The 1,135,390-nt window shown below is 40.0% G+C and overlaps 30 protein-coding genes and 5 long non-coding RNA genes across 67 annotated transcripts; 15 read left to right on the top strand and 20 right to left on the bottom strand.

Annotated features, from left to right (window-relative positions):
- The first annotated feature begins 20,081 nt into the window (after positions 1–20,081).
- On the top strand, positions 20,082–38,130 carry LOC131685484 (vitellogenin-3). Its single transcript, XM_058969220.1, has 10 exons — positions 20,082–20,374; positions 20,939–21,120; positions 31,106–32,288; positions 32,349–32,742; positions 32,808–33,027; positions 33,139–33,367; positions 33,428–34,401; positions 36,588–36,899; positions 36,963–37,203; positions 37,262–38,130. The coding sequence occupies exons 1-10, from the start codon at positions 20,341–20,343 to the stop codon at positions 37,729–37,731; spliced, it is 4,239 nt and encodes a 1,412-aa protein (XP_058825203.1). The 5' UTR covers positions 20,082–20,340; the 3' UTR covers positions 37,732–38,130.
- On the bottom strand, positions 34,442–36,500 carry LOC131685490 (arginine kinase 1-like). The gene is made up of 3 exons (XM_058969237.1): positions 36,188–36,500; positions 35,134–36,109; positions 34,442–35,072 (listed from the first exon to the last, which is right to left on the bottom strand). Exons 1-3 carry the CDS (start codon positions 36,194–36,196, stop codon positions 34,651–34,653), a joined length of 1,407 nt encoding a protein of 468 aa, XP_058825220.1. The 5' UTR covers positions 36,197–36,500; the 3' UTR covers positions 34,442–34,650.
- A 10,661-nt stretch (positions 38,131–48,791) lies between the features above and the next one.
- Positions 48,792–71,449, bottom strand: LOC131685488 (PAX3- and PAX7-binding protein 1). The gene is made up of 8 exons (XM_058969235.1): positions 70,998–71,449; positions 69,954–70,222; positions 69,342–69,585; positions 69,109–69,285; positions 68,396–69,052; positions 49,908–50,643; positions 49,520–49,843; positions 48,792–49,446 (listed from the first exon to the last, which is right to left on the bottom strand). The coding sequence occupies exons 1-8, from the start codon at positions 71,293–71,295 to the stop codon at positions 49,392–49,394; spliced, it is 2,760 nt and encodes a 919-aa protein (XP_058825218.1). The 5' UTR covers positions 71,296–71,449; the 3' UTR covers positions 48,792–49,391.
- A 2,554-nt stretch (positions 71,450–74,003) lies between these two features.
- LOC131685494 (coiled-coil-helix-coiled-coil-helix domain-containing protein 2-like) lies at positions 74,004–74,972 on the bottom strand. The gene is made up of 2 exons (XM_058969242.1): positions 74,820–74,972; positions 74,004–74,759 (listed from the first exon to the last, which is right to left on the bottom strand). The coding sequence occupies exons 1-2, from the start codon at positions 74,946–74,948 to the stop codon at positions 74,394–74,396; spliced, it is 495 nt and encodes a 164-aa protein (XP_058825225.1). The 5' UTR covers positions 74,949–74,972; the 3' UTR covers positions 74,004–74,393.
- Positions 74,973–87,474: 12,502 nt separating this feature from the next.
- Positions 87,475–89,224, top strand: LOC131685491 (zinc finger protein 708-like). Its single transcript, XM_058969238.1, has 3 exons — positions 87,475–87,571; positions 87,634–87,961; positions 88,126–89,224. Exons 2-3 carry the CDS (start codon positions 87,705–87,707, stop codon positions 89,147–89,149), a joined length of 1,281 nt encoding a protein of 426 aa, XP_058825221.1. The 5' UTR covers positions 87,475–87,571; positions 87,634–87,704; the 3' UTR covers positions 89,150–89,224.
- Positions 89,196–90,745, bottom strand: LOC131685492 (dihydroorotate dehydrogenase (quinone), mitochondrial). The gene is made up of 3 exons (XM_058969240.1): positions 90,559–90,745; positions 90,087–90,493; positions 89,196–90,031 (listed from the first exon to the last, which is right to left on the bottom strand). Exons 1-3 carry the CDS (start codon positions 90,580–90,582, stop codon positions 89,278–89,280), a joined length of 1,185 nt encoding a protein of 394 aa, XP_058825223.1. The 5' UTR covers positions 90,583–90,745; the 3' UTR covers positions 89,196–89,277.
- A 5,506-nt stretch (positions 90,746–96,251) lies between these two features.
- LOC131685489 (zinc finger FYVE domain-containing protein 1-like) lies at positions 96,252–128,489 on the top strand. Its single transcript, XM_058969236.1, has 6 exons — positions 96,252–96,951; positions 108,565–109,883; positions 126,810–127,008; positions 127,077–127,290; positions 127,355–127,504; positions 127,566–128,489. Exons 1-6 carry the CDS (start codon positions 96,901–96,903, stop codon positions 127,988–127,990), a joined length of 2,358 nt encoding a protein of 785 aa, XP_058825219.1. The 5' UTR covers positions 96,252–96,900; the 3' UTR covers positions 127,991–128,489.
- A 7,468-nt stretch (positions 128,490–135,957) lies between these two features.
- On the top strand, positions 135,958–139,376 carry LOC131685487 (leucine-rich PPR motif-containing protein, mitochondrial). Of its 2 annotated transcripts, none has more exons than XM_058969234.1 (2): positions 135,958–136,334; positions 136,395–139,376. In XM_058969234.1, the coding sequence occupies exons 1-2, from the start codon at positions 136,118–136,120 to the stop codon at positions 139,286–139,288; spliced, it is 3,111 nt and encodes a 1,036-aa protein (XP_058825217.1). In that variant the 5' UTR covers positions 135,958–136,117; the 3' UTR covers positions 139,289–139,376. The 2 variants fall into 2 exon arrangements, with proteins under 2 accessions (XP_058825217.1, XP_058825216.1); XM_058969233.1 differs by having other exon boundaries at positions 135,960–136,334; positions 136,392–139,376.
- A 27,489-nt stretch (positions 139,377–166,865) lies between these two features.
- On the top strand, positions 166,866–415,860 carry LOC131685485 (serine-rich adhesin for platelets). 11 transcript variants are annotated; one of them, XM_058969223.1, is made up of 14 exons: positions 166,866–166,978; positions 186,443–186,500; positions 238,392–238,477; positions 331,515–331,566; positions 382,328–383,157; positions 398,772–399,146; positions 411,135–411,277; positions 411,345–411,778; positions 411,838–412,212; positions 412,268–412,445; positions 412,518–412,742; positions 412,802–413,238; positions 413,306–413,467; positions 413,529–415,860. In XM_058969223.1, the coding sequence occupies exons 5-14, from the start codon at positions 382,329–382,331 to the stop codon at positions 413,929–413,931; spliced, it is 3,561 nt and encodes a 1,186-aa protein (XP_058825206.1). In that variant the 5' UTR covers positions 166,866–166,978; positions 186,443–186,500; positions 238,392–238,477; positions 331,515–331,566; position 382,328; the 3' UTR covers positions 413,932–415,860. The 11 variants fall into 11 exon arrangements, with proteins under 11 accessions (XP_058825206.1, XP_058825205.1, XP_058825208.1 ...); XM_058969222.1 differs by having other exon boundaries at positions 186,443–186,504; XM_058969225.1 differs by lacking the exon at positions 238,392–238,477 and having other exon boundaries at positions 186,443–186,504.
- Positions 337,140–357,609, bottom strand: LOC131681001 (uncharacterized). The gene is made up of 3 exons (XM_058961709.1): positions 355,318–357,609; positions 342,019–342,133; positions 337,140–337,579 (listed from the first exon to the last, which is right to left on the bottom strand). Exons 1-3 carry the CDS (start codon positions 357,607–357,609, stop codon positions 337,140–337,142), a joined length of 2,847 nt encoding a protein of 948 aa, XP_058817692.1.
- Positions 415,861–423,523: 7,663 nt separating the features above from the next.
- LOC131681000 (uncharacterized protein K02A2.6-like) lies at positions 423,524–427,282 on the top strand. Its single transcript, XM_058961708.1, has 3 exons — positions 423,524–423,991; positions 424,046–424,529; positions 424,602–427,282. Exons 1-3 carry the CDS (start codon positions 423,524–423,526, stop codon positions 427,280–427,282), a joined length of 3,633 nt encoding a protein of 1,210 aa, XP_058817691.1.
- Positions 427,283–439,980: 12,698 nt separating this feature from the next.
- On the top strand, positions 439,981–465,001 carry LOC131685481 (uncharacterized). Of its 2 annotated transcripts, none has more exons than XM_058969216.1 (5): positions 439,981–440,084; positions 440,153–440,309; positions 440,477–440,663; positions 440,871–441,083; positions 464,482–465,001. In XM_058969216.1, the coding sequence occupies exons 2-5, from the start codon at positions 440,292–440,294 to the stop codon at positions 464,718–464,720; spliced, it is 657 nt and encodes a 218-aa protein (XP_058825199.1). In that variant the 5' UTR covers positions 439,981–440,084; positions 440,153–440,291; the 3' UTR covers positions 464,721–465,001. The 2 variants fall into 2 exon arrangements, with proteins under 2 accessions (XP_058825199.1, XP_058825198.1); XM_058969215.1 differs by having other exon boundaries at positions 440,153–440,387.
- Positions 465,002–466,701: 1,700 nt separating this feature from the next.
- LOC131685477 (interference hedgehog-like) lies at positions 466,702–758,610 on the top strand. Of its 5 annotated transcripts, none has more exons than XM_058969211.1 (9): positions 466,702–466,719; positions 590,360–590,401; positions 686,432–686,513; positions 737,956–738,475; positions 738,548–738,921; positions 738,985–739,811; positions 740,322–741,137; positions 741,197–741,354; positions 756,868–758,610. In XM_058969211.1, the coding sequence occupies exons 4-9, from the start codon at positions 737,969–737,971 to the stop codon at positions 757,537–757,539; spliced, it is 3,354 nt and encodes a 1,117-aa protein (XP_058825194.1). In that variant the 5' UTR covers positions 466,702–466,719; positions 590,360–590,401; positions 686,432–686,513; positions 737,956–737,968; the 3' UTR covers positions 757,540–758,610. The 5 variants fall into 5 exon arrangements, with proteins under 5 accessions (XP_058825194.1, XP_058825197.1, XP_058825196.1 ...); XM_058969214.1 differs by lacking the exons at positions 466,702–466,719; positions 590,360–590,401 and adding exons at positions 644,069–644,377; positions 644,925–645,133 and having other exon boundaries at positions 756,854–757,008; XM_058969213.1 differs by lacking the exons at positions 466,702–466,719; positions 590,360–590,401 and adding exons at positions 644,069–644,377; positions 644,925–645,133 and having other exon boundaries at positions 756,842–757,008.
- On the bottom strand, positions 525,192–526,480 carry LOC131685480 (uncharacterized). Its single transcript, XR_009304816.1, has 3 exons — positions 526,342–526,480; positions 525,632–526,117; positions 525,192–525,573 (listed from the first exon to the last, which is right to left on the bottom strand). It is a non-coding gene; the product is annotated as an uncharacterized LOC131685480 (long non-coding RNA).
- LOC131680999 (uncharacterized) lies at positions 596,769–597,635 on the bottom strand. Its single transcript, XM_058961707.1, has one exon. It carries the CDS (start codon positions 597,633–597,635, stop codon positions 596,769–596,771), a length of 867 nt encoding a protein of 288 aa, XP_058817690.1.
- LOC131680998 (uncharacterized) lies at positions 601,047–610,695 on the bottom strand. Its single transcript, XM_058961706.1, has 3 exons — positions 610,389–610,695; positions 602,339–602,735; positions 601,047–602,289 (listed from the first exon to the last, which is right to left on the bottom strand). Exons 1-3 carry the CDS (start codon positions 610,693–610,695, stop codon positions 601,047–601,049), a joined length of 1,947 nt encoding a protein of 648 aa, XP_058817689.1.
- A 35,409-nt stretch (positions 758,611–794,019) lies between the features above and the next one.
- On the bottom strand, positions 794,020–945,506 carry LOC131685474 (uncharacterized). 3 transcript variants are annotated; one of them, XM_058969203.1, is made up of 4 exons: positions 945,423–945,506; positions 944,605–944,691; positions 796,477–796,781; positions 794,020–796,418 (listed from the first exon to the last, which is right to left on the bottom strand). In XM_058969203.1, the coding sequence occupies exons 2-4, from the start codon at positions 944,605–944,607 to the stop codon at positions 794,543–794,545; spliced, it is 2,184 nt and encodes a 727-aa protein (XP_058825186.1). In that variant the 5' UTR covers positions 944,608–944,691; positions 945,423–945,506; the 3' UTR covers positions 794,020–794,542. The 3 variants fall into 3 exon arrangements, with proteins under 3 accessions (XP_058825186.1, XP_058825188.1, XP_058825185.1); XM_058969205.1 differs by having other exon boundaries at positions 944,605–944,683; positions 945,423–945,505; XM_058969202.1 differs by lacking the exons at positions 944,605–944,691; positions 945,423–945,506 and adding an exon at positions 853,818–853,919.
- Positions 865,553–882,154, top strand: LOC131685476 (carbonic anhydrase 7). The gene is made up of 6 exons (XM_058969209.1): positions 865,553–865,945; positions 880,379–880,506; positions 880,605–880,695; positions 880,884–881,037; positions 881,090–881,444; positions 881,513–882,154. The coding sequence occupies exons 1-6, from the start codon at positions 865,891–865,893 to the stop codon at positions 881,672–881,674; spliced, it is 945 nt and encodes a 314-aa protein (XP_058825192.1). The 5' UTR covers positions 865,553–865,890; the 3' UTR covers positions 881,675–882,154.
- Positions 902,918–929,231, bottom strand: LOC131685475 (uncharacterized). 3 transcript variants are annotated; one of them, XM_058969207.1, is made up of 4 exons: positions 928,444–929,231; positions 927,639–928,398; positions 903,338–904,152; positions 902,918–903,257 (listed from the first exon to the last, which is right to left on the bottom strand). In XM_058969207.1, exons 1-4 carry the CDS (start codon positions 929,080–929,082, stop codon positions 903,225–903,227), a joined length of 2,247 nt encoding a protein of 748 aa, XP_058825190.1. In that variant the 5' UTR covers positions 929,083–929,231; the 3' UTR covers positions 902,918–903,224. The 3 variants fall into 3 exon arrangements, with proteins under 3 accessions (XP_058825190.1, XP_058825189.1, XP_058825191.1); XM_058969206.1 differs by lacking the exon at positions 902,918–903,257 and having other exon boundaries at positions 903,268–904,152; XM_058969208.1 differs by lacking the exon at positions 902,918–903,257 and having other exon boundaries at positions 903,268–904,152; positions 927,639–928,389.
- Positions 945,507–960,198: 14,692 nt separating the features above from the next.
- Positions 960,199–982,180, top strand: LOC131685473 (uncharacterized). Its single transcript, XM_058969201.1, has 6 exons — positions 960,199–960,317; positions 960,377–963,032; positions 977,976–979,868; positions 979,931–980,145; positions 980,203–981,642; positions 981,726–982,180. The coding sequence occupies exons 1-6, from the start codon at positions 960,264–960,266 to the stop codon at positions 982,080–982,082; spliced, it is 6,615 nt and encodes a 2,204-aa protein (XP_058825184.1). The 5' UTR covers positions 960,199–960,263; the 3' UTR covers positions 982,083–982,180.
- Positions 982,181–998,955: 16,775 nt separating this feature from the next.
- On the bottom strand, positions 998,956–999,435 carry LOC131680997 (uncharacterized). Its single transcript, XM_058961705.1, has one exon. The coding sequence runs from the start codon at positions 999,433–999,435 to the stop codon at positions 998,956–998,958; it is 480 nt and encodes a 159-aa protein (XP_058817688.1).
- A 3,367-nt stretch (positions 999,436–1,002,802) lies between these two features.
- On the bottom strand, positions 1,002,803–1,003,597 carry LOC131680996 (uncharacterized). Its single transcript, XM_058961704.1, has one exon. It carries the CDS (start codon positions 1,003,595–1,003,597, stop codon positions 1,002,803–1,002,805), a length of 795 nt encoding a protein of 264 aa, XP_058817687.1.
- Positions 1,003,598–1,010,145: 6,548 nt separating this feature from the next.
- On the bottom strand, positions 1,010,146–1,011,620 carry LOC131685472 (zinc finger protein 239-like). Of its 3 annotated transcripts, none has more exons than XM_058969199.1 (3): positions 1,011,552–1,011,620; positions 1,011,432–1,011,494; positions 1,010,146–1,011,307 (listed from the first exon to the last, which is right to left on the bottom strand). In XM_058969199.1, exon 3 carries the CDS (start codon positions 1,011,300–1,011,302, stop codon positions 1,010,172–1,010,174), a length of 1,131 nt encoding a protein of 376 aa, XP_058825182.1. In that variant the 5' UTR covers positions 1,011,303–1,011,307; positions 1,011,432–1,011,494; positions 1,011,552–1,011,620; the 3' UTR covers positions 1,010,146–1,010,171. The 3 variants fall into 3 exon arrangements, with proteins under 3 accessions (XP_058825182.1, XP_058825183.1, XP_058825181.1); XM_058969200.1 differs by having other exon boundaries at positions 1,011,581–1,011,605; XM_058969198.1 differs by having other exon boundaries at positions 1,011,432–1,011,610.
- A 4,955-nt stretch (positions 1,011,621–1,016,575) lies between these two features.
- Positions 1,016,576–1,018,933, top strand: LOC131685471 (zinc finger protein 239-like). Its single transcript, XM_058969197.1, has 2 exons — positions 1,016,576–1,016,860; positions 1,016,926–1,018,933. Exons 1-2 carry the CDS (start codon positions 1,016,698–1,016,700, stop codon positions 1,017,786–1,017,788), a joined length of 1,026 nt encoding a protein of 341 aa, XP_058825180.1. The 5' UTR covers positions 1,016,576–1,016,697; the 3' UTR covers positions 1,017,789–1,018,933.
- A 13,940-nt stretch (positions 1,018,934–1,032,873) lies between these two features.
- On the bottom strand, positions 1,032,874–1,078,898 carry LOC131680995 (zinc finger protein 62 homolog). The gene is made up of 8 exons (XM_058961703.1): positions 1,078,766–1,078,898; positions 1,077,100–1,078,385; positions 1,076,948–1,077,037; positions 1,055,034–1,055,197; positions 1,053,500–1,054,975; positions 1,035,222–1,035,260; positions 1,034,941–1,035,159; positions 1,032,874–1,034,888 (listed from the first exon to the last, which is right to left on the bottom strand). The coding sequence occupies exons 2-8, from the start codon at positions 1,078,339–1,078,341 to the stop codon at positions 1,033,109–1,033,111; spliced, it is 5,010 nt and encodes a 1,669-aa protein (XP_058817686.1). The 5' UTR covers positions 1,078,342–1,078,385; positions 1,078,766–1,078,898; the 3' UTR covers positions 1,032,874–1,033,108.
- On the top strand, positions 1,056,386–1,058,820 carry LOC131685435 (zinc finger protein 62 homolog). 3 transcript variants are annotated; one of them, XM_058969137.1, is made up of 3 exons: positions 1,056,386–1,056,525; positions 1,056,576–1,056,823; positions 1,056,886–1,058,820. In XM_058969137.1, the coding sequence occupies exons 1-3, from the start codon at positions 1,056,523–1,056,525 to the stop codon at positions 1,058,705–1,058,707; spliced, it is 2,073 nt and encodes a 690-aa protein (XP_058825120.1). In that variant the 5' UTR covers positions 1,056,386–1,056,522; the 3' UTR covers positions 1,058,708–1,058,820. The 3 variants fall into 3 exon arrangements, with proteins under 3 accessions (XP_058825120.1, XP_058825121.1, XP_058825122.1); XM_058969138.1 differs by having other exon boundaries at positions 1,056,436–1,056,525; positions 1,056,598–1,056,823; XM_058969139.1 differs by having other exon boundaries at positions 1,056,457–1,056,525; positions 1,056,583–1,056,823.
- Positions 1,060,813–1,062,034, top strand: LOC131685465 (uncharacterized). Of its 2 annotated transcripts, none has more exons than XR_009304810.1 (2): positions 1,060,813–1,061,382; positions 1,061,435–1,062,034. It is a non-coding gene; the product is annotated as an uncharacterized LOC131685465 (long non-coding RNA). The 2 variants fall into 2 exon arrangements; XR_009304809.1 differs by having other exon boundaries at positions 1,061,425–1,062,034.
- On the bottom strand, positions 1,062,869–1,063,960 carry LOC131685469 (uncharacterized). Its single transcript, XR_009304814.1, has 3 exons — positions 1,063,733–1,063,960; positions 1,063,304–1,063,679; positions 1,062,869–1,063,221 (listed from the first exon to the last, which is right to left on the bottom strand). It is a non-coding gene; the product is annotated as an uncharacterized LOC131685469 (long non-coding RNA).
- A 4,772-nt stretch (positions 1,078,899–1,083,670) lies between the features above and the next one.
- Positions 1,083,671–1,085,062, top strand: LOC131685468 (uncharacterized). Its single transcript, XR_009304813.1, has 3 exons — positions 1,083,671–1,084,273; positions 1,084,333–1,084,864; positions 1,084,937–1,085,062. It is a non-coding gene; the product is annotated as an uncharacterized LOC131685468 (long non-coding RNA).
- Positions 1,085,063–1,088,132: 3,070 nt separating this feature from the next.
- On the bottom strand, positions 1,088,133–1,094,354 carry LOC131685466 (uncharacterized). The gene is made up of 4 exons (XR_009304811.1): positions 1,094,185–1,094,354; positions 1,089,039–1,089,121; positions 1,088,631–1,088,811; positions 1,088,133–1,088,575 (listed from the first exon to the last, which is right to left on the bottom strand). It is a non-coding gene; the product is annotated as an uncharacterized LOC131685466 (long non-coding RNA).
- A 7,212-nt stretch (positions 1,094,355–1,101,566) lies between these two features.
- On the top strand, positions 1,101,567–1,103,209 carry LOC131685454 (zinc finger protein 708-like). Of its 3 annotated transcripts, none has more exons than XM_058969182.1 (3): positions 1,101,567–1,101,880; positions 1,101,951–1,102,090; positions 1,102,152–1,103,209. In XM_058969182.1, exons 2-3 carry the CDS (start codon positions 1,102,082–1,102,084, stop codon positions 1,103,067–1,103,069), a joined length of 927 nt encoding a protein of 308 aa, XP_058825165.1. In that variant the 5' UTR covers positions 1,101,567–1,101,880; positions 1,101,951–1,102,081; the 3' UTR covers positions 1,103,070–1,103,209. The 3 variants fall into 3 exon arrangements, with proteins under 3 accessions (XP_058825165.1, XP_058825164.1, XP_058825163.1); XM_058969181.1 differs by having other exon boundaries at positions 1,101,567–1,101,921; positions 1,102,039–1,102,090; XM_058969180.1 differs by lacking the exon at positions 1,101,951–1,102,090 and having other exon boundaries at positions 1,101,567–1,101,921.
- Positions 1,103,210–1,103,548: 339 nt separating this feature from the next.
- Positions 1,103,549–1,109,468, bottom strand: LOC131685445 (uncharacterized). The gene is made up of 2 exons (XM_058969161.1): positions 1,109,376–1,109,468; positions 1,103,549–1,109,274 (listed from the first exon to the last, which is right to left on the bottom strand). Exon 2 carries the CDS (start codon positions 1,107,994–1,107,996, stop codon positions 1,106,689–1,106,691), a length of 1,308 nt encoding a protein of 435 aa, XP_058825144.1. The 5' UTR covers positions 1,107,997–1,109,274; positions 1,109,376–1,109,468; the 3' UTR covers positions 1,103,549–1,106,688.
- Positions 1,109,469–1,110,697: 1,229 nt separating this feature from the next.
- On the bottom strand, positions 1,110,698–1,112,489 carry LOC131685441 (zinc finger protein OZF-like). 2 transcript variants are annotated; one of them, XM_058969152.1, is made up of 2 exons: positions 1,112,082–1,112,489; positions 1,110,698–1,112,020 (listed from the first exon to the last, which is right to left on the bottom strand). In XM_058969152.1, exons 1-2 carry the CDS (start codon positions 1,112,111–1,112,113, stop codon positions 1,110,757–1,110,759), a joined length of 1,296 nt encoding a protein of 431 aa, XP_058825135.1. In that variant the 5' UTR covers positions 1,112,114–1,112,489; the 3' UTR covers positions 1,110,698–1,110,756. The 2 variants fall into 2 exon arrangements, with proteins under 2 accessions (XP_058825135.1, XP_058825134.1); XM_058969151.1 differs by having other exon boundaries at positions 1,110,699–1,112,020; positions 1,112,086–1,112,489.
- A 13,877-nt stretch (positions 1,112,490–1,126,366) lies between these two features.
- LOC131685450 (zinc finger protein 235-like) lies at positions 1,126,367–1,128,110 on the bottom strand. Of its 4 annotated transcripts, none has more exons than XM_058969169.1 (3): positions 1,127,958–1,128,110; positions 1,127,600–1,127,755; positions 1,126,367–1,127,541 (listed from the first exon to the last, which is right to left on the bottom strand). In XM_058969169.1, exons 2-3 carry the CDS (start codon positions 1,127,744–1,127,746, stop codon positions 1,126,576–1,126,578), a joined length of 1,113 nt encoding a protein of 370 aa, XP_058825152.1. In that variant the 5' UTR covers positions 1,127,747–1,127,755; positions 1,127,958–1,128,110; the 3' UTR covers positions 1,126,367–1,126,575. The 4 variants fall into 4 exon arrangements, with proteins under 4 accessions (XP_058825152.1, XP_058825154.1, XP_058825153.1 ...); XM_058969171.1 differs by having other exon boundaries at positions 1,127,915–1,128,107; XM_058969170.1 differs by having other exon boundaries at positions 1,127,867–1,128,085.
- Positions 1,128,111–1,131,232: 3,122 nt separating this feature from the next.
- On the bottom strand, positions 1,131,233–1,132,752 carry LOC131685461 (uncharacterized). Of its 2 annotated transcripts, XM_058969194.1 has the most exons (4): positions 1,132,670–1,132,752; positions 1,132,410–1,132,574; positions 1,131,887–1,132,345; positions 1,131,233–1,131,804 (listed from the first exon to the last, which is right to left on the bottom strand). In XM_058969194.1, the coding sequence occupies exons 2-4, from the start codon at positions 1,132,441–1,132,443 to the stop codon at positions 1,131,713–1,131,715; spliced, it is 585 nt and encodes a 194-aa protein (XP_058825177.1). In that variant the 5' UTR covers positions 1,132,444–1,132,574; positions 1,132,670–1,132,752; the 3' UTR covers positions 1,131,233–1,131,712. The 2 variants fall into 2 exon arrangements, with proteins under 2 accessions (XP_058825177.1, XP_058825176.1); XM_058969193.1 differs by having other exon boundaries at positions 1,131,239–1,132,345; positions 1,132,670–1,132,742.
- Positions 1,132,753–1,135,390: the final 2,638 nt, after the last annotated feature.

Below are 1,135,390 nucleotides of genomic sequence, written 5' to 3'. Positions count from 1 at the left end.
AGTTCACGCAGAGATATCAATTTTTTAAGCTCTGATTCCAACTCAAGACGCAGTGCTAGCAGAAGCAGATGGAAGGCAAATTCATATTCGGCTCGACAATTCAGACAAAGAAATTTACATGGCTCTTTTCTCCGGCAACGCTGCTGGCATGCTTGCACTAACTACACGCAGAGAAATAAGGCATAATCGAATCAAATATTTTGCGACTTTGATTCTAAGTCAAAGATTTTGTTGAAACAGAAATAAAATTTCTCTGTTTCAAATACCAAACATTGTTGGTACAAAAATATCTGCATTAGTGACAAAATAATCTGAATTTTGATTCTAAAATCCCTGCAAAAAGCAGGGAATATTCGTATCAAATATATTGAAACTTTGATTCAAATTCAAATATTTAGTTGAACCAAAAAAAAAACATTGGATGGTTGTACAATAGCATTATTTCAAACAAAAATATTGCTGTTAGATTTAGAAATATTGCTTGAAAATTGATGGACTGTGCTTCGTTCGATCTTTGTTGTATCATACAAATAAAAAATGGACGTATCGGAGGTCGAGAATAAAGAATTGGAGTTCAAGACGCTAGGTTTAGACTATTTGAGCGTTATAAAAATGTAAATACAATTTGATTAGTGCAATGCGGTCATGAGTGCTTTCATAGGTGAAAAAATAATATTATTATTAATATTATTGTTATTAATCCAGAAAATTGATACACCGCCGAAATTTATCGAACGAGAGGAAGCAGAGGAGCTAAAACAGAATGTTTTAGCGGAAAGCTTGAAAAAGTTGTCATTTATATTATGGAAATTGGAATTTGGGATTCGGTGCAAAATATGAGCATTTTAGGGTAGAAGAAAAAAAAAAACAAAAATCAAGATATTATTATTAATTACACTTTTTTTGAAAACAAAATAAAAAATTTTTGATTCAAATAGATTTTTTCATTGTTCCCTCGGCATGATACTGTACCTTGATGTGGTCCGGGGGCTTTTCCACCAAAGCAGTATTACAGTGATTATATCACAGAAACTTGGGATACGATTAATTTCTTTTTAGTTAAGCTACATTGTGATCAATTTTAGTACTTAACTTGGCGACCTTTATTATCCACTGCCATGGTCAAATAATATACAATGTGGGTTTAGGGCCCAATTCTCTCTGCAGGCACCCTTCTTTTGTTGCTATATTTTCAATTAGATCCATGCTAACACTCATTAACACAAATTGCTTATTCTCTCATGGTCACAAATACGAACGCCCGCGATCTCGCCAATATTCAAACACCCCGATTGATTAGGTGAACGTTGGAACCTAAGAACCTAAGCTCACGCAATCATGAATCGGTCACCTCCGGAAGTCTCCGCCCTTGATCCTAGCAGCCCAAATTCATGCCTTTAGTTGGATAGAAATAAAACTAGACAAGACGTCCACGCGCGATCATTGAAGAATACGCGAACATGCGAATGGCCACACGCTTATAAAAATAATGTGTCCACGAGAAGTTACATACATTCTAGCACACGCGACAAAAAAGTCCACATACAAACGCTCGAGTCCTTCGCGATCATCCACGCACGACCACACCCACGATCTCATAAAAAGTATAACACCCCGGTGACTAAGTGAATGGTTTAGCACTTATAAATTAACAATCCCGATCTCGAGAGTGAACCTCCAAATGCCCGTGTTCACGCGATCATGAATCGGTTTCGTCCGGAATCCCCTATTCTCGGCCCTAGTAGCATAAGTCCAATGCTTTCAGGTGGACCAATCAAAAATATAATGCTCATATCCACTAAACTACATAAAATCGAATGTACACACAAAGTCACATACACGCGACAAACAAATATAAAAATGCTTGAGCCCTTCGCGACCATCCACGCAACCTATACTCGCACTCTTCCAGACATTATAACATCCCGGTGATAATATGAACGTCTCAGCACTTGTAATCACTCAAACGCAGTCTCAAGCGTGAACCTACAGTCCCCCGCACTCGCGCATTCATGAATCGTTCACGTCCGGAAGTCTATCCTCCATCCCAGAAGTCTAGGTCCACGCCTTAATTGAATCAAATAACTCCACAGCTCCAGTAGGACAACTCTCGAAAAAAATCGGAATATTATTAATACTCAATAACAATACTAACTCTTCTCTTTATTTTATTTTTATTTATTTTCGGTCTCATGCGTTTTATTCTTGTGATGGCCTTTTCGAGCTCATACATCCAAGAAGAGCAACATTACTGCCAACAATGATTCTTCTCTGCCATCAGACGTCGCCAGGTTTTAGAACAATGGAGATGAGTATGAGAATAATACTTGATGGAATCAGATAAGTAGGAACGATCAACAAACTGCAAGTAGTATATGGAAAATTTCTTATTTTGACGTATAAATTATTATTCGTATTAGAATATTATTTACAGGCTCCACACATATCTCAACGTACACAAATGCTTGACAGGTGACTAGGCCAAATGCATTCACTCGTAGGATCTATCATTTCGATGATCGCCTCGATTCTACGAAACCAGTGCACAAGTAAGCTGACATAAGCTAGTCTCATCTGGTGAATGCATGTAACCTGGAAACCCCAGACACGACAGGACGAGACTGACAGACTGGACTCGACGAGGCCTAGTTCAGAGTTTTCGGGCATTCTGCAATGCACGGTTAGTGACCTAAAAAAAGAAACATTCGGCATGTTATTTTTCCTTTTATTACTATATCTTAAGTTAGGTTCATACTCATACTCACTAACACAATCAATATCATATTCTCCCATATACACTCACATCCAAAGCGCACAAACGCCCCTAACTTTCGCGATAACACAAACCAAAAACGCGAATTTACATTACAATTTCAATCATCCACACACACCTACGCTCGCAATTTCGCCAACATTAAAACACCCCTTACTTAAGTGAACTTTTCAGCACCTATAACTTTACAACCGCGGTCTCAAGCATTAACCCACCACTCGCGTGATCATAGACCAGCTACGTTCGGAATTCTCTACTCTCGACTCATGCCTTCAGTTGGACCAATCAAGAATGATGCAATGAATGATGCATATTCACCAAACAACACGTTCTTCTACCATACACTAAAAATTAATTATCATATTCACGGTCCGCGCGCGATCGTTCAAGAATACACGTGAATATGCGAATGGCCATACGAATCTAAAATCGAATTTATGCACGCAAAGTTAGACACGCTAGCATTCAAATGCTCGAGCCTTTGGCGATCACACTATTACACAATTAGTAAACGCCCACGCTAACCCAGACAGATATGCACTCCTGGACTTGAACGCTAAAAACCACACCTTCCACGCATACACTACCCAGGACTGAACATTAGATTCATACACACAAAGCAACAAGTAATAATTGCAGGTATTCGTCTGGCAACCGGGGGAAGTACATCTCAAACGCAGAACTTATCATTTCAATGATGGCCTTGGATCTGCGTTGCCTGTGTTCAAGGCACCATAGCTTTGTCCGTCAGGTCAAGGATGTATGAAACCCGCTAGCCACCACCCTCGGCCCTAGCTGCCCATAAAGGGATAAAAAAAAATAGATTTTTTCATTGTTTTAAAAAGGAAAAGCATATTTCAACTAACAAATAACATACTTTGTTTCAAAAAAAGATATCATAGATTCAAATAAAATTATTATTGAATCTACACAAAATCCTATGAGGGTTTGTTAGTAGAAACAACAACAATTTTTTTGGAATCTAATAACAAATATTTTCGAATCTAAAAAATTTGCAATTAGGGCCTGATTCAAAAATATATATTTTTGATTTCTAAGCGAATTATTTTGGAATTTAATATACATTTTTCTGCGTGTATGATAGTATTCCCTAGTGAAATATTTTAATGACATCCAAAAGATCAAATGGCAAATTTTCAACCCAGGAAAACTTGCTGATGGAAATTCAAAATCATATGACTCATCAGCAAGTGGATGATATTAATCGCAGTGATTCCTACGACCAGAGGCTGCGCAGCGCTGAGGATACCGGGCTTTCTAAAGTCTGGCAGAGGAGTAAACATACAAAACAGTTCCCTACTCATACCAGCACTGGTACCAGTACAAGCACAGATGAGTTCTTTAGATGCAGAACCATTATTCAGGGGCTACGACGAAAATCGAGGTGATAAATATTTAACTGCACATTTTTATAATCTGGTATGGACGGTCATCGATTTTTTTCGGTGAAAATTATTAGTGATGAAAACAAAGCAACAATTTTTATAATCTAATAAGATTCATTTTTTCCAGAATCACTTGACGAAACGACACCATTAGATTTGTTTCATCGTCCAGCCAGGCATCTGATGAGGTCATTCGCCCTTCTAAAATGTTACATAAAGCTAAATCAAAACCAAGGTCAAAGCCACATCCACTAGAGTGGGACATGGTTATATGAAAAAAATAAAATTTCGCTCCGAGTAACTTTTTGGGTCTCATTTAGCTCCCAGAACAACCCCAGTTCGATCAGTGAAACTATATTTTTGCGCCCATGGTTTAAAGTTTGCATGGAATTTCGTATGGGGAAAACGTCTTTTGCAAATTAATTCTTCCAAGAGTCGCCCGTTACCTCCTAAAAATAATTAGATGTCTGATAGGAAATTTATAGGAAATTTTTAAGGAAACAAAGTCTAGAAGACCACGAAACGATCTGATGCTTGTGGAAAAAGTTATTAAGCAATAACCGATTGATGCCCTGATGATTGATGAAAATTTCACTTTTCATAGCATCACTGCTGCTGACAGTCGAATTATATACAAAATTTTTAACTTTCTCTTATTATGTACAAAAGAACTTAATTTATCCCTCAAAATTGTTGCAAATTGGCCAAACAATATAGATGAATGATTTAGACACATTAAGAGAAGATCAAAACAAAATTGCATATAATTGGACAACCAACAACAGTGGTGCTAGTTTATTCGTTTACGAGCGGTCTATCGAGAAGCAAGTGTTTTTTCCAGTCCGTCATTGTTAGATAAAAAAATCGTAATAATACCCGTTCAAGGTTATCACATTCTCTACCTCTCGAGGTTTTGGACTTTTTTCTTCTTTTGTGCGCGTGTTAACCGTTAGGCCGTCCTCAGCCTTTTGTTCGCGTAGTGAGGATTGAACAATAGCCAGCTATATAAGCTGGACTGGTGCGTCGTGGGAAACAAATTTACAGATAAGTAAAATCTACCTCTTTTGACACATTTACGGCTTATTCCCGTCTGCGCGGGTGCTAACCCCGTGCGTCGACGGTGTCGATGGCTCCCTCCCCGGACGGCCAAATGGAGGTCGAATCGACTCCCAAGGCTCTCCCCCGACCCAAACAATATCCAGAGCTCTCGACTGGTCCCTTTGTGGTCTTCTTTCGGCCCAAAACAAAATCGCTGAATCTATTACAGACCTGACGGAACGGTTCTCGGCTGTGACCGAAATAAGAAAGGTCCGCTCAGACAGGGTCAGGGTCGCGTTGGCTAATTCAAAGCAGGCAAACGATATTGCTTGCTGCGAGTACTTTACCAAGGACTATTACGTGTATATTCCAGCTGTAAAAGTACAGTCTGAAGGCGTTGTCACCGATGAGCAAGGATAGGAAGAATCGCATCGTTTTACGCTCCCTCAAGGCTCATGCGCACTCACCTACCTCCGATGCTTTATTCTGTTTTTCTTGTTTATGAGTGTGCATCTGTTGAGCGCCCGATCGGCCAAAGCCAAGTGAATATGGTATCTCACATGTTCGTATTTTTTCTCTCTTACGCTCACCTTGGATCGCTGCGATTTAGGTTCTTTCCGATACATGTTCGGAATTGTATCCGAACAATGATGATCGGATCCGTTCGGCAATGCGATTCTTCCTCAAAAATTTGGATCGCGATCTATGTTCGCCTAAATCGAAAATCGATTCAATTCCCACCGCATGCGAGCGGGAGCGGTGCTTGCGATTGTTTGCATTGACGCTGCCGCGGTGTTTTGTATCGATGGAGTGGTGTAGTGCATGTGCATGTGCGTGTTTGTAATTTGCTAAGCGAGCAGATTGTCCCTTTGTATATCATTCATATTCCACATAGGTATAAATGAATAGCGGACTTTACGCGTTCAATATTTTTGATGCACAATCCAACTTTGTTATACCGTCAATCTAATCAAAGCTAATCATTAACAGACTTTGGAGTTTTTGTTTTCAAGACAGTTTGATGTTTTGCATAATTTGTAGTATGATATTACAGTAAGTTGACTTTGTGGCCAAGCCGGGGTGCGTGGAATCGGTTTCTTTCACTAGGCTGTTCACAGTGATGTCATGTGGATCTAATTCGGAATGATGAGCGGTCAAGAATGGATTTGGAACGTGATGTTCCGAGTACGACGATTTATCCATCTGTTCTAAATATTGTTTTCCCGATGTTTTGATTGCTTATGCTTTTTGTGGCGCTTTTTGTTATTTCTGCTGTCAATCATCATATATACTAGTAAAGAATGTTTGATCTTGTTTGTGTTCCGTATTAGCGGTCCTTACACGTTCAGTTGTTTTGTCAATACTGGAGCGTCTTGACAAGGTTTTTCAACGTGTAATGGAATGGAGGAAGTATTGGCAATATGTGTTTTTTATGTTTCTTGGAGGCTGTTTAATGATAGTACAGTAAGATTCCGTTTTTGGCACGTTCCGATTTTTGCATGCTCCCTTTTCGGTACACTAAGATTTTGGCAACAAATGGGTTCCGTTTTTGGCAACATTATTGTTGTACACAATAGGTCTTTTAAAAATGTGCAATAGATATTTTTGCATCAATTGATATCACATTTTACTTTTTTTCCAAACATGGGAGTCATATTACCCTCAAAGGTGCAAATAATTTTTTTTTAATTTTGTGAAAATTGTTTCCTAGTTTCAATACATTACTGTGATAATTTTGAGATGTTTTGCGTAATATTGTTTTAAAACAGCGTTATGCATATAAGGGTTAACTATATTTTATGCTATACGTTTTATATTTATTGATTGAAATACATAGAAATGTATTATTTATGTATAATATAACTGGTAACAGTGTAACTAGTGTCTGACGAAATCAATTTTTATAGTAAGACCCAGAGTCTGTGCACTTTAGGAGTCAAATACAGAGGAATGCGCTACACTGGATAATAAGACTATTTCTGGAGAAAATTTTCAAAAGAACCTTTTGTTTGGACAGTTGAAAGTGATTTTTACAACAAAAATGGTTTTCTTCAAACCTAAATATCTTCAGGCATTACAATTCGATTTTCAATCTATCGAACTCGGTCACTAAAAACATGACTACAGTAACGCACAGGGTGGAGATATCCCAAGTAGCTTCGACAACGTTAGTGATTTTTACACAAGTTGAATGCTAAAGATGGACGTCTGTTCTCTGTGGTATGTGCTTCTCTTTCAGTAATAAGCTACTACTCAATGTTTACTTTCCGAAGCACAATAGAATTCCCCTAGAATCTTTGCAAAAATCCAGTTGCTTGGAAAATATAGCCGAAGACTGTCCAAATTGATAGTATTTATAAGTTCTTCAGTTCTACGCAGTTCTGTGTCGTAAGTGCCCCAGTTATCGCAATGAACACCATTCTCAGCAGATAGCTAAGAATTTACAGGATTGTCATCACTTCTTCCATCTGACACCACACAAGAACATTACTGCCCATAAAAGCATAAGAGTCCCATATGGATTTTTGACGAAAATGAGTTATCTGTTGGATTGTATTCTGTATCACCACTGAATCACAATGAACAAATAAGATTACCAGGTTTGTTATGGAAATACCGAAAAAATACCAAAACATGGTTGTCCCACCCATAAGGCTCAATGAGAATGTAAATCTTCAATAGAGTTTTTCTCGGCTTGCTGTTTTTCAATATGGGACTCTTATGCTTTTATGGGCAGATTATTAAACATACATTTTTTTATATAAACTCAAAGATGTAATTCGGTTTGAGACTCCAAGTTTTCCTAATAGCTTTTCTGTGCTGTCTGAAGGCTTTTCACATTTTTTTGGATCTAACCCTAATGAGAACAGTTTAGTTTAAATTCTAATATAATTCACACAATACTCACAATCATAGAATTGCGACCTGGATTAAAATTCGCATCTTCGTAAAATTAACCATGTAACATTTTTCAAATTTGAATCTTAGGAAAGTATCTTTATACCGTGAGATTTAACCAATTTTCTCTGAAAGTATTATATAACATGGGGTCTACTATTAATATTAGATTCAAACTCAACTGATCTTGTCCGATTCAGAAATTCCAATCGATTTGAAAATACTGTGATTTTAAACAATTTGAGACGGATCGAAATGTTGTTGGCCAGTTATCATGATTGGAAAAATATATGGCTACGAAAGTTTCCATTCCCGGGTTTTGAATGATGTCTATAAACAAATTCATTCACACCGATCACTCGAAACCTTTTATGCTAAACTTTTTTTTTTGGTTTGTTTGTATCAAGAAACACTAAAAACCTCTGATTATCAAGAGTGATGCTTCTATCAGAGTGCTATGACCTGCCCAATTGTTCAATAGCCCATAGCACAGGAAAGATAGACAAAGATTGTTTACATTTATGTGTTTTTATCGGTTTTCAATAATAATTCAATATAACGAAAATATCTATACAAATATCATTTTCACTGCTAACTGAAAATGTCTCTGGCAGCACTGCTCCAGTGGAATCCTTTCAGACTAATATCAATAACTGCAATGCTATAGATAATACAACTGTAAGCGCATACATGAATGGTTATAGTCGTAGTTACTAGCCTTATCTATTTTTGTGAACAAATCTTGCCTGAAACAAACACCAATAGTTACTCCGCCAGAACTTGATCCTTGTTACTAAATATCACGCAATCCACATTCCAATTATTAGTTCCAAGAAACTTAACAGCATTTCAGTGAAAATTTCGCTTGGTAAACTGTTTTTAAAAATTCAATTTATCTATTATATTTTATTATATTGTTATTAGTTGATACATATGATTCCCTTTCTATCTGTTTATTCACACCTAATTTCATGCACACACAAAGGTATGAACTTTATGCGCCGGATTCGTATGCCCTAGCACGAATGCATACGTTTTTGTTTTTGTTTGATCTCGAAACTGAGTCAGGTTTCAACCGAAACTGTTATCACTTAATTTATTTTGACATCAATTTGAGTTATAACCTGGGCCAGCTTCGTCTCAAGCCAAAACTACCTAAACGTGGATAATCATATGATTGAAGCAAAAGATATTACAGGTCGGACTCGATTATCCGGGGATTCGATTATCCGTGATTCGATTATCCGGGGCAAATGATTCGATTATCCGGGCGTATTGAAAAAAAATCAAATTTCAACTATAATGTCTTATTATATGCTAATTCGTTTATTGCAGTCAATTCTATTTTTTCGGCCGATTGGGGGGTCTAGGAATAACCTCCTTTCTAATTTTGACCTACCCCAAAAATAGCTTATATACGGGTTATTCCGCGCAAAGTGCCCTAAAAAACCAAAAATTGTAATCGACCTTCATGGATTGGAACCAGTTTTGAAGAAATTATTCATTTAGAGCCAATATATAATAACCTAAATTGTTATGTCGTTTGAACAGCCCCTCAGTCCATGGGAACAGTCTTAATTTTAACAAATTGTTTAAAAAAATGTTATTCTTCGAATTATATCTCTGGTACTGTTTGCATTAGAATCAATCAACGAGATATTTTTTCAAAGATACGCCAGTTAGGGTTCGTCGCGGTTGCGGTAATTACCGAATCCGCGCGGTATTTACCGCACCCGCACCGCAAAATCTGCGGTGCGGTAAGACACTTTTTCCCGCAGATGCGGTGCGCGAGAGAGCTTTTACCGCGCGGTTTTACCGCAACCGCACCGCAAAAAAAATAATTGATAAAGTGATAATTTTGGTTATTATAAATTGATAAACAGACTGCTATTACGAAAGAAAATCTAGCTGTGTCCGAAATAATTTGACGCCATTTTTTACAACATATTTTGGACACTAGTTATTTTATACCTCTAAGTAAAACTTCACAAACTAACCATTTCAAATACATAAAATGCATTATAGACACAAAATTATTAGATAATTTAAAAACAATAAATTTGTACTCTTAAATCCAATTTAAAAGTGCATCACTTCTCCCGCTTTCTGTTGGAAATCGTGGAATCGTTTTCGAAATAAATTTTTCAACTGTGAATTTTGACTAATTTAAAGGAATTAGAGATGAACTAATTATGCTGGGACTTTAACACAACCTAAAGAATATAATTATCTTCATCAAACCAAACGAATTTGGAGTAATTGGCGGTAAAGGATACAATTGTATGAAAAGCGTCCAAAATTAGGAGAAGTCCAAATTACGCCAATTATTCTATCATTCGTTCATCAACATCGTATTTCTATCTTCTTTGATTGCTGTGTAAATTCAATGTGAGTCAATGCAGTCAATTTTATTGGACTCTTTCTCAAATAGTATGCTACATAATTTTTTTTCGCGTACTTCCATTCAAATTTACGATAGTTTTCTACCAAATGAAGTCCTAATATTTTTCAGTTAACCCTCCAGCACTCGCGCGAATGGTTCCCCGAATGAGCAGCCGCTGGTGCTGAAAGAAGATTTCGCTAGTGTTTCGGAAGGTGTTTCACAAAATACAACGGCGCGTGTGCTGAAGGGTTAAGACTATTTTGTAGCTTTTTTGAAACTATTTTTGCCAAATACCACATCGTTTGACTCCCGTCTTTATTGATGAAATACCATATGTTTTTATTTCACTGTATTGGAATATATGCGCTACTATATAGAAGTACTAGTATTTCGGCATTAAATTTTTTGTTGTTGAAATTCCTTTAAGAATGGTGGTTTTTACTACGTAAATGCGAAAATCGTCCATTACATTTTCATATGTCTAAAACATTGAAAATAAGACAATTTAATTCCATTTAATAAGACAATTTAATTCCATTTTTTCAATTAACTGAAGGGTTGCTAAAATAAAAGTTTTCCTATTACTGCAGTAGCACGTTTTTGAAAGTATAATATTTGCCTTAAAATGTACGGAATTTTATTAATAGCAAATGCAAAAGTTGATTTTTTTCTTAAACATTACATTCTGAGTCTATTAAAGTTAAATTTCGTGTAAATAAGAATAACATTTTATTATATATGGTTATACAAATGAACAATTTTCTAACACAATTTTTAAATATAAAAAAAAAATTACCGCATTACCGCGCGGTGCGGTGCGGTTAATAAAGTGCGATTGCGATAAGCGGTGCGGTTTTATTATTTTCTTGCGGTTGCGGTGCGGACAATCCATTTACCGCCCACATCCGTACCTCGACGACCCCTAACGCCAGTATTGCCAAATATGCAACTTTTTAATTTTACACTAAAAGTACATTTTTATCGTAATACACATATCGGTTACTGCAGGCCACATAAAACGTCATTATACCTACATTGCTTGGTTTCTTTCGGATACTTTTCAGGATTCTGATCGAAGTTTTCTTAGCATTCCAATGGAATCTGTTTCAGAATTTCGATTGTATATTTATCCGGTTTTTCTTTGAATTTTGATGCAGGATTCTAGAGAAAAGCTTCTTAAATGTCTGATGAAATCCTTCTCAAGATAGAATTCCGCTGAAGATTATGATTTATTCCAGATACTGATAGAATCATGGTCCTATTTTCATTGAAATAAATGTGCTGCTCTATAAATGTAAATATCCTGCTCTGAGTTCCAGTGGATTCTGACACAATATTGCTCTTCTCCCATTATCCCCTTCAACAGTTGATTCCTGCTCAGAATTCCAATGACATCTTTAACCCATGTCCTTCTTGTTGATAAACAACCACGTTTTAAAAATGATTATAACTTTTTGGTTACACAACGACAAGTCAGGCTAATAAGCGACTAAGATCTTTGATTTGAGCACTAAAAGTTATAAATATTATCAGTAGAACAGAAGTTATTACAATCAATCTGATTGGGTTCCGCTTAAGCAGTGCTGCCAGGGATAGTTTCGATTAATGGTGAAAATGAAATTTTGGAATATTTTCTTAGCCTGGCATTATTGAAAACTGCTAAAATTTTCCAATTTAGATTTCCCTCAATTACCTTTTCATGCAATTGGACTAGATCGGAAGGTAAATATTGAGCAACTTCTAGCACTGCAAAAGAAGCACCTATCTTTATTAAACCAGGTTTTTCGTGTTTCTTGAGGCCAACAGTTCTAAGGAAAAATAATTTTGGGACCCTATACGCGGTAGAAAAAAGTTGGTTAAGAAATGGTTAACGAGATTCTGAAAAGAGACCAGGCCGTCACTGGAGCTGATCTCAATTCTTGGGTAGCTCAGGCAAAGATGGATAGGATATGTAAAGAGGTCGCCAGCAGTAATTCTCGCTGAGGCGGCCGGAAACCCATCATCTACGTAACCTAGCTAGTGACAAGTATGAGTGGAAGAGTTTGCGAAGACTACACGCGTTGTTATTATCTGACAATCCGGTACGACATTGGTCAACTAAATGATGCTACAAGGACAAGTATCTCTTTGTGGGGCCGCAACACGCACTCTTCTAACTAGAATGAGGGTTAAAAGACATGTTAGCAATGATATGTAACACCACCACGTAAATTAAACTGGAACCAAGAAACAGACGACCCCCAGTTTACTTATTAACGTTATTTTTTCTGGTATTCGAGTAATCGAATCATTTACCTTGGAAATTTAAGTCCCGGGTAATCCAGTTTGACTTGTATTGCAAAGCCACACCTTATTAAAAAGTTTATCTTGGAATTCTTACACAAATAGCTATAAACAACTGATACATACCGTTAACTCGTTACCAATATGAATAATAAATGAAAACCAACTGAAAATACAAATCACACCCTGAAAGTCTGAAAAATCGACTTGGGCAAAAATAGGTACATCTACATTTACCATAATAGGAAAATTTAACCTGACCATTTTATTTCCATTTTCTCCACGAATGAAGTTTAAATTCATAAAATAACGCAAAAAAAAGTTTGATTCGATTATCCGGGATGAGATTTTTTTGAAATCCCCGGATAATCGAGTCCGACCTGTATCATTACAGTTAAAAACAAGAAAATTGATCAGCGACAATCGATATTTTGTCAATTTTTTGCAAATGCATATCACCGGAAGTAGTGAGCTATATTCGCGCAATGATACGCTATAAAACGCACAACTTTCGAGATTATTTATTGGCATAGAAAAGAAGACAAATCTAAGTTTCCTCTCGAATGCAGCGCATGGAAGGAGCCGAACGCGCCTGAACATTGAAAGTTAAACTAAATGCAAATAAATCTAAACCAATGTACTTTACCACACATCTTGTCTACATCGCAAGTACGGCATTTGTACATACAATGGTAGAGTTCAACTCGAGCGATAATATGCGCATGATAGAATCAACACGCAGCAAGGAAATGACGGCGAGTTGAACCTACACAGCAGAAACTGCCACTCCGTGCGGTGTCCAGGCGGACACTGACTCCTACCGATATTTTCAGGCCAGCCATATATTTCAATCGTTTAGTTTCAGGATTGCGCACGAAGATTTGGATCATTATTCCGAACGAACATGTTCGCTGCCGAATATGTTCGATGGCACTCATTACCTCACTGCATCGGCAATGCGGAACGCGTTAAAAAATTTTGCGATTTCCGATTCTCTCTCTCTTCGTTATCGCATACGGTGTGATGCGGAACGAGTTGTGTGGGTCTGTATCTTTTTAACGAGAGCGTAAACCCCCGACGATGTATAACGAAACAAATTCATGTACGCTCATGGCGGTGAGCGAGTTTTCCGCACCTTGCCGATGAGAGTTTGACATGCGAGGATCTGCTGCAGTATGGGGTAGGCCGTTTTAGAGACCACATACTTCAGCCAGTGAAAATACTTGAGTGCAAGCGTTTGCACTCAGTAGTAGTTGCGGGGGATGGTTCAAAAACGCCTGTGCGTCTGTTTGTGCCGCGGGTCATGAATTGCACAAAGTGTAAACAATTGGGTCACACAGCCACCCATTGTAGCAATAATGCCCGCTGTTGAAAATGCGGTGAAAATCATGTGGATGATTCGTGCAGTAAGAATGCTGAGAAGTGTCCTTACTGTGCAGAGATTCTGCATGATATCTCGGCATGTCCCGCGTACAAACTACGCGGGGATAAACTAAAACGTTCCCTTGCGGGACGATCCGAACGTTCTTTCGCAGAAATGCTAAAGAAAGCTACGCCACCAACCTCAGCAAACATCTATGCTCACTTGCCTCTTAACGAGGGCGAGACTGATGACCCACAAGAGGGAACATCTACTAGGGTGCCTAGAAGTTATAGGAAGAGGAGGAACATTTCCTCTCCTAAAGTTCCTTGTAAAGGCCAGAAGGTGTCCTTAGACGGGGCTCCGAAAGTGACATCTCTTGGAAGTGTTGCAACCAAGCCGAAGCAAGTACCTCCTGGTCTCGGAGGATTAAACTCAGAGAAGGAGTTCCCAGCACTTCCCGGAACATCAAAAATCCCAAGTGTTCCTCTGTTCCAGTTCGAGAATAATCGCGGCACTGGAATTATCAAACTCTCGGACATTGTGAACTGGATAATAAAAACTTTCAATATAACTGATCCTATTAAAAGTCTGTTGTTAGCTCTTCTACCTACAGTAAAAACATTTTTAAAGCAGTTGACTGCGAAATGGCCCCTCCTTTCAGCGATTGTATCCTTCGATTGGCTAACTCATCGAACGAGGTCACAGATTGGATCACTATTCTACAGTGGAATTGCAGAAGTATCATCCCAAAAATAGATTCTTTCAAATTTTTATTAAATAGCTTGAGATGCGATGCATTCGCTTTATGTGAAACTTGGTTAACTTCCGATATAAACCTTAACTTCCACGATTTTAATACTATTCGCTTGGATTGAGATACCCCCTAAGGAGGAGTGCTTTTGGGGATCAAAAAGTGTTATTCCTTCTATAGAATTAACCTTCCCTCAATACCAGGCATTGAAATTGCCGCTTGTCATGTAACAATCAAAGGCAAAGATCTTTGCATAGCTTCCATATATATTCCCCCCAACACCGCGATTGGGCACCGCCGGCTACATGACATCATAGAATACCTGCCTGCACCGCGACTTGTTTTAGGAGATTTTAACTCCCACGGTACGGAATGGGGTTGCCTTTATGATGATAACCGTTCTTCTTTAATTCACAATATTTGCGACAACTTCAATATGACAATTCTAAACACGGGTGAAATGACACGGATCCCTCCCCCACCAGCGCGCCCAAGTGCATTAGATTTATCCCTTTGCTCGACCTCGCTACAGTTAGATTGCGCGTGGAAGGTAATCCCTGATCCCCACGGTAGCGACCATCTGCCGATCGTAGTCTCGATCACCAACAGCTCAAGACCATTGGAATCAATCAATAGTTCGTATGACCTCTCACGAAATATCGATTGGAAGAGCTATGCGGCCGCGATATCCGACAACATCGAATCTACCCAAGAACTTCCTCCGGAGGAAGAGTACAGCTTTTTGGCTGGCTTGATTCTCGATAGTGCGAATCAAGCTCAGACTAAGCCAGTACCCGGCGCGAACATACAAAAACGTTCTCCCAATCCCTGGTGGGATAAAGAGTGCTCAGACGTGTACGCGGAGAAGGCCGCCGCGTTTAAGATCTTCCGGAACGACGGGTTACCCGCTAGTTTTCGACAGTACGCGACGTTAGACAAGCGAATGAAGAGTTTGATGAAAGCCAAGAAACGCGATTATTGGCGCCGGTTCGTCGACGGATTAACGAGGGAAACATCGATAAGCACTCATTGAGAAACAGCCCGACGTATGCAAAACCGAAACAGTACTAATGAGAGCGTGTAATATTCAAACCGTTGGATATTCGATTTCGCAAAGAAGGTTTGTCCAGATTCCGCCCCGGCACAGAAGATCTACCGCGCCGCGTCCCCTCACGATAGCGCGAACGAAACACCTTTTTCGATGGTGGAGTTCTCACTTGTTCTCTTGTCGTGTAACAATAAAGCTCCAGGGCCAGACAGAATCAAATTCAACTTGTTGAAGAATCTGCCAGACTCTGCCAAGAGACGCTTGTTGAACTTATTTAATAAGTTTCTTGAGGCTAACATTGTCCCACACGATTGGAGGTAAGTAAAGGTCATCGCCATCCAAAAACCAAGAAAACCAGCCTCCGACCACAATTCGTATCGACCAATCGCAATGCTATCCTGTATTCGGAAGTTGTTCGAGAAAATGATCCTATCTCGCCTCGACAATTGGGTCGAAGCAAATGGCTTACTGTCAGATACACAATTTGGCTTTCGCAAAGGGGGATGCCATATTCGGTATCTGAAACAGAAATGCCAGCAAAGGATCAACTTTCTTCGTACAATAACCGGAACATGGTGGGGTGCCCATCCAAGAGACCTAATTAGGTTGTATCAAACAACGATACTGTCGGTAATGGAATACGGATGCTTCTGCTTTCGCTCCGCCGCGAACATACATTTTATCAAACTCGAAAGAATTCAGTATCGTTGTTTGCGTATCGCCTTAGGGTGCATGCAGTCGACCCATACGATGAGTCTCGAAGTCCTGTCGGGCGTTCTCCCGTTGAAAAATCGATTTTGGGAACTCTCATGTCGATTACTCATTCGATGCGATATCTTGAACCCGGTGGTGATTGAAAATTTCGAAAGGCTTGTTGAGCTCAATTCTCAGACCCGTTTCATGTCCCTGTACTTTGACTACATGGCGCAGAATATTAACCCTTCTTCTTACAATCCCAACCGCGTGCATTTCATAAATACTTCTGAATCTACTGTTTTCTTCGACACATCCATGAAAGACGAGATTAGTGGTATTCCGGACCGCATACGTCCACAAGTGGTTCCAAACATTTTTTATAATAAATTACGAGAAGTCGACTGTTCTAAGATGTTTTATACTGACGGATCAAACCTCGAAGGGTCAACTGGCTTCGGTATTTTCAATCAAAAGTTCACCGCCTCCTACAAACTCAGTGACCCCGCTTCAGTTTACGCCGCAGAACTAGCTGCTATTCAGTATACCCTTGGAGTCATTGACACATTACCCGCAGACCATTACTTCATCGTCTCGGATAGTCTGAGTTCTATTGACGCTATTCGCTCGATGAAACATGGAAAGCACTCCTCGTATTTTTTTGGGGAAAATACGGGAGCTATTGAGTGCTTTATCTGACAAATCTTTCCAGATTACCTTGGTATGGGTCCCTTCTCATTGCTTAATTCCGGGCAATGAGAAGGCGGACTCCTTAGCTAAGGCGGGTGCCCTAGAAGGTGACGTTTTTGAAAGACCAATTTGCTTCCACGAATTTTTCAGTATTACTCATCAGTGAACTGTCGAAAGTTGGCAAACCTCGTGGAGCAATGGGGAGCTAGGAAGGTGGCTACATTCGATAGTCCCTAAGGTATCGACGAAACCTTGGTTCAAGGGGATGGATGTGGGTCGTGACTTCATTCGTGTGATGTCCCGACTCATGGCAAACCATTACACGCTGGATGCACATCTCCGGCGTATTGGGCTCGTGGATAGTGGTATCTGCGCTTGTGGTGACGGCTATCACGATATTGAGCACATTGTCTGGGCGTGCACCGAGTACAGTTCCGCCAGATCTCGGCTTATGGACACCCTCCGGGCCCGAGGAAGACCACCCAACGTCCCGGTTCGAGATGTGCTAGCAAGTCGCGATGTCCTCTATATGTCCCTTATATACACCTTCATAAAAACCATCAATATAAAAATTTAACTGCCCCTTCTTATTTCCTATCATTCTCAGAAACGCTCTCTTCCACCTGTACCATACACCCACGAAGGTTTGATTGGACTCCAAGGCGACACAAAAAATCTCTGTCGAGCCAACAAACACGGGACCTACAGTACGAACATCACACGCGCAACTCGAACTCTTTCCGATCTGCATCTGAGCCGTCTGGAGGAACCCCTTCCGACTCGAGGAAGAACACCCGGCCTCCCTGTACATAATTCTTCTTGATGAAGGCCATCCGAGTCTACATCCTATGCCGTTGATCTCCCGATGCCTGAAACTGAAAGTTAATAACTTTCTTCCCTGCCATCTTTATCCACCCTCCCTCCCCTGACTCAGAAGTATCACCCCTTACCCCCCCCCCCCTTCTGTCTCTTCTAGTTCTATTATATTATATAATCTCATTGAATATGCCCAACTCTACTATCACAAAAAATAACTCTAATTAATCTCCCCGAATCTTTACAAAATTAAATCACGCTCTCTAGTTATTCCTAGTTTTAAGATAGTTATAAAAATTGTCCCCCTTAGTTAAAACTTATTTGCTTCAATAATCTTTCTGCTAAAAATGTCAAACCAAATTGCCATAAAAACTAAACGACCTCCCCAATCTTACGAAAATTATATTACCCCCTTGTGTATAGCTATAAATTCTCCTTAGTATAATGTAAAAAAAAATCAATATGTAATCCCCTAGTTTTAAGTAATTTGAAATGTAAAACAAACCAAGATTGGCACCTTTAGGCTAACGCAAACGTGCCTTATCAAAATAAAAATCAAATAAAAAAAACAGTGGCGCTAGAAGAAATGAATATTTTATCAATCGTCAGAGCATCAATTGGTTTCAGCTTAATAACTTTTTTCTCAAGCGTCAGATCGTTTCGTAGTTTTCGAGACTCTGTTTCTTTGTAAAATTTCCTACAAAAGCCATATAACGGCAATGGGCGACTCCTGGAGGAATTATTTTGTGAAAGTTAATTTACCCATATAAAATCCCATGTAAACTTTAAATAGTGGGCGCAAAAATATAGTTTTAGGGATCGAGCTAAGAATTTGCACAGATGTTCTAGGACCCAAATGGCACCCAAAAAGTTGCTCGGAGCTGGAATCTATTTTTTGTCCCACCCTAATGCTCAGGTCGCAGTTACTTATTGCAGTTCTTATCCATACGATGCTTAATGCAGCTAAACCGCTCAAACATTTTCCATTAATTTTCAATGAAACTTGAAAATTTGACCATCCAAATCATCTCGATCACGCAGTGGATTGATTCGTACAGCCGGTAACTCCTGATTTTTACAAGTCCGTTTTTCCGTTTAGAAGCATTGGAAATGGATGAAATGAAAATTTCGCTCCAAGTCCGAAATAAAACTAAGCAGAATCGAATCGCAACATAAAATTGCCGAATAAAATAGAGAGGTCGTGACGCAGTTAAAAAAATCGTATTGATGCATGAAATATAAATTTGATCTCATAAAATACACCAGGATGAAACAGTTACTCGAAACATTGCATTCTGATACGGACCAATAACCATTTCGAATTATACATTCATCAGACGAACGTGACGATAGACTACTACCAAACGTAAGTAGATGCAACCGAAAGACAGCTGGCGCCCCAAAATCCTTTGCACCCAACATCCATAAGTCATGGAATCATGTCTGGTCCTCATTGCAATACATCAGGCCGGTGCAAAGAACAAGCGAAATTCAATAAAAATGCGACTAGCTGGAGGTATTCGCATATGCATGCAGTCTGTCAGAATAATGGAAATCTGTTTGGTTTGATTTTCAGTTGTTGAACTCGGTTCGTCGCTGAGATTATCATGCGACAAAGTGACATTGCAGAGCCCTGCGCCAAGCATGTCGATTATTTTTCTCTTCGTATGTTTTGATCCTCTGAGATTCGATTGGTTAAATAAGTCTCCTCTCTCAATTATTGAGATCAAAACGAGAGCCATTGTCCTGCGTTTTACTTGCTATGTTCTACCGTTCTACTCGAGTGAGAGTGATCATATAGAAATTCTCTCTATCGTGCGATCAGTTCATTAGAGTCCCACAAGGACTAGAGGATGATCAATTTGAATCTCAATTTTTTCTTCGTTGTTTTTCCACCCTGTCCGAGGGGTGGTAATAAAAAGCGTACGCTCGAGAATGATCAGCTCAGTTATCGCTTGGCGGTCGGTGCGTTCGGTTCTCTTCGGAATAGTGGAACAAGTGAGTTTAATATTGGTTGTAAGGAACAGTTCAGCATAGGAAAATTTTTGGAGAATCGGTTGGAAGATTAGTGACAATGAGAGTGATTTTAAGAAGTGTATAACACGGTGGATCAAGTGTGTCGTTATAGAAGTTAAACATTATTGTGCGACTACGATTCTTAGAAATTCTAAGGGAAACGTGGTTAATTACCTGCAAGCATGGGAGTCACTACGTGGATTACAGTTCTGACATGTTAGTATCATTAAAGTGATTTTTTTTATACCGGATCTATGTAAATCAGTGCAACATATTCACTTTTCGGATTAGTCATCGACAAAAATTCTACCCAAAGAGGAAGCATCGATCGGAAGTCGAGCCACTCATCTGGACGCTTATCAGCAACCGACTTTCTCTACCGTTCTGTTTCTTTCCCACACTGTGGCTGCCGAAAAGATTGCACGAAGAATTCTGGTCAAGTTTCAGCAAATTGCTATCAGTGGAATGATGACCACTGGATTCACACGCTTCTCACATATGTTAGTAGCGCTGCACACACAAAAACAAAACAAGACGACACGCCTACTGCGTCACTGATAGGCGAAGAGGTGCTTATCACTCTGCCGCTAAGTGACTCAAGTGGCGCCATGCTTTCTGCGGTCATTGTTAGTACACAAACAAATCATCGTTGACCCTTTTGATTCGAATGACTGCAGGCTACGAAAACTTGCATTATTGCATAGATCGAAATTGGACAAATAAGCTGGTTGGTCTCGAATGAAAAGTGTTTTTTCTTCTTCTCTTTCCCTCTTATCGTAGTCCTCGCTAGTGTTCGTCATGGAACGATGTTTGATATATTTCCCTTGAACAACGAAATTGTGTACCGGCTGGAGACGGATGTTACTCTGGTGCCTGACTTTCAAGCGCAGTCCAATTATATTTGGACTCTTACTGGACAGCTGCGGGTGCAGCGGTACGATCCGAATAACTTGGCGGTTCAGGTGAGTTGTTCTAATAAAGTTTTGAAGTTTGTTTTATTGTAAAACATTTAACTGAGGCATCAACACATAACTTATTCATTTGAAACTGTTCCTTTCGTATGCCTTAAGGTCCAATTCTGGCGGTTTAAATTCTTTTTAAAACTCCTTGAAATTAGTATGATAATTAAAAATTTTAACTGGACATGATTTTGGAGTGCATTGTGATGGACTTAAATGTGAGCTCCACATTGCAGTCGTGCAATTGCACGACATTTGCAATCATCATTTTCTTTAATGCCGTCAGGTAGTGCGGTTGAAGCGATTGTTGGCCTAATTAGAGAATTTTGTGATATTTTATCCTTCATAACCAAAAGCTTATAGGGTGCACGACGTTCGGCATAAATACGTTAGGCATAATGGACGATTGGCATAATTCACGAAAATTTAAAAGTAATCGCAAGTATTTCTTTATTGTAGAGTTTATACCTTAAACTCTTTTTTCGGATTAGTAGAATACTACGCTGATGTAATACAGTTGTATCCAAATATTGGAAGAATAAAAGAAAATTACGAGCAAACATAAAATTTTGGAGCCTACTGGCAGTATTATGGACAGCATCAGCATATGTTACGGCTGTTTGATTTGTAACCACGCCTGTTTTGTTTTGGTAACTAGCACAGTACACGAAAAAACTCTCCTTCGTATCAGACCTATCAGTATAATCATTGAACTGAATAATATAAAAGATAATCAATATAGAAACAGCAATATTCTTATATTCGTTGAATGAATAATAAAATGTATCATTCTTTCTTTCATGAGCTGTTCTTCAAGGCATATATTTTCTTCTTGGACAATTGCACCATTATATAAGAACTAAGTTAATGTGCGTTATTCATACCTTAAGACAAATGAGATTGAGTTTTGGGCCTATTTTAATCTTGTGCAATTATTTTAAGTCGAGAAATTAACGTTTCCGCAGGCAAAGCATGGAGTCTGTTATTTGAGCAAAGATTTCTCCAAGTATATACAGCAGAATAAAATGTTGATCGAGCTTGATCAGCTTCCAGAGTAATACTACGACATCAAATAAAGTTCAAACGTTCACGCTCTTACTACCCGAGGCCATCATCGCCAAAAAAATGAGCTCCTTGAAGTGATACTTCAACATGATAATTTATGCCTCACGTCCATTATGCCTGACGAACGTATGTCATATGTCCGGATGCCTAACGTATTCATGCGTGATGGGGTACCCAAGTAACCAATAAGCATTATAACGTAGCCTAATATCTGCTTTAGATCCACATATAAAGCTGTCTTAAAAGCCGTGAAGCCCTAAATACTGATGCAATGCTGGTACTATGCCAGAAAAGCCGAAATATAGTGCAGAGATTGACAGCTCGTTTTTACAGCACTAATGCTATTATATAGCACCAGTGTACAAATGTCAAATTTGAAAGCCTTATATTGGCACTACCAATGCTAATAAAAAGCTTCAGTTGGCTGTCATAGTCCGCCATGGTTTTAAAACCATTTCTCATGTTTCCTTTCGGTACGATGAGCAAAAAGGACAAATTTTAAAATAACATGTTCTGTTTAAAACCGTAATTGATTCTCTTCTAATGCATTGTAATGAATATCCTTAATGGGTGTTCGTTCTCACATGATATGAATGTTTTACGAAAATTACCTTTAGTAAGACTCGAACTGAGATACCTTTCCTAGTCATTCACGGTAAGTGCGCTGCGTTTGCTGCCTGGACTATATCGCATATAATCGATTGAAATGAAATATGCCGAATATAATCTTCAAGAAGAGTGGCATAACGAATAAACCCACAGCATTACAATAGCATTATATCGGCTTTCTATTCGCTCTATAATGGCTTTCAATGCACATATAAAGCTTACATGCTTTAAATATCCTTGAAGCATGTACGTGTTATATCAGCTTTATATACGCTTATAGAGCAAACGATAATGCTATAAGTCGGCTGCGCAGTTATGCATTATTGATGCTAGTATAGAGCTTTATTGCATTGTTAATGCTGTGATGGCGTTTCAATGCAACATTAGTGCTAATGTATAGCCAATATAGTGTAATGGATTAATGCTTATGGTTAATTGGGTACACCCGAGCATATAAGATAGTATACATTTTTGTTCATGTGGAAGAGAAATCCATTGCCACTGATGGGGTTTTTCGTTGAAAAATCCTGGGCGGTGGATTGCACTGGTGTTGCATTTTCTAACAAAAGAGCAGGCCACTAGACGTGTTTCATTCCCAAAAAAACAAATGCAATCCACTGCCTCGGTGTTTTCAATGAAAAACGACATGAGCATCTGCTTTCCTGTTTTGAGAAATAACTTTCAATTCTGACACAACTTATTGATCGGAATATCCTGTTAATTTTTCATTTGTGGTACTCGGCTCATTATTTAAATTTCTGATTGAATGAAAATAAATGTTGTAGGCATCAATAACTAATGTGGGTATTGAACAAAAGTATGAGTTGGAATGATTGTGAAAAACTTAGTTAGGAAAAACTAACAAACAAGATAACTATGGTAACCGATCCTTAACCCTTTCATGTCCAACTTTTTTCTAGTGCATGTAGGGTTTCAAAACTATTTTTCCTTGAAAACGGCGGGGTTAAGAAACTCGAAAAACCTTTTTATAGAAAGGTAGGCTTTCCTTGCAGTGCTAGAAGCTGCTCAAATTTTACCTTCCACTGATCAGTACAATTCTCAAAGTATTTACAATAGTCTAACTGCGTGAAAAACGTAGCCAAAAATAGTCTAAATTGATAAGTTTTATCAGTTTTCACTAATATTGCAACATAACGAAGTTATATGAAAAATTCATTTTCCGTCGTAAACGTAAACGGTCCCTGGCAGCACTGCTTCATTGGAGTTCAATCAGACTAATTGCAATAACTTCGGTTCTAGAGCTGATCCTTATAATTGTTAATACTCAAATGAAAGCCAATAGTCACATTTATTAGCCTTATTTGTTTTTGTGAGCAAATCTTGCATCAATCAAAAGTTATCGGTGTTTAAAAACGTTGTTGTCCACAAACAACATGGGCATGAATGGGTTAACGATCATTAACAATGCACGTCGGTGTGAAGCCATGGTAAAAATTTAAAGTTTATGAAGCCAGTGTAATGCTGGTTAAGGCACAGGGAACGAATTCGATGGAGCTCATTGGGATAAGAACACGTTGCTAGAAAATTATTATTTTTAGTGAATATTCTAAAAAGTTTTTGATAACAGTTTTATTGTTTTTAATCAGATAGTGGAAGATGAGTCTGATCGACACACGAGTGACCCACCAGCCGATACACGGTCTCCTGAGGAAACAACATCTATCTATGACGTACCAGTATGAAGGGTCATGGCCGGCTACCCGAAGCAGCTTTAAGCCGCTGAGGATCCGCCGATCCGCCGTCGAAAGCGAAGGCCCCTCGCAAGCAAACCTGTGATATACTCATTTGCCCGGATTATTAAAAAATACGGGCCAGATTTTTATTCACACTAGGATCATCATTTATTTTCACTAAATCAAAATTTTCTATTCCAAATTGATAATTGTAATAACTGATTTTTTTAAAAACTGTATGATCTTCAACATTGTTTAAATTAAAAAGTTCAAAATTTAGATTACAAAAGTGCGTGTAAAAGTAGTTCAGAAAAAAGACTAAAACATCTATTTACTTTGTTTCTACTACATTGTTAGTATCATTCGTACTTGACAGGGTATCCTATTGCTTTTATAACAACTTTTATTCCCACTCCTTTCAGGGCGTTGATCAACTGAGTTTTGTTTTTATTTAATTTTTCCTTATCTGTCGATCTAGATGATCCCACAAATGTTCGTTGACATATCAGGAGATTTTGGTAGTGTTTTAAGTTGTATTATGACATTATAGACTCCTTGACCACAACATGGAATTAATAAGCTCTACATAAGAGGTGAAATATCATAAATAGTAACACAAGTATGTTCTACGAATAACTAATTGATAAGGAAACGAGTTATTACAATACCTAATAATAATAAAACACTTTTCGACCTTCCAATAACACGCTGTATGGAAGTATTCAATAAGGCATTGATTTGGTATTTATAAAATTCACTGGAATACATAAATAATACTAGTCTAGTCTAGTCTACACGTACACAGCCAATACATGTAGGGATCCTGGAAAATTGCAGACGTTCGTCCACAATTTTTCTTGTCATTATTAATGTTGGTGGCACATATTGAATATGACACAAGCATTAAAGCGGCGAGGGCAACTGTGCAGCGTACAAAATAAAGATGATTTAAAATTATACGGCAATCAAATTATACATTCAATGAATAATTTAATCAATGGATTATTTTGAACCTTGAATAAGGAAGAAACGTGGACAACCGTACACAACCGTTTCAAATTGATGGGGGTTTGATAAATCGTTGGGAGTGACTTTGCTAAGAGGGTTAATGTCACTCCTTTGGTCCTAGGTTCCTGGGATGGGACAGAAGTATTTAGCCCTGCCCTGGCTAATGAGCCAGTGTTATAGCGCCCTTACTCGCTCTCTGAAACAATAGAGAAAATTGGCGAAATCGGTTAATTAGTAGTAATATAAACAAAAACCTGTTTTAATCCACCTAGCGGTGCAATTGTGCCTTTCTCAATCATGAACACGTGAATGTTTGCGTTGTTTATATTCATTAAAAGCTTTCAAATGCATATATTACATTTTATTATTATACAGGACATGACAAATATACAAGAGCAGAAAGCATTATTCGTGTTCTAAAATTTTGTAAAAGAAAAAAACAGCCACGGTTATATTGAACTGAAAAAAGGTGCGAAATCGGCAAAGTCCCAAAAAGTCGATTTTTATAAAAAAAATTTTTTAGTGATAACATCAAATATCGACGTTTCATGCATTTTAAAGATGTTTGGCATCAAAAATACGAATTCGATTTCTGAAATTTCATGGGGTCCCCCCCTTGAAAAAAATTTTGAGATTCGGCTTATATGGAAATTTCATATGTGGCCGGACGGTTCAGTCTATATTTCCGGAACCATATAAGCGATCCGTGCGAAATTTTATAGACATTTGTGGGGATAATATAGCTATCATTTGGGACTAAGTTTGTGAAAATCGGCCCAATTATTTCCGAGAAACTGATATGAGTTTGCTAGTTTTGAAAGATGGCCGCTTTTCCCGGGCACTTCCGGAACCGTCTATGGTGGTCAATGTAGTCAACGAATGTTTGTTTGGCCGTCAGTGACCTAGAATTGCAAATTTAAGTTGTTTGAGAGACATTTTAGTGAAATTTTTACCTTTTTTGCTTTCATCGGAGTATCGGTTTGAATCACAATTTGCTATGTGATCGCACGCCACAACCCGTAACTCCGGAACCGGAAGTCGGTTCGGGATAAAATTTAATAGCCATTTACGGGGACGCAACATCTTTCATTTGAGACTAAGTTTGGTTGATTCGTTCTAGCCATCTCCGAGAAACCGATGTGACTGTTATTCTGAATTTGGATACTTCCGCCGGGGCTTCCGGAACCGATGATGGTGGCCAACGTGATAAAAAGACTTTGAATGGATGTTAATGACCTAGTACTACAAATTTTCACCATTACACATTCATTGCCGAATTTATTAAAATCGACATTTTCTACGTGATCGTACTCGCCCTGTAATTCCGGAACCGGAAGTCGGATCCATTAGAAATTCAATAGCAGCCTATGGGAATGTTGCACCTTTAATTTGGGACTAAGTTTGTGAAAATCGGTTCAGCCATCTCTGAGAAAAGTGAGTGAGATTGTGTTCGCGTACACACACAGACGCACATACACACGCATACATACACACAGACATTTGCCGAATTCGACGAACTGAATCGAATGGTATATGTCACTGGGCCCTCCGGGCCTCCGTTAAAAAATCGGTTTTCAGAGCAATTGCAATACCTTTCTATTGAGAAAGGCAGAAACGTATAAAAATACAAACCAACAGACAACTCACCTTCGACAAAAACCCATACAGGACTTCTATGTCCTAATAGGCAGTACAGGATCATGAAAACGAACCAGCATAACAAAAATCACATTGTCCAACTAGTCTTCTTAAAAATAATTGAAATTCTCTCACTGTGCACGAAGAGCCACTTCCGAAAGCTCGAAAACTCAGCTCCCACCACGCTCCATCTCCGCAATAACGCACTCTGGTCATTCAACGCTACATCGCACGTCGACATCCAAACACGTAAACAAGAATCAACTGGTTCAACCGCTTTCCGAGCACTGCACACAGTGCCTGGATCTCTTCGAGGCCAAATACACTTAAGTTGCCTATTACAATCTACAGTACTATTGGCATCCACCTTCCGGAAATCCATTCGTATTTTCCATTATCGAGAGAAGAAATTTCTGCTGAACAAAAATTGACAGCAGTGAAAAAATGCACCTCCGCCTTTGATGGTTGCTATGATCAAACTCCTCACTGGAATACATAAATAATACTTGAATAAAGTGTTATATCTCAATGTGGTATTAAGCAGGTATTGAAAAAAATTTCTTCGATGCATGCTTAATACCTCAATGAGGTATAATAATAAATTAATACCAAATTATGAGAACCAAAAAATACTATGCTCGGGTTATTGGCCAGTTATTTTCCTCCTGTCGGGGAAGGTCACTGTCCTGTTAGGGGATAAACGATCCACCCAAGCCCAATTTTTGTTTGTTTGGTTTGCTTTTGTTTGGCTGTTTCGCATCGAAACAGCAAACACTCGGTACGGCAGCAAAGGTCCCGCTATCGTCGTCCAAGATGGATGCTCCAAATCGGAAATCCAATGGAAAATTCCCAAGTGAAGATTCCAAAAGGTGAATTCCGAAATCAAGGTCCAGATAAAAAGATCCAAATAAAAACCCTGAAACAGCACATATGCAATTTTCCGTTTTGTGCACATCATGTATAATGTTGCTTACCCTTTTTGGGGTCTATCGAAATCTTCCTCGTTGTTGCACTAGACCGAATGCCAGAATATGTTCGTGAGAACAGGCCAGTGCAATTAGCGAGAAACTTTTCCGAACCGTACTGAAATCAATGTACGTTAATCTTGGTCTTGACGTCAAAACAGGGTATGTTACCTTACTCGTCTTCGAAAAGTCAACGGCTCTTTTGGATGCCGACCTGACTGCCTCGTATAATCGTTCGTTCACGATGAGCACTGCTGCGATCGACAATCGGATGAACAGAGCTAAAACCAATGCAGGTTAAGATTGTGCATGGTGGTAAAACGTGGTTGATTACCTTACTTTGGTCGTCTCCACTAAATAACGGCGACGGGAATCAGCGGGCTATCTGATTTGTAAACTCGTTCCTCTTCTGGATTACGTCTGTTAGCTGGATCTTTTTCTCGAAGCTGCTCTCGGTGGTAGAGCGCAATTCCTTTCGTGATGCTTTGCACTCGCGACGCGGCACGTTTTCACTCGACGAACAGTACTTATTTATTTTTGAACTCACTAGCCCTTTTCCGACGACGTCAGCAAATTTGCCAATTGATTGTGCCGACGGACAAATTTATCCGGCTCGAAAAACCGATTTTGTGGTGCTATATCACCGGTAACCTGTCGGTTATTTCGCCACGAGCAAAGTGCTTGCTACCGCGATGGACGATCGACTTCAACTATCTGTCTTTGTGTTTGTGCGATACCGTGATTTTGCTTCTGCTGCTGATGACATCCGGTGGAAGTTATCCAAGATGCAGTATTATTAGGTTTGTTCCAGTACACGGAAGTCACTCCCTGTATCTCCGGAGCAAAAAAATCTTGCTCCTTTTCACTCCGATTTACTACCAGAAGATGAAAAAGACAAAAAGATAATACAGGAACGATTTTCTCCCTGTTTGCTCCGGAGTACTTCCAGTTTCTCCTGGTACTGGAACAAACCTATTAGGTGTCCACATATGCAGCAACTGATGCGTTCGACGAGGGAATGGTGATTTGCCGTACAGTGTTGCCAAAATGTTCTTAATGTACAATATTGATGATTCTGTTTGGCGCATCATTGACTTAATGTTAACAATAATGCATAAACGCTACAATGTGTTCAAGTATACAAATCAATTAGAACTAAATTCCCCACTCCAGATGCTGTCATGCACCTCCACACCATCATTCAACCTCCACCATGCTTCACTGTTCCTATTCGACGCATTATATTCTGTGATTGGTTTTCTTCGTACTTTTTCATGTCAGTCGGATGCGAATGATGAATTTGCTCTCGCCGGAAAAAAATGAACGAGTTCCAGAACGATCAATCGAAGTTTTCATGATTCTTGGCGAATATAATTTTTTTACGGTTAATCTTGTTGACAAATGGTTTCTTTCTAATGGTCCCGCAAAGTATCCGCCATTATAGAGTACGCGTTGAACAATTTGGGGGTTGCATTACCTACCTGTTTCTTTTATAGTTTCTGTCAATATTTTAGGTAAACTTAAGGACCATTAATAAATTACGTAACGCTTTTAAGGGGGAGCGACAAATTGTGACATGTTGTGACATATGAGGGAGAAGGAGTAAGCTAGAACTTTACGTAACATGTTTTTACAGAAGAAAAAAAAAATTTGAAGAATTTGTTACAATTTGTTATAGAGGGGAAGGGGGAGTCAGTTTTGGACAAATTTTGCGTTACATAATTTATGAATGGTCCCTTAGCTTCGGGTTTTGTTTTATTTTTCGTTCTTCTTTATCCGAAAATATACGAGGACATCCTGATCGAGGACAAGTTTGTGTTGTGTATTTTTGAATATTTTTTGAACTGTCGGTGGAACACAAAATTGGATATCTCTCGAATAGATTTGTGCTGCAAACAATGTTTCACAACCAGTTTTTTCAATTCTTCGCACGAGAAGCCATTCTAACAAATGTTGAAATATGTTCCATAAAATCGAAAATAAATCACCATACTACCCTAATAATGCCTATTACGCAGTAGGCAAACATTCACTGGCCACAATACTAAACGTAATTGTTTGCAAGACTCTGAATTTAAAGTAAACCGGTTTGTGTACTTACACTGATGGACATAAGTATTCGTTACACAGATATTAGTAGCATACGTTGTATTAAAGAAATTATAAGCATGCAACTAACTGGACTCAATTATCACATGGTTAGTATTCTGCGTGCTGAGTATTATTCATGTGATCTTTGTGAATCCGATTAGGAAACTTCATATCATTTGATATGTAACTACCCTTCTGCAACGCAATTTCGTATCCGGATTTTCTACCCAAGGTCAGAGCACTCTGACTAGAATACTGCGATTGTGCTTGGAAAAATTTCAACAAATTCTTTGAAATTTTCGGACTCGCATCGGGCAAAAAAGTTTGTTTGTTTGAACGCAAGTTTGCAAGCTACACCAATGGTTGGCACGTTTGGATGCAAGAGCGAATCTTGTGCTTTATCTGACTAATCGACAGTGGTAAAACCGGTTTTGTCAGTCCTAGTCACTATTTTAGCCAACTTCCGGTCAGAGCAAAAATCACTTCCATTGCCGCATTTTTTTGATTGTCGTACCTATTGTGCGCCAAACAGAATCGCGAATATTTTCGCTTGGAATAGGATGGTATATCTAGCAGGCGAATGGGAATGGTCTAGTTTCATTTCACAACAGTGAACACCAACACTGGCTCGACCCTCCGACAGTGTAACAAACTACGTATTCTTATAGGTGAAAATCAGGTATTCTAGAGCGAATCAGTTATAAGCGTTGAACGAAAAATTAGAGCTAGGCAGGCTCCTATACGATACGATCGAAAGGAAACTTTTCTCTAATGCTAGTAGAATGAATTCATTTAAAAGGAAAGATTTTATATTATTTCCATTTTCTGGTTTTTATTTTTTTTTCTAGTGCCCTCATCCTACAACGTTCATTACTATGCAATAATAAAATCTCTCATTGACCCATTTTCCGTATCCAGATTGCTCTAGACGGCGCAGATTCTCCACACAAAAGCAATGTGACCGCCCTGTTGGACCCGTTCCGTGTGGCTATCGCGAGCGACAGTTCCGTGCTGAGTGTTCTGTTCAAAGAGAATGAACCCCTCTGGTCTGCCAACATCAAACGTGCGGTGGCCTCGCTGCTCCAAGCGCACGGCGATAGTGCCGGAGCGTACGTGGTCGATGAGCAGGGTATCTTCGGTACCTGTCCGACGGAGTATTTTGCGGTCAACAAATCGAATGTGTTTGAGATATCGAAAACCTACGATATGGGTAGGTGCAACATTTATCCGGGTGCGATTTATCTGACGAGAAGCAACATTCCGCTGAATATCTGTATGGTTAATAAGCAGAATCAGGCGATGACGTCGAGGATTGCCAATTACAAGTTGAAGAAGGTTGAACCGTACAAGTACATGCTGCTGGAGATGGATGGCACAATGCGGACCAATGTTCGGACCTTCGAATCGTACTATCCACAGTTTCTGTACACCAAGGTTCAGCTGAAGTATGAAAGTCACAGCGTGATCGAGAGCCAGGAAAAAGTTTTCAACATTGATCAGGGAATGTCACTGATGTTCAGTCCAGTTTTGTTTGTTAGTCCGGAAGCGGAAGCAACTGGTGGACGAAGTCCCAGATCTCAGGAGAATTTGGTTAAACGGACGGCTGACTTGCTTAGCACGTTGGCGGATAATTTGGAATCGATTGATTCGAAACTGAAGGAACCGTACGATGAAACGGTATCGGAAATTATTCGCTTGGTGGGAACGATGGATCTGAAGACGCTCAAGTTGTTATTTGAGGAGATTGATTTGGGAACGTCATATCGACAGGAAACAGCTAGAAATATTCTGCTGGAGATTATCCCTAGAACGGGAACCTCGCCAACCATTCTGTTGACACGTGATCTGATCATCAATCAGCAGGTGAATCCATCGACTGCTGTACAGTTGTTGATTTCGCTACCTTTCTACATGTCCGAGCCGTCGTACGAATTGGTTAAAGAGTGTGAGGTTTTCCTCAGCTTCGGAGCTGATCGTCCGGATATCAAACACGCTGCGGTACTCAGCTATGCGACCATGATCTACAATACGTTTGTAGCGGGTAAAATGACTGCCGATCTGTTTGAAAAATATGTTAAAATCTATTTTGACATGTTTCTGAGTAGGTTGATTTGGTATGTTTGATCTAAATTTAATTTTAATAAAAATCTTTTTATGACAGATAGCTTCGAGTATGAGCAGCAGATGCTGTACCTGGAAGCCCTCGGAAATCTTCAGTTAGAGAACGTAGCCGAATATCTGGATCCGATCATCAAGGCAGATTACGCGCAAAATACTGACATCCGCTTCCTGGCTATGTGGGCAACAATGCCAACAGCGCATTTACGTCCGAATCAAGTGTACGAAACTTATTGGCCAATTTTTCATTCGAAAACAAGTCCTCTTCAGTTGCGAGTTGCAGCCTTCACCATGTTGCTGGTGTCCAATCCGACACCGGGCCGGCTTCTGGGGCTGTATAGTGTTATCAAGACGGAAAACGATCCGCACATGATCAACTTCTACCGGACCACGGTACTCAGTATATCGGAAACAACTTATCCTTGTTATCAACATTTGTAAGTTTTTGTGCTCGCATGTCGATCGCTTCAGCGCTATAAACAAAAATTGTTTACTTATTCAGGAAACAGCTGCTAGCCTACATGACACGCCAACTGCCAAAAGCTCCATCGTCCAAGTACTGGGTTACGGGAAACTATCTGTTTGATTACAGAGATCGTAAGTTCCATATAGGATCGATGCTGCAAGCGATGCTAGTTGGTAGTCACAAAACCGATCTTCCTATGGTCGTTTACGCCAAATTCGACACGGAGGCACTTGGACGCTTTACCGGCCAACTAGGGGTAAGTTACGACCTGTAGTTTTATTACAAAGTACCAGCGTCTCTATGGATTATGATTCGATGGAGGCGGAAAGTAGTTTGTTACCATTAAACTTTCATTCGAACTTAACAGCTCTATATCAAAGCCCGTGGCTTAACGGACGCCGTGCTCCAACGACTAACGAAGCTCAACTCCAGCTATTTGAAACTAGACCGGCTCACCAGTATCCTGAAAACGATGAAAATGCCGACTGTTAGTCCGATCCCGCTTCATTTTGAGTTCATTGTTCAATTTGAAGGCAAAGCGGTACTTTCATACCACTTGAATCAAACAACTTTCCACAACCTGACGGATGGTGATCGTAAGTCTCAATCCCAGTTTAAAACTCAACAAATCGGTTATTGTTTTTCTTTCCTTCCAGTGATTAACCGCATCAACTTTCTGCTCCGGGACAGCCACATCAACATGCAGATTGTTCGCAGACCGTTTATGATCAAGTACGCCCTACCGACACTGATCGGGACCCCGGCTGACATCCTGATAGAAAATACCGTACTGGCGACCATCCGAGGAAACACCACACAGCAGATGATGATGGACAAAGTAGCCCGTAGCAATCAGGTTGACCTGAGGTACTCGTCCTACGCGGTAGTCAAAATACGCAGCTACAACCCAATCGAAGACATTGAGTACTCCACCATCCGGGAGCAGGGTTTCTTGGTGTACATCCCAATCAACAATGAGATAGTTTGGGACATTGCCAGCAAATCAATCAGCTATGCTTTCTATCGACCTGATGGTTTAACTAACGGTATCTCTTTGAAAAGCAGAACTCGTAATACGCCTTCGGATGCGTTGATCCTTCGGGATAAACTCGAGCCTAAGGAGGAAGAAATCGCTTCATTCGACTATGCATTTGAAGATTTGGGTATCCAGTTTATGGCTAGAGCTCACGAAGATTACACCAAGGATAATGTAATGTTCATGCTGGAGACGGACGTTTTGGACAACGCCAAAGTGCTGTCAAGGGCACCATTCTCACTGGTGAACCATGTACTACGAATGATCAATCTGATTCAATTGAACACAATTCACATTGGTAGAGATAAGCATCTCACGCTTCTGGTCTCCAACAAGCAAAAAACTCGCCTCCAGGGAACTCTCAAATGGGAGGTGGAAAACTATTCACGCCAGACGAACGTCGGTGAGAACGAAGTGTTCCGTATCAATCTGATTTTGGCACACACCATCCCCAAACCGGAAGGCAGCCGCGATGAAGTCAAAGTGCTGCATAAATGGGAACTCACTTCGCAGTTCACCGATTACAAGAACAACAACGGAGCCAAATTCTTCTTCTCCCTCACCCGGCAGGAATCGAACAATGCGAACTGGAAGGTGAGTTCTTTCTTTTCAATTCAATTAAGCCCAATTACAATCAATTCTCAATACGTCTGTCGTTTTCTGTCGATAAATTACTGCAGTGGCGAATAATGGTTCTACATTTCATTTAGGTGTATAGAGAGAAACAGAAAATAAACGATTGCTCATGCGCTCAAGCTGATTGCCGCAGGTTAATATTGTCGATCGCGATGATCATAATTTCAACTGTTTGCACGTTTGATTTTGCTAATTTGCTAACTGTCCTCATTCTTCGGTAGCAGGTTCTCCCTCTGGGGCCGGTTCACTTATCTCAACTTCCTCTTCCTCACCCGGTACGGTTGTCTTTTCCAGTTCAATCAACTCTTTGATACCGTCGTACATCTCTTTGACTGCTTCAAACTCCGTCAGCCCGAGGCGACGTTTGTTGGAAATATCAAAAATGCCTTGCTCTGATTCGGTATGTTCGCCCCTGGTTCCACGTACCTGCAGATTATATTTGGCGGCAGTTTCCTCTAACTTGATCCGATTGGAACCCAAGTTGGGCAGTTTGATATGCACTGAAGCACGGATCGTCGTTCCAAGATTGGACGGACAGAAGGTCAGGTAACCGAAGCGATCGCTGCGTGCAAAGGCAATGTCCTTGCCAATTGTCTCCACCGCAGTAACTAATCGCTGGTAGATAGTTCCTGCAAGATTTAGTTATCCGGCTATACTTATAGCCTTAATTTATAACTCATTGCTACTCACCCAAATCTCCGCCCATGTCCATGGATATGATTCTCAGGTGGTCTTCTTCGTTCACCCAAACCACGAACGTCTTCGCTTCGTTGAAAAAAATTCCCCGTCCAATCGGCCAGAACCGGCACGCATTGGCCGACTGCAGAAACCGATCGCCCTCCTTGAACAAATAGTGATCATCGATTAGTTGCTGCTGCAACTCTTTAGTCATCCCTTCCAGCGAGTGAAACTCTCCCTTCAAATCATCCTGCTCCAATCCTTCGAGCGCGGTTTTGACCCGATCCATAATAGACTCATATTGCGCCATTTTCAGACAAGGATTAAACGGAAAGCCTTGAATCGATCGTCCACATCGAACGCGTGTAGAAATGACGAATTCGTTTTCGGGATCCAAATTTTCGAAAACCGAAGCATCGCCCCAATCGCTGGCCGGATGTTGAGCATCAGCAGCGAAACCCCCATGATATTCGCCAATAATCGGATCAAAAAGAGCGGCAAACACTTCATAGCATTGTTCGTCCGCTGCGTATACACCCACGCCGGAGTCATGATTCTCCAGCCCGGACTGAATGCAGTCAAGCAGTGTTGATTTAAGCTCCGTTTTACGTGTCTTTAATTCTTCGAATATCTCCTCGGTGAGATGCTTCTTCAGCAACGACTTACACTCTTCGTCCTCTTTCAACTGCTGAAATCCGGCCGCAAGGTCTAGAGCAACCTCACTGGACGACCGGCGGATTTCACCCTTCAGTGAGGCAATTTCTCTTTTCAGACAGCAAATTTCCTGCTTAGCACCATCGAGGTCCTGAATCATCTCCGCCACCTGTTCATCGGTGGGACAAGTATCGCACATTATCTGCCGGATGAATTTACACGCATTGTCCGGCTTTTGCTCCTCCTGGTACAGTTTAATGAGCGCTTTCGACAGGCAATCGATTGCCCCGGCCGATTCCAGATACTTACGGAAAGCCTCACGTTTTTGGTCCAACTTTTGTTCACGGTAACGAAAAGCGATATTATTATTCAACCAAGCTAGAAAATGTATAATATTGTGGTTAATACTTACAGAAGCCATTTCTTCAAAAGTATTCCAAAATTTCAAAAAATTCCACTGCGGTTACAAAAATTTCGAGCTAAAGATCTAACGAAAAATTTTCACTGCCACTAAACTTTTCAAACAAAAGCCTACTGTGTCGATCCGAGGTCAAAAATCGAAAGCTTGAATGTGAAGCAAGTATCGAGTAATACCAAGTTCACCTTTGCCATGGCAACGGAAGCAATATCAAACATTGCATGTATTAATGGTATTAGCATGATTAGCATGTATCGGGGTCGAGGACACGTTGCATAAATAAAGGCTAAACTGTAAACTATCCTGCGGATAGAGCTACGGCAGAGCTGGCGGGAAAAAACACAAACATAAAACAAAGTTTAAATGATGAAAATCTACATATTCTTTATTTCAGCTCTGCCTCTTTGCCGATTACAAACCGTTGGTGTTTCTGAAGCGTCCCTTTAGCCTAATAGGTCACGTGGCTTTCAATGAAACGCGAGTGCCGAAACGGTGCCCGGAAATACCACGCATCACGTTCAACATTTCCTACCATTTGCCTAAATATGTACACGACTTCTACAACATTTTGGACACGGGTGATGCAAACTGTCCCAAGGAAATTCTACGACTCTCACCGCCACCCTTCTCGGGTAACTGTAGCGCGGAAACATTCGCTCCGTTGACCACGGTTTCCGGTCTGGATGCCAGCTTCAAATTTGAGCAGGTAACTTTTTGACCTGATAGCACTCACAAAAATGCCCTTCCTAATGATAATTGCTTTTTTCAGCTTCCACCGTGGATTGTTAACCTGCTTCACCGGCTTGACCATCTGGCCTCGGCAGTAGTGCCACGACGCGTTCAAACGTTGAACATCACTGACCACCTGGATGTGAACATTAAAACGACCCGTTGGAGCAGTGACACCGACATAACCATCAATGGTGGCACAATCTGGATTCCGACGCGGTACTATTACAACGAGAAACTCAACCATCCGAAGAGAAGCAGTATGGATTATGGATTGACTAGTGAGTGATCGAATGAAGTAACTCTTTATCACTGTTTTAAACGTAACTTCCTTCGTAGGTATGTGCAGTTTGGTTAACCAAAAGCTGACCACCTTCCATGACCGAGTCATCCAGCTGACCGCAGACGTTAGACAGGAGTTCCGACTGAACGATTCGTTCCTGTTGACAGCTGACTGTTCGGACATTCCGAAAATTGCCATCTTCATGCTGGACAACGGTAAAGGCATCCAAATCTATACCGGAGGAAACTACGTTGTGTACGAAACGACTGGTCAGCAAGAGTCGGAACCGATTCTCAACGTCAACGATGAACAGTTGATAAATCTGAAAAATGTGGTTTACCAGTATCCACCCGATGAGGAGATTTATGACTTCCGGGTGTACCTTAACGATGAGGATGTGCTGATTGTGGAAAATCAATTGAATGGAGCCGTGGTACAGTACGATCGGAAATCGATTGTCAGCATTTTGCTACCGACGGTGCACAAGGGACGGATGTGTGGATTGTGCAGCAGTCAAGCTCACTAGCATGAGGATAACTACTATATATTTTGCTTACGGTACGAAGAAACTTGTCTAATGCTCTCTAAATATTTAGTTTACGCTTCGTAGCTGTATGATTTTTACTCCTAAATGACTGGTGCTGGCATGAGAATGATAATCACTATCTGAAATAAAGTGTCCCTTTTCCATATATAGCCCAATTAAGTTAGCTATTCTTCCATGCTCGAGAGAAAGCTATAAAAAGAGCTCGCTAATATATACCTACGTACCGAATTTCTTACCCGTTATATACTGAAATCACATTTGATAAGTCCATCTTTAACTACTCATTCTACTTAATTTGCTGTTCACAAATATGATATTGAGATCTAACTAGTTTCAGAATTATGGCCATTCGGATTTGAAATTGTAAAAAATAAAATACAATAAGTATGACTTATTTTGATTTGTTACTTGTGTCTATTAGTGACCGAAACGGGATTTACGTTTCAGTATATCAAAGCACACCTTGCTCTTGCCGAGTACCGGTAACGTATGATTTCTTAATTAAGGCAATTTGAATTCTAAACAGTCGGTCGTGGGAGTATTGCCTAGAAAAGTTAACCTTATCTGCGTAATGGAACGGATCACTATTTTTAGCAACAGTATTTAGACGGATTTTGCTTTCTTCCCTACGACATGTATTTGTTGGTTTGGGAGCGGTTGTCGTGGTCGTTGTATCTTCATTATTGGTTGATTGTGTCGTTGTTTTTGGTTTATCTGTAAGTGTCGGTGGCTGGTGGTTAGAGTTAGTTGTAGTAGACGAGGTTTGACTAGTTGCTTCGGCGCATGTTTTTTCGTAGTCTGTCCGGGATATGTTATCAGTGTTGTTTGTTTATAGATTATGCCATTCTTCGGTGATTTGCATTCGATAGTTATGTAAGAAGGTATTGCCCAGTCACCGTGGAGAGCAGAAAGTTAGCAAAAGTTGAGCAAAGCAAAATTGATTCGGTTTCTGTCACTGTTTTGCGCGATTTGTGCAAGAATTCTGGCAAAAAATTCGCTCAAATGCTACAACCGTTTCTGACAGAAGCGGTTAGACTAACCGATGCTGCTCACTTTTGGCCAGAATCCTATACAGACTAGCGAAGTGTCAAAAATTGCAGCCAAACTCCGGTCAAACCATTCGAAATCCTGAATGGAGTCAGCATGGATTCCAATTCAAATGCAACAACCGATTCTGAGTCGGAATCGGTTGTTGCATTTGATTTGGAATCCATACTGACTCCATTCAGAAATCCGAACCGGTTCCGGAATGAGTTTAACTGGGACGGACTGTCAAAAAGTGCACCCAAATGAGCATTAGGGTTTTGTGAGTGGAAGCATAGGACGAAGCCCATGCAAAGCTTATGGGACCTACCATGATGCCAGTTTTCATTCATGGCTGCTTTTAGTTTTCCTGTTTTTGTCTCTAATACTGGCGAAGTGTCATTCGCAATAGATTCTACTTCTCTGTATTGCATCATAATTCGTTTGATGTAATCTTCCTTAGTGCGCGGTGCCAAATCATGGATACAAACCTTCACCATGTCGTTTTCCATATACACGAGATCTTAATTCTGCTGTTATTAAATTCGACCTCGTGTTGCACTTTGCTCTTTGCAATGAAGTTTTCTGCCTGTGCTACATTTCTAAACGTAATCAACCTTTGGCGGACTCAATTCCCTGCGCAGCCGAGGGCAATGATACAATATTGTTTGTTTGAAATCAGTGTTTCAAAAATCATTCCAATCAGCATGCGTTGAAAAAACCATAGTTTGACAAATCATTAAAATCCATGATTTCATCACTCATGGTTTTTTTGGCTCCTGAGGAGTGAAAACCGCCAAGGAGTGAAAACAGGTTACTAGATTATAATTGCAGCATACAGTTTAAAAGCCCGAGCTCAATTTAGGTTTTCAATTTTCATTTTATCATGCACAAAAGCAAAACAGATCCTTGGTACAGTTCATGGCGAAAGCTTCTTTTCGATAGACCTCGAAGGAGTGCCATTTTAGCTATAAGTCGATTTACACCAAAAGAACGTGCTGAAATCGTAGCGCTTTACATTGAAAACGATCGTTCAATAGTGAAAACTGCGCGTGTTTATCGTAAAAAATATGGCAGGCTCACTCCACCCTTTCCGGCGGAGTAAATAAACCAAATTTTCGAATATGGGGGCACAGAACCCACAACGTCATACATCAAACACCTCTGCACGACCAGAAAGTAACTGTTTTGGCCGGAGTGTGCCCCAAAACAAGCATCGGTCCTGATTTTTTCAAAGAGGGAGATACCATCGACAACGGACAATGCAGAAAAAAGGTCTGAAAAACTTCTATTTTCAACAAGACGGGGCACCTTGCCACACCGCAATCAAGTTCTTGCAGAGAATTCCCAGAAGGCGTTGTTTCAAAAAATGATGATTTGGAATGGCCTCCTCATTCTCCGGATTTAACGGTGCCAGATATTTTTCTGTGGCGTTACTTGAAAAGTAAAGTTTATTCTAGCAAACCTGAGTACCTTGACGAACTCAAAGCTAATATACGAGCTGAAATTACTGTGATTAAGCCCGATATGCTGTCCAATGTCATGCGAAATGCCCGCAAAAGAGCTGCTTTTTGTGTATCAAATGGGGGTGGTTATATAATCTGCGTTGTATAATAAACCTGGTTTAAATGGCATAAACTATCTTAAAAAAACTTGTTTACTTGTGAAAACGGCTAAAAAATGACGAAGTTGTTCAATGTTGTAAAAGGATACATCCAGCTGGCGCACCCTGTACCTACTGCTGGGATAATTGAGAAATTAAACATACAAATCTTGAAGACCTGTTAGCAAAGTTTGAAATTAAATTCGGTCTTTAAGCGGCGACAGAACAAGAATCACAAACCGGAGTGGACAGGAGGAGCCAAAACCAGGAGTGAAAACCAAAGAGTCAAAACCCACTTGGATTGCTTTGATTTTTTTACTCACTCCCAGAAACGTGCATAACAATGATTGGTTTCCACCGCTCCTTTGGAAACAGGCTCCTTGGTGTGAAATGTGTGGTTTATTTGAAACACTGTTTGAAATAGATTCAGCGCGCTGAATAGTTGCCATGTGATAATTGAATTTGCAGTGGCCTGTTAAAGCGGTCAGCATGCCGCAGTGGAGCTTCGAAAAATGCAGAAGAGTTTTCGAGATCACTGGGCACGGTTGTTATAGAAACGCCTTTGTTTGGCGACACGTTTGTAGATTTCTCCAATAATTACGGTTCCCGGACGAAGCCCAGGACCGTATTTTTTCCCTTATCCAACTTGTCGAAATTGGCAGCGCGGGCTCAGGACCAACGAAGTCAATCGCTGAACCTGCCCTGGCCAATTCATTTCCAGTAATACCGCAATGTCCGGGCACCCAGACAAAGTAGATACTTTTGACAATGCTTAGTTCTTCGATTTGGGTTCGGCACGCAATCACTAGCTTGGACCGTGATTTGTCTAAGCTAAAGGCCTTGGTTGCAGCCTGACTATCGGAGCAGAAGTTTATAATTTTGCCGGACAAACTCAGTTGAAGGGCCGATTGTACCCCGCACATAATCGCAAAGATCTCTGCTTGGAATACAGTACAGTGTCTACCTAGTGAGTGAGATTGTTCCAATCTCGTTTCACGACAGTAGACATCAGCACCGCACGTCCCTCCATCAGAGAACCGTCCGTGTAACAGACCATTTGCGTTTATTGTTGTCTTTCTATATAGCCAGACAACAACTCCTCTTGAGAGGGAATCTTCACATGGAATGTCCTGTACGGAAAACTACATGTGAGTGTAATATCGCTGGGAGCAAGAATATCTTCACCCCTTGTAACCATTTGTAAGCACAATCGTGTATGACTGGTAGCAAGATCAACATGGTTACTGTTCCAAAGCCCAGTAACCTGCGGTCTGTATGCACATGCTAGTGCTTCTTGTTTGAAGTGTATGTGTAATGGTTTGCTATTTAGAAGTGCCTCAAGAGCAGCAGTTCGAGTTGTGCTGAAAACACCAGTCAACGCCATGAGCGTTGACTGGACTGTCAAACCACACAAGGAATCCGTATGACAGTATTGGACGTACAATTGTCGTGTAAATCCAATAGATGTATTTAGGTTTGAGACTCCCGTTTTTTCCAAAAGTCCGTCTGCACTGCCTGAAGGCCATGCACGCTTTCTTGACTCTGAACTCAATGTGAACAGACCAGTTCAGTTTGGAATCCAATATAGCTCCAACGTATTTGACTTGATCTGCACACAGTAGCTCAGAATCAAGAAACTGCAAGGGACGAACCCCGGTTGTTATTCGCTTCTTCGTGAAAAGAACCATTGACGTTTTGCTTGGGTCAACTGATAATTTAACTTGTCGACACCACTGTTCGACAGCCGTTAATGTTTGTTGCATTAAGTCAAAGATTGTTCCGATGCAAAGTCCAGTAATCAGTATTCGGTAATCGTCAGCAAACCCGTAGGTTGGAAGTCCAAGCTCATTGAGTTTCTTCAACAAGCCATCGACAACCAAGTTCCATAACAAATGTGACAGAACGCCACCCTGAGGACAACCACAAATACTCAACTTCCGTATATCACCCTGTCGCAGTGACGAGCAAAGTATGCGGTTACCAAGCATTGCGTTTATCCAACCCGATATACATGCAGGTATCCCATGACCGCGCGTCGCTTCCAGAATAGACTGGAAGGACACATTGTCAACAGCACCCTCAATATCTAGGAATAATCCCAAGCTAGATTGCTTGAGCGAGAAGGCTTTCTCAATGTTGTAAACAATATCGTGAAGCAGAGTGATCGTGGATCTCCCACACTGATATGCATGCTGCATTTTGTGCAGTGGATATTCAACTAAACTAACGTTCCTGATGTGATGATCGATTATCCGTTCGAAAGCTTTCAGAAGAAAAGAACTTAAGCTGATAGGCCTAAAACTCTTGGCTTCTTCATAGCTGGAGTGCCCCCCTTTGGGAATAAATCTAACAGTTATTTCTCGCCATGCTTTCGGGATATACCCGGTAGCAAGACAGGAAAGCATAATCTTTTTTAAGACATGTTTAAAAATATCAAATCCCTTTTGCAGCTGCGCGGGAAGTGTTCCATCTTTTCCGAGTGATTTGTATGGATTAAAGCTGTCAATTGCCCACTTGATCGATTCAGTGGAAACCAATGTGCGTGCTAACGCTCACGAGTCCGAATCACCAGAATGAGGTCTGTGAACATTGTTCAGCTCCGGATCGATACAACCTGGAAAGTGTGCGTCGAAGAGACAATTAAGAACATCTTTTTCGTGCGTCACATAAATACCACCTCTGGTTTTTAAAGAGTTCATCTAAAAATCTTTCGATTTCGAGAGAATTTTATTTAACCTGATAGTCTCGTTCAGACTAGAGACATTGGTGCACAGGTTTTGCCAGCCAGCTCGCTCTGCAGATCTAAGACATTTCTTATGTATACAACGAGCTGACTTGAAAACTCTGGAATCATCACGCTGACGCCGGTTTCAAGCTCTTCTCATATCGTTCTTCATTCTTTCAAGCTCAGCCCTCCACTACGGGGTTTCCCTAGTCGTTTTAACAGTGGACAAGCTTCTTCGTAGGATGCTACTATGAATGAGTTTGTCGTATCCACGACGCCATCTAAGTCGTCTAGTTGACTAATTGTTGGAAAATATCCATGAAATTTAGTCGCCAAGTTTTCCAAAAAGAGTTTGCAGATTTAGGATTACGATATGTTACCACATCGAAGGTTATATAAAATGTTCGAAAAATATATAATTATGATCGGATAGAAACGGTTCAGTTTCATTTGGAACCTACCAATTTCTCAACTCATGCAAAATTCTATCAGAACAAAGCGTTATGTCTAACACCTTCTCCCTTCCAAACCTCGCAAAAGTTGCTCGGTTTCCCACAGTCAGAATATGAAGATTTGTACTACTTATGTACTCGATCAGTTCAGAGTCTCTCAGATTGGTAGCTGAGCTGCCCCAAATGATGTGATGAGCATTTGCCACACTGCCGATAATGAGCGGAAGCCCATTTCTGCTACAATATGATCCAACGCTTTTGAAATCATCAGAAGGAGATGACTCGTTATGCGGTAGATATGCTGAACAATATATGTATTTTTTGTCTACGTTACCGGCAGTCAGAGTAACTGTGACAACACAGATATCACTCCGATATGAGACACGCGTCAGTAGCCTTATTTGCAAGAATGCAGGCACGAGGCATTTCACGTGGGTTAGTCATACCTGTCTTATCGTAGGGGAGACTGAGGAGACTTGATCCCCGGGGAGACTTGATCCCATCATTGAAACTCGAAGGCGGATCAGAATACATAAATCGAATATACTAGAAAGTTGCGCAGTTTTATTTAAACATAAGTTTCTTTAACACAAAAAAATAAATTGGACATGTGTTACCGAATTTTTACCGATTCAAAGAAAAAAATCTCGGAAGAACTGACGAAGATTTATTTTATAAATTTTCAAACTTTTATACAATTGATAAAGTTACCCACTACATACTATATTTTTGCATACAGAATTACAGGAGAATGTCAATTATATGAATACGTTATGATTGAGTTGATTTTTTTGTTCAACTATACTTGTACTAAAGTTTGCTGAAATAGATGCTATGGGTTCACTTGATCCTTTCAAATTTGTGGAGATTTGAACCCCTTCGCCATGCTTCATACACACCACTGAAAATAACCAAATTCACACCAGAACAATTGAACTCATTGTTGCCATAAAATAACAAAAAAATACTGTCAAAAATGAACGCTTCATCGTACAGAAACTTAACTGTAATTGTTCACTACAGTATACGTAGCAACCATGCATCCCACATTTGACGTTTCTCAACCATAATAACGACATTGCACAGAGATTTGTGGAATTCGTAAAAAAAAATCTTGTGAGAGATGCGTAATATGTAGTAACAAAAATAGTAATATGTAATCACAACAATTTAATCAATACCACAATACATTTATAACATTGAATGGGGTTAGGTACCTATTTTTGTCCTATTAGGGAGGGTACCACATTATTTCATTATTAATTTTATTATTTCAGCTTCTTTGCTTAGTTATTAGGAGCCATTTTTTATTTCGATTATAGAGGATTTAGCCTTAAGGTCATTCGCCTCTTATTAAGAGCCAATATAATAACAAAATTGTCTTGAGAATGGTGAAAATCTTCTGTTTGAGCGCAGCAAAAACTCTAATCGAGTACCCCAATTATCGCAACACCATTTGAGCCAATGCTTTGAGCAAAGATGGCAGACGCTGCTCTAACCAAAGGCTTCAGATGGGTAGGATGATAATAGAAAAAGGGTAAAAATAGGCTTATTACCCTACATGCTTTTTTAAACACGTTTTCAAAAAATAATCAAGTGTCCCCAAATTAGGGATCGAGTCTCCACTAATCAAAGAATTTTCCAGTTTTTTGTTGTTTTCCAAAAATGCTCATAGCTCATGTCCAGTATAATATTTCCATGTAATTTTTTATGATTATCAGTCAACCCTAGAAACAATATAAAACTACAAAAAATACATAGTTTTTGTATCATTCCACGGAGTAGGATTGAAAAATAAAAAAGGGGATCAAGTCTCCTCAGTCTCCCCTAAGCAATGAAGCCAGTGTTAAGCAACTTTCCAAAATAGAAGTTTCCTTTATGGATATACGGTTCTTGAACCAATGCTATGGAAGCTTTACCTTCCTGCATGAGTCGAGATAAATTCATAATTGCTGTACGTTTATGCTGGAGATTGATTTGTGCTACTCTAACCATTGTTGATTAGAGAACTGTACATTTCATTTCCAACACAAATTGCGCAACAACTAGAGGACACCAAGCAAGTTGGGATGTTAACGCATATAGCGAGCCATATCAGGTTTAAATGGGACACGATCATTTGATCCCTACGATTTGCGAAGCAAATAATGGTCCACTGTGTCAGAGGCTCAATTCTTGGCCGGATACCACACGGCCTCTGGGCAGGTTCGTCTGTACACATCGAAATTTGATAATCGAAATCCAGCAAAACTTCACCGAACTACCATCAGTCTCAGAAAACACCCAGTTAACAAAAATTCGGCAAAATTAAGCCGATCTTCGATGAAAAAAATTCGGTGCGTAGAGTGACCGCTGCGTAATCGCCCAGTGTTTCCCAGGCTCCGTTCGCCATTGAGAATATTTTAAACCCCCTCAACAATTTTACCTATAGAACGGGTCGCATGACACAATGTAATTGGGGTTCCTTGTTTGGTGGGGTTTTACCACCGGAACAGGTAGTCCGTAGTGTACGTAATTCTTAGCCGGTTGAAACAACCACTACCGACACTACACGACTTATCTAGGCTGTTCGGAGAAAGAAGCTGACATTGAACGACAGCTTGCGAGACGACGCGGATCGGATGGAATATGTTTTGATTCGTACGAGAGGACACGAATCGGGTGTAATATGTTCGGATTCGTTACAGAGAACGCGAAATAGGTTTCAATTCGTGCGAGAGGGCACGAATCGGGTAAGATTGGTTTGAATTCGAGCGAATAGACACGAATTATGTTTGGTTTCGTACGAAAGAATGGATAGCATATTAAGAATCATTTGAGAGGACGCGAATTATTTTTGTGCTCACCATCCAAATCTGGGCCATGGATACGACACCATGGATGGCCGATGGCCGAGGACAACTAACGCATTGACAAGGATCATGCCGAACATCGAGGAGGAAGATGCAGCAAGGGACGTCTCTTGGCGGGTGTCTTATCATCAATACTGAAGTATGGCGCTCCGGCCTGAGCTGCTGCGCTGAACTCAAAGCGAAACTGGCTGTTCGTGTCATCAGTAATTTTTCAATGTAGTTTCCTTCATGGAAGTATTGTTCTTCAATTGATTCTACGAAAACTTTGCCTTCCTGCATAAGTCGAGCGGTGATTGAAGCGAATGTTTTTCCAAACACTTGGAAAACAGCGATCGTGACACCCATTGCAAAAACGCCTAATCCACTTGAACCAAAGGATTTGCGACCCATAAGCGTCCTCCCGTCGATCTCCAAAATCCTGGAAAAAATACTGCTGGGACAGATCACTGAGCACATTGACCAACCAAACCATCAATTGCTTGCAGATAATCAATCTGGGTACAGAAAAGGGTACAGCACCACAACAGCACTCGCGAAGGTCGCACATGATATCTACAACAACTTTGATAGCAATCGGTGTACTGTCATGGTTTTGGTTGACTTTTCCCTTGCGTTCAACTGCGTCAACCACCAGAAGCTCGGGACTAAACTGAGAGAGGAGTTTGGCTTCTCGAGATCTCATACGTTCTTTTCTCGAACAGCGATACCAAGCCGTAAAGATAGATAGCGTGAAATCTGCCGAACGTATGCTCGCCCAGGGCACGCCGCAAGGTTCATGTCTGAGCGCGTTGTTATTCAGCCTCTACGTGAACTGTCTACCCGAAGTTCTCCAATGTAATTACCAGCTATATGCAGATGATTTGCAAATTTACAAATCCGGAAGAATTAAAGAAATCGATGTGTTGATCAATAGGGTGAATGCGGACCTCAATTCGATCGAACAGTGGGCAGCTGCCAATGAACTCTTTCCCAACCCGAAGAAAACACAAGCGATCATCTTTTGCAAGTGTGGTTTGATAGCGGCTCAGTCGCAGATCGTTTTCGTTGGTGAGGAGATTCCGATAGCCGAAAAAATAACGAATCTTGGTCTCCGAATGGACAACAATCTTTCTTGGACTGCTCAAGTCAACGACATCACTCGGAAAGTCTTTGCCTCACTACGCACTTTTCGTAGATTTTCTTCTGTTCTCTCGTGGCGAACGCGACTGAAATTGATTCAAGCTGCAGTGATACCTCTCTTCACGTACTGCGATGTGGTGTACTACCCAGGGTTAACAACAGAACAGAAAAACCAGCTGCATAGGTGCTTCAAAGCCTCGATTCGCTTCGTCTATAACATGCAGCGGCGTGAGACTACTGCTAATGTACGGAACACAATCCTAGGACGGGATCTCACTGAGAATTATCATCACCGGATATGCTGCTTTATGCGACAGGGCTACAATGAAGAGTTACCTCAATATATCCAGCAACATCTAGGACGTAGTAATATAGAAAGATTAAGATCGTTTACCGTATACCGTCAAACCACGAACACCAGGAAAAGCGTACTCGCGTATGGAGTGTCTCGCTGGAATCGTCTGCCGATAGAAATCAGAATGCTACCTACAACTGCAGCTTTCAAAAAAGCTTTGAATAGGACGATTTTAGTTTAGATGATAGTTGAATACTGATGTAAACACTTAAATTCTCCGTTAAGTTCAAACTCCTAGTGTAGATTCCTTGACCTTGTAAAAGTTTTAACGAAAAGGTTCCTGTATGTATTTAATAAATTACAATTACAATTCATAGTTGCTGTGCGTTTATACTGGGGATTGTTTTCAGCTAAACATTTTTCGCTTGTAAAAACATTTAGCAGATAATATCAGGTTTAAATGCGAAGAGAATAAAGATCCACTGTGTCAGAGATTAGCATAACACCTGTGCTCTACAGGTATTTTTAGACCCGCAAGCAATTAAATTCTCTGGACGAAATAACACATAGACTTAGAGACTCCTTCTACGATATGAAAGCAGGAACCCGGGGTATCAACCCTTAGTTGAAATATTTCAAGCCGCCGGATGCCACCTGCCTGCTTCTAGGCAGGTGCGTCCGTGCATACCCAAAACTGGTAAACGAAACCTAGCAAAACTCCAAAAAACTTCCATCAGCCGTGTATAATTGTGGAAATCCAAATGCCTGCCGACGAGATCGCCCGGTCTGCTTGATTGGGGATTAGTGACGTTCGTTCACCGCGAAAGATGGAATGCGAAAGAGGTCGAGTGCCGGTTTAGGGTATTCTCGTGGCATGGCTTGCTGTGTCCGGCGGTCATTCGTAACCATGGCATTTTACCGACTCACATCTCTATCCAGGGATTTTTTTTCCATAATAATTGTAAATATGTAAATATTAAATATATTTATGATTTTATTCCTTCCCAATTTTCATATTTAGCATACAATGTAAGAAACGTACGAACGTTGATTGCTCAAATAGTAGTGTTTGTCTTTTAATAGCAAAGCTTACAACCATTGCTTTGTTCAATTTATTATCTTACAAACATGTGTGTATATTGTTTATGTCATCGTAACTACACGTTGGTTCACGTCATTTGTGAAAACAAGTTCCAAAGCGGAGTATTTAGAAAAAAATTCGAACGAAAGAATTTTTGAGGGAATAACCAATCGAACCTAAAACTTACCTTAAACAATACAAATGGTAGTTTCGAAGGATCCCTCAATAAAACTTCGCTCGATAGAATTTTATCAATACTAACCACTTTCCGCGCCTTCGTCAAACTTGTCCCACAAATATCGTTCGAAACTAAACCCAAGTAAATTGATAGTCAGTTTTTAATTTCATTTTGCTGGCAAGTTCTATCATTGTTTTCCTATGCTGAGATTATAAACAATTAGTGGAAACGCTAAGCTACGCTTATCTACAAAATTCAACCAATGAACGGTAGTCCGAAGAACAACGTGCTATATCAAGATTGTTTGTTTCTTAGGTGACCACGTGCAAACTAGACAAAATATCCTGAACTTTTTTGATTAGCTCCCTGCGAATAGTTAAAAAAAATACTCTTATTAACGAACAGTTATTGATATACAAAACCTACTGATTCTACTTACCCATGGCTTGCAATCGACGGATCCAGTTGAGCTTCCACGTGACGCAGCATCGTGACAAACTGGCTCATACTCTGAACGACAGAAGAGCCCGCTGTAAGCCACACCCTCGGCAGTGTGTACACAATCATCGAAGCCTTGTTGATTGCGTCGGTCGGTGTGCAGACGCGCATTCCATTCAGCAGGTAGCGATTCAGCAGCGAACCGATGGCAAGTTCCGTCAGCGGACCATCCGCTATAATACCCTGCCAGCTGGTGATGTTTCGCAGCAACTTCAGGCCACTGCAAAACTGCCGCTGAAAGAATGAGGACTTGGCTTCTTGCATTCTGTGAAATAAATACGATCGATTAGAATAGAGAAATACGAATACTTGTAAAAGCCGAAACATACTGTTTAGGAAAAACCGGAATGAAAACGTCGTTATCGACGGCTAGTTTAAGTTTGTCCAGGATTGCCTCGAATAATGTTCTCAGTTGTTTGCAGGTTCTCCTAAGTGACGGATAATCCCGGCTAAGTCTGTTTATTAGTCGAACCAACTTTAGCGTTTGAGTCGTTGACAATGGATCCCAGACCTGTTCTATCAACGCAGTCAGTTTTGGAAGTACAATCTTTTCGACAAGAGTGGGAATCAAACGGACATCCGGGTCTTCCGCTAAGCTGCTTTCTGTTTCTTCCGGGGAACGACCATACAGCGCGCAGCTACGGTACCAGTCTTCGCGTTCGAAATTAAATTCATCTTCGCCGCTAACCGGATTCCACAGCACATGCCTTAACCGAATTAATGGTCCAACCAGTTTCGGCAGACAAAGACTAACGTACGCATCTTTGTAGGCACCCATTTCGTTTTCGCGCCAGCTCTGAAACTTATCCAAAATGGTACCCACTTCACTGTACTCTTCATTCGCGTCATCGAACACCTGGGTTGCTTCCAAAGCGATCTCCTTCAGCGTGGTACGGTACTGTTGCGTTTCGATGTCTGCTACCTCATCGTCACTAGACATCCCGTCCCGATGGGACTCGGCCGTTTCGTTCTTCTCGCGATCTCTCCGTCGTCTAGTCCGGCGTCCCTCTCGCTCTGCAGCTCGCCTGACCCGGTCCGGGTCGTCTTGCTGGCGTTTCATGCTCTCTGAAAAAAAAATGGAATGCGCAAAAAATGTTTAAGATGAATTGCTTTTAAATTGCTCCAATATATGAGTTTGAGCTTGTGCGACCACCCCTGGCTGCTACTCCGATATGGACTAGCTGAAGTTGCACAAGGAATCAGCAGATAATTATGCTTGGGTGTAGCGAAATGTGCAACTCTTGGTAATCCTAAAGTGTTTCTGAATCAATACAGGCGCCGGCCAGGTCTGAACGTAGAAGGAAAGGGGAGGCAACTGCGGGGTAAATATTCCAGTATGGCGGAGTTTCTGTTTGCCACGTAAGTTTTCCATTTCCGTGGATGGGCAGACAGTTAGTTTAAAACGATGGTTGAGTCTGTCCACGCCCAATGCCTAATTGCTAGATGGGATAGTGCTTCAGTGATATGCTGCATCAGCTCTATAAGCAAAAATGCATCATTCAGCTTCAGTCGGGGTAGCGACACCAGCTTGATCGGTGCTACGCGCGAGTTGGTAGCAATCAAAACCACTGACACGTTGTCTTGTTCATTGATTGTCTTGGCGTACACCACTGCTGCATACGCCTGCTCGGAGGCGTCCGAAAATCCGTGACGTTGAATTCGACCACAAATGGGAAAGGGACATCGTGGAATTCGGACGGCTTCGATTTGAGATAGGCTCTGCTTCACTGCCATCCATTCATCTTCGACGGCGGGTGGCATGGGATGCGACATCGAAGAGCCAAATTTGTTGGTAGAGAATTTCAATCTTGACGTTTACAGGAACCAATCAGCCAAACGGATCAAACAGTCTAGCTGAATCTGCAATCATCTGGCGCTTTGTGTTGACGCTGAGTGGAGAAAAGTTTACCTTGAACCCATACTCATACAAAGTTGATTCCAAGTGCCTTCACAGCATTGGTGTCATTTGACATTTTCACCGGAACAGGTTCATCTTCGTTCTGGCCATTTTCATTTGCATTATGGCTAGAGTGAGCGAATCGTCGAGTGCTGGCTTCGAATCATCGAACGGCAGTCTTACGATGAAGCGTCCATTGTCGTCTCGTTGCAGAGCGAAACTGAAATATTGAGTGATCTGCGGTTCAGAAGAAGTAAGCGGTGGCGTCTTGCTCCCAAAATTGCATACACATTCTATGCAAAAAATACCTAACCCCTACGTTGAGTTTTTGAGATAATTTAGAAAGCCCCCTTAATTGAAAAATTATCCCGAAAACTCAACGTAGGTATTTTTCACATAGAATGTGTATACAAAGTTATAAATAAACCGGTTAAGTAGTTTTTGAATGGTAGTCAACACCGCAAATCGTGTTTTTTTTTCCAGAGACGTTCTACAAAAAGTTTTGTCACCGAGGTGCTTGTCGAAACTTTTGCATGGAAAAATTACAGAATGTTATTGAAATGATACATTACAATGTACAAGTTTTATTCAATTCGTTTCACCTAAACATCTAAAAAATATCACAAAAAGTGTTTTGACGTAGGACTTACGTCTTTCTTTACTATACTGGGTGTCATTTCAAAATTTTCAAAACGGATGCGTTACGTACACTTTGAACCTTAATAACTTTTCTCCTACTAAAGGAATTACTAATTTTGTTTCATAAATCGAAAGGAAAACGTTCAACGCTTGCAATTGATACCTTGTTTGCTATGTAAAACTTGTTTAAAAAGTTCAAAAACTACTTTTAATGCGAATCAACATTAATGCTAGAACCTATAAATATGGGTGTCACAGTTTTACTTAAAGCCAGACGTGTGTAAGCCACAGAGCAGAACGCACGTACATGTGCTGCTCAACGAGAAGCTGCATTTTGACCACCAACCAAATCATAGCTACTGCCTTATCGCTGCCAACCAAGAATTGTCGTCGCCCTGCGTGAAATTCATCGCTCTCAGAAGTGGACAGAGTTACTAATTCGCAAGCTGCTCTTCCAGTGCCTGGTCTGTGAGATTGCACAGCATTTCAAAACCGATCTACTCTTCCGGAGGTCAGCCGTAATGGCCCTCTAAGAAGCCAGCGAGGCCTGCCTGGTTAGTTTGTTGGAAGATACCAATCTGTGCGCTATCCATACCAAGCGAATAGTCATCATGCCGAGCGGGAAACGGCGAAATAATATTCACAACAAACGGTTCTTATTAGGACCACAAAATCGTTCTCAGAAGAATTACTATTGAAATTTCCATTTCGTGCTTTGGAAAATAACTTCCCTCTTATCGGGTTAGTTATTTTCTATAATAATATCCGAAAAATGTACGATAAAACTAATAAACTGACCAATTGGACGGAAGCAAGAAAATACCTACAAAAATTTGAGTCAGAAAAGTGACATTGACGGAAAAATGCTTCGATCGTGTCTAAGTGTTTGGCAGCTGAAGTTGCCGATTTGTTTTCCAACGTCAATTATTTGCGCTGTGCTGTACGGAACAAACAGATATTTGCGCGATTCGTTGGGAAATAATCAAAACAATTGTGTAGTAGATTCCGTAGATTTTACCGTAAATTTTGATAGATTTTGTAAAAGCATTAATTAGCCTGCTTTGATTGGTGTTTTTTTGCAAATTTTTCAACAACATTAGTGAATGTGGCAACCCTGCTACTAAGCGAAAGCCACACCAAAAAGAATGATGAAAATATTTCCATTTGCGCACAAAAGGATGGACTTCCATTTGCACTAAGAAGTTTATAATAGAGATCGCATTGCGATATACAATGCTCATTCGGTGTGAGCTGCGAAATGGGAATGTTCGTGTATGTACGCAGCAGAAACGAATTCGGGCAAGGTTCGAATCGTTAGAAAGGATTCTCGTCTGGTATCACCAAAAATAGTTATTTGCAAACCGTTCTTTTTAGGATGAAAACATAATGGAGAAAGAATTGAATTAGAAAGTTCCATTTAACAACTTGCATTGAGTTTGCGCCTGTCAAGTCTGCTGTACTTTATCAGTGACACATATAAACCAATGTTTATCGAATTAATCTACAAACTACTAAGCGAAAGCCACACCAAAAAGAATGATGAAAATATTTCCATTTGCGCACAAAAGGATGGACTTCTCTTTGCACTAAGAAGTTTATAAAAGGGATCGCATTGCGATATTCAATGCTCATTCGATGTGAGCTGCGAAAGGGGAATGTTCGTGTATGTACGCAGCAGAAGCGAATTCGGGCAAGGTTCGAGTTGTTAGAAAGGATTCTCGTCTGGTATCACCAAAAATAGTTATCTGAAAACCGTTCTTATTAGGATGAAAACATAATAGAGAAAGAATTGAATTAGAAAGTTCCATTTAATAACTTGGATTGAGTTTGCCCCTGTTAATTCTTCTGTACATGTACCAGTGATTCATATAAGCCAATGTTTATCAAATTAATCTACAAACCCGAAGGTTTTTGCAAGTCCTAGAAAATCAGTGAATGTGGCAATCTCATTCGACATGAAATTTCCAGTAAACATTCATTCAAAATTGGCATTGGCTCAAATTATCCATGAATGTCATATGATATGCCCAAGTTTAGTCCTACGTCAACACCGCGGTTATGTCCCGGACATTACCCACTCCTAGTTTTTTTACGCTGAAACCCTTAAACCGCCTGTTCCAGCATCGTTGCTCCCCTCGCGCGAGTGCTGTATTTTTTTTACAGTGATAAAACCCTTCTGTACACGCAACCATGGAAAACCTACAGAATAAGTTCTTTTAACTTACTTTTGAGTTGTGCGTCGCTTTCGCACTTTTTAGTGTTGTCAAAAACAAAACGAGAGATTCGACTCAGTCGAGGTCTTCCGTGCAGTAAGGTACTTTTGAGTTGATTGAGGTATACTCAAAATTAGGTAAATTCAACTTAAATTGAAGTAAATTAAATTCAAGGTTGAGTTATGATTTTTGTCGTAGTTAAATGGAACACACGGTTTACCTAATTTTACCTTCCTGCACGATACCACGAGATTAAGTCAAAAGTACTCACTTTTAGGTAGTTTTTCGGTGGCGTGTACACACTTAAAATCCAATACCTACCAGTAGGTAATTTTAATTTGCTGTCCTTATTTCACTGGCGGAAAACAAGCGATGGGGACAATGCTGCCCTTGTATGCAAAAGTGACGTAAGCGCCACTTTGGTCAAATTTCATTTTTTCATATTTCTGAATTCTCTACAAAATTCCACGTCTTTCAGTGTAATTGTCTTTAAAAAATTATGCAAAATGGCATTTTAAAACGAGAAAAACAAAGTGACGTAGACGCCATTTTTTACCAAAGTGACGTACCGGTGCAATATAGTATTGAAGGTATATTTAACAAGGCAAAACAATTTATTCTTAAGCTGTTGTATCATAAGTAATGTTGGGAGCTAGATAAGCACCATTTTGTGATGTAAATGGCTAGGGTGGTGTTATATTTATGCTAGGGTGGTATTCAAATTAGTTCTTTTAGCACTATAATTTTTTTAAACTATTTATATTTTATGAGGAAGTCTCCTGTGCAAGTTCGAATGCTTCTTTAAAGCAGCAAGCTTAGTCTTTTTCAACATGTATTTTTCATACCCCAATAATGTACGAATGTATCTTGGTGAAAACTTTTGTCCAAAACCTTGACCGCTGTTGTTCTATATTTCATCATTGTAGTGCGCAATTGGTACCCAACCAACTAATTTCAAAACCAATTCCAACCAAAACACCTGCACATGAAATGGAATTTATTCAAGTCTCGTAAACAGTTCAACTGTTCACATATCCGGCTCCAAATTTATACGAAAATTTCATGGGGTCAGTCCGAGGCAATGTTAAGCCAGTTTCATTAATTTTTCAAAGTATAGAATGAAAACTGGTATTAATATAACATGAACATTAATAAATTGTATATATATATATATATATATATATATATATATATATATATATATATATATATATATATATATATATATATATATATATATATATATATATATATATATATATATATATATATATATATATATATATATATATATATATATATATATATATATATATATATATATATATATATATATATATATATATATATATATATATATATATATATATATATATATATATATATATATATATATATATATATATATATATATATATATATATATATATATATATATATATATATATATATATAAAGGCTCTAAACTAATTTTGAAACCATCTGAGAGACTTTGTGGATTCAAAATGAGTAACCCATACCTGTGAAACGTTTGTACCTGAATACACCTGTTATTCGACACGCTTGATCCACTAAAAATGCAATCAGCTCCAGAATAACCGTGTACTAGGAAGACTTCAAATGTGCTTGAATAGTTTATAGACAACCTATATGATGTATTTTGATGTGCCGTAACAGTAACAGGAATATTCACTAAAAAATTACCAAAGAAGCGGGAAGTCGGAATTACCGGGATCAGTCGTTAAGTGGAACACTGTATCCAAATGTCTTCAAATATGATTGTATTTTTACAGATCACAGAATTTGATGTGCCGCATGACAGAAATAATTACTAGAATTGTTTGGTCCGAACTTCCATATTCCAGAATAGTTAATAAAGTGTCCCTATTTGGCATTGAATTTGCATTGTCCATAAATTATAGAGTTGATATTATTTGATATGTCGCATGACAGAAATGTTTAACAAAAAAGTTTCATCCCGGATGACTTTACATGTGATAGCATTGTTCGTAGAAAACCGAGCTGGTGCACCTTGATGTGCCGCGTGACAGGAATATTCACTTAAAAATGTGTCCGTTGAAAAGGAATCCGGAATCACCGAATGGGTTGTAAAGTTTCTCCGTGTATAAATGATAAATGTTTCACAAACATGGGTAGCGCCTTCCATATTCACTAGGACTTCCAGCCCAGAACTGCTTCCACGTTGCCTGAAAGAGTTATAGTGTTCAAATGTAGGATAAAATATACAATACATTTTATAATAATGCCTGACTTGCAGCTAAACTTTGGAAAATTAATGGAAATGTACTGAATGGCCCTCGGACATAACCCACGGCACATCCGTATAGATCCAAAACCGACCATCTGACCAGACCACCACATATAGCCTTGGAAACTTGAAGGAAGTAATAATCATTTGCAGATAATTCAGTTGAAACGGTTGATAATATACGACACGTTTTACTCGGTACTTTTGGTTTGTATACGTACGTCAGAATTGCATAAAAACAGTAAAATGAAATCGCTATTTTTTTGCAAAAGTGACGTTAGCTAAAATTTACAAGGTTTTTGCCAATAATTGAAAATTTAAGCAATTGGCTATTATCTACGATGGATTGTACACATTTTGTACAGAACAGATAGTTGAAACATTATTCGTGCTTTTGAAAACAACACGAAACACAGAAATTGGTTTCCTGAAAAATATTCCTATTGGCGCTAACGTCAGAATTGCATAAAAGGGCAGAATGGGATGAAGTTTAGTCGGCTTTGGGGAATATGCCATTATTTTTGGGTAAATTTAGTTTCCCTGGAGGAAGTAGGAAGCGCAGATTTAAGATCAATGTACTGGATACTAAGGTGTGACAATGCTGTATTGCTCTCTCACTCAATTTCTGTAAATTTATTACGTAATAAAGTTCAACTCCAGATATTTTCCATATATCTGCTGTCCACGTGCTTTACAGAGATCGAGCGAGAGAGCAATAGCATCGCCACACCTTAGTATAAACCACATTGATTTAAGATTACCTACTGCTAGGTAATGCAAGTTTTTTGTGAATGTTTTTTCTGTGGGTGTATCTTTCCGCATCCATCCAAGTCAGTTATGATGAGCAAGCGTCAAGGGGTGAGTCGCTTAGCACAAATCGAATTGTGCTCACAAACAAACAGCGTGGTAGCTCGTGCCGCAATGTACCAAGATGTGCCACGGTGTGCCACGATGTGCCATGGTGTTCAGTAAAACAAAAGCAATGGTTGCTATGATTATTCAACTACACTTTGTTGACAGTTTTCGAGTTGTCAGAAGTGTGCCTCAGTGTGCCACACATTGTGGTAACGAGTGAAATAATCGTGTATTACTGTGAATCGTAATCTTATATTGTGTTATCGTAGGTGATACAGTGCGCATAGCACATTGTTCTAAGCGACTCACCCCTTGGCAAGCGTTCTTTTTTTGTTTCACCTTCCAGCCGCGTATCGTTTTTTCTTCTGCAACACGGCAGTCCAAGGCCATTGAATAGTGCAATTTGCAGTCCATTCCATATCAAAACATTTGATCCGAATAATGTCAGAACTACAAAGCATAAGCATAAGAGATCGCCCGTAGTTGCTACTTCGTTATTGACCAGAACCAAATTAGGTTGCAAAATGTTCATTGGAACAACATGCTTGGGAATAACATGATGAGCCACATTGTACAATCTATTCTGATCCCTGCATGCTGATCAATACCGACGCCGGCTACGTCCGAATGCAGATCTTCTGGGAAAGGAAGGAATGTTAGTCCGGTACATGTTGCTACTAGAGACCGAGGAATCCTCTGCATCTCCACATGTATCACGGGAAGGGGAGAGTTGTTAGTAAATGTGTCAGTAGCGTTATCATGTAATAATTGCTCTGGGCAGCCGGCTGCCGAGAATTTGGGAAATTTATCATTTGTTGTATTAATACGATTAGCAAAATGAGCACCTTGAACTCCGGATAGCCGTCTTTAAGGAGCACTGCTTATATTTTTTAATAATATTCAATCACACGACGAATTTGTTCGTGGTTTCTATCGTGTCGGTGCTGATTTTACCCGGCGATCGTTTGAATAAAATGCGGAATCTTATACAGAAGGTTCATCAGACTCTTCCATAGGTGTCGCGGAGTTAGTGGTTTGGAAGGGAATAGGGTCTAGGATTCGCTTCCAACCCCACACAGCCGACCGTGGGAGTATTGCCTAGAAAAGCTAATCTTATCTGCGTAATGGGCCGGATCACTATTTATTGCGACATTATTTGGACTAATTTTGCTATTCCGTCTCTACGATATATTTTTGGGTTGCAAACTACCGCGTGATAACACGTTATACAGACAAAGAGTTATGATAGTTCGAGATGTTATAAATCAACGAAAGTATTTCCTATTTTCCTTATTGGATTGTTTGTGAACACGTATACGAAGGATTATATCGAACATTGAAGGGAAATCGTTAACCTGATGCACGGGCCTGTTACCAATAACGGAACTTGAAATTAGACTTGCAAGATCACCAAAACAGATGCATCGAACCTTCAGTACGCATCGACCCGCGATCATCGACACCAGTCAAATCAAAGTCCCATTGGAGCCAACCCCCGAACAACAATTCGTCTTTACGGTATTGTCTTTCCGGCCAGATCCGCTCGCACCCCCTCACTCTGCCACCACCGGCAGAAGGCCAACAGCACTCAGTCGTCGCCTGTCCACGGACCAAATGTCATCAATAGACCCAGACTCGCGTGGGGGCATGAGATAGAATTGAACGCTAACCAATGAACATGACAGAAAAACACTTATTCTTCGTGCGGATATAAGGCCAACCGGTCCCCGATCCCTCTCGCGAATTGTCAATTCTCAAACATTATACATGATTGAAGTCATCATTCCACTCAAATAAGGCCATGTGTTTTCCCTAAGCACATTGAATGTTCTGTGGATCAGTTCCCTCGTTGGTAAAACAAACCCCAAACATAGAAATTAGTTTGCTCAGTCCAAAGAAAAGTTAGCCGACCGGCGGATACGTGTTTTTTTCAGTGCCATCACATCAACGAACGCCCAAAATTTACATGCGACAAAATATCTGCAATCCCGAATATAAAAGAATCAAAACCTCTACTCATTTGCAATAAAATAAGAAAGCAATAAAAACAGTTGAATATCCAAGGCGGCTCATATTCAAAGATAGCACCGCCGATGAAACACCCAATTAAAAATAGGTGACAAGGGACGCGGACGAAATTAACTGAGCACCGATCGGCTGGTTTGCCACCTATTTTTCAGGTGAAGAATTTTGGGGCGACACCTGGTAGTCGTTAGTCGCTGGTGAAACACCAATTATTTGAATGTCAAATTTTCTTATCGCCGTATTTTTTCACTTTTCGAATCGAATTTTATTTTCTGAAAAACCATTTTTCACTATTTTTAGAAAGTACACTGTGTTTCTAGATGTTTTCTGTGTACTTTTACTGTCCTTGCATCGGGAATCGACGGCCCGTAATGCGAGGAAAAGATTTTTTTTCATTTGCCGAAATTAGATTTTCACAAACTGTCACACCTCGCGTCAGTCGAAAAATGCTTTTATAAGCCACTTCACTTTGTATTTTCGTTAAATTGCATCGTTATTCACACTTTCGATAACCAAAAGGCAGTAAACTGTGCCGTAAATGATTAAAATTAACCGACGCGAAGGGAGCGCTACGAGAGTCAACCGCTCGTGACGAAGATACACACTCGAATCCCCGAATAATGTCAGAACTACAAAACCGGATAACTCGGAGGAATGCCCTGATAGTGCAGGTGCAAGAAGAGCTTTCAGTCGCAAATGCTATTCAAGAGCAAGCCCATCCGTAAGCAAGGTTAGGACCGACTGAACCAATGTATGTGTAGTGCTTTATGGCCACACCTATGACTGCGCATCCGGGTTCCCGTATGGCGGTTACGAGACTGTCCTTCCACTTTGCACAGTGATACATTTTTTTTGTTGAAGACGAACCACTGCGACCAGTATTGGGATCTATTGTGGTAGGGGATGCATTACTCCTATACACATCCATACATACAAGCAGCTAGAGAAAGACGGATCTCAATAGTAGCATGTCCGTAATAACCTACGTACTTGGAACTATTGAGAACCAGAGCTACAGGTAAAGGAGGACTGTTGTGATGATCTGGGCCGCGGTCACCACGTAAAGCAACAAAGGTCATAACCCCAAGTCCAAGGCGTGAAGCGATCCGTGCCGAGGGATGAGTGATCGAGGGGGTGAAAAAGATGCTCGATCGTCAACGGAGCCTGTGGGGTACCTGGACAACCCCCACAATAAGCGTCCCTTACCACGTTACTGCGGAGCTCTGGCGTGGTGGACCTTTCTTTCTCGCGCTACTCGTGGGATTAATGAGCGAAGTGAACAAAAATAAACACAGAGGTGCCGAACCCCTTTCCTAAAGGTGGTTTGATGAGGTCTCCCCCCAGTGGGGAGGGGTAGTGGAGCGACGGGGGCTGCATCCGACAGCACCAGTGAACCCAGCAGTGGTAGAAAATAGCCCTACCAACGCGCTGGACGGGCCACTAACCGCGATGCGTAAAGTGGTGGAGCAACTCGATAGTATAATCGAGTTCAAGGATCTGAAACAGAGCCTGCTGGTGCTCTAAAAAGCTGTTCGTGTCGCAAGACAGGAACAGCAGGCTTACGCCAAAAGGGTAGAATGGCAGGGGAAGGCCGACAGAGGAACCCAGACAGTAGCCTCCAAGAGGGAGGAAAGAGAGAAGGCCGATATAGATACCCAGACAGGGGCCTTCTCCTTCTATGGAGCAGCCAAGTCGCTCGAAGCGGCGGCTGAGTTCCCCTCGAAGGTCAGGGGCAAACGCAAGGCGATGTTGAACGCGAAGTTTCCTAGGAAGTCACCAGGTGAGGGTGCAAAAAACAACAAACGGCGTGTAACCGTCACGGCCAAACGCCGTTTGGTCGAGGTAAACCCAGGCGCAAAAGAAGACACCAGCAGCTCGGCGCAACCGGGACAGGGGGTGAAAACCCCTGGAAGCTGGTCACTAGGAAAAAGCCGAAACAGACACCGGACGCACCTCGGCCCGCGAAGAAGGCCAAGGATAGAGGCGAGGCTTTGTGATTAAAGATCGACAAGGACAAATATGCCGACGTCCTAAAGTCGATGCGGACGGCCGAAAGCCCTTGGGCAAGACGTGCGCAGCGTGAGACGCACCAATACAGGCGAAATGCTTTTGGTGCTGAAGCGAGGCACACAATCCAGTGCAGTTTATAAGGCCTTGGCCCAAGAGGTCCTGGCCCAGGTGAGGTCGTTAGGGGCGGAAATGACTCCAGTGTAAGCAACTGGACGAGTTCACGACCGCAGTCGATGTCGTCGCAGCCGTCAAGGAACAATGCGACGTAACAATTGAGCGGGCCTCTGTGCGCTTGAGAGCGGGACCCTCCGGCACGCAAGTAGCCTACATCAGGCTACTGAAAGCGGAAGCAAAAAAGGTTACCGTGATAGGTAAACTGAAGATCGGCTGGTCAGTATGCTCAGTTAGCATACCTCAGCCGCCTTCAATGGATAGGTGCTATCGGTGCCTTGAGTCCGGCCATAAGTCGTACGAATGTAAGGGTACAGACAGGAACAAACTATGTCGTCAATGCGGCGGGGAGGGGTATAAGGAGCGGGGCTGCTTTAAGGCGCATAAATGCCTTATCTGCACCGCTAAGAAGTAAGCCCGTAATCATGCTATGGGCGGACCTTCGTGTCCCTTCGGTGAGGCAAATAAGAAGAAGCCGTGAACGTCACACAACTAAATCTTAACCATTGTGCAGCAGCCCAACAGCTGCTGTGGCAGTCGGTCTCGGAGTCGAGGACAGATGTCGCCCTCCTATCAGACCCGTACAACATCCCTGCCAGCAATTGTGTGGCGGAAGGGGCTGGGATGGTGGTAATCTGTACAACGGGACGGTTCCCGGTTCAAGAGGTAATACACTCCTCCGCCGAGGGTGTTGCGATTGCCAAGATCAATGGTGTGTTCTATTGTAGCTGCGACGCTCCACCAAGGTGACCCATAGAACAGTTCAACCAGATGATCGACAGGCTCTCGTCAGACCTAGTGGGCCGGAAACCGGTAGTCATAGCGGGAGACTTTAACGCTTGGGCAGTAGAGTGGGACAGCCGCTGTACAAATAGCAGGGGACAAGCGCCAATGGAGGCGCTTGCGAAACTCGATACTGTGCTAGCTAATAATGGCTCCGCTGGTACATTCTGTAGAAACGGGGTGGAGGCATGGATTGACGTAACATTTACCAACCCGAGTCTGGTTCCAGGCATGGAATGGAGGTTAGACGAGGGCTACACCCATAGCGATCATTTAGCAATTCGCTTTAGGATCAACTATGGTGTGCAGCATCCGAGGGCGGGAGATCCCCGTCAGGTACGCGTGTGGAAGTCCAATCACTTCGACAGCGAAGCTCTCACCGCGGCCCTGGGACTGGAGGCCAACACCGACAGTCTAAGCGGGGATGCGCTGGTAGCCGTCCTACCACGCGCGTGCGACGCCACTATCCCAAGGAAAACTCTGCCAAAAAACGGCAGATGCCCGGTATACTAGTAGAGTGCCGAGATTGCAGCTCTACGATTAGCCTGCCTCAGAGCTAGACGTAGGATGCAAAGAGCCCGCACCGAGGATGCAAGAGAGAACCGCCGTGAAGTGTTTCGAGCAGCGAAACTGGCCCTTAACAAGCAGCAAGAGAGCGTGTTTCGACAACCTGTGTGAGAGTGCCAACGCGAATCTGTGGGGTGACGCCTACAGAATCGTGATGGCCAAGACCAAAGGGGGATCTTCACCCCTAGAACGGTCTCCGGCGACGATCATCGAAGCACTCTTCCCGTCTCGAGCCACAAGCCCCTGGCCACGTGCACTACTAGAAAGTGCGGGCACGGCCGAAATGGTGGCTCCAGTGACGAATGAAGAACTACTCGCAGTGGTTAACTCCCTAGGAATGAACAAAGCTCCAGGGCCGGATGGAGTTCCAAACAGCGCTCTCAAGACAGCGATCATAGCGAACCCGAACATGTTCAGGCTAGCTATGCAGAGATGCCTTGACGAGTGCCGTTTCCCCGATAGATGGAAAAGGCAGAAATTGGTGTTGTTGCCGAAGCCCGCGAAGCCGCCAGGCGACCCATCGGCGTACAGACCAATCTATCTGATCGACACGACTGGCAAATTGCTGGAGAGGATCATCCTCGACAGGCTAACCCCGTACTCAGAAGGCACGGACAGCCTGTCAAGCAACCAGTTTGGCTTTCGGAAGGATAAGTCCGCGGTGGACGCTATAAACTCAGACAGCCGAGATAGCGATCCAACGAAAAAGGCGAGGCATTCGATACTGTGCGTTAGTGACACTTGACGTGAAGAACGCATTCAACAGCGCAAGCTGGGATGCCATCGCGCTCTTGTTACACCGGCTTAGCCTACCGGTGGGTCTATACCGGATCCTGGAAAGCTATTTCCAGAACCGCGTACTGCTATACGAGACCGATGCCGGTCAGAAAAGGGTTCCGATTACCGCCGGAGTCCCGCAGGGCTCGATCCTAGGCCCGGTGCTATGGAACCTCATGTATGACGGGGTTCTGAGACTGAAGTTCCCTCCTGGGGTCAAGATCGTCGTAACCTTGGAGGTCTATGGGGAGTCAATCCCTGAGGTAGAACTAACTAATTAACCCTGAGGTAGAACTAAGCGCGCTCAGCATAAGAGCATATTAATTATCCATGTGGGAGAAGTCGTGATCACCTCACAGCGGAGTCTGAAGTCTCTCGGAGTCATTATAGACGACAAGCTGACCTTCGGCAGCCATGTCGACTATACATGCAAAAGAGCGTCGACTGCTGTTGCGGCACTATCGAGGATGATGTCCAACAGCTCAAAGGTGTGCGCCAGTAGACGTAGGCTACTGGCAGGCGTTGCCGTATATATCCTCAGGAACGGCGGCCCGTCATGGTCAAGAGCACTGAGGGTAACCAGTTACCTACAGAAACTGGAGAGCACCTACCGCGTGATGTGCCTCAGAGTGATATCTGCCTACCGCAAGGTATCACACGATGCATTCTGCGTGATAGCGAGCATGATGCCAGTCGGGCTGGTCATCCGAGAAGATGACGAGTGCTTCGAGCTACGTGGAAATAGAGGAGCCCGCAAGCGCACCACGGTGACCTCGGTCGCCAGATGGCAGCATGAGTGGGACAACTCCTCGAAAGGTAGGTGGACCCACCGGCTGATACCTAACATATCGAGCTGGGTGGGCAGACCCCATGAGGAAGTTCACTTCCATCTGACACATTTCCTGTCAGGCCGTGGCTGCTTCCGACAGTACCTCCACAGGTTCGGGCACGCGGAGATCCCCGCCTGTCCTGACTGCCCAGGTGTAGACGAAACTGCCGAACACATACTGTTCGTATGCCCTCGTTTCGACGTCGAAAGAAGAGCAATGTTTGACGTTTGCGGCTGGGACACAACCCTTGATACCCTTATTCAGCGGATGTGTCAAGTGGTGGAGAAGTGGAACGCAGACTCCACTCAGATTGCCTGCAGGCTACAGAGAATCTGGCACACCGAGCAACAGACGACGGGCACGACTAACTAGTGATTGGTTAGTTGGAGCGGAAAGAGCCGAGCGCGAAAAAGTAAGTGAATTGTCTGTTCATGCTGAGGCAGGATGCATGAACGCGTGAGCGAGAGTGAGTGAGTGAGTACTTCAAGTAAAGCCATCCTCACAGAAGTAATACCGAGAGGTAGTCCCTGGGGGGAACAATGGCGGTGCCCAATGGAGTTTAGTCGGTATTACCTTGTCATGGTGGAGCCCGACACTCCAGTACACTCCGTGTGGTAGCTTGGCGTCTACTCATGCACGTCTACTGGGTCAGTGCGTAAATTGCATTCTCCATAAAATCATATCCTACTAACGCGTTGGAGTTTACGTCATAGCGCAGAGGCTCAAAGCATTTTCAGGCATCCAACTCATTTTTTTTTTTTTTTTTTTTTATCCCTTTATGGGCAGCTAGGGCCGAGGGTTGCTTTTTATGTATGAATCTAATGTTCAGTCCTGAGTGGTGTATGCGTGGAAGATGTGGTTTTTAGCGTTCGAGTCCAGGAGTGCATATCTGTCTGGGTTAGCGTGGGCGTTTACTAATTGTGTAATAGTGTGATCGCGAAAGGCTCGAGCATTTGAATGCTAGCGTGTCTCTAACTTTGCGTGCATAAATTCGATATTAGATTCGTGTGGCCATTTGCATATTCACGTGTATTTTTGAACTATCGCGCGCGGACCCCGAATATGATAATTAATTTTTAGTGTATGGTAGAGGAACGTGTTGTCTAGTGAATATGAGCATCATTCTTGATTGGTCCAACTGAAAGCATGAGTCTAGGCTGATCGAGAGTAGAGAATTCCGAATGTAGCCGGTCTATGATCGCGCGAGTGATGGGTTAATGCTTGAGACCGCGATTATAAAGTTCTAGGTGCTGAAAAGTTCACTTAAGTAAGGGGGTGTTTTAATGTTGGCGAAATTGCGAGCGTAGGTGTGTGTGGATGATTGAAATTGTAATGTAAGTTCGCGTCTCGTCCTGTCGTGTCTGGAGTTTCCAGGTTACATGCATTCACCAGATGAGACTAGCTTATATCAGCTTACTTGTGCACTGGTTTCGCAGAATCGATTCGATCATCGAAATGATAGATCCTACGAGTGAATGCACTTGGCCCAGTCACCTGTCAAGCATTTGTGTATTTGTGTGTGTTGAGATATGTGTGGAGCCTGTAAATAATATTTTATTACGGATAATATTCTATACGTCAAAACAAGAAATATGCAATATACTACTTACAGTTTGTTGATCGTTCCTACTTATCTGATTTCATCGAGTATGAGAATACATCTCCATTGTTCTAAAACTTGGCGACGTCTGATGGCAGAGAAGAATCATTGTTGGCAGCAATGTTGCTCTTCTTGGATTATGAGCTCGAAAAGGTCATCACAAGAATATAACGCATGAGACCGAAAATAAATAAAAATAATATAAAGAGAAGAGTTAGTATTGTTATTGAGTATTACTAACATGCCGATTTTTTTCGAGAGTTGTCCCACTGGAGCTGTAGAGCCAATTCATACAATTAAGGCATGGACCTAGACTCCTAGAATCGAGGATAGAGACTCCCGGACGTGTACGATTCATGAATGCGCGAGTGCGGGGGACTGTAGGTTCACGCTTGAGACCGCGCCCGAGTGATTACAAGTGCTAAGACGTTCATACTATTACCGGGATGTTATAATGCCTGGAAGAGCGCGAGTATAGATTGCGTGGATGGCCGCGAAGGGCTCAACCATTTTTATATTTGTCTGTCGTATGTATGTGACTTTGTGTGTATACATCCGATTTTTATGTAGTTTAGTGGATATGAGCACTATATCTTCGATTGATCCACCTGAAGGCATTGGACCTATGCCGCTAGGGGCGAGAATAGGGGATTCCGGTCGAAACCGATTCATGATCGCGCAAACGCGGGCATTTGGAGGTTCTCTCTCTCGAGACTGGGATTGTTAATTTATAAGTGCCAAACCATTCACTCAGTCACCGGGGTGCTATACTTTTTACGAGATTGTGGGTGTGGTCGTGCGTGGATGATCGCGAAGGACTCGAGCGTTTGTATGTGGACGTTCTTGTCGCGTGTGCCAGTATGTATGCAACTTCGCGTGGACACATTATTTTTATAAGCATGTGGCCATTCGCATGTTCGCGTATTCTTCAATGATCGCGCGTGGACGTCTTGTCTAGTTTCTACCTCTATTGGTCCAACTAAAGACATGAATTTGAACTGCTAGAATCAAGGGCGGATACCTAAGACGTGACCGATTCATGATTGCGCGAGCTTAGGTTCCAACGTTCACCCAATCAATCGGGGAGTTTGAATATTGGCGAGATCGCGGGCGTTCGCACTTGTGAACAGGTTTGTGTTATCGCGTAGGCCACGTTTGTGCGTTTGGAATGAGAGACTGTTAGTGTACATGAGCGAATAAGCAATTTGTGTTAGTTAATGTTAGCATGAATCTAATTGAAAATACAGCAACAAAAGAAGAGCGCCTGCAGAGAGAATTGGGCCCAAAACCCACATTGTATATTATTTGACCATGGCAGTGGATAATAAAGGTCGCCAAGTTAAGTACTAAAATTGATCACAATGTAGCTTAACTAAAAAGAAAATAATCGTATCCCAAGTTTCTGTGATATAATCACTGTAATACTGCTTTGGTGGAAAAGCCCCCGGACCGCATCAAGGTACAGTATCATGCCGAGGGCATTTTCAGGCATCCAACTCATTGGAACCAAAACCGACCACACTAGCGACCCCACATATTCCACAATGCTTGTGTGTGTGTGTGTAAAAAGGACAATCTTTTGGCAATACTACTTTTTCTAGTCTAGTCTAGTCTACACATACACAGCCAATACATGTAGGGATCCTTCATGGCAATACTACTTTAAAAAAAAACTGATCATAGTCCATAGAAAATTTATCATTCCAACCATAAGAGACAACGCCCGGCCGCCCTCGACAAAGTTGTAGAAGATAAAACCAACTCATATCTAGCAGAAGACATGCTATCTCCATCACTCACAGCAATCGCGTCACGATACGCCTTCCATGATAAACTCCTTAAATTCCTACTTTCATCCACAACTACCCTGCTTCCGATTTTTGGCGTTAATAATGCTTGAAGATACCTTCCATTATTACAAAACACGCAATATTGCCGAAGAGACCAAACAACTGTGAATATCTTGTAAAGAGCTATGGCTGATTTTGACCCTATTCTAGTCTGTCACTGAACCCGTTCAACCCCACTATCGGCAAAAACTGCAACTATGTTATAAACAACCCCCTCTAGTCGTGCAAATGGCTCACTGAACGAGTATGTGCCGGTGTTCAAAGACGCTTTTTGCTACGATCCTATAAAACTAAAGTTAAGAATAACCCAAAACCCTATCCCACTACTTACTGCCTGCATCGGCCATCTCCTTGGCCTGATCCCGCATGTCCTGTCGTCTCCGTTCGATCAGCATGCTCGAATATTTTGCCATCAAAGCTAGCGCTCGCTGTTCCAGCACCACGATCTGGGGAACTTTCTCGTCTAAACACTCGACCAAATCGTTGACGTAGCACTTAATCTCCTGATAGAAGCGATATTTTGCCGCAGCCGCCGGTGCCTTTTGTTCACTCTGTAGGTGATCTAACTTAAGCACCTTTACCTCCTGGGTGATCTTTTCAATGTCGGCGACATGTTTGTAGTTCAGATCCCTGGTCGTTTGCAGTCTTTCGTTGAGTTGTTTCAAAATTTCCTGCGGCATTCGAGGCCCGGACGCCTTCTGATCCTGTTTGCTGGCAGTAGCGACACGCGAAATCATCCCAGCCGAGGATGCTTTGGTGTTAGCCCTCGACAGACCAGTGGTTCGAGCGTAGGCCTGCTCCAGAAGCGCACCGGTGGAAAGTATTTGATCTTCGTCGTTGGTTTGGTACGCGTGACTAAAACCTTGAATGAGGTACTGCGAAATGACGGATTCCTGATGAGCGGACACCAGCTGGGCACCGGTGACTCCCTTGCGGATCTGTTGGTTCTCCCATTCTTTCGATTCAAAATCGGATTCTTCGGCCGAATCTACGGGAATGACATAATTATATATATAGTCGTGGAAAGCATGTTAACTATCGTACCTTCTCGTTGAACGGAATAAAATTGCTCTCTTCTTTCCTCGCGTTCTTTGGCTCCGGTAATGGCAGCCATGTCGATTCGATCGTCATCCTCATCCGATCCATCCCCGGCACCATCCTCGCGAACCACTCGTTTCTTGCTTTTGTCTTCCTTGGGCTCTTCCACCGGTATGAAATCACCTATACGAAAATAATCCCCGTTAGCATCTGAAAATCATGAAAGATGCTCATCTTACCTTGCTCCCTGGCTTTCTGCCGCCGCTTCCGGGCGGCATGAATCATCGCAGCATCCGGGATGACACCGTTCTCTAGATACATTTTGAAGTTGTCCGGTTTTGCAAAACGGTGGTGTCCCTCGCCGGCGGAATCAGCATCCTCTTCGGCGTCTTCTCCTTCGGAAGATACGTCATCTTTACCGGCACACAGAGCCGCTCGCCCATTAAGTATCAAATTTTTCGGATCAGATTTTTTAACCACCAGCTGTTTTTTTTGTTAGGCGTTTTCATTTGAAAACGTAGGAAGAGAAGAAAGATCGTAGGAAACCCGAGATTAGCTTCATCGAAGTGGCAAGGATTTTGCATTTAGCAAGCCAAAAAAGCTCGGAGAATGCTATGTAATTTCCACGCCCTTTACTACACAATGACTAAACAATGGTGTTTTGAGATATCTGCGTGCGATTAGCAATAACGAACGTGAGCCTAATTTTCTGACCACTTTCGCATAATTGAAATACTGCTGTTTCTTGTTTGAGACCGATTCTAGTTAACAACGATTATGTCAGAAGTGTTTCGACAAAAAACTTGGAATAGTGGAGGGAGTAGTAGAAAATTGAATAATAATAACCTTACCACAAAGTCGTCAGTGCGTATTTCTGTTTGGATATTAGAACTAGTACTTTCACACTTTTCCTTTTTTAATTTATCTTTATGGGAAGAGTCTTCTGCCGTAGTGCAATCTTTGCCGTTTTTGTTTGATTTCGATGACGATGACAATGACCCAAACGTATCTTTGGAACCGTTCTTTTCCGCGTGCCGTTTTCGCCGACGTTCCTTGTCCATCGTTTTCATGACTTTCTTGCTCTGGGAGCTCTTCTTCACTTGGAACACTTCACCTTCCTCTGATGGCGGTGGACGTGGGTAGAACGCAGGAAAATTTTGAAACGAAAAGAAAGCAAAGTTTGGTGATGAAGTATAATGAAATAATTAGACACAGCATTGCGTATGACATACACAATATTACGAGTAAATGTTCAAACCAACAAACGAAACCTGAAGCTTTCAGGTCTAGAATACAAAGCTTTTTCTGTTGAACCTGTTTATAACCCAATTTTTTAGGTATCTATGACCACGGCAAACATTGTGCCCATACTATTCTAGTTAGTATCTTATAAAAACGTAGACTACTAGTTTCTGTGGTATTCAGTAAATAGCATGGAACGAGAAAGACTCGATAAAAATTTGACCTATTTTTCAGAATCGGGTGCTGAAAAATCAGTGAAACAATAAATATTCCCTTGAAGCATATTTTCTTCAGTCGAGCTGTGCTCTATGGGGTTAATTCCCGTAATTAACTAGCAAAGTTAACATCGAGGAATTATCTATTCGACAATGGTGTTGGATACATGGACCAACGCAGCCCCAAGCATATTGGAAAAACAAATCACTAGAACCCACATGAAAACCATTTTTAGATGCAAATCTGCTAGCTCGTGGTCTAAATCAAAATTAACCAATGATGGAATCTATCATGAAACACGAGCTGTACCACTCCTCCGAAGAAACAGATCAACCAGTCACTCTAATCTACATACTTTCAACCCTGAAACAAACAAATTAGCTCATATTTTAAAATTAATGCACAGCTCGCTAGTAGAAACACTAGAAAATGGTTACCTTCATCTTCGAAACTTAGCAAAGACAGTTTGGAGCTGGGCTTGCTCGAGAGCCCCGAAGCAGAGTTCGAAGACGAAGATGCCGAAGCACCCTTCGAATGTTTCTTGTCTTTTTTGGATTTGGAAGAAATTGTGGGTGCTGGCGGTGGCGTTGGGTCCACCTCCATCCGGTTGCCATTGTTATGTTGGTGCTGGCCGGAACTGTTGGCTGCTACGGTGGTGGCAGAGTCCTCCTCATCATCGTAGCCACTGAAAACGCGTCGCTGGATCGGTTTCTTCGGTTTACGAAAGAGCGACATTATTGTTCACTCGGATTTTATTCAGCGCGAATGCGGGGCTAACTAGCGCATCGTTTGGGTAGAAAAAATGCGGAAAATTTGTAGTTTTCACAATAAAATTAGGCAAATTCACGAAAAACGAAAACGTTTGAAGTTTCTTTGCAAAACTTTGACAGCTTGTTAGATGAGTAGGAAGAACTCAGTGGATGGGTTGCAAGAAATAGCTTTAGGTCGTGAAAAGTTTCAGTGAGTGACCTTTTGTATACATACACGCCAAAATAATACAACCTACAGAATAAGTTCTTTTAACTTAAATTTAGGTACTTTTGAGTTGCGCGTCGCTTTCGCACTTATTACCCGGTCAAACCATTCGGAATTTGATTCGGAATCCTGAATGGAGTCAGTATGGATTCCAAATCAAATGCAACAACCGATTCTGAGTCGGAATCGGTTGTTGCATTTGATTTGGAATCCATAATGACTCCATTAAGAAATCTGAACCGGTTCCGAAATGAGTTTAACTGGGTAGTGTTGTCAAAAACAAAACGAGAGATTCGACTCAGTCGACGTCTTCCGTGCAGCAAGGTACTTTTGAGTTATTTGGGGTATACTCAAAATTAGGTAAATTCAACTGAAATTTAAGTAAATTAAATTCAAGGTTGAGTTAATATTTTTGTCGTAGTTAAATGGGAACTACCTTCAACACGGTTTACCAAATTTTACCTTCCTGCACAAAACCCCGCCCAGTCAAAAAAAATGCGGACGAACATGGTCAGGCCAGGGCCTTGCCACTAACGTTCATTTTTTGGCTCATTTTGGATTCACCAGAGACTAATCGAGACTACCAACTTACGAACAAACATTCAAAATTCTATGGCACGTTGTGTACTAGATCTTTTGAAGTAGCAGAGGGAGCACGGTCCCTTCAGTTCTGCCAATATTGACAAAATAATCAAGTTACCTCATGTTTTTTTTCGGTAAAGTTGGTAGCAGTACTTGTTTATTTATTGATCGTTGCTACACCCATTCTGTTTGCTTAGTAACTAGTTTGAAATGTTGTTTACCTAATTCAATAGATTAGATCGAAACAATTATGGGGAAAATTTGCGCGGTGAAAAATTGTTCCGGCTGGGAGAATGGAAGTAAAATTTCACATCATAACTTACCAGAGGATCAAAAAATGTAAGCATTAATTTAATTTGAGTAGTTCTGGCGAAATAATAGACCTTTCTCGTCAAAAAATTTTATACGCTAGAATGCTTCCTTTTTTATCCCCGATGCGTTACTGCATATTGCCGCGATGATTTGCCCTGTTTCCCCGTATTTTTACACCATTTGGATGAATTTCCTGTGGGGAATACTAAAACGATGCCAGATCTGCATATATATTACTAAATCTGCGGATTTTGCAGTTTCGCTGCAGATTTTGGCAGATTACGAATATTTAGCAGAACAAAGCCTAAGTCAGCTAATTTTACCCAGCCTTCAACGTTTCTGATCATTGAAAATATCAAGACACTACATTTCTATGTCAAATTTATTGAAGATTTTTGCGGAAATCTGCAGACTTTTATATTTTTACTGCAAGCTATTGTTTAAATAGACCTGGCATCACTGATGCTAAAATAATTCATTCATATACCTGTCAAAAACATAGAACACTGCACGAAAGTGTATAACCTAACTATTCTGACAGTTCAGAGAGTTTGTTTACATGGACTTGCAAAACTTTTGATTCCACACTTTCGATGCTCTTTGAAGAAAATCAACTCAAGAAGGATAAGGATTGGTACATTGGGAACCTGGTTCATACACTGACCAATCGACGCTGGATGGAAACTCCGTTGGCATATTCTGAATCACAAGATCAAGCTTTGGTTTATAAAACGATTGATTTCTGGATGAAGGATAAGGATTTGTACACAGTTGTTTGTTCGATCATGGGATAAGTCCCAACAATATGACCCGATTGATAACTCATTTTTTAGATGAAGTTTACCTGAACTTTATAGGTAACAAGTTCAACAATTTTTTATTCGTGTTCAAGTTACATTAAAGCAAAAGTTTCACCGATTATCGCATTGTCGTTGATGTAGCGGGCAAGTGCAAAACAGTGCTCAGTACTGACGATAAGGAGTTTGAAGGATTGATAAGAATGGAGAGGATTGTACATTCCGGAAGAATTTTGGGAAGGTGAAATTATTTGTTATATTCCATCCCGAGTTGACATCATTTTGGCACCGCAATAAAGCTATCTGCAATTGTTGTCTTGTTCAAATTGGCAGGGAATAATTAGGCAGCGAATGATAAACTGCATAGTCAAAACGTTTGTTGCTTAGCTAGAGCAGATTTTTATTCACTTTTTCGGAAGGATAAGTCATTAGTATGTTGTGGATATACATGTCGCCGGTGCCGTGTGTTATGGCGGTGCCGCTCGGAAACTGTTAGTCATCAGACCCTCCTTGTCGTACTGGTCATAGATGCGATGATTTCCGCATCGGTGGTGGTTCTGGTCACGACCAGAACTTTGTAATAGTCTACCATTGAGAACTGAGGGGTGGGTGTAGCGTAGTTGGTAAATCGATTGCCTTGTACGCAGCGCACCTGGGTTCGAGTCCCGACCCCGCACATAGGGTTAGAAATTTTTCATAAGAGATTTTTCTAATCCGAAAGAGGCGAATGACCTTAAGGTTAAAACCTCTATAATCGAAATAAAAAAAAAATTGAGAACTGATATTTGTAATAACTTAGCACACTCTACTTAGTGCCAGGATACGTGAAACCGCGGCTAGCTTTCGAAAGTTAATTCCTAGCTTCAATTTCGGTTGACTAAATAATGCAATGAAAATTATACTTCCTGGGATTTAATCTAACGAGAGCAGCTGTTAGTTTTTGGGTAATTTTGCTCTTATTCTGCGGGATAAATCTGTCTAGATCCGCTACGTTATACCATGGTCACGTTAAAAATACCCTGCTATTTAATCTTGTAGCATTGCTTGTAGCTCTCGGGAAGTCTTCTTCTCGACGTCGCACTTATTATTGTGATCCAACTTGGTGCGAACGGTGTGGTTTCGTCGGAATTGCTCACTCGACAAGCTGTAGGTGCAAGGACTCTGCTACTAATGCCTGAGCGACTCGTTGAAACCTTCGCACAGGGTCAAATCGGCCTGTTCTTGTGCACAGGACCGGAACTGCGTGATCTTCCACGAGCATCGTCCTGCCGGAGCGTATTGCTGAACCAAAGCAGTCTGTGCTTCTGTGGCTGCCTCCTTCGAATCGGAACCGCTGAATATTCTGGTTAGGGGAATGTCCGACGGCAAACCGATTGCAGCAACACCACCTGGCGTACCTGATATTTTTGACTTTAATCCAAGTCCCTGGCTGGTGGCTGCGCCATTGACGTAGCAACAGCCGAGCGCGTCGCAGGCTAGACCATCGGTTGACTCGGTTCCGGACGGGATGAAACAGCTGCAACTGGAGCGGACCTAGAATGGGTTGTAATGGTCATCAATTACCAAAGATGGTCAAAATGTGTTGTGACTAACGTTGTGATTTAGCAAAAAAGCAAACCAAATGAAATTGATTGCAACAATTAAACTAAATTCTACCCAAAAATTTGAAGAGGGTCTAACTGCCAAACGTAAACATTGAGAAAAAGTTTTGGTCAAATTCATTATATTTAAAAATTTGATAGTTTTATTTCGTATGATTGCGCATATTGTTTCTACTTGGACACCAAACGCAAGCAAATTCTTTTAAGGCCTGATATTACACCAAAAGGTAGAAAAAATAAGTTAAATCCTGAAACGTGACTTGCCGATAGATGTTTTTTTTTCTGTTCATTCTATAGTTCGTCTCACATAGCCTCTCTTTCTGCTTCATATAGTTTAAATAGACTGGCTGCATTTGACGTTCGATTTTTTGCTATTTGCATGTCTCGTCTCAGGTTAAATCTAATTTGATGACCAGACTTTAATAGGGATTTTTCACGAAACCGCATTTTTCAAATTGGCAAACGCGATAACTCAAAAACTTATCAGCTGATTAACTTCATATTTTAATGAGAGTGCATATGTGTAGCCAGTTGATGAGCCACGGAAAACTGAATTAAAAAAATTCTCCACATTATTTTGAAGAAAAGTAAGCGAATTTAACATTAAAATATAAGCTTTTTCAGTTTTTTTGATGCCATTTTCCGAAATTAAAACTTTTTTCTATTTTCTTTTTTGGTTCATCGAAGAACTACAAGTCTAAGCTTTATAAATCTTACTAAATTTTCTGTTTCAGACAATTTTATCAAGAGTTATCATGGACATCTGCTCTTGGAACAAGATCTCCCATGAACATTGACAGGTTTGTAACTATGTACAAAATTTCGTGCATGCGTTCAACCTTAAACATGCTTCGTCTCGAAGTACAGGTTCGCCTCGAACCCAAGCAAACGGTGTAAAAACTCTAGTTCAAGCATCCGTGTACGTACACCGGGTGCGTACACGAGAACCATTCGCACAAGGCAAAAAGAATTCACGCTAGTTTTGATAAGAGTGAGAATGAGAAATGGTGAGGCTGTACAGGCAAACATGTGCATATGTTTTTGTATCAAATACCCTGTTCGGGTAGCACAGGAGCACAGAACTAGGGGCAGACGACGTTAGGAATGTATAACAAATTCGCATCAAATTAGAAAAAAATACTTTTAATTTCCATTTTTGCATCAACTATCAACTTGCATTTTGGAGCAAGCCTTTTTCAAATGTTTGGCTAGAAATGGCTCACTTCAACGAATCATGTACAACAAAAGTCGAAATGCCAAATTTAACGGAACATTGTATGATGATGACAAATTACAACTGAGCGAGCTAGTTACATACAAGGTGTTAATATTTAGCATCGAACCGAACCAAGTTTCTCATACTATGATCGAATCAACAAAACATTTCAATACCATGTAAACAAACTCTCTGAACTGTCAAATAGGTGAGGTTAAACATTTTCATGCAATGCTCTACAGCGAGAGGTTCACTTTATTTTGTTTACATTGCCAATGAATTTTGTACCGCAACTCACCACTTCATTTGCCGCGTTGCCAAGAACTCAAGAAATAATATACATACCAGTGCTGCCCAAACACACTTTTTGAGTCTCACCATTCTTGCAAAGGTGAAAAAAATATTCAACATTCTTGCATTTTTCAAACTTTAAAAAATCGTTAAAAAATCACGATAGCTCTAAAAAGTCTGATTTTAACGGAAATATTCTTAAAAATGTGTAATCTTTCGATTAAAAATAAGAAAAAAGGGGGTTAGGTCGGACGAGAAAGGTCTATTATTGTTTTCGTCTGTTACAGAGTCGTTTCAAACTACGTTGCACTTTCCGCTCGCTTCTCAACACTTTCTCCAGAATTTCAACCTTAGTTTTTTCAGATTCGTACATTGCTCGAAACGTTAGTGAAGACTCGGTTGTTGAATCAACATTCATTATTAAATTAGGGAAACCAATCGTTTTTGCTGTCAAAAGTAAAAATTGATTGGAATTGGATGATTTGCAAATTGTATGTTTAAAATTTAAAGAAATAAATCGCAAATCACATTTAAAAAATGCCATTGTGTTAGAGTAAGGATTCTTGAGACACATAGGCAAGCGTTCAAAAGCGTTCCGAAAACAGGACTCCTAGAAATGAATCGAGCATATTCGTCGATGTCCTAGCTGACCTCGCAAAGCTGTGATTTCAAGCTCCGGGGATTCGCAGTATTCCACCCATCTAGAACAGCTAAATTAGAAATAAATACGCTCTTAAAGTTAATAGACCTAGCAAAATTACCCAAAAACTAACAGCTGCTCTCGTTAGATTAAATCCCAGGAAGTATAATTTTCATTGCATTATTTAGTCAACCGAAATTGAAGCTAGGAATTAACTTTCGAAAGCTAGCCGCGGTTTCACGTATCCTGGCACTAAGTAGAGTGTGCTAAGTTATTACAAATATCAGTTCTCAATTTTTTTTTATTTCGATTATAGAGGTTATAACCTTAAGGTCATTCGCCTCTTTCGGATTAGAAAAATCTCTTATGAAAAATTTCTAACCCTATGTGCGGGGTCGGGACTCGAACCCAGGTGCGCTGCGTACAAGGCAATCGATTTACCAACTACGCTACACCCACCCCTCAGTTCTCAATGGTAGACTATTACAAAGTTCTGGTCGTGACCAGAACCACCACCGATGCGGAAATCATCGCATCTATGACCAGTACGACAAGGAGGGTCTGATGACTAACAGTTTCCGAGCGGCACCGCCATAACACACGGCACCGGCGACATGTATATCCACAACATACTAATGACTTATCCTTCCGAAAAAGTGAATAAAAATCTGCTCTAGCTAAGCAACAAACGTTTTGACTATGCAGTTTATCATTCGCTGCCTAATTATTCCCTGCCAATTTGAACAAGACAACAATTGCAGATAGCTTTATTGCGGTGCCAAAATGATGTCAACTCGGGATGGAATATAACAAATAATTTCACCTTCCCAAAATTCTTCCGGAATGTACAATCCTCTCCATTCTTATCAATCCTTCAAACTCCTTATCGTCAGTACTGAGCACTGTTTTGCACTTGCCCGCTACATCAACGACAATGCGATAATCGGTGAAACTTTTGCTTTAATGTAACTTGAACACGAATAAAAAATTGTTGAACTTGTTACCTATAAAGTTCAGGTAAACTTCATCTAAAAACCATGTGAACCAGGTTCCCAATGTACCAATCCTTATCCTTCTTGAGTTGATTTTCTTCAAAGAGCATCGAAAGTGTGGAATCAAAAGTTTTGCAAGTCCATGTAAACAAACTCTCTGAACTGTCAGAATAGTTAGGTTATACACTTTCGTGCAGTGTTCTATGTTTTTGACAGGTATATGAATGAATTATTTTAGCATCAGTGATGCCAGGTCTATTTAAACAATAGCTTGCAGTAAAAATATAAAAGTCTGCAGATTTCCGCAAAAATCTTCAATAAATTTGACATAGAAATGTAGTGTCTTGATATTTTCAATGATCAGAAACGTTGAAGGCTGGGTAAAATTAGCTGACTTAGGCTTTGTTCTGCTAAATATTCGTAATCTGCCAAAATCTGCAGCGAAACTGCAAAATCCGCAGATCTAGTAATATATATGCAGATCTGGCATCGTTTTAGTATTCCCCACAGGAAATTCATCCAAATGGTGTAAAAATACGGGGAAACAAGGCAAGATAGGTATTCAGAATATGGGGTTAAATGAGCAGCTCGCACAATTTTTGATTTTTTCAATAGTTAGAGGTACCAAATCATCGCGGCAATATGCAGTAACGCATCGGGGATAAAAAAGGAAGCATTCTAGCGTATAAAATTTTTTGACGAGAAAGGTCTATTGAACACAAAAATCAACGAAAATCGATTGCTTAAAATCAAATTGAAGGAAAAAAATGAACTAATTATCGAAGACAAGAAATTGCTGGATTCTATTAAGCAAACCTTGTTCGCAAAACGCTATGTACACACAAGACATTTAGCCATCCGACAAAGACTGTCTTCAGGATCGGCATATAGAAATCTTCACGCAAAAACCGCTTTGTGTATGCCACATCCGAAAACCGTGACTGGATGGCACCGTTCCGTTGATCTGTTACCTGGATTCAATCAAGAGATTTTGCGACGTATGGCTACTGCAGGCATGTCCATGTCCGAAAAGGACAAAGTTGTTGCCATCTTGATTGATGGAATGGCCATCTGAGCAAAACTAGATTACCATGCGAAAACTGACCGTTTTCACGGATTTGTAGACGATGGCGTTTCGAGAGAATGTGAAAATAATAATGCCGATAATCTAGCCAATGAGGCTATCACGGTGATGATCAGAAGCCTTAACACAAAATATAAGCAGGTGAGACCCCAAAAATAAAAATTAAAAAGGCGTGGTGAGAATTTTGACAAATGATATTTTTGAAATTCTCCAGGCGATCGGATATTTTCTTGCAAATGGTGTGCTGGATTATCAACGTCAGGCGGAGATTATATGTGAAGCAGTTCGTCGGGTTATGGAAGCTAAATTTTGTCCGGTTGCTCTAATAATGGATCAACATCCTACGAATATAAAAACTGCAAAAGAGTTAGGGGTAACCACAGAGAGCCCTGTTTTCACAGTAAATATTCATCGTGTGGTTGTATTCTACGATAATCCCCACCCTTTCAAGTCCGTGAGAAACAACTTATTTGCGAAAAATTTATTATTTGATGGTCAGATTGTTTCATTTCGATACATCCGAGATTTGTTCACTATTGATATTAAAAATGTACCACGATTAGTGCCCAAGTTGAAAAGGAAAGCTATTGACTTACCAGCCTTCTCCAAAATGAATGTGAAGCTGGCAACTACTACTCTTAGCAGAACAACAGCTAAGGCCATAGAAGCATATATTAAGCTAAACATTTTATCCGAGAAGGCAATGGCAACATCCTTGTTCATTGAGCAGATTGATACTGTTTTCGACGTGTTCAACTCACGTTTCGAAACAGATTCTATCAAGGTATCGTTCGGTACAACAATTTAATATTATTCTATATTATATTCATTTATATCCAGCCAACCCGTGCAGCAATATTTGAAGGCAGTGTTCATTGGAAGTTTCTTGATCGAATGAACACTTTTTTAGAAAATCTTACATTTGTGCCGAAGACATGTTTCGATGTAGCAATAGTAACAAATTTAAAATACATGTTTAAATATTTTTTTTTGCAATTGCAACACATATTTTGTAGACAACGAAAGAAGCGAGAGATCCGCTGACGGCGACACAGCGGTATCCTCCTTGTTTAACTGGTTTTAAAAACAACATAAATGGGCTACGTATATTGTGGGGAATTCTTCATGAAGAGCGGAATTTTTCTCATTTGTGTACAAGCTATATTTGCCAAGATCCACTAGAAAATGAGTTTTCAATCATTAGGCGAACATGTGGAGCGAACGATGCTCCTACAGCACATCAGTTTACGCATTGAAATACAGTAGCATATCGAAGACCCTGGACATAAAATCCAATTCCAACTGTGAAGCTAGTGCCATAAAAAACATTGTCGATGAACATACAAAAACATCTAATTACGATCAAGATGATCCTCTAGCATTTGATGCCAGCGAAAGTTTGCGTATTCGCACCTTTGAACCATTGGATCTTGCGACAGCTAACACACCTGATGCACCTGAGATGAACGCCTTGACTTACGTGGTAGGGTTCGCACTATCTAAAATGATCCACAGAAAATGTCGTGATTTATTGAGTTTAGCTCACGATAGTGAACATAGGAGTCATACAAATTACTTATTTTGTCAACTAAAACATTGCTCCAAAACGTATGGATTCGTGTATCCAAATTACCTGCTTTGGAAATTGGTCTGATTTTGCATGCTGCATTCAAAGAAAAGTTCTTTCAATTTCTTTGCGAAAGCCGTTTGGGTGTGAAGTCAAGATTACGTGAATACGTTGATTTTGACAACTATTTGTCGATTACAACGGTTTGTTATCCATGCTTGAATAAATTCGTCGACTGTCTGCTCAATGCAATAATAAATGGTCAAGTGATTAAAATGCAAGCAAAAATAAACAAAACCTTCGAGCTGGTGGCAAAAGGAATGGAAAGGCTAGAATAATGGGAATTCCTTGCAAAGAAGTGAAAATAGTTAAAATAATGGACACGATATTGTAATTTATAATCAATCAAAAATCTTTTCTTAGCGGATTCAAGAAAAACAAAGTTGAAAACTGAATTGATTAACTGAAGAGATTTTTAATGTAATATGTCGCGATATGTACTGTACTACCGTAATTTCTAAAAAACCGAATTAAAAATGAATTAATGGGAAACAAAACAAATGCCATTTATTTAGAAAATTATAAGAAATGTAAAAAACTGATCCACGCATTCACTTCATTAAATATTGAAAGTCTACAATGTGGCACGTAGAATTTTACGTTGGTCTCGCTGAAGTTTGCCGGAAGGTTGCCTTATGGTTCCCTGCAGGGTTCAGTTGCAAGTTTCGTCTTTCGCTTGTCGTTTACTATGCAGTCTAGAGTGGTTTTAGGTGACATGTATATCAATTTGTAAAGAGAGCTCAACAATAAGTTTTGCTATCATATGGCATAGTCGTTTTATAGAGAACCATCGAACTTGTCTAAGGAAACCTACTTATATTATATGCGTGTCGATTTTATCATCTGCTCGCAACATTGAAATATAAGCATCACAAATAGTTGTCTAGCTTGCACTGCACTACTTTCCCCCCACTAAAAGACTTGATTTTCACAAAAAAAATCAAATTAGTAACTGCGAAAGGAAAACGTAGGATCATTTTTTCTCACACCTTTAGTTGAATGTAGGGCCCACCCATGTGTGTTTTAGATCACCTTTCGTTAAAACTAGATTAAGGTTCAGTATCTGAATGAAATGAATGTGTCACTCATGGTGATTTGAACACAAGCAGTCGAATCCCTTTTGTGAACACTATTTGGGGTCATAGATGGAATGAAATTCTTGGAAGTAGTCCTTATCGGAAGCAAGATATATTTAGATTAAGTCCTTGTTAAGATTCGAATATCGAAAGCAGGAAATAACACACTCCTCAGCTCTAGATCAGTGATGTAATAATTGGATTTTCTTTTTGGAAAAATCGTTGGAAACAAATAAACACGCAATAAGTAAAACAGTCGGATAAGCAAAGCATGCTTGATTATCGAGGCATTTTCTATTTGACATTTCGAGGGACCTCTAGTACTACATGAGTTAGTACCTCTTGAGCCATGGAAAACTCGTGAGTCCGCCGTCTCAATTAGTCTCTGGGTGAATAGACGCAGCAAAAGGCCAAAAGATTAAGGTTACTAAAGAAATGAACAGTGGAACATGTTGTACTCCGTAGGACTCTAGCTTCGTTTACTAAGATCTGGAATTGGAATTGGAACCACCTTAAAGCCCGCATTGTTAGGAACCGCTGCTGTAGCGGAAAATATTACGACACTAGATTTGTCAGTTTCTGTTTGTCGTCCTGAACCAAATCTCAGCGCAGCTTAGTTCATCATAATAACAGCTAATCGAACGAATTGGTAACAGTACATGCGGTGTTTCCAAGGAATACGCAAATATGGGCATAAATAGCATAGTTTCCTATATATGGTTATGGAGAGTGAATGGAGATGCGTGATAGAAGTTTATGCGTCCGACGATGGCTGAAGAGCAGTAAGCCGAAACGTTACGTGTGGTAATGGGAAAATTTGGAGTTTTCATTTTCACCGAGAAAAGTCAACAAGTCTATGAAATAATCAAATCAAGACTGTCAACATATTTCTTTATATTAAATTTAAATTTTATTTCTACGTTCCCTGAGTTGGAAAAAAACATTGTTGTAATTACGAAAATCATCTTTATCGTTATATGTAATAAAAATTTTTTTTTCTCATTTAATGACCCACACTTAACCAAAACATCACTTACATTTCATATGCAAAAACATGTAAATATTTTCCGTAATACTTTTCACATGAATGTTATTATTTTCACACATAATCTGTTCTCTCTTCCGCCCTATAAAAACCAGTATTGATTACAGATATATCTTACGTGAGGTTCAGTTACTTGCCACCGGAATGCCACATTTTTCTATTTGAAACATATATACCTTTTATATGATATTCAGATGATTATTAACTGAATGTATAATAGCAATCGTGTTACGTGAAGTGGGTTTATCTGATATTCATGTAATTGTTAGTTGCTTGTATAATAGTATTCAAATGCTTTGGTAGGGTATGTAGCTTGGTTTAATAAATGCGCGGATAATCCTAGTAAAGCTCAGCTGGAAATTGAGCCGGTATTCTGACTGGCTCTAGTTAATAACCGATTCCAGTGACAAAACAATCACTGGAGCCAGGTACCAACTAGAGCCAGCCAGAACTTTGGCACATTTTCCGGCTGGACTTGCTGGTCCGTGTTGATAATTGATTTGTAATGCACTCCATGCCATCTTGGAATCTTCAACCTGGAGCAGAGATAGCTGCTATATATGTATTTCTAACGTCTTCACATTTAATTAGAAAAATCAAAAGTCCGGGAGCAATGTATTCACCGCCGTGCTGTTTGTTGACGCCATGTTGAATATGTCTGATTTTTTCACATTGTATGTACCCGTAATAATAATGTGTTTTACACATAACGCTAGAAGTATGTGATGGACACATAATATGTATGTGGGGCACGCTTGAAAGTTATCCATTTTATATTTGAAATTCATCGGTGATTGTATAAGTTTTATTTGATGCATATGAATCTGATGTGCATAATCGTTTTTAAAATTTAGGTGTTTTTTCATATGAAACGTACGTGATTTTTTGGCTCAGTGCAATTGCCCCTAGGAACAAATGCAATTTGCGAATGCGATTTAAAGGCAATTTTAACACTTAGACAAATTTTCTGGCGGCTGAAAAGGACTTGGTTGTTTTTGCGTTTTTCAAACATGGCGGTTCATGTTTGGCTTAAGCTTAAAATAGTTTTTTAAACGATTGGCGTGTTATCGCTTGTATTTTGTTTGTCTAGTGCACTTCATTTAGCCAACAAATGTGGGAAATTGTGGAATCGTGTGTAAATATAGTGGAACAAGATATCTGACCTAAACTCTTAATAAAAGTTAGATTGTGGTAAGTTTTGGTGTGCAATGCCAATTTCACCATTGATTACCTAGTGTACTGATAAGTTTATGTGAGTAGGTAATGAATCCGAAAATAAGTAATATTTGTAATTTTCATATTAGGCAATTAAGGGCGATTAAATGGTGTATTCCTTGGGCGATTTGGGGGCGATTTATGGGCGGGTAGAGCCGGTAGACGGCGGCAAATCTCCCAAATGCTGCATTTGAAATAGCCCCCTAATTGCCAGCAATTTGCTGGCAAATTGAAGGGCAATTAGCGCATCCGAGTTGGCAAATAGCCCCCCGTTAGGGAGCAAATTGCCCTTTTTGACTGGGCTTATAACCGAAATCAGCGGATGTATTTATTTTCAGTGTTAATATGTGCTTTGACCCAGATAAAACCAATCCCCAAAATTAAGGGCGATCCGCTAAGCCCCGGATCTAGCCGGCCCATCGCCCTCATGAATGTCAACCTCAAGCTCATCAACTCGGTGATCAACAGCAGACTGAATGAGATAGCAGAAATAGGAAACCTGCATCCCGCTCTATCGTTCGGCTTCCGAAAACACTGCTCAGCTCAGAGCTGCGTCAACTACGTCATCAACAAAGCAAAAGACGCCCAACTAGAAAAGAAGCACACCATCGCAGTTTTCCTAGATCTCTCGCAGGCCTTCGACTGCGTCAACCTCCAAAAGCTCCTTGATACCCTGAAATCCCTGGAGATTCCAAACAAGCTAATTTCCTGGCTTCATACCTACCTCAACGATCGACGAGTCATCCTCAAGACACATGAAGGAGTCGCCTACAGAGAGATCAGTGAAGGTCTTCCCCAAGGATGCCCACTATCCCCAATACTCTTCAATTTCTACACCTCTAATCTGCATCAGATCATTCTTGATGGATGCGAACTCGTCCAGTTTGCTGACGACTTTGCCGTGGTGGTGATTGGTACTAGCCTGGAAGAAGCAACTGAAAAAGCCAACAACTACCTGATCGAGCTCCAAGCAGGTCTCGAGAAGCTAGAACTAAGAATCAACGTTTCCAAAAGTGCAGCAGTGGCCTTCACGAGAAAAGACACCAGTGGAGTGAAAATCAAAGTAGGTCAGGATAGCGTAGACCTCAACAACACCCATCGCTACTTGGGATTCTTAGTCGACCGAACCTGTTCGCACAGAAAGCACATCGAAGACATCCGGACACGCTCGTCAGGGTCGGAAACGCCATCATTCGCAGCCGCCTAGAGTACGGTGCTCAAATCTACGGGAACGCGTCAAAAACGAACCTATAGAAACTCCAAACCGTGCACAACTCGTACCTACGCAGTGCGATGCGGTACCTAAAAACTACTCCAATCCACGTGATCCATGCGGAAACCGGACAGATGCCGCTGCACATCAGAAGAGAGCAACTCCCTAATAAAAAAATATTATACACGAACTTTAACCCATATAGTCCTACGATTCCACATATTGTTAGGATGATACCCTGAACAGGTCGTTAGGCTCTTGAATCATAAGATGATTATTAGGGCTGACCCTGAAAGAGCTACTGAAAAGTACGTACCATAGCAACCAGTTATATCCGTTCATAGACAGAGCAACGAGAAACGATTCGAGAAATGATTCCTACTGGTCAGAAACCGCCGCCAAATTCAACTTCATTGTGCATCAACTGAACCCAAAAGACAGGACAATGCCCTACTTGAACAGAAGAAAATTTTCTGATTTCAGAACTGACAACTACATCAAAGAGGACATGCTTGAACCCCAGAACAAAAAGGAAGACTACAGCAAACAATCCTGGCAACAAAAATTTTTGGAAATGAAGGACCTGCACTACCGCGACTTCCACCACATTTACACAGACGTATCTAAAACAGCAGCAGGATTGGCACTTGCAGTCTTTGACCACACAGACCAACAAGTCCTCACCCAGAAAATCAACCCCAACTACACCATCACGAATGCCGAGCTTTTGGCGATCCTCTCAGCAATCCAACTCATAAAGGAAAAACAATACAGGAAAGCAGTGATTTTCACGGACTCGAAAGGAGCTTGCCAGATTATCAGCAACAAAAAAAGCAGGGCGACAACTTCTTGGCGTGCAAAATTGCTAAATCCCTAAAGGAAGACGCAAACCGCAGCATCAAAATCCAATGGGCCTCGAGTCACCAAGGTAACGAAAGGGCCGACGAAGAGGCAGTACGACACCCACGGACCTCAAACAACTTTCAACTCCTTAATGCTTGCTGATGCCATAATGCTTGGGAAAGCTGAAACCTGGGACGACTGGACAACGGAGTACAAACAAACGTCCTAAGAAAAAGGTGCCATATGGCACCGGGAATTCATGCAAACGCCAGGCGAAAAAATTTGGTTTCACGATCTAAACCTTAGCACAGAGGAAAAAATAATCATCGGCCGCATCCGCGCAGGCCACACCAACACTAAGGACAGATGGCACCAGTGGGGATGGGAAACAAACGACAATTGTGCCCTATGTGACGAAAAAGAAGATCTGCAACACCTTCTCTACTACTGTACCAAATACAATAACGAGAGGTCTGAACACCCCGTACTGGAATACTGCAAACCACGAACGAAAATCCTAAAAGAAAACAACGAGGCGGAATTGAAACAAATTGTAGCATTCATCAAAAAAACCAAAATTGAAATATAACGTCGAAACGACCACGTAACACCCAGCAATCCAAACCCACGAACAAGACAACCCCGGTGGCGAGATGGACCGTGAGCGGTCTTAGCCGTCCGCAAGTGACACAACAAAGAAAAAAAAAATATAGAGTTCTATGCAAACGATTTCACTCACACTACTTGGGGGTTTGTTTTCCTCCAGCTGTCATATATAAAACTGTCAGCCAAATTATACATTTGAATTAGCTCTCGTAAAGTATTTATAATGGTGTTGAAATGCTCTATGTCGCTGTAAAACTGATTCGGGGGACGTACAATTCCGGTTGATCATATTTCATCATGAAAATAATCCGACCGAAAAGTTATGTTCGATTTGTTTTCCTCCATCTATGACAGGTGGAGGAAAACAAACCGTTGAACACACTAATACAGTTACAGATTGTCAAGTACTCTACACGGAAACGAAAAACTACCTAAAATTGAGTTCCTTTGACTCAATCTCGTGGTATCGTGGGGGAACTTAAAATTAGGTAAACCGTGTTAAAGGTAGTTTCCATTTAACCACGGCAAAAATTACAACTCATTGATAGGTTTTTGATACTCAAATTTAAGTTGAATTTACCTAATTTTGAGTTCACCCCAAACAACTCAAAAGTACCTTCCTCCACGGAAGACCTCGACTGAGTCGAATCTCTCTTTTTGTTTTTGACAACACTAATAAGTGCGAAAGCGACGCACAACTCAAAAGTAAGTTAAAAGAACTTATTCTGCAGGTTGTTTTATTTAACCGTGTATATGTGCTTTGAAATGTTTCAATCTGTCTTTCCCAGGCCGTTCACATCAAAACAGTCATTGATCATTATAAATTTTGTATTTACATCACGAATCAAATTTTATTGTTTTCTGTTTTATATATTTCGTGGTTTTAACAGTAAAGGGTGAACAAATTAAAATATTGTGTTAGACGCTAGTAATGCAGTAATCACTTACGTCTTTCTAGGGGCATAAGTAATTAGAAGATCAGTTACTGAGCTTACATCTCAGTCTGTTTAGTTTGCCATTCTCAATCTGATGAATGCGGCATATTTCCGAGAACAGTTATTGCGAAACATGGAGGTTGATGATAGAAAACCACTGTGTATTGTTCCAACAGTTGAAACGATTGAAACTAAAATAATGGAAACCATAAAGCAAGAGAAGGTTACAACAGTAGATTCCACAGTAGCACAAAATTCAGATAACGTACAATATCAATTTAAAATCAAGCAGCAAGGTACTTCAATTTTGAAGACAACTCAGTTCTCCGAGAGTCTGGATATAGGTGAACGGTAAGTTGTTATGATATGCTTATTCCGCTTCATTGAATTCATATGCTTCGAAAATAAGTTAGATTTTTTGAGATCATAACCCGTTTTTTCGGAGATTTTAAAATATAAAAAGACTCCATAAAAAATATTAATATCGAATGCACTTTTTCCTATTTTCATTCTAGACAGACAACACAATCAACAAGTCCAGGTGACAATTTCACACATGCCACCGTACTGCAAACAACCATCGACAAAACCTATGAGTGCGGAATATGTGACCAATCATTCCCCAAGAAGAGACAGCTGGCAGTTCACAAGCGCGTACATGCCGGTACGCGACCGTACTCCTGTGATATTTGCGGTAAAGCATACACCAAGGGTATAAATCTAAGCCGGCACAAACGGATACACACCGGCGAACGACGACACCGCTGTCGGATATGTGGCAGAGAATTTTTCACTTCTGAGCAATTGGATCAGCACCGGCTTACCCATAAAGATCAGGCTTACGTTTGCGATATCTGCAGTAGGAAGTTCACCGAAAACAGTAGTCTCACGCGACACAAACTCATCCATGCGGGTGAGAGATCGCACAAGTGCGATATTTGTGGCAAAGAGTTCATAACTAGTGCTGAACTCACTCGCCACATGCGCATGCATACTGGCGAGCGTCCGTATAAGTGTGATATCTGTGGCAAAGGCTACGTAGAAAGCAGCAGTTTGAAACGTCACCAGCGTGTTCACATCGATATGAATCTTGCGGATCAAATATTTAGCTGCGACATCTGTGATAGAAAGTTTCTTGAATCTAAAGAACTTACGCAACACAAACTTATCCACAGCAAAGATCGAGAATTTAGATGTGAAGTCTGTGGTGGCGGGTTTATAAAATATTCTCACATGACTCGGCACATGCAAATCCATACAAACGAGCGGCCGTACAAATGTGACCTCTGCGGGCAGGAGTTTCTTCGAAGAGCACATTTGACCCAGCATAATCGCAGGCATGTTGGCGAACGACCTCATGGCTGTGATTTGTGTGGAAAAAGATTCGTTGAACGTAGTCATTTGATGGGACACAAGAAGCTGCACGAGAGGTCAAGGAGTGGTAGCAGGCGAAAAGGAAAAATTAAGGATTCTACCGCGACCGAAAGCATCCACGCGGTCGCTGGAAGCGGTAATGGGAAAATGGAAGAGGAAAAGTAAGTTCTACCATAAATTATATGATTGAAATAAATGTAAAAAGACAATCTTATTTATTATCAAAATGTATTTAGTAACTTACTATATTTAATTGCGGCGCCATTAAATGACCCTGTTATCAACAATAGACACTATAAAAAATGATCCACTCCCTTACCAACGGCCTGCTGAACACTCTCGTATCCATTGTCTTGGAGGAGCTGTTCTAGTTCTCGTTTCACCCGAATGGCAATCGGCGGCCCGTGGTAAATAAACGCCGTGTACAACTGGACCGCGCTGGCACCGGCGAGAATTTTGTCGAATGCATCCTGACCGCTAAAAATTCCACCTACGCCAATGATCGGAATTTTACCGTCAGTCCATTTGTATACCTTAGCCACCAGTTGAGTAGATCTTTGGCTCAGCGGTACTCCACTCAAACCACCCAGCTGTCCGGCGTTGATGCTCTTTAAACTTGGCGGTCGTTCGATTGTCGTATTCGATACGATCAGGCCATCCACGGCACATTCCTTGTCTTTCACAACTGCGATAACCTCCTGAACGTCTTCGTCGGACAAATCGGGAGCTAGTTTAACCAAGATCGGTCGTCGATCCGTTTCTGGCAAGGAACTCCGGGCCTTCAGTACATCACTCAACAGCATATGAAGGGTGCTCTTATTTTGCATTGACCTTAGCCCGGGCGTATTCGGACTACTTATGTTTATGACCAGATAGTCAGCCAAACAACTGAACTTTTTAACACCTTTTACGTAATCTCCGATCGCATCCGTCGACAATTTGTTTTTACCTAAATTGATTCCCAGTACTACTTCATCACCGCATTCCTCGCGTGCTTTCCTTAGTCGCTCGTAGACAACTTTGTGTCCATCACTGTTGAACCCATATCTGAAAAATAAAATCTCTATCAGACTTTCTTCTATTTAAAATAAATCAAACAAACCTATTAACAATCGCCTTATCCTCATTCAGCCGAAACACCCTTGGCCGTGGGTTGCCCGGTTGTGGTTTTGGCGTGACGGATCCGACCTCTACGAAGCCAAATCCAAGCCGATTTAGTCCACAGACCGCTTCGCCCTGCTTATCGAAACCGGCCGCAATACCGACCGGATTGCTTAGTGTCATATCGAGCAGTTTGGTGCGCAGTATTCCTGGATCCTGGTAGCTGGGTCGAATCAAGCCGAGCTTCACACTGAACACAGCTATCCGGTGGGCCGTTTCCGGCGGAATCAATCGCACGATGGGCATGAACATTCGGTCGTAGAATTTCTCGTTGCTTCGGCACAAACAGACGGCACTAAATGTGGCCACTCCAAGACTGGTTATTTTTATCAGGGAGCGAAACTTGTTCTGAAAATGAAAATCTCTTCATTATCAGTAAACTACCGGCGAGTTGTTTTCATAGGCTATGTTACCGGTGTCACACGATTTGGGTTCATTTTGAACGGTTAAACGTTGGTTCAAAATCACGTTTTAAACTTAAATAGGTATAATTTGGAATAACTTCAATAATTGAGATTATGGTACTTTTTACGAATTACTCGCACGCTTTATCATGTTTTTGTTTACGATAGTACTTTTAATGATAAAAAGGCAGTGCGATTTGTGCACAAACCCAAGCAAATACGAATGAAATATTTCATTGGAGAACTCAGTCCCAGTTTAAAGTTCAGCCTGAAATGAGCCGAAATTTTGGCTTATTCTACACGCAGAAAAACAATCAGTAAGAATAAACGAATTTTGGTTAAAAATAACAATTTTCCCGTTTGATATTGAGATATCTGATGTTAAAAATACGCACACTGATATCTCGCATTTTTATATATAATATCGCCCTCCTTTTGTTTGTTTTCATCCCAAATCGCCGTGTGAACGATTTGTTTTCCTCCCAAATCAAACGTCAAAACGGCACAATACCAACGCAGCTGGATAAGACTATAGTCACAGAGAACAGACATCCATGATCGAACAAAAGTTTTAAAAAACGTGTGTAAACATTTGAATTAATTTACGACAAACACTAGCGCCGCCACACCAACCTGTCCCAACTATCCGTCAAATCCATTCCGGAACCGGTTCGAAATCCTGAATGGATTCAGTATGGAATCTTGCTCAAAGAAAACAACCGATTCCGACTCTATCGGTTGATGCATTTGAGCTGGAATTCATGCTGGAAGTCCGAACCGGTTCCAGACTAGTTTAACTGGGTAGGGGAATAACCGCTGTCACCCGGTCAGCGTGGCAAGCAGAAAGTTAGCAAAAGTTGAGTAAAGCGAAATTGATGCTGGCAGAGCTTCTGCGAGCATTTTGCGCGATTTGTGCGAGAATTCTGGCAACGAATTCGCTCAAATGCAACAACCGTTTCTGACAGAAGCGGTTAAACCAACCGATGCTGCTCACTTTTATCCTGAATCGAGCCAGAAATGTACGGCCAAGATCTCTGCATGCTTCCTGCCACTTCTTTGTCAGATGTTCTGCTCGATTCGTGCTAAATTCTACTAGGTAGAAATTGCCAGGATCTTTGCACAGTTTATGTCCGAGTTATGCCAGGGTTTAGCTCGGTTCCTGTCAAAATTTGCCAGAAAACGCGAGCGAAACCGAGTTCGCCCTAGCTCAACTAACCCGACAGGATACGCGCAGAAATCTGACAAGGCTGCTAAACGAAGACTTACAGAAATCTAGCAGAGCGGTCTCTGCCAGAAAATTTGCTCACTGGGCAATTCTGTCGAACTCAGCCACAAAAAACATGACGACAGTAGCACACCTGGTTTGGATATCCCAACTACCTTCGAAACCGTTGTAGATTTTACACAAGTTAAATGCTGAAGATGGACGTCTGTTCTCTGTGCTATAGTGCCAAACTAGGGGCAGATCACTTGTGATGCATTTTTAAAAATCAGCGAAATTAAATGCATTTATTTCCATCAAAATAGAAATTCATAATGAATTTTGCGTTGCGTGCAATGTTGTTTGCGTTGCGTGTAAGACGTCAAAACCCTACAGAAAAACTAGCCCTACATTTAACAAAACGTCGAACAAAGTGGATCAGCGTAGGACGTTTGTTAAACAAACTTTTCTGCGAGGGAGTGCAAAGCTGATGCAAAAATGGAAATTAAATTTTTTTTTCTAATTTGATGCAAATTTGTTATACATTCTTAGAGTGATCTACCCCTAGGTGCCAAAGAAGATTCAGGGTTGATTCAATCAATGCTGTTGCTTGAAAATACGAACAAATTCATTTGTTGGCTTTTCAATAGTTTCAACAAATATTTCGTCTGAAACATTAAAATCATGATAAGTTTAACCGAACAAACAAGTTCGAAGAAACAAAAATAAATCTTTTGTATCAACCAAAGTTCAAATTTAGTTGAAATTAAACAAAAATTCTATTGGTTTTTGACAAAGGGATCAGTTAGATCTAACAAATTTTATTTTGATTCAACAATGGTTCTATTTAAAATGTAAACAGTAGTATTTGTTGAACTAAATCAAATACATGCTTTCGAAAAACGCACATTTCAGTTTGAAACAGTCATTCGCCACGATTTAGATTCAACTAAACGTTTTGTTGATTCAAAAAGGCCTGATTCTTCTGCGTTCCAGTCACCAAATTTTCTGGCAGAGACAGCTCTGCTAGATTTCTGTCAGGCTTGGTTTGGCAGCCCTGCCAGATTTCTGCGCGTATCCTATCGGGTTAGTTGAGCTAGGGCGAACTCGGTTTCGCTCGCGTTTTCTGGCAAATTTTGACAGGAACCGAGCAAAACCCTGGCATAACTCGGACATAAACTGTGCAAAGATCCTGGCAATTCCTACCTGGTAGAATTTAACACGAATCGAGCAAAACATCTGACAAAGATGTGGCAGGAAGCGTACATAGATCTTGGCCGTACATTTCTGGCTGGATTCTGGATAAAAGTGAGCAGCATCGGTTGGTTTAACCGCTTCTGTCAGAAACGGTTGTTGCGTTTAAGCGAATTCGTTGCCAGAATTGTCGCACAGCCCTCTAAGAACGGTTGGTTTCAAAATCGTCCAATGAAGGTCGTTCGTTGGACCAATTTGGACAACGTCCAAATAACCGTTCAACGAATATCCAACATTGGACCCGTTCTCAGCACCCTTATTTCGAAGACTTCGAGTGCTTGCAGATCCTCTTCGAGCATTGTCCACGTTTCGTGCCCGTAGAGAACCACCGGTCTAATCAGTGTGTTGTACATGGCGCATTTCGTGCGGTGGTGAAATTTCCTGGATCTCAATATTTTGTGGAGCCCATAGTAAGCACGACTTCCAGAGATAATACGCCTTCTGATCTCTCGGCTGGTGTTATTGTCTGCAGTCACCAATGAGCCCAAATAGATGAACTCGTCAACCACCTCGAACTCGTCGCCGTCGACCGTAATACTACTGCCCAAGCGTTCCCTATCGCGATCGGTTCCGCCAGCCAGCATGTACTTCGTCTTAGACACATTTATCTTCAGTCCTACTCGTGCTTCAGTCGGGTATACAGATCTGGTACCTTCTCCTTGTTTCTACCGATTATGTCCACGTCGTCAGCGAAGCACACGAACTATCCGGACCTCGTGAAATTCGTGCCCCGCATGTTGAACCCCGCTCTTCGCATTACACCTTCCAGCGCTATATTGAACAGCAGGCAGGACAGCCCATCACCTTGTCTTAGTCCCTTGCGTGTGTCAAACGGACCCGAGAGGCCGCCCGAAATTTTGACACAACACCTCACATCATCCATCGTAGCCTTAATCAGTCTTGTCAGCTTCCCAGAAAAGCCGTTCTCGTCCATCATTTTCTATTGCTCTTCACGGTCCACCGTGTCATATGCGGCTTTGAAGTCGATGAACAGGTGATGTGTCGGGACCTGGTATTCACGGCATTTCTGAAGGATTTGCCGTATAGTAAAGATTTGGTCGTTTGTTTATCTGCTGTTGATGAAACCGGCCTGATAACTCCCGACAAATCCATTTACCAGCAGTGATAGGCGCCGGAACAGGATCTGGGATAGCACTTTGTAAGCGGCATTTGTCACTGTGATCGCTTTGTAGTTTTCACAGTCCAATTTGTCGCCTTTCTTGTATATCGGGGTGATGACCCCTTCCTTCCACTCCTCCAGTAGTTGTTCTCTGTCCCAGATTCTTTCGATTATTCAGTGCATGTCAGTTTCTCTGGACCCACCTTGAAGAGTTCCGCTCCTAGGCCATCCTTACCAGCCTTGTTATTCTTGAGCTGTTGAATAGCCTCGTTAACCTCATTCATAGTGGACACCGGTACATCCCCGTCGGCTGCGACACTGACATAATCGTCCTCGAACGCCCGATTGTCCCCCTGCGCACCATTCAGATGTTCATTGTAGTACTGTCTCCACCTTTCGACCACCTCGCGTTCGTGCGGCAAGATGCCACCTTCCTTGTCTCTACACATTTTGGCCCGCGGCACAAAACCGTTGCGAGAGTCATTCAGCTTCTTGAAGAACGCCCGTGTTTCTTGAGAGCGATACAGCAGCTCCATCTCCTCTCTCTCTCAGACTCTTCCAGGCGACGCTTTTTGTCCTGAAAAAGACGAGTCCGCTGTTTTCGCTTCCGTCGATATGACTCCACGTTCTGACGAATGGCTTGAAGCAACATCGCTGCGCGTGCTGCATTCATCTCGTCCAATATCTCTTGGCACTCGCCATCGAACCAATCGTTCCGTCGACTACTCTGTACGTATCCCAGGACACTCTCCGCAGTGCTGCTTATGGCTGCTTTAGTCCTGGTCCAGCAGTCCTCAAGGGGAGCATCGATGAGCTCCTCCTCCGGTGGCAGCGCTGCTTCAAGATGCTGCGCGTACGTTGTCGTGACGTTGGTTTCCCTCAGTCGGTCCAGTTTATACCGTGGCGGGCGCCGGTATCTTACACTGTTCACTACGGATAGTTTTGAACGCAGTTTAACCATCAGCAGATAGTGGTTCGAGTCGATGTTAGCGCCCCGATGGGTGCTTATAATTCGTCTTTGTCGTCATCGCTACTTCCGAGGTGGGGACTATACACGTTAATTATGCTGATGTTGAAGAACCGGCCCTTGATCCTCAACCTGCACATTCTGTCGCTGATCGGCCACCATCCGATCACATGCTTTTGCATCTCCCCCACCACCATAAAAGCTGTTGCCAGCTCGTGTGTATTGCCGCAGCTCTGGTAGATGGCGTGGTTCCCGCGAAAGACCCGCATCGTAGACCTCTTCCAACACACCTCCTGCAGCGCCACAGAGTCGTACTTGCGGTCTTTCACTATATTGGCAAGTATGCGAGTGCTCTCGATAAAGTTAAGCGACCTGCAGCTCCATGTCCCAAGTTTCCAGTCTCTTGTCCGTTTCCGTTGAGTACGTCTGTGCCAATTTTGTCCATCCGAAATTTCTTGTTGAACTTCCTGAGCATGCCATTTTTATGGGCGGCTAGCTAGGCCTGCGCCAACCTTGCAGTAATGCTGAAGGATCACGGTAGGAGAGAGATTTGGGCTAAGCGCTTATTCAAAGGCGGCGCTGGCTCGCCTTGTTAGGGCTGCTTTAGGGCCTGTGGTATTTAGGCCTAGAACGTGTAGGACCCACTACCTCGTCCTACCACACCCGCAGTCAGCCCCCGCTACAGGTTCGGGTCGCGAATCACAACTAGTTGCTATCGTGACTAAGCATTATCCACCACCTATGGCCCGCCCAGTTGCTTGCAGCTCAGCTTCCCACATAGCGTTCCTCCACCACCCCGGGGCCCAGGTGTGCTAATAGCATAGTTATTTTAATTTTTCTTCATAACGCTCTTTCGAATGTCTTGATCGCGAATGTTCGTTCCATTCAATGAAAAGTCACCTTTGGTGAACATTTTGGCTGAATAATTGGTGTAAAAATTGAGAATGCCATCGTCATTTTCTCTGGAGTCAAATGCGAGTTTCGCTGTTTTCTAAAATCATTCTTAAATTATTGTTTTTTTTCGCCCTGCTCCCAATTTTTTTTTGTCTTCGCGCATCTTCATATAAGCAGCATCTCTGGTATTTCTCGGTTTGCGCGCGCTCACCGCTAGGAACTCGCAAGTGTCACTCTTCGCTCAGTCACTCGTTCCTACATACGTCAGGCAGGCATCAGCGAAAGGAAAACAAGACTCAAAAGGTTTTGCTGTCTCGGGTTTGCAAAGCTGTACAAATTCTTATCATTCCCAGTTCTGCGCGCTTAGTCACGTCGGCTAACTTTCGTCGTAGGTTCTTTTCCGTGCGTGAAACGAGCTGAAAAAACTGCGTAAAGTGGCTTCAAACACCGGATGTAACAGTACGAAGCGTATCCACTTCAAGTGTTCACGGAGTACAGCCCAAATTTGGATGAAGAAAAACGTGTGCATGTTCTTTTTCTTCTGCGAATATACCCCATCGCTGAGGAAGATGTGAATGGGTTGCCGGAGCGCAGCGCAGAGCAGAGAAGTAAAAAAGCGATTGCCAGGGCAGAGCCTTACTGCGTGTTTGTTTATGTTTTCGTCAGCATAATTTGTGCTGCAAATTTTCATCAAACTCGTGAATGTGTGTGATTTGTGCTCTTTATTAACAATAATCATTAAAGATAAGTTTTTTTTTATTCGCGTTCGAGTGTCTGGAACAAAGACCAAGTTGGGTGAACTCGCTCAAGGAAGCAGTGTTTTGTTTTAACTGAGAGGACAGTAACTGAAGGTGGGGGAAAGAGGCAGCCCAGCCCGTTTACCAATAACCCAGCTTGATTGGAAAAGGCTTTGTGATGATGACAGAAATAGAACCGAACAGTTTCGAGGACCTGGGAGAAAATGAGGTAATTTTCATTTTAGTATTAATCAGCTGCTGTAATTTAGTAGAAATGCCTAGGCAACCGGTGTAACCTTGAAATAAGTGACCCGCTTCCGGTGCCTATTAGTGCACCGTTTGCAGCCGAAGCGGATGACTGTTTCAGCCTGTGTAACCTATTGTAATGGGCGGTGTGTTAATTCGATTCATTCTGTTTTCAAGGTGCTACCACCGTCTTGGAAGCGACCCGTTGAAGAAACGTGAAGAGGCTACATACGTGCGAAAACACTGAGCGTTTTGCATTTTAATTGTTTACTCGCTATTTATTACTTCAAACGTGTTATACCCGCTCATGTATTGGGAATAAATATTGAGCTTGATGTCGCATTCGAGAACAAAATTTAATTATATGCGCAAAAAGAAGTGAATGACGAAACCTATGCCAACCTCAGTTATCTCTAGCGCAAAGCGAAGTTCGAGCCCCTTTCACATTTGTTGTTATACTACCGATGGAAATTAACACTATCGCAAGTTTTTCCTCTCGCTCTGTGTTTCTTACCACTCACTTGTACACGTGCAGCGGAATAAGAGCATCACAATTATTAAACTTAGTAATCATTTTTCGTTCACACCCTCCTCCCATAAATTCTCTATGAGCCACGATGCTCTGCTTCATGCTCGGTAACCTTCACCATTTGAAAGGGATGTGTTTCGAAGGCATCCGGTCGAGACTGTTTATGTACTAGTTTGTTCGTCATAGTTTTAGCTTCTCAGTCTGTTTTGGTTTATGTTATATTAAAAAGATAGAAAGGTTAAGGCAGTAAACATTTTTAACTTTATTACCCATATTTACGGCATAAACCTTAATCCATGATTGAGGACAGATGCACTCCATGTTTGCGATATGATATACGAATGTCAACGAACTGTTGCTGTAAAATTTACTCAAACCGGTGCAGTGCACAAGGGAATTTCAATTCTTAACTGCACATTCGTCCCTTCCAACTGTACATTTTCAAACGAACTAACTCCGGTATAGGCACTGTTGCGTTAAACAAAACAAGTGTTCATAGTTGGTGAAGATTTCGTTTGTTGGAAAGATCCGCGTTGCGCTTAAACTGGCTGCTTTGTTGCTGCTCCAGACGACACACACATTTTGGACTGTTGAACCACCTTGATTGATCCGTCAGATCCGGAACTCCGTTCCATTTTGTCCCATCATCTGCCACGTTCAATTCAGTGGGGACGTACCTCCAATCACGCATTTTTTTTAGGCAAAACTTTTCGAGAAATTTTGATCGTGAGGGCTTCGGAAACCAACCGGGCGAGTCGAGCACCTACTAATGCTGCTTGAAGCTCTAGTTTAGGAGTCGAAAGGTATTTCAATGGTGCAACTCTGGTCTTTGCGGCAACTAATCTGCATTCAACGAAGCTGTGTTGAGCAAAACGTAGGTAGCAGGCTGCTGCAATTCCGTTATCTCCTGCGTCTACGAACGTTTGCAGCTGGACATCATAACCAGCAGAAGTGGTTTGCCATTTCTCGAGGAGAGCATCATTTATTTGGTCGTCCCAGTCGATCCGGGAGCGCCAAACATCTTGAAGAAGAACTTTCAGGTACATGATAAAATGGGCTATCAATCCAAGCGGATCAAAAATGGACATCAGAACGCGCAGCATTTGTCTTTTCGTCGGACGCAGTTGACCTCCTAACAACACCCGACCGTAGTTATTCCATCCGACTTTGTAGGTGAATGTGTCAGAGCTAGTGCACCACCACATCCCAAGCACTTTTTCTGTAGATAGTTCTGGCGACAGATCGAGGTTCTTTTCCTCTGTTCGTTCCTCTTTCAATGCCCGCATGACCTGTTTAGAGTTGCTAATCCAATTGCGGATCTCGAATCCGCCCCCTCAGCATGTACTTGTTTCACTTGACGAGCAAGCTTGATCGCCTCTTGAGGTGTCGCAAAGTTGACCAACATATCGTCGACGTAGTGGCGCTTCTGAATCACTTCGACTGCCGCTGAGTATTCTGCTTTGAAGCGTTCAGCATTAAGATTTTTCACGAACTGACCACTGCTAGGAGAGCAGCAAGCTCCAAACGTCATCAGCTGAAGAACGTAGACGCATGTGTATTTGCAGGAACATCCGGCCTTCACGGAATTGAACCAGTATGTTGAATAGGTCGCAAAGTTGATCAGGGCCCTTCAACAAGACTGAATTAAGTGATACTCCGTGGGCTAATGCGGCCGCATCCTCTACCATCCGAATTTTTTTCAGGTTTGTTGATATTTTGTAACCGGAAATATCGGTAAATACCAAACACGTGAAAACTATTGATTCAGCGCTTCATTTGTCAGCTTCCTAGCGTATCCCTTTGTAGCAAGGTCTGGGATTTTCTGGTTTAGAGCTTCAGCAAGTCTTGGGTCCTTGTCCATTCGCTTTTTGAGGCACTGCAGACGTCGCAAAGCCATGAAGCTATGGCTATCTGGCAGTCGAACATTCTCGTAGCGCCAGAGGAGGACGGTTTCGTATCGGTCTCCCTTGAATACCGTGTGGGTTTGAAGCAGGGACTGAGCGCGCTCTTCTTGAGTGGAGAGAAGCATTTTCTTCGGCTGTGAAACCCCAAAGCTTTCTATTGTAAAATACTCCTTCATTGCTTTGTGTAGGTCCAGTTCTGAGGAAGATTCGTGATCGCACACGCGGAAAACTGGGTGAACGAGGTCCGCAGTGTTTTCTAGATTTCCTCCATCCCACACGAGTTTGCACAGCGACGGGCTGGTGTAGGGATCCTTCGCGATTCTTCTGAACTAAACTCAGGTGTTGATCCTTGATTCCGATCGTAATCTTTGGGCGAACATTTTTGTATGATGTGATCGGCAGATCCCTGAGATGCGGATACTGTTCACATAGTTCTTCCATGTTCAGTGTTTGTGGTGGAAGAAGTAGCTCCTCCACAGTACGTACCCCATTCAGACTGTACTTCCTAGATCGGTTGTGTTCCACGGCCACTTCTAGCCTAACGTTCCTCGAACATTCTTCACGACGTTTTGTTCCGCTCGTCCAAAGTAAGCATAACGGTATTGTTTTCCCTTCAAACTGCAACTCATCTGCCAGTTCGCTGTCGAGTAGTGTGAGTTCCGATCCGTTATCCAGGAAGGCGAACGTCTGAATCGACCTATGCTTCCCATGAAGCACGACTGCATGGCATCCTTGCTCAGACGAACTAGATTCTAGTGAAGAAGAATCATTGCGTGGAGTTGGTAAAGTTGTGTTTATAGGGCCCCTTACACGTACAATAAAAGTGTCATTACTAAGTAATGACATTACTAAAATTGTATGGAAATTCCGTCATTACTCACCTTACACGATCACTAAAAGTGACATTACTGCTCACTAATGACATTCCTAACGCCTCGTGTAAGGGGCCCTTATGACACTAGCAGTGGCGGTCGAAGTCGATGGTGTACACTGGTCATTGCACACCATTTCGTGGTGTTTGAGCTGGCAACCATTTTTTCCGCATAACTTGGCTTGACATCCTCCTTTGTGTTGACGTAGACATCTGCGACATAATCCTAAGCCTCGAATGGTTGCCCAGCGTGAATCACGAGAGAACTCTAAGAAACGCTTGATTGGCAAAAAACGGGAACGACGAAAAGTGGAAGTTTTTTCGCTGTGAGGATTTGCTGCTATTTCTGCCGGATATTGTGTTTTCCTTTAGAACTGTATGAAGACTGAAATGGAAAGTTTGCTGTAGTGAAGAGTGCTGGCTATCGAAACCGCTTTCTGTGTTTGCGGGATTCATTCCGACCTGGTCGAGGAAATTCAAAGATGGACGACAGGCGAGGCGGCAGAAAGAAAGATAAACAATTCGATGACTGAGGATGATTGTTGTCTGACGTCCTAGTTTTTGACATATTTTTGCTTATGTGGAACGGAATAAGCAGATCGAAGTGAAACTATAAATTAGTGGACAAGCGAGTGAAAAACGTCCTACCAGTGCAAATTTGTTCAAAGTGATAAAATTAAGGAATTATTCCGCGATCGAAAATAAAAACCGGCCAGAGCGTGTATCACCTGTTGAATCACTAGTGGCTACGACTGGCCACGAGCGCGAAAATAAGTGCGAAATTACAATTTCCGAGGAAGTGCTTTTAGGGAAAATCCATTCACGTAGTGAGATGCATTAGGTCGAAAAAAGTGCGTACAACTCTCGTCGCGAACAAGTCAGACACGAATCGTCGGTCGAACGTCCGGGTTAAATCGACAATGCATTGAACCACGCAAAAAATTTGGTTCCGAAACCATATCGCGAAGAATCCGCTCGTAAAAGAAGTGCGGTTAACCTTCGTACACACGGAAATTACCGAGAACCTCCCTTCAGCGTCGGTCGTAAAAGAAGGGTCCGGGCGTAAACCTGCACTGAAAAAAAATGCACCCGACTCAAACATGGCGGTAACGAGCGCGGAGGCCGCCGAAAGGATCAAACGAATAGTAGAGAGCAGGAAAAGCACCAGCGGCCGTGTCAACAAGTGAAAAAGGAACAAAAAATATCTCGGAACAAGAGGACAGGCAAACTAAAACGCTGATCCTAGAGATGATTGACACGGAGAAGAATTACCCAAGCTACCCGACTCTTCTGGGGAAGATTCTGAAAGAGAAAGGATTTGCCAAATTTTCAGAAATTACCAAACTGGGAAAGTTCCGACTCAAAGTCGATACCGAGTTCGAAACAGAACTAAGACGCATAAAGCTGACAGAAGCCAACCTGAGACCGCATGATCCCAAAAACAAAAACAACACCATAATATTCAACAGGGGGGTCCCCACAAACTTCAAGGAAGAGGAAATCTTACAGAACACAGAAGCGGAGCCGCGGATAATGAAGAACTACAGGACACCATGAACATCAAGATGACCGTCGAAGGAACACAAGTTCCAAAATCCATCAAGATTTTTGGCTGCAACTTCAGACCCGAGCTGTACATCTTCCCAATACGCCAATGCAAAAACTGCTGGAGATTCGGCCATGGAGCCAAGTTCTGCACAGCCCGAGCAACATGTGCCACCTGTGGAGGCAAGCACACAACCGAGGATTGCAGCACAGAAGCCAAATGCCCGAACTGCAAGCTCCAACACGAAGCAAAGGACCCAAAGTGCCCGGAGAGACAAAGACACATTCAAATACGGAAAACTATGAGAGAGAGACAAATACCGTTCGTCCAGGCCGTAACACATTTCCCGAAGCTTCAACCAATTGACCTCACCACCTCCTGTAGCTAGAGGCTTGACCCCCATCGACTGGAACGGATACGAAATGGCACTACAAGTCGAGGAAATACTAGACGCACTACAAATAAAGAAGATCCACTCTGCTCCAGGAGAAGACGGAATGTCCTACGGCATCCTCAAAAAACTTAGACCAGACATGCTGCTAAAGGTATGCGAGATTCTAAACGAAGTCTTTGTTTCCGAAGATATTCCCGACGGATGGAGAACCACCCAGATAAAACCAATCCCCAAAAATAAGGGCGATCCACTAAGCCCCGGATCTAGCCAGCCCATCGCCCTCATGAATGCCAACCTCCAGCTCATCAACTCGGTGATCAACAGCAGACTGAATGAGATAGCAGAAATAGGAAACCTGCACCCCGCTCTATCGTTCGGCTTCCGAAAACACTGCTCAGCTCAGAGCTGCGTCAACTACGTCATAAACAAAGTAAAAGACGCCCAACTAGAAAAGAAGCATACTATCGCAGTTTTCCTAGATCTCTCGCAGGCCTTCGACTGCGTCAACCTCCAAAAGCTCCTTGATACCCTGAAATCCCTGGAGATTCCAAACAAGCTAATTTCCTGGCTTCATACCTACCTCAACGATCGACGAGTCATCCTCAAGACATATGAAGGAGTCGCCTACAGAGAGATCAGCGAAGGTCTTCCCCAAGGATGCCCACTATCCCCAATACTTTTCAATTTCTACGCCTCTAATCTGCATCAGATCATTCTCGATGGATGCGAACTCGTCCAGTTTGCTGACGACTTTGCCGTGGTGGTGATTGGTACTAGCCTGGAAGAAGCAACTGAAAAAGCCAACAACTACCTGATCCAGCTCCAAGCAGGTCTCGAGAAGCTAGAGCTAAGCATCAACGTTTCCAAAAGTGCAGCAGTTGCCTTCACGAGAAAAGACACCAGCGGAGTGAAAATTAAAATAGGTCGGGAAAGCGTAGACCTCCACAACACCTATCGCTACTTGGGATTCACAGTCGACCGAACCTGTACGCACAGAAAGAACATCGAAGACATCCGGGCCAAAGCTGCAGCGAAACTAAATATAATCAAAATGCTCGGGAAGCGAAGCAGCTGCGCCAACCCTAACACGCTCGTCAAGGTCGGCAGCGCCATCATTCGCAGTCGCCTAGAGTACGGTGCTCAAATCTACGGGAACGCGGCAAAAACGAACCTACGTGCACAACTCGTACCTACGCAGTGCGATGCGGTACCTAAAAACTACTCCAATCCACGTGATCCATGCAGAAACCGGACAGATGCCGCTGCACATTAGAAGAGAGCAACTGACCCTGAAAGAGCTACTGAAAAGCACGTACCATAGCAACTAATTATATCCGTTCATAGACAGAGCAACGAGAAACGATTCGAGAAATGATTCCTACTGGTCAGAAACCGCCGCCAAATTCAACTTCATTGTGCATCAACTGTACCCAAAAGACAGGACAATGCCCTACTTCAACAGAAGAAAATTTTCCGATTTCAGAACTGACAACTACATCAAAGAGCACATGCTTGAACCCCAAAACAAAAAGGAAGACTACAGCAAACAATCCTGGCAGCAAAAATTTTTGGAAATGAAAGACCTGCACTACCGCGACTTCCACCACATTTGCACGGACGCATCTAAAACAGCAGCGGGCTTAGCACTTGCAGTCTTTGACCACACAGACCAACAAGTCCTCACCCTTTTTTGGCGATCCTCTCCGCAATCCAACTCATAAAGGAAAAACAACACAGGAAAGCAGTGATTTTCACGGACGGGAAAGGAGCTTGTCAGATTACCAGCAACAAGAAAAAGCAGAGCGACAACTTCTTGGCGTGCAAAATTGCTAAATCCCTAAAGGAAGACACAAACCGCAGCATCAAAATCCAATGGGTCTCGAGTCACCAAGGTATCCCTGGAAACGAAAGGGCCGACGAAGAGGCACTACGAGCCACCCACGGACCTCAAACAACTTTCAACTCCTTAATGCTTGCTGATGCCATAATGCTTGGGAAAGCTGAAACCTGGGACGACTGGACAACAGAGTACAAACAAACATCGGATGAAAAAGGTATATGGCACCGGGAATTCATGCAAACGCCAGGCGAAAAAAAATGGTTTCACGATCTAAACCTCAGCACAGAGGAAAAAATAATCATCGGCCGACAATTGTAACCTATGTGACGAAAAAGAAGGTCTGCAACACCTACTCCACTACTGTACCAAATACAATAACGAGAGGTCTGAACACCCGGTACTGGAATACTGCAAACCACTAACGAAAATCCTAAAAGAAAATAACGAGGCGGAATTGAAACAAATTGTAGCATTCATCAAAAAAACCAAAATTGAAATATAACGTCGAAACGACCACGTAACATCCAGCAAACCAAACCCACGAACAAGACAACCCCGGTGGCGAGATGGACCGTGAGCGGTCTTACCCGTCCGCAAGTTACACAACAAAAAAAAAAAAAAGAAACGCTTACATTTGGCGATCGATTTGCAGTTTCCCTTGCATACTGGGCAACAGTCGACTACCACTTTCGTGTTGGATGGCCCTGTCGACCGATGATACACAGAATGTGCGCTAACGTATGAATTCCCTTTCCTAGTTGTACGTGATTCATTTCGAGCTGGCTTGTCTTCGAAAGCGATGCTTGGGAAGGTGACAGCGCTAGCGGCTTCTGCCAAAGAGTACAGCCAGTCGCTGAAGGATGGCAGATTGACCGTCGAAAATGATTGCCTGTATTGTGCCCAGTTGAGCTTTATTGACGACGGCAAGAGCTTTGCTTTACGAAAGTGGATTAGCGAAAGATATGTGGGGAGAAGCATTATATGCAGCAACATATCTAATCAATAGATCTCCAACAAGTGGGATAGAAGAGGACAAAACTCCGTATGAAAAATGGTTCAAAAAGCGACCAAACTTGAATCATTTAATAGTTTTTGGGTGTAAAGCATTTAAACAAATACCTAAAGAGAGGCGTCAGAAATTAGATTTCAAAACAAAACCTTTGATATTTGTGGGGTACGCAAATAATGGTTTTAGATTATGGAACAAGGATACGCGTTCAATAGAAATTGGCAGAAATATAGTATTCAATGAATCTACCAGAGCCAATCAAGATATTGACCACACAAACATGGATTTCGTAGAATCATCTGGTCAAGATTTAATTAGATGTACACGCTTAAACCAAGGAGAACAGAACGAAGACGAGGATGCTGCTATACATCCTTCTGATGAAGAACAGCATGAAGAATGCACACTCATCGAAACAGAGCAAGATAATCTAGATTCACTTGAAGAATCAGTTGGCGAAACTGACTATGAAAGTACAAATGAAAATCCAACAGACGAAAGAGAGGACGTCGATGATGGTCAATCATTGCGTCGAAGCAAGAGGGAGAGAAAGATACCGGGTTAGTATTCCGATTATACAGCAAAAACAGCAATGATTTTCAACGAAGAGATTCCGCAAACTATTGAGGAATTGAAGAAAGTTTCTGATTGGCAAGAATGGAAGCATGCTATTCAAGAAGAGTTTGATGCATTACATCAAAATGGCACTTGGACAGTGGTTAACTGTTTGCCAAAAGGAGTTAAACCAATTAACTCAAAATGGGTTTTCTCAATGAAAGAAGATGGAAGATATAAAGCACGATTAGTGGCAAAAGGGTGTTCACAGCGTCCTGGATTCAATTACTGTGAAACATTTGCACCAGTCGCCAAACTAGAGAGTGTTCGGTTAGCACTAGCCCTTGCTAACGAGCATAATTTGTTAGTACATCAAATGGATGTCAAAACTGCATTTCTACATGGGAAGTTAGAAGAATAAATATACATGAAACTTCCACCAAACGTAAATGGGCAAAGACAAACTGTTCGTCTACACAAATGTTTGTATGGATTGAAACAGGCAAGCAGATCTTGGAATAAACATTTTGATGATTCAATGAAAACACTAGGTTTTGTCCCTCTCAAAAATGACAACTGCATCTATAAGTCAAAATCTAGAGGCATTATAGTAATACTATATGTAGACGACATTTTACTACTTGCCAAAAACATCGAAGCAATTACGTGGATTAAAAAGAAACTTGGAAGGTTATTCCAAATGAAAGACATGTTAGAGATTAAGCACTTCCTGGGAATGGAGATAAATCGTGATTTGGAAAGCCAGACTATTGAAATTTCTCAAACAATATACGTGGAGAAACTTCTTAGTAGAGTTGGGATGGCTGATTGTAAACCAGTGGGGACACCATTGGATATCAACACGAAATGGTCAAAATCTGAGGCAAAAATCACTGAAGAGCCATAGAGAGAACTGCTGGGATGCTTACAATATCTTTCACTAACTTCTAGACCTGATATTTGCTCTGCGGTAAACACCCTAAGCAAATATACTAACTGCGCCACCGATTGGCACTGGTCAGGATTAAAACGAATATTGCGATATTTGAGGGGAACGAGCAACACAAAAATAATTTATTCATCAAATAGCGAATATCCAGCTTTAGTAGGATTTGCCGGTGCAGATTTTGCAAATGATCCTGATGATAGGAAATCAGTTTCAGGATACGCATTTCTACTATACGGTAATCTTATTTCGTGGTCAACGAAACGACAACCGACTGTAAGCTTATCAACAAGTGAAGCAGAACTGATAGCACTTTGCGCTGCTACGAAAGAAGGAGTGTGGTTAACACAACTTCTCAATGAATTGGATGTAAACATAACACCATTCATCATAATGGAAGATAGCATCCCATGTATCAACATAGCACAGGAGCCAAGATCACATCAACGGATGAAACACTTGGATATCAAATACCTTTTCATCCGGGATCTCATCAAAAATGGTAAAGTAAAACTACAGTTCATCCCAAGCGTCGATCAACCTGCAGATGCCTTCACTAAGGGGTTACCTAAAAATATACACAGAAAGTTATTCGGTGTATTGAATGTGCAAATTGTGGGGAAGTGTTGAAAAAGAATATTTCGCAGTGATATACGTACGAAATATTCTTTGTATATAAACAATTTGCCATTCACGGGACGGTAGTTGACAGTAAGAACTGTCATATGGAACTATAAAAAGCTCGGAGATGTCATCTGACAGAACGTCATGTGACAAAAGCTTCAAGTGGGTAACTTGAGCTTTTACATATGGACGCCGCGCATGGATGTGTTGTTTTCTATAGGCAGAGGGTATGACAGGGTATGGCAGTCAATAAGGGACTGTGATAAACAGTGCATGAAATATCAATCGATATCTAACTATGTTAGCATTATATAACTTGACGAACAAGAATCAAATAAAGTTATCTCAAACCTACCTACAGAAATACTTGGAGTTTTCTTACGGTATTATCAACAAATAGGTCGCAAAAGTGTTCGTCTGCGATTATTCTCAATCAAGTGAAAGTCGGATCGTGTTGTTGGGTTTAACGAAAAGAGATAATTCTCCTGCATAAGGAAAGAAATGAAGAAATACAATATTTTAACCATCTAATAACTAGTTCTAATGATATAGCGCAATAAGTGATAATTTAGGTTGGGAACTCACGTTTTGCATCCCTTCTTAACTGTTATTAGTTTCCAGTAGCTTATCGGTCAATCGGTCCCAGTGCAGTCTATAATATTTAGTATTAACGTACTTAGGTAGCATTTTAGAGCATCAAACATCTTACCAAATGTAACTATAAGTAAATTAATTGAGCATCTCATGCCGTGTTAACACTCGGTTTAGATTTAGACTAAGGTATCGATTCAATCCACTGTATATACAATATTAGGTTAATGTAATTTAAGATAATTTAATTATTTTAGATAACTTTACTTTCCTTAGATAAGTTAGCAGTAAGTTTAAACTAAGTTAGGCAAATAATAAATTTATATTTTAAGATGGCAAAAAAACCTGCTGCATCATCCACTCACTACTCATTTACTTCTATTTTTCTGTTCTCCTTCTCTGCTTCCGGCTGTCACTCGTCACAGCTGCCAAGAATGTCTGTCGCCCAAGGTAGTAGGACGGTAGGTGCGCGTTTGGTGAGTCTACACGCAACAGGCACCGTCAAAGATCCTAAAATGTTTGCACTTTAGACAAATATTACATTCGACGAACAGCGACGGTTCGATTCCTTCTCGTGCTGCACAGTAAGCAATTCTTATCTCTGAACATAGTGATAATGACGCTTTTTGCTTTCCAGCGCCGATAGCAAGGAGCAGAATTTATCACCTATGGCCCCGATGGCCTCAGAACAGCCAGCATTTACCTGTCTACTTTATACAGTTTCATTCCAAAAAAAAACTTTGACTCTTAACGATAACAGTAAACACTTGTTTTCTTTCCTCCGCAGATCCCGCAGATCGTGACATACCCGCAAAGGTCTCCGACCAGTTATTCATCCCAGCCGGATGTGGTATCGGGGAACGATTCGGCCCCGTTTCTCTCGCTAAGCTTGGTCAACGAGGAGGACGGCGCAACGACATCACCCAATGGAAGCGGCGGTTCCAGAAAAACCGACAGGTTCGCCAAAAGCTTCCTGCTGATGGACGAACAGGAAAACGTACAGCTACAGTCGGCAGAACATTTCTGCAAACGGTTGGGCGCGGCACCGGAGTCAAAGATCAAGGTAGTTTCCATTTTCGGAAACACCGGCGATGGCAAAAGTCACACCATGAATCACGCCTTCTTTGGTGGGAAGGAAGTTTTCAAAACTTCTTCGCACCAGAGTTCCTGTACGATGGGAATTTTGGCATCTTTCCATAAGAGCTACAATGTGTTGTGCTTGGACACCGAAGGGCTGCTCGGGGAAACCATCAATGAGAACAAACAGATGAGAATGCTGCTCAAAGTGTTGGCCATTTCGGATATCATTATTTACCGGACGCGTTCGGAGCGACTGCGATCGGATATGTACAAATTTCTGGGAACAGCTTCCGAGGCTTTCACCAAGTTTTTCTTCACTGCCCTGCAATCGCTGTCCCTGCCAGGAACACCCCAGTCACTGGGTCCGGCGGTTATAATCTTTCATGAAACGCAACACACCGAGGTTTTGAAGGAGGATGATGAGGGGAAAAAAGAGGAAGACATTTTGAGGGAACGGTTTGCCAAAAGTCAGCTTGACCTGACGGCATTTAGCTCGTTGCGGTACGTCGGCATACGGACGAATACGCCACCCACGAATTATGAACCGTTGAGAATGGCACTGGAGAAAGAGCTCAAAAATACAACCGTTCGGTCGCCACGGCAACCGACGGTCGTCTTCGAGGCACTGCTTGCGCTCAATCGTCAGTTCAACGGGGAGCTTTCGTCCATTCCTAACCACATTTTCCCCGAACAATTTTTCACCTGTACCACTTACTGCAAGTCCTGCGAAGCACGCTGCCAGCTGTCATCGGGTCATTTGCGATTAAAGGAGGACCACAAGTGCGCACGTACATGCAAATACCAACACCAGTTCGAGAATAAGGTTTACCTTTGCAACAAGTGCCATTACAATGGGCGACCGGTGGTCGTAACCATCAAGACACAAACAAGCAACGACTCTTCCTGGCTGGGACTGGCCAAGTTCGCCTGGAGTGGATCGGTTATCGAGTGCCCATACTGTGGGGAAATTTACCGCTCCCGGCAGCACTGGTATGGAAACAAGCCACCGGAGCAGACCTCGGTTAGGTGAGTGGAAATTGCAACAGTTGTTACTAAAGTTTTTTTTTCACCATGACAAAGATTTTTTATTTGAGAGTTTATATTATACGCATTATTTATTCACATGCAATTTAGCATTACGATGTTTTTCCGCCATTACTTACATCTGGCGTTGAGATCGACGGCGACTTCGAGAACGGCTGCTGCGCCGACGTGGAGCAGCTTCTTGTCTGGATTGAGGCCGAGATCGGGATGGGGATCGAGCTGGAGAGCGGCGACGACGACGTCACGCATCCATCGGTTCTTGGTAGTTTTCGGCTTGGTCGGCTTTGCGTAGCTTGGTCTGAGTATACAAAAAATATAGTTAGGGCATAGTTTTGTTACTGTAAAAATCTTACCAATTGATCCATATTGTCTTTTGGTAATTAATTTCTTACTTCCGAAGAATGCGAGGAAATTCCAGGAAAGATCTTGAGGATGTTCGAGATTTTTTGACTTGAAAACGATTTAATTTTGATCCGCAAAATATTGCTTTTGGCGAAGTATTTTCACACTCTGCCTACTGTGATGGTTTCATTCATTTTTTTCGCCTTTCTCATATAAAGAAAGGCTATGCAATCACTGTAAAAATCGACTTTCTAACCGAGGCCCGGAGGGCCGAGTGTCATACACCATTCGATTCAGTTAGTCGAGATCGGCAAATGTCTGTGTGTGTATGTATGTGTGTGTATGTATGTGTGTGTGTATGTGTGTGTGTATGTGTGTGTGTATGTGTGTGTCATTTAAGCTCACACAATTTTCTCAGAGATGGCTGAACCGATTTTCGCAAACTTAGTTTCATCTGAAAGGTATAACGCTCCCATAAGCTGCTATTGAATTTTTAGTTGATATGAGTTCCGGTTCCTGAGTTACGGGTTGAAGAGTGCAGTCACACAGCAAATTCCCATATAAACTGGTACCACCATGATGTTCAAATGATGTAAAACATATTAAAATTGATGTAACATTACTCTAGTTTGCGGGTCTGGATCACTAATGATCAATTAAAGCAGCTTTGACCACATTGGCCACCTATGACGGTTCATGACGCCCCCGGGGAACCCGCCAAGTTCCTAAGCTAATATCACACCCATTCCCCAACGAATTCTCTACCGATTTTTACTAACTTGATTTCAAATGAAAGATACAGTAATACCATTGACTGCTGCTGAATTGCATTCGGTTCTGACTCTTGCTTCCGGAGTTACAGGGGTATTAGTAAGGATACACTGGAATTTCCCATATAAATCGGTACAATCGTAATACCTCAGAGGCTAAAAACTATTGAAATGGTCACCAAATTACTTCTAATCGCAGATCTAAATCACTGATTGCCAATCAAACATTCTTTGAATATATTGTCCACTATCAATGATTCCGGAAGTCCGGAATTCCGGGCATATTCCACAATTAAAGTCACATCGGTTCTTTGGTGATGACTGAACCGATTTTCTCAAACCAAGTCTCAAATGGAAGGCAAAATATGCAGTTGAATATTGCGTCGCAGCCCCTCCCCCCCGCCTTGCCCTTACACCTCCCTCCTTCATCACTCTCCTCCCCTTGGACCACCCTCACGCCCGCATTTCCTTCATCCACCCCGTGTACCGAAATAAGATGAAGGTTTTCTGACGCATCCTCCACTCCCACTCTACTAACTCCCCATTCACTCCACTTTCAAATCCATTCCACCAACATTTCAAAATATAATCACATGAAGATAACATTGAACTCATGCTGATTAAGCTAATTAAATATTATTCTTTTGCCTTTCTCATATAGAAAGGTTATGCAATTGCTCCAAAAACCGACCTTCTAACCGAGGCCCGGAGGGCCGAGTCTCATATAACATTCGACTCAGTTCGTCGAGATCGCAAAATATCTGTGTGTATGTATGTGTGTATGTATGTATGTATGTATTGTTATATACTTGACCTGTGGATTCCTTTATGCGTAATGAAGAACTGCCTAATTAGGTTTATCACGTTACTGGTAATGAGACCAGCTCTTTATTAATCTCTTGTTTGTTGTTGTTGTTGGAGTTTATGTGGTTTTGGCTTGAGGGGCTTTATGCCTCATATTCGCCAGCGACTGTTTGGTTTTTCTCTTTCCATTGGGGTAACGACTTGTCGTTACGCGCTCAATCTAGCCATTTTCATGAATTTTAATATCTGTTGTAGACTTTCCTTTTTGAAATTTGAAGCAATATCCTTGATTGTACGACATTGTTCCCATTCGAAATGGTTTCGGATGTGATGGTACTTCACACAACTCAGTAGTGCGTGCTCTGTTGTTTCCTTTTCATCGCATAGTTCGCAGTCTTCATATTGATTAATGTTCATTTTCGCTAGCCAAAAATTTGAATAGTCATGGCCAGCCAATATTCTGTTTAGTGTTCTTATTTCTGTGCTATCTAGTTGTATGTCCCAGTACCAAGGTTTTTCTGGGAATTCGTTCATCATATTGTAAAATTTTAAACCTTTACCTTCTTCCATCGCAATTCGTTTGTACCATTCGTTCGTTTGCTGCTTTAGTTGATTTTTTAATCTGTTCCTCATATCATGATCTAGAAGCTTGTTACATATCACTGCTGCGCTTGTTATACCGCATTTTGCTAGCTCATCCGCTTTTTCATTACCTAGAATTCCAACGTGAGCAGGTATCCATTGTAAAACTGTTCCAGTGCTTAGTAGTTTATTACCGATTTGTGCTGTTAATTCGTTTAGTTCGTCTTCTCGATTGTAAGCCTCCAAATAGCAACATGCTGCTTGTGAGTCAGTTAGTATCACCGTTTGATATTGTTCCATAGTCTCGATTTCTTTTAGCGCCATCCATATAGCCAGTAGCTCGGCTGTCATTATGGTGCAATCTTCTTCCAATTTAATACTTATCTCAAGTCCTGTGTCTGCTTCGTAGATTCCTATTCCACATCCCTCTGAGGTCTTCGACGCATCTGTATACATTTGTCTCCAACCGTAGTAGTTCGTGTTTAGAAGTTCCATGGTAATGGTGAACATCGTTGCCTGTATCATATTTTTCTTGTTGATTATTATTCCTTCAACTTGACTATGGATTTCAATGTTCTGATTTTTTCTTGTAGTCGTCGTGTTCTCATATATCTTGATTAGTTCTTTTGCGTTGTTTAGAAATATTCTTTCTAGGAGCGTATACATTCTGTCCTCAGAGCGGTTTATTAGGTTCAGTTGCAAGAGTTGGTCGCTCACTGGATCTTTTTTGATCAGATGTTGTACTATTCTTTTTTCACAGTATAATCCCTTTTTAGTGTTAAGGGTTCTTCGTTGCTTAGTGCAGCTAGTGTATTTACAGGTGTTGTTTTGGAGCAGCCTGTTGCAATTCGTTGGCATTGTCTGCTAGTGACTTCTAGCTGTTTTTGGTATGTTTGTGATGTTCGACCGTAAACTGATGACCCGTACAGGAGAAAATTACCGTAAAGGGCCTTGTGAAAGAGTACCATTATCTTGGGCGTTGCCCCTTTTCTTATACTGCCAATAATTTTTAGCATGTTTTGCCTTTCGCCAATCTTACTTTTTAAGGTTCGAATATGTGTTCCAAAGCCTAAATTTTTGTCCATATAGAGTCCGAGATACCTATAACTTCGTACCGTTTCGATTAGTTGGTTACCTATTTTCAGTCCCAGATCTACGTCTGCTGCGTTGAATAGGATCGTTTTAGTTTTTGCATCGTTCAGTTTTAGCTCCAAGTTCGATGACGCCTCCGCGAATCGATCTATAGCTGTCTGGGCTTTTTCGATAGCTTTTTCCTTTGTATTGGCTCGCACGATTATTAGGAAGTCGTCCGCAAATTGAACTGTGATGGCGTCTTCTTCCGTCTCTGTTATTTTGTGCAAACTAGCTGTATATAAATTAAATAGAGTGGGGGAAAGTATATCTCCTTGTGGCAGTCCTTGGGATGTATATGCCGATGTTTCTCCTTGTTCCGTATGTATTACAAGTTTTCTGTTATATAGGAAGTTATCGATCCATTTAATCACATCTCCGGGGAATTTGTTTTTTGTAAGAATCGCTATCAATTTTGTTACGTCTACTGTATTAAATGCATTGGAGAAGTCGAAAAAAATTCCGATACTGACCTTGTTGCATCTTTTACCTTCCATTATATAGTTTGTGGTGTACTCAAGACAGTCTTCTGTCGACTTTTTAGGCTGGAATGCAAATGATAGAGTTGGTAGCAACTGGTGCTCTTTTATGTGCGATTGTAGTATTTTTAATACTCCATAGTTGATTATTTTAGTCAACGTCGGTATCAGCGCAATCGGTCGGTATGATTGGATATCCACAGGGTCCTTTCCCGTTTTTAACACAGGTAGAATCTTTATTTCCTTGAGGTGTTCTGGTAGCTCGCTTGATCTAAATATCTTATTCAGTTCTTGTATCACTTTTTGTTTAGCTTCTGTGCTGAGTTGTCTCAGCATTTCGTATGTGATTTTGTCAGTTCCTGGCGCTGAATGTCTCTTTTTCGAATGCAACATGTCATTCCATTTGTCAATTGTTAGAAGTGTTCTTGTTGATTGTTCGTTTTTATTAACGATTTTATTTGGTTGTATTGAATTTGTACCGAGATTTTCATTAATAAACTTTTCAGCCAGGTCTTTAGATGAAGTTACGATGTTATTTTTGGGTTTATCTTCATTTCGATATTTGAGACTTTTTATTAGTCGCCAATTTTCCTTGGCATTTCTAGGATCGATATATTTTGTGATTTCTTCTAACTTTTCTCTCATCGCTATTTTTTTTCTCTGTGGAACCTAGCGTTTGCTTTTTTCAGCTCTAGCAAGTTCGTTATGTTAGTGAACCGATTATATAATTTCCTTGCTTGTTTTTTCGCTTCATACATCTGGGTTAAGTTGTCGTTCCAGTAATATTTTGGCGCGTGATCATTTTTTATTTTATTCTGATCAATTGTGGATTGCATAATTCTTTCTAGATCTTCAATTGATTGTATTTCTTCACTGTCAATAAGAGCTATTTCTTCAGCAATTTTTTTATGGTTATATTTGGTTTTTCCGGATTTTGATTTTATGTCTTCTAGTTCGATTTGTATTACTAAATGGCCTGAGCCTCCAATGGTATGGTCTAGAACTTTCCATTTTGCGCTGTTATAAAGGGATATGCTGCAGTACGTTAGATCGATGGCGCTGGAGCTTTGTAGCAGTGATACTGGTCTGTACGTTTTATCTCCGTTGTTCAAGTTAATAAGATTTGATGTTAAGAGTATTTCTTGTATTGTCTTTCCTTTGTTTGTTGTTTTTTCGCATCCCCATATTTCGTTGTGTCCGTTGAAGTCACCTCCTAGTAGTACATTTTGTAAACTTTTAATTTCTCCTACGATGGTATTAAGTCCATTCGTTAGGTCACCTATGGTGATTCTGGGATTGATATATACAGTGACTATGCATAGATTGATACTAGTAATCCTGATTCCGAGCACTTCGAACATTTTAGTCGTGGAAAGTCTTAATAACTGGTAATTATAAGAATCTTTTAAGTATATTCCTACACCTCCACCTGTTTCTGTTTGTCTTGGTTGTAGGATTTTGTGGTAACCTGTTATATTTAGGGTGTTACTTTTTTCTATATCAGTCCATATTTCTGCTAGGATGGCGGCATCGTATTTATTGCTATGTAACTCATGAGCTAGTTCCAATTTATTCTTCCATAGGCTCTGGATATTATTCTGTAATACCTTGAATTTGCTGATCATTCGCAGAGGAATTCGACTGTTTCTCCTCCTCAATATAGCCTAACGTTATTGCCATACCTTTGAGATGTTCTATTAATCGTTGGTACCCATTTCCATCGTTCTGCATCAGAGCAACTGTTAACTCTTTGAATATCACATTGGTCGTTTGCTTGTACGTTTCCCTTTGGGTTGCCAATTCCTTTATTTTATTTTCCCATTTTTGTCGTAACTCAAGATGTTTTTGTAACGTAATTGTTTCTGTTTCTATTGTTAAATCATTTCTAGCCTTCCGTTTCACTCCTCGGATTTTTTCATCGCTTTCGTGTGTTGTTTCGCGACCTTTTGAGATTTTAGATTCATTTTGTTTAGAATTTTCTTTTTTGTACGAGTTTGTAGCACTCACTCGTCCCGTTTGTTGTTTGCCGTGGTTCACTGCTGCGAGATAGCTTTCTTTGATCGTCATAAACTCATCTGCGTGTTCCAAAATGCTATATCCATTCTGTACCGGTATTCTCGTTGCTTGTTGTGCTTCGTAATATGTCAGGCTCTTGGTGGCCATCAAGGTTTTGATTTCCGTTTGCTTTTCACGGACGGGGCATTGGCTATCCGTGGCTTTATGTGGTCCCCTGCAATTGGCACACTGGATATCGTTATTGCATTCTGCTTCTTCATGACTTCCTCCGTAATTCATACATCTTTGTTTTCCTTTACAGCTGTCTGTTACATGGCCGTATCTTAAACATTGGTTGCACATGACTGTTTTCGTGATATATGGCATTACCTTCATGTTGACCGAGAAAATCTTCACATGTGTTGGTAATTTGTTAGTTCTGAAAACCAATCCTACCTTGCTAGTTGGAACTCGAATTCGTTGCTCATGTTCAACCGTCCATCTGGTCATTCTAAATACTTCCATCACCTCCTTATCCGTTTGAATTTCTGTAATCAAATCCGCAGCTTCAATATCCTCTGGGATTCCGTTTATTACCCCTTTCGTTGTCACGAATCCTTTCGGTATGTACGCTTTGTACCGTTTGATGCTAAGGTTCTGACACGTCGTTAGTCTGTTTGCTTCCTTCCAATCTATCAAATACACAAGCACTTTAGCTTTTCCTGTTTTCTTTATATCCAATATCGCTTTAGAGAAGCCATTTTGTTTTAGCATTAATCCAACCGCAACTTTGTTTATTCCGTTGTATTTGTAATTTTCTTCGAATATCTTTTCTACTATTACTTTAAACGGTCCATCATCATTGTGTTTGTAGTTGTAGTTCACGTATTCTCTATTTAAACGATTCTTCTTCTCTATTTGTTTGTTCTCCGGATTTCCTGCGCCATCTTGTTTTCTGTCACCTTCTGTGCTTCTATTCGATGCCTCGCCATTCTCAAATTCCATCGGTGCCCCTTGCAGGGCACCGCTACTTGCACTCATTGTACTCTATGTATTCGGAATTTTTAGCCTCCACTCGTCAGTATCAAACTTTCCTCAACGGACTTGGACCAGTCTCGGACTCAAAAGACAGTTCGCCAATTCAACTCCACAGCAACAATCAATCACGTCTACTTCGTAAGAACTCTAACTGAAGAATCAATTATTAATCTCTGCTTTTATATAAAGTTCTGTAAAGCTGTGTGCTCTCTCATGCTGAGAGATACTTTCTGAACGGGTTTGGATTAACTGTTCGAAACGGTACATTACAATTCTTTCCCTTTTCGTTTCAGATCACAGGTATTATTTTGAATAAACTAACCTACAAATATTTTTTAAAACATTATTCGAGAGTGTATACTATAATATAATCTTAATTCAAGCACGTATACAAAAAAATCTATTTTGAACATTTCGATAATTTCTTTAATAACTCTTCTGTAATCATTTTATTATGACAACGTTTCTGCTTTCTTCGATCGCGATTTACTCCGCGTGATGACTGGACTTAGCGAGCGCCGCTGAATTGGTTTTAGACGTTTTCGCTCGGTTGTAGCTGAATCTGCTAAAACTGGCAAATTTTCTTCTGAGCAAGATGATTCCCTCGGACGTTTAATTCGTTGCATTGATACCTTTATCATTGTTGTCTTATTTTTCCTTTGCATCGGTTTAAGTTGACTCCTGTGTGCGTTAGTCGTTGATCTGCGATCTGCCAAAGGAAACACAAAAAACATTTGTCGAAATTCTTTTTACGAAAGTTGCCTCAATCCATTTTTCAATTTCATTCTTGTTGGGATTTTTATATAGTATTTTATCACACGAGGTTAAATTGGAAAATGGATCTGGCGGAGGCGCATTGCATTCAGTAACAGTAACCGCCTGTTCACCCGAATGTTTGTCCCGTGGTAATTTTTATAGCTACTTTTGGGATGTAATAAATCTAATAGAATTTTAGGTTTATAGCTTAAAACTTTTTCAGAAGGTAAACTATCGTTCAAAGAAGTATAAGTATTGCGGTAATTAACTAGAAAGTAAGTTATTCGATCTTCGATTGGTAGAGATCTCGTCTGATTTTTTTGAAAACGTCTTTAACCACCCGCACCATTCGTTCTGCTTGGCCGTTGCTTCTAGGGTTGTAAGGTGGACTTTTCAAAACAACAATTCCTTGTCTCTCCATAAATGAGACAAAAGCTATCGAATTGAACGGAGGGCCCCCATCTGTGACTAGGACGTCAGGAAGGCCGAATCTAGAGAATATAATTGTAAATTTCCTCCTAATAACTTTGCTCGCATCCGTACCGTAAAGCATTAGTTCTATTTCAAGCCACTTAGAATAGCTATCCACCACTAGTAAAAAACATTTCTGATCAAAATAGAAAAAATCAGCATGTAATCTGCTGAATGGGCGTATTGTTGGTATCCATGATGAAAAGCAACTTTCTTTTGGAGTTGAAGTTATTTTCATACAACATTGACATTGCTTGACAAACTGTTCTATATCTGCGTTGATTCCTAACCAAAAGGAACACCGTCTAGCCATCTGCTTCATCTTCACAATGCCACCATGGTTGGCATGCAAGAGATTCAGAATGTGACTACGCATGGAAAATGGAATGAATACCCTATCTTGATATAGCAAACATCCATTCGATTCTTCTAAATAGTCCTTTAGAGAATGAATGGTTTGCCATGATTTATCAAGTCTTTGTGGCCAACCGTTTTTTAAAAATTGCTTGATTTTTGAAAGCAGTTGATCTTTCTCGGTCTCTCTAGCTATTGATACATAATCTAAAGGAATGTCATTGAAAAAATTGATACTTTTGATTTCTCCGGTGTCTAAACTTTTTGGAACCTTTTGACTCAATGGAAAACGAGAGCAAAAGTCGGCGTTTCCCATCTGAGATGCTGGTCTGTATTGAATATCGAACTGGTATATGGATAACTCCATTACATATCGTTGAAGTCTCGTTACGCACAACTGATTTTTCCCTTCTTTCCCGAAAATTCCCAACAAAGGCTTATGGTCTGTATACATAATAAACTTCTGCCCAAACAAATACTTATGGAACTTTTTGACCGTGCACACCAATGCCAATGCCTCCAAATGTAAGATGGGGTAAGATTTTTGAGCTGTATTTAAAGAAAAAGAAGTGAAACTAATTCGTCTTTCCTGGCCATCACGTGCGCTATAACTCCTCCGAGACCATAATTGCAAGCATCCGAAACAACTACAATCGGTTTCGATGGATCGTAAAATTCCAACAAACCCGCTTGCATCATAACTTCCTTACTATTCACAAATGCTTCTTGGCAGTTATCGCTCCAAATGAACCTCACATTCTTTTTGAGAAGGTCGTACAATGGTTTAAGTTTGGTTGATAAATGTGCTATGAATTTCCCGTAGTAGTTCAACAAACCAAGATATGCTTTTAATTCTGAAACGTTGGTTGGGGTTTTGGCTTCTTTAATCGTTGATATTTTTTCTGGTGATGGTAAAAGGCCTCTTTCGGTTACTAAATGTCCTAAATACGGCAATGATACAACAAAAAACTTACATTTCGCAAAGTTCACTTTTATATTAGCTTTGTTCAGTCTATCGAGAACCTGCAGCAATTTTTCCTCGCAATCTTTTCTAGTTTTTCCAGCAATCAGTACATCGTCGAGATAACAGCACACATATTCTAATCCACCTAAAATTTGGTTCACAATTTGCTGGAATATGGATGCGCTAGAGGACGCTCCCTGCGGTAAACGATTATATGTATATAACCCTTTGATGGTATTTATGACCATAAATAACATAAAACCATAAAAAGACAACTGAAGTTGTGTATACGCCCCCGTCAGATCCAGGGAACAAAACACCTTGCAACCCGAGATTGATGCAAAAATATCCTGTGCTAAAGGAAGAGGATAGGTATTGGGTATGATAACCTTGTTAATAGATACCTTACAGTCGATGACCAGCCTGATCTCGTTGTCCTTCTTTAGAACAATGACCACTGGTGAAGCCCATTCACTCACATCGACTGGTGAAATTATTTTTTGCTTCTCCAACTGTTCTAGATGATTTATGACTTTCTCCCTCAGTTTGTACGGTACATCATACGCCTTTTTAAATATCGGTTGTTCCTCCTTTAAAGTCAAATCAGCCTCAAACCCTATAATAGGTTTGGATAAGTCTCTCTCGAAAACATTTGGAAATTTTGATTTTATTGTACCTATATCATAGTCAGAGTCATAGAGTTCTACATCATGATGACACAAATGAACTCATGATGAATGAAGTTCATGTTTGACAATTCTCGGTGGTTTGTTTACTTGTCAGTTGCGTGAGTTCGAGTGCAACGGGTGCTCATCTGTTACACTCGAACTCACGTAACTCTCATGTAAACAAACCAGTTAGAGTCAGTTAGAGTTCGTATGTGCGTGATATATTTTGGTGTGTCAAACTCGTAGGCAAGAGAGGGCTCTCTGTTCGAGCCTGTTAGTCATGTCGGCCCATCGTTCAGGTGTCCCTTGATTTTTTTAAGGTGACCGAATTGGCTCCTCCAGTGGCTAATAAAGTGAGCCATGGTTTCTGATTTAAAGTGGGAGATGATATCTTTCGATGGAGAGGGGGACCAATTTGGTCAGCAATCTGCGGGCCTGTCTCTCAGGAGCTGTCGATGAGTGATTTCCGATTATCCCGCAGTGACCGGGTACCCAAAATATCGTGTTCAACGGATCGCAGTTGTCCTCAATAGCCTGTATGCAGGCATTGTAATTCTCTCTTACTCACGCGAGAAGAAGCTTATCCGATGTCCAACTTTTCCGAGATGAGTCGCAAAATTCTCCGTCTCCACAAATAGCGTGAGAATGATTTTTCGGATAAAATTTATTTGACTTTTTCCTTCTCACCGGAGAAGGTGATAAAATTTTAATTTCGTGGAAATCAATAAAAACTTCAAAAAATACACTTAATTACAAAGAAAAACGGCAAAGAAGTATGATAGACTTGTTTTTGCGTGTTTTGGAATAACGACAAGAAAGCAGCGAGCGAAAAAAGGGTACCGTGATAAACTCTTTCTCTCATTCTCCGGCTGTTTTATTTATCCGGAGAAATAACACTTTGTATTTATCCGGAGAAGTTGTGAGTACCAATAACTTTTTGTGTGAAAATGTGAGTTTTTATTGTCGAAGTAGCAAACTATCCGGGCGCATTTGGTCATATCTTGAGCGTTTTTTCAAAACGTCATATCTGCAGTGAGTTACTCTCTTTGTTTACTTTCTCTTTCGATTTTTACGGCGTCACTATAACACTTTTCACTTATTTTACAGTACAGATCCAAAGACGGTGGTTTTAACTAGCATATTATGCAAAGAGCTGAGGAATAAATGTTAAAGTGACCGAATTATTAACAGAAGAGAAAGTAAACAAAGAGAGTAACTCATTGCAGATATGACGTTTTGAAAAAACACTCAAGATATGAGCGATAAATGCAATGCCTGCCTGTATGTAAGGGTGGCGTGACGTTCCCAGTTCCAAGGCGGATATGACCCGCATAGGGTCCGTCAGAATGATAGTTGGTGTTTGAGTGACTCCCCAGCTAGCTAGTTGCCGGACAACCTCCTAACGGTAGACTGTGTTGTAGGTAGGCCTTGGCGATGTCCAATATTTTATTTATTTTATTTATTTCCTTATCTTCGGTATACACCGTACAGACGCATTTTAAAACTATATATTTCTTATTAATACCTTATATCTATGCTTGGAAATGTTAAAATCATACACTGAAGAAGCTTCGTTAAATCTGCGGAAACATCTTTCCAGTGGATTATTCAGTCCATATGAAGTACGGTGTCTAGGGATCCACAACAGAGTGGGGTTACGGAGAACACGAGGAGGCGCATACAAATTAACGCCCGAGAGAAGATCGGGACTGTCGATATTACCTGACAGCAAGTTGAAAACAAAAACTCTTTGCAGGAAGATACGGCGAGTCGCCAGAGTCTGCAGACCGAGTAGCATACATCTATCGGCATAAGGAGGCAACACAACTGGATCATTCCATGGAAGTTTCCTGAGGGCGAATCGCACAAAACATCTTTGTATACGCTCTAGTCGGTCAATTTGAACGGCATGGTATGGTGCCCACACTTGCACAGCATACTCCAGAACACTTCTGATCAGGGCACAGTAGAGTGCTTTTAGTGCGTAGAAATCATCGAAGTCCGCCGTGTTCCGCTTTAAGAAGCCCAGCATTCCGAAAGCCTTAGCAGTTGTCGCGGTGATATGGTCGGAAAAGCTCAACTTCCTATCGAAGAGCACTCCCAAGTCACGGATCGAGTCGACGCTTTCAATTGTTACAATACCTTTTAGGCTGTATTCATAACGTCCTGGAGTAAGCAAGCGTCCGAAACTGATTACTTTGCATTTATTAACGTTGACTTCCATTCCGTTAAGCGTGCACCATTCTTGAGTAGTACAGATATCTTCTTGAAGCACTACGGCGTCAAGTGCAGAAGCGATAGTTCGGAAGATTTTGAGATCGTCCGCGTACAGCAATTTCCCAGACTTGATCCGACTACAGATATCGTTAATAAATAGAATAAAAATAAGCGGGCCAAATGACTGCCTTGCGGGACACCTGTGGGTGTTCTGAATGTGCTTGAACGCATGTTTTTTATACTCACGAATGCCGAGCGATCGGAAAGATACGACTGCAACCAGTTAGTCAACCAGGTGGGAAATCCCAAACGCTTTAATTTTAAGATTGCGATGTTGTGCGGTACTTTGTCGAAAGCTTTTGAGAAATCGACGTAATTTGCGTCCACCTGATGACGCTTCTCGACGGCGGGAAACAACTTAGAAGTGTAGGCTATCAGGTTAGAAGTTGTTGATCGTTTTATGACAAACCCGTGTTGATACTCCGAGATAATGTGGGATGCAGCTGCATACGTGACGTTGTAGACCAGCTTTTCGAGAACTTTGGAGAGACAGTTTAATAATGAGATACCTCTGTAATTTTCGACGTTGTGAATATTTCCAGCCTTGTGAATAGGAACGATAGCAGCTTCTTTCCAGGCGATAGGAAAAATGCCTTCAGCGAGAGAGCGATTAAAAATGATACACACCGGAAGAGACAACACGTGGGCGCAGCTTTTTATAAATTGGGGCGAGAGATGATCGGGGCCAGGCCCTTTCGACGATTCAACAGCAGTCAGAGCCTTCAAGACGTCAGCTCGGCTTACAGTGGGACGGGGGAGATTTATGGTGTACGATGGTAATGTTTCCAAATACTCTTCCGAAGGGACGGTATAGTCGCTTCTAAACACTCCGCGAAAGAAATCAGCAAACAAATTTACGGTATCAGCTGGAGATTGCGCGCTTGCGTTTCCAAGCTATGTCGGCGTGCAGATCGTCCGCCAGGGTCTGCAGGAGAATTTCTACAAAGGCACACCGAGGTAGGCTCCAGTCCCTCCACCCTTGCGAAATGCGAACTGGTGCTGTTCAAGATGGGACTTTTCTTCAAGGTAGGTCATAAGCCGTTTGTTGACCGGCCGCTCTATAGTTTTCCCTACGCAGAGGAGAAGGCTAAAAAGCTGGAAGTCTTTCGCTGTACGGGAAGTATGCCCTTCTTTAGTGTGGGGATTACAAGAGCCGTTTTCCAAGAAGATGGGATGGAGTGGCCATTCCAGATACGGTTCTAACATTCCAACAGCACTCTTCCATCCTCTGGTGCGGCATCCTGTAGCATAGGGTAGCTGACGCCATCTAGTCCCGCGATCTAGTTGTCGTGGTCGCCTTAACTTTATCCCGGAGAACGCTCTGTTGAAGTCTTGTTCGGATTCCGGTGGGAAGGATATGGGCACTCTTCCAAGTCTTCTGCATCGTGCTAAAAAGTTTGGAGGGAGGGCAGCGTCTGAGGATAACGAGCTGACGTGTTTGCCGAGTTCTCCAGTGACTTCTTGGGGTTCGACTGTTGTGGTTCCGTTTACTTTGAGGGAGAGGCCCGCTTGCCTTTTTTCCGCTGAGAGCGTTCACTCTCTTCAAAAGCTCGGCGGTGGAAACATCGGGAGATATCAATTCAAGAAACGCGTTTCAGCTCTTGATCTTCGAAGCCTCGATGGTCTTTCTGGCCAGGTTTCGTGATTTACGAAAATCTGCAGTAATGAGTTCTTTGATGGAGTGGCCAGTCTTTATCAGTATCCGGAGTCTGTGATGGCTTGATTGATCTCCTGGTTCCACCAATGGGTGGCTTGGGGTGGAGGTTTTCTACTTGTCCGAGGAATCTTGCGCTGTTCGCCCTTCTTTTCATCGTTTTCAGAGACTGGTGGACCGGAAGCCATTCAGGCTTCTGGATCCCTCGCATTTCTTCGGGATGGGGATGATGAGTGCGGCTCTCCAGTTGTCTGGTAGAGGCTCGTCTCCTTAGATTCTGTTGAACTCATCTATTAGTGCTCACTTGGCAACCGGAGGTGATTCCCTTAAGAGGGAATAGCGGACGTCGAGTCCGGCAGAATCGCCCTGCGCTGTACTTAGCGCAGTAGCGACGTCCACACCGGAGAAAGGTTTGTTGTAATTTTGGCTTACATCTGGCGCGAATATTGTAGGAGTGGCTTCTATGGCCCTTTTCGTTTTGAGGATAGGAGTCTCCCGAGATCAAGGCGAAGTGTTTCCCGAATTCGTTTGCAATTTTGGAGGGTTCAACCGTCGTGGTACTGTTGAACGTTAAGGCGAAGCTGTTTTATCTTCTTTTGCCCTTCTCCACAATTCCGCGATCGACGAGTAGGAACTTATCCCATCCAGGAAGGCAGCTCAGCTGGCCTCCGTGGCTTTCGCGATAGTCTGTCTAGTCTGACTCCAAGACGTTCGAAAATTCGCCGATCCCTCATCTCATCAATGATGTTCAGGGGACATTTCCAAGAGCTCGAAAAGCTTTTCGTTGATCTTTTTGCATACGCTTCTTCTGGGTTCTACCAGTGAACCGCCCGACTTGGGTGCATAACGAGGTCGGCTGATGGAGAGGTGGGACGGTCTTGACTGCGTCGATTCGTTCACCGTCGTCGCCGGTGCGTTCGATGATAGCACCAACTAGTTGTAACCTGCGAGGTCAATCCCCGTTCAATGCTGCTCGACCTAACACGTCTTTCGGCCTCGTCGAAAGTTCCGGAACTTCCGAATCTCGCTTTTTTCGGGTTTCGGGAACACGAGCGCAGTTTTGTTGATGTCGCTGGCGATAATCAAAATTGTCTCCCGATCGCAGAGCGCACGGATAAAATGTCTCCGTTATTTTCACCACACCGATAACCACGAGGACGATTGCGACGAAACCCAAGCAAAAGGGGATGGAAAAACTAGCCTTTTGACCCGGCCGAAGCAAGAATAGGCACACGTGCGCGTTCGTTTCGGCCAACCTAATTTCACTTCCGTCCACCACGAAACTTGCCGCGCGAATCTCGCCTTTATGGGAAAAAGGGTGTCACTTTTGCACGTTCTCTCACTCGTGGCGTTTTTTTCCTTTTTCGCCTCCCGTCGGGGAGCAATACCACCGCTCTTTGTCGAACTTTTTTCAGACTGACCTTTTTTTTCGGCGGAAATCGCAGACCGCCACCGACCGTACTCGGTCAACTCTTTTCTCCGACTACCCATTTTTATTTTGGCACCCGTTCTTCCGGGGATTTGTTTTCAAGCAAATTGTGCAGCGATCTTTTGTTTTCAAGCGGGCTGTCAAATGCCCACCTCTTGCAGTACACACTAATCTCTTATTCCTCCCTTTTGACATTTAAATTACACATTTTACTGTAACACCGTGAAGGACTCATCGGATGTTTCCGGCAACTTCCGAGACGGGAACTACGCGAGGGAGTGGACTTTTGATGCACGGTATGCAGATTTTTTTGTTATTGCTGACCCCGTGTGAATCCGAGAAAAACGGATTCTGCTAATGAGCTAATGGAACAAGTATAGTTGTTCCGTTGCGGGGCGTTCGTGTCGCTGCTCCTGTAGTGGAGCCTTACTGGGTACTAGGAGCGGCTATAGGGCTTGGGTAACGGGAATAACGGCTGATGTTGCTGTGGTCTGGGCAATTGAGGGTGGAATCCAAAGTGGTGGGTTCTTTGTGTGCTCTTGATCGGGTAAGCTCATGGGGCGAGTGATCGTAGTTCTGAATTTCGATGATTGACGGCCGGGTGTCTTCTGGTAGGTATCGGCTAGAAGGGTTTAGGGGCAGTTAGTTGTGATCTGTTGCATTTGGTCTAAGAGTACTTTCCTGGGTAAAGCCCGGGCCCGCGTCGACAGCCGCCGGGGGTGCATCAGGAGGACCCAGAACGTCCGCTGTTGGGGTCGGCGCAGGAGGGTTGTTTGTTTTGATTCGACTGTTGAGTTTGGTTGCTCTTGTCGTTTACTGACCGCCTGGTTCAGCGCTTGCGACTTGTGTTGATTGCGAGATGTAGAACGGGTTGTTTGGGTCCGACGAGGATACCTGACTTTGGGTGTTTAGTGATGCTGTAGAGTTGGAGAGGGATCTGGACATGGGGTCGTTATTGGGTGAAAGGTGTCATGTCGGGGGTGGCTTTGGAGCTGGGGCTTCTGGATTTGGCTGTGCCACTTTTTCGGGTGTCTTTCTTTTTAGCGATTAGATCTAGCTCCGGCAAGCTAAACGGGTGGACAGGAGTTCCGGCCACGGGGGTTGATTCGATGTACTTGTCCTTTTAGCTTTCATTCCCGTAATAGCGCTTCTAAACAACTAACGTTCTCTAACGTTAATTTTTTCTCCCCGCAGAACCGAAATCGTGCATGTTTGGAACGATGGTGGTCTGGTGACCCGTGGTCCTACCCACTCTGCTCAACTGGTGCTGGACGGAGTGGCATATCTAACCGACGCGTTGGTCAGCGTTGGAGAGCAGCCAACAAAAACGCTCAAATCCTGGGTTGCGGATAAGATCCGTCCAACCTATTGGCGACCAGATAGTGAAATCATTGTACGCTTCAGTCACCATTAATCACTTTAGATTGGCCGTAAATAATGTGCCAATCGTTTTCATTATAGTACTGCAAAGGATGCACCTGCAATTTCGAGCGGCTCGAGCTGAAGAAGCACCACTGTCGCAACTGTGGAGATGGATTCTGCAGTGCCTGCTCGAAGACCAAGATGCCCGTGGTTAATCGCGGTTGGGACTATCCGGTGCGGGTATGCAACGGCTGCCGGGATCTACTGAGTAGGGCACAGTCGTCCAACGGGACAAACGTAGGTTCTACACGAGGTAATGATATTTAGAGACCGGATTGTTTTGGACATTTTACCAAATGGTTTCTTTGATCTCACAGCCGCTAGCAGCGAAAGTGAACCGGACAAGACATCTACTTGCAACAGCAATAGCGCAAGCGATGCAGAGATCAATGTTACGGCAAGAAAATACGGCGAGGCCGTTATCAACACGCTGAGTAACCTCGGTGCCGTACTGGAATACCCTAAAGGCATAACCATTTATACTAATGGTAGCCGAAAACCAATTTACTCACGTTGTCATTTTTCCAGACTTAATAAAGGATTCCGCTCGCCCATCGTACTGGGTCCCGGATGCGGAAGCCGCTCGCTGTAACATCTGCGAGCTGATGTTCGGTTCACCGGAGGAACTCAATTCCGCCAACCCGTTAGTTCAGGCCGGTTCGACCATCAACGGGAAGAACGTGATGCGTCAGCTGGCGCTTGCGGCAGGAGATACCACACCGCCAGCGTCGCCTGGTAACCCGTCAAATAATCGAGGAACCGCTCTGGTACCGTCACCGTCGCCATCTCCCTCACACTCATCCTATCACGTCATCGACCGGCGGAGACATCACTGCCGGGCCTGTGGGACAGCGGTTTGCGCCGGTTGCTCCGAACATCGTCGGCCCGTTCCGAAGCGAGGTTGGCTGAACGATGTCCGGGTGTGCAATAGTTGCTTCTCCAGTGCCGATTGAGTTCGGGTTATGTTTACATCTAAGGAAATTGGTTATATTAATTGACAGAATATTGAACGGAATGAAACAATTCGAATGATGGAACTCGATTGTGATAGTTGGTTTAACTGCGTTTTATTGCTTTACAAATATTTTGTTCGTTTGTCTTAGCTAGTGAAAAGATTTGGAAAGCCATAAGATGGGTTGTATCGTTCTGTGGTTTGTTGCTGAGAAAGAGACTGCGACTGGGATGAAACATAGACAAATCCAGTGTTTTTGATATTGTCTGCAAATATTTTTTAAGTATTTGTCAGACGCACGCTAGGTTACGCCTAAAAACGTATTGAAACTATTTCGGGAAAATGACTTGACGCTACAAATGAAACCTAGATCAACTAATCCTCGTATTACAACTTAGGTCTATTGCAGCTTGCTTTTATTGCGTATATTATTCAGAGCGGTAGAAACAGATATTGTTGATGATTATTATTTTACAGTAAAATAAATGATTTCTATATAATTTGTATTGGAGTTTTTTTATTCTTCTCGTTTTGAAGATGTATTCATGTGGAGAAATTGAATCGCTGCTTATTTTTGTTAGAGATGTATTCGCAACAACGCAAATTTTTGGATCGTAGTGGTATTTTCATCAGTAAAATTGCTTGATTTTGCCCTCCAAAGTCCCTTGCTAATAGTAATAGGTGGCGACAAAGAAGTGATTGCTCGGTAGTTGCTGCAACCCAGCTTATCACCTTGTTTTATACTACTACTCCCCCAATCCAACTCTCCGGTTAAATCTATTTCTCTTCTTTTTTGTTATTAGAATGCTTTGGCCAATGCTTCTCCTGCGTGTTTGAGCAGTGCACATGGCAGTTGATCCTGGATCTTAAACCCGGTGCTGGAATTACGTCATCGGCTTCATGCGTTCCCAAGCTTCTAAGTATACTGCTTCGCCTCTTTAGATGTTCGTCATAGTACTGTAGTCCCCATTAGCGTCTCTGCACATATCGGCTTGTGGAACGCAGTGTTTGCGTGAGCGATTCATCTCGTAGAATATCCATCCATTATTACCGTGATACAGCTGCGCCATCAGCTGCGGTTAGTTCTACCTCGGGGATTGACTCCCCGTAGACCTCTAAGGTTACGTCGTCGGCAAAGCCGATGATCTTGAACCCACAAGGGTCCCAGCTTGCGCTGTTCAATGCGTTCTTCACGTCAAGTGTCACTAACGCACAGTATCGCAAGCCTCGCCTTTTCCGTTGGATCGCTATCTCGGCAGTCTTTATCACCGAGTTGATAGCGTCCACCGGGGACTTACCTTTTCGAAAACCAAACTGGTTGCTTGACAGGCCGTCCGTACCTTCTGCGTACGGGGTTAGCCTGTTATGGATGATCCTATCCAGCAATTTGCCAGTCGTGTCGATCAGACAGATTGGTCTGTACGCCGATGGGTCGCCTGGCGGCTTCTTGGGCTTCGGCAACAGATCCAATTTCTGCCTTATCCATCTATCGGGGAAGCGGCATTCGTCAAGGCATCTCTGCATAGCTAGCCTGAACATGTTCGGGTTCGCTATGATCGCTGCCTTGAGAGCGCTGTTTGGAACTTCATCCGGCCCTGGGGCTTTGTTCGTTGCTAGGGAATTAGCCACTGCGAGTAGTTCTTCATTCATCACCGGAGCCACCATTTCAGGGGCTTGTGGCTCGAGATGGGAAGAGTACTTCGATAATCCTCGCCAACCGGTTCGGAGACCATTCTGGGGGTGGAGAGCCCCCTTTGGTCTTAGCCATCACGATTCTGTTAGCGACACCCCACGGATTCGCGTTGGCACTCTCGCACAGGTTGAAACACGCTCTATTGCTGCTTTTAATGGTCTTGTTAAGGGCCAATTTCGGCGGTTCTCTCTTTGCATCCTACGTCTAGCTCTGAGGTAGGCTGATCGTAGGGCTGCAATCTCGGCACTCCACCAGTATACCGGGCGTCTGCTGTTTCTTGGCATGGTTTTCTTCGGGATAGTGGCGTCGTACGCGCGTGATAGGACGGCTACCAGCGCATCCCCGCTTAGACTGTTGGTGTTGGCCTCCAGTCCCAGGGCCGCGGTGAAAGTTTCGATGTCGAAGTGATTGGACTTCCACCCGCGTACCTGACAGGGATCTCCCGCCCTCGGATGCTGCACACCATAGTTGATCCTAAAGCGAATTGCTAAGTGATCGCTATGGGTGTAGCCCTCGTCTACCCTCCATTCCATGCCTGGAATCAGACCCGGGCTGGCAAATGTTACGTCAATCAATCCATGAAAGGTTCTAGCGGAGCCGTTATTGGCTAACACAGCGTCGAGTTTCGCAAGCGCCTCCATTAGCGCTTGACCCCTGCTATTTATACAGCGGCTGCCCAACTCTACTGCCCAAGCGTTGAAGTCTCCCGCTATGACTACCGGTTTCCGGCCCACTAGGTCTGACGAGAGTCTGTCGATCATCTTGTTGAACTGTTCTATGGGCCACCTTGGTGGAGCGTAGCAGCTACAATAGAACACACCATTGATCTTGGCAATCGCAACACCCTCAGCGGAAGAGTGTATTACCTCTTGAAACGGGAACCGTCCCGTTTTACAGATTGCTGCCATCCCAGACCCGTCCGACACCCAATTGCCGTTATCAACAGGGATGTTGTAGGGGTCGGATAAGAGGGCGACATCTGTCCTCGACTCCGAGACTGACTGCCACAACAGCTATTGGGCAGCTGCACAATGGTTAAGATTTAGCTGTGTGACGTTGACGGCTTCCTCTTATTGGCCTCACCGAAGGGACACGAAGGTCCACCCATAGCATGGTTACGGGCTTGCTTCTTGGCGGTGCAGATAAGGCATTTATGCGCCTTAGTGCAGCCCCACTCTTTATGGCCCTCCTTGCCGCAGCGACGACATAATTTGCTCCTGTCTATTCCCTTGCATTCGCACGACTTGCGGCCGGATTCTAGGCACCGATAGCACCTATCCACTGAAAGCGGCTGGGGTATGCTAACTGGACATACTGACCAGCCGATCTTCAGTTTCCCTTTCTCGGTAACCTTTTTAGCTTCCGTAGTCAGTAGCCTGAAGTAGGCTACTTGCGTGCCAGAGAATCCCGCTCTCAAGCGCGCAGAGGCCCGCTCAATTACTGCGCCACATTGTTCTGTGACGGCAGTGACGACATCGTCTGCGGTCGTGAACACGTCCAGTTGCTTGCACTGGAGAGTCACTTCCGCCCGTAATGATCTCACCCGGGAGCCTTTACCCAGGACCTCTTGGACCAAGGTCTTGTACGCCGCACTAGATTGTGCGTCTCGCTTCAGCACGTCCTGCCCGAGGGCCAAGAGGCTTTCGGCCGCCCGCATTGACTTAAGGACGTTGGCCTATTTGTCATCGTCGGTCTTCACCCACAAGGCCTCGCCTCTACCCTTGGCCTTCTTTACGGGTCGAGGTGCGTTCGACGTCCGCTTCCCCCTACTGACCAACTTCCAGGAGTTTTCGCCCCCTGTCCCGGTTGTGCCGGATTGCTGGCACCTTTTTGCTGCCCGGCGGGGTCATTTGCACCCCGGTTTACATCGCCCAAACGGCGTTTGGCCGTCATGGTTGCACGCCGTTTGGCGTTGATTTTTGCACCCTCGCCTGGTGACTGCCTAGGTCTTTTCGGGTTCGGCGCCGTCTTGCCCCCTGATCTTCGAGGTGAAATCAGCCGCTGCTTTGGCCGATTTGGCTGCTCCATAGAAGGGGAAGGGGAAGACCCCTGTCTGGGTTCCTCTGACGGTCTTCTCTCTTCCCTCCACGATCTTGACGTACGCTTCCTGCTCTTGTCTTGCGACTCGAACAGCCTTGCGGAGCACCAGCAGGTTCTGCTGCAGATTCACGCTGATGTTCTGTTTCGCGTTTGCGAACTCGATGATGCTATCGAGTTTCTTCATAATCTTAAGAGTCGCGGGTAGTGGCGCGTCCAGCGTTATTTTCTACCACTGCAGGGGAGCCACCGGTTCTGTTGGATGCAGCCCCCGTCGCTCCACTACCCCCCCCCCCACTGGGGGGAGACCTCGCCAAACCACTTCAGGCAAAGGGGTTCGGCCTCTCCGTTTTTTGATTTTTATTCAAATTTATTTCTCTCATACTGTTCCCACGAGTTGTGCGAGAAAGAAAGGTCAACCACGCCAGAGCTCCGCAGTAACGTGGTAAGGGACGCTTACTGTGGGGGTTGCTCAGGTACCCCACAGGCTCCGTAAACGATCGAGCATCTTTTTCACCCTCTCGACCACTCATCCCTCGGCACGGGTCGCTTCACGCCTTGGACTTGGGGTTAAGAACGTTGTTGCTTTACGTGATGACTGCGGCCTAAATCATCACAACCATCCTCCTTTACCAGGGCTTTGGACCTGTAGCTCTGGTCCTCAATAGTTGCAAGTTCGTAGGTTATTACGGACATGCTACTATTGAGATCCGTCATTCGCTAGCGGAGTTATCGTATGTTACTCTAGCCAACCTCAACAGTAGTCGCACCCTGGGACGGGACGGGAAGACGGTCTTCTTTTTCCCACCCGATATTGATGTTATTTTGCAGGTAAAAATCCGCTTGTAAAATAATTTCAAGCAAATGCCGATGATAATGTTGTGCCGATGCGGCATAGATTTCTGCCGATGAGGTACTGATTTGTACCGAAAATAATAAAGCTCAAACATGACATGAATTAAGTTATTGTTTGTCTGAACTGTGTAAAACAGCAAAAACTATGACTGTTGAGCAGAATATTAAAATTGCACGTGCCGTCGGTGCTTTTTGCATATTTGTTTGTGTGCATCTACCTGCATCAAAGCAACATATAAAATGTTTTCTAAAAACACCTTGTATATAGCCAGGATATTACGATACTACCCAGACACTATCCATTAAAAGAAAATGAAATTCGTCAAGAAAGGTCCGGTTCGCAATGACAGGCCACTGCCGGTTCGCGGTGACAGTTACTTTTTTTCGCTTTGCATGTCCCGTCCCAGGTCGCAGCTAGCTGCTCTTTCGTTGGTAGTTCTATTGATTCGCCCGTACGGTGCATGAACATGATCATCGATGTCTGAACTATTGAATGAAACGAAATGATTCGTTCTTTTATCAATTGTTTTATATTGGCGATTCTACGTTGAAACCGCTCGCAGATAGCGCTGGAAGGAAAGTGTTACTGATTTGATTCTGTTCTGTTATAGTGCATATATTTTCTGTAAACATTGGTAAAAAATGACTTTTAAACACCAAATTATTTGTTTAAAAGTCATTTTTTACCAATTATCAATTTGTTGATAATTGTTTATGAAAATGAAGGAAAACCATCATTTTATAAGATGATGAGTAAACATCTTGCGAAAAGAGTGTAAAACATAGTGGTTTCTAATATTATTCGCAGAGCTATATGCGCGCTGTTTCGAAATGTAATTTGTTGAGGACCGTAGCCGCCGCAACAGCATTTCCCGTTCGTCCTAAGTTAAGCTAAACCTTCATGAGATGGTGTAAATTCATGAAACTTTCCAGATCAGGCGAGGAAAGAATATATCCGGGTAATAGGAAAGTGTCAGCTTTGTATCATGCACAGCCGATCCTTCTCTCCGATAGTCTTCACTGAATCTCCTACGTAGTTCAAAATATGAAGGAGTTTGACATTGGTACTGATTGGGTCTCGGTTTCGAGTTGGAACTTTATTTATGAAACGATTTTTTATAACCACAATAATACCCCGATTACATTTCGAAGAAATGTATGAGTGAAATGAGTGGCTGTAATTTCAGAATAATTGCAAATAAAACTAAATTTCTTACTCGTTTCATTCATATTTTGGCAGTGGTAAGCTTTTTCCGAGAAGATAATGATAATTGATAATTGCCGCAAATCGCCAATAGTATGAATGATTTTGGAAAGGGTAAATTTATTTTTTGTACATTAAAGGAAAAAGAAATTTCGTTCTTCTACATATTATATTACATCGGATTTTTTTGGATCGATGTCTGACAACATAGATTTTTTTTCAAAGTTCTCACTCCTATTGGCGATTTGCGGCAAAGCCAAAATTAGTCATGCGACACCTATGATTCAGCTCATGAACTGGCAAAGTGATACAGTTTGCTTTTTTTCACCCGTAAGTGAGTCGTGGCTTACAACAAAATCTTCATTATCTTCTCGAAAAAAGCTTACCACTGCCAAAATATAAATGAAACGAGTAAGAAATTTAGTTTTATTTGCAATTATTCTGAAATTACAGCCATTTGCAACTATTTCACTCATACATTTCTTCGAAATGTAAGCGGGGTATTATTGTGGTTATAAAAAAATCGTTCCATAAATAAAGTTCCAACTCGAAACCGAGACCCAATCAGTACCAATGTCAAACTCCTTCATATTTTTAACTACGTAGGAGATTCAGTGAAAACTATCGGCCTATCGGAGAGAAGGATCGGCTGTGCATGATACAAAGCTGACACTTTCCTATTAGCCGGATATATCCTTTCATCGCCTGATCTGGAGAGTTTCATGAATTTACACCATCTCATGAAGGTTTAGCTTAACTTAGGACGAACGGGAAATGCTGTTGCGGCGGCTACGGTCCTCAACAAATTACATTTCGAAACAGCGCGCATATAGCTCTGCGAATAATGTTAGAAACCACTATGTTTTACACTCTTTTCGCAAGATGTTTACTCATCATCTTATAAAATGATGGTTTTCCTTCATTTTCATAAATAATTATCAACAAATTGATCGGTAATTTGGTGTTTAAAAGTCATTTTTTACCAATGTTTACATAAAATATATGCACTATGACAGAACAGAATAAAATCAGCAACACTTTCCTTCCAGCGCTATCTGCGAGCGGTTTCAACGTAGAATCGCCAATTGAGTCCTAGAAAAAAATATTATATTTGCGAAACTTATCCATATATATTTCTATAACAAACAACTAATTTAGATAAAAACTAAATAAATGTAAACAATTCCTATATTTTACCAAAGCTGGTTTTATAAAACTTATTCGTACACACAGAAAAAAAAATGTTGGTAAAAATAAGAGTTTTTCACTATTAGCAAAAAACAACTAACGCATACTCTTAGTTTGAAAATAAAACTTTTGTTTTGAGTACTATTCTTCATTGGCTTAAAAGGAAAACTTTTACTTTGATTATTATTCTTGATAAATATAAAAGTTTTAATTTCAACCTAATAGTTGGCGTTGGTTGTTTTTTGCTAAAAGCGGAATACTCTTACTTTTACCAATATTTTTTTTCTGTGTGTAGCAGAATTAAAAAAATGTTTTCTCAGTGTATACTCTTATTTGACAGTTTGCGCTCGAACAGGCAGTCGAGATCTAGTAAATACCGCAATTAAACAAGCTCGAACGCTTGGTCGAATGCGATACGTAATGCACAACCCGGATAGAATTTTACAATAGTATTTACCCTACAAACAATCATAAAACAATAAATATTATAGTTATTACTGTTTCAACATTGTTCGATGCCAAGTTCTCACAATAGATTTACAATAAAATTTCATGTAACAATAAATTTCACTGTTCAGCAAAAAACTGATACAGTGCATTCACATTAAATTTTACTGTTTTCGAGAAAAAAATGAATGGAGAAAAATTGATTTTTTTATTGTTAAGATACATAACCACCCCTCTTTTTCACTGTAAAAGTCTATTTTACATTGAAATTTACTGTAAAAACGTTAAACTTTATTGTTTTTGTATTGTAGTCTAACACTAAAACTTACTGTAAATTATTGTAAAGTTACTGTACTGTCACAGTGAAAATCATGGTTTTGCTACTGTACATTTCTATTCGGGAATTTAGTCGAAACGAATTCAAAACGTTTCGGATCGAGTCACTCGAATCGAGATGCGGAATGCCATCCCTGATTCTTCTGCGTGTTGAGCGTGAACTTCAGCCGATGAGGCACGACTTTTTGACATTAATAAACGTCATATCAGCGCATTGCATGTTAACAAATTTTGTTATGGGTAATCGTTTCTAAAACCAAAACAATCTCCAGTGCTCATGTAACATTTTGCGAAAATTTAAAATACGTATTATTTTAGCAGTTGAATACATTGTTATTTATTTAAAGTGTTTAACAGACCGACCAAGAATGAATATTTTGCGCAATACCATATTGCGGCAGCGTGCGCCGCATAGCGCGAGTGCAATCGCCTTGAAAGTTTCTAGTCAACCCACAAATCCGTACCGGTATACGTGCAACCTGCATGTGCGGAGCTGCACTCGCCCGCTAACCGTGGCTGCTAGCAATAGGAACCAGGTTGAAATACGTTCACCCATGGCCCAAACGAGGCCTGGATTCCAACGGGGTATGGTAATATGTGCTGTTCATGGTTGTATTGTTTCTGATTTGTACCTGATTTCAGAAGAAAAAACCACAACCACTTTGCTGGATGAAATGGGAGCAGAGGCCCGTGTCCATCGGCGCGTTCAGTTGGAGAAACTCAATAGAGTGCTGGCTAAACCAGAAGTTATCAGCGGTGTATCATATGAATTTCTGCTTGGTTGCTGTGGTCGGTTGCTGATGGAACAACCAGTGGAAGCTAGAATGAAGCTCTTCAAATCTATCTGGTTCATGGCTGGGGAACCGTCAACGACAACCGCGGCCTTAAACCGGTGGAAGGTGCTACTGAGGGTTCATTGCGAAAATGGCATTGACTTGGAAGAGCAACATATAGAGGAGTTTTTGGGGAAAGTTAAAGTGGCGAAAGATGAAGAGTTTTACCAGCTACTGCTTGGAGTCGTCAGTGAGCGTGGGGATATTCGTAGGATGCAGGAAGTGATGGATATCGCTCAGAGAGAAGGCTACAAATTTAATAGTGAGTTTGGTAGGGTGCTGATAAGAGGTTATTGTAAGGCCAAAGATCTTCCGTCCGTGAAGGCAGTCTTGGACAGGTTGATCGCTGAAAACATATACCTGAATAGCGGCATATATGGAGAGCTGATTGTTGGATATTTAGCAAACAAGAAAATCGCTGATGCCCTCGAATTAATCAATGATAAAGGAAAGCTTTTGAAAAAAGATCACGTGGTAGAAGCTATAAAGGAGGCCTTGTTGGGTGATCATAATGAAGTGTTAGGACTGCTGGTTAAACTGCTACCAGCCACTATGCGTGACAATGCTATACTCGATCCAGTTCTAAGAAACCTTTGCTCGGATCTTATGAATCTGAAGAAGTTTGATGCTATTCACACCCTGCTAGGTGCACTGCCGATTCCACGCTTTGGGGAAGCTGAGAGTTACGACACCTACGGATCTGCGGTAATATTTGAAATGATCAAAACTAGAGTGCCTCTGGAAGAAGTTACATCATTGGTCGAATTTCTTATCAAAACCGGGCGTAACACCCGGGCTCTTCACGTAGCTTGCGATTGCGCTGCCAAAAATAGGATTGACATTTACCCACATTTACTCGGACAGCTTCGAGAGCAAGAAGACCTCAGGCCACATTATTTTTGGCCGCTGATTATTCATAACTTTACCAAACAGGGTGAAGCGGGAGTTCTTAGCGTTTTGAAGTTAATGCAACGATTCGGAACCGAACTGGATGCGGAAACGTTATCGGTGTTTGTTTTACCTAAACTTTCGATCACGCTGAATGATGTGCGTGGGGCATTAAAACAGTTCGAAGACAGAGGTATAAAAATGGCAACGCTAATGACCCCACTTGTTTCCCACCTACTTCACCAGATCCGATTCGATGATGTGAGCAAAATTGTTAAATTGTATTCATCCAAACTAGACACAACCGTTCTGATTTGGCCGCTAACGTTGCAGGCGATGGTTAGCAAAAATTCGGAACACTTCCGAAAAGTAGCTGTAGTCGTTCGCGATCTGATGACGAAAGCTCGAGATCCAAAACATGATTTGGCCGGTCAACTTCTTTTGGAACTGATAAGCAATAAAAAGGCTAAGCACAATATCAACTCGATCAAGTCGCTTTTGAAGCAATATAAAAATGCTGATGTAAAGATCAGCAGTATTAGTGCAAATGTTTTGAAGAAATATAATCAAGAGGATTCTGAGTTGGAAGACCTTTTAAAGACTCTGGTATATGACAAGTTGACGCTTCCCTCCAAGGATCTGCTCAGTCAAACAATCGTTCACCCGCGCGATATGGGCTATGAAGAGCTGGAATGCCATCTAAGCGAACTGGTGGAAAAAGGCATGAATGCCAGAGGAGTGTTGCGTCGATTGCTGCAGTTATGCGTTCGGGAAAATCGTTTGGATCGAGCCGTCGAGATTAAGCGGCGATGTGACGAAGCAAATGTCGATTTAAGCTCCGGAATGATGGCTTCTATTTTTGATTTACACATCAAACTGAAAAACGTGGATGAAGCTGGTAAAGCTTTGGAAAAGATTAGATCTACCTTTCCTAGCTTCTTGATCGACGATCACAAAATAATTGACTTTGCTGCACTTCTTATTGAAAATGGTTTCTCAGCGAATGCTCAGAAAGTCCTCCGTCAGCGAGCTGCAGCTGGTCCTATTCGAGTGGGAAATGCGAACAAAAATATTTGGAATCTACTAAACATCACAGCACAGAAAGCGGTCAATGCCGATCCCCATTCCCAGAAAAATCAAACCCACGAATTGCTACAATTCCTCGTCAAGCAAGGATACTGCACATATGACAACGCCATCCTAGGTCCGGTTATTCGAGAATATCTGCTGAAAAATCAAACTCTCAGCGCGATTACCGAGTTCATGCAAATGGCTAAGGAACATCGACGAACTCCGCTGCAGTTGGAAATTATAACTACTCTGGTTCGGTTAACTAACAGCAACGACCCAACGATTCCTCCGGAAAAAGCCAAAATCTTACTTGGTGAAGTAATCCAAGCTGCTTCCGCCATTCACGGTCCTACCAATACCAACAACACGCTTCTGGTAGCTCTTGCCGAAGCCGGGACGGAAGCTCAACTGCGCCGAATGTTGATAAATCCGGAAACTCGAGTTAATCTCGAGTACATTCTGACGCAGTGCGAGTACCTTATCGATTCGGGCAAGCTGGACGTAGTTCTTCGGCTAGCCAAGTGTTCGCGTGGGTTGGCGAATGTTCGGGAAGCGGACTTTTTGGCGCTTATTATGAAACAGTACGCGAGAGATAATAACTGCGAGGCGGCGGTTAATTTGTTTCATCGGCTGCAAACCGAGGATGGGGAGATGACAATTTCCGGGGACTTTGCGAGGAAGCTGATTGATCTGTTGGAAGTGAATAGTTACGAGGTGCCGAATGCTATTTGGTTGTATGCGAAGTGAACATCGAGGTTGACACCCTGAGGTTCAAGCTTGGATAATGGATAACAAATAGAGGGAGTAAGCTTTTTTAACGAGAGCTACGAGCAAAGATAGTCGATTGAATTTAAGGGGAGTGATAATATCTTGATCCTTTTTCATTTATTATTTCATTTACTAAGTAACAGTTCTAGTCTTCAGAAAAACGCGACATAATTACTGAAGATATAAAAATTCAACGTCAAAGTAAATTTCCAGCCCCTAGAAATCAGATGTAGTTGAGAGTTTGCAATTGTTAAACAATCCCCGTCGCATTTAGTCCATCGTGGTTATAGGTATTTATGTTTTTTTTTCAACATATATCCAGCATGCAAAAAAGTCAGCCTCTCGCACCTAGGCAGGATTCATATGGATCTCGCAGTAAATAAGCTTGTTCCAGTTTCTTCGAAACAAACAGGAGCAATTAAAAAATGCTCCTTCACTACGGAGTATTTCCAGTTTCTCCTGGTACCGGAACAAACCTAAGGTTAACAATTTCAATCAATTTTGATAAAGCTGTATTTACTTTCCATTTTGTGGTACCTGGATACTGCTCTGAGAAGTACGTATCTATACAGCGGGTAGTACGGCCATGAGTGGGAAGTATATGGGAGAGATATAAAAGAAGAAGAAGAAGAGAATAAAAGACACGTTTTGTATAGTACATTGGCGACTGAGGAGAACTGGAAAATAGGAGAAAGAAAGGTAAGGATGTTATAATTTATAGGAATAATGATTTTGAAAAAATAGAATGTTTCTCAGCAAAGGAGAAAATTGAGGTTATGTTGAAAATTTTGTCCATTTTGTCCGTTTGCACTGTAGGACTGCTGAAGGACTGCTGCTGTTTGTCAGAGATTCTAATCTTGGAAAAAAAAACTATAAGCAGGTTGCAGCTGTTGACAACAGTGATAATAGAAGGCTAGCGACTGTAACAAAAACAGTGAAAATCGAAAGTCAGCGTGAGAAGGTAGTGGCTCTCAGAGCGATATCAAAGCGGTAGCAACTCTATTGGCGATTTGCGGCAAAACCAAAATTAGTCATGCGACACCTATGATTCAGCTCATGAACTGGCAAAGTGATACAATTTGCTTTTTTTCACCCGTAAGTGAGTCGTAGCTTACAACAAAATCTTCATTATCTTCTCGGAAAAAGCTAACCACTGCCAAAATATGAATGAAACGAGTAAGAAATTTAGTTTTATTTGCAATTATTCTGAAAGTACAGCCATTTGCAACTATTAGACTCATACATTTCTTCGAAATGTAATCGGGGTATTATTGTGGTTATAAAAAATCGTTCCATAAATAAAGTTTCAACTCGAAATCGAGACCTAATCAGCACCAATGTCAAACTCCTTTATATTTTGAACTACGTAGGAGATTCAGTGAAGACTATCGGAGAGAAGGATCGGCTGTGCATGATACAAAGCTGACACTTTCCTATTACCCGGATATATTCTTTCCTCGCGTGATGTGGAGAGTTTCATGAATTTACACCATCTCATGAAGGTTTAGCTTAACTTAGGACGAACGGGAAATGCTGTTGCGGCGGCTACGGTGCTCAACAAATTACATTTCGAAACAGCGCGCATATAGCTCTGCGAATAATATTAGAAACCACTATGTTTTACACTCTTTTCGCAAGATGTTTACTCATCATCTGATAAAATGATGATTTTCCTCCATTTTCATAAACAATTATCAACAAATTGATCGGTAATTTGGTGTTTAAAAGTCATTTTTTACCAATGTTTACAGAAAATATATGCACTATGACAGAACAGAATAAAATCAGCAACATTTTCCTTCCAGCGCTATCTCCGAGCGGTTTCAACGTAGAATCGCCAATAGCGAATAATACACAGATTAGTGTCGTTGGATTGTTGGTAAGGTTCACTGTAACAATAAGAAATGTGCAGAGAAATAATAGTTTTAATTTTAGCTATTTCAAAATCGTTGCGATGGAGAAGTGCGTTATTCCACAATTTAAATTCAAAGCTCTATAGAGGAATATAGTGCGCAGCGAGTGAGTCAAATACAAGCGCAATTTTAATTCATCGTAGCTGCCACTGGAGAAACGGATAAAATACGCATTCGAAACATTTTCCTTGTTAAAGGTAGGTCGAATCTCCAAGAAGTGTTTGTATCCATTCCTGGAGTAAACGTGCAAGATGACGCTGAAAAAATAATTGATTCTTTTGCAGTAGCTATTGACAAACTAGACGCTTACTTTGCGCCCAAACAAAACGAAACATTTGAGCGGAACTTATTCTGGATATTAAAATCCCTCACCTAGGTTGACGGGTTTGACGGTATTGCAAACATCTTCAAGCATATTTGAGCAGACAACTGCTTTAAGATGGTTATTGCATTACGCCTCGATAGTGGTGCATCGAGGAGACCGAGAGGGCTTATGGGCCTTTTTTATGTTTTGTGATTTTTCATACTCTGCACCAGCCCAGACTAATAGTCAGCTAAGAGCCTGTGCACACTGGCGTGGCCGATTGGTGGGTCGCCGTGGATTGACTTTTTCTGTGGGCTGTGTTTGCAGACATTGTTCAACAGCTTAACGGCTGTCTTTTTGAGCACGGCTCGCAGTGGGAGTCATTGCGTGTTGATTTATCGGTCGACCTCGTCAACGTGCACAGATGCATTAAAAAAATAACAGTTGAACCCTATTGGTTGTGTTGTGTTGTGTTGTAATAATTGTAGTTGTTAGTACTAGTTGTGCTAGTCGTATGTCTATCTGTGTATGTGTTCGCCTGAGTATTTGTGACATATGGGTCAGGGAATGGATGCAGAACTGGCTTATATGATAGAATAGTGGGTAATCCTTCTTGGGATCACTTTTTACCGGTGTTCAATTCGTGCATTCGATTCGATTCATTCGGATGGGATAAATGAAGGTACGATTAATTTACCGACGCACGTCAATCATCCATTCCCCATCAGCATAGCATGAGAAACTTTTAACGGAATGCAATTGTCGTTAATGGTAAATGTATATCATTTTCTGACATTTAGACGATTCCAAGTAGTTTTATTGCATGTTACATGTGTGTTGTTCAATTGATACTCAACAATACTAACTCTTCTCCGTGGGCTTGGCGGTGGACTCCAGACTGCAAATTTTTATGCTTAGGGATTTGTAGCTTGGAGATCTTAGATTCTGTTCGTCCCTAGAATCTAATAGCAACACGGCGCATGCTCCAGTTGGTGGGTAGAAGCGAAGGGATACCCTGACGACTGGAAGATTGAATTATTTTTGCTATCTTTTAACTAGATCCAGACCGGAGGATATCATTCAATTTACACAATGCATTAAAACTTAAGGCAATAAGCCGAAGTACTCGGATTATACCAATTTAAACCCAAATCTAAAGTAAACATCATTCATTCATTTAAGTGAACTATCTAAAGTATTGGGATCATACCAAGTTTAGATCAAATGTTTAAAATGTGCCTAGTAAGTTTGAAGAACCATCATCCACGCGAACCAAACCGTCAAATAAAGTGGCTATTTTCCCAATTGGGAATCCCAAATATAAGCAACTTAGAATACGTCCCTCCCGTTCTTTTCTTCTACTTCATTTGTCTGTTTTTGTTTTTCTTCTATTAGTTTGCTTTTCCACTACTCATGCAAACCAAAAAAAATCAATCAATTTATACGCTTCTACTTAATGTTTTAATTTTTTTCTTTTAATTCGGCATGTTCTTTTTCCTTTTATCACTATATCTTAATTTAGATTCATTATAACACTCACTAACACAATCAATTGCATATTCTCTCATATACACTCATAATATCTCATTCAAAACGTACAAACGCCGCTAGCCTTCGCGATAACACAAACCGGGTCACAAACGCGAACATGTAATTGTAATCATCCACACATACTCGCGATCTCGCCAACAACCCACCGCTCGCGCGATCATGAGTCGGTCACGTTAGGATGTCCCTGCCCTCGTTCTTAACAGCCTAGATTCATGTCTTCAGTTGGACCAATAAAAAAATGAGGCTCATATTCATTAGACAACACATTCCATGGAAACGTGACAAGGCCCTCTAGTGTTATGGGGGAATTATCTTCTAGTACCTGAACCGTACACTAAAAACTAAGCAACAAACTCACGGTCCGCGCGATCATTCAAGAACACACGCGAATATGCATATGGCCACACAGTTACAAAATCGAATTTATACACGCGAAATCACATACGTTCTGGCATACGCGACTAACACGTGAACATACAAGCGCTTGAGCTTTTCGCGATCTTCCATGCACATCTACGGTTGGGGTCTCACAAACTTGATAAAACCACGGGATAAAATGAACTTTTTAATACTTATAAAATGGCTTCACATAATCACAAAATACATACATTAGCTATGAAACCTTATGGAGAAACATATTGTATTTATTTCTGAACAGCCAACAGTAGTACTGTTCAATGCACCTTTTCATCACATTCTGCAGCACAATTATTCGTCAAGTACAGTGGCGTAGCCAGAAATTTGGTTTGGAGGGGGTTTTAACGAAAATCTTAGATTTTTCAAAAATGTTGGCGGGTCTATTGATGACATTTAATCTGTAGGTCGCGATCGCCTACTACCGTGTTCTGCAGTAATAGCGAAATGGGATGGTGTGAGCGGGCATGGGCGCTATAACTCTACCGTAGGTAGAGCTAAATACCTATCACAGGTGTCAGTTATGTTGGGTGGCGAACTACGAGACAGGTTAGATCAAGTTCAACGAGTGGCCCAAAACACCACTTTACTATCAATCAAGCAGAAAAGGATGAGCTGAAAAATCGCAACTTCGGAACCGTAGTATTGGAAGAGCTTTGATAGACGGGGCAGGATGTGTGGAAATGCGGGGATCGAGCGACGGCACAAGAGCTGGGCAAAATGCGCCAACGCGTGATCAAGTGGCAGGCGATCAGCGAAAGGATGTGTGTAGTGTGGATCAAATCCACAGCATTATCAATGTGCGCTGACCTCACGAAGCCAAGAAAGATGCATTTTATGCGCAGCTGGAGCATGTCTATGATAGCTGCCTATGGTGGAATGTTAAGCTCGTCATTGGTGACATAAACATCCTGATAGGCCGGGGCATTGTATAAACCGGTTATCGCACAGGATAGTCTATAAACCTTATAAATAATGTGCAGAAATTCTCATGATTGATAAGTATATTATGACGGACACCTAAATAGCGAAGCAGTAGACGACAAGAGTATTGCAAGAATCAGCTTGGAGACACGCGCAGTCGACGACAGATTCCGGATCTACCTAAGATTCATGAAAAAATAGGACGTTTAAACCGCTGGCAATGATCAACTGTCATGCGAGCTACTCAAACACAGAGTAGAGGAATTGGCTAGAGCAATCCACTGGGTGCTTTTGAAGATCTGGAAGGAGGAGATTTTACCGAAGTATAGGATGTAGGGAGTAGTATGTCCCTGGGAGGGAGAAACAGACACTACGCACGAAGTGTAAATAATAGCACTTGTCAAGAAGCAAGAAAACTTTCGACAGCCAAAATCAATCAAGGTGGGCGACGCATAAATGAGCAAATTTCTTTTTGCGTGTCATTGATGCAAGCGTGTTACCGGTACATGACTTCAATCGTGTGATGGAAAGGAGCTTGGGACAGTATAAAATCAGTGAATGTTTTTTTTTCGGGTGCTTTACATTGATTTGAAGATAAAGTCAGACGACAGTTTGCTTCCAGTACTCGAGTGAAAAGAGACATATTTCGGAACGATGTGTCTAATCTTCTATTTTTAAAATAGGATTTTTGTGCCGATCTTCTCCTCCATTCTACCACGGTTTCCTAAAAAAATTCTTACACTGATTATAAAAACCGATACAATATTAAATTCAATCTGAAAAATAGAATTTAATTTTATAAAAATTTAACTAACAGAATCCTTGAATAAGGAAACTCGCCGGTAGAGGCATGTTTATCTGATTTGTGAAATGTTGACCAATGCATAGGTATTTGATAGGTAGATAGGTACGGCTGCAGCCTTGGAACGTAAATATCCACATAATGAAATAACCGAAAAAACGTTTGATATAACATGTTTTCGTTTTTATATTTCCCCATTATTTACTACTGAAAAATATTGCCAACCTAAATAAAGTATAGAAAACTGTTTCCGCCTTTCTTTTTACATCATCCAACAATTTTAACCGTCGAACTGTCAAATTTAGCCAAGGTTATTTTGCAAATAACTTTCGAAGTGTAAGATTTTAACTAATAGATAGAAATGGAATTTTTTCATGATTCTGATCATCAGATTAAGCTGTATGAGCACCCGAACATTAAAAATATTATGTCGATGTCAAACTTCACGTCGAAGTAACTTGCCAATTTTTTTTCGAAACTTTGTTTATATTTATTAGCATGCATCTAAGCCTACGTTGATGATTTTCATTTTCTCAGTATACTCTCAAAAGAAACTTTAAACTGGAGAACCGTCAAATCTGACTAGCAAGGCGTCACTCATTCTAAAATTGTCAAATAAGTCACAAATTTTTAAAACTTTCTTCGCACGATTTACACCATTATTAATGGTCTTTACTATAGATATGAAAATAGCTTTTATCACATGTTTTAAATAGAAAGATGATATAAATTATTTTAAACCAAAAAGTATTTTTGAATTACCAAAAAACGTGCACGTCACAGCATATTTTTTGATTCTATATTCCCATTTCTTGGAGTAGAGAACATTTACAGCTAGGGTTGCCACCTCTGGAGAGGCTTTGACCCGGAGATTTTCACTGATCTGGGGGGTGGTGGATTTTGAGTGGAACGAGACAGAAATTGGAATCAAAGCGATTGCTAGGCATTTTAGAGCACTTTAATCGCTTTTTATTACTACGTTAAAGTAAAGCTGTAAATTTTTGACGTTTGAGAACGGTTTTATCGGTTTAATGTGGTGTAGTATTTCACTTCCCCGACTAAGTGCCAAGAATACAAAAGCACCAGCTACTCTCACTGTGGAGGTCGAACGAGCATTGCTCTTCTCCACAACTAACAGGAGAAGGAAAGCAAAGGAGGCAGAGCTGCGACATCACACTATGTGGTGTCGGTTATTCGTCACCAACAAATTTTAATTTCGCAACAAAGGGGCAAAACTCACCTCCCTAGCCCAGTTAAGGATCGCTGCTGGAGTAGCAACAACACCGCAAGAACTCGTTTGATGTTGACCTAGTCAGTTGGATTAGAAAAAATCTGCCAGACCTTAGTGCAGCTGGTGATAAGCACCACTAAGAGTGAAATGATTTGGTAAGATTGCAGTAAAATAACTTTTTTACACCATTTTGAGCGACTTAGTGAAATGATTTGGTAAAATTGCAGTAAAATAACTTTTTTACACCATTTTGAGCGACTTAGTGGAATGCAACATTTCTATTCTAGCACATAGCGAAATATTACTTTCCTTAACCCTCCGGAAGTCGCGCATATGGCTTACCGAACGAGCAGCCGCTGGTCCCCTAAGACGATTTCGCTAGATTTTCAGAGCAGCGTGCACTCAGTGCACTACCGCGACTTCCGAAAGGTTAATTTGTAGTAAATTTTGTTTTTCATTTTTATTGCTTTGTGAAAGAAATTAGCAATATTTGGTGAACTCTTCGCCACCTTGAAACGAAGGGTTAGTCGGGAAAAATAAATCTGAACCAGAGTAAAAGTTAATTTAGACTTTTTAAATATTTTGTAAAGAATCAACTAATTCCAAAAAAATTGAACCTATGCTTTTTCCCACCAAACCCGGAGAAATTGATGAAAAACCCGGAGACCCGGAGATCGCTCCCGAAAACCGGAGTCTCCGGGTCAAACCCGGAGGAGTGGCAACCCTATTTACAGCGTCGTCACATCTCCATAACTGGTTTCATAACAAGCATAAAATATATTTTAGGCGTAGTTCATTGAGCTTAAAATGTAAATATTATTTGAAATTTTCATATAAAATTAGCGTTTATTTTACATTATAGCAAGATCGCAATATTGTCTTAAAACGATGCTCGAAACTTTTAAACGCATCTAAATTCTTATTCATCATTGAATACATAGAAATTCAATTTATTTGATAGTGGCAGCACGGATTACCGAAAAATTTATCTGGCTAATTTCAAAATGGCATTAAAATCACAGAAAAACTTTAATAATACTTACTGCTACACCCAATCTAGACAAAAAATCAAGGAAACTCATCGTTCGGAAACATTTTCAAGCAAGCATATGATAACAATACTCTCATTTCCTCGATGAACACTTTTTTGTGGCTCGGAGTGACAGTTTCGTTCTAGCTGGCTATGACATTCACATTTATTGAGTCTGTTTCTCCCTCCCAGGTATGTCCCATCGATAAAAATGGTGTTAAGTGGGATTTTTGCAACTAATTACCGATTAATCACATTACAGAACTGCCCTTGTATGCAAAGGTGACGTAAATGCTATCGAGTATATTTTTCAGGAAATCAATTTTCAAATCTTGCATGGTGCGGGTAAAAGCATGCTTTCGCCACTTTGCTTTTCGTATTTCAACAGGTTATTTTTTATTTTTATTTGAAATCATTTGCACTGAAAGACGTGAATTATCGTAGTGAACTTAAATTTTTTTTACCAAAGTGGCGCTGAAGTCACTTTTGCATACTAGAATAGTAAACGTCATCTACAAGGTGTTCTCCCAAATTTTTTGTTGCCGCCTATCTTCAACCAAACTATTTGCAATAACATTCTTGAAAACTTTGCTGAAGACACTAAGTCTCCAACTAAATTTGATTGGAATTAGTAATGCATCCAACTGGAAAAATTAATCAACAAAATTATGCTGCTAAATACTAAACCTCCAAAGGCTGATGGTTTCCAAATTGTGGAATCTTGGCCATTCAATTCGATACCCAAATGTACATCATAAATAGCGAAAAACGTGAAATTTTTTTTTTATTACCAATCTTAGCTAGTGGCACTTTATATAAGTGATAACCCAAAAAAAATCAAATGCACATAAAAACCGATTCTGACTTGTAAGAAACAAACGTAAAACGCCATTTTTCATCAGTTTCTATGCAGGCGTTTTCATTGAGCTATTTTGCTTGATATTTACATGATTTATCAACTATAGGATCCTCACTAAAATATTAGTTACAAGATCCCATTCTCACAATTTACAAAAAGTCCGCGTAACGTTTAAAACATTAGGTTCTCAATGTAATGAACAGGTAATAAACTTCCAAAATTATTATTTAAATATTTAATAAACTAGTCAGCACCAAACTTTTTTTTTTCTTCAATTCAAATATTTTGGTTTGGAGGGGGTTTTAACCCTCAAAACCCCCAGTGGCTACGCCACTGGTCGAGTATACACCAATCCATTAACCCTACCCCAACCCACACCCTGTTCCTCTCCCATGGCGTTTTGGTGGTCCGCATAGACCATTCTGCCATTAGCCCTCCTATCATCGGCCTTGTACTGACTTGCGCTCTCATTGCCCCACCAAACGCTGCAAAATGAAAATGAAACTTATTCTGGATATTAAAACCGAACCCGGACGAGACTAAAAGAAGCAACATGCCCGGACGATTAGTTCAACTAGTGTTTTGTCTGAAAATCTTGTGCTGGATCAAGAGTCAACTAGCGGTATCAACAGAATTTGCCCCTGGATCTCGAAAGAATGAAGGAAAGTGACCCTTTCCAATCAATAGTGGTTTGTTGGATTACGAAGCACTCACTGTGTTAACTCAGTGAAGGTAGATGAAAAGCGTCCGTTTCCCAATATCAAAGGGGTGAAGGTTTCCATACCGGTTGACAAAACCGTTACACCTGTGTGTGAACATCCAATGCGGCCCCCAATTGCGCTGATGGTGAAAATCGAGGACAAGCTGAACTCCCTCTTGGCTAACGATATAATTGAACCGGTCCCTAGTTACTGTGATTAAAGACAACGGTGATCTAAGCTTGTGCATCGACATGCGGCGGGCAAAGGTCGCTATCCTGAGAGAAAGACACATGATGCCCACAATTGATGATTATCTCCCACGTTTTGCGGGCGGGTCAAATACTTTAGTCGCCTCGACATCAAAGAGGCTTTCCATCAAGTTGAACTTGATCATGAGAGCCGCTATATAACAACGTTTATAACTCACGTGGGCCTTTTTCGCTATAAGCGGCATGTGTAAGGAATTGCAATTGCGCCAGAAATATTTCAGAGGATACTCGAGCAAATAATGAGCCGATGCAGCAAAAACACTGTAAATTTTATCGATGACATCCTAATATTCGGCAAGACAGAAAGTGAGCCTGATGCAGCGCTTGAGTTAGTACTGTCCACTCTTAAGGATTATGGAGTGCTGTTAAATAAAAAAAAATGTGTGTTCAAGGTCGAAAAGTTAGATTTCCTGAAACATACCCTTTCCTCACAAGGCATGTTGTTTGTGGACAACAACGTTTTAAACAGCTATAACTTTTGATTAAGGCAAAATTTGCTCACAAAAACAAATAAGGCTAATAAATGTGACTATTGCCTTTCATTTGAGCATTAATAGTTTCAAGGACCAGCTCTAGAACTGAACTTATTGCTATTAGTCTGATTAGATTCCGATGGAGCAGTGCTGCCAGGGACAGTTTACGTTGACAACGAAAAATGATTTTTTCACATATCTTCGTTATTATTCAATATTATTGAAAACTGATAAAACTGATCAAATTAGAGTATCTTTGGCTACGTTTTCCACCTAAGTGGACTATTGTAAAGATTCTAGGAGAATTGTATTGAGCATTGGAAGGTAAAAATTGTGCAGTTTCTAGCACTGCGAGGGAAGCACCTATCTTCATGAAAAAAAGGCTTTTCGTGTTTCTTGACCCCACCGCTTTCAAGGAAAAATAGGTTTGAAACCCTACATCCACGAGAAAAAAGTTGGGCATGAAAGGGTTAAACCAACCTCACGCCCGTGTCCTCGAATCGAAAGATTGGTCCTTCGACTGTAGTCTTTCACCTTCAGTGCTAAATATCGCAGAGGGGATAACAACATTGCCGACCCACTTTCCCGGATGTTCGAACCTGGTATTACGGAGGACTTCGATGCGGAGAATAAATTTATGGTTTTAGCGGTATTAGAGTCTGCGGTGATTGATGTTCAGACATTGGAGGAATCTGGCAAAATGGATCGAGTTTTGGGTCTAGTTAAGAAGTCGTTACAGATAGGAAATCGGGGTGAACCAGCCGTTAAGTCGTACATCCCTTTCAGTAATGAGTTGGGTATGGTAGGAGACATTGTTGTCCGAGGTAATAAATTTGTTGTCCCAACCAATCTACGTCAACTAATGTTGGACTTTGCCCATGAAGGACATCTAGGGGAGTCGATCATGAAGCGCCGTCTTAGAGATCGAGTCTGGTGGCCAGGAATGAACCGTGATGTCACTAACCGCGTAGTAGTTTGCGAAGGTTGTAAATTACTAGGACTTCCTAGTAAACCAGCGCCGATGTCACGCCGTTTACTTCCGAACAAGCCAGGGGTCGACGTGTCTATTGAATTCCTTAGACCATTACCGGATGGGGTATATTTATTCGCCATAATTGACTACTACAGCCGCTACAAGGAAGTGGAATTAATGAATAAGATTACAGCAAAGAAAACTGTTTCTAGATTGGAAAAAAATATTTATGCGACTAGGATACCCACGAACGATTACTTTGGATAACGCCAAACAATTCGTGGGCATTGACTTTGAAGACTTCAGCAAGAGATACGGAATCCACGTCAATCATTCTACACCATACTGGCCTCAGGAAAAGGCCTCGTTGAGAGGCAGAATCGATCGCTGTTGAAGAGGCTACAAATAAGCAACGCTTTACACAGGGATTGGAAACAGGATTATTTAGTAATGTATTACACTACTCCACATTCTGTAACCGGCCGTACATCAATGGAGCTCCTATATGGTCGTACGATTCGATCGAAAATACCGGCTTTAGACGACATCGAGACTGCCCCATCCGCTAACAGATTTTGCTGACAGAGATTCTGAAGCAAAGAAAAAAGAGAAAGATCACGAGGATATGCGATGAAAATCGAGGAGTTCATCCATCAAATCAGGCGACTCAGTTCTAATGCAAAATCTATTCAGACAACTTACAACAAAACAAACGTTGTGGTGTCCAGATCCGGTTCTCCTGTCACCATTGAAGATCCCATAAGTGGTAAATCATATGATCCTAGGGGCAGATCACTCTAAGAATGTATAACAAATTAGCATCAAAGTGAAAAAAAAAATGCATTTAATTTCCATTTTTGCATCAGCTCTGCACTGCCTCGCAGAAAAGTTTGTTTAACAAACGTCCTACGCCGATCCACTTTGTTCGACGTTTTGGTAAATGTAGGGCTAGTTTTTCTGTAGGGTTTTGACGTCTTACACGCAACGCTAACAACATTGCACGCAACGCAAAAACATTGCACGCAACGCAAAATACATTATGAATTTCTATTTTGATGGAAATAAATGCATTTAATTTCGCTGACAAGTGATCTGCCCCTAGATATGATCGGAATGTCGCACATCTTAAAAAGATTACAGATCCAGTTGAAACATCGCCGTCTTTGTCTAGTAGTCGAGATGATGAACTTTCAGGTGGCGCGGATGGTGAGCTTGGCGTTGCGTCCTCCGATGATGAATTTAGCGGGTTTGAGGACGAACTACCAGAGCGACAACAAAGAACAAGAAAAAAGCAAGTAAGATGTGAAGATTACCCGTTGTAATATTCTGGATTAAAAAAGGGCAAGTGTGGTACCTGGATACTGCCCTGAGAAGTACGTATCTGTACAGCGGGAAGTACGGCCCTGAGTGGGAAGTGTCAGGGAGATATAAAGGAAGAAGAAGAAGTGAATAAAAGACACGTTTTGTATAGTCAGGAATCAGGAATCAGAATATATTGACTCAAATGGCACGTTCCCCGTACATAGTCGGGGATTTGTGCCTTGCCGTGTGTTTTCATCATTTCCTGAGCGGAAGGAAAGGACAAGAAGGTGTGGGGAAGTAGAATTGGCAGGGTGGGAAAAATAACAGCACAAAACAAAAATAAACAACAGGTAAGTTAAACTCACAAGTAGTTCAACTTGCCTGCGAATAAGCCTAAAGCTCTTTACCACATTGGATAAGAAACTTTAGTATGTCTCTGAGTTTCAGTCGACCAAACATGGTTTCGTCTATATAAGGACGGCTGAAGACTCGAAATCGCAATTGCGCTACCGCTGGACAGTTGCATATCAGATGATATGAGGTTCCGTAGTCGGATTCACAAAGATCACATGAAAAAGACTCAGCGCGCTGAATAGTTGCCATGTGATAATTGAGTTTGCAGTGGCCGGTTAAAGCCCTGGTCAGCATGCCGCAGTGGAGCTTCGAAAAATGTAAGAGATTTTTCGAAACCACTGGGCATGGTTGTTCTAGAAACGCCTTTGTTTGGCGACACGTTTGTAGATTTCTCCAATAATTGCGGTGCTCGGACGAAGCCCAGGACCGTATTTTTTCCCTTATTCAACTTGTCGAAATTGGCAGCGCGGGCTCAGGACCAATGAAGTCAATCGCTGAACCTGCCCTGGCCAATTCGTCAGCCCATTCATTTCCAGTAATACCGCAATGTCCGGGCACCCAGACAAGGTAGATAGTGTTGACAATGCTTAGTTCTTCGATTTGGGTTCGGCACGCGATCACTAGCTTGGACCGGGATTTGTCTGAGCTAAGGGCCTTGATTGCAGCCTGACTATCGGAGCAGAAGTTTATATTGCACCCCGCACATAATCGCAAAGATTTCTGCTTGGAACACAGTACAGTATCTACCTAGTGAGTGAGATTGTTCCAATCTCATTTCACGACAGTAGACACCAGCATCAGCACGTCCATCCATCAGCGAATTGTCAGTGTAACAGATCATTTGCGTTTGTTGTTGTTTTTCCATATAGCCAGACAACCACTCCTCTTGAGAGGGAATCTTCACATGGAATGTCCTGTAAGGAAAACTACATGTGAGTGTTATATCGCTGGGAGCAAGAATATCTTCACCCCATGTAACCATTTTATAACCGATTGACCACAATCGTGTATGACTGGTAGCAAGATCTACATGGTTACTGTTCCAAAGCCCAGTAACCTGCAGTCTGTATGCACATGATAGTGCTTCTTGTTTTAAGTGTATGTGTAGTGGTTTGATATTTAGAAATGCCTCAAGAGCACCAGTCGGAGTCGTGGTGACAGCACCAGTCAACGCCATGAGCGCCATTCTTTGCAGATGGTTTAGCTTTGACTTGACTGTCGCCACCTCTCCCCTCTGCCACCACACAAGGCATCCGTATGACAGTATTGGACGTACAATTGTCGTGTAAATCCAATAGATGTATTTAGGTTTGAGACCCCAGGTCTTTCCAAAAGATCGTCTGCACTGCCCGAAAGCCATGCACGCTTTCTTGACTCTGAACTCAATGTGAGCAGACCAATTCAGTTTGGAATCCAATATGACTCCAACGTATTTGAATTGATCCGCTCACAGTAGCTCAGAATCAAAGAACTACAAGGGACGAACCCCGGTTGTTATTCGCTTCTTCGTGAAAAGAACCATTGAAGTTTTGCTTGGGTTAACTGATAGTTTAACTTGTCGACAGCTCTTAATGCCTGTTGCATTAAGTCAAAGATTGTTCCGATGCAAAATCCAGTAATTAGTATTTGGTAATCGTCAGCAAACCCGTAGGTTGGAAATCCAAGCTCATTGAGTTTCTTCAACAAGCCGTCAGCTACTAAGTTCCATAACAAAGGTGACAGAACGCCACCCTGAGGACAACCACAAATACTCAACTTCCGTATATCAGCCTGTCGCAGTGACGAGCAAAGTATGCGGTTACTAAGCATTGCGTTTATCCAACCCGAGATACATGCAGGTATCCCATGACCACGCGTCGCTACCAGAATAGACTGGAAGGACACATTGTCAAAAGCACCCTCAATATCTAGGAATACACCCAAGCTAGATTGCTTGAGCGAGAAGGCTTTCTCAATGTTGTAAACAACATCGTGAAGCAGGGTGATCGAGGATTTCCCACACTGATATGCATGTTGCATTTTGTGCAGTGGATATTCAACTAAACTAACGTTCCTGATGGGATGATCGATTATCCGTTCCAAAGTTTTCAGAAGAAAAGAACTTAAGCTGATAGGCCTAAAACTCTTGGCTTCTTCATAGTTTGAGCGCCCACCTTTGGGAATAAATCTAACAGTTATTTCTCGCCATGCTTTCGGGATATACCCGGTAGCAAGACTGGAAACCAAAATCTTTTTCAAGACATGTTTAAGAATATCGAATCCCTTTTGCAGTAGCACGGGAAGTATTCCATCTTTTCCGGGTGATTTGTATGGAGCAAAGCTGTCAACTGCCTACTTGACCAATTCAGTGGAAACCAATGTGCGTGCTAACGCCCATGAGTCCGAATCACCAGAATGAGATCTGTGAACATTGTTCAACTCCGGATCGATACAACCTGGAAAGTGTGTGTCGAAGAGACAATTAAGAACATCTTTTTCGTCCGTCACATAAACACCATCTCTGGTTTTTAAGGAGTTCATCTGAAAATCATTCGATTTGGAGAGAATTTTATTTAACCTGCTAGCCTCGTTCAGACTAGAGACATTAGTGCATAGGCTTTGCCAGCCAGCCCGTTCTGCAGATCTAAGACATTTCTTATATGCACTACGAGCTGACCTGAAAGCCCTTGAGTCATCACGCTGACGCCGGTTCCAAGCTCTTCTCATAACTTTCTTCATTCTTTCAAGCTCAGCCCTCCACCAAGGGGTTCCCCTAGTCGATTTAACAGTACGAAGTGGACAAGCTTCTTCGTAGGATGCTAATATGAATAAGTTTGTCGTATCCACGACGTCATCTAAGTCGTCTAGTTGACTAATTGTTGGAAGATATCCATGAAATTTAGTCGCCAAGTTTTCCAAAAAGAGGTCCCAGTTTGTAGATTTAGGATTACGATATGTCACCACATTGAAGGTGACATCAAAATGATCGAAAAATATATATTTATGATCGGATAGAGACGGTTCAGTTTCATTTGGAACCTGCCAATTTCCCAGTTCATGCAAAATTCTATCAGAGCAAAGTGTTATGTCTAACACCTCCTCCCTCCCAGACCTCGCAAAAGTTGGTCGGTTTCCCACATTCAGAATATGGAGATTTGTACTACTTATGTACTCCATCAGTTCAGAGCCTCTCAGATTGATCCCAAATGATGTGATGAGCATTCGCATCACTGCCGATAATGAGCGGAAGCCCATTTCTGCTACAATATGATACAACGCTTTTGAAATCATCAGAAGGAGATGATTCGTTATGCGGTAGGTATGCTGAACAATATATATATATATATATATATATATATATATATATATATATATATATATATATATATATATATATATATATATATATATATATATATATATATATATATATATATATATATATATATATATATATATATATATATATATATATATATATATATATATATATATATATATATATATATATATATATATATATATATATATATATATATATATATATATATATATATATATATATATATATATATATATATATATATATATATATATATATATATATATATATATATATATATATATATATATTTTGTCTACGTTTCCGACAGTCAATGTAACTGTGACAACACAGATATCGCAAGTTGTGAGCTCCGATATGAGACACGCGTCAATAGCCTTATTTGCAAGAATGCAAGCACGAGGCATTTCACGTGGGTAAGTTATGCCTGTCTTGTTGTAAGCAATGAAGGCAGTGTTAAGTAACTTTCCAAAATAGAAGTTTCCTTTATGGAAATACGGTTCTTGAACCAATGCTATGGAAGCTTTGCCTTCCTAAATGAGTCGAGATAAATTCATAGTTGCTGTACGTTTATGTTGGAGATTGATTTGTGCTATTCTAACCATTGCTGATTAGAGAACTGTACATTTCATCTCCAACACAAATTGCACAACAACTAGAGGACACCAAGCGAGTTGGGATGTTAACGCATTTAGCGAGCCATATCAGGTTAAAATGGGACATGATCATTTGATTCCTACGATTTGCGAAGAAAATAATGGTCCACCGTGTCAGAGATTCGCATAACACAGTAAGGGCAAAACCCAAAATGCTCCGTGCGCGACTGGCATATTTTAGACCCTCCAGTCATTAAGACCTCGGCACGGAACTACACCTTGACTTAGGGTCTGCTACATTCAGTCGCCTCCTACGACATGAGAGCAGGACTGCAGTGGTTCAATTCTAGGCCGGATACCACACGGCCTCTGGGCAGGTTCGTCTGTACACATCGAAATTTGATAATCGAAACTCAACAAAACTTCACCGAACTACCATCAGCCGAGAGTCTCAGCAAACCCCCAGCCAACAAAAATTCGGCAAAATTAAGTGGATCATCGGTGAAAAAAAAATCGGTGTGTAGAGTGAACGTTCCGCTGCGTAATGCAGCATACTGGGGAGTTCGCCCGACTCTTCCCAGGCTCCGTTCGCCATTGAGAATGTTTTAAACCCCCTCAAAAATTTTACCCATAGCACGGGTCGCATGACACTATGGAATTGGGGTTCCCTGTTTGGTAGTTTTTACCACTGGAACAGGTAGTCCGTAGTGCAATTCTTAGCCGGTTGAAACAACACTACCGACACTACACGGCTTATCTAGGCTGTTCGGTGAAAGAAGCTGACATTGAAGAACAGCTTCCATATTTAGATGGGCGAACAGCCGCAGAAGGAAGGAAGGATAACGGGAGGAGAGGGATTTGGGCTAAGCGCTTATTTAAAGGCGGCGCTGGCTCGCCTTGTCAGGGCACACCCGCAGTCAGCCCCCGCTGCTGGTTCGGGTCGCGAATCACAACTAGTTGCTATCGCGATTAAGCATCATCCACCACCTATGACCCGCCCGGTTGCTTGCAGCTCAGCTTCCCACGTAGCGTTCCTCCACCACCACGGGGCCCGGGATACTGCCCTGAGAAGTACGTATCTGTACAGCGGGAAGTACGGCCCTGAGTGGGAAGTGTCAGGGAGATATAAAAGAAGAAGAAGAAGTGAATAAAAGACACGTTTTGAATAGTACACGAAGAACAAATAAATAGATTATCCTTTAATTAATCGTAAGATACCACACATTTGATGAGTCTTCAAGCCTTAAAAATATTTACATCTCGCAAGATGCACATAAAATGAGCGTCATAATTCACCTAAATTTACATTCAAGAACATGTAAAAATACGCTTTGTTCACAATTCTCCATCTTCATTCAACCAAGTTCTACGTCAAAAAGACACAATATTTTATTTCACATGTCAACACATTGAAAATTTCTTTATTAGACAGCAAAATACGTCGCAATGTTGTTTACGTCAAATGAAATTTTTATTTTTTCTAAGTGTGTATACAAAACAGCTTCGTATCGCATGCGGCTCACAAATTGCAACGTGTGGTAAGGATTTAAAACGATCGGCAAAACGGAGCTAACGACGCAAAATGCGGCAAGAGCCTTACCAAATACAGCTATGAAGAAGACCATTAGAACGTTGAGCAGCACTCAGGCTGCGACCCGCCGGCAGCACAATGAAGAATTGCCCCAAAAAATCGTTGCATCTAGGCTAACCTTCATCACGTAAAAGGTACCACAAACATCCCTGCTCGAAAGGTTACGAAGGCGTGTCTAGACTGTTGCTTTAATACAGGAGCCGTGGTCAAATAAACACAAAATCATAATCACAAGTTAGTATATTCTAATGACCAGCTAACTCCAAGGGCTGCAGTTTTGATGAATGGAGCAATGAAGTTCTCTCCAATTACAGGATTCTTTCAACAAGGCAACGTGGCGATAGTAGTGAAAACACCAACAGCTAGGGGAAAGCAGCTTATTATCGTCGTTTCTGTCTACTTGCCTACAGATACGGATACGCACACCCTTCGGAAATCGATGCCCTCATGAAGTACTACAGAAGCATAAAAAAGCCGTTCATCATTGAATATGATGCCAACGAACATCCTACAATGTGGGACAGCGCGGACATCAATAACAGAGGTGAGTAGCTTCTTGAATACTTTTCGTCAAGTGATGCCAATAATGTATGCAATAAGGGAAATGAACTTATATTTATAACCCGATCCTTGAAAACCTTTTGATTTGCAGTACGTCACCGGGTACAACACATGATTTGCTGTCCATCTACTACGAGAACGTCCATAGAATGAGAACAAAAACTCAGACCTTACTTGCACTCATCTGCTGCGACTACGACATTATTGTTCTCATCGCAACTTGGCTACGCGACGCTATATTAAACTCCGGCCTTACGACGAACAGCGAACTGGGATTGTACTAAAAATGCCTGAATGTGAATGCTTGGAACAAGTTGTCGTACGTGTTTCACTGCCAGGTCGATCGTTATATGTTTGCTGCAGTTATTTGAGGCCGAACAGTGATCCTGGCTTGTATAACGTTCTGCGGTCCAGAGCATTTTTGACAAAGCTAGCAGGCGAGACAATGTACTTGTTGAAGGTGATTACAATCTCACCCATCTCCGGCGGTCTTTCGATTACGAACCTATGTACTACATTCCTAAAAATACGACATCGGAACAAGGCCATCACAGAAATGCTGATCGTTGATGGTTTACATCAAATCTGAACTTTTCACAACGTGAATGGACGAACACTCGCTCTAGCATTCGTTAGCGATACGTACGTGTTCTATTGATTGAGCCACCGACATCTATACTCAAGGTAGACCATAAGCCCTTCGTTTTAAGATTCTACACGCGTTCTAACGACGGCGACACCCCTTATCCAGAATATCCCAGGCTGGTTATAGTCGACGCAAGCTAGCACACGATCTGTGTCGGATCCATTTTCACATAATTCATGGACTTTGGTGGAAACCCTAGGGTTCTCATCATCCACAGAAAGTTGCTGAGAATAAATCTATATAATTCGGACAATATTCGAAAAGAGCATATTAAATCGGCTTTATGATGTGAGTAATTTAAATCTGAGTGTGAACAGCAACTTGCACATCGAAAAGTTTCCAAAGGCAATGTGTAGTGGATGCGGTTATAAAACTAGTAACAGTGGACAGAGCGCCACAATTTTTTGTTGAATGCGAAGGAATGCAAGATCTGTTGAATCCAATATATTACGCACTTAAAATTAAAATGAATAGAAAAAATAGTGCACGAACATGTGCAAAAGTGTGTTTTGAAATACAAAAAATGCATCAGTCAAAAAGTCAAGCGAAAACTTGTCTCAGGTAAGGTAGACTCTGCTTCTCGATATGGACGACACGTGCTTGGAATCAAACTTCAATTCACAGGAAAAAATAAAATCGCGAACAGTCGGTAAGTAAATAAAAATATGTGAATTTGTATATTTATTGAAGTGATTACTATTTGTTTTGCGCATTTCTCACGAGAGCGGCAAGTGAGATTATCTGTACACAAGTTTTCCAACAATAGTTTCCATAACATTCAATTCCTGAGTAACTTGTGATAATAGCGTAAAAACCAAATTTCAAGAACTACTTTTAGGGGTAATAAGACACGAAACATCAAACATTTGTATATAAATAATTAATTTATTTTTTTGGCTTTGACGTGACCTTTTTGTGGTATCCAAAAGGGAAAAACAGATTGAACCGATGAGTTAAACGAAAGCAATCATGTGAAAAAAAAAATTCCACCAGAGGCAAGATTCGCACCTGCAACCCTTGGGACTCCGACCCAATGCACAAACTCTTATGCTATCCCTGGGCGATGATGAAGTCCCAGGAAGAACACATGATTATCGCATTGGCGACAGTGATCGTACCACTGGCTTTAGAGACAACTACTACTGCAAGCCAAGATAAACTCACCATCTATTTGATTTCCCCGCTGTACACGAAAGCCGGGGTTTTTATTATCGTCTAACATCTGATTTTAATTCATTACCCATCGTACTTCGGTGGGTGGCAGAGTTAGTGGAGACTGTCGATTTTTGGTCCCTTGCTCAGTAAACAGAGTTAGTTCGATTAAATAATGCCCCCGATTTGGATTTCTTTATTTAAGGATTACTTAGTACCACTTGCACCGGGGATGTCAAATGTCCGGGACGAAACGATTACGTGCGGGATGGGCGAAACGATTACGTGCGGGATGTAACTTGATCAAGTTTGACAGTGTTTTTTCCACGAGCATTCAAAGTCAACGAGCGTACACGGAAAATAATTCCGGTGCGGCGTCTAATATGGTAGAGGTCATGTGCTGGTTTGATATCTTAAAGAATATTACATGTGGCAACACTTCGACGATTTGAATATGGAGCACAAAATTCAGCAGATACTGTCTTTTGTCTCTTGTTTTTGGGTAAATTTGACAGTTTATTGATGTTGAAAAAACATGGTGGACCAGGACGATGGTGATAATCGCAATGATATGTCTCACTACTTACTTTTTAATGCATTTTGATTTAAATCAATGATGCGCACCCTGAATTTGTTCTACAATTGTAGCTGGCTAACGAACGTAATTAGCTTGACTGTGTCACCGACAACCATTTGTCTACCACGGAACTTGAGGGACACGATAGCGAACTTTTCCTTTCAGATAACAACGCTCTAAACAAGTCAGACCAATTCGAAGAATATGGAACTCCTGTATCCGTTTGCTCGGGTGAATACAATGAGTATATATGTTCTTTCAAAGTAAGACATACAGATGCTGCCCCCGTTGAAAACACACCCCAATAACAGGCGTTTGCTTCCACCACCGCCATTCGATTTTCCGCGGTTCAACCGTCAGGACGCTACTTGGAGGGACATGGTAAAATCTACTATCAGAACGTGAGAGGACTGGAAACGTGGCTGAATGATCAAATCAATTCGCTTTAATTATTTGGCTCAAGGTACTCGGTATACTCGCGGTATATCGTAATGATCGCGAAACAGTGCGGAGAAAAAACCTTTAGTGCCCATTAGGGTGGGACAAAAATTAGATTCCAGCTCCGAGCAACTTTTTAGGTACCATTTGGGTCCTAGAACAACTGTGCAAATTCTTAGCTCGATCCCTGACACTATATTTTTGCGCCCACTGTTTAAAGTTTACATGGGATTTTGTATGGGAAAATTAACTTTTACAAAATAATTCCTCCAGGAGTCGCCCATTACTTCCTAAAAATAAATCGTTACGTGGCTTTTATAGGAAATTTAACAAAGAAACAAAGTCTCGAAAACCACGAAACGATCTGACGCTTGAGAAAAAAGTTATTAAGCAGAAACCGATTGATGCTCTGACAATTGATAAAATATTCATTTTTCTAGCACCTCTGCTGTTAGTTGTCCAATTATACACAATTTTGTTTTGATCCTCTCTTAATATGTCTAAATCGTTTATATATACTATTTGGCCACTTCGCAAGGTTTTGAAGGATAAATTGAAGCTTCTTTTGTACACAATAAGACAAAGTTCAAAAGTTTGTATATAATTAGAACGTCAAAAGCAGTGATGCTATGAAAAGTGAAATTTTCATCAATCTTCAGGGGATCAATCGGTTTTTGCTTAATAACTTTTTCCACAAATATCAGATCGTTTTGCAGTCTTCTAGACTTTGTTGCCTTGACAAATTTCCTTTAAAAATCAGACATCTACTTATTTTTAGGAGGTAACGGACGACTCTAGGAAGAATTAATTTGCAAAAGACAATTTCCCCATACAAAATCCCATGTAAACTTTAAACAGTGGGCGCAAAAATATAGTTTCACCTATCGAGCTAAAAATTTGCAGAGTTGTTCTAGGAGCTAAATGGGACACAAAAAGTTACTCGGAGCCAAATTTTATTTTTTTCATATAAACATGTCCCACTCTAGTGCCCATTGCTGTCTCTAACCAACTTTCATCCAAACATAAACATGGCACTTACAATCCCGACCAACTCTAAGTAAATATTCGTGGTCCCGATACTAATATCTGTGTTGATGCACTACATATTTCCCCTGATTCTGCAAGTGATGTAGACATCATTCAGAAGCACATAGACTCCACACATGACATCTCCACTTCCATTGAACCCAACACGGCACATCTACTGTTTGGTGATTACAATCAGCTTGGAGTTCGGTGGAAGAGTATCAGCAGCTGCAGGTCGACATTACACCAGGCGACCAAAACCCCATTACAGAAAGGGACTTCATTCTAGCCAGTAACAGCTACAAACCATATAATCGCTTTTACTACTCAAGACGAACCCAATTCTGAAACGAAGCCGACAACCGTTTTGATCTTTTTTTTAAGCGGGAAACGTAAAGGAAGTGGTTTTCCTTGCAGTATGTTTCTCGCAAATGAAACGTCCAACACTTCCAGCGGCATCTGTAGCTTGTTCGCGAAACACTTCTCGGTGTGTTTAAAAAACTATTCAACTCAGGTGAATTGTGGCTTTCAAGATGTCCCTCGAGATGTAATCAATTTTGGAAACATTCAGTTTACTGACATAGTAGCTACCATAAGCAAGTTAAAGTCAAAATGTTGGAATTTCTGCTAAATCTTGCATTCTGGACCACTGTGCAGTGTACGAATGTCAAATTTGCAAGTCCGATATTGGCACTAGCCATACTACAGTGAAGACCCGTTTTTATCAGCCTCTTCGGGAAATATAGGCTGATAAAACGGGGACATTGACAAAATCGGGACGTATATTGTTCTTTCTTTTCAAGAAACCGAAGCTCTTAAAATATTCTTAAGTTCCTAGATATAGCCTCATAACCCTTTCTGATTATTTGGTTTAAATTTCTCTTAAGGGGGTTTGACAGCGCAAAATTTAAAAAAAAATAATTTTTGCATATTTCGTATTTCTAAGATAAGAAAAATATACTCAAGAAAGGATTTACTCGAATTCAACTTGGTTCGTTTGTTAGAGTCCATTAAACTATTAACTATCAATTTTCATGAGGCTGATAAAATCGTGTCAAAGGGAAAATAAAATTGAGGGGGGGGGGATGGCAGACAACATCGGGGGCTTCACTGCATTAGATAGCTTGAATTATATGGTCGAATGAAATGAAATATGCCGAATATAAATTTCAGGATGAGCTGCTTAACGAATAAACCCACAGAATTACGATTGCATTATATCGGCTTTGTATTTGGTATATAATGGCACCAAATGCATATTTAAAGCATACATGCTTTAAGGGGAGCATCTGGTGTAAAGTGCTCAAACCGAAAGTTATTTTGTTTTACGATTTTGGAGGAATGGCAACAATTGATACTTTGTGTAACGTTAAGATTTATTTATACATTCATTGTATACGTCGAGGAGCATTGTCTGACACAGGAAATTCAATAAGATTTGTAGTTACTCGATGAACCAAAACAAAAAATAGAGAAAAAGTTCAAGTATCGGAAAATGCCTTCATGGAAACCGAAAAATATCATATTTTACTGTAAAATTTGCTCATTTTTCTTCAAATAATATGGAGACAAAAAATTTATTCAGTTTTCTGTGGTTCATCGACAGGCTATACATTAGAGTGAAAGAAAAAAATGACCCCCATCGGCCCACCCCTGAGTCGATTCCTAGTCCCACCAGGAGTGTCTGCTCCAAATTTGAGCCAAATCGAACAAGTCTAGCTACCGGACCAACGTGCTTGAAGTTTGTATGGGATTTTTCGACAATTTACATGGAGAAAACCCACTTGCTAACATTTTCACTGCTACGGGGCACTGTATACATCAGATTATCACCAAAAGTGAAACTTAAGAAGATAATTCTATTATCTACAACTTTGTTGAAGACTGCAAAGCGATCCGACTCGAACAAGAAAAGTTATTAAACTTATAACGAAGTGATGTCTGAGTCAGTTTTGCATGGGGCCTAGCAGTGCATGGTAATGTATCAGTACTAGACTCTAACAAACTAAACATTTTTATGGAATAATGGTTAGATTTAGCTCACTAGTGTGTTCGGAAGAATTGTAGTACATAATACGAGTTATGTTTTGGTTAGAAAACTTTAGTTCCAGCTGTGACCGCATAGATGGCGCCAACACTAACTTTTCAACGGAGAGAGATAGAAATTAGGTGTCTTCTACAAAGTTGTAGAACAAGATTTTTTCAGTAATTTTGCCAAACATCTCGATATTCTATCTCTCTTCGTTGAAAAGTTAGTGTTGGCGCCATCTTTGCGGTCACAGGTCGAACTAAAATTTTCTAACCAAAACATAACTCGTATTATGTACTGCAATTCTTCCGAACATACTATTCAGCTAAATCTAACCATTATTCCACAAAAATGTTTAGTTTGTTAGAACCTAGCACTGATATACTACCACGTACTGCTAGGCCCCATGCAAAACTGACTCAGACATCACTTCACTAAAAGTTTGATAACTTCTTTCAACAAAGCCGGATTGATTAGCAGTCTTCGACAAAGTTGTAGACAATTAAATTATCTTTCTTATTTTCACTTACAGTGATAATACGATGCATACAGTGCCACCTAGCGGTGAAAATGCGAGCTAATGGGTTTTCTTCATGTAAATCGTCGAAAAATCCCATACAAACTTCAGGCACCTTGGTCCGGTAGCTAGACTTGTCCGATTTGCTTCAAATTTGGAGCAAGTACTCCTGGTGGGACTAGGAATCGACTCATGGGTGGGCCGAGTGAGTTTTCAAAAATTCATTATTTTTCTGGGCACTCTACTATACATCTTGTGCACTGACATAAAAAAATCAATTCAATTCGATGATTAGATTTTATATCAGCTAGACACTTCGCTGGGAGTTGTCAAAAAAGTTAAAACCACGAGACAAGTTAAGTGATCGGTAGCTAAAAATCTCTTTCTTAAAGATTAAATTAATTTACATACTTAATCTAGTGCTTACAGCTAAAGTTACATCTGGTGAAAGCGTGGAAGTATTCACACAGCCTCCGGCACAGTATTGAAATGTAACAATTCCTAAAACTAATACGAAAAAATTAATAACATTGGAACACTTGCAATAGATAAGGATAAAAGGAAGAGGAATAGGAAGGAAGAAAAGGAAATTTATAAGAAGAAAGGGTACTAAACGTAAGTTTATTTAAAAATTGTAATCGCGTTAAATATACGGATTATCAAATCGGAAACCGCCCTTTGTTCCTTGTTGACATTCGTCGACAATTAGTTATAAAACTTTTAACGCGCATTTAAATGACTAAACTATTTTCATGGTAGTTAACTTGCCTTCCTTTCATTTTACCATGTTATCTGTTGTTCCCCTTTTTATTTTTACCACAACCTTGACCAAAATTCTTAATAATTCTCTTTTTTAAATTTATTGTGAACATTATGATCCCACAAACAACTTTTCAGAATCAAAGCAACGGTCATAATCACACCAAGTTCAAAAGATATAGAGATTTTGATACGCAATGAACATCAAATTTGGTCAAATTTGTTTGGATGACAAAATCAAGCCAAAAAGTTGAAAAAATCGGTGGAAAATAAAACCTAAAATGATAAAAAAGCAATTTTGAAACTGCAAAGAAAATGTAGAAAAAATCGCAATTTATTGTCGATACCAACCTGTATCGGATACTTCCCTGTTGACCCAGATAGCTATTTTCTTACGCAGACATCAATTTTGAAACTTTATTTTACTTCAACTGTTTTGTCCATGTACATATAATTCTTCAATTATTATCGGTTGATTCAAAAACGTTGCGTCGCGCAACAGAGATGATACCTTTTTGCACGGTTGCACGGCAACTTGCCAACTTGTTTTGATACATTTACAAATCGTTGGAATTCGTCTTCGTATGTGTACGTCTGGTGGACGTAAACAAAATTTCCCTGCCCCTCCATGCGTCCAGCAGTAACTTTATAATGGTTTTCATATTACGCAGATATTATGAAACGTAAATTTAGAAGTCTTTAATATTTGATTGAACTGAGAAAAGATTGTTTCTGGAAGAAACTTTGACCAAGCAATTTTCTCCTCCGACACCATTGCCAGCGAGAGTGAAAAACCACGACGCTGTTGTTGTTTATTTTCTAGTCACTCGACCACATTTACTTTTCGTGCAAACTTACTGACACATCCGTGCGTACCGGCTAGTAGTTGTGCCCCAGTTGAAGCAGTTAGCACCAACAACAAGCAGTAGCGTGAAACAGTTTCTATACAACATCAACAAAAATAAACACCACCGACTGCTGAGGAGCTAGAGCTAGCGCAAGCCAGCGGCATCTATACAATATTACACACTCAATGAATGTTCAATAGGAGATTCCGCTCCGCTCTTGCAACGCTTCGGGGGGACTCTGCTTCCGTCGCACGCCGCCAAACCCACGATCAGGGCCTTCTCCTATATGTGCCAAGCTATAGTAACGTGTATGTACACAACACGCCGCCCGTCCGTGTATAGACTATAGACTGACTCTGGGGTACTCGTCTCGACTCATAAGCTCACCGATATTCGACTTTGAGCAAAAGTACGTAGGTACACCAGGAAAAGTGTTTGTGCCGTGCAAAATTGTGCCGAGTTGTTCATTCGATTTTTGTGGACATTCGACCCGGTGAAATCTGGAAGGTGAGTAAAAAAATAGGTTAGTTTTCGAGAGGTTTCGATTAGACGGACCAGGGCACAGATGAAATATACGTCTCGGTTAAAGTTTTTTTTCGATGACGACTTGGAAAAATAATTGGCTTGCTTGGTAGTGTTTGCAAAGTATCAATTAAATCTTGATTTTAATTAGGAATCAATCTTCAACGAATGTGTCAAATCGCTTGCTAAATGGCAGATTTTCTACGTTTACCCTCATCGTCGTTCGCAGAAATGTAGGTATGTGATGGCCAGTTTGATTGCCCGTTTCCTTGGTTTCCACTATCCCGTCCCAGTCGCAGCAAGCGCATTCCTCCACCGCACATCATTGCCATTCATTCGGCGGCTCCGCTGCAACTATAGCAAGTCATTCGCAAATTACGCCACATGTCACTTGCTGACTGTGCTGGCTGGTGTGATGAGGTTGGAATCGGGAACAGAATGTCGTCCGCTTCATGGTCCTGCTATTGCTGCTGTGCGTCTATAGCTACTGTACATCTACTCTACCCCTATCCGACTGGCGGAGCATTATTTTTATTTCACAGGTTTCGCTAAGTTGCTTTAGATGATTTGACCCATATTGGTCGTTTGCTCTGCCAAATGTCAGGAAGAATGTTTGCCCCATCTTCTGCTGCCCGCAAAACAGTAGGGGGGACGGTGCGTCAGCTAATTACTTTCTGACTCAACCAGTTCTTTCATAGGTTTTTGTTTTTAAAATAACGCATACCTGAGTATGAGTTGAACGAAATGGCGTTCGATCGAAGTGTTGCAGAAGATGAGGTGTCATGTGAGCTATCGAACTGCATTGATGCTAGCCGAATGGTAGTGTGCAGGCTAATTTCGGCTATACAAAGTTGAAGAAAATGTATTGACGTGATACATCGTCATTTTTTTCTATACTGGTGTGTCTTCATTTTTTTTATAAAATGAGAGATTTGAAATGAGTGGAAATTATGGATATTATTAAAGCAAGGAAAGTGTTCACCGTTAAATAATTCATTAGGAACTTCTTAGAAATTCGCCTGCCAGTTTTAGGGAAACCTAACAAATAAAAAAAAATAATGCGAGCTTTAAATTTGTGGTGGAATTTTGCGTTTCGACTTCGTCTCATCAGGATCTGACATTAATGTTGTGACAGGACTAAGCTGGCGCCGGATTGACGCTAGCTTAGTCTTGTCACTAAGTTAGTGTCGGATGCTGACGAGACGAAGTCGAATCGCCTATTTAGTTATAGGTTTTGTGCTCTTCGCGCGCAGATTGTTTTAAATATTTTTTCCTTAATGGAGAAAAATAGTTTTAACCTTTTCTTCTCCACTAAGGAGAAATATAGCATAATGTGAGCTTTAGTTATCACTTGTGCATTTCGGAGAAGTCAGGGCCGGCGGAATGCGTGGGTAGTATAGGTAGTACTACCCACTCGAAAATTACCAAGGGGGGAATTACCCACTCGAAGGTTTGGAACAAACCAAAACCTGAGATTAACTACGTATGTGTCTTGCGCACAAAATTCTTGCATCTGAAATTCTCGATGTAAAACGATTTCATATTTTTATTCAGATACTGATTTATTTGCTTTACAATTTAAATTTCTTGAGAATATGGGATAATAATAAGGATTCGTTTGAAATTTGGAATTATTTTTTATATTTATACTTCTGGGGATACATATTGACACATCTACATCTTAAAACAAGGAGTTCAGATCGTTAGACAAAAAATATTAATACAATTTTATTCATACTATGGGAAGCAGTTAGAAATACTTTAAGGACAAGATATACAATTTTTATTTTTTCAACATTATGATTAAAAATTGAAACAAGGCTAAACAATCACTAGACAATCAATAGACTTTCTATAAAGATGTTGTTTCCAACATCATTAGCAGTGACCGTATCAGTGAAAGCGAGAAGAGGGCGGACAAAAACGACAGGGAAAAAACTTGTAGCTTTGTGGCAAACGAAAGATCACTATCAGGACATCATGAACCGGATCGCCGACTGGCCTCCCTGGATCCGCTGGGAACTCTTGGGATCATATTTGTAGATAGCTGTAAAGTAAACTAAAAGAGAAGAAATAAATAAGTTTGGAGGATACGCTGCACATCTCGGACTAGGCCTAGGCCGAAGGGATTCGTTTAACGGAGATATGGTGCTAGAACACTATGGGCACGACCAGACAACATGCTTAATGTCGCGATAGTTGTCACCCCAAGCGCAGAGAACGCTCTCCATGACCATAATACGCCGGTGATGCGCATTCAACGTATAATGATTGTACATGATCCGAGATGTCAATCACAAGAAGTCACGACCTTCATCCTTCCTTTTCAACCAAGGTTGGTTGATGCCTTTGCGATTCCTAAACTTCCCTTATTCCATGAAATTTGTCAATTTTTGAGCATCCTCTGACAAGAAATACTGAAAAATTCGTTAAAGCTGCACGATCTTTCACAAATATTACCTTCTAATGCCTAATGACCCTTCTCATTATCATTCTAATCTAAGGGCCACTTTTCTCATTACCCGGAATAGAACAATGCGAAAAAACTCAAACTAATATTTGTATTAGGTAATAGGGAACGATTTTAACATAAAGAATCTATCTAATATTTCCTCCAGAAAAAAACAAAGAGTGCTTTCCATTCTCCATCGATCGGAGCGCCTACTTGGAACTGTAACGATGTGGACATGCTAGTAGGGAACTGTGCAACGATGTTTTGTGGGGAGAATGCTTAGCACGAGTATCTTTGCTGCCAGATAAATTTGTCTGTTTGAAGAACAATTATTACGTTTATTATTATAATTTCATCGCGAAACGTCTATCATTTGAATGTGAATCTACGTGAAATGTTTTTGTTGCCGATAAAGTACAAGGAAACTTAGGGGAGGAAATGATTCTCCTCTTTCGAACACTTATAGGCAGAAGATATCCCCTCGACGGGATTGTCTCGCTGACCGGTGCTTTCTTTAACATTTCTTTCCAACGTTTCTCAAAAGAATGCTTCAGTTTTCCCCCTATAATTTATATGCGGGATATGTCGACAGTTCATTCGGAGTCTCTCCACAAAAGAAAAAAATTTCTGGATTCTCTTCGCATTTTTCACACCGTGCCTTGTTTCTACAATGGGCCCATTGTTTGAAACGAGGCAGTTCATTCCCCCTGGTACAAAAGGGCAAACAAGTAGACGAGCCCCGTTCAAATGAACAAATCCGGCGAGAGGCTCGAAATGAAGCTGATGGAAAATAAGTTTTCTTATACTCCCCGATTTTTGCTGAACGCAATTGCTTGCATACCAGAACTTTCACTGACTGACGCTCGGGGATCTGGAAGGAGCCACCCCCTATTTCGCAATTAAGGCGCTTCTCGGAAACTACACCATCAATCTCTACTTCCCGGATGGGTACGTAGACGAAATACTGTTTCGTACGCGGTCAAGTGTTGTTTAGTTAGATCACGTTATATATATATATATATATATATATATATATATATATATATATATATATATATATATATATATATATATATATATATATATATATATATATATATATATATATATATATATATATATATATATATATATATATATATATATATATATATATATATGTATATATATAAGCCAAGGAGGGTATATGTCCTTCCGAAGCAATTATAGATTCTGCACACCCTCAAAACAAATCTCAATTGCAGTCTGTCGACAAACACAATTCGTTTGATTCTACCATCATTGCAAACCTGCCTGGCAAACAACTTCAATGTCTAAGTGGAAAGTTAGATCGCATCGCTTCTGCTCGCTCAGAACGCCTCCCACTACAGACTGCTGCTGAACACAACAGTTTAGACGCTGTCACCGAAGATTATCTGCACAGCAGTCGACTGGAATTTCACCCTTCTGACCCGGTCGTGCTCTCTAACGATTTGAACCAACTAAATGAAGGTGCACTTTGTTTGTCATTGCCATCGCCGGGACGCACGTTATACAGCACTACGGAAGCCCCCAAGTGCTCCGACGCAGTCGCGCTACCAGCCAGCGACCCGCTTAGTCGTCCCGGCCCTGCGTTTGGAAGTCGTGAGGGGGTCTTCCGAACTCCCTTCTCAGGCGAGTATTTTGCTTTATATGACAGTTCGCTTTCTGAAAACCTATTTGTTCATAGCATGCCGTTGCGTACAACCCCAGATTTCCTGTCCGTCTACTACCAGAACGTTCGTGGAATGAGAACAAAAACGCAGGCTTTCTTGCTTGCGCTCACTTCCTGCGACTATTGCATTATCGTTCTCACCGAAACCTGGTTACGTGATGATATATTAAACACCGAGCTAACGACGAACTACGCAATCTACCGATGCGATCGCAACTCTTCTACCAGTCATCTACGTCGCGGAGGTGGTGTTCTCATAGCGATAAAGAAACATCTAACTGGGACTATACTAAAAATGCCTGGATGTGAATGTTTGGAGCGATTTGTCGTACGTGTTTCACTGCCAGGTCGATCGTTATATATTTGTTGCATTTATCTAAGGCCGAACAGTGATTCTGACTTGTACAACGTTCACTCTTCTGCAGTCCAAAGCATCCTGCACAAATGTAATAGGCGCGACAATGTACTTGTTGTAGGATTATAATCTTCCTGGATTTTTGACGACGATTATAAGTGCTACCTTCCTGAAAAAGCAACCACGGAACAAGAGACGGCCATCACAGAAACCTTGGTCGCTGGTGGCTTGTATCAAATATGCTCAGTTAGCAACGTGAATGGACGGACCCTCGATTTAGCTTTCGTCAATGACACAGACGTGTTCGAACTGATTGAGCCTCCCACATCTATACTGAAGGTTGACCCTCACCATAAACCCTTCGTTTTAAGACGATATGCGTTCTGATGACGGTGAAGCTTTTAATACAATTAACGACGACTTCAACTTTGACTTTACTCGATGCAACTTCGATGAAGTCTCAATGGCCATTGGTGCACGCAATTGGCGTGAGATGCTGGTTGGATATGGCTTAGATCAGGCAGTTGTGGCGTTCTATGATGCCATATATGAGATTCTTCGCCGTAATGTTCCTAAAAAACGTGTCAGCAGAAAAGCAGAATATAAATTTCCGTGGAACGCTGAGCTTGGTCGCCTACGCAACGTACTCCAGAAACACCGAAAGCGATATTTACATCATAGGACCGACGACAATAAAACTATTCTTCGTCGAACTGAACTGCAATATGAAACAGCCCGGAACAGTGCATTCGGTGAATATCTGAACCAAGTTCAGCGCAGCCTTCGAAATAATCCTTCGACATTTTGGAAATTTATAAACAGCAGAAAACGTTCCGTGGGTGTACCAGAAAATGTCTATCTTCGAGACAAAAATTCACAGTCTGCTGCCGAGTCGGCGAACCTTTTTGCAGATCACTTCCGAGATGTATTTTCCAGCCCTCCTGTATATCCATCGCAACAGTACTTTGAAACATTGCCAACGCATAATATCAACCTTCCTCTTCCTAACGTAAATGATTCTGATGTAGCGAGCGCTCTGTCCAGCGTTGATCCTTTGAAAGGGCCTGGTCCGGATTGCTTGCCTCCTGTGTTTATAAAGCATTGTGCCCGAGCACTTTCTGCACCAATAAGTATTATTTTTCAGCGTTCAATCTCGGAAAATATTTTCTCAATGGCATGGAAAGAAGCTGCTATAGTTCCTATTCATAAGGCTGGAGATAGGCACAATGTTGAAAACTACGGAGGAATCTCGCTGCTGAACTGTCTAGCTAAAGTTCTGGAAAAGTTTGTGTACAATGCGATGTACGCTGCTTCTTCCAACATAATCGACGAACGACAACACGGATTTATGAAAAAACGCTCCGCCACTTCGAGCTTAATGACGTACACGAGCTTTCTAGTTCCAGCTGTAGAGAAGCGTCAACAAGTGGACGCTATATATTTTGATTTCGCAAAAGCATTCGACAAGGTGCCCCACAACATTGCTGTTTTGAAGCTGGAGCGACTAGGCTTTCCTGAGTGGGTTACCAGATGGCTGCATTCATACTTCTCACAACGATCTGCCTTCGTTAGAATAGGCACTACATGCTCAAGCGCATTCGTAACGCCAACCGGTGTGCCTCAAGGAAGTCACCTAGGGCCACTGATCTTTCTTTTATTCATCAACGACCTCTGCACCCGCATCAACTCTGAAAAACTGCTCTATGCTGATGATCTGAAAATCTTTCGTTCAATTGCTTCAGCACTCGATTCTGCTGTGCTCCAAGACGATATATCCAATATAGAGGAATGATGTTTGATGAACGGTATGCAGATCAACATTGATAAATGTAAGATGATAAGTTTCGGACGCTCGGCAAATATAAGGCGTTGCGAATATACTCTTCGAGCCTGTGTCATCGAGCGGGTGGATTCTATCCGTGACCTGGGAGTGTTATTCGACAGAAAACTTCGTTTCGTCGACCACATCACTGCAACAACGGCGAAGGCTTTTGCAACATTGGGTTTTCTAAAACGGAACGCTGTCGATTTTGTGGATTTCCACGCACTGAAATCTTTATACTGCGCACTGGTCCGGAGCACTTTGGAGTATGCTGTACAAGTATGGGCGCCTTACAACGCCGTTCAAAGTAGCCGACTGGAGCGCGTTCAGAGAAGTTTTGTACGATTTGCTCTCAGAAAATTGCCTTGGAACGACCCTATCCGTTTTCCGCCGTATAATAATAGATGCATGTTGCTAGATTTGCCAACGCTGGAGTCTCGCCGCACGTTCTTGCAAAGAATGTTCATTTTCGATATGTTGTCGAACAATATTGACTGTCCCGACATTCTCTCAAGGATTCATTTATTTGTTCCCCCTCGTGATATAAGGAATCGTCCGCTTCTGTGGATTCCCAGGCACCGCACAGCATATGGCCACAACAATCCGTTAGACAGATGTTGTAGCAGATTCAACGAAACTGTTTTAGTTTATGACTTCCATACCACTAAATCTAATTATAAGTTAGCAATTAGAAATTTTTAACATTGACACTAGCAATAGCATTAAGTGTAATATATATACATATATATATATATATATATATATATATATATATATATATATATATATATATATATATATATATATATATATATATATATATATATATATATATATATATATATATATATATATATATATATATATATATATATATATATATATATATATATATATATATATATATATATATATATATATATATATATATATATATATATATATATATATATATATATAAGATGTAATAATAAATAAATATATATCGATGCTGTTAAATAGCTTGCCTTGAAAATTAGACTTATCGGTATTATTTTTGCCATCGAAGAAATATTCAAATTGACCTCCACAAAGCTTGAAAGGATGTCAGTCGTCGGAGATACCTTCCCATTAATCAACACTATCATGCGGGCTTCAGTACTCGCAAAAGGAAGGTTTAATAGCAGGGAACGGAAAATTAATGCAACGAAATTTGAAAGAATGGAGTGATTGGTACTTAGCTAGGGAACATTTGTAGTATCTGTGTTCAACAAACACATTTTCGCTGAGAAGTCGGACATACAGCCCTGTTAATAAAGGGTGTTTCCAAATAGCTACCAGATAGTATCAGGGAATTTTCATTTACACACGCTATAACAGAACTTTCGTCAGTACGTAGAGAAATCACGCCGAATCTTACTAAAGGGCGAACACGAAATTATTGCGACACCGAAAATGTCATGCCAATTTTCTTATAATGTTTAAATTCAAACCAAAATTTTAGGGTAGTTTTATACATATATTTACTTCAAAAATCAAAAGAACAGTTAATCGATAGAGCCTTGAGTGTAAAATTGAACGCATTTTTGCTTGGTGCCCTCCATCAAAGTCTTTACAGTGTCATCCGGTACCAGTTTCTCAGCTTTTTTCCATTTTCTTAACATGTCCTTCTCGTCTTTGACTGTCTTCTTGCTCTTCCGAAGTTCCCGCTTCATCATTGCCCAGTACTGCTCCACCGGGCGCAGCTCCGGACAGTTTGGCGGATTCATGTCCTTTGGAACATACCACTCCAGGACACTTTTAGAATAGTGGCATGATGCCAAATCTGGCCAAAATAGCGGAGCTTCGTCGTGCTGCTGCAAGAACGACAAAAGGCGCTTCTCGAGGCACTCAGGTTTGTAGATCCCGCCATTTACTGTACCCTTTGTCACGAAAGGCTCACTCCTCAGTCCGCAAGAGCAGATGGCCTGCCAAATGAGATATTTGGAGGCGATCTTCGACATTTTCTTCTTCTTAAATTTGTCGTCCACATAGAACTTGCTCTTGCCGGTGAAAAACTCCAACCCCGGAATTTGCTTAAAATCGGCTTTTATATACGTTTCGTCGTCCATCACACAGCAGGCATATTTTGTCAGCATCTTCTCGTAGAGCTTCCGTGCCCGAGTTTTAGCCATCGATTGTTGCCGCTCATCGCGGTTTGGGAAGTTCTGTACCTTGTATGTATGTAGTCCAGCTCTCTTCTTTGCATTCTGGACGTAGCTCTGCGACATACCGATCTATTTAGCCAAATTACGGCTTGAGACGTTGGGATTTGCTTTAATCATCCGCTTCACCTTTCCCTCCGTCTTTTTGTTCTCCGGTCCCGGTTTTCTTCCAGCTTCTTTTTCCGTGGTCCAACGTCAACCGCTCCTGGAACCGCTTCAACACTCTGGAGACGGTTGAATGGTGAATGTTCAACATTTTTCCCAACTGCCGGTGCGACAGGTCAGGAAATTCCAGGTGTTTGGAAAGAATTTGTTCTCTCTACTTGTGTTGGTTCACCTCCATTTTCGTTGAATCGAAAAACACGAATTTTGAGTTTGACAGTATGTAAACAATACACATCAATGAAAAAGTGTGCAAAATTTGGTTGATTTTTACCCAATGGTAAAAAAGTTATGCCCTGTTGAATGTGTCGCAATAATTTCGGATTCGCCCTTTACCCACTCGGGAAAAAGGTATTCCGCCGGCCCTGGTTCTTTGATCAAAACTCTTGTCTTGCAATATTCATAGGATTTTCTTGAATTCTCTAGATTTTTAGGGAAAGGATCCAAGGTATACATTTCAAAAAGACATGGATTTCAAGAAAATCTCGCGAAAATAAGAAATTATTCTGCTAGCTTCAAAGCAATTCTTCAAAACACAAAGAAACCCAATAATTTTCAGCCAATTTCCATAAACTACAAAGATTTTCTAGAACCTTGATACATTTTCTACCAAATTAGTTAGAATCACTACTATTTCGATAGTAACCTTCATTATTTCTTGATCTGTATTGAAGTTACAGGAATATCCCATGGAAGCCCCGGACTTCAGTAATTTTCTACAAGATTACGGACAATTCTATGAAATTTAATGTGATTCTTCTAACTCTAGCTGAACTTAAATACTTCAAATTTAAAAAAGTCCTACTCATCAGAGAAGTTAAATGAATATCATGAAATCCACAAGTCTTAGGGACGTGTCGAGTCGATTTCTAGTCCCATTAGGAGCACATGAACCAAATTTGAAGCCAATCGGGCAAGTCTAGCTACCAAACCAACTCATAGTAGTTTCTTTTGCCAAAATCGTGTGATGTATTAATTGCGCCTTTCGAGGAATTTATGGACCATACAAGCCCTTTCATATGTGGTTCTTATTTTAATGATTAATCTCCCTAAAAGTGAGATATATTTATCAACTTTCTTGCAAGTGTATATACTAAAATTATTTCTTCGGAAAAGTTGTAGAGCAAGCTTCTCCTAACAACTTTTCTGAAGACACAACGTTTTTTATCTTTAATATCTTCAACATTATTGCTGGTTGTTTGTGGATGATCCCTTTAGAGCCGGTTCACCACTATAACTTTTAAATATCATTCTGACAAGTTCGATATGTTCCGTAAAAACGTTTGAATGATCAAAATGGGCAACTTTCTAAATGATAACGATGGCTTATCTCGGGCATTTTCAAAGAAATTACGCATTTTTTAAAATAAAATTTTTCAAATGGTGATTGGTCGTTAAGGTGGAAACGGCTGAGTTTACGTCAATAGTGTTTTCGGACTACTCATCAAAAATAGCAAGGTTTTTCATTTACTGCAACGATTTTCATGATTAATCCACCTATAAGATTTTTCCACAACTTTTTTGTGAAAGAAATAACGTTACGTCTTTGGAAAAGTTGTGGTGGCTGCTTTAGCAAATATCTTTGCTGAATACATGAAGTTTCTTGTTTAAATTCTTAAGAAATTAGAACTCGTTATATTTGGATGACCCCCAAGAATATTTGATTAAAATATCTTACCAATTATCATTCATACAGGTTTCATATATTTTACGAAGTTATGGAGTAAAGCCATGTCAAGTGATCCTCGAATTTTTCGCAAAATCACCGATTTTCATGAGATAAATTTTAATGTATAGGGATTATGGTAAATAGCTTTTGGTATAAATATTTCGTTAAAACTCCTTTTTTCCTTTGAGATATTAACCCTTAAACTTTATTGCATGATAAAATTGTAAATTTCATATCTCAAAAACTACTGAAGATAATTGAATGAATTTTTGTACACTTGTGAAATGAAATTTATACTATCTCATAAAAATATTTTTTCTGTATTATTGTGTGAATAACGGTACTTTGCGTCTATTTAAAAATTTCAATTGTATTTTTTCTTGTGTTCTTCACGCTAAAAGCTTTCGAAAAGTATGTCAAATTACGCGTCAATCTTTCACCTTCAATAATCTGTTTTGATAATTTTTCATTTTTGTTTCTATCGAGAGTTATGGATGATTTTGTAACGGTGCGTTCCTTCGACGCACGGCCTATTTTGATGCAGCCTGCGAGAGCTTACATATTGGCAACGCCGCATGTCGCAACGTTCTACTGCGCATCGCTTTGGAAGAGCGTATCTTATGTCCAAAATTGCTATCTCTGATATTCAGGCAAAAAAATAAGCTTTTCTGTACGGATTATTAAAGGTGAACGTATTCCGAGTAGGTTGCATGGTTTTTAGCGTTATATTTTTCAGGAGGTATTTAATTTTCCGTCATTTAATCTCTCAAACCGGCGCGCTCGGATGATGGCAGTTGCTGTGCAAACTTGAGCAGTGGACATGTTTGAATCTGCATGGATATGACTTTTTTGCAAATTGAAATATTTTACCACTATTTATCGTCAGTTGGTTCTGTCTAGATGTAAGCACGGTATATTTACTCGAAAAACATTCGTTTGTTTTTTTGTTATAAGTATGGTTCGACCAAACGGATACTGTATTGCGCTAAAACAGTAACGATGATTTTGAATTGAAAATTGTTGATGATTCACTGAAATGTGATGAAGTAAATAATATCATACTAGAACTTGGAGAACCACTAATTAATAAAATTAACATAAGCAATAGCGATAAAGAAAACACGCCAATGCAATTGAAAAACGGATTCAAAATAAACTTGTTTCGCAAGACACTTCGTTGTTTATAAGTAAGATTACTCAGTGGACATAAACATGCGAAGTAAAATGCTGTTTTCATAAAATGTTCCATTTTCCTGTATAATGTTGTAGACTAATAATGAATGTTTCATAACATTGACTAATAACGTTTTCGTTTGTACCTGACACTAGACTGAGATAGACTGATTACATCCAAGTTTGAATGAGTATAGCCCCGACTACACTGGTGTAGTGCACTGTCAAAAACGAAAATGCCATAACAAAAGTGTCTTTGAAGATGGCAATAACATAAGCGTATTATATAAGTTATGTTTCGGTTCTTTGCGATACAGTTTAATTTCTAGTAAGGTTAAATTATAATAAAAAAGTATTCATTAAACAACTATTGTTTTTGTTGTGTCAAAAAAAAAATCGGCCTTCGGTCAAAAAAAATCTAAAATTATCTCAAAATATCCGGAAAACATTAACCTTTGATAATCCGTATAGAAAAGCTTGTTCTTTTTCACCAATCTAGAGATGTGGTTTCATTTAGTCATGCGAAGCACACTTCCTACGCGATGCGCATTCTGACGTTGAGACGTGCGGCGTTGCCAATATGTAAGTTCTCGCAGGCTGCATCAAAGTGAGCCGTGCGTTGAAAGAGCGCACCGTTACAAAATCATTCATAACTCTCGATAGAAACAAAAATGAAAAATTATCAATACAGATTATTAAAGGTGAAAGATTGACGCGTAATTTGACATACTTTTTGAATTTTTTTAGCGTGAAGAACACAAGAACAAATACAATTGAAATGTTTAAGTAGATTCAAAGTACCGTTATTCACACAATAATACAGAAGAAATATTTTTATGAGATAGTATAAATTTCATTCCACAAGTGTACAAAAATTCATTCAATTATCTTTAGTATTTTTTGAGATATGAAATTTACAATTTTATCATGCAATAAAGTTTAAGGGTTAATATCTCAAAGAAAAAAAGGAGTTTTAACGAAATATTTATACCAAAAGCTATTTACCATAATCCCTATACAATAAAATATATCTCATGAAAATCGGTGATTTTGCGAAAAATTCGAGGATCACTTGACATGGCTTTACTCTATGTCAATCGTTAAAATGCACTATTTTTATTAAAGCGTAATTTTTCTTATCGCGAGTATTTTCGAAGATATTGGACATTTAAAAAAAATACAAAACTTATATAACTCTACTGAAAACAACGAGAGACAAGTGAACACCATATAATTAGCATTTCTAATTGCAACTAGAGGTGGCTTGTCGTTTTACCCATTCAAAAATTATTACTTTTGAAACTTTTGCTAATTTTACCATAAATTAAACATTAACTTCTAAGTCGCAAGAGATAAACCGATGATTTCTTCTGGAAAGACATGTATCATGATAAGACGAACAATTTCACTTGAAAGGGGATTAATCACTAAAATTATATTATTAACATTAAGGTTTCAAACTAAATTTTTTCTTCTCTATTTACACTGTACTGCACGGATCTGAGTTCAAGATTTTTCAATTTACACTTTCATTACTCATGATGTTCTTTACTGCTCGGAATGTTTTCAACGTTCCTTACTCCGGATGTCTCTACCGCGAGAATCACTTTAAACTGCATTTAAACTGCTCATCGCGCCGAGCAACTCGCTAAGCCCAGCTGGCTGATAAATTCATAGACTAACTGTCGGTGGCACAAAGACTTTCTATCAATGGCTTTAGGCTCGTGCATATATGAAACGAGAATCGTTATCGACGACTCCGATTTCCGTTCAATCGGATCAAAGATAAACCAAAAAAAAAATAATAAAAATATTCTAAAATATTCTAAATATTTCGATAGAACTGACAGATATCTCGATAGTTTGCTCAAATAGGCTCAGAATTGTGATATGTCTAAAGCAAGCAAATGTCATTATTAGCGACAAGTCTTCTATAGTCCTTCATTGCGTATACATGTCCGTTCAGGTAGTTGAGATCGACGGTGTGTTCACTGATTCAGGTTGGTCATGCGTCATCGCTTCTGGAAAGATATGTATCTTGATAAGACGAATAACTTTCTGGAACATGCTGAATTTAAGTTACGTTGAAAAAAAGTTTTTAAGGAGCCATTTACAAACAACGATCAATAACTTCGAGTGTACTATAAATAGAGATTTTTGGTCTTCAAAAAAGATGTTCGCAAAAGCAAGTTCTTTAACATTTCCGAAGATTTTATCTTGTTTTTTATTCTTTGAAAAAAAAAATGTAGCAAATATCTCACATCGCGGGGGGGGGGGGGATAAATGACTATAACTATAGCTTTAAAAGGTTTTAGACATGATTTTTTTTCGCACGTTCTTGGCGAAAAAAAAAACACTGTGGGATGGCATAAATCTATAATGGTAAACCGTTCTGGAAATTCTAACTCTAGTCATGCACACTGGCGGATTCGGACAGATAAAAGGGGGGTGCTTTGTTTTTGTGATTTTTTTGATTAATTTTAGAACTAAAGTCTTCTTTGGATCGGTAATAAACTCATCAGCAGATATCTACACAAGTATCCCTTCCTTCTAGTTCTCATGTCAGCTAGTTTGTCTGTAACTAGAACTGAGATTTCTTCGATATATGTGCAGCATCTCTTGTTCACGAACAAATCTTCATCATACACGCCCAAGTCATCAGCGTTGTAGTACGACTGGATGTTCTTGTTTGCGTCTAGTGCAATCGGATTATGATTGTGTGTTCGTTCCTTTAGTCGTATGATCTTTCGTTGGTGGTGCTGGCTATTGAGTTGGAGGTACTAGGCGCAGTTTTCGCTCAATATGCACTGGTTGGGTAATCACTGCAAAAAAGCAAAGCTTTGGTATTAGGTTCCATTGCAGACCTCCACCTTCCGTTTCGAGAAGCTTTGTAACTGATTTTTTTTAACAGAACATTTGATGCTGATTACATTTTAAACATACAGTGAGTAGCTTATGAAATCAGCGCTTTCCGCCCTGAACCGGTAAACCAGAGCAACAAATTTCTATCACCTCCAACGCTTGCTGAACAAATTGAACCAAATAAAAATAACGTGATTTTTATTGAAGAAGTTTAGGAATCAAATGAGTTTGCTTTAGTATTATGTAGAAAAGAGGTTGAAGATATTTTAGCCTTGAAGCGCGTTAGATTGTAATGAGTAACTGTTATAACTTTCAGAATAGCAATGTTTGTTTCGGCAACAACTTCACAACTAATTCGCAACAAGAAATGTATAGAAATTTTGTTGCAAACAGTTGCGGCAACAAAAATTGCTACTTGAGTTGAAATTCAATAAAACTAATTTCGACTTGCTTTTATTAGTAGTGATACTTCTTTCATATTTTCCACCTATTCGGCATTGATAAAACAGAAACTGCTCAAACTTTTGTTATAATGGTTAAAATAATGTAATTTTGAGTACTTATAACACATCGAGTTTATTTATATTTATATTTAGACAAAATGAGATTTTCAAATTAGATTTTGTGTATGAATACCAATTTTGAGTGATATCTTTCCATCCTATTCAAAGTTGTATCCAAAGACAAAAATTGCTCGTTTTAGGACCACATTACCCCACCATTGTACACAAGGTATACCAGATCCCATTGGATTCCTTAGACTTGTGCCATTTTATTTGACAAACTTTTTCCCTAGAATTTACAACCGTGTTATGGTCTTACTTGGCTTTCGAGGGCAGATCATTTCAAAGTGTTAACTACATACGAAGAACTGTATGAAAATATCCTGGGTAGACGCCCATGTGCCCGTTCTGCAAGCACGGTAAGCTAAGCGCCAAAACAGCTAAAGGGAATTCATCCACTACAACCAACATCACCAAACAGCATTCGACATCTGCTGATACACCACAGACAGCCGGCCAAAAATAAATGGCGGACAAACAATATCCCACGGTATCCCCAAACCAATAGCTACCATATCTAGAGAAGAAATGAACAAAAAGTAGACGGTTATACCAGAGTCACTCGAAAACACAGAAAGCACCAAACATCGAAGAGCGAAAACTAAAGCTGCTCTAGCGACAACGATATGGACGCAAACACGAACGAGGGAGAAGGCAGACGGAATGATCAACAAGCAGCAGAGGGTAAACCTAACCATTGCTTCCCACCACGGTAGAAAGTTAACACAAGGAGCGGAAAGCAGTGCGCCCAGTATAGACGGCAGCAATATTATTCGATTATTTTTTTCATTTACTTTTCATGAATTGTAACTTCTTGCTTCTTTGAAATGTTTATTTCCATAAAAAGCCTAACGACCCTTGAGGTTAAAACTTCAATAAATAATTACATCAACAATAAAAACATCCTTCGGGTACAGTTTTTCGGCTGGCTTGAACGTTGCGATTAAAACTTATACTAAACCAGTAGCCGAGCACCCAAGATGGGACATCTGATAACTTCAGGAAGTACACGAAAAACAACGAAGACCGTAGCCCATAATACTCTCATGTTCATGGTGGTTGATATGGGTTTTTTAAATGGGTTTAACTAATGAAATCACCATTACATAGTTCGGTAGATCTCATAAAAGGCCATATTTTTGAGTATTTATGTGTTATTGAGACAGTTCTTCTGTTTTGATGGTCGTGAAATTTGACACGGATAATATTTATGGCTTTTTCAGAGGGCTGTGTGGTTTTTAGGGCCCATGAGAATTTACTCGGGACTCTTTGGTGTACGGCTCGACGAACTTGCACCAATGAGCTTTTGCCAAAAAGATCCGTTCGGAGTCGATGGTGGAGTTCTTACTGGCTTCTTACTGGTCGATGGTGGAGTTCTTACTCTCTCTGCAACAAGAACATCCCTATAACAGACAGAATCAAAATCAACTTGTTGAAGAATCTCTTTCACTGTGAGTGCTCTGTAGAATTCATTCAATTAATTCTTCAAGGATAACATTGTCCCTCGTGACTGGAGGCCCTCTCAAAACCAGGAAAAACAATCTCCGTCCACAACTCGTATCAGTCGATTGAATTGCTGTCTTGTAACCGGAAATTGTTCGAGAAAATGATCCTATTTCGTCTCGACAATTAAATCGAAGCAAACGCATCAGTGTTCCTGGGTATTACGGGGGATTTTGATTAAGTTTCTATCAACGTTCTTTCAGAGAAACTGCACCAGCATGGTCATTCACTGATTTTAAATAACTTTTTGCTAAACATGCATTTTTCGCACACCTTGAGTTGCATGCAGTCGATCTCATATCGATTGCTCATCCTATGTGATATTTCGCATACGCTTGTGATTGCAAATTTTGAAGGGCTTGTCGAGCTTAATCCTCGGATCAGATTTATGCCCTTGTACTTCGACAATATGGCACAGAACATCAATTCTTTTTCATATAACCCCATGTTAATTTCGTAGCTTTTTATTCAACTTCAAATTCAAATTCTTTGACATATCCGTAAAGGAAGTGATTCATAGAATCCCGGATCACAAACACCCGCTAATGATCCCAAATATTTTTGTAATGAATTCTGTGAAGTCGATGGCAATAAATGAAATTTACGATAGACTTATTTGGTTCAACGTCCTTCTCATCGGAGATCGCTCGAAAGTTGACAAAGAAGTTTCTGTGTTTGTGGTGATGGTTATCACGACATCGAGCATGTTGTCTTGACGTGCACCGAATATTGTGGCGCCAGGTCTTAGTTGTTCCCTTCCCTTCGTGCTCGAGAAAGATCGCCCAACGTTTCGATTCGGGATGTAATGGCAGGCCACAATATTCAAATTTAGGCATCTCTTCCTTTTTTCTTGTTCTTGGAAATCCCCTGTACTGCCTTTGTGGTACCGATTAATACCAGCAATCGCTTTCATGCTCACCACTGTGTCCGCGGTAACCGAATTTAAAGCCGAGAACGATCTGAAGGTCTGATCCGTTTTGGAGGATTTCCTGCCGGTCGAATCACTGTAATCCGAGGCTATCGTTGATCTTCCGTTTCTCATAAAGCTGCATCGTTGTTCTTCCTTTCTCCCCTAGGGAGAATCTTTTGTACTACTGTCGCCGAGATGTTTGAATTAAATGTCTTTCCAAAAAAGGGTTATCTTGCAAAAATTAAATTTGAATCTGTTTCTACCTTTTTCATTCAATCGAATTCACATCTTATCAAAAAAAGCTCTCTTATTTTTAAACAAAATGCAATTGATCCCCCGTTTATATTTAAACATAAAGAAATTATATACCTGCTATAGACCACAAAGTTTTGATTTTCTAAAGAGCTGTAAGTGGCGCCTAAAGCGCTATCTGGCGCACTATCAGATAAAGGACCATCCATGAATGACGTAAAAAATTTTGAGTGATTTTGAACACCCCCTCCCCTATCGTAGCATTTCGTCACGAACCTCTAAATACCCCCTGATAATTACGTAGCTTGAAGGTAACCCTCCCCCCTTGTCCCCGTAAAAAAAAATGAAAAACGATGTTAGTTAGATGGAACGGGAGATGAGATGATTGTCGTGACATCAGGTCAACCCCTATTCCCCTTTAAAACAGCTACGTAGCATGACATGACATCCTACCCCTCTGTCGTCATACATCATCACAAAATACGAAACTCCCCCCTCCCCCGTATAATGCTACGTCATTTATAGGTGGTCCCTAAATAGGCCAAAAAATCTGTTGGGGAAAATAACTGATAATTTTCCTGGAACTGAGCGAGACGAGAACAAAGAGAAATCATGCGGAACAACTCACGTGACATTTACAGTGTTGCTGGTAACTGGTTACAAAGTTGCTAGTTGAATTAATTTCATGAAATTCAGACAACGCTTCAGGCGTCATCTATTGAATAGTCTAATCTCTTTAGTTTGAAGTTGTACAATTAAATACCAAACCAAAATCCAAAAACGAAATCATCATTAGTCTCTGCTATAGCTAGTGGGTGTAATTCACGGGCCGAAACACGGATCAGTTTGTTTCTAACATGCACAAGAAATGAAAATAAGCTGGCCTTGATTTTTTTGTGACTGCTGCGAACCACGTTCGTGATGGTGATAAGTTGGTACGTAATTAAATAAGAGAGCTTCTCTGCAAATTTACGAATACAGTAAATTAGTAGATCGTTTTGTTCGGACCACCGGTTTTTTTGTGGTTTTGTTATTTTACTAGCTGCGTTCGAGTACTGGTCCACGTGTTTTAGTTCTTTTTTCCTTCCCCAAAACACCACGTGGTTCGTTTTACTTTGTCGAACTAGATGAAAAATGCTAATGAAGTGTCGGAAGGGTCCACTTACACTGGCGCACGTACAGATTACAGCTTTCAAGCTAACAGGTTAGTTTGTAAATAAGGTTGCGATTAGTGTGAGAAATTCCGCGGAGCTCCGCATCTCCTGCGGCGTAGCTATAGTTTGCTGCTACCGGCTTATAGCTGTGCTGGGACGCCATGTTTGTTTTCTTTTTATGTAACTCATCATCACTACCGCGCTTGCCGTGTGCCAAGAGAAACAAAAAAAACTATAGCAGTACCTCTACACAACATCAGCATGTTCATATTTTTACGTCCACCGGATCGAAGTGGTTGGAGGACGGACACGTGTGTGGAGTTGGGCGAGTGCCCTGTGTAAAATGCATTTATGCGGGAAGTTAGATAAAGTGAAGAATTGCAGGAAGCATTAAATTAAAAGCAACTCTATGTTGTATGGAGATAGCGAGAGAATCAAAAAGCAGACCGCAACGGTTGCCTAAACAACCGCTCAGTCCACGGAACAGGGGTGTTGTGGAAGCAGAATAAAAAGATGATAATTAGATTCTCGTTTGTTGTTTGTCTTCGCTGCAGCAGGACACGACCCGCCGATAGATACGAGACTATCGATAAACAAACACTAATCGATTGCCTTGGCATGCTACGTCAACAGTCGTGATTTAAAATGTCCCATCTTTTTCGATGCCCTGATGAAACGATTTTCTTTTTATTTCAGACAACTGCTCACTGCATAACGTCGGTCGTGTTGTTACCCGAAAGAGTGTCCCAGATTGGTAGGTAAGCTACATTTCCTGCGTTTATTTTAAAAGCCAGCTCACCAGCAGCGGTTTAGACCGGACCATATTTTACCAGGCTTTATTAGAGACAAGAAAGCGAAATTGGTAAAGAGCAGTTGCTGTCTAGCGAGTGGACAGATGCTCTTCCCGGTGTACACGCTTTGAAGTACTGAGTAGTATGGTCAGCTCTATCCATGAAAGAAAAAAAAAATCTACACCACGCACTTACTCTGCGTCACATTTTGGCGTCCCTGGCCGAAAACGTGTGACCCGGTTTCGCAAGGTTGGTCGGTTGGTAAAAAAATGGTGCAAATCGAATACTGTACTCTGAACAATTAGATTGAAATAAGTAGGCACCAGTCGTAAATCGCTGAGTGGACTATCGGTACAAATCTAAATAATTTAGTTGAGTTGACTGGCAGATGCCAAGAGATAAGAGAATTTAATCAAACACGTACAGAGATCTCCAATGTTTACACACTATCCATAAGTTCAAAAAAGTGGGTAAATAACGACACAAATTGGTAGGAATATTGATAAATAATTCGCAGTTGCTTTTCACATCGTGTTTCACCGGGATGGAGGACGAAACTTAATTCAAAGCTATCTTCATGGACAGGAACTCCTTCATGTCCATGTTGTTTGTGGACAACAACGTTTTGAAACAGCTATAATTAAGCGCAAAAACGAGAAAGGCTAATAAATGTGACAATTGCCTTTGATTTGAGTATTAACAGTTTCAAGGATCAGCTTTAGAACTGAAGTTATTGCAATTAGTCTGATTGGATTCTGATGCAGCAGTGCTACCAGGGGCAGATTACGTTGACAACGGACCAAGACCTTTTTTTTGCGAACATCTTTACTAAAGACAAAAAATATTTATTTATACATAGTTCACTCGAAGTTATTGACCGTTGTTTGGGAATGGCCCTTTAATAACGTAAGCTCGACTCCTGCCAGCAGAAGGCAAAAGATTAGTCCGTGAGATTTGAAGTAAGTACGTTAGGCATACATACATTAGGCATAAGTACGTTAGGCATAATGGACGTTGGGCATAATGGACGATTGGCATAATTCACAAAAATATTTAAAAGTAATCGCAAGGCTTTCGTTAGAGATCTCGCTTGTTTTTTCAGGCTAGGAAAAAATGACGCTTTGCTATACCATACCTTCGCATAACTCTAGCGAAAGACTCCAAAATGAAAAATACCATGCGATATATTTGACCCTTACAAGTGTAGAGTTTTTTTTTATATTTTTCTGTAGACGAGATGAAGAAAATATCCTTTCAGTTTTGATACAAGCAAATTTTTAGTCTTTTAGATGTATTACGAATACAATTGCATCCAAATAAGAAAGCAAAATAATGAACAGACTGTTGTAATGGCATTAAATTATCAAGGGACTGGAAGGTGAAGTTGAAGTATATTTTTCAATATTAAGAGTCATAGTACTCAAGGGAGATCAATGGGGTGAAGATCGGTTCCGACAGCATGAAATACAAAGTTACTTTACGCTCGTTCGGACATGCCGCAGACTCAGGTGATTCGCATTTCTAATGACAAAAGATCCTCACTCCTGCGGCAACAGACAAAAGGTTAAGTCGCCGGGAAACTCTAAGCTTTCTCATTTACCATTTTATTTCTAAACTTTCTTCCTTCAACTCCTTGCTCTTCCTTGAGTACTATGGCTCTTAATATTGAAAAATATACTTCACCTTCCAGTCCCTTGCTATTTAAATGCCGATACAACATTTAACAAATTAACTCAATAGGTTGTTAACAAAAAATAATGAACAGACATTAAGTTTTTGATCCAATAGACTACGCATTCTACGTTTGTGACGATAACTTTTTTGTTTCGGCAGCTCATCACAGTACAAGAATAAACTCTTTCTCACATCAAAGTTTCCGTAGCTCTATTTGTGATGGCCTCGAGAATACACTCATTGTGCTTAAGAATATGGGAGATAATCAATATAGAACCAGCAATATTCGTATATTCGTTGAATGAATAATAAAATGCATCATTCTTTCTTTCATGAGCTGTTCTTTTAAGTTATATATTTTCTTCTTGGAAAATTACACCTTGCATGCATAAAAAACTTATCTAAGTTAATCCTTACATGCCCAACTTTTTTCTAGTGTTCATAGGGTTCAAGAAACACGAAAAACTCGCTTTGAAAGATGTTTCTTCCGCAGTGCTGGAAGCTGCTCAATATTTACCTTCTGGTGCTCAACTCATTCTCCTAGAAAATTTTCAATATTCTATATGCTAGGAAAAGATAGTCGAAGACGGTCCAAATTGATACGCTTTAGCAGTTTTCAATAATAATGGAATATAATGAAGATATATCAAAATTCCATTTATCAACGCCAACTCTAAATATCAGAATAATAGCCTTAACTTCAGTTTTAAGTTCTAATAGGTCCAGCTACTGGTCTGCCTTGTTTTTGTTAGTAAATTCTGCCTAAATCATAAGTTTTAGCAGTTTAAACCGTTGTTGTTTAAAAACAACATGGGTATGTGCTTTATTCATACCTTAATACAAAATAGACTGATTTCTAACAAGAGTATTTAACCTATTTTGGAGATGTGCAATTCGTTCATTCGATGTTCATTCGTTCTGCATCTTTTATTTGAGTGAAGATTTCTTGTGGTATATACAATAGAATAAAATCACAGAGAACAGACATCCATGATCGAACAAAAATATTTAAAAAACGTGTGTAAACATTTGAATTAATATACTAAAAACACTAGCGCCGCCACACCAACCTATCCCAACTATCCGTCAAATCGATTCCGGAACCGGTTCGAAATCCTGGATGGATTCTGCATGGAATCTAGCTCAAAGAAAACAACCGATTCCGACTCTATCGGTTGACGCATTTGAGCTGGAATTCATGCTGGAAGTCCGAATCGGTTCCGGACTAGTTTGACTGGGTAGAGGAATAACCGCTGTCAATTCAGTCGCACTCAGCCACAAAAAAACATGACGACAGTAGCGCACCTGGTTTAGATATCCAAACTACCTTCGAAACCGTTAGAGATTTTACACAAGTTGAATGCTGAAGATGTACGTCTGTTCTCTGTGATAAAATGTTGATCGAGTTTTATCAGCTTCCAGAGTAATTCAAAAAAATTCAAACATTTGAGCTCTTACCATCCGAGGCTGTCACAACCAAAAAGTTATTTCCTTTAAGGTTACTTCAATATGATAATTTATGCCTAACGTCCATTATTCCAATCGTCCATTATTCCTATCATCCATTATGCCTAACGTCCATTACGCCAAACGTCCGTATGCCTAACGTATTTATGCCTAATGGGGTACACCCTGTTTCTACCACTTCTAGTTTTCCGATCGGTATATTTCATATCCTTGCTCTCAGTTGAGTACTATGGCTTCAAATTTTCATAACCTTCCCTACTTAGTAATCTCTAGCTAATTGAATGTCGTTAAAAAGTAAAAAAAAGTTTTAAAAGTAATAACTTTCGAACAGCCAAAAACAGGCAACCAGCTCTAGTTGCAATAAGAAATGCTCCATGAACGTTATAAAACTCCGTAGAGTTCACTTGTCTCTTGCTGTTTTCAGTAGAGTTACAGATGATTTGAAAAAAACTATTGATTTTTCCAAAAAATGTCCAATATCTTCGAAAAGACTCGAAATATGAAAAATTAGGCAATAATAAAAAAATGTGTATTTTTTACGATTGAAATAACTTCATAGAATATATGAAACCCGTTGGAATGGTAATTGAAAAGATATTTAAAAAATAATAATTTTGGGGACCATACAAATATAATGAGCCATAACTTCTAAAGCACTTGAAGAAGTTACTTCGTGTATCAACAAAACAATTCGTGAAAGCAATCTCAACAACTTTTCCAAAGACTTTGGCTCATGAAAGTTACTAAAAAAAGTTGGAGTATCTGACTTATAGGAGGATTGATCACGAAGATCATAGCAGTAAATGACAAAACTTGCTATTTTTGAAGAGTAGTCCGAAAACACTATTGACGTAAAGTGAACCATTTGCGCGTTAACACATCCAATCACAATTTGATAATTCAAACCTTTTTACGGAACCTACCGAACTTGTCAGAATGATGCTTAAAAGTTATACAGTCGTGATTCGCTGTTTGGATATTTTTTAACTGGACCGATTTCTAGTTGAGCATCTGAATGTCAAAATCTTATGTCAAATTTACTTTGACAATCAATCTGACAAATATTAGAGATGTGAATAGATACAATTACACTACTAACGTCTCCCTTGGAGAGTTTTTGACATCTGTCAGTCGGTCCAACTAACGAATCAAATTCGTTAGTTGGACAGAGGTATGGCCCAACCAGCGAATCACGACTCTATTAATATTGTATTGGCTTTAAAAAGAATAATCCACAAACAACCAGCAATAATGTTGAAGTTCCCTAATAAAAAAATATTATACACGAACTTTAACCCATATAGTCCAACGATTCCACATATTGTTAGGAACAGGTCGTTAAGCTCTTGAATCATAAGATGTTTATTAGGGTTATTAATGATAAAGACTTTGTGTCTTCAGAAAAGTTGTTGGCAAAAGTTTGCTCTACAACTTTGGCTAACACACATTTTGCCTTTCTCCTATAGAAATGTTATGCAATCACTCTGAACATCGTCAACTTAATCCCGGCTTAATTTTTTTGACTTACATAGGTTTTCTGTATTTTAACAGGGTCGTAGTTAGGATGATGCGGTGAGGCCCTCCCCCACATCACTCACCACCCTTCCCTAAACCGCCTTTCCCTCATCAAGTACCCCTTCTACGCGAATAAAATTTTCTAATTCCTCTAGAATGAATTTTCCTAGTGGGTCTGAAAAACCAGTGAAAAATTTGGTTTGAAATGATTTTGAGTTGAGAAACTAATTTAAAATTTCTTAACAAGTTGAAAATTTTTGGCCGGTTCCGAGTTGTGACCCAGCCGCAGACGTCAAGCATTGCTCTTCTTTCGACGTAGAAACGAGGACATACGAACAGTTTGTGTTCGGCAGTTTCGTCTACACCTGGGCAGTCAGGGCAGGCTGGGACCTCCGCGTGCCCGAACCTGTGTAGGTACTGTCGGAAACAGCCATGGCCTGACAGGAATTGTGTCAGATAGATGTGAACTTCCCCATGGGGTCTTCCCACCCAGCTCGATATGCTAGGTATCAGCCGGTGGGTCCACCAACCTTTCAAGGAGTTATTCCACTCACGCTGCAATCTGGCGACCGAGGCCACCCTGGTGCGCTCGCGTGCTCCTATGTTTCCACGTAGCTCAAAGCACTCCTCATCTTCCCGGATGACCAGCCCGATTGGCATCATGCTCGCTATCACGCAGGATGCATCGTGTGATACCGTGCGGTAGGCAGATATCACTCTGAGGCACATCACGCGGTAGGTGCTCTCCAGTTTCTGTAGGTAACTGGTTACCCTCAGTGCTCTTGACCAGGACGGGCCGCCGTACCTGAGGATAGATACGGCAACGCCTGCCAGTAGCCTACGTCTACTGGCGCACACCTTTGAGCTGTTGGACATCATCCTCGATAGTGCCGCAACAGCAGTCGACGCTCTCTTGCATGTATAGTCGACATTGCTGCTGAAGGTCAGCTTGTCGTCTATAATGACTCCGAGAGACTTCAGACTTCGCTGTGAAGTGATCGCGACTTCTCCCACATGGATAACTGCATGTTGTGCCGACTTGCGGTTGTTGACGATAACTACCTCCGTCTTATGATGAGCGAGCTCCAGGCCTCTCGCGCTCATCCATTCCTCCACCGTGCTGATCGCGTGTTCTGCGGTTAGTTCTACCTCAGGAATTGACTCCCCGTAGACCTCCAAGGTTACGTCGTCAGCAAAGCCGACGATCTTGACTCCAGGAGGGAACTTCAGTCTCAGAACCCCGTCATACATGAGGTTCCATAGCACCGGACCTACAATCGAGCCCTGCGGAATTCCGGCGGTAATCGGAACCCTTTTCTGACCGGCATCGGTCTCGTATAGCAGTACGCGGTTCTGGAAGTAACTTTCCAAGATCCGGTACAGACCCACCGGTAGGCTAAGCCGGTGTAACGAGAGCGCGATGGCATCCCAGCTTGCGCTGTTGAATGCGTTCTTCACGTCAAGTGTCACTAACGCACAGCATCGAATACCTCGCCTTTTTCGTTGGATCGCTACCTCGGCAGTCTTTATCACTGAGTTGAGAGCGTCCACCGTGGACTTACCCTTCTGAAAGCCAAACTGGTTGCTTGACAGGCCGTCCGTACCTTCCGCGCACGGGGTTAGCCTGTTGAGGATGATCCTCTCAAGCAATTTGTCAGTCGTGTCGATCAGACAGATTGGTCTGTACGCCGATGGGTCACCTGGCGGCTTCCCGGGCTTCGGCAACAGCACCAATTTCTGCCTTTTCCATCTATCGGGGAAGCGGCACTCGTCAAGGCATCTCTGCATAGCTATTTTTTCCTTTCTCATATAGAAAGGTTATGCAATCACTCTAAAAATCGTCAATCATACCGGCCCGGAGGGAGTATGCGGTGAGGGGTTGCTACTTTAAAATTAAAACTAGTTTAAAATTTCTTAACAAGTTAAAAATTTTCGACAGGACCCGGACCTCCCGGATCTTTCTCTATGCGATGTTTCAGTATCGACACATAGTATCTCAAGATCGTGGCTGTCGATCCATTGTATGTATGTGCAAATCGTACTGAACATGTAATATTCATTTCCACCATTGTATTGAATATTGCACCACTAGGTGGATTAAAACAGGTTTTTATTTTGGGAATGCGTCGAGTTGAGACGAAAACGTAATATGATTAATAACGAGGATAACACTTTCCGAATGTAGAGAGAAATTTATGAAAAATGACGATTTCCATTCGACTCTAGCAGGTCCTGATCGATTTTGATGAGCATTTGATTTTTGTTGTATGACCAATTATATGTATAGGTCAAATGTTCAAAAACAGTAATTTAAGGTCAAGATAGCATCATTTTGAAACCGCCAATTCCGGAGGTTTAGCATCTTCGATGAATTTTACAAACGTTAAACAGCGCATCATTTGATAAAATAATTTTGACGGTATATCGTCCAAGAAGTATTTATGGTGAATTTTCTCAGGTTAATATTCATGAATCATGACTACAATAAAGTCTGAACAAATTCGCTAAAGACACGAGCTCTGTGACTATTTTCTGAAAAAATAATTCTGCATAATTTTAAAACTTCAAAAATTACGGTTTCGGAATTATGCCGTTTGGACAGTAAGATCGATTTTCACCAAACCCCCACCAAACCGAATTTCTGGCTACGCCGCTGACTTCAATTAAGTAGAAACAGAGTCGTTCTACACTCGTTCACAAGAAACTTCTTCGAATGCTGAATATCTATTATAATACATTGAAACCCCGATTTTATCAGCCAAATATGAACATATATTTGATGGGCTCTAGCAGACGAACAAGACTGAATTCGAGTAAATCCTTTCTTGAGCATGTTTTCCTTATCATGAAGATGGAAATATGCTAAAATAAAAAGTTCATAATAATCAGAAATAGTTATCAGACTACATCAAGGGACGGGAAGAATATTTTAACAGCTTCAGTTTATTATAAAGAAAAAAAATTGCCCGATTTAGTCAATGTCCCCATTTTGTCAGCCTAAAATACACCATGAGACTGATAAAAATGGGTCTTTATTGTATGTATTATTCACTGTGTTTCACATTAATAAGTACATTTCATTTTTGGGGATTTTTTATTGCATCGAACTACAACAATTTTTAGGCAATTTTCAAGGGGTTATTTTATAGACTTCTTCCAAAATTTGGCGAACCCTTGTCCAATTCGTATACCAATTAATTGGTATACTTAAGGGTTTATATGTTGCAAAAGAAAAGGCGCTCTTAAGTAGATTTCTATTAATTGATTCTTTTTTTCTTTCTTTGGTCCCTGATTTCGGGTCAGCTCTCTCTTTTTTTCCATAAAGAACAGAAAGAATATTGACATAAAAATTCAACCAGTCGCAACGTTTTAGTCGCTTTCCGTGATTGCCTAGTGATGTTTGTTCGCTGTATCGTCGCGTCGTTTTCAAACTTGCATTGGCATTGAATGGTACACATAGAATGCGACTAAAATGCTGCTGCTGGTTGCACCCTCACGTTCGTCGTGTGAACTTAACCTAAGTGCGAAAATTGGAAGCCAACATGGATGGATCTCCATATGATTGATTGACTAATGTGTGATTTAGCAGCATTAGTTCTATTGCTACTGTGTGTACATTTCTAAATATCCACAAAGTTAGTAATACACAAGAGTATTTATTTTGCTGGGTAACTCGCATTTCAGTAAACCCGACGTTTCACCACTGTTTGCATTGTTTATTGCACGATTATTAAAAATTAAACGGCACACCCTTCTCACATAAAAATTAATTTAATTTAAGTGTTAATAGAAAGGTTAGTCCCAAGTAGCATTTTAAGTTTTATAGCACGCTACAAGTACAATTTAAGTTTTAAGCAACTCTTCAAGAGTGCCTCGCCTGTGCTAATTGCCCCAAGGAACAAATGCAATTTGCGAATGCGATTTAAAGGCAATTTCAATACTTAGACAAATTTTCTAACGGCTGAAATGGACTTGGTTGTTTTTCGCGTTTTTCTAACATGGCGGTTCATGTTTAGCCTAAGCTTAAAATTGTTTTTTAAACAATTGGTGTATTCTCAATTGTACTTTGTTTGTCTGGTGCACTTCATTTAGCTCACGAATGTGGGAAATTGTGGAAAAGTGTGAAAGTATAGTGGAACAAGATCTCTGACCTAAAGTCCTAATGAAAGTCAGATTAGGTGTGCAGTACCAATTTCACCATTGATTCTTCCTATAGTTTGGTGATGATTACCTAGTATACTGATAAGTTTATGTGAGTAGACAATGAATCCGAAAATAAGTATTTTCATATTAGGCAATTAAGGGCGATTAGATGGTGCGTTCCGTGGGCGATTCAAAGGCGGGTAGGGCGCCACAAAAATGACGGCGGCAAATCGCCCAAATGTTTACATTTGAAATAGCCCCCTAGTTGCCAGCAATTTGCTGGCAAATTGGAGGGCAATTAGCGCATCCGAGTTGGCAAATAGCCCCTCGTTAGCCAGCTATTTGCCTATTTTTGGCTGGGTTAGGTTGGACTGACTGACAAATGTCAAAAACTCTCCAAAGAAGACGTTAGTAGAGTAAAAGATTGATAGATTGTCAAAGTAAATTTGACATGAGATTTTGGCATTCAGATGCTTTCTAGTTGGACAATGGTCCAGCTAGTGGAGGTCCAACTAAAAAGCGGTCCAGTTAAATAGTGTCCAACTAGCGAATCACGACTGTATTAAGAGTTTTCTTTCTTTTTGAAGGTAATCTTCGAGTTCGATCGATCATGTATAGAATTCGGTAAAAAGTAATTAAGTTCTTTACAGACACAGTAAACCTCACTTTTCTGACGCTTGTACTGTTTACATGGACTTAGAAAAATTTGTGGACGACTAGATTCGCTCGAAGCAAATCATAAAGAATGTTTCTAAATCCATGCAAACAGCACAAGCGAACTGTCAAAAATGAACACACAGTTCATTTGTGACGTCACCGTGAAGTATTCAATTGAATACTTTACGGTGACGTCACAAATGAACTGAGTGTTCATTTTTGACAGTTTGTACTGTTTACATGGACTTAGAAAAATTCTTTACGATTTGCTTCGAGCGAATCTAGTCGTCCACAAATTTTTCTAAGTCCATGTAAACAGTACAAGCGAACTGTCAAGAAAAGTGAGGTTAACTGTTTCAGTAAAAACCTAATACCAAAAACGAGATATTTAAATTATCGTTTTTTTATAGAGCGCACTATACTACCCTTGAGACGCTTGTTGATTTGAGATCAGTACTTTGGCGTCATTCCTTCAATCTATTTTATTAGTGCTTGATATCATAGTAAAGTTTGAATATTGATGAGACAAATTACTAGAAAAATCTGAACATTGGTCAAACTTGAGTATTCAAGGCATTAGCAAACACGAAACTAGAGATATGCGTTTTAAACTAATTGAAACATATCAAAAACAATTAATTTAGTACTTCTATGTCAGCACACTTTCCGAACCTGCCTTCGTTAGTGTATGTAAAGTTTCGGATTCGAATGCGTTGGAGGTTATTTGTCCGGATGGTTAGTTGTGTTTGGTGTGCCACATGCAACGAATTTCGCACACAACCAACCAGCCAGTGTATGTGGCAACCCGTGAGTTACCGTTAGGATTTGTTTACAATAAGAAGGACAAAAAAGAAAACAACACCGCAAGTAAGCGACAACTCACCTACAGTATTTCTACATGTTCCTACACAACCCGAGGCGGCAGCGAACGCACGACCACACGCTTGCATTTCGTTTTCATTTGCGCTTCTCCTTAACGGCACATGTGGCGGTGAGTGACTACGACGTACGACGAAAAACTGCATTCGCATAATCGCGCGGTTGCTATGGTAACCTTGGTTTCATCGTGAAATGTATCGATATTTTCGCCCTCACCCGGGAACTCACCAACTGGTGGAATGCGCGTGAAAACCCAACCGCATGACGATGTTGGTATTCGCTCACGTGAGTTTCGAGTTGTTTGGTTGGGTGGAATGCGCGGCGGTACTACGACGGGCGACTACTACGATTACTGATTACTGCTAGTAATGTTGTGTTGAAGTGGGATTTTCTGTTGTCGCATTTCAGTGATGTGCTTTTCACATTTCACACATACCGACGCGCCGGCGACGGCAGCGGCGGCTCGGAGTAGCGATGAATCGATCACGCTGCATCGGCCTTAGATTTGGCAGTGAGTAGGTTATTATTAGAACCGTTCCGTAGCGTGATTGGTCGTACACAAGTGACAAACAATTGTCACGAAAATCATGCACCGTCTGGCAGGGATCATCACTCATAGTGTACCGTGTGTACAGCCCACATTCGTTCGGTTTCGCCTAGAGATTGACACCTAACCTGACAAACTTGCGGCAACCAGCGGTAGACCTCATTCTCTGCCGTGATGTGACCGTCATCGCGAAAAAGTTGTGACAGAGACAAACAATTGTTTATTTCCTGTTATCTAGTTGTTTTCTTTTTTTTGGTTAACTGCGTCGATAGTTCGTGTTGGCTTTGTCCGCCCCAACATGGCTGATGGCAGCTTCGTCGCAAAGGCGTGTATTTTTGACGCAATTCGAAGTTGCCTGCGAAGTGACGCAGAGTTGTCAGACTCGTGAGATGTTAGAATTGAAGTCGGATGGTGCCAGGGGACGAAATGTGGTTCAGCAGTTCATTGAGTTACAAGATGTATGGACGTGTGACCACGCTATTTTTGTTGCCTAAGCTCCTGCGGTATTGCCCGGTTGTTATGCGGTAAGAGGGTGAGCATTGTTTGAAAAAATATGTCGCCGGCCTCGGAAGCTAACTGCTGTGATTTGTTAGTCATTTGCTAGATGGATTGGGAACGACGAAATGATCACTACGATTCTTTTTACGAACAACCAAATGTAGTAATATTTGTTTGTATATTGTAGAGCAACACATTTTCTCAAATGACGTTTCCTAATGTCGTTTTGAAAATAAAACAACGCCTACTCGCCAAACGGTTCGATAGTCCGAAACAAAGCCGCGTGCTATTCGAAATGTACTCCAGGGGCGTCTGGACGCCATTTTTAAACACAAAAGTAGAAGAACATGTTCGAATGACGTATAACGCGGACACGTTTTTTGCTTCTCTCCAATGTTATTGTTATACTAGCGTTCAGCAGTCTAATTGTGGCCGCATATGCATGTGCGTTTGCAAAAAAGATCTGGCGTTTGTTGCATAGCAAAAAAAAACAACACAGTAAAATCGAAGGTAAGTGTTGAGTTATGCCACATCATTTTCACTGCTAGGCAGTAATGAGATGGCAGTAAATATTCCGAGCGATACCTATAATATCTTCGCTAGTTCTAATCATTGGTGACCGGTCGGTTCGGGGCTCCGTTCGGTAGTACGGTGTAGTGGTCGTGACCTGTATTGAGTCTTGACGAAACTGGTTGTATCGGCGTTGAGTCGGTGAGGTTATGTAAATTCTCATTGTTGTGAATGTAAAACGCCTGATCAGCTTTTGCACACTTTTAGAATTCTGTCGCATTGGAACGAAAAGGTCTTGAATCCTATCATGAAAGTCTGATCCTTTCATAATAGGACTTTCATGCATTTCCCAAAAACTGAAGCTAAAAATGGCCTACTATTTTTTATTATGTCAGACATTCTCAAGGACAATACAGTGTACGGCGAAGTTCTCTTTCTCTTTGTTTACCCATTAGCAGGTTGACTGATGATTCGAAATACAGTTTTGATGTCGAACCTATCTCATTGCTTGAGTTTGGCGTCCATCTTTCCATCGGACGCCAATGTCTTTAGGTGTGAATTTTCTATTTAGATGAACCAGATAACCAACAGTTTGTGTGCATGCTGTTTGTGTACAGGCGTGTGGCACAGTCGTCGAGAAAAACGTCGTATGTTTTAGTAATGTGGCCCACAGCACGGATGATAGCGCGTATTCAGAAACACAGCATATGCGAGGGGATGACCGGCTGACGATGCCTCATGTGTGTCGTTCGCGTCATTGCGCTCCACTGTCGTCACCACAACGCCGCCGCCTGCCTCGCGTGCGAGTACTGAAGCGGACTGAATTTATATGGTATTTACCAGCCAACGGCCTGTGTATAGTAATACCCTGAGTGCATATAAGGAGAGTGACGACACTGTCAAAATTGGAACAATTATTATTTGTCAGTGTCATTCCAAACGAGTCAAATTCATGTATTTTGACAGGTCGTTTGTTCGTTTGGAATATCACTGACGGATAATCATGACAGTTGTCTTCACTCTCCTTACATACACTCTGGTAATACCTAGTCAATAAACTGGACGAGGTTGGGAATCTTTATTTAATCTATTCGTACCGGTGTGCTCGTTGTGTTTTGAAAATAAGTTGTGATAATGGATTCCGATTTATTGTTTTTACGGAAGCTATTGAGGAATGGTGGTGTATACCCAGGACAATTTGGTTAATTTGGCAATGTCATGTTTTTCGGTTATTTTATATAGGGAGTCTACCTAGATTAGGTAATTGTTGTCAGTAGCAACTACGGGTTGTTTTCATTTTCGTACATCGCGAAAATCTAAACTACTTACACTTCGAGTTCGTGAAATCGTCAAGGTGGCCACACTTACTGCCATCAAAGGTAAAAGAAGTGTTCGAGGAACGTTTGACGACAGTCAGGAAATCTGGATCGTATTTGAGTTCCGGCTTATAGGGGGATTTTATATGCGACCGGACGGTTCAGTCTATAGTTCCGGAACCATATAAGCGATCTGTACTAAATTTTATAGATGTCTATGGGGAAAATAAACCTTTCATTTGGGATTAAATTTCTGGAAATCGGATAATGTGAGTTTGTTAATTTCAATAGTTGGCCACTTTTCCGGGGCATTTCCGGAACCGTCTATGATGGTGAAAGTGGTCAAGCCATCTCCGAGTAACCGATGTGACTTTTATTCTGAATTTGGAATTACTTCCGACAGAGCAGTCAAAGAGCCTTTGAATGGCTTTTAGTGACCTAGTACTATAAATCCAAGCAGTTGTGTTAACATTTTCAGGGTTGTTACATACGTTTTACATACGTTTTTTTTATTTTGATTGTAGAGGTTTTCACCTTGAGATCATTCGCCTGTTTCGGGTTAGCTAAATCTCTTTTGGAAAACTCTAACCCTATGTGCGGGGTTGGGAATAGAACCCAAGTGAGCTGCGTACAAGGCAATCAATTTACCAACTACGCTATGGCTGTCCCCGTTCTGCGTTTTCTTTTCATTTGGATTGAACTATAAAACTCTGCATATTTAAAATCGGTTCACTGTTTTTGACCGGTGAAGTGGTCCTAGTGGTCGGTTATAGAAGCTTTTGACAGCAATCCGTTCACAAAGTTTTTATCTTGAAATCCTGTGCAAATTTTTTTGACAAGGTTGGCGTTTTCGCGAATTGCCACGCGATGTAAAAAAGGAGCAAATTAATTCTGTCCAAAAGTAATGAAATCACGATAGGGTCGGGTACATGGATCGCACGGGAATTAAAAAAAGCAAAATACCACAGTTCTGAAACATTTCAAGGAACATTGTTTCCCGGAAGGTGTAATCAAGACGTCGGACGTTGCTGTGTTGAACAAACCGTGTGCTGCACAGTTCAAAATAGGCGCATTCGGAGTTTCGGAGCCTGATCATAAAGCAAAACAGTACGGCAAAAATGCGGCCCGGAAAGCTGTATGTGCTGACCAAATCAACGGATGCATACTAGGGTGACAATAAAACGACCATTTTTGAAATCACTAATCTACACCCCCTAGCGTTGTTCCAAATCATGAAAAAATGACACTGTCCAAATTTGAGCGAAATCGGTTAACTCTAACCCATCCCCCAAAAAGCTTAAAGTTTGTATGGGATTTTTGGCCAAAATGTATGGGGAAACACTCGCAGTTCACAAAATCGCCACTAGAGGTCGCTGTAGACTTCCGATCACTGACGTAGGAAGGAGTTAAGCTTTTGAAGATATGCTGAATAAGTTTGTCGAAGACTGCAAGACAATCCAACCAACCGTTAAAGAGTTATTAACGTTTAAAGTTGGATACTGCTGCTTAACATTCGCAAAGGGCGTACTCCGCTTATCTCATGTATGTGAACCACGAGTGAATCATATATCTCTGAAACGATAAGAGATAGAAAGTTATGATGTTCCACAAAGTTGTAGAGGAATAAAAGGACTTTTTGGTTTCACTAGAAAGTTTCAGGATTTCTCCGCAAGGTGGCGGTAGTGAGCCAAGCAATTTAAAGGGAATACTCCTATCTGTACAACGGTAAGAGATGGAGCATTTGGATGTTCTACAAAGTTGTAGAGAAGCAAAAAATATTTTCTTTTCTCATTTGAAAAATGCAGAATTCTACCACATGGTGGCGCCAGTGATAAAAATTAATTCAAGGTAATACTCCTATCCATACAATGGTAAGAGCTAGTGCAATCTGATGTTCTGCGAAGTTATACAGTATTTCAAAGGCTTTCGTGTCTCGTTATTAAAATTGGAATAACGACGCATATATACTGTGTGTATGAAGCTTAAGGGGTTACATACTTTTTTATTTTTCAAAAAATTGAATTTTTTATTACTTTATCTGAAAGTACAACTCCTTGAGAATATTTTTCCAAATTTTATAGAGATCCGAGAAATAGATCGAAAGTTATAGCGCTTCCAAGCGTGCTTCGTCTACCAAGCGCAGTGGTAATTTCAAACTCGATTATCTCGAAATACCGATTTAAAAAAAATGGTTTTCCCGTGATCACGATTCCTGAAATACCACTCAACCGATTGTCTTTATTTTTTTTTTAAATTGATCGTAATTAATTTTTCTCATACCTTTACAATTCCTTTTTTATGTTTGTTTTGTAGATGAGAATTTTTTAATAAAATTTTAAAAGCCTAAAACAGCGATGTATTAGGAAAAAAAATTCACGAATGCAGGAAAAATGTTGAAATGTAGTCTCCGGTTATTCAACTAGGTCGACTAATAGAAATCGACTAAAATTACAATTATTTTGTTCAAGATGTGTGGTTCGGTGCACGAAATTAGCGGTAACCAATCACGAACTGGTTTTAGTTGGGTGTTGTAAAATCCGTTTTTTCGGCTCGGTGCATGAAGTTAGCAGTAAAGAATCACGAACTGGTTACGGGCGGGTGTTTAAAATCCAGTTTTTCGTCGTGCATGCTACTCTCTAACTATCAGAAATGAAAATAATTTCCTCTGCTAGTAGTAGGTAACGACACAAATTGATTAATCCACCAGCCGTGTACAGTTCACAAATATTTTTTTCCCGGTATTGTACAGCCCTTGGAGAACCCTGTACGCTCTAAACAGCTCTACACAAAAAATTGAAATAAAACTGTAGCGGACCTACATTTAAAATTTCTCATCATTTCAGTGTCCGGTTGGTGCATCATATTGAAGGCTCTGACCGAGATGAGCTGAAACTTTTCCCCATTTCCAAGTAGTTTTTTTCGAAAGATTTTTCAAAACAGGTTTTCGTTATTAATGCATGTCATACATACCTCAAAATTTTATACAACATTGTTGAACTTATTTTCGACAAATTCCGAAAATTGATTAATTCCATGCAGTATGATATGAAAAGATATGAGCGTTCCAAACCTTACACGACTTTCATCCCGAAATTTTGAAAAGGGCCCGTATATTGAATGATAAGTCGTTAGCCACGACAAAAACCGAACAGCACTTCATAGTGTAATGGGTTCCGCCGCGGTACAATTTTCGAAAAAGTACACTTTTATTGGCTTACTTTGGGGTCCTAGAAATAATGTCACTGTTGAGTTACTTAGTACTTTGGAATGGACATGGCTCCAGAATGTAAATTTAGCAGGAATTTTATCTTTTTGCTAAAATTAAATGATTTAGCCTTACAATATGTTTAGCAAAGTTGTTGTACTTTACAAGCCCTTCATTTTGCTTTAAACAGAAGCTAGGGTGGTTCTAACTTTAGCAATATTTAAAATGAAACTTTTGAACGGTTCGAAATAGAGCTTGACTATTATCGATGAAGTTGTAGAACAACACATTTTAGCCAAATTTGCTGAAAACACGCAAGCTCTAGCTTTTATACTTTCCATTGCCCAACAAATCCAAATGTAAGCTATAAGGTGTTCCTTAAAAACGGTTTTATTTCTATAAAAAGTTTTCATTTTACACTAAAGTACCCTATGGACAGGGGTACAAGATTATTTTAAGGTGCATAATTTTCTTTAAAACTCCAACTACCAAAAATTTGTCGTTTGAAAGGTATGAGAACTTTTTTATAAAAAAAATTTAACTTTTTCATATAGCATTATCTTCGATTAGGACACTTAACATTAAATACCGTTGTTGTCATATGATATAGCATGCTTTGTAGTATAGATCGGAAAAAATGGCAAATACAATATTTTTTACGTCTTGCAATATTTACTCATAAAAGAGTTTATTTTTAGTAAAAAGTATATATAACTTTCGAACGAGAGATGCTAGAGGTTCGGTACATTGAGACAAAATGCTCTCCTTCAAAATATCTAAAAGTTTTTCTTACCTGATCTTTATGAAAAATTAAAACTGCAAAAGTTATATAAAGAAAACCATTTGTTAAGAAACATCCTATTTTTTGGTAAATTTCTTGTAAAATGGAAAATACACGACGTGGAGTTCCAGTGTCTTCGACCAAGTTTTTTAAAATTTTATTTTCTACGAAGCTCTATCTCGAACCATTTAAAAGTTAATTTCAAGATTTAAAAAAAAATAGAACCACCCACATTAAAACGCTAGGTTCTATTATTCAAAAGATATAACAACTTATAATATCAAAAATAGAATTTTTGTAATCAACTTTATGAACTTTTAGAAAATAACGCATTCGTTATTTTTTGCTCAATTATAACTCTAGTAATGACCTTAGTTTTACTTTAAAAAGAATTATTATTTGTTTGCCCCAATGAGTGATATTGTTATTGTTGTTTTCATAACTCATCAGCAAAAATAGTTAGATATAATAGTTGCCATGAAACAGATATAAATAGTTGCCACGAAACAAGTTATTTTCCTTAAAACAATCTTAAAGTTGTCTGCAGACAACTTCACTTTTAAATCAATACCGCAAAAGTTATTTGACTAAAACAGTTTTTCTGATAAACACTAAGAAACACCCTAACCTTCAATTTTTAAATAAAAGTATAAGTTGTTAAATGAAAAGTATGATAGGTAGAGCTCACATGTCTTCAGCAAACTTTTCCAAGATTTGTCGCTCTACAACTTCGTTGAAGGTTTTTTGGCTCTAGCTGGAATAATTAAAAAGTTATTTTTTTGATCTTGGTACAATTACCCTATCTGTTTTTTTAAGAAAAAGAAGAAACCCACAAACTACGAAAACTTCTCCAAAGACTTATTAAGGCTAAGTTGTTTAGATTTAGAAAAATCTCAAAATTCTTGCTAAATTTACATTCTGGACCACTGTGGAATGGTAATCCTTATTTCTATGACCTCACATGGACTACAATTCCAAAGTATTGATTTGAATTGTTCAGTTTGGAAGTTTTGTGTGGTATCAGATACGACGAAAAATTGACCATCGGGTCTTCAAATGGGCGTAGTATCCTTTGCCTACTACCAAAATATCAGTCCTGTTCTCGTATAACCAATATCATTTGAATTGGGTTCGCAGCACATGGCACGCCTTGAGGCGACCAACGAGAACCGACGACAACAACATACACTATATTCCTCCGGCGATAGCGAGCAACATGCGCGATGAACCGCATAAAATACCCAGCCGTCGAGACGATCCACCCATTCTGGAAGATCTGCAAAAGCAAAATTCAAATATCTGGTGATGTGGTGATCTGGTGGGCAGTTAGCCCAATTGGCATGCACGCTTTGCTTATTTGCAAAAAAAGAGGATGCTGAATATAATAGAAGCACAGCGCGAATTGGATTGTAACCTACTTAGGTATTTATCCCAGGCTGACAATATTCTAGCACAATATAGTACTTAAGCCCTGTAGTCCGCGTAAGAAAACAGAATATATTTCGAGCAGCCTATTTCTAAGTTATAAGTGAGGCCAGATTTCATGAAAAAGTCACTAATTGGCATTCGAATGACCCTAGTAGCTCTCACCTATCACCAAATTATCAGCCCTGTAATCGTGCAACCAATGCCAGTCTAACTGGATTCACAGCGCATTGTGTACGCTTCTTCTGCGAGAGGTAATACACGAGCACTGACGCGCGGCACTATACACGACATCTCTGAGACAAGAGCGCTCTTAAAGTTAGTCAACAGTTAGTTAAAAAAATTAAAAATGCTATATAAATGAATGCAACAGGAGAAATATAAATGGGGTTACGAAGAAATTTAAGAATACAGGTTTTATCATAGCATGATAGTCTTAAGAAAACTTTGTAACATGTTATGTATAATAAAAGAATCTCTGCACAAGAAATAGGAGAAAAAATTCGAAAAAAATAGAAAACGTTCAAAAGGTATATTAAAAGATATTCATACTATATGCTGTTTGCACCACTAAGCGGCCTAAATTCTATTTTTACAACGAGACACGAAAGCCTTTGAAATACTATATAGCTTCGCAGAACATCAGATTGCACTATCTCTTGCCATTGTATGGATAGGAGTATTACCTTGAATTAATTTTAATCACTGGCGCCACCATGCGATAGAATTCTGCATTATTCAAATCAGAAAAGAAAATATTTTTTGCTTCTCTACAACTTTGTAGAACATTCAAATGCTCCATCTCTTACCGTTATACAGATAGGAGTATTCCCTTTAAATTGTTTGGCTCACTACCGCCACCTTGCGGAGAAATCCTGAAACTTTCCAGTGAAACCAAAAAGTCCATTTATTCCTCTACAACTTTGTGGAACATCATAGCTTTCTATCTCTCATCGTTTCAGAGATATGTGAGTTTTTCCTAACTTTGTCCCACCTTCACTCGTGGTTCACATACATGAGATAAGCGGAGTACGCCCTTTGCGAATGTTAAGCAGCAGTATCCAACTTTAAACGTTAATAACTCTTTAACGGTTGGTTGGATTGTCTTGCAGTCTTTGACAAACTTGTTCAGCATATCTTCAAAAGCTTAACTCCTTCCTACGTCAGTGATCGGAAGTCTACAGCGACCTCTAGTGGCGATTTTGTGAACTGCGAGTGTTTCCCCATACATTTTGGCCAAAAATCCCATACAAACTTTAAGCTCTTTGGGGGAGGGGTTAGGGTTAACCGATTTCGCTCAAATTTGGACAGTGTCATTTTTTCATGATTTGGAACGACTCTAGGGGGTGTAGGCTGCGAAATTTTTTTTTCATATAAATCATTGTCACCATAATGCATACTTATGGACAATGAAACGTGTATCTACTTGCATTTCAAATAGCCTCCGGAACAGAAGTTTTATATTGCCAGGGATCCCTGAGATGTTCCCAAGAAATATAAATTTGTTTTTGCGTATAGTATTTACGGTAAATTGTTGATCTGGCAGGGAATCTGCAACTGTAGCCGAAAGACTTTGATTTTCATGGCAAACAATCAGAGTTTAAAATTAAAGTTCGTTTTCATAACAAGCAGTCTAAGGCACATCTTTTTCATAGTAGGCATATCGTCCATATCTTTGTTTACGAAAGTGAAAATTTCAAACCCTGAAACGAACAATGAAGGCTAGATTCTTGGAAATGTGGCACTTTCAAATACAATAATATAATTTTCTATGGATGAAGTAAAGGTTATAATTTATTTTTTTAACATTTTAACGACATTCAATTAGCTAGAGATTACTGGGTAGGGAAAGTTATGAAAATTAGAGCCATAGTACTCAAGTGAGAGCAAGGATGTGAAGTAAACAGATCGGAAAACTAGAAGTGGCAGGGTCATTAGAACAGGCTTAATATCGTACGTGCTTAATCTTTGTCTTCTGTTAATGAGGGTCGAGCTTAGGCAGTATAACTACGGATCACCCGAGTTCACTAACATGTGTCCTGGTAATAATAGACGTGTCCATCTTTACCGTGACAACCGACTCGTGTACTTTACCTTATTTGCATCCAAAAGAAAAAATGACCTCTCCCAAAGAAGTTTATACTCCATAACTCTACCCAGTTATGTTTAACCGGAAAATGAGCCGGAATGCTGGCTGGTTCTAATTCGTATTCCGGCTCCAGTGACACAACTTGAATCGGTTGTGTAAGAGTATGAATTAGAACCAGCCGGCTCATTTCCGACTGATCTTTACTGGGTATATTTAAAGACTTTTTTTACAGAACGACTTTGCAAAAAAATACTACCGCAGAAAAATCAAGTTTTCGCGAGAAACACAATTTTGATTACCCAATTGTCGCTTTGGCTAATTTGTGCTCCATACGAGACGCTTTTCTTAGATAGAGATCGTGGATGGGAAGTATATATACTTTGTATGCTTCTGTATGTTTTGTATGTGATGATATCCCAAACAATGGAAGACGAAAGCAATATATAAATATTTAAAAATTCAATTCTGCTGTAACGTCTCTTATGTACACTTCGAGTGTACTGAAAACTTGTGATGAAATTACTCGAATTATTTTTTGATATTCATTGCTTATGACATGATGAATCCCATTTAATAAGAACTCAATTCATCTATTTATTGCGCCACGAAAAATTCCCGAAATATGCCTCTTTTTTCGCGCTCCACAGTGCACAGTGGCTCAAAATAGTGTTTTGAGGTACTTAATTCATTGGAGTCAAAACGGTTCTTGTTGGCGATTTCACATATTCTACAATGTTTGTGTATGTAAAAAGCGCCATCTTTTGGCAATTTTACTTTTGAAAAAAGTTGATCATAGTAGGCTTCGAAAATATTTGTGTGAACCTTCCGGCAGACGCGCTAGTACACAGAGTGCGCGCCACTCAGTAAAACAAGCGAAAGCGTCTTTGAACACTAGCGCCTACTCGTTCAGTGAGCCATACGTGAGTCTTCAAACGGCCAGACATAAAGCTTACGACAGGGTACAACTTCTGAACGGGTGACTATGGACAAACGGTTTAACTTCGTTTTGTAGGTGGAACTTATTTCTATTAGAATAATTGATAGTATAATTACAATTTTTGCCGATAGTAAAGTTACACGGGTTCGAAAACAGGCTAAAATAAAATCAAAATCAGCCATAAGTCTTTACACAGCATTCACAGCTATTTAGTATCTTCGAAAAAGTTGTGTGTTTTGTAATGATGAAAAATACTTTCGAACATTGTTAACGCGAAAAATCATTAACAAAAATGTTATAAGCAAAAATAAGGATTGAAGGAGCTCATCATAGAAAAATTCTCATAACTCAATTACTGTGAGTGACAGAGACAACATGTCTTCTACAAAATTAATAAAAAATACTCTCCTCTACAACTTTGTCGAAGACTGCTAAGCGCTATCTCTTTCGGTTCAAAAGTTAAATTTTCTATAGCCTACTATGATCAACTTTTTTCAAAAGTAAAATTGCCAAAAGATGGCGCTTTTTACATACACAAACATTGTAGCATATGTGAAATCGATAACACGAACAGTTTTGACTCCAATTGACACAATTAAGTACCTCAAAACGCTATTTTGAGCCACTGTGCAGTGGTGTAACTCCTTAATGTACAAGCCATTTATCTCCATGCGATGTTTTTTTCACCAAATTAATTTATGATTTATGTTATTAGTATGCCTTGAACACGGTGCTCCATTTCACGACAGAAGTGCGCGCTTTCATTTAGTATATCGGGTAATTTTGCACGCAGTATTTCAATTCCTGGAGACAACAGCCGCCCACCAAAATCAGTTCCTTCCTACTCAGGGAACGGAGGCAGAACACATTATAGGCACCAGCCACTAGCAGTATTCCGAATCAATTAGGATCTACAACCAACGCGCACAAGAATAGCAGCAGCACCGGCATCGAAATGGCGCTCAAGGACGCCATTCATGCGAATGCGATTCACTCAATTATTGCGAATTTCATTCTCATGATTCTAGACCAGAGTTAAAAATAATCGAAGTTCTTTTTTGATGCCTGAAAATGAACCTGACGCGACTCGCGGTGAATAGAAAAAATATTCATTCACATATCCAGCCTTATTCATTCAGTTGAATATCGTACAATATATTCATTTCAGTAATTATCTAGGAAAATGTTTTCAAATGCCGGTAAAGCATATGAAACAACAATCATCATCGCTTACATTGTGCCAGGGCCTACTTTGATGCGTTTAATTCGTTGCTGCACGGTCGCTTCGTGTAATAATCGAAGACGAATGAAAATCTATATGGATGAATGGGCGGTTTGTTCGTTTGACGTTTTCAGCTGCGTCACTGAATATTGAAAATGAATGCGGCTGAATATGATCAATTTTCATTCAATGAATTTGAATATTTTTAACTCTGTTCTAGACTCCGAAAATTCGTGCGAGTGTGGACTCACAGCCTAAATGAAAATGTATTGAGGAGAATGGCATATGAATGAACTTATGCTGTGAGTTTGTTTATACTCTCTCTCCCGAAGCTCTCACTCCCTCGAGCTGAACTGATTTCGGCTCTCGTGTTCAATCTGTGCTATGGTTCTTTCAAGTATTGCCTTCCGATAAATCTAGCACCTGAATCCATTCGGCAGATGAGTTCATTTCGCATTCAGGCGAATGAAAATTATACAACCTTGCTGTCACTAAGTTGGTGTCGGATTCTGATGAGAAGTCTGTCGAAATGCAAATTCCATAACTAATTCATTCATAGGCTTTGTGGTGTCAATCCGCAATAATGGTTTTAAACAATTTTCTCCTTAGTGCAGAAAAAATAGTTTTTGCCTAAATTTTTCTCCACTAAGTAGATATATACCATGTTGTTTTATATCTCGATGCGCTACATTCATGTAGCCTTAATATTTCCAACAAAATTGTTTAAAATGACATTATCAATAACTTTGCTGAAGCCGCCAAGTCTCTTACTATTTTTGAAAAGTTATTTCTCCATAATTACCTCTATGAGAATTAATTACTAAAATGTTTATATCAAAGTATGCGCTGTTTTATATTGGAAAACTTCTCGAAGTTGTCAAACCTTCAAAGTTGAGGATTTTTAAATTATGTGATCTTGAACGTTGATTTTTTTTTCGAACATTTATCCAACTTTAAAAGATCGCATTCTTTAACCTCATTGACATATTATACAAAAAAAATAATCAATACAGGTATGAAAACTGTTCCATGTTAATTCTCCTTGTTTGTAGTCTGGGACAACATGTCTTAGACTACTTTGGTTTCTGAATTTTCAATAATTTATCAAACTCATGTTAAATCCCAACCAAATTTCTGTCAACGCCACTGTGTCGGACTAACATTCCGACCGGCGCCGGCATTAATCAACAAACAACTTGGGATTATGAGGAGGAGGATTATTTGTCACTCCCTTGCATTATCATCTATTGATTCTCTGTGCAATTTCAGCTAGTCCTGATCATTAACGGAGTAACAACTAGGGGTGGTCGCACAAGCTTAGGCTTTTGAGCATTTTGTTTATCTTAAAGATGAAAAATATGCCAATAGTAATATATCATTTTGTGCTAAATAATCAGGAAGGGTTATGATGCTATGTCTAGGGACTAAAGAGGAATATTTCATCAGCTTCGGTTCATTAAAAAAAGAACAAAACAATGTCCCCATTTAGTCAGTCTAAAATACTCCAAGAGGGTTATGAAAAAAGACCTTTACAGTATCTCAATCCAATTAAAGCTTTTTTTTTATTTCGATTATAGAGGTTTTAACCTTAAGGCCTCTTCTGGTTAGAAACATCTCTAACCCTATGTGCGGGGTCGGGAGAACCCAAGTGCACTGCGTACAAGGCAATCGATTTGCCAACTACGCTACGCCCACCCCCAATTAAAGCTATCTCTACCTTAAGATCGCTTCTTATTTCTTTCTTCATCTCTTTTAGCTAATTTATTTTTACTAACTTTCGCATAGCTCACTCTCATAAAAATTTCTTTAATCGCTTCTCACTTCTCATTTTAAACTTCTCAACTCTTGCTTTTCGTTTCTCACTGCTGATCCTCAAACTCTACCTTACGACTCATCTCTGACTTTTCATTTATCCCCTCCTTACAAGAGCTGTAATGCATCGGTCACGTTACCAGAGCTTGACGAGAACCAAAATCTCATAGTTTCCAGAAATCTATCCGGTAATAACGGGGATAAACCGAGAAATCAGTAGAATGTCGCAGTATAGTTGTTACTTGACTCCGTTTTTCCAATCCACACTGGAGTGCAAATTTGAAACGATACCAAACCCATATACGGCAAATGTAATGATTGCCGTGCCTTAGAGACCCTGAGAAAATTTGAGCGTAGAATCGTAACCCTCTTAAATAAAAACTTATCTCAAAAACTCAACGTAGGGGTTAGGCATTTTATACATAGAATGTGTAGGCAAAGTTTGAAATAAATTGGTTAAATAGTTTGTGAATAGCGGCTAACACCATAAATCGAGGGTTTCCATAGACGTTCTACAAAAAGCTTCGTCACCGAGTCGCTTGTCGATAATTTTGCATAGAAAAATTAAAGGATGTTATGAAATGATACATTACAGTGCACAAAAGTTTTGATGAATTGGCTGCACCCAAATTTCGAATTTTCAATTTTTTTTATTTTTTCACGCTGAAACACTAATCTTCTCCTCCTCCTCCTTTACTAAAACAACTAACTGGTACCAAGTGATGTCTCGGTAGTAAACGCAGAAGTTCATGTTTACTGATGAGGCATTTGAACCAAAACCGTCTTTCGGGATGAGACCCAAACGCCTTGTACTATTCAAAAATTGCGGGAACAGTTTATAAGTACTGAATTTTCGACCAAAAATCGATGTGTTGCTCATGGTGGAACGTGCCAATTGACCCAATTCATACTGATTCCTAGTTCCAAACAACCTTAAGAGCTGCTCTAGCAGCCTCGGGCTTGCAGAAAAAAATTGATTTAGGTAATGACTATTGGAATATTCTATTATCACTATATAAACTATACTCTAAAATTGAATATTTTCTAATATATCCACAATTTTGACTCTAAATTAATTTTTTCTGGCGGAAGCAAGTGGTACATAATTGAACCACAATGGCCGATAGTAATTCGAACAGCATTTTATCAATTCCTCCGAGACAGACGCCGTTTTTTGTTCGTATACATTATGTGCGAAAGAAACGCTCGATGACGAGTTTGTTGTTAAATTATACAACATAGGGTAGACGAGCCCTTATTCATCTCATTAGTGAGGTTGTCACACTATTTCGCTGATTACTCGGCTTACAGTGATTGGATTACGCTTATATATGTATTAACATCTTTGCTTCGTTCCTAAGAAACAGTTCCATAAAAGATCTAGTTTGGAAAATATAAAATATTCGCGTTTGAGTGAAGTGAAAAGTTGAATACGACGAATCCTTTTTCATCCTACCATATGAGCTAATGCGTTGAACAGAGATAGCTGACACTGCTCTAACTAATGTGTTCAAATGGGTGAGATGAATAGAGGTGCTAAGATGAATTAGGGCACAGTAACCCTATTCCGTTTCATTTCTCGCGAAGCTCAGCGACCGTGATTCTCTTATAGGTACCAAGTGAGTAGTACCGGCAAACGCGCGCCGGCAAACCAACCATTTTCAGTGTGTTTGGGATGAACGGACGCGTTTAGCTCGACTATAGTCATCGGACTCCGGCTATTGTGTGTGTGTTGTGTTCGGCGTTCAGCGATTATCCAATTATCAATTTATTTTGTTGGTGAGAAACTTCCCTGCCACAGATTAGACTAAACTGTGTAACTATCAGATTACAACTTTACTACCACTTTCATAGTGAGACGTGTTCTAATACCCCCCGCGAGTGTTAGTGTTTTGTTAGTAGGTAAGTACGTACCGCCACCGGATCTGGTTACTACGGCAAGGTAAGTTGGCACGTGGTTTTAACACAATACCTTCCACGAAGCAAGAAATTCACTGCCATTGGAGTGAAGCACTTAAACATGAACCAATAATAGACTTAGAGGAGGCCTCATCGATGTTCGGAATGGCCTTCGAACTCTTGGCCGATGTCGATGGGGCTAGGATGGGATGGGGGGAAACAAACGTACCACACAACAGCAGCGCGGTGCACCGCTAGCCAGCGTTGTCGATTGATGGCCGCGGAATGCTCACACTCTCGCGTGAAGCGAGTACTAACAACAACAGTTAAAAATTGATAGTCATGTAAATGCAGTGTTTGTTGTGTGTACGTATCTAGTATTGTGTCGGTTGGTCGGGGGAAGAATTATTAGATTGCGGGAAGACTTACCATCATGTCACAACGCAGTTTTGATGTGAACTGGGTTTAATTTTTCAATATACTGGCCTGGTTTAAAAATTTGTATTGAACGAAATAATGTATATTTGCAGTATTTTGTTGAAATTATATACAGAAGTAATGCAAAAAATTTCGAATAGTTTTTGAAAAGTTAGGTTTTGGTAATATAGGGAAAAGCAGTAGATCATACAACTTAACCATCCTTGATTCGAACGAAACTTTGCAATTGTGTTCGATTTATAAATCTCCATGGGAATTAGACCACAATAGGAACAGCTCCACTGGATCTGGATATTAACTAGAGCCAGTCAAAATTCCGTTTTATTTTGCGGCTGTACTTACTCGAACCATTTGGATTCAAGAGCAATTTTTCCAAACCGGCATGCATAACATCTAAAAAAAATTGTTCGAGAATTGTATTTTGTACAACAAAACCGTTAGAAAATGAGTTGCATGAATTAAATTCTTCTTCGGAAAAAATGTACTAAAAAAAAGTTGTGGCATTTTTCAAAACATCATTATTTTATTTTTAAAGAGATCGAAGTAAGCTACGCTAGCAGGCGCACGGAAAAATATTCGGTGCGTAATTTTTGTGTCAATGTTGCTTCTCAGATAATTGTATTATGGCATATTCGTTTTTGACAGTGCACTACACCGGTGTAGTCGGTGATACACTCATTCAAACTTGGGTGTAATCAGTCTATCTCTTTCTTTGCACTACACCGGTGTAGCACCAAGAAAAAACGAAAACGCCATTAGAAACGGTAGAATTTGCTCGCGATTTTTTATTCGAAAGGGTCCGAACTTACAATGCTGTGTGCTGTCCTGATAAATACAGTTTACTTTGAATAATCCGTGGCGAAGTGTTTCCGGTGAACTTTTTGTGTCTCAACTGGAGTTACCGGAAGCGACCTGAATGATAAGGGAGTATTTCCATTTTTCACTTATCGACAATTGTCTTTAGTCGTACTTCTGTTAGGAGTCCTTCTCCAAGACAACTTCATCCTACTCCCATTGTTATCATGTGAATGTTATCATGTGTTATCAGCATCAGAAGCGTAGAGTTGTTTGGTAGTATTGCGAATCTTTTCTTAAATCCAATTTGTAAGTTTTCAACCATACGTCACCGGGCCGCGCTTTTATGATCGGTACATTAAACTGCAGCACTACGATGTAAGATGTGTTCCTCCCCCCCGTAGCCAAAACCAAAAAGATAGGATGCCGTGGTGAAGTTATTAAAAAAATAGAGCATGGCTTCATAATTTGTATGGACACGTTTTTTGACGTAGAACTATATCTTTGTTTTGGATATGAGGGTGTACCTTGCAAATTCTACAAAAATGGTATGTAACGAAAATTTGTCCAATTTTAAACGCATATAATTCAGCAATCTCACGATAATTTTTTTGCACATATCGCCTCGAAATACCTCTAAGAATAGATTTCAATAGATAAACCCAAAGATTTTTGATATCATGGTATTAAACATTTAAATAATGCACAACCTAGTCAAAATATCGCACATTTACACACAGAAGATAGCGCTTCCCGGCACGACAGATTTGTGTACCTAGCGCGCTGCACTTCTATGAATGACGTCATCATCGACTATTTAAAGAACGGATTTGGTCGGACAAGCTCAGTTACCTGTTGAACGGCAGGCGGAGCAGATCACTGCGCTGTGTGTTTTCACAGCCAGTGTAGCTGAGTTAGAAGTCCGTTACACTGGCTGTGAAGGTACGCTACCCAGTACCGTCCAACACGTGACTGCTATTTCTTATCCGTTCAAACACTATGCTTTCTTTTGTGTTGTGCTCGTTTCCAGCACACTTTTATGTACAATCTCAAACACAATTTTTCGTACACAAAATCGTCTGTACGTTCGAGCACCATTTGCAAACACGGTTAACATAGTGTCGTGGTACTAGTTGTCTCTCTCGCTCTACCCATCATCATCATCAGCGTTGATTCATTTTGCTTTGTGCGCTTGGGTTCAATGTTCGAGGCGAATGTGTAGGTAGGTAAATCTAATTCATCAGCAGGGTTACCATATTCACAGATTTTTTTGTAATGTCACAGATTTTTTGCACAATTTTTGATTACAGGTTCTTTTGTACAGATGGCAGATTTTTGGCATTTTGATGAAAATTTCCCAGACTTTTCGATAATTTATCATAGATTTTTTTCCTGTTTCAGTTATCACAGATGGTAAAAAAATATTTTTGACCGAAACACAGGTTTCAATGTGGTATCCCTGTTTGTTAGCGGTTGCATGCGTAACCTGTATGATAGCAATCTGTGCTTTCGTTGCGCAAAGACGAAATTTTTTTGCAACAAATTTACGCGGATCGATGGAAAGCACAACAAAAGTTTATTATATTTTCGTTCGATCAATTCATTGATTCATTTCCACTTGACGTGATTCATTTCCACTCATCCTATCCTATTTTGATTCTGTTAATAGGTACATACCACAAAGCCTATTTATGAATGAATACACTGCCACCAAAAAAACCGTAACAAAAACTCATTTAAGTCCATATATAAAATTGTTTTCGATTCTTGTATATTTATAGTTTTGATATATGATTAAGACCACAGCATTCACTACATTTGTATGCGCACTTTAGAGAAGTTACAATAACGGCAGAATATAACTAGAAAGTTTGGTCTATACATGAAATGGTATTATATTGTCTAAAATTGGATTTTTCTTCACCGGTCCGGGTTTTTACCACACACAATCGAAAAGTTTTTACAATTTTTAAAAGCTGATCTTGTGCTATAAAGATTTAGTTCCAGATATTATTTCGGTCACGGTTCTCTGTCTTCTTTCTTCAGATCTTCTCAAATAAGTTTAGTTGGATTTGATCATCTACTACTACAAATCAAATGACCTGATAACCATGAAGGTTTGGTTCAATATGTAAAATTCGATGTTGATTGGTTGTGCTTAAACTATACCCTATAACACCAAAAAGAAAACTATTTCTGCTATCCTTGTGATCAACTTGTAAACTCTCTAAGATGTAAAAATTTCGCAAAGTATGTAATGATAGCAAAAATGAAATCAATGTTTGATGATTGAAATAAATACTCGAACTGAGATCGAAAAAAGATTTTAATTTTTTGCTGAAATTCGTTTCATCCCAAGGTGATGATGAAGATCCTGACGGTTTTATTCATTTATCAACCCTTTAAATTGAATAGTTTTAAGTTTCTTTAGGTTTGTTTTGACTACATGCAATTAGCTAGAGATTAGTAAGTAGGGAAAGTATCAAAAAATTTAGCCATGGTATTCAAATGCGACCAAGCATCGTAAACATTAGATCGGAAAACTAGAAGTGGTTGGCTTGAAATCATACAGATTAATCTTTTGTCTTCTGCTGGTAGAAGTTAGGGTTTGGCATAGTCACAGCGAATTATTGGTAGGGTGATGAGCCTATTTGCACCATGGTTCTATTATCACCCTACCCATTTGAAGCCGTTGGTTAGAGCAGTGTCTGCCATCTTTGTTCAACGCATTGAGTCAAATGGTAGCGCAACAATAGGGGCACTCGATTCGAGTTTTCATTGTGCTCAAACACGAGAATTTTACTGTTTTCAACGCATTTGTGTTATTACATTGGTTCTTAACAACGAAGCAAAGCGGTTCATGTCAATTTTTACGCATTTCATTGATTGTAAGGCAAGAAATTACCGAATTAGTGAGGCACCTTGCTTAGTATATTAAAAAAAGGCTCATCACCCTATATGTCTCATTGCCAACAGAAATCAATTTTATAATTTTCTCTGGCTTAACTTTTTATTTAAATTTGATGATTCAATATTTTTTTGTTCTATTCATTATATTTTCTTCGAAAATGTAACTGATTTATTTATTTGTTATGCTTTAATAATTTTATTAATGGAAACGGGCATAGTGTAGTTGGTAAATCGCTTGCCTTGTTCGCAGCTCACCTGGGTTCGAATCCCAATCCCGCACACAGGGTTAGAAACATTTTAAAGAGATTCTTCTGCTACGAAGAGGTGAATGACCTTAAGGTTAAAATAATTTTTTCTACAATTTATCTCTTTAATAAAAAAAAGTTTTATTAATTTTATTTTGCTTGATCAAATTTAACACATATTCAACTTTATTAGTTTTATCCATTTAATCTGATTTGTATTTTATTTTTATTAATTTTATTCATTGTATTCGTTTTTTAGATTATTCATTTTATATGCGCTATTAAATTGGGGCCTTTCAAATGTCTATATATTTTATACAATCGAAAAATTAAAAATAAAACAAAGATAATAGCATATTTTTCATGAAAATCGTAGAAACAAATGTTTCAAAGAAATTCTCGCTCTTTTGTGTTGATGGTGCTTTATTATTGCTCATTGCTTGTTTATTGAGCGAAACTGGGAATAATTTGGTGGAATTCAGCTCGTTTAGGACGATATGTGTTCCATTGCCGTCGATCCATTGTCACACGTCCTTGCTAAAATGGCAACTGGTTAGATCTCGCGAAAACATATCTACACCATCATGAGATTGAACGAAAGGTAGAATCTGTTAATCCTGGTGGTCCATTTTGAGCACTACCAAATTTGTAGCCTTATCCGTCACGAAATTTTCTTGCAACAGAAACAGATCCCTTGCCAAACTATAATTCTTTTTCGTGTAAGCAATCTTGATCCTTTTAATAAGTTTGCCACGAAAAAGATCTGTTTAAAATCGACTTTTGCATAGCATCGTCAAGAAAAAAACACATCCAAAAACAATTTTGACCAATCTCTATTGTTTAAGACTTCGGTTGGGATGTTTATTTTCTCGGTAGCATATTTTAGATTTTTAGCCAACACTAGTATTCAGGGGGAGGGGGTGTGTATTCTGTTTTTAGACCAAATCATTGTTTGAGATATTGAGATCTCTAACCTTGATTTCAAACCTCCCTAGATTCCAAACAACCTAAGGTCGTGCAGAAATTGATTATCTGGCTAATCAATTTCTACACGACCTTAGGTTGTTTGGAAAATACAGTTGATGATAATCGGGTTCACTCCGAAAACCTCCACTTTGCGAAGAGCAAGTTTCCTTCTACTATTTTATCACTCGACTCAAAGATCTCTTAAAATAGTCCAGTATTTTCTTCTCACTCGCGAATGAACGAAACAATTTCATTGCATGCAAGCAAGGGAAAACACCATATCCAAGAAAGCTTTCTTCATCTATGAAGCATTCTGCTTGCAAAGAAAATGAAGCAAAGCAACCTGGCGTAGCGAACGCACACGAGCCGAATCTGCAGCAGCAATACAATACTGCCTTCCCAATGTGCCGGTCTTGGTGTACAGTTTTGGAGTAAAAGCACTGTCGCATTCAAACAGCTGGCTTCATATTATGGTATAGACATAGTGTTGTTGTTCGTCTCTGTCTCGTTTTTTGAACGCCTTAGTAGATTTTTATAAGGATATTGCCATTGCCCTCGCAGGGACTGCGATTGATATACAAACATGTAATATTATTATAGACTATGATTCTAAATGTAATTTCAAATTAAAATGCTCTTATCGAAAATTTCTTCACCAAGAACTATCAATAATCAAATGTTTTTCAATATAAACGTGGAATTAAATGTTTTTGAATTATTTGCATCGTGGAGAAGCTATCAACAATGAAGTAGTTTTCCTAACAACAAATTGAAACTTATTTCTAACATTCGTATGCATTATCAGACAAAAGACAATATTCTTATAAAATGTGATTCGAAATATTGACTTTTAAATTATGTTCTCCTCACAAATTTTTCGATTTTCTCCATTGAGAGCAATATATTTTGAACATATTGTTATTATTCGTACAAAGATTTTCAATTGTGCATGTTTTTTAGATTTTTTAAAATAAATTTTCTAAAAATTGATCGATAATTTCACAACAATGTAGAAAGCAACCTCAAGTCATGGAATTTGCGTTTCGACTTCGTGTCGGATTCTGATGAGACGAAGTCGAAACACAAATTCCATAAACAAATTTAGTGATAGGTTTTGTGCCCTTACCGGGCACATGTGATTCTATATAATGTTCTCCTTAGTAGAGAGTTAATAGTTGTTTCTCATATTTAGAAAAATAATTAAAATTAACAAATTGAATAACGTGAAAACAAAGAAAATATACAATAACTGGACAAAAGTAATCTAATTAATAAAATGAGTAGAATGAACAATATAAATCAAAATAATAAAATGAATAAAAGAAATAAAATGAATCAGATAAATATAAAATACTTAACACAGCGACAATAATAAATTTATTGTTACAAATAAAATGGCTAAAATGAGCTTTACTTTGTCGTTTCCTTCGGAGAAAATCAGTCAAACCTATTTTAAGCTTGAGCTTAAGTTTGTGCGAGCAGCGCTGGTTGCTACTCCGTTATTGATCGGGACTAGCTGAAATTGCAATAGATAATAATGTCTGGGAGTAACAAAACAGTCTTCACTGTACAGCTCCAGCTGACCCCAAGCTTTTTATTGATCGATACCGGCGTGCCGGCCAGGCACGAACATAGATTACAGCAGGAAAGAGAAGGAATGTTAGTACGACACTTGTTTTTGCTAGAGACTGCATATACTGCTGCGCACTTCACGAGAGGAGAGAAAATGTTAGTAGGGATTGGGATTCGATTTTAAATTGACTTAAGACTAATTAGGTGCCTAAAATACATTTAAGGAATATCGTAACGGATAGTGAGAAAATATGTATACACATACTTTCTTCCCTTATCGTAATGGCATTTATTCAACAAGGGACTGGAAGGTGTGAAGTATATTTTTCAATATTAGGAGCCATAGTACTCAAGGAAGAGCAAGTAGTTGAAGGAAGAAAGTTTAAAAAAGCGGGCAAACTCATGAGCAAGCTTACAGTTTTCCGGTGACTCTACCGCAGAAGTCAGGATATTTTGGCATTTTACTTACTTTATTCAAATGTTATTTTCACGAAATACAAACTAGCAAAAAAAGAAGAAGCAGAGAAGCAAAAAAAAAAAATCGTAAAAAAGATTAGAACTGTTAACAAACCGGGGCTACAAACAACAGACTATCGATTATTTTTGGGACGAGAGCATGAAATAATTTTGAGCGGCCAAAAATGAGCATTATATGTGCTTGCCACGGCGGAAACACTAGCAATTTCACGCACGCGTTCTTTATTCTAATTACCAGAACACCAATTAGCACAAATAATTGACAACTCAAAAAGATGTAGGAATTTGTCGCTTCTTACGGCATGAGAACAGGAGTCCAGTGTATCAATCCTTAAACTCTGTTGTGGGATGCCACACGGCATAAGGCTGGGTTTGACCGGAGCAATATAATAATGATATCAGCCTCTTAGTGGACACCAGCCTCACTTCTTAGAATCGGCATTCGGCCAATCGGCATTCGGCCAAACGGCATTCGGCCAAACGGCATTCGGCCAAACGGCATTCGGCCAAACGGCATTCGGCCAAACGGCATTCGGCCAAACGGCATTCGGCCAAACGGCATTCGGCCAAACGGCATTCGGCCAAACGGCATTGGCTAAACGACATTTGGTCTAACGGCATTTGGTCTAACGGCATTCGGTTAAACGGCATTCGACCAAACGGTATTTGGCCAAACGGCATTCGGCCAAATAACCCATTAGGTTAACAAGCTCTCTGAACTTTCAATAAAGAGAGGTTAAAGAGTTTCATGCAATACTTAATATATTTAAAAAAGTCACGAAAATTCTGTTTTTTCGAGTAAGAAGCTTATAATTTGTACTTTGGGAAACTTGATCTTTGTGTACATTTTTTTCTTTAACTCAAATACGGTTCCCATTTAAGATACCTCCATTTTGTTTTTGGGAAATCCATGTAAATATTCGATTTGATCTGTTCTGTCCGTTGCTATTAACAGAAATATGTTGCCAACTGACGGCAGTAAATTCTGTTCATTTATAAGCACGTTCGAGTGGACGCAGGATTATCGGGAAATTGGTAGCACGTCGTTTGGCATAAGTTCATTTGACATAATGTTCATTTGGTATAACAGCAAGTGACACATGCTTTCGATTGGCATAATGCTCATTTGGCATGATGGTAGTTTGGCATAATTATAAATACGTGTGTACATTCGGCATAAAGTTTGTGCGTAATAATTACAGGGTTCTGTAACGATCATCCGAATGTCATACACCCAGTGATGTACCAAATCGGGTTTTTATAATTTTGGGGAAAAAACCCATGGTTTTTTCCCGGTTAAAACGGTTTTTTCACGGGAAGATTGGGTTTTTTGTAATTTTTTGATATTCTAGTAATTGAAAATTAATGTATTGTTATCCAAACATTTTTATTTTATTTAGGACCATTATTGTCATAAAGTATTGCATGTATATGAATTCTGAATGATTTTCCTCGATTGAACCATTGTTATAGCGGTTATCCAACATTTCTTTGCAAATATTGTGGTTAAATTAGTAGGGTTGCCACCCCTCCGGGTTTGACGCGGAGACTCCGCTTTTCGGGAACGATCTCCGGGCCTCCGGGTTTTATATCAATTTCTCCGGGTTTGGTGGGAAGACGCATAATTTCAATTTTTATTCATTACAAAATATTTAAAAAGTCTAAGCTAACTATTACTCTGGTTCAGATTTATTTTGCCTGACTAACCCTTCGTTTCAAGAAGGCGAAGATAAGTTTACCAAATGTCTGATTTCTTTCACAAAGAAATGAAAATGAAAAAGAAATCAAATTTACTACAAATTAAGGAAAGTAATATTTCACTATATGCTACAATTGAAATGTTACATCCCACTAAGTCGCTCAAAATGGCGTAAAAAATTTATTTTGCTGCAATTTTACCAAATCAATTCACTATTAGTGGAGCTGGAGCTGCACCAAGGTATTGTAAATTTGTTCTGATCGAACTGACTAGGTCAACATCAAACGAGTTCTTCCGGTGTTGTGGTTCCAGCGATTCGTAACTGTTGGCTAGGGAGGTGAGTTTTGCCCCTTGTTGGGACCTCTGGTGATAAATAATCGACACCACATAGTGCTTCCTGTGTGATGCTGCTGCCCTGCTTCCTTTGCTCGCTTTTTCCTGTTAGTTGTGGAGGAGAGCAATGCTCGTTCGACTTGTCCTCCACAGCGAGAGTAACAGATGCTTTTGTATTCGTGGCACTTAGTCGGGGAAGTTAAATACTACACCAGATTAAATTACAGCTTTACTTTCACTTAGTAATAAAAAACGAATAAAGTGCTCTAAAATGCCGAGCAATCGTTTTGATTTCAATTTCTGTCTAGTTCCACTGAAAATCCACCACCCCCCATGTCAGTGAAAATCTCCGGGTCAAAGCCTCTCAAGAGGTGGCAACCCTATAAATAAGTGATAAAACTTTTCAACACGTTTTGGGCTAATTCGATTGCGTTTCTTACTGTGAATCCACCTAAACGTACTAAACATTTTTTCTAGTGTTGCTGATGTAGTTGATTCCGAAAGAATTTGGATTGCGATTTGTGAGAGTTCTGATTACTGTTCATACTAAAGACGAATGTCAAGGCCACTCGCTTTCTGCATATTACTCACTTTTACTTTTCACCGAACTAAATAGTTATTTTCTAAATTTTGTATGAATACTTACCTTATTTCGCTAAAACTATAGCAACCCCTAAAATGAGTAACAAGCAGAATAAAAGTAGTTTTGGCATCACACGATTACTCTAATTTTCACTAGTCAGAGTAACAATGACTATTGTTCCCTGTATTATATGAAACAAGTTGGAATATGGAATGGACCGAAAATAAAGTCGCAGGAACAGAAATTGCTTCGTAAAACCCGTTATAAAGATACTAGAATGTGAAAATTGGATTTGAACTTCAAGTTTCAAAATCGGACCTTTTCTATTATGTCCTATAGAATAAAAACCGTAAAAAGTATATCCGGTTCTTACAAAGGACTTTTCTTCATCCAACTTTCAATCTTGAATGTAACGTTGTACGGAATTTCCTGTGAGCGAATTATACTGGAGGTTTATACTTACCGACTTTTTCGGATGAGAATATTCTAAGCGATTCTCATGTTAAAGGATCTCTGTCCGATTTTTACGCTTGATGTTTATATTCGATTTTTACATGCTAAGATATCTGGACTGGGTTCTACAAAGTATATTTTATCCTTGCGACTTTTATTTTCGGTCTCTCAAATGTAAATGCAAGATTCTTTAACCCTCCGGAAGTCGCACTTATGGCACACTGAACGAGCAGCCGCTGGTGCCCTAAGACGATTTCGCTAGATTTTCAGTACAGCGTGCACTCAGTGCACTAGCGCGACTACCGAAATGTTATAAAACATTAAATGAACATCATACATTCGATAAAACGAAAAAACCCATATTTCATCCGGGTTTAAATGATTTGGGAAAAAACCCGGTTAAAACCCAAAAATAAAAACCCGGGAAGATGGAATTTTTCCCATCGGTACATCACTGCATACACCCTAAAGTCAATAACCCGAATGACATTCGCCCGAAAACCATTTACCCAAATGTCATTAATCAGAATGGACTTTTTACCCGAATGCCATGAACCCGTTAACCCGAATACCGCATTCTCTCAAACATTATGTAAAATAAAATGCATCCGAAAATAACCCTATGCTTATAAGACCATTTACTATTGTTACTATTCCAGCAAAAGGATTCCACAATGTCCCGTCACATGTTCTGGGTATTAAGCACATCATCTGGTCGAATCTGGTCTGCTGTGTTTTCCCGGTTACTGTCTGCAGAGAGCAAAGGTTCCGTCGTCTTTGAAACAACATTCGTTCGCGGCATCGACATCAACAGCAGTTTGCCAGAAGCATAGAGGGTTGATTCCTTTTTTCAAACATGAGCAGTTCTTTTGTATACCAAAAAGCCCTCTCAAAAAAATGGTGATCCACTCGTTCGCCCGATTTATTCAAACATAAGAATTGATTTCTTCTTTCAAACATGAATTCTTCGAATCTGCATGCCAAATAAGCTCGCCAGCAAACTGTTGATCTGCTCATTTGTACGGTTTACTTAAACATATGGGTTGATTCTTCTATCAAACATGAGCAGTTCTTTGAGTCTGCATACCAATTAGCCCTTGACTTTGTCGCATAACCGAGGCCAAGGATCAGACGCAGTGCAAAGCAGCTAAGGATCCGCCGGGCGAGGTGACCACCGACCCACTGTCGGAAGCGCGGCCCCTCGCAAGCAAACCTGTGACCCACTCGATTGCCCGGATTATTCAAACATAGGGGCTATGAACTGGTTTACTAGGCGTCGACGCCTAATGTAACAGAGAATCCAATGTATATTTCAAATTATGCCAAACAATCATTATGTCAAACAACCATTATGCCGAATGAACATTATGCAAAACGAAGCAAGTGTCACTTGCTGTTATGTCAAATGATTATTATGCCAAACGAATATATACCTAATGAACTTATGCCAAACGAACTTATGCCAAACGACATGCTCCCGTGGAAACTCGCATACTTGTCTAAGCGATCTAAGCAAGCTGTAGGCATAGAACTGCAGCGACCGAAAGCTACTTAATCATGGGATGGAATGTGTGGGGAAAAACGGAACGACGCACGCCCGACTATCTAGGTTAGGTGTAGGTACATATTGAATAGATAGGAACCACGTAGCATTGAGCAATCGTGACGCGATACACATTTGGACTCATCACGATGGCGCATTTGGACGTCACGGGTGGTGGTACGTTGGTGGAAGGCAATGGCAAACTGGCGAAGGCAAGCAGATCATTGCCTGTTGAGTAAACAATTAAGATTTGTTGAGTCCGCTGGAAAAAAAAATGGGGCGACTAGATTCTCTCCGGCTGCTGGTTGCGTAATGGTCGCTGATACCACTACACTTCATTGGCAGTGCATCAGGGAAGCCACGTTAGCAGTTACGATTTACGAAGAAGGAGATGCAGATGAGGCGAAAATAAAGATATTATTTATTGGGGCCAAGGTTATGACTTTATGCAGGTCATCTCCCATGTGTGTACTATTAATTAGTGAGATTCGGGACAATGTTGCTAGTATTTGCTATTAAGAACAACAACGAAGAATGAAAACAATAAAATAATTCAGCAATTTACCGCATCAGTTAATAGAAGCAGAACGCTCCAAACATGAAAGTTATGGCCGTCCATAAACATCACGGTCAGGCAGAGAGGCCGAGTGATGGATACACTTCACACATTCGTATACATACTAGGTAGGTATGTTGATCTTTGCGGACGCTAAAAAGTAGATCACAGTTTCTATACCTATACCAAACATAGAACGAGCACGACCAGCGACAAATATGCGACAAACATCACGAACGGATGCTGTGGCACAGTTTTCACCCATCACATCAGCTTCGCGTAAACAGATAAAACACGGAACGAAATCAGTCCGCATTTGTGTGTGCTTATTGATATACTTACCTACCTACCTACCTAGATAGCTAGAGATAAACGCTGCGGTTGATTGACAGTGCCGAGCCTTGTGGTTGGGTTGTGATGTAATCACAAAAACAAACAATTATGATCTATTAGAGTTGTCACACTGCTTCGGACTAGCAGGCGTATGACTTTGGACTTTATATAAATATACAGATAGCAACCGTTTAGGCTCATGAAACTGGTGCTTATGTTCCTGAAACCGTCATTTTGAAAGAAGTGAGTCACTAAACCCTTAGCACACCTAAGACAAATGTTGTCATTTTAATACTAATTAAATTAATTGTTTCTAAGCAAACTCCTAATCCTGCAAGAAAAGGAGTTCTGATTAAGCTACTGATTAAAGCTGAGAAACACAAGTAGTGTTTTCGTTTTTGGAGCTAGTGTCGATCCGGTACTAGCTTATTCTTTTAACTAAGTTAGTGTCGGATTCTGATGAGACGAAGTCGAAACACAAATTCCATAACTAATTTAGTTATAAGTTTTGCGCTCTTAACGCGCAAATGTGTTTTAAAACAATTTTCTCCTTAGCGTAGAAAAAATAGTTTTTACCTAAATTATTATAGTTACTGTATGCTCTTATATTCTTAAATCAGACTTAAATAAAATTGAATACTGAATACTAAAATTCGTGTTACCCCGAAGGCAATCGGATTGTTAAATTTGGGATAAGCTTACGCATTTCCGAACAAACTCTATCTCAATTTTTCTGTTGAGTTTTTAGAAGTCTTCGCATTGATGGTTACATGCAGTTCTCGATTGCGATATTTTTTATAAATAATCTATAAACCTACCTATATCTATCACTATAAACCAGCCCCCCTTTCGCCGTGCCCGCAATTGATCCGCTTCGACGGTTGACTCAATCTCGCTCTGCTCGCACAAATACACGAACAATTTAACTTTACTACCGCACTGAGCTGCCTACCAAAAGAATAAACTGTTTTTTTTTTAATTTATAGCATTGTTTGATAAATTTATCGCGCTTCGGACGGTGGAAGGGACGAAACGGTTTGGTAGTAAGTGATGCGTGATGCGATACTCGCACAGTGTTTTTTTGCTGTGAGCTTTCTGCCGGCCGGGACGCCATCTTTACTTAACAGTCTAATTGGCTTCCACAAAGGCAAGACACAATCGGAAGAGATGTCAACCTTAGTACAAATTCCCCCCGCACAAAATGGGCGCCGTTGCGTGAGTCTATTCTGGTTTATGCACTGTGTCTCTATATAGACGGATATTTATTATTGCCACAAAATTTAAACAAACCTGCAGACCCATCAGCTCGTTATTTTCCTCTGATTCAGCAAGCGCCGTCGTGTGCGTGGGTGGAAAACCGAGCACCGCCGCCTTCGTCTACTAAGATGCGCAATGCTTTCACATGCAGGCGGTATATTATCCATAGCGAATGGCACGGCACTCTTTTTGACAGTTCAGAGAGATCGTTTACATGGACTTAGAATTTTTTCTTGTTCCATCACAGTACGAGAAACTGGGTTGGAATCAAATTGCAACACCTTGTAAACACGCTGTGCAATGTTCTATCACAGCGAACAGACGTCCATCTTGATCGTTAAAATTGGGTTAAAACACTAACGGTCTATTCAAAGGTTATTGGGAAGCCACTCCCTGGTGCGCTTATCACCCAAAGATTTCAAATTGGCCGACATAGTTTTATGTCTGATTGGAATATAAGAGACGCTAGTATTTTAATACGCATTCGTGGTAAGTATGGTAAAGTTATTTGTTTAAACTTGAACGGTCTGTTCTCGGTGGTTTTATACTCCCGAACAGGTAGGTCTTCGCAATCGTGTCAGGACCATCTCAATCAATGAAGATATTTCCGCACTCGAGTTATTAGAAAATGGGAGCCTGCCGGTCGTAAAAGATGTAAATAGGTCAGAAGATTCCTGACAAGCAGGTCATAAAACTATAATACATCAATTAACCACTCAAGAGGATAGGGAAATTACGAGTAATACGAGAGTTTTACTTGCTATTTTAATGGGTGTGCTGCATGCCAAACAGTTAATATTTGTCGTCTCTATGTGGATTTTACTTGAGACAAAACTGAGCCTGATTCTAATGTTGTCTGACAGCGGTTAGAGTTAACACCTGACTCAGTTTCGGGGTTATGTTAAAACGGTATTAGTTTCTAACGTCAAGTACTAATGGTGGAAGATTGATCCGGTAAATGTTGGAAACTAACTAATGATTAAATAATGGTTAGACTGACCAAAAAAATTAAAGGGTTGTGTACAGGACACGACCACGGTGACATTAAAAATATAGCTTTTTTATCTATCACACATATCGACACACGTTCTTGTTCACTCGCCTGTTTTCATATGTTACAATTTGCTAAATACCCTCCCTATTAAAACATAATTTATTGAAGGTCTTTTAACGGTAATCTATTAATTAATCAAGTATCTCACTAGGTGATTGGCATTATTTGGCTGATCCATCTAGTAAAAATAGGCTGGTCTGTCCAGAAAATATATTCAAAAGAAAAGTTCCATATTGAGAACTGTGATGAGGAAACCCACGCCCGCCAACGGAAATATACAGATTCTCCATAAAATATGAAATTTCATTTTCCATTTAAATTTTCAACAATGTACTAATGAACTTAAGTAAACAATCTTAAGTGTAAGTATTTCTTGATCGATTAGTTGTGGAAAAATGAAATTTTTTGATAAATTACATTGTTATGCAACGTTCGCACTACCAGTTAAAACGGGTTTTTATGCTATCTTGGTGACATTTTTCTTGTTGCTAATTATTATAACGTGTTATAACTCTGTAGTGTAAACATTGTATTATTAAACCAATTCTGCAGCGTTTTATGTTATATAGGTGTTTTATGTGGTAATAGGACTGACATAATTATATCTTCAGTACAGCGGTATGTTTCATAATTTAAAACAGATTTATTTTAAAATTTAAATTAGTATACCCAACCGTATTTGTTGTATACCTTAAAACGCAATTAGAACTGTGTTTTAAATACATAGGGTAGGACAGATATTCTGACTGGTTAAACTGGGAAAACAATTTTAAGTCCAGTAACGCTTAAGACATGGCTTGAATTTGAATCGAAAAAGAACACCCGCTTCAACTGCTGCTGGGAGGGTAAGTTCTGTTTTAAAATTTTCCGTTGTGTGCAGTACGAAACAAAAGTGTTTGAAATTAGAAAACAAAAAGTTCTGCTGGGAATGTGATTGTTTCCGATACAATTACACTCAGATTTTTCACGCAGGGGATACAGGCCGTGTAAATGAAAACCGCCTAAATTTAAAAAAACGCGTTAATGAAAACCGCGTAAATTTCAAAATCCGCGTAAAAAACCTGAGTGTACTCTCCTATATAAAATACTACGCTGCTGAACAGTGCAATAACTACAGAAGCACGTTGTCATATGCCTTACTGATAAAAAACATATAACCGAAATATGAAACATGAAAACCAATTGGCTCTTTACCCTACGCAGCTACAAAGCGCCGTAAACATGGATTAACAAGTTACAACGCACACGCATGCATAAAAATAAATATATTTTTTTCAAACGCAACACTCTTAAGCAGCACACACCGTATTGAATTAAATCCAAACCACCCCGCCCACCCACTTTGCAAATCATTCTGTGACACCATGCTGGTACCCAACAAATCCGCACACAGCCACCGCTGCCGAAAACGCATAGCGTCTACCGTTTATTGTAGTGCCCAGACGCTGCAGCCATGATCTTACCCGTTCGACATAAGAACAAAAACTGATTCAAACGGGTACGCGTCACCTCTATTTATAAACTAACCGTATATGGTTTAGTCACTTAGGTGCGAGTGTGTGCAAATGCCAACGTTACCGAAAATCGATAGCGCTTATTGCATCGCCCGGAGACGACGTTGCTCGTGTGGGATAAGAGCAACAACTGATTTAAACGGACATGCGTTGCTTCTATTTATGACTTTTCGTGTTTCATTGAGCAACTAAGCTGCCCTCTTTTGACGGCTGTGTCTGAGAAATCTGCCTCACGAATGGTATTTTTCCCGTTTTTTTTGAACTTTTTAATTTTACCAATTTCCAAAAGTCTACTTTTATTGGGGAGATATTAAATTATTACCAATATTTAAGTTAGGTGATTATGAATCGGTTGGTGTATGAATGATTAAAATCCATCTAGTAATATCGGAGTTATAAGCGTGCAAACCTTACATAGTTTCGTTACATGGGAGATAGTTTAGATTTTAGAATGACACCTAGCCCCAGATAGTGGAGTAAGACATTTTTAATGTCAAAAATACGCTTTGGACTGTGTGCCTGAGCGTGACGATTACGCTTCCTTGCTGAAGGGTGTATGGATTTATTCGTCAGGTTGAACATCTTAACAATAATGATAGTTGAGCAATTGAAGATTCGTTTCTACTTTTCTATATTTATAAAAGGGATGCAATGAGAATTGAAATAGGGGGTGGACATTAAGATTGACCAACTACTATCTTTGGCCTTTTTTGCATAAGATACACTAACTATGGTAGTCCCCGTTCAGTTTTCTTCCAAGTTGTATACTGCCGTTCTACGCATAATTGTCCCATGCTTATAATGTTTATAACGGCAGTATAACCAGTAATAAAAATAAATACTTGAGCTTGACCTTGTGCGACCACCCCTGGCTGCTACTTCGTTATCGATCTGGACTAGCTGAAGTTGCACAGGGAATCAGTATATCATTATGGTTGGGAGTAGCGAAACATCTGTTTATTGATCAATTCCGGCGCCGGCCAGGCCCGAACGGCGATCGCGGAAGAAAAGGGAAGAAATGGTTAGTCCGTTACTTGCTTTTGCTAGAGGCCTTATATGCTACTGCGCACTCCACAAGTACCACGGGAGGAGGATATGAGTTAGTAAGTATAGAAATTGGATTCTACTTCTTCTTTACCGACGCCAGAGAAGGGACTCCACTATCTGGTCTCGATATCGATCCATCAACTCATGGACCGGGGACCAACGGCTTTACTTCCCTTTCCTTTTTGGTTCAGTGTATTTTCACCGATTAGTTGTTTGTGTTGATCGCTCCAGTTATTTTTTTAATATTTGACGTGATTTGTACCGTTTAATCATCGTTTATCGTATCAGTCGATTCTAAATTTTGTTTGCGACCATGATATTGTGAGGTTTTAAAGTGTTTCCTGTAAGTTTTGCTTTTGTGTCGTGAAAAATCCAGTGAAAATCGAGATTGTTTACATCACCGGACCTGTGTGTAATTACCCACAAAAAATTCACGTGGTCATTACGCCACCTGCACGCGGGTAGAGGAAAGTATTTCCCACATTACAACATGGCGCACAGTGAGACGAAAACGAAAAGCCGGATCTAGGGCGGGTAAAAAATCTGTATTATGGCAAGTGCATGCGATCACTGCGCGAAAACCGTCAAATCGGACGACGACTTTATCGAATGATCCGAGCAGTATTCTTGTCGGCGGTCGAAAGCTAGTCGATAATAGCAACATTCTCACGGTTCCACCTCCCACTCCGTTGCTCTGGTTGTATCTTTCCCGCTTTCATCCAAGCGTTAGCAAGGAGACTATCGAAAAAATGTCCAAAGAAGGACTAAACTGCAACGAGGACATAAAGGTTATTCCGCTTGTTAAAAAGGCATAGACGTCAGTACTCTGAACTTCATATCCTTCAAAGTTGGAGTTCACCCAAAGTACCGTGAAGCAGCCCTTTACCCTGACACATGGCCGCAAGGCATGCTGTTCAGGGAATTTGACGATAGCCGTACCCAGAACATTTGGTATCCACCGACTGATTTTCCTCCACCCTCAGAAGTCGCATGTATTCCGTTAATGCAACCCGGCCCATCAACCCTACAGAGGACTCCGCAACGATTGACAATGTCACTATACCTAGCTACACCGCCATTGTGAAGGAGTGTCGATGCTGATCGCATACTGGGACGCAACGCAGTTGGTACAATGAAAGCCCTCGATCCCCCCGCTACAGTCGAGCCCTTGCAGCCAGCGTTCATCAGTCGTCCCGGTCCTGTGTGTGGGGTCTTCCAACCCGCCACAAATGGCAAGTATACATCTGATTCGAACACTTCAAGCGCTGATGTATTCTTCGCTTCCAGTAATTTGCCTTTTGCTCTAACATCTTGTGACCAGATGTCAAACATTTCGCTCGCCGACGACGATCGTCACATTCTGGGGCGTGACGCAGTTGATTCGCTCTCTGCAGAAACTGATCCGTCATCCAATAACATCGAGATTTACTACCAGAATGTTGGTGGCTTAAATTCATCAACCGACAGCTATTTGCTCGCGACCACGGGCTGCTGCTATGACGTCATCCCCTTAACCGAGACGTGGCTCGACAATCGTACTCTATCTCGCCAGGTGTTTGGGTCAACATTTGATGTCTTCCGCTGTGATCGCAATGCTCTCAACAGCCACAAGACATCAGGTGGTGGTGTATTCATCGCCATGGTATAAAAGCCCGACCTATCAACGATGAGCGGTGGGCGATATAAGTGAAACTTGCGGTGGGTGGATATAAGTGAAACTTGCCGATCGCAATCTCTTCGTGTGGGTCGTGTATTTTCCACCTGACCGAATTCGTGATTACAGCCTGATCGATGTACATCTTTCCTCCGTTTCTTTCATCACCTTGATCGCTGCCCCGTCTGATGATATTGTTATACTGGGTGACTTCAACTTACCTGGCTTGCGTTGGTGCCAGGCAAGTCATGGATTTCTACGATTGGGTATCGAAAAGTCTGCGCTTATCAACAATGCCAGTTGTATCTTGGACAACTACAGTAGCACAACTCTTCGGCAAATTAATAATATCATCAACGAGAATGGACGTACATTGGACCTTTGCTTTGTAAGTGCCCGGGACAATTCGATAAAAACTAAAATAATATGTATTCTGAAATGTAATTAGCTTAAGTAACCACCATTGGAGCCAAAGGGTCTATTGATGACGGTACAACAAATAAAAAAATCATGAAGGAAGACGTGACCACAGATTTTTTCATCCCAGAAAAATCTCAACGACCTCGGTTGGAATTGAACTTAGGCCAACTAGAATGAGTGGCGGTCACGCTTTCCACTCAACCACCGGCACCAGTAATAAAAATAAATACTAACAAAAAAGAGAATTGGAGCAAAACAGGCATGATAGCGTACTTAGCAATCGATTCCCCAAACATTTTTACATAAGGTGTGTACATTTTCAAGAACCGCACTTAACGTTCTACCACGCTATTGATTAAAGTCGCGTTTTTGATACTTTTTCCCCACTGTGCATTGTAGCGAAATGTAGCCCTAATAGATGCGAACAAGAATCCGCCAATCTCCACTAAATGTTAGCAACAGGGAGTTGGCTTCTCCACTTTTCCCTTCACACATGTATTCTGATGGTCGCTTCCCAATTTCGTATAACCGTTGTTTGTTTACGTATATTGGAGAATTGCGTGATTGCGTTTACATAATTGCTGTATTAGGAGTCAACCAGGGGTGGATCCGTAAACAGAATCATTTATGCACAGTCCGAAGGGGCAGAAAACACTAATTTTAACATTTCTGAGCTCAATAAGCTGATGGTCATTTTCAATGTAAAATCGTATGATGAATCAGAAAATGAAGCTAAAAAAATAATATTAGAATTGGCCCTATTGCCGAGCCTATTGCTTATACAGCTTCGAATCTGTAGTGCTATTGATGAGAAAATGAATGGATTATAAACTGCAGCTTCAAAGTCCTTGCCAAATTATCAGTTTCCGAGTGAATCTATCGGTGAATTCATACTTGAATTTACTAGGGATATCACCCCCTACTGTGGTCAGGTAATATTTTTGCCCCGGGATCCTGCTTGAAATTCATCTTGATATAGGATTTGTCGCTGTTTTTGTAGCTGGGCGATCACCGAGTGTGTAGGTCGGTTTCAGTTCGTCGATCAAATTATTGGCACATCGACCGTTAATGTTGAAACGTTTCTTTTTTCACGCCGCGACCGAAGGTCGCAACATACGCGTGGTTCGTGAGAATATCGTTGCTGAAATATATAGAATAGAGGGTATGCGGAATTCCGTCAACACATCGATATAATAAATTCGTAAATCGAATGAAAATGATTATACAATGTTTCAATTCATTTGAATGTTTGAATTCATTCTTCGTTTTCTGCCACAAAGCATTCTCGTGCATTGTAAAATGTTGGTTTCGTTTATTTCACGCCCTAAAATGTTGACGACTTGATGAGCGAAAATTTTCGTAAATTTAAGTATTTAGTGTACGTTGCACGAAATTTATCGTCGAAGAGAAAAATACTTTTCGTTAATAAAACGAAATGAATTGTTATTTTACTAAATGTTTGTATACAGCACGAATATTTCGTCAGTCCGATCTATTAGTATCGATGTTCGACAACATCGATTTGTTGCATTAAAGAGAACGATCTGACAAAATCGTTTTTTTGCAATATCCAAATCACTAAGAAAGACGTTTATAACAAATCTTGCTATTGAGGGGTTGTATACATAGTTGTGGCTAAGAGTGAGCTAAGTTCGAGATTTTTTAAAGCGTTTTATGCAAATTTTATTTGAAAAAGCGGAGAACAGTTCGTTGGTAGTACTATCTAAATTAGAAAAAAACAAGTTGAATTAAAAAAATACTGAAGGTTGGCGTTATTGACGCATATCTTATATCCGACCTCATATCTCGCGATATTTGTGTTGTCACAGTCAATATGACTACTGATAACATAGCTGGAAATACGTTTATTGTTCGTCATACTTGCCCACCACCTAATTTGGGGCAGCTCAGAATTGATGGAATACGTAGGTAGCACAAATCTGCATATACTCAATGCAGGAAATCGCCCAACATTTGTACGATCTGGGAGGGAGAGGTGTTCGATGTAACTCTTTGCTCTGACGATATAAGGCATAAGTTGGCAAACTGGCTCGCACCTAGCGAGCTCGAATCGTCGTTATCTAATCATAAGTACATCGTCTTTGATCATTTAAACGTCTAGATTTAGCACCCTCTTGCAGTTCTACAGTGTAATAAACGAACAATTTTGAATAAGTAGTAGTACAAAATTTGATTCAATTGCTTCAACTTTGCTAGAACATAGACTCACACTCTTTTTTATCAATGAAATCAAATCTTATGAGGCTAGATTTCCATAATTCATGTTCGTGGGCAGTTTGTTTTGAAGTTCTCAGAACCAAGGCGTTTACAGCGAAATACCAGTAGTATTTTGCAATATCTACGACGGAAATTTCTGTCGAATAAGAGTTATCAATTGAACTATAGCTTCCAAAAGGTCACGGCGAAAGTTCATAAACCTTAAATGGTTAAAACCGAATTTGAATGACAATATCTCTTCGGAGGTGTTGTCGCTCTGTTATTCTCTGTTATCCTAATATTCTCGATTATTCTCGAGAAGTGCACTGAAAGATTTACGAAAACCGTTACCAAGTTCCTGAAATTTTGTTGTTAAATGGAGTTAATATGTGCGATTTAACGACAAAAATGTGAAATCGAGACAATATGTCAGATAATTTGATGTTTCTGAATTTTACCGGTAACGAATCTATTTTTATTTTGTTCCTATGGATTTTCTACGTTTAACAAGGTACAGTTTATTAAAATTGGGTAAAGAATAGTAGAGATATATCCACGAGAAAATGATACAACTTAGCATGAATGACAAACGGCCCTTCAACCCCAACTTCTCGTATTTGTGTTGAAAAGGTTCCATTCGATTTCTGAGATTGTTTCACATTAGAAAAACTGCAAAATATGTTCGATTTGCATCAAGGAGCAGAAAAATTATTGAAAATAGGGGATTTTGGGGACAAATGACCCAGTACCCCACTTTCCTGTATTTTTCGAGGAACAGAAATATCACCATTCAAATACTAAGGTTATTCCCTAAAAAAGGAATTGTAATTTTCTGAGTGCTACTTCAACAGTTATAGCATTTAATATATTTTCCTCCATATTTTCCTTTGCCTTTGTGAATAAAAAAAATTGTTTACATTGGGTAAGTTCTACTAGCAATTGTGGAAGCGGTGCGAAAATTGAGTCGGAAGAACATCAGTGCGTATGTATCCATAAACTCCGGAGCTCTTTCATTGTGTCATTAGCAAGTAGCTGGGAACGGCCAAGTCTGCAGTAAGTGTATTAAAACGGTACAACGAACGTTTGACCATCGATTGGAAAGAAAAGTTATCAAAATGTATCTCTATATAGTGTGAAAGATCACAAGCGGGGTTTCGAAGTTTTTCCTGGGGAATCTCAATAGTTCAGTGAGAAGCGTGACGAAGAAACTGCATTTTGGTAAAACTTTTGAGCAAGATGTTTGTTTGTTAATGCATACAGATTTTGTATACATATGGATTCGTAGTCTCCGCCCGTCACAAAGACTGGATTTTTGCCACAGGAACGGATCCCTTGTCAAATCATAATTTTTTTTTCGTGAGCTTATCCGCGATAGCAAACCTTAATCTGGTGAGCAAGATCCTTGTAGAATTTTGGTCCCGAGAAATTGTTAAAAATCGACTTTCGCGTAGGTTTTCCCCTATACTTCTCCTTACCGAACTATCATGCTTGGTTGAACTTTTTGACAGTCGGTTTGTCTACATAAAACAAATCTCCGCTAGTCTGTGTGTAAAGAGTTTGTAGTAGGCAGTATTTCGTGCTTAGCCATCCGGCCGTTGCCAATCTCAACCATTTCTACACTTGTGTAGAAACAACATTTGAATGAAATACCGTCAAACGTCTACAAGTACAACTATTTCGCTCATTGCAGTAGCGCACCTGGCGGCAAGTGCCGAACCACATTTGAAAAATTCGTTGATTTTTATACTCCCGTGATGGACGCTTGTTCCTCTGTGTTATGACTATGTATGTAAATCACTTTATCATTGGGCGTATATGTATCATAGTCTCTCGCATGAGCTACAAGACAACTCTTGGCATATGGACCAATCGCTGTTCGGATGATGAAAAAAGGTTATCGTTTCATGCAAGCACTGATAAGTCACATGTCAAACTGGTCGACTGAAAAAAGAACAGGAAAAAGAAACGAACACTGAAAGATTGCGATAAGGGAAATTTAATGCTTCTAGCGTCGAACCTCATTCTTTAATCACAGAAAACGAAAAAAAAGAGCAGTAAACGCATACGGAACAAGTAGCAAAACACCTTGTACACTTGTTGATTGTGTATGCAAGTAGAGAAAGAGAGGGAGAGAGAGAGTGAAGCCACCGAGGCACGACTTGTGAATAGCGTCTACGATTTGCTGTATCATTTCAATACGTTCACTATGAGCATTATTATTATCATCATGAGTGTTGCTTTTCAGTGACGTGTAGAGTAAAATTCGAGCCCTGGCAGCACTGGTTCGTCGCGTTCGATCAACGACGTTCGACGAACGATTAAGATGCCATCTTAATATTATAATCGATCGGTCAAAATGCCCCATTTGCTCTCTATCGTAGAGCAGCACGTGAGAGCGCGAAATCAGCGGTAGCGCCGTTGTCGTATAGAGTTGACACCTCAAGACCACAGATAAACAAACGGGAAACAAGACACACTTTTAAGTGTTGGTTTACTGCTTAGTCGTTGGCTTAGTTCATGGCCTTCTCGTACACGCGAAGCAGTTTTGAAGGCAAAAACCGCGTTTCGTTAAGATAACAAACAAACAGTGTACAATCAGAGCAAAGAAATATTAATCACAGAGACGGAGTCTGACGACACTGACTGGCGAGTCGGGCCCGGTCAGATTATTAAGATGCTTGGTTTTCTGTTTGATATTCCGGTTATCGCTCGGTTCCTAATGTGAACCACTTTCGGGCAGATTTGCCTGGCGCAGATGCCGGATCCAAATGGTCCGCAAGGGGCGTTAATTCATGTTTTTTTGTTTACGCGTTTTAAGAACGCATGTGACTCTTTGGTCTAGTGAAACTTCTTCGGGAGTTGCATAATTCATTTGAACTGGGGGTTTGTTTTGTTAATTTTTGTTCTTGTGAAATTTTATGGGTGCTGTTTGAAAGGGTGACCAAGTTAAGGATTTTCGGTTGGAAATGTTGCTATTAATTAGGAAATGTTTACATGGAGAATTTGCAGACATATCGACGAGTCCTACTTTTATGTGGAAGGCTGAAGTGTATACAATGCGAGATCTCAGTATGCGTATTTTAACCATAATATACTGTCAATTCTGCCCCATGTAGTTCTCTTTGCAAAAAGATTTGTTTACGTAGTTTTACAAACAATTATTATAAAATTTAAAATTTGCAATAAATCATTATTTATTGTTTTATTTCTAGGGCTGTTGGCAACACTGGTTTCATTGCAAATATCACAGTAATCCTAATCGGCGGCTGTATTTCTTCAATTTTCCAAATGCCATTTGGTAAGTATTTTAAATGAATTTTAAAGCAATTTCAAACTCTTTCTGGCAACACACATTGAAAACCGGAATGATACTGATAACAGTACCAATTACCCTCGCTTCCTCTAGTTGACATCAAATCCAATGCGGACCCCCAGCTCGTCACGTTTTGTTGTAGATACTTCGTCTAGCTACCAAACGAAACTTGTGTGGTACAACTCGAGAGAAGTTTATTTTTAAATATCTAGATCACATGTTTGACGTGAATGTGATGCTGTACTTGTCGACTATACCGATAGTTTACATGTCTGGTAAAAGTGTTTCTGATAAAATTAGCCCTGTAAAAGCATTTACCATAAATCAATTAACAATTCAAAATCGGTCAGAAAACAAAGAAAAACCAATTAGTGTAGACAAATTTGATTGATAATAAAAATTCACGATCACTTGTTTTTAAACCTTATTTTTTAGGATTTTTTGATTAGTTAAAATTAAAATTTGATTCAGCTTGCAAACTGAAACGTGGTTTACTAAGTTGCGTAGGGGAGCCCGGGGCTAGTTGGCGGAATCCCCTTTTCTCCGTTTCTATTAGACATAAAGCGCTCTCTCTCGTTGTGAACCTCAAGTGATGTGAAACACATTATCCAATGTGTTTTTGTTGTAAAATATTTTATTTTGTAGAAACTGTGGGCAATATTGTGTTTTGAGAATACTTTGTAAATTTTCTTAATTTTAAACATGTTGTGTTATTTAAGGTGGTTTTCAATATATTCCCCGAATTTTTATATTTTTTGATAGTGCGTGAAAAGAGCTTTCAGTATCTGTATAGATATTACACCTATCCATACACAAAAGTAATTTTTTAAATCCTTTTTTATAAAAAGTGCACACGGGGCAACTTGGCGGTACTATTTATAGTGCAAAAATAATCATCAAATATTTTCATTTCTGGAATTCACTCTAAAGTAAGAGAAACTTTTTCTTGTGTCTCTTGTCAATGCAGGGGACAATTATTTTGGCCAATCCCCTGAAGAAAATTTGCTTTCGAATATGGAGTGCGCGTCGAAGTCAATATGACGGGGCATTGAGACTGAAATATAATGAAAAGTGTCGAATAATATACATTTTTATTGAAAAGACAATCGGCACATTTCATACGGACCACTGATGTAATCGAATTTCCATTTGATTGCTTATTTTTTGGCATTCCGCCATCTTACCCCGAAGCTGGGGTAAGTTGGCGGCTTTTCCGCGTCACATATTTTTGTCTCTAGAAATAAAGATAACGTATGAAGCATTTTCATAAAATTCAGAGATATTGCCAACAGTCTACCCTTCCATGCAACGTGTTCTATTTTGCAAGATCAACCAAAATCGAAGCGGTAAAAAATGAAATCTGAAAACACCGCCAACTAGCCCCGGTCTCCCCTATCACATTCGACCAAGCGTTCGAGCTTGTTAGATTGCGGTACTAGTTTTCGACTGCCTGTTCGAGCGCAAACTGTCAAATAAGAGTATACACTGAGAAAAAATATTTTTAATTCTGTTACGAATAAGTTTCATAAAACCAACTTTGGTAAAATATAGGAATTGTTTTAATTTTAGTTTTTGGTTGCTTGTTATCGAAATATATTTGGATAATTTTCGCAAATATAACATTTTTTTCTAGTACACAATAGGGGTGAGCTCTTTGAAATAAAATAGATGTTGTCAAACATAGATCCAAAAAGATCCGATGTCATGCGGAAATACGATTTTTTTCCTTTTATATACGAAAAATAAATTTACCCTTTCCAAAAATATTTATACTATATAAAACAATTGATAAAAGAACGAATCATTTCGTTTCATTGACGAAAAATGTTTTAGACATCGATGATAACTTTTATGCACTGTACGGGCCAATCAACGTCAGATTTACAAATAAAATTTTAGTTCATTCCAAATTTCTTTCTTGCATTCTTCAGCTAAAAATATTTGACAAGTATTTTTGTTATGGCTGAATATAATATTTACTTCAAGGTATGAGCTTTCAACTTTTGAAGTTAGAAAAATTGAACATTTTTCAATCGCTGATAGCTCGTAAAGTATTTGATGCATGGAAAAAATATTAAATATAAAAAGTTGCAGTTTCGCATGAACTTGTCGGAAAAATTGAGATTTTTTTAAAAGTTGGTTCAAATTTTTTGCTTATTTTTTCTTCAAATAATAAAAATCATGTTAGAAATATTGTGTAAAATTTTTGCAGTGGATCTCAAAATGTTTTGCGAGAAATTACAAATATAACGTTGAAAAGGGCAATTTTACATTAAACGCCATGTTATGGGCCAGCTTTGATTGAAATATCTATTAAAGTAAAAAGGTTCTCAATATAATTATAAATATTTTCATTGAATAAAAAACTTATTAGTCCAAGCTTGTTTTTTCGATATGTTTCTATCATTTGCAGAATTCATAACATAAATAACAAAAAAAAAACAATCATATTTTTATTGGTGAATTCATTCGAAAACGCACTTTTTATTATTAATAAATTTTTCGTACAACTAAGAGTTTCCGAGTTATCAGTGGTTGAAAAATGGTCCAATTCATAAAATTTAAAAACTCATAACTTGAAAAAAATCTATCGTATTCAGCCCAAACAAAAAAAATAGATGTCAATTATTTTGTGCTAAGAATGCAAGAAAAAAATTTGGTGGGAAAAAAAATTGTGGTTGTAAATTTGACATGGAATAACCCGTACATTAAATATGTAAAACTACTCAACTTTTCGTTCATCAAGATGCCATTAGACGAAACGAACTATTTACAATGCACGAAAATGCTTCGTTGCAGAAAACGTGTAATGATTTTGTTCATATCGTATGATAATTTTAATTCCACCTAAGAATTTTTTTTTCAGTGTAAACAAAATTGCAGTTTGTTTTGTTTTTTTTTTTTCGATGAGCGTCAAATTCACAGCACAGAATATAAATAGTGATAGTGGTAAATAAATTGACCCAAGCATGTTCATAATTTGTTCGCGTCATTCTCCCTCACCACCTTTTTCAATGCTTGGGCATTATTTTAGTTTGACATAACTGTATTCTTGAACTTCTTATCACAAAATTTTAATATATCTCGCTGTTTAAGTTGATGCACCGAAACATCAAAATGCCTAGCTGGTAGTGTGTCTTATTCGGACCTCAGTCGCATGATGGAATGTATTATCTGCAGAATGAGTTATTCACAATTATTCTTAGATTAAAGACCATATTTAATATCTAAATAATTGTTTAAAACAGCACAACTTCGAAACCGTTTTTTTCTCAAATCTTTTGGGAGATAATCATAGCGAGCATTGCATTGAAATTTTGGTTTTTTCTGGGTTTTTTTCAGGAAACTGGTAGCTTCCAAAAGTAACAATTTTTTTCAGCAATTGATGACGCAAAAATTTAAAAGCTTAAAATTCGTTAAAATAGCCATTTCTAGTTGAAATAGTCAAGACAAAAATGCGTTTTCGTGTTTGCGGGGTTGTTCGTGTACTTGTTAGTTAATTATTCTGTTATAGCACACAGCGATAGGGAGAACACAATCAAAATGAAGTTTTTCCAGAAATTACAGATGGCATAATTTCAATCGGTTGATGCATTCAAATTTGTTAGTAATTCAATTTGATTCAAATTTCTTTGCTATATAAGATAATATACTGTATTTTCATGCATTTAATACAAATGACGATATAACAACTAATTCTGTTGGTGTATAAAACGTACATTATGGCATTGAATTCAAGGCTATATTGTGATATTGAAAACAATTCAGGTATAGTCGGGAACAAATGCATCAGTTAGTTTTTTACATTTTAACGACATTCAATTAGCTAGAGATTACTGGGTAGGGAAAGTTATGAAACTTAGAGCCATAGTACTCAAGTGAGAGCAAGGATGTGAAGTAAACAGATCGGAAAACTAGAAGTGGCAGAGTCATTAGAACAGGCCTAATATCGTACGGCCTTAATATTTGTCTTCTGTTAATGAGGGTCGAGCTTAGGCAGAATCAATTAGAATATAAAATTGTTTAAATCACCACTTTGAAATCAAGAATGATTGTGATTCTATACATCTATTAAATAGCGATTAGACAAGTCAAGGTGTCTTCACTTTGTTCCAACACTTTTTATTATTACTTGATGTAAGATAATTTATTATCAATATTTAGTATTACTTTTTCCAAAAAAGTATGTTCTTGATGGTGAAAAAAGATATAACATAAAGAAACTCAAAGTACGTGGGAGCTTTTTACACCTTTTGGTAATTTTATATCCTCTAAGTATTCCGAAATAAAAACACAAATCATAATCTCGAACGACAGTCGACAGCAATAAAACTATCGAGCAAATACGTTCGACTCGAGTCGTTTTCGAGTTCGTTTGTTATGGTTCCATAATGCCAACACTTCTCGATAATCTAGTACTTCTTCGAGCTAACTCGAACGAAAATTTACTTTCGAGCTCTGTTCGAAATACATAATGCGAAACAAGGTCGAGTCGACAGAATTTTGATCGAATCGAGATGCGTAATGCCACCCCAGTTTCCGGGGACGCAACACCTTTCATTTGAGACTAAGTTGATCAAATCGGTCTAGCCATTTTCGAGAAACCAATATAACCGTTATTCTGAATTTGGATGCTTCCTGATCTGTCGATGGTGGCCAGTGTGGCCAAAGAGACTTTGAATGACTGTTGGTGACCTAGATCTACAAATTCAACAGTTGTGTTTACATTTTGGAAAAAAAATCACCTTTTTACATTCATCGCAGAATTCGTTAGAATCGGGATTTGCTGCGTGATCGTACATATCACCCTGTAATTCAGGAACCAGAACTCGGATCCACACAAAATTCAACAGCAGCTGATGGACTTTTAATTTAAAATCAAGTTTGTCAAAATCGGTTCAGAAAATTCCGAGAAACCGATGTGGACAAATCAACAAATTTTGTTTTGTAACCATACTCTTCAACTCGTAATCCGGAACAAGATGTCGGTTGAAAATGAAATTCAATAGCAACCTATGGGAATCTTAGTTTGTAAAAATCGGTTCATCCATCTCCGAGAAACCGATGTGTACATTTTGTTAACAAATCCGCACATACACACACATACATATATACATACATACATACATACATACATACATACACACAGATATTTTGCGATCTCGGCGAACTGAGTCGAATGTTATATGAGACTCGGCCCTCCGGGCCTCGGTTTGAAAGTCGATTTTCGGAGCAATTGCATAACCTTTCTATATTAGAAAGGCAAAAGAATAATATTTAATTAGCTTAATCAGCATGAGTTCAATGTTATCTTCATGTGATTATATTTTGAAATGTTGGTGGAATGGGTTGGAAAGTGGAGGGAATGGGGGGTTAGTAGAGTGGGAGTGGAGGATGCGTCAGAAATCCTTCATCTTATTTCGGTATACGGGGTGGATGAAGGAAATGCGGGTTTGAAGGTGGTCCAAGGGGAGGGGAGTGATGAAGGAGGGAGGTGTAAGGGCATGGCGAGGGGGGGAGGAGGGGTGGCGACGCAATACTCAACTGCATATTTTGTCTTCCATTTGAGACTTGATTTGAGAAAATCGATTCAGTCATCACCGAAGAACCGATGTGACTTTAATTGTGGAATATGCCCGGAATTCCGGACTTCCGGAATCGTCGATAGTGGACAATATATTCAAAGAATGTTTGATTGGCAATCAGTAATCTAGATCTGCGATTAGAAGTAATTTGGTGACCATTTCAATAGTTTTTATCCTCTGAGGTATTACGAATGTACCGATTTATATGAGAAATTGTATCCTTACTAACACACCTGTAACTCCGGAAGCAAGAGTCTGAACCGAATGAAATTCAGCAGCAGTCAATGGTATTACTGTATCTTCCATTTGAAATCAAGTTTGTAAAAATCGGTAGAGAATTCGTTGGGGAATGGGTGTGATATTAGCATAGGAACTTGGCGGGGGCGTCATGAACCGTCATAGGTGGCCAATGTGGTCAAAGCTGCTTTGATTGATCATTAGTGATCCAGACCCGCAAACTAGAGTAATGTTACATCAATTTTAATATGTTTTACATCATTTGAACATCATGGTGGTGCCAGTTTATATGGGAATTTACTGTGTGACCGCACTCTTCAACCCGTAACTCCGGAACCGGAAGTCGGATCAACTAAAAATTCAATAGCAGCTTATGGGAGCGTTATACCTTTCAGATGAAACTAAGTTTGCGAAAATCGGTTCAGCCATCTCTGAGAAAATTGTGTGAGTTTAAATGACACATACACACACATACACACACATACATACACACACAGACATTTGCCGATCTCGACGAACTGAATCGAACGGTGTATGACACTCGGCCCTCCGGGCCTCGGTTAAAAAGTCGATTTTTACAGTGATTGCATAGCCTTTCTTTATATGAGAAAGGCAAAACGTTGCCACGTGAAGACCGTTCGCGGGCAATGATTCTACGCTGCTCTTAACAGTTTCATCTTCATCCTTCGTTCGTAGTTCGCGCATCTAATGACTCACTGTGACACTTTTTCAATCCCTTTCGCTGGGTATGTTATTCATGGTTATCAGTGAGTACACTTTGGACTACTTTGCGACCAACAGATAGCGGCTGCCGCAGCTCATCATTTCAGCACGAGGAACAAATGTTTTATGGTCATATTTAATGCATTACTTTTAGTAAAGCCGTTTTACGTAGTAGGCCGTTTACGCACGATTGCGCCATGTATATAGTAAGTTCCATAGAACATGAACACTTTTCCTGGTAGCGGCATAAAAGTGCTACTACAAAATGAAGGAAAAACTAAAATAATTTGATTCATGTTAGACCAAGTGGAAAAATAACGTGGTAATATGACAGAGAGTTAGTTAGTATTGGGTAATCTTTGCGTGACATAATTTATGAATTTTCCACCATACCACTTTTAAACTCATTGTTTACGGTTCATTTTACATTGTCGACAACACTCCCGACATCCGACTGTCCGGAGTTCAAGTTGTTTTCGATGAAACAATCTCAATAAACGATTAGCCTGTGTTCAAACGCCTAGAAGATTTACGTATTCTACAGTCAATAAACTATTCAAACATGCACGAAAATATAGTCTCAGTCGCATCGCTTGCTTGAAGCGAATCCTGACTAACAACCCACCCACTACCCAATCCGTGGTACTTATGGGAGTGTCACTGAGTCGGGGCCTTCCGTTAAGTAAGTACCACATCAACACTTCCTTTCTCATCCCAAGTTACGGTAAAAATGGTCGTGGCCCGCAATGGTGGCTCTCAGGCGAAACTCTCGCTTGGACTGGATAAATTGTTATTCCCAAACAATGCTCCTCAAGTAGTCTGGCTGGAAATGAGAGTCATCAGTCTGCAATCTACGAAGTATACCGTGCTTACGCAACGCAACGCAACAGATAGCGGCTGCCGCAGCTCGCTCTTCTGGAAACACTATGGGCGATACCGAAAATTTGCCACACTGCAAAAAAACTTTACCCATTTTATGTATTCAAGTTGCCCATTTTCGGAAGTTATTCGAGCTGTCAAAAATGGATACTTTTTTGTTTCCAACAATAGGTACTTTTTATCCATTTCATAACCTCTCGATGAGGTAATGCCAATGGGTATATTGATCCTGATGATTGATGAAAAATCCTTTAAGAATAATTGCAAGCGAATTAACCTGCAAATTGTGGATCGTAGCGAAACATGCAAATTATCGGTTCGTAGCCGAAATCGGAACATTTCGGCAATGCTCCGAAAACAACGGCAGTTTAAACCGCTGAGGATGTTATAAATATACGCCAGTTCCACAATTTTGACTGCTTTGGAAGCCAACAAAAATATTCTGACCAGTGACAGGTTTATTTAGTGTTATGGCTTTAGAACAGCATCCCTATCGAGATTCGTATACTTTCATGAGAGGGAAATATGTAATGTGAAATCGATGTTTTATAATCCCTAATAAAAAAATTATACACGAACTTTAACCCATATAGTGCGATGATTCCATATATTGTTTGGATGATACCCCGATCTGGCCGTTGGGCTCATGAATCATACGATGTTTATTAGGGATGCGATTTTTTTTAAATTCAGAAATAATTCTATTTTCAATGTTCTTCATTCTAGGGCGATTTTCATAAATGGGTATTTTTTACGCATTTTGTTGTAACTGTTCTGCGAAAAATAATGGATAAAACGTACCCACTGGGTACTACCCAGGTTGACGTAGAAGGTCTGTGCTCATTAATGTGTACAAGCTCGTTACTCATTAAGTGGGTTATTCCCTTTTATTGCAAATAAAAGTTTTCTAAGCATTAATGGGTAATTTATTTTATCAGTGTATATAGTATTTTTATTTCATTCTGTTGGATCCGACAACTCCAAATGCAGTTTGATACCATCACGGATAAAATACAACCAGGGCACAGCTAACAATTTCAGTATATCAATCTTGTTGTACAGCCCCGGAGCAGTCGCGGATCCAGGGGGAGGGTCCTGGGGGTCCGGAACCCCTCCGCATTTTTTTTTACTTGTTGAGAAATTTTACATTAGTTTCAATTTTATATTAGTTTCAAATTCAAAAACATTCCAAACCAAAGTAGACCAACTAAACTGATGTTCATTAAATAAGGTTATTTCGTATTACGAACTGTACAATGTTCATTTTAAAAACGAAATTTCGGACTGCTCCCGATATTTTTTTCTGGATCTACTCTTGCCTCGGAGTAAAATTTTTATCGCATTCTAATAACTAGCTACAAATAATTGTATAAACAAACATGGATCCGCATAAAAAACCGCAAAACTTAAAAAATCTTTACACGAATCGTCATAAAAATCGTAAAAAAAAATTCATTGTATATCAAACCTTGTTTCTAGCAGATGTGTTGAAAACTGATATTTTGCTTCAAAACTTTTGGGCCCCTCCCGAATTTTTTTACTGGTTACTTTCTTGATCCGTCATTCAAAGTAATGTATTCGGCACAGTTATTCCTCATTTTAGGCCACTCAAGTCACTCATTTTAGGCCGCTTAAGTTGTAGCTTCGGTTTGTCTACTACCCTCATAAATTTCATTTAATTTCATAAGATTAGAACACCTATCACTTCATATTCCTACTTTATGAGCGAAACGAAAAGGGGTCAATATAGTTGCCACCGCCTTTTAAAGGGTTAAGCAGTGTTTTAATGGGTGACATTTTCCGACTCGTCTGCAATTGTAGTGAGTGATTCGGACGGGGAGCCCTGCGGAGACGCTAGCTATACAGTAGGACAACTCTCGAAAAAAAACATAACACATATCAATATTCTTCACGTTTAGTACGCGAGAAAGAACAGATCATCTGTAAATATTTTAATGAAGTTTCAATTTTTAGATTTTTTAAAATTTATTTTATTTATGGAATATCGAATCAGGCGAGCTTCGTACGCGGCCATCGATTTACCAATGCTTGACCCGTTCGGGATAATTGTACTTGATAAAATGACTTAAAGTAGCAAGATTTACAAAAATAAGTCGACGAAATCATAGAATCAAATTAAATTTTAATGATGTATTACGTCCGCCTATATTACGTAAAATCCTTACTAAGAACTGATCAATTCCTGCCAATCTTATCCAACGCTTTGGTAAATAGTACTACGAACCTAGCCTATTATCAGTTTAATCTCTATTTTTCACCTCTGTTGTTCCGAAATCCTTCAAATGTTATTATCGCCATTTGAAATGTACGTGCTAATTTTGGAAGAAGAAAAAGCACGACCGCTTCGAACATTTTAACTGCTCCATAATCAGTTCATGTGCTAATCAACCATGGCTCGGCTGCAAATATAGTACGAACAGTTTATATTTTCACGCACCAAGATGTCACTTCGTTCGTATATATTAGACATCTAACCTTGCACCGGGAGTTGCCCCCATATTACACATAGGCAAAGATTTGCGCTCTCATTCTACCCTGTAAACCCTTCACAAGCCAATGCAAACACCGTAAATGTTCAATGCGCAACATGACTGCTTCGTATTGATAGTTCATTTTCTCGAACACAATAATACCGTAAGTGTATTGTACAGTAATTTTATGCTGTTTTAGTATCAGATTCAGAAATAGGGTTTAGAAAGATTGAACTAAACATTATGAATTACATCACAATAACTCCTCAAAAGCGATTCTGAACTTTTCATGCTCATTGGCAAAAACATTATTTTGTACTTACTTGAGGTTGTCAATATTTTAACACGTTGTGTCAAGCTTTGTTTGAGTTATTTCATGATACTTAATGTTATGAGCAAAAAACTAGTATTAAAAAATCGATAGATGTTCACACATCTACAAATTCATGGTTTTCGCAGCTGTCAATAACGGATTGTCAACATTTGAAATAGGTCACTCTCATGGTTAAACTTAACCAATTGAGGGAAAGTAATTATAAAACTGTCAAATTTTAACCAAAGGGTAAAATATCAACAAATGGTTCACAGCTTTAGAAGTCGCGAATAACTGCAGCATAGGCAAACGGACTAACAGATCGTCGAATAGAAACAAAAACCTATTGAGAAATCTGACAAAATACGCACACTGATGTCGTTTTTGCTTGAAGCGAAACTGAGTCAGTTTCTAACCCCAACTGCTGTCAAAATGTATGAACTGACAGCAGTTGGGCTTAGAATCTGACTCAGTATCAAGTTCAAGCGAAAACGCCATGAGATCTCGGTTTTAATATCACCGCCCTCCCCTTTAGCCCAGAAACGATTTGTTTTCCTCCAAGTTTAAACGTCAAAATGGCTCAATAACAACCAGCTGGATAAGTCTATTGTGTTGATGTACCGTACTTGGAAAATATTTATTCTAAGTCTCTTATCTAACCAGCAAATGAAATCAAAACATCAGCCGTCAACGGGTTGAAAAATCGGATTGTTTTAATTTAATCATGCCACCTCAAATACACATCATCCCTGTCAATCCTCGCCATCATTGCAAAATCTCCGTCACACGCCACGAGTCTTTTACTATCAGTCTCACGGCGATGATGGTAACGACGGCATTTGTGCGGCGCTCCTACGCTGTACATTCGCAAACCAAAGAGAATAGTGAAAGAGACGCAGAGTGAAAATCAGTCAAAACGGCAACACTCCCTTTACGATGATTTCAACACTAGAATTTGGCAACCGTTTCCAAAGGCAGCACTTTAAATGACTCCTATTATATTTTGAAAACAAACCTTTTGTCGATCGTTGGATTTGTTTATCAAACGATGTGCATTTTGAAACAAAGAGATGAAATAATTCTTAAGCTTGTTTTTACTCATACATAGACTCTAGAATGCACTTTACAATCACGATTGCACTAAATTCTGACGAAAATTCAAATTTCTTTTTTTGATAGATTTACAATACTTATCTCCTCCAACTCAGGCATGAGTAATGTTTATTTACATTGCACGATTGGTCTGCTCAATAAGGTATTTTTGGCTTCACACTATTCGTCTCTTTCCCTATTCTCTTTGTCGCAAACCACCCCGACAGTTGCCATGACAACCAGTGCGTTGGACGTATCGCGTTCCAATCCGCGCCGTCCGCGCGGCTTTTCTTCGTCCGTCCTCGACACGAATGTAAAACAATTTTTGTTTGCTCTTGCCTCGGGCTACCGACGCCTTTTTACTTCTGCTTTCCTCCGACCACCACACAACCGGGTTGTTGTCGATTTGTTGTCGAGCAAACATTTACGGAAAAAAATGACAGTAAATCGCGCTGCTAACAAATTCCTGACGCTGGTGGTAATAAAAATTTAAAAAGCTAATCATCCGAAGAACGCGGTCTCCCGGCTACCGGCTGCCACTCGCTAGTATTGCTTTTGTTGTGGTTGTTGACGATGCGAGCCGAGGCAAATGGCATGCCAAAACACCATCACAAACAGATTGATTTGATAGGGCAGTAAACAGGCGGGATCACTGCATCGGACCGAAAAGGGTTGTTGTTATGAACATTCTTTCGGTGAATTGTCATTTAATGTGGCTCATTTTCTCCTCGTAAAAACATAAAGTGGGATATTTGTTGAATGATGGGGCGTGAAAATGGTCCGTTGACAACGGAAGCAGAACTAAATGGTTGATAGTTAACTCTGTGATGGCAGCACTGAAGAAATATTTTTTTCAAAAAGGTAATCGAAATTACATTACTATACTTTATACAAATTAGTTATGGAGACGCTTTTCAACTTCCTCTTATCAGAATCTGACAGGAGCTCGAAAGTCATCTCCATAACTGAATTTGAATGTGGTTTTAAACAATTTTCTCCTTAGTGAAGAAAGCAGCATAGCGTATATAACGGGTGTTCAATAAAAAATGAAAATGGTTTTTTTTAATTACAGAAAGATAATTAAAGTAAAGAGCGTAATTTTTTTTTCTCCAAGAGAATTTGCTCTCTGGACTCCCTAGAAATGGGTGGCATGTTTCTTTTCGCTCGGGTTCTGTCAGTTCAATCGAAGATGGCGTCGAGACAGCAAGCACCCCGCGAGCGTGTTGTACGGTTTTACGAAACGCATGGTCATCGTGGAAAAAAGTCTACGGTACACATATCGTAATTCTAAATCTACAAACTGGGACCTCTTTTTGGTAAACTTGGCGACTAAATTTCATGGATATTTTCCAACTAGACGACTTAGACGACGTCGTGGATATGACAAACTCATTCATAGTAACATCCTACGAAGAAGCTTGTGGAACCCCGTGGTGGAGGGCTGAGCTTGAAAGAATGAAGAAGGATATGAGAAGAGCTTGGAACCGGCGTCAGCGTGATGATTCCAGGGCTTTCAGGTCAGCTCGTAGTGCATATAAGAAATCCATATCAACATTTGAATAGGGCTAATAAGATTTGTAAACAAACATTTGTTTTGCTGATTTCTCTTAATTTGTTATAATTTCAACACAAAAGATATTTGAAATCGATTCTACAAAGGGTAAAGATGTTGATTCATGTGTATCTTTCATGAAATTCAACTCGACAGCGGAATAATGAGCGAAATAAGTTTGTTTACAAAAATCTCATTAGCCCTTTTGAAGAATTGATATTGAAATGTCTTATATCTGCAGAGTGGGCTGGCTGGCAAAATTCTGAACGAGGCTAGCAGGTCAAATAAAATTCTCTCGAAATCGAAAGATTTTCAGATGAACTCCTTAAACTGCTGGTGTCTACTGTCGTGAAATGAGATTGGAACAATCTCACTCAATAGGTAGATACTGTACTGTATCCCAAGGAGAAATCTTTGCGATTATGTGCGGGATACAATCAGCCCTTCAACTGAGTTTGTCCGGCAGAGTTATAAATTTCTGCTCCGATTGTCAGGCTGCAATCAAGGCCCTTAGCTCAGACAAATCACAGTCCAAGCTAGTGATCGTGTTCCGAACCCGAATCGAAGAACTAAGCATTGTCAACACTATCTACCTTGTATGGGTGCCCCGACATTCCGGTATTACTGGAAATGAATGGGCTGACGAATTGGCCAGGGCAGGTTCAGCGATTGACTTCGTTGGTCCTGAGCCCGCTTTGCCAATTTTGACAAGTTGGATAAGAGAAAAAATACGGTCCTGGGCTTCGTCCCGGCACCGCAATTATTGGAGAAATCTACAAACGTGTCGCCAAACAACGGCGTTCCTAGAACAACCGTGCCCAGTAATTTAGAAAAATCTCCTACATTTTTCGAAGCTCCACTGCGGCATGCTGACCAGGGCTTTAACCGGCCACTGTAAACTCAATTATCACATGGCAACTATTCAGCGCGCTGAGCCTTTTTCATGTGATCGTTGTGATCATGTGACCCAACAAACATTAGGAGCTGAACTATAAGACTACTTGTCTGATTAAAAGCTGATTAAAGGCGATGAAAGCTGAATAACACTTTCGCTGAACTATTTAAATATTAACAGTTTATTCAGCTTATTTAAACTCCAGTATTCGCCAGTTCAAACTAGGCTGAACTATACTACTTACAAATGTATTATTGCTATTATATTAATGCTTTTATTCAACCATCCCAATGAGGCTGAATTACGAGTTGAATAAATGATTCTGTTGCCAATACCTTTTTGCCTTTGCCTTTTTGCCTTTCTCATATAGAAAGGTTATGCAATCACTCTGAAAAACGTCAACCTAATCCCGGCCCGGAGGGCCGAGTGTCATATCCCATTCGACTCAGTTCGTCGAGATCGGAAAAAGTCTGTATGTGTGTGTGTATGTGTGTATGTATGTGTGTGTATGTGTGTATGTGTGTGTATTTTGAATGTGTGTGTGTATGTGTGTGTGTATGTATGTGCGTATGTGTCAAATAATGTCACTCATTTTTCTCAGAGATGGCTGGACCGATTTGCCCAAACTTAGTCTCAAATGAAAGGTGCAACCTTCCCATCGGCTGCTATTGAATTTTGGATCGATCGGAATTCTGGTTCCGGAATTACGGGTTTCAGAGTGCGGCCACACAGAAATTTTTCATAAAAACTATAGGAAAAATTAAAAATAGAATTTTTATTTTTGATGCTAAATGTATTCAAGGTGCATAAAACGTCAAGATTTGATGCAAACACGAAAAAAATTTGACGAAGATTCACTTTTTTGGATTTTGCACATTTTTGCCTTTCTCATATAGAAAGGTTATGCAATCACTCTGAAAAACGTCAACCTAATCCCGGCCAAAATTTTTTTTCGACTCGCTTAAGGTTTCTGGATTTTAACAGGGGCGTAGTTGATGGTTTACGGAGAGGGGTTACACTCCCCCTCTACTGTTCACTCCCCTCCTTTAAAAATCTCCTTAAATCACCCCTCAGACCACCACCTCATACCCCTCCCTTTCAACCCCATCATCTTTAAACCACCACTATATTACAAAGCATACCAATTTAAGCTGGGGAGTCGTTCGTTCATGGGACTTTCGCCCTCCTCACATACCCACCCCCGCATGACAAAATGAGTTAGCAAGCAGATAACATTGATCTAATAATGATTAGGCTAATGAAGTACGATATTTTTTTGTGTCAAGTGTTTCACCGTCGACACGTAGCTCATCAAGTTCGTGGCTGGCATGCCATTGTGTATAAGTGCAAAGTGTACTAAGAATGTAATGGACATTTCCACAATTATGTTGAACATAAAAAGCCTCCGTGCCATAGTTTAGAGAAATGAGAAAGGCACAATTGCACCGCTAGGTGGATTAAAACAGGTTTTTCATTAAGCTGTACTACATGTCTTCAAAAGGTTGTTTCTACTTATACATTTGTCTTTATAGCACCTTTGACTTTTAGTTGAATTATGTGTTTAATAAAGGTAATTGTTCCTACTCTAAAAGTGACACGATAAGTCATGGTTTGCATGACTATTGGTAACCGACCTGGGTTCGAGTCCCAATACACGCACATTATATTTTTTTACTTTTAAGTGAAGAAATTCTCAAATTAGCACATTTAGAACCCTTTTCTTATTCTATTTGTTGCTTCAACTTCATTTATAAAGTTTTTTATAACTTCATGTAGTTGATTTACAATTTCAATTTCGTCCTAAAAAAATGTCATTGCTAACAAAAAGAAGTTATCAACTTGGTTCGATGTATTAGCAAACCTAAAAAAAATCATTCAGCTAAATCTCTGCACAGCCGAGTAATAAGTAAATGTTTCAATGTATAAGCTTACCAAATCACACGCGCCCTTGTGTATGTAAATTTACTTTTTAATCGAAATGGTCTGTTTACTTGTAAAACATGAATATTCTTATATGGATCACAAGAGAAACTATTTGTTCGAACGTTGCTGTAAATTTTTGACACTAGCATCGTTACCAGGGATTTTTTTTTACTTATCGACTTGCAGACAAAGGTTCGCACAGCTAAGTAACCACGTGAGCCGCAATGCACAACTTCAATTTCACACTCTGGCGACGACGAGGACACCAAAGAAGTCATTTTCAAGTACAAAACCAGATGCAGCTGCTGAAAAAACATGTTTTTCAACCTTTCCTTTCGCGGTTCACGATTTTTTACATCATTTGACACTTCCTCAGTTTCTTACCTGCATGACGTCAACTGGTTGTATTTATTGTTTGTGTCATTATTTTTTAAATAATTTGCAGTATTCATACTCTTCAGATAAATCAGGAATCAGAATTATAAACACTCATAGTAATAGACTCGCGGATGTAAAAACCGCAAAACTGGCAACTAGAAAAACAAGCATGTTAAACTGGCATCACCCAAAAATGTGCAAGCTCGAACGTGCTCGACTGTATTCGATCATCTGTTTTTATGAAAATAATTTTTCAAGTGGCTCAATATATGAATCAAAAGAGGAGTTATATGTTTGATACTGAGCAACAAGAAATTGAGAAAAGAAAGAAAAAAATCCAATTTCTTCAGAAACACAAATTTGATGAAAAAGAGCATAAGTAAAATACTTTTTGTGTAGTTATTTTGAACAAAATAAATATCTTTCTAAATAACATTGTGAAATACTAATACGAACACGAAAAATGAAGCCTATTGTGAATAACAAAATATATAATTTTTTAAATAAAATCGCAATACTTGTTCTGCTTGTTTGCATTGAATGACGTCATGCTCGTTTGGCTCCGGATTTTGACAGTTCGTTTGGCGCGATAAAAGTACCTTCGCTGGTCTATTACTATGAGTGTCTATAATCAGAATATATTGACGTACGAAATTTAACGTCATGTAAAATTAAAATCAAATGTAAAACTAGATCAGGGTCAGGGTCATTAGGTCCAATCTGCAAATGAGAGAAAGTTATCAAAGAGAGGCTCTCTTTTGTAGATTGGACCTATTGAAAAAAAGTCTTCATTTCTAGCCAAACATGTCAAATGGTCCTAAGTGAAAATGACAGTTTCTCTTTGTTTACTTTCTCTTTCGCGAATAACTCGTCCGTTTATACGTTTGTTAATTAACTCTTAGCATAATATGCTAGTCGAAATCAGCGTTTTTCGATATATCCTGAAACAATATTGAAAAGTTTTATGCTGACGCCGTAATAATCGAAAGAGAAAGTAAACAAAGAGAGGCTCTCATTTGCACTTAGGACCATTTGACATGTTTGTCGAGATTTGTTCTGAGTGTTCCCAGTAAACGAATGGGCAGCTTGGCGGGTTATACTCGAGGGATTGCCCTTCATATGATCATTCTCAGGGATAGACCGTTCCAACATCAAATTATGGTCTTGTCAAATTTTGGTCTTGTCAAACTGCAAATGACGTGAAAACCCAAGATGTACAAGATAATGTATAGGCATACTCAAAGCGAGAGTTTTGGCTTTACGATCGACAAGATCGACATTGCGTAAATACTGATTCACTTCCCAAAAAAGAGGTTAATAAAAACGAAATTAATTAAAACAATGTTTTGAATATAGAAACTAGTGCTTTCAGCCTCTCAAAGCGTTTGTCACCAAAAATATTACTGTGCACACATGCATACACCTTATGCAGATTATCTTGAAACTGTTTTGCGTTTGTCAAATCTGCCACTCTTCTTATTCTTATCCGGACACGCTCTTTTTCCCTTTGAGGCAGACCCTCGGTTATACTAGATGCTGGTGATATCGGTAGGCTATTGAACCTTTGTTCTAGGCTATCCGTCGATGACTGGAAAAGTAGTGTCAACTGTCTGTTTATGTGTATTTATACCGTGACATCGCTTTGACTTCCTGTAAAGGGGCTTCTCGCATCTCTCATGGTAATGTCAGTTTCATGCCACCATTTTGTAGGTAGCCTACACGCAAAAATAAAACAACCCACAGAATAAGTTCTTTTAACTTAAATTTAGGTACTTTTGAGTTGGGCGCCGTTTTCGCACTTATTAGTGTTGTCAAAAACAAAACGAGAGATTCGACTCAGTCGATGTCTTCCGTGCAGTAAGTGTGATATCTTGCGTACCCTCCATCCTCGATTCCTACTCTCTCTCCCCGAGCCCAAGCCCCCGGTTCTTTCACTCATCTCATCACATCTCACTCACTCTCTCAACTTAAGATACCACATCCTCCCTTTTGCAAACAATTGAAAACCAATTTTATTTAAAAGATTCATCGATTTCTTCTCACAAATTTAGATATCGCTTCGGACACCTTATGTCCCTGACACTACGTCTCTTGTGGTTCGGTTCCTCAACATCAGCGTTTTGTTCGTATGGTATAGACGAAGTTTCTACTTCATGTGAGTTGTGTGCTCCCTGTTGCTACTTTTCCTTAGCGTGCAATGGTTCAGACTTCTCCACTTCCGTCTGTGTAAGATCTTCGCACCGTTCAACATATTTTTTCAACATCTTGACGTTACGTTCATACACCTTATCGGTAGTCACATCCTTTATCGTAGCTCTTCCAGCTCCTGATAGCTTTACCACTTCATGCTTTGCGTTTTTATAAATTGTGTCAGCCTTGTCCCTCTTTTGCTGCATTACTATTACCATATCTCTTATCCGGATTTCATTCGCTCGTGCACCTCGTCTCTTATCTTCCCTTGCATTGCGCTCAAATTTAGCAACTCGGTCACGGTCCCGTAGCTCACCATCTAGTAACTGTGCTGAATTTACTTTGATGTTAGGCAGCATGCCTCTAACCGCTCGCCCGAACATCAATTCTGCGGGAGGTACTTTCGTCACGTGATGGGGCCAGGAATTATATGCGGCGACATAATCGGCAAGGGCATCCTTCCAATTCTGTTTAGTGAACCTGGCTATGGTTGCAACTTTGTTTATTCCTTGCATGCAACGTTCAACCAGACCGTTTTCGGTTGGATTAAGAGGAGTACTATGAATAAGTTTGATACCCCAGATATCCTTCAACCAAGATCGCAATTCAGAGCTATTGAATGGTGGCCCATTATCAGCTTTCAGTGTCTTTGGTAAATGATAAATGTTGAAAATTCGCCGTAGGATCCTTTTCATCGCTTCAGTATCTGTCTTTTCCATAGGTAATGCCACCAGGAACCTCGAATAGTTGTCTGTAAGTACTAACGCCTTCCAATTCATAGTATCCGAACATGAGGAAAAATCCATGGAAACGTATTCTCACGGATTGTTTGGTAGATCTGTCAATGTAATGGGCATTGGCTTACTTCTCGGAATGACAAGTTGGCATTCAGGGCAACTTTTCACGAATTGTTCCACGTCGCGATCCATATTTGGCCACCACAATCCTTGTCTCAAAAAGTTTTTCATTGTGGACATTCCTGGATGGCTGCGATGGGCTATAACAAGAGCTCGCCTACGTAGAGATACCGGAAGCAACAATTTCTCTTGCTTTAATATTACATTCTCTTGGACATACATGTCGTGTTGGAATGGCTGGTATTTGATAATGCTTGGTGGCCATTTATCGGTCTTTTCCAGCCATTGAACAACTGTCTGCAACTCCTCGTCTTTCAATGATTCCTCCTGTACCTGTGCTGTGGTTAACGCTAGGAGCTGCTCGTTGATGTTATTGATGTTCGCATCGACTAAACACAGTTCATGGGGTTCTTTTTCCGCTCCGAATTGCATATCGTTGCGCTTCCCTCCAATCCGAGATGCTGCATCAGCTATATTGTCTTTGCCTGATACATGTTCGAAGTCATAGTTAAAATGGTCCATTCTTAAAAACCAACTTTCTGCTCGTGACATAATCCTTTTACCTACATCTTTTCGCTGTTTTGTCTTAACCATAAACATAAGTGCCTCGCTATCCGAACGCAACGTAAATTTACATCCAAGCAGGTAATATGCAAACCGTTCCATGGCCCAGACAATCGCTAGTGCTTCGCGATGCAGCTGCGGGTATCGACTCTCTACTTCCGTTAAACTTTTCGACGCACATGCTATTATTCGACGCTCCCTGACACAGCATCCTGTTGTGTTAAAACAGCGCCAAGCCCCCAAGGAGATGCATCCGTATATAGTACTGTTCGATCATTTTGATTGAAATATCCTCGTTTTACCAAGTCGTTCTCCGTCACATTTTTCAAATCATCGAATGCTTTTTGTTGTATCTCGGACCACTCAAACCTAGTATTGTGATGCAGTAGATCACGTAGAGGCTTAGTAATGTGTGAAAAATTTTTGATGAAGGGGCTAATGAAAGTGAGCATACCCAGAAAACTTCTAACTTCAGAAACATCCTTTGGTTTCTCGAACCGCATTATATCTGAGATCTTCTTCTGCGTCGGTAACATGCCCCTTCCGTCCAGAGTAAATCCGACAAACTCAATCGTTCTCTGGTTATACGATGATTTCTCTTCATTTATAGTTAAATTGTGGCACACGTTTCACTTCATCCACGTTTTTCTGGAGTTCTTCCAAAGATGGGGCGAATACCAGAACATCGTCAAGGTATACAATGATGCCCTTGCAATTGATCAGCATCATATCCATAACCCGCTGGAACAGTTCTGGAGCACACGAAAGCCCAAATGGTAATCTTTTAAAGCGCATCAAACCGTTAGCGGTCATAAACGTTGTAACGTGACGAACATCCTCATGCAGTTCTACATGAAAATACGCATCTTTCAAGTCTAGTTTAGAAAAGAAAAGAGAACCATTGTTGTGGGGAATGTCTGCCCATATCTTGTCTAGCGATGGCATTGGATATGGATCACGGATTATAGCCTTGTTAACCTCCCGATAATCAATAACAATACGAAAATCTTTAACGCCTTTCGGTACCAACACCATGGGGGACACAAATGTAATTGTGTCAGCTTCCTTATCGGCTCTTTCGATAATCCCCTTTCTTTCCATGTCCGCAAGTCTTTTGTTGATTGCGTCCTCAAATGCTTTGGGAACATTGTAGCGGATTATCTGCTTCGGTATAACAGAATTGTCTATTTTAAATCGAACTCCTCCAACAGGTAACTTTGGAAACTCATTTCGTTCTGTACCGGAGATAGGTTGTGAATCGTGCATGTCATTTTTCGTAGTGTAGGACTCGGCAATAGCGTTAACACTTCCTGCCTTTGGATGTCCTATTTGAATCAAGTTCAACTTTCGGGACGTTGGATATCCGAGTAACGACAATTTTGTTCCATTTACCACGAAAAATGTATCCAGCACTCTGAATTGATTATGGCCTTTGACCGCAATATATGCATTGAACGAACACACAACGTCCAAAGGCCGCTGATTGGCATACCCTCTTAGAACTTCCTCTGGATGAACAATCAAATCTTGAATAACTGTATAACAATTCCATATCAACATTAGAATAGGGCTAATAAGATTTGTAAACAAACTTTTGTTTTGCTGATTTCTCTTAATTTGTTATATTTTCAACCCAGAAGACATTTGAAATTGATTCTACCAAGGGTAAAGATGTTGATTCATGTATATCCTTCATGAAATTCGAATCGACAGCGAAGTAATGAGCAAAATAAGTTTGTTTATAAAAATCTCATTAGCCCTTTTGAAGAATTGATATTGAATTGCGCTTTATCATCTGCCATCCGTGGCTCGTTACTGTATTCACGGTGGCGCCGTAGTCTATCAAGAATACGAAACTCTCGGATCCAATTACACATTCTACAAGTCGTGGATCATTGTTAACATGGGAGCCAGTGTGTGATGAATGATGGGGCCCAGTGATTAACTACAACATAAAAAAGAAATATAACTATCAGAACAACTCATACAATGTTCATTCTTATTAACCAATGCACCGGAAAATGTAAACATGTAATGGCAAAACTAAATAGTATCTATGACTACCTTATTAATTTTCCCTGTTTCCTTTTTCAAATCGTCAAAATTATCGGGTTTGGAATAATTGCCTGATGAACGACATAACTCGGCGTAATTGTTGCATTTGAAGCATCTCACTCGAAATGCTCTGCATAGCTTTGGCTCATGCCGGCGACCACAACGTGAGCAGCACGATATACCGTAATCCTTGTTACCAAAATTGTAGCTGCGCTTTCGAGAAAATCCAGTAGTAACCGCGTCTGGGGTAGAACGATAAGGGGCGAAACGAGCCTGCTTGAATCCAGACCTCTTAACTAAAGAGTTACGAGTCCGTTAAGTGTTGCTGAGTAGATTCAATACCCGATTCCAGGGCCTCCTTTCTTATATAATCGAGATGCTTGCCGTGGCTAATTATTTTCTCGACACTGTTTTCAAAGATATCAGACATTTCGTATAGTTTCCCTGCAATTTCAGGAATTGATCGTCGCAACAATGCTTGGACCAGTTCTTCTTTACATTGTTCCGGTGTAAACTCGCAAAACTGGGTTTGGGACTCCAAACGTAAAGCCCAGTCCGCAAACGCCTCATCAGCCCTCATTTTCATTTCGCGAAATTTCATTCGCTCTTTTGTTGTATCGCACATCTCGTTGAAATACTTGTCCAAAGCCAAGATGATTCCCTTGTATACATCTTCCGCTGAATTTTTCTCATCGCTCGTAATTCGCTTCTCTTGAGTCTCAATTATACTGAGGAGATAACTGCCTGCGAAAATCTTCAATCCTATTAGCCTTGTAACAGCATTAACCGGAGATTTGCATGACACAATCCGTTCAAATTGGTCTCGGAAACGATACCACTCAGCTTTGCGTTTGTTTGTAGGCAATGATTCGTCAAATTGTCGTAATGGCCACGATCCTGAGAACCATCCTGATTTGGTCCTTTTACTGCCAAAATCGCAACAGGCTATTTGTTTCATCGAATCCGGGGCGGCATTCGGGTCAGCTGAAATTTTTCTCGGCCAGGGAACAACGAAATTTTCTGTGACGTCATCACCACCAATATCATCTTCAATCTCCTCTGCGTTTACATCAGTTTCTTGCCAGTATCCGCTCATTACCTGAAATTATGACGAAACAATTAGTTTCAATCTCGCCATTTACTGAATTCGGCTTACAATATACGCTGAATATTAAAATAGTACACGAAGAAAAATAGTCGGCAGTTCGTATAAACACAAAAAAAATCCTGTCTGCAAAATGGCGTCCAACTAATAGGTTCAACAACGAATAACTGAATATCTCTTCTCGTCGGTCTGAGCTGTGATCGTAACAAATACTCAGTATCGTCATAGCTGGAGACAAAAAAACAGCCCTCAATAGTGTGAGTGGAATGCTTTGCATAACACTTGTTATGCGACAACCGTTTTTATATCCCCAAGTAACCAATAAGCATGCTGAATGCGTCTTAACGGCTACTTGATAAGCATTTAAGTCGTTTTAAATGCTATTTAAAAGTCGCTTTTGGCAAAATATACGGCTACATTACTGCTGTGCTATGAAAATGCTTTTTTACTACTGTTGTGCACTCAGAATGCTGCTTACTGGCAAGAAGTTTTTAAACAGTTTTTCAAATGCTGATTAACAACAGTTATGCATAACGAATGCCAGCATACTGCAAGAAGCATCCGGAATGCAAGTTTTACGCTACTTTACTGCATACACTAATGCTTGTTGGTTACCTGGGTATGCTACTCTACTTTGCTCTTTTTAGCATTGGCTATCTTTCGTGAGAATGCAGGTAATATGCATGCAACAGGCATTGCATTTATCGCTCATATGAGTAAATGCGCCCGGATAGTTTGCTACTGCGACAATAAAAACTCAGATTTTCACACGAAAAGTTATTGGCACTCACACAACTTCTCCGGATAAATACTACGTGTTATTTCTCCGGATAAATAAAACAGCCGGAGAATGAGTGAATGAGTTTATCATGGTATCCTTTTTGCCTTCTTTGCTTTGCTGTCGTTATTCCAAAACACGATAAAACAAGTCTATCATACTTCTTTGCCGCTTTTCTTTTTGAAGCTTTAATTGATTTCCACGAAATTAAAATTTTATCACCTTCTCCGGTGAGAAGGAAAAAGTCAAATAAATTTTATCCGGAAAATCATTCTCACGCTATTTGTGGAGACGGAGAATTTTGCGACTCATCTTATCTCGGAAAAGTTGGACATTGGATAAGCTACTTCTCACGTGAGTGAGAGAGAATTACAATGCCTGGCATGCAATAGAAATATCAGAACAGACATCCCAACCCAACTCTCGCTACGGACTACCACATGTACGCTTTCGAACTGTCATTCTTTTTATTGTATACTGCGTAGTAGTGGGTGTACGAAAAATAATCTCTTTCTTTTGCAGTGTTGGAAGTTTTCTATCCTTTTCTTTTTTTGCGTTTATTAGGACTATGAGTCAAAATTCAGTTTTTATGCATCTTTTTTTTATACGATTGGCCATGAGCTTAACTCAGCGCAATGGTCTTATTGTTGATCATGGGCATTACCCGGCGCAACTATAAAATTAGATTGTGGTAATGAGCTAAAACTCTACTCACTTCTTTGATTGACTTGGTTATGAGCTCTACTCAACGCAAGCAAACTTTTTTTTTGTTTGGCCTCACGGTTTTTTTTCAGTCTCATTCTTGAAGCGGTTTTTTTTTTCTATTTTATTGAAAATTACTTCATTTCGCTACTTCACCACTTCACTACCTGGTTCACTTTGTAGAAACAAATGAAACTATTCTTGTGAATTTAGATACTTTAATCATGGCAGGATCGCCAATGTGATATCTTGCGTACCCTCCATCCTCGATTCCTACTCTTTCTTCCCGAGTCCAAGCCCCCGGTTCTTTCACTCATCCTATCACATCTCACTCACTCTCTCAACTTAAGATACCACAGTAAGGTACTTTTGAGTTGTTTGCGGTATACTCAAAATTAGGTAAATTCAACTTAAATAGTTAAATGGAAACTACCTTCAACATGGTTTACCTAATTTTACCTTCCTGCATGATACCCCGAGATTGAGTCAAAAGTACTCAATCTTAATCAATCTCTAGAAAGTTACGTAGTTTTTCGTTTGCGTGTAAGGATTAAAAAATATTTCACAAATTTCACAAACTCTGCTAAAATGTGTTGCTATAGCCTACTAGTACAAGTAAACTGAGACATCCCATGTCTATTTTGCCAACAAAATCTCATAAAATCAACATGAAATGAATGCGAATGTGCACACGAGTGAAACACGAAAAGATGCGGCGTCGTCTGCGGTTATTAAACTGGTGATTCAACTAGAGTGCACCGTGCAGTTATGACATGTCCGTTGGACGATTCTTTCCGGCTACCGTGAAATATGTCCGCCGCAGATTGAAATCGAATTCATAGCATGGAATCGAATTGAGTCAAGCATGGGATAAGCTTTCCAAAAATCGCAACCCCAATTGTAGCCGTTGGTATTACAATAAAAATAATCTCATTCCTACTCGTTAGTTGGGTCATTAACGAATAATAAAATCCATCTTATTACATACATCGTTAGCTTTATGAATACAATCTAACTCATAAAACTTGATAATGAAGTTTTGTTTGACACTACCGGTCTTATTTGACAGCGACTTCGGCCACATGGGTTAGCGTTTTGGCACTTGACCAAGCCAAATGAAGTGTCATGTTCCCTGTTTATTCAATCAACAAAATAGTTCATATTAATCATTTTACGTGTATAAAAAAACAATAAGATCTAAGTGACCTAATGACCCTATTACTAGAGGGTTTGGTATTCGCGGTAGCCTAGATCACCCTTGTTGTATCACACTAGCTCGAGTATTGGAAGTTTTTCAAAACTGTAGTCTCGTCACACGTAGACGGGCCGCTTTGGCATGAATCCGGCATGTCAATGATGAACGAAAACATCGTCTTCGCAGACACGGCCTCGGCCGCTGCTAGCCGTTCGTATATCGACCTAGGGGAGACTTTGCTACTGTGCACATATACGTAAGTGTATAAATATTCTGTTGTATTTTTATTTTTTCGCACATTCTTGTCGTTTTACTCATCATCGGTTTGCCGTTTCCTTCAAGTCCCTCGGTAGACGTTCAACCCTTGTGCAATGCAAATGATGGCATTATTTCTATATATCGGTTGGACGTAGCAATGTTTCTTTTTAACTTGCGGGGTACGTGCTCCTATTGCTGACTCATATCCATATTGCGAACTCGCGTAAATTCTGTCATCAACTAAGCTTTTTTTCATAATTTATCGCAGTGTTGACAGTTCAATTGTTATAACTTCACACATCTTCGGTTGTGAATAAAAAGTCTATTACCTGTATTGTCATTCTCGGCAAGAGGTTTTCATAATCTGGAGGTGGATTTTTCTTTCCATATTTTTTTCAACAGATTGATGATCTGTGAAATATCTATATGGAAGCACCTACCATACCTGCCCCAACTCGATGATACCGGCTTCGATTAGTGTCTATATTTTTAGACTGATTTACCAAACGGGCACATCAGTCACATGTTGACTCGCTGTTGTTTGAGCAAAATGGAAGGTAACATCGATTTAGATGGTACAGTACTGTGCTAATTGGGGCACTAAATATTACAAGTTCGTACCAGATATTGCCCTGATATTTCTGATGTTTTCCGTGTTATGTGTAGGTAGGGTATTTAACCACTAATTCATCCCAATTCTTTTTTTAAGTACAGCATTATAGTCCTTTGAGTTTTGTTTTTTTGCGCTTGAAATCGAACTTTATGTATCGAGCTCGAAAAACTGAACTTAAAATTGAGTCATTCTTCGTGAAAAAGTTCGAAAAAAGTGCAATTTTGCAATTGGAATTTAAATCAATTTTAGAGGTACTGTTCAAATTGAATGGCTAGTGTCCAAAAGGGGGTAGCCAAGATTTTATTTTTTTGCAGGTAACGGAAAAAAACTTCCGCATTTCCAAATCAACATTTTTTATTGTGAAAATACATTATTTTATTAGTAGTTCGATGATTAATGTTGCCAAGCAAAAATGAGATCATTACATGCACTACTTTTCAATTCACGAGCATTTTCGTAATTCGGGTGGTAATCCCAGGTGTTCCTGGCGTCCAAAAGGGAGTAATCCACGTACGAATCCTTTCCTTACCGTGTCATATAAGTTCGAAATTCAGACGCTAGGGTGGCGCTATTATCAGCTTTTTAGCGGAACAAGATAGAAAGATGATGTCTACGACAATAATTATAAGCATGTCTTACTGCATACGAACTTCAAATTTTGAACTATGGCGTATTTTTGAAAACATAACCTGTAAGTTGAATGTTTACCCAAAACATGATTATTTTAAATTAACCGTGTTTTATTATTCAGCGTATTTCGTCACTATGTAATTTTAATCTACTGTAGGAAGGATCTAGCGGAGAAATATGCTGAAGATGTAAGCTTCGGGTAAAAATTACCATGAAGATCAACATATTTTCAACAAAAAGCTCTCTATCTCCTAACGTATAGGACCCTTAAAAATATGACAGCAAGCAACGGGACGTCGGGTGGTCCTCGTCGTGCCCGTGGGTAATCTTCCAAATTGGGTCAGATCTTCAGGTCGTTTCGGCGCTAATTTTGATTTTTGCTAGCGCAAAGGTGAGAGTAAAGGCAATCCAGTAGTAGCGCTCTGTTGCGAGTTGGCCGAACAAAGCAGTACAGCAGACTTCCGAGAGAACTTCCGAGAGAACGAGAAACAAAAGAGTGTGGTTAAATTATTATATTGATTGATTTTAGGAAGAGATAGATGAGTGACATATAGGGAAGATCCCGGCGTGCCATAACATTTCGAACCGCGACATTGGGTGGTCTTTGTCGGGTCCGGAGGGTGTCTATTCACCGAGACCTAGCGGAACTGCACGCGGTGCACGCCCAGACAATGTGCTCGATATCGTGATTGCCGTCGCCACAAGCGCAGATGCAACTATCCACAAGCCTGATATGCCGGAGATGTGCCTGCAGCGTGCAATGGTTTGACATGAGTCGGGACATCACACGAATGAAGTCACGACCCATCTCCATCTTCTTGAACTAAGGTTTCGTCGATACATAAGGGATTGAATATAGTCTTCTTTCTAGTTCACCGTTGCTCCGCGAAGTTTGCCGACTTTCGAGGGTTCTCTGATGAGTAATACTGAAGAAATCGTTAAAGCAGATTGGTCTTTCAAAAATGTCACATTCTAAAGTACCCACTTTAGCTATAGAGTCCGCCTTCTCGTTGCCCGGAATGGAGCAATGAAGAGGTACCCAAACCAAGGTAATCTGGAAATATTTGTCAGATAAGGCATTCAGTAGTTACCGTATTTTCCCCAAAAAATACGAGGAGTGCTTTCCATGTTTCATCGAGCGAATAGCGCCAATGGAACTGAGGCTATCCGAAAAGATGGCGTAATGATCTGTGGGTGTTGTGTCAATTGCTCCAAGGTGATACTGAATAGCAACTAGCTCTGCGGTGTAAACTAATGACGTTTTTGTTTTTACCTGGTGCTACACCGGTGTAGTGCAAAAAAAGAGATAGACTTATTACACCCAAGTTGGAATGAGTGTTGCACCGACTACACTGGTGTAGTGCACTGTCAAAAACGAAAATGGCATAAGTTTGTACAACGCGGTGAAGTTTTGATTGTAAATACCGAGGCCAGTGGACGCTTCGAGGTGTGATCCTTCAGTATAGGAAATCTTAGAGCAGTCGACTTCTCGGAATTTATTATAAAATGTGTTACGAACCATGTGAATGTGTCGAAGAAAGCAGTAGATTCAGCAGTATTCAAGAAAAGAGGACGGTTAAGATTATAAGAAGAAGGATTAATATTCTGCGCTATGTAGTCAAAGTACTGAGCTAGATAAGCCTTTCGAAATTTTCAATCACCTCCGGGTTCAGGACATCGCATCGAATGAGCAGACGATATGGGAGTTTCCAAAATCGATTTTTCAGCAGCCGTAGAACGTCCGACAGAACCTCGAGACTCATCGTGTGGGTCGACTGCATGCAGTCTAAGGCGATGCACAAACAGGGATACTGATTTATTTCGAGTTTGATGAAATATATGTTCGCAGCGTAGCGAAAGCGGAAGCATCCGTGTTCCATTACAGACTGTATCGTTGTTTGATACAAACTAATTAGATCTCCTGGCTGGGAACCGCATAATGTTTCGGCTATTGTACGAAGAAAGTTGATGCTTTGTTTCTGTTTCAGATACCTAATATGGCATACCCAGGTACTTTTTAAATCGAATCATATTTTACAGTGAAGACCTAAGCGATAGTTGTACCTATCATTAGAAGTTGTAGTTGTGTTGGTTCACGCTCATTGTCTTCGTGTAGAATTCGATACCCAGCTTAATAGCCCAAACAGACAAATTGTCCAAGGTATTCTGTAATGGTCCTAGTAGGTCTACAGCTTTGGGTCCAGTAACAGAAACCATACCGTCATCCGCAAGTTGGCTTAACACGCAGGAGTTATCAAGACATTCATCAGTGTCGTTGACATAAAAGTTGTATAGAAGGGGGTTTAGACATGAGCCCTGGGGAAGACCCATGTAGCTAAATCGTGATGTCGATAAGTCACCATGCGGAAAATACATGTGCTTTTCCAACAACAAGTTTAGTAAAAAGTTGTTTAAAGTCGCTGAAAGACCATGCTGGTGCAGCTTCGCTGAAAGAATGTTGATAGAAACTGAATCAAAAGCCCCCTTAATATCTAGGAACACTGATGCCATCTGCTCTTTGCTAGCATAGGTCATTTGAATTTCGGTTGAGAGAAACGCAAGACAATCGTTCGTCCCTTTGCCATTGCGGAAACCAAATTATGTATCTGACAGTAAGTCATTTGGTTCGACCTAATTGTCGAGACGGAACTGGTTTTTTTCTCGGACAACTTCCGGATACTGGACAGCATTTCAATCGGTCGATACGAGTTGTGGTCGGAGGCTGGTTTTCCTAGTTTTTGGATGGCGATGACTCTCACTTGTCTCCAATCGCATGGGACAAAATTACCCTCAAGAAACTTATTAAATAAGTTCAACAAGTGTCTTCTGGCAGTGTTTGACAAGTTCTTCAATAAGTTGAATTTGATTCTTTCTGGCCCTAGAGCTTTATTGTTACACGACAAGAGAGGAAGTGAGAACTCCACCATCGAAAACGGTGTTTCGTTCGTGTTATCGTGATCGTACTTGGTTGTGAAGTAAAAATGAGTGAACCATGGAAGAAGAAATTGGCCTTGCAGAAAAATACTGTTGTTTTTTTTCTTGTTTATTTGACATGGTTCCATGCATTATCATAATTGAGCAGTGGGCTTTTAAGATTTTTAATTAGTGTAAAAATTAGAATTTACTTTCAACTGTCCATCGGGTGTTGTTGACGCAGCTTACTGCTGCGTGTTGAGATCCTCTTCCTTGGTGTTGAAATATTAGGTGCGTTGTCTGCCGCACCTTGGGGGTCATTCGGTCAGTCTTCTCTTGCGTTTTCATTTACGTCCATGTCGTCATCGGTATTGCATTCATGTTGCTCACGATCGGATGTTCTTATTTGTTGTTTGTGTTTACGGGTCGCTATTGCAAATTCTTCTTCATCGGTATTAGATTCCTTATTGGTGGTGTTGGTTGTTGGTTTGAAAACATTTGGTGTAATCGTTGTTACTTTGATGTTGGTAATGGCAGTTGGTTTAGTTGTACTGAGCCCGATCGCTGTTGAGCTGGTGTTTGATACTGCCCGCTTCACAGTCGTTGGTTTACCAACTGGTTGTGGTTTAGCATACGACGACTGTAAACCGGCTTTGGTTGTCAAAGGTGGAATTTCCATAACAGCCTCAGCACAAAGTTTTCCGTGGTGTAGCGGCTAATCATAGTATTGGCACGTAGGGATCTGCCCTGGGTACGTGACTAGTGTTCGTTGAGAATATGTAACACCTTGAGGGGATCTGCTTGGGAGTGTCAAGTAGGAGGGAATAGATTTGGTCGGGTGCATTCGCACCACACGAACACCATTGCGAAGTCCCGAGAAGAAGTTTCTCCGAGTATGTTCTTTAACACTATCTATCGGGTTGAGTGTAGACGTATATATTTTTTCATGCGTCAATATTTTGTAAAAATAACCGGCTACAAAGAACAACAATCTCTGTGGAGATTGTTAACGGATGGAGAAAATTGCTGAATATCTCAAACTTCAGTTGCAGACCAATGGCTGGAAGGAGTTGCCCTGTAGAACCGTACGATTCTTGAAGCCTTCCGAAAAGGGGGAGCAATATTTACGCTGCAATAGAGGATTGATGAACCTGACCATCTAAAAAGTCATGTGCCGCGAGACTGGGTGAGATCTATCTGATTATGGTTTTTAAAACGTTTTTAAATGTTTTCGTTGCATCTGTTCTCACCGTAAAAGTTCTTAAATTGAACATCAATCATGCACTAAACTGACCTCAATGAGCAGTCTATTAATAATAATAAGTCCTTAGTATACCAAAATGCGTTCTGATCTATTTATGCTATATGGGGTGTGAGTTTTTGTATCTAGTGTCTAGGGTTATGCTTTTCCAGAAATTGTAGCTTATGTGTGTTTAGTTTTGTATTGGTCGGGGGAGTTTGAATTTATGCTATTGTTCCGACTGTCACGAATTTCGAGGGACTTGGTGTGGATTGATGGTCCTACCATGTTTGTTCGGACGGAGTCAGTCTGGAGGCCGTGTAGTGTTCGGTGGCAGCACCGGGAGTTGATCGAATCGGTTTCTGCTCCCATGTCATAACCGGTTAACCCATTTGCTCTGTTCATGGTGTTGGCACTGGATATCGCACTGCTCATGGATTGTCTTTGTCCAGGGAAGTATGGAGGGATTGTCTGTCCACGGCGGTCTTTTGGAGTGCGTTACGGTCGGAGTCGTGGCATGGATCAGGGTTCTTTTTATCAGCATAGGGTTGGATGTGCGTGGGCTGTACCTTTTGGAAAGCATCTTGTTTTTCCAAACATTCAGCTTTTGTCATATTGGAAATATACGGTACAGTTATTTGTGTTTTCCGTCAACGCTCAACGAACGCGGAAGGTTTCTGTTTTCATGATCCTGTACTGCTTATTAGGACATAGAAGTCCTGTATGGATTTTTGTTGAAGGTGAGTTGTCTGTTGGTTTGTATTTTTATGCGTTTTTGTTTATCTTACTACTAATTAACCGATTTCGCCAATTTTCTCTATTGTTTCAGAGAGCGAGTAAGGGCGCTATAACCCAGGCTCATTAGCCAGGGCAGGGCTAAATACTTCTGTTCTATCCCAGGAACCTAAGACCAAAGGAGTGACATTAACCCTCTCAGCAAAGTCACTCCCAACGATTTATCAAATTCCCATCAAATAGAAACGCTTGTGTACGGTTGTCCACGTTTCTTCCTTATTCAAGGTTCAAAATAATCCGTTGATTAAATTATTCATTGAATGATTAATTTGATTGCCGTATAATTTTGAATCATCTTTATTTTGTACGCTGCACAGTTGGCCAATGCTTGTGTCATATTCAATATGTGCCACAAACATTAATAATGACAAGAAAAATTGTGGACGAACGTCTGCAATTTTCCAGAATCCCTACATGTATTGGCTGTGTATGTGTAGAGTAGACTAGACTCATATCTTCTTTAACACTATCTACCTCTCCGTATTTTGATATGAGTAGTTTGATAGCGGCGGTACTAGTACGTGGTGCCAAGTCATGTAGTTTTATTTCAATACTGGCATTACATTTGACGACGCGTTTCAAATTGTTCTGCGAAGCAATAGACTCAGCTTGACTAATGTTTTTGAATATAATCAGTACCGCATAACGGAAATGGTGGAATTGTACACCCTTAACTTCTGCTACTTTGAGCTCCATGTACACCTTTAACATTTGCTCCACTTCACGAATCGATGGTCTTACCGGACCTTTCGAGAAGTTAATTTCAATACAGTTTACCCGCAAAGGGATACAAACTTGCTTTGCAGTGTCACTCATTGTTTGTTGACGTTTCACAGACTAGGTAGAAAGAATTAATTTTTGCTTTTGCAAATAGACAAAGCGGCGCACGGGTAAGTTTGCTAATTTGCCCAGCTATAGCAGCGTAGCGATTTCTAGCTTTTGAACTGAGCAAGATGAGAACCTCTTGCAATTATAGGGAAAAAAATCCGTTCATGAATTCATGAACAAAAGATCACGACTTCGTGAGCTGAACGATTTACGAAAATCGTGACCAAGTTCCTGAAATTTTGAATACTAAATCTCGTATTCATGAAACTATTTGCGGTTCCAAAAAACTAGTTCGCCCCGGCGTCACATTCGAATGTTAATAATTAGCTTTTATTATGATTCTTGTTTATAATTTGGGAATACACAGCCGACAGTTAAACGATGTTCATGATTTCAGGAACTTATTCGCGATTTTTGTGTTTTATCATCACGATACCGTGCTATTTTGGTCGTAAGCTTATTATCGGATTTTTCAGTCAGACTGGTGGGATTTATGTTAAGGATTTCAGGATCTCGGTCGCGAATTTCATAATTTCTATTCACGTTATCGTCATATTTTAGTCATTTGTATTTGTGTAAAAAAAGTCCAACTGACAATTTGTCTTAATGAACTATACTAAACTAAGGTAAACTAAACATAATTAAAATAGTGACAATACACGACGACGAAACTGCGAAGAGTTCATGACGAAGTCAAAAATTTCAGCAAACTCGTTGAAGCGACGACTCATTGCTAAAATTGGACTATTGGCAGCGTAGTTAGTGCTGCGCATTTCAGAATGCAGCAGGGCTCGAGGGCGAAGAGAACGGATAGGCGCGTAGAGGTTGATTTGCGCTAGTAGCACCGGATCATCATATTCAGCCAGCAGAATCTTTGACACGAAGGTAGCTTGCGCTTCATGTCTCCGGCGTGTTAAAGTATTAAGTCCTAAAAGACGACAACGGTCCTCGTATGGTGGCAGGTTTAATGGATCGTTCCACGGCAATTCACGTAACGTATATCGTATGAATTTACGCTGGACTGCTTCGATCCTAAGGCTCCACGTAGCTTGATACGGGCACCAAACGACGTTTGCAAATTCCAATTGCGGGCGCACCAATGAGCAATAAAGAGCCTTGAAGCATAGAGGATCCCGAAATTCATTGGATATTTTGAAAATAAATCCCAGCAAACGATTGGATCTGTCGATGGTTGCTGAGAAATGATGAGTATACGTTAGCTTATCATCAAGAATGACTCCTATATCCTTCACGTGGTCAACGCGTTGTAGTAGAGTTCCTGCGATGTTATAGTTGAAGGTAATAATATTTCTCGTTCGATAATAGCTGATGACAAAACATTTTGCAACGCTATGGACCATCATGTTTCTTACACACCAGCTATAAAAGGTGTCAATAAGATGCTGTAGCTCACGGCAATCGGCTTCATTCCGTATAACAAGAAAAAAATTTAAGTCATCGGCAAAAAACAGCTTTCCTCCACGGCTTAGAACGAAAACCGCATCGTTCACGAACAGTGAAAAAAGTAGTGGACCTAGCGTACTACCTTGAGGAACTCCGGAAGTGTTGAAAAAGGATTCTGAAACAATATCGCCAATTTGAACAACGATTTCACGGTACACAAGGTAGGATCGAAGCCAATTGCAGAATCTAGTAGAACACCCTAGCTTTGTTATCAGTATCTCATGATTAACTCTATCAAAAACTGCCTTTAGATCGGTGTAAATAGTATTCACCTGCAATTTCTTAGACATTTGTTCCGTACAAAATGACGTAAAGCAGACGAGATTCATCTCGACTGAACGTCCTGGGAAAAATCCGTGCTGAGATGTACTAATGTAGTGTCGACAAGCAGAAAATAACGCCTCGTTGATAATTGATTCAAACACTTTAGATTCGACTCCTAGCGAAGTGATTCCGCGATAGTTCGCTATGTTGCGTTTGTCACCTTTCTTGAATACCGGGAACATAACTGAGCATTTCCAATCCTCAGGAAACGTTTGCTGCTGAAGCGATAGGTTAAAAATATATGCAAGTGGTATTACAAGTAAGTCCGAACATTTTTTCAATACAGTTGAAGGTCTGGCACTGAGGCCAAGTGCATAAGATGACTTGGTTTTCCGAATTGCACATATAACCATTTGTTCAGAGACAGTAAACACATCCAAATCAACAGCACAAGCAGGAACGTCGCGAGAGGCATTTTCGAGTTCGTTTGCGGTTGGCGAGTCAGTTGAAAAAACACTCGAGAAGAATCTGGCAAACAGCGTACATTTCGCCACAGTTGTCGTAGCTTCTTCACCGTCGTAAAGCATCCTTGATGGAAGTCCAGTTTCTTTTCGCTTCGTGTTGACAAATGAACAAAAGCCCTTCGGGTTTCGGCGTAGATTATTCTGGATGCGGTTTACATAGCGTGTGTACAGAAGCTTGTTGTAACAACGATACTCATTACGGGCTAAAGTGAACATGCGCTTAGAAAGAGGACACCGTCGATTTGTGTACGCACGTAGGGTTTTTGCTCGAGTACGTTTTAGCTTTCGAAGAGTGCTGTTTGACCAGGGTGGCTTGCTAGGAGGCTGACATTTAGGCACTGAGGTCTCAACACAGTTCAGTAGTAGTCGCTTGTAGATGGCAACTGCAGCATTAACACTCACTTGGGCATGCAGTACACTCCAATCAATTTGCGACAGAGAACTGCGCAGCTTTACAAAATCAGTTTTGCGAAAGTTGAGACGGTCGACAGAAAGAGTTTCTACATACTGAACTGATCGAATAGTGCCAATTGAGATTTCAAGCGCGGGATGAAAGTTGTCAAGTGGAACAATCACGCTGGATGCTTCATTGACGGAACATACAGGTATAATAGTTTCACTAACAAAGACGAGATCCAGAAAGCGTGACTGGTGGTTAGGAATCATGCTTACTTGACTTATCCCATTGAAAGCAAATCCGTCCAGTAGCAAACGACTGGCGATGTTAGTTGTCGAAGCAATCGGGTCTGGGTAAGCGTATCCGTGTCGTGACGGCACCCATATGAGCCCTGGCTGATTGAAATCACCAAGGACAATCATCACGCCATCCGCGCCAGCTTGTGAAGAAGCGTTATTCACAGCATCCATGTGAAGTTGCATGATATTGCAGTCGAGTCGCTTTTCAGGAGGAATATAGGCAGCACCAATATAAAAGTTCCTCGATGGAGTTGTAATTCTAACCCAAACAGCCTCAACACTGGTTAAACTACCTACATCAATCTCACATGAGGCAAATGCGGTGGAAACAGCAATCAAAACTCCTCCTCCACGTCCACGAATACTGTTGCCACTATTTCGGTCCGCACGGTATACGGTATAAGCATCGCCAAAAAGCTGCACTGATGTTATACGCGCATCGAGCCATGTTTCGGTGAAGACGCAAACATCGTTGTCACCGTCCACAGCAGCTAAATACACGTCATCAATTTTCGTCTTAAGCCCTCTCGCGTTCTGATAGTAAATCCGCAAACCATCAGTGTCATGTGAGAGGTGTCGTGCTGCATTCCAAGTTTCAGGACTGCGGGCTCGATGATCACTTTCACCGCAAATAGCGCGGGGACAGCAGGATGTACTGTTGTCAGGAAGGGGAACAAGCTGCGATACGGAGGGAATGACTGCGTCATAACTGTTGTGTCTAGCGGCTGACTGCAATGGGAGGCATACTTGAAGGTGCGCAGTATCACGTGTAGCTTCGGAAGGACATATATTATTCAAATGTTTACCTGAGCGGACAGATGCGATGCGATCGAAATTATCATTTTGACATTGAAGGTTCGCTGGAGCGGTAGAGTCGATTGAGTTGTGTTCATCAGCAGACTGTAAGTGAAATTTACATTGAGGGTGTGCAGCATCTTGAAGTGCTTCGGAAGGACATATACCCTTCTTGGCTTTACCTGACACAGAAGAAGTTGCCGATTCGGCAGGTAGTCCGATGTCGCTCACCGTCATGTGATTCATATTCATGATCTGAGGATCTTAGTCGCGATTTTTCAAATTTTAATCACGATTAATGTGATTTATATTCATAGTTTCAGGAAATTTGTCATGATTTTCGTAATTTCTATTCATGTTGTCGTGATATTCGAGTCACAAGTAAAGATTTATGTTTATTCGTGTTCTTGATTTCAGGGTCATAGTTACGATTTTTGACATTTATGTCTCGAGTTGTGTGATTCATGTTCATGATCTCAGCCATTTTATTCTGTGAATTATATCACGAACAGGATTTGTAGTTTTCGTTTTCTGTTCAGACATCACACTGAACCTTGTCGAATGAATCACGATGTTCGAGGTCCAAATATATTTCTTATGTCAAACGCTCGTACCTATTACTGCATTAAAAATGATTCAATAAATAATACGCCAAATTTTGTAAAAGAACTCACGTGAAAATTTCATTATTAAGTTGCATAAAATCGAAAATGATTAGAAAAATATTTTAAATATTTTAAGCACACAATGTAGATCGTAAATATTGTACTTGAAATCATGAACTAGTTCATGAACACAGGAAAAATATTTTATAATTTTGTGTCAGTCGTGACTACTAGGAATCATGAAACAGTTAACGAATACATGAATAAGATTTCATGATTTTGTTAACGATTTCACGAGCACGGATATGAATTAATTTACGAGGATTGAATGGATTCATGAATAAAATTCCAATTTAAGTGAAATAGTTCACGATACAATATCCAGAATTTTTTGATTTTGATTCTATGAATAACATCATGAGTCAACCATTGGTTTTATGAATAATGTTCATAAAGTTGTGAACTAGTTCACGTACAGAAAATCGATTTCGTAATGACATGGTGGAAACTGTGATCGAAGTTCACAAAACAAAAACAAATCACATACGTCTCCCAACCTTTGAACGGAACGGATCGTTATATTTCACAGTGGTGTTCGGTGTGTAAATTACAGTGATTCAAGGTCATCCTTTGTTCGTTCGTTAGCTGCCATTCTGCTGGTGCCGGCAGTAAATCCAGTACATTGTTTTCGCTGGTGCGGAACAATCGACGTTGTTTGCAGATAAGTTTTGCCTTATTTTTTTCCTCGTTTGCTTTCTTTCCTTTTCCCTACTTTTACTCTACCTTGTAATCAAATAATAAGACACATTCCCGTTTATATAACGCTCTGCCCTCGTGCTTAAATGGCCGAGGGCGAAATACCATCTGATGTAATCATGGAAGTCCCTGATCCCCCTAATACTCGCATTGCTCCCCGTATAAAGCAGTACCCAGAAGGTTCCTCTGGGCCATGGGTGGTATATTTTCGGACCGGAGAGAAACCGGTTAATATATTAAAACTTTCTCGAGATCTGACTGCTTACCCGGCCGTAACTCAGATAACACGTGTTCGGGCAAACAAGATACGTGTTCTAGTGAGTGATCTCGGCCAGGCAAACGCGATTGCTTGCTGTGAGCGCTTTACGCGGGAATTTAAAGCGTACGTGCCTTGTGTGGCCTGTGAAATCGATGGGGTAGTGTCCGAACCGGGCCTGAAATGCGAAGAACTGTTGGAGCACGGGGTTGGCTGCTTTAAGGACCCCTTACTTGAACAGATTAAGATCTTGGAATGCAAACAATTGTATACCGCAAACACCGAGGGAGGTAAGACTACCTACTCTCTATCAGGCTCGATTCGGGTGACATTCGCCGGGTCCTCTCTTCCCAACTACATCCTCCTTGACAAGGTTCGCCTACCAGTTCGCCTGTTCGTACCGCGGGTCATGAACTGCAGCAATTGCAAGCAGTTGGGCCACACAGCCACATATTGTGGAAATAAGAAACGATGCGGCAAATGCGAAGGAGAGCATGAGGATGACTCTTGTGACAAAGAAACTGAAAAGTGTATTTGCTGCGGGGCCCTTCACATGCTCTTAAATCATGTCCTGCGTACAAGCAGCGCGGGGATAAAATTATGCGCTCCCTTAAGGAACGCTCAAGGCGTTCTTATGCAGAAATGCTAAAGAATGCTTCGCCATCTATCCTGTCCGAAAATCCCTATGCTGGTTTGGCTAACGTTGAGCAAGAATCTGACGACCCACGAGAGGGAACATCTTTGGTTAACCCAGGGGAATCCAGGAAGAGGAGAAATCCAGCCTCCCCTACATTGCCTCGTAAGGGTGCCAAGGTGTCGTCCACTCAGAGTGCGCCATCTACAACCAATAAATCCAACGGAAGTGATGCACAAAAGCCGACGCAATTTGCTCCAGGACTTGGAAATATTAATTCTAACAAGGAGTACCCACCACTTCCAGGGACATCCAAAACCCCAAGTGTCCCCTTTTTTCAAACAGATACTCAGTCCAGTAGCGAACTAATGAAATTTTCTGACATAGTGGACTTAATTTTCACAGCTTTCAATGTTACTGATCCTCTTAAAAGCCTTCTGATACGTTTTCTCCCTATAGTGCAAACATTTTTGAAGCAGTTGACTACTAAATGGCCCCTCCTTGCAGCGATCGTATCCTTCGATGGCTAAGTCATCGAACGAGGTCACCTATTCGATCACTGTTCTACAGTGGAACAGCAGAAGTATCTTCCCGAAAATCGATTCCTTTAAATTTTTACTAAATAGTTTAAAATGTGATGCTTTCGCATTATGTGAAACTTGGTTAACTTCCGATATAAATCTCAACTTCCACGACTTTAATATAATTCGTCTGGATCGAGAAAACCCCTATGGAGGAGTACTTTTGGGGATCAAAAAGTGCTATTCTTTCAACCGAATTAACCTCCCTTCGACACCAGGCATTGAAATTGTCGCTTGTCAAGTTTTAATCAAAGGTAAAGACCTTTGCATTGCTTCCATCTACATTCCTCCTAGAGCCTCGGTAGGGCACCGAACGCTTTGTAATATCACGGAATCCTTACCGGCACCGCGGCTAGTTCTGGGAGACTTTAACTCGCACGGTACGGTATGGGGCTGTCTTCATGATGATAATAGATCAACATTAATCCAAGATCTTTGCGATAATTTCAACATGACCATCTTAAACACGGGAGAAATGACGCGGATTCCTACACCACCAGCACGCGCAAGCGCGTTGGATTTGTCGCTTTGCTCGACATCGCTACAGTTAGATTGCATGTGGAAGGTGATCCCTGATCCCCACGGTAGCGATCATTTGCCTATCGTGATTTCAATTGCTAACGGTTCAAGACCATCGGAAACAATCAATGTCTCATATGACCTCACACGGAACATTGATTGGAAGAGTTACGCGACCGCGATATCCGTTAAAATCGAATCCACTCAAGAACTTCCTCCGGAGGAAGAGTACAGGTTTTTGGCTGGCTTGATTCTCGACAGTGCGAATCAAGCTCAGACTAAACCAGTACCCAGCGCGAATACCCATGGACGATCTCCCACCCTGTGGTGGGATAAAGAGTGCTCAGAGCTGTACGCGGAAAAGTCCACTGCATATAAGGCCTTCCGGGAAGACGGGTTACCCGCTAGCTATCAACAGTACGCGTCGTTAGAAAGGCGAATGAAGAGTCTAATGAAAGCCAAAAAACGCAGTTATTGGCGCCGGTTCGTCGACGGGTTAACGAGAGAAACAGCGATGAGCACTCTTTGGGGTAAGGCTCGACGTATGCGTAACCGTAATAGTACCAACGAGAACGTGGAATATTCAAACCGTTGGATATTCGCTTTCGCCAAGAAGATCTGTCCGGACTCTGTCCCGGTACAGAAAACGTGCCGCGCCGCGTCTCCTCACGATACCGCGAACGAAACACCGTTTTCGATGGTGGAGTTCTCACTTGCTCTCTTATCGTCAACAATAACGCCCCAGGGTTAGACAGAATCAAATTCAACTTGCTGAAGAATCTGCCTGACACTGCAAAAAGGCGCCTGTTGAATTTATTTAACAAGTTTCTTGAGGGTAACATTGTCCCTTATGAATGGAGGCAAGTGAAGGTCATCGCCATCCAAAAACCAGGAAAACCAGCCTCCGACCACAACTCGTATCGGCCGATTGCAATGCTGTCCTGTATTCGGAAGTTGTTCGAGAAAATGATCATGTTTCGCCTCGACAATTGGGTTGAAGCAAATGGCTTACTGTCAGATACACAATTTGGCTTCCGCAAAGGCAAAGGGACGAACGATTGCCTTGCGTTGCTTTCTACAGAAATCCAAATGGCCTATGCTAACAGAGAGCAGATGGCATCAGTCTTCTTGGATATTAAGGGGGCTTTTGACTCAGTTTCTATCAACACTCTGTCAGAGAAGCTGCACCAGCATGGTCTTTCGCCAATTTTAAATAACTTTTTGCTAAACCTGTTGTCTGAAAAGCACATGCACTTTTCGCATGGCGATTTAACAACATCGCGATTTAGCTACATGGGTCTTCCCCAGGGCTCATGTCTAAGTCCCCTGCTCTACAATTTCTACGTGAATGACATTGACGATTGTCTTGCCAATTCATGCACGCTAAGGCAACTTGCAGACGACGGGGTGGTCTCTGTTACAGGGCCCAAAGCTGCCGACTTGCAAGGACCATTACAAAATACCTTGGACAATTTGTCTGCTTGGGCTCTTCAGCTGGGTATTGAGTTCTCCACGGAGAAAACTGAGTTGGTTGTTTTTTCTAGGAAGCGTGAGCCGGCGCAACTCCAGCTCCTATTAATGGGTGCAACGATCAACCAGGTTTTCACATTTAAATATCTCGGGGTCTGGTTCGACTCTAAAGGTACCTGGGGATGTCACATTAGGTATCTGAAACAGAAATGCCAACAAAGGATCAATTTTCTCCGAACAATAACTGGAACATGGTGGGGTGCTCACCCAGGAGACCTGATCAGGTTGTACCAAACAACGATATTGTCGGTGATGGAGTACGGGTGTTTCTGTTTCCGCTCCGCTGCGAACATACACTTCATCAAACTGGAGAGAATCCAGTATCGTTGCTTGCGCATTGCCTTGGGTTGCATGCACTCGACCCATACGATGAGTCTCGAAGTGCTGGCGGGCGTTCTTCCGCTAAAAAATCGATTTTGGGAACTCTCATATCGATTGCTCATCCGATGTGACATTCTGAACCCGTTGGTAATTGAAAACTTCGAGAGACTCGTCGAGCTTAATTCTCAAACCCGTTTTATGTCCTTGTACTTCGACTACATGGCACAGAGCATCAATCCTTCTTCGTACAATCCCAACCGTGTCCGTTTCCTAGATACTTCTGATTCTACTGTATTCTTCGACACATCCATGAAGGAAGAGATTCGTGGAATTCCGGACCATATACGCCCGCAGGTGATCCCCAATATATTTTATAATAAATTCCGAGAAGTCGACTGCGACAAAATGTTTTACACTGACGGATCAAATCTCGATGGGTCCACTGGCTTCGGTATCTTCAACAATACTATCACCGCTTCATTCAAGCTCAATGATCCCGCTTCAGTTTACGTCGCAGAGTTAGCTGCAATTCAGTACACCCTTGGGATCATCGACACTCTGCCCACAGATCACTACTTCATCGTTTCGGACAGCCTCAGCTCTATCGAGGCTCTTCGTGCGGTGAAGCCTAAAAAGCAATTACCGTATTTTCTGGGGAAGATACAGGAGTCCTTGTGTACGTTATCTGAAAAATCTTATCAGATTACCTTTGTTTGGGTCCCCTCTCATTGTTCTATCCCGGGCAATGAAAAGGCCGACTCATTAGCAAAGGTGGGCGCATTAAATGGTGACATATACGAAAGACCAATCTGCTTCAACGAATTTTTTAGTATTTGTCGTCAGAGGACGCTCAACAGTTGGCAAACCTCGTGGAGCAATGGGGAACTTGGACGATGGCTACATTCGATTATCCCAAAGGTATCAACGAAGCCTTGGTTCGGGGGGATGGATGTGGGTCGGGATTTTATTCGTGTAATGTCCCGACTTATGTCCAATCACTACACCATGGATGCGCATTTGCGGCGTATTGGGCTTGCGGAGAGTAGTCTGTGCGCTTGTGACGAGGGCTATCACGACATCGAACACGTTGTCTGGGTGTGCGCCGGGTATTGTGACGCCAGGTCTCAGTTAAAGGAATCCCTTCGGGCCCGAGGTAGACCACCCAATGTACCAGTCCGAGATATGCTGGCAACTCGTGATTTCCCCTATATGTCCCTTATTTATACCTTCATAAAAACGATAAATATCCCAATTTAGCCCCTCTCTTTTATTTCTCGTTTTTAGAGTTTCCTCCTGCCTTGTGGAACCGATCAGCTCCAGAGTGCCACTATGTAACCGCCATCGCCCTTACCACTACGCCTGCATAGAAGGAAACTGAAGCGAGAGCGACTCGAGGTCCGATGACTTTTGAAGGATTCCCCGCGGGTCCGAAGAATACCATCCGCCAATCCGGTACTCGACGACTTACTATACTGAGGCGCAAATTTGATTCGCTGATCCCCCTCCCCCCCCCCCGCCGTTCGAGCGAAAGTTGCAAGTTTTGCTCTTCTTTCCCTGTCTCTCCCCTGTCCTTGATACAACTGCTGCTACACTGATGCGGAAATAAGCCACCCTTTGAATATCTTGACCAAGCATAAGTTTTAGTTAAAAAATTCAAATTAGTATTCTGTATTCCTAGTTTTAAGATAGCTATAATTTTTACTCTTTATTGAAACTCTTGTCCTCCATCTTGTAAATAGAATTGAATCCCTAGTTTTAAGATTTCTGTGAAATTTCTCATAAATATTTGTTCCCCCCTTTTGTGTACTAAACTATATTGTTAGCTTTAAGATAACCGTAAAATATTTCGTAAAATACTATTACTCCCCCTCTTGTATATCAAAGTGAATCCCTTGTTTTAAATTTTTTCATAAAAAAATCTTTTGGCCCTCTTTTGTATATTGAATCTTATTTCTAGTCTTAAGATAGCTGTAAACTTTCTTTTCCTTTGTAAAAAAAAAATATTTCAACATTGTAACCTCCTAGTTTTAAGATATCCAAATGTAAAAACAAAAGCATTTGGCACCGCCAAGCTAACGCATTTGTGCCTATCAAATAAACGAAATGAATAAAAAAAAAAATCATGAGTCAATCTTCGGTTTTATGAATAATGTTCATAAAGTTGTGAACTAGTTTACGTGCAGAAAATCGATTTCGTAATGACATGGCGGAAACCGTGACTTAAGTTCACAAAACAAAAATAAATATTTCCACTTATAAAAGCGTTATGCGGGTGCAATGCAACATTTTTGACCATGCCAACGTTAGATTCCATTTCAACCTTTACGTTTAAATTCGTTACCAATAATACTTGGACAAACTTCTTTCGAGGTACTTTAAACAGAGCTCGGATGGTGAAGCATGTTCATTCATTCGTTTCTTTACCATCCAGTATACTTAATGTCCTTATCCATGATCAAACAACGCTATGCACCTACGCAGATCAGGTCAAAACCTGCCAGTTCTGCAACAAGCTAGCACACTACAAGAAAATTTGCTGTGCCATCAACATAGACACAAAGACTAACAGATGTTCAAAATACTACCTGTAACTTGTGGAAGCGAGTTTTACGTTTCATATCGTTAGCACAGAAATAATAAGACTCAACATTTTACAATAGCCAGAGATGCTGAGTTAGTTTCGTCTCAATTTTGCCTCATTTTGGATCAAATATTTGATGTAGTGCCTAACTAGTGCTTATTTGGGTGCTAGATTGGATACATCGTCTAACGTGGCCCCAAGTTGGTGCTAGTTTCTGATGTAACACACAAATCGAATCGAATCAAATATTTATTTCAATATCTGTTTTGTTTAATTGTTCCGTTATTGTTTCAATTTATTAAAACAGAGCTTATGGTAAAACCTTGTATTGTAAAACTTTTATTTAAAAGTTGAGAAAATCAATTCAACCGCAGCCAAGCATCCGTGCAACCCTCTCATTTAATCCCGTAATTATTCATCTCTCATCGCCAGCCGCTACGGTCATTTTCAAATATTAGGCATGCGAATGATATACTCCGCCCATGGCAGTATTGTGTGCTGCCAGAATCTGCACATCCAAACACAACCGCATCCTTTCGAAGTGAGATGGTGCGTCATGATGACCCCACCTGGAACACACCCCTCCTTGTTAGTTTTAAGATAACCGTAAAATATTTCGTAAAATACTATTACTCCCACTCTTGTATATCAAAGTGAATCTCTTGTTTTAAATTTTTTCATAAAAAAATCTTTTGGCCCTCTTTTGTATATTGAATCTTATTTCTAGTCTTAAGATAGCTGTAAACTTTCTTTTCCTTTGTAAAAAAAAAATATTTCAACATTGTAACCTCCTAGTTTTAAGATATCCAAATGTAAAAACAAAAGCATTTGGCACCGCCAAGCTAACGCATTTGTGCCTATCAAATAAACGAAATGAATAAAAAAAAAAATCATGAGTCAATCTTCGGTTTTATGAATAATGTTCATAAAGTTGTGAACTAGTTTACGTGCAGAAAATCGATTTCGTAATGACATGGCGGAAACCGTGACTTAAGTTCACAAAACAAAAATAAATATTTCCACTTATAAAAGCGTTATGCGGGTGCAATGCAACATTTTTGACCATGCCAACGTTAGATTCCATTTCAACCTTTACGTTTAAATTCGTTACCAATAATACTTGGACAAACTTCTTTCGAGGTACTTTAAACAGAGCTCGGATGGTGAAGCATGTTCATTCATTCGTTTCTTTACCATCCAGTATACTTAATGTCCTTATCCATGATCAAACAACGCTATGCACCTACGCAGATCAGGTCAAAACCTGCCAGTTCTGCAACAAGCTAGCACACTACAAGAAAATTTGCTGTGCCATCAACATAGACACAAAGACTAACAGATGTTCAAAATACTACCTGTAACTTGTGGAAGCGAGTTTTACGTTTCATATCGTTAGCACAGAAATAATAAGACTCAACATTTTACAATAGCCAGAGATGCTGAGTTAGTTTCGTCTCAATTTTGCCTCATTTTGGATCAAATATTTGATGTAGTGCCTAACTAGTGCTTATTTGGGTGCTAGATTGGATACATCGTCTAACGTGGCCCCAAGTTGGTGCTAGTTACTGATGTAACACACAAATCGAATCGAATCAAATATTTATTTCAATATCTGTTTTGTTTAATTGTTCCGTTATTGTTTCAATTTATTAAAACAGAGCTTATGGTAAAACCTTGTATTGTAAAACTTTTATTTAAAAGTTGAGAAAATCAATTCAACCGCAGCCAAGCATCCGTGCAACCCTCTCATTTAATCCCGTAATTATTCATCTCTCATCGCCAGCCGCTACGGTCATTTTCAAATATTAGGCATGCGAATGATATACTCCGCCCATGGCAGTATTGTGTGCTGCCAGAATCTGCACATCCAAACACAACCGCATCCTTTCGAAGTGAGATGGTGCGTCATGATGACCCCACCTGGAACACACCCCTCCTTCCTGCCGGACAGTTTTGAATCACTCCGACGACGATCGGTGAACGGTGGGGAACAGACCAAAAAAAAACTAGATTCATTTAAACACTGTGGACAACCCACCACCCATGAGGGAACATTCGGTGGACTAAATTCTTCCTTGTTTACTTTGAAATTAGTTCCACTTCGGTGTTTTCTTTGCGATGCACGGGTTTTGTTGTAGTTGATCGTTTACGTTCTTTCATTCCGTTAATGACTGTGCGCAGCCCCGAACACGTTCTGCCCCATTGACAGTGACAGTTTTATTTTTGTACTTAACGGTGCAGAGGCCTACCTACTTGTGCACAGAAAGTGAAATATGATATGGGGCTCAGATTGACCGTTGTTGTCATCGATGTTACTTGGTCCGCGTTCTAAATTTGATTAGTATCAAAGATCGGTTTTTGCCTATTGATAAAGTGTAACTATGCAAATCTTTTGCTTTGAGTAAAGTAAAATTTGGTGTTTCGGGTTTTTCTTGTCAGTAACAAACAGCCGAAGATACCTCGGGTTTTCAACTTAGATGGGACCATCCTGAACTAGACCCATTCAAATTTTAGGCACCGCCAAGCTGGGACCTAACTTAGCTTTGCAACGAAATCACAAATTCGAAACCTAGAACTTTTTCACGCATGCTACAAACCAGTGCCTCGCGGCCCGAGAACACGCTTGGGACCCGATTAAATTGTTTAAATTGCGGACACATTTAACCGGGCCCGATCCATCATCCGAACGGAGAATAATGCAAACCACTTAGTACTGAGTGCGTCGGTCGGTCGGTCGGTCGCTCCACCCGGCTTTCGGAACGGATCACGGTGACTCCACGCCAGCGTACGTAGGAGGAAGCAAGAGATGACACTTTCACAGCTGAACTGCTTTTTCTAAAATTAAAACAACATTTTAATCTATGCTACATCTCACATTCCCGCCCGATCGTACGGTTGCTCCGGCTACGGGGTCCCCACAGGGCTTGTTGTCCGTCCCGACTTCTTCCTTCGGTCCGGTCTGCTGAGAAGATGTCTTTGCACCCATTGCTCAACCGAACCGAGAGATGTAACTTTCCACCGGCCGGCAAAACCGAATAAATTGCCATACGGCTGCAGTGTACTATTAAGCCAACGCACGCCAAAATAAAAACGATTGAAGAAGAGGGACCCACCAAAACGGGGGGGAAAAGAGGCCAAATTCGTCCGACTAGAAACACCCTGCAAACAATCAATCATTTCAAATGGACGGCAATGTAGACAAATTCTTCAACACCCATTCCGACGGGCGAGGTTGCGCCGAAATGAGCATCGTTTGTTCGGCGGCCTGTTGGGACGATCGAAAGCATGCTACGTACCTACTGCCACCACGCACCGTTTGATTTGGGCCGCCGCTGCCGCCGGCCGGTGAAATTAATTTGGTATGAATCGGCAGCAAACTGATTCGCGAAATTTTTGACTCTTTGCATTAAAGGTGTCGATTTAGGAGAGCAACCGATCCGTGCATTTTGATGTAGGGATTCGACAGTAGAAAATATAAAAATATATGACCTGTTGCAGCTTTTTAAAAATTTGAACAGTTCCAACCATTCAATTCAGTAACGCCTATAATGCATTTATTAGTGGAGATATTTGTTTTTGTTTTGCGATCTTCAGTCACGGTGTCCGCCATACCATTACCAAATCGATTTTCTGTACGTGAACTAGTTCACAACCTCATGAACATTATTTATAAAACCAAAGATTGGATCGTGAATTTATTCATAGCTTTTGAAACATTATTCAGAGTCCTACTACGCGACGTGAACTGATTCATGATTCATCTTGAAAATGATCTGATTTTCGTGGTTGAGCAGTAATTCACAAAATGAAAACATTTTCTCGTGAACTATTTCACGAAATCTGGAATATTATGAACGAATCCTTTCAATCATCGTGAACTAGTTCATGATTCCTAATATAATAGTTATCATTCAAAATCCATGCTCGTGAAATAGTTCACAAAATCATAAAATATTGTTCATGGATTCGTGAACTGGTTCGTGATTCGTAGTACATGATTCACAATTAATCTAGTACTCAAGATTAATTGTGAATCATGTACTACGAATCACGAATGTGATATTTAGAAGACATCCGTAATCATTTTCAATTTCATGTCACTCTGCACAATGGTCTTGAAATTTTCACGTGAACTGTTACACAAAATTTAAGTTTTTGTTTGAATATCATATAGTTATGCCCCGCGTTTAGCAACTAGTAATAGGCAGATATAAGAAAATTATTAGGACCTCGAACATCGTTATTCGTTTGATAAGGGTCAGTGTGATGTCTGGATAGAAATCGAAAACTTCGCTGAGCACTAAAATATGTTATAGAGCCACAAATTGTGCTCGTGATGTAGTTCACAAAACAAGATACAGCGAATAAGTTACGATTTTATAGACCAAATCGTATTGTTACGTTACTTCGAGTAAAAAATCTGATACTATACATAAAATTAGATTCATGGTAGCACTCACTAACAAAATTAACTACATATTTCCTCATATACACTCATAACCTCTCCCATTCCAAACGTACAAACGCTCGTTGCCTTCGCGATTACACATTAAATCGATACATCATTAAAACACCCCGATAATTAAGTGAACGTTGTAGCCAGGGATGCCAAAGGTAAACTACATTTTTTCGGTATATTTACATTTGCACAAGCCGTACAGACCGCTACAGCGACGCATCACTACCGCTCTTGCCAGAACGGTAGCCAAACCGAGTACATTTTCCCGTAGAGCAGTAGAATACATTTTTGTTTTGCTGCTGTACTCCGACTGCTCGGTGAGAGTGTGGCGTAGTAAAGTTTGTTCTCTCGCTTTGTACACTTTTCTCTGCGTAGTCAAAGGGAGAGGCCCGCACACGAAAGCGATGAAGCCGGTCGTGGCGTGAACGAACCGCATTTATTGCCGTCGGTTGTGATTGAGAATATTGAATAGATTAAAAATATTAAAAAGTGTAAAATAAGGAAAGAGAAGCTGTACCGCTTGCGTCTGGTGGCTGTACTGGGGGCAGTATTTCTTTGTCATGTTACTGCTTTGCTTACAGACTGCCGTACAGCGCTGGGCTTCCGGCAATAGCGAAGAACAGCCGCGTCGAAAGAGAAATGAGAATGTAGGCAGAAAAATTACAGCCGCAGAAAATGTAGGCATTTTTCATCCTCGGTTGTAGCACTGTTTTCAAACGCGGTCTCAAGCATTGGCAGTTCGCGCGATCATGAATCGGTCACGTTCGAAAGTTTCTACCTTCGGTCCTAGCAGCATAGACCCGTGCCTTTAGTTGGACCAATCAAAAAATGACGCTCGCATCCACTAAACAACACATGACATGAACACGCACGAATATGCGAGTGGCCATACGGTTGTGAAATCGAATTTATCCACGCAAAGTTACATATACGCTAGTGCAAGCGACAGACACGATAACATACAAACCCTCGAGCCATTCGCGATCATCCACGCGCACTTTCGCCCCCGATTATGCGAAGTTACATACATGCTACACGGTAAAAAAAACCAAATCTAATTTTTATGTGGAACAGAACATAAATTTCTCATTCATAAATTTTATATGAATCATATAAAAATTGTTTGTGTATAATTAGATCTATGAAGCAAAACATGATTATTATGTGCTTCAAATATAAACATTTTCAGCGCGTCTCATAAAATTTATATACACGCCCTTTGAAAAATATCATTTCAATGTGTGGTAATACATGAATTCTATATGCTTGCAAACACATAATTATCATGTGTGACACAGAATTATAATGTGCTTCGGGGATACTTATGATGTGTACACATATATTTAAGATGTGTTTAAGAAATTAAAAAGATGACACATGAACTTTAAGAGTTGTCAATATATTTGTTATGTGTGCTCGGGACATTGCAAAAATACTTAATGTTTCACACATAATTTATATGTGCTATTCGTGAATGTGTTAGAAAATCAAAATGGTGAGAGAAGTAGATAAATATTGAGTTTTCTAATATTATTTAGTGAGTTTCTCTACGGGAAAAAAACTTTACTCAAGAAGTGGATGAAACAGAATAATGTAAGTCCACTGTTTCTGAATTTGTCCAATATAGTATCGACCCCGTTCTGTAGGTTTCAGACTCGTTAAAATTGAAGTATGTGTGGAATAGTGGCATTTTGTTCTGAGAGACTTCGCAGCTGATTTTCATCGACACAGGGAAACTGCTGGTATAATGTTGTAATTATTTGACGCTACGAATTCCTCGTGATCTGCCTCTCTACATACTATACAAGTAATTAAATGAATAAAATAAAAAGTATGTATAATTAAGAATTATTATTAACGAAAACAACACCATTTGAATGTGAAATAAATATCATTTTGTCACAAATAAATATCATATTTCCGAAATATAATTTGCTTGTATAAATCCATAATATTAATAACGCACAACAAATAACTTTAATATATCATGTGAGTAACAATTATAGATGGCCACATAAATATTATACACCACGAAGGCATGGATGTTATTTACCAGCAACTATAAAAATTATGTGTGAAACTCTACTGCAAATTATTATATAATTTCATACATAATACAAATGTGCACTTTTTGCCAGTGTAGCACACGCGAACACCGTAACGTACAAACGCTCGAGCTCTTCACGCCGATACACGCGATATTCACTTCCCTACGCCCGTACATATCTGAACTGTACAATGAATATCACATTCAGAATCACGACCCGCTTAAGAATGAAAAATATGTGATTAATGATAAAAGTATGAGGGAATCCGGGGCTATTCGGACCTACTTAAGCAAATCGCCCTTTTAGGTGGATAGATGTGAAAAAAGTTACCGGTCACCGGACAGTCCTAATTGTTAGTTTGAAACCTCAGCTACATTTTGATGCCATAAAAGGTTCATTTGCACCACTCAATGGCAGCGCTAGGCGACGACTTGCAAACCTCTACGTTTTACCATCCTTTTACAATGTAGGGGTAATTCGGACCTCCCTACGGGGCAATTCAGACCGTCATTTTCCATACATTTTATTACTATTGAAATGAAAGAAGCCCTTTGCAGCAAACGTTTATGATTGAGAAGCTTAAAGCTATAAAAGTTTTATTGCAGTGATTATAGTGTTTGGAAAATATATTGTTGTCGACTTACGGTAGTCTTCTGAACAATCCAGACTACAGTTAATTCTATTTTCTCCAAATATAATGGTATATACTTTCTGCTACCATATTTAATTCAATGAACTATTTTACCTGATGTTACCTAATTCAATGGAATAGTATACAGTAATGAAAACTGCATGAAATGAATATTCAATACTAGAAAATGAAATTGGCAAATATTACTAGAATCCGCACGTGTTCGCCGATGTTTCACGATCTCCAATCACCTCTTGACAGTCGGTTCGTATCGCGATGAGACGTCAGTCGTTTGACAAGTTTGCTGTCGCTAGTCCGAACATACCCCATCTGATACAGTGCTGCCGGAACCATTACAATGAAATTATGTTTATCTGTGAATTAGTTACAAGAGACACTCCTTAAGAAGTAAAAAAAATAAATTGCTTTACAAAAACTTAATCTGGTATGCCACAGCTGTCGATTGGCGGCTCATGTATTTTCTTTGCTGTGGCGTGTGCAATGGTGTGCGCAGCCGCAAGCCGCTGAACGGTGGTTGACGGAATAGGGGGTCCGAATAGCACCGTACGTTCATATCGCACAAAAGTGGTGAGCGTCTCGAAAATATCTGTGTTTTCACCCAAACAAAAATTATTCCATAAAATAGAAGCCTCAAGCTTTGCAAAACACTTATCTTTTATTTTTTTACTTTTATTTGTTGCTTTAATCACGGTTTTTCCATTATAATAATTTTTGTTTTAAGAATGGCAAAACAACGAAACACGTTGTATCTCCTTTCTACAAAGAACAAAGAATAAACTTCAACTCTCAAAATTAATGTTTCAAAATAGCGAGTCCACGAATATATACGATAGTCAGATAGTCTTGCTATTTTCTTAGAAATCGAGGGGTCCAAATTACTCCCACTACAATTTAGAATAAAGAATAATATATAAGCAAAAATGACATCAATACGAAAGTAGAAACATGTAAGAAATGTTAAAAAATACAAAGTTAACAATATAAAAAGCTGATTAAAAATCATTCTTGAAAATGAAAACATGTTTTACATATAAAAAAGCAATAATGAAAAAAAAATCAAAAATTCAAATGTAAAACATCCAAAAAATTAGCATAATTTTTTTTAGAAATATTAAGTGCCCAAAATGCAAAATGAAGTTATATGTAAAATGTCAAATGAAAAAGAATAGAAAACGGTAAAAACTAGGAGTGGGTAATGTCCGGGACATAACCGCGGTGTTGACGTAGGACTAAACTTGGGCATATCATATAACATTCATGGATAATTTGAACCAATGCACTTTTTGAATGAATGTTTACTCGAAATTTCATGACGAATGAGATTGCCACATTCACTGATTTTCTAGGACTTGCAAAAACCTTCGGGTTTGTAGAATAATTTGATAAACATTTGCTTCTATGAATCACTGGTACATGTACAGCAGATTGACAGGTGCAAACTCAATCCAAGTTATTAAATGGAACTTTCTAATTCAATTCTTTCTCCACTATGTTTTCATCCTAATAAGAACGGTTTGCAGATAACTATTTTTGGTGATACCAGACGAGAATCCTTTCTAACGATTCGAACCTTGCCCGAATTCGCTTCTGCTGGGTACATACACGAACATTCCTCTTTCGCAGCTCACATCGATTGAGCATTGTATATCACAATGCGATCTCTTTTATAAACTTCTTAGTGCAGATGGAAGTCCATCCTTTTGTGAGACAAATGGAAATATTTTCATCATTCTTTTTGGTGTGGCTTTCGCTTAGTAGCAGGGTTGCCACATTCACTAATGTTCTTGAAAGATTTGCAAAAACCACCAAAGCGCGGCTAATTAATGCTTTTACAAAATCATTTCTATCAAAATTTACGGTAAAATCAACGGAATTTACTGCACAATTGTTTTGATTATTTCCCAACAAATCGCGCAAAAATTTGTTTGTTATGTACAGCACAGCGCAAATAATTGACGTTGGACAACAAATCGGCAACTTCAGCTGCCAAACACTTAGAAACGATCGAAGCATTTTTTCGTCAATGTCACTTTTCTGACTCAAATTTTTGTAGGTATTTTCTTGCTTCCGTCCAATTGGTCACTATATTGGTTCTGTCGTACATTTTTCGGATATTATAGAAAATAACTAACCCGATAAGAGGGAAGTTATTTTTCAAAGCACGAAATGGAAATTGTAATTCTTCTGAGAACGATTTTGTGGTCCTAATAAGGACCGTTTGTTGTGAATATTATTTCGCCGTTTTCCGCTCGGCATGATGATTATTCGCTTGGTATGGATAGCGCACAGATTGGTATCTTCCAACAAACTAACCAGGCAGGCCTTGTTGGCTTCTTAGAGGGCCATTACGGCTGAGCTCCGGAAGAGTAGATCGGTTTTGAAATGCTGTGCGATCTCACGGACTAGGCACTGGAAGAGCAGCTTGCGAATTAGTAACTCTATCCACTTCTGAGAGCGATGAATTTCACGCAGGGCGACGACAGTTCTTGGTTGGCAGCGATAAGGCAGTAGCTATGATTTGGTTGGTGGTCCAAATGCAGCTTCTCGTTGAGCAGCACACGTACGTGTGTTCGGCTCTGTGGCTTAGACACGTCTGGCTTTAAGAAAAACTGTGACACCCATATTTATAGGTTCTAGCATTGATGTTGATTCGCACTAAAAGTAGTTTTTGGACTTTTTAAACAAGTTTTACATAGCAAACAAGGTATCAATAGCAAGCGTTGAACGTTTTCCTTTCGATTTATGAAACAAAATTAGTAATTCCTTTAGTAGGAGAAAAGTTATTAAGGTTCAAAGTGTACGTAACGCATCCGTTTTGAAAATTTTGAAATGATACCCAGTATAGTAAAGAAAGACGTAAGTCCTACGTCAAAAGTAGATAAAAAAATTAAAGGGTTGTGTACAGGACACGACCACGGTGACATTAAAAATGCAGCTTTTTTCAAGAGCGTGCAAATGAATTTTATCTATCACACATATCGACTCACGTTCTTGTTCACTCGCCTGTTTTCATATGTTACAATTTCCTATATACCCTCCCCATCAAAACATAATTTATTGAAGGTTTTTTAACGGTAATCTATTAATTAATCAAGTATCTCACTAGGTGATTGGCATTAGTTGGCTGATCCATTTAGTAAAAATAGGCTGGTCTGTCCAGAAAATATATTCAACAGAAAAGTTCCATATTGAGAGCTGTGATGAGGAAGCCCACGCCCGCCAACGGAAATATACAGATTTTCCATGAAATATGAAATTTCATTTTCCATTTAAATTTTCAATAATGGACTAATGAACTTAAGTAAACAATCTTAAGTTTAAGTATTTCTTGATCGATTAGTGGTGGAAAAAATGAAATTATTTGATAAATTACATTGTTATGCAACGTTCGCACTACCAGTTAAAGCGGGTTTTTATGCTATCTTGGTGACATTTTTCTTGTTGCTAATTATTAAAACGTGTTATAACTCTGTAGTGTAATCATTGTATTATTAAACCAATTCTGCAGCGTTTTATGTGATATAGGTGTTTTATGTGGTAATAGGACTGACATAATTATATCTTCAGTACAGCGGTTTGTTTCATAATTTAAAACAGATTTATTTAAAAATTTAAATTAGTATACCCAACCGTTCTATTTGTTGTATACTTTAAAACGCAATTAGAACTGTGTTTTAAATACATAGGATAGGACTGATATTCTGACTGGATAAACTGGGAAAACAATTTTAAGTCCAATAACGCTTAAGACATGGCTTGAATTTGAATCGAAAAAGAACACCCACTTAAACTGCTGCTAAGACGGTAAGTTCTGTTTTAAAATTTTCCGTTGCGTGCAGTACGAAACAAAAGTGTTTGAAATTAGAAAACAAAAAGTTCTGCTGGAAATGTGATTGTTTCCGATGCAATTACACTCAGATTTTTCAAGCAGGGGATACAGGCCGTGTAAATGAAAACCGCGTAAATTTCAAAATCCGCGTAAAAACCTGAGTGTATTCTCCTATAGAAAATACTACGCTGCTTAACAGTGCAATAACTACAGAAGCACGTTGTCAGATGCCTTACTCATAAAAAACATATAACCGAAATATGAAACATGAAAACCAATAGGCTCTTTACCCTACGCAGCTACAAAGCGCCGTAAACATGGATTAACAAGTTACAATGCACACGCATGCATAAAAATAAATATATTTTTTTCAAACGCAACACTCTTAAGCAGCACACACCGTATTGAATTAAATCCAAACCACCCCGCCCACCCACTTTGCAAATCATTCTGTGATACCGTGCTGGTACCCGAAAAATCCGCACACGGCCACCGCTGCCGAAAATGCATAGCGTCTACCGCTTATTGTAGTGCCCAGACGCTGCAGCCATGATCTTATCCGTTCGACATAAGAACAAAAACTGATTCAAACGGGTACGCGTCACCTCTATTTATAAACTAACCGTATATGGTTTAGTCACTTAGATGCGAGTGAGAGTGTGTACGAGATGTTGCTCGTATGGGATAAGAGCAACAACTGATTTAAACGGACATGCGTTGCTTCTATTTATGACTTTTCGTGTGTGATTGAGCGACTAACCTACCCTCTAATGACGGCTGTGTCTGAGAAATCTGCATCACGAATGGTAATTTTCCCGTTTTTCGTGAACTTTTTAATTTTACCAATTTTTAAAAGTCGTCTTTAATTGGGGAGATATTAAATTATTATCAATATTTAAGTTAGGTGTTTCTGAATCGGTTGGTGTATGAATGATTAAAATCCATCTAGTAATATCGGAGTTATAAGCGTGCAAACCTTACATAGTTTCGTTATATGGGAGATAGTTTAGATTTTAGAATGACACCTAGCCCCAGATAGTGGAGTAAGACATTTTTAATGTCAAAATTAATATTAAGAATATAATATTTCAGAGCTTAAACTTGTGTGGTCTGGTGCTACTCCGTTATTGATCGGGACTAGCTGAAATTGCACAGAAGATCAATGGATGATAATGCCTGGGAGTAACGTACAATTTACAACTCCTGATAATCCCATCGTAATGTTAAGTCGACACCCTTTTTTGCCAGAGGCCGCATTTACTACTGCGCTTTCCATGAGTGACACGGGAGGAGATAGATTGTTAGTAGGGATAATGATTCGATTCAACATTATTCTGGAGTTTGCACGCGATTCAAGATTTTGGAGTCACTGAGTGCCCGGTACCTAATAACACGTTTGAGGACTATCGTACCGGCGAATAGCGAGAAAATGTCTAGAAACATTGTTAAATCAAGAACATTTTTAACGAAGACAAACCAGTAAAAAGGAAAGCACAAAAAATGGAAATGAAAAATAATAAGTAGTCGGTAACTGTTGCTGCAACTAAAACACTGATTGTTTTCACGACGAAGATATTAAATAATTTTGAGCGGCCCAAAAAGCATTAACTGTACTGAAAACCTTACTACGATGGATATACTAGTAATTTCACATGCGCGTCTGAAGCAAACGATACGTACCGGTAGGGTTCTAAAGTAATGTAGTGCATTTGCATTTCGTGCAATTTTGTTAGATTTTCATCATTTTTATATATCTTTGACCTAGGAGAATCAAGTTTGGACAGAGAATGGGCAAAAGACGAAAACGAAAAAAGCAGTTTTTTCCACACCGTGTCTTAGATCTTCATAAAAATCAATCAGCTTATGTAGAATGTTGTTACAGTACTGCTGATTGATTATGGATTATGAAGATCTAAGGCACGGTGTGGAAAAAACTGCTTATTTCGATCGTCTCGATTTAAATTTAAGAATACAGTTCAATTGGTGATTAGGTTGTCGCACTATCAACGTGTAGATTTTCGAACATATTTCAATTCAGTCTACCTTCTCATCTCTCACAAAGCAGAAACTAAAAATCGGTCCAATATTAGTTCACCCCTGTTTCTCATACAGGGTGTTTGGTTCATGGTTAATACCTCTCGAGGAGTGATTGTTTGTCATATTTGGAGAAAAAAATTGTTCTACAGATACCATCAAATCTCAACCATTACAAAGTTATTGAACTTTTTGTGTTAAAAACTTATTTGTCTTAAAATACCTCTAACTGAAAAAGTATACTTTGTATTTCAAATATTTTAGGTCCACTGGGAAGGTGAGAAAATTTCGCATTGAGTGATGCTGTCACATGTTTCAGCTAATGAGTTTAAGTAGCCTTTTTAAAGTAATTTAGTGAAAATTAAACAATTTTAATCGATTTTTCGTTCATTTCTTGAAAATCCTAATAGTTAACCTCATCATTTTAATAATCCAGAATCCAGATTGCTAGTCTTGAAGAGCTGCATAATTCGTTCTTTGACATGATACACTTACTTGTCTTATTTTCATGAGTTTGGGCTATTCAACTTGGATATTTTTATCTCATTTTCACTAATACCAGCTCTAATTGAATAAGTATGGCACTTATTCTACTTTTTTTTTCTTTTTATTCGAAAACCAGGAAAATTTTACAGAGAAAAATGTATTAATACCTTTCAGTTAAGTGAATTTAGTATTCTTTTAGAAGTAAATTAGTTTAAAGTTAGTGCTATTATTAGCATTTTCGTTAATTTTCTTAAAATAGTAGATAATAAACATCACCATTATTATCATGGAAATAATGCATCTCAGCAAGTTCTACAGTTCTTTCTTTGATTCCATCCAATTATCTCTTTTGGTTTCGACGCAAAATCGTTTTTATCACATCGTTTCATATGCAAAAATAACGATTTCGAACCCACTACATTTGTGGCGAGGTCATGCTGTGTTAACTATTAAATAGCAACAAAATGAAAAGAAATATGGACAAAGTGTCAAATAAAAAGTTATAGAGAACATTAAAGGGCATCAAATGAACAAGAGTAACGATAAATATTGTTGATTAATAATTAGAATAATTAAAAAACTCCAAAAAACACAAATTTTGAGTTATTTCGTTAGTAAAAAATCATTTAGTACACTTAACTAAAAGATATTTGTACATACACTGATAGGACATTTTCTCAGCTTTCCAATGAAATCTTGTAAATAGCGATTTTTAGATTAGAGTCTTTTAAGCACTTGCCAGTCGGTTACAGGAAAAGTATAGTAATGAAATTACAAAGAAATTAGAAGAGATAGGAATATGACGTCCAAGAACAAATTATGAATCGTCCTAAAACCCAACTTTTGGATAATGTATATTGCTATAATCATACTTCATTATTTCGAGAAAATTAGCAAAAGCTTCCTCAAAAACACTAACTTTTAACTACTTTACAGCTAATAGGTAATTAAAACTAATTAGCTAAAAGATATGAGAACACCATTCAATAGGAAATTTTCTCACCTTTCGAATGGAACTAAAACATTTAAAATATAAAACATACTTTTAAAGTTAGAGGTATTTTAAGACAAATAAGTTTTTTACACAAAAAGTTCAATAACTCTGTAACGGTTGAGATTTGAGGGTATGTGTAGAACATTTTTTTTTCTCCAAGTATGATAGTCTATCATCCCCCGAGAGATTCTTAACCATGAACCAAACACCCTGTATATTGCTGACTCGATTTTCACAATCTTGGTCTTATATGAAGGTTATAGTATTCGCAAGGATTGCTATTGAATATCAGTTTAACGAAGTTTTGGTTCCAGAGTTATGAGTAAATGAGGCCCGGAGGACCGAAACTCTTATACCATTCGATTTACTTTGTCGAGTTCGGCAAATGTGAGTGTGCGTATGTATGTGTGTGCGTCCAGCGTGTAGTGATTGGACATGAGCCGGGACATCACGTGAATGGAATCCCGACCCACATCCATCCCCCTGAATCAAGGTTTCGTCGATACCCTAGGGATTATCGAATGTAGCCACCTTCCCAGTTCACCATTTCCCCATGCAGTTTGCCAACTTTCGAGGGTTCTCTGATGAGTGATACTGAAAAATTCGCTGAAGCTAATTGGTCTTTCATATATGTCACCTTGTAAAGCGCCCGCCTTAGCTAAAGAGTCCGCTTCTTCATTACCTGGAATGGAGCAATGCGAGGGAACTCAAACTAAGGTAATCTTGTACCATATTACAGACAAAGCACGCAGGCGCTCCCAGATTTTCCCCAGAAAATATGGAATGTGCTTTCTAGGTTTCATTAAACGGAGAGCTGATTTTGAAAGTGGTTAAGAAGTTGAATCTCAAACGTGCCTTTTGGGAAACAGCAGAGGGAATCTGTTGGATCCCGGATTAGACCTCGTTTCTCGCACTCTGCTTGAGAGTGAGTTTGCGTTATAATTTTTGTTGCGGTCGACCGTAAACTGCAAACTGGATCAGAGTAAATAAAACTCTAAGAAAACAAATATTTTTGGTGCATTGAAGAAAAAACAGGAAAAATCAAGCATTTTCATCGACAACACAGCACACCAGGACAATTCAGTTGAAAACCAGTACATGTTCTGAGAAACCAGAATGTATGTTTACCTTACCATTGGGTCAATTGGGGAATAAAATTCTTAAAATTTCCAAAAGCTACAACTTTGCCGAAGACACAAAGTCTCTATCTTAATTACTTCAGTTAATAAATTTCGTATATCACTTATAGGTGAATTAATCACTGAACAATATATTCCTGTAGATGAGCAATCATTAAGGCAAGAATTTCTCCGATCAAACTATATTTCTAAAGTTAACGCTATTAATCTTGAGCACGAAAGCGACGTTTTAAAACACTGTGCAATGGTTTTAGCCCAGGGGGGGGGGGTGTCATTGTTGTCATCCGCTATGGCGATACACATTCGTTGACAGTACACGGTAAAAAAACTTTACCCAACTTTTATGTATTCAAATTGCCCATTTTCGGAAGTTATTCGAGCTGTCAAAAAATGGGTATTTTTTAGTTTCTAACAATGAGTACTTTTTATCCATTTCACAACTACTCGATGAGGTAATGTCAATGGGTATATTGATCTTGATAATGGGTGATAAATCCTTAAGCATTATTTCAAGCGAGTTAACCTGCAAACTAAGGATCGTAGTGGAACCTGCAAATTATCGCTTTGCATCGGAATCCGTGGCGGATACCGAACATTTCGGCAATGCTCCGAAAACATCGTCTGTTTAGACTACTGAGGATGTTGAAAATATGCGCCAGTTCGGCATTTTTAGAGCAGCTAAAAGATCCAGCCATCAAAATTATATCCAGTTAGCGGTTTTATTTTGTCAAGTAGTTTTAGAATAGGATTTCTATCTATATTCCTATACTTTTATAGGGAAACAATAATGTGAAATAAATGTTATTTTTTTTTTTTTAATTTAGAGATAATTCTATTGACAGTATTTTTCATTCTGGCGCGAATTTCATGAATGGGTATTTTTTACGCATTTTGTTGTAACAGTTTTGCGAAAAATAATGGGTGAAACATACCCAGGTTGACGTACAAGGTCTGTACTCATTTATGGGTACAAACGCTTTACCCATTTAATGGGTTATTCCACTTTTATTGAAAATGCGTAGTATTCTACGCATGAATGGGTACTTGATTCTATCAGTGTAGTCATCATATTATGGGCCTAGCCACTTCTAGGCCCATGTCGCTCACGCTCTTGCATTGCGTTGTTTTGATTTTAACAAAGGCTACGAAAGAAGGGCCGCCTAGCAAGGGCCCGTTTTCGCCAGATGAGTTAGCATCTTTGACAGTACACTTAGCAAAAGTTTTGAGATCAAGGTGATTGTGTGGAAGGTGGAAGGATATCAATACAACTGAATAAAATAATATTTACCTTTTTACATACAAAAAACTGAAAAAAAGGTTTCGAGAACGCATCTTTGATGTCAACTGCATCGCAAAAAACTAAAAACAGCATATGGATTAATGACTTAATTCTTGGCTGTGACACATCAACTCGCCGATGCCATGCGGCACAGCCTGTAGCTTTAATCCTTCAATGCGCAATATTTTTTTAAAACAACATTCCTAAAATCATCTTAAAATTATTTGAGTGACGCATTGAAGCTGTGAGACAATTTTCACAAAATTAAAAAAAAATTATTTGCGGGTTAAGGTTGAACGGAGAATCGGGCAAAAATCGAAAAAGAAAAATCCAGTTTTTCCTAAACTGTGTACTAGATCTTTATAAAAATCAATCAGCAATACTGTAACAATTTTTTACAAAGCTGATTGATTTTCATAAAGATCTAATACACGGTGTAACAAAAGTTTGTTTTTTCTTTCGTTTTGAATTTTCGTAGCATTCTCTGTTCCTCCTTAACGCCATCAAAAAAAGTTTGCTTGCAACTCGTAACCCAATCTCCCTATTATTATCGTACGAGTTACGACTACAAAGTTTGCCGACTTTTTGTTTTACATTTTACAAAATCATTCGTAATAGCACCATCAGTGGGGTCAAGACAACTCGACGACAAAAAAATGGGTTATTTTATGATGATTGCATTTTACGACTCGAATCTATGCATCAACAGCAGCAGGAAGCGGCTGCTATCTGTGTCTGAGTACCCTACAGTCTCCAATACACCGACGATCAACCCAACCTGAAAGTGGGTGAGTTTGCATTTTGCCACTGGGTTTTATTTGTCTGCGTCAAAACCGGCCGGTAAATGGCAACTTTTTATTTCGATTGCTGCGGCAATCTACCTGTTTCGCACATTTGAATTCAATACAATAGTTTTGCAAACGATGTATCACTTTCCAACGTTTCAGCGTGAGTGATGCACCTTTTTGAAGACATCTATTACTAATCAAAACTCACGAATTTTCTTAACATGTGCTCATAACAGGAACCCTTAGTTTAACGAAAATTGCCAGTAAACAAAACAACAAACGATGATTACTTTAAATAAAGAAGCACTAATAAAATAATCAATGTACAACCATCAGAGCAAGATTAAACACGAGGAAAGTTTTGTGACACCAACCAGTCGGCATAATATGTCGGTGGTTAATTTTAGCTCATTTCTGTTCATCTCTGCACTTATGGCAGCAGCAGCATATAAACAACGCCAGCTAGAATGGGTATGCTGGGGTGATTTTATGTGACATTCTACTCCCACACACACTTCTCGACTTCACCCAGAGGCGAAAGGCGAAAATACTCGACTACTTTGTGGCGTGAAAGACAAATTACTCTACACTTCGGGAAAGGAGGAGGCCTGAGCCAGGGGTGACAGCAGGATGCAAGAGGCTGGTTCATTATACGAACTGTCCACACACAATCAATTTAGGAAGTCAGCTTTTGATATATTTTATGCTGCATGGTGCTAAATGACGAGAAACGTTATAATTGCGAATTTAGCTCTAGCAGCGACCATTATGTGAAATACAAGGTAGTTTATCTGTAATTATGCCATGAGTGTGACATGAAGATTGTGACACTTAGTTGCAAAATTTACAATTCTCGACAAACATATGATTACGGCGTAAAAGCCAACTGTCAAAGTTCACATTAAATGGAAATTCCGGACAAACAATCACTTGCCAATCACAGATGTTGGTAGTAAACAAAAGAGAAAAGTTTTCTCTTGCATTTGGTGCGGTGAATGGTGTTAGTTTTGTCCAGAATTTACCTTTAAAGTGAATGTTGACAGTTGGCATTTACGCTGTAATCGTATGTTTGTCGAGAATTATTAGTAATTACAAGCTCTATTGAATTTTGGCTGTAACGAATTCGATAAAGTTGTAGGTCATCAGTTTTGAACATGTCTTGCAAAAACGGGGCAAATATTTACTCATTGGAATCGCTAAACCAACAAACAAACAAACATTTTCTGCGCTGCAGATCTGCCTCAAAATTCGTTGGGCGGAGGGAAAGGAAGGATGAAGATTTTGGCTTTGAAGCATAAACAACGGCGAACTGCGCGCTCGGCTTACTTTGCTTGGTTGGATAGGTAGGTACATACTGGCCAATATGGAAGAATGAAGGGAAAAGTCTGTTCAAATCCACCTAGTGCTACTGGAGAGCGTTTCCGAATCTCACAAAAAGTTTGCAAAAAAATTTTTTTAGTGTTGTTCCCTCCGGTAGGTTGATGGGTTTGACGGTATTGTATACATCATCAAGCGTATTTTCTGCATTGGTTTTAATGGACCCCTGACAGACAAGTATCCAAGAGTCCGAGATGGCTTATGAGCCTTTTTATGTTTTGTGTTCTTTAACACTTAACACCAGTCCAAACTATTGATCAACCATTAAGGCTCAAGCTACCTAATTTGAGCATGTGTTAGAATTGAACGCTTGGTAGTGTGCGTAGGAAAAATTGTGTTCAGCTTTGCCACCGGATTATTCATTTAAACCTTTTCAAAACTCTGAAAGCAGAATATCAGTCGATTTATTAAATCATCACGATTCAAATAATGCAAAATAGCTGGTGGAAAAACCATCGGCTTGGTGCTTTTGAAAAAGTGGCTGTGGTTTTTTTCACTACGCAGTTGTGTTGCGTGCCCCGGGACAGTGTGGTGGTGTGACGAAAAATCACCGCCACTTTTTCAAAAGCACTATTCCGCTCGGTCAATTGTTTTTCCGCCAACTATTTTGCATGATTTGAATTGTGATAATCTAATAAATCGACTGATTTTCTTCTTTTAGAGTTTAATGAATGCTTTATATGGATAAACCGGTGACAAAGTTGAACGCATTTTTTCCAACGCATACTATCAAGCGTTCAATTCGTGTACGCTCACCGAAAGTTATTTGAACCTTAAAGAAATGTAAAAGTAGAAGCCTATTAGTGTTATTAGTGTTAGTAATAATTATGTATGGCTTCGTCTAAGATTTTATGACAATTGGGTTAGGTAAAGGATGCAGAATTAGCTTATATGATAGAATAGTGAGTAATTCATTGCCTCGCGAGCAACCTTTTCCTTCCTAGAATTCGTTGGTCACTTTTTCCCGATGTTCAATTCGAGCATTCATTTATCGACGCACGTGAATAATCCATTCCATGTTAGCATAGTATGATAGGATTTCAATAGAACTCTATTGTCACTAACAGTAAATAAATACTGTTTGCTGACATTTAGACAAGTTCAAGTAGTTTGATTGCATGTTACATGTATTCTTTTCTTCTACTTCGCTAGTTTGCTTTTGTTGTACTTCTATTAGTTTGATTGTCCACTACTGCGAATATAATAATTTATACGCTGCTACTTAATCGTTTTGCATCTTTTTTATCGTTATTCTGCATGTTGTTTCTTTTTTATTCTATCTTAAATTAGATTCATGCTTACACTCACTGACACAAATAATTGCATATTCACTCATTTACATTCACAATCTTTCTTATTTCAAACGTAGAAACGGTGGTGGCTTTCGCGATAACACAAACCTGGTCACAAACGCGAACATGCAATTGAAATTATCCACACATACTTACGATCGCGAGATCTCGGCCACATTTAAACACCCCGGTAATTTAATGAACGTTTTAGCACTTATAAATTTACAGACGCGAGCTTAAGCATTAACCCAGTGCTCGTGCGATGATGAATCCGTCTCGTCCGGAAGTCCCTACCCTCGGTCATAGTAGCATATCTACCAGGCAATACGGTCCATGGTAACGTTACCCAAAAGAGTCACTAAAGAGTTATATAGGGAACCTCACACTCTTCTAAATAGCATTCAGAATGTTAACATACAAATGCTTAAAACCTTTGCGATCATCCATGCACACAAACCCCGCGGTCTCGCAAACATGAAAAATCAATGAATGGGTCACATCCGAAAATCATTACCTTTAGTCATTACCTTTAGTCATACTTTTAGTCATTTCTAGTAAACAACACGTTCCATCTAGGTGCTATCAAACTTACTCTCAGTATCTGAATCGGACACCAAAAATTAAGTACCATATTGACGGTACGCACGCGATCATCCAAGAACATGTTTCAAATTTGATTTATTGTTCAGTGGGCTAAAATCTACAGAAAAATCTCAGTCATGAGTCAATTTCAGAAATTTTAAAATAATGAATAATATGTGAGTTGACAAACCTAATTCCGGGAAAGTCAGTGTCAGTCAATGGGTATCACTATGCGATATTTATTCCTAAGGATAGGCTGTAGTAAGTCGAAGTATTTGCGTTCCTACTGCATTTCATTGGTATCATGGCAAACTGACTTGGCCTTTAGATAAGTATAGCGTTATGCTATATTTCACCCTAAGGAGGAAAATTTTGTAAAAACCAAAATTTCTCACTAGGTTGAAAATTTGTTGGTAAAAACCAGTCTTTGTACAGGAGGGCACAAATCCTTATTTCATACTGTGTTGCGTTTCGGCTTCGCCTCATCAGAAACCGACACTAACTTATTGTCGGAATAGATTAGCGCCGGCTTGACGTAAATCCCTTAAAACTAAAACACACTTTGTGTTTCAATCGAACGACTGATCATCACGTTTGATCAGTCGTTAGATTGAAACACAAAGTGTGTTTTAGTTTTAAGGGATTTACGTCAAGCCGGCGCTAATCTATTCCGACAATAAGTTAGTGTCGGTTTCTGATGAGGCGAAGTCGAAACGCAACACAGTATGAAGTATATCGTGCTGTTATCCAGATCGCATTATCTGATAACCACTTTGCACGAAGGACAATTTTACCCGTGATGTCGCCTACAAAGTAACGGAAAACGTAAATTTATGGGGCTATTACGTTTTGCTCAAAACGATTTAGGATATCCTTTATGTGCCCACGCCCATTTGAACCATGAGCTATTCGACTCATACTAATTACACCGATCTGAGGAAGCGATTTATCATTTCCAAAAACCAAAATGACACGTCCTCAATCAATATTCTTTCATGTGCCAGTCCTTCACTTATTCTCTGAACCTGCCATCACACCCTAGGTCAAAAGAGTCGATAGCTAACCAGACCAGTATGTACATCCATATAAGCGAATCGATCATTTCATTTCTAAGTTGGACCACACATCTATTATCCTACTCTAACAGAACAATGCGTATTTCCCGAGCATATTAGACTCTCCAGGTATCAACTGCTATCCTATCAAACTTTGCAAATAAGAAGGATGGAAATAAGCACGAAAATCGGAAAACGACAAAAGCAGTCCCATCCAACACCATTCGCTAAATCTTCGTAAAGATCATTGAACCGTACTGGAATCAGGGATGCCAATATGCCTGATTTATCTTGCACATCCACAGTTTTTTGCAGCTTCCAGACAAAAAACAAACCTCTCATTCTGCCAGATTTTTAAATTATGGAAGTGTTTGCACACATATTTTTGAAATTTGTGGCATACTTTCCCAAATTTATCAAAAATCGATATTTCGATGACTTTGAGGTCGCTGCTATGTGACAGATTTTGCCAGACTTTTATAGTTGATCTGCTAGATATTCTTTGAAAAAAATAGTGGTAACTCTGACTAGAACCATGCTCTGAATATGGTTACTGACTTGCACGAAGTTCCAGCAAACGGTGCACAGTGGGGCGAAACTGAAAAAAGACGGTCAAAAGTCTTTCCTGAGTTTCACAGATGCTTTCATACTTTGATGTCTTCAGGAAAGTTTCCTAGGACTACATCCCCAAGTAACCAATAAGCATTATAACGTAGTCTAATATCTGCTTTAAATCCACATGTAAAGCAATCTTATAGAGCCGTGAAGCCCTAAATACTGATATAATGCTGGTATTATGTCAGAAAAGGCGAAATATAGTGCTATTACTGTGCAGAGATTGACAGCTCGTTTCTGCAGTACTAATGCTATTATATAGCTCCAGCGCACAAATGTCAAATTTGAAAGCCTTATATTGGCACTACAATAGAATTACATCGGCTTTCTATTTGCTCTATAATGGCACTAAATGCACATGTAAAGCTTACATGCTTTAGAGATCTTTGAAGCATGTACGCGTTATATCAGCCTGATATACGCATATAGAGCAAGCGATAATGCTATATTCTGGTTGCGCATTTATGCATTATTGAAGCTAATATAGAGCTTTATTGCATTGTTTATGCTGTTATGGAGTTTCAATGCAACATTAGTGCAAATGTATAGGCAATATAGTGCAATGGCTTAATGCTTATGGTTACTTGGGTCCTATATCTTTTAGGATGAGCACGTTAACTTTTCTTAAGGTGCAACTGTCATCAAACAAATTTTTTTTAGCTTGTCAACCAAAAAATTTTGTTTGCGTGGAATATTGTAGAGCAATTTATTTTGAACAAGTTCGATGAACATATCTGGCATCTATATATTTTTCCATAAGAGATATGTACGTTGCACCTTAAAATCTGTTTTTCAACTTTCTTTTCTACAACTTAATTTTTTCTATATTCGTATATTCTAGAAAGTTTTAGATATCGTCAAAGCACATAACTTTTCTGAAGATCAATATATGCCATGTGTAGCGGGATATAAATCGATTTTTCTTTAAAAAATGCTCTTTTTCATTACAAAATTTCTCAAAATTGTGAAACTTTGTGAACCAAAACTCAGCATGTTTAGATTCGCCATGTTATGTAGTATATGTAAGTGAAGTATAACAATCCGGACTTTTCGGGTTTTTCTGCTTTTTTATACTGTATAATCGTTAGTCATAATACAGAATACTAAACTCAATGCAAAATATATCTTCTATTATCAACAATCAACATGTAAAAACAATGAAAACAGGGATTTTTCAATATATTTTCAATAACAAATGTATTCAAGTGACTTCAACGACCAGTATTCGGAATAGGTTTTTGATATTGAGTAAGAATTCTGCGCAAGAATTCCGAAAAAATTGTAAAAAATATCTTCACAACATTTCAAGTGTCTTCAAAATGAAGACATGTTTTCACATCTGACATCTCTGATCACGATCCTCTGCTCGAGCGTTTCAATGTTCAAAAGATGGCAACAGTCTATATTTGACGGTAGATGCAGTGAGCCTACGGGAGATAACGGAGAGCATACCTTACGATTTTTTCCGGCCTCCAATTTGCATGTTATGAGCGCCATACGACAGCGTTAGCTTCAACACCTAGCTGGCGCTTAGCTCGCACAATGATGTCATCGTAATGAAGGCTGAACGTAAGTTCGCTGTCCAGAGAAACACCTAGGTCCTTGATATGTTATACGTGTGTGAGGGATCATTTACAGATAAAATAGTTTAAGGCGAATGGGTTCAACTTCCGATGGTAGGAGATTGAGTGGAATTTGTCTATGCTTAACGCCAGCAAGTTCGACGAACAACCATACAACGGAAATGTTCAGGATACGCTGGAGCTACAAGCAGTCCAACATGATATTAAGTACCTGAAATAACCGCCAGCATACAATAACGGCAATTAGGTGACAGTAGTAAAGCAACATCATTAACGTAGATTGGAAACAGAAGCGGTCCCAACTTGCTGCCTTGTGGAACAACGAACGGATTTATTCAAAAAAGGTAGACCTGTAAGTATGATCTGAACCATGCAACGATAGTCGAAGCGGAGTCTAACCTCTAAAGTTTTTCAAGCAAATTTCCATGGCCAACTGTATCGAAAGCGGCCTAGAGGTCCAAGGGGGTTGCTACTTTAAAATTGAAACTAGTTTAAAATTTCTTAACAAGTTGAAAATTTTCGGCAGGGTCCGGACCCCCCGGATCCTCTTCCTTGATCCGCCGCTGGTTTCAAGCGATGTTTCAGTGTCGACACATAGCATCTCAAGATCGTGGCTGTCGATCCATTGTATGAGCAAATCGTACTGAATATGTAATATTCATTTCTAACGTTGTATTGAACATAACCAGCCATGGAATCGTAGTTTGAACAAATGAGAAAGGCACAATTGCACCACTAGGTGGATTAAAGCAGGTTTTAGCACTATATTGGCTCTAAAATTGCACTTAACTTAAAACACACGATTTGAAGTGACATGAGGCTTGTATGCGTTATATCAGCTTTGTGTACGTATATAGAGCTGCCATTAACGCTACAGGTTGCCTGTACCGTCAAGCATTTATAATGCTAATATAAAGCTGATTTCAAAGTTTTGAAGACAAACATTGTCTTCTGACACATAAAAACTCTAGCTTCAGTAATTTTTTGAAATCAATTCTGTGAAATTTTAAAAAAATATCGCGTGGCTCAATGTTAAGTTTCGCATGCCATAACCAATGATATTAGTTATTCCAAAAAAAAAAACATTTATGGGGAAAAAGTGCTCATAACTTTTCAACGGTTATAGTTGAATGTATAGTACAATAAAGCAAATTATTTGCCTAAACAATCTTACAGTTGTCGGAAAACTACTTCAGTTTTAAATCAATATCGCAAAAGTTATATGAATAAATGGTGCATAGCATGTTCACAGGTGACTCATATCTATAAGCTAGCTCATAATCATAGCTCTATGCAAATGATGATGATGATGATGATGAAAACCACCACCACTGCATTAAGTACTCTAGAGGTAGACACTCTTAACAGCAAAGATAGATTACGTTATCAGCCGACGTTCACATTATCGTTGTATCAAGGGCCGAAATGGAGCCGATCCATAAACAGACTCATTTATGCGCAATACAAAGTGGAAGAGAGACTATCCAACGATACGATCATGCCGAATGAATAATTCAATTTCCACTACTTGTTAAAGCATTGCTTCATGATTTGTGTGTGAAGGTCGTGTCAATTTTATTTACGCTTGTCCAATAAGAATGTTAACAGCAACAGCATGATCCCGAAGAATTATGCGATTCTTGATAGCATTCCTATATTGTGACTAAAACTTCTACTGAAGCTGGTTTTCGGAAGGGCTCCCTGTCACAATCACTCAGTACAATTTCGATACACGAACAGAATCATTTATGTGGCTCCGAAACTCCTTCCAACGATAAAATTCAGCTAAATGAATAATATAATTTCTTATACATGTTAAGGTACTGATGACACAGCTTAAGGAATGAGCGCTTATTTGTTCCCGCTTGAGACCGCGTTGATCAGGTTATAAGTGCCATAGCGTACCCTTAATTATTGGGGCGTTGGATGATCATGATAGCATTTTTGCCTTTGTGTAACGTATTGTATAGTATATATCGCGAAGGGCTCGAGCGTTGTTATGTTAACGTGTTCGATCGCGTAGGTGTTTGTATGATGCGTGTGCTAGCGTGTATGTAATCTTGCGTTTATAACAGTGTAGCCATTCCCACATTCTCGTCTGTTCTTGAACCGTGAATTTAATACTTAATTTTCAGTGAACGGTTCAGATGCTAGAAGAGAGTGTGTTCTCTCATATCACTAAACTTCCCGGTCATGTCGCCATGGAACGTGTTGTATAGTATATATCAACGTAATTTTTTTTATTGTTCTGGGGCGAATGAAGGCCTGTTCCTAGGCTTCCTAGGACCGATAGTAGAGACTTCCGGCCATGATCGCGCGAACGCGAACTGACGCTTGAGACCTCGATTATAAATTTATAAGCGTTATAACGTTCACTCATGAAGTCTCCTTATTAGTCCGCTTCAAAAAAATCGATTTTTTTCTTTTTCAATCGTTAGAATTATTTTCTGAGAATATACTTTCAATGACGCCTTGAGACTTCAAGTGTATAAAAGTGTATTTTTAGGCCAATGTTGATGGCATGGACTTTAGCTGCTAGGAACAAAGGAGGCTAGGAGGCTTCCGTGACCGTGACGTGACCGATTCATATTCGCGTGAGAAAGGCCGTTACTTTAATCACACTTTGCACACCGTTTATAACATTTCTACGTACGCGAAATCGCATGCGTGAAAAGATTTGCATTATCGCAATGGGCACAACCGTTTCTATGTTAACGTGTTTGATCGCGCGGGCGTTTTTTTTTTATATCGCGGATTGATTTCGTTTATATAACCGTGTTTGCGTTTTCGCGTAGGCTTTAGAATGTGCGCAATTGGACAACCAACTGCAGCGGTGCTAGAAAAAATAAATATTTTATCAATCGTCAGAGCGTCAATCGGTTTCAGCTTAATAACTTTTTTCTCAAACATCGGATCGTATCATGGTTTTCGAGACTTTGTTGCTTTGTTAAATTTCCTATAAACGCCACATAACGGTTTATTTTTAGGAAGCAATGGACGACTCCTGAAGGAATTATTTTGTGAAAGTTAAACTTTAAAAAGTGGGCGCAAAAATATGGTCTCATGGATCGAGCTAAGAATTTTCACAGTTGTTCTAGGACCCAAATGGTACCCATAAAGTTGCTTGGTGCTGGAATCTAATTTTTGTCCCACCCTAGTATATACGTGCTGTATTTTTGAGTGGAATTTGTGGTGGGGTGGTGTTTCATGATCGCTCGAGAGCGAGCGTTTGTATGTTGGCAAATAAGACCGCGTTTATAAATTTGTAAGTGCTAACACGTTGAATTAATCGCCAGGACGTTTCTATGATTGCGAGATCGCGGGCGTAAGAACGCTTGTATGATAGCGTTTGCGACCGCTTTTGCATCGTCGCGAATCGTTTGAGCGTTTGCGTGTTATTTTGTGCGTTCTTTTAATTGCGTAGGTTTTTGTATAGTATGTAGTTTGCATATTCCCGTGTTTTTTTGAGTTTCGCCGAGATACAACGAAAGAAGAAACAACACTCAGAGACTTAAAATCTTGAATCGCGTGTGACATCCGGAACAGTTTTGAATCCAATCCCTATGATTCAAAACTGTTCTGTGCTTCACGCACGATTCAATATTTTAAGAGTCTCTGCATACCCGACCACCAGGAAACTCATTAGCTTCCCGAGAAGAGTCTGACAACAAATTGAAAACTAAAATTGATGTTGTGATGTTCGGCAAATGATTACTCAGGTTGTTGTCGTTTTGGTCGTTTTAACGGCTAAAACATCAAAATTGAGAGCAGCAAAATTGTCCTATGACATCAAACAGAAAACTAATTCTGCTATCAGTGAGAGTAAATTGAAAGCTCATTGAGATGTTGAATTTTTTTGATAACAAAATATGTATTCACTTTGATGTTTTGCCAAAGAAATATAAACATAGAAAATTTTTCAAAGTAACAAATTGAGATCAAAATTTGATGTCATGTTTAAAAATCTAAAACTGATAGCACAATAAGATTTCAATTTGATGCTATTATCAAAATATGAATTCTACATGTTGTAATTTTGATGTTCGACTTTGCTCGGGTTAATTTTAAGAATACTAGGTTTATTCCAGTACCAGGAGAAATTGGAAGTACTCCAGAGCAAACTGGTAGAAAACCGGTGCTGTTTTCTCTTTTCTTATTTTTTTATTCTTATAACAAGCCGGAGTAAAACGGAGCAAGTTTTTTTGCTCCTGTGGTCTATCCCCCATATGCTTGTTCATATGTCAGTAGTGCCATAATCGCAAATGTGGCCACAGTCCCAACTACCAATATATTTAAAATGTCCGTTAAAGTTGGCGAAGCATTGTTTTCGAGTGTTATGTCTGTTAGTCTGTGCTATAAATATCTGGACACATGCTCGATTGGTTTTCGCGACTAGATTTTGAAATAATTTTGAGCGGACCAAAATAAGCATTAATTGTACTGAGAACCTTAGTTGGTATAAGGCCCATATTAGAAATTTCGCGCACGCGTGCTTCATTATTATTCTATCTACTGGAAAGAGAAGCAAGCAGATTTATCACGAATAGAGAAAAAGCATAATATGGATTAATTTATTAATTTTGTACAAACATAATTAGGAACCCAGTGGATCAACTAATGGCTTCTGTCACTGGATGCCGCACGGCCTCTACTCAAAGCTCAAAAGTATATGAAAGTACTCGATACGACTAGGAAAATTATTATAATGAACATGATTGATCTATTGCAAATTGGTTACTGATTTTTTATTCTTTTCGCGACTAGTCAATTCTTAAACCTCATACAGTTCTACATGATTCAACTGTGATTACAGCACTCAGATAAGACCATGCGTATTTCTCACGCACATCACTTGACACATGGTTTATAAATTCGTTGGTGCTAATGTAATGAGTTGTTTCTCGAGGCGTTTTTATGCATGCGAGATCGCATGCGGGACCAGATTTGTATTATCGCGAACAACACGACCTTTTTCTATGTTAAAGCGTTTTATCGCGTGGACGTTTTTATACTGCGGATGCTAGCTGTTTGATTTTGTTGTTTAAACGACTAGACGGTTATAATAGTCGTTTACATATTCGCGTAGGCTTTTGAATGTTCACACTGGCCGTCACTCTGATGTTTAATTTTGAGTGTACGGTTCAGATGAAGGGAGAAAGTGAGTAGCTCATGCTCACTGTGTTCTACAACAATGGTGCCTTGACTTAGGGCCGATTTCTTCACCCTCGCTTACGCTTAAGCCAGGTTTAAACGTAGAGGACGGTGGGGAGTTGTGAACACCGTCAATTCCCGCTAAGCTATAGATGATAAAAATGTGGTAACTACTGTTATATGTTTCTACTGTCATGGCGTCACTTTCTCATTAGCAAATGTTGCATTAACTCATGTTCTTTGTGTTTAGGTAACTATCGACTAAATATACCAAACAAAAAGTTTTTTTTTACTCAGTTGTATTTGTGGTATGTGGAGTCCCGTTATGTAACTGATTTGAAAGTAAATTAGTACAAAACATTCCTTGGGTAATTGGCTTTCATCGACAAAAAAAATGGAAGAACCTTTAGTATGTCGATGGAAATATGTTTTTTTTTCGAAGATATGCAAAGTGGGGAGTTGTGAACCGTACATTTCAGTGGGTTATAGTATTTTTTTAAGTAGAACAGTATCATAATTCAAAAATCAGGGACGAATCATACATATTATGATATAAAAATGTTCAATTTTATGCGAAGAACAGGATTCTGCCACAATTTTAATTTCACCGTGCCACAACCGCGAATTCAAGTGGCTTGGCGCGAATCATGTTGTCACCGACTCATTGCGGATCAGATCACTTTTCCATCTCATCTTTAGTTTAGAAATATCTTAAAATTTATCTTCTATAGCCCTAATAAAAATAAATCACAAAAATATTCCATCTCTTCTACTTTTTGCGATGGGTCACAACTCCCCACCAAACTAAAAAATGCCAATTCCACGCATTTCATGCATTCTGTCATATCTTAAACAAGACAATGATTTTTTTAAATTGCTTCAGCCTGCGGATGTATTAAGGTGTCCTTAACGGATAAGATAGGATTGTTTTATTTGTGGGGACTTTAACTTTGTGGTCATTCGTCTCTTAACAAATACCAGGTCTAACATTGAAAATCGACCAATATTTATGGTAGTTATACTCCGAAAACAAAACTATGTTCACAACTCCCTACCGTCCCCTACTGATGAACCAGGTTTAAAATTTTATGCGAGGGTGAATAAATCGGCCCTTATTGTTTAGTGTATATTTGTACGGTGGGAGCCCCCAGACGAGTATGTTTCATGATCGCGCAATAAAGGACGTTTGAGTGTTGGCACATGAAACGCGCGTTTGCGACTGCGTTTGTATTATCGCGAATCGATTGAGCGTTTGTATGTTTTTTGTGCGTTCTTTTAATCACGTAGGCTTTTGTATTGTATTTCGTTTTCCCGTGTTATTTTTAGTATCGTTGAGAAACAACGAAAGAGGAAACAACATGTTAATTAAGACATTCATTCTGTAAAGGTAAGATGAGCTTACGACATGTAACGCTGTACGAAGATATTAGCACTACCGTCAATCCAATCAGCTTAGGGGAGTTACATCAATTTCAATTTGTAATAAAACAGAAATAGAAATTTTCAAATTGATATAACGGGAAATAATAAAATAAGGTACAAAACTGAAATGTGAATCTAACATACTAATTAGCAACTAATTCAGAATAAGATATTAAGCATTTTGACTTCTATACACATGCCAGCAAAGGGAGTAGCAAATCAGGCCAGATCCGAACATATATCGTAGCAGGAGAGGGAAGGAATGTTAGTCCAATACTTGCTGTTGCTAGAGGCCGTATATACAATTAACAGTACCACAAGTGTGATTGGAGGAGGGAGATTGTTGGTAGGGTTAGTTGGGTGCCCAGAGACTCTTAAAGTTTTGAATCGCGTGTGATATCCATTACAGTTTCGAATCGAATCGCTATGATTCAAAACTGTGCTGGGCTTCACGCACTGTTCAATATTTTAAGAGTCTCTGCATACCAGACCACCAGGAGACTCATTTTAGGAATATTAGGATTGTCCCAGTCCCAGAAATTTGAAATACTCCAGAGCCAACAGGCAGAAAACCGGTGCTGTATTCTCTTTTCCTATTTTTCTTCTTCTTGTAACAAGCCGAAGAAAAACGGAGCAAGTTGTTTGCTCCTGTTTTGCTCGGGAGCAGCTTCCAGGTACTGGAACAAAGCTATTGTAACGGCTTGCTATAAATATTTAGAAACACATTCTCGATTGGTTTTCGCGACGAGAATTTGAAATAATTTTGAGCGGCCCAAAATAAGCATTAACCGTACTGAGAACCTTAGTTGGTATGGTGCCCGCGTGCTTCATTATTATTCTATCTACTGGAAAGAGAAGCAAGTAGATTTATCACGAATAGAGAAAAAGCATAATATGGATTATTTATCAATTTTGTACAAAAATAATTATATAGAAGCAGGAAACCAGTGGATCAATTAGCGGCTTCTGCCACTGGATGCCGCGCGGCCTCTACTCAAAGCTCAAAAGTATATGAAAGTACTCGATACGACTAGTAAAAATTATTATAATGACCATGATTGATCCACCGCAAATTGGTAACTGAGACCATGCGTATTTCCCACGTACATTGAAGGCCATGTCCCCTAGAGGGTTCGATAAACGCTAAACAAACAAAGAACCTCAAAAAACTGCCTTTTATCAAATGCAAAAGACTTAGACGATTTTTGAGCAAGTTTTTTGCACGGCAATTAACACGGTTTCTGTTTTTATTCTTTAATTATAAGTCCATTTCAATGCAAGATTTTTGGAAAAGTGGAAAAGCCGAATCTTGACGCTTCTTTTCGCCTCGCATTTCAACAATATGGTTGTTTTCGAAACAGTATTAGCGAGTAGACTCCAAATGTCTATGTCTGAGACAATTTTAGAAAGCAAGATGGCGACTTCCGGTTAAGTGGAATTTTCTAAAACCCTACCAAAATGGATTTTTTTTGAACGGGCTTGACGAGTAGACGCCAAATATCAATGTTTGAGGCCATTTTTAAAATCAAGATGGTGACTTCCGGTAGGGCTGAATTCTCCAAAACCCTGCCAAAATGGATATTTTTAGAACGGGCTTAACGAGTAGACGCCAAATATCGACAGCCGAGTAAAATTTAAAAAGTAAGGTGGCGACATGTGATTAAGTGGAATTTTTCGAAACTCAATCAATATGGGTGTTTTTGGAACGGGATTGATGAATAGACGCCAAATATCGATGCTTGAGGCCATTTCGAAAACCAAGATGGCGTCTTCCGGTTCAGTAAAAAAAAAGCCGTGTAAGAAAACCGCGCGAAAAAACGTGTAAAAAACCTTAGTGTACTGTTGATTAATCACTTTATAAAAATAGGTGATAACGGATGCGGACGGACTATAACATTTTCGAGTGCTATACTGAACAAAAATTAGAAAGTGTCGTCTCGTTTTAACTCAGCTAACGTTACAAACGAGTCGACTGTACTGTCGCTTGATTTTAAATCAACAAAAACTCTCCGGCATATGAATCAGCTAAACCACTCTTCGCGAAAATTCATATTCAGGCACTATTTTCCATAGTTCATTTCGTTTCACTGTACCGTACGCTGCCTTGAAATCCACAGTCCGCATTCTCGTAATTTATACAGACTTTGTCGCGGGATTAACATCTGACCCGTCGTTGATCGTACTTCTCGAAACCCAGTTTAGTATTTCCCGATAAAGGTTCCATCTTAAAAGCGGCATTGAGGATCGTTCCTCCTCGATAGTTATTACGCTCGAGTTTATAGTTATTTTTGTACAGAAAGGCCCTGTGAGTCCGGGCAACCAATTGAAAGGCATCTCCTCTTCCACTCAGCTCATCCTAATCACGCGTTGGACTGCTTTGTACACCGGGCTATCCCCGATTTTTAGACGTTCTGATCGGGATTTCGTCCTTCCCAACGGCCTTGTTGTTTTCAGTTCCCGAATAGCATTTCGCACTTCGTCTAGCGTGGGCAGATCCACAGACCGTCAATCATCCACAATACATACTCATTAGATTTGTTTGTTCGTTTAATTATAACGCTAAGTGAACCTTGCACCAGCGACGCTTGTACGATCTATCAACAAACTCCCGTTCCGTTAATCATCACCGGCACCGGGAAGGTTTTCCTTCTCATGTTGATGATCGTTTAGAAGGATGTTCCGCGTTATTCCCGACAAAGATTCACTCTGCCTCCGCGATTATTCTTTTCATCGTATCCACGCTTTCATCGTATGAAGTTTTTTTTCCTGGTTGTCCTCAACTCACCATGTTGTTCTCCCGTGCCGAACTGTAGCCGCTTCATGCATTCGGCTTCTAGGATGGTTTTTGTCATTTTTGACCAACCTCTGGGTACAGTGAGATTAATCTACCTAAGGCTTTACTGCGCGGAGTTCTCGTTCTTCTATGTCGCTCATGGAACATTCTTAATGGCGGCAATCTCCATCTTCGTTTTTGGCCGCTCTCGAGCAACCAGGTTAGGTTATAAAAGGTCCACGCATATTTTTGTTTAAATATATTTCTCACTGTGCAATATCTGGAAGCAAAAGTTTCAAATATCGATTCAAATAGATAGAATGAATCCCCGTGTCTCAGATGAATACTTACTGGTCTACTGTATTAGGTTCTTTACTGACACAGTTAACCTTACTTTTCTTGACAGTTCACTTGTGCTGTTTACATGGACTTAGAAAAATTCGTGGACTACTAGATTCACTCGAAGCAAATCGGAAAGAATTTTTCTAAGTCCATGTAAACAGTACAAGCGAACTGTCAAAAATGAACATCGAGTTCATTTATGACGTCAGCGTAAAGTATTCAAATCTTGAGCGTTTTTTCAAAACGTCATATCTGCAACGAGTTACTCTCTGTTTACACTTTCTCTTTCGATTTTTACGGCGTCACTATAACACTTTTCACCTATTTTACAGTACAGATCGAAAGACGGTGTTTTTAACTAGCATATTATGCAAAGAGCTGAGGGATAAATGTTAAAGTGACCGAATTATTAACAGAAGAGAAAGTAAACAAAGAGAGTAACTCATTGCAGATATGACGTTTTGAAAAAACGCTCAAGAAATGTCAAACATGAACTTAATTTATCACGAGTTCATTCGTGTCGTTATCTTGTAGAACTCACTAACGTCACAAATGAATACTTTACGCTGACGTCACAAATGAACCGAGTGTTCATTTTTGATAGTTCGCTTGTACTGTTTACATGGACTTAGAAAAATTCTTTACGATTTTTTTCGAGCGAATCTAGTCGTCCACAAATTTTTCTAAGTTCATGTAAACCGTACAAGCGAACTGTCAAGAAAAGTGAGGTTAACTGTGCCAGTAAAGAACCTAGTTGCTCAGTTTTGATAGTTCACATGTACTGTTTACATGGACTGAGAAAAATTCTTGGCGATTTGCTTCGAGCGAATCTAGTCGTCCATAAAAATTTTCTAAGTTCATACAATCAGTATTAATGAACTGTCAAAAATTGAGGTTAACTGTGTCAGTAAAGAACATAATTTATTTCAAAGCTGCTCACAATTTTTCAAGCCAACTTCAGTGTCACGTTTTCTCCCTCATAGTATTTAGAAGGGTTCCACACTTTCCGTCGATTCTTTAACTTTTCCGAACCATGCAATGCGGAAAACAATGTGAAAAGAAAAGTTGTGTGTGGGAGGAAACATTTTTACTTCGGCCATGGAATAAATGGACGACGGGACGGGAATGAGGAAAGCTGTCAGAATTTTGAGAAAATCTGACAATGCCCACCAACTCGTCGTTGTCTGCCCGCCTACTGTTCTGATCAGTCGAGATTTTCGGCTGGTGGTTGCACAGAATAAGCAGATTTGATATTTAAAAAATGGTGCGCTTGCGTGCTTGATTTTCTGGATAAAAATGCTGTTTTAGATGATAAGACAATGTTCTCATATGGTAAGTTTCAAGTAATTGTTAAAGTAGAAGGTATACTAGCACGATCTACTTTGCAAATTTACGATTCCACGTTATCCTAATAACAGTGTTTTTTTTAAACTTTTGAATTCCACCACGATTGTGTTACTGTCAAACTCAGCTCCAAAAGTGTGCTCCCTGTTCAGGTCAATTTCTATTATCAATTATTATTCGATTTTAAATGGCAACAACAACAGACCAATCTTATTTTCTATTAAATCTTGTGAAATAACGTTTTCTGACATTCCATTATTAGAATGAATTGGCTATTTCCATTTTGGAAACGATCGCTCTAACCTAGAAGAAGTCTTTTAATAGATATACATAAATACATAAAAAAACTCTTGAAAGTAGGAGAATGATTAATAAATTAGTTATAAAGGAACAGTCTAGAAAAATGAACTACTGAGATTTACGTAGTTCCCAATAAGCAGTAACAGTGCTTCGCAAAGTGAAAACCTTTAAAAAATCGAAGTATACAGTAAATGAAATGAAATGCCGATTCACATTCTAAAACACATTTTCAACTTCAGCACAGCTGCTTTCAAATAGATGAAGCTCCCCGGCGAACTCACCAACGACCAACTGTTATCTCCACCCAATCTGTGATGATGAAGCGACTTGTTGTTGCGTTGAATGAAGTTGGGGTCGATGTGTTTTTGTTTATTTTTGTTTATTTTTGTTTTGTTTATTGTTTCTGCTCGCCTGCTGTGTTCTCCCCCTCCGGGGGACAGTCCTCAGCCACTCGACGCAGCCCGGTTGCGTGGTGGTGATGGGCTTCACTACCATGATGGCGACTAGATCGTGGTCGCTGTTTGATGGTGACATCAGAGTAGCCGGAATAATTAATCCGACCAGAATGTCTTATTTTAGACGTCCCCGGTGGGTCAGTCAACGGTATAGGTGCGTGTACACGGTTGTAGACTTACCGAAGTGAATGTGTTCGCAGGAATAGTGGCAGGGCCAACCGAGCGACCTTTTAGTGTGGGGTTGTATGGAAATGTTCCGTGTTTCAAATTTAATTGTCTCATCAACGAAGTGTTGGTGATAGTTTAGGTAAGTTCGGGTGACAGGTTGCGTAGGTTTTGAAACAGATATAGTGATTTGTTGAAACGAATTCGTTTTCTGTCTATGTCTAATAATTTGTTGACGCAAATTGTAGCAGCGCTTCCTATTTTTACCCAACAACGTATTGTTTTAAAAGCATCCCAAAAATATCAACAAACTCCACTTTATATAAAGGCCTCACATTAAAAATGTGAAAAAAATCTGAACGCATTATTTTCGGAAACAACTCAGAGTGATTATTTTAAATTTTAGAGTTAATTTTATGATTGTACTGCTGTATCAAGTTTGTGCTACTAATTTTGTCAGATCAAAGAGACCCACTTCCACCTTTCAAGTTTGACTTGGGTATCCAAAAACAGAAAAACAATAAAAAAGATAAAAGAGAAAAAAAGATAACAGATGAAAAAGAACAGAGAAAATAAATAGAAGTAGAAAAAAAGAAGTGAAAAACGATCTATAATCGAAACAAAAAAGGAAACAAAATTAGAGAGAGAGAGAAAAAGTAAAGAGAACAAAAAATGAGAAAATATGAACAACAAGAGAAGTGAAAAAAGATAAATATAAAGAAGAGAAAAGAGAAAAGAGAAAAGAGAAACGAGAAACGAGAAACGAGAAACGAGAAACGAGAAACGAGAAACGAGAAACGAGAAACGAGAAACGAGAAACGAGAAACGAGAAACGAGAAACGAGAAACGAGAAACGAGAAACGAGAAACGAGAAACGAGAAACGAGAAACGAGAAACGAGAAACGAGAAACGAGAAACGAGAAACGAGAAACGAGAAACGAGAAACGAGAAACGAGAAACGAGAAACGAGAAACGAGAAACGAGAAACGAGAAACGAGAAACGAGAAACGAGAAACGAGAAACGAGAAACGAGAAACGAGAAACGAGAAACGAGAAACGAGAAACGAGAAACGAGAAACGAGAAACGAGAAACGAGAAACGAGAAACGAGAAACGAGAAACGAGAAACGAGAAACGAGAAACGAGAAACGAGAAACGAGAAACGAGAAACGAGAAACGAGAAACGAGAAACGAGAAACGAGAAACGAGAAACGAGAAACGAGAAACGAGAAACGAGAAACGAGAAACGAGAAACGAGAAACGAGAAACGAGAAACGAGAAACGAGAAACGAGAAACGAGAAACGAGAAACGAGAAACGAGAAACGAGAAACGAGAAACGAGAAACGAGAAACGAGAAACGAGAAACGAGAAACGAGAAACGAGAAACGAGAAACGAGAAACGAGAAACGAGAAACGAGAAACGAGAAACGAGAAACGAGAAACGAGAAACGAGAAACGAGAAACGAGAAACGAGAAACGAGAAACGAGAAACGAGAAACGAGAAACGAGAAACGAGAAACGAGAAACGAGAAACGAGAAACGAGAAACGAGAAACGAGAAACGAGAAACGAGAAACGAGAAACGAGAAACGAGAAACGAGAAACGAGAAACGAGAAACGAGAAACGAGAAACGAGAAACGAGAAACGAGAAACGAGAAACGAGAAACGAGAAACGAGAAACGAGAAACGAGAAACGAGAAACGAGAAACGAGAAACGAGAAACGAGAAACGAGAAACGAGAAACGAGAAACGAGAAACGAGAAACGAGAAACGAGAAACGAGAAACGAGAAACGAGAAACGAGAAACGAGAAACGAGAAACGAGAAACGAGAAACGAGAAACGAGAAACGAGAAACGAGAAACGAGAAACGAGAAACGAGAAACGAGAAACGAGAAACGAGAAACGAGAAACGAGAAACGAGAAACGAGAAACGAGAAACGAGAAACGAGAAACGAGAAACGAGAAACGAGAAACGAGAAACGAGAAACGAGAAACGAGAAACGAGAAACGAGAAACGAGAAACGAGAAACGGAAACGAGAAACGAGAAACGAGAAACGAGAAACGAGAAACGAGAAACGAGAAACGTGAAATCTAAAAGCTAAGAGGTAAAAGCTAAAAGCTAAAAGCTAAAAGCTAAGAGGTAAAAGCTAAAAGCTAAAAGCTAAAAGCTAAAAGCTAAAAGCTAAAAGCTAAAAGCTAAAAGCTAAAAGCTAAAAGCTAAAAGCTAAAAGCTAAAAGCTAAAAGCTAAAAGCTAAAAGCTAAAAGCTAAAAGCTAAAAGCTAAAAGCTAAAAGCTAAAAGCTAAAAGCTAAAAGCTAAAAGCTAAAAGCTAAAAGCTAAAAGCTAAAAGCTAAAAGCTAAAAGCTAAAAGCTAAAAGCTAAAAGCTAAAAGCTAAAAGCTAAAAGCTAAAAGCTAAAAGCTAAAAGCTAAAAGCTAAAAGCTAAAAGCTAAAAGCTAAAAGCTAAAAGCTAAAAGCTAAAAGCTAAAAGCTAAAAGCTAAAAGCTAAAAGCTAAAAGCTAAAAGCTAAAAGCTAAAAGCTAAAAGCTAAAAGCTAAAAGCTAAAAGCTAAAAGCTAAAAGCTAAAAGCTAAAAGCTAAAAGCTAAAAGCTAAAAGCTAAAAGCTAAAAGCTAAAAGCTAAAAGCTAAAAGCTAAAAGCTAAAAGCTAAAAGCTAAAAGCTAAAAGCTAAAAGCTAAAAGCTAAAAGCTAAAAGCTAAAAGCTAAAAGCTAAAAGCTAAAAGCTAAAAGCTAAAAGCTAAAAGCTAAAAGCTAAAAGCTAAAAGCTAAAAGCTAAAAGCTAAAAGCTAAAAGCTAAAAGCTAAAAGCTAAAAGCTAAAAGCTAAAAGCTAAAAGCTAAAAGCTAAAAGCTAAAAGCTAAAAGCTAAAAGCTAAAAGCTAAAAGCTAAAAGCTAAAAGCTAAAAGCTAAAAGCTAAAAGCTAAAAGCTAAAAGCTAAAAGCTAAAAGCTAAAAGCTAAAAGCTAAAAGCTAAAAGCTAAAAGCTAAAAGCTAAAAGCTAAAAGCTAAAAGCTAAAAGCTAAAAGCTAAAAGCTAAAAGCTAAAAGCTAAAAGCTAAAAGCTAAAAGCTAAAAGCTAAAAGCTAAAAGCTAAAAGCTAAAAGCTAAAAGCTAAAAGCTAAAAGCTAAAAGCTAAAAGCTAAAAGCTAAAAGCTAAAAGCTAAAAGCTAAAAGCTAAAAGCTAAAAGCTAAAAGCTAAAAGCTAAAAGCTAAAAGCTAAAAGCTAAAAGCTAAAAGCTAAAAGCTAAAAGCTAAAAGCTAAAAGCTAAAAGCTAAAAGCTAAAAGCTAAAAGCTAAAAGCTAAAAGCTAAAAGCTAAAAGCTAAAAGCTAAAAGCTAAAAGCTAAAAGCTAAAAGCTAAAAGCTAAAAGCTAAAAGCTAAAAGCTAAAAGCTAAAAGCTAAAAGCTAAAAGCTAAAAGCTAAAAGCTAAAAGCTAAAAGCTAAAAGCTAAAAGCTAAAAGCTAAAAGCTAAAAGCTAAAAGCTAAAAGCTAAAAGCTAAAAGCTAAAAGCTAAAAGCTAAAAGCTAAAAGCTAAAAGCTAAAAGCTAAAAGCTAAAAGCTAAAAGCTAAAAGCTAAAAGCTAAAAGCTAAAAGCTAAAAGCTAAAAGCTAAAAGCTAAAAGCTAAAAGCTAAAAGCTAAAAGCTAAAAGCTAAAAGCTAAAAGCTAAAAGCTAAAAGCTAAAAGCTAAAAGCTAAAAGCTAAAAGCTAAAAGCTAAAAGCTAAAAGCTAAAAGCTAAAAGCTAAAAGCTAAAAGCTAAAAGCTAAAAGCTAAAAGCTAAAAGCTAAAAGCTAAAAGCTAAAAGCTAAAAGCTAAAAGCTAAAAGCTAAAAGCTAAAAGCTAAAAGCTAAAAGCTAAAAGCTAAAAGCTAAAAGCTAAAAGCTAAAAGCTAAAAGCTAAAAGCTAAAAGCTAAAAGCTAAAAGCTAAAAGCTAAAAGCTAAAAGCTAAAAGCTAAAAGCTAAAAGCTAAAAGCTAAAAGCTAAAAGCTAAAAGCTAAAAGCTAAAAGCTAAAAGCTAAAAGCTAAAAGCTAAAAGCTAAAAGCTAAAAGCTAAAAGCTAAAAGCTAAAAGCTAAAAGCTAAAAGCTAAAAGCTAAAAGCTAAAAGCTAAAAGCTAAAAGCTAAAAGCTAAAAGCTAAAAGCTAAAAGCTAAAAGCTAAAAGCTAAAAGCTAAAAGCTAAAAGCTAAAAGCTAAAAGCTAAAAGCTAAAAGCTAAAAGCTAAAAGCTAAAAGCTAAAAGCTAAAAGCTAAAAGCTAAAAGCTAAAAGCTAAAAGCTAAAAGCTAAAAGCTAAAAGCTAAAAGCTAAAAGCTAAAAGCTAAAAGCTAAAAGCTAAAAGCTAAAAGCTAAAAGCTAAAAGCTAAAAGCTAAAAGCTAAAAGCTAAAAGCTAAAAGCTAAAAGCTAAAAGCTAAAAGCTAAAAGCTAAAAGCTAAAAGCTAAAAGCTAAAAGCTAAAAGCTAAAAGCTAAAAGCTAAAAGCTAAAAGCTAAAAGCTAAAAGCTAAAAGCTAAAAGCTAAAAGCTAAAAGCTAAAAGCTAAAAGCTAAAAGCTAAAAGCTAAAAGCTAAAAGCTAAAAGCTAAAAGCTAAAAGCTAAAAGCTAAAAGCTAAAAGCTAAAAGCTAAAAGCTAAAAGCTAAAAGCTAAAAGCTAAAAGCTAAAAGCTAAAAGCTAAAAGCTAAAAGCTAAAAGCTAAAAGCTAAAAGCTAAAAGCTAAAAGCTAAAAGCTAAAAGCTAAAAGCTAAAAGCTAAAAGCTAAAAGCTAAAAGCTAAAAGCTAAAAGCTAAAAGCTAAAAGCTAAAAGCTAAAAGCTAAAAGCTAAAAGCTAAAAGCTAAAAGCTAAAAGCTAAAAGCTAAAAGCTAAAAGCTAAAAGCTAAAAGCTAAAAGCTAAAAGCTAAAAGCTAAAAGCTAAAAGCTAAAAGCTAAAAGCTAAAAGCTAAAAGCTAAAAGCTAAAAGCTAAAAGCTAAAAGCTAAAAGCTAAAAGCTAAAAGCTAAAAGCTAAAAGCTAAAAGCTAAAAGCTAAAAGCTAAAAGCTAAAAGCTAAAAGCTAAAAGCTAAAAGCTAAAAGCTAAAAGCTAAAAGCTAAAAGCTAAAAGCTAAAAGCTAAAAGCTAAAAGCTAAAAGCTAAAAGCTAAAAGCTAAAAGCTAAAAGCTAAAAGCTAAAAGCTAAAAGCTAAAAGCTAAAAGCTAAAAGCTAAAAGCTAAAAGCTAAAAGCTAAAAGCTAAAAGCTAAAAGCTAAAAGCTAAAAGCTAAAAGCTAAAAGCTAAAAGCTAAAAGCTAAAAGCTAAAAGCTAAAAGCTAAAAGCTAAAAGCTAAAAGCTAAAAGCTAAAAGCTAAAAGCTAAAAGCTAAAAGCTAAAAGCTAAAAGCTAAAAGCTAAAAGCTAAAAGCTAAAAGCTAAAAGCTAAAAGCTAAAAGCTAAAAGCTAAAAGCTAAAAGCTAAAAGCTAAAAGCTAAAAGCTAAAAGCTAAAAGCTAAAAGCTAAAAGCTAAAAGCTAAAAGCTAAAAGCTAAAAGCTAAAAGCTAAAAGCTAAAAGCTAAAAGCTAAAAGCTAAAAGCTAAAAGCTAAAAGCTAAAAGCTAAAAGCTAAAAGCTAAAAGCTAAAAGCTAAAAGCTAAAAGCTAAAAGCTAAAAGCTAAAAGCTAAAAGCTAAAAGCTAAAAGCTAAAAGCTAAAAGCTAAAAGCTAAAAGCTAAAAGCTAAAAGCTAAAAGCTAAAAGCTAAAAGCTAAAAGCTAAAAGCTAAAAGCTAAAAGCTAAAAGCTAAAAGCTAAAAGCTAAAAGCTAAAAGCTAAAAGCTAAAAGCTAAAAGCTAAAAGCTAAAAGCTAAAAGCTAAAAGCTAAAAGCTAAAAGCTAAAAGCTAAAAGCTAAAAGCTAAAAGCTAAAAGCTAAAAGCTAAAAGCTAAAAGCTAAAAGCTAAAAGCTAAAAGCTAAAAGCTAAAAGCTAAAAGCTAAAAGCTAAAAGCTAAAAGCTAAAAGCTAAAAGCTAAAAGCTAAAAGCTAAAAGCTAAAAGCTAAAAGCTAAAAGCTAAAAGCTAAAAGCTAAAAGCTAAAAGCTAAAAGCTAAAAGCTAAAAGCTAAAAGCTAAAAGCTAAAAGCTAAAAGCTAAAAGCTAAAAGCTAAAAGCTAAAAGCTAAAAGCTAAAAGCTAAAAGCTAAAAGCTAAAAGCTAAAAGCTAAAAGCTAAAAGCTAAAAGCTAAAAGCTAAAAGCTAAAAGCTAAAAGCTAAAAGCTAAAAGCTAAAAGCTAAAAGCTAAAAGCTAAAAGCTAAAAGCTAAAAGCTAAAAGCTAAAAGCTAAAAGCTAAAAGCTAAAAGCTAAAAGCTAAAAGCTAAAAGCTAAAAGCTAAAAGCTAAAAGCTAAAAGCTAAAAGCTAAAAGCTAAAAGCTAAAAGCTAAAAGCTAAAAGCTAAAAGCTAAAAGCTAAAAGCTAAAAGCTAAAAGCTAAAAGCTAAAAGCTAAAAGCTAAAAGCTAAAAGCTAAAAGCTAAAAGCTAAAAGCTAAAAGCTAAAAGCTAAAAGCTAAAAGCTAAAAGCTAAAAGCTAAAAGCTAAAAGCTAAAAGCTAAAAGCTAAAAGCTAAAAGCTAAAAGCTAAAAGCTAAAAGCTAAAAGCTAAAAGCTAAAAGCTAAAAGCTAAAAGCTAAAAGCTAAAAGCTAAAAGCTAAAAGCTAAAAGCTAAAAGCTAAAAGCTAAAAGCTAAAAGCTAAAAGCTAAAAGCTAAAAGCTAAAAGCTAAAAGCTAAAAGCTAAAAGCTAAAAGCTAAAAGCTAAAAGCTAAAAGCTAAAAGCTAAAAGCTAAAAGCTAAAAGCTAAAAGCTAAAAGCTAAAAGCTAAAAGCTAAAAGCTAAAAGCTAAAAGCTAAAAGCTAAAAGCTAAAAGCTAAAAGCTAAAAGCTAAAAGCTAAAAGCTAAAAGCTAAAAGCTAAAAGCTAAAAGCTAAAAGCTAAAAGCTAAAAGCTAAAAGCTAAAAGCTAAAAGCTAAAAGCTAAAAGCTAAAAGCTAAAAGCTAAAAGCTAAAAGCTAAAAGCTAAAAGCTAAAAGCTAAAAGCTAAAAGCTAAAAGCTAAAAGCTAAAAGCTAAAAGCTAAAAGCTAAAAGCTAAAAGCTAAAAGCTAAAAGCTAAAAGCTAAAAGCTAAAAGCTAAAAGCTAAAAGCTAAAAGCTAAAAGCTAAAAGCTAAAAGCTAAAAGCTAAAAGCTAAAAGCTAAAAGCTAAAAGCTAAAAGCTAAAAGCTAAAAGCTAAAAGCTAAAAGCTAAAAGCTAAAAGCTAAAAGCTAAAAGCTAAAAGCTAAAAGCTAAAAGCTAAAAGCTAAAAGCTAAAAGCTAAAAGCTAAAAGCTAAAAGCTAAAAGCTAAAAGCTAAAAGCTAAAAGCTAAAAGCTAAAAGCTAAAAGCTAAAAGCTAAAAGCTAAAAGCTAAAAGCTAAAAGCTAAAAGCTAAAAGCTAAAAGCTAAAAGCTAAAAGCTAAAAGCTAAAAGCTAAAAGCTAAAAGCTAAAAGCTAAAAGCTAAAAGCTAAAAGCTAAAAGCTAAAAGCTAAAAGCTAAAAGCTAAAAGCTAAAAGCTAAAAGCTAAAAGCTAAAAGCTAAAAGCTAAAAGCTAAAAGCTAAAAGCTAAAAGCTAAAAGCTAAAAGCTAAAAGCTAAAAGCTAAAAGCTAAAAGCTAAAAGCTAAAAGCTAAAAGCTAAAAGCTAAAAGCTAAAAGCTAAAAGCTAAAAGCTAAAAGCTAAAAGCTAAAAGCTAAAAGCTAAAAGCTAAAAGCTAAAAGCTAAAAGCTAAAAGCTAAAAGCTAAAAGCTAAAAGCTAAAAGCTAAAAGCTAAAAGCTAAAAGCTAAAAGCTAAAAGCTAAAAGCTAAAAGCTAAAAGCTAAAAGCTAAAAGCTAAAAGCTAAAAGCTAAAAGCTAAAAGCTAAAAGCTAAAAGCTAAAAGCTAAAAGCTAAAAGCTAAAAGCTAAAAGCTAAAAGCTAAAAGCTAAAAGCTAAAAGCTAAAAGCTAAAAGCTAAAAGCTAAAAGCTAAAAGCTAAAAGCTAAAAGCTAAAAGCTAAAAGCTAAAAGCTAAAAGCTAAAAGCTAAAAGCTAAAAGCTAAAAGCTAAAAGCTAAAAGCTAAAAGCTAAAAGCTAAAAGCTAAAAGCTAAAAGCTAAAAGCTAAAAGCTAAAAGCTAAAAGCTAAAAGCTAAAAGCTAAAAGCTAAAAGCTAAAAGCTAAAAGCTAAAAGCTAAAAGCTAAAAGCTAAAAGCTAAAAGCTAAAAGCTAAAAGCTAAAAGCTAAAAGCTAAAAGCTAAAAGCTAAAAGCTAAAAGCTAAAAGCTAAAAGCTAAAAGCTAAAAGCTAAAAGCTAAAAGCTAAAAGCTAAAAGCTAAAAGCTAAAAGCTAAAAGCTAAAAGCTAAAAGCTAAAAGCTAAAAGCTAAAAGCTAAAAGCTAAAAGCTAAAAGCTAAAAGCTAAAAGCTAAAAGCTAAAAGCTAAAAGCTAAAAGCTAAAAGCTAAAAGCTAAAAGCTAAAAGCTAAAAGCTAAAAGCTAAAAGCTAAAAGCTAAAAGCTAAAAGCTAAAAGCTAAAAGCTAAAAGCTAAAAGCTAAAAGCTAAAAGCTAAAAGCTAAAAGCTAAAAGCTAAAAGCTAAAAGCTAAAAGCTAAAAGCTAAAAGCTAAAAGCTAAAAGCTAAAAGCTAAAAGCTAAAAGCTAAAAGCTAAAAGCTAAAAGCTAAAAGCTAAAAGCTAAAAGCTAAAAGCTAAAAGCTAAAAGCTAAAAGCTAAAAGCTAAAAGCTAAAAGCTAAAAGCTAAAAGCTAAAAGCTAAAAGCTAAAAGCTAAAAGCTAAAAGCTAAAAGCTAAAAGCTAAAAGCTAAAAGCTAAAAGCTAAAAGCTAAAAGCTAAAAGCTAAAAGCTAAAAGCTAAAAGCTAAAAGCTAAAAGCTAAAAGCTAAAAGCTAAAAGCTAAAAGCTAAAAGCTAAAAGCTAAAAGCTAAAAGCTAAAAGCTAAAAGCTAAAAGCTAAAAGCTAAAAGCTAAAAGCTAAAAGCTAAAAGCTAAAAGCTAAAAGCTAAAAGCTAAAAGCTAAAAGCTAAAAGCTAAAAGCTAAAAGCTAAAAGCTAAAAGCTAAAAGCTAAAAGCTAAAAGCTAAAAGCTAAAAGCTAAAAGCTAAAAGCTAAAAGCTAAAAGCTAAAAGCTAAAAGCTAAAAGCTAAAAGCTAAAAGCTAAAAGCTAAAAGCTAAAAGCTAAAAGCTAAAAGCTAAAAGCTAAAAGCTAAAAGCTAAAAGCTAAAAGCTAAAAGCTAAAAGCTAAAAGCTAAAAGCTAAAAGCTAAAAGCTAAAAGCTAAAAGCTAAAAGCTAAAAGCTAAAAGCTAAAAGCTAAAAGCTAAAAGCTAAAAGCTAAAAGCTAAAAGCTAAAAGCTAAAAGCTAAAAGCTAAAAGCTAAAAGCTAAAAGCTAAAAGCTAAAAGCTAAAAGCTAAAAGCTAAAAGCTAAAAGCTAAAAGCTAAAAGCTAAAAGCTAAAAGCTAAAAGCTAAAAGCTAAAAGCTAAAAGCTAAAAGCTAAAAGCTAAAAGCTAAAAGCTAAAAGCTAAAAGCTAAAAGCTAAAAGCTAAAAGCTAAAAGCTAAAAGCTAAAAGCTAAAAGCTAAAAGCTAAAAGCTAAAAGCTAAAAGCTAAAAGCTAAAAGCTAAAAGCTAAAAGCTAAAAGCTAAAAGCTAAAAGCTAAAAGCTAAAAGCTAAAAGCTAAAAGCTAAAAGCTAAAAGCTAAAAGCTAAAAGCTAAAAGCTAAAAGCTAAAAGCTAAAAGCTAAAAGCTAAAAGCTAAAAGCTAAAAGCTAAAAGCTAAAAGCTAAAAGCTAAAAGCTAAAAGCTAAAAGCTAAAAGCTAAAAGCTAAAAGCTAAAAGCTAAAAGCTAAAAGCTAAAAGCTAAAAGCTAAAAGCTAAAAGCTAAAAGCTAAAAGCTAAAAGCTAAAAGCTAAAAGCTAAAAGCTAAAAGCTAAAAGCTAAAAGCTAAAAGCTAAAAGCTAAAAGCTAAAAGCTAAAAGCTAAAAGCTAAAAGCTAAAAGCTAAAAGCTAAAAGCTAAAAGCTAAAAGCTAAAAGCTAAAAGCTAAAAGCTAAAAGCTAAAAGCTAAAAGCTAAAAGCTAAAAGCTAAAAGCTAAAAGCTAAAAGCTAAAAGCTAAAAGCTAAAAGCTAAAAGCTAAAAGCTAAAAGCTAAAAGCTAAAAGCTAAAAGCTAAAAGCTAAAAGCTAAAAGCTAAAAGCTAAAAGCTAAAAGCTAAAAGCTAAAAGCTAAAAGCTAAAAGCTAAAAGCTAAAAGCTAAAAGCTAAAAGCTAAAAGCTAAAAGCTAAAAGCTAAAAGCTAAAAGCTAAAAGCTAAAAGCTAAAAGCTAAAAGCTAAAAGCTAAAAGCTAAAAGCTAAAAGCTAAAAGCTAAAAGCTAAAAGCTAAAAGCTAAAAGCTAAAAGCTAAAAGCTAAAAGCTAAAAGCTAAAAGCTAAAAGCTAAAAGCTAAAAGCTAAAAGCTAAAAGCTAAAAGCTAAAAGCTAAAAGCTAAAAGCTAAAAGCTAAAAGCTAAAAGCTAAAAGCTAAAAGCTAAAAGCTAAAAGCTAAAAGCTAAAAGCTAAAAGCTAAAAGCTAAAAGCTAAAAGCTAAAAGCTAAAAGCTAAAAGCTAAAAGCTAAAAGCTAAAAGCTAAAAGCTAAAAGCTAAAAGCTAAAAGCTAAAAGCTAAAAGCTAAAAGCTAAAAGCTAAAAGCTAAAAGCTAAAAGCTAAAAGCTAAAAGCTAAAAGCTAAAAGCTAAAAGCTAAAAGCTAAAAGCTAAAAGCTAAAAGCTAAAAGCTAAAAGCTAAAAGCTAAAAGCTAAAAGCTAAAAGCTAAAAGCTAAAAGCTAAAAGCTAAAAGCTAAAAGCTAAAAGCTAAAAGCTAAAAGCTAAAAGCTAAAAGCTAAAAGCTAAAAGCTAAAAGCTAAAAGCTAAAAGCTAAAAGCTAAAAGCTAAAAGCTAAAAGCTAAAAGCTAAAAGCTAAAAGCTAAAAGCTAAAAGCTAAAAGCTAAAAGCTAAAAGCTAAAAGCTAAAAGCTAAAAGCTAAAAGCTAAAAGCTAAAAGCTAAAAGCTAAAAGCTAAAAGCTAAAAGCTAAAAGCTAAAAGCTAAAAGCTAAAAGCTAAAAGCTAAAAGCTAAAAGCTAAAAGCTAAAAGCTAAAAGCTAAAAGCTAAAAGCTAAAAGCTAAAAGCTAAAAGCTAAAAGCTAAAAGCTAAAAGCTAAAAGCTAAAAGCTAAAAGCTAAAAGCTTAAAGCTATTTTTCTCTGGTGTAATAACTTAAAAATATGTGAACTTTGGCTTGTAACTGGAAATTAGAAATATCTACTGAATCCCTTCAGCTTGCTATCAATCTCTGCCAGCCGATAACAATAAATGCACCGTTAACGGAAGTTTCTTGTATCCAGTTGCATCATGTAAGAAATGTGTTCCGTAAAATTAAGAAGCATTGATCTTATTTTGAGCAGAAAAAAAACAGAAATTTTATTTTTTTCCTGTCAAATATCTACATACATTTGATAGACATTCGCCAAATGTTCATATTTTTTTCGTTGTCAAATATTTGATGCAATATAGTGACTTTTGGTGGATTCACTTCACAATATTGGGACGTCTCGAAACAAAATAACCAATCCTCTTGGGAATGATTCAAATGATTTTCATCGGACGGTTTCAACAAAGAAAAATCGTTGAATTTTTTTAGAATCCAGATTTAACCGCGCACACGGCAACCTTCCATACGTGAACCATGACGCTACCAATAATGCAAGAATTGATTCAATTATAACCGATTGTACGCCAACCAAACTCGCGATACCTAACTTCCTCCTCAGTTCAATGTGTTGTGTTGGTACCAGCTGGGAATCACGCAAACTTCTTCGGCTCTTGTTTTTCCTTCAGTCGCTGTGTGTAGGTACAGTTGTTAACGCATTAACGCTTCAACCGCTATAACTGCTGTGTAAGCTGGCTGGTGGCTAAGCGCATGCTAATGATGATATTCGATACAATCGGCTCCAATGTACGGTGTGTGTGTGTGTGTGTGTGTGTGTGTGTGTGTGTGTGTGTGTGTGTGTGTGTGTGTGTGTGTGTGTGTGTGAGTTTGAGTTTAGGTTAGCAATGCGCTCGCGAGTGCTTCGGTAATAATAATTGGGCTGATTCCGTCCGACGATGTCTGTGTGCTGGCTGAACCACGATTGGGTTTATTCTTTTTTTATTTCTCAATTTATTTTATTGCTGCGCAAAGTAAAATCAAAACCGCATGACGGAGTGGGAAGGTCATTGATAGGGGCTATCATATCAGCCCCATCGACGCACGATCGGAAGGACAGAGCGTCATGCGGGTTGTGTGATTCAGCTTGGACGCGGTCGGCGTTAGTTAGATTCATTTGTGTTGTTCGAGAAATATAAAAATAAAATCTTTTGCGACAACCATGCGTCTCCATCGAATTTCATTCAAAGTAGGCGCGTGGTCGGCCGTCCTATAACATTCATTCAACTAAATTTAATAATAACCATCTGAATTATCTCTTCTTTCTTGCAGAACAACTTGTAACAACATTCACTTGACAAACGGAACAGCGCTTATAAACCAGGTATTTAATAGCAGTTCTTTCCCCCCATCAGCCGAACTGACTTTTCGTTTGACGCACAAGCTGACAAATATTATCGCTGTCTAACGAACGACAGCTTCGTCAAATAAAGCATCAGCAACATCGACAGAAAAAAATCGGATTTATATCCCAAGGTTAAATTTTGCGTTTATAAACGCTTTTTTTTCTATTTCTATCGCACCCAACACGGGCGGAATGTATGCTTTGTTTTGTGTGCGAGCTATGCGATATGCGATAATAAAAGAAATCATAGGGTAAATTGTTCGATTTGCGGTCCGGACGGTATTTTATTCTTCGATACTGAGCCAAATTCAGTATTAACAAAATTCTGTTCAGTGAAATGGAAAATAAAGTTAAAAATTGTATGACATACTTCTTTAAATACTAGCCATAAGCCAGGAAATCGAATGAGTTGTGGCTGCATTTTAAACCGCTATTTAATACTATCGCTTATTTAATAGCTAATAACTATCACTGTTTTTAATGTTGGTCTTTTAGTTATCAAGAATTAGAGAATATTGCCTCGATTGGCACGTTTCTCATTTTATTCGGAAATGGTTGCCTTTCCATATCGACTTATGGTTTTGATGGAAGAGGAAGGGAAAGGTTGGGATATTGGAAAGCCTTAATTCTTCACTCTCGAAGGAATAATGAAAATTACTGATACAGCCTGTAGTACTTTATCACACTAGGGTCGGAACAATAAAATATCCCTAATTTTTAGCTTCCTGTACAGTTGAGCGACTGAAAATAAAAGTCGCAAGGACAGAATATGCTTCGTAAAACCCGCTTCAAAATCATTAGAATATAAAAACCGGATATAATCTTCAAGTATAAAAATCGGACAGGGACTCTCCTTTGCAAGATTTGGATAAAAAACAGTATAAAACCGGAAAAAACATTTCCAATTCTTACAAAGTAGTTTTTTTAGCCGACTTTTAATTTCGAACACGGATTCTCCTGCGTACGATTACTTTATTTTTAACCGGATTCTATACTGATAGTTCAATCTTGCCGAGCTTTACGGGAGAGAACTTTTTAAGCGTTTCTTATGCTGAAGGTTCTCTGTCCGAGTTTTAATCTTTGAAGTTTATTTACGATTTTCATATTCTAATATATTTGAAGCGGGTTTACGAAGCATGTTCTGTCCTTGCAACTTTTATTTTCGGTCGCACATTTTTTCGTCTACTTATGAAGAACCAAAAAATCCGGATACGCAGTGTATTACTGCAGGGCAGTTACTTACCAGATTATATGAAGTTCCGTAATCGGATTCACAAAGATCTTAGGAATAATACTCAGCATACTTAATAGATGTCATTTGATAAGTGTAGCTGTATGTAGTGTATAAGCTGTAGTGTGGAAAAATTCAACCAAGCACGTAGCCAGAAAAAATATTCTGGAGGGGCCAAGAGTTTTGAAGTGAAATATCGATTTCCAAAACATCTACTAGACACTATGTTTCAATATATATTGAAATCTTTTGTGCGTTGATTTTTTTATGATTCTATGGAGATTTTCAAAGTTATGCGTTTTTTAATGCAGATCTGTGTATGTCTATACCATCATTTGTAGCTAGCTATTTAAATGAAACAAAGATTTTTCGTCAGAGTTGGTCAGATTAGGTATACCTATTGTGTTGATCCAAAGTGTACTGGTAACGATGAATAACATACCATGTGAAAGGGGTTGAAAAAGTGTAACAGTGAGTCATTAGATGCGCGAGCTACGAATGAACGATGAAGATGGAACTGTTAAGAGCAGCGTAGAATCTTGGGCCACGAATGTTCTTCACACGGCAACGTTTTTATTAAAAGAATTTTTATTAGCTCATACTAGGAATTTTATCTAATGTTTAAATAATTCAGTTAACAAAGCGAATTTGAAAATATTCGAATATTAAATACCCATTAGCTTAAGCTTGTGCGACCACTTCAGGTTGCAACTTCGTTATTAATCGGGACTAGCCGAAATTGAATAGATATAAACATTCAACTCCTGGCAATCCCAATTTGTCTATTGATCAATGCAAACGCCGGATAGGCCTGTACGTAGATCACAGCAGAAAAGGGAAGGGATAATAGTTGGACACTTGTTATTACTAAATGCCCTATATCAGCAATTCAAGGATCTCTTCCAATTTCGTTATATTTCGTAGAATCGTAAACTGTTTTTCGGTATTTAATTATCATGGGACTGGAAGGTATATTTTTCAATATTAAGTGCCATAGTACTCAAGGGAGAGCAAGGAGTTGAAGGGAGAAAGTTTAGAAAAGCGTGGAAAGGGTCATATGAGCACGCTTAGAGTTCACCGGCGACTTAACCCTTTGTCTGCTACCGTAGGAGTCAGGATCTTTTGGCATTAGAAATTGCTGTCGGAACCGAAAAAAAGTTAAGTCACGGTAAACTTCCACACTAAGCATTTGCGACATTGAAACTCATTGAATGAGCTAGTTTTTTGTTTTTTGGTCCCTCACAAATTGCCTGCCTGCCACAAAAAACAAAAAACTAGCTCATTCAATGAGTTTTAACGTCGCAAACTTCGTGACTTAACTTATTGTCGGTTCCGACAGCATGAAGTAACAAGTTACTTCACGCTCGTCCGGACATTCCGTAGACTCAGGTGATTCGCATTTCTAATGCCTACGGTAGCAGACAAAGGGTTAAGTCGCCGGTAAACTTTAAGCTTGCTCATATGATCCTTTCCACGCTTTTCTAAACTTTCTCCCTTCAACTCCTTGCTCTCCCATGTGTAATATGGCGCCTAATATTGAAAAATATACTTCACCTTCCAGTCCCTTGCTAATTAAATGCCGTAACAACAGTTGACAAATTGACTCAATAGGTCGTTAACAAAAAAAAAGGTTAACAAAAAAATGGTAAGAGTAGAATCGTAACTTATCGAAAAATATTAGACACGTTTTTTATTTTGTCATTAGGGTGCCTCTTTACAAGTTAGACTGGCTCAAAAAATTGTGTTGTTCAAAAATTCGATTTTTTAAAAAATCATAACTTCCAAACTGCTAAACCGATGAATGAGCCAATGAAAATGATTCTACGTCAGACACGTAGCCAGAGGAGGGGGGCAGGGAGCTAAGGATTACCCCTCCCGAAATTTTTCAAGAATGAATTTAAGAAAAAAACATGTTTTTCGGGGACTCTTAACAAATTTGTATCTTGTTTGGTTTCAACAATTTAATGAGAGAATATTGAGGAAGAACCAAAGACAACAGTCGCGATACCTGCTCAGTATGCTGACATAACATTCACTGATGGTGATTCGATATACTACTTTCTCTCAAAACCTCGGAAAACGAAGGAGAAAACCCGAAATTTTGTGGGGCAACAACGAACGCCAGTCAGTACAGAACGAATTCGGAAAAATGTGGGTAAACCCCTTTTGGACGCGAACCATTCATTTGCTGAAGGTGAAAATGGAGGTTATGCTGACGGAAGTTGCCTTTATCGAGTACTACTTTGTCAGGCATTCAGTGCTGATAGCGTTCAAAAAATTAGCCCAGGCGAAACCAGTCACTCTGCACAATCACTTAGAGCACGTAGTTTCTGTGGTGCCGCCATAATTAAGATCCTCATATATATAAACGACGGGAAAATCAATGCTCGGCTTCAAGAACTGGTACCACTTATTTGCACCGGGACCATTAAAAGATTACATTTGGAAGAAATGGACATTATAAATCATTCTCTAATTTCAAATGGTGTTTTTGTAGTGAGAATGTAGGTGGACCGACCCATTACTATTACATTATTTGGCCACTGAAGAAGAGAGACTATCTAACCCGCTTTGTACAAGAACGATTTCAACATTACTGGAACTAAAACTATTATTATTGTGTTTTTGATTTCGAATTATTCCATTATTGGGACATGTGTTGGCACTTCCACATCCATCATCACGAACGCGATGGCTTTGGTATGAACCGGAGTCTACCCTTCGTACAGGAAGGTTCCCACTAACACCTCCGAGCAAACTGAAGCGGTAGTTAGCCAATTCGGCATCGTCAAATGTGCTCTTGCTCGCACAGTCGCACGTTAGATTTTCTACTTCCGTATTGGTCGGTCCAACACATCGTCCTGCCGATGGAGTAGCATTTTCACATGCTGCTGACTGCTACTGTATCCATCTAGCAAACAACTATTCCCACTACCGCCGCTGATATTCTTTCCGAGCAACAACTTACGTCTTAATGCCGACGAAGCCCCGTAACTTGGGTCATCTACCAGACCCGAATCGTAACAGTCATCATAGACGTCGTCGTCGATGAAATCCGCACTGCTTAGACTGTTATCGCTCAACAGAGCCTGATTCTTGTTTACTATGTCAACCAGGGTCTAAAATTATCATACCCATTCAATGAACGATGAAATTCACTGAATTCACCTTCCTCTTTTCGCTGCCTCCTTCGTTATTAAATTCACACAAAGCGAAACAATAAAGACAACGCCCCTTCTTCTCTCGATTCTATGGATGCGAGTAGCAGAAGTAATGACTTTCGTTTTCCTATGACAATACGAAAATTCAATCTCGTTTTAATTTCAAATCTGTAATTTTGATTTTTATTTTAATTTTCATTAAATGAAATTATAGCAATGTGCATCATAAAATGCAACTAGAACGCCGCAAACACAGGAAATACGCACACCACTGCCCCTTCAGTCGTCCAATATCATCGCTAGCTTGTTGTTCTCCCAAATCGAACAACTACAAATAAATATCGTTACTAGTTTCTTTTCGTTTGGCCAGCGCTATGTGCAAAATCGAAGAGACTAATGTCGTTCTCAATTTCGAAGCGAAAACGAATGTGTGGAGGAAATAATGAAATTGAATTTACCCGCATGCTTTGTCGTAGGCCGTTGTCTCATTTTCGGTTTCGTATTGTTCTAGTGGTTTAGAAAGTAGCATCGCTCGCTCGTCATTTTCGTCGGATTTTGGTAAACGAAAAAAACATTTTTCGACTCTGATGTCAACGGCCGACTCGAAGCTTATTTCGACCGTGGACGCTAGTTGTTTTTTACTGACACTGACCACCCTGAGCTGGATAATCTGTGCGTCCGAACGACTGTGCGTCGAACGCAGGCGTTCGGATGCAGGGAGGCTCTTCGTTGACAGTACTTTGGCATGTTACAGTTTCTGAGAAGAGAGAATTTTAGTTGTTGAAGAATGGACTATCAAATGTAATTGCAAAATGTATACGAAACATAAACCCCATATTACATATTGCTGGATGTTTTTCTAGATCAGAAACCCAAACTTAAATAAACTATCCTTAACAGACCTAACTTCTTACCTCCGTCAAATTAAACCGTGCCCGTGCCTGATTACCTTGGATACGCGCCTGTACACCACTCTTCAACTTATTGTACCACCTTCGCATCGTATTGACTTATCCAACTGCGTTGGTCTTTTTCCGTTTTGACGTTTGATTTGGGAGGAAAACAAATCGTTTACACGGAGAGTTGGGAGGAAAACAAACCGCTTCTGGGCTTAAGGGGAGGGCGGTAGTATAAAAATGCGAGATCTCAGTGTGCGTATTTTAAACGTCAGATATCTCAATAGTCGCCCCGCCAAGAGCTATGATGATGGTAGCGACTTCCGTTCGCAGCTTCGTCAGGAACTTTGCCTTCAGGCACACTCGCCAGTACGATTGAGACGTGCAGGCCGTACTGCGGTACAGACAGTATTCTGTCCGCTGCAGGATCGACCGGAACCAGACCTGAATTGTGATGATACTGTCGATGATTCGCGTGTGCAGACAAATGTTCCGCGATATCTTCTGCGATTCACGCCTGATCTTGGTCTTCCCGATCGAGCTGGTCTGGTAGTGCTGCTTATTGAGGTCCATCGTACTCATGAAGTCCTGCACGTCTTTCTGCGAACTGACCAGCCCCTTAGGCAGTAGGATCCGATAGTTGGATAAATTCTTCGTACGTGAGGTGCATCTCGCCCGGCGAATTCGTACCGTTTCCAGCATTCCTGGAAATTGTGAAAAAAGGAAATCGTTTATAAATTCTCACCTTGAGCGTTTTGCCAATGAATCGCTAAAAAGTTTGCTCAACTATGTATTTCTTTGAATAATTATTCAGCAAACTATTTCCAATATTTTTCTTTCCCACTCCACGCAGATACTTTGAAATGAAAGGAAAGTATAAATACCTGAAATATTAACAATCATCATTCACCCGCTAGATGTTTGTCTTTTGTGTATTGGAATTTGCTTGTATTTTACATCTAAAATAAAATAATTTTGTTTTAATAAACTCACCCATAACGAAGGCTTGCAAAACACGATGATAGCCATTTTATTTTTTTAATAGATTACTATTACTTGTTCATATTTGTGATAGCTATGAAAATCATAGGGCGCTGCAATGGAAATTATATTTATTCATTAATAAATCATATTGTTCTATTATGAAAACCATATAAATCGTATGAAAACTATAAGCGACTTATGAAATCGAGTTTTTGTATTTTTTTATTGTTTCAGAAGGCAAATTTGATGGATTTCGCTATACAATTTGCCTGAGTGATATGTATGTGCAAATCGTACTGAACATGTAATATACCTTTCCACCATTATTGTATTGAACATAACCAGCAATGGAATTTTAGTTTGGACAAATGAGAATGGCACAATTGCACCACTAGGTGGATTAAAATAGGTTTTTCTTTGGATACTATTAATCTATAGAAAAATGAGTGCCCGTATTTATGATGTTGGTTTGACATTTCGTAGAGATGGTCGGGTTTCAATTTTTTCTAACCCGAACCCAACCCGAGCCCGAGAGCTTGAAAATTTAAAAACCCGAATACGGCCCAAGCCCGAAACACTAAAACTTAAAAAATCCGAACCCAACCCGAACATTTTAAAATTGCAAAACCTGAATCCGACCCGAACCCGAAAATGAAAATATTGTAAAACCCGAGCCCGACCCGAACCCGATAATTTCAAAATTCAAAAACCCGAACCAGAAAATTTATAAGTGGAGGAACCCGATCTGAACCGGATCTGTTAATATGGAGAATCAACCAAAGATCCCGAAGGTTTTTAAATTTAGGCACCCGAGCTGGATCCAAGGCTCATCCAAAAGAATCATCCAAGGCTCATCCAAAATGATTATAGAATCACTCGAACCTGAAGTAGCACCATACGCGTCCAGTTATATCTACCTATAGCAAAACGGATTACTGGCGAGAGAGACTGGTATTTATATTTACTATTATAAGTAGAATAAATCAGTGGCTAACGTATGGGGAAACAAGAGGCATAATGTTGAGAGTTTCAAACAACCTTGGTCGTCGTACTTAACCAAAATTTATATTTTTTTTTATCAAAAACCATTCCTGCAAGAGTAGTTTTGTATAATTTATTACATTCATTAAATTAAGCACTGTCAATTGGCAAGTCGTATTCCACAGTATACACGACGTCACCCGCGTTACTGGTTCGTACGGTCAAACTAAAACTTGTGTCGGGGTGGGTGTCAATCAAGATGCTCTGACGCGTTCTCGATGTCACCTAGTACGATATGCGCGCCAGTAGAGATGCTTCGACATCTCCAATGGAGTTCACGGAACGACTCAAAACTTGTACAAATCCGCTTATGGCTTGAACAGAACACACAATATTTTTACGATCAATTGCTTAAAATCGTGGAAATTCATGTATTGTAATGAAAAAATCCGGATATGGTGCCATCGTTGATAGATAGTCTCTACTTTCCGTGATTTCTACACGCTTAAACCAATATTTTTCGACTAATTTTCTTTGACTTGGTTTATTGATGATTATCATAAAACTAAATCGCATAGAGATTTTAGAAGCGAAACACTTATTGTTGAATGCTCTCTCATGAGTATTCGTTTAAAAAATAAAACAATTCGGGCAGTTAGCAAATCTGAAGAGAAGAAATATTATACATGAATAAAAAAATACAATAGTTGAGCATCAGAAAATATAACGAATTCTATCGATTTAAAGGTGGTAAAATTCAGTACGGTTATATGTGTCATCTATTCGTATCACGAAGTAAAGTAAAAAAGTTAATACTACAAAAAGAGACTGGGTGGTTGGGTGTGATGTGTTCAAAACCCGAACCCGACCCTAATCCGAAAATTCCAAATTCTAAAAACCCGAGGCCGACCTGAACTCGAAAGTTTAAAATTTCAAAAACCCGGACCCGACCCGAACCCGAGACACTTGTGAAATGCGCAGTAATATAAAACAAAACAAGTGTCGGACTAATAGTTCTTCCCTTTTCTGCTGCGATCTACATTTACGCCTGACCAGCGCCGGCATTGATTAATAAACAAGTTGGGGTTATCAGGAGTTACATTGAAGAATAATCTGTTACTCCCAAACATTGATTCTCTGTGAAACTTCAGTTTGTCTAGATCGGTAACGGAGTTGCAACCAGGGGTGGTAGCACCATCTCAAAGAGAGTCTGATTTGCAGTTGCGCTCTTTCTAAAAAGTGTGCTGGCAATATGTTTGTTGAACAGGCTTTTTATTGACACTATAAATATAGTAAACTTACTGAAAAGGCTCTATGTGCAGTCGCGGATACAGGGGGAGGGCCCCGGGGGTCCGGACCCCTCCCGAATTTTTTTAACTTGTTGGGAAATTTTAAAATAGTTTCTATTTTAATTCGTTTTAAACTCAAAGTCATCCCAAACCAAATTCGACCACCGAAAATGATTTTAGTTAGATAAGGTTATTACATATTACGTATTGTACAATGAACATTTCAAAATAGAAATTTCTGACCCCCTCTGAAATTTTTTTCTGGATCCGTCTCTGCCTATGTGCAAAGGAGAGCCTCTGTTTGTTTACTTCCTATTCCGCTAATTACTCGGTCGGTTGCTGCTTAACACTTTACATAATATGCTAGTGAACCATGTTCTAATATGTACTGGAAAATTCTTGGAATGATCAATGGTGAAGCCGTAATAATCGAAAGTGAAAATAAACAAAGAGAGGCTCTCATTTGCACATAGGACCTTTTCAGTAAGTTTGCTAGAAATATTCTTGTATGAAAAGGTTTGTCTCCCGGTCAAAAAAAAAATGCGGACGAACATGGTCAGGCGATTTAAACAGTTTGACGTTTGACTCAACTCGCCTGTGCTAATTGCCCCTAGGAACAAATTCAATTTGCGAATGCGATTTAAAGGCAATTTCAACACTTAGACAAATTTTCTGGCAGCTGCAATGGACTTGGTTGTTTTTTGCGTTTTTCAAACATGGCGGTTCATATTTGGCTTAAGTTTAAAATTGTTTTTTTTTAAACAATTGGCGCGTTCCCGCTTGTATTTTGTTTGTTTAGTGCACTTAATTTAACCAACGAATGTGGAAAATTTTGGAATCGTGTGTAAGCAGAGTGGAACAAGATCTGTGACCTAAAATTTTAATGAAAGTCAGATTGTGGTATGTTTTGGTGTGCAATACCAATTTTACCATTGATTCTTCCTATAGTTTGATGGTGATTACTTAGTATACTGATAAGTTTATGTGAGTAGATAATGAATCCGAAAATAAGTATTATTTGTAATTTTCATATTAGACAATTAAGGGCGATTAAATGGCGCGTTCCCTGGGCGATTCGGGGGCGATTTAAGGGCGGGTAGGGCGGCAAAAAAATGTCGGCGGCGAATCGGCCAAGTGTTGAATTTGAAATAGCCCCCTAATTGCCAGCAAATTGCTGGCAAATTGAAGGGCAATTAGCGCATCCGAGTTGGCAAATAGCCCCTCGTTAGCCAGCACCTTGCCCTTTTTGACTGGGCTATTTCGATCACGTCTTGTGATTTTCATCGGTGCAATTCCCTGAGTTCTGAAAATTATGTCATAAAACACGCGTATCTGTGGATACAAATGAAGTAAATGAATTAAAAAATTCGTTATCGCTGAAATCATTCCACTAAAAAGCGACAGGAATAAAATAAACAATTGGCCCTTAATTTTCCGGCGGAATGAACACCACTCATTTTAATTATCCCTAGCACAGTGCGAATGCGATGTGAAAAGAAGAGTTTTCGTGTGCTACCTGGTGTGAGTGATGCGATTTTGTATTTTCGATATGTTGGATAAAATGTCTTCGCTCACTTGAGTGAGCATTGGAATGACTAACTCCGTTCCGTCTATTTGGTGTATTAGGTTATTCGTCATCCCGATTGCCCAATCTTTACCGTTTGCACGGGAAAATCGATGAAGCAGGTCTCACTAAGCCAACTGCTTGATGTTACTGTGAAAAACATGCTACTTTCGCAAAAGGCGACAAATAGCTTTGCACGTTTTTATTCTCGGCTCAAGTGCTCTTCACACTTGCACTCTAGCTTTTCCTGTTCCGTTTTCAGTACTCGTTTGTTGTACGCGGACTTTCGTTCGTTTGCTTGCGCGTACGTACGGTATGTACTTACGTATTTGTGTAGCGTCGTCTATGAAGCTGCTGAAGGCCATACCCGTTCTTACATCAAGGAAGGAGAAAGTCTTCCCGTAGTCTCGCACGACTACGGCTGCCGGCAGCGAGCAGGTCTTAAAAGTTCAACGGAAATTAACAGGGTAAAGGACATGAAGTCCACGATCCCGACCATAATCCATAGCAATTCAGCCATGTTTCGTAACCATAGCAAACAAAACATGGTTTGTTTACACTTGCGGAACGGCGCTGTCATTGGTGGTGGTGGTAGTAGGCGAAAAAAAAGCTTTCATCGGGAAAATTTTCGAGGTCAAATTAAGCCGTCACCTGCCAGCCAGCCAGCCAGCCAGCAGAACGGAAGGATGTGCTCCATGCGGGGGCGCCGTCACCGTCCCACCGACCGACCGACCGGTGCACAGGTGGCTGATAGAGCTTGATTTCACACCAGCTTGAAATTGCATACGTGTAAGGGGATCATTTTTGTTTACTTCCTCGCGCGCGGTCGGTCGCTGGCGCTACCAATACAGCCGTAAACTGATCCCGTCCACGGGAGTGGGAGGTTGTAAACAAGCCGGTAGCCATAGCAACAGCTGATTGGGAGCTTGCATTTGCGGCCTACTAAAACTATCAGCTGTGCCGGGTGGGTGGCACTCACTCAACACCGAGAAGCGAGTGGTAGTGGTGAGTGGTGACTCGACCTCGTTCTGTTGGTGTGTTGTGTGTGGCCCCGCTGAGTGCCAACCGCCCCGTAGTGGTGATAGTGTGTTTTGGTTTTGTTGTTGTTGCTAATTGCATATGTGAGAATTTTGTTGGGCCGCAGCTTTTTCGCAGCGAGCTAGTCGGGGGGTAAACATACATTTTTCGATTCATTTCAGTTTCGACCGTACTCGAGTGCGAGTGCATCCGTGCGATATACCCGCGCGCTCCACCCAATTTGTTATGAGCAGCAGCAGCGCACCCCGGTAGTAGGCGAAGACGCGTTGTTGAGGGGGCAGTGTGTGCAGGGGAATCAATATGTGAGAAGAAGAAAACTTCTGCTTTTCTGATACGGAAAGAAGCACACGCTCGGAATAAAGAGAAGGTTTAATGAGTTTCCGTTAGTGTTGTTAGAAGTTTTAAGTGTTACGCATCGTTACAGTTAGTGTTGTTTCCGCGTGGTTTTTTGAACTTTCGGCGATCGAAGAAGGCATGGTTTTTTTTCTGGTTTGGTTCGTTCAAAAGTGTTGAGTAATCGGGAACTTGGCAGGGGGTGTTGGTGATACAGTTCAGCCTGTTGTGTGGTTTCTTTTTTGCTGTGTTATACTTATCAACGAGAAAGTATGGTTTTTGACACGTACACTTGTCACTTGTGTGAAGTGGGAAGATAAGCCCGTGTGGTAAAAATTAGGAGCTGTGCCAGTCTGAACGGGGCAACATTTCGACAATCGGCTAGCAGTGACACGAGGTGTCAAAACAAGTACGCTGCTTGTATCATAATACGTGTTAAATCTGCGATACACTTTTCCTTCTACGGTGTCTAACAGAATCGCCATATTAAGCTACACCAGTTGGCAAAAATGTAAGAGAGGAAAAAAAAACTAAGTATCTGTTTCAGTGTCTGTGAGTCGCCAGCTTTGATTTGGAGTGCGATACGGTACCTTGTTTCTAATTGATTGAAATTGACAGTAATTTTGCTGTTGTTGTCTGTTGTTGTGTGTCTCTGTGTCGATGTTGGATGATTAAGCGTGCCACAATCGGAAAGTTTGCCGTGTACTTGTCTACACCTTTGATTTGAAACCTGTCCGGAGAGGAGAAGACGGAACCACTAGCCCATACACACACACGAACACATTCACGAACACCGGAGCGTGAAAAAAAACATCCAGACTCACTTACGGATCGCATTTTATGGGAATCATGGAAACGGTAATTATGTGTTTCAATTTTTATGCTTCTGGTTTTTACCCAGGTTTTTACAAGTCCGAAAAACGTGTTCTCCCAAGAGCAGCAGTGAACAGGCATCGGTAAATAACAAACATGGCCATTATACAGGGCACAGATAGGACGAAAAAAGTTGAGACGTGGCACGTGTTTGCACTCGGCTCATGCTCATATGAAGCAGTTGCAACCGGCCATAGTTACTAATTAGCAACTTTATCGGCAACGGGGGGATGACCTAGTTGAAGATACGCCTCGTCGTAGCAGCTTGTGACATTTATGCAAATTCAGGCATGCTCATACTGTGCCGTTTGAAGATTTTCACGAAACAAGAGTACTGCTTCATATCACAGGAACGGAATACCCAGACTGTTATTAATCTTTTGAATAATTTTACAGACTTGAACAGCTCCGGCCTGGATAAAACCCCGTATCATTTGTGGATGTCTGACGTGTGGCTTAATGCAGCACTGAACTAAAGCAACAAAAAACTTCCAACACGTCATTCCGATGCGAATTTTTGCATAGAAAAAAACCCTATCAACCCGTACCTGTCTGAGTGTGTGTATGCGTTTGTTTGCGGTAACTGCGAAGGTGACATATGATGTAATAAATTCGCAGTTTCGGGATGTCTCAGATCGAAGGTGGCGGTGGGGTACGCGGGAGCCGATTGATTATATGGCAGTGCTCCCAGCACGCGAACGACGGCATGTAAAAGGGGTCACGCCAGTTTATGCAATCTATGTACATACTGCGTACCGAATGAATATAGCATGTGACAAAATGGAAGCGAAGCAGAATGCACACTGGGGGGAAAGAACAAGCAAGATAGAGCTGCCATCAGTACCTAGCCAAACGACGCAAATCATGCTAATTTGTATTTAGAAATTATCAACCGCAACGTGTTTCCCGACCAACGGGGGTTGGTGGATAGTTGATAAAATTTCATTGAACCACACCAAAAGCGGAAACCTCAGTCCCATAGACAATACCGCACATGCCTTGCTTGTTATCACCGTCATACCAACCAGCAGCCAGTCCGTTCCGAGTATGTAAACATCGGGGAACGGCAAACCCGTCGCAGGCCTTCTCTTTCGAGCCCACATGCTAAGCCGTAGCGCGTCTCCGCATGTCTGTAAACAGATACATACATCACTACAGGCTTGGAAACTCCGCAGTGGCAACTGCTCAAGGAAACTCCAACAAACTGTCTACGGACCTAGATAACGAACGAGACCGAGCCGAGCGGCGAGAGAAGCGGAAAGCATGCTAATAGAAAAGACATAACTATATCAGTTTACAAGTAAAGATTGTTGTTTACTCCTGTTCTGCAGCGCGACGACGCTCAATAACAGCATCAAGCTATTTTCGGCTTTCCTCACCATACCCGTCACCCGTTCACCCGGATTCAACCATGCACCGGTAGTGGTGAGCGCCACTGCGATTGCTTTCACGTACACCTAGATACCGAACTGCGCCGGTATGCGTGTCATCGGTGCGGCGCCATTGGCTGTGTTGAGTTTTGTTTATTGGATATCGTTTTCACTATGGTGATAATATGATGATAATCGACATTTCACTTTCCGGTTTCTGCGTTTGTGTCCTTCCGTCCCGGACGTCTCCACTTTGGAGGAATTCCTTTTGTTGAGCAGTGAGGGGAGTAAAAACGACCTAATTGAATTGAACTTAAGCAAACAAGTTAGAAACGTGGTTAGCCACACACTACATACTAATTCGAACGTTCCAATCACATTCCGATGGAATGCAAGACACGGATTAATGTCCCTGGAATTCAACCATCGATCCGGGTGAGGATTAAGATCAAGATACTTCGTATCTAATCGAAAACCGACCAGCTAGCACAAAATGGAAGGCAAAGCCAAACTGCACAAAAGAAGCAAAAGGCTTATCACACGCTTCGTCGTCGTAGTCTGAGTGCAAGCGATCACAGGCCCCGGTCGTGTAATCAACAAAATCCAACACGAAACGACACAATGAATTGCGACGTTCTATCGCACCCTCCTGAAGACGATTCAAGAACACGTGGTCCATCAAGCACAGCCGTCAACTCATGCCGGCAAAGGTTACTAAGTCAAAAAATTATACCATTCCGCTGCTCGGCTTACTTGCACAACGACGAAGCCCAGAAAAGTCACGGCGTTTTCCGTAACAAGACAAAAATATGTAAGAAAAAAAAAATGAATCTCGAAAGTATGCAAACAGCTTTCCATAAAAAGAGTATATAAAGAACACCAAGGAACCAACAGTTTGTAAAAACAGCCCGTGGCTATACTTTGACATGTAGCTCGTTTTCAAGTGCCTGCTGCTGCTGCTACCCCCGTGCACCAGTAGTCAGTTTTGCGGCTACATTTTCCTTCGGCAGCCGAGACTGGGGCCTCCCGTTGGGGTTCTGCAGCTAACGTGTGAGCGTGACATCATTGATTTTTGTACATGTCGCCCTTTTGCGGCGCTCGAGGGATAAGTTCTCGTCAATAGCAAAACCGCAGTGACACGATATGTGTTACCACATCATAATTTCCAATTTGGCAACATTGTTTCCTAGCGGTGCCGGTTTATTATACGCCCATGCAAGCGCCCCCTTCCTCACCATTGGAGCAGCAGGCGGACGGCGCTGTTGTTTATGGCAAACAGGTGCGGATTCCTCGCGTTGCCCGCAAATCAACACACACACACATTCCGCCGCATGTATTGGTGAGGATTACTCTCCTCCACTGAGCATACGCCATAAGATAAACAATAAGTTCAAATGAGCCAATCTCTCTTCTGTATCGAACCCGAAGACGACGTGGCGCAATGCGATTCCGTTCTGTACCGTTTTAGCCCCCCCCCGCTACACGCCAGAGTCGGACGGGGTGGATGCGCAAGGGGCTTCGGGAAAGAACAGAAATCACGCTTTCAAGTTATGAATCAACTCGCCGCGGCAGCCGCCGTCGCCACCGCCGCCCTAATGCCACCGTTGATGGGTGAAGGCTAAAAATAATCAACCGAATGGTTTCTTCGGAGGACTGGATGGACGACGACGCCACCGCATCAGTCTACTGTGAGCTGCAGTGTAGTTGTTGGTGCCTACTCCCACCTTGCAAATAGACGCAGATGATGATGATGATGATGATGATGGTGGTGATGCTGTTGATGCGAAAGGCGGTGTCGTTGGTTTACGACACGGACGCCGTCATTTCGTTCCGTCGTCACTCGGCAGTCTGAGGCAGGGGTTGATTGGTTGAGCCTCATAAGCGGTGCGAGTGATTTTTTATTGGTTTTGGGTTCATTAGTTTTGTATTGGAAAACTGGCAACACTGTTTATAGCAATATTAGGTTGGTAAATTCTTTTGATCAGTTTAATTTTGATACACCCAAAATGCAACGGATATTCTTCCTAGACTTTCTAATTTACAATATTCCTAGAAGGAATAAGCAGTGGAATGGCATCACACAAGAAAACTGTTGTGCAGTGTGGGTTAAGTTCGCCTCTGCTCGTATGTGGGGCAGCTCTGTGGAATCCTGTGTTTGTATTATGGGGTATGCAAAAAAAGTAAACTAAGTACTCTGGATATATGCATAAAATGCAAGATAAAATAGTTCGAACGGAAGTCGGCCATGATAGAGAGTTAACGTTGGACCAATGAGAGACGAAATGCAGGAAAAACACTATTTCAAAATATCTGATGCTAAGGGCGTTCCTTTTAAATTTCAGTGCTTTGTGGTTATATCAAACAGGAGTGCTATAAAAGACTCATCTTGATTTATTTCATCGAAACAAAAATTAAAACGGAAAGCCATTCTAACTCTAGTTTGATCATTTGTTTCAGTGACGAAATCATCAACGTTGTAAGGAATTGTTTTTGTTTGAGAATCTAGGAACGAAACCAGGATAGTTACTTCAAACAAGCATTTTTTGATGAAATTGAGTTGGGTTCACGCAAAACAGAGGTGATGTTGGCGAACCAGAAATATACTTCTGGTTAGAACCCAACGAGATTTTCACACCTGAGGGGGACTCTGGCGTGGCGGACATTTCTTCTCGCGCAACTCGTGGATATCTACATGGAAGTGAATAAAAACAAAAACAACAAACAAACGGAGGTACCGAACCCCTTTGCTAGAGGTGGTTTGGCGAGGTCTCCCCCCGTGGGGAGAGCAGTGACCCCCCAGCAGTGGTTGAAAATAGCCCTACCAACGCGCTGGACGGGCCACTATCCGCGATGCGCAAAGTGGTGGAGCAGCTCGATTCAATAATCGAGTTCACTAGCGCAAAGCAAAATATAAGCAAGGAGCTGAAGCAGAGCCTCCTGGTGCTCCGGAAAGCTGTTCGTGTCGCAAGACAAGAACAGAAGGCTTACGCCAAGAGGGTGGAATGTCGGGAGAAGTCCGACAGAGGAACCCAGACAGTGGCCTCCAAGAGGGAGGGAAGAGAGAAGGTCGACATAAGTACCCAGACAGTGCTCTTCACCTTCTATGGAGCAGCCATGTCGCTTGAAGCGGCGGCTGAGTTCCCTCCGAAGGGTAAAGACAAGGGCAATCGCAATACGGCGTCGAACGTGAAGCACCCTAGGAAGTCACCAGGCGAGGGTGCAAAAACCGACACCACACTCCGTGCAACCGTCAAGGCTAAACGCCGCTTGGTCGAGGTAAGCGGGGGCGAGAGTGACCCCGCTGGGCAGAGTGATAGGGCGTAAACCCCTGGGCGCTGGTCACCAAGAAGAAGCCGGCACCGACACCGGAGGTACCGCGGCCCGCGAAGAAGGCCAAGGACAGAGGCGAGGCCTTGTGGTTAAAAACCGACAAGGACAAATACGCCGACGTCCTAAAGTCGATGAAGGCGGCCGAAAACCTCTTGGCCCTTGGGCAAGACGTGCGTAGCGTGAGACGCACCAACACAGGAGAAATGCTTCTGGTGCTAAAGCGAGGCGCACAATCTAGTGCAGTGTACAAGGCCTTGGCCCAAGAGGTCCTTGGTGAAGGCGCCCAGGTCAGGTCGCTAGGGGCGGAAATGACTCTCCAGTGCAAGCATCTGGACGAATTCACGACCGCAGATGATGTCGTCGCAGCCGTCAAGGAGCAATGTCCGGCTCTGCTCGTAATTAGGGTAGATCTGTTCAGTATCAACATGCGAAAAATCGTTTGTAAAAACAAATCTAAGCACTCTGGTAATGTGCATAAAATGCATTATATAACATTTGGAACAGAAGTCGGCTAAGATGGAGAGTCAGTGTTGGACCAATATTTGACGGAATGACGAGACAAAGGGTGGCTTTTTAAAACAGTCCAATTGTTTTGATCTGTCAAAATTTAATTGCAAACCGCTGGAAACAAAGTGTCCAATTAATCAATAATTATTCAGTGACATTGTGAAATTTGAACTATTAAGGAAACAGAAGTCTGTTGGAAACATAACAAAGTTGCTTGGTGTGAATCGAAAATTTGTCTGGCGATTGGAAGCGGATCATCTATCCGTTAAGGATCGCAAAGGCATTAATTAAAGCTGCGACCAATAAATTACATCGCAACCCGGCTAGATCAATAAACCAAACGGCTAAGGACTACAATGTGTTACGTAATACGATCCATACTTTGACGAGAAAAGACCTTGGTTTGTATCCATACAAACTCCAACAACGCCAGCTTCTTTCTGAGCTAGCAAAATAAAGAGAGATTGGAAAGATGCAAAACGCTAAAAAATTGGTTCGCATATCATACTGACGGTCGCGGTCGTTGTTATCTATTCGGAGTATCAGTCTCATTCTAAACGAACAAACAACCTATATTTTTCATTTGGAAAGACACTGACAGGCCGTCTTCCCAAATGAACATCGCACACAATGTTCACTCTGGTTTTGTGCTCATATAAGACCCACATTTTGTGTACGAACTTGAACGTGCTATTTCGTACCAAAACACATGCACATGTTCGCCTGCACAACCGAACACCATGTACGTGCACGGTGTGCGTACATCTCTCGTTGACTTGTTTGCCTTGTGTGAACGGTTCTCGTGTACACACCCGGTGTATGCAAACGGATGTTTGAACTAGAATTTGAACATCGTTTGTTTGGGTTCGACGTGCGAGGCGAATATGAACATCTAGACAAAGCGTGATTGAGGTTGAACGCGTGTACTGAATTTTGCACACAGCCACAAACTTGTCGATGTTGATGGGAAGTCTGCTGACAGGTTGTTCCATTTTTGACAGTTGTCACTCTTTACATACACTCTGATCATCAGTTGCGATTTCAGTTCAGGGTTCTCTAAAGACAGGATTCGCAATTTTTGTGATTTCTCATCACGTTACCGTGCTATTTTATTCATGAGTTTACTATCGGATTTTTCTGTCAGACTGTCGGGAATTACGTTCATGATTTCAGGATCATAGTCGTGCATTTCGTAATTGTTATCCACGCTACCGTCATATTTTAGTCATGAGTAGAGTAATTCAGGTTCATGATATCAGGATCTTAGTGACGATTTTTGATATTTTTATCACGAGTTGTGATTTATGTTCATGATTTCAGGAACTTTTGTCATGATTTTCGTGATTTCCATTTACGTTGACGTGATATTTTAGTCACGAGTAGAAATTTATGTTTATTTATCTTCTTGATTTCAGGATCTTAGTGACGATTTTTGACACTTTTGTCACGAATAGTGTGGCTTATGTTGATGATTTTAAGATCATAGTCACGATTTTCGTAATTTCTGTTCACGTTAGCCTGATATTTGATTATAGAGCTTACTTTTCAATTTGACAAGTGGGACTCATGTTCAGCAGTTTTATTCTGTGAATCACCAACTCGATTTGTTGTGCTCAATGCAGTTTTTGTTTTCTGTCAAGACAACCAAATGAATAACGATGTTCGAGGCCCTAATAGTTTTCTTATATCTACTGCTCGTACCTATTACTGTCCGATAGCAGCTGAACATTTCATGAAAAAGTGCATGGAACAAAAATGGTTCCACGAATATTACCCAAAATTTCTTTACCATTCATTTCATTACCATGTTGAAATTGAAAATGATAAGGAATGTATTTTAAATATTACAAGCACACAAAATATATCGTAAATCATGTACTATGAATCATGAACTAGTTCACGAATCCATGAATAATATTTCATTATTTTGTAAACTATTTGACGAGCACGAATTGTCAAACGTATACTAGAAACCATGAACCAATTCACGAATACATGAGCAATATTTGATGATTTTGTGAACTAGTTCACGAGCATGAATGGTAAATCGTGACTATTATACTAGGATTCATGAACCAGTTCACGCATATATGAAAAATATTTTACAATTTTGTGAATAATTTCACGGGTACGCATGGTCCGTCGTGATTATTATACTAGGATTCATGAGCCAGTTCACAAATACATGAAAAATATTCATAATTTTGTGAACTATTTCACGAGCACGGATATTGGATCGTGACTAATATATTAGGAATCATGAATTCCGTATCAACTTTTGAATAGGGCTAATAACATTTGTAAACAAACTTTTGCTTTGATGATTTCTTTTATTTTGTTATAATTTCTACGCAGAAAATATTTGAAATTGATTCTACCAAGGGTAAAGATGTTGATTCATGTGTATCTTTCATGAAATTCAATTCGGCAGCGGAATAAAGAGCGAAACAAGTTTGTTTACAAAAATCTCATTAGCCCTTTTGAAGAATTAATATTGAATTAGTTCACGAGGATTGAAGGAAATCATGAATACAATTCCGAGTTTCCTGAACTAGTTCACGAGAAAATATCCAGAATGTTTTGATTTTGTGAACTAGTATTCCTCAATCTATGAACAACATCGTGAATAATATTCATAAAGTTGCGAACCAGTTGACGTAAAGAAAATCGATTTGGTAGTGACATGGCGGAAACCGTGACTGAAGATCACAAAACAAAAACAAATGATTCCGCTAATGAAAGCGATATGCGGGCGTTACTGAAGGGAAATTGAACATAATTATAAAACATATGATTTTTGTTCATGGTCCTGTTTTCGTAGCGTAAAAACGTGATTGTTTCAGAATTCATGGCACTTTATTCACGATTCTGGGAACATTTTTTTCCGTGTAGAGAGACTTTGAGCAGTAAATATCTGGAAAGCTCTTAGATATTCTCATTACGAACCGCAAATAACGTGATGTTTTCGCGATACTGTAACTGATATGCTACTTAAACACAAATTGGTCATCGAGATAAACTCCGAGATCTTTGGCACAGTTCGCTCTGTTAATTGTGGATTCTGTTAGCCAGCACTTTACACGATTCGGCATTTATTTTCCTCAAGAACGCAATAATCATGCATTTTTTAGGATTTAGTGGTATTCGGTTGATTTCGCACTATTCCGCAAAGGTTACCAGTTGACGTTGAAGGAAAGCTGCTTTGGCAGTATTCCGGATTCTGTGGTATAACTTGAGGATGTAATCAGCGAATGACAGATCTTCTAAGCAAAAGTTGACGTCGTTGAGATACAGGAGAAAAATCGAAGGACCGAGATGGCTGTCTTGAGGAATACCAAATGAAACAAAGAACTCTTCGGATACACAATACGGCTACGATTACATCCAACGCTAGGGCTTCCACAGTGCTAGCTAGTGCTCAGTGTGCTATGAGTACTACCAGTAAGCACTCTATATAGTCAGTCTGTAGTTGCTGTACTGTCGAATGCACTGTGATGAGACGTGCTCGCCGATGCCACTGAAATGTGACCTGTAGGTTCTCCGAGTTGACTTTCGGGTGAAAGTTAGTGTTATGTTTCCCGTCTTTAAGAAAGGAGATAAGCAAGACATAGTAAATTATCGAGGCATAACTTCCTTTTGTGATGGCTCCAAACTGTTCGAAATTCTTGTTAGCGATATATTTTTTTGTAACTGGTGTGCATTTGTAACTGGTGTGCTCGAAATCGATTGACTCTCAGTGTATCCAAACGCTCAGTAATATCTTTCACACGCAGAAAAAAACCCAATTTGTGGTGCTATACTATCTCGGGGAAATCATTTGAAAGAGTGTCAGTTGTCAGGGACCTTGGTGTACAACTGGATTCCAAATTGTCGTTTAGAGATCATTATTCCCACATCATTGCAAAAGCTAACAGGGACCTCGGTTTTATAATCAGAATAGCCAAAGAGTTTACTGACCTATATTGCCTGAAATCACTGAAAGGGATGCATGTTAAGTTGGACGGCTTCTCTGAAGGATCGGTTAACGTTTCGACAACAACTAGGTCAACAAAATTCTTTATTACGAGCATTTCTAAAACTTTGTCGAAGACACCAACTTTCTACGACCAACTTCTACCTCGTCAGCATAAAAAGTTATTTTTTTAATTTGATCGTAGTAAGCCATGCCTAATTTTAATTTTTATCAGGTTGTGGGGAATATTCTTACGACCAATTCGTCCAAAGATACCTTGTGAATATATTCGATGGTTTGGCCTCTAGTGAATCAAGTTCACGTTTTTTGGAGTTTCCGACCACTATGCAGCGGTGTCTTTTGATGACTCCTTTTCGATAACAAACATTTATCCAATTTGTTGAGCAGAGTTGTCTGGTTCACAAAACTAGGTCAAGACCTCTGAAAAAATCTTCAAAGTTTGAGGGGTTCTTCTACGTTTCTTTTAAAATAAACGATAACAAATCAAACCCCTCCCCTAGAGAATTTTCTGCGCACGAGCCTGAATGTACCCCCTAGAAGTTTAAGATCGTGGGATTTTTTAAGACTTGACTATCAAAGTACTGAATATGGACGGAACGAACCCATTAGGGCGATGTGTAGTGTTTTTAATAGTGTGCCCGATTTTTTTGACTTCTCTGTACCCTGTGATGTTTTTAGAAATAGGTTTAAACAATTACTTAGTGCATAAGATGTGATGTAGATAATTTTTTTAATTTGTTAGATGTATAATTAAGTTCAACCCAATGTAATGTAATCGAATGCAATGTGAATAATTGTATAATATGTATATGCGAAAAGATGATGGGGTTTTTACGTGCATTTGGAGGGCGTTTTTAACACAGACTTCAAATGGGCTTTTCCTCATTCTATTTCATGTAAACCATGTCGGTCAGATGAAAATAATAATAAATAAATAAATAAATAATTAAATAAATAAATAAATAAATAAATAAATAAATAAATAAATAAATAAATAAATAAATAAATAAATAAGAACAATAGAAAAATCATGACATCAACGATCAAAATCAACCCATCTCTTTCTCCTGGACGACTGACTCGATTTTGATAAACTTAGTCTTTGTTGAAAGACTTGTTGAATTTCATTTCGATCGGAATGCTGGCTCCGGAGTTATGGATCACAAATGAAATTCCCTGGACCATTTTGGCTTCCTCATATAGAAAAAATATCCAATTGCTTAAAAAACCGGATGTCTAACCAAGGCCCGCAGAGTTGAATGTCATATACCATTCGACTCTGTTTGTCGGGATCGTAAAATGTCTGTGTGTGCTATGTTAACATGTTAACAAATCACCCCATTGGTTTCTTAGATATGGCTGAACCGACTGTTCAAACTAAGTATAAAATGAAAGGTGCAATATCCTCATCGGCTGCTATTGAGTTTCATATTGATCCGATGTCCGGTTCCGGACTTACGAGTTGAAGAGAACGAACACCTAAAAAATTTAGCTACAATTGTCGACATCGAATTCTCAGAGTGTTTTGGATCGACTTTTTAAAGCATAGACCCACATGAAAGGCACGGCATCCCAATTGACTGATTTTGAGTTTCAATTTGGTCCGGTTTCATGTTCCGGAGATATGGCTTTATAGTTGCGATCACATAGAAAATGATGATAAAAACAACTTCTTCTTCTTCTCCTCTGTTTTGGTTGGATAGGTGACAATAACCATAAATCCATCTGCTTCTTTAACGTCAATTTGACAGTCCACCCCTACGATTGCATTTGCAGCAGGTCAATCTCAGCAGGCGGGATAGCCGGTTAGTTCATCAGCCCGTGCCTTGTGGTGTTTTTTGTTTTGATCGGAAGATTAACGTTTGAGATTATTTGTTTTTATGCATTATATTTTTAGGTGACTTTTTTTTAGAAAATCCACAATTTCTCGAAGGATCGCAATATCCTTGGCTTCGTATAACTGTTTAATTGTTTGAAATCTACCATTGAAGTCGTAATTCATTCGATTTTTCGAGTATCGTTTGCAATGTAGCACAACGTGTTCAGCCGTTTCAGTTTCGTTGCAAAAATCGCAATGTGCACTGTCTATCAGCTTCATTTTGTTGAGCCAATATTTGCTATAATCGTGTCCTGTTAGCAGTCTGTTTAGAGTTCTTGTTTCGACGTTGTTCAATGGTAAGTTGTAGTACCATGGCCTTACTTTGAATTCCGATTGAATTTTGTAAAAGAATTTTCCTTTTTCGTTTGCATAATCCTTATACCATGTGTTTGCCTTTTCTTGTTTTATTTTCAGCAATTGTAAATATGCATCTTTCAACAATATTGGATGTTCTAGCAGTTCTCCGTGCTGTGCTCCATGCTTGGCCAACGAGTCGGCCAGATCGTTGCCTCTGATATTGATATGGCTCGGAATCCACTGGATGTCGATTTTCCGCTCCCGGCAAACCCGAATGATTTCGTCCGCTATTTCGTTTCTTTCCAGATGTTTCAGACTGTGATCCAAAAGAGTACAAGATGATAATGAATCTGTGAGAATCACTGCATTCCTAAGTTGGCTTCTTCTGATCTCGTCTATTGCAACTTTTATTGCTATCAGTTCAGCTGTCATAATCGACGTTTGATGCTCCAGCCTAAGCGTAATCTTTTTGTTCCGCGATTCCACGAAAACTCCTATCCCGCAAGTTCCATCGAACATCGAAGCATCCGTGTAGATTTTAGTTTGGTTTGTGTACTTTCCATTGAGTAATCCTAATACCATTTGTTTCATCATTTTAGGATTCGCATTCTGTTTCTTGAATACGACCCCAATATTCATGTTGATCTCAAACTCTTCCAGACTTGAATGTTCTTTTATCGTAAGGATGGGACTGATGTTTTTGAAAATGTTTTGATGTTTCAAGTACTGTTTCTCCAGGTATGTTAATTTTTCTTCGTCTCCCTCATAATTTTCGATATCGCGGAGTTGTTCATAAATCGGGTTTCTATATGCTACGCTTTTGGCTATCTCTTTGCATGTAATGTATTCACATCGAATGTCCCAAGGTTCTTGTCCCGCCATTGCTAACAGCGAGTTCAGTGGTGTCGTTTTGCTGCATCCGGTAACTTTCCGTAAACATCCGTTTAGTGCTGTTTGTATGACCTTCGTGTTCGTTGCAGATGCATTGTTGGCTACAGACGATCCATAATCAACACAGCTTCTCACCAGGGCGTTGTAAATCAAGTTCATCGTTTGTGGGTGACCCCCGCTGCGGATGTTACTGATAACTTTCAACATTTTAAGACGTTCATGTATTTTATCCTTTACACTCCGTATGTGTCCTCCAAATCTCAGAAATCTGTCTATGTGTAGTCCAAGATACCTATGATTGTTCACCATCTCTATCGCTGTGTTATTAACATTGATATTTAGTGTTGTGTTTCCTCCGTGAAATAAAATTGCTTTAGTCTTGCTTGGATTAATGGTTAGGTTTAGGTTTTTTGCCTTGCGTGTGAAGTTCGCAAGTTGGTGTTGCATCTTCTGATTTATCGTTTCTGTAGATCTCGATCTTACCATTAGTGCGAAATCATCCGCGAACTGAACCAAAATTACATCTGTATCATCGATTTGATGCAATTTAGTCGTGTAGACATTAAAGAGAGTTGGGGACATCACATCACCTTGTGGGAGCCCATTACTGATTATCCTCGACAATTTGTTTTCTCCAACCTTCATTTCTACTTTCCTGTTTTTTAAAAATGACGTGATCCAGATGATCACTTCAGATGGGAATAACATTTCTTGTAGAATCTCTTCCAAAACATCTGTTTTTACAGCATTGTATGCATTTGCTAGATCCAGAAATGTCACTGCTGTGATATAACCTTCTCTTTTGTTTTGCTTGATAGCATTCACCACGTAATTCAAACAGGTCGACGTAGAGACGTTTCGTCTGAAACCGAATGAAAGCTTCGGTAAGATTTTCCGTTCGCTTAAGTGCGACTGAATCAGCTCTAGCACGGCTGTGTTGATGATCTTGGTAATAGTTGGGATCAGGGCTATTGGCCTTTTCCCATGCACTGAGCATTGATCGCGCCCTGGCTTAGGGATCGCGACAATCTTAATTTCTTTTAGGTGATGTGTCAGTACACCTGATATGAACATCTGGTTGATTTGTTCTAATATAACATCTCTTACCTCTGGTTTTATCTGTTTGAGCATGCCGTATGTGATCATGTCTCCGGAAGGCGCAGACTTTGAGTTTTTAGTTGACAGAATCTTGTTCCACTTCTCTGCATCCATCAGGTTGTATTGACAAACTGGTCCATAGGTTAATGGTGCTTCTATGTCTACATCATTTTTCCCAACGTGTATATCCAAAAATTCTTCGCCCAGTTGTATGTCTTCCTGTATTGGGTTGTTAGCTCTTCTTTTGCTGGTTTTTCCTGATATCCTTGCGATTTTACTCCAGAGTATCTTTGAGCTTGTTTGTGGGTCGACCGTTTCCGCAAGCATTTCTATTTGTTTTTTGATACCTTCGGTTTTTAGTCTGGTGAATATCGCCGAATATTTTTTTACATTTATTGCATTTTCTATCGTGCTACGTTCGTGAAACTTTTTTACCGCTCCCATTTTATCTCTCCAGGCTTTTTCCACCTTATCACTCCACCATGCTTTTGGTGTATGTCTGCTAATTTTGCTGTTCTTGTCTACGCATTGTTTAATTTTGTTTCTAAGACCGTCTAGGCTTTGAACGTCCTCTTTATTCCAACTTGCAACCTCTTCGCCTATTTTTCGATGATTTACGAAAATGGGTTTGAAGTTTCTGTCCGGTGTAATCCAATTTACTTTTATCAGTAAATGTTCGCTTCTTCCGATAGTTTTTGGAAGGACTGCCCATTCTATTTGTGAATAGAGTCTTGCCGAACATATTGTTAAATCAATTGCAGTAGCTCGTTTTGTTGTGTCAGTAGGAACGAATGTTTTTGATCCATCGTTCATCAAAATGAGGTTCGAGGTATTGATGGCGTCCATAAGTATTGATCCTTTCCGATCGCAGTAGCTATTTCCCCAGGAGTAGTGATGGCAGTTGAAGTCACCAGCAATGATGACTCTGTTGTATTGCTCTAGTGTTGACAAAAGAGAGTTAATTTCTGTTTCGAAGGCATTGACTGTTATTGAGGGTGCCACGTAGATTCCAGCAATAACGACGTCTAGTCTTAGTATTTTGGCAGCGATTATTTGAATCTGGTCTGATGTCACCGCGATGTCTATCTGTTGGTAGTTGTATTTTTGTTGGACATATACTCCAACTCCGCCGTAATTGTCTGCTCTTGTTGCCAGTAACTGGTTGTATCCGCTAATTCTGTACGCTCGGCTTGTCTCTTCTCCTGCTTTCGTCCAAGTTTCTGAGAACACTCCAATATCGTAATTTTCCTCGTTTAACACTCGTAAAATTTCGTCTTTATTTTTTTTTTAGACTCTGAACATTTGCTTGTATTATTCGCATTTTAATATTTTTGCTTGAATCTTTTGTTTTTATTTATCTTTCACATCACTTTACTACCTTAGCTCTAAACTAAGGGGATGTACCTTGCCTTCACCGATCATGTTAGAAACAAACTTTCCAAAATCTTCCTGGTTCGATGTGCTTGCCATACCTGCTGGTGGGATGGGTTGTTGGCCATCCGGTCCTTCATCATTTTCTTGTTGTTTCGTTGCATTTCGTAGATGACTTTTCTATTTTTCCGTCTCCGATACCTTAAACTTATTGAATAGGGCCACTCCATTTTTTTGGCTATGTCCGTCTGTTTTCTTCTTCTTTTCCTGCATTAACACCACTTGTTCTGCGATGATATTCGATTTTTCGTCATCCCCTGTGCGTTTTCGTGGCCTGTTTGGCGGCGGTGGGCGCATCTTGTATTTCCCTGCAGCCATGGTTGCGAAGGATTCGGCGGGTGTCGGTTCCTGTACGCACTCTACTATTGCTTCGTAGTAATTTCGTGTTTGGATGGGGAATTGTTCTACGGCTTCAATTTCCGTGAGGTTCGTACGTGCCATAATCGCTTGTACGTTGTTTTGTCTAGTGCGTTCAGGGCAGCTGACGTCCGTAGTCTTGTGTGCCACTCGACAGTACAAGCATCTCTTGGGTTGTTTACACTCGTTGTAATCTTCTTCTTCGTCGTGTGTCTTCGAGCAATTGTTACACCTCCGCTTGCTTTTACAGTTTGCTGTCAGATGGTTGTATCGAAGACAATTCTGACACAGCACTGTTTTCCTATAGAACGCTCTTACACCAACCGAGCAGCAGAAAATTCTGACTTTCTCAGGGAGTTTGGGTGCTCTAAAGGTTACGCTCACTCGCATGGTTGGTTCCTTTTTATCGTTTACGTGTCGATTCATACGGTAGACTGTCATTATTGGGTATTCGCACTCCATCTCTTCCAAAATTTCCTCCTCGGTAATATCGAGTGGTACCCCTGCGATTACACCAGTGACGGACACTAAGTGTCGTGGGATATACGCTCGATAATTTTTCGCCTTCAGTTCTGTGTCTGTCGTAAGTCTATTCGCTATTTGATAATTATTGAAATATACCATGAGTTTATTTCGCCCAATCTGCTTCATTTCCGTAACGTGAGTCTTGTATAATGCCATCCTCCGCAATGCACAAGCTAAGGATAATTTATTGATCTTCAGGTTTCCGTTCTGCGTTTCGATCAGCTCAACCATGACTCGAAACGGTCCGTGGTCGCCATGCTCATACTGATAATTGACCTTTTGCTTGTCTTGGCCGGTATTTCCATTTGTTTGCATTATCTTATCGATTTTATTTTCTCCGTTGGTATCCATAGATGTGCTAGATTTTATAAAAGTTCCCTTTTGTACCATATTCGCCATTTTTATTTTTATTTCTTCACTATTTTATCCGCCATTTTGTTTTACGGAGGGAAGCCTCCTTTGATTTAGCACTAAGGTTAGCGTCTTTTCGCACTTTACTAATATTTTTACGAGTTTATTTTTTTCACAGGTTATTTTTTTTTTAAAAAAAAAACTTTCACGAAGGGATATCCTCAAACGTTATATTTCACTTTCTCGTGGTATTGATCACAATCCGAAATTTAGCCAGAAATTCTCCTAATTAGCTCTTCACTAAAGCGTGTGTTGCGTCTAGGTATCAATCTCCGAATGTAAAAACAACTACCAGCAAGGTTCTTAAAAGATTAAAAAATTATTGGTAGTATCTATGGGAAAACATGTCAATATATTGAGTTAAGCGGAAGCAATTATGTTAAAGACGAATTTCGCGCCAAATCGTATTCAGAGTTGGCAGCACCCTCTCAGATTCTAATGAAACTTTCTGTTCATGAAGACTTTGTCACAAAAAGCCACTTTGCAAATTTTGTTTTTTCCTAAAATGATCTAGACTGTCTTTTGAAAAGGGCCAAACTTTTTTTTACCATTTTTTTTTTTTCAAATGGCTATAGTCTAAAAATGATAAATCCTACAAAAAAATTGTTGTAGGAGTAGTTTTCACAAAATTAGTCAAATTTTCGAATAAAAATATTGAAAAAATTCTTCATTGACTTCTACACTAAAAAAAATCGATTTAAAAAATTTAAAGTCGATTTACAAAAAAAAAAAAACATTTTTGATTTGGATGAAATTTTGTTCCAAGATAGATAATTATGTTCCCTACCTACCGTCAAAAATCAAGTTGGGCACTTTTAAGAAAAAAAAAGTTATCCGAAAAAAAACTTCCTTGTCTAAACTGAATTTTTTTTCAGCGTATTTTTATCGAAAACTAAACCAATGAATGTCATAATCATCTCAGAATCCAATAAAACTCAGTTTGTGAGAAGATATTTAGCAACTGAGCATATTTTTGCTCAGGGGTTAACTACTTTGTCGTACTTTAACAATTCAATTATTTATTCAACTAATCATTAAGGTACGAGGAATACTCATATACTAATGGAATTTTTTGAGTTTTTTGGGATTTTGGATGATCTATTGGTCTCCAATCGTGATCACCGCAAACCTCTTAAATAAAAGAGGGTTTCGGGGAAAAAGCCATAGCTCCGCCAATTATCAATTTATTTTTATAAACTTATGCTTGTTTATTTTACTGAAAAATGTTCTACCAAAATATTATAAAACCACCACAACATTATGTATTGATAATTACATAATTATTTATTTATTTTTATATATTACATTTGTCTTAAAACTATCTTCATGCATGCTATTTTGTAGTATTTCTGCAAGGAAAATATTTTTGGTTCATCTTCTGAATTAGAATACCTTTTCGTCTCTACTTTGCCCCCAGGAATAGGCACAAAACCGTGGAATTTTTGAGTTCCAGATATTGTTTTGGCGTTATTATACAGCTCTTAGAGTTCTTCTGATATTTTGTTGTACTGTTCAGCGAATATGCAGTAGAAACTGAATTTTGTGATATTTTTATCAGTTTGTTCAACTGCCCAGTTACATAACTCTCGGGGACTTGTTATGGTATTTTCATAGTCGCGAGCAAGACTGGCTCTTTGTTGCCATTCGCTTAAGAGTGCCACCAATAGCATCACAGGGTCCTTTTCCATGGGATGCTGTAACAAAACGCCATTTTGCGCTTAACTCCTACTTTGACTGGAATCTACACAAGTTTGCAAGGTTTTTCTTATTTTTGTATTATGCTGCTGCTCCATCAGACATAAAATAAATTTTAGAAAAGTTTGTCAATTGCTTCATAAAATTTATCAGTTTTGAGAGGAACAAATGAACTGCAGTCCTCAAGTTTTCCAGTCTTTCTAGTATTCCAGTCTTCCAGTCCTACAGTTTTACAGTCTATTAGTCTTCTAGTCTTCCGATCTTCCAATCTTCCAGTCTTCATTCAAGTTTGTTATGAATATACAGGGTGTTTGGTTCATGGTTAAGAACCTCTCGAGGGATGATTGACTGTCTTATTTGGAGAAAAAAATCGTTCTACACATACAATCAAATCTCAACCGTTACTAAGTTATTGAACTTTTTGCATTAAAAATTTAGTTGTCTTAAAATAGCTGTAACTCAAAAAGTATGTTTTGTATTTCAAATATTTTCGATTCATTGAATAGGTGAGAAAATTTCCCATTGAATGATGTCCTCACATGTTTCAGTTAATTAGGTTAAGTAATTTTTTCATAGTAATTTATTTAAAATTTAACAATTTTGATCGATTTTTCGTTCATTTCGCGACAATCTTAATAGTTAACATCACTATTTTAATAATTCAGATTGTTAGTCTTGAAGAGCTGCATAATTTGTTCTTTGACATGATACACTTATCTTTTCTTGTTTTCATGTGTTTGCGTTATTGAGCTTTGATATTTTTATCTTATTTTCACCAATACTAGCTCTTATTGAAAACGTATGGCACTTATTGTACCTTTTCTTATTTTTATTCGAAAACCAGAAGAATTTTGCAGAGGAAGATGTATTAATACCTTCCAGTTAAGTGCATTTAGTATTCTTTTAGAAGTAAATTAGTTTAAAGTTTCTGTTATTTTTAGCATTTTCGTTAATTTACTTAAAAAGGTAAACAATAAACATCATCATTATTATAATCGAAATAATGCATCTCAGCATGTTATACAATTCATTCTTTGACTCCATTCAATTATCTCTTTTAATTTCGAAGCAAAATCAGTTTTATCACCTCGCTTCATATGCAAAAACAACGATTTCGAACCCAATACATTGGTGGTGAGGTCATGCTGTGTTAGCTATTAAATTGCAGCGAAATGAAAAGTGATATGGATAAAGTGTGAAACAACCAGTTTGTAGAGAATGTTAAGGGACACCAAATGAACAATAGTAACGATAAATTTATTTAAATAATAATTAGAATAATTACAAAACTCTCCAAAAACGCTAATTTTGAGATATTTTACTAGTAAAAAGTCATTCAGTACACTTAGCTAAAAGATATTTGTACATACATCGAAAGGAAATTTTCTCAGCTTTCCAATGAAGTCTTGGAAATAACGATATAAAGAATATTTTTTAGATTACAGTCTTTTAAACACTTGCAAGTCGATTACAGGAAAAGTTTAGTAATGAAATTACAAATAAACCAGAAGAGATAGGAATAAGATGTTGAAGAACAAATTATGAATCGTCCTAAAACCCAACTTTTGGATAATAGATATTGCTATAGTCATAATTCATTATTTTGAGAAAATTAACAAAAACATCATCAAAAACGCCAACTTTTAAACACTTTACAACTTAATGGTAATTAAAACTAATTAACTGAAAGATATGAGAACACTGTTCAATAGAAAATTTTCTCACCTTTCTAATGGAACTAAAAGATTTAAAAAAAATACGAAGTATACTTTTCGAGTTAGAGGTATTTTAAGATAAATAAGTTTTTTGCACTAAAAGTTCAATAACTCTGTAATAGTTGAGATTTGATAGTATGTGTAGAACGATTTTTTTGTCCAAATATTACATTCAATCATCGAGAGGTTCTTAATCATGAACCAAACACCCTGTATACCAAGTTCGTTACTGATACTTTTTGCATGTATCAGGCAATTAGCAGTTGGGGAAATGGTTGCTGAGATGATTATGACTTTCATTGGTTTAGTTTTCGATAAAAATACACTGAGAAAAATTCAGTTGGGACAAGGAAAAGTTTTTATCAAATAACTTTTTTCCTTAAAAGTGTCCAACGCGAATTTTTGACGGTAGGTAGGGAAACTAATTACCGTAACTTTTCGAAGTAATCATTACATATTTTTAGACGCAACACATTTTTTTCAAGGTTAATATTTTTAAACCATGTAACGATGTATGGAGAACAAGGTTGGATGGTTTTACCTAAAATTGTCCGCTTACAGCTATTTTTTCAAAAATGATTTCAAGTTGAAGTCCGTTTTCGTGTACCGGGGAGACTTTGATAACCATGTTCACCTACATTAAGTTATTGATGTCAGTGTTTTTCATTCAAATGTTTGTTTAAACTAATTCTGGAAAGATACTCATTGTTAAATAGATGTTAATTAGTATTATACAAAGTAATTCAAAGTACTGTAAAATTCGAGTAACCAAAATTCGTATAATTTGTGTCCAACTAAAATAAAAGATTCTGAAAACCTTTAAAACTGCTAAAATTGTTTTATTTCAGTGCTTTATCAATGTACAAAATGTTTCGTCCATTTTAACACGTTGGAATATCGAACAATGAAAAAAGTTGCGACTTTTAGCTTAAAAAAATTGAAATAATTACCAACTAGTTTCAAAAAAAAATGTATTTAGAATAAACAAACTCTTAAAAGTAATTTGGTACACCCCACTCTAAAGGAAAATAAACTCTCGCTTGTAATTTATTACTCTTGCTCAAATCTGAGATTTATTTGTTTCATAAAAAAATAGACACTTTATGAAGCTTCGTAAAAATAAGGTAAAGTCAAATTTCGGTTTTTGTAGTTTTTGTACCCAAAAACCGAACAAAATACTCAAAAAGTATAACAAACCAGTATTTCATAAGTTTAGAGTAAAAATCATTTCAAACTAAAATGATTCGGTAGACTATTCTGGTTTAATAAGCGATCTACGAAAAAAGTTTCGAGTGATCAAAGTCACCCCGATGATCGAAATCACCCCGGTTTACCGTACCTATCTTGCAACAAAATTTCATCCAAATCAAAAATGGTTTTTTTGTAAATCGACTCTAAATTTTTAAAATTGTTTTTTTTTTTTCCAATGTAGAAGTCAATGAAGAATTTTTTCAATATTTTTATTAAAAAATTTGACTAATTTTGTAAAAATCACTCCTACAACATTTTTTTGTAGGACTTGTCATTTTTAGACTATAGCCATTTGAAAAAAATTGGTAAAAAAAGTTTGGCCCTTTTCAAAAGACAGTCTAGATCATTTTTGGAAAAACAAAGTATGCAAAGTGGCTTTTTGTGACAAAGTTCTCATGTACAGAAAGTTTCATTAAAATCTGAGAGGGTGCTGCCAATATTTGTTCAAGTTGGCGCGAAATTCATAAAAAAACATCCCATTCAGTGTCTCTCAAATTAATATTTCAGCTGCCACCAGGGGCGGCGAAAAACTTTACGCCCGAGTGGGTAGAAAGCATAGGGTGAGGGGTCCATTAGTAACGATTTTTCCCTTTTCGCAATGCACACGCTTACATTAGATTCACATTAAATCACGTTCGTTTATGCAAATGGAATTGTGGTACATCGATGTTTTCAAACGTGTGTAGTGCGAGATACATGAGTTGCGCATCTAAATTTTTTGAAATGGTTCAAAATTTCGAGTGGGTAATTACCCACTCGGTTATTTTCGGTATGGGTAGTACTACCCATACTACCCACGCTTTCCGCCGGCCCTGGCTGCCACAAATTATATGTTGGACGTTTGCATCAGTGCCAATTAAGAGTAGAAGCTAATTTCTTCCACAATATGAGACAACCTTTTTGAAATCATCGAAACATTTGCAAATTTTCCAAATAAAAGACATATTTCCGCTACACTCTACACGTTCTATATCACACATCGAATCGATTCGAAGGCAGAATTATTGAAGGTTCCGTTGAGGAATTAAATACTTATGTGCGGGTCTAATCTCTTCCATTCCTTTAAGAAGGAAAGACATAAGGCTGACTACTATTAGGCTAATCAACGACACGTATACCTGTCTTTCGTGTAAACACTAGTCTGACTCTCCTTAAATATAATATAGATACCGAAAAAAGACGTGATTCCTGTCCATCAACATTCACACGGTTTTGTGGTAAGACTCAACTGACTGAGTAGGGATTTGCTGTATGTTTGAAACCCAAACGTGAAAGATTTTTAGTGTGGCAATTATTCTATGTCCAACATTCAGCAAAGAAAGCCATTCGGCAATAGTCGACTGGTTCATAGCCATAACTACGATTGCCTAAGGAAATGAACGATCTCATGCATTACTTATAATTTTTTTTTCAACCTGTTTCACTCACTGTGAAAAAATGTCCGCCGTACTCCACAGGCTCGTTAACTACTTCCAATCACGCGAAGTGGCGGCTAATTTTCCCGATATTAGACGTTTGAAAAAAAAAAAACCACAACCACCATAACACCAAGGCTCATCAAAACCGTCAAACTTGGAAGTCACAAGCCGAAACAACCCCCACCGCCTGGATTGGGGAATCGGGGAGCTTTATGTATAATAACCAATTCGCCCGACCCCAATAAAATCGGTTGCAACCACATACCACAGTGTACCTACATATTTGTTTAACCTGTTTCGTTTCTCCGGCAACTCGACTAACATATTCTGGTGAGTTTTGTGCCGTGCACACTATATTGAAAATTTTTCTGCATCCTTGTGAGTCAATATCCTTGATTCAGAAATAAATAGATTTTACTTATTTCTGCCAAAAACCGAACCCTTGAACAAAATGAGTAAAAGTAGGAATGATGTAGTACCGATGTCGGATGAAGATAGCCCACTTTGATCAGATATCATATCAAACCAACGTTGATAACAAATGTGTCAAATTTTTCTCACTTTTCTCTGAATATTTCTCAAATGTCCAGATAATGTTTGTGAAGATAGGCCGACGTTTGACACACATAGCTTCATTAAAGGGCGAACACGAAATTATTGCGACACATTCAACAGGGCATAACTTTTTTACCATTGGGTAAAAATCAACCAAATTTTGCACACTTTCTCATTGATGTGTATTGTTTACATGCTGTGAAACTCGAAGTCGTGTTTTTCGATTCAACGAAAATGGAGGTGAACCAACGCGAGTCGAGAGAACAAATTCTTTCCAAACACCTGGAATTTCCTGACCTGTCGCACCGGTAGTTTAGAAAAATGTTGAACATTCACCATTCAACCGTCTCCAGAGTGTTGAGGCGGTTCCAGGAGCGGTTGACGTTGGACCACGGCAAAGGTGTTGGAAGAAAACCGGGACCGAAGAACAAAAAGACGGAGAGAGAGGTGAAGCGGATGATTAAAGCAAATCCCAACGTCTCAAGCCGTGATTTGGCTAAAAAGATCGGCATGTCGCAGAGCTACGTCCAGAATGCAAAGAAGAGAGCTAGACCACATACATACAAGATACAGAACTTCCCAAACCGTGATGAGCGGCAACAATCGACGGCTAAAACTCGGGCACGGAAGCTCTACGAGAAGATGCTGACAAAATATGGCTGCTGTGTGATGGACGACGAAACGTATATTAAAGCCGATTTTAAGCAAATTCCGGGGTTGGAGTTTTTCACCGGCAAGAGCAAGTTTCTATGTGGACGACAAATTTAAGAAGAAGAAAATGTCGAAGTTCTCCAAATATCTCATTTGGCAGGCCATCTGCTCTTGCGGACTGAGGAGTGAGCCTTTCGTGACAAAGGGCACAGTAAATGGCAAGATCTACAAATCTGAGCGCCTCGAGAAGCGCCTTTTGCCGTTCTTGCAGCAGCACGACGAAGCTCCGCTATTTTGGCCAGATTTGGCATCATGCCACTATTCTAAAAGTGTCCTGGAGTGGTATGAGGCCAATTCTGTCCATTTTGTTCCAAAGGACATGAATCCGCCAAACTGTCCGGAGCTGCGCCCGGTGGAGCAGTACTGGGCAATGATAAAGCGGGAACTTCGGAAGAGCAAGGAGACAGTCAAAGACGAGATGGACATGTTAAGAAAATGGAAAAAAACTGAGAAACTGGTACCGGATGACACTGTAAAGACTTTGATGGAGGGCATCAAGGGAAAATGCGTTCAATTTTACACTCAAGGCTCCATCGATTAACTTTTCTTTTGATTTTTGAAGTAAATATATGTATAAAACTACCCTAAAATTTTGGTTTGATTTTAAACATTATAAGAAAATTTGCATGACATTTTCGGTGTCGCAATAATTTCGTGTTCGCCCTTTACGAGGCAAACAAACCTGCATTACCGATAAAGGATCGTCGATATAACCCTGTCGAAAAAAAATGCGGACGAACATGGTCAGGCGATTTAAACAGTTTGACGTTTGACTCAATTCGCCTGTGCTAATTGCCTCTAGGAACAAATGCAATTAACGAATGCGATTTAAGGCAATTTCAACACTTAGACAAATTTTCTGGCGGCTGAAATGGACTTGGTTGTTTTTGCGCTTTTCAAACATGGCTGTTCATGTTTGGCTTAAGCTTAAAATAGTTTTTTTTAAACAATTCGCGTGTTCTCGCTTGTATTGTGTTTATCTGCATTTCATTTAGCCAACGAATGTGGGAAATTGTGGAATCGTGTGTAAGTATAGTGGAACAAGATCTTTGACCTAAAGTCATGAAAGTCAGATTGTAGTAAGTTTTGGTATGCAATACCAATTTCACTATTGATTCTTTCTATAGTTTGGTGGTGATTACCTAGTATACTTAAGGGTTTATGTGAGTTGATAATGAATCCGAAAATAAGTATTATTTGTAATTTTCATATTAGGCAATTAAGGGCGATTAAATGGCGCGTTGCCTGGGCGATTTGGGGGCGATTTAAGGGCGGGTAGAGCGGCAAAAAAATGACGGCGGCAAATTGGCCAAATGTTGCAATTGAAATAGCCCCCTAATTGCCAGCAACTTGCCCTTTTTGACTGGGCACCATTAATCAGTCAAAAAGGGCAAGTTGCTGGCTAACGGGGGGCTATTTGCCAACTCGGATGCGCTAATTGCGCTTCAATTTGCCAGCAAATTGCTGGCAATTAGGGGGCTATTTCAAATGCAACATTTGGGCGATTTGCCGCCGACATTTTTGGCCGGCCAAAATAATATTTATTTTCGGATTCATTATCTACTCACATATACTTACCAGTATACTAGGTAATCACCACCAAACTATAGGAAGAATCAAAGGTGAAATTGGTGTTGCACACCAAAACTTATCACAATCTGACGTTTATTAAGACTTTAGGTCAGAGATCTTGTTCCACTATACTTACACACGATTCCACAATTTTCTACATTCGTTGGCTAAATGAAGTGCACTAGACAAACAAAATACAAGTGAGAGCACACCAATTATTCAAAAAACAATTTTAAGCTTAAGCCAAACATGAACAGCCATGTTTTAAAAACGCAAAAAACAACCAAGTTCATTTCAGCCGCCAGAAAAATTTGTCTAAGTATTGAAATTGTCTTTAAATCGCATTCGCAAATTGCATTTGTTCCGAGGGGCAATTAGCACAGGCGAGTTGAGTCAAACGTCAAACTTTTTAAATCGCCTGACCATGTTCGTTCGCATTTTTTTGACAGGGTAGATTGTGCACGGTGAAACTTTGCTTCACAGCTTAATGGCAGTGTTGGTAAACACGGCTCAAAGTATTAGTCATTTCCATATCAACATTTGAATAGGGCTAATAAGATTTGTAAACAAACTTTTGTTTTGCTGATTTCTCCTAATTTGTTATCATTTCAACACAGAAAACATTTGAAAATGATTCTACCAAGGGTAAAGATGTTGATTCATGTGTATTTTTCATGAAATTCAACTCGGTGGCGGAATAATGAGCGAAATAAGTTTGTTTACAAAAGTCTCATTCGCCCTTTTGAAGAATTACTATTGATTTTATGTCGACGTTTCAGTCGACTTGGTCAACGTGCACAGGCTAATACGACTCCCGAAATCGGTGATTCACTGTGACTGTGACACATTATTGTGCTCACGTCCCAAATCGATCCCAAGGATACATAGTCGTCATGCCAACCGAAAGCGGTCGCGATCGGTTCGAGTGACCTAGAAAATACAAAACAAAAACCCCAGCGCCTACTTCCGTCAGTTTTCGCTCGAAGGTCACGCGTCGGTCGACGTTGCTCGCTACCACGACTACGATGATTAGTTGGTGGTAGCAGCAAACAGAAACCAACGCCTACCGCGATGGAGTAAAAAAAACAAGAGCCACCCCGACAAAAGGCCGATTACTGATGGAAAATGGAAAAACGAACAAAAAATGGACATGAAGTGCGAATTTTACGGTGTGAAAATTACAGTTCGCCATTGCGATTGAATTAAAAGTATAAACAATAGAGAAAATGAATAATTCGCAGCATTTGTTTTCAGGTCGCGGAAAGTAAGCCTCTCTCAAAAATATTCATCAATGTTTTTTAAACGTTCAATAGTTTTTGAAACGAAAGTCACCAACTCATTCAGTTTCGCGGCAGTATGCGAGCTCGCTATTTGCTAGTGTTCTTTTATTTATTTCACTTTTATTGAACCTAAATGATCGTTCAAGCGTGATTCATGTAACTACTACCAAACGGGAAGAATCCGCGGAGAAGGGGATCGGCCAAACCCAAAAACCATCACTCCATTGCCTATATTATTCAGGTTCAAAAGTGCGAGTGTTTGTTTTCGTACATGAGTAGACGCTCTCTTCTGTTGAATAATGAAAACTTCGGCACTCACAAACATGCCTAAACTGATGGCAGGAGCAGCAAAAAAAGGAATAAAAATACCAGTTTTTTGTTTATAGTTTTCCATCGCATGGAAACGTATACTATAGGTACCGCCCGCCTGCTGCTCTCCTTTATTTCTCTACCATATGAAAAAAAAAACGCAAGTTGAACCAGGCATCAATATTCAGCAAGACCTTTCGTCGCCTTGTTCAGCACTGCCTACTTTGATGTGACACACACGGATTCATACGGCAACGACATTATATCGCTGGCGAGTACTGGTGCAACGAGCGCAGCATAGCTTGCAGGCGCACAACCGGGCTCCAGCAAGTGGGCGATACGGCGAACGAGCGAACGAACGAACGAACAAGTTCAACTTATTACATGCATAGTGGAGGAGAGGTCGGGTTGAAATAAAAAAAAAAATAGGAACGGTATGATGCTACTAACCTCTAACGGCCTCCCTTTTATGGGGAAAAGTGTAGCACTTGAACGGGTTCCTTTGATATTTTAATAAGGTAGTATGTGCATCTTTTCCTCACCTGTCGCCGCGCTGCAACATAAGACGGGCGTTCGCTGCTGGTGCCCCATCCTTAAATTTCATGGCTGTTCATAGCTACTAACCGCCATGTGTACTTACTAATGCAGTGAGTATTTAGGTTATGGTATGGTTTACTCGGAGAAGCGAAGGTTGTCAATCACTCATATAGCAAGTCGGTAGGATTGCTTCGATCGGGCGCTGGAATGAGGAACAAGGTTTTGCGGGGCTAGGAATTGTAACGATAGTTTTGTATTGGTTTGTGTTTGTAGACAGTCAAATGCCGAGATAATCAAAAATGGCGGAACGGAGTTGTTGTTTTTTGTCACGCTTCGTCAATAAAAATATATTCTACATGTATTCCGAATCAATGATTTCCGGATTCTAACCGAATATCCTTCATAGTATATATAATAAAAATATAATGAATACAGTATATGAATTATTGAAAGCTCGATCGGCTTACGCCTGAATAAATTTCTGGTCATGTCAGGAGTATCTACTCCAAATTTTAACCATATCGGACAAGCCTAGCCACTGCACCAACTTATTCGAAGCACTGAAAACTAACATACAAGTAAAGTTTTCAATGTCTGTAAGAAATAAAACTGTCGTTTTGAAATGCTACCAGCAAGTCGCCACTGGCCACTAGGCGGCGCTACGATCGGTCTGCAAACGCTATACGGGGGTTGCGTGCAAACTTGGACACAGTGCGATCCTGTATGCGATGGTGATTTTCAACGTATTTTCCTTTAAATGTTTACACAAGTTTTTCAGGAAATTTTGCTCTAGCTTATATGTCTGTTCTCTGTGTGTGAAGTTTGTATGGATTTTTTTTTTGACAATTTACATGAAGAAAACCCACTAACTTGAATTTTCACCGCTAGGTGGTACTGTATGCATCAGTTTATCACTGCAAATCAAAGTAAGAAAGATAATTCGATTGTCTACAACTTTTTTGAAGACTGCAAATTAATTCAACTTTCTTGGGAGATGTTTTTTTTTTAATTCGTTTATTTGACACGGTTCATAACGGTAGCTTAACGGAGCCGTGGATCTTTTATACGTTTACAATACATGTAAAAATAAAAATACAAACAATAATTAATTAATTGGATCTCGTGCGCGCAACTTTTTATTGCGAGCGGAGACCTTTTTTCGGGAGGTCTGTTGGCAAACAGCGTCAGGGGGCTCATTTAATTCTCTCTTGTTTTTCACGTCCCGGTCGAAGCTGGCTTGGTGTCCGGGATCAGATGTTCTCCCTTGCTTCTTGCACTTATTGTTGATCAGTGTAAATCCGTCGTCATTGTTACTGTATTCGTTGCCGATGTTACTTACAGTTGCTTTTGGGGTGCTGGATGATTCTTTTGCGGTTGTCATTATGGTCTGAACAGCTGCCACAAATTTGGCCACCGTTTGTGGTTCAGGCATTGGTATTGAAAGCTCTGTTTTAGGTTGGTTTGCCGTAGATGAGTTGGCCATCGGCTGAGATGCATTTTCCTCTGCATCTTCCGCGCAAGGTTGTCCATGATGAGCTGTCTGATTACAATACTTGCACGTAGGAGTTTGCCCCTCATGGGTGCATAGCGTAGTTTGCATAATTGTAGTTCCGTGAGTATTTAGTTTTATTGCCAAGTAGGAGGGTATAGGCCTTTCAACCCGCATCCTTACTACAAAAACGCCGTTAGGAGTACCCGGGAAGAAGTTTCTCCAAGGGTCAGGTGTAACAGATTCTACTTCTCCGTATTGCGACATGCATTTTGCAATTTGGTTCATGAGGGGTACGAGGTGATAGGTCATATAACCTTACATCTACATAATCATTCTCAATATATACGGGAATCTTAATTACAACGTTGTCACTTTCAACCACGTGTTTTAAGTTGTTCTTCAAAACGAAACGCTAACGTGCTGAAGGATATTAACACTGCATTGCGAAGATGATGATACTGAAGGTACAGCACTTCCGCAAGCCTAAGTTGCATTTTTACCTACAGTAGGTATTCCACTTCACTAAAACTCGGTCGTTTTGAACAAAATTTAAAATCAACGACCGCAGCGTTGGGTCGGAGTAGAGCTTTTTCGTGAACAGTACTCATGATGACAAGAATAATCCGATGTGTTCTTTGTTCTCGAGACAATGCGCACTAGATCAAGAGGCCTGTTGTTCACTTGGCTCGATTGTACGTCTGGCTGCAGCAGAAGTAGAAAGTAGACTGATATTCACGATCTATCTTGCGTAATGGTGATATTTGTAAGACATTCCAAAACTTCAGCATTAAATACAAAATTGCTTTGAAGATGTCTCATTATCCGTAAGTTTTCTTTTGAGTTGTTGGTAGGGTTTTTCCCACTACTTGGGTTATTATTTACCTGGCAGACCCTATTTGTCAGGGCGGCAAGAATTTCGGATCTTCGCTCATAAACAAACGAAAGGGAAATGTTTATTTGGGAAGCATTTTTTGAATGATTTTTAACGCCCCCCTTCCGCCATCGCAGCAGTTAATGGATGTAATGTGCCCTTTCTTTTGATGTTGTGTTTCCTCAGATTAATCCTCCTATAAGTGAGATACTTTCATTGCTTTTCTTTTAAATAATTGTATTGAGATGGTGCTTGGAGCAAATTTGTAGCTCTTACTTTTGCGAAAAATTTTACTGAAGGCACCAAATATTTGAATACTTTTAAAGTTATGGCATGTTGTTTGTGGATCATCCTTTGTCGCCTATTTATTGTTTAAAATAGTAATGATCGGTTTAAATAAGCTGAATTTTTTTTTTCAAAAAAAGATTATATCAGGACATTTTTGAATTTCATTTTTTGATACACCGCGGGTCGAAATATCCACCGAGCAATTCCAAATTAAACTAATAATTCAATTTTTTTTGGTCTTTTGGCTTAAGTGCCAATACCTTATTTAGGACTGGTGGTATTACATAAATAGATCAAATGTGTGTTGGGGTGATCAGCTGCCGTTGTGTGTGATTCCTCGCTTTGCAGGCAGGGTACGATCACCGTCGCCAGTGGGATAATCATATGTTCTTTCTGGGATGTCACCATACCCAGGGATAGCATAAGGGTTAGTGCATTGGGCCGGAGTCTCAAAGGTTGCGAGTTCGAGTCTCGCCTCTGGGTGGGGGATTTTTTTCACATGATTGCTTAGCTTCACTCACCATTTCCGATCGTTTTTCCCCGTTGGATACCACCAGTCCTAAATTCCAAATTGTCCGGATGGACCTTGATCAGTTACCAGTAGGCTCGTAGCGTGCGATTGGCCGGGTTGGCAACCACCAAGAGCGCTAACCGTAAGGAAGTGCAGAAATCTTGATTTTCTGTATCAAATACGTTCACACTACGAGTTAAAACATGTTTTAACGCTATCTTGATGACATTTTTCTTGTTGCTAATTATTATAACATGTTTTTACTCTGTAGTGTGAACATAGTATAAGTCGTAAAACAAATCAGGATGAGTGTGCCATTTCGAGGCACTTACAACTAGGTACTGTTCAAAAACCGAACTGAAAAAGAAAGCCAATATAAACACAAAAGTGGAGAAAAAATGAGAATCCACAAAAGGCATCAAAAGAGCTCGCTACAGCCCTGTCAGAGCTATTCAAATTTATTCCTAATGAGTGGCGTTAATCTCAAATCTAAAGTAGATAGACTACACAAAATTTCAACTGCAAAATTTTAAAATTTCCAAAATAGCAAAAATTATCGCTAACTTTATCGCTCGTTTTCACTGTTTCATAGCTACACTAATGAAGCAGAAATGTGGTCATGGTTGAACTAATTTTTTTTAAACAAGGAGCTGGTTTCTTCGACTTTATAGCAGCGCATCCTCGAGCTGTTATATTTGGCGTCCCATCGAGAACAATTTTACCCTTTACAAGGAATTTCATCTGCCTATAGTTTTTGTCCATGTGTTAATTTTGCTCAATTTTCCATCTGTATTGGTCGGCTTCATAATGTGAAGAAATAATACACTTGAGGGACGTCCGCAAAAATCGCTAAAATCTTAAGTTGATTCAAAAACAAAACAAAGTTATGCCATATTGAAAGTCGGGATTAGTGTAAATACTATTTCCAGGTACGCACTTAACTGTTGTTCGAAAGTCGAACAAAAAATGAAAATCAATCTAAACATCGAAGTGGCTCAAAATTTAGACACCGCCAAGGGTGCCAAAAGTCCGTAGTGCTCTGCTTATCGGTGCCATTTTCATTTACTTTCACTTACAACAATATGTTACAACCCTTTTGAAATTATCAGAAGGTCATGCGGCAAATATGCCGAACAACAAACGTATTTTCAGTTTATGTTGTTTAATTTGTGCTAACCTATCGAATTACATTACAGCATTCATCCAGTTCATATTTACAGATCAAGAGGAAATGATTGGCATTGGAGAACGCCAGAAATAACATAGGAAAGCTATTTGAAACCGTTGATGTTTCTGCTTTACTTCAATGTATATTTAATGCTCGTCTGTCTTACGCAGACGATCTATCTAAATATTTTATCTTCGGAGCTCTGGCTGCAGATCCCCAGAAATTCTTTATTACTGCCGAAAACGACAGGTAACAGAGATGCCAGGTACTTTTTTCAAATGTCTGCAATAATAATTTTAAAAGTCTGGGAAGAACAAAAATGTCAGGAAAGCTAGTAAAATCAAAAGCCTTTTCATTCAAAAATCTGTAAATATCTGCAACCAAACTAAAAAATCTGCAAATATCTGCAACCAAACTAAAAAATCTGCAAATATCTGCGTCATCGAAGAAATCTGCAGCTTAAATTAAAAGTCTGCGAATTTGCAGACTTGTCTGCAAATCTGGCATCTCTGACAGGTAACATGGGAGGATTATAGTTACTATATTCATAGTTAGGCGGAGACACTGAGTGGAGCCAATTGAACATGTCAAATACTGGAGCCAATCGAGCATGACGTCACATAACATCTTTTCTTTGGATGTATATGGAAAAGGTATTGTGATTATGGTCATAACTATTTTACTCTTATCTTGTGCTATCGAGTGTAAAGAAACGAAAAGAACCAAATTGTTTTTCTGTAACAAGAAGATACATTCGCACAAGTATGAAATCATATCATAAGATCTTCGATTTGGTTTTTCTATTCGTGCATGTAAAGTTCTTACTTACGACGACAATGAAATTATTAAGCTAAAGCTTGAACATTTACATGGGATGCCAGTGTTTTTTTTTCCTGAAATAAGAGCTGCCAGTTTTCCGGCTTTTTGTCCGCCTAACTCTTAATATAGTAATTCTAGGGAGGATAAGAGTTCCCTTTCGATTGGCCTGGGTTTTTACTTGGTCACCCTATCTAACCAGCTGTCAACATGTATGAACTGACAGCAACCCAGGAACAACTTGACAGATATCGCTTGTTTCATATATGTACCACCGATTTGATGGTGGCGCTAGTATGCCTTCTCTGTACGAGTAGCACGAACAACGAAACGAACATGCGACACATTTAACAGGGCATAACTTTTTTACCATTGTGTAAAAATCAACCAAATTTTGCACACTTTCTCATTGATGTGTATTGTTTACATGCTGTCAAACTCGAAGTCGTGTTTTTCGATTCAACGAAAATGGAGGTGAACCGACGCGAGTCGAGAGAACAAATTCTTTCCAAACACCTGGAATTTCCTAACCTGTCGCACCGGCAGTTGGGAAAAACGTTGAACATTCACCATTCAACCGTCTCCAGAATGTTGAAGCGGTTCTAGGAGCGGTTGACGTTGGACCACGGCAAAGGAGCTGGAAGAAAACCGGGACCGGAGAATAAAAAGACGGACAGCTGGACTACATACTTACAAGGTACAGAACTTCCCAAACCGCGATGAGCGGCAACAATCGACGGTTAAAACTCGTGCACGGAAGCTCTACGAGAAGATGCTGATAAAATATAGCTGCTGTGTGATGGACGACGAAACGTATATAAAAGCCGATTTTAAGCAAATTCCGGGGTTGGAGTTTTTCACCGGCAAGAGCAAGTTCTATGTGGACGACAAATTTAAGAAGAAGAAAATGTCGAAGTTGGCCTCCAAATATCTCATTTGGCAGGCCATCTGCTCTTGCGGACTGAGGAGTGAGCCTTTCGTGACAATGGGCACAGTAAATGGCGAGATCTACAAATCTGAGTGCCTCGAGAAGCGCCTTTTGCCGTTCTTGCAGCAGCACGACGAAGCTCCGCTATTTTGGCCAGATTTGGCGTCATGCCACTATTCTTAAAGTGTCATGGAGTGGTATGAGGCCAATTCTGTCCATTTTGTTCCAAAGGACATGAATCCGCCAAACTGTCGGGAGCTGCACCCGGTGGAGCAGTACTGGGCAATGATGAAGCGGGAACTTCGGAAGAGCAAGAAGACAGTCAAAGATGAGAAGGACATGTTAAGAAAATGGAACAAAACTGAGAAACTGGTACCGGATGACACTGTAAAGATTTGATGGAGGGCATCAAGCGAAAATGCGTTCAATTTTACGCTCAAGGCTTCCTCGATTAACTTTTCTTTTGATTTTTGAAGTAAATATATGTATAAAACTACCCTAAAATTTTGGTTTTATTTTAAACATTATAAGAAAATTGGCATGACATTTTCGGTGTCGCAATAATTTCGTCGCCCTTTATGTAGGATTTTCTACCTATTTAGCAAAATTGGTTTTAAATAGAATTTGTGTGCTTTTATCAGAAATCTGACAGCAAGCAGTTCTCGGTTTCAGCAATAATGCTGCCAGGAATGTACAATTTTGTTCGACTCCTGCCAGAGTTTTGTTCGACTTTTGCAATTATTCTGTCCGGCAAATATTGCGATGGTTTTGGTACGAATCCCTTCAGAATTATTCTGGCAATTTACTCCAGTCCAATAGAAGCCTAACGGAACGGCATCTACCGGAGGATTTCATGCCTGAGGAAATATTGATTTCATCCGGAAGATTTTCGGGAGTTCCAATATAAGTGGAAGTGGCTTGATTTTGCAAGTAAACTTCTTGTATTTCCGAGAATCGAATTTATTTTATTTTGGATTTTTTAAATTCAAAATGGAATTTACGTTTCTGTTTGAGTATAGCGGAATGGGAACAGTGTCTAATTTGAACGACGAAATAAATTTGATGATAGAAATGCTTAAATTGTTTATTTTTTACAGATTTGAAAAATAATATATGGGATGCGCCTTTTTCAAATTTTGCTCTATTCGAGCCGCCATGACATCACCAAATCACCACAAAATTTGCTTATGAGTTCAATATATGGGAGCTGTCAAGTTGTTCCCGGGCTGACTGACAGCAACCCAACCTAGAACACTCTAGTTAGACGAGTTTGACGTATCCAAACGAGCAGAAATCTAACGTATTTCTATTGTGAATACGTCAAACTTCATGTTCGACCTCATGGCCACACTCTAACTAAAGTTCTCTAACCCAACCGGGTTAGAATCTGACTCAGTTTCGGGGACAAGCGGCATTGGTAATAAACTTGTCTAATACGCAGCCATACTGGATTCGTTCCCCAATTCGCAATAAAACCTTGAATGAAACCAAATACAAATATGTAATCTAACGAGAAGAGATTATTTAAAGAGCCACCCAACTTACCACTACTGGCCACTAAACGATATCAAACCACAAATCTGCACAGACACAAACAAATGTAAACAAAAAAAAAATTTAATAAACTTAAGAACGGCATGCTCTGATCGGATTTATCAAAATGTGTTGCCATTTCTTATTACTTTTCAGTGTTTGTTAGTTGTCAAGCAAAATCCATGCATAGGGTTCATTAAATCTAGTTTTCGGAGAGCCAAAAAATGATTACCCTTTTGTATGGGACCTTGGCGTATTTAATTTGTATTTGATGAAACTTTGAATACATGGATTTGATTTTTTTTGATTTCATCCAGTACAAAAAACTGTGGTGGAATCGCTTTTAAGTTCTAACACGATGTAAATAAAACTCGCTGGCCTACTATTTTAATTTTTTCATCATGTTGTGTTCTATAGGATTAGTTTATTCTAATCGGAACAAGAAGGCGAATAAAATGCCTCTCTATAGACAAATAAATGTAGTAACATAAAAAATCTGTACAGTCGTCACTTTTGGTCACTTTTTAACTGGGCCACTTTTTAGTTGGACCATTGTCCAACTAAAAAGCATCAGAACGCCAAAATCTCACGTCAAATCTGATTTGACAATCAATATCAATAGACAATAATTAGTGATGTGAACAGATGCGTTTACGCTATTAACATCTCTTTTGGAGAATTTGACAATTCTAGCCAAACATGTCAAATGGTCCTAAGTGAAAATGACAGTTTCTGTTTGTTTACTTTCGCATTCGCTAATAACTCGTCCGTTTATACGTTTGATCAGTAACTCTTAGCATAATATGCTAGTCAAAATCAGCGTTTTTCGATATATCCTCAAACAATATTGAAAAATTTTATGCTCACGCCGTAATAATCGAAAGAGAAAGTAAACAAAGAGAGGCTCTTATTTGCACTTAGGACCATTTGACATGTTTGTCGAGAATTGTCACCCGAACAGAAAACAATATCGAAATTGATCGTAGAAAAGTTGAATTTACAACAGTATCATTTGTTAACGACTTTTCTTGTATCATCGATGTACTTATGATTTAGTCCTTTACGCCTCCAAAATCTACATCGGAACAACAATGTAAATCGATGTTTTTGATTTCAGAATGTATGGGAAAAGATCTATTTTTTCATTGTTACATCCTTTAACAACCCCCCTTTTTTCATGTAAAAATCGGGTTTACAATGAAATTGGATGTAGAAACAACAAATGTGATTATTTTTCCATAATAACATTGTTTTTCGTTGTAATGTAACAATAAAAAATGCTGTAATACTGTTGTGCATTTCTATTCGGGCAGTCGGTCCAACTAGCGAATCAATTTCATTAGTCCGACAGTGGCTGTGGCCCAACCAGCGAATCATGGCAGTGTCCACGAAAATCGTCAAATCAATGTTGTTTCTGCCAATGACATATTCTGGAAAGTCAATGATATAGCAAGAAGTCAATTAACAAGCCCACTTTTGGCGGCGAAGAGGTCGAGCACCTTTTTTTTGCTCTGCATTAAGAGCTCTACATTACTTCATAAATAATTAAAAGAACAAAAAAAATATGCAACAACCAACCTCTGCCAACCAGTTTGGTCGAAACCTGAACAAGCCTTTCTCTCTTTCGCACATGCTCTTCATACGTGGTAGTACGATCACAGACAACCAGACAAAAATATCGTTCCGCTCATTTTATCGGAATACTAACTCTGGTGGAGGTTCCAAAACAGTAATTTACAAGTGGATTGTCCCTCTGTACAAGTTTTCATTAGTGGTCTGTCCCCCGTACTTGCATATATGCGACTCCTGCTCCAACCAAAATGTATAATATTATCGGAAGAGAAAGCTAACGAAGAGAAGCTCTCATTTGCTGATGGAACCTAATGAAAAAAGTTTGAGTATTTAGTTTGACTATTGAAGCTGGCGAAAAATTGTGTGCTATGTCTGTTTATCTGTGGTTTGATCTCGTGGAGGTCACACGGGGTACAAGTTGTTATTGGTTGTGTACTTACCCGTTTATTTATTTTCTCCGTGAATCCATCGGATACAGAAAATGATTTACTTCGGAAGCAATATAAAACGAATGGCGGCGGTAAAATTTGCTGTTTTGTTTGTGTTGGGGAAGGGCTCTGACTGGATCTTTCATTCACGCGGGAGCCCGTCACTGCCCAGTTAAGTTTAGCCGGAAAAGAACCGGAATTCTGGCTGGTTGCAAATCGCATGCCGGCTCCATTGACACAACCGATTCTAGTTAGAATCGGTTGTGTCACTGGAGCCGAAATGCGAACTGGAACCAGCCAGAATTCCAGTTCATTTCCGGCTGAATTTTACTGGGTTGACGGGTGGTTGCCATATGCGTCACAAACCTCAAATCAAGCAAAATTTTCCACCGGGGATTAGTATGGTTGCTCAATGTGTCCGAGAAAATACAAAGAACTTGGGGACTTCGAAGATAACTTTGACAACTTTCTGAACAAGTTATTCCTAAATACGCGAGAAAGTGCGGTATTTTCATTACTCGCTCATACACGTAAATGTAGTAGTAATTTTGGATCAAAAACATATCCGCACGTTCAACAAAGTAGAAGTAAGCAAAAGGTGAGCGTGAACCGGTTTAGCAAACACCCGATCATGTCTCAAAAAATGGAATTTGTTTGAGTACTTTCACATGATTGTCCTCCAGTTAGAGTCTGGACCCGATAAATTAGATGTAATCCTACCCGTCAAATTAATTTTGGCCAGTCTTTTGCCACAGGGTCTGTATTCCACACTGGTTTCCAATGTATAAACACGTGCGCACTAAATAACCTCGTGTATAGGTAAAGAGTGGCATACATCGCGTCGCGAAGCACCCTCATCGAATAAACGTCAGCCTACTTAGACGGGGGTCCTAGGCAACAGGAAACCTTCACAACGACAACAACAAAACAAACTGCAGTGGCAGTTCCCGTCACTCTATACGAGCAATAAGAAGGTCAAGGTCAACTGGAGTGATGAGTGAAACGAGCGTCCTTTCCCTCCCACCCCAGGACCGAAGCTTTCCACCTTGTCTAGTCGAACGACGGACGGGCAGGGCGTGGAATTGTTCGGTTTTTGTTTACCGTTGCGACCGTCGCCAGGACAACCCATTATGTCAACGGTAGGGCAGGCACACGGTCTTAATTGTTTATGACCTACAGCACTGTGGCCCACAACATCCTTCTTCCCGTATCCGCTGATCGGGGCGATACCTTTTGAGGAGATTCTCGACCGAGTCCAAATTGTTGTGTATGGTTGTGGGCGTGGGAGTATGAGCAGCGTATAAAAATGTTTGAGAATAATAAACAAATCTAACTAAGCAAAGAATAGCAAATCACAACTACAGACGCGGGCGGAACATTCGCATATGTGTCAAAAAATATAACTGCAGAGGCGGAGGTAGCGAGAGCATACACTGACTGGAAGAGGATTCTTGTTATTATTAAATCGATTCGATTTTCCGCAGTTTCACTGGTCATCCGAGAAGCGCTACGCTACCCGGCTGGTAGGCAGACTGTCGGGTAACTGGGACTGAAAGCAGTGCGTTTAATTACTTGAAAGCGTTATTTTTTGTCGATGTTTGTCTTGTCACAAATCGCTTTTACACTGTGTTCCATTTTTACTCAATGTTTTCTCTTTCTCAATCGTTTCAGAATGTCCCCAGAGCGGCAGCCTACCCAAGACGATGGTGATGGTGGTGGTGGTGGTACAAGTGGAGGAGGAACAATAATCGGTGGGCACGTTACAGTGGAAACATCCTCACCAGTCCCCAGTCCGGGTTCGGGACAGTTAGACGCGACGTCGTCTGTCGGCTCCAGTATGGTGCTTTCATCGATTCCGCTGGAAGCCAATCAGCTTATCCTACAGCAACATTTGGGGCACCAACAGCCACATCACATTATTGCTACTGGCAACCACGCCAATCAGAGCAACAGTACCAGCAACGGTAGCGCAATCAGTGCTGCCAGCAGTGTCGGCGGCAATCATAGCATCATTATCAATAACAACACTAGCTTTAAGAACCACAACAATATCGTAATAAGTGGAAGCAGTAGCAGCAGCAGTAGTACCATCAACAATCATACCTACACAATTAACCTAAGTGGCAGCCACAATGGCCACGCGGTAATCGCAAACGGCGGCAGTAACGCTATCCCTATCCATAGCTATGCACCCGTTGCTACCACCGCCGCATCCGTGAACAACAGTACGAACCTTTGCGCCAGTAATTATAGTAATAGTCATCACCTAGGGCAACAGCAATTCCATCATCATCATCATCAGCAGCAGCAGCAGCAGCCGCAGCTACATCCTACGTCAAACTCGGGCAGTACACTCATCAGCTCCGTCGGCATAGCAACGGCTCATAGCAACGGTTCGATAGCCACGTCGGCAGCGACGGTGGTGGCGCCAACCCCGCCACCGCCGGAAACATCCAAGCTAGTGGTGCTGCAGCAAGGACACTTGGGAGAGAATTATATAAGTAAGTTTGAAAGATTTTCTGTCGGATTTCTATTAGTTTGTGGTTATGATAAGGCAAGGTGCATATTATGGTAATCTAAGTTGACTCTATTTTGCACCTCTTGGTTTCGAACCAAGCAGAGTACATTTATTTTTCTTTATGCTAAAAATTGAGACATTTCTGCTAAATAAGTATTATATCTATACTGCCCATAATCGCAAGTCAGTCCATGCAGATAGGGAATCCCATAGAACATGGGACTGACTTGCGATTATGGGCATTATAGATGTTTAAGAAACAGTTCACTGATACCTTATTCTGAGAAAGGCTATAGATAATATAGCTTAGCTTAGTAGTTGTTCAAAAAATAGTGCGACCCTCTCACTAATAGGGCCAAAATAGGTTACTACACCCTACTTATTATTCGAAGAATAAGGATTCCACTGAATGAATCACCTAATGCATCCATACTCGACTCGACAGTTCATTTTTGACAGTTTGCTTGTACTGTTTACATAAACAGAAAAATTCTTTGCGATTTGCTTCTGACGAAATAAATCGGCTAAACATTGTAAACAGTCCATGTAAACAGTACAAGCGAACTGTCAAAAATGAACACTCAGTTCATTTGTGACGTCAGCGTAAAGTATTCAATTCTGCTGAGGTGGGTTCATTTCTGAAGTAGTTTTAACCACTCAGTACTAGTTTACGTTCGCTCATTATTCTGATTGTACAAACAGGATGGTGAAAAAAGGGTTCATCGTAATGTCTCTCGATTGTTCGTTCCATGCTCACTGCTGATTGTGTGAGGTTGGACGAAGGAATGTATGAATATCAAATGCAATCACACGGCTGAATGAGTTTTCCTGCCTGCTTCGATTCTTCTAGACCTGTTCTTGGACTTTGAACCGGTCTTTGACTCTTATTAGAATGTTATTGCAGTCTTATTGGATTTTCCTTGGACTCTTCCAATTCTTATTACTGTTCTTGGCTCCACTAGGATAAACATTTTGTTTTGTAGTGTCGTCAGTAACTAACACCAACTTAATGCTAGTTAGATAAGCGCCAAATTAGCGTCAGGTGGACACTAAAATCCAAAAAGTCACATATCTTAAACAACTGATTGGTCCTCTAGGATGATTAATGCACTCTTCCTTGCTCTTACTCCTTAACTTTTCTTGGACTTTTTTCGGGCTCTTTTTGCACTCTCCTTGAACTGTTGTTATGCCGTTTTCGTCTCTTATTTATATTTTATCGATATTTTCTAGAGTTCTTCTTGTAATCTTATTGCATTTTCATGTGTCTCCTTGGACTCTTCTTGGACTTTTCTTGAATTCATTTTGGTTATTTATGGAACTTTCGGGAAGTTTTTCGTTTGTCACTAGTACGTCAGGACCGGCTATTATAAGTGGGATCGAAAAATAAGTAAAATTTGAAAAAATAAGTGAGTGGTTATTTAGAGTGTACATTTGAGAACTGAATTGGACGGCGTAATTTGATTTTATATACAAAGTCGCATCCTCAAATTATGCGCTTTTAACATCAAGAATACGAAAATATATGTATTTTTGTTGGGTACATTAACTACAGTTACCAGTGTTTTGATCTATTGTGGTAAAGAAGTTAAAAAAACAGATTTTTATGGTCAAGATCTAACAATTTCGAAACCACCAACTCCGGACGTTTCGTGTCTTCGAAGAAGTTTTATAACATAAAGTAGCAAAACATAATTTTGATGATACTTCAGATATAGATTACCAGAAATTATATATTTAGAGACTTTTTTTCAGTTGTATAGAATGATATTTGAAACAACTTTGTTGAAGACGTGACAGTTCTATGTATTGAGTGTATCGATATATAAAGTTATATGGGAAAAACAACTCTTTTAAACAAGCTGCTCTAATATTACTCTAAATCTTAACTCCTACACTTGTATGACCTTCTGCAAAGTTATTTAAAACAATAAAATACTCATTTTCATCTTCCATATTTTGATTATTTATGAGCGTCCATATCTTCAACAATGTTGTTTCAAGTATCATTTTGGACAACTTTACTGAAGACACCTCGCAAAAATAAGGCTTAATTCTCAATAATAACTTCTAGGGCGATTTATCAGAAAAATTATTTTTTCAAAGCGGTAGAGACTTAGAGAGGTGGTTAACATGAAGTGTCAGGATAGCCGATGAGACGTTGGACTTATTTGTGACGTTAGGTAGATTACAATAGGGCGATGCACTCTATTTTTTGTTCAACGCTGTACTCGAAGGTGTTTGACGAATATTTGATGTGTAAAGGAAATAGGAATGGAGTACTGTGCTATATTCCTCTCTAAGAAGGAAAAATTGAGTAAACACTAATCTTCCTACCAAAGGTTGATGAAACCGCTCTTTGTACCTGGAGGGCACAAATCCTATCTCAATAAAGTCACGGGTGATCTTCGATCCCGTCTCATCTGATAGCAATACTAGCTTATTTCCGGAATAGATTAGCGCCGGTTTGACGCTAAAGTTAGTGTCGGTTTCTGATGAGACGACGTCGAAACGCACCCGTGACTTTTTTAGGAATGGAGTAATTATTTCGAAAACTCACGTGCTCATTGACTTCGCGGATGACACTAAAATCACTGGAGTCGTTCGCAGAGTAGTGAAAGTAGCATTTTTGCATTGCGAAAGGGAGTCCATGGGAGTCGGACTGAGTTTAAACTCTGTCAAGGGAAATTTCATTATGTCTGACAAAAAACATGTTATTTCCGAAGTGGAAATGAATGCGATTCGAGGTTATTGACACGTGAATATATCTTGTGAATATTGGTAACGTATGATAATGGTGATGGTAGTGCATTTCTAGTAACGCTCAATTAATTAGCTGATGTAGAAAGCTTCATTAGAAATAGGAACATAAAACTTTTCATTTTGATCGGTTTCAAATGATACTAGGAGAAACTTGCTTCCAGGTATTCTCTACGAAGTTCGTGTAACGATAATGCAGCAGGTTAACAACACTGTGTGCCTTCGTCGGTCAGCCAATTCTTTGAGATGTTGAAATATTTCGTTGATATTAAAATAAGTAGCAAAATGAGATCAAAACAAGACTTCAGTTTGTTGCTGCCATCAAAATGCGTTTTCTACTCTCTATACTTTGGATGTTTGATTTTCTCCCGAGAAGTTTGTCGAAATAAAACGTCTAACTCCGGAACGAAATATAGTGCGAATGCTTTGCTTTACTACCCATTCAACCATGACTGCACCCAGTACCTCAAAACCAACAACCAGTGAAAAATAGTGCCGAAACCGGATACATAATCGTGACCTGCAAGAACAAGACGCATACAGACGCATCCGACATCAAGACCACGTGATAGAGAATAGTTCCACAAACCACCAAGCTACAGCAGATGATGCAGCAAAGTTATCCCACCCGCGAAAAAAGACCTGATAGTGCGCACTAGATTCAAATAGTTGGAAATTAACCTTCGGGATGGCACCAGGTTTCGGCGTTTTATGGATGTTTGGCCCAATTGACGTGGTTTGGTTCATTTGACGAGTGGGGATTTTGTGATTTATCTAGTCATCTCCGAATGGGCTCGAGCTTCGCGTGGGGGCTCGGGGTGCGGTGTATCCGTTTTGAAAACACAGGATGATTATTTTTATTGTGGCACCTACGAATTAATATACGGGATCTTAAATGTTTCCATACAAACGCAAATTCCCACTCATACGATCAAACACGTTGACATACAAACGCTTGCGCCTTTCGCGATAAAACAAACCTGATTATTCTTTAACATAATTATGATGATTCTAAAAAGAATCCTTGATCATGGCGTTGGTTTTGATGCGCGATTCGCTGGATATTGTTTCCGAATGCGACTTTGACATGATTGGTGTAGATTGTCAACTGGTTGTAATTTTGTCATGATATAACACATTGCTGATTACAAATTAAACACTGGATCAATCAAACAAACTGTTAGTCGATGATATGAAACGTACAAAAGATATCTTCGACTTTCTAAATTAACGGTTTTGACAAACACAAGATCAATGCATGTACTTCCAAGTGTAATAGCTTGTGGAGAATCAGAGAAAATACGAAGCTTTAGGAATTCATTCATGAAATGAACAAATTTCAAATTTTCCACAGGGTTGAACAATAACCTTCGCTGACATCACATTTTACTCAGCACAAAATTTGCGGCTCGACGCGTGAAATTAGCGAGAGCCAGTCACGAAGGAGCTTCAGTCAGATGTTTTAAAATCGATTTTTTCGCTGTATATGTTACTTTCCATCCATCGAAAATAAAAATGATATTTGAATGGAATAATTTTCAAATTTTTATTCTTCGGGCTGGTTTATTAGCGCTGATAACGGCTATTTTGAATGGTTTAAAAAGTTCCGAGTCGTAAATAGTCTTTTACAATTGGCCCCAGTTACTAGAGTGGAGCTAAGCAGACTAAATACTGAAGTCAGCCCATGGAGGTGGCCGCATCCTAATAAACGTCTTCTCACCCTGTGCTAAAATGCCTGATTTTATCCAATTGGCGCCGCTACTAGCTAACCCATCAAACTCTCGTATTAACCTCCAATGAGCACCATATCAGTAGGCGAAGTAGGTAGGTCAAGCCTGCCCATAATATCTATGACCACAAAACCCAAAATATCAATCGTGTGAGCAAATAAAATATAAGCAACTGCAGGTATATACTTACCAAACCGCCAAATATATTTTATAACATGAAAATTCCATTCGCGTCCATTTTTTTTCTGCAGTTTCCAGACAAAAAAACAAAGCTGCCATATTGGTAAGTTATAAACCAATTATAATCCTACTAAAAGAAGAAAAACCGATTGATGCACTTTCTGTGTAGATCGTTATACCAAATTTCGATGGTCTTGCGGTTTCGGTTAAGGGACAGATTTTGCCGCACATTTTAAGTTGAATTGGTAGATTTCTTCCTGCACTATTTTGTCGAAATTAAATTTTAACGATCTTGTACTAAATTTCAAAATATTCACATCTAGCATAAGAGGCGTAAAATTTTGCTATGATTTTTTTTTAGCGACATTCTAATTGGTTTTCATTATTCACTGTGTGACACGTCTAAATCATGGCTGTATTTGGTTTGCTCATAAACCTTTATCTATAAAAGAACGAACAGCGATTTAGTAGCTAACAATTTTAGACTTAGTGAATTGCTTTAAATGGGGTGATTTGTAATTATTGGTGATCGGAAAGCAAGGAACGTTAGTATGCATTAGAGAATAGTAGGTAAACGACATAAAGGTCGAAGTCAATTTACAGAAAAGCAAGAGGGGAAACACAAGTAACGCGCTCGGATTGACTGCCATTCTCGCATTGATTTACTGTTGTTAATAGGGTTTCTTACATTTACCTTCTGTTGAATTCGACGAAAGTCGCACCGCTTAGCAGTTATTGATTTCAAAGTGGCCTAGATTTCGAAAAGAAAGAAGGTGCCGCATTCAAAAAATATCTTCTGCTGAAATGAGTCATGCCATTCCGAAGCAATTAAAAACAATAAACATGTTTTTTGATCAGCACAATCCAATCATCCGATTTTTTCGAATTTAAAAAAAACCGGTACTTTACCGGTACTGAAGGCTCGTCAAAAAGGGTCGGTACTGCAAACCCTACTGCCGTGTTATCCGAAAAATGTGAACTCTGTTGTTGTTGCTCATTCAAAACTCAAGCAACGAATGATAGAAAACGATCACGCGCACAGTGGGGTCGGGCCGGACAATACCCTCAAGCTTAGTTTTCGATTTTCATTCCTTTTATATTTTTTCCTAAATGTACAATACCTAAAGCTGTATTCGCTAATTTTTTGAGTCAATCGATTGAAAAATATAAGTGCTACATATTTTTTGGAAATCTGCAAGATTTTGAGTGACAAGCAGATTTTGGTTATTCTAATTCAGCTGGCTTTAATAGGTATTACACTGATAATTTAACAACACATATAGGTGTTTCTATTTTAGGAATAATGAGTATTTAAAAAGTTACCGATGAAATCAATATAACTATGTTGTTAACGCGAACTTATTTACATTCACAGTGTCATCTATTTATCGGCAAAAGCGTGTTAAAGTATTTCATCTAGTACAACTGGCGTAGAATCATCGAGTTTTCAAAAATCATAGTATCATCTTGCGCCGTTTTGCGCGGAACGTCGATATTTGGTCGCATGTAAAATTAGTTTTTTCATAGAGACGCATAGGATTGGTTTTGCATTGTTATTCACCGGTGGACAGGCATTGTAATTCTCTCTCACTCACGCAAGAAGAATGTCCAACGTTTCCGAGATAAGATGAGTCGCAAAATTCTCCGTCTCCACAAATAGCGTGAGAATAATTTTTCGGATAAAATTTTTTTAGATTTGTTCCTTTCTTACCGGAGAAGGAAAAAATTATTATTTTATTTTATTAATTTCGTGGAAATCAATAAAAGCGTTAAAATATACACTTAATTTCAAAGTAAAGCGACAAAGAAGTACGATAAACTTGGTTTTTCGTGTTTTGGAATAGCGACCGCAAAGGCAGCGAGTGCAAAAAGGATACCGTGATAAACTCATTCGCTCATTCTTCGGCGGTTTTATTTATCCGGAGAAATAACACGTTGTATTTATCCGGAGAAGTTGTGTGAGTGCCAACATCTTTTCGGGTGAAAATGTGAGTTTTTATTGTCGCAGTAGCAAATGACGCATTTACTGATATGAGCGATAAATGGTTTCTTAACCTGAACGCTGCTTGTAAATTCAGGGCTTGGGGTGATCCGTCAGATTGGACTGAAGATCCACAAACAAATATCAATTGGAACCACCCTGGCTAGATCGTTACTAAGTGCTACTGTAGGAAATCAAAATGTTTCTGTTTACTTACAAAATATCTGTTTGAAAAGTTAATAAAATGAACTTTGGAGAAATTAAAAAAAAACTTAGAGTCACCCTAGGCTGTCTAATTTTCATTTTAGAGGCCTAATTTCATCAAAATCGAGTTCAGCGTACCAAAATTACCTTTAGATGATATTTTCAGTCATTTTAACTACTTTTGAGGTTTTGTCCAGCTTTTGTATGGAGTGGATCCACTGTGACGCATTACATGTACATATAACCCCCCCCCCCCCTTTATTCGATTGGGTCTGTTAGATGCCCCATACCAACGGCTCTGACTGAAATAGGCAGCAAAATTTTGTTCTTTACGTTGTTGTCAAAAAAATTTCTGTGCATAAGTTTTTACTTTGTTTTTTATAGAAACATATTTTACCGACTGATTTTCCGAAACTTAGGGGTTCCAATATTGAAGGGTAGCTCGTGGTGACGCCAGAATGAAGCGAACTCATATACATTAATTAACATGTGGCCACGCAATCTGTTCCAGCATTGGACCCGTGCCCACGCGTGTAACGCCCACGCGATCGAAAGCGTTAACATATAAACGATCGGGCTCATCGCGATACTACAAAACTTGTAACAAATGCGAGCGTGCAATCGCGATCATCTACGCACACTTTCGTCCAGGATCTCGCATATCCCAGGGATAGCGTAAGGGTTTATGCATTGGGTTCGAATCCTATCTATGGTTTTTTCACATAATTGCTTTCGCTTAACTCACCTATGCTATCTGTTTTCCACGTTGGGTACCACCAAAAATCTGTTACGTAACATATTTTTACTGAAGGAAAAAATTCTTTTCAAAGAATGTGTTACGTAATAGGGAAGGGGAGAGGAATAGAGAAATTTGTGAAAGGGGGAGTCACTTTTGAGCAATTTTAGCGTTTCGTAATTTATGGACGGTCTCCAAGCGGGAACATAGAGGCGCTCGTTCTTGCGCGATCATAAAGTCTCCACGCTTCCACATCTAAACCATGCACTCAATATTACAATCAGAACCACGGCCTGCAGAAATTGATCTCAAGCAGTGTTTTAGTGGGTGACATCGAAGCCTTTTTTTCGTGACGGGAAATATTTGTTTCGTCTGCTAATCAATGTTGAATGTTTTTTACTTCTGTCCCGTTGTCACACCCTTGGAAATTTTTTCAACTTTCTTAAAATGTAAAAATATATAGGTAACGTTCAAAAATAGTGGAATTACTGTGGAAAGACACTTCAAAATATTTTGTAGGGTCACTTGCTTTGTAATTATTTTGATGTATGTATAATTATTTCTTAATCATTTTCGGAACAGAAAAATTAATATTCTTTTCATGATATCTGTCACGATATCTCTCTTTTACATTCAATAACGAACACCAAAAAGAACGAGACGCTAAGTGTTCCATCATCGGAACATATTGTGGCCCGCTAAGACTTCTTTTGCATAAATAACTTGAAGATGGAACTAGTCTCAACATTTTAGCCGCTTTCGATGATTACGTATTCATACAACTCTCTGTTGTCCGACCTGTTCAACTGAAGGTTTTGCCATACATTTTTGGTTGACTTTAAGAGGCGCAGACTTCGACCTTCCTTGGTACTGGAAGGCGACAGACAGAGGATCGTTCCGCAAGACACACATCCATAGGTAGATTAGTTTATTGAGCCGACGATTTGCTAGGGAATTCAACCAGCTTCTATCACACAACAATTCGAAGATTTTTTTTTGAATATTTGTTCCTTCACTTACCGTTCGGTATATCTACTTTCGACGCATGGAAACGTAAAAATACAGAAAAACCCAATTTCCACAAATTTCGACCCACGTTCGTTTATATTTGACTATCGCTCATTTCGTGTTAATTCCAGCCACAAATCTGTATATTTTTGAAATCAGTTGACGCTAGGTATTTGGAGGCAATGAAGGAAGTATCTATTCAACAGACTGTATATTAGGATTCCAACAGTTTGTATGGAAGGAAAATAACCAACGTATTTTACAACAAGACACACTTTGAAATCAAAATAGAAGTTTATAAGGTACTAGCTAATACCCATCGCGCGTTGCTGGAGGAAAACGCAATTTGTTCCGAAGCGCCATCTGGCGGGCAAATAATCTCCAACTAATAGCACACAAACACGCCTCATACCAAATACCTACTGTGTGCAAATTTTTACGGAAATCGGTTAAGCCGTTTGGGAGTCTATAAATCATATACATACAAACATTGACTTTTATATATATATATATATATATATATGTATATATATATATATATATATATATATATATATATATATATATATATATATATATATATATATATATATATATATATATATATATATATATATATATATATATATATATATATATATATATATATATATATATATATATATATATATATATATATATATATATATATATATATATATATATATATATATATATATATATATATATATATATATATATATATATATATATATATATATATATATATATATATATATATATATATATACAGGGTGTTTGGTTCATGGTTAAGAATCTCTCGGGGGGTGATAGACTGCTATATTTGGAGAAAAAAATTGTTCTACGCATACCATCAAATCTCAACCGTTACAGAGTTATTGAACTTTTTGTGTAAAAAACTTATTTGTCTTAAAATACCTCTAACTTTAAAAGTATACTTTGTATTTTAAATGTTTTAGTTCCATTCGAAAGGTGAGAAAATTTCGCATTGAGTAATGCCCTCACATGTTCCAGCTAATGAGTTTAAGTAGCATTTACAAAGTAATTTATTGAAAATTAAACAATTTTAAACGATTTTTCGTTCATTTCTTGAAAATCCTAATAGTTAACCTCATCATTTTAATAATTCAGATTGTTAGTCTTGATGAGCTGCTTAATTCGTTCTTTGACATGATACACTTACCTTTTCTTATTTTCATGATTTTGGGTTATTCAACTTGGATATTTTTATCTCATTTTCACTAGTACTAGCTCTAATTGAAAAATTATGGCACTTATTGTACTTTTTTTCTTTTTATTCGAAAGCCAGGAAAATTTTACAGTGAAAAAGGTATTAATACCTTTCAGTTAAGTTAATTTAGTATTGTTTTAAAAGTAAATTAGTTTAAAGTTAGTGCTATTATTAGCATTTTCGTTAATTTTCTTAAAATAGTAAATAATAAACATCACCATTATTATCATGGAAATAATGCATCTCAGCAAGTTCTACAGTTCTTTCTTTGACTCCATTCAATTATCTCTTTTGGTTTCGACGCAAAATCGTTTTTATCACATCGTTTCATATGCAAAAATATCGATTTCGAACCCACTACATTTGTGGCGAGGTCATGCTGTGTTAACTATTAAAGAGCAGCAAAATGAAAAGAGATATAGACAAAGTGTCAAATAAAAAGTTACAGAGAACATTAAGGGGCATCAAATGAACAATAGTAACGATAATTTTGTTGATTAATAATTAGAATAATTACAAAACTCTCCAAAAAACACAAATTTTGAGTTATTTTGTTAGTAAAAAATCATTTAGTACACTTAACTAAAAGATATTTGTACATACACTGATAGGACATTTTCTCAGCTTTCCAATGAAATCTTGTAAATAACGATATAAAGTATATTTTTTAGATTAGAGTCTTTTAAGCACTTGCAAGTCGGTTACAGGAAAAGTATAGTAATGAAATTACAAAGAAATGAGAAGAGATAGAAATATGACGTCCAAGAACAAATTATGAATCGTCCTAAAACCCAAATTTTGGAAAATGGATATTGCTATAATCATACTTCATTATTTCGAGAAAATTAGCAAAAACCTCCTCAAAACACTAACTTTTAACTACTTTACAGCTAAAAGGTAATTAAAACTAATTACTTAAAAGATATGAGAACACTATTCAATAGGAAATTTTCTCACCTTTCGAATTGAACTGAAATATTTAAAATACAAAGTATACTTTTAAAGTTAGAGGTATTTTAAGATAAATAAGTTTTTTACACAAAAAGTTCAATAACTCTGTAATGGTTGAGATTTGATGGTATGTGTAGAACAATTTTTTTCTCCAAATATAGCAGTCTATCACCCCCCGAGAGATTCTTAACCATGAACCAAACACCCTGTATATATATATATATATATATATATATATATATATATATATATATATATATATATATATATATATATATATATATATATATATATATATATATATATATATATATATATATATATATATATATATATATATATATATATATATATATATATATATATATATATATATATATATATATATATATATATATATATATATATATATATATATATATATATTTATATATATTATATATAGATTTAGCGTTACGGGTCAATGATCTGCAAGAAACTAGCCCTACATCCATCAAAACATCGATCGAAGTGGATCGGCGTAAGGCGTTTGTTCAACAGACTTGTCTGCGAGGGAGTCTAAGGTTGATGAAAAAGGGGATCCAATGCATTTTTTTCAAATTCGTTGCAAAATTGATGAATCTGCCCCTAGTATCAGACACTGAGTTCCGTTTAAATTATACACTTTGAACTCTCATCTTCTTTGGATGATAGACAATTCTCTAAATATTCTAAAGATTTCGAAAGAACTGTCGCAGGAATACTCTTTATGACAGTTTTCTCGAATGTTCGCCCAGATAAGCTCAGAATTGTGTTATTCTGACTAAAGTAAGCAAATTACGTTACTGGCGATAAGCTTTTTATGAAGGACTACCGTGTCTACATGCCCGCTAACAACGTTGAGATCGACGGTGTAGTCACCGTCATTCGAGTTTGTTATGCGTGAAGCTACTGAAGCACGAAGTTGACCCCTTGCTCTAACAAGCATAGATTTTAAATGATAATTGCACTGAAGGGGATAAAATGGTGCATCCTTTCAAACTCGTGTCAAGTAACCTTTGGCAGGAGATTCCACATAACCATGCCACGTGTACGAACAGCGTCCGAGAAATATGAAGCATTCTCTTAAAAAGCGATCAGAGTACTCTTTTGTAGAAATATTAAAAAGACACTCACCACGACAAATCATTATGCTCTCTTGGCTGAGGAGTGTTATTCTGATGATCCCCGTTTGGGGATACATTTACTGCTCCCTAGAATTATAGGCAGATGAGATTCCTTACAAAAGCTTAAATTTTTCTCTTGAGAGGTCATCAAATATACCAGCTCGAGCGAGCTCTGACACAAAGCCGAAATAAACAGTTCTTGATCTTAGAAATTTGAGATAAGTTTTCGGCGCTTCCAGGAATATCAATAATCTCATGTGACATTTCAACCAGAGATTCAATTTAGTGCAGAACTTGTTGATGATCGACATGTTTTTGATATTGCGGAACTATTCCCGGCATCGAGTAAGCTTCATTTCTCACGGTACGCCGTAGGTTTTTCTTCTCGATTACAATTGATCTAGCTTACTCCACAATCTTTGCTACAGCTTTAAGGATTGGGGTTGCTTCATTACCCATGACCACAAATCTATCTCATTGTATTTTTATGAAATTGAGTAAACAAGCGATGAATTTTGCAATAATCTCGCTATTTTTTAATTTGAAGTCTTTGCAGTTGAAATTTTCGTGTTGTGCAACTCAGGCACCTTCATTGTTTATTCTTTTATCTACTTTTCTTTTAAGAACAACATTATATATTATGAATAATTCTGGATGCGACTGACAGGGTAATCTTTTGGAACCTTTGGTGGAGACTCAGTTGTGCGCTTCTTTGATGTTTACATTTGCTTTCTGTTTCAGATTTTAGAATAAAAAGTTAGCTTGAGTTATATCAACATTTATCCTCAGTTATTATATAAAGCAGATCAGGATTTCAGCGCCGCCCGAAGGTTGGCGCCCTTGGCGGGGGCCAACCCTGCCAACCGCACGCTACGGCTCTGCTTACACTTTCTATTCTATTCTATTCTATTCTAACCCTTACACAGCCAGTATTGAAAAGCATCCTGGAAAACACTACAGTTATTCTATAGTGTTTTTCTAGTCAATATTAATATATGAAGCATATTTTCATATATCGCAAATTAAAACGGCCAGGCCTACTGTGCAGAGTTGGGTTTAAAGATGATTCAAAGTTAAACGGCAATTAAATTATTCAAATAATGAATAATTCAATTAACGAATCATTTCGAATCTTAAAGGAGGAAGAAACGAGGACAACCGTACCAACCGTTTCTGTTTGAAGGGGATATGATAAATCGTTGGGAGTGACTTTGCTGAGAAGGTTATTGTCACTCCTTTGGTCCTTTGGGATAGGACAGAGGTATTTACACCTTGCCCTGGCTAATAAGCCTAGGATAAAGCGCCTTTACTCGCTCGGAAAACACTGAAGTTATGCTTTAGTGTTTTTCTTGTCAAGATTAATATTTGTAGTATAATAAAATATAATACACATATTAAAACTATGCAGAGTTGAGTTTGAAGATGACTCAAAATTAAACGGTAATTAAATGATCCACTTAATGAATCATTTAACCAACGAGCGAATTTTAGTCATGAATGATGAAGAAACGAGGACAACCGTACCAGCCGTTTCAGTTTAAAGGAATTTAGGAATAGGTTGGGAGTGACGTTGCTAAGAGGGTTAATGTCACTCCTTTGGTCCAGGCTTCTTGAGATGGGACAGAGGTATTTGCACCTTGTCCTGGCTAATCAACCTTGAGCCTGTGCTCACTCTCTAGAATAAAGAAAAAGTATAAAGTGGAAAATTTAACAAATGATATTCAGGAAGATCAAGCTTATTATTTCCACCCAACATATCAGCTCAATACATAATATGAATAATGTGGATGATGTATGTAATATAATATACGCAAATAAAATTCTAAATATAATTTTGTTGGTAATAAATATAATAAGATGTAGTGATAATAATCCGACTGTATCAATCATTTGCGTCACGTTCTCAAGAATTATATGCGAAAAATGACACATGTACCCAGCGCAAAACATACGTTTTAAGTCCAAAATGTGGAATAACCTGTGTTTGAGTGAAACAATAAGATACCCTAGTAACAATTAAGGTTTTATGATAGCCACTCATAAAACTTGGATTGCACTTGTAGCGTGCTATAAAACTAAAATTGTTACTTGGGTAATAACTGGAAGTCTCTCACCCGATAATCGTCATGGCCGATTTTTACAGTAAAGAGAACTCTTGCGCTCTGAGTGAAAGATGTTTCCTCTTCGTGGCACAGTCACAAGCTTCAAAATTTTGCAATTCCTTGTTTCCCGATTTCAAGCTCCATACTGCGATTTCAATAATTAAATCCAAGATCACGTAGCAACACTATCAATACCAATTTATTTTGATATTTTTGCATCACCTCATTTTACAACAGAACCAATATACTTAAAGTGGTGTAATCAACACATGTTTATCAACAGATTTTGCTGTTTTGTAACATTTCACTTAGTAAAAACTAACAAATAAAAAAAAATTAGGAACTTAAATTTTTTAACGGAAGAAAATTATGTGTCAACATTTTTCACGACTTGCTTCGGCCACGGCCTACTCGCTTTTTCACACGCTACGGCTCTGCTTACACTTTCTTAAAAAAATATTACTCATTTAAATTCTTCAACATGATTGGAAATCAGAGTGTTCTGAGTGCTTTCTTTGTGAGTTAATCGGCAGCTTGTAATTAGTTTGGTAAAAATTTCGGGATCCCGGCTAGGAAGTAAATCTCTTGATCAATATTCTCGCAGTGTTACCAATTTCTCATGATGCTTAATCAGCAAAAAAAGGATCCGAGGAGTCTTTGTGCCCTACGGGGTTGGCGACAAAAAAACCATATATCGAGTGAACTGGTGACGGCTTTTTGATACAGCAAAGAATAGCATAAAATGGCGAAAAAACGAAACACCAATAACTATCTTGGAATACTTTAACTGAATTCTGTCTCGCGCTGGTGATAATGGAACTACCTCAGGCTCAAAGCAAGCAGTTTCCAATCGATGAGCAACATGGCTTCGCGTTTAGACATTGAACAGCGACTAAGCAGCCGTGTCCATAATCCCGCATAACAGGGGTTATGGAACGTCGTATTCAAACTGATATTATTTACACCGACCTGTCTACCGCTTTTAATAGAGCAAATAACGATATAACAATTGCTAAAATGGTTGTCATTGCAGATTGTCAGGCACCCACATTTACTTCTACGCCAGGAAAAGCCCAGGGAAGCTACTTGGGGCCGTTGATGTTTCTGCTTTACTTCAACGACTCGTATTTTATGCTGAAGATTCCTGGCAGCGCACTGCCTGGCAGATTTTTTATAAGTGACGAAAACCTAGGGAAAATCTCACCAGACACGAGTTTTTATTTGCTTGATATGTCACCCTTTAGCCACAGTTGCAGTGCATATCACAAGATTGGGGTTTCCACTAATATATTATGTAAAGAAATAATCAGCAAAAGTAAATGTGACTGAGTTATTAGCGGACGAATCGATATACAAAGAGAAGTTCTCATTTGCACATAGAACCATTTCAATAAGTTTGCTAAATTAACGAGTCGGCTGGGTCACTCCAACTTTTTCGTTCCGAAGCATTTCTCTGGTATTTTAATTATCTTAATCCAACAAAGTTCCCAAAGTTCTGCTGAGAACGTTTCTAACCGCAGCTCTTCTACTTCTTTCTTCTCTTCGCAACAGCAGCTACCGATGGGATGAACGGCGTCGGAAATATTGTCCTGCTTGCGACCGAGCAGATGGACGAGCACGACATTCTAAACAACAACGTGATCATTACCAGCAGCAACAACGGGGGGAACAGCGGTAGCGGTAGCAGCAGCAACAGCAACAGTAGCAGCATCAGTAGCAATAGCAACGGCCATGGCAACTACGCCAGCAACAGTCACATAATCAGTCATCATAGCCACAGTAGTAGCAGCAGTAGTCATCATAATCATCACCATCATCCGCTGCGGAACGGGACCACAACCGTCCTGGCGTCCAATGGAACCGTGGTCAACCCGGACGAGGAACTGACCTCGCTCACGTGGTTGCATGATAAGAATCTGCTCAAAGGTGTGTATCCTCTGCTTAATCTGTTTTGTGTTTTTTTGGGAGGACCTTTGCCACTGCGACCACCGTTTTCTGATTTTATGTTTTGTGACTTTGTTGTGAAGGAATTCGAAGCTGAGCGACTGAGCAGCCTTTTTTTAGTTGGCTGTTCAGTACGTATTAGCACCATTTGAAAGACGAGTAAACATCTCGCTTTAAAACGCGGCCCATCAGAATGCTAACCGCAAGAGGAATGTGTTCCTATTTTGATTTATTTTTACTGTAAGATGGCGACCACTGTGTTGCATCGACTCTCGCAAATATGCCGCGGCAGCGGGTCACGGGAGGAGATGCGGTCGGTTTTAAAACGGAGGTTGTCGTCGGAGAGCGTCTTCGCCGGTTTGTTGTACACACATATGCAGATACATAGATGCATGAAGTGACGCGCGGAAAAAGGGCCACTTTTTTGGCACATGCCTCGCGTCGGTCGTGATGCGTGCCATCGTGCGATGCAAAAATAGTTTTTCTAGCAAATTGTTTTCTCGCTGCTCGACGATGATGCCGATGCCGCAGCGCAGCACCGCGTACCGTGCGTCGTGTCTGGTTTAGGATGCCGAAATAGACAAAGGTTGTTGGCCTGAGGGTCCTGGTGTAGCGTTTCTTCTTGGCCTATGGTGACTGCGTTTTAGTTAGACGATGTTTGTGCGGTTTTGTTTCTTTTTTTTTGTTCGTTTGTTGGACCCATTGGGAAGCACCCAACAATCCAACAGTCAATGACTCGGCGCAGTGAGTCCGCTGTTGTCAAGGATTCTCCTCCGTTGAATAGCGATAGGTAGCTACAGAGAGGGATGGAACAAAAAAAGACAAACATATAGGAAAACTATTGATCTATTCGCGAAGTAGCTTCTTCTGTCACGGTTTATTTATGATCTTTTATTATTGTTCAGCGAAATCAGTGAGGCAGCCATTTACGTTGATAACTACTGCACACATGCGCTCGAGTCGTGATTGATTTTGCTTGTCAGGAGGCATCGTTAAAAGTGCGAATGGGAGGACATGTGCTACACGGTGTGTGTTATGGAAACTGTCTTTGGTTGAGGGGTGTTTGCCAACATCTAATAGCTTATACACATCCAATTTAATGGAGTTTGATGGTAATGATGCTCGAATGTCGTACTTAATTATAACCCTAGCAACAGTTTGAAGTTCCTAGGCGAAGGAATAGTCGCTATATTCATATTTTACCAATTGAGCTTAACGTCACTGGATCTTTTTAATTTAAAATCATGCGAGAGATTTTAGGAACCATCAATAAATTGCGTAATGCAAACATTTCCCAGATAATTCTCCCCTCCACACATGTAGATGTCATGTCACATTTTGTCTTACTCTTCCCTCCTCATCACCTATAGAGGGATTCTATGACAAAACAGCATGTCATAAAAGTATCTTTGATTTGTACGAAAATTTACAGTCGGTTTGGTTTATGAATCTCCATGTTTTCCACTGCACAGTGGTCCAGAATATAAATTTATCAGGAATTTGAACTTTGCCTTGTTACATGTTCAATAAAGTTATTGTACTACCCTAGACCATTCTTTTCTTTTAAATATCAGTCATGGTGGTTCTAATTTTAATAATATCTAAAATTTAACTGTTTAAGGGTTCGATATAGGCCCTGACTGTTTTTAATAAAGTTGCTGAAGAACACATTTGAGACAACTTTGCTGAAGACAGACTCTATCCTTCATACTTTCTATTCCATTATAAATTCCAATGCATGTTTTGGGGTGTTTCTAAAAAAACGATTTTATTTTTATAACTTTTGCAGTTTTCACTTTACCCTCCCCAAGGTTGAGGGGTTTGACGGTATTGCAAACATCATCAGGCATATTGCGTGCATTAGCGCTAAAGAAAAACTGCTTTAAGACGGTTATTGCATTAAGCCTCGATAGTGGTGCATCGAGGAGACCGCGAGGGCTTATGCGCCTTTTTTATGTTCTGTGTTTCTTCATACTCTGCACCTGCGTATACAAACGCTCAACCACTGGTCTGTGCGCGGTGATGCACAGTGGCGGATTTCCCTAAAAACGTGGCCAAAAGTCGAAAATGGTTTTAATTGACCTGCAAAGGTACATTCCACAGTTTTTTGGGGCGCAAATTACGATTTTGATGCCAAATTTTCAAAATTCAAAATGGCGGATACAAAATGGCCGACATTTTAATATAAATATAAGTAAATTTTCACGAATGAATTATTTTAATGGTTCCAGTGTATGCCAATAACGTTTATAATGTATCGAATTTTAAATGGTGTGTAGTTAAATGATAGAATTTGTTGATTTGCCGCAATAAGATATAAGGTGTCTAGATGATATAGCTTTTATGAGAATTGATGTTATTAGTCATTTAAAACTGTGTATTTTGAAATATTATACAACATAGTTATAAAACTTGTCAACTCTCTGTACGATTTTTATTCAATTTCTGTCCGATATTTCTCAAAGATCGAAAAATAGAATTTTTTTAAATTATAAAAATTTGCCGATTCTGCGACGAAATGCGTGGAGTGAAAATTGACAACAAGTTTGTATGCAAATTGCAGTAACTAAAAAATGAATATGACAAAAATACGAAAACAAGTGACTCACTAACTTAGAGTCTTAGTTTTATTTAAATTGTTAGACCGAGGATTTGTCCAAAGTTCATTATTACTATGAAGCGTCCATTCAAAATTATGCGTTATACTTGGTCAGAATATGCTTGTACTGCTTCCTGGTTTAGTTTAGAGCAACCTCGTTTTGTTGTCATGCTTGCTCACATACTACGGCTGACAACCTTCTCACAAAGAAATTCGCCAAGCTGGAGTGTACGCCAAAGTGAAATTTTTAGCCAAATCACGGCATGAAATCCCAGTATTCTTTTACACTACTCTACTGATGTTATGCACTACTCTAGATTTGTTTTGCGTTGCATGATCAAACGTCATAGTTCCGGTAACGTTTAATCATTGTATTCGCAATCGATTTTTGAGATTTGGAACCTTTGGCGATCTCTTCTGTTGACCTCGTTGGATTTCAATATGAACGACCAAAATTATTCACGTCTTTTGCGTTCCACTTTTGATAACTTTTGAAAATGTTTATAAATCTCGATGAAATTTTCACCGCTAAATACACAATTATTCCTGTTCAAAATGCAGTACTGTGCGACTCGATATGATAACCGGAGGTGCAGCAGTAATTAAAAGTACGAATCTAAATTTTAAACTGAAAATCTTATAATACGACCTCGTCTCCACTTAATCAAAGATTACTCAAAAGCGGGAAAATTCGGGCAAAAATTCCATAATTTTCCAAATGGAGAATCGTTCAAGGAACACAAATTGCCTTGAAACATAGTGGGCATACGCGGACAAAAAAAGTATTTCAATAATTTAGCAAAAATGTGTGCTGAAACCGTCTGCTACATAATCGTGAAAGTTATTCACATTTTCTATAAACAAACAAAATAGTATCTTTTGACATCAATACATAAAGTACATACCTTCAGCATAACTTTCCATTATTCCATATTCGAAACCGGCAGTTTTATCAACATCCAGCCGTACTTGAATAATACTGATATTTCGAGCGATCGATAAAAATAATATGAGCAAAACGCTATAGTTTAAACTGTTTGGATGTGCCAACATATCAAATATGGAAATTTTGGAGCGTTTCACTTAAAATAGCATGCGGCAGTACCATCTGAAGGACAATATATGTACTAGAACCCAAGGTACTACCATGCAATTTTCGACTTTTGGCCAGGTTTTTAGGCAAATCCGCCACTGTGTGATGTGGCAAACTGGCGGGTCGACGTGCATTGACTTGATGTGTGCCGTGTTTGCAAAAATTGTTCTATTAGCGGTATTCGTGGACGGGGCTCACAGTGGTAGTCATTGTGTGTCCATTTATCGGTCGAGTTCGGCATCGTTCATGTACTAATTAAATTAATTTAATAATTGAATTTATTTAATAAATACATAAGTAGAAACCTATTAGTTGTCGCTTTGTAATAATCGCAGTTTTTCGTACTAGTGTACAGTTGTTATGTGCTAGTCGTATGTCTATCTATGTATGTGTTCGTCTGCGTATTTGTGGCAGTTGGGTCAGGGAATGGATACAGAACTGGCATATATGATAGAATAGTGGCTAATAATTCTAGTGATCAATTTGTGCGCTTGGTTCTATTCAAACTGGAAAGTCGGATTGGATAAATTAGGGTACAATGAATTTACCGACGCACGTGAGTCATCCATTCCCGGCCAGCATAGCATGATGAAAGTCTAACAGCATGCAATTGTCGTTAATGATAAATGTACAACATTTGCTACATTTAGACGAGTTTGATTGCATGTTACATGTGTTTTTCTATTCTACTTCGCTAGTCTGTTTCTTTTGTACATCTATTAGTTTGCTTTTCTATTATTGATGTATACCAAAATAGTATCGGTCAATTTATACACTTCTAATCAAGCTCTTTACATCTTTTTTCTTTATTCAGCATGTTATGATTCCTTTTATTAGTATATCTCCACTATACGCTATCTATACTCATATAGGTACAAACGCTCGGGACCTTCGCGATAACACAAACCTGGCCACAAACGCGACCATTCAATTGCAATAATCCATACATACTTACACCCACAATTTCGCCTACATGAAAAAACCCCGGTAGTTAAGCAAATGTAGCATCTTTAAACTTCCTCGGTCCCGGCAGCCTGGACTAATGTCTTCAGTTGAATCAATCAAAAAAGTGACGCTCATATTCACTAAACAACACGTTCCATGGTGACATGACCTGGAACTCTAGTGATATGGAGAAACGGACTCTCTTCTACCATCTGTTCCATACACTAAAAATTAAGCATCAGATTCACGGTTCGCGCGCGATCAAACAATAATACACACTACATCGTTATAAAATCGAAATTATACACGCGAAGTTACATACACGTGACAAACACGTTAATATACAAATGCTTGAGCCCTTCGCGACCATCCACGGCACCTACACCCGCGATCTCGTAAACATGACAACATCCCGGTGATAAAGTCAATGTCTCTGCTCCTATAAATTTTCAAACGCGATCTCAAGCGTGAACCTAAAAACTCCCGCGGTCTCACGATTATTAATCGGTCTAAGCGAAAACTAACTATCAGAATGAAGGTCCGCGTGACCATCCAAGAACGCATGCATATATAGGAATGGCCACACGGTTACAAAATCCAGTCTTGTACACGCGAAGTCACATGAACGCGAGCATACGTGACAAACACGTTCACATACGAACGCTTAAGCCCTTCGCGATTAACAACGCACATCTACGTTCGCGATCGCGCAAACTTGATAACACACCGGTAATAAGGAGAACGTTTTAGCACTTACGAAGTTTCAAAGGCTGTCTCACGCGCGAACCTACAAACGTCCGTTTTCGCACGCTTATGAATCGGTCACGTCCGGAAACCATTACTCTCTGTCCTAACAACTTAGGTCCATACATTCTGTGGGACCAATAAAAAAATAAAGCTCATATCCACTAGACAACACGTTCCATGGCGACATCACCGGGAACTCTAGTGATATGGAAGATCTCACTTTCTTTTAGCATCTGAGCCGTTCACCAAAAATGAACTATTAAATTCGCGGTCCGCGTACGATTATCCAAAGAACACATGCGAATATGCGAAAGGCACTAGGTTATAAAATATAATTTATACACGCGAAGCTACATACACGTTAGCACACGCGACATACAAACACACACGCGATCGAACACGTTAACGTACAAATGCTCGAGCCCTTCGCGATGATACACGCGATCGCGAGTCCCTATGCCCGCACATACCTGAACCGTACAATGAATATCACATTGAGAATCACGGCCCGTTTCAATTGGCCTAAAGCAGTGTTTTTTGGTGGGCACCATGTCTGTCTCTTAGCACTACAGCTCCAGTAGGACAACTCTCGACAAAAAAGTTATGAGAACATTCATATAAAAAAAACAATTTTGACACAAGAGCAATCAATTAGGCCATGTTGATTCAAGAGCGATGTCATAAAAGAATTTTCAGATATTTATTTTTCGAGAAACGCACAGCAAAATCATGCAAAAATGTAATGCTAACGAAAATATACACTGAAATAAAGTTGATGTTTTTGAAAAAAAAAAATTGAAATTTTAAAAAATGTAACGTTTTTTTAGAAAATGTTTCACGTTATTTGATTATAGAATGTTATTTTAAATCAAAAACCTCTTAAAAATCTTCCAAAATATAGTCGTTTCGAAGATATTTTAGATTTTAATAAAAATTAAGTTATTAAATTGTTATTTTTTCATAACATACGATTTTCTTAAATAAGCATGAAATTTTCTGTAACATTCCTTTTGACATTTCTGTTAAAAGCATTTTCATTTAAAATGACATTTGGAATCATATTCCATAGTGAAATTTCGGTTTTATCTGTCAATTTGCATTAAAAATTAAAAATGTGTTTAAAGTTTTTGTTGCATTTTTTTTCTTATCAACAGATTCTCCATTAGACTGCCCAGAAAAATATCGAATTTTTGAAAACTCAATCAGCCCACCCCTTAGTCGATTTCTAGTCTCACCAGGAGTACTTACTTCAAATTTGAAGCAAATCGGACCATTCTAGCTACCGGACCAACGTACTTGAAATTTGCATGGGAGTTTTCGATAATTTACATGTAGAAAACCCACTAGCCCGCATTTTCGCCGCTAGGTGGCACTGTCTGCATCGTGTTATCACTGTAAGTAAAAATAAGAAAGGTAATTTAATTGCCTATAACTTTGTCGAAGACTGTTAGTTAATCCGGCTTTGTTAAAAGAAGTTATTAAATTTTTAACGAAGTGATGTCTGAGTCAGTTTTGTATGGAGCCTAGCAGCGCATGGTTTTGTAGTAGTACTCGATTCCCACGAACTACACATTTTTGTGAAATAATGGTAAGATTTAGCTCAATAGCATGTTCAGAAGAATTGTAGTACATAATACGAGTTATGTTTTGGTTAGAAAATTTTAGTTCCATCTGTGGCCGCGTAAAGGGCGCCAACACCAGCTTTTTATAGAAGACAGATACGATATCGAGATGTTGGAAGAATTATTGCAAAATGCATATTCTACAACTTTGTGGAAGACACCTAATTTCTATCTCTCTCCGTTGAAAAGTTAATGTTAGCGCCATCTATGCGGTAAGATGTGGAACTAAAATGTTCTAACCAAAACATGACTCGTATTATTCACTATAATTTTTCGGAACATGCTATTGAGCTAAACAGTACCATTATTTCACAAAAAAGTTTTGCTCATGGGAATCGAGTACTGATACACAACCATGCACTGCTAGGCCCTGTGCAAAACTGACTCAGACATCACTTCGCTAAAAGTTTAATAACTTCTTTTAAGAAAGCCGGATGCACTAGCCGTCGTCGACAAAGTTGTAGACAATTAAATTATCTTTCTTCTGTTTACTTACAGTGATAATACGATGCATACAGCGCCACCTAGCAGCGAAAATGCGAGCTAGTGGGTTTTCTCCATGTAAATTGTCGAAAAATTCCATACAAACTTCAGGCACATTGGTCCGGTAGCTAGACTTGTCCGATTTATTTCAAATTTAGAGCAAGCCCTCCTGATGGGACGAGGAATCAACTCAGGGGTGAGCCGATAGGGGTCATTTTTTTCTTGTCACTAAATTCTCCATGCTGCAATCCCATTTAAAATGTTTCCTTTCTATCCATCCTTTTGTCAACAAAAAGGAATTTTTTTCAAAGAATGGGTTTTTGGAATTTTAATGTCTTAAATTTGTTTTTTTTAAACATGTCACAACTATTTGGTCAGTGTATACTTTTTAGTGGAGGAGGGTTTATTCCCTTGAACTTAGCTATGGAAATTGAGTTTCGACTTCGTCTCATCAGAATCTGACACTAACTTAGTGACGGATTGACGCAGGCTCCAAAAAACGGAAACACAATTTGTGTTCCTGGTGTCTGTGAGATTCTGAAAGAGTGACGGTAAAGAAGAGTAAATAAAGACAAAAATCAATAACCCGAGCAAAAAAAGCTTCCCGAATATAGATTAATAAATAATTATGATGGGTTGGAAAAATTCAGTCATTGCTCTGCATTATTTCAATTTCCCAATTCCTATGGAAAATTGAAGTACATAATTTAGGAGACTTTTCTATTTCGCTCTTTAATCAGCTGTAAAAATGCTCCCACCTTTCATTTATCAACTTGCCTTTGACAAGTGGTGTGAGCATTGTTCCCAGGACTTTGATTGAAAAAAAAAATCATTTGCCGTGGTTGCCAGAATCACATTTTGTGCAATATGTTCAACAGATGTCGTTAGAATACCATGGGCGATGTTTTTTTGAAACTCGTTTTTCTCGAAATCAATATATTGTCACTTAGTCCGGTCTGACTTAACACCGACCTATTGATAGGCTTTGTCAGTTTTCAATAATATTGCAAACCAACGGAAATATCTCCAAATTTCATTTTTGGTCGTCAACGAAGCACTGGTACATCGGAATGCTTTTGGACTAATTGCAATAAATTTAGTTCTAAGAATATTACTAATAACCGTTAGTGCTCAAATGGAAGTTAATAGTCTCATTTACTAACCATACTTGTTTTTGTGAGCAAACTCCAAAAAACCTTGTTGTTTATAAACAACATGGACATGAAGGGGCTAACAACTTCCATTTAGACTAGGTCCATGCCGTCTGAAGGAATCAGTTGGATCATTCTTCACAAATTCTTACTGACATTTTAGCATGATTTCGGATCCTCGTTGACCATGGTTACCGGATATACGGGCTTATCGATACTCATATGGATTTTTGTATTCAACACTAAGATACCGATGAGATTTCTTAACCCTCCGGCACTCGCACCGTTGTATTTTGTGCAACACCTTCCGAAATTCTATCAAAATCTTATTCCAGCACCAGCGGTTGCTCATTCGGGGAGCCATTCGCACGAGTGCCGGAGGGTTAATATGATTTTTATTTTTTATGCCGATAAATATCAAATTTTAACCCATTCATGTTTATGTTGTTTATAAACAACAACGTTTTTAAACTGCTAAAACCTTTGGTGTAGGCTAGATGTGATTATTAGATCACGTAAAACTGTTCTGAAAAATCCTTCGAAAACAACTTGAAAATGGTGAAAATTTTCATCTCATCTCGGTCATAGTCGTCAATATGGTGCACCAAGTGAACACTTAAATGATGAAAGTTTTAAATATACGTCCGCTACAGTTTTGTTTCGATATCATTTGTGTTGAGCTGTTTAGAGCGAACGGAGTATCTTCTCAAAGGGCTGAACAATACCGAGAAGGAAATGTTTACGAACTATCACAGCTGGTGGGTGAAACAGTTTGTGTAGTTACTTACTACTAGCAGACGCAATTATTTTCTTTTCTGAAAGGTTAGAAATATTGCATACACAACGAAAAACCGGATTTTAAAATACCAAAGGCGAAGCCAGTTTGTTATTAGCTACCGCTAATTTCATGCACCGACCGCAGATCTTGAGCAAAAAGAATTGTGATTTTAGTCGGCTTGTATTAGTCAACCTTGTTGGATGTCCGCAGACTATATTTCAACATCGGGAGAGAAGGTGATTATTAGGATTCAGCGGGCTCCGTGGACTGGTTGTAACAATTTGTTTGTACAGCTCCGTGTTAGTAACGGGGGTCAATTGGAACAAAAATCTCCCACCCTGAGAACATTTTCTTTGGAAAACAAATTAGCCCTTAACAGCACTATCAAACCACCAACCAAGAATTAAATTTGAAAATCTTTTCCTTCGCCAACTATCATCTTTATTTCCGACGGGTCGAAATTAGCATCGATTTTATTCGATGGCCAGCCCATTTGGCTTTGAATGCAAACTGAACCAAGTACAAAACCGGAGGTCGTATGCGAGTGTAACACTGCACTGGCTGCATCGCACATACGCTCGCTAAGTTTGCATGCGGTAAAGGAGGAAAGATGAAGGGAAAACCAAATCCCGCTCGTTTCGTGCCGGTCTCTAGTTTCCTGTCGACCAAATCCACTGTCTGCTGAGAAAGGGCTACTACACCGAGTGTGTCGGTTCCGGAGTATCCGTCTAGTTGGTCTGGTGGTAATGGAATATCTCACCTCCGAAATATTGGTGCTGGCAGGAAACGCATCTCGTGGAAACAAAAAGACGAATTGCCCAGAATCGTGTGTTGCCTAACATTCATACCATTATGCTGCCAAAGCAGACCGAAAAGAAATAAGTTTTCCTTTGTTGGCATTGCATTCGTATGAAGAGTTTTGATATGATATTCCATTTTTTTCATATTTTGTTAAAAGCGTAGCCTTTTTGTTGTCATCGAAAGAAAGAAGGGTTTAACATATTTATACATATGTGAAACAATTGTACATTTTTCTGACTGTCTCATATAATTATTTCGTTTTATGTGAAATTATAGATTTGTGCTTGGAATATGAAGGTCGAAGAAGAATCGAAATACAAAACTGCTTCCATCAACCAGAAACGATTGCTTTTATTTTTAAAATAAGAATCTTAGAACTATGTTCAGTCTCATAGCGGAAAAATTAAAATATTCTATTCAGTACAACGAAACTAAATGACTTTCAAAAACTGATGCGGCTACTACAGCCGCTACTTTGAAACGAGGCTCCATGTTTTTCTAGTTTGCTTGCAGAACGAGATAATTGTCATTTCTACGACAGAAATAGCCCAGGGAAGCTAGTTGGGACCGTTGATGTTGCTGTTTTACTTCAATGACGTATATTTAGTGTCGAAGGCTCCTCAAGTGAAGATTGCAGATTTTTTCAGTAACAGTTTGAAACCTTCGCTGTTTGTGGTATGACAAGAACCGCGTGTGTGTGTGTAAATCTGAAGAAGTGCTCGGTGATAGAACTGTCACGTATTTTGGCAGAGTTCTGCTGCTAGACTCCCGGAAATCAGGGAAGAATTTCGTCAGGCACGTACTAGCGAGATGTAATGGGTAGGGGTACCCTTTGAATGTTCTGGGTTTTTGGTCGCTTGATATGGTCATCCTAATCATAGCGCAATTAGTCTTATGGAGATGAAGCTTTGTACTTTAAAATGACTTGCACACACACCAGCCATGATGGTTTAATAGAACGCCTCAAAATGAGATATATATCGTATCCACTCAAAAAAAATCTACAAACGAAAAAAGGAAATTTAAATGTAATAGGCAGTCCGTTTCTCGCCAACCACCTCTCTTTAAAAAGGCATAAATGCCTCTTCCATTGCTCTGCGATCAACGTAAATGATACAGATGTCATCCGCGAATCCAAGAAGCATGTGGAAGCTGGTGATGGTGGTGGTGATGTTCGTACCACGCATTCTAGCGCAATAGATTAAAGAATGCTTCAATCCCTCTTCGCCCATAACTTCTCCAGTTCACTTTTCTCCATTACAACTGGACGCGAAGGACCAATATGTTGCGTATCGCAGGGGGTGGTACGAACTTGGATCGAAACCTGGATTTTCCTAACGACCGTAATTAACTGCTTTTACCTTTTGGTTTAGCTATTTTCGGAGTCAATAAAAACGCGACCGAACGTTACTGTACCGTTTCATTCAATAGGCCTATATAGGCCCTTGAAGACGGGCGCAGTCTGCTAAACAGAACACGGGAGAGTACTTTATAGGCGAGGCATTGAGAATCGTGTTGACTTTTGCGAACTTTTAAACGTGACTTAAGGCTCATTTCCAAGCGATCATTACGAGTCTACGCCCTGAAGCCCCAAACATTCAATATCAAACATCAGAATGACCGTTTTCCTCAGTTCTACTAGGTGACATTCCCGTCTTGTCTGTAATTTAGTGAGCTAATAGAAAGCCCTTTTCGAGACCCACCAACGATTTTGCTTACAACCAGCATAGTAAAGGCGTATTTTCTTCCAGGCATCAACCTCTCCAAAGTCCCCGTGTCTTCTCCAGACAGCCCACGGCAATCGGGAAGCCGCCTATCGCCTACCAGTGATTTTGTCGAGGATTCCAACAAGTCGGAGGACAACACGTATTCCGCTCATCCAATAGCGGATCAGGTAAGTTTCTAAACGCTCCCCTCCTAACAGTAGAGGTTTCAATAATTGTTTTTCGTTCACCCCACAGAGCTCAGGAATCTACTGCACGGAGACACTGCACTCCAGCGGTCGGTCACTACAGCCGGGAGTAAACACGAACAGTGAAACGTTTTACGTGGGCAACGGCCGATACCGTACCGTAACCGCAATCAACGGAGATCTTATCATCGAGTACCCGGTAATCACCAGCGAGGAAAAAGAGCTCAAGTCCCCATCGTCAACGGTATCCTGTGCGTCTTCGTCTTCACCGCCGTCGTCTACTTCCTCGCTTTACAATTCTTCGCCTTCGCCGTGTTCCAACGGGAATGGGGCTACAGCGCCTCCAGCAGCACACAGTGGTAGCAATAGTGGAACAAGTACCCCGTACCAGCACTTCCACAAGAAGTACCTGCGGGAGGAGCACATGAAGCAGCTGAAACAGGTCAGCAGCTCCTACGTGACTCCCGTCAAACAACAGACAAGGTTGGTACCTCCGTAATGGTCACAAGATCTTATAAAGACTGATTTTGAACTGATTACAGTGCAATCAAATACGAGGAAGGCGAACTGATCGACGAACGCCAGTACCCGCCGGCACCGACGAAGAATGGCTACTCGATGTCCGTTTCGCCGAATGTCAGCAGTGACGACTACAGCAGTACCTACGGTGGCAGCATGAAGCCACCCTCATCTCCGCCGCTTTCACCGCAACACATGAACGGCAGTGGAACCATGGTCGGTGTACATCCTCAGTCGCAACCATCCCCGCAGCAGCCTTCGTCGGTTAGTGGTGGCGGCGGCACCAATGGTAGTCAGCATTCGCAGGCAAAATTGTCCCCTCCGAAGGCCAAACATCCGACCAATATGCCATACGATCCGCACGTTAATGTTCAGAGCAAGCCGCCGTTTAGTTTCAGGTTTGTTGTGTGGTATTTTTAAGAGTGACTTTGGAGTAATAATTTTCTATTTTAGTTCGCTCATTTTCATGGCGATTGAGAACTGTCAGCAAAAGGCGTTACCAGTGAAGGAAATCTACGCCTGGATCGTGCAGCACTTTCCGTACTTTAAAACTGCTCCGACCGGCTGGAAGAATAGCGTTCGGCATAACCTTTCGCTGAACAAGTGCTTCCAGAAGGTGGAGAAAGCGGCGGTAAGTCCCCTCTAGGTTCACGTCCTGCCCATCACGAATAAGAGATTCCGCAATATCCTGTAATTAAAATAGAATGAATCTTTGCAGAATCTTGGCAAAGGATCGCTTTGGATGGTCGAGCCCCAGTATCGGCCTAATCTGATTCAAGCGCTGTCACGGTCACCGTTTCATTCCGGCTCCGGAATCGACAAAACCACATACAAAGCAATGCAACAGCAGGCTCAACAGCAGCAGCAACAGCAACACCAACGCTCCACGGATAGTCCCACCAGCAGTGTTGGTAGCAGCTATTCCAAGGTACGTTGATCGAGATTATTAAGCCGTGATCGCCTATCGAACTCTTCCGCGTATTTCAGCAGGACAACTTCCCATACCTCGCCAGTCGGTTGGCACCGGGTGACGCACAGAACGGAGCACACTTGCATCATCTACACTCTCAGCAGCACCAGCATGCGGATCCGGATGGAGATGATTTTAGTCGTTCATCAACACCGATAGACTACGAGGGAGGAGGCAGCGATCTACCGCATCACGCAACCGGACCAGGTGGGCCATATCATGTAACCTATCAGCATCACGGTGGGCCTCCGCCACCGACGACGACGACGACGACCGTGATTAATGGTGTTACGTACGCGGCGGGGGCGCCGACTGCGGGAATGATTTCGACGACCGGCGGTGAATCAATCAGCCGCGATTGGAGTGCGGATACGATCGACGATGTGAACGCGGCAACCGCTATGTTGGCTTTGAAGCATGGACCAAAAATTTTCACCGAGGGATTTCAGAATGGGTAAGCGGGAGGGTCTTGATTCGGGTGTTGGCTTGAAGACTAATGGGATTGTTTTTTTTTGTTACAGAACTCCACCGGTCATTACTACTTCGCCAAGCGAAGATCATACCTATTCGGCAGGCGGGAACATCCCGGCTGCCGGGGCAAGTGGTCGCTCAAGTCAAACCAATAGTGACGCCAATAGTAACGGAACTTTGTCCGATGCTGCGTACGAGAGCAGTGAGGAAAGGTTGGTTCAGAGTTTTCGATCAGTGCAGGTCAAATATTAACAATTTTGTTTCTGTTTGCAGTCAAAACCTCCCAATGACAGACGATTTGGAAGAACAGCGCCGCCAGGCGGGTGTTGATGCCCTGTTAAACCTAGCCGGCATCGTGGACTACTCATCAACCGTCATTCAGTCTACGTCATCTTCGCTGAAAAGGCCGGCATCCACTCCGTACGATTCCGGCCATCAGTCGCCGTATCAATCCGGAAGCCAACAGTCGCAGCAGCATTTGCAACTGGAGACTACACCACCCTCCGGATACAGTGTGGTTGTCCATCAGCAGTCTTCACAGGTGCAACCGTACCGCAGCTACTACATGCCGGACGAGCTGAGCCAGTATTCGTCCCCGTCGCCGCCAAAGAAGAGCAAATCATCTTCCGCGCGGATGCTGAAAAAGTTCAAGAAGAAGGCCTCCTGGGTGCGGTAATATTGTGCTGAAAATCGTCGTCGGCGCTTCCAAGTATCGAAGGAGCAGCAGCAGTAGCCGGGGGAGGAGATATCATCCTTATCGCCCCGTTTGTTTCCATCGGCGTTAGGCTCTAGGGTAGGGGATTAGCTTTGATAAGGATTTAGTTTCCACGTGGTCACGTCGTTGAGTGGGAGAATGGAGAGAAAATGCGAAATGATGGTCAATTACCCGGAGAGTGGCGTAATAGGTTCCGAACTAATCTGGTAGGATTATAGTGAAATGTAAGGTTTGACCGGGATGTTGAACGGTATTTGGTTCCTTCCTGTTTTTTTAAAATGTTTTTTATTCAGTTTTTTTTCGGATATATTATGAAAAAGTTTTTGTTTACATTATTGTTTTAAATGGAAAACAAACTGATTTTTTGCAATAATTTCAATTGAAAAGTCACTATTATTTCACACCGCGCTAACGTTTCGAACGTTTTTCACCTATTTACCTAGTTTAAAAGCCACAAATTCTCTTCGCTGTCGAAATTAACTTATCAAAAGTATCGCCTTTTACCACGCTTCAGGGAGCTTTGTTTACATTGTTTCCGTTAAATGTAGACGACAGCTTTGTTATTGTTGAGTGCTCAGAGCATTTTTTTTCGCAAGGCCTACTGTGCAAACGAAACGTCAACGGAGCCGTACCAAACCACAAACTGAGACTAATCGTTTAGTTAAATGTAAGAGCGGAGAAATCCATTCTGTTTTTCTTTGATTATTTGTTATGTACCAGCGTAGAAAAATTATATTGTTTATGGGCAATTCGAAGGATCTCCTTGCTCCATGCGAAGAATCCGCATCCGGGGGGAGACGATTTGGATTTGTCACTTTGTTAAGGAAACTGAAAGTAAACAGTACCATGAAGCCTTCGCCTAGACTCTATTATCTAAGAAAAATCAAATGACGGAAAGTCCAAATTTAGGAAAAACAAAAAAAAATCATAGTCTTTGTACACTTTGAACGAACCAAAATTGCATTTTTTCTGTTGAAAAAGTTCTTTATTTATTTAAGAGTAAAAGCAAAAAAAGTTAGCAAGAGTTATCCCAATATATATATCTTTAGTTAATTAGTGTGTGGATTCCGAGTCCCCGTTTAGTTGTTAAGCAAGTTTACGGTAGTAGTAGATAGTTTGAGAACGCTGAAGGGAAAGAGAAGAAAACAGAACTTAGTCACTCGCGCCTTTGATTTTTACTAGAGCTAGAACGATTTTTTTCTACATACTATGTATAGTCAGAAGGAAGAAGAATAAGGTTAGGATCATATTAAGTGAAACAATCACACTAAACAGGACGAAAGCAACTTAGATAAAAAAAAAACTCATACACACACATAGAGAAAACGATAAACAGAAGCATGATTTAGTTTTAGTTTAGTGGATAGTGGTGAAATCAATCGCATGCTGTACGTTAACAATAATCAAACCAACACATTGTTGAAGCGGAAGCGTCGCTCTAAAAAAAAACTAATCGAAGCGTGCCACGCCTTAGCCTTTTTTGTTGTTGTGTTTCGCTTCGTATTTTTTTTATTCGCTAGAATCTAATCGAGCATCCTTCCCGATTGCATAGCTATTCCTGTAAGGTCAGTTATTTGTTCGGTGCCAATTAAATTTGCTTTTGTTTTGCCAATCGAATCCGGTTGGCAACAGTTGCTATCCGGCAAGTAGGCTAGTGTATTCGATAGTGAATCGAAAGTAGGTATGCGTATAGCTGTGCTAGTGCCGTTTCGGCACGGAGAACGGATGATTTCAGAGTTAAGGTTATGTTTCTTTGAGGTAAACTTCAACACTGTTAGTGCACTGTTAAGGTAATTTGTACGTTTTTAAGCCAAGCTGCACCAAACAGCAGCGTTTCTTACTGGAAAGGTTATAAGAAATACTGAAATATCATTTATTGAATTGAGTTTTTCTTTCGTTGTTTTATTTTTGTTTCTTCGCAAAGCCGTGTTTTTACTCCATCGGAAACAGTGATCATGCGCTGAACAATCACTTCTAACAGCTAACGAATCACAGTACTGAGCATAAAAAAAACCACAACTCATCTATAATAAAGTGAGATGTTCATTAAACGCCTAACTACGCTTGTTGCCTAAATCTAGGGTCTATTTCTCCAAGCGAAGTGCGCCTACTGCACTCGCCACACAGTTTAATGTTGATCTCACTAGGAATAGTACCCGCACCGTGTGTACAGTTCACAATGACACATCGTAGAACATGTTCTCTAACAATGTTTTATTTCGCATCGAGGATGCAAAAGAAATATAGATGTGCCAAAAAAAAACACAAAACTAAACACTAGAAGCCTTCGTTTTAGCGCCTCGTTGTTCGATAAAATAGAACGTTTGTCAACTTAGTTCTTTACTGTTGCATATTTCAATTGGCAGATCCTCAGCGAGAATGTAAGGAAACCATAGTTTCATCTATAATCTATTGTTATATAGTCTTCCAGATGTATATTTACACACCCTCATACTCATAGCATGGTAGGATTTCTACTGAATGAAAACTGCATCCGGCATTAGCCGTCATTTCATAAAGAAGTATAGCAGCACACAGACACATACGAAACGAATCCTGTTGAATAGTAAAATAACAACTATTTAGAGAACTAAACGAAATGTTAACATTACATGAACTAAACTATCCTCTGCTTAAAACAAACAATCTAACTTAACGATAATTCTAAACGAAACGACAAAACCCTTAAAATACTGGAAAACGTATTACCTTTACGCTTCAAAGTTACACCACCATAGTGTGTGCAGTTAAAAGTAAACCGCACACGCAAAACATAACACACACTCATACTTGCATACATACATAAGAAGGCACTCGAATCGGGTAACACATAGTTTAGCTTATACTAACACATAAGTCGCACATAGAACCGTCACACACACGCAGCATAGCAACGCAACAGATAAAAACAAACAAAACTACATATAGACTGCACATAAACAAACAAAAAACATCTACTGTACACACCAACAATAAATTACGCTACTCTAGAACACAAATCAGTCCGTTCTAATTCGATAGCAACAGGAAAAAAAAATAAATAAAATAGGAAAAACCAACAAACGTCGGTATTAAAGAAACGAGAACTAGCAAGTAGTAGTTGAAAACGAAGAAGCAATATTAACACGCTGGGCGAGTGGAACAAAAGCAAACAAATAACAGCATTGTTTGATGCACTCAAACACACTCAAATTCATACACTAACACAGAGAAACAAACACAACACCCCAACAACAACAAGGTAGTGCTGATTTACAGTAGCGTAGATGATGAAACACTGGGATATACACACACACACACTTACACTCACAGACACAAATGCAACTGAAAAAATAATGCCTCTTAGCGCGAATGGAAGAATGTTCGACTGAACTCTGCAGTGGAAAGGTCTAAATAAAGAACAGAAATTTAACGTTTTATAGATTTTATTTCTGGAAAAACATATCCAAATGTCGCAGTGGAAAACGTTCCACAAAATGTTACAAAATCTCCCAATGTGGTTCCCGTGAGCGTTTATACGTTTGCACACCCTGTACAGCGGAGCTCTGGCGTGGCGGACCTTTCTTTCTCGCGCAACTCGTGTTACTCAGCAAACAAAAATAAAAGCGAACTAAACAAAAATAAAAATCAAAAGACGGAGGTACTATGTATTTCAGTTAACTGTAATATTTTCAGTGTATGTCAGTAAACGTCAGTTCAAATAAAGATGTCATTTAAATATATGCGCCCGACGCTTTTGCGCTCGATAGTTAAACGGTATTTCTAAATTTTAATCAAACAGTCCTTACGATATTGGGACCGTTCAGGTGCCGCATTGGAAGCCAGTACGGAAATGTTCATAGCAACACAATAAGTGGTGTCAGAAGTGGGATTATTCACGAAAACCTCCAGCGGTCCGAAAGTGAGGTTAGAACCCTCCGAAAACCACGTTTTTTTCTGAGCACCCAAAATGGCTCAAGCAACTCCAGAACTCATGGAGACACTGTCTGAAATGATCACTCAGGCTCTGAAAGCATCAATTGGAAGTGTCGTCCAACAAGCACCCGTTTTTAATCCGGCTGGAGAACCTGCTGCTCCATCGCCGAAAGTACCAACGTTCACCATGTCAGAATTCCGTTCCGGGGAAGAATCGTCTGTCTCCGACTACTTCAATCGTTTCGAGTGGGCACTGCAGCTAAGTCACATTCCCCAAAACCAGTACGCAAACTATGCCAGAGTGCATATGGGGGCGGAACTAAATAAGGCATTAGAATTCCTCGTGAGCCCCAACGATCCTGCAGAGACGACATATGAGGATTTACGCACCACACTCACAGACCACTTCGATCGCGCAAAGAATAAATTTGTCGAGAGCATCAAGTTTCGTCAAAACGTACAGCAAAAGGACGAAGCCGTCGCCCAGTTCGTCCTACGTCTTAAGCAGGGTGCTGCAGACTGTGAATACGGCGATTTCCTGGACCGTATGCTTATCGAACAGTTTCTACATGGACTTGAAGCACGAGATATGTGCGACGAAATGATCGCGAAGAACCCAGCAACGTTTAAGGCAGCGTATGAAGTAGCGCACACGCTGGAAGCAACCCGGAACACGGCACGAGAAGTCAATGCTGGAACACCATCAGCGAATGTCGAGGGCACGAACAAGCTTGGATACGAAACTCCAAAAATGAGGAAGTTTAGTCGACGTGCCTCCCCACCACACCAGCAGCCGCATCTTCATCAGCAAGGATCATCGGATGAAAAACTACGAAGCGACCGTCACCATTTTTTTTATTTATTAACAGATTAAGGCCGAAGTGGCCTGTGCCGTATACAAAAGATTCCTCCATTCCACTCGGTCCATGGCCGCGCGTCGCCAGCCACGCAGTCTGCGAAGGGTCCGCAAATCGTCTTCCACCTGGTCGATCCATCGTGCTCGCTGCGCGCCACGTCTTCTTGTACCGGTCGGATTGCAATTGAGAACCGTTTTCACCGGGCTATTGTCCGACATTCTGGCTACGTGCCCGGCCCACCGTAGTCGTCCGATTTTCGCGGTATGACAGATGGGCGGCTCCCCCAACAGCTGATGCAACTCATGGTTCATTCGCCGTCTCCATGTGCCGTCTTCCATCTGCACTCCACCGTAGATGGTACGCAGCACTTTCCGTTCGAAGACACCAAGTGCGCGTTGGTCCTCCACGAGCATGGTCCAGGTCTCGTGCCCGTAGAGAACTACCGGTTTAATCAGCGTCTTGTAGATGGTCAACTTCGTACGACGGCGAATTCTGTTCGACCGAAGTGTCTTGCGGAGGCCAAAGTAAGCACGATTTCCTGCCACGATGCGTCTACGAATCTCTCTGCTGGTATCATTGTCGGCAGTCACCAGTGAACCCAAGTACACGAACTCTTCAACCACCTCGATTTCGTCGCCACCGATGCAAACTCGAAGCGGGCGGTTCTCATTCTCTTCTCGTGAACCTCTTCCTATCATGTACTTTGTCTTCGACGTGTTGATGGCAAGTCCGACGCGCTTGGCTTCTCTTTTCAGTCTGATGTAGGCTTCCTCCATCTTCTCAAAGTTTCGTGCAATAATATCAACGTCATCGGCGAAGCCAAGTAGCTGAACGGACTTTGTGAAAATCGTATCACTTGTGTCGATCCCTACTCTTCTTATTACACCTTCCAGCGCGATGTTGAATAACAGACACGATAGACCATCACCTTGCCGTAATCCTCTGCGTGATTCGAAGGGACTCGAGAGCGTCCCTGAGACACGTACTACGCACATCACCCGATCCGTCGTCGCCTTCACTAATCGCGTCAGTTTGTCCGGGAATCCGTACTCGTGCATAATCTGTCATAGCTGATCTCGATCGATAGTGTCGTATGCGACTTTGAAGTCGATGAACAAATGATGTGTGGGCACATTGTACTCGCGGCATTTCTGCAGTACTTGACGAAGAGCGAACACCTGGTCCGTGGTAGATCGTTCGCTCATGAAACCCGCCTGGTACTGCCTTGCAATTGGTGATAGTCGACGGCATAGTATTTGGGAGAGTACCTTGTAGGCGGCGTTCAGCAGGGTGATTGCTCGGTAATTACAGCAATCCAGCTTGTCGCCCTTTTTGTAGATAGGACACACGACACCTTCCATCCACTCCTCCGGTAAAATCTCCTCCTCCCAAATCTTGGTAATCACCCAGTGCAGTGCTTTAGCCAGTGGCTCGCCACCGTGTTTTAGTAGCTCGCTTGGTATTTGGTCAACCCCAGCGGCTTTATTATTTTTGAGCCGGCTAATCTCCTCCTGGATTTCTTGGAGATCCGGGGCCGGTAGTGTAATGTCTCCCGCGCGTGCTCCCAGGTGCGTTACCGTGCCATCCTCGTCGTCTGCTGCATCGCCGTTCAGGTGTTCTTCGTAGTGCTGCCGCCACCTCTGGATCACCTCACACTGGTCCGTGAGAAGATTCCCGTTTGTATCTCTGCACATGTCGGCCTGTGGTACGTGGCCCCTGCGCGAGCGGTTCAACTTCTCGTAGAATTTCCGTGTGTCTTTAGCGCGGTACAGCTGCTCCATCGCTTCGCGATCTCGGTCTTTCTGCTGGCGCTTTTTGGTCCGGAAAACCGAGTTCTGCCTGTTCCGTGCCTGTTTATATCGCGCCTCGTTCGCCCTCGTGCGGTGTTGCAGCATTCTCGCCCATGCTGCATTCTTCTCTTCGACTAACTGCTCGCATTCGCCGTCGTACCAGTCGCTTCTTCGGTCCGGGCCCACCGTACCTAGTGCAGTGGCTGCGGTGCTACCTATGGCGGATCGGATATCTCTCCAGCCATCTTCATGGGCAATTGCGCCTAGCTGCTCTTCCGTGGGTAGTGCCACTTCCAGCTGCTGTGCGTATTCTTGAGCCACTCTGCCATCTTGTAGCCGCTCGATGTTTAGCCGCGGCGTTCGGCTTCGACGAGAGCTATGCACTGTCGAAAGTTTTGAGCGTAAGCATACTGCAACCAGGTGGTGGTCCGAATCTATATTCGCACTGCGATAAGTGCGGACGTTTGTGATGTCCGAGAAGAATCTACCGTCGGTTAGAACGTGGTCGATTTGATTTTTTGTTACTTGGTCCGGTGATCTCCAGGTGACTTTGTGGATATCTTTGCGAGGGAAGCAGGTGCTTCGGACTACCATTCCACGGGAGGCTGCGAAGTTCACACATCGTTGGCCGTTGTCATTTGATACGGAATGCAGGCTGTTAGGCCCGATCACCGGTCTGTACATTGCCTCCCTTCCTACCTGTGCGTTCATGTCGCCGATGACAATTTTCACGTCTCGCAGAGTTGCCCTCTGCGTATGTCTGCTCCAGCTGCATGTAGAACGCTTCTTTCTCGTCGTCGGGTCCCCCTTCGTGTGGGCAGTGCACGTTGATGATGCTGTCAGCGACCGTCACCATGACAGAGGATCAAGCAGCTGCAATGGTTGTGGAGGACAACATATGCGGAATCAGTGCCGTTTTCGCGATGCAAGATGTAACAAGTGTAACAAAACAGGTCACATAGCTCGGGTCTGTCGATCAGCAAGGTCGACGTTTCAAAACGATGCAACTGATCAAATACAGTCGTCAGAGAATTCAGCGTCCGAAGTCTATGTGGTACAAACACTCGGTCAAGTCTGCGACACAACTGCTGTCGGAAAGAAGATGATAAATGTTGTAATCGACAAGCCAAATTTTTCGTTGCAACCATCAGATAGACACTTTTCAAGCTACTCGGGCCACCGTATCAGCTGCCTCGGTCGTGTACCAGTTAACGTATCCATTGGATCTACAACGCGCAAATTAAATGTGTGATACTCGTACTCTATTATAAATATGTCTACTATTCGTGTACGTTTTGGTATTGGTGAAACGGTTCACTAAAATGTGTTGTCCGGACAGTCCCTCTTTTGACATCGTAGACGTTGGACGTCTTTAGTTGGCTGTTACGAGTTCGATAGAGTTTGCTAGTGATTTTCTCGGTTACCACATAAATGGCGACGAGAGGGATTTATTTTTCCTCGTTTTTCTGATAGAAAGTCGACTTTTTGTGAATTAGGCGTTTGTTTGAAACCATACCGTTAAATAAACGTAAGTAACACGATGAGTGTGACAACATGAAATCAAATTATTCAATTGCATGTAGACTGTGAGTCATTAGAGGCCATTTTGTTTGCATGAATAAGATGAAAAGATGGGTGAAATGAAGTAAAAGCCCGTGTGAAAAAAAACACTAAAGTGACGAGGAAAACAAATAACCTCAGGAACATAAATACGAGCTAAAAAAGTTGAGCTCGGGTGAGTGGAAATTTCACAACACAAATTCTGTGTTTGAAATTGCACACCAAAAATTTATGCAAACTTTAGAATACAAGCTAAAAAGTGGAGCTTGAGTGAACATAAGTTTTACAGAAATGCTTTCTGTGTTAAAATAGTCGAGAAAATTTGACAATAACAAAAACTGATCCAAGGGACTGCCGCGCGCATTCAGTTGATGAACAAATGGTCTGCTTTGATCGAGATTACAATACGAAAATTCTCATCTTTATCTAAGGATATTATTAGTTTGTGTACCGCAGTTTGTACTGACTAAAGTGTTGGTGGAGGAACTTGGTGAAACGAAACAAATACCGTTTACACAAACATGTCTCCAACCACAGTCTATAAGCAACCTTACACGTGAAATAAAAATGTCATTACTGAGTGATGACTTACTGGAATTGTATGAAAATTCCATCATTACTCGCCTCACACGATCATTGAAAGTTACACTACTGTTCAGTAATGACATTACTAACGCCTAGTGTAAGAGTACCTAACCCTATGCATTTAAGTTACGCCGAGACTGGTGTCAAAATGAAACGTGCTTGTGTATTGCGAATCTTTTCTAAAAACCACATCGTGACATTTCAGCCATGCGCCACCAAACCGTGCGCCGAATTACGCGCCTGTTCACTTTGCATTAGTGCAAGCGAAAAAACGATTTGACGTTTATTTTTGTTTCGTACACACTCATGTACGACACATATAGCAACAAATCTACGAAACGCTAGTTTATCTCGGGCTAGACAATACATTATCATGTTTGCTACTGAAATTTAAATACTGTGTGAGACATACGAAAATATATCGCTTTATTTATTTATTCTAACAGAATGGCGAATGAAAATCCAACGCAGCTAGATCAAGGAAAGGAAGGCGAACAAAATGTGTTTGTTCTTCAGACAACTCAAAGTTTCAATCCAGCTGTTTATAATCTCCCACAATTCCGGTTCAGACACTTGCCTACTACAGAATTACGAAATGCGTGGGCCGGTTGGATTCGTGGTTTCGAACGAGTCATGACAGCGTCAGGCATTGTAGACAGTGCCATCAAGAAAATACAGCTATTAGCAATGGGCGGATTGGAATTACAAAGCATTTTTGATTCTATTCCGGGAGCTGACGTTGAGGTTTCTGAAAACGTTGACCCATATATGGTAGCTAAAATGAAGCTAGAGGCTCATTTCTCTCCAAAACATCATGAGAGTTTTGAGAGATATTTATTTTGGACTATGACAGCAGATGTTGAAGAACCGATTGAGAAATTTTTGGAGAGGATTCAACAAAAAGCTGAGAAGTGCTCGTTCGGAAAAACAGCTCTGGACAGTCGGCAGATAGCTATAATGGACAAAGTAATTCAAGCTGCTCCAGAGGATCTCCGAGAAAGGTTATTAGAAAGGGAAAATCTAACGTTAAATGATTGTGTTAAGGTAGTAAACTCCTATCAGGCAGTGAAGTACCAGGCATCTGCGATGAGCAAGAAACCAAATCTGTCGATTTCAAACATTCAGCGGCTCTATGCAAAACCAAAAATGACTACCAAAATAGAATTTCAGCAGGGCGGTAGACCAAGATGCACACGATGTGGTTACAACCAACATAGCGGAGAAAGATGTCCGGCCACAAATCAAAAATGTTTGCGATGTGGTGGAAATGGTCACTTTAAGTCGGTATGCAGAAACCTTAGTGTAAGGGTTAATGTAAGTAGTTATAACAAAAAGAAAATAAAAAAAAAATAATATTTTTTTTTTCAGCCAAATACAGGAAATTTTGGAAAACGTTTTCCTCCGGCTGAAGATGAAAAGCGGCCACGAAGCGTGTTGGCTGTCGAAGTTGACGGATATAACTTAGAGGAAAAATTGCCTGTTTATAATATTGAAGATACATCGGACGATCATATTAACTGCTTAGTAGGAGGAATAGCTATACAAATGCTGATCGATTCCGGTTCAAAATATAACCTTATTGATGATAACACATGGAATATGATGCAGCTACAAAATGTGACTGTTAACAACATTCGTTTTGATTCAACCAAAAAGTTTCTCGCGTATGGTAAAGTACCATTGAAACTATTAACCGTTTTCGATGCCAACATCCAAATAATCGGGGCCGATGAAAAAGTTCAAACCCACTCCACGTTTTTTGTAATCGAGAAGGGTCAGCAGGCATTGCTCGGAAAAGATACCGCCCAGAAACTTGGTGTTCTTCGAGTTGGCCTTGAAAACTGTTCGATTGGTATAAATCATGCAGAAACTTTAAAAATGAAATTTCCGCACATAAAAAATGTTGAGCTTACACTCCCAATAGACAGAAGCGTGGCTCCCGTAATACAACCGCTTCGGAGATGTCCAGTCCCGCTGTTAGAAAAAGTTAAAGCAAAGTTAGATGATTTATCGGCGCAAGGTATAATAGAACGTGTTGAAAGACCGACGTCCTGGGTTTCACCACTAGTTCCTATCCTTAAGGACAACGGTGGCTTACGTATTTGCATTGATATGCGTCGGGCAAACCAAGCAATTCAACGTTTAAACCATCCTTTACCGGTGTTCGAGGAGATTCTATCCAGGATTCGAAACGCACGTTTCTATTCGTTGTTGGACATGAAAGATTCATACTATCATATCATACTTTCTGAAGGATGCAGAGACATAACAACCTTCATCACTAACTGGGGATTATTTCGATTCAAACGTTTATTTTTCGGAGTAAATTGTGCCCCTGAACTGTTTCAGAGTTTGATGGAGAGTTTGTTTGCGACGTGTGGAAACATGGTGGGATTCATAGATGATTTTTTGATATACGGCGAAACAGGAGAGGAACATGATCGGGCACTCAAATCAGTAGTACGGAGAATTGACGAACTCGGAATTCAACTTAACCATCACAAATGTAAATTCAAACAAACAGAAATCATTTTCTTGGGTCACAAGCTTTCGGAAAAGGGTGCGCTCCCTTCGGACGATAAAGTTGAATCTATTTTGAACTGTCGTGCTCCCAAATCACGAGAAGAGCTCCGGAGTTTTCTAGGTCTCGTTACCTACGTTTCCCGTTTTATCCCAAATCTAGCAACCGATAGTTCTCCTTTGAGAGATTTGGTCAAACCATCATCTAGATTTGAATGGGAACAAATACATCAAACTTCATTTGATTTACTCAAACACCGCATTGGGTCCATGGACTATTTAGGTTATTTCGACCCAAAAGACCGCACATTATTGGTCACTGATGCCTCAGGGGTAGGGCTAGGTTCCGTGCTGATCCAGTTCAAAGGAAGTTTGCCAAGAGTAATTAGCTACGCATCGAAGAGTTTGTCGGACACGGAGAAAAAGTATCCAGCTATCGAAAAAGAGGCACTCGGAATCGTATGGGCGGTTGAAAGATTCCGCATATTCTTGATAGGTATTACTTTCGAGCTCGAGACCGATCATCGACCACTAGAAACTATTTTCACAGCCACTTCTCGACCTACGATTCGAATTGAGCGTTGGCTTTTGAGATTGCAAGCTTTTAAGTTCATCGTTGTCTATAGGAAAGGTTCCGCAAATCTGGCTGATTCGTTATCCAGACTAGCCGCACACTGTAGCGACACAAGTTGGCAAGAAGAGTCTGAAGTTTTTATACGTCACGTAATGGCAGAAGCCTTGGCCACTCTGGGAGGTGGAACGAATGCTGATTTCGATGAGGATACCGAAATTTCTATACGAGCCATACAAGATGCGGCGGCCATCGATATAACAGAAGTAGTTGAGGGAACGAAGCTGGACGATGAATTGAAAACGTTGAAGGCAGCGGTTATGTCGGGAGTATGGAAAGATGCGAAATTGAAACCATACGCACCTTTTCAAAATGAACTCAGTTACATAAATGGCCTACTAATGCGTGGCAGAAAAATAATAGTCCCAGTGATGCTCCGAGACCGCATGTGTACGTTGGCTCATGAAGGGCACCCAGGACATTCAGCGATGAAAAGCCGATTGAGGGATAAATATTGGTGGCCAAATATGGACCAGGCTGCGATCAAGATGTGCGATAATTGCGAAGGATATCGTCTTGTACACACCGCGGACCCTCCAGAACCAATGACGAGAAGATCCATGCCCGAGAAGCCGTGGGTTGACCTTGCGATCGATTTCTTAGGTCCTATGCCTACGAGTGAATATGTGCTTGTCGTAATCGACTACTATAGCCGGTACATGGAACTAGAGGTAATGTCCAGGATCACAGCTTGCGAAACGGTACGAAGATTGAAGAAAATTTTCAGAACATGGGGTTATCCAAGAACAATAACCCTAGATAACGCAAAACAATTTGTCTCAAAGGAGTTTACTGATTTTTGCACATCGATTGGCGTTGTTTTGAACCACACCACGCCGTACTGGCCACAAGCAAACGGTGAGGTCGAACGTCAAAACAGGTCACTGTTAAAACGGTTAAAGATCTCGAATGCTTTATACGGGGATTGGAAAGTCGAGTTGGACGATTATTTGATCCTGTACAATAACTCACCTCATTCAGTCACTGGTATGGCACCAAGTGAGCTGCTTCAAAATAGAAAAGTTCGCTTCAAGTTTCCGCAGATCGATGACCTTGGTACAACCCCGCCACATTCGGATTTCAGGGATAGAGATATACAAAAGAAATTTGAAGGAAAAGAGCGAGAAGATGAGAAGCGTAGAGCAAGACCAAGTAACATTCAGACAGGTGACACAGTTTTAATGAAAAATTTATTGACTCAAGATAAGCTGACAACTGATTATGGCAAAGAGGAGTATGTAGTTGTCAAAAGAAATGGACCAAGTGTAACCGTTAAATCAAGCGAAACTGACAAGTGTTTCGATCGACATACGTCTCACCTACGGAAGGTGTCGGGTCCAGATGAGGTACAGTTTGAGCCGGGGGACACACCGTCAATACAAGAAGCGACTGAACACATTGCACTGCGAAGATCATCACGTGCTCCGAAGCCTTCAAAACGTTTCAGCCCATGAGTTTAAATTTAAGTACAGTTAGAACTAGCACTTAAAAACCTCTGAATTTTGTTGATTTTATTTAAAATAAAAAAAACGGAGATGTGATACTCGTACTCTATTATAAATATGTCTACTATTCGTGTACGTTTTGGTATTGGTGAAACGGTTCACTAAAATGTGTTGTCCGGACAGTCCCTCTTTTGACATCGTAGACGTTGGACGTCTTTAGTTGGCTGTTACGAGTTCGATAGAGTTTGCTAGTGATTTTCTCGGTTACCACAAAATGTATATGTTGTGTCTGGCGAATCCGACCCTCTCTTTGGACGTGAATGGATTGCTCAGTTTACTAGCCAGATTAACATCAACCAAATGCTGGCTCCATGCGTACATATCAACGTGCTAAAGCATCCTGAACTATCTCCAAATCAAGAAGTATAGTTGTCAGAACTGCTCGATAAGTACGAAGAAATCTTTAGTGACGTTGCCGGCAAGCTAGTTGGGCCTCCAGCAAAAGTACACTTGAAACCGGGTTCATCCCCTATTTTTGCTAAGGCTCGTGAGGTTCCATTTACTCTACGAGATCGCTACGCTACCGAAATCGAGAAAAAAGATCACCGCAGGATTTTACGAAAAGGTGGACTATTCGAAATGGGCTTCGCCGACACACATCGTTGTGAAGAAGAACGGGGGTATACGTATAACAGGCAACTATAAACCTACTGTTAATCCGAGGATGATAATCGACGAGCATCCAATCCCGAAAGTCGAAACAATTTTCAACAAACTAAAGGGAGCCTCTTTGTTTTGTCATCTAGATTTAACCGATGCCTACACGCATCTGCCAATCGATAGCGAGTTCCGTCATGTGCTCACACTAAATACTACGACCCACGGCCTCATCCGTCCCACGAGAGCCGTTTACGGTGCAGCGAATATTCCGGCTATTTGGCAACGTCGAATGGAGAGCATTCTCCAAGGTTTGGATAACGTTGTCAGCTTTTACGACGACATCATCGTCGCCGCAGACAACTTTAGTGATCTTCTGTTAACCCTCACAGCGACAATGGATAGGTTGAAGCAAAACGGGATACGACTCAACCGATCAAAGTGTATCTTCGCTGTTTCATCTTTGGAATGCCTAGGTCACAGAATCGACCGTCACGGTCTGCATAAATCTGACACATCGAAGCAATTCGCGACGCGCCACGACCTGAAACCCCCGAGGAGTTGCAGCTTTTCTTAGGTAAGGCAACCTGTTACAGTGCGTCTCTCCAAATCTCTCCTCTAGGGCACGAAGCATGCGTGACATGCTGGTCACCGACACGTTTGAGTGGACTGTTGAGGCAGACAAGGCGTACCAAGATTTGAAGCAGGCACTTATCTCTCCGCAAGTACTGATGCAGTACGACCCAATATTACCACTTGTTTTGGCAACAGACGCAAGCAAGGCGGTTAAAAAGTTTTTTCATTACCTATATGCCCGAAAATTCACTTTGATCACGGATCACAAGCCACTCACGCAGATTTTACACCCAGAAAAGTCCCATGCATCAGTCGAATGTCAAACTATGCTGATTACCTGGCTCATTTCAACTTCGATGTAATCTATAAACCAACCAAACTGAACACCAACGCCGATTATTGTTCCCGCAATCCGAGCAGAACAACTCAGTCCAATGTCAACATTCTGTCTAGCGAGGAAAGAGATGACGAAGATGGATTCGAACGGTTTGCCCTTCTTCAGATACAGCAACTACCACGAACGAAACACGGAAGGATCCGCAGCTCGGGAAAATTGTTCGAGAATTGGAATTGGGTCGTAACCTTACACAGTTAGGCTACAAGGCGCCAGAGACAAAATATGCGATAGTCGCCAATTGCTTGCTATTCGAACATCGAGTAGTTATTCCAGCTGTTCTTCGCCAGGCAATCCTACATGATTTGCATACAGCACACTTCGGTGTCGTCAAGATGAAAGGACTGGCGCGATCTTATGTTTATTGGCCAGGAATCGACGCGGACATAGAACGAACAGCAAAGTCATGTATGGAGTGCGCGCGTTTTGCACCGGCACCACCAAAGCTCAGTATTCACCACTGGGAATATCCAAACGGGCCGTGGGAACGAATTCACATCGATTATGCCGGTCCCGTTGCTGGTGTAATGCTACTAATAATCGTCGATGCATTCAGTAAATGGTGCGAAGTTAAAACCACTACGTCTACAACAACAGCTGCCACTATCAAGCTTCTCGACGGGCTCTTTTCGGCATATGGCGCACCAGTAACAATAGTGTCGGACAACGGACCACAGTTTACCGCCACGGAATTTAAAACTTTTCTGCAGCAGAGCGGTGTGAAATATCACAAGTTGTCAGCTTCTTATCTAGTAATGGCCAGGCCGAGCGTTATGTACAGACGGTCAAAAATGCTTTGAAGGCGATGGGAACAACTAGTGGAAGCTTGCAACAGTACCGAAACTGGAGAATCACCAGCAAAATTGTTCCTTGGTCGAAACATCCGGACTCGACTGGACCTCGTACGTTCACAGAATGCCAACACGAATATCACCGAGAAGCAGCAAGCAACGTTCTTCCCATCGTTTCGCTTATTTACACCCGGCCAACAAGTGTTTTTCCTTTCCGGTAATCCGCGGATGGACAAATGGATTCCTGGAATCATTTCTGTACGGTTGGGAGATTTGCACTACACGGAAACGAAAAACTACCTAAAATTGAGTTCCTTTGACTCAATCTCGTGCTATCGTGGGGGAACTTAAAATTAGGTAAACCGTGTTAAAGGTAGTTTCCATTTAACCACGGCAAAAATTACAACTCATTGATAGGTTTTTTACATTCAAATTTAAGTTGAATTTACCTAATTTTGAGTTCACCCCAAACAACTCAAAAGAACCTTCCTCCACGGAAGACCTCGACTGAGTCGAATCTCTCTTTTTGTTTTTGACAACACTAATAAGTGCGAAAGCGACGCACAACTCAAAAGTAAGTTAAAAGAACTTATTCTGCAGGTTGCTTTATTTAACCGTGTACGAGATTGTTTACGAGTCAAACCATCTGAAACGTCATGTCGATCAAATCAGATGTTTCGAAGGTAGCGACGGAAAGCAGCCAACACAAACGCAAACACCTTCAAGCGAACCAAGGTATTTGATGGCAGCAGGTGAGGCCCCTCGCACCGTTCGTTATTGTAGCAACACAATGACATCACAAGAGCCACTAGTATACGCAGAATCCAGCGCATCAGGCGAAAGGTCTTCTGTCCCAGATTCATCTAATGAACAATTTGTGACACCAAGGTCCAGTCCGGTTCAGTATGGAGAAAACTCTCCACCTGCAGCCTGCCGCACGAACAGACTACGTCGTGCCCCTCTACGATATTCTCCGTAATGTTTGAATTTGTTTCTTTGAAGGGGGAGAAAATATTATGTATGCATTCGTTTCAGTTAACTGTAATATTTTCAGTGTATGTCAGTAAACGTCAGTTCAAATAAAGATGTTATTTAAATATATGCGCCCGCCGCGTTTGCGCTCGATGGTTAAACGGTGTTTCTAAATTTTTATCAAACAGTCCTTACGATATTGGGACCGTTCAGGTGCCGCATTGGAAGCTAGTACGGAAATGCCCATAGCAACACAATAGAGGTGCCGAAGCCCCTTGCCAGAGGTGGTTTGGCGCGGTCTCCCCCTCCCTTGGGGTGGAGGGGGGCTGGTAGTTGAGCGACGGGGGCTGCATCCGACAGCACCAGTGACTACCCAGCGGTGGTAGGAAATAGCCCTACCAACACGCGGACGGGCCACTACCCGCGATGCTTAAAGTTGTGGAGCGACTCGATAGCATAATCGAGTTCGCAAATGCGAAACGAAACATCAACAAGGATCTGAAACAGAACCTTCTGGTGCTCCCTAAAGCTGTTCGAGTCGCAAGACAAGAACAGGAAGCATACGTCAAGTGGATGGAGGGAAGAGAGAATGCCGACAGAGGAACCCAGACAGGGGCCTTCCCCTTCCCATTCTATGGAGCAGCCAAGTCGTTCAAAGCGACGGCTTATTTCCCCTCGAAGGTCAGGGGCAAGGGCAAGACGGCCCGACCCTAAAGCAACCTAGGAAGCCACCAGACGAGGGTGCAAAAAGCAACGCCAAACGGCGTGTAACCGTGACGGCCAAACGCCGTTTGGGCGATGTAAACCGGGGTGCAAATGACCCCGCCGGGTAGAAAAAAGGCACCAGCAACCCGGCGCAACCGGGACAGGGGGCGAAAACCCCTGGAAGTTGGTCAGTAGGAGGAAGCCGACGCCGGACGCACCTCGACCCGCAAAGAAGGCCAAGGCCAGAGGCGAAGCCTTGTGGGTAAAGACCGACGAGGACAAATATGCTGACGTCCTTAAGTCAATGCGGGCGGCCGAAAGCCTCACGGTCCTCGGGCAGGACGTGCGCAGCGTGAGACGCACCAATACAGGCGAAATACTTTTGGTGCTGAAGCGAGGCGCACAATCCAGTGCTGTCTATAAGGCCTTGGCCCAAGAGGTCCTGGGTGAAGGCGCCCAGGTGAGGTCGTTAGGGGCGGAAATGACTCTCCTGTATAAGCAACTGGACGAGTTCACGACCGCAAACAATGTCGTCGCAGCCGTCAAGGAGCAATGCGACGCAACAATCGAGCGGGCCTCTGTGCGCTTGAGAGGGGGACCCTCCGGCACGCAAGAAGCCTACCTCAGGCTACTGAAGGCGGATGCCAAAAAGGTAACCGAGAAAGGTAAGCTGAAGATCGGCTGGTCGGTATGCCCAATTAGCATACCCCAGCCGCCTTCAGTGGATAGGTGCTATCGGTGCCTTGAGTCCGGCCATAAATCCTACGAGTGTAAGGGCATAGACAGGAGCAAAGTGCCTTATCTGCACCGCTAAGAAGCAAGCCCGTAACCAAGCTATGGGTGGACCTTCGTGTCCCTTCAGTGAGGCCAATAAGAGGAAGCCGTGAACGTCACACAGAGAAAATCTTAACCATTGTGCAGCAGCCAAACAGCTGTTGTGGCAGTCGATCTCGGAGTCGAGGACAGATGTCGGCCTCCTATCCGACTCGTACAACATCCCTGCCGGCAACGGCAATTGGGTGTCGGACGGGTCTGGGATGGTGGCAATCTGTACAACGGGACGGTTCCCGGTTCAAGAGGTAATACACTCCTCCGCCGAGGGTGTTGCGATTGCCAAGATCAATGGTGTGTTCTATTGTAGCTGCTACGCTCCACCAAGGTGGCCCATAGAACAGTTCAACCAGATGATCGACAATCTCTCGTCAGACCTAGTGGGCCGGAAACCGGTAGTTATAGCGGGAGATTTTAACGCTTGGGCAGTGGAGTGGGGCAACCGCTGTACAAATAGCAGGGGTTAAGCGCTAATGGAGGCGCTTGCGAAACTCGATACTGTGCTAGCTAATAATGGCTCCGCTAGTACATTCCCTAGAAACGGGGTGGAGGCGTGGATTGACGTAACATTTGCCAGCCCGAGTCTGGTTCCAGGCATGGAATGGAGGGTAGACGAAGGCTACACCCATAGCGATCATTTAGCAATCCGCTTTAGGATCAACTATGGTGTGCAGCATCCGAGGGCGGGAGATCCCTGTCAGGTACGCGGGTGGAAATCCAATCACTTCAACAGCGAAGCTTTCAACGCGGCCCTGGGACTGGAGGCCAACACCGACAGTCTAAGCGGGGATGCGCTGGTAGCTGTTCTATCACGCGCGTGCGACGCCACTATGCCGAGAAAAACCCTGCCAAGAAACGGTAGATGCCCGGTATACTGGTGGAGTGCCGAGATTGCAGCTCTACGATCCGCCTGCCTTAGAGTTAGACGTAGGATGCAAAGAGCCCGCACCGAGGATGCAAGAGAGAACCGCCGTGAAGTGTTTCGAGCTGCGAAATTGGCCCTTAACAAGGCCATTAAAAGCAGCAAGAGAGTGTGTTTCGACAACCTGTAAGAGAGTGCCAATGCGAACCCGTGGGGTGACGCCTACAGGATTGTGATGGCCAAAACCAAAGGGGACTCCTCACCCCCAGAACGGTCTCCGGACCGGTTGGCGAGGATTATCTAAGTACTCTTCCCGTCTCGAGTCACAAGCCCCTGGCCACCTGCACCACAAGACAGTGTGGGCGCGGCTGAAATGGTGGCTCCGGTGACGAATGAAGAACTACTCGCAGTGGCTAATTCCCTAGCAATGAACAAAGCTCCAGGGCCGGATGGAGTTCCAAACAGCGCACTCAAGGCAGCGATCATAGCGAACCCGAACATGTTCAGGCTAGCTATGCAGAGATGCCTTGACGAGTGCCTTTTCCCCGATAGATGGAAAAGGCAGAAATTGGTGCTGTTGCCGAAGCCCGGGAAGCCGCCAGGCAACCCATCGGCGTACAGTCGAATCTATCTGATCGACACGACTGGCAAATTGCTGGAGAGTCAAGCAACCAGTTTGGCTTTCGGGAGGGTAAGTCCATGGTGGACGCTATCAACTCAGTGATAAAGACTGCCGAGATAGCGTTCCAACGAAAAAGGCGAGGCATTCGATATTGTGCGTTAGTGACACTTGACGTGAAGAACGCATTCAACAGCGTAAGCTCTCGTTACACCGGCTTAGCCTACCGGTGGGTCTGTACCGGATCCTGGAAAGTTACATCCAGAACCGTGTACTGCTATACGAGACCATTGTCGGTCAGAAAAAGGTCCCTATTACCGCCGGAGTCCCGCAGGGCTCGATCCTAGGCCCGGTGCTATGGAACCTCATGTATGACGGGGATCTGAGACTGAAGTTCCCTCTTGGGATAAAGATCGTCGGCTTTGCCGACGACGTAACCTTGGAGGTCTATGGGGAGTCAATCCCTGACTAACCGCAGAAAACGCGATCAACACGGTGGAGGAATGGATGAGCGCGAGAGGCCTGGAGCTCGCTCAGCATAAGACGGAGGTAGTTATCGTCAACAAGCGCAAGTCGGTACAACATGCAGTTATCCATTTGGGAGAAGTCGTGATCACCTCACAGCGGAGTCTGAAGTCTCTCGGAGTCATCATAGACGACAAACTTACCTTCGGCAGCCATGTCGACTATACGTGCAAGAGAGCGTCGACTGCTGTTGCGGCACTATCGTGGACGTAGGCTACTGGCAGGCGTTGCCGTATCTATCCTCAGGTACGGCGGCCCGCCATGGTCAATAACACTGAGGGTAACCAGTTACCTACGGAAATTGGAGAGCACCTACCGCGTGATGTGCCTACCGCAGGGTATCACACGATGCATCCTGCGTGATAGCGAGCATGATGCCAGTCGGGCTGGTCATTCGGGAAGATGAGGAATGCTTCAAGCTACGTAGAAATAGAGGAGCCCGCGAGCGCAGCAGGGTGGCCTCGGTCGCCAGATGGTAGCGTGAGTGAGAGAACTCCTCGAAAGGTAGGTGGACCCACCGGATGATACCTAACATATCGAGCTGGGTGGGTACACCCCATGGGGCAGTTCACTTCCATCCGCGTTTGTTCCTTCTTCTTCGCCGTACGGTGTCGGTGGCCATACAGTTGGATCGTGCTTCGGGAAAAGACCCTCGACGATTATCTTCAGCTTGCTCGGACACATTTCGGCTAGCATCGTCGGGCCCTTCATTTTCGCTATAACGACTCCGTATGCATCCTGGGGTGATGCAGCGGATTGGCGTCTACTTCTCGGCAAAGCTCCTAGTGGCAATCTGACTTGCTAAGTCTGATCTCCCGTTTTAAAGCGACCCTAGCTTCCCGAAACGCTGCCTTACGCTCTTCTCTGTCTGGCTCCAACATTGCCCTTTGAGTCCGCCTTCTGGCTCCGAGACAAGCAGCGCGTAGTGTACTAAGCGTCTCGTTCCACCATGTAAGCTGGACGCCGTTTATCGCGTGGTTCCAGTTTTCGCGGCATTGTGGCGTCACAAGGCGCCACAATCCTTCTTGTGAGGTCAGCCGCATCCACGTTTTCGGTCCCGACGTTCGACCGAAGTGCCTCAACGAAGAGGTCTTTGTTGAGTGTTTTCATCTTCCACTTTCGCTCACCGGTCATCCTTCTCCGTACTGCAGCAGGGTTCCGTTGACCGATACGGTATCGAATCGCCTGGTGGTCGCTATGCGTATACGTTTCGCATATTCTCCAATCCATGTCCGCCGTCAGTGAAAGACTACATAATGTGACATCAATGATGGACTCCCTCTCGTCTCTCCGAAACGTGCTAACAGAACTTTCATTGCACAATCGTACGTCAAACTTCGCTAGAGATTCCTGCAGGATACACCCTTTTGGGTTGGTTACTCTACTGCCCCACTCCACAGCCCACGCGTTGAAGTCACCACCAATGACTTGATACGGCTCTGTAATCAAAGCGATATCGCACATAGTTTCTGTCGTAGACTGCCACAACAGTTGCTGCGCGATGCCACAGCGATTTAGATTTATCTGGGTTATCTCCGTTATCGTTGGCCTGCAATCGCCTTCTTATAGGCAGGGCATTTAAGGCCACCCGTTTGATGGTCGTTTCCGTCCACTGGGGTGCAAAGCAAGCACTTCAGTTTCTGCGTGCAGTCTCTCGCAAGATGACCCGTTTCTCCGCATTTCCAGCACATCCCGGATCTATCCGGGCCTTTGCAAGCTCCTGCCAATTGTAAAAAGCCCAAACACTTGAAGAATTTCTTCGCTTGTTTATTCACTCGTGGGACGGCTGTCAGTGGGCATCTCTACCATCCGATCGTAACTTTGCCTACCTCTAGTGCCTTATCGGCAGCGGTTATCGGCAAATGAATCATCGCTGTCTGCGTTCCTCCATATCCCTCCTTAAGCCGGATCGTCATGTGCACCTCGCCCAGGCTACTCCAGTGCCCCTCTTAGCTCATCTTCCGCCGTGATTTCATCAAGGTCCTTGCACACAATCACCATCTGCGGGTTTAGGGCTTTAACTTCTGCTGTTTCACCCATCAATTTGGTGATACTCTCCTGCAAGGTCGAGCTACTAGTCGTGGAATTCTTCTTCAACCCCAGGAGCATCTCGCCTTTTTGGGTACGCCTGATTCTTACCACGTTTTCCCCCAAATCTGTCAGCTCCGGGTCCTCTCTGACCTTCCTGAGTAGCGCTGCATACGTCGTCGCGTCATTGGCTTTGACGAGCACGGCTTCTCTCTATGGCGCCTTCTGACGAGCCGAAGGTTTTACTCTTCTCCTCTGGTCTACCTTTTTCTCTTCCTCCTGCTTTTGCTGTTTCCCGTGTTTCTTCTTCCGACCTACAACGGTACACTAGCTTTCTCCCAGTTGAGTGACGACCTTTCCGTCGGCAATAATAGCGTCTTCGAGTGTCTGCCTTTTGGGCCCGCCTGGTTTTCCGTCTCCTGGCGAGGTTCTTGTCCTCTTTGGAGTCGCGGAAACTGACGTGTTCTCCACTCCAATCTGCCTCTCCTTCCCCTGCTTCGGGCGGGTTAGTAGCCGTAGTAGTAGTAGTAGTTAGTAGCCGTAGCCGACACCAATGCTCGCTCAGCTACATCCGCCATCCGCGTCGCCGTGTCGTACTCATTCACGGCAGATAATAACGTCTTCCGGATTTTGAAAACCATCTCCTTAATGTTCTTATGGACATTGATTCTCACATCCACAAACTTGTGGAGCTTTTCCACCAGGGACTTCGCTGTCACTACTCTCGGCTTCAGTGGCTGTTGTTGTTGCTGCTGCTGTTGCTACTGCTTCCCCTTCTTTTGTTTCCGCTGAATAACTTCAGCTGCTCCTGGTGGTCAAACCACCTCTGGCGAACCACAGTGGTCGAAAACGCCAAAAACGTGAACTTCATTCACTAGAGGCCAAACCATCGAATATATTCACAGGGTGTCTTTGGAGGAATTGTTCGTATGAATATTCACCACAATCTGATAAAAATTGAAATTACGATCTAACTAAAAATCTAACTTTTTATACTGAGGAGGTATAAAGTTGGTGTCTTCGACAAAGTTTTAGAAATGTTCGTAGTGAAGATTTTTGTTGAAGAACTCGAGCTTGTAGGACTAAATGTCATCGATTTATAAGGCGTTTTCTATGACAACCCCATTAAATCTAGTTTTTTGTAACTTTTTTCATTGTGGCTTTTCGTACAAACAATATTCAAGGCAAATGTGGAGGTATCAAAACTACATAATATTGTTGAAGACTAAGTAAAAATATTCATTCGTTTCAAAATTATTCAAGATTTTTACATTTTTTACGCCAACTTCAACTACATATAAAGAAGAAAGGTGCAAACCAAAACGCACGAGAGTCACTTTTTTCACTATCTAAACTATGCACAATGAAGGTAAGAGGGTTTAATCCAAGGCCTTCTAGAACCCTGTAAATAAGCTTGCTTTATCATATTTTTTGACTTTCCATACAAAAATAAGCAAAAAAATTTTTTCGATTTTTTCCTTGAAATTTAGTAATTGATGGAGTGACATTCTTTTGGAAGCATTAAATTCATTATGACGTGTCAATTTCGGTATATATCAGTTTGGGATCTCCAATGATATTAAAAACTTCACATTATTTCCCACCTTTATAAAATCAGAAACATTCAGATATAAGTGAAAATAACACTTGTAATTGACTATCAAACCAAGAATTACTAAAATTTGTGCAAAAAACCTTCTTACCTTTATTGTGCATAGTTTAGACAGTGAAAAAAGTGCCTGTTCGTGCATTCTAGTTTGCACCTTTCTTTCTTATACGGAGTTTATGTATAAACTATGTGGAAATCTTCAATAACTTTGAAACAAATGAGTATTATTACATACAGTCTTCGACAATATTATGTATTTTTAATATCTACACATTTTTCTGGAACATCGTTTGCACGAAAAGTCACAATGTAAAAAGTTATATAAAAAAAGTAGATTAAAGAGGGTTGCCATGGGAAACGCCTTGTAAATCGATAACCTTTAGTCCCATAAGCTCAAGTTCTTCAACAAAATTTTTCACTACGAGCATTCCTAAAACTTTGTCGAAGACACAAACTTTATACCTCCTCAGTATAAAAAGTTAGCTTTTTTAGTTCGATCGTAGTAAGCCATGCCTAATTTCAATTTTTATCAGATTGTGGGGAATATTCATACGAACATTTCCTACACCCTGTGAATATATTCGATGGTTTAGCCCCTAGTGAATTAAACTCGTTTTTCTCGACATTAATAAATTGTTACATAGTCCGGTCTGACGTAACACCATTTAACAATAAATTATTATTTAATTTACTAATTCTAGTGTAAAATACACTTAGGGATCACATGAGAAAATTTTAATTTCTGGAAAAATACAGAAATTATGTGGTTTGTAGAGTTAATTTACAATTTTACGAATCTATTTTTGTTTGTTCCTAAGAATTTTCCACGTTCAACAAGTTACATTTTATGATAAATGATTAAAGAATGATTGCGATATATGCACAAGAAAAAGATGAAATTTAATATGAATGACAAAAGGAATTGTAACCCCAACTTCTAGTATTCTAGTTAAATAAAATATCCGTAGCTTTCGTGAGCAGGCAATATGTTTTTCGGCTTTCTTATTACAAAAACAAATTAAGCAAAACAAAAATCTGGACAGCAGAGGGTTAAGAGCGAAACAAAGCTGTTAATGTTAAGAATTATACGCATTTCATCGACTGTGGGCCGAATAATTACTGAGTTAGTGATGTACCGTTCTTAATAGAGTGATAATAGGCACTATACTCTAATGTTTAATTTTATGATAGGAAACTTCAGAATGGTAATTCGTATGAGTCGTTCCCCTCAGATTTTTTAATGTTTCTTCATGAGTTGATACTATCAATTAGTTTCTGTATAATAAAAAACTGAACACGTTAACATCATGTGGAAATCTATTGAATTATTTCAATCCACAAACACACGAAATGCACACGGTTGCCACTTAAATATCCATTCGAGTGTGGGAAATATGGTTTTCAAATGAAGTTCTTGCGAACGCCGTGGAGAAAGCACATCAACATCATAAGAAACACCATTGACTAAAATTTGCAAATGAATTACACGTGACTGTCACTTTGTTTTACTTATAGATTTCAATTAGGTTCTTTAACTGACACAGTTAACCTCACTTTTCTTGACAGGTCGCTTGTACTGTTTACGTGGAATTTGTGGACGACTAGATTCGCTCGAGGTCCATGTAAATAGTACAAGCGAACTGTCAAAAATGAACACTCAGTTCATTTGTGACGTCAGCGTAAAGTATTTAATAGAATCGTGAATTGTTTTACATGTAGAAATTCACTACATGTTTTTCATGCGAAAGTCATGTGGAAAGTTCATACTTTACGACTCAATAGCATGGCAATGAACATTCAATGGATGAATGTGTCGTATTCATGTGGAATTTGTTTGAATTTAATTTGAAACACCACAGGAAATGCTTTTTAATGGATTGTCGTGTGAAATTCAAAGGGAAATGTGAACGCACATGAAAGTGATGTTAAATTGCATAAAGTTTGATCGTGTCGATTATTTTCAGTGTACCAGTAAAAGCAACGAAGTACGATAATTATAATTTTCTGTAATCAAAATCAGAATCAGATATAAACTAAAAGTTTTACGAACAGTCCACTATACACAAACGTACCATCGAACTCTCTCTCTATTCACGTGTTAGGTTTGCCAATCGCGCAGAATCCTCTCTTTTTATTCACTCCCCCTTTGTGCACACTAGATTCTGCACCCTTGCAGTTTACCTAACGCCAGAATGTAGTCCATGTTATGGTAGCTTTCCTCGCCAGTACAGCAAACATATAGGTAAAGTTTTCCGAATTTTATCCTCGAATTATGTGAAACTAAATGACCGATTTCCGTTTGTTTCGCAGTATTCGAAGCCATCATCTCGGAAGTGACTGAACAGGACCCCCGATTCGCAGCCAGAGGTCGACCTTGGCCGGTTTAAACCGGAGACATAGCAAGCCTTGAAAAGCAGCACCCGTCGACCGTCGTCAAGCAGAAAGCAAAATGCGTTTGATCGATAAAGTACGGGAGATTGTCACGGTTCCCGTGTCACCTAAATATCTTCGGATTTCGACCATTCTGATTGCGATTTACAAAGTGGTTTGTTGCAGATGTGACTTATTTTTGTTTGAAAGGAAAAAGATTATCAGTTCGATTTTTCATCACTCTCTCTCTCTCCCCATATATAGCTCATCGCTCACATCCTATTGTTCATAATGCTGCTGGGCTTAGCCCATGCCGAGGAGATGAGTGCGATTCTCGGGGCCGATATTGCCGATCAGAAGGAACGTGAGGAGTATGTTTACCTTCCGACCAATGCCAGGGGTGAGACGATGAATCAGCTGCGCTTCAGATCGGCTGCCAATCTGGCATCGGGTAAATATGTCAAAACTTGAAATCAGTTATCAGATTATAAGTGAACTAGCAGGCGCTGTTGAATCCTCGAAAATTTCATCGAATCGCTTTATTTCCTACAATCTATCCTAAACCATTTCGTCAAATGTCTAGATCTCTCTACAGACAAACGCCTGCATTTGATGGCCCCAATTGTCAAACTAATTGTATTTTTTTTTTGCTTTACAGTAACCCTTTGCATGCTGTACATCGGGACCACCCTGGCAACGATTTACGTTCTCAGCTGTCTTGGTTTGCTGATCGGGACACTGCGGAATCGGCACGAGTTCTTCATTCCCTGGATGGTGGTGGATTTATTCGGGACGCTCATCTCGGCATCGATAATGATTGCGGTCGGATACAACAAGGTGGCCTACTGCGTTATTGGAAAGTGGCAATATTGTAAGTATTACTTCTATTAGTGATACAATTAGGGGCCACCTTATGCAACCAAGGCGAAATGGCTTTGTCATTGACGCGTTAAACCAAAAATTAACACACCAACTTTGTTTTTCGCCGAATGCCAGCAAAAATTTACTGGAAAGTTTCAGCAATACAAAATACCGTAAAATCGGCAATTTGAATTGAACTTGTTTGACAGGTGATGCTTTGCTGATGTTTCAGTAATTCTTAGTATCAAATTGACAGTGCAATTGCCGAATATCCTCAGTATTCCGGGCTGGATTGCCGCAAATCCGGTAATTGCACTGTCAATTTGGTAATTTTAATTGCTGAATTTTCAGCAAAGCGAATCTGTCAAACAGGTTCAATTCAAATTGCCGATTTTCCGGCATCTTGTATTGCCGAAACTTTCAGCTGATGAAAATTCAGCAAAATTGTGCTGAAATCGAACGTGAACGTTTAGTTTCGAGATGGGTAAAGGGTAGCTTCAGGTATTTTTTAATTTTCGTTTCTAGAAATCTTGACGAACCGAGCTAGTGATCTCCCTTTCAATCAATTTTGTAAATAATAGTAAAATTCATCCCCAATAGGGTTGTTATACCGGTAATACCGGTACCGAAAATCCCGGAAATACCGACCCACCATTGGTACTGTAATACCAATACTGAGCAAAAGCCAGCACCGTTATTTTCGGTACCATACAAAATTTTTAATGAAATATAGGGTGATGTGCCTATTATGGCAGTAGAGCCTATTGTGACCCTATTTCGTACCCCTTGGTTTCGAACCAAGCATATGAGATAATGACAATATCGATTTGGCTAAAACAGGTGTGCAAAAAAAGCTCAAGTTATATTCTTTATTTGTTGTGCACATACGTATTCAGAACTATCCTCTAAATCCAACTTTTTATTAAAACAAAATCACCTTATTGAAATATCTGCTGATCCGCCTCACTCGCGTAGTGAACCGAAACAGGACGCAATGGCGCTTAGCAAAATAAACACTTTCGAGCCAGCATTTACCGCCTCATATCTCGTTATTCCGGCACAAATATATTAAATATTGCACTGATACATACCTTTATTTTAGTTGGAGAACCTTTTTACGATTATTTCACTTTAAAAGCACTCGTCAAACACTAGAATAGGCCTAGTGTTATAATAGGATAAAACTAAATACGGGGGTTCCTATTATTGGCATGTTTTGCTGATACACTACCACAATCAAAACCAACTTTTTGCATCCATCATACAGAAAAGAATCACCAGTGCGGCCAAACCAAAACATGAACTTGAAAACATAATGTTATGCAATTTCAGGTATAAGTAATCAATTATTTCAAGTTATTCAACTAATTGTTGATTGCAGATATTTTATTTTCATCTGCACATACAATTTGGATCGGGAGGAAGTAATGTGTGATGTGAACTTTATATTCCAGTTGTTAACTTTCGCATGGTTATTTCCTGCATGCGCAGTTCTGGGCGCTCTTCTACTAACAGCTGATGAGTTTCTTTCGTGTGCGTAATGTTTACGTTTGTTTTGATCGGCTGAAAAAAGCAGAATAATTCGTTTTACAAATCACGCGTTGGCGTCCATGATCTGGATACCTAGTTAGAATCGACGCAAATGAAATATGAGGCATTGCGTTTCAACTAGATTGTTTTTCGATGAGGTGGAAATCGGCACACCCATGAGGCGATAATTGGAACGTTCAGGTGGGAATAGATGCACAGAATAGAGCATTTATTTTCATTTATGCTGAAAATTGAGACAATTCTGCCAAATAAGCATTATATAGATGTTTAAGAAACAGTACACTGATACTTTATTCTGAAAAAGGTTATAGGTAATATGGCTTCTTTTTAAGTTGTTCAAAAAATAGTGCGACCCTCTCCATAATGGTGCCAAAATAGGCTCATCACCCTATGTAGACTCTATTGGTGGACCCGTTTCCGAATATCGGTCTGCAAAGTGGCTTTTAATTATATTGAATTATCTTCTACATAAATCGATCTGCTTACGCCTTTGTGGGGAAATGAGGTAGAGCCTTCATCAAAATAATTCTGTAAGTTAAACATTACTAACTCCCGTTGTACTGAACGATATGTTTAAATTCCTACACAAGTTGGTCGAAACAAAATTTCAACTAGCGTATACTAAATTTCAATGTATTCAAATCTAGCATTAGAGACGTAAACATTTGTTTTGAGTTTTTTTATTAGCGACATTCTGATTGGTTCCAATTATTCACTGGGTGGCGCGTAATAAGACTGTGGCTCAAGTCGTGTCTGTATTTGGTTTGCACTTAAATCTTTATCTATAAAAGAACGAACAGCGATTTAGTAGCTTATAATTTAATAGTTGGTGAAATGCTTCGAATAGTGCGATTCGTAATTTTTGGTGATCGGAAAAGTCAGCAAAACTCTATAGTTAACAGGAAATTAGGAGCCTTATTTTGCATAAAAGTCAGCAGCAATTTACAGCAAAGAGGAAATGCGACCAACGTACACGGATTTACATTCTCATTTCTATTTACTTTTGATAATAGGGTTTCTTACATTTACCATCTGTTGAAGTCGATTAAAGTCGCACCGCTTAGCAGTTATTGAATTCAAAGAGGCCTCTATCTCGAAATAAAAGAAGGTCCGCATACGAAAAATACCTTCTGCTATAACGAGGCATCAGTTTGAGCATTCAATTTCACTTTGAAGCGTTTCTCGAATCTTTTGAAAAAATATTCGAGTACCGGTACTTTACCGGTACTACTGGTACTGGTGGCTTCAGTACCGCAGTACCGACTCTCGCCAAAATAGGTCAGTACTGCGAACCCTAATCCTTGAAGGTGGCGTTACCTATGAGGTGACAAAAAGCTTTCGACCAACCTTCTTTCTTTTGAAATCAGTGGAACAATTTATTGACCTCTACGACCTGTCAGTTTAGACGAACATCCGCTTAATGCAATGCAACATGTATATTAGCGGGGGAAGTCCATTACCATCCTGTTACACAACGTCAAAACAGCTGATTCGACAAAACTTTGGCGTTTTTCTAGATATAGAAGATGAATATTTCAAATACCTTTTGGAAGCAACCCGAGGTCAAAGAGTGCCTTTATACAGGGTGTTTGGATCATGGTTAAGAATCTCTCGAGGGATGATTGAGGATCATATTTGGGGAAACAAAATCGTTCTACACGTACCATCAAATTTCAACCGTTACAGAGTTATTGAACTTTTGCTGTAAATAACTAGTTCGTCTTTAAATACCTGTAATTCAAAAAGAATACTTATTCTTATTACTATGCATTTGGGTTATTGAAGTTGAATATTTTCATCTTATTTTCTCTAATGCTAGCTCTAATTGAAAAAGTATGACACTTATTGTAATTTTTTATTTTCGTTGAAAAGCCAAGAAAATTTTACAGAGAAATATGTATTAATATCTTTCAGTTTAGTGAATTTAGTGTTCTTTTAGAAATAGATTATTTTAAAGTTAGTGTTATTATTGGCATTTCCTTAAAAAGTAAATAATAAGCATCATCATAGCTATCTTCTAAATAAAGCATCTCAGCAAGTTCTACTATTCTTCCTTTCACTCCATACAATTATCTCTTCGTTTCGAAGCAAAATTATCTTTATCACATCATTCTACATGCAAAAACGACGATTTCGATTCCACAGCATCTGTTGTGATGCTGTGTTCACTATTAAATTTCAGCGAAATGAAATGAAATAGGGATAAAAAGTCCAATAATAAGTTAGAGAGAATGTTTAAGGACCTCATTTGAACATCCGCTACGATAAATTTTGTTAATTAATAATAAGAATAATTAAAAAACTCATTTGAAAAACGCTAATTTTGAGCTATTTTACTAGTAAAAAGTAATTTATTTTTTGTTTTTTTTTTTTCATTTAACTGAAAGATATGTGTGCATAATTCGGTGGAAAATTTTCTCAATGAAATCTTGAGTATAAGGATATAAAGCATATTTTTTAGACTAGTGTCTTTTAATCCCTTGCAAGTCGACTACAGAAAATGTTTAATAATGAAAATACAAAAAAGAGAAGGGACAAGAACACGATGTTGAAAAACAAATTATGGATCGTCATGAAATTCAAGTTTTGCATAATACATGTTGATATGTTCATTATTCATTATTTTGAGAAAATTAACAAAAACCTCAGTAAAAATACCAACTTTTAACTAGTTTACCACTAAAAGGTAACTAAAACTAATTAACAGATAGATAAGAGGACACTATTCAATAGGAAATTTTCTTACCTTCCCAACGGAGCAAAAAGATTGAAAATACAAAGTATACTTTTTGGGTAGGAGCTATTTATTTATTTCTCATTTTTCATCTGACCCATGTTGGTCTACATGAAATTTGATGTTGTTGTATGGAAAAAGCCCATTTCAAGGTTCACTTCGGAAGAAGACCTCGAATTCGCGTAAAAACCTATCATCTTTTCGAACTTTTTTCAACAATTACAATAATCTAATGTTACAAATTAACAAAATTACAGTCAAGGTATACAGCTTTACAATAACATTACAGAAATATTTTAACGTAATCTTATAAGCTAAGTCAATCTCCTAAGTCTATTCTTGAAAACAAAGTTACGTGATCTAAGATTTCTGGGGGGGGGGGGTACGTTGATGTTGATATGTGAGAAAATATCTGGGGCGTCCATTAGGCCAGTCAATATTTTCCCAACAAATACCGCTCTGAATGTATTTCGCCTTTTTGTCAGAGTTTCCATATCGAGCAGACAACAGCGATCAATGTATGGTGGTAGCTCTGTTGGGTTACGCCACGGCAAAGTTCCAAGAGCAAAGCAGAGGAATCTTGCTTGTACTGCTTCAATTCTGTTAGTCCAAATGCTCGTATAAGAAACACCAAATGGCTGCTGAAACTTCCAGGACAGACCGAACAAGTGAAAAATACAATGCCCGCAGACAATATGGATCAGTAGACTCGTTGGCGATTCTTATTATGAAGCCAAGGTTTCTATTTCCCTGTGCTATAACGTGAGAGTAATGGTTTCTGAATGTCAGTTGCGAGTCCAGGAGTACACCAAGGTCTCTGATAACTGACGCACTCTCTAGCAATTGGCCGGCGATGTTGTAGCTCTAGATAATTGGATTTTTTTCTGCGCGTGAAAGATAATACAGAGTATTTGGACACACTGAGAGCCAACAAGTTGCGATTACACCCATTACAGAAAGCATCTAGATGTCGCTGAAGTTCGACACAGTCCTCTATTGACCGCACGATGAGAAATAGTTTGCGATCATCAGCGTATATAAGTTTGCACCCTGGGGGTATAACATAGCAAACGTCATTGAAGAATAAAGAAAAAGCAACGATCCGAGATTACTCCCTTGAGGTACACCCGACAAGTTGATAAAGCTATATGACACGTTACTTCCTAATTTCACCGACAGAGAACGATCTACGAGATATGATTTATGTCACCCTGTAAAATTTGATGGAGCACCCGGCCGCTCGATTTTTTCCAGAAGAAGAGAGTGGTCTACACGATCAAAAGCAGCTTTAAGATCAGTGTATATAGTGTCTGCTTGTGATACATCTTCGATGTTTTTATTGCAGTACGATGTAAATTGGGCTAGATTGGTGGTTGTTGATCTGTCTGCAAAAAAGCCATGTTGGTCCTTCGATGTGTATGCTTTGGTCTCACGAAAGAACATATTTCCTACTAGGATCTCAAACAACTTTGATCCAGCCCAGAGCGAGGTTATGCCACGATAGTTCGCAACATTTTGCTTATCACCTTTTTTAAAAACAGGAAACATTACTGATTTTTTCCAACACACGGGAAACACTGATTGCGACAGTGATTGGTTGAAAATTAGTCGTAATGATGTACACAATGCGCTTGCGCGTCTTTTCAGTATAATGGAAGGATGTAGATGTAGACCGATGTAGAGGACTTTAACTTGCTTATGGCAGCTAGAATGGCTTCGTCAGTAAATTGAATGTTTCCAAAGTTGATTACATCGCGTTGGACATCTTCAAGGCCACAATCCACCTGAGTTGAGTTAGCCGATTCATTTTTAAACACACACGAGAAATGTTTTGCGAACAAGTTACAGATACCGCTGGGAGTATTGGACGTTTCACCTGCGAGGAACATACTGGAAGGAAGCCCATTTTCTTTACGTTTCCCATTCACAAAAGACCAAAACTGTTTTGGGTTTCGTTTTAGGTTCGATTGGGTTTGTGCTACGTGTCTTGAGTAGAAAAAGCGATTATATGTTTTATAGCTGTTACTGGTAAACTCCTTTTTTGTGATGTGATTTAGTCCAGTAGTGTAATGTCGAAGCTGCTCGCAATCTTTTCAGTTTACGTAGCCGGTTGTTGGGCCATGCTGGTTTTGAGGACGAGGTGCAGGCACTTGTATACTGAAAAGCTAATTTAGCACCACTTAAAGTTTTTCTACGACAGCATCTACATCGATCGTGAATCACGATCAAGAAAATCTCCCAGTCGATTGTTTGTAGTGAGTTATGAAGCCTAGAGAAGTCAGTCTTCGAAAAGTTGAACTCCCTGACATCCTCCATCTCGTCATAGAGAACCAAGTGCGGACAAATCTGCGTTACTAGAAGTGGAGGATGATTTGCGTCTACAGAAACTAAAAGCTCAAGCGCCTCTGAAACGGTGCAGTTCATGAAGCTTCTTCATTTATAAACAGGAGGTCCAGGATTCGATTTCGCCTAGTAAGACAGTACTCGCCCTCGAAAAGGTTGATTTAGAGGGGTCTGGGAAAGCATACCCGGAGGGGGTGCTCTTCCAAAGAAGTCCAGGTAGGTTGTAATCACCAAATAGTAGATGTGCCATGTTGGGTTCAATGGAAGTTGCGATGTCAAGTGCGGAGTCTATGTGCTACTGAATAATTTCTACATCTCATGGGGAATCGGGGGAAATATATACAAACCCCACACAGAGATTAGTATTGGGGCCACGAATATTTACCCAGAGTTGTTCGAGATTGTGAGTGTCATTTTTGTGTTTGGATGAGAGTCGGTTGGCAACTGCCATGAGCACACCACCACCACGTTTCTTCCCTGAACTGTTAGGATCGCGATCATTACGATATACCGAGTACCTTGAGCCAAATAATTGGAGCGAGTTGATTTGATCAGTTGTTTGAGTTGATTTCTAATTGATGCGGGGTGGTCCACACTGGCTTGAACGACGTCAGCATATGAACAAACATTTATGTTTTCACCGGAGTTAATATTCACGGGTGCTTGTTTGCTAGACTGGAAAAGGTCCACAAGTTGCTGCTTGATCCCGCTCTCGATTCTACCCACGCAACTTGTTGGTCAGATCATGTTGTGCCTTCTGCAGTTCTGCGACCGCACTCTGTTGTTCCCCACATATTTTCAGTACATCATTCAGTTTTTTCCGACAATCAAAACAAACATATCGTAGCGCATTATTGCTTTTAAGAGCACTTGCACTAGCGGTATTTGAATCCGCACATTTCTCATGCAGGATGTGATCGCAGCCACCGAAACAATACACAGAATCGCTTGCTGACGAAATCTTCAAGACAGACGCACTGCACAGCACAGTAGTCATATCTGACTATCGGTGTTTCACGCTCTTCTTTGCTTCGCCTCATGACGGGCCAACGAAGGAATAATAAACCACTGATCACTGGTTGGCTTTTGTTGTGTCAGACCGGTAGAAATTACAATGCGTTTTATCGCTTTAGTTAAGTAGAGTGCACTTTAAACGTTAAGCAAACCGTGTCATCTCACAGACAACTTTTTTCGCGCACCCGCTGGTGTCGATTTTGCGGCGGTAATTGATATTTTTTCCGAACGAAAATTTATTTAATTAGACCACAATAATTAACATCACCCGAACGAATTCAAAGACTCACTCACTCACTGAACTTATTTAAAGGCAAGATTTTTTATTCAAATTTTTATTCAAACAGTGAGCGGAAATATCAACACTTACCTATCAAATGATTTGAAGTTCCGTAATCGGATTCACAAAGTTCACAAGAATAATACTCAGCACGCTGAATAGTAACCATGTGATAATTGAGTTTGCAATGTCCAGCCAGTGCCCTGACTAGAATACTGCAATTGTGCTTGGAAAAATGCAGCAAATTCTTTGATATTTTCGGATCCACATCCTTGAGTGAAGGTGTTCTTCTAGAAGCACGCAAAACTCGAAACGGGCAAACCTCTTGGTATGCTGCTACTATGAGTGAGTTTGTTTAATCCACGACTTCATCCAAGTCACCTAGAGATTCAATCGTTGGAAGATACTCCTGAAAACTGTAACGAGCTCCGGTGGGGGTCAATTTAATTTATAATTTATTTCACACTCAAATAGCACAATAGGTACCTAACACATTAAAACGTCTAATAGTCTTCAACCAAAGTATTCAGCTTTAGCGCCATCCTATATAAATAGAATGCCAAGTCTCAATATAGTTTTGCTCGGCTGCTAGTGGCCAGTCGTAGGTTCAAGCAGCAGATATAAGAAAACTATTAGGACTTTGGAAATCGTTATTCATTTGATAAGGTTCAGCGTGATGTCACGAATGAAAACAAAATTACTCTAAGCGTCATAAATACATTACAAATCTAGTCGCCAAGCCCTCATTGTAGAGATGCAGCTCATAGATTTGGGATTACGATCTGTGACGATATCTACTGAGACGTTAAAATGATCAAAGACGATGTACTTATGATCAGATAGCGACGGTTCGAGATCGTTTGGTACGAGCCAGTTTGCCAACTCACGAGCAATACTGTCAGAGCAGAGTTTTATCTAGCACCTCTTCTCTGCCAGTTCGTGCAAATGTAGGCGGATTTCCCACATTAAGTATGTGCTTAAGTATTCTATCAATTGAGTGGCTCTAAAATTGACATCTGTGCAGCGTAGGGCGGTAGGTTGCCGTTAAAAGATCCGGCCCGTGGTCTGGGTGCTCAATTTTGAGGTATTGGATCGACGGAAAACGGAAGCTATCCGTCAAGGAGCTACACTCTTCCCCGGTTAAACAAAACGGACCCCAGTTGCATTATAACCGTTCTCACTGTGGAGTATCAGTCGAACGAGCCAAGTTTTCATCCAAAGTTAACCGTCAAAGAGAACGACGCAGGGCGGACAAAGCTTCCCCCTGAGATAGGTCACTGCAGTATCTACCAGGGCCATTCATGGCAAAGCTCACCTCCCTTGCTAATAGTTAAGGAGCGCTGTTGGAGCAAGAGCCGTAGTGTGCGGTTGGCCACCGCCAAGGGCACCAACCTTAGGGGGCGCTAAAATCTTGATCTGCTTTATTAAATAAGTGAGGGGAAGTCATAAAATAAGTCAGGATAGGAGTATCATTCCCAGTTACACACAAAATTACTGTTTGAAAGTCGTACTGAAAAAAGCCAAAGCAGACAGCAAAAAGGCGCATAACTGACACTACCAAAGGCACCAGAAGACTACGCTACAATCCTGTTAGTCCAGAATATACAACGAACAAGACAAAGACTTCAAATTTCAACAAAAATAGCGAAAACTATTGCAAACTTTTTCCGCTCGTTTTCTCAAGGAACAAGGCGATGGAAATGTGGTCATGGGCAGTAAAGCAGGTCACCTTTCTAAAGCTGTAGCAAAGATCGTAGAGGAAGCTAGATTAATTATCATCGAGAAGATAACCGCATGCCGTACCATGAAAATTGAAGTCTCCTCGATGCCGGGAGGAGTTCCGCAATATCACAAAGTTGCCGATTCCTAACGTAGATCCAACCAAACCTGCACTAAATTGATTAAGTTTAATCTCTGGTTGACATGTCACATAAGATTTTTGCTGTTTCTGGAAGCGTTAGAAACTCTTCGTTTCTTCTCAATTGCCTAAGACCAGGTGCTTCGGATTTGTGGCAAAGCTTTCTTTTGCTGGTATGCTTGGCGGCCTTTCAATAGAGAAAAAAAATGTTACAAAAACCCATTTGATTGTAATTAGTGCAATACTGCATGCGTCATGCATACGGCCCAAACAACCTATCATGCAGACGATCCTTGTAGAAGAAGACGCAAAGCATTCTCGCCCGGTGCGATTGTCTCTCAAAATCTTCGCTCACTGGAGTAAGGGGTTATTAAAATATTATTGAGGGATATAATTTGAAGAACAATCTGAATTTGGTACTAAAGGAATAACGTGGTCATCTATCTTCACGCGATATATGGCTGGATGCAACCTATTTTCTTAGAAACTGGAAGGAAGAATATGTAAAACACTTAATTAGCAATAGATCATAAAAGCATCTTTGTTGCATTTGCTTGTGCAAAAAGAAACCAAAATGCTGTGACGGCCCTTGGCTGGCAATTCATATCTAATTTTATGCACCGTAATCACCAAATGAATGTTGAAAAAATGCCTTTGTGGTACGAGAAAAATTCTTGAATTGAGATGGGATTTGACTTTGGAAATGCAGCTTTTATTTTTTTGGTATGCCAAATGTTTTAGAAGTCCACGCATTGTCAAAATCTGGGATCAATTCGAAAAAACATTGCTTTTTATATGATTACCAGGGAGACAACTTCTGTCGAAACAATTTTTTTACGAGAAGAAACAAGATCTGTTGTTTCATGCATTTCTAAGACATTTAGCATCAGCGTTGCCAACATTTTTTTCAAAAAAACTGGAACCTTTCTAAAAAAAAACTGGAAAAAACTGGATGCTAAAAAAAGGAACGATTCAATGAACGTAATTTTAGGTAAACACGTATGTTGCAAACCTTTTATTGAAAATTTGAGTCGTTTTTTGATATTGTTGTCTAAATTTAAAAAAAAAATATTAAAACATTTGAATTTGAATTCAAATAGTTACAGTCGAATTTTACTGTTTTGAAGGTTTTCAATCTACTCATCCACAAAATCCTAAATTTAAGACTATTTGCTAAACTTGAGGATGCGCTTAATCCTTTCTTACGATACTATAGCAACTAGCTGAGAATTCAACAAATGTTCATCAAATAAAACCTTAGTGCTATACATTGATTATACCTAGCTTAAAACTCTTTTAGGCACAATAAAATCAAAAACACCAATTGTTTCGTTAAACTTCACACAACACATGTCGATTGGGTTACTCTGTCCATATGCAGTTCTATGCCGGGGGATCCAAAGAAGAGGCGGGTTCATGAATCGGCGCTGCGGAGCATAAAAGTTTACTTTCTGGAGTAGATCAGGGCAATCGATGTTTCCAATGATAACGTCAAATACTAAATGCCTCTGTAGTAAAACCCGTCGCTGTTCAAGAGTCTGCATGTTCAACAGCTTGCATCGGTCGGAGTACGAAGGCAATCGTACGGGGTCGCGCCATTGCAGATTTCTAAGAGCAAATCGTATGAAACGTTTTTGCACTCGCTCGATTCGATAACGTTGTGTTGCGTTGTGTGGCGCCCAAACTTGGACAGCATATTCCAGAGTACTGCGTATCAGAGAGCAGTACAATGTTTTGCGTACGTACGGGTCACTGAAATCTGAAGTGTTTCTTCGCAATAAACCTAGAGTCTCAAAAGCTTTGGCAGGTATTGTGGAAATATGGTCGCTGAATTTCAGTTTGCAGTCAAATAAAACGCCTAGGTCTTTAATTGACAACACCCTTTCTAGGCTACAGCCATCTACTTTGTAGTCGAAACGAGAAATTAAGCGGCATCAACAAAAGCAACTTTGCACTTGTTAATGTTCAAATCCATTCCGTTGAGTTTACACCAATCTTGAACTAAGTCGATGTCAGCTTGAAGAACTACATAGTCTAGAGGAGCTTTTATTTTTCGGAAAATCTTCAGGTCGTCAGCATATAACAGCTATTCAGACTGGATTCGCTCGCAGAGGTCGCTTATGAATAAGATGAAAATAAGAGGCCCGAGATGACTGCCTTGCGGGACCCCAGACGGTAATTCGAAAACAGTCGAGGTAAGGTTTGCAAATTTCACATAAGCTGATCTATTATCTATCTATCTAGGTAGGACTTCAGCCAATTAGTTAGCCTGAAGGGAAAGCCAGCTTATCGATGGCAATATTATGCGGAACTTTATCGAAAGCTTTTGAAAAGTCAAAATATACCGCGTCTACTTGGTGTCGTTCTTCCATAGCAGGGAACAAGACACTGGTGTAAACCAATAGGTTTGAAAGAGTCGAGCGTTTCTTGACAAAGCCATGCTGGAAATCAGAGATGACAGGTTTAGCGGCAGCATACATTTTTTTCATATACAAGTTTCTCCAAAACTTTCGCATACGCAGCAGAGAATAGAAATATGTCTATAGTTTTCCACACGCTGTGCGCTTCCCGTTTTGTGAATGGGGGTTATCGCTGCAGTTTTCCATGCGCTAGGAAACCGGCTTTCGGTAAGAGACCGATTGAAAATAATGGAGAGGGGAGCCACAAGAGAATCTGCACATCCTTTGATTAGTTTCGGAGGTAAACGATCGGGGCCGGCGTCTTTAGCGGGATCAACGTTACTCAGTGCTGTACGTATATCGCGCTCAAGTAGAGGTGAGTTCGATATTGCAATATTATAAGTGTGTAAAGTGCTCATATATGAATCCGGGGCAGTTGCTGAAGACCTCACGAAAAAAATCAGCAAAAAGATTTGCTGAATCAAGCGGATGTCGAGCTGTGACACCTTTGTACGTGACATTTACGGGCGCTCTGTCAGGCTGTCTCCGTTCTTTAATAAAGGTCCAAAAAGACGAAGGATCGCTCTGAAGGTTATGCTGGATGCGGTTTATATTTTCCTGGAAGGTATTCGCAAAGGCTGTCTCGTACCGATGTTCCGCTTGATGAAATAGCGCTTTGTTGCGAAAATACCGCTTTCGTTTCTTACGGAGAATGTTTCGAAGATGGCGAATCTCACCAGTCCACCATGAGTGTTTTTTGTGTTCGTTTTAGCGGGACCGATCGACGTAGAATAGTAAAGATATGGTCGAATTCACAGTCAGCTAATAGTGTATTCCAGCTGATAGCTTCAATCGATTCAGAAATCTCATCAAGGTTGCAGCGATTGAAATCAAAGTTGCGGTCGTTAATTGGTGAAAAGGTATCGTTTCCGGGATCGAAATAGGCATCAATATATAGGACGAAGGGCTTATGATGAGTATCTATTTTAAGTAGTTCAGTTGGTGTCTCTACAAACTCGACATTGCTGTTATTATTGACAAAAGCAAGGTCAAGAATGCGTCCTTTTATGTTTTGAAGGTCGCAGATTTGGTGCATACCACCAGCCAGCATGGACTCGCACGTAGTGATTTCCTGTTCTAACGAGGCGTTCATTGGGATGAGACTGTTAAGGTCGTCGTCCAATGTCCAACGAAGATGAGGCAGGTTACAGTCGCCCAACACAATGACAGTGTCAATATCATTGGCCACAGAGGCGGCGCTAAGGGGGGGGGGGGCGAAGGGGGCAAGCGCCCCGAGCGGCAAAATCAGAGGGCGGCATTTCCTGCTCAGCAAATTTTAATATTTTAATAATAGTTCAAGTTTTATTAAGCTCGATAAAAATGCGGGTGAAACGCTTGAATGTACATTATTTTCGTGTCTGTTGACGATTAAAAAGGTAGGGGATCGGGACTGACGGATGCGATCGAACAAAACTATACACATATTCATCAGTCTCAAAAGATTCAACTAAGATGAGTGTGGGAGTATGCAGACTAATTCGCTGAAATTAAACCAAGAAGCTCTATCATATACAGGGTGTTTGGTTCATCGTTAAGAATCTCTAGAGGGGTGATAGAGAATCATATTTGGCGTCAAAAATCATGCTACACAAACTATCAAATCTCAACTGTTACCAAGTTATTCAACTTTTACCGTAAACAGCTTGTTTGTCTTTTAATATCTTTAACTCAAAAAGTATACTTTGTGTTTTCAATCTTTTAATTCCATTGGATAGGTATTTCCTTTCCTGTTACGTGTAATGGGTACTTTGATCCAGCATAGTCGATAAGACAACCGGTCTAATAAGTGTTCTATAGAAGGTTAGTTTCGTGCGGTAGCGTACGTTTTTCGACTAAATGATTTTTTTTTGGAACCGGCGATTAGTAAGGGGTAAACAAACCAACATTTTTGTTCACTGATTTCTAGACAGAAGATTATCCGAGAGCTTAAAAACGAAAAGGCAGTTGGGAAGACAAGACGCACCCAGCGTTTGAATATTTTTTTTAGAAATTGCTTTACCAATTTATTCTCAGTCCGAAATATCATATTTGAATTCAAAAACAAGCAAATATTTGCATATTTTTAGATTACTCAAAAATTTTGAAGCGAGCTAGAATTATTTCACATGAATTATTTATTTTTTCCTTATTTTATATGTCTGTAGAAAAAAGCCCCACCTTGTCTCACTTCTGTGGGTTACGAATGAGTCTTAACTATATGTTGTACCGTATTGTGAACATCCACGGTATCACTCTGTGCACTCACACGCAACGTGAGTGCCTACACGTGGAGTTCATCATAGCAGGCCTTGGCATTGCCTCCTTGAGATTTCGACCAGCCTATAGGTAAGACGCACGATAACATACCGTGCAGGGTGATTCCTTTTCCAGTCTGGTGTACATGGAATACATACCACTTATTTCTCTTCGTAGTTATAACGTTAAAGGTCTCCACTCGTTACAAACAAAATTCTAGCTGCCGCCATCTCCGGCTTCGTGGGTTAATACAAATTTTATTGAAGATATTTTTGTTTAATATTTATGATTAAAACACCCTTTAAATGTCATGATAACATCTATCACTCTTAGAAACTTTTTGTATTATACTTTGACTTTATTGATAATCCTCCAGGATACATACCCAGGGCGCTAGAGGGTTCGAGCGTCGAAAATTGCATTCTGCCCCACTGTGTGCTGCCTGCAAGGTAATCCTCGTGTTCCAATGTACTAGATTCTAATGTGCTATTGCTTTCTCACTCGGTCTCTGTAAACCACGTGGATTTATGGAAAATATATGGAGTCGAAATTTATTACTGATCTGATATGCAAAGGAACAGAACCATAATCACGAGAACACAGAACCATCATCATGCTTTTTGGCTTTGCGATCAATATAGACATCATTGGCGTTGAGCGTAGGGCAGTGGAAGAGGCATTGTTGCCTTTTAAAAGGGAAGCTGCAACAATCGGACTGGCTATAAACTCTGACAAGACAAAGTACATGGTAGCTGGTAGAGAACACGCAGTCGTGTTGGGTTCGAGGTGGAAATTGATGGGGTACGCTACAACAAATTCATATATTTTAGAACCCCAGTGACATGTTAGCCGCGAAAGAAAAATTCATGTTGCTACTGCCAATATGGTTTACGTAGTCAGCTAAAATCCCACAGCCTAAGGATGCGCGCAAAATTTGCTCTATTCGCTGATACTCCTTGTTGCTCTGTACGGCCATGAGGCATGAATGTTGTAAGAAGCAGGATATCGAGTGCTTGGTTTGTTTAGGAGAAGAATTTTGCGTTCAATACCCGGCAGCACAGTAGAAAATGGAGAATGGCGCAGACGCCTGAACCCCCAACGGTACCAAGTATACAACCATGCTGACATTGGAAGGCTATCAGCGTGGTTGTATACTTGGCAGACTACAGTGAACTGGGCTTGTAGTGCGGAATGACGAAAGAGAAATTAGTTAAAGTTATGACATGAAAAAGGTTGTCGACTGTGGGCTGTGCACAATTTAGAAAGATGCGCGTGCGGTGGGCGTCCATGGAACTGGCGGTCCAAGATCGAAAATCTAAAATACAATCACTAGGTCACTAAGATAATGATGACGATTGTTAGTTTGTTTATGAAAATTCGAAAATATGACCTTTCACCTAGGGACGTTTGGGAGCACATAGGACTCAATGTGTGATAAGCAATTACTTACAAAGCTGAGGCACGAGCTAGAAGCTGGCGAATACTGGGAAGTGTTCACCATTCGGCGACCTTCTTATTATTACAAAAATACTACAAATACTATTAAAAAAATTGTTGACTCTTGCACCATAATGGATAATTACACTGTGCCGCAAAATAAAATAAAATAATGTAACTTTTAAAGTGTTCCAGAAAAGGTTGCAGGTCTGATCAAATACAATACAAACCTACGTTTGATCAAATTAATATACCCTTAAAAGATTGATTTGCAGCAAAAAAATTTTCTCGGGTCTAAACAATTAGTTACGCGGTCATTTGTTATGTTCTTTTGTTAAAAGTATTATACGGTATTTTTCATAACAATCAGTTGAAAAATGGCATTGTAGCTATTCATTTTTTCTCCAAATTAGAAACTTGCTCGCATGAACTTTTAAGGGGACGGTTTCATATAAAATTTTTCAAAAAAAAAAAGGTTTTTTTGCTCGATTCCTTATACATTTAAAAGTATGTGTGTAAACTTTGAAATTAAAATTAGGAAAAATAACGGAAGTTACGATTATAGAATGCCATAGTGCGCGCAATGCCTAACTAATCTCTGAAGAGTTCATGCAAGCAAGTATCTAATTTGGAGAAACAAAAATTAACTTTACCATTTTTAACCGAATTTGGAGATAAATAGATCGTTAAATGCAGAACTAAATCTCTCTAAATTTTTAATAAAATAAGAATGTTGAGTAATTTTCCTAATTTTCATGAAAAAATCGCAAAATATTGATTGTTTACAAATTGTTGTCCCAAACCCGCAGAGTATTTTAAACAAAAGAACATAACTTAGCATACCGTTGGAAAAGTCTTTTCTTCAGAATACAGAAATCGAAAATCGGTTAAAAAATGAAGTGTAGAATTTTTTTTAGCGGCAAAGGTCCGGAAATACAAAATTTGCAATATATCAAGATTTTGGAGGAATACAACATTTTTTATACATTATTTTGAATTGCATTTGATGAGATCTACAACCTATTCTAAGTCACTTGAAAAGTACAAAATCACTATAGCACCGTGTTATTTGTAATACTCCAAAGGCAAGAAGAAAGTGAACATTGCGATAATTTAGTATGAAAAGTTAATATTTATATAATATACATTAAACCATTCTTGTCCGACTTTTCCCTGGCGCATATACGGCTCCAGAACCATTTTCCATCAAAACTGTGGGGATCAAGGAGCATGAAAAATGGCAGCACTGCTCCAGCGGGATCTAGCCAGAAAAATTGCAATTACTTCAGTTCTACGAATAATGCGTAGAGGAACCCGGGGCTATTCGGACCTACTTAAGCAAATCGCCCTTTTAGGTGGATAGTTGTGAAAAAGTTACCGGTCAAAAGTCCTAATTGTTAGTTTGAAACCTCAGCTACATTTTGGTGCCATAAAAGGTTCATTTGCACTACTCAATGGCAGCGCCAGGCGATGATTTGCAAACCTCTACCTTTTTCCAGCCAGGGGTAATTCGGACCTCCCTACGGGACAATTCAGACCGTCATTTTTCTTTAATTTTTTTACAATGGAATTATGTTTACCTATGAATTAGTTACAAGAGACACTCCTTAAGAAACAAAAAAAATTGCTTTACAAGAACTTAATCTGGTCTGTCGCAGCTGTCGATTGGCGGCCCATGTATTTTCTTTGCTGTGGCGTGTGCAATGGTGTACGCAGCCGCAAGCCGCTGAACGGTGGTTGACTGAATAGGGGGACCGAAATAGGAATAGCCCCGTACACTTACATCGCACAAAAGTGGTGAGCGTCTCGAAAATATATATGTTTTCACCCAAACAAAAATCATTCCATAAAATAGGAGCCTCAAGCTTTCCAAAACACTTGCCTTTTATTTTTTCACTTTTATTGGTTACTTTAATCACGGTTTTTCCATTATAATGATTTTTGTTTTGAGAATGGAAAAACAACGAAACACGTTGTTACTCCTTTCTACAAAGAACAAAGAACCAACTTCAGCTCTCAAAATTAATGTTTCAGGATAGCGGTTCCACGAATTTGTACGATAGTTAGAAAGTCTTACTATTTTCTGGGAAATCGAGGGGGTCCGAATTACCCCCACTGCCTTAATAGCCCCCGGTTCCCCTATATATGCTAGTGCTCCAATGAAATTTAATAATCTCAACAATTAATTTAATAATATCAACAATTAATTTTATAAGCTAGTCTTGCCTTAGCCAAAACTTATAGTTATGTATAGAAATGGGTTTAATGGGGTTAAAGGTATATCAAGTTTCTCTGATCGTTTAGCTAGAGAATTTAAAAAAAGGCATGGCTGATCGACAGTAATTCACAAGAATTATATTTTAAAATGATTTGTCCCATTCTATGATCAGTGTTTTTAAATATGTAAGTTTTTAAAACAAATTATTTAAAAAAAAATAATTGTGATGCATTTTATAGGATTTTTTAGCAACTTCGCGATTTTTTGTCGTTATATAATATTAAAATCAATTAAGCTTGCACTTAATTTGATTTAATTTGAATCTTGCACATTTCATACCTTAATTTTATATTTAGGGTAATTATAACTAATATCTTATATTTTATAAACGATCTACCAATTGCGCGACGCTAACATGTGAGCGGAGTCATAGCGCCACCTTCTGCGAGCAAATTTATGCGCAGCACTACCGCCATGAACAAATATTGACAATAAAATGTGATAAAGTTCATTTTCATGAAGACATTTTCTAATACTTTTATCATATTTGTTTCATATAGGTGGGAAAAAATCGAACTCATTTGAAAAATCATTATAAAAGGGGCGGCAAATTTAATTTTTGTCCCCGAGCGGCAAAACACCTCGCGCCGCCACTGATTGGCCATGTCCATTTTTTTCTGAACGGCATCAGAATGAGCAGCGTACAATGCAGGATCACTATTCGGTCTCAGATAGACGCAGCAAATATATATCGATTGAGATGCTAGAATTACTTGAAAGTAAATAAATGAATATTTTAAAATCATTTTGTACAACCTCTTAACCGTGTCCTAAACTTTTGCAAAGAGACTTATTTCGATGTGCATCCGGTTATTAAATTTAATGATTACCTGTTTCCCAGATGATCCCTCCGTCTCCGTCAACTGATTTCATGAATATACAGTAAAAGATTTGTGGCTGGAATTTACATGAAATGAACGATAGTGAAACAAGTGAATCTGTGTAAACGAAGAGCGGATAATCTGTCAGTCATTTCTGGCAAAAGACTATCAGGATTCCGGCTGCGCCATTTTTAAAATAAATTGCATCTGTAAGAATTCTGCCAGCTGCTGGAATGTTTCATCAAGCGGGCAACTGCCCAACTTCCCAGTCAAACCGGTACCGGAACCGGTTTGAACTCCTGAATTGAGTCAGTATGGATTCCAGCTCAAATGTAAGAACCTAAGACAAGACGTGACAATCAGTCTATTCTCAACCACCAAATGCATCAGTCACAATACAAGTGGGCAATTTGCTGCTACCCAAGCCAGCGCAAACAGTTGCTTTCTTCTTGTGGGCATTGAATGAAGCACAAAGGGACCCGTTATTATTATTCCTGTGTTATATCATGTTGACTGAGTCTCATCAACAAAATGTGATTCTGCGGCATAACACGGTGGCCATTGACTTTCCGGTTCGCATAAGATCGAGTATTAGTGATGTGGAACATTTGCTGAAGGTGAAAATGTTGTAATGTTCAACAAATTCGCCCAGACGAAAAAAATCATTTCGCAAAACAACTTGAAACACGTGCTTGATTGTGACACTACTAAACTGCCGTTCTACGCATAATTGTCCCATGTATATAGGGAATCCCGTAGAACATGGGACAAATATGCTTATAGCGGCAGTAAAATCAAGATCCCAATATATATGGATAACGGAAACGTGGAAGTCAAATTACATGATTTGGCACCACGTACTTGCAAAGTGGCAATTAAGAGATTTGGCTGTTTTGGGTAAAAGATTCATGTCCTATTTCGGAGAAGTAGAATCCATTACGGAGGACACGTGGAGGAACTACTTTCCAGGTATTTCAAATTGTGTTTTTGTGGTGAGAATGCAGGTAGACCAACCCATTCCCTCCTACCTTATCCTGCAATACACAACAGAAGGGGGTGATACCATTATACAGCGAACTCTTTGTACATATCAAGGACAAACTAACACGTGCCAATTCTATGAAAAAACGGCACAACCCTGCTCAGAAATCACTGGAAAAAGCTCACCCGCAGAAGAAAATGCCAACACCCGGGCTCCAATATATTTTCCTGAACCACAAACGGTTGCCAAATTTGTGGCAGCTGTTCAGGCAATAATGACAACTGCAAAAGCTGCGTCAAGCACCTCAAATTCAACAACCAATGAAGAAGCTACCTCCAAAAATACAGAGTACACACTCGTGACCCGCAAGGGTAAGAAGCCAGGAAGAACATCTGATCACGCGTATCAAGGCAGTAATCAGAATGATGATACGGTTGACAATAGGAGAAATATGAATGACCCCGAAGATGCAGTTAGAGAGAAAACTAACATTTTCCCGACTCGAAAATAGATCTCCGCACGCACTGGAAAGTCGCGCTCACGGGATATAACAGGCTCTAAATAAATGAAAGTGTTGTTTTTATTTTTTACATCTTGTGAATATTTAAAAGACCCACGGCTCCTCTGAGCTAACGCATTGAGCCGTGTCAAATAAACGAATTTGTCAAAAAAAGACGTGACAATAGGGGCCGTGTTTGTTTCAATTTTACGTCAGAATGGTCCAGCTCCTGATTGGTTGATTCTGACTTTTTGCACCGTCAGCAATGTTACTGCAGGGATAGCGAAATTATGTTTGGCAGTGTTGCTATATTTATAGGAAAAGATTGTCATTATGTTCGACAAATGAAATTATGACTATATTGAATAGAAATTGTGCGGCAAAGTAAAACAAGTATTTATGCATTTACCGTATACGTGCACAGCAAAAAAAAATCATGTAACTTTACGTCTTGCCAGATGCACATAAAAGGAGCGTCCCAATTCACATAAACATAAACATAAAATTTTATTAAATGTAAAAATGTGAGATGTTCGGCTTTTTCTAGGTCATTCAGTCTGAGTTTTACATCAAAAGAGTCACAATATTCAATTTTACATATCATAGCATGTAAAATCCTATTATCGAACAGAAAAATACGTCGCTGCGTTGTTTACGTCAAATGTAATTTTCATTTTTTCTAAGAGTGTGGTTGATTAACTTTAATAAAAATAAGACAGCATCCACTCCATAATCTAAAACTTTTCAGAGAATGGCTTCATCAAACCTTACTAAACACCCCTGACATGGAAAAACCCTTCATCAATATAGTGGATTCAAGATACAAAATATTGCCGGCATAAAATAAATTAACAAGACTCCATTTTCATTAATAAAAATAGCAACACTGTTCGGAAGATTCCGGCAGGGTGAAAATGTACGAAAAGAAGAATGTCGAAGGAAAAATAAGAAGCGGATTATCACGTCTTGTCTAAGCTAAGAATCAATTTCAACTCAATCCGTAGTTGTATTTGAGCTGGAATTTATACTGAATCCATTCAAGATTCCGAGCCAGTTCCGCAATAATTAGACTGGGTGAGCGGCTGTAAAATATACACACTAAAGAGAAATTGGGCAAAATTCGATTAATTTCGGTCAAGTATGAAAAAATCATTATTGACTCACCCTTTATGGCGATAGTAGTGCTTTCGTCGAGGAGAAGCCTTTGAAATAAAGGAGAAAAACTACGGTGAACAGAAGATGTTCTCGATACTCAGTTTCAAGACAGTTAACTTTCCATCTAAAATTGATGGCTCGTGGTTGACGCAACTAGTAAAAGCGGCGTTGGTTCGCCTCAATGGGATAGCAAACCGCTAGGGAGTTTTCTAACCAAAGCTCCGAAATATTGAGATCCCCGGGTGACCTTGAAAACGGAACGAAATTTACTCATGCCAGGCGCGCTGTAGGCTATGTTTCAGTTGATTGCCTCGTTGTTCATCCGTTCGGTGCAGCGCGTTCATATATGTAATTATTTTCGGTTAAAATTCAACTTCAGTTGCAAACTGAATTTTGTTTCTATATCTAAAGGTCACCCTTAGTTAAACACAAAGGACCGTTGCAGGAGCAGTCGATGTAAAACTGAAGGAGAACGCGCCCGTTGTTGTTCTGGCCGGTTGAACTGTGTCTTGTTCAACAACAATATCGGATTAGCGTCATTTTTTAGGGGTTGTAAAAATGATTTCTTTGTGTTCTACTTTGTTGTTCTTTTAATGAAAATGTCAAGTTCTTGGTGCATGCACTTTGGCCGCCCTGTAATAAAGGGTCAACTAAGCAAATTAACAGAACCCGAGCAATGGCTAATGGTCTCAAAATCATATAATTTTCTTATGTCGTTCAAATTTGAAAGAACTCTCAACACTATGATGGTATATAAACAGTGTTTCAATCGATCATTGAACATCATATAATACAAAATGAAATAGTTAATTATCGTTCTCAAATTAACTTGAATTGAAGCCAGGTAAAATTTGTTATGCAAAATTCACTTCTAAATAGCAAACATACAGGGCGCACCGCCTAATTTAGATAAAGCTGAACTTTTGTGTTTCAAATTAACATATCTATATATCAGTCAATTGGGGTTAGTTAGGTGATAAACCCAAACAATCACACAAGTTGTGTCAACGCCTAAAGTAATTGGGTGATCCCAAGTGATGTCTCGGGAAGTACGCACGAAAGCTCTGGTTTGCTGATGAGAAATCGGAAACATGCTCTAGTTTTATGAGATGGAAACTAAACGCCTGGTAATTTCTTGCTATGCTATTATTTTAATTTTGATCTGTGGCGTTGTAGCGGGGCTGTTTTGGGGACAAACTCCCCCTAATATTTTATGTATTGAAATATTTAATATGTTCGTCAACAATGTGCCTATTGCTTTAAATAGAATTCTTGAAGTTCCTTTTGAAAATTATCTTCTTAATATACAGTTACTTATAAGCAGTGAAAATTGACGACAGACCTCGACACTTACCGGTATGCACGTTGAGTAGGCTAGGTCCACCGCTGGGGCTCACTCTGAATAGACATCGGTGTCGAAAGAAATTCCGCCACCGCTCAAGGAATCGGGTATCGCTATCGGGAGAAATTCCGCCACCGGGGAACTCTCAGTCGGAGTAAGATGAGTTCACCGCCAGAGACTATCCGAGTGGATCACAACAAAACTGGGAGCTAAATAGCTCACAGAATCAAGAGCTATTACTTTATTATCGATTGATCGATTTGGTAAATTATAATTCAAAATTGCGATGAAAATGTTAAATCATGTTGTCCTGCGGAGAAAACGGGATTAATAAATGTAACAATTTCATAGTCATGAATCAAAACCATCAAAATATAATCCGTAAATGTCACAATTAATTGTTATTATCCTTTTTTTCAGGGGGCTTCTGCGCGGTCATGACCGCGTTTAACCTGGTAATCTGGATGGTGGTCCGAATGTTCTACAAAAACCTGGCTCACATGACAAAACTGCGCGAGGTGGCCGTAGTCGCCATTCCCTGCCCATCTCCCGGAACGAAACCGGTCCCGTACCACTATCGCAAGGAGAACATGCACCTGAGCGATGGCGGCCTGAAGCACATTCTGTTCGATGCCAATGAGGCTAATTATTTGGTCTAGATAGTAAAAATATTATAGTTTGTTTTTAGAGTCCATTTGAGGGAAACGTGATTTGAAATGGTGTGAGATATTTTTGAACGATAATGAAGTTGGTTGGCAGTACATTTCTGATATTTGAAACAAGTCTATTTGAAAAATAACAACAATAAAACCTTCAAATTATCTTCTTAAACTATGATTCAATATTCAGTAGACAAGGTAAATTTAACTAGAACTACAATAACAATACAGAGTATGTAGTGAAATTTGACTATAATAAATTCTATCCAGACTTCAAATTATATTATTCAATCTAGCAACATTCACAGGTTTCACAACACCTTCGCAAATACTTTCGGTGTTTCTTAATCTTTTTAACCTTCTGTGTAAAATAACCCACCAGTTTGGAACGACGCTTAAACTCTCAAACGTCAGATTCAACATTTGCGAAGTTCATTCTCTCATCCTTAAGTCACTTCGTTTGTTTGAAAACATAAGATAAGTAAGCCACTCTCTGTTTGTAACCTAAAACTCAACCAACTGGTGCGTTTCTCTCTCTCTTCTTAAAAATTTCTTGCCAGGACCGCTCTCCCTCTCCCACGCGTTTCGGTCGATTCCTTCCTTTTTAAACCAAGCATCAGGTTAAAATTCATTCTCCTACCCCGAGTTAGTCGTTCGCATTCATCGGTACCGTTCGCAAGTGTTTATTCGATTCAAGGCGCGTAGTGTAAAGAATCATCGGAAGCCGCCGCGTCGTTATCCATATCGGTGTCATCAATTTAACCCAATGAAATATATCTCTCTGATCATAGCAGGCCTTGGTCAAACGGTAATCATAACTTTAAAGTGACTAGGAAAATAGAGCATAAATCGTCAGCTCACTCAACGTTCTGTGCTGTGAATCATTGACCATTGACCAGTTTCGAAAGCTGACACCCGCTTGTCAAATAGGTGAAAGAAACGAACGGTGTGCAGGAGTCCAAGTACTTGACAAAAAATATTGTGATTTTCTCTTCATTTGTTTTCTGCCAAAAATAAGTGGGCAATCCTCGCAACTCAACTCAATGCTCACACCGTCACCGCTTGCTCGCGTTTGGGTGGTATTTTTAACAAGCCTCGCGCGCAGCAGCACCCATTGATGGTGTGGGCGAAGTAGGCACGGATCTGCGGAGCTAGCACCCGCCGGAGCGCGAAGCAGTGCAGGCGACAAGTGAACACACACGCGAAAGGGGGAGAAGATCATTTCTCTCTCTTCCTGCGAGAAGGGCATCCGAAGAAAGCCGCACAGATAGGAAATCCGAAAGAGTCTGCATGCAGTCGGTGTGCTGGTGTTGGCGTGCGTGATCGCTGTGTACGTGATTGAAGTGAGACGAATAAAGTGCACAAGAAGGAAGCAAAGTGCTGTTTCAGTGATTTTTCTTCTCATCTCCCGATTGCGGCACTAAATTTACACAAGCGCGAAGAATGTATATTTTTCTTTTCGCTTGAAATCACATAATAAAATCAGAGGGAAGCCGCTAGGTAAAGTGATTTAGTGAGTATTCGTGAGTGATTTGTTTATGAAAAGTAGTTAAAGTGCGTGATTGGTTTGATTTGATCATCGGAAGAAAAGCTTTCGATGCAGCACGATCGTCTCTACGGAAGGTGTGCACACTAACACAATCCAACCTGGTGACCCACGCATACTGTGTCACACCGTCAGTGTGATCTGCCTGCCGCCGACGGAAGGCTCAAGTTTAGTTAGAATATAACAAAAAAAACTGTTCCTCATAGAAAAGGGCAAAACGAGTACATCGAGCCGCCAAAGGCGGTGAGTATGAGTGACGTTGAGAAAAGAAAATAACAAACACATCGTCAGAGCCCAGACGGTCGAAAGCAAAACAGAAGAAACAGCACCAAAACTGGAAAACATTCTCCGTTGTTTTCGTTCGTTCGCTCGGCCGGCCTGAGAAACGTCGATCGCTGGACGAAGAAACAATAATAACAATAGCTTCATCGAGCCACCAGCAGCAGCATAAAAGTAAGTTTCCTAAAGAATAGTGTAGAAAAGGTAGATGGTTGGTTGGGTGCTTCTTGAGAGCTTGAAAAGATTGGAATTTTGCCCGTCTGTCCGGTACTGGTGGGCTGTTCCACCGAGTGCTCGCGTCTCTTGGTCATGATTGGAAGCAAATGGAAGGTCAAGGAATGATCTCCTGGTGAAGCAAATTTGTTCAGTCAGTGGTATCCGGAGCGGGTTGCACTGTTCGATTGATCAGTGGTTTTCGATTTAATACAAACTATTTCCAAAACTTCGTTTGCTCTTTGAATATGATGTCTCGAGTAGAAGCGGGTGTTACTAAGAATGAAAAGGATAAAATTAGTTAGTGGACAACTCGTTAAAGTTTATGTTTATACAATGAAATTTCCCACATTATCAAGTCATACAAACAATATTGTCTGATTTGGATAAATGGAGGAAATTGCACAAGGAAAGCTCGATCAATTTTACACAATTTATAGGTGATCCTGATTACATACCTAAAATATTTCAATTTATTTAAGGCAGATCCATATGATTCCATGCCATGTAATTAACACTCAGTTTGGGAGTTTTTCTTGTCTATCAGGTCCGTTTTAGTCCATGGAACTTTCTAAATTAATAGTAATAGATCAGTAATAAGATCAACTACAAAATGGTAATTTCTAATGACGAATGATCAAGTCAAAAAGGTTGGTTTCTTGTCAATCATTCACTATGTTATATTTCTCCTTAGTGGAGACAATTTAGGTAAAGCCTACTTTTTTCTTCACTTAGGAGAAAATTATCGTGAACCACATTTGCGCGTAAAGGACACAAAACCTTTGACTAAATCAGTTATTGAAAAGGCGTTTCGTGTTCCTCATCAGAATTCGGCACTTACTGACAGGACTAAGCTTTTTTTGCAGCTAGCGTCTTTGCGGCCCTAGCTTAGTCACGTCGCAAAGTTCGTGTAGGATTCTGATGAGTGCCCCTCCAATGACTAATTTATACATAAATTGTTCAAGATATCTTCGAACAGACTTTGAAATGTTGTTTCGAAATTACTAGATGCTTTCTCATTTCGTTTATTTGATACGGCTGGAGAACGAAATCGTGAATTTTGAGCAGTGAATACGTTAAATCTGTTCAAAGTAATTAGGATTTTGTGTACGGAGAGGGATCTTTCAGTGAATGACTTCACAGAATTTGTAGTTACTGGTGTCATGTTGCTTTCTGGTGTTTTTTTCGTCATGTGAGTTGCTTTCTACTGTAGATTTTTTATGCTTTTTGCATCGTTATGGCGCATTCCTATACTAATTGCAATAATCGGGTATAGGTGTCAACGACCGCCAAGAATTTAACAAATCCATTTCCTGAAATAAAGAGGAAGTCTGTGTGGTTTTCCTGGATCCTTCGGGGAGTTTTCTACTTCAAAGTGGTAGGGTTAAATTTATGCACGCTAAGACTGCACACGTTTCACAAGATAAACAGAACTGTATCTCGTGACATTCCGGGTAGCCAGAAAAAGTGGCCACTTTTGCGTGAGGTCAGATTCATAGATTTTTAGTTTAACCCACTAAAGTCCGAAATTTTTTTGAGGACGTATGGCATGTGAATTTCTATATTTACTCCTAATTGCTGTGGCAATTCGGTACCTTGGAACTATTTGGTTTTACTTTCTCGTGTTAATGAAGAGCTGAATTGGAGGTTTGGGGCATTTTTTCAGTAACCTCACTTATAGAAACGTGCCTAAAAATATTCACTATGGAAGTTGTTCTACCTATTCCAGTGCTGTTGCTATGTGTCCTTTACATCAGGAAATAATTAATATTCTGTTTTTGGACCAGAAATTTAAATTCCTGTTTCACTGAAATTATCAAGTGGCGTAGCCAGAAGTATGGTTTGGCGGGCGTTCTTGACGAAAATCGCAGATTTTTCAAAAAAGCTGGCGCGTCTATTGATAACATTTAATCTGTAGGCCGTTATCAACTGGGTACTACCACTTTCTATAAGAGTAGCGAGATGAGATGGGCGCTATAGACCTACCGTTAGAAGAACTAATTATCTATCACTGGTGTCAGTTTTGTGGGGTGGCGAACTTCGAGACAGGAGATTAGATCAAGCCCAACAAGTGGTTAAGAAAACATAACGCTACGAACTATCAGAAAGAAAGCGTGATCTGAAAACTTGTAATTTCGAAGCCGTAGCATTGTAGGAGCTTTGCTCGGTGGGACAGAAGGTGTGGAAAAGCGAGCATCAAGCGATGGCACAACAAACGAGCTGAGCAAGATGCGCCAATGCGTGATCAAGTGGCATGTGATCAGCGAAAGGATGTGTGTAGTGCGGATTAAAGATCATTTCTTGAATTCTAGCATTATCAATGTGCACTGTCCTCAGAAAGCGAGACCCGGGGACGAGAAATATGCACTTTCTGCGCAGCTGGAGCGGGTCTATGACAGCTACCCGCGGTGGAGTGTTAAGCTCGTCATCGGCGACATAAACGCCCAGGTAGGTCGGAAGGCATTTATACACCGATGATCGCACCGGAGTCACATTGAGGAATAACAACGGCCAGCGAAGTGTGAACTTCGTAGCCTTCCGAGGAATGGTAGTCGGAAGCATCGCCCTCCCTCCAAATGGCTCCATGCGCTCAACATTGCCGACGGTGGACAATACAGGTCCAGCACGGACGTCGAGGTTCACCAGTGAGCAGTTATGAGACTATTGTGATGCCAAGTAACATGCGTAGTAGCTAGAAATAGCGCTACGAACAAAAGAGCAGCTAGGCGTGGCTACTTTCAGGAATGGCTGGAACAAAATACGAACCGACATAGGTAGCACTGCCTAGGTCGTACTAGGTACGAAAGCTTAGAATGGAGAAAATGAATGGTTTGACAGCGAGTGCCAGCAATTAGTTGAGGAGAGGAATGAAGCACGGGCGAGGATGCACCGTACGAGAGAGAGAATGATAAACTATATAGAAAAGCGCGGAATACTCGGTTCCGACGAAAAAATCGCCTACAGAAAGATCGGGGTAACGAGGCGATGGAGCATCTGTACTGAGTTACGAAAATTCTTCAAGAAGGTGAATATCTTATGCAAAAACTATGTGCTACAAGCCGACATGTGAAGAAACGATTGTGAGATGATCGATTAGTGTATTATGACGAACCCCTAATTAGCGAAGCAGTCGACGACGAGAGTATCGCAAGAATTAGCCTGGGGACACACGCAGCCGACAACAGATTCCCAGCACCGGTTCTACCTAAGATTCATTCAATGAGCCGAAACATTGTTCGAGGGAGCATCACTGCGATAATGCTTTTTTTATTTTTATCAAAATCTTTAGCCATTTTTAAGTGATTAGAAGCAGAACGCTTCTTGCAACCATAATTATTCATAGCTGATGTTAGAGGAAGTGACTCAATTTTCAATTCACCGTAAATCCGAAACAGAGTGGAAATGATCTGCACGTATCAACGATGTACTAATGATCAGATAACGACGGTTCGAGCTCGTTAGGTACGAGCCAGTTTGCCAACTCATGTGTAATACCGTCAGAGCAGAGTTTTACATCTAACAACTCTTCTTTGCCAGATCGTGCAAATTTTGGGCGATTTGCTACATTCCCTATATTAAGATTCAATTCGGTGCCTCTCGAATAGATATTTGAGCTGCCTCAAATTATGTGGTGGGCATTTGCATTATTACCGATTATGAGTGGAAACTTATTTCTGCCACGGTATGATAGAATAAAAGGGCATGATTCATAATGCAGTAATTATGCCGAACAATAGACGTATTTCCTGTTTATTTTCTCAATAGTCATATTAACTGCGACAGCACAGATATCGCTAGTTCTGAAGGTCGGATATAAGACTATTCGCAAGTGTACATGCACGAGGCATTTCACGTGGATTTGTCGTGATATTTTTGTTGAAAGCCACGAAGACGGGGTTAAGTAGTTTTTCAAGATAAAATTTTTCTTTATGGAAATACGGTTCTTGCACTAAAGCTATGGAAGCTTTTCCTTTCTTCGCAAGGCGGTATAGATTCATAGTTGCTGTATGTTTATGCTGAAGATTAATTTGTGCTACTCTAACCATGCTCGATCACAGCACTACATTATTTCATCATCAGCACTTATTGTACAGCAACTAGAAAATACCAAACACGTTGATTTATAATCGCCTATGGCGAACCCCGAAACAGGTATTAGGGACATGACCATCATTTGAATCCCACGATTTGCGAAGAAACAAACGTGCACTGTGTTAGAGATTCGCTTAACGTAGTAAAAGACCCACGACACTCCGTGCACGACTGGCATATTTTAGTACTGCCAGCCATTCAGTTCTCGACCTGTTTCAAGTCGTCTCTTACGGGACCCAGTGGATCAATTTTTGGTGAAGAAACTTCAACCCACCGGATGCCACACGGTCTCTAGCCTCGTTTTGTCCGGAGAAAGATAATAGAATGTTATCAACCTCTTAGTGGACCATATCACAGTACGACGCAAGGTTTTCCCATGTGCAAATAATAATAAGGGTATCGAATTGATAGCAGTTCTTTAATCTAACTTTAGATTTCTAGCTACAAGTATTTGTCGGACTACGCTGGCACAAAATGGACTTCATTTTCTCAATACCACAATACCACACAGTAAGTCATTTTGAAGGTGTTGAATTTAGACATTCAAAGCCACTGTTGTGATGAAAATCAGACTTTGTTGCCACAACTGCAGATTGCTTGCCATTTTAAACATTTCTTGACAATTTCGAATTTTGGTTTGTTTTGTATATGTCTACGATATAAAATTTAGCTTCTGACTTCTGCGCTTCTGAAGGTCTCACGAAGGGTCGATACTTTCTAAGCCGGATTGGGTATCTTTCACTATGAGACCATAGACTGGTACAGAAAATGTTATATTTCGACACAGATCTTTCATTAGGGCCTAAGTCGCAATGTACTCAAATGGAGAAAAATCAGTTTCAATATTCGGCGAAGGTTTTCTAAATGTAGTTTTTATTGTAGGTATAGATTACTTTATGACCGTGTTTTTCCGGCAGCATTTTTCGTTAAACCTTATGACAATATAACAAAGAATTTAATTCCTATGTGCTTTTAGTGGGTAGAAACTAAAAAAATGCTTACGCCCAATTTGCATCCCAGTCGTGATTTCGCCCTTCAGCAACCACCATTTGCGGAAGGGCTAAACCATGTACATAATTTTCAGAAGGGCGCGGTAAATGGGCTAAACTGACTCTGTCTTGCTGGGTAGGGCTGAGTAAATGGGCGAGCTTGACAGTATACTTTTTAATGGGGCTCAGCAAATGGGCGCATAGAAACCCAATGTAAATGAAAGGGCGCATGCATCTTTTCTTCGAATTATCTTCGAAATCTTCGAAAATATCGAAATATTCGAATGTTTATGTGCAACAACTATCGAGTAGACATGATCATAGTAGATATTGCTTATCATTTATATAACAGAATCGCCGTTTATTCTTTTATTTGTGAATAATAACCGTACGCCCGCTTCTGTCTAAAAATGTAAGTTTGGCCTTTATATTCCATATGAGAAGAAGGGCCTAAGTCGAAATCTCGAAGAAAATGCATGTTTCGCCGTTTTGTTTTCTTTAATTATACATCGAACTAAAAACCATTTTAACTAATTTTCACCTCAATCTTGTAGTATTTTTGTTGCATAATGTCGTAATAGGGAAAACGCAGTTTGTTTACATTTGCGGTTTAAGCCCTAATGAAAAATCTATGTCGATTTGTATTACACTCCGTCCTATTAAAAAGTTTTTCAGCCGCCATAAATAAAAAAAGCAAAAGAAATTTCAAAATACTTCTGTGAAAGTGTAATTGAAAGTGTCTACACAAATCGATCTTTCCTTGGCGCTAAATCTTATTAAAAGGTCAAAGCAAATGTGCGTGCCTTTAAGGATATTTGAATTATCTCGAACATTTGGTGACTTATAGGGTAACCAACCAATTTTGGACCCCTAGAGGAAGTGAAATTACCTGAACGTCAAACAATGTTTGCTTGCCTATGTTTTTTTAATGCAATACATGCACGAGTCTGCTCCAAAATTACTGTTCTTGAAAGGAAACTGCCAATGGATGTTTTATACATTGACATAAACTCGAAAATGATATGTCTTCACAGCATGAATTTTTTACATTTTGAATCCTTCCACACTAATTTGGACAGTGTTCCAAGCATATTTTGGGCACACTGAATGTGACTGAATATATTTTTAAACAGTGAAGTTTTATCTACTATTTAAACTGACCTACTGACTCGTTCTCTTTGCAGTATATTTAATGCATGAAAGACTACCAATCAAAAATGGTACATTAATCTTTATATGGAAGGCTGACTGCATGAAGTATTTTTTTAGTTCTATCATTTTGTGAAATAGAAAAACTTTCGGTACAATTAGGTTACTGCAGACTTAACAAAGCAGCATTTAATGTTATGCAATAGAGTTAACAATAATATATTTCGTGTAACAATTCATCTGTAGCAGTAACATCCTCAAGTGGATGATAAATCAAGGTTCAAAGTTCGTCAGGAATCTTCTTGTACTAAAGATTAATTTTTAATTCTTTTGTTTACGAGGTGGTTTCTTGTCATTCTTTCTAAGCTCAGTTTTTCTATGTTTCTATTCCTTTACTTTCCTTTTTTCTTCAGTTTTCGCCTTGTGGTATTCAACTGTTCGGCGCAATGTTAAAACAGCAGGACTACGTCGCTGATGTTCCTGTTCGTGTGAGTGTTTCAGGCGATTCTAGGAATTCAGCTAGCACACTCTTATTAACATTATTTAGCTGTGATATGTCTCTTAGATTTGTCAACATATAGCTCGTCGAATTCAACAAATTCAAACTATAAATGTTTTTCAACATGGATTTCAGAAGTCTCCTCTTTGGTCATATTATGGTCTTCAATGAAATGTTCCTCAATCGTTTGATTTTCGACATCCATTGGTTTGAACATTTTTAAATAATTTAACCAAAAAGAACAGGCGACCTACCATTACAAAATTTTTCACTTTTTGATTATTCTAGCTCGATAAACAAATAGCTGTCAAGAAAGAAAATCGAGGGGTGTCCAAAATGAGTCGATATCAATTTTTTATGACATATCGTGGACACCATTTATTTAAGATTTTTTAGATAAAACATTACGAAGAAACCTTTTCAAACACGTAACATGCATAATACCAAATCAGACAAACCGGTCCCTATTGGCTATCGTTGAAACATGAAACGTTTTCGGTGATATTTTTGAAAACTGTGGATTCCGTTTAATTTTAAACAATTAGAGATGAACTAATGATATTGAAACTTAATAGACAACCCAAGGAATGTAATTGCTGCATCAAACCAAACAAATGCAGAGAAACTTGGCAATGTATGAGGCAAATACATTACCAGGGTCCAAAATATGCAGGGGTCCAAATTAGGTTGGTTACCCTATGCTGAATAGCAGCAAATTCTGCGACGTAAACTGAATCTGGGATCATTGAGTTTGAAAGAGGCGGTAAGGTTTTGATTGAATATACCAAAGACAGTGGAGCCATCGATACTCGACCCGTCGTCGTAAAACATCTTTTGGCGGTCGACTTCTCGAAATTTACTATGAAAGATGTATGGGATCACTTGCGGACGTATGTGATCCGGGATTCCACGAATATCGTCTTTCATGTATGTGTCGAAAAAGTTGAATCACGGTTTCCTGGTTTTGGATGGCGAAGACCTTCACTTGCCATCAGTTATGAGGGGCAATGCTACCCTCAAGAAACTTACTAAATAAATTCAACAAGCGTCTCTTGGCAGAGTCTTGTAGATTCTTCAACAAGTTGAATTTAATTCCGTCTGACCCTGGGGCTTTATTGTAATATGATAAGAGAGCAAGTGAATCATCTGTTCCGGGGATGAATACGGACAAACCTTCTAGGCGAAATCGAATATCCAGTGGTTTTAATATTCCACGTTCTAGTAGTACTATTAGTACTATTTCGGCTGCACTTCAAAGAGTTCTCATCGATATTTCTCTCGTTAGTCCGTCAACGAGCCGGCGCCAGTAACTACGTTTCTTGGTTTTATCAATTTCTTCATTCACGTGTATAACGACGCGTACTGTCTATAGCTAGCAGATAACCTGTCATCCCGGAAGGTCCTATACGCGGCGGCCTTCTCTGCGTACACATCCAAACGCTCTTTGTCCCACCATGGGTTTGGAGACCGTATGCGTGAGCTCGCGTCTGGTATGCGTTTAGTCTGGGTTTGATTCGCGCTGTCGAGAATCAAGCCAATCAAAAACCCATACTTATACCATTAATCCGGAAAAAGCTCTTTCGTGGAATTGATTTGGTTAGATATCGTGAACGCCTAGCTCTTCCATTCAATATTTTGTGTGAGGTCATACGAAACAATGACTGTCTTCGGTGGTCCTGAACAATTGGCAACAGTAATTATGATTGGTAGATGGTACTGTATTCCAAGCAGAAATCTTTGCGATTATGTGCGGGGTGCAATCGGCCCTTCAACTGAGTTTGTCCGGCAGTGTTATAAACATCTGCTCCGATAGTCAGGCCGCAATCAAGGCCCTTAGCTCAGACAAATCCCGGTCCAAGCTAGTGATTGCGTGCCCAACCCAAATCGAAGAACTAAGCATTGTCAACACTATCTACCTTGTCTGGGTGCCCGGACATTGCGGTATTACTGGAAATGAATGGGCTGACGAATTGGCCAGGGCAGGTTCAGCGATTGATTTCGTTGGTCCTGAGCCCGCGCTGCCAATTTCGACAAGTTGGATAAGGGAAAAAATACGGTCCTGGGCTTCGTCCGAGCACCGCAATTATTGGAGAAATCTACAAACGTGTCGCCAAACAAAGGCGTTTCTAGAATAACCATGCCCAGTGGTTTCGAAAAATCTACATTCTTCGAAGCTCCACTTCGGCATGCTGACCAGGGCTTTAACCGGCCACTGCAAACTCAATTATCACAAGGCAACTATTCAGCGCGCTGAGTCTTTTTCATGTGATCTTTGTGAATCCGACTACGGAACCTCATATCATCTGATATGCAACTGTCCAGCGGTAGCGCAATTGCGATTTCGAGTCTTCGGCCGTCGTAATATAGACCATGTTTGGACGACTGAAACTCAGAGACATACTAAAGTTTTTTATCCAATGTGGTAAAGAGCTTTAGGCTTATTCGCAGGCAAGTTGAACTACTTGTGAGTTTAACGTACCTGTTGTTTATTTTTGTTTTTGTGCTGTTATTTTTCCCACCCTTCCAATTCTACTTCCCCACATCTCCTTGTCCTTTCCTTCCGCTCAGGAAATGATGAAAACACACGGCAAGGCACAAATCCCCGACTACATACGGGGAACGTGCCATTTACGCCAATATATTCTGATTCCTGATAAATCTATTGTGTGCTGGTGCAGGAGGAATCCGCATAGCTTTATCCGGATTCAAAATTGTCGAATTGAAGTTATCGCAAATAAGTAGGATAGGTTGTCATCATAAAGGCAACCCCCGGTCGTACCGTGAGTATCAAAGTCTCCTAAAACAAGTCGCGGCGCGGGCAGAGATTGTATGATGTTATGTAACCGTCTAAGCCCAACTGCGGTGTTAGGAGAAATATAGATGGAAAGGCCTTTGCCTTTGGCTTTTGCTTGATAAATGACTGCTTCAATGCCTGTTCTCAAGGGAAGGTTGATTCTGAAGAACAAATAGCACTTTTTGATTCCCAAAAAAACACTCATCCGTATGGGGTTCCTCGATCCAGGTGAATAATATTTAAATTGTGGGAACTGAGATTTATATGGGAAGTTTATCATGTTTCACTTTATGCGAATGCATCATATCTCAAATTATGTATTAAAACTTTGAAGGAATCGATCTTTTGGATGATATTTCTGCAATTCCACTGTAAAGCAGTGGTATGAAAGCTAACAACAGACTTTTAAGAGGACCAGTAATATTCAAATTTTGTGTTATCCAGTCCACGACGTCAGAGATTTTAATAATTCCAGCACTGAGATCAATCTCGGACTGCAATGAAGGGTCTTTTGGGGTTTTGGGTATTCCGGTAAGTGTTGAGAATTCTTTACCGGATCTTAATTTTTCTAGACCACGAGTTGTTTGTAGTATTCCAAATTATGTTATGTTAGGAGCCCCGTTACCTTCTGGTCAGTACAAGGAAGTTTAGGAGAAGAAATTGTTCTCTTTCTATTATTTCTAGGCACTCTAGCAGATGTTTCTTGTTATGGATCATCAGAGTGGTCCTCGTCAGAAGATACGAGAGCAAAGAGGTTCGTTGAGGATGGTAGCTTACCGTTTCTTTAGCCTTTCTGAAAAAGATCGCCTAGAACGATCCTTCAAGTTTATCCCCGCGTAGTTTGTACGCGAGACATGTCGAGAAATCATGTAGATTTTCCCCATAGTAAGGGTACTTTTCAGGTTTCCTACTGCATGAATCATCTTCATGGTTCTCGCCGCGTTTTTCAAGGGGCTGTGCGACCCAATTTTTGGCAATTAAGACAGTTCATGACCCGCTGTACAAATAGACGGACTGGTATATGCAAGATGATGTGAATTAGAAAAGCGGACCCAGCGAAAGGCACCCGATAAGAGTTTGATTAGGGGTATGGTTTCGAACCATCCCCGCGACTAATACTGATACGCCTGCAAACAAGTATTTTCACCGTCTGAAGTAATCGGTCTCTAAAGCAGCCAACCCCGTCCAGCGGCAGATCATCGAATGTGAAACTCTCATCGTTGACGACGCCTTCAATCTCTACCCTTATCGCTGGAATATACTCATTAATGTCCCGTGTAAAGTGCTTGCAGCAGGCAATATCGTTTGCCTGCTTCGAGTTTGCAAACAATACTCTTAGCTTGTCCGGGCGGACGTTTGATATTTCGGTCGCAGCCGAGAACCGTTCTGTCAGATTTTTAGAAATCAGCGTAAAGATTCAGCGATTTATTTTTGGACCGGAAGAAGACCAGAGAGATCTGGGAAACATTTAAGTCGGGGGGAAGTCTAAGGAGTCGAGCCTGTCTCGACCTCCGTTTGACCATCCAGTGAGGGAACCCTTGAAACCGTCATAGTACGGGTTCAGCGCCCGAGCAAACGGGAAGCAACCATAAATATGCTCTGAAAGATAAAACTTAACTTAGCTTCAAATCAGTTCCCGACGGTGCACCGACCCAGCCGGAGACAGACAGCGAGACTTCCGAACAGCCGTCAGCGCTTCACAGCAGCGCGCAGAAGCAATACCAAAGCCGGCAGATCAATCACAAAATCTAATAGTTTCTTGTTAGTACCAAGTGGTCAATTGTGCTCCCGGGAACGCTGCGCCTAATGATTCACTGGCAAAATAACTAGACCGAGGGTAAAAAACGAACTGTTTTTTTTTAGAGTTGTCCTACTGGAGCTGTAGAGCTAGGTTCTCGGAAGGGCTACCCGTCAGAATAACATACTACGCTTGTATGTCGCGAGTGCTAACGGGTATGTAACTTCGCGTGTATAAATTCTATTTTATAACTGTGTGCCTTTCGCATATTCGGATGTGTTCTAAAATGATCGCGCGCGGACCGTGAATCGGATACTTATTTTGTCGTGTAAGGTTCAGAACCAGAAATAGGAATATTTCCACCCAGTTTTATATTGTTACCCTGACGGGTTATACCCCTTCCCGACCAGATGAAAATAACTGGCCAATAACCCGATAGCATACTCTCTTCTGGCATCATACCAAAACTTGGTATTAATTGATTATTAATACCTCAATGAGGTATTAAGCAGGTACGTATTGAAGAAACATTCTTCAATACCTGCTTAATACCTCAATGAGATATAATACTTTATTTTAGTATTATTTACGTATTCCAGTGATTTTCACAAATACCAAATCAATACCTTATTAAATACCTCCATACAGTGAATTTTGTTATTGCACGGTTGAAAAGGTTTTGTTATTATTCAGGTATTATAATAACTCATTTCAATATCAACTAGTTATTCGTAGTACACGTCTCAGTTATTATTTGGGGTATTTTATTTCTTAAGCAAGGTTGCTCAATGTCTTATTGTGGTATTGAAGTATTGGGTACAGTATACGTGAAAGTGGTAATCTGAAGTTATTTTCTTCTGCTTGGGTTAAGACACAATAAACCAGCAACTCAAAAGTAAACTGTTTTATCTTTCAAAACACGTGTACCAGACTATATTGCACCGGTATGTTACTTTCGAAAAAAACGCATTTACGTCACTTTGTTGTTTCCTGATTGTACTTTTTGGAAATTTTTTATCATTTTTTAAAACCACTGGCAGATTTTTTGTGGCGAACGCATAAATACGGAAAAGTGAAATTCGGCCAAAGTAGCGTAAGCACCACTTTTGCAGACAAGGACAGATTGTATGTTACTATGTTTTAATTGCCGCAAGGTTCTACTGTATCGATTTTGTTGGCTATTTTCGGCAAATTTGAGACTAAGAGAAACGAAAGCAATGAAATTGAAAGACGGATAGGTATTCTAGAGCGAATCAGTTATAAACTTAGAACGGAAAACTAGAACTAGGCAGGCTCATATGGGCATGATCGAAAGGAAATGTGAAGAATTTTTTGCCTTCTGCAGAGTAGGAGTTGGGCGTTCCACCCAAGTCTACCGCAAAAATTCTTCACAAATCCTCGCCTAGAACGACCATGCGATCATTCTTCTCCCTTTCTGCTAGCATCAAGCCGTGACGTATGCATTCAATCGACACTAAGCTATCGGTGTCGCACCGATCCTATTGTGATTGAACTACTTATTTTGTTTTTTCGTTCCGCACACACGGATGGCTGATAGCAATTAATGACACAGCTCAGCTAGCAGAAATCGAATTTTTATCTACTTTTTTACCAACTAGTTTATATGTTACTATGTTTTAATTGCCGCAATTGCCCATATGAGCCTGCCTAGTTCTAGTTTTCCGTTCTAAGTTTATAACTGATTCGCTCTAGAATACCTATCCGTCTTTCAATTTCATTGCTTTCGTTTCTCTTAGTCTCAAATTTGCCGAAAATAGCCAACAAAATCGATACAGAAGGACAGATTGTGTATTCTATTAATTTAGAGTAAAACTCTTTTAAACTATGACTGTTTCGGCTAACTAGAGGGAGTTGTGTGGAATTTTGATTAATCAAAATCAAAAATCAAAAATCAGAAATTTCTCGGATCTTGAAGAAAACTCATTCCTCATATACAACCTTTCTTCAAACGCCTACCACTAACAGCTTGTTGTGACAGCTGTTGTGATAACACACTTCACAAACCGTCGTGGTCTTCATCTCCGTACGCACTGTAAACCATGTCAATGAGCGTTCACTATTTCTAACAAAAGTGTCGCTTATTGAAGCCCACCATTCAAAGCGGCAGCAGACGGTCAGCTTCGTGTGGGTGGTTCCGGCCCGTGTCGGTCGGTATCTTGCAATCCGGAGGAGTTTATCTTTCGCTTTCGTAAGTCTGCTCGTTTTCAATAATTCAATTAAGCCCAAATGATCACACAGTTAGTTCGGTCGGGGTCGGTGCTACGTATTATGGTAGGGGCGGTTCCGTGTGTGGGCTGGTGACGGCGCGCACATAACCGTAGCACCGTATTTTTCATCTCCGACATGGCACCGCACCGCACCGCACGACACGGATTGGCCGTGGGAAGTTGATGGCTTAGCGTTTGTGAACTACTATTCCGCGATTGGACAGCCGTTATTGTATTTAGGTAGGTTTTTGAAACATTTGCCACTTGCAGATGATAGGGTCTTGGAGGGTTATGTACGAGTGTCCACTTGAGGCCTTGTGCCCACGAGATTTGTTGTTCGAAGCTACACGAGTGGAAATCCTTCATGTTGACTCGTAGCACAGGGTTTTTTTGTTGTTGAAATGTTCTCTTAGGGGACCACTCTATCCACAACTTTTAAAAATCGAAGTTTTGGTTTTCTCATGGATAGTTTATGCAGATGTAGGCAGCTGAGGCCCGAAGAGCCAAGGCTCATATAACTTTCACTAGGAAAAATGACTACAATCTGCTTTTCCGGCAGGCGATTACCAGTTCCAACAAATGGCTCTGAAACCGCAACCATCGTCGTAAATGAAGATACAAATACAAACAAGATTAATATACGATTGCAAACTGTAAGTCCAACAAAACCATTTTCAAGCGAAAAAGTTAATTTTCACTTAACCGTCCACAAAACTAGAGTACCCTCTACGGAACACCCATCCATGTTAAACAAATTATTTAAAAACACTTGCGTAAAAATTTCAATCATTACAACAGTGGTATACGTATAAGCAGAGACTAATAGCAGAGACTAATAGAGACTACCAACTGACGAAGAAACACTCGAAATTCCGTGGTACACTGTGTACTAGATCTTAAGAAGTAGTAGAACTATCACGGTCCCTTCAGTTTTGCCAACCTTAACAAACCAATCTAGTGATCCCCTTTGTATCGGGCTTGTAAAGTTGGTAGCAGATATTATTTATTGACCGTTGCTAGGATCGTCGCTGCATGCATTTATTGTTTACATACAAAAATGTCTCCGTTTTTCATCTACGCAACGACACTTTCTAGCCTTTCAACCACAGACCAGTTTGTTATCGTTCGGGGATTTCATGACTAATCGCAGTTTGTATGCATTTAAATTGCTGAAACTATAAGTGCGGTTGTGCCCAAGAAGTTTTTAACAACATAAAGTTCGAAAAAGAATGTGTACCATAGCGTCCGAGGCATTTCGGTGCACGAAAGATGCACCATAAATGCCCAGACAGATTAGCGTCGTAAGATTTCCCACAACTTCGTTTTTGGATCTTATTTCTTGTAATGTTTCAGCCATTGTGTTGTTTTGTCTCCCTGGTGTAATGTCAAGCCACTGTTGTTTGAAAACTATGAAACCTTTGCGAGCTTTGCATATTGTTTTAAAATATTTTGGAAAACAAAAATTGTTCAGGATTCATCAACCTTTACTTAGGGATGGTTCTGGGAAAGTTAACTGAAAATCGTTTGTGGGGTGAGCGACTTGTAATTGGAAACCGTTAGATTCATAAAAAGCTCTGTTAGTTCCATAAAAAGCAGCTCTGCAATTAATTTTTTCACTGCTTCGTAAACAACAGATAACCTATCAGGAAAAATAAAAACACGTATCAAAGAAAAGCAAAGCATCCTCAATTATCAACGCGTTTTCTGTTTGACATTTCGAGGGACCGTCTAGTACTACCTGAGTTAGTACCTCTTGAGCCACGGAAAACTCGTGAGTCCGCCGTCTCAATTAGTCTCTGCTTTAACGCTTGGGCAGTAGAGTGGGGCAGCCGCTGTACAAATAGCAGAGGCCAAGCGCTTATGGAGGCGCTTGCGAAACTCGATACTGTGCTAGCTAATAATGGCTCCGCTAGCACATTCCGTAGAAACGGGGTGGAGGCATGGATTGACGTAACATTTTCCAGGCATGCAATGGAGGATAGACGAAGGCTACACCCATTTAGTAATCCGCTTTAGGATCAACTATAGTGTGCAGCATCCGAGGGCGGGAGATCCCTGCCAGGTACGCGGGTGGAAGTCCAATCACTTCGATAGCGAAGCTTTCACCGCGGCCCAGGGACTGGAGGCCAACACCGACAGTCTAAGCAGGAATGCGCTGGTAGCCGTTCTATCACGCGCGTTCGACGCCACTATGCCGAGAAAAACCCTGCCAAGAAACGGCAGATGCCCGGTATACTGGTGGAGTGCTGAGATTGCAGCTCTACGATCAGTCTGCCTCAGAGTTAGACGTTGGATGCAAAGAGCCTGCACCGAGGATGCAAGACAGAACCGCCGTGAAGTGTTTCGAGCTGTGAAATTGGCTCTTAACAAGGCCATTAAAAGCAGCAAGAGAGCGTGTTTCGACAACCTGTGTGAGAGTGCCAACGCGAATCCGTGGGGTGACGTGAATCGTGATGGCCAAGACCAAAGGGGGCTCTTCACCCAAAGAACGGTCTCCGGACCGGTTGGCAACGATTATCGAAGTACTCTTCCCGTCTCGAGCCACAAGCCCCTGGCCACCTGTACTACGAGACAGTGTGGGTCCGGCCGAAATGGTGGCTCCGGTGACGAATGAAGAACTACTCGCAGTGGCTAATTCCCTTGTAATGAACAAAGCTCCAGGGCCGGAAGGAGTTCCAAGCAGTACTCTCAAGGCAAGCGAACCCGAACATGTTCAGGCTAGCTATGCAGAGATGCCTTGACGAGTGCCTTTTCCCCGATAGATGGAAAAGGCAGAAATTGGTGCTGCTGCCGAAGCCCGGGAAGCCGCCAGGTGACCCATCGGCGTACAGACCAATCGACACGACTGACAAATTGCTTGAGAGGATCATCCTCAACAGGCTAACCCCGTACGCTGAAGGTACGGACGGCCTGTCAAGCAACCAGTTTGGCTTTCGGAAGGGTAAGTCCACGGTGGACGCTCTCAACTCAGTGATAAAGACTGCCGAGGATTGGGTTGAAGCAAATGGCTTACTGTCAGATACACAATTTGGCTTCCGCAAAGGCAAAGGGACGAACGATTGCCTTGCGTTGCTTTCTACAGAAATCCAAATGGCCTATGCTAACAAAGAGCAGATGGCATCAGTCTTCTTGGATATAAAGGGGGCTTTTGACTCAGTTTCTATCAACATTCTGTCAGAGAAGCTGCACCAGCATGGTCTTTCGCCAATTTTAAATAACTTTTTGCTAAACCTGTTGTCTGAAAAGCACATGCACTTTTCGCATGGCGATTTAACAACATTGCGATTTAGCTACATGGGTCTTCCCCAGGGCTCATGTCTAAGTCCCCTGCTCTACAATTTCTACGTGAATGACATTGACAATTGTCTTGCCAATTCATGCACGCTAAGGCAACTTGCAGACGACGGCGTGGTCTCTGTCACAGGGCCCAAAGCTGCCGACTTGCAAGGACCATTACAAAATACCTTGGACAATTTGTCTGCTTGGGCTCTTCAGCTGGGTATTGAGTTCTCCACGGAGAAAACTGAGTTGGTTGTTTTTTCTAGGAAGCGTGAGCCGGCGCAACTCCAGCTTCTATTAATGGGTGTAACGATCAATCAGGTTTTCACATTTAAATATCTCGGGGTATGGTTCGACTCTAAAGGTACCTAGGGATGTCACATTAGGTATCTGAAACAGAAATGCCAACAAAGGATCAATTTTCTCCGAACAATAACTGGAACATGGTGGGGTGCCCACCCAGGAGACCTGATCAGGTTATACCAAACAACGATATTGTCGGTGATGGAGTACGGGTGTTTCAGTTTCCGCTCCGCTGCGAACATACACCCGTTGGTAATTGAAAACTTCGAGAGGCTCGTCGAGCTTAATTCTCAAACCCGATTTATGGCCTTGTACTTCGACTACATGGCACAGAGCATTAACCCTTCTTCATATACTCCCAACCGTGTTCGTTTCCTAGATACTTCTGATTCTACTGTATTCTTCGACACATCCATGAAGGAAGAGATTCGTGGAATCCCGGACCATATACGCCCGCAAGTGATCCCCAATATATTTTATAATAAATTCCGAGAAGTCGACTGTGACAAAATATTCTACACTGACGGATCAAATCTCGATGGATCCACTGGCTTCGGTATCTTCAACAATACTATCACCGCTTCATTTAAGCTCAATGATCCCGCTTCAGTTTACGTCGCAGAGTTAGCTGCAATTCAGTACACCCTTGGGATCATCGACACTCTGCCCACAGATCACTACTTCATCATTTCGGACAGCCTCAGCTCCATCGAGGCTCTTCGTGCGATGAAGCCCAAAAAGCAATTCCCATATTTCCTGGGGAAGATACGGGAGTCCTTGTGTACGTTATCTGAAAAATCTTATCAAATTACCTTTGTTTGGGTCCCCTCTCATTGCTCTATTCCGGGCAATGAAAAGGCCGACTTATTAGCAAAGGTGGGCGCATTAAATGGTGACATATATGAAAGACCAATCTGCTTCAACGAATTTTTTAGTATTTGTCGTCAGAGGACACTCAGCAGTTGGCAAACCTCGTGGAGCAATGGGGAACTTGGACGATGGCTACATTCCATTATCCCAAAGGTATCAACGAAGCCTTGGTTCAGGGGGATGGATGTGGGTCGGGATTTTATTCGTGTAATGTCCCGACTTATGTCCAACCACTACACCTTGGATGCGCATTTGCGGCGTATTGGGCTTGCGGAGAGTAGTCTGTGCGCTTGTGACGAGGGCTATCACGACATCGAGCACGTTGTCTGGGTATGCGCCGGGTATTGTGACGCCAGGTCTCAGTTAAAGGATTCCCTTCGGGCCCGAGGTAGACCACCCAATGTCCCAGTCCGAGATATGCTGGCAAATCGTGATTTCCCCTATATGTCCCTTATTTATACTTTCATAAAATCGATAATTTAACCCCTCTCTTTTTATTTCTCGTTTTAGAAGTTTTCTCCTGCCTTTTGGGACCGATCAGCTCCAGACTGCAACTATGTAACCGCCGTCGCACTTACCACTACGGAAACTGAAGCGAGAGCGACTCGAGGTCCGATGACTTTTGAAGGATTCCCCGCGGGTCCGAAGAATACCGCCAATCCGACCTACTAGACTGAGGCGCTAATTTGTCTCGCTGATCTCCCGTTTGCCCGAAAGTTGCAAGTTTTGCTCTTCTCTCCCGGTCACCACCTACGCTTTCTCTCCCCTGTCCTTGATACAACTGCTTCTACAGCCCCCTCTGAATATCTTGACCAAGCATAAGTCTCCGCTAAAAAAGTTCAAATTTGTATTCTGTATTCCTAGTTTTAAGATAGTTGTAATTTTACCTCTTTGTTAAAACTATTGTCCCCCATCTTGTAAATAGAATTGTATCCCTAGTTTTAAAACACCGGTGAATTTTCTCATAAACATTTGTTCCCCCTTTTGTGTACCAAACTATATTGTTAGTTTTAAGATAACTGTAAATATTTCCTAAAAAACTATTACTATTGAATTCCTTGTTTTAAAATTTTTCATAAAAAAAAATCTTTTGCTCCCTCTCTTGTACATAGAATCTTATTTCTAGTCTTAAGATAGCTGTAAAATTTTTCTTAAAAAAAAAAAAAATATTTCACCATTGTAACCTCCTAGTTTTAAAATATCCAAAATGTAAAAACAAAAGAATTTGGCACCGCCAAGCTAACGCATTTGTGCCTATCAAATAAACGAAATGAATAAAAAAAAAAAAAAAAGACTGCCGAGCTAGCGATCCAACGAAAAAGGCGAGGTATTCGATACTGCGCGTTAGTGACACTTGACGTGAAGAACGCATTCAACAGCGCAAGCTGGGATGCCATCGCACTCTCGTTACACCGGCTTAGCCTACCGGTGGGTCTGTACCAGATCCTGGAAAGTTACTTCCAGAACCGCGTACTGCTATACGAGACCGATGCCGGTCAGAAAATGGTTCCGATTACCGCCGGAATTCCGCAGGGCTCGATCCTAGGTCCGGTGCTATGGAACCTCATGTATGACGGGGTTCTGAGACTGAAGTTCCCTCCTGGAGTCAAGATCGTCGGCTTTGCTGACGACGTAACCTTGGAGGTCTACGGGGAGTCAATTCCTGAGGTAGAACTAACCGCAGAACACGCGATCAGCACGGTGGAGGAATGGATGAGCGCGAGAGGCCTGGAGCTCGCTCATCATAAGACGGGATAGTTATCGTCAACAACCGCAAGTCGGCACAACATGCAGTTATCCATGTGAGAGAAGTCGTGATCACCTCACAGCGGAGTCTGAAGTCTCTCGGAGTCATTATAGACGACAAGCTTCAAGACGGCAGCCACGTCGACTATACATGCAAGAGAGCGTCGACTGCTGTTGCGGCTCTATCGAGAATGATGTCCAACAGCTCAAAGGTGTGCGCCAGTAGACGTAGGTTACTGGCAGGCGTTGCCGTATCTATTCTCAGGTAAGGCGGCCCGTCATGGTCAAGAGCACTGAGGGTAACCAGTTACCTACGGAAACTGGAGATCACCTACCGCGTGATGTGCCTCAGAATGATATCTGCCTACCGCACGGTATCACACGATGCATCCTGCGTGATAGCGAGCATGATGTCAGTCGGGCTGGTCATCCGGGAAGATGAGGAGTGCTTCGAGCTACGTGGAAATAGAGAAGCCCGCGAGCGCACCAGGGTGACCTCGGTCGCCAGATGGCAGCGTTGGTGGGATAACTCCTCGAAAGGTAGGTGGACCCACCGGCTGATACCTAACGTATCGACCCCATGGGGAAGTTCACTTCCATCTGACACAATTCCTGTCAGGCCATGGCTGCTTCCGACAGTACCACCACAAGTTCGGGCACGCGGATGTCCCCGCCTACCCTGACTGCCCAGGTGTAGACGAAACTGCCGAACACATACTGTTCGTATGTCATCGGTTCGACGTCGAAAGAAGAGCAATGCTTGATGTCTGTGGCTGGGACACAACCCCTTGATACCCTCATTCAGCGGATGCGTCAATCGGTGGAGAAGTGGAACGCAGTCTCAACTGCAACCACCCAGATTGCCTGTAGGCTACAGTGAATCTGGCGCACGACGACAGTTGTGCGGGCTGGAACAAAACGTAGACTGCGTGATGTTTGGAACCAATGAAAGTTCACAATCAGTGGCTCGCAGGGCCATCTACTAAACTGTTTACTACATGTTATTTGACAGTTGAGTTCCGGCTGCATAGCATCGAACACAGCGCTACATACGAACGTTTGCTAAACGTGTTTTGGTCGCTTCCTTTAATCGAAAAGAAACACGTTTTAAATATGAGTGGAAACGTCTGTTATCTGTGGTATGTCGGCCATTGTTTACTCGATCAAACTCTGTTCTTTTACGTAACTAAGACACGGAAAAAAATTGTTCCCAAAATCGTGAATAAAGTGCCATGAATTCTGGAACAATCACGTTTTTACGTTACAAAAACAGGACCATGAACAAAAATCATGTGTTTTATAATTATGTTCAATTTCCTTTCAGTAACGCCCGCATAACCCTTTTATTAGTGGAACATTTGTTTTTGTTTTGTGAATTTCAGTCACGGTTGTCGCCATGTCACTACCAAAACGATTTTCCGTACGTGAACTAGTTCACAACTTTATGAATATTATTCATAAAACCAAAGGTTAACTCATGATGTTGTTCATAGATTTAGAAACATTAAGCATAAGCATAAGAGATCGCCCGTAGTTGCTACTCCGTTATTGACCAGAACCAAATTAGGTTGCAAAATGTTCATTGGAACAACATGCTTGGGAATAACATGATGAGCCACATTGTACAATCTATTCTGATCCCTGCATGCTGATCAATACCGACGCCGGCCACGTCCGAATGCAGATCTTCTGGGACAGGAAGGAATGTTAGTCCGATACATGTTGCTACTAGAGACCGAGGAATCCTCTGCATTTCCACATGTATCACGGGAAGGGGAGAGTTGTTAGTAAGTGTGCCAATAGCGTTATCATGTAATAATTGCTCTGGGCAGCCGGCTGCCGAGTATTTGGGAAATTTATCATTTGTTGTATTAATACAATTAGCAAAATAAGCAACTTGAACTTCGGATAGCCGGCTATAAGGAGCACTGCTTATATTTTTTAATAATATTCAAACACGCGACGAATTTTTTCGTGGTTTCTATCGTGTCGGTGCTGATTTTACCCGGCGATCGTTCGAATAAAATGAGGAATCTTATACAGAAGGTTTATCAGAATCTTCCATAGGTATCGCGGAGTTGGTGGTTTGGAAGGGAATAGGGTCTAGGATTCGCTCCAAGCATGCGATGCGACCTGTATAGCATAGTTTATTAGGTAGTAGTTCAGTTAGTTTTCGAGAACACGATCGCTCGAAAAATAAGATCTTGTTTAGTTTTTGGTTCTTTTAAAATCTTGGTAGCCGGCTATCTAGAGTATTCTATGTTTTCTAAACAAAAGCAATTTCACATCCACACAGCCGATCGTGGGAGTATTGCCTAGAAAAGCTAATCGTATCTGTGTAATGGGCCGGGTCACTATTTATTGTGACATTATTTGGACAAATTTCGCTATTCCTTCTCTACGATATATTTTTTGGGTTGCAAACTACCGAGTGATAACACGTTATACAGACAGAGAGTTATGATAGCTCTAGATGTTATAAATCAACGAAAGTATTTCCTATTTCTAATATCGGATTGTTTGTGAAATACACGTATACGAATGATTATATAGACCACCACCTATTTTTCGGGCGAAGAATTTTGTGGCGACACCTGGTAGTCGCTACTCGCTGGTGAAACTCCAATTGTTTGAATGTCAATTTTTCTTATTGCCATATTTTTTCACTTTTCGGATCGAAATTTGTTTTTCTCTGAAAAACCATTTTTCACTATTTTTACAATGTACACTGTGTTTTTAGATGTTTTCTGTACACTTTTATTGTCCTTGCATCGGGAATCGATGGCCCGTAATGCGAGGAAAAGATATTTTTTCATTTGCCGGAATTCAATTTTCACAACTGCCGAAAAATGCTTTTATAAACCACTTCACTTTGTACAATCGTTAAATTGCACCGTTATAAACACTTTTGGTAACCGGGAGACAGTAAACTGCCGAAAATGATGAAAACTAACCGACTCGAAGGGAGCTCTAAGAGTGTCAACCGCTCGCGACGAAGATACACACTCGAATCCCAAAAAATACAACGAAAATAAATATGGACATGAACAAAACACAATTTTCGTTAAATTTTCAATTTTTCATCCCATGTTTATAGTAGTGGGTTCCTCAATTACGCGTTTAGAATATAGGAAATTTTTTCATCTTATAGTGTTTGCCAAAGTAATGAAAAAGGAATATTCGTTGACTCAACAGGTTCATGCGAAAAACTGTAACGATGATTTATAAATAAAGATCGCTGATGATTAACTGAAATTCGCTAAAATAAATAATATCTTACCAGAAATTGAAGAACCACAAATTAACAGAATTAACAGAAGCAATAGCGATAATAGAAAACCTCAACATCGATGCGATTGAACAAGTAAAGATTCTAAGTAAACTTTTTTCAAAAGACACATCGTTGTTTAAAGGTAATATCACTCGGTGAAAAAGAAAACGTGAAATAAAATGCTGTTGTCATAAGATTTTTCATTTTCCTATATTAATGTTATAGACTAAAAATGAATTTGGATATAACGTATATGTTTATTGACTAACAAAAGTGTTTTTGATGATGTTAATTGTTAGAAATAATTTTTTTGTTTACTTCGGTCAAAAAAATTTAAAGCATCTCAAAATATCTAGAAAAAAGTCATCTTCGATAATCCGTATAGATAAGATTACCCTTTTGCACCAATCAATAGATGTGGTCTCTTTTTGTCATGCGATGCGCACTTCCAACGCGATGCGCATTCCGACGTTGCGACGTGCGACTTTGCCAATATGTACGTTCTCGCGGGCTGCATCAAAGTAGGCCGTGCGTTGAAAGAGCGCACTGTTACAAAATCCTCCACAACTATCGACAGGAACAAAAATGAAAAATGATCAATAGAGACTATTGAAGGTGAAAGATTGCCGCAAAATTCGACATACGCTTTGAAATTCCTTAGCGTGAAGCACACAAGAAAAAATGCAATTGAAATATTTAAATAGATGCAAAGCACCGTTATTCACAACATTATACAGTAAAAATACCCTTATGAGATAGTGCAAATATCATTCCATAAGTGTGCAAAAATTCATTGAACTACCTTTAGTAGTTTTTGAGATACAAAATTTACAACTCTATCATGCAACAAAGTTTAAGGGTTAATATCTTAAATAATAAAAGTTGTTTCAACGAAATATTTATACCAAAAGCTATTCACCATAATCCCTATCCAACAAAACATACCCCATGAAGATCGGTGATTTTGCGAAAAATTCGAGGATTACTTGACATGGCTTTACTCATATACAACTGTTTGATGATTCGTTTCTTATTATCTTTTTAATCTCACTTGTTCTCGTGAGAAATGCGCGAAACAAATAGTAATCACCCAAATAAATATACATATTCACATATTTTTTATTTACTTACAGATTGTTTGCGTGGTGATTTTTTCTTTTTGTGTAAATTGAAGATTGATTCCAAGGACGTGTCGCCCATGTCGAGAAGCAGAGTCTAGTTTAACGGGTACAAGTTTTCGCTTGACTTTTTCACTGATGCATTTTTCGTATTTCAAAGCACACTTTTGCACATGTTCTTGCACTATTTTTCTATTCATTTTAATTTTAAGTTCATAAATTCATAGATTTAGAAACATTAGTTCACAAAATCAAAACATTCTGTATATTTTCTCGTGAACTAGTTCACGAAACTCGGAATTTTATTCATGAATCCCATCAATCCTCGTGAACTAATTCATGATTCCTAATATATTAGTCACGATCCAATATCCGTGCTCGTGAAATAGTTCACAAAATTGTGAAATATTGTTGATGTATTCGTGAACTGGTTCATGATACCTAACATAATAGTCACGACTTACCATTCGTGACCGTGAAATAGTTCACGAAATCATAAAATATTATTCATGTATTCGTGCATTGGTTTATGATCCCTTGTATACGTCTGACAATTCGTGCTCGTCAAATAGTTCACAAAATTATGAAAAATTATTCATGGATTCGTGAACTAGTTCGGGATGAACGCAACGCTCACGTAAAAAATCGATAAGACACACTCACACACAACGAGCCTTTGTTAGTATTTTGTTTCGTATCAAATTGCTGCTTACGAATCTCACAAAAGATTCCCTTCTTCTCCACCTTACACCTTACATGCCCCCCACCCACTGCATTTTGTTTTGTTCAATTCTTTTCTCCGCTGCTATAAATAGCTCATGACCTGAAACGTCTAGTAAAAAATCCAACCGTCAGATGCCTAGATTAGAGCCGACAAACATCTATTCGCTAAAAACACATCGTTACAACCCGTTCCATGACGTCATGTACTCGCTGACTAGTAAAATGGAATATAGACGCTTCACACTAATGATGAGTGAGATAGTATCATTTGGCTCCCCACCGCCGCGCCGGTATTTCAGTATCAATATTGACGCCTTTTGCTTTGTACCACTTTCCCACTGTTTTATGGTTTCCGCTATGTCACTACCAAATCGATTTTCCGTACGTGAACTAGTTCACAATATTATGAATATATGAATAATAACCAAACCAAAGGTTAACTCATGATGTTGTTCATAGATTTAGGAACATTAGTTCACAAAATCAAAGCATTCTGGATATTTTCTCGTGAACTAGTTCACGAAACTCGGAATTTTATTCATTAATCCTTTCAATCCTTGTGAACTAATTCATGATTCCTAATAAATTAGTCACGATCTTGTATCCGTGCTCGTGAAATAGTTCACAAAATCATGCAATATTTTTCATGTATTCGTGAACTAATTCATGATTCCTAGTATAATAGTCGCGACGGATCATGCGCACCCGTGAAATAAATCACAAAATTATAAAATATTTTTCATGTATACGTGAACTGGTTCATGAATCCTAGTATAATAATCACGATTTACCATTCGTACTCGTAAAATAGTTCACAAAATGATCAAATATTGCTCATGTTTTCGTGAGCTGTTTCATGATACCTAACATAACAGTCTGTACTTACAATAATTTACAATATATTTTGTGTGCTTGTAATATTTAAAATATATTCCTTATCATTTTAAATTTCATGCAACATGGTAATGAAATGAATGGCAATAAAATTTGGGTTAATATTAGTGGAATCATTTTTGTTCCATGCACTTTTTCATGAAATGTTCAGCTTCTAGCGGCCAGTAATAGGTACGAGCAGTAGATATAAGAAAACTATTAGGGCCTCGAACAACGTTATTCATTTTACAAGGTTCAGTGTGATGTCATCTGTCAAATTGAAAAGTAAGCTCAATAATAAAATATCAGGATAACGTGAACAGAAATTACGAAAAATCGTGACTAAGATCTTGAAATCATGAACATAAACCACACTGTTCGTGACAAAAATGTCAAATATCGTAACTAAGATCATGAAATCAAGAACATAAATAAACATAAATCTCTAATCGTGACTTAAATATCACGACAACGTAAATAGAAACCACGAAAATCATGGCAAAGTCTGAAATCATGAACATAAATCACATTACTCGTGATAAAATTATCAAAAATCGTGATTAAGATCTTGAGATCTTGAAGATGAATCACTCTACTCATGACTACAATATTACGATAACATGAATAGCAATTACGAAATGTGCGACAATGATCCTGAAATCATGAACGTAAATCCCGCCAGTCTGACAGAAAAATCCGATAGCAAACTCATGAATAAAATAGCACGGTAACGTAATGAGAAATCACAAAAATCGCGAACAAACTCCTGAAATCATGAACATCGTTTGACTGTCGGCTGTGTATTCCCAAATTATGAACAAGAATCATAGCAAAAACTAAACATGTCTAGGGAACAATAACAGTAACCCAACCTAACATTCGAACGTAACGCCATGTATGTACTTGGGGTGAACTAGTTTTTTAGCAACACAAATAGTTTCATGAATACGAGGTTTATTATTCACAATTTCAGAAATTTGGTCACGATTTTCGTAAATCGTTCAGTTCACGAAATAATGATCTTTTGTTTATGAATTTATGAACGGATTTTTTTCCGTGTATGCTCAAGAATCCTAAATGTTAAACTTTTCAAATTGCGCAACAGAATCAGACAGCTTTTTCTCGGACAGCCTGGGAGCAATGAAATGCCCGTTGGCCACCCTATAATCATGTTCAACTCGTGCAAAGGAAAACAGGAAGAGAACAATATTTCCAAATAGGACCGCCGATTAGACCAACCAACGCTAGCAAGAGGAAACGACTCTTCTGCACCTCTTGTTGATATTTTATTGCTCACCTTTTTGTTCTCTGGAGAATGAAGAACAAAAAACTACAACACAAAAATCATTTCGTTGAATTTTTTTTTTCATTTTGATATGACAAGCAACGACACATCCGTGTTCAGTGTACCTTTTATGGACAGAACTATAGTTTCATATATGGAAGATCTTCACGAGAAATGCTGAGCTATGCATTAAAACGTTTCTGGCGGATATGAACCAATTAGCACTCGACGGTTTAAACCCTTGACGAACACTTCGATTGAGTATATTGACTTGATATGATAAATGGACTAAAAATAAGCAAATTGCATGAACTTGATCTATTTACATCAAAAAGGACCCCACGATGACGAAAACTTGCGTTGCTGTTTATCCTGTCAAAACTGCCGCACTATTTGCTCGTTCTCCTAAAGCGTAAGCAAACACCTAATCAAAGCAAGCAGAAATTTTCGAAAATGAGCTAGATTAACAGAATCTGAAACGTTCGCGCAGACAGTCAATATTTATTTCTGGAGTGGCCATCGGTTGAGCTTTCCGCACTGCATACAAATTTCAACCGCGCTAACGTGGGATGCGACAGTAATTTTCTTCAAATTTAAATCGCGTAGATTATTTTCTTATATTTACACTCAAACGAACTGTCCAAAGCAAACAACAAATGATTACCTCGCTTACGATAATGGCAGCAAACAAGAGGGACGCGACGCGCCATTTATCAATTCGGAAGATTCTACATCATCGGCGCGACGAATGCAAACAGCGAACCGAGCCCGGCGAGAGCTGAATTATTGCTGGCAGCTACATTTTATTTTTCGAGTGGTCCCACAAATTGCACCCTTAAGGAGCGATCAACTAACGCCATCAACACGCGGTGATGTGTCCATAACAACAGTCGCGTTGGCAGCACTCAAGTGTTGCTCCTTTTCCAGTTTTAAATCAACGAACCCCCGGCACATGATCCGTTCGCGGTTCCCCCGAGCAAAGATGTCACTGACCCGCACCAGTCACCGTCGCAGTCTTCCCGAGTCCATGAGTGCAAAAGTGGGCAAACGTGAGCGAATGCATGTACTTGTATTTACTTCGGTTGTGTCAAAAAGTGTATAAATAATTGTGATAGTACCTCCGCCCGCAGCCGCGGCTCGTTACTTGTACGCCTTTGTCTGGTGACGGTATAGCTAAACGTCAGTGACAATTTGGAAAACAAAAAAAACAATGTCTGCTGAAATTGACGTAACCGCCAAAACGTCTCGTTGAGGAAAGCAAACGGTTGAAGCCGGCCGGTCGAAATTTGTTTACTTTCTCGAGTTCGAACCATTAATGGGAGTGTGGCGATAATGGGGGGAGATAATGATTCAGCGGGATTATTTACAATCGGGTTTATTTATAATTGAATTATGTTTGATGGTTAGAATAAAATGATTGGTGGTGAGACGTTACCATTCAACTACGCTCAAATTGTTTTTTTTAAACGTGATTTTTCTAGGTTCTGGAAATAATAAGCACACATTTTTTCCAAACATGCTCAAAAAGTATATAGAAATAACCGAAACTAGCAAAAAATACGCTTGATGTTCTAACCAAACATTCCTGTAGACGTAATTTACCCAAGACCACGATCGAAGTGCGTTTGCTGAATGATCTCATTCCTAATGCGTACGATCGCAATTCCGCGCGGACATGTCGCGCGCGAGGGCGTCCTAATGTGACTAGGTTTTCAACAACCAAAAAACAACAAACACCCCTGCGCTTCCATCAACCTCGCTCCCGATCAACCCCACACCCACTCGAAATGATTTAGGCCTAAATTGAGCTAGAATAAATCACTCAGCAGCAGCAACCGTATTGAAACCTATCGACACGGTATGCCGTGGCGCGGTGCGTACTGCGTGCTCATGCGGGGGTACTTCCATTTCGGTTTCGAGACGATCGAACGACGGGTTCCGCTCGGCTGTTGTAATTAGTTCCGAAAAAGGCCGGAAACTGACGTTGACATGTTTGACAAATTGGTGACGGACAGGGGGTAAAAATAGCGCAACTGTCGAACTGCGGATGCGCAGTTGTTGCGTTGGCCGCTGCCAGATTTCGAAAGGGTTAAACGGGTCAGTGATGGAACCTGTTGTAGCAGTGTCCTAATTGGTCGTTTACAAAGTAACGTAAAATCGGTGAACATTTAAAACAAATGATTACTGAATGACAGCTGTCATTGCGGAACATATATATTTTGTATCTGGATCTGATTCACGAATGCATCACACGTTGGTTGATAAAAAGCATTAGAGTGCTGAAGCGCGAATAACAACGTGCCAATAAACGATTCGGCACACGAACGGCCCATTAATCAAATCACTTGAATTTCGAGAGATAAAGATATGGTATGGCTTGAATGAATGTAGTCTATCCATAGCATTTGAATGGACGCCTTTTTTTTGTTTCTCTTCACAAATTGAAGCTTCGACCGGTAGGTGATAATGGGCCCGTTGGCCATGATTTTGTAGCTTTGGTGATTTTTTGATAAGGATAACTGGCTGAATGTAACTGGATTACCGTCGGCAAGGTGGCGCTTGTTTACGATTGATAGATTGAATAGTCATTTGCACCTATTATAGCAGGTCATTAGGACGCCGAATCACGCTTTAGATTCGTGTCATGGCACGAGCTTGATACGGTTAGGTAATTTGACATAATTAAATTCCCAGAAATGGACGGCAGCAATTAACCTTTCCAGGTCCGACATAGGATTAACTATTATTTGTCGAACCACCAGGAAATAGCTCTACTGTCTGCATCGAACGACCTATCACAAGAAAGCTTCACTTTCATATACAATAAGCTCTGTTTGAATACAAAAATAAAAACGTCTCACCAATGTCCTGCCTCGAATCGATGTGTGCTAATTGCTCTTCCTCCAAAATCGGATGTCCGTCGGACTGTTTCCCACGGTAAATCTGATATTGTTTTGTCTTTGACTCAGTCAAAACTCCTGTGCATTTTAAATCATAATTCTTTGGGGAAATATTAACTACAAACATTTGACAATTATTTATGTTTAAATTAATTGTTTAGTGGGTACATTTAAGATCGAGCATTGATTGACACCCCAGATTCTGTTTAAACGAAAAGAAGGGCTTTGCATAGTAGAACAAATTTACATTCTGGACGAGTGTTTTATTTACACGGAACTATCGCGTCTACGTGCCAACCCGGGCAGTGGAGATAGACGGTGTGATCACGAAAACATGCCTGTAGTGCGAAAGACCTCTTGAAATAGTAGGTTGAATGCTTCAATCAACAGTCATCAACAGCTAACATACTGGATTGCCAGCAATCGCATTCAGTAAAAGTCGTACCGAATGAGAGTGGGAATTGATTATTCTCCATCAGTCTTGGTCCAGAAGATTTCAAGTTATGGTGTACATCGAATTTTTTCGAGATGCTTAGATTAACTGCCACTCGCCCAATTTTCAATATTTTGCAATGAAAACTTCGGAAAATAATCCCTAAAGTAGAGCATTAATGTATAGGAATTGACTGAATCGACGAACGCTTTTTTTAGATTTTTTTAGCGAAAATTCCTTGCACACCCCGGGACACCTGGGCACTATTGTGCGAAGCAGCCTCTATAAAATAAAATCTGCCCACGACCAATTTCGGAAACTTTTCTTTCTGTGTAATTTCGAAAATATTCCACGAACCGCTGAAACATCTCACATTCTTTCGAGGAACAGCATGTTTACATCCATGTTCAATTTAGTAAAATGGCGTCGAGCTAAGTGGAAGTACGCTCATCCATTTTGTGCGAATGGCATCAAAAGATAAATTTGTTGGTGAGCGATCTCACCAAAACGGTAAAACTGAGTACCACATTTGACGTGTGCGCATCGTTTGATCAGCGTTTAACTGTTCACTGGAACGTTGGAAGCGGAACAAATCGGACAGTACGCTCCCCATTATTGAACAGAACTTTGGTAGTCAAAGCGGTTGTAACACCGAGATACTACAAGTAGCACAATTTTCACAACGGAATAACTTACATCGAGATTATTATATATCCAAAGGTGGCTAATCTTCGTTGATAGATGGATGAACATTGCTATTTTTGATGTCTATCGCAGAAGTATCGCCCATTTTGATAAATGTAATACAAACAAAATATTCCACGTTCTTCGAACGACGTAAGATAGCCAAAAAGTGGTGAGATACAGTTCAACGTGCAACGATTTTATTCTGAAAATTTCTTGAGATTTTTTGTATAGGTTTGAACACAGAAACAAACGAAAGAAAATTTAGCTCTCACACCGCAAGTATCCGAAATTGTCCTAACACGGAAAATGACTCGGGGTTCTGCACACCATGGTTTAGAGAATGCGCAATATTTTACCGTCACATTTGATGTTGCAGAGAAATATAAACAAAAAAAAAAGTTTTGACCAGGAAATATTTGGTCTGGCAAGCAATTGACCCAGTGAACCCTAGTCAAATGACGATCGGGTAAACAATCGAACTCGTCTGAGGTTCAGTAGGTAAGGGAAGCTTTTCTTAAATCCAGGATGACGGCATTGTTGATATCCTATGAAAGGGGCTGTATGACTATGACGAAAATGGATGATTGAGACCATTTTGAAACTTAAGATGGTAGCTTTCGGTAACCACAAAACACTAAAAAAACAACACCAATATGGGTGTTATTTGAACAGGGATGCTCAGTAGATGTCAAAAATTGGTGATTAACCCTTTGCGACGCAAATTTTTTTTTCATTGTTAAATCTGTTATTTTTAGCATTCTGTAGGTTTTCGAGGTCGCTGGTTCTGGATTGTGACGTCGAAAATGTAAAATTCAATATGGCGACTGTGCTTGGCTAAATTTTATGTTTTTTATATTGGCCTAAAACGTCTTACAAGGGGGTATTCGGGGTAGCTGATTCTGATGTCGGAAATGTGAAATTCAAAATGGCGGGTCCAATATGGCGACTGTGTTTGGCTAAATTTCATGTTTTTTATATTTTCCCTAAAATGTCTTACAAGGGGGTATTCGGGGTCGCTGATTCTGATTCTGGCGACGAAAATGTAAAATTCAAAATGGCGGATCCAACACGGGGACTGTGTGATCCAAAAAACCCCCGTGAATCGAGTTTTATACGGACTGTAACAAAATTTGCCGATTTCGTAAAAATGAATGCTATTTTGTAGGTGCTATTTAGAATTTTCTAATTCTGAATCAGAATCGTAGTCAGCGACCCCAAAAACTGTCGTGAATCGAGTTTTATGCTCATTGTATCAAAATTCACAAATAGCTGCCATTGTGTAGCCGCCATTTTGAATCTTCAAATTCTATTATCAGAATCGTAATCAGTGACCTGAAAAACCACATCATCTATTTTTATGCTAGTTGAGAAGTTATCCCTGTCTCTCGGAATATTTTATAGACCAACATAATATTCAACTTCGTTTTTGCGGATTTTGATAATTTTTTTCGAGCAACTGACCTACGAAAAATTCTGCAAAAAATCTATTATTTAGTTCAATGTTTGAGATACTTGAAAAAAAAAAGAAATAATTTACATCTCTAGGGCTTTTAGTTCAGGCACAGCCGAATTTATTGTTAAATATCGAGACTTTCGAGTTTTAATTATTTATGACTAATAAATAATTAACAAATTCACATAATTACGATTTTGCCAGCCTCATATGAAAATAATTTTGATGGGCTCTAACAGACGATCCAAGCCAAATTTTAATAACCCCTTTCTTGACCATATTTTTGTAATCTTAAAGATTTTTTTTTGTTGGAGACAAACCACTGCGACCATTATTTAGATCTATTGTGATCTATTATATCTTAATAAAAAATATTATTATTTTTATGACCACGAAATTTATACTCAATAGTCAGAAAGGATTATGAGGCTGTGTCTAGGAACTGAAAACCAACACCGATTAAAAGAAAGAAAAAAAAATATATCCGATTTTGTCAATATCCCGATTCCCAACCCCGCACATAAGGTTAGAGATTTTTCCAAAAAAGATTTCTCTAACCCGGAAAGAGGCGAATGACCTTAAGGTTAAAACCTCTATAATCAAAGCAAAAAAAATATCCCGTTTCGTCAGCCTAAAATACAACAAGGTACTGATAAAAATGGGTCCTCACTGTAACACAAAATAGTGAAAACCACTATCCATGTTGTGAAATCATTTCAAAAAAGCTGATCAGCAGATGACGGAAATTGATGATTGAGGCCATTTTGTTATCCAAAATGCCGGCATCCGGTTACCGCAAAATAGCGAAAACCACCATCAATATGGCTATTATTTGATAGGTGGTGGTTGGAAGTAATTGATGATTGAGGCCATTTTCGAAATCCAAGATGAAGATATCCTTTTACCACAAAACAGTAAAAACCATCATTTAAAAAGGGTGTGGTCAGAAGATGATGGAGTTTGATGATTGCGGCCATTTCATAATGACACCCATATTGATGAGGGGCTTTTACTGTTTTGTGATAACCGCAAGACGCCATCTAATTTTCCATAATGGCGTCCATCATCAATTTCCTTCGCCGTCTGACTACTAACTTTCAAATGACACCCATATTGATGATGGTTTTTACTGTGTCGTGGTAACCGGAAGTCACCATTTTAGTTTTGAAAATGGCTTCAATCATCAATTTCTATCATCTACTGACTATCAATTTTCATATGACACCCATAGTGATGATAGTTTTCATTGTTTTGTGGTAATCTTGGTTTGCAAAATGGTGTTAATCATCAGCACATTCAAAAATAAAATTGAACTTCATTGAAAATAATTTCTTCCCTGTATTATTACTCATTAGTTATTACTTGACCGGAGTTGTTTTTATTTAAATGTGGTTCATCGGAATGGTTCACTTCCATAGACTGAGACAGTGCTGAAATGAGGTTGGTTCTCAATTGAAACTAAACAGGTAGAAAAGTCAAATGACCGGAAGCTGCTATTCAATTGACAGTGAATTTTAAATGACTCAAAAGAAGACGGTAGCAGCATTCAACTGATTTATTGGCGGTATGATTATAATGAATGAGTCGAAGTTTCACTTTCAACATGTATTTTCGTTTGGAAATGACATTTTACTGCACTGATAGAAACGCAATCTAACCACTCAGACCGAGGGGATTGAAATCGGTAGTGCATGTGCCTAGGATTCATTTGCTTACTCCGTTTAACTTGCATTTCTTGCTTCTAGCAAAATCTGGTAACATTTATCCGATTATTGTTTCTTTTAAATGACGTTCCTGATGTGATGAAACTGAATACAACCGACTTTCAGCTCCCGAGAAAAGCACATTTTTTTCTCAATAAATCTAATCTGGAATCCCTTGATGTGAATCGATATTCTATTCACGAATCTCCCTCGCGTAAGAAGCTGTAGGATATAGATCCGAAGTGTAATCGTAATAATTTACATCCGGAAGTCGCCATCTTGGATTTCAACACGGCGTCAGACATAAATTTCTGGCACCTACTCGTCAAGAACATTCCGAAAATACCCAGTCAGTCTAGATTCTAGACTGTGAAATCTGGACTCTAGATTCTGGGCTCCGAGTACTGGCGTCGATATTCTGTGCTATGGACTCTGGTCTCTGAACTATGGTCTCTGGGGTCTTGATTCTGAACTCTGGAATCCGAACTCTAGACTCTTGACTCTGAACTCTGGAATCTGTACTCGGGCTCTGGATTCTAGACTCTTGGCTCTTCCCTCGGGACCATGGATTCTGGGTTCTGGTCTCTGGACCATGGACACTGAACTTTAGATTCTGGACTCTTCAGTTTCAGCGCTGGATGATGGACTCTTGGCGCTGGCCTCGACTTTCTGTACTATGCACTCTGGAATCTGAACCATGGGCTCTGGTATCTGGGGTCTTGATCCTTCACTCTGGAATGTGAACTTTAGGCTCTGCACTCGGGTCTTTGGATTCTGGACTGTGCGCTCTCTCCTCGTGATTCTGGATTCTGGTCTCTGGGCTCTGTGCTCTGGACACTGGGCTCTAACCTCTGAACTCGGAACACAAGGCTCAGTATTTTGGGTTGAGGATTCAGGTCTCTGGACTCTGAACTTTGGTCTCAGGATTCTCGATTCTGGACTCTGAGCTGTAGACTCTGGACTTTGAACTCTGGATGCTGCACTCTTCACGCTGGGTTCTGGACTCTGGATTCTGGCCTCTGGGTTCTGGGCTCTGTGCTCTGAAGTCTGAACGCTTGCCTCAGTATTTTGGGTTGAGTACTTCGGGTTCTGGATTCTGATCTCAAAGCTCTGGACTCTGGCCACAGTAATTTGGGTTGAGGACTCTGGACCCAGCATTCCTGATTCTTTTTTCTGGACTCTGAGCTCTCGCCTCGAGATTCTGTGCTATGAACTCTGGACTGTGGTCTCTGAGCTATGGGTTCTGCGTCTTTACTCTGGACTTCGGACTCCGACCTGTGGACTCCAAATTATGGACTATGCACTCTGCACTCGAGACTCTGGATTCTGGGCTCCGGACTCTGGGCGCTCTCCTCGGGACTCTGGCTTCTGGTCGCTGGTCTATGGAATCTAAACTCTGGATTATCGAATCTGAACTCTGGATTCTGGACTCTGAGCTCTGGAATCTGGACTCTAAACTCTGGTCTTACTATTTTGGGTAAGGGGCTCTGGACTTTGGGCTCTGGGCTCTGGATTATGTGCTGAAGACGCTGGGCTCAGTATTTTGGGATATGAATTCTAGACTCTGGATTCTGGTTTTTGGGCTCTGGACTCTAGGTTTTGGACTCTGGGCTTTGGCATCTGAACTCTGAGCTCTGAACACTGAACTCTGCACTCGGAACTTTGCATTCTGGACTCTGAGCTCTGTCTTCGGAGCTCTGGATTCTGATCGCTGCGCAATGGACTCTGGACTCGGCGTTCTCGACACTGAACTATGGATTCTGGACTCTAGACTCGCCTCAGTATTTTGGGTTAAGGACTCGCGACTCTGGACTTTGGTCTCTCTCCTCGGGACTCTCGACTCTGGGCTTTAGAATCTGGATTCTCATCTCGGGATTCTGGGTTTTGGTCTCTGGGCTATGGACCATGAATAAAAATTCACTCGAAAAAAAATCTGTTTGGACAAAGAAAAGTTTTTTTCAAATAACTTTTTTTGCTTGAAAGTGCCCAACTTGAATTTTTGACAGTAGGTAGGGAACATAATTGCAAAATTTCATCCAAATCAAAGATGGTTGTTTTTTTGTAAATCAACTTTAAATTTTTGAAATAAAAAAAAATGAAATTTTCAGTGTACGATTCGATGAACAATTTTTTCAATATTTTGATTCAAAAATTTGACCCATTTTGTGAAAATCACTCCTACAATATTTTTTGATAGGATTTGTCATTTTTAGACTATTTGAAAAAAATAGCTATAGCTATTTGAAAAAAAAAATGGTAAAAAAAATTTGACCCTTTTCAAAAGACAGTCTACATCATTTTTAGAAAAAAACAAAGTAGGCAGAGTGGCTTTTTATGACAAACTCTTCATGTACACAAAGTTTTATTAATATCTGAGAGGGTGCTGGCAACTCTGAATATGATTTAGCGCAAAATTCGCGCAAATTGTAAAATATACGCCATTCCTCAAATTGAGGCCAGTTTGAGTTCCCTTTGATCCTTGCCGTTGGTGGTTGAGAAAAATCCTAAGATTCGAACCTTGTCTTCGTCGTACAGATACGGCCACTAATCGACCACGAGTATCACCAATTTAATACACACATTTTGTAGGTCTATTGGAAATAGGACGACTTGTGCTGATTACATCAGTGTGTATCCTTATCACAGTAACTTCGCTTTTCTCGTTCGCGTTTTTATCGCCTATTTTTGTTGGGTGATTCGTCAACAGTGCATTCTGTGAGTGGCTTTGGTTATGCATTTTTTTCCGCTCTTATTTTGTTGTAAATAAGTAGTAGTCTTAATGTTATAATTTTCAAAGTTGTAGATATTTTGTTGAATACAAATGTCCGTTGTTTTGATGGAATTGTACGAGAGGACGTATCCGCCGGGTGATGCCAATCGGGCTGACATTGCTTTGGACTGTGCAGACAAATTTTTTTGTTTATTTGGTGCTTGTTTGACCAACTAGGGAATTATTTCACGGGCAATTAGATATGCGTGGGAAGGACGCATGGTCCTGTCTGAGTGGAGTGATGACTTCAGTGATGTACTAGGGTTGAGAATTGACCATTCGTGAGATGATTCGAAGGCCAGTTATTGATTTTCTTCAGTTATATCAGCACGAAGAATTTTTTTCATATCCCTGTCACGAAAACTGTCGATATTGTTTAATTGTGGTCCCAGATCGTTTCCATTCTTGTTTTTTTTTTTTCAATTCGACATTTTTTGTTGCTTTTCCTCTTGGTGGTTTGTCTTCTGCATGAATAATGTCCAAATTATCTCTTTTTTTTCTTCACTCAGAATTCATACCTGTATCTCATGTTGCTATACTTCTTCAGTACTTCTTTGGTATAGACAGTAGTAATCATAACAATAAATAAATCGAAAGTGATTGCACTTCCACCAAAATCGGGTGACCGTTGGACTGCTTCCCACGATAAATCTGATTTAATTTCGTCTTTTACTCAGTAAAAACTCCTGTGTGTAATTAATACCGACCACATTATTTATTTTTACTGATTTTTTCTGCTTGAAAGATCCCCGATCTTGTTGGGTGATTGAGGAAAATACAACTTTTATAAGCGGCCTGAGATCGAGCTAAGGATCCCCACATTAGGGACCACGTGGACGAAAAAAAACCTTCGTTTTTTACACCCTCCTCCCTCTCGGTCTCCTGTCAAACTCTGAACAAACAAAAATCACGAAAATTGATTTCAACCCATTCCCTCAAAAGACGGCAAAATTATATTCTGTTTCTACACGCAACTCAAACACGCAAACCCAAAACACACATTCCACCGCGTATACGTACCCCGCAAGCATGATTACGATCAATCATCCTCGTTTTGAGGGCTCTGTCTCAGTCCGGCTCTTCAGCTTGCTACTCTCCGAAACTCATCAGATCGAGAGATCCGGATACCTGACATGCCACACACTCTACCCGTAGCTAGAGGAGCACAACAAAAAAAAAGCTTCTGGAACCGATCGGCGATCGACAGAAGGTGACTAGTATCTTCTAATTCGCTCCTTTTAACGAGATTTGTGATTGTGTGTGTGTATGTATGTGTGTATGAGAGCGTATGTTTTGTCTGTTTATCTTCGACATGTTCACGGATTTTAAGCCGTCGCCGCCGCCGCCTACCCCGTGTGTGTGGATTTGCTTTATGGTTATGTTGTTCTCCTCCGCTTTATCGGTTCGGTTCGGTTCGGCTGCGCGGCCGGTGGAAGAAGGTATTTAGTGACTGTTTTTCTTTTTCGGTGTTGCTTCGATGGTAGTTTCTCGTTTAAATTACGAGTGTTTCAAATAGTTTGAGGCATAAATTAACCTACAGATATTTTCTCACTTCCTCCCGTGTTTGAGGCTCGAGACTGAGGCTCTTCTGTGGCAGCCATCGCGTGATGTAAAGCTCTCGCCGAAACGGGGTGTAGCTACATACTTAACCTACGTGCCCACCACATTACTGGTCGGGGCCTACAGTTTATGGTTGTGGAATATTGTAATTCACCAAAGTGTTCGCAGCATTTCATTCGTTTCCAAATTAGTAGTAGCCCTAAATTTAACTCGATTATAATAATAATATGTATAAAGGGTGTACGAAATCAAATTATATCACTTTAAATTCACTGTAACCTTTTTTTCCATTACGCATTTTCTATTAAAATTTTGGGTGATATGTAAGATAAGACATGACAATAGGGGGCGGGGTCGTTTTAGTTCCAATTTTACGCCAGAATCTTCCAGGTTCAACTGCTGATTGTTGATTCTGACAACTTGCACCATAGGAAATGTTACTGCAGGGATTGTGAAATGATGTTTGGCAGTGTTGCTGTATTTATAAGAGTATGTGGTCATTACTTTTGACAAATAAAATAATTGTCGTCGAATGAGTAAAAATGATCAATTTGAACAGAGATTGTGCCTTAAAGTAGAACAAGTATTCACCATGCATTTCATATGGTTGATTGACTTCAATAATAAGAAAACAGCCAATCCATAATCTAAATTTTTTCAGAAAATGGCTTCATTAAACCACCACACACATGACACGAAAAAACGGTGCCTTTCATCAATATAGTGGATTCCCGATACAAAATTTTGCAGACATAAAGTAAAACAACAAGAATTAATTTTTATTCATAAAGGTAGCAGCACTGTACAGAAGATTTCGGCACGAGATTCTAGTTAGAATCGGTTGTGTCATTGGAGCCGAAATACTAATTAGAACCAGCCAGAATTCCGGCTCATTTCCGGCTGAACTTTACTGGGGCTACACTCAGCTATTGATGGAACTACATGGTCTCGATGACGAGGCTTATGTGAAAACAGAGCTCCGGCTGCTTTCTGCATTCCTTTTCTTCTCTGCTCGTCATAATTCGACGTCCCTGTGAAAGTTTGTAAGCAGAAAATGTCTACGATTGCCGAAAAATACTTCATTTGGCAGGCAATTTGCTCGTGTGGATAGCGGAGCACCCCGTTCGAGACAGCTGGAATGGCCAATGGGCAAAGGTACTTGAATGAATGGCACCAATACTTCCACTTCTGAGGTTCACTACGTACGCACAGTGGGACGGAGTCAAAAAAAAGCCGGACATTGGTATTTGCGACGAAACTGTTGGTTATGGCACTTTGATGTCTTCGGAAAGGTTTCTTTATTTTAAAAAAAGTTTAATATAATGTTTGGCTAACCAAAGTCGCTTTAACTACATCGACCACCTACGACGGTTCTTGATTCCATATAAACAGAAACTGAAACATGTTCAACGTGGAGAGAAAAGGAAATTTCATGAATCGAAGTTGCATTTTTATGCCATATGTGCAAAAAGTTAAAGTCAACATACATTTATGCATGATGATTCAATCGAGGTACGACTACACGATCTGACACGGCTTTCTTCTCATTACGTAATTGAACAACTTATTTTAAATAATTGAGAGATGGTACCTGTTAGGATAGATCCTTGAAGTAACTCCTACCTGACTCTTGGAATCAAAGCCAATGAAGTTTCACATACTCAAAAAACGCTGATTACGTATCCGGGGCAGATCCCGACATGCGAATTCTGTAATTAGGCGTTTTATCACGGAGAACCTTGCACAGTGGCTAAAGGAAATCCATCTCTCAGCAGTCAGAGGTATACATTAGGTGCAGAAGCAAACTATGTAGAAATGGAGGGAAAATTGCATAATACTGTAGAAGGCCGCTATGGTGTCTGATATGTACCATACCAAAAAGGAAGCTGAAGATCATGTGACAAGAAGCGAAAGACTTCATGATCGTTAAAATTAACGGAGTCTTACGGATTTTACGATGGACTACAGAGCGGTTCTACTATACCAGACAAGCTCACGGAAGACGTTACTGATCGAAGAGTTGTCGTCATCACTGGTGACTTGGTTGGCAGTTTGGGCACTAGACCGGCAATAATTTTCGGAATGATTTGTGCATATGATTTGTGCATCCAATTACCATTTTCATACGTCTCCCAACCTTTGAACGGAACGGATCGTTATATTTCACAGTGGTGTTCGGTGTGTAAATTTCAGTGATTCAAGGTCATCCTTTGTTCGTTCGTTAGCTGCCATTCTGCTGGTGCCGGCAGTAAATCCAGTACATTGTTTTCGCTGGTGCGGAACAATCGACGTTGTTTGCAGATAAGTTTTGCTTATTTTTTTTTTCTCGTTTGCTTTCTTTCCTTTTCCCTACTTTTACTCTACCTTGTAATCAAATAATAAGACACATTCCCGTTTATATAACGCTCTGCCCTCGTGCTTAAATGGCCGAGGGCGAAATACCATCTGATGTAATCATGGAAGTCCCTGATCCCCCTAACACTCGCATTACTCCCCGTATAAAGCAGTACCCAGAAGGTTCCTCTGGGCCATGGGTGGTATATTTTCGGACCAGAGAGAAACCGGTTAATATATTAAAACTTTCTCGAGATCTGACTGCTAATTACCCGGCCGTAACTCAGATAACACGTGTTCGGGCAAACAAGATACGTGTTCTAGTGAATGATCTCGGCCAGGCAAACGCGATTGCTTGCTGTGAGCGCTTTACGCGGGAATTTAAAGCGTACGTGCCTTGTGTGGCCTGTGAAATCGATGGGGTAGTGTCCGAACCGGGCCTGAAATGCGAAGAACTGTTGGAGCACGGGGTTGGCTGCTTTAAGGACCCCTCACTTGAACAGATTAAGATCTTGGAATGCAAACAATTGTATACCGCAAACACCGAGGGAGGTAAGACTACCTACTCTCTATCAGGCTCGCTTCGGGTGACATTCGCCGGGTCCTCTCTTCCCAACTACATCCTCCTTGACAAGGTTCGCCTACCAGTTCGCCTGTTCGTACCGCGGGTCATGAGCTGCAGCAATTGCAAGCAGTTGGGCCACACAGCCACATATTGTGGAAATAAGAAACGATGCGGCAAATGCGAAGGAGAGCATGAGGATGACTCTTGCGACAAAGAAACTGAAAAGTGTATTTACTGCGGGGGCCCTTCACATGCTCTTAAATCATGTCCTGCGTACAAGCAGCGCGGGGATAAAATTAAGCGCTCCCTTAAGGAACGCTCAAGGCGTTCTTATGCAGAAATGCTAAAGAATGCTTCGCCATCTGTCCTGTCCGAAAATCCCTATGCTGGTTTGGCTAACGTTGAGCAAGAATCTGACGACCCACGAGAGGGAACATCTTTGGTTAACCCAGGGGAATCCAGGAAGAGGAGAAATCCAGCCTCCCCTACATTGCCTCGTAAGGGTGCCAAGGTGTCGTCCACTCAGAGTGCGCCATCTACAACCAATAAATCCAACGGAAGTGATGCACAAAAGCCGAAGCAATTTGCTCCAGGACTTGGAAATATTAATTCTAACAAGGAGTACCCACCACTTCCAGGGACATCCAAAACCCCAAGTGTCCCCTTTTTTCAAACAGATACTCAGTCCAGTAGCGGACTAATGAAATTTTCTGACATAGTGGACTTAATTTTCACAGCTTTCAATGTTACTGATCCTCTTAAAAGCCTTCTGATACGTTTTCTCCCTATAGTGCAAACATTTTTGAAGCAGTTGACTACTAAATGGCCCCTCCTTGCAGCGATCGTATCCTTCGATGGCTAAGTCATCGAACGAGGTCACCGATTCGATCACTGTTCTACAGTGGAACAGCAGAAGTATTCTCCCGAAAATCGATTCCTTTAAATTTTTACTAAACAGTTTAAAATGTGATGCTTTCGCATTATGTGAAACTTGGTTAACTTCCGATATAAATCTCAACTTCCACGACTTTAATATAATTCGTCTGGATCGAGAAAACCCCTATGGAGGAGTACTTTTGGGGATCAAACCGAATTAACCTCCCTTCGACACCAGGCATTGAAATTGTCGCTTGTCAAGTCTTAATCAAAGGTAAAGACCTTTGCATTGCTTCCATCTACATTCCTCCTAGAGCCTCGGTAGGACACCGAACGCTTTGTAATATCACGGAATCCTTACCGGCACCGCGGCTAGTTCTGGGAGACTTTAACTCGCACGGTACGGTATGCGATAATTTCAACATGACCATCTTAAACACGGGAGAAATGACGCGGATTCCTACACCACCAGCACGCGCAAGCGCGTTGGATTTGTCGCTTTGCTCGACATCGCTACAGTTAGATTGCATGTGGAAGGTGATCCCTGATCCCCACGGTAGCGATCATTTGCCTATCGTGATTTCAATTGCTAACGGTTCAAGACCATCGGAAACAATCAACGTCTCATATGACCTCACACGGAACATTGATTGGAAGAGTTACGCGACCGCGATATCCGTTAAAATCGAATCCACTCGAGAACTTCCTCCGGAGGAAGAGTACAGGTTTTTGGCTGGCTTGATTCTCGACAGTGCGAATCAAGCTCAGACTAAACCAGTACCCAGCGCGAATACCCATGGACGGTCTCCCACCCTGTGGTGGGATAAAGAGTGCTCAGAGCTGTACGCGGAAAAGTCCACTGCATATAAGGCCTTCCGGGAAGACGGGTTACCCGCTAGCTATCAACAGTACGCGTCGTTAGAAAGGCGAATGAAGAGTCTAATGAAAGCCAAAAAACGCAGTTATTGGCGCCGGTTCGTCGACGGGTTAACGAGAGAAACAGCGATGAGCACTCTTTGGGGTACGGCTCGACGTATGCGTAACCGTAATAGTACCAACGAGAACGTGGAATATTCAAACCGTTGGATATTCGCTTTCGCCAAGAAGATCTGTCCGGACTCTGTCCCGGTACAGAAAACGTGCCGCGCCGCGTCTCCTCACGATACCGCGAACGAAACACCTTTTTCGATGGTGGAGTTCTCACTTGCTCTCTTATCGTGCAACAATAACGCCCCAGGGTTAGACAGAATCAAATTCAACTTGCTGAAGAATCTGCCTGACACTGCAAAAAGGCGCTTGTTGAATTTATTTAACAAGTTTCTTGAGGGTAACATTGTCCCTTATGAATGGAGGCAAGTGAAGGTCATCGCCATCCAAAAACCAGGAAAACCAGCCTCCGACCACAACTCGTATCGGCCGATTGCAATGCTGTCCTGTATTCGGAAGTTATTCGAGAAAATGATCTTGTTTCGCCTCAACAATTGGGTTGAAGCAAATGGCTTACTGTCAGATACACAATTTGGCTTCCGCAAAGGCAAAGGGACGAACGATTGCCTTGCGTTGCTTTCTACAGAAATCCAAATGGCCTATGCTAACAAAGAGCAGATGGCATCAGTCTTCTTGGATATTAAGGGGGCTTTTGACTCAGTTTCTATCAAGATTCTGTCAGAGAAGCTGCACCAGCATGGTCTTTCGCCAATTTTAAATAACTTTTTGCTAAACCTGTTGTCTGAAAAGCACATGCACTTTTCGCATGGCGATTTAACAACATCGCGATTTAGCTACATGGGTCTTCCCCAGGGCTCATGTCTAAGTCCCCTGCTCTACAATTTTTACGTGAATGACATTGACGATTGTCTTGCCAATTCATGCACGCTAAGGCAACTTGCAGACGACGGGGTGGTCTCTGTTACAGGGCCCAAAGCTGCCGACTTGCAAGGACCATTACAAAATACCTTGGACAATTTGTCTGCTTGGGCTCTTCAGCTGGGTATTGAGTTCTCCACGGAGAAAACTGAGTTGGTTGTTTTTTCTAGGAAGCGTGAGCCGGCGCAACTCCAGCTCCTATTAATGGGTGCAACGATCAACCAGGTTTTCACATTTAAATATCTCGGGGTCTGGTTCGACTCTAAAGGTACCTGGGGATGTCACATTAGGTATCTGAAACAGAAATGCCAACAAAGGATCAATTTTCTCCGAACAATAATTGGAACATGGTGGGGTGCTCACCCAGGAGACCTGATCAGGTTGTACCAAACAACGATATTGTCGGTGATGGAGTACGGGTGTTTCTGTTTCCGCTCCGCTGCGAACATACACTTCATCAAACTGGAGAGAATCCAGTATCGTTGCTTGCGCATTGCCTTGGGTTGCATGCACTCGACCCATACGATGAGTCTCGAAGTGCTGGCGGGCGTTCTTCCGCTAAAAAATCGATTTTGGGAACTCTCATATCGATTGCTCATCCGATGCGACATTCTGAACCCGTTGGTAATTCAAAATTTCGAGAGGCTCGTCGAGCTTAATTCTCAAACCCGTTTTATGTCCTTGTACTTCGACTACATGGCACAGAGCATCAATCCTTCTTCGTACAATCCCAACCGTGTCCGTTTCCTAGATACTTCTGATTCTACTGTATTCTTCGACACATCCATGAAGGAAGAGATTCGTGGAATCCCGGACCATATACGCCCTCAAGTGGTCCCCAATATATTTTATAATAAATTCCGAGAAGTCGACTGTGACAAAATGTTCTACACTGACGGATCAAATCTCGATGGGTCCACTGGCTTCGGTATCTTCAACAATACTATCACCGCTTCATTCAAGCTCAATGATCCCGCTTCAGTTTACGTCGCAGAGTTAGCTGCAATTCAGTACACCCTTGGGATCATCGACACTCTGCCCACAGATCACTACTTCATCGTTTCGGACAGCCTCAGCTCTATCGAGGCTCTTCGTGCGGTGAAGCCTAAAAAACAACTCCCGTATTTTCTGGGGATGATACAGGAGTCCTTGTGTACGTTATCTGAAAAATCTTATCAGATTACCTTTGTTTGGGTCCCCTCTCATTGTTCTATCCCGGGCAATGAAAAGGCCGACTCATTAGCAAAGGTGGGCGCATTAAATGGTGACATATACGAAAGACCAATCTGCTTCAACGAATTTTTTAGTATTTGTCGTCAGAGGACGCTCAACAGTTGGCAAACCTCGTGGAGCAATGGGGAACTTGGACGATGGCTACATTCGATTATCCCAAAGGTATCAACGAAGCCTTGGTTCGGGGGGATGGATGTGGGTCGGGATTTTATTCGCGTAATGTCCCGACTTATGTCCAATCACTACACCATGGATGCGCATTTGCGGCGTATTGGGCTTGCGGAGAGTAGTCTGTGCGCTTGTGACGAGGGCTATCATGACATCGAACACGTTGTCTGGGTATGCGCCGGGTATTGTGACGCCAGGTCTCAGTTAAAGGAATCCCTTCGGGCCCGAGGTAGACCACCCAATGTACCAGTCCGAGATATGCTGGCAACTCGTGATTTCCCCTATATGTCCCTTATTTATACCTTCATAAAAACGATAAATATCCCAATTTAGCCCCTCTCTTTTATTTCTCGTTTTTAGACTTTCCTCCTGCCTTGTGGAACCGATCAGCTCCAGAGTTCCACTATGTAACCGCCGTCGCCCTTACCACTACGCCTGCATAGAAGGAAACTGAAGCGAGAGCGACTCGAGGTCCGATGACTTTTGAAGGATTCCCCGCGGGTCCGAAGAATACCATCCGCCAATCCGGTACTCGACGACTTACTAGACTGAGGCGCAAATTTGTCTCGCTGATCCCCCTCCCCCCCCCCCGTTCGAGCGAAAGTTGCAAGTTTTGCTCTTGCTTTCCCTGTCTCTCCCCTGTCCTTGATACAACTGCTGCTACACTGATGCGGAAATAAGCCACCCTCTGAATATCTTGACCAAGCATAAGTTTTAGTTAAAAAATTCAAATTAGTATTCTGTATTCCTAGTTTTAAGATGGCTATAATTTGTACTCTTTATTGAAACTCGTGTCCTCCATCTTGTAAATAGAAATGAATCCCTAGTTTTAAGATTTCTGTGAAGTTTCTCATAAATATTTGTTCCCCCTTTTGTATACTAAACTATATTGTTAGTTTTAAGATAACCGTAAAATATTTCGTAAAATACTATTACTCCCCCTCTTGTATATCAAAGTGAATCCCTTGTTTTAAATTTTTTCATAAAAAAATCTTTTGGCCCTCTTTTGTATATTGAATCTTATTTCTAGTCTTAGGATAGCTGTAAACTTTTTTTTTTCCTTTGTAAAAAAAATATTTCAACATTGTAACCCCCTAGTTTTAAGATATCCAAAATGTAAAAACATAAGCATTTGGCACCGCCAAGCTAACGCATTTGTGCCTATCAAATAAACGAAATGAATAAAAAAAAATTACCATTTAAATTAGCAGTGTTCCGAAAAAAAGTCCAAATTGTTGCCGGTCTATTGGGCACCCATCTCACTAACCTAAGAGAGCGCAATCTACTAGAAGCTTTAGCAAAGCTAAACGTAGATCTAACTAACGAACATAGTATTAGGACTTACTGGGACCGGGAGTTCATAATCTATGTCAATATGACCAACGAAGAGCTGATTAAGATTATGAAAGCCATGAAAGTGAAGAAGGCCCCAAACTCGAATGGAACTTGGCTCCTACAGTAGTGAAACAGAAGAACCAGGACTACTTTGTAGAAATTTATTGTTTCAAGGAACGTCTCTGATAACTGGAATCGACAGAATCTAGTGTGGCTGTCGAAGCTGGGAAACCCCCGCGAGATCCTCAGGGCACGATGTTAGTCCAGTCTGGATCTCACTAATTAAGCTGTTAAGAAACAAGTCATGTTTGAACAACACGCTTAGGCGAGATTCGAATGTTTCGTGTGCCACTCGTCAGTAGCTGATACCAACTTGCTGCAAGTTAGACGCTATATCCAAGCAAACACCAAATTGGCGCCAGGTAGAAACTAAATCCAAACAGTTCACAGAACTTGTGTGAACGCCTAAAGCAACTGGCTGGCGAGTGATGTCTCGGTTAGCCAAGTACAGAAGCTATTGGTGGCTGACGAGTATGGGTAAACGAGCTGTCTTTTGGCATGAGAGCCAAACTGACCGAGACATCACTCGATACCGATTGTTATAGGCCTTCACACAAACTAATATCTTCTACAGAAAATGCGTTGAATGCGTGGAACGCAACGGAACCATTATGCAAATTACGTCGGCTATGCAGCGAAATTGGTGGAGTGATCATGTGAATAGATGAATGGAACAGCAGGTTGTCGCCCCGTGGAGTATGCTTGATCCACCGCTGGGGACTGGCTTGAGTAGTTTACGTCAATGCATTAGAAGTCTGTCATCGAGGTGCCAGGATACCAAACGCCACGCTCCAGCCGAAACCGCCAAACCGACCTAGCGAGAAGCCCGTGAGTAGTCTACATTCACCGCCGGGAACTAAATCGAGTAGGTTGTGTCGTCGAACCGATTGATATGCTTCATCTGGAATCGCTGGACCGACCTCGGCACGTACTGCTTGGCCCGTTGAGTGGGATAGGTACACCGCCTGAGACTATTTGAGTAAATCGCGAGAGAGCTGGGTTTCGATAAGAGAAGAAATTCCGCCACCGGAGAGCTCTCAGTAGAAGTAGAGTAGATTCATCGCAGGGAATCATCCGAGTAGATTGTGACAAGGTTGGGATCTAAAACAGTTTTCGATGCCAGGAGAAATTCCGCGGTCGCGACAAAACTGGGAACCGAATGGCTCACGAGACGGACATCAGTGTCGGGGGAAATTCCGCTGCCGGGGAACTCTCAGTCGGAATAAAACAGATTCACCGCCGAGAACTATCCGAATAGATTGCGGCAAGGTTTGCAGCTAAATGACTCAACAAGCGGAAACAAGAGATAAATGGCTAACTGATACAGGTTCACGGAAGTTCACCACCGGAGAGTATCCGATTAGAATTCGGAACTAAATACAGTCGTGATTCGCTGGTTGGACACTTTTTAACTGGCCCGCTTTCTAGTTGGACCTCCGCTAGTTGGACCATTGTCCAACTAAAAAGCATCTGAACGTCAAAATCTCATGTCAAATTGACTTTGACCTAAGAGAAGAGAAGACAATCGCGTAGCTAATTTGATCCAGTCCTAACCTCAATATTGAACCAGCTTCTGATTGGTCATTTTGCCAGTCATGAGCGTTCATTATATTTACAATCGGGATGGAAAACAGTGCTGCTGAATCTACTCTGGCTATTTTTCATACACATCAACATTTCGTGCAAATTGAATAAAAGACCTGAATGACGATATAGTTACGTGTATTGTTAAGAGAGACATGAATAAATATTTAATTTAATTTTTAAATGCAGCTAGCATTGTAAATTCTTGGTAGAGGTGCGATCTTTTAGGTACAATTATTTTCGGCAATTGTAAGAAGCATTCAAAGGGAATCTGGCAACGATTAACGCTTGTTGTCTTCAGATTTACGGCAGGGCCAAGTCGAGAAAATTAAGAAGAGCAAGAAGCCTGTTGTCGTCTCTTCTCTTAGACTTTGACAAGCTATCTAACAATCTTTTACACTACTAATGTCTTTTTTCGAGAGTTTTTGACATTTGTCAGTCGGTCCAACTAGCGAATTAAAATCGTTAGTTGGACATAGGCTGTGGCCCAACCAACGAATCACGACTGTAGACAGTTTAATGTATGAGGAGACTGATTTTTTTTATTCATTTCGTTTATTTGATAGGCACAAATGCGTTAGCTTGGCGGTGCCAAATGCTTTTGTTTTTACATTTTGGATATCTTAAAACTAGGAGGTTACAATGTTGAAATATTTTTTTATTTACAAAGGAAAAGAAAGTTTACAGCTATCTTAAGACTAGAAATAAGATTCAATATACAAAAGAGGGCCAAAAGATTTTTTTATGAAAAAAATTAAAACAAGGGATTCACTTTGATATACAAGAGGGGGAGTAATAGTATTTTACGAAATATTTTACAGTTATCTTAAAACTAACAATATAGTTTAGTACACAAAAGGGGGAACAAATATTTATGAGAAATTTCACAGAAATCTTAAAACTAGGGATTCAATTCTATTTACAAGATGGAGGACAAGAGTTTCAATTAAGAGTAAAAATTATAGCTATCTTAAAACTAGGAATACAGAATACTAATTTGAATTTTTTAACTGAAACTTATGCTTGATCAAGATATTCAGAGGGTGGCTTATTTCCGCATCAGTGTAGCAGCAGTTGTATCAAGGACAGGGGAGAGACAGGGAAAGAAGAGCAAAACTTGCAACTTTCGCTCGAACGGGGGGGGGGGGGGGGGGGGGGGAAGGGGGATCGGCGAAACAAATTTGCGCCTCAGTCTAGTAAGTCGTCGAGTACCGGATTGGCGGATGGTATTCTTCGGACCCGCGGGGAATCCTTCAAAAGTCATCGGACCTCGAGTCGCTCTCGCTTCAGTTTCCTTCTATGCAGGCGTAGTGGTAAGGGCGACGGCGGTTACATAGTGGATATTTATCGTTTTTATGAAGGGTTTTTAATAAGGGACATATAGGGGAAATCACGAGTTGCCAGCATATCTCGGACTGGTACATTGGGTGGTCTACCTCGGGCCCGAAGGGATTCCTTTAACTGAGACCTGGCGTCACAATACCCGGCGTATACCCAGACAACGTGCTCGATGTCGTGATAGCCCTCGTCACAAGCGCACAGACTACTCTCCGCAAGCCCAATACGCCGCAAATGCGCATCCATGGTGTAGTGATTGGACATAAGTCGGGACATTACACGAATAAAATCCCGACCCACATCCATCCCCCCGAACCAAGGCTTCGTTGATACCTTTTGGGTAATCGAATGTAGCCATCGTCCAAGTTCCCCATTGGTCCACGAGGTTTGCCAACTGTTGAGCGTCCTCTGACGACAAATACTAAAAAATTCGTTGAAGCAGATTGGTCTTTCGTATATGTCACCATTTAATGCGCCCACCTTTGCTAATGAGTCGGCCTTTTCATTGCCCGGGATAGAACAATGAGAGGGGACCCAAACAAAGGTAATCTGATAAGATTTTTCAGATAACGTACACAAGGACTCCCGTATCTTTCCCAGAAAATACGGGAATTGCTTTTTAGGTTTCACCGCACGAAGAGCCTCGATAGAGCTGAGGCTGTCCGAAATGATGAAGTAGTGATCTGTGGGCAGAGTGTCGATGGAAGAGACTGATGTTGTTGATGAGGAAAATCGGGAGTTAAATGGCCAAAGGACGAGAAATGCTTTGGTGCAGACCCGTGGGAAAAAGTCAAAAAGATGAGTAGGGTGTGTTTCTGGTGGTTAGGCACGAAAATAAGCCACAGTGCAACATTCCAGGCTTTTAAAACCTTTAAAACCTTACATTAAAACACAAAAACACGCACATGCACACAGACTGACATTTTTACTACGAATCAGGACATAAGTCTAAAGCCATGGCTTTGGCACTAAACACTGCAGACTTTGGCTCTACACGCAAAACGATAACCACACTGAAATCAAGATGAAGTGTTAACGGTATGCAGGCCCGTAGCGTGCCGTTGGCCTTCACCAAGGGCGCCAAGTTTATGGGGCGACGAAATCTTCTGCTTTAAAAAAAGGCAGAATAAGGGTGCTAATTTCAGGCGAAAATTATTGCAAACTGTATCACTCGTTTTCTCAGTTGTTTAGAAGCATAAATGGGACACACCACATCCTAAAAGCTGTAGCAAAAATTGTGGTGTACCTGGAAGAATTGTTATATTTGTTGGCCTCCTAACAAAAAAAAATTATAGCTTTTATAAGGAATCTCGTCTGGCTATAGTTTTCAGGAGCAATAACAGGTGTCCTCTCAAGGGGATTGTCAGACCGGTACCTTTCCAGAGCCAAGAGAGCGTAATGATTTGTCGTTCTGAATGGCGTAGCGTAGATAACACGACGGTGTTTGTACACTGTATTCCTGATTCCTGATTGTACACTGGGCATGATTGGAGATCATGTGAACGCTGCCCACAATAGGAACACTTTTCAGCATTCCCAATGCAAAAGTTATCAAAATCACCTTCTATGTACTTGCCACACCGGGCCTTATTACTACAATAGCCCATTTGCTTTGGTATTTAGTACAATGCACAACGAGCAGTACAAACAACCGACCAGGTAGACAAACCTTGTCGAATAAGACAGTCCCACAAAAGGTCACCCGATACGATGCGATATGGCATTGAAGCTACCAACCCCATGCTTCAGTAGGTTCATGAATTACAAACCGAAATCGGTGACCACACCGTCGATCTTAACTTTATTGGCAGGTATGTAGACTCGGCAGTCCTTCACAATATACTTGTCGCCAGTGATGTCATTTGTTTGCATTACACAGGATATCACGAGTTTGAGCTTATCTCGACGAGCTTTCGAGATATCTGTCACGGCAAAAATAATCTGCGCTTGTTCTTTTGAAATCTTTATAATTCTTAAGGGAATATCTTTAATCTGAAAGAAGTTCAAATATGCTCCGACTGAATTCAATGTGTATGATTTCGGAGTCTTCGATGATGAATCTTGTTCGCTTTTCAAGAAAGTTAATTTATACACAGGCCTAGAGCCCAACTTAATTTGAAAACTTTAAGAGTACAAATGAAGAGACAGAAATAATGGGAGAGTTAAGAAATCGAAAGACGAGTCATGGGAGAGCAAAACAAAAATATTTACTGGCTGCTATCGATTTTCTTAGCAAATGGCAAAAAACCGTAAAAAAGTAAAAAAATCATAAAAGCATATTTGTTTCACTCGTTTAGACAAAGTAATGGGTGGATAATACTTGGGATATAACTCGAATGTCGTGACGGCACTGGGATTGGTAATTCAAATTATCAGATCACAACTCCTAAAAATTGTCTCCTCTTGATATACAGTCTCCTGAATAGATGCCCCGTTCGTTGTTTCCAAACACCTTACGTCAATTGATCTCACGAATCTACTATTCATGATTTGCGATTGTTATTTACACGAAATGAGGGACAGTGAGACACGAATGAGACTCGATCGAACTTTTTGGAGATCTGGGTTTTCATTTTTTTTTACATGTTTTCAACCGTCGGAAATAAATATAACGGCAGATGAAGGAATAAATATTCAACTAAATTCTTCGGATTTTTGTATGATAGAGGCGGGTTGAACTTTCCAATAAATCGTCTACATAGTAAACCAATCGGCACATACAGTCTCCCGGAAGAGTGCTCCGTCCGTCACCTTCAAACACCTAGCGTCAGCTGATTTCACTAAGTCTCGTGTAAAAATGTTCCGCAGTAAACTTATATTTGAAACAATTCACAAAATTTTAGTGTTCAGTTGGTGCTCCATATTGATGGCTTCGCCCGAAATAGGCTGGGAAATTTCGATTTTCCGCGTGACTTTCGAGAGATTTTCTGGAATGTAGCTTCGATTTCTTTCATAAAACTCATTCGTACTTCGAAATTAAAAAAAAACCTTAGTTTTTTTTTCCGACGTTCCTTGTCAAGCAAGTTTGGCCCTTCTAGTTCATGAATGTTCTATCAATGTAAAAATCGTGATCATGTGTTGTGTCAATACAACATTTACTGCCCATAAAAGCATAAGTGTCCCATATTGAAAAACAGCAAGCCGAGAAAAACACTATTGAAGATTTACATTCTCATTGAGCCTTATGGATGGGACAACCATGTTTTGATATTTTTTTGGTATTTTCATAACAAACCTGGTAATCTTATTTGTTCGTTGTGATTCAGTGGTGATACAGAATACAATTCAACAGATAACTCATTTTCGTCAAAAATCCATATGGGACTCATATGCTTTTATGGGCAGTTTAGTGTTGTACAACTTTTATTGTATTGTTGTATTTGTGTATAGTGACATATTGAGTTCTACAAGATGACGACACGAATGAACTCATGATGAATGAAGTACATGTTTGACAATTCTTGAGCGTTTTTTCAAAACGTCATATCTGCAATGAGTTACTCTCTTTGTTTACTTTCTCTTTCGATTTTTACGGCGTCACTATAACACTTTTCACTTATTTTACAGTACAGATCGAATGACGGTGGTTTTAACTAGCATATTATGCAAAGAGCTGAGGGATAAATGTTAAAGTGACCGAATTATTAACAGAAGAGAAAGTAAACAAAGAGAGTAACTCATTGCAGATATGACGTTTTGGAAAAACGCTCAAGAATTCTCGGTGGTTTGTTTACTTTGTCAGTTGCGTGAGTTCGAGTGCAACGGGTACTAATCTGTTACATTCGAACACACGTACCTCTCATGTAAACAAACCACCGAGAATTGTCAAACAAAGTTCATCCGGCTGATTTTGTAGGGTTATGTCGGTTAATGCAAAACCTAATTCGCTGACAGTGCTGCTAGCGTTAATAAATGCCGCAACTCTCAAACATTTTATATCACCAGTAAACTGCCCATAAAAGCATAAGAGTCCCATATGGATTTTCGTCGAAAATGAGTTATTTGTTGAATTGTATTCTGTATCACCACTGAATCACAATGCACAAATAATATTACCAGGTTTGTTTAGAAAATATCGAAAAAATACCAAAACATGGTTGTCCCATACGTAAGGCTCAATGGGAATGTAAATCTTCAACAGCGTTTTTCTCGGCTTGCTGTTTTTCAATATGGGACTCTTATGCTTTTATGGGCAGTAAAGGATGCTGCTATTCAAACTTTAAACGCGTTTTTTCTCGAAATCAGTGCACTGTCACTTAGTCCGGTCTGACCTAACACCGACCATTTCGCATTCTACCTTCAAAAATATGAATGTGAAGTATGACATCCCGTGTTTTTGTTTTCTCCGACACATTTTGTTCTAAAGAGCTAAAATGAGAACCGCACTCACAAATAGTGTGGACACCTCTCACAGTACACCGTGCCTTTAGCCGGTCTGCAACAGCAACTGGCATTCGTCGCAGCAAACGGCTGACAGGTGAATGCAACCCGCTGTGCAAGGTGATCAATCGGCGATCCTCCAATGACAGTTTTGGTAATGGCACCGCAACCTCGCAAGATGGTAACGTCATGCTGTGTGTCATTAAACCTTGAAACAAATGCGCTCCCGCGAAAACGACTGCTTAAATGGCCGCGAACCGAACCGAACCAGAGTGCCTCCAATCACTTAAAAATTGTTGAAATTGTTATCCCCGAAACTCGTTTTCGGATGGATCGGACTGAGAGCGCAGAACCATCTTGCCGAACGGCTCTGAAACATGGTTGAGGCAACCAAAGAACGACCGAGAAAGAAGATTAATCGAACTGCATTCTTGTCCGGTTTTTGCGTGCACATACAAACAAAACAATCACGCACACACACACATACACTCGTCATGTGCATGTTGTTCCATTCTTCGTGTGCATTTCGAGGTAAGTGAACTGACTCGTTTGCTTCGTTACCGGGTGTGGGGAATCGCTGAGGATCGCAACCGACCGAATCCAATCACAAAACGGCCATTAAATCGGGCCAGTAATGAATTTCACATGGTGACAAACGCCTGCGGGCAGGTGACGGTGACGCCATTTTCCTCCTTCCTCGATAAGCATTAAAACATTCCTTCGGTGATCCTCGTATAGTAGCCCAAAAAAATAATCACACCATATCAAATCATTGTTTCAAAACAGGTCACCACCTTTTCACAGAATTTTAGTTCTGGTTTTCCCTTCCTGATCCTACCGTGCGACGGTTCGGATTTCGATTCATGCTGTGCTGTTATCCTTTGAACCATCAGATCGTAAATTTATTGCACAAAAGCATCACATTTCCTTTGTTCTTCCACCCGATGGTAGTTCGTCTGGCGATGAGACGAGCCGCACCGTCCTATCGCCTACCTGAGATCAGTCCGAGCCCACTTACACCGGCTCGGACCAAGTGACGGGACCAGTCACGTACTCGAAGAATGACATTCCCGGCTCCAGTGCTTTATGGCAGCCTCGGTCACTGCAGGCCGAGAGATGATTAACATCGTGGTGAGCGGAGGGACGACCTGATGAAGATGTCAAAATGCGCCTGTCGGATGGTGTCACAGCCGGATCGGAGGATTTCGGACCGGGCAGAAGATTTATTTATCGCGCACTGCCTCGCGAAGCTGCCGGAGATGCTACTTGTTGATGTCTGCGCTACGATAAACACTTCTCTGACGGCAAAACACTTCAGCAGTTTGAAGCCCCCGGTTGCTCGACAGTGCGGGTTGCCGGGTTTGGTGCGCACAGTAGGCGTGGGTGATTTCGATGATAGTCTCTAAGCGGAGAGTTTTGAGATAGGCGAGGCGCTTTGATTTGGTGAGAACGCTGATTGTTTACAGTTCTCGTCTGGTACGAGCTGCTGGGACAGTTCTTGTTGCTGTCAATCATCAGTTTGTTTGGCTGGTTTTGATTTAAAAATCGGCACGGCTTGCTACGGAGTATGAGTCGGGTAATTGAATGTAATATCTGGCAAAAACTTTCAATATGACGTAAGTTTATTTGAGAATTTTTTTGTCGTTAGAAAATCACTCATTTTTACATTTTTCCTTAACCACAAAGAATAGATAGACATCTATGTCGATCGATAAGCGTTTACGAGGGCAACGCAAAGGTAACTGAATTAAAAGTATCAGGTGTTGTACTGTGTTTCAATTCATAGCTGATCACATAGAGATTTCAAAATGACCGACATAGTTGTACCACAGATAACAGACGTTTAGGCTCATTTCGAAATGTAATTACCCGCTACTGAAATAACGAATAAACGAAACGTTTGAAACACGTTTAGAAAACGTTTGTAAGTGGCGCAGTGATCTAGAATCCCACAGTTGCAGTGCAGCCAACGACACGACTAGACACTGGTATTCCAAAACTGTATCACAAATCTGACTACCCCTCAGTGACTCAGGTAACTGGTAGTGTCAAATATGACGTTTGATTAGAAAATGCATGAAACTAGCAGCACTTATGAATCTGTTATTTTCTTTTAACAATCTGTTAATATGCTCCTATAGTTACCGTTGCTTCTCCTGGTTACGCAGGAAAGAATAATATGACAACAACCAAACTTTTTCATAACATGATTCTATTTGGTGTGTACGGATTAAAAATAAAAGTCATTAGTTAAGCAACGAACCGTAATGTTCGCTGTGATGGCCTCTGGAAATCCACGGTGTTTAAAAATATCCAGATGCGCCGTTGGTTTTACTGACCGGTGAGTTGCTTTCCATTTGCAATTATTTGTTTAAAGTTATCAGTATTCCAAACAATGCTATTGTATTTTCAGATTCACTTCTGATCATGATATGGTGCTTGTTGGGTTTTGTCTTGGTGCTACGCCGGTGTAGTACAAAAAAAGCACTGACTACACCCAAGTTTGAATGAGTGTAGCCCAGACTACACCGGTGTAGAATAAAGTCAAAAATGAAAACTCTATAAGATTGATGAAGATATCCTAATTTGACACATCGACGGGTGGCCAAGAAGTCCCAAAAAGGAATCTACCAGTATCGATCTGGTAGGAACTTTCGGATATTTGTTTATATAATAACTTGGCCTCTGGAAGAATCCTTATCGCGCCCTTGTCGTTGGTCCTCGTGTGCAGTACTCAGTGCATGCAATCACCGTCCGCAGTGCGTCACCCGTCGTGGGCCAACCCTGCCGCAGCTAACAGGATCGTTGCCGCTCCGAAAGGCTATCAATCATCTGAACAGCGCATCAACCACGGTGAAACAAATTAGTATGTGTACCACTACCCACTGGTGGCTCGCATCAAACACCTTATGAATCACCCGTTAGAGAATCGAAGTACATAAGGGATGATCCATAAATGACGTAGCATTTTTTGAGTGATTTTTAACACCCCCCTCCCCCATCGTAGCATTTCGTCACAAAATTCTATATACCCCCCTGATAATTACGTAGCTTTACGGTAACCCTCACCCCCCTCGTTGTCCCCGTAAAATAATTTAAAAAAAATCAAAAACGATGTTAGTTAGATGAAACGGGTAAGATTGGCGTGACATCAGGTCAACCCCTATTCCCCTTTAAAAAAGCTACGTAGCATGACATGACCCCCTACCCCCCTGTCGTCACACATCACAAAATACAAAACTCCCCCCTCCCCCATATAATGCTACGTCATTTATGGATGGTCCCTAACATGTTTACCCAACACCCAGTGTTGGCCCACAGATAACGCAATATCACCGGTCGTGCACCAATACTTCATCATAGATAGGTGCAGGGGGTAGTTTAATTGTGGGAAACGAAGAAAAACGGTAGATGGTTTAGGTCTTCTGCAGTTCGGAAGAAATTATATAAGAGAAAAGCTTAGATAACGTCACAAAGGTAGGATAGCATTCGATGGATCACGAAAGTCATCTCGACAGAAATGAGCAGAACGTTTCGTTTTGTGCTGTTTTCGTTAGGTTTGGTCTAGTACCAGGAGAAACTGGAAGTACTCTGGATCAAACAGATAGAAAACCGTTCATGTATTCTGTTCTTCTCTTTTTGGCTCCTGTTTACTCCGGAGCAGCTTCAGCGTACCCATTGTTTCTGCAGATGTGATTTCGGCGATCCAGCCTGAACATGTTTTAAAACAGAAAATAAAATTCACGAAACGTTGAGGAATGTTAACCTTACAAACAACTTTTTATAAAGATAAAACGTAATTGGATTTCCCTTGTGGCTGGTAGAGCCTGAAACGAAACATTTTCTTCCCATGCTCGAAGTTCTCTCCCAATAATTTTCACCATTCAAGACGAAGTCACGTTGTCCTGTAACGCAGTATAACGAACCAAACAAGTAGTTGGGCCGCCTTCGAGACCATCCGATGCGTTCATCTCAGCAAAATAAATAATAAAAACTGAACTGGAAATCTGATTACGCAAAGCTAGCCGCTCATTGTATTTATAAATTTAAATAGTTTACAAATTATTCTACTCCGCATACATATCGACCGGAAAATAACCCAATGTCGGTCACCAATCAATTGCAGAGAAATGTAAACTTTAGCGGTTTGCTGCATAAACTTATTATTATCTAAAATCTGCTCGAATAAATAAAACAAGTTATACATAATTCAATAAACTTTATGCTCAGATAAGTGTAGTCTGAAACTGTACATAAAACAGAAAAAAATCGTTTCTAACTTCCGGGAAAGCCATACGAACTCCATACATGTAGTTCCCAATCTGGTACAATCATCTGAATTCGAAGCCATCTCAATAGTTAGTCTGAAAGATGGTTCTCTGCCTCAGGTGTACGATCACACACAATGTGGACGGATAATTTGCCAATCACGCTGACAAGTTTTTCTGCCCCATTGATGGGAAAACTCGGATGACGGCAGCGACGCATTGGGATCATGTTTAATCCTCGCTGTTGCTGTCTTTTCGCTGTCATCTGGGGGCGATATTCAGATACGTCGAAATTAATAATATCACTGACCGACAGTCTTTTCGTTAGCTAATAGTATTCTTGTCCTGCAAAAAATTAAAAGAGGTTTGAAATTGTCACTTTTTCATATAATCAACAAACCACCGTCATCATCAAAGATACGACAATATATCTGCTATCACTGGGGAGGTTCTTGACAAAATGCTTCGAGGCTCCGAAATAGCAAATGCCTTGCAGTCCATACGTAACTGTGAATACTTCGCAATAGATTGTGGGCTTCTTCGTTATTTTCCGTTGGCCTATTTCTGCTACGAAGGTAAACACCGATGCCAGAGAGGTGACTTCACTATCTGGACTAGATATCTCATGAACTCATGGGCCGGGGACCAACGGTTTAACTTTCCTTCCGAAGGAAGCGTGTCCGCAGATTTTTATTTTCACCACATAAAAATCTCAACGACTTCGGCTGGGATTGAATTTCTTCGTTGATGATAACAGAGTTTCTAGTGTCAATCCCGATTTGTTGACGAGTATTTCGTTACAAGTTACTGTACCATAATCGAGCTTGAACTAAGCTACAGCCTAGGTAAATCACATAACGGGCAGGCTTTTTTCTGTTTAGGCAGGTGCCTAGAATATGTATTTTTATCAATCAATTTGTAATCGTAAATATGCTAATTTTTTGAATAACTTTTAATGGAATTTTCAAAAGACTCTTTTAAACTTTAAGGAACAAGAATACTCTTCGTAACTATCGCTGTAACTAGTTTGTACTGTATCTGTTCAGATATTAGTTGCAGTTTTTGAAAATTCGAGATGTACACCTCGATGGAGACACACAAGATAATACTTACGTTTAATAAGTGATAATCTGAAACATAGCATGTTTTCCATCATTTTTTTCACTCCACTGTGCTTTAAAACTAAAAAAAGTTATTAAATGAACATTACAACCAATTTGAAACTCAATATAGACAGAAAATAACTTGGTTGCTACACAGCAACTGAAAATCAAAACAAGGAAGGGTTGCTGAAAAACTATTTTTTTCGGTCACATCGAGGGGTGACTAAATGCATTGGTAACTGGCAGTGGATGACTCGAACACTTTTTCTTTTGAAAATTTCACAGAGTTTCAGGTCGTGTCGTTGGTGCAGCTATCAAACACCTGTAGCAAACAGTTGCATAGATGGCAATAGTGGAGCACTGATTTCCAACGTTTATCAATTTAAAATTTACACGGGTTTTTAAAGAATTTTTGGCACTAGTGTTTACCGGGATTTCAAATGTTCACACAAGTATTACAGAAGAAGTGGCAACACTGGTGAATCGCTCAGACCCCGGTCAAAAAAAAATGCGGACGAGCATAGTCAGGCGATTTAAAAAGTTTGACATTTGACTCAACTCGCCTGTGCTGATTGCCCCTAGGAACAAATGCAATTTGCGAATGCGATTTAAAGGCAATTTCAATACTTAGACAAATGTTCTGGCGGCTGAAAAGGACTTGGTTGTTTTTTTTGCGTTTTTTAAAACATGGCGGTTCATGTTTGGCTTAGGTTTAAAATTGTTTTTTGAACAATTGGTGTGTTCTCACTTGTATTTTGTTTGTCTAGTGCACTTCATTTAGCCAACGAATGTGGGAAATTGTGATATCGTGTGTAAATATAGTGGAACAATATATCGGACCTAAACTGTTAAAAAAGTCAGATTGTGGTAAGTTTTGGTGTGCAATGTCAATTTCACCTTTGATTCTTCCTATAGTTTAATGGTGATTACCTAGTATAGTGATAAGTTTATGTGAGTAGATAATGAATCCGAAAATAAGTAATATTTGTATTTTTCATATTAGGCAATTAAGGGCGATTAAATGGCGCGTTCCCTGGGCGACTGAGACGTGCCGTTGCCCAGTCAAAAAGGGCAAGTTGCTGGCTAACGGGAGGCTATTTGCCAACTCGGATGCGCTTATTGCCCTTCAATTTGCCAGTAAATTGCTGGCAATTAGGGGGCTATTTCAAATGCAACATTTGGGCGATTTGCAGCCGTCATGTTTTTGCCGCCCAACCCGCCCTTAAATCGCCCCCAAATCGCCCAAGGAACGCGCCATTCAATCGCCCTTAATTGCCTGATATGAAAATTAAAAATAATAATAAACTAGGTAATCACCACCAAACTATAGGAAGAATCGATGGTGAAATTCGTATTGCGCACCAAAGCTTACCACAATCTGACTTTCATTTAGACTTTAGGTCAGAGATCTTGTTTCACTACACTTACACACGATTCCCACATTCGTTGGCTAAATTAAGTGCACAAAACAAACAAAATACAAGCGAGAACACACCAATTGTTTAAAAAAACAATTTTAAACTTAAGCCAAACATGAACCGCCATGTTTGAAAAACGCAACAAACAACCAAGTCCATTACAGCCGCCAGAAAATTTGTCTAAGTGTTGAAATTGCCTTTGAATCGCATTCGCAAATTGCATTTGTTCCTAGGGGCAATTAGCACCGCCGAGTTGAGTCAGACGTCAAACGGTTTATACATCGCCTGATCATTTTCGTCCGCATTTTTTTGACCGGGATATATTTGAGACGGTTGTGTACGATTGTCCACGTTTCTTCCTTATTCAAGGTTCAAAATAATCCGTGGATTAACTCATTCATTGAATGAATAATTTGATTGTCGTATAATTTTGAATCATCTTTATTTTGTACGCTGCACAGTTGGCCTGGCCGCTTTAATGCTTGTGTCATATTCAATATGTGCCACAAACATTAATAATGACAAGAAAAATTGTGGACGAACGTCTGCAATTTTCCAGGATCCCTACATGTATTGGCTGTGTATGTGTAGACTAGACTAGACTAGCATTTTTTTGACCGGGATATATCTAACAGGAAATCGCAGTTAATCGTTTAGTAGGTCGTTTTTTCTGTTGAGTTATGTGTTAGTAGGTTGAAATATCGTGAAACAAGTGTGATTTTTCGTAGTGATTTATTGTCACATCTGTGTGGGTTACGAATGAGTCTTAACTATATGTTGTACCGTATTGTGAACCTCTACGGTATCACTCTGTGCACTCACACGCAACGTGAGTGCCCACATGTGGAGTTCATCATAGCAGGCCTTGTTTTTGCCTCTTTGATCTTTCGACCAGCCTATAGGTAAGACGCACGATAACATACCGTGCTGGGTGATTCCTTTCCCAGTCTGGTGTACATAGAAGACACAACATCCTAATAACTTTGACATTGACGTGTGTGAAGCAAGCCGCTTAGTGCCAACAGCGCTATCTGAAGATGCAACAAATCCACGGATGCAGAATTCTTCACAGAAACCCCATGGAAAAAAATATTCAGAGCAACACGCTGGTGAGATCGTTTCATGTTCTTTTTTCAATGCTTATGTTTTTCCCGAATATTTTCCTTTTTGTAAATACGTGCCAGAATCAAAAATATTGTTTTTCATTCTGGAAGTGCGAATATATTACAAATACCCAATTGATACGTGAATGTATTTGCGTGGGGCTTATTGTATATGAAGGTGGCCTTAGAATGTACGTGTGTGAACAGGCATTCTTGAAATGGGTCATTGGATGTACAGTAGAGTTGTCGCCTCTAATCTCTAGGGCTAAACATGTGTACATGTATCGATAAAACCAAGAGTATCATCACATAGATGCAGACAAGTTTCTTCCATTAAAGTACTGACGGTCAGTGAGAGATGGATTGTATAAACAACGTTTTGTTGGGACTCAACAAAATCGAGCAAGAAACTTACACATATGAGGTAGAAGCAGCGAATCCCTTCGTCAAAAGCGGTTTAACGAGGTCACCACCTCGGCAAAGCCAGCCAGTACAACAACAGCACGACCAGGAGAAACAGCTACCGCAGCTTCAACACCAGGAGAAGCCTCAACAGCACTAGCAGCCGCAGCCGTAGCTTCAACAGATGCAGCAAAAGAAGGAAAGGAGCACCTGGTTGAAAATACTAAGCTTGCCGAGTATAGCAGTAGCTAAAAAACTGGTGGACGAACTGCAAAACTTTGTTGACAGAAGGGGTAATGTGCACAAGGACATCAAGACACTTGTCCTGAAGATACAAGGAAACCTCGGATTGGTCGTCAAGGAATGGAGAACCTTGGAGCAGAAAGGAGCTGTTGATGGCCAAGAAGTACTTGGAAATAGAGCAAACAATGGCACCACCGAAAGTGAGGAAAGACAAACCCCAGGGGACGTGCCTCTCTGCACCGAAGAGGCCAACAACTTCTCCAAGTGATGCGAGACCAGGAGGTTTCAAGAAACACAAGGAGGCTCCCGGCGTAGCGGTACGCGTAGCAAACGCGTAGCAGCCACCGATGTGGTTAAAAACATCAAGTGGCACGTCGTCGGCAGCACAAAATGGAAGGCGAACAACAAGGATATGTCCAAAAACCGAAAGCTTTTCAAGAGACGACGAAACAAAGCTGAAACACTCATAGTCAAAGCTAACGATGGCTCATACGAGAAGGTACTACGCGAAATGGGGACAAACCCGGCACTCAAATAGCTGGGCTCAGTCGTCAAGAAAATCAGGCGGACCCGCACCGAAGAGATGATTCTGGAGCTGATAAAGGATCCGAAGTCAAACAGCTCTACTTATAAAGAGCTCACCGAGAAAGCTATGGGCGAAGCGGTGAAAGTGAAAGCCTTCTGCCCGGAGGCAACCTTCCTATGTAAGTACCTGGACGAGATATGCTCGGAAGAAGAGCTAAGAGAAGCTCTGGAAAAACAGTGTGAGCTTGGAGGAGTGCAGATGATGATCCGAATGAGGAAGGCACCTTTCGGCACGCTTGCGGCTTCAGTTAGTGGTTCCAGTCGAAGCAGCAAACAAAGCACTCAAAATTGGTAAGATCAAAGTTGGCTGGTCGGTATGTGCACTGAGTGTTTCTCAGCGACCGGAAGTGTGCTTCAAATGTCAAGAGTTCGGCCACCTGGTGAGAAACTGCAGTTGATCTGACAAGAGCAAAAGTCTGCCGGCAGGCTCCGAGTTGTCTGATCTATGCAACCGAAAAAGGTAACAATTACATTACAGGAGGGCCACGTTGTCAGGCCTTCACACAGGCGACTGCAACATAGTCTCAGTGGAGCTATCGCAAATCAACCTCAACCACTGCGATGCAGGCACAACACTTGCTGCGGAAATCTGTTGCGGAGTCTAAATGCAATGTAGCTATCATTTCGGAGCCTTACCTGGATAGCAGGTACCGCAGAATCAGCGGCGATTTGGACGACGGGGGCCAAAATCAATGGAGTCTTTTTCTGCAGTTGCTACGCACCTCCGCGGTGGGCGACCGATCGATTCACAGAAATACGCGATAAGCTGACAGAAGAGCTTATCGAAATGGGGCAGCCGTTTGCCAACTCAAGAGGGAGTAGTCTACTCAAGGCCTTTGCAAAGCTGAACGTAGATGTTGCAAACGATGGTACAACCAGCACCTACCGCCGCGAAGGTCGACATTCAGTTATTGACGTTACCTTCTTCAGCCCCGGGCTGGATGGAATGCTAAATTGAAAAGTGTACGAAGGGTACACCCACAGCGATCCGGTACACTATCGGAAGCAATAGACAGTCGGAAGCGCGTGTGATCCAATTAAATGAGCGGATGTGGAAAACAAAAAAGTTCGATAAGAGAGTCTCCGCCGAAGCGTTGAGGCGTGAGTGCAATCACATTGACTTAACAAGAACGTGCGATGCAACCATGCCAAGAAAAGGTAAACCAAGGTACAGACGCCGCCCAGCCTTCTGGTGGAATTCGGCGATTGCCAACCGACATGCATGCTGCCACAAAGGCCGTAAGAAGATGCAGAGAGACCGAAACGCCGCGGAAAGAGATGCTATAAGACCAGCGTATAAGACGGAAAGAGAAGCACTCTTGAAAATCAAGCGCGGTAAGAAAACTTGCCTAGAGGAGCTTTACCGCAACTCCAATTCAAATCCGTGGAGCGACGGCCATAGAGTTGCCATGGCGAAGATAAGAGGACCGACAGTACCACTGGATAAGTGCCCGGAGTGATGAGGATGAGAGTCATCGTATAAGCGCTATTTCCACAGCATGAACCGACGGTCTGGCCGCCCACGCCATGCGGGAGGCAATATGACTACGAAGAAGAAGCTCGGGTAACCAATGAAGAGCTGACAAAAGCCTTGAGACCCAGGAAGGCCCCGGAACCAGACAGTATCCCCAACGTGGCTCTGACAACAGCACTCCTATCGAACCCGGATATGTTTGGGACCGCGTTGCAAAAGTGCATCGACGATGGTAACTTCCCCAACACCTGGAAGCGACAAAAGCTGGTTCTGTTTCCGAAGCCTGCCAAGCACCCTGGAGATCCTTCAGCATACAGGGCGATATGCCTGTTGAACAACATACACAGAGGGAGAGAATGGACTATCCAATATGCAGTTCGGATTCCGGAAAGTTAGATCCACCGTGGATACCATACGAACGGTCGTGGAAACTATGGAAGCTGCGCAGAAGCAAAAGAGGAGAGGAAACCAATACTGCGGAGTGGTTACACTGGACGTAATAAATGCCTTCAACATCGCTAGTTGGGCCGCAATCGCCGGTTCGCTGCACAGACTGAGAGTTCCCGACTACCTCTGTAGGATTCTGAGGAGCTGCTTCCAGAACCGGCAACTGATCTATGAAGCTGACGCCGGAAAAAGAAGTGTAACCGTAACAGGGGGTGTTCCACAGGGTTCCATACTCGGCCCAACTCTTTGGAATGTACGACGAAGTGCCGAAGCTGAGCCTCCCCAGGAACGTGAAGATTGTCTGTTTTACGGACGACATGGTGATCATAGTGATCGGCGAATCACTAGATGAAGTAGATGTTAGCGAGATGTTGTGGAAGACTGGATGCGCGAGTAGAAGCTGACGTTAGCTCGAAGTGGTACACATCTCGGCTGAACAGCACGTTCAGGCTGATGGCCATGCGGGTGTCTAGCGCGTATCGAACTATCTTGTCAGAGGCAGTCTATGGGATCGAGGCACTTGAGGAATCCGTAAACGAGCCCATCATGCCGAGCCCAGTGGCAGAATCAATGGGTTAACGCTGTAAATGATACTTGTCGTGGTGGGTGAACAGAGCGCACTGTGAGGTGATCTTCCGCATGACGCAGTTCTTGTCTGGTCATAGCTGTTTCAAAAAGTATCTGAACAGGTTCAGCCACGCGAGTTCGCCGTTCTTCATCGCGTGCGGTGATGCAGAGGAAACGCCTGATCACGTGGTCCTCGAATGCCCGCGATTCGAGCACGAGCAAAACGAAATGAGAACCATTGTCGGTGAGGAGGTTAACATGACCAGTATTGTCCAAAGACAAAGAAAAATGGGACGCGGTGAACAGAACAGTCGTTCAGATTATGTCAGCGTTGCAACGAAGCTGGCGAGAGGAGCAACGACCAGCAACGTAGCAGTATACGGCCTCGGGTCGTCGAGGCACCGATGAACCGGAAGCTAGACTCCAACTGGAATCGCCGAACCGACCATGGCACTTAACAAGTCAGTCTGTGAGCTTGAGCTTGAGCTTGTGCGACCACCCCTGGCTGCTACTCCGTTATCGATCTGGACTAGCTGAAGTCGCACAGGGAATCAGTAGATAATTATGCTTGGGAGTAGCGAAACATCTTTCAATGTGCAACTCCTGGTAATCCTAAAGTGTTTATTGATCAATACCGGCGCCGGCCAGGTCCGAACGTAGATCGCGGAAGGAAAGGGAAGGAATTGTTAGTCCGATACTTGCTTTTGCTAGAGGCCGTATATACTACTGCGCCCCCCTCAAGTATCACGGGAGGAGGATATTTGTTAGTAAGTGTAGATGTTGGATTCTACTTCTTCATTACCGACGCCAGAGAGGTGACTCCTTTCTCTGGACGAGATATCGATCCATCAACTCATGGACCGGGGACCAACGGCTTTACTTCCCTTCCGAAGGAAGACTTGACCACAGATTTTTTCACCTCAGAAAAATCTCAACGACCTCGGCTGGAATTGAACCCAGGCCAACTGGAATGAGTGGCGGTCACGCTTACCACTCAACCACAGGCGCCATCCACTTGACAAATCAGTCTGTGGAAGAGAAATAACGTAGACCACCGGGCGCGACCGAAGTAGGCTAGATCCATCGCCGGGGACTAGCCTGAGCGCACGCATCGTCGACGGTAGCTCGTCGGGGCACCTGAGGACCGGAAGTTATCCACCCCCTCCCCCACCCCCCGGAATCGCAGAACTGACCTCGTCACCTAACCGACCAGCATCGAGATAACGGTTTCGAGAGAAATTTCAACGTCAGGAAAATTTCTCCGTCGGGGTAGGCTAGGTCCCCTGCCGGGGACTAGTTCGTGTAGATCGGAAAGTAGCACCGGCAAATGGTCGTCGGGGCGCTTGTGAACTCTCCACCCAGAATCGCAGAACCGACATCGGCATCTGCCCGGGTAGCAGTACTGGGGAATTCTTCGTCGGAGTAGGAAAGATCCACTGTCGGGGACTATTCCGGTAATCCGTAGCGAATCGCCGGCTAGAAACGTCGGGGCACGAGTTAACCCGACGCAATCCTCCACCCGGAGTCACCTCGGCATTCTACCGGACTGCATCGAAGCAAGAATAACGCGTCCGTCAACGGTTGCGGGAAACATTCTCTTGTCGGGAACTCTCCGCCGAGGTAGGCTAGCTCCACCGTCGAGGACTACGGCGAGTAGCACCGAACGCGACACACCATCAGTATAGGGTCGTCGGGGCACCAAATCAAATTAAATCAATACTTCTCTCCATACAGAAAATTGGATAAAACCATTTTATGTTGAAGAGCACAATACCTATTTTAAAAAGTTAGATTTAACAGTTCGATTTCATCAGTACATGGGAGTTGACATGTCCGCCATATGGACGTTAATAACGTAGTACCATAACGGAAACGCCACTATAAAACTATTCAATTATTTCACAGACACGATCGACGACTGGTGTGACTATCATATTATCAAATGAAATTAAAGCAGCATCCATGTTTGAACAAATAATTTTATAATATGATGACGATGCAACTCTTTTTTTCCTAAAGGAAGAAAATTGAATGTACCAAATTGCGCATACCTAACTTATAGAAGTTGGAGTTTAATGTTTCGTGTTCCACTCGTCAGTAACTGACACCAACTTGCTGTTAGTTATATGATAGATCCAACTAACTTCAAATTGGTGTCAGTTAGACATATCGGATACATCGTCTAACTGGCAGTAAGTTGGTGTCAGTTACTGACGACTGGAGCAAGAAACTTCCGAATCCGAATTTCCTAAGTTAGATGATCACGATATTTTTAGTAATTCGTTTTGGTCCGATTTCGTCGACCGAAATTCGGCCGAGTGTGATTTTTCATGGCGTTAGTATTGTAGTGTTGGCAGTTTGTTGATTCAGAAGGAACTTCGACACTCAAATATTGCTTAGTTTCTGCCGAAATCGTTTCCCAGACTCAACAACTTACTATTTAAAAAAATGCTACACCAACCACACCGACCAATTCCCGTTCCAGCACAAATCACAGATTTATCAGTACCCAAAAGCGCGTGCTGTGCCCATTTCCTGGTGCCGCACAGTTCCACCAGCCCTGGAAGATGATCGCCGCCAACTACCCGAAAGGGAAATGTAAGGGGCAAACCGAAGAATAGTGCAGAAAAAAAAGCGAAGCAAGAGCGATCGATTTTTATATTTATGCCCTCTACGGCCGACGACGGCAGCAACCTTGGCTTCCGAGCAGAAACACGTCCGATCGTTATCGCCATCCCGGGGAGAAACTTGTCCAGTGATTCCCTTCGTATACTGTTGCTTCCCTTTTTCGAACACCCCGCTGACTAGCTGCTCGCTACACCGAAGGCGAAAACATAGCTCAAAGCAGCAGCAGGGTTTCATTCCTATAATTATTTATTGTTTTCCGAATGTAGTTCATCTTCTCCGCTATGTGTCCCATCCATTCCGTTCGCCCCGCGAAGACGTCAGCCATAAACAAGCTGGCAATTTATGCCATTCACGTCGTCAGCGAACATGGCCGCGCTCAGAAATCGATTTGATAACCATGCTTTCGTTCAGAACATTCCACACCGGCACACCTTTCGAACGATCAATCCTTGTTAACGTTAGACCCAATCATCGAAGCGAAAATTCAAATTCATCCAATTCAGCCAGCCTGGGTTTCGAGTGTTATTGGCTCCATCGAGTGTGTGGATGTGTCCACTCGAAACCGTCAACGGAACTAGTCGAGAAGGGCGGGGATCAGCATGACGTTTTCGATTATAACTGCCCAAAATGCAGCTCCGCTTCTCGGTGCCCCTTATACACGCACTGGCACTGACGCTGGCGGGTGGTGGTAACTGGCTATACCGGAGAAGTTTAACTTTTGGGAACATTTGCCCAATCATCGTCCCGAACCAGCCTGAACAGATAATACTCGATCCCTCGTCCGGTTCGAGCACCAACGAAAGAAAGAGCTTTAATCATGTTTTTTGTTATCGTTTTATTTGGCACTCATTCATTTGGCCGCAGTTCAAATGGGATGAAAAGTTATTGTTGGTTGAAAGATGGTGTGGTGCTTCGCGAAGGTAAAGAAATTTCGATTTGCTTTTGTTTGTGAAACGAACGTGAATCATCGTTCTCGGAAGAAATTGATGCTTTACGATCGACATACATAGGGTAACTAAATGATTTTGGACCTCATAGAGGAAGCGAGTACGTTTACGTTGGGAAATAAATACGCAGGACTAGCGGGTTGCTCAGAAATACAAATAGATTTTTGAATTTTTTTAACGTCGCCTCATGTGCCCAGATACAAACCCCCGTTCTCGCGCGGTCATAATCATACCCGTCCGGGAGCTCTCACTCTTAAAAAAAGGAACTTATGTACACTAGAGAACAAGTCTCAGGGCGTCATAGTTGGAAACTCTAGTGAGATGGGGGAGTTCACTGTCTTCCTTCGTCTGAACCGTGCATACAAAACTAAACATCAGAATGAAGACATATGCGAACATACAAACGGTTTCTCGGCAATACAAACGATTTCAAACACACGAAATTATACGCAAGCTAGCATACGCGGCATAAAAAAACGTTCACACGATTAAACACGTTAACATAGAAACGCTCATATCCTTCGCGACAAGACGATCACGCATACGAACATGCCATCGCGATCATCTTCGCACACCTACGCCCGCCATACCTGCATGGAAACGTCTAGAATCAAGTGAATGTGCATGTGCACGAATTTATGTACGTTATTTCAAGTGCAATTATACCAGCGCCTTTTCCCATGTGAACCTAAATCGGTAACGTTCGGTAGTCCCAACCCTTGGTCCTAGCACCCTAGGTCCGTGTCTTCAGCTCAAACATCTGAGCATCTCAAAATCTAACATCGCACTCGCGGCCCGCGCGAATCTTCAAGAATTCACACAAATATTCCACTGACAATATGGTTATACAAACGAAGTTATACACGCGAAGTTACATACACCCGCGACATGCAAATGCCCACGTCATTCGTTATCGAGCACTCAGTCGAGATAGAAGTCTTTTGTCATCGGTCCGTACACTCTATAGCGACAAATAGTGTTAATCCGCGTTCAAGGTTATTGGCACACTCTACGCCTAGTTGAGGTTTCATTATTTTTCCCTTCTTTTGTGTTTCTGTTTCTGAGTACCGTTAGCCGGTCAGTGAAGTGAAGCAGTGTTCTTTTAGTAAGCCGTCTGGATACCGTACATACACAAGCTAAGTATTAGTTTTCGTTTCCCCTTCTTGGTTGTCTTAATAACGTGCACTGGGCAATAGGCCCGTGCAAAAATGACTTCCCCTGACGGCGGTTCATCTCAAGGTGAGATGGACGTCGAAATAAAATCGGCTCCCCGGCTCAAGGTATATCCGAGCTCGGCCACCGGGCCATTTGTGATCTTCTTCCGGACCAAAGAAAAAAAGTGTTTGAATCTGTTGCAGATTTCTCGAGTTCTGACGGATCGGTATTCGGCCGTGACAGAAATATCGAAAATTCGCCCTGATAAGCTTCGGGTGGTGGTTAACAGTTCTACTCAGGCAAACGATATTGCTGGCTACGAGCCCTTTACGAAGGAGTACCGGGTTTATATTCCAGCTAGCAGGGTTGAAGTCAGTGGGGTCGTTTCCGATTCGAGTCTGAATTGCGAGGACCTGCTAAAATATGGGACTGGCTGTTTCAAAGACCCCATGCTTAAGCCAGTGAAGATACTGGAATGCAAACGTTTGCATTCAGCATCAGTCGCAGCTGACGGCAAGAAAATATACGTCAACTCAGACTCTTATCGGGTGACCTTCGCCGGCTCTGCCCTGCCCAATTACCTCCTCTTTGACAAGGTTCGTCTACCTGTTCGCCTCTTTGTGCCGCGGGTCATGAACTGTACTAATTGCAAACAATTGGGACACACAGCCTCCCATTGTAGCAATAAAGCCCGCTGTGGGAAATGCGGTGGGAATCATGCGGATGATTCCTGTGGTAGAGATGTCGAAAAGTGTCTCTACTGTGGGGGAAACCCACATGATCTCCCTTCATGTCCCGCGTACAAACAGCGCGAGGAAAATCTTAAGCGTTCCCTTCAGGGACGCTCTAAGCGATCTTTTGCAGAAATGCTTAAGATAGCTACGCCACCTGTCTCTACGAACATCTTTACCAACTTGTCTACTGACGAAGGCGACTGTGATGAACCCCAGGAGGGAACATCTTCTGCTGTGCCTAGAAGTAGTAGAAAAAGGAAGAACATTTCTTCTTCCAAGCTTCGTCGTAAAGGCCAGAAGGTGTCTCTTCATGGTCCCCCTAAAATAACTACTCAAGGAAGTACTGGTGCAAAACCGAAGCAAGTCGCTCCCGGTCTCAGTAACCTGAGCTCAGAAAAGGAGTTCCCAGCACTTCCAGGAACATCAAAAACCCCAAGTGTTCCCATATCTCAGCCAGAGAAAGAAAACAGTGCTGGCTTAATAAATTTCTCTGACATTGTGGACCGTATTCTTACAGCGTTAAACATTTCTGACCCCCTTAAAAGTATCTTGATAAGCTTTCTCCCCGCAGTAAAAACATTTTTGATGCAGTTCACTGCGAAATGGCCCCTTCTTTCAGCGATTGTATCCTTCGATGGCTAATTCGTCGAACGAGGTCAAGGATTTAATCACTGTTCTACAGTGGAATTGCAGAAGCATTATCCCGAAAATCGATTCGTTTAAAATCTTACTAAATAATTTGAAATGCGATGCATTTGCCCTATGCGAGACATGGCTCACTTCAGAAATAACCCTACACTTCAACGATTTTAACATTATTCGCTTGGATCGAGAAGACTCTTACGGAGGAGTACTTTTGGGGATCAAAAAGTGCTATTCTTTCAATCGGATCGACCTCCCCTCGACACCAGGCATTGAAGTTGTCGCTTGCCAAACCAGAATAAAAGGCAAAGACCTTTGCATTGCTTCCACCTACATCCCCCCTAGAGCCTTAGTTAGCCACCGACGGCTTTGCGATATTGCGGAACTTCTCCCCGCACCGAGGCTAGTTTTAGGTGACTTCAACTCCCACGGCACGGCATGGGGTTGCCTTCATGACGATAATCGATCTACCCTACTCCATGAGCTTTGCGACAACTTCAATATGACTATTTTGAATACGGGTGAAATGACACGGATTCCTGCCCCTCCAGCGCGACCGAGCGCCTTAGATCTGTCCCTCTGCTCGACATCGCTGCGGTTAGATTGCATGTGGAAGGTAGTCTCTGCTCCCCACGGCAGCGACCATCTGCCAATCGTAATTAATATTTCTAACGGTTCAGGGCCACCGAATACAATCAATGTTTCGTATGACCTCACACGAAATATTGATTGGAAGAGCTACGCGTCCGCGATATCCGAAAAAGTAGAATCGACACAAGAGCTTCCTCCGGAGGAAGAGTACGGGTTCCTGGCTGGCTTGATTCTCGATACCGCGATTCAAGCTCAGACTAAACGCGTACCAGACGCGAATTCACGCGGGCGTCCTCCCAATCCATGGTGGGACAAAGAGTGCTCAGACGTGTACGCGGAGAAGGCCGCTGCGTATAAGACCTTCCGGGACGACGGGCTGCCAGCTAGCTACCGACAGTACGCGATGGCGGAAACGCGCATGAAGAGTTTGATAAAAGCCAAAAAACGTAGCTACTGGCGCCGGTTCGTCGACGGACTAACGAGAGAAACATCGATGAGCACTCTTTGGAGTACGGCCCGGCGCTTACGAAACCGAAACAGTACCAACGAGAGCGTGGAATATTCAAACCGTTGGATATTCGATTTTGCCAAGAAGGTTTGTCCGGATTCCGCCCCGGCACAGAAGATCTACCGCGCCGCGTCCCCTCACAATAACGCGAACGAAACAGCGTTTTCGATGGTGGAGTTCTCACTTGCTCTCTTATCATGTAACAATAAAGCCCCAGGGCCAGACAGAATCAAATTTAACTTGTTAAAGAATCTGCCAGACTCTGCCAAGAGACGCTTGTTGAATTTATTTAATAAGTTTCTTGAGGGTAATATTGTCCCTCATGACTGGAGGCAAGTGAAGGTCATCGCCATTCAAAAACCAGGAAAACCAGCCTCCGACCACAACTCGTATCGACCGATTGCGATGCTGTCCTGTATCCGAAAGTTGTTCGAGAAAATGATCTTGTTTCGCCTCGATAATTGGGTTGAAGCAAATGGCTTACTGTCAGATACACAATTTGGTTTCCGCAAAGGCAAAGGGACGAACGATTGTCTTGCGTTGCTCTCAACAGAAATTCAAATGGCTTATGCTAGCAAAGAGCAGATGGCATCAGTTTTCCTAGATATAAAGGGGGCTTTTGACTCAGTTTCTATCAAAATTCTTTCTGAGAAGCTGCACCAGCATGGTCTTTCACCGACTCTAAACAACTTTTTGCTAAACTTGCTGTCTGAAAAACATATGCATTTTTCGCATGGTGATTTATCGACATCACGAATTAGCTACATGGGTCTTCCCCAGGGCTCATGTCTAAGCCCCCTTCTCTATAACTTTTACGTGAATGACATTGACGAATGTCTTGTCAATTCCTGCACGCTAAGGCAGCTTGCAGATGACGGTGTGGTCTCTATTACAGGTTCCAAAGCCGTCGATCTGCAAGGACCATTGCAAGATACCTTGGACAATTTGTCTGCTTGGGCCCTCCAGCTAGGTATCGAGTTCTCCACGGAGAAAACTGAGCTAGTCGTATTTTCAAGGAAGCGTGAACCAGCGCAACTACAGCTTCAATTAATGGGTCAAACTATTGCTCAGGTTTCAACTTTCAAATATCTCGGGGTCTGGTTCGACTCTAAAGGAACCTGGGGATGTCACATTAGGTATCTGAAACAGAAGTGCCAGCAAAGGATCAACTTTCTCCGTACAATAACCGGAACATGGTGGGGTGCCCACCCAGGAGACCTGATCAGGCTGTACCAAACAACAATATTGTCGGTGATGGAGTACGGGAGTTTCTGTTTCCGCTCCGCTGCGAACATACATTTCATCAAACTAGAGCGAATCCAATATTGTTGTTTGCGTATTGCTTTGGGTTGTATGCACTCGACACATACGATGAGTTTAGAAGTGCTGGCGGGCGTCCTTCCGCTGAAAAATCGATTTTGGGAACTCTCCTATCGATTGCTCATCCGATGCGATATCTTGAACCCGTTAGTAATTGCAAATTTCGAAAGGCTTATCGAGCTCAATTCTCAAACCCGATTTATGTCCTTGTACTTCGATTACATGGCACAAAATATCAATCCTTCTTCATACTATCCCAACCGTGTCAATCTCTTTCATGCTTCTGATTCAACTGTTTTCTTTGACACATCCATGAAAGACGAGATTCGTGGAATCCCGGATCACATACGCCCGCAAGTGATCCCAAGCATCTTTCATAGTAAATTTCGAGAAGTCGACTGCAACAAGATGTTTTACACCGATGGGTCAAGCCTCGACGGCTCCACTGGCTTCGGTATATTCAATCAAAACCTCACCGCCTCATTCAAACTCAATGATCCTGCTTCAGTTTACGTCGCAGAACTTGCTGCTATTCAGTATACCCTTGGGATCATTGATACTTTGCCCACCGATCATTACTTTATTGTCTCGGATAGCCTCAGCTCAATCGAGGCTCTCCGTTCAATGAAACCTAGAAAGCACATTCCATATTTTCTGGGGAAAATCTGGGAGCGCCTGCGTGCTTTGTCTGCAAGATCGTACAAGATTACCTTAGTTTGGGTTCCCTCGCATTGCTCCATTGCAGGTAATGAAGAAGCGGACTCTTTAGCTAAGGCGGGCGCTTTACAAGGTGACATATATGAAAGACCAATTAGCTTCAGTGAATTTTTCAGTATTACTCATCAGAGAACCCTCGAAAGTTGGCAAACATCATGGAGCAATGGTGAACTAGGAAGGTGGCTACATTCGATAATCCCTAAGTTATCGACGAAACCTTGGTTCAGGGGGATGGATGTGGGTCGGGATTTCATTCGCGTGATGTCTCGGCTCATGTCCAATCACTACACGCTGGACGCACATCTCCGGCGTATTGGGCTCGTGGATAGCGGTATCTGCGCTTGTGGCAACGGTTATCACGAAATCGAACATGTTGTCTGGGCATGCGCCGAGTACTGTTCTGCCAGATCTCAACTATTCGATTCCCTTCGGGCCCGAGGAAGATCACCCAATGTCCCGGTTCGAGATGTACTAGCAAGCCGCGATATTCTCTACATGTCCCTTATATACACGTTCCTCAAAACCATCAATATCCAAATTTAAATGCCCCTATCTTTTCTCTTATTATTCCCAGAAGTGCCCTCTTCCGCCTACCGTACCCCAACGATGGTTTGATACGACTCCAAGACGAGACAAAACATCTGTCGAATGAACCAACAACACGAGATCTACAGTACAACATCACACACGCAGCGCGGTGTGTTCCCGATCCGTATCTGAGCCGTACTACGAAATCGTCTGGAGGAACCCCTGCCGGCTCGAGGAAAACCGCCCGGCGTCCCAATACTTGATACATCCGTTCGAATCTGTAATCCTGGTCGTTGATTCCTGATGCCGGAAACTGAAAGTTTATATCCCCCCCCCCCTGTTCAGCCTTGTCCACCCTCTCTCCCATGTCTCTGATACACAGATGTATGACTTCACCCCTTCTCCCCTTGAATATCTTCCCAAAACTTATGTGCCCCCCTATCTTCTAGTGTTAGTTGATCAATCCGTTCGAATCTGTAATCCTGGCCGTTAATTCCTGATGCCGGAAACTGAAAGTTTATATCTCACCCCCCCCCCCCTTCAGCCTTGTCCGCTCTCCCTCCCATGTCTCTGATACACAGATGTATGACTTCATCCCCTTCTCCCCTTGAATATATTCCCAAAACTTAAGTGCTTAGTTTTAGTTGATCAATATTTAATCTCGTTAAGAAATGCCCAACAGTACCACTACTTTAAAATAGCCCTAATTAATTCCCCTTAATCTTGAACCACTCTTTCTAGTTATTTCTAGTTAATAAGCTTGTAAAATGTTCCGCTTAGTTAATAATTAATTTCTCCTACAATCTCCCTTCTAAAAATCATAAAGTGAATTACTATACAAAGAACACACAAAATGACCCGTCCCCCAAATCTTACGAATATTATATTATACCCTCTTTTATATGTATAAGTTAGCTGTAAAGTTTTTTTTTAGTTTCATTATATAAAACAAAATAATATTGAAATGTGTAACCCCCTAGTTTTAAGAAATTCAAAATGTAAAACAATGAAAAAATGGCACCTTTAAGCTAACGCATACGTGCCTTATCAAATAAACAAATTGAAAAAAAATGCCCACGTGACCAAACACGATCAGTGCACGTTTTAGCACAACGTAGAAACGCGGTCTCAAGTGCGCACCTTAAGAATCGACTCTTGATCGACTCATTGATTCACTTGGGAAGATTAAAGAAATATCTCTTTTATTTCGATCTGGAGTAGATATTTTTATTCTATGGAATCATCGAGCTTCATTAGTTCGGTGCAGCGCATTCATTCAATTATTTTCGCTTCAAATTCAATTTCAGTTTCATACTGAATCTGAACCGTACAATGTTTTGGTGGGTGATGTTGCATCGCTAGCCCGGCTTAATAGGGAAAATACTCGGTGACTGGTGGTCTGGATTGTGGAAAGCCACTTTACTCTTTGTTGTCCTAAACAAGTCAGAATGGTTCTTCAAAGTCTGCTCAGCCAGCTTAGGAACATTCGAAGGCCCTCCCAGAAAGGCTGCGTTTCAAATATTAAAACTAAACGGAAAAGGACAACTTCTCCACCCGAAAATTCAATTGATTGCAGCAACTCATTCGATTTTTTATCCGAAAGTGAAGCTGACGAAATTTGTAAAATTCCTCGCCTTTTGCATAATGCAAATGAGAAGAAAAAGCAATCACCTCCACCGATAACAGTGATGATCTCGAACACGCTATTTCGTACTGAAACACGTGCACATGTTCGCCTGCACAACAGAACCCCATGTACGTACACGGTGTGCGTACATCCGCCCTACACACAGGTTCGTGACACCAGTTTTCTTTGTTTCTCACTCTCATCGTAACTAGCGTTGACTCTTATTACTTTGTGCGAGTCGCTCTTGTGTACGCACCCGGCATACGTACACGGATGTTTGAACTAGAGTTTGTACATCGTTTGCTTGGTTTCAATGTTCGAGGCGAATCTGTACATCGAGACTTATCTAACTTATCTTCAAGGCATATTACATGTATCATGTCTGAAAAAACTTAGTCTATCATTTACCAACAGACGAATTTCGCGCTAAATCGTATTCAAAGTTGGCAGCCTCCTCTCAGATTTTAATGAATCTTTCTGTACATGCGAACTTTGTCACAAAAAGCTACTTTGTATACTTCGTTTTTACAAAAATGATCTAGATTGCCTTTTGAAAAGGGTCAAACTTTTTTAATCAATTTTTCAATAGCCAGTCCAAAAATGACAAATCCTACAAAAAAATGCTGTAAGAGTGATTTTCACAAAATCAGTCAAATTTTTGAATAAAAATATTGACAAAATTCTTCTTCGACTTCTACATTGAAAAAAATCGATTTCAAAAAATATAAAGTCGATTTACAAAAAAAAATCCATCCTTGATTTCGACGAAATTTTGTTCCAAAATAGGTAATTATGTTCCCTACCTACCGTCAAAAATTAAAGAAAAAAAGTTATTGAATAAAAATTTTTCCTTGTCCAAACTGTTTTTCAGTGTATTTTTATCGAAAACTAAACCAATGAAAGTCATAATCATCTCAGAATCCAATTTACCAACTGCTAGTTGCCTCATACATGCAAAAAGTATCAGTAACGAATTTGGTATATATTCATAACAAACTTAAGTGAGGGCAAAGATGAGCCACTTGGCCGTGTACGAAGAAGTATCTTGTCTATGTACCCGCCGGGGAAGTAGAGATTGATGGTGTAGTCTTCAACAGGGGCCTTAATTGCGCCTTCAAGAACCCTTTGTTTCAACCAGTGAAAATTCTGCTTCACAAGCAGTTTCGTTTAAGAAAAAATCAAGGAGTATTTGAACACAACTTATTTTCCATCAGCCTCATGTCGAACATTTCGCCGAATCTGCTCTTCCAAACTTTGATCTTTTGGGCGGGGCTAGTCTACCTGTTCGCGTTTTTGTGCCGCGAGGCATCAACTTATTGTAGAAACAAGGCACACTGTGGAAAATGCATATAAATTATGTGGGGACAAAATGAAAAATTCTTTTAAGAAACACTCCGATAACGCAAAAAAGCGCTACGCCACCGACAACGACTAATTTCTACGTTTCCTTGTACAGTAAAGAGCGAGAGTCTGACCATCCCATTGTGGTAACATCTTCTAATGTGCCCGTAAATTTCCGAAAGAGGAAAATCAGTTTTCTCTCCAAAGCTTCTTCGTAAAGGCCTGAGAGTGTCCCTTGAAGGGTGCTGTTACAAAACCGAAGGAAGTGGTTCCTGGTCTCGGTAATCTTAGAAACTAGCAGAAATTTCCACATAGGACATCAAAAACCCCAAGTGTCCTTATATCTCAGTCCCTAACATTTTCCCCCAGGTTTTACACAATGCATTTGAATTACGATTAAAGGACAGACGAAACGAGTACACGACGCGAACAACTCGCGGTAGGCAGAGATTGCTTAGAATTGTACGCGAAATGGACTTTTAAATGTCAGATCGCCCGAATTCCTCCCAATATTCGCGACGCTACAAATGCAAATGAAAAACTTGGTGAAAGCTGAAAAACGTGATTACTGGCACCAGTCCGTCGACGGAATAACCGATAGATCATCAGAGAAACAATGGTTCGTGTGGTGGCTGGGGCCTACGTTGTGTATTCGATTTATCCTGTGATTGAAGTACACGGAACGTTCGTCATATGATGACAGATATGCATCGCTTTTATGCTAATTATTGTGACAGTAGTGGTGAGTGCAATCGTAAAAGAGGCTGTGTTGCCAACATTCTCCTCGCAAAATTGATGGTTTTTTATTTACCTATCAACAACCATGCCCACATCGTTACAGCTACAGGAGGCTCTGGAGCATGGAATTTTTTTTAAATATTTCTTCTCAGAAGACGGAATCCCAAAGGTATCAACACACCTTGGTCCAACAGAATGGATGATGGCAAGGCCTATCTCCGGTCGTGGAGAGCGGTCTCAGCGCTTGTGGTGGCGGTTATCGCGATATTAAACGTGTTGTCTGGTCGTGCGCTAAGTGTTCTAGTACCAGATCTCCGTTATTCGTTTAACGGCCTCGTTTCAGTCCAGTTCGAGATGCTATACCAAATTCGTTACTGATACTTTTTGCATGTATCAGGTAACTAGCAGTTGGGAAATTGGATTCAAAAATGATTATGATTTTCATTGGTTCAGTTTTCGATAAAAATATGCTGAAAAAAAAATCAGTTTGGACAAGGAAAAGTTTTTTTGCAACTAACTTTTTTTCCTTAAAAGTGTCCAACTTGAATTTTTGACGATAGGTAGGGAACATAATTACCGATCATGGAACAAAATTGAATCCAAATCAAAGATGTTTTATTTGTAAATCGATTTCAAATTTCTAAATTCGATTTATTTCAGTGTAGAACTCGATGAATATTTTATTCAATATTTTATTCAAAAATTTGACTAATTATGTGAAAATCACTCCTACAACATTTTTTGTAGGATTTGTCATTTTTAGACTATACCCATTTGAAAAAAAATGCTAAAAAAGTTTGGCCCTTTTCAAAAGACAGTCTAGATCATTATTGGAAAAACAAAGTATACAGAGTGACTTTTTGTGACAAAGTTCTCATGTACAGAAAGTTTCATTAAAATCGGAGAGGGTGCTGCCAACATATGTTCGAGTTGGCGCGAAATTTGTCAACAATTAAAGGGTGTCCCACATCAAATTGCATCACGGAATATACGCAGTTGAAAATGGTTCACCAGGTAGACCGATCCTTTTCAAACGTTCAGACAATAAAATATAGAACATTAGTAAGCTTTTGGCATATTTATTTATATTATTTTCAATACCATAACCGTTCGCTCGCACCTTACGCTTAACTCCGTTCATTAGGTTCTATACAACATCTGGCTGCAACTTCTTCTGTACGGAAACCCACTTTTTCTTCGTGTCTTCATCAGATTTGACCTTCTTGGGATGCTTCCGTAGTGCCTGCTTCATAATTGCCCAGCATTTTGCGATGGGCCTTAGTTCCGGTTCCGTTGAGAGAAAGGGGAGGGTTCATGTCCTTGGGTATAAAAGTTGGTTTCGTACCACTTCAGGGCAACATTTGAGTAGTAACACTAAGCTAGATTCAAACAGATGCAGATGCTTTTGTAGACACCCTTTGAGGTAGATCACCTAGTTTACCGTCCCGGTAGTCACGAACGGCGCACTCCGTTTGCTACATGAGCAGATCGCTTGCCAAATCATGTATTTATTGGCAAACTTTGAAAGTTTCTGCTTCCTTGCTTCCTTCGGAACAACAAACTCGTACTGGGCGATGAAGGGCAGTAGCCCCGAAAGCTGCCGGAAGCCCGCTTTGGCGTAAGTCTCATCATTTCCGGGCCCGTAGCTTTCCTACCGTATTTTGCCGTTCCGCTAGCATACGCGGCACACAAATGCCCACGTGATAAAAAGAACGCCCACAATGATATACAAACGCTCAAAGTTTTCGCAATAATACAAACCCAGTCGCAAAAGTGATCACTCGCGAGTTCCTACACTCACGATCTTGCAATCATGTGAACGTCCCGGCGTCGTAGTACTTACGAATTTATTAACGTGGCCTCATGTGCCCACACACAAACCCCCGCTCTCGTGTGGTGATGATCATACTCGTCCTCACTCTTAAATACGGAACTTATGTACACTAAAGAATAAGTCTCTTGGGCACCATAGTTGGAAACTCTAGTGAGATGGGGGAGTTCACTTTTTTCCTTCATCTGAAGTGTACATAAAAAATTAAACATCAGAATGACGACACCATACAAAACAACGAACATACAAAAGCCAACACAAATAAACAAACGGTTTCGCGGCAATACAAACGAATTCAAACACTCGAAGTTACGCACGCTAGCACATAGAAACGCTCATATCCTTTGCGATAAGACGTATCAGATCACGCATGCGAACATGCCATCGCGATCATCTTCGCACACCTACGACAGCCATCTCACCTTCATATAAACGTCTAGGATCAAGTGAATGTGCATTTACGAATTTATGTTCGCCACCTCAAGTACAATTATACCAGCTCCTGTTCCAATGCGAACCTGAATCGGGCACGTCCTTGATCCTAGCATCCTAGGTCCATGTCTACAGTTCAATCAACTGAGCGGTACACTCAAAATCTAACATCAGACTCTTGATCCGCACGAATATTAAACTGACAACACGACACACAAATGCTCGCGCGATTAAACACATTAAAATGTATTCGCTCAAATTCTTCGTGAAAACGCCCCCGTGATTAAAGTTGAACAGAGAATGGGTAAAAATCGAAAATGGAAAAAGTAGTTTTTTCCATACCGAGTGTTAGATCTTCATTAAAATCAATCAGCAGTACTGTAACAACATCACTCAAGTCTACCACTCACTCAATCACTCAAGTCTACCAACATGCCTCCGACACTCCGACTGCCAACAGAAGATAAAAGCCTGTAGAATTTTAAGCCTGTTTCTAATGACCCTGGCACTTCTAGTTTTCCGATCCGTATACTTCACATCTTTACTCTCACTTGAGTACTATGGCTCTGAATTTTCATAACTTTTACTACCCAGTAACCTCCAGATAATTGAATGTCGTTAAAAAGTAAAAAAGAAAATGTGATTACTTAGGCCATTGCAAATCTTTTTTAAAAATTATGTCACCCCCCCCTTCAAAATCGCTGAAAAAAATCAGGGGGCAAATAATTTTTTTAAAATAACCAAAATTCAAAAAATTGTCACGTTTTATAGAGCAACAATAGCTTCCATAGAGTTTTGCTTTTCGTAACTGAAAAATATTATGGTAGTTTTAGAAATTACCATCCCATGATAATTTTTATTTTGACCATTCTCGGGTAAATGTGAATTTTAAATGAGATCATCGATCCAGTCCAACATCAAATGAAACGTTTGCTGGTCGCGGAAGGAAGGACCCATCTGTGTATTATCAAACGAAAATCTCATGGAAAGGCTAATACAGACCGACTTCTGAATCGATTCCATTTTAAACGCAACAGTCGATAGAGACATAATCGATCGTTGCATTCGAAAATAATTTCGATAAGGAAACAATGTGAATTCAAATCAGACTCCTGGAGATTTATGTGTGATTCAATATTCAATATACATGAGCTTTACCGAAAGGTTTTTGACATTTAAAGATTTCATATGGGATCGTAGTATTCATACCGTATTTCCGCAGCCATATGTGCGATTCTTATGAACTTGATCAGATCAAAATCTGCTACCAAACCTTCCATTTAAGGCTAAGCTTGTGAAAATCGAAAGTCGTTTTCCAAGAAGCCGAAGAGACATTAATTCTGAAATATTCCAAGAACCAGAAACATGCGAAATTTTCGAGATGGACGCTGGAATCAAAAGAACTTTGTCTGGCCATCAGCGATCAAGAATGCTCTAGCAAAGCTAAATATAGATCTTACAAATAATGGTATCATCGGCACTTACCGCAGGGGGAACCTGCAATCCATTATCGATGCAAAAATTGACAATAGCCTTGGAGTAACCGGAAAGATGAACTCAAAAGTGTGCGAGGATATATCCACAGCGACCACCAAGCTTTCTGGTACAGCATTGATAACAGGACTATGAACAACACATGAATATGAATATGTGGGAGATATATAAACGAGTGAAGATGGAAAACAGCGATTTTTCACAGGAACGTATCCGTCGAAGAACTTGAATTTGAGGGTATCCTCTTCAACCTAAATGCGAACGAGTTCACGGCACTACTAACAAGGGCGTGTAATGCGACCATACCAAGGGATGGGAAACCGAGAAACGGTCGCCGGGTGCAATACGACGATTATCGATCTACGTATAAGTTGCCTCCGAGCTTGGAGAAGAAGTCGGAGATCACTTCGGTTTCTCATCTCGCTCAGTTCAGAAGCTAGAAATCGCTCCGCTGCAATAGCAGGGCAAATAATCAAATTTACCCGCGCGACGTTTGGTCTATTAACCATTAACCATTGTGCAGCAGCCCAACAGCTGCTGTGGCAGTCGGTCTCGGAGTCGAGGACAGATGTCGCCCTCTTATCAGACCCGTACCGCATCCCTGCCGGCAACGGCAATTGGGTGTCGGACGGGTCTGGAATGGTGGCAATCTGTACAACGGGAAGGTTCCCGGTTCAAGAGGTAATACACCCCTCCGCCGAGGGTGTGGCGATTGCCAAGATCAATGGTGTGTTCTATTGCAGCTGCTACGCCCCACCAAGGTGGCCAATAGAACAGTTCTACCAGATGATCGACAGGCTCTCGTCGGACCTCGTGGGCCGGAAACCGGTAGTAATAGCGGGAGACTTTAACGCTTGGGCAGTGGAGTGGGGCAGCCGCTGTACAAATAGCAGGGGTCAAGCGCTAATGGAAGCGCTTGCGAAACTCGATACTGTGCTAGCTAATAATGGCTCCGCTAGTACATTCCGTAGAAACGAAGTGGGGGTGTGGATTGATGTGACCTTTGCCTGCCCGAGTCTGGCTCCAGGCATGGAATGGAGGGTAGACGAAGGCTACACCCATAGCGATCATTTGGCAATCCGCTTTAAGATCAACTATGGTGTGCAGCATCCGAGGGCGGGAGATCCCTGTCAGGTACGCGGGTGGAAGTCCAATCACTTCGACAGAGAAGCTTTCACCGCGGCCCTGGGACTGGAGGCCAACACCGACAGTCTAAGCGGGGATGCGCTGGTAGCTGTTCTATCACGCGCGTGCGACGCCACTATGCCGAGAAAAACACTGCCAAGAAACGGCAGATGCCCGGTATATTGGTGGAGTGCCGAGATTGCAGCTCTACGGTCAGCCTGTCTCAGAGCTAGACGTAGGATGCAAAGAGCTCGCACCGAGGATGCAAGGGAGAACCGACGTGAAGTGTTTCGAGCTGCGAAATTGGCCCTTAACAAGGCCATTAAAAGCAGCAAGAGAGCGTGTTTCGACAAACTGTGTGAGAGTGCCAACGCGAATCCGTGGGGTGACGCCTACAGGATTGTGATGGCCAAGACCAAAGGGGGCTCCTCACCCCCAGAACGGTCTCCGGACCGGTTGGCAACGATTATCGAAGTACTCCTCCCGTCTCGAGCCACAAGCCCTTGGCCACCTGCACTACGAGACAGTGCGGGCACGGCCGAAATGGTGGCTCCAGTGACGAATGAAGAACTACTCGCAGTTGCTAAATCCCTAGTAATGAACAAAGCTCCAGGGCCGGATGGAGTTCCAAACAACGCTCTCAAGGCAGCGATCATAGCGAACCCGAACATGTTCAGGCTAGCTATGCAGAGATGCCTTGACGAGTGCCGTTTCCCCGATAGATGGAAAAGGCAGAAATTGGTGCTGTTGCCGAAGCCAGGGAAGCCGTCAGGCGACCCATCGGCGTACAGACCAATCTGTCTGATCGACACGACTGGCAAACTGCTTGAGAGGATCATCCTCAACAGGCTAACCCCGTACGCGGAAGGTACGGACGGTCTGTCAAGCAACCAGTTTGGCTTTCGGAAGGGTAAGTCCACAGTGGACGCTCTCAACTCAGTGATAAATACTGCCGAGATAGCGATCCAACGGAAAAGGCGAGGTATTCGATACTGTGCGTTAGTGACACATGACGTGAAGAACGCATTCAACAGCGCAAGCTGGGATGCCATCGCGCTCTCGTTACACCGGCTTAGCCTACCGGTGGGTCTGTACCGGATCCTGGAAAGTTACTTCCAGAACCGTGTACTGCTATACGAGACCGATGCCGGTCAGAAGAGGGTTCCGATTACCGCCGGAGTCCCGCAGGGCTCGATTCTAGGCCCGGTGCTATGGAACCTCATGTATGACGGGGTTCTGAAACTGAAGTTCCCTCCTGGGGTCAAGTTCGTCGGCTTTACTGACGACGTAACCTTGTAGGTCTACGAGGAGTCAATTCCTGAGGTAAAACTAACCGCAGAACACGCGATCAGCACGGTGGAGGAATGGATGAGCGCGAGAGGCCTGGAGCTCGCTCATCATAAGACGGAGGAAGTTATCGTCAAAAACCGCAAGTCGGCACAACATGCAGTTATCCATGTGGGAGAAGTCGCGATCACTTCACAGCGAAGTCTGAAGTCTCTCGGAGTCATTATAGACGACAAGCTGGCAATTCATGTCGCCTATACATGCAAGAGAGCGTCGACTGCTGTTGCGGCTCTATCGAGAATGATGTCCAACAGCTCAAAGGTGTGCGCCAGTAGACGTAGGTTACTGGCAGGCGTTGCCATATCTATCCTCAAGTACGGCAGCCCGTCATGGTCAAGAGCACTCAGGGTAACCAGTTACCTACAGAAACTGGAGAGCACCTACCGCGTGATGTGTCTCAGAGTGATATCTGCCTACCGCACGGTATCACACGATGCATCCTGCGTGATAGCGAGCATGATGCCAGTCGGGCTGGTCATTCGGGAAGATGAGGAGTGCTTTGAGCTACGTGGAAATAGGGGAGCCCGCGAGCGCACCAGGGTGACCTCTGTTGCCAGATAGCAGCGTGAGTGGGACAACTCCTCGAAAGGTAGGTGAACCCACCGGCTGATACCTAGCATATCGAGCTGGGTGGGAAGACCCCATGGGGAAGTTCACTTCCACCTGACACAATTCCTGTCAGGCCATGGCTGTTTCCGACAGTACCTCCACAGGTTCGGGCTCGCGGAGGTCCCAGTCTGCCCGGACTGCCCAGGTGTAGATGAAACTGCCGAACACATACTGTTCGTATGTCATCGGTTCGACGTCGAAAGAAGAGCAATGCTTGACGTCTGTGGCTGGGACACAACCCCTGATACCCTTATTCAGCGGATGTGTCAATCGGTGGAGAAGTGGAACGCAGTCTCGGCTGCTACCATCCAGATTGCCAGTAGGCTACAGGTAATCTGGCGAACCGAGCAACAGACGACGGGCACGGCTAACTAGGTTAGCTGGAGCGAAAAAGGCCAAGCGCAAAAAAGGGAGTGAATGGTCTGTTCATGCCGAGGCAGGTTTGGCGCAGCGAATGGCAAACGCGTAAGGGGTAAACCCAGCCACCCCGAAGCAAGACAGAAGAGTGAGTGTATAGGCGTATAAGTGGACTGCCTCATGCCAAGACGGCAGGGTCGTAGTGTAGTATGTTGGGACTTAATTATCGATGCCTCATGGCGTGGCAGAGTGAAAGGGTGAGCATCCAAGTCAGTCTCACACGGCATGTTAAGGGTGAGCACGAAAGTCAGCCTCACATGGTATGTCAGAAGTGGGGCCTAAGAAAAATGTACCACATGGGTGCCAGGGGGAATGACAGAGGTACAATAGAGTGGCACGATCGAGAGTGAATCAGGTGATAGGGTGAGCACCCAAGTCAGCCTCATGCGGGAGTGTTTGAGAGTGAATCAAAGTGCGATAGAGAGAGCATCCAAGTAAGCCTCATACAGGACGTATGAACGCGTGAGTGAGAGTGAATGAGTACATTAAGTACAGCCATCCCCCCAGAAGTAATACCGAGAGGTAGTTCCTGGGGGATGATGGCGGAGCCCAATGGAGTTTAGTCGGTATTAATGACAGCGTCACCATTCGAGCCCGACATGCCCCCAGTGCACCCCGTGTGGTAGATTGGACCCTACCAATAGCACGTGTACTGGGCTAGGACGTGAAGGTCTTCTCCATTGTAAAAAAAAGATATCGACGAACTGAATCTAGTGGTATATGACACTCGACACTCCGGGTGTAGCTTAAAAAGTCGAATTTCAGAGTCCTTATATGAAAAAGGCAAAAAATGAACTGATGATTGCTATACATTTCATAAATCCGTACGACTATCAAATGAATTTATCTGATGTGGCTACCTACTGCGCAACAAGATGGAGAAAAATGCAAAGATTTCGAAGATGTACACGGAACCGAGCCGAATTACTATCATGGACCAAACAAACAAATCTACAAGTCTTCAAGCACAAGTGATAAACCAAAGCTGATGTTTCCACTAGAGTTCGAAAAAGTATAGTATGCACAGGATGTACGTTCGCCAGGCTACTGTATACGAAATACGCAATAGAAAAAATATCAGAGAAAACCATATCTGAGATGAATAATTCCATTGACGCACACTTTACTTTTGGATTCATTCCAGAATGTTTTCCAAAAGTCCATAAGTGAAATTTTGCAATCCTGTTTCTGTACATTGTTATCAAGCAGGTGCACCTTTGACCGATTTTCATGCCTTGTGTGTACAGTCGGTCCATGTGCCGCCACAACGGAACGAAAACTATTCAAGCAACCAAAAGTTAATACCTTAAAGTACTCTTAAATGTTTACATTAAGTTCTTAGAGAACTTTCAAGCTTTTATTGGGAATTTAAAAAATGCACTGTTGGGAAAATTATTTAAAACGAAAACTTTAGCATCCCTTTCCTATGTGAACTTTTGATTGATTCAGTAATGTTTGCTTGATTTTTTCTAGTAAAACAAATAGCTCAACCTCGCTATACGAAATCACCCTGCGGAAACGTCCACGAGAACAATCGAAAGAAAACGCAAAAAGAAAAAAAAAATTGTGTTTATTAAAATAAATATTTATTTTTTGTTTGCCCCCCCCCCCTTCAGAAAAAAATTTGTACTTGGACATAATTTTTAAAAAAGATTTGTAATGGCCTTATTAAGTCGAAATAAAAAATAAGAAAATAATTTAAATATTACCATGCAAGTTACCAACATTAAATTCAAAAGCTTAGTTTACGGAAAAGTGACAAACGATGGGCCACACTTGAACTGCTTTCTATCCAGTATGCTCGATTGGCTTTGAAATAAAGTTTAATATTTCACTTACTCTAGCAATAAAGATATTGAATATTTCTTTCTTGGCTAGGTTAAAATGTCAAAATGTGGACAAATGTGGCGAAGAAGTTGTTATTTTCTAAAGCGTACATAGTTCAATTCACTTTATACATCTTCCACACAACTGCCTAAAATATCTATCGAAACCAATAACAATATACCGCAACAACAATTGATACAAGAAGAAACATTTCAACAAAGAATCAATCTTTCTATTCCAACAGCAAGGAATATCGAAAATGAAATCTCTAGGCGATCAATAGAATGTAAATTGATTTCAAAGATTGCAGTATTCGGCCGTCTATTAGCGAAGGGAAATGTTCATTGAAAGTGAAAATGTGGCTTGCTTTGGATTTGGAAGTCGCCTGTGTCGAGTTTTATCACAACAACAAGGAAGTCAAACACCAGGCTATATGGTGCTACTACAAGTCATGTAGTCTAAAAACTAGTGAACGAATTTTATTAAAAAGATAGGATTTAGCATCGTAGATTGTCATCGTGTAATGCTGACATTGTAATCAATTATGAAATCTGTTTATATACCGTGGTAAATACCTGTCGAAAAAATGGGCGCTCTACAAAAGCGAAAGAGATGCAGCAAACTGTACCACCGGCGATATTCCTAATCCAGTGTTCTGTACCTAATGAGGAACCGGTGGACTGCTCTTCGATAATCACTCCTTCAATCGATGTATCTTGATGTATCAAGGTATAAATTAATGAAATACACATTTTGCATTTCAGAATGTCTCTTGCGACAAACTAGAGGCACGATGAAAACATCCGATAACTACTCAGCTCCCCCGGGGTTAGTTCGCACCCGTGTCCCATACGAATGACGTAACCGGACACCGTCGGAGGAGAGCAACCTGCCATTCGCGGCACACAGCACAGCTGAAAACCGAGACACCTCCTCAAAGTGCCGCGGCTCGCACTTGCGGAATGCGCGTAGGAATGTATCCATCGAATTAGGTAATACCTTGTCATCACACCACAGCCGTTGTCGTCTTCTTCGGGAACGGAACACAGAAAAAAACAACCAATAGGAAACCGTAAGAAGAAATTAATGCACAACCAACTTCCTCTGGTGGTGATGATCGTTTCTACTTCCAGCATGCGCTAATGGCGCGCGTCTATAAATATGCAACCCCACGCTCTCCGATGGAACATTTCCGGTGCCAGCCAATAAAGCGTACGCGCGCGTTTGCTGGCCAGCAAAATCCAGCCGAAACAAGAGTGCGGAACGCCACTCTTGTCAGTATGATCGTCACACCACACCGCACCGATCCAAGTGCGCGCCGAAACTGCACAATTGCTTTTGTTTTGGTTAAGCAATCGGTAGTGTCAGCACGTACCTCTACTGGGCGTGAGTTTGGTCATGAAATCGGCGGCGGCTGCATCTGGGCAGCGTGTTAGCAGATCATTTCCGTCTGAACAGCCGGTGGAAACAACTAACCGTTGTGTAGTCAACAAATACCACATGCTCGGGATGTTATTAACGGGCTCATGGGCACATTTCGCGTGTCATTGCTTAATTACTGCATTTTGCTGATTAAATATTTCTTAAGGAACTGTGTGATCTTTTGATAAACTATAGTTATATTTGGTCGGTGTTAGGTCAGACCGGACTAAGTATTTGATTTCGAGAAAATCGAGTTTAAAGTGAATCGCAGGACCCTTTACAGTATACATTAAAATTCGTAATTTATTTTGGCCATAATCCGTGCTTATTATAACATATTTCAATTCTGATAAAAGTCGAATGAAGCTAATGAAATTCTGTATTTAGTGCTATCATTATCTCATTTTTCAATATTTTGCGACTTAGTTCGATCTGACTTAACACCGATCATTTGTAGTTGATAGAAATTCTCCTATAACCGATCTTTCCGACCGAATGGATTTGGCTGAAGCAGTGCTGCCAGTGATAGTTTCAGTTAACTGCGGAAAATCAAATTTTGGGAACTTCCGTGTATTGAAACATTTGAGAAAACTGATAAATCTTTTGTAAGTAGGTTATATCGTCAGACGAATGGTAATGGGCGTCAGACGGTAAAAATCGAGAAACTTGCAGTACTGCAAGGTAGTCATCTATTTTGATGAATCAATTTTGTAAATTTCTTGACAGTTGTTAGAAAAAATACCTTAACAAACAGACGCACGTAAGAGGATTAAGTAAACGTGTTATGTTTATTTTAACATGAAACATCGAACTCCTAAATCAAACCTTCAATAGTCGACGATTTATCTGCCTGAAATAACTTTCCTTTTGTTAGTATCAACAAACCGAAACTCCTTTCTGTGCCCCTTCATTGACATTATCTTGTTTTGCTGTGTAGAGTAGAATTATGGAACCACGTATCAACTCAATTTGCTGAGTTAATCGAAACACGAGATAGATTATAATACGCAATCAACGGCCAACGTCTAAAACTAAAAAAACAAACGCAAAGAATCTCGACGATCATCGTTTAACATAATCAACAAACATCACACTTGACTCCTCGCCGTTGCCATCGATCGCAGAACCGCCATTCAGCGAACTGTCACGTGAGCCGTCGGTTTATGATGATGGTCGCAAAGGCCGCAAACAGATTTCCCTAATTTGGCAAAACGAGACGAGTAATTTCGGCGAAAGATCCGGTTCGTGTTTCAACGCGTCTCTGCAAGTGAGATTGTAGTTGTATGTGCCTGTTCTTCGAGGAATTAAGATTCTTCACAGATCCTGCACAGAGAACAGACGTCCATCTTCAGCATTCAACTTGTGTAAAACTGCTAACGGTTTCGAAGGTAGTTGGAATATCCAAACCAGGTGCACTACTGTCGTTATGTTTTTTTGTGGCTGAGTTTGACAGAATTGACAGCGGTTATTTCTCTACCCAGTCAAACTAGTCCGGAAGCGGTTCGGACTTCCAGCATGAGTTCCAGCTCAAATGCATCAACCGATGGAGTCGGAATTGGTTGTTTTCTTTGAGTAAGATTCCATACTGAATCCATTCAGGACTTCGAACCGGTTCCGGAATGGCATTGACGGATAGTTGGGATCTGAGTGTGTATAGGAAGAGTGACGACACTGTCAAAATTGGAACAATGATTATTTGTCAGTGTCATTCCAACCGATTCAAATCCATGTATTTTGAGAGGTGGTTTGTTCGTTTGGAATATCACTAACAGATAATTGTGACAGTTGTCTTCACTCTCCTTACTTACACTCTGGTATATTAATTCAAATGTTTACACGCGTTTTTTAAATATTTTTGTTTGATCATCAGTGGCGTAGCTAGAAATTTGGTTTGGAGGGGGTTTTGATGAGAATCGCAATTTTTTTGAAAAAATGCTAAAATTTAATATGAGTTTGATAAATTATTGAAAACTCAAAAACATAAGTAGTCTAACAGATGTCATTCCAGTCTACAAAACAAGAAGGATCAACATGGAACAGTTTTCAAACCTCTATAGATTATTTTCTTGTATAAAATGTCAATGAAGTCAAAAATTGCGATCTTTTAAAGTGGGATAAATGATCTAAAAAAATTTCTACGTTCAAGATCACCTAATATAATAATCCTAGACTTTGAAGGTTTGGCAACTTCGGGAAGTTATCAACATAAAATAGCGCCTGCTTTGATATAGAAATTTTAGTGATTAATTCTCATAGAGGTAATTATGGTGAATTAATTTTTCAAAAATATTAAGAGACATGGTGCCTTCAGCAAAGTTTTTGATAACGTCATTTCAAACAATTTTGTTGAAAATATGAAGGCTACATGAATTCAACATATATGGATTTAAATGGACTGGGCCTGCTATATTTCTCCTTAGTAAAGAAAAATTTAGGTGAAAACTATTTTTTTCTGAGCTACGGATAAAATTGTTTGAAACAATCATTGCGAGTTGAGAACACAAAACCTATAACTAAATTATGGATGGATGGAACTGAAACTTGCGTTTCGACTTCATCTCATCAGAATCCGACACTAACTTGGTGGGCGGACTAAGCTAGCGCCGAATTGAAGCTAGCTCCTGAAAATAGAAGCACTCTTTGTGTTTTTGAGTCCTTTTAATATCTGGGAATTATTTGTTTTAAATCCAGTTCCCTTATTTTTTTGTAAGCTTCAAAGGCACCTTGAACGCAATGTGAATTTATTATTTAATTACCGCAGAAGAGATTTATCAAATACAGTAATTTCAGAATAGCTTGTTGTAAAGGTTTTCTACTACTATATTTCGATACTCTGAATATGTGGGATATTTATGTCTTTGACAAAGTTGTTTGAAATAGCACTTTCGAAAACTTTGCTGGAGACATTAATTCTCGACTCAAATTTTGCTTGAAGAGTAATTCTTCTCTATAATCAGTTCTAGGAGGATTAACCGTCAAAATTATTCTATCAGCAGATGAACAGTTTTACGTTTTGAAATTCTTCAATGTTACTTAACATCGAAATTTGGCAGTTTCGAATGAATGTGATCGTGACCGTTAAAAATTTATCGAGCATTAATTTTACTTTTCTTCATTAGTCAACCTCACAACTTGCAGTACTAGTACGTAGCACACAAAATTTTAGTACGCCATTCATTGCATCCTGCTAAGAGGCTATTCATATAGTTGATAATACAACAAAACCGATCCTGACCTGCTAGAGACAAAATTACATCAGCTTTCAACTAGTTTCTGAAATGTTATTCTTGTTGTTAACTATATTGAATTGTTGTCTAAACTCTACACAATCTAAAAAAATACATTTTCAGCAAATGTTGAAATTTATGCAAGTTTTCGGTAAACAAGCTTATGTTTTATATGCAATCAACCTATTCAAATTTAGATTCCTATTCGAAAAATTGTCTCTAATCCATATTTTTAAGCATCTTTCCAAAAATGAGCTCATAATAATTCAGACAGTTATTTTATTTTACATTGAAGTAATTTGACAACTATGGGATCTTGACTAAGAGATAAGTTACAAGATCCCCTTCCCACAATTTTCCAAAAGTTCTCATGACGCTTTAAACACAGTTCTCAATGTAGTGATCAGAGAATATTTATCCAAAAATATTTTGTGGAATATTAAATTAAATTCGTCAGTATCAATTATTTTTTTTTCAATCCAATTAATTTTGGTTTGGGGGGGAATTTATAAACTCAATCAATATTATAATTAAATGTCATTTCTTCTAATGAACAGTAATGAATACTGATGAAGAAAATATGTTTACTACCTCTGAAAAATATTTGCATGGTAAATTTCTTGATACATCCCTAAGAATTCATTCATCCGGTTTCAGTTAACGCTGAAATGAAATTCAGAGATTGAAATCTCGATAGAAAACACGACAGCGGGCGAAAATCGCTGAATTAAAGAGTGCAATCTAACCTACTCTGATTACTGCATTTCACTAGGATTACATGGCACTGCCATTCTTTCTAGCGATTCCCCGGAGGTGGTGTAGTTCCAGAGTATTGGATTTTTTCTACGTGTAAAAGATATTATGGAGCACTAGGACACGCTGAGAGCCAGCAAGTTGCGATTACACCAACTACAGAAAGTATCTAAGTGTTGCTGTAGTTCCATGCAATCTTTGCAATCCTCTATTGACCGCACAATAAGAAATAGTTTGAGATCATCAGCGTATATAAGTTTACACCCTGGAGGCATAACATAGCAAACGTCATTGAAGAACAACAAAAAAGCAACGGTCCTAAATTGCTCCCTTGAGGCGCTCCCGACAAGTTGATGAAGCAGTATGACTCGTTATTTCCTAATTTTACAGATAGAGAACGATTTACGAGATATGAGAAATTTGACAAAGCGCCCAACCGCTTTGTCTTTGCCAGTAGAAGAGAGTGATCTACACGATCGAATGCAGCCTTGGGATCCGTGTATATAGTATCGACCTGAGATCCAACTTCAATTTAATTTAATTTAATACAGAGCGAAGTGAATTGGACTTGATTAGTTAGTAGTTGTCAATCTGCCTGAAAAAAGCCATGTTAATCCTTCGATATGTATGCTTTAGTCTCACGAAACAGCACGTTTCTTACTAATATCTCAAATAACTTTGATCCAGCGCAGAGTGAGGTTATGCCACGATAGTTCGCAACATTTTGCTAATCACCATTTTTAAAAACGGGAAACATAACTGATTTTTTCCAACACACGGGAAATGCCGATTGCAACTATGATTGATTGAAAATTAGTCTTACAGGCGTACACAAAGCGTTTGCGTATCTTTTCAGTATAATGGAAGGAATGCCATCTGGTTCTGCCGATGTTGAAGACTTTAGCTTTCTTATGGCAGTTAGAATGTCTTCGTCAGTAAATTGAATATTACCTAAATTAATTTCATCCTGAGGGACATTCTGAAGGCCATATTCCACCTGAGTGGAGTTAGCCGAGTCCTTTTTAAACACACTCGAGAAATGTTGAGCGAATAGGTCACAGATGCCGCTTGGAGTGCTTGATGTTTCACTTGCAAGGAACATACTGGAAGGAAGCCCATTTTCTTTGCATTTTCCGTTAACGAAAGACCAAAACTGCTTTGGATTTTGTTTCAGGTTTGTTTGGGTTTGTGCTACGTGTCTTGAATAGAGGAACCGATTATATGTCTTGTAACTGTTGCTAGCTTGAATAAACACTCGTTTTGTAGTGGGGTTTCGTCGGCTGGTGTAATGCCGAAGCGCAGCTGCTCGCAATCTTTTCAGCTTAAGTAGCTGACGGGAACAGTTATTATGAAAAGCTGTTTCTGGACCAGTGAAAGTTTTTCTACGACAACATCTACATCGATCGCGGAATTTAACAAAGAGTCCCAATCAACTGCCTGCAGTGAACTTTGGAACCTAGAGAAAGCAGTCTTCGAAAAATTGAGCTCCCTGACATCCAGTATTTCGTCATAATTAACCAACTGGGGACAAATCTGCGTTACTAGAAGAGGAGGATGATGTGCGTCACAGGCAACTAATGGCTCAAGGGCTTATGAACCGGCGCAGTTAATAGAAGCTTCTTCATTTACGAACAGGAGATCAGGGTTCAATTTCGTCTGTTGTTTACTGTACACATTTGCAGCATGTTCAATACAGACATTCCGTTCAATAAGGCAATACTCGCTCTCGAAAAGATAGATTCAGAAGGTTCTGGAAAGGCAAAGCCGGAGGGGGTACTCTTCCAAAGAAGTCTTGGCTGATTATAGTCACCAAACAGTAGATGAGCCGTGTTGGGTTGAATGGAAGTTGCGATGGCAAGTGCTCAGTCTATGTGCTGCTGAATAATATCTATATCACTTGCGGATTCGGGGGTATACTACGCCCACATAAATATTAGTATCGCGCCCGCGAACCCATAGTTGTTCGAGATCGTTACTATCAGCTTTATGTTTGGACGAGAGACGGATGGATACTGCAATAAGCACATCACCACCACGTTTTTCCCTTTACTGTCTGGATCGCGATCTTTACGGTAAACCGTGTACCTTGGGCTGAATAACTGGAGTGAATTGATTTGATCATTCAGCCACGTTTCGGTTAGAACAATGACATCATATTCGGCCTCTGAAGCAGCGACGAACAACTCGTCAATTTTTGTGCGTATTCCTCTCACGTTCTGGTAGTAGATACTAAGATGTTCCTCCGGGTAGTGTCCTGATGGTTGAGCGGTAGAAAGACGAGCGGCGGTGGTGGTGGCGTTCGCCTGTAATAGGGGTGGATTTTCAGCGGGGGCAGCATCTGTATGTCCTACTTTCGAAGAACATATACATTCATTGCATTTACCTGTGTAGACAACAGCAGGAACTTCAAATTGCTATAATTGTTTTAGACTGCTGTTATCTGCCCAGAGCAGATCGTAGTCGTTGTCAACATTCAGGCGTCGGTGATAGAATCAAACTGATTGTAAACGGTGGTAAACTGCAATTGTGGATCGGATTCAGGGTGCGCAGAATCTGTAGTATCTTCGGGGGGATATATACCCTCCTTATTTTTACCTGACCGGAGAAGGTGGCAAGAGTTTAGCTGATCACGTCCGTTGGTGAGCTGCAATTGTGGATCTGACCGGGAAGGGTCGCTGCCAAGTTTCGTGGCCAGCAGACGGGCTTCGGTGGTGGATTCTAGCTGATTGTGCTCGTCGGCAAGCTGCAATTTAAGGTGCGCAGTATCTTGAGTAGCATCGAGAGGACATATACCCTCCTTATCTTTACCTGGTCGGAAAAGGTCGCTACCATAACACACAAGTCCCGTGGAGAGCAGGTGAACGTAGTTGGTGGAATCGGGCTGATTGCACCCGTCGGAAAGATGCAATTGTGGATCTGACCAGATGAGGTCGCCATCGTTGCTGCCTCGTTATTCTAACCGAGTTTCATTCTCCAATGGCGTCTCTGCCACAGAAGAAACTGATAGACATAAGCCAGATCCGTTGTCAGAAAGGAATGTCAGGGTCCAGTGATATAAAATCATAGTTGCTGTGGTTGATTTGACGTTTGACCGGAGGGATCCCAGTCAAAAAGGGCAAGTTGCTGGCTAACGGGGGCTATTTGCCAAATCAGATGTGCTAATTGCCCTACAACTTGCCAGCAAATTGCTGGCAATTAGGGGGCTATTTGAAATGCAACATTTGAGCGATTTACCGCCGTCATTTTTTTGCCGCGCTACCCGCCCTTGAAACGCCCAGGAATCGCCCTCAACTGCCTAGTATGAGAATCGCAAATAATACTTAATTTCGGATTCATTATCTACTCGCATAAACTTATCGGTACACTAGGTAATCACCGCCAAACTATAGGAAGAATCAGTGGTGAAATTGGTATTTCACACCAAAACTTACCACAATCTGACTTTCATTAAGACTTTAGGTCCGAGATCTTGTTCCACTATACTTACACACGATTCCAGTTTTTGCAACTTCGTTGGTTAAATGAAGTGCACTTGACAAACAAAATTAAAGCGAGAACACGCCAATTGTTTAAAAAAAGTTTCCCGTATTTTCTATTATGCTGATTTTTATTCTAAAACACTCTAGGAACATTAATATTGTAGAAAGTATTCATAAAAGGTTTGACTTGCGGAGCCCAAATTCGTAACTACACGAGAATCGTGCATATCGAGCCAACTTATTCTGATTCAAACGGTGCCTTTGTCGATTACTAGAATTAGCCATCTCATGAATCTTTGCGACAAGTTTCTCAGTCTCGTATAAGTTGTTAAAATATCTGGAAAATGTAAAACATCAATAAAATCTAATAAAACTTCTTGAACGCGTCGCATCCATTCCGAAAACTTCTGGTCACATTAATTATCCATGAACGTAGCGGTACCAGTTTATATGAGAATTTACTGTGTAACCGTACACTTCAACCAGGAACTGCGGAAGGGGAACTCCGGTCTAATACACATACAAAAAACAGAGAAAAAACCAAACGATACCTCGCGCGTGCATCAATCAAAAAATATCGATACCGATACTGTATAGCCCCTGGCTGTATCGATACAAAAATACTCGATACTGCTGTAAAAGTATCAATACCCATCCGTACCATAACTTTCAGACAGTTCGGGTGTATTTTAAGGACGATTCAGACGATATATAAGCTTCCGTTAACGCCAACGGAACGTCACAGTTCCGTCAGGATAAGTTAAATTGAGTTCTTCTCGCCCGGTCTCACGAACACTTCTGCAGCTTCCTGGTTGAAAACAATCCCATTTGCTTTTGCCGTTTTTGTTTATTATTTTCCACTAGCTACATCTCTGTAGTGTTTGTGCCATGTGACGTGTACGTACATGAGCCGTAGAAAAGTCTATGCGTTTCTCTTGTGCCCGTTCACACGTGCCGTACGTCAAAACGTTCCGTGCCGTTGATATTGTGTGTGAATGCCTCCATTTAATTGCATGTAACTAATCTTGACGTTCCGTGCCAGTGACGGAAGCCTGATGTATCGTACTTTAATCTCTGTGCGGTGTAGGACAGGATTCGCCAGCTGACTTCTTTTTTCATCTTTTCTTATATTTGGTTGACACACCCCTGCCGGCCAATGTTGCCAAAATATACATTTTGTTTCGGTTGCGTCCAAAACCTAATTTGTTCAGATTAAAGTATTCTACATGAACAAATTTCACCTTTCTGGAAAAATCAAAGTTGGCTAGTAGGGCCGCATATAAATTAGACGCGCGAGGTTTATGAAAACTTCCCTACGCCTTGCGGTGATGTATTCCTGCTGAGTACCATACAATTGAACTTATTTTTCAGTTACCACTGTAAATATCCGGAATAAATATAAAATGATCGACACCGACAACTGTATTGATAATACCAAAAGTATAACAAGAAGCGATTGCCGGATGATTTTTATTCCGGTTTGCTTCAAAGTACTTCCAAATTACTCGGTACTGGAACAAAGACAATTTTTACGTGAAGTTCAACATATTTTCATACGTACGCTACACATCATGTTACTCGGTTTGTGAAAAGAGGAATTCTCGCATCGTTCCGTGCACAAAACCGAATACACGATAATTATACTACTGGATCTCTCGGGAACCAGTACAACTTGAGTTGTGCATAATATGTTTTATTTCGCCCGCAAAATAATGCATTGCATTTTATAATTACAGATGAACGTTACAGAATGAAAGCAAAATCTCGAAAAAACAAAAAAACTACAAGGGGCAGCCTTATGGGGTTGCACGTAGACGTAGGACTACCCGCATAGTTAAAAACCATTTGTCACATAGTCCAAACAATAAACCTACATTATGGGATATAGTAACCATTAGAGCTAATACTTTTGTATTGTTCCTACAATTTGAACTTTGGTTTTATTCAATGAATATAACAATAGTTCTACAATATCCCCAATAGTAACGACGAATTGAATTGTTAAATTATAAAAGAACAATATACAGTACTGTAACAATATGTGATATTGTACATGTTGATGGTTCGAATGTTGAACAATATCTGAAATGGTTTCGCTTATTAACTGGCTAAACACAGTTTGCAGCAGTTAATGAAAGAGAAAACTTTTCTCTTTTGTTTACTACCAACATCTGTGATTGATAAGTAACGGTTTGTCCGGAATTTCCTTTCAAAGAGAATTTTGACAGTTGGCTTTTAAGCCGTAATCATATGTTTGTCGAGATATAAACTAAAACTAATACACTCAAAATTGTCAAATGTTCCTACCTTTCTTTCTCTTTGTCTTGGATCTCACCAACAATGCACATCAATTGTGACATTATTTCGCCGAATATTCTCAGTGGCATCGTTTACATGGTAACTTCGGAGATGATTCAACCTGTAGCTATATCAGAACAATTATAGCTTCCTTAGGATTCCTGGTTTTTGATCTTGAACTTTTCATTCTCACATAAACGTTTCATTGGACTTTCAATTCGAATAGTTTTTTTCACATTGTAAAACTTTTTCCAAACATTACATTTCAAGAAAATTTTTAGCGGAGCTCAAAAACTTAAAAATTTCCGTCGACGCCTACTTTTTCTGTTGTCAAAGTGCTATACGTAATTTTCAAAAGAGATTATAACTACTAGAGGTCGCATGTCGCTGTTAACACTGATAATTTACCATCTCTCTTTTGTATTTTCCCAAAATCAGCACCCTTCCGTTTTCCTCAATAACTTTTCTCTCACTACACGATGGCAACTGTCACAATTTATTGTTGACTCGAACTAGTTTTTTTTCCTTCTCAACCTTATCCACCAAAACTTACAGAAACGAAAATTTGTTCACCTTGAGCTCGACTATTTCGAAAAATTAATGCATTTTTACGATCGCATAAATATCGAAAAGAACGCGACTTATCGTCGATCGCCAAATCGTGCGTATTTTTTTCCCACGCGGTTTAAGACCACGGTTTCTCGCTCCACAGCCACCTGCGCTGTTCTCGTCCGTCAGACCATCCCACGGAGAAGGGTGCGGCGGCTAACCGATCGACTCTTGTTTGGTGTAAAAATATGTAGTAAAATAAACACAATTAAGCCGGGCACACATCACTCACTCAGTCACTCGCTAATGAGTGGGGGCGTCGTGCAGTGCGGGTCTTCCGATGATCAGCGATTTTTTTTTGCGTCTAGTTTCGCGGATGCTTTAATTAGTTTCCGAATGTTGTGCCTAGCAACATGTCAGGTTTTACGAGAATTGTTATGTTCATCAAGGAATTTACTAACGGGTACGATGTTGGCCTAACATCGAACGGCAGCACGGGTGTTCTGAGCAAGATCGTTCTGTAGAAAGAGCGATTTCATATCCCATGGCTGACCCAACTTGGCATTTTAATAGACCAGAACGGGCGTGGTCTCTCAGTACAAGTCCCCATTAACACCGCGATCGCTGGTCACGTACGTAACCTGAGCATTGGCGAGCACATGCACAATAAACATGACTCACCGATGCGGTTTTCTGCCGCAGTTTAAGGTTCGCAGTCACCGCATCAGGTTTCCCCCTTTAGAGTTTTTGTTATGACTCCCTCGGATCGAGGAAATCGAATCAAATCGTTTTTCTCCCCCATTCCGATGGGGAACACAGCCCGCAGAAATCGATTGAACAGCAACGATGGGAGTCTGACACGGAGAGTAGAACACTTCAACCGCATCGGGTTCACATTCCTATCCGTATAGGTTCAGCGCTACGCCACGGGTGTTAAGCGGTCGCAACGGCGCAAAGCGAGAGCTATAAAATTTTAATTTATGCCAAAAGGATATTTCCAACGACCGAAGACGACCGGAGGCTTAAATGTGTGGTTTCGTCGTTTCATCAGGCCTCAGTTATGGTTTTGTCTTCTTTCTTCGGCGCGCTGTATTCAAGTATTCATCACACACTCACACTCAGTTTTGACTTGTTCGTACGAGTTTTCCGATCGCTGATGATGGAATTGTTTCTTTTTTTGTCGTTCTTCTGCTGTATTCGTTCCGGGTGACTCGTGTGACTCGTTCCTGGAATGGAATTTGATAATCAAGATAATTTGGTAGGTAGATGCCGCCGTCGGATAGCCTAGACGTGTCAGCGAAACTGGAGACAGAACCTGATTTCACGATCGCGTATCGATAAAACTCGACCCGGGGGATGGGTGATTTGAAGCTATAGAAACTGATTTCCGGGGTTAAAACGGCTAGTCATCACTTGACAGCTTGGCAAAGATCCGTCAGTTGTTCTGAGTCGCGAAAAGCACTCAGCAACACGTTCGGGCAATTTATGGCACTGCACCGAAAAGAATGGCCATGTTTTGGGGCTCGAAACACGAGACAAACGTCTCATTTTTCGAACCATAAAACCTGCCCGAACAATGGCACATTTAAATTCCTTGACTCCCCTCGTGAGGATCGCACGACGCCGTCGCACCGGCTATCCCGATCCAATCGCAGCAGCAGCAGCAGCACTAGTCAGGGAAAAAAGGTAGAAAGAGGAGTGTGACATGATCTCGCTGTGCCACAGGTCTCACGATCGGGTTCTCCTTCGCTGGGCAAGGGAAGAGGAGGAGGTTTTGAGAAGAAGGAGCGAATAAAAACCTTTGCAACATGACTGATTATTATGACTTTCGAAAGAGCGAGCACAAAAAGAACTTCAACTCGTTTTTGTTTGCGCGTTATCCTGGACAGGTAGGGAGATTGAGAAAGAGAGAGAACGTAGGCCGGTCAACCGGTACTAGTTCCCCGGGTTGAGTCAGTGCTGTGTAGCGTATTTTTTGTCGATCGATCTTATCGATGGACTAAAATCTACAGCACCAACTCGATGATCGGCCGATTGGACCAATCGGCCCATGTTACCGGAGTGAACTTGGACTTGGAACTTGGTGTGATTTTATACCGTTGGGTCACTTAGTACAGCGCTTTGATTACTAACTTTTTTAACTTTATAAGGGCAACGGCACTAATAGTTTTGTTTATTGGTTCGTGAAGGATTCACCAATAAACCGAAGCATGACGTTTTACTGACATCAAAGATGAGGGAATCATGAAAACTGGATGAGTTTAAACGGAAACCGAAAGGAAAATAGGTGGAAGACACTTTCAAACGTATGAAACCATCGAAGTTCGCAAAAAAATGTGGTTTGGCAGGGTATCTGTACCTGTGGCCTAACGATCGACATTTGTATTGCAATCGGAACTATTAAGCAGGACATTTATGCGAATGAGTACCGTAAACCGGGATGACATTGATCGATTTTGTGGACATATTTACAACTACGAAAACCAGATCATGATCAAGATATAAACAATCATGAGTCAGTTTATGTCGTATAGTCGGACTATCTGTATAATGAAATATGCGTTGGGTTTTTCTCAATAGCATTGAATACGCAGTTATCAGTATGCTGGCAGAATTTTAGTAGTAATTTGAGCTCAGTAATCACATTGATTGTTTGAGAAAATTCGAAAAGTAGGCTTTGCCTCAAGCGGTCGTGAAAATTTGTCGCTGTCACAATTGTCGAAGATTTTTTAAACCGTAGCCTAAGAAGAATTTTGAAACGGTTCATTTACGAAAAAATCGAGTGCTGAAGTTCATCGTGATGAAGGATTATTTGTTCAATCGCTCTTTCTGGAAGAGGTAACAGATACAGCAGAGGGATTCCATGAGAAACCGGCCGACCGCAAAATATGACCATCGTCGATTCGAACGAAACTTTGCAGGTGTGTTCGCTGTATGAATCTCCATGATATTCTCTGGCAATTGGAATATTTTGATACAAGAGTAATTTTTCAAAAGGGCGTAAACGTTTCTACGTGTATGAATTTTAATTTTTTTTGTTCGATTACTGTATTTTATACAGCAAAACTATCTGAGAACAAGTTACAGGGAATGAATACTTCTGTCCGAAAAAAATATACACTGAAAAAATGTTGTGTCATTTTTCAAAAAAAAAACAAAAATTTATGATAAAAATTTAAATTGCGTCGAAACCCATTTTTTTAAATTTTTTATATTTTGTTACCAAAAACCTAAAGAGAAAAGAAACATTTTTATTGTGATTGCATGATGGAGAACAAATCGGTAAAAAAGTTTTTCTAACAATAACTTCGTACATGTTTTTAAATTTAATACAATTGACAAACAAAATTGTAATTTTATTACAGAATATAATTCTAAGCACCATTTAAAATCAAAATACTTTTAACAAAAATCTTCCAAAATGCGATAGTTTTAGAGATATTTGAAATTTTGCTACTTCAAAAACAATTAATTCGTGTAATTATGCTCTTTTTAAAAGTTATTCGCGTTACCCCATCAAAAAATGTCAAAAATTTAATGTTTATCGTTTTAAAGACGTAAAAGCAACCTTTTTAGTGTATTTGGATCATGGAGAAGCTTTCAATTACGACCTTTTCATAAGTTAGTCGCGTTTCTCCATCAACAATAATAGGTTTTTCATAAGGCCCGTAAACTTTCGTGCACATCAATTTTTGACATCAAGGCGATATTGTAAACCATTTGAAAGTTACATGAAAGCAACCAAAATATATTTCAACCATAGGGTCTGTTGATTAAACTATATAGCTGAATCATATGTTGGTTGTTTTCATGTAACTTTAAAATGTTTTACAATATCGCCTTGATGTCAAAGAGAAAGTTGCAGGAAAGTTTACGGGCCTTGTGAAAAACCTATTATTGAGAAACGCGACTAACTTATGAAAAGGTCGTAATAAAACAAAATTATTGTGTTGTTAAAACAAAAGTTAAAATATCTCGAGAACTACTACATTTTAGAAAATTTTTGTTAAGAGCATTTCGATTTAAAATGGCGTTTAGAATCATATTCAAAAAGAAAATTGTATTTTTGACTGCAAATAGTAAGAATTATAAAAATATGTCAAAAGTTGTTGTTAGGAAAACTTTTCTATTGAAAGCTTCTCCAGGATCCAAATACACTAAAAAGTTGCTTTTACGTCTTTAAAACGATAAACATTAAATTTTTGACATTTTTTGATGGGGTAACGCGAATAACTTTTAAAAATAGCATAATTACACGAATTAATTGTTTTTGAAGGAGCAAAATTTCAAATATCTCGAAAACTATCGCATTTTGGAAGATTTTTGTTAAATGCATTTTGATTTTAAATGGTGCTTAGAATTATATTCTTTAATAGAAATACAATTTTGTATGTCTATTAGTATGAAATTTAAAAACATGTACGAAGTTATTGTTAGGAAAACTTTTTTACCGATTTTTTCTCCATCATGCAATCACATTCAAAATGTTTCTTTTCTCTTTAGGTTTTCGGTAACAAAATATAAAAAATTTAAAAAAATGGGTTTTTTCGCAATTTAAATTTTTATCATAAATTTTTGTTTTTTTTTGAAAAATGACACTTTTTCCGTGTATATTTTTTCAGACAGAAGTATTCATTCCCTGTAACTCGTTCTCAGATAGTTTTGCTGTATAAAATACAGTAATCGAACAAAAAAAATTTGAAATTCATACACGTAGAAACGTTTACGCCCTTTTGAAAAGTTGCTCTTGAGTCAAAATAATCTTATTACCTGTGGAAAATATTTAGTCTTGCATGACGGTGAAACGTGTAAAGTTTCATTGGAATCTAAGATGGTCGGTCACGATTTTAAAGATTTTCGGACGGATCTTCGTGGAATTCCTCAGCAGTCACTCGGGCTGAAAGAAAATGTTCAAAAGATCCGGCAGGATTACTTCAGTGTTTCGATTACCCGATTATTGGTGAACGGAAAACGAAGCTCGGTCGCCTGACTAGAAACAGCCGATTTGAATACGCTTTCGTATCGGAATGGACTACTGGTATTGCTAAGTACCTGTAACATTTTTATTATCTATGAGTTTTCATATTGATACCATATAGAAATTGCGTATGCTATGGCACCGATAAAATTATGATACACTAAATACGCGTCAATTCTTTGCACGCGCATTCGTGGCAAGGAATCGAAAGTTTGGTTATAATACTGGTATAATAATGGTACACGTATTATAATTGAGCGTGGTTTGCGGACGGGAAAATTGCCTCTGAATGTACCGGTAGATCTTTGTCATTCTGAAATGGGTCATTGGAAAATCGGTAGAGCTAGCACGAATATTGTATATTAACAATATAATCCACTCCTGTAAATCCCATACCAATGACAAAGGACATAAATGTAATGCCATCTGTGGACGAAAAAGATTTTTAATCTCAATAAATAATCATTCTGCGATTAGCGTGCGCCGTAGATTGAAATGTCAAGAGCGCCCAAGAAGTATAGAAGAGAAAGGTGAGCCAATTGCACGGCTAACAGAAACGAGGCTTGTTACTCCGCGAATTGACAGTTTTCGGTGACGTCAGAGAAATCGTTGAGTTGAACAAACGAATTTCTCGAAAGTTGTTAATTGACAATATTTGAGCTCTTATGGTGGAAAAAATAGTGTGCAATGGATTCTTGACGTAAATTACGCCATAATTACACTAAACACAGTGGATAATCAGTGCATCTATGTGATTATTAGCGTAAATGGGGACTTTAGCTGCATGCCATAGAAAACATATCCCACCGTAATTTTCTGTTCACAGCAAAGGTATTGGATATCGGCATAGCTTCCTTATGATTTATCTGGTACCAATCATTCGTTAGCAGCAAACAATATAGGAATTTCATGTAATTGTTTTCGCCGACGATTTCTATGACGCGCGCTCCTCAGATGTTTACACTTTAAGCCGTGGGCAAATTGTTCATTTCCTAACGTGTTGGTATTTGTGTGTCTGAAACCTTGAATATGCTGTCAGGCCTGCGCAACGTAAGAATCAATAGTTGGAGCTCAGTGTAAAATATTTCGTGGGTTTATCGGTGCAATTTGATTTTGCATCAGCTGCATTGTAGGGATGCTGCTTTAAACTACTAGAATCTTCTCCAGATGCGTTAGAAAAAGTTATCCCAAGTACATGTACTGTCAATAAAAGCATAAGAGTCCCAAATTGAAAAACAGCAAGTCGAGAAAAACCCTATTGAAGATTTACATTCTCATTGAGCCTTATGGATGGGACAACCATGTTTTGGTATTTTTTCGGTATTTTCATAACAAACCTGGTAAGCTTATTTGTTCTTTGTGATTCAGTGGTGATACAGAATAGAATCCAACAGATAACTCATTTTCGTCAAAAATTCATATGGGACTCTTATGCTTTTATGGGCAGTGTAAGCAGAGAATGAGATTTCCAGCATTTTCGTCAGCGAAATATTTTTCTGTTTCCTTTTTTCTGTAAACTGTGCCTCTTAATGAACTGGCCAGACTACGCAATGATCGTTATCTCATGTGGGTATTAAAATATGATCATTAGAACGAAATCATATAGCTTCTCCTGCTGGAAAGATAATAAATCCAAAAAAGTTTGAAAAAACTTAACACGTTAACTTCGTGTGGAAATCTATTGAATTATTTCAATCCACAAACACATTAAATACACACCGTTGCCACTTGAATATTCATTCGAGTGTGGGAGATATGGTTTCCAAATGAAATTCATGCGAACATGGTGTGAAAAGCACATCAACATCATAAGAAATACCATTGACTAAAGTTTTCAAATGAATTACACGTGAATATCACATTGTTTTGCTTATTTATTTTATTTTTCATCTGACTTACATGGTCTACATGCAATATAGAATGAGGAAAAGCCCATTTGGAGTCCATCAAACAACCTCCAAATGCGCGTAAAAACCTCATTATCTTTTCACATATACATTAGACCTCTCCACATTTTGAAAAAGTTTTGAAATATTCATGGGTCAGCTCAAATTTTTGTTCTAGGTGTGAATTTAAGAACTTTCGCCAAAAATGGCTTAATTTGGGCATGATTTAGAGGTGTCTTCAATCAAAAATCGTGTTTTTGCTATGTTTCCATAGTAACATCACTTACTCTCTGATTTAATAGGCCCTACATGCCCACATATCATCAAAGGTTGTTCCTTACACATATCTTAACATGTTTTAACAGATGAACATAGCTCTAATCGCAGTAGAAAATTTGTTATCTGGATTTTCATATAGAAAAGTATATCAAAAACAAGGAAAATTAGTAGTATTTTTTCTTGGTTTTGGTATTCTTCTCTATATAAAAGTCCAGTTAACAAATTTTCTATTGCGATTAGAGCTATGTTCACCTGTTAAAACATGTTAAGATATGTGTAAGGAACAACCTTTGATGATATGTGGGCATGTAGGGCCTATTAAATCAGAGAGTAAGTGATGTTACTATGGAAACATAGCAAAAACACGATTTTTGATTGGAGACACCTTTAAATCATGTCCAAATGAGGCCATTTTTGGCGAAAGTTCTTAAATTCACACCTAGAACAAAAATTTCGGCTATCTATCTATCTAATCACTATCTAAATCACATCTTATGCACTAAGTTAGCCGTTTAAGCCTTTTTTTTTTAAAAACGTCACTTGTGTACCAAGTCAAAAGTCAAAACATTCATAAACATTATTAAATACGCTACACATCGCCCTTATGGGTTCATTCTGTCCATAATCAGTACTTTGATAGTCAAGTCTTAAAAAATCCCATGATCTTATATTTCTAGCGGGCACGTTTACATTAATCTGAGAAAGTATATTTGGGGCATCTATTTCACCAGTTAGAACTTTCCCTACAAACACGGCTCTGGATATATTTCGCCTTTTTGAAAGAGGGTCCATGTCGAGCAGACGACAGCGTTCAATGTAAGGTGGCAACTCTATCGGGTTGCGCCATGGCAGGGTTTTAAGGGCATATCGGAGAAACCTAGCTTGTATAGATTCAATTCTGGTAATCCAGAGATTTGTGTACGGGCACCAAATGACAGCTGAAGCTTCCAGGATGGAGCGTACAAGAGAGAAGTACAGTGCTCTCAGACAGTATGGGTCAGTAAACTCTTTGGCTATTCTAATGATAAAACCAAGGTTCCGGTTGGCTTTCGCAATGATGTGGGAATAGTGATCTCTAAACGTCAATTTAGAGTCCAGCTGTCCCTGACAACTGACACTCTATCCAGTAGTTTCCCTGAGATAGTATAACACCACAAAATTGGATTTTTTTCTGCGCGTGAAAGAAATTACTAAGCATTTGGAACAACCAGAACGGATCAACCGATTTCGATTACACCAGTTACAAAATTCATCTAGTTGTCGCTGTATTTCAATGCAGTCCAATTCAGATCGTACAATAAGAAACAGTTTAAGGTCATCTGCATAGATGAGTTTGCATCCTGGTGGAAGGACATTACAAACGTCATTGAAGAACAGCAAGGGTCCAAGATTACTACCCTGGGGCACACCTGATAAATTTATAAAGTTATGTGACTCAACATTTCCTAGTTTGACAGATAAGGTACGGCCTACAAGGTATGATTTAAGCCACTTGGTGAAGTTGAGTGAGGCACCCAATCTTTCTATCTTCGCCAGTAGGAGCGAGTGATCAACACGATCGAACGCTGCTTTGAGATCTGTATAAATAGTATCCACTTGTGCTCCGCATTCAAAACTTTTAATACAGTGTGAAGTGAATTGTGCTAAATTCGTGGATGTTGATCTACCTGGGAAGATCCCGTGTTGATCTGTTGATATATATGTTTTGGCTTTCCGGAACAATACATTGCTTACTAGAATTTCAAATAACTTGGACCCCGCACAGAGAGAGGTTATGCCCCGATAATTTGCTATGTCCTGCTTATCACCTTTTTTAAAAACAGGAAACATAACCGATTTTTTCCAACAAAGAGGAAATGTCCCTTGCGACAAAGATAGATTAAAAATCAGCTTTAGGGGAGCGGAAAGGGCACTCGCACATCTTTTAAAAATAATGGCAGGAATCCCATCAGGACCAGCCGATGTCGAAGATTTCAATTTATCAATAGCAGCAACAATGTCTTCCTCCGTGAAATGGATGTTACCTAGGCTCATCACACCACTGGGAACATCTCGTAGTTCGATTTCAACCTGTTCTGGAGTAGTCGGAACTGTTTCGAAAAATGTTTTGCAAACAGGTTACAGATACCGCGAGTCGTGCTAGAAGTTTCATTTGCCAAAGTCATACTAGAAGGAAGTCCACTCTCTTTACACTTCTTATTTACAAAAGACCAGAAACGTTTGGGATTTCGCTCAAGGTCAGATTGCGTTTGTAATACATGCCGAGAGTATAGGAAGCGGTTATAAGCTTTGTAATAATAGATTTCATTGGCAGAAGAATCAATTGTTTTACATGTAGAAATGCACTACACGTTTTTCATGCGAAAGTCATGTGGAAAGTTCAATAGCATGGCAATGATCATTCAATGGATAAATATGTCATATTCACGTGGAATTTGTTTGAATTTAATTTGAAACTCCACATGAAATGCTTTTTAATGGATTTTCATGTAAAATTCAAAGGGAAATCTTTTCTTTTACTTTTTAACATGAGATGTTTAACAGATGATGTTTAATTGCATATGGTTTTATCGTTTCGATTATTTTCAGTGTCCCTAATCTAGAAATGTCGCCATACTATAATGTATTGTGTTGAACTGAGAATTGTCATTACGTACTGCAAAATTTAGTGTGCTAGTAACCTTTTGCGCCATGGTGACGCCAGTGTGGTGTCTTTTAAGAAATGCAGAAGTGAACCATATTGTTATTTTATAATATTTGGCTAGCACCTACTACATCCTGAGATTAAGTTGTTTGCATGGGGTGATTAGACCATATGCAGAAAACTTTTTCTCATAATACCGCTGCCGGCCAGTGGGATTTAGAAGGTTAACACACTCACACACACACACCCGATTTACGCCGATCCTGATCTGAACACTACTCCCCATGAACGATAGTGTCAACCCTTGCATGACCTCACTGCTGCTATTTGGCAGCAAAGACAATCATGGGATCGCGAGAGGCGACGATGTGCAGCGAGTGGAGATAGCGGCCCGGAATTGGGACCCAATAAAATGGACAAACAACAAGCAACTAACGTAAACGGAGCAGGCACGGCGAATCCGTTCGTCAGAGATGGGTTGGTGAGGTCACCACCACCAATAGTAGCTGAAGTCATTCAGCAAGATAAGGACGAGCGTAATGAGCTACATCCCACAAACGCCAAAAGTAGTAGCAGCGAAGTCCTTGGTAAAGGAGCTCCACAAGTTTGTGGACACGAGAAACAATGTCCATAAGGACAATAAGGAGATGGTCATCAGAATCCGGAAGGCGCTACTGTCTGCCGTGAAAGAGTATGATACGGCAACGCAGAGGGCGAATGCAGCTGAGCGAGCATTGGCATCGGCTAAGGCTACTATGCTCCTAACCCCTCCGAAACGGGGTAAGGAGAGGCAGATTGGAGTGGAGAACACGCCATTTCCCATAACTCTAAAGAGGACAAGATCCTCGCCAGGAGTACCAAAGACCAGGCAGGTCAAAGAGGCAGACGCTCGAGGACGCTGATGCTGTCGAAGGAAAGGACGCCACCCGACAGGGTGAAAGCTAGAGTACCGTTGTAGGTCGGAAGGAGAAACACGGGAAACAGCAAAAAAGAAGGAGAAGCAAAAAGGGGATCAGAGGAGGAAATCAGAACCCTCGGCTCGTCAGAAAGCGCCTAAGGGAGAAGCCGTGTTCGTCAAAGCCAATGACGAGACGACGTATGCAGCGCTGCTCAAAAAGGTCAGAGAGGACCCGGAGCTGAAAGATTTGGGGGAAAACGTGGTAAGAGTCAGGCGTACCCAAAAAGGTGAGATGCTCCTTGAGCTGAAGAAGAAAGCTACGACTAGTAGCTCGACCTTGCAGGAGACTATTACTAAATCAATAGGTGAAAAGGCAGAAGTTAAAGCCTTAAGCCCGGAGATGGTAATTGTGTGCAAGGACCTTGATGAAATCACGACGGAAGACGAGCTGAGAGGTGCAATGAAGCAGCAGTGTAACCTGGGCGAGGTGCACATGACGATCCGGTTAAGGAAGGGATACGAAGGAACGCAGACAGTAATGATTAGTTTACCGGTTACCGCTGCAGACAAGGCACTGGAGGTAGGTAAAGTTACAGTTGGATGGTCAAGATGCCTACTGAGAGCCGCCCCACGAGTAAATAAACAAGTGGAGAAATGCTTCAAATGTTTAGGCTTTGGACATTTAGCAGGGGCCTACAAAGGCCGGGACATATCTGGGATGTGCTGGAAATGCGGAGAGACGGGCCATCATGCGAGAGACTGCACGCAGAGGCCGAAGTGCTTGCTTTGGGTAGCGGATAAATCAGGAACCGCTGTGATACAAGTAATGGGCAGATTCCACATCCAAGAAGTGGTAGAACGCTCATATGAGGGTTTCATGATAGCCAAAATCAATGGCATCTTCGTGTGTAGCTGCTACGCTCCGCCAAGGTGGACAGTAGAGCAGTTCAGCCTAATGCTGGAGCAGTCAACCGAGCAGTTGATCGGTCAGAAACCGGTAGTCATTGGTGGTGACTTCAACGCCTGGGCTGTGGAATGGGGCAGTAGAGTAACCAACACAAGAGGGTGTATCCTGCAGGAAGCTCTAGCGAAGTTAGACGTACGATTGAGCAATGAAGATTCTGTTAGCACATTTCGGAGAGACGGGGATGGAGTGACTATCATCGACGTCATATTCTGTAGTGCCTCATTGACGGCGAACATGGATTGGAGAGTATGCGAAACGTATACGCATAGTGACCACCAGGAGATTCGCTACCGTATCGGTCAACGGAACCCCGCGGCAGTACAGAGAAGGGTGACCGGCGAACGAAAGTGGAAGACGAAAGCCTTCAACAAAGCCCTGTTTGTCGAGGCACTTCGGCCGAACGGCGGGACCGAGAACGTGGACGCGGCTGACCTAACAAGAAGGATTATGGCGGCTTGTGACGCCACAATGCCGCAAAAACTGGAACCACGCAACAAACGGCGTCCAGCTTACTGGTGGAACGAGACGCTTAGCACACTACGCGCTGCTTGTCTCAGAGCCAAATGGCGGGTTCAAAGAGCAATGTCGGAACCAGATAGAGAAGAGCGTAAGGCAGCGTTTCGGGAACCTAGGGCCGCTTTAAACCGGGAGATCAGACTCAGCAAGTCAGATTGCCACAAGGAGCTATGCCGAGAAGTAGACGCCAATCCCTGAGGTGACGCATACCGAGTCGTGATGGCGAAAATGAAGGGCCCGATGACGGCCCGAGCCGAAATGTGTCCAAGCAAGCTGAAGATAATCGTCGAGGGTCTTTTCCCGAAGCACGATCCAACTATATGGCCACCGACACCGTACGTCGAAGAAGAAGGAACAAACACGGACGATCGGCAAGTGACTAACGACGAGCTAGCAGAAGAATGGAAACGCCTAAAACCAAAGAAAGCCCCTGATCCGGATGGAGTGCCTATAGAACAATATCGTCGGAGGCAGTACGCGTTATCGCCGGGATGATCCCCATCTGTATCACCCTGGCGGAGGACGTGGAATGCTACCAGCGCATAAATGCACGTAACGCTAGGTGGAGAAAGGAAGGTGCACCCACCGACTCATCCCAAATGTGTCGGCTTGGGTACATAGGAAGCACGGAGAGGTGAACTTCCATTTGACGCAGTTTTTGTCCGGGCACGAATGCTTCCGGAAGTACTTGCATCGGTTTGGACATGCTTCGTCACCCCTTTGCCCGGAGTGTTCGACTGCAGGAGATACCGGAACACGTGGTCTTCGAATGCCCTAGGTTCGAAGAAGCTCGTAGGGGTATACCTGATATGACAGAGGACAATATCGTCGAAGAGATGTGCCACGACGAACATACCGGGGACGCTGTCAACAGAGTGGTTACGAGCATACTCTTCGAGTTGCAGAGGAAGTGGCGAAGGGACCAACAAGAAGCCACAAATCGGTTTTCGAGAGAAATTCCACCGCCGGGGAACTCTGCGAATGTGTAGACTAGGTCCACCGCCGGGGATCAGTTGAGTAGTACGTGACGTAGCACCGAGTTTGGGGCGTCGGGGCGCCTGTGAACCGGACGTCAAGCTTCACCGGAATCGCTGAACCGACCTCGACATCCTACCGGGTAGCTCGTGAGCAGGCTAGTTCCACCGCCGGGGATTAGACCGAGTAGACCGCAGAGCTAGCAGTGGGTTGTTGGGGCACTGGTGAACCGGAAGTTCCGCTCCATCCGGAATCGCCGGATAGACCTCAGCACCTTCTGGATGGCCCGTTCAGTAGGCTAGACCCACCGCCTAGGACTAGATCGAGTAGATTGGGACAACGCGGAGAGCTAAATGGCTCACAGAAACGAACATCGGTATCAGGAGAAATCTACCTCTCGGTTTCAAGAGAACAGGCTAGATCTATTGTTGGGGACTAGACCGAAGCGAAAGTGCTAAAACCAAAGAAGAATCGGTATCGGGAGAACTTCCTTCGCCGGGGAACTCTCCATCGGAGTAAGCTAGATTCACCGCCGGGGACTAGACTGAGTAGACCGCGAAGAGACACCACCAGTTGCGGGTCGTCGGGACACCAGCGAACCGAACGCCCTGCTCCACCGGAATCGCCGAACTGACTTCGACGCCTGGCTGGTTGGCTCGGTTTCGGGAGAACCTCTCTCGCCGGGGGAACTCTTCGTCAGAGTAGGCTAAGTCCACCGTCGGGGACTAGAACGAACAAGTCGGGAGCTCAACGAGTAAGTGACGCTGAATTGTACGAGAAGGGAGTTGCGGTGCTAACTGGCACAAGGGAGCCGAGTCGTGGTGCTGAATGGCATTAGGGAGTCCAAGGGCTCGGCGAATTATACAATCTGAAGTTTGCCGCCCAGATTGTCTTCGTAGGGGAGGAGCACTAAGTCTAGACTCACAGCCAGCTTTCCGACTGCCATGCAGAAATTACCAGTCTGTGTGGATGGTGGAGAATTGGTGGTGTGTTTTTAGCGTTCCCTGAGACATTAGGGTTTTTGTACATTTTCCCTGTCTCAGGGTTTTGTGTAACTTCAGGGTGGCGATTCCTGGAAAAAACCTGAAAAATCAGGGAATTTCAGGGAATTCTATTTGACCTGGAAAAACCTGGAATTTTCAGGGAATTCGTAATCAAATCAGGGAAAAATTTCGACCTGGTGTTATTTTTACATTTCTTATAAAAGAAATGTATAGAATTCGCTCAAGCTTTCAAGATTTTTTCCGAGGCCCGGAGGGCCGAGTCTTATATACCAATCGACTCAGCTCGACGATTTGGGACAATGTCTGTGTGTGTGTATGTAACGGACAAATTCTCATTCGTGTTTCTCAGCAATGGCTGAACCGATCTTATCCAAACCAATTTTAAATAAAAGAACTAAAAAACAGTATGAACGCTATTAATTTGTTTTTGATTATGATTTTTAGTTTCCAAGATATGAATGTTTGAATGTGTAAAAATGGCGTTTTTTGCAGTTTCTTGGAATTATTTGCCGAAGTTGACAATATAGATTAACAATTTATATGTTTTTAGATAGCTTTAATAAATACCTTTCGAACAAGCTATAGATTGTTGAAATCGGACTATTATCAAAAGAGATATTTAACATTAAATGCGGACGAAAGATTTTTATCATTTCCCATTGCCAGAAATATGACCAAAAACATGTAATCTATTTTTAACGCCAAAACGGCTTATTTTAGGTCAATAGTATCTTCGGAGAATTTAATGGAGGCATTATGCCCTTTCTTTTGGTATTGTGCTTTTGCTGATTCATCCCCCTATGAGTGAGATATTTTCACAAATTTTCTTGGAAGTGATTATATCGAAATGATGCCTTCAGCAAATTTGTAGCTCTTACTTTTGCGAATAACTTTACTGAAGACTTCAAATATCTATTTTGAATACTTTAAAAGTTATGGCTTGTTGTTTGTGGATTACTCTTTGTCGCCTATTTATTGTTCAATATAGTAATAATCCATTGAAATAAGCCAAACATTATTTCGATAAAACGAATTTTGTATTTCATTTTTCTATCTACAACCGCTAGAAATAATCATCGACACTTCCAAGTTGTCTGGAAGGAACTTGATAACTTATCAGTGCAAAAATGTTCATTTGTGCGAACCTTCTGACTGCAATTTTTCTAACTCATGACCATCGGATCGATCTGAAACACATCGGAAAATGAAAAGCGAAATAAATAACTCCAAGCAATGGCGTTGCCAAGAGAAGGTTTTGGGGTTTAACACCATACAACGCCCCCCCCCCACCACACCAAAAAAAATGGATTGAAGTTGAAAATTTATTGATGCAGACTGATTCAATTCAATATTACAATAACAATTATCTGATCCGTACATTGATATCCTGTTGTTGTAAACATCATGAGGACTTTTGATAAATTGTCGGAATGGGGTCCTGATATGTAACTGATCTATTGGTCTTGATTTCACAGTTGTCTAATTGCATCAATATCAAAATCCTGCCTGAAAACATTCCAATAGAAAATTCCAGAGTTCTGTAATCAATCATAATCCTCAGATTTCTTTTCAAATTGAGCTCGTTTTTGTAGAGATGTACTGTAATAAGGGTCTTTATTTAATAGGAAGCGAAGTTAAAATTGATTTAATGTCTATGAAACATAGAACAGCTCACCAAAAAAAAAATGCATAACTTTCAACATTTGCTAAAATGTTTTTGCCTTTCTCATTCACTCTAAAATTCGTCAATCTAATCCCGACCGGGAGGGCCGAGTGTCATATGCCAATCGACTCAGTTCGTCGAGATCGGAAAATGTATGTGTGTGTATGTGGGTATGTGGAAAAAAATGTGACCTCTGTTAATCAGAGATGGCTGGATCGATTTGCACAAAGTTAGTCGCAAATGAAAGGTACAACCTTCCCATCGGCTGCAATTGATTTTTTTTATTGATTGGACTTCCGGTTCCGGAGTTACGAGTTGAAGAGTGCAATCACACAGCAAATTCCCATATAAACTGAAATGAAAAATTTTCAAAATCAAATTTGTATTTTTGATGCCAAATGACTTTATAATGCATGAAACATCGAGATTTGATGTAAACTCGAAAAAAATAATGTTTGACAAAAATTTTTTTTTTTTTGGGACATTTTTGCCTTTCTCATATAGAAAGGTTATCCAATCACTCTAAAAATCTTCAATCATACCGGCCCGGAGGGAGTATGCAGTAAGTGGTTGCTACTTTAAAATTAAAACTAATTTAAAATTTCTTAACAAGTTGAAAATTTTCGGCAGGACCCGAACCTCCCGGATCTTACTATGTGATACTGAAACATCGCTTGAAACCAGCGGCGGTCAGTATCTCAAGATCGTGGCTGTCGATCCATTGTACGTATGTGCAAATCGAACTGAACATGTAATATTTAATTCCACCATTGTATTGAACATAATCAGCCATGGAATCGTAGTCTGGACAAATGAGAAAAGCACAATTGCACCACTAGATGGATTAAAACAGGTTTTCATTTTGGGAATGCGTCGAGTTGAGACGAAAACGTAATATGATTAATAACGAGGATAACACTTTCCGAATGAAGAGAGAAATTTATGAAAAATTACGATTTCCATTCGACTCTAGCAGGTTCTGATCGATTTTGATGAGAATTTGATTTTTGTTGTATGACCAATTATATGTATAGGTCAAATGTTCAAAAACAGTAATTTAAGGTCAAGATAACATCATTTTGAAACCGCCAATTTCGGAGGGTTAGTATCTTCGATGAGTTTTACAAACGTTAAACAGCGCATCATTTGATAAAATAATTTTGACGGTATATCGTCCAAGAAGTATTTATGGTGAATTTTCTCAGGTTAATATTCATGACTACAATAAAGTCTCAACAAATTCGCTAAAAACACGAACTCTGTTACTATTTTTTGAAAAATTAATTCTGCATAATTTTAAAACTTCAAAAATTACGGTTTCGGAATTATGCCGTTTGGACAGTAAGATCGATTTTCACCAAACCCCCACCAATTGTAAAATTGGTATTGTAAACAAAATGTAAGGGTGATACTTCAATGCTGATAGGTGCGACCGAAAAAGTAAACAATCGTCAAAGGGGCGATACTATCATTTTGTCAATTTCAATAGCAAACACAAATTTTAATTTAATAATTTCAAATACTTCATGAAGTTTTGGGTTTCGATCACTGAATCATGCAATCTAGGATGTAAAAAACACAATAGTTCTTAAATAGGAAATAAAACCAAGTCTGGAAATATTCACTGTTGATTTTCTTTGAATGGTGTCACTGCTAGTATCGCTTTTTTCCAGAAAAAGCGTTGATATTTAGGTCTCAGTCGCGTTGAAAATTTGAGTAAAGTATAAACTTCATTCCGATTCAAAAAAAAATTCGATTTTTTGGCTCAGTACAATATACATAACCCCTTTAGGAAAATTCAGTTTTCCCACCACAATGCATTGATTGAGGAATTTAGATATTTTATTAACAGAACATTAGCAATAATTCGTTTGTATGTCTATTTTATGGGCCACTTTTTCGCTTTCCTATTGATTTGGTTTGAGATTTCTAGCACTGATGTTGTCCTATGCTGATTTGAGCGATTCTCTGTGTCCTGCCACAATCCCATGTAGTATGTGTTATCAAAAACATCGCGAAGCATCAAGTTCTAAATGTTCTCAAACGATATAATATCCGAAGAGAGTGATAAGAGTTATAAGAAATGTCTCATCACACCGTTAGGTGGATTAAAAGCGTTTTTTTTATAAATGCGACTGGAAAGTATTGGCTCAAATATTCAGTTGAACGCACTTACTCCCCTCAACACATTTTATACTAGGGAGAATAACAATATTTGATCCATCTCATAATTACAACTTCTCACAACAATGGTTGTATGGGTCATTCCCCGTCAGATTTACAACCAAAATTTGAATTCCTTCGATTTTTTTTCTTGCATTCTTTAGCTAAAAATAATTGACACGTATTTTTTGTTTTGGCTGAATATGATACTTTTTTCAAGTTATTAGATTTTTAACTTTTGAAGTTTATAAAATGGAACATTTTTCAATCACTGATAACTCGGAAAGTATTTGATGCATGGGAAAAAAATTATTTACAAAAAGTTGTTTTTGCATGAGCTTACCGAAAAAAACATACAAAATATTTTTTGTTATATAACTTATGAAATCTGCAATTATTATAAACAAATTGATTTTTTTAAAGTTGGGCCGATTTTAAATATTAAGAATCATGTTTTATTCTTTTTTGTGAAAAAATCTGGAATGAATATCAGAATACTATGCGAGATATTACAGTATAAACTGAAAACAAGCCAATTTTACACTAAACGACCGGTGACAGACCTGTTATAATTGTATTATCTCGTGAAGTACTTGGAGATCCATTCCGAAATTTCTACCGAATCTTCGCAATATAATTATAAATGATTTAAAAAAATAATAAAATGTTTTTGGCTCAACTTAAAAAAAATGTGCTTCTAGTATTTGCAGAATACATAAGTTACATAGCAAAAACAAATATGCATTGTAAAAACAATTTCGGTGAGCTCATGCGAAAAGGCAACTTTTATTATTTAATATTTTTTATACAAATTGAATATTTTTTGAGTAGAAGATTCTTTGATTCCAGCGGATACTGAGTAGGTGTAATTGCCTATGGGTCCGCTACCCCCCTTTTGGCCTTTCATACAGTGGTATGCTGAATGCAGAATTGTAACGAAATTTGAGCGCACTGTTAAGTGGAGCCGCATGCAAAGCAAGACTCGAGCTAGGATGGTGGCTACCAACATACATACATACAAATTGAATAGTTTCTGAATTATCAGTGATTGAAAAATGTTCAATTCAATAAAATTCGAAATTTTACAAACTCATAAATTGAAAAAAAAAAATCGTATTCATCAAAAACAAAACTTAGTGCGAACAATTTCCAGCTAAAGATCGCAAAAAAAAAAAAAATTGGCTGTAAATCTGACGTGGACTGACTCATATATAATATAAATTGATTTATCGACGACCTTGTTGTGATTCTTCTGACTCTGTAAGGTAAATACATATAAGTACGCTTGGTGTGCACAGGTCGTTTACTTTGACACGGCTCAATGCATTAGCTTGGCCGAACCGTGGGTATTTTTTTATGTTTACAAATTGTAGACGAAAAAGATGGGTCAATAATGTTAGAGATACAGAGTGGTAGAGTAATTATGCCTATTAAATCGAACATATTGTTGATAATCTAGTTGCATTTCCAAAATAATAAAGCAACAAATTCTTTAAAAAAATTGCCGATTCTTGAAATAAGTCTTCATGACCGTATAACAGTATATCGCATTGTAGCTGATCTCTTGTATTGCGGCAGCTTATTTTTTGCTTATATGACCAATTTTGGGGTTTGTAATCAACTAATTCTCAACGGTGTAAACTTGTTTTATTCAAGTTCATTCAAGTACTAGCCATCGAGTTAATTCTAAGCGCACTCAATTCCACTCGCGTTAAGTGCTAGTCCATAGCGGCATTAGGTAACGCATAGCTTTCATACTGTTTTTGTCTGCAGCTGAAGTCATTTGTCTGCTCCGCTCACTGACAGACAGAATTATTAAGCAACTAAATAAAGTTGTGAAGACCGCTCCGGGGTCAAATTATCAGATAGTCCCATCCCTAGTAACAATTGAGGTTTTATGGCACTCTTGAAGCCTTTCTTAAAACTTATAATGCACTTGTAGAATGCTATAAAACTAAAAATGCTACTTGGGATGACGATTGTTAACAATCTCTGTGGCAAACCCAAGAATTTTGACATCCATATTGCTAGGATTCTTTGAAATTTACAAATAGTATTTCAAAGCTGGGACACACCTCCAGGACCGGTTGTCCGGAAACAAGATCTCATACGATTCCTTATAGCAGGTTTAAAAAAGTAGATGACTTCCTGATTCCAAACCATCTACAAATATTTGAATAAGTTTAAAACTATAATAGTAATGACCATTACCCTGTCAGTCTGCTATGCGGTAGAAACGACCAAAACGTTCCCCTCAGGCCCATTTACTACATCTTCAATTTTATCTCACTAAAATTTATGCCTAGTGATGTACTATGATGTCACCAAAGTCAGGTTCTAGTTATGGAAAGCAAATTGTAATTTTAAATGAAATCTGGAATGGTACTCGCGTACTATGTCGTTACCTAACGGTTAAACACTCAACTCCGCTTAAAAATTCAACGTTTTCGATATGGGTTTCCGTATATAACAGAACTGTATGAAGATGACTTTCGCAAGCTCCAGTTTCAATATCACCTTCCTCTAACAGACGGGCGGATACGACAATATTTAAAATCAACAAATAGTGTATTTAACCGAAGTTCGCCTCCCTTTTGCTGCGAAGCGGAATATTACTGCACAGAAGTGATTAAACCGTTTCTGTAAACAAACTTCTTAGTGCATATTCTGCGATACCTTCCTGTTGGTATGAAGTTTTTACTGGTTCACCCACTGTTGCAGAAGACCTGCTTAACCAATTATTTCTTGAGAAACTTTGACTTCTCTATCGTTTAGAATTACTTTAATACTTCATTTCGTTACATGCCATGAAGCTTGGTTGAAGTCTTCTACGTCCAAGTTTTGTAATCCATTGCCACACAGGAAACATTGGTAGAATATCCACGTTACAATTTTCGAAGAAGTGTTTAGCCCTCATATTCTGCCTATCACTATAATTCGAAATAATCAATACCTTCAATGACTTCGTTCCTTGATGATGCTTCGAATTATGCACAAACGCATTCGACGTTTTTTTTTATTATTATTTTATTAGTGTACGAACAGAATGTTTGTCTCACTATCGAATCCATTTGGTCGTTTCTTAAGATTGTATTTTGCATTTCTTTTATATGTAGCTGATGGCAATCGAGTATTAGACGTTTTGGAAACAGTGTGAACAGAGCTTGCCGATTAGCCAAGCTTTTTAGAACCACTCCAATGAGATATCTTTTGATTTCCGTTTGGGCCGCACATATTATTTCTAATACGCATTTCTTTCTACTTATTTTTGAAAGCGCATTTAACATGTCAACGAATTATGTATTTTTAGATAAAAAAGACATACGTCCATATTTGTGAAAAATATTTCATTTTTGGTTGAATACATCAAGAGATCTATGTGTTTTTAGGTTTCCATATTTTGTCGCGAACAAACTTTACATTGAAAATTGACGTAAGAATGGGTTACGACCACCTTCAAGAGTATTTGGAATATGATAGAGTATTTTAAAACGGTGCCGCGCATATGGCCCACTGAATGAGCAGCCGCAGTTGCCCAAAGACAATTTGCTAGCTTTTCAAAGCAGCGTGCACTCAGTGCACCAGCGCGACTGCCAGAAGGTTAACGGAAGATCCCAGACTCATCACCATTTCCACACAGACTAAAATACATAACACTATGAGAAAATTCATCCCTAAAATGTCAATCCGCTAATTTTTCCAGAACACTAGCTCCTCCTTTTATACACGGTCCCATACACTCATTTGCTTGTCGGTCATCCCTCGGACCTGGTAACAATTTTTCACTAGTGGTCTATCCTCAGCTTACTTGTGCATATGCCAGAGGCGGCCTTATTGCAAGTACGACCACAGCCCCAACCAAACCTATATTTAAAATAACCGTTATATTAGGCGAAGCATTGTTTTCGAGTGTTATGTCTGTTGGTCTGTGATTCCCATAAGCACCACGATGAGTATGCAATGCATTGATCCAAGATTCGTCACAATCAGGCCTCTAGAAAACATATTTTTATTTAAAATTTTAGAGGATGAAACTTGTTTAGATTTGGAAATATTTACATTACATGACAGTTAAAAGACCAGAAGTGGTTTAATTGAAATGGAAGATACAAAAGGTTTAAAACTAACTAAAAATGTAAAAATGGTGTAAGCGCAAACGATAGACATTGAAAAATGTGAATTTAATTTGATTTGTTTGAGCACTCTGGAATTTTTTTTAAAAAGGTCTGGAAAAACCTGGAAAATCAGGGAATTTCATTTTCAGTAATGAGTCGACACCCTGAACTTGCAGGAGGCGTATTCTATCTTCAAAAATACTTATCCTGATATTAAAATAAGATTTTCCGTGTTCGCTATATGACCCACCTACCTAGATGTTTATTGAAGTGACGCCCGGTAAAACTATTTTGAACGCGAGGGTCTGCAATGTCTGAATGTTTTTCTAAATGGTTAATGGACAGCCCCCAGGTTGACACGAATGGTGCACCCAGCTTGTAAGTAAATCATAGATTTCTTTATTCACAGCTACTGTGACTCGCTGGAAGTGTATGGTGAACTACTATGCGGTTACATCGTTTCCATGCATGTGGGGTGTAGACATAGATTTTTTATTTTCAAAAAATTATATCTCCGAAACCTCTAGATCTGGTTCAAAAATATGTTTGGAGATGTTGTTAGAATTGAATGATCTTTCAAATAAAATTATAAAAGTATGGAGTATTCAAGGACCCTCGCAGCGAAAATCAAGAAAAATCATTTAATGCATATTTTGTTCGTACAAAGCTCAATATTTTTTAAAGGTAGTAATTTTTTCTTGAAATTATACTTAAATACCTTTCATTTGACCTATAACCCATGGAAATCGGTTCAGTGGTTCAAAAGTTATAAATTTAAAAAAAATCTGCTTTTGAAAAATCACAATTTTTTGAACCCGTCTAACGTGGAAAGAGACACCCTAATGACGAAATAAAAAAAAAGTATCTAATACTTTTCGGTAAGAAACGATTATATCAAATATATATATATATATATATATATATATATATATATATATATATATATATATATATATATATATATATATATATATATATATATATATATATATATATATATATATATATATATATATATATATATATATATATATATATATATATATATATATATATATTTAGAACAACCCTACCCGCCATTTGAAATGATAGAAAAGTATTGTAAAGTGCAACATTTTATTATGAAAACGAAAGTATTTTTTTATTTTGTCTACCGTGAAAGTAAGTTAAACATATTACATTTTGACTTCTGGTCTGTGTATTTCAAATATATGATTCATTTTATTCATTTATTAAATTAGGTATTTTTTATTCGTATTGTTTATTAAAATTAATTTTATCTTTCTCTTCTATTCTGATTCTGAAAAATCCGGGACTCGATTCTGTTTCATGTGTGTTTTCAAAATAAAAGTATTAGTTTATATGTCTATGTTCTGCCTGCATACTAACGTTATTTTTTACTTGTTTACTTGCAGGTTGCTCTGTAAAATGATGAAATATCAGCGTGCTCACACAAGGTAAGATTTTTCAATTGTACATTTCGATAATGAATTAAAATTATATAACACTAAGGGTTAACATTTTCTAGTAAAATTTATTGCATAACATCTGATTTCTAGGGGATAGAAGGTGGGATAGAGGGAAAAGAGTCATACCTGTACATTTGCACATGAACAAGAGGTCGGCTTGCCAAAATATCACGTTGAGTGGTCTACCTGTGGCCCACAGGGAAGAACCTGGTATCACGATGCTCAGCATACGACCAAGCAACATGCTCGATGTCTTGGTAACCCTCGCTAAAAACGTAACGGTTACTCTCACTGAGCCCAATAAAATTTGTTTACTATTAACAACTGTGCTTAGCGAAACTCCTCTCCAAAGTGAATTTTGACAGTTCGTTTTTACGCTTTAAATAATGCTTCTTTAGTCGAGAATTTTTCGTTTAGTAAAGATTTTGTTTAGATGCTGCGAAATTAATGCAGAACTAAGGCTTTGCTCGTACGTGTATTACATCCCGTGATGTATATCGGGCCGGCACTATGACACCGCCCAAAGTATAATGGAGTATCTTTCTTCCGTTGCACTCATTTTCGCAAGGGCACTCAAGTCCTGAGGGAACCCTTCATCACCTTCCCACACCATCAATCGGAACCTTTTGTTCCAGGAACATATTCAGAAACGAATGAAGATGGAACTTCGCGACCGTAAAATCTACATGGAATCCATTCATTCCGACACCGCAGTGGGAAGTTCATAACCCGGGACAGTATGGAAATAAAATGCATAGAAGCAGAACACGGTTACTTTTTTGTTGTCGCCCATCGAGTGAGATGGTGCCTTTTTCACCTGAATCGAGAAAACGAAACACAGTCGCATTCATAAGAAGTTTTTTCTTCCCTCTGTTTGCTCTCGACTGAATGCACGGGAAAAATGTGCACTCCGTCGTTATTTGTTGTTGCATTTGAATGCGATGGGAAATATGTAATTGACATGTTTCATTTACTTTTAGCTGAAAAGAAAAAAAATGTGGGAAAAAATACTTTCGCTTTCGATAATAACCATCGCATTCAGTGCGGAGTCCTTTCACAGGAAATATACACAAATGAACTGTTTGACTTAACCTCACTTGAATGTAGCATACCTGCAATCACGAGCCTAGATCTTTGACCCTTTTAGTTTGAAAATCATTCAACAACTTCCCAACCATAGGAATTCATGTCATGGTCGCTGATGAACAGCCCGTTGTTGCTCTATTTTCCTTTCAAAAGTGCATCTTCAATGCAAGTTAAGGAGCTTTCCTTTGTGCCCAAAGTACAGCTATTGGCGACGTTTCGTTTAAGGTTTCTCAACTGAAACGTAGATAAGCACTCTTCAGAGTACAACTTAAATAATTAGGAATTGAAGGGTGACTAATAAGGATATGATTCGTTTTGTTTGTGTAATGCGATCATATTTTTATTGATGAAGCACGCGATCACGATTCTGTAAGTGTTTTATATTCCGACGATACGTTTGTCTCAAGTTTCCATTTTGAAGATCTCTCATTACCCAAGTTCAAATTTGATCTTCAGTAGGCTAAAAACCTCAAAAATAGTTGTTTTATGATAAGTAGCTTATGTATTACTAGAATGTAAGCATCAAAATGAGCCATGTTTATTTTTTTATTCGAACGAATTCATCAGTGAGGAATGTTCGACATAAAAGATAGTGTTTTCAATTCAAACACGGACACACACGTCTGTCAAAACTTCCCCAAATTGAACCAGATTCACAAAAGAGTCGATATTCCCAGAAAAGCATTTCAAATTAGTCCAAAAATAAACATACTTTTAAATTCAGTAGCAATAATCATTCATCACCTGACGCGATGACGAGTCGAATTTCCCCGAAACCACCAAAACGGATCACTTTTTTTCCCGTTCGCTTTCATTCTTTGATCATTTTTCCGAAGAAAACCGTTTCACCAATTTCCAAAACCGAACGTGATGACGATGACGACGACGACGATGACGGCGGCAAAGAAGATCGCATTCTGACTTCACAATTTTCATCAATCAACGCCACAGGAGATGGGGTGCAGTCGAATATGATGCAATCTATGCCACACACGTGAGTCACGAGATTCGGTCGACTATATTTACTACCGTGCAGTGGCGATAGTAAATATGAAACTTACTATATACATACACATTGGTACAAACGTCGCGACGTCCGCCGCCGTCGTCGTCGTCGCGAGGTGATCGCGCTCGGGGTTCATTTGCTCAAGTGGTTCACACGATCGATGCAACTGCGTTCGAAGGGGGAGATTGAATAGTTTTTCCTCCGGTGAAGCCAGTGCGCGCGTTTCAAAATAGGGCCGCCAATTATTGTCGAGGAAATTTATTGAAACGATTAGAACCACTAACCGACAGAATAGTTCTGAAAGAAGGTTCTTATGTGGGTGGTCGGTCTCCACTTGAGAGTTTGATTTGATGCCGTTTTCAATTGATTTGATTAAACGAAAATGAAAACGATAAAAACATACAGAAATGAAATCCATTTCAAGATAAAATAAACAACTCTGAAAAAGAGTTCAATAAATTTATAAATGCCACGATAAGGTACGGATCGGTATGAATGGAAAAGCAAACAAACAATCTAGTGTGCGCGTGATCTGTGGAACGTGGTAATAAGAGTTTAACTTTTTTTTCACCTACGGCATGTCATACACCTTATCAAATGTCACCGAATGGACATAAATCATTTCTCCCTTTCCTTCAAATCTCGAGCATTCCAGTCCACACTAGACAACGGTATGGCTCCCAGTAACGCATTTTTTTCCTTCGGAACCTCACTAATTGACCACTGTTGAACAGGGTGTTAACATTATCGCGGTGCGTTATCTTCTAATTGAATATCTCTGAGGTAACTGAATTGTTCGGGGTGTACAAAAAAAATGAACGCGTTTTCCCTATCCTACTAATTGGGGGGACCTGTAAACAGCATAATCTTGACGACTGACTGGTGCCCTCTTTTTCGGCGATTCCATTCCACATTCCAACGATGATTGATTTAGAACACACAGCTAGGCGGCCGGTGCACTTTCTTATCGGTTTTCATCGGTAAATAGGTTTTTATGGGACACTTGAGAATGTTTGATGTCTTCAATTGTGGTATGTTTTGTCCCGGAATTGAGGTGTTTGAATGGAAGAATTGTTTTTTTTCCAAAAGACATGCTTGTTGACCAGTTTGACTGGTGTTTACGGTAGATGCCGTTATTTCGTGATTTACCTACAATCAGTACTGATTTTTCGCATGGGCCAGGGCCTGGGATTTTGTGGCCCGATGAAAGGGGGTGTCAACCAGGGCAATTTCCCTAGGGGCCCGGGTCCTATTTGGGGGCCCCGCATTTTTACCTCAAAGTAAAATTGGATGGACAAACGATGGGCGAAAAATTCTGGTATTCATAGAATAGCAATAAAAATAGTAATTGTATTTTTTTGTATTCACTAACCTTATTAAAAGGTTAAACGATGAAAACGGGGAAAAAATTGAATTTTAACGTTTGTTAAAACTAACGTGCTTTTGAAAATTTTCTACTTTATGTATATGGTAAAAAAGCGAGTTTTTATTGCTTGACTCGAGGGAATACACTAAAAAATATTAAAAAGCCAACCCAAAGTGTTTTCGATGAAAGCAATTGAGCATCAAACAGGAATGCGAGTGCACGAACGAGCATACCTGTCCTCTTCTGCAATCGCTTCTTTACTGGTAGTACCGGTTGTTGGCTTGGAGACACTGGGCGCAGTTGTTGTTGAGTGAATATTTGTTCCTGTCAATTCCGCAGATATTGGTTTTGTAGCCGTTTGTGTTTCGCTGCTTATAATTACAATAGTAGGCGCTGCATTTACACAAGGTTTTCCATGGTGCTAAGTTTTTTGCAGAATTTCCACATTGGAATCTGACCTGGGTGCGTGATCAGAGTTGTCTGATTAAATGTCCCATTTTCGGTTGATCTGTATAAAATAGTTATGTTTGAAGGAATTGGTTAGTTTGCAAACATTCCCACCATAGTGAAAAAGTTAGAGTCATAAATTTTGTAATCACCTTGGCAGGAGCGTGCGGAGAGAAATCACGTGCACCTCTCTAGAGTCGTTGTCTGTATATATACAGGGATGCTGTAGTTAACGTTTCCGCATTCATTGGTGTGTTGTATGTTGTTCCGCGAAACGAATTACTTTGTTTGGTTAATATTGCTATGGTGCATTTGCAGGGTGTTAGCTTCTACCAGATTGGTCACTGTATGCACTTCTGGCAATTGTTTTACTTCTCGAGTAGTTGCAGGACATTGCCAAAAGTTAATACAAAAACAATTCGTCTGCAGTGGGGCTAGTTTCTGCGTGTGTCTATAGCGGAACGATTTTTAGCTTCAACTCAGGGCGAAAGGAGAAGGTAGGCTGATCTTAATTAACAGTTAATTGAAGTGGGTAATGCGTTTTTGTATTTTTATCGCACATTAAGTAACTTTTCCCCTAAAATGCATTATGTGAGATAGAATAGTAATTTTGGGCTTTAGAGTAAAAATTTCTGAGGTGCCCCCACCCCATTTTTCACAAAGTGGTGAATTTTGCAAAACATGCTTTAATTTTATTGTTCAGGTACCCCCAAACATCTTCGTGAAATATTTTGTCGTTATTCGAAATATTTCCAATAGTTTTAGTAATTTGAAAATTTATACACATTTTTACTATAATATTTTTTACAGCTAAAGCTTAATTTCGAATTGCACCAAACTTCACTGATGGTTTAACAAAGTCTAGAAAATGTCGAAAAAAGTTTTAACAAATATTAACTATTTCTACTATTTTTTAAAAAAAATTCAAAATATGCGGTTTTAAATAATTTCTTCACGCGATATTTATACCGTTTAAGTTGTAAAATGTTGCATATTTTATCAGCTTTCAATTCCAAGAAAAAAAAATTTGAGCGAACATAAGTTTTTTAAAATATTTGATTTTTGTGTTACCCGGTATGCGAAAAACAACAAGTGAGCGAAACAGTCGCTGGTCGCCACGGCACGCTTGGACCAACATCGCATGAGCGAGTCGGTGAGAGCTCGCCAAGTCTCTGACCACATCAAATGCAAAGCTAGAGAATGAGTTTCGTTGCGATAGTCTTATCGATAATACCCAGCGTAACACATCCTGTGTTGTCTGAAAATTTGCCATCTAATTTACCTTCATCAATTGTAATTGCATTTCCAGGACAAGCTTTTTTGCTGAGAAGCGTGAATTTCATAGTGCAAAATAGAGAATCAATATTTTTGAAATAACTTCGTCCAATCAAACCATTGTAATTTTATTATAATTGTACAAATTGTATACACCATAGTTTATTTATTGCTTCATTGAAGATCTGTTCTTGCTCACAGGAGAAAAACCATTTCTTTAGCATATGTAAATATCAAATCAAAATTTATTTATTTTAAGTTATGCGTATCAACGGAAAGATTTTCTCTCGCGCATTGGTTATGTTTTTTTTTATTTTATACAAAGTGTTCTCGGGTCTAGATGGACTGTACACCAAAATCTATTAGAACTTGAGCTGGACAATTCCGAGCCGAAAAATGAGGAAAATGAATACGTGACACGCGCTATTAAATCAAACGAATTTTTATTGTTTTTTGTCAACTGTACTTCGCGACGTCTGCTAATGCACTGCTTTTTAGTTACAAAAAGTGGGAATACCCACTGCTAATAGTATGGCGCTGTTGTGATAGGGCGCCTCACCGGAACATCCTCCCCGCCTTGAGGCCAGTACCTCAATTCCCCGGAAGCAGACACAACTTGTGGATGGGTCGTTGATATATAGTTGAGCCTCGTCGTAGAGTCACAGTTCGAACCGCCCCAGTTGCATCCGGATGGGTCTGCACCACTCGTGCTAGTTCCCATTGGGTGGGTGGAGCGTTGTCATTTTTAACTAGAACCAGTTGATCCACCTTGATGTTAGGTTGCGAGGTGCGCCACTTGTTGCGTGGCTCTAAACTGATTAAATACTCATCCTTCCATCTATTCCAGATTCTGACGGTGCGATTGTGAAGTTGTTGCCACCGGTCCATGCGTCCCACTGGTAGATGCTGCACATCTGGTTCAGGAATAAGATTAATCGCCTGCCCGATCAAGAAATGTCCAGGGGTCAACACTTCAACACTGTCCGGATTGCTGGATAACGCACATAATGGTCTCGAGTTAAGACATGCTTCAACCTGACATAGGATTGTCGACAAGTCTTCAAATGTGATCGCTTCGTCCCCCAGTTTTGCTACTAGGTGCTTCTTGGTACTCTTGACAGCAGCCTCCCATATACCGCCCATATGCGGTGTTGATGGAGGGTTAAATGTCCATTTTATGCTTCTTCTTTGCTGTGCGACTTAATTTTCTCGACAAACTCTTGCAAAACACGATCAGCTCCAACGAAGTTGGTCCCATTATCTGACCATATTTCGTTCGGATATCCGCGCCGTGATACGAACCGCTTGAGAACGTTAATGAAGGTATTCGTGGATAGATCACATGCCACTTCAAGGTGCACTGCTCGAGTTGAGAGACAGACAAACACCACGATATAACCCTTGGTGACCTTCACTCCTCGAACACAGGATGCCTTGAGTTTGATTGGACCAGCGTAGTCAACGCCGACGTGCGAAAACACCCTTGATGCCCGCACCCTTACCGGTGGTAGGTTGCCCATCAGTTGCTTAGCAGTTTTACCTTTGAGACGAACACATCGCGGGCATCTTGCACCACCTTGCACCACCTTGCGTACTACCGTCTGGCATCCAACGATCCAATATTGTTGATAGATAGTGGCAGTCAGAAATGACGGCCCAGCGTGCAAATTGCGCATGTGTGCTTCACGCACAAACATTTCAGTCGCCACGTGATTCTGGGGTAGAATTAAGGGATGTTTCTGGTCGTATGGTAGCGCGGAGTTCTGCAGACGACCGCCCACGCGCATGGTGCCTTGGTCATCGAGAAATGGGTGGAGGGGGGAAAGGATATGTTTGAAACTCAGCGATTTTCCTTTCGCCAGTAATTCCAATTCAGATGCGTATGCTGTGTGCTGAATAGATCGAACAAGCTGTAATTTAGCGTTTTGCAGTTCCATTGGGACCAATTCCCCAATCCGTCGGTCGACGGCGATTGATCGAAGACTGTTGATGAACCGGTTAACACAGGCCAATGTGCGGATGATGAACAAAAACTGGAACATTTCTTCATAAGCTGCATTTCAATATCGTAATTGGTACGCTTCGAGATAACTGCCAGATGTAGTAATTTCACAGGTTTGAGTTCTAGAAGGTCATTGTCTTCGACAGTTGGCACTGGGTACAACTTCCACTCGGATTGATTGACCTTCAAACATGATGCTCCCTGGAACCACAGTAGATTATCGATAAGTTCGCCCGGCGAGAGACCACGGGATGCGAGGTCTGCAGGGTTTTCTTTGCTGATGACGTGATTCCAGCAACTACTTGGCAAATACTCAAGTATAGCAGATGTTCGGTTAGCTACAAAGGTCTTCCATTTTCGTGGATGAGAGGACAACCAGTTTAAGACGATGGTTGAGTCCGTCCACGCCCAATGCTCTATTTCAAGATGTGATACTGCTTCAGTGATACGCTGCATCAGTTCCGTTAGCAGCAAAGCAGCAGAGTAAAGCCATGTCAAGTGATCCTCGAATTTTTCGCAAAATCACCGATCTTCATGAGGTATATTTTATTGTATAGGGATTATGGTGAATAGCTTTTGGTATAAATATTTCGGTACAATTTCTTTTTCTCTTCAAGATATTAACCCTTAAACTTTATTGCATGATAAAATTGAAAATTTTATATCTCAAAAACTACTGAAGATAATTCAATGAATTTTTGCACACTTATGCAATGATATTTGCACTATCTTCTAAAAATATTTTTGCTTTATAATTATGTGAATAACGGTACTTTGCATCTATTTAAAATTTTCAATTGTATTTTTTCTTGTGTTCTTTACGCTAAAAAGTTTCAAAACGTATGTCAAATTATGCGAAATTCTTTCACGTCCAATAATCTGTATTGATAATTTTTCATTTTTGTTCCTATCGAGAGTTATAGGGGATTTTGTAACAGTGCGCTCTTTCAACGCACGGCCCACTTTGATGCAACCCGCGAGAACGTACATATTGGCAACGCCGCACGTTGCAATGTCCTAATGCGCATCGCTGTGAAGGAGCGTGTCTCATGTTCAAAATTGGCATCTCTGAAATTAAAGCAAAAAGACAAGCTTTTCTTTATGGATAATTGAAAGTGATGTTTTCTGTGTAATTTGCTTGCTCTTTAGCGTTATTATATTGCTCAGGAGTTTTTTAATTTTCTGTCACTCAATACCTCGGACAAGCGCGCTCAGATGTTGCCAGCCGATGAGCAAAGTTGAGCAGTGGGCATGTTTTAACCTGCGTTGACATATTTTTCGCGAATTAACATACTTCACCACGTTTTATTTCTAGTAGGTTCTGTCTGAGAGGTAACACGGTATATTGCGAATCTTTTCTTAAATCCACATGGCGACTTTTCAGCCATGCGCCATCGGGTCGTGCGTTAAATTACGCACTCATTTAATTTGCACCAGTGCGAGTGAGAAAACGTTTTGACGTTTGTTTTTGTTTCGATCGCACTTGGGTGTTTCCCATATAGAGATAACTCGCGAAATGCTATATTATCTCAAGATAGACAATATTTGCTCTAAAAAAATTCGATTGTTTTATGTTATAAATATGGGTCGATCACACGAATGATGCATTCCGTAAAAAAAAAATTCATAAATATGTTCGTCGTATCTTGTTTTTGTGGCACCTATGTGGAGTGATAAATTTAAAAATTATATTGGTCAACACAAGTGTAGCATATGTCGTAATGGGCTCAAAAAAATACAACGAAAATATATGTGGACATGAATAAAACACAATTTTCGATAAATTTTCAATTTTACATCCCATGTTTATAGTAATGGGTTAAAGCGTTTAAAATATAGGAAAATTTAACGTTTAATTTTTCTTCTTATGATGATTGCCAAAGTAATGGAACTGGAATATTCGATGACTCAACAGGTACATGCGGAAAACTGTAACGATGATTTTAAAATAAAGATCGTTAATGATTAATTGAAATTCGACAAAAATAAATAATATCTTACCAGAACTTGGAAAACCACTAATTAACAGAATTAACAGAAGCAATTGTGATGAAAAACCCCAACATCGATGCGATTGAACAACAGATTTTATGTAAACTTTTTTCAAAAGACGCATCGTTGTTTAATGGTAATATCAATCGCGAAAATAAAAACGTGAAATAAAATGCTGTTGGCATAAGATTTTCCATTTCCATATATTAATGTTGCAGACTAAAAATGAATTTGGATATAACGTAGATGTATTTTGACAAACAAATGTGTTTTAAAGATGCTAATTGTTAGTATCGTTAAATTATAATAATAAAAAATATATTAAACAACTATAATTTTTGTTGTGCACTTCGGTCAAAAAAATTTATCGCATCTCAAAATATCCAGAAAAAACCACCTTCGATAATCCGTATTGAAAAGTTTGCCCTTTTGCGCTAATCGAGAGATGTGGTTTCTTATAGTCATGCGATGCGCACTTCCCACGCGATGCGCATTCTGACGTAGCGACGTGCGACGTTGCCAAAATGAACGAACTCGCGGGCTGCATCAAAGTGGGCCGTGCGTTGCAAGAGCACACTGTTACAAAATCCTCCATAACTCTCGATAGGGACAAAAATGAAAAATTATCAATACAGATTATTGAAGATGAAAGATTGCCGCATAATTTGACATACGTTTTGAAATTTTTTAGCGTGAAGAACATAAGAAAAAATACAATTGAAAATTTTAAATGGATGCAAAGTACCGTTATTCACACAATTATAATGTAAAAGCATTTTTACAAGATAGTGCAAATATCATTCCATAAGTGTACAAAAATTCATTGAATTATCTTCAGTAGTTTTTGAGATATAAAATTAACAATTTTATCATGCAATAAAGTTTAAGGGACAATATCTTAAAGAAAAAAAGGAATTTTAACGAAATATTTATACCAAAAGCTATTCACCATAATCCCTATACAATAAAATATACCTCATGAAGATCGGCGATTTTGCGATAAATTCGAGGAACACTTGACATGGCTTTACTCAGCATTCAGCTCTAGTCGTGGAAGCGACACTTGCTTGATGGGTGCCACACGTGATTTAGCAGCCACAAGAACCACCGAAACCTTACCGTCGTTAACTGATCTGGCCTACACTACTGCAGCAAATGCTTGCTCGGAGGCGTCAGAGAATCCATGGAGCTGCAATTGACCACGCACGGGGGCGATATATCGTGGGATCCGTATGTTCTCGAGAAGTTGTAAATTGTGCTTCACTTCCTTCCAATCGTTTTCTACTGCTGATGGCAAGAAGTCATCCCACGCGACGTTGTACAGCCAAAGCAGTCGTTATAGGATCTTGATCTTAACCAGCACAGGTGCTAGCCAACCAAACGGGTCAAAAAACCGCGATGAATCGGAGATCATCTGACGTTTCGTATTAACGCTATCTGGAGAGAGGTTAACCTTGAATCAATATTCGTCCTGCATTGGAAGCCACTGAATTCCTAAAGCCTTAATTGCCTCTCCTTGATCGAAGAGTTTTACTGGTACCGCTGATAGCTCGTCTGCAGAGTCCTCAGTTATAAGATATTTGTAGTTTGAGGCCCATTTCCGTAATTTGAATCCCGCTGCCGATAGGATTTCAGTCACTTGTTGTTTTAAGCAAATTACTTCGTTTTCGTCGTCCGCGCCTGATAAGAAGTCGTCCACATAGAAATCATGTTTGATGCACTCTACTGCGTGGGGGTAGACATCCGCGTCCGCCTTGGCTGCTTCTTTCATTGACTCGATTGCTAAGTATGGTGCAGTTTTGGTCCCGTATGTCACTGTGCAGAGACGATAGTGCTTAATCGGTTTATCTGGCTCCATCCGAAAAACGATGCGTTGGTAATCCCGATCTGCCGGGTGCATAAGTACCTGGCGATACATCTTGGCAACGTCTGCACAGAATGCCACCTTGTATGAACAGAAACGTAAGGATACTGACAATAGGTCTGCGTTATTGTTGGGTCCTGCCAGTAATCGGTCGTTGAGTGAAATTCCCGATGATGACGCACAAGACGCGTCAAACACAACGCGTAATTTCGTCGTGGTACTATCTTGTTTGATCACCGCATGGTGCGGTAAATAGTAACATTCGCTGCTATCCTTATTCACTTGATCGTCTGGAACCTCTTCCATGTGACCGAGCTCCAAGTACTCATGAAGGAAAGCAGTGTACTCTTGCTGGTACTCTGGTTGGAGCCGGAATCGCCTTTCTATTGATAATAATCGTTTTGTTGCGGTGGAAAGTGAGTCGCCAAGCGCTGGCTTCGAATTGTCAAATGGCAATCTGACGATGAAGCGCCCGCTGTTGTCACGTGAAAGTATCGACCTGAAGTGTTCAGTGACTTGCTGTTCAGAAGGAGTTAGAGATGGTTTTTTAAAGATCTCCTCCTGCTCCCAGAATTGTCGTAAAGTGTGGTTCACATCAATATCTGTGTGTAGATTGATGATAGCATGATTGCAGTGAACAACAAATTCGTCGTCGTATCTCCCTGCAACTATCCATCCAAAGACAGTGCGTTGGGCCACCGTTAGGCCGCTTTCGTCTTTGACCTGGCCTCCTTCCAAGAGCGCAAGAAAGACGTCCGATCCAAGAATAATGTCTATCGGACCCGGTCGGTTGAATTCCGGAGCTGCCAAGTCATTGAGGTTATCTTCATTCTCTTCGCTTCATGTTAGTTGCATTAAAACGCTGCGACGGAATGGTTGAGGTCAACTTCCCTAGAATAAAGGCTTCTGTAGTGATAACCACGATGTCGTCGAACCGGGAAGCTATGTTTAGCATGACAACGCCGCGTGTTGTTCCAGCCTCTTGCTGCCCAAGACCACTCACAATCAGTTTGCCGTTTCTTCTTGGCAGCTCCAACTTCTGAACACAATCTTCCTTTATCAGCGATGCTTGCGATCCAGAATCGATGAGCACTCTAGCTCGAATGTAGCTCCCGTCGCTGCTGCGCACCTTCACAATTGCTGTCGGAAGCAGGGATATTCCCAGCGGCTTCTTTTCCGGTAGTTCCGTAACCAGCGAAGCGATCACTTCTTCTTCCTTTTCTGAAGCCACTGCCGGCGAAGCAATGTTTCCAGTTTCTTCTGTTGCTAGCTCAGTTTTCTTCGCTATAGGGCACAGCAACGTATGGTGGCGTTGTTTACACTCAGGGGTGTGACAAACCGATTTCGAAGAGCACGATTTTACAGAGTGCGCAGGCCGCAAACAATTATAACATAATCTGGCATTTTTCACCAGCTCACGTCTATCCTGTACACTCATCTTCTTAAACTCATCGCACTGAAACGTATTGTGCTCTTTTGAGCATTTCGCGCACTTTTGATTAGTTGCAATTGTATGCAACGTCTTCAATTTCTTCTCATTCACTTGTTTACCTCCATCTTTCTTCGCGTCAAGCCCTACCTTTGCCGAAAATGCTGAACATGTCTCAAGTACTTCACAACGTTTCTTCAGTCTAGATGGACTGTACACCAAAATCTATTAGAACTTGAGCTGGACAATTCCGAGCCGAAAAATGAGGAAAATGAATACGTGACACGCGGCATTAAATCAAACGAATTTGTATTGTTTTTTGTCAACTGTACTTCGCGACGTCTGCTAATGCACTGCTTTTTAGTTACAAAAAGTGGGAATACCCACTGTTAATAGTATAGCGCTGTTGTGATAGGGCGCCTCACCGGAACACAAAGAATTACTGCACTCTTCCGGGTGACCTATCAACCACAGAAATATAACTTATTTCAACAAACGAAAACGATGCAGTAATAAACGGTACTTACAAACAATATAAACAGTATGTATGTATCAAGTATAATCGCACCAACTGGTCTCCTAAAACTGATTGATTGAGTCCGTCACACGCCATTTGTCAACCGAAACTCACGGTGTTCCTAAAACCGTTATTACCAAAAAATGACCATAAATTTGTCATACGGCATTCGAAAGATACAGTATCCAAACATCTTCTCAGTGAATTTCAAAATGATCCATCGAGAGATTCGAGAGAAATTGCGATTTGAAGTTTTATGACACGTTTCATAAGGCTACCAGCAAACACCCACGGGTTTGGTCCTATCTCTATAAACAAAAAAAAAAATTGTCTACTTATTTAGTACATAACATTCGAAAGATATAGTAAATAAGTATATCCCCTGCAAGTTTGAAAATATTTCATTGACGGAATCGAAATTTATAACGGTCATAGATGGGTTTTCTACCAGACTTCAAGTGTGAATCCATGTTTGTTCATTGACTATTTAGATCGTTTATACATTTCGCGGTTTTTAAAGGAAAACCTTACCATTTAATTACATAAATATAATGTACAAAAGGTATTATTTATATAGTGCACTGAAAAAGTGTGAAAATAGGGTTGTCTACCAAACGTTAAATATAATGTGTAAATTGAAAAAAATGGATAAAAGTTGGAATGTTTACTTCAAAAGGCCACATCTCAATGGTTTGTTGACCGATTCCAATTATTTTTTCATTATTGAACAAGTAGACGTTTCATCGTTAATTTTCATTAAGAAGAATATAAAATAGAGTTTTCTACTTCAAACAATAGACAACATAATTATCCTCAACTATATGTATTATCACTATTTAGTGAATATTTTTATATTCAAAACGACGACCTATCAATTTCTATACATTAGTTGAATGCAACGAACACAAACTACAAATCATGGAAAAATAAAACCATAAACCAGATCAATTTATGCTATTGTACGGTTTTTGTTGGAAATTTTGTACAATCGTGATTCGCTGGTTGGGTTGACAGATGTTAAAACTGGTCAAAGAGGATGTTATTAGTACAAGTTCATCTGCTCATATCTCTAACTATTGTCAGTTTTATTGTCGAATTGAACTTATCATGAGAATTTGAGATTCAGATGTTTATAAGGCAATTGCAATCAAAAATAAATATTCACTAAAGAGCGATAATACATATAGCTGAGATCAATTATATTGTCTATTTATTGATGTAGATGACTATTTTATATTCTTCTTAATGAAAATTAACGATAAAACGTCTACCTGTTCAATAATGAAAAAATAATTGGAATCGGTCGACAAACCATTGAGATGTGGCCTTTTGAAGTAAACATTCCAACTTTTATCCATTTTTTTAATTTGCGCATTATATTTAACGTTTGCCAGACAACCCTATTTTCATATTTTTGCAGTGCACCATATAAATAACACCTTTTGTCCATTATATTTATGTAATTAAATGGTAAGGTTTTCCTTTAAAAACCGCGACACGTATAAACGTTCTAAATAATCGATGAACAAACATGGATTCACGCCTGAAGTCTGGTAGAAAACCCATCTATGACCGCATACCACATCCAAACCGTTATAAATTTCGACTCCGTCAATGAAATATTTTCAAACTTGCAGGGGATATACTTGATTAGTATATCTTTCGAATGACATGTACTATATATGTAGACAAATATTTTTTTGCTTATAGAGATAGGACCAAACCCGTGGGTGTTTGCTGGTAGCCTTATGAAACGTGTCATAAAACTTCAAATTTCAATTTCTCTCGAATCTCTCGATGGATCATTTTGAAATTCACTGAGAAGATGCTTGGATACTGTATCTTTCGAATGCCGTATGACAAATTTATGGTCATTTTTTTGTTAATAACGGTTTTAGGAACACCATGAAACTCATTATTGCCAACTTTTATACTTGTCTAAACGTGTCGCGGAGCGTACGGCAGGTTCGCTAGTGCAATGTTGGTCCAAGCGTGCCGTGGCGACCAGCGACTGTTTCGCTCGCGCGCTGTTTTTCGCATGCCGGGTAACACAAAAAATCAAATATTTTTAAAACCTCATGTTTGCTCAAATTTTTTTTTCTTGGAATTGAAAGCTGATAATATATGCAACATTTTACAACTTAAACGGTATGAATATCGCGTGAAGAAACCATTTAAAACAGCATTTTTTTGAAAAATTGTTTAAAAAACAGTAGAAATAGTTAACATTTGTTACAATTTTTTTCGACATTTTCTAAATTAAACATTTGTTAAACTACCAGTGAAGTTTGGTGCAATTCGAAATTAAGCTTTGGCGGTAAAAAATATTATAATAAAAAGGTGTATAAACATTCAATTAACTAAAACTATTAGAAATATTTCGAATAACGACAAAATATTTCAAGAAGATGTTTAGGGGTACCTAAACAATAAAATTAAAACATATTTTGCAAAATTCACCATTTTGTGAAAAATGGGTGGGGGGGGGGGGTCACTTCAGAAATTTTTACTCACGATGGACCAATTTAATGCAAAGCATCTTCTTTGGTAATCTTGAATGAAACATTAAGCTGCTTCAGGGTATTGTGCAGTTATTTCCGATCAAATGAGAAAATGTGATATGTAGAATCCATTTCTGTCGAAGTAGGATCAGCATCATTCCGAATTAAGTGTGAATAAAATTTCCTGTTACGGGCGAGTATCTGGATTGCTTGATCTTATCCCTTCAAAAATCCTGCCTGCATCCTTGAAAGCGACATTCAAAGTGTTTGGATGCGCATGATATTGGACAGCTACAGCGTTATGTCTTTCTTTTCATACATCCAAAAATTTACAGATATTACGGTTACGGTATAACAAATGAGACGAGATATGCATTCGATGAACCGATCAAATATTTCTGCAGACGTTCTAGAAACATTCCTTATTTTAAATAGCGTTTGCGTTAAGCATGATATCACTACAAACCATCCCAAGTTTCGAAACAAACCCTCATCGATTTTTTTTAGAAATTACCGCCATTTCAATTGCTAATTTGATTGCATTCATTCAAGATCTTTCAAGATCCAACTATTAAAATGAACTATTAAAAGAACTGTTAAACAATCTGATCAATCGGCTCTTCGGTTGCAGAGATATCGTGCGCATCACTAACGCTGGAAATGCTTCGGTACAACGGCAAGCAAATTAATCCATTTTGAATGAAATCATGAAAATATCAACATTTTTAGTAGTATTTCGAGTAAGGCTTGGACGGTATACCTAAAAAATCATGAAAACATATCAGTGAGCCTAAAGATATATAGTCCAAAGATCAAAGTTTGAAAAGCACAATCTGCGTTCACTGCTCACTTCAAATGTTTGCCGATAAAGATATTTCCTACAGAATTTCTTTCGCAGAACCTAAGCCTTTGAAATAAATTAAAAATCTTCTGTCCCGGGATTCCCGAATCCCAACACGGGAAATCTAAAAATCCCGGGATTCCCCGGAAATAAATTCCCGGGATGGAAGTTCTAGGTACAGTATACCTGAACTTTGTATTCTGAAGTTATTTTCTTCTGCTCGGGTATTGCTTCCATCATGGAACATGAAACATATTGTAATCGCAATTGAGAATGTAATCAGGAATCAGGACTCAGAATATATTGGCTCAAATGGTACGTACCCCGTACGTATTCGGTGATTTGTGCCTTGCCGTGCCTTCTGATCGTTTCCTGAGCGGAAGGAAAGCAGAAGGTGGAGAGAAGAATTAGAATTGAAAGGTTGGGAAAGTAACTGCACAAAAACAAATAGCACATAAGTTAAGCCTACAAGTAATTCAAATCGCGTTCGAGTAAGCCTAAAGCTTTTCTCCACATTGGATATGAATCTTTAGTATGTTTCTGAGTTTCAGTCGCCCAAACACGGTCGTCTAAGGACGGCCGAAAATTCCTGTAGGGTCGCCCTCAAGAACCCTCTTCACCGGGTCGACGTCTGACATTCTTACGACGTGTCCGGTCCATCGCAAACGTCCTATTTTTGCGGTATGCGCGATGGATGGTTCTTCCAGCAGCTGATGCAACTCATGGTTCATTCGCCTGCGCCACGTTCCGTCTTCCATCTGCACGCCACCATAGATACGCAACACCTTTCGTTCGAAAACTACTGTGGACACGTTGGTCCTCCACGAGCATAGTCCAGGTCTCGTGGCCGTAGAGGACCACCGGTCTAATCAGCGTCTTGTAGATAACCAACTTCGTGCGGCGGCGAATTTTGTTCGACGGAGGCGTCCTCCGGAGTCCAAAGTAGGCACGATTTCCCGCCAAGTTCCGTCTATGAATATCTCTGCTATCATTGTCGGCGGTTACCAGTGAGCCCAAATACACGAATTCGTCGACCATCTCGATTTCGTCACCGTCAATCCGAGCTCGAAATGGGAGTATCACATTGTCGTCTCTAGAACATCTTCCTCTCATATATTTTGTCTTCGAAACGATGATGGCAAGTCCAATCCTGCTGGCTTCAGCCTTCAGTCTGGTGTACGTTCCGTACGCCGCCTCAAAGCTCCATGCCATTATGTCAATGTCGTCGGCGAAGCCAAGAAGCTGGACGGACTTCCTGAAGATCGTGACACTCGTGTCTATTACCCGCTCTCCTTATTACACCTTCTAACGCAACGTTGCACAGCAGCCACGATATACCATCACCTTGCCGTAACCCTCTTCGAGATTCAAAGGGACTCGAGAGTGTCCCTGATACTCGAACAACGCACATCACCCGATCCATCGTCCCTTTGACTAATCGTGTTAGCTTATCCGGAAAACCTCGTGCATTATTTGCCATAGGTAATCTCGAATAGTTAAGAGTTAATACTCAGCTGAGCGGGGCCTGTGGAACTTGTTACATTACGTCTCGTAACAAGATTTTTCGAATCTGCGGGCATTCTCGTTTTTGAACCACTCAACCAATCAACTTCAGGTTTTGTCCGTCTAAAAGAAGACAACATTCTTGGACGCAGTAACCTACAAAATCGCAATATTTTGATCATTAACGATTTTTCATAGCCGGCCAAAGTGGAAAAATCATGCGAAAAAACGATACTTTATTTTTAAGTGGCCGCCATTTTGTTTCTATGTCAAATTTTTTCATGTTTTTTGGGTTGGGGCGCCTCTACGGAATGTAATCTTCAAGATCGTTTTGAATTGCTGCTTGTAGACGTAGACCTGTATCGTGACAGCAGTTAGGTCAGTTTTCAAAACACCTTTTGCTGGAGCCGCCATTTTTGAAACCTTACGCTAGAAAATTTTAATTTTATGGATGACACCAATAAACATTTTGCAGAATAGCGCACATGTCTAAGTCATTTTACTTCTTAAAAAAATTATCAAACATTAGGTACTTTTTGCACAATTATATAAGAGGATCCCCTTAAAAGTGATATTACTGCTCATTAACACTACGCTGTATTAACTTTGAAAAATCAAAAACATACCTCCCATTGGAATGTCAAATAGTGTCCGCCTACTGTCTCAAGCAATAACTACTGCTTCGAAACATATGAAAAACCAACCGGATAAACATCGCAGCATACAAATCTCTATCCAAAAATGCCGTACGATCAGTTCTTGTTAGCCTTTCTAGTTAGCGAGTGCACGCCTGTTCTAGTCACCACTATCCAACCTCTTGTCTTGTTTACGGACTAGATCTACCTAGCTTTGGCAGGTTCAAAGGCAGCACCAGCAGCGAGAAAAGAGAGAACCAGCATGAAAAATATTAATTGACAGTCTTTCTCAAAAGTTATTTTTGTTTACTTTGAGCGAAAAAAAAACGTGTGTGCGTTTTCCGTGTATATAAATCAATCAGTAGCCCGAAGCGCATTTGTTTGGTCTCTTTCCGATCTTCCGCCCATATTCCATACCTACCTACCTATGATCAGCATCGGCTTATGCAACGAAACGAACACACCGCACAAGGAAACAACAAACCAAACAACAGAACAGAACCGTGGGACAGATTACGGTTCGTCTGTCTGTCTGGTTTTGTTGGCTCGACATCTAAAGCTACTAGTAAAATTTTACTGCCTGTTGAACAAATTTTCCATAAAACAAGAAAGAGTTTTCCCGTTTTGAAGATGTCTGTCAACTGTCACAGATCCGATCGCGGTAGGCTGCCCGGGAATCGCTCAAGTCGAGTTGTAGATTTCGTTTGTACTTTCCAGCACCAAGAGAGATGACAGTTTCTATGCTGCGACTGTTTATGTTCAATTTTGCTGCTTAAAGACTGTAAGTGTAAATGTTTTCTGTTTACGAATATAAATTTGTATTTTTTGACATTTTACAGGTTATTCGTAGATTTATTATACACACAAAAGGTGATTTAGAACATCATACATCGAAAACCCCTTAAAACAGTTTGGTTACATTATATTGCTGAAAGTCAGAAATGTCAATCCCAAAAAAAACATATTATTTAGACCTAACCATAACTCCCGTACCGAAGCATATCTGCTTGTCGGTGATGCCGGCTCTTCCCTAGTGCATTTCGTATATATCATCATTATACGGTGGTACCGTTTGCTCTAGTTTTCAAATGTTTTGAAATGTTCCTGTCAAAACACAACCCGCGCTATAATATTTTTAGACTTTTTTACGCCCCTACGCTGCAGGTTATGATAGATGCACGAATGTCACCAGCAGGAACCTATCTCTATCGGTTCATAAATGTTTGTGTGTGACATTTTTGTTGAGGTTTTATGACAAATTCTCAAATGCGTAGCTATAACATAACTTGTTTCGCTGGCACCTTAATCACGCTGTGACCTTAACACACAAGCGAAGGGGTTCCGTTCGATCTCCCTCGAATATGATAGCACTATTGTTCTGGCGGGCGCCCGGATCAGCGATCATCTCACCATAACGGAACATAATTGAACGTATTTATAAATGGACGGACTGCTTCCAGGTTGGGAACAAGAAGATATTAGCAAACCCAAGCTCATACACAGACACATACAGATAGAGAACGTGCAACTTTTTGCTGCTTTCGCAGAACCACCGATCGCTGCGCTGCGCACTCTCCGTAGGTATGCCGGATGAAGTGTGCGTTGGGCCATTGGCGTTGTCGTCGTCGTCAGTGGATCGATTGCTACGAAACTGCATACGTGTGGTTGATGGTGGCCGGTAAGGTGAATTCCGCGGGGGACCTCCGGGTGTAATTTATTCCCAATTATTTCGATTCCGATCTTCGGCGCTTTGGAGTTGCACATGTACTTACTAGCTTTCTTAATGCATGCCTGTGCGGCCGAGAGCTCTCCTTCCATATATCTCTCTCGCTCTATCTGGCTGCTCGACCTCAGCTGGGATCCGATCATCGATCGAGTTCGAAGGCAAGGCGATAGTTCGAACTGAAACCCGTGGAAATGGTGGCTCGAGTTGGATGAAACTGGTTTCACTGGGCTGGGATTTTCTGAGGTGGTTCCGTTTTTGGTGGGTTAAGCTTTTTATTTACTTTTTTTTTCCTTTTGAAGATCACTACGTAGTTGATAAATTAGTTTTATAGGTCATAGAATGATACATTAGGAAGTGAAGTAGGGAAGGTTTATGGGAATGTTGCCCAAACTTTATTTGAAAAATCGTTTATTTTTCTCCCTTCTGTTATACCATTCTCATTTCGTTAATTTCGCTGAATATCTTTTGAGAATTCGAACGGTTACTTTGTCATTACATGTTAAAGAAAATCAAATTGCTCGCATTTTCGTCGGCTGTGTTCTTCTAGCAGGTTGATACACAGTCCTTCGGACTCTGGATAAAATCAACTTAGAGTACGTGTGGCATCCGGTGGGTGGAAGTATTTCAGCAGAGAATCGATCCGTAGGGATCCTACTCCCAAGTCGCAAGAAGCGACTTAAAATAGGAGTCATCAAGTCAAGGTGTTTTATTCGTGCCGAGGACTGAATAGCTAGCAGGACTAAAATATTCTAGCAGTGCACGGAGTGTCTTGGGTCTTACCCTTGCTGTGTTAATCGAATCTCTGACACAGTGGACGTTGATGGTCTCAGGGCCGGCGGAATACTTTTTTTCCCGAGTGGGTAGTAAGATTCGGAGTAATTTCTACTCGCATTGATGAAAATTTAGACATATCGTGTGTAAGTGAAAATGAAAACTCCCTGATAACAATGTTGCAAATGTTCTTCACCAAACTAGTTCATTCGATCATCCTCAATGCGATATTCGTTGTGTTATTCACCCATGCTTCGAATAACGCTACCCCGTTCGCCGCACGAAGGCACCGAATCACCGAAAATGAACACAAAGAAACAAAAAATTCGAATCTGATGTCTGCTGTTCGCTGCTTGTTCGCATCGTTGTTTGTTGAATTTAGCCATTCATGCGATGTTCATCTTCGCGCATCATGCCGATCGGCACGCGAATGGCCTAGATGATAATCGCCATTAGCCATTCTTCGCTTAGGATTCTTCGTTCTTCATTTCTCCTGCATTGCGTCATAGAAAAACAAATTCCTTGTTCATTGCTGGAAGGGTCAGTTTCTTGACCGAAATTGTACAGAAATGCTTGCTTGATATGTTCGAAATTGGATGACTTTTGTTATAAAGAAGCATTAGTAGTACATAATAATTGCTTATTGATGTTTTGCCTTTCTCATATAGAAAGGTTATGCAATCACTCTGAAAAACGTCAACCTAATCCCGGCCAAATTTTTTTTTCGACTCGTTTAGGGTTTCTGGATTTTAACAGAGGCGTAGTTGATGGTTTACGGAGAGAGGTTACACCCCCCCCCCCCCTCTACTGTTCGCGCCCCTCCTTTAAAAATCTCCTTAAATCACCCCTCAGACCACCACCCCATCCAGCCCTCATACCCCTCCCTTTCAACCCCGTCATCTTTAAACCACCACTGTATCACAAAGCATAATAATTTAAGCTGGGGAGTCGTTCGTTCATGGGACTTTCGCCCTCTTCACATACCCAGCCCCGCATGACAAAATGAGTTAGCAAGCAGATAACATTGATCTAATGCTGATTAGGCTAATGGAGTATGATATTTTTTTGTTTCAAGTGTTTCACCGTCGACACGTAGCTCATCAAGTTCGTGGCTGGCATGCCATTGTGTATAAGTGCAAAGTGTACTAAGAATGTAATGGACATTTCCACGATTATGTTGAACATAAAAAGCCTCCGTGCCATAGTTTAGAGAAATGAGAAAGGCACAATTGCACCACTAGGTGGATTAAAACAGGTTTTTTGGTTAATGATCAGAGTCGAAGCGGGAAGCTTCGTAAGCAAAGCAAAACAAATCAATTATTTTTGTAAATTTGCGGATGTCTCGCGGGTTAAAATTAATCAACACCATGTTTCCTATTATGAATCCACTAGACTATTGGAACTTCAATGAATCATAATGGTCGAGGTAATTAAAAACAATTTCTGTGTCCATAGAAGGGTAATCGAGCTCATTTACAAGTTTTTGTCAATTCAATGCATTCTGATTTAAACCAAGCTTAGCCGAATCATCGTCAGATTAAATTAGTAACCCGAACCAGTAGGGTTCGTTGCGGTGCGGATGTGGGCGGTAAATGGATAGTCCGCACCGCAACCGCAAAAAATAATAAAAACGCTCCGCTTACCGCAACCGCACAGCATTTACTGCACCGCACCGCGCGGTAATGCGGTAAAATTCATGTATTTTTTTAAAATTGTGTTGAAAAATTATTCGTTATTAGAATGTAACATTTATGAAAAAATTCAACTTTGCAAGTTTTATTAATAAAATGCCATACATTTTTAGACAAATACTTTCGAAACAAGGTAAAACATTGTCGATCCTCTAAATATTAGCATAGCACTGAAGTCCTGTGAAATGTAGCTGTATTTCATCATTATACATACAAAAACGTTCTGCCGCTGCAGTTAATAGGAAAGACTTTTAATTTACTTATCCTTCAGGTAATTGAAAAATGGAATAATGAAGTTGTATATTTTTTGAAGTAGAATACTTCTAACGTTTCAATATGGGGTGCCGTTTCAAAAATTTCAGTTGAGAAATTTTCCCAGATTTGAAATGCGAATATCTTCCGTTCTACTGGACGAAATCGCAATATTTTTGCACTCTGATCTGATCGGAAATTTGTGCACGTATTTCGTATTAAATTTCGGAATTACTGCGACTACTATAAATAAACCAAAACAAGGATTTTCAGAAAATCCTTCGAAAACAGCGAGGAAAATGCGCAATTTGCCAGCATATCCCACGCAGAGTCGTCAAAAAGGAGCATGTAAGCGTTTCATTACATACGGGAATGTTATATATACAGGTCACGCGAGCTTGTTTTGTATCAGTGGGTGTTCGCTTACCACACGAGCAACATGCTCGTCCAATGAGCGGTATCATGTTTGCGTTCCCTACCAAGCGTCATCGCAAGGTTCTTCGTGATAAAATCCAGGGAATCACCAAATCTGCCATTCGGCGTCTGGCTCGTCGTGGTGGTGTAAAATGCATCTCCGATTTAATCTACGAATGCTGAGGGTGTGCAGGAAAATGTCATCCGAGATGCCGTGACCTACACTGAACACGCCAAGCGCAAAACCGCAATGAATGTCGTCTATACTCTGAAGCGACAGGGACGCACTTTGTATGGATTTGGAAGTTGAAAAGGTAGAACTCACTTGTATCATTATAAAAAAGGCCCTTTTCAGGGCCACCAAAATCATTTCAAAGAATAAGTTTGCATTTTCTGTTTCATGGACTGTTTCTCCCTGGAGAGCAATTTGGGTTAAACCCTAAATTATGATTTATTTCAGTACGCAAATTGCAAATATGGTCAGAAAGAAACTGGAGTGAAGTGGAAAACATTTTTACTAGGCGCATTCAAAAAAAGTTTCAATTCTCAAACATTTTACCAAAGTGCCGTATTACATTACTCTCTTTACCCTGAGTGTTCGATAATCTCCGTATTGGAAACACAATTTCAATTTTGTTCTTTATCAAAAATATGTGGTCGACCAACGAAAGGGTGGAGCTACGAAGAACACATATTGAGGACAACACAAAAAAGGACGAGCTTACATTGTGCTGTAGTCAGGTATAAAAACTCAGCATGCTGTTGCTCACGCTCAGTTCGTTTCCAGCATCAGCATACAGCAGTTCGTTTGCAGCATCTCCCACAAAATTCAAACCGCCGTCCGTTTGCTGCTGTTAGAAGAGTTGGCCAAGCACGCCGTCTTCCATGGCACCAAAACTGTTACCATATATGTACACCAGCGCCAAGTAAATTTCGAACACTGCCCAAACAAAAGGCCCTTTTCAGGGCCATCAATTTATCGACAAAGAATGAAATTGAAATTTTGTTATTACAAGCAGCAGAAAGTGGCTTGTCAAGAGCGTTGGATGGTAAGTGAGCCACTTGTAAACAATACCGTCGCTTTCACGCACAAAATCAAAAGTTATTTGTAGACAGGTTAGTGTAATGATTCAATTTACAAAAATCGAACGTTTTCTAACGATTCGATATAGGTGCTCCGTTTCAAAAATTTCGGCCAGAATGTTGCCAGTTTTTCTAAAAGTGAAAATCTGCTATTGTACTGAATGAAAACCTTCGATTTTTGCGCTGATTGGAAATAGTTGTGACTAGTTGTGTAGAATGTTCAATTACTGAAAATAACAGATTTTGTGCAAGCAGTGGTTGGTCCATACAATTCGATTCCAAGCGAGCCAGACTAGTTTTCGTTGGAAGGTCCATCTCTGACAATAGAAATAAACTATTTTATTTTGAATTCAACTACAACTTCCTTGAAAACAGCACAGCTAAAAAACTTTTGGAAAAAACGCGCAAACCTAAATTTTCCATTATAATCAAAATTAGTGCCCCCACCGCACAGCATCATCAAGATTGATAGTTATTCAAGCCGGGAGGAAAGGGGGAGGGAGGTTGTAAGGCAATGGAAAATTTCATGTATAATAATAATACTTTATAATTGGCTGGTTCTGAAAAGAACTTGTTGGTTTGTGGTTTATTTTGGGTCACAATTTAGGCCCGCTCGATTTCTGATAGCTGTGAATTTTTCGCAGGGCGACAGTTTCTGTTCGGTAGCGATGAGGCTTCTTAACGCCAACCGTGACTGGGGCACTTTTACACGGCCTTCGTTGCCAACCAGCTCCCTGTCAAGGACGACGTCTCTGTACAGCCAGCATCACTGCCATGAAAGCAAAACATTGATTTTGAACCGAATGATTAGACGCTGTATTTAGTTTCAAAATGTCGATTTTCTGAATGATATGATATTAAATCATCCCACAAGATGCAAAACGTCGTGTGGAATGCTTGAATATCGAGCATAGTGCCGAACATAATTCTTTGTTTGGGGCTTTATAGCTATAACGCCCCATATATGTCGGTCGCTGTCAAACTCCATATGATAGTATAGGGTTGCCAGGGGGCTGTTGCCAACTGCTTGCGGGGAGCCTTTCCTCCGGTGGACTTACGAGCGGTCTGTTAGGTACAGGCCATGTAGCGAAAAATGCTGATCTGCTACTTCTCTGATGCTGGAAGTAGGACGACGGTTAAACGCTCGTTTGCGTGCCTTCATTCATAAAAGTTCAACAATATTTTCAAAGAATGTTGCAAATTGTCAACTTGATAATTCCAAAAATACTTTAAATAAACTATGAATGTGCAAAAGACGACAAAATCGCATAGAAATTGCTTATTCCAGAGCAGAATTTACCGGTCTAAAGTGTATTCTACTTCACTCCGGTTATGTCTCTGACATTACCCACCCATCTTTTTTCTTTCGATTTTCATATTTGCAATGAATTTGACACATGAAAATGAAATGAACGTTTTTCGCATTTACGTAGTAAAAATCACCGTTAATTCTTAAAGGAAATTCACCAAAAAATTAAAGGAAAACACCAGTACTTCTATATATTATCCCAGTACAGTGACACAAAACATGTTGGATTTTATAAATAAGAACGGCGCCATATTTGATGAAAAAATCGTTCTACACATAACATCTCATTAGGAATCCCATCTCAACCGGTATAGAGTTGTTGAAAACTTGGAAAACTGCAAAAGATGTATGATTTACAGCATACAGCAGAAATGTTATTACAAATAGGTAATTTATGGAACAAAATACCCCAAAACCCTAACTTCGTTTTTTTCAAGAAATGGGTGTATTCTTATTATAATACTAAGATTGCTCCCATAAAAATATATGAGCTGTAATTTTCTAAAGACTAATAATAGTATTTTTTCTAATAATATTTCATAATGCCAAGGGCAAAAATTTCAATTGAAGTTGGCGGGGGTTAAAAATTGTCCAACCTTTGCAAATTAATTTGGTAGAAAATATTCCCAGTTGGACGAACAATGGTCGTACGCGAAAAAAAAAAATTATGTGGAATACATTTTGAGAAGGAGTCTTATAAAACGGACTTCAGAAAAATTGCAAATTTACACAAAAATCAAGAGATAGAAACACGATGTTGAAGAACGAATGATAAGATAATCTACGTAATTTGGACCCCTCCTTATTTTGGACGCTTTTCATACATTTGTCTCCTTTACTGCCAATTCCTCCAAATTCGTTTGGTTTGGTCTCAGTATCATTAGTTAATCTTTAAGTTCTCCAAATTAATCAAAAATCACAGTTGAGAAAATGTCATAGAAAACGATTCATAATTCCACGATTGCCATGAGGAATCGGGAGAAATGATGCATGTTTAAATTGGATTTGATAGTACATTTCAATTGATTTTCAATAATTGGATTGTGAGTTTTATGTATTTGAAAAAGTCCGTTTGTATTTTTTTACCTCTGAAGTATAAAATAAATAGTGTTCAAAATATGTCGTAAAAATAATGGTGCCAAATTATATTGGACGTAGATTATAGATTTTATTAATCAGTAACAGTATGTTTTATAATATTAGAATAACCAAAATGTAAGAAATCAAATGACTATAGGTCGAATACAGTTTATATTTGGATTTCTTTTCAAATCAGTTTGATCAAGTTGTTTATTTTATGTGGGTGAATTTTAGATTTACGATTGATTGGAACTTGGTACTTCTAATTTATTTCGAAAATGTACGTAAATTTATTTGCTCCGACAATAGAGTAGGGGAACATAGGGCGACTTGACGTAAGATTCTACAATTGGCTGTAACGTATTCTATTTGGCAATCAAATTTAAAAAAATCTTTTTATACTTGTTTTGATCCCTTAAGGTTTTTTTTTAAAGTTTGAAATGGAAAATCCTTTCATCATAGAAAATATTCTGCAATCAATAAATTTTCGTTCAATGATGTATTTTTGGTGTAAATATATTGCGTTCAATTGTGTATTTATTCGAGTAAATTATTTTTATGGAACTCATCATGTTATTACTTATGAAGTAGTGAAATGATTTTACATAAATCGGAATATTGGAATAGTTACTACTAAAATTTGAGTTCAATGAAGAAATGTTGGGGAGACATGACTAAGATTTTATGGGAAGACTTAACCAAGTGGCAATACACGGAAACGCCAAAAAGGTGAACTTAGTTCATTAGATGCCAAACCATCGAATATATCACAGGGTGTCTTTGGAGGAATTGTTCGCATGAATATTCCCCACTATCTAATAAAAATTGAAGTCATAAATTATAAAGTAAGCTTACTCTATTGATAGGGTTGTAGAGTGCCACGCACCAAACCTTCTTACCTTTATTGTGCATAGTTTAGACAGTGAAAAAAGTGCCTGTCCGTGCATTTTGGTTTGCATCTTTCATTCTTATACGTAGTTGAAGTTGAAGTAAATGTCAAAATCTTCAATAACTTTGAAACGAATGAGTATTTTTACATACAGTCTTCGACAATATTATGTAGTTTTGATACCTACACATTTGTCTCGAACATTGTTTGCACGAAAAATCACAATTAAAAAAGTTATATTAAAGAAAACCAGACATTCAATTACAACTTGCCATAGAAAACGCCTTATAAATCGATAACCTTTAGTCCTACAAGCTCAAGTTCTTCAAAAAAAATTCTTCACTTCCAAATTTGTCGAAGACACCAACTTTATACCTCATAAATGTAAAAAGTTAATTGTTTTAGTTCGATCATAGTAAGCCATGCCTAATTTCAATTGTTATCAGATTGTGGGAATATTCATACGAACAATTCCTCCAAAGACACCATGTGATATATTCGATGGTTTGGCCTCTAGTGAATTAAGTTTACGTTTTTGGCGTTTCCGACCACTGTGTAATAGGCTGAAGAAAGATACAAAATTTTTGTACCTGCTGTTAATGAAAACCACGTCACAAAAAAACTCACCCTAAACATCAATCTATCTTTATAGTACTAGTTAACAAAGTTAGCAGTTAGTCTTATGGCTGAATTTGAGACGTGTGCGCATGCAATGTATGCTGTATAGTTAATCCCTAAAAGGAAATGTATTTAAAAAATCTAACTTCATGAAATGCAACCATTTTATATTTTGATTGGTATCTAAGGATTACGACAATATTGAAAAAAAATTATTACAGCTCTTTTTTTCTTATGCCTTTATTTGCATGATTTTTATTTTTCACAACACTCTTCGTCAAGTCTCCCGCAAAAATAATATTTGCGTTATCCATATTTTACTCACCAAAAAAAGTTCATTTTACTGCTTAAGATATGTTATTTTTAAACAGTCGTGCTGATTGAACGATTTCGTCGTGATACTAGCAAAACATCAGCAATAGATTAAATTATTATGGTATATCACCATGTGCAGATTAAAATCAAAACTTCATCCTCATTTTATTTGCCTCATGCCGAATTTTATCACCAGACATGGATTCAATTTCCTTTGAATGCTTGATAAACAAGGCTTCTATTAAAATTGTCCTATATATGAATAACATATATTGCCTTGATTCGGCTACCTGTTAATTTTACCCATAGTTTTGTACTAAGAACCAGTAGCGCATTGGCTTGTTCCGAACAGTACAACGCATCAGAATACAAATATATTTCATCGCCAGTCATCATTCTGCGAAGATGAAATTGTAGTCATCTTCGCCAACAGTTGTAAACGATCATCGCTATGGTGAGGAATGGGTTGCTGATTCGTTTATTCGTCATTCAATTCATAGCTTCCTCGTGCAGTTCATTCGGTCGCTCGACGAGTAGCAAGGTAAGAACGTATGGATAAAGCATTCGGATAAACACGGATTGGCCGTCGGCTTCATTCGTGGGTGAATATCAACAGCAACTTGAATATAAGAGCGAAGAACGATATGGGACGAATGCAGCTGATTCATATTCACCGTGCTTCGTTGCGAAGAAGATTCTAAAGCAACATTGCCTGATAATAGCTTGTATTCATTTGGAAACACTCTTTGTTAACGGGCTGTATGACCGACGACATAGCGAAAATTTTTATATTGATTACTAATACTATGTAGAACATTTGTACAGCTAAGTACCCATCACCCCATTCTTTTCAATTTCGTTGCATTCCCTGTGATAGAACCTTCTTTGGTGGATATTGAAGCCCGAATGATAATATTGACAAATGGGGAGGAATATTTCTCCGATTACAAAAAATAATGCCGATAAGACTCCTTTTCAATACAAACCGTATCCATCTAATACAACCGGCCCTTGGACGTGTATGTATAAGTACGTATAACAACACTCGGGCCTGTACGTATAACTATTTATATACGTACCCACCCGGGAAGTAAAGATTGATGGTGTAGTCTCCGGGAGGCGCCTTAACTGTGAAATATGGGATTGGCTCCTTCCAGAACCTTCGCCACAGTCAGTGAAAATTCAGGCATGCAAGCAATTGCGTTAAGCAACAATCGAGGAGTAACAACTTATTTTCCATTGGCCTCATTTCGAGCCTTTCGCCGGATCTGTTCTTTTGAACGGGGCTCGTCTAGCTGTTCGCCTTTTTGTTCATTAACTACCGACATTACAAACAAAAGGGTTATATAGTTACCCATTGTAGAAACACGGCATAGAGCGGAAAATGCGGAGAGAATCGTAAAAAAATTTCCTTCTATGGAGCGACTCTGCATGAACTGTCGACTTATCCCACATATAAGTTAGACGGGGAAACATTGAAGCATTCTTGTGAGATCCTCTCCGAGAAAAAAAAATGCTAAAGAGGGCTACGTCACCGACCACGGCTGATTTCTACGCTCACTAAAGAGCGAGATTCTGACAATCCCATTGAGGGAACATCTTGTAATGTGAAAGAGGAGAATCTTCTTCGTAAACGCCTGAAAGTGTCCCTTAATGGGTGCTGTCACAAAACCGAAGTAAGTGCGTCACTCCTATTATTTTCCTAAGTTTTACACAATGTACTTGTATTATAGAAAACTTGGTTAACTTTAGACGTAGATCATCCACAATTTGTGCTATTATTTCAATCGGAATAGTCTTTGTTCGGTACCAAGTATTGAAATTGTCGCTTGTCAAATCCGAATCAAAGACAAAGACTTAGTGATATTGCTTCCATACTCATCGCACCTCAGGTGGTTCTAGGTGACTTCAACTTCCACGGTATGCCATGGGCTTGTCTTCACGATGATAACCGATCTATCTTAATGTATGATATTCGCGACAATTTCAATATGACCATCTTGACTACGATGGAAATGACACGAACGTCAACTCCACCAGCTAGGCCTGGCGCGTTAGATTTATCATTGTACTCGTCTTCGCTATATGTAGTGTGCCCATTGATTCAAAAAGCTACACGTCCACTATATCCGAAACAATCGAATCAAAACAAGAAATTCCTCCGGTGGAAGCGTACAACGTTTTGACTGGCTTGATTCAGACGAAACGAAAAATCGTACCAGATTACCAGATACAAATATTAGTTTGAATTCTTTCACATTGCTTCATTCTGGGTAATGAGAAGGCGGACACTTAGGCATTAGAAGGAAAAAATTTCAATATATCTTGTCAGAGGACGCTTGAAAATTTATCAAATTTCTGGGGGCAATGAAAGTTTTGGAATCCGAAAGGTGTCAGCAAACCTTGGTTAAAGGGGATGGATGAAGGTCGTGAAATCCGTTTGGTGGTATATAAGGTCATATCCAATCATGGTACGTTGAATGCGCATCTTCGGAGTATTGGAGTCTCTGCGCTGGTGGTGACGGTTATCGCAACATTAAACATGTTGTCTGGTCGTGCGCCTAGTCTTTTAATGCCAGTTTTCCGTTCCTGTATGTCTCTCATACACATATTTTTAATTCCCCGATAGATATCCGAATTTTGTTACCGTTTCTCTTTTGGTTGACATGCTAACAGTTACCTGAAAATTTGATCTCAAGCATTCCCAGCGAATCCAAGGAGGCTAGTGATTTTCTGTTTGTTAAAAAACTGCAAGTTTAATATGAAATTGTTGTACATCGAGAATTTCAGACGCATGTATTTTGTGCGCGAGACACTACATGGTTAATTTCAGGTTGTGGTTTGTTCCAAACTTTCGAGTGGGTAGTACTACCCATACTACCCACGCATTTCACCGGCCCTGGATGGTCTAACACAGTGGGTTCAAATGATCGTCATGTCCCTAATATTCATTTCGGGGTTCACTATAGGCGATAATAAGCCAATGTGTTTGGTATCTTCTAATTGCTGTACAATAAACTCTGGTGCTTGTAAATTCGACCTCACAGCTCGCGATACTTGTGTGACGGCACAAGTAAATATAACTGTTGAGTACACATACAAGAAATATGACTATTGTTCCCTTTATTTGACGCATAATGAACCATCACTATACGATGATTTCAAAAGCCATCATATTGTGGCAGCATTGCGCTTTCCATCACTCATAATCGGCACTGAATTGATGAGATACTTACGCTGCACAAATCTGCATATAGAAAATCACCCAAAATGTGCACGATCTGGCAGATTTGAGGTGTTAGGTACATCCCTCTGCTCTGACGATATTACGCGTGAGTTTTGCGAACTGGCTCGTACCCATTGGCTACACTGGGCCAGGGCTGGGGACCCTGGGATTTTGGGGGCCCCGCACTTACGATGACTATGAAATCATTTCATAAACTAAATTCCAAAAAATAGCCGCACTCCATTGTTCATAACTTTTCAGCCTGTGGGAATCGCTCATTGTACCGTATCCCATGTGATTAAGAACCAATTCAAACGTCAATCCAACATTTCGATTCAAGTTACATTGTATTTTTTACAACAACAACAATGAAACCTTTGGTACACCACGTATACAAAATTTGGCCTTAGCCAACCAGCCAAAAACCTTGTTTGGCAAGCGATCTGCGTTTGTGGAAAAATATTCACATCATGTCACATCTGAGTCTGTAAACGGACAAATCCACATGAAAGACTTGACACTTTTCGGCCGGATTTGGCATGGTTCACTCTGCCTGGTCAGTCTTAGACTGGCACAAAACCAATAATGTTGTTTTGTAGTGCATTCGCCCTATAAAATTATTTTTTTAGCTGTCATGAAGACAAACGAGCATGAAATCCCAAAAAAAAATCTTATAAAAGCCTATTTGAAAGTATTTACGCTTATCAACCCTACACACCAAAATTTTGGGACGAAAACTCAGCAAATGAAAGTGCTGAAAACTCAGCAATTTAATTTCAACCATTTGACAGATACTTTTTGCTGAAAATTCAGCAATTGGGTTGTCAAAATGACAGCACAGTGACCGAATTTTCGGTAATCTGGGCTGGATTACTGAAAAGTCGGAGATTGTGCTGTCAATTTGACAATAAAATTGCAGAATTTTCAGCAATAAGTATCTATCAAATGGTTGAATTTAAATTGCTGAGTTTTCATCCCAAAATTTTGGTGTGACCTTTACCCCAAATTTCATAAAATGAGCCATGGCAAATTCTTGCATGGTGCTTCACACAAGCAGTTCTTCTTGCTAAATTCAAAACCTCAGTTTATGGACAAATGAAGTATGCTAAGGCATATTATGCATCGCGGCAACGTGCACTCGGCGTCTGTTATATTTCGACTGTTATACATTAGTGGCATTGAAATAAACTGTACCCATTATATTAAAGGGCGAACACGAAATTATTGCGACACATTCAACAGGGCATAACTTTTTTACCAGGGTTGTTAATGCGATACATTTTTCACGATAATTTATCGACGTTACTCGTTAACGATAATGTATCGTCATCGGAAACTCCGTTAACGATAATGTATCGTCGCCTTCATCATCATCGTCGATAATTGTATCGTCGCTTTCATCGTCATCGTCGGTTCATCGGTTATCGCGATACATTTTGCGTTACTTTCCCGTTTATTGGGGTTGAAGTTGATGCGGTTAACTTTCAATTGTTTAGAATTAAATAACTATTGAAGGACATGTTGTTGGCAGTTGAAAATCAATAGTTTTGGACATTTTCTATGTACAGCGGGGTCTGACGATGCGTCAAAATGAAATTATTTCAACTTTTCGGGAAAATATATTATGTTGAAAGGAAAGCTGTTGGCAATTGAAAATCAATAATTTTGGACATTTCAATACGCAGAAGGGTCTGATGATGAGTCGAAATTGAATTTTTTCAACTTTTCGAGTAAGTTGGTGCACAGAAGAGTCCCAGGTGCACAGTGTTTCCAAGCGGCAAAAAGGTGATCAAAATTGTTTTGACCATGAAGAAAACAAATTTTGAGCTATTGTGCGATTAGTAATTTTTAGCCGCAAAAACATATATTGAAAAAACTACTAAACCACTATTATTAGGCCATTCACAAATTACACTACACATTTAAGTCGTGTGGTGATTAACACTATGTAACAAGATGCTTCATGCTTCCTTCTTTTACCCTTAAATATGTAGTGTAATTTATGTACGGCCTCATAATAGAGTTTTATTCGTTTTTTGAATACAGTGAAGACCCGTTTTTATCAGCCCCTTGGCGAATTATAGGCTGATAAAACGATGACATTGACGAAATCGGCACATATTTTTGCTGGTTCAGAAGAGACGAAGTCGAAACGCAAACACCTGGACTAACATGTTTTTTTTCTTTCTTTTTAATAAACCGGAGCGGTTAAAATATTCTTCTTTAGTTCCTCGACAAAGCCTCATAATCCATTCTGATCATTTAGTAAAAATTTGCCTTAAGGAGGTCTTACAGTACAGTATTATTATGTTTGTATATTTTGCATCTCTAAGATAAGAAAAATATGCTAAAGAAGGAATTTACTCGAATTTGACTTGAACGTAAGCTAGAGCCCACCAAACGATTTTGATAGTGTTTGTTTTACAGATTCGTATTGGTATTCGTCTGCGGAAATTTGCGGCTTCCATACCAAAATATTGCTTTTTGGGCACTAAAACATTCGATAACTTCTAAGTTGTAAGAGATACAAATAAACTTACATTATTACAATTCTGTATTTTCTTATGCTGAACAAAATCTTGGAACATTTTGAAATTCTACAAAATTACCAGGAAAAGTATTTTGAAAAAAGCAATTTTCAGGGGTATATCAAAAAAATCTCCACAAATGTAAATTAAAATCGACAGATAGACACATAGTCTCTTCAGCGAAGTTAATACTTCAGATATTGTCAACAACTTTGCCAAAGAAAGTTTTTTTTTATTTTCATGAACATAGGCAAAAACTTTCTTCTCAGCTTTAGAGGAATTAATCACCCAACTCAGTGGCGTAGCCAGGGGGGGGGGGGGTTTGGGGGTTAAACCCCCCCCCCCCCCAAACCAAAATTAATTGGATTGAAAAAAAAATTGATGCTGACGAATTTAATTTAATATTACACAAAATATTTTTGGAAAAATATTCTCTGATCACTACATTGAGAACTGTGTTTAAAGCGTCATGAGAACTTTTGGAAAATTATGGGAAGGGGATCTTGTAACTTATCGCTTAGCCAAAAGCCCATAGTTGTCAAATTACTTCAATGTAAAATAAAATAACAGTCTGAATTATTATGAGCTCATTTTTGGAAAGATGCTTAAAAATATGGATTAGAGACAATTTTTCGAATGGGAATCTAAATTTGAATAGGTTGATTGCATATAAAACATAAGCTTGTTTACCAAAAACTTACATACATTTCAACATTTGCTGAAAATGTATTTTTTTAGATTGTGTAGAGTTTAGACAACAATTCAATATGGTTAACAACAAGAATAACATTTCAGAAACTAGTTGAAAGCTGATGTAATTTTGTCTCTAGCAGGTCAGGATCGGTTTTATGAGCATTGGATTTTTGTTGTATTATCAACTATATGAATAGCCTCTTAGCAGGATGCAATGAATGGCGTACTAAAATTTTGTGTGCTACGTACTAGTACTGCAAGTTGTGAGGTTGACTAATGAAGAAAAGTAAAATTAATGCTCGATAAATTTTTAACGGTCACGATCACATTCATTCGAAACTGCCAAATTTCGATGTTAAGTAACATTGAAGAATTTCAAAACGTAAAACTGTTCATCTGCTGATAGAATAATTTTGACGGTTAATCCTCCAAGAAGTAATTATAGACAAGAATTACTCTTCAACCAAATTTGGGTCGAGACTTAATGTCTCCAGCAAAGTTTTCGAAAGTGCTATTTCAAACAACTTTGTCAAAGACATAAATATCCCACATATTCAGAGTATCGAAATATAGTAGTAAAAAACCTTTACAACAAGCTATTCTGAAATTACTGTATTTGATAAATCTCTTCTGCGGTAATTAAATAATAAATTCACATTGCGTTCAAGGTGCCTTTGAAGCTTACAAAAAAAAATAAGGGAACTGGATATAAAACAAATAATTCCCAGATATTAAAAGGACTCAAAAACACACAAAGAGTGATTCCATTTTCAGGAGCTAGCATCAATTCGGCGCAAGCTTAGTCCGCCCACCAAGTTAGTGTCGGATTCTGATGAGATGAAGTCGAAACGCAAGTTTCAGTTCCATCCATCCATAATTTAGTTATAGGTTTTGTGTTCTCAACTCGCAATGATTGTTTCAAACAATTTTATCCGTAGCGCAGAAAAAATAGTTTTCACCTAATTTTTTCTTCACTAAGAAGAAATATAGCAGGCCCTGTCCATTTAAATCCCTATATGTTGAATTCATGTAGCCTTCATATTTTCAACAAAATTGTTTATCAAAATTATCAAAAACTTTGCTGAAGGCACCATGTCTCTTAATATTTTTGAAAAATTAATTCACCATAATTACCTCTATGAGAGTTAATAACTAAAATTTCTATATCAAAGCAGGCGCTGTTTTATGTTGATAATTTCCCGAAGTTGTCAAACCTTCAAAGTCAAGGATTATTATATTAGGTGATCTTGAACGTTGAAAATTTTTTAGATCATTTATCCCACTTTAAAAGATCGCAATTTTTGACTTCATTGACATATTATACAAGAAAATAATCTATAGAGGTATGAAAACTGTTCCATGTTGATCCTTCTTGTTTGTAGACTGGAATGACATCTGTTAGACTACTTATGTTTTTGAGTTTTCAATAATTTATCAAACTCATATTAAATTTTAGCATTTTTTCAAAAAAATTGCTGTTGTCATCAAAACCCCCTCCAAACCAAATTTCTGGCTACGCCACTGACCCAACTAATACTTTTTAAATGAAAAAAATATAAATAAACTTTGCTGAAGACACTATAACTAAAAATGTTTTTCGTGGTTCAAAGAATTTCTTTCACCTTTTGGCAATTTGGATCCTCGTGTGAATTGAAAATGTCCAAAACTATCGATTGCCCTTGAATCTAAAAAGTTCGCGAAAAGTTGAAAAAAAATCTATTTTGATGCACCGACGGTACATTGAAAATGCCCAAAACTATTGATTTTCACTTACCAATAACTTCAATATAACAAATTTTCCTCAATAGTTGAAAAAATTCATTTTGACACATCGTCGAACCCCCTGTGTATTGAAAATGTCCAAAACTATTGATTGTCAACTGCCAATAACTTTCCCTTCAATATAAAACTCTCCCGAAAAGTTGACAAAAAACTCCATTTTGACACATCGTCGGACCCCCCCCCCCCCCTGTGCATAGAAAATGTCCAAAACTATTGATTTTCAACTGCCAACAACATGTCCTTCAATAGTTATTTAATTCTAAACAATTGAAAGTTAACCGCATCAACTTCAACCCCAATAAACGGGAAAGTAACGCAAAATGTATCGCGATAACCGATGAACCGACGATGACGATGAAAACGACGATACAATTATCGACGATGACGATGAAGGCGACGATACATTATCGTTAACGGAGTTTCCGATGACGTTGACGGGTGGTTAACGTTATCGACGATAACGATTAATTATCGATTAACAACCCTGTTTTTTACCATTGGGTAAAAATCAACCAAATTTTGCACACTTTCTCATTGATGTGTATTGTTTACATGCTGTCAAACTCGAAGTTGTTTTTTTTCGATTCAACGAAAATGGAGGTGAAGAAAACCGGGACCGGAGAACAAAAAAAACGGAAGGAAAGGTGAAGTGGATGATTAAAGCAAATCCCAACGTCTCAAGCCGTGATTTGGATAAAAAGATCGGCATGTCGCAGAGCTACGTCCAGAATTCAAAGAAGAGAGCTGGACTACATACATACAAGGTACAGAACTTCCCAAACCGCGATGAGCGGCAACAATCGATTGCTAAAACTCGGGCACGGAAGCTCTACGAGAAGATGCTGACAAAATATGGCTGCTGTGTGATGGACGACGAAACGTATATAAAAGCCTATTTTAAGTAAATTCCGGGGTTGGAGTTTTTCACCGGCAAGAGGACGACAAAATTAAGAAGAAGAAAATGTCGAAGTTCGCCTCCAAATATCTCGTTTGGCAGGCCATCTGCTCTTGCGGACTGAGGAGTGAGCCTTTCGTGACAAAGGGCACAGTAAATGGCGAGATCTACAAATCTGAGTGCCTCGAGAAGCGCCTTTTGCCGTTCTTGCAGCAGCACGACGAAGCTCCACTATTTTGGCCAGATTTGGCATCATGCCACTATTCTAAAAGTGTCCTGGAGTGGTATGAGGCCAATTCTATCCATTTTGTTCCAAAGGACATGAATCCGCCAAACTGTCCGGAGCTGCGCCCGGTGGAGCAGTACTGGGCAATGATGAAGCGGGAACTTCGGAAGAGCAAGAAGACAGTCAAAGACGAGAAGGACATGTTAAGAAAATGGAAAAAAAACTGAGAAACTGGTACCGGATGACACTGTAAAGACTTTGATGGAGGGCATCAAGCGAAAATGCGTTCAATTTTACACTGAAGGCTCCATCGATTACTTTTCTTTTGATTTTTAAGTAAATATATGTATGAAATTACCCTAAAATTTTGGTTTGATTTTAAACGTTATAAGAAAATTGGCATGGCATTTTCGGTGTCGCAATAATTTCGTGTTCGCCCTTTAAACTAGATTGATTTTACGAAAAAGCTTTTTCAATATGATAGACAACAATGTGTAACAGGGTGATAAGTTTACTGTATCAGTATGAATCAATATACGGCAAATATACCATACAGGACGTATATAGTGTCAACAGTTATGTTGACTGCGACAGCACAAATATCGTAAACTATGAATTCAAATATGTACAAGATATTACTAGCGCACGCTCATTATCCCAATCATAATGACGGCCTGCTGCAGCTGGTCTTATACAGTGGTCTAGTGGGTGACATTCGCCCGTCTCGTCTGCGGTTGTAGTGAGTGATTCTTTAAGGGAGCCCTTCCGAAAATCCAGCCCAACAGTTCCACAAGGACCAGTCTCAAAAAAATTCCATGCGTAATAATTAGTCACCTGTTGGTACATTAAAAGCCGTACTTTTACTAAAATACTGTTTTTCTGGTAAAAAATATGAAGACTATAAAAGCCTGCCTAAAGCAAATCTGAGTCTCAATAATTTACAACCTACCGATATTTGGGGCAGGTGACCTATTTCTCGATACCGGGACCCCCATTCTAGCGTCATTCCCAACTAGTCAAAATTTATTGAGTCATAATTTGTATCGCGTCGTCGGCACTGTCTGCTCCGCCAGTGAAATAGAACACGCACATCGTTCCGATAGCGGAGTAGGTAGCTGGGTAGGGACACACTTCACGAATGGAACGGGCGGGTGGCAGTAAAAATTCTTGGGTAAATAACAATATTTTAATATGTGTTTAGTGAGTCCCCTCAAATTTTGAAATTTTGTTTATTAAACATGTTGCTTCGGAATGAGTGGCGCGCGGTCTCGTTGCGCTGACTACAGATGATCGGCTGAAGGGTTCGAATTTGGATGTGTAGATGCTAGTACGAAAGTGCCATATCGACGGTGAAAAGCGATATGATTTATGGGCTCAGTTGGGTGGAAGGTTGAGCTATTTTGAGAGTGCACACACGTGCAGCGACAGTGCGAGCGGTCGTTTAAGTCAATCGACAGATGGTACGAATCGAAGTTTTCGGTTGGCTTTTTACGTAAATATAGTTTAGGTGTAATCAACCTGTTAGTTTATTTAGTAGGCCGGGTGAAAATAGTCGATCAATCTACATCGGCAAGTCAATGGTCAAATGTCAATCGATGGCTTCTTATATCTGTCAATTTATGTCGACTCATCAAATGTCAAAAATAAAGCTTAAGTGTTTCATTTGCTGTATTTTTTTTTTGATTTGGTCGAAAAATTGGTTGAACTGACAGAATCATTAAAGTGATTTGATTTTCAGGACGAATTCGATGTTCTGTCGGTCATTTAAACAGATGTCTACGAACAGCAGCCATCTTTTTCTACGTTCTGCATATAGGGAAACCGTCAAACTGTCAAATTGATATTATTGTATCAGTTGTTTATCACATGTAAATTATTTGACTGATATGAATTAAAGGCTTCAAACAAACAATATTAATGAATCTATAATTCACGTAAAAATCTTTCTTATCGATGATAAAAACCGCCTGTCACGTCCATTTCCAACCAATCAAATGAGTTGGAGTGGCTTCGAAACGACATACCTACATATTATTTTTAGAATATTTGATGCGTTTTACGCCCTCTTTCGAGAATCGATTACTTCATTTGACAAGATCTGACGCAAGATTACGTTCACAGACAAACGGAAATGCAGTGGGGTGGAAAGCGATACGTTTGAAAAGCGGTAACAAAAACGTTCAATCATTCTGCGACTTCTTCGGGGTTTAAGCGTTTGTGGTTGGACATTTTTTTGAAATTTTTACACCAGTATTATATTCCGCAACCTCTTATTTCTTTCCAATAAACATTTTCGCAGATTTTGAGACCCCAACTATCGACCAATTGAACCTATTCGTAGTAGTCGCTGGAAACTTCAAAACGAATTCAGTCAAGTGACTGTACTTTGACACTATCCCGATCGTTTCCTTTAATAAGATGCTCTTTTACTCAGCCTACCAGAGACCCCAAATTGTGTATTCAGTTTTCCAGCCTGCTTTTGTTCTAATCTAGTACCCTGTCACGGCTGTCATATCGCAGCAAATCACCATCAGAAACCCCCGGTCCATAACGTGTGGGGGGGTATTTTGACGAATAAGTGATCTGCATATATGCACTCCGATCAAGTGGGGGCTATTTGAATGTTCGGGCCCCGCCTAATGGCGCAATAAAATAATAAAACTAAAAGAGCATATTTTCGCTTATATCACGTAAAATAAGTAACGCAAACTGAATTCCCAGAAGAGATCGGACTGTGTTTATGTGTGTGGGCACAGGAAGGGAGAATTTCATCGGTGCACATGCATTTCGCGATGGCGAGACCCGTATGAAATTGGAAACCCCTTTCAAAAGTGAACGAACGTGAGAAAGATTTATCCGGGCGTTTTTGCGAAATATCCTTGGAAATATCTCCATTCACTGGCTGCCGCCTGCCATTCCACACAAGCACAAGCCACTTGTTTGCCACCTACGGAGCAGAGTGTGGAGGGGAATGGTGGACGGCAAGGCAGGTCACAGCTGTGATCAAGATTGGTGATGAGATTTCGTATGAGTTCCATAAAGTTGAGGACGGGTGTTGAAAAAAGTGGACAATATAGTTCAGTTTTAAATAGGCTTACCACCTTATTTATTATCTGCTTTAATATTACTGATTTATTACCAGAACAGAAAGCTCTGTTTCCAGTGTAATGAATAGTGGGTAATTGTTCCGAATCGCGGCATTTTCGAAAAACAGATTTTTTTTTTAATTGATTCCAAACATAAGCGTTCGGAGCTCATCAGGAGCTTTTTACTACAGTTTGATTGCAGTAGTATTACTTTTTACGAATTAATTGTTTTGTGGCATATTGGCGACTAGAAGAAACGAAATACTGCACGGAAAAAAATCCGTTCATAAATTCATGAACAAAAGATCACGATTTCGTGAGCTGAACAATTTACGAAAACTGTGGAATCAGGAATCAGAATATATTGGCTTAAATGGCACGTTCTCCGTATGTAGTCGGAGGTGTGCGGAAGTAGAATTGGGAAAAATAACAGCACAAAACAAAAATAATCAACAGGTAAGTTAAACTCACAAGTAGTTCAACTTGCCTGCGAATAAGCCTAAAGCTCTTTACCACATTGGATAAGAAACTTTAAGAACGACTCAGACGATACATCAGCTTCCGTCAACGTCAACGGAACGTCACTGTTCCGTCAGGATAAGTTACATGCAGTTAAATGGAGGCATTCACACACAACATCAACGGCACGGAACGTTTTGACGTACGGCACGTGTGAACGAGCGCAAGAGAAACGTATTTAACTTGTCCTGACGAAACGGTGACGTTCCGTTGACGTTGACGGAAGCTGATGTATCGTCTGAATCGCGCTTTAGTATGTCTCTGAGTTTCAGTCGTCCAAACATGGTTTCGTCTATATAAGGACGGCTGAAGACTCGAAATCGCAATTGCGCTACCGCTGGACAGTTGCATATCAGATGATATAAGCTTCCGTAGTCGGATTCACAAAGATCACATGAAAAAGACTCAGCGCGCTGAATAGTTGCCATGTGATAATTGAGTTTGCAGTGGCCGGTTAAAGCCCTGGTCAGCATGCCGCAGTGGAGCTTCGAAAAATGTAGGAGACTTTTCGAAATCACTGGGCACGGTTGTTCTAGAAACGCTTTTGTTTGGCGACACATTTGTAGATTTCTCCAATAATTACGGTGCTCGGACAAAGCCCAGGACCGTATTTTTTCCCTTATCCAACTTGTCGAAATCGGCAGCGCTGGCTCAGGACCAACGAAGTCAATTGCTGAACCTACCCTGGCCAATTCGTTAGCCCATTCATTTCCAGTAATACCGCAATGTCCGGGCACCCAGACAAGGTAGATTGTGTTGACAATGCTTCTTCGATGTGGGTTCGGCACGCGATCACTAGCTTGGACCGGGATTTGTCTGAGCTAAGGGCCTTGATTGCAGCCTGACTATCGGAGCAGAATTTTATAAACTCTGCCGGACAAACTCAGTTGAAGGGCCGATTGCACCCCGCACATAATCGCAAAGATTTCTGCTTGGAATACAGTACAGTATCTACCTAGTGAGTGAGATTGTTCCAATCTCATTTCACGACAGTAGACACCAGCACCAGCACGTCCCTCCATCAGAGAACCGTCAGTGTAACAGACCACTTGCGTTTGTTGTTGTCTTTCCATAAAGCCAGACAACCACTCCTCTCCAGAAGGAATCTTCACATGGAATGTCCTGTAAGGAAAACTGCAAGTGAGTGTAATATCGCTGGGAGCAAGAATATCTTCACCCCATATAACCATTTGTGGCCACAATCGTGTATGACTGGTAGCAAGATCAACATGGTTACTGTTCCAAAGCCCAGATATTTAGAAGTGCCTCAAGAGCAGCAGTCGGAGTCGTGGTGAAAGCACCAATCAACGCCATGAGCGCCATTCTTTGCAGATGGTTTAGCTTTGACTGGACTGTCACCACCTCTCCCCTCTGCCACCACACAAGGCATCCGTATGACAGTATTGGACGTACAATTGTCGTGTAAATCCAATAGATGTATTTAGGTTTGAGACCCCAGGTCTTTCAAAAAGTTCGTCTGCACTGCCCGAAGGCCATGCACGCTTTCTTGACTCTGAAATCAATGTGAGCAGACCAATTCAGTTTGGAATCCAATATGACTCCAACGTATTTGACTTGATCTGCACACAGTAGCTCAAAATCGAAGAACTGCAAGGGACGAACCCCGGTTGTTATTCGCTTCTTCGTGAAAAGAACCATTGAAGTTTTGCTTGGGTTAACTGATAGTTTAACTTGCCGACACCACTGTTCGACAGCTCTTAATGCCTGTTGCATTAAGTCAAAGATTGTTCCGATGAAAAATCCAGTAATTAGTATTTGGTAATCGTCAGCACACCGGTAGGTTGGAATTTCAAGCTCATTGAGTTTCTTCAACAAGCTGTCAGCTACTAAGTTCTATAACAAAGGTGACAGAACGCCACCCTGAGGACAACCACAAATACTCAACTTCCGTATATCAGCCTGTCGCAGTGACGAGCAAAGTATGCGGTTACTAAGCATTGCGTTTATCCAACCCGAGATACATGCAGATATCCCATGACCGCGCGTCGCTTCCAGAATAGACTAGAAGGACACATTGTCAAAAGCACCCTCAATATCTAGGAATACACCCAAGCTAGATTGCTTGAGCGAGAAGGCTTTCTCAATGTTGTAAACAACATCGTAAAGCAGAGTGACCGTGGATTTCCCACACTGATATGCATGTTGCATTTTGTGCAGTGGATATTCAACTAAACTAACGTTCCTGATGTGATGATCGATTATCCGTTCCAAAGTTTTCAGAAGAAAAGAACTTAAGCTGATAGGCCTAAAACTCTTGGCTTCTTCATAGTTTGAGCGCCCACCTTTGGGAATAAATCTAACAGTTATTTCTCGCCATGCTTTCGGGATATACCCGGTAGCAAGACTGGAAAGCATAATCTTTTTCAAGACATGTTTAAGAATATCAAATCCCTTTTGCAGTAGCACGGGAAGTATTCCATCTTTTCCGGGTGATTTGTATGAAGCAAAGCTGTCAACTGCCCGCTTGACCGATTCAGTGGAGACCAATGTGCGTGCTAACGCCCACGAGTCCGAATCACCAGAATGAGATCTGTGAACATTGTTCAACTCCGGATCGATACAACCTGGAAAGTGTGTGTCGAAGAGACAATTAAGAACATCTTTTTCGTCCGTCACATAAACACCATCTCTGGTTTTTAAGGAGTTCATCTGAAAATCATTCGATTTGGAGAGAATTTTATTTAATCTGCTAGCCTCGTTCAGACTAGAGACATTAGTGCATAGGCTTTGCCAGCCAGCCCGTTCTGCAGATCTAAGACATTTCTTATATGCACTACGAGCTCACCTGAAAGCCCTGGAGTCATAACGCTGACGCCGGTTCCAAGCTCTTCTCATAACTTTCTTCATTCTTTCAAGCTCAGCCCTCCACCAAGGGGTTCCCCTAGTCGATTTAACAGTACGAAGTGGACAAGCTTCTTCGTAGGATGCTAATATGAATGAGTTTGTCGTATCCACGACGTCATCTAAGTCGTCTAGTTGACTAATTGTTGGAAAATATCCATGAAATTTAGTCGCCAAGTTTTCTAAAAAGATGTCCCAGTTTGTAAATTTAGGATTACGATATGTTACCACATTGAAGGTGACATCAAAATGATCGAAAAATATATATTTATGATCGGATAAATACTGCGTCACTTCGCACCACCCGAAAATCAAGATGAAGGGAAAGAAAGGTGGGAACATTCTTCACTTTTAAGTGTAATACTTTTATACATGTAAAATTAAACATGACGACCGCGACCCTGGAAGTAAACAAAAAGAGCGAATGAGAAAAGGTCGAGCTTCACCTCGGATATTCCGATTCGAACACTTGAAGACACTTTTTTATCTCGAATCAACCGATAAAAATAATTGTAACGTCATTTGTTTGTTTTTCTTTATATCCTTTTGTTTTATTGTTTTTTTTTCGAATCCTCTTGATTCCAATCGAGCACGAGACCTGTCAATGGCCCTCGTTCGAGAAGGATTCGAAGTGATTTTTTTTTAGAATTTGATGCTTCTGACAGGTCTCGTGCTCGATTGGAATGACCCTGACAGATAATCAAACGATAAAGATGGCGAGTCTTTCTCTAAAGACGTTTAGCATCTTTAATGCAAACCAAAACTAACAAAATGATCCGGAAACGTAAAATGTATTCCTGTCAAAGTGTCCAAGGCATGAACTGTTCAAAATCATTGCACAGTGTCCCGCACGATACCGGTCGGTGACGGTAAAAGAGCGACGGAAAAGATTAAGCACTAGAATTGATTACTTCGCACGAAAAGAAAAATAATTTTGGTGTTGCTTAATTTCCCGTAACAATAAATGGTTGTGTTGAGTTTTAAAAATGCAGTCGTTACTCTACATTCTTTAAAACTGCCAATTACAATCATTATCCCATGGAGAATTGAAGTACATAACATAGCCGATTTTTCTGCATCGCACTTCAAATTTAACAACTGCAACTATGCTTATCTTCATTTATCATGTTGCATTTGACAAGTGGTATGGGCATTGTTACCAGGATTCGGTTGAAAAAAATTTATTTGCTAATGTGTAATGTGTACAGGTGTCGCTAGGGCGATGATTTTTTTACAATTTTCTTAAAGCTGTTACGTCTGTTTGTCTGTGCCTATAGTATATCTTTATTCTACTTCTTTTTTCCTTATATCGTAGAGAATAATTTACTGTGCCATTTATACTACTTAAACCCAAAGCAAGTTGAAAGAAAAATTTTCAAAAAATAAAATAAATGAAGACGAAGAAAACCGGATATTTTCTCCAGCTTCATCCAGCCCAATATTTGTTTCAAGTAGCATCTTTGGCTTGCTAGCAACTAACTACGACATGTTGGCTTGAGGTAACTTGTATCTAAGTATCTCATGTACGACACTCATAATGGAAAAATGATCATCACAGAAAAAAACTAAAGTGCAAATAAACATCCTTTTAGAGCCACGAGCATTGTTTGCCTTTCGTTTGCCCCTCTTTGCACACATTTATACGCAGGAAAGTTATGGCATATTCGTTTTTGACAGTGCACTACACCGGTGTAGTCGGTGCTACACTCATTCAAACTTGGGTGTAATCAGTCTATCTCTTTCTTTGCACTACACCGGTGTAGCACCAAGAAAAAACGAAAACGCCATTAGTTTCCATGCTTTAAGCATGGCATGTACAAATAAAACAAATTATAATATGTTCAAACTTAAACCAACCAGGTTTCTACGCAATAACCCTGCAATTGTCACGTATGATAATAACCGACAACGAATGCAGTACCAGGACATTACTTTTAAAGGGGCAATTCACTTGTTGAGCAGTGAAATTCGCAAACAAAATAGGTAAAATACAAATCCCGTTATGCTCATGTTATACAATTAATCTGGTTCTACAGATCGCTATAAAACTGTGTTTATAGCAGCATATACGATGATATGTGAAACGCTAATCCAGTTTGCCCAGAGTATCAAATTATCAGCAGAAACTTAAACTTCAATAAACCAACATAATCTCCTTCACACAACCAGTACTAATCAAATTGTCAATCGCACCCGCATTACCACTTGCCCGAAGAAAACTAACCAAAGAGCACACTCCAATGTACACTCCAGTTACTGGTCTTCAATTCAAAATTCACCACGGCGTGCTCCAGAGCAGGGATGCCACATTGAAATCTGTGTTTCGATCAAAAAATCTTTTTGCTCTGTTATGACTGAAACAGGAAAAAAAATCTGCGATAAATTACCCAAAAGGCTGTCAAAAATCACAAAAGTTCCAAAAATCGGTGGAAATCTGTGAAATTTTCATCATTATGCCAAAAATCTGTCATCTGTGAAAAAGAATCTATGATCAAAACTTGTGTAAAAAATCTGTGAGTGCACTGCGGTGGGTGTATTGTATATACTGGAGTCCAGTATATACACCCACCGTAGTGCACTCTGGAGCGCACCGTGGCGAATTTATTTGAGAACACCACACATAATTGAAAGAGCAAGAGAGTGAGGTCTTTCTCACCCAACCACTCTAGAAGACTTGAAATTCGTTAATTTAGCTCCGAAAGAAAAAGCGTTCTGTTTTTTCTGTGATCATTGTATGTATGCAACTGGCGTGCTTGTACATCATTGAAATGATGCCTGGCGGAAGTCATGGAATATATTGCTTCGAGCTGACGAAACGTAGCAACTACTACGAGGTCAGAAAGCAAACTGACGATTTTTTTGTTATGTGCTGCTTTTATATGTGAGTTACGGTTCATTGGATGCAAAGAGGCGGTCCTAGCAACGCTCGCTGCTCTGTTGAATTGTTCGAACCAATCAGCGCTGATAATTACCACTTTCACAAAATACATTACTTTTGTTATTTATAGTAATAGTACATTTTACGGAATCAAAAACAATATACGTGCACATATTTCCGATCAGATAGTATAAAAATATAGCGATTTCGGTCAATACAACAGAAGTTATTCGCATTTGAAAACTGGGAAAATATCAGCAGAAACTTTGAAACGGGACCCCTATATTGAAACGTTAGGAGTATTCTACTTCAAAAACGCAGTTATTGGCGCCGGTTCGTCGACAGGTTAACGATACAAACAGCGATGAGCACTCTTTGGGGTACGGCTCGACGTATGCGTAACCGGAACAGTACCAACGATAACGTGGAATATTCAAACCGCTGGATATTCGCTTTCGACAATAAGATCTGTCCAGACTTTGTTCCGGTACAGAAAACTTACCGCGCCGCGTCTCCTCACGATACCGCAAACGAAACACCGTTTTCGATGGTGGAGTTCTCACTTGCTCTCTTACCATGCAACAATAACGCCCCAGGGTTAGACAGAATCAAATTCAACTTGCTGAAGAATCTGCCTGACACTGCAAAAAGGCGCTTGTTGAACTTATTTAACAAGTTTCTTGAGGGTAACATTGTCCCACACGATTGGAGGCAGGTGAAGGTCATCGCCATCCAAAAACCAGGAAAACCAGCCTCCGACCACAACTCGTATCGGCCGATTGCAATGCTGTCATGTATTCGGAAGTTGTTCGAGAAAATGATTTTGTTTCGCCGCGACAATTGGGTTGAAGCAAATGGCTTACTGTCAGATACACAATTTGGCTTCCGCAAAGGCAAAGGGACGAACGATTGCCTTGCGTTGCTTTCTACAGAAATCCAAATGGCCTATGCTAACAAAGAGCAGAAGGTATCAGTCTTCTTAGATATTAAGGGGGCTTTTGACTCAGTTTCTATCAACATTCTGTCAGAGAAGCTGCACCAGCATGGTCTTTCACCAATTTTAAATAACTTTTTGCTAAACCTGTTGTCTGAAAAGCACATGCACTTTTCGCATGGCAATTTAACAACATTGCGATTTAGCTACATGCGTCTTCCCCAGGGCTCATGTTTAAGTCCCCTGCTCTACAATTTTTACGTGAATGACATTGACGATTGTCTTGCCAATTCATGCACGCTATTGCAACTTGCAGATGACGGGGTAGTCTCTGTTACAAGTCCCAAAACTGCTGATTTGCAAGGACCATTACAAGAAACATTGGACAATTTGTCTGCTTGGGCTCTTCAGCTGGGTATCGAGTTCTCCACGGAGAAAACTGAGTTGGTTGTCTTTTCTAGGAAGCGTGAGCCGGCGCAACTCCAGCTTCTACTCATGGCTGTAACGATAAATCAGGTCTTCACATTTAAATATCTCGGGGTCTGGTTCGACTCTAAAGGAACCTGGGGATGTCCCATTAGGTATCTGAAACAGAAGTGCCAACAAAGGATCAACTTTCTTCGTACAATAACTGAAACATGGTGAGGTGCCCACCCAGGAGACCTGATCAGGCTGTACCAAACAACAATATTGTCGGTGATGGAGTACGGGAGTTTCTGTTTCCGCTCCGCTGCGAATATACATTTCATCAAACTAGAGCGAATCCAATATTGTTGTTTGCGTATTGCTTTGGGTTGCATGCACTCGACACATACGATGAGTTTAGAAGTGCTGGCGGGCGTCCTTCCGCTGAAAAATCGATTTTGGGAACTCTCATATCGATTGCTCATCCGATGCGATATCTTGAACCCGTTAGTAATTGCAAATTTCGAAAGACTTGTCGAGCTCAATTCTCAAACCTGATTTATGTCCTTGTATTTCGATTACATGGCCCAAAATATCAATTTTTCTTCATACTATGCCACTCGTGTCAATCTCCTTCATGCTTCTGATTCAACTGTATTCTTCGACACATCCATGAAAGACGAGATTCATGGAATCCCGGATCACATACGTCCGCAAGTGATCCCAAGCATCTTTCATAGTAAATTTCGAGAAGTCGACTGCAACAAGATGTTTTACACCGATGGGTCAAGCCTCGACGGCTCCACTGGCTTCGGTATATTCAATCAAAATCTCACCGCCTCATTCAAACTCAATGATCCTGCATCAGTTTACGTCGCAGAACTTGCTGCTATTCAGTATACCCTTGGGATCATTGATACTTTGCCCACCGATCATTACTTTATTGTCTCGGATAGCCTCAGCTCAATCGAGGCTCTCCGTTCAATGAAACCTAGAAAGGACATTCCATATTTTCTGGGGAAAATCTGGGAGCGCCTGCGTGCTTTGTCTGTAAGATCGTACAAGATTACCTTAGTTTGGGTTCCCTCGCATTGATCCATTCCAGGTAATGAAAAAGCGGACTCTTTAGCTAAGGCGGGCGCTTTACAAGGTGACATATATGAAAGACCAATTAGCTTCAGCGAATTTTTCAGTATTACTCATCAGAGAACCCTCGAAAGTTGGCAAACTTCATGGAGCAATGGTGAACTAGGAAGGTGGCTACATTCGATAATCCCTAAGGTATCGACGAAACCTTGGTTCACGGGGATAGATGTGGGTCGGGATTTTATTCGCGTGATGTGTCGGCTCATGTCCAATCACTATACTCTGGACGCTCATCTCCGGCGTATTGGGTTATCACGAGATCGATCATATTGTCTGGGCATGCGCCGAGTACTGTTCTGCCAGATCTCAACTATTCGATTACCTTCGGGCCCGAGGAAGATCACCCAATGTCCCGGTTCGAGATGTACTAGCAAGCCGCGATCCCCTCTACATGTCCCGTATATACACTAGGGTGACAATAAAACGACCATTTTTGAAATCACTAATCTACACCCCTTAGCGTCGTTCCAAATCATGAAAAAATGACACTGTCCAAATTTGAGCGAAATCGGTTAACTCTAACCCCTCCCCCAAAGAGCTTAAAGTTTGTATGGGATTTTTGGCCAAAATGTATGGGGAAACACTCACAGTTCACAAAATCGCCGCTAGAGGTCGCTGTAAACTTCCGATCACTGACCTAGAAAGGAATTAAGCTTTTGAAGATATGCTGAACAAGTTTATCGAAGACTGCAAGACAATCCAATCAACCATTAAACAGTTATTAACGTTTAAAGTTGGATACTGCTGCTTAACATTCGCAAAGGGCGTACTCCGCTTATCTCATGTATGTGAACCACGAGTGAAGGTGGGACAAAGTTAGGAAAAACTCATATATCTCTGAAACGATAAGAGACAGAAAGTTATGATGTTCCACAAAGTTGTAGAGGAATAAGAGGACTTTTTGGTTTCACTAGAAAGTTTCAGGATTTCTCCGCAAGGTGGCGCTAGTGAGCCAAGCAATTTAAAGGGAATACTCCTATCTGTACAACGGTAAGAGATGGAGCATTTGGATGTTCCACAAAGTTGTAGAGAAGCAAAAAATATTTTCTTTTCTCATTTGAATAATGCAGAATTCTACCACATGGTGGCGCCAGTGATCAAAATTAATTCAATTAATACTCCTATCCATACAATGGTAAGAGCTAGTGCAATCTAATGTTCTGCGAAGTTATACAGTATTTCAAAGGCTTTCGTTTCTCGTTGTAAAAATAGAATTTAGGCCGCTTAGTGGTGCAAACAGCATAGAGGATGAATATATTTTAACACACTTTTTGAATGCTTTCTAATTTTTTCGAATTTTTACTCCTATTTCTTGTGCAGAGATTCTTTTATTATACATAACATATTACAAAGTTTTCTTAAGACTATCATGCTATGATAAAACCTATATTCTTAAATTTCTTTGTAACCCCATTTATATTTCTCCTGTTGCATTCATTTATATAGCATTTTTATTTTTTTTACCTAACTGTTGACTAAGTTTAAGAGCGCCCTTGTCTCAGAGATGTCGTGTATAGTGCCGCGCGTCAGTGCTCGTTTATTACCTCTGGCAGAAGAAGCGTACACAATGCGCTGTGAATCCAGTTAGACTGGCATTGGTTGCACGATTACAGAGTTGATAATTTGGTGATAGGTGAGAGCTACTAGGGTCATTCGAATGCCAATTAGTGACTTTTTCATCAAATCTGGCCTCACTTATAACTTAGAAATAGGCTGCTCGAAATATATTCTGTTTTCTTACGCGGACTACAGGGCTTAAGTACAATATTGTGCTAGAATATTGCCAGCCTGGGATAAATACCCAAGTAGGCTACAATCCAATTCGCGCTGTGCTTCTATTATATTCAGCATCCTCCTTTTTTGCAAATAAGCAAAGCGTGCATGCCAATTGTGCTACCTGCCCACCAGATCACCACATCACCAGATATTTGAATTTTGCATTTGCAGATCTTCTAGAATGGGCGGATCGTCTCGACAGCTGGGTATTTTATGCGGTTCATCGCGCATGTTGCTCGCTATCGCCGGAGGAATATTATACACGTTCCTAAAAACCATCAATATCCATCTCTCCTATCATCTCTTATCATTTCCAGAAGTGACCTCTTCCGCATATCGTACCCCAACGATGGTCTGATGCGACTCCCAGACGAGACAAAACATCTGTCGAAAGGCCCAACAACACGACACCTACAGTACAACATCACACGCGCAACGCGGTGTGTTGCCGATCCGTATCTGAGCTGTACTACGAAATCGTCTGCCGGCTCTAGGAAGACCGCCCGGCGTCCCAATACATGATGCATCCGTCCGAATCTGTAATCTTGGCCGTTGATTCAAGATGCCGGAAACTGAAAGTTTATATTCCCCCCCCCCTCTGCAGCCTTGTCCACCCTCTCTCTCATGTCTCTGATACACAGATATAGGATATAGGACTTCACCCACCCCCACCCCCAAACTTGTTTCATTATATATAAACAAAGTTATATTAAATGTGTAACCTTCTAGTTTTAAGCAATTCAAAATGTAAAACAAAGAAAAAATGGCACCTTTAAGCTAACGCAAACGTGCCTTATCAAATAAACGAATTGGATAAAGAACGTCACTCTTACTGAGATCTCAGCTGTTGAGATTTCGGCAAAAGAAGTAAAAAGGCTGGGATTCGGCAGATAAAATTAAGTGTGTATAACCTCATTTTGGCATAAGCATTGGCCCATACATCAGTGATTCTCAACCTGGGGTCCGCGGACCCCTAGGGGACCGCGAAGTCGTTGCTGTGGGTCCGCGAATAAAAATATATTTTCCGAGTGCATATTGAAATAAATTTCAACTCTTGTTTCCTAACAAACTGAAAATAACAAACTCAGTTGCGTTTCGGCTTCGCCTCATCAGAAACCGACACTAACTTATTGTCGGAACAGATTAGCGCCGGCTTGATGCAAATCCCTTAAAACTAAAACACACTTTGTGTTTCAATCGAACGACTGATCAAACTGATGTACAAAGACTGGTTTTACCAACAAATTTTCACCCTAGTGAGAAATTTTGGTTTTTACCAATTTTTCCTCCTTAGGGTGAAATATAGCGTAGTGAAAATAACATATTGATAGCATACAAAACTAATGTTCATCCGTGGGGGTCCGCAGCAACCCAGTGTGATTTCTAAGGGGTCCGTGTTACGAAAAAGGTTGAGAACCGCTGCCATATATCATTATTTGCGATGGGCCGATGATCATAACTCAATTATAAACTGAACACCAGGTCACAGGTGGCGTTGGCCGAACTAGCGAAATCAACCCGCACCAGGAGAGAGGACACGAGTCCGGCTAGACAATTATTACTCAACGGCAACAGCGTTTATTTTTGTTGCTTTTCAAACCGGTGAAGGTTACTGGGCGCCATGCCATGGGCATAGTAGACGGCGAAGCCGACGCCGCCGCACTTTGTAGAAACATGTCAATTCGACACCGTTGGCTACTTTAGACGTTAGTGAAAAGGTGAAAGAAGACCGTGTCTTCCGGTGAATAGTATTATTTCTGGTGGATGGCGTAGAGTAGATGCTGCCAGGTCGATTCTTCTGATAATAGTGAACTGTGCTACCGGCGACAGGATGCTATGCGGTTTCCGTCACTTTCGTGGAAAGTGATGTTTTCATTCAGCTCTTTCAATGTAAAATGATGGTTACAACAGAGAAATTACCAGTCGCAGAATGTCGACAAATCATTTAATACCTATTATAATTTATAATTTCGATTCAGTATGCGCAATTTAAAGTACGCCAGTCCGAATTGTTTTGTGCTCATTGTTCCCCCTATAGCCTATTGTTCTGAATGAGGTCTTGTCAGTGGCCGGAAGAAAAATGTGTAGAACAAAACGTGGTTCGTGAGAATTATATTTTTCGCAAAACGAGCTCACAACCCGGTCCTGGTCGTCCACGCAAAAAAAAAGTGAACACCGAAAGAACTGCGCGGGGAAATGTAAACGGGCTCATCACGTTCGTCATTAATAATGCGGCTGCTTGTTTTTGTTGTTCTGTCCTTTTATTTGCTGCTACCGGTTTGGTCATCGTTTTTTGGTACTGCGCCGATGCGTGAGAAGAATTGACTGTGGCGAATTATTCCGCACAGGTTCGGTGTTGTCATGTACATCATTCATACCGAGGAAAATGACTAAAGGTAATTTTTTTGCGGACACAGTCTCAGTTTAATAATAGGTATCGTTTTTACACAGTGCTAAAGTGTAATGTAAAAAGGCGATAGACTAATTACACCCAAATTTGAATGAGCATAATAGCATCGGTGTTGTGCAATATCAAAAACACAAAATGTCCGTCTGAAAAGTTCAGTTATTTTTATGAGAACTTAAAGACGAACTCGAAGGTAGTTAATCTACTACAAAGATTTTTTACTGTACTTTTACCTTTTAAAAAAGTGACAGTAAATCAATTCCAGGCGCATTCGTCAGTGTATACTTGTCACCAACACGGCGGATGTCGGCATCGAACATTTCAAGAAAGTGATTTAAATTCCGAATTCTCGTGAAAAACAATTTCGATTTGATTAAAATTTCTCAAAATAGGCATATAAAAGCATTGTTTTCATAAATATTTATCAAAGACTCAAAATCAACTTTTGTTGACGTCATGCATGTTATGACACATACTATACTGCACCTCTCTCTAACAAATAACTAACAATGTATCAAATTTCTCCTTTCTTTCAGGTAAATAAACCAACCAGATTCCTACGTCAAAAGTACAAAGCAACAAAGATCAAAGTAAGCGTACTCCGCTTGCATTTGCATAAACCGTTGGACTTGCATAACCGCCTGTGGAAGGTATACCGTAAAGGTTCTATTATTTCATATGGATGACCTACATATCGCCCAACGAACTCTCCCGTGACAAGTGCGGGGGACAGTGCGCATTTAAGGTAATAAATTATCATATCGGGAAGGAGTGAGGTGAGTACGATATTCGACAAGGGGGTTAGAAAGAGGAACCGCACCCGCGATTGCACAATTTATTGCATGCAAGGCGCAAGCGACGTTTCGCTGATGATCGTTCGGTTGTCACTATTTTATTGTCAATTTATTGATGGAAAATTATGGCATTGCCATGATTTTTAATTGTAGTAGGCTGCTTGGCTACTGACTGCTTCGATCGTAGAGTGCAGTGTAGGTCTTCTCGGTTGGTTTATGGTAACACTAACTGCATGCCGCAAGCTAACCGTACCTAGCGATGGGGAAAAAAGTGAGGTTATAGCCACTTGATTGATTACAACCCACGCACGTGAACGGTAAAGGAAAATAATGCCCCGTTGGGATTCGATCGGTTCGGAGCATGAGTCACACCAGCACGTATCGGATTTCAATCAAACCGTGCTCGGCGGGGTTCGAATGGAAGGGAAGGCTTGTTCGTTTACAGCGTTAATGTTAGTAATTTGTCTCTATTTGTCGTACTTGTCAAATTTGAGTCTAACATACATGTAATAGTGTATAATATTGAAATATTTTAACAGTATAATATACATTAATAAAAGTCAGTCAACTTTGGCAGTTCTTCAGAAACTTGCTCTAGATACGGCTCATTATTATTTAAAAAAATTCTAACCAATAAATGATAGCGTCAATTTCTGATATCTTTATCATGTGTCTGAAATTAAGTCGTAGTTTCCAAAAAGGTTAATCTATTCGCCATTTGTTTGAACTACATTCACCGTCGGAAAGCACCACATACACATGAAAGCAGAGCAGCGGGAAACAAATTTAGATACCACACACGATCGCCAATCGCTTGCAGCGGAAGCCGTAGGCGCGTGCGGTTGAAAATTTTACCGAGCTCATTTTTCCGATCATACCTAGCACTAGACTCCCTTGCCAAGTCACAAAAAAACCCCGCCGCCACCGTATCGGGTCAATTTTCATTCATAAAACCCACAAACGGTGCAACGGTGCGCGGTCATAAATTGGCGAGCTTCATTGAACTGAATAATTTACATTTTACAATCCACACATAGGTAGGTAGCTGTGTGGATGACGAGTGCAGCAGCGCAGCTTCGCCTTCGATCGCCGCCTGTTCGTTTGCAGCTGTCAACTCTTGCCGACGCATCGCTCGATGTTCTGAAAGTAGGCGATGCCGATGTCGACGGGACAGGAAACGGTCGGTATGGCACTGCGAGTGTATGGGTGAGACACTCGTTTGACAAGGTTACCCGTTGCAGTAACGAACGAACGAACGAAAGTATCGCCTGACAGTTGCGGCGCACCGACTAAGTGCGACTTTTACTGAGTTCATAACATTTACATACTCTCACAACCGGCTGCCGGAGGTGCAGTTCCATTTTGTAATAACTTTATTGTGCACTTTTTTAATCGTGCGCGAAAATTGGATCACATTTGAATCGAGCGGGACGAATTGTTATGTAAATAGATGGTCGGCGGCGATCTGCATTGGTTCCGTAGAATTCTGCCCGTGTCGCAATTCGAATTTGGGTGACTCAAACCGAAAATTAGAGCAGACCGTAGAGAACGGGAAGCTATATGCAATTACTTAACCAAATTCTGTAATAAATTTTAAATGAAAATAAGTTAACGGATGTGTTAAACGTTCTTATGCAGAGCATGTATTCCTCTACATCCTCACATTTGTCACGGGAAGGAGTTTTTGGTAATTGGATGGAGTAAAGAGTTACCCAGATCTTAATTCACCTCGATAAATTATACGATTTACGCATCTCTCTGTAGTGTTATCATATGTTATTGCTCTGGGCAGCCAACGGCCGAGAATTTATGATTGGTTTATCGTTTCATAAATTCGAAATTAATTCGGATATTCTCAGTTTGTATAAAATGCAACTCCAACTTCGAACAGTAGGCTATCAAGAGTAATACTTATGTTTGATTGAATCGAACGGCGTGTGAACAATAACTGGAGAGCATTTTGAGCGGTAGATATTTGAAACGACCAATTTTGTATATCGGACATACAACCGACGACAAGCAAACGTTGATTTCTGTGCTTCACGAAAAAAAATTGGTTCATAAATTCATGGACAAAAAATCACGCTTTCGTAAACTGAATGATTTGCGAAAATCGTGACCAAGTTCCTGAAATTATGGATAATATTCATGAAAATATGTGAGTTTTGAAAAAAAAAACTAGTTCGCACAAAAATGGCGCTGCATTGCAAAGTTTGGTACGGTTGTTCTTTGGATATCCTGGTTTATATAAACTATTACAATTAAAAAAGTCAACAGTTAAACGATGTTCATGACTTCAGCAGCTTAGTCGCGATTTTCGTAATTTCTCATTACGTTACTGTGATATTTTATTCATGAGTTTGCAATCGGAATTTTCGGGCAGAGTAGCACGATTTATGTTCATAATTTCAGAGTTTTAATCACGATATTCGTGATCAAAATTCACGTTTTCGTGATATTTTATTCAGTGTTGGATTTATCTGGCAGAGTAATGTGTCTCATGTTAATGATTTCAAGATCTCAGTCAGATTTCCGTAGTTTTTATTACCGTTATCGTGATATTTTAGTTACAAATAGTGATTTATTGAATAGTGATTCGTGTTCATTATTTCAGGATCTTATTCAAGATTTTTGTGATTCAGCCGCTAGGAATCATGAATCAGCATGAATGTATATGTATACATGAATAATATATTTCGATTTTTGAGCTCGAATGGTAAGTTTTGACTAAAATACTAGGACTTATGAATTAGTTCACTAATACATGAAATTTTTGTCAAGGTTTTTTGAACTATTTCATGAGAATGAATGGTGAGCTATGATTAAATCGCTAGAAAGCATGAATCAGTTCACGTATGCATCAATAACATTTTATGATTTTGTGAACTATTTCACGAGCACAGATATGTAATCGTGACTAAAATATACCGGAATCATGAACTAGTTCACTATTATTGAAATAATCTTCCGGATTTCGTGAAAGAGTTAACGAGAAAATATGTTTTGATTTCGTGAACTACTTCACTATCGCGAAAACCAGATCATGTTCAAGATGTAACAAATCGTGAATCAGTTCACGTCACGTTCTAAATAATGTTGCGAAAGCTATGAATGAAATCACGATTTAACCTTTGGTTTTATGAATATTCGTCATAAAGTTGTCAAATGGTTCACGTACAGAAAATCGATTTACTAATGGTGTGGCGGAAACCGTGACTGAAGTTCACAAAACAAAAACAAATATCTCGCCTAATAAAATCGTTAAATGGGCGTTACTGAATGGAAATGTGGCATAATTATGAAACCCATGATTTGTGTTCATGGCTCTGTTTTCGTAACGTAAAAACATGATTGTTCCAGAATTCATAGCACTTTATTGAAGATTTTGGAAAAAAAAATTCCGTGTGACTACTAGAAAGAGAAGTAAGATAGGAGACAATAAGAAGAAATAGAAGCTAATTTACTAATTTACTACAAAAATTCGCTAAAACTACGAAATGTAGAAGATGCGAGTAATGAATATGAGACTCCTATTTTCTCTTACGCCATGGTGGTGTTATTGAGAATATGAAAGAAATTAGTACAATGAAAACGATTAATGCAATTAACATGAGAAATTGGACTAAAGGCAAACCAATGCATATGACAATGAAACATTTGTTCGTCGTGCTAATTTGACTGCCGCAAATTGTTAACTGGTTTTCGATCCTTCTCGCAAATTGACCATGATTCAACTGCCATCATTACGCGCAGACAAAATCATGCGTATTACACACGCACATTAAATGCCTCAAGACTAATTCCCTAGTTGGTCACATGAATACTAAACAAGCAAAGGAATTAGTTTGTTTAGTTTAAAGAAACGTTATCCCAACTGGCGACACCCGGCGGATGTAAATACTCATATTATACTGCTGTCATTATTGAGAGCAACCGTATTTTTCAATCTAATACTTCTTCTGGTGATGGCACAAATATTACCAGTAACATTATTTACAATAAAAATGTGTAGAAATCGTGTATATGTAACATGATAAAATAAGATTACCCTATTCATAGGGTTCTAGAGTGCCACGAACCAAACCTTCTTAGCTTTGTTGTGCATAGTTTAGACTGTCAAAAAAGTGTCTGTTCGTGCATTTTGGTTTGCACCTTTCTTTCTTATACGTAGTTGAAGTTGGAGTAAAAAATGTAAAAATCTTCAATAACTTTGAAACGATTGAGTATTTTTACATACAGTCTTCGACAATATTTTGATACCTACACATTTGTCTTGAACATAGTTTGCACGCAAAGCCACAATGAAAAAAGTTATATTAAAAAAAACTAGATTTAAGGGGGTTACCATAGAAAACGCCTTATAAATCGATAACCTTTAGTCCTACAAGCTCAAGTTCTTCAACAAAATTCTTCACTATAATCTTATATCACCAACTTTATACCTCGTCAGCATAAAAAGATAATTTTTTAGTGCGATCATAGTAAGTCATGCCTAATTTCAATTGTTATCAGATTGTGGGGAATTTTCATACGCACGATTCATTCAAACACACCCTGTAAATATATTTGATGGTTTGGCCTCTAGTGAATTAATTTCACGTTTTTGGCGTTTCCGACCACTGTGCATTCGAGAAGCTTTACGACAGTGTGCAGGAACTTTTTGAAAGGAAAAAAATGATGATGCCATTTTCTTAATTTCTTTCTTAATTTTGATTATCATGTTTGCTAGTTTTAGGTCGAAAATTATTGGCAAATATTTGGAATTTGGACCAAAACAAAGTGGTTATAAGTTATTCGCATTTAGCAAGGACTATGATGACTATGATGTACTACATTCTTTTCCTAAATGCTGTTCAGACCGGTTAAATAATTACGAATATAATACTAACCACAAATCTAATGAGCAAGATTTATAACTTCTTATTTAATTGGATAATATCTACTAACAGACTGCTAAGAATGTACGGCATTTTGTGGAGTATTTAATAATCAGAAAATTACTTCGAACTTCCTTCAGACCTTGGGAAAAAATTGGTGTCCCGCTTTAGTGCTTTAATAATCCGGGCAAATTAATGGGCTGCAATTATTCCGAGCTTGGTGCATTAAGTTTTATTCGGAATGTATATCTAGCACCCGCGACCAAAACGTCAACATACAAACGCTCGAGTCCTACGCGATCATCTACGCACAACTACACCTACGATCTCGCAAACAGGTTAACACCACGGTGACTAAGTGAACGGTTTAGCACTTATTAATTCACAAATGCGGTCTCAAGAGTGAACCTCCAAATGCCCGTGTTCTAGCAATCATGGATCGGTTTCGTCCGGAAGCCGCTATTCTCGGCCCTAGTGGCAACAGTCCAATGCCTTCAGGTGGACCAATCAAAAAGATGATGCTCATATCCACTAAACTACACGTTCCATGTCGACATAAAAATCGAATTTATACGCACGAAGTCACATACACGCGACAAACAAACATACAAACGCTTGAGCCGTTCGCGATCATCCACGCAACCTACACCCGCACTCTCGCAGACATGATAACATCATGGTGATGTTCTGAACGTCTCAGCACTTAACATTCAAACGCGGTCTTAAGCGTGAACCTACAGTCCCCGCTCTCATGCGATCTTGAATCGGTCACGTCCGGAAGTCTCTATCCTCGATTCCAGAAGTCTAAGTCCATGCATTTAATTGGATCAATTAAAAAGAAAGCTCTCATATTCACTGGACAACACGTTCCATGGTGATATGACCGGAAACTCTAGTGATATGGAGTAACTCACACCCTGTCAGAATGTGATCCGTACACCGAAAACTAAATATTAGAGTGACGGTCCGCGTGGCCATCCATGAACACACGCGAATATGTGAATGACCACGGGGTTACAAAATCGAATTTATTTACGCGAAGTCACATACACGCGAGCACACGCGACAAACACGTCAACATACGAAGGCTTTAGCTCTTCGCGATCATCTACGCACGCGATGGCGCAAACTTTGTAACACTCCGGTAATAATGTGAACATTTTAGTACTTACAAAGTTACGAATGCGATCTCAAACGCGAACCCGCAAACGCGCGCGGTCATGGATCGGTTACGTCCGGAAATCTTTACTCCTCATTCTAGCAACTTAGGTCCATACATTCAGTTGGACCAATAAAAAATTAAAGCTCACATCCACTGGACCACACGTTCTACGGCGACATGACTGGGCACTAGGGTGGGACAAAAAATGGAATCCAGATCCGAGCAACTTTTTAGGTACCATTTGGGTCCTACAACAACTGTACAAATTCTTAGCTCGATCGTTGAAACTATATTTTTGCGCCCACTGTTTAAAGTTTACATGGGATTTTGTATGGAAAAACTAACTTTCACAAAATAATTCCTCCGGAAGTCGCCCATTGCTTCCTAAAAATAAATCGTTATGTGGCTTTTATGGGAAATTTAACAAAGAAACAAAGTCTCGAAAACCACGGAACGATCTGACGCTTGAGAAAAAAGTTATTAAGCAGAAACCGATTGATGCTCTGACGATTGATAAAAAATTCATTTTTTCTAGCTCCACTGCTGTTGGCTGTCCAATTATATTCAATTTTGTTTTGATCTTCTCTTAATGTGTTTAAAACATTTATCTATGCTGTTTGACCACTTCGCAAGGGTTTTGGGGGATAAATTGAGGTTTCTTTTGTACATAATAAGAGAAAGTCAAAAATTTTGTATATTATTCGACCGTCAGCAGCAGTGATGCTATGAAAAGTGAAATTTTCATCAATCTTCAGGGCATCAATCGGTTTTTGCTTAATAACTTTTTCCACAAGCATCAGATCGTTTCGTGGTCTTCTAGACTTTGTTTCCTTGACAAATTTCCTATAAAAATCAGTCATCTATTTATTTTTAGGAGATAACGGGCGACTCTTGAAATTTATTTGAATTATTTTGCAAAAGTAGATTTCCACATACGAAATCCCATGTAAACTTTAAACTATGGGCGCAAAAATATAGTTTCACCGACCGAACTAAAAATTTGCGGAGTTGTTCTGGGAGCTAAATGGGACCCATATAACCATGTCCCACTCTACTGGGCACTCTAGTGATATGAAAGAATCTGAACCGTATATGAAAAATTAAGTATCAGATTCCAGGTCCGCGCGCGATCATTCTAGAACACACGCGAATATGCGAAAGGCAAACGGTTTTAATGTAGAATTTATTCACGAGAAGCTACTTATAAATACACGTTAGCATACGCGATCCAACACGTTAACTTACAAATGCTCGAGCCGTTCGCGATGATACACGCAATTGCGAAGTCCCTACGCCCGCGCATACCTGTACCGTACAATAAATATCACATTCAGAATCCCGGCCCGCTACAATTGGCCTAAAGCAGTGTTTTAGTGGGCGCCATTCGCCTGTCTCGTCTCCAAATTGTAGTATGTGATTCTGACGGGGAATCTTTCTGAGAACCTAGCTCTACAGCTCCAGTAGTACAACTCTCGAAAAAAAAAATTTCATTGAACAGTTATGAAAAAAAACCAAAGTGGGATCAAGTGCAAAGCCAGCTATTTTTCAAAATACCTTAAGTATATCAGCATAAGGAATGTCATTATTAAGCAGTAATGTCACTTTTAAAGGTCGTGTAAGGGGAGTAATGACCGGATTTCTATACAATTCCAGTCATGTCGTTACTTAGTTATGACACTTTTATTGTGCATGTAAGGGCCTCTAAAGATATTCGAAAATAATACGAAGTTTTTCGTGTGATTTTTTCGTCATCTACTCAAAAAAATTGTTTTGCGCTATTCACGGGTTTTCCAAAGAATCTCCACAATTACAATTACAATTTAATTACAAAAAATAGTTACTTCAGGAGTGCATCTAACTGTCGTAAACATTTATCGTTAATGTCACGAACAAAAATACCATAATCATTCTAGTACTCAATAGTGGTGAGCGGCTTGAAATCAAATCTATTTTGCCAAATCGATCCTTTTAATTGAAAAAAAATCGGTGTTGTCAAACTTCGATCCTAAAAGATCGGATGAAAAGAATAATATATAAATAAAATCGAAAACTGTTGTTGAAAGTGTTGAGATATGGACAACGAATAGCCTTCGTACAGGTATCCCTTGGGCCCATAACCTGTTGATAACACCGTAAGAGAACACAAAGTATTTCTGTAGGTAGGTTTGAGATAACTTTATTTGGTTCATGTTCGTCAAGTTATATAATACTAACATAGTTCGATATCGATTGATATTTCATGCACTGTTTATCACAGTCCGTTATTGACTGTCGTACCCTATCATACCATCTGTCTATAGTAAACAACACATCCGTACACGGCGTCCATATGCAAAAGCTCACTTTGCCCACTTGAAGCTTTTGTCACATGACGTTCTGTCAGATGATGTCTCAGAGCTTTTTCCGTATAGCAGTTCTTACTGTCAAGTGCCGAATGGAAAGTTGTTTATACACAAAGAATATTTTGTACGTATATCACTGCGAAATATTCTTTTTCAACAGGAAGAACGAGAATGAATTCGTGCTACCAACGAAATCGTTCGTACTATATACAAACATCTATTAAAATAACGAAAAATAATTTAAAATTCAATTGCACACTAAATATATAAAATTAGGAAAAGTTACTTTCATCAAGTGGTCATCTTTTCAGTTCGTGAAATGAACGAAGCCAACTATTTACAATGCACGAAAATGCTTCTTTGTAGAAACTGACGAATTAACTCGTACATAGTGATGTACCAAATCGGGTTTTTATAATTTTGGGGAAAAAACCCAAGGTTTTTTCCCGGTGAAAACGGTTTTTTCGCGGGAAGATTGGGTTTTTTGCAAATTTTTGATATTTTAGTAATTGAACATTAATGTATTGTTATCCAAACATTTTTATTTTATTTATGAGTATTATTGTTATAAAGTTTTACATGTATATGAATTCTGAATGGTTTTCCTCGATTGAATCATTGTTATAGCGGTGATCCAACATTTTTTTACAAATATTGTGGTTAAATAAGTGATAAAACTTTTCAACACGTTTTGGGCTGCGTTTCTCACTGTGAATGCACCTAAACGTACTAAACATTTTTTCTACTGTTGCTGATGTAGTTGATGCCGAAAGAATTTGGATTGCGATTTGTGAGATTTCTGATTACTGTTCATACGAATGTCAAGGCCACTCCCGTTTTTGCATATTACTCACTTTTACTTTTCACCGAACTAAATAGGTATTTTCTAAATTTTGTGTGAATACCTACCTTATATCGCTAAAAGTATAGCAACCCCTAAAATGAGTAACAAGCAGAATAAAAGTAGTTTTGGCATCACACGATTATTCTAATTTTCACTAGTCAGAGTAACAATGACTATTGTTCCCAGTATTATATAAAACAAGTTGGAATATGGAATGGACTAAAATAAAGTCGTAAAACCAGTTTTAAATATACTAGAATGTGAAAATTGGATTTGAACTTCAAGTTGCAAAATCGGACAGGAACTTTTAGATTATGTCATACAGAATAAAAATCGTAAAAAAGTATATCCAGTTCTTACAAAGGACTTTTCTTTATCCATCTTTTAATCTTGAATGTAACGTTGTACGGAATTTCCTGTGAGCGAATTATACTGGAGGTTCATACTTGCCGACTTTTTTGGGTGAGAATATTCTAAGCGGTTTCTCATGCTCAAGGATCTCTGTCCGATTTTTACGCTTGATGTTAATATTCGAGTTTTACATGCTAAGATATCTGGAGTGGGTTCTACAAAGTATGTTTTATCCTTGCGACTTTTATTTTCGGTCTCTCAAATGTAAATGCAAGATTCTTGAACCGTCCGGAAGTTGCACTTATGGCCCACTGAACGAGCAGCCGCTGGTGCCCTAAGACGATTCCGCTAGATTTTCAGAGCAACGTGCACTCAGTGCACTAGCGCGACTGCCCAAAGGTTAAAAAACATCAAATGAACCTCATACATTCGATAAAACGAAAAAACCCATATTTCGTTCGGGTTAAAATGATTTGGGAAAAAACCCGGTTAAAACCCAAAAATAAAAACCCGGGAAGATGGAATTTTTCCCATCGGTACATCACTGGTTACAGCACCACATTTTGTTGTTCCTGTTTATTTCCCGTCGGCATCTGTCTGCACTAAGTACCTACCATCGAAGCAAGAGAGTTGACTCAACCATCTGGACCTTAGATATTGGCTCAGCAACACACAGGGCGGGACCAACGAGACCGATGCATGGAACATGTGATCAGCGTGCGGTTGGGCAGGTTGGCCCCCACCAAGGGCGCCAATCTTAGAAGGGGGGTTAAAATCTTGATCTGCTTTATAAAATAAGTGAGGTTAAGTCATAAAATAACTCAGGATAGGAGTATCATTCACAGGTACACACAAAATTATTGATTGAAATTCGAACTTAAAAAGAAAGCCAAAGCAGACAGAAAAAAGGCACATAACTGAGACTCTACAAAAAGCGCCAGAAGACTACGCTACGGTCCTGATAATCCAAAATAAACAACGAACAAGACAAAGATTTCAAATTTTAACAAAAATAACGAACATTCTTGCAAACTTTTTCTGCTCGTTTTCTCAGTTTAATAGGAACAAGGAGAACAGAAATGTGGACATGTTCAATAAAGCAGGCCGCCTTCATAAAGCAAAGACTGTAAAGTAAGCTAAATCAATTACACGGTGTCTCGTCGAATTCAACACAATACAATGTTTGAAAAATGTTGTATTCCCCTTAAAATCTTGATTTGTGGCAAAAAACGATTTTTCGGGACTTTTGGCATTAAAAAAATTTGTACGCGGTCAACCGATTTTAAATATTTTGAGTGTTCTGGAAAGAAGAAGGAATGACCTTCAGACGGTATGCTATGCCATGTTCTTTTGAATGAAAACATCCATAATTTTGCGATTTCTCAAAGATTTTCTCAAAATTATTTTAAAGAAGCGTCTTTGCTTCAAAAAAATTTTGAAGAGAGCATTCAATTTCGAATCCAATGAATCTTTTCGTGCTGAAAATCCTGAAAAATGTTTTTTTTACTATAAATCAAGATTTTGAGGGTATATTAAACTAGCTAATACCCATCGCGCGTTGCTGCGACTTTCTATGAAGTAGAAGAATAACACAATTTGTTCCGAAGCGCCATCTGGCGGGCAGATAATCTCCAACCAATAGCACACAAACACGCTCCATAACAAACGCTTACTATGTATAAATTTTTACGGCTATCGGTTAAGCCGTTTAGGAGATTGATCAAACGTGGTTTTGTGTAGTATTTGACGTGATCTACAATCTTTATTAGACCACTTTGAAAATGCATTCAATTTTTATATTTTGTAGCACCGTGTTATTATCGAGATAATCATAACCTGTACCATCAAAAATTGATGTCTCTTTGATGCCGGGAGGAGTTCCGCAATATCACAATGTTGCCTATTCCCAACCTAGGTCCAACCAATCCTGCACTAAGTTGAATCTCTGGTTGAAATGTCACCTGTGATTTTTGGTGTTCTTGGAAGTGTTGGAAACTCTTTGTTTCTTCTGAATTGTCTACTGCATGCATGAAGCGCGGCACAATCAACCGACCATGCAGACGATTCTTGTGGAAAAAGACGCAAAGCAGTCTCGCCAAAGGTCACCCGACACTAGTATGAAGGGACACCCCATATTGTCCCGTCCAGTGCGATTGTCACTCAAAATCTTCGCTCACTGGAGTGAAAGATCATTGAAACATACAATCCCGTTCTTCAATGGTTCCACGCATGCCAAGTTCGATTCGACAACTAAACCATCGATCTCAACCTTGGGCATGTAAACGCGTTAGTTCTCGTCGCCACAGTAACGTCATTTGTTTACTTTAGACAAAATCTCTCGATTCTGAGCGTATCTAGGCGAACTGTAGAGATATCTGGCACAGCTGAATATTTCTGCGTCTTGCGGAATATTAGACTGCTTCACGGACTATCTTTGATCCGAAAGAAGATCGGATACGGTCGAACCCAGTTCAATGTGTTTGATTGCCAAACCAATTTTTGCATGTGTGTTTGTGTTTGTGATAAGCGAAATCTGTGATAATTTTATGGCGAGATCTAAAGTTAACCCTAGACCGTTGCACTTGCGTTTTCCATCCTAGAACGTTGCACTGGGGTACAAATGGTCGGTGTTAAGTCAGACCGGACTAAGTGACAAACTATTGATTTCGAGAAAAACGAGTTGAAAGTTTGAATCGCAGCATCCTTTACATTATAATTAGAAAATTAGTTTTGCCATCAGTCCTGTTTAATGTTACATATTTAAAATCTGGCAGAAGTTCAATGCAGCTGACGAAAGTCTTTATCCAGTGCTATCATTATCTCATTTTTCGATGTTTTGCGACTTGGTCCGGTCTGACTTAACACCGACCAAATGTACCCCACGCTTTGATCGCAGTTTTTGCAGGTAAAAATGCAATCAAAAGAAATGTATAGTACATAATTTTCTTCGTTTTTTAATTGTAAAAACAGCTGTGTAAGTGAAAGTTTGGAATTTATTGAATCAATGATACATAAATTGGTTTGAACAAAAAAAATTAAAAAATCGCGCTTTTGACTTTTTTTTACAAAAATTACTACAACTTTGCGAATTTTCAACCGATTTGACAAAGATCAAATGATTCTATAAGTTGAAAGAATGGTCTAGAAACGGTATAAAATCGATTTTCGATATTTTTGGAAAAGTGCAATTATTTGGAAGAGCGAAACTTTAAAAATCGGGTTTTGGAAACCACCACGAAAGGGGGTGAAAATTGAAATGAAAAAAATATTTCTGACCAGTAATACATTGGTATCACGCAACGTTACTACTACAGCAATTACTATGCGCAAATTATACTTGCGAACCATTGTTTTAAAAAACTATAAAAAATAAACAATACAACAATAAAAATCAGCAAACATGGAAATGATTTTTTTTCTACTTCAAAATTAAATTAAATTAAATTAATTGAATAAACGATTAAAAACGATTTTATAATACTAATTGTTGCTTACATAGTAAAACAATCAGTGTATAAACTGGTATTGTGACGAGTCACATTTCCACTGAAAGCACGAAACCTGACGAAACGCTAACGGCTACCGTACACTGGGGTACAAATGTACCCCACGCAAACTTTGACACCGTCTTTCACGAAGGTTATAAGCAAACTGGCTACACCACCTTTTCCTACTCTTGCTAGGAACTCTAAATTGAATTATGGTTAGGTTCCCAGATCGATAAATGCCGAATTCTCGTCTTCACACGGTTCCAAAGTAGGCGTGGGGTACATTTGTACCCCAGTGCAACCTTCTAGGGTTAAGGTAACGTGTTCAATTGCAGGGAAGCATATTTGTGTTTACATTTAATTAATATATAGATTTTTAGTTCATAGGATATTATAGTTTTAGCATTACAAATTAGTTAAAAGTAAATTAGTTTTATTAAACAAATATTTGCATTGACCAACATTCGTAGCAGGTGTCATCTATCTTATATGGCTGGATGTAACCTATTTTATTAGAAACTGGAACATTTTTTTTTATTTTTATTTGAAAATCTCAGTTTAAAAATTATAAGTACCAGAGAGGCAACTTTGTCGAAATAATTGTTTTATGAAAACATACAAGATCCGTTGTTTCATGCATGCAACCTTTTCAAACCCCTGTATCAACTCACTTCGAGAATTTTTCAAGTTCAATAACGCCTATCAGTAGGCAGTAGATCTCGTGAGACGAAGTTGAAACGCAAATTACATAACTAATTTAGATCTTGAAGTTTCATTACATCCTAAGCCATTTAGCATTAACAATTCAAATTCAATGTTTGAATATTCTAAGGGTCGTTTTGTGTTTTTTCACGTGTGAGAATTTTTGCGCTTTGGCCATTTTGCGCAACCCCTTAATCGTGTCCGATTACGCTAAACTTTCACATAGACTTTTTTCAAGTTGCTAATGCTGTTGAGATGCGTTTGGTTATTAAATTCGATGATCAACTGTTTACCATACATGCCATTGGCACCCTAAAATACAATCTTCCAAATAGATGCTTCTTCCGTTGCCTTCAAACACCTAGCTTCAACTGATTTCATAAATATATACAGAAAAAGATTTGTGGCTGGAATTTACATGAAATGAACGACAGCCAAACATGAATTAAGTATGGAGTAGGTGTGTTATTTCCATGTACACAAATTATTATTTGAAGTTCGAACTAAAAAAGAAAGCCAAAAAAACATCAGAAGGGCGCACAGCTGAGACTCTGCCAAGGGCACCAGAAAACCACGTTACGGCTCTGCATGTAATCAAGTACCTAAATGCCTAAAATATAGTAAGAATTTGGGTTCGAGAAACGGTTTCAAAAAGCAAAAAAGCTACCAGCAAAAAGTGGTACTAAAAATGTACACTACTGACAGCCGTCGAACCATATATCACCACATCAACACTGTGGAGTATTTTAACAACGGCAACCGGTACAAAGTAGTGGAACTCGATAAGCAATGCGGATGTGCCACTTTCAAACGACCGATTTGCCCATCTAGGGACCCGATCCTGGAGCCGACGGAGCATAACCGGCCTACTGGTGCCATTGCGGTTATATTATTGTAGACGGATGCGATGGAATTTTGCTGTTGAACCTGCTCCACATTGGCAAACAGGCACAGGTCGTTAGAACTAACCCACCGCTGCTGATGCCGGCCGACAGCCATAGTCAGCAGAGGCAAGAGCATTCCGGCTTCGTTCCTCTTTGGGAGAACTGGTTTTGTTCAAAGCAGCCTCGCACGGGGGCTCCCGAACGAGGTACAGCGATAATGATGGTGTCCTTTTTTGGAAGCAGGGCTATTGTTTTGCTCCCGTCCGATAACTAGATCTCATCGCGATAATCGATGGTTGTTTGGTTGGTGTTTTTATTTTATCTTTGCATCTTTCGCTTGAAATACCGGAGGCTACTGAACGGCCACAGGGAAATTCCTCCGACACAATCGGATATTTAGAAAGAACACGGTGTTGGGGCCGAGATACCGTTAAATTGGCTTACAAAATTTTTAAATACATAAATTAAATATGGACATGGGGGATTGGGCTGTTGTTGAATTTCCCATTACTTAGCCATCGGATCGCACTGCTGCTAGCAATAGCCGGGGGAAGTGATCAGAGGGAGGCTCACTCAAGCTTATAAGCTGCCAACCGGGTGGAAAGCCTTCATGTTTTATCGCTCATCTATCGCACTCTTCACTGTCGGTTTGGACTCTAGCCGAGCGGGTCGAGTAGTTGCGGCTGTGGGTCTTTCGGTTCAAAGCTGCTGCTGCCAGATGGGCTACGTGATTTCGCTGACGACGGTGACGATCCCGCTTGATCCTACTCTAATGGAGACTGGAACTGGCTTGTCGGGTGACTATTTAGATTGCAATAAAAATAAATCTTCCCAGTGGACTTTTGATCGCTGGCGTTGGCTCTGGACGGGGAAACCGATCAAAAAGCGACAAGGCTTAAGACGATTGCAAATCATCCAGCGATGATGATTGATTGTCCGCTTTTAATTTGCGATGGGTGCTGGTTGCTTTTTCCGAGTGTCATAATATTTCGATTTTGTGACTGCCAGGACATATATCGTTGTTGTATTTAACGAGCAATGTCAAAAATTGCAATCCAAAATCAAATCTTAAATGCAGAAATCGAAGAGGAAAAATGTTAGAAATGTCAAACAGTAGTATTGTATTATATTACCAACGACTTCGAATCTTCACACACATTTTCTATGAAGATTTGTAGTTATTTATTAAGCATGCAGTTGACGATATTACCCAGCTTTCTCTTCGGTAAAACACTAGGCACCAACCTACAACGCAGAGACCAACGCTCGAGTGCAACTTTCAACGAGAAACCTGCTTCTCATTGACCTGCTGCTGTTTGGTTACGAACTCGAATGCAAACTTATGCGCATTCTGGCGCACTTAGCAGGCCGGCTGTTTTTTTCTTATAACGGAAGATCGACGCCGTCTCCATCGCAACCGCTTCCGACCGTCCAACGACGTTGTCACCAAACCGCAACCGAACAGCCAGTGTATTCGATATCAATAACAGTTTGTCACTGGCAAATATTGACTCGTGGCTCGTAAACCTATTTCGCTAGTCCGCGGATGCGACAAGTCTTATCTGCTAGCAACAGTCAGTGCAGGTTGAGTTCGACCTGGAGTTCCCTTACAGGTTAGCAAGCTGTTCGCCTAAACAGTGGCAACTTCTTTCACTCGATTAGTGTCATACGTGAAATTCGACTAATAAGATGCGTTATTTCAGTAATATTTTCAGTTGAAGTTTGCTTGAATTTACTAAAAAAAACCCGTTAAAGTTTCCTTTAACCTAAAAAAGCACGCATTTTTTGCCGAAATACTGACAGCTGGTTCGTATCTTTTACTCAACACAACACATAAAAGAAGACAGGATATCGAATGAGCAAGAATTGCCTATCGTAGCAAGATGCCGGGATGGCGGGAACGGAACTCCGCACCGGTCGAGCACAGGGCAAACTTTGCAAGCGCGCACGTAATTTGCATACCTACTCGCGCTTTCGGGATGCTTTCAGGAAAAAAAGAGCCGAAGTGCGTTGTTTGTATGCCTGTTTAGCTACTTACTTTATGATCTTCCGACTATCGTGTTCGGTGCCGGACCGGGGGCACATATAGACGCTTGCGCGGACTGGAAAGGGTAAGTCGTTTAGGTGTACACTTGTGAGTCATTTGATCAATAGATATAATGTATAGTTAAGAAGCGTGTCTTGCGAAGTCGACCAGTGCTTGGAGGGGAATTGTTTACTATCGCTGTATGATCTCATGGTGGTAAACAGCAGAATGCAAACTTGTCCGACAGGTCAATGGACGGAATTCGCAATTCTTTTGAACTTGCCCGAAACAAGAACGCCGGTTGGGGGTGTTTAACTATTTTTCTAATTTCAAAGAAATTAACTGATTATTTTCCTGACAAGCTGACCCGGTTGAATTACTAATTAGTTTGTTTGATAAAACCTTCTTCCGCTGGTTGTTAGTTTGCCCATGTAGAAGTTATATAGAAAGTTTTCGTTTTTGGAACAAAATGGATGATAAAACGTCGTTTCAGATTACTCAATCAAGCCGAAACTATGTCGATATTTAATGAAACTTACAGAAGGTTTTCTTGTAGATTTATAAAAGGTTTCTTCCTTATCAAATTATGCAGTAATGATAGAAGGCTGTAACCTTTCTAGTATGTTGCAATACAGTGTACAGGATAAAATGTAAATTTTATTGTTTATGAACAGTAGAAGAGATTTATCATAAATAGTAGAATTATAATAGTTAATTTTAAAGGTAAATACAAATTGCCTAAAATATTTTGATACCCTGAATATATGAAGCCTTCAACAAAGTGGTTTATAATAGCACTCTCGAAAACTTTGCTGAAGATATTAACTCTCGAACTAAATTAATTTGAACAGTAAATCCTCCATAACTATTTCTAGAAGAATTAACCGCCAAAGTTATTTTATCAGATAATGTGCTGTTTAACGTTGTAATATTCTATACTATACCTCCGAATTTAAATGAATTATTACTATACTGCTGTTCTACGCATAAATGTCCCATGTATATAGCGAATCTCATAGAACATGGGACAATTATGCGAATAACGGCAGTATATTGAATAACAAATAGACGACAAAGGTAATTCACAAACAACAATTATTCTTACCGATTAGTTGTTTACAGCAATCGCTCCAACTATTTTTAATTTTTAACGAGATTTGTGAAGTATTTATCGTATTAATCAACCTAGAATTTTGTGTTTACCGTTGTTATTGCAGTGTAAAAGTGTCTCTTGTTTGCTTTTGTGTTCCGAAAAAACAGCGAAGAACGCAATCGAACATCTGTGACTTACACGCAGAAAAAAGGTTTGTAGGTTCAATAAAAATATGGATTAAATTCAATAAATAAAATTATTGGTCGGGAAACAATGAATTTATTTATTGAATTCAATAAATTTTATTTATTGTCTCAATAAAAAAAAAGTTATTGTTCCATTTTTTAATAAATATTTTATTGAAATTAAAACAAAATTACTGAAATTCAAAAACGTTTTATTGAAAGCAAAAATTTATTATTTATTAAAAATTTATTGCAAGAAAGAAATATTTTTGAACCAATAAGTTTGTTGTTTGAAGTTGTAAACAATAAATGATAAGAATCAATAACATATTTTTTTGGTTTAAATATGCTTAATTTTTCTGCGTGTAACCACCAAAACTTTCACACCGAACGCAGCGCCATCTATATTTCATTGTTTGCATTCTCAGATCGGCACACATTATGGCAAGTGCATGCGATCACTGCGCGAAAACCGTCAAATCGGACGACGACTTTATCGAGTGCATGGGCTTTTGCAAAAATGTGATGCACATGCAATGTGGGAAACAAATTAACCCTTTCATGCCCAACTTTTATCTAGTGCATGCAGGTTGTTAAAACTATTTTTCCTTGAAAACGGTGAGATCAAGAAACACGAAAAGTCTATTGTCAAAAAGATAGGTGCTTCCCTTGCAGTGCTAGAAGCTGCTCAATTTTTACCTTCTAATGCTCAATACAATTCTCCAAGAATATTTACAATAGTTTAATTGCATGGAAAACGTAGTCAAAGACAGTCTAAATTAATAAGTTTTATCAGTTTTCAATAATATTGCACCATAACGAAGATATATGAAAAAATCATTTTACGTTGTCAACTTAAACTGTCCCTGGCAGCATTGCTCCATCGGAATCGAGTCAGACTAATTGCAATAACTTCGCTTCTAGAGCTGATCCTTGTAACCGTTATTACTCAAATGAAAGACAATAGTTACATGCATTAGCCTTACTTGTTTCTGTGAGCAAATCTTGCCTCAATCAAAAGTTATAGATGTGTAAAAACGTTGTTGTACACAAACAACATGGGCATGAACGGGTTACAAGCCTTTTTTGAAAAAACTTGCGGAAAACCCAAATTTATTTTGGATGTGCAATGAATGTGTCAAGCTGATAAAGTTCGCTAGCTTTCGCGACACCGTTTCTTCGCTTGGATGTGTTATCGCTGCCATCGCTGGGAAAACGGATGACGTCTCTGCCGAACTAAAGGCCGAGTTATCCAAAAATAACCAGTAAATATCGCGCCTCGCTAGAAAGGTTTCAACAGCTACTCAAGTCCTGCCAAACTCTGGTACCTCTCGTCCACCCCGTGGCCCTGATCCAAGCAATATTCTTGTTGGCGGTCGAAAGCTAGTCGCCAATAGCAACATTGTTACGGTTCCACCTCCGCTTTCATCCCAGTTTCTTCGGATTTCAACTTATACTGGGACGCACCGCAGTTGGCACTATGGAAGCCCTCGATCCCGCCGAGCAATAGCAGCCAGCGATCATCAGTCGTCCCGGTCCTGTGTGTGGGATGGGTGAAAGGGTCTTCCAACCCGCCACAAATGGTAAGTATACATCTGATCCGAACACTTCAAGCGCTGATGTATTATTCGCTTCCAGTATTTTGCCTTTTGTCTCCGACATCTTGTGACCAGATGTCAATCATTTTCTTGTTAACGATTATCGTCGTATTTTGGAGCGCGACGCAGTTGATTCGGGATGCCTCGAATCCCTCACCACAGTCGACCAAGCGACCATGAGCCGCTCCGATATTGTTCGTGGGATTGACGAAAGGATCTTCCTACACGCTCAAAACGGCAACATAGCTTCGCTCTCTGCTGAACATGTTCCGTCCTCCAACGACATTGAGGTTTACTACCAGAATGTTGGTGGCTTATATTCATCAACGGACAGCTATTTGTTCGCGACCACGGGCTGCTGTTACCGTACTCTGTCTCGCCAGGTGTTTGGTTCAACTTTGGTTCAATGACTACTGCTGTGATTGTAACGCCCTGAACAGAAAGAAGACATCAGGTGGTGGTGTGCTTATTGCTGTTCTCCATGGCATAAAAGCCCGATTGATTAACGATGACCGGTGGGCGAGCTTCGAGCAAATGTGGATATCAGTGAAACTTGATCCTGTGTGTCGTGTGTTTTCCACCTGATAGAATTCGTTATTTCAGCCTGATCGATGTACATCTTTTCTCCGTTTCATTCATCACCTCGATTGCCGCCCCGTCTGACGAAATTGTTATACTGGGTAACTTCAACTTAGCTGGTCTTACGTGGTGCCAGGCAAGTAATGGATTTCTTCGATCGGATAACGAAAAACCTGCGCTTATCAACAAGTACTCTGCGGCAAATTAATTATGTCACCAATGAGAATGGACGTACATTGGACCTCTGCTGCACTGCTCCGACTTTTTTGGTCCAGTATGTGCGCCATCATCCCCCACTACATCTTGTATTCCCTGGTAACCTAGTAGTGAATTTTGAAGACGTCTCAACCTCTATCGTGTACGATTTGAAAAATGCTGACTACGACAGCATCGTTAACACGCTGTTGGATGTAAACTGGGACGAAAATATTAACAATGACGACGCGAACGAAGCAGCGATGACGTTTTCTAGTATTCTTAACTACCTTATTGACCGCCATGTGCCAAAACGAACAATTAGTACCGATCAACGCCTCTGTGGCAATCAACCGTCCTTAGACGATTAAAAACTGTATTACGAAACCACTACTTTCAGCTCAATCACGAATACAAACAGCAAAGCAGGCGCGCCTTTTTTAGATACCAGCGAAACGTCGAACGTCACCTGAAATTTAAGTCCAAGTCGCTCTGGAAGTATGTGAACGAGCAGCGAAAGAAATGCCAACTCTTCTCCGACAAATTTTCAAGCGTTTTTTCCGACGAGAGCCTTCCACTACAACAAGTCGCTGCCGCCATCAATTTAACCCCTTCTCTAGAACGAACCATCAACCGAATTTGTGTCGATAATGCTGCCATTCTTGCAACAAATTCCAATCTTAAAGCATCTTGTTTCCCTGGCCCAGATGGCGTTCCCTAGATTTTTGTCAAAAGGTGCTTCTTGGATCACTTCGGCGAGCCTTCCAGCTATCACTCACTACTGGAACATTCCCTTCATGCTGAGTAAAGCCATGTCAAGTGATCCTCGAATTTTTCGCAAAATCACCGATTTTCATGAGATATATTTTATTGTATAGGGATTATGGTAAATAGCTTTTGGTATAAATATTTCGTTAAAACTCCTTTTTTTCTTTGAGATATTAACCCTTAAACTTTATTGCATGATAAAATTGTAAATTTCATATCTCAAAAAATACTAAAGATAATTGAATGAATTTTTGTACACTTGTGGAATGAAATTTATACTATCTCATAAAAATATTTCTTCTGTATTATTGTGTGAATAACGGTACTTTGAATCTACTTAAACATTTCAATTGTATTTGTTCTTGTGTTCTTCACGCTAAAAAAATTCAAAAAGTATGTCAAATTACGCGTCAATCTTTCACCTTTAATAATCTGTATTGATAATTTTTCATTTTTGTTTCTATCGAGAGTTATGAATGATTTTGTAACGGTGCGCTCTTTCAACGCACGGCTCACTTTGATGCAGCCTGCGAGAACTTACATATTGGCAACGCCGCACGTCTCAACGTCAGAATGCGCATCGCGTAGGAAGTGTGCTTCGCATGACTAAATGAAACCACATCTCTAGATTGGTGAAAAAGAACAAGCTTTTCTATACGGATTATCAAAGGTTAATGTTTTCCGGATATTTTGAGATAATTTTAGATTTTTTTTGACCGAAGGCCGATTTTTTTTTTGACACAACAAAAACAATAGTTGTTTAATGAATACTTTTTTATTATAATTTAACCTTACTAGAAATTAAACTGTATCGCAAAGAACCGAAACATAACTTATATAATACGCTTATGTTATTGCCATCTTCAAAGACACTTTTGTTATGGCATTTTCGTTTTTGACAGTGCACTACACCAGTGTAGTCGGGGCTATACTCATTCAAACTTGGATGTAATCAGTCTATCTCAGTCTAGTGTCAGGTACAAACGAAAACGTTATTAGTCAATGTTATGAAACATTCATTATTAGTCTACAACATTATACAGGAAAATGGAACATTTTATGAAAACAGCATTTTACTTCGCATGTTTATGTCCACTGAGTAATCTTACTTATAAACAACGAAGTGTCTTGCGAAACAAGTTTATTTTGAATCCGTTTTTCAATTGCATTGGCGTGTTTTCTTTATCGCTATTGCTTATGTTAATTTTATTAATTAGTGGTTCTCCAAGTTCTAGTATGATATTATTTACTTCATCACATTTCAGTGAATCATCAACAATTTTCAATTCAAAATCATCGTTACTGTTTTAGCGCAATACAGTATCCGTTTGGTCGAACCATACTTATAACAAAAAAACAAACGAATGTTTTTCGAGTAAATATACCGTGCTTACATCTAGACAGAACCAACTGACGATAAATAGTGGTAAAATATTTCAATTTGCAAAAAAGTCATATCCATGCAGATTCAAACATGTCCACTGCTCAAGTTTGCACAGCAACTGCCATCATCCGAGCGCGCCGGTTTGAGAGATTAAATGACGGAAAATTAAATACCTCCTGAAAAATATAACGCTAAAAACCATGCAACCTACTCGGAATACGTTCACCTTTAATAATCCGTACAGAAAAGCTTATTTTTTTGCCTGAATATCAGAGATAGCAATTTTGGACATAAGATACGCTCTTCCAAAGCGATGCGCAGTAGAACGTTGCGACATGCGGCGTTGCCAATATGTAAGCTCTCGCAGGCTGCATCAAAATAGGCCGTGCGTCGAAGGAACGCACCGTTACAAAATCATCCATAACTCTCGATAGAAACAAAAATGAAAAATTATCAAAACAGATTATTGAAGGTGAAAGATTGACGCGTAATTTGACATACTTTTCGAAAGCTTTTAGCGTGAAGAACACAAGAAAAAATACAATTGAAATTTTTAAATAGACGCAAAGTACCGTTATTCACACAATAATACAGAAAAAATATTTTTATGAGATAGTATAAATTTCATTTCACAAGTGTACAAAAATTCATTCAATTATCTTCAGTAGTTTTTGAGATATGAAATTTACAATTTTATCATGCAATAAAGTTTAAGGGTTAATATCTCAAAGGAAAAAAGGAGTTTTAACGAAATATTTATACCAAAAGCTATTTACCATAATCCCTATACATTAAAATTTATCTCATGAAAATCGGTGATTTTGCGAAAAATTCGAGGATCACTTGACATGGCTTTACTCTGCTGGAAAGCAGCAGATATGTTTCCAGTTCAGAAAAAACAAATCGAACATTGATGACCATCGGGGAATCTCGTGTTAAAGTGCCATATCAAAACTATTTGAGCTGGTTGTCTTAGACCCCTCTTTTCTTTCACTGCAAACACTACATTACAGATGACCAACACGGTTTTATGCCTAAACGATCAACAATGACCAACCTATGCTATTTACATGGATCTATCTGTGGCCTTCGACAAAATCAATATCGCAATAGCGAAGTTGGACAAACTCGGTATTCATGGACAACTTCTGCGCTGGTTTCGTTCCTACCTCGATGGAAGGCACCTCCAAATCAACATTAAGGCCTGTCTATCTGCACCATTCTTCGCTACATCCGGCATTCCACAAGGAAGCCATCTTGGTCCAGTAATATTCCTCCTTTACTTTAATGACGTCAATATCACAGTACAAGGACTCCGCCTTTCTTTCGCCGACGACATGAAAATTTTACGACAAATGCGGGTTAAAACCGATGCAGAGCTTCTTCTGAGGGAATTAGACAGCTTTAGCACGTGGTGTGATCTAAACAGAATGGTATTAAACCCGAGCAAATACTCAATCGTTACGTTCACGCGGAAACGCCATCCGAATCAGTTTAACTAGCATTTCTTCGACTCAAGCATTCCAAGACACTCTCACATCAAGGATCTAGGAGTCATCATGGATTCGGTACTAACAATCAAACTACATACTTCATACATCGTGGAAAAGGCATCACGACAGCTTGGCCCATCTTCCGAATAGCGAAAAACTTCAGGGACGTATACTGTCTTAAATCGCTTTACTGCGCGTTCGTCTGCTCAACGTTAGAATATTGTTCTGCTGTTTAGAATCCGTACTGCCAGAACGGGATTGACAGAATCGAGGCTATCCAACGCCGGTTCACACGCTTCGTCCTTCGGCATCTCCCATGGTGAAACAGATCTCGAATGTTGCCAGCTAATACACCTCGATACACTCAGCATTCGGAGGGACTGCTCTCGAGCCCTGTTCGTCTCGGACTTACTCTCTGCCAGAGTGGATTGTACTACAATTCTAGAACGCCTGAATCTTCAAGCGCGCAATCGAACACTGCGTACTAACTCTCTTCATCGACTACCTTTTAGGAGGGCCAAATACGGTCGCCAAATAAAGGGCGAACACGAAATTATTGCGACACATTCAACAGGGCATAACTTTTTTACCATTGGGTAAAAATCAACCAAATTTTGCACACTTTCTCATTGATGTGTATTGTTTACATGCTGTTGTTACATAACGTTTTGACAAGGCTCTACGGCAGAACCGACTCATTTGCTGGTATCGCAGGGTCGGCTAGCTACCGGGTAATCAAGGGCTACGCGGATCAAGAACAAAAACCTAGAACCACAGATAACAGACGTTTAGGCTAGAACAAAATTTCTTCAAAAACCTGTGTAAACTTTCAAATTAATAAACGTTGGAAATCCGTGTTTCACTATTGCCATCTGCGCAACTGTTTGCTACATGTGTTTGACAGCCGCACTCTAACTGCATTGTATCGATCACTGCGCCATCTGCCAACGCTTGCCAAACGTGTTTCAGACGTCTAATTTATTCGGAATTTCAGTAGCGGGTATTTACACACGATTCAAATCGAGCCTAAACGTCTGTTATCTGTGCTAGAACTTTCACTTTTCTTACACTTTTTTTTATTCATATGTATTTGTAGTGTGTGGGTGTGGGATGTTACTTATAATTTGTGTTCTAATGTGGCGTGTACACTATTTCTCTGTCACTAAACGTACCATACTGCAGCTACTGTTGATGAGCGTCACGACGCTGACGATGCCGGCGGGCGAGATCCCCTCGCGGACGTCGGCGCAACGGGCCGGATGTAGGCTCCGATGAAACCGGTACGATAGTGATCCAGATTGCAGAATGGACGGACCAGCGGGCGTTGCTGGTTTGGATGCAGGCAGGCGTCTTCCCTCCTTGTCGAGCATCGGTGTGACCGCGGCTAACCGCAATGGCCAACACCGAGAGGGGACCCTCCTTTGCGGTTAAAGCCTTTGCCCGAGGGTGTGAAACGATGGCGCGCTGCGCCGGGTGACGAACGACAGTCCTTTGCGATTAGGCGCGGAATCCTCACGGATTCGCGTGCCGAACCATGTGCTGGTGTATAGTGCTAAGATGCGCTAAGAGGTCCTGGTGAAGAAAATAGCAACGCGAAGTTGCTTAATGGTCTGCTGGACTCTTCCGGTCAAAATCCGAATTACCTGAACCAGCCGTAAACGTTACAACCCCTTTCCCACCCCAAAAGGGGGGGGGGGGGGGGGTATACACTTTACTTCACCGGATAAAATATACTTCAGCACACGGACGCCTGATAGAAAAGAGACCAGAGTTTGAAACTGCTGGCCCTTTTATAATAATTTTGAGATGCATTTCCCTCAAATTTTTATCCCAAAACCATTTTTAAAATTTCAGCATCGCGCGTCTCCAGGCTGGGTGGTTCAGCTACCCACCGAAACAAGCTGACAGTTTGCAGCGGTACGCACCCTTTCACTACCCTGCTTACTGTTGTTGTGTAAATTAGTACAAGAAACGTAAAAGTTCTACAAACAAACAAATAATATTTACAACAAAAACCTAAGCAATGGAACCAACGGTTACACTGTCAAACTCGAAGTCGTGTTTTTTCGATTCAACGAAAATGGAGGTGAACCAACGCGAGTCGAGAGAACAAATTCTTTCCAAACACCTGGAATTTCCTGACCTGTCGCACCGGCAGTTGGGAAAAATGTTGAACATTCACCATTCAACCGTCTCCAGAGTCATACTATGTTGCGTTTCGGCTTCGCCTCTTCAGAAACCGACACTAACGTATTGTCGGAATAGATTAGCGCCGGCTTGACGCAAATCCCTTAAAACTAAAACACACTATGTGTTTCAATCAAACGACTGATCAAACGTGATGTCCCGTTCGAGCAGAAGTTCTGTTTATGCCGATGAGACACAAGTGAAGCCGAAACTTGTCTTGGCTTAGCAGGCCTATGCGAAAGCACTATGCTATATTTACCAAATATTTTACCAAATTTTCCTCCTTAGGGTGAAATATAGCATAGTGCTTTCGCATAGGCCTGCTAAGCCAAGACAAGTTTCGGCTTCACTTGTGTCTCATCGGCATAAACAGAACTTCTGCTCGAACGGGACATCACGTTTGATCAGTCGTTTGATTGAAACACATAGTGTGTTTTAGTTTTAAGGGATTTGCGTCAAGCCGGCGCTAATCTATTCCGACAATACGTTAGTGTCGGTTTCTGAAGAGGCGAAGCCGAAACGCAACATAGTATGAAATAAGGATTTGTGCCCTCCTGTACAAAGACTGGTTTTTACCAACAAATTTTCACCCTAGTGAGAAATTTTGGTTTTTACCAAATTTTCCTCCTTAGGGTGAAATATAGCATAGTCTCCAGAGTGTTGAAGCGGTTCCAGGAGCGGTTGACGTTGGATCACGGCAAAGGAGCTGGAAGAAAACCGGGACAGGAGAACAAAAAGACGGAGGGAAAGGTGAAGCGGATGATTAAAGCAAATCCCAACGTCTCAAGCTGTGATTTGGCTAAAAAGATCGGCATGTCGCAAAGCTACGTCCAGAATGCAAAGAAGAGAGCTGGACTACATACATACAAGGTACAGAACTTCCCAAACCGCGATGAGCGGCAACAATCGACGGCTAAAACTCGGGTACGGAAGCTCTACGAGAAGATGCTGACAAGATATGGCTGCTGTGTGATGGACGACGAAACGTATATAAAAGCCGATTTTAAGCAAATTCCGGGGTTGGAGTTTTTCACCGGCAAGAGCAAGTTCTATGTGGACGACAAATTTAAGAAGAAGAAAATGTCGAAGTCCGCCTCCAAATATCTCATTTGGCAGGCCATCAGCTCTTGCGGACTGAGGAGTGAGCCTTTCGTGACAAAGGGCAGAGTAAACGGCGAGATCTACAAATCTGAGTGCCTCGAGAATCGCGTTTTTCCTGTTCTTGCAGCAGCACGACGAAGCTCCGCTATTTTGGCCAGATTTGGCATCATGTCGCTATTCCAAAAATTGTCCTGGAGTGGTATGAGGCCAATTCTGTCCATTTTGTTCCAAAGGACATGAATCCGCCCAACTGTTTAGAGCTGCGCCCGGTGGAGCAGTACTGGGCAATGATGAAGCGGGAACTTCGGAAGAGCAAGAAGACAGTCAAAGACGAGAAGGACATGTTAAGAAAATGGAAAAAAAAAACTGAGAAACTGGTACCGGATGACACTGTAAAGACTTTGATGGAGGGTATCAAGCGAAAATGCGTTCAATTTTACACTCATGGCTCCATCGATTAACTTTTCTTTTGATTTTTGAAGTAAATATATGTATAAAACTACCCTAAAATTTTGGTTTGATTTTAAACATTATAAGAAAATTGGCATGACATTTTCGGTGTCGCAATAATTTCGTGTTCGCCCTTTATTGTCAAACTACGACAGATCGCTCCGTCATGTTTGGATCTGGGTAGGCTTTTCGAGAAGTATATTGATATTACAGGTGTTCCCTCATCTGCGTATGTAGTGGTTATATGCATCGAAGTAGTATTCAGAACTCATTGAGAATGCATGTATTATGTTACTTTTTTTGCTTGTAACGGACAGTTTTCTTTAATAAAAAGTTGGAAAAACGATCTTCAACATGCTAAAAGAAAGTTTATTCGTTTTAGCATACCTGATACAACGTTGACACACCTTGGTTTTTGAGTACTGTTGTGTTATCGATGAAGACTACTACGCGAATCATTATACAGATGCCGCTGGTGTAACAACGTATTTTAATTGAAACAATTAGGACAATATCTGACGCATTTTTTGTTCCACGTGGCACGTCAGTTCGTCAGTGGTTTAATCTCTTATTTAAGACCATTTGAACATGATTTTTTCTTTAGGACAGTAAATAAGCGAAACGAGTCTGACAATAATTCCCCAGGTTAAAGAGCTCCTTGCACGACAAAAACAAAATAAAACGTCAATTCATTTGTAAATCTAACCCCGACTAATCCCCCAGTTTGTCATCGCGTGGCGAATATGAAAGCATAGTATATAAGTCGCACAACGCCGCATGGTAGTCGACAGTATATTATGAGCAAAAACATTACCATTTTCATAAAATTAATCCATAAAACATCACCACTAAACCGACGACAAACACGCAGCCGCATCTCAATTAATAGCCAATATCTGCCGCTCATAACTTAGTCGCGATTTTTTTTTGCTGGTTCGCTTGCTATGATCTGTGCAATGCCAAATACTCTCGTGCACTGATAACAATCCACGCGATCAAACTAGTATGTCGAAAATGCTTATCTTAATTCTACTGTCTATAAATCTATGCATCAAATTTAATGTCCAACCAATTATGTTGTCTCTTTTATCACATAGGCACAAGTTAGTGGTGATATTCTAGTAAAATAGCTAAGAAATCTGACCACCGGTTGAAGTTTTAACGTGGATTCCTTTTAGTTATTATCGTATGTATTCCACATATTCATGACATTATTCATACTCATCTGATCATATAAATTCCACTCATGTATTTGACATGTAGCACTTGTTTCTAGTCGCATCACACATGATGTCAACGTGACCTGCATTGTTTTTTTTTCAGTGTAGGCGCACATAGTGAAGCACTTGTCATAAACATTTCTTTCGCGCTTGCTTTGACATCTGACATGCTAATTTCGTCAATCTGTTCGCCATGCTCGCGTGATCCCGTGCGCGCATGGTACTTTTATTCTTCTTGAGTTTGAAGATATGAGCAAGGCAGATTTTGTCGTCATCATCATCATCATCATCATCAGTGTCACTGATTTTAGTGTGTGTTTGTGCGTGCATATAGTTGCAAGATTTTTTGTCACTGCTGATTTCGTCGAGAGGGAAATCCGGTAATCTGAATTAGGAACATGATTTATTAATGGTTTTTTCTCCTTCTGTAGGCGAAAATTGTTCTCGCCTGATTTATGGCTAACACATTTCGGATAAACGCGCTGTCAGATTTTCACTTCGAGGACCGAAGAAAAATATTGGCAGCGATTTAAGGTTCATATGGTAACGCACTCATGCACTGTTTGACAGGTACAACGTTGCCGTATGAAATCTACTGATCTATTGTCAAACTATGTTTCAATGTTTTCCCGAGCGATGTTTTCTCCCAAATCTTTTTGATTCGTGTGAATCCGTTGATCTGTGTGGTCCGATCCGGTTCGGTTGGTTGGTTGTAACCCACACCGCCCATCTGCTTGCTCCAGATGTTTTCTTTAGCCCCATACAATTTGTCAAGCGCGATCGGAACGTTAGCCGCGAAGAGAAAATTAGCGTTGGCCACTTGTTGTAGCGTCTGGGGCAGCTTTGACAGGAACAAAAAAAAGACTAATGCAGACAAAGATAGGTGGGAGCAACGCGACAGTTTTTGTTTTGCCACATTTTTTTTCTGTGAGTGTTAGCTCGATTAGCGATAAATCAAATTAATTTACCACCGGATGAGCTGATTCGTTTCACAAGACGCAGTCTCGGCGGATAGTTTGGGTGTGGAGTCGATTTGTCCACTCAATAGCACGCTCGGAAGAGATTGTACCGAGTTGGCAAATTTCGCCTGATTTTATGATCATGCCGGACAATCATCACGACCGGAGTATAGTTGATGCTAATTTTCGAATGAATATCGCCAAGCTTTTAACTTTCCCACGATGCTCAAGAGTTCTGTTTTTTTTCCCAGCGAAATAAAACTTCAGAAATTAGTTACAGCTTTACGGTATCTATTGGAATCTGATCTTCCTAAGCCGTTTCGCGCCAGGTAGCTTATCAGAGTTGCGCAAATTACCTTCTCTTCGGTCGACTGACTGACCAACCAACCGATGGACCATGTCCGGCTGTCAGGAAGACAAGGTCTGCAAAGGTTTGTTGTTTTTTTGTTACTACCCCCTTTTGTTGCCACCGGTGTAGGAAAGATATCTTCTACAGCTGGCACCAAACCCAATAAAGTTTATAACTAATAAAATTTTACGATTATTAGTCCAAACACTACCGACGATGCGCTGGGCCGCGACCCGAGCAAGAAGACAGACTGTATACGAGCCGACAACATATATGAGCGTGAAGGGGCTTTTGATTTTCAACGTTAACAGTGCCGAAGGACCGAACTGCAAATTGTTTGCAACGAGAAATTCGCGATTTTAATCTGTGATACGGTAATGGTGAACAGGTCTACCTGAAGATACGCCATTTTCGAATGTACATCTAGAATTCGTTTTCATTGCTCGGCCGACGAACTTGGCATTCCATGAGATACTTGCACTCTTCGCGCACGGGTAAAGTTTTACGACTGACAGCAAAAAAACGGCCACCTGTGATTGCAACCTTCCGACCGATTAGCAACGGAAGGTTAATTAACTGCACTATTGTTCTGGAAGATTGCGTTTTTTTTAAAGTTAGTCATGTGTCGTAAAATGGACAAATGGAAGGTTCTCTCTATGCCTCATTTTGTAGGAATTTTAAAGATAAACATGTTAGTATTAGAACACATAAATCCTATAATGAAGATACATTGGAAAAACTGGTACAGAGTTTAAGAACTCTAATTTCAAAGTCCATTCGTCATATATTCGGACCCTGGCAAAAAGGAATAGTTAGTTTCAATAGGTTCGTCGCTCAATACCCGTTAATTGACCAATAAAGGATGTCCCGCATCTTTTTCCATCACGCAAAAAACGCTTTTGATAAGTGAACCGATCCTTTTCAAACTTTCAAAAAATTAAATTTAACGCATTAGTAAACTCTTGGAATATTTATTTCATTCAACTTCAATACCATAACCGTACGCTCGTTCCTTACGCTCAATTTCACTCATTAGGCTTTGTCAGTGCTGAACTCCATTACGGTACTGTTGGCAAACCTAGTGGACAAAAGAAAATGAAACTGTTAGCATTCAAAACAGTAAGCAATCCATATTGAGTTACGATTCTCACTCCAATCAATTGACAACAGTAAGACGGTTCTCTTCTGAATCTCTCACTCATTGGAATCATTACTGAGAGGAATGGAAAGTGACCATCATTTTATTTACATTATAAATACGGTTATGGGATTTAAGTCCTTGGGTACGAAAGTGACCCCGTTGGATTCGTACCACTACAGGACTACATTTGAATAGTGGCACGAAGCTAGATCCGGCCAGAAAATCGTAGGGTCCTCGTGTTGCATCAACTGAGGCTAACTTAAGGTTTACCCGACAAGCTTCAGCAGCACGTGACACGGACTTAGTCGCAGGGTCGGCGCGCTACTGGGCGAACTGGAGGGATTTCGCGGATCTTTTGCTATGAAAACACTCAACTTTCTTAACGTGTGTAATTTATTGTAAGCTGTTCGTGTGGTGTTATGATTATCACTGGTGGGTTCACTGGTACGTACCGTACTGTATGTTTTGTTGGCAGCTAGATGGACCGGCGAGCGCTCGCTGATCGGTTCCGGTTCAAAATTGCTGTTGCCACGATGAACTTCTTTACAAGATGGTGTTGGCTGGTTCCTAGGGAGTATGGCTAAATGCTGGGGGATGGGTAAAATGGCGGTCCCAGAAAGGTGTTCTGGGCGAGGTGTCCAACAGGCGCTTCCTTCATTAGCGAGATCGGTTGACGACGGACGATACCGACTTTTGCCAGACCGAGAAGGGTTGCTCTCCTTGGTGTTTAGGGCCTTTGCCCGAGAGTCTTTGTCCCTGGTTTCCGTTGGCGACCAGAGGACTGAAGAATGGTCTTTTACGGTTAGACGTAGGTGACCGTCAAGTCACCTAGGCCGATGTGTGTTGTGTTTCTCCGGGAGTTCGCAACTTCCGGGAATGCCAAATTATGGTAAGTACCAAAAGGTCCTGAATGGCTTGTACACTTTTACTTCACCTTTATATTTTGAAAAACTGTATATAATCTTCAGACACGTCTTGCGCACTTGCTCGCCTGTATTAAAGTGGACGATAGCAAATTTCAGATGGCGGTTCTTGCCTAGTTCCCGAGGATTCGACCTTGGTATGGCCACTGACGATCCCCTTTCCAATCGGGCCCTTTTAACAGCTAGTCCCACCGGTGTTGTTCTGTGTATTTGGGCTGTACTTTCAATTTGTTTTGTGTATGTTTTGAGTATATCTTAAGCAACTTGAATGTTTTTTTATTGAATGTAAATCGCGACAAAAATGTAGTTTGATTCCTGTAACGTTCGATTACAAGAGAAAGCAAACGCTTCTGTAGAGGTAGATCTCCCCGTTTACAATCACGGTAGTCACAAACGACGCACTCCGTTTGCCACATGAGCAGATCACTTGCCAAATCATGTATTTATTGGCAAACCTTGAAAGTTTCGGCTTTCTTACTTTCTTCGGAACATCAAACTATGCATTGAAGAGTAGTAGCCCCAGAAGCTGTCAGAAGTCCGCCTTGACGTAAGTCTCATCATCCATGATGACACAATGCGGCTTCGTCAACATCTGGGTGTACAGCCTCCAAAACCGTGACTCTCCCACCGTATTTTGCCCTTCGTCACGATTTGGAGCCTTCTGCACTTTGTACGAAAGCATTCTCTCCCTGTTCTTTGTTCTCTGAACGATAGACTAGAACAGATTCAACTTTTTGGCAACACCCCTGACCGATATCCCGATGAGAGAGTTGAGGTTTTTCCAGGTGCTTGCGCAAAATCAATTCGCGACCTTGCTTTTCGGGTGACGCCATTTTTTCCTATTTTCGAAAAACTGACAGCGATAAAAATACATTGTAAACAATACACTTTAAACCACTTTTACCCAAATTTTCATGAGAAAATACTCAATGGTCCATGTTCTGCAACGTTTTTTTTTCGTGATACAATTTGACACATTTACACATACATACAGCTACGCACACACATACACATTCAAACATTTTCCGATCTCGATGAACCGAGTGGAATGGTATAAGAGACTTCGGTCCTTCGAGTTTCGGTTAAAACGATTACTTAACTTTTATATATGAGAAAAGTTAAAAAAAGGTTCAGGGAATTTCATGGGCTATCGTATTTTTAACTCATAACTCCAAAACCACAACTTCGATTCAAAGAAAATTATAGCTGTTAAAAAGGACGAATTTCGCGCCAACTCAGACAAATGTTGATCGCATCCTCTCAGATTTTGACGAAATGTTCTGTACATGAGAATTTTGTCACAAAATCCACTTTGCATACTTTGCATAGTACAATTTCAGTAAAATAAACAAGCATAAGTTTATAAAAATAAATTCATAATTGGCGGAGTTATGGCTATTTCCCCGAAACCCTTTTTATTTAAGAGGTTTGCGGTGATCACGATTGGCGACCAATAGATCATCTAAAATCCCAAAACTCAAAAAAATTCATTAGTATATCAGTATTTCTCGTACTTTAACGATTAGTTGAACAAATAATAATTTTTTCCTGCATTCTATTTCGTTTTTAGTAAAAAAATCGCGGTTTTAAGCTCTAAAAATTGCATTAAAAATTCTTATACATGAAACAAAAATTTATGAATGAAAACTTTAACGATAGTACGAGACAAATTATTACGATCAATTTAAAAAACCTGTTTTAATCCACCTAGCGGTGCAATTGTGCCTTTCTCATTTCTCTAAACTATGGCACGGAGGCTTTTTATGTTCAACATAATTGTGGAAATGTCCATTACATTCTTAGTACACTTTGCACTTATACACAATGGCATGCCAGCCACGAACTTGATGAGCTACGTGTTGACGGTGAAACACTTGAAACAAAAAAATATCATACTCCATTAGCCTAATCAGCATTAGATCAATGTTATCTGCTTGCTAACTCATTTTGTCATGCGGGGGTGGGTATGTGAGGAGGGCGAAAGTCCCATGAACGAACGACTCCCCAGCTTAAATTGGTATGCTTTGTGATATAGTGCTGGTTCAAAGATGATGGGGTTGAAAGGGAGGGGTATGAGGGCTGGATGGGGTGGTGGTCTGAGGGGTGATTTAAGGAGATTTTTAAAGAAGAGAAGTGAACAGTAGAGGGGGGGGGGGTGTAACCCCTCTCCGTAAACAATCAACTACGCCCCTGTTAAAATCCAGAAACCTTATGAGAGTCGAAAAAAAAATTTGGCCGGGATTAGGTTGACGTTTTTCAGAGTGATTGCATAACCTTTCTATATGAGAAAGGCAAAAATGTGCCAAGATCCAAAAAAGTGAATCGTCGTCAAATTTTTTTTCGAGTTTGCATCAAATCTCGACGTTTCATGCACCTTGAACACATTTAACATCAAAAATAAAAATTCTATTTTTAATTTTTCCTATAGTTTATATGCGAAATTTCTGTGTGGCCGCACTCTGAAACCCGTAATTCCGGAACCAGAATTCCGATCGATCCAAAATTCAATAGCAGGCGATGGGAAGGTTGCACCTTTCATTTGAGACTAAGTTTGGGCAAATCGGTCCAGCCATCTCTGAGAAAAATGAGTGACATTATTTGACACATACGCACATACATACACACACACACACACATACACACACATACATACATACACACAAACATACAGACTTTTTCCGATCTCGACGAACTGAGTCGAATGGGATATGACACTCGGCCCTCCGGGCCGGGATTAGGTTGACGTTTTTCAGAGTGATTGCATAACCCTTCTATATGAGAATGGCAAAAATTAAGAAAATTGATTGAGTAGTCTTTCGGCAATCGTGATCACGGAAAAAACATTTTTAGTAAAACGACATTTCGAGATAATCGAGTTTAAAATTTCAAATTGCCACTGCTCTGGGTAGATGAAGCGCGCTTGGAAGCGCTGTAACTTTCGATCTATTTCTCGGATCTTTATAAAAATTTTAGAAAACATTCTCAAGGAGTTGTACTTTCAGATAAAGTAATAAAAAAAATTCGATCTCATGAAAAATGTAAAAGTAACCTCTTAATAAAAATTTGCTTAGTTGCTAAATTAGACAATATCTTCTCACAAATTGAGTTTTATTGGATTCTGAGATGATTATGACTTTCATTGGTTTAGTTTTCGATAAAAATACACTAAAGAAAAAATTCAGTTTGAACAAGGATTTTTTCTTAAATAACTTTTTTTTTCTTAAAATTGCCAACTTGAATTTTTGATGGTAGGTAGGGAACATTATTATCTATCTTGGAACAAAATTTCATCCAAATCAAAAATGGTTTTGCCCTTCTCATATAGAAAGGTTATGCAATCACTCTGAAAAACGTCAACCTAATCCCGTCAACCTAAATTTTTTTTTGACTCGCGTAAGGTTTCTGGATTTTAACAGGGGCGTAGATGATGGTTTACGGAGAGGGGTTACACCCCCCCCCCCTCTACTGTTCACTCCCCTCCCTTAAAAATCTTCCAGCCCTCATACCCCACCCCATCAACCCCATCATCTTTAAACCACCACTATATCACAAAGCATACCAATTTAAGCTGGGGAGTCGTTCGTTCATGGGACTTTCGCCCTCCTCACACCACACCCACCCCGCATGACAAAATGAGTTAGCAAGCAGATAACATTGATCTAATGCTGATTAGGCTAATGAAGTATGATATTTTTTTGTTTCAAGTGTTTCACCGTCGACACGTAGCTCATCAAGTTCGTGGCTGGCATGCCATTGTGTATAAGTGCAAAGTGTACTAAGAATGTAATGGACATTTCCACAATTATGTTGAACATAAAAAGCCTCCGTGCCATAGTTTAGAGAAATGAGAAAGGCACAATTGCACCGCTAGGTGGATTAAAACAGGTTTTTTGTAAATCGACTTTAAATTTTTAAAATCGATTTTTTTCAGTGTAGGAGTCAATGAAGAATTTTGAAAATATGACTAATTTTGTAAAAACTACTCCAACAACATTTTTTGTAGGATGTATCATTTTTAGACTATAGCCATTTGAAAAAAAATTGGTAAAAAAAGTTTGGCCATTTTCGAAAGACAGTCTAGATCATTTTTGGAAAAACAAAATATGCAAAGTGGCTTTTTGTGACAAAGTCTTCGTGTACAGAAAGTTTCATTAGAATCTGAGAGGGCGCTGCCAGCTCTGAATATGATTTGGCGCGAAATTCGTCTAAGGTTTTTTTTCCTTTGAGACTAAGTTCGGGAAAATCGAGCCAACCGTCCCAGAGAAAGAGATGTGTATTTCAGGTTCAACTGAGAATGCTTGGAAAAGCGGCCATCTTGGAAACCGAAAAAGGCAGTTTTTTCTCACACCGTTGGGAAAGTCTTCATGAAAATCAATTTTACTGTACCGCTTTTTTCGTTTCCAAGATGGCCGTTTTTTGAGGCGTTCTCAGTTGAACATTAATCAGTGGCGTAGCCAGGGGGGTTTTGGGGGTCAAATCCCACTCCCAACCAAAATTAATTGAATTGAAAAAAATGATTGGTGGTGACCAATTTAATATAAAAAAAATATTTAATTTTAAATATTTAAATAATAATTTTGGAAGTACTACGATGGGATGCATATGAAAAACGGAATGCGGAGACGGCGTATGAACAACGAATTGCAACAGTAGCTTGGAGAACCACCCATTGTTCGCTCAACGAAATTTGGGCGGCTGCATGTTTTCAGAATGGTGAACAACTCGGTAAAATTGCTCTAGAAACTAATCGTTCTCAACACGTTGCATTCAAAATCACTAAGAACGCGTTGATCTCCCGCCAGCATGCTCCAGGTTTTTTGACCGTAGAAGACAACCGGTCCAATCAGCGATTTGTAGAAAATTCGGTGTCGTACCTTCGTCGATCGAAGGCTTTTTCGAAGCCCAAAGTAACAACGTTCACCTGCTAGAATACTTTTCCAAATTTCTCTGTTGGTGTCATTATTGGCGGTCATTAGTGAGCCCAAATACACGAGCTCACCCAGTAAACGAAATGGCGACTAGGCGGGTTAAAACATGCCGACGAGTGGTAGGCTATTGAAACATTGTTCTATGCTACCCGCTGTAACTCGCCAACAATCTGCCCTAATTGTGCGGGTATCAGCCAACTCGATATCATCGTCATCGCTTCAACCGTCAGTCGGATATACGTTCCCACAATATTGACGTTACCGGCGAAGCTAAAAAGCTGAGCAGACTTCCGGAAAACCGTGTCAATCTTAGCTCTTATTATACGCACCTTACCGTAGCCCTTTCCGAGTTTCAAAAGGACTCAAAAGTATTTCTAATACTCTTCACATATCACTCGATCTATTTTCGCTGGTCCGGAAATCCGTATTTGGGCGTTATATGCTAGTTTTCTCAACGATCTCGCTTGCTAACGGTGATTCAGCAATATGATTGCTCGATAACTATTTGCAGCAATCCCGTTTAACACCCTTTTTCAGACTTCCCAAATAAACATCGAACACCATGTTCGCTTTAGTTCTGTGCTCATCTTAAACTCACATTTCGTGTGCAAACTCGAACGCGCTAATGCGTACCAAAACACGTACACATGTTCGTCTGCACAACCGAACCCCATGTACGTACGAGGTGTTCGTACACACAGGTTCTTGACACTAGTTTTCTTTTTCTATCACTCATCATCACTAGTGTTGACTCATTCTGTTTTGTGTGTGCCGTTCTTGGGTACGCACACGGTGCATGTACACGGTGTTTAAACCTAAGTTTGCACATCGTTCACTTGGGTTCGGTGTTCGAGGCGAACTTGTACACAAAGGCAAAGCAAGTTTTAGGTTGAACGCGTGCACGAAATTTTGTACACAGGTGCAAACTTATGGATGTTCATGGGAAGACTGCCCTTTTTAAAGTTGGGACATACTACTTCCTCCATCCAATCTTGCAGTGAAATTTGTTTCTCCCAGATCTTTAAAACCACCCAGTGGAGTGCTCTACACAACGCCTCTCTTCAGTGTTTCAGCAGCTCACATGGCAGTTGATCATTGCCAGCGGCTTTAACAGTCCTCAGTCCGCCGATCACCTCATGAATGTTCGATAGATCTTGCGCTGGGAATCTGTCGTCGGCTGCGCATGTCTGCAGATTGTTTCTTCCGATACTCTCGTCGTCTACTGCTATTTCGATGTTCGTCATAATACACTCATCGATCAGCTCGCACTCGGTCGTGAGAAGGTCTCCATTATTCTCTTCATATGTCAGCCTGTGGCACATAGCCTTTGCTTGAGCGATTTACGTACTCGTAGAATTTTCATAACTCTATACAGATACTCCATCGCCTATCTTCCTGTAGGCGATTTCGAATCTATATTCGCACATTTGTGATGTTGAAGAAAAATGTTACGTTCATTAGAACGTGGTCGATTTGGTTCTAAATTTGTTAATCATGTGATCTAAGGGGTGAGGTTCATGTCGCTAATGAGGAGCTTTACATTCTGCTGCGGGCTCCAAATGCGCGTAAAAGGTATCTTTCCCGTTCTCGGGTTACGCTTCGTGAGGGCAGCGCACGTTAACGATGCTGTAGTTGTTGAAAAGGCCTTTGATCCACACACCTAGTTTCTCTGATCCCAACTTGTTTGTTGTGCCGTCGCTCTAGCAGAATGTAACCGCGCGATGCTCGCTTTTTCACACATTCTGTACTGCCAAGACAGGTTCCTACAATGCTACGTCAGCTCATTGTGCAGGATTCGTTCGAATCCAGGGGAGCAAAAAGACTTACAGTTCGATGTGCCAAGTTTCCAATCGTAGTCCTTTTTTCGTTACGTGGGCTTTGATCGATTATTCCGATCCGCCTTGTCCTCCTGATTCTTCGTAACGTGGTGTTTTCCGGGCGGCTTGTTGGGTTTGACACAACCTCCTGTCTCCTCAGACAGCCGCGCGGGGTTTCTTTGCCACCTCACGTATTCAGTTCTGTCTACGGTAGGGTTATAGCGCTCATGCCCACTCGCACCTTCTGATTTCGCTTTTACTGCAGAAGGCGGTAGTACCCAGTCGACGCACAGGAAAGCATGAGATAGGAGCTTGTGAACACTGGGAAATATTCACCATTTGATGACCAACCTTCGAAGTTGGTGGTTTCGAAATTTTGTGATGTTAACCGTAAGATATATTGCATTTTAAAACTCTATGAAGATATTGAAGCTATTCTCTTTTTTCTTATTTTTAGAATGGAATGGTAACCGCTGAACTGTTTTTGCTTGTGAACTTTCAATATTTCATCAAATTTACATTATATTGAAGCATTTTCGAAAAATCAACGATTTTCGTCAAACCCCAAACCCCAGTGGCTACGCCACTGACCTTAATACAGACTCTTTGTCATTTTCTCGAAGCTTCCGGTTCCATCGTAGGTGGCCAAAATGGTCAAAGAAGGTTCAGAAAATGTTTTAACCCTTAAAAGCGTAAACCATTTTTTCTCAAATATCCTGAAAATTGTCTCACAGCATTTATACGTTACTATCATAATTTTGAGATGGTTTTCGCAATGTTGTTTTAAAACAACAATGCGCATTTAAGGGTTCATACTTTTTTCGTCATACAGATAGCTTTGATACCAGTTTAAATGGTAATCTGATGTGTCACCGTACTCTTCAACCCATGACTCCGGAACCGGAACTCCGAACCAAGTAAAATTCAATAGTTGCCTATGTTACTTCTTCATTTGAATATAAGGTTGTTGAAATCGGCCCAGTCACTCAGAAAAATGAGTGAGATTATTTGACACATAGTACGTGCATATATACACACACGCACACACATACTTACATTTTCAGAATTCGACGAACTGAGTCGAATGGTCTGAGATCTAGACAACTATAACAAAGAATTCTGTTTTGCACAATCAACCAAATTAAAAACGAATAAAAGTGAAATTTAAAAACACCGATAGTTAGGCCCGGATTCCCCTACTAAAAACATTAAACAACTTTTTGAAAATAGTTGTTGTACAATAACGAAAATTACATATTTCATCATTCTCTAGATAATACAAGCTTGTGTGGTTTATTTACCGTTTCGAGGAGCTCAAAATTGACGGGATACTTGGTTTGCATATACTCAATGCAAGAAATCACCCAACATTTGCACGATCTGGTGTGGAAGAGGTGTTAAATATATCAGAACTGGTTCTAAACACAATTGCAGTATTTTAGTCGGTGTAGTCGGTGAGCATGGCTTCTATTCAGCGTGCTGAATATTATTCATGTGATCTTTGTGAATCCGATTACGGAACACCTTATTTTGCGGTAATGCAATTGCGTATCAGGATTTTTGGTTCTCTATACATATATACTCAAGTGTGTTGTGATAAAGAGCTATAGCCTTTATCAGTAGGGCTCATTATTCCTGCAGAAGTGAAGAATCCATTTTACTGTTTTGTATTGTGTTATTTTTTCCATTCCTCTACATTTCTTTTTCACTTCTCTTTTCCTTCCCATCAGGAAAGTGATGAGACGACATGGCATGGTCTGTTACCAAGAGATAATAGAATCTTACCCAAAAGTAATAGAAACATTCCCGTCCGATTTTGGGTGTATAACTGAAACAGTCGGTACGGTTGTCCTCGCTTCTTCCTCATTCAAAATTCAAAACGATTGGTTAGTTTAATTATTCATTAAATAAATAAATTAATTGCCGTTCAATTTTGAAACATCTTCAACTCTAGCTAAATATTTGCAACATATTATAAAATGCCTTAAATATTAATGTTGACAAGAAAAAACACTAAATAATAACTGCAGTGTTTTCCAGGATGCTTTTCAATACTGGCTGTGTAAGGGTTAGAATAGAGTAAAGTAGAATAGAACGGTGTTTCTCAAAAATAAATTATATTACACAATTGTTTTTTCAACAGTTCCGTTTTTGGCTGGCTATCTACAAAAATCGTTTGGCTAACTTTGTTTCTCCGTTTCAGATGATCCTAATTGTGCTGCAGCCAACAATTACAACTTCAACTTACTGCCTGTAAAGAATCACCCATCCGTGGAATTGGTAAGGTAAGCTAAACATTCACGCCATTGAATTCTCGCCGACATCTGCGTTGGCTAGATTTAAAAAAAGCTTGGACCCGGTAATTTAGAATAAAGTTTTGTGTACGTAGTTCAGTCGGTACGTAGTGGCAACTTTATTGGTCAAATGCAATATTTGTCATGGCATGTGTTGATGTCTTACCCAATTCTCATGGGTTTATAAGGGAATAGATTTAAATAAACATAAATCGACAAAAGCGTGGAAATAAACAAAATTGTTTCGAGTAACTGCGCAGCCAATTTTTAGAGCATAGGACTATTGCAGGGCTAATGCCACGATCCTCCTGATCACTAAGAATTCTTCCTGGCTAAATGACTTTCTAAGTGTAAAAATAAAATATATTCGTCAATTGTGTAGCCTGTCGACTGTTCCGGAATATTTTGTAAAATGGTTTTCGGCGATTCAGTCAAATAATGCAGCACAAACGACGTATGTCTATGTTGTCCAACGTTTCGACAATTTATTTTGTCTTCTTCATAGGAATAATAGGTTACGTTTGTTTGTCTTGCATGTGTTTTTGTGAACAGCGTGTCTTATTTTTAGAGCAGAAAGTATCATCAGCATTTGTACTATCATCACTTTCCTGCTTTTTTGAATACAATTTGTTCGTCTTATTTAACCGTTAAATAAGAATTTTGCTACCAATCGGTTGCATCTACGGACCCTCCAAAAATTTCAAAATGTATATGGAAATTAATATGGAAAATCGGTTAAAATTGAAAACAAAATCTTAAAAAAATCACCTCAATTCATGAGAACACTATATATTTCTAAAGGTATTCATCTACTGAACACATTCGTGGAACACTGTAAGTTTGTGAAAATTCGCTAAGAAAAGTTATTAACTAAAGAATGTAAGTAGGGGTTTGCCCACTACTCGGGTTCTTGTTTGCCCGGCGAACCCTTCTTTTCAGGGCGGCCTAGGTGCTTCTACAGAATTTCGGATTTTCGTTTCACAACAAAAGTAAACAAATAAACTAAATTTGCCAACTTTTATTTGCTGCGTCCACTCTCCCTGCACTGCTCTACACGCTGATAATTAATCGGCTGCTGCTGGCGACGTGCGGTATCTTCCGACCGGCCGGGTCAACAATGGCCGCGTTCTCCTTCGGTTGTATCTTCGTTGGCTGCTCCGGCAGCGGTCCTTGTCTTTTAGCTAGGGAGGTGAGCTTGGCTCCTTTGTTGGAACCTCCCTAGCGACGGTGGTGATGAATCACCGGATTCCTTGCTCCCCGCAAAGAATCCCGGAAGTGTTCTTTCCAGGGGGGGCCGTTGTCCACCCTGCTTCACCCTCCTTGGCTATTAGCTGGGAAGGAGAGCAAAGCTCGTTCGGCTTATCCTTCCCAGCGAGGGCGGATTGGTGCGTCTGGATCCTTTGCGGTTAGCCGGGGAAGCGAAAATTCCTTGATGATTAGCTTCCCCCGACGGCGATCCAGCACCACAAAATAAACAAGCGCCCAAACCATGGGCCGGCACTTTACGACGAATAATTTTCCGTCACACACGCGCACTTCGCACTACGGCTACTGTGGCTGGAAACTGTCCCGAACTGGTGTAACGAGGACGTCTGTATTTTACCGTTGTCTGTCACTATCTAACCAAAACTCGATGGCCGCCTTCCGCACTCGACTATCACAAAACAAACACCAAAAAAACGCACCGCCGCATAGCTGTCATCGCTATGGCACAGCATAGTCAGACCACTTTTGCAGCGAGAGGAGAGAGGTTACCTAGCTAAACCCTATGTTATTAATTCACAATTGTCAAACAAAAATTACTACACCTATCTGCACGCACAAAACCGTTCACAAACGCGAGATTATACAAAAAATTACAAGAAAAAGTGAACGGTATCGAAACAGCGGTGAGCATAAATTTTCGTAAACAATACACTCTACGGAGAGAGTACGCACGAAAGGGTATATTTCCACCCATGACATCAAAACAATTGGATTTTATTATTATTCATAGCAACCCTGTTTGAATAGCTGCATCTGCCATACGGGAGCGGTTGGTGGTAAAGGCTAGTTTACAGTTCGGGAAATGGGTCACGGGATCTCGCACGGGATTTGCGCCGGGATTTGATCAGGGAAAATTTCCCGCCGAGATCTCTCCAAACTGTCAAACCAAAAACTCTGCTGCTTTTAAAAAATTCAAACAGTATCAAACTTGCAGCGAATTGCAAACCTTATAAAAATACTATTTTCCCCGTCGGAAACAATTTGTGTTGAATTGTTCCCGGCCGGATTTCTGTGTGGAGAGTTTTAAAATCCCGTGATGTTTCCCGCGATTGGGTTTACACTTCAGGAAAACTGTCTTTTTTGTGTAGACTCATTTCCCGTCACGGGATTTGAAATCCCGAGCTCCATTTAAAATACACAGGGACCCAAATCCCGTGACACGGTTTTCCGAACTGCAAACTAGCCTTAAGCCTAGTTTGTACTTGTATAACGATGAAGCTATTAAAACAGGGTTGCTATGATTAATAATAAAATCCACTTGTTTTGAAGTCATGCTGCTTCTTTAGTTAATAACTTTTCTCAGCGAATTTTTAAAAACTTAAAATGTTCCACGAATGTGTTCAGTTGAAGAATACCTTTAGAAATATATAGTGTTCTCATGAGTTCATTGATGAGGTGATTTTTTTTTTTTAATTTATTTTCAATTTTAACCGATTTTACATACTAATTTCCATATAAAATTTGAAATTTTTGGAGGGGCCATAGACACAACCGATCGGTACCAAAATTTGCAAAATTACTAAGGGTCATAAAAGGAATCAATAACTAAAGCCTGATGGAGCTAAAAGTCAAAAATTGAACCAGTCTAATAGACATACGTTGGTTGTGCTGCATTATTTGACTGAATCGCTGAAAACCATTTTACAAAAAAGTAAAAACTTCAGAACAATTTTTAATTGATGTTCTACTAGAATTGAAACGACTTTGACAGTTAACCCAACAAAATAATGGACAGGTGGCTACAGTGGTTAATCGGTAGGTAGCACTGATATTCTATTTTTACAAAAAAAAATCATCGATTTAAAACACAAATTAAAAACGACAATTAGATCGACTACAAATCTTCAACGTCGGCTGCATCGGTAAAGACCAAAAACAACGCATAGCCTAATTGGCTGAATTGTGCCGTCCATCACCTCCCCTTCAGGTTCAGTCGGCGTCATCAGTGGAACGATAATGGACGCGCTTCTTTACCCATTTACCGCTAATGACGCGTATCTAATTTGATCATCTTTCATTTTTCACGTCATGTACGAAATTAAACCACTCGACTCGGTACATACTCGGTCGGCGTCAGAGGAATATCGTTGGATGACCGCAGCAGGCTAGTATCCGCATCGTCAGCATCATCGTCTTGTCCAGAGAGTTCCAGTTTCTTTTTTATTTGCGAAAAAGCAAGTGACTCTTTGTCATTCTTATTTTTGTTCGATTGTTCTCGGCTTTTTGTAAATTTCAAATATTTACAAATAATTTTGCTTTAAAGAGTGAAGCAAAAAGAAAATTTTCTGTCACAATTTTGTTAAAAAATTTCACTTTGATGACTACTTCCGACAAAAGCTGAGAAGCACCTGTCTTTGCTTGAAACTTGCGGTCAGGATAGGATGATTCACCCTACATAAGCTCCGCGGGAAGCACTTCCTGGGAACAAACAGTGAGCTGAAGTTTAAGTAATAAAAAAATACAACAGGAATGTAAAGGTTAAACGAATATGTATGTTTAATCCGCAAGAGCTTCCCATCAGCTACGGCTACCTATTCGCGGCAAGGTGGTAGATGTAGTCATAAAAATGATAAATTGTAGAATTGACCAAGCGCGATCGCTGTAGCGAAATGTACATCGGTAGCAGCAAAGGTGAAGCAATTAGTGGCGAGCGGTGGCGTAGTCAAAGGAAGGTTAATACTCTATCCAATCCGAAGAATGTTATCCTTCAGAATGGTTAGGGATTCCAGGGACCAATATTCGAGTTATAAATATAAGTAAAAAGTAAAGTAAGTAAATCAGCCACAAAAGATAAGCTGAATAATGGTCGCAGCGGCAAAGTTTCCTCTAACAAATAAAATAATTAAAAATTGTCGAATATTTTTAAACTCTCTCACTGTTAAAAGAATTGAAAAAGTGGCTACAATATCAGTGGGTATGAAAACTAAGGTAATGGTAAGGTAATTGCATTTTAATTGCACACCTTTAACCTGCCTTCAGAAGGGTTAATATGAAGAAAACCCATTCATTTTACGACTGGCAGTTACTTTGAGCTCTTCAGTCCTTGTGACGACAAGTTTTTATCGATACCATGCGAATTTTTGATGAGGAAAATATCTAACATTTCAATCTAGGGAACCTCGGCATTTCCAGTTTTACCTTACTCAACAAAATATTTTAACCATTTGCTTCGAAAATAATTGCAACAATTTTGTGTTTAATTTTAAAGTTATTACAATTAGCCTAATTAAAAGTAAAATTGATTCACTCCAGTGTAAACTCCGATGAACGACGTTCGGATAAGTTATTCACTGTGTATCGACGAAATAAGTTTGTGGTCTGAATCATGCCTGTACTTATTTTTCTGTCAATTATTAATCTGTAGAAGAATGAACATCGCCTTTGTATTCAACAGAATAGGACACGTAGGTATCTGATCGGGGTACGGGATCGGCGTTGTTTGAATTTAGGTAAATTGCATCAAAGCCAAAACAAACACCGTTGGGAATACACGTGAAAAAGTTTTGTCATTATACTTCATAGTGGATTCAAATTCTTTGTATTTCGACTGCGAGTTTTTGCGCGATGTCAAATCATTTAGACGTACCTCTATTTTATCATTGGGGCAATACACAATCAAAGTAACCTTTTCGCCTACTTTTGAACATATCGCCGCTTCCAGCCACCTACCCTTCGCTTCATTTCGTCGCCAAAATTCCATACACCCTGTTTGCAATAACGTAGCTTTTCCTCTCTTCTTACGACTTTCTTTCAAATATATGTTCTTACAAAATATGTGACGGCTTTCAACAATATTTTTATTTGTATAAAAAACTTTTTCAAAGCAAAAACATCGTGTTGATAGGTTTGGAAGGCGCCGGTGGTTGAGTGGTAAGCGTGACCGCCACTCATTCCAGTTGGTCTGGGTTCAATCCCAACCGGTGGTCACCTCTTCCTTCGGAAGGGAAATAAATCCGTGGGTCCCCGCTCCATGAGTTGATGGATCGATGTCTAGTCCAAATAGTTGAGTCACTTCTCTGGCGTCGGTAAAGAAGAAGTAGAATCCAACTTTCTATACTTACTAACAAATATCCTCCTCCTGTGATACTTGTGGATTGAGCAATAGTATATACGGCCTCTAGCAAAAGCAAGTATCGGACTAACATTCCTTCCCTTTCCTTCCGCGATCTATGTTCGGGCCTGGTCGGCGCCGGTGTTGATTAATAATTATTACCAGGAGTTGCACATTGAAAGATGTTTCGCTACTCCCAAGCGTAATTATCTACTGATTCCCTGTGCAACTTCAGCTAGTCCAGATCGATAACGGAGTGGCAGCCAGCGGTGGTCGCACAAGCTCAAGCTCAAGCAAAAACATCGTGTTGATAGGTTTGTTCTGAATATGATATTTAATGGTGATCATCTGGTACACTATTCCCCAGCTGTTATAGTTTTATTGCTAATGCGTTCATCGAAATCTCCCACAATTTACCAAGACAAGAAAATTAAATTTAGCTACCAAACTGAGCTAGAATGGTTTGTTTTCCTTTTTTATCTCCAGTAAAGTCTATTTTTTCAAAAAATACATTTAGTATAAATTTAAATTAGGATTCCAAATCGTTACATTTTTTGCGAACCTAATTATAAGTAAATACCACCCAAAACCGCATGAATAGTAACTTGAGTGCATTAGACATGGCATATTTTTCTTGTGAAAGAGAAAATATTAGTTTCCTCTAATCAATTGATTTTTAGGGGACGGGCAAAACGTAGTTGTTAAATCAATTACCTTACCGCAGCTTATTTGGATTGGATACCCAACCCCGCACATAAAGTTAGAGGTTTTTCCAAAAAAGATTTCTCTAACCTGAAAAGAGGCGAATGACCCTAACGTTAAAACCTCTGTAACCAAAAAAATTGATTTTAATGCCATTCTAAAAATTTCAGTCTAGGGATACGTCTCAAACTACTAACCCTATCCTTCTCCTCAAAATCGATATACCTCCCTGCTCCCCGAAACGCTACGTTATTTATGCATGGTCCCACATCCGAATTTACGTGGACTCAAATATTGTTGTATTCAATATTGTGTTGCATGTTGTTCTTCACAATGCAGTTTTCTGTCTCAATTTAATTTCTGAACGTTATCAGTACCATGTTACGCACATGATGTAACCGCTTTCGTGAGCAAAGCTCTGTTTTGATCTTTAGTAGCTGTTCCTCCTCGCGCACTGTAGATCTAATACGAGTTTGTTTAACGTTGGTCGCAATGAGATTTTTCCGCAGTGAAGACACTTTTTACCTCACAGCGCAGACGGCGAAACGACACTATACTGTTTGTGCAGTGAATAAGGAACAAACCACCAAAATTCAGGCCTGTTTCTCATCTATTTTTAAAAGCAAAATTTGATTCCTTCTACCTAGTTTGCGAAACGTGGACAAACAATAAGTGACAATGCAAAGCAAGTTTATATTCCGTTGCGGGCAAACTGTGTTGCTGTTGACTACTCGAAATATCCGGTAAGACCATTGATTCCCAAAGTAGAGTTAAATGTTGAAGGTGAACATGAAGCTCAACGTAGCAGAAGTTAATGCGGTGCCATTCCACCATTTACGTCACGCAGAATCATTTGCTTCGCAGAACAACTTGAAACACGTCTCGTCGAACGATTTTGAGATTTTATACAGTATTCCAACGTATACAGGTGTTGACAGTATTGAATTAAAGCTACTTGACCTGGCACCACGTACTAGTTCCACTGCTATCAAACAACGCATTTCAAAATACGGAGAAGTGAATAGTGTTAAGGAAGATACTTGGAGGAACTTTTTCCCAGGACTTTGCAACGGCGGTCGTGTAGTGAGAATGCATCCGATCAAACCTATTCCCTCCTTCTTGACCCTCTCATGTAGTGATCTGCACAAGATGTTAAATATTCTCAACCAACTCAGCAACTAAAATATATTTCCATCATAGGGTCTGTTGATTAAACTATATAGCTGAATCATATGTTGGTTGTTTTCATGTAACTTTCAAATGTTTCACAATATCGCCTTGATGTCAAAGAGAAATTTCACGAAAGTTTACGGGCCTTTTGAAAAACCTATTATTGTTGATGGAGAAACGCGACTAACTTATGAAAAGGTCGTAATAAAACAAAATAATTGTGTTGTTAAAACAAAAGTTAAAATATCTCGAGAACTACTACATTTTAGAAATTTTTTGTTAAGAGCATTTCGATTTAAAATGGCGTTTAGAATCATATTCAAAAAGAAAATTGTATTTTTGACAGCAAATAGTAAGAATTATAAAAAATTAAAGGGTTGTGTACAGGACACGACCACGGTAACATTAAAAATGTAGCTTTTTTCAAGAGCGTGCAAATGAATTTTATCTATCACAATCGACTCACGTTCTTGTTCACTCGCCTGTTTTCATATGTTACAATTTGCTATATACCCTCCCCATCAAAACATAATTTATTGAAGGTCTTTTAACGGTAATCTATTAATTAATCAAGTATCTCACTAGGTGATTGGCATTATTTGGCTGATCCATCTAGTAAAAATAGGCTGGTCTGTCCAGAAAATATATTCAAAAGAAAAGTTCCATATTGAGAGCTGTGATGAGGAAGCCCACGCTCGCCAACGGAAATATACAGATTCTCCAGTAAATATAAAATTTCATTTTCCATTTAAATTTTCAATAATGTACTAATGAACTTAAGTAAACAATCTTAAGTTTAAGTATTTCTTGATCGATTAGTGGTGGAAAAAATGAAATTATTTGATAAATTACGTTGTTATGCAACGTTCGCACTACCAGTTAAAACGGGTTTTTATGCTATCTTGGTGACATTTTTCTTGTTGCTAATTATTAAAACGTGTTATAACTCTGTAGTGTAAACATTGTATTATTAAACCAATTCTGCAGCGTTTTATGTTATATAGGTGTTTTATGTGGTAATAGGACTGACATAATTATATCTTCGGTACAGCTGTTTGTTTCATAATTTAAAACAGATTTATTTTAAAATTTAAATTATTATACCCAACCGTTCTATTTGTTGTATACTTTAAAACGCAATTAGAACTGTGTTTTAAATTCATAGGGTAGGACAGATATTCTGACTGGATAAACTGGGAAAACAATTTTAAGTCCAGTAAAGCTTAAGACATGGCTTGAATTTGAATCGAAAAAGAACATCCGCTTCAACTGCTGCTGGGACGGTAAGTTCTGTTTTAAAATTTTCCGTTGTGTGCAGTACGAAACAAAAGTGTTTGAAATTAGAAAACAAAAAGTTCTGCTGGGAATGTGATTGTTTCCGATGCAATTTCACTCAGATTTTTCACGCAGGGGATACAGGCCGTGTAAATGAAAACCGCGTAAATTTAAAAAAACGCGTTAATGAAAACCGCGTAAATTTCAAAATCCGCATAAAAAACCTGAGTGTACTTTCCTATATAAAATACTACGCTGCTGAACAACATTAACTACAGAAGCATGTTGTCAGATGCCTTACTCATTAAAAACATATAACCGAAATATGAAACATGAAAACCAATAGGCTCTTTATCCTACGCAGCTACAAAGCGCCGTAAACATGGATTAACAAGTTACAACGCACACGCATGCATAAAAATAAATATATTTTTTTCAAACGCAACACTCTTAAGCAGCACACACCGTATTGAATTAAATCCAAACCACCCCGCCCACCCACTTTGCAAATCATTCATTCGACAAATCCGCACACGGCCACCGCTGCCGAAAATGCATAGCGTCTACCGCTTATTGTAGTGCCCAGACGCTGCAGCCATGATCTTACCCGTTCGACATAAGAATAAAAACTGATTCAAACGGGTACACGTCACCTCTATTTATAAACTAACCGTATAGTCACTTAGGTGCGAGTGTGTGCAAATGCCAACGTTACCGAAAATCGATAGCGCTTATTGCATCGCCCGGAGACGATGTTGCTCATATGGGATAAGAGCAACAACTGATTTAAACGGACATGCGTTGCTTCTATTTATGACTTTTTGTGTTTCATTGAGCAACTAAGCTGCCCTCTTTTGACGGCTGTGTCTGAGAAATCTGCCTCACGAATGGTATTTTTCCCGTTTTTTGTGAACTTTTTAATTTTACCAATTTCCAAAAGTCTACTTTTATTGGGGAGATATTAAATTATTACCATTATTTAAGTTAGGTGTTTCTGAATCGGTTGGTGTATGAATGATTAAAACCCATCTAGTAATATCGGAGTTATAAGCGTGCAAACCTTACATAGTTTCGTTACATGGGCGATAGTTTAGATTTTAGAATGACACCTAGCCCCAGATAGTGGAGTAAGACATTTTTAATGTCAAAATGTCAAAAGTTGTTGTTAGGAAAACTTTTTTATTGAAAGCTTCTCCAGGATCCAAATACACTAAAAAGTTGCTTTTACGTCTTTAAAACGATAAACATTAAATTTTTGACATTTTTTGATGAAGTAACGCGAATAACTTTTAAAAAGAGCATAATTACACGAATTAATTGTTTTTGAAGTAGCAAAATTTCAAATATCTCGAAAACTATCGTATTTTGGAAGATTTTTGTTAAATGCATTTTGATTTTAAATGGTGCTTAGTATTATATTCTGTAATAAAATTACAATTTTGTATGTCTATTAGTATGAAATTTAAAAACATGTACGAAGTTATTGTTAGGAAAACTTTTTTACCGATTTTTTCTCCATCATGCAATCACATTCAAAATGTTTCTTTTCTCTTTAGGTTTTTGGTAACAAAATGTAAAAAAATTTTAAAAAATGGGTTTTTTCACAATTTAAATTTTTATCATAAATTTTTGTTTTTTTGAAAAATGACACAACATTTTTTTCAGTGTATTCATTCCCTGTAACTCGTTCTCAGATACAGTATAAAATACAGTAATCGAACAAAAAAAATTTGAAATTCATACACGTAGAAACGTTTACGCCCTTTTGAAAAGTTTCTCTTGAGTCAAAATAATCTTATTACCTGTGGAAAATATTTAGTCTTGCATGACGGTGAAACGTGTAAAGTTTCATTGGAATCTAAGATGGTCGGTCACCAGTGGCGTAGCCAGAAATTTGGTTTGGAGGGGGTTTTGATGAGAATCGCAAATTTTTTGAAAAAAATGCTGAAATTTAATATGAGTTTGATAAATTATTGAAAACTCAAAAACATAAGTAGTCTAACAGATGTCATTCCAGTCTACAAACAAGAAGGATCAACATGGAACAGTTTTCAAACCTCTATAGATTATTTTCTTGTATAAAATGTCAATGAAGTCAAAAATTGCGATCTTTTAAAGTGGGATAAATGATCTAAAAAATTTTCAACGTTCAAGGTCACCTAATATAATAATCCTAGACTTTGAAGGTTTGACAACTTCGGGAAGTTATCAACATAAAACAGCGCCTGCTTTGATATAGAAATTTTAGTGATTAATTCTCATAGAGGTAATTATGATGAATTAATTTTTCAAAAATATTAAGAGACATGGTGCCTTCAGCAAAGTTTTTGATAATGTCATTTCAAACAATTTTGTTGAAAATATGAAGGCTACATGAATTCAACATATAGGGATTCAAATGGACTGAGCCTGCTATATTTCTCCTTAGTGAAGAAAAATTTAGGTGAAAACTATTTTTTTATGCGCTACGGATAAAAGTGTTTGAAACAATCATTGCGAGTTGAGAACACAAAACCTATAACTAAATTATGGATGGATGGAACTGAAACTTGCGTTTCGACTTCATCTCATCAGAATCTGACACTAACTTGGTGGGCGGACTAAGCCAGCGCCGAATTGATGCTAGCTCCTGAAAATGGAATCATTCTTTGTGTTTTTGAGTCCTTTTAATCCCTGGGAATTATTTGTTTTAAATCCCGTTCCCTTATTTTTTTGTAAGCTTCAAAGGCACCTTGAACGCAATGTGAATTTATTATTTAATTACCGCAGAAGTGATTTATCAAATACAGTAATTTCAGAATAGCTTGTTGTAAAGGTTTTCTACTACTATATTTCGATACTCTGAATATGTGGGATATTTATGTCTTTGACAAAGTTGTTTGAAATAGCACTTTCGAAAACTTTGCTGGAGACATTAAGTCTCGACTCAAATTTGCTTGAAGAGTAATTCTTGTCTATAATTACTTCTAGGAGGATTAACCGTCAAAATTATTCTATCCGCAGATGAACAGTTTTACGTTTTGAAATTCTTCAATGTTACTTAACATCGAAATTTGGCAGCTTCGAATGAATGTGATCGTGACCGTTAAAAATTTATCGAGCATTAATTTTACTTTTCTTCATTAGTCAACCTCACAACTTGCAGTACTAGTACGTAGCACACCAAATTTTAGTACGCCATTCATTGCATCCTGCTAAGAGGCTATTCATAAAGTTGATAATACAACAAAAATCCAATGCTCATAAAACCGATCCTGACCTGCTAGAGACAAAATTACATCAGCTTTCAACTAGTTTCTGAAATGTTATTCTTGTTGTTAACTATATTGAATTGTTGTCTAAACTCTACACAATCTAAAAAAATACATTTTCAGCAAATGTTGAAATGTATGTAAGTTTTCGGTAAACAAGCTTATGTTTTATATGCAATCAACCTATTCAAATTTAGATTCCCATTCGAAAAATTGTCTCTAATCCATATTTTGAAGCATCTTTCCAAAAATGAGCTCATAATAATTCAGACAGTTATTTTATTTTACATTGAAGTAATTTGACAACTGTGGGATTTTGGCTAAGAGATAAGTTACATGATCCCCTTCCCACAATTTTCCAAAAGTTCTCATGACGCTTTAAACATAGTTCTCAATGTAGTGATCAGAGAATATTTTTCCAAAAATATTTTGTGGAATATTAAATTAAATTCGTCAGCATCAATTTTTTTTCAATCCAATTAATTTTGGTTTGGGGGGGGGTTTTAACCCCCAAACCCCCCCCCCCCTGGCTACGCCACTGTCGGTCACGATTTTAAAGATTTTCGGACGGATCTTCGTGGAATTCCTCACTGGTAGAAATATTCAGAGACGCATTTTGGCAACAAATCCTGCATACTATGAACTCAGAAAAACCGCTCGGCCGAACACGGGACTCCACTCGACGAAATCAACTTTTGCGACACCGAGGTATCTTTTACTGATGAATTTAGATGTTTGATAGGGACTAGTTTTATTAATTTACAATCGATTTGAATCATATGCACGTAATTAGGAATTCATTTCGTAATTATTCGGGAAGCGTTTCTGATGCAACTAGTAGGGAATATATCCAATATCAAACATCTCAGTTTTTCGTGTAGAATATATGAGGGAACTGCATATTCCGGATCGTTTTTGTAAATATTTTGAAGCTTATTCTGGAGAAACTTAGTGGACAATTTTATGGCCGTTTCCATTCATTTCTTAGAACCATTTTTTGTAAATATTTTCCTCAACAACCCTTTGTTACATTCATAACACTAACAATGTTTACTTCACCGAACAACGTAGAATGTGGACATAAGTTTAGTTTATGTAATTTGCTTTACTGCGTGACACGAATATTCATAAAAAATTTCGGATTGCTGAATCATGTGAACCGAAAGAAAAGTATCGACCTGTGCCCAGATGAATTCAAACGAAATGGCATTTTTGATTGTGAATTATTATCTGAATAACGACGATTGAGTAACTCTTTGTGCCACATGTCGAGTAGATTTGTACCTGGCATCTCTGTATCACAGTATAACCAACAGTGTTCCTAGAATACATTCACTGTCAGCATGTTTTCTCCGTTAATCGCCTTTATACGTTTGGAGCTTTTTCTGAAGGGTTTGCGTTTGGCCTTGCAGACTTTTTCGAAGTGATTTCTTCCTTTACAACAATTGCACCTTTTACCAAGCTGCCCTTAGTAAATTCGTGTTGGTCGCCACAGATCTTGCATCGGGTTAACTTTGACTGAAATTTACCTGTGCTCACTTTTTTACCTCAGTTTCCGTTGACTGTATAGCAATCTCTTGACAGCGTTTGGTGGTGATTTGTTCCGCTCGACACATATCAATAGCCTTGTCGAGTGTTATATCTGTTATGGCCAACATCTTGGAACGAATCTGCGGCCACTTGTTGGCAGTGACGATTTTGTAAGTGATGAGCTCCTCGTTCCGGTCTCCTAGCTTAGCAATATATGCCAGAGTCTTCAGGCGAGTCGCGAAGCCGTTGGCGGACTCATGAGAGATCTGATTTGTAGTAAAAAACTCCAGCCGATCAAGAATGACATTGCGTTTTGGAATTACTTTATCTCGAATGGTACGCTCCGCTTCGTCCGGGGTCGCACGTTGAGCTTCCTATAGCTCCATATTGTAAAACTTTTTCCTGGTCTGTTCCCCGATCACCGATAACAGAAAACTGACCTTTTGTTGATTATCGGTGTCAGGCCATGTGTCCATTTTCATTGCTCTCACGTAGTTGACCCAGCTCTTTTCGAAGAAGTCCAAGTTTTCTTCCATGTTGCCTTCCAGCATGAGTGGCGATGGCAGCGGCACCTGCGGCAGCTGCTGGGACGTAGCCGAAACATAGGCCGCGGCTTGTGCAGCAGACCGTGCGTTGGATGATTGGATGCCTTGCAATAATTGAGACATAGTTGTGTTTCCATAAACATCTTAAATTGATTAGGATCCATGTCATGAGGATTTTCACTACAGCGAATCAGCACACAAAAATTAAAAATGGTAGTTCACTAAACCGATTTTCAATCCGTTGACGTTGAAAAACACTTTAGAAGTCCACGGAAACTTCTGACACCATGTTTTAATGTCAATGAAATACGCGATTATATAATTCACATGAGATTTATTATTCGCGAGCTTAACTATGACGCGTACTTCTTTAAACTGAACGAAGGTGTGTTAATGAATCGGCGTCTCTGTCTCATAGCAGTGTTGCCTGATCAAGTCATGAGGGGTGTACATAATAGAACATCCAGTATAAATAGTTTTAAGTTTGCTGTGAGGCAAATTTTAATACAAAATCTTCAACAATACTTGTCGTAAACAACAAAACTAAATCGCCCAACTGTGGGTTTGCTTCTTTTTTCCACTATGCTATATTTCACCCTAAGGAGGAAAAATTGGTAAAAACCAAAATTTCTCACTAGGGTGAACATTTGTTGGTAAAAACCAGTCTTTGTACAGGAGGGCACAAATCCTTATTTCATACTATGTTGCGTTTCGGCTTCGCCTCATTAGAAACCGACACTAACACATTGTCGGAATAGATTAGCGCCGGCTTCTTTTTTCCGCTAAAGCCACCATCCGCCTGCCTCCAGCCGTCCACCATCAACCACCCGCCACCAACCGCCTGCCCGCATCCACTGTCCACTATAACACTTCCCGCTCGTCGACAACCTGTAACTACAAAGCAGCATCGTCCGATCACAGGTCCAACTAGATAATGCATCTGAAGTAAAGTAAACTTAGAAACTATGCACCACCTTCAAAGAGCTTTTGCTCACTGGATGGTGCTACAGCAAATATCAAAGTAAAATAAAATTGATATATTTACATGAGCAAATAAATACGCAGATGAAAAGAAGAGGAAGTTTTATGCCTGTTGGAGAAGAAAGTTTGAAAGGAACCTCACTTGCTCCTGAAAAAATGAATAAATAAATTAATAAATTCTCAGGTCATTTTGACAGTTCAGCGTGAACAAAACGAAGACAGCTATATTTTTTATCCTTATCTCACTCATGCGAGATCAGAAGATATGATTGCTGATTTGCTGATGTGCTGATTGTGTATTCGATACTAGTTTCGGTTTAGCAAGCCAATGCGATTGTATACTATTCCTCCAAAAATCATTCCTCAGAAAGCCATTCTCCAGAATTCCACCCCCCCCCCCAGAATACCATCCCCCAGAAAATACTATTCCACAAAAAGTCATTTCCCAGAATGTACCATTCCTCAGAATTCCATCCCCCAGAATGCACCATTTCCCAGAAAGTCATTCCCTAGAAAAGCTTTATTTTTTATTCATTTGATTTTTTTAACTTACTACAATCGTGATTCGCTGGTTGGTCACTTTTGAACTGGACCGCTTTTTAGTTAGACCTCTGCTATTTGGACCATTGTCCAACTAAAAAGCATCTTAATGTCAATATCCTATGCCAACATCACCTTGACAATCAAACTTAAAAAAAATCAGAGATGTGAACAGAAGCATTTACATCACTAACATCTCCTTTGGATAGTTTTGGACGTCTGTCAGTCGGTCCAACGAACGAATCAAATTCGTTAGTTGGACATAGGCTGTGGCCCAACCAAACAATCACGATTGTACTCGTTCCCACTTCCATCAAACAATATTCTTCGCTTTCGATTTGTGCACATTCCACATAAAATAAAATACCGAAGTTTTTTAACCAAAAAGAATTATTGTCCAGGAAACATGTAGAACAAATTGCAGAATCTAATATAGGTGTGTTTTGAGAGACATTGGGCAACAATCATGGGAAGCGGTAGCGCCCTTTCCTAGGATTCAAAAGAATGAAACAGTGTTATGTAAGTAAGATTATATGGTGAAACCAAAACTTTGTGCATTATCGAAGTAGTTGAAGTGATGTGGTGTTAAGTTGCTGAGTATGAGCTGCCGAAAGCGATGGCTTCTCGCAAGTAAACGATGGCTTCTCGCTTACCAGATTGACTCAAACATAGGAATTGATTCCTTCTTTCAAACATGAGCAGTTCATTGAATCTTCATGAAAATGACTCTACGTCTGCCCAGTTTACACTTGAAGAATTGTCCCAACTTTTGAGCAAGACTATCCTGTTCGGCATAAAGTCTTTTGGCACAATATCGTCGTGACATGAGACATTATATGGTCGTTGGCCATCTGACCTAACAGTCGTGTAGCATAAGCACAGACAAACAGACATAACACTATGATTAATTCCTTAAAAATATCGATCCGCCAAACACTATACACGCTTCTAACTACTCATTTACAAATTAGTTAACCCTCGGACCCAGGAACTTTTTTTACTAGTGGTCTATCCCGTATACTTGCTCATAAAGGGCGAACACGAAATTATTACGACACCGAAAATGTCATGCCAATTTTCTTATAATGTTTAAAATCAAACCAAAATTTTAGGGTAGTTTTATACATATATTTACTTCAAAAATCAAAAGAAAAGTTAATCGATGGAGCCTTGAGTGTAAAATTGAACGCATTTTCGCTTGATGCCCTCCATCAAAGTCTTTACAGTGTCATCCGGTACCAGTTTCTCTGTTTTTCCATTTTCTTAACATCTCCTTCTCATCTTTGACTGTCTTCTTGCTCTTCCGAAGTTCCCGCTTCATCATTGCCCAGTACTGCTCCACCGGGCGCAGCTCCGGACAGTTTGGCGGATTCATGTCCTTTGGAACAAAATGGACAGAATTGGCCTCATACCACTCCAGGACACTTTTAGAATAGTGGTATGATGCCAAATCTGGCCAAAATAGCGGAGCTTCGTTGTGCTGCTGCAAGAACGGCAAAAGAAGCTTCTCGAGGCACTCAGATTTGTAGATCTCGCCATTTACTGTGCCCTTTGTCACGAAAGGCTCACTCCTCAGTCCACAAGAGCAGATGGCCTGCCAAATGAGATATTTGGAGGCGAACTTCGACATTTTCTTCTTCTTAAATTTGTCGTCCACATAGAACTTGCTCTTGCCGGTGAAAAACTCCAACCCCGGAATTTGCTTAAAATCGGCTTTTATATACGTTTCGTCGTCCATCACACAGCTGCCATATTTTGTCAGCATCTTCTCGTAGAGCTTCCGTGCCCGAGTTTTAGCCGTCGATTGTTGCCGCTCATCGCGGTTTGGGAAGTTCTGTACCTTGTATGTATGTAGTCCAGCTCTCTTCTTTGCATTCTGGACGTAGCTCTGCGACATGCCGATCTTTTTAGCCAAATCACGGCTTGAGACGTTGGGATTTGCTTTAATCATCCGCTTCGCCTTTCCCTCCGTCTTTTTGTTCTCCGGTCCCGGTTTTCTTCCAGCTCCTTTGCCGTGGTCCTACGTCAACCGCTCCTGGAACCGCTTCAACACTCTGGAGACGGTTGAATGGTGAATGTTCAACATTTTTCCCAACTACCGGTGCGACAGGTCAGGAAATTTCATTTGTTTGGAAAGAATTTGTTCTCTCGACTCGCGTTGGTTCACCTCCATTTTCTTTAAATCGAAAAACACGACTTCGAGTTTGACAGAATGTAAACAATACACATCAATGAGAAAGTGTGCAAAATTTGGTTGATTTTTACCCAATGGTAAAAATGTTATGCCCTGTTGAATATGTCGCAATAATTTCGTGTTCGCCCTTTATATCAGTGGCGCCATATATGGATTATAATCGTAAATGCTATTACTGTCTCAACTAAAAATATATTCAAAATGACTGCTAACATTGGCGATGAATTTTTGTCGAATATTATATCTGCTAGTCTGTGGTATAAGTGCCATTTGGCACAAGGTATGAAAATAATTTCGAATGTATTTCGGGTAGATCGTACATTTGCGTACGAAACATTTCCAATGCAAAAGAAAGATAAATCTGGACAAACATATGATTACAGTCTTAAAGCCAACTGTCAAAATTCAAACAGTTTGTCAAAATGAGCATTCAGTTCGATTTTAATATAGATTCAAGGAAAGTTCAAAAGAAGGAACTAACACCTATGTTTGAATAAACCGGTCAGACGAAAATGTGACAAATTTGCGTGCAAGAGTTATTTGGCATACATAATCAAAAAACTGCTCATGATTGAAAGAAGGAACCAATCCCTATGATCGAGTAAACCGGTTATAGGAGTGGATAACAGGTTTGCTTGCGAGAGGCAGCCACATTCAGCGGCATGACCTCAGAGGCTCCACACCGCATCAGTTCCTTGAATTAGGTAATGAGCAAACCTTAGGCTCCACCACAAAAAATGATTAAGAATATTAACTTTTCTGGGGAATGGGGCATTCTGGGGTATGATTTTCTGGGGAATGGAGCATTCTGGATAATGGCTTTCTAGGGAATGGTACATTCTGGGCAATGTATTCCTGGCGAACAGTACATTCTGGGGGATGGAATTCTGGGGATTGACAATATGCTAATTATCTTCTTTCAGAGTAAAATTGCTTATTGTACAAATTGCTTGCTTAATCTTGCTCTGATTTGTTGTATAAAACCGTTCGTGGCGACAATCGTATTTTGTCACTTCAGCGCTGTCAGTTGTCGAATATTAATTCCCATTCATATTTAACCATAACACACACTAATAAGCATTTCGGCCAGTTCCTAGGGATGTAATTTACACACCGGGCTTATTCACAGCAATGCGTGGCCATAATTTCGTGCTAAGCTTATACCATTCACAGTGAGCTGTGTGTTCTATGTAAACGCAGAACCAGCTAGAAGAGTAATCTTTATTTCCTCACATCTCGTACAACCGCCGTTTAAGCGTGATTACGATTAATTTTAACGATATTGACTGCCGTCATTAATGAAACTGTTTGAATAAGATACGCGCAACCACGATCGGTTCGATGCGTGGCGCGAGAATAAACAAAGCTGGAACACGAGTTTTTTGTACTTACCAACAGAAAGGGCGATGCAAATGAAGTGCGAATTCAATTTCTATGGGCACTTAATTTGAAATATTTCACATAAATTAGCGCCGCCCAGATGACGAAAAGAATTGACCAAAAGACTGCAATCGTCGACGCGCAGAACAATTTGCGAAGTTTGCTCTTTTATTGATACCGATGCACAGTGGTCCAGATCGCTAATTTAGGAGGAATTTTTACTTTCTGACAAACCTGTATAATTTAGCCGTATCATGTCTTAGGATGAATTTGTGTACTTTAGGAGATGCTTCTTTTTATTGGAATAGTTATTAGGGTGGTTCTAATTTATCTAAAATACGAAAATAAACTTTTTACTGATGAAAGATAGAGCTCCACAGTCTTCCACAAAGTTGTAAAGTAACTTATTTTGAATAAATTTGTTGAACATATTAAAGCTCTATCTCTTTTAGTTTTTGTTATACAAGAAATTTAAAAAAAAAGATTAGGGTGTTCCTAAAAAAACGTTTTTTTAGTATAACTTTCGTATCTTTTACTTTTTGTTAACACAACCTTTGAACAGCTTATTGAAAACTTCAAGCCGAGTATTTTTCTCCAAGACACCGAAGGTCTAACTTTTTTCTTTAAAAAGTTATGGACACTTTTCGTTAAAAAAATAGCCTACTTCAAGGCTCAATATCGCTGATGCGGGCACCTAAAATTGAATTCTGTTTCCACCACATGAAAGACCATACTTATTAGTATATTTGAGCAAAAATTGGCGAATACGATATTTTTTAAAAATTTGCAATTTAGATTTAAAGTTTGTAGTTTTGCAGGTTCAACGCATTAAAGCATTTACACACATATCGTTGTATTATGAAAAAAGCCACTTTCAAATATCATTCTCTCATCGCAGCAAGCTTTGCATAAGTGAAACGACTGTCAAAAAAGGTTTCTGATTTTATTCGTTTTAAATAAAACTAGTAAATATGGATATTAGTCGAAGAGAGTTGGCGAATCTGCTTATTGCTGGTAAAAAGACAGATGAACTGCTTAAGTTCATTACAAGTAGTAATCCAAATGTAAAATTGAGACTTGTTAGTGCTCGGAAGAAAATAAAAATCTTCATGTTGGAATTTAGAAGGTTGTGGATTCGGAGTAAGCGCACGCAAATTCGGTTTGAGCTGGAAAATTTTGTGTGGCTTGAAGGAAAGCTAAGATTCGAAGTCGAAGGTAAAGGTAAAGGCCGAAAGAGGAAACCATTTTCCGAAATATGTCGCAGAGCCAAAATAAAAAGATTAGGAAAGTTGCGCGATAAGTATTCCACGGAAGAACTTGGTTTAGCGTCAGCCGTCAACGCTAATTCTACTGGTTTCCGTTTAGTTGGCAGACAAATCGAACGATTGTCGAAAAGTCCCGTCAGATCTACCGTAGAGAATTTAGGATCTATGGCTGTCCCGATTGCAGAAGCGTTTACTGCGGAGGAGGCACTTAGATTTATTTGTGAAAATGATTTTTCTAAGGCGCAGTACCAAAACATACGCAGCTCAGTTATGCAGAAGGGTTTGGACATTTATCCCGCGTATAATAAAATAGTAGAAGAAAAGAAACTATGCTATCCGATCGGTATGTACTATTCTCAAAGATTCGTCCCTGAATCAACAATTTTTTTCAGGAATTTCTGTTCAGCCTTCTTGTGCGTATGTTCCCCTTCAAGCTCTTGTTAACCATACCGTGGAACGACTCATCTCGTTTCTGAATATTGGAGTTCTACCACTGCATCCTGAGGATAATACGTTTGTTATCTTTAAGTGGGGCTGCGATGGAAGCAGCAACCATTCCCGGTAGGCAACATTATTTTTCTTCTAAACTTTGACTGGCAGTCTCTTTTCCACTTGAACATAGATACAAGCAAATGTGCGTTGACGAAGATGAAAATGGAGAACTATTCGAGTATAACGATTCGCATATATTTGCTCTATCTATAGTACCTTTACGTGTAGTTAGTCGCCGGAAAGATGAGTCAAGAGATTGCATTCTTTGGAATAATGATTTTCCATCTTCAGTATCCCTGTGCCGACCAGTAAAATTAATTTTCAAGAAGGAAAATCCTGAACTAACAAAGGATGAAGTTGCCGCGATGAACAAGCAAATCGATGAATTAGTCCCGACTATAGTAAATGTTAATATGCGCAAGATACCGATTAGTTCAAGCTTCATATTTTCCATGGTTGATACGAAGGTAGTGAATGACGTAACAGGCACACCGTCTCAAGCGTGTTATATATGCAAACGCTCCGGAAAGCGATTGAATGATCCTTTACTGGAAGCCAGCGATCCACCGGATAGTTTATATGTTTTTTCACCTTTACATGCATTAATACGAGCAATGGAGTTACTATTGAATATTGCTTACCGTTTAGCTCTAGCAAAACCGCGTTGGCGCGTAGGCAAAAATACCAGCGAGCTTAAGGAACGACAAATAAAAATTCGACAAGCGTTACGTGACCGTTTAGGTCTTCGTATTAGCGAACCTTTGCCAGGTGGCGGAAATTCTAACGATGGTAACACAGCTCGAAAATTTTTCAGAAACCGAGATGTCGTTGCAGAAGAAACCGGGTTGGACGAAATGTTGCTAGAACGTATGTATGTGCTATTAACAATCATCAACAGCAAATTGGGAATTAACGCGGATGCTTACCGGAGTTACGCCGAAGATACACGATTGCTTTATGTACGCCTGTATGGTTGGTACGCTCTCTCACCAACTGTGCATAAACTCCTGGTCCATGGAGGAAGCATTATTCAACATAACATGCTGCCAGTAGGTATGTGCAGTGAAGAAGTTCAAGAAACCAGGAATAAAAGTATTCGCAGATTCCGAGAATTCCACGCACGCAAATTCGATCGACTCGTCAATCTTGATGACGTTTTCAAGAGACTTCTTGTTTCATCAGATCCTATAATTTCTCTTAAATGTAAACGTCGAATTCAACGAGCACCGCTGGATATACCTGAAAATGCAATGCATCTACTTTTGAATTAATTGGCATTGAATAAATTCTCCTTATATAAATCATAAATTGTTGTCATAGCCAAATTATTTTTAATGAACACATTCTGTATTGTTGATATGTAAGCAAAACAGAAAAGGAAATACAAAGGCTTTAGGCAATTTCTTTTATGTCGCTATGCGATAAAATTTAAAACTTTGGTTAGTAAATTTAAAATTACATGCTTAAAAAAAATAATATTTTCCAATTTTTGCTCAAATATACTTAAAAGTATGTTCTTTTCTATGGTTCAATCCGAACTTACTTTTATTTGCCCCAATCAGAGATAATGACATTTGAAAAAGGGCTATTTATGAGCGAAAAGTTTCCATAACTTTTGAAAGTATAAAGTTAGACTTTCAGAGTTATGAAAAAACGTGGATTGAAGTTTTCTAAAAGCTGTTCAAAGGTTGTTTTAACAAAATATAAAATTTCTTTCGAACATTAACAAGTCTCAATTTTACATTTGGATTACTACTTGTAATGAACTTAAGCAGTTCCTCTGTCTTTTTACCAGCAATAAGCAAATTCGCCAACTCTCTTCGACTAATATCCATATTTACTAGTTTTATTTAAAACGAATAAAATCAGAAACCTTTTTTGACAGTCGTTTCACTTATGCAAAGCTTGCTGCGATGAGAGAATGATATTTGAAAGTGGCTTTTTTCATAATACAACGATATGTGTGTAAATGCTTTAATGCGTTGAACCTGCAAAACTACAAACTTTAAATCTAAATTGCAAATTTTAAAAAAATATCGTATTCGCCAATTTTTGCTCAAATATACTAATAAGTATGGTCTTTCATGTGGTGGAAACAGAATTCAATTTTAGGTGCCCGCATCAGCGATATTGAGCCTTGAAATAGGCTATTTTTTTAACGAAAAGTGTCCATAACTTTTTAAAGAAAAAAGTTAGACCTTCGGTGTCTTGGAGAAAAATACTCGGCTTGAAGTTTTCAATAAGCTGTTCAAAGGTTGTGTTAACAAAAAGTAAAAGATACGAAAGTTATACTAAAAAAACGTTTTTTTCAGGAACACCCTAATCTTTTTTTTAAATTTCTTGTATAACAAAAACTAAAAGAGATAGAGCTTTAATATGTTCAACAAATTTATTCAAAATAAGTTACTTTACAACTTTGTGGAAGACTGTGGAGCTCTATCTTTCATCAGTAAAAAGTTTATTTTCGTATTTTAGATAAATTAGAACCACCCTAATAACTATTCCAATAAAAAGAAGCATCTTCTAAAGTACACAAATTCATCCTAAGACATGATACGGCTAAATTATACAGGTTTGTCAGAAAGTAAAAATTCCTCCTAAATTAGCGATCTGGACCACTGTGCGATGATACGTTAAGAGGTTGATGCGTGACGAGCCGACAAAGCTCTAGCAATGGTAAAATATTTACAAATCTTTTTTCCGCTCGTTAAATTCTGGTTAATTTATGACTTGGCTGATCTGCCGACTCAAGCGCCGGGCTGCGGAATGTGTGAATGAATATACGACTTGGTGAGAAACTCGCATTTTGTCACAATTGATAATTTGAAAACCCAAAAAAAACTGATGATGACAGCATTCAGGATATCTTTTTCTTGTGTATTGCCGAAATCTGTTCCTGGGGTTCCGGGCGTAGAACACTTCCCGTGTTAATGGCGCTATAGCGGTGCTTTCGGAAGATCACTCCTATTTATTCCGAAGCGATTTGACTCGCTTTTGTTTTGATCATTTCGTCCCGTCTAGCACCACTGCAAATAACATATAAATCATCTTCCAAATGAACTCTCGCTTCAATAGCACTCCCATTCGCGAATAAAAGCTGTCTGCACCCGCTAAATCCTCTTAACTATTGATTAATGACCTCGCCATGCAAATCTCCCCCGGCTTTTCTCAAGTAGCCATTCATCTTTTACAGCATAGATTTCTCATTTACTAAACGAATCAACGCGTCATAATCGCCACTGAAATGCCGTTGTCGAAGCTGCCATTTTGATAAAGCAGCTGCGACCAATAATGGCGGCAGATGACAGCATTCCGCAAATGTCATCCCCATTTATTAGCGAGGCGTCGTCGTCGAACTTTTTTTTTGTTGAACGGAACAAAACTAGCTATCAGCATCCGCCACGTCGCCGCTAAGTAGTAAGGTGCGGCTGAAATAAATCAGAAAGCACTTAGAGAGCCTACACGGTGAAATCATTTTTCAAACCTTATCCATTGCTGCATTAAATTTGGCAAATTTATCACCCTCTCGCAAACAGTATCCCGCCGGGGTACGGAATGACGATTCCGCTTCCCCGTAGTCATGTTCAACCGAGACAAAAGCTCAATCTAATCGGTTCCCGATGTAAATTCTCGCTTTTAAATCAATTAACTTATCCTAGTGGACATTTGTTATTCGTTGAAAGTTTAAAATAAAACAACAACAAACGCGCAAAAGCGTGATCAGCCTGCTTTGATCTGTGCTCGAAACACAAGCACCGCCGCCGACCGCGCGCGTTTACCACTTTCCAACCGGGCGAGCGCGCATGGGAGCACAGCCAGCAGCAGCGGCTAGCAACCGACCCCCCGGTGCGGACAAATCTGACGGTGCGACTGATTTATAAAAATTGAGCAGCTATTTCCAGAAATTGACTTTTAAGTCCCATCAACTTCGTAATTTGTTGTCACTTGATATCCTCACCGAAGACACACCAAACAACAACAAAAACAAGAAGCTCCGTCTTAAATATGACCTTGAAAACGGTTAATGATGTTTTTAATCTCTTCACGAATGGCAGAGAATTTGACAGTCCTCTTTCTGGTGCATATCAAAACTTTTAAATTATGGCTATATAAAATTTTGACAGTCCCAATCATGCACTGACGCACAAATTCTTCACGGACCAATCAAGGGAATGGGACCGCGTGTAGCAAAATCCCATCACACGACATCAATAAATCAACATAAATTGACAGCCACTTGTTCCGAGCTCCGCTCGTCGCATGAGGTCCCCTGATCGACTCCTGATGTGACGGCTCGGGGAAAGGGAATTTATGGGCCGGATTGAAGACCTTCCCGTTCGGACCCGCACTTGGGTCGATCCATCAACCGCGGGAGGGCGAACCAAATTTGCGAAAAATGTTGAACCGGTTCCGATGAAGACGACGACGACGACGGTCGCAACATTGTTCGTTAGGAGGTTATATAGTTACCCGTAGCAGAGCAGCTAGCCAGCCAGCGGGTAGCAGCGGAGATTTATTTCACCGGCGGGATGCAATTTTGCAGATTGGAACCTGTGAGATCGGGTATCAAATTTCCATAAATTGTTATTTTAGGACACTGTGCGCTTCTCGGTGGATGCCTGTGCTGCCATGCATCGGTCGGCGGCAGACTTCGTGGAATTCGCACAAAAGCCTTGTGTGTGTGTGAACGGGGACGGAAAAATTTGTTAGTCGCCTGATGTACAGGCGAAAATACCTTGAACGAATGCCAACGGAACAGGTTCTTCCTGATGGGAACGATGACGAGACGGTTTAATCACTCGCGCAATTGAAACCGGGCGCGCTGCAATGCGGTGGTCATCGGCATTAAACGAGGATCATTTTTTTCATGTGCTTGGTTTGATGGTTTCTTTGCGAGGAGCCAAAGGATCGGATTACTATTTAGGGTATTCAATTCCGGCAATGAAATTGGTACTTAACCTAAGTATTTTACATTTTATACCTCAGATTAGAATCCACAGTTTCTTCTGCAGTAGCGCCTCTAGTTGGGATGCTTCCTTAAAGCCTGCTTAATAATGGCTTAGTATTTTTCGATGGACCTTAGTTGCGGTGTGTTGGGGGGGGGGGGGGGGGGTTCATGTCTTTAGGTACGAAAGTGACCCCGTTGGTTTTCTACCACTCCAGGATAGTATTAGATTAGTGGCACGAAGCTAGATCCAGTCAGAAGATCGTAGGGGTCTCGCAGACGCTTATGTAGACACTCCTCGAGGTAGATCTTCTCGTTTATAGTCCCGGTAGTCACGAACGGTGCACTCCATATGCCACCTGGGCAGATCGCTTGCCAAATTATGTATTTATTGGTAAACTTTGAAAATTTCTGCCTCCTCACTTCTTCCGGAACACCAAACTTGTGCTGGGCGGTAAACAATTGTAGCCTCCGAAGTTGCAGGAAGTCCGCCTTGACGTAATTCTCATCACCCATGATGAGACGGTGAGGATCTGGTTTTTCAGTTTCCGGGCTCGTGACTTTCCCACCGTATTTTTGGCATTCCTCACGATTTGGAGCTTTCTGCACTTTGTACGTGTGCATTCTCTCTCGGTCCTTGGTTCTTTGAACGAATGACTTGGACAGATTCAATTTTTGGCCACATCCTTGACCGAAGCTTGGGGATTCCGCTTGTAACGCTTTCACTGCACGCTTGTGATCCTGATCACTAATAGCACAGAGAACAGACATATAAGCTGAAACAAACTTTTCCGAAAAAAAACCTGTGTAAACATTTAAATGAAAATACATTGAAAATCTCCATCGCATACAGGTTCGCATGCGTGAGTCACCGTTGTATCCATGTTTGCACACAAGTCCGCTATAGCGATTGCTGGCCAATCGAAGCGCCGGCCAGTGGCAAGTTGCTACTTGCTGTTGTCATTTCAAAGCGACAGTTTTATTTCTTACACAAGTTGAAAACTTTACTTGTATGTCAGTTCTCAGTGCTAATAGAATATCCATTCTGACCGCATTTCTCCTTCCGCTCGATGCTCAGAGTTGGGTAGTAACGTTTTGTCATACGACTCACCGTTGACTGTGCAATTTAGAGCTGTTTTTCGATGTCTCGATGAGACGATGAGAGACGGCGCTTGCGCAAAATCAATTCGATCATGAACCGACCAAAGGGCCGAAGACGCAATGATATCGAATCGAGAAAAATAGCTTTGAAAATTCGCTTCAAAAAATTAAATCGTATTTTAACAGTGTTTGCATACTGCGCTTTCAAATGTATTGAAACACTTCAAAACAATACTAGTTTTCGGAAGCATTACTAAAATATTTTATATAATAACATTTTCGTTGATAAAATTGAAAAAAATATATTTCGCCGAGTGTTGTTATGAAATGTTGATTTTTCAGTCGCCCTCTTATTTTGACCACTCACAATTTCGTCCTGCAGTGTCGCCAGAAAACAAAAACCAAATGTGGGTTTCGCCGTGCTCGCCGGAGGGGAACATTTGTTATTCCCCCCGGGCGTATCAAGCAGTTGGTTTTTGTTTAGGGCGACTCTGTTTACGGGCTTTGTAAACAATGATGCTGTCAATTTCGCCCGTACACACTACCTTAGAAATGCAGAGGCGTAATCCGCCTCGCGGCTTGTTTACAGTTGAAAGTCGGTTCCGCCGTTTTGTTTTTTTTTATTGATTTTCATGAAGTGTGAAACATTTATAAATGAGTTTTTATATTTATTATGAAGTATTTTTACTCCTCTTTAAGATATTACTCAAATCTCCGTTTGTGTACATTTGTTATATAGGCCCATTTGTCGGTTCACGATCGAATTATCGATGTTGCTTTTCGGGTGACGATATTTTTCCCAATTTTTTGAAAATTGGCGGCGATAAAAATACAGTGTAAACAATACACTCTAAACTACTTCTAGCCAAATTTTCGTGACGCAATTTGATGACAGGTTACGAGTAACATTCGATGAATATGAACACAGTGCACAGTGGTCGCAACCCAAGCAACAATTGAAGTTTTATAGCACGCTACAAGTGCAATCTAATGGCATAAAGAGCACTACACTGGTGTAGTCGGTGCTACACTTATTCAAACTTGGGTGTAATCAGTCTATCTCTTTCTTTGCACTACACCGGTGTAACACCAAGAAAAAACGAAAACGCTATAAGTTTTATGTGAGGCTATAAAACTATCATAAAACCTCAATTGTTACTAGGGAATGATACTAAAACGTGCGTTTAATTAATTGTGCTCTAGGAGTTGATTTTAGTGATTTGGTGAGTTAGGAATACTTTTTTGGAATGTAAGTCCTATTCATTTGATGTATACTGAATTGTGATTAATCCACCTAAAAGTGAGATAGAAAATTTGTATCTACTAACTTTCGAGATAGAGTCATGATGTCAATGACAAAGTTGTAGAAAATTTTACTACGAGAAAACTTCCCGAACATTAAAATTCCCCAAAATGTAACGGTGTTGAGATAACGCGCGTTGTTCGTGAAAGGCACCCAATAAACATTTTTTATTATAACTTTTTTCTGAGATTTTTTTATTCTTTAAATGTTTTAAGAAGTTGTTGGAATTGAGAAACTAAAGAAATTTGTCGAAGAAGTCAACATTTTTTATTTGAAAACTTAAGAGTTATTGAATAAAATAGTTTAAAAATACCGACATTTTGAACGTCAATTACTAGGAGATGTGGAATTATGTGGAAGACATTTCGATTCTACTAGAAAGACAGTGAAAAGTACTACAAAAAATACTAGTTACAACGGGCATCAACTGGCCTGTTTTGTATTTTGTGACAAAATAAGTAGGACTTTTTCAACATAACTTTTTGGTGATTTTTTCAAATGTTCTAAAAATTCATTGGAGGTGGCAAAGAACAGATATGAGACCAGAATTCTAAGTTTCTGGAATCTTAAATTTACGAAATATTAAAAAATGAACACAACTTTGAATAGTATGCTATAAGACGTGCACAAATTTTAACAGTGTTTGCAGGAGTAAGAACCATAACCAAAAGTATTAGATGACGTTTTCACGAAATGATTTCGTAATCAGAGTTGCATTTTAGGACCAGACTTGCCAGACAAACTTTAGGAAAATATTTTCACGTGTATATTACAATTCAGTCGAATTTTAATTTCAAATATTTAATCGTTCAATGTGTGCTTAAACATGCATTTTGAAGGATTAAAAGCAATTTGAAAAATAGAAGACTTAATGGAAATTCTGACCAAGTAATCGTTGCATGAAAATGGCTTACACCGTTTTGTTATGGCATTTTTTAGTACAGTCGTGATTTGCAGGTTGGTCACTTTTTTCTTGGACCGGTTTTTAGTTGGGCCTCCGCTAGTTGGACCATTGTTCAACTAAAAAACTTCAGAGCGCTAGAATCTCATGTCAAATTTGCTTTGACAATCTACTAGAATGTAGTTAGAAATGTGAACGGATGCATTTACATTATTAATGTCTCCTTCGGGAAGTTTTTGACATTTGTCAGTCGGTCCACCTAGCGAATCAAATTCGTTAGTTAGACAGAGGCTGTGGCCCAACCTGCGACTATATTCACATTTGTTATCGTGTTAATTTTTTGAATAACTCGTAAGTTTGAGATTACAGAAACTAAGAGCTCTGGTCTCATATGTGTTCTTTGACACCTCTAATGATTTTTTTAGAACATTTGACTTATAGAAAAAATCACCAAAAAAGTTTCCACATCTCCTAGTAATTGACATTCAAAATGGCGATATTTTTAAATTATTTTATTCAATAACTCTTAAGTTTTCAAATAAAAAATGTTGATTTCTTCGACAAATTTCTTTAGTTTCTCAATTCCAACAAGTTCTTAGAACATTTAAAGAAATAAAAAAATCTCACAAAAAAGTTATAATGAAAAAATGATTTTTTGGGTGCCTTCCACGAACAACGCGCGTTATCTCAACACCGTTACATTTTGGAGAATTTGCATGTTCAGGAAGTTTTCTCGTAGTAAAATTTTCTACAACTTTGTCATTAACATCATGACTCTATCTCGAAAGTTAGTAGAAATAAATTTTCTATCTCAATTTTAGGTGGATTAATCACAATTCAGTATACATCAAAAGAAGGGGGCTTACATTCCAAAACAGTATTCCCAACACACCAAATCACTAAAATCAACTCCTAGAACACAATTAATTAAACGCACGTTTTGGTACCATTGCGACCACTGTGCAGTGGGACCAATCCAAAAAAGGTGGGACAAAACCTAGTTGAGGCCTTACATGTCATTTTAGAGCTAGCATTTCTTTGTAGGATATGTTCACAATATTATCCTGCAACTTTTTAAATAGAATATTTTTTGGTTGGACTAAAGTAGAGTACCCGAGCAAAAAAAAATTAAAAATTTTTTTAGAGGGTCGATGTCTTCGAAAAAGTTGTAGAATATTATGTTTAGAATAACTTCTTCTAATGTACCATAGACATCGGACCTCATTTTTTAGCCAAAATTGTTGTTGTTTTGTAAATATGATAAAAAATCAGCTTTTCGACTTTTTCATGCTAAAAACCTCAATTGCATGATTCAATATGTTCTACAAACTTGCTGGAATCACTAAAATTCAACTTTTTGTTGAAGGAACTAGTAACGTAAAATTAATATTTTGGCTTCTAAAACTATTTTTATTTTAAAGATTTTTGTTTTTTTTCTGTGCACTTTTGTGCAGCCAAACTTTGGCTATTCCGATACTATATTATTTCTAGAATAAATTTAATATTACATAGAAACAGGATATAGTCGGTCGCATTGTTTGGGTGATTATTCATGTACGACGGTTTATAACATAAAATGTTTTTATATTACTTTTAATTTAAATACAATATTAGCTATTAACAAAATATTTCACACGCACCTACCAGCATGTAGAATATACTGAGTTAATCAATTACGGTTACAATATGGAAAAGTGAAAAAATAAATAAATTTTGAAGTTAAACTGCCAAAGAACAATCTACAGTATATATATGGTATTTTCAACAAAATTGTTCCAAATACAATATTTGACAACTTTGCTGAAGATCTGAACCATTTAAACGAAATTTGATTTTTTAGTCCGGGATTTCTATTTTATTTTAACCAATAAAGTTAGTTCTAAAAATTCATAAAAAGTAGAACAATACCTATTTGAGGCCTTAGATATTGTAGAACCTAGACGTCTTTGGAAAAACATTCACAATATAATTCAATCATTTCTGCCTTTTATATGGTTGAGGACTTCAGCAAAGTTGTGTAATATTCAATTTCGAACTTTTTTGTTGAAAATACTTACACACACTTTAGATTTATTTTTTAAGCCAAAATCGTGGTTCTTTGGCAGTTTAATTACAAAATTTGTATTTTGCTTAACTTTTCCATGTTGTAACCTTAATTGATCAACTCAATATGCTCTACATGCTTGTAGGTGCGTGTAAAATATAAGATTTTGGGAATAGCTAATAATGTATATAAATTAAAAATAATATAAACACATTTTATGTTATAAACCGTCGTATATGAATGGTCACCCAAACAATACGTCCAACTATATCCTGTTTCCATGTAATATTAAATCGATTCTAGGAATAATAGAGTATCGGAATAGCCAAAGTTTGGCTGCACAAAAGTGCACAAAAAACAAAAATCTTTGATGAAAATAGAGCAAATTTCTTTGAAAAATAGTTTTAGAAGCCAAAATATTAATTTTACGTGATTAGTTCTTTCAAAAAAAAGTTGTATTTTAGTAATACCTGCAAGATTGTAGAACATATTGAATTAATCAATTGAGGTTTTTAGTATGGAAAAGTCGAAAAACTGATTTTTTGGTCATATTTACAAAAAAACAATTTTGACCCAAAATGAGGTCTGATGTCTGTGGTGTCTTAGAAGAAGTTATTCAAAACATAATATTCTATAACTTTGTCGAAGACATCGACCCTCTAAATTTTTTTTTTGAAAATTGTTTTTTTGCTCGGGTACTCTACTTTAGTCCAACCAAAAAATATTCTATTTAAAAAGTTGTAGCATAATATTGTGAACATATCTTAAGAAGAAATGCTGGCTCTAAAATGACATCTAAGGTCTCAAATAGGTTTTGTCCCACCTTTTTTGGATTGGTCCCACTGTGGGACAGTTGTATGGAAATCGTAAACTTTGCCGCATCAACACATATCTTTTTTGGTTCCATTTGGGGGGTCACAAAAACTGTGAGAAATTGGGGATCGATGGGTTATGATCCAGCGTAGCGCATTGCGTATAAAATTTGTATGGGAACTCGTATGGAAAGACATGCTTTATTGCATTTTTATTTCTGAAGATCCCAAATTATCCTGGAGAATGCAGCCTATAATGTATATGCGTAGTTCAGGGCATGTATCACAACATTGCCGGAGGGAGTATGGTGCTAAAGTGTTCCTGAAAAATGTTATAGCTTTTCAAAGTCCCATGTTTCGAGTTGAATGCAAATTCTCAGTTTTTTGACAACACTGCCACTGATTCTGAATGTGATATTCATTGTACGGATCAGATATGTGCGAGCGTGCGGGCTTCGCGATTGCGGGAATCATCGCGAAGGGCTCAAGCGTTTGTACGTTAACGTGTTCAATCACGCGTGCGTTTGGATGTCGCGCGTGCTAACGTGTATAAATTCTATTATAAGATCGTGTATCCTTTCGCGTATTCGCGTGTGTTCTTGGATGGTCTCACGTGGACCGTAAATCTGATACTTAATTTTCAGTGTACGGTTCAGATGTTAGAACAAAGTGAGAGTTTCCGGTCATGTCGCCATGGAACGTGTTGTCTAAAGGATATGAGCGTTATTTTTTATTGGTCCAATTGCATGTATGAACCTAAGTTGCTAGGACGGAGGGTAAAGATTTTCGGACGTAACCGATTCATGATTGCGCGAACACGGCTCTTTGCAGCTTCACTCATGTAAATGCGTTTGTAAATTTTTAAGTGCTAAAACGTCACCGGAGTGTTTTCATGTTTGCAAGATCGCGGGTGTAGGTTGCGTGGATGATCGCGAAGGGCTCGAGCGTTTGTATGTTAACGTGTTTGTCGCTTGTGCTGACATGTATGTAGCTTCGCGTGAATGAATTCGATTTTATAAGAGTAGAGGACATTAGCATATTCGCGTGAATTCTTGAACAACTGCGCGCGAACAGTGAATCTGATGCTTAATTTGTAGTCTATAGTACAGATGCATGAAAGAGAGTCAATTCCCTCCTATCACTAGAGTTCCCGGCCGTGTCGCCATGGAACGTGTTGTCTAGTGAATATGAACGTCATTTTTTTTTAATGGTCTAGCTGAAGGCATAGAAACAGTCTTCTGGTACCGAGGATAGCGACTTCCGGAAGTGACCGATCCATGATCGCGCGAGCGCGAAAGTTTGTAGGTTCACGCTTAAGACCGCGTTTCAAAATTTTAAAGTACTAGAACATTCGCCTTGTCACCGGGATGTTATCAGGTTTGCGAGACCGCAGGTGTAGCTTGCGTGCATGATCGCGAAGGGCTCAAGCATTTGTATTTTGTCGCATGTATGTGACTTCGCGTGTATAAATTCGAATTTTTGTCGCCAGTGGATATGAGCGTCATTTTTTTGTTTGGTCCACCTAAAGGGACCTATGATACTAGGGCTGCAGATAGCGACTTCCGGGTGTAACCGTTGCATGACCTCGCGAACACGGGCGTTTGTAAGATCCGGAGATCCGGATCCGGAGATAGCGTTTGTGAATTTATAAGTGCTAAAACGTTCACTTAGTCACCGGAGTGTTATCCTGTTTAAGACATCGCGGGCGTAGGTTGCGTGAAAGTACAAGAGACACCAGAATACGTCGTCTTCAAATGCTCTAGATTCGAAGAAGTTCGTAGGGGTATGTCTGGTGTGACAGTTGACAATATCGTCAAAGAGATATGCCACGACGAGCATACCTGGGACGCTGTGAACAGAGTGATTACGAGTATACTCTCAGAGCTGCAGAGCAAGTGGCGAAGGCCACAGATCGGGTTTCGAGAGAAATTCCGCCATCAGGGAGCTCTCCGACGGTGTAGACTAGGTCTACCGCCGGGGACCAGTTGGGTAGTTCACGACGTAGCACTGGGTTCGGGTCGTGATCCGGACGTCAGGCTTCATCGGAATCGCCGGACCGACCTCGACACCTTACCGGGTAATTCTTGAGTAGGCGCCACCAACGGGGATTGAACCGAGTAGACCGCGTCAAATAGCTACGGGAGCTACGCTCCACCCGGAAACGCTGGATGGACCTCAGCACCTACTGGCCCATTGAATAGGCTAGGTCCACCACCGGGGACTAGATCGAGTAGGAGCGAAGCGGGGAGTTAAATGGCTCACGAAAACGAACATCGGTATCGAAAGAAATCTACCGATCGGTTTCGGGAGAACCTCTCTCGGCGGGGAATTCTCTGTCGGAGTAGGTTAGATCCATTGTCGGAGGCTAGATTGAGTACTTCGCGAACAAGAAAGGGCGAGAGCTGAATGGCTTATCAGGGAAGTGAAGCGAAATGGGCTATAGAGTTGTGGTGCTAAAACCAAAGAAGAATCAGTATCGGGAGAACTTCCTTCGCCGGAGAACTCTCCGTCGACGTAAGCTAGATTCACCGCCGGGGACTAGACTGAGTACACCGTTACGATACACCACCACTCACTGGTCGTCGGGGCACCAGCGAACCGGACGCCCTCCTCCGCCAAAATAGCCAAGCTGACCTCGACACCTGGTTGGTTGGCTCGGTTTCGGGAGGACTTCTCTCGCCGGAGAATTCCCCGTCGGAGTAGACTAGGTCCACCATCGTGGACCAAGTAGTTCGCGAACAAGTCGGGAGCTGAACGAGTAACTGGTTCTGGTGGAAATTTCGGCACTGATTGGAACACTAGAGACGGGTCGTGGTGCTGAATGGCACAAGGGAGCCGAAGGGCTCGGTAAATTAGACAATTTGAAGTTTGCCGCCCAGATTGTCTTTGTAGTATAAGAGTACTAAGTCTCGACCTACAGCTAGCTTTCCCACTGCCATACAGAAAGTGCTAGTCTATGTGGATGATCGAGAACTGGTGGTGTGTCGAGTAGTGGTGCTGTAACCCTACTGAAGGAACTAACTTCTAAGTAGTTGGATTGGAGTGAATGCTATGCACCCTCCCCTCCCCTCCCCGAAGTAATGCCGAAAAGTAGTGCCAGGGAGAAATCAGGTTCTGGGAACGAAACCCGTTCCCTGAGATGTTGGGTTTTGCACATTTTTTCCAGCTCAGGGTTTTTTTGAAAAAATATTTCTGCTCTAAAAAAGTCACACACATACAGACATTGTCCCAATTTATTGAGTTGAGTCAATTTATATATGAGACCCGACCCTACGGGCCTCGGAAAAAGTTGTCAAAGTTTGAACGAATCCTATACATTTCTTTTGTAAGAAATGTAAAATACTCATTTTTTCTGGAAAAACTTCCCAAAATTTAAAAAAAAACCTATTTTAATCCACCTAGCGGTGCAATTGTGCCTTTCTCATTTCTCTAAACTATAGCACGGAGGCTTTTTATGTTCAACATAGTTGTGGAAATGTCCATTACATTCTTAGTACACTTTGCATTTATACACAATAGCTTGCCAGTCACGAACTTGATGAGCTACGTGTCGACGGTGAAACACTTGAAACAAAAAAATATCGTACTTCATTAGCCTAATCAGTATTAGATCAATGTTATCTGCTTGCTAACTCATTTTGTCATGCGGGGGTGGGTATGTGAGGTGGGCGAAAGTTTCATGAACGAACGACTCCCCAGCTTAAATTGGTTTGCTTTGTGATATAGTGATGGTTTAAAGATGATGGGGTTGATGGGGAGGGGTATGAGGGCTGAGGGGTGATTTAAGGAGATTTTTAAGAGAGGGGAGTGAACGGTAGAGGGGGGGGGGGGTGTAATCCCTCTCCTTAAACCATCAACTACGCCCCTGTTAGAATCCAGAAACCCTATGCGAGTCAAAAAAAAATTGGCCCTCCGTAAACGGGGATTAGGTTGACGTTTTTCAGAGTGATTGCATAACCTTTCTATATGAGAAAGGCAAAAATGTGCCAAAATCCAAAAAAGTGAACCGTCGTCAAATTTTTTTTCCAGTTTGCATCAAATCTCGACGTTTCATGCACCTTGAAGACATTTAGCATCAAAAATAAAAATTCTATTTTTAATTTTTCCTATAGTTTATATGAGAAATTTTTGTGTGGCCGCACTCTTAAACCCGTAATTCCGGAACCACAATTCCGATCGATCCAAAATTCAATAGCAGCCGATGTGAAGGTTGCACCTTTCATTTGAGACTAAGTTTGGGCAAATCGGTCCAGCCATCTCTGAGAATGAGTGACATTATTTGACACATACGCACATACACACACATACACACACACATACACACACATACACACACACATACACACACATACACACATACACACATACACACACATACACACACATACACACATACACACACACATACAGACTTTTTCCGATCTCGACGAACTGAGTCGAATGGGATATGACACTCGGCCCTCCGGGCCGGGATTAGGTTGACGTTTTTCAGAGTGATTGCATAACCTTTCTATATGAGAAAGGCAAAAAGGATCAACCTATATTTCTAATTGTTCTATATTTTAACTTACACTACTAACATCCTCAGACGAGAGATCAGAGCATATTTGTATAGTATATTTTTTAATCTGTTTGTAGGCGGTCGTAATTTTACAGATTAATCGAATATTTCCACCACCTTCGCACCGATTGGCCGAGGCCACGAAGAACAGCCTTCGCAGCTTCTCCGCTAAACCAGGTCAATTGATCGAAGATTATCGTGCAACTTTCTGCCAACCGAGTGTGCGGAACAAACGAAATAACAAAAAGAATTCGCCCGGCAACAAGATAAATGATTATCGAGGCAGCAAGCCTTGAATGGATGATGGAAAAAGCAGCTGATAATGCACTTTGTGCAACCATAGCAGGCCGGGAGAAGACATAATGTTTCGTGGGTCGATCCGATCGTCGCGATTAGTGACTCCAGTCGGATTGGTTTCTTATGGGTGTTAAGTCACGACTGCGAAAACAGTTTTTCGCATTCGACTTTTGCTGATTACATGTACCTAGCCGCAAAACAATGGAAAACTGCACTTACCTTTTTTTTACTATATATTTAGAAACCATACAATTTAAAATTAACAAAATGAACCCTTCCATGAAGCGGATGCGGCAGGATCCGACCGTAATTAATACGGGTTTCGGTACATTTTTTTTCCGTCAAGAGCCAATATCTTCTTACGGTTCTGGAAAGATGTACCAAATTCGTTCCATTCATTAGCTCCTGATAAAGCAATAAAAATAATAATAATAAGCCGACCGGTTATTTTTTTGCCTACCTCGACTGATCGATTACATGCACAAAGGTGGTGCATAAAAAATGCATTACGAAGGAATCGCTTCTCCTTGGTACCGAACGAGGTTCGTTGTTTGTCGAAGCGGGAATTACAGTTATTAAAGGGTTGCACGCAAACCGCCAAGAATTTCCGTTGTTTTTGTATAATTATTTGCGTCGTGAATTGTTTGTAGTACAAATAAAATTAAAACTGGGTTGCTGCAATGTAATTGTTTTCTTTTCTACTTTGCACCTTTAAAAATGCGAATAAATCTGTGAGAGTGGTCAAAAAACTAAGGCAAACTGAGTTAAGAGGATTGCTTTAATTTCTATCACTTTCGACAGATCTAGTTTGAACAAAAGTCTACGTATCCCTAACTAATTGACGCAATATTGTATTCGGAAAACGTACAAAAAGTTATTCGAACGATTTTAAGTCGCAGTAAGAATTTCAACTCAAATCACCGACGTTTATTTCTGATTTCCTGCTGCACTAATGACACAATTCAGGCGCAAAAATGCTGATTTTATCACCCCAAATGGTGATCGAGCACAATCTGCTGCGCATTCTACACGGATAGCAACGGACAACCACCGAACGAACGAACGAACCTCTTCGCGATTTTGAGATGACATTTAATTATGCAAATATGGCGCGCATATTTCGTTTCGCTACGGACTCGTCGATAGAGTTTGCTTATAAACCAATCACAACTTTCCGCCTCTGATACGTCCGATCATCAACAAGAGCTGCCCTCCTTTCGCCGCCTACTTTACGGCCGGCAGAAAACCAGCTGCGTCTTCCTCGCCGCTCCAAACAATTTTGCTCAAATATATCAGAGACCTGGTCTGACGGCGATGGAGCTTTACCTAATGACCCCCGCCCGGTGGACCCATGGCCTACTACTACTACATACTACATCCCGCTAAACGGCAATTTCCGATGATGCGTGTGCTGATTAAGCACGTTGGAATTTGCGCCTTTCACTGCGGCCACGAACAGTTCGGCGAAATGGGCTTCGGTCCTCTCTCGGGAGGCGTGCAGAGCACTCCATTTTTTATCGCCCCCCGTGCAGAGCAGGTTGATTTTTGTGTGGATGTTTATGGCGCGCAGCACCTTGCCGTTTATTTCGATATCGAATCCACACGAAACCGCCGATGGTTTGGTTATAGGAGGGGAGAGGGGGTCGCAGGGAATTGGTGTTTCCAAGCGATCAATTTGCATAAATAAATATTGTAATTTAAAGTTTTTTTTCATTCGGCGGACACCGCGAGGTCCGTATTCCAAGGAGTGCTCTCCGGTGTTTGGATGTGTATTTTTCGTTAAGCCGGCTCAGTTCGAGTGATCTCCCCCATTGCTTCCTGCGCGCGTCCGAAGATCATGTTCAGTTTTTGATTTAACATGGCTTTCCGAAGAGGAAACATTTCTTATGAGAGGTCCATTGTGGGTTATTTATTAGTACTCCTACCGTTTAGTTATAATTAAGGTTGGCTTTGAATTTTAAGCAGATAGAAAAGCTTGGTCTTGTTTCTGATATCCTGACATTTATCGGTGGAGAAACTTCACGGCTTTATGGAGCTGATATTTAATATTCTTCTAAATAGATCCAAACTAAGGAAATTCAGACAACAGAGATCGAAAATTCAAGCATACAAGGATTAACAATTATGGAAATTCGAAAAATAGAAATTTCAAATTTTCAAAATTTTGAAGATGTTCGAAAATTCAAAAATATGACTCAAAAATTCGGAAAATTGCAAAAAAGATTATTCGAACATTTAATTATTTTTATCATGAATTCAAAAACTCGAAAATTAAAAAATCTTTTAATTCGAGAATTCAGAAATTCACATATGCGAATATTCGATTAGAAATGCCAAATTTCAATTTGAAAATTTTAAAATTCAAGGGCTTGCAAATTCAAAAATTTCTAAAAGTCGACGATTCTGTAATTTAAATATTCGAGCATTCGAGAACTCTAAAACTCAAGAATTTAATTAACGAATCAAACACTCGAAAATTATTAGAAAATTTGAAAATTAAGAGGCTTAAAAACTTGACAAATCGAGGATTCGAAAATACATAATTCGAAAATTTGAAAATTTGACTATCCAAAAATTCGAAAATATAGAGTTTAAAAATCTTGAAAAGCGAAAAAATTCTGAAATACGAAGAAAACAACAACACGAAAAATAGAAAATTTGATGCTGAAAATATTCGAAAACTTCTAAAATTCTATACTACGAAAATTCGAAATTTCAAAAATCCAAGAATCCAAAAGTTTGAAAATTCGATAATTTGAGAATTCAAATCTCCGAAGATTCGAAAATTTGAAAACTTCATTTAAACATTTGAAAATTAGTGAAATATTCGACAATTCGATAATTTGAAAATCTGAAAATATGATAATTCGAAGATTCGATACATTATTCGAAAATTTAATAACTCGAGAGTCCTAAATTCGAAAATTTGAATATTTGGAAACACGAATATTCAAGGATTCCAAAATTTAAATATTTGGAAATTCAAAAAATTTAAAATTAGATATTTTAAAATTGATAATTCGAAAATGTGATCATTCGAAAATTTGAAAATAATGAATTCAAAACTCGAAAGTTCAATTATTCAAATTCAAAAATTCAAAAATGCGGATATTTGAAAATTTGTGCTGTCAAATTTAAATTTGATAATTCTATTATTCGGAAATTCTAAAATTCAACTCAAAAATGCGAAATTTGGAAAATAGTAAATTTTAAAATTCGAAACTACAAAAATTTCAAAACACGAGGATTTGAAAATTCAATCATTGGACAATTTGAAAATTCACAAACTCAAAAGGATGAAAATCTTAAAATTCAAAAATAGGACAATTTGAGGATTCGAAAATCTGAAAGTTCTATAATTCGAAGTAGGTATATAACCCGAAAGTTAGAAAATTCGAAAATTCAAAGATTCCAAAATTTAGACTTGAAAATTCGAGATTTCAAAAATTCAAATACTCTAAAATTCAAGAGTTCAATTAAAGGTTACAATTTTCGGAAATTCGAAAATACGAATGAAACAGAAATACGAAAATTGGAAGATTAAAATATTCGAAAATTAAGTCTCGGAGTTCAAAAATTCGATAATTCAAGAATGCGAAAATTTGGAAATTCCATTAGAACATTTGAAAATTGTTGAAAAATTCGACAATTTGTGAATTTGAAAATCTGAATATGCGATAATTAGAAGGTTCGATACATTACTCAAAAAATTAATAATTCAAAAGTTTCAAGATTCGCAAATTTGAAGATTTATAAATTCGAAGATTCAAAAACACGAAAACTTGAAAATTCGTGGAATCCAAATATTTGGAAAAACAAAAATTTTAAAATTCGATAGTTTGAATTTGAATTTTGCAATTCGAAAATTTGAAAAACAGGAACTCAAAATTCAAAAATTCCAAGCCACAAAAAAGCGGTTATTCAAAAATTAGAAATCTCAAATTTGAATTCGAAAATTCTCAAATTCAAAGATTCAAAAAATTCGCAGGATTAAAAATTTTAAAATTCAATGTTTCAGAAATTTCACAATTCGAGAACTCGATATCGATTGAAAATCCGAAAATTCAGAAACTCAATTTTAAAATAGGAAATTTCGAAAATTCAAAAATTTATAGGTAATTGTGAAATTCGAAAATTTAGAAATTTTAGGATCCGATGATCTGAAAATCCGATTATTCGAAAGTTGGATAACTCATTACATAATCCAAAAATTTAAAAATTCGAAATTTCCAAAATTCAAAGATATTAAAAAACTAAAAAAAAGAAAATTTGAAGGTTAAACTACTCGAAATTTTACAAAACTCAAAACTACATAAATTTGAAATGCCAAAAACTATAGCGTTTGAAAATTTGATAATTTGAAAATTCAAACGATCAAATATTTAAGAATTCGAAAATTCAAACAATCAAAAGTTCTAGAATTCGATCATTCAAAAAATCTAAAATTAAAATATACAATTATTTGAAAATCTGAAAACTTGATACATAATTCGAACAATTAAACATTCGAGAATTTAAAAAATCAAAAATTAGGATTCGAAAATTTAAAGACTCGAAAATTCAAAGATTCGAGAATTTAAATATTTGGAAACTAAAAAAATTTTAAATCAGGAAATTTAATATTCCAAAAATACGAAAGCATAAAAACTCAAAAACACGATTTTAACATTGAAACATTCAAAAGCATTAAGATTAATTACATGGGTGCGATTCGACTTCGTCTCGTCAGAAACCGACATTAACTTTGTGTTTCAATCGAACGACTGATCAAACGTGATGTCCCGTCCGAGCAGAAGTTCTGTTTATGCCGATAAGACACAATGAAGCCGAAACTTGTTTTGGCTTAGCAGCCCTATGCGAAAGTACTATGCTATATTTCACCCTAAGGAGAAAAATTGGGTGAATTCTAAAATTTCTCACTTGGGCGAAAACTTTTTGGTAAAACCAGTCTTTGCACTTAAAGGGCACACACAAATCCTTACTTATTACATGGGTGCGTTTCGACTTCGTCTCATCAGAACATTCAAAACTACAAAATTCAACAAATCAACAATTCCATAATTAGAAAAATTTTATCTCGAAAATTCTAAATAAAAAATCGAGAAATCGGAAATCCAAAAAACTAATAATTGTAATATTCGAGAATTCAAAAACTCGAAATTCGAAAATTCGAGAATAAAGCATAAAAAATTTGGTAATTCCAAAAATCGAGACTGCAAAAATTCGAAGATTCAAAAATACAACCATTCAAAAATTCGTGAATTTAAAAATTGGAGAATTCCGAAATTTTAAAATTAAAAAGTTCGTCAATTTGGAAGTACGGAAATTTCACAGTACAAAAATTCAAAAATTAGAAAAATTTAATATTCCACAGTTCGAAATTATTCGAAAATTCCATGTTTTGATAATTCAAAAATCTTAAAATTCGGTAATTCGAAAATTTGATTGTTCGAATATTCGATACATAACATGCGAATTTGTAAACTCAAATATTCAAGGATTTAGAAATTCGAAAATTTAAAGAATTGAAAATTCGAGGAATAAACAATTCAAATATTTGATAATGTTTGAATTCGGAATTCGAAAATTCAAAACATTGAAAATTCAAAAAATAGACAATGTAACAATTCGAAGCTTCGAAAGTTAAAAATTCGAGAATGCAGAATCCAAACGTCTGACAATTTCAAAATTCGAAGACACAAAAATTAAAAAATAATTAAATTTTAAAATTCGACAGATTTCTTTTTTTCTGAAAATTCGTAATTCAAAAAGTTGATATTTCAAAAATCCAAGAATTTTAAAATTCAAGGATGCAAAAATATTGGAATTCGAAAATAAAAAATTAAAAAATTCAAGAAAATAAAAATTGTAAAATTAAAAAATTTAAATAATTGTAAATTCGAATATTCAAGAATTATTAGAAAATTCGAAAATTAGAAAATCTGAAATTTCGGGGATTCGAAAAATTGATTATTCGAAAATTTTATAAATAACTCGAAAATTTAATAATTGTGAAATTCAAAATTTCGAAAACAAGAAGATTCAGAAATTCGAAGATTAAAAAATGTAAAAATTCGAACATTTAAGTATTTAGAAATTCAAAAAATTCGAGAATATGCAAAAACAAAAATTCAACACAACGGAAATTCAAAAATTTTAAGATTAAAATGTTCGACATTTTTTTAAATTCGAAACAACCATTTTGAAATTTAAAAAAGTCGATCATGCAAAAATTCAAACAATTTAAAGTTTGAAAATTTGAAAACTCAACAATTTGAAAACAATTGGAAAATTCGACATTTCGAGAATTCGAAAATCTGAAAATTCCACAATTCGAAAATTTGATAATTCAAACATCCGATACTCCAAAATATAATAATTCAGAATTCAAAAGTTTAAAAATTTGAAGATTTGCGCATTCAAGAATTCAGAGAATCAACGAATCAAAGATTCGAACATTCGAAAAGTCTAATATTTAGAAATTCTAAAATAATTTTGAATATTTAAGAATTCACAAAATCGAAAAATCGATATTTCAAAAGTTCGAAATACGAAAAAGTACAAATTCAAAAACACGAAAATTCTAAAATTTTGATATAAAAATTTGAAAAATTCTTAAATTTGAAATCCGAAAAATTCGAAATTTCTGAAAATCCAAAATTCTAGAGTTTGAAAATTCGACAACTCGAAAATTCAAAATCCCGAACAACATTCAAAGATTCTGAAATACGAAAATTCAAGAAACCAAAAATTCTAAAATATGAAAATTTCACAGCTTGAAAATTCCTAAATTCAAAATTCATTCGATAATTCGAACTTCGGAAATTCAAAAATTCTTCAATTTGACACTCGAGGACCTAAAGATTTGAAAATCCGAAGATCTGAAAATTCAATTATTCGCAAATTTAAAAATTCAATGGATTGAATTCGAAAATCCAAGAATCTGACTATTCTAGAATTAAAAAAATGGTTCATTCGAAAATTTTAAAATTCTAAATGCAAAAATACGAGAATACCAAGATCTGAAAATTTAAAAATTTGAAAATTTGAGAATTCAAGAATTCAAAAACTGGAAACTCAAAAATTCGACAATTTGACAATTCATGAAGAATTAGAAAACTCAAAAATTTTAAAATTCTATGATGCGAAATTTCGAAGATTCGAAAATCCATAAATCTAACAGTTCAACAATTCGAGTATTTGAAGACCTAAAAATTCGAGAATTAGAACATTCCAAAAATCGGAAATATGGAAACATAAAAATTCAAAAATTCAACAATACATGAATTCGAAAATCTGAAAATCCGATATTCAAAACGTTTATATTTCGAAAATTCGATAAATCGAAAATTTAAAATTTCGCAATGCAAAACTCAAAAGATATGAAAATTCAAAGACTCAAAACCTCTAAGATTACAATATTCAAGTATTCAAAAAATTAACATTTTGACAATTCGAGATTTGGAGGATTCGAAAATCCAAAAAATGAATAATTCAAAAGTTTGATAATATGAAAACTTACAAACTCGACCATTCGAGAATTCAAAAATTCCAATATTTAATGGTTTAAAAATGCGATAATTCAGATATTTAAATATTTGAAAATTTAAAAGTTCAAATTATTGAAAATTCGAAAATAAAAAATACGGAAATTGTAATCGAGAAGTCGTGAATTCGAAAATCTGAATAATCGAAAACTTATTTATTCGAAAATTCCATGCAAAATTCGAGAACTTAATGATTCGACAATTCAAAAACTCGAAAATTTAAAAACTCGGGAATTCGATGACTCAAAAATCCGAAACTAAATTCGATAAATTAAATATTCGAAAAATTCAAAAATATGGAAATTCCGAAATTCGACAATTCGTGGAATCAAAAATTTGAAAATTCGTTATTCGAAACGTAACTGTTTCGAAAATTTGATAATTCGTGAATTTTAACATTCGAGGATTAAAGAATTCGGCAATTCGATAATTTGAGAGTTCAACTATTAGAAAATCCGAAAACTGGATTCAAACTTTTATAAAATGAAAATTTAAAAAGCCATGAAATCAAAACTTCTAAAATAAAAGTTTAAATATTCAAGAATTTAAAGATTCGGAAAATCGCAGATCATTAATTCCAAAAATTCGTTTCTTCGAATTTCCTAAATTTAAAAATACAAAAATTTAAAAGGTTGCAAAAATAAAAATTTGAAAATTCGAAGAATTGAAAATTGGAGAATCAAAACTGGAGAAATGAAAATTCGAATATGAAGTTCAAAAATATTCTATAATCCGATATTTGGATAATCCGAATATTTGAAAATTGAAAAATTCAGCTATGAAAATGCAAAAATTCGGAATCTTATAAAAATTTCTAGAAATTCAAAAATTGGAGGAGCTAAAAAATTCGAAAATACAGAAAATCCGGAAAATTAATAAGCATAAAACATAAAACATAAAACATAAAACATAAAACATAAAACATAAAACATAAAACATAAAACATAAAACATAAAACATAAAACATAAAACATAAAACATAAAACATAAAACATAAAACATAAAACATAAAACATAAAACATAAAACATAAAACATAAAACATAAAACATAAAACATAAAACATAAAACATAAAACATAAAACATAAAACATAAAACATAAAACATAAAACATAAAACATAAAACATAAAACATAAAACATAAAACATAAAACATAAAACATAAAACATAAAACATAAAACATAAAACATAAAACATAAAACATAAAACATAAAACATAAAACATAAAACATAAAACATAAAACATAAAACATAAAACATAAAACATAAAACATAAAACATAAAACATAAAACATAAAACATAAAACATAAAACATAAAACATAAAACATAAAACATAAAACATAAAACATAAAACATAAAACATAAAACATAAAACATAAAACATAAAACATAAAACATAAAACATAAAACATAAAACATAAAACATAAAACATAAAACATAAAACATAAAACATAAAACATAAAACATAAAACATAAAACATAAAACATAAAACATAAAACATAAAACATAAAACATAAAACATAAAACATAAAACATAAAACATAAAACATAAAACATAAAACATAAAACATAAAACATAAAACATAAAACATAAAACATAAAACATAAAACATAAAACATAAAACATAAAACATAAAACATAAAACATAAAACATAAAACATAAAACATAAAACATAAAACATAAAACATAAAACATAAAACATAAAACATAAAACATAAAACATAAAACATAAAACATAAAACATAAAACATAAAACATAAAACATAAAACATAAAACATAAAACATAAAACATAAAACATAAAACATAAAACATAAAACATAAAACATAAAACATAAAACATAAAACATAAAACATAAAACATAAAACATAAAACATAAAACATAAAACATAAAACATAAAACATAAAACATAAAACATAAAACATAAAACATAAAACATAAAACATAAAACATAAAACATAAAACATAAAACATAAAACATAAAACATAAAACATAAAACATAAAACATAAAACATAAAACATAAAACATAAAACATAAAACATAAAACATAAAACATAAAACATAAAACATAAAACATAAAACATAAAACATAAAACATAAAACATAAAACATAAAACATAAAACATAAAACATAAAACATAAAACATAAAACATAAAACATAAAACATAAAACATAAAACATAAAACATAAAACATAAAACATAAAACATAAAACATAAAACATAAAACATAAAACATAAAACATAAAACATAAAACATAAAACATAAAACATAAAACATAAAACATAAAACATAAAACATAAAACATAAAACATAAAACATAAAACATAAAACATAAAACATAAAACATAAAACATAAAACATAAAACATAAAACATAAAACATAAAACATAAAACATAAAACATAAAACATAAAACATAAAACATAAAACATAAAACATAAAACATAAAACATAAAACATAAAACATAAAACATAAAACATAAAACATAAAACATAAAACATAAAACATAAAACATAAAACATAAAACATAAAACATAAAACATAAAACATAAAACATAAAACATAAAACATAAAACATAAAACATAAAACATAAAACATAAAACATAAAACATAAAACATAAAACATAAAACATAAAACATAAAACATAAAACATAAAACATAAAACATAAAACATAAAACATAAAACATAAAACATAAAACATAAAACATAAAACATAAAACATAAAACATAAAACATAAAACATAAAACATAAAACATAAAACATAAAACATAAAACATAAAACATAAAACATAAAACATAAAACATAAAACATAAAACATAAAACATAAAACATAAAACATAAAACATAAAACATAAAACATAAAACATAAAACATAAAACATAAAACATAAAACATAAAACATAAAACATAAAACATAAAACATAAAACATAAAACATAAAACATAAAACATAAAACATAAAACATAAAACATAAAACATAAAACATAAAACATAAAACATAAAACATAAAACATAAAACATAAAACATAAAACATAAAACATAAAACATAAAACATAAAACATAAAACATAAAACATAAAACATAAAACATAAAACATAAAACATAAAACATAAAACATAAAACATAAAACATAAAACATAAAACATAAAACATAAAACATAAAACATAAAACATAAAACATAAAACATAAAACATAAAACATAAAACATAAAACATAAAACATAAAACATAAAACATAAAACATAAAACATAAAACATAAAACATAAAACATAAAACATAAAACATAAAACATAAAACATAAAACATAAAACATAAAACATAAAACATAAAACATAAAACATAAAACATAAAACATAAAACATAAAACATAAAACATAAAACATAAAACATAAAACATAAAACATAAAACATAAAACATAAAACATAAAACATAAAACATAAAACATAAAACATAAAACATAAAACATAAAACATAAAACATAAAACATAAAACATAAAACATAAAACATAAAACATAAAACATAAAACATAAAACATAAAACATAAAACATAAAACATAAAACATAAAACATAAAACATAAAACATAAAACATAAAACATAAAACATAAAACATAAAACATAAAACATAAAACATAAAACATAAAACATAAAACATAAAACATAAAACATAAAACATAAAACATAAAACATAAAACATAAAACATAAAACATAAAACATAAAACATAAAACATAAAACATAAAACATAAAACATAAAACATAAAACATAAAACATAAAACATAAAACATAAAACATAAAACATAAAACATAAAACATAAAACATAAAACATAAAACATAAAACATAAAACATAAAACATAAAACATAAAACATAAAACATAAAACATAAAACATAAAACATAAAACATAAAACATAAAACATAAAACATAAAACATAAAACATAAAACATAAAACATAAAACATAAAACATAAAACATAAAACATAAAACATAAAACATAAAACATAAAACATAAAACATAAAACATAAAACATAAAACATAAAACATAAAACATAAAACATAAAACATAAAACATAAAACATAAAACATAAAACATAAAACATAAAACATAAAACATAAAACATAAAACATAAAACATAAAACATAAAACATAAAACATAAAACATAAAACATAAAACATAAAACATAAAACATAAAACATAAAACATAAAACATAAAACATAAAACATAAAACATAAAACATAAAACATAAAACATAAAACATAAAACATAAAACATAAAACATAAAACATAAAACATAAAACATAAAACATAAAACATAAAACATAAAACATAAAACATAAAACATAAAACATAAAACATAAAACATAAAACATAAAACATAAAACATAAAACATAAAACATAAAACATAAAACATAAAACATAAAACATAAAACATAAAACATAAAACATAAAACATAAAACATAAAACATAAAACATAAAACATAAAACATAAAACATAAAACATAAAACATAAAACATAAAACATAAAACATAAAACATAAAACATAAAACATAAAACATAAAACATAAAACATAAAACATAAAACATAAAACATAAAACATAAAACATAAAACATAAAACATAAAACATAAAACATAAAACATAAAACATAAAACATAAAACATAAAACATAAAACATAAAACATAAAACATAAAACATAAAACATAAAACATAAAACATAAAACATAAAACATAAAACATAAAACATAAAACATAAAACATAAAACATAAAACATAAAACATAAAACATAAAACATAAAACATAAAACATAAAACATAAAACATAAAACATAAAACATAAAACATAAAACATAAAACATAAAACATAAAACATAAAACATAAAACATAAAACATAAAACATAAAACATAAAACATAAAACATAAAACATAAAACATAAAACATAAAACATAAAACATAAAACATAAAACATAAAACATAAAACATAAAACATAAAACATAAAACATAAAACATAAAACATAAAACATAAAACATAAAACATAAAACATAAAACATAAAACATAAAACATAAAACATAAAACATAAAACATAAAACATAAAACATAAAACATAAAACATAAAACATAAAACATAAAACATAAAACATAAAACATAAAACATAAAACATAAAACATAAAACATAAAACATAAAACATAAAACATAAAACATAAAACATAAAACATAAAACATAAAACATAAAACATAAAACATAAAACATAAAACATAAAACATAAAACATAAAACATAAAACATAAAACATAAAACATAAAACATAAAACATAAAACATAAAACATAAAACATAAAACATAAAACATAAAACATAAAACATAAAACATAAAACATAAAACATAAAACATAAAACATAAAACATAAAACATAAAACATAAAACATAAAACATAAAACATAAAACATAAAACATAAAACATAAAACATAAAACATAAAACATAAAACATAAAACATAAAACATAAAACATAAAACATAAAACATAAAACATAAAACATAAAACATAAAACATAAAACATAAAACATAAAACATAAAACATAAAACATAAAACATAAAACATAAAACATAAAACATAAAACATAAAACATAAAACATAAAACATAAAACATAAAACATAAAACATAAAACATAAAACATAAAACATAAAACATAAAACATAAAACATAAAACATAAAACATAAAACATAAAACATAAAACATAAAACATAAAACATAAAACATAAAACATAAAACATAAAACATAAAACATAAAACATAAAACATAAAACATAAAACATAAAACATAAAACATAAAACATAAAACATAAAACATAAAACATAAAACATAAAACATAAAACATAAAACATAAAACATAAAACATAAAACATAAAACATAAAACATAAAACATAAAACATAAAACATAAAACATAAAACATAAAACATAAAACATAAAACATAAAACATAAAACATAAAACATAAAACATAAAACATAAAACATAAAACATAAAACATAAAACATAAAACATAAAACATAAAACATAAAACATAAAACATAAAACATAAAACATAAAACATAAAACATAAAACATAAAACATAAAACATAAAACATAAAACATAAAACATAAAACATAAAACATAAAACATAAAACATAAAACATAAAACATAAAACATAAAACATAAAACATAAAACATAAAACATAAAACATAAAACATAAAACATAAAACATAAAACATAAAACATAAAACATAAAACATAAAACATAAAGCATAAAACATAAAACATAAAACATAAAACATAAAACATAAAACATAAAACATAAAACATAAAACATAAAACATAAAACATAAAGCATAAAACATAAAACATAAAACATAAAACATAAAACATAAAACATAAAACATAAAACATAAAACATAAAACATAAAACATAAAACATAAAACATAAAACATAAAACATAAAACATAAAACATAAAACATAAAATGGATGCATTTTGTAAGCTATAGTCAAGCACATTGCGCAACTATGCTGATCGTAGCTAAAGCCTCGACTAATATCGTAAGGCCGAAAGTTAAACGCGAAACAAGCTAACAATCAGAAATCCGAGACCCCCAATTTATTCCAGTGGCGCCCATTAAAATCCACGCAATGCTATCACATATCTCGTATAGCCTAAGCGAAGGAGGCGCAAGGAAAACAACACGCAAGGACTAGTTTCAACCCGGTTTCTCGCGGTGGCTGCCGCATCTCATTTGCTACCTAATAGCAAAAGAATTCCAGTTGTCGCGTGAACACTGACCATTCTCGAAATCAATGATCAACAATGGGCAGACGGGAGGGTGCACAGTAAGGGAATCGAATTTCGCATAGCTTCCTTTGTTTCGCGTTGCAGTGCGGCACGGCATTGACTTATTTATAGGCGACATGTTTTGCCCTCCTTGTTTCGTCTCGATCATCCCGATCATGCCAAGAGGGAGCCAGCCACCGCGGGCAGAGATGATGGCAGACCTACTCGGGGCACCATGCCATTGTCGGTCGCCGGTAAGTCAAGTGGCACAGGACAGCGACGGCGAAGTAAGGATTTGCGTGTATAAATCAACCACTTGCGCGTGTTTGGCCGGTTCGACTCCGTTCGATGAACTGGAATCTGGAGAATGTTGTTCGATTGTTTTCTTTTCTAGCATTCCTAATCTAATCGATTTTTCTCTTGTTTCTTCCAGATATCGCTCCGAGATGTTTCCTATCATCGATAGCCGCGTCGTCGTCGTCGATAATTTGCCCTCAGTTGAAAACGGAATGTCACACAGGTCAGACCCTGCCAGCTGCCTGCGGCAGCATGTGACAGAAAGAATAGCAGATCAAAGGCACTGTTTATTGCGACGACGAATAGTCCATCGTTCAGCGGTAGCTCATCGGTGCTCCCTGCTCATAGCTCTAGTATTAAGTTGTCCCCTGCTAGTACTAGCTTTGCCGCACTCTTCGCATCATTCTCCTTCTTCGTCGTCGTCGTCGTCAACGCTGGCGTCCACGTCGAGTAGTAGCGGTGGATCCGCTGGCAGTAGCAGTACAAAAAGTTTAGGTGTTTACATGATCCGATCGCCGGAATCGACGACGGCACCAGCCGGCGATGAAGTACTCTTCGAGTGCGAACTGAATTTGATACCTGAGAGACTAGAGTGGCGGTTTCGGGCCCAGGAGAGCCAGGGAAGTCGCGATGATTACGTCTACCTTAATAAGAATGTAAGTATCGCCTTTGGAGTAGGACATGTACCGACATGTTAACCTTGGATTGATTTTTTTTCCTTCGCGTAGGGTCACAACGTGACAACCGTCGAAGGAAACTCGAAGCTACATGTGTACGTTAACGTCAAGACAATCGGTGAGTATCAGTGCGTTGCGTGGTTCGGGGCTTCGGCGATCGCCTCCATACCGGCGAGGTTAACCCTCGCCTCAATCAGTCTGGACTCTAGTATTAGCAGTAGTGGCGGCTACGCCAGTTACGGTCCGATCCGAGGCAGCAGTATTAGCGACGTCCACAGCGGGCGAACCGATCGTGTACCGACCATGATGAGACGGGTACTTTCTCCGATCCAGCAGCAACATCTGAAAATCTCCCCGGGAAATAGTATTATCATCAAGTGTGGAGAAGTAATCTCCAATCCTCCAGCTATCTGGAGTTACTACAAGTAAGTTTTTCAAGATCTTGATCCCCCTGAGTAACCAGTGACTGACAAGATTCTTTATTGCAGAGACGAAGTAGCGATTCCCGCCAGTACCCCTCAGCTACCATCCGGTGGACTGATTCTACCCCAACTAACGCCACAAGACTCCGGAACGTATCGCTGTTCAGCCGTCAATTCAATCACGGGTAACGAACTAAAACTGCCACAGAAAACTACAATTCTCGTAGAATTCACCCCTCGATCATCACCGAGAGCGATCTACAAACCGCAAAACGTATCCGCAACACCGGGTTCTACCGTCCTACTGGAGTGCACCGGAGTGGCAAACCCCATCCCCAAACCATCCTGGTCACGTAGGGATGGTCTTCCCATCGGAGATCATTCGCAAGTTCTACCCTACGGCCTACAAATCAACGGTGTCGTTCCGGAAGATCAAGGGGAATATGCGTGTCGCTTGGACAACGGTGTAGAACCTGCCCTCGTACACACCATCAAACTGACCGTGCTGGAGCTCCCACAGATCATCGAACCCCCGCGACCAACCCTAACCAATGAAAGCGAAAGTCTCGAACTGCAGTGCATTGCCAAGGGTTCCCCAACTCCGGACATTTACTGGATGATAAACGGTGACTACACCAAATGGGATCGACTGATCAAATCAAACGGTTCCAAACTGTTCATAAAATCGGTCGAGAAGAAACACGCCGGAATTGTTCAGTGCTTCGCTAGGAACGAAGTAGGCGAGGTCAGCGAGAGTAGCCTTCTGCAGGTTAATCCGAAACAGATTCCCGGCGGGATTGGATCACCTCCTTTAGGCTCCGTACCTTCCGGTTCCAAGTTCGGAAACGAACACAACGGTAAACGGCAGAAGGGTGGAAAGAAACACAAACACCGTAAGTATAGTGGCAAAAATATAGGTTTATTCTCTTTCAGACCAAGTTCACAAACAATTTGTTCCAAAATTGAGGTTAGTTCAACGGGAAACTTTTCTCGCCGCGGTGGTCCTCTACTGATTCCACTCCAAACGAGATGAGCTGGCAAACGACAATTCTTCGAGATCGATAGCTCGAATGCTCCTTCCCTAGCTGCCAACCGGTCGAAGTCATTCCGTATCAGCTTAAATTTCCCATCCGGGATAAGCGAGCAGATTTCTGCGAAAATCTTCTCAGCCATCTCTTTGAAAATAGGACACTTTAGACAGTGTTCCACCGTCACAATTGCCAGCTCCGGATCAAAATGCTTATCGTCACAGAATATAAAATTCTTGTCCACCTTCGGTTTCTTTTTTCCCGTTTTACTCTTTTTGGATTTAGCTCCTTTCTTCCCTGCTTTCTTCGGTGGCATTTCAAAACGAATCAGCTGTCATTTATCCACGGCCTACTAATGTTTGCTATTCTCAACAGTAATCATGATTCCACCATCCCGACCGAACATCACCCGGCTATCGGACGAATCGGTCATGGTTCGCTGGTCGGTTCCATCCAGCGACGGGCTCCCGATTCAGTTCTTCAAGGTTCAATATCGTATGCTGGGTGATCCATCGAAAAACATCGCCCGAACCCAATGGATGACGGAGAACGAAGACATTTCCCCCTTCACTCGATCGTACGAGGTCAACAACCTCAAGTCCGACCATTACTACCGATTCCGCATAGTCGCGGTGTATTCCAACAACGATAACAAAGAAGGTGCCGCTTCCGGAAAGTTCCATCTGCAGCGAGGATCTCAGTTAGGACTCGCCAAGAGTCACCTCCTGGCACCGACGCTAACCCGTATCGAACCTGTTTCGCAGCACGCCATCGTCCTGCACTGGCAGTTCCCGCAGCATCTTCCCCATCCGATTGATGGATTCTACGCGTACTATCGACCCGCCACCACAGCTGGAGAGTACTCGAAAGCTACGGTAGATACTCCGACGGCTCGCCATTTTAAGATCGATCATCTAGAACCGGGAACGGCATACGAATTCAAACTGCAATCGTTTACGGCGGCGGCCGCGTCCGATTTCAGTGCGATCCTAACCGGAAAGACGTTGAAACCTCCAACGCCTCCTCCTATTGTCCCATCGGTTGTGGCCGCCTCCGAGGCGAACAACGGAACCGGAGAAGTTCCAAACTACGTGTACATGGGTGTCGGCGGGTTCGTCATAGTGCTAGGAGGAATCATTCTACTGTGCTGTTGCTGTGTGGCGTGTAAGAAAAAGCGTGGTCCAGGTGTTGGTAAGTTCCTGTATAGGTCACCCCCTTTTATAATAATACTATATCCTATTTTCTTGCAGACGAATCAGACGCCAAATCACACATTCAAGTTGAACAGAATGGTTTCCCCGGGTCGATCAGCAACGGCGGTCCCCGGTCCCATCACCACAAAAGCCGGAACGGTATCAGCGCCCGGATGAATATCACGCCCAATCCGCTGGCTCAAGACGGAGATAAGGTAGGCTGGTGTTACCACTATTACTAGAGTGTGCCGGTGTTTGCTATTCCTCTTACATGAACAGATTACGGCTTCTATCAAGTACGACTAACACGTGACTTTTACTTTAATTTGATCGTTTGGATCCGTAGATGCCTCTTTGCTAAATTGTCAGATCGGTCAAAGGCCTGTTCGGCGAGTCGAGTTTTTTTCGCTGGTAATGTCGTTCCAGTTTTGCTTAATGATTCCAATTGTGTACAAGTTAAAGTATTAAGTTAACGAAGAATAGCAGTTCTTTTTTTAGATAGAGATATGTATTACTAATATTTAGCCAAATAGACCTGCTAACAAACGATAGTTACTTTGCCTCCCTGAGGACAAGCGATTGTGGATTTGTTTACTTGCGTTTTCTCTTGCATCACACATTACAGGAAATGGAAGGATCAATTGTATGACGGAATAGTGTTTTTAGTGAACAAATTCTCAAGCACTATTAGGCAACTCTCGAAATCACTCCAAATTTGTATTTTTTGTTTTGCTGTCAATCTGTGAGGAAACTTTTTTAAATGATTGTGACATTCTAACTCATACGTAGGTAAAAAACAAACAGAATGTTCGATTATTGACACGGCGTCAAGACCTATTTGAAAACTGTGGAAATCACCAGAGTAAATTCGGTTCTATGCACGGAAAAAAAATCCGTTCATAAATTCATGAACAAAAGGTCACGATTTCGTGAACTGAACGATTTACGAAAACGGTGACCGAGTTCCTGAAATTATGAATAATAAAAGTTGTATTCATGAAACTATTTGCTTTCTAAAAACCAGTTTGCCCCGAATATATACATGGCGTAACATTGAAATGTTTGGTTGGGTTACTGTTGTTGTTCCCTGGACATGTTTAGTTTTTGTTGTGATTCTTGTTCATGATTTGGGAATACACAATCGACAGTCAAACGTTGTTCATGATTTCAAAAGCTTATTCGCGATTATTGCGAATTCTCATGACGTTAGAGGGATTAAAGTTCATGATATCATGATTCTATCATGATATCATGGCATGATTCTAAATATTTTTGTCAGGAGTTGTGTTATTTGTGTTCATGATTTCAGGATCTTAGTCGCGATTCTTGTAACTTCTGTTCATGTTATCATGATATTTTATTTTGGAGCTTACTTCCAAAGAGAAATGTAACTAATGTTCATGATATCAGCAGTTTTATCATGGTATTCGTAAATTCTCTTTGCCTTATCGTGATCTATTATTTTTTGGTTACTAACGGTTTTTTTTACTCGGAATAACGTGACAATATGAACTGGATCATTAAAATAAGACTCATTCGCGATATCTGGTTCTGTGAACTATATCACGCACACTATTTGGTGTTCTCAGTGCAGTTTTCGTTTTTTGTCCGGACATCACAATGAACCTTATCAAAGAAATAACGATGTTCGAGGTTCTATTAGTTTTTATATCTACTGCTCGTACCTATTACTGGTCGCTAGCAGCTGGGTATTTCATTAAAAAGTGCATGGAACAAAAATGATTCCACGAATAATACTCCAAATTTTGTGAAAGAGTTCACGTTAACATTTCGTTACCATGTTGCATGAAATGTAAATATAATTAGAGATATATTAGACGCACGCAAATAGATACAAGATAGATCGTAAATCATATACTAGGAATCATGAACCAGTTCACGAATAAATGAGTAATATTGTATGATTTCGTGAACTTTTTCACGAAATCAAATGATAAGTTGTGATTATTATACTAGGTATTATGAACCAGTTCACGAATACATGAATAATATTTGATTATTTTATGGACCATTTCACAAGCGGGGATTTTGGATTGTCACTATCAGGGATTATAAATTAGTTCACGAGGATTGAATGAATTCATGAATAAAATTGCGAACGTCGTGAAATAGTGCGCAAAAAATAGCCAGAATATTTTTATTTTGTGAACTAATGTTATTATAAATATGGAAAAATCATGAGTCAACCTTAGGTTTTTTCCTTTTTTTTGTTTTTTTTCGTTAACTTGGTCGTTAACAAAAAAAGGAAAAAAAATGTACCATGATGGGGATCCATCCAGCAGCTTTGGGTGATAGCTGTCGACGCCGTGTTCAATCAGCACACAGTGACCATACGCCACATCTGTTGATGCAAACACAAAATATCGATGAAATAAACACCTCGGCAAGCAATAAGTGAGGGCAAAAACTAGCTCATTCAATGAGTTTCAACGTCATAAAAAGCTTAGTGTGGAAGTTTACCGTGACTTAACTTTTTGTCGGTTCCGACAGCATGAAGTAACAAATTACTTTACGCTCGTCCGGACATGCCGTAGACTCAGGCGATTCGCATTTCTAATCCCAAAAAGATCCTGACTCCTACGGTAGCAGACAAAGGGTCAAGTCGCCGGTAAACTCTAAGCTTGCTTATATGATTCTTTCCACGCTTTTCTAAAACTTTCTTTCTTCAACCTCTTGCTCTCTTTTGAGTACTATGGCTCTTAATATTGAAAAATATACTTCATTTTCAACCTTTGGTTTTATGAATAATGTTCATAAAGTTGTGAGCGGAAAACGTGACTGAAGTTCACAGAACAAAAACAAATATTTCCAGTAATGAAAGCGTTATGCGCGTGTTACTGAAGGGAAATTGAGCATAATTATAAAAGCCATGATTTGTGTTCATGGCCCTGTTTTTGTAAAGTAAAAACGTGATTGTTCCAGAATTCTGGCACTTTATTCACGTTTTTGGGAGAAAATTTTCCCGTGTGTGTTTCGAATTAATCTCGTCAGTAACTAGCAGCAACGTGGGACTAGTTAGACGATAAATCAAAAATTGGCACCAATTGTTAGACACTAAATCCATAGAAGCCGCACAATTTGTGTGAACGCCTAAAGCAACTGGCTGATCCCGAGGATTTCTCGGGAAGCAAGCACAGAAGCTGCTTGCTATATTTCCCCTTACGGAGAAAAATTTAAGAGTAAAGCATTTTTTTCTCCACTAAGGAGAAAATTGGATAAAACCACATTGGCGCATATAAAGCTGAATTTGCGTTTCGGCTTCGTCGCATCAGAATCCGACACTAACTTTGTGATGGGACTATGCTAGCGCCGGATTGACGTTAGCTCCAAAAAACGGAGACACAACTTGTGTACCCCTAGTCTGGCGTGATGACCGCAAGAAAAGGAGTTCATTTTAAGCTGATGAGAACTACGTGCGATATCACGCTTTACTTTGGGTTTGCTCAAGAACACAAGGTGCGCCTCCGTTTTTTTTTTGAGCTAGCGTCCATCCGTCTTGTGACTATGTTAGTGTCGGATTGTGATGAGCCAAAGTCGAAACTTTAATAGACACATTCTTTCGTGACCGTACAGCGATTTGACGAATCTTCATTCGACAAATATGTTATAACTTTATCAAATGAACGCCTACATCAAAACTTATTACAGATTCAAAAAGTAGACAAAATTTCACGAAAGATTCAATCAACATAAACTGAATATACTAGAATTTGATGATCTCCACTGAGCGAATTTCAATTCGCATATCAAGCAACATTAGATGCATTACACATTTTGTTTGGAAAACTAGAGAATTCTATTTAAACAAAAGAAATCTAGAAATCTTACTTGCGGCTTTTCTTGACATAGAAGGAGCGTTCGACAATGCATCTTATGGTTCAATGCGGAATGCTATGAGAAAACATGGGTTTGATAGTTCCACAATAAATTGGAACAACTCAATGCTTACAAACCGTGAAATAACTAACACGCATGGAAACACTCCACTGACTATGGAAACAGACAAGGGATGTCCTGAAGGCGGAGTTCTATCACCCTTATTGTGGTCATTGGTTGTAGACGAGCTATTGAAATCGTTAACTGAAATGGGATACGAAGTAATTGGATTTGCAGATGATGTTGTAATACTTGTGAGTGGAAAATATGACTATGATACCTCAAATAGAATGCAATCTGCACTGAACTTCACTTCGAAGTACTGTAAAAAGCAAGGCCTGAACATAAATCCCTTCAAAACAATCATAATCCCACTTAGGTACACGAAAAAAGAAACATTCCATATAAACACTTCTGCTCAACGGAACAGTAATTGAGATGTCCTCCTACCCGGCCAACCTTTGGCGGCATTGAGCATCTGCTAATACTGAGGTAAAATGTAACAATTGACGTGCTCATAACGTTACCTAATGGGGAAATCACAACACAGTTCATTGCTACAAAGAATCGTAGACACTACAGCGAACAGAAAAAAACCTCAAATACAAGATTTCCATCTATATGTATAGACAAAAATTATCTTTTGTTGGCCTCAATAAGTGATATTTTTATTCCAATGAACGCCATTTTTGGCGAAAGAGTGCTCATAACTTTTCAGCGAAAATAGTTAAATATGTGGTGCCATGAAACAAATTATTCGCTTTTAAACAATCTAAAAGTTGTCTGAAGACTACTTCAGTTTTAAATCAATACCTCAAAAGTTATTTAAATAAAACAGTTTTTTTCTAAGAAGCACTCCAACCTTCGATTTTAAATTCGTTTTAAAATGAAAAGTAGGACAGATAGAGCTTACATGCCTACAGCACACTTTTTCAAAATTTGTCGCTCTACAACTTCGCTGAAGATCGTTTGGCTCCAGATAGACTAAATAAAAAGTTTTTTTTTATCTTGGTAAAATTAGAACCACCCCAAATGTTGTTTTAACAAAACAAGGGGCTCACAAACTACGAAAACATCTCCAAAGACTTAATAAGGCTAATTTGTTTAGTTTTAGTAAAATCTCAAAATTCTTGCTAAACTTGCATACTGGACCACTTTATAACAGTATGGTAAACTTTCAACCACAATCTTCGTAAAACCCCTACAATGTGGTCATCGCGATAGTCGAAAACTCTACGATAAAGCGGGTCTCCTGATTATTTTAAGGGTTGACGTGTCGTGGTACAAAAACAAAATGTGTGGATTTATATTTACACATCTGAGACATGATGGAAGGGTGCCAAATCTTTTCAAAAGCTCGTGAGGCCTCCCTTTTGAAAGCATATGAACGATTAAAGGTTGAATCAGAGAATAATCGAGTCCACCAACCTACGTAAAAACTCTCAAAATGTTGCGGTCCATTGTTTACTCTTTTGAAATAGTAGAAAGAGAACGGTCACTTCAGTTCTACTAATCTTGACGATCCAAATTTTATGATCTGCCTTTCTTTGGGGCTCGTAAAGTTGGTAGTACTTATTTATTGATTGTTGCTAGGCTCGTTGCTGCATGTTTTGTTGTTGTTCCGAAATGTTTTGAAGTATTTACCTAAGTACGGCTCGACTGTCTTGAAAAATGGTACAAAGACGCGTTTAGTGGAATTTAGAACATGTATTCTGAGTATCTGTTCGGGGATGATAATGTCTCAGATCAAAAAAACACATACTCAGTAGTTAGTATGCACCATTATATCCTAAACTATGACATGAATTCCAGTATAACATAGAATTCGAAACGGTATTGAGTAGATATCGTACTATCAAAATCCATCAAATTTTAAACCAATTTTCTCTTTAAGGAGTAATATAGCAAATCATGCTGCCGTGAACCCTCTCATAACTTTAATATAGAACCATCGAAACTTAGGCATCCTAGTTGCCAAGAACCGTAGAATATAACAAGCTGTTCAAAATAAACAACCGATAACTAGTTACCAGAAAAACAAATCACACATCCAAGAAAAGCAAAACATCGTCGATTACCAGGAACCCTCTAGTTCAGCATGAGTTAATACCACATGAGCCATGGGAAACTCACGAATCCGTGGTTTCTATTAGTCTCCGTTTGACTCATATTGCCACATCCCCAGATAGCTTGCCAGACAGGCAAATTTGCCATAATTACGAGTTTTTCAATTTGCGCGTACCCGGATGTACATAACGATTAACAACGTTATTAGAGGTGCACCGTGCTAATTAGTGTATTCGTAACTCGATTGTGTCATCACCTATGTATACAGTTATATATATATATATATATATATATATATATATATATATATATATATATATATATATATATATATATATATATATATATATATATATATATATATATATATATATATATATATATATATATATATATATATATATATATATATATATATATATATATATATATATATATATATATATATATATATATATATATATATATATATATACTAGGGTGGGACAAAAAATAGATTCCAGCTCCGAGCAACTTTTTGGGTACCATTTGGGTCCTAGAACATCTGTGCAAATTCTTAGCTTGATCCCTGAAACTATATTTTTGCGCCCACTGTTCAAAGTTTACATGGGATTTTATATGGGAAAATTAACTTTCACAAAATAATTCCTCCAGGAGTCGCCCATTGCTTCCTAAAAATAAACCGTTATGTGGCTTTTGTAGGAAATTTAACACAGAAACAAAGTCTCGAAAACTACAAAACGATCTGACGCTTAAGAAAAAAGTTATTAAGCTGAAACCAATTGATGCTCTGACGATTGATAAAATATTCATTTTTTCTAGCACCACTGTTGTTGGTTGTCCAATTGTATGCAATTGTGTTTTGATATTCTCTTAATATGTCTAAATCATTTTCCCATACTGTTTGGCCACTTCGCAAGAGTTTTGAGGGATAAATTGAGTCTTCTTTTGTATATAAAAAAAGGAAATTAAAAATTTTGTATATAATTCGACCATCAGCAGCAGTGATGCTATGAAAAGTAAAATTTTCATCATTCTTCAGGGCATCAATCGGTTTTTGCTTAATAACTTTTTCCACAAGCATCAGACCGTTTTGCAGTCTTCTAGACTTTATTTCCATGATAAATTTCCTATAAAAATCAGATATCCATTTATTTTTAGGAGGTAACGGGTGACTCTTGGAAGAATTAATTTGCAAAAGACGTTTTCCCCATACGAAATCCCATGTAAACTTTAAATCGTGGGCGCAAAAATATAGTTTCACCGATCGAACTAAAAATTTACAGAGTTGTTCTGGGAGCTAAATGGGACCCAAAAAGTTACTCGGTGCGAAATTTTTTTTTTTATATGACCATGTCCCACTCTAATATATATACAGGGTGTTTGGTTCATGGTTAAGAATCTCTCGGGGAGTAATAGACTGCTATATTTGGAGAAAAAAATTGTTCTACACATACCATCATATCTCAACCATTACAGAGTTATTGAACTTTTTGTGTAAAAAACTTATTTGTCTTAAAATACCTCTAACTTTAAAAGTATACTTTGTATTTTAAATGTTTCAGTTCCATTCGAAAGGTGAGAAAATTTCCTATTGAATGGTGTTCTCATATCTTTTAACTAATTAGTTTTAATTACCTTTTAACTGTAAAGTAGTTAAAAGTTAGTGTTTTTGAGGAGGTTTTTGCTAATTTTCTCGAAATAATGAAGTATGATTATAGCAATATCCATTATCCAAAAGTTGGGTTTTGGGACGATGCATGATTTGTTCTTGGACGTCATATTTCTATCTCTTCTCATTTCTTTGTAATTTCATTACTATACTTTTCCTGTAACCGACTTGCAAGTGCTTAAAAGACTCTAATCTAAAAAATATGCTTTATATCGTTATTAGCAAGATTTCATTGGAAAGCTGAGAAAATGTCCTATCAGTGTATGTACAAATATCTTTTAGTTAAGTGTGCTAAATGATTTTTTACTAACGAAATAACTCAAAATTTGTGTTTTTTGGAGAGTTTTTTAATTATTCTAATTATTAATCAACAAAATTTATCGTAACTATTGTTCATTTGATGCCCCTTAATGTTCTCTATAACTTTTTATTAGACACTTTGTCTATATCTCTTTTCATTTTGCTGCTATTTAATAGTTAACACAGCATGAGCTCCCTACAAATGTAATGGGTTCGAAATCATTATTTTTGCATATGAAACGATGTGATTAAAACGATTTTGCGTCGAAACCAAAAGAGATAATTGAATGGAGTCAAAGAAAGAACTGTAGAACTTGCTGAGATGCATTATTTCCATGATAATAATGGTGATGTTTATTATTTACTATTTTAAGAAAATTAACGAAAATGCCAATAATAGCACTAACTTTAAACTAATTTACTTTTAAAAGAATATTAAATTCACTTAACTGAAAGGTATTAATACATTTTTCACTGTAAAATTTTCCTGGCTTTTGAATAAAAATAAAAAAAGTGCAATAGGTGCCGTAATTTTTCAATTAGAGCTGGTACTAGTGAAAATGAGATAAAAATATCCAAGTTGAATAACCCAAAATCATGAAAATAAGGAAAGGTAAGTGTATCATGTCAAAGAACAAATTAAGCAGCTCATCAAGACTAACAATCTGAATTACTTAAATGATGAGGTTAACTATTAGGATTTTCAAGAAATGAACGAAAAATCGTTTGAAATTGTTTAATTTTCAATAAATTACTTTGAAAAGGCTACTTAAACTCATTAGCTGAAACATGTGAGGGCATCACTCAATGCGAAATGTTCTCACCTTTCGAATGGAACTAAAACATTTAAAATACAAAGTACACTTTTAAAGTTAGAGGTATTTTAAGACAAATAAGTTTTTTACACAAAAAGTTCAATAACTCTGAAACGGTTGAGATTTGATGGCATGTGTAGAACAATTTTTTTCTCCAAATATGACAGCCTATCACCTCTCGGGAGATTCTTAACCATGAACCAAACACCCTGTATATATATATACAGGGTGTTTGGTTCATGGTTAAGAATCTCTCGGGGGGTGATAGAATGTCATATTTGAAGAAAAAAATTGTTCTACACATACCCTCAAATCTCAACCGTTACAGAGTTATTGAACTTTTTGTGTAAAAAACTTATTTGTCTTAAAATACCTCTAACTTTAAAAGTATACTTTGTATTTTTAATATTTTAGTTCCATTCGAAAGGTGAGAAAATTTCGCATTGAGTGATGCCCTCACATGTTTCAGCTAATGAGTTTAAGTAGCCTTTCCAAAGTAATTTATTGAAAATAAAACAATTTTGAACGATTTTTCGTTCATTTCTTGAAAATCCTAATAGTTAACCTCATCATTTTAATAATTTAGATTGTTAGTTTTGATGAGCTGCTTAATTCGTTCTATGACATGAAACACTTACCTTTTCTTATTTTCATGAGTTTGGGTTATTAACTTGGATATTTTTATCTAATTTTCACTAATTAAAAAATATGGCACTTATTGCACTTTTTTTCTTTTTATTCGAAAGCCAGGAAAATTTTACAGAGAAAAATGTAATACCTTTCAGTTAAGTGAATTTAGTATTCTTCTAGAAGTAAATTAGTTTAAAGTTAGTGCTATTATTAGCATTTTCGTTAATTTTCTTAAAATAGTAGATAATAAACATCACCATTATTATCATGGAAATAATGCATCTCAGCAAGTTCTACAGTTCTTTCTTTGATTCCATCCAATTATCTCTTTTGGTTTCGACGCAAAATCGTTTTTATCACATCGTTTCATATGCAAAAATAACGATTTCGAACCCACTACATTTGTGGCGAGGTCATGCTGTGTTAACTATTAAATAGCAGCAAAATGAAAAGAGATACAGACAAAGTGTCAAACAAAAAGTTATAGAGAACATTAAGGGGCATCAAATGAACAAAAGTAACGATAAATTTTGTTGATTAATAATAAGAATAATTAAAAAAACACTCCAAAAAACAAATTTTGAGTTATTTCGTTAGTAAAAAATCATTTAGTACACTTAACTAAAAGATATTTGTACATGTACTGATAGGACATTTTCTCAGCTTTCCAATAAAATCTTAATGTTTCACTAAGACCTCCGTTCGCGTATATATTGTAATAAAATCTTGTAAATAACGATATAAAGCATATTTTTCAGATTAAAGCCTTTTAAGCACTTGCAAGTCGGTTACAGGAAAAGTATAGTCATGAAATTACAAAGAAATGAGAAGAGATAGGAATATGTCGTCCAAGAACAAATTATGAATCGTCCTAAATCCCTACTTTTGGATAATGGATATTGCTATAATCATACTTCATTATTTCGAGAAAATTAGCAAAAACCTCATCAAAAACACTAACTTTTAACTACTTTACAGCTAAAAGGTAATTAAAACCCATTAACTAAAATATATGAGAACACCATTGAATAGGAAATCTTCTCACCTTTCGAATGGAACTAGAATATTTAAAATACAAAGTATATTTTTAAAGTTAGAGGTATTTAAAGGCAAATAAGTTTTTTACACAAAAAGTTCAATAACTCTGTATCGGTTGAGATTTGATGGTATGTGTAGAACAATTTTTTTCTCCAAATATGACAGTCTATCACCCTCGAGAGGTTCTTAACCATGAACCAAACACCCTGTATATATATATATATATATATATATATATATATATATATATATATATATATATATATATATATATATATATATATATATATATATATATATATATATATATATATATATATATATATATATATATATATATATATATATATATATATATATATATATATATATATATATATATATATATATATATATATATATATATATATATATATATATATATATATATATATATATATATATATATATATATATATATATATATATATATATATATATATATATATATATATATATATATATATATATATATAGATATATATCGTTGTGGCATGTGGCAATACGAAGTCAGTACCATGTGGTACGGACTTCGTATTGCCACATTCAACAATATATTTCGTTTCGCAAAACAAACGCTTCTGCTTGATTGATGCGGTTTGGAAGATAGTAAACACGCTATGTCTAACATAGTGAAATTGTAGGGTGTAATAATTAGTCATTTTTAGCTCCATTTGTACTTTTAATAATAGATCTTAAGGAACACCTCTAAAAGTATACAGGAATACAGTTTGACCACAATAGGCCACTTTATGCTTGTAATTGTCACTCATTTTTTCGACACAGTAGGTTGGAACACGATATTTTGCTTCTACTGTGCAGACAAAACGACAAATGGATTGATTTATTGGCTGGTTGTGCAGTTTTTTGCCTTTGTTGTAAGCAAGATGAGAAGGTAACAGATGCAGCTCGTAATTCTCATTTAAAAATATTAAATCAAAAAAATTGAAGGTTTGTATACAGGACACTACCACAATGACATTGAATATGCAGTTTTTTCAAGAGCGTGTGTATCTTTTGTAAAAACAGGTTACGGCACAAGCTAGTTTACTCCGCGATTCTATATGTTACAATTGGTTATACGCCTCTCCCGCAAACATAATTTATTATTTGCCCTCCGACAATAGCAAAATTATAAATTCTAGTACAACACCATGCTCTCTGCTATACTTTTAATCTAATCGATTAATTCAATTAATCAATTATCTCTTAGCATTAATCGATTATAATTGGCAACTTTGTGAAACATAATCGATACACTCAAGCGATTTACTTTACTTTTAACGCGTAATTGGAAATAGTAAACTGAGATAATCTGACAAAGGAATGGTTCAAACTACCAGAATATGTATTTAAATTTATCTAAAAGCCAGTGGCCATTGAAAGTGTTCCTGGACTGCTTTTGAGAAACGAACATTCTTGAAATTACAAGTCGTATTATTTGCAAATAAATATGTTTTAAGTCACATTGATCATGAACATATATTTTGGGATTTTCAGTACAACTCAGTATCAGTTATAGTTACACTGTAATATGTATGACATAAATTCAGTGAGATCAACTATCTGTCCAATGCATAAACTGTGATTTTAATTCTCGCTAATTTACGTGTAGAATACGGAGCACTCAAACGAAACGTCTATTGACTTGTCCAATTCTAGACTAATTCTGGAATTCGGGAGCATAAGGCAAATTTGGGCAATTGAAACCATCGCTGTAAGTTAAAAGCATCCTTTTACTGGGATGCAAGTATAGTTCGATAGTTTAGAGGTCTTTGTTCGCCATTTTTCCGGATCTAATTTGGGGATATTTTTGGAATTGGATCCGCTATTTTTCATAAAGGTGCATTCCAGTACAATGAATCTGCATTTTCAATAATATCAACCCAAAACAGATGTCCTTAATTTTCAAAAGACACATTTCAGCAGATGTTTCATTCGAAATTCCGAAGAGGTACGAAAAGTTTAAAAAAGTGCACGTGGGATGTCTCTTTTCAAAATTTTTGTCTTCAAACAACCATTTTGTCCAATTTGAAATACCCAAGGATTTCCATAATTATAAGATATACAAACGCTCAGTATAGAATTCAGTTAAATTGGAGTTGGTGGTGTTTTTGGTCATATGACTCTCTTTAGTGCAACGTTTCGAAAGAATAGCCCCTCATCTTCAGAGGAAAGCAGGGTTTGAACATAAATTAGTTATAGTTTTCTCATAATACAAATATTTTGCAAGTTTTGCCAGGACCACAAATATTTTTTTTTCTCAAATAGAATGTAATATTTAGCTTGTTTCCGCAAGTAGCTCTGTTCTACACTAAAATGAAAAACTATTTATAGGGAAACAGAGGACAAAAATATGTTTGTTTTTTTTTTGAACCTGAACAAATACATCGCAAGATTGAATTAGCTTGGATACTAACAAATATTTCAGATTAGTTGAAGATCTTATGACACATCTTAGAAATGGATTTGAAATATAAGGATAGATCTGAGTCGTGACAGTTGCCACGAACACGATTGGGTGAGATGGCGGGTGGGGAGGGGCGACAAGTGAGGAATGGTAAATGAAGATTAGTGTTGTGACATTATTTTTGTATATAGGGCGAAATTTTGATTCCTTACATCTTTATTTTACATAAAGCAACTGATATTTTTGACGCCATAATTGGTATAACATAAATCTTGCAAAAGAAGATAAATTTTCACTAGAGTTTTGTTATTCAAAAATTCAGTTGCTCTCGGTATTTCTACGAGTATAATATGAATATGAATTATATTAGAAATCTATTTTCTCACGACTAGGTGGATTACTTGGTGATCTGTGTATTCATATATCATCCTACGTCTATCTCACGACTGACTGAACGCAATGCTTAATCCATCGGATAAATACAGCAACTCTGGGCAAATTTTCGCTTTGAAATGAATTTACACATTGTTTTGTCTTTGAAGTAAACTTGCCTATTAATTTTGAGAAATACTTAATTAATTATACAGTAGATTCACAAATGAAATCGAATTCCTTGAATCACGCAGATATGTTTTCATACCCCGATATTCAAAATCGGTTTAGTTTTGCCCTAAAACACCCGTAAAGCAGCACTCTGTATATAACGATCTCATTTTAGTTAGTGAAAATTGGTAAGCGATGAATAAAACTACAAAATGTTTAATATCTCCGCCGTTCATGAACGGCGTGACAATCTATAGCTTGTTCGAAAGGTATTTTTACAGGCTTTCTAATTATGCGCACGTTATATGGCTGCATTGCACTGTTCGAAAGTTGTTTGCTATAAATCCTTTGTGTTATGACAAAATCATCCATATCTCAGAAAGTAAACAACACATCGAAACGAAAAGTGTCAAACGGCAACGTTAGGCCTTTCATTTGAAACTAATTTCGTTAAGATCGGTTCAGCGGTTGCTGAGATAATTACACGACATTAGTGCACATTAGACTGGTTCAATTTTTGACTTTTAGCTCTACCAGGATCTACTGATTCCTCTTATGGCCCTTTGTAATTGTGCAAATTTTGGTACCGAACGGTTGTATCTACGGACCATCTAAAAATTTCAAAGTTTATATGGAAATTGGTATCGAAAATCGGGCAAAATTGAAAATAAATTCTTAAAAAATCACCTCATCAATCAATTCATGAGAACACTATATATTTCTAAAGGTATTCTTCTACTGAACACATTCGTGGAACGTTGTAAGTTTGTGAAAATTCGCTGAGAAAAGTTATTAACTACAGAAGCAGCATGACTTCAAATCAAGTGGATTTTATTATTAATCTGGTGTTTTCATGGGTTGAACACACTTCAAACACAACACTGTCCGATAAATTATCATCTTAAGAAAATTGGTAAGCTTTCAAACGATACATACCGCGTCTGCGGATCTGAAAGTGAAACATAAGAGCATCTGCTCCGCGACTGCAGTGCATTGATACAACGCGGACCAAGAGCCCTGGGTAAAGGAGCATTGGAGTCTTCTTATTTGGTCTAATACGAGTTTGTTTAAAGTCAGTCGCAATGGTAATTCTCCTAAAAGATGCACTTTGTACTTCTGTGGCTTCTCATTTCACTGTGCAGTCAGATGAACGATACCATACTGTTTGTGCAGTGGATGAGCAACAAAGCAGTAGGCAATGATGGTCTGCTTTGTTGATAACTGTAACAATTTTTTTTGCCTCTGTTCTGGGAAAGATTAAAAGGTATACTAAATCATACGAAAGCTTACCAAATAAAGTAAAAATTTTAAGGTTCTTATTACTTCCTTGCGTTCTAGTTTTTTTTACTTTTTTTAAATCACAACTTTTTGAGCGACTTAGGGGAATGTCACAATTAACCCTCTTACGACAGATGTCTTCCGTTTAATTCCACTAAAATGTCTGTATTAAGAAAGTATTAAGAAGGTTGAGAATTTTTTTTGGCAGCCAATATTTCAGTACCGCCATTTTACTGGTACTACCCGAACTGTGGACTTCAGTACCGCAGAACCGGTTTCCGCCAAAAAGGATCGGTACTGGCAACCCTAACGGGAAGGTGCTATAGGTAAATCATCAGCTTTATCGATTTCAAGAATCGATAAATTCAGTTAAGTTCTTAAGACTAGTTCAACGCCATTTGTCATTGATCCTTCCATTTCAACAACAACCGTCAAATCATTCCATTGTGTGATGCTTTCTTTGTGTGATGCTTATACCGCGTTCGACGTTCTATTGCTTAAATTATGATATATACAAACAAACCATTTCGTTGTTTCAAATTCAGCACAGTACCGCCATCGCCGGTCCTCTAGACAATTCCACGTAGTAAGATCCCAACCGCAACCCTCCCACCACGAATGAGTAGTGTAATATATTTTCCTTCTTCCAATTTTCATCTTTTTCTGTTTCTTTTTTCTTTTTCACCCTTATACCTATCGTTTATTTATTCTCTCACAATCACGCTCGGAAATGTGCACAAACACAAATACTGAGTAGCGTTTCGTTCGACAGGAGCTGGTTCGTTAACTCAAGAAATCCCTTCCGCTACGGTAGTAGACTGTGGTGGCTTCTTCTGTCCTAATTAGCTCAGTATCTATCAGTTTGTTAGCGCCTGTAACTAGACTATTCCTACTGTCACATTGTCCCTTCCTTCCCCTTTCCCGCTACTAGCGTCTATAGACTAGATCTTTGTGGTTTGTGTGTAGCGTTTCGTTTCTTGTATTCTCGCGAACCGAGCCAATTTGTATTCTAGCTTAGAAATCAGCGTGAATGTTCTAGAATCGTAATGTGATGGAGCTGCGTTTTCTACCGGCCAAACCGCAACCAACCGTTCCTACCGGTGGCAGTGGTGTTGGTGGTAGTGGAGGTGGTGGTTTTAGTGGATCTCCCGGTGGCGGTACCCTGAATCTGATGACCAATGGACCCAACTCTTACCCTACTAATAACAATCACCAACATCATCATCATCAACCACATCAACAACAACAACATCAACACCAACAGCAGCAACATCATCAGCCCCTTCAGAGCCAAACCGTAATCAACAACGTCGGCCCGGGCCAGGAGCACCTGATGCTAGCATCGATGCCGCACCGCAGAACACTGGAGCGAAGTGTCCGCAATCTGCAGCACAGCCAACAGCACAACGGACTGGACCAGAGCCAGAAGATGATGCTGGAGGGAGACTGCGGTGTAACTACAACGGTCGGGGCCGTGGGTGTTGGCATCGTGCTCGGACCTCGCAACAACTCGTCCATCCGGAGAGGCCGGCGGGGTTCTGGATCTGTTCCCGGCAGTCCCCGGGTCGGTCGTGGACCGAGTGCCGAACTGCTGCAGCACAATCGATCACCGATGCCGATCCGGGCCGCGGCTAGCGGTGTTAAGCGGGCGACCCGATTGGGACGGGCCGAGAACATGTCCTCCGGCAGTTTGAACAGTATTGAAGTGTGAAAAGTCCGGATCAAGTAGGCGGTTTGAAATGTGATATAATATGACGTTTGCACGAAATTGGCTAAAAGAAAATGAACAACAAGAAAAAAAAAGACACAGCAGATTGTTCTTTAACGGATCCCACAAAACCGCAACTGAAATAGCTAATACTTAACTGAAGAAAAAAAACATATGGTAGTTTTAATTAGTAATCCGTCCTTTGAGCAGCAAACAAGTTGAATCACAAGCAAACGAATGTCGGTAGGCAAGTGCTAGAATAAAGATCCACTATTTAAGAGAGTTATATTTACTGTATTTTAGTGAACAAAAGTACGCTTAAAACTCGATTAGCTGAACAAATTTAAATACAGGCAACTAATTGTACTTAATAAATCATTAACGAATCGCTCGAATGTGTAAATATTTATTTCGTTCTACAACCTGATAGAGTAGAGTCACAAACGATTACAGAGATCAATGGTTTAGCGCAAGTTTTGAAGCAAAACACACAAACAAACGAACTGTTCTACTTAGAGACTAGGAATACGCAACATATTAGATTTGACTGAAACTAATCAATAAACGAATAATAGCGAGACTAGAACTAAAACAACCCGAGAAAGAGAGCGAGTGGAAATGATGTGTGAGTGTTAAATTATTTACAAAACTAAGTACGATGATTTTAACAGAATATATTTAACACAGTAGGATAGCAATTTATCGTAGTTTTAACTAAAAAAGCGGGCGCCATTTTTTCGAGTTTTATGTTTGCGCTGTAAATATCGATGGCATTCAATTGGAATGGCGACTGGAGCACAAATTATGCAAAAAATTATTTGAATTATTAGGCAAAAAATGAGCATGTAAATTTCGACGTGTTTTATTTAATTTTGTTTCGTTTTTTTCTGTTCGACTGCATATGGCTCAATACGTAACACGGTTCATAGAGAAAAGAAATTGTTTAAATATTTAGGGAGGTTAAAATTGGAAAATCTATATGAAACACAAATAAGACAAAAAAGTTGTTAACACTATTCGTAACTGTAGTAGCAAACAGAGAATAAATTAAATTTCGTTTCTTTTTTCTTAAAATTAAGGGTAAACAGTTGTGTATTCCGAAATTTCCATTGAACAAAGAATCGCAAGGAAGTCCATAACAGGCCGCTAAAGAGGTAAGTATGACGAGATAACTGGTTATCATATCTTGTATTAGGATAAGCATAAGAAATCGCCCGTGGTTACTACTCAGTAATTGAACAGATCCAAATGAGCTTGCAAAATTATTTTTAAAGCAACGTGCTTGGGAATAACATGCTGAAAGACATTGTGCAATCTATGTCAAGCCCTCCGCGCTGATCAATGCCGACACTGGCCACGTCTGTGAAAGGAAGGTATTTAGTCCGATACATGTCGTTGCTTGAGACCGAGAAATTCTTTACATCCCCACGTGTATCGCGGGAAGAGGGAAGATGTTAGTAAACATACCACAAGCGTTACCCTGTGATTATTGTTCTGGTCAGCCGGCTGCCGAGAATTTATAAGGGTAATAGTTTGATGTATGTATACGAAAGTTATCGATTCGCGCAGTATGCAACTTTAGCTGTATATAGCCGACTGTGGGGAGTGTTGTTTATATTGTATTTATTTAAATATTGTTCCAAATGTGAGCGAAAATTATTTTTTACCATCCTGTAGGTTGAGGGGTTTGACGGTATTGCAAACAGAAACTGTCTTACTGCACTATCTGGGACGGGGTGTCATTCTAAAATCTAAAATCAAACGATGTCATTTTTTTGCGTCACTATTTTGAACGCTTATAACTTTGTTATTTATGAACGGATTTCCGTCTGGTTATCACCATACAATTCGGAATTAACTGAAAATATGTTTTATTGCTATAGTGTTTTTGTATTTCAATAGCACACTATTGAAAAACAAGCAAAAATGAATAGATCTCGGAAAACGTGAAAACTCCCATACATCAGCCAATCTATCCCCGGCAGAGCCGTCAATAGGGAGCACCTTGGTGACTCAAACGAACACGAAAAGTTATAAATCAATGTGCCGCGTGAATCAGTTGTTGTTCTTTTGCCAGACAAGTAACATCGTGCCTATAGGGCGCTTGCAGAGCGCATATGTATTGGTGAGCCGTTGGGCAGGCAAAAATGACAGTTGCATATAATGTATATGAAGCGGATAGATTAATTTATTTTAAATGATTAATTCACAATATTAAGAGCAAATATGAGAAAATGTAATGTATTATAGGAATCACAATTTAACATTCATTGCGTAACATAATGTTTTCTATTGTTTGAACCGGATTCGCGGACAAAATAAGTAAAGCATTGCCAAAGCTATGTTTCATACCCATGGAAATAACGAGCATTCCAAAAGATTTTTGCAGAAAAAATGATTTTCATTTCAAATTTGTGAAATATCTTGTGCATCGAGAGTTGCATACAAAAAGCTTCTAGACTTCAATGGTTATAAGGCCTATACGACTTAAGTGGGGGTAAGGGTTTTGGTATAAAGAATACACCTTTGGCGATTTTTTAGAAATTTGAGTGAAGCGAATTAAACAAAACTTGTACATTATAATATTACATTTCATTAACATGCTGTAATTTTTCTATGCAAAAATATCAATATCAATTTTTCTATGCAAAAATATCAATATAATATATTTCGTAGAATTGCAGTGTTAACTGCCATTCAAAACTATTGAACCGATTTATTTCAATCTTTGCATATACATTCTATGTAAAAATACCTAACCCCTACGTTGAGTTTTCGAGATAATTTTTCAAAAGTTTTGCTCGATTCGCTTCAGTTAAATTTCTGAAAAATCGCAAAAAAGTGTTTTTTCATACTGAAACCCTTTATCTGTACTCCCACCCCCTGATACAAGTTTTAAACATGTTGAATTTGGCTTTCTTATCATAAATAGTAGGGTAAAATTTTATGCTATTTAAATGCATATTTGAAAAATGTAATTTGTAAAAAATATAAGTTTTATTTTTATAGGTGAACAAATATGATATCTGAAGTGAGGGTCAGTCTGTGTCAGTAGATTCCACAGAAGCAAACCAAATGTTTCTTACGTTTACATGCTTGGGTTTGGAAAATTTTCTTTGATACCAAGTCGGTCTACTTCAGTGCATTTAGTATTGTACATTTCCGTACGATTGAACCGAGCAGTTCTGGACAATTACCCGCCAGCGAAAAGCGAAACCATCACGATTGTCCTTTTTTCAACCATCAACTACACGCGTTCTAAACGCGAGTTTATATGTAAAAATCCTCAAATAATCCTTTGTATTTATTGGCATATAATAACAGATTATTATGGAACTGGGTGGATTTATTGTTGAGAAGAATATCATTTTTCTCGAACTTTTAATTTGCTTCATGGAACGTCAACATGCATTGTGCGCCCAATAGATGCTTTGATTGTGTGTGTAGCAAGAGCCCTATAACGTCTCGTAAGACAGATTTGAGCACCCAGCACACTACGCTTCTATGAATGACGTCATCCTCGACTATTTAAAGAATATCATTCCTCGAGTGAGTTCATTCTCCTGTCGAACGTCGGGCCGTAAAGAACAGTAGTAGCAGTCAGACATGTTGGCAATGCGCTGCGATGAGTGCTGCATTTGATCACTGCAACCGCTGGGGGTGGGAACGATGACAGGTTTAGGCATCCAGCGGCAAAACGCTTGTGATCACGGTTGCCACATTGAAATTATTTCGTGAAAAAATCTGGAAATCTGTACCGCGAGAGAAAAATTCTGAATCGAGCGTCTGTATTCAAAAATTAATTAGAAGCTTCCCAAAAAACAATATTTTGATAATAAAAAATTAATTGTGATAACCGATCACAAATCTAACAATCAGATTGATTTTATTCTTTATCTGGAGAGCAAATGTTAACTAAATTTGGCGTTTTTGTTCCATGCCTTAAGGCTAGTTTGCAGTTTGGGTAATGGGTCACGAGATTTGATCAGGGAAAATTTTCCGTCGAGATCTCTCCAAACGGTCAAAACAAAAGTTTTGCTGCTTCTAAAAACACCAACAGTATCAAAATCGCACTGAATTTAAAATCTAATAAAAATACAATTTTCCCCGTCGGAAACAATTTGTGATAAATTGTTCCCGGCTGGATTTCTGTGTTGAGAGTTAAAATCCCTTCATGAAAACTGTCATTTTTGTGTAGACTCATTTCCCGTCACGGGATTTGAAATCCCGAGATCCATTTAAAATACACAGGGACCCAAATACCATGACACGTTTTCCGAACTGTAAATTAGCCTTTAGCGGTTACTTAAGGTCTGAACTGCATAGAATGCGTTATATGAAATTCTGATAGACTGGGTTCTCTACTAACCTACACCGAAAATCTGTAAAATCTATATTTTAGCGAAAAATCTGTAATCTATATATACAGAATATTGGTCGTAAATTATCTTGAAAAATCTGTAAAGTACAGAATAATCTGTACATGTGGTAACCCTGGCTCCACCCTTTATACACGATCACAAACACTTATTTGCTGGTGTGTTACCCCTCAGGCTTGGGAACAATTTTTCACTAGTGGTCTATCCCCCATATGCTTGTTCATATGTCAGTGACGCCATAATTTCAAAAGCGGCCACAGTCCCAACTACAACTATATTTAAAAGGACCGTTAAAGTGGGCAAAGCATTATTTTCGAGTGTTATGTCTGTTATTCTGTGACCATCAAGCTCTGCTTCCCGAGCGAGTACATAGACAAGATACTTCTTCGTACACGGCCAAGTGGTATTTAGTTAAATCTCGCATATATCGATGATGTTAAATGGCTCATCTTTGCCATTATTCAATATAGGGTAAGGTGGGGCAAATCCGACCGTTGGATAAACCCGACCCCCCTCTGTTACCGAAAATTAGAAGCACTACGCGAACTAATATCAATGTTGTCGTGTAGAGCATCGAAAATAATCATAATGGTGGTATGACAGCATTTTATTAGTCTACATTGAGATGCTCATACGACAAAAAGTGTGTTTTTACAACTTTTGATTTGACTTTTGTGCATCATTGACTACAGAATATTTCTGATTGTTAAAGTGATTGCATAATAAATGTAAGTGGATTTAAATTCTTTTATTTAAGTCCTACAAAGTGCATAGATGAATTTAGTTCAACCTTTTTCATATATTTTTTAATTGCATCGTAATGAAAAATGACGCGGTGGGGCAAATCCGACCTCTAAATATTGGGGTAAATCCGACCGCTTTTTTGCTAAGAAAAATTTTATTTATCAAATTGAAATATATTTTTATTGTTATTATTTATTATTTTTATGCAAAATGGTTCATAATTACAAACGAAAGACACAAAAACGTGATGATTATAGTATTCGTCAAGCAATTGCTCCGATGCAAATGGGAATATCATTACGTGCTACTGCTCGTGATTTTAGCATTCTAAGATTGATATTGAACTCCATTTTCTTCATGTTACAATTCAATAACACAACATTCATTGATTTATCATTGTAAAACCATAAAATTTACGTAATATCTGCACTAAATCAACCAAAAACATAGGGGGTCGGGTTTACCCCACCATTTTTGAAAACAGCAAAAATGAACATTTTTGTAAAACGCTTGTTTCTCAAGATGTTCCGAAAATTCAAATAAAATGCTATATACAGAAAGTTGCCCAGGAGTCTAACCTTTAATTTGGTATATAAAACGACTTGACCCGATGTAAAATGAGAATTTTACAGCCAAAACCATTTACTAGGTCGGATTTGCCCCACCTTACCCTATAAATATATATATATATATATATATATATATATATATATATATATATATATATATATATATATATATATATATATATATATATATATATATATATATATATATATATATATATATATATATATATATATATAATATTCGTTACTGATACTTTTTGCATGTATCAGGCACCTAGTAGTTGGGAAATTGGGTTCTGAGATGATTATGACTTTCATTGGTTTAGTTTTCGATAAAAATATGCTGAAAAAATAAATTCAGTTTGGACAAGGAAAAGTTTTTTTTAAATAACTTTTTTTCTTTAAGAGTGCCCAACTTGAATTTTTGACGGTAGATAGGAAACAGGAATTACCTATCTTCGAACAAAATTTCGTCCAAATCAAAGATGGTTTATTTTTGTAAATCGACTTTAAATTTTTAAAATCGATTTTTTTCAGTGTAGGAGTAGATGAAGAATTTTTTCAATATTTTTTATTAAAAAAATTGAATAATTTTGTGAAAATCACCCCTACAACATTTTTTGTAGCATTTGTCATTTTTGGACTATAACCAAATACAAATATGTTAATACGGAATGCTCTGACGATTTTTGGAGGACACATTTTATAACCCAGGTACACCGATAATAGTACACTGTCAGGTGACAGCGTACTGCGATGAAATATTGGTGGAACTGGCAGCGCAGGTACGAGCGCTTCCATATAGGGTTTTCGATTGATGGCACTGACACCGCGCCAGTGTTTTGCACTGGCACGGTGCCAATGGAACGCTCCAACGCAAATCGAGTGCACTCTTGAATGTGTGCGTGTAGTTTGTCGAGCTGTCATTCAACAGCTGATGTTTGTTTATTTACAAAATAAAGCACTTAAATAAGAAATAACTGTTGCTTTAAGCGGATTAATCATTAGGTACAGTCGGAAAATTTATCAAAATGTGTAGATATTGTTATACGGCGCAGTCAAACGGTGGACAACCAGAGTGCAGACCCTAATATGTTGATCAAAAAGGTTTTGAACAATTTGATTCATTGTGGTACCAACTTATACGGGAAAATAAACAAATCCCACACCGAACAACATGTAGAGTTGTGTCTCTTAATGCGCGATTAATTGGGCCGCTTGAAAGGAATTCGACAAAACGATTTCCGTAGATCATCTAATTATCGCAACGTTGCGCTAGTGACCGATTAGTCTGCAATTCTCTATACGGCACTAGTGAGCACACACAGCACATAATATAATGGTATATGTCAATATTCTGTTAATTGAAAGATATGATATTTTCAGAAAAGTTTTTCAGTAGGTCAAGATCAACCCGTATACCTATGGATTATTTTTGGAATTAACTTGCAGGGCAACGCTAGTGACTCAATTTGACGATATACATCAGTAGATCAAATGCTGCACGTAAATGAATAAATCATTTTTAGATTCGTCCACTAGGCTGCGCTAAAGTACATAATAGCCTAGCGTAGTATTTGGAAAATTATGTTCTATCCTTGGTTCTATCTCAAAGGTTTTATGGTTTAGGTCGATGTTGTTCTCAATAAGGTTCTTGGGGATGGAAGAAGATTCATTCGGATTTCATCCGCTGGGCGGCGCTAGTGAACATGCAATTTCTTTTATTTTTTGGATTTCAATATCATGATAATTAAGAATGATGTGTTCGGCATAGTTCTTTTGTAGGCTAAGGACTGCCCGAAGGTTAGTCTAGTTTACTCCTACTATGCGGCGCTAGTGAAGGGTTCCCTTAACCGATTTTCCGACTCCGCACTCATATTTGCTTCAGATAGTTTTCCTTTTACTAGATTGTGTATGGACATTCCCAAGCAAATCAACCAAAGGTCCGAAATACCCAACCATGGTCCGATTCTGACCATCCTATTTTATATTTTTTTGTTCTCTGCATACTCCTTGAGGTTCATGATACCAAGTGCAATGTTGTATTGAAATCAATGAATGCCACAGGTACTCTACGAACGTCTCATGGTTATCCTAGAACTCCCAGAAATAAAGGAATATTGTATACACTCCTTGAGGTTTAGGGAATTCAATATTAAATTGATTGCAACGATTGCTATAAGTCATCCATGAACGTTTTTGTCTTCAGTTTTATAATCGTAAACAGTGATCTCTTAGTCGTTATATATTCATGGATGCCCAGTTGAAAGAACTTGTTTTTTTTTCAAGTTATCCAAAAACTATGGAGGTAAAGGCTTATGATCTATAAGCCTATAATACAGAATAAAAGAGTTACAAGCATTCGTAACCGAGCGCTCCTTCGTTACACACGCGCGATGTTTGTTGTAACATTACCTTGATTTAGGCGATATCAGTGAAGGTGTTTATCCCAGCAAGGGCAGGAGTATAAACATTATAAACGTTAAATTGTGTCAAGCAGTTCAGTGTAGTGCGGTGTTAAACAGTTTTATTACCTGAAAGGCGGCTTTGCTTAGACGAGCTATACCAGATAAAGGTCACGCGGGTGACGCATAAAACAAACGAAGGATCAATTCACCTACCAGCTCGTCAGGAACCAACTGGTGAAGTGTTTCGTTTTTTACGTTTCTTATCGATTTTTTTTTTTGCGTTTGATTTTTTAATTTTTATTTAAGTTAAACAGTGCGGTCGAGCGTGTTGCTCCCGCAACAAAATGGATCAAGGAGAAGGATCTCCCTCCAAAGGTGAATCTTTTGGGGAAGAGGAACACCTATTTGAGTCGGAGACAGAAGTTGTTACCTCCAACTCATCTTCCCCACTTCCCCCAAATATATCACAGCACCGCCCCCCCCCCCCCCCCGAATCAACGTTTACCAGGATGGATCCGCTGGTCCTTGGATGGTATGGTTAAACAGCATAACTGCTGCGCGAGAGCTGACAAAACGTTACTCGGCCGTAACCGAGATTAAAAAGTTACAGTCAGATAAACTGCGCGCAGTCGCTACTGCATTGAAACCGGTCAATGATATCGTTAGTAATAGCCTCTTTACAATGGTGTATCGCGTTTACATTCCTCCTCGTGATGTGAAGATTGACGTTGTGGTAAGTGATGTGGGTCTAACTGTCGATGATCTAATGAATGATGAGGTTGGCCGCTTTAATGACCCTAACTTTCAATCAGTTAAGATTTTGGAGTGCAAGCATTTGCACTCAAAGTACATCGAAGATGGGAATTAATATCCATCAGACTGGTTTCGCGTAGCCTTCGCCGGATCTGCACTTACGAGCTACGTTGAAGTAGGAGGAGCTCGTCTATCTGTGCGTCTGTTTGTACCACGGGTCATGAATTGTTCCAATTGCAAGCAGCTAGGTCATACGGCCACCTACTGTAGTAACAAGCAACGGTGCGGTAAATGTGGGGAACGCTATGCAGAAGATACTTGCAGTAGGTCCGCTAAGAAGTGTGTTTACTGTGGGGAGAATCCGTATGCACTTTTGAAATGCCCAACGTACAAACTTCGCGCGGATGACCTGAAGCGATCCGTCAAAGATCGCTCCAGACGCTCTTACGCAGAAATGCTATCCAAAATCGATTCGACACAGGTACTTCCCTCGGAGGAAGAGTATAAGTTTTTATCCAACTCGATTCTCGATACCGAGATTCAAACTCAGACGAAACGAGTACCCGACATGAACACCCAAAAACGTTCTCCCAACCCGTGTGGGACAAAGAGTACTCAGACGTGTACGCGGAGAAGGCTGCCGCGTATAAAGCCTTACTGAATGACGGGTTGATCAATAGCTTTCGACTCTACACGATATTAGAAAAGCGAATGAAAAGTTTAATGAAAGCCAAGAAACGCAGTTACTGGCGCCGCTTTGTCGGCGGGTTAACAAGAGAAACATCGAAACATTTGGGGCACGGCCCGACGTATTCGAAACCGAAGCAGTACTAACGAGAGCGTGGAATATTCAAACAGTTTGATATTCGATTTCGCCAAGAAGGTTTGTCCGGATCCCGCCCCGGCACAGAAAATCTACCGCGCCACGTCGCCTCACAATACTGCGAACGAAACACCGTTTTCGATGGTGGAGTTCTCACTTGCTTACTTATCATGTAACAATAAAGCCCCCGGGGCCAAACAGAATTATATTCAACTTGTTGAAGAATCTACCAGACTCTGCCAAGAGACGCTTGTTGAATTTATTTAGAAAGTTTCTCGAGGGTAACATTGGACACATGATTGGAGACAAGTGAGTGTCATCGCCATCCAAAAACTAGGAAAACCAGCCTCCGACCACAACTCGTATCGACCGATTGCAATGCTATCGTGTATCCGGAAGTCATTCGAGAAAATGATCTTGTTTCGCCTCGACAATTAGGTCGAAGCAAATGGCTTCCCTAATAAAAAATATTATACACGAACTTTAACTCATATAGTGCAACGATTCCACATATTGTTTGGATGATACCCTGAACTGTTCGTTAGGCTCTTGAATCATAAGATGTTTATTAGGGTTACTGTTAGATACATAGTTTGGCTTTTGCAAAGGCAAAGGGACGAACGATCGCCTTGCGTTGCTCTCAACAGAAATTAAAATGACATATCAGTATTCTTGGATATCACGAGGGCTTACGATTCAGTTTTCATCAACATTCTTTATGATAAGTCTTTCACCAATTTTAAATAACTTTTTGCTAAACCTGTTATCTGAAAAAACAACGCATTTCTCGCATGGTGATTTATCGACATCACGATTTAGCTACATTCGCCTTCCCCAGGGCTCATGTCTAAACCTTCTCCTATACAATTTTTACGTGAATGACATTGACAAATGTCTTGTCAATTCCTGCACGCTAAGTCAGCTTGCAGATGACGGTGTGGTCTCTATTACAGGTCCCAAAGCCGTCGACTTGCACGGACCACTGCAGATACCTTGGACAATTTGTCTGCTTGGGCTCTCCAGCTGGGTATCGAGTTCTCTACGGAGAAAACTGAGCTAGTCGTATTTTCTCAGAAGCGTGAACCAGCAAAACTACAGCTTCAGTTAATGGATAAAACTATTGCTCAGGTTTCAACATTCAAATATCTCGGAGTCTGGTTCGACTCTAAAGGAACCTGGGGATGTCACATTAGGTATCTGAAACAGAAGTGCCAACAAAGGTACAACTTTCTCCGTACAATAACCGGAACATGATGGGATGCCTATCCGCAGGAAACCTAATCAGGCTGTACCAAACAACGATACTATCAGTGATGGAGTACGGATGTTTCTGCTTTCCGCTCCGTTGCGAACATACATTTCATCAAACTAGAGAGAATCCAGTATCGCTGTTCGCGCATTGCCTTGGGTTGCATACAATCGACCCATACGATGAGTCTCGAAGTGCTGGCGGGCGTCCTTCCGCTAAAAAATCGATTCTGGGACCTCTCATATCGATTGCTCATTCGATGCGATATTTTAAACTTATTTATGATTGCAAATTGCGAAAGGCTTGTCCAACTTAATTCTCAGACCCGATTCATGTCCTTGTACTTCGATTACATGGCACAGAACATCAATTCATCTTTGTATAACGTTAACCGTGCTCATCTCTTAGATACTTCTGATCCAACTGTATTTTTCGACACATCCATGAAGAAAGAGGTTCGTGGCATCCCGGATCACATTCGCCCACAAGTGGTCCCAAATATTTTCTATAATAAATACCATCAAGTCGATTGCGGCAAAATGTTCTACACTAACGGATCAATTCTCGACGGGTCCACAGGCTTCTGTATATTCAACGAAAATCTTTCTGCCTCATTCAAACTCAATAATCCTGCTTCAATTTACGTCGCAGAATTAGCTGCCATTAATTATCTTCTCGGGATCATTGACACCCTGCCCGCATACCATTACTACATCGTTTCGGACAGTCTCATTTCCATTGAGGCCATCAGTGCAGCGAAGTCTGGAAAGAACTCACCATATTTCCTGGGGAAAATCCGGGAATATCTGAGTGCTTTATCTGAAAAATCTTACCAGACTACCTTGGTTTGGGTCCCGTCACATTGCTCTATTGCGGGCAATGAGAAGGCGGACTCTTTAGCCAAGGTGTGCGCATTGGGAGGCGACTAATGCGCCCATCCTACTTTCCGATTTATCCTACTTTCCGGTTAAGATATCGACGGTTTATAAGTTTCTCAGAACATTACAAAACCGACATTCAATAATAATAAATATATAAATGCGGATTCTACTCGCCAGCAATTCGTTTCGCCATAGGCAGATATAACTCAACACGTGTAGGGCTACTTCAGGTTCGAGTGATTCTACTATTCTTAGATTAGCCCTGGATCCCGCTCTGGTGCCAAATCTTCGGGGTAATTGGTTGATTGTTCGTATTAGTAAAGTGGGTTCGGATCGGGTTTCTCAAATTTTAAATTTTCAGGTATGAGTCGGGCTCGGGTTTTCAAATTTTAAAACTCTCGAGTTCGGGTCGGGTTTTACAAAATTTTCATTCTGGGGTACGGGTCGGGTTTGAGTTTTTAAATTTTAAAAGGTTCGGGTTTTTCAAATTTTATAATTTTGGGCTCGGGCCGGGTTCGGGTTTTTAAATTTTTAAGCACTCGGGTTCGGGTTCGAAAAAATTGAAACCACCCGACCATCTCTAACCTATCTCATTTGTCGAGCTATTAGGCCCTCACATCAGTCCGATCCTCGTTCACCTCTTCAATGCGATAATCGATAGTCGCAGGTTTCCGCAAATCTGAAAAACGGCCTTCATAGCCGATTCCGAAATCTGTCAATCACGTCGAGCCAAAAGACTATCGACCAATTAGTGTCCTCCCAGCCATCTCTAAAATATTCGAGAAAATTCTGCTCGACCAGATCTATAGCTTTCTGGACTACCATCAACTACATTGCCGTGATACGCATAACAGTCCCATTTGCTATGGATTTCCTATGCAGGTGAGACTGTTATGCATATCACGGCAGTACAGCTGCTTGCCAAACATCAATCAGGATATCAAAAACGTCATAGTACTAGCACCGCCCTAACAAAAGTCGTACACGATATCTATATCAACCTAGACAAAGGCAACTGTACTGTGATGGTTCTTGTCGACCTGTCGCTTGTTTTCAACTGCGTAAGTCACCGGATACTCCGCAAAAAGCTAGAAGAGTTTGGTTTCTATGCTGATGCATGCGACCTGTTGACATCATACATGAAGCACCGTACTCAGCTTGTCAAAGAAGATAGGAAGAAGTCAGCGGAGAGAGTACTTACAGATGGAACTCCCCAAGGATTCTACCTCAGTGCACTGTTATTTTCCCTATATATTAATAGCATGCCTGAAATTCTACGCTGCGAATACCACCTGTACGCCGACGGCATGAAAATCTACATTTCCGGCCCGGTGCAATATGTAGAAAATATGATCAATATATTAAATGCTGATCTCAACGCAATCGAACAGTGAACAGCGAGCAACAAACTTTTCCCTAACCCACGCGAAACCCAGGCTGTAATCTTCTACAAACAAGGTAACATCACACCCCAAAGCAAGATCTCATTTTGCGGAGAGATTATCCCGCTGTCCAAAGAAGTCACCAATCTAGGGTTAAAAATGGACAGAAACTTAAAATGGGCAACACAGGTGAATAATATCACAAAGAAAGTATTCGGCACATTAAGGACTTTCCGCCGCTTCGCATCTGTCCTTTCGACACCCACACGCAAGAAGCTGATGCTAGCAGTCATCATACCTTATCTCACATACGGTGACACGGTATGTTCCAGGTTTATCAACTCAGCTCAAAGAATTACAAAGATGCTTTAAAGTCGGGTTCTACGAATAGTACCCCGGACATATCCTGGAACATCTTCAGAAAAGCGTCTCGGAGCGCACAAGCTTATTCCACATCCCAATGAACACAGCCAGCAGCAGAAAGTGTGCTGATTTACGGAGCCCTTAGCTGGAACGCACTTCCAATTGAAATAATTAACCGACAATAACCTGCTTCAAGAAATCACTAAACGAGATTTGAAAAGGCTATCAAAAACCAGAGAATATTGACGTGTATATTAGTCCTTCCATTTGTAAAATATGTAATGTTATTTTTCCTTGACCTGAAAAACAGTTAACACTAATAAAATTACAAATAACAAAAACTAAAATTTTCGAGAAAAAAGCGTTCTTCACGTATAATTTTTCAATGATCCACATCGAATGTCAACAAGAACATCTGTTAGCGGCCACGGCTGGGTTGTTTTGACGTTTGCGTTGTTGGTGTTAGTGAGTGCACTGGCTCCACCGACAAAATTTTCGGTGCCAAATATCTGCCCCGAAATTGCACTGGAATTGCACTTTTTTATTGCAGTTCCAATCAATGGAACATGGTGTCGGTGTTTTGACAACACTTCTGCAAGAAAAGTGCAATTTCAGTGCAGAAAACTACACCAGTTCTTTCAATCGAAAACTCTAATAGTTTCCATGTTTATTATTATGGCATATTCGTTTTTGACAGTGCACTACACCGGTGTAGTCGGTGCTACACTCATTCTAACTTGGGTGTAATCAGTCTATCTCTTTCTTTGCACTACACCGGTGTAGCACCAAGAAAAAACGAAAACGCCATTAAAGAAATCAGCAAAAGCATAAAAGGAAAAAATAGCTTTATTACCAATTTTATTTAGTTAACTAGTTTTTCAAAACATTCCGAAACAGAAATGATGTTAAATTATACAGAATATTTTTCTGCACATCAAAACAGAAATTGCCAATTGTCGCTGGATGCAGATTTATTAAAGAAACTTGATCGAATGAGCCCCTATGCCTGAGACAACTATGAACTGAGGAATTCTTGAAACCTTGGCACTTGATCGGATCACTATTTTACCGGATGTTTCTTATCAAGACAGCCTCAAGCTTACCGGAACAACAGGCAGATGTAGATTTACTTATGTTACTACTTTCAATGCAATTTTTTTTGCAGTTATTGATTTGTTGTTTGCCGGTTTTGATGATCTTTGTGATATCGTTTTCAATTCATAACATTAGTCTGCTGTTTATACACTGTTAGTAACAGTATACGTTCTTTACGGAAGGCAATCCTGCGGCGAAGACGTTTTTTCGTGGTACTGCTCGTGAGGAGTCCCGGATGACGTAGTGATTGTTGCATAATGTAACTATTATGAAAGGAACAGGGCCGGTGTAACACTTTTAGACCGAATGGATAGTAAAATAAACATACTATTTGGGCGGGGATCTAGTACTAATGATTTCCCACGTTTTCGCAATCCACACGATTGTAAATATTACAATCACAGAAATTGATAGCGATTAGTTTATTCAAATAAAATCATCGCACATGGCGCATATTGCATGCGATAGACAAATACGTGGCAGATTTGGAAGATTTAAGGTTAATTCTAATGTTTCGAGTGGGTAGTGCCATACTACTACCTCTAATCACCTGAGGCTGCAGCATGTCCGGACAAGTGTAAGGTAAGCATTCGACATGGACGCTTTGTCTGAGCAATTGTCCTTGAAGGCCGTGTATTACTGGTAGATTTGCGTCCTGGGCAGAACTTCTTCTCCGCAAACTTCCCTATGAAGGTTCTGAGTTTCGGTAAAAATCTGTTTGAGATACCCACAAAACTTGCGCTGCTCGATCGAGCATAATATTTTCACAACTCATAAAAACTACGTTCACATTGTAAGCGATGCTGCACTAAATGTTTACTCAGCGATTTGCACTGTTGCGTTTGAAAGCGGACGATGCAACCATTTCCCCTAGTTTTGGGCGCTCCAATACCTCGACATGTCGCAAGTTGCGTTAGTTTTTGTCCACTTTCTGAAAGGTGGATGTTCGATGCCCAAATTTATCTACTCTACTGGGTGCAGTTCATCCGAGGTATGTCTTATTTGCAATCAAAGTCTCCTGTAAGGCAATAAGCAAAATTTTTCTATTGGACCATAGATTACGAAAAAAACTGCCACGGCTCTTAAGGATTTACTGGCCATTGGTGGTAAATCAGTTAGTAGATTGATTACAATCAAAGGGTGTCACTCCTGTCATCCGCTATGGAGATATATAGACTTTGACAGTAGCCAACATATGATGGGCCTAGCCCCTTCTAGGCCCATGTCGCCTGTGTAATAGCATTGGGTTATTCTGATTTTAACAAAGGCAGATGTTGGCTAGGACAAAATGACTGCATAGCAGGGGCCTGATTGTATGGTCGCGTATGAAAACCGATGATGGTTTTGCTCGATATCATACCAGGCAATAGTTATTCTATTGTTGATTGAACCATATTAGAAATAGTTTTAAACCTGAATTAACTTGATAATATGGTTGGCATACGGTACACATTTATACGGATTGGTAGTGACTAATTTTTGTTTTTTTTTTAATCGGGAAATTAAACATAGGAGAATAAACTTTTAAATGCAATGCAAAGCTACAGAAGCAGTTGCAGTAGATTCTGCCGGATAATCAGCCATCTCCCTATAATATTATGTCGGTTCCAGTTAGGTTCTGGAGCGCATTCCGAACTCCGAACAACTGCAGTTGAAACTTATACATTGGGTGCCCCCCATCATGAAAATTGCATTTCGGATTGCATATACGTTTATTTAGTAACAATAGGAAATCTCACCTCACTCAAGTTGATTCTCAGATTCGGATGAGGAATGTCACGTAGTGTAAAGCGAGATTTGTCGTTTCACACGGCGCTCAACATAAAGGTGTGTTTCTCACAGATGTGCAAGAATAAAAAATCCTTTTAAGCAAGCCGGGCCTACAATCGATGACTTGAAGCTCAAAATGAGTAACCCCTGTTCATGGTAGGGGAGTCATCATTGAATGATGTCGGGTAGACGCTGTTTGCGTAGCATATGAGAGTGGCGCTATAGACGAAGCTAGTGTGATGCAGTTTGGCCGCATAACTGAGTCCAAAGTTCGAAGCGGCGCAAAGCCACTGTAGATCCGTCGCACGAATTGTCTGCCAATCAGGCACGTAGCTAGAGGGGGGGCTAGGGGGCTAAAGCCCCTCCCGAAATGTTTTGAAAATAAATTTCAAAAACATTATTAGGAACCATCCATAAATGACGTAGCATTATATGGGGGAGGGGGGAGTTTTGTATTTTGTGATGATGTGTGACGACAGGGGGGTAGGGGATCATGCCGGCCAACTACTGTGATTAGTTATGATTCGTATAAGACAGAGTATTTGTGATGAGGAACATTTTCTGAAAGTGAAAATGGATGCTACACTTACGATAGCCACCTTTATTGAGTTCTACCACCTCAGGTATTCTGCGCTCATAGCGTTTAACAAATTGGATCAGGGAAATCATTGATTTTGAATGATTTAAAACCATTAATTTTTAAAGGTTGTGTGTGACAATGCTGTAATTAAGATCTTCATATAAATGGACGATGAGATAATCAATGTTTGGTTACAAGATCGGATACCGCTTACTTGCAGATATATATCACATATGGCAGAAATGCAATACAAAACATAATGCGATGTACAATTACACATAGTATTCTTTGCACATATCAAATGCAAACTAGTACGTTCCAGTTCTGTGAAAAAACGTCACATTACGATTTATTTACCGCTGAACACAAACAGTTACCAAATATGTGGCATATATTCAGGTAATATTGGCAACGGCCAAAGCTGCGTCAATGTCTCAAAATATACAGCCAGCGCAATCATTGAGGAAATTCACAATCATAAAGGTAACAAGCAAGTATGTTTGCGAACATAAAGGCAGCAACCACGATTATGACACGGAAATGTTCAATAGCGAGAAAGATATGAACGACCCCCAAAAACGCAGTTGGTGAGTAAAAAAATATTTCCCTGCTTCATAAACAGGTATCTACGTGCAATGATTAAGAGCTTGCGTGAGATCTGTTGGACAACCAGTAAAACTCATTTTATTATTTTTATTGTTGGAAATAGATATAACTAGATAACAGAACCACTGTTTCGCGTCATTTTAACGCATCATCATTTTCATTGGCACTTAATTTCACTTTCATGCGAGGAGTTCGTTCCGTTCATGCGAGTTCGCAACACTGTTGCGACTAAAATGTTGTGACTGGTTGAATCTATTAGTCCAATAATTTCAATTTTATGTCTTCAGTATATAGCAGTCTCACGATCTGTTTTTTTATTCGTATCTAAGAAGCCTCAAGAGCACTTCTTCTATCCTTTCTATGCACTCAGAACGTAACGTGATTGTAAAAAAGCTAATTAAAAACGAACCCATTAATGAGCAGATTGTTCGAATTGACATAGAAAGTGTAACTGCAAGCATCTTCGTAAAACTGCCGCTGACAAAAAAAATTTTGCAAAAGATTCACAGAAATTGGATAAATTACAATAATTTAAAAACATGGAAATCTGAAAGAAAGTCTCTTCGGCACAAGAGAAGCAAGTGATTTGTCGGAAGCAAGTGTGATGCTAAAACTATTTAGCTCACCCATATTTATAGTTTCGAGTAATTCTAGTGGTGTCATCAATGTTATATTCAGTGCTTCGAAATTTCGAAATCAGTTAACTATTTCTGCTTATCGAAACTGACATTCAGATTCAACGCCTCGGTCATTCAACTTTCCAACTGACTTAAATTTCATGCAGAATCGAATGTTTGAGTGCGGAGGAAATATAAATTCCTTCTGCAACCAAAGCATTCATTTGTTATTATGTGGACAGTTCGAGCATTAGTGAGCTGCGTAATCTATGTCTAGTGCATTTTCGCTCAATAATCCCTCACAGAGCTAGCATAGAAACAAAATTCAGTTTGCTTCTGAAACCGAACATATGCGAACCCGAATGCGCTATGTCAGGAGAATGAATGACGAGGGAAACGAATCAAACATTTCATTCATCGCGGCCAGAGCCTTAAAAAATTGACATTTCTGCGTGAGCTTGAAAGAATACGAAATTCAATTCATGCCCGCTGCGATGAATGAAACGTTTGGTTTGTTTCCCTCTTCATTCGTTCTCCCGACGCAGCGCATTCAGGTTCGGACGTGTTCGGTTTCAGAAGCAAAGTGAATTTTGTTTTTATGCTGGCTCTGAGAAGGATTATTGAGCAAAAGTGCATCAGATATATATTATGCAGTTCACTTATGCTCGAAAATGTAGAAGATGCCAACTTTTGCCTTCAAACTGTCGACACAATAACAAATGAATGCTTTGGTTGGTAAATGGATTTATATTTCCTCTGCACTCAAGCATTCGATTCTGCATGAAATTTTAGTCAGTTGGAAAGTGAATGAATGAGGGAGGCGTTGAATCTGAATGTCGGTTTCGGTAAATGCAAGCAGAAATAGGTAACTGATTTTGAAATTTCGTGGCGCTGATCGCGGCGGGCAGGAATTGAATTTTGGTTCTCTTTCAAGTTCACGCAGGGATGTCAATTTTTTTAATCTCTGGTTACATTTAACAAAATTTACGTAAATTTCAAGATAACAGTAATCAGGGGATTTCCTTTCGATTAGTGAACAGTCCTGTAGTAGATAAAATTCCGGTTAGTTTAATAAATTAATTCATTGAAACATCTCTTTTGTATTGTCCATAAATCCATGAATTCCGAAATGAAACCTGTAAGCTTCGTGTGCTCAAATACAATATTTGATTAATCTAGGTAAATACAGCTATAGTTCTTATTTATGCTTTGTAGAGAAATCAGTAGTATTTTTTGTACACTCTTTACATATCAACAAACAAAATTACTGGTCTGTCTTTTGCCACTGCTTCAAGGATCTAGTAGAAGATTTGCCTAGAAAAATAAGCCTGTCTAATGATATAAAAAGTATCAATTTCCTAAAAGAATAGGATCTGTGAAAAATCTGAAGACTTAAATAGATAAATAATTAGTTGTTCTCACTTGTCTGAAAATAGTCTACATAATACATTAATTATCATTTAAATTGAAAATTATTATAAATTTGAGTTGAATAGGAGTTGAGCCGTTTCTGCGCATCTACAAATCGCCTGCCTAATCAGAAGATTTGGAGCGAATTTCGACATTCTCTTGTATTTGTATTTGTATTTAAATAATTGAGTCAACTATGCTAAAAAGAAATGACCTAAAGTGGCATGTGCGGAACTAATGACGAAGTCAAAGATGTCGTTATAATCGTTGAAGCGACGGGTCATTCCTGATATCGGTTGTTGGCAGCGTAGTTAGTGTTTTTGCATTTCAGAGTGCAGCAGTGTTCGAGAACAAAGGACCCGGGTTGGTGTGTAGAGGTTAATTTGTGATAGAAGATCGGGAACATCATATTCAGCCATAAGAAGCTTAGACACGAAGGTAGTTTACGACGCGGGTCTACGATCTTCTAAAGTGTATAGTCCTAATAATCGACAACGATCTTCGTATGGTTCAGGTTCAGCGGATCGTTCCAAGGTAATTGACGTAACGCATATCGTATGAATCTGCACTAGACAGCCTCACTTCGTTGGCTTCAAGTTGTACATATGATGGGAGCACCCACCAGACCGACCACGTTTGCAAATTCCAACGGTGAAAATGGTTGCTTTTAAATTAATAATAAAACCAAATTCAAAAGCAAGAACTCGTCGATGTACTATACCATTTCTTGTATCAGACAACATATTGTCTATTGCCTTAGTTTTGGAACTGTTTTCACTAAGAAATTTTCAAAATTACATTCAGTTTCAAGAGACTATCTCAAGTCACCAGAATTAACATATTTATGCAACAAGTTTTAAGCCCCTCCCGAAACAAAATGCTGGCTACGGGCCTGCTGCCAATTTTCCGTCGGAAGCGCAAGGAAATCCGCGATTGACTGATTTGCGTGTGGAACTGAATATTTACGCTACTAATGTTGGTGCGCCAACACAGCCCAACAATCGCGTACTCTATTATCACCACTTGCAAAAACATGCCGAGGGAAAATTGTACTTGATAGCTTTAACAATTTACGAACGAGAAAGTTATTTCAGCTTCCGCAAATCGTCTCTTCTTCGTCCGTCTCCAGATCACCCAAATTTTTGTCGAACCGTTTGTGTTTGTTGCTCAAATGGTACCCGATGTTCTGCTGATGCTTGAATGTTTGGCTGCAGATTTTACACGAGTACATCTTTTCCTTCACTTCGGCCTTAGAAGCCTTGCATTTGTGCACAAAGGTATATTTTTACCACGATCGCGACAATCGAAGTTTCCCGGTGGCATGCAACTTCTCGTGCAGCCGGACACTTTTCGCCGATCGATAGACCTTACCACACACTAGACATTTGTACTCGGGCTGCACGCCGACACGTCTTCGAGATACCGTTATATGATTATGTTGGGTTCGTAGGTGCACCGTCAAATTGTAGGATTGAGTGATCCCTCGGTCGCAGTATTCGCACACCTACGGAGTTTCCCGGGTATGCACCCTGATGTGAATCTTAAGCGTTACCGATTGAGTGAATGTTTTCGGACAGTGGGGACAAGCATAAAGGGCGTTCACCTGTTTGCGAATAACAAAAATTATCATTCTTTTTTTGATCCAATGTGCATGTTAGCACAATCACCTGTGTGAGTCCGCACGTATAGAAGGAGTTTTTGGATTTTCGCCAATTTTTTTCCACGAAATTCACATTTGAAGAGCTTTTCTCCTATAACAGTGATCGCTCATCGTCCGCTTCCTCGGGTACTAACTAAGATTCATTTCATTCTACGTTTTTCCCTGGGACAGGATCCATACTAGTAACGATGTCTCCGGTGCAAATGCTACGGCATAATAGCAGCTTCAGTGCTGAACCTCCTTCAAATGATTCCATTCGAAGCACTACAATCACTTTCCTCCTGAAGTGAAGATGAAAGTTTTTAAATTTTTGTCGTTCCGTGACAAATTAAAAGTCTTACCGGAAAACAAAGTTGAAGTTTCCAAATGAATAAACGTTACTTTACCTCGTTTGACTAAGCCTGGCAATACAATCCATCCCGGATACCGGCGGTTTGCATCGCATGGAAAAAAAATTACAGAAAAAACAAACAAATGTCAAAGAAACCGATCTAGGCACAGCATGCTTTGATCGCATCGTGTTGCCATTTCATATTATTTTTCCGTATTTGTTACTTGTCAAGCTAAATTCATGCATAGGGTTCTATAAATCTAGTTTTCAGTGTGTCAAAAAATGATGACCCTTTTGTATGGGACCTTGGCGTATTTAATTTGTATTTGCTATAACCATTTGAAAGAAATGGTAAAAAAAGTTTGGCCCTTTTCAAAAGACAGTCCAGATCAATTTTGAAAAAAAAAACGGAGTATGCAAAGTGGTTTTTGTGACAAAGTTCTCACGTACAGAAAGTTTTAAAATCTGAAAGGGTACTGCCAACTCTGAATACGAGTTAACCTGAAATTTGTCTATTCGGAAGATGAACCTAAGCTGTCCGCGATATATGAAGTATGTGGTTTGAACGTAAGTGCTGAATCCATTGAGCATTTACTCGGGCTTGAAACCATTCTGTTTAGGTCACGCCATATACTAAAGCTCTCCAGTTCACTCTGAAGATACTCGGCATCGGTTTTACCCAGTATTTGTCGAAAAATTTCCATTTCGGCGGCCAAACAAATGCGGGGTCCTTGTAATTTAACATTGACGTCTTTAAAGTAGAGGAGGAATATTACTGGGTCTAAATGGCTTCCTTGTGGGATGACGGATGTAGTGAAGGATGGTACAGATAGTCAGTCCTTAATGCTGACCGGGAGTTGCATTCCATCGAGGTAGGAACGAAACCAGCGCAGGAGTTGTCCATGAATACCGAGTTTATCCAGCTTTACTATTGCGATGTCATGGTTTATTTTGTCGAAGGCCGCATATAGATCTATGTAAATAGCAACAGCAATGCAATCCTTCTGCGAATCCATCGATTTGTGAACTGGAAAAACGAGCGCTGTTTTCCAGCAGAAAGGGAATGTTCCAGTAATGAGTGATAGCATGAAGACACGCCCAAGTGCTTTAAGAAGCCCTTTGATGCCACTTTTTAACAAAAATAGAGCAAACACCATTAGGGTCCAGGGAGCCAGATGCTTTCGGCTTGGAATTTGCTGCAAGAATAGCAGCATTATCGAGGCAAATTCGGTTGATGGTTCGTCATAGAGAAGGAGTTTGAAGGATTTCCAATCTTTGTATGATTTGAGAAGCTTACCGGCGCATTTATAAAATTCGAGTTAGTATACAAGCTTGTTGCAAAAATATTGAATCAGTATCAATCAGTAGTCTTGTCACTTTCTTTTGCGGATAGTTTCACAAAACACATACTGCAGAAAAAATACTTCCAAATTTGTTTGTTCGATGGTAATTTGGCCCCCACAATTTAATGTGATACATAACCAATCAAACTAATTTGTTTTTGTTTTTGATCGGCTTCACGTGTTTTCAACGATAAAACAGTCGAGTCCATTGCTTTCGCCGTTTTTAAAATTGAAACAAATTGAGTTTCGTATAACTTCTTTGTTACACTCGACGACCAATACTCAAGTGATACAGAATTACACAAGATTGCATGACATTTATATTTCGAATGTGACACTTCGATTTCTGTACACCGTTGTAACTAACTTCACACAATTAGGTCGAGATCACCCCCTGCTAGGGGGCCTTATTTCAAGCAAACATCTCCCGCTGTTAAAGTTAAAACAACCTAATGCAAGAGCATGGGAAGCATGGGCCCTCCATATGTTGACTACTGTCAACGTCTGTACATCAACATAGAGATGCGACCCCCTGGTTAGGAATGATCGACTCCGCACGACATTTAAATTTTGTAATTTGTTTCTCGAATCAATAAAAACATTACATATGCAATTTTAGATCAATTTTTAATGGTTTTAAAATAATTCATATAAGGCAACTAGCTAATACCCATCGCGCGTTGCTGCAACTTTCAACGAAATAGGAGAAAAACACAATTTGTTCCGAAGCGCTATCCGGTGGGTAGATAATGCGCAACCAATAGCACACAGACACGTTCCATAACAAATGCCTACTACGTACCAATGTTTACGGCAATCGGTTAAGCCGTTTGGGAGTCCATAAATCATATACATACAAACATTGACTTTGATATATATAGAAAGATAGACAGATATAGATATAGATATAGATATAGATATAGATATAGATATAGATATAGATATAGATATAGATATAGATATAGACATAGATATAGATATAGATATAGATATAGATATAGATATAGATATAGATATAGACATAGATATAGATATAGATATAGATATAGATATAGATATAGATATAGATATAGATATAGATATAGATATAGATATAGATATAGATATAGATATAGATATAGATATAGATATAGATATAGATATAGATATAGATATAGATATAGATATAGATATAGATATAGATATAGATATAGATATAGATATAGATATAGATATAGATATAGATATAGATATAGATATAGATATAGATATAGATATAGATATAGATAGATAGGTAGATAGATAGATAGATAAGCGACAAAATGCAAAAAATCAATAAAATTGCCTTTTTCAAATTTTACAGGTGTTTTGGTTAGGCTAAAAGGAAACATTTTAACGACATTCAATTAGCTAGAGATTATTGAGTAGGGAAAGTTATGACTAACATAGTCTAAATAAAAAAAACCTACTTTAAAAAGTCCCAAAAAGTCGGTCCCCTGATGGTGGCTAATGTGGCCAAAGTGACTTTGAATGGCTAGTACTACAAATCCAAGTGGATGTGCCCATATTTTGGAAAAAATTTCACCTTTATGCATTCATTGCAGAATTTGTTAAAATCGACATTTTCTGTGTGATAATACTCATCACCCTGTAATTCCGGAACCTGAAGTCGGATTCATTAGAAATTCAATAGCAGTCTATATGAACGTTGCACCTTTCATTTTAGACTAAGTTTGTGAAAATCGGTTCAGCCATCTCTGAGAAAAGTGAGTGAGATTGTGTTCGCGTACACACACACATACGCACAAACACACATACATACACACACATACACACACATACACACACACATACACACACAGACATTTGCCGCACTCGACGAGCTGAATCGAATGGTATATGTCACTCGGCCCTCCGGATCTCCGTTAAAAAGTCGGTTTTCAGCGCAATTGCAATACCTTTCTATTGAGAATGGCAAAAACGATAGTAACCAAAAAGTAATTGATCACAATTAGGCGAAGAGAATTTACGAATACCATGGTAAAACTGCTGACATCATGAATATTAGTCATATTACTCTTCGTGTTAAAATTGGAAGTAAGTTTTAAAATAAAACATTACGATAACTTGAACAGAAATTACAAAAATCATGACTAAGATCCTGAAATCATGAACATGAATAACTACTCATAACTAAAGTATCACGATAACGTGAATAGAATTTACAAAAACCGCGACTAAGATACTGAAATCATGAATTTTAATCCCGCTAGTCTGACAGAAAAATGTGATAATAAACTCATGAATAAGATAGCACAATAACGTGATGAGAAATCACAAGAATCGCGAATAAGTTCATCATTTGACTGTCGGCTGTATATTCCCAAATCATGAGCTAGAATCACAACAAAAACTAAACATGTCCAGGGAACAATAACAGTACCCAAACCAAACATTCTAATGTAACGCCATGTATATATTCGGGCGAACTAGTTTTTTGAAAACACAAATAGTTTCATGAATTCGAGGTTTATTATTCATAATTTCAAATTTCGAAATCGTGACCTTTTGTTCATGAATTTATGACTTATTTATGTTTTTTTTCGTGTGCGATTCCATGGCTGGTTATGTTCAATATAATGGTGGAACTATCCATTACATACATACATATTTGCACATACGTACAATGGATCGACAGCCACGAACTTGAGAAGCTATGTGTCGTAGCTGAAACACTTGAACCCAGCAGCGGATCCAGCCAGAGGGCTCGGGGGGTCCGGACCCCGCCAAAAAGTTTCAACTTGGTAACAAATTTTAAATTAGTTTCAAATTTAAAGTAGTTTTCAAACTCAAAATAATTTCAAACCAAATTTTTCGCTGGTTTTACAGACCTACTAGGGAAGTTTATTTAGGAGAAAGTCGGAAATTTTTATCGGGGTTTGGGGGGTGGTAATTGATGAGGGAAGGTGGGTTTATGGAAGGATGGTTTGTGATGTGGGGATAGACCGGGATTAAATTGACGATGTTCAGATTGATTGCATAACCTTTCTTTATGAAAAAGGCAAAAAAGTAAGGTGAACTTATAAATATGGGTCATCACTTTTTTCAAACTTGTTACCGGCTGGCAGCCTTGGAAAAGCCCCTAGTCCCTGGTCAAGCCACGGGGACCATCCGGGGTGGGCTCGCATTCACCTCTTTTAAGTGGCTAGCTCGAGCTTCAGGGATTCTTCGCTCAAGGTCGGCTTTGGGGACAATATATGGAACACTGATCAGGGGCACAAAACACTAGAAGCACATTTAAACTTATTTATTAAAACTTACAGGGTGTATGTGTGTGTGAGTGTGATTGTAGAAGCGTGTGGCCGGCCGGCAATACTGGAACTGTTCTCGGCAGAAAGGGGGGGGGGGGGGGGTAATCTTCCCTCGGCGCATGGTGGAATGTCTCTTCTCTTGTTACTGCGGCTATTGGTTCTGCGATCAATTTACCGTATGGGATTCTTGTGCTTGCTGCTGATCTGGCAATCCGTTTCTGCGTTACCTGCACGTTCTCGCTGATTTTCCCGCTAACAGTGTGGCACGCTTGAACTGGGTTTCTATACCACGGTTTATACCAACAATTTAATGGGTCCTGTGAGGCGAATATGTGTATAGGAAATTAGATCGAGCCTGCTACCGATGAATGATAATATATCCATCGTCATCTACCTGATACTCCGTTTACAATCCTTCAACCATCTTTCACTCCATCTTTACAATAAATCACATTTCCACTAATGGTGCTTTAGCTGTTGTTCGAATGGCGGTCAAAGTGGAAAAGACCTTAGCTCTATGCCAGTAGTGATCTGTTTCCTTACCCAATTTCCTTGTCATTCCAGTTCCCCTTTTATCCTTTCCAAGCTATATTCCCCTTTTTATGGTAGATTTTATGATGTTTAGTGTTTATTGTGAACAGTGTTTTCACAAAATATTTCTCGTGCTTTAATTTAACAATAATTTTACTATAGATTTTACCAGTCTGACATCCTTATTATTATATAATTTTACTTAACATTTAGTATATTTCTATGAGCATTTAAAATATACACCTACAATATAAGTTACTCTAAGATACGATATCAAATTTATATATATTTACAATTAATCGATTAATTTATGGCATTACTCCTACTGCATCAGGTGCTCGTTCATACCGAACTTCGGTATGACACCTTTCTATCTCTTGCTCTCTTGTCTCTCTAAGCTGGTTTAATGGGGCAAAGTATCCGAACGGTAACAAACTACCATAACAAACGAACAAAACGCACCAGGACTTCTTAATTCCGAGAAACATCGTTTATTAAGCTTCAAAACAAACTCTAAAAAATTGGTGCAGTTTGTTTGAATAGAAAAAAAAAATCTGAGAAATTAAGGTGAACGTATAAATGTGGGACACACTGTAAAAAAAACAAAAACTTCAAGCAAAGTGAGCAGAGGTCTAAAATTGTCCAAATGATATGAAATTTGGCATCTGAGTTTACTTTGCTATTTGTCAAAATAGGAGGCTTTTGAGATTTTTTGCAATTCCCTATTGCGGGTGCGAGGGTGGCCAAGGGGGGGGGGGATACTACACCAAACTGCATATTATACCTTCCATTTGAGACTTGTTTTGAGAAAATCGGTTCGGTCATCTCCGAATATCCGATGCGCAATTGTTGGTCACATACATACACACATACGAATACACACGTTTTCCGAACCCAACGAAGTACAACCTTGCGTGGATGGTGCAGAAAAGAATACATCTCAACCGATTGCCCACCCATTTACGCCATACCGGTCCAAAGCAGCACGAGGTAGGTCCTTCATATATAACGAACTGAATACACGCTATGCTTAGCAACCGACATCTGTGTTCATCATTAGGACAAGTAGAGACAGGGAAACTGAGTGTCTGCGGATGTCCTCAAGGTGGTGTGCTGTCACCACTTCTGTGGAACCTTTTCGCCGATGGCTTGTTGATAAAACCTTATGAGTTTGGATTTCCGACATTGATTATCACATAATGATCACCAGTATTTGCATTCACACTCTTTTTGATTCGATGCAACAAGCCTTATGTGCAGGGCCGTCGAGAGCCGCGTCGGGCCTCACGGCTTGTATTACTGCCGGGCCCCTTTAAACCTATGTCCTCTAGTGCAGTATGAGTTAGTATCTCTTCAACCACGGGAAACTCATGAGTCCGTGGTTTCTATTAGACTCCGGTTGACTCATACTGGGACATCTACAGATAGCGTGCCAGACAGGCGAATTTCGACAGCTTCTTATTCCGTGGTATCAAAATAGGGTAAAATTGCCATAGTTACAAGTTTTTAAATTTGTGGGTATTCAGGAATCAGCAGCGTCTGGCTCAAATGGCACATTCCCCATGTGGATCGGAGATCTGTGCCTTGCCATGAATCGTTTTTTCATCATTTCCCTGATGGCAAGGATTGGGGAAGTAGTAAGGTTAGGGGTAAGGAAAACAGGATCTGCAGGTGCTACAATAGCGGGAATAATACTTCTAAACCACGGAGGGATTTAGAATTTGTATTTTAACAGTGAGCGGATATATTTTGTTTCGCGAAACAAACGCTTTTGTTCCATTGATGGTCTGGAACATAATCAGCACGCTATGTCTAACATGGTGAAATTGTATGGAGTAAACATTGGCCATCTTTAGCTCCATTTGTACTTTTAACAATAGATCTTAAGGAACGTCTCGAAAAGTAAATTGGAATATATTTTGACCGCAATAGGCCACTTTCTACTTGCAATCGTCACTCATTTTTTCGACACAGTAGCTTGGAACATAATATTTTGCTTCTACTGTGCAGACAAAGCGACACATGGATTGTTTTTTTGCTGGTAGCGGTGGAGCAGTTTTTGGCTTTTGTTGTAAGAAAAATGAGAAGGTAGCAGATGCAGCTCAAAATTTTTGTTTAAAATTATCAAATCAAAAAGATTTTCTATTTACATAAGTAAACTGTGAGAATATGTGGGACGAGACAACAATATAAACACAGAACACAGTAATCAGACGCAAACAACACAACTATGAGTACAGTAGGCAATTGAATACTGCTGCTGTTGGATTAGCTGAACTGATTTGATTTCTTTATTTTGCGCATCATAATTGGGTTCTTATAGACATCACACGCATCTTTGGTGAGGCCCAAAATCACCGTTCTATCTCAACACAATGCATTTTTAGAGGGAAAATACTAGTACGTTCTATAACAATACAAAAATATAAAAATTAACCTTTTATTCAACGGTTAGTTAAGGTCGGTCTACCTTCTCATCTCGCCCAGAGTAGAAACTGAAAATCGTTCCGCTATAGATACACGGTAAAACGACTGCAGACTAATGGTGTTGATATTGATTTGGAAATGTCCTGTAAGATCAGCTACTCGGGAAGTGAAACAATTACTAAACGTGAACAACGTGCAGCCAGGGGTTGTAATTCTCTCTCACTCACGCGAGAAGTAGCTTATCCGATGTCCAACTTTTCCGAGATAAGATGAGTCGCAAAATTCTCCGTCTCCACAAATAGCGTGAGAATGATTTTCCGGATAAAATTTATTTGACTTTTTCCTTCTCACCGGAGAAGGTGATAAAATTTTAATTTCGTGGAAATCAATAAAAACTTCAAAAAATACACTTAATTACAAAGAAAAGCGGCAAAGAAGTATGATGGACTTGTTTTATCGTGTTTTGGAATAACGACAGCAAAGCAGGGAACGCCAAAAGGATACCGTGATAAACTCATTCACTCATTCTCCGGCTGTTTTATTTATCCGGAGAAATAACACGTTGTATTTATCCGGAGAAGTTGTGTGAGTGCCAATAACTTTTCGTGTGAAAATGTGAGTTTTTATTGTCGCAGTAGCAAACTATCCGGGCGCATTTACTCATATGAGCGATAAATGCAATGCCTGCGTGCAGCACACCAACGAAAGCTGCCACGTTAACAACATCATCCCAGTATATATAGGCAAGGACTCTAGAGAGATACGCTTACATGAATTATCTCCACACGCCATCGTGATTAACAAATTCATGTCAAGATACGGAAAAAAGCTTTTCATAACAGCTGAAACTTCGCATTTTTCCGGAGGTCCCTAACGTTGTTCTTATGGTGAGAATGCTTCCGTACAAACCAACTCCTTCATACGTAACCATTTTATGCAGATCAACCGAAAATGGGACGTTTCATCAGGCAACACTGATTAATGATTATGCACCCATGGAAGATTCCTATGAACGAATTCTGCAAAAAAAACCACCACAGAATACTTTGTGCAAAAGAACAATAAGCCCATCTGCTAGAACCGTAAACAGCACACCGTTATCTTATGCCAAACCACAAACGGCTACAAAATCAGTATCTACGGCTCTGACAGGAACAAATATTCACTCAACAACAATCACGCCCAGTATCTCCACGCCAACAACCAGCACAACCAGCAAAGAAGCAAACGTAGAAGAGGACGGATGCGTTTGTCTGTGCGCTCGCATTCCTGTTTGACGTTCTATTGCTTTCTTCGAACATACTTTGAATTGGCTTCACAATATTTCGTAGTGTATTCCTCGATTCAAGTAATAAAACTCGCTTTTTTAACTTGTACACAAAGTAGACAATTCCCTTAAGAGGTCCCGCACGACTGGAGACAAGTGAGAGTTATCGCCATTCCAAAACCGGGAAAACCAGCCTCCGACCATAACTCGTATCGACCGATTGCAATGCTATCCTGCATCAGAAAATTGTTGGAAAAAATTATCCTACGACGTCTCGACAATTGGGTTGAGGCGAACGGCTTGCTATCAGATACCCAGTTTGGTTTTCGGTGGGGAAAGGGAACGAATGATTGTCTGGCGTTGCTTTCGTCAGAAATTCAACTAGCTTACGCAAAAAAAGAACAAATGGCGTCTGTGTTCTTAGACATACAAGGAGCATTCGACTCTGTTTCCATTGATGTTCTCTCAGAGAAACTACATCAATGTGGTCTTTCACCAATATTAAATAATTATTTATACAACTTATTGTCAGAAAAGCACATGCATTTTTCATATGGCGATTTGGCAACATTCAGAATAAGTTACGTGGGCCTCCCACAAGGTTCTTGTTTAAGCCCCCTTCTCTACAATTTTTACGTGAATGACATTGATAATTGTATTGTCAGCCCATGCACTCTAAGGCAACTTGCAGATGATGGCGTGGTTTCTGTTACAGGACCAAAAGCAAATATAAATATCTCGGAATTTGGTTCGATTCTAAAGGTACATGGGGAGGCCACATTAGGTATCTGATAAAGAAGTGCCAACAAAGGATAAATTTTCTCCGAACAATAACCGGATCTTGGTGGGGTGCTCATCCAAGTGACGTGATAAGATTATATCAAACAACGATACTTTCAGTAATGGAATATGGGTGCTTCTGTTTCCGTTCAGCTGCAAACACTCACATTATTAAATTGGAACGAATACAGTATCGTTGCTTACGAATCGCCTTAGGTTCCATGCAATCGACATATACGATGAGTCTTGAAGTACTAGCTGGAGTTCTTCCCTTAAAAGATCGATTCTGGGATCTCTCCTCTCGTTTACTTATACGATGTGAGGTTATGAATCCACTGGTAATTGAAAATTTCGAAAGACTTGTCGAGCTTAAATCCCAAACCAGATTCATGACAGTATACTTCAATCACATGTCACAAGAAATAACGCCTTCTAGTTATGTTCTGACATGTGGTAATATACTAGATACTCCCGATTCTACTTTATTTTTCGACACGTCCATGCAAGAGGAAATTCGTGGAATCCCGGATCACCTGCGCTCTCTGGAGATCCCTAAAATATTCATAAGTAAATACCAACACATTGACTGCCATAAAATGTTCTACACTGATGGGTCACGAATAAATGAGGCCACTGGCTTCTGTAACCGATAGGTTCCAATTTACAACTTGTGTGCTCCACCACAAGTCAACACAAACCCCGATGTACCCTATCGTACTCGGTTGCAAGGTTCCCTCTCTTTTTATGCTCTTGCGGTCTCTCGCTCTCATAAGATATAAATGAGCGAACTGACAGCATCTTGTGAGTGCCGGGTGTATTGGATAAGAGCAGTGTCGTATCCTCTATTCAGACCGGTGCGTTCTCGCGCTACAGAATGTGCTCGATTATAGCAGTGTGACAACTGAGGTGTTCTCGTCACTCCACCGATGGAGCCACTAGCGTCATGGTTGCCAAACTGAATGGACCTGCCAAATCTACATTTGTCGTAGATATTCGGATGTGTTCGGTCTTTCTCGCAATTTCTACGCACATAAATAGCTTGGCTCGGCTGAAATCGATCTCTTTCGTTCCGTGGCTTATTACCAGTTTCGTAGTGCGCGACGGTGATTAAATTCGTTTAATTAGGTTAGCAAAGTGTGGCTAAAAACGTGGTGTGGATTGTGATAATGAGAGTCAGTAATTATTGTTCAATTTTAGGGAGGAGTAGCTGACTCTTAGTACAATTGAAACGTTCTAAACAAGATTGTTCTTAAAAAAAACTTTAACGATAGGTTCGTTTGGCGAAAAATCAGTTTAGTAAACTTTTTGTTAATTATTAAAATGTTACCCCACAGATACAAACACGTTAAAATTTAATAGATATAACTAAAATACGCGCATCAAGTGTTCAGGATACGTCCAAGAAAAAGGTAAAATTATACTGAATAAAAATACGGAAATATATGTAGAGGTTTAGATTAGCGTGACGTTGCCGGTACTGATATTCTCGGTATAGGTCCAGCCTGGGCCTTTTTCTTTTTGTTCATTTGGAACAGTGTTCCAAAGTATCATCCACAGACTCGACAACCAATAAAACCTCGATCGTCACCCGCCAGGTGGGGATCGAGTAAGCACGGATCGACAGAAGAAATCACGGGTTAAAGCGAATAGCCGCCATTGCAGCAATATTTCGGCGTTGGAAAGCGGTATTCCACCAGAAAAACAGCGTGCTGACGCGAATAACCGCCATTGCAGAACCGTTGCAGAAGGTACACTACCGTCAGCAGTCGTCTAGTACAGCGTTCAAACTTGCATCATCCGGAGCTCCGGATGGGTATTGTGCCCCTTACAACAGCATTCAACATCAGGAACAACAGTGACTGTTCGCCGAAGGAAAGAGATTTGCCCGGTCGACCGGGAAACAAACGGACAACAGCATTGCCGGATTAAACAGGTACCTGTGTAACGTCACGGAGAAATTATGGTGTGTATACAATTGTAAATATAGAGTATAGGGATAGAAAAGTACAAATAGGTAATAGTAATAGATACAAGCCATAAAATTAGGATAGGTTTATATGAGTATAATTACAGAGATAGATGGTAGTTTCAGGGAATAAATTCAGAATCCACACAATGTTAACGTTGCTTTTTCGATTCGTGCTATAAAGAGCATTCACCCCTCAGCTGGTATTAGTCCGCTGTAAATCGATCGACTTTAGGAGCTTTTGAGCACCCCTCGGTAGCGAGAAAATTTTGGCAATCTGAAGAGTGAAAGCATTGTCGGAGTTGGTACGAACTTTCTCTATCGGGCCTGCTCTCTCTCGGAGTACCTTTGTGGGTGAGTGTGTGATTCGGTCTGCGTAGCTGTAAAACGACCCTGTGAATCTTCGCGAGTGGGTGAGCCCCACACACCGCGGTTAACACGCAAGAGAGTATCACTTCGGTATTTTCAACAATAACACCTCGATCTCTTTCAAGATTGCAGAACCTGCCTCCATTTATACAGCTGAACTAGCAGCAGTTCACTATAGTCTGGAAATCATTGATACTTTACTTCCGAGCCATTATTTCATCCTCACAGATAGCCTCAGCACAATTAAGGCATTACGCTCATTACCGCTTGATAATCTCGCTCCGTTCTTTTTGATGAAGATACGAGAATACTTAACTAAATTAACAAATAAATCTTATCAAATTACCTTAGTGTGGATTCCCGCTCATTGCTCCATACCGGGAAATGAGAGAGCGGATAATTTAGCCAAAATAGGGGCGCTGGACGGTGACATCTATGAAAGACCTATTGCCTTCAATGAATTTTTTAGCGCTTCTCGTCAGAGGACGCTTACTAGTTGGCAAACATCATGGGACAATGGAGATCTGGGACGGTGGTTGCACTCAATTATCCCTAAAGTATCAACGAAGGCATGGTTCAAAGGGTTGGATGTAAGTCGAAACTTCATTCGTGTGATGTCTAGACTCATGTCCAACCATTATACGTTGAATGCGCATCTCCGCCGTATTGGGATCGCAGAAGATAATCAATGTGCTTGCGGAGAGGGTTACGAAGACATTGAACATGTTGTTTGGTCTTGCACTGAATATCGTGAAGCCAGATCCCAATTAATAGACTCCTTACGAGCCAGAAGAAAACCACCCTATGTTCCTGTTCGTGATATCCTCGCTTTACGAGATCTCACATACATGGGCCATATTTATCATTTCCTGAAAACAATAAATATTCAAATATAATTATCCCCACAATGTTTCTAGTTTTTTCCCCAATTTAGATTTCTTCGCAGTTAGTTAAGTTAGATAAAACGATATAAATAAAGAAAAAAAAAATAAACAAAGGTTACAGAAAAACTATCAATAGGTTTACAATGAAATTCAAGAAAATATAGTATAAATAAAAATATTCAAAATGATGATTATCCTCAGTGTTAGCATTAGAAAGTGAACTTTTATTATAACGTGATAGACTTAAGAACTTTTGTAACATGTTATATAAAAAAAACCCCGGCGTAAAAAAGCTTTTGCAAACGCCGTGTCAAATAAACGTTTTATGAAAAAAAAAATTCCCTTAAGAACGTTTGTTTTAACAAATGTCAATTATCAAATAAAGATTTCATTTTTTACGCCTCCATCATTTAATAATTTAATAAGACGAACGATTACAAAGAAACTACTATTGATATTTTTATTTCTCTTCTATGAATACCGGACGTGTTCGCCCATCTACCGAGTAAAAACGCGGGCCCCCAAATACGACCCGGGCCCCAGGGCAATTGCCCTGGCTGACCCCCCTCTCATCGGGCCTGCTTATGTGTTGTTGAGCAATGGTGTCTTCATATTGGACTATCAGTGAATCCAAATAAAACATCAATGGTGCTTTTCACGCAACGAAGGATTACAACCGGAGCCGATCCGTTGCAGTTCTATGACTGTGGAATTATTGCCGCAGATCAAGTTAAGTACGTTGTTGGAAGTCTTGACTTAAAACCTAATTGGACAGCTCACATCAATTTCAGAATCAATAAAGTTAGCATGGCCTTCGGCCAATATACACGGTCTTTCTGCAAATCTTGGGGACTCAAACCCAAGTATATTCAGTGGATCTACACAATAATTGTTAGACCAATACTGGCATACGAGAGGCTTGTGTGGTGGCAGAAGGGAGAAGTCATGACAATTCAAAGTTAAACCATTTTCAGAGGATCGTCTTGATGGCGATGACTGGTGCGTTCTCGACAACACCTACTGTTCCTCTAGAGGCACTCTTGAACATAAAACCAAGAAGCACTTTCTAGTGCATGCTGTCTTAAGGTTACTGGGTCTGGAACAGTAACCCAATAGATCGTGCCAATGGTTACTTGGGATGAGTATACACTTGCTCCCAGTGACCTTACATTCACATGTAGTTTTTCTTTAAAAACTTTCAATGTGAGAATTCCTCTTCGCGAGGAATGGCTGTCTGGCTAGATGGAGCGACATCTTGAAGAATACGTAGTTTGTTTTACTGATGGTTCCGGCCGAGCCGGTGCTGGTGTCTTTTGTCGTGAAATGGGATTAAACCAATCCCATTCGCTTGGTAGATACTGTACCGTATTCCAAGCAGAAATCTTTGCGATTCTGTGTGGCGTACAATCGGCACTTCAACAGGGATTTTCGGTAAAAGAATTTATTTTTGCTCTGATGGTCAGGCTACCCTAAAAGCACTTACTTCGGCGGATTCGAGATCGAAATTGGTAATTGCACGTCGAACTTAAATCGAAAAACTTAGTATCACTGAACATTATTTGGAGCGACTGACTTCATTGGTCCAGAATCAGTTTTAGCACTGAATAAACTGCAACATTCTTGGGCTGTATCCAAACATGCCAAACATTGGCGAAGCTTGTAAACCATCGTCCAAACATAAACTTTTCTGCTGTATGTAAGTCCTAAAATGTCAAAGAATTTGTTACATATTTCCAAGCATATTTGAAGTATTCTAGTCAGGGCACTGACTGAACATTGCAAACCCAATCATCACATGGCTACTATTCAGAACGACATATCTGTTATGTAACAGCCCTGCAGTAATACAATACGTTTAAGGATTTTTGGTTCTCCAAACATAGATGAACCTAACTATGTACAAAAAGTAAATCATGTACAGTAACGCTCCCGTGCTAAGATTACACTGTTTCTCAATTTTTCATTTTTTTCACTTTAAAAACAAAACATTGTTTTATTTACTTTATTGTCACACTCTATGTCACCCGGTTGGTCTAACAAATGTACAAATAAATACGAGCTCTACAATCTATTTATTTACAGAAACGGTATCTCTCACTGGTTCTTCAGTTAGTAACATATACAAAATTCCTACTTATTGCTTGAATTAAAATTTTGTCTAAACTCTATCGAACCTTTAGCCGATCAATAACTTGTATATCCCGAAAATCTTATTGCACCTATCCTACTGCAAAAAAACCTAATCTTAATCAAGTACCTACGACTATTAGTTATGGTTACCAAACCCCTGATTTTAATTTTATTTAATCATACGTAAAGAATAGTCACTTCCCCCGTCGTTCGTTCTCAACACATAGTTTATAAGTTACCCGATGTGTACGTGTCAGACGAAAAAACACAAAATGCCAAATCATTTCAAACCCAACCGCTGCGGTTTGCCTTTTGCTCCACTCCAGCGCTGGCACAATATAGACAAAAAATCCTTGATGGCTGTGCAGTCCGGTAGGCGGTCGGCTTCTAACCGCTCACTTACGGCACATTAACCGGGAGGAACCGAGCGGGATCACCAGCTCGCGGTCGGAAATTAATAACCACCTTGTTGGGATCTTCACCGACCTCCAGAAACGAGTTCCAATCCGCCAGGAAGTAGAATCCATTGCGACTGGGCTGAGGCAGTGGTTGCTGAGCCACCGGGTCCACATCGTATCCACCGAAGGAGTCATCGTAGGCTTCGTGTATTCGGGCCGATTCCGATCCGCTGTTAGATGATTCCGGTTTCGATGTCGATGCTGGTGATGATGTTGATGCGGATGATGATGATCGGGTTGAACTTGGTGGATCAGCGTCGGACTCTACGTCCAGAATTGTGGTACTGTTCGTGGTAGTGGAAATGATTTCTACTTGGCGGGAGTTTACGCTGCTGGCAGGCGTGGTGGAGGAAGAATTGCTCTCTCCTAAATCCAAGGAGATTCTGATAGGTTCTTCTGGTTTCTTTTGCTGGTTCGGCTGCTGACGCTTCTTGATTTCGTTCGTGCGCATTAGTTCCACGTTTTCCAACGGGTTTGGTCCTTGCGCAAGCAATGACTCACTCAGGTTGTAGTTCCGGAGATTGAGAGCATCCAGAGAATCATCTGTGAGATTAATGTTGAGTTTCTCCAATTCTCGAATCGTTTCCCATAACTGTTCTAATTTACGGTAGTCCTCGTTATCGATTGTCTTCTTCGTTTTGGTTGAAACTCCATTCGTCTTCGGTTCTATCCCATTGGAATTCTTCTTTGTTTCGAACTTCCGTCCACTGCGTTCCTTTTTCATTGTTTGAATCCCTAGCGTATCCAGCAACGTAGCCATCTGCGGAACCAAATCTTTGTCGATCATCGGCACGTCATTCATTGGCGCCACGTCCGGTGCTGCCGTCGTTTCCGACTTCATTGATTTCTTCTTCCGATCACCGTTATCCAACAGTCCGAAAGATTTCAACAGCTGATTCAGATCACCGTTCAACAGGGGTGCATCATCGGGCAGTGGTTTGAAAGCCACGAAGTCATCCGGTCTGATGTCAGGTTTTGCCATAGCCGGAGGTTCCGGTTCCAACTCTTCCACCTTCGGACCTTCATTGTGGATCAGATGAGATGGTTGTGCATCGGACAAATATTCCGGGATTTGATGGAACTCAACTGGCGGGATCGATGTGATGCCAACCGTCTCTTCACTGTCATTCAACAGTCCAAATGAGCGGAGTAGTGTTTTTAGTTCTTCGCTGGATTCAGCACTGCTCGGCGGATTGAATGGCACCTTCGGTGTCGTTCTGGCCATTTCAACTGGTGTGGTCATTCCCACGGGAAGAGGCTTGAAAGATGGCAGTGGTCCATTGCCGAATCCTATCGCTGCTAGAATCTCATTTATTTCAGCAGCTTTACTTGGTTCTGCCGTCGTGGCCGCAGGCTTTGAATCTTCACGAATTATATTCTGCAACGCCGGATGGAACGTAGTTGGCTTTGGAGTACTGAAACGGATCGTCGTAATTGGGACCTGTGTTGTCGAGACGGGTTTTCTGCTCGCTGTCTGCGTTGTACTCCGATGTCGGAATATTGGAAATTGGGTTGGCGTCGACGTAGTCGTTGTCGTCGTCTGTGTGGTTGCGATCTGCTTAGCTGGAGTGATTCCAATCGATCCTCCCAGTACTTCTGTGCTAGTATGCTTTGGGATACCTTCAACACCAATCACCTTGGTAACCGGTGGTAGCGTGTAAATATCCTGCAGATTATCCGGGTTCATATTGTTGGTATGGTACGGTAGTACCAGCATCAGCGCTCGCATGTGCTGTGCACGGTTTTGATCGCCTTCGCGAAGTGATTTCGCCAACTCTTCTCTCGTGACATTTTCAAACAGTTCCTCGATTTCTCCCCTAAAAATAGACTTGTAAGAATTATACCATAAACGGAAAAAATCGAAACAAAACCTACTTTGTTAACCGCGGGAGAGTAGGGTCCAGAGCTAGCAGCCGCTCAACTTCGGCAATCGTCTGCTTAACATCGATCATGGCCTTCCGCGCTTGTAACGAGTCCAGTGCGTTGACGTCTCGAGCTTTGAAATTCTTGTGAATATTGTACGCCACGTAGCTGTCTTTCCTGGGATAGCGCGGTCGGGCAACCATCTGCATCTGCGTTGGACTTCCGGCGGAACCGTGCAGCTGATCACCAACGAACACGAGCACGAACAGCAACGGTAGTAAACTCGACGGTCCCTTCATGTTGAGCGATTTTAGCGTCTGCAAAAAAAAGTAGAAAAAAGTATACATTTAGGCGTTTGTTGAAAACTGCATACTCGCGTTCGTGACGAAACGCTTTGAATAAAAGCAACTCGTGCGAAGGAAATCTTATAGAGAAGAAAAAAAGGTTCGTCCTTGACATGATTAATGGCATATGTGACACATCATTCCCAATTGAGTCGATGACTGTCCGGGCACAGAGCAGTCATATGATACTTAAGATTTAAGAGCCTGTAGTGCACATTTTATGACACTCCATAACTGGCACTGAAGTTGTTGATTTTCTTTGGTGGTTTAACGATTGTCAGTTCGATTTGCACTTTCAAGCAGTAATACAAAACATGATAGGAGCTATTTTAATAAAGCTCTTCGTGTGTGTTAGATATCATGGCTGGGTTAGTACGTATTGCACAATAGGCGCTGTCTGTCGCTTTATGCTTTGCGAGCATTTATTTTGCTTACGTTTTATGTGTTTAGCTCGGAAGCCATTCGGCGATTTTGAGTCGAAGTGGCATTCGCGTATGAAAGCAATTAAATTGTAAATCAAATTCAGTTTGTAGGGTAATGAGTCCATTCCAGCCCTGTTACAGAAAATGTCGCACTATTCCAACCTACAGTCGATACAAAACTCAAATCAATGAATTTGTTTCGTTCCTGTGATAACTGTTCTAAAAAAAAAAGTAAAAAACTAATCTCAAATTTTCTTGTGCCATTTGTCATGACACCAAAGGTTTATTTTTGTTGATTCTGTCGCGTTATGTATTTAGGGAGAGGAGGTATGAGTTTCAGTGTGAGAAAAAACTTATGAACACTATAATCTAACATTTCAATAACATTCTATAATTTTGCTATGCGAAAATATCGACAAGCGATTTTGTGACGAAGCTTTTTGTAGAAAGTCTTTGAAAAACGCTTTTAATCCACCTAACAGTGATACATTTCTTATAACTCATTTCGCATTCTTCGGGTATTATATCGATTGAGAACATTTAGAACTTGATTATTCGCGATGTTTTTGATAACACATTCTACATGGGATAGTGGCAGGACTCAGAGAATCGCTCAAATTAGCATAGGACAATATCATTGCAAGAAATCTCAAAGGTTAAACTTATTTAATGGAAAAACGGAAAATGGCCTATAAAATAAAAATAAAAACGAATTATTGCTAATGATCCATTAATAACATATATAAATTCTTCAATCAAAGCATTGTGTAGGGAAAACTGAAATTTCCTAAAGGGATTATATATGTTGTGCTGAGACAAAAAAAAATCGAAAAACAAATTTTCGAATAGATTTTATGTTCATACTCAATAGCGTTTACTCGAATTCCCAACACAAATGAGAACCAAGCCCTGAAATTTCAGCTCTTGATATCTCGCTACCTTTGAAGTGCATGCGTACATAGTTCAAACTTTACTTCGTTATCGACTTTTTCTAAAAATGACTTCCCAGTAGTATCTTTGATCTGAATTATTATCCCTAATCCTAATGCCAAAGAACAAATAAAAAACTCTCGAAACTCGTTAGGGAAAATCATTATCATTACTAAAATTTTCTTTTTCACGAAACTTTTCGATAACCTTCCGTCACTTCTATTAAAAAATTTCAAATACTTTATAATTTACATAATCTTTAGGAACAGTTGTTTAAGAAGCTTTTGTGTTAGGAAAAGCTGAAAATATATGAATTTTCTCTATCTGCAACATATGAACCCTTAAGTATACCAATTAATTTATGATACCCTTTTAACATAAACTATTGCACGAATGGGAATAGGTTCGCCGAATTTTGGAAGAAGTCGATAAAATAACCCCTTGAAAACTACCTAAAAATTGGTGTAGTTCAATTCAAACGAAAGAACATATCCTCAGAAAATGGGATGTACCTGTAGTAATCTAGTAGACTATGAAATGTATTGAGGTGAGATTGACATAATAAAACTGAATCATAACCATCTACACACCGAACCAGAGAAGACGTGTTTCCGTATCCCTACATTTGGCGACGAGGATAAAATAGTGGAGCTGAAAAGAGATGGCTTGGCCGATGGTTTGTATTATTGAATATAAAGTCCCAAATCCAAAGGTTTACCGTAAAAGAAAAGATATTACGGGACCTGACGAATTAAACTTTGCAGGCTGACTCCCAAAAAAAAAAAGAAAAAGAAATATGAAAATTGTGGAACCTGGCAATATTTGCGGGCTGATTTCCAAAGCTACAGAAATTATGGAAACTGGAAAATTTGCAGGCTGATTTCCATAGCTACAAAAAGTATGGAACCTGGCAATTTTGCAGGCTGATTTCCATAGCAACGGAAAATTATGGAACCTGCAAAGTTTGCAGACTGATTTCCATTCCTGAGAAATTACGAAACCTGGCAAAGCTTGCAGGCTGATTTCCATAACTAGGAAAATTATGGAACCTGGCAAATTTGCAGGCTGATTTCCATAACTAGAACTACTTACAGGCTATAAATTGTGTGCGAAGCCTGAATACTAACATAATGATTCTCGCGAAGTTAATCATTATCATTTTAATCTGTATAGGTAAACCCGTTTGTACCTCCTTTCATCGAAGATGCAGAAGGCTCTATTCCATTACGCTGGGAAAAATGGAGAGAGCATTTCGATGCATACCTAGCGTGGAAAGATATTGATGATCACGAGGAAAAGTATAAAACATTAATGTTGTTTGGCGGTCCAGATGTTCGGAAAATTGCTGGCAAGGTACAACAAGATGAAGAACATCCCTTGGAGAATAGATACCACGCAGCCATACAACTATTAAATGAATATTTCTTACCAAGCGTATCAAAAGCATACGAGCGACAGAAGTTTAGGCAAATGTCACCAGGTCCACACGAGAAGCTTGACGCTTTTGTTATCAAATTAAAAAAGCAAGTGGCCAATTGTGACTATGGCAATCAAGTTAATAGCATCATAGTGGACCAAATCATTATGACAACTAAGGACATGAGCCTGAAAAGGAAATGTTTGGAACGAGATCATAGTCTAGAAGAGGTATTGGCTATCGGGCGAGCCCACGAGTCTGTAGATTTCCAACTAAGCGGATGGAACAACATCGATGCAGAAAATCCTATTAAAAACTCAACAGAAACCGAGCAGAAGTCCTGTGAAGACAACATCTTGAAAGTGAACGCAAGAAATAAAATTATAAAATATTCCAGATGTCATCGATGCGATGGGCGTCATGATCCTAACACGTGCACAGCTAAATCGCTCAAATGTAATAGCTGCAATCGGATCGGTCATTTTGCGCGGTGTTGTTTCTTGAAACGTAAGAAATTCGACAATCTGACGAAACATCAGCCAAATTAGTATCAACAAAAGCGGAAGCGATTTGTACGAGAAATTCAAGATGTCAGCGAATCAAATAAGGACAACGAAAAAGAAGTGTTTGATCTATTTCATCTTGGTGCCAAGAAGCGGTCCGTAAAGGCAAGTGTAGGAGGAGTGTCTATACTGCTAATCATCGATACTGGAGCAGATGAGGACGTTCTAAGTGAGGCGGATTGGAAGTTATTAAAACAAATAGGATTTGAAGCGTACTCGACGAAAAAAGGCAGCAATAAGGTTTTTAACGCCTATGGATCTAATAAGCCGCTACATGTACTAGGAGAGGTCGAAACGGAGGTTTCATTCAACAACAAGTGTGCAGATACCACGTTCTATGTTATACAAGGCGGAAAATGTTCTCTAGTATCTGGGGATACTGCGATAAAATTGGGGCTAGTCCAATTTGTGCAAACTCTGAACAATGAGATTTTCCCCTGTATCAGTGGTAAGGATTAGTGCTGCTTAGTCAATCTGATTACTATTTCAATTTACTTCAATATAATATTTATTCTGAGATTAAATGCTGATGTTTTATTCATACAGGAATTGAGGCAAACATAAAAATTGATAAAAGTATCCCCCCAGTTCGCCAAAGTTTGAGACGCATCCCATTTCCCCTTGAAGAGTTGACATTAAAAAAACTGAAAGAGCTTGAGCAGCAAGATATCATTGAGCGCGTAAATGAAGCATCTGAGTGGGTGTCACCAATGCTAGTAAAACGAAAGAGCTTAGATGAGGTTAGAATTATTATTGACTTGCGGGAAGCAAACAAAGCTGTTATTCGAGAAGTGCATCCACTTCCTACATTAGAGCAAATGATACAGAAAATTGGTGGAAACAATATATTCACAAAACTAGACATAAGACAAGCTTTTCATCAAGTTTTGTTGAAAAAGGAATGTCGGTATATTACCACCTTCATATCTCCGCTGGGCTTGATGCGCTACAAACGACTCATGTTTGGCCTCTCAGCAGCTCCGGAACTTTTTCAGAAAGTGATGGAGACGATTTTCGCCGAGTTCCCGTGGCTCATTATATTCATTGACGATATTCTGATTTGCGCCAAAGACGAAAATGAGCTCGCTCATAAAACTAACATGATATACAAGCGATTGCAAGAATACAACGTGCTTATAAATTTTGAAAAAGTCGAGAAAAACATTAAGGAAATTGATTTTGTTGGATATCATATCTCCAGTAAAGGAATATCCGTATCTCGTGAAAAATTGGCAGCAATTGAACGTTTAGAACCTCCCAAGTCATCGGAAGAAGTAAGAAGTTTCCTGGGATTGGTCAATTTTGTACATCGACATATACCTGACATGGCTACAATAACACATTCTCTCAACTTACTGACTCGTAAAGGAACACCATTCATTTGGAAACCAATCCATCAAGAAGCCTTCAATCAAATCAAATCTATTTTACTAGAACGGAAAACTCTTGGGTTTTATCATCCGAATGATGAAACATTCGTGATAGCAGATGGGAGCCCAGTAGGTTTAGGCGCTGTTTTAATTCAACGAGGAAAAGATAAACAAAATCGAATTATTTGCTACGCTTCGAAGACTTTAACACAAGTCGAACAAAAATATGCACAAACCGAACGTGAAGCATTAGCCTTGGTGTGGGCCTGTGAAAAATTCTATTACTACCTTTATGGAAAATTTTTCTGGTTAATAACTGATCACAAACCCTTAGTCGTTATATTCGGCGAACGATTGAAACCTTCTCCCCGTATAGAGCGCTGGAAATTACGGTTAATGTCCTATGATTTTAAAATTATCTACCGACCAGGGAAAGGAAATATTGCAGATCCCCTTTCACGCTTGTGTCAATCCATTCCTGACCACGGCACAAGTTTTGACGAGGAAGTTGAAAGAATTGTTAGAATGGTAGCTGTTGATGTGTGTCCAATAGCAATATCTTTAGATGAAATAATAACTGCTACTAAAGAGGATGATGAATTGCAAGAGCTTATCCGTTGGTACAGTCCACGACGCTGGCCGAAAACATTAATCAGATACAAGAAGTTGGCTGAAAGCCTCACGAGTGATGAAACAGTAGTCATGAAAGCACAACGAATCATCATACCTAGATCGCTACAGAAACGTACTTTACATCTAGCACATGATCCTCACCTTGGAATATCTTCAATGAAACGTCGACTAAGAGCGAAAGTATGGTGGACAGGAATGGACCAGATGATAGAAGAATTCGTCCAGTGCTGTTCAGGTTGCATTCTGGTGTCTGAACCCAACATCCAACCAATTTCCAGAATTGAAATGCCAAACAAACCTTGGAAAAAGATCGCGATAGACTTCACAGAAGTTCCAGGAGGTCACCATCTATTAGTAATTACCGACTATTTCTCAAGATACATTGAAGTTGTAATCATGGCTTCAATGACAGCCAAAATCACGATTGTAAAATTAAGAGAAATCTTTGCACGATTTGGCTACCCAACAGAAATAGTGTGCGACAATGGTCAACCATTCTCTTCAGAAGATTTTTCAAAGTTTTGTTTTTCAAATGGAATAACTATTAAACACACAGTTCCATAGGCTCCTTTTCAAAATGGACTAGTGGAAAGGCAAAATCGTACAATACTTAAAACAATAAAAATAAGTGTAACAATGGGACGTGATTGGAAGACGGACCTTCAAGACTTTTTACACGCGTATCGGGCAACACCACATACAACTACGAATTATTCGCCTTCCGAGCTTATGTTTGGATGGAACATTCGGGACAAACTACCTGAAATAAAGCGAACGGTAGATATAAAGAAAGCAAAAGAAAATGACGAGCGTTCAAAGGGAAAAGGAAGAAAATATACAAACATGAAAAAAGGAGCGAAACCATGTAACACTGATATAGGAGATCACGTTATTGTAAAGAACTTAATAAAAAAGAACAAGCTAACTACCACATTCAATCCAGAAGAACACGTTGTTATACAACGAGAAGGGACAAGATTATACCTCAAGAACTTAGAAACTGGTGTTATTACAAATCGTCACGTTAATCATACGAAGCGGATTGTTAACAATAACCCATTAATAAATACTGCACATGGTATCATTTTAAATATTTTAATCACTTAAAACAAATAAATTCCACATCGAATTAACTTACATTAATTCTTCCAGAAAAAGTTTCAAACCCTGAAAACAATCATAAGGCAGAAATGGTACGCGAACCATTAAATATCGAAAAATTTAACGAATCAAGATTACCAGAAACTAGTGAAAAAAAATTACAATCTGGATCAAGCCAGAAACGACCACACCCGTTCAGCGAAAGAAGAAGCAAGCGAAAAATTTGCATCCCTTCATATCTTAATAATTATCATTGTAATTAAATAGGTAAAAGAAATAATTAAATTAGAAATTAGTGAATCATATACTATTAAAAGATGGGAGAGATTGTAGTAATCTAGTAGACTATGAAATGTATTGAGGTGAGATTGACATAATAAAACTGAATCATAACCATCTACACCGAACCAGAGAAGACGTGTTTCCGTATCCCTACAGTACCTATTACTGTGAATAATAAATACAGTAAAGACCAGTTCTTATCATCTCCATGGTGTATTTTAGGCTGACAAAACAGGGACATTAACTAAATCGCGACATTTTTTTCTTCATAATAAACTGAAGCTGTTAAAATATTCTCCCTTCCCTTGATGTATTCTAATAACTATTTCTGATTATTTGAGCGACCGAAAATAAAAGTCGCAAGGACAGAACATGCTTCGTAAAACCCGTTTCAAATATATTAGAATATAAAAACCGGATATAAACTTCAAGCATAAAAATCGGACTGGGACATTCCTTTGTAAGAGTCGGGTAAAAAAACCTTCAGTAAAAAAACCGGAAAGAAATACTTCCGATTCTTACAAAGTAAATCTTGTTAGCCGACTTTTAATCTTGAACATCAAGATATACGGATGCTCCTACGAGCGATTTATTTATTTTTAAACGATTTTTATACTGGAGTTTCATCCTTGCCGAGTTTTACGGGTGAGAACTTTTTAGGCGATTCTTAGGCTGAAGGATTTCTGTCCTATTTTTATGCTTGAAGTTTATTTCCGATTTTTATATTCTAATATGTTTGAAACGGGTTTTGTGAAGCATGTTCTATTCTTGCGACTTTTATTTTCGGTCGCTCAATTTAATATACTGATTTTTTTTTTATTTTTGCATATTTGTATAGTTAAGATAAGGAAAACATGGTCAAGAAAGGATTTACTCAAATTCAGCCTTGTTTGTCTGCTAGAGCCCATCAAACACATTTTCATATGAGGTTGATAAAATTGGGGGCTGATCAAATCGGGTCTTCAATGTATTATTAGAGGTGTGCGCCACGCCGCCGCCGCCGCGCTGCGCCGACGACTGCATGTAAAAATAGTAAGCACATCGGCGTGACGCCGGCGCGCTGCCGATTTTTACCTGAAATCGGCGGCGCGGCGCACTCCTCTATGTATTATCTATTTTTGCCTTTCTCATATAAAGAAAGGCTATGCAATCACTGTAAAAATCGACTTTTTAACCGAGGCCCGGAGGGCCGAGTGTTATACACCATTCGATTCAGTTCGTCGAGATCGGCAAGTGTCTGTGTGTGTATGTATGTGTGTGTGTATGTGTGTGTGTGTCATTTAAACTCACACAATTTTCTCAGAGATGGCTTAACCGATTTTCGCAAACTTAGTTTCATCTAAAAGGTATAACGCTCTTATAAGCTGCTATTGAATCTTTAGTTGATCCGACTTCCGGTTCCGGAGTTACGGGTTGAAGAGTGCGGTCACACAGCAAATTCCCATATAAACTGGTACCACCATGATGTTAAAATGATGTAAAATTGATGTAACATTACTCTAGTTTGCGGGTCTGGATCACCATCAATTAAAGCAGCTTTGACCACATTGGCCACCTATGGCGGTCCATGACACCCCCGGGGAACTCGCCATGTTCCTAAGCTAATATCACACCCATTCCCCAACGAATTCTCTACCGATTTTTACAAACTTGATTTCAAATGAAAGATACAGTAATACCATTGATTGCTGCTGAATTTCATTCTGTTCTGACTCTTGCTTCCGGAGTTACAGGGGTGTTAGTAAGGATACACTGGAATTTCCCATATAAATCGGTACAATCGTAATACCTCAGAGGCTAAAAACTATTGAAATGGTCACCAAATTACTTCTAATCGCAGATCTAGATCACTGATTGCCAATCAAACATTCTTTGAATATATTGTCCACTATCGACGATTCCGGAATTCCGGGCATATTCCACAATTAAAGTCACATCGGATCATCGGTGATGACTGAACCGATTTTCTCAAACCAAGTCTCAAGTGGAAGGCAAAATATGCAGTTGAGTATTGCGTCGCCGCCCCTCCCTTCCCGCCTTGCCCTTACACCTCCCTCCTTCATCACTCCCCTCCCCTTGGACCACCCTCACGCCCGCATTTCCTTCATCCACCCCGTATACCGAAATAAGATGAAGGTTTTCTGACGCATCCTCCACTCCCACTCTACTAACCCCCCGTTCCCTCCACTTTCAAACCCATTCCACCAACATTTCAAAATATAATCACATGAAGATAACATTGAACTCATACTGATTAAGCTAATTAAATATTATTCTTTTGCCTTTCTCATATAGAAAGGTTATGCAATTGCTCCAAAAACCGACTTTCTAACCGAGGCCCGGAGGGCCGAGTCTCACATAACATTCGACTCAGTTCGCCGAGATCGCAAAATATCTGTGTGTATGTATGTGTGTATGTGTATGTATGTGTGTATGTATGTGTGCATGTATGTATGTGTGTGTATGTGCGGATTTGTTAATAAAATGTACACATCGGATTCTCGGAGATGGCTGAACCGATTTTTACAAACTAAGATTCAAATGAAAGGTATAATATTCCCATAGGTTGCTATTGAATTTCATTTTCAACCGACGTCTTGTACCGGATTACGAGTTGAAGAGTATGGTTACAAAACAAAATTTGTTGATTTGTCCACATCGGTTTCTCGGAATTTTCTGAACCGATTTTGACAAACTTGATTTTAAATGAAAGGTCCATCAGCTGCTGTTGAATTTTGTGTGGATCCGAGTTCTGGTTCCTGAATTACAGGGTGATACGTACGATCACGCAGCAAATCCCGATTCTAACGAATTCTGCGATGAATGTAAAAAGGTGATTTTTTCCAAAATGTAAACACAACTGTTGAATTTGTAGATCTAGGTCACCAACAGTCATTCAAAGTGTCTTTGGCCAGACTGGCCACCATCGACGGATCCGGAAGCATCCAAATTCAGAATAACGGTTATGTTGGTTTCTCGAAAATGGCTAGACCGATTTGATCAACTTAGTCTCAAATGAAAGGTGTTGCGTCCCCGGAAACTGATATTAAATTCCATCTCCATCCGACTTCCGGCTCCGAAGTTACGGGTTGTGGAGTGCGATCACATCGAAAACTCCGATTCAAACCGATACCGCGATGAATGCAAAAAGGTGCTCTTATATATACTTACCAAGTGTAATAAGAATGAAAGACATTTCCATAATGTTATATTGTACGAACCAGCTATTAAATCATAGTTTTAGAAATGAGAAAGGCACAATTGCACCTCTAGGTGGATTAAAACAGGTTTTTCTGTTTGGTGGTGCTTTGGTGAAAATCTAACTTACAACCCAAACGCCATCTTTGAAGTTTTAAAATTATGGAGAATCAGTTTTTCAAAAAAATGTAACAGAGTTCTTGTCTTTAGCGAATTTGTTGAGACTTTCATTTAAAACAACTTTATTGTAGGCATGAATACTACGTATATGGAGTATACCGAGTTATAAAATGATATCTACGAAGTGTTCCTTAATTTAGTTTTTTTCTAAAAAAACTTTCTATTGTGAGCTTCACAAACTCAAGCTTTCGATAAAATGTAAATTTTATCGCTTATAAACAATAGAAGAGATTTATCATAAACAGTGGAAGCATAATAATTTAATTTAAAATTAAATAGAAATAGCCTAAAATATGTTAATACCTTGAACACATGGAGCCTTCATGTCTTCAACAAAGTGGTTTGTAATAGCACTCCCCAAAATTTTGCTGAAGACATTAAGTCTGGAACTAAATTTGTTTGAAGTGTAAATTCGCCATAAATACTTCTTGGAGGATATAACGCCAAAATTATTTTATCAAATGATGTGCTGTTTAGCGTTTGTAAAATCATCGAAGATACTAAATTGGTGGAACGGAAAATGCCATTTTTCAAAAAATCCCCCACTTTTGGAAGGTGGTTTTCTCGTTATTAATTCTATAACGTTTTCGTCTCAAATCGACGCATTCCCAAAATAAAAATATTTTCAGCAAATGTTGGAAGTAATGCAATTTTTCGATGCTTTTCATGTCTATTAAATCAGGTTAATTAATATTTGTTTACATCATTTATTTGACACAGTTCTGTACGCTCACGCAATAGAGCGGTGAGTCTTTTCTGTATTTACAGTACTGCTTACTGAATTTGTTATTACGAGTGAAAATATTCTTTCTCTTAGAGACTCCATTTGCCGATTCGCTATCTGCTACTTGAGGGTCAGCAGAGAAGAGAAGGGCCACTCAAAATCAAAACTTCTCACAATTCTTTTTAAAATCACTAGCGGCACGTGGTGTCGAAGCCCTGCAAAATACACTGTTAATCAACACATTAGTTCAAAATTATACGACGTTACTGGTATAAAATATCTAGCAAATTCATCCCCGATAATCCGACAAGTGGTCAGAATATGTTCTACCAAATAAAAATTGTCATGCAATAATTAACCCATCTTTCAAACATTGGCTGCGTTTTTGGGTTGCAAACGGATATTTTACTTTAAAAATTAACCTATCTTTTTCCATCGAAAAACGAAAGTTTTAATGTTGAAGTATGTAAGCATACATTTACGCTTAAATATCGAAACTTTTGATTGCACAGCTAATTCTTAACGCACTGCCCAAGAAGGATTTTCAATGGATATCTTCCCAATGGTTATTGTGTGTCCTTTCTTTTGAGAACCACCAATCAAGGACATTAAATTTAAACACAAACATCATTTTGTTAGCCAGCCATTTTCCTTTTCCAGGATTCGATGTAAGTTTTTTGATCTTTATAAAAGTGGTGGAAATTAGTTTATAATTATTTTCAATCTTTAATATTGGAGGCTGCTTTGTATAAATTCTCATGAGTACCTTTTCAAGGATTTAACGTTGCATTTCAATTTTTACGAAATGTCACCAAGGTCTGTAAACCATGACAATCGTTCTGACTACGCACCAGTGCTGCCACAATGAAACCTGTACTGGGAGTTGAAAATTCTTCATATTCTGTACCAACACAATGACAAACAGAATCATTTTATATAATTATTTTTCATTCGAGATAGTGATATACTGAGTTGGTGCTGATGCTGATATTTGGCTGCGAAAAACCAAAAAAATCCGACTCGGAATCAGTTGTTTCATTTGCGATAAAATTTCGCCAGAAACCAGTCAAAACTACGGAGTGTTCTACTAAAATTTCCGAAAAATCTATAAAAAAATTGAAATATTTCCAAAAATCTGTGGAAATCGGTGAAATTTTCATGAAAATGTTAAAAATCTGTCTTCTGAAAAAAAGAAGCTGTGACCAAAAATCAGGCAATCTATGAGACGTTCGTTTGACAACTCAGTGGATCTTTCATTAGTTCCGATTCGTTTGATGTTGGATCGAATCAACGGTTTTGTCGGACGTTATGCCCAGCAAAGCGGAGTAACGTCAGAAGAAACAATCAAGAAATAATCAGCTCATCCAACACGTCTCATGGATTACCTAATTGTTAAATAAATATGGTACATTAAAGAAAAATTTGTGAATGTGCAATCCTGGCTGGGGCTTGTATTGACATTTGAATGCGAGATGTGACAAACTTGTATTTATTTATAATTAATTAATATCAACAGACAAATCAAATGAAGCCTATGGGTGCTTACAGAGTGGCGGCGAGAAGCTAAGCTGGGGCTAGGGCTGACGTTAGAATGCGAAAAAACTGCTTGCTGCAAACCAAAGGGATGATGTCAGAGTGAAAGCCGAGCGGATCTGCACCGGCTACCTGCTTTTACACTGACAGGTTCCATTTGATATGATGCAAGCAGGTTTTTGGCATCTCGCATCCTACTGTCAGTACCACACAAGTAACCCATAGGCATTATAACGTAGCCTAATATCTGCTTTAGATCCACATATAATGCTGTCTTGAAGAGCCGCGAAGCCTGATATTATGCTGGTATTATGCCAGAAAAGGAGAAATATAGTGCTATTACTGTGCATAGATTGATAGCTCGTTCGAAGCATTAGCTTCAGTTGGCTGTCTTTGTCCGCCATGGTTTTAAAATCATTTCATATGTTTCCTTTCGGTATGATGAGCAAAAGGGAAAAATTTTAAAACAAAATGTTCTGTTTAAAACCGTAATTGACTCTCTTCTAATGTATTGTAATGAATATCCTTAATGTGTTTTCGGTCTCACATGATATGAATGTTTCACGAAAATTACCTTTAGTATGTCTCGAACTGAGGTACCTTGCCTCGTCCTTCACGGTAAGTGCGCTGCGTTTGCTCCCTAGACTATATTGCATATGTTCGATTGAAATGAAATATGCCCAATATAATCTTCAAGAAGAGTTGCATAATAAATAAACCCATTGCATTACAATAGCATTAAATCGGCTTTTTATTTGCTCTATAATGGCACTAAATGCACTTGTAAAGCTTACATGCTTTAAAGATCCTTGAAGCATGTACGCGTTATATCAGCTTTATATACGCATATAGAGCCAGTGATAATGCTATATGTCGGTTGCGCTATTATGCATTATTGATGCTAATATCGAGATTTATTGCATTGTTAATGCTGTAATGGAGTTTTAATGCAACATTAGTGCAAATGTATAGCCAATATAGTGCAATGGCTTAATGCTTATGGTTACTTGGGCAGCACATACACAGTTTCTCGCCGCCACTCTGTAAGCGGCCTATAACCTGTTTACTGGTATGCATCGCAGTGTTAAATTATTTTACCTGTCGTGTTAAAAAAAATCTGTACCAAACTGTACTTTTTTACAAAAATATGTTATCCGTATCGTACAGAATTTGTACCAAAAATATTCGAAAAATCTGTACCTTTCTAGATAAATATGTACTTGTGGCATCGCTGCTACACACTTTTCAGATCTGCGTATCAAGAAACTATTATTAATCAGTTACTCAGCAGCCAAGTTGAAGATTTTTTTCTAAAATAAATTTAAAAGTAGTTAAACTGTTAGAGAAAACAACTGATGTTAAGACCGACGATGGTGAGATTGTATACGTTCATTGGGTCATTAAGCCATATGCTGTTTTCGATTTTTTCCGATGCAGCTGACGTTTTATCGAACCTTTTTTTTGTTCGAAAAATTACAAATATTTTTTTTTACAAAATTGAATTATCACGACAAAATCTTCCATTGGATTTCCTAATATGTGCTAAGTGCTCTTGTGACCTTAAGTACTCACATTAGCTGTCACTGCATTGGATTGGAATTCAGAAAAAAAAGTTTACTTCTTCAGCTTAATTATCACAAGTAATATTCATGACAAATGGAAAAATCCACCACCCATGTGGAAGATCTCGTTCCACTAGTTAGAAAGAGGGCTCTGCAATCATGTGCTGCTTAGCAAAGGTTCCTTACGAGTTAGTCTTCAATATGCAAAATTAATAAAAGCGGACCAGGTAATCAGAGAACATTCCGTTGAAACTGGATGATTCTCCGGACGCCCCGCAAAAATAACAGATAATGTCGTTTTAGAAAACGAGCGTTCAATGATTACATACAGCAATAAGCAGAATATCAATCAGAAAAGTAAAATCTATGATACGAAACGCAATAATACATTTTCTGTTATTTACTGTACGCTTTAGCGAAGCTCTACCTTACCGCCTGCAACGATTTATACGAGCCAGTCTCAAAAGTTATACTAGTTGAAACGTCATACGGGTGCACTCTCAAATCAAACCAAGGAAAACCAGCAACAAATCCGATTCGCTTTTGTGAGAACTTTCGTAATTTTGTTTGTTCGATGTGGTACTTCTCTTCTCTGGGGTCAGTTAGTCCTCTTTCTATTCACCTATCATACTCGTCCACACTGTCATCGCTGATGATGTTTTGGGATACTACCCGAACAGAGTCTGATAACAAATTCAGAGCTAAACTTGATGTTGTGATGTAGTAGGGAATGATTGCTCAAGTTGTTATCATTTTGGTCGTTTTAACGGTTAAAAAATCAAAATCAAAAGCAGAAAAATTGCACTATGACATCAAACAGAAAGCTATTTATGCTATCAGCGAAAGCAAATTGAAAACTCATTGAGATGGTGAAATGTTTCATTGATAACAAAATAAGTAATCAATTTGATGTTTGTCAAAGAAATAGAAACAAACATTTTTTTCTAAAAATATAAGCATATCAAAATGAGATCAAAATATGATGTCATATCTGAAAAAGTTTAAACTGATATCAAAATAAGATTTCAACTTGATGCTTGATATCAAAATATGTTGTCCATTTGCTGTTATTTTGATGTTGGACTTTGCTCGGGTATTGTATGTTTTTGTTTGTCCGTTGGTCTTACGGGTCTTGTTTGTCATCTGCTTGTTTGCTGTTAGTACTGTGTGGTTGATTTAGAGGAACCAGACTCAGTCTTTATGGAGCACGTATTCGTTGCTGCCTGAACAGCGGCTACTATTCATACGACGGATTGTGATAGAATTAAAAATATTGAAGAGTGTAGGCTAAATTTGAGTGAAGCACAAGATCTTCAATGGTGTGCCGTTCGATTTTATAACTGGCATGTAGGAATCTGTTCTTGATAGGTATATAGTGTAGTTTGTGTAGTGATAGTTCGATGTGTTTTGAATTGTGTGGGGAGGGAATAGGTGGGGAGGGAATAGGTCTTTCGAACTAGACCCTTACGATAAGAACACCCAAAAAAAATTTTACTAGTATCAAGTTTAACAAGTTTACCTTTTTCCGTATTTTGTAATTGGCTCACTGGAGGTACGCGACGCTAAGTAGTGTAGCCATACCGCTATCTTATCAGCTATTAATTCGTTTTCGTTTCAAATCGACGCATTCCCAAATTAAAAATATTTTCAGCAAATGTTGGAAGTAATGCAATTTTTCGATGAATAGTTCTAAGTTTCATAGACATTAGAGCAATTCCAGTTTCGCTTCTTATTAAAAAATGACCCTAATCCATATTGCAGTAAGGGATCATCCATAAATGACGTAGCATTATATGGGGGAGGGGGGAGTATTGCATTTTGTGATGTGTGACGACAGGGGGGTAGGGGGTCATGTCATGCTTCGTAGCTTTTTTAAACGGGAATAACTAACATCGCTTTTATTTTTTTTTTAAATTTTTCGGTGACAAGGGGGGAGAGAATTACCGTCAAGCTACATAATTACCAGGGGGTATTTAGAGGTTTGTGACGAAATGCTACGATGGGGGCACCCCACTCAAAAAATTTATGGATCGTCCCTAAACCCATTCAAAACTGAACTCAAGATGATAGGAAATTATGATTATGATTGTTATTGATATCAGAACCCTGGAATGAATTTCTATTGGAATGTTTTTAAGGCAGGTATTTGATATTGATATTATTAGACAACTGTGAGATCAAAACCAATACATCAGTTACAGATCAGGATCGCATTCTCACAATTTTTCAAAGGTCCTCATGATGTTTCAAACAATAGGTTATCAATATACTGATCAGATAATTATCATTGTAATATTGAATTAAATCAGACAGCATCAAAAAAAATTTAACTTCGATCCAATTTTTTTTGGGTGAGGGGGGGTGTGGTTAAACCCCAAAGCATCCTCTTGGCTACACCACTGCTTGGAGTTATTCATTTCGCTTTTCATTTTCCGAGATATGTTTCAGATCTATCCGATGGTTATAAGTCAGAAGGTTCGCGCAAATGAAATTTTTTGCACTGATAAGTGATCAAGTTCCATCTAGACAACTTGGAATTGTTCGGTAATTATTCTAGCGGTTGTAGATAGAAAAATGAAATACGAAATTCGCTTTATCGAAATAATATTTGGCTCATTTAAATGGATTATTACTATATTGAACAATAAATAAGCTACAAAAGGGAAATCCACAAACAACAAGCCATAACTTTTAAAGTATTCGAAATATGTATTTGATGTCTTCAGTAAAGTTATTCGCAAAAGTAGGAGCTACAAATTTGCTGAAGGCATTATTTCAATAAAATCACTTCCAAGAAAATTCATGAAAATATCTCACTCTTAGGGGGATTAATCAGTAAAATTACAATGCCAAAAGAAAGGGCATATTATATGCTTTAAATTCTCCGAAGATACTATTGACCTAAAATAATCCTAAAAAATCTTTCGTCCGCATTTAATGTTAAACATCTCTTTTGATAATAGTCCGATTTCAACAAGTTCGTTCGAAAGGTATTCGTATAGCCTTTCTAAAAATATATAACTTATATATAACAACATGCTTGGGAATAACATTGTACAATCTATATTGATCCCTACATGCTGATCAATACCGACGCCGGCCACGTCCGAATGCAGATCTTCTGGGAAAGGAAGGAATGTTAGTCCGATACATGTTGCTACCAGAGACCGAGGAATCCTCTGCATCTCCACATGTATGACGGGAAGGGAAGATTTGTTAGTACGTGTGCCAATAGCGTTATCATGTAATAATTGCTCTGGGCAGCCGGCTGCTGACAATTTGGGAAATTTATCATTTGTTGTATTAATACGATTAGCAAAATAAGCAGCTTGAACTTCGGATAGCCGGCTATAAGGAGCACTGCTTATATTTTTTAATAATATTCAATCACGCGACGAATTTTTTCTTGGTTACTATCGTGTCGGGGCCTATTTTACCCGGCGATCGTTTGAATAAAATGAAGAATCTTATACTAAAGGTTCATCAGACTCTTCCATAGGTGTCGCGGAGTTGGTGGTTTGGAAGGAAATAGGTTCTAGGTCGACCTGTAAAGCATAGTTTATTAGGTAGTAGTTTAGTTAGTTTTCGAGAACACGATCGCTCGAAAAAGATCTTCTTTAGTTTTTCGTTCTTTTAAACTCTGGGTAGCCGGCTACCGAGAGTATACTGTTTTCTAAACAGAAGCAATTTCAACTCCACACAGCCAATCGTGAGAGTATTGCCTAGAAAAGCCAATCTTATCTGCGTAATGGGCCGGATCACTATTTATTGCGACATTATTTAGACTAATTTCGCTATTCCTTCTCTACGATATAGTTTTGGGTTGCAAACTACCGAGTGATAACACGTTATACAGACAAAGAGTTATGATAGCTCGAGATGTTATAAATCAACGAAAGTATTTTCCATTTTCCATATCGGATTGTTTGTGAAATACACGTATAAGAACGACTATATCGAACATTGAAGGGAAATACAGAGGATCGTTAACCTGATGCACGGGCTTGTTACCAATAACGTAACTTGAAATTAGATTGATTAAAACAGACTCGGCTAATTTTCAGTACGTAATGACCCGCGATCATCGATACCAGTCAAATCAAAGTCCCATTGGAGCCGACCTCTGAACAACTTTTTACGGTATTGTCATCTCGACTAGATCCGTTCGCACCCTCTCATTCTGCCACTATCGGCAGAAGGCCGACAGCACCCAGTCGTCGCCGGTCTAAGGACCAAATGTCATCAATAGTCCTAGATTCGCGTGGGGACATGAGATAGAATTAAAAGCTAACCAATGAACATAACAGAAAAAAAACACTTATTCTTCGTGCTGACATAACTGAAGATAATTGCCCACCGGTCCCCGATCCCTCTCGCGAATTGTTAATTCTCAAACTTCATACATGATAGAAGTCATCATTCCACTCAAATAAGGCCATGTGTTTGCTCTAAGCACATTGAATGCTCTGTGCATCAGTTTCCCCGTTGGTAAAACAAATTCTAATCAAACATAGATATTAGTTTGCTCAGTCCAAAGAAAAGTTGGCCGACCGGCAGATACGTGTTTCCTTACAGTACCATCACATCAGCGAACACCCAAAATTTACATGCGACAAAATATCTGCAATCCCGAATATAAAAGAATCAAAACCTAACTCATTTGCAATAAAATAAGAAAGCAAACAAACAGTTGAATATCCAAGGCGGCTCATTTTCAAAGATAGCACCGCCGATGAAACACCCAATAAAAAATAGGTGACAAGGAACGCGGACGAAATTAGTTGAGCACCGACCGGCTGGTTTGCCACCTATTTTTCGGGCGAAGAATTTTGGGGCGACAGCTGGTAGTCGCTAGTCGCTGGGGAAACGCCAATTATTTGAGTATGCCAATTTTTCCTATTGCCGTATTTTTTCACTTTTCGGATTGAATTTTATTCTCTGAAAAATCATTTTTCACTATTTTAGAATGTACACTGTGTTTCTAGATGTTTTCTGTGCACTTTTATTGTCCTTGCATCGGGAATCGATGGCCCGTGATGCGGGGAAATTTTTTTTTTCATTTGCCGGAATTCGATTTGCACAAACTGTCACCACTCGCGTCAGTCGAAAATATGCCGAAAAATGCTTTTATAAGCCACTACACTTCGTATAATCGTTAAATTGCACTGTTATTCACACTTTCGATAACCGGGAGGCTGTACACTGTGCCGAAAATGATGAAAATTAACCGACTCGAAGGGAGCTCTACAAGAGTCAACCGCTCGCGACGAAGACACACACTCCAATTCCGCGAATAAATTTATATTTCTTCTGAACTAAAAGTATTCGATTCACCGTGAAACTTCAGTCAGCTTGGAAGAGAACGAATGAGGGAGGCGTTGAAACTATTCACAGTACATTGCCATTCTGTTTTCGGTAAATTCACGCAGAAACAGGCAATTCGATTGGACACTTCGCACCACTGAACATAGGGTAAAGTGCCTATTTTCACCATACTAAGCAAGGTGCCTCACTAATTTATTAATTTCTCGGCCTACAATCAATGGAATGCGTAAAAATTGACATCAACAGCTTTGATTCGTCGTTGAGAACCAATATAATAACACAAAAGCGCTGAAAACAGTGAAATTCTCGTGTTTGAGCTCAACGAAAACTCGAATCGAAAGCCCCTATTGTTGCGCTACCATTTGACTCAATGCGTTGAACAAAGATGGCAGACACTGCTCTAACCAACGGCTTCAAATGGGTATGGTGATAATAGAAACATGGCGAAAATGGGCTCATCACCCTAACTATTCTAATACTCAATAGTCAGACAAATTACAGAAAACCAATTGGTTAATAATACTTGAATCAAAGTGACATACCTGATCTGATCAGCTGAATAATCGTCGAAAACTACTAACCTCTCGACTAGCACTTAACAATTGTACACTAGTACTAAAAACTACAATTACTACCAAACGACAACTAATAGATTTCTATTGATGTATTTATTAAATTAATTTAATAATTAAATTAATTTAATCAGGCTGTGCACGATCACGAAGTCGGCCGATAAATGGACACACAATGGCTCCCACTGTGAGCCCCTCCACCAATACTGCCATTTAGCTGTGGAATAATGCCATCAAACACAGCCCACAGCAAAAGTCAATGCACGTCGACCCGCCAGCCGGTCACATCAGCGCGCACTGGCTAGTGGTTGAGCGTTAGTATGGGTTGGCTCTGAGTGTGAAAAAAGCATAAAAAGACCCATGAGCCCTCTCGGTTTCCTCGATGCACCACTATCGAGGCGTAATTCAATAACCATCTTGAAGCAATTGTCTGTCAGAGGTTCTGTAGCACTTATGCATGCAGTATGCTTGATGATGTTTGCAATACCGTCAAACCCCTCAACCTAGGGAAGGGGTAATCCTCTCTAGCTTTAAGAAATTTGATACCTATAAGCTAACGCAGACGAATTAAATAAAAAAAAAACCTGTTTTAATCCACACAGTCCTGTGACTGTGCCTTTCTCATTTATCTAAACTGGTTATATTCAATATAATTGTGGAGATGTCTATTACATTCTTATTATACTTAGCAGGTATCCCACGACTACCACGAAAATCAACTCAGACACACTGTAAACAAAAAAGTACAATATTCCAAAACTGAATCAGCATAAGCTCAATTTGGTAATATTTTGGAACGCTGGGGGAATGGGTTTGAAAGGTGTGTGTGGAGAATATGTTAGAAATCCTTCATCTAATTTCGGTATACGGGGGGGATTAAGGGAATGCGGGTGTGAGGGCGATCCAAGGGGAGGGGGAGGTGATGAAGGATGGAGGTGTAAGCGTAAGGGGGTGGGAGGGAGCGACACAATACTCAACTAAATATTTTGCCTTCCATTTCAGACTTGGTTTGAGAAAATCACCGCAGAACCGATGTGACTTTAATTGTTGAATATGTCTGGAATCCGGAACTACCGGAATTGTCGATAGTGGACAATACATTTAAAGATTTTTTGAATGGCAATCGGTGATCTAGACCTGCAAATCGAAGTAATTTAGTGATCATTTTAATAGTTTTTAGCCTCTGAAGTACTACGATTGTAACGGTTTATATGGGAAAGTTCAGTGTAACCTTACTAACAAACCTGTAACTCTGGAACAAAAAGTCTGAACCGAATTCATCAGCAGTCAATGGGATTACAGTATCTTTCATTTGAAATCAAGTTTGTAAAAATCTGTCAAGAATTCGCTGGGAAATAGGTGTGATATTAGCTTAGGCGAGTTCCCTGGGGCCTCAAAACCCGTCATATGGGGCCAATGTGGTCAAAGCAACTTTGATTGGCCATTAGTGATATAGACCCGTAAATTAAAGTAATGTTGCACACATTTTAATATGTTTTACATTATTTGGACATCATGCTGGTACCAGATTATAGGGGAATTTGCTGTGTGATCGTACTCTTCCACCCGTAACTCCGGAACCAGCAGTCGGATCAACTAAAAATTCAATAGCAGCTAATGGGAGCGTTATACCTGTCGGATGAAACTAAGTTTGTATAAATCGGTTCAGCCAGCTCTGAGCAAATTGTGTGAGTTTAAATGACACACACATACATACACAAACATAATATCCTCAAAAATTAAAAAAAAAATACTATCACGATTTTAAGCTACAGCTACAACCTTTGAATAAATTGGATAGAAAAGACATCGAAGATTTCTTATTAGGTTAACATATGATTTTGGTTAATGCACAAGTCTCCCTTGGGTGAATCGGAGGCCGAAATTACAGTAATCGAAGCAAGCGGGCAGGTTCATACTTCAACCGGTCGGCTGCTAGTGGATGGCGTGAAGCAGACCATGAGCTATGAGCATCTTTCGCGATGTATATACCTTGGAACACGATACATGGCAGAGAGTATAGGTAGATCACAAGTAGTCCGCGGGGGTCATTGAATGGGACACCGTTGACGTCACGGTCCATATGGTTCAGCAGGCAGAAATTTCACCCAGCAATTGAGGAAACTATTTCGATTATTATTTACCCCTGTGCTTATCAATCATTTGGAAAATCCATCGTTTGTTTTGCTATGTTTCTTCAAAAAATTCCGCAATCCGTTGAACTGATGGTCAATAACGATAATGACCATTTATTGGATCGAAAGCGAGGCGCAAATAATTGCATGTACCTGTACCTCAATTTGATTATGATGATTGTTTCGTTTGCTACGGTTCGTCATGTCTAATGTGGAGCGCTGAAGTTGCTTGTTTCGTACTTTTCAATGACAAACAATTAGGTTTAGATTTTACAACAGTAGGCCATGGTTATGTGATTTTATAATCTGGTAACGTTTTTTCAGCTTTGACCAAGTTCCAATAAAAAATGGACAAAATTTACTTAATCTTCTCTACCGCGAAAGTGTGTCGTCGATGGACGTGTCTGTTTACACACTAGTCATTGCGAATTTTTTAGATTTAAATGACACCACACCTAACTGCAATGAAACCACGAAGAAACGGTAAATGTAAATGAACGAAAGTTTCCACTCGGTCATCCTTCACGGTTCTTTGCTTCCGTGTCACTACTGCAGACCTCTACTGCTTTGTGAGATGGAGGCTCTAGCGAGACATGCTGCGTTTATTAACATTTTAAAACTATTTTCTGTTAAACCAACCACTTAATTTCCTAGTTGAACGGTCCTAGTAGATGGACGCTATAACATACTTGTCATTATTTAGTCTATTTCTCTGCTGTTCAATTAACGATATTGATACAAAAATATCAAAATTAACAATTTTTTTTCTTCGGTGGGGAATATTTTGATATTCACACGATATGATATGACACGAAATTATTGCGACACATTCAACAGGGCATAACTTTTTCACCATTGGGTAAAAATCAACCAAATTTTGCACACTTTCTCATTGATGTGTATTGTTTCCATGATGTCAAACTCGAAGTCGTGTTTTTCGATTCAACGAAAATGGAGGTGAACCAACGCGAGTCAAGAGAACAAATTCTTTCCAAACACCTGGAATTTCCTGACCTGTCGCACCGGCAGTTGGGAAAAATGTTGAACATTCACCATTCAACCGTCTCCAGAGTGTTGAAGTGGTTCCAGGAGCGGTTGACGATGGACCACGGCAAGGGAGCTGGAAGAAAACCGGGACCGCAGAACAAAAAGGCGGAGGGAAAGGTGAAGCGGATGATTAAAGTAAATCCCAACGTCTCAAGCCGTGATTTGGCTAAAAAGATCGGCATGTCGCAGAGCTACGTCCAGAATGCAAAGAAGAGAGCTGGACTACATACATACAAGGTACAGAACTTTCCAAACCGCGATGAGCGGCAACAATCGACGACTAAAACTCGGGCACGGAAGCTCTACAAGAAGATGGCTGCTGTGTGATGGACGACGAAACGTATATAAAAGCCGATTTTAAGCAAATTTCGGGGTTGGAGTACTTCACCGGCAAGAGCAAGTTCTATGTGGACGACAAATTTAAGAAGAAGAAAATGTCGAAGTTCGCCTCCAAATATCTCATTTGGCAGGCCATCTGCTCTTGCGGACTGAGGAGTGAGCCTTTCGTGACAAAGGGCACAGTAAATGGCGAGATCTACAAATCTGAGTGCCTCGAGAATCGCGTTTTTCCTGTTCTTGCAGCAGCACGACGAAGCTCCGCTATTTTGGCCAGATTTGGCATCATGTCACTATTCTAAAAGTGTCCTGGAGTGGTATGAGGACAATTCTGTCCATTTTGTTCCAAAGGACATGAATCCGCCCAACTGTTCGGAGCTGCGCCCGGTGGAGCAGTACTGGGCAATGATGAAGCGGGAACTTCGAAAGAGCAAGAAGACAGTCAAAGACGAGAAGGACATGTTAAGAAAATGGAAAAAAAACTGAGAAACTGGCACCGGAATGGAATGGAACAATTAGTCAGCTTCAACAGAGGTTTGCCAATTTTTGCTTGTTTTTCAATAGTGTGATATTGAAATACAAAAATTATCACGTCATTTCATGATTAGAATCATCAGCGCGTGGCGGCAATCATGGTATCTATTACCTACCATCGAAGAATGTGCTGACATGAAACGTAGCAGCTGCTACGCTTACAACGCCAGAACACAAACTAACGAATTTTTCTTGTGTTCTCTTTTTTAACCGTCACAGTTCTTTCGATGAAAAAGAGGCAGTCCCAGCAACGCTTGCTTTTTGAGCGAATTGTACCAACCAATCATGGATCAGATAATTACTACTTTCATAAAATCCATTATTTCCGCTATTTTTAGTAATTGTACATACTACCGAATTGGATACAAAATTGTTGTACATATTTCCAATCAGATAGCGTAATAATCTTATTTTTTCATTCAGCACAAAGGCAGATATTCACGTTTAAAAAATCGGGTAAAATTCTGGCAGAAAATTTTGAAACGGGACCCCTATATTGAAACGTTAGAAGTATTCTACTTCAAAACTGAGAAACTGGTACCGGATGATGCTGTAATGACTTTGATGGAGGGCATCAAGCGAAAATGCGTTCAACTTTATATTCAAGGCTCCATCGAATAACATTTCTTTGGATTTTGAAGTAAATATATGTATAAAACTACCCTAAAATTTTGGTTTGATTTTAAATTTTTTAAGAAAATTGGCATGACATTTTCGGTGTCGCAATAATTTCGTGTTCGCCCTTTATATTTTGATATGCGACTGAATTAGGTAGGTTGGTTCTACGTTTCGAGTTCATCTCTTCAGAATATGGTAGTCGACTGAACCACCATAAAAACTAAGTGAAAAAAACCGGTTTAATCCACCTAGCAGTGAGATGAGACATTTCTTACACATATCACTGTTGGAACATTCATTAGTTTGCAGAACACATGCGTAGTAGGCACCCAATTAGAAGTGGAATGAAAACAATTTCTAGTCCTGCACAAATAAAATCTCAAATAAACTGAAAACATTATAGAAAATCAATAAAACGAACGAAATAAAAAATAAAGCAAAAAAGATGGGTGGGTAATGTCTGCGACATAACCGGAGAGATGTAGAATACATAAGGAACACGTTCTTCAAATATGTTGATATTCATTGGAATTTTCGGACAAAAGGTGATTTGGGCGAGGAATATTTCAAATTATTCTTTACAAAAATGATGGTGGTCCTGACAAGGACCGTTTTTGTTGGCGTTGTTGGCCTTGGTGGGGAGATGCGCTGGCTTCGATTTTCGTTGGATGCTTCTGACTTCTTACTATTTCCGGGCTTAGCTGTTGTCCAGGAGGTGATTCTGACATGATTGGTGTAGGTGTAGGTCGTCAACCGGTTATAATTTTTCAAGCGTTGTTTACATTTGAAATTAAACCACTGGATCAATTAAAAAAAGTATTGGTCTGTGATATGAAAAGTACGAAATATATCTTCGGGTTTCTGCATTGACGTTTTTGACAAATACAAGATCAATGCATGTGCCTGCAAGTGTAGTTGCTTGTGATGGATCAGAGATCAAACGAAGCTTGAAACATTCATTCATAAAATAAACAAATTTCAAATTCTCTTGTTTTGAAACATCTATGTTGAAGTCGCCTGAAACGACCATTGGAACATTCTGATTTCTAGACTAAATATTCTACATTAAAAGATGGGTGGGTAATGTCTGCGACATAACTGGAGTGTCGTAACTACACTTGTGACGTTAATCCAAATCTAATGATATGCAACGAAATTACGTTTGCATGTGAAATTTTCAAATGATTCGTTATAATTATGGTTAAAAATTCTAATTGGGAATTCTTTTCCATCACCAACTATTTTTCTTTTTTTCGAATCTACAGCATTCTTTGAAAATATTGTTGAAATGTTATTGATGAAAAACTGAAAATGCGTTTGGCAACACTGCTCACTAAATGGATGGTGGGAAGACGCACATTCGTTTTGATTATGCTAGTATTAGCAGCAGGAAAGAATGAAAAGGAACATAGCCCGAAAACGAGCAAGCGAGAGAGCGATAGTAATTCGTATTCGCTCTACTAAACTAAAAAAAGATGGGTGGGTAATGTCTGTGACATAACCGGAGCATCGTGACTTCACTTCGAGACGTTAATTTAAATCTAATGATTTATGCAGTTAATCAAAGGAGGCTGCCAAAAAGTTCGAATAAAAGCACGCGACTAGTGTACTTTGCACGTTCTATATTTTATCAACACTAGAGAGAATCGAAAAAATAATTCAAAGTGTAATAGCAACATGCAATTGTGGCAACACTGGCCATGGGATGGTGGGGAACACGCACATTCGTTTAATTTATGATGTATTAGCAGCAGAAAGGAATGGAAAAGCAGTGCGCGAAAACGAGCGAGGATAATTTAAATTCTCTTTCTATCCACATATCGTATTTCTAACCTACTTGCTGAAAATTGTTAAACACCTCAAATGGATATTTCAGTTTAACTCTTATTAGAACACAATTAATTGGTCCTGAAAAGAACCGTTTATTGTTTTATTGCGGGAGCATAATTCAGACGCACTCCCCGCGACACGGTGAGCCAGTTTAATATATTTGGCCTGAAAGTTATGCGTTTGGTGCAGTATTTTGCATTCTCGAACAAACCAGGCGCACTATTTTGCATTCTCGAACCAGTAGGCATCGTTGGCTTCTCGGGGCATCATTACGACTGAGGTTTGTAAGCGTAGCTCGACTTTGCAGTCCTGTACAATCTCACGAACCAGACGCTGGAACGATAGCCTACAGATTAGTTGCCCTTTAGTTGGGGCGAAATTCGTGCAGGGCGACAGTTCCGATGAGTCACCAGTAGCTGGGGCACTGTTTCCGTCCATCGCCATTGCCAACTGCTTTCCTTCGGTGGACTGGCTGCTTGCTAGTGCTTGAACGAATACGAATGATGAGAAAAACCGACTGACCAATATTCATATATAAACACACGAGAAAGCACTACTATCGCTCTCTCGCTCGTTTTCGTTCCATTCCTGCGCCTTTCCTTTCCGTTCGGCTACCAATACTAGCATAACCAAAACGAATATTCTGTCTTTCCATCGCCTTCAATGTAGTGGCCAGTGCTAGCAAACTTGCATGTTCAGTTTTTCAATAACAACATTCAAACAATATTTTCAAAGAATGTTACAGATTTGAAAAGAAGGAAGGAAAATATTTTCACAAATTTAAATTCTTTTGTGTTATTTGTTAGCGCTGATAAAGGCTATTTAGTTTGCTACTAGCAAGGAGCTGCACAAACAAATCGATTTATGCAGTTAATCAACGGAGGCTGCCAAAAAGTTCGAATAAAAGCATGCGACTAGTGTACTTTGCACGTTCTATATTTTATCAATACTAGAGAGGATCGATAAAATAATTCAAAGTGTAATAGCAACATGCAATTGTGGCAACACTGGCCATGAGATGGTGGGGGAACATGCACATTCGTTTAAGTTATGATGGTATTAGCAGCAGAAAGGAATGGAAAAGCAGTGCACGAAAACGAGCGAGAGAGGATAATTTAAATTCTCTTTCTTTCGTTCCACACATCGTATTTCTTATATAGACGCTGGAACGATAGCCTACAGATTAGTTGCCCTTTAGTTGGGGCGAAATTCTTGCAGGGCGACAGTTCCGATGAGTCACCAGTAGCTGGGGCACTTTTTCGGACCGTCGTCATTGCCAACTGCTTTACTTCGGTGGACTGGCTGCTTGCTAGTACTTGAACGAATACGAATGAGAAAAACCGACCGACAGATATTTATATAATCGCGCTAATATGCACTACTATCGCTTTCTCGCTCGTTCTCGTGCCGTGCGTGAGCCTTTCCTTTCCGTCCGGCTTCTAATGGCCTAACCAAAGGAGTATGCCGTCTTTCCCCCACTAACTGCTCTCGTCAAGCAACCAAATACGAATAATCATAAAACAAACATGTAGTGGACCTATATATAAACTTTTCATTATTTTATTGTTCGGTTGGTCCACCATTTTGACGGCTCTGTGCGGGATGGGCTGAAAATTTTCACTTTTCCGAGTCGTTTTCGAAAGATTTTTCAAAACACAATTTTTTGTTATTAGTGCATGTTATACATACTTAAAATTTTAATACAGCATAGAGGAACATATTTTCAACAAATTGACCTAAAAATCAAATCATTCTGTTAAGTATGATAAAAGTTATTAACGTTCAAAATCTGACGCGGTGCCGCAGCCGATATTTTGAAACGGGACCCCTATATTGAAAGCTTAAATGTATTCTACATTAAAATTAAATAAAAGGTGATCAAATTCATAAAATGAGTAGAATGATTAATGAAATCAAAATTAAAAATTCCCGAATCAAATTAGATTAGCTAATTAAATTAAAATTTAGACTATGTTTAATAATAATAATAATAATAGTTATAAGATTTATAGAATAAATTGACTCAAACTAACAAATTGAATGAAATATATAAAAGGAATGACTTAACATGAAATGAAGAATATTAAATATATGAACAAAATGAATCAAATGAATCAAACGATTAAACCGAATCAAATGAATCAAATGAATCAAATGAATCAAATGAATCAAATGAATCAAATGAATCAAATGAATCAAATGAATCAAATGCATCAAATGAATCAAATGAATCAAATGAAGCAAATGAATCAAATGCATCAAATACATCAAATGAATCAAATAAATTAAATGAATAAAATTAATTTAATGAATCCAGTGAATACAATGAATAAAATGGATCAAATGAATAAATGAATGGAATGAACAAAATGAATAAAATGAATAAAATAAAAAATAAAGAAAGAAAACAAACGAATCAAATAAACAAAACGAACTGAATTGACAAAATGAATAAAAAGAAGAAAGTCAGCAGAATAAAATGCATTGATTAAAAGGAAAAATTAAACGATGATAAACGGTTATAAATCAATAAAAAAATAAATTGAGTCAAATAAATTATTTGAAATGAATTAAACTGAAAAATAGTCTAATTATTAAAATGAAGAAACTGAACAAAATGTATGAACTGGAAAAAAATAATAGAATGCATAGAATGAAAACAGTGAATAAAATAAGTTAAATTAATGATATGAGTAAAATGCACGACAAGAATAAACTGATCGGAGTGGATCCAAAGAATGAAACGAATAAAATAGATAAAATGAATGCAGATTAATGAATTAAAAGTTGCTAAATAAAATATTTAATTAAAATACAATGATCATATATTTAAAGTTAAAAATATGTTAGAATAAAGAAAATGAATGAACCGAATTGTACGAATTTGAGAACCATTGCATTAGAAAGTTATGAAATGTTTTTGAAAATCCCATCTTCTGAAAAAAGGCTTAATTATATACAATGGACTTTCTAGGGTTTCCATCCTTTTTGCCTTTCTCCTATAGAACGGTTATGCAATCACTCTGAACAAACGTCAACCTAATCCCGGCCCGGAGAGCCGTCTGTCATATAGTATTCGACTTAGTTCGTCGAATTCGGCAAATGTCTGTGTGTGTGTGTGCGTATGTATGTGTGTGTATGTATATTAGAGTGGCTCGAAAATGACATTTTTCAGCACAGCACTTTTTGAGTTCCTTTTGTGGTCCCAAATGCCTGTGAAAAGTTTGGGAGCGGTCGGTTGCTTCCCGGGTTTGCGCATTGCGTTTAAAGTTTGCATGGGATTTTATATGGGGAAATCAATTATTTTGCATTTACGTTAATAAAGATCGCTATTTCACTCAATATGAAAAACCAGGTTTATAAAACGATAATTCAAACCTTGGTTAACAACTTTGTCGAAACCGGTAACTAGCTACGAGTTTTCAAAAAATAGTTATAACGATTTTAAAACTTATGGTTCAATCCAAATGCAGAAATTAATTATTTCTTCCAACACTGTCAGTACACCACGACACCGATACTTTAAACTTGAACAAATGAGAATATATTCATCGCAGAGACTTGGTACCTTTGAATGAAATGTTCAGAATGAATTGCTGAATAACACAGACGTAGTCAGAAAATGAAAAGAAGAGGGAGGGGGGAGGCTTGTGTACTCCCCAGTTCCCTTTTTAGATAGTTTAGTATAACATAAGGAGCACATCTTCAACGCAGGTTTGTACCGTCGAAATAAAAGTTAATCTTACGTGTTTGAGTGCTACTATTTAAGGGCTCTACTGTTATCTCATTTAAAATGGTACAACGGTTTATAAGTTTTACATATTTTAAAACCCTATTTCTTAGCCGTTCAGAGTCAGAATTTAAAAAAAAAATGCATATCCTTAGATTCCTTGAAGTCTCGGAATTGTTTTTATTGAAGTTTTCGTTTGAGAATCTAGGAACGAAACCAGGATAGTTACTTCAAACAAGGTTAGGTTAGGTTAGGTTCACGCAAAACAGGGGTGATCTTGGTGGACCAGCATTATACTTCAGGTTAGAACCCAACGCGATTTCCAGACCTGAGTTAGTTTTTGCATCAAGCAAAAATAACATAAATTTGTAGGTGTACATCCTAAATATTGTAAATGTTTTTTTCCCACAACAAAGATTGTAGTATGATTCATATTTCGGTCTATCAAAATATTAAGAAAGTTCAGTCGTTGACTTTTACAAGGACGTAATGATTCTTTGTCTTATACAAAACAATCTAAAAAGGGACTGGGGAGTACACAAGACCCCCCCCCACCCTCGCTTCTTTTCATTTTCTGACTACGTCTATTTTATTCAGCAATTCATTCTGAACATTTCATTCAAAGATACCAAGTCTCTGCGATGAATATATTCTCATTTATCTAAGTTTTTAATGTCGATGTCGGTGGTGCACCGGCAGTGTTGGCAAAAGTAATCAATTTCTGCATTTGGATTTTACCATAAGTTTTAAAATCGTAATAACTATTTTTTGAAAACTCGTAGCTAGTTACGGTCTTCGGCAAAGTTGTTAACCAAGGTTTGAACTATAGTTTTATGTAGCTGGTTTTTCATTATCAGTGAAATAGGGATCTTTATTAATTAAAATGCAAAATAATTGATTTCCCCATATAAATTCTCATGAAAACTTTGAACGCAATGCGCAAACCCGGGAAGCAACCAACCGCTACCAAATTTTGCACAGGCATTTGGGACCACAAAAGGAACTCAAAAAGTGCTGTGCACGCTAGTTTAAATCATTTTGAAGTTTTCCCATGCAACCGCGAGCCACTCTAATGTATATATCTATGTATGTATGTGACCAAAAATAAACACATCGGTTACTCGGAGATGGCTGAACCGATTTCATCAAACTTAGTCTCAAATGAAAGGTACGACAGGTCCCATAGACTGCTATTGAATTTCATTAAATTCCGAGTTCCGGTTCCGGAGTTACGGGTTTAAGAGTGCGGACACACTGCAAATTCACATTTTTGCCTTTCTCATATATAAAGATTATGCAATCACTCTGAACATCGTCAACCTAATCCTAATTTTTTTTTTCGCTTGCAGAGGTTTTCTGTATTTTAACAGGGTCGTAGTTAGGGGGATACGGTGAGGGGCACCCCCCACATCACTCACCACCCTTCCCTAAACAGCCCTTCCCTCATCAAGTACCCCTCCACGCGAATAAAATTTTCTAATTCCTCTAGAATAAACTTTCCTAGTGGGTCTGAAAAACCAGTGAAAAATTTGTTTTGAAATAATTTTGGGTTGAGAGACTAATTTAAAATTTCTTATCAAGTTGAAAATTTTTGGTGGACCCCGCCAAACCCCCGAACCCTCCTCCTGGATCCGCCGCTGGTTTCAAGTGTTTCAGCGTCGAGAAAGGCACAATTGCATCACTAGGTGGATTAAAACGGGTTTTTGTTTTAGTGTTTTCGTTTTCATGCTTCTTTACTTGACGGCGTCCTTTGGAGACTATCTGGTATTTCTACTTCATTGATGGACCTTAATTAGTTATCAGGAATCTGAAACGTTCAATTTGCTGTGGAATTCAAAATTTACTTTTTGGTCACATATTCCCGAGAAATTTTTTTTCGCGCAGAATAGAATTTGCTGGTCCAGTATTTTAACGCGCAATTTAATATAGTAAAGTGAGAAAAGATCACATGTGCTTTCAAGCCCCTTGAACAGAGAGCGACAGAGGGAGAATGCGATTCGTTCATGAGACAGGTAGATATTTCAAAGTTTTCATTTACATAAATTGAATAATGTGAAGTGTCTAGGCTATGGCGATAGCATAAAAGGCGTGCATCCAGTTGATTATAATGCAGTCTCTTCCCAGTCATGCTTATAGCTTGCATATTGTTTCGTTCGGAATTCTCGTTCAGGAAATATGAATAAATGAGTCCTATTCAAACCAATACTGTGAAAAAAATGGTTTAAACTTTCAGGATGGCAAAAATGTAGTCAGATCAACTATCTGTCTAATGCATAAACTCTGACTGTAATCCTCACTAGTTTACTTGTACAATATGAACGAAACATGTGCTGAATTATCTAATGCCTCCCTACTAATTTTGACTGCCATTGAAACATCCATTCAAGTGTACTCAGTATAGAGCAGATATGGACGACGATAAGTTAGAAGACACATTGAACTTGCATCCCCCATCGACAGTGGGGACTTTGGGCGACTTCTTTTCCCGGATCTAATTCGTGGATAATTTTGGGGTTTGATCCGTTATTTTTCATGAAAGTTCATACCAAAACAACGAATATGCATTTTCAATAATATCATCACAAAAAAGTGTTCTTAGTTTTTACATGACATATTTGAGCATATGTTTCATTCAAAATTCAATAGAGATGCGAAAAGTTTTAGTAACGCACGTGGAATTTCTCTTCTCAAAATGTTCATCGTCAAACATCCATATTGCCCAGTTAGGCCAAATATTTTTCTGAGTTAGCTATGAATATCCTTAATTATAGTGTATATACAAGCGTTGAATAGAACTGAATTAAATTTGAGTTGATGTAGTTTTCGATTTTTGGTTACCTATCTGCCCATAGTGCAACGTTTCGAAGGGATATCTTGAGGGTGTAAACATTTGAAAATAGTTATAGTTTTCCCATAATGCAAATATTGTGGAAATTTTCTCTGAACTACAAATATTTTATCTGCCATGTAAAATGTATTATTAAATTTGTTTCCGCGAGTGGCTCTCTTCTGCACTAAAATGCAAAAAAACTAACAGCAGACAAAAATAGTTTTGTTTCTCAAACCTTCACAATTATATCGCACACATGAAATTAGCTTGGATAGTAATAAATATTTCAGATTAGCAGAAGATCTTATCACACAACTTTGAAACGGATTGAGAAATAGCAAGCTGGATGTGAGTCGTAACAGTTGCCACTAACACGAAGGGAGAGTGTCAAATGGTCACGTTAGGCCTTTCATTTGAAACTAGTTTCATCAAGATCGGATCAGCCATTGCTGAGATAATTACATGACATTTTGTGCATACATACATACACACACAAACAGACATTGTCTCAATTTATCGAGCTGAGTCGATTGGTATATGAGACTCGGCCCTCCGGGCCTCGGAAAAAGTTTTCAAAGTTTGAGCGAATCCTATACATTTCTTTTGTAAGAAATGTAAATCGGAATCATTAGGTACTGGTATTTACTTGAGCTTGAGCTTGTGCGACCATCCCTGGCTGCTACTCCGTTATCGATCTGGACTAGCTGAAGTTGCACAGAGAATCAGTAGATAATAATGCTTGGGAATAGCGAAACATCTTTCACTGTGCAACTCCTGGTAATCCTAAAGTGTTTATTGATTAATACCGATATTTGTTAGTAAGTATAGAAGTTGGATTTTACATCTTCTTTACCGACGACAGAGAGATGACTCCACTATCTGGACTAGATATCGATCTATCAACCAACGGCTTTACCTCCCTTCCGAAGGAAGACGTGACCACAGTTTTTTCACCTCAGAAAAATCTCAACGACCTCGGCTGGGATTGGCCGAAGGCCATGCAAGCTTTCTTGATCCTGAAATCGATGTGAGCTGTCCGATTAAGTTTTGACTCTAGAATTACCCAACGTACCAACTTGATCTACGACAATAATTTCAGAGTCAAAAAACTGCAATGAACGAGCTCCGGTTGTAATCCTTCGTTAAATGATAGTCCAACATGAATAAACCATTGCTCAACAGCACATAAGGCTTGTTGCATCAAATCAAAAAGTGTGTTAATGCAAATACCGGTGATCATTCTATGATAATCATCGGCGAAACCATACGTCGAAAACCCAAACTCATTAAGTTTTTTCAACAAACTATCGGCGACAAGGTTCCAAAGAAGTGGTGACAGCACACCACCTTGAGGACATCCGCAGACACTCAGTTTCCTTATCTCTACTTGTCTTAACGATGAGGACAGATGTCGGTTGCTAAGCATTGCGTGTATCCAGTTCGTGATATATGAAACTACTCGAAGACCTCGTGCTGCTTCCAAAATGCATTCGAAAGACACGTTGTCAAAAGCACCTTGAATATCGAGAAAAACTCCTAAACTTGATTGCTTTTGTGAAAAAGCTTTTTCCACTGATATGTAACGCGGTCGCCTTTGGCAATGAATTTGACAGTTATTTCCCTCCACACTAATGGAATGCATCCTTTTGAAAGACAACAAGTAAGAACCTTTTTTTAAAATATGCTTGAAGTGTTCATATCCTTTTTGTAGTAGAACAGGAATAATTCTGTCCTTTCCCGGAGACTTATACGGAGCAAAATCTTCAATCGTCCATTTGATCGATTCGGTTGTCACAATTCTACGAACAAATGTCCAAGAATTAGAGCTATCTGAAAAGAACTCAGGGGCAGTAGTCAGTGATGGCTCCGTACAGCCTGGAAAGTGTGTGTCAAAAAGACAGTTGAGTACTACATCTTCCTCAGACGAGTATTCACCATCAGCAATTCTAATTGAACTGACATGAAACTCTTTCGATTTCGAAAGTAAGTTATTTAATCTACTAGTCTCGTTGAGACTTGAGACATTTGTGCAGAGGCTTTTCCAACCACTTCGCTGAGAGGATCGAAGGGCATTTCTCTATGTTTTGCGAGCCAACTTAAATGTCTCTGACCCGTCCCTGCGTCTGCGATTCCAAGCTCTTCTACATAACTGTTTGAGTCGAACAAGCTCGGTATTCCACCAAGGTGTTCCTCTAGAAGCACGTATAGCTCGAAGCGGAAAAGCCTCTTGGTATGCTGTTACTATGAGTGAGCTTGTTTTATTCACGACCTCATCCAAGTCACTTGGAGATTCAATCGTCGGAAGATACTCATGAAACCTAGTCGCCAAGCCCTCTTCGTAGAGGTCCCAGTTCGTAGATTTGGGATTACGATAATCGGCGATATCTAGCGAGACGTTTAAATGATCAAAGACGATATACTTATGACCAGATAACGACGGTTTGAGCTCGTTTGGTACGAGCCAGTTTGCCAACTCATACGTAATACTGCCAGAGCAGAGAGTTACATCTAACACCTTTTCTATGCCAGCTCGTGCAAATGTTGGGTGGTTTCCTGCATTAAAAATGTGCAGATTTGTACTAATTAAGTATTCCAATTCGGTGTCTCTCAAATTGATATCTGAGCTGCCCCACATTATGTGGTGGTTATTTGCATACTTGCCGATTATGAGAGGAAACCCATTTCTACCACAGTATGAGACAAAACCCTGTGTTCAGGACGTTTCGCGCACTTTTTAAACGCCAATAAATTTCCTCGCTCGAAAAACCAAACCTCAAATTTACAGTCAGTTACAGTCAAAGAACGAATTCACTCTTGCCAGTTGGTTATGATTGTTTCGATTTCCACCACCGCCGCCGCCGCGCGCCGTTACAAGGTTGCTTGCTGTTTTCTCATCATCATAACAGACCCAGCACACCGACGGACAGGTGTAATTAATTAAAATTTTGCAACCGTAACGAAGTGGCAGAGGTGATTTGAACGCATCAGCTAGGTTGGATTAGCTGCTTCGCTTCAGTCCAAACAAAAACTGAAATTAATCGTACTTTCCGCTTTACCTGGTTGGAAAACTATACTAAGCCAGTAAGCCACAGCCAGCCCCCGAGCAGTGCACCGAACGGGTTGATTAGTTTCAAAATATCTTTACAAGCGTCGGAAAGCAGCAAGTTCCCATGAAACTGGTCTGCGGAGAGCCGCTAAGCCTAGGAAAGTAACAAATGTTCTTGCAAAATTTCTAGAAAACTCGAACATTTCTCCATCAACAGATCGGTCAGTATGGCAGTAGACGGATGCGCTGGAACCAATGAACTGTAATCGAACTGATCGGTTCGCTGGCGAAGTTTTAAAAATAGACGATGCGGCGGGGTGTACCGGTGCTTGATGTGCAAGGGTTAATTTACCGATAGAACGGATGTTGTGCAAATGTTAATCAATTCGGTAACGGTGTGGTTTTTGCCAATGATGATCACACGTGGAAGGTTCTTTTTCAATTTCAAAGTTTGGGAAAATCCTAGTTTACTCTTGCGGAAAATGAATTTATCCGTTTATTTTGATGTTTGCAAGAAATGAAATAGAAATTTTGCACAGAGGTTATTATTTACCAGCATCATGAGGGTGAGCGAGTTGAATGCTGATGAGCAACGAACCCGATTGAATTAGATCAGTTTATGTGTAGGAGCCGTACATTAATTACGTTGAAGAACATGGGAGAACGAGAAATTTCCGAATATCTTACAAAATATTATATGATGGAGAGGGAGCTCTATCCTTTCTAGTGTAGCAACAAGAACTTAAAATAAAATCATGTAGAAAGTTATTGTATTCGAGAAAAAATAAACTATTTCTAATTGAACATTTGAAAAGGGCCAACTGCAAAATGTAAAAAAATTAAATTTTCAGATTTTCCATTAAAAACTATTTAACCGAACACGTACATAACGCAACAGAATTACTTACTACAATTGCAGACGAGAAGGCAATAGCGCCCACTAAAACACTACTTATGACCAATTGCAGCGAGCCGTGATTCTGAATGTGATATTTTTTGTACTGTTCAAATGTGTTCGGGCGTAGGGACTTCGCGATCGCGTGTATCATCGCGAAGGGCTCGAGCATTCGTACGTTAACGTGTTCGATCGCGTGTGCGTTTGTATGTCGCGAGCGCTAACGTGTACGTAACCTCGCGTGTATAAATTCTGTTTTATAACCGTGTGCCGTTCGCATGTTTGCGTGTGTTCTTGGATGATCGCGCGCGGGCCGTGAATCTTGTACTTAATTTTCGGCGTACGGTTCAGATGCTAGAAGAAAAGGAGATTTTCCATATCACTAAAGTTCCCTAGAATTGTCTAGTGGATATAAGCGTTATTTTTGGTTGGTCCAACTAAATGTATGGACCTAAGTTGCTAGGATGGAGAATAATGATTTCCGGACGTGACTGATTCATGACCGCGCGAACACGATTTTGAAACATCGTAAGTACTAAAACATTCACATTACCGGGGCGTTACCAAGTTTGCGCGATCGCGGGCGTGATGTAGTTGGTTGATCGCGAAGGGCTTAAGCGTTCGTATGTTAAGGTGTTTGTCGCGTGGCAGAGCCGTCTTAAGACCACTCGGGGCCCCTGGGCACAAATGAATTAAGGGGCCCCTACAGTTGAACTGACGCAAACACATCAAGAGTAGCATTCAATGAAGCGTGATATCCTAGAAAAGGTAAGAGAATATTTGAAGTTTAAAAATATGCGTTGAGTTTCCCTTAACAGCATTGAATGTTCAGTTACCAGTAGAGGTGTGCGCCGATGCATTTTTAATCGGCGGCGGCGTAAGCGATATTTTTGGCCGGCGGCGGCGGCGTTGGCGGCGTCACGCCGTTGGACCCTACCGGCGGCGGCGCACCGGCGTGTGTCGGCGTGACGAATATTGACGCCAATGTAACTAAAAAAATTCTTGATTGTACAATTCCTTTCCCAAATTTTCGGTTTTTATTGTAACAGACTTCACAGCACATACAAACAAACGTTACAGCTTAAAGAAAATCTAAAAAAAAAATCATCGCCCACGATGTACTAGCGACATCTGTTGAACACATTGCACAAAATGTAATTCTCGCAATCATCAAATTTTTTTCAACTGAAGCTCCAATAGTACCCACCCTGCTTGCCAAATGCAAGATAATAAATGAAAGGTGGAACTATTTTTACAGTTGTAAAATTTGAAGAACGAAATAGAAAAATTGTCGATGTCGCATACTACGACTTCGAATGAAATAATGATTGCAATGGACAAATTTGAAGAGTGCAGAGTAACGACTGTATTTCAATGACCCATAATAATTATTTATTGTTCTATATTTGGGAAATTAAGCAACAGTAAAACAATTTTTGTTTTGTTTGAGGAAATTAATTGTTGTTGTCGTTTCATTGTTTTTTGTTTCTATTTAGTCATCTTTACCGTAAGCCCGGGGACAATTGACAGCTCCCATATATTGAATTCATAAGCAAATTTTGGGGGTGATTTGGTGATGTCATGGCGGCTCGAATGGAGCGAAATTTGAAAAAGGCGCATCCCATTTATTGTTTTCCATATCTGTGGAAAAAAATCAATTTAGGCATTTCTATCATTTTTTTGCTGCTAGAATTCTGATAAAAACACAAATTCTATTCAAAACGAATTGTTAAGCTTGGTGGTGATGTACTTTCATTGGCCAAAATGTTTTTCATTTACAATTCTCGAAATAAAAAGCACCAATGATTTAACGATTTCAAACTTCACACAACAAGAAAACCAAAACATGTTTAGGAAGGAAGAGAGCCGGTTGTTAAAAACAGACTTCCAGCTAAATATTATTAAGATTTATGTAACTTTGCTGACGGTTTTCAGTTAGGGATAAATTTATTCTCTAATAATAGTTTTCTTAATTCACATTTTGGAATAAGCTTTTTCCAAATGTTGTTCTAGCCGCATTGACGGCGTTCATAACACACGTAACGAAACACGCTTTTCTCTTGAAACTTTTTCGTTTCGTTGTTCGTGGTACTCATACAGAGAAGGCATACTAGCGCCACCATCAAATCAGTGGTGCATATATGAAACAAACACTATCTGTCAAGTTGTCCCTGGGTTGTTTACCATCGCTCTTTTAGAATCCCGCAGATATCAGGTACCCTAACACGAGGCGTTATTATTGGTATTACTGCGCAGAAATGTCACTTTTAATGATCGTGTAAGGACACCTTTCAAGGTAGACACATTACTTCATTTTCCAGGCTGGTGTTTACTTTTACTTCTTGTAAGTACAAAATCGCCGCAATGATAAGGAATACAATTCCCTGGTACTACATTTTCTTACAACGTACGATCTGCTTCTATCTTGAGTGCAAAGTATGCTCGATGTGCTGCAATCATACAGATCTACATCCTGACGAAACCTAAATATACAGTTACTATAAATCATAATCATTCCACGACTTGACGTGTTAGCTCCTGTTAGGTTGAAACTGATCACTAAACAAGTCTGATTGAAAATGGTCTGAGCGTATCTCTAGTTTTCGTAGCACCTGCACCCCGCCAATTTCTCCAGCAGTTCCGGGGACTAATAAATTAAAATCCATTCGATACAACGAATCAATTAAATTACTAACATCCTGTTATGTGCTTACTCACCGATCGGCATCGTGTTGTAACTTAAGAAATGGTTGTGAACAACTCCCACCTTGGGCACTTCGACAAGAATGAATTTCACATTCCCGGGCCATATTGTTTGTTTTGGTTTGCATTAGATTAAAAAGACCGTAACGTTTTCGGGTGGGTGCGGAAACTAAGTAACGCATTTAGCTCTGTGTCAAAATCTCTTCACTAACACCACCGATTTGTAATTGAAATCGACCGTTTTTTTCTACGAGTGATGAAAATTCATCTAGTGTTACGTCTTATTTGTCTGCGATACCGGGCTGGTGCAACTGACCCTGAAAATCTTTCTTGAGTGGGGCTAGATCATACGATGCATAATTTATGAGACTAGAAATCTTACCCTCTGCATCGCCACATCTGTGCACCAGCGTCGCGAAAAGTCAAGATCACTTTGCTCAACTATTCTCCGAGAAAAATTTTTTAAAATAGGTAACGATTCAATCAATTATAAATAAACCAAGTATTGAAAATAATTTTTGTGTTTTCACAAAACTAGTTCACGCAAAAAAAGATGACATTATACTCAAATGTTTAGTAGGTGGTTGTGTCTGAATATGTTTAATATTTTTATTATTCTAATTCATAACTCGATGAAACATTGATTTGTATTAACTTTATTGACTAAAACAGTCAAGAATTGAACGACGTGCAAGGATTTTCGTAAATTCTCGTCGTGTTATCGTGTTATTTTAGTCTTGAGCTTACCGTTGGAGCCACGTGTCTTATAGTTTTCTAAATTATTTCACGGACATGAATTGTGGTTAGGTAATGTATTTTGCTCAGCGCAGTTTCATTTAATTCCGAACATTTCTCTGAATTTTGACAAAGGAATAACAGAGTTACAGGTCCTAGTAATGTCTTTGTATCTAATGCTCGTGCCTATGAGACTGGTTGCTAGCAGTTGTACACAATAGCTCACATAAAAATTTCAAAACCAAAAAGCAGAGCGAATAATCCATGAATAATCTGAGTTCCTTGTAATTTTTTACATATGTATAATAAGATTATGTGGAAAATAAATTACTTCATGAATTACATCATGAACAGTTTCACGAGCTCGACTGGTGAATCGTGTGTAGCATATTAGGAATTAAGAATCGGTTAAAAAATCATTGAATAATGCACTGCGTTCCAGTGAAATTGATTAGATGCAAAGATCAGGATCAGGCACATAATCGTAAATTTCAGGCACATATATCTTGAAAGTGGAAGTTTTTTTTAATTTGTGGACCATTTCACGCACACGAATGGTGAATTGAAACTTATGTGCTCACAATCATAACCAGTTGACGAAGCAAGAATGGATCTTTGAATTATATAACGAGTATCGTGTAATAGTTTTCGAGAAAATATCAAGATTATTTTAATTTTGTAATCCAATTGACGACCACTAATACCAAATAATGATCAAGATGTGATAAATCATGAATCAGTTAACGTCGTATAATCGGTCCATAGACAATGTTCCTAGATTTGTGGATAAAATTATGAGCTAATAATTTTAGAGCTCGCGAATTGTCGGCGCGTGAAAAATGCATCGGCGGCGCGCCGCCGATCTACCGTTCGGCGTCGGCGTACGTTAAAAATTGCCGGCGGCGGCGGCGTGGCGCGGCGGCGCACAGGTCTGGTTACCAGTATACTGGCACAATTGACACTAATAATTTGATCTCCGTAGTTATGTTGCGTTGTGGAAGGTTGAAAAGTTTCTTGTCCAAGGAGAAGGAATAATGGTATTGAGCAGATTTAGCGCAAATTTAATATTAGAACTGTCTTGACCAGAACAGCAACGAATTCTTCATACTTAAGGCTGTTATCCTAATCAATGCGCTCGGCATTGTATAACTTCTCAAATATTACAACATCTTTTATATGCCTATTAACATTAGATGCCAATCTTTATTGATAGATTAACGAACTTTACTAGTTTAACAGTCCAACGCCGAAATCTCGCACTTCTTGCTACTCTAACTACGCACAATATACGGTAAATATTCGTAATTGTTTATTTAGATTCTGGGTAGTTAATTATATCATCCATATTTTAAGGTTTTTCACTATTAATCCCCACCACGACAAATATGCACCACAAGCTCTTCTCCGAACGACGCAGAATAACTACATTTGGTTGAAATACAGTTTAACTTGTATTGTTCATTTGCTGTAAATTTGTTGACAATATTTTGTATTGATCTGAACATAAACAGAAAAATCAACCAAGCAAACGTACGAAAACTGAGCTCGAACATTACAAGAATATTTACAGGTTTAGGTTGAGGTTGTTCGGTGAAAAAATATAATCAAACTATTTCTGTTCTTTACATTTCAGCCTACACAACGGGCCTAAATTTCTGAGGATTGCTGAAGAATGAGTAGCCTGAATTGTAAACAATAGAAATATTTTTATTATATTTTTTCACTGAACAACGTCAACCTAAACCTGTAAACTGAACCGAACAGTGACCAAAGCTGAAGACACATCACAAGAATCCGAAATTATTCTATCGTGAACATTAGCACTAATTCAAAATTGGCCACGAAATTTTTGGTCTGGCAAGCAATCGGCAGTTGCAGCAAACGATGTCAGAATTATGTCACAACCGGAATTATGAATAAGGAAAATTACCATAAAAAGTGCTTTCAAAAACGTCTTTTTAGACAAGACTATGATTCTACAGCGTTTTGTGCCCAAAGACTGCCAATTTTATGGAAATTTTGAAGCAGCAGCTAAAAAAGAAAAAATCTAGGAGAAAAGTTACACTAAGAGAATATATTCGTAAATTTGCTATTTGGTTGCCTACAGAAAACTTAGTAAAATATAAGAGTTTTTCGCACATATGATGAATCATTTGTAATCTTACGGCTTATTACGAAACTGTTTCAATAATCAAACGAATTGTTTGAGAAAAATACACAAAAGTTTTTTCTAATTTTCAGGAGCATCTTCCGCAACATGAACGATTTTTTTCCGAAGAATCCCCAAAATTATGCACAAAAAATTCATATTGCTGAACTAATTTATTCGTACAATTGCTAAAAATAGCTTCATCCGCAGATCCGTACATTTTCATTGTACTAATTTCATTGTAAATAGTTGTACTCTTTCGCACGATTTTATTTTCGTTCACTGAACAAAATTGTCGTACATTTTTTCATCCGATCCTTTGGGATTGATGGATGGCAAAATTTTTTTTTTTCAATATGCTCATCACTACGAAAGATGTTTATAACAAATTCTTGCTGCTAACGAATTAGATTCGTAATCAATCTAAGAAATTTATTTTACAATAACCACAGTTTTTTGCTTAAAAACCTTCATAAATCACGATCATTAGAGTACTCAATAGCGCTGAGCACTTTGAAATTAAATCGATTTTGCTAGATCGATCTCTTTCAGATAAAAAATAAATGTTGTCAAACATCAACCCTAAAAGATCGGAGGAAAAAATGTGCGAAAATTTTGTTCGGTCAACGAAAATTAATTCGTGCGACTAACGAAATATTCCTGTCATACAAACATTTTGTAAAATAACGGAACATTTTGCAATGTACACTAAATATTTAACATCACGAAAATTTTCGTTCATCAAATCGCCGTGTTTTTAGTTCGTGAAACGACTAATTAATTCGTGTATTGTATAACAAAGTGACATCGAATGAATTACGAGAAAAACGAGTTCACAGTTTCAATCGCAGCATCCTTCAAATTATAATTCGAAATTCATTTTTGCCATAACTCATGCTAATTATAACATATTTCAATACTCGCAAAAGTCGTATGTCGCTGAAGAAATCATTTTCTCACTTTTTAATATTTTGCGACTTAGTCCGGTCTGACTTAACACCGACCATATTTCCTTTGAAAAAGGCCAACACAAAAGGCCGAATCGTCAGTTAGTAATCAACATTCATAAACATAACCTTCATCTTTTAAACTGTGGGGTTTGCCATTCTCAAAATTTTGGCCGCGTGCGGTCAATTGTGCTGATCAATTTGGAAAATTTTATTTTTCAATGAACATTCAATTTCGCAAACAGAGAGTTTTGCATTTAATACAATATAGACTAAATGCAAAACTCTCTGTTTGCGAAATTGAATGTTCATTGAAAAATAAAATTTTCCAAATTGATCAGCACAATTGACCGCACACGGCCAAAATTTTTGGTGAATCCCCTTCAGATTTACTCATTTTCAAGCATCACATCTTTTGTTGCAGGATAAGGAATAACGATTCTTTGGTTGGTCGAGTGGCCGTGAATCGTAATTTATCTTTTCATTTGACATTTATTCGTACACTAAGGTTTCGGATTTACCCAAAGCTGAAATCATGAGCTCAAGAAAGTTCTACTTGTGATCGCAAAATAATCCAAAAGAGCTTATAAAAAAAAATATTCTGCAAAATAAATAAAGATTGGATAGCTCTTCTCGTATGAACATTTCATGGCGCCAGCAATAGAGATAGTTAGCATGATTTTATATCTATCCTCATCGCGGGACCCCTAGAACCCCGGGGCCCCTGGCCCTGGCCCAGTGTGACGGTACTGTCGCGTGGGCTTACGTGCATGTGACTTCGCGTGTATAAATGATTTTGACCGTCATTCTGATATTTAGTATTTTAGTACGTTCATATTATCACCGGGATGTTATAATGTCTGCGAGGGCGCGAGTGTAGCTTGCGTGGTGATCGCGAACGGCTCAAGCATTTGTATGTTAACGTGTTTGTCGCGATTCGATTTTTATGTCGCCATGGAACGTGTTTTTAGTGGATATGAGCGTCATCTTGATCCACCCGAAGGTATTGAACCTATGCTACTGGGACCAAGAACAGGGACTTTCAAACGTGACCGATTTATGATTGCGCGAACACGGGCATTTGGAGGTTCAGGACCGCGTTTATGAATTTAAAAGTGCTAAACTGTTCACTTAGTCACCGGGGTGTTATCCTGTTTGCGAGATCGTAGGCGCAGGTGGGCGTGAATGATCGCGAAAGACTCGAGCGTTTGTATGTTGAGATTTTTGTCACATGTGCTAGCGTGTGGTTTTTCGCATGTTCGTCTGCTCTTGAATGATCGCCCTCGGACCGTGAATATATTTAATTTTTAGTGCATGATTCAAATTCTAGAAGAGCATCTCACTACATTTCTCGGTCATGTCGCCATGGAACGTGTTGTCTAGTTTTTTTTCTACTAGTCCAACTAAAGGCATGAGTTTGGGCTGATAGGATCAAGGGTAGAGGCTTCCGGAGGTGAACGAATCATGATTGCGCGAGCGGTAGGTGGATGCTAGAGACTGCGTTTGTAAATTTATATGTGCTAAAACGTTTACTTAACTACCGGGGTGATTGAATGTTGGTGAGATCGCGGCGTTTGCGTTTGTGACCAGGTTTGTGTTATCGCGAAGGCCACGTTTTACATTTTTTATAAAAGAAATGTATAGAATTCGCTCAAACTTTCAAGATCTTTTCCGAGGCCCGGAGGGCCAAGTCTTATATACCAATCGACTCAGCTCGACGATTTGGGACAATGTCTGTGTGTGTGTGTGTGTCTGTGTGTGTGTATGTAACGGACAAATTCTCATTCGTGTTTCTCAGCACTGGCTGAACCGATCTTATCCAAACTAATTTTAAATGAAAGAACTAAAAAACAGTATGAACGCTATTAATTTGTTTTTGATTCTGATGTTTAGTTTTTAAGATATGAATGTTTGAATGCGTAAAAATGGCGTTTTTTGCAGTTTTTTTAAATTATCTGCCGGAATTGACAATACAGATTAACAATGTATAAGTTTTTAGACAGCTTTAACGAATACCTTTCGAACAAGCTATAGATTGTTGAAATCGGACTATTATCAAAAGAGATATTTAACATTAAATGCGGACGAAAGATTTTTATCATTTCCCAGTGCCAGAAATATGACCAAAAACATGTAATCTATTATTAACGCCAAAATGGCTAATTTTAGGTCAATAGTATCTTCGAAGAATTTAATGGAGGCAATATGCCCTTTCTTTTGGTATTGTGCTTTTGCTGATTAATCCCCTTATGAGTGAGATATTTTCATAAATTTTTTTGAAAGTGATTATATCGAAATGATGCCTTCAGCAAATTTGTAGCTCTTACTTTTGCGAATAACTTTACTGAAGACTTCAAATATCTATTTTGAATACTTTAAAAGTTATGGCTTGTTGTTTGTGGATTACTCTTTGTCGCCTATTTATTGTTCAATATAGTAATAATCCATTGAAATAAGCCAAACATTATTTCGATAAAACGAATTTTGTATTTCACTTTTCTATCTGCAACCGCTAGAAATAATCACCGAACACTTCCAAGTTGTCTGGAAGGAACTTGATAACTTATCAGTGTAAAAATGTTCATTTGTGCGAACCTTCTGACTGCAATTTTTCTAACTAATAACCATCGGATCGATCTGAAACATATCGGAAAATGAAAAGCGAAATAAATAACTCCAAGCAACGGCGTAGCCAAGAGAAGGTTTTGGGGATTAACACCATACAACCCCATCCCCCCACACCCAAAAAAAATATTGGATTGAAGTTGAAAATTTATTCATGCAGACTGATTTAATTCAATATTGCAATAACAATTATCTGATCCGTAGATTGATAACTTGTTGTTGTAAACATCATGAGGACTTTTGATAAATTGTCGGAATGGGGTCCTAATATGTAACTGATCTATTGGTCTTGATTTCACAGTTGTCTAATAGCATCAATATCAAATCCCTGCCTGAAAACATTCCAATAGAAAATTCCAGAGTTCTGTAATCAATCATAGTCCTCAGATTTCTTTTCAAATTGAGCTCGCTTTTGTAGAGATGTACTGTAATAAGGGTCTTTATTTAATAGGAAGCGAAGTTAAAATTGATTTAATGTCTATGAAACATAGAACTGCTCACCAAAAAAATGCATAACTTTCAACATTTGCTAAAAATGTTTTTGCCTTTCTCATTCACTCTAAAATTCGTCAATCTAATCCCGACCCGAGAGCCGAGTGCCATATGCCAATCGACTCAGTTCGTCGAGATCGGAAAATGTATGTGTGTATGTATGTGTGTATGTGTGTATGTGGAAAAAATGTGACCTCGGTTTCTTATAGATGGCTGGACCGATTTGCACAAAGTTAGTCTCAAATGAAAGGTACAACCTTTCCATTGGCTGCTATTGAATATTTTATTGATTGGACTTCCACACAGCAAAATCCCATATAAACTGAAATGAAAAATTTTCAAAATAAAATTTGTATTTTTGATGCCAAATGACTTTAAAATGCATGAAACATTGAGATTTGATATAAACTCGAAAAAAATAATGTTTGACAAAAATTGACTTTTTTGGACTTTGGTACATTTTTGCATTTCTCATATAAAAAGGTTATGCAATCACTCTAAAAATCGTCAATCATACCTGCCCAGAGGGAGTATGCAGTGAGGGGTTGCTACTTTAAAATTAAAACTAGTTTAAAATTTCTTAACAAATTGAAAATTTTCGGCAGGACCCGGATCTTTCTCCATGATCCACCGCTGGTTTCAAGCGATGTTTCAGTATCGACACATAGTATCTCAAGATCGTGGCTGTCGATCCATTGTATGTATGTGCAAATCGTACTGAACATGTAATATACATTTCCACCATTGTATTGAACATAACCAGCCAAGGAATCATAGTCTGGACAAATGAGAAAAGCACAATTGCACCACTAGGTGGATTAAAACAGGTTTTTATTTTGGGAATGAGTCGAGTTGAGACGAAAACGTAATATGATTAATAACGAGGATAACACTTTCCGAATGTAGAGAGAAATTAATGAAAAATGACGATTTCCATTCGACTCTGGCAGGTCCTGATCGATTTTGATGAGCATTTGATTTTTGTTGTATGACCAATTATATGTATAGGTCAAATGTTCAAAAACAGTAATTTAAGGTCAAGATAACATCATTTTGCAACCACCAATTTCGGAGGTTTAGTATCTTCGATGAGTTTTACAAACGTTAAACAGCGCATCATTTGATAAAATAATTTTGATGGTATATCGTCCAAGAAGTATTTATGGTGATTTTTCTCAGGTTAATATTCATGACTACAATAAAGTCTCAACAAATTCGCTAAAGACACGAACTCTGTTACTATTTTCTGAAAAATTAATTCTGCATAATTTCAAGACTTCAAAAATTACGGTTTCGGAATTATGCCGTTTGGACAGCAAGTTCGATTTTCACCAAACCGAATTTCTGGCTACGCCGCTGACTTCAAGTAAGTAGAAACAAAGTCGTTATACAGTCGTTCACAATAAACTTCTTCGAATACTGAATGTCTATTATAATACATTGGAAACCCGAATTTATCAGCCAAATATGAACATATGTTTGAAGGGCTCTAGCAGACGAACAAGACTGAATTCGAATAAATCCTTTCTTGAGCATGTTTCCTTATCATGAAGATGGAAATATGCAAAAATAAAAAGTTGATCTTTTTTAAAATTTACGCCTTTAAAAGAAATTTATGTTAAATAATCAGAAATAGTTATCAGACTACATCAAGGGACGGGAAGAATATTTTAACAGCTTCAGTTTATTATAAAGAAAAAGAAAATTTCCCGATTTAGTCAATGTCCCCATTTTGTCAGCCTAAAATACACCATGAGACTGATAAAAACGGGTCTTTATTGTATGTATTATTCACTGTGTTCCACATCAATAGGTACATTCCATTTTTGGGGATTTTTTATTGCATCGAACTACAACAATTTTTTGGTAGTTTTCAAGGCGTTATTTTATCGACTTCTTCCAAAATTTGGCGAACCTATTCCAATTCATTCCAATTAATTGCTATACTTAAGGGTTTATATGCCGCAGATAGAGAAAATACTGAAATTTTCAGCTTTTTGCCTACACAATATTACAAAAGCTTATTAAACATTTTACCCTCATAAATTTGTGAAAATTATAAACTAATTGAAATTTTTTAACGGTTTTATTTTTTTATTAAGCCGTGATTTTTTAATAAATAGTGACCGTCGCTTCACAACGCAGTTTATTTTTCATGGCTTGTGGTGAGCACGGTCTCTTGAATTGCTGAACTGAAAATTATGGAATAGAAGTTAATTTTTAGTATTCTTTACAGATTTAACTCGCCGGGCAAAGGGATTTGAATGAGACCCGCTGGTGCCTTAAGACTATTTCGCTAGAATTGCAGAGCATTGTGCACCCAGTGCATTAACGCAAGTGACGGAAGGTTATCGAAAGGTTTCGTGAAAATGAAAATTCCAGTAATGATGATGATTTTCCCAAACGTTTCGGTTTCGAGAGGTTTTGCCTTTCTCATATAAAGAAAGGCTATGCAATCACTGTAAAAATCGACTTTTTAACGGAGGCCCGGAGGGCCGAGTGTCATACACCATTCGATTCAGTTCGTCGAGATCGGCAAATGTCTGTGTGTGTATGTATGTGTGTGTATGTGTGTGTGTGTCATTTAAACTCACACAATTTTCTCAGAGATGGCTGAACCGATTTTCGCAAACTTAGTTTCATATGAAAGGTATAACGCTCCCATAAGCTGCTATTGAATTTTTAGTTGATCCGACTTCCGGTTCCGGAGTTACGGGTTGAAGAGTGCGGTCTCACAGCAAATTCCCATATAAACTGGTACCACCATGATGTTCAAATGATGTAAAACATATTAAAATTGATGTAACATTACTCTAGTTTGCGGGTCTGGATCACTAATGATCAATCAAAGCAGCTTTGACCACATTGGCCACCTATGACAGTTCATGACGCCCCCGGGGAACCCGCCAAGTTCCTAAGCTTATATCACACCCATTCCCCAACGAATTCTCTACCGATTTTTACAAACTTGATTTCAAATGAAAGATACAGTAATACCATTGATTGCTGCTGAATTTCATTCTGTTCTGACTCTTGCTTCCGGAGTTACAGGGGTGTTAGTAAGGATACACTGGAATTTCCCATATAAATCGGTACAATCGTAATACCTCAGAGGCTAAAAACTATTGAAATGGTCACCAAATTACTTCTAATCGCAGATCTAGATCACTGATTGCCAATCAAACATTCTTTGAATATATTGTCCACTATCGACGATTCCGGAAGTCCGGAATTCCGGGCATATTCCACAATTAAAGTCACATCGGTTCTTCGGTGATGACTGAAGCGATTTTCTCAAACCAAGTCTCAAATGGAAGGCAAAATATGCAGCTGAGTATTGCATCAGAGCCCCTCCGCCCCCCCCCCCCGCCTTTCCCTTACATCTCCCTCCTTCATCACTACCGTCCCCTTGGACCACCCTCACGCCCGCATTTCCTTCATCCACCCCGTATACCAAAATAAGATGAAGGATTTCTGACGCATCCTCCACTCCCACTCTACTAACCCCCCATTCCCTCCACTTTTAAACCCATTCCACCAACATTTCAAAATATAATCACATGAAGATAACATTGAACTCATGCTGATTAAGCTAATTAAATACTATTCTTTTGCCTTTCTCATATAGAAAGGTAACGCAATTGCTCCAAAAACCGATTTTCTAACCGAGGCCCGGAGGGCCGAGTCTCATATAACATTCGACTCAGTTCGCAGAATCGAGATCGAGATCGCAAAATATCTGTGTGTATGTATGTATGTATGTATGTATGTATGTATGTATGTATGTATGTATGTATGTATGTGTATGTGCGGATTTGTTAACAAAATGTCCACATCGGTTTTTTGGAGATGGCTGAACCGATTTTTACAAACTAAGATTCAAATGAAAGGTATACTATTCCCATAGGTTGCAATTGAATTTGATTTTCAACCGACATCTTGTCCCGGATTACGAGTTGAAGAGTATGGTTACAAAACAAAATTTGTTGATTTATCCACTTCGGTTTCTCGGAATTTTCTGAACCGATTTTGACAAACTTGATTTTAAATGAAAGGTCCATCAGCTGCTGTTGAATTTTGTGTGGATCCGAGTTCTGGTTCCTGAATTACAGGGTGATACGTACGATCACGCAGCAAATCTTGATTCTAACGAATTCTGCGATGAATGTAAAAAGGTGAAATTTTTGCCTTTCTCAATAGAAAGGTATTGCAATTGCTCCGAAAACCGACTTTTTAACGGAGGCCCGGAGGGCCGAGTGACATATACCATTCGATTCAGTTCGTCGAGTTCGGCAAATGTCTGTGTGTGTATGTATGTATGTGTGTATGTATGTATGTGTGTGTATGTGCGTATGTGTGTGTGTATGTTACCAAAAATGTCACTCATTTTTCTCAGAGATGGCTGAACCGATTTTGACAAACTTAGTCTCAAATGAAAGGTGCAACGTTCCCATAAGCTGCTATTGAATTTCTAATGGATCCGACTTCCGGTTACGGAATTACAGGGTGATGAGTACGAACACGCAGAAAATGTCGATTTTAATAAATTCTGCATAGAGGTGAAATTTTTCCAAAATATGACCACAACTGCTTCGATTTGTAGTATTAGGTCACTAAAATCCATTCAAAGTCTATTTGGCCACATTGGCCACCATCATCGGTTCCGGAAGCCCCGGCGGAAGTATCTAAATTCAGAATAACAGTCACATCGGTTTTTCGGAGATGGCTAGACCGATTCGACTAAACTTGGCCTCAAATGAAAAGTATTGCGTCCCCGTAAATGGCTATTTAATTTCATCCCGATCCGACTTCCGGTTCCGGAGTTATAGGTTGTGGCGTGCGATCACATAGCAAATTGTGATTCAAACCGATACTCCGATGAAAGCAAAAAAGGTAAAAATTTCGCTCAAATGTCTCTCAAACAACTTAAATTTGCTGTTCTAGGTCACCGACGGCCAACCAAACTTTCGTTCACTACATTGACCACCATAGACGGTTCCGGAAGTGCTCGGGAAAAGCGGCCATCTTTCGAAATTAACGAACTCACATCAGTTTCCCGGAAATGGTTGGGCCGATTTTCACAAACTTAGTCCCAAATGATAGCTATAATATCCCCAAAGATGTTTATAAAATTTCGTACGGATCGCTTATATGGGGCCGGAAATATAGACTAAATCGTCCGGTCACATATGAAATTCCCATATAAGCCGGAGCTCAATTTTTTTTTCAAAGGGGGGACTCCATGAAATTTCAGAAATCGAATTCGTATTTTTGATGCCAAACACCTTTAAAATGCATGAAACGTCGAGATTTTATGTTATCCCGCAAATTTTTTTTTGTAAAAATCGACTTTTTGGGACTTTGCCGATTTCGCACCTTTTTTCAGTTCAATATTACCGTGGCTGTTTTTTCTTCTTCAAAATTTTAGAACTCGAATAATGATTTATTTTCCCGTAAACAGTTGTCATGTGATGTACAATAATAAAATGTAATATATGCATTTAAAAGCTTTTAATGAATATAAACAACGCACACATTCTCGTGATTCATGATTGAGAAAGGCACAATTGCACCGCTAGGTGGATTAAAATAGGTTTTATTTGTTCTTTGGCATTATGATTAGCGATAATAATTCAAATCAAGGTTACTACTGGGAAGTCACTTTTAGAAAAAGTCGATGTCGAAGTAAAGTTTGAACTATGCACGCATGCACTTCAGAGGTAGCGTGATATCAGGTGCTGCGATTTCATTTCTTAGTTCTCAGTCGCGTTGGAAATTTGAGTAAAGTATAAACTTCAAATCGATTAAAAAAATCGATTTTTTGGCTCAGTACAATATATAACCCCTTTAGGAAAATTCAGTTCTCCCACCACAATGCATTGATTGAGGAATTTAGATATTTTATTAACAGAGCATTAGCAATAATTCATCTGTATGTCTATTTTATGGGCCATTTTTTCGCTTTCCCATTGATTTGGTTTGAGATTTCTAGCACTGATGTTGTCCTATGCTGATTTGAGAGATTCTCTGAGTTCTGTCACTATCCCATGTAGTATGTGTTATCAAAAACATCGCGAAGCATCAAGTTCTAAATGTTCTCAAACGATATAATATCCGAAGAGAGTGATAAGAGTTATAAGAAATGTCTCATCGCACTCTTAGGTGGATTAAAAGCGTTTTTCAAATAGGAATGGAAGGCAACCAGTTATAAGAAGGAATATTTCCTTACCACGCAAAAAACGTTTACAAAACATTGAAATTCGAAGACCTCCTTGGACTAAATCCGCAGTCTAGTTAATTGGCCGACATAATCAAATTTTTCAAAAATTTTGGGTGAACACAGTAAGTGTCGCCAAACGTTGCTTTTTTGTAGAAGCTACTCTAATGTGACCAGACGTCCAGTATTGGGCGGGACAGTCCCGGATGTCAAGGTCTTGTCCCGCATGATAAAACGTCCCGGAAAGTGTCTTCATTTGTCCCGGAAAGCTGTATTCCAAAACAATCATATTGCACAAAACACTCATCAAAGTTTTGAGACGTGCTGCTTAATCTCCGAACTACGTGGGAAATGTGCAAATTGAGCCCAATTGTCGCGGTCCCCTTTTCGATTTCTAATATGAGCCAGTTCGTGAATCTTTACGAAAAGTTCCGTACAGATTTCATTTCAGAACCATATAATTTAAATTTTTCATAGATAAATAAAGATGAATTCAACAACGAGAAAAGTAAAATATCACTTCAGGGTGAATTGATTCGAACAATTTTTCTTCCAGAACCCTCCAGTCCACTTTTTATTAAGTTATAAGTGATTTGTCAAACAAAAAACCTGTGTTGCATTGCATGCAACGGGTGATTGCCCAAACTAACATCCCAAATGTAGTGGTCGATAAAACGATCCATTGATTTGAGAAAGAAGAGGGTCAGACCGATCGGTCTAAAGCCCATTTCCCTTCTCATAAGTGACGCGGCCGTCTTTGGGAATGAATTTCACAGTTATTTTCCGCCACGCTAATAGAATGTATCCTGTTGCAAGGCTACAAGTAAGAACCTTTTTCAAAATATGCTTGAAGTGTCCATATCCGCTTTGTAGTAGGACTGGAATGATTTTATCTTTTTCAGGAGACTTATATGGAGCAAAACTTTCAATCACTCATTTGATCAGTGATGGCTCCGTACAGCCTGGAAAGTGCGTGACAAAAAGACAGTTGAGCACTACATCTTCGCCAGACGAGTATTCATCATCAGCAGTTCTAATAGAACTGACATGAAAGTCGTTCGATTTCGAAAGTAACTTATTTAATCTACTAGTCTCGTTGAGACTTGAGACATTTGTGCAGAAGCTTTTCCAACCGCTTCGCTCAGAGGATCGAAGGGCATTTCTGTATGCTTTACGAGCCAACTAAAATGTCTCCGACCCGTCCCTGTGTTTGCTATTCCAAGCTCTTCTACATTTTTTTTGAGTCAAACAAGCTCGATATTCCACCAAAGTGGTCCTCTAGAAGCACGTATCACTCGAAGTGGACAAGCCTCATAGAATGCTGCTACTATGAGTGAGCTTGTGTTATCCACGACCTCATCCAAGTCACTTGGAGATTCAATCGTCGGAAGACACCCATCAAACCTAGTCGCCAAGCCCACTTTGTAGAGGTCCCAGTTCGTAGATTTGGGATTACGATATGTGACGATATCTAGCGAGACGTTTAAATGATCAAAGACGATGTACCTATGATCAGATAACGCCAGTTCGAGCTCGTTTGGTACCAGCCAATTCGCCAACTCATGCGTAATACCGTCAGAACAGAGAGTTACATCTAAAATCTCGTCTCTGTCAGCTCGTGCAAATGTTGGGCGGTTTCCTGCATTAAGAATGTGAAAATATGTACTACAGAAGTATTCCATTAATTCGATGCCTCTCAAATTGATATCTGAGCTGCCCCAAATTATGTGGTGGGCATTTGCATCACTGCCGACTACGAGGGGAAACCCATTTCTGCCACAGTATGATACAACCCTTTTGAAATCATCAAAAGGTAATGGTTCATTTTGCTGCAAATAGGCCGAACAATAGACGTATTTCTTGTTTATGTTGTCGACAGTCATATTGACCGTCACAGCGCAAATATCGCGAGTTGTGAGGTCGGAAATAGCACTATTCGCAAGTATACATGCACGGGACATTTCACGTGGATTTGTTAAACATTTTTTGTTGAAAGCTACAAAGCCGGGGTTAAGAAGCTTTCCAACAAAGAAGTTTCCTTTGTGGAAATACGGTTCTTGAACAAAAGCTGTGGAAGCTTTTCCTTCCTGAACAAGGCGGTATAGTTGGTGTACGTTTATGCTGAAGATTGATTTGTGCTACTCTAACCATACTCCATTACATCACTATACATTTCATCATCAGCACATGTTGTACAGCCACTAGAAGATACCAAATACGTTGGCTTATATTCGTTAATAGCGAACCCCTAAATGGGTATTAGGGACATAACCATCATTTGAATCCCACTATTTGCGAAAGAAACAAACGTCCACTGTGTCAGATATTCGCGCAACACAGCAAGGGTAAGACCCACGACACTCCGTGCCAGACTGGCATATTTTATTTCTGCCAGCCATTCAGCCCTCGACACGGAGAAACATCTTGACTTGAGGACTCCTGTTTTAAGTCGCCTCTTACGACATGGGAGCAGAAAACCAGTAGAATAATTCTTGGTTGAGAAACTTCAACCCGCCGGATGCCACACGGTCCGAAGGAAGATAATAGACTGTTATCGACCTCCTAGTGGACCCCAGCCGAAGCTAAGACAAACTAATAAATTCCATTTATTATCTTTGTGGAAGTCGTAAATTGTGCTTATGTGCTTTGAAGGCTGTTTTTGCTTTGTGTACTTTTATGCACTTAATACACATCAGTGATAAGAATAACTGCACTTCGGTGGAAACAGTATTCGAATTTAAAATGCATCTAAACTATTCCCAATTCCACCGAGCAGTATATCACAGACGGATGGCGCCAATCTCGTGTAACGGAAAAAAATATTTCGGATCACGTTCTCTCATTAACAGACAGGGATGGCAATCCCATAAAATCTATCCGTGGATCTGCTCAATAGATTAGATAGGCATGCATACCAAAATCGCACATGTCTGTTTCGCTTGTTTCACAGCTCACGTACATATCGAATAATTTTAATTGCACCTAGATCTTGAAGAATATTTGCTGACATACTTAGTCCATCGACTCAAAGAGATTCATTAAAATTTGTGAAGATAAAAAAATTTCTGAAGGTTCAGCTGAATCTTTTTCACTGTATTTTTATAGCGCTCTGACACAGCCAGTTAATTTCACATCTGCTGAATCGTTTCTATTCAAGTGCTAAGAGAAGAAGCAACATTCATGAGCTAAGTTTAGACAGTCCCAAACTCACTATTGAACCAGCTCCTGATTGGTTGTTTCGCAAATTAGGTGTTTCAATAAACTTGCAAAAAGGTAGCTCTGTCGAGACTCTCCAATTAATGAAACTGGCCAATTACCCCTTATATTTCCTGTTGGAAATCCGAAATCCGGAACTCTTTGTGTTCTGGTCGACTCGTCAATCCAGGTGACATTTGTCTGTGTTCCTGCCCGTTGCTCAAACCAAGTGAAGAAAATGTTCTCGAGAAGCTTATCATGGACAACAAACATCTTAGTGTTTCTCGGCAAAAGGACCTTACTGCCTGGCAGTCGTGATGAGCAATGAGCTATAAAGGACGATTTTGTTCGTTTTGCCTTGAGCCTGACACTAATGATCACCACTCACCTATAGCACTTGCCGAGGGCGCCCTGTAATATTGTGGCAACAGTTAGATACCAACATATTGACCATATTGTTCGATCGTGCTCACAACCCGACTCTAAATCTGAACATCGGAAAGCTAGATCAAAAATTAATAAAGTGACGCCCCTGGCAACTCAAGGCCTGGAAATCCTTTTACCCATAAACAATTTCCTAAATTTAATGTGTGATTAATGTATTCGTATAAACTTTTTCAGCGGATACCTTCTCCAGTATCTTTTCTCCTCAGATCACGCTACAGACATTTTTGTCTGTAACGAGAACTGGGCGCGTGGTTAATATTCCTTATCTATCGAACAACACACAGTTCAAGCTCATGATCACGTGACGAGGTTGAAGTTTGAATTTTTAGTGGTCACGATCAACTGCTGGCCGGCCAACTCTTTGGCTATAGCTGTGGCTCCGGATTCCTAAAGTAGCTACAGTCTTAGAGCAAGCCAAACCCGTTAATTATTACCACACCATAATTACAGTAGCAAAGTATGTACATACATATATCAATTCGTTCGATCCGGTTTCAATCACTCCAACCGGGCCTCGATTACTATATGCTGATGATGGAAGGTAGCTATTTCCTCCGAACGAAATTGAAATTGCGTATTAGCTAATTCTATGCACAAACACTCTGCGATGATGCAAGTGCGTCTGCCTATCCACCAGAAGACAAACGACATGTCATACCGCGAGTGTAGCTACTTAACATACCTACCTGCTTTCTATTGCACATCATTTTAGATGCATCAACAGATGAGGAAGTTGGGCCGCAAATTGAAGTCGTCGAATGCGCCATAAGAAATTACTCATTTGGCTCGCCCCAGGTTCGACTGGTTCCACGCCGTTTAGCCATGGGCCCCCTTGCTACTTAGTTTAGTTACATGCTGGTTGCTGCGGTGCGGTAATTACTTGCACGAGTTTAGGCTGGGCGGTTTGTTTGGGTAGATACTCCAGTTCGATTTGCTTCGCTCGCGAAGTAATAATTCAGCGGCTGCGGTGGAAGCAACGAGGTGTCAATAAACAACTTTTACACGTGATTAAATGGTAGGTATAGTATTACGGCGATAAAAAATGGAATATAACTGACACTGGATATCAGGTGCAGATTGTGAGAGTGGAAGACATTCTCGAAGAAAGATTGTTGACTGAATCAGTTCTGAATTGAACTATCTCCATACAGTATTTGCACATTATGTTAGAAGCCGACTGGCGATTGTCGTTTTGGTTGATTTATTTGTGACGGGATCGAAAGATTCTCGATGCTGGAGAGAAACGAAAATATTTTTGGGCAAATTTACACTGGTGGTTGTGTGAAGTGGATCACATTTCTAGCAAATATTTGTGAGTTTGATGTTTTGCAGTTCCAGGTGCTATGTTAGAATCGTGTGGTTAAAATTAAATTAAACATGGAGTCGATAAGATGTTTTCACACTTGTAAGTTGCGAGATAAAAATATATTTTTATACACGGTAAAAATACTTTACCCATTTTATGTATTCAAATTGCCTATTTTCGGAAGCTACTCAACCTGTCAAAAAATGGGTATTTTGTTGTTTCTAACAATGAGTACTTTTTATCCATTTCACAACAACTCGATGAGGTAATGTCAATGGGTATATTGATTTTAAAAATGGGTGAAAACTCCTTAAGAATTATTTCAAGTAAGTTAACCTGCTAACTAAGGATCGTAGCGGAACCTGCAAATTACCGGCCTGCATCGGAGTCCGTGGTGGAAACGGAACATTTCGGCAATGCTCCGAAAACAACGGCTGTTTAGACTACTGAGGATGTTGCAAATATGCACTAGTTCGGCATTTTTAGAACAGCCAAAAGATCCAGCCCAAGGAGCTTTTATTCTCAGGTGATACGATCTTCGAAATCGCCGATCAGCCATGTTGGTTCTAAAAACGACAGCTAACAACATTGTTTACTACATCCCCATGCACGTTTGCTTGGATTTCAGTACGTAAACAAAGTTGTTCGCCGTCATTTTTCTACTCCGCAGCTTGCTGCACGCTTACCTCACTCCTCACCTAGTTACTGCCAAAGACGAATCACCTTATAACTCTAAGCACCTTGATCCAGCCATCAAAAATATATCCAGTTGACGGTTTTATTTTGTTAAGGAGTTTTGGAATAGGATCTCTATCTAGATTCCTATACCTTTGTAAGGAGACAATAATGTGAAATGAGTGTTATTTTACGTTTTTTTTAAAATTCAGAAACAATTCTATTGACGGTATTTTTAATTCTGGCGCGATTTTCATAAATGGGTATTTTTTATGCATTTTGTTGTAACAATTCTGCGAAAAAAATGGGTAAACTATACCCAGGTTGACGTATAAGGTCTGTACTCATTTATGGGTAGGGGAACATGAAGAGACTTGACCAAGCGCAAAATTCTATTTTTGGCTGTGGCGTCTTCTGTTCGATTCTTAAAATTTTTTCAAAAATATTTTTATACTTGTTTCGATCCCTTAAGGTAATTTTAAAAGTTTGGAATGAAAAATCCTTTCCTTACAGAAAATTTACGTGATTAATAAATTTGCATTAAATGATGTAATTTTTTATCAAACTTTGTATGGACATATCTACTCGACTACTAATTACTATTAATGTACTAATATACCATCTTAATCCTTGTGAAGCAGTGAAATGATTTTACATAAATTGGAACATTAGAATAATTATTACTAGAATTTGCATGACATTAAATGCAATAACTAATGTTGGGGAGACTTGACCAAGATTTTATGGGGAGACTTGACCAAGTGGCAATCAGCTGAAGAAAGATACAAAATTCCTGATATTTATTATGCTTTGGTATCTACTGTTAATGTTAATCACGCCATAAAAAATCCCACCTCTAACATTAGTCTTGATATTTTAGTATTAGTAAACAAAGTTAGCAATAGTAGGACTGATTTCGTGACGTGTGAACATGCAATGCAAGCAGTACAGTTAATTCTTAAAAAAGAAATGCATTAAAAAAATAGAAATTTATCAAATGCAACCCTTTTATATTTTTTACTGCTACCTAAGGATCTCTACAATACGGAAAAAAATATTTACAATATGTTTTATGTCATTATTTTTGTTATGATTTTTTAAAATTCTCTTGGTCAAGTCTCCCCACGCCAAAAAAAAACGATCACAGAAAAACTTTCGTAACTTTTCAAAAATTAAATTAAAAATTCTGCAAAAAATCATGAAGACTCACAATAACTTTGCACATTATATCTCAATGACTTTTGAGAGATTGAAGGCTTTTTTAGAGCTTTATGCAGGTTTAGCTGAAAACCTGGTCAAGTCTCCCCATGTTATCCTACAAACTTTTTACCCATTTAATGGGTTATTCCACTTTTATTGAAAATGCGTAGTTTTCTACGCATTAATGGGTACTTTATTTTATCAGTGTACGTTAAATCACAGAGAACAGACGTCCATCTTCGGCATTCAACTTGTGTAAAAATCCCAAACGGTTTACGAAGGTAGTTGGGATATTTTCACCAGGTTCGCTACTGTCGTTATGTTTGTTAGTGGCTGAGTTCGACTGAAGGGATAGCGGTTATACCTCTACCCAGTGAAACCAGTCCGGAACCGGTTCGGACTTCTGAGGGAATTCAGTATGAATTCCAGCTCAAATGCATCAACCGATTGAGTCAGAATCGGTTGTTTGAGTAAAATTCCATACTGAATCCATTCAGGATTTTGAACCAGTTCCGGAATCGATTTAACGGATAGTTGGGATAAGTTGGTTTGACGGCGCTAGTGTTTTATCGTATATTAATTCAAATGTTCACACGTTTTATTGACATATTTGTTCGATCATGGGTTCTCTGTGGTAAAATGATAAATAAAAATTATTTCATATAATTGAGGTGCCTAGCCATGTGATTAATACCTATTAAAACCATTTTCAAGTAAGACCGATAATGTGTACCTGTTTCAATTGGAGTAGCAAAAAATCCTAACCGGATTTTGAAAATATAAGCAAAAACAAGATGTTTAATCCTTTGCTTTCAATAAAGCTTGAACAGGAATCGGAAATATAGCTATTATCACTACTTCACTGATTCAATAATGTTTTGGTTCAATAAAATATATCGAAAAAAGTTGAAATTGCTGTTTATTACCTCGAGTGTCATTTATTTAAACTAATTTTGTCCATATTTTCAAATTACTCTTTCATTTTTTTCCTTAGATGTATATGATAGTTGATATAATAAAAATAATTATTTAGCGATACAGTATGCAACCGTGTACGAGATTCGCGCAACAGAGGTAGTCAATAAAATCCGATAGGGGAGACCGAGGCTAGTTGGCGGTGTTTTCAGTTTTCAATTTTAACCGCTTTGATATAGGTAGATCTCGCAAAATAGAACACGCGGTATGAAAGAGCAGACTGTTGGCAATATCTCTGATTTTTTTAAAAGTGTTTGATACATTGTCTCCATTTGTAGAGACAAAAATATGTGACGCGGAAATCCCGCCAACTTACCCCGGCCCCGGGGTAAGTTGGCGGTATGTGTGGATACTCCAAAAACTAAGCAATCATATGGAGATTCAATTACTTGATGGGTCCTTTTGGAACGTACTGAATGTATTTTCAAGAAAACTGTATATTAACCGACATTTGCTATTATATTTCAGTTTCAATACCCCGGTATTTTGACTTTGACGCGTACTCCCTATTCAAAAGCAAATTTTCGAAATTCTTTATGCGATTGGCCGGAATAAATGTCTTCTGCATTGACGAGACAGACAAGAAAAAGATTTTCTTACTTTGGAGTGGATTCCAGAAATAAAATTTTTTGAGGACTTTTTTTGCACTGTAAATAGTACCGCCAACTTGCCCCGCGTGCAGCACCGCCAACTTACCCAACCGCATATTTAATTAAAAACTATTTAAAAAATAACTTTTGTTTGTGGATAGATGTAATATCTATACGGATACTGAAAGCTCTTTTCACGCGCTATCGAAAAATATAAATATTCGGGAAATAGACTGAAAATCACCCTAAATAACGCGAAGTATTTAAAATTTAGAAAATTTACTTGATATGCTCGAAAACACAATATCACCCACAACTTCCACCAAATAAATCGTTTTGCAACAAAAACACATTGGATAATGGGTTTCACATAACTTGAGCTACACAAGAAGAGGCAGCGCTATATGTCTAATAGAAATAGAGAAAAAGGGATTCCGCCAACTTACCCCAACCGCCAACTAGCCCCGGGCTCCCCTACCATCTGACTGAATGCATTGAACATAAATACCACGCACCGTTTTAAATGACGGCTTCAAATAGATAGGGTTAAGATCCGAATTGAGACTACTAACTATCCCGATCAGGACGTCGTAGCAGAAAACTATCAAATTTATATCCCATGATGATATTTATTACTCACTGTGTTATCTTTATGATATTCCAATCAGAAATGCACGCACACTTATCAAGATCATATCTTCTGGTGATATCGTTGGATTATTGAAATGATATTAATGTACGCATCTAACGATGACGTTATAGTGGTATATTTTTTCACAATTATCTTTGTACGCTAACGCTGAATTTTGAATGATCTGCTACATTACACAAATAACCGTCTTTTTGCTACCACATTAAAGTCTCTTTTTAAATCGAATTTTCGAAATTTCTTTGATTTCGTAGTATTTGCGGATGGATTTGCAAAGTTTCGCGGTTTTGAGTATAGACAAGTTTTAGTTGCAAGTGGTTGGAAAACTTGTCAGTAAGATGTTTGTTTGATTTACTTGGTTGCGGTTTAACTTCTTCTTCAGGTGTTGGGGTGAATATGACCCAATACGATCTTTCAAAATGCGATAACTTTTTCATTCTTGCACCTAGAAGTTTGGAGTTTCTTGACTTTTCCTCTTTCAATAGAGTTCAAAATTTTCGAACATTTCTGAAGGGTTGTACAAAAAAAGTTACTAATAAAGTGTTAGCGGGTCATATTGACTCGGATTTCGAACTCAATTTTAAGACACATTTTCAGCCGAATCTATACCCAAATTGTTTGTAAGAGTTTCAGTTTTCCGTTTCTGGTAAATATTACCGTTTCTGACCAGGTTGGGCAGTGGGAATCGGTTCCGAATGGGGTTATGTTTGGCATGCATAGATGTATGCGGAACTGTCATGATAAATCACAGGTTTATTGACAGAATACTAATAATAAACATGTTGGAAGTATGTCGTCTGATCGCTTCGTTGAGAACCTATAGTTTTAGGCAACATGAGTACATTTGGAAAATTGTGGGAATTGGATCTTATAATTGATCTCTAGCCACGGTCCTAAAGTTATTGAATTTTTCTGAGCTTGTTTTTGAAGAGCTGTTCCGAAATATGGATTAGTGATAATGCTTCGAATGGGAAGCGATTTTTGATTAAGGGGTTATATACAAAGTTGTGGCGATAAAGTGAGCTAAGTTCGTGATTTTTTTAAAGTGTTTCATGCAAATTTTATTTGAAAAAGCGAAAGACAGTTCGTTGGTAGTACTATCGAAGATAGAAAAATAGATAGAGGTTGTCAGAGTTATGGCCCATCCCCCGAAGCGTGTTTTTTTGGCAGAGGTTTGCAGTGAACGTGGTGTACTTGAACGGATCGGCATCCCAATAGAACATTGACCATGTTGACCAAAAAATTGAGTTTTTTGGTGTTCCAAATTTTAAACGAAAATTCATTGCAAAGAATCGAAAAAATTTTGATGAAAAAGGAACCGTTCAAGTACACAAGAATGTAAATACAAACAATTCAAAAAAAATTATGAAGATCGGATGAACAATTTTTGAGATATCACGTTCACCGCAACGGTACCTTTCAAAAAAAATCATTCCGAGATTGCGTTTAAAGTTATGTGTTAACTTCATTCGTGGAAGAGCCAGCTCGCTACAAATGGCAGTAATTTGAAATCTAATGCTCCGATCTGCATGAAATTCCGCACATGTACTTTCAGAATATTCAATATTTTTTTTCCGATTTCTTGAGTTTCAACTATAGAAAACCGCTTAAGTTGATAAGCCTATAAACAAAAACTTGATCTTCGAAAAATTACATACATTTCAATAGTTCGTCGCTGTTGTGCTATCTTATGACAAGCGCAATTTTGCACATTTCGAGAAAAACGATTTTTAAAGTTTGAGATTGAATATCTTGAAACTTATAAATGGTGTAAACAATTCAAAGAATACAATAGATGCTACTATCTGTCCTGTATTAATCTCTTAAATATTACGTAGATCGGTTGACTATGTTGCGAGTTTTTACTATAAATGTAAACAAAAGTCGCACTCACACGTGTCATAGGTGTGTATTGATGACAAAATTTGTATGGCGTGTCATAATCGTGCATGGAAAATTTTCCATAGAAATAAATCATCAATTATAAACTTTTATTCATATCTTTGGCTTCATTTGGACTATACACAATCGGTGAGATGTATTTTGAAGGAAATGGGTCAGGGAATCTAGAAAAAATAATTATTTTTGCATACAGTGTTGCCAAGTATGCTATATTTCCAGTTTAAAACTTAAATTGCATTTTTCTCACAATTCTTGCATTTTTTGTTTTGAAAATGATTATGCCATTGTGTTTCTCAGATAGTTTCACATATAAAAACATCTTATACATCAAGATAATTTGAGCCAATGCCCAGACACAGTCATTTGAAGCAAAAAAATAAAAATTTCTCAGCACGTTTCTCGCTATATCTCAGTAACCAAGCAGAATGTCAAAATTCTGTAAACGCCACTTTGTAGAGATTTTTTAGACAATGGCATATCTAACTCAGTTCACCCCAAAATGGCGTTTGTCATAAGATAGCACAACAGCGACGATTTGCTAAAATGTTTTTTTTAATGCGTAAAGTTGAAACAAAAGCTCAATGTGGTTTACAACGACAATAATATTTTGGAAAGCAAAAAATGATGAAAAATGACTTCTCCCGTCTGTCCGTAGGTCAGGATCAGTTTTTATGAGCAGTTGATTTTTGTTGTGTTATCAATTATTTACATAGCCTCTAGGAAGGATTGAAAATAATAACAATTTTAAAACATTTCAAATTAGTGGCTATAAATTATGTATATTTGAGTTATGAATTGAATGGTGTAATAACATTTTATATAAGAGGATTCGTTCTGAAGTTGGGAGCTTTCATAGTGAAGAATAGAAAAATAATGGCTCGAAAACATTTTTTTCGGTCACGATCACATTTTTTCCAAACAGTTAACTTTGGATGTTTAGTATCTTTGAAAAATATTACAACGTAAAGCAGCACCTCTTCTAATAAAATAAGTTTGATGATTAATCCTACTAGAAGTACTATATAAAGCATTCATTCTTCAATCAAATTTAGGTCGGGATTTAATGGATTCAGCAACGTTTTCGAAAATGCAATTTCAACTAACTTTGTTGAATGGGGCGGGGAAAACCGTAGTAGTAAGTCGACAAGGTGTACAGTATACTATATACAGCTCACCTGGGTTCGATTCCCAACTTCCGCACATAGAATTTTAATTTATGACGATCAGTAAGTTTTCTAAACCGGCAATCAAACCTCAAAGTAGTGGATTTTTTACAGAGCAACACAAGTATCGATCAACACGAAAGCGGAACACAAACAATTATGTTTCTGAACTTTTACTAATTTATCAAACTAACATTAAATTTAAGCATTTTCGAAAAATCAACGATTTTCATATGCTACTAAGGCCGAGGGCAGGGACTTCCGGACGTAACCGATTCATGATCACACGAACAAGAACGTTTGTAGGTCCACGTTTTTTGAATTTATATGTGCTAAAACGTCTTTATGTGTACGTGGATGTTCGAGAAGGACTCGAGCGTTTGTATGCTAACATTTTTTATTGTGTGTGCTAGCATGTATAAATAATTGTTTATAACCATGTGGCCATTTGCACATTCACCTGAGTTCTTGAATGATCGCGCGGACCATGATCGTGCTTAATTTACAGATACTAGAATAAAGTTCCCCCACATCACTAGAGTTCCCGGTTATGTCGCCATGGAACGTGTTGTCTAGCGGATATGAGCAGCATATTTCTTTTCTTGGTCCAACTAAAGGAATAATTCAAGGCTGCTTGGACCGAGGGTACGGGCTTCCGATCGTGGCCGATTCATGATTGCGCGAACGGTGGGTAAATGCTTGAGACCGCGTTTGTAAAGTTGTAAGTGCTAGAACGTTCACTTAATTACCAGGGTGTTTCAGTGTTGGCGAGATCGCGGACGTAAGTATGTTTGGATGATTGCAATTGCATGTTCACGTTTGTAGCCAGGTTTTTGTTATCACGAAGGCCACGAGTGTTTGTAAGTTTGGAATGAGAGAGACTGTGAGTGTATGAGAGAATATGCAATTGATTGTGATTTCGTTTTTTGTATTGCAGAGAGAACCGATTGTTCTGAAATGGTGAATACATCCATATCCACCGCACCAACGGGAACATCACGGGACGCGTTGTCGAGCTCGATGGCAGTTGGCGCATCAGTAGTGAAGATACTCGAGAAGTAGCTGGCAAATAGGGAACACTTTGTCGCCGTCGTAGTCGCTACTTCGCCATTGTAAACCATCCTAGACGGAAGACCCGTTTCCTTCCTCTTCGTATTAACAAAGGTCCAGAAGCCCTTCGTAATTCGTCGTAAGTTTTGTTGGATACGATTCACGTATCCTTTGTACAGCAATTTATTATAACAGCGGTACTCATTACTGGCTATTGCGAAAAAGCGCTTGAGAATAGGGCATCGTCGATTTGTGTACGCACGTAGAGCTTTGGCACGGATGCGTTTCAGATTCCGAAGCATTGTATTCGACCAGGGAGGCTTCCTGGGAGGTTGATAATTTGGAACAGATTTTTCAACACAGTCAAGGAGTAACCGATTATAGAGATCAACTGCAACATATACATCCACTTGATCAAGTAGTACACTTCAGTCAATCAGCAACAGTGAGCGGCGTAGAGCTACTAGATCAGTTTTGCGAAAATTACGACGATTCACAGCTAAAGCTTCTTCATATAGTGGTGAACTAATAGTGGAAATGGATATTTCTAAAGCGGGATGATAGTTATCCAAAGGAACGATCACACTGGAAGCTTCACTCACAGAATACTCAGGCAAAGCATTCTCATTGACGAAGACAAGGTCAAGAAAACGAGATTGATGGTTGGAATTCGTGCTTACTTGACTTAGTCCGTGAAAAGCCAACCCGTCCAGAAGTAAGCGGCTGGCAAGATTTGTTGTCGAGGATAACGGATTAGGGTAAGCGTACCCACGTCCAGAAGAAACCCACATGAGCCCTGGTTGGTTGAAATCGCCAAGGACTATCATCACATCGTTTGTATCTGCCTGAGAAGAAGCGCGCTCTATGGAGTCTAGGTGGAACTGCGTAATAGAACAATCAAGTCGTTTTTCTGGAGGAATGTAAACAGCTCCAATAAAGTAGTTCTTCGTTTGCGTAGTAATCTTCGTCCAAACTGCTTCAGTGCTTGATGAACTATCCACACCAAACTCACAGGAGGCAAGTGCAGAAGAAACAGCGATTAAAACTCCCCCGCCGCGACCATGGATACTGTTACGAGCCCCTCGATCCGCACGATAAACCGCGTAAGAATCCCCGAAGAGCTGCATCGATGTAATACGATCATCAAGCCAAGTTTCCGTTAGAACGAAAATATCGTAGTCGCCGTCAAGAGCAGCCAAGTACAAGTCCTCGATTTTCGTCCTGAGCCCTCTGACGTTTTGGTAATACAACCGCAAACCATCGACGCCATGTGCAAAGCGTCCCGACAAATTACAAGGACGTGATGTACCCGATTGCAAGCTGGAAACCAGAAGATTTTCAGGAAACGAATCGTCATTTAAAGCAAAATACTCGCCTGATAAGGGAGTTGGGAAGACCCCCTCACGACCTCCGAACGCAGGGCCGGGACGACTAAGCAAGCTGGTCGCTGGCACGACTGCTTCGGAGCGCTCGGGGGCTTCCGTAGTGCGGCATAACAGGCGTCCCGGTGATGGCAGCGCAGCGTGAATTTGTTTGTGCAGTCTTGGCGATGGCATACATCGCCATCGACACACAATGACCTCCACACTACGAGCCGTATCCACTAGCACTGCCATAAAGCTGTGGAACCATGTTTGATCGCTAGTTTGGGCAGATGCAGAGTATGAAAAATACAACACATAAAAAAGGCCCATAAGCCCTATCGATCTCTTCGATGCACAACTACCGTGGCGTAATCCAATAACCATTTTAAAGTAATTGTCTGTCAGAGCTCTTCGAAACAACTTAATTGAGGGTAGGATGGTATAGATGAATTTCAGAGCAAATTTGGGAATATAAGGCTGTTGTATTAGTTGTTTTTGAGTTGTTTTCAAATTCGCGAAATATCACATTTTTTTCAGATACTCAATATTTTCAAGAGAAATTTTTACTCGGGGTGCTATTCCAACCCATTTTTCAATCGAAATTCTATTATTTTAAGATTCCCCGTACAATTATACAATTAATTTAATATATAGTAGTGGTATATTTAATACTGTTTGATAATATGGCTAATGGTTATGCCAATAAAAAAATCATTTTTAATTACTTGATAAAGTGGTTCCATTAAATAAGCTTGAACTGCTATAGTGTTGGAATTTTGACTTATTTAACACGTGCTTAAAACCAGAAGATTTATTGGCCAGGCTCTATGACGCCAGCGGGTTGTAAAAAAATTCGAATTCTAGATTCCGGAATAAAATTCCAACGAGCAGACGACCTAACGTACAACGGCAATCATAGTAACCACAAACGCAAAGGGCCCAAATTATAATATCAAGGCATAATGACTTTTATAGATAACCCACTAGGTCAGTCAAACATACTAATGAGATAGCCGTAAAATCTATAGAAAATCAATATTCAATAAGAATTTTAGAGTTTCTATGCGCAGAAACCAAACGAACTATAGATCGTAAATGTAGTCCTAAAACGCTACGCGCGCCAAAAAATCCATAAAATGGCTGCAAAACTGGCTCCTCCCCGATCGTAAATCCTACATACACAATTTTTCATCAGCGTCAATCCGTGTCCAAAAAACCAATCAATCGTGTGGCTTCGGGCCCGTACGGAGGAGCTCCTACGAGCCGAAAAAAATTTCATTGCTTTATGGTAATTTGGCACTCTTGTGCGTCCTAAAATGCTTCCCCGGCATTGTGCGACAGGAATGTAGAACTCCGGTTTCCAAGCTGAGCAACCACAGTCTGGAAAGCTACACATGGCATACCTGCTAATGATATTTGCAGCTCGTCATCACCGGCGGCGACGTCGTCGTGGTCGTCGCCGTTGTCTCGTGGGAGTATCATCAAATAGCAATTATATAAAACACTATCTGCAGACAGGTCGCGGATCCAGTTATCAATCGCTAATCAGTTGGGACACATATTGCACCTCTCGGGTGTTCTTGGGTTCGGAAGGATAATGTGCCACGATCTGACGACGAATTAGGTGTCGTGGGCGGGGGATCAAGTGTTGAAGTGTCTGAATTATTAGGTACGTTGGCATCGTAAATAAGATATGTGCTGAAGTGTGACCCTGCGTGTGTACATAATCTATATATCCGCCCGTCGATGATTATTACGGTAAACGTTTGGAAGTGCTAATAAGTGATTCGCAAGATCGTACCGCAGAACGTCCCAGCTCGTCACGATTTTTGTTCAGTTGCTGAGTCGATAGTCGAAGGGTCCAAACCAAAGGAAACCACCGAAGATGAGCCCTGCTATCGCAACTTGGATTGGACTGGCGGTAATGCTGCTAACTACAGGTGAGAAAATAAGTTGATTTTGAAGGGTAACCGCGAACAAAAAAGTAGGTGAGGTTCAGTGAAATCGAAAATTTGTTTCTGTAGATGAGTTTGCGCGGGATCGGTTGCGGTAATGAAGACAGTTGTGGAACAATCAACAATCCGTCATAACCGCATGTGGTCAGTGGAAACATGAGTGGCTTTCAGTGAAATCAAACTTCTCAAGTGTCGAGAGAAAAAATATTGTGTCAAAAGTGCTTAGGCTTGTACGAGTGTCTTTGTACAAGCTATTGTTATTGTTTTCAGTACGGCGATATTGAGTGTTCGTGACTCACTGTGTTAATTGTTGAAACCATACATCAGATTTCCTCGAGGAATATATTCCGATTGTGAACTAAATGAGACAGGGCCAGCAAAAGCCCTATTATGAGAAAAGCAAACTCCACAACTGAAAAATTGTCGTGTATGGGATTCAACACCTGAAAACTCGAAGCACATTTTTACCGTATTCACAAACATTTATTTGGTTAACTTTACCATATCGGTACAATTTTACACAAAATGCATTCAAGTACCGTTCTGGAATCGGCATATAATTCTGTCCCCAAAATTTTAGAATGATCGCACAGGTTCTGAGGCAAACTTCTAGCAACGCTGCTGTGATGGACGTTTGTTCCAACTGGTTTTTTTCGAGAGTTGTCCTACTGGAGCTGCACAGCTACGTTCTCGAAAGGGCTCCCCGTCAGAATCACACACTACAATTGCAGACGAGACAGGCAATGTCGTCCACTGCTTAAGACCAATTGCAGCGGGCCGTGGTTCTGAATGTGATATTTATTGTACGGTTGTAGGTATGTGCGGGCGTAGAGACTTCGCGATCACGTGTATTATCGCGAAGGGCTCGAGCAGTTGTACGATAGCGTGTTCAATTGTGTGTGCGTTTGTATGTCACGTGTGCTAACGTGTATGTAACTTCGCGTGTATAAGCATAAGCATAAGCATAAGCATAAGAGATCGCCCGTAGTTGCTACTCCGTTATTGACCAGAACCAAATTAGGTTGCAAAATGTTGATTGGAACAACATGCTTGGGAATAACATGATGAGCCACATTGTACAATCTATTCCGATCCCTGCATGCTGATCAATACCAACGCCGGCTACGTCCGAATGCAGATCTTCTGGGAAAGGAAGGAATGTTAGTTCGATACATGTTGCTACTAGAGACCGAGGAATCCTCTGCATCTCCACATGTATCACGGGAAGGGGAGAGTTGTTAGTGAGTGTGCCAATAGCGTTATCATGTAATAATTGCTCTGGGCAGCCGGCTGCCGAGAATTTGGGAAATTTATCATTTGTTGTATTAATACGATTAGCAAAATAAGCAACTTGAACTCCGGATAGCCGGCTATAAGAAGCACTGCTTATATTTTTTAATAATATTCAATCACGCGACGAATTTATTCGTGGTTTCTATCGTGTCGGTGCTGATTTTACCCGACGATCGTTTGAATAAAATGAGGAATCTTATACCGAAGGTTCATCAGACTCTTCCATAGATGTCGCGGAGTTGGTAGTTTGGAAGGAAATAAGGTCTAGGATTCGCTCCAAGCAAGCGATGCGACCTGTAAAGCACAGTTTATTAGGGATCATCCATAAATGACGTAGCATTTTTTGAGCAATTTTGCCAGCCCCCTCCCCCATCGTAGCATTTCGTCACAAACTTCTAAATACTCCCTGGTAATTACGTAGCTTGACGGTAACTCTCCCCCCCCCCCCTGTCCCCGTGATTTTTTTAAAATAAAAACCGATGTTAGTCATTCCCCTTTGAAAAAGCTACATAGCCTGACATGACCCCCTACCCTCCCGTCGTCACACATCATCACAAAATGCAAAACTCTCCCCTCTCCCATATAATGCTACGTCATTTATGGATGATCCCTTAGTTTGTAGTTCAGTTAGTTTTCGAAAACACGATCGCTCGAAAAAGATCTTGTTTACTTTTTTGTTCTTTTAAAATCTGGGTAGCCAGCTACCGAGAGTATCCTATGTTTTCTAAACAAAAGCAATTTCAACTCCACACAACCGATCGTGGGAGTATTGCCCAGAAAAACTAATCTTATCTGCTTAATGGGCCGGATCACTATTTATTGCGACATTATTTAGACTAACTTCGCTATTCCTTCTCTACGATATATTTTTTGGGTTGCAAACTATCGAGTGATAACACGTTATACAGACAAAGAGTTATGATAGCTCTAGATGTTATAAATCAGCGAAAGTGTTTCCTATTTCTAATATCGGATTGTTTGTGAAATACATGTATACGAACGATTATATCGAACATTGAAGGGAAATACAAAGGATCGTTAACCTGATGGACGGGCTTGTTACCAAAAACGGAACTTGAAATTAGATTCATTAAAACAGACGCGGCGAATTTTCAGTACGTATTGATCCGCTTTCATCGATACTAGTCAAATTAAAGTCTTATTGGAGCTGATTATTCACTTACCAATAGCGTTTTCAATATAATAAACTTTCCCCAAAAGTTGAACAAAATCTATTTTCACACATCGTCGAACCTCCTGTGTATTGAAAATGTCCAAAACTATTGATTGTCAACTGCCAATAACTTTCCCTTCAATATAAAACACTCCCGAAAAGTTGGCAAAAAATTCGATTTTGACACATCGTCGGACCCCCCCCCCCCCCTGTGCTTAGAAAATGTCCAAACTATTGATTTTCAACTGCCAACAACATGTCCTTCAATAGTTATTTATTTCTAAACAATTGAAATTTAACCGCATCAACTTCAACTCGAATAAACTATAGACACTCATAGTAATAGACCAGCGAAGGTACTTTTATCGAGCCAAACGAACTGTCAAAATCCGGAGCCAAACGAGCATGACGTCATTCAATGCAAACAAGCAGAACAAGTATTGCGATTTTATTTAAAAAAATATATTTTGTTATTCACAGTAGGCTTCACTTTTCGTGTTCGTATTGGTATTTCACAATGTTATTTAGAAATATATTTATTGTGTTCAATATAACTACACAAAAAACATTTTACTTATGCTCTTTTTCATCAACTTTGTGTTTCTGAAGAAATTGGATTTTTTTCTCAATTTCTTGTTGCTCAGTATCAAACATATAACTTCTCTTTTGATTCATATATTGAACCACTTGAAAACTTATTTTGATAAAAACAGATGATCGAATACAGTCGAGAACGTTCGAGCTTGCACATTTTTGGGTGATGCCAGTTTAACATGCTTGTTTTTCTAGTTGCCAGTTTTGCGATTTTTACATCCGCGAGTCTATTACTATGAGTGTCCATAGAATAAACGGAAAAGTAACGCAAAATGTATCGCGATAACCACCGATGAATTATCGACGATGACGATGAATCCGACGATACATTATCGTTAACGGAGTTTCCGATGACGTTGACGGGTGGTTAACGTTATCGACGATGACGATTAATTATCGATTAACAACCCTGAACCTTAAGGTTCGCCCAGGTTAAGTCTTCGGTACGGAGCAATACCTCGACCTAGGAACTTCTAGCATGTTGTTAGTCGCCTCTTACGACATGGGAGCAGTTCCCAGAGGTTCTATTCTTGGCTGAAATAGTGCAAAAAGATTTCAGCCCGCCGGACACCACACGGCTTTGTATGTAACTTCGCGTGTATAAGATCTATTTTATAACCGTGTGCCTTTCGCGTATCCGCGTGTGTTCTTGGGTGATCGCGCGCGGACCGTGAATCTAATACATAATTTTTTGATGCACGGCTCAGATGCTTAAAGGAAGTGAGATCTTCCATATCACTATAGTTCTCGATCATGTCGCCATGGACGGTGCTGTCTAGTGGATGAGCTTTATTTTTTGATTGGTCCAACTGCATGTATAGACCTAAGTTACTAGGACGGAGGATAATGATTTCATGATCGCGCGAACACAGACGTTTTTGTAGGTTCACGTTTGAGACCGCGTTTGAAACTTCGTTAGCGCTAAAACATTTATCATTTTACCGGGGTGTTATCGAGTTTGCCCGATCGCGGGCGTAGCTGTTCATTGTTGATCGCGAAGGGCTTAAGCGTTCGTATGTTAACCTGTTTGTCACATGTGCTCGCGTGCAAGTGGAATAAAGGAATCATAACATGCCCAATAAAGAAAAAAATATACATGAATAAGACTATTGGAAGTACAAAAGAAACAGACTAATGGAGTAGAGAAGAAAAACACATGTAACATGCAATCAAACTACTTTAACTCGTCTAAATGTAACAAATGTTGTTTACTTATCATTAATGACAATTGCATTGTTAGAATTTTTATCATGCTATGCCGACCGAGAATTAATGATTCACGTGCGTCAGTAAATAAATTGTTCCAAATTTTTTTAAATCAACCCTCCCGAATGAATAGAATCAAACGCACAAATTGAACACCGGAAGTATTAGCCAAAATTCTAGCATATGCACCAGTTCTGCATCCATTCCCTGACCCAACTGTCACAAATATTCAGACGAACACATACGCAGATAGTCATACGATTAGTATATAACAATTGTACACTAGTACTAACAACTACAACTATTACAAAGCGACAACTAATTTAATTTAATTATTAAATAAATTTTATTAGGATGTGCCCGATGACGAAGCCGACCGATAAACGACCCCTACTAAGAGCCCCGTCCCCCAACACTGCCATTAAACTGTGGAACAATGGTATCAAACACGGCCCACAGCAAAAGTCAATCCACGCCGACCCGCCAGCCGGCCACGCCAGCGCGCGCAGGCTAGTGGTTAAGCGTTAATATGCGCAGGAGCAGAGTATGAAGAAACACAAAACATAAAAAAGGCGCATAAGCCCTCTCGGTCTCCTCGATGCACCACTATCGAGGCGTAATGCAATAACCATCTTAGAGCAGTTGTTCTTTAGCGCTGATGCACGCAATATGAGGAAGGTGGGAACCGTCCATAGCTCTCTATTACAATTCCACCATCTTCTCCTCGTCAGTTTACAGATTGCAGGGTTGTAGTTAATTTGCGCTAGGTGAATTGTGCTATAATTTCGTTCCGCTATATATTACATATTAAAATTCCATGTCGATAGGCCAGTGCTGCGAAAATTTCAAAACCAGTTACCTATTTCTGCTTGTATTTGGCCAAATCAACACATTCAACGCCTTCCTCATTCATTAACTTTCCAACTGACTGAAGGTTCATGCAGAATCGAATGCTTGAGTGCAGAGGAAATATAAATTCCTTCACCAACCAAAGCATTCATTTTTTATTATATGGACAGTTTGAAGGCCAACTTCTATCTTATACAGTTTTGAGCATAAGTGAACAGCGTAACATATATCTGGTGCACTTTTGCTCAATAACCCTTCTCAGAGCCAGCATAGAAACAAATTTCAGTGTGCACATATCCGAACCTGAATGCGCTGTGTCGAATGGCGAGAGAAACGAAACAAACATTTCATTCATCGCGTTGGGCATGAATTGAATTTCATTTCTCTTTCAAGTTCATGCAGGGATGTCAATGTAATAATTGTGTTGTAGTTTAAATATGCCGAATGGGATACAACTAATTAAATAGAAGTGTGGCTCGAAACCTGTCATCCTGTTCGTGCAATTTTTTTTCCAAAGTTTTCCAATACTATATAATGTATTTGACGGAAAATCGAAGTCAATCATTCACTTAGTCATTTCTGCTATAGAGTTACGTGTTAATAGGCGTAGCGCCATCTATAAATGACTAGTTGATGCAACGATTTCACTGATGATAGAGGAGAAAATTCTTGCACCCTAATTAATTGAGAGCAGGTTGAAATTGTTTAATATATTTTTTCCTATGTTTATATATTTTATCCAAAAAATTTTCTTATTGTAAATACGGGCTAAACGAGGTAAGTTACATCCATTTTGCACTGAAATGTTGTTGAATAAGCTCCTCATAAATAACCTGCCCTACTATCACAAACTCCTATTCCTGAAACATCCATGAAAGTACATAGTATGGGTTCCCTGCACTTTCGCAAGTGGATGTTGAACTAACATTCCTTCCCTTCCTCGACGATTGTAAGGACGTGGCCAGGTGTGCACTACGAAAAAAAAGCGGCAACCTGACAACATGACAGGTTGGCGTTAGTTGATTTCTTTTACACTTCCTCAAAAAGTCGATATTTTTATATAATCCCGCTACTTTTTTCTTCAAACGGGTAATGTTTCGAAAAGCCATGTATATCCGTTACCTTGATCTCAATTGAGTAAAGACGAAGGGGGATGTTTAATCCATGGAAATTGGATGTCACTGAGAGTCTAGAAATTTTTAACCAACCCCCTTCGTCTTTATTAAATCGAGATCAAGGTAATGGATGTACATTAGGGTGACAGGAAAAAAATGACCCCTATCGGCCCACCTCTGCGTCGATTCCTAGTCCCACCAGGAGTACTTGCACCAAATTTGAAGCAAATCGGACAAGTCTAACTACCGGACCAACGGGCCTGAAGTTTGTATGGGAATTTTCAACAATTTACATGGAGAAAACCCACCAGCACGCATTTTCGCCGCTAGGTGGCACTGTATGCATCGTATTATCACTGTAAGTGAAAATAAGAAGGATAATTGAATTATCTACAACTTAGTCGAAGACTGCAAGTAAATCCGACTTTGTTAAAAGAAGTTATTAAACTTTTAACGAAGTGATGTCTGAGTCAGTTTTGCATGGGGCCTAATAGTGCATGGTTGTGTATCAGTACTCGATTCACACGAACTAAACATTTTTGTGAAATAATCGTTAGGTTTAGCTCAATGGTATGTTCAGAAGAATTATAGTAAATAATACGAGTCATGCTTTGATTAGAAAATTTTAGTTCCACCTGTTACCGCATAGAGGGCGCCGTCGTAGCCGAAATACGTATCTGTAACAGAAAAGTGCATTTTTGCATTTTGTTCATCATAGTGGAATTAAAACGGAAGACAACGGTTAAAGTGTTTAATGTAACATTCCACTAAGTCGCTCAAAAACAGTGCTTTTGTTAAAGTGTTTAATTTGATTGTTTCCTTCGAAAACTTCAAAACTCCGTGCACGATTATAAATTAGGGTGGGGCAAAGTGATCGTTTTTTCAGTACAGCACTTTTTTGGTTCCATTTGGGGTCCCAAATAACTACAAAATTTGGGATCGATTGATTTTGGCCTGGCGTAGCTAGCGCATTGCATTTGAAATTTGTATGGAAATTAGTATGGGAAAACCAACTTTTTCACATTTTCAATTCTACAGACTACAATTCTTCTTGTAGTGTGCCAACAATTAGATAGAGGTGTAGCCCAGGATAGGCTGAACAATTATATGGTATTAAAATGTCTCTAAAACAAGTTATAGCTTTGAAAGTATTTGAAAAAGCACGTTTTATGTTCCACGTGCGAGTAAAGTGGGAACATTATAGACGACATGGGGGCAGAATTCAAAATCTGACCCACTGTCGTAGATGCCAAGGCTTTGGGCACGGCGCAAAAAATTGTCATTTGGATTCCAAATGTATGATCTGTGGTGATAAATCGCACACGAAAGATACTCCGGTAAAAAAAAAACCACAAAAAGTTTCAAATGCGCTAATTGTAGCGAAAACCATAAATCGAATTTCTGGGGTTGTCCTGTTCGAGAAAAAATTATAAATTCTCGTTCTAGACAACAAAAACAACAAATTAAAAATGTACCTACTTCTTCAGGTACACTTCAAGAAAACACGCCCAAACGTGTTAATCCGATTCAAAATAGATTAACAACTTCTTCTACCTCCGTCACACCATACTACAATGGTGTGTCATCTTATGCTTCAGTGGCAGGTAGCAATGCCAAAATAACGGCTACAACTACCACACCCTCAATCTCGTTTGCACCCAACGCTTCCTTTAGTCCAATGGATCTAGGTAGCGTAACGGAAGAAAAATTAAAATACCTACAGGATGCTATGTTACCTATGATGATTGCCATGTTAAATTCTACCTCCATGTTTGAAGCTTTTCAAGCGGGTTGGGAATTTGCTAACAAAATTGTAATGAAATTAAAGTTTAACAATGGCTTTAAATAATCATTTAAATTTATTAAATTGGAATGCTCGTTCATTAAAAACGTGCGAAGACGAATTTTTCAACTTCTTGAGGATACATAATGTGCATATAGCCGTTGTGACCGAAACTTTTTTAAATATCAAATTGAAGAGTAACTCTAATTTTGTTATTCATCGATTTGATCAAATTGTTGGATTCGGCGGAGGAATCGCCATAGCGGTTAATCGCAGGATCAAACATTCCGTTACGCCGTCTCTTGACACCAAGCTGATTGAGAGTTTGGGTATCGAAGTTGAAACTGATCTTAGTATCTTTTTTTATTTCTGCAGCCTATTTGCCTTTTCAGTGCACTGCCGAGCAAATGAATTTCTTGAAAGGAGACTCACAAAAACTTACAAGAAATCGAAATTCTTCATAATCGGTGATTTTAACGCCAAACACCGAGCCTGGAATAATGCTCAAAGCAATTCCAACGGTAAACTACTTTTTAATGATTGCTCTGCTGGTTATTATTCAATTTTGTTCCCGAATGATCCTACATGCTATTCGTCTGTAAGGAATCCATCAACAATTGATTTGGTTTTGACAGATCAAAGTCACCTTTGCAGCGAATTGATTACACATGCTGACTTTGATTCTGATCATCCAGTAACTTTTTCACTTTCTCAAGAAGCTGTTTCCAATCCCATTAGCTCAGTGTACAATTATCACAAAGCGAATTGGGAGAGGTACAAAACTTATATTGAGAATAATTTTAATCATGACCTTGATTTACAAAATAAAGCTGACATTGATACGGCATTACTAAATTTAAGTGATTCTATAGTTGATGCTAGAAATTAATCAGTACCAACAACACAGAAAAAAATTAATACTCCTATTAATGACGACGATCTTCAACTTCTGATTCGCTTGAAGAATGTTCGAAGACGTCAATATCAACGTTCTCGTGATCCTGCTATGAAATGTATCTATCAGGATCTACAAAAAGAAATTAAGCATAGATTCAAACTCTTAAGAAATGAAAATTTCACGAAAGAGGTTGAACAAATTAAGCCAAACTTTAAACCTTTCTGGAAACTTTCTAAGGTTCTTAAGAAACCTCAGAAACCAATTCCAGCTTTGAAGGAAGGTGACCACATACTTCTTACAAAAGAAGAAAAAGCTCAAAATCTTGCTCAGCAGTTTGAAAGCGTCCATAATTTTAATCTCAACGTTGTGAGTCCTATTGAAACCGAAGTCTTACAAAAATATGAAAACGTTTCAAATCAAGTATTGTCTCTAGACGATATTGTTGAAACAAACTATGATGAGATCAAATCCATCATGAAAAAGTAAAAGAATATGAAAGCTCCAGGTTATGATGGAATTTTCAACATTCTTCTTAAAAACCTTCCCGAAATCACCATGAGATACTTGGTCAAAATATTCAACAAATGTTCTTAATTAGCATACTTCCCTGAAAGATGGAAAAATGCCAAGATTATTCCTATTTTGAAGCCAGATAAAAACCCAGCAGAAGCATCTAGCTATCGACCAATTAGCTTACTCTCTTCTATTAGTAAATTATTTGAAAAAATCATCCTAACTAGAATGATGTCACATATCAATGAGAATTCTATTTTTCTTCCTGAGCAGTTTGGATTTCGTATTGGACATTCAACTACTCATCAACTTGTGGGAGTAACTAACATGATAAAGGCAAATATCTCAGAGGGCTGTTCCACTGGAGCTGCTCTTCTAGACATCGAAAAAGCTTTCGACAGTGTTTGGCACAAAGGTTTAATTGCCAAAATGTGGGATTTCAATTTTCCAATTTACATAATAAAGATAATTAAAAATTATCTTACTAACCGTACCCTACAGGTTTCTTATCAGAATTGTAAATCTAATAAGCTACCCGTTAAAGCAGGCGTCCCTCAAGGATCAAGCGTCGCACCAACACTTTACAATATTTTTACCTCTGATCTTCCAAATCTACCTACAGGCTGTAAAAAGTCACTTTTCTGTGATGATACTAGCATCTCAGCCACTGGGAGGAGTCTTCGTATTATCTGCAGTCGACTGCAACGAAGCTTGCATATATTCAATGATTACCTGAAAAAATGGAAAATTTCCACTTATGCGGCAAAAACACAATTGATTGTGTTTCCGCATAAGCCAAGAGCTTCTTCTCTTAAACCAAATAATAACCATATTATTAAATTTAATGGTTTGAATTTAACGTGGACAGATCAAGTTAAATACTTGGGTTTGATTTACGATAAAAAACTCACTTTTAAGGATCACATTGAAGGAATCCAAACAAAATGCAACAAATATATAAAATGTTTATACCCTCTTATAAATAGGAAATCTAGGCTCTGCCTAAAGAACAAACTATTAATTTATAAACAAATATTTAGACCGGCAGTGCTATATGCAGTGCCAATCTGGGCAAGTTGTTGTGCTACTAGGAAAAAAACGCTTCAAAGGATTCAGAATAAAATTCTGAAAATGATTTTGAAGCGTTCCTCCCTGGTTTAGCACAAATGAGTTGCACAGACTTGCAAACATAGAAACATTAGAAATTATGACGAACAGTATTATAAGCAACTTCCGACAAAAAATCGTTGCAATCTCCAATTGCAACGATTAGCTCTCTTTATGGTTTATAAGTTAGTTTATAAGATTTGTTTAGCTCCTTATTCAGAAGACAAGTAGGTTGAAAACATCCTACTGAAAAAAAAACTTAGCTGCGAAAGCATATAACTTAATAATAATTGACTGAATCATGTAAACAATAGGGATGAAAAGTTACCACTTGTAATGCAAACAAAACAATATAATCAAATAGAAAATAATATAAAAAAAAACAAGTTATAGCTCTTCAAAGTTCAATAGATCGAATTAAATGCTAAAAATCCTTTTCTTTTGGCAACACTGCGGGTGTACCAATGATATTTCATATAGCATACCAAAATAACATGGTTTACCACATTGGTGTTTGGTTGAATTATTCAAAAGCCTAGCTCAATTTCGTAGGCGTAGATTGTTGAACAATAGGGCGTAGTGAGGAGAGGTCTTTAATATGTAGAAATTCGAACTGAAATATTGTCGAGTTGGAATGTTCAGATGAATTATTTTAAAACATTTGCACAATGTCCTATGCATAATAGTAACGACGAAACGAAACATACTGTATTCCTCTGCTTTGACTTATATCAATAGAAGTAAAGTTGCAGAATGACACAAAACCCAACTATATTTTTTTTATTTTCTTGTTTAGTTCTGAGGAAGAAATAACCACCACAACATTAGCTTGAGAGTGCTACCAATGGCATCACAGGGTCCTTTTCCATGGGATGTTGCAAAAAATGCCTGCTTGCGAAGTTTTTCTTATTTTTGTGTTGTGCTGCTGGACCATCAGACACTTAATAAATTTTAGAAAAGTTTGTCAATTGTTTCATAAAATTTATCATTTTTGAGATGAACAACTGAACTGCAGTCTTCCAGTTTTCCAGTCTTCATTCAAGTTTGTTATGTATATATACCAAATTCGTTACTGATACTTGTTGCATGTATCAGGCAACTAGCAGTTGGGAAATTGGATTCTGAGATGACTTTAATTGGTTTAGCTTTCGATAACAATACACTGGGAAAAAAATCAATTTGGACAAGGGAAAGTTTTTTTTAAATAACTTTTTTTCCTTGAAAGTGCCCAACTTGAATTTTTGACGGTAGATGGGGAGCATAATCACCTATCTTGGAACAAAATTTCATCCAAATCAAAGATGGATTTTTTTTAGTAAATCGACTTTAAATTTTTAAAGTCGATTTTTTTCAGTGTAGGAGTCGATGAAGATTTTTTTCAATATTTTTATTCAAAAGTTTGACTAATTTTGTGAAAATCACTCCTACAACATTTTTTGTAGGATTTGTCATTTTTACACTATTTACATACTATGACCTGTTGTCTAGAACATTTTTGAAAAAAAAATTATGCAAAGTAGCCTTCTGTGACACAGTCTTCATGTACAGAGAGTTTCATTAAAATCTGAGAAAGTGCTGCCAACTCCGAATACGATTTAGCACGAAATTTGTCATATGCAACATAATTTCCACAATATCAAAATGTTAGCAAATTACGTAAATTTCGTTGAATGGCAATTTTAAGAGCCATGTAGCCAGATTTTCATTTCAGCGGCCCATATTCGGTTAGCCCAGGAACGCTTACCTTGGGTTTTCACGTGTTAAGATATATATGTCAAAATGCCAATCTTGCTTACCTGCAAATAAACAGAAATGGATAAAGGAAAATTAAATGCTTATAATATATGTGTTTTTCAGACAACTAGTTTAGCACAAAGTTGTTTAAAATCGATGAAAGACCATGCTGATGCCATGTTTCGCATAATGCAAATGCATCGCATTTCGAGTTATTTAATAAAAATTCAAAAGAAGCGATTTTGAAATCCCGCTATACAACAATGATCATATTCGTGACCTCGTTCGATAAATTATGCAATCGCTGAAAGGAGGAATTACTTTGCAGTCAACTGCATCAAAAATGTTTTTACTGCGGGAAGAAATCTGATCAAGATGATTGTAAGAGGGTCAGAAATATTTAAAGGTGTAAAAATACGGTACTCAATATCAAAGAATTTTATTAAGCCAGCGCTGGATTCTTTCCCTAGCTAAGATATGAGAAAACTTGGGGTTTTGAGGTCCCAGGAAGTGCTGGGAAAACCTTTTCTGAGCTCAGGTTTTTGGGGCTGGGAACTGCTTGCTTCTGTTTTGCACCAGTACTTCCTCGAATGGTTATTTTTGGGGGACCCTGAAGGGGCACCTTTTGGTCTTTAAAACGCAGCTTATGAGATTAAATGTTCCTCCTTTTTCTACTTTTTCTTTGCTACTAGGCATAGCAGAAGTTGTTTCCTCAGAGATGCCTTCATCAGTAGACAAGTTAGTGTAGATGTTCGTAGGGTCCGCTGGCGTAGCTATCTTTAGCATTTCTGCAAAAGATTGCTTAGAACGTCCCTGAAGGGAGCGCTTAACTTTTTGCTTGCGCTGTTTGTACGCAAGATATGGCGGGAGATCATGTGGATTTCCTCCACAGTATAGACACTTTTCAGCATCTCTACCACATGTATCATCTACTTGATTCCCACTGGATTTCCGCGAACGAACCTTATTGCTACAATGGGAGGCTGAGTGTTCCAGTAGTTTGCAGTTTGTGCAGTTATAACCCGCGACACAAAAAGGCGAACCTTGTCAAAGAGGAAGCAGTTAGGTAGAGCAGAACAAACTAAAGTCACCCGATAAGAGTGTGAGCTGACATATGTCATCTTCCCGTCAGTTGCAACTGATGCAGAATGCAAACGTTTGCAGCCCAGTGTCTTCATTGGCTGAAGCGTGGGGTTTTTAGTACAGCAAACCCCACGTGTCAGCAGATCCGCGCGATTTAAGCTCGAACCGGAGACGACCCCGTCAAATTCAACCCGATTAGATGGTACATATACTCTATACCCCTTCGTAAAGGGCCCGTAGCCCGCATTATCATTTGCCTGCTTCAAACGATTTACAATAACCCGAAGTTTATTAGGACGAATTTTCGGGTTTTCTGCAACGGCCGAATATCTCTCCGTCAGAACTCGAGAAATCTGCAAAAAATTCAAACATTTCTTGTCTTTGTTTCGGAAGAAGATCACAAATGACCTGGTTGCGGAAGGTGCATAGAATTTGAATCGGGGGGACGGTTTTATTTCTATATCCATTTCGCCTTGAGGTAAATTATTATCAGAGGAAGTCATTTTTGCACCAACCTATTACCCAGTATAGTCTGGTATTGGAGATAAGAATGAGAATGTAATGCAATATTATAGCGGCACTTAACTTGTAAATGTAGTGGTATCCAGACGGTAACGGTAAACGCTTAAAACCCAAAACAGGGGAAAAAATGCTGAAACCTCGACGAGACGGAGAGTGCGCAAGATAACCGTGACAGCGGATTAGCACGATTCTTTATAACGTTACACTGCACTGACTGGAAAAGTCGACCTATCGGCTCGAGAGTCACCGAACGAATGAATCGAGGTTCTGTGTTGGCGACTGAAAATGAATGTGATGTGATGAATAAAAAGAAATTCATTCATAAATCTGTATTATTCATCATGCAATTGAATATCGCACAATAAATTAATTTAAATATTTGTAACTCTGTAAATCTAATTTATACACATTAGATCGCGGTTTATTTAATTTGGTAGGACTAAAAATATGTTAAAGACTCTTCCTAATTTCCAAGGCCGACCAATCAAAAACACAACACGAATCTCCATATCTTACTAATGATCTATTTCATTGTTTCTCTCACCAGTTCCAATCGCATGGAGCGCCGATCATCACCGTTTCGGTTACACAAGACCAGAGCAGCGACGGTGGGCAAGAGCACACCAAAGCTGCGCTGGAAAGCATCAATCGCCGATCGCCGTTGCCAGCAGCAGGGTAAGAAGCACCCGGAGGAACCGAGCTACGATTCCCACCAAGTCCATTTCCATTAGACACGAAAATAAATCGTTCAACTTTTTCCTCTTCTACCACAGGCAATTGCATTAAACATGCCAGCGATCGAGCTGGTCGGTTACAACAACCTCCTGCCGGGACCGATCACTCTGCATAATAATGGACATTCAGGTAATGATAAAGTGAACGGGTAACGACTCTATGTTAAGTAACGCAGTTTAATTGGGTAGACATTTACAAAAATTAGTAACAAACGATCGAAACATTAGTTTATTTGAAGTAATGTAAAACAGATGCTACCAATCTAATCAGATCATGAATATTCTATAATCAATAATTGATTCCATTGTATTCCACAGTATCTCTAGGAATCCCGAAAACCGATCCCGAGAAGGGCCGACATCCGTACATCTTCGGTGGCAAAATGCAGAACGAATACGAACTGGAAGGGCTGCACTTCCACTGGGGAGATAAGAATAGCCGTGGATCGGAGCATGTTCTCAACGATATCCGGTTAGTATTGTTACTACTCTGTCTAAAGAAGACAATAACCCATTTTTTTTAGATACCCACTCGAAATGCACATCATCCATCGAAACAAAAAGTACAAAAATGTCGCTGAAGCATTGGGATACTCCGATGGTCTGACAGTGCTTGGATTCTTCTACCAGGTCACCGAGCACGAGAGCCCCGAAATTGCCCATCTACTGCGATCATTTCCGCTGATCGAGCAATTCGACGAACAGGTTCATCTCAACTTTACCTTCACCCTGAAGTCCATCCTTGGGGATATCGATCTGACTCGGTTTTATACCTACAAGGGCTCCCTGACGACGCCACCCTGTTCCGAGGCTGTCACGTGGGTACTGTTCCCGGACGTGCTAAGCATATCCATCACGCAGATTCGTCGCTTCCGGATGGTATGTCTGCAATCGAATATTAGTTGTATATGGATGAATAAAATTTTGATCTTTCAACTCGATCTTAGCTCGACACCGGCCTACCCGGATCACCAATGGTGGACAACTACCGGGCACTGCAACCGCTCGGCAATCGGCGACTTTTTATCCGGAAGGTTAACTCACGCAACACTGCACTCGATGAGCTGCGGAGCGGGTTCGATCACACCCAGTGGGATTGGGTTTACTGAGCAACCAACTTCGTGGTAGATTACTTGACTTAGAAGGTCGGCGTGTAAATAATTAGCCTAGCCTTTTCGAGGGGGTAGGCAACGGGAAGCGTGGTTACCAAAAAATAACAGAACAATGTAGTCAGAAAGCAATTGTTTAGTTTTAGTTTTATTTTTATGTTGTAATATGTTCACATCTTATATAGATTAAAACTTAAAAAAGAGAAGGTCAATGAAGCGTAAAATCTCTTCAAGAAAGGACATATATTTCGACTTCACAACTGGATTGAACTTGAATGTTCAATCCAGATAAATTAGTTCGAATAGAAGTAATAATAGGATATATGCTAATGTGTTCTCTTAAGCCTAAGGAAAACTACGTTAATTATCGACTTTTCAGGTAGATACATACTGGAAGAAGCTAACAAATTCAGTATCGATCTTATGCATTCGCTGAATATAACCATGCGATATTTATGAATTTTAGGGCATTATGATCATAGAAGCATTTACTACAATTCTCTAGAAAGAAAACTGTTCTAATTGTTTCGAAAATATGTAAGTGCTTTGATCTTGAAAATAGTCTTATCACGGAGGAACGATCTAAAATTGGTCGTAGAGTGTATTCGTAAAATGGTACTCTGAAATTTGTCTATTTTAAATTGAATTCCTGAATGAAAAAATCCGAAAGTGTCCATATCGGTTAAAATACACCGGTTATGAGCTTTTGGTTTGGCGGGTTCCCCCCTTAGCCTAATATTTGCTTTGTATTTTATACGAATTGAAAACGGAAAGAGATCACAGTAAGCTGCGATACCAAGCGACTGGAAAAATTCGTGTCAAGTGTTTTGCTTCTATATTAGGTTTTACACCAACCGACATAACCCCATGAAATGAGTCAGATGAACTTCGTTTGACAAACCTCGGTGGTTTGTTTACATAAGAGTTACGTGAGTTCGAGTGTAACAGATGAGCACCCGTTGCACTCGAACTCACGCAACTGACAAGTAAACAAACCACCGAGAATTGTCAAACATGAACTTCATTCATCATGAGTTCATTTGTGTCGTCATGTTGTAGAATTCAATATTGAATTCTACAACATGACGACACAAATGAACTCATGATGAATGAAGTTCATGTTTGACAATTCTCGGTGGTTTGTTTACTTGTCAGTTGCGTGAGTTCGAGTGCAACGGGTGCTCATCTGTTACACTCGAACTCACGTAACTCTTATGTAAACAAACCACCGAGGTTTGTCAAACGAAGTTCATCTGACTCATTTCATGGGGTTATGTCGGTTGGTGTAAAACCTAATTGGAAAAATCGTGTTTAACTACTTCTTCGCGTATTATGGACGGTTTTCGTCAAGATAGCGTCGTTGTGTGTGCTTGTTGTCAGGCTTTGTACCGGTATATCTACGGCGGATGAAAAACATTCAAGCGGTGATTAAGCAGAATATGGTTCCGCTTTTCGAAATTCTGCGCATATTCTTGAAGGGAGGATCTGTTCATCAAGAACACCGAAAGACTTCGATGCCCCTCAAAACGCTCGAGCCATCCAGAAGAATTCGGGACATGAGTGTTGTCTTCTGTAGGTCCCGGATCGCACAGTTCACCGCAATATTCAACACCGGTTTCGGAGCTGGTACGCAGGTACGGCCACAGACTGGAGTGGTAAATTTTATATGAGTCAGCAGGTTCAAGATCGGACACGGCGCTCACAGTTCACGGTAATATTGAACACCGGTTTCGGTAGCTGGTACGGTAAGTATGATCGTATTTTCAAATTTTTTTTGCCCAAAACCCAAACCGAACGAGTTTTTGACACGTTCCAGTTTTATAGCTCATAGATCCTTGCAAGGTCCGAGTTTGCCCAGTTCTCCCTACTTGAATACTAAAACAAGGAAAAATTCACATTTATTTTGTTCCTGAAATAATCTCCTAAGGACAATGAAAGTTTAAAGCGCACGTGCATTCTAATGCTGACTTCGCTTTGAGATCGGAGTCGCTCTAGGTTTGCTCTGAAATTTCAATTTTATATAGATTCTGTAAATATTAGAGCAAATCTAGAGTGACTCCGATCTAGAACCGAGATCAGCATAAGTGAAGCAGAGCGAGTGAAGGCACTTTAACCTAGGCTCATTAGCCAGGGCAAGGAGTAAATACCTCTGTCCCATCCCAAACGACCAAAGGAGTGACATTAACCTTCTTCGCCAAGTCACTCCCAACGTTTTTTTTTTCCTAACCCTTTGAAAACTGAAACGGTTGGACGGTTGTCCTCGTTTCTTCCTCATTCAAGTTTGAAAACAATCCGTTGATTAAATTGTTTATTAAATAAATATTTAAATTTCCGTATAATATTGAAACATCTTCAAATCCAACTCCAAATTATACGAATTGAAAACGGACAATAACGCAGTTGGATAAGCCACGAGTTAATAAAAAACCTGCTTTAATCCCCCTGATAGTGCAAATGTGCCTTTCTCATTCATTAAAGCTATAATTCAATAGCTCAAAATAACATTTTGGAAATGTCTATTATATTCTTATCGTACTAAGTAAGTATATATAAGTGCATGACTGCCACGACCCTGTAACTCCGGAACCAAAAGTCAGAACAGAATGCAATTCCTTAACACTTAATGGAAGTATTATAACTTTCATTTGAAATCAAGTTTGTAAAAATCGGTAAAGAGTTTGCTAGGAAATAGGTGTGGAACTTGGCGAGTTTCTCTGAGGCATCAACATCCGTCATAGGTGGCCAATGTGGTCAGATTGGTAATTAGTGACCTAGTCCCGCAAATCCAAGTAATGATGAACCTATTTGAATATGTATTACATCATTCGGACACCATGGTGCGAAATCAGCAAAGTTCCAAAAAGTCGATTTTTCTAAAAAAAAACTAAGAGTGGGTAATGTCCGGGACATAACCGCGGTGTTGACGTAGGACTAAACTTGGGCATATCATATGACATTCATGGATAATTTGAACCAATGCACTTTTTGAATGAATGTTTTCTGGAAATTTCATGTCGAATGAGATTGCCACATTCACTGATTTTCTAGGACTTGCAAAAACCTTCGGGTTTGTAGATTAATTTGATAAACATTTGCTTATATGAATCACTGGTACATGTACAGAAGAATTGACAGGCGCAAACTCAATCCAAGTTAGTAAATGGAACTTTCTAATTCAATTCTTTCTCCATTATGTTTTCATCCTAAAAAGAACGGTTTGCAGATAAACTGGTGATACCAGACGAGAATCCTTTCTAACGATTCTAACCTTGCCCGAATTCGCTTCTGCTGCGTACATACACGAACATTCCCCTTTCGCAGCTCACATCGAATGAGCATTGTATATCGCAATGCGATTTCTTTTATAAACTTCTTAGTGCGGATGGAAGTCCATCCTTTTGTGCGACAAATGGAAATATTTTCATCATTCTTTTTAGTGTGGCTTTTGCTTAGTAGCAGGGTTGCCACATTCACTAATGTTCTTGAAAGATTTGCAAAAACCACCAATCAAAGCAGGCTAATTAATGCTTTTACAAAATCATTTCTATCAAAATTTACGGTAAAATCTACGGAATCTACTACACAATTGTTTTGATTATTTCCCAACGAATCGCGCCAAAATCTGTTTGTTCCGTACAGCACAGCGCAAATAATTGACGTTGGAAAACAAATCGGCAACTTCAGCTGCCAAACACTTAGAAACGATCGAAGCATTTTTCCGTCAATGTCACTTTTCTGACTCAAATTTTTGTAGGTATTTTCTTGCTTCCGTCCAATTGGTCAGTTTATTAGTTTTATCGTACATTTTCGGATATTATTATAGAAAATAACTAACCCGTTAAGAGGGAAGTTATTTTCCAAAGCACGGAATGAAAATTTCAATTGTAATTCTTCTGAGAACGATTTTGTGGTCCTAATAAGAACCGTTTGTTGTCAATATTATTTCGCCGTTTCCCGCTCGGCATGATGATTATTCGCTTGGTATGGATAGCGCACAGATTGGTATCTTCCAACAAACTAACCAGGTAGGCCTCGCTGGCTTCTTAGAGGGCCATTACGGCTGAGCTCCGGAAGAGTAGATCGGTTTTGAAAAGCTGTGCAATCTCACGGACCAGGCACTGGAAGAGCAGCTTGCGAATTAGTAACTCTGTCCACTTCTGAGAGCGATGAATTTCACGCAGGGCGACGACAGTTCTTGGTTGGCAGCGATAAGGCAGTAGCTATGATTTGGTTGGTGGTCCAAATGCAGCTTCTCGTTGAGCAGCACACGTACGTGTGTTCTGCTCGGTGGCTTAGACACGTCTGGCTTTAAGAAAAACTGTGACACCCATATTTATAGGTTCTAGCATTAATGTTGATTCGCATTAAAAGTAGTTTTTGAACTTTTTAAACAAGTTTTACATAGCAAACAAGGTATCAATAGCAAGCGTTGAACGTTTTCCTTTCGATTTATGAAACAAAATTAGTAATTCCTTGAGTAGGAGAAAAGTTATTAGAGTTCAAAGTGTACGTAACGCATCCGCTTTAAACATTTTGAAATGACACCCAGTATAGTAAAGAAAGACGTAAGTCCTACGTCAAAACAAATTTCTCGAGATGACATAAAATCTCGACGTTTCATGCATTCATGTTTCATAGTTCCAGCTTATATGGGAATTTCATACGTGACCGGACGATTCATTCTATATTTCCAGAACCATATAATCGATCCGTACGAAATTTCAAAGCAGTCTATAGGGATAATATACCTTTCATTTGAGCTATGCTTGTGAAAATCGACCTAACCATCTCCGAGAAACTGATGCAAGTTTGTGAATTTTAAAAGATAGCCACTCTTACCGGGCATATGGTGGTCAACAAACTTCGATGGGCCGTCAGTGACCTAGAACTGCAAATGCAAGATGTTTGGCGCCCAAATTCATTCATCACGGTATCGATTTGAACAGGAGTTTTCTATGTGACCACACTCCGCAACTGAAAATCGGATCGAAATGAAATTTAATAACAGATTTTGGTGACACATCACGTTCATTTGAGACTAAGTTTGGTCAACTCGGTCTAGTCATCACCGAGAAATCGATGTAACTGTTACACTGAATTTGGATACTTCCGCCGGTGCTTCCGGAACCGTCGATGGTGGTCAATGTGGCCAAAGAGACTTTGCATGACTATTAGCGACCTAGAATTACAAATCCGTGCAGTTGTGGTCACATTTTGGAAACATTTTCACCTTTTCGAAAAAATCACCTGTTTACATTCATCGCAGTATACGCTGAAATCGGGATTTGCAGCATGTTGGTACTCATCACCCTGTAATTCCGGAACTAGGAATCGGAACATCAGAGATTCAATAATCGCTAATGGGAACGTTGTACTAAATACATATAATATTTGTTTATGGTTGTGCATTTTATTTGAGACCAAGTTTGTAAGAATCGGTAAAGGATTCGCTGAGAAAAAGGTATGACATTAACTTATGAACTTGACAAGTTCCCCGGGGGCATCAGGAACCGTCATTGGTCGCCAATGTGGTCAAAGTGACTTCGATGGGTCATTAATGATCTAGACACGCAAATGTAAGTAATGTTGCACACATTTAAGTATGTATTGCATTATTTGGTACCAGTTTGTATGGGAATTTGCTGTGTAATCGTGCTCTTCAAGCCGTAACTCCGGAACCGGAAATCCGATCAATAAAAAATATTAATAGTAACCGATAAGAAGATTGTACCTCTCATTTGAGACTAAGTTTGTGTAAATCGGTCCAGTCATCTCTGAGAAATATGAGTGAGATTGCTCGACATATACATACATACATACGTAATGCAAGCAGACTGGTCTGAGCGGACTCGTTGGCTAAGTGGCAACAAGAGTGGGACAGCGCGGAGAAAGGAAGGTGGACCCACTGACTCATCCAAAAGAGATGTGCCACGACGAGTAAATCTGGGACGCTGTTAACAGAGTGGTTACGGGTATAACTCTCCGAGCTGCAGAGAAAGTGGCGAACGGACCAACGAAGTAGCGTTATTGGCTAGAACGCCGCCGTGGAACCACAAATCGGGTTTCGGGAGAAATTCCGCCGCCGGGGGATCCTCCGATGGTGTAGAATGGTTCCACCCCCGGGGTTCAGTTGAGTAGTACGCTACGTAGCACCGGGTTCAGGTTGTCGGGGTGCCTGTGAACCGGACGTCAGGCTTCACCAGAGTCGCCGGACCGATCTCGACACGACGGCCTACCGGGGTAGCCGGCGATTAGACTAAGTGGACCGCGTCGAATAACTAACAGTGGGTCGTTGGGGCGCCAGTGGAGCGGAAGCTACGCTCCACCCGGAGTCGCTGGATGGACCTCAGCATCTACTGGCTAGCCCGTGGAGTAGGCTAGGTCCAAGGCGGGGACTAGATCGAGTAGATCGGGAAAGGGTTTACAGAAGCGAACATCGGTATCTACCGCCAGGGAATTCGCGGTAGAAAGAAACGGAAAGAAATTCCGTTGCCGTGTTACTTTCAGTCGGAGTAGGATAATATTCGAGTTGATTTCGATGAAGCTGGAAGCTAAATAGCTCAAACAAGCGGATAGAGGTGTCGAGGGAAATTCTTCCGTCGGGGAACCGTCGGAGTATGAGTTCACAGTTGGAAACTATCCAAGTAGACCGTGATTAGGCCGGGATCTTAATGGCTTACGGAAACATGAGCTAAATGGCTCAATAAATCCGCACCTATACAGCTCACGAGGACGAGAGCTAAACGGCAACGTAATAGGTGGAGACAAGAAGCAAGAGAAGAGTCGAGAGTTAAATGAAAGCTCATAGGTCGAGCCATTCCATGAACCAAGTGAGGCTCCGAGATAGAGCAGAAGAAAGAGACGAACCGTCCCCGCCCCACTCACGAAGTAATACCTTGACGTAGTTCCGTGGGGAAGAATGGCGTAGAAAGAAAGGATTGGTTTTAGTAGTTAGGCACGCACATGAGTCGTGAGTTCCACACAATGCCAATACACTACAGGCTAGGCTTTTGAAGCTTTTTAAACCTTACTATAAGTGTTTTTATACACACAGGGAGCCGCAGGAGTAGGAAGGGCGGGAGTTCAGGGGTTTAACGAGAAACCCCCCTCCCCAACCCCCTTCGAATTGTGGAGTCTTGCTAACTCCTTGCATAACTCCGAAAGCAGCTCCAACGTAGCAAGGCTGCGCCGCTTCTGCTAAGCTCCTAAGATTGCAGTAATCTAAGATCTTAGCAATAAGAGCACCCTAGCCCAACCGGAGTGCCAACCGGCCATCAAGATCGACGCCAGTAACATCCTGATTATAGCATACTGGCCATGGCGAACGTTAACGGACAGGGCTTACAGGCGTGCTGTTCTACTCCCTGAGTAATGATGACAACGAAAAGGCGAGTGGACTAGCACGGCTGCCTCCGCAAGAAGCAGCAACAAACGGCCAGAGCTGAGTGGGATGAGTTACACCCCACAGAAGCCAAAAGTAGTGGCAGCGTAGTACTTGTTGGAGGAGCTCCACAAGTTTGTAGACGCAAGAAATACAGCCTTATTCTGCATGACGACGGATCACATTTTCAAACGAATGTGTTTCGATCGAAGCAGGCTCCCGTTTGTTTTTGCTGCCGTTATTGAGAATGCAAATCACTTTCGTTCGAAAAAACAATCCGTCGTAATGCAGAATAAGGACATTAAGGAGATGGTTCTCAGAATTCGGAAGGCGTTAGTGTCTGCCGTGAAAGAGTATGACTCGGCAACGCGGTGAACTGATGTAACTGAGCGAGCTTTGGCGTCGGCTAAGGCTACTATCTTGCTGATTGGAGTGGAGAACACGCGATTTTCCGTGACTCCAAAGAGGACAAGAACCTCGCCAGGAGATGGAAGACCAGGCGGACCCAAGAAGCAAACGCGCGAGGGCGCTGTCATTGCCGAAAGAAAGGACGTTACCCAACAGGTGCCCAGCTGCAGTACCGTTGTAGGTCGGAAGAAGAAACACGGGAAACAGCTAAAGCGGATGGAGGAGCGAAAAGTGGAGCAGAAGAGAAAAAGAAAACCTCCGGCTCGTCAGAAGACGCCAAAGGGTGAAGCCGTGCTCGTCAAAGAATCATGGCGAGATGCTCTCCAAGTTGAAGAAGGATCCCACGACCAGCAGCTCGACTTTTCAAGAGACTATTACCAAACTAATGATTGAAAAGACAGATGTTAAAGCCTCAAACCCGAAGATGGTGATTGTGTGGAAGAACGTTAATGAAATCACGACTAAAGACGAGCTGAGAGATGCACTGAAGCAGCAGTGTAATCAGGGCGAGGTGCACATGACGATCCGGTTAAAGAAGGGGTACGCGTACAGAGGAACTCAAACAGCAATGATTCCTTTACCGGTAAACGCTGCCGATAAGGCGTTGGAAGTAGCAGGGGCTTACAAAGGCCCGGATAGATCCGGGATGTTCTGGAAATACGAGGAGACGGGCCATCTTGCGAGAGACTGCGTGCAGAGGCTGAAGTGTTTGCTTTGCACTCCAACAAACGGAAACGACCATCAGACGGGTGGCTTTAAATGCCCTGCCCACAAGAAGGCGACTGCAGGCCAACGATAATGGACATATCCCAGATAAATCTGAATCACTGTGACACACAGAAACTGTTGGGGCAGTCTACGACAGAAATTATGTGCGATATCGCTTTGATTGCAGAGCCACCCCTGATAACGGTATCTGGAAGGCGGATAGATCAGAAACGGCTGTAATACAAGTTATGGGCAGATTTTTCATTCAAGAAACGGTAGAACGCTCATACGAAGGCTTCGTGATCACCAAAATCAACGGCGTCTTCGTGTGCAGTTGTTAGGTGGACAATGGAGCAGCTCAGCCTAATGCCAGGAGCAGTTAACCGAGCAGTTGATCGGTCGGAAGCCGGTAGTCATTGGTGGCGACTTCAACGCGTGGGCTGTAGAGTGGGGCAGTAGAGTAACCAACACAAGAGGGTGTATCCTGCAGGAAGCTATAGCGAAGTTAGACGTACGATTGTGCAATGAAGGTTCTGTTAGAAGGACGACCGGGGCACTAAAGTGTAAGAGGAAAACCTTCAACAAAGACCTCTTTGTTGATGCACTTCGGTCGGACGATGGGATCGAGAACATTGATGCGGCTAATATAACAAGAAGGATTGTGATGGCTTTTGACACCAAAATGCAGCGAAAACTGGAACCACGCAGTAGACGGCATCCAGCTTACTGGTTGAATAAGTCGCTCACTACGCTACGCGCTGCTTGTCTCAGATTCAGAAGTCAGACTCAGAGAGCAAGATCGGAGAAGGAGACAGTAGCGCAAAGCAGCGTTTCGGGAAGCTAGGGCCACTTTAAAACGGGAATGTGCTGAGAAGTAGACAAAAACCCCTGGGAGACGCGTACCCAGTCGTGATGGCGAAGATAAGGGGCCCGTCGAGGACAGCTGAAATGTGCACTAGGTGAGGGTCTCTTACCGAAGCACGTCCCAACTACCTGGTCACCGACACCGTATGGCGAAGAAGGAGAAAACACAGACGAGTGGCAAGTGACTTATGACGAGCTCGCAGAAACATCGATGTGACTAAAATGAAAGAATGCCCCCGGTCCGGATGGAATACCAAACGTGGCGCTGAAAGATACGATCTTGGCATATTCGGACGTGTTCAGGATGGTGCTCCAGAAATGTTTAGATGATGGCAATTTCACCGAAATGTGGAAGATAAAAAAAACCAGTGTTGCTGCCAAAACCAGTGAAGCCACCGGTAAATCCGGCCTCGTATAGGCCTATATGTATGCTCGAAAAACTCCCGGAAAAATCATCCTTAACAGGCTGACGAAATACATGGAGGGTGAGTACGGACTGTCCAAGATACTATTCGGATCCCGCATAGGAGTATCGACAGCGGAGGTAATTCGGACAATGTTCGGGAATGCCAAGAAGGCAGAACAGAAGCGAAGTGGAGATCGATACTGCGCTGTAGTAATAATAGAAGTGAAGAATCCGTTCAACAGCGCCAGCTGAGAAGCCATCGTGCCGTTCTGCACAGAATGACCATACCAGATCCTGAAAAGGTACTTTCAGAGCACTGGTATGGTACTGTACGAGACGAACAAAGGGCGGAAGTCAATGCGAGAGACACCGAGCGTTCAGGACTATTTGGAACAAGATGTACGATAGGGTCTAGAAACCGTGGCCACCCAGGAAAGTGCAAACCGCGGGTTTCACTAATGACGTGTCACTAACGGTGCTAGGTGACACTTGAAGAAGTGGAGGTAATAGTGACGGAGACAATAGACGCAATCGAGAGCTGGATGAACGAGTTCAAGCTGTGAATAGCTCACCACAAGACGTGGGTGTTGTTGGTCAGCCACTGCAAAAGAGTTCAGCGTATACAGGTCGACGTCGGAGGACATGTTATTGCATGGAAACATTCACTGAAGCAATAGGGAGTGATAATCGACTACCGGTTAAGCTTAAACAACCACGTAACTACGTCTGCGAAAAGTTGACGAAGGCAACCAACGCAATAGCTAGGATCATGCCAAACGTCGACGATCCGTTTTTCGCCATCGATACTGCGATATGAGATTCCTGTTTCGGTTGCGGCGCTGAAAACCAAGCGGAACCGCAAAAACCTGAACAAAACGTTCCGGCTGATGGCCGCATGTATTGCGAGCGCTATCTACATCACCTTGGTGGAGGATATCGAGTGCTACAATCGTAGAAACACCAGAAACATGAGGAAGATAGTAAGAATTAATTCGATGTTATGGTGGCAACAGGAATGGAGAAAGGAAGATGAACCTACCGGCTCCGAGGTTCGAAGCGATACGCAGGGAGATGCTTGAAACAGGAAGGCTGGATATCAACCTGGATGTCGTCCACAAAATGATAAGCGACGTAAACACGTGGAACTCGGTCAACAGAGTGGTGACGCAGATCCTGGCCTCCTCACAGTGGAAATAGCGTGATGAACAGCGAGCAACGGTTTCGGGAGAGCAATCACCTCCGGAAAACTCTTCGCTGTAGTATGCTGGAACCCCAGCCGGGGATTGGTCGAGTAGGCCACGACAGAACAGCGGATATGGGTCGTTGGGGCGCCGGCGAACCGGATGCCACGCTACACCCGGAATGTAGTGAAAACAAAAGAACAGGTAGCGGGAGAACTTCTTTCGCCGGGGAACTCTCCGTCAGCGAAAACTAGGTACCAGCGAATGTCTTACTTCACTGAAATCGCAGGACCGACTACGGCACCTGGCTGGTTGGCTCGATTTCGAGAGAACTTCTCTCGCCGGGAAATTCTCCGTCAGAGTAGACTAGGTCCATCGTTTGGAACTAAACCGAGTAGTTCGTGAACAGGTCGGGAGCCGAATGGCTCAACGGGGAAGTAGTTGTGTGGATGGTCGAAAACTGGTGATGTATTCGTATCACTCCAGAAACACTGCTGATTCACCTTAAAGGACTGCATTTCGACGACGGAATAAGTCTGGCTCTTACCATTGCGATTTGCAGGAATAGAGAGATGCGATGATGGCGGAACTTTAGAGCTTAGCATTAGCTAATACGAGTGCTATTCTTACAGCCACGTCACCTAGTGACTAGAAGAAACTTTACTTCTAGTCACTAGGTGACGTGACTGTGAGAGTAGGGCCCCATATCGGACCGTCAACTGTCTCAACTCGAAGGTACGCCGCAACCTCGTTCATGCCTTCGCTTGCATCGATGATATTGTGAAGTAGAGGGCTACTCAAGTCCAAACCTTGGAAATAATATCTAGATTTGCGCATAATTTTCAACCTTCGGAAGCGTTCCCATTCTTTGATTGCACATCCTACCACCTTCTCCAGCAATTTGCACCCTATCCGCAACAGTTCCCGGATTAATAGTTTCTAGTAAAAAATAAAAATTCACAGCAGTCGGTATTAGCGGATCGAAGGGTCATGACGCAGTTCATATTAATACTTACCGTTGGCAGAACTCTAGACAATCCATAGTACTCGCTTAAGATCCATTTACTTGTCTTTACTGAAAATTCTCTACTTGCTGCGATATCCAGTTTCGCAACTTGTACCAGGCCTTACTGCTGTCGAACGCACTTAATTCCGCTAACATATCTATTGATGTATACTAGGGTGGGGCATTGTTATATGGAAAAACGTAGTCATAGCCACATCAACCGAGCACAGCACTTTTTTGGTTCCTTTTGGGGTCCCAAACAACTGTGCAAAATTTAGGGTCGATTGGTGTTGACTCGGCGTAGCGCATTGCGTTTGAAATTTGTATTGAGATTAGTATGGGAAAACCTACATTTTTGCATTTTTAATTCTACAGACTACAATTATTCCTGTAGTGTGCCAACAAATGGATAGAAGTGTAGTCCAGGATATGCTGAACAACTTTGCTGAAGGATGTATGGTGTTAGAATGTCTCTAAGCCATGTTATAGATGTTCAAAGTTCGATACATCGAATTAAATGCCAAAAATCATTTTTATTGCCAACACTGCGGGTGTACCAATAGTATTTCATATAGCATTCCGAAATAACATTATATATTTTAGTTTTACCACATTGGTATGTTTGAATGAATTATTCAAAAGCCTTAGCTCAATTTCATGAGCGTAGGTAGTTGAGCAATAGGGCGTAGTGAGGGGTGAGGGGGAATGGAGGGGGCCTTTAATATGTAGAAATTTGAACTGAAATGTTGTCGAGTTGGAATGTTTAGATGAATTATTTCAAAACAATTACACAATGTCCTACGCATAATAGTAACGATGAAATAAAACATACTTGCCTTGACTTTTATCAATAGAAGTTACGTTACAGACTGAATCAACTGATGTCGAGTTGATATGTCAGAGGATTTCATTGATTATATTTCAGTTTAATAGGCACTATGATTTGATGGGATGCTCATTTCGATGCTGTTCGATCACCTGAAGCAAAAATTGTTGTAGGGATCTGGTGGATTTCATGTTGAAATCCAGAAAGTTGTTCAGCATATCCTGGACTACACTTCTATCTATTTGTTTGCATACTAAAGAAAGAATTGTAGTCAACACCAATCGACCCCAAATTTTGCACAGTTGTTTGGGACCCCAAAAGGAACCAAAAAAGTGCTGTGCTGAAAAAACGATGATTTTGCCCCACCCTAATGTATACTTTCTTTTTTGATCCCCGTTTGAGACAAACTAAAACCCGTACGAGGAAGGTCGGGAGAGGCCAAATTGGGCATGCCGAAATGGATGCAGATTTTCCCCACGGTAAGCACACCTCCCTGTGGTCGTCCCGGTAGCATCATCAGCAATGATGTTCCTCACATTTGTAGTATCGCAGTTTATTGGTATAGTTAGTGTTCGTATGACCTAGCTGGTTACAATTAAAGCCATTCACTACCCGGGAACAGATAAAAGCACCTCTCCCAATGACTACACCGTCGATCTCTACATCACGAGAAGAAATACAGACGCGATGCTTTATTGTAAAGATCTATGCAGTTTATATGACTACAAAAGTCCTTATATAGCAAGGTCCTAGCATGCGTTCTCTAGTAACAATTGAAGTTTTATGACGCTCTTGAACCCTTTCGCAAAACCTTTAATGCATTTGTAGTGTGCTATAAAACTTTGAAACGAAAACTGCCTCTTTGCTCGTATGGGTGAGTTTTTTCAACGCTTGTTAATGTCCTCAATTCCAGTTTATAGGCTATCTCTGTTCACTACCACTAACAATTTTGACGCATGCCTAAGGCCTTGACTATAAGGACTTTGATCTTGCTGTACCTTTTTAAACTACGTCAGCATTTTGTCAGCCCCCCCAAGAACCAACCGAGTCCTCAGTAGACTTTGGAGCACGTCACTGAGTAGAATTAAGGTGAGAAGGACGTTTAGGTACTTCCCTTTTGATGATAACTGATCTAGTTTTACAAGTTTTCTGCATGCTATGCTGCACCACCCTATTTGAGTTTTAGAAGATTTATTAGTTGGACCACTTCTGAAGAATTCTCGATGGTGGAACTCTGAGTGCTTTACGGTGAATAGCTAGATTAGCGTTCCCGGAACGATTTTGGCGTCATTGTGTTGCTCGTGCGAGCGGAACCTTCTCCCGGCCTACCGCTGCTCGTTGTGTTCGGAAGTGATCTCAGCGTTTATCGTAAAGGAGACTAGAAAGTTATTCGAGCAGATTCGACGTGCTGGTGCTTGATACGGATACCGGCGGGCCACTGCTGGATGGCAGTGAGCTGTTCGCTTCATCGGTCATCGTACAATGAGAGCGAAATCAGACGCCACTGATAGCCCCAGATGTGGCTGCAATATACATCGCGGCTAAAAAGATCCAGTAGCAAAACTGACACTTCATCATCGTCACAAGAAGCGAAACATCAATCCACAACGTACGCCGACAGGACCATAACGCAGTGTGATGTATCTGCAATTACCGGGTAAGAGCGTTCTAATTATATTGTTTATACTTTCAACTGGTTATGTAATTTTTTCTATTGTGGTAGTGATTTTACTCTTTCTAAATATTGGATTACTTTTCATTTTCACTATCTGAAGTATATCCATAAGGTTCCTTATATTTGGGCAGGGAGGGTACATCAAGATATTATAAGAACTGCGTCATGGATTAGGGTACGAAGATTGCTTGTCTCTAATTAGAAGATAACAATATCTGCGCTTACTTCCTAATTCTTCGGAATTATGTAGTTATTGTTAATATTATTATCTGATACGGCACGATAAGTTTGAGAGCGAGTAAAGGCGCTTTAACCTAGGCTTATTAGCCAAGGCAAGGTGTAAATACCTCTGCCCCATCCCAAAGGACAAAAGGAGTGACATTAACCTTCTTAGCCAAGTCACTCCCAACGATTTATTATATTCCCTTTAAACTGAAACGGTCGGTACGGTTGTCCTCGTTTCTTCCTCCTTTAAGATTCAAAATAATTCGTTAATAAAATTATTCACTAAATGAATAATTTAATTGCCGTCTAATTTTGAAACATCTTCAAACCCAACTCTGCACAGTAGGCCTGGCCGTTTTAATATTTGCGACATATGAAAATATGCTTCAAATATTAATATTGACAAGAAAAACACTACAGACTAACTGCAGTGTTTTCCAGGATGCTTTTCAATACAGGCTGTGTAAGGGATAGAATAAAATAGAATAGAATAGAATGCTATGCTGCACCACCCTATTTAACCTTTACAGTACCAAGTTAAAATTTTTCTGAAAATTTTGTTTAAATTTTGCTCTCATTTCGTCAATTTTTGACCGAATTGGATGGAACCGGCTTTGAAAGATCTGGAATTTAGTCCAGTTTCTATATACCGAGTAGCGTTCAGATCCGTGGACCGGTTCCGGAATTAATCCGAATTCCCTTGGGGTATATCCGGCATCCCAGTGGGGTGACGGACGAGTTTTGAAGAAACATCCCATAAATTTAAGTAATTGTATTTTGAAATGTGCTACATATGACTATTTCCCATTGATCCTTCACAATAGACATGAATTGGACCAATCTTGGCCACTAGAGAACTGTTCCGGGAGAACCTAAGAAAATGTATATATTTTTCTATCATTCCAGCGATTTGGGTTCATAGCTTTATACGAAATGCGAAGTTCTTCCAATCATACGGTTCTACAGCTCCCTGCAGGCCATTCTGGCACCGGTTCCGTAGGGATGGACATTTGACGCCATTTTGAAAACCAAGATGGCGGCTTCCGGTTACCACAAAACAGTGAAAACCACCATCAATATGGGTGTCATTCGAAAGGGAGTGGTCAATAGAAGACAGAAATTGATTTTTGGCGCCATTTTCAATACCAAGATGGCGGTTTCCGGTTATCACAGTGCTGTGCAAACCACCACCAATAATGGCGTCATTGTAAAGCGCTAGCAATCAGCAAAAGCCGGAAATTGGTTTTTGACGCCAATTCTAAAACCAAAATGGCGGGTTCATGTTCCAAAGAAACAGTGAAAACCGTCATCAATATGGGTGTCATTTGAAAGGGGTGTGTCACCAGGAGACGGAAATTGATGATTGACGCCATTTTGAAAAACAAGATGGCAGCTGCCGGTTTCCAAAAAACAGTGAAAACTTCCATCAATATAGGTGTCATTTGAAAGGGATTGGTGAGAAGAAGAATGAAATTGACTATTTATGCAGTTTTGAAAACCAAGTTTGCGGTTTGCTGTTACTGCAAAACGGCGAAAACTATCATCAGTATAGGTATCAGAAAAGGGTAGTCATAAAGTGATTTTTGACGCCATTTTCGAAAACCAATATGGTGGCTTCCGGTTACTACAAACAACAGTGAAAACCATACTAAGTATGGGTGTCATTTGAAAGGGGGTGGTCAGTAGATGTAGTGGTGGCGGTGGTACTACCACCTTTGTAGCAGGAACACTCTTCATAGCACTGGGCAATCTTTACACGACAAACATGACGTGTTCAAGCATTACTCTCTGACCATACTCAGCATGGTACTGTACGAAGGGCCAAAAAGGAATTGCGTGGTCGGAAAGTGACTTCGCGTACATGTACTACGGAAGCTTGCTTCCAATAACAAGACCATATAAGCCAATTACAATGCATTGTTATAAAAAGTAGCCTCAATAGGTGGGGAGAAAATCCTGCGTCATGTTCACGAAATGTTAGCAACAAGAATCTGGCTACTCCACTCTTCCTGTTCAAATCGTTTTAATCAGATGGCTTGATGGTTCCTCTCAATTCCCATGTATTCTATGTAAGGGTCATTCCACGCGCAGTGATCAAGGCACGTGTAATCGACCTTCACGGATTTGAATCAAATTTGGAGGAATTGTTCATTTAGGGCCAATATATAAAAACCCAAATTTTTGTGTCTATTCAATCACCGCTCGGGCCATGGGAGCCCCCCCGCTTTGGCAAATTGTCAAAATCCTTGATTTCCTTTTGAACATATTTCCGCTTCTGTTTACTATAGAACCAAACCGTAAGATGGGTTTTGAAGAAAAGTGTTCAAGGAGTTTAGAAAAAATATTAGTTATTGGCGGCAGTGCTGCCAACTATCCGATTTTTTCAGCAAAATAGCAAATCAGCGATATTTTGAAGCAAAAAAACGCTATTTCCCATAGAAAATCGCAGGCGCGCAACAATAAAAAACCAACTTGAGCATTCTGAGTTCACACATAATTTATTGTGAAGTAGACGAGAAATTATGAAAAACTACGTTTTTGGTTTCTTTTTAGCAGATCAGGGTCAATTTTTATGACTGTTTGAAGATTTTCTCAATTTTGGCTAAAAAATAGGGTTTTTTTTTATTTGAGAAAATTCGAGTTCTTCCCTTCAAAACAGTGCATCTCAGGATACGCTCAAATTATATTGAGATTATAAGTGTTTTTATGTAAAAATATCTACAGAACACGATGATATTAGAATCTTCAAAATTAAAATATTTGTAATAAGAGAAAAAATAATTTTTAATATTTAACTGAAAAAATCGCGTAGTTGGCATCACTGCCGCGAAAAGTTAAGCTCCTTGAACAATTTTCTTCAAAAACCATTTTTCGAATGGATTTTATGGTAAATAGAACCGGTGATATTTGTAGAAGACACCTAATTTCTATCTCTCTCCGTTGAAAAGTTAGTGTTGGCGCCATCTATGCGGTCACAGGTGGCACTAAAATTTTCTAATTAAGACATAACTCGTATTATGTATTGCAATTCTTCCGAACATACTATTCAGCTAAATCTAACCATTATTCCACAAAAATGTTTAGTTAGAACCTAGTACCGATACACTACCATGCACTGCTAGCCCCCTGGCAAAACTGACTCAGACACCACTTCGTTTAATAACTTCTTTTAACAAAGCCGAATTGACTAGCAGTCTTCGACAAAGTTGTACACAATTAAATTATATTTCCTATTTTAATTTACAGTGATAATTCGATGCATACTGTGCCACCTAGCGGTGAAAATGCGAGCTAGTGGGTTATCTCCATATAAATTGTCGAAAAATCCCATACAAACTTGGTCCGTTGGTCCGGTAGCTAGACTTGTCCGATTTGCTTCAAATTTAGAGCAAGTACTCCTGGTGGGACTAGGAATCAACTCAGGGGTAGGCCGATAGGGGTCACGTCCTTACAATCGTCGAACGGTTTTGTGTAATCAGATAGGTGTACTAATTTTTGTTTTATGTTTGTATACAAGAAACATAGGGCTTGGATAGGCAACCGCTCTCCTCTTGTTGCAATAAGTGTGCTGGATATGCTACACATAGCTATGCGGCGGTACGGTTTTTTGGTGTTGGTGTTTGTTTTTTCGTGTCGTGGAGAAGGCGGCCATCGAGGTTTTTAGATAGTGACGGACCACGGCATCGAACAGACGCCCCGAGTTTTTTTGTTTTTCCGGGACAGTTCCCCGCCACAATAACCAGTGCGGTAAAGTGCGCGTGTGCGACGGTGACAATCCCGTTCGAAAAGTGCCGACCCGTGGTTCGGGTACTCAAGTATTTTGGTGTCGGGTCGCTAGAAAAGGAAGCTAAGCGCCAAGGAGCAACTCGCTTCCCCGGCTAAGTATAAAGGACCCAGAAGACGCTTTTCCGCTCTCGCTGTGAAGGATCAGCCGAACGAGCCTAGCTCTCCTTCATAGCTAAACATCAAGGAGAGCGAAGCAGGGTGGCCAAAGGTGCTCCCTGGGAAGTACACTGCGGTGACTTCTGGGATCTCTCGCGGGGAGCGAATAGATCCGGCGATGATTCGCCATCGTCGCTAGGGAGGTTCCAACAAAGGAGTCAAGCTCACCTCCCTAGCTAAAAATCTAGGACCGCTGCCGGCGCAGCCAACGACACCAGCAGGAGAACGCGGCCGTTGTGTTCCCGGCCGGTCGGAAGAAACCGCCCGCCTTCCCGCCATCGTCAGAAGCAGCTGATCAACTTCATCGAAAAGTCGGTAAATCTATTAGTTTATTTACCTTTTTTTGTTGTGAAACGAAAATCCGTAATTCTGTAGAAACACCTAGGCCGCCCTGAAAAGAAGGGTACGCCGGGCAAACAAGAACCCGAGTAGTGGAAAACCCCTACTTACAAAGTAAAGAAAAAAGAGAAAAAAGTAGGCAACCGCGGCATCCCAGTCGCCGTCGTTCCCCCAGCACATTATTCGGCAGCGGCTCACGAGTCAAAACTTCTTGATATCATCCACTGCTTTAATTGAGGCCAGCAATCACTCCGTAAACGATGAAGTCATCGAAGAAGCCCCACACACATGCACGTATACCACTATGAAGCCGACACCGACACCAACCACGAACGCGTGAATCAACAAATACATCTCCAATGCAACGCCCGATCACGATCCGCAGTATTGAACGAGGAAAATACACATGTCCAAATCGAAAATTACTATTATAATAATATTGCCGATTGACAGTCCATGTGAACATCGGCTAGAATGAACTAATCTTGTTGAGATCTGCGTTCGACATATTGACAACAATATGATTTAATTCGGTTATTCTCGCATCGTAATGACTACGAAATAGGAGCAAGTTTTAAAAGTTTCGCTGAACTATATTGAAAATCAGTCTAAATCTGTACCTTTTGAGTCACGAAGAAACTTAGTTGTCTGTCACAACAGCACATACTTATTGTTGGTGTGAAATAGTTGAAATAAAAATTGCTACTTGGGAGACCGTTCATTTCTAAATAAAACCCATACCGATGATGATTTTGACTATTTTGTGGTTCCACCATCTTGGTTTCCAAAATGGCGTCAATCAATATCCGTATCTGCCGACCATCCACTCGCAAATGATTTCCATATTGCTGACAGTCTTCAGTTTTGTGGAAACCGGAAGCCGCCATCTTGGTTTTCAAAATGGCGTCAATCATCAATTCCCGTCTTCTACTGATCACCCCGTTTCAAATGCCACCCATACTGACAATGGTTTTCATTGTTTCCTTGGAACAGGAAGCATCATCTTGGTATTCAAAATGGCGTAAAAAACCAATTTTCGTCTTTTGCTGACCACCCGCTTTACAATGACACCATTATTGACGGTGGTTTTCACTGCTTTGTGGAAACCGGAAGCCGCTATCTTTGCTTAGAAAATGGCGAAAAAATCAATTTCTGTCTTCTATTGACCCCCCCCCCCCCACCCTTTTTGAATGACACCCATATTGACAATACTTTTGACTGTTGTGGTAACCGGAAACTGCCATCTTGATTTTGAAAATGGTGTCAATTATAAATTTCCTCTTTCAAATAAAACCCATATTGATGGTTTTCACTGTTTTGTGGTAACCGGAAGCCGCCATCTTGGTTTTCAAGTGACCATTTCTTTTCTAATGACACCCATATTGATGACGTTTTTCACTGTTTCTTTGGAACAGGAACCCGCCATTTTGGTTTTCGAATTGGCGTCAAAAACCATTTTTCGGCTTTTGCTGATCGCTAGCGCTTTACAATGACTCTTCTGTCTTCTATTGACCACTCCCTTTCGAATGACACCCATATTGATGATGCTTTTCACTGTTTTGTGGTAACCGGAAATCGCCATTTTGCTTTTCAAAATGGCGTCAATTATCAATTTCCGGCTTTTGCTGACCGTTCGCTTTCAAATAACACCCATATTGATGGTGGTTTTCACTGTTTTGTGGTAACCGGAAGCCGTTATCTTGGTTTTCAAAATGGCGTCAAATGTCCATCCCTACGGAACCGGTGCCAGAATGGCCTTCAGGGAGCTGTAGAACCGTATGATTGGAAGAACTTCACATTTCGTATAAAGCTATCAACCCAAATCGCTGGAATGATAGAAAAATATATACATTTTCTTAGGTTCTCCCGGAACAGTTCTCCAGTGGCCAAGATTGGTCCAATTCATGTCTATTGTGAAGGATCAATGGGAAATAGTCATATGTAGCACATTTCAAAATACAATTACTTAAATTTATGGGATGTTTCTTCAAAACTCGTCCGTCACCCCACTGGGATGCCGGATATATCCCAAGGGAATTCGGATTAATTCCGGAACCGGTCCACGGATTTGAACGCTACTCGGTATATGGAAACTGGACTAAATTCCAGATCTTTTAAAGCCGGTTCCATCCAATTCGGTCAAAAATTGACGAAATGAGAGCAAAATTTAAACAAAATTTTCAGAAAATTTTTATCTTGGTACTGTAAAGGTTAACTTAAACTAAAAAAATAAAAAAAGCATAAAGAAACACAAAAACTAATTATTTCACTTGTTGGTTTTTTATGTTATATTTATTCTTCGTTTCTTATATTTAGCGTTCTTACCATTAGTCATTTCTAGGTACACAAAAGTTGAATTTCCACAAAAGAGCCCTGAACAACTTATTTAGCTAATTAGATTGTAGTTAAGCTTAACCTCATTTATTTATACTTATAAGAAAGTATTTCTTACCAATTCAAATAAAATACTATAGCTAAAAAGTCCGGAATTTCGCATACATAGCGCAGCTAAAATATAGCAAGTTTGCAGTTCAAATCATTTTCCCCAAAAATAAAATTAAAAACTAATAGCTCCTGCTTCTTGCGCCTTCAAACATTACAAGACTTGCGTTTATGTTTCACCTGCAAAAAAACAATCAAACCATAAATCATTTCTCTATCGATTTCTAGTCTAAGATCGGCGATACTAAACTACCACTCACCGAACGCTTCATCTCCTGGCACACATGTTTCACCGGTACCTCGAGAAACTTCTTCTTGCAGTACTCACACACGAACGGGGCCTCGTGAATCTTACGATGTACCTCCAAATGATCCTGAGTGCGAAACGTTTTCTTGCACACATCGCACACCAGCAGGTTATCGATATTGAACGCCGAGTGTAGAATCTCGATGCTGAGTTGTTCGCTGCGTTTGTGACCGACTGAAGCACGTTTCTTCTTCGTATCCGATTGGCGGTCCTTGGTGGATTCATTCGAGCTATCGTTCTTTTTGGAAAGAGCGACATCCGACGTATCGGGTTGTTGTTCTGGATTTTTACTTGATTTTTGATTCGCGGTAACCAAAGGATTAAACGAACGTTTCAGCAAGCTGATCTTTTCCTTGCCGATCTGCTTATTGGGAGGTTTGTTCCGGTTAGTGGTCCGAAACATGACGGCATCGGCGCAGGTTTGTCGATGCAGCAGCAGCGAATGCGGTGACATAAATATTTTGCAACAGAAGGGACACTGAATCGATTCCGTATTACCGGGAAGCTTTGGTTTGGGAACTTCCTCGAATTCGGCTTCCACTGGAACCGGGATCATTACGGGTACTTCCTCGTCAGAACTGTCCAGAATTTCGATTGACTCGACCGGTTGACCAAAAACTCGTTTCTCTTTTGGAATCGTTTCAACTCGGTAGTGAGTGATGCGCTTGTTAAACGAAACCGAAGTGGAACTGACCGGTACATGGCTTTTAACAATTTGCCGGGTCGGACGCAATTGCTGTGGTTGCTTTTTAACGTTTCCATTGGCATCTAGAAAAGGTAAATCTTAGGATAAATTTTCGCTGCAAATGTTACAAAAATGGCTGAGATGGAAGTTGCATTTTGTATAAAGGGAGAGTACGAAATTGCTACACTTTAAATTTACTCTAATGACTTATGTATTTATCGAATAAAAACTTATTTTTAGTATCATTTTATACATTTATTAGTACAGTTTACATATATTGAATGATTTATTGGATGCTCACCACTTTTGCTTCGCGCCATCCATAATGGCTGATATGACATTGTAAAGCCACACCTGTACCTATTTATCATTTGTATACCTTTTTTAAACATATCTTTAAGAGATTTTACTTACTTCTTGGTCTTCCGGAGTTCCCGCTTTATCATGGTGGATTCATGCTCTCAGAATAGTGAAACACAGTGGTATGTGACGTCAATAAGTATGATACGTTTAGATTCGAGATTTGTCCAACTCGTATTTTTAGCCACTTCAATGGCTTTTCTGGCCAGGTTTCGCAATCGGCGGAAGCTGTTTGCCCGTTCCTCCCACAGAGTGTGGTGGACAGGAGTGCTCCTGAGGGCTCGCAAGGCACTAGGCCAAGCTTGCACGGCTCGGTGCGGTGGGGTTTTGCTGATTCGGGGAATACTTGATGCCGCCGCCTGGGTAAAAATTTCTCCGAGCTCGTCAGGTTCATACTGCCGCCCATATGTGAGTGAGTCAGATACGTTATTCTGATAGGAGATCCAGTCTGCCCGATCATATAGCCACCGATGACGTCGAACAGTGGAAGTTGGCGAGCGAGCGTAAGTGATCTGGATAGGAAAATAGTCACTGTTCCCAACATCAGGGAGGACGGCCCATCCACATGCCCCGACTAAGGAGCTGAAGCAGATTGATATGTCCAGTGATGATGTGGATTGGCCTCGGATAAAGCCCAGTGATATGTGGTGGGCGTTAAAGTCTCCCATTACGAGGAAGGAGTCTCCCAGTTGCCTGATGAGATGGTTTAACTTATTCCCGACGTTGCGAACTCCGGATGTAAACGGAGACTACTGTGCATTTTACTGGGCATGATAAGGTTCGTGCGACTGCGATGAGGTCGGTATCGAGCTGGACCGGAGCCGACGATATGTCTGCTCTGATCCCCAGGCCGATGATCTTTAATATATTCGCTCCACTGCTCGATTACCATGTGTACTTGTTACTGAACAATGGCGAAGGATTGATGCTGTCTCTAATGTGCGTTTCCTGCAAAGTGAGGCATATTGGCTGAGTGTTGGCAATGATGCTCTGTAGATCACCAAGACATCCTCGGAGGCCGTTCAGGTTTCATTGTATTGCGAGAGAACATCTGTTGTCCTTCTCTACAGGGGGAGTGGAGCAGGGATGCATGAAGCACAGTACGAGAGCCTAACACGAGCTGAGCGGCCGCTTTGAACGAACCAAAAGCAATAAGCACTGACACCGCTCGTGCTAGGTAACCTTCGTGCTCGAGCTGTAGGATTCGAAGAGCTAGCACAACGAGTTAGCACGATAAGCTAGCACCATGAGCTAGCCCGGTAAGCTGGCACGAGCAAGCTCGGTGAGCTAGTTTAGTGAGCTAGCACGAGTTAACTCAATGAGCTGGCACGGTAAGCTTGTCCGATGAGCTAGAACGGTGCAGTAGTGTAAGCTATGGAACGAAAGAATAGGACAAAGCAAGAAATATGCGTTGGTGAATGTGCGACAGATTGCTGAAAAAACGATGCAGGCATCATTACTCACACTAACGCGCTGTTTTTTTATTCTGCTTTGCTATAGCTGAGCTATAGCTCCGTGCAGCGTGCTAGCTATCACCGTGCTAGCGAGAGCTCTCGCTCATCGGTGCTCGTGCTATTTGCTAACTCTAGCCCATCGGAAACCAGCGCAAGCACTAGCTCAATGAATTTAGCTCCGGCACATTATAGTTAGTGCACAGCAATAGGAAACGGAGCAACACCGTTCTTGTGCATGCCTGGAGTGGAGTATGCGTGGTTTTTTCGTTGTTGGCCCTTGGTTTTTGGGGTGGGAGCTTGATTGGACGAGCGGACTGCCCTTCCAGTGACCGCAGTGGGCGTGGCAAGGGGTCCATGTGGATTGAGTATAAGTTCTATTTTGTTGGGGCGAGGGAATGATCCGTCTTCCGGGGCGGGTGGTCGACCGCGTTTCGGCTGATGTTTCTTTCTCTGGAATGAAGTTAGGGGCGCTGAGCTGCTCATGCGTTTTGGATTAGGTAGATGGATTTACCCGGGGCTAGCCGAAACCCCCTGCACCAGCAGCCGCCGAAGGATCGTGGGGGGGGGGGGGGGGTTCAGTGCATCCGTGGACAGGGCCGGGGCTGCCGGTATTGGGTGTTTTGATGTTGCAGGGCGAATCAGTGTTATTATTGTTGTGGAAACTCGCTTGAGTCCCTCCTGGTAACAGCCGGGGTATGGTGAGGAGCACACGAAGTCTGATTTTCGGTTGTCGCTTGATTGTCGTCTGGGTCTGAAGGAAACTGGGTGCCAGGAGCATCCGGAGATTGGGCTTAGCAGTCGTTGGTTTGGATTCGGGTTGGTATGGCGTGCCGGCTGTCGTCCTCTGGGGCCGCCGCTAGATAGACTGGGTGGTGATGTGGGTAATGGAATTGGGAGCCGACGAACCTGGTGGCCGGCGCACAGTGGCTGGAGGCTGGCCAAAACCTCAAAAATTTATTTTTAAAATATTGATATTTTATTTTTTCTAAATTTCTCATGTATTGAACAATGTATATTCAAAATTTTATGATCATTGGATAAGAATGCGATTTTTAACATCAGTTTAAACGTAACAAAGTCCTGACTTTTTAATGATTTTCATTTCCAAAATCACACTGTTCACTTCAAGTGCATGTTGCTCTTTTGATTTTGGTCCGATTTTAGCACAACTAGTTTCATTGTGTAGAGGAACGAAAAAACTTGGTTAGTGATTAAAATACATTCGGTAAATTTGCTTGGAACTATGACTTTTTTGTTTAAATATGTTTGAAGTGGTCAGATCAAAAATACTTTTTTCGCTAATGTATTCTGTACAAATTTCGGAACGGTCACATAGTACTACATTCTATGGGAAATAACCTCTAATTTTCGAATGTCATAGTCTCGTTCTGCGCCTAGGTGCGCAAAAAGTTTTAAGGAGATTTTGAAGCTTTGTTCCTGATATGGAGACGCATGGTGTTTTGTGTAAAATAGTTAGACAATCTACAGTACACCAACACGTTATAGAATGGATTTAAAGTAGTGTTCTTCATTTTTTATGATATTGCTGATATTGGTGAACAGTAACGGAAAATCTATCATGAAAACGAGATCATAGTTATAAGAAAGGTGCAATGACACTGTATAGAAAAATGCATTTAATATTTTACGACATTTGACAACAAAAATGAGCTCAGCACCTCAAAATTAACTTAAATTGTGATTTTCAGTCCAATTAGGTAACATTTGAGGTTTTGTCCGACTTTTGTTTGAAGATCCGCAACTGTGCGGCGTCCCCATCGTTGCTGATTTGGGTGTTTGTGTGTTTGGCGGTTTCTGGTGGGTGGTCGAGCTGCAGCATGGCCCGCGGTAGCGCGTGGCGCCAGAAACGAGCATGGAGTTCATCGGACTGGTGCTAATGGTTGCTGTTGGGAGGGGGTTTTCCATGATCCCCCCCACACCAACAGCCGCTGGGGGCTCGTCGATGGAGGCCGGTACTGCCCCGGCCGGGTCGGTGTGGGTGTGCTAGTTTGTTGCTGCAGTTGTTTCATTGTTGTTTGTTGCTGTAGACTGTTCGGTAAAGATGTTAATCGGAGATATCGTTCGCCGGGCCTATGCTGCCTGCTGGAGATTGTACTTCTTGATTTATCGTTGTTGGATTGGTCTCGGTTTTTCTTGTGTCTGTCTTGGTTTGTTCCAGTGTCTGGTTCTGCTGAGTTATTGTTTACAGACTGTTTCGTTGACTTCAGTTGTGCAATCTTGATGTTGTTGGCTGCTCCGAGATTTGCTATTAGCTGGACTGGAAAAGGTTGAGATGCTGTCAGTCCGGCTTCAGATTGCCCTTGCGTCGAGGTTATCATTCGTTCTACCGTGGTTATTTGTTGAGTTGCCGCGGTAGGAACTGTGAGTGGGTTGGTGCGTAGTCCGATGGGAGTTGGTTTGAATAGTTGACTCTTGAGGTCCGCAAAGGCTAGCCGTAGTGCAGCCATCTCGTTTCGGAGATCTTTGAGTATTTTTTCTTCCAGAAATTGTTCCTTAAGCAGATTTGTTGTTTTGTCTTTGTCATCGCTGGAGGTTGGCTTACCAGCGGTTTTTTTGAGCGCTTCGATCTCTTTTCGAAGCAGACTGATGGTACGATCTCTGTCGTCAGCGCCAGGGGTGAGCCTTTCTTTAAGGCTGCTCAAGTACGTTGTAATTTCTGGCCCTGTTCTTTGGTTAGCTAGTTTTCTGGTCTCGGGGAAGGTTAGAATGTTGTCCATTTTTATTTTAACAATCTGCTTTTCCATTTGGAATGTAGGGCATCCGCGGTCTCTGGCCGAGTGCTCGCCTTCGCAAGTGACACAGGCACTTTTTTGCAGAGTGGGGGTTGCTTTGTTTGACTCATGTTCGTTGGCGCAGTTAAGGCAGATCCCTTCCTGACTGCATTTTCGACTGCCGTGTCCAAATCTCCCACAGCGGAAGCACTGCATGGGCGATCGATAATATCGGCCTACTCGAATCCTCACCAATCCTAAGAAGATTGTTTCTGGTAGGTGGGATTCGGTAAAAGAGAGGACAAGTAGTGGTGTATTGGTGGAAGATCCGTGGACCAGTACTGGGTCCCTCTGGCCTCCTTTGTGGCTTGGATGCACTTGTTTGGGTCGGTTCGGATCGCTTCTTTCAGCAGCAGATAGAGCATGAGAGGGTTGGGTAGGTTCTGAATGTTTCCCTCGCTATTCTTCGCTGATCGCAGTAGTAATGTTTGCTGGTCGATCAGATCGCCAGAGCTCATGAAGGTGGGGATCGCGTTGTTGAGTCCATCACTCACTTCAGATTTTTGACCAGAGTATGAAAAGTTTTGCAATATCCAAAGAAAAGTATGGGTGGGCCTATTGCCCTATTGCGGTTTGCGGTGCGAGATTGCACGGAAGAAGTGATGCAGTTGCACGGAATGCGAGAGGCTTGTGTGAAATGTTGTGTACGACGAAAAGTTTCGCCGCAGTTTCTGATAATCTAACTACCCAGAATGCTCGGGTAGAGGTTATGCGAATGCACGATGTCGGGCGGCAGATCCTTGACAGAGTTTACCTCTTTTTCTTTTTGGCCTAGTCACGCCCCGCACTGGGAATCGACGGCCCGTTATGCGGGGGGGGGGGGGTTGCATTGAGCACTTTTGTATCGCACCTTTTATCTTGCATTTTGTATCACACTGGTTTCTTTGTTACGGGAAATCACGCACTACTTCCACCAAATCTGCTTAAGGTGGAAATTTGTCAAAACACGCGGAGCTATTCACTGGTCAACTTATCGTCTCGAGTGTTAGTACCGAACTGACGTGAAAAATCATCCGGAACATCCGCAAAAGTGGCCAGTTATACGGATGCTCCAGATCTTCCGGAATCGTAATCCGGGACATCCAAGATCGCTCGTACCATGTCCAAATGTAATATATAGATTCTCATTTTTGTTTTGTTTGTGTTTATAATTAGTATTCCGTTACAAACCTGTGATTTAAGATGACGGTTCTGCATACATCTATGGATGCCAAACAAGACCTCATTCGGCACTGATTACCACTGACCAACCAAAAAACGGTAATATTTACCAGAAACTGAAAATTTAAACTCTAACAATAGATTCCTATAGATTTGGTTGAAAATGTGTCTTAAAAGTGAGTTCGAAACCGGGGTCAATATGACCCGCTAACATCTTATTCGTTACAAAAAGTTAACACCTAAAGTAGGTTAAATGCATTTTTCACATCATCGTGACCACTGCGCAGTATCGATCTCCTTTACGCTTCTGTTTAGATGCCTTCTCAGCACTCTCATTCTTGCAAATAAGGCTATTGACGCGTGTCTCATATCGGAGCTCACAACTCGCGATATCTGTGTTGCCACAGTTACACTGACTGTCGGAAACGTAGACAAAAAATATATATATATTGTTCAGCATACCTACCGCATAACGAATCATCTCCTTCTGATGATTTCAAAAGCGTTGTATCATATTGTAGCAGAAATGGGCTTCCGCTCATTATCGGCAGTGATGCGAATGCTCATCACATCATTTGGGGCAGCTCAGACATCAATCTGAGAGGCTCTGAACTGATGGAGTACATAAGTAGTACAAATCTCCATATTCTTATTGTGGGAAACCCACCAACTTTTGCGAGGTCTAGGAGGGAGGAGGTGTTAGACATAACACTTTGCTCTGATAGAATTTTGCATGAACTGGGAAATTGGCAGGTTCCAAATGAAACTGAACCGTCTCTATCCGATCATAAATATATATTTTTCGATCATTTTGATGTCACCTTCAACGTGGTGACATATCGTAATCCTAAATCTACAAACTGGGACCTCTTTTTGGAAAACTTGGCGACTAAATTTCATGGATATTTTCCAACAATTAGTCAACTAGACGACTTAGATGACGTCGTGGATACGACAAACTCATTCATATTAGCATCCTACGAAGAAGCTTGTCCACTTCGTACTGTTAAATCGACTAGGGGAACTCTTTGGTGGAGGGCTGAGCTTGAAAGAATGAAGAAAGTTATGAGAAGAGCTTGGTACCGGCGTCAGCGTGATGACTCCAGGGCTTTCAGGTCAGCTCGTAGTGCATATAAGAAATGTCTTAGATCTGCAGAACGGGCTGGCTGGCAAAGTCTATGCACTAATGTCTCTAGTCTGAACGAGGCTAGCAGATTACATAAAATTCTCTCCAAATCGAATGATTTTCAGATGAACTCCTTAAAAACCAGAGATAGTGTTTATGTGACGGACGAAAAAGATGTTCTTAATTGTCTCTTCGACACACACTTTCCAGGTTGTATCGATCCGGAGTTGAACAATGATCACAGATCTCATTCTGGTGATTCGGACTCGTGGGCGTTAGCACGCACATTGGTTTCCACTTAATCGGTCAAGTGGGCAGTTGACAGCTTTGCTCCATACAAATCACCCGGAAAAGATGGAATACTTCCCGTGCTACTGCAAAAGGGATTTGATATTCTTAAACATGTCTTGAAAAAGATTTTGCTTTCCAGTCTTGCTACCGGGTATATTCCGAAAGCATGGCGAGAAATAACTGTTAGATTTATTCCCAAAGGGGGGCGCTCAAGCTATGAAGAAGCCAAGAGTTTTAGGCCTATCAGCTTAAGTTCTTTTCTTCTGAAAGCTTTGGAACGGATAATCGATCATCACATCAGAAACGTTAGTTTAGTTGAATATCCACTGCACAAAATGCAACATGCATATCAGTGTGGGAAATCCACGAGCACTCTGCTTCACGATGTTGTTTACAACATTGAGAAAGCCTTCTCGCTCAAGCAATCTAGCTTGGGTGTATTCCTAGATATTGAGGGTGCTTTTGACAATGTATCATTCCAGTCTATTCTGGAAGCGACGCGCAGTCATGGGATACCTGCATGTATCTCAGGTTGGATAAACGCAATGCTTAGTAACCGCATACTTTGCTCGTCACTGCGACAGGCTGAGATACGGAAGTTGAGTATTTGCGGTTGTCCTCAGGGCGGCGGTCTGTCACCTTTGTTATGGAACTTAGTAGCTAACGGCTTGTTGAAAAAACTCAATGAGCTTGGATTTCCAACCTACGGGTTTGTTGACGATTACCAAATACTAATTACTGGATTTTGCATCGGAACAATCTTTGACTTAATGCAACAGGCATTAAGAGCTGTCGAACAGTGGTGTCGACAAGTTAAACTATCAGTTAACCCAAGCAAAACTTCAATGGTTCTTTTCACGAAAAAGCGAATAACAACCGGGGTTCATCCCTTGCAGTTCTTTGATTCTGAGCTACTGTGTGCAGATCAAGTCAAATACGTTGGAGTCATATTGGATTCCAAACTGAATTGGTCTGCTCACATTGAGTTCAGAGTCAAGAAAGCGTGCATGGCCTTCGGGCAGTGCAGACGAACTTTTGGAAATACCTGGGGTCTCAAACCTAAATACATCTATGGGATTTACACGACAATTGTACGTCCAATACTGTCATACGGATTCCTTGTGTGGTGGCAGAGGGGAGAGGTGGTGACAGTCCAGTCAAAGCTAAACCATCTGCAAAGAATGGTGCTCATGGCTTTGACTGGTGCTTTCACCACGACTCCGACTGCTGCTCTTGAGGCACTTCTAAATATCAAACCATTACACATACACCTCAAACAAGAAGCACTATCATGTGCATACAGGCTGCAGGTTACTGGGCTTTGGAACAGTAATCATGTTGATCTTGCTACCAGTCATACACGATTGTGGTCAATCGGTTATAAAATGGTTACATGGGGTGAAGATATTCTTGCTCCCAGCGATATTACACTCACTTGTGGTTTTCCTTACAGGACATTCCATGTGAAGATTCCCTCTAGAGAGGAGTGGTTGTCTGGCTTTATGGAAAGACAACAACAAACGCAAGTGGTTTGTTACACTGACGGTTCTCTGATGGAGGGACGTGCTGGTGCTGGTGTCTACTGTCGTGAAATGAGATTGGAACAATCTCACTCACTAGGTAGATACTATACTGTATTCCCAGCAGAAATCTTTGCGATTTTGTGCGGGGTGCAATCGGCCCTTCAACTGAGTTTGTCCGGCAGAGTTATAAACTTCTGCTCCGATAGTCAGGCTGCAATCAAGGCCCTTAGCTCAGACAAATCCCGGTCCAAGCTAGTGATCGCGTGCCGAACCCAAATCGAAGAACTAAGCATTGTCAACACTATCTACCTTGTCTGGGTGCCCGGATATTGCGGTATTACTGGAAATGAATGGGCTGACGAATTGGCTAGGGCAGGTTCAGCGATTGACTTCGTTGGTCCTGAGCCCGCGCTGCCAATTTCGACAAGTTGGATAAGGGAAAAAATACGGTCCTGGGCTTCGTCCGAGCACCGCAATTATTGGAGAAATCTACAAACGTGTCGCCAAACAAAGGCGTTTCTAGAACAACCATGCCCAGTGGTTTCGAAAAATCTCTTACATTTTTCGAAGCTCCACTGCGGTATGCTGACCAGGGCTTTAATCGGCCACTGCAAACTCAATTATCACATGGCAACTATTCAGCGCACTGAGTCTTTTTCATGTGATCTTTGTGAATCCGACTACGGAACCTCATATCATCTGATATGCAACTGTCCAGCGGTAGCGCAATTGCGATTTCGAGTCTTCAGCCGTCCTTATATGGACGAAACCATGTTTGGTCGACTGAAACTCAGAGACATACTAAAGTTTCTTATCCAATGTGGTAAAGAGCTTTAGGCTTATTCGCAGGCAAGTTGAACTACTTGTGAGTTTAACTTACCTGTTGTTTATTTTTGTTTTGTGCTGTTATTTTTCCCACCCTTCCAATTCTACTTCCCCACACCTCCTTGTCCTTTCCTTCCGCTCAGGAAATGATGAAAACACACGGCAAGGCACAAATCCCCGACTATGTACGGGGAACGTGCCATTTGAGCCAATATATTCTGATTCCTGATAGATGCCTTCTCAGCACTCTCGAGCACTGTCCGAATTGCATCCACTGTCGATGCTCCTTTGCGGAATCCGAACTGCATCTTGGACAGGCCGCGCTCGTCTTCCGTGAGTTTCGCTAACCTGTTAAGAACGATCTTTTCCAGGAGTTTTCCGAGTGTAAGCAGCAGACATATGGGCCTGTACGAGACCAGATCGCCCGGTGGCTTCCTTAGCTTCGGCAGCAACACCAGCTTCTGTACCTTCCACATTTCGGGGAAGTTGCCTTCATTTAAACACTACTGCAGCACCATCCTGAACATGTCCGGATATGCCAGGATCGCCGCTTTCGGTACCATGTTTGGTATTCCATCCGGACCGGCTTTCCTTGGATTCAGCGCCTCGATGCTTCTGCGAGGTTATCATTAATCACTTGCCGATGGTCCGTGTTTGCTCCTTCTTCTTCACCGTACGGTATTGGTGGCCAGATAGTTGGATCGTGCTGCGGGAAGAGACCCTTGACGATTATCTTCAGCTTCGTCGAGCCCTTCATTTTCGCCATCACGATTCGGTACGCATCACCCCAAAGATTGGCGTCTAGTTCTCGGCAGAGCTCTTTGTGGCAATCTGACTTACTAAGTCTGATCTCCCGTTTTAAAGTGACCCTAGCTTCCCGAAACGCTGCCTTGCTCTCTTCTCTATCTGGTTCCGATAGCGCTCTCTGAGCCCGCCTTCTGGCACTGAGAGAAGCAGCGCGTAGCGTGCTAAGCGTCTCGTTCCACTAGTAAGCTAGACGCCGTTTGTTATGTGGTTCCAGCTTTCGCGGTCCCGCCGTTCGGCCGAATTGCCTCAACGAAGAGATCTTTGTTGAAGGCTTTCGTCTTCCACTTTCGTTCACCGGTCTTCCTTCTCCGTACTGCAGCAGGATTCCGTTGACCGATACGGTAGCGAATCGCCTGGTGGTCACTATGCGTATACGTTTCGCATATTCCCCAATCCATGTACGCCGTCAATGAAGAACTACAGAATGTGACGTCGATGATAGACTCCCTACCGTCTCTCCGAAATGTGCTGACAGAACCTTCATTGCACAATCGTACGTCTAACTTCGTTAGAGCTTCCTGTAGGATACACCCTCTTGTGTTGGTTACTCTACAGCTCCATTCCACAGCCCAAGCGTTGAAGGCACCACCAATGACTATCGGCTTCCGACCGATCAACTGCTCGGTTAACTGCTCCAGCATTAAGCTAAACTGTGTGTGTGGAAGGTCGAGTCCAGGAATGCATATCTGTCTGGGTTGGGTATTCGATCGTGGGGTTGAGACCGTAAGGCTGAAAATCATAACGTAGAATTTACATAAGGCCGAATCTAAAAGGCTGAAAAATCAAAAAGCGGATTTTTAAAAGGCAAACTTTTTACAAGGCGGAATTTCAAAAGGCAAACTGATATCACCATTTTGATACGAAATTTCTTCCGCATCGATCGGATGTAGGACGGTACGATTGTTGCTACTAAAAACAGCACCGATCCTACTAAAGGGCGAACACGAAATTATTGCGACACATTCAACAGGGCATAACTTTTTTACCATTGGGTAAAAATCAACCAAATTTTGCACACTTTCTCATTGATGTGTATTGTTTACATGCCGTCAAACCCGAAGTCGTGTTTTTCGATTCAACGAAAATGGAGGTGAACCAACGCGAATCGAGAGAACAAATTCTTTCCAAACACCTGGAATTTCCTGACCTGTCGCACCGACAGATGGGAAAAATGTGGAACATTCACCATTCAACCGTCTCCAGAGTGTTGAAGCGGTTCCAGGAGCGGTTGACGTTGGACCACGGAAAAGGAGCTGGAAGAAAACCGGGACCGGAGAACAAAAAGGCAGAGGGAAAGGTGAAGCGGATGATTAAAGCAAATCCCAACGTCTCAAGCCGTGATTTGGATAAAAAGATCGGCAGAGCTATGTCCAGACTGCAAAGCAGAGAGCTGGGCTACATACATACAAGGTACAGAACTTCCCAAACCGCGATGAGCGGCAACAATCGACGGCTAAAACTCGGGCACGGAAGCTCTACGAGAAGATGCTGACAAAATATGGCAGCTGTGTGATGGACGACGAAACGTATATAAAAGCCGATTTTAAGCAAATTCCGGGGTTGGAGTACTTCACCGGCAAGAGCAAGTTCTACGTGGACGACAAATTTAAGAAGAAGAAAATGTCGAAGTTCGCCTCCAAATATCTCATTTGGCAGGCCATCTGCTCTTGCGGACTGAGAGGAGAGCCTTTCGTGACAAAGGGCACAGTAAATGGCGAGATCTACAAATCTGAGTGCCTCGAGAAGCGCCTTTTGCCGTTCTTGCAGCAGCACGACGAAGCTCCGCTATTTTGGCCAGATTTGGCATCATGCCACTATTCTAAAAGTGTCCTGAAGTGGTATGAGGCCAATTATGTCCATTTTGTTCCAAAGGACATGATTCCGCCAAACTGTCCGGAGCTGCGCCCGGTGGAGCAGTACTGGGCAATGATGAAGCGGGAACTTCGGAAGAGCAAGAAGACAGTCAAAGACGAGAAGGAGATCCTAAGAAAATGGAAAAAAAAACTGAGAAACTGGTACCGGATGACACTGTAAAGACTTTGATGGAGGGCATCAAGCGAAAATGCGTTCAATTTTACACTCAAGGCTCCATCGATTAACTTTTCTTTTGATTTTTGAAGTAAATATATGTATAAAACTACCCTAAAATTTTGGTTTGATTTAAAACATTATAAGAAAATTGGCATGACATTTTCGGTGTCGCAATAATTTCGTGTTCGCCCTTTAGGGCAATTGTTCTGTGCATTGGCTTTGTGCTCTCTATACGCACACCCCAAATACCTTTTTTTCTGGAAATTAGTCTTCTTGTAATTTATTGGTTCAAAATAAATCAAATAACAGATTTTTTTTGAGAGCTTAATTTTAGTACTTCCCTTTACTGCCCATGATCGCATATCAGTCCCATAAAGATAAAAAATCCCATAGAAAACAGGACAAATATGCGATCATGGGTAGTTTAGATAAAAGATCAGCATATGTTTGGAGGCGGGTCGATTTACCTCCCCCCCAGCTTCTTCCTAGAATAGAATAGAACGCAACCGTGTTGGGCGTAACAGTTGTTGATGGATTTCAAAATAATAGTAAGCGCATTACTTAACTCAAGGAACTGAAAGGGTGTAAAACTGCTGAAGATCAGTCGACGGAAGCGGTGGCCCCTAGTAAGCAAACTTGTGATCTTCGCGTATTAGCTTAGCCTGGTTGACCGCCGATGAGTTTCCTGTGTTTTTTTTATTTCGATTGCAGAGGTTTTAGCCTTAAGATCATTCGCCTCGTCTGGTTAGAAAAATCTCTTATGAAAAAATTCTAACCCTATGTGCGGGGTCGGGACTCGAACGCAGGTGCGCTGAGTTTCCCGTGATTGAAATTGCATATTGAACCAACTGTATGATACTTGGCAGGATAATATCACACTCAACGTGCAACCAAAAGTGACTAAGATTATAGTATGATCAATAACGTAGATAACCATGCCCATGCAGGTCAAGTCTGGGATGGGAAGGAATGTTAGTTCAACACTTGTGACTATTATGACTGAGGAATTCTCTGCATCATCCACAAGTGTCGTAGGATAGGATTGGTGTTAGTAGGTAGGAAAAGCAATCAGGATATATCTTGGTAGATATTTAGATCAATGTTTTCAGGAGTGCGACCTCCAGTAGAAAAATGAATGCTGCTCGAATAGACATTTTAATAATTATTCTTCCGCGGGGCGTTACACAAAAGGAATAAGCCGTGTGGAATATAATAAAGGTATCTATTCATCTATAGACAATATGATCTTAGCAATATGTACGAAAGTCGCTCGCGATTAAGTTTCGATAATTGTAAACGAGCGATTTGAACTCCGAACAGTCGGCCATTGGGAGTACTTCTTATTAACACGTCAATGATCAATTCCAAAGTTTGCAGTACAAAGCAAGCGTACAAAATGTATAAATGATATCCCAAAGGAATGGGAAGAAGTTCACTGCAAAATGTTAATCACAAGTTGGCATCTCCACTCTCCCTGTCAGCAGGGATGGGAATTATCATTCATTCGCATGATTCTTGGCGAATCCGTTCATTGCTTTGACAGCAGCCAGTCGTTCATTCACGATCCAACTAAAACTCTCCAAAAGAACACATCTGAACGTAGGTAGAGATGAACTTCCGAATATGTGAGCCAGGTAAAAGAATGACACGTACTATGTTGAATGAAGAAGATCGTGTTCTTCATACGCGGATTGAATCGGAAGATTGTACTGTAAACATTCACAAGTGAATCAACTTTTAGTTCACAAATGAATGTGACATTGTATTCTCTGGTTGGGTTACGTCTACTTTATAGTGCAAATGTACACTATAATCAATGTTGACAAGTAGATTGCACTACAATCCACTTGAAATTGATATTGTGATATGCACGGAATCGTTTTAAGAAGTTATTTTTTTCACCAGCACATTGCAAACTACTTACTCAAAAATAAGAGATCACCAAGTGAAAATTTCATAGGTCTATAAACAAGAACGACATGTTTTTTTATTAGAACGATCCGGTGAATGTTTTGAAATTTTTTTTATTAGAACGATCCGGTGAATGTTTTGAAATGAATCTTTGTGAATGAAAGAATGCATTCATTTGCGATCCTTTCTGCTTTCATTCAAAACACTACGTATGCGAAGGTGAATGAATCATAGCCGGGCGCTGACACTTTTTTCAGTTTTGTGTTTTGCTTCTCGCTTTCGCAAGAACGCGTAACTCAGCACAAGAAGGGTTGCCGAGATCGGGTTTCACAGTAAGAGCATGTTGGTGGATGATTTCAAATTGATCGATTCGTGAAATGATTTTTCCCATGCCTGCCTCAGTCATGTTTTCATAATTAAGTAAAATTCCAAATTGCAAACGACATTTGGACAACGCGGAGCTGCGTGCAAAGGCAAGAAAACCTGTCAAAAATGCGGGAACACAGTCAACAAAGAGCACCAGGGATACGACAAGAACACACCGCCCAAATGCAAAAACTGCGGCAAAAACCGGACGTGACGTGCAATGCGCTGAAAGAAAAAGAAGAGAACACATCAACGTAGCGATGACAGTCAACAAAATGACGTTTACGGAAGCGGAGGAAATGTTTCCCAAAACAAACTACCGATGTGCAAGCCTAGAGTCTATCGGCGAATTCCCTGAATTGGAGCGCCCAAATAGACCATCAAACAAGATAACACCAGACTTCCGAAAAGTTGAACGACAAAACAAAAAGATCGACTACAGCAAAATAATTACACAACTGTCAAGACCGGCTGATCAAATACCCGAATAAACGTGATAAAAATAACCCTTACGCAGTTTCGGAGGCGGAACGTCTTCAAACAACGTTGAATCAACTCCACGCTTGTTTCACGACAATACTGCAAAACAACATCAAATCGAACTCAAATCCGAGCACGGATCTCCTGCTAATCGTGATCGGTTCGATGATACAAAAAATAATAGACGAAATTCAAAAAGCTAAGCAAAATACAACAAATTCGGCTACGATATAAAAATGGTTAACTTCAACGAAACCTTCAACATATCTCAAATCAATATTCACAGCTTAAGACCCTTACTTAAAAGAGAAATATACCTCACAATCAGGCATTGCATTTATAGCTCATATGAGTAAATGCGCCCGGATAGTTTGCTACTGCGACAATAAAAACTCACATTTTCACACGAAAAGTTATTGGCACTCACACAACTTCTCCGGATAAATACAACGTGTTATTATTAATTAAGTGTATTTTTTAAGTTTTTATTGATTTCCACGAAATTAAAATTTTATCACCTTCTCAGGTGAGAAGGAAAAAGTCAAATTTTATCCGGAAAATCATTCTCACGCTATTTGTGGAGACGGAGAATTTTGCGACTCATCTTATCTCGGAAAAGTTGGACCTCGGATAAGCTTCTTCTCGCGTGAGAGAGAGAATTACAATGCCTGCTCACAATGAACAATATTCACGTCTTTCTGATCCAAGAAATTTGGATCAAAGATTCGGAAAAATATAAATTTCTCAACTATTCTCTGTTCAAAAACTGTAGGCCAGAAGGGTGTGGCGGCTCAGGTATACTCGTACACCGCACCCTGATTGCAGAAGAAATCATCATACCCAATGCAGATCAAGAAATAGCGACAATCAATGTTAAAAACACCAAGAATCCCATCATTTTCATTTCGCTCTACATTCCACTAGAAAGCACAGACAGTATCAGAAAACCTTTAGAGAGCTTGTTCAAATTCATTCAAGACAGCTCAACACCGGTAATGTTGGGAGGAGATCTCAACGCACACCACCCCGTCTGGGACAATACAGTGACAAGACCAGATAAAAGAGGAGAGCTGAAAGCGATTTCTTGGAAAACGACGTAATATTCCACAACACAGGTGAGGCAACTAGATTGCAGGAATCAGGAATCAGTAGCGTCTGGCTCAAATGGTACGTTCCCCATGTTGATCGGAGATTTGTGCCTTGCCAAGAATCGTCTTCTCATAATTTCCTGATTGGAAGGATTGGGACAGTGGTAAGGTTAGGGGTAAGGAAAATAACCTTATATAGTTTCCTTATAGTACATTTTTGGTGTAGAACCGGTCTGATCGGCATTTCGCCCTAGGCCAAAAATGCGTGCCCCCTCAACCCAAATTTCAACTAGGACGAATTAGCGCATGGGCGCCATTTAAACTCCTTTTTTTAATATTAAAATAATTATTTAGTATCATTCAGTATCATTATTATTATTATTGGTTGTAATGCATTCTTACCTTTGCGTTTCCATAATTTACCTTGAGGCTGATATTTACCGCTTATTGCTATTTCATATTCCTTTGCCATTGCAAATCTCTTTAGATTTCAGATTTTAATTTTTTTTTCCTCTTTGTTACCTCTTAATTCCGCTCGTACATGAAAGAGAGATTAGTAGATACGAAGATTTCGTGAATGAATATTTCTTTTATGGGACTGTAAATGTGAACTCTTCTAGAATGTTTAAGTTGATTTGTACCAAGTTGTTAATATGACATCTGGTTGATAGTATGAATTCATATTTTTTTTTTTTGAGGTCGCTAGCCGTGCATTGAAGAATGCCTAAAACTCTGAACTAGGCCCCGTCGAGTCCAGTCCGCCATCTGTCCGTCTCGTCCTGTCCTGTCTGGGGCTACCAGGTTACATGCATTAACCAGACGAGACTAGCTTATGTCAGCTTAATTGTTCAATGGCTTCATAGAATCGAGGCGATCATCGAAATAATAGATCCTACGAGTGAATGCATTTGGCCTAGTCACCTGTTGAGCATTTGTATATTTGCGTATGTGAATGTTTACGTGTGTATGGGAAGTGTTGCATGTTGAGGTATGTGTGTTACCTGCAAATAATATGTTAATACAAATATGCATGATGTTAAAATAAGACATGTGTAATATGCTACTTACAATTTGTTGTTCGTTCCTACTTATCTGATTCAATTGAGTATGAAAGTACATCTCAATTTTTCTAAAACCTAGCGACGTCTGATGGCAGCGAATAGTCATTGTTGACAGCAATGTTGCCCTTTTATGTTAAATTATCTCGGAGAAGTCATCAGAGGAATATGACGCATGAGATCGAAAATAAATAAAATAAAATAAAGAGTAGAGTTAGTACTGTTATTTTTTTTTATCCCTTTATGGGCAGCTAGGGCCGAGGGTGGTGGCTAGCGGGTTTCATACATCCTTGACCTGACGGACAAAGCTATGGTGCCTTGAACACAGGCAACGCAGATCCAAGGCCATCATTGAAATGATAAGTTCTGCGTTTAAGATATACTTCCCCCGGTTGCCAGACGAATACCTGTAATTATTACTTGTTGCTTTGTATGTATGAATCTATGTTCAGTCCTGGGTGGCGTATGCGTGGAAGGTGTAGTTTTTAGCGTTCGAGTCCAGGAGTGCATATCTGTCTGGGTTAGCGTGGGGGTTTACTAATTGTGTAATAGTGTAATCGCTAAAGGCTCGAGCATTTGAATGCCAGCGTGTCTCCAACTTTGCGTGCATAATTCCGATTATAGGTCCGTGTGGCCATTCGCACATTCCCGTGTATTCTCGAACTATCGCGCGCGCGGACCGTGAATCTGATAATTAATTTTCAGTATATGGTAGAGGAACGTGTTTTCTGGTGAATATGAGCATCATTCCCGATAGGTCCAACTGAAGGCATGAGTCTAAGCTGATCGAGAGTAGAGAATTCCGAACGTTGCCGGTCTATGATCGCGCGAGGGGTGGGTTAATGCTTGAGACCGCGGTTGTAAAGTTATAGGTGCTGAAAAGTTCACTTAAGTAAAGTTCGCGTTTTTGACCAGGTTTGTGTTATCGCGAAAGTTAGGGGCGTTTGCGCGTTTTTAGGTCACTAACCGTGCATTAAAGAATGCCCAAAAACTCTGAACTGGGCCCCGTCGAGTCCAGTCTGTCCGTCTCGTCCTGTCGTGTCTAGGGTTTCCAGGTTACATGCATTCACCAGATGAGACTAGCTTACTTGTGCACTGGTTTCGTAGAATCGAGGCGATCATCGAAATGATAGATCCTACGAGTGAATGCACTTGGCCCAGTCACCTGTCAAGCATTTGTGTATTTGTGTGTGTTGAGATATGTGTGGATCAGTTTGTTGATCGTTCCTACTTATCTGATTCCATCAAGTATTATTCTCATACTCATCTCCATTGTTCTAAAACCTGGCGACGTCTGATGGCAGAGAAGAATCATTGTTGGCAGCAATGTTGCTCTTCTTGGATGTATGAGCTCGAGAAGGTCATCACAAGAACAAAACGCATGAGACCGAAAATAAATAAAAATAAAATAAAGAGAAGAGTTAGTATTGTTATTGAGTATTAATAATATTCCGATTTTTTTTTCGAGAGTTGTCCTACTGGAGCTGTGGAGTTATCTGATTCAATTAAGGCGTGGACCTAGACTTCTGGGATGGAGGAAAGAGACTTCCGGACGTGAACGATTCATGAATGCGCGAGTGCGGGGGGCTGTAGGTTCACGCTTGAGACTGCGTTTGAGTGATTACAAGTGCTGAGACGTTCATATTATCACCGGGATGTTATAATGTCTGGAAGAGTGCGAGTATAGGTTGCGTGGATAGTCGCGAAGGGCTCAAGCATTTTTATATTTGTTTGTCGCGTGTATGTGACTTTGTGTGTATACATTCGATTTTATGTAGTTTAGTGGATATGAGCATTATATTTTTGATTGGTCCACTTATGCTACTAGGACCGAGAATAAGGGATTCCGGACGAAACCGATTCATGATCGCGTGAACACGGGCATTTGGAGGTTCACTCTCGAGACCGGGATTGTTAATTTATAAGTGCTAAACCATTCACTTAGTCACCAGGGTGTTATACTTTTTATGAGATCGTGGGTGTGGTCGTGCGTAGATGATCGCGAAGGACTCGAGCGTTTGTATGTGAACGTTTTTGTCGCGCGTGCTAGTATGTATGTAACTTCTCGTGGACACATTATTTTTATAAGCGTGTGGCCATTCGCATGTTCGCGTATTCTTCAATGATCGCGCGTGGACGTCTTGTCTAGTTTTATTTCTATTCAACTAAAGGCATGAATTTGGGCTGCTAGGATCAAGGGCGGAGATTTCCGGAGGTGACCGATTCATGATTGCGTGAGCTTAGGTTCTTAGGTTCCAACGTTCACCTAATCAATCGGGGTGTTTGAATATTGGCGAGATCGCGGGCGTTCGTATTTGTGACCAGGTTTGTGTTATCGCGTAGGCCACGTTTGTACGTTTGGAATGAGAGATTGTTAGTGTATATGAGAGAATAAGCAATTTGTGTTAGTGAGTGATAGCATGGATCTAATTGAAAATATAACAACAAAAGAAGGGTGCCTGCAGAGATAATTGGGCCCTAAACCCACATTGTATATTATTTGACCATGGCAGTGGATCATAAAGGTCGCCAAGTTAAGTACTAAAATTGATCACAATGTAGCTTAACTAGAAAGAAATTAATCGTATCCCAAGTTTCTGTGATATAATCACTGTAATACTGCTTTGGTGGAAAAGCCCCCGGACCACATCAAGGTACAGTATCATGCCGAGGGAAACAGATATCAGCATTTCTATACGAAATTTCTTCCACATCGATCGGATGTAGGACGAGGAATTCTCTGCATCATCCACAAGTGTCGCAGGATAGGATTGGTGTTAGCAGGTAGGGAAATGAATCAGGATATATCTTGGTAGATATTATGATTTAGCTAAGTACTCACGCGCTTTTTTCATTCTAGATCAAAGTTTTAAGGTGTGTGACCTCCTGGAAATATGAATGCCATTCGAATAGGCATTTTAATAATTATTCTTCCGTGGGGTGTACCATTAAAGGACAAACCCGCGTGGAATAGAGGTATCTATTCATATGTAGACAATATGATCATAGCAATATGTACCAACGTCGCTCGCAATCAATTTCCGAGAATTCGAAACGAGCAATTTGAGCTCCGAATAGCCGACCATCGGGAGTATTGCTTCTTATTAACACTTAAATGATCATTTCCAAAGTTTGTAGTGCAAAGCAAGCGTACAAAAACTATAAAGGAAAATGAATGTGAAGAAATGCACTGCGGAATGTTAATAACAAGTTGGCATCTTCACTCTCCCCATTAGAAACGTTTCCATAATTAGATTAGATGCCAAATTGCAAACGACATGTTGTTTATACGTAATAAATATAATAAACACAACGACAAGGACTCTTGATCCGTCGACGGCCCAGAAGAATGGATGGGAGAAGAGCAATACTGGCAAAGACCGACTGCTGAGCGGTTCAAACTCGAAAAAGTGACGCAGAGAACTGCATTGGATGATTTTGAAGAAAGGACCAGGAGTGCGATTTTACGAAGTTTTAGCTTTGATGGACCTACACTTTCTGACAGACTGAAAATCTGGAGTGTTAAAATGTTTACCACTGTTTAGGAAAGCAAAAGTAGTACAAAGCTAGTGTCAGACCTTCATGAGACCTCAAGAAAGCACTTTTTTATCGGGCTAATACGACTGCAGTTTAGAGACCTCAAGCACTTTTGAAGGCATTCGTCGATGTAGATTTATCGGTAGACGTTCCAGATTTAACAAAAAAAACTGGCTCATTTTGACACATCTACAGATCGATTGCCACACAAAAAACTATTTGTGTAATTCGACAGCTTCATCTTGGGCAAATTTCCTACTTGAAAGTTTGATTTTTTAAATACGATTTTTAAACCAAAGCTTTGAAAGTTATACCTTGGCGTGGAAGAGCCGGTATATTAATATGTGCTGTTACTTAGTATAGAATTAGGCTTCATCCTTTACGGCTATTTTACACCGCCAGAAGAGACCTAAAACGTTTATGCACACTCAGGAATAGCGAATCAGAATAAGTGACTATATGTCAGTGATTCACTCAATATAGAATGGATAAAGGCGATGATGCAAAACCTTGGTGTCCGTCCAGGTTAAGTCTTCGGTACGGATCAATACCATGACCTAGAAACTCATAACATATTGTTAGTAGCCTCTTGTGACATGGGAGCAGGTCCCCAGTGGTTATATTCTTGGCCTTTAGCCCGCCGGACACCACACGGCTTAGACATTTTGGAGGGAAGGTACATTAGGAAAACACAAAAAAATTCGAACTTTTCGGCGCACTATTAGATATAACCCCTCAATCACCGGGACGTCTTTTATGTTCGCGAGCAGTACAGTACGGCGCCTATAAAAATTATAATCAAGAATTTTCATACCGGATACACTAAAACGTCTCGAGTCCCTACGCAAAACTCGATCCCAATCGGACACAATCCAAAGGCGTCACAAAGCGATCAACGTCAGAAACGTCTCTCCGCGATATATCGGAAATCTAACCCAAATAAAAAAAATATTATACACAAACTTTAACCCATATAGTCCAACGATTCCACATATTGTTTGGATGATACCCTGAACAGGTCGTTAGGTTCTTAAATCATACGATGTTTATTAGGGAAGAGACCATTTAAAAACTACGTAACGCAAAAATTTGATATGACTAACGCTGCACTTGTTAAAAAGTATCTAACCAGCGAATCAAGACCGTATAACCGGCTATCTGATCAACGTGAATTGGGACATTTTTCAAAACAATATTAATTTTGGTTGGACAAGAGTAACAATAAAATGAATGGGGGTGGGTGTAGCGTAGTTGCCTTGTACGCAGCGTACCTGGGTTCGAGTCCCGACCCCGCACATAGGGTTAGAAATTTTTCATAAGAGATTTTTCTAACCCGAAGAGGCCTTATAATTTTGATTGATAGATACTGAATACCCTGAGTTACACTGATATATTCACTACCAGCAGCTGGACCAGCAAGACTAAACGCCGACGTGAACAAATAAAAAAAACCTTGTACTGCCAGCCTCGTTGCCAAGCAGACAGTAGAGAACATATATTGACAACACCAATCATCTGACTGAGGCACAGTATTCCCATAAACATAGAGAAATTTGTACCTGTGTGCAAAATTTCGTGCGCGCGTTCAACCTAAAACATGCTTCGTCTCGATGTACAGGTTCGCCTCGAACATCGAACCCAAGCGAACCATGTACAAATTCTAGTTCAAACATCCGTGTACGTACACGAGAACGATTCGCACAAGGCGAAAAGAGTCAACGCTAGTGATGATGAGAGTGAGAAAGAGAAAACTGGTGCCACGAACCTATGTGTACGCACACCGTGTACGTACATGGGGTCCGGTTGTGCAGGCGAACATTTGCCCGTGTTTTAATACGAAGTCTGCTGAAGCATACAATGACGCTCGAATTTAAAGTCTCAGGAATTATCGTCAATGTCCAGATATAAACTAGATACCATTAAGCTATACCAATACGTATTCAAACAAATTCTTCTTTTTTCTATCAGAAATTTGCAATCGTTTTTTAGGAATAACCGACCGAAGCAAATTGTAAACTTGCTTGTAAATATTCGTTTTGCATTATGCGCTATTGGAATAGCGCAACAGTGAATAATATTCAAATTTGGCAACTATGGGAAAGCTGCATGGAGAGCGGTATGTAGGTTCTGATAAAGTAATATTAGCTGTTAATTTTCCTGGAAGAAAATTTGGAAAAACAAACTTTCAAACAGTTAAAGTTTCTAGGCTGTTTTCAGTAAAGTTGTTTAGAGTGATACTACAAACATCCTTTTTGCAGACTTGATTGTTCTATGTATTCACGTATCGATATACAAGGCTATTGGCGGAAAACCCGATTATACTACAATTAGGAAGTAATAATGCAGAGAACAAGAATTCATCGCGAATATAAGTTTAAAAAGAAATTGAGAAAGTTTGTGTGTGTTTTGGGAGTCACGTCTCAGAGAACTATAATATCAAAGAACTGTTGTAATCGAGGAAAAATGCATTTGGCAAAGCACTTTTAATGAAATTACTTTTGAAAAACGGAAAATCGTCTTCCAACTAAACCTGCAAATAGACTGCTGTTGATACAAGAGCCAGACTACAAAAGTAATTATGTACAACAACAAAAAACTAAATCTACAATTCATACCTTGGTAAATAACGTAAAACACTGTCATGTTATGCCTGTCCAACAATAAAACAATCGACGAGTTCGCTCATCACGCGCGGAAATTCCGATCAACAATAGCTTCAATAATTTCATTAACCGATACTACCTTCCGGCGGTACTCACCTTTGATCGTCACGGTGACATAGTCGTTGGGCATACGAGCCCGGGGAGGTGGAATAGTATTTTTTGCACACGCATCTCCAGCACGCCCGCCACAGACGGGCGCAGGCGGAACAGTTTTCATACCGGCCGATTCGTTGAAAACCATATCGCACTGCGATAGTGATTGAAGTTTTTGCTTTCTAGGCTGTTTGCTGACAACAGTGTTAGCCACCGTTGGTGTGATGATGGGTACTTCGATTCGTGTCGAATCGATTACACTAAGTTGCTGCTGTAATTCGGCCTCAGCCGGTGGCTCGTCCAGCGGTTCTTGCTTAATTATTGGCATGGGGAAATGTTCCGTCGGTGGGAGCGATTCAGTGTCTGTGCTAGAGGCGATGGTTCGTTTAGGGGCTTTGATGACAATGGTTGTTGTGGAAGTTGTTGCAGGGCCACTCAAATTAACTCGGCTAGCAGATACACTGCCTCGAATCGGCGTCAGCGTTACATTTCGATTGTTGTTAGCTAACCTTTCGATTTTGTTAACCACTGAAGGACTAACATTTGCTAGCTGAGTAGACTGGAGCAGTTCGGTAATTCTGCGATACGGGACTGGTTGGCGAACTTCTTTCGAAATAGGAACCGAAGCGAAAGTTTTCGGCTGTTTCTGAATCGTGATATGTTCATAGTATTTAGCTTTGAAAATTTTTCCATTTCCATCTACCATATCCACACAGCGGAATCCCCGTTCCTTGTCCCGCTTAAGGAGGTCCAACTGAAATTTCTTAAGGTTTTTTAACAATAACACATCAAAACTATTAATCTGTACCTTTGGGACGTTTCGTCCATTACGCGTCCCGTCCGATTTGAAGTGGACACTCATATAGCATGGGTTATCCGATGAACCAATCTTGGTCAGTTCCTCCATTAGACGACTGCCCGGGGGTGCAACCGGTTGAGGAGCTTGAGGAAAAAGTTTCTCCATTTCTGCTACCAGCTGAACCTCATAATCGGCCATCGAAAGGTGATCCGCCACGGGATACTGCCTAGGTATCATATCTCCGTTAGCTTGCATTTCATCTTCCACTCGGAACACATCATCTAACACCTGCTGGGGTATACCATTTTCGGAACAGCTAACCGCCTCTTGTTGGTTCAAAGCCGGCCCTGTCTCGAGCGAGTCAAAACTGTCAAAACAGAAGGAAGAATCTATCTGCAGATACAGCTCGCTTCCTGGCTCGATCACTTGAAAGGGTCCCTCGTAAACGGGTTCGCTTAGTATACCGGAATACGATAGCGGTGGTGGTCCGCTAGGCTGTGCCTTGGCACTGTTTGCCGGCGGTTCCATAGCAACAAACTGGATATCGTTCGCTGCCGTATAGCTGAGAAACTGTTGGGCCTGCAACGGTGATGGCTGCTGCCGAACTGTTGCCGGCGCCGATTGGTGCAGGCGTCGGTTGCGGATCATAATTAGGTTACCACGGTTACCTGATATAAATAAGTTAAGAAGAACTGGGGAAGCCGGAATCAGTAGAGTAAAATGAAAAGCACAACAGAAATCTGTAGCGAAACGGATACGCACACGCGGTCGCGGATTCAGTTTTTAATGCAATCAACTGTGGCTATACCAGCGTTGCCAGTACCACTTGTCAAATTTCATTATATCAAGATGGCAGATTGTAAAGGTTGGAACATTAAATTTTATCGTTTCTGAGCCTGTTGGTTTCTTACAGGGTCCGGCACTCGAAATGTAACCAACTTCAGACCGTTCGCGGCGTAACTGTCGCACTGGCATATATAAGCTGTTTATAAATTGGCTAAATGATAGAAGTATTGAATGATAGAAGTATTGTTTACAAGCATAAACAAAAATTTTTACAAAAGTGAATGCAAAAAAAGTGATCTGTGATGGAACTTAAAAGTAGGAGTCTAGGCGTTGCTTCACTTGACCGAAAGCGGTCGAACCCCGAATATCGTGTTTTTTGCCGATTCTTTTTCAAATTGAACAGCTCTCAAAACGATAGGGTTTACTTGACCCACCGTTTATATGAGAATATGGGTCATTGGTGAGTCACCAGGTGGCAGCACCCGCCACAAATAATGGTTTGAGTCGCTGTAACCATAGATGGACGCTTCAATCGTTTTCATCGAGCCTGGCGTCAAAATAAATGTGACAAAATATCGAAAAAGTGTTCTGGGGGCTTTGAAGCTGTAGACAGAGCAATATTTCGGTCGCAAACTATGGACATTTTAACAAGACCCTACACCGTCTCACAGCATATTAAAAAATTGAGGTCACTTTCCGGGGCGTCTAGCCATGTGGAACATAGAATATCCCTTGGCCTCTTTCGGGATATTTGGTACTATTTTTCAGTGAAAAAAATGTTTTACGTTCCTCCTTCCTATTCGGGCAAGATAGCTCTGTGCTCGTAGAAGCATACACGAATGTTTCGATTGTAGATCAATCACAGTAAATGACCCATTAAGCCAATAAAAGAAAATGATGCGTGCATTATTCACTACATAATTGATAATGGCGCATCAAATTTCCATCCAATGATGCTGATTCGGGGCACTCATCCATTAATTATTTCATTAGAAATTCACATACCTAAACACGGCACTTTGATAATCATCGGTTGAGCCGACTCTACGGTAAGTCATTAGCGCCATTGTGGTAGAAATTGAGAGCCTGACATATGTTCGGCTCTTGACACGCGTTTCTATATAAGAAGACAAGAGCTTCGATCGAGATGTATGCCAAGAATACGGGTTCAATGTTCATTCAATGTTTAAATATAAAAGCAGATAATTGTTAGGGGCGTGTAAACTCGTTTCATGCCGTAATGTGGCAAGAAAGGTTAAAACTACTCACATCATAGGCATTGTTCTAGAATCACCTTAAAACCAAGGTGCGTTACAGCAGAGGTGTGTCGATCATTTTAAATTTTTTCACTAAAGGAGGGTAATGGATTTATTAATTATTAAAATCGTGTTAGGCAACATTAATAATGGACGTACAGCTTTATGTTTGTGAAATCAAAACCCGTTTAATAGCAACAGAAAACCACAGAGAACAGACGAACTTTTCGAGCGCAAGAAGTGTTTAAAAGCTTAACCTCTTGAAATGCAGTACTGTACTTGCCACCTGAAACGGTATCACTTTTGACAGCTTATAAGATAAACAATTCGATATAATTTTACCTTCATGTTTCAACGGCTTTCAGGCACAATTCTCGACAAACGGCGATAATTTCGGCGTAAAAGCCAACTGTCAAAATTTACTTTTAGCGGAAATTCTGGACAAACCGTTACTCTCCAACCGCAGATGTTGGTTGTAAACAAAAGAGAAAAGTTTTCTCTTTCATTAAATGCTGTGAACTGTGTTTGGCCTATAACGGTTTGTCACGAATTTCCTTTCAAAGAGAATTTTGACGGTTGGCTTTTTCGAGAATAATTTAAAAGTAATTTATAATGACTATTACAAACAAGCAAATCTATTATCTGTGATTACACTCTTAATTGACAGAAGTGTGTCGCTGGGGCATCCTCCAAATTGAGATCCAGGGCGTCTTCTGACAAACCGCTCGCTAAAAATATCAAGCTAAAAATATCTTCAAATTGGAGCCCAATCAAACCGACGAGCCATGCCCGCTGTAATTGCGGACACATTAATGTGTAAGCAGTAGCAACCACCATTAGACGTAAAGAGTTGCCTGAATTGTCCTCATCAGCAGCATAGGACGGCCGTACAGTACGTAACAGCCCGCTCAGTCAAATACCACTGCATGGAAATCTGCGGCGAGTGGCCTCTTTGCTCTTTACCCATAGTCTCGTTTGGCGTGCTGGCGCTTACCATCATAATCAACCATTCATCATGCATCGACAAGGGGAAATAATTTAGCACGAGCCGCCCACCGTAAAAGTCACAGAGAACAGACATCCTTCTCCAGCGTTTACCATAATAAGCATTTTTAAGGGCCGACAAATTTTGTGATCATGGAAGTCTTCTTGTCTATGGTAAACATGTCGAGTGTCATCAAAAACACCTAACGGCAGCTCAGCGAATCAATATGAATTTTCCAATTGATTCATTAGTACTCATGATCTAGCAAGTCTGGTTCGTCTGTGACGGAAACTGTTAGTATGTCTGGCTAAAATACTGAAAAAACAACCATTAGCTAGGCATTTACGGAGATGCTTACCAACTTCATAATACGTGTTGTTGCATTAAAGCCATTTCTTTTCAACTTTTTTTTATCCCATGCTTATCCTATAAATCGCATGGCGGACAGATCACTGCATGTTGCATAATACGTATGCGCTGCACAAGTATTTTGCGAGCAAATGTTTATATCGTCAGCTGGTTGAAAAAAAAACGGTTTGCTATTTTCCTTTTTCTATTGGCTTTCATCGAAAAGTGGACGGCCGTATTGTTACATGGTACACAAATAGTGGTACACTATTGACATAGTTTTTTTTTGCCAGATATGAAGTATGCTATGGGGTTGTATATAAAAGCCACACATGACATTATAGGTGGTTTTAGCACACGAAAATTATGAAGATCAATTTGCTCAGCTCAGATTACATATACAGTTTTATATTTTAAGGGTAGAGTGCGATGGACATAGAATAAATTGTCATTTCAGGGGTGTCGACGCATTTCTGCATACAATTTTTTTCACTGAAACAAATAAAAACTTGTTTCATTGTGTGCTGATTGAGTTTGCTATTGGCATTGCATGTTGTTTCTCTGTTGATTAATTAATTTTTAGTGTAAGCATCTTCTTTTCCAAAAAATTCGCTTCTTCAATTGATAGTTTTCCGTTCCATTCGATAAATTTTAGGTCCAATATACATAATATAACATTATTTAAAAAAACGATTTTTTTTTGTTTTTTAAAATAAATCCTATGTAAACTTGGTAACCATACATAGGAAAACTGCGATTGTTTACATCTGGCCTATCAAGACAACACCCAAAATGAAAAAAAAACTATATGCATTGGACCGGGAAAATATGTATTCATTTTTTCTGACAGGGCATCATTTGTCGTGAAATTCGATATGTCAAATGCTTCTGATAGTGTCAAATCAAGACTGTCAACATATTTCTTTATTTTGAATTTAAATTTTATTTTCAAGTTTCCTGAGTCGGAAAAAACATTTTTGTAATCATGAAAATCAGCTTTATCGATGTATGTAATAAAAAAGATTTTTTTTATCTCATTTAATGACCCAATTGTAATTCGTAAAAATGTCAAATAAGCACGAGCACCCCAAAACAAGTCTGCAAACAAATGATAGAAACTTACCAGGAGGAGCGGATCCAAATTTTTTATTTTTGGATGAACATTGTACAATACGTTATGCGTCAAAATCCCATTTAATGAAAATCAGTTTGGGTGGTCAAATTTGGAGTGAAATCATTTTATGTTTGAAACTGATATAAAATTGAAACTAATTTAAAAATTTTCAACAAGTTGAAAAATTTCGGAGTGGATCCGGACCCACAGGACCCTCCCCTTGGATCCGCCGTTGCTTAACACAACATTGTTCCAGAGATAGACGATTTTTGGTCAGATTACCAGAGACAAAAACAGTGTTAGAGTTGCGGTTCTTCGCTAGAGTGAAAACTTAAGCTTACGGAAGTCACCTTTATATTGCGAATCTTTTCTAAAATCCACTTCAAGATATTTCAGCCATGCGCCACCAAGCTGTGCGCCGAATTGCGAGCATGTTCATTTTGCATTAGTGCAAGCGAAAAAACGGTTAGACGTTTATTTTTGTATCGTTTGCACCCATTTGTGTCACATATAGCAACAAATCGACGAAACGCTAGTTTATCTCGGGATAGGCAATGCAGTTCCGTCAAATACGAAATCCTGTACACCCAAGTAACCAACAAACATTATAACATAGCCTAATATCTGCTTTAGATCTACATATAAAGCTGTCTTTAAGAGCCGTGAAGCCCTAAATACTTATATAATGCTGGTATTATGCCAGAAAAGGCGAAATATAGTGCTATTACTGTGCAGAGATTGACAGCTCGTTTCTGCAGTACTAATGCTATTATATAGCACCAGCGTGCAAATGTCAAATTTGAAAACCTAGTATTGGCATTACTAATGCTATTAAAAAGCTTCAGTTGGCTGTCATTGTCCGCCATGATTTTAAAATCATTCCTTATGTTTCCTTTCGGTATGATAAGCAAAAAGGAAAAACATTTAAAACAAAATGTTCTGTTTAAAATCGTAATTGACTCTCTTCTAATGCATTGCGATGAAGATCCTTAATGGGTTTTCGTTCTCACATGATATTAAATGTTTTAAGAAAATTACCTTTAGTAAGTCTCGAACTGCGGTACCTTGCCTCGTCCTTCACGGTAAGTGCGCTGCGTTTGCTCCCTGGACTATATTGCATATGTTCGATTGAAATGAAATATGCCGAATATAATCTACAAGAAGAGTTGCATAACAAATAAACCCACTGAATTACAATAGCATTATATCGGCTTTTCATTTGCTCTATAATGGCACTAAATGCACTTGTAAAGCTTACATGCTTTAAAGATCCTTGAAGCATGTACGCGTTATATCAGCTTTATATACGCATATAGGGCAAGCGATAATGCTATATGCCGGATGTGCAGTTATGCATTATTGATGCTAATATAGAGCTTCATTGCATTGTTAATCCTGTAACAGTTTTTCAATGCAACATTAGTACAAATGTATAGCCAATATAGTGCAATGGTTTAATGCTTATGGTTACTTGGGCATAACATTCATTATATTATTGCACAGTTCCCACCAAATCGAACTGCACAGTATGGAAACACAAACTAACAGAGATAACACTTAAAAACCAAGCTGCGCACGCTTTAACGTTCATTTTAAATATATTTATAGTTGGGACTGTGGCCACATTTGAAATTATAGCGCCACTGTCACATGAAGAAGCATATGGGGGATAGACCACTAGTGAAAAATTGCTCCCAAACCTGAGAGGTAACCACCAGTAAATGAGTGTTTGGGACCGTGAATAAAAGGTGGAGCTAGTGTTCTGGGAAAATTGTCAGATCGATGTTTTTTGAGGGAATTCCCTTATATTGTTATGTCTGTTAGTCTGTGATGAAAGTGTGATCAAAAGTGCAACTCCTTTGACCTGACAGATTATTGACATTGAAAAGTGTCAAAAACAAACTTCTTCTTACCTTTAGTAGCTGGTAGGTTAGCATGGCGGCCAGTATCCTGGTTTTTATAATATATTTGATCGAAAAAGTAATTTTTTGTCGATTTCATATCATTTTATTGGACAACCGTGAAAAAAGTATGATAAAGGGCGAACACGAAATTATTGCGACACATTCAACAGGGCATAACTTTTTTACCATTGGGTAAAAGTCAACCAAATTTTGCACACTTTCTCATTGATGTGTATTGTTTACATGCTGTCAAACTCGAAGTCATGTTTTTCGATTCAACGAAAATGGAGGTGAACCAACGCGAGTCGAGAGAACAAATTCTTTCCAAACACCTGGAATTTCCTGACCTGTCGCACCGGCAGTTGGGAAAAATGTTGAACATTCAGCATTCAACCGTCTCCAGAGTGTTGAAGCGGTTCCAGGAGCGTTGGACCGTTGGACCACGGCAAAGGAGCTGGAAAAAAACCGGGACCGGAGAACAAAAAGACGGAAGGAAAGGTGAAGCGGATGATTAAAGCAAATCCCAACGTCTCAAGCCGTGATTTGGCTAAAAGATCGGCATGTCGCAGAGCTACGTCCAGAATGCAAAGAAGAGAGCTGGACTACATACATACAAGGTACAGAACTTCCCAAACCGCGATGAGCGGCAACAATCGACGGCTAAAACTCGGGCACGGAAGCTCTGCGAGAAGACGCTGACAAAATATGGCTGTGTGATGGACGACGAAACGTATATAAAAGCCGATTTTAAGCAAATTCCGGGGTTGGAGTTTTTCACCGGCAAGAACAAGTTCTATGTGGACGACAAATTTAAGAAGAAGAAAATGTCAAAGTTCGCCTCTAAATATCTCATTTGGCAGGCCATCTGCTCTTGCGGACTGAGGAGTGAGCCTTTCGTGACAAAGGGCATAGTAAATTGCGAGATATACAAATCTAAGTGCCTCGAGAAGCGCCTTTTGCCGTTCTTGCAGCAGCACGACGAAGATCCGCTATTTCGGCCAGATTTAGCATCATGCCACTATTCTTAAAGTGTCCTGGAGTGGTATGAGGCCAATTCTGTCAATTTGGTTTGATTTTAAAAATTATAAGAAAATTGGCATGACATTTTCGTTGTCGCAATAATTTCGTGTTCGCCCTTTAGCGAAGAGCATCAAATCCAACTTTCAAAGCAATAAACAATAACTAACGTTGAAATTTTTATTGTGCTTAACAGCTTGCTGCACGCCATACGACTACACGATCACCGCTTACTTGCAATAGGCTGATTTCAAGAATCATGTCGAAATACTGAGAGGTGTCGTTCCTTTCGTTTGTAATCTGTCGAATGCATGCGGGTTACTCGACATATTCTTTTAAGTCCAAAGGAAAAAAAAACAGGAATACCCAACCATGCGGACAGGTGGAGCCTGTAAAGTCAATTCCGGCACATTTTGTTCAGCTTTTGTCCACTTCATCATTATTTCTTATTCGCCTCTATTTTGGTCTTCCGCAGGTTCTTCAGTTTGAAAGGGTCATCCACAGCAAACTTGTTCTTACTCGTGAAATATTTTTGTCCTGGCTACTGCTTGACATCCGCTTTGATGTAAGCTTCACCATCAATGTTGCAGCGCCGCTATTTCGCTAGTAGCGTCGTGTAGAGTTTTCGGGTGCGAGCTATGACAAAACTGTTCGTCCGTGTTTGGAAATTTGACGTTTTCAATGAGAATCGTTTCTTAGCCCTACGATACTTTGCAAACATCAAGTTTTTTGGTCAAGTCCAGCGTCTAAATTTTCAAATGCCGCTTGAAATGAGTTATCAGTACTCGGTCAGTTTTTTAAGCATTCTTCCCGGGTATTGTTCAGCTCCTGACTTGTGGGCTACATCAGTTTTCCCCCAGCGCAATGCGATAAACCAGGATTTTGTATATGACTGATAAAATCCTTTCACGAAAGGTTTGCTGACATCTCGAGCGAAGTCTCACAGACAACTACAAAACTTGGCGGATATAAACAATACGCTCTAAGGAGAAACTGTGCCACAATAATGATCGACTCCTCGTTTAACACTACTTGAAAATGGTTTTAGCTATATGAATTAGAACTTTTGCCAGTTATCCCAGGAAAAAATAGAGGTCAAGGTGGTTAAATTGGTGATGTGTCAGTTGTCGAAAATTTCACTTTTTAGCTCACATGTGCAAATTGCCGACCAAACCAACCATTTTTCGGGAAATGTTGACATTTTTGTGTACAACATGCGCTCCTTTGATTCGCCGTGATGTTCTGCTTGCCATATCCACAGAGAACAGACATCCATGATCGAACAAAAATATTTAAAAAACGTGTGTAAACATTTGAAATAATATACGATAAACATTAGCGCCGTCACATCATCTTATCCCAACTATCCGTCAAATCCATTCCGGAACCGGTTCGAAATCCTGAATGGATTCAGTGTGGAATCTTGCTCAAAGAAAACAACCGATTCCGACTCTATCGGTTGATGCATTTGAGCTGGAATTCATACTGCAAGTCCGAAGCGGCTGCGGACTATTTTGACTGGGTAGAGGAATAACCGCTGTCAATTCAGTCGAACTCAACCACAACAAACATGACAACAGTAGCGCACCTGATTTAGATATCCCAACTACCTTCGAAACCATTGAGGATTTTTACACAATTGAATGCTGAAGATGGACGTCTGTTCTCTGTGATATTATGTTCTTTTTTTAAAGCACTATGCGGTTTAGGGATAACAATATAAAAACAACCTTTTTTTGCGATTTTTTCATGAAAGTTATGAAAATTACTCAACATTCTTTTAAAAAAGCGTCTTCAGGGGCGGCGAAAAACTTTACGCCCGAGTGGGTAGAAAGCATAGGGTGAGGGGTCCATTGGTAACGATTTTTCCCTTTTCGCAATGCACACGCTTACATTACATTCACATTAAATCACGTTCGTTTATGCAAATGGAATTGTGGTACATCGATGTTTTCAAATGTGTGTAGTGCGAGATACATGCGTTGCGCATCTAAATTTTTTGAAATGGTTCAAAATTTCGAGTGGGTAATTACCCACTCGGTTATTTTCGGTATGGGTAGTACTACCCACGCTTTCCGCCGGCCCTGAGCGTCTTTATTTTATCGAAAATTTAGAGAGGGTATTCAGTTCTGTGTCTAACGCCCTACTCATCTCCAAATTCGGTTAAAAAGTGGCATCATTTTTTTTCCAAATCAGAAACCTGCTCGCCTGAGCTATAAAGGGGTTAGTGAGGCATTATCGCGCGCTACAAAATTCTAGAATTACAACATCTTTCGTTATTTTTTCCAATTTTACTTTAAAGTTCACACACATACATTTGAGTGTATACGCAATCGAGCGAAAAAATGTAACCGAACATTACAGGAATCAATCTACACTTACTGTAGCTATTTACATTAAAACATCAAAACATTCAAGTTGATTATAATATACACAAAACAGATTCGAAGTACAGCCAAAATACATTTTACAACAGTATGTAAGAATTAGTGTATTAAAATTATTTCCTATTTGTTTATCTGGCTCCGTGTTTATATATTGTCGTTAGTGTAATTTTCTTGCTATAATTTTTGTATTTTTGTTTCACAAAGGATAGTTTACTAACTCCGATAAAAAGTAATGAACCCATAATCTCCCAAGTGGTGGAAATAGCTGACCGACGGAACGTGCAGATTTCTAAGGGACACTCTAGCTGAACCAATGTGGTATACATAGGTGTAGCAGAACCCCTGGTTTAACGGTATGACGAAAGCGAGTCGATGTATTCTGAGATCATTTATGTACGATTCATCTTATGAATACCAAGGTTCCATCTTAGCCACACCTTGGGTGGCATTGCGCATCTCGAAACGAAAGGTTTATAGTATGCAAGCTTGTATGAAAAAGTCGATTCGAAATGGTTCCATAATGTCGCCCCTGTATATACCACATTGTACCAGGACAGCGTCCTCTTACGACGGTTGAATCATCACATCCACAAAGTAATAAGTTACAATTCCTTCCTCTCCCTCCCCACCACTCATCAATAGGACACACCGATCAACGCATCAACCTACAGTGCGATATTCCAGAATTGGGAAATAAACAAGTTCTGTTATGTAAATTCTGTTTCATTCCATTCAGAGTCAGTACTCCTTGTGTAGTTGTCTCTGGCGAAATTCACTTTGTAAAAGGTTAAGTTTCTGGTTGTTCGAGACCCTGAGAGAAAATCTAATTGAGCTATTGCACAGTTCCCACCAAATCGAACTGCACAGTATGAAAGTGTGATGAACCAAAAGTGCAACTCCTGCGACCTGACAAATTATTGACATAGTAAAGTGTCAAAAACAAACTTCTTCGTACTTTTAGTAGCTGGAAGGTTAGCATGGCTGCCAGTATCCCGGTTTTTACAATAAATTTGATGGAAAAAGTTATTTTTTGTCGATTTCATATGATTTCATTTGGCAACCGTGAAAAAGTGTGATAGCGAAGTGCAACAAAAATCCAACTTTCAAAGCAATAAGCAATAGTTGGGTCGAGTGTGTTAACTAACACTTACAATTTACTGACAAACTTTGAAAATTTCTGCTACCTTACTTCCTCCGGAACATCAAACTTGTACTGTGCGGTGAAGAACAGTAGCCCCGTAAGCTGCCGGAAGTCCGCCTTGACGTAAGTCTCATCATCCATGATGAGACAGTGAGGCTTCCTCATCATCTGAGCGTGCAGTTTCCGGGTCCGTAACTTTCCTATCGTATTTTGCCGTTTGTCACGATTTAAAACCTTCTGCACTTTGTACGTGTGCAGTAGGGTGTCCCAAAATGACATCATGTTAAAAAAGTCATCGGGCTCACTTCTTAAATGAAAGGTTAGGGTATTAGAACCACTTTCTTCTTCGTAGTGAGTTTGCTAAAATGCTTCCTACTGGTGGCGAATTTTGATTTTTTGAAAAATGGGCCGATTTTGGATAAAATTTCAAATTTATGCCTGTTGACGTGGTCCTAAACTGCCTTAGATTTTTTTCAGCATTTTTTATTTTTCTGGAGATCCAAACGGAGAAGCTTGGTTAGTTTGTTTGTACAAATTTTGAATTATAAGAGCGGCAGAGCCATTAAAACTTAGCAAAAAGTGAAATTTTTGGTGCTTTTCAGTATTTTTTCTTGAAAACTGGGTATCTACAAAATTTTAAAAGTACAGAAAATACTTTATATAGTTGAGCCGAATACAGAGGCGTAATTTTGCTGAAGAAAGTGTATAGCTACGGCCAATGGGGTATAACTTATTTAAGTTTTTGCTAAATAACTTTTTGACATTTTACGATATTCATAAAAAAAATAACACTGTTCTACAAAATAAAACAACTTAAGTGGGCTTAGTCCACATATTATTTTTCGGTAAATAGATGGAAAATGATGAAAAATGGCGTTTTTGGCTTGTCTCTAGTACATCAGAATCGGTTTCTATGAGCATTCGACGATTTTTTTAAAAAAATATTTTGTATACTAATAGCCACCTAGTGGGTTTGAAAATCACTAAAATTAAACAAATATGTCGAGTTAATGGCAAGTTACGGCATATATTGGAAGGCTGAATTGATTGGCGTATTTACATTTTGTGTATAAAGTCTTATTTTCATGTTAGGAACTTTGAAGTGGAGAAAAATGCAGAAGAGCGTGGTGAGTATTGAAAAACTGATATTTACTGTTTAGATCACATAATTCCGAAATAGTCAAATTTGGGGCAAATATCCTCGAAAAAGTTTTACAACAGAATACAGCGCATCTTCTGACACAATTGTTTTGTTTAAGATGCCTCCTAGAAGTAATTATGGAGAATTAACTCTTTAAAAAATGATTAGAGACTTGGCGTCATTAGCAAAGTTGTCATTATTTTTATAATTTAAGTTACAAAAAAAATCATCAGATGCTCATTAAACCTCGTCCTGACATACTAAAGACGTACAGAAAACGTCATTTTTCATCTTTTTCCTTCTATTTTCCGAAAAACAATCTGTGGTCAAAGCACATTTGAACTGATTTACTTTTTGAAACAGCATTATTTTTGATAAATTGCTAAAAATGTCAAAGGTTATCTAACAAAAATTTAAATAACTCATACCCCATTAGCCGTAGCTATACACTTTCTTCAGCAAAATTACGCCCCTGAATTCGGTTCAACTATATAAAGTGTTTTCAGTACTTTTAAAATTTTGTAGATACCCAGTTTTCAAGAAAAAATACTGAAAAACACCAAAAATTTCACTTTTTACTAAGTTTTAATGGCTCTGCCGCTCTTATAATTCAAAATTTGCACAAACTAACTAACCAAACTTCTCCGTTTGGATCTCCAGAAAAAGAAAAAAATGCTGAAAAAAAATCTAAGACAGTTCAGGATCACTTCAACAGGCATAAATTTGAAATTTTATCCAAAATCGGCCCATTTTTCAAAAAATCAAAATTCGCCACTAGTAGGAAGCGTTTTAGCAAACTCACTCCGAAGAAAAAAGTGGTCCTGATACCCTAACCTTTCATTTAAGAAGTGAGCTTGATGACTTTTTTTTAACATGATGTCATTTTGGGACACCCTAGTGTGCAGTCCCTTCCGGTCCTGTGCTGAATCAAAGACTTGGAGCCTTCCGTCCTATGCTCAGAGTTAGGAATAGTAACGATTAATAAAACGACTCTCCATTGACTGCAAGATTCCGAGTTGTTTTCTGATGTCCCGATGAGAGAATTGAGAATTTTTCAGGTGATTGCTCAAAATCAATTCGCAAAGTTACTTTTCGGGTGACGCCATTTTTCCAATTTTTGAAAAACTGACAGCGATAAAAATACAGTGTAAAAAATACACTCTAAACTACTTCTACCCAAATTTTCAAGAGAAAATTCCTAATGGGTTATTTTCTACAGCGTTTTTTCCGTGATGCAATTTTATGCTGGACACCCTTTATGATAGAATCACTGCTTTAATGGAAAAGCTCCCAGACCAAGTTACAGTATCATGCCGAGGTTCAAAAGAGATATTTTTTTCAAAAATAAACATAAAATCTATCAAAATCCGTCGTCCTAAAGACGCTAAATTACTGAATAAAGACTCACTATCTTATTTCAACTAAATAAAATGGTTTGGCACCATTTTCTGCAAACTAGCGTTACCCACTGAGACGTCCAAATAATTGTTTCAAAATTGTTCAACACGGGTCCAACGATGGACGTTTGTTGAACGGTAATTTGGACGTCGTCCAAATTGGTCCAACGAACGTCCTTCATTGGACGGTTTTGAAACCAACCGTTCTTAGAGGGTAACTTCAGTTCACTCGTATACTACAGTTATCGCAGAGTTGCAACGTCGATAATTTTTTCACCATGAAGTGCTGTGTGAAGTTTTGTACCAATAAAACTACCGTCGGTTTCAAAAATATTTTTTATTCGCTTCCCGATAAACTACGATATTCGTGCGGAATGGGTCCAGTTCTGTGGTTCACCAGAAAATTAAAACATTACGGATAGCTGCAATGGTTGAAGTATCTTTTAGAAGACACCGTAATGATGAAAGCACAGAGAACAGACGTTCATTCTCAGCATTCAACTTGTATAAAATCTTTAACGGTTACGAAGATAGTTGGAATATCCAAACCAGGTGCGCTACTGTCGTCATGTTTTTTTGTGGCTGAATTCGACAGAATTGACAGCGGTTATTCCTCTACCCAGTCAAACTAGTCCGGAACCGGTTCGGACTTCCAGCATGAATTCGAGCTCAAATGCATCAACCGATAAAGTCGGAATCGGTTGTTTTCTTTGGGCAAGATTCCATACTGAATCCATTCAGGATTTCGAACCGGTTCCGGAATGGATTTGATGGATAGTTGGGATAGGTTGGTGTAGCGGCGCTAGTGTTTATCGTATATTAATTCAAATTTTTACGCACGCTTTTTAAATATTTTTGTTCGATCATGGATGTCTGTTCTCTGTGATAAAAGAGATTCGATTCAGGAATTTATTCAAAATATTTAAACTCACTATCACGATACTTTCCAAAATTCATTCCTCGGATTGCAACATTTGACAAGTCTTCTGCTCGATTGGAATGACATTGACAGGTCTCGTGCTCGATTGGAATGACACTGACAGATAAATGGTAAACAAAAGATTAACGTGTCGAGCCTTTATCCAGAGGGATTCAGCGTCGTTACATCATCCGTTCTAAAACAAACGAAATCACAATCATCTTATAAGATACTTTGTTTATGTCCGCATGCATGTGACATTGGCTCCGCTTCCTCTCGACGATGCCCTGAATGTAGGCACGAATACACGCTGCAATCGAAATCGAAAGTGTTTTTATCTATGCTACTGCCGTGAGGCTCTACCGCCAGTCCGCCACATTAGTAATCGGCCGAGCGTCAGCTTCGCTCCGCCATTCATTTCTCCGTTTCCACTCCACTTTCCGTTCACTTGCATCAAAACAACTGTTTACAGGTACCAACTCCGGTGCATTTAGTAATAGTACATGCAACTGGTTTATAGCACCATCATCATCATCATCCGCGCTCGATGGTATAAGTATTACCACATAGTCTGCTTATTTTCTGTTTCCCACCTTTTCTTATTGTTTTATACCGACCTGGTGTAATGTTTTTTTTTGCCAACAGACTGCGCGCCCGCCGCAAGATGCGGCCTCGGCCTGCTATGCTGCTATGGTACTCTGTCGGGGAAGTTTACCTGTGAACGCGCGATCGGGGTCGTCACGTGGTACGTCGGTAGAAACGCACGCGCTGCTGGTTATATTCCAATTCAGTCTTTGGCCGATCGAAACGAACCGGCTTTGGGCGAGCGCGGCATCGCATCACCGCGGAAGTTCGTTGAAGTAGTAAATTTGAAAGAAGAAAAAAAAGCTGGACCGAATCAGGTGGCAAATTTATGTAAGATCGGTGGACATAAACAAGCTAAAAGTATCAAGATAGACTTGTCTCAAGGTCAGGAATGATCAAAGCAACCAATGGAGCACGGAACTTCACGTCAGTTTTTATTACACTGCTTCTTAAGAACGCAGCAAAGCTATTGACATCTACTCAAGCGCAATCCTTTGATTGATTGCCGAGTGATGAGAGTGTCACCTGACTAATAAGTTGAAAAGGGGATCAGTTAACCTACAGACACTTCACTACACGGACTTGCGAAGAATTATATTATTCAGTCAAACGAACATTGGTTGGTTCGGTGTGGGGAGGTGTAGTGGTACAAGTTTTATTGTTTTTATCTCTATGCATCAAGTGTTTATAGTCTAACCTATTCGCTTGCCTTCTGATTGGTGTCACATTCCTTGAGCAGACTCCAGATGGCCCCACGTCGTTAACCAGTGACTAGCGGTTGTTGAGTGGTGGTTTATCTAAGCACCATGATTATATTTTAAAATTATCTTAATATTTCTGGAGTCGATATATTGGGTATTGGGAGTACCAACCTGTTTTTGGTACCGAAATACCGGTGCTGAATAAAAAATAGTTTTGACACTTTTGATGAGAATACATTTAAACGACATACATAACACTAGAATACTTCGGTTAATTTAAATATATATTTTAGTTGGGACAGTCATCGCATATGCGATAATGGCGCCACTGTCAAATGCGCTAGTATACCGAGGACAGATCCCCAAAAAAAATTGTGAGTGTTTAATGGCGTTTTTACTTGACCCGACTCGGTTTCGCTTCAAACAAAAACGACATAAGTTTATGATAATTATTTTAAATAGAAAGTAATATAAATATAAGTGACTTACCATTCAAACATCAGACATCGATAGTTCAGCTACTACCAATGCAAATTCCCAAACAGAGAGAGCTCGTTCCAAGTTAAAGCTGCGAACCTTTTTCAAAATCAAAACAAATAAAAAAAATAACTCACAATAAAAGCCAAAAATAAACATTTTTTTGAAAGGTAGTCCATATTATCGCACTAGTTGCTCAAATCACATCGTCATGGCTCAACTTCTCTCTCTCCAACAAACCATTCAATTTCTCAGTACACCCCTCCACACACAAACACAGCACCGGAACACTACACCAACACACCACGGCAGGCATGGGCAGAAACGCTATCAAGGTATGTATATGAAATATTTTTCAAGGCATACCACTTGCACTTTCAGCAGTCAACTTGTTTGCGCTCACACGACTAACCGAACACGTCACAGATTACGCGATCGCGGCCTGCTTTTTTATGCGGATACCCACCGCTTCTATGCGTCCGCCTGGACTGAGCCGCGGGAGAGATGCGGACGTGCGGGCAATGCGAGCATTACAACCGCAACGCAATGAATGGCTAGTGCACAGGCAGGCGGCCTTTCCGAGCGGAGGGGGTACGACTACTTCGGCAGCTGTCACCGCACCGAAAAGTAAACAAATTTCACAACACTATGATAACGTTGGCTACTTTCTCTGCCCAAAAACAAACAAAAAAACGTGTGAAAATATATAAATTTTTCAGCCTATTGGATGAGGTGCAGAAATTTGGTACAACCCCACGCCACGAGCACGCCTGTTTGCTCTGAAATATCTATTTAAATTAGTCGTTTAACCTTTACGAGATGACACACACCTGACAGGTCGTATCGAATGACCGTTCCACACGAAATCGTTTGACAGAAAGTATACTCCACGTCCAACTAAGTCGAAAGCTCACCGTAGACTGCCGTTCCGTGGTTATGGTTGAGCTGCTGAGCCGACACAGGTTCGCTGCTTGTAGTGCGCCGTAACGCAAGTCACTTTTATGAGACCGAAAGAGAATGCACCGCACGTGAGAGCCAAGAGTATGCGGCTGTGGCGGCGCGTGGTCTATGTTGTGCGATTCATGTAGAAGCACCGCATGCTGCGGTGTGTGGATCATGTGAGCGCACGCAGCTGCAAAAATAATATACACAGAAAAATTAATGGCTTTTTCGTTTTTGACATAGCCCTACACCGGTGTAGTTGACGTTACATTCATTTAAACGCGGGTGTAATTAATCTATTTCTTTTCGTACAATACACCTGTGACCAGATGAAAACGTTAAAGCTGCAATAGTTCAAACAATGAGTAAGAGATCGTAGAGCCTGTTCAATCCATCGTTTCAGCATGTTAGTCGGAAACGACGTAATATGTGGAATGATTTTCTCGACGAAAAGAAGGTGCGTACTGTTCGGCATAATGTTCATGCTGTTCGGCAGCTGTGGCCTACATTTAGGCGCATTTCTTGTGATATTTGTTGGTTATATTGCGCACTTCTTACTACCCCAGACTCCGCACTAACAAAGTGCGAGTGATCAAATTGTTACTGAAAACTGCGAGCTTTCAAAACACATGTATGTCAACTGATAGAGGTGGTATTCTCATAGACAGACCAGTCGAACTAACCAGAATTTATTAGAAGAATTTTTAATGCGCTGGGCGGTTCAAATCCATGTTTTAGTGTCACAAACAATACTAGAATATTAAACCCATTCCATTTGGCTGAAGAACAGTAATAGAGAAAAACATAAATACAAACTAATTAGTGATGAACGTATGTCTTAAGAGGTAAGGCCACCATGCCCGTCATAAAATGCACAAGTTTAGTAATTTTTGGAGAATACAGCAAAAGCCGTCGAAATTTTTTTTAAGTTTTTGAAGCGAAGGTGAACATTTCTGATAGATTGTACTGACTATACCAGTGGCGTAGCCAGGGTCAGGGGTTCGGAATATCGAAATGTATTAGATTATATATGAGAGAAAATCTTTAAAATAAGTTATTCTGACTTTACTGTAATTGATAAATCGCTTCTGCTGTGTATAAGCAATATCACTCGGATTCTGTTCAATGTAGTCTCTGAAGCTTGCAATAAAAAGTTTTATTGAAAAAAAACTGGTTTGAGGAAAATTCCTAAATATCGTTTTATATCGCGATATATTTTATTTGTGTAGCCTTCATATTTCCAATAAAATTGTTTAAAATGGCATTATCAACAGCTTTGCTGAAGACACCAAGTCCCTTACTATTTTTGAATAATTTTTTCTTCATAATTACTTCTAGGAGATTTAATCACCAACATTATTATATCCAAAGAAGCGATTTTTATGTTGAATAGCTTCTTCGAGGTTGTTGAATCTTCATAGTTGATGCACAGAGAACAGACGTCCATCTTCAGCGTTCATTTTGTGTAAAATCTCTAACGGTTTCGAAGGTAGTTGGGATATCCAAACCAGGTGCGCTACTGTCGTCATGTTTTTCGTGGCTGAGTTCGACGGAATTGACAGCGGCTATTCCTCTACTCAGTCAAACTAGTCCGGAACCGGTTCGGACTTCCAGCATAAATTCCAGCTCAAATGCATCAACCGATAGAGTCGGAATCGGTTGTTTTCTTTGAGCAAGATTGCATACTGAATCCATTCAGGATTTCGAACCGGTTCCGGAATGGATTTGACAGATAGTTGGGATAGGTTGGTGTGGCGGCGCTAGTGTTTATCGTATATTAATTCAAATGTTTACACACGTTTTTCAAATATTTTTGTTCGATCATGGATGTCTGTTCTCTGTGGTTGATGGTTTAGAAATTATACGATCTTGACGTAAGAAAATTTTTTGAACGCTTTAACCCATTATGTCCTAGCGTATGAAATTTCATACGCAAAAACAATACATTTTACGATCATACTTGTTATACAATAAAGGCGTTTTCAAATTTCTGGTCTTCTGTGAACGTTAATTAATACCCTATAGTTTATAATGTGTATGCTCAATAATTTTTTTTTAAATTCCATTGTGTTTTCGAATGTCAAAGTTGGACAAAATTCAAACCAAAATATGAACAATACATATTATTAATTTTCTCTTCTAAATTACTAATTCTTGTTTCGGATTGTAAACGAATGGCAATGAGAGATGTGAAAGATGTGACTGATTGCGAAAAAATGGTAGTTCAAAGTATGAAATTTCATACGCTAGGCTGAACCGATATCTTTTTTCGTTAGGCAAAATTATTTCCTCTTTTGGATCAGTAGGGGATTCACCACTTTCTCGCTGATTTTAACGTTGAATCAGTGCATTTAAGGCTAACAAATGCTTAATACGTAGCAAATCATACCTGGTTCCACCCAGAATATTTTTTATGTAAATTCTCGTAAGAAAATGTTCTTTTTCTTAAAATAATTACAAAGTTTGAGGGAAAGATGGTTTGATGCAACGAACCAATTATGAGACGAAACGGTACGAGAGAGGAGGGAAGTGTTAAAATCATTCAAAAAAGTTGCTAAATGAATGATCTCGCAAGGTTGAAGATATTATTCAATTTTATGCTGAATATAAAGATTTTAGCCGAATTTTCTATGTAATGATTTTTTGATACCCTATCAGCCCAGCGAATGAAATTTCATACGTTAGTTTTTTTCGCAACAAAACGTCTCAAAGTGGATATTTTATTTTTCCCATACTTAATTCGGCATAATATGAGGGCTCACGAAGTATTTTATAAATTACCAAAAGTTTTAACATAGCTGGGTTATAATGGGTTAAAAAAATTTAAATATGCACTTTGTATTTGCATTCTTTGACTTCATTGACATATTATAAAAGAAATTACTTTCGCTTATTTATCAAACTTACATTGACTTTAAGTATTTGCCAAAAATCAATGATTTTCATCTAACGTATTTTAGAATTTTAGGTAGGTGACAAACGTCATCAATATCTAGATAATTTAATTTTAACATGTGCTGAAATAATTCCAAGATGAAACATTTAAAAAAAATCGCCGCGCCATTTGAGTTTTACATAATCATTTTTATGTAATATAAATATGACTTCAGCCAGTCCCCGCATGACGGCGGGTGAACAAACAAAAAGGTATCAGAATTAAGCACAGAAAACAGACATATAAGCTAGAACAAACTTTCTCGAAAAATCTGTGTAATTTAAATTTAAATAAAAATACGTCGAAAATTACCGTCGCATACAGGTTTGCATGCATGAGTCACCACTGTATTCAAGTTTGCACACAAGTCCCGTATTGACTAAGTCAAAAGGGCGAAGAGTTTTTTGTAAACAAACTTGTTTCGCTCATTAGTCCGCTGCAGGGTGGAATTTCATGAAAAATATGCGTTAATGTAAATTTTTACTCTTCGCAAAAGTAATTTCAATTGTTTTCTGCTTTGAAATTATAGTAAATTAAGAAAAACCATCAAAATAAAAGTTTGTTTACAAATCTTATTCGCCCTTTTGCAAATTTAATATAGACTTATCCACCTGCGGTGGGATTTTGCCGTTTTGACGTTTGAATTGGGAGGAAAACAAACCGCTTCTGGGCTTAAGGGGAGGGCGGTAGTATAAAAATGCGAGATCTCAGTGTGCGTATATTAAGGTGAAGATATGTGGAAGCCAGGAACGCACGCTGATTGCTAGGCACCGACGCGTTTGTTTACATTGAGAAAAAAATGGAATTTGAAGTGAAAATTCAAACGCACAAATGATAGTTTTCGGACATTTTTCTTCGGTCATCTGCACATTGGCAGAAAATTTGAAGTTTTGTTAGTAAAGTTTAGATTAAAGTTTCGCGGGTGTTTTGTGCAGTGATGCGTGATTAAAGTGCATTTGAAAAACTGCACTAAAAATGAGAAGAAGAAAAATAAGAGTGTTTCGAAAAGAAATCCCAAGTGAAGAGGGGTGATATTTTCGCACAAAATAAGAGCTACAGATGGAATTCCGTCAAAAACTTGGCTTGATTATATAGGAAAATGTTGTAGCTTCCTCAAGTAGCAGTTTCGTGGTGCACCGGCAAGGTTAGTGTATTGAAAAAAGTATTTTTATATTTGCTCATGTCGGCGTAGGAGTTATGTTGTGGCTCGCTTGTATAATGTCCCTAAACGTCAGATATCTCAATAGCGATTGCTGGTCGATCGAAGCGCCGGCCAGTGGCAAGTTGCTACTTGCTGTTGTCATTTTAAAGCGACAGTTTTATTTCTTACACAAGTTGAAAACTTTACTTGTATGTCAGTTCTCAGTGTTTTAAATAAAATGTAAAACAAAACAAAATTGGCACCTTTAAGCTAACGCAAACGTGCCTTATCAAACAAACGAATTGAATAAAAAACAACTACCGCCATACCCATTAGGGTGGCACAAATTTTAGAATTCAGTAGAACCGATTTAAAACTACTCGCTATACGACCTCATTCAACCATGCAAAATGTTGACTTGATAGGTTGCACTATATTTTAGCACAAGTGGTTTAAAGTTTGTATGTGATTTAACATGGATAAACGATCCACATCATTTAATATTTCGTAGACACGTTCCTATGTATTCTAAAAATATATGCTATGTTAATTTCGGTAGATACGAGTACCGTGTACAACTTCCCCGAAGAGTGTAATAGGCTGTGATTTCTGGTTCAAAAGTTATCCTTTATACTGTGCTTAATTGTCTACATCGTTGGTGAAAATTGAATTTATCTGGATACTCTGGCTGATACTTCAATCAAGTTAACCGTGATATGCTAGTCATATGCCGAATTAGGCAGCTATCAACATACGCGGTTTTATAGTTCAGATGCGAGCGTCATAAATAGACAGTCTGAAGGACATGAGTTCGGTTCTTAATTTTAATATTTAATTTTTTTGCTGCCTGTAAAGCGGGAACATTATTATGTAGAATTGTTAGTTTCAAATGAAGTAATAAGGGAGATCGTAACCGTAATTTCTAAGTGTTGTTTTATTTTAGTAAATTTATGTTCTAACGTTATATTAACGAAGCTACTCCAATCTTAATCCCTGGATGATTCGTTAAGTTTTGGTTAAAATCAAATCGTGCTTCATGGCCGGAGACACTCTTGCTGACGTATAGTGGCAGATATTGCCCGGCTTACTCAATTAACCTTAAGTTTACGGGGCACTCTATAGCAGTTCCAGTTCCAGCTTCACAGGGATGTGGTGAACATCGGTTGAGCTTCAAAATAACGGGAATCTTGCCCGCTTCTGGCTCGTTTCAATTTTAATTTGCTCAATGTATATTATTGTAAAAAAAATACATAAAAATAATTATATTACAATATTCGATCCCAAGTCTTTTAGATCACATGTTTCGGACGATACCATCTGGACTATATTTCCGCTTTGCACCAACGGTAAAACTGGTGATCACAACAAATACGCCAAGGTTCACTTGATTGAAGATTCAGATCACCGGGTAGCCAGAGACAGTACAATTTTCATAACCTTCAGGACAACGAAAGTTTAATTTTGCAATAACTTATGAACCAGTTGTCATAGCTATGAACTGTCTTTAGAAGAAATTGTTCTACTTAACTGAATCTATAGAATGTAGCATACAATATATTTTTCAGGTGCACCTGGCGGCATATTTATGAATTTAATGAAAATGTATTATTTTCTCATAGTAAACTCCATACAAACTTAGAATCATTTGTGCTAAAACATGCTCCAACAGATTTGATTCAGATTTGGCGTAGGAGTTCGTTGAAGAATTACGAATTTTTCTAACTTGGTTCTGCGGTATTCAATTTTTTTCATACATCCTCGTGCCACCCTAATACCCATCTATCACAACTGGAGGCATAAGTATGTCGGCCATTTTAAAATCTCTTGTCAATTCAGTCACACAGTCACAACGGACCTACTAAACAAAATGGCCTTTATATTGACATTGAAAATTACTGCACTATCTGGGGCAGGGTGTCATTCCAAAATCTAATATCAAACGATGTCACGTTTTTGCGTCACTATGTTGAACGCTAATAACTTTGTTATTTATGGACGGATTTCCGTCTAGTTATCACCAAACAATTCGGAATTAACTGAAATTATGTTTTATTGCTATAGTGTTTTTGTATTTCAATAACACACTATTGAAAAACAAGCAAAAAATGAATAGATCTCGGAAAACCTGAAAACTCCCATACATCAGTCAATCTATCCCCGGCAGAGCCGTCAATAGGGAACACCTTAGTGACTCAAACGAACACGAAAAGTTATAATTAAATGTGCCGCGTGCCTGTTTGAATCAGTTGTTGCTCTTTTTCCAGACAAATAACATCGTGCCAGGTGATATTTTGAAAAATCTGCGCGCGGCCCATTTAAAAATCTGTGTCTATCTGTGTCACGGAAAACGTAAAAATTTGGCTGAAAACAAGATGTGGTAACCTTTTTTTGGTTTTTGCGCGAGTCAAAAATTAAGCGCAAGGTAAAAAAAAATGCGAAATCTGAGCTAATCTGTGCATTCTAGAAGAAAGCTGTGAAAATTTGTGCTTTAAAACAGAAAACTGTGGCAGTTTTTGCAATCTGTGCAGCATATTGAAAATCTGTGAAACACAGATAAATCTGCGCACCTGCATTGTGCCTACACACAGAAAAAAAATATTGGTAAAAGTAAGAGTGTTCCGCTCTTAGCAAAAAACAACCAACGCCAACTATTAGGTTGAAAGTAAAACTTTTAAATTAATCAAGAATAATAATCAAAGTAAAAGTTTTCCTTTTAAGCAAATGAGGAATAGTACTCAAAACAAAAGTTTTATTTGTAAACTAAGAGTATACGTTGGTTGTTTTTTGCTAAGAGCGAAAAACTCTTATTTTCACCAACATTTTTTTTCTGTGTATACCCGGTTATCGTGGCAAGCAGAAAGTTAGCAAAAGTTGAGCAAAGCGAAATTGATGCTGGCAGAGTTTCTGCGAGCATTTTGCTCGATTTGTGCGAGAATTCTGGCAACGAATTCGCTCAAATGCAACAACAGTTTCTGGCAGAAGCGGTTAAACCAAACGATGCTGTTCACTTTTATCCAGAATCGAGCCAGAAATGTACGGCCAAGATCTTTGCACGCTTCCTGCCACATCTTTGTCAGATGTTTTGCTAGATTCGTGCTAAATTCTACCAGGTAGGTATTGCCAGGATCTTTGCACAGTTTATGTCCGAGTTATGCCAGGGTTTAGCTCGGTTCCTATCAAAATTTGCCAGAAAACGCGAGCGAAACCGAGTTCGCCCTAGCTCAACTAACCCGACAGGATACGCGCAGAAATCTGACAGGGCTGCCCAACCAAGACTTACAGAAATCTAGCAGAGCGGTCTCTGCCAGAAAATTTGCTCACTGGGTAGCGTCTCGTACGACAGATTTGAGCACCCAGCACACTACACTTATATGAATGACGTCATCCTCGACTATTTAAAGAATTCCTCGAGCGAGTTCATTCTCCCGTCGGGCCATAAAGAACAGCAGTCGTAATCAGGCATGTTGACAATGCGCTGCGATGAGTGCTGCATTTGATCACTGCTAACGCAGGGGGTGGGACGTCGACAGGTCTAGGCATCCAGCGGCCAAGCGCTCGTCATGTCTCCTTTCCATGGCTCTGATTGGCTGTATTGATGACGTCATCGTCGGATATATAACTTTCAGCATTGCTCGGGCGAGCTCATTCTCTGTTCGAACGTCGGAGCGAAGACGATAGCAGCAGCCGACAGATATATTTAAATTATGCAGTGCGCTGTGTACTGCTTTGTACACCACAACTGGAGAGTTACGGCACACATTGTCAGTGCTAGTTAGTATGCCGTTGCGATGATACCGCGTAGCTTTTTACGACACGAGAGCCGATTGTTTTGAGCTTCGTTAAACACCTTGAAATACGGTGTTTTTACACTCGTTCCGCATAAAAGATTAAAATTTGTGCATATCGAAAATGTTGAGTTAGCTCGACCCATATCGTAAACCTACGGCCCCACACAAATGACGTAGCTTTTTTCGGCGAATTTCGAACCCCCCTCCCTCTCGTAGCATTTCGTCGCAGTATTCCCCCTCGCCACCCATCGCCACAAATTTACTACACCCCTCTACCCCCTAAAGTGCTACGTCATTTATACATGGCCCCTGGCACCGTACTGGCTGTTTAAAACGGCATGCATTGATTGAAATAGTAAAGCGAAAATCGTAGCGTGACTAAAATATTCGCTAATTTTAAGTCATTTAAACAAAACGAAAGAAATATATTGTAATTTAACTCGAAGTTGAACCTTATCGACTCAACGAAAATGCATATCCTATGCATGGTTTCGCACTGTCTGAGTAGTTCTTTTTTGCTTTCATATATGTGCGGAAAAAATGTACATAGGGGAACCCGGGGCTATTCGGACCTACTTAAGCAAATCGCCCTTTTCGGTGGATAGATTTGAAAAAGTTTACTGGTTAAAGGTCCTAATTGTTAGTTTGAAACCTCAGCTACATTTTGGTGCCATAAAAGGTTCATTTGCGCCACTCAGTGGCAGCGCTAGGCAATGATTTGCAAACCTCTATATTTTTCCATCCTTTTACAAAGTAGGGGTAATTCGGACCTCCCTACGGGGCAATTCAGACCGTCATTTTTCTTTAATTTTTTTACGATGGAATTATGTTTACCTATGAAATATTTATAAGAGACTCTCCTTAAGAAGCGTGTATTTTCTTTGCTGTGGCGTGCGCAATGGTGTGCGCAGCGGCAAGCCGCTGAACTGTGGTTGACGGAATAGGGAGTCCGAATAGCCCCGTACGCTTATTTCGCGTAAAAGTGGTGAGCGTCCCGAAAATATCTGTTTTCACCCAAACAAAAATTATTCCATAAAATAAGATATTTGTTTAAATACGCAATAATTTTTTTTAAATAAATGCATATCCTATGCATGGTTTCGCACTGTCCGAGTAGTTTTTTTTTGCTTTCATATATGTGCGGAAAAACTGTACATAGGGGAACCCGGGGTTATTCTTAAGCAAATCGCCCTTTTCGGTAGATAGATGTGAAAAAGTTTACTGGTTAAAGGTCCTAATTGCTAGTTTGAAACCACAGCTACATTTGCATGATTTGCAAACCTCTATATTTTTCCATCCTTTTACAATGTAGGGGTAATTCGGACCTCCCGACGGGGCAATTCAGACCGTCATTTTTCTTTACTTTTTTACAATGGAATTATGTTTACCTATGAAATATTTATAAGAGACACTCCTTAAGAAGCAAAAAATAAATAAATTGCATTACAAAAACTTAATCTGGTAAGTCACAGCTGTCGATTGGCGGCCCGTGTATTTTCTTCGCTGTGGCATGTGCAATGGTGTGCGCAGCCGAAAGCCGCTGAACGGTGGTTGACGGAATAGGGGGTCCGAATAGCCCCGTACGCTTATTTCGCACAAAAGTGGTGAGCGTCCCGAAAATATCTGTGTTTTCACCCAAACAAAAATTATTCCATAAAATAGGAGCCTCAAGCTTTCCAAAACACTTACCATTTATTTTTTCACTTTTATTTGTTGATTTAATCACTGTTTTTCATTTTAAATGATTTTTGATTTGAGAATGGCAAATTAACGAAACATGTTGTATCTCCTTTCTACAAAGAACAAAGAATCAAATTCAGCTTTCAAAATTAATGTTTCAGAATAGCGGTTCCACGAATATGTACGATATTCAGAAATTCCTGCAATTTTCTGAGAAATCGAGGGGGTCCGAATTACCCCCAATCTCTTAATAGCCCCGGGTTCCCCCGGGTACTTTTAATATGATGACAAACGATGTAAAATGTTTGAAGTATTCGTAAAATATAACGCTGTTTTTTTTCATTTCATATAGATTAATTCACGTATATATCCAAACACATAACATATGTGCACGTTTCGTTGGCATCAAATAACTCAATTGATGTTTGACAACCCGGTCAACGACTACTCAACAAAATGAATATTTTGTCCGACCATTTCCGTGAAGAGAGTAAATATTTCGATTATTGTATCGATTTAGTGGGCTGTTTTCGGAAAATTTAAGACTAAGAGAAACGAAAGCAATGAAATTGAAAGATAGGTATTCTAGAGCGAATCAGTTAAAAACATAACACGGAAAACTACACTGATAAAATCCAAACGTTAATTCTATTTGCTTCAAACCACTTAAAATCCATATGAAGAAGAAATCACGCGCGAACATTCCTTCTATGTGTCAACTGTATAAACTATATATGCACACACATAAGTTGGTCGGTGTTAAGTCAGACCGGACTAAGTCGCAAAACATCAAAAAATGATATATTGATAGGACTGGATAAAGAATATCGTCAGCTACATTCGACTTTTGCCGAATTTGAAATATGTAACAATAAACAAGAATTATGGCAAAAATTATTTTCCAATCATAATGTAAAGGATGCTGCGATTCAAACTTTAAACTCGTTTTTCCGGGGACAACTTGACAGCTCCCATATGTTGAACTCATAAGTAAGTTTTGTGGTGATTTGGTGATGTCATGGCGGCTCGAATGGAGCAAAATGTGAAAAAGACGCAACCCTTATGTTATTTTCCATATCTGTAAAAAATAAACAATTTCAGCATTTCATCAAATTTATTTCGCTGTTCAAATTAGAAGCTGTTCTCATTCCACTATACTTAAACAGAAACACAGATTCCATTTTGAAATTTAAAAATCCAAAATAAAATAAATTCGATTTTCGGAAATACAATAAGATGACATTCAAAATCAAGCCACTTCCACTTATATTGGAATAGGGATCTTTAGGGGTGTGCGGGTTAAGCAACATCCTGATGCAGAATAGTACCGTGAGGTAATATCTCAGTCCTTTTTCAATTTTCAGGCCCGAAACTATTGAAAAAAACATTTTTTAGTTTGTTTCCATTTAGGACAATAACACATCCAAACCTATGCGACTTGCACGATTCTATAGGTTGCGTTATCAGACCTACCTTAGTTTGCATATGAAACTTGGGATGGCAGCCTGCTAGCGGATTGCAAAAGTACCAGATCATGCTGTGTGGAGTGCTGTCCCGGTTAACAATGAGGCGAATGAGATATTTGCAGATATGTCATTTAGCAGAACAACTGTCAGTTTGTTGGTGGAATTTAATTTGGTTTTTTTAAATTTAAAAATCAGAAAATAATAATTAAGCTTAAAGAATGATATGAGTGTACTCGTAAGGACACCCGCTATCAATACATATGAAAAACTGACACAATTTTCCCAAACTAAAGATCCCTATTCCCGAAAATCTTCCGGATCGAATCAACATTTCCCCAGGCATGAAATCCTCCGGTAGATGCCGTTCCGTTAGGTTTCTTTCAGACTGGAATAAATTGGGTAATTAAATGAGAAAAAAAACTCTTTTTATTACATACATCGATAGAGCTGATTTTCGTGATTGCAACAATGTATTTTTCCAACGCAGGAAACGTGAAAATAAAATTTAAATTTATGTTGACAGTCTGGATTTGACACTATCAGAAGAATTTGACATTTCGAATTTCACGACAACTGATGCCCTGTCAGAAAAAATGAACACATGTTGTCCCGGTTTTCCCGCAGGGTTATTTTAATTTGACATAAACACCACACTCATAAAATCAAGTACCCATTAATGCGTAGAAAACTACTCATTTTCAATAAAAGTGGAATAACCCATTAAATGGGTAAAGCGTTTGTACCCATAAATGAGTACATACCTTGTACGTCAACCTGGGTATGTTTCACCCATTATTTTTCGCAGAACTGTTACAACAAAATGCGTAAAAAATACCCATTCATGAAATTCGCCCCAGAATGCAAAAAAAACTGTCAATAGAATTATTTCTGAATTTAAAAAAAGCATAAAATAACATTCATTTCACATTATTGTTTCCTTTTAAAACTATAGAAATCTAGATAGAAATCCTATTCTAAAACTACTTAACAAAATAAAACCGCCAACTGGATATATTTTTGATGGCTGGATCTTTTGGCTGCTCTAAAAATGCCGAACTGGCGCATATTTTCAACATCCTCAGTAGTCTAAACAGACGTTGTTTTCGGAGCATTGCCGAAATGTTCCGTTAGTTTACGATCCTTAGTTTGCAGGTTAACGCGCTTGAAATAATGCTTAAGGATTTTTCACCCATTATCAAGATCAATATACCCATTGGCATTACCTCATCGAGTAGTTGTGAAATGGATAAAAAGTACTCATTGTTAGAAACAAAAAAATACCCATTTTTTGACAGCTCGAATAACTTCCGAAAATGGGCAATTTGAATACATAAAATGGGTAAAGTTTTTTTTACCGTGTGGAACAGTGGTGAGCATCCCTATCAAAAATTGTACAATGAATATAGTTTTTTTCATATTGGGTGTTGTCTTGATAGGTCAGATATTGTCCTATGTATGGTTGCCAAGCTTATGTAAGATTTATTTTAAAAACAAAAAAAAATCGTTTTTACGTATTATAACGAATTTTTTTTTAAATGATGTTGGATTATGTACCTAAAATTTATCGAATGGAATGGAAAACTGTATATAGATTAATGACCCAATAGCCAGAATAATTCTGAAGGGATCCGTACCAAAACCATTGCAATCTACACCGGACAGAATAATTGCAAAAGTTGAACAAAACTCTGACAGGAGTCGAACAAAATTGTATATTTCTGGCAGCATTCTTGCTGAAACCGAGCACTACCGATTTGCTGCCAGAATTCTGATAAAAGCACACAAATTCTATTTAAAACTCATTTTGCTAAATAGGTAGAAAATCCTACATATATTGTTTATTTTCCCGATCAGAATACTAGAATTCTTGACGTTCTCAATGAACTTGAAAGAAGGTGTCGTAGGCTCGCGAATTGTTAAGCTTGGTGATGTGCTTTCATTGGCCAAAATGTTTTTCATTTATATTTTTCGAGAAAAAAGCACCAATGATTTACCTAACTACAAACTTCACACAACAAGAAAACTAAAACATTGTTAGGAAGGAGGTGAGCCGATTGCAAAAAACAACGACTTCCAGCCAAATTTATAGTAAGATTTATGTAACATTGCTGGCGGTTTCCAATTAGGGATAAATTTATTCTCTAATAATAGTTTTCTGTATCCACATTTTGAATAGCCGCATTGACGGCATTCATAACACACGTAACGAAACACGCTTTTCTCTTGAAGCTTTTTCGTTTCGTTGTTCGTGGTACTCGTACAGAGAAGGCATATCAGCGCCACCATCAAAACGGTGGTGCATATATGAAACAAGCACTATCTGTCAAGTTGTCCCTGGGTTGGGTTTTATGTACCTTATAGTTATGAAATGTGGATCAATAATTTTCTTATAAATACACACGTTAGGTTTATGTACCAGCAAATAGTGTCTACATGCCTCCGCTAATTGCAAAAATCTATGTGTAATTTCGTCTCATTTAAGAGTGCAGTTTATAAAAAGATAACATTATGAGTAACATAACTCTATATTATATTCACGTGTGAATTACTGGCATACGGAGTATTTCAACAATTTAATTTCATACCTTCATCCGTCGGTCGGTGAAACAAAGCGTTTGAAATATCCTATGTTGTATTTTACGATGAAGTAGTTTAATTCAACAATGAAATTAGTTGAATTCCACTCGTTTGTGTCTTGGATGTAAAGGTAGTGTAACGGCATATGTAATTGTGTCTGGACTAAAACAAGCGATACAAGCTGAGACAAGCGTTTCAAGCTTTAGCTCAGGTAGGCTTTTTAAGTTTTGTGCTAGGCTGAAACGTTCGTGTCCAGACTGAAACTGACAGCATCAAACCAACAACGTTGGATTATTGTTTTCAACAAAAATTTAGTTCGCCCAAATATTAACTAGACGAAACCAAAAACTCAACTAATTTTTTAGTTAAAACTGTGATGAATCGGTTTTCCGTGGACGAAACCAAAAACTCAACTAATTTTTTAGTTAAAATTGTGATGAATCGGTTTTCCGTGTACATTTTTTAAGTTTTAAGTTTAAGAAATTTCGATCGTAAATTCGTACCGTTAAGCTAATGCAAACGATGCCGAATCAAACAAACTGAATCAAAAAGAGGATTTCGTTACAAATTCTTGATTATGATTTAAATAAAAATTTAGTTGGTTCACTGCAATAACCATTTTATCGAAAAAGTCGCAAAAAGGCTTGTGCCTATTGGAGTGAATTTGCGCAGCTATTAGAATGTGCTGATAGGCATGCTTCTAAAAGATTTTGAATTAAAGTTATCGTGCTCCGCGTATTAACTCACCGCGCCCTCCCTATCATTTCGATTGCGCGTAACTTAGGTCTCATCTGCTTTGTAAAACCTAAAAATGTATCACAATTGGACATATGTATATGTGATTGCTGTTTTATATTGAAAATATAAAATGAATTTTGGAATTGCAATAAGTAAATAGTTCATGTTAAGCGCTATCTATGTGCCAATGCGTGTTATGATCTTTCAACCCGAACAGCAATATGCGATCACTTCGATCCTCGATCTTGTCGCTATAGACACCAACACTAACAAAGGTTTAATTACATTCCATTTACATACAAATTTTGCCTCCGATCGATATTCCGCCCTCCACACTTGACTTATCCTATTGTTTGTTCACCTAACCTTGAATTTATTTTCTTAGCCTCAACTATGATACAAAAATGGACAGTTCGAAAATACTACTATTGACACTGCTAACTGTGATATTATGGAAGGTATTTATTGTACAGTATAGCGCTTTATAATTTAACTTCCACGTGATCTTCCCTAGTAGCCTACAACTCAATTCCCGAAAGACTCGGTACCAGCGGTTTCTGATAGCAATACGGCCAAACAAGACGAAAATGCAAAGTCCGCAAAAAGTTTAGCGGAAGAGATCCGATCCAAAGCGAATGAGGGGTCCACGCAGCAGAAAAATGAGGTGACGAATAAGTTGTTTCAGCTTGGGATCGGTACCGGCAAACCGGAAAAGTCCATCAACCCAGAGGACCAGGTGTTGCAGGGGATTCGTGATCAGATCCTGCAGGGCACAAACGAAGAAGATGACTTGTTGCAACAGGTACGAGACGGCGATCTGTTTAATGCTTTCCACGAAGCGATCGACGAAAAGATCATCGATCCGAGTTTTATTGAAACGTTAGCCTCAGTTGGTAAGCCACCGTTGATCAATAAGTACACCCGGGATACTCTGATGATCAAATCGATCAGGGAGGACGTTAATTTCACTTTCGGGGAAAATGTATATTCCTGGAAAGCGCTCCAACATGCCAACAAGGATCAACATTTGATTGTTGGTTTAAGTGCGGAGGGTATTGTCATTCTGTATGAAACATCCGGTGAGTTTTCGTTGCAACAGGAGATTCCCATGGAAACGGTACCTTCTGCTTTTGAGGTGATCAATGTGTGGAATTCGACAGCGGAAGCATCCGTGAGTTGTTTGGTAGTGGCAACCGAAACGTCGTTGATCTGGTACTCGATGAGATCAACGGCAAATTTTTCGCTAATAGAAGAATGGCGATGGCCGCTACTCAAGACGACTACGGTAATCAAGTTCATTCACTACAAGGACATCGATATGATTCTACTGGTGGGGACGCATCCAAACAAGCAAAAAACGATATCCGCCACTCTGTATGAGTTTAATTTTGAAAAACAACAGTTTTGGTTGATGCAGAAGTTGGTCCTACAGTTCCCTTGTAAATCGATCGGTATAGTAAACATTGGCAGTGAGTTTTTAGTAGCGTTTCCACAGAACAACACCGCCATGGTCTATACTCTTGAAATGGGCAAAGAATACCGCGGCAAGATCAGCCTGATCGCGAACTTCACCTCGGAACAAATCAACTCTGTGGGAGCTTTTCAGATCGGACGCTTCGCTTATATCGCGATCGGTGGCGAATCTCCGCAGATTCTACGCTACTCAAATGGCAATTTTACCTCCCAGACAGTTCCAAGCGAGACATTGGAAACCGTGGAGTCATTCATCGAATTACCAACTCGAACCTATCGCGACGATCTGATTCTTTTGGTCCAACATAGATTGGCGTTTTCAACGCACGAAGTTCAGCGGTTGGAAATTCTTGTGTGGAATGGGGAATATTTTGACATCCGTAGTAACATACCCTGCTACGTGGAGGACGATATAATGGATAATGAAGTGTCCTGTCTGCTTGATCTGCACCGACCGACTGGAATTGCCGGTTCAGCGATCGTTCAGCGGGATAAACAAGTCTCCATGATAATTCCGCGTTCCGATGCTCATTCCAGTTTGTTCCACTTCGAAATCAGTATGCTGTCCGCGGAGAACCCCATCACTCAAAAAGAGCAGGAAATCCGAGACACAATCGATGCCTTCACCAAGATTCTAGTCCACCAGGACGTCGTGATTAAGCAAGCGCTCGATCTTATCGCTCAGGCAGAAAACAACGATAAACCAATGGTACTGGATAACTGTTTATTCGAAAGTGTCGAAGCGGATGTTGTCTACCTGGACAGCAACTTTCAATGGCCGGACGACAATATTATCGTCGGCGATGTGGTCTGGACCCAAGAAGATAGTGCTATTGATGTTGCCGCACTCCTTCGCGAGATGGAATACGAAGAAGCCCAACTGCTTCGGTTAGAAAGTGAGCTTGAATTTGCTATCCCGAAAAATCATGGCCCCTCGTTGGATCTGAAAAAACCGCTGCGCGTTGGACACCTGACAGTTGAGGGTTCACTTGTGACTGATAATTTGTACGTTCGTCGGTTGGAAGAAGCACCCCCGGTACAAGGTCCACGACCGGCGGAGCCTATAAAAGAGCTTCGCGTGAAGGATCTGGAGGTGCGTCATCTTAACTTTGAGTTTTTTAATGGGGAACCGGCAAGTGAGCTGGTTTTCAATGTTGGAGATAGTATTGTTTTGGGTAATAAGATTGTGTTTGAAGAAACAGTGGTAGCGGAGAATGCGATCCTTCCGGAGGGCGGGACAGTCAACGGAATCGATTTGAGTGAGTCGATGGTATATTTTAACAACGAAAGTCGACGTTGGAAGAATCTTGTGTTTGACCAATTGGAGGTTACGGGAGATGTCATAGTGCACGATTTGATCAATGGAGAAAAGCTTGATTTGGATGAAATGAAGGCTAAATTCAGGGATGCAACTTCGAAGCCGAAGGATGTACTGACGGCGGATACACTGGTGTTGAATGGTAGTTTACACTTCAAAACTCTCAACGGGATTCCCTGGGAGGACATTGTTGAAGGACTAGTGATGAAGAACAAACCAAATCATTTGGCGGAGCTGCGGATTGAGGGCAATTTGATTTTGGAACATCCGAACATTACTGTGGACCGTCTGAACGATTTTGCCTTTCCGGGTTCTTTTCTGTTCTCCAACAGTCCGACGGAATCGATCGTGACGGGACACAAGCGATTCACAAACATCACCTGTAAGTATGTTTTAATTTGATTAAGTCCTTTTTTGGTTAGTATGCTTTTTCTAATGTCTAAAATAATCTCGTTTATTGTTCAATTATTTGAGTTACTCATATAAGCGAGACTATATTTTGGGATGACTCCTTTGATATTCTTCCAGTAGTTTATCTATCTTATACTAGTGAAATGACGCTCGGAAGCAGTTAATCCGACTCGAAGGACCAAGTTCGGTAAAAAAAACTTTCTCCTTAGACTATAAGCGACGAATCTCTAGTTCATACTCACCAAGAAGAGCCAGAGCCGTGCCTTGGCGCACTCCATAATTTTCCCAGAACTCGTCGGAAAGAGTGCCACCCTTAAAGACCCGGAAGCGTCAGTTTGTTAAGAAGTTTTTGATAAAAAGGTCGAGCTTTCCTTGTATACTCTATCTTTGAAGTTGATGTAGGACACCTTCGACGGTGTTGTACGCTTTTGCTACGTTTAGTATGGCGATATCGATGTGGAGGTTTTCGGATATTGCTATGTTGAACATTTCTCCGAGGAAACTTAAGTGAGCTGCGGTACAGAGTCCCTATCGTAAAGTGAATTGGCGTGGGTCGAGAACATAGTTTCTCGTCTTCCAACCACGTGGTAAATCACCGGATAACCAACTTTCCTGTGTCTTGGCGGTCCATGGTAGGAAGCATATTGGGCTGAAGCTGCTCGAAGCGCGGGTGCCTTGATATTTCTTGGCAATAGCGAGCCAATTTCCAGTCCTCGTGAAAGGATCCACCTTCCCAGATCATGTAGAAGGAGTCTCCGGTACAAGGTCTATTGTAGATGGTTGTAGAGTCTAATGTAAAAGTAGTAGAAGAAGCTTCAAAGCTTGCAGGGCGTCGTCGAAGTCGTGGAAGTTGAAGTCGTATGCTGGCCGCAGTTTCCTCGGGGTCGGTGATGTTGGTGTCGTGATCCGCAGGGAAGCAGCCATTTTTTCAGCTTTTGTCGCTGAGCGCGTTGACCCGTCTTCACAGCAATTGGCAGTTCGTGGCTTTCTTCCACGAAGTTCATCCAGCCGATTCCCTTGGTCGCTTGAATGGCTCTCCGGAACCTTTGCTCACGGAGGAGGAGGTTGGGTGGTATTTCTTACAGGGTGCGGAGAGCTTTCCGGCGAGCCTTGATGGCGTCCGTGACTTCCGAATTCCTCCAGTGATCCGTCGTGTTGACGATCATGTACGAGAGTTCGTCCGGAGAGTACGTGCGGTCGGATCGTAAGTGTCCAAGTCGTTATTTACGTACAGCCACCATCTGCCTCGGGAGGTTTTGGGTGGGAGGCTGTTTATGCGGAGCTCGATGGGAAAGTGGTCGCTCCCGGCTGTATCATTGGCCATGGAGACCCACATATCGTGGCGTTGGAACAAGAGGAATACGTGACGTCGAGATGGCGCTGCCTCAGATGAACATGTTTTAATTATTTTTTTTTAGCGAGAGAGAATCTTCATGGCCGTGGTACTGTCGGATTCTCACTGCAGCACTTTTTCTTCAGCTCTACCGACTGAACCTAAACCTCTTGTATCTCCGTATCCTCTTCCTCTCGGAACCACCGTTGGGTACTACTTCGACCGAATTTGTTAGATGCCCTGGTGCCTGTTGGCCCCTCTGCGTCCGTTGAGTCAGGCGTTATCCAACACTCGCTGCTTAACCGGTCGATCCCAGGACTGTCGTCATCGTCTGAAACCGTCAAAACGTGAGCCGATCCGGAGATGCCGAAAAACTTGATTCGCATCCTTTCACAGCAACCCTCGTACGATTTTCACCGCCTTCAAACTATCAGTTCCCGTTTGCTAACTTGCTGCTCGTTTCTTCGCTGTCGAGGGATTTTGTGGTTGTTAGTAACTCCCAGCTTTCCTTAAGTCCATTGCCCCCTTGTATACGTTGAGCCAGCTTGCTGGCAAGCCTTCGCTGCTTAGCCAGTCCACATACAACCGTCGCTTGGACTGGCGTCCGTCGGGACGTAGACCTCTCTGGAGGAGCCAAAAGGCCTGGCTCGCGCCCCTTCATGGCCAGCTTCGCAGGGTTTATAACCGACTTGAACCACCCGCCCATATATTGCTAGTTTGTGTTCCAACCTTCGCTGAAGTACCGGCAGTATTAGTGACAGTACCCTGCTGGCGGCATTCCATGTACCCAAGTCTCGACACATCTCTCCCACGATATTCTCTACGTTAAGCGAAGGAATTTGCTTTCGCACTTTTGCGAATCTAGGATAGATGAGGACCACATGCTCCGATGTTTCCTCGATGTTCATGCACTCCGGACACAGCGTGTCCGAACCGACGTAGGTACTGTTTGAAACAACCATGATCAGACAGGAACTGTGTCAGATGGAAGGTTATTTCACCATACCCAGGTCGAGAGAACCGGTATAAGTCTGTGAGTACAGCTTTCTTTTTCCGACGAATTGATCATCGAGTCAGCTCTCATCGTTTTCCGGAATCTCTTGGTCCCCTTCTGCTTATATAATTCGTTCTACTAGAAGGATCATTTCAGCGATAACCTAGACTACCTTTGATGATATAGTCCGATATGCGTTCGTGACCCGCAGGGCCATCAGCCTGAACGTACTACTCACCTTTACTCGATTCCGCTGTGTCTCCTGCGCTGTAACCCAGACCGGGCCTCCGTACCTCAGTATCGACGATGATGCGCTAGCCAGCAGACGCCTCTTGCTACTGCTTGGCCCGGTGTTGTTCGGCATAATTTTGGTCAAACCGATTATCGCATTGGCCGCCTTCTCGCAGGCATAGTCGACATAGGTGTTGAAATTCTACTCGCTGCAGCATATTGCTACCAAATAGCACCTCCGTTTTGTGGTGAGCTGTCTGCAACTTCACTCCTTGCATCCATCTTCCAATCCTGTCGAACGCCTCCATCGCCAACATTTCCGTCTCTTCCGGCGTCTCTCCAGTACCGTTAGTACGATGTTATCCGCGAACCCAACGATCTTTACGCCTCTAAACAGTTTAAGGGTCAGCACGCCGTTGTACATCCCGTTCCAAAGCCATGGACCTAGGGTAGAGCCTTGGGGTAATTTTAACCCAGTTTTGTCTTCTATTTGTCTAATAGGTCAGGACCCGGTTCTGCAAATAGCTCCTTAGAATTCTACACAGGTAGATAGTGATGCTCACTTTGTGCAGTGATTCCGCAATGGCTTTCCAGCTTGCGCTATTGAAGGCGTTTTTGACGTCTATCATTGTCACGTCACATTATTGGTTTCCTCTTTTTTTCTGATTGCGCGCCATATCGCTTCTCTCGATCACTGTCCAAATGGCGTCCACCTTCCAAAATCCGAACTGGTTTTACGACAACCCGTTATCGCTTTCAGTAAATATTGTCAGCTTGTTAAGGACAATCCTCTTCAAAAGTTTCCCGAACGTATCCACACGCTCGTTCAACATAACTCAAAAGTGAGTGACCAGCCACTTAATTTCGTAAAAAGTGGGTTTTGCTCGCTTACTCAGTTTTGAGTTCGGATAGAAAATTTCAATTTGATTTGCAATTTGGACCGAAAATGTATCTGCTCACATCTCTAATTATTGTCAGTTTGATTGTCAAAGTGAATTTGACATGAGATTTTGACATTCAGATGCTTTTTAGTTGGACAATGGTCCAACTCGCGGAGATCCAACTAAAAAACGGCCTAGTTAAAAAGTGACCAACCAGCGAATCACGACAATATAGCTATGTATAAATTCTTCGATATTTAAAATTTTGTTTACCGAAACCTTTCTACATTAATACGATGTCTGGACTTCGGTCTATCCATATATTCCGGGATCTTCTCTTTCCCTAGATAGCTTGCAATCTCGCAGTAACGGCTCGATCTAAAAAAAAAAATGAAATTACGATGAAGCAACAATAAAACATGACAAAACATACGGTTGGTTTTCCCGAATTTTTCCATGTCTTCCCCTTCAAGGACTTTTTCACCTAAAAACTAAAACTTAACAGTTATTCGAAAGATGAGTAAATTTTACTCAACTCAAAATGCATGTTTTAACTGTGTGCCTCGATTTAGAAATTTGAATACTCAGATTTCAAATTTTGAATAGTTTTGAATGAGCGTGCAATAGGCAATTAAGATTTCTGACGTTTCTGACAGCTGATTTACAATCTTAGATGCAATGTATCGCCAAAGGATTTTGGTTTGTTTGCTTTAGGAAATATCTAACCTCAACCAGTTTTGCAGTGCAAAATATTTTGTTTTCTTCACGAAATAATTCGGCACCGCTTCTTTTTTAACGGGAATAGAAAAGTCAATTGGTCCATACAACGATGGATCCACGGGTGGCTTACCTGATTTAGGCAATAACACTTACTTACTGTTTCTTCCATTTGTCAGGGAATGTCCGAGAGTTTCTGCATTGCCGCTCTCAATGCGAGGTTGGTACGGGAGCTTTCTTCACCTTGTGTGTATGTAACCAAAAATGTCACTTTTCTCAGAGATAGGTGAACCGATTGTCACAAACTAACTCAAATGAAATATACAACGTTGCTGCTATTGAATTTCTATTGGATCCGACTTCCGGTTCCGGAATTACAGGGTGATGAGTACTATCACGCCAGGGCCGGCGGAACACTTTTTTCCCAAGTAGGTACTAAGATTTGGCATGATTTCTACCCGTGGTGACGAAAGCTCAGACCTGGCGTATGTAAGTGAACAGGTAAATTTCCGTCAAGAGAAGAAAAAATAAAATTGAAAATTCCCGGGTAATATCCAGTGGCTATTTGGAAACACTCTTTGTTAACGGGCTGGATGGCCGACGGCTCAGCAAAAATGTGTTCGTTGATTGCTAATACTTTAAATGTTCCCCAGCTAAATACCAATTACTCCATTCTTTTAAATATCGTTGCATTCATTTTCCGTTTCCACCGATAAAACCTTGCGCAGGTACTGAAACCTGCATGATAGTGGTGGCTAATGGCCCGGTATCTCCAACAGGCTGAATGGAGGTCGATTTGGATATTTCTCCGATGGCAAAAAATAATGCCGATAAGTCTACTTTTCGATACAAATGATACCCATCTAATACAACCGGCCCCTGGAATGTCTTCTTCCGGACCAAATAAAAGCCATTTAACATCATCGATATAGTCGGGATCTAACTGAACACTCGGCCATGTACAAAGAAGTGTTATCTATGTACCCGCCTGGGAAGTAGAGATAGATGGTGTAGTCTTCTACAGGGGCCCTAATTGCGAAGTATGGGGTTGGATTCTTTAAGAACGCTTTGCTTTAGTCAGTGAAAATTCTGGTTTGCAAGTAATTGCGTTCGGTAAAAATCGAAAAGTGTAAGAAAACAACTAATTTTCTGTCAGGTTCATTTCGATCCTTTCGCAGGATCTGCTCTTCTACACTTTGTTCTTTTGAACGGGGTTCGTTTACCTGTTCGCCTTTTTGTGTCGCGGGGCATGAACTGCCCTCGTTGCAAACCATTGGGCCAACAGCAACAAGGCACGGTGTTGAAAATGCGGCTAGAAATATGAAGTTTTCCTACTGTGGAGTGACTCTGCATGATCTCTCAACATATTCCGCCAATGAATTATTTGGGGAAAAATTAAAGCACTCTTTTAAAGAACGCTCCGAGAAGAGATACTAAATAGGGTTACACTACCGGCAATGACTAATTTCCACGCTTCCTCGTTCACTAAAGAGCGAGCGTCTGACCATCCCATTGTGGTAACATTTTCTAATGTGGCATATAAATTTAAGAAAGAGGAAAAGCGCTTTCTCTCCTTAGCTTTCTCGTTAAAGGCCTGAGTGTCTCTTGAAGGGTGCTGTTACAAAACCGAAGTAAGTGGTGGTTACTGGTCTAGGGAATCCTACAAACTAGCAGAAAATGCAAAAAAGCAGGTTTTCCCATACTAATTTCCATACAAATTTCAAACGCAATGCGCTACGCCGGGTCAAAACCAATCGACCCCAAATTTTGCACAGTTCTTTGGGACCCCAAATGGAACTAAAAAAGTGCTGTACTGAAAAAATGATCATTTTGCCCCACCCTACTACCCACGTGTTCCGCCGGCCCTGTATCACGCAGAAAAGCCCCGATTTCAATGTATACTACGATGAATGTATAAAGGTGAAAATTTTTCAAAAATGTGCTTGGATTTGTGGTTCTAACTAACTAACTCTTTGGCCATATTGGCCACCATTGACGCTTCCGGAAGCCCCGGTGGAAGTATCCAAATTTAGGCTAACAGTTACAACGATTTCTCGGAGATGGCTAGACCGATTTGACCCAACTCAAATCAAAGGTGTTGCAACCCCGTAAACTCATCATTAGAGTGGCTCGCGGTTGTATGGGAAAACTTCAAAATGATTTAAACTAGCGGGCACAGCACTTTTTGAGTTCCTTTTGTGGTGGTGTTGTGTGGTTGCTTCCCGGGTTTGCGCATTGCGTTCAAAGTTTGCATGGGATTTTATATGGGGAAATCAATTATTTTGCATTTTAATTAATAAAGATCCCTATTTCACTGATAATGAAAAACCAGCTACATAAAACTATAGTTCAAACCTTGGTTAACAACTTTGCCGAAGACCGTAACTAGCTACGAGTTTTCAAAAAATAGTTATTACGATTTTAAAACTTATGGTAAAATCCAAATGCAGAAATTGATTACTTTTGCCAACACTGCCGGTGCACCACCGACATCGACATTAAAAACTTAGATAAATGAGAATATATTCATCGCAGAGACTTGGTATCTTTGAATGAAATGTTCAGAATGAATTGCTGAATAAAATAGACGTAGTCAGAAAATGAAAAGAAGCGAGGGTGGGGGGGGGTCTTGTGTACTCCCCAGTCCCTTTTTAGATTGTTTTGTATAAGACAAAGAATCATTACGTCCTTGTAAAAGTCAACGACTGAATTTTCTTAATATTTTGATAGACCCAAATATGAATCATACTACAATCTTTGTTGTGAAAAAAAAATATTTACAATATTTAGGATTTACACCTACAAATTTATGTTATTTTTGCTTGATGCAAAGACTAACTCAGGTCTGGAAATCGCGTTGGGTTCTAACCTGAAGTATATTGCTGGTCCACCAAGATCACCTCTGTTTTGCGTGAACATAACTCAATTTCATCAAAAAACGCTTGTTTGAAGTAACTATCCTGGTTTCGTTCCTAGATTCTCAAACGAAAACTTCAATAAAAACAATTTCGAGACTTCAAGGAATCTAAGGATATGCATTTTTTTTTAAATTCTGACTCTGAACGGCTAAGAAATAGGGTTTTAAAATATGTAAAACTTATAAAACGTTGTACCATTTTAAATGAGATAACAGTAGAGCCCTTAAATAGTAGCACTCAAACACGTAAGATTAATTTTTAATTCTACGGTACAAACCTGCGTTGAAGATGTGCTCCTTATGTTATACTAAACTATCTAAAAAGGGAACTGGGGAGTACACAAGCCTCCCCCTCCCTCTTCTTTTCATTTTCTGACTACGTCTGTGTTATTCAGCAATTCATTCTGAACATTTCATTCAAACCCTCTAAGAACGGTTGGTTTCAAAATCGTCCAATGAAGGACGTTCGTTGGACCAATTTGGACAACGTCCAAATAACCGTTCAACGAACGTCCATCGTTGGACCCGTGTTGAACGATTTTGAAACAATTTTTTGGACGCCTCAGTGGGAAGGTACCAAGTCTCCGCGATGAATATATTCTCATTTGTTCAAGTTTAAAGTATCGGTGTCGTGGTGTACTGACAGTGTTGGAAGAAATAATTAATTTCTGTATTTGGATTGAACCATACGTTTTAAAATCGTTATAACTATTTTTTGAAAACTCGTAGCTAGTTATTGGTTTCGACAAAGTTGTTAACCAAGGTTTGAATTATCGTTTTATAAACCTGGTTTTTCATATTGAGTGAAATAGCGATCTTTATTAACGTAAATGCAAAATAATTGATTTCCCCATATAAAATCCCATACAAACTTTAAACGCAATGCGCAAACCCGGGAAGCAACCGACCGCTCCCAAACTTTTCACAGGCATTTGGGACCACAAAAGGAACTCAAAAAGTGCTGTGCTGAAAAATGTCATTTTCGAGCCACTCTACTCATCATGCCATTAAATTTCATTCCGATCCGTCTTCCAGTTCTGGAGTTATGGGTTGTGGAGTGCGATCACGCAACGTCATTGTCGAGAGCAGTTACTATCCGGCATTCATCCCAACCCATTTGGTTGCCATGGCCGTGGAGGCAAATGAGGGGGGGGGAGGTAGTCAGTCGGAAAGAGAGCCTGTTCCCCAATCTGGTGAATATTTGGGTATGCTGTGTGTAATTTCGGTAAACTAGTTGACGGTATTTCGTTAGTATGCAAATCGGGTGGCCGCCAACTTTTAACGTTCGGGCAAGGCTGTCGTCGGGGTTTGGGTCCAGGGTCATGCCAGACCCGTGGTCTCATCCAGAGTAGGCGTGAGATGAGTGGGAGGGTGTTGCTAATGAATTCCAGGTGTAGGCTAGTTGAAGTGGTGAGGAGGGAGCTTTCATAGCTGGAGCTTTTTTCCAAGAAGCTAATTTCACGTCGGAATACCACCCTACCTGCTTCCTAGTGGCAGGCTAGGACTACGGCTTCGAAACAGACATCTTCGGCCGGGGTGCTCGGTGATTATCCAGAGGCTAGTCGCACCCCTTTGAGATATAGGGGCCCGATGATGTCGGAAAGTTCGCCTAGGTTCCGACAGGTCTGCTCGATCCCGTAAAAAATTCGGCTGCGGATTTGGGATCGTCCGATGTTCAGCGCTGCTCGACGATTGGTTTTGGGGTAGCGGGAGCAGTTGGTGCTCTCGCAGTCCTTTTTTTTTAATTTCGAATTCCGAAAACTACTAATCCATTTCGGAATGGTGCTACGGTGTCGCTGAATTTGATTGGTCAAGCGTTGGCCCATCGTTGAAGTTGTAGGACGCCTTCACGCCAGATGGTGTTGTACGCTTTTGCCACGTCTAGTATGGCAATATCGGCGTGGAAGTTTTTGGACCTTTGGCTTTGTTGAATAATTCCCCGAGGGAGCTAGGGTAGGTCTGGTACGAGTCCCTTCTGGAAAGTAAATTGGTGTGGATCGAGTAGTTTTTCGTCTTCCAGCCATGTGGTAAATCGCCAGGTGGCAGTGCATGACAGGAGGGTTATTGGCCTGAAGCCGCTCGGAACGCGGTTGCCCAGTCATTTCTTAGGAAAAAGGACTACGTGAACCAATTCCCAATCCTCGGGAAAGGACCCGCTTTCTCAGATCGTTATGAAATACTCTAGCAGGGCTCTCCAAGGAGAAGATGCCTAAACATCGGATAACCCAACCTGTCGAGGCCTACGGACTTCCCTCGCGTGGTGCTGAGACAGCGATGAGTTTCGCTCCGGTAAAGAATCTGTTATAATTGGTTGTAGGGGAGGCTTCAAGTCTGCTTTTTACCGTGTGAAAGCGACTTGTAGGGCGTTAACGGCGACTGAAGATATATACTAGTACGCAGGATCATCCTCCCAAGTACCACCAGAATGCGTCGGAAACTGCGCTGCCTATGCAGATCCGGAAGCGGCGGTTCCTTAAGAAGTTTTGGACAAAGGCACCGAGATTCTCGGGCGACTTTGTCCAAAACTTCTTAAAAAATATTAAAGTTGTTGTAGGAGAACTTCGCGCGGTTGTGCACTTTTGTTACGTCTAGTATGGCGATGTCGGCATGGAGGTTTTTGGACCTTGCTTTGTCCAATATTTCCCCTAGGGAGCATAGGCGGACTCCTGCATTGAGTCTCGTGCTGAAAGCGAATTGACATGGGCCGAGTAATGTCACATTTTCCAGTCACGTCCTCTCCAGTGTCTTGGCGGTGCATGACAATATGGTCTGAAGTCGCTCGGAGTGCAGGTTCCCTGACATTTCTTGGAAATAAGGGCTACTTGAGGCAATTTCCTGTCCTCGGGGAAGGACCCAACTTTCCAGGTCGTGTTGAAGGAGTCTAGTCCGGGGGAAGGTACCCATCCTGTCGGGGACGACGCACTTTCCTCGTACAATATTGAGGACGACGGAGAGTTCCGCCCCGGTAAAAGGTTTGTTATATGTGGTTGTAGAGTCGGTCGTCATCGGCGTAGAGCAGGATTCAAAACTGCTTTTTCGCCGAGCGATAGAGGTTTGCTGGGCGTCGTCGGCGGAGAGCGAGTTAAAGTGACGTTGACCCACGGTCACAGCTCGGCTTTTGAGGAGTCCTGGTGGACGTTGACCAGGAAGTTCGTCCAGCTGGTTTTATTCGCCGCTTCTATGATTTTCCTTGCGGCATTCCGGCACTTCTACAAGCTATCCATTCTTTGGCGTCGGAGAAGCAGGTTGGACTGTATTTCTTGCAGGGCGCGGAGAGCTTTCCTGCTTGCCTTGATGGCAGCGGCGACTTCCGAGTTCCACCAGTTTGCGCATTGTGGTTGTCCCGGTGGTTCGTGGGATGCATTCTTCCGCCGTGTTGACCATCATTTACGAGCGTTCGACCGGCGTGTACGTGCGATCCCGATCGAAGTGGGACTGCATGGCGGAGTCGTAACCATCCCAGTCGACATTTTCGTAGGGGAGACTGAGGAGACTTGATCCCCTTTTTTGTTTTTCAATCCTACTCCGTGAAATGATAAAAAAAACTATGTATTTTTTGTAGTTTTATATTGTTTCTAGGGTTGACTGATAATCATAAAAAAAATAAATGGAAATATTATACTGGACATGAGCTATGAGCATTTTTGGAAAACAATAAAAAAATGTAAAATTCTTTGATTAGTGGAGACTCGATCCCTAATTTGGGGACACTTGATTATTTTTTGAAAACGTGTTTAAAAGAGCATGTAGGGTAATAAGCCTATTTTTACCCTGTTTCTATTATCATCCTACCAATCTGAAGCCTTTGGTTAGAACAGCGTCTGCCATCTTTGCTCAACGTATTTACTCAAATGGTGTTGCGATAATTGGGGTACTCGATTAGAGTTCTTGCTGTGCTCAAACAGAAGATTTTCACCATTCTCAAGACAATTTTGTTATTATATTGGCTCTTAATAAGAGGCGAATGACCTTAAAGTTAAAAATCCATAATCGAAATAAAAAAATGGCTCCTAATAACAAAGCAAAGAAGCTGAAATAATAAAATTAATAAAGAAACAATATGGTACCCTCCCTAATAGGGCAAAAATAGATACCTAACCCCATTCAATGTTATAAATGTATTGTGGTATTGATTAAATTGTTGTGATTTACTATTTTGTTACTACATATTATCCATCTCTCACCTGATTTTTATTACGAATTCCCCAAATCTCTGTGCAATGATTTGAAAGCTGTCGTTATTATGGTTGAGGAACGTCAAATGTGGGATGCATGGTTGCTACGTATGCTGTAGTAAACATTTACAGCTAAGTTTTGTATGATGAAGCGTTCATTTTTGACAGTTTTTTGTTATTTTATGGCAACATTGACTTCAATTGTTCTGGTGTGAATTTGGTTATGTTCAGTAGTGTGTATGAAGCATGGCGAAGGGGATCAAATCTCCACGAATTTGAAGGGATCAAGTGAACCCATAGCATCTATTTCAGCAAACTTTAGTACAAATATAGTTGAACAAAAAAATCAGCTCAATCATAGCGTATTCATATAATTGATATTCTCCTGTATTTCTGTATGCAAAAGTATAGTATGCAGTGGGAGACTTTATCAATTGTATAAAAGTTTGAAAATTTGGAAAATAAATCTTCTTCAGTTCTTCTGAGATTTATTTCTTTAAATCGATAAAAATTCGGTAACACATGTCCAATTTATTTTTTTGTGTTAAAGAAACTTTTGTTTAGATAAAACTACGCAACTTTCTAGTATATTCGATTAATGTATTCTGATCCGCCTTTGAGTTACAATGATGGGATCAAGTCTCCCCGGGGATCAAGTCTCCTCAGTCTCCCCTACAGCCAGCATCTGTATCGGGAGGTTTAGGGTGGGAGGCTGTTTATAAGTAGCTCTATGGGAAAGTGATTGCTCCCGGCGGTGTCGTTGATCGTAGACCAACTGCGTATCGCGACAATGGAGCTAGAGGAATAGGTGATGTCGAGCGCGGATGCAGCGTTGCGGCAGATGAACGGTGTTGAATATCACGGTGTATTTCTCGATAAATCTGACGATATCGTTGCTTCGGTGGCAGCACTTGTCCGATCCTTAGACAGTGTGGTGGGCGGTAATGTCCACGATGGCGATGAATGGTTCTGGGACCTGGTTCAGGCTGTTCAACTGGTTTCGTAAGTTGGTGCAACGATGAAGCATCTGATGGGGGTCAAATTTCTCCTGGCAACGCAACGCAACCACTTGTTGAGAGAAAGGTTCACCGACAGAAGCTCCAATTTGATGTCAAGGTGGATGGTTTGGTGGTTGTTGTCTCCTTTAGCCATCTCCCACTTGTATCGATTCCCGACCCATGGGGAGAGGTCGATGCCGAGGTTTAAATGGGTTCCCTAGATGGCGAGGCTCGAGTGGGGCGATGATATTTTTCAGATTCTACGTGGATAGTTCTGGCCCGTGCTCTTGGTCGCCGAAACACTGGAGAGGCTGTGTGGAGACTCCCTGGAATGGGCTGGGAGCCGTACGACTAATCGAGGTGGAAGCTGATTTTGGTTGGAAACCGGGCCCCTTGAAGCAGCAGCCGTAGATATCTCGTCGCCGGAAGCCGGGACATCCGCGAACAGGGCCAATGCAAAGGAAAAGGCCTACTCCCTAACACTCCTTCGCATGGTGTCTTTGGTACCGATATGTTGGTTGGTTGTCTCATTTGGTAGGTTACCGAATGCGAGGAGCTGCAGGCGACGGGCTAACGACCGGGCGATCGTTGTGCGGGTTTTTTCAGATTAGTTCTTCTGGTACTGGGTTCGCTGATTGGTGTATTAGTATTGGTTGCGATGGGTATTGTTTGTGGTGGTTTGACCGATTGGGAATCGATGGCACCTTCATCGAGCTGCGTGCTTTTGGTTAGGGCCAGAGGGCGGTCAAGCGGTAGCGTGGCCCGCTGACAACCGTGGTACTCGAGGCGATCGGATGGTCCGCCTTTTTTGTGTTGTTGGTTATCTGGGAAAGTTCGAAGGTCCAAATCCGACAGGTGTCGGAGCTACTGGGTAGGTTTGGTATAGGTTTACTCTTCATAATTTTCCTCGCTCCTTCTTGTAGGTTCGGTGAAATGAAATATGGCTGCTCATTCCGAAATGTCAATGGCGAACTCCGAGCTGATGTGTCTTGTGGTGTGATGCGATTTGATGGGTGTTTTGCATCCGGTTTCGGCGTCTGATGTGCGTTCGTCGTTGAAAGTGTTCCTGGATGTGTTCTTTTGCTGCTATTTCCGGTTCATCCTTCTCTTGTTTCGGGTTGGCCGTTTTTGATGGGGCCTCCCGATCTCCGGTGGTCATTTGTGGGGTAGCAGGTTTCGCGTTGTTGTGTGATATTTGTATAGGTTCCCGAACTATTGCAAGGAGTCGATGCCGGGGTTTGAGTTGGCGAAGCAGAATGGCTCGAGGCGGACGATGATATTTTGTAGATCCTCGAGGCCATTTCTCATACCGTTGATATTCCACGTGGATTGTTCTGGCCCGGGTTCTTGTTCTTCAAAACACTGCAGTGGCTGTGCGCTGGGCTGGGTTGAAAGCCGTACAACTGATCGAGGTGGGAGTTGATTTTGGTTGAACCTATCCAGAGGGAAGCTGGCCCCCTTACATCAGCAGCCGCCGAAGGATCGTTGGCAGAGGCTGGGACATCCGTGGATGGGGCCAATGCAAGGAAGGAGGCCTATTCCCTAACGCTCCTTCGTGTACCGATGTGTGGGTCGTTGGCTGGGGATGTGTTGGTTGTTTGTCTCATTCGGTAGGTTCCTGGGTGCCGGGAGCAGCCGACGACTGGGCTTGGCGATCGTTTTTGGTTTCGATTGGTTTTTCTCGTTAGGGGAGTAAGTTGTGATTTCTGTTGTTGTTTTTGCGTGCCTTTGGAGTATTGGTGTTGGAATGTAATGTGTTGTTTGGGGTAGTCTGGCCAAGGGGGTCGATGGCCCCTTTGAGATGCTTTTCAAGCTACGTGGTTTTGGCCGCCGGAGGTACTTCCCCGGTCGGTGTAGGTTTACCCGTAATGGTATTTTCGCTCTTTTTGACAAATTTGGTGGGGTTGTTTGGCTGCTTATTCCGAAATTTCAATGGCGGATTCCGGACTGATGAGTCTGGTGATGCGATTTGATGGTGATGGGGTAGTTTGGTGGAAGTTCTGGTTTCGGCGTCTGATGTGTGTTCGTCGTAGATCTTGTTGAAAGGGTTCCTGAGTGTGTCCATTTGTGGCTGTTCCCGGTTCCTCCTGCTCTTGTTTCGGGGTTGGCCGTTTTTGTTGGGGTGTTTCGATCTCCGGTGATTATTTGTGGTGTAGCTGGTTTCGCGTTCTATTGTGTGATTGTTTTAGGCGTGCCCGTGGAGGTTCCGACGGAATGGTTTCTCCGTAACATTTGCGTTTTGACGTCGATGGACGCGTCGTGGAGTAGTGCGGTTTCATTTTTGAGGTTCTTGTTTTGGATGTTTGCTTCCAAAAGCTGCTCTTTGAGCTTAGTTATGATGGCGTAGTTTTGGTCTTCTACGGGGACTAGTCCTTCAGTTGGGTGACTTCATCATGGAGCAGCTGGATGTTCTAGTCCTTGGCGTCGTTTCGCTGATTTAATGGTTCTCTGATCGTCTCGCGTTTGTCCTGGTTGGAGTCCTGGGGATGACAAGGGCTTGCGCTTCGGGGAAGGTAGAAAATATATCGCTAAGTTTAAAAAATTTGGCTTTATTCGAAGTAAGTTATGAAAGAAGAATTTATTCATCACTTGATAACCCAATAAGCCCGTAAGATATAATAGGATAGGTTATTTTTCTTGAATTTTAATTTCAAAATCCTCTACACAGACATTAACACATTGGACATCGGCGGCACCCTAAACGGCATCGACCTAAAAGACATCATTACCCTGCACGACGATCAGCACATCCCGGGCAACGTCACCATCGGCAAGCTGCACGTTTACGACGAGCTCGAGGTACGAGGCGAAATCCTGGGTGAACAGATGGATCAACTGCTGGACAATCCGACGCTGGAGCAGACGACGCACGTCAAGGCTGCCTGCCATTTCCGGGAGCTGATCGTTGATGGTCCGGTTATCATCCAGGAAACACTAGACGGCGAAGATTTGGATGCGATCTTAAGCGAGGTGGTGTACGACACGGAACGTAATGTAGAAATCACAGGTCTCAAGCGTTTCGAGTCGGTCGAATTCTATGATGAAGTTATCATCCGGTCCGGTCTGGTAAATGACATAAAGTTGGAGGAGTTTGTCACCCGCAGCACTGAACAGACACTGGACGTGGATGAGATCAGGGGAGATATTTTCATCGACAACCTAACTCTGGGTGGGTTGTTTGATGGTATGAATGCTACACACTTGGAGCTAAATTCGATCAAGTTGTATGGAGATCAGTACACAAACGCGACGTTAATTTTTGAGAATCCTCCGGGTTCAACGCGTCCGGATATTGAGGCAAATGTACTAAATATTTCAGAAATGTTGAACTCAAAACGGAGATCCGAATATGTAGATACTGATCAGGACGAAATAGTGGTGACTGGCAATTTTACCATTCCGAGTTTGAATGTTGAGAATTTGTACCTGATTTCATCCACGATCGACGGTCCATCGAAACAAATCAACGACGTGCATCTGCCAACATTCGATAGTCTCCGGTTTAGTTTAACACGACCGCAGCAGATAGATGTGCCTTTTTACGTACATAAGCTATTCGTTACCAACGAAATTAATGCATCGTACATAAACGGGCAAGACTTTCGTTTCTTGAAGAAAAACATACAGAAGGTTCAAAACATTAGAAACAACATCATGCTGGAAGAAATGCACATCGAAAACCTGTTCGTAGAGGGGGATCTTCAAGTGAACATGCTGAACGGTATCAACTTTGATCAACTACTGCAGGAAGTCATCTGGTTGAATCGACCGAATTATATTCCCGGTACGGTACATTTCTTGGATCCGTTACACATCAAAGGTAATCTGACGGTCAAAGGTTTGATTAACAAGGTTAACTTCACGGAGTTCCTAGATGACGTGGTGTTGAAGTCCGATGAAGTGGCGGAGTTCTATGGAACCATGACGTTCCTAAATGGTTTAGTTATCGAAGAAAATCTAGAAACGGAGATCATAGACAATATTCCGATAAAAGACTTGATCCTGAAGAATCAAAGTATTGTACTTCATGGGGATCTTGAAATAGTCGGACAGATGAACGTCGAGCACCTGCTGGTCAGTGATCGATTCAACGATCAACCTATCCAAGATCTATTGGAACTGTATGAATACGATCCCACACGAGACATGCACGTGATCAAAGGTGATGTGTATTTTAATAACGTATCCATCGAATCACTGAACATCAGAGGTGGGCTTGATGAAATCCCAAACGTAGATCGATTTCTGGATTCGTTGATCCGAAAAGATCAGGACTATTATTTCACTCAACCGATCGTGTTCGAAAAAGAAGTGGTGATCGATAAAGACTTTAATATCGGCAAACTGGACGGAATAGATATTTCAAACCTGCAGCACGATATCGTCCGTATCAACCAGGAAGCCCCCGTAGAACTGGACGCCGATGCGGTATTTCTGAATCCGGTACACATAGAGAAACTGACCGTCGAGGGGGATCTGATCGTACCAAGTATCGGTGGATTCGATCCAGATTGGTGGCAGGAAAATGCAGTGATGACGAATGAAAATGCTGAAATTCGTGGTAGGTTAAAAAGTTAATTTCTATTGGTAAGGGTATTTTGTTTTACCAGCGATCATTTGCAGGCAAGATTATTTTTGCGCCGGGGACATTCAAGGCAGATCACATTCAAACGCAATACATTAACGATTTACCGATGGATAAGCTGATCACACTGAACACCGATCAGACATTTGACGGTACCCTGCACGTTGACAAGCTGACGATCACCCAACCCTTGGAAGTCGGTGGACTTATCAACGGAATCAGTTTCCCCGAAGAACGGGAAAATACACTGATGGTACATATTTTTTGACAGTTCTTCTTGGTAAGCTGTTTAATACAATATTTTTTTCAGACCTACGGAACCCAGTTCGTCACCGTCCCAACCGTCGAGGCGCTGCATTCACTCACCCTCCCACCGATCGTGGACGATAAACCAATAGAACCGGAACTGGTAATTGAATCACCCATAACGTTTGGTCATTTGATCGACGATCCGCACGAAACTGGGGACACGAACTCCGGACGCGATCAGCAGACGACCGGGGCTAGGGTCCTCGCCAAGCGGGTACGATTCGGAAGCGATGTCAAGGGAAAACCGTTCCTCAGCGGAGTCGAAATTCAAGAAGCAATAGATCAGATGAAAGCAACGAAGACGAACGTTGACGACAATCTGCAGAGTTTCCAATCACAGCTACGGTCATTTTGTTGGGCCACACGGGACTTGGTAGCCAAGACTCAGAGTCGGGTGTACTTCTTTAAATATTTCGCGCAGCGACAAGTGATAAATGAACACCGACCGATCGGTTCGTTCCACTTCTTCGATAACTTGGAATATCATTTCCTTGCGGTCAACTTTGATTGTCAAAGCCACTTCTATCAGTGGGATCCAACGGCGAAAATGTTTGTGTTATTGTTTAAAGCCCACACCGGAGTGATTGGATCGTGGAAAACTGTAGTGAACAGTGATCGAGCGATCTTCCTAGTGACGCTATCTACGATCGAGTCTACCAAGTGCAATATAACTGGCGTTAGCGTGTGGTTGTTTACAGGGGAACAACTTCAAACGTGGTGGAATACTGCCGGATCAGCTTCGATTCAGGCGATCAGTTCTGATCCCCTAAAGCTAGAGAGTTTCTTCGTGTTAAACGTAAACCATGTAACAGAGTATAACCTAATTGGAAACGTCCTACAGCAGTGGGAGCTACCGGAAAGTGTTCCCGGTTACAGGTTCATCCCAAGCGAAGTTGGTATGGGAACGGCTTTAAGCGATGGCAAACTTCTAGTTCAACTGCCAAACCTTAACAGAAGCGAGCAGGTCATTCGAACTAAACGAAAAAGCAACGAAACCGTTGAAATGGCTCTGTTCTCCCCGCAAGCAATGTACGATCGCATACACAAAAACTTCTCTTCACCCGGTCGGCTACGTCGAACAAAAGATGGATCGTGGGTTACGACCGACACAATTAAACCGGATGATTTGGTAACGAAAGAGCATACTAAACAAAGTAACGGTACGTTAGTGTATACCGATAAATCTACACAAGATAAGCTTCCGTATTACGAACTGTCGCGAGACGATTCAACGACACAGAAGTCCTCGCTAGTGGAAAGCAGAACTGCCAAAGAGATACCGCTGGACGGTATCTTAACTGTTGATAACCAGCACTTCCCTAACCATCCCAGTGGGGATATAGTAGCCTTTCGAGCTGGACCATTAAACAAAAAGCGACACCTGGTTGCCGTTTCGACTGTTATGGATACCACCGTCAATGGAAAGCAAGACGCCATTAAAGTAAGTTACATTTGATCATTTCCAGTATATTTCCTAATCTACTAGTTACAAAAAAAAACTGCTTTCCATCTCTCCCAAACTAGATCTACCTAAACATACAAAACGGTCAGCTCTATCAGGTTCTATCCTGCCATAGACCCTCGCACCTTACCACGCTGGAACTGCGGGATGAAACCATTCTAGCCTTCCTGGAATCACGACAAACCGTACAAATCTACATCTATCGAGGCCCGAAGGGATTCGTGTGGAACAGCAGCTTCAGGCTGGCATCGCCGGCGATTCAAATGAGCGGTGTTTCGGTACCGCAGCATGCACGTTTCATGTGCCCGGTGCACTATCTAGCGATTGCAACGGAACAACAGGAACTGGTGTTGCTGGAGGCTAAAACGCAGGGCGACTGTGGGCTTGTGGTTGATGTGAACTGTGACATTGAGGATTAAGGTAAGCTTGAACGCGTTTTCCTTGTTTTAATTGAATTATTCTGTAAATTTGCGTACAATTGGTGGAAATTGTATGTGCTTTTTGGTTGTGCGATAAAAATTGTAGCAATTTTGGAGCGATTTGTTGGGGATTCGTTGTGATAATAAAAAGAAATCCTTCCAGCGGGGCTTACAGGTTCAATACAATCAACGGATTGATCATCCCATTTGATTGCATATCGTCGTTGTTCTGCCTACACTTGACAAGAGGAGAAACTTCTATACCGGTTGCAGTTTTAAATCGAAATACATTGTAATAGTGGCGGGCATAGTTGGTAAATCGATTGCCTTGTACGCAGCTCACCTGGGTTTGTAAGTAGAGGTTTGCCAACTAATCGGGTTCTTTTTTGCCCGGCGGACCCTTCTTTTCAGGGCGGCCTAGGTGCCTCTACCGGATTTTCGTAACAACAAATAACAAAAGTAAACAAATAAATTTACCGACTTTTATTTCCCACTTCCTCTTCCTGCTCGGCGAGCAGCTGCTGTTGGGAAGGCGGACGGTTTCTTCCGACCGGCCGGGACTACAACGGCTGCGTTCTCCTGCTGGTGTCGTTGGCTGCTATCGCAGCGATCCTTGGCGGTTAGCTAGGGAGGTGAAGTTGGCTCCTTTGTTGGAACCTCCCTAGCGACGTTGGCGAACTATCGCCGAATCGACTTGCTAGCCGCAAGCGATCCCGGAAGTCACCGCAGTGCACTTCCCAGGGGGAACCTTTGTCCACCCTGCTTCGTTCTCCTTGACGATTAGCTGTAGAGGAGGGCTTGGCTCGCTCGACTTTACTGCCGTTACAGCGAGAACAGCCGATGTCACGGTTCCTTGTTGTTCAGCCGAGGAAGCGAATACACTTCTTCACAGTTAGCTTACCCCTGTTGGCAAACCGACACCGTAACTTTCACTGGTGCCCGAACGACGGGCCGGCACTTTTCGACGGTCTTAGCTTGCCGTCACACGTACGCACTGAAACGTTTTTCTAGTGGCGGAAAACTCCCGAAAAATTTATAAATGAAAGTCTGTCTATTGCCGTGGCTCGTCACTTTCTACGCGAATCTTTTTCGATGGTCGTCTTCTGCACTCCACCAAAACAAACACCAAAAAACGCACCACTGCATAGCTGTCATCGCTATGTTTAGCATAACCAGCACACTTATTGCAGCAAGAGGAGAGCGGTGGCCTAACTAAATCCTATGTTAAGTAGATACAAATGTTCAACAAAAATTACTACACCTATCTGAACTACCAAAATCGTTCACAAACAAAATTATAAATAAAATTTTACGTAAAAAGTTAACGATCATATGGTACTTTGGTGAGCATAATTGACGTAAACAATACACTACGGAGAGAGTACGCACAAATAGGTATATTTCCACCCAGTGCTAAATTGTTACCCTGACGGGTTACAGATTCGATTCTCAACCACACACATAGGGCTAGAGGGTTTTCTAAAGAGATTTTTCTAATCCGACAAAGAGGCGAATGAGCCTAAGGTTAAAACCTCTATGATCAAAATAAAATACATAGTAAAGATCTTGTGTACATTGCAGAGAATTAACTTACCCATTATCGAAGACTACATATTAAGAAGACTGACACCTCTTTCCTTTCCCCACAGAGAACAGACGTCCATCTTCTGCATTCAACTTGTGAGAAATCTCTAACGGTTTCGAAGGTAGTTGGGATATCCAAACCAGGTGCGCTACTGTCGTCATGTTTTTTGTGACTGAGTTCGACAGAACTGACAACGGTTATTCCTCTACCCAGTCAAACTAGTCCGGAACCGGTTCGGACTTCCAGCATGAATTCCAGCGCAAATGCATCAACCGATAGAGACGAAATCGGTTGTTTTCTTTGGGCAAGATTCCATACTGAATCAATTCAGGATTTCGAACCGGTTCCGGAATGGATTTGACGGATATTTGGGATAGGTTGGTATGGCGGCGCTAGTGTTTATCGTGTATTAATTCAAATGTTTACACACGTTTTTTTTTTAAATATTTTTGTTCGATCATGGGTGTCTGTTATCTGTGCTTTCCCCATACAAACTAGCGGCGACAGAGGTTACAGAGTCTCCATTGAAGGAAGGTAGGAAGCTCAATGTAAAAGTGTATATGTGTGTGTGCATCACTATGGGAAGTACTACCTTTACCCGCAGGTGGCGTTGCTGTTACTGTCTCCAGATTCAGAGCAGTGTTGCCAGTCTTGTTGATATGCATTACCTAAACTAGTTACGCCTTAGGCTGGATTTTCATGAACGATTACTTTACGCCTTTACATTCATGCCACCGGATGGTTATAAGAGGTCACTCAGGTGTGCCCCATGTATGACGGTGGGGCTCTTGGCCGTTGCTACTGAAATGGCGCTAGCTGCTTCTTAGAGGCAGGGTTGTACTCCGGCCTCGACACAATTAGCTTCGGCCGGGGGTACTCGGTAGTAGACCAAAGGCTAACCGCACCGCTTCATAGTATAGGGGCCCTAGGATGGCAAAAGGCAGATCAACTTGATCCTATAAACAAATCGGCTGCGAACTAGAGATCGTACGACTTTCAACGCTGTTCGACAGTTGCTTTTGGGCTGGCAGGCACAGATGGTGCGGACGACGCCTTCTGCTCTCGCAGTCTTTTTTCAGTCGCCAGAAGAATGCTATCATATTTACTTGCCGGTGGAAGGTGATCCCGAGAGCGACTGCTTCCTTTCGGAACAGACGTACGGGCGGATTGGTCGAGCGTTGGCTATGTGGTATGTGCCGTTGACGGCGGCTGGAGAGATTAGTCTCCCAAAGGCCAACACTATGATGTCGTCCACTTACACGAAGACGTAGACACCCCTGGATAGCGCGACGAAAAGCAAATTCATCCTCACTCAAAAGAGGATCACAGCCAGTACTGATGCTTGCGGTACCTCGACGATCTCGCAAAAATTCGTCGAATACTGTGCCCCCTGGCAGATCCAGAAGCGGCGGTTCGTTGAGAAGTTTTGGACGAAGGCGCTGAGCTTCCCTTGTCTACTCCATCGTCGGAGTTGTTGTAGGACGCCATCGCACCAAACGGTGTTATACGCTTTAGCCACATCGAGTATGACGATGTCAGCGTGGAGGTTTTCAGACCTTGCTTTATCCAACATTTCCCGAGAAAGCCTTGGTTGGCGTCTGTGCTTTCATCAAAGCGAATGTGAGTGGGTCGAGGTTTCCGTCTTCCAGCTACTGGGTCAGTTGCCGAGTGACTCTTCTGTGTCTTAGCGTCAGGGATGCCAACGGTACCGGCAAACTACATTTCTTTCGGTATATTTACATTTGTAGAAGCCGTATAGCTCGCTACAGCGACGCACCACTCCAGCTCTTGCCAGAGCGGTAGCCAAACCGAGTACATTTTTCCGTACAGCAGTAGAAAACATTTTTGCTTTGCTGCTGTACTCCGACTGCTCGGTGAGAGTGTGGCGTAGTAAAGTTTGCTCTCTCGCATTGTACACTTTTCTCTGCATAGTCAAAGAGAGAGGCCCGCACACGAAAGCGTTGATGCCGGTCGTGGTGTAAGCGAACCGCATTCATTGTCGTCGTTTATGATTAAAAATATTGAATAGAATAAAAATATTAAAATGTGTAAAATAAGGAAAGAGAAGCTGTACCGCTCGCGTCTGGTGGCTGTACTGGGGCAGTATTTTTTGTCATGTTACTGCTTTGCTTAAAGACTGCCGTACAGCGCTGGGCGTCCTGCACTAACGAACGACAGCAGCGTCGTATGAGAAATGAGCATGTAGGAAGAAAAATTACAGCCGCAGAAACGGTAGGCATTTTGCATCCTTCCTTAGGGGTGCATGACAGGCCAATTGGCCTGAAGTCGCTCTTGAAAACCGATGATTTCCTTGAGCAGTTACAGTGTTAACACTCCGTTGTACATAATATTCCAGAGCGTTGAACCGTGTATGGGGCCCTGAGGCGAGATGCATTATAGTAGAGGTGTTCACATTCGTCAAGTTTGAGTGTGTTGGTTTGTTGCTAGTGAAATTAATCATGGCGGCCCAGGACCGCGAAGCACATAATCAACCGACCAATCGAAATGAAGCTTGTAAGCACGTGGTAAAAATAAGTATGGCGTCCGGGATCGCAAAAGAGCAAATGTTTACATCACCAACCAATCAGAACGAAGTATGAGACCACGTGCTTCTGTTTTCTTCTTCATTCTTCTTGTTTGCTCGAAAAAAGTGACAGCTGATGCACACATAGAAAAAAAAAATGTGTACACCTGTATACACCTCGGCCCTGAGGTACGCCCGCCGTAACCCTAATCGACTTCTGTTCCATTTTCGTCTTGTAGACCAGTACTTGGTTCTGAAAATAACTTCTCAGAACTCTGCACCGGAACTCGCATTCTGTGCAACACTACGGCGATGGCCACCCAGTTGGCGCCGATGAGCGCGTTCTTCAAGTCGATCGTTACCACGGCGCAGTACCGATTAACCCTTCTCGTTTGCTTCAATGCTTTCTCCGCACTCGCGATGAGTGTGCGGATGGCATCCACCGTCGAGATCTCTTTCCGGAATCCGACCTGTTTCTGCGATAGTCCGTTCTCACGTTCAGCGTAGATCGTCAGTCTGTTGAGGATGACCCTTTTCAGAAGTTCACCAGTCGGCATATATGCCGATACGATACCGGATCTCCTGGTCGCTTCCCTGGCTTTGCAGAAACACCAGCTTCATAAATAACCGATTACTTATCACGAACCAGACAATAATGCAGATTGACAACCAGGAAAAACTTGTAGCCTCAGTAAGAAAGAAAGGACAACTAACAAACATTAATTTTACTTATTCATTGAGCGAAACATAATCTGTAGGAATTGGGGAAAAGGGATCGATGCGGCCGAACAGCAACTGATGCGGCACGTGCGACAGGATCATACTTGTGTGGGGAGAGAGATTGCGAGAGGGCATTAATACCTTAAGAGTTGCGACGGTACGACGGTCGTCGGAGAATAGAGCCATTAGCTATGCAGGTGTCGTTGACTCTACTCTTGGTGCTCGTGTACGGAGGGGAAAGTGTCGATGAGCGAGGACCAGGCTTAACCAGACCTCAACGGACTCAAGCCTCCGAAACGTTAACTTCCACCAATCGACGCACACGTGTGACTCGGCAATATCTTAAAGGGGCTCGCCGGACACCAGCACCACTCTACGTTATTGAATGGAGATGACGCCGCTGCGTGAGGATTCACCACGTGGTTATGAGGTCCGCTGACGACGGCTTGCTTAATGTCCTAACACTCCAATTGGTTCTTCTCACCGTTGTGGAGGAATTCCGCTTTGATCAGGACGGTTCATGTTTATTCCGAACGGTTGCTTGTTCCAGACGGATGGTGCAGGTTTCGGACGGACGGTGATCATTCCGGGCGGATAAACTTTAGGATCCTCTTCGGGATTGGATCTAAAGAGAAATCGGTCAGCTGGACGATCTTCCTTTATTATCTTCAGCTGATGGAACATATCCTTGAAATCGCCCCCACCCCCCGCCCCGCGATTCTCCACTCACGAAACCCGATAATTACTGCCACTAACGGTACGAGCAGATTCGGTCCCTTCAACAGCTTGCTATTGAGCGAAACACCATGCATCTCCGGCGCATCATCCCAAACCATACGCACCTTTCCCGGTATCTTCGGTTCCAGCACAACATTCATAGGCAAGTACCAAGCTTTCTCTGCCTCGGTATTCTCCAGCTCTTCCTATGTGGCCAAGTAAGCGTATCCCTTCTGCACATATACCTCGATTTCCATTCTCACATTCGTGTATAATTCCGGATTTTTCATTAACTTCCTCTTGAGCTGCAAATTTCTCCTCAGCGCCATCTGAATACTCTTCGGAAACCGCGGCTTGTTCTCCTTCCAGAGCAAACCGGTCTGGAACCGTTCTCCGATGCGCTCCGTTGTCCGCTCCATAATCTCTATCGCTCTTTTGTCTTCTGCAGATTCTTGAGCCGTTGCTATCACAGATTCCTCTACTGAGTAGTGGCTTTTCAGCAAAACCGTGGATGTTGCTTACACACAGCTTGACATCATATTCAGGGTAGGACTTATTGAGCAAATCACGAGTATCATTGCATTGTTGCGAAGCCAATAAAAAACGATGTAACAAAAGGTTACAGAAGATACCAGGAAACCTCGGATTGCTCGTCAAGGAATGGAGAACCTTGGAGCAAAAAGCGGATGTAACCGAAAAGGAATTGTCGATGGCCAAGAAGTCCCTGGAAAGAAGACAAACAGTGGCACCATCGAAAGTGAGGAAACTTATGAGACGAACCACAAACTCCAGGAAAACCTCGTTCCTCTCCAGGCCAAGAGCTTAACCAGGTGATGCAAGACCTGGAGGTTCCAAAAAAATACATGGAGGCTCCCGACACCGTAGTACGTGTAGCGAACGAAGCAACCACTAACGTGGGTAAAAACACCAAATGGGAAGACGTCGGCAACACAAAATGGAAAGCGAACAACAAGGTTAGGTCCGAAAAGCAACAGCTCTTCAAGGAACGAAACAAAGGAGAAGCACTCATAGTCAAAGCACAGAGAACAGACATATAAACAAGTTTTTCGGTAAAACCTGTGTAAACATTCGAATATAAATACGTTAAAAATCAGCATCGCACGCAATTTCGCATACGTGAATATCCATTGTAATCAACTTTGCACACAAGGCCCGTTTGCTGGAAGTCTACTGGCAGATCGTAGCGCCGACAAGCGGAAAGTTGCTACTTGCTGCTGTTATTAGAAAATGACAATTATTTTCCTTACACACATTGAAAACTTGACTTGTATGTCAGTTATCAGTGGTCAAAGCTAACGATGACTGGTACGTGATAGTATTGCGCGAAATGCGTACCGTTCAGACGTTAAGAAAATCAGGCGCACCCGCACCGGATAGATGATCCTGGAATTGAAAAAGGATCCGAAGTCAAACGGCTCTACTTATAAAGAGCTCATCGATAAATCAAATTTCGAAATGGTGTAGGTATGAGCCTTGTGCCCGGAGGTAACCATCCAATGTGAAGACCTGGATGAAATATCCTCGGAAGAAAAGCTGCGAAAGAACGGTGCGAGCTTAGAGAAGCTCAGATGTCGATCCGAATGAGGAAGGAACCTTTCGGCACGCAAGCGGCTTCGGTCGAAGTAACAAGGTACTAAAACAGGGAAGATCATAGTTGGCTGGTCGGTATATCCCCCGAGTGTCTCTCTGCGACCGGAAGTGCGCTTCAAGTGTCAAGAGTTCGGCCACCTGGCGAGAAACTGCAGTAGACCTGACAGGAGCAAATTATGCAGAAGGTACGGGGAAGACTGCCGATGTCTGATCCGTGCAAACGAAAAAGGTAACCACCACGTTACAGGAGGCCCCCAATATCCGGCCTTCAAACAGGCAACTGCAACGAAGACAGTGGAGGTAACGCATATCAACCTCAACCACTGCGACACAGCACAACACTTGCTGCGGCAAGCTGTAGCGGTGTCTAAATGCAATGTAGCTATCATCTCGGAGCCATGCCGTATCCCAACCAGTGATGGAAACTGGATATCAGATAACGCAAAATCAGAAGCGATTTGGACGATGGGAAGTTATCCATTTCAGGAAGTGGCTTGACGCGCAGATGAAGGCTTTGTAATCGCCAAAATCAATAGTCTTCTTCTGCAGCTGCTACGCATCTCCGTGGTGAACAATCGATTGACACACAGAAATGATCAATAAGCTGGCAGAATAGCTTGCCGATCGGCGACCAGTCGTTATAGCCGGCGATCTCAACGCTTAGACAGCAGAAAGGGGCAGACGCTTCATCAACTCAAGGAAATAGTCTTATCGAGGCCTCTGCAAAGCTAAACCTAGTTGTTGCAAACGACAACCAATACCTACCGCCGGGAAGGCCGAGAATCGATTATTGACGTTACTTTCCGCAGCCCCGGACTGGCAGAAAGTTTGAATTGAAGAGTGTGCGAGGAGCGACCACCAAGCGATTCGGTACACTATCGGAAGCAATGAGCAGTCGAAAGCGCGTGTGACCCAATCAAATAAGCGGAGGTGGAAAACAACGAACTTCGACTTCAGTGCACATGAAGTGTTAACGGCATTAGCAAGAGCGTGCGATGTAACCATGCCAAGAGAAGGTAAACCAAGGTACAGTTGCCGCTCAGCCGTCTGGTGAAACTAGGCGACTGCCGATCTACGTGCATGTTGCCAGCGGCCAAAGTACAAGGCGGCAAGGGCCGCACCTAACAAGAATATGAAGCTCAGTAAGAAAGCCTGCCTAGAGGAGCTTTACCGCAACGCCAATTCCAATCCGTGGGGCGACACCTATAGAGTTTCGTGGTAAAGATAAGAGGACCGGTAGTAACACCGAATAGGTGCCCGGAGAGGATGAGTCATCATAGAAGCGTTATTTAACTCGTCAGGCTTCACCGGAATGACCTCGACATCCTACCGGTTGGCTCGTGAGCAGGCTAGATCCACCACAGGGGATTAAACCGAGTAGACTGCGTCGAACAGCTAGCAGTTGGTCGTTGGGGCGCCAGTGAACCGGAAGCTACGCTCTACCCGAAACCGCTGGACAGACCTCAGCACCTACTTGCTAACCCGTTGAATAGCCTAGTTTTACGTTTGATTTAAGTAAGCAATATTTGTTCCGTTCGTTTTCGTGTGCATTCTGTTTATATAGTTTACGCAATTCGGGCAGCGAATGTAGGGAATTAAGGATCCTTTAAATATGTTCACTGTGATAAGGCTTTCTTTCATTCTAGTTTTAAGGTACATCGAAAATAGTTTTAAATATAAATTCTATCGCAGGCATCTAAATTGAAATTGATATCCTAGACCTCTCTACTAGCTAAGACATTTCGAATAAAAAATAAGTATTTAAATGAGAACTCACCACTACCCGGTATGTTTGCGCCTGTGCACCGACAGGTGGCCGTTTTCGGGTGTACGTTTTGTCGCATATTTCGCATTTGAAAGGCCGCACTCCTGTGTGCACTCGTGTGTGTACATCTAATTCAAGTTTTCTTACGAACCCTCGTCCACAGACGGTACACTTATGTGGACGTTCATTGGTATGTCCTCGCTGCCAATGGGTCTTCAAGTCACATTGGAGAAAGAATTTCTTACCACAGATAGCACATTCGTGCGGTTTTTCATCCGTATGTATACGTCTGTGAAAGTGCAGACCAATACGACGAGAAAATCCTTTGCCACAAATGTCACACGATAGCGGTCGTTCACTGGCGTGGGTGCGTTTGTGGTTCACCAATTGCCAGTTTTGGATGAACGCTTTGTCACAAATATCACATTTGTAGGGTCGGTCGCTGCTATGCTCAAGTTTGTGGTCCAAAAGATATCTTCTAGCTAGGTACGTTTTGCCACATACATCACACTTATGAGGTCGTTCTCCGCTATGCTGTTTTTTGTGCTCAATCAATCGTTTATTTTCATAAAAAGCCTTTCCACAGGTATCACATTTGAAGTTGTAGCCGGCATGTTTAAGTTTGTGACTGATTAGATTACTACTTCGAGTGTATTTATTGCCACATATATCGCACTCGTGCGACGGCTTACGCGTATGGGAGCGTGTGTGAGCGGTAAAATCTTTCTTTGTTAAGTATAGCCGTCCGCAGATTTCACATTTCATGGCAACTTTGCTGGCGGATTGCGATGGCTGATCATTAACTGTAGCGTCAGTGCTTGGTTCCAAAGTGTGTTCCATGGTCGTTGGAATCATGAATCTGAAAATTATAGATCAATGCTAAGATTATTTCAACGAATGAAAGTAGAAGTAATTAAACTATCAGGCTATCGTTCTCAATGAAAAAATGACACACACACAAGAAAGTAAAATTTCTTTGGTACCATTTTGAGATGTACGATCCCATTGGCCTCGCAAAACTCTGCAAAGGTGTCACTGGTGATCTGCGGGCCGTTGCCCGCCACCAAAACTTCCGGCATCCAAAATTTTTCGAAGATTTTGCCAGAGGCGACGCGTCGGTACGTTCAACCTGTTCATTGAACAGGTAAGCAAAATCTGACGACCCGAATTTTCAGTTAAAATAAATAAACAGCAGCAGCATGCAAATTAATTTAAATGAAAGTAACAATCTTCAAACCTTGAAGCTCAACAATTTGATCCGAACGATAATCCAACCTAGCATACCGAGCGGGTAAATTTCAAAAAAATTCTGTCTTCCCATGACCGGTTCAACCTCAAACATGCACGCATCTCGTACTCTCACCGCACGCTCTGAATAGAGCAGCTGCATGAGCGACGGCTGTAACTGCAGCGTGAGTGTCATGAGCGCCGGCTTTTTGTATTTCCTTTTGCACCGGTTCAATTTTAATATTGAACAAATACATTGGTGCGATATCCATATGGGGGTCAGAGTTGTGTGCAAACGAGAGCGATTTATAATTTTTGAGCGCGTGTCGCCGTACGTTCATAGCAGTCGGTCGAACGCTTGTTTTTTGGTAGCCTGAACAAATGTTGCTGTACTTGGGGCATATTGGTTTTAGGCGCGTATGTATTCCGTTGGTTCAACGATAATAATGAACCGTCTACTTTTGCTTCAAAGAAATTTTTACTCTTTGCATTAACATGTTGATAACTTGTCTACTGAGAGTGTAAAATGGACATAAATTCAAATCAGGGGTTGTTCGAATGATTTCCCGTTCTATTGTAATAATAAACGAGTTGATGTTGAACATCTCATGCCTACGATATTTTACGAGAAAAATATTTTTTCTGGATTCAATGAATTGCATGAGGCACATTCAAATTTCTATCCCATTTGAAAGAATTGAGAGCTGACTATAAACCGCTAAACAAGTCTTTCAATCATTGTTATACAGAACGACGATTATTTATTGGTGTGTAGAATATAAGAGTCTACATTTCAAGTTAATTCATATCATGCTATGATTTATAAGTATTCAATGACAGAGTTACAAATAATCGAAGTCATTGAATAAAAATTGATCATATTGAATCGCTGTCATTTTCAATATTCAGGGACGCACCGTAAACCGCAAACGAACAAACATTTAGTGCAGGTTTTCATTCGTCTTTGATTATTGCACGAAGTGAACGTGCAGCAACGAATCAAACGTGTCAAAGTAGTTCGTGGCACAATGTAAGCAATGATAATTATTATTTTACAGGCTTTACTAACATTTGAAATCATTTACCTATATAATAAGTGAATTGAATACTATTGTACGATATCCAACTGAATGAAAAACACGGATTTTTGAATGAATATTTTTTCTATTCATTACGAGTCACATCAGGTTCATTTTCAGCCGTCCAAAAAAAGCTTCGATTATTTTAACTCTGTTCAATGATTTTTTATACATGATTGTTTTGCTTAAATTTCAGTTCGAAAATCTTTTTAAATTCTTCGCATCTCGCATATGTTACTTTTTACTCTTTTAAGCATTCTACCAGACCAGATTATTTAACAATTTACCGGTGGATTTTGACAAAAATTTGTTTTGCACAGCTCTTGCGAACAGAAAAACCCGTCGACTAACATCTTTCATTGGTCCTATGATGTTGGATGGATTCGACGATTTTGTCGGACGTCGAATCCACCCGAGTAACGTCAGAAGAGATAATCGAAAAATAATCAGCTGATCTAAAAACGTCCCATGGAGTCGAATTAGTTTTAGAGATGACTGTGACGTTTTGAGGGCCTTTATGGTATATTGAACAGGTTGACGGTGGAACCACGCGTCGCCTCTGGATTTTGCGAAGACTCGAAATGGTATCAGTGGTAATGCGTTTGGTCGAAATGATTTCCGATCACTTGGAGAATGATTCCACAGCTAGTACGAAGTAGGTATCGTTAATAGTACCAGCAAAAACCGCGTGTACTCGCTGCCAAGGCGTCTCAGGTGTCGGCCACGATTCAAGCTTCGTTTATGGGTCGGCCTTCGCACATTCTTGACAAGCGCGCACAAGGACTGTGATTTGATTATCGATGTTTGACCAATAAACATAATTGCGTGCTAATGATCGCATAGGATCGATACCAGGATGCCCTCTGTGTAGTTGCTCAAGGACTTTCTGCTGTAGTTCACCGCACATCGAAAAAAAAATTGCGCCAAGTGCAGCGAATCCCGACGAGCAAATAGCTGCTGGAACTCTGGTGTTCCGGAGAGCTTTTGCGACACTTGGCCATTCATTATGTACGAGCTCCGCGACTTTCTGCAACGTATGGTCCTTGCTGGTCTCAGAGGATATCGGCTTAAACGACACAGGGAGACGCTCGATGGACTGGCAGACAACGCTGCAGATAACTGTTTCCATCTCTGTCGATGCAATAGTGTTTTCCTCATCGGGTGTAACATGCGAGTTAATTAACAGCGAAATAATATCTGCATGCCAGAAATGATCAGAGGAAATGTACTCGATACGGAAGTCGTACAGAAACATGGTTAGGGCCCAGCGTTGGAGGGGGTTTGCTGTATATGGCGGAATACCACGCTTTGAACCGAAAATCGCTAACAACGGCTTGTGATCGATCTGAAGTACGAAATGCTTTCCGTCGATCATTCTGTCGAATTTGGGACCGCGTGCACCAGACCCAGGGCGTCGTTCTCGATCTGGCTATAGCGGGCTGGAGTTAAACCACAGACTAACAGACATAACACTATGAGGGAATTTCCTCGAAAAACATCGATCCGACAATTTTCCCAGAACACTAGCTCCACATTTTATTCACAGTCCCAAACACTCATTTACTGGTGGGTTACCCCTCAGGTTTGGGAACAATTTTTCACTAGTGGCCTATCCCCCATATGCTTGTTCATATGTCAGTGGCGCCATAATTTCAAATGTGGCCACAGTCCAAACTACAAATATATTTAAAATGACCGTTAAAGCGGGCGAAGCTTTGTTTTTGAGTGTTATGTCTGTTAGTCTGTGGTTAAACTTCGGGATGCATGATATATTGCTTCCTCTGATCCGTTTGGAAACTGGTGTCGCGGGCGCTAATTCCCACGTTTGAAGCATCTGCAGATACAACTATCTCAAGGCGAGGATTATAGTACGTCAGCATGAACGGTGACTGGAGGATTTCCTTAACGCGATCGCTGGCAACCCTCAAACCATTGGAAACTGTAACTTTCCTTGAGCAATTCATTCAGCGGTTGGCGAAGTGTGCGCATTTCTCGAATATATTTCCCACAATAGTTAATCGCACCCAAGTACGATCGAAGCGTGGGAACATCATGAGGATGAGGCATGTTGACGATAACCTCAACCTTGTCTGGGTCGGGGCGGATACCATCCGTATCAAGAAGCTGGCCCAGGTACTTCACGTGAAGCATAAAGAAACGACACTTCTCGAACTTGACGATGAATCCGTACTCTTTTAGTCGCTGCAAAACGCGATATAGATTCTGCTTATGCTCCTCGGCGGTACGGTACGGTTCGAAGGTGTACATGATAGTCCACACAACATGGCATCCATGATTTGTTGGAAAGCGCTAGATACGCTCTTGATCCCAGAGGAAAGCCGGTTGCAACGATAGAGTCCCTTGTGGGTGTTGATCGTGATAAGCTTCCTATTTTCTTCGTCGACCTCGACTTGAAGGTATACATTAGACAGGTCGATGTGGCTAAACATCATACAATTTGCCATCCAGTTGAAAATGTGTTCCGGGAGTGGAAGTGGATAGCTGTTTGATTCGAGCGCAGTATTCAATCCAGTAGAAAAGTTTGCGCAAATACGCCATCACGATGGGTGCTACCCAATCCGCATAAGTGAACGTGACTGGAGTGATGAAACCCAAATCTTCCAGTCTTCGTCTTCGACAATGGCTTCCATGTTGTATGAAACTGGTCGCTTCGGTTTAAATACAGGCTGAGCGTTCAGCTTGAGAGTGAGTTGCACTAGTCACTAGTTGGTAAACACATTGGAGAACTTTGCTTTTAATTTTACTATCTGCTGATCAGGCTGTTGGTACGATGAAAATGGTACGTCCCAGAGCCCAAACTCAACCATCAGGTCGGAGCTCAAAGCATTCAGAGAAAGATCAGCACAACAATTATAACACTTACCTATCTGCTGAGTTCATCAGATAGTGTACGTTGCTCGGAACATGGCTTCTATGTCCATTCTGTCTCCTGAATGTGCATGCACTTGACAATCTGGTGGAGATATCTTTGAGGTCCGACATTGATCCAGTTTTGTCGGGATATGATGGTTATGTCTGAGTCAGAGTCCAGCTGCAGTTCAACTGGTACTCCGTCAATCACTGTCTCCACATAGCGCCGGTCGCGCTTCAAATTGCTAGCGGTAAAAATCTTGATTGCGTGGTTTGTTTTGCTGCTTCCCATTGAATGACGTGATTTTGACACGAAACAAGAACTGTACTTCCTCAGAAAGCAGACGCATTCGTATGTCCGCGTCTTCAGATGATCTCAAGCCGCACACAAAGATTAATCATTTGAACTGGTCCTCCTTCAGCTCTTGTAGCTTGAAATCGACACAAGCTCGGTTCACTTTGCAGGATGATTGTGATGGAATCATCGTTCTCTTCTTTTGCCGTCTGAAGGCACTGGTGGCGGCGATGAAAAGTGGAAACCGGACTACCGAAAATTGTTCTTAATTTAGCAACCGTTTGCTCAAATGTGTACTCCTTTGAGAGATTAGGAAGAATGAATGAACTGTACCTTTCATGTGCAGTAGGGTTGAGTTTTCGATGCAGCAGTCGTATCTTAGCGTGTCGTCGTCCAGCCGAGTTGCGTCTTTTTCGAAAAGGTCTGCATATCTGGAGAACCAGGCGTCGAAATAACATCGCGTCTCTGGGTCGTAAGCGAATTCGGTAATATTACTCACTAAAGAATCAAAAACTAGGATCAGATCACTTGTGATGCATTTTTAAAAATCAGCCAAATTAAATGCATTTCTTTCCATCAAAATAGAAATTCGGAATGCATTTTGCGTAGCGTGCAATGTATGTTGCGTTGCGTGTAAGACGTCAAAACCCTACAAAAAAAAAAACAGCCCTACATTCAACAAAACCAGAGATGCCAGTTTTGCAGACAAGTCTGCAAATTCGCAGACTTTTAATTTAAGCTGCAGAGTTTTTCGATGACGCAGATTTTTTAGTTTGGTTGCAGATATTTGCAGATTTTTTAGTTTGGTTGCAGATATTTACAGATTTTTGAATATAAAGGCTTTTGGTTACACTAGCTTTCCTGATATTTTTTGTTCTTCCCAGGCTTTTAAAATTATTATTGCAGATATTTGAAAAAAGTACCTGGCATCTCTGAACAAAACATCGAACAAAGTGGATCAGCGTAGGACGATTGTTAAGTAATCTTTTCTGCGAGGGAGTGCAAAGTTGATGCAACAATGGAAATTAAATGCATTTTTTCTAAGTTATACATTCCTAGAGCGATCTGCCCCTAGATCAAGAACCAGCTCGTTCCAACTTGTGCTCTGGACTCACTAAGCGGGAAAAGTTCCATTCTATGGATCATGTGATGAAATGCTGCCATTTTATGTTGGTGAGAATGGTTTCATGTGCTGGGTATTTGTAGGTTTTCTGTAGATTTCGAATTCCAAAGTGTTTATTTCTCTTATAACAAGAACGTCTAAAAACGGGAGCTTTCGTTGTTGTTCATGTTCACATTTGAAACGAATATCCCTGTGAATGTTGTTGATAGATTCTATTAGTTCTGGTGGTTTTTCACGTTTGATGATCCTGAATATATCGTCGACGTTCCTCCACCAACATTCTGGCAGCAGATGTTTTTCGTCCAATCTTTTCTCAAAATTCGCCATGAAGAGTTCGCATAAAAACGGTGACAGTGGGTTCCCCATTCGGTGCTCCTTTTGTTTGTTTGTAGATGTCTCTAAACTTGAAATAGTTCTCCTCCAGGCACAGCCGCGTTAGTTTCAGGTAGCACCGTACTTTGTTCTTCCATCCGTTGTCGCTGCTTTGTTGAAGTAATCATTCTTCCAGAAGATTAATGGACTCTTTTACTGGAACGATTGGAAATAATGCTACGACATCGAAGGAAACCATAATTTCGTCGTCTCTGATTGATGCTCCTAGAACTGGTTCGCATTGCTTGCGCTAGTTGGACTATTTTCCAACTAAAAAGCTTCTGAACGCCAAAATCCCATGTCAAATTTGCTTTGACAATCTACCTGGTAGTAATTAGAGATGTGACAGAAACATTTACACTACTAATGTCCCCGAGAAGTTTAGGACATTTGTCAATCGGTCCAACTAGAGCATCAAATTCGTTAGTTGGACAGAGGCTGTGGTCCAACCTGCGAATCAAGACAATGTTCACATTTGTTATCATGGCAATTTATGTGTTTTGTATCGAAGGAGGAGGGACGAACCTGGATCGAAAACCGATTTCCAAACGACCGTAATTACCCGCGAGTACCCTTTGCGAATATCAATTTCGAAGCTGTATAAAAACGCGACCGAACGTTACTGTACCCACTCATTTTATTACATGTTTGTTCAAATAAAAATGTTCACATGAAATTATTGTCTTCCGGTAAACGACATTGTATGGGAAAAATATAGACAGGTTATACGCCAAGGGGTCGACGTATCGATGATCACCAACATCCACCCTGCCTTGAGGCAACGGCTGAATCAGGAAACGGACAAAGCTTCTGGAGTGAGCGCTGATACTCCGATTTGCCTCTACGAAGAGTGACGTTGCGTACTAGTCCTTGTTTATCCGGATGAACTGCTACAATGCGCGCTAGCTCCCAAACTGATTGTGGGCTACTATCGTTCTTCACTAGTACCAATTTCCCAGACTTCAAGTTGTCCGGCTTCATTTTCTACTTTCCTCTTGGCTGCAACGTGGCAATGTACTCATCACGCCAACGTTTCCAAAACTCCTCCATATGGTCTGGTTCAGGCAGTAGATTAAGCGGTTTCCCAACTAAAAAATGTCCCGGTGTAAGCGCTTCGAGGCTTTTGGGGCATGAAGAGATAGGACAGAGGGGTCTCGAATTGAGACAAGCCTCCACTTGACACAATACCGTCGACAACTCCTCATACGTAAGATTCTCATTGCCTACTATCGGTCGAATCAACTTCTTGGCGCTTTTAACTGCCGCTTCCCATATGCCACCTTGATGTGGACTTGCGGGTGGAATGAATCGCCAACGAATTCCGAGATTTACGAAGAAATGCTTCTTTTGCTTAACATGTTTGGTAACAACGTCATAGATTTCTTGCAGCTGTCGATCGGCACCTACCTGATTCGTGCTTTTATCGGACCATACTTCGCTACAATATCCACGACGTGCGATCATTCTCTTGAAGGCTCCCAAAAAGATATCAGTGGTTAGATCTCTTGCAACTTCCAAGTGGATAGCCTTACTTGAAAGGCAAACAAAAACGACAATATATCCCTTCATACACCGTGCTCCTCACGTGTTGCTGCAACGTACCATTATTGAACCAGCATAATCCACCCCAACGTGAGCGAATGGGCGACATGCTGTCACTCGAGCCGCTGGTAAACTTCCCATCAACTGTTTTGCTGTCAGCGCCTTGCGACGACAACACATCATACACCGTTGAATTACCTGTTTAATAATCCTTTGGCAACCCCGAATCCAATAACGCTGGTTGATTGTTGCTGTCATTAAAGTTGACCCGGCGCAGAGATGCCAGATTTGCAGACATGTCTGCAAATTCACAGGCTTTTAATTTTAGCTGCAGATTTTTTCGTTGGCGCAGATATTTGCAAATTTTTTTAGTTTGATTGCAGATATTTACAGATTTTTGAATATAAAGGCTTTTGGTTACACTAGCTTTCCTGACATTTTTTGTTCTTCCCAGACTTTTAAAATTATTATTGCAGACATTTGAAAAAAGTATCTGGCATCTCTGACCCGGCGTGGCAATTGTTAACATGAATTTCCTCCAACAGTAGTTTTGTGAAGCGACGATTTACGTCGAATTTATACAGCGAGTGTTGCAACCGGCCACCGACTCGAAGCGTGCCGGCACTATCCAGAAACGGATACAGGCTTGCTTGCTAGACTTGACGGGAACGCTATCCCCACGAGCTAGCGCTTTAATTTCACCTTCATAGGATTCTTGCTGCGCCAGTCGGACGAACTGCATTCGAGCCTGATTTAGCTCCGATTGTAAAATTGAACCGGAGATCTTGTTGTTGCCGTTAATTGAACATACCATATTATAAACGAATCTCATAACGCGAGCGAGCTGCCAACATGCCGCGTTGAGATCGGATCGTTGCTCCAGGATTTGCTTCTCAATTATGTTTCTTGTTATTGGAAAGCTAACGGTAATGTTTAAAGAGTGATAGCACTTACGTACCTCCAGTGTCCCTTCATCGTGTCTGATACGTCTCGACTCCATGTGAGGGAATCTTCATATAGCCAAGCAGGCCCTGTCTACCAAAACGGATAATTGATAAGCTCTAGCGGGGATATGCCTCGAGAAGCACAATCCGCTGGATTTTCCTTTGATGTGACGTGTGCCCAGTGCCTTCTAGGTAATATGTCTAGGATTGAAGATGTTCTATTTGCTATATTACGAGGGTGAGCGGATAACCACTGCAATACAATCGTAGAATCTGTCCAAACATACTGTTCGATCTGGAATCTCTAATGGTTCTGCAACCTTTCTAATGAGTTTCGCCAACAGTTCAGCTGCATTGAGCTCTAGACGTGATATGGAGATTTGTCGCACGGGAGCAACCTTCGTTTTCGCTGCTACTAAGGTGACATGAACTTCGCCGTTGTTGTCCGTTGACCTAAGGTATACCACAGCTGCGAATGCCTCCTCAGAAGCGTCTGAAAAACCGTGCAGCTGAATGCGGCCGTTGTAGCTGGGTGCCCATCTGGCTATCTTGATTTGTTCAAGCTGATGCAGGTTTTCCTTCACTTCGCTCCACGCCTCTCCAATTGTGGGAGGTAGCGCGTCATGCCAGTTGATATCGTAGAGCCAACATTTCTGGTAGAGAATTTTGAGTCGTATAATCACTGGTGCAAACCATCCGAAAGGATCAAATAGTTTCGCTGAATCCGACAAGAGTTGGTGTTTCGTGTTTGGCCCATCGGTTGACATGGTTACCTTGAACGTGAACACATCTTCCCTCGGAACCCAATGCGTTCAAAGTGCCTTCACGGCGTTCCGTTCATCAGGAAATTGGATCGATATCGAGCTGTTGATTGTGTCTGATAGACTCCAGCACTTCACCAGATTTCAAGCTCCATTTGCGAAGCGTAAACCCAACTTCACCGAGAATTTCATTTATCTGCCTAATAAGCTGTTTTGCCTCATCCACCGAATCTGCACTTGATGTTAAGTCGTCGACGTAGGTGTGCTTTATGATCCGCTCTACTGCTTCTGGATATTTCGGCTCGAAAGTCTCAGCCGCCCTGTGCAGTGCAGCCATCGCTAGGAATCCGGAGTTCTTTAGTCAGTAGGTAACGGTAAAAAGACGAAAATGTTGAATGGGCTTATCAGGTGAATCTCGCCATACGATACGCATGTAATCGGTGTCGTCACGATGTACCAATACCTGACGATACATTTTTTCGATGTCCGCTATGGATACAATCGGATAGGTTCTGAATCGCAGTAGTACTTCGGACAGATCTGCGTTGATGTTTGGGGTACCTAATAGTATATCGTTGCGTGATGCTCCGGTCGTTGTTGCAGACGAGCCATCAAACACCACCCGGAGTTTGGAAGTGGTACTGTCTTCCTTGATGACGCCGTGGTGCGGAAAGTAATACGACTTTGACCAATCCACGTCATCATGTGACCTAATTTCTTGGTACTCCCGCATGAACGATATATAGCGTTGCTTGAAATTATTGTCACTGTCGAATCTGCCTTCGATGCATCTCAATCGCCTAGTAGCGGCAACTAGAGAGTTTCCAAGTTTGAGCTACGAATCATCCATTGGTAAACGAACGATGAAGCGACCTTCGTGCGAGCGTGTTAAGGTGGAGTTAAACAGTTCCATCATCGTAAGTTCATCCTTGGTGCGTTGCTTTAGACTGTGTAACTCCTGATCTTCCCAAAATAAGCGCAGAGTCCGATCAATATCAACCTCCTGCTGCAAATTGATGACCGAATGATAGGTATGAGCACATTCTTGTTTTGAGATTTTTCCTGTGACCATCCATCCGAAGACGGAACGCTGTGCCATAGGATTTCCGTTGTGATCCTTGATCTGTCCTGATTGCAGTATTGACAGGAACATGTCGGTTCCAGGAATGATGTCCGTTGATGCAGGTTTATTGAACTGCGGGTCGGCCAATTGTAGACCTTCCAAATAAGGCATGTTAGATACGCTGGAACGCTGACACGGCAAAGTTGCCGTCAGCTTCCCCAATACGTAGGCTTGAGCAATTACCTTTGTTGCATTTTCGAAACGTGATGAGATCACCAGTGTACCCTCACCGGCGGTTTTGCCGACGACTTCTGCGCTGATGCCAGTCACTACCAGTGAAGCGTTGCTGCGTCTCAACCCAAGACGCCTGACGCACGCTTATGTAATGAGCGATACCTGTGAACCACAGTCCTCGAGAATTCGTACATCGTCGCTCCCTTCCACTCGTCCCACCGCTGTAAGCAGCAGTGTAAATTCATATTTATCTCCCACCGTCTGCGCTGCGTTCACGTTCGCTGATGCTACTGCTGGTAGTGTACCAGTATCCCGATTGGGTTGATGCTGTTCTGGTTCCTTTCCGCCTTTTTTACATCCTGTGTGCACAACAAGGTGTGATGACGTTGCTTGCAATCAGTAGAGCGACAAACAGACTTTGACTGGCACCTCTTTGCTATGTGGGAGGAGCGCAAACAGTTGAAGCACAGTCTTGATGTTTGTGCTAACTCTCTGCGGGCTGATACATCCATTTGTTTGAACCGGTCACAGTGATAGATTGGATGATCCTTCGAACATTTAGCGCACGTTGGTGATGAATCACTGGTGAGGAAGGATTGCACCTTTTCACCACCGTGTGCCTTAGGGTATTCCTTTTTTACGACGTCTCCTTGGCTAGTCGGCTTCGTGAAGGCTGTGCACGTCTCGAGCGCATCGCAGCGCTTCTGCAGGAACTCCAAGAAGTCTGTGAACGTTGGGTTATCGACATCAATTATCTTCTGTGCCCACAAAGACCGAGTTTCCTTGTCAACTTTCTCTAGCAATAAGTGAATAAGCCACGGATCTCTCGATTCGAATTCGTTTCCAAGAGCCTTGAGCTGTCGTATCACATCGTCGGAGGTGGCCACCAGCTTTTTTAATCCGAGTGCAGTTGACGTTGATGGTTGATCGATGAACTCTCGAACCAGAGCAAACACCGTATACTTCTTCTTATTATAATGTGCTTCCAATGTTTCCCAGGCTTCCTTATAATTGGCGTCACTAGGAAACGAACTGACCATTTTTTTCGCCTCGCTATCCAAGTAGGACAACAGATACTGCATTTTGGGCGAGTCATTTAAATCCGTTCTGCTGTGGATCGTGCTCACGAACAAATTCTTGAATGAGTGCCAATTCTTCCGTTCACCCTTGAACACCGGAATGTTTAGCTAAGGAAGCTTCACGTTCAGAGGGTTGTTATGATTAGACACTTGGCGCTCTGATCGCATCCCGTAGGTTATTGACCAATTCTCCAGTTCCGACACTGAAGTTGGATATTCGATCTTGTTTCTCATCCAGATATGCTGTGTAGAGACCCTTTATCTGGAAGTAAACTTCATCAAACTGCAGCCGGTAATTGAAAACCGATGCAACATCTTCCAAATTTGTGGTGCATTCTTCGATCGTCGTCTGTATCCTGTCGAAGTTTCCAGCAAGTTCTACGAGCTTGTTCCGCCGCTCGTTCACCTCGTTGAATGATGGATTCTGGGTGCTAAGCGATTCTGCGACGGACAACTCCCATTTTGCTTTTGCAAAAACAACCTCCCTCTTCGCCCACAACTTCTCCAGCTCACTTTTCTCCAGTACAACCGGACGCGAAGGACCAATGTTTCGTATCGAAGGAAGAGGGACGAACCTGGACCGAAAACCGATTTCCAAACGACCGTAATTAACCGCGAGTACCCTTTGCGAATATCAATTTCGAAACTGTATAAAGACGCGACCGAACATTACTGTACATGTTTGTTCAAAGAAAAATGTTCACATGAAATCATTGTCTTCCGGTAAACGACATTGTATGGGAAAAATATAGACAGGTTATACGCCAAGGGATATCGATGATCACCAACATTATGCATAATTCGTAAGTTTGAGATGAAGAAAGATCGTAGCAACCATCGACGACGGAGGTAGAATTCCTCCAAAAAATCGAGTTTCGAAAATCTGTATTAACTCTATCGACAGTGAAGTGAATCCTTGTGAAGTATCGAATATATAGCGCTAGATTTATGTGTGGATGTTTCGGCCAAGATGAAATTAACCCGTTAGACGATTTCAATACATGCATATAAATTTGATTAAAAGTAAAAGTGTTTGAGCTGGTCAATTAGAGCGCTTGTAACCTAAACGGTCCGAAAAGGTGCAAATGGTGCTTAGGTCGCCGTTTAGTGCAGAATCATCAACGAAGATAAGTTGAATTTTGAAGGATCACAGTACAATCTAGTGAATAATCTACAAGATTATCAATTTGCTTCCCCACATTGAAACTGAAATGTTAAGTTGGTGAGATCGTTTTTATTATAACTATTGTTATTATTACTTTTATTTCCCTAATTTAACTATATTAAATACGCGCCAGAATCAAAAATAAAATTTCTCTTTCTGGAAGTGTGAGTACATTTCACGTATCTAATTGATACATAGATATATTCATGCGGGGCTTATTGTGTATGAAAATAGCCTCAGAATGTACGTGTATGAATAGGCATTCTTGAAATGGGTCGTTGGATTTGCAGTAGAGCTATCGCCTTCTATCTACAGGGCTAAACATGTGTACATCTATGAGTAAAATCAAATAAATAGACGCAGACATATTTGTTCCATAAAAACACTGCCGGTCAGTGGTAGGTGGATTGTATGCACACACACACGCATCAGCGAACCGGACGCCCTGCTCCACCTCCACCTCTCCGTCGGACTAGGCTGAGTCCATCATCGGGGACTAGACCCAGTAGTTCGCGAACAAGTGGGTAGCTCAACGAGTAGACGGCGCTGAATGGTGTAAGAAGGAACTTGCGGTGCTAACTGGCACAGGGGAGCCGAGTCGTGGTGCCGAATGATACAAGGGAGCCGAAGAGCTCGGTGAATTAAACAGTCTGAAGTTTGCCGCCCAGATTGTCTTCGTAGGGGAGGAGCACTAAATCTCGACTCACAGCCTGCTTTCCGACTGCCATGCAGAAATTGCCAGTCTGTGTGGCTGGTGGAGCATTGGTGGGGTGTCGAGGAGTGGTTGCTGTAACCCTGCTGAAGGAACGAACTACAGGTATACCTCGATTTAACATACATTTTCCGATTCAATCATGTACGTTAAATCGAATTTTATGTTAAATCGAAACACAAAAGAAATATTTGTTTTCGAATAGAATTATTTTTTTGTTCATCATACGAAATATTTACGAGGATATTACTGATTGTATCCACCTAACAGTGACATAGAAGCCACATTCACAATTAAACAATTAGATTGTTCTTCTGAACATAATCAACATATTTATCTTAACCTTGCCAAGTATTCGCCAATTCTAACAGATATTCATATCATAAAGTTCGTCGAGCCATTGTAGCGCTGTAGTACTTCTTAAAGAAAAAGTTTGATTGAATCATTTTGTACACGACCGATACATTTAATTACAATACAAAAAATATTTAAAAAATTTTGTTTAAGGCTCAAGTTACCTCAAGGCTTGGTAGTGTGCGTAAGAAAAATTGTGCTCAGCTTTGCCACCAGATTATCCATTTAAACCTTTTCAAAACTCTAAAAGAAGAATATCAGTCGATTTATTAGATCATTACGCTTCAATTTATGCAAAATACCTGCTGGAAAAACCATCGGCTTAGCTGAATGGTGCTTTTGAAAAAGTGGCTGTGGTTTTTCCATTGCGCTGTTGTGTTGCGTACCCCAGCACAGTGTGTAAGTGTGACCAAAAATCACAGCCACTTTTTCAAAAGCACCATTTAGCGAAACCGATAGTTTTTCCAGCAGCTATTTTGTATGATTTCAATCGTTGTGATCTAATAAATCGGCTGATATTCTTCTTTTCGAGTTTTGAAAAGGTTTAAATGGATAATCCGGTGGCAATGCTGAACACAATTTTACCCAGCGTTCAAAACTAACACATACTCAAAAAAGGAAACTTGAACCTTAATCCTTATGTACGTGGAGGTGGAATTCGCTAGAATGTTGATGTCACTATTATCGATCTCCAAAGTAGCCGCGTAGCATGTAATGGCTAAAGCCAAGAATTAATCCACTAGTTTCCTGCTCCCACGTTGTAAAAGGCGACAAAGACGGAAATCTTCTTTTCATTTTATTAGATCTATCTCCTTTTTCATTTATTGGATCCATCTCCTAGATTTCTATTTGAACGTGAACCTTTATTATGGTACTCCTGGGGACCATGTATCCAGAGTCTTCGATCATCTTGAATCGTACGCAAATGCCAGTACAGTTTATTCGAATCCCAATCTCTACTATCGACCATTCTCTACCCGTTGCAGTTGTTGAGAGTAATATATACAGCTATACAGAATACGCAGTAATATAAAAAGAATATAATCACAATCAGTGTCGGACTAACATTGCTTTTGTGTGCTTCCTCTGTTTACATTAAGTAATGACCGGCACCGGTATTGATACAGCCCCAATGCCTATTAGTGGGACTCACCGTCCGCCAATATCTCGTCACCGCCCTATACATTCCATCAACCAGGCAAGTTATCTATTTTTTGCTTACACATAAAAACCCATAAAACTATTATCAAGAAATAACTTGTACCACAAATTCGTGTATTCATTTTGTTGTGCGGTATCAAAATAAGAATGTTTTTCTATCTCAGAGTCTTAAACATAATCTAGCGAAAAAACGAAAATAAATTATGTTTCTTTAAGCATTGGAAGCGGATCATAGAATAAAATTGATATTGATTCTTAACATTTCGTTTTAGTAACATTGATAATAAAAAAAAATTAAAAAATTTTGCATGTATGTTAAATCGAGGCAAAAATTACGTTAAATCGAAATATGTTAAATCGAGGGTATGTTAAATCGTGAGTATGTTAAATCGAGGTATACCTGTAGTATGTAGTTGAATTAGAGTGGGTGCTATGCACATAGGAATGTTGATGTCCGTTGCGGCTAGGGTTTTTTCTTGTAGTACTTTATACTCTCTTTCTCATATAATAGAAACGTCAAAATGGCGGTACTTTTGAACTACTTTATTCATTACTCTTAAAGTTTTCAAATAAAAAATGTTGACGTCTTCGACAAATATCTGTAGTTTTTCGATTCCAGCAACTTTTTAGAACATTTAAAGAAATGAAAAAATCTCAGAAAAAATTTTTTGGGTACCTTTCACGAACAACGCGCTTTATTTCAACACCGTTACATTTTGAAGGGTTTGCAAGTTTAGCAAGTTTTCTTGTAGTAAAATTTTATACAATTTTGTCATTGACATCATGACTCTATCTCGAAAGTTAGTAGAAATAAATTTTCTATCTCACTTTTAGGTGGATTAATCACAATTCAGTATACATCAAAAGAATGGGACTTATATTTCAACAAAGTATTCCTACCACACTAAATCACTAAAATCAACTCCTAGAACACAATTAATTAAACGCACGTTTTGGTACCATTGCGACCACTAAAGCAGTCACATCGAACGATACCAGAACTTCCCCTCGTCTAGCCTCAAAAATTTTCAGTTGCTCCACCAGGTCTACGCTGTTTTTTAAACTTTTTCCATGGGTAACGGGGTACTTTTTCATTTCACCAGTCAAGCAGCCATCTTCTCGGTGGGCGCGCAACTGTTGGATGAGATTGATCCAAGGATTGGTCGCATAGACACTGGGTTTTTATAAATTTTTGGCAGGCAGTATAGTGAAGGAACTTTCGGGTTTGGGACGTGGAATCTTCGTTCGAAAATTTTTCTTCTTCCTTCAAACGGGCGACTTTTTGACGGACAATGTTTCCCTCCTCTGTCATTACGTTGAGCGGGTCTTTCGGCTTACAGTTTTATATTTGCATTCTTCGTACGTATCAGAACTAATAATGTCGAGAACGCGACGATCGTAATGCTGTTTGTCCATGATCACATTTCCTTTATCCAGTTCACGAATCACATTCGAAACATCGGTGCTTGGCCGTTGTGTGAAATCAATAGATTCAATATAGCGAATTTTATCAGTGTACGCGAGTCATTCATATAAAGATGAATCAATAGAATTAATCAAGACTGTCCGTCTTGCCCCATCAATACACATATTTTTTAAACGTTTGCACTTATTCACGCATGAATCAAATTGCCTGTTGTTTTCCATGAAGATGTCACTTAAGAGTTACTTTATCGAAAAAGAGGAGAAAAAATCCGTGAAAAAGTTGATTTTTTCCTCGATAAACCTTAAAATCGGAAACTTGAAAATTAAACCCGCACGAAGCTGCACTACCGATTATCAATGCTCGCTTAAATTGTACACGTTTGTCACTCTCCAAAGCCTACTGAGTATTTCATAATTCATGGATACTTATAATGATAGGGTAAACATACAATACAAATGAAGTTTTATGCTTAAAATAATCTTGTGTCCGTCTTACCCACAGCTCCCCTACCGCATTACATGCGACAGGTAAGTTATTCGCATAACCAGTCTCAAGACCGGTCACACATTTTGATTCCATGACATGTAACAAGACCAAACATAGATGCTTGGAAGCTAACCAGCCTAAGGCATAGTTGATTTTCAGCAGAACGTGAATGTACGGTTGGGTTGACAGGTTACGAAAAATGTATACAGGTTCCAACTATGATTAGATCATTGTAAACTAAGATTCTGCAGCACGTAAACAAAATTTATGGTTCCGCTGATAAAAGCATAGTATTGCACTGGTAGTCATTTAAATCAAGCAGTAGTAGACATACCTCGACTATTAAATACCTTCGATTCGTCCTCAATCAATTCCGCATGCGTGTTAACGATGTTCTACAATAAGCACTGTTTAATGAACTGAACTGAATGAAATAACATTAGTCGTCTAGCCAGAGCTAAGGTGTTTCTCAGACGCCGAAGAATTTATGATGCGTTGGTGGTTGTGTCCAAAAGGTGTATGGATGACGTCACAAAAGCACCCACATTTGCTCACCATCGAATTTAGCTTCAGCATGCAGTAAAACGCTGTGTTACATAGCGTTACTTTCTGAGCCTCAGCTCGACCGGCATGACATTTGTTTACTACTGTTGATCAGCTTTTCACAGATTGTCTGAAGAACAGCAGATGCAACGATGTTAGTATTGCATAGATCAAGACATCGTAAAATCAATTACACACCTTGGTCAATGATCGTAAAATTTCACTACAGCCATTCTGCTTCCTAGCCTCAATTAACAAATCGATAATCACCTGTGCACAGCTGATCAGACAAGTCAAACATTTATTTTAAATTTTGTCAGCTGCTACCCTTTACATCCGATTCTAATTTTATTACCATATCAATAAGTGAAAGGATTGCTCCGATGCTGTTGAAGCTTCAATATGAGTCGAATTGGTGTGAATTCCTGCTTACTATTCCCTAAGCAACATTTATTAGATAATTAGTAGTCAAACGTGATGAAGTCAGTGAACAACCCGCAAAAATCATCGTCACAAGACAATGCAAAATATGAATAATTGAACGAGGTCCAAAACGGGGGTAACGCACATCCATTCAATTACGAAGTTCCTAACCAATGTTACCCACACATTTGCCCCGTGTGTCCATCGGAACAGAACTACGTGCCCTGCTAATATTTCATATTTTCTCTCTTCATCTATCTAACATGAAGTAAAACTCAAACTTGTATACTATACACCGCTGAAGACATCAAACCACGCCTTCACGTTTTATTGTGTGACTTTTACGATGCTTCACAAAGCTCTCCCGATATGGAAAGTCTCGTTCGCAGATATCGCACTTATACGGCCGCTCGCCGGTATGAATGCGCTGGTGTCGTTTCAGCTGTCCTCCCTCCCCGAACTTCGACCCACATATGTCACACTGATAGCGCCGATCACCGGTATGCGTTCGCATGTGTATCTCCAGAATTGTGCTTCTGATAAATGCTTTGCCACAAAGATCGCATTTGTGTGGCCGTTCGCCGGTATGGGTTCGTCGGTGGTACATCAAGTGCATGCTGGCAAAGAACTTCATACCACAGATGTCACATTCGTGGGGTTTTGCGTCCGTGTGAATACGTTTGTGAACATTGAGAGAACTGCCGTCCCGGAATCCTTTACCACATATGTCACACGCCAGCGGGCGCTCGCCTGTATGAATAAGCTTGTGCTTCACGAGATGGTTGTTTACGAGGTATCCTTTGCCACAAATATCACACTTGTATGGTCGCTCGCTGTTATGTTTGCGTTTGTGCAGCACAAGCTGATTCGGGTCAAAGTACGTTTTGCCACATACGTCACATGTGTGGGGTCGCTCTCCGCTATGAATGTTTTTGTGGATGACCAATCGAAAATGGTCAACAAAGATTTTTCCACACACATCACATTTGAACGTGTTCTCGGTGTGTAGACGTTTGTGCGAAGTCAGATGACCGTTTCTGGTATATCCTTTGCCACATATATCGCACACAAAAGGTTTCTCTCCGGTATGAGTGCGTACATGAGCGGTGAGATCATTCTTTCGTAAAAATTGTCGCGCGCAGGTTTCACATTTGTGGCGTCGTTCACCATTGTGGATGATCATATGGCGTGCCATCAAACGTGGTTCGGAGAACAATTTTTCACAGATAGGACATTTGGATGCTTCTTTATTGTCGGGGACATCGTTTGCCGTCTCGAAGTGGATGGATTCCGACGAAGGCTGGTTATCTCTTGGAGTCTGTTGTGGTGCTTCGCTATGACAGACATCATCGATGCTTTTCAGGTCAGAGGATTCCGGTGCTGGATAGTCAATCTTTGCAATCTGCTGTTCTAGAATTGTTACCATTGCTAATTCCATGATGACTAAAATAATTTCTAAATGTTAAATGCCTGTGAAATACTTAGATATTCGTAATTCTTTTAGTTTTAACGAGCCTGGTATTGTTTTTCAGGTCAACGAAAAAAAAATGTTATTAGCTGAACATACCTTATGCATTTATTACTATCAAAATAACTTTCTTGGCCTGATGTAAAGTTGTACCTGTACCTACTAGCAGATTATCGTCATTATCGTGTTCAATAAAATAAATAATTTATTATTATTCACAATTATTATAATTATTATTCACAAATTACAAACGTAAACATCCGTCGATGACATTTTCGACGAGAGCATTTCAAATGGGCACATAAACAAAACTAACGACGCTGAATCCCCCCAGTTAAGCTCAGCCGGAAATGAACCGGAATTCTGGCTGGTTCTAGCTCGTATTCCGGCTGCAGCCCGGTCAAACAATTCGGAATTTGATTCGAAATCATGAATAAAGTTAGTGTGGATTCCAACTCAAATGCAACAACCGATTCTGAACGGTTGTTGCATTTGAATTGGAATCCATACTGACTCCATTCAGAAATCCGAACCGATTCCGGAATGGGTTTAACTGGGAGTGACACAACCGATTCTAATTAGAATAGGCATCCATGATCGAACAAAAATATTTAAAAAAACGTGTGTAAACATTTGAATTAATATACGATAAACACTAGCGCCGCCACACCAACGTATCCCAACTATCCGTCAAATCCATTCCGGAACCGGTTCGAAATCCTACCCACTGAGACGTCCAAAAAATTGTTTCAAAATCGTTCAACACGGGTCCAACGATGGACGTTCGTTGAACGGTTATTTGGACGTTGTCCAAATTGGTCCAACGAACGTCCTTCATTGGACGATTTTGAAACCAACCGTTCTTAGAGGGTAATGGAGTCAGTATGGAATCTTGCTCAAAGAAAACAACCGATTCCGACTCTATCGGTTGATGCATTTGAGCTGGAATTCATGCTGGAAGTCCGAACCGGTTCCGAACTAGTTTCCCACTCAGACGTCCAAAAAATTGTTTCAAAATCGTCCAACACGGGTCCAACGATGGACGTTCGTTGAACGGTTATTTGTACGTTGTCCAAATTGATCCAACGATCGTCCTTCATTAGACGATTTTGAAACCAACCGTTCTTAGAGGGCAGCCACAAAAACAAGACGACAGTAGCGCGCCTGATTTGGATATCCCAACTACCGTGGGCGCAAAAATATAGTTTCACCGATTGAACTAAAAATTTGCAGATTTGTTCTGGGAGCTAAATGGGACCCAAAAAGTTACTCGGAGCGAAATTTAATTTTTTTTTTCATATAACCGTGTCACACTCTAATGTCTGTTCTCTGTGCCAAAACCCTGACATAACTTGGAAATAAACCGTGCAAAGATCCTGGCAATTCCTACCTGGTAGAATTTTAGCACGAATCGAGCAAAACATCTGACAAAGTTGTGGCAGGAAGCGTACAGAAATCCTGGCCGTACATTGGCTGGATTCTTGCTAAAAGTGAGCAGCATCGGTTAGTTTAACCGCTTCTGGCAAAAACGGTTGTTGCATTCGATCGAATTCTTTGCCAGAATTCTCGCACAAATCGCGCAAAATACTAACAGAAACTCTGCCAAAGTCAATTTCGCTTCGCTCAAATTTCGCTAACTTTCAGCTTGCCACGGTGACTGGGTTTATTCAGTAACTCAGCGTCTTTACCCGCTTAGAAGAAAAACGGGCAGCCAGCAAAAATCCGTCAGGATTCCGGCAGCTGTCAAAATTATCAAAATGGCGCTGCCAGAATTCAGCTATACTCCTTCCAGTTATGGCAGGCAGATTAGCCTCACCGGTTCGGTTTTGTTTATCGTTGTTTCATTTTCGCCATATTTAAATTTTTCCAAGAAGGATAGTTTTGGCAGATGAAAAAATAGGAAGAAACAAAGATTTTGGTTTCAAACAAGGTAAGTAATATGGATTTCATGTCTCCAGACATGTTTTTATTATAAATTTACATAAAATTAAAAAAAAAATTAAGAAAAAATACAAGCAAAACCTGAAGCGATCCAAAACCGGTCCTGCCGGTGCGTGCCTGGCAGAAATCCGGCAGAAAAAACCGTTAATAACCGTAAGGCGAAAAATTCTGCCAGAAACGGTTGTTGCATTTGAGCCGGCCGGCTGGGCAGCGCTCTGCCAGCCAGACCCCCAGAAATTCTGCCAGAGTTTTTATTTCGCTGCCGGCTATCTGGGGGAAATCCTGCCAGGCACGTCCGAGCGGGTAACCGTGCCCTAGCAGAAAGTTAGCAGAAGTTGACCAAGGCAAAATTGATTCTGCCAGCATTTTGCGCGATATGTTCGAGAATTCTGGCAGATAATTCGCTCAAATGCAACAAGTTCAGCACACGCAATCCCGCTCGGACGTGCCTGGCAGGATTTCCCCCAGATAGCCGGCAGCGAAATAAAAACTCTGGCAGAATTTCTGGGGGTCTGGCTGGCAGAGCGCTGCCCAGCCGGCCGGCTCAAATGCAACAACCGTTTCTGGCAGAATTTTTCGCCTTACGGTTATTAACGGTTTTTTCTGCCGGATTTCTGCCAGGCACGCACCGGCAGGACCGGTTTTGGATCGCTTCAGGTTTTGCTTGTATTTTTTCTTAATTTTTTTTAATTTTATGTAAATTTATAATAAAAACATGTCTGGAGACATGAAATCCATATTACTTACCTTGTTTGAAACCAAAATCTTTGTTTCTTCCTATTTTTTCATCTGCCAAAACTATCCTTCTTGGAAAAATTTAAATATGGCGAAAATGAAACAACGATAAACAAAACCGAACCGGTGAGGCGAATCTGCCTGCCATAACTGGAAGGAGTATAGCTGAATTCTGGCAGCGCCATTTTGATAATTTTGACAGCTGCCGGAATCCTGACGGATTTTTGCTGGCTGCCCGTTTTTCTTCCAAGCGCCCACTGAGACGTCCAAAAAATTGTTTCAAAATCGTTCAACACGGGTCCAACGATGGACGTTTGTTGAACGGTTATTTGGACGTTGTCCAAATTGGTCCAACGAACGTCCTTCATTGGACGATTTTGAAACCAACCGTTCTTAGAGGGCGGGATGGGATGCGCGCAAAAATCTGACAGGGTTGCTAAACAACCCAGTTAAACTCATTCCGGAACCGGTTCGGATTTCTGAATGGATTCATTATGGATTCCAAATCAAATGCAACAACCGATCCCGACTCAATCGGTTTCAGACTCCATTCAGGATTCCGAATCAAATTCCGAGTGTTTTGACCGGGAAAGACGTTCAGAAATCTAGCAGAACGATCTCCCAGTCATTAAATTTTCTGGCAGAGATTGCTCTACTAGATTTCTGTAAGTCTAGGTTTGGCAGCCCTGTCAGATTTCTACGCGCATCCTGTCGGGTTAGTTGACAAGGGCGAACTCGGTTTCGCTCGCGTTTTCTAGCAACTTTTGACAGGAACAGAGCAAAACCCTGACATAACTTGGAAATAAACCGTGCAAAGATCCTGGCAAGTCAGAATTTTAGCTCGAGTCGAGCAAAACTTCTGACAAAGATGTGGCAGGAAGCGTACAGAAATCTTGACCGTACATTCCTGGATGGATTCTGGCTAAAAGTGAGCAGCATCGGTTAGTTTAACCGCTTCTGTCAGAAGCGGTTGATGCATTTGAGCGTATTCGTTGCCAGAATTCTCGCACAAATCGCGCAAAATGCTCGCAGAAACTCTGCCAGCATCAATTTTGCTTTGCTCAACTTTTGCTAACTTTCTGCTTGCCACAGTGACTGGGCTCTGCTAGAAAGTTTGGTGATTGGGCAGCTATCTAGCAGGAATTCTGCCAGGCGCGTTCAAGCAGGAAGCTTTAACCCAGCTATGTTCTGTCGGAAATAAGCCGGTATTCTGGCTGGTTCTAGATAGCATTCCGGTTCCAGTGACACAACCGATTCTAACTAGTATCACCGAAGCTGGAATGCGAATTTCAACCAATCAGCATTCTGGTTCATTTTCCGGCTCAACTTAACTGGTAACGTGTTTAATTTCTTCAGTGGAGTAAATATGTGAAATTCACCCGGTCAGCGTGGCAAGCAGAAAGTTTGCAAAAGTTGATCAAAGCGAAAATGATGCTGGCAGAGTTTCTGCGAGCATTTTGCGCGATTTGTGCGAGAATTCTGGCAACGAATTCGCTCAAATGCAACAACCGTTTCTGACAGAAGCGGTTAAACCAACCGATACTGCTCACTTTTATCCAGAATCCAGCCAGGAATGTACGGCCACGATCTCTGTACGCTTCCTGCCACATCTTTGTCAGATGTTTTGCTCGATTCGTGCTAAATTCTACCAGGTAAGAATTGCCAGGATCTTTGCACAGTTTATGTCCGAGTTATGCCAGGGTTTTGCTCGGTTCCTGTCAAAATTTGCCAGAAGACGCGAGCGAAACCGAGTTCGCCCTAGCTCAACTAAGGGTGCTTACAGAGTGGCGGCGAGAAGCTGAGCTGGCGCTGATGCTGACATTAGAATGCGAGATGCGAGAAACCTGCTTGCTGCAAACCAAAGGGATGATGTCAGAGTGAAAGCTGAGCGGATCGGCGCCGACTGCCTGCTTTTACTCTGACAGGTTCCATTTGATATACTGCAAGCAGGTTTCTCGCATTTCAATGTCAGTGCCAGCCCCTGCTCAGCTTCTCGCGGCCACTCTGTAAGCACCCTAACCCGACAGGATACGCGCAGAAATCTGACAGGGCTGCCAAACCAAGACTTACAGAAATCTAGCAGAGCGGTCTCTGCCAGAAAATTTGCTCACTAGGCAGTATTAGAATCAGGGATACCAGGTGTAATTATCAAATGCTTTCACTTTTCATAAAAATTGTCTTCATTTGTCTTCCACGGCCAGGATTCTGAATCAGTTATTGATTTTGTACCAGAATTCTACTGGAAATCAGTCAGACATCCACAAAAATTGTCTTCATAATGACCCAGTTAAGCTCAGCCGGAAATGAACCGGAATTCTAGCTGGATCCAAATCGTATTCCGGCTCCAGTGACACAACCGATTCTAGTTAGAATCGGTTGTGTCACTGGAGCCGGCATGCGAGCTGGAACCAGCCAGAATTCCAGTTCATTTCCGGCTGAACTTTACTGGGGAAAAACGGCTTCACAACATTTCAAATATCTTCAATATGAAGACAAATCTTCAAATCTGGCATCTCTGATTGGAATTCAAATTTTGAGTAATTTTGAATAAGCGTGTGTGAGTGTTTAATTTTGTTTATGTTTTTAGATTTTCATCGGTTTTATTTTTATCAACGCAACTCCAATATTTTAATAAAAATAAAACTTGAAACATTAATATTTGAAGCTTTCCCCTCTTTTTCCACATACAATGAAAGATGATAGTGTTGATCGAGATGATGAAATTACCTCAGAGCAGAAGCTGCAAAATCAAGTTGATAAGTTATCAAAATCTAATTGCCCCGAACTAAATCTGTTGAATCCCGCACTAGTTACAGAGAACGGTTTGATTGCCAGTACATACACCCAAACAGGTGAGCGTTTATTTGTCGAGGTGATGTCTAGCAAGACAATAACCTGAATATTCATAAATTTATAGGCGAGCGTCCTTTCATATGTGATATATGTGGCAAAGGATTCCCGAAGAAATTTACCCTAGTTAGCCACAAGCGAAGGCATGCGGGAGATTTGCGGTTGTCCTGTGACTTATGTGAAAAAAGATTCTTTTCCAACACTGACCTTGTATACCACCGGCGAACGCATACTGGCGAGCGGCCCTACAAATGTGCCACCTGTGATCGAGATTTTATCAAAGGAAGTGAACTGATCGCTCACACACGGCTTCATACAGGGGAGAGACCTTTCAAATGTGATATATGCGGCAAAACATACACCCGAAATTACCAACTTACGGCTCACAAACGCACCCATGCTAGTGGTGAATCTCCTAAAAATTTCGAGTGCGAGATATGTGGCAGAAGATACAAGTTCAATGGACAGTTAGTTTTACACAAACGTAGCCATACCGGAGACCGGCGACTGTCATGTGACATCTGTGGCAAAACATTTATCAATGGCAGTAGTCTTAATGCTCACAAGCGAATTCATACAGATGAGAAGTCGCACGAATGCGACATATGCGGTAAGAAATTTTTCTCTGGCATTGCCGTCGTGTACCATCGGCGAACCCATACTGGCGATAGACCACATAAATGTACTACATGCGAACGACGGTTCGTCCGGGAAGTTGATCTCGTCATCCATACGCGTACCCATTCAGGAGAACGGCCTTTTAAATGCGATACGTGTAGCAAAACTTTCACCCAAAAGGCTCATTATAATGTTCATATGCGCATTCATACTGGCGAGCAGTTAGCTAAGCCCCACAAGTGTGATGTTTGTGGTAAAGCATACACACGAAACCGGGATTTAGAGCTACACAGATGCATCCATTCTACTTGATGAGATGCTAGATCGATTATTTATAACGTATACGACCAAAGCTAAGAAATAACCGAAGATTAGGAAAGGAATCTGGTAGTGCATGTGCGAGGAAAATAAGGCGAAATTTGCACTATGCGGTGCATCGTGGGATATCTGTGACAAAGGATAGATTGACGCATCCAATTTCTGTTTCCCGATTTTCAAAAACAATACGCATTCGAAATCACTAGATGTAAGGACAGGTGAAAGCACACAAACTTTGAAAAATATAAGCACTCTAGTAGTTATGTGCAAAGATTTGTTTGAGCTTTATAACACCTGAATAATGTTTATAGTATTAGGTGCGCTACTGATCGCTGATTTTGTCATTGTCATTGTCATTTCTCAGCCCACACCCTGGCAGACGTTCATCCGCCCATCTAGACTCTGTCAAGATGAGGACCTACAAAGCCTAACTGTTCGTATGTGCTAGTCCATATAGCACACCAGTTTCTTCCACAAGCAGGCGCCGGCTGTTAACCAGTCCCACAAGTTTCAGACACATTACATAGAGGATAGTTGGAGACAGAAAATGAAGAGATAGTAAAGAGATTTTGGTTTGCTGAAACGAGACAAGAAAAGCAAAATAATTGTGATTAGTTTTTTTCTTTTTTTATCGGGAAGATGGGACTGCAGCTTAATGTAACGTCAAGTTCTCTGTTTTGTCTGGTCCAATGTATCCTGCTCCTAACAACGCGTGCTAAGTCGGCAGTGATGCAATTAAAACTTCGCATTGATTTCGCTTCTATTTTCTTCCTGATCTCCTCATGGGTCCCCTAGGTCAGAAGCGGATCAATCGACTGTTAAGTAAATTAGAGATCGCAGTCAGCCGTGATGTCCGCGAATTTCATACATACATACAAACTATTTGGCGCAAGTTCAGAGCGTGTAACGTCGTGTCATCTAGTCTGTCACCCTATGGAAAATAATCCTACCATCGCCTTGGGGTCAACGTCATATTGGCAAATTTCGTACAGTGTCATTGTCATTTCTCAAGATGAGAACCTACAAAGCCTAACTGTTCGTATGTGCTAGTCCGTATAGATTTTGGTTTGCTGAAACGAAACAAGAAAAGCAAAACAATTGTGATTAGTATCGTAGCTATAATAAATAAATAAACGATTTCTCCTCTGTTGTCGGTTTCCCTGTTCGCAGTCCTCCCTCCTGTTCCTGATCTGTTTGGCCCACTGGCTTTCCGTTTCCTTGGCCGTCCGGTTCTCCCGCACACATCGTAGCAGGAGAGACAAATGAAAAGACAAAACAAAACAAAATGAAAATAAATGGACGTCTGCTATCTGTGCCCAAATTGATGTTGCTTTTCAGTTTTGCACGACCCAGGGGGGACTTGGCCTTGATCCCAATGCTCTGTCACCGATGTTACGTGATATTCGTTATGGAATATTCTTTGTTTGGGAGCCATTCATAAACAATGTTGTACGTTTTTTTTATCCCTGATCCGCTGATACGTCTAAAATTCATTTTTAGTTTTTATCTCGTTACGTGACGCTCTTCCCCTATTGTCAATATCCAACATCATTTATGAATGGTCCCCTGGTGATATATTTAGAGCAGACAATCCAATGAAAAATAGGATTGACAGGATTTTAGTGCGCTCTTGGCACCTTGTGTCACATCTTCATGTTTGTTATACATATTAAGAATACCAATGCATGCGATGTGATGACCGGAAGATTAGAGAAGCAACTCCTCCCCTTCCCCCCCCAACACGTGAATAATGTTTATAGTATTAGGTGCGCAACTGATCGCTGATTTTTGTTGTAAAATGCAACCTTATTGTGTGGGTGAATGCATAACAGTGAGTCTCGTTATGTAAGGTATGCAAACTTGACTCGATGGAACTATCCAAGTTAGTCTTCGATATCACATACATTTGGAGCTACATCAGATGTTGCTTCAAGCTGTTCTCAAACTTCTATACGGCAGTTTTCACGTCGAACTCAATTAAGGTTATCTGACGTATTCTTGATGGTCACATCATTGGCGTTTCTGCATTAGAATCGGCAGACAGCCTTAGTTGATTATAGGATTAGGGAATATGTTAAAAATGATATATAATGTCATTTTCGGGACATCACATTTGATCAGTCGTTCGATTGAAACACATAGTGTGTTTTAGTTGTAAGGGATTTGCGTCAAGCCGGCGCTAATCTATTCCGACAATAAGTTAGTGTCGGTTTCTGATGAGGCGGAGCCGAAACGCAACTAAGTACGACTCATGTGTTGGTTGGTTACCCCTCAGCTTTGGCATAATTTTTCACTAGTGGTCTATCCCCCATATGATTACATATGTTGTGAATGAGAGCAGGTTGGACGTTGTCGATCGTTTAGGCATAAAACCGTGTTGGTCATGTCATAGTTTTGATACGGCACTTAAACACGATATTCCCCGGTAATTGTCAATGTTCGATTTGTTTCCTTTCCCTCTAAGAACGGTTGGTTTCAAAATTGTCCAATGAAGGACGTTCGTTGGGCCAATTTGGACAACGTCCAAATAACCGTTCAACAAACGTCCATCGTTGGACCCGTGTTGAACGATTTTGAAACAATTTTTTGGACGTCTCAGTGGGTTTTTATGAACTGGAAGCATGTGCGCTACTTTTCAGCAGGACGGAAATGTTCCACCCAGTGAGCAAATTTTCTGGCAGAGACCGCTCTGCTAGATTTCTGTAAGTCTTGGTTTGGCAGCCCTGTCAGATTTCTGCGCGTATCCTGTCGGGTTAGTTGAGCTAGGGCGAACTCGGTTTCGCTCGCGTTTTCTGGCAAATTTTGATAGGAACCGAGCTAAACCTTGGCTGAACTCGGACATAAACTGTGCAAAGATCTTGGCAATTCCTACCTGCTAGAATTTAGCACGAATCGAGCAAAACATCTGACAAAGATGTGGCAGGAAGCGTGCAGAGATTTTGGCCGTACATTTCTGGCTCGATTCTGGATAAAAGTGAGCAGCATCGGTTGGTTGAACCGCTTCTGTCAGAAACGGTTGTTGCATTTGAGCGAATTCGTTGCCAGAATTTTCGCACAAATCGCGCAAAAGGTTCGCAGAAACTCTGCCAGCATCAATTTCGCTTTGCTCAACTTTTGCTAACTTTCTGCTTGCCACGCTGACCGGGCAGTAGCCCTGTTAAGCTCAGCCGGAAATGAACCGGAATTCTGGCTGGTTCCAGTTCGTATTCCGGCTCCAGTGACACAACCGATTCTAGTTAGAATCGGTTGTGTCACTGGAGCCCGTGTACGAACTGGAACCAGCCAGAATTCCAGTTCAATTCCGGCTGAGCTTAACTGGGAGTGAGTGCCCTCTAAGAACGGTTGGTTTCAAAATCGTCCAATGAAGGACGTTCGTTGGACCAATTTGTACAACGTCCAAATAACCGTTCAACAAACGTCCATCGTTGGACCCGTGTTGAACGGTTTTGAAACAATTTTTTGGACGTCTCAGTGGGTGATAGCACGAACCCAGTAAAGTTCAGCCGGAAATGAACTGGAATTCTGGCTGGTTCCAGCTCGTGCACCGGCTCCAGTAACACAACCGATTCTAACTAGAATCGGTTGTGTCACTGGAGCCGGTGCACGAACTGGAACCAGCCAGAATTCCAGTTCATTTCCGGCTGAGCTTAACTGGGAAGATTCGCCGAAGTGGTTCGTCCTAGAGAAGGAGTTGAATTGGGGGTGGCAGCGACTTGTTGTAGTGGAAGTCGGAAAAACGCTTAAAAAATTATCGTGGAGCAGTTGGCAAATTTCCTTAGTGTCGGAACCTAAAACTCCATTAAACGACATACAAGATGGTAACTCGACTCTTTTCGCTGCTCATTCACATACTTCCAGAACGATTTGGGCTTAGATTTCACTTGACGCTCAACGTTTCGTTGGTATTTAAAAGGGCGCGTCTGCTTTGCTGTTTGTATTCGTGGTTGAGTTGAAGGTAGTGGTTTCGTAATGCAAGTTTCTTATGTTTCGAGAATTTGTATAATACTTGCCGAGAAAGGCGGCTTAGAAGACCCCTTCTCCACCCACACATACCGGACCGGGATGACTGCTTAACGCTGTTTGAAAGGGCTCGACTGTAGCGGGGGGATCGAGGGCTTCTATAGTACCAACTGCGATGAGTCCCAGTATGCGATCAGCATCGACATTCCTTCGCAATGGCGGTGTAACTTTGTATAGTGGCATTGCCAATCGTTGCGGAGTCCTCTGCAGGATCATTGATGGGCCGAGTTACACTAGAGAAGGACATGCTTCTTCTGAAGGCAGAAGAAAATCAGTCGACGGGCTCCAAATGTTCTGGATACGGCTATCTTCCAATTCCCTGAACAGTATACCTTGCAGCCATGTGTCAGGGTTAAGAACTGCATCACGGTACTTTGGGTGAACTCCAACTTTGAAGAATATGAAGCTCAAAGTATGGACATATATGCCTTTTTTAACAAGCGGAATAATCTTTATCTCCTCGTTACAATTTGGTCCTTCTTTGGACATTTGTTCGACAGGCTCGTTGATAACGCTGAGATGTAAGCGGGAAAGATATAGCCAGAGCAATGGTGCGGGAGGGGGAACCGTAACAATGTTGCTATTACCGACTAGCTTTCGACAACCAACAAGAATATTGCTCGGATCAGGGCCATCCTCGCGACAACGTTTCTGAGGTGGTCGAGAGGTACCGGAGTTTGGCCGGACTGGAGTAGCTGTTGAAACTTTCCTAGCGAGACGCGAAATTTGCTGGTTATTTTTGGATAACTCGTCTTTAGTTCAGCACAGACGTCATCCGTTTTGCCAGCGATAGCAGCGATAACACATCCAAGCGAAGAAACGGTGTCGCGAAAGCGAGCAAACTTCATCAGCTTGACACTCATTGACATTCATTGCACCTCCAAAATAAATATGGTTTTTCCGCAAGTTTTTTTTCAAAAACGGCTTGTTAAGTTGTTTTACACATTGCATATGTAGACATTTTTGCAAAAACCCATACATTCGATAAAGTCGTCATCCGATTTGACGATTTTCGTGCAGTGATCGTATGCTCTTGCCATAATGCGTGCCGATCTGAGAATACGAACAATGAAATATATATGACGCTGCGTTCGATGGAAAGTTTTGGTGGTTAAGTCACAGAAGTTCACTTGATTGCGTTCTTCGCTGGTTTTTTTTGCAACACTAAAACAAATAGGAGACACTTTGAAACTGCACAATAACAACGGTAAAAACAAAATTCTCATTCGATTAATACGATAAACAACGATAAAAACTTCACAAATCTTCTCAAAAATTAAAAACAGTTGGAGCGATTGATGTAAACAACAAATCGCTAAGAATACACTGAACCAAAAAAAGATCCTGTTCAACTTTTCACAGCTCCGCTTGGTTTTCAGCGCAGCACCCCAGACAGGAACCTTATATCGGAGTATCGATAACAAAACATTAAATAGCAGACGTTTCGTACTGCATCTAGGGCCGCCGACGTTTGGCATGATTCTCGCTATTGAGTTCGTTGCTAGGGGCAGATCACTTGTGATGCATTTTTAAAAATCAGCGAAATTAAATGCATTTATTTCCATCAATATAGAAATTCATAATGCATTGTGCGTGCAATATCTTTTGAGTTGCGTGCAAGACGTCAAAACCATACGAAAAAACTAGCCCTCACGGAAACGAAAAACTACCTAAAATTGAGTTCCTTTGACTCAATCTCGTGGTATCGTGGGGGAACTTAAAATTAGGTCAACCGTGTTGAAGGTAGTTTCCATTTAACCACGACAAAAATTACAACTCATTGAAAGGTTTTTTATACTCAAAATTCAAGTTGAATTTACCTAATTTTGAGAATACCCCAAACAACTCAAAAGTACCTTCCTCCACGGAAGACCTCGACTGAGTCGAATCTCTCGTTTTATTTTTGACAACACTAATAAGTGCGAAAGCGACGCACAACTCAAAAGTTAAAAGAAGTTATTCTGCAGGTTGTTTTATTTAACCGTGTACATTCCACAAAACGTCGAACAAAGTGGATCAGCGTAGGACGTTTTTTGAACAAACTTTTCTGCGAGGGAGTGCAAAGTTGATGCAATAATGGAAATTAAATGCATTTTTTCTAATTTGATGCAAATTTTTTATACATTCCTAGAGTGATCTGCCCCTAGGTTCGTTGTCTTCGTAGGCGTAGTCGACGTGGTTGTTGAAGCTCAACCGGTCGTCGATTATCACTCCCAATTGCTTCAGTGCACTCTTCGATGCAATCACGTGCCCTCCGACGTCGATCTGCATCCGCTGAACCGCTTTGCAGTTGCTGACCAACAACACCTCCGTTTTGTGGTAAGCTATTTGTAGCTTGACCCCGCTCATCCAGCTCCCAGCTAGCGCTATTAAAAGCATTCTTCACATCTATCGTGACCACAGCACAGTATCGATCTCCTCTTCGCTTCTGTTTAGGTGTCTTCTCAGCACTTCGAATTACATTCACTGCTGTTCCTTTGCGAAATCCGAGCTGCATCTTGGACAGTCCGCGCTCACCCTCCGTGCATTTCGTCAACCTGTCAAGGATAGTTCTTTCCAGGAGTTTTCCGAATGTATCCAGGCGACTTGTCCACATAAGGGCAAACAATACGAAGCCGGATCTCCCGTCTCTCCGAAATGTGCTAACAGAACCTTCATTGCACAATCGTACGTCTAACTTCCCTAGAACTTCCTGCAGGATACACCCTCTTGTGTTGGTTACTCAACTGTCCCATTCCGTAGCCCAGACGTTGAAGTCACCACCAAGACTACCGGCTACCGACCGATCAACTGCTCGGTTAACTGCTCCAGCTTTAGGCTGAACTACTCTACTGTCCACCTTGGAGGGGCGTAATAGCTACACACGAAGACAGCGTTGATTTTGGCTATCACCAAATCCTGGTATGCGCGTTCTACGACTTGAATGGGGAATTTGCTCATAACTTGTATTGCAGCTGTTATTCCAGTTTCCGTTATCAGTGAGACCTGATACAGCTCTGCGATCAAAGCGACATCGCACATAGTGATTCAGGTATATCTATCTATATTTGTTTGTTTATTTGGGCTTTAACCATAAGGCACATTCGCCTTATATCTTTCTATCTATCTCTCCATCCATGATAGATTGTCATTCCTATCTCGGAGAACGGCGGTTTCGAGTCCGATTCGTTATAGACGAGTGTTATTCGCCTTCTTCAGGAGCCACAGCAGCAGTTCGAGTGAGTTAAGAGGTACAAAAACCCACTCGAAGTTTGATCATCTCTTTCAGATGATAGTCCATTAATCTTCTCTCTTCATGTATCGGTCACCGGGCCCCGGATCAGATGAATCCTCCTTCAGCTGAGTTAGTATTTCTCGTTCGGAAGTGGAAACATCTATGCCGGTCGGTGCCCGATTATCGTGAAGTTAAGAGATCAAAGAACTGGCACTCGCTCGAATCTCCCGCGCTTATCCACCAATCGAGAGCGCGTTGCTTATTATTGGGAACTTAGCCACATTGTTTGACGATCTGGTTCGCGTGAATGATGGTTCTTCAAAATAGCTAGGTTAGTTTTGGAAGTTTTGAATTTATGTATTGATGGGGCCAAAAATAATTTGGATAATCTTGAATTTAGTACGTTATACAAAGTGAATGATAAGTAGTTTTAATCATGTGTAATAAACCAACCATAGGATACTGCATCGATCTGGATCTTTTTGAATATTGAAAGCTTAAATAATTCAATCTGCCAGTCGTCAGGGTATCCCCTTGCTTCTATCAGCTACCAGAAACACGCGTCGTTGGGCTGCTCGATTCTACACTGAAAAAAATCCAAACGTTAATTCTATTTGCTTCAAACCGCTTAAAATTCATATGAAGAAGAAATGCTATTGTTATCACGCGCACACATACCTTTCCTTGTGTCAACTGTATAAACTATGTATGCACACACATAAGTTATATGTGCATATTGCCAGCAAATAGTGTCTATATGCCTCCGTTAATTGCAAAAATCTATGTGTCAATAGGCATAACGTTTACTTTTTTTTGAGTGTAGGGATTCCTAGAATCATGGCGCTTCGCATTAAAGCAATATTCAGTCAACTTGAACGAGCTGCAACGGACACCGGAACTCCCCTGCTGGTACGAAGAAGGACCAATGTTAGTTCAGTCAATTTTGAGCTAGCTTCAACGGACACCAGAATAGACCTGTGCGCCGCCGCGCCACGCCGCCGCCGCCGGTGATTTTTAACGTACGCCGACGCCGAATGGTAGATCGGCGGCGCGCCGCCGATGCATTTTTCCCGCGCCGACAACTCGCCAACTCTAAAATTGTTGGTTCATAATTTGATCCACGAATCTAGGAACATTGTCTATGGACCGAATATACGACGTTAACTGATTCATGATTTATCACATCTTGATCATTATTTGGTATTAGTGGTCGTCAATTGGATTACAAAATTAAAATAATCTTGAAATGTTCTCGAAAACCATTACACGACACTCGTTATATAATTCAAAAATCCATTCTTGCTTCGTCAACTGGTTATGATTGTGAGCGTATAAGTTACAATTCACCATTCGTGTGCGTGAAATGGTCCACAAATTTAAAAAAAACTTCAACTTTCAAGATATTTGTGCCTGGAATTTACGATTATGTGCCTGATTTTAATCTTTACACGTAATCAATTTCACTGGAACGCAGTGTATTATTCATTGATTTTTTAACTGATTCTTAATTCCTAATATGCCACACATGATTTACCAGTCGAGCTCGTGAAACTGTTCATGATGTAATTCATGCAGTAATTAATTTTCCACATAATCTTATAATACTTACGTAAACAATTACAAGGAACTCAGACTATTATTCATGGATTATTCGCTCTGCTTTTTGGTTTGAAATTTCTATGTGAGCTATTGTGTACAACTGCTAGCAACCAGTCTCATAGGCACGAGCATTAGATACAAAGACATTACTAGGACCTGTAACCCTGTTATTCCTTTGTTAAAATTCAGAGAAATGTTCGGAATTAAATGAAACTGCGCTGAGCAAAATACATTACCTAGTCACAATTCATGTCCGTGAAATAATTTAGAAAACTATAAGACACGTGACTCTGTGTAAAAAATCCAACGGTAAGCTCAAGACTAAAATATTACGATAACACGACGAGAATTTACGAAAATCGTTGCACGTCGTTCAATTCTTGACTGTTTTTGTCAATAAAGTTAATACAAATCAATGTTTCATCGAGTTATGAATTAGAATCATAAAATTATTAAACATATTCAGACACAACCACCTGCTAAACATTTGAGTATAATGTCATCTTTTTTGCGTGAACTAGTTTTGACAAAACACAAAAAAATTATTTTCAATACGAGGTTTATTTATAATTGATTGAATCGTGACCTATTTTAAAAAAATTTTCTCGAAGAATAGTTGAGCAAAGTGATCTTGACTTTTCGCGACGCTGGTACACTGATGTGGCGATGCAGAGGGTAAGATTTCTAGTCTAATAAATTATTCATCGTGTGATCTAGCCCCACTCAAGAAAGATTTTCAGTGTCAGTTGCACCAGCCCGTTATCACAGACAAATAAGACGTAACATGAGATGAATTTTCATCACTCGTAGAAAAAACGGTCGATTTCAATTACAAATCGGTGGCGTTAGTGAGATTTTGACACAGAGCTAAATGCGTTACTTAGTTTCCGCACCCACCCGAAAGCGTTACGATCTTTTTAATCTCATGCAAACCAAAACAAACAATATGGGCCGGAAATGTGAAATTAATTCTTGTCGAAGTGCCCAAGGTGGGAGTTTTTCACAACCATTTCTTAAGTTACAACACGACGCCGATCGGTGAGTAAGCACATAACAGGATGTTAGTAATTTAATTGATTCGGTGTATCGAATGTATGCAATGGATTAGAATTTGTTGGTCCCCGGAACTGCTGGAGAAATTGGCGGGGTGCAGGTGCTACGAAAACTAGAGATACGCTCAGACCATTTTCAATCAGACTTGTTTAGTGATCAGTTTCAGCTTAACAGGAGCTAACACGTCAAGTCGTGGAATGATTATGATTGATAGTAACTATATATTTAGGTTTCGTCAGGGTGTCGATCTGTATGATTCCAGCACATCGACCATACTTTACACTCAAGATAGAAGCAGATCGTACGTTGTAAGAAAATGTAGTGCTAGGGAATCGTATTCCTTATCATCGTGGCGATTTTGTACTTACAAGAAGTAAAAGTAAACACCAGCCTGGAAAATGAAGTAGTGTGTCTACCTTGAAAGGTGTCCTTACACGATCATTAAAAGTGACATTTCTGCGCAGTAATGCCAATAATAACACCTCGTGTTAGGACACTTCATATCTGCGGGATTCTAAAAGAGCGACGGTAAACAACCCAGGGACAACTTGACAGATAGTGCTTGTTTCATATATGTATCACCGATTTGATGGTGGCGCTAGTATGCCTTCTCTGTATGAGTAACACGAACAACGAAACGAAAAAGTTTGAAGAGAAAAGCGTGTTTCGTTACGTGTGTTATGAACGCCGTCAATGCGGCTAGAACAACATTTAGAAAAAGCTTATTTCAAAATGTGAATAAAGAAAACTATTATTAGAGAATAAATTTATCCCTAACTGAAAACCGTCAGCAAAGTTACATAAATCTTATTATATATTTAGCTGGAAGTCGTTGTTTTTAACAACCGGCTCTCTTCCTTCCTAAACATGTTTTGGGTTTCTTGTTGTGTGAAGTTTGAAATCGTTAAATCATTGGTGCTTTTTATCTCGAGGAATATAAATGAAAAACATTTTGGCCAATGAAAGTACATCACCACCAAGCTTAACAATTCGTTTTGAATAGAATTTGTGTTTTTATCAGAATTCTAGCAGCAAAAAGAAATGGTAGAAATGCTTAAATTGTTTATTTTCCACAGATATGGAAAATAATAAATGGGATGCGCCTTTTTCAAATTTTGCTCCATTCGAGCCACCATGACATCACCAAATCACCACAAAATTTGCTTATGAATTCAATATATGGGAGCTGTCAATTGTCCCCGGGCTTATGGTAAAGATGACTAAATAGAAACAAAAAACAATGAAACGACAACAGCAATTAATTTCCTCAAACAAAACAAAAACTGTTTTACCGTTGCTTAATTTCCCAAATTTTTTTTTTTTCGAGAGTTGTCCTACTGGAGCTGTAGAGCTAGGTTCTCGGAAGGGCTCCCCGTCAGAATCACATACTACAATTTGCAGACGAGACAGGCAATGTCGCCCAATAAAACACTGCATTATGCCAATTGTAGCGGGCCGTGATTCTGAATGTGATATTCATTGTACGGTTCAGATATGTGCGGGCGTAGGGACTCGCGATCGCGTGTATCATCGCGAAGGGCTCGAACATTTGTACGTTAACTTGTTTGATCGCGTGTGCGTTTGGATGTCGCGTGTGCGTTTGTCTGTCGCGTGTGCTAACGTGTATGAACTTCGCGTGTATACATTTTATTTCATAACCGTGTGCCTTTCGCATATTCGCGTGTGTTCTAGAATGATCGCACGGGGACCGTGAATCTGATACTTAATTTTGACTTTTGGTGTACGGTTCAGATTCCAGAAGAAAGTGGGTTCTTACATATCATTAGAATTCCCATTCATGTCGCCGTAGAACGCGTGGTCTAGTGGATACGAGCTTTATTTTTTTTTTGATTGGTCCAACTGAATGTATGGACCTAAATTGCTAGAATGAAGGCTAAAGATTTCCGGACGTGACCGATTCATGATCGCGCGCGTTTGCGGGTTCGCGTTTGAGACCGCGTTTGTAACATCGTAAGTACTAAAACGTTCACACAATTGCCGGAGTGTTATCAAGTTTACGCGATCTCGGGCATAGGTGTGCGAAGATGATCGCGAAGGGCTTAAGCGTTCGTATGTTGACGTGTTCGTCGCGTGTGCTCGCGTGTATGTGACTTCGCGTGTATAAATTCGATTTTGAAACCCTGCGGCCATTCGTATATTCGCGGACCGTCTTTCTGATCTTTAGCTTTCGGTGTACGGATCACATTCTGACAGGGAGAGAGTTAGTCAATATCACTAGAGTTTCCGGACATGTCGCCATGGAACGTTTTGTCTAGTGGATATGGGAGCTATTTTTCAATTTTATTATTTTTTTATTAATTAACAAGGACCTAGATTGTTGGTACCGAGGATAGAGACTTCCGGACGATCCCGATTCACGATGGCGCGAGCGCGGGAGTTTGTAGGTTGACGCTTGAGATCGTGTTGCTAAGTTTATGAGTGCTGAGATTTTCAGCTTATCACCGGGGTGTTATCATGTTTGCGAGTTCGTTGGCGTAGGTTCCTTGGAAAATCGCGAGGGGCTCTAAGGTTTGTGCGCTGACGTGATTTTGTAACGTGTGTTCTTGAATAGTCGCGCGAACCGTGAGTCTGATATTAAATTTTCGGTGCGCGGTTAGAATTCTGGCAGAGAGTGGGATCGTTTATATCGATAGGGTTCCCGGTCATGTCGCCATGAGACGTGTTGTCTAATAGGTATGGGCGTATTTTCTTAATTGGTCCAGCTGAAGGCATGGACCTAGACTTCTAGGATCAAGGGTAGACTTCCGGACGTGATCGATGCGTAACCGCGTGCGCGAGGGCTTTTTAATAGGTTCATGCTTGAGACCGCGTTTGAGAATGTGTGAGTGTTAAGACGTTCACTATCACCATCTTTGTTGACCCAGCTGAAGGCGGGTGTATAATGGCAGTATAGGACTCGAAAAGAAGACATAAAAGACAATATATGAGAGACATAATAGATTAGATAGGTACAAGATACAGCTGAAGTTATGATCATCACACGAGACATACATTAGTACTTCAAACACTACTAATACTTGAATAGCCAATCACCACACATAGCACATCCTTTCTCAATTATCTATTTGTTATTGGTTGATTGTTGGTTATGAGCTGGTAAATAGAGGAAAGGTTTGGAACAGAAAAAAGGCTCATATCAGCCCTCCCGGCCTCCTCGACACACCACTATCGAGGCGTATTGTAATCAACATCTTGAAGCGGGCTTCTTATATAAATCAGTAGTCATAATGTTTGGTGGATTATTAACATGAGAACTAATTAACCTCTAGTAGTAGAACTTGGTGCAAATAAAAACTAAAAAGAGCGAATGTCCTTATATTTAGATAACTCTATTGAATCTATTGTGGCTTGATGATGTTTACAATACCGTCAATCCCATCAACCTGCGAGAGGGGTTTTACCGTTGCTTAATTTCCCAAATATAGAACAATAAATAATTATTATGGGTCATTGAAATACAGTCGTTACTCTGCATTCTTCAAATTTGTCCATTGCAATCATTATTTCATGCGAAGTCGTAGTATGCGACATCGACAATTTTTCTATTTCGTTCTTCAAATTTCACAACTGTAAAAATAGTTCCACCTTTCATTTATTATCTTGCATTTGGCAAGCAGGGTGGGCACTATTGGTGCTTCAGTTGAAAAAAATTTATTTGATATGGCTGCGAGAATTACATTTTGTGCAATGTGTTCAACAGATGTCGCTAGTACATCGTGGGTGATAATTTTTTTAGATTTTCTTTAAGCTGTAACGTTTGTTTGTATGTGCTGTGAAGTCTGTTACAATAGAAACCGAAAATTTGGGAAAGGAATTGTACTGTCAAGAATTTTTTTTAGTTACATAGGCGTCAATATTCGTCACGCCGACACACGCTGGCGCGCCGCCGCCGATAGGGTCCAATGGCGTGACGCCGCCGCCGGCCAAAAATGTCGCTTACGCCGCCGCCGATTAAAAATGCATCGGCGCACACCTCTACACCAGAACTCACCTGCCTGCTTGGGGGAAGGAATAATATTCTTCGGAATTCGGAAGATCCACTGCAGTATCAGGTTTTACAAATCTGCTTGTTGGTTTTACGTCTTATAATGCACCAGTTCTAATTGCCGATCAAAATGTTACTACGCAACGCCTACACTTTCTCGCCTACTTTCCAATTCGCAAGATTTGAGTTTGCTCCATCAAATTATTAAGATTATTTATTTTAATTTTATTTATCTTCATAAGAGTAACAACATTCCTAAATATAATGTAAATTAGTATTATATGATATTGATGATAAAATCTGTTATAAAATCTGATATCAGCTGTTTCGCTGACAATTTGAACGAAATAATGGTTGAAACGTTGATGTTCTGTTGGGAAATAAACGACAGCATATCAACGCTTTTTTGTGAAAAGGGCGATACTTACAAATGTAAACATAAGGCTTTTTTCATGCATGCGAATGAGGGCTTTAAAACGCAACAAATTAACCTAAAAATTTGGATTCTACGATATTACTTTCTTAAACTACAGCAAAAAATACATCGGGCGAAACTGTATTTTTGTTTGTTTATTTAAAGTTTCGCCCTCCACGCTCCATGCAAACAAGAAGGGCGATACTTATTTTGCTAGCAGTTTAGAGGCGAAACTGTTTTTTTCGAATTTTTTTTGGATAATCAAGCTGATACCAGCTGTAAATAGTAACAATGATCGCTCTTGAAAAAACCCGGACGAAATCGGTGGTGTAATACGGTAGTTATTGTAAAAAAAACATAAGGGCGATACTTCAATGCTGATAGGTGGGACTGAAAAAGTAAACTATCGCCAAAGGGGCGATACTATCATTTTGTCGATTTAAATAGCAAAAACAAATTTAAATTTAATAATTTCAAATGCTTCATGCAGTTTTGGGTTTCGATCACTGAATCATGCAATCTAGGATGTAAAAAACACAATAGTTCTTAAATAGGAAATAAAACCAAGCCTTGAAATATTCACTGTTGATTTTCTGTGAATGGTGTCACTGCTAGTATCGCCCTTTTCAAGAAAAAGCGTTGATATTATATTTAATTTTTCTCTCTGCATCCGTCATATTCCCCACATTCGGAAGACATGGTGGTAGGTCGTTTGCCATAATGCTATCAGTTGGCTTAACGGTCACATGGCTTTTTTACCAAAACGGTAACCTTTCGATTTCTTGTATAGCCCGGTTTATTCAAACATAGGAGCATGCTTAGTCTACTTTTTAAGGCACTGACAACGGAATATTATTAAAAATTTTAAGCTTGTGATTACCATTTTGATTTTAATAATTGAAACAACAACGATTATGCCAAATAACCGTTATGCCACAAGACATGTATGCCAAACAATCGGAAGACATATGATTGCTTCATAAAATCACATTTGGTCACTATAGGTTTCAAGGCACTACAGCGCTATCAGCTGCCGCTTCCTTCTGCGTCTTGGTTTCGTGTTCCTGCTGGTGCAGCGCAAGATGTTCTCTTTGTAGGAATTCTTTTCCGCAGGTTGAGCATTTATACAGATTACTGGACAAATGAATCTGCTTGTGTTGATTCAGATCGGCACCTCTCGAGTATTCCTTACCGCAAACATCGCACCTGTATGGCTTTTCCCCCGTGTGAGTACGCTCGTGAATGGTTATCTCGGACGCAACGAAGAAGCCTCTGTTGCAAATGGAACACTTGTACGGTCGCTCGTCGGTATGAACACGCCTGTGATTTCTAAGGTGATCCTTTCTGATAAATCCTTTGCCACACTCGTTACATTTATGCGGTCGTTCTCCGGTGTGGGTGCGCATATGCTGGTTTAAAACTCCACTCAATCTGTATGCTTTCGGACATATATCACACTTGTACGGTCGTTCACCGGTATGTGATCGTTTGTGTTTATTAAGATCACCCGAGCAAACAAATCCTTTACCACAAGTGTCACATTTATGCGGCCGTTCTTCGGAATGTATGCGTTTGTGCTGTTTGAGGACTGCACTTCCGGTAAAGCCTTTCTGACATATATCGCAGGTGTAAGGTCTTTCATTGGTGTGAACACGCATGTGAACCGTCAGACGACCTGGAGCCATGAATCCTTTGTTACACACTTCGCATTTGTAGGCCCGATCGTTGGCATGAGCACGCATATGACGGAAATGGTCGCTACTTTGTTTGCATTCTCGACCGCAAATGTCGCACTTGTAAGGACGCTCACCTGTATGAATGCGCATGTGCTGAGCAAGGTGAGTAGTACTCAAAAATCCTTTACCACAAACGTCACATTTGTGTTTGCGTTCACCAGTATGCTTCCGCATATGTCCTAAGAGTATGTTATTGGTGTAGAATTTTGTCCCACATATTTTACATTCATGCGACTTTTCACCTGTATGCATTAGCATGTGTATTGTTCGGTAACCGGCATCTGTGAATTCTTTGCCACATACTTCGCAACGATACGGCTTTTCACCGGTGTGAACCCGTGTATGCTTTGTGAGTTCTATTTTGGTGTGGAATTTTTTCGGACAGTGCTCACACGTGTGCGGCCGTTTGTCACTATGAGAGATTTGGTGCCGAGTAAGACGTTTCGCATCAGAAAATCCTTTATTACACACGGTGCATATATGAGATTTTTCCTTCAAATGCATGGTACTATGTGCCGCCAGATCTTTTTCTCTTCGAAATCGTTTATCACAGACCTCGCACTTGTGCCTTGGTTCACTGTGGATGCTGGCATGATACGCAAGGCTGTTGAAATATTTGAATTGTTTGTCACAAACGTCGCACTTGTGCGGCTTATCGGTAGTATGAGTGCGTTGTTCGTGAACTACCAGATCTCTCTTTCGAAGGAATAAGTTACCGCACAAATTACACTTGTGCGTTCGTTCGCCGCTGTGAATATTTTTGTGATAGATAAGACCCACGCGCTGGGCATACCGCTTATGACATATGTCACACTCGAACGGTTTCTCGCCTGTGTGAGTGCGCCTGTGAGAGGCAAGATCCTTTCCCATCAAACATCGCTTACCACATATGTCACATATATGGTTACGTTGGCCAAGGTGGGTGCGCATGTGATTTTTAAGCAGATCTTTTTTTGTGAATCCTTTATCACAAATTTTACAGACGTGCAGACGGACCTCGGGAGCCGGACTGTCATTTTGATAGCTATTGTCAGATTCACTTACGGCGCTACTACAATAGATATTAAATCATTTATTTCAAACTGTTATAATTTGGAACTAACCTTTCGGAACTATTTGGCGGCTGCAGGGATGTTGATTGCTCATTTGGCTGGCTTAAACTAGAGGGAGGTTCTTCCTCGAAATTAGAAATGTTTTCCTGCTGACAAACTACTTCTCGGAACTTGTCCACTTTATGATCTTGGTCGAAACTGTCTTGACCGTTACTTGGCATCTTCCCACGATAAGAGGTCGTTCTAGTGTGATTTCTAATTTCACTCTTTCACTGAAATGTACAAAATTAAGCCAAATCCAACAATTTGTTGATATTTTAAATTATGTTTACCTGTAAATCATGTGCGATGCGCGTACTGCGAGCTGTTTGCTAGCAAAGAGAATAGGGAAAGAGACGAATAGAGTGAAGCCAAAAATACCTTATTAAGCAGGCCAATCGTGCAATGTAAATAAACATTACTCATGCCTGAGTTGGAGGAGATAAGTATTGTACATCTATTAAAAAAGAAATTTCAATTTTCGTCAGAATTTGGTTCAATCGTGATTGTGAGGTGCATTCTAGAGTATATGTATGAGTAAAAACAAGCTTTAGAATTATTTTATCTCTTTGTTTCGAAATGCGCATCGTTTGATAAACAAATCCAACGATCGACATACGGTTTGTTTTCAAAATATAATAGGAGTCATGTAAAGTGCTGCCTGTGGAAGCGGTTGCCAAAATTCTAGTGTTGAAATCTTCATAAAGGGAGTGTTGCCGTTTTGACTGATTTTCACTCTTCGTCTCTTTCACTATTCTCTTTGGCCTATCCTTATAACATTGGACGTGTTGCCATACAATGCCGGGGCATACGTTGCCAAAAATGCTGTTTTTTTCTCCGCAGTTCTCTTACTATGAGTTTTTCTAGTTTTGATATCTTTGTTGCACTTACGTTATTTCAGTTTCGTCAATTGTGGTGACTAATCTTATCATTTTTTAATCAATTCTATGACTGAACTGTTCCGCCGAGGCAATTAAAATTGCTGAAAATAATTTTACCTCAAAGATCGCACTTCAAGCACAGACTAACAGACATAACACTCGAAAATAATGCTTCGCCCACTTTTAAATATATTCGTAGTTGGGACTGTGGCCGCTTTTGAAATTATAGCGCCTCTGACATATGAACAAGCATATTGGGGATAGACCACTAGTGAAAAATTGTTCCCAAGCCTGAGGGGTAACCCACCAGCAATAAGTGTTTGGGACCATGAATAAAAGGTAGAGCTAGTGTTCTGGATTGCCGGATCGATATTTTAAGCACAGAGAACAGACGTCCATCTGCAGCATTCAACTTGTGTAAAATCTCTAACGGTTTCGAAGGTAGTTTGGATATCTAAACCAGGTGCGCTACTGTCGTCATGTTTTTTTGTGGCTGAGTGCGACAGAATTGACAGCGGTTATTTCTCTACCCAGTCAAACTAGTCCGGAACCGATTCGGACTTCCAGCATGAATTCCAGCTCAAATGCGTCAACCGATAGAGTCGGAATCGGTTGTTTTCTTTGAGCTAGATTCCATGCAGAATCCATCCAGGATTTCGAATCGGTTCCGGAATCGATTTGACGGATAGTTGGGATAGGTTGGTGTGGCGGCGCTACTGTTTTTAGTATATTAATTCAAATGTTTACACACGTTTTTTAAATATTTTTGTTCGATCATGGATGTCTGTTCTCTGTGTTTTAAGAGAATTCCCTCATAATGTTATGTCTGTTAGTCTGTGGCTATATCGTCATTCAGGACTTTTATACAATTTGCATAAAATCACAGAGAACAGACGTCCATCTTCAGCATTCAACTTGTGTAAAATCTCTAACGGTTTCGAAGGTAGTTTGGATATCTAAACCAGGTGCGCTACTGTCATGTTTTTTGTGGCTGAGTGCGACAGAATTGACAGCGGTTATTCATCTATCCAGTCAAACTAGTCCGGAACCGATTCGGACTTCCAGCATGAATTCCAGCTCAAATGCGTCAACCGATAGAGTCGGAATCGGTTGTTTTCTTTGAGCTAGATTCTATGCTGAATCCATCCAGGATTTCGAACCGGTTCCGGAATCGATTTGACGGATAGTTGGGATAGGTTGGTGTGGCGGCGCTACTGTTTTTAGTATATTGCGCACTTCCCACCAACCTGGACTCCGCACTTTCAAAGTGCGAGTGATCAAACTGCTACTGAAAACTGCGAGCTGTCAAAACACATGTATTTCACGTGATAGAGATGACACTTTCATAGACAGAGCAGTCGAACTATCCAGTCTATGAGAAGAATTTAATAGAAGAGTAGTAAGTGCGCAGTGCGGTTAGAATCCAGTTTTTAGTGCCACAAACTGTGGAAATGTGCAACGTCTACCAATACACACACCCCCAGCAACTGTCTATACCTTCGTTTACATCACACCTTGCGCCGACCGCAGAAGAAGAGAGAGAAGATAAAACAAAATCATTATTCTAAACCAAGCGCTTCCCGCGATAAGTTGTACCTTTTAGTTTCTCCTTATTAAACGATTGTTAAACGTAGTTCTCGCGTGTGCACTGTTTCTCCTGTTGTTCCACTCCGAATCCCATACGCTGGTTTCCACATCGGTGTTTCTGACTCTGCCGTCAGGTTATGGGCCCAGCGGGATCGGTGTGAAGATTGAATGACCGTCGTTTTTTTCGGAGCGGTGCATTTTTTTTTATTGGCACGTGTGCAAGGAGCAGAAAAGAGCACCGCGAAAGACTCGTGTTCGGACGAACACCATTTTGTTTTTTTTTTGTCCGTGAGCAAGTAGTAAACACTTTGAACCGGCATGGTTGATGCCAAGTTTTCGATTCCCAAGCTCAGCGGAACGAATTGGGCTACGTGGAAAGTGCGCGTGGAAAGCTTATTGTGTCGAGAAGACTTGTGGGACGTCGTCGCGGGTGATATTCCTGCTGAAGCGGATCGTAATGCGACGTGGAAAAAGGCCGATCGAAAGGCGAAAGCGACACTCGTGCTGCTACTTGAAGATAGCCAGCTTCCCCTGGTGAAAAATTGTGTTCATGCTCGCGATGTTTTTGTTGCGTTAAAGGCGTATCACCAGAAAACTTCCCGTTCAGTGCGCGTTTCGTTATTGAAGAAACTGTGTTCCACAAATCTTTCGGAGCGTAGTGATTTGGAGCATCATTTGCTCGAGATCGACGATTTGTTCGATCGATTGGACGCTGCCGGAACGGCCCTCGACTCGGACACTAAAATTTGCATGCTTCTTCGAAGTTTGCCTCCTTCTTTTGATGGACTTGTGACAGCTCTCGATAGCCGGTCAGGTGATGACATCTCGTTGGATGTAGTGAAATCTCAATTAATGGATGATTACCAGCGACGGCTAGAACGGGAAAACGGTGCGCGAAAAGTGGAAAAGGCTATGCGATCTGCCGAAAGCTACCCGAAAAAGGAGACGAGGATTTGCCACTTCTGCAAGAAGGTTGGTCATCTTCGTAAGAATTGCAGGAAGTTACAATCTTCCAAGAAAGAAGAAAACCCACCGAAGAAAAGTGACAGTGCGAAGGCTAAAGTGGTCCAGAGCGACATGAAAGGCATAGCATTCACAGTCAGTGATGATAATATTCGATCGTGGGTTATCGACAGTGGTGCAAGTGCACATATGACAAACAATAAAACATTTTTCACTTCGTTGAAACAATTCTCTGGAGGTTGGATTACCCTTGCCGACGGAAAGAAAACCCAAATTTGCGGCGAGGGCAGTGGTGTTGTATGCGGAATAGACGGTGACGAAAAGCCGATCAGAATTAACGTTAGTGAAGTTAAATACGTCCCGGGATTGTCGACCAGCTTGATCTCCGTAGAGAAGTTGGCACAGAAGAATTTGGAAGTATGTTTTAACAGAGAAGGTTGCCGAGTAGTTGATTCGAGAGGGTCTGTCGTAGCGACGGGTGTTCGTTACGGTGGTCTGTACCATCTTCGTCAAGCTGAATGTTCAATGCAAGCAACGGTAGGTCAACATAAATCCGACTGCCAGCATCAGTGGCATCGTCGTCTCGGCCACCGTGACTGGACTGCGGTCGAGCGCCTTCTCAAGGAGGATCTAGCCACCGGAATAAAGGTGAGTGATTGTGGTCTAAAACTGGTTTGCGAAAGTTGTATGGAAGGGAAGGCTGCCAGAGCTCCTTTCCCTGCTGTTGTCGAGAGGAAAGCGACTCAACTGCTGGACATTATCCACACTGACTTATGTGGGCCGATGAAGACAACTACACCGAGTGGCAACCGGTACGTAATGCACCTAATCGACGATTACAGTCGTTTCACCGTAACAATCCTGCTGAAGCACAAGTGGGAAGCAACGCAGAACATTATCGACTACGTGCGGTGGACTGAGAATAATTTTGGGCGTAAGCCGCGTGTAATTCGTTCTGACGGTGGGGGCGAGTTTGACAATAAGCAGCTGAAGAGTTTCTACAAATCTGAGGGGATCCAACCCCAGTTTACCACTGCTTACTCCCCCCAATCCAACGGTGTTGCCGAACGAAAGAATCGTTCGATCAATGAAATGGCGACCTGTATGCTCGTCGATTCAGGACTCGAAAAAGTATACTGGGGCGAAGCCGTTCTAACCTCTACCTATCTGCAGAACCGTTTGCCATCTAGATCCCTCACAAAAACTCCATACGAATTATGGTGGGGTCGGAAACCGGATCTCGGTCACTTGAAGGTGTTTGGGAGTGAAGCCTTCGTCCATATTCCTGAATCCAGGAGGAGCAAACTTGATGCGAAGGCGAAGAAACTTTATTTTGTTGGCTATTCGATGGAGCACAAGGGCTACAGGTTTCTAGATCGAGAGACGGATTCTATAACCATCAGTCGGGATGCGCGTTTCATCGAACTTAGAAATGGAACTTCATCTGTGGAATTTCCTGCTTCGGTTCCGGACGATCCCGAAGAAGAGATTAAGCTACTACCGTTCAAGGAGGAGCCTGATAAGAGTGAAGAAAAGGACCATTCGGCTAATGAAGAAGATTACGATACTGCTAGCCAGGACGAAAGTGAATCTTGTGGAACTCGACGGTCAATGAGACGGAATCAAGGAGCTATTCCAACGCGGTTCGATGATTTTGTCGTGGGTATAGCGGCATGTGCTTTCGAAGAACCGGCAAGTTACCGAGAAGCTGTCGAGCATCCGGAGTGGCGCAGTGCCATGGAAGACGAAATGGACTCTCATCGTCGCAGTGGCACTTGGGATCTAGTACCGTTGCCAAAGGGGCGCAAGATAATTGGTTCCAAATGGGTATTTAAGCTTAAGCGCGACGAAGCGAATGAAGTGGTAAAATTCAAGGCGAGAGTTGTGGCACAAGGATACACTCAACAGGTTGGGATCGATTATGATCAGGTGTTCGCACCGGTTACTCGGCAAGCAACGCTACGGGCATTCCTGACAGTAGCCGCTAACCGGAAGTTAGTGGTCCGTCATTTAGATGTTAAGACGGCGTACCTTAACGGAACTTTGGAAGAAGAAATATTCATGCGCCAACCCCCCGGCTTCGCTGTAGTCGGACAGAAAGAACTGGTGTGCCGGCTTAAGCGAAGTATTTACGGGTTGCGTCAGTCGGCGCGATGCTGGAATCGAAAACTGAACGATGTTCTAACCAAGTTGGGGTTCAAAGCGTCGTCAGCGGATCAGTGTCTCTACGTTAAGAAAACTGGTAAAGTTGTGGTGTTTCTGTTAGTCTACGTCGACGATATGCTTCTCGCAACGACGGATGAAGTGGAGTTGCAACAGATCTACGAAGACTTGTCCAAACAATTCGAAATTACTTGTCTGGGAGAGATACGACACTTCCTTGGCATGGAGGTGCGCCGCGTGGATGGAGTTTTTCAAGTCCGACTGAAGCAGTATATCGAAAAATTATTGAACAAACACGGAATGGATCAAGCCAAGACCGCGAAATCTCCTATGGATTCGGGGTATTTGAAGTCTCAGGAAACCAGCAAGTTACTTGAAGATGCAACAATGTACAGGAGTTTGGTTGGCGGATTGCTGTATCTATCAGTAATTGCCCGACCGGATATTGCAGCTGTAACGGCGATACTCGGCAGAAAATTCTCCGCACCAAACGAGGCGGATTGGACCGCTGCGAAGCGCGTTTTGCGCTACTTGAAAGAGACAAACGGATGTTACCTTCAATTGGGCGGAAAAGTTAATCAACCATTAATCGGGTATTCTGACTCCGATTGGGCCGGCGATCCCCAGAGCCGACGATCAACGTCTGGTTCCGTATTTTACTTCGGCGGAGGAACAATTTCCTGGGCTAGCCGTCGGCAGTCATGCGTGACACTCTCATCCATGGAGGCGGAATACGTCGCGCTTTCCGATGCTTGCCAAGAGACCCTCTGGTTGCGGCAGCTACTGCGTGATTTCGATGAGCTTCAGGACGAGCCAACCGTCATGAAAGAAGATAACCAAGGGTGCCTGGCGTTTGTGAAGACTGAGAAATCAAGTCGTCGGTCGAAACATATTGACACAAAGGAGAAGTTCATCCATGAGCTGTGTGAGAAGAAGGTGATCAAATTGGAATACTGTTCAACTGAACTTATGGTGGCTGACATCATGACCAAGCCTTTGGGTCCTCAGAAGCACGAGCAGTTTTTGCAGATGCTTGGGGTGGTGAACGATGTGTGAAGCGGATACCCGTTGAGGAGGAGTGTGGAAATGTGCAACGTCTACCAATACACACACCCCCAGCAACTGTCTATACCTTCGTTTACATCACACCTTGCGCCGACCGCAGAAGAAGAGAGAGAAGATAAAACAAAATCATTATTCTAAACCAAGCGCTTCCCGCGATAAGTTGTACCTTTTAGTTTCTCCTTATTAAACGATTGTTAAACGTAGTTCTCGCGTGTGCACTGTTTCTCCTGTTGTTCCACTCCGAATTCCATACGCTGGTTTCCACATCGGTGTTTCTGACTCTGCCGTCACAAACAATATTAATTCAAATGTTTACACACGTTTTTAAAATATTTTTGTTCGATCATGGATGTCTGTTCTCTGTGATAAAATGTTGATGTGTATGAAAGGAAGCCGGAATAGATTCAGCAGCACTGTTTTTTATCATGTTTGTAAATATTAAAAATGCTCTTGACTGGCAAAATGACCAATCAGAAGCTGGTTCAATATTGAGGTTAGCACTGGATCAAATCAAAGAGAATAGGGAAAGAGACGAATAGTGTGAAGCAAAAAATACCTTATTGAGCAGACCAATTGAGCAATGTAAATCAATATTACTCATGCTCTCTTATTCTTCACTTTGCGGAGGGGCAGTATTGTACACGACGCAAACCTATTTTGATGAAAAACAAGATTTGAAATTATGTTTTCCGCCGTATAGAAATTAAAAATTTTGATAGCATTTTGATAAATCATGGTTGTAAATAATTATTATGAACTAGTTTGAGAATATCTTCGTCGATTGTATACGAAATGAACAGGTTGTGGTACCCCTCGATCATACGTTGTTACCCGCAGGGATGCCAAGTGCTTTTCCAAAAAATCTGTAATATTTTTTTTAAAAAGTCTGGAATTGTCTGGATGACCCAAATTCTTTAGGAAAAGGTGCATTCCTCACCGATGGCTAATTTGTTACGTTTTACTAATGAAACATGTTTGTATATTAGTAAATATATCGGCTTACTAAAAATTTGGTGATTGCGCTGCTAATCTGGAAATGTCCAATGCTTGATTTTCAGCATAGATCACATTGATTAAATTTGAATCTCAGAGTTTCCAGAATATTGGACTGCTGGAACTTCTAGATGATATAATTCGGCAAAAAATTTGTTGACTTTCACGAAAAAACGGTGGTATGTTGTGTTTCCAGCTTTCTCAAAAAGTGGTTTATGAAACTTATTTTGTTATTTTTCAAATTGTCTGGATAAATCTGGACAAATTCCATAAAATCTGGATCAGACAAACATAAATCTTTATGTCTGGACGAGGCTTGAAAATCTTGATGAATCCAGATAAAGCTGGAAGCTTGGCACCCCTGGTTACCCGGTCAAACCATTCGGAATATGATTCGGAATCCTGAATGGAGTCAGTATGGATTCCAAATCAAATGCAACAACCGATTCTGAGTCGGAATCGGTTGTTGCATTTGATTTGGAATCCATAATGACTCCATTCAGAAATCCGAACCGGTTCCGGAATGAGTTTAACTGGGTAGTATTGGTACGTGTTCGTATCTCACACTGCGCCCAAGCACAGGCAACACTGCCCAGTTAAGCTCAGCCGGAAATGAACCGGAATTCTGGCTGGTTCCAGTTCGTATTCCGGCTCCAGTGACACAACCGATTCTAGTTAGAATCGGTTGTGTCACTGGAGCCGGAATACGAACTGGAACCAGCCAGAATTCCAGTTCGTTTCCGGCTGAGCTTAACTGGGTTACTTCACACCTCGTGTCAATCGGTTGGGATAGTTGGTTACCACATATTGGCGACGAGGAAGGATTTCTTTTTACGGAAAAAAAATTGTTGAAGCAGAAAGCAAATAGTACAATTTAAGAAAATGCAGGTAAGGAACAAAGTTTTACTCGATACTGTTTGTTTTACGTCGCGAAAATGGGCCGGATTTTTTTTTTTATTCCGACTCACGAAAAGACGCCATGTTTTTCTTCGATGTCTAAGGCCAATGATTCAATTAGGCAATCCATTAGACGTTTGTTTGACAATTCAGCGGTGGGTTCTGTCAACTCGTCTACTCCTGCGAACAGAAAAACTCGCCCGACAAACAATTTGGTTGGTCCGATTCGTTTGATGTTGAATCGAATCAACGATATTGTCGGACGTCGCACCCCTCCGAGTAACGTCAGAATAAGTAAACAAGAAATAATCAGCTGATCAGAAACGTCTCATGGATTGCCTAATTCGTTGGGAGATTTTCATAGAGATATCAATGATTAAATTTGTTGAAAGCTAGACCCGTAGACAAAATAAATGACTTTTTCCTTCGCATTTTTTTAGGAAACTAATCAAAATGACGCACAGAACCAGGTCGTGCTGTTGCAAACTACATCTGCATTTAATCCAGCGGCATACAATTTACCTCAATTTCGGTTCAAACATCTTCCTTTCTAGGAAGTGCGCAGTGCCTGGAACGGATGGATTCGGTGATTTGAGCGTGTGATGAAGGCCTCGAGTATCACGGACGGTTCGATGAAAAAGATTCAGTTACTTGCAATGGGAGGATTAGAGTTGCAGAACGTTTTCGACGGTATTCCGGGAGCCGACATGGAATCAGAGGAAAGCGCCGATCCATTTGCAGCGGCAAAAACGAAACTGGATAATCATTTTCCCCAAAGCAACACGAGAGCTTTGAAAGGTATTTGTTTTGGATGATGTCACCTGAGACGGAGGAACCAATTGAAAAATTTGTCGAGTCCAGCAAAAGGCAGAAAAATGTACCTTCGGGAAAAGCGTGCTGGAAAGTCGGCAAATTGCGGTGGTAGATAAGATCATACAGTTTGCGCCAGGGGACCTACGAGAAAAACTTCTAGAGAAGGAAAATTTGACGTTGGATGAGTGTACAAAAGTCGTCAATTCACATCAAGCAGTAAAATATCAGGCGTCAAAAATGAACGGAAAATCTGCAGTCCAATTATCTACAGACGTGCAGAGAACGTACACGAATTTAAGCAGGACAAATTTTGGGCAACCAGATTCGTTTCACAGAAATTCCCCACGTTGTACTAAATGCGGATGCAACCAACATAAGACAGGCGAAAGATGCCCGGCTGTTAATCAACTTTGTGTCCGGTGCCGTGGAATAGGGCACTTTAAAGCTGTTTGTAGAAGCTCTAGTCGTGGATCGCTAGAGTCCTTTCCAGCACCAGGTCATTTGAAACGTTCATACCCTTCACCAGCTTCCCGCAATACGAATGTTTTTAAAAAACCGAGGAGCGTGATGCACATTGAAACTCCAGAGGACAACAACGAAGGATCAGATGAAGAAGAGTTGCCAGTATACAACGTTGGCGATACCAACGACGAACTCATTCAATGCAGAGTTGGAGGAGTAAACATAGAGATGTTGATTGACTCGGGTTCGAAATTGAATTTAATTGACGACACGACCTGGCAAACAATGAACATGCGAAATGTTAAAGCAAAAAATCTACGAACGGATACGAGTAAGAAATTTCTTGCATACGGAAAAGTACCTTTGAAAGTAGTTGTCTTTGACGCAGAAATTGAAATATTGGGAACCGATAGAAAACTGGCAGAAGATACTACTTTCTATGTTATAGAGAAAGGATAACAACCGCTTCTCGGCAAAATATCAGCTCGTCAGCTGGGAGTTCTGCGAATCGGTTTGGGATCCACAGAAGTGAATCATGTGGATGTAGCGAAACATCATTTCCCCTATATTCGAGACGTCGAACTCACATTGCCGATTGATCGAAGTGTGCCACCAGTGATTCAACCGCTCCGTAGGTGTCCTGTACCGCTATTAGATAAAGTAAAGGCCAAATTGGACGACCTTCTCGCTCAAGACATCATAGAAGGGGTAGGGAAACCGACGTCTTGGGTTTCACCCCTAGTACCTATTTTAAAGGACAACGGAGATTTGAGGATGTGCATTGATATGCGTAGGGCCAATCAAGCGATACAACGGTTAAACCATCCACTCCCTGTGTTCGAAGAAATTTTACCCCGAATTCGCAACGCTCGATTCTATTCCCTATTGGATATGAAGGAATCATACTACCACGTTATGTTGTCCGAAGGATGCAGGGATGTTACTACTTTTATTACCAACTGGGTATTATATCGATTTAAAACACTCTTTTTCGGCGTTAATTGCGCTCCTAAGCTCTTCCGAAGCTTAATGGAGAGTCTATTGGCGGCTTGCCCCAATCTGGTAGGTATAATAATCATGTAAAAAAAAACATTTTTTTAGACATCATTATCCCATTAGATCGGTTTCATCGACGATTTCCTAGTGTTCGGTGATACGGAGGAGGCTCATGACAATGCGTTGAGGACAGTCGTTCGTAGGTTCGAGGAACTCGGGGTTCAACTAAATCACCAAAAATGCAAGTTCAAACAGCTAGAGGTTGTTTTCTTAGGGCACAGACTTTCAGAGAAAGGAGTTCTTCCGTCAGACGATAAGATCCGGTCTATTTTGAATTGTCGGTCTCCGAAGTCGAAAGAAGAGCTACGAAGCTTCCTTGGCTTAGTAACTTTTGTGTCACGCTTCATCCCTGATTTAGCGACGTCTAATCATCCATTACGCGAACTTGTCAAACAATCCACAAATTATGTTTGGAACCGGCAACATGAAGATGCTTTTAATTTAATAAAACAACGAATTGGATGCCTAGAGCACCTAGGTTACTATGATCCAACAGATCGAACCTTAGTAGTAACCGACGCATCCGGCGTTGGTCTGGGAGCGGTCCTCATACAACTTAAGACGAATAATCCAAGAGTCATTAGCTTTGCGTCCAAAAGCCTTTCAGAAACGGAGATGAAATACCCTCCGATTGAAAAGGAAGCGCTCGCCATTGTGTGGGTCGTTGAACGATTCAGAATCTATTTGATTGGCATCACGTTCGAACTTGAAACTGATCATCGACCGCTCGAGACAGTGTTTACTAAAACCTCCAGACCGACTCTTAGGATTGAGCGATGGCTTCTACGACTTCAAGCTTTTTTCGTTCAACGTAGTTTATCGAAAAGGATCGGCAAATTTAGCTGATTATCTATCCAGGCTGGCTTCTCACGTGGATGACCCTTCCTGGAATGAAGAGTCAGAGGTTTACATACGCAGAGTTGCAGTAGAAACGTTGGTTTTGTTAAATGGTGATGGTGCAGAAGAGTTCGATAAAAACACAGAGATTGAAATAAAAGCTATCCAAGAAGCCGCGGCCATCGACATTTCAGAAGTTGTGGAGGAAACTAAATGCGATGAGGAACTAGGTACAGTGCGTAAAGCGATAATGTCAAGCAATTGGGGAAGCTCGACACTAAAACCATATGCCCCATTTCAGAACGAATTAAGTTACATGGTTATGCGAGGTTCAAAACTAGTTATACCACGAGCCCTCCGAGACCGGATGTGCCAAATAGCACATGAGGGTCACCCTGGCCAATCTGCCATGAAAAGTCGTTTGCGAGATAAATGCTGGTGGCCAAACATGGATAAAGAAATTATAAAACTTTGTGAAGCATGCGAAGGTTGCCGTTTAGTACATTCTGCAAATCCACCGGAGCCGATGAGCCGACGATCTATGCCAGAAAAGCCGTGGATTGATTTAGCCATTGATTTTCTCGGCCCATTACCAAACGGGGAATATATTCTCGCTGTGATTGATTATTTCAGTAGATATATGGAACTTGAAATAATGACCAGAATTACAGCTCAAGAAACAATTCAAAGATTGAAGAGGATTTTCAGGACTTGGGGTTATCCGAGGACAATTACTTTGGATAATGGAAAACAATTCGTCTCGAAGGAATTTGAAACATTTTGTGAAAAGCTTGGAATCCATCTGAATCACAGTACACCTTACTGGTCACAGGCGAATGGTGAAGTGGAACGCCAAAACAGATCGGTTAATCACATCTTATAGTCGTGATCGTATGATGATGAAGGAATTCGCATCATAAATTGGGACACTGGGTTTGCAAGTAATACTGCTGTGGACGAATTGATGGAATTGGAAAGTTATTTTCATCGCGAAGAAAATTGTACCCCTTTGACCCACAAGCAAAACGGTATTCAAAACTGTCCGAAACTGTCTTATCGCTCCACTTTTTTGCTTTCAAAATATTGACTTGATCTGGGTTCAATAACTTTGAAGCTGCATCCTCTTTATTGCCGGAATACTTTTTCATACGGGTTATTTTCTGTCGGAATAGCTTTATGCTTCTACTCTGCCGGATATTCCGTTGTTTGAGACCGTTCAATTTTCGGACAAGTCTGAGAAATGCGAAGAAAAGACAAAATTAGGATTAAAAATGCCTTTTCGTCAAAAAAAATAATCGATTCAATTACTTTTCGATCGTCTTCGATGATCCAGAGCGTCCAAAAATGCTGTCAACGTTGTTCCTAACGATTCGTTTGAAATGGTCATTGAACCCACAGACGGATTCAAACTTACTGAATCCTGTTAAAGATAAAATATGCACTTTTCAGCTTACTATGTAAATGATTGAGTGTCAAACCGAAGCACAGTCGTTGGTACCCTCAGTAGAATATAAATCCGGTACGTTTTCGTAAATCGGAACTGAATTTGGGAGCCTCAAAAGTCTGCCGTTTTCCGATATACGATAAAGATCATCGTAGTTGAAATGGAGCTGAAAATATTGTCAGCACTGAGAACTGACATCCCAACAAACATTTCGTGGTTTTATAAACGTTTTAACAGTTGCTTTATTCAGCTCTAGCTGAACATTGGAAGTATACGTGTAATCATATATCGTTTATTCCACCCTTAAACATCCGGGATTTGGAGAATTTATTCAGCTTGTCTGATTAAGACACATGAAAGAACAATTCTTCAGCACGTATACAGCCTGAAGAAAACCACAGTTCAGCTTTACCAATAAACCTTTTCGTTACCGCTATTCAGCTGAGAGAATTATCATAGGAAAATTGTTAAAAAAGACATTTATTTCAGGTTACACACGCCATCAATCTCTTTGAAAGCCATATTCTTTTATTAGTGTTACGTTACAGTTAGAGAAAAATTGTATTACATTGTTGGATATCATATCACGTACCTGGGATCCGAACCAGCAACCTGTTGAATACTAAGCACTTACCTTACTGTCTGCACCAATCTTGCATACATCGAATGCTTAAGATTTCACCGATGTACCGACAAGTCTAGGCTGCTGAATAGAGTCTGTACAAAGGCTACAGTAGCCTTCTATAGATTTGAGTGAACCTAGTTGGCTTGGGTTCGAATCCCAACCTACGATAATTTTTTTATTTCAATTTTTTTTTAATTATTAATTTTTAGAACATTCGGGAATTTTAAATTAGATAATTTATTTAATTCAAAAATGACTATTATAGTCGTTTTTGTTTCCAAGGTGAGGAGGTGAGTCACAAAACATTAAGATAAGTAAAAATGGGTGTTATATGAAAGTGGTGGTAACTGAATGATGGATTGAAGTCATTTATAATTCTAAGGTGGCAATCTCAATTACCACTCCCTGCCAAATGATTTTCTTTCCATTGTGATTTTTTTTGGTAAGCGGAAGTCGCTGTTCGAATTCAATAGTTTATTTATTTATATCAACTACGTTCGCCAGCGTGAATAATCATTTCATTGTACCTTTGTTTGCAAGTCGATGGATAGAAAAAAATCATGGTAACAATGCTGGTGTCAAAAATTTATAGCGACGTTGGAACAAAAAGTTTCTCTTGTTTTCAATATGATAATATTCATGTTTCACAAGTAAACAGACCGTTTCGAATTAAAAGGTAAATTTACATAAACGAGGGCGCGTGTGATTTGGTAAGCTTGTACATTGAAAAACTGTAAATCGTGTATTTCCCCTGGTGAGAAATCAGTAGATATAAAAAACTAAATAAACTTTCTTTATTTCTTTATTCATTTATTGATCTATTGCTCCTTAACTGTAATATATGCAAAACACCTCAATTGGAATATACCGAAATAATAAAAAAAATCCTTCACTTAATCGTGAAAAAAAATATTGTGTGTGTATTGGGACTCGAACCCAGGTCGGTGGCCATTCCTCATGATTTGCTAATCGCGCCAATTTTTGTAGTAGTTACAATTACCTTTGTTAAACACATAATTGAGCTAAAAGTCATAGGTGGTATAACGGCAAATGTAAAGGTAGAAACAACCTTTTGAAGACATGTAGTGCAGCTTAATGATTAAAGGTAATACTATTGGTAACAGCATCGTTTATTCAACTCGCAATTCAGTCTAATTAAGATGGTTGAATAAAAGCTTTAATATTGTCGCTATTACATTTATTAGCAGTATAGTTCAGCCTAGTTGGAACTGGCGAATACTGGATTTTAAATAGGCTGAATAAACTGTTGATGTTTAAATAGTTCAGCGAAAGTTTTATTCAGCTTACATAACCTTTAATCTGCTTTAAATCAACACGTAGTCGTATAGTTCAGCTCCTAATGTTTGTTGGGATCCAAGTAAAGTTTTCAACTTGTGTAAGAAATAAAACTGTCACTTTGAAATGACAACAGCAAATAGCAACTTGCCACTGGCCGGCGCTTCGATCGGCCAGCAATCGCTATACGGGACTTGTGTGCAAACTTGGATTCAATGGTGACTCACGCATGCGAACCTGTATGCGATGGTGATTTTCAACCTATTTTCATTTAAATGTTTACACAGGTTTTTCAGAAAAGTTTGTTCCAGGTTATATGTCTGTTCTCTGTGTTGTCAGTTATGCATAAAATCACAGAGAACAGACATCCATGATCGAACAAAAATATTTAAAAAACGTGTGTAAACATTTGAATTAATATACTAAAAACACTAGCGCCGCCACACCAACCTATCCCAACTATCCGTCAAATCGATTCCGGAACCGGTTCGAAATCCTGGATGGATTCTGCATGAAATCTAGCTCAAAGAAAACAACCGATCCGACTCTATCGGTTGACGCATTTGAGCTGGAATTCATGCTGGAAGTCCGAATCGGTTCCGGACTAGTTTGACTGCCCTCTAAGAACGGTTGGTTTCAAAATCGTCCAATAAAGGACGTTCGTTGGACCGTCCAAATAACCGTTCAACGAATGTCCATCATTGGACCCGTGTTGAACGATTTTGAAACAATTTTTTGGACGTCTCAATGGGTGGGTAGAGGAATAACCGCTGTCAATTCTGTCGCACTCAGCCACAAAAAATCATGACGACAGTAGCGCACCTGGTTTAGATATCCAAACTACCTTCGAAACCGTTAGAGATTTTACACAAGTTGAACGCTGAAGAAGTCTGTTCTCTGTGATAAAATGGTTCCAAAGTAACCAAAATGTCTTTCGCTGCAAATCCTGCAATTATCAGAAACGATGTTTTCATCTAGCTTACTTCAGCCTTAAATCCTTTTTCGCTGGAAATCGAAAAAAACTTATATTCCGAAACCCCATCAATTGGTTTCTACAAAAACTCGCGACGCACATCATTTTAATTTTCACCGAAAACAAAATTATTATCGATCACGACACGATGCGAATTCAAAACGAAATTAAAGTCATTTAAAATTGTCATGTCTTAAGTCTTTGGTGGCTGGGCAAAACTAGAAAAACTCTAGAAAGAGAACTGCGGAGACTCCATTTTGGATCGATTGGATTCGCGTTTAGCTGTCAAAAACCGAATCCAATTGAACAATTCCAGCCCCCTGTTAGGCAGCCATTTCCCAGTGAGCAAATTTTCTGGCAGAGACCGCCCCGGTCAAACCATTCGGAATTTGATTCGGAATCCTGAATGGAGTCAGTATGGATTCCAAATCAAATGCAACAACCGATTCTGAGTCGGAATCGGTTGTTGCATTTGATTTGGAATCCATAATGACTAATTCCCAGTGAGCAAATTTTCTGGCAGAGACCGCTCTGCTAGATTTCTGTAAGTCTTGGTTTGGCAGCCCTGTCAGATTTCTGCGCGTATCCTGTCGGGTGAGTTGAGCTAGGGCGAACTCGGTTTCGCTCGCGTTTTCTGGCAAATTTTGACAGGAACCAAGCAAAACCCTGGCATAACTCGGACACAAACTGTGCAAAGATCCTGGCAATTCCTACCTGGTAGAATTTATCACGAATCGAGCAAAACATCTGACAAAGATGTGGCAGGAAGCGTGCAGAGATCTTGGCCGTACATTTCTGGTACGATTATGGATAAAAGTGAGCAGCATCGGTTGGTTTAACCGCTTCTGTCAGAAACGGTTGTTGCATTTGAGCGAATTCGTTGTCAGAATTCTCGCACAAATCGCGCAAAATACTCGCAGAAACTCTGCCAGCATCAATTTCGCTTTGCTCAACTTTTGCTAACTTTCTGCTTGCCACGCTGACCGGGTTCCCAGTGAGCAAATTTTCTGGCAGAGACCGCTCTGCTAGATTTCTGTAGGTCTTGGTTTGGCAGCCCTGTCAGATTTCTGCGCGTATCCTGTCGGGTTAGTTGAGCTAGGGCGAACTCGGTTTCGCTCGCGTTTTCTGGCAAATTTTGACAGGAACCGAGCTAAACCCTGGTATAACACGGACATAAACTGTGCAAAGATCCTGGCAATTCCTACTTGGTAGAATTTAGTACGAATCGAGCAAAACATCTGACAAAGATGTGGCAGGAAGCGTATACAGAGATTCTTGGCCGTACATTTCTGGCTCGATTCTGGATAAAAGTGAGCAGCATCGGTTGGTTTAACCGCTTCTGTCAGAAACGGTTGTTGCATTTGAGCGAATTCGTTGCCAGAATTCTCGCACAAATCGCGCAAAATGCTCGCAGAAACTCTGCCAGCATCAATTTCGCTTTGCTCAAATTTTGCTAACTTTCTGCTTGCCGCGCTGACCGAGTTCTACCAGCATCAATTTAATTTCGCTTTGCTAATCTTTTGCTAACCTTCTGCCAGGGCACGCTGACTGGGTTTGGGCAAAACCTCTGTCTGTGCCAGTAAAATTTGGCATAATGGCATCCCTGCACCAACACCACAGACAACAGACATCCGCATGTTCGAACCAATTAGCCCAGTAAAGTTCAGTCGGAAATGAGTCGGAATTCCGGCTGGCTCCAGTTAGTATTCCAGCTCCAGCGACACAACCGATTCTAACTAGAATCGGTTGTGTCACTGGAGCCGGAATAGTAACTGGAACCAGCCGGAATTCCGACTGAACTTTATTGGGCTGGTAGCTCACAATAGCCCAGTCACAGAGAACAGACATGCATGATCAAACAAAGATGTAAAAAAAATTTGTTTAAACTTTTGAATGAATATACGTTTAAGCACTAACGCCGCCGCACCGACTTATTCCAAATATCCGTTAAATCCATTCCGGAACCGGTTCAAAATCCTGAATGGATTCTGGCTCAAAGGAAAAAATCGATTCCGACTCGGTTGATGCATATTTGCATTTGGTCCAACAAACGTGCTTCATTGGACAATTTTGAAACCAACCGTTCTTAGAGGGAGCTCGTTTACAACCACAGATGCAAAATCAAACCATAGGATGTTTTTTTCCTCACGAAATAATTCACCGCCTTTTCTTTTTTTAACGGAAATAGGTCAATGACACGAAGCGGTCACTGTAGGAGTTGGAGCGTTTTAAGATCCCAGTCTCTAAAAACAAATCCTCGTCGACCTAACCCATAAGAAATGATAAAAACAATCGGTTTTTATTAGTATGTTATATGTAATACAAAGTTTTATTTTTCATGAAAGCAAAACATTGTATCTTTCTACTGTATTCTCGGGAAATGTAATTTTTTCTATCCCGAATTTCTGGAAACTGAAAACTATCCGGAATTGGATGCTAAGAACAATACTTTTTAGGCATACGCGGATCGAATTCTATAGACGCTACGTGACTACGCACATGGGTCACATATTTACTATTCTCCAACCGGATCTTCGCCTTCCTCTTCGACCGCTACCAATTCTTCTGGAACAGGAAGCTCCAAATGTGTACGCTTATGCTGTACCAACAAACCCTTACTAATAAAACCCTTTTCGCACAAGTCACACTGAAAAGGTTTCTCGCCGGTGTGGATGCGTTCGTGTACAATGAGCACGCTTTTTGAGACGCATCCCTTCCCACACACGCCACACTGGTACGGACGTTCGCCTGTGTGCAGTAGTGCATGAATTCGGAGGTACGACTGATACTTAAACCGCTTACCACAGATGTCGCAACCGAATGCTGGTATACTGGAATGAACCGGACCATGATTTGCAAGCGTAATTTTGTCTACAAACGTTTTGGGACAAAATTCGCATTTGTACGGCCGCTCGGTGCTGTGGCTGAAAAGCACGTGCCGTTTGAGGCGAGGTAAATCCAAGTAAGCTTTGTCGCAGACTTCACATTTGTGTGCTTTCTCATCGGTATGAATGCGTCGATGATTTACAACATCTGTGCTGCGGAAAAACTGCTTGCCACAGATGTCACATTTGTGCGACCGTTCGCTATCATGAGTCGCTGTGTGCCTTTCTAGGCTACTATTGTAAAGGAACTGCCTGCCACAAATAGCACATTTATACGGTCGCTCACCGGTATGGTGACGCATGTGACAGTTGAGGTTGTAACGCTTGATGAAATCTTTGCCACATGTGTCACATTTGTAAGGTCGTATTCCGGTGTGTACATTCATATGGTCTTTAAGATTATTCGCATATGGATATTCTTTGCCACAAATTGGGCACTTGTGTAAATCTTCGGTGTGGATACGGCTATGCTCCGCCAGATTTTTGCTGTTGGTAAACTTTTTACCGCAAACTTCACATTGCCATTGGTAGGCATGCTCGCCGCTGTGGGTTCCAACATGATACGCAAGGCTAGACGAATGTATAAATCCTCTGCCACACACGTGACACTTGAGACTTTTTTCACCAACGTGGATGCGCATGTGTGATGCAAGGCTAGCACTTCGGACTAATTCTTTGCCACAAATATCACATTTACAAGAATTCGCTTTGCTGTGAACCTGCGTGTGAGTCTCCAGATCTTTGACCCGACGGAAAGTTCTGCCGCAGACATCACATTTGTGCGATCGTTCGCTGTTGTGAATGCCCATGTGATTCCTTAAATTACTGTCGCGAGAGAATCCTTTGCCACACACTTCGCATTTGTACGGTTTCTCTCCAGTGTGGGTAGTGATGTGTGCAGCGAGGGCACCTTTAGATGAAAATGCATCCTCACATAATGTACATTTGTGCCGAGGTTTGCGAAAATGTCGTTTGCAGTGTCTAGTAAGAAGCTTGCTCTTAAGAAATGTTTTCCCACAAATACTACATCGATGGTCGGAACTAGTTTCGTCGGTTAGTAAAATGGTTTGCACCGGAGGAGTAAAAGTATTTATCGGTAGTTCGTTGCTAGAATGTTATTGAACATATAAGTGGGACTATTTATTAAAACAACACTTTTACAAACCTGTTGAAGACTTTCTTCTCTGCGCTGCCCTGTTCAACTTTAATGTTAGTTAGCTCAGGATGGAGATCATTGTCGCGTTTGATTATTGCACTTGGGTCCCGTGGAGTGAATGTTTCTGTCCAAGCTGCAACAACACCTTTATACTCGTCCTGCATTCTAGCCAATTAATTATTCAATCAAAATAGCAAATTTGTTTTGCTAGCTCACAAGTTTTCGTACAACGAATACATTAAAATTAGAAATCGATCCTGAATATTGATTACTGATGCTTGAAATTTGCGATTTCATTCAATTTTCTTTTCTTTCCATGAAAATATACACAAAAGGTGAATTTGTCGATTGTCACTTTATCAGTCAGGTCGACTGATCAGTCATAAATGTTTGCGTTACTGCGTTACATTTCACTGAGAAGCCCAAAAAATTGTATCAAAATGACCCAGTTAAGCTCAGCCGGAAATGAACCGGAATTCTGGCTGGTTCCAGTTCGTATTCCGGCTCCAGTGACACAACCGATTCTAGTTAGAATCGGTTGCGTCACTGGAGCCGGAATACGAACTGGAACCAGCCAGAATTCCAGTTCAATTCCGGCTGAGCTTAACAGGGGAGGACGTTTACCCAGTAAAGCTCAGCCGGAATTGAACTGGAATTCTGGCTGGTTCCAGTTCGCACACGGGCTCCAGTGACACAACAGATTCTAACTAGAATCGGTTGTGTCACTGGAGCCGGAATACGAACTGGAACCAGCCAGAATTCCGGTTCATTTTCGGCTGAGCTTAACTGGGTATTGAACGGTTAAGGACGATTCAGACGATACATCAGCTTCCGTCAATGTCAACGGAACGTCACCGTTCCGTCAGGATAAGTTACATGCAGTTAAATGGAGGCATTCACACACAACATCAACGGCACGGAACGTTTTGACGTACGGCATGTGTGAACGGACGCAAGAGGAAAGTATTTAACTTATCCTGACGGAACGGTGACGTTCCGTTGACGTTGACGGAAGCTGATGTATCGTCTGTATCGCGCTTTATATGGACGTCGTCAAACGTTGGTCCAATCAACCAAATCACGTTGTGTTACAAGCGTTACCTTTGGAGCCCCAGAACTGGAAGGAGTATACCCAGTTAAACTCATTCCGGAACCGGTTCGGATTTCTGAATGGAGTCATTATGGATTCCAAATGAAATGCAACAACCGATTCCGCCTCAGAATCGGTTGTTGCATTTGATTTGGAATCCATAATGACTCCATTCAGGATTCCGAATCAAATTCCGAATGGTTTGACCGGGTAGCTGAATTCTGGCAGCGCCATTTTGATAATTTTGACAGCTGCCGGAATCCTGACGGATTTTTGCTGGCTGCCCGTTTTTGTTCCAAGCGGGTGGAGCTGGAGTCAAATCAAAAACGTCAAAATACGACAACACAACAACGCAAAGTTAAATTTTAGTAGTATATTGTTGTAATGTTTTCGATAGTAATCTGAGACATGGTAATAATTGATTAAAATATTTGGATAGATGATGTTAGATATCCGCTTAGTTCATAGATTTAATTGGCACAGGCATATACGGTGCGGATAAACGACGGAATAAACTGAAAATGTCAAGTAACGCTAAAGAACAACCTGATCAATCGCTCAATGTAGATATCAAAAAAGAGAAAGATGAAGTACAGCTACATGCGATGGGAATTACTGCCGTAAAGGAGGAGGCCAACTTCTACCTAGATAACTCAAAGGAGAACCAAGTTGAAGAAAAGTTTAAAAATCTACCAGGAGATTTTGAGTGGTTTGTATAAATTTATCGTTTTGACACAGCATCGCCTTTATCTTACCCTCAAATGGTTTTAGTCCTGCGCTTCTGCAAACCCAGTCATATCCTTTAACAGATGGTACACATCCCGATGGGTTTCAATCATCCGAGGATCGTCCCCACAAGTGTGACATTTGTGACAAAAGCTTCGCTAAGATGTACCAGCTGACTGGTCACATGCGTATTCACACTGGCGAACGGAAGCATGAATGTGACATATGCGGTAAGCGCTTTTTGACCAGCAATCACCTAACCAGTCATAGACGCTGGCACACCGGTGAAAAACCGTTTGAGTGTGAAACCTGTGGAAAACGGTTCCCTCAGCGCGAAGCTCTCGCGTATCACAAAAGTATTCACAATACTGAACGTACGCACAAATGTGATATTTGTGGTAAATTTTATCTTCGCAAGCGGGATCTCATCGTTCATGGTCGTATCCATAGCGCGGAAAACCCGTACAAATGCGAGATTTGCAAAAAAGAATTCAAACATCATAATAGTCTTGCGTATCATGTGAGTATTCACAGCGAACCATCATTCAAGTGCGAGGTCTGTGGTAAAGGTTTTCGAAGGGAAAAAGAATTGTTGTCCCACAGCACGATGCATTTACAGGAAAAATCGTACATATGCACCATATGTGGCAAAGGATTTCATGACGATAAACGTCTTGCTCGGCACACGCTTATCCATAATGACAACAAACCACATAAATGTGAACACTGTTCTAGAGTGTTTCGAACCAAAGTAGAGCTAACGAAACATACTCGTGTTCATACTGGCGAAGAGCCGTTCCCTTGTGACGTTTGTGGCAAAGGATTCAAAGATGCAGGTTACCGAGCACTACACATGCGGATGCATACCGGGGAAAAGCCACATGAGTGTACACTTTGTGATAAAAGGTTCTATTCCAGTAGCGGGCTGTCAATGCACATGCGGAGCCACATCAGCGAAAGAGATCATAAATGTGACGTTTGCGGTAAAGGATTCCAAACACCCAGCCATCTTGCTCAGCACGAGCGCATTCATACGGACGAGCGCCCATTCAAATGTGAAATTTGCGGTTTAGAAACGGCGCAAAGTAGTTACCACGCTCGCCATATGCGCCGCCATGCCAAAGGCCGAGCTTACAAATGCGATGTTTGTGACAAAGGATTTATGACTCAAAGTTACCTGAATCTGCACATGCGTTTGCACACTGGGGAACGACCGCACGCTTGCGATGTCTGTGGGAAAGGATTTACTGGGGTTTCGCTTCTCAACCAGCACAAACGCATTCATGTTGAGGATCGTCCCTTCAAATGTGACATTTGCGATAAAGGGTTCATCAGCACAAGTAACCTTAAAAAACACATACGTTCCCACACGGGCGAACGGCCGTACAAGTGTGAAATTTGCCTGAAAGCATACAGCTCAAGTAGTGCTCTAACACAGCACATACGCAGCCATACCGGTGAACGGCGGCATAAATGCGACGAATGCGGGAAAGAATTCTTCAGGAAGGGACACCTCCAACATCACAGACGGGTTCATACCGATGAACGACCGCACAAGTGTGACATTTGCGATCGAGGATTCTTCGAGGCGCACGAACTTATCGTCCACAAGCGCACCCATACGGGGGAACGACCGTTCAAATGTGACATCTGTGGCAAAGCGTACACGAGAAGTAGCGAGCTTAATGTTCACAAGCGTATTCATACCTATGGAAAGCTGAGCAAATGCCCGACCTGCGGAAAGGAGTTCCTACAAAGCGAACATCTAGCAGTGCATCAGAAGGAACACGAGCAGCAGAGCGAAGGACTGGTGTGCACGCTGGAGACGGAAATTAGCGTTAAAAGGGAAGATGAGGAAGTAAGTTAGGAGTAATGTAACGCTTCCACGCTATGAAATGCGAGGAGTATGTACTATATCATTAAATTTGTTTTATAAGCACGATGTATTATGTATTAGATAAATGAAAATAAATTGCCTGACCCAGAATCGTTAGTAAATATATGGTTGGATTGATTCTATCATATTTGCCCGAATGACGTTCGCCCGACCGAGGAGCTCAGAGATCAAAGGAAGAAGTATGGACACGTTTTGAAAGACACTGAGCTTCGTGTGCTAGAGCATGTGGAAAGGCAAACCTGGTTAATTAGCTCAAGGTGAATTAAAGGCGAGTTCAACTGGAAATCAGCCGATACAGATAGTGTTCAGTGGATCGATTGGTAATCCAAACCCGTAATCGTTGGGCAGCAGATTAGATCTACGGGTTATCAGCCACAGCAGGTGACCAGCGCAAGATCAACGGCAAGGGCGATCCGAAATCAACTGTTGCCGTGGACGTTGAGTGCCGGACCGACAGCAAGTTCGACGAAAATCCACTGCCACAAATTAATGTACACGAGGTGTGGCAGGGCGCTGAAGTTCTAGCACAGAAGTTGATGTTGCTAATACAGTTAGTGCTCAACCTTCGAGTCAAGTCGAGCAGACGCGTTTAGTATCGCTGGTCATCGGAAGCCGTGCATTTTTGAGCTTGTATTCACTCGCCGGCAATAGGGCATCGCCGGCCCGTTTCTCGAGTGAATTAATCGCGATCAGTGTCAAAATGAGACGTCGCGAAAACACGTTTCGCATTGATTATGCGCATCTACCACGGAATTGGTCCACAATGACTGGGCAGTGCGTAAGCCTCTTGTACCTGAAGGCATAAAATAGACCCCACTTGCGGTCCTTAGCTTCCTGCCCAGTAACTCCTAGCCCTGGCCTCCTCGTGGCGTCGACTGGAATACGAGTAACCTTAGTGAAGATCGGGTAACCAACCCCGGTGGGAACTTTGGTCGTATGCTGGCAGGGAAGGGGGGGGGGGTACCTTTCTTCGGAAGGTGTAAACCTGTCCTGGTGCCCAGGTGGGACCTTAAGCAGTCCTGGCACGATGGCCCACCGGCGAGACAGGTGGTTGGCGTAGGCCCTATAAGCCATCCCTTAAAAAATCCACATAACGAACAATACAGAAGAGAATACGACCCAGAACAATCGGCAACGACCTAGGCGACGAATAAAGGATCACGATTGGAAACTCGGAACATGGAACTGCAGATCGCTCGGCTTCGCAGGATGTGACAGGATAATCTACGACGAGCTACACCCCCGCAACTTCGATATCGTGGCGCTGCAGGAACTTTGCTGGACGGGACAGAAGGTGTGGAAAAGCGGGCATCGAGCGGCTACCTTCTACCAGAGCTGTGGTACAACCAACGAGCTGGGAACCGGCTTCATAGTGCTGGGCAAGATGCGCCAACGTGTGATCGGGTGGCAGCCGATCAACGCAAGGATGTGCAAGTTGAGGATCAAAGGCCGTTTCTTCAACTACAGCATCATCAACGTGCACTGCCCACACGAAGGGAGTCGCGACGACGAGAAAGAAGCGTTCTGCATGCAGCTGGAGCAGACATACGACGGTTGCCCTCTGCGAGACGTGAAAATTGTCATCGGCGACATGAACGCACAGGTAGGAGGAGGCAATGTACAGACCGGTGATCGGGCCTAACAGCCTGCATCCCATATCAAATGACAACGGCCAACGATGTGTGAACTTCGCAGCCTCCCGTGGAATGGTAATCCGAAGCACCTTCTTCCCTCGCAAAGATATCCACAAAGTCACCTGAAGATCACCGGACCAAGTAACAAAAAATCAAATCGACCACGTTCTAATCGACGGTAGATTCTTCTCGGACATCACAAACGTCCGCACTTATCGCAGTGCGAATATAGATTCGGACCACCACCTGGTTGCAGTATGCTTGCGCTCAAAACTTTCGACAGTGCATAGCTCTCGTCGAAGCCGAACGCCGCGGCTAAACATCGAGCGGCTACAAGATGGCAGAGTGGCTCAAGAATACGCGCAGCAGTTGGAAGTGGCACTACCAACGGAAGAGCAGCTAGGCGCACCTGCCCTTGAAGATGACTGGAGAGATATCCGATCCGCCATAGGTAGCACCGCAGCCACTGCACTAGGTACGGTGGGCCCGGACCGAAGAAGCGACTGGTACGACGGCGAATACGAGCAGTTAGTCGAAGAGAAGAATGCAGCATGGGCGAGAATGCTGCAACACCGCACGAGGGCGAACGAGGCGCGATATAAACAGGCACGGAACAGGCAGAACTCGGTTTTCCGGACCAAAAAGCGCCAGCAGGAAGACCGAGATCGCGAAGCGATGGAGCAGCCAACGACACGACTAGACACTGGCATTCCAAAACTGTATCGAAAATCCGACTACCCCCCAGTGACTCAGGTAACTGGTAATGTCAAATATGACATTTGGTAGAAAATGCATGAAACTAGCAGCACTTATGAATCTGTTATTTTCTTTTAACAATCTGCTCCTATAGTTACCGTTGCTTCTCCTGGTTACTATCACTCATTTTTGAATAATAAAAAAATACAGTCGACAAATTCCGGAAATTATAGGGATGATATCAAGGAGCGTAATAATTGTATATAGTGTCATCAACGTTGGTCCATCGTGTGTGATACGGCGAAAGCTTCAAAGGTACTAGAATAGAAAGTCGTAAAATGTTAATAATTTGTGCAGTTCTTTATAGGTTTGGAAATTTTCGAATGGGATTCATCATAACAGATTGACAAAGTTCACGTACTAGCCAGTCGACAGGAACCTTTGTTTTTTTCATGCACGACGTGGTGATTGTAAGTCTTCTGATTGAATCTGGTTAATGAACAGGTGCAGTATTGTCCTAGCAGTGTGTCAGTAAATCAGCCAAAATCTCTTATTTAGCGACTTAAAAAAAACATATTTTTACTAGAACGATGTATATTGGTCGGGCGATGGCTCCTCAAAAGGAAACCTGTGATCCATTCGTTTGTACGAAAAGGGGCTGTGGCTAGTGTTTAAATGGGCGGCAGCGACTAATGACATGTAAAATATGATGCTGAAAATATTGCCATTGTACGGGACTAGGAAGTAGACTGAAACTAAAGCAAAGACAATCCAGGCATTCCGGTCTCTATACTTAGTTTCGACGAAGCTGTCACGGAAGCGATGTGCAATTTTCATCGTCATTACTATAAGGGCCAAGATAGGCGCAGATCTAAAAACAAATGGAGGGAGCAGTAATAAGAATTTAAATAAAATTAGTAGAACATTTGGTTTGAAAATAAAACAAATTGTATTGTATTAACTATCAGCCTTGTGGTATCTCACTAGTTACAGAAAGATATCTATTTGAAATTTCACAAGTTGAATATTACGGAAAACAAATCCAGAAACCTCCCCTGGATCCACTATTGCATTACTAACACTATGGCTGAGCCAACCGACCGCTTTGCCAAAACTTACGGCACAACGAAATCTCAGGCCTAGAGTTCAAAAAAAGTTTTCTATCAAACAACTGCCCTTACATGCATCAACTGCCCTTACATGCATCAACTGATGGAATGTAATGTTCGTAGCTGGGTCCTAAGAGAAGAGAAACAGGCTTCCTTCTCTTCTTAATTTTCTTTACTAGGCCCCACCGTAAATCTAAAGACAACAAGCATCCATCGTTGCCAGATTCCTTTTGCATGCTTTTCACAGACTGGAAATAATTGTACCTCAAAGATTACACCTCAATAAGAATTCACAATACTATAGCTGCATTTGAAAATTAAATTTTATTTTCATTCATGTCTCTCTTAACAGTTCACGTAGCTATACCGTCACTCAGAAGTTTTATTCAATTTGCATTAATTGTTGATATGTATAAAAAGTAGCCAGAATAGATTCAGTACCACTGTTTTTCATCTCGTTCGTAAATATATCTTGTCTGGAAAAACAACCAATCAGAAGCTGGTTCAATCTTGAGGTTAGAGCTGGATCATATTAGCTACGCAATTGTCTTCTCTTCTCTTAGCTATTGGTGTAGCTACGCAAACCGGAACTCTGTTAACGACACTCAATCATCATATGACCACTAATCGTAAATAATAACAAACCTGTCAGTGATCCAGTTCAAAATAAAAAGTAATCTTGATCGAAAGAAAATGAAATTTATTTAAAACAGCAACATTTTAATAAGTTGCGAAAAATTTGCCAACTTTATTGCCTTTCATTACACCTGCACTATCCCAGTAAATCCACCCGGAAAATGATTCAGCTCCAGCGACACAACCGATTCTAATTAGAGCCAGCCAGAATTCCTACTGGACTTACTAGCATACTGCCACCGGTCATCACCATACTCTGGACTTTTCGTTCATAGAATGTTGAACCGTGCGCCTCGAGTCAGCAGCTTGAGACGGAAATTCTTCTGAACATCGCGAAGCAGAGTCGCTTTATACCCGACAGCACGTTGCGGCAACGGTATGTTCAATTGGCTTTCCCAGTATTTAGGAACTAGAATTGTTCGAACGAGTAACAGCACGTTATGAAAATGAAACAAATCAATAATAGGAGATTTTTTATCAAGGTTACTTACGATGACACAATCCCTTAACACCAAAGAATTTACTTCGTGGAACATTTGACAGCAACACTTTTGCTATCATCAATGTAATCGTTGTCTGAATGGTATGCAAACCATCAAATTAACATTGTATAGTATGCTTAATTATCAAATGACGCACTTCTTTTAGATTCCTGAAAACTAACAAATATTGTCGTTTCCGCACATCGTTCCTCCAAAGCGATTGACAAATCGAATTGGAAGGTCAAGAAAGATTTTCAGAATCATCTTGCTTCCAGTTACCTTGACAGTGTCACCACTGATCTTATTGGGAGTACCTATGGGAGGAACAAGTAGCTCAATCTTATGTGCTAAGGGTGGTTTAGCATTAAATCCAATTTAAACAAGTCTAAAAAAATAATGTTATTTCGTTTGAATCGCACTTATTGAAAGATAAAATACCTGCTAAATTCCCACGATGGCTAACGATGCCGGAAAGATACGGAAAAAAATGCTGTCCTAGTTGATAGTCCGGCAGCAACCCCACTTGAGTGGTCAGGAGTAATCTAAGGGCTCACGAACGTTTCTCGTCCGAATAATTTCTATTTGTCTGTTGGAAATTTACTATAAATGTACTCCGCACTCGTTTCCAAGATGTATTCCATTTTTTTCACAAACAGAATGGCACAACAAATGGCATGGTAACCAACTCCCTAGTAAACAATAACAAAACAGTGTTGCTAGAAAATTTATATTTTGTGATTTCCGAGGGGTAATGCAATGCTCCGGTAACTTGAGGTGAATGGCAATGGACACTTTTTTCATTTAACTTTTCATAGAGTGGTACGTCGTGTCGTTGGAGCAGCTGTACCGCGCTAAAGACACACGGAAATTCTACGAGAAGTTGAACCGCTCGCGCAGGGGCCACGTACCACAGGCCGACATGTGCAGAGATACAAACGGGAATCTTCTCACGGACCAGTGTGAGGTGATCCAGAGGTGGCGGCAGCACTACGAAGAACACCTGAACGGCGATGCAGCAGACGACGAGGATGGCACGGTAACGCACCTGGGAGCACGCGCGGAAGACATTACACTACCGGCTCCGGATCTCCAAGAAATCCAGGAGGAGATCAGCCGGCTCAAAAATAATAAAGCCGCTGGGGTTGACCAAATACCAAGCGAGGTACTAAAACACGGTGGCGAGCCACTGGCTAAAGCGCTGCACTGGGTGATTACCAAGATTTGGGAGGAGGAGATTTTACCGGAGGAGTGGATGGAAGGTGTCGTGTGTCCTATCTACAAAAAGGGCGACAAGCTGGATTGCTGTAATTACCGAGCAATCACCCTGCTGAACGCCGCCTACAAGGTACTCTCCCAAATACTATGCCGTCGACTATTGCAAGAGAGTTCGTGGGGCAGTACCAGGCGGGTTTCATGAGCGAACGATCTACCACGGACCAGGTGTTCGCTCTTCGTCAAGTACTGCAGAAATGCCGCGAGTACAATGTGCCCACACATCATTTGTTCATCGACTTCAAAGCCGCATACGACACTATCGATCGAGATCAGCTATGGCAGATTATGCACGAGTACGGATTCCCGGACAAACTGACGCGATTAGTGAAGGCGACGATGGATCGGGTGATGTGCGTAGTACGTGTCTCAGGGACGCTCTCGAGTCCCTTCGAATCACGCAGAGGGTTACGGCAAGGTGATGGTCTCTCGTGTCTGTTATTCAACATCGCGCTGGAAGGTGTAATAAAAAGAGCAGGGGTCGACACGAGTGGTACGATTTTCACAAAGTCCGTTCAGCTACTTGGCTTCGCCGATGACGTTGATATTATTGCACGAAACTTTGAGAAGATGGAAGAAGCCTACATCAGACTGAAAAGAGAAGCCAAGCGCGTCGAGAAGTTCACGAGTTCACGAGAAGAGAATGAGAACCGCCCGCTTCGAGTTTGCATCGGTGGCGACGAAATCGAGGTGGTTGAAGAGTTCGTGTACTTGGGCTCACTGGTGACCGCCGACAATCATACCAGCAGAGAGATTCGTAGACGCATCGTGGCCGGAAATCATGCTTATTTTGGCCTCCGCAAGACACTTCGGTCGAACAGAGTTCGCCGTCGTACGAAGTTGACCATCTACAAGACGCTGATTAGACCGGTAGTTCTCTACGGGCACGAGACCTGGACCATGCTCGTGGAGGACCAACGCGCACTTGGTGTCTTCGAACGGAAAGTGCTGCGTACCATCTACGGTGGAGTACAGATGGAAGACGGCACATGGAGACGGCGAATGAACCATGAGTTGCATCAGCTGTTGGGGGAGCCGCGCATCTGTCATACCGCGAAAATCGGACGACTACGGTGAGCCGGGCACGTAGCCAGAATGTCGGACAATAGCCCGGTGAAAACGGTTCTCAATTGCAATCCGACCCGTACAAGAAGACGTGGCGCGCAGCGAGCACGATGGATCGACCAGGTAGAAGACGATTTGCGGACCCTTCGCAGACAGCGTGGCTGGCGACGCGCGGCCATGGACCGAGTGGAATGGAGGAATCTTTTGTATACGGCACAGGCCACTTCGGCCTTAATCTGTTAATAAATAAATAAAATCTACCACGGAAACCGTCCTATGAAGAGCTTCACTATTTCGTTAATAGCGTTCTCGAGTTGCAGAAAAATCAAGTAGTGCGAATTCAACTAAGCTGAAGCCTTGGTTGTGCGTTTATGAAAGTCAGCGAACTCGTTGTGGCACAAGCAATCGTCGAAAACCATGACAATGTACACGAGACAGAGATAGACGCTAATACCTACAAACTTCGGATCACGGTGGAGGACGGAGCTGTGGAAATTAAACTTTACGATCTCTCTGAAGACGTAACGAACGAAGATATTATCGGCTTTCTCCAAGAGTACAGGGACGTACTCTCAATCCATGAGATCATGTGAAACGAGAAGTACGCTTTCGGTGGCATATCCACTGGTGTTCGAGTGGTAAAGATGATGGTAAAAACAAACATTCCATCATTTGTCACCATCGACGGCGAAATGACAGCCGTATCGTATTACGACCAACACCAAACGTGCCGACATTGCAACGAATTCGTTCATAGCGGAGTCTCATGCATCCAAAACAAAAAACTTCTGGTCCAGAAGCTAGCCGCGGACCAGGTAAACACGTCGTACGCAAAGGTCGTAAAACAATCGGCTCGATCGAAGACAGCTCAGCAAAAACCAACACTAGAAAAACAACCGACCAACGGCTTCCAACTTCGGGTCCTAAACCGCCGTGGACAACAAAGCCCGTGGTAGCCGCTCAACAAACTGAGACGTTCCCTGTACCATCACCGAGCACGAATAATCCAACATAACGAAATCCCGAGCCCGAACCTCCCGTTCGGCAACTCACCGACGACATCTTCAAAATGCCTCCCAAATTCACCAGCGTAAGAGACGCATCTCGCAAGCCTGTGCCAAATGAGCCGAAAAACGATGGTGACGATACAGACCGATCCTCAACTTCAACGAGCAGCCGACGATCTTTACGCCGTCCACCGGGCAAAAAACAACGTCAATGGGACGGCAACGATTCGCGGGAGGAAAATCTCGCCTTGTGATGGAGCGCGCCAGCTATAACATTGCAACCATCAATATCAACAACATCACGAACACAACAAAGTTGAACGCCCTCCAAACCTTCGTTCGTACAATGGAGCTGGATATCGTTTTCATGCAAGAAGTAGAGAACGAACAGTTGTCTTTTCCCGGCTATAACGAAATTTGCAATGTGAATCACACGATAAGGGATACGGCAATCGCACTAAAAGAACACATTCGCTTCTCACACGTAGAATAAAGCCTGGATGGTCGGCTTGTCGCCCTACGAATATCTAACACCACTCTGTATAATGTATATGCCCCATCCGGCACCGCAATGAGAGCCGAGCGGGAGTGGTTTTACAAAAATCGCTGCCATACTACCTCCGCCATAGAACAGAGAATGTTATTTTGGTAGGTGATTTTAACTGCGTGCTACGACAGTGCGAGGCAACAGGGAGTAACTCGAGTCCGTCTCTTCAAGCGATCACCCAACAAATGCAACTCCATGACGTGTGGGTTAAACTGAACCCTCAGACACCCGGGCACACATACATAACGCACAACTCGATGTCCAGACTGGATCGCATCTACGTGAGCCCAGGCCTCTGCGAAATGCGAACACACACGTGTGCCCCTTCACGAACCACAAAGCCGTCACCGTTCGAATATGCCTTCCCTACCTTGGAAGAGAATTCAGCAGGGGGTTCTGATCTCTCCACATCTCCTTACTGTAGAGAACTTCGACGAACTACGAACCAGTTGGCAGTATTGGACTCACCAACGACGCAACTTCCCGTCATAGATAAGCTGGTGGCTATCGTGCGCCAAACCCAAAATAAAATCATTCTTCCAATGGAAATCACGTTTGGTCTACAACGATTTCCATCGCAAATACCAACAACTATATTTACAATTGCGACAGGCGCACGATAGCTACTTTCACGACCCAACAATGTTGTCGACTATCAACCGCTTGAAAGCAGAGATGTTGAAACAACAACGAGAATTCACGCACATGTTTGTGCGCATCAACGAAACACGCATCGCCGGCGAGCCACTGTCGATGTTCCAGCTGGGAGAGTGGAGGAGAAAAAGAACTACGATAACACATCTACAAAACGAGCGGAATGAAAGTCTTGACCGTTCCGAAGACATCGAACAACATTTTCTACAGTACTACCAGATCCTATACGCGAGGGATGAAACGGTTGACGCTACAAACGACGATTTCAGATGCTAGGGAATAATTCCCGAAAACGACGAAGCGTACGAGGCCACGCGGCAACCAAAACAAGCGCATCTAGAAAATCTGGACCCGACGGAATCACGAAGGAATTTTATCTACGAGCTTTCGACGCTATCCACCGAGAACTTAACCTCGTTATGAACGAGACTCTGGCGTCAAATTTCCCTGCCGAGTTCGTTGAGAGTGTGATCGTTCTCGTGAAGAAGAAGGGGACAGATGACACTGCTTGCTCCTACAGACCAATATCGCCAAAACTACGACTTCAAGCTCCTCTCACGAATCATCAAAGCAAGAATAGAGAATGTTATGCGAATCCACCGAATCCTGAGCGACGTGCAAACATGCTCTAACAACGAATGCAACATATTCCAGGCCACCCTGTCGCTAAAAGATAGAATTGCTCAACTAATCCACCGTAAACAGAGAGCCAAGCTGATATCATTCGATCTGGACCATGCTTTCGATCGTGTCGACCGAAGATTCCTGTTCGTCAACATGTGCTCGCTCGAATTCAACCGCAGGTTAGTCTCTTCACTCTCTCGACTCGCCAAGATATCGTCGTCTCGCTTACTCATTAACGGGCATCTTTCCGCCGCCTTTCCCATACAACGATCGGTACCGTAAGGGAATCCGATTTCAAGCTGTCTGTTTAGCATCTACTTACAACTACTCCTAACGAAGATCGAGCAAGAATGCGGCAATGATCTCGTCGTTGCATACGCCGATGATATAAGTGTGATAGCAACAACCGTACCCAGAATCTTGGCAATACACGAACTGTTTATCCGTTTCTCTCGTGTTTCGAGAGCGAAACTAAAGGTTTGTTCCAGTACACGGAAGTCACTCCGGAGTAAACAGGAGCAAAAAATCTTTGCTCCTTTTTACTCCGGTTTGCTACCAGAAGAAGAAAAAGGAGAAGAAGAGAGTACAGGAACGATTTTCTCCGGAGTACTTCCAGTTTCTCCTGGTACTGGAACAGACCTTAAATCTGAATAAAACAACAGCAATCGATATTGGTTTCATCAATTGAAATCCTCTCAACGTACCATGGTTGCGCACGGAAAACACTGTAAAAATTTTAGGGAAGAATCTTTAGCAATTCTATCCGCTTAATGTGCAAGCAGAATTGAGATGAGATACTGGGAAAATTTAGTCGGTTGATATGGCTACACTCGATGCGATCGCTAACCCTTCTACAAAAAGTGACGCTATTGAATACTTTTGCGACGGCAAAGATCTGGTACCTTGCCTCTATCCTCCCGTCGTCCAACATACATACGGCAAAACGTACTACAACGATGGGACTTTCTCTGGCATGGAATCCCAGCTCGTGTACCTATCCAACAGCTAGCACGAAATTTTGCACAAGGCGGATTAAAACTGCACTTACCAGCGTTGAAATGCAAATCACTGCTGATAAACAGACATTTGACAGAGATCGACTCTATGCCGTTTTACAGGTCGTTTATCCGTCAAAATAACCCCAATCTGGTAAACCCTCCCGCAGACTGCTCCTGTTTGAAACTAATACAACAGAGCATATCCCAAATCCCTCCCCAAATCCAGCAAAACCCTACCGCTAATCTCATCCACCAATTTTACGTGGACAACACAGAAGTGCCCAAAATCGAACGAGAGAACCGTCAAATGGATTGGCCTCGAATATGGATGAACATCCATAAAGCGCGAAATTTGTCATCTCAAGAGCGAACCGATCTATACTTGATGGTGAATGGAAAAACGGTGCACCGGCGTCTCATGAACGTAATGCGACGGGCGGATAGTGAAAACTGCTTACACTGCAACGCAGCAATAGAAACACTGAAACACAAATCCAGCGAGTGTCCTCGGGTAACGCCAGCATGGACACTACTGCAACAGAAGCTTCGACATAGCTGAATGGGTGGCGAAGAATAAACTTCATGGACTTTGTGCAACCACAGATAACAGACGTTTAGGCTAGAACAAAATGTCTTCAAAAACCTGTGTAAACTTTCAAATTGATAAACGTTGGAAATCCGTGTTTCACTATTGCCATCTGCGCAACTGTTTGCTACAGGTGTTTGACAGCTGCACTCTAACTACATTGTATCGATCACTGCGCCATCTACAAACGTTTGCCAAACGTGTTTCAGACGTCTGATTTATTTGGAATTCCAGTAGCGGGTATTTACACACGATTCAAATCGAGCCTAAACATCTGTTATCTGTGGTGCAACCAACCTTGAATGGAGTTCCTCGGATTACAAAACCATCGATTCTAAAGCTGTTTGTGATATACATACAATTCATCAATGAAAGCGAAAATGCAATAAACACAAATTCATTGCAATTTAGATTAAATTATGAACTGAAGATATTTTATTAATAAACCAATACATGATTTCTTTATAAAAATGAAGCAGCAGGCACTAGAGAGGGAGTATATGGTGGAGCGAAGCCGACTTTTACAACGGCATGCGATGTTCGGCGGAGGAGCAGCCGGTGGAATCGTACTGGATCCTCAGGCGACAGCATTCCAACCGATTAGTAACGGTTTCTTCGGTGTTTCTTGGCTAAGTCAAAGCCAGATTTCAGCATGTCAAGCTGTCAACCAGCAGTTTTGTTTCGATTTAAACGCCTCAAGGGAAGGCAATGGAAATGGTACTTTATTGTTTGTTGCATCCTGCTAGCTTTCCGAGCGTTATAGCGATGCTGAACCCTGTTTGAGAAACCGGAAGATATTGTTTGTGAATGAGATCCGGGATGCCATCACGGTGCACACTGAGCAGCAAGTGACAACCTATGCGTTTCTCGACGATGGATGGTCGGCGACCTTGATGGAGCACAGCCTACTCAGACAAATAGATCTTAATGGAACACTCTATTGATTGAGCCTGAATTGGACGAGTGGTCACCAGCGAGAAGATGAGTTGGTCTTACTGGCCTTGAAGATCTCTGGCGTAAATGACGCCCGCGAAGTGTTCGATCTCCCTATATGGTTAGAGATCTTTCTCCTCCTAAACAGTCTTTTTCAGTCTCGCAGTTGGCAACTATAAGTACAAATATCTTAAAGGTTTGCCACTGAAATCCTACGATGGTGTTTCTCCACGGATCCTTATAGATCCGATGGTGAACAGCGCAGAACGGGTAAATAGGGTGTTGATAACTTGCATCAGAGCGCTTTTGGATGAAGATCATCGAAATTGGGACGAAAATCTAGCATCGATCGTAGCTGCCATCAATAGCGCGAAACACGAGGTCACGGGAGTTAGTCCGCACTTTGCCAACTTCGGCTGATTCTGCATACGGATCTGTATAAACAACAGAATCTCAACACGCCGCAGGATCTAAAGCTTGCACAAGATCTGCGTTTGTCGAATTTAAAGCGGATCCATGAATGCATGTTGCAACGGATCAGAAACTCGCACGAAAAATCGAATAAACGGTACAACATGCGTACGAGAGCGGTGGCGTTCAACGTCGGAGATCTTGTCTGGCGAAGGTCGTTCGGACTATCATCGAAGGTAGATCGCATCAACCAGAAACTGAACCCGAAGTTCTTGCCAGCTATGATCCGGAAAGTTTTGGATACCAATTCATATGAACTGGAGGATGTTCCGTCCGGAAAAGTAGGAAGGTACCACGCGAAGGACCTAAAGGCCGATTAGAAGAAATTCGCTCAGCTATGTCGGCAGGCTCCAGCCTGCTAACCACGAGTTTAGTGCTCCAGAAACACGTTAGCCGATCGGGATAAATCGTGCCCTGTCATGGTGTGGCGAGCAATAACTTTTCAAACTACCTTCCCACCATGGCACACCAGCCAGCGTCAATTGGACTTGAGGAGCTGTCTAGGAAGGCCCATGACAACTCGCAGTCGCAGCAAGTAGCTGTCGAGACGTGAGGGACGGGACAGGACTTCCACCAATCAGAACAGTAAGCCTCAGCGGGCATGCCGTTTTCGGAACGGGAGAAACCGTTCGTCGAGAAATATAAGCCTTAGCGGGCATGCCCCTAGCGAATCGTGAGAAACCGTGCATCGAGAAAGCAGAAGCCTTCAGCAGGCACGCCGTTAGCGATTCGGGAGAAAACGCACGTCGGAAGCAGAAGCCTCCAGCAGGCACGTCGTTAGCGATTCGAGAGAAAACGCATTTCGAGAAAGCAGAAGCCCACAACATGCGCGCCATTTCGGAACGAGAGAAATCGACCAGCGAGCACGCGAGCGCAACAGGTAGGAAAGCAGGCAGCCGAAAACTAGAGACGGAACTTTCGGAGCGAGTCTCGGGAAAACCTTGAGCCGTTGCACAGGGGTGCAGGTCGACGAAGGCGGACCCCTCTGGACTCCTCAGACATAGCAAAAGTCAATCTCATAGGTAAGCTGCTTCATGGTGACACATCAAGCTAAATCATGCACCTAAGTCACTGGCGCAAGCGTGCGAACCGTTTCAGAACGTGAGAAACCGACAAGCAAGCGCAACCGCGCGGGTCCTTCACGATTCGGGTGAAATCGCAGAAAATGCCACAAAAGTGAGGCGGGCGTGCAGAAACAAAGGAGGAACAGCTGAACAATCCAGGCTTGTCGCAACCGGAGCGGGAAAGAATCAGACGTAAACGCGCTGGATATAAGCCTCCCAGGCTTGCCGTTACCGTAGCGAGAGAAAACGGGCGGGTGTGAGAAAGCACACGAGACAGATCGGCAAAAGCACAAACAGTGTCCAGCCCGAACAAGTAAATCTACATATATGAGCAGCGCCAGTTCCCAATGCTTAAGCATGAAAACACGACAGATCGGTATTAATCTTCCTAAACTGGACGGGCGTTTGAGTCCAGTAAACACAAAACTCAAATTGAATCACAGGTCTCATTGGTCGAGGAGGCGTCACCACGACAAATCTCTAAAGCAACGCGAATCAGGGGCGCGGACGTTCAGGCGGCTAGTCCAAATGAACTTAACCCTTGTATGGACTCGTGGTGATAGGAGAGACTAAATCCTCTCATACCTCGAATATACAACCGCCTCTTATGAGACTTTCATTCTTATGAGAGTTCAAGATTTTCTGACCCCAGAGCCGTTCAGACCATTTATATTCTTGCGTATTTTTTGTAGATCTTCTAGTTTAATTTAGCCATTAAGATTAGATAATATCATTGAGTGTTGCTACTCAGTGGAAGTTTGAGGAAATGCAAGCAAGAACTGAACCGGCGACATTTTTGCCATAGATAGTTGGCACACGATTACACAATTCTGAACAGATGAAGTCTGTTGTGTATATGATTTGGAGAGTTATGTTTTGTCTTGAGCTCAAGATTTGAAGAGCAGCTGTTAGGCTCTTGTATGTTTTAAGTTAGTGTTTATGTTAGTAATCAGCACAGTCTTCGGTACACTTCTTAAAGAAGTGAGAAGTCTTTTGAAATTTTTCGTGAACCGCTTTAGCGCTTCACGAAAAAAATTTGCCATTGGGTAGGGTTGTGTTACGTTTAAAGTGGGTAAAGCGTAATTATAAGTGCAATAATGAGGTGTTAGACGGGAGTGTGCAGCACGCGCGTGAACGCACCCCACCCGCGATGGGTTGTCGGGATAACGGCAGCACTGGAGCTGTCAGAAAAGAAAACCGCATGTTCACAATTTTGGATAGCAGGTTGAGTGCGGACGTGAGGCGAGAGCGGCCAAGGAAAAAAAACCGCAAGTGAGTCGTGCGAGCCTGCAGCAGAAGGTAGGAGCAGATATTCTCCGTGGCACGATAAGTTTTCCTCGCGCGGCCCACGAGTGTAGGTTGCAGTGTACGGGTCCAGTCGCTATCTTTTTCGAAGTGATTGCGAGAAGCTAACGGTAACTTGTGAGCCGGAAGAGTACGGACGGCCAGTGTATCGTACGATAGAGCGGAAACATTTGTCTCCCACGTTTTGAAATTCGCCAATGAAAACCGATCGCTGTGCGCCGTCCTCGTGGTAGTTGTAGGATTGCCACTAGCAAGCAGCATTTATTTAGCTTGTTCATCAAAGGGAGCGACACAAGCGCCACCGGCAGGGGTTAAGAAGACAGACGAATGCATGCCGGACAGTGAAGAATCTACAAGCAGTAAATCCAACCTCAACTTACCCGGCCAGGTTGAACGGACACCAATAGACTCTCCAAAGGAGGAGGAGGAACCACGACGGTTGAGCGGTAAGTCTGCACATTTCTCATCTTACCTCAGGCACTCTGTTCGGTTTTGTTAGTGGGTCAGCGAGCCTTTTTTTCTCTAGATTACAGGATAAACAATTATCGCCTGGGTCATGCCTAAAGAAACGTTAAAGGAGGCGAGAACGAACCAGTGGTATCCAGAACCCACCACCATGGATTCTGGCGTGACGCACTGGCTATTAGGCAATCCATTAGACGTTTGTTTGACAATTCAGCGGTGGGTTCTGTCAACAAGTCTACTCCTGCGAACAGAAAAACTCGTCCGACAAACAACTTTGTTAGTCCGATTCGTTTGATGTTGGATCGAATCAACGATAATGTCGGACGTCGCACCCCTCGGAGTAACGTCAGAATAAGTAAACAAGAAATAATCAGCTGATCAGAAACGTCTCATGGATTGCCTAATAGCGGTTATCACAGTCCCCACATTTGTGCGTGTGTCAAGGAAGAAGAAGGGAATCTGAATATGGTATTAAAGGACTATTACTCAATTGAGCTACTGGGAATCTGGTTCGTATAAATCGATACATTCAAAGGATTCTGTCTACCGAAACACGACTGGTTGGGAATTCGCTACGAGACCGGCATATTGTGGCGTCAAAGCACAGCTACCCGACAACAAGGGGATGGCTAGTCTGTCTACAGAAGCGAATGAAACGGGAACCCGAGTTAGCTGCGGCGATGCAAGCGAAAATACTCGGGTACGATGAAAAGGGTTACATTCGGCAGCTGTCGGCAATGGAGAAGTATTCTAGCGACTAGTTAGTGCCAAAGCCAGGGAAGCTACGAACCGCATCCGACGCGGCTGCAAAGGTCAACGACGTTTCACTAAACCCGTTCCTCCCAACAGGCCTCAACCAACTGGTGCCACTGCTCGCAGTTCTGTACAAGTTTCACGAGTTTTGCATCGCCGTAGTGGGGGATATTCGGGAAATGTTCTTCTAAGTACAGATGGAGAAGCCAGACCAACAAAACCAGATGATTCTGTGGAACAATGGTAACCTGGTGGATGAACCCGAAGTGTATGCGGTTGCAGTTATGACGTTCGGAGCGGTATAATTTTATGTGAAGAACCGAAATGCCAAAAGATTCGAAGAGCAGTATCCGCGAGCGGTTGAGTGCATAAAGCACGGGCGCTACCTCGACATGTTAGTGAGTGAGGACGAAGTTGTAAAACTAGCCAGTGAGGTATGTTCTATCCACTCTCGGGGAGTTTCGAGATAGGCTATAGAATTCTCACACAGTCATCGGGAACCTGCACGAGGTCAATACCATGGAAAAGAACATGAATTTCTGCGCAGAGATGACGACGGAAAAGTTGCTCGGAATGTGGTGGGACACCAAAACAAACACTTTCACCACACCTCTGTACTTTCACGTTCAAATTATCACAGGAACACGATGAGCAGCTACTTTCCGACATCAGGATGCCCGTAAAACGAGAAGTTATGAGAACATAGATGTGATATAGGTGAGCCTATGGGATTCATCGGTCACCTACTTGAAGATTTTGATGCAGAAAATCTGGTTTCTCGCTGCTACAGAACTATAACAATTGCCAAGCCAACGAACAATGAGTGGAATTGCATATTTTCTGCGATGCTAGCGAGAATGGGATGGCCGCTGTGGCCTACTTCATATTCGAAGAGGAAAGAGAGGTAGAATGTGCGATGATTGGATCTAAAACACGCTTAGCTCTTCTGAAGTTTCTCTCTATCCCTCGTCTTGATCTGTAGGCAGCCATTATTGCAGCTCGTCTAGCCGACTGTATTGTCTAATCACATCGAATGAATAATATGCGCCGCGTTTCCTGGATCGACTCGCGTTGTCAATTCGTTGTCTTCACGGTCGGCGAGCTGCTGGATACAACACGAGTGGATGAGTGAGATGGTTACCAACTAAAGCGGACGAAGGTGTGAGATGGAAAAGGCCGCCAGACTTTCGGCCTAGTAGTCGCTAGTTTAGCGCATAGGATTTTTTTATGGGAATCAGAAAATTTTGAGAATAATAGCCATTTGCCCTAGTTCTGTTCGAAACTATAAGGACCCTATTCTCACAGTCACGTCACCTAGTGACTAGAAGAAAATTTTCCTCTAGTTACTAAGTGACGTGACCGTAAGAATAGGGACCTGAACAGTTAGGCTTAGTAGGTCCTCATCTTGACAGAGTCTAGATGGGCGGATGAACGTCTGCCCTAGTGCGGGCTGAAAAATGACAATAACACAAATATCTAATTTTTGTACTTGAGTTTATTATAAAATCTTGTGTTGTGGGCCGTGTTCGGAGGTGACCGATAGAGAAGATTACACGACCCACACGTTAAAACATATATATACTTTATTTAAAATAGAGACGCGAACAAACGGAGAGGTAAAATACGCGTATTACTTATAGTATGGTATATCACTTTCTGATTCCTGACCGGATGCTGTTCGGTGCGTCAACTGAGTGACAGGCGGGCTGCCACCAGTGAGCCCAGCAATTCCTGTTGAGTTGTAGGGATGTCCACGTCTCCAACACCTGGCAGTTGAAACTATTTTTCTGATTTCCTCTATATGACCTGAAAAATAGTTTCAACTACCAGATTAACGTTGAAATTGATAAAATCATAAAAAACATTAGCATTAATCCTGTATTGCGTCAGCTAATCGCTCTTCGTGAACCTCAAAGAATTCTGTTTTCAGTGGGGATTCCTCGATTTCCCCATCCACGTTTACGTTCTGATGCCCGCGTACGTTTCCTTCTACATCATTCTGTAATATACAGTTTCATTAGCGACAATTTTAACATCACGTTCTCACTCCACTTTACTAACCAGTTTCAATTCCCTTGCCGGATCACTGGCCGGTGGCAATCCATGATTCTTCCTGTGTCGATTCAGGCTTGTTTTTCGAGTGAATTCAGCACCACACACATCGCAGTGAAACGGTCGAACTGGGTGGTCGATGTGTGTGCGATTATGTGCGGAAAGTGTACTGAGTGTCTTGAAACTTTTGCTGCAAATGTCACAAGTGTACGGTCTTTCCCCGGTATGAACTCGGATGTGCTGTTGTAGAATACTGTTGCTTCTGAATCTTTTCCTACACGTCGGGCACTCGTAAGTGTCATGGATTAGGCGGTGTGCCTTTAGTTCTTCGTAGCTGCTGAACTGCTTTATACAACCGTTACATTTAAATATTTCCTCGTTGTGGATGTGAGCATGCCTTAATAGACCTACGGAATAGGTGAAATGCTTAAAGCAAATCTCACAAACGTATGGTTTAGCGTTGCTATGGACGCGGCTGTGTCGCATAAGATCTGTATTTCGCATGTATTTTTTGTTGCAAATGTTGCACTGGTGAGGACGTATTCTACCTTGAGATTGAACGGATTTCTCAACAATTATTTCTGAATCCGTTCCACATTCATATGAATTTCCACTGTTATGTGTCATTTTGTGATTGTTCAGGATAGCACGTGTACGGAACTTTCTAGCACAAATGTTACACTCGTATGGTTTTTCGCCAGTATGAATACGCTTATGGTCAACCAAAACAAATTTCAAGCGAAAATCTTTCCCACACACATCACATTTGTGTGGTTTTTCGCCGGTGTGGATTCGCTTATGTTGAAGCATATCAAAATTGAACGAGAATTTTTTGCCACATATTTCACATTTGAAAGGTCGTTCACTTTTACTACAATGCTTATGATTATACATGCAAGATTTCTTAGCAAACTTCCTACCACAGGCATCGCATTTGAAGGGCTTTTCTCCTATGTGCGTCTTCTGGTGTATCACGAAATGGGTCCTTTGCTGAAATTCTTCATCGCACACCTCACATATAAGTGGCTTGTTCCCCCAATGAATGCGTTTGTGAACCGACAGGGTACTACGGGTAGAAAATGTTTTATCACAGAAATTACACCCGAACGGTCTTTCACCGGTGTGGATGTTTCGGTGTTCTTTTAGTTTACTATCCTTGCTGAACCCTTTGCCGCAGATTTCACAGTTGTGAGATTTTGAAACTTGTAAAATGTTCTCTTGTACTTGGTCATAGCTGTTCGCTATTTGCATTTCGCCTGTCGGTTGTTTCGTAGTGGTTTCTATTTGAGTATTACCTAAAATACAATCAATCAAGTATATTTAATGTGTTAATCGAAAATTTATAACTACGAACCTTAAATCTAATCTCTAATTTTGAAATTATTCTAACTGTAAATGAATCTATGTTGAAAATTCGATAGTTTTTTCGTTCTCTTTTGAATTTTGTGCTTTGCATATTTATTTTACCATTAATCAGGTCAAGGATACCGATTTTCGATGGTAGTGCTGGTTTTTTAACTTTCGAGTAGAAGCGCTAGTGGAAGTTTTTTGCTATCCCGATGCACATCAACCCAACAGCCCAAAAGTAAACCAAAAGAGACTCTCATTTGCAGTTACATTGTGTTCAGAAATGTTGCTGGAAATAGTTTTATACTATAAAATAAACAAAACTTACTTGCTTAACTAATGATTAATATCCTTCTTAATTGCGTTATGAGCATTGCCTTGTTCGCTAGCCTAATAATAATAATAATAATATGACATTAAGCAATACTTGGCATCGTTCCTGATCAGCTGATTATTTTTTGTTTACATATATTAATCAATCAAAATACGCTGTGTTACAAGCGTTACGTTCCGAGCCCCAGTAGCTCGACCGGAATCAATGCGGTTGCCCATTCACACTCGTAAAAAGTTACTCAGATTCTGAGTACTTTTAACTCAGTTTTGAATGATGTTCGTAAACGTCAAAAATTGAGTTGTCATGTATAATATCTCTGAGTAACTCTGACTCTATTTTTGGGTATTACACAAGAAACCGTTTTGGAGTTACCAAACGGAAAAGCCGTTTCTCGCCAAGTTAAAAATTCCAAGCGTCATCCGCCATTTTCCATTAGTAGGTACACGCTCGTTTAGTTATCGCTCATCACTTTTTCACAAATAAAAATTTGTTCAAATATTTATAATAGTTGAAGCTAGAGTTGTAGTGTGTAAAATACATTTTAATTGAAAGAGTGGATTTGAACAACCAGCATGCAGAAGATTTCGGAAGAGGTGGATGCTGAAACTGCAATGAAGTTGCGAGGTAATGTTCACGTTATATTATATATATATATATATATATATATATATATATATATATATATATATATATATATATATATATATATATATATATATATATATATATATATATATATATATATATATATATATATATATATATATATATATATATATATATATATATATATATATATATATATATATATATATATATATATATATATATATATACTGGAAAAAAGTGTAAGGTTTCAGGTTTCTCATGCCATGTGCCAAATTGTGGGAAGATGATTCCTGGACACGTGGATGAATTGAAGGAACACTTCCGGTTGGTACACAATTTGAACACCAGCAAAGCAGTCGCTCAACCTTTCCTTTGTTCAGAATGTGGTTCACTGTACCAGAGGTTTAAGAGCTTGAAACGGCACATAGAGAGTGTTCATCCACTAATTACAGAAAATTCTACAAATATTTCATACGACCATGACGCTGTTGAACAAATTCAAAATAATCATCCGGAAAATATGCTCGTAGATGATTATCTGTTGAGAATAACGAATACTATATTCTTTAAAACGGCGCCGTCGTTGGATGAAATTACTAAGAAAATTAGTAAATTCGCCACAGATTTGCGAAAAGATGTATCTCTTCCCGAGACAAAAATCAAAAAGTTCTTACAGGTTACCTCGAATCTTATAGAAGATTACGAGTGTTACATGTTGAATCTATTCAGAGAATTTTTGAAATCGAAGTCGATCCCATTAAACGATACCGACGCTTTGAAATTTATAAACGACGCATCTTTGGATGGAATTTTTGCAGACGTAGCTTCTCCAAAAGACAACCTAGCATATTTGTCTGGAGTTGCGGGTTGTGCTGTGCCAAACCCTAGGGAAGAAGTCTTGGGAAGAACTAGAATCACTAAAACTGTCCCCGCGATTACCAAACTAGGCAAAAGAAAAAGTGTACAAATAGTGAAAGACGTTGCTCACTATATTCCACTAACCAGCATTTTAGCACTGGTTATGAAGAATCCCGGAGCTCGCAAGATGATAGCAGAAGAAGCAGTGAATGACGATATCTTGTGCGGTTTCAAAGATGGTCAACGTTTCAAAACACACCCATTCCTGACACGGTTTCCCGATGCATTACGACTCTCGCTTCATCTGGACGATGTCGAATATCTGAACCCTTTGGGATCACGCAAATCAAAAAAAAAACTTACCAATTTCAGTGTTAAAATTGAGAATCTCCACCCCGCAATTAATTCATCCTCCAACAGGATATATCTAACGCTTACAGTTCGCTCAAGAGATGTAAAAAAATATGGCTACAATAACGTTATGAAACCGCTGATTCAAGATTTGCGTGAGCTTGAATCAGATGATGGTGTTGTAGTACAATATGGGAGTGAAAAGTTTACGATGAGGGCAGTTCTGGTGCATGTTTTGGGGGACACGCTGGCAATTCATGAAATTTTCGAGTTAATGGGGCCCCAATCAAGTCTATTCTGTAGAATGTGCTATGCGACGCGTACTGCACTTCATTGTGGAAACATTGGTGATACCTTCCCTCATCGCACTGAAGAAAGCATACAATGTGATTTAAATGCACTTCAAAGCGGAACTAAACCACCTTCACAATGCGGAATCATTCGAAAATCAGCACTGAATGAAGTTAAATATTTCAACATAGCGGAAAATAACACGTTTGATCCAATGCATGATCTTTTGGAAGGCGTCGTCATGGTCGTAATCAAATGTGTTTTGAACGAAGCTGTAAATATCCATAAAGTGATAACGATTAGTCAAGTCAACCAAATTATACAGCATTACGAATACGGTATAACTGAATCGGCTGATAAACCTACCGCTAATTTTACTTGCGAGAAGTTAAAAGCACGTGGACATGCTATTCCTCAGTCAGCTTCGCAATGTTGGCTTCTCCTTCGAGCATTCCCTTTTATGTTCAACCAGATTCTCGGATTTAATTCAAATTTATCATCATTGCTTAGAGCTCTCATGAAAATAACTTATTATAGTTTCTCCAATAAGCTAACATTGAATCAGATTAACGATCTGGAAAACGAAATCGAATGTTTTTACAAGTTGTTCAAATCCTGCTTCCCTGCCATCAACCCTACCAATAAATTCCATCACATCTCTCATTATCCCTACATAATTCGTCAGGATGGGCCAGTTGTTAATCATAGTTGCTTACGCTTCGAAGCGAAATTCAAGGAGTCGAAATCCCAAGCGAAGACATGCAACAATTTCATCAATTTAACAAACAGCTTTGCTAAGCGCCTGAATCTAGCACAGATAACCACTATTCTTGACCATTCATACGAAATTGGTACGGTAGATATCGTTTCGTCAAAGCACATACACAAAAAATCTCTAAGTAATTTACTCCTGATCCGGGATCTACCAGATTCAATCAAATATATAAACCATATGAAAATAAATAACACAAGCTTTCGGCCGGGACTGATAGCGAAATACCAAGTATGCAACGAAATGTCCTATGGTTTGATAATAGATATATTGCAATCGGATAATCAAATTGTTTGCCTAATACAGCATCTCGAATGCGAATATTGTTTACAATACAACAGTTACAAACTCAAAACTGACAGTCAAGTTATTCGCATATCACACAAGAACTTGCAAACGAAAAAAACATACAACTTATGGAGTATATACGGAGATTCAGAAGAAAACTACTATATAAGTTTGAAATATGTAGATAGTTAGTAGGGAAATAAACTTGGAAATAAATTTATAATAAAATAAACAACAATCAAGAAGGTAGTGCAAACAACTTGAGATGTCACTTTAAACCTTTATATATACTTATTCGCTCTTTTCAGCCCAAAAAATAAACGATCAGAACCTAGTTCTGCTCAACGATGCCGACCTAGTTGAAATGGGGATAATCGAAAAAGGATCCTGTCTAACAATTCTTAACATAATAAAAAACTATAGTTCTGAAGCTAATCCGACCAAAGATAAAATTGATGAGACTTCCACTAATGTTCAAAATTTGGTAAACTTTCTACTATAATTACTGTAAGCGCTTGTCGTACTATACATATTTAACGTTTTCAGATTAACCGTTCGACATTCGAAGATGACGCAAAATTCCGAATGAAAATTTTGTATCCAATTTTGGATCAAGGGATCGTACCAGATAAGGACGGTTTAAATCATCTTACACGAGTCGCATGCAAGCAAATGGAGACTCAAATAATGGACGGTCAAAGGCAAGTAGAAAGTTTTATTTGTTACTCTACTAGTGCATCAAACTATGAACACTCCTTAAAGTGTGATAGAATGAATTGTTTACATTGAACCGCACGAGTCTCTCCGCTAGAGCAACCTTGCGGCGAAATGCGCAATGCCTATACATATTTATAGGGCTTACGGCCAATTTCTTTATCCTCGCTTAAATTTTAAACCGGGTTCACCAGTACGTTTAAACCTGGTTAAGACGTTAGGCGAGAATGAAGAAATCGGCCCTTAGTAGTCCTTCGAGCAAATATGCAGGTGATCTAACACTGTCTATGAGCAGAGAAAAGCAATGCCTTTCGTTGTGAAGCTTCTATTTCAAAAAACATCGTAGTCAATCAGTATCATGCATTATTACTTCATTGAGCCTATGAAACTATGAAGTATGCATAGTAATGAAGCACGGCCAAACAACTTCACTTCTGATTATAAATATAAAGAAATGTATGAAACACAGTACAAACTGCTAGAGGAAACCACATAGTTATCAGTTCTTCGCATCCTGATTTCAATATTGACCATTCTTTACACATCTTCAATCTGGTTCGATTTATAAACTTCGGCATAAGAACGTACATGCGTCTTTGACGGTGGTACTTAGAAAGCGTAATTCGTCATGTTCCGGCACAAAATTATAAAGACGACCGACGACGACGAATTATAATAACTTAAACATTTAAACCAACAGAATTTAAAGGTATACAATTTCTGTTTATAGCGAGCGTGTTTATTTGTTTACATATACAGTTCAATCGTAAATCGACCAAAGGGTCTAACTAAGCCGCAATGTCGTTGAATCGAGCAACAGCGATGCCAGATTTACAGACTGTGGACAGATTTGCTGCACTGAGAAACAAAAATATGCAGAATTAGCATACTTTCATTCCCGTCTCTTTTGCTGTAATTCTCGACGAACCTATGATTACGGCCTAAAAGCCAACCGTCAAAATCCACTTTGAATGGAAATTCCAGACAAACCGTTACTATTTGAACACAGCTCACAACAGTTTATGAAAGAGAAAACTTTTCTCTTTCGTTTACTACCAACATCTGTGATTGGCGTGTAACGGTTTGTCCGGAATTTCCATTCAAAGTGGATTTTGACAGTTGGCTTTTAGGCCGTAATCATATGTTTGTCGAGAATTTTCATGCATTTTCTAGCATATACTTCTAGTAAATATTCAATGAGTGGATAGACCGAATACGTCCAATGCACAAAATTTGCAGCAGAAGAAACGAGAGGCAGATCAAAAAGTATGATATCGGTGATTAAAAAAAAGTTCTGCGTATGCCTGGTCCAGACATTTACAGACTTTTAAAACAGTAATAAACTGACCGATTTTCTTCAGAAAATAATAGATGTGTCCCAGCATGCAAAGAATTACGAATCAAATACCGTTCATACTTTTACCATTTAGATTTTTTTTAAGAAATTTAGAACTTAATCTTTCACGGAATCTTTTTGGTCTTTTTCGGAGTAACGAACCAATGATCTCTAAATGCGCAGGTATCCTTCTGTTGATCAACAGCATGCGGCAGCTGTTCAAATCGTAAAATTATTTCCACAACTTAGTAATACGCGAGTCACACCAACTGCTCCTGATGAGGTTTGTTATTCTATGCTTATTTAATTTCTCTAATATAATTATAATTATTTTCATGCTAGTCATTTTTCTTTTGGCGCAACGGAGGCAAGGAAAAGGGTGCTCATACTGGCATGATATTTCATCGCATCCGGAATGTCATCAAACAGCTACCTGCAGGAAAACATAAATATAATCGAGGAACTATGCCTGTAGAAGAGTCCGTTTCAACTGAACTTGTAGAGCGGGCTTAATTGCTCCGAGTAATGCTTGCATCGGCATCAGTAGCAGAACATATTTGTGATGAAATGGACCGATGCTTTCCAGTCCTCAAACTGTTATTAAAAGAAAAGAAACCCGTTAATGATATCTTGGATATGTTTCCACACCTGTGTTCATATGAAGGATTGGTGGTAACATGTTTATTTTTTATTATTTACTATTTCACTTTATGGTATTCACGGAACATATGAATATTTATATCATATCACTTTTTCTAGATTCGTCAAATGTTTGAGAGATTGTATCCTAACAGAACAGAAGGTCTCAAAATCGAGGATGTCTTCTCTCAGTGTCTATCTTATTCACCGTCCAGATTCTCTAGAGTAGAAGATGGTGAGATATATTTTTTTTTACTTTAGCCCAAAGGTCTGTCATAAAATTTTAAATTTGTAAAACTATTCACAGATCACATTCGAGGATGCTTGAGAATAATTTCTCATATGCCAATTCGCGGACAAAAAAGAACGCTGGTAGGCTGTCCAACTGTAGGCGAAGAACATTCGGCTTCAATTTTAATTCGTTGGATTGGGGTAAATGCAATATAATATACATAAGGTTAGATGTAATGATTTTATATCATCATTAGGAGTGCTTAGATACATACGGGGCATCCCCCGCAACTGATTCCAAACTACACATGGTGTGCGTAGCAAGCCCGATGAAAAGAGGAAATTATGCCGTCATTTGTGAGAAAAAAGTTATATTCGAGACTAACAATTCTATTCATGCAGTGGAAATTTTATTCAAATGCTACGCAGTTCTCGGAGTGGAGGTGCCACCTAATTTTAGAATGTTTTGGGACTTTCTGGCATGTGCCATATATAATATAATTCCGCACAGTCAGAGGACAACTGTGAATAGACTCGTCCAAACTTTTATTGAAGTTTCCCGCGCACGTATTGACAACAAATAAAAGGACAACTTTTTTATACAATACTTACTAAAAACCATAAAATTTAATAGACAGAAGTTTCTTTAATTATTATTGTAAAAATATTCCATAAGAAAAGAAAGACTGCATTGTGTTGTATCCAAAACAAAATTTTGACGGCCAATTTCTTCACTGGATGTAAACCGGTTTAGTTCCAGTTCAAATGCAACAATCGATCATGAACCAATTTAAATAGGAATCGGTTGTTGCATTTCTTCTTACAGAAACCATTCAGAATTGCAAGTCATAATCCGGATGTTTCTTAGTAAAGTTCAGTCAGAAATGAGCCGGAATTCCGGCTGGCTCCAGTCAGTATTCCGGCTCCAGTGACACAACCTATTCTAACTAGAATCGGTTGTGTCACTGGAGCCGGAATACTGACTGGAAACAGCTGGAATTCCGGCTCATTTCCGGCTGAACTTTACTGGGTTTTAATGAAATATTGCACTCATAAATTGGGTAATATTCTACCCAAAAACTGAGGAATTACAACTGGCTTTGTTGTCTACTCAAAAATTGGGTAAGCTTCTGCTCATAATATGAGTAAAAATCGATCAATTTTTGGTTTTGTTGAAGTTCTACTGAACCCAAAATTTGAGTAATGTTCAACTCAAAGTCTGCGTAATAATTACTTAATTTTTGGTTTTGTTAAATTTGTACTGAACTCAAAATTTGAGCAATGTTGAACTCAAAATCTGAGTACTAGTGAAGCACTTTTGGGGTTAGTGTAGATAATATTGTACTCAAAAACCGAGTAATAATTACTCAGTTTTTGGTTCATGCTGGCTTACTCAAATTTGAGTAACTCCGGAATTACTCAATTTAAGGGTTGTTCCACTTTATCTGGAAATGGGTGGGATTAAACTCATTTTTGAGTAACTTTTTACGAGCGTGTTGAGCAAATTTTCTGGCAGAGACCGCTCTGCTAGATTTCTGTATACGCTTACCGGCCGTTACCTAATTTTGGGTAGAATCCTACCCAAAATGGACTAAAGTGCATCTCCTCACTTTTGGGTAACAAGCTTTGAACTTAAATTTTGGGTAGTGTGAGGACTACCCAAAGTTTGGGTTACAGATAACCCAAGCGTTGGGTACAGAGCGGGTAACCCAAAGTTTAAGTAACGATGAAATAATCCAAAATTTGAGTAACGAGCGGATAACCCAACATTTGAGTAACGCGCGGATAACCCAATATTTGAGTACTGAGCGGATAACCCAAAATTTGAGTACTGAGCGGATAACCGAAAATTTGAGTACTGAGCGGATAACCCAAAATTTGAGTAAAGAGCGGATAACCCAAAGTTTGTGTACTGAGCGCATAACCCAAAATTTATAACGAGCGGATAACCCAAAATTTCTGTAACGTTCGGATAACCCACAATATAGGCTTCCAATATATATTATATGGATGCTTGGCATTCGCACTAAGAACAACCATCAATATGGGTATCATTTGAAAAGTAGCCATTTGTAGAAGCTGTAAATTGATGATTGGCGCCATTTTGAAATTCAAGATGGCGGCTTTCGGTTACCACAAAACACTTGAAACTACCATAAATATGGGTGTCATTTGAAAGGTATTGATTAGTTGAAGGCGAAAATTGATGATTGGTGCCATTTTGAAATCCAAAATGGCGGCTTCCGGTTACCACAAAACACTTGAAATTACCATAAATATTGATGTCATTTGAAAGGTTTTGATTAGTTGAAGGCAAAAATTGATGATTGGTGCCATTATGAAATCCAAAATGGCGGCTTCCGGTTACCACAAAACACTGAAAACCACCATCAATATGGCTATCATTTGAACGGTAATAATTAGTAGAAGGCGAAAATCGATGATTGGCGCCATTTTGAAATCCAAGATGGCGGTTTCCGATTACCACAAAACACTAAAAACCACCATCAATATTGGGGTCATTTGAAAGGTAGTAATTGTTAGAAGACGAAAATTGATGATTGACGCCATTTTGAAATCCAAGATGGCGGCTTCCGGTTACCATAAAACACTGAAAATCACCATCAATATGGGTGTCGTTTGAAAGGTAGTAATTAGTAGAAGGCGAAAATTGATTATTGGCGCCATTTTGAAATCCAAGATGGCGGCTTCCCGTTACCACAAAACACTTAAAACCACCATCAATATGGGTGTCATTTGAAAGGTAGTAATTAGTAGAAGATAAAAATCGATGATTGGTGCCATTTTGAAATCCAAGATGGCGGCTTCCGGTTACCACAAAACACTGAAAACCACCATCAATATGAGGGTCATTTGAAAGGTAGTAATTGTTAGAAGGCGAAAATTGATGATTGGCGCCATTTTGAAATCCAAGATGGCGGCTTCCTGTTACCATAAAACACTGAAAACCGTCATCAATATGGGTGTCGTTTGAAAGTTAGTAATTAGTAGGAGGCAAAGATTGATGATTGGTGCCATTTTGAAATCCAAGATGGCGGTTTCCGGTTACCACAAAACACTAAAAATCACCATCAATATGGGTGTCATTTGAAAGGTAGTAATTAGTAGAAGATAAAAATCGATGATTGGTGCCATTTTGAAATCCAAGATGGCGCCTTCCGGTCACCACAAAACACTGAAAACCACCATCAATATGAGGGTCATTTGAAAGGTAGTAATTAGTAGAAAGTGAAAATTGATTATTGGCGTCATTTTGAAATCCAAGATGGCGGCTGGTAACAAAACACTTAAAACCACCATCAATATGGGTGGTTACCCCTCAGGTTTAAGAACAATTATTCACTAGTGGTCTATCCCCCATACGCTTGCTCATATGTCAGTGGCACCATAATTGCAAATGTGGCCATAGTCCCAACTACAAATATATTTGAAATGAATTAATCATCAACAAAAAACAAAAAAAAATGAATGCACAATTAAAATACTTGTCTCTTAGACAGCCAGAATTCTATATTATATTCCAGCCGGTATGACTAAAGTCAAATGGAATTGTAGTGGCTCGGAGCTCGGGTAAGCTACAGTCTTGTTCAAATGTTCCGTATTGCTCGATGTATCTGAAGTCAATAACCGAGATGACGTTGTTTCACCGGTGTTGACTATTGGAAGCCTCAGTTTGACATGACTGAATAGTTTCCTTAAAAAATGTTATTATATATACGTTATACCACAACCGATCATCTTAACCATACCTGAAGTCACCACGCAGATGCGAGGTCATCTAGAGGCAACCAAGGCCCATAGCAACAGGTGGAATATCGAAACAAGCCACGCGGCTCGCTACCAACGAGTTGCCGATCCACGAGGCAGCACGTCGAAGCCACGTGAACGGAATCGAACGACAGCAAGGAGTGCAGAGGCAGCAGAAATAATCTATAAAAAGTGGTAGAAATTAAATTAGTCTTATGGCGCTTTCGTTTGTTCTTGGTGCTACACAGGTGTAGTGCAAAAAAGAGATAGACTGATTACACTCAGGTTTGAATGAGTGTAGCACCGACTACACTGGTGTAGTGCAGAGTCAAAAACGAAAACGCCATTAGTTTATCTTCCAGTGTATCCACAAGTAATAGTGAATAAATGTCGTTTCCTTATTTACTTACCAAATATTTTGAGGAGAAAAATTTCTTCAATTATTTATTTGTTTTCCGTTCGTTGGCAACAAAAAGTGCAACTCGATCATCATCTGCAAAACGAAATGCGTCAGATTTTTAATTTTTAGTTTGTGTAATTTTGCAACATTTTCCCTTTAGATAGATTTAATAGGTGTTTGAAACAAGACGACCTAAAATGCACGGAATAAATTCTTCGATGCCGCACGCCATATTCTTTAGATTTGGAGTCACAGGACCGAATCAATTTTGCAACCCTGGGGGTATTGATGACAATGCTTTAAATATACGATTCGATTAATAGAATTAAATTACAGGACTAGATTTAAAATAATAAATATCCTTACATATCCAGCTGCTCCGCAAAACGATGCGAGGCTACCAAAATTTGTTTATATTTCTTTAACCGTATCCAGGCCTGCGTTGACGATTTTCGTTTTCTCAGTTTTCTCAAACCACTCAAAAGAAATATCAAACTGGGACGTCATCAAGCGGTAAGTGCGGTCAAATCTGAAGGGACATGAGCCACTCATTATAAAAGTGTTAAATGTACCACTATTTGCTATAACTTGTTCGTACGATTTACGTTTTGCCTTTCTCAATAGAAAACTGCTCTGAAAACCGTCTTTTCAACGGAGACCCGGAGGCTCGAGTGACATATACCATTCGATTCAGTCCGTCAATTCTCTGTGTGTATGTGACCACAATCTCACTCACTTTTCTCAGAGATGGCTGAACCGATTTTCATAAACTTAGTCTCAAATGAAACGTGCATCCTGTAGGCTGCTATTGAATTTATAATGGATCTGACTTCCGGTTCCGGAGTTACAGAGTGAAGAGTACGATCACGCAGAAAATGTTGATTTTAAAAAATTCTGTAATGAATGTATAAAGGTGAAAACTTTTTCAAACTGGTGCCACATCTACTTAGATTTGTAGTACTAGGTCACTAACAGCCATTCAAAGTCTCTTTGGTCACATTGGCCACCATCGTCGGTTCCGGAAGCCCCGGCGGAAGTATCCAAATTTAGAATTACAGTCTCATTGGTTTTTCGGAGATTCGACCAAACTTGGTCTCAAATGAAAGGTGTTTTATCCCCGTAAATGGCTATTAAATTTCATCTCGATCCGATTTCCCATTCCAGAGTTATGGGTTGTGGGGTGCGGTCACTAAGCAAAATCTGTTTCAAATCGAATATTCTAGGGGAATTGTATTGACCATTAGAAGGTAGAAATTGAGCAGCTTCTAGTGCTGCGAGGGAAGCTCCTATCTTTATGAAAAAAGAATTCGTGTTTCTTAACATCACTGTTTTCAAGGAAAAATAGTTTTGAAACCCTACATGCACTAGGAAAACTTTGGGAATGAAAGGGTTAAAAGCAATAGATAGATGATTTGAAAAAAGGAAGAGCGTCAGTACGATGATTTCCATTTCACCGAATGCTAGTTTACGAAATGGATGATTCTAGAAACATAGTTATTTTTAATGGTACTATCGAAGTACTTAGAAATATAGGGAAGATCCGATATTATCAGCCACCGATATTGTCTGTGCCTGATTCAGTCTACCCCCGATTTTGTCAGTGCATTGACCCCATTCTGTCACCTCTTGCATGAAAATTTGTTTGATGGGCTCTATCTAACAAGCCAAGTCAATCGTCTTAGATTTCAAAATGGCGCCAATCGTCGATTTTTGGCTTCTACTAATCAATACCTTTCAAATCACAACCATATTGATAATGGTTTTTGATGTTTTGTGGTAACCGAACGCCGCCATCTTGGATTTCAAATGGCTCCAACCGTCAATTTTCGCCTTCTACTAATTACTACCTTTCCAATGACACCCATATTGATGGTGGTTTACGGTGTATTGTGATAACCGAAAGCGGCCATCTTGGTTTTCCAAATGGAACCAATCATCAATTTTCGCCTTCTTCTAATAACTACCTACCATTTTGGGTGTGATTTTCAGTGTTTTGTGGTAACCGGAAGCCGCCATCTTGGATTTCGGAATGGCACCAATCATTAATTTTTGCCTTCTACTAAACACTACATTTTAATTGACACCCATATTGATGATGGTTTTCAATATTTTGTAGTAACCGGAAGTCGCCATCATGGAACTCAAAATGGCGCCAATAGGGATCTTTAATTTGGAAAAATTATGTCAGTGTTTCATATGTACTGATAGCGGGTGTCCTCACGAGTACACTCATATCATTCTTAAACCTTAATTATTCTTTTCTGATTTTTAAATTTAAAAAAACCAAATTAAATTCAACCAACAAACTGACAGTTGTTCTACTAAATGACGTATCTGCAATTATCTCGTTCACCTCATTGTCAACCGGGTCAGCACCCCACGCGGCATGATCTGGTACTTTTGCAATCCGCTAGCAGCCTGCCATCCCAAGTTTCATCTGCAAACTATGGTAGATCTGATAAGGCAACCTATAGAGCTGTGCAAGTCGCATGGGTTTGGATGTGTTATTGTCTTAAAAGGAAACAAACTAAAACATGTTTTTTCAATAGTTTTTGGCCTAAAATTGAAAAAGGACTGAGATATTAACTCACGGTACTAATATGCATCAGAAAATGCCATGGTTTTCAGTGTTTTGTGATAATCGGAATCCACCATCTTGGATTTTTAAATGGCTCCAATCATCATTTTTTGCCTTCTAATAAACACTACCTTTCAAATGGCACCTATATTAACGGTGCTTTTAAGTGTTTGGTTGTAACCATAAACCGCCTTCTTGAATTTCAAAAAAACGCCTATCTTCAATTTACGTCATTCAGAAACTTCCCAACTGCCATTGACCAAAAGGAAATGTTACCCGAAAATTCAAAAAAAAAAATATCTGAAAGTAAACGCAACACTTTTTGGTTCTAATCACCTACATTTTTTAGGTGAGCACGCGCAGAAAAATAATTATTAAAGTCGAATAAAATGAGGGTTAAAACAACAAATTTATCAAATTGTTCAGTGTTCAATAAAAAATGTTTGTTAATTTAAATAAAACAATTGTTGAAATAACTCTGAATAATTTATTGGGTCAAACATGAAAAAAAGTTGAATCAAAAAAATGTTTTATTGATCTCATCATAACAACAATCGAAACAAAAATACAAATTTGTTGTTTCAATAAGTCCGTTTGGTTGCTTTAAACAATACAAATATTTGTATCAATACATATCAAACATTGAAATGAAAAAAAAACTATTTTATCAATTCAAATTGTACATTTCGTTGTTTTAAATATAAGAAACGTTCAAAATAATGGTTTTGAAATGTTGAGTCAACACCAATTTTGTTGCAAAATGTAATTATATTTGTTGCAGGGCATATAATTTCAACCATTTCTCCTTCACCTGGTACATTCGCATCAACTTCAGTAGTAACAATCGGTATATTTTCCGTGACACTATCGAGTGTCTCCTGTTCATCTGCAGAATTCACTTATTCTGGGCCAATTTCAGTAGCATCTATAAGGACTATTTAAGCAAGAGAAAACATCGCCACTGTCGCTGTAGCCTGACGAATATCTCGTACTACTAGAACTGTGTCTTCTGCAGAGTTATTCTATAAAATGAAGTTGAAAGCAAGCAAGACTTTATGGATGCGATCGTCTCTGTTCTATTCTTTGATGCGTCGAAAAATCTAACAGCAGATTTTTCGTAGCATTCGTTGTACCTTCAAATGAATAAATTGTTCTCAACTCATTGCGCAAGACTAAATGATAAGTAACTTACCACTGAAGAATTTTGTTATGTTTAGAACCTTCGGCATAGCGACGGCCTACTCGCGTAAGACCATTACTTCCGCGGGATGCTTTTGCTCAGTTAGTTCCTCGGTCAAATGCTCGCTTGATATCGACTTCGAACGACTCAACGAATCCGGCAGTAATGCCAACTTGACCTTTGTTGCTATTGAATCCAACAAATCGCTGGAGAGTATATTTTCTTTGGGATTTTGTTTTCGATGTAACGCATCAAAAACAAATTACTTTCGATCGCTTCAGAATTCGATTGTTTGTCGCACGTGTAAACAACGTTCTTATTAGTTAGAACAAACTTTTATCTCTTTGTTTCAATCCAGCAAGGATTGTCGAACTAATACAGGAAGACTTTTGGAATCAATCAGACGCATGTTTATGCTTCAATCACTGATTTATTTGAAATAAACAATAATTTGGTTGATCTTCGAAAAACACAGATAACAAAACCTGTAAGATTAATGTAATAGATATTTTGGTTGATCCAACCCAAAAATCCATTTTAGTTTAATAAATTCCTGGATTTAAAATGAAAATTTTATCTTGATTAAAAGTGAAGAAATAATTTGTGGAATTAAACATAGATAATTCTTTTTCGTGCATTTAGTCACTTTTTCCCATCTTACGATGACCGTCGTCACTCAAAATGATTATTGGAATCGCTCTGCCAGGTGACTTCTGTCACCTTGGGTGACTATAGTCACCTAAGTGACTGCGGTGATCGCTTTTTCGCTCTCACCTCACCAAACTAGGCGAGGTGACGCGTCATAACGGTGATAATACATTATTCTGTTTTTTAAATTTTAAACTTTTGTTTCATTAAACCTTTAGTAACATTGGAACCTTTGTTATTTTCAATCATTTGCTATATTCGACCTTTTATCATTCAACATTTCGTCGCATCTTTTAGAATTACCCCGTTTACTAAATTCACACCGCTTGAGGTTTTTGCCTGCTTTTGATCAATAGACTCGAATTAGAATTGTTGCAGCCTGGAACATTTGGCATATAATTGCCAAACTGTATCGCTTTGTAGCTGCTATTGTTACTAATTACTTTAACCTGCGTGTGTCAGGGGCAACAAATGTCAATCTAATGGGCCCATCATATGTAAGAACGAGAAAATATTTAATCACCGCTAGCCGCTGCCATTGCCCTCTAATAGTTATATTCTATTTTAACTCTAGCGATATGCATTTCAGACATTTCCAAAAAATATGAATCATCAACGTCCCATCATGAGTTCAATGTGTCTTTCGAGGTCCGATCGGGTTTCGGAATGATGCGGTGGCCGCTATTTAAGTACTATGAGCAACTCAACATGAACCCACAAGCAAAAAATAAACAACGTTTCAGTACTCACCGACTCATGTTTTAGATCCAGCGCTAATTGCTTTATCCTACGCTAAGGCAAAATGCATAGCGAAATTCATAAGATTCATCTTATGATGACTAGAAAAGTAACAAAACTATGATTTCATAAGATTAATATGGAAAACATACGACTTGTATGATTACCTTTACATTTTACAATTTATTGCATATGTCAGTCGTTCGAGTTTCAGCATCTTATGATTCTCATAAACATAAGAGAAATGTATGATATTGTCTTATGATAATTCAAAGATGCCTTATGGAACATGAAATCATTGCAAACCGATTTGACCAAATAAATGCCGTTTCATAAGATAATCTTATGATTTACATACGTGCTGCTTGTGGCTAAAAATTATACGATATTCATGTGAAATTCGCTGTATTTTTTGCCTGAGTGTAAGTTTCTAGGCTGAAATAAATTAATCATTAATTTTAGTTGAAATTATTGCATTATGCATTATAATTACCATTCTTTTCCAGAGCCACTTCATGCAATTTGATTCACAACAATAACAATGGCTGTCAAAAACATTACCTACTACTTTGTTTGAAATGGACTACCCAAAATATAAGTACAAAGCGATGAACTTGAATTTGAGTAGACGTCATTATTCAATTCCTACCCAACACGAAGTTCACAGCGACCAACTCAAATTATGGGTAATCGCCATGTTCAAATTTCTACCTAATTTTGGGTTGCCCATGTATAAACTTTCCAGTGAGCAAATTTAACCCAAAAAATAGGTAACTTTGATTTTCAGTGTATAAGTCTTGGTTTGGTAGCCCTGTCAGATTTCTGCGCGTATCCTGTCGGGTTAGTTGAGCTAGGACGAACTCGGTTTCGCTCGCAGAAAATGGCAAATTTTGACAGGAACCGAGCAAAACCCTGGCATAACTCGGACATAAACTGTGCAAAGATACTGGCACCCGGTCAGCGTGGCAAGCAGAAAGCTAGCAAAAGTTGAGCAAAGCGAAATTGATGCTGGCAGAGTTTCTGCGAGCATTTTGCGGGATTTGTGCGCGAATTCTGGCAACGAATTCGCTCAAATGCATCAACCGTTTCTGACAGAAGCGGTTAAACCAACCGATGCTGCTCACTTTTATCCAGAATCCAGCCAGAAATGTACGGCCAAAATTTCTGCACGCTTCCTGCCACATCCCTCTAAGAACGGTTGGTTTCAAAATCGTCCAATGAAGGACGTTCGTTGGACCAATTTGGACAACGTCCAAATAACCGTTCAACGAACGTCCATCGTTGGACCCGTGTTGAACGATTTTGAAACAATTTTTTGGACTTCTCAGTGGGATCTTTGTCAGATGTTTTGCTAACGGTTTCGAAGGTAGTTTGGATATCTAAACCAGGTGCGCTACTGTCGTCATGTTTTTTGTGGCTGAGTGCTGCTCACTTTTATCCAGAATCCAGCCAGGAATGTACGGCCAAGATCTCTGCACGCTTCCTGCCACATCTTTGTCAGATGTTTTGCTCGATTCGTGCTAAATTCTACCAGGTACGACCCGGTCAGCGTGGCAAGCAGAAAGTTAGCAAAAGTTGAGCAAAGCGAAATTGATGCTGGCAGAGTTTCTGCGAGCATTTTGCGAAATTTGTGCGAGAATTCTGGCAACGAATTCGCTCAAATGCAACAACCGTTTCTGACAGAAGCGGTTAAACCAACCGATGCTGCTCACTTTTATTCAGAATCGAGCCAGAAATGTACGGCCAAGATCTCTGCACGCTTCCTGCCATATCTTTGTCAGATGTTTTGATTCGTGCTAAATTCTACCAGGTAGGAATTTCCAGGATCTTTGCACACTTTATGTCCGAGTTATTCCAGGGTTTAGCTCGGTTCCTGTCAAAATTTGCCAGAAAACGCGAGCGAAACCGAGTTCGCCCTAGCTCAACTAATCCAACAGGATACGCGCAGAAATCTGACAGGGCTGCCAAACCAAGACTTACAGAAATCTAGCAGAGCGGTCTCTGCCAGAAAATTTACTCACTGGGGAATTGCCAGGATCTTTGTACAGTTTATGCCCAGTAAAGTTCAGCCGAAAATGAACTGGAATTCTGGCTGGTTCCAGTTCGTCCACGGGCTCCAGTGACACAGTCAAGCTAGTCGGGAACCGGTTCGGACTTTCAGTTTGAATTCCGAGGGTCTGCCCCAAAATGAAAAAGAGCGTGTCCGGATAAGAATAAGAAGAGTGGCAGATTTGACAAACGCAAAACAGATTCAAGATAATCTGCATAACACAGAGAATAGACATCCATGATCGAACAAAAATATTTAAAAAACGTGTGTAAACATTTGAATTAATATACGAAAAACACTTGCGCCGCCACACCAACCTATCCCAACTATCCGTCAAATCGATTCCGGAACCGGTTCGAAATCCTGGATGGATTCAGCATAGAATCTAGCTCAAAGAAAACAACCGATTCCGACTCTATCGGTTGACGCATTTGAGCTGGAATTCATGCTGGAAGTCCGAATCGGTTCCGGACTAGTTTGACTGGGTAGATGAATAACCGCTGTCAATTCTGTCGCACTCAGCCACAAAAAAACATGACGACAGTAGCGCACCTGGTTTAGATATCCAAACTACCTTCGAAACCGTTAGAGATTTTACACAAGTTGAATGCTGAAGATGGACGTCTGTTCTCTGTGCTATAAGGTTTAACTACAGATAACAGACGTTTAGGCTCGATTTGAATCGTGTGTAAATATCCGCTTCTGAGATTCCGAATAAATCAGATCCCACTGAGACGTCCAAAAAATTGTTTCAAAATCGTTCAACACAAGTCCAACGATAGACGTTTGTTGAACGGTTATTTGGACGTTGTCCAAATTGGTCCAACGAACGTCCTTCATTGGACGATTTTGAAACCAACCGTTCTTAGAGGGATGTCTGAAACACGTTTGGCAAACGTTTGTAGATTTGTAGTGATCGATACAATGCAGTTAGAGTGCAGCTGTCAAACACGTATAGCAAACAGTTGCGCAGATGGCAATAGTGAAACACGGATTTCCAACGTTTATTAATTTGAAAGTTTACACAGGTTTTTGAAAATTTTTTGTTCTAGCCTAAATGTCTGTTATCTGTGGTTTAACCAAAGATGCTTTAGAAAAAACATGGTTATAAAGTAATTCTGTCAAACCAAAAACTATGCTGCTTCTTAAAAATACAAACAGTGTCAAACTTTCAACGAATTGCAAATCTTATAAAAATACTATTTTACCCGTCGGAAACAATTTGTGTTGAATTGTTCCCGGCCGGATTTCTGTGTGGAAAGTTTTAAAATCCCGTGATGTTTCCCGAGGTTTACACTTCAGGAAAACTGTCATTTTTGTGTAGACTCATTTCCTGTCACGGGATTTGAAATCCCGAGCTCCATTTAAAATACACAGGGGCCCAAATCCCGTGACACCACTGAAAAAAATCCAAACGTTAATTCTATTTGCTTCAAACAGCTTAACATTCATATGAAGAAGAAATGCTATTGTTATCACGCGCACACATACCTTCTATGTGTCAACTGTATAAACTATGTATGCACACACATAAGTTATATGTGCATATTGTTATAGAATGGGGTTTTATGTGCCTAATAGTTATGAAATGTGAATGTAAGATTAATATTTTTTGTAAATACACACATTAGGTTTATGTGCCAGCAAATAGTGTCTATGTGCCTCCGTTAATTGCAAAAATCTATGTGTAAAATCAATAGGCATAACGTTTACTTTTTTTGAGTGACGTTTTCCGAACTGTAAACTTAAACAAGAAATGTAATCAGCTGATCAGAAACGTCTCATGGATTGCCTAGAACGACCCAGTCACCTAGCCCTGGCAAAAGTCAGTAGAAGTTGAGCAACGCGAAATTGAAGCCGGCAGAATTTCTGCCAGTGTTTTGTGCGAGAGTAGCTTTGTTCCAGTAAACGGAAGTCACTCCGGAGCAAACAGAAGCAAAAACTACTTCTTGAAACAATTTTTTGGACTTCTCAGTTGGTAGGCTAATGAAACTTTGTTCTAGGCTACCCAGGCTACCTGACGTAACTTACCGTTTACTATAAAAGTAGAGTGGGTGAAATAAATCGTTGTCAGAAGGTATTCCGGTCCCAGTGACGTACAGTCGTGATTCGCTGGTTGGGCCACACCTATGTCCAACTAACGAATTTGATTCGTTAGTTGGACCGACTGACAGACACAGATAACAGACGTTTAGGCTAGAACAAAATTTCTTCAAAAGCCTGTGTGAACTTTCAAAGTGATAAACGTTGGAAATCCGTGTTTCACTATTGCCATCTGCGCAACTGTTTGCTATACGTGTTTGACAGCTGCACTCTAACTACATTGTATTGATCACTGCGCCATCTACAAACGTTTGCCAAACGTGTTTCAGACGTCTGATTTATTCGGAATCTCAGTAGCGGGTATTTACACACGATTCAAAACGAGCCTAAACGTCTGTTATCTGTGTGACAGATGTCACAAACTCTCCAAAGGAGACATTAGGAATGTAATTGCATCTATTCACATCTCTAATAAATGTCAGATTGATTGTCAAAGTAAATTTGACATAAGATTTTGACATTCGGATGCTTTTTAGTTGGACAATGGACAACTAAAAAGCGGTCCAGTTAAAAAGTGTCCAACCGGCGAATCACGACTGTATATGCCATTTCTAATAAGAACAGATTGTGTCACTGGAAATGAATCGGAATTCTGGCTGGTTCCAGTTCGCATTCCGGCTCCAGTGATTCTATCGGTTGTGTCACTGCAGCCGGAATACGAACTGGATCCAGCCAGAATTCCAGTCATTTCCGACTGAACTTATCTGGGTAACTATTGTGCCTTGCAGGATAATCGCTCGATATGCGATTATATGAAAGCTCAATTGAGATAGGCGCGTGACAGCCGCCTATATAAATTCATAGGCAGCTTTTTCCTTGAAACTTTCGAAAAGCACACAGCTGGCAGAAAAATAAAGCTCCACCGAAATCTCCTTGCGGAGCAACTGCGGCTATATTTGATGCGCCTTTCAGACGCCCGCAATGTGAGATTTTATTATAAGCGCGACAATACAACCAACCAGAATTCCGGCTCACGTTCCAATTCAATTTTACTGGGTTGTCTGCACATCTGGCATCCCTGCGACGAAGTGATGATGATCTACACCGAGCAAAATTTACATTGAATTTCCATAAAAACGTCTTATGACTTTCAGACATAAGGATTTTAAATGGATTTTATAAATCTGTCTTATGATTTGGAGGGGAAATTTTCCAAATCCATCTCTTATTATTTTCATAAGACAGTCTTATGAAATTTATGAAAATGTCCGAATGAACGCCATAGGTGCCCATTTATGAAAATTGCTGACATTTATAAGTAGAAAACATAGTAGAAATAACGATTTCCATAGAACAGTCTTATGAAATTCATTACAATGTTCGAATGAATGCCATAAGTTTTTTTATTTATGGATATTATTGTGCATTTATATAAAAAAAGAACATGGCTGACATTTCTCGAGCATTTTTAGTAGACAAAAAATCAACAGTAAAAATCAACCTTCAGAGGATATTAGGTTTTACACCAACCGACATAACCCCACAAAATGAGCCGGATAAACTTCGTTTAACAATTCTCGGTGGTTTGTTTACATGGGAATTACGTGAGTTTGAATGTAACAGATGGCCACCCGTTGCACTCCAACCCACGCAACTGACAAAGTAAACAAATCACTGAGAATTGTCAAACATGAACGTCATTCCTCATGAGTTCATTCGTGTGGTCATCTTGTAGAACTCAATTCGGGACAAATTAACCGCCAAGTATAGATCCCTTCAGAAGATTGAAGAGAAAACTCTCTTTAAATATTAAAATTTGTACATAATGAGCAACGCTTCGTCAATATTTCTTGGGAAACTGGGCTTAGACAACTGGGAAACTGGACTTGACAACTGAATGATAATGATTGTTACTTCTCAAATGATTTTGATTATTATAAAATACGCGTCAGACACTAATTATATGCACAACTTATTTCATTTCAAATAATCGGATATCTTCTGTAAAAATCATAACCATGTAAACAGATTTAATGCTCACAGTAATTTATTCAATAACATAAAAACAATTTAAAATTGTTGCAATTTGACTGAAAATCTCACTTCTTTTGTTTCAAACAGCGGTAATCAAAAAGTGCTGAAACTATTAACTCCTGGTCGGCCGTCCAGGCCAGTACTGAATTCATAAGAAACAATTATGAACTTTTCACAAAAGTGACGTTTATGAAAAACAAAACACAATTTTATAGAATCAATAACAGATCTTATATGGGTTTCATCAGAAAAACTTATGAAATTCTTAAAGGCATATATTGGAGCGAAGTCATAAGACTGTTTTATGAAATACATTATTTGTACGTCTATGGAGTGCATGAATAAAGATCAATGAATTCATAAGTCTGCCTATGACATCCTAAAGCGTTCAATGACATCGTCAGAAGGTTGGTGCATATGCCGAGACTTATGAAATTCTCAGATGCTTTTTGCTCAGTGTACTAATCCCTGTTGAAAACGACATACCCCCACTCGACCAATGTTGCCAAAATATTTGTTTTGTTTCGGTCGTATATTTGTTCTGATTAAAATATTCTATATTATTTACCAATTTCATGCTTCTGGAAAAATCATAGATTTAGTCTTTATATCCGCATTCAAACGATCATAACGTCTCTTTCCATCGGAATACAGCAAAACAAAATAATATATATTCGTTGTTGGACATTACGAAAAATATCTTCATGCCTCTTCATTTTTGTAAGTTGTTTTCTGAGTCAAGCAACCTCTGCCACAAGAATAATCTTCTCTGTTCGGATTTATTTTAAATATTCTAAAACTACTTTTCTGCAAGGTTTAATTTTTGTTTTGGAGCAATGTATAGGTTTGTTCCAGTACTACATGTGATCATTTTTGTAAAATTCAACTGTATTGATAATACCAAAGGAAGAACAAGAAGCGACTTGCGACTTTCCGCATTATTCCGCACACAGAACAGAATCCATGATAACCGCGCTACCTGATCTCTCGGGAACTTCAGTTCTGGATAATATGTTTGATTTCGATGTTATAGAAAGAAAGCGGTATCTCGAGAAAACAAAAAAATCAACACAGTTAACAATCGTCGTTTCATGTTTGATATAACAATATGACAACACTTCCAAGCAGCCCTTTAGTACTTTTAGTTTCCAAGCTGAATGTTTGCCTATGTCACTTTCGTCCAATCACGAGCTGGTTCAGAATTGGTTCAAAAATAGGGGACAGAGCTGGCGGATCCTATCCTAGATGATGATGACAATCTATAGATGACACTACCCAAAATTTAAGTTCAAAGCTTGTTACCCAAAAGTGAGGAGATGCACTTTAGTCCATTTTGGGTAGGATTCTACCCAAAATTAGGTAACGGCTGGTAAGCGTGTATATGGTCTCTTCAGTATTACCTGCAAAAATTAGTCCCAGTGGCCAGTAGTTCAGTTGAAATAAATATATGAATTATAATTTGAATCACCACACCTATGACGGAGTTATCCACCCGGCTGTTAATGCCGGGATCCTGCCGGTGCTGTTTGTTAGAAGAAGGCGAAATGTTTTGCATCCTTGATACGATGGATGAGTTCGAAAGTACCATTTGTGACTTAATCAAAGATTGCATCGGAATAACGGTAATCTGTTTATATTAATTTTGTTACAGTATCAGAAGAAATTGGAAGTACTCTGGAGCAAACAGGGAAATAAAATGTTTCTGTATTATCTTCTTTCTTTTATCTGTTACCAAACAGAAGTAAGCAGCAAGTTTTGTTTTGCTCCGGAGGAACTGGGAGCATGAAACGTGTACTGTAACAAACCTATTTTTCTTGATGTACCATTTTCTATGTCTGTTTGCCTTTTATAGATAATGGAAAATGATAGTTTTTCAAGGAGCATCTGTAACGCTTGTTTCAATGATCTATCTACAGCAGTGCGCTTTCGACAGCGCTGCTTGAAAACCGAAGACATTCTGCTAAATACACAAATAGATATTGGAAAGTCAGAAATGAAAGAATTGACCGATGAAAGTCGAAAATCACCACAAAAAATAACTTTGGAAGAGAACGAACACAAAAATAGCGAAACTGGTTCATCATCACAACAAAAAAGTACAACAATCGATATCGGTCACGATAAATTAGCAGATCGACCGGCGGTCAAGCTCCGAAGACCTCGCACCGGTGGACCACACAAATGTGACATATGTGGTAAGGTGTTTACCAGAGCCAGTTATCTTGACAAACATTATCGGATACATACCGGCGAACGACCCTACAAGTGCAGTATTTGTCCTAGAGCGTTTGCTACCAGCGCTAACTTTAGAAATCACGAGCGTCTTCATACCAACAATAGACCACATAAATGTGATCTGTGTGACAAACGATTCATCAGCAACAGCCATCTAAAGGAACATAAACGTGCTCACACCGGTGAACGACCCTATCCGTGCGATATCTGCGGGAAAGAATACTCTTCAAACAGTCATCTTATGTATCATCGAGCTATCCACACCGGTGACCGGATATTTGAGTGCGACTTTTGTGATAAAAAATTTGTTTTGCGGAGTAAACTCAACACGCATATGGTGACGCATACGAATGAGAAACGGTTTCAGTGTGATGTTTGCGGGAAAAAATTCAAACACAAAGATTACTTAAAAAGTCACGTGCGTATCCATGCCGGCCCGCAAAAGTGTGACATATGCGGGGAAGAGTTTCTTAAATTTACCCCGTTTGAGCTGCATCGAAAATTGCACAAAGAGGAAGCACCGCAGAAAACATAGAACCAGAGCTTTGCTTATCGATTATGTAATTTGAATTCAGTTATTTGAAGGGTATATTAAATGTTTATTTTTATGTTTTTACTGCAACCAGTACGCGAATTTCATCATTTTAATAGCCTACTTTGTACAGCTACACATTCAAAATTGAAGGTTAAATCTCTTTCGCAGTTTTCGCTTCACAAGTAAGAGTAGCGGTCATGGTCTCATCTCTTTATGTTCATTTCTAGTTATTTTTCGTCGGCCTATTTCCCTACGGCGGTCACGCTTACCATTCAACCACCCGCACCATCATTAACTCATCTCGAACCATATTAATTTCTTCTATCAACTTGAATCGTCAATCAATTCAAATTCGAAAGATATCGAGTAATTGTGCACTGGAGCTGGCTCAAAGAAGCCATGGTCTGAAAAAGTAGCAACAGTCGAGAGAGCAGTTTGAATAAAATCAAATGACTGAGCGAGTTAAAAGATATCAAGAAAACCAGCCCAAATGCCACATCATGTTCAACGTGAGCAATTTTTGCCTTTTTCGCTTCTACCGAAAATGCTGTGCACCGTAATCAACTGATCGTTTGACTTGGGAATCGATTGTAGCAAATTGAAAACGACCGCTTTTTCATCGAATTTTACTCCAGCGGACTCCAGATCTCGAATATTCCTTTCGAACGTTATTATGTGCTCTTCCAGCGAACGAGCAAGTAGAAGATTCCAGCAACTCCTTTCTTTTCAAATAGCCGCTCTAATGTATTCCATATCTCTTTCATGGACGCATTCCCTTTGATGAAATCGCCGCTAAGCCGCCGCTTTTTTGGATCAGGGCCGGATTTGCCTTTGGTGTCCTGTTGTTTCCGCCATTCACGCAGTATTTCCTTCTCTTTTATTTCTACGGTATCTTCTGCCAAATTGACAAACTACTTTTCTTCCGCTAGACTCTTCAAGGTGTGCTTCCATCCGGTAGCTCCGGTTTGAGAAGTTCGTGCCGTCGAACAGGTATACGCGATGCGTCCTCTCTTCATCCATCGCTGCTTCGTTTCCGGATGACTTCCGTTTAAAATTTCGTTTCAGGCCGACCGATCGCGTGATTTTCACCTTGCTCGTGAAAACATTTTCTTCGCGAGAAAAAGACCGGACGGCGTCGATGATTCGTCCTTTCGGCCAACAATTTCTTGGAAGTGTCTCGTCCACCAACACGACAATGTCTCCCACTTCTATGGGTTTCGCCGGACAAAACCATTTTGTTCTCCTCGTTAACGTTGGCAGGTAGTCAGCTATCCAGCGTTTCCAGAACCTGTTTGCGTAGACCTGCGACATCTTCCATGTGTGCTTCAGGGCGTAGCTACTGTCTTCGAATGTGACCGGTGGCTTAGAACCGTCTGATGACGGTCTAGAATTGATAATTAGTTCGATTTCTGCCAACATGTTTCTTAATAGTTCATCGGTAGGTGTGCGTGTGAGTTGTAGGTGTTTCAAGGCTTTCTTCACTGACTGAACGAGGCGTTTCCATGCGCCACCAAAGTGCGGAGAAGCTGGCGGGTTGAATGACCATTTTGTATCCGTTGTAGTGAAATGTTCCATCAGCTTGTTCTGATCTATCTACTGTAGTGCCTGTTTCAATTCACAGCTTGCACCAACAAAATTCGTTCCGCGATCGCTAAATATCTCCAAGGGGGAACCTCTTCTGGCTATGAAATTCCTAATGGCCAAGATGCATGAATCTGTTATGAGGGTGTGCGCAATTTCGAGGTGTATTGCTCGAACAGTGAGACAAGTAATCAACACACCCCAACGTTTTTCGGTGCGTCTGCCAACAGCCACGTGCATCGGCCCAAAATAATCAATGCCTACATATGAAAACGGCCGACAAAAGGCTTTCAACCGCATTGGTGGTAGAGCGGACATTTCAGGGACGGCTGGTTTTGCCTTGTGGATTTTGCAAAGCTGGCATCTCTTACGAACACGATTATACACCGAACGAAATTTGGAAAATAGAACCGACGCTTGATTTCGTTGAGCGCCGTCTGCTGGTTCATGTGGCAGTATCGTTGGTGAATGCTGGCGATAATAAGATCCGAAACTGGATGGCACTTAGGCAGCAATATCGGGCGTTTCGTACACTCTTCCACAAATTCGCAAGCATCTATGCGACCTTTCATGTGAACTAACCCATCTACCTCAAGAATTGGGCTAAGCTTGTACAATGAACTATTTTTGGGCAACACGTTCTTCCATGGCAATGGATTAGATTTCCTTAAGTGTTGAATCTCTCTGGCAAACTCGGAATCTTGAACGAACTTAAGTATAGTCAGCTCTGCTTCTTTTAGCTCCTCATGGGATAGTGGACCGCTTTCAACAGGTTGTTTGACGATTTTCTTGTGTATATTAGCTGGGAATCGTTTCACAAAAGCCACATGACGTAGCAACCGTTTCCATCTGGAAAATTTCTCCCATTCGAATATCGCACGTTCTTCGAAGTGATGTAGTACTTTTACACGTTTTTCTTCTATTGTCACCAAATTTTGATATATTTTCAGGCCAACCTTCTTTGGGGCCCCACAGGAATTCCAGTCCACGAAACCTACGACTTGTAGGATCCAGTTCCGGTAACTTTTGCCATTTTGTAGCCTCGTCCGCAACGTTCAATTTTGATGGGATCCAGTTCCATTCATGTGGTTCCGTCAACTCCAACATCTCACTGATTCGTACCGCTACAAACTGGCTATATTTCCGGTGATCAGAGTTTAGCCAACAAAGAACATCTAGTGCATCCGTTCAAAAGAATCGTTGCGTAGGTTTTAATTTGTGCGACTCCGTGATGCTGTTCGCCAAGCGGGCGCCGATTACTGCTGCCTGCAGTTCCAGTCTGGGTATTGACACAAATCGCAGTAGAGCTACTTTTGTTTTTGCCCCGACTAGTGCACATTCCACAACGCCACCTTCTTCGAAACGCAGACAGCATACCGCAGCAACTCCATTCTCAGACGCATCAACGAAGACATGGAGCTGAATCGAATTTCGTTCACTGATGCTACTCCTCATCCGGTAACATCTGGGCACCCTAACCATCTCTACGGATGAACTTGCACCCAGGTCAACCATTTCTCCCGTTGTTCACTGTTGATTGGCTCGTCCCAATTCACACCGCTACGCCATATTTCCTGAAGCAATATCTTCAGAAACATAAGAAGTTTGCCAAGAATCCCAAAGGATCATAGATCGTCATTAGCGTGCTTAAGATCTGCCTCTTTGTCGGAATAATATGACCGTTAAGTAGTTCCGCGTTAATCCTTGGGGATACTTTGAAGGTGAATGAATCAGTAACAATACACCACCACAAGCCCAGAACTTTTTCTGTCCCCATCTCGCTCAACAGATTCATACTTTTTACACTTGGTGTCGCTCGCAACTCCCGCAGTACTTGATTTGAGTTTGACAGCCAGTTGCGTATTTCGAAACCAGCCTCAGCATGGACGAACTGGACCTCTTTCGCCAACTCTATCGCCTCTTCTTCCGTTTCCACACTAGTGAGCATATCATCGACGTAATGTTCCTTCACTATCGCTTCAGCTGCTCTTGGAAATCGGTCCTGGAATCGTTGTGCATTATGGTTTTTTACACAGCCTTATTCTGCATTACGACGGATCACATTTTCGAACGAATGTGGTTCGATCGAAGCAGGCTCCCGTTTGATTTTGGTGTCGTTATTGAGAATGCAAATCACATTCGTTCGAAAAAGCGATCCGTCGTAATGCAGAATAAGGCTGACATACTGCGCGCAACTCGGCGAACACGTTGCCCCAAATATCATCACCTTCATAGCAGAAACGTCTGGATCACGGTCAAGCTCACCGTTTCGCCGTAGAAATCTCAGACATTGTTGGTCATTTTCATTCATCATCACTTGTAGGAACATTTCCCGTATATCCCCGGTAATGACAATCCTGAATTCGCGGAAGCGATGAAGCACGGATAACAGAGAAGTGAATAAATCCGACCCAGTAAGTAAAAACGAATTCAACGATACTCCCGCAACCTTCGCAGCCGAATCCCAAACTATTCGTAGTTTTCCTGGTTCATTGGGATTTACTATGGGGAAGATTGGCAGATACCAGACACGCGGGTATTTCTTGGATAGTTGCTTCTCAGTCAGTCTCACGATATATCCACATCGCTCGTAATCTCTAATCTTCTCCTTCAACGATTCAGCCATTTCAGGGTCTCGTTGCATTCTCTTCTCCAAGCAGCTCAGCCGTCTCGCAGCCATAGGTTTGCTATCAGGCAGTCGGACATCATCGTTGCGCCAGAGCAATCCTGTCTCGTACCTTCTGTCTTTAACGTGAGTTAGAGATTTCAATAACTGCTGCGCTCGCTCATCATCCTTTGATGGGAGTGGCTTGATGTTGTGCCCGATCCCAATGCTATCCAAGGCGAAGTATGCTTTCACCGTTTTATGCAGCTCAGCATCGTTTCGCTCGCAACACTGGCACACATGAAAACTATGATGTACCATGTAACTAATTTGGGGTATTACAGAGCAGGGTCCAAACACTATCCATCCCAAGCGTGTTCTGGTGGCAATCGGCTCGTTTTTCTTCCCCTCTCTGCTGTCTAACGTGTGCCCCAAATGGCAACTATCGATTCCAATCAATATTCTTGGTTCGACATTGTAATATGAATCCGCCGGAAGATCATGCAAGCATGGATAGCGAAGCTTCAATTCATCTAAAGCAAGGGTCTGCCTTGGCAATGCCAGCCTTTGGACAGTATGAACTTTGGGAATCTGATGCACCTTAGTGTCGTGTATTCCCGAAATTTCTAAACCAAGCTTAACGGAATTCATTTCCTGCCGTTGATAGTCTGATGTCCAATCGAGACACAAAGGATACGGTTCACCTTGAATATCTAGTTCTTTTAGCAAACTGTGTTCCATAAGTGTGACCGATGAACCATCGTCCAGAAAGGCGAACGTACTGACAGACTTGCCTCGTCCATGTAGGAGCACCGGGACGTATCGAAACAATACCTTTCCTACGTTACTTGAATGCGTGTTGCAGGTTTCGACGGATGTCTCTGAACTACCACGAGGAAGTCATGCTTGTTGTAGCTCTCGTCGTTGATATCTGGAATCATCGTGTAACAATTGGTGATGTATATAAGTACAACCATTCTTTCCGCAAGCTTTCCTAATCGTACACGCTCCGAAATGTTTTGTCAAACATTTACGACACAACTTGTGCTGCTTCAGTGCTGCCCACCGAGCATCGATATCCATTTCCCGAAACATTTTACATGAGCCTAGATTTCCGCATTCTCCGTGACAAAGGACACACTGAGTAAACGCTGGCTTTGGCGTAGTCCTGAAAGGAACCACTGGAACAAGAGATGGACTAGAACTCGTCTCGACATGTACGTGCACTTTCTCCCTTCGACCTCGTTTCTCTGGTTTGCCTGCGTAGCTGCTTATTGACGACGGAACCGTTACTGTGCATGTCGCTTCCACGAGCGTACCAAGCCATTTGCTAAAGTCCGACAGTGTAACAGCATTCAGTGCATGACGAAATCTCGCCCAATCGAGCTTAATAGTTGGTGGCAGTCTCTCTCGATGAGCTCTTGAAGGAGTGCCACGTTGCAAAGATGCTCGTTTAGACCACAAGCCACGATCGTTGCACAAATATACTGGACGGCGACGCCAAAATAGATCAGAGTTCCAAGCTTCTCTGTCTTCGGCGCGGGCATTTCCCGAATCTTGCATACTAATGAGTGTACAATCACTTCCGGCCTGCCGAATAACGTCCTTAACGTGTTTATGACACCTTCGATCCCTGCTGGATATAACAAACGGCTCCGCACTACTTCTAGAGCTTTTCCCTTCAAGCTTTTCTGAAGTCGAAGTAGGTTTTCTTCATCACTATAACCGCACATCCTGGTAGCACTCTCATAAGTAGCAATGAACAGAGGCCATTCTTCCGGATTGCCTGAGAAATAAGGAAGTTCTTTCGCAACTGCGTGCCGTGCGGCAAGTTGATTTCTGCTGAGCTCATGAGCCGTGTTCACTGTTTCTTCTTCGGTCGCAAAATCATTCCTCGGTGGGATAGATTCACCGATTTCCATCGCTTTCACTCACCTTCACCTAGCAAATTCTTGGCTTCGATTGCAATTACTGCCTTTGTTCTAACCGTGTGAGCTCAGCAATATATTTTAACAGCCACTGATGTTATAATAAGATAGTAATAAGATAGACATAGTAAGTAATTTTAAGTATTTTAAGATAACAATATTAATGTAAGTATTTCAGTAGATAATAATTACCGTAGTTGATAGGAAATTACAAATTCTCGCTATTTTAAATATTTTTCGTGTAAGAACTAACTTCGTATAACAATTCGCTAATGTCATTTGTTTCTTTCTCTGCCTGTCCTTGCGTAACCTGTCAATTCTATCGATCCCTTGATCGGTCTCCGGGTGTGGAAAATGTCTTTGGCGCAGAGGCATACCTAAAGAAAGGGTTACACCAGCACGAACCAATGTTGTTGAATAGTAGGTGCGTAGCAACTTGAAAAGTTGCGACATAAGCCTACTGCCTTTTAACTGATTCACGCTTCGGTGTGTCTCTCATCACTAACGACGTTATGCCAAATGCATTTCCACCATTACTGGTTTAATTGATTCAATTTGTTAACGAAACATCTTAACATATATTTACCTCGGTTGATGATGTTTCCGAAAGTTGTCTTACTGTTTTGTCCGGTTTTTAACGAGATTCCGCCGTTCGAGCTGACAACTGCGCCCTATATGCCTCAGTTTGCACCTGAAGAGCATTTGGCTCGTGATTATGCTGTCCGTGTGCACTACATGTTGTCACGCCATTATCCGTTCTCGTTATCGCTATCCATTTGCAACGGTCCTGATCGCATGGGTTACGTCTGAGCTTGCATTCCCAATATTTAGCATCATCGATCTTATATAAATGAAATATTGGTATAGTCATTATATAAAGAGTGAGTGTATACCATTTAGCATTTATGTATTTATGCTGTATGGCATACTTACTCACGAGTCACGAATAAATATTAAACTTACTGTTTTATTTAGCACATATAAAAATCCCTCATAAACTAACTTTGTGCCTCTCGATGTTCGGATCAACGTAAAATCTGTTCTTTGTTCGCCAGCCTCAATTCTGGCAAACATGACACGAACGAATGTTGTTCCAAAGACGACTGAGCCGGTGGTGGTGTGATCAACGCTCTTTTGTTCTGAGGCGATGGCAACCGGGAAACCACAGAAGACTCCGATGACGATGTTTTGCTCGATAGCCTTTTTCTGGCAGTCTGCTGCTTTGGACGCGTAGTAGTCGGTGACGGGAATGATGCGTAAACCATCAATGATGAAGACGAATATGTTTTTTGGTCGCGAACCTGCTTTTGAGATTTATCTGGCGGAGGTATAAACGATGGGTATGATGATGTCGCTAATCGTTCTCTTCTACGGTCAAATTAAAAATGAACAAAACAAAAAAATGGGTTTCATCCCCGCGAAATCTGTGACAAGGCCTTTTCGAAACAGTAGACAAATTGCATTAGGATAATAACCATCCTGGTTAAACCTTAAATAAACAACAATAAACAAATTGGTTTAAAAACTCTAAATGGCCATTATTATTGGTACTACATTATACTATCTACCCTATTCACAATATAGTTTCCGTACTAATTATGGTCTCAAATTCCACTTTCGGAAGTGTAACATCCTGACTATCTAACTGGACATGTGTTCGCTTATGGTGCCGTAGATTGCCGATCCCGGTAAAAGTTTTTCCACACACTTCACACGCGTATGGACGTTCGCCGGTATGCGTTCGGATATGCCCTTCGAGTTCCGAACGCCGAAAAAACTCCTTGTCGCATGTGTCACATTTGTGACTCCGTTTGCCAGTGTGGATTCGCATGTGGCTGTCTAGATTATATTTGCCAAAGAATTCTTTATTGCATATTTCACACCGATGAGTTCGTTCACCGTAGTGAAGAACCATATGCTCTACTAGATGACTGTTTCGAACGAAACATTTCCCGCAAATATCACACTGATGTGGTCTGTAATCGGCATGTTTTCGCCGGTGTATGGCCGCGTCTCCTGCGGATTCAAATTCTATGTCACAGCTTTTACATCTGTACCGTTGGCGTTGGCCGGTGTGAATTTTCGTATGTACTGCGAGAGCATTAGAGTTGAAAAATGCTTTACCACACACGTCACACTTGTACGGTCTCTCACCCGTATGTCTTCGTCTGTGTTCTGTCATATTACCAAGCGTGGTGAACTCTTTGCCACATATATCGCATCGGTGTGGCTTCTCACCTGTGTGGATGCGCCGATGACGGGAAAGATCGTGATTTCTAGCGAAATCTTTTTCACAGAAATCGCACTTGAACGGGCGTTCGCCAGTATGGGTCCTCTCGTGATGAATCAAGTCGTTATGAGCGTAGAATAGTTTACCACAGGACGTGCATGCAAATCGCTTTTCTCGGTTATGGATACGCATATGTCGCACCAAATTTGACTTGGTCAAAAATTGCTTATCACAAATATCGCAACTGGTAGGTTGTTCCCGAGCATGTATCAGCCTATGTTGATCTACTTTCTCTAAACTAATAAATTGTCTACCACAAATATCACATTTTGGTCGTTTTACGTTATTGTGAGAAAATTTGTGGTGTGCCAGTTCAGTACTTCTGTAAAATGCTTTTCCACAAATGTCACATATGTGAGTCCTTTCAGCGGTATGCCTTTGCCTATGCTGCGCAAGATTTCCAGCTAAGACGAATGTTTTGCCACATATATCACACTTGTACGGTCGTTCGCCAGTATGAATTCGTTTGTGCAGTTTAAGGGAGCCTTTAGTTGAAAAGTGTTTGCCACAGCTGTCGCATTTATAGTTAGTTGGTGATCGTATATCGCTAGAAAGGTATACATTTCAATTTATCTTGCATTTATGGCTGTTTATCAGCAGACACTCACTAACCTTCTGATTTCTGTAGTGATTCCGGCATGAGTTCTAAGATGTTGGTCCAACACTATTTGCAGTGCAAACTCAATACCACATTCCTGACAAATGAAGCGCTGATCGATGCTTTGGTTCAAAGTTTTTGATTCCTGTATATTCTTGGTGAGAAGTTCGCTATGTTCTGTTATTGTCCATCGATTTGTACCATCATCTAAACATTTAGTTTGTGCATTATCTTCTAGTTTTGGTTCGATTGTGAAGTTCATGTTGTAGTAGTATTTTTGCATTTTTATTGGGGCGTCACCACAGATTTTTAATCATTTTATTATAGCTTTCCTCTTATCTGATTACACTATTTACTTAATAAAACCAATAAGAATGTGTACATACCGTACACTTCGATATACGTTTACTTCTCTGGTGACAGCTGATAGGTTTATTTTTTTCATTTTTTCAATCACTTCTCCAGCGATGCCAGATGTGATGGGCAGGGCTGCCAACCTTCCAGATTTATCTGGATTCCTCCAGATATTTAAGCGTCATCCAGACATACAGATTTATGTTTGTCTGATCCAGATTTCAAGGAATTTGTCCAGATTTATCCAGACAATTTGAATAATAAGTTACAAGAATACATGGTTGATTTTGAAACCGCTTTTTGAGCTACAACTTTTCAAAGCAAAACTTTTTAAAGAAGCTGGAAACATACCATACCCTAATTTTTTTCACCGAAAGCTCGCTAATTTTGTTGAAGCGTCTTGGATTGCAGGAATATACAAATGTTTCATTAATAAATTGCAACATTTATAGCTCTCCCAAAAAAATTTAGGCCATCCAGACAATTCCAGATTTTTTAAAAAAAATATTACAGATTTTTTTGAAAAACACTTGACATGATGGGTGTTTTTCCTTTTGAGGACAGTTTTTGTTTCAAATGTCTAATTTCTGGCAGAACTCTGGCTCAAAAAATCAAACACTGATGCAGAATCTTCCCAAACACGCTCATTCAAAACTACTCAGAATTTGAGTTTCCACCACTCAATTTCAAAAATCGTGGCAAACTGTCAAAAAATGAGTATCGATTTGAGTAGAATTGACTGAACTCTTGAGTAACCATGAAATTACTAACTATTTGAGTGAAAACAAAACTTACTGCTGCACGAAGTGATACAGCCCGCAAACAAAAAATTGAAAATGCATTTAAATGTTGATTCAACAGCAAAAGAATCGACGAGGAGACATTCGGAAAACTAAAAGCGTAAGTTTTCACAAGTGTGGTTTGTTTTTATAATTAACATACTTTATTATTTTGCAGATCAAGTAGCACGAGATGCTATTCACCGGGAAGTGAAGAAAGGATGCAGGTAAGTGGAATTTTATAAACAGATTAATGCGTTTGTTACTATTATTAAAAATACGGGGGGGGGGGGTAGCGTATTGGTAAATCGATTGCCTTGTACGCAGCGCACCTGGGTTCGAGTCCCGACCCCGCACATAGGGTTAGAAATTTTTCCTAAGAGATTTTTCTAACCCGAAGAGGCGAATGACCTTAAGGTTAAAACCTCTATAATTGAAATAAAAAAAATACAGAGCGTTTAAATTTCATATTTCGTCTTAGCGTAAAAAGTACTCAAAATTGACATTTTGTACCCGAACTCAAAACTGAGTAAGTGAGGAAAACTCAATTTTTGACCATGTGCACTTTTTATGGAATTGAGTGGCTGGTCATTCACTTTTGAGTTATTTTCAATGAGCGTGAACGGTGCGATTTTCAAAATCGTCCAATAAAGGACATTCCCACAATCTAATGTGGTTTTCGCACAGAGAACAGACGTCCATCTTCAGCATTCAACTTGTGTAAAATCTCTAACGGTTTCGAAGGTAGTTTGGATATCTAAACCAGGTGCGCTACTGTCGTCATGTTTTTTTGTGGCTGAGTGCGACAGAATTGACAGCGGTTATTCATCTACCCAGTCAAACTAGTCCGGAACCGATTCGGACTTCCAGCATGAATTCCAGCTCAAATGCGTCAACCGATAGTGTCGGAATCGGTTGTTTTCTTTGAGCTAGATTCTATGCTGAATCCATCCAGGATTTCGAACTGGTTCCGGAATCGATTTGACGGATAGTTGGGATAGGTTGGTGTGGCGGCGCTAGTGTTTTTCGTATATTAATTCAAATGTTTACACACATAAGTTTTAAGTTTCGAGCCACACTGAGAAATCAACATCTTTCCTTTTGTCCTTAAAGGAAATTACACTTAAAACTTAAGTGTGCCACTCGATGACACGATCGACTGTAATCACTTTTAAATTTTAAGTGTCAACGTATTAAACCATAAATGTTTTGACCATGACATCCAAGTTTTTGACAATTGCGGCAACATTAAGTGTCATCGCAATTAAAATTTAAAAGTCAGCGTACCAGATCATACATGTTTTGCCCATAACAGTGAATAATGCACACTTTTTTCGAATAGATTTGACTCATAAGATTTGACTTTCAAACCACACTGAAAACTCAAGTATTTTCCTTTTACTCTTTAATAAAATAACACTTAAAATATAAGTCTGTCACCCGATGGCAAGGGCGTATATTATCGCATTTAAATAGTAAGTGTAAGCACAGATAACAGACGTTTAGGCTCGATTTGAATCGTGTGTAAATACCCGCTGCTGAAATTCCGAATAAATCAGACATCTGAAACATGTTTGGCAAACGTTTGCAGATGGCGCAGTGATCACTACAATGCAGTTTGAGTGCAGCTGTCAAACACGTGTAGCAAACAGTTGCGCAGATGGCAATAGTGAAACACGGATTTTCAATGTATATCAATTTGAAAGTTTACACAGGTTTTTGAAGAAATTTTGTTCTAGCCTAAACGTCTGTTATCTGTGGTGTAAGCTTATTAAATAGTAAATGTTTCGCCCATGTAAACCATGTTTTTGACAATTTCGGTGACATTAAGTGTAAAAACATGCCGAAATATCTAATTCAATGCATGGCAAATTTGGAAGGTTTTGGGTGGTAAGTTAATGCTTGAAAATATTTATTTGCATAATTGATATATTAGCATGTGTGTGTAGATAATGTAATCAATGTTCCTTGTTTTTTTACAGCTATATGATTTATATCGGATGCAAAAAGAGACGCGGTAATGGTGATTTTTTTTAATTCGTATATGTAAGAATAATATTTTATTATCTTATTTTACAGAATGTATATCATTATAATATATTTTTATATTCAAATAAAAAATACTTAATCAAACCAAAGAATCTTCTATACAAATGTTCTCCCATTTAAAAATTATTATTTTTGCACATGGCTTTTATAGGAAATGATTTAATCACAGAGAACAGACATCCATGATCGAACAAAAATATTTAAAAAACGTGTGTAAACATTTGAATTAATATACGAAAAACACTAGCGCCGCCACACCAACCTATCCCAACTATCCGTTAAATCGATTCCGGAACCGGTTCGAAATCCTGGATGGATTCAGCATGGAATCTACCCACTGAGACGTCCAAAAAATTGTTTCAAAATCGTTCAACACGGGTCCAACGATGGACGTTTGTTGAGCGGTTATTTGGACGTTGACCAAATTGGTCCAACGAACGTCCTTTATTGGACTATTTTGAAACCAACCGTTCTTAGAGGGTAGCTCAAAGAAAACAACCGATACCGACTCTATCGGTTGACGCATTTGAGCTGGAATTCATGCTGGAAGTCCGAATCGGTTCCGGACTAGTTTGACTGGGTATAGGAAAAACGGCTGTCAATTCTGTCGCACTCAGCCACAAAAAAACATGACGACAGTAGCGCACCTGGTTTAGATATCCAAACTACCTTCGAAACCGTTAGAGATTTTACACAAGTTGAATGCTGAAGTTGGACGTCTGTTCTCTGTGATTTAATATTCAAGTTGATGCCAACTTAAATTCGATATGAATTTCATGCAATATTCATTTGTCGCACACTTAATTTGAATACGTCATGCATTTGAAACTTAAGTGTGCCGTTTATTGGATCTAACGTGTTTTCAAAGAAGTGCGTTATTAAGTGTCTGACACATGAGTCACAGAGAACAGACATCCATGATCGAACAAAAATATTTAAAAAACGTGTGTAAACATTTGAATTAATATACGAAAAACACTAGCGCCGCTGCACCAACCTATCCCAACTATCCGTCAAATCGATTCCGGAACCGGTTCGAAATCCTGGATGGATTCAGCATGGAATCTTGCTCAAAGAAAACAACCGATTCCGACTCTATCGGTTGACGCATTTGAGCTGGAATTCATGCTGGAAATCCGAATCGGTTCCGGACTAGTTTGACTGGGTAGAGGAATAACCGCTGTCAGTTCTGTCGCACTCAGCCACAAAAAAACATGACGACAGTAGCGCACCTGGTTTAGATATCCAAACTACCTTCGAAACCGTTAGAGATTTTACACAAGTTGAATGCTGAAGATGGACGTCTGTTCTCTGTGCATGAGTTCTAAGTGTCAAGACAGTTGCGGCAAAATTAAGTGTTAAACACTTGAATCTAATGTGCGGATTATTTGCAGTGTACCTAAAAGATCGCACCTCTACAGGGGCGGATCCAGAAAAAAATTTCGGAGGGGGTCCGAAATTTCGCTTTTGAAATGTTCATTGTACAATAAGTAATATATAATAAACTAATTTAATTTTTGGTTGTCTAATATTGTTTGGGATGATTTTGAGTTTAGAACGAACTAAAATAAAAATTATTTTAAAATTTCTCAACAAGTTAAAAAATTTCGGGAGGGGTCCGGACCCCCAGGACCCTCCCCCTGGATCCGCCACTGCACCTCTACCAAGAATTTATAATGCTAGCTGCATTTAAAAATTAAATTAAATATTTATTCATGTCTCTCTTAACAATACACGTAACTATATCGTCATTCAGGTCTTTTATTCAATTTGCACGAAATGTTGATGTGTATGAAAAATAGCTAGAATAGATTCAGCAGCACTGTTTTCCATCCCGATTGTAAATATAATGAACGCTCATGACTGGCAAAATGACCAATCAGAAGCTGGTTCAATATTGAGGTTAGGACTGGATCAAATTGGCTACGCGATTGTCTTTTCTCTTAGTTAGAACCTGACTCAGTTTCAGGTTCAAGCGAAATCGCCATAAGAACGCCCACTGAGTAGAGCACTCTAGTTAGAGGCCATGACGTATCCAAACGAACATGAAATTTGACGTATTTCTATTGTGTATACGTCAAATTCCATGTTCGTTTGGATACGTCATGGCCTCTTGGCCACACTCTAACTAGAGTGCTCTACCACTGAGACGTCCAAAAAATTGTCGACTTGAAAATGACTTTTACTGTGAGCCGTGTTTACAAACATTGCTTCACAGTTTAAAGGCAGTGTTGGTAAACACGGCTCACAGTAAAAGTCATTATTTATGTCGACTTCGTCTGCGTGCACAGCCTCCCAGTTAAGCTCAGCCGGAAATGAACCGGAATGCTGGCTGATTCCAGTCCGTATTCCGGCTCCAGTGACACAACCGATTCTAGTTAGAATCGGTTGTGTCACTGGAGCCGGGGTACGAACAGGAACCAGCCAGAATTCCAGTTTATTTCCGGCTGAACTTTACTGGGCTAATGCAACAACCGATTCCGACTCAATCGGTTTCGGAATCGGTTGTTGCATTTCAGCTGGAATCCATACTGATTCCATTCAGAATTCCGAATGGTGTGACCGGGTTGTAACGTTTTGTGACAGCCCTCTAAGAACGGTTGGTTTTTAAATCGTCCAATGAAGGACGTTCGTTGGACCAATTTGGACAACGTCCAAACAACCGTTCAACAAACGTCCATTGTTGGACCCGTGTTGAACGATTTTGAAACAATTTTTTGGACGTCTCAGTGGGAGAGAACAGACGTCCATCTTCAGCATTCAACTCGTGTAAAAATCGCTAACGGTTTCGGAAGTAGTTGGGATATCCAAACCAGGTGCACTACTGTCGTCATGTTTTTTGTGGCTGCCCTCTAAGAACGGTTGGTTTCAAAATTGTCCAATGAAGGACGTTCGTTGGACCAATTTGGACAATGTCCAAATAACCGTTCAACAAACGTCCATCGTTGGACCTGTGTTGAACGATTTTGAAACAATTTTTTGGACGTCTCAGTGGGTGAGTTCGACTGAATTGACAGTTATACCTCCCGGTCAGCGTGGCAACCAGAAAGTTAGCAAAAGTTGAGCAAAGCGAAGTTGATGCTGGCAGAGCTTCTGCGAGCATTTTGCGCGATTTGTGCGAGAATTCTGGCAACGAATTCGCTCAAATGCAACAACCGTTTCTGACAGAAGCGGTTAAACCAACCGATGCTGCTCACTTTTATCCAGAATCGAGCCAGAAATGTACGGCCAAGATCTCTGCACGCTTCCTGCCACATCTTTGTCAGATGTTTTGCTCAATTCGTGCTAAATTTTACCAGGTAGGAATTGCCAGGATCTTTGCACAGTTTATGTCCGAGTTACGCCAGGGTTTAGCTCGGTTCCTGTCAAAATTTGCCAGAAAACGCGAGCGAATCCGAGTTCGCCCTAGCTCAATTTCCCCGACAGGATACGTGCAGAAATCTGACAGGACTGCCAAACCAAGACTTACAGAAATCTAGCAGAGCGGTCTCTAAAATTCTCAAATTCTAAAGTCCTCCTGAATTCAAAAATTCTAAAATTTCCAGATTTTAAGATTCTAAAATTCTGTAATTTTAAAATCCTGAAATCATAAATTTCTAAAAATAAATATAACCAGAGGATAATCAGGTTTCTGAGAAGTATCGGTTCACGTTTTGGCGGGTTCAGATAATGATGTGTTAACGGTCGGGGCATACTGGTGACACAGCGACAACGTACGCGGGTTCTTCATAAGTAAAGGAGTCAATGGGCAGGGCACAATGAGTCGGGTAAAAATCCTGCGAGGGTGGCTGGATGAGAGTCAGAGTTTTCGGCTGCTTCGGATTTGTTCACGTATCGACGGGTTCAGACATTGGCAACCGTCGTGGATAGATTGTCTACGCGATTTTGAGTGAATGATATAGAAAGCATGTATCACAAGAATTTCCTGCCATGGCGTCCTAAGACTTATAGCACAGAGAACAGACATCCATGATCGAACAAAAATATTTAAAAAACGTGTGTAAACATTTGAATTAATATACGAAAAACACTAGCGCCGCCACACCAACCTATCCCAACTATCCGTCAAATCGATTCCGGAACCGGTTCGAAATCCTGGATGGATTCAGCATGGAATCTACCCACTGAGACGTCCAAAAAATTGTTTCAAAATCGTTCAACACGGGTCCAACGATGGACGTTTGTTGAGCGGTTATTTGGACGTTGACCAAATTGGTCCAACGAACGTCCTTTATTTGACTATTTTGAAACCAACCGTTCTTAGAGGGTAGCTCAAAGAAAACAACCGATACCGACTCTATCGGTTGACGCATTTGAGCTGGAATTCATGCTGGAAGTCCGAAACGGTTCCGGACTAGTTTAACTGGGTATAGGAAAAACGGCTGTCAATTCTGTCGCACTCAGCCACAAAAAAACATGACGACAGTAGCGCACCTGGTTTAGATATCCAAACTACCTTCGAAACCGTTAGAGATTTTACACAAGTTGAATGCTGAAGTTGGACGTCTGTTCTCTGTGCTTATAGTGTGTACGAATTTATTTTTTGAAACGAGACAAGATATGGATCTAATTACAAACAAAAGATACCGTACTGAACATTTATTATAAAAATTTCGATTGAATATTAATGGCGTTTTTGCTTGAACCCGAAACTGAGTCACCTTTTAATCCCAACCGCTGTCAGTTTATACATTTTGGCAGCAGTTGGGGCTAGAAACTGACTCAGTTTCTCTTTAAGCAAAAACGACATAATACGAATTTGAGTGCATATCTGACTATCTATGATTATGATTATACTTATTTTACATTTGCAGTTCAAAGAAGATGATTGTATCGTCCCTATGGTGTTTAGTAAAATCTTTCTACATAAATTAAAAATCTCGAATAATTATTTTTTACTTTAGTTTTTGCTTGTGAAATGCGTTCCGTATAGCGGTGTACGAATTTTATTTTAACCCTCCGGAAGTCGCGCAAATGGCCCACTGAACGAGCAGCCGCTGGTGCGCTTGGACGATTTCGCTAGATTTTCAGAGCAGCGTGCACTCAGTGCACTAGCGCAACTTCCGGAAGGTTAAGGCACTGTTACAGTAGAAAGAGTATGATTGTGAGTAAGAAATGTCGAAATCGGATATACGTGGCGTATGAACCCACGTATATCCAATTTCGACATTTCTAACTCCCCCTCCTTTTTTGGCTTTAGTAGACTTTTCCCAAACCATTACCCCCTTCCTCTAAAGTCTATGTAGACTGGTATCCACCCGAAACATGCCTAGACAGTGAAGGGGATTATCTCCTTGACACTATCTGGAAGGAAAAGCTCCCCGTCTATGCGAAGGAAGACAAATGTCCACATTAAGAAGGATCAGATTACTTTCCCCGAAACAAGAGTGAATAAAGCATACGCGAGTTTATTATTTAATAGACTTAACCCGGAAGCGGACGACCGAGATTGCCGAATAGTGTTACTAAATGGTGAGGGCACCAGCCAATATTTGGCCGTACGGCGGAAGAATATATCGGACGAGAGAAATATTACGTTATTAGCAAACCGGTTGAATTTAACGGAAACTCCTACAAACGCAAAAGCCCCTTAAAGGCAGAACCAGTCAGAAACCCACCCAGACACTCCACAACCAAAACCAGCAAAATATATTAAACAAATCAACCAACCTCCAAACAACCAAAACTTCATGGAAGATATTAACTCGTACTGATTCACCGAATATCTAACCAACACCTCATGACACCTAAGTCACTCCAAAAGTTTTGTTTTATAAATTGTAAGCAGCACGGATGCTTAAACAAAACAGATGCAGTTAATAGTCAGCAAGCCATGTAAAACAACACTCACCCCACGGTGACATCTTCCGGAAATGTGCCGATGTCCCCGGATAAGCTTCTAGCAGCTAGTTAAGCAGGAATTTACGTATGCTGGCACATATTTGTTTTCTCTCCTGAGCAGCAGAACACATGAAGTGTACACATTCAACGATGCTCGCGATAATACTATCATTTCATTGAATTTGTATAGGAACGTACTTGCGGTAGATCCTGTACAGATATGAAGTGAAACTCACACTTTTTACACTCAGCAATTAGAAATTGAAAAAAGTTAGGTTAGGTTCGTGTCCTTCATTGATGTTAGTGCAATGTTTCTGGAAAGGATAGGCAGGTATGCGATAGTTGAATCGTTAAATAATTACAAATTTGATAATCTGTTAACTTACCCAACCGCCGTGCTTTGACTTTATAATAAAAACACGAATCAATTTAAAGAAAACGAGTTTTTAACCTCTGCGAAAATTTCAGCATAAAAAAAACGAAAATAAATTGAATAGAAAAAAAGCGTCGCCATGCAACGCGGAAACAGAACAGAGATAGGAGTATAATTCGAAAAGCAAAAACGCAAATCCGAATCACCCTCTCTTTCACTCTAATGGCTTGGAACGGGAACGTCAAATGCAATCCGCCATATTGGAGCAGGATTCGCCTTTTGTTTTCCGCATTGGCACAGTTGATCTCGTGTACTGGCCTTGTCAAATTTGTTTGTCAAACACGTTCATTTGATCAAATTTTGCTTCATCAAATATTTCACGTTATGACAAACAGTGTACTGGTAGCTAAAACAAATTATTTTGCTTATGTGCCTTTTCGATAATCCATTATTTCGCCAACAGCCAGGCTTCACAATCGGCTTATTCAAGGTATGTATAAAGCTTTGTTAGTGTTCATTTGAAGTAAGTATTAACCGGAATTGTTTACGTTTTGTTTATCGGCCCATTTGAAATGTTCTCGTCGAATTGTATGTTTGCTGTTTTTAGAATGTAATTTATTCAAATATTAATGATTGTTACTATTTTTTTGTGCGGTTATCTATTTTTATATAACAGTTTTATGCAATGCTTGTTCTCGTTGATTCGCTAAAGAAACCTCTTTCAACTTCCACTTGGATCGTTTTGTTCAAAAATAAATCATACTATGTTGCGTTTCGGCTTCGCCTCATCAGAAACCAACACTAACACATTGTCGGAATAGATTAGCGCCGGCTTGACGCAAATCCCTAAAACTAAAACACACTATGTGTTTCAATCAAACGACTGATCAAACGTGATGTCCCGTTCGAGCAGAAGTTCTGTTTATGCCGATGAGACACAAGTGAAGCCGAAACTTGTCTTGGCTTAGCAGGCCTATGCGAAAGCACTATGCTATATTTCACCCTAAGGAGAAAAAATTGGTAAAAACCAAAATTTCTCACTAGGGTGAAAATTTGTTGGTAAAAACCAGTCTTTGTACAGGAGGGCACAAATCCTTATTTCATACTATGTTGCGTTTCGGCTTCGCCTCATCAGAAACCGACACTAACACATTGTCGGAATAGATTAGCGCCGGCTGGTTTTTACCAACAAATTTTCACCCTAGTGAGAAATTTTGGTTTTTACCAATTTTTCCTCCTTAGGGTGAAATATAGCATAGTGCTTTCGCATAGGCCTGCTAAGCCAAGACAAGTTTCGGCTTCACTTGTGTCTCATCGGCATAAACAGAACTTCTGCTCGAACGGGACATCACGTTTGATCAGTCGTTTGATTGAAACACATAGTGTGTTTTAGTTTTAAGGGATTTGCGTCAAGCCGGCGCTAATCTATTCCGACAATGTGTTAGTGTCGGTTTCTGATGAGGCGAAGCCGAAACGCAACATAGTATGAAATAAGGATTTGTGCCCTCCTGTACAAAGACTGGTTTTTACCAACAAATTTTCACCCTAGTGAGAAATTTTGGTTTTTACCAATTTTTCCTCCTTAGGGTGAAATATAGCATAGTCAAAAATAAAGTCAAGCAATGTAATTTTAGTGAGAACATATTTCGAATTTGAAGCGAAGACTGTTTTGAGTTCATATAATATTTCTCGACAAATATATGATTACGGCCTAAAAGCCAACTGTCAAAATCCACTTTGAATGGAAATTCCGGACAAACCGTTACTAGCCGAACACAGTTCACAACAGCTTATGAAAGAGAAAACTTTTCTCTTTCGGTTACTATAAACATCTGTGATTGACGCGTAACGGTTTGTCCGGAATTCCCATTCAAAGTGGATTTTGACAGTTGGCTTTTAGGCCGTAATCGTATGTTTGTCGAGATTTTATTTTATTTATCCATCCTATTCCTCATAGCCAGCAGCAAACCCTGTGCACAGGTATACCTGCTGAAGTATTTGTCTATCTGAATAATTGAATAAAATAAATTTCGTAACTCACTATTAGGGGGATTAATCATAAATCCGATAAAACGAAAAGAAGGGGAGTTGTACTCCAAGAAACTTTCTCAAAGACACCACATTGCTAAAGTCAACAGTTTTGACGCAATCCAAAAAACCCCTTTTTTGCTCTTTGGGACCAATGTGCAGTGTGTTACCTTTTCAGCAGAAGGAAATTACATTTGTATTTAAAAATTTGTGTTCAACTTACAATAAATCTTAATTAACTAAACTAAAAATAATTAACTTAACAGCAAACGGTGACGGAATTGTGATGAATTGGTATCGAAGTCGAAGTGCTCGACAAACTCGTTGAAGCGACGAACCATCACTATAATCGGACTATTGGAAGCGTAGTTAATGTTACGCATTTCGATGTGTCCTTTAAGTGATCAACGCGTTGTAGCTGAATATACTTGTGTTCAATTTTTTTTAATCTATATGCGATTCAAAACTATAATAAAACTGTTAATAAAGACAAATAAATTCTACAGTCTTAATTACGCAAAGTCGTCACATTAAATATTGTTTATAAAATGTCAATCTAGTAGCGTTACTGCAACGGGTTAAGTTTAAAAGAAATTGTAAAAGGAAGCAAAAAACGTTTTCGTAAGAGGCAACAAAAACTAGAATCATTTCTCCATTTATGGCATTTTCTATTTTAGCACTTTGCCATATTAAATTAGTAAATCAGTTTCTTTTACTTCATATTTAAGTTATACTCCCGGTCATCGGTTATCCGTGATTGAAGTTGCATTTTTAACTATCTCAGAATTTCAGAATTGATTTGAAATTCTCGGCAGCCAGCTGCCCAGGGTAAAAAACACGCGCTAATTCTTCTCCGAGTTACATAGATCGTATCGCTTATCAAGGTGGATTCAGATTTGTAACTATTTACCCCACCTCACTAGCTCCTTCCCGTAGTAAACGTAGAGATGCAGAGATATACAGAATCTCCATAACCACGTTTGTTATAATAACATTAATTCCCTTACCATATTACTGTAAAGACGTGGCGCATAGAACTTTCGAAACGTGCACATGCAGCTACTCCCAGGCTCCATCCGTTGATTCTCGTTCATTCGCTTGTTCTGGTCAATCGCGAAGGCTACTTCTACGAATTGTACGATCGTTATGCTCATGCTCAGTTGGAAAAGAAAGCAAATACATGTTAGGTTTCATATATATTGAGTATGACTGCTCCAATGGATTTGAATACCATTTACAAATTAAACCGGGATAAATTTGACCTTTAGCAAATCTAAAACGATTGTGATGCGCTGGAACTTGGCTCAAATTTCTGTTGAACACAATTTTCATTATATATTGAAGCATTTGTATGAGGAGAAAATGGCAACTTCAGGCAAAGAAATGACAATTTTATCTTTGCTTCAGGTCAGTTTTCGAAACAATTGTTTGTGACTGTGTTTTAAATTCTACTTGTTTTATTTTTTTTTTATTTTTGGTTGTCGGTTTTTAAATAAGTCACGGTTTTCCCAACCCTACACCATACCAGCCTATCCTAACTCGGTGCATAATTATGTTGGCCGTTTTTAATTTCTATATGACCAGCCTTTAAATTCAGTAACACTCACCTACTTAACGAAATTGCGACAGTTTCGCATTTGGTGGTGTTCAATTACCTTTGAATATGTATCTTTATTTTTTCAACAAATTAAAAGCTTGAAATTGATGTCTGTTTTCTGTGGTTAGTTGTTGAAGAGAATATCATCTAGTGTAATTCGAAACCATTACCTGGTGGAAATAAAAAAAATCCATTAGAACGTATCTTTACCATTTTAATTTTGTTAAAAACCCTTACCAAACAAAAACATTTGCTTTCGGTCCGCCATTTCGTTTTTCTTGTCAGGCTTCGTTTTACAACCCACTACTTACACCCACGAGACGGTTGAGCTCATTAGCTATTCATATAACTTGAATATGCTTTTCTAATTATATTCATATTGTCCGCGCTGGATTCAAATTTATTGGATATCACTGAGGTTTAACATGAACTTTGTGTAACATTCATATGTATTCATATAAATTCTACACAAAGAATTGTGGTCTGATTCATATGACAAATCTAATAAATACAAAAGATATTTTCATTTCAGTGTAGGTTTTTATAGCGGCAAGATTTCAGTAGCGATTTTCGTAAGCCACCAATAGCCGTTCGTGTCATTCCCTGAGGAGTCTCATACAAAGTAGTCGAGCTAACAAACGACCGGTGATCTCTCGTGCGCGAGAGTGGCGCAAAAGATTTCGAGTACGAGGTCTTATTGGGCTCGTAGCACGGACGGTTACAACATTCGTTTGACCAACGTTTGACGACATCCAAATAACCGTTCAACAGATGTCTATCATAGGACCCGTGTTGAACGATTTTGAAATAGTTTTTTGGACGTCTCAGTGGGCACTGAGTTTCATTTAAAAAAGTCAATATGGGCCCTATTATCACAGTCACGTCACTTATGCTGATTTCGTTTTTAAATCAAAGTTGCTCCAGGTTCGCTCAGAGCTGTCACTTTTGTATAGAAACTGTAAACATTAGAGCGAACCTAGGGCAATTCGATTCTAAAACCGAAAACAGCATTTGTGACTAGAAGAAAATTTCCTTCGAGTCACTAGGTGACGTGACTGTGAGAATAGGGCCCTATGTGATCTCCTAGTTTTAAGTAGGTAATTTAAAATGTGAAACAAAACAAAATTGGCACCTTTAAGCTCACGTAAACGTGCCTTATCAAATAAACGAATTGGATTTAAAAAAAACTTGTAGTTTACTGTAAAAATATTGTGGGCTGTTACGTTTCTCTGGCGTTTATACCAGATTCAGTATCTTTAGCAAAAACCATACTATTATATAAGATAGATTTATTTCAGCATTATGAGTAGACTCGAAATACTTAACTAAGATTATGGCTGTGCGGATCATTCGGTATAGGTGTAAAAAATGGGCGCTCTACGAGAGCGAAATAGATAGAGCAAGCAACACCACTAGCTGCAATCCTAATCTAATGTTCTGTATCTACATTATCCAATTTACTTCTCGCTATTTCTATGTAAACTTATGCAAACTCATTCTTTGGAGGTATGTTCCCAACAATACTGTGCATTTTTCGATGGAGCTTAAATGGAAAAGCTTTGAGGAACTCTTCACCACATATATCGCACCTCTGAGGTCCGACATGAACACGCAGGTGGCTTTTTAGACCATCTTCCCTTTTGAAATTTTTTCCGCAAATATCGCACTGAAACGGTTTTTCATCTGTATGCGTCAACATGTGCTTGTTGAGTTTACTACGAACGGCAAAAATTTTGTCACAAAGTGTGCATCCAAATCTACGCCCGCCGGTGTGAACAAATCGATGATTGTACAGATGAATGTTTGATGAGCAATCCTTCCCACATACGTCGCACCGATAGGTTTGTTCACTGGTATGAGAAATTTTATGTCTTGTTAGTAAACTATTGCTTACAAATCGTTTGTCACACAGATCACACTTATGTGGTCTGTTATTAGTATGGAGACGTATGTGCTTCTTGAAATTATCGCTGGCCACGAACGAACGGGGACAAAAAGTGCATTTATAGGGTCGTTCGCCGGTGTGAATCCGAAGATGTTTGCTAAGGTAATTAGCTCTGTTAAAGACTTTGCCACACAGGTCACATTTGTGTGGTCCACCTGGGTGATGTCTTCGAGGCTTCGCTGCTGGTTGCACCGCCAACTTAATGGGCTCGATATCGACATCTTTCATTTGTGATGATAACCCAGGTGCACTACTTTGGTAATCGATTGATGGGTGATCCGTTGAACTACATTCCGAGTGTATCTCTTTCAAAATCTTCTGGTCTTCTTGTTGTGCGCCCTGAATTTCTCCAGCCTCCTTTACCTGTGGTTTTTCAATATCAATTTGTGTGTTTCGTAGTATATCTTCGGTTTTCAGACAGCGCTGCCGAAAACGCACGGCTGTAGATAAATCATTAAAACAAGCGTTACAGATGCTCCTTGAAAAACCGTCATGTTCTGTAATCTATAATATTGAGCTCTTTAAAATTGATACATGAAAAAATATTGCAGCTAATAACTACCGTTATTCCGATGCAACTGGCGATTAAGTCACAAATTGTACTTCCGAACTCCTCCATTGTATCAAGAATACAGAACATTTCGCTTTGCTCCAACAAACAGCACCGGCAGGATTCCGGCATTAATATTCGTGTGACTAACTCCGTCATCCTTGATACCTATAAGAGATTGATACAATTAATAGGTTTGTTCCAGTACCAAGAGAAAATAGGTTTGACCCAGTACTCTATTCGTAATGCTTTTCGTGTTTACATTATTATTTCGATTACCTTGGGGTAAACACGAAAAGCATTATGGATTCATCACCGTTGTGCTACCAAAAGAAAAGAGGAGAAACGAATACAGGAACGACTTTTTTGCCTGTTTGTCTCGGATTACTTCCAATTTATACAAGTATTGGAACAAATCTATTAGAACTCCGAAGTAATTAAGTTACAAGGGCAAATTTGTTTGCTCCGGAACAGCTGAGTGCCAAAAGTGTACTGAAACCAACCCAGTTTTTCAAAGAAAACGTTTCAAATGGATTGAAGAATCAAAGCAAAACTAAAACGTGTTGTGAGACATCTGTCTGTCAGGCCTGCAATTACAAAAAGGATGATGGGTTAATTTTTATAAAGGAAGTGAATTTCTAAACGATATTCTTAAAGGTAAATACAAATTATTTTGATATGGAATATAAAAGTGATGATAAGAAATTACATTTACTTTATTGCGCAATTTGGTAAAGTTTTAGTTCATGAAGTTTTGAAGTATTGCAAAACCTACTCTGAATTATAAAAGGTTATGTTATTTTTGTCATATTGCGACCATGAACGTCCTGCATTACGTCGGAGAATCCATCCGCCCAATAAAGGAAGGATATGCGGTTTTCGCAGCTTTTCTTACTTGCAATAATATCCGCCGAAGTAAAATGAGCATAACATATAATTTCGGCGCTTACCGGAGAAGTGCAAGAGCTGCTTTCATTTATGAAACACTGGAGAGGAAATTTTGAAAAAGGTGGTAAAATTTCCGGATGCACCAAAATAGCTCAGGCACGCGTGAACAACACATTTTTTCTTTTCTGAAAAATAACCAATGTCAGCGGTTATTAAAACAAAAAATATTTAAGTAACGTCAGATCTTTGCTGTTATATCTTTGATAGATTTCTATAACTTACCTAACGTTTTTCTTGCCGTTTTGGATTCCGTGTTGAAGATATTAGAGAAGGTTTCGTAAATACCAAAATAATTCACCGTAGTTTGACGGATGTCAAATTTCCCATCATCATTTTTACATACTTGCCATCTGTGAGTCAATCGCGCTTTGATTCGCCAATACAAAAACCAAACGTAAACAAGGTCACTCATTATTAAGAGTACTTATTCAAAAGGTCCTAAGTGACATTGAGCTCGAACTGAGAAAAACGAGGCTGAAGTTTCATGGACCTAAAACAAATCGACATAGATTTTTCATTAGGGCTTAAATCGCAAATGAAAACAAACTGCGTTTTCGCTATTATGACATTATGCAACAAAAATACTACAAGATTGAGGTGAAAATTAGTTAAAATGGTTTTTAGTTCGATGTATAATTAAAGAAAACAAAACGGCGAAACATGCATTTTCTTCGAGATTTCGACTCAGGCCCTTCTTCTCATATGGAATATAAAGGCCAAACTTACATTTTTAGACAGAAGCGGGCGTACGGTTATTATTCACAAATAAAAGAATAAACGGAGGTTCTGTTATATAAATGATAAGCAATATCTACTATGATCATGTCTACTCGATAGTTGTTGCACATAAACATTCGAATATTTCGATATTTTCATGAAATTCAAAGAAAAGATCTCGACTAACATATGATTAGGGCCGTAAAGCCAATGATGTCAAACCGAGAAAAATGGGAATGAAGTTTAGCATATCTTTTTTTATTCATTAATTAAAGTGGTCTATTATGCCTAATGAAAAAATATCGCTATTTGGTAGATAAAACATTATTATTTCACGTCAAAATACAAAATAGAAGCAAAACATTACATATCACCACTTTTTTAACAAAATGCAATTTACGTCCTTTTTGCACACTACTGGCATCCCTGGTGGATTATCGGCCGTTTGCTCCACGCCGTTTACATCAATGCATTAGTTTTGTTTTGGCTTTCAAGTCCTTGCCTTGCGCCGTTTACTTGACTTGTTTGTTTTGTTTTGGTTTTTGAGCCGCAAGTTAACGGTGCAAAAGTTATAAAAAATTTGCTTGTTCCTGCTTCTGATTACGAGCATTCTGATTGTGGAAACGGCCCAAATCGCCCGGTGGATCACAAGTGAAACCGTACAGTCAAAGAATAACTGGGCCACGGGTTTGTGAATTTTGACGGTGTCTATTACGATGCCGTGGAGACCACCAGAGTTTAGTACGTAGTGCTCGACAATATCGAATGTGCCGAACCGCGGGAGTTTATGCGGGACGGGTTTCCCTGCGTCAAGTACACGGACCATTTTCTTCGTGACCACACTGTTGTACAGTATACTGTTGGAATTTCTGGGCATTTAGTGATTCTGTCTCGGTCAGATCGGTATCGCCGTCGAAAAATTGCTCACGCTGGGAGGCGTCGGAATCTGGTGGATTGTCGATATCGTGCTATTAACGAACAATCTGCTGCCCGGGGATGGGAGTAACTGGAACTGGAGGTGTAGCGTAGGGAGAGGTAAGTGGCTTACGGGTTTATCTTCAACGGAATGGGTGTTGATTGGTTGAATTTCATTTTAGTTATAGTGTGACAATTGAATAGAGGAAACAGACTGATCGACTATGGGAATGGATGATATGTTTCTACAATACCATGGCTTTCGAGGGCGCCATCGAGGAGCCGCCTGGATGTTAACGTAGGAGATGCCATATGTGCGCGACTGCTAATAACCAATCGGGATTTGGAACCGGAACTGATTTGTGTTGATTCCCGCCGGAAGAAAGGCAAAATTGGTGTACTTCGCGAGGAATACATTTTTGGTTGCAGCATCAATTTGGTACAGAAAACTCGTAGTTCAAGTGCTGGCGAAACAGTAATGGAAATTACTGCGGTCGGCAAAGCGATATTAGCCGTGGAATATAAATCTAACGAAGAGTTGAAGGAGTTTTGTGATGAAATAGGGAATCACCTAGCGGGATAGTGTAAGAATTTTATGATTATATTTTCTCGTTAACCGATTCTCTAGTTTGTAATTAATTTTTTAATGTAAAACTTTCCATAACATCTCTCCTTGTCCTGCTCCTGACAAATAGTTCATCCACCAGACTCTCGTTCGCTTAATAAATTTCAAATTACAATTGGATTATTTTTTAATGGCACGAAAAATCAGAAAGCATATCGTTACTGACCATTTTGGGTAGCGTCCAAAATCTAGTATTAAATGTTTTATTCGAAAGTAGAACTGTTTTATCGTTAAATTGTAAATAAATTCAGCTATTTCAAACAACTTTGTCACTGGGATCTACCAATAAGTGGTTTAAACTAAAGGGCTCAAACGCGCTTACGTTTTATTTGAAAGTCAGTCAAGGACTCAAGTTAACGGCTCAAAAGCCAAAACAAAACAACCATGTGAAGTAAACGGCGCAAAGCAAAGGACTTGAAAACCATATCAAAACAAAAATTTTGATTTGGCTTTTAAGTCCTTTGCTTTGCGCCGTTTACTTCAACATATGTTTTTTGTTTTGGTTTTGAAGCCGTTAATTTGAGTCCTTGACTGACTTTCAAATACAACGTAAGCACGTTTAAGCCTTTTACCGTTGAAATATATATAATACTGTTGTATTTTATGTAAAATAATAAACGTTGCATTTTTATTTTTATTGTCAGCATATACACAAACAATCATATGAGAGGATCACACTCGCTAAACAAAGGGTTACATCAATTTCTTCTTCATGAAGTTCCATGTCCATATCCATATCGAAGTTATCGGGAGCTTATTCACTGGTTTCCGACCTCTTTTTTTGGGAACTATTTCTTTGAGGAACGTTTCGTAGTATGGTTTGTTTTTAATATATTTTAATTGCTTCCTCAAATCATCCAACTTAGCTTGTGGCAAAGCGATTGGCTTTCTGTTAATTGGATCCGGTCAAACAACAGTTCTTATATTAGCACTCCCAAATATGAACTGTGACCAGGTTGGATTTGATATATCGTATTTGAGCTCAATACATCCGGGAAGTGTCGTTTGGTACCTGAAGCACATAATTTTTTGAAATCTTAAACCATTACCATCACTATCAGGAGAAGGCTTTTTGAATATTTTGTCCAAATCACCGGCAAAGTAAACCGAGCGTTTGAAGATTTTTCCAGATATTCGACAGATTCGGGAAGAATCCCTTGATGAGTGGACGGAAGAGATGATATGGTTAAGCTTTGATTCTGTTCGGGTATCGCCACACAAATTTATCGTCTTTTCCGTTGCTAACTTCTTCGGAGTATTACTTTTCGGCATAGCCAGATCTAATGGAACATCGCTAGTGTGGATCGTTAAATTTAAAGGATGCTCGTTCTCAATCATTGATACTGACAGATCTAGTGGAAGTGTTTGTCGGGGATCAGTGAATGTTATGACTCCGCTTCTTCTTATCGGCGTTGACGATATAATCATCGAAACACCTTCGTTTGTAGTTTTGTTTACAAATTCTACTTCCTCGAAATTTGCAACCGTGGGAGTATCAGCAACTATACTTGCCACCTCTTCCCCAACTGGAGGGTCAGAAATACCAGCGGCCACTGAAAAAGAAAATAGTACATTGCTTTGTGTATAGACAAAACAGTAAGTTGAGGTAATACTTACGAAGAAGTAAGTCGAATCCTGTTGACGAGAACATTATTACAAATCGTAAATCGATCAGTAGTATTCGGGAGGTTTGCTTTTTTGCCGTTCACTCTGTTTGTTTATGTTTGTTTTCGTACAGTTGTTGAGCCGTTGAATGAATTTTGAATATAGCGTAAGCGTTTACTGTTAAATTGTAAAAAAATTAAGCTATTTAAAAAAGCTTTGTCACTGGGATCTACTAATAGGTGGTTTGAACTAAAGGGCTCAAAAACGCTTACGTTGTATTTGAAAGTCAGTCAAGGACTCAAGATAAAGGCTGAAAAGCCAAAACAAAACAAACATGTGAAGTTAACGGCGCAAAGCAAAGGACTTGAAAGCCAAATCAAATCATTTTTATTATTTGGCTTTCAAGTCCTTTGCTTTGCGCCGTTTACCTCAACATGTTTGCTTTGTGTTGGTTCTGCAGCCGTTAATTTGAGTCCTTCACTGACATTCAAATATAACGTAAGCACGTTTGAGTCTTTTAATATATAATATTATAACAAAGTTTTACTTGGTTTTACTGTTTTTGTTAGCAATGTTGCACAGGTTATTTACAAAGAAAATAGTGATGCAAGAAGTCCATTATTGTTTGAAGGATCAGGCAATAACAATTATTTACAAAAATTGGAAAAAACGACCAACCACAAATTTGACATATTAAATATTAATATTAAATTTTTTACATTTGATACGATAACTCTTTGGTTGGAAATCGACATCAATAAAGTCAATAAAACCTATACAATAATAAAATCCTCCTAAAATAACTCACAAGATTATATAAGGACAAAAAGTAAAGGTCCGGAATGCCAATTCAAGCGCTTAATGCAGCTAAGCCGTAAACTGAAGCAAAGGGCGTGAAAACCATTCGTTTAATATGGATTGTGCGCCGTTTACTGTGAACTATAATAACATAATTTTGATAATGTTTTTCGAATATAAACTCACAATAGCGTAAAGAATGAATAATAAGGATGCTATTTATACAATAAAACGAAAAACATGAATTTGGCTTTACGGCCCTAATCATATGTTAGTCGAGAGATGCACGCGCCCTTTCATTTACATTGGGTTTCTATGCGCCCATTTGTTGAGCCCTATTAAAAAGTATACTGTCAAGCTCGCCCATTTACCCAGCCCTACCCAGCAAGACAGAGTCAGTTTAGCCCATTTACCGCGCCCTTCTGAAAATTATGTACACGGTTTAGCCCTTCCGCAAATGGTGGTTGCTGAAGGGCGAAATCACGACTGGGATGCAAATTGGGCGTAAGCATTTTTTTAGTTTCTACCCACTAAAAGCACATAGGAATTAAATTCTTTGTTATATTGTCATAAGGTTTAACGAAAAATGCTTCCGGAAAAACACGGTCATAAAGTAATTTATACCTACAATAAAAACTACATTTGGAAAACCTTCGCCGAATATTGAAACTGATTTTTCTCCATTTGAGTACATTGCGACTTAGGCCCTAATGAAAGATCTGTGTCGAAATCCCTATTCCCAGTTAAGCTCAGCCGGAATTGAACTGGAATTCTGGCTGGTTTCAGTTCGTACACGGGCTCCAGTGACACAACCGATTCTAACTAGAATCGGTTGTGTCACTGGAGCCGGAATGCGAACTGGAACCAGCCAGAATTCCGGTTCATTTCCGGCTGAGCTTAACAGGGTTTGATATGTGTTTTGATGGAATTATGCCAATATAGTCAAAGGACTATGCTCTTTAGGTGAATAATACTAAAAACATGAAATGTTTAGTACTAATGCAGTGTGTTATGTATGAATGTGATTTGGTTATATTAAACACTTTTAGTTTCGGTTTAAAACTCTTCATCAACAGTATCTTTATTTCCTCAACTTAATCTACTTATACTAAATAATACATGTAAACCTTAAAGCTAATTTTCCTATCAGATAGTTAGTTTCGTTCTAATAGGCGGGGCTTCGAAAGCTCGCCATGAATGTTTCTTACGGCTAAAGTTACTTCTATGGCTGTCTCGCCAGTGTGCGCATATGTTTATGGAGAAAGGAGGAGCTTAGTCGAATAGTCAGTTCTCTTGCGTCATATTCTCTCTACTCTCTTGTTCGTTTCGCATCGGTATTTTGAGCTGACCTTCATGGCTTAGCCGGTGCTGTCTGTCTTACTGTTTTTGTTTGTTGGAATTTGCTGTGGTATGACTTTACTGTTCGGAAGGCATGATTTATTACGGTTAAGTATTCGTTCTTGGTTTTGGGTTTAAGCTTGTGTTGTATTTTTTTTATTGCGTGCTAGAAACATGCATATGTTTTGAGATTTGGACGTGAGTTTGGTTCTGTGGCTTGTATGTAGATCGGTTTTCCGGTTTGAATGTAGGTCTGTTTACGAGGTGCTAAAGATGCAGGTCTGTTTTAGAAATGTGTTTGGTTGATTATTACTAGCTGTGAAAAACATAGTTGTTTGGTACTGTACATGTTGTCTTTTGTACGAAGTGGGTTTTTGTGTCAATGGGGCTAAGTGTTATGCTTGGAATTCATGGTCTGAGTGTTTGATTTATTTAAGCGCTGTCAGTAATTTTCGTGTGCTATGGTTTTCGTCATGTTTGATGTAAGATTTTCGAGTCGTGGGAAACTATCGGCTTGAGATGCGATGTTGCGTCGTAGGTTGGGTCAATTGATATTATGTTTGGGGTATGGTTGATATTGGTGTAGTACAGGTATAGTACAGCAGTTTCTAAGCGCTTTAGAATGATGCGTCCTTTTGAAAATTATAATACCTTTCACATAGGTCTTTTTTCGGGCCCAAGAATCATACGACGCTGCACATAAGGCTTTTTTCAGCAAAGGTAGCTCTTACGACGAATATTGAATTTCTTCAAAGTTTTCGACAGAATGAGCACCGGAATACGAATGTTCTTCATTACTATGGTAAATAGTTGTACTGGATTTAACAGAAGTCTTGCAGAAAAAAAATTGCGGGAAA

The sequence above is a fragment of the Topomyia yanbarensis genome, chromosome 2, assembly GCF_030247195.1.
Source record: "Topomyia yanbarensis strain Yona2022 chromosome 2, ASM3024719v1, whole genome shotgun sequence".
NCBI classification, from domain to species: Eukaryota; Metazoa; Arthropoda; class Insecta; order Diptera; family Culicidae; genus Topomyia; species Topomyia yanbarensis.
The sequence above is the reverse complement of the archived record's forward strand: the minus strand, read 5'-3'. Positions and strand labels throughout refer to the sequence as shown.

Excerpts from the sequence above, each read along its gene's own strand:
- LOC131685484 (XM_058969220.1), top strand. The coding sequence starts at position 20,341 with ATGGGAGTCACTACGTGGATTACAGTTCTGACAT. Across the intron at positions 34,402-36,587 it reads CGAACAATGCGAACTGGAAG|CTCTGCCTCTTTGCCGATTA; the intron begins GTGAGTTCTTTC and ends TCTTTATTTCAG. Across the intron at positions 37,204-37,261 it reads TATGGATTATGGATTGACTA|GTATGTGCAGTTTGGTTAAC; the intron begins GTGAGTGATCGA and ends CTTCCTTCGTAG.
- LOC131685490 (XM_058969237.1), bottom strand. Across the intron at positions 35,073-35,133 it reads GGACATGGGCGGAGATTTGG|GAACTATCTACCAGCGATTA; the intron begins GTGAGTAGCAAT and ends TAAATCTTGCAG.
- LOC131685488 (XM_058969235.1), bottom strand. The coding sequence starts at position 71,295 with ATGTCGCTCTTTCGTAAACCGAAGAAACCGATCCAGCGACGCGTTTTC. Across the intron at positions 69,286-69,341 it reads GCAGAAAGCCAGGGAGCAAG|GTGATTTCATACCGGTGGAA; the intron begins GTAAGATGAGCA and ends ATTTTCGTATAG. Across the intron at positions 49,844-49,907 it reads ATTCCGGTTTTTCCTAAACA|AATGCAAGAAGCCAAGTCCT; the intron begins GTATGTTTCGGC and ends TTTATTTCACAG.
- LOC131685494 (XM_058969242.1), bottom strand. The coding sequence starts at position 74,948 with ATGAATTTGACCAAAACTTTTTCTCAATGTTTACGTTTGGCAGTTAGA. Across the intron at positions 74,760-74,819 it reads CTTTTTTGCTAAATCACAAC|GTCCGCTCCAGTTGCAGCTG; the intron begins GTTAGTCACAAC and ends AACCCATTCTAG.
- LOC131685491 (XM_058969238.1), top strand. The coding sequence starts at position 87,705 with ATGAATGCGGCATATTTCCGAGAACAGTTATTGCGAAACATGGAGGTT. Across the intron at positions 87,962-88,125 it reads AGTCTGGATATAGGTGAACG|ACAGACAACACAATCAACAA; the intron begins GTAAGTTGTTAT and ends TTTTCATTCTAG.
- LOC131685492 (XM_058969240.1), bottom strand. The coding sequence starts at position 90,582 with ATGAACCCAAATCGTGTGACACCG. Across the intron at positions 90,494-90,558 it reads ACCCAAATCGTGTGACACCG|AACAAGTTTCGCTCCCTGAT; the intron begins GTAACATAGCCT and ends TTTCATTTTCAG. Across the intron at positions 90,032-90,086 it reads GATAAGGCGATTGTTAATAG|ATATGGGTTCAACAGTGATG; the intron begins GTTTGTTTGATT and ends TTTATTTTTCAG.
- LOC131685489 (XM_058969236.1), top strand. The coding sequence starts at position 96,901 with ATGATGACAGAAATAGAACCGAACAGTTTCGAGGACCTGGGAGAAAAT. Across the intron at positions 127,009-127,076 it reads GACCAGATAGTGAAATCATT|TACTGCAAAGGATGCACCTG; the intron begins GTACGCTTCAGT and ends TTTTCATTATAG. Across the intron at positions 127,291-127,354 it reads AAACGTAGGTTCTACACGAG|CCGCTAGCAGCGAAAGTGAA; the intron begins GTAATGATATTT and ends TTGATCTCACAG.
- LOC131685487 (XM_058969233.1), top strand. The coding sequence starts at position 136,118 with ATGAATATTTTGCGCAATACCATATTGCGGCAGCGTGCGCCGCATAGC. Across the intron at positions 136,335-136,391 it reads GAGGCCTGGATTCCAACGGG|AAGAAAAAACCACAACCACT; the intron begins GTATGGTAATAT and ends ACCTGATTTCAG.
- LOC131681001 (XM_058961709.1), bottom strand. The coding sequence starts at position 357,609 with ATGCTTGCGGAAACGGTCGACCCACAAACAAGCTCAAAGATACTCTGG. Across the intron at positions 342,134-355,317 it reads AAATTCAATCGGAATTCAAA|ACCTGCTCGCTGCCGGCAGC; the intron begins GTAAGGCCATGG and ends TGAACTTTTAAG. Across the intron at positions 337,580-342,018 it reads AGACGACGCTACACAAATAC|GAATGCTGGAAACGGTACGA; the intron begins GTAAGTACATAC and ends CACAATTTCCAG.
- LOC131685485 (XM_058969223.1), top strand. The coding sequence starts at position 382,329 with ATGTCCCCAGAGCGGCAGCCTACCCAAGACGATGGTGATGGTGGTGGT. Across the intron at positions 411,278-411,344 it reads CTCATCCAATAGCGGATCAG|AGCTCAGGAATCTACTGCAC; the intron begins GTAAGTTTCTAA and ends TTCACCCCACAG. Across the intron at positions 412,446-412,517 it reads AGAAGGTGGAGAAAGCGGCG|AATGAATCTTTGCAGAATCT; the intron begins GTAAGTCCCCTC and ends TAATTAAAATAG.
- LOC131681000 (XM_058961708.1), top strand. The coding sequence starts at position 423,524 with ATGACAGCAGATGTTGAAGAACCGATTGAGAAATTTTTGGAGAGGATT. Across the intron at positions 423,992-424,045 it reads ACCTTAGTGTAAGGGTTAAT|CCAAATACAGGAAATTTTGG; the intron begins GTAAGTAGTTAT and ends TTTTTTTTTCAG. Across the intron at positions 424,530-424,601 it reads CCTTGAAAACTGTTCGATTG|ACAGAAGCGTGGCTCCCGTA; the intron begins GTATAAATCATG and ends CACTCCCAATAG.
- LOC131685481 (XM_058969215.1), top strand. The coding sequence starts at position 440,292 with ATGCGTTTGATCGATAAAGTACGGGAGATTGTCACGGTTCCCGTGTCA. Across the intron at positions 440,664-440,870 it reads GGCTGCCAATCTGGCATCGG|TAACCCTTTGCATGCTGTAC; the intron begins GTAAATATGTCA and ends TTTGCTTTACAG. Across the intron at positions 441,084-464,481 it reads TATTGGAAAGTGGCAATATT|GGGGCTTCTGCGCGGTCATG; the intron begins GTAAGTATTACT and ends CCTTTTTTTCAG.
- LOC131680999 (XM_058961707.1), bottom strand. The coding sequence starts at position 597,635 with ATGTTCCAGTTTTTGTTCATCATCCGCACATTGGCCTGTGTTAACCGG.
- LOC131680998 (XM_058961706.1), bottom strand. The coding sequence starts at position 610,695 with ATGGAAGGAGAGCTCTCGGCCGCACAGGCATGCATTAAGAAAGCTAGT. Across the intron at positions 602,736-610,388 it reads AAGTTGCACGTTCTCTATCT|CGAAGAAAACTGAGCTAGCA; the intron begins GTATGTGTCTGT and ends TGTGCCCTATAG. Across the intron at positions 602,290-602,338 it reads GAAGCCTTTATTCTAGGGAA|CGAAGAGAATGAAGATAACC; the intron begins GTTGACCTCAAC and ends ACTAACATGAAG.
- LOC131685477 (XM_058969211.1), top strand. The coding sequence starts at position 737,969 with ATGTTTCCTATCATCGATAGCCGCGTCGTCGTCGTCGATAATTTGCCC. Across the intron at positions 738,922-738,984 it reads GCTATCTGGAGTTACTACAA|AGACGAAGTAGCGATTCCCG; the intron begins GTAAGTTTTTCA and ends TCTTTATTGCAG. Across the intron at positions 741,138-741,196 it reads AAAGCGTGGTCCAGGTGTTG|ACGAATCAGACGCCAAATCA; the intron begins GTAAGTTCCTGT and ends ATTTTCTTGCAG.
- LOC131685474 (XM_058969202.1), bottom strand. The coding sequence starts at position 853,898 with ATGGCGCATTCGACGACTTCAATTTGCGGCCCAACTTCCTCATCTGTT. Across the intron at positions 796,782-853,817 it reads TGATGTGCAATAGAAAGCAG|ACGCTAAAATCGCTCAACAT; the intron begins GTAGGTATGTTA and ends TTTTTTTTGCAG. Across the intron at positions 796,419-796,476 it reads ACTCTCCCGCGGTTAACAAA|GGGAGAAATCGAGGAACTGT; the intron begins GTAGGTTTTGTT and ends GTCTATTTTTAG.
- LOC131685476 (XM_058969209.1), top strand. The coding sequence starts at position 865,891 with ATGAGCCCTGCTATCGCAACTTGGATTGGACTGGCGGTAATGCTGCTA. Across the intron at positions 880,696-880,883 it reads GCATAATAATGGACATTCAG|TATCTCTAGGAATCCCGAAA; the intron begins GTAATGATAAAG and ends TGTATTCCACAG. Across the intron at positions 881,445-881,512 it reads AGATTCGTCGCTTCCGGATG|CTCGACACCGGCCTACCCGG; the intron begins GTATGTCTGCAA and ends ACTCGATCTTAG.
- LOC131685475 (XM_058969206.1), bottom strand. The coding sequence starts at position 929,082 with ATGATCCGCAACCGACGCCTGCACCAATCGGCGCCGGCAACAGTTCGG. Across the intron at positions 928,399-928,443 it reads ATGGACGAAACGTCCCAAAG|AAATTTCAGTTGGACCTCCT; the intron begins GTACAGATTAAT and ends AAAAACCTTAAG. Across the intron at positions 904,153-927,638 it reads TGTCACCGTGACGATCAAAG|ATGCCAATGGAAACGTTAAA; the intron begins GTGAGTACCGCC and ends TACCTTTTCTAG.
- LOC131685473 (XM_058969201.1), top strand. The coding sequence starts at position 960,264 with ATGGACAGTTCGAAAATACTACTATTGACACTGCTAACTGTGATATTA. Across the intron at positions 960,318-960,376 it reads TAACTGTGATATTATGGAAG|CCTACAACTCAATTCCCGAA; the intron begins GTATTTATTGTA and ends CTTCCCTAGTAG. Across the intron at positions 979,869-979,930 it reads TGAAAATGCTGAAATTCGTG|GCAAGATTATTTTTGCGCCG; the intron begins GTAGGTTAAAAA and ends GATCATTTGCAG.
- LOC131680997 (XM_058961705.1), bottom strand. The coding sequence starts at position 999,435 with ATGATCGCACGTCGTGGATATTGTAGCGAAGTATGGTCCGATAAAAGC.
- LOC131680996 (XM_058961704.1), bottom strand. The coding sequence starts at position 1,003,597 with ATGCAGTATCTGTTGTCCTACTTGGATAGCGAGGCGAAAAAAATGGTC.
- LOC131685472 (XM_058969199.1), bottom strand. The coding sequence starts at position 1,011,302 with ATGGAATTAGCAATGGTAACAATTCTAGAACAGCAGATTGCAAAGATT.
- LOC131685471 (XM_058969197.1), top strand. The coding sequence starts at position 1,016,698 with ATGAAAGATGATAGTGTTGATCGAGATGATGAAATTACCTCAGAGCAG. Across the intron at positions 1,016,861-1,016,925 it reads CAGTACATACACCCAAACAG|GCGAGCGTCCTTTCATATGT; the intron begins GTGAGCGTTTAT and ends ATAAATTTATAG.
- LOC131685435 (XM_058969137.1), top strand. Across the intron at positions 1,056,824-1,056,885 it reads CTACCAGGAGATTTTGAGTG|TCCTGCGCTTCTGCAAACCC; the intron begins GTTTGTATAAAT and ends AAATGGTTTTAG.
- LOC131680995 (XM_058961703.1), bottom strand. The coding sequence starts at position 1,078,341 with ATGCAAATAGCGAACAGCTATGACCAAGTACAAGAGAACATTTTACAA. Across the intron at positions 1,077,038-1,077,099 it reads CGGCAAGGGAATTGAAACTG|AATGATGTAGAAGGAAACGT; the intron begins GTTAGTAAAGTG and ends TGTATATTACAG. Across the intron at positions 1,034,889-1,034,940 it reads CCGCCAAATAGTTCCGAAAG|TAGCGCCGTAAGTGAATCTG; the intron begins GTTAGTTCCAAA and ends TATCTATTGTAG.
- LOC131685454 (XM_058969180.1), top strand. The coding sequence starts at position 1,101,775 with ATGACGGAGTTATCCACCCGGCTGTTAATGCCGGGATCCTGCCGGTGC. Across the intron at positions 1,101,922-1,102,151 it reads AAGATTGCATCGGAATAACG|ATAATGGAAAATGATAGTTT; the intron begins GTAATCTGTTTA and ends TGCCTTTTATAG.
- LOC131685445 (XM_058969161.1), bottom strand. The coding sequence starts at position 1,107,996 with ATGGAACACAGTTTGCTAAAAGAACTAGATATTCAAGGTGAACCGTAT.
- LOC131685441 (XM_058969151.1), bottom strand. The coding sequence starts at position 1,112,354 with ATGCAAAAATACTACTACAACATGAACTTCACAATCGAACCAAAACTA. Across the intron at positions 1,112,021-1,112,085 it reads ATCACTACAGAAATCAGAAG|CGATATACGATCACCAACTA; the intron begins GTTAGTGAGTGT and ends ATACCTTTCTAG.
- LOC131685450 (XM_058969169.1), bottom strand. The coding sequence starts at position 1,127,746 with ATGACGGAGTTAGTCACACGAATATTAATGCCGGAATCCTGCCGGTGC. Across the intron at positions 1,127,542-1,127,599 it reads CCAGTTGCATCGGAATAACG|ATTACAGAACATGACGGTTT; the intron begins GTAGTTATTAGC and ends TCAATATTATAG.
- LOC131685461 (XM_058969193.1), bottom strand. The coding sequence starts at position 1,132,443 with ATGTTCTCGTCAACAGGATTCGACTTACTTCTTC. Across the intron at positions 1,132,346-1,132,409 it reads AGGATTCGACTTACTTCTTC|TGGCCGCTGGTATTTCTGAC; the intron begins GTAAGTATTACC and ends TTTCTTTTTCAG.